This window comes from Pogona vitticeps, chromosome 5 (assembly GCF_051106095.1).
Source record: "Pogona vitticeps strain Pit_001003342236 chromosome 5, PviZW2.1, whole genome shotgun sequence".
In the NCBI taxonomy this organism is placed as follows: domain Eukaryota; kingdom Metazoa; phylum Chordata; class Lepidosauria; order Squamata; family Agamidae; genus Pogona; species Pogona vitticeps.
Window position 1 is genome coordinate 180,502,730 of NC_135787.1, and position 917,622 is coordinate 181,420,351.

At 41.6% G+C, this 917,622-nt stretch overlaps 17 protein-coding genes, 2 long non-coding RNA genes and 1 pseudogene across 73 annotated transcripts; 11 read left to right on the top strand and 9 right to left on the bottom strand.

Annotated features, from left to right (window-relative positions):
• Nucleotides 1–708: 708 nt before the first annotated feature.
• CECR2 (CECR2 histone acetyl-lysine reader) lies at nt 709–148,141 on the top strand. The gene is made up of 19 exons (XM_020789089.3): nt 709–1,138; nt 69,598–69,692; nt 97,031–97,214; nt 100,055–100,188; nt 101,082–101,186; nt 104,897–104,946; nt 111,840–112,009; nt 113,313–113,390; nt 124,330–124,486; nt 131,295–131,424; nt 131,692–131,729; nt 131,831–131,922; nt 132,087–132,213; nt 134,254–134,672; nt 135,368–135,493; nt 138,349–139,171; nt 140,337–141,753; nt 143,600–143,705; nt 145,830–148,141. The coding sequence occupies exons 1-19, from the start codon at nt 842–844 to the stop codon at nt 145,833–145,835; spliced, it is 4,554 nt and encodes a 1,517-aa protein (XP_020644748.3). The 5' UTR covers nt 709–841; the 3' UTR covers nt 145,836–148,141.
• A 10,119-nt stretch (nt 148,142–158,260) lies between these two features.
• Nucleotides 158,261–182,441, top strand: SLC25A18 (solute carrier family 25 member 18). Its single transcript, XM_020789072.3, has 10 exons — nt 158,261–158,356; nt 164,233–164,358; nt 166,145–166,267; nt 169,569–169,624; nt 172,043–172,133; nt 173,631–173,749; nt 175,612–175,804; nt 177,310–177,464; nt 179,187–179,262; nt 180,912–182,441. The coding sequence occupies exons 2-10, from the start codon at nt 164,336–164,338 to the stop codon at nt 181,051–181,053; spliced, it is 978 nt and encodes a 325-aa protein (XP_020644731.1). The 5' UTR covers nt 158,261–158,356; nt 164,233–164,335; the 3' UTR covers nt 181,054–182,441.
• On the bottom strand, nt 181,874–199,045 carry ATP6V1E1 (ATPase H+ transporting V1 subunit E1). Of its 3 annotated transcripts, none has more exons than XM_020789074.3 (10): nt 198,905–199,045; nt 197,622–197,743; nt 193,341–193,406; nt 192,610–192,719; nt 189,183–189,249; nt 187,668–187,757; nt 186,568–186,636; nt 184,645–184,739; nt 183,821–183,908; nt 181,874–182,461 (listed from the first exon to the last, which is right to left on the bottom strand). In XM_020789074.3, exons 2-10 carry the CDS (start codon nt 197,652–197,654, stop codon nt 182,399–182,401), a joined length of 681 nt encoding a protein of 226 aa, XP_020644733.1. In that variant the 5' UTR covers nt 197,655–197,743; nt 198,905–199,045; the 3' UTR covers nt 181,874–182,398. The 3 variants fall into 3 exon arrangements, with proteins under 3 accessions (XP_020644733.1, XP_020644734.1, XP_078232497.1); XM_020789075.3 differs by having other exon boundaries at nt 198,913–199,031; XM_078376371.1 differs by lacking the exon at nt 198,905–199,045 and adding an exon at nt 198,181–198,878.
• Nucleotides 198,976–240,863, top strand: BCL2L13 (BCL2 like 13). Of its 5 annotated transcripts, none has more exons than XM_078376370.1 (7): nt 198,976–199,078; nt 206,686–206,862; nt 213,835–213,942; nt 214,873–215,029; nt 222,869–222,938; nt 229,566–229,709; nt 237,053–240,863. In XM_078376370.1, the coding sequence occupies exons 2-7, from the start codon at nt 206,742–206,744 to the stop codon at nt 237,854–237,856; spliced, it is 1,404 nt and encodes a 467-aa protein (XP_078232496.1). In that variant the 5' UTR covers nt 198,976–199,078; nt 206,686–206,741; the 3' UTR covers nt 237,857–240,863. The 5 variants fall into 5 exon arrangements, 4 of the variants coding, with proteins under 4 accessions (XP_078232496.1, XP_020644726.3, XP_020644727.3 ...); XM_020789067.3 differs by lacking the exon at nt 198,976–199,078 and adding an exon at nt 199,201–199,374; XM_020789068.3 differs by lacking the exon at nt 198,976–199,078 and adding an exon at nt 199,360–199,594.
• Nucleotides 240,864–245,295: 4,432 nt separating this feature from the next.
• BID (BH3 interacting domain death agonist) lies at nt 245,296–270,520 on the bottom strand. Of its 4 annotated transcripts, none has more exons than XM_020789113.3 (6): nt 270,263–270,520; nt 251,373–251,437; nt 250,553–250,754; nt 249,724–249,860; nt 246,998–247,210; nt 245,296–245,972 (listed from the first exon to the last, which is right to left on the bottom strand). In XM_020789113.3, exons 2-6 carry the CDS (start codon nt 251,379–251,381, stop codon nt 245,967–245,969), a joined length of 567 nt encoding a protein of 188 aa, XP_020644772.3. In that variant the 5' UTR covers nt 251,382–251,437; nt 270,263–270,520; the 3' UTR covers nt 245,296–245,966. The 4 variants fall into 4 exon arrangements, with proteins under 4 accessions (XP_020644772.3, XP_020644773.3, XP_072855917.2 ...); XM_020789114.3 differs by having other exon boundaries at nt 270,067–270,358; XM_072999816.2 differs by having other exon boundaries at nt 270,071–270,302.
• Nucleotides 270,521–270,661: 141 nt separating this feature from the next.
• Nucleotides 270,662–273,155, top strand: LOC110076705 (uncharacterized). The gene is made up of 3 exons (XR_012087199.2): nt 270,662–270,795; nt 272,194–272,281; nt 272,938–273,155. It is a non-coding gene; the product is annotated as an uncharacterized LOC110076705 (long non-coding RNA).
• A 7,361-nt stretch (nt 273,156–280,516) lies between these two features.
• MICAL3 (microtubule associated monooxygenase, calponin and LIM domain containing 3) lies at nt 280,517–547,557 on the bottom strand. 31 transcript variants are annotated; one of them, XR_013536782.1, is made up of 43 exons: nt 543,887–544,204; nt 422,878–423,262; nt 416,216–416,423; nt 415,824–415,940; nt 414,900–415,001; nt 413,202–413,357; nt 410,771–410,871; nt 408,269–408,526; nt 406,633–406,748; nt 405,244–405,370; nt 402,896–402,989; nt 402,208–402,355; nt 401,806–402,002; nt 400,721–400,833; nt 399,306–399,368; nt 397,767–397,940; nt 394,740–394,832; nt 391,059–391,157; nt 388,718–388,774; nt 387,491–387,604; nt 386,169–386,276; nt 380,461–380,568; nt 379,332–379,518; nt 377,913–378,001; nt 374,091–374,178; nt 347,202–347,397; nt 343,291–343,544; nt 341,263–341,352; nt 337,585–337,722; nt 334,079–334,144; nt 331,135–331,227; nt 328,815–328,943; nt 327,879–327,970; nt 324,247–326,110; nt 323,836–323,930; nt 318,684–318,734; nt 316,034–316,141; nt 311,064–311,157; nt 293,005–293,070; nt 290,049–290,148; nt 287,470–287,543; nt 286,265–287,369; nt 280,517–285,929 (listed from the first exon to the last, which is right to left on the bottom strand). XR_013536782.1 is itself a non-coding variant. In XM_078376368.1 (43 exons), the coding sequence occupies exons 2-43, from the start codon at nt 423,139–423,141 to the stop codon at nt 287,185–287,187; spliced, it is 6,927 nt and encodes a 2,308-aa protein (XP_078232494.1). In that variant the 5' UTR covers nt 423,142–423,262; nt 543,887–544,204; the 3' UTR covers nt 280,521–287,184. The 31 variants fall into 31 exon arrangements, 27 of the variants coding, with proteins under 27 accessions (XP_078232469.1, XP_078232468.1, XP_078232474.1 ...); XR_013536783.1 differs by lacking the exon at nt 293,005–293,070 and adding an exon at nt 305,699–305,749; XM_078376368.1 differs by adding an exon at nt 305,699–305,749 and having other exon boundaries at nt 280,521–287,369.
• On the top strand, nt 299,261–305,176 carry LOC144583148 (uncharacterized). Its single transcript, XR_013536786.1, has 2 exons — nt 299,261–303,251; nt 303,642–305,176. It is a non-coding gene; the product is annotated as an uncharacterized LOC144583148 (long non-coding RNA).
• Nucleotides 547,558–573,277: 25,720 nt separating the features above from the next.
• PEX26 (peroxisomal biogenesis factor 26) lies at nt 573,278–582,139 on the top strand. 2 transcript variants are annotated; one of them, XM_020778073.3, is made up of 5 exons: nt 573,278–574,862; nt 575,822–575,962; nt 576,941–577,254; nt 578,377–578,523; nt 580,528–582,139. In XM_020778073.3, the coding sequence occupies exons 1-5, from the start codon at nt 574,621–574,623 to the stop codon at nt 580,629–580,631; spliced, it is 948 nt and encodes a 315-aa protein (XP_020633732.2). In that variant the 5' UTR covers nt 573,278–574,620; the 3' UTR covers nt 580,632–582,139. The 2 variants fall into 2 exon arrangements, with proteins under 2 accessions (XP_020633732.2, XP_072855907.2); XM_072999806.2 differs by having other exon boundaries at nt 580,559–582,139.
• An 836-nt stretch (nt 582,140–582,975) lies between these two features.
• On the top strand, nt 582,976–606,196 carry LOC110070396 (tubulin alpha-4 chain). 2 transcript variants are annotated; one of them, XM_072999805.2, is made up of 5 exons: nt 582,979–590,229; nt 592,132–592,221; nt 594,955–595,103; nt 596,557–597,237; nt 600,884–606,196. In XM_072999805.2, exons 3-5 carry the CDS (start codon nt 595,068–595,070, stop codon nt 601,175–601,177), a joined length of 1,011 nt encoding a protein of 336 aa, XP_072855906.1. In that variant the 5' UTR covers nt 582,979–590,229; nt 592,132–592,221; nt 594,955–595,067; the 3' UTR covers nt 601,178–606,196. The 2 variants fall into 2 exon arrangements, with proteins under 2 accessions (XP_072855905.1, XP_072855906.1); XM_072999804.2 differs by lacking the exon at nt 592,132–592,221 and having other exon boundaries at nt 582,976–590,229.
• On the top strand, nt 606,014–629,437 carry LOC110070394 (tubulin alpha-8 chain). Its single transcript, XM_072999802.2, has 5 exons — nt 606,014–606,103; nt 613,958–614,180; nt 616,052–616,200; nt 617,342–618,022; nt 626,071–629,437. The coding sequence occupies exons 1-5, from the start codon at nt 606,101–606,103 to the stop codon at nt 626,362–626,364; spliced, it is 1,350 nt and encodes a 449-aa protein (XP_072855903.1). The 5' UTR covers nt 606,014–606,100; the 3' UTR covers nt 626,365–629,437.
• A 5,799-nt stretch (nt 629,438–635,236) lies between these two features.
• On the top strand, nt 635,237–651,715 carry USP18 (ubiquitin specific peptidase 18). Its single transcript, XM_072999800.2, has 11 exons — nt 635,237–635,371; nt 636,935–637,117; nt 638,422–638,518; nt 640,590–640,735; nt 641,046–641,125; nt 643,352–643,498; nt 644,689–644,784; nt 645,200–645,370; nt 646,671–646,802; nt 648,511–648,560; nt 649,639–651,715. Exons 2-11 carry the CDS (start codon nt 636,943–636,945, stop codon nt 649,691–649,693), a joined length of 1,149 nt encoding a protein of 382 aa, XP_072855901.2. The 5' UTR covers nt 635,237–635,371; nt 636,935–636,942; the 3' UTR covers nt 649,694–651,715.
• Nucleotides 651,716–654,156: 2,441 nt separating this feature from the next.
• LOC110070400 (aldo-keto reductase family 1 member C3) lies at nt 654,157–671,023 on the bottom strand. 3 transcript variants are annotated; one of them, XM_020778072.3, is made up of 9 exons: nt 670,728–671,023; nt 669,848–670,015; nt 664,463–664,579; nt 663,113–663,190; nt 662,525–662,647; nt 661,130–661,239; nt 658,484–658,649; nt 656,679–656,761; nt 654,157–654,966 (listed from the first exon to the last, which is right to left on the bottom strand). In XM_020778072.3, exons 1-9 carry the CDS (start codon nt 670,812–670,814, stop codon nt 654,927–654,929), a joined length of 972 nt encoding a protein of 323 aa, XP_020633731.3. In that variant the 5' UTR covers nt 670,815–671,023; the 3' UTR covers nt 654,157–654,926. The 3 variants fall into 3 exon arrangements, with proteins under 3 accessions (XP_020633731.3, XP_078232503.1, XP_072855897.2); XM_078376377.1 differs by having other exon boundaries at nt 656,679–656,850; XM_072999796.2 differs by lacking the exon at nt 656,679–656,761 and having other exon boundaries at nt 654,851–654,966.
• Nucleotides 671,024–674,635: 3,612 nt separating this feature from the next.
• On the bottom strand, nt 674,636–748,639 carry LOC110071445 (aldo-keto reductase family 1 member C3). Of its 8 annotated transcripts, none has more exons than XM_072999794.2 (9): nt 686,868–687,120; nt 683,413–683,580; nt 682,072–682,188; nt 681,538–681,615; nt 680,480–680,602; nt 679,711–679,820; nt 678,211–678,376; nt 675,315–675,397; nt 674,636–674,989 (listed from the first exon to the last, which is right to left on the bottom strand). In XM_072999794.2, the coding sequence occupies exons 1-9, from the start codon at nt 686,952–686,954 to the stop codon at nt 674,950–674,952; spliced, it is 972 nt and encodes a 323-aa protein (XP_072855895.2). In that variant the 5' UTR covers nt 686,955–687,120; the 3' UTR covers nt 674,636–674,949. The 8 variants fall into 8 exon arrangements, with proteins under 8 accessions (XP_072855895.2, XP_078232499.1, XP_078232501.1 ...); XM_078376373.1 differs by lacking the exons at nt 675,315–675,397; nt 678,211–678,376; nt 679,711–679,820; ... (3 more) ...; nt 683,413–683,580; nt 686,868–687,120 and adding exons at nt 722,039–722,121; nt 725,134–725,299; nt 726,252–726,361; ... (3 more) ...; nt 731,949–732,116; nt 734,425–734,657 and having other exon boundaries at nt 674,704–674,989; XM_078376375.1 differs by lacking the exons at nt 675,315–675,397; nt 678,211–678,376; nt 679,711–679,820; ... (3 more) ...; nt 683,413–683,580; nt 686,868–687,120 and adding exons at nt 691,798–691,880; nt 694,894–695,059; nt 696,027–696,136; ... (3 more) ...; nt 701,826–701,993; nt 703,861–704,086 and having other exon boundaries at nt 674,704–674,989.
• On the bottom strand, nt 705,790–717,733 carry LOC140707275 (dihydrodiol dehydrogenase 3-like; annotated as a pseudogene). Its single transcript, XR_013536789.1, has 8 exons — nt 717,438–717,733; nt 716,555–716,722; nt 712,922–712,999; nt 712,331–712,453; nt 711,038–711,147; nt 709,581–709,746; nt 706,895–706,974; nt 705,790–706,145 (listed from the first exon to the last, which is right to left on the bottom strand). The product of XR_013536789.1 is annotated as a dihydrodiol dehydrogenase 3-like (transcript).
• A 952-nt stretch (nt 748,640–749,591) lies between the features above and the next one.
• LOC110088833 (aldo-keto reductase family 1 member B1) lies at nt 749,592–790,488 on the top strand. Of its 2 annotated transcripts, none has more exons than XM_072999799.2 (11): nt 749,592–749,717; nt 759,377–759,436; nt 774,521–774,688; nt 775,322–775,438; nt 776,580–776,657; nt 778,210–778,332; nt 778,950–779,056; nt 780,637–780,718; nt 781,168–781,251; nt 787,798–787,880; nt 789,397–790,488. In XM_072999799.2, the coding sequence occupies exons 1-11, from the start codon at nt 749,607–749,609 to the stop codon at nt 789,437–789,439; spliced, it is 1,056 nt and encodes a 351-aa protein (XP_072855900.2). In that variant the 5' UTR covers nt 749,592–749,606; the 3' UTR covers nt 789,440–790,488. The 2 variants fall into 2 exon arrangements, with proteins under 2 accessions (XP_072855900.2, XP_072855899.2); XM_072999798.2 differs by having other exon boundaries at nt 749,626–749,728.
• On the bottom strand, nt 750,684–764,330 carry LOC110088827 (aldo-keto reductase family 1 member C3-like). Its single transcript, XM_072999797.2, has 9 exons — nt 764,149–764,330; nt 762,609–762,776; nt 761,562–761,678; nt 760,340–760,417; nt 759,494–759,616; nt 757,954–758,063; nt 756,806–756,971; nt 753,115–753,197; nt 750,684–750,908 (listed from the first exon to the last, which is right to left on the bottom strand). Exons 1-9 carry the CDS (start codon nt 764,233–764,235, stop codon nt 750,869–750,871), a joined length of 972 nt encoding a protein of 323 aa, XP_072855898.2. The 5' UTR covers nt 764,236–764,330; the 3' UTR covers nt 750,684–750,868.
• A 1,876-nt stretch (nt 790,489–792,364) lies between the features above and the next one.
• On the bottom strand, nt 792,365–798,726 carry LOC110088828 (perilipin-3). The gene is made up of 7 exons (XM_020811384.3): nt 798,623–798,726; nt 798,099–798,294; nt 796,502–796,584; nt 795,641–795,905; nt 794,682–794,878; nt 793,304–793,435; nt 792,365–793,066 (listed from the first exon to the last, which is right to left on the bottom strand). Exons 1-7 carry the CDS (start codon nt 798,683–798,685, stop codon nt 792,713–792,715), a joined length of 1,290 nt encoding a protein of 429 aa, XP_020667043.3. The 5' UTR covers nt 798,686–798,726; the 3' UTR covers nt 792,365–792,712.
• Nucleotides 798,727–807,346: 8,620 nt separating this feature from the next.
• Nucleotides 807,347–832,132, bottom strand: LOC110088824 (aldo-keto reductase family 1 member B1). The gene is made up of 10 exons (XM_020811379.3): nt 831,998–832,132; nt 825,536–825,703; nt 824,606–824,722; nt 821,987–822,064; nt 819,705–819,827; nt 815,127–815,233; nt 813,721–813,802; nt 811,842–811,925; nt 810,018–810,100; nt 807,347–808,175 (listed from the first exon to the last, which is right to left on the bottom strand). The coding sequence occupies exons 1-10, from the start codon at nt 832,061–832,063 to the stop codon at nt 808,133–808,135; spliced, it is 951 nt and encodes a 316-aa protein (XP_020667038.2). The 5' UTR covers nt 832,064–832,132; the 3' UTR covers nt 807,347–808,132.
• Nucleotides 832,133–832,146: 14 nt separating this feature from the next.
• Nucleotides 832,147–865,656, top strand: BPGM (bisphosphoglycerate mutase). Of its 3 annotated transcripts, none has more exons than XM_072999786.2 (4): nt 832,147–832,254; nt 851,260–851,326; nt 854,874–855,529; nt 864,727–865,656. In XM_072999786.2, exons 2-4 carry the CDS (start codon nt 851,307–851,309, stop codon nt 864,906–864,908), a joined length of 858 nt encoding a protein of 285 aa, XP_072855887.1. In that variant the 5' UTR covers nt 832,147–832,254; nt 851,260–851,306; the 3' UTR covers nt 864,909–865,656. The 3 variants fall into 3 exon arrangements, with proteins under 3 accessions (XP_072855887.1, XP_072855888.1, XP_020667039.2); XM_020811380.3 differs by lacking the exon at nt 832,147–832,254 and adding an exon at nt 843,502–843,627; XM_072999787.2 differs by lacking the exons at nt 832,147–832,254; nt 851,260–851,326 and adding an exon at nt 843,501–843,627.
• The last annotated feature ends 51,966 nt before the right edge of the window (nt 865,657–917,622 follow it).

Below are 917,622 nucleotides of genomic sequence, written 5' to 3' on the forward strand. Positions count from 1 at the left end.
CACGCACCTGGCTCTCGAGACGCCCGTTTTCGTCTTGCCCTTCGCGCGCGCGCTCTCTCTCTCTCGGGTTCGCCCCTTTCTGCGGGGCGGGGGGGGACCCTATGCGACCGCTTAAAAGTTTCGCCCCCGCAAGGCCCGCCTCTCTGCCGCGTCCTCCCCTCCCAAACACGCTTCAGAGTTTGACCTAAACCTAATGCCCGAGCTGCTTTCCCCCCCCTCAGCCCCATGATTCTTCTCCTCAGAGTTTAAGGTCCTGGGGGGGACCGCCGTGCAAAGCCACGCCCCTTCCCACCCCCGGACCCCGCCTCTTTCCTTCTCTTCCCCCCCAGGACCCCGCCTCTAGCCCCCGCGCGTCCCCTGGATTCACCCCCCCTTTACCCAAGTCACTCTCGCCAGCGCCCCTCCCCCCCTCCCTTAGGAGCTCCATCTGTTTCTCCGGCTGGCCTCGGCGCGGTGGCGGCGGCTCGGGGTGTCGTCTGTGTGCGTGCGTGCGTGTGTATTTTAAAACCTGGTATGGCCAGGATAGCAGCGACCTGAGGGGGAAGGTGGGAGATGGGTCCGCGCGATAACCGCCGAGAGGAGCGCCGCCTCAGCCTGCCCTAGAGACCCCGAGCAAGCGAGGAGACGGAGACTCCGGAGGCGCCAGTCCGGAGAAGCCCCATGCGGAGGAGCCGGCGCGGAGGGGGCAGCTGCGGCTGCTGAGAGAGAGTGTGTGTGAGAGAAAAGAAAGAGACGGACGGACGGAGAAAGAGGGAGCCAAGGGAAGGAGGGAAAGAAGGAGTCTCGGGCGGCGGGGCGCCGGCCAAGCGGCGGTCTGGGAGCGGCTCACGGCAAGGGGGCGATGTGCCCGGAGGAGGACGGGGGTTGCGGCGGCGGCGGCGGCGTGGTTGGGGTGATCTCGGCGCCGGGGAGCGCTGCCGCTTCTTCTTCCGCCGCGAGTGGAGGTCTGGAAGGGACAACGGCCGCTGCAGCTGGGACGACGGGCACCACCACCACGACCGCCGCCGCCACCCCCAGCAGCAACAGCGGCACGGCGGCTCTCCTGGGCGAGCTGCGCTCTTGGTGGGAAGTGCCGGCCATCGCTCACTTCTGCTCCCTCTTCAGGACCGCTTTCCGACTGCCCGACTTCGAAATCGAGGTGAGTCGGCGCCCCGAGGCGAGGCGGGGATGGGGGGGGGGTGGCTGAGGGAAAGGAGGACTCCGCGCTCTTTCGATAAATGGGATCAATCGATCGCTTCGCCGGCCCCGCCTCTCCCTCCCTCCCCCCCCCCCACACACTTGGGAGGTAAGGACGGGACAGGACAATAACTCGCCCCCCCTCTCTCGTGTGAGGAGAATCCGCTGGCTGGGGCTGGGCTTCCTTCCCCTCAGCACGGAGGGGTTTAGCGTCCCTCCGAGAGAGGCAGAGGAGGGGGGGGAAGGAGGAAACGTCCCCCATCACCACGTTTTCCCTCCTGCCTCCTCCAGTTTCCTATATTCCTTTAGAGAGGAAGATTTATTCTCTGGGTCCAGGATCCTTCCAGGAAGCTCGCCGCCTGAATATTTCTGTCCTCGATGGCCAAGGCGCTTTAAAAAGTGCCCACGATTCGCAGAGAGTCGTCATGGAGTTGGGGTGGCCCTCCTGGATACGCTTCCCTGGCAGCAGGAGGTCCCTTGAATCTTCTTTACTTCCGAGTAAACGGGCATGAGACCCTATTGCTGAAGAAAGACTGGGTCGCCCGAGTGATTTTAACGACTGGGGTGGATCGAGGGATCCGGGAATCGTTGTCTCCCTTATGTCCAAAATACAGAATAGTGGCAAACACAGTTGTTTTGAGCTGTTGAACTTTGGGTTTTAAGACACTTGTGCCTCAAAAGCGTGTGGGTGGGAAGCGGGGGAGCTCTTACCCTCATCGTGGCGGTGGTGGGAAGGAAGGTCTATTCTTTACAATCCCAAGGAGTTAGTGCTGGACCCGAGGTGTGTGGTGAGACAGCGACACGATGGTCTGTGTAAATTGCCACAGAATTCTTCTGAAGCCGAAATGACCCGTCTGTGTTTCCAGAGCTTGTACTGGTCAACAAACTGGGGAGGTAGCGGGGGTGTGTGTGATGGTCAAGCCCTCAGTTTTGCTGGCCTCCCCTATCTTTTAAAAGCTCCAATATTACGCAAGGAGAAAGGACTTGATCCCTCTTCCTAGGTAGGAATGGACATCTCTAGTCTCTGACCTCCCTTGCTCATCTTTAGTGACTTGGGCTAAGGCCCCATGGCTTGGAAGAGTGTGTTGTTTGCTACTCATGTCCTTGTCCAGATAATTTTGCTTTTCCCTGCTGGCCAGAGGTAGCACATGCTGCTCCAAGGCTTTGTGACATTCAGACACGAAGCTTTCTGACAATTCATCTGGGTGTATTCTGTATGTATATTTCCACCTCCCCTTTATTCTATCAAGCTTCTCTTTAGAGTTTGGACTTTCGCAGGATGGCATCAGATTTATATTATTCTGTATGAAGCTGGAATTTTGCTCACTTCCTAGTGCTAGGGTTCAGTAAGATTCATGACCGATCAGTTTGTATATAGGAATTTTCTTGGAAAGATTGCTCAAGGGTTCTCAAAATGTAGCACTGTAATTTCGCTAATGTTGTACAGGGTAGGTAAAAGTGTGAATATGAGGCAATGACCTTACTCCTTCATATGGTTTATCATAGAATTTCAGAATTTGAGATCGGATGCAACAGCTCGGAACTGTGTATGTGTATGATACAGTACTGTACCCAAAACAGATAAATCTCCCAGAGGATCTGGCTCATACTCCAAGATTCTAAGCAGCTTAAGCCAATGTGATTAAACCCATGGTTTACCATCTGTTTATAGCAGATGTAACAACTTTGATGCCTCTGATACTCTTTCAAACTTTAAAGTGTACATGAAAAGCATACATTTTTTTCCAACTACTGTACTGAGTGTTTGAGAGAAGCTCTATAAGTGAGATATTAATTGGTCTGGATGTTGTGCATAATATAATGATTGGGATTGGCATTCAGGTACTACTGAGACAAAGAATTTAAAGGTCAAGTGAAAATGCAAGTATTCACGTGTAAAGAGGCTTGAAACCCCACAAGAAATTAGGATCTTTATGATAATTTCCTCTTCAGTATTGTGAGTTGTCATATCAGTTGAAGTGATTACTGTCCAACTTAATGTTACAAAACATGTAAGTTACAGAGAGCACTTTGGAATGTAGAGAATGTGTTCCCTTCCTCAAAGGTTACTCAAAATGGTGGCAATGCTAGGAGAAGTTTGGCCTTCTCTGAACAATACAAGGATAATTCTTGACTGAAGTCATGAGAAAAGCAGTGTAAAGGCTAGCTGGACAAATCTGAGTATGGCTTATATTGCTCCCCAAAGGAAGTATGCACAATCTGTTCAGCTTTTTCCTTTTAAAATCTGACTTTGCTTCAGGTTGTGAATTTCTGTGTCTTAATGGGCACTGGCCATTTATAAATTGCAGAGGATGTATTTCTATAACTTAATGTTGAAAACATAATGTCCCTCTGACTTCCTACTGAAACATTAAGATATTTGTTGGATTTGATCAGTTGAGTAAGTGATATTGCAAATATTTTGTAGGAAGTAAAATAAAACATCTATATTGCTACAATATGCATTGCTACAAACTCCTCCTTCATATACATGTCTGTTCATTTTCTGATCCAATAGTTTTTCTAGTGTTTTTTTTTTAAACAGTCAACCAAAATCCAACCATCAGCCATGCTTTAATTTTTTTATATGAATGTGTTTAATATGCCGTCCATTGTTTTGGATTGTACATATAGTGTCTTGGATGTGAATACTGTACTGCAGACTGAAGAACCCCTCTAGGATTCTGTTTTTCTATTTTTAATATGTTGGCAGATTCATTCTAGGAGGATTAAAAATAATAGTGAGAAGCCTGTGATTTTATGAGATGGCAAGTCCTCCATTCCTAGGATATTTGTGTTCAACAGGATGTGAGAGTCCTTAAAACCCCTAGAACAGGATGTGAATTTAGGTAGGTAGGGATCCCTTATGCAGTGCTAAGTTTTTGAAAGAGACAAGATCTCCCAGTGTTTGTGTTCCTTAGCAAAGAAAGACTCTCCCCAACTATTGATGTATAGATTCTTAAAAGGAGTTTGCTGTTCAGCTATGTGAAACACAGTAAAAAATCTTGAATTTACAGTGATAAAGGGCAATTGCACTAGCCTTTCACCTTTGGAAGTCAGAGTTACCATCTGGTTTGTTTCACTACTGTGTCAGTTTGGACTTCAGTTCCTTGAATGAGTTTGCCAAACAGGAACATTTAATATAGTCTGAAGCAGTTGCCTCTTCTGGATTGTAGAGAAGGACAGCTTGTGATTATGTTTATTTCAGCATGATTATTTAGAGTAGACTGAAATGTGGCTGGAAATATATGGAGATCAGATAGAGGTTTTTAATTCGTTTTGTTTGCTTTTTGCAGGGATAGCATATGTATTCAAAGTTTATCAGTAAAAATAAATTGAGAGAGCAGCAAAATCGTAGAAACGTGGATTTTCAAATGGCAGCATAGAGGGGGGAAATATGAGTGGCTTAGAAATTACCATAATGCCCCAGCTCTTGGAAAATATATGGAGGGGTGAGGAAGTGGACTTGTCTACAAAAGCTCACATTACAATATAGCAGTTAGTCTTTGTGCAAAATGTTTTTGTCATCTTTATTTTGTATTTTTCTCTTGCTTTGGCTTGATATGCTACCACAGACTAACTTATCTTCTAAAACTATATGGGTGGGAAATTAGTAAAAATACTTAGATACAGATGTCAGAAGATCCTGGTGGTTGAGAGAGCTTCCATTTCTATGGTAAATACGGAGAACCATGGGTAGTGAATTTTTATTAGAAGCTGGCCATTTTCAGAATTTCTGCTTTACACCATTGTGCTCGCCTACCAAACATCTTGTGTCCTCTAGCTTTCTACTGTATGTATTTTCAGAGGTCCTACAACCGATATGCCTATGCTGGAGCAGGAACAAAGGGCCAGTAAAGTGATAAAAATCTTGAATTTCCTTTTCAAATGTTTTTCTCATCTAGCACAAGGAATACAATTGTGGATAACACTTCATTTTTACAGCCTTTCTAGTCTAATCTAACATTTACAGATGACAGAAGAGAAACATTTGCACGGAACAGTTTATATGGCTAACTCCTTTTGAAAAGAATCACAACCAAAACAGTTATTAAGTAGCTTTTATATGGAATATCTTTAAATATTGTGATGCATAGTGTTATTTGTTGTTGTTTAGTTGTGTCCGACTCTTCATGACCCCATGGACCAGAGCACGTCAGGCCCTCCTGTCTTCCACTGCCTCCCGGAGTTGGATTAAATTCATGTTGGTTGCTTTGATGACACTGTCCAACCATCTCATCCTCTGTTGTCCCCTTCTCCTCCTGCCTTCACACTTTCCCAACATCAGTGTCTTTTCCAGGGAGTCTTCTCTTCTCATGAGATGGCCACAGTATTGGAGCCTCAGCTTCAGGATCTGTCCTTCCAGTGAGCACTCGGGGTTGATTTCCTTTAGAATGGACAGGTTTGTTCTCCTTGCAGTCCAGGGGACTCTCAAGAGCCTCCTCCAACACCACAATTCAAAAGCATCAATTCTTCGGCGATCAGCTTTCTTTATGGTCCAGCTCTTACTTTCGTACATCACTACAGGGAAAACCATAGCTTTGACTATTCAGACTTTTGTTGGCAAGGTGATGTCTCTGCTTTTTAAGATGCTATTGAGGTTTGTCATCGTTTTCCCCCCAAGAAGCAGGTGTCTTTTAATTTCGGGGCTGCTGTCACCGTCGGCAGCGATCATGGAGCCCAAGAAAGTAAAATCTGTCACTGCCTCCATATCTTCCCCTTCTATTTGCCAGGAGGTGATGGGACCAGTGGCCATGATCTTAGTTTTTTTGATGTTGAGCTTCAGACCGTTTTTTGCACTCTCCTCTTTCACCCTCATTACAAGGTTCCTTAATTCCTCCTCACGTTCTGCCATCAGAGTGGCATCATCTGCATATCGGAGGTTGTTGATATTTCTTCCAGCAATCTTAATTCTGGCTTGGGATTCCACCAGTCCGGCCTTTCGCATGATGTATTCTGCATATAAGTTTAATAAGCAGGGGGACTATATACAGCCTTGTTGTACCCCTCTCCCAATTTTGGACCAATCACTTGTTCCATATCCAGTTCTAACTGTTGCTTCCTGTCCCACATATAGGTTTCTCAGGAGATAGATAAGGTGGTCAGGCACTCCCCTTTCTTTAAGGACTTGTTGTGATCCACACAGTCAAAGGCTTTTGCACAGTCAATGAAGCAGAAGTAGATGTTTTTCTGGAACTCTCTGGCTTTCTCTATAATTCATCGCATATTAGCAATTTGGTCTCTAGTTCATCTGCCCCTTCGAAGTCCAGCTTGCACTTCTGGGATTCTCAGTCCACATATTGCTGAAGCCTACCTTGGAGGATTTTGAGCACAACCTTGTTAGCATGTGAAATGAGTGCAATTGTACGGTAGTTGGAGCATTCTTTGGCACTGCCCTTCTTTAGGATTTGGATGTAGACTGATCTTTTCCAGTCCTCTGCCCACTGTTGAGTTTTCCAAACGTGCTGGCATATTGAATGTAGCACCTTAACAGCATCATATTTTAGGATTTTAAATAGTTCAACTGGAATGCCATAACCTCCACTGGCCTTGTTGTTAGCCAAGCTTTCTAAGGCCCACTTGACTTCACTCTCTAGGATGTCTGGCTCTAGGTTAGCAACCACACTATCTGGGTTGTGCGGGATAGCCAAATCTTTCTGGTGTAGTTCCTCTGTATTATTGCCACCTCTTCTTGATGTGTTCTGCTTCTGTGAGGTCCTTACCATTTTTGTCCTTTATCATGGTCATCTTTGCACAAAATGTTCCTTTAATATCTCCGATTTTCCTGAACAGATCTCTGGTTTTTCCTTTTCTATTATTTTCCTCTATTTCTTTGCATTGTTCATTTAAGAAGGCCCTCTTGTCTCTTCTTGCTATTCTTTGGAAGTCTGCATTTAATTTTCTGTAACTTTCCTTATCTCCCTTGCATTTTGTTTCCCTTCTCTTTTTGTTGCTGCCTTCTGTATAATGTTACGAGCCTCTATCCAAAGTTCTTCAGGCATTCTGTCCACCAAATCGAGTTCCTTAAATCTGTTCTTCACTTCAACTGTGTATTCATAAGGGATTTGATTTAGATTATACCTGACTAGCCCAGTGGTTTTTCCTATTTTCTTCAGTTTAAGCTTGAATTTTGCTATGAGAAGCTGATGATCAGAGCCACAATCAGCTCCAGGTCTTGTTTTTGCTGACTGTATAGAGCTTCTCCATCTTTGCCTGCAGAGAATATAGTTAATCTGATTAGTGTTATTATGAGGCCGTAAAATCTGTTTACTTGTCATCATCCTATTGATTGCACACTCATTTCACAATTATTGTATTAACGTTTCACAATAACTTTGCAAAGCAGACATGATCAGTTTTTCTTGTGTTCCTGAAACTGAGAACCTTCTCTTTAAATGTACTTTTTATTTTCAATGAGTATCCATAACTTCTGGCTTTTCTGTATGCGGTGTAACAGTCATATTTATTAATCCACAAATATTTTTACAATTTTCTAATTTCACATCTTTGCTTATAAGTACTTAATTATTTTGGATTAGGGCTGGAAATGAGATATTTTTATCAACACCACAAGTACCAGCAGAAACATAACCCTCTGGTCCACTTACTGCTCCCTGTGCAGTGTGCAGGGCCATTGTCAGTTGCATAGTGCCAGTCACAGTAGTAGCCTGGCTGGCACTTCCCTGCCTCTCCACATAGCTGACCACTCCCCCTCAGCTGCTGAGTGGTCGTCTGTGTGGAGAGGTGGGAAAGCACCAGCCGGACTACTTCCATGATTGGCACTATGCAATTGACAACAACCCTGCACACTTCATGGAGAGTGTTAAGTGCAGATCCATCTTTAGTCTTATCCTTTTTGCTGTATGGCTTATAAATGCACTGTCATGGTTTACTCATCTATTTTTAACATCTACTTGTGATTACTTTTCTGAATGTTTTCTGATGTGAGTGCTTTTTGTAAGAATCCCACCATAGTGGTTTTTTCACTGTGGGTTTTTACATGAATGCCTCCCAGAATATGTAGTTCAGGAGTTATGTTGCAATTGATAGTTCTGATTAGAATCATGCAAGTGGCGCAGCACATATTGGGTCATTCCATCTGAACACTGATGTGCTTGAGGTTAGACTGTGCTTTTGGAGATAGGGATGGCATTTGAGGAGGAGTAAAAGTCAGAAAAAGTTTTTTTCCTGGATGATGAGGGAAGAATGACATGCCTTTTCCAACCAATGAATGAATAAATAAAAGTACCAGTTTTAGTAGTACTAGTTCCTTCTGCTGTGTTTTGCCCTTCCCTTTCCCACAACTTGCATTTCAGTCTTCTTCCGTCATCTATTTTCATTAGAACTTCTGTACTGTGAAGAAGTACAAGTGATCCATTTTACAGTTTGGTTCCATGCTTGTGTGGCCAGGAGCAAGGTTCAGTGTGATGCATTCCCCAGTATGTCTGGAGCTGCAGCTTTACTTCTTTAATCTGGATAACTGTACTGAAACCATGATTCCATCCATAGCACGTATCCACAATTTGGTGGATAAATTCTCCTTATGTATCTTGAAGATAAAGCAGTTGACATATCAAATGAAGGTCAAATGTCATTCTGGAGTAGATAGAAATTGGTATTATGTGTTAATTTATTTGTATCACTGAGAACAACAATTTGAAAAATCATGACCCAGAACAGTTTCCATATACCCGATTTCCAGGTAGGGTACAGATGGTCTGCATGTTGAGGGCAGAAAACATATAAACAAGAATGAACATAAAGGAAGAAGATCTTAGATGGACCTAGTTTGTTGCCTCTCTTCCTCATCTCCTTCTGTCTTTTAGAGCTCAGAGATCATGTGCTGCTTCTTCAGAGTCTGGACATGAAAATACTGCTTTTGGTATGGGAAACTGGGTTTCTGGAGCCGTTATTAAGACAGGTTGAAGGAAAATGTTCCTCCTCTTTCCAAGTCACCAACTGGGGCTTTCTTTGTCCATATGCAGAGCCATTCTTATCCTGTCCTCTACACAGAGACAGGGTATCTCAAGTTTAACAGTTCTTGTTAACTTTTTGACATCTAGCTGATGGTATTTGACCAATTAATTGTCTCACAACCGAACCCTATAGCTCTTTTGTTGGATATCATGTACTGCCATGAGCAATATTAGACATATCACAACTCTTAATATGCCTGATTACCTTGCTAGTTTCTGGATATCATTATTTTCCGCATTTTCTGAGCTCTCTAAATAGGAAAGAAAGAAACTGAAAGTTGATGCAACTGTGCATGTAATTTTACTGAATAACTCTTCAATAAAACTTATCTGTGCTGTACTTTGATTAAGAAAAAAAAACCTACCTCTGGGTTTATAATGTAAATGGCAGCTGTTTCCAGATAAGATGATGTCTTGTGGCCTTCATTTTGCTCAGCCAGGTAGATGATAGTTCTGGGAGAGGAAACAAATGGCAGATGGTCCTAGCCACACCAATAAAATGGGTTGGACTGTTTCACACATACACCAAGGTGGAAAGCTGCCACTAAATTGAGAAGAACTGGTCGTGAGCTATGGCCCAAGAACAGCATTAGGCCTTCTAGGGTGTTTACAAACCATAAACGACAGAGGCTTTGGAAAGGCCATCCCCATAAATTTAATTGGCCTATATGCTTGGTGTCCTGTGGGATCCTGGATTTCCTCAGAAAATGGGTGCCTGAGAAGAAGCAATTTATTTATTTTATTTATTGCATTTGTACCCCGCCCATCTAGTCAGCTGAGTAGATGGCATGGTTATGTACTGCACACTAGCTTTTGATCCTTGCTGTCACATTTACAATTAGAATTTGATATTTAAACTTTCCCTCTGAAATATTAAAATATCTGTGTGCTAGGCTAATAGCAATTCATATTAACTCCAGATACAATTATTGGATTGCTGTTAGCACAAGCAGAGAAGATAGCAGTTATTCAAATTGCCAAAAGACAGAATTAACTTTGTATGTGGTGGCCATATGCTGCAGTTAGCAAATATTTCATTCTTTTAGTTGCCTAGATGGACAAGACACATGGAGATTTCCAGCCTGAATTAATTAATGCATGCCTCTTAAGACCTTCCCAGTTGGGTTGTTCACTGGTGGTAAAATACAGAAGGGAATTTTGCCATGGTGTGGTCTTTTATAGCTCTGTTCTCAGAAGATTCTTGGAAAAGCTTTGGATTTCATCATTGCAACCTGAGCTTTCCTCTTTTTTCATTGTTAGGCCCCACACCCTTGTGCTTACTAGACTGGAAGGTGATGCTTCCAGATGTAGGCTGCCACCAGCAGCTGTATGTCTCAAAATCTGGGAAGCAGATGTTTAATTTTCATTTTCCTGGACCATTGCATAATGAATGCTTGAAGAAGGGGACAGAATTTACAAAGCTGGTTGGCTCAAATAAAGAAATGCATCCATTAGGCAAGGCTCTGGGTATTGTTATGAGAAGGGAGTGTTGAACAGCCAAGCCCCCATGCTGGCTTCAGCAGAAGCAGCTGCCTGACAAGGCTCAGGGTCCCTCTTTTCAAGATTTCAGCAGCTGTGAGTTTGGAAGCGAGGAGGTGGCTTAGCTTTGACCAGGTCAAAAGTTCAGTGGGACATGAGGGAGATGTGTACTAGAAGAATATTACACATTTACCAAAAAAAAAGGACAGAGCAGTTCCCTGAGGCAGTTCCAGCACCTGAATACTTCAGTATACCACAGTAATTAGCATACATTAAAAGCCTATTAATCTAGATGGAAAACTAGAAATAATATGTGGGACTGTATCAACATTCAGCTTTTTGGGGGACACTTTCACAAGTAAGTGTTCTTCAAGCCTTGGTGTCCTTTGGTAAAAAGGTCTCCGATTGATTCTCTCTCTGATTAACATCTTTCCTTAAATGAATATTTCTCTTCAGTTAGTTTGCAGCCTTTCCTATTTCATTTTTGCTGTTTCATAGAACAGAACTGTTAACTGAAGCACTGTCCTAAATGAACTGAATTTTGGTGCTTTCAATTTTAACAGATTTATTGTAGCATTCCATTGTGGAACATAAAGTGTTATTCTCATTTGGCACAAATATACCCTGTTTCCCCGAAAATTAGACAGAAAACGCATTAGCACTTATTTTCAAGGGATGTCTTATTTTTTCATGTACAGCGATCACATTTATTCAATTACAGTCATGTCATCTTTTGGTTGCTGCACAGTAGTGGAGGGCGCGGTTTCACTCAACTGGGGAGGAAAGCGATGAGAAACCTCGACAGCATTGATGCTCTTGAGAGTCCCTGGACTGCAAAGAGAACAAACCTATCCATTTTGAAGGAAATCAACCCGGAGTGCTCCCTGGAAGGACAGATCCTAAAGCTGAGGCTCCAATACTTTGGCCATCTCATGAGAAGAGAAGACTCCCTGGAAAAGACACTGATGTTGGGAAAGTGTGAGGGCAAGAGGAGAAGGGGACGACAGAGGATGAGATGGTTGGACAGTGTCATCGAAGCTACCAACATGAATTTGATCCAACTCAGGGAGGCAGTAGAAGACAGGAGGTCCTGTTGTGCTCTGGTCCATGGGGTCACAAAGAGTAGGACACAACTTAATGACTAAACAGCAACAAAAACTTTGAGACCAAGAGATTTCCACATTCCTAGTTTCTAGAACAAAATGATTATGTGTCAGTTACACCGTTGCACTTATGGTATCCAGAAAAGGAATTTATTACATGGTACAAAATCCTCTTGTGTAACTTATGCTGTTATCGGTCCCTCCTAAATTAGAGTGCCTGCTGTTCCACATTGAACACAGAATCTCAAAGATGCAAAATCTCAGCAGGGTTCTGCTTGAGTCCTGAGGGTTTGGGTTCTGAGTGATGTGTGAAACCACTTAACACATCCAGAATGAGGAATATAGAGGAGAAATTGCAGAAGGATACATAGAGACAGACATGTTTCCTTTCTCCTATTCCTGTGAAAGTTATATATGAGGATTTGGACTGGTGTCTGTTTTAGGATGTATTTGATACTGGGGAAGAAAAAGTTGAATTTGTAGTTGGATTTCTAAAGATGTAAATGATGTTTATGTCACTGGTGTATCTCAGGTATTTAATATAGCAGTTGAGCTTTAAGCAACTGTCTAGCACTTTAGCATAAGACTGAAATCCTTCACTGGTGAAGTATGCAACTATTTAAGTAGGAAAGTGTTAATTTAATCTGAAATCTGAAATGTATTATGCCAGGAATGAGAGCATTGGGGATCTGAGGGGTATACATATTCCATTCCCCAATGTCACTCTTCCTTCTGTAATACTGTAGTTGAAAATTCCTAGTCAAGTTCTCCTATCCAGCCTGAATAGTTGAGACTGATCAATTTTGTACACTCTAATTGTTGAGAACAAAGACATTTGAACTTATGCTTTATGTTGCCTGCTCCCTCCCCCCTAAAAAACCAAGACTGAAATGTTCCCCCTCCTTCTTTCTCTGCTTGCAAAAATGGGGCCTATGTGTGATATGAAGTTAAATTTGGTGGGGAACTCGGTGCCACTGCTTGGAAATCTTCTAGTAGTTGCCAGCTAACAGGTACCATTGCTTTATTCAGGCTTCCCTAATCAAGCCTCCATACATTTTGGTAGTGGTCCCAAACCTTTTCCAAATTGCGGACTGGTTGGGGAGCCAGCGATGAGCACCCATATGTGGGTGGAGCACCCGTGGATGGGTGGGCAGAGCACCCGTGTGTGCGGGTGGGGGGCATGCATGCCTGTATGTGTGCATGGGGTTATGCGTGGGGGGGCAGGAGATCTGTCTCTGCGGCCTGGTCCTGCCATGGCCCGGTATGGGGCCATGGCCCGGTATGGGGCCATGGACCAGGGGTTGGGAGTCCCGGCACTATGGTGTGTTGTAGCATTCTGCGTAGACTCTTGGGAAAGATATGGGGGCTGCTGCTAGCCTCGCATCAGAGCATCATTATGCCATCATGTAACATTATTCTAGGTGCTTGGTAAGAGGGAATGGCACCTGTCGACAAGAGCTTTGCCCAGCAATTATGGGACATAACTGCTCCAGAAACTTTCCCTGGCATCCTGCAATTTCTGAAAGATTTTCCATTTAAAAAGTTTATATTTCAGCCTTGGTTGCAGAACCAGGTTAGGAGTTGTTTGTATGCTTTTCATGAAGGTGCATACAGAACAGGGTTTTCCCCCTGTAGGTCTGAGGACTTCAGAAGCAGCAATTTTTATATTGGATTTTGGAGGGCATCCTCTATTAAGGCCCCCATCTTTTAAAAAACAAAACTGTTCTGCGTAAACAACAACAGATGGACCTGATACAGGCTGCAGAGTGGGGAATCTGAAATTGCCTATCTCTGTTACAAACAATAGAAATAAGCCTCTATGTCATTGCACAACTGTCCTACTGAGCCTCATGGTGCAGTGGTTAAAAAAACTGCTCTACAGCCAAAACCATGCATGACATGGGGTTCAGTCCCGGGTAGCCGGTGCAAGGTTGACTCAGCCTTCTATTCTTCTGAGGTTGATAAAATTAGTACCCAGATTGCTGGGGGGCGGTGACAATGTGTAGCCTGCATAATTAACTTGTAAATTGCCCATAGAGTGTTTTAAGTGCATGCTTTGCTTTGCTTTTTGTATCATAGTATGATTTCTATGCAAAAGATTTAAGGCTGCAATCTTGTATCTAATTACTTGGAGAAAAACCACATTGAGCTTGGTGGGAATACAGTACTCTTGAGTAGGTCTTTAATATAGCAACGTTATGAACTTTGAAATGTGTTTGGTTTGGAAAGATAAATTTGTTTTGGAGATGGAATGCTAAGATAAAAGGGACAATGAGACTTCTAGAGGTCTGACTGCTGGAGGAAGTTAATTAAAATGTTAAGGACTGTAGTGAAGGAGGCATAGGGCTTTTGCTGGCATGCCCTGCCTGGCAGAGTCTTTCAGGGAGGATGTAGGCAAGCTGACCTACCTCAGCAGGAGAGGACTTGGATGAAAGGAAAGCAAATGGATGCAGCTGGCACCCCCCGCCCTAGAGGTACAGGAGACAGAGGCAGTGCCTGGCTGTTCCAGACTCTAGTCTATCCAGGTGAGAAAGGAGTCTGAAGAGGAGCAGTCCCCCAGCCTTAAAGAACAGTGACAGCTCAAAGTGCTAGACAGAAGATCACAAGAGAGGTGAAGCACATGTTTCCAAGGCCAACCTAGCTATACCAAGTAATTTGAGTGCAGGTAGAAACAACTTTTGATATAGATACTATTGATATGAATTTCCTGCAGCATACCTAAATATATTTATTTATTTATTTATTTATTTATTTATTTATTGGATTTATATACCGCCCCATAGCGCTACAAGCACTCTCCGGGCGGTTTACAATTTTAATTATAAAGGCTACACATTGCCCCCCCAGCAAGCTGGGTACTCATTTTACCGACCTCGGAAGGATGGAAGGCTGAGTCAACCTTGAGCCGGCTACCTGGGATTTGAACCCCAGGTCGTGAGCACAGTTTTAGCTGCAGTACAGCGTTTTAACCACTGCGCCACGAGGCTAAATATACTTGATAGTTATATTGTGATGTGACAATATAACCACAAAGATTGTGTATTGTGTTCGTGAATTAGGGGACTTGGCAGTTCTGCTTGTCTTACTAAACCAAAATTGTAAGTTTTACAGATACTGTAGTACTGTTTTTTCTTCTTAAGTAACTGTTTAGGTTACATCTTCCCTATCCGTGTTGCCTAAGGGATTCTGGGAGTTGTAATCTGAATTAATTAATTTGGTGATTCTGGGAACTGTAGTTCTTTAAAAACCTCTGAAATAAAAATATTACACTTTAAAATACTCTGTCTCCTCTGTTTCATAACTACCACCTTTCATGTAGCATACTATAATTGAGTGAAATTTACATAGTGTAGAGAGATGCAGCTATTGAGTTTCTTTCCCTAGTACAAGCTGAATCACTAGCAAGGTGGAGGCAGACACAAATACTGTACTGTAACAGTGTAAAAGAAAAAAGTTAAGGAGGCAGAGGAGAAAGAGGGTGGTGAGATAAGGGTAGGATTGATGCATTTTTATCCTGAGCAAAGCAGGAAATATTTACTAGTAACTGATAAAAGAGATACTATATGAGCTGTATTTTGTTGTTTTTTAAATGGGTGGTGATTAACCATCTTCAATATCAGATGGAAATCTTTTGTACCTTTTAGTTGCCACTTGTTTTTATTGATTGATTGATGTACTCCCATCCCTTTATGTCTGTGTATTCCTGTGCCATCAGAAACCCAATCTGAAAGGCAGTTTTGAATCACTGTTCAGTTACTTTTGGGCAGCCTATTGAAGTTGAAAGTTGGAGGGTGAAATGGCTAGGCTCTGGGGACCTGACCTGCTTGCAGCTTTTGGTCACATGGTACTGTGATATGAGAGTACTAAGCAAGTCTTTTTGCAGCAAGTGACAGATTGTACAATACTTGTAAACTTACTAGACTGTTCAGATGTCATGAAAAAGTAATATGAACACTGAAGAGCATGCATACATGGAAAAATGTATGCAGTGTTTTATTTTTTAGGATACAATATTTCTTAAAGCAGTCTCGAAGTCTTCAGTTCAAACGTAGAAATGTTGGTGATATCATTAGTTCACTTGATTAAACATATAACACACTTTGAACACAGTTATGGAAAGAGTAGATTACTAAACATACGATTCACTTTGAACACAGTTATGGGAAAGGTACTCCAAATATTACAGGATATTGTTCTGGGGTGCTGCTCTTAACAGCATGGTTGTAAAATGTTTTCTCTAAACAACTTCTGACTCTGCTTCCCTGAGATAAATTTATCTTCTGTATCAAGGGGAAATAACTGATATCTAAAAATCACAAGCTAAAATTTCACATCTAAATACCGTAATCTGGTTCTGTTTTATTAGATAGAGTGGAAGCATTGCTCCTATTCCTACATGCTTTGGGGATGGGTGTGAAACTAATTTTGTTCAAAAATATTAAGTCTCAGTGATGAAATGTATGTAATATGGCTGAAAATTCAATGCAAAATGAATGTCAACATTCAGTTTTAAGAAGCTGAAATAAAATAATAAAAAGATAAGTAGGTTTATTCCACAGAATATATTATTTTCAGTAGAATTTCATGTGTACAGTACTAAGCTTTACTGAGGTGTGGTAAAGCTCCAGCAGTGAAGTAACTACAATGACAAAACTTCTATGCATAATTCAGTGCAAAAAGTAATGTTAAGTTAAAGCAGTCCAACTTTGTGTGCAGAGCAAGCCTAATTCTTAGGCTTCCCGACATGGCATTGTTTATTAGTGCCACTCCACGCCTGGCATCTGTTAAATGCCTGTGTGATTGGCGGGGGTGGGGGTGGAATCTATTCTTCATGATGTGCTTTTTCATAGACCTTTTCAGAGGAAATGTGTTTCAGAAAATAGCACGAAATGTCTGTTAAATAATGAGAAATAATTGTACTAGAAAGTACTGTATATATGTAACCTTTTTTAAACATATATTTGTAAGGTGGAATGTCTTAATTTTCCCAGTAACAGCAACAGCACTTGGGGCTGCCTTCATGTGAGAACAATGCAGCCTAGCCTTCTTCCTTACAGTAGAGAACCCAGTTAAACACATAAGCTCTTTGCCTTAGAGTGTATCCTTTTCAGTAGACTTGCTCTTTTTAATGGGTGCCCATTCCTGGGGTCTCCATTGTTTTAAGAACAATGGCACCAGAGGCAGCTGATTTGGTTGACAGAAAATGTGTTAATTTAACAGAGCTATTCACTGTAGCAAGCCTCTCTATTGTACCAGTGTCTTTTTTTGGTTCATTGGAAAGCTCAGTTAGCAGATTATGATAGGTGGGGTTCCTCTGTAATTAGAAGTTTTCCTGAGTTCCTTCTCCCCCCTCATTTTTTGAAAACCAGATCACTTGCTAAGCAAATTTGATTATTATTGGTGGTTTTTATTTATTTCCGAAGCTACCAGAATACAAACATTTTTTCTTGATTTGTGCATTGTTCTTTTCAATTTATATTGAAACGAATGAGTTTATTTAATGAGATACTATAGGAATTCTACTTCTGAAGAACTCCTGAGGATTTAAGTAAAGCTAGAACTTTACTGGAGAATTTTATTTTCTAATTGTTAAAGCAGTCTAAACCACAAATAATTGTCCAATGTCTAACAGCTACATAAAAAAATAGGAGAAAACATTTCCCTTAGAATATTAGCACAGTTGACACATGATGAGCTGAAATAGAAGTTTTCCTGGGATGCTGTTGCTTATGTAGTTTTGGTGGTATATTTATTATTTATTTAAAATATTTATATGTCATCATTTCTCCCAAAGGATCCAAATCGGTGTATGGTATTAAAAGAAACAAAGTTAAAAGCTAAATAATAAATTGTTACAACATATTAACACTCATAATCAGAGCAATATTAAAAACGCAAATAAAACAACAGAATAAAAAAACCCTTTTAAATATTCCCTTGGTCAACTAATTATTTAAAGGAAAGTCTACCTGAAGAGAGAATCAGTTTTATAGATAGCTTGGACCCAAGCTGTTTAAGGTTTTATAGGTTAAAACCAGCACTTTGAATTCTGCCAGGAAACGAGTCAGCAGTCAGTGGAGCTGCAGAACAGAGGAATTACATGTTCCTTGTAACTACCACAGTTAACAATCTGGCTGCAACATTTTGGACCCATTTCAGTTTCCAAACACTTTCCAAAGGCAGCTCCACATAGAGTGCAATACAGTACACAACTGCCATGAAAGATAAATGCTTTTGCTTTTGGAACACAAAGTATTGGCCGTTCTATGTATGAGGATAAAAACATGGAATTCAAGGCTAAGGCCAAGGTAGATATCTAAGGGGCAGTTTTATACACTTGCATAGTGTATAAAACTATACACTATGCATAGTGTATAAAACACCTTGATTTCTTTCCCTTTGTCTCATTTATGATCCAATTTATATCTACACATATAAGAATAGTGGTAAGAAGTTACACTGCATAATACTCCAAAAAGTCATGATAGTAATAGTAGTGGCATATGGAAATTGAAAGTTTTGCTTCAGTTCTAGTTCTGGTTCTCCCAACTGGATCTGAGTCTGCCTGTTGTTGCTTATCTTTTCTAATGGAAGATAACAGATATTATAAGATAATAGCATTAAGTGCCATACTGGAAGAGAATACTTTATGTAAGTCTTATTTTAATTGCTGTGTTTTTAGTGTATCTGTATTTTGTGTTCCAAAAAGTAACTTTTAAAATTGTAAAGTAGTTCTTGAAATGTGCAATAATATTGTTGACCTCAGGGAATGTTTTATTGCTTTTTTGCCCTATAAACTGATCTGGGAAAGCACATATTTTTCTTATTTCTTAAATATTTATTTATTCATTCATTCATTCATTCATTCATTCATTCATTCATTCATTCATTCATTCGATGTCTATCTGGCCCTTTTAGACAAAGTCTACTCTGGGCGGGTTCCATTAAACATTGTAAACTAAAACAGTTTAAAAAGTTTAAAACAATTCAAATGAATAATGATTAGTAATGCTTAGTAATGCTCAAGATGGGAAAACAGAAAACTATAATAAAAATTATTATTCCTTTCTTGAAGGAAGACATATTGTATCTTTCTTGTAGGAAACTCCTTATTAGGTCTGTGTAACTTATGAGTTGCCAAGGCAAGCTAGGAATATGCTGCTGCAGTTTTTCCTGGGAGCTTTAGTCTTGCTGCCCTTCAGACTGTATGGAGGGAGACTGAAGAACTACGATGCCCAGGAAGCACTGTCCCACTTCCTTTTTATTAAGTAGGAAAACATCTCAAATGCAGTGCAAAACAACAGCTTAGATATGTTCATGAGCTTACTCCACCTCCCTGTTCTCATTGGGAATAGTCATAAGAGGACTGAAAACATTTGCTTCTATTGTCATCTAGCTGCAATGTATTTTTATGTCTGAACTGGAAACTGGTTGGATTTGACAGAAGTATGTACAAACAAACCAACCAGTAACTTAACGTATGTGCACAAATTGCACATAGTAGCTTGAATTTGCAACAATTAGTTGAAAATTAGTTGGAAGTGGGTGCTTCTCTCTGTTCACAGGTTACTTACATAACACTAAACTTAAGGTTTACTGTTATTTATGAACTTTTCCAGTGTGTAATGTTGCAAAAACTGTAGTAAGTTGTTACATGATAAAATGCAAGTGATAATACAGTCATGGCCAAAAATATTGGCACACCCTTGCAATTCTGTCAGAAAATGCAACCCTTCTCTCAGAAAATTGTTGCAGTTGCAAATGTTTTGGTACTCGCATGGTTTGCGTTGGAACAACACAAAAAAACAGAGAAGAAAAATCAAATCTGATACAATCCCACATAGAAACCCAAAAATGCACTGGCCAATATTTTTGGCCATGACAGTATAAAGATGCTTATGAAGTGTAGTCATGTGTTAAAGAGCAGACAGAGGAAAAAAAGCCCAAGACAATTGGGATAATTTTGTTTTGTTTTTATTATGAAGAGGCTCTTAAGGTCTTGTTTTGGGGAGAGGTTGTTACTTTCCTTACTTTGAATTGCTGCCTGTAGAAGAAAAAATATAATCTACTCTCCTGCTTTATTCCTGTGTCATGTTTTTGGTACCACTGGTCTGATAATTAGTGAGAATTCGAGTAGCTATCTGGTTACACCTTACATGAATGTTGTAAATTTGTGAATATTTATGACAATAGTACACATTCCTATCCTTTTTTGTTACTTACACGTCTCTGTGTGACTTGCTTAAGGTCACCCATTTTATAAATGGATCTGTTTGTTTGTTTGTTTTGGTCTAGCTGAGGGGTCTCCAAACATTTCAGCACGAGGGCCACATAATATATTTCATATATTTTTGAGGGCTGAAGGAACACACACACGCGCATGCATGCACACACGGGCTGAAGGGAACGGACCTGAGCCTGTGGCGTTTGCCAGGCTGGATAAAAAGCCAAGGTGGGCAGGATGTGGCCTGCAGGCTGTAGTTTGGAGAACCCTGATCTAGTTGTGATCTGTCATTACATTCTTGTTTCATGAGTTTAAATACTGTAATATGTTTTAATCTCATCTGGCTGGGAAGAGTTAGTCAAAAAAGACATGGTGTGCAAGTTTATTTTCCTTGGGGTCAGAATGTTAACAGTAGTAGCTGGAATCCTGTCAGTTTTCATGTGAGATTTGTATAACTTTCTGTGGCTAAGTGTATCTTATTGATAAAGTGCTAGAACACATCTTGGCTGCACAACTGGGATCATGACCAGCCATGATGTGACTGAGTTAGTTTCAATTAGCTGCAACAAGTTACACAAACTTTACATGAAGATCAGTAAGGATTCCGGCCAAAAGGTCCTATTCAGCCCTATTTAGAATGGCTTTGGCTGGGTATGAATGACTGATAGCCATATAGTGGATGAAATAAGTGAGCTGTACAGCTTAAACGCTGTAGATGCTGAACTTGTTTTTGACTGCAAGATCAGTCAATTTGAAGCCCCTGACCATGCGATGAAGCCTACCGAGATTGCCTTGTGCCCTACTTTGCTGGCTAGTAGTGCTTTTGTTGGGAGGGACATGAATTAATACCGTTAAACAAATGAGTTACAGTGGCTTGGACTAAATTTTGAAAGACCAGGCTTTGTGAATGGAAAACACGTGTTTAAGTGATGAGTGTATCATCAGTTCACCAAATCTGGTCCCAGTGTCACCTGGCCCAAGAGGCTTACGGATTCCTCTAGCATGGTTGTTAAGAGCTGTGATTCTTAACCTTTTTGAAAAAAACGCCCCCTTGGGCCATTGATGAAGTTATCATTGCCCCCCTCCCCACGGAGACACTTAAATCCAATGACTCCTGAAAATAAAATTCAACAGCCAGCCAGCCACAACAGGACAACAAGAAAAGCCGGAAAAGCTGCCGAATTCCCACCCACCCAGGATGGACCCGAGCCAGCCCTGTCCTTAGAAACCCTGCCACGCCACCCCAAACTGACCCGTTTCTCTCCACGCTTCCCTTGCAACGGGTGAGAAGGTGGGCGGGAAGGCAGGATGGAAAAACGGGGCTCATCTCTTCCTCCCCACCCGGGTGCTACCCTTTCCTTCCACCAAATCCACACTCGGTGCTCCCCTAAGGGAGAAAGGCGAGATGTGGCAAGCAGAAAGAGCTGGATTGTCTGGTGGCAGCGGCACTGGATCCACTGTCAGCACTGTGGCTGCAGCCGCCTTCACAGATTTGGCTCGCTCCAGCGCCCCCTACCGCCCCCCTTCTGTTCCGCTGCCCCCATGCCGCCCCTTTTCGTTCTACCGCCCCCCTGAAAAATGAAATCGCCCCCTGGGGGGCATTACTGCCCACGTTAAGAACCACTGGTTAAGAGGATAGAGGCTGTAAATCATGAAAATTGGTGACCACCCAGCCCTCAGTTATTGGCAGAAATGCCTTCCATCTCTTCATTGGAATCTTTAAGTCCACCTATTAAGTTTGGTGGAATTGTGTGTCAGTGTTTTAGGCCAGAATCTTTAGAGCAGAGGAGGGTAACTGTGGCCCTCTAGGTGTTGCCAGCCTGTAACTCCTATTATCCTTTACAGTTGGCTGTAGCAATTGGGATCTGGAGTCCGTGCTGCAGAGTGTGGTGAGCTGACAGAACATAATTGAAAAATGTTTTATGCTGCGGAGATGGCTTCCTAATCAAGGAATACTGAAAACCTTATCTGTTTCTTTGTTTCAATTACCATTAATACTCTAAAGCAGAGGTCAGGGAACAGGGGTAATTACCCCAAATGGGGTAAAAATGAAAATCCTGGGGGTAATGAGGATGTGACTCTACCCCTTTCCTCCTCTCCTGCCTGGAGGGGGGTTCCTGGCAGCCCAGTCGCCCCCTTCCCACCCCCCTTCTCCGGCCCGGCTGCAACCGAACCCCAGCGGATGGTGGCCGGCGACAGGCCCCGGATGGCAGCCAAGATGTCAGCGGGGCTGGCCATGGCAGAGGGCAAGGCCGGGTGAGTGGCTGGAGCGCCCCAGCCAGGAGGAGCCTCTCCTTCCAGGGCCTGGAGAGGTGGATCGCGGCGGAGGGGGAAGGGCACGGCCATGATGGTGGCATGGGCCAGGCTCAGCTTCCTGGCACTGGGCTGCTGCTCCATGCCCCGCCCCTGGAGGAGCTTGTCGGGAGGCAGCCACGTGGCTTTCTTCGGCAGCGCCTCCGTGCTGGCCGGCCAGGCCTGGAGGAGCGTCTTGCCCTCCGTGTGGCAGCTGTTGCAGCGCTTCAGTGGGGTAATGTCAGCGTGTATACATTTTTTAGGGGGTAAAAGGTTAAAAAGTTCCCTGACCCCTGCTCTAAAGTACCGTACTTTTTCGTGTATAAGACTATATTTTTGTCTAAAATCTTTAGACTAAAAATTGAGGGTTGTCTTATACACGGAAGTAAGCTGAGGAGAGAACAAAAATAAGTGGAGGGGAGAGCAGGGATCAAAGCGATCCTGCAGCACTTTGATTCCTTTCCCCCTACACTTGCTAAACCCCACTTAGATTTCTTAATTTTGGATTAGAAAAGTAGGGGGTGTCTTATACATGGGGGTGTCCTATACATGAAAAAAAGACGGTAAATAATGAAGGAATGATTTGGAAGAAGTCCAGCAAGATCAGATGTATGTAGCTAATGTCTCAGCAGATTATGGGATTCTGTTGCCACACTGTGGAGCTCTGAGACTTCAGGTTGTCTTCCTTTCTTTTTCTTGCCACTCTCAACTGCCCAGTTATGATATGGACAAGTGTTCAAATTCTGCAGCTGTATTAATTTTAATGGGCTATTTAGATCCAAGGTAAAGGTAAAGGTTCCCCTTGACAATCTTTGTCCAGTCGTGTTCGACTCTAGGGGACGGTGCTCATCCCCGTTTCCAAGCCATAGAGCCAGCATTTTTGTCCGAAGACAATCTTCCGTGGTTACATGACCAGTGCGACTTAGACACGGAACGCTGTTACCTTCCCACCAAAGTGGTCCCTATTTATCTACTTGCATTTGCATGCTTTCGAACCGCTACGTTGGCGGGAGCTAGGACAGAGCAACAGGAGCTCACTCCGTTGCGTGGATTCGATCTTACGACTGCTTGGTCTTCTGACCCTGCAGCACAGGCTTCTGCGGTTTAGCCCACAGCGCCACCACGTCCCTGTGGATTTAGATCCAAATCCATGGTAAAAGGGAGGGGGGAGGGAAAAAGGGAGGTCAAGACTCAGTGTGACAGCTGTGGGTTTGCACTTTTACTTTCCTTCAGGCTGAAAAATAGCTACATGGCATGAGGGTGAGGCTGGTGTGCCACAAGGGGGGAGGTATTCTGGCTTCTTTCTGAGATCTGCTGGCTTTGTATACCCTTTCCCATATGGAGGCAGTCATGCTGTATATAGATTTCACCCCAGTCTGTGAAAATTCTGTAACAGAGAAAGGGAAGAGACTATGATCTGTCATTCTGCAACTGAAAATTCCAGTTTGTGGTTGGAATGTGTTGGGCAAATTTTTGAATGGGAGGATTTCCCCCTTAAAGGTCAATATTCAAATTTTTTATTGAGGCTGTGGTTAGCACTTGAGAAAGTCATTTGAAACTATAGAGCTAAGGCTATGGGCCAAACACTATCAGACATTGTTTTTGAAGCACAAGGATTTAGAAACACTGGTTTCTAATAATGAAAAGTGGGGTTTCAAAACAGTCTGGTGTTGCCATCCATTTATTTATTTGTTTGTTTCGTTTATTTCATTTTTATGCTGCCCATCTGGCCAAAGGCCACTCTGCACGGTTTACAAGAGACACACAATAAAATAGCTAAAATACAGAATACAACCAATGTAAAAAGAAAATAATAAAATAAAAATAAACAATACAATTAAAATAAACTAAAATACAGTTGACATGAATAGACAAGATGACAGAATTAGATTGAGACTTAAAAAGTTTAAGTGGGCTCTGTGGGTGTGATATTTTGATATTTATGCGCAAATAAGTTTTTTAAAGATTTATTAAAAATCACCAGCGAAGGAGCCAGACAAATTGTGGAAGGCAATTCATTGCACAATTCAAAAAGCCCGGTTTTTCATTTTCTTCATACTGGCCTCTCTTGGGGTTAGCGTCCTCAGCCAGCCTGCTTTAGATGTTCAGGTAGGATGGGCAGATCTAAATGGAATTAGATGTTCTGTCAAGTACTGAGGTCTCAAACCATATAGGGCTTTATAGGCTAGAACTATTTACCTTGAAGTTGGCATGGAAAACAAGACTAGAATACAAGGCCCACTTCCGTGAAGTAATTTGGGTTGGAATCAGTTTTATTGCTGAACGTCTGATGTGAAGCCAAGTATTTATACAGTATACAGTAATGGTGTTTGGAAGCTAGGATGGACCTGAATATTGTTTAACTATAGGTGTAAGGTGGAATGAAAACAGAAGTGTTTTTTGTTTAATTTTATAGGGGTTTTTTGAAGAAAGATTTTAAATTATGTGAAAAGCAATGGGAAATCTTTTTTCTCTCTTTTTCCCCCTAGTCCCTGAAAGTCCTACCTGCTTTTCTTTCCAGCTGAAGGGCTGTCTCCTGATTGGACTGACAGCTTTGAACTGGAAGGCTTTATTTCATTATCGTGCTAATCACATATAGAGTTTATCTGATTGGCTACTTAATAATGAAATAAATTTGCTGGTAATTCCTTGAAAACACACGGGGCTAATTAAATTAACCCTTTGCAAGCTGACACGCTTTGGGACAAAACTAAGAAAGCTCTGAAAGCCAAATGTGTGAGGAATTAGGGTTGGAAAAAACTAAATTTTTTTTTCGTTTATAGATGATACTTGGGTCCCTGAAGCTGTGAATCCATTGGCTAAACAAAAAAGTAACATACTACCTGTAAACTTTATGAGCCTTTCATTGCTTAAGGACTGGTATTTATTTATTTATTTTATTTATATCCCACCCATCTAGACCTAAGTCTACTCTGGGTGGCTAACAACATACATAATATTGTATTACATACACAACAACAACATAATAAAATAAACAACAACATTTAAACCATAGGATAACAATAAATTAAGTATTGACAGGAAGGAAGGCAAAAATATCTTGGAATGCTGTTAATGTTTTGTATTGTGGGTTGCTATATTGCAGTCTGTTTGAGAATCTCATTCTGAGTTATGGTATGGATGTGTTAAAAATGGGAGTGCTTCTTAAAATAGATAAAGAAATTAAAATGCCTGATACCTTTGCATATGGAAAACCATTCTGTTTCTCCATGTTTCCTAACAGTAGCTTCTTGTGCAGAGCACAGTTCCTAGTTTCTAAAACTACAATTTCTTCACTACAGAATTCTTATTCAGAAGAATCTGTCATCCTTGCATCTCATCCTTCACTGTATTGTTTCTCCCTTCTCTTTATTTTATCCTGGTCAGATAATATACACCCTTGCTGATCTTTTCAGCATTTCTAATCTTGGTTTAAATTTCTTTTCTTCCTTGGATCTTCTAGAAGAGATCTCCACTTTTTTCCTCTTGTTCTATTTCTTGGAATTTGTTATTGTGATAGTTATTGTTGTCTCTATGGAATAATCACCAAAATGTTCATTCATGATTTGGATTCTGTTTCTGTCATATCTTTGGCTTTTATCCTAGAATGTTAACAATTTTAAATGTAACTTATCATCCATCTAGACTTTTGTTTTGTTCTGATTAATGGGATTGTCTTTTTGCATTCTTCCCTGATAATATCTCGGGTTTCAGTCCAAAGTTCTTCTGGTTTGGGTTGTTGTGGGTTTTTCAGGCTCTTTGGCCGTGTTCTGAAGGTTGTTCTTCCTAACGTTTCGCCAATCTCTGTGGCTGGCATCTTCAGAGGACAGCACTCTGCTCTGGTGCACTTTGCTTGGGAGTTGAGTATTTATGGCTGTGAGATCAGCTGTTGTCCTTTTCTAGAGATGGGTAATTAGTGTGTCTTGTTGTGGGTGTATTGTGATAAGGAGCAGAGATTATCTGTCACAGTGATTGATGGGTGTTATTAGCTGGTCTTTTGTTTGTAGTGATCCTGGCTGTGTTCACGAATACATTTTTCGGGCTTACCATTGAATGCATTCTTTATTTGGATTTCAATATTAATCACAACTGTAATTTAAATTGTGGCACTATGGTTCCTCTAGTCTTCTTTTTTAGTTTTATTTTGATATTTTCTATAGTTGCAGCACTTCAATTTGCTACGGGTCTTGTTTTGGCAGAGAGAATGCAAGTTCTTTATGTACCAGTTTTCAATGATATAGTCCACAGCATTTGAATTTTATATTGGCCGTCTGGTAATGTGCATGTGCAGAACCATTAGTTCATTTGCGAGAAGCATGTATTTGCGATAAGCATGTTGTTGGCTTCACCAAAATCTGAGTTGTTCTCCTTCCTCATTTCTGACCTCTAGGTCAAATTATCTAACAAAGTTTGGCTCTACTATTAGCTATGATTATCACCATATTCTGCTTTAGTGTGTGATCACTTTCTTCCTGGATGCTTGCATAATAGCTACTTGTTCATATGAAACAGTATGGAAGCTATTTATGTTTTAATGCAGAGTGTTTTTGTCTTGATAGGTAATTAAACATGACTACTTTTACAAAAGTCCAGGTTCTTAATTGTTGATATGCAGTGATCCAGAAGGTTGCACATTTGGTCTCAGTTTATATAGGGCAGGATATCTATGGGGAGTGCCATTATTAATACAGGGGTGCCTCGCTTAACGGGCGCCCTGTTTAACGACGAAATTGCATAGCAATGAAGATTTTGTGATCGCAAAAGTAATCGCATTGCGATGTTTTAAATGGACAAAAATCGCTTTGCGATGATCGGTACCCTGTTTCACTTACCGATCATCACAAAGCGATGATTTTTGACAGCTGATCGGCGGTTCCAAAATGGCTGCCGGGTAAAAAAATGGCCACCCACTGTTTTTTGGGACAGATTCCTCGCTTACCGGGCAGCAAAATGGCCGCCCCATGGAGGATTTTCGTTTAAAGGTGAGTCTGAAGCCCATAGGAACGCATTGAAGGGGTTTCAATGCATTCCTATGGGCTTTTTAAAATCGCATAGCGACGAAATCGCTTTGCAGCGATTTTTGCTGCACCGATTATCGTCGCTATGCGAGGCACCACTGTACTTGTCCTTGCAAACTTACCACTACACTACTGGTGATGGGGTAGAGCAGTGATGGCAAACCTTTTTGAGCCTGAGTGCCCAAATTGCAACACAAAACCAACCACAGCTGTCCTGAAGAGTCCCACTCCTCCAGCCGTACAACCTCCATCACCTGCCCAGCATACTCCCTGATCCACCTCTAGCTGCAGTCCTTAAAGGCGCAGGTAGCAGGAGCCAGTTATTTCTATGCCTGGTGTCCGGGCAGGTGTTTGCATGCGTAGGTATGTGTGTTTGTGGCGGCAGTGGCCATTTCCATCTTGGCTCTCCCTCCCTTCCCAAGAATTCTTCGTGAAATCTGGGATTGGAGGACGGGTAAGTATTTCTTGATGGTGACTTATGTTTTGTGTGCCCACAGAGAAGGCTCTGCATACCAGCTGTGACATGTGTGCCATAGGTTCACCATCGCTGGGCTAGAAGAATACTAGGAAATCAAAGTGGACAAGACTGACATGCTTCTGGGCTTTTCTGGTATCTCTTCATTCCACCTTCTGGGTTCTGCATCTGAGTAGAGAGCACTAATTGGGAAGTTGGACTTTGTTTATTATAGCCAGACTTAGGTTTTGATGGGAGTATCACCCTTGCCCTCCTTTTGAACATGAAGGGGACAAAGGGATGTGGCTTCTGCCCTCCTTTTCAGTTTTCTTTCAGCTGCCACAGACTTCTGAAACCACGTTTTTCAGTTTTTTTCTACATTGTTAGTGTTTTAATTTGTTATCAACACTTCAGTCATTGAGATTCAAATACAGTGATCTTTCTGTAAGTTATCTTGTGATAGCAGAGTTAGACGAGAGAGAGAGAGAGAGAGAGAGAGAAATTTAAAATATGTATATTACCTACATAGATAATGTGTACGCTTTGTTTTACCTTTAGCAGATAGAAAATTAAGAAGGAACAGAGAATGTTCATTTTGTGCTCTCCTGCTAGAGAAGATACTCCAAGTAATAAATTCTATAATTCACTGAGAGTCGACATTCCATTCTCTATTTCATGTTGATTTTGTCAAACATCTTAATTAATATGGAAATCTCCATTCTATCCTGGAAGGTCCAGATAGAAGATGCAAGAAGCCATTCATGGAAGATTTCTGTTAAAGAATGTTTGATAAATGTTACAAGATTTATGTACAGTGTTTGATTATGAAATAGACAATCATACAGTATTGTTATTTTGAAAGTCGTACTTGTAGATATCTTTCCTACCATCATTCTGCAAAAGTATTTTTTTTCTTCTCTTTGACATGAGAACATCTTGCTCTTCACAGCATTAGAAGAAATAACTTTTCTTATCCACAACAATATTGTGAAGCTTATCTTTCATCATTACTTTCACTCACTTCTTGAGTACTCAAGGTGAGAAGTGGTGATTCATGTAAGCCACACAGAGACGTCATGGTAAAACTGTAATTTGAATCCAGGTCTACTGTTTGCTTAGATTGTTTTGTAGGAACTATTTGTGATTGGTTGGAAAAAAACTATATTTTTGTATGTTTATCTGAAAACGTAAAGTACATTGTGATATTTTATGTAGATAATATATGAAATCCTCTGAGTCTCTTTGGTAGTGGATATGATGAAGCAAATTCTCCTGTTGGTCCACATCTGAAACTTCTTTCTAAAGCCTAAATTGGAAGTTTTTAAGGAGAGAGGGGACCATAGAAAAAGCAGTTGGTAGAAATAATGCTAGGAAATCTCGGCTCCTGAGAGAGAGAGAGAGAGAGAGAGAGAGAGAGAGAGATTTATACTGAAGTGTAAAAATAAAAAGGCAGCAGGATCAGCAAGTAGATGAAAGGGGACCCCTTTAACATTTGCTCCTGGACTCTGCAATTCTCAGCAGTTGGCTGGAGACTGCTTGGGATCATCCTGCGGTGTTTCAACAAAGGGAGGAAGCAAACTCCCACCCCCTGGGCCCCCTCCCCGACAATGCGTGAAACAGCTTGATAAATGATTGCTCTGTCAAGGGATGGTGGAAATGGAGATGTCTGGGAGCAAAGCAGGGGTGGGAACATATCTAATTTGAGAATTGTGGCAGGTTGAGGGCCTGAGAGAAGGCAGTGATGGAACTGCAAGGTGGTTGTGCTGCCACACTGAAACAGAGGGGCATGCCGATGAATTCAAGCCCATCAGCTCTTCTTCCCCATCCCAGAGTAAAGAGAAACCCAGTAGATTTAAAATAGTGGCAGCATATACAAAGCTTCAGAATGCTTCATTTCCTAGTATAGATAGAGGCCTTGGGAATATTTTTTTCTCTCTATCAACTCACTTCCTCACTGAGGCGGGCAGTTCTCATCTCTTCCTCCTGTCCCCAGCTTCCAGCTTAGTAAATAAGGCTTCTGATTCAGAATTTTAAAGAAGCTACAGAAATGCAGTCTACAGCCAGCCTTTATTCAATGAAACATTAATTACCCTAAAACAAAAACAAAAGGAGTTCACAGCTGGGGCCCAACATTGCAAATTCCCCTTCCTCCCTTTTCTACTGTGCCTCTAGAGTGAACACACCAATTATTTATGCAATCTTTCCTCAGCCACAAACATTATTAGACCCAAAAGATACCTAGCCCTATAGGGTTTTATGGGATGATGTTGCTTAGTCTGAGTTTCAGGGATTTGAAAGCCAACATGGAAGACTTCCAGAGGCAAAAGGCTCTGCACAACAAAACCTCCAGCACATTGATTTACAGCATAGCAGTTGCAGGAACAGTACCAATTAGGATGCAAACAAATCCTTCTTTAGTCTGCCTCCCTGCCTTTGTGCAAAGGAAGCCGCAGGTCCTCTGTTTGTTTCAAAAAGCCAGACCTAGTTTTACAGTTTGGGTTACTAGCAGCATTTGAGAAGACATTTGTTGGATGTGAAAGAACCAGATTTGGTGCTCACCAATTCCTGTCTTTAAAAATATATTTTGATACATTGGCAGGTTTGTAAGATGGCAAATTGAGCTCTTGACCAAGTGCAGTAAATAGAATACACTAGGGGCATGTGTTTACAGTGGGTTGCCTTGCTAGAGGTAAATCAACCATTTGGTTATGGTGTTAAGGTAATTAAAAGTAAGGCAAAAAGTTGGATGTAAAGTTTAGCTGAGAATACCAGATCCACAACTCTAGGTTGGCTCTTTCCATTAGCAAGACTCTTTCTGAATCAACATATAGAGGTTGTAGGTAAGGAATTACATATTGCCTAATCAGGAGCAGGAGAGTGCTAAGACGTGGGAGATTACACATTATGCCTTCAGTTTGAACACAAGATGAGCCATAAATGGTGCAGAATGGATAGTTTTAATTATGTTAGCAAAAATGGAAGACCTAGGTTAAAAAGGATAATGACCTTTCAGAATAAAGGGAATCTCAATTAACCTGGCTGGTAGTAGTCTCTTGGAAAGTTAGACTGAACCAAACTTGTAGCCAGATGCTGAGTTGGCCTGACTACAAAGATGATAGTTAGTCTGCATAGTTAAATGAAATGTAGATGGTGTGTGATAACTTCACCTCCACTTCTAGGAAGTATGTGTACATGTACGAGAGGACACACACAACTTAAGATCAATGGAAAAGCTATTACTGCTCTGGGAGCTATGGTGAGAGAGATGTTGGAAAGTTACTGGGCCTCCACAATGGCTGCATCCTACTGTCTGGTCTGGCCTCTAGATCCTTTGATGAGGAGACTGTTAGCAAGATTAAGGTGTTGAGAGAGACCTTTACAATCTAATTGTAAAAACAGACTCTGGAATGAAGATGAGTTCTCTGTTCTTTGACTAGTTTGAGGAAAGAGATAAAGATGGGGAGGGGGAGAGTAACTTGGGGTAAAGAGCAAGGAAGAGAAAGTAACTGACGCTGAGGGTATATGTTTGCACTTAGTTCAGCATAAGCCTTTGTCAACTTGCCCACTGAGTGCATGAGCTTTGAGCTAGCAACTCATGAACAGCGATACAAACCCTTATGATGCTTCCCAGAATTCATAAAATCTCAAAGGAGGTCAGCAATGGCAAGACTGCTGCTGTGTAACTTAAATGAGAATCTTGCAAGTTTCAAACAGAAAAGTTGAGTTCCATCACAGAATGGAAAATGGTTAGGAGGTTTCAGTGCATTCTTCACAGAGGGGAGAACCTGAATCAGTGACTGCAAGACAACTGAACAATCTTGAGTGAGTGAAGTTGTGTGATAGTTAACATGAAGAGAATGAGGGGAAACCTTGGTCCTAAAAACAAGGGATGGTTATTAGAACAGGAGAGAGTGAGAGCTAGGAAGGACAATGAACAACAGTGTGAATAGAGATGGGGTATTTGTATTCATATACAAATATCCCTGCACAACTGGACTTAACAAGGAGCTGGACCATCCACTCACACGTCCGCTGGTGGCCTCGCTCATCCTTCCAGTAACTCCTGGAGATCCGCTCTCTTCCTGCTTGGCTAGCCAATCCAGGCAGTGGCCAGCTGAACGGGAAGAGAGTGGTGCTCCAGGAGTGAATGGAAGAATGAGCAAGGCCACTGCACACATGAGTGGACAGTCCAGCCCCAGGGGCTGGACCTTTATTAAGTCCAGCTATGTGGGGATATTAAGCACTGGGGTGTTCTAAGAGTTATTTGATAGATGGATCCCATAGTCACCAAGAACGTTCAAGGGCAATTATAGACTTCAGATTAAGGGGCAGTACCTTTTAGTATACAGTATTCAGGAATAGGCTATAAAAAGGACTTGGGGAAATGAAAGGAAATCTCAAGATTTCTGAATGCTTGACTGAGTTAAAGGAAGCTGATCATGCATTACAAGCACTGTACTTAGAACAATATGCAGGTGGTCCCTTAACCTCCTGATTTCTCTTGGGGTGAGAATGTCTTAGTGTTAGTCTGTATTTCTTGCCAAAGCACTCTGGATTGGACAGTTCAAAAACAATATGTGGACTGTCTAGGTAGGGTATGATTTGGGAGTTGAGAAGTTATTTGCATGTACCTGGATTCCCGAAGGTTGTATATTGCAGAAGGACAATTCATTGAATTTATGGTGTGGGGACACAGATCAATGAACTACAAATTACAAAACTGTCAGGCAATGAGTGCTATCATTAGGCTGTTTTTACTTATAATTTTCATGAGATACTGGCTGATGCAAGCTTTCAGAGAGCAAAATAAATAAGAAAACAAGATGAAAATATGAAACCCTAGCGAAAGAGTTATAAGAAGCCATCATGTTTGAAAGTAACAATGGGCTTCCAAGAAAAGCCAGAATGTATGGACTTGTCCTTCTGGTTCTAGTAAGGCTAACCTTTGGGATTTAAGAATGCTACTTGCAATCTGATAGTAAAGGCTGAAGAATAGAAAATAATCAAAATATTGTGTTTGAGAGAGGCCAGGGGAAATACATCCTGTTACACAAACTTACAGCACGGTTTTGTATATGTCTACTCAGCTCAGTCACCATGAGTTCAGTGGGACCTACTGCTTTGGTTAAATATTATTTTTATAGTAAGAATTTTGCAGCAAATACACCCTTACTGAGAAGTAATTTGTATTGAACATAATTGGATTTCTATAGATATATATTTTTGTGCTTTAAAACAAAATCCAGTTTTTATATGATGTGGAATTGTGCTGTGGAGTTGTGTATAAGGAAGCAGTCTGTATAATCTTCTGGGTGTGGAATTGAAATTGAACCTCTGTTTTCAGAATCCTACTTCCACATCTGCATGGCTTATTAAGCAACCTTGTACAAGATGCCTAATTCCTTGCTGTAACAGGGGTATAAGTAGTCATCTACCATATTTTTCCATGTATAAGATGCTACTTTTTCTAAAACCATTACACTAAAATTAAGGGGTGTCTTTCACATGGAAGTAAACTGAGAACACAGAGAGAACAAAATGCCCTGTACCTTGCCTCTGTAAACAGGCTTCTTTCAATCAGGAGGCTTAGCTGCCTCCAATCACGAGCCTTATGGAACTGATGTCAGCTGATGCTGAATAAACCAATTGGAACACACCTTGTTGGAGGTGGAGCCTGTAGGCTCAGATTCAACAGGGACTCCTAATGTCCAGCCATTCTAAGCCCAGAGGCTGAATACTCAAAGCTAGGTTTTCTCAATTTTTAGGTTAGAAAAGTGGGAGGGGTCTTATAAATGGAAAATACAGTAGTTTGCCGAGCACTTGGCAAACAAGCATTTACACATCATTTTTAGATAGTAATAAAGGAAACCTAAATTGTGAAAGAAGGCCATGTGATTTGACAACTGGAAAAGAAGTAGGCTGAAATAGGAAGCAAAGAGAGACTTGCCTTCTCCTCGATGATCACTCAATATTCTATTTTTGTGTACTGATATGTTCCTCTACTTTTTTTCCTTTCATGGAAAAGAAGTACCTTCCAATCACTTCTCTCTTTGGCATATTAGAATAATTAGTATTCCTTGCAGTTTTTTTAAGAATATCTTTTACCCTTCATTGATCCATTTCTTTTACTAGTTAATTAAACATGTGTTTTCCCACTATGATGTGTATCCAAAGCGGCTACCAATAAAAGAGAAAACAAACCACAAAATACATGTTTTTTTAAAAAAGAAACTAAACAAAAAGTACGAATGAATCACAGCAGCAAGATATACAGTGACTTAATGGTTTTATAATTAAATTAATTTTAATTTTCCTTAAAACCCTCTGAAAAAGCCATATTTGATATCAGGCAAGCAGCAGTGGCACCAGTAAGGCCAGGAAGATATTCACAAATAAAGCATAACAGAAAAGCCGTGCCTTGAATTCCTTACTCCTTCCAAAGTTCAGGAAACAGTGGGATGCAGAACATGGGCTCTTATTCAGATCACAATGTCGAGATAGAAAGAAATGCTTGGCAAATCCTGATGTGAGGAACTGCAAGGTCTTGAGAACCTTTTGTTCTGCAAGTCACAGGGAAAGAGATGAACTGCATTGTGCTTGGCCGAAACAAAAAACTGAAATCTGGATTCAGAATTCTTTGCCAGGATGTGTCCTCTGTAGGTTGATCTGTCTTGGAGTTCCAATATCTCCCTCAGCAACCCATTATCTTCCATCTCTGCATTGATCTTGATCACCCAGGCTGGACAGAAACATTTCAGTCAATCCTTCTTCAAACAATACGTTCTTCATGAACTCTGATATATTTCTGTACCTTTTGGTTGTGCTTCAAGCTTTGACTTTTGTCTGATTTGTTCTATGGTTCTGAAATACTGTTCAGTCCTGCATGCCAGCTTTGTCCCATGGCTCCTGCTTCCTCATCTTATGTTGTTTGACCATGTTCTGTTCTCAAGTTGTTTAAAACAGTGGTTCTTAACCTTTGTTACTCAGGTGTTTTTGAACTGCAACTCCCAGAAACCCCAGCCAGCAGAGCTGATAGTGAAGGCTTCTGGGAGTTGCAGTCCAAAAACATCTGAGTAACAAAGGTTAAGAACCAGTGGAAGACAAATGCTTTTAATTAGACCTGGTGACATATTGTCAATTAAATAAAATGAAACAATATTGAAGTTACAGATTGTGTCTAGAGAGCTTTAGATAGTATTACAGGCAATACAGTAGATTTTGATCCAATTGAAGTTTCCAGGTGATCTTAAAAGAAAGTGTTGTGTATAGTGTATTTTATATACTATACTCCAAAATCTACAAGTCTTCTTTTTTCATTATCTCTTTGTATCATTGGACCATTTTTGTCTCCTACAATTTCTCTATCAGTTATTAACTAATTGTATTTGTGTACATATGAAAAAATGTAGTTGACAACTTATTTGGAACTGAAAAATATATAAAATAATTAGCCCTTTTGGTGATTTAGGACAACGGGTGGTTCCGTTAGATCAGCGGTTCCCAACTTTTTTCACTTGTGTAACTGTTGGCAGCCCACTTCCATAAAATGTATCCTTCATATTAGTAAAATGTTTGTAATTAAAATGGTTAGTGTTTTTTTTTTCAAATTTATATGTTGTAACTGTAAATAAATAACCCAATAATGGGATTAAAAAGTAATGGAATAAAGTAAAGAGACACAGCTTGTGAGGGGTGTGCCACCATGCATGTGTGCTATGGTGGCATGTTCACAACTCATTGTTCAGGGAGGAATTCCCACCATTTGCCAAAATCAGAAAGCAAGGGAATGGAGCTTTTTTTAAAGATTAAATAGTTAAGAAAAACAGGGTGGATTTGATTTAAAATTTTTAAAAATCATATTTTGTTGACAGTTCAGATAAAAAATCATTTTTAAATTTAAATTGTGATTTAAATCAATTTGATGTTTTTAAAAAATCTTGATCTTGATCTACCCTGAGGAAAATCCACTCTGCTGCTCATCGTAATGTTCAATTAATTTCACAACTTTTGACTTGGATCTTGTCTTACACTGGTGATGCATGTGCCTTTTCCCGCCATGTTTTTTTTTCTTTTTGCATACCCCTAAATGTCCTGGTTCATACCCCTGTGGGGGGGGGGGTGTACCGCAGGTTGGGAATCACTGCTTTAGATTAAACATTATAATCAGGCAGCAAAGACTTTGCTCTCAGACTACATTATCATACAGGTGAGTCTAGAGATGGAAACAAGGATTGTTAGTTAAACTGGAGTAGTAAAAAAAGATTTTTCAAACTTCAAATAATTCAATTTGTATTAAGGAGGAGGTCAAACTGGGCGATATAAGTACAGTACAATGGGAGCAGTTCTGGTACAATCTCTTGAGCGCTTCGTCCACTGTCCTAATAACTGATGAATGATATTGCCAGAGGTGTAAGTAATGTAACTGAAATCTAGTCTATTTAAATGTATGTTATTCCCCCACCCCACCCCGCTTACGGGATCCCTATGCTTTAGTAAATGACTTTTTTCCCCTTTGGGGGGGGTGATGTTAAGAGAACTTCCAAGAAAATGATTCCTGTTTTCTTACACTGTTTAATTGTTTGCAAAATTCAGCTGTCTTGTTTCAAATGTATTGTATTTTTTTTTTAAATAATAATAATAAAATATCACTTTTAAAGGGTGGGATCATTATTGTGTTCCAAGGAAGAAAGTCTTTTGAGATGCAAGTGACTGTCAACTGAGCTTAAGTTTTCTGGTTACAGATCAGTTCAACAGATGGGAAATCCAGTCTGTTTCTCTTTGGGAAACAGAACATAGAGTTTGGTAATTTCTATAATAAAAGTAGAAATTTAAAAAATTTAAAAATAAAAATGCCATCCATTAGCCATCTAAGTAAAAGAGTTCCTAGACATTGTTTCACCGGGTTCCAAAGGGGTAGTCTTATTTTGAGAGATAGCAAAAATCAATTTAGAACAGAAGAAATCTGAATCTTGGGGGTAGTGAACCCAGTTCTCAAGTGCCACAGGATTTGAGGGGGTTTGTATACCTACAGTTTTTGTACTCATGATGGGGGACCAGTTTTTATGAGTCCTTTTATATATCCAGATCATTTTATAAAACCATGAGGGGTGGAAATGAAGAATTGCTATTTTTCAATTGAACTAGCGTTCTCAAAAATCTGATTGGAAATCTCCGTCTTATAGCAATAAAGAGATCTGGGGCTACTAATGAAATCGACAGGAACTTCCAACTGGATTCTACACCATATGTTGTTTGGGCCTCAGAGTTTATTGAGTGTTTATTTGAACTTTGGGCTGCTTCAGAGCTTACAACAGAGAATAATTTGTTATATCTGAATCCAGTGTTTGCCTCTTTGGTTATGTACATCAAAGCAAATGGTAAGCAATTCTGCAAATATTGCTGAATTTCTCCAGGAAGCTGAGTTTTACCAGGAAGCTGAAGATATTCTTAATGAATAAGACTAAAAGTAGAAAAATTCATGCATGCATGCTTTTTAAATAAAACTTTTAGTCATATTGGCAGGATGTTGAACTCAGTGACCCTAGAGCTCCTTTTCAGTTTTATAGTTCTATGATTCTGTATTACCACATGTTCTTCTAGTAAATATAGTTGGAAACAACATTGATCACCCATTAGTTAACTTATTTATTTATTTTTGTAAATGCCATGTATCTTTTGTCTTGTTCATGACATTAACTAGACTCCCACATAATTTCCCTCAGTATTAAAGTATATTCTATTACAATGGTAAATTCCTTGTTATGCTTTTTAAAAAGCAGGAATAGTAAGTTGCTGGCATTTTCTTCTTTATTTATGGTACTTCTGTTCTTTAGCAAAACTGTGTATTCCGTGGGTAGTGTACTAAATTTGTTTCCACTCTGGTTCATAGCTGTGGGAAAAACATTTTCAGGACTATTTACATCTTGTGGTGGTTCTATTGGTCTTTCTCAAAGTTTATTTATTTATTTATTTAACTTCTATGCCGCCCACACTACCCGAAGGTAGTGTGGCAAAATAAAGGCAAAATAAAAGGGCAAAATAAAAGGGCAAAATAATTAAAATGCAACTAAAATATATATTCTAAAAGTTGCCATCAGACCCACATTTGATGTTATTTCAGTTAAAAGCCATTTGGAACAGGAAAGTTGTATGCATCCCAGTTCCCATGACATCAAATTATTTTTTGTTCTTGTTGATGTTCTGTGTGCTCTGCCATGTCTTTCCATTCTCTTTGTCAGACTCTTCAATCTCATCCTCACTCACATCTGCTTCTTTTTTCTTGAAGGTCCTATAATGGATCAGTTTTTCCCTTTGTCTTTGTGTAAGGATTTGTTCAAAGAACCAAGAAAATTAAAGCACCCTGATGTAACATACCCCAGCATGCATTCAAAAAAGCATTATGCTACAGTGCACAATTGGTTGCCTTTTATTCAGCTGAGTATTGTATACCACACAGTACCTGGAAACATGCCACAGAAGGCAAGCAGAACTGTGTGCAGACGCTCTTTAGGCACACCAGGCATTCGATAGCCATTGTTTCCAATGGGGAACAAGCTCTGATGTATAAAGTGTGCTGCTTATATACCTCCCCATAGTGCTTAAAGCTCTCTCTGGTCAGTTTACAGTTTAACTATGCAGGCTACACATTCCCAGTACACGTTGCTGTTATACTGAAACAGTGACATCTACGTTGGCTTGGGCATGTTGTGAGAATGGCTGATGGTCGGATTCAAAAAAAATCTCCTGTATGGAGAATTAATGCAGGGAAATTGGCCCAGAGTGAGACCACAGCTGCGATACAAGGAGATTCGCAAGCGGGATCTGAAGGCCTAAGGAATGGACCTCAACAGATGGGAAACCTTGACATCTGAATGTTCAGCCTGGAGGCAGGCGGTGCATCATGGCTTCTCCCAATTTGAAGAGGCCCTTGTCCAGCAGGCCAAGGCAAAGAGGCAGTCCTGAATCCAGCAAAATCAATCTGGACGGGACAGATTGTATTTGTCTTCAGTGTGGAAGGGACTGTCACTTTTATAATGAATTAACGACAGGTGGGTTTCCCTGCAAGGCTGTACACTGGACTCACCACTTTCCCAGGGCTGGTCTGAAGCAGAAGAACTGGTGGAGCAGCAACAAGACAGAAGACCTCTCCCTGTTGGTGCTGCTGCCACCACCGCTGCCTGTAGAAACAAGGAGAGGCACCAGCGGGGAGGAGCAGGGGGCCACCTCCAAAGAGAGGAAGTCAAGCACGGCCACTGGCTTTCTGGAGAGGCTCCCTGCTACCAACTCACTCACTCGCTCACTACTCCACCTGTTGTGTGGGCATGTAGGTTGCTGGGCTTTGGCATTGCCCTCTCTTCCAGTTACATTGGGAAAGGCATTTTTTCCTGTCTCCCTCTGCCAAGAGAGGGAGGAAGCTGTAATGTTCAGTCCCTGCTGCTGATACCAGAGAAGGGAAGTACCTGAGGGTCAGAGTACTAGGTTAACTGAAACATGAAGAAGGGCCTGGTCTCCCAATTTAAGGCAGGGCCAGCAAAATGCTCGACTTTCATACCCTGCAAGAGCCAAAGGGAGCCTAAGCTCTCCCAACAATGGCACAGCTGCCCCATATCTATTGCCTCCCTCTCCCTCCCGGACCACTTCTTCTCTTAGTCCAGCTGGGCCTCGTCTTTCCACCACCGCTTGCCTGCCTGCCTGCCTGCCTGCCTGCCAGTCTGGTCTGCAGAGCACTGACCTAGGTCTTGGTGTTCTGTGTAAGGATAGGCGGCCACTTCCCTCAAATCTCTTCATACTCCTCATCAGTGTCTTCATATATGTAAATGGATAGCACCTTTGCCTTCTGTTACAATTAAAGCAAAGCAAAAAGCAAAGCGTGCTGCTTATATACCGCCCCATAGCGCTTCAAGCACTCTCTGGGCAGTTTACAATTTAATTATGCAGGCTACACATTGCCCCCCCCCCAGCGAGCTGGGTACTCATTTTACCGACCTCGGAAGGATAGAAGGTTGAGTCAACCTTGAGCCGGCTACCTGGGATTTGAACCCCAGGTCGTGAGCACAGTTTTATCTGCAGTACAGCGATTTAACCACTGCGCCACGAGGCTCCTCCAAGAGGAGCTTGGAAGCGCTAGTCTTCTGTTACACAGTATATGTATCCAAGGCTTAAGGAGTTAAGAGGGCAGTATCTGTCTTGACTATTTCCAGTATACATAGGCCAGAAAGTTTATGTCATCTGTTCCTGAAGTGACTGACTCTCAGCCTAAGACAGGGGTTTCTGAACTGCAACTCCCATAATTCCTAGCCCACCCAGCCAATAGTGAGGAGATTTGGGCCTAACCCACACAGCCAATAGTGTGAGGAGAGTTGGGCCTAGCCCACACAGTGAGGAATGTTGGGATTTGCAGTTCAGGAACATCTGGAGGGCCACACTTTGCACAGGTCTGGCCTAAGAAGACAGTTGGGAAAAGCCCTCTCCAACTTAGCTTGAAGCTACTTAAGAGTGCTCTGAGGGAAAGCAGAAATGAAGAAGATAATACCAGGGAGTTCATGACATCAGTTTCCGAAAGAAATGTCAGTTGCCCTGGGAAAATTCTGTTGTATATTTTGAAATATTTGTTACATTATTTAAAAATTGATAACTATCATGGGTGCCTTGTAAAAAATGTGGCATATAAATGCAGTGCATATGTGAAAATACTGTAGTCTAATTTCTGGCCTGTTTTGCTAGTATTATTGCTAATAATATTTAAAAAACAGGCACAGTCAAAATTATAAAAAAATTGGTGTAGTATGCATGCTGTTCCTAATATACTGTAGCTGTTTTTTGTAGCTCTGATGGTGTTATTTCTGAGATCTGTAACTGCTTATAGTAGTGTGTGAAATTCCTTGATTTTGTTCCCAAAGCCCCAATGATTACGGAGACCATTGAAGTGTGTTTCATACACAAGCAAGGGGGCTTCCGGTTCCGGCTCAGCCAGGCAAGACGCTCATGGCTACGCAGCGGTGATTTTATCTTTATTTTATGTAATTTTATATGGTTTTTATAGCTTTTGTTTAGTTGAAGTTCCTATTCTACTTCTTGGCTGAAGGCATGATTTTAACCTTGGTAAAAGTAAACACAGAGATAATGACCACTGGAGCTGCCGAGAGATATTAGAAATACCTCTGTACGACAAAATTACACAACTGCAGCCTTGGGAAGAAAACAGAAGAAAATAACACCGCTATTGCGGACAGTAAGCACCTGCTTGAATCAAGTCTGCAAGAAAAACATTTACTTTGTTTAAGAAAAGCCATCTGCCTTCGGGGGTTGTTTGGCATACAGCAGGGGCTGATCCGCTGACTCCGTCAATCTACAATTGATTCACAGTGAGTAAAAGTCCTCCAAGGAACGGGTGGAACAACCTGCCCTTTAATAGTTTATGCTTAAGTGTTTACCGGAGCTAAGAAGTGTTTTTATACAACTACTACTGACTGTAACTGTGAAACCCACATTCTTCTCCCTTTGAGTGGTAGTTTGCACCTGCAGAAGTAGAAGGGGAAACTAAATAAGCTTAATTTGTGGAGTATAACTATGGTCACCACTAGGACCAAAAAAACCTATGGCAAGTTAAAAAAGGCTCCCAAAAAGCGAAATCAGAAATCTATAGCAGACTTCTGTGTGGTCTCAGATCAACGTGAACATGTACCCTCCTATAATCAAAGGCCGCTGAGGGAATTTACATCAAGTACCCCACTTACTACGGACAATGTAGGCATAAGTAATGGAGAGACATACCAGGGGGCTGCAGTCGGAACTCCGCACTCCGGAGGAGAAATCGGCAATTGGTCTCTGGACCCAGAACTCCTAGAGAAGGCTCTCTCTGCCTGTATGGAATCATTCTATAAATACTTAAATCTATCAACACCTGGGCCTAAGGAGAACCATATGGAAGGAACAGTAGGCCCCCAAGATGCCCAAGGGCCCGAGAGTGAACAAACTAGGATTATTTACACCCAACTACGTGATCAGTGTCTCCTCTCAGCTAAATCCAACCAGACAATTTTCAATAATCTGCATGATCTAAAGAAAGAAATCGCTGATACTAAAGCAATACCACAATGCATTGCTGACATGATAAAGTTGGGGATTTTAAAAGCAGCACCCCCCTCAAACCCTCAGAATACTGAACAGAGAGGACTTCAGGCAAAAAAGGAGCTGGGTACAAAAGATCAAACACACAAAGATAACTCCCTAGCCTTTAAAGGTCAGAGTTACCCACAGTTATCAGAAAAAGCAACTCAGGACCGAATGCCCATCTCTGGGAAGACCCCAAAGGCCTGGGCTGATCCATATGAGCGAAGTGAGGACACAGAGGACGCAGAGGGACCTGACCTAACATCCTCTAATCTAGAGCTAATAACCATAGACGAATGGTGGGGAAACACCCCAGAAGAACCCAATCCCCAGCATCCACTTGCTGTGACAACATGCAAGGAAAATATACAGATTAAAAAACCCCAATGGTCAGCAACCTCAGACAATGAAGGGTCCACCCCTGCTGAAAGCCCATCACTCAAGCCTGTGAACCACATCACCATCTACAACTGGCCACTAAGAAAACCAAATGGCACCTGGGCCTCCAACTCAGAAGTATTGCGGACAATAACAGAAATTCTGGGCAAGGATTGGGATGCTCAAATGAACACAAAATGTTACTGCATCTATCCCAGCAAGCCCGGGCAACTAAGAGGCAGGGTGCACTTGATCTTCGCCAATAGTGAACAGGCCCATCATTTTTGGAGCCTGTTGTACAAGTTTGAAAAAATAGCAGTATCATTCAAATGGGGAATACATACAACTTACTCAAATATCAACCTAAGACCGATCACAAAATTGGACACCTACAAACTAACAAATACATCCAGAGAAATTCAGGTTCCAGAACAAAGAGATGGCCCCACAGCCGCTTCCATAAGGAAGATAACAGCCGAAAACCCTAGCTATGACCTGTACAGAGATAGGGCTGAAGCTTCCACCATTTACAACAGATCACCTTCCAAAACCAAATCAGATGGCAGAGGAAAGGAAACGCAGATCAATGTTGCAACCTTCCCAAACAATATCCCAATTAACAAGCCTCGTGATCTTACAAGCAAAATCAAAAACCAGAGTAATCAGGTGAAAATGCTCTCAAGGCCAAGGCATCTTTCAAAAGGTATTACATCCTCCAGAAAAAATAGAATATACCATCCATACAAAGAGAAGTTACATCCAGCCTGCTCGATGGGAACTATTTCCGACTCCACCTCTGAGTGGCATATGAGCAATAGATATGCCCCTTTAGTAGCTTATCCCCAGAACTGACTATTGGAAGGCAAAAAATATAAACATCTTAAGAAGCCTTTGTCCAGGAATATTGCATGGGGGGAAAACAAACAAAAAGTCCAACTCCACAAAGATACCACAGTTCCAAACACAACAACGACTACCTACCTGGGTAGAGCTGAAAGATATCCCTTTAGCAGAGAGACACAAAGAAATCAAAACATTAAAGACTGGGCCCGTAAAGATTATCCTTTCCCCACACCAGTTGCTCCCCTCACCTACAGAGGATGTCAGTCATCAGATGTATCCCTGCCTGCTCTGGAGAAGCTAACGTTATACAAGGAAGGGAACCCCATTAAAATGCTCTCTGCCACAAGAGGGGAAATGACCCCAAAGGCAGAACAACTGAACATTCAGGAGCGAAATGAGGCACCAGACACTCAAGAATCGCGGTGTGCTCCAGAAAGCAACCAAACATCTGCATCTAAAATTGAACTTTTATCATGGAATGTGGCAGGTTGGACCAGATGTATCTCCCAAACCCATGATACTCCTTTCCTTCGTAGCAAATATGACATCATTCTTTTGCAAGAAACTTGGTCTGACAGAGATATAATTCTAGATGGTTTCAACTCTTTCATGGTAAAGGCAATCCCAGGGCGCGGACCGGGGAGACTGAAGGGGGGACTGAGCATCCTGGTATCAACAGCTCTGAAAGTGAAATCTACGATGAACCCCCCCCGAGACAGCTGGCCATGGCAGTAGTACTTACAGGAAGTATGAAAACCCTATTGATTATTAACATATACTTACCTCCCACATCCAGAAAAGCTGAAACAGAAGGAAACTGGACAGACCTTGAAAACTATGTAAGAGAGCTTATCATGGAACATCCGGATGCTTTGGTCCTGACTGGTGGGGATCTAAACGCCCGTATGGGACCAGATGATGACTATCTGGGAACCAAATTTAAGATGATAGCCAACATAAGAAATGATAATGTGGGGACCCTGAATCAGGAGAGGGTATCTAAGGACCAACATGCAAATTATGCCGGGGCCTGTCTGTACAAATTTGCCTACAGACTGGGCCTCTCAGTTTTAAATGGCACAATCACAGGTGATACTCCAGGAAAATATACATTTATGGCAGCAACTAAAGCTAGTACAATTGACTACATCCTGGTGTGCAGGGGGCTCCTTTCCATGGTCAAAACTCTCCAAGTACTTCCTTACATGGAGGGGGATCATTTCCCCCTACATCTAAGTTTCCACCTAAACATCAGAAATTTAGACACAGAACCAAGATATCATACTGAAATTACAGCACTAGAAAGAGTGGGTTGCCGAGTAAGATGGTCACCTAAACTGGCACAAAATTTAAAACAACTTTTAACTTCGAAAAATCTGATTGATGCCCTTAATCCAGTAGGAAGCCAGACAGTCCACTGGAATCCCATAGATAAATATGAAATTCTCCTACAACAATTACAGCCACATCTCGTCCATTCATATAGCAGAAACGTTCAGAATTCATATAACCGATCCAAACCTTGGTTCAACCAAAGCTGTAAGGCAGCAAAACAATTAGTTAATCAGACATACCAGGAATACCTGAGAGCAGAAGACCATGTCAAAAAAGAGGCCCTCCTAAAACTATTGGTACATAAGAAAGAATACAAACAGCAGATACATCACAGTAAAAGAGAACACACGAGAGAACTATGGAGGAAGGTGATTGAAGCAGCAAAAGCCAAAAATCCATCCCTTTTCTGGAAACTAATCTCAGGCAGACTATCAGAGCCCAAACACCCATTATCCTCTTGTATTCCACCAGATAAATGGGTATCCCACTTTACAAGTATGTATGAGGATGTCATTGTACCCCCTTTTCCAGTAATGCTTGGAAGCACTCCCAAATGGCCCCCGGTGACCCCAGGTGAAATAATAGCTCATATAGATCAGTTAAAAAATGGAAAAGCCCCAGGCCTTGATGGCATCCCACCAGAACTCCTAAAAGAAAACAAGACATGGTGGGGCTCCTTTCTAGCACCCCTCTTCACCCATATTAATGACACAGGCCAAATCCCAATATCATGGAAAACGGCCACAGTGGTCCCATTTTATAAGAAAGGGAAAAGGGAAGATCCAGCCAACTACAGGCCAATAAGTTTGCTGAATATTATAAGCAAACTGTATGCAAGGCACCTCCTAGACAAACTCCTGGAGTGGCTCGAAGCAGAAAATATCATTGGGGCAGAAAAAGCAGGCTTTCAGCCAGGGAGATCCACAATAGAACAATGCCTAATTATACAGCATCTTATAGAGAAATACTCAGCCAAAGGAGTAACATCACTCTATGCCGCCTTTGTGGACTTTAAATCAGCATTCGATTCTATATCGAGAACACACCTCTGGGACAATCTATCAAACTCATCTATAGACAAAAGACTTCTATATCTAATCAGGGCCCTACATGAAGAAACATACCTGAGAGTCAGGTGCAGCAGACAGGGACACCTCACGGAATCTGTGCAAACGCACAGAGGTGTTAGGCAAGGCTGCCTACTGGCACCAGCATTATTCATATTTTACATAAACGACTTATCAAGCTGGCTTAACACCGCCGATCTCCATTCACCTAAACTTGAAGATAGAACAGTGCCAGCCTTACTCTATGCTGATGATACAGTAATTCTATCCAGAACCCCCATAGGGCTGAGGAGGGCACTTAAGAAGCTTGCCTCATACTGTGAATATAAATCATTAACGATTAACTATCAGAAGACCAAGATAGTCGCCTTTGGACAGAGACCCAAGAGTAGGTCATGGCAAATAAATGGACACAGTATCGAGCAGGTGAACAGCTTCAAATATCTGGGGGTAGTATTACAGGCCTCAGGATCTAGGCTTCAGCATAGTAAATTTGTGGCTGAACAGGGAGAAAGATCGGCAAATAGTATAGTAAAATTCCATCTCTCCCAAGGAGGGTCCTTCATATCAGCAGCCCTCAAATTGTATAGAGCAAAGGCATTAGCCCAGCTGCTGTACGGCTCATTCATGGGGCCACCCAGTTCTCACTTCGCACCACAAGAAATAGTCCAATCCAAATTCTTAAGAACTATACTCCAGGTCCCAAGATGCGTGTCAAATGCAAGGATAAGGCTAGAAACAGGATGCTTTAAAGTAGAAGCCTGGATTAGAATTCAATCTATATATATGTGGCTAAAGGGACAGTTAAATCCAAAAGGCCTATTTTCCTTGTTATTTAAAGATAACTATCAATCTAAGTGGGTTAAATCGGTCCAGGGCTACTTGGGGAAAATTGGCCTCTCACCTCAGGCACTTATATCCTCTGGAATAGAGCAGGCAAAACAAATAGTTAAACAAAGAATAGAGGACAATGAATATCAATCAGACCTTTCTAGCATCCAAAATATGGCAGCAAGGACTTACATCAAAAATTGTATGGTACCGGCCAAATACTTAACATCTTTGGAAATTAAAGGAATTAGAAGAGCCTTTACCCTGGCAAGGTGTTTGGCCCTCCCCTCTGCTGTACTAGAAGGGAAGTATAATAATACCCCTTTTGCTGAAAGGTTATGCTCCTGCCACCTGAGGGAGATCGAGACCATACAGCACATGTTCTTCACCTGCCCATTGTATGAAGCAGTGCGAAAAGAGACTATAACCCCCTTAATAGATAGATTGACAGGACGTTCGGAGGGAAATAGGCTAGAGTTCCTTCTCTCAGATGTTGATGTCCAGATCACCTGTCGGGTTGCGAGGTTCTGTGTAGCAATTCTTCGATTGCGAAAGTTAAATACCAATTAGATTGCCGTTCCCAGTTGTATGTATGCCAACATGTTCTAATGGAATACTGAAAGTTAGAAATTTTAAGGTTTTATAAGGTTTTATACTTATCTGACTGGTCTAAGGACTGTAAATAAACTATTGAAATTGAAAATACACAAGCAAGTTATTTCCATTGCCAGGTCTCTGTACTTTGTTAGTTTTTCCAATTCTCCCCCCCCCCCCCCGAACTTTGGCATCCCCTGTAATTGTAATGTCAATGATCCAGGCATTTTTTCGTTCTATTACTACTATGTCTGGTTGTTATTCTCAAGGTGTCTGTCAGTTTGGATCTGGAAATCACATAAGATCTTGACTTCCTCATTTTCTTACACCTTCTCTACCTGATGTTCCCATGGGTTTTTGGAGGCCGGCAAGTTATAGTTTTTGCATAATGGCCAGTGCTCTATTTTTGCCACTTTATCATGTCTAACTTTGTAATATGTATGTGCAATCTTTGGACATTCACAAATGAGGTTTGACACAGTTTCATCTTTTTCTTGGCAGAGTCAACATTTGCTGTTAGCACTAATTCCTTGAATCTTAGCTTTCATCCCGTCGGTTTGGAGTGCTTGTTATTGTGCAGCAAAAATCAAACCTTTGGTTTCTTTCTTAATGGTCCCCAGTTTTAGCCATGCCCATGTTGAATTATTGTCATGCTTCCCATCAATATTTCTCAGCTGTTGTCACCAGAACAACATAAGCTGTGTGTATTACACCAAGACTGTTATTATACTTTCTAAAGGGCAGCGTAAAGTTAATCCAGTTGTGGTAGCATTTAGACAACAGTAGAAAGGAAACACTGGTTCTTCATCGTGGTCTTCTGTGAATACACACAAAATGGGTTAATCCAGTGCCAGCGATGGTCCTCTCGGAATATTCTAGAGCTTAAATAGAAAAAGAAACAAAGTTTAAGGTTGCCTGCACTGCGCATGCTCCGCCCACCCTGGCCTCAGTTCCATTTCTCCGCTGTGCGAACCAGAACCTCTCGGTTTGAGCTCTGTCTATATTCTGCTTTTTTACGGATTTTTACAGTTTTTTCAACTCTTTGCGCATTCCTGACTACCCCTATATCTCCTGCCCTGACTCGGTTTGGTTTTTTGTGGACTTTCGCTCGGATTCCCCATTGTTTGGTTGCCTTTGGATTTTTCCCCGCCATTTTTACCAGCTATTCTGTAGGCAGGAAGAATTTACTTACCATCTTATGTCCCCCTCCGGGCCTTTCAGCCGATGTGTCGTCTGTGACAGAAAACTACCTTATCACGACGAGCATGATCACTGTCTTTACTGTTTAGGGGAGGCACATTTGACACAGAACTCTAAGCATTGCGAAGCCTTCACTAAAGCCGCTTTACGAGCTAGGCAACAGAGGTTGCGGTATCATCTGTGGGATTCTACCCTGTCTTCTTCTAAACCATCTTCAATGGAGCTCCCTTCTACTGTTACTACATCTTGTGCAGAATGCAGCTCCCCTCAGTTACCTGCTACCATGGCCTCTGGAAAGGAGAAGCCCGCAAAGAAAACCGCAGCGGCTAAGAAAACGTCTACTTCCAAAGGAACAGCTTCCAAGCCTGCAAAGCAAGCAAAGGCAAAGGACTCTGTAAAGACCAAGGAGACTCTTAAGACTTTGCCACCCGTATCTGCCTCTGTTCCCTCACTGCTATTATAAGATTCGTCCAGGGACAGGGAATCGCTGTCGGAGGTAGCCCCTTCGCTCCCTCCCATACAGTCCGAGTCAGTTCAGGGTCTGAGTGTTTCGTCTCCGACCCCGAGTCAGCTTGCCAATGTCACTGCAAGCTTGGTTTCTGCCCCTCATAGCCCTGTGTCTACTCGGCGGGCGTCTCTGGCTCATTCCGTCTCATCTGCGGCTTTGAGACCGAGTTCGCCGCCGAGAAAGCGGACTCATAAGTCTAAGCATATTGCAGTGGATCGATGTCAATCACCAAATAGACAAGTTGTTCTTCTCCATCGACGTTCTCGGCGTCAACATAGATCACACTCCAACGATTTGGATGGAGATTATTCAGACCGCAAAAAATATCGATGTTGACATAAACGAAGATACTACTCTCCTTCTTCGTCATCCTCAGATCGGCATCGACGTCGACGGAGGGTCGAATGTGTATGCTTCCTCTTCTTCTACCTCATCTCCACTAAGAAAGCGTTGACATCGAAGACATCTCAATGTCGAGAAACCCTCAAAGCCTTGCCAACTTATTGGGAGACCTGTTGAGCAGGCTGTAGTTGGGACCTCGACATCGACAGCTGTGTTACCACCTCAGCAACCAAGACCTGCGAGGTTCGACATCGTAAAAGACATCATTCTCCTTCGTCGGATAATGAGGCTTCCTTTGCATCTAAGGATTCGGCGTCCGATGAGGAGATGCCACAACAACCTATTGCTGAAGACCTGCCAGAGGGTGAAGTTGTGGGGTCTGACACAGGCAACCCTCACGCCTCTTCTCCGTCAGAGGATTTTTTCCCTCTTATTCACAGATGTTATCTAGACTGGCAAAGACTCTTAAACTACAGGTGGATGAACCTACCCCTCCTGAGGAGGACCTTATATTTGGTGACATTAACAGTGAGAGATCTCCTCCACCAACCCTCTCTTTTCTACCAGCTCTTGTTAATATTATTAGAGAGTTTTGGGATCAACCATCTACGACTCCCTCTTTGGCCAGACGCATGGAGAATCTTTATCGTGTCAGTGGTACTGATACAGTGGACCCTTGACTTACAGACGGCTTGACTTACAGACTTTTTGAGTTACAGACTTCTCTGGCCGCAAAATTTAGGTTTGACTTGCAGACTGAGATTTGACTTACAGACCAGAAAAAAACCAAAATGGAACAAAAACGGCCTGTTACGGGATTAATCAGTTTTCAGTGCACTGTAGGTCAATGGAGACTTGACTTACAGACTTTTTGACTTGAGAACCGCCTTCCAATACGGATTAAGTTCTCAAGTCAAGACCCCACTGTACTAGATTTCTCCTTAAGCACCCTATTCCTAATTCTTTGATCGTTGAAACTAGCTGCACGAGGCCCACAGGCAAATCTCACGTCACTCCGACTAATAAAGAAGGAAAGAAGTTGGAGATGCTTGGTAGAAAAATCTATTCACTTATTGCCTTTATGATTAGAGTGGCAAATTATTCTACTGCCTTAGGAGCTTATCAGAAACAACTATGGCTAAAAATTCTTCCTGGCTTAAAGATGTTGCCTGAAGATGTCAGGCAGGGATTCCTTAACACATATGAAGAGGCGCAAACTGTTTCCAAGCATCAAAGAATTGCTACGAGACATTCAGTCAAAGCTGCCACTAGGATTTTGGTGTCAGCTGTAACACTTCGAAGACATGCTTGGTTGAGGGTGCTAACATTCTTGACGATGTTAAGACCAAGGTGGAGAATTTACCATTCGATGCCTCTGGTCTTTTTAATGAAAAAACTGATGGTCATCTAGAGGAACTTCACAAAGCTAAGAAGACTGCCAAGTCTTATTATATCCAACCACAGCCCAAATATATCAGTGGAGAAAGCACCACAATCAATATTACCAGTCATTTCAGCAATACAAGCCTTTTAAGAACCAGTCTCAGTCTAGGTCTTCACAGGCTTCTTCTTCTAATATTACTTACTGTCCCCATCAGGCTCAGAGACGCCAGTCCTATAAGCCTCTGGCCAAAAAGTCTAAACAATATCTTTGACTCTATCATTCTAGACATACCAAATCCCACAACAAGATTACAGCCTTTTCTGCAAAACTGGCCCAGCATTACAAGAGACTCCTGGGTATTAAACATTGTTCAGTTCGGCTATTTTCTGGAGTTGATAGAATATCCTCCTCTAGGGCAGGTAAACTATACATCGTTCGACCCTGCTGTAGAAGAGGAGGTTCTATCATTGCTACACAAGAACGCCATTCAAAAAGTCCCCAGAAGAGACATCGCAAACGGCTTCTACTCAAGATATTTCGCCGTCCCCCAAACACTTACCTTTGTCCTCGTCGATTCCAGATGATCACGCTGGAGTTGATAATCCATCTGTTGAAAAAGAACAATTGGTTTGTGGTCATAGACCTAAAAGACGCTTATTTTCGTATCACCATTCACCCCAGTCATCGGAAGTTCCTCAGGTTTTTCAGGACAGAATTTACCAATTCCTGACCCTTCCTTTCGGCCTGGCGACGGCACCAAGGACATTTACAAAGTGCATGGCGCCCGTGGCAGCTTACCTGCGCCTGAATCGAATCCAGGTCTATCCATATATAGACGATTGGTTGGTGGTCTCCAGATCCAGGCATCAAGCCCTGAAAGACACAAGGTTCATTCTTCATGTTCTACGCAAGTTGGGTCTCACAGTAAATTACAAAAAGTCTCATCTTGTTCCATCGCAAGTTGTGGACTACATTGGTGCCAGGATAGATGCCACCAAGGGGCGTATACTTCTACCAAAAGACAGAATACGGAAAATACAAAAAGCCCTCAGAAAATTCCATCCAGGGGAGTTTGTCACAGCGAAACACACTCAACACCTGTTAGGACTCATGGCCTCAACGACCCCCAGGTTGGCTCATGCACGATTGAAACTCAGATCCCTTCAAGTGTGGTTCCTATCGCTATTCGACCCCTTGAGGGATCCTCAGAAGAAAAAAACTTCTAGTAACTTCAGAATTGGCGAAACAACTTCAAGGGTGGAATTTTGCTCCTCATCTGCAAGTAGGATGACCTTTCCGACCACTTTGTCTAACTGTCCAGGTACTACAGATGCCAGCCCGATGTCTTGGGGTGCGCATTGCGGGCATCACTGCAGACATGCGCTTTGGTCAGCACAAGAACGGGAGCTACACATCAATCACTTGGAGATATTAGCCATCATGAAGGCGTTCAGAGCTTTTTTGCCTCTGGTACAGGGTCGAGGTGTGCAGGTAGTAATGGACAACACCACGGCCATGTACTATCTGAACAAACAAGGAGGCACACGTTCAAGGTCCCTGCTGCTTCTCACGGTGATTCTGTGGGAATGGTGCTATCGACATCATGTCTTTCCAGTGGCAATACATGTGGCCACAGAGGACAAGTTGGCAGACAAGCTGAGTTGTCTTATGTGGCAAACACACAGATGGGAGCTGAACAACAGCGTATTCAACGACCTGTGTCATCGATGGGGCACCCTGGTGATGGATGTCTTTGCCACTCAGTACAACAAGAAATGCTCCCTATACGCCTCCAGAGCCGGACGAGGCAGGAACTCTGTGGGGGATGCTTTCATGACACGTTGGAATGCAGACCTGCTGTACCTGTTTCCCCCATTTCCTCTGGTACAAAGGACATTAGTGAAGCTTCGCCAAGAGTCGGTGTAGGCCATTCTTATAGCACCTTTCTGGCCTCGTCAGCCATGGTTTCCAATGTTAAGACACATGGCCATAGATTTTGTCAAGCTTCCTCTTTTTCCTGGTCTGCTCACGCAGCATGGGGGGAAAATATTTCATCCAGAACTGGACAGTCTTCACCTGACCGCATGGAAGATATCCTCGAGATTCAAGAAGTCTTAGACAAATCTAAGAAGCCTTCTCGTCTCGTCTATACAAATAAATGGCAAAGTTTCTTGCAGTTCTAGGGGCCTGGTTTCATCCCCTGTTTCCTTATCTACTTTGTTAAAGTTTCTACATTACCTTTTCGACTTCAATTTGTCAGTTTCCACCTTAAAAGTCTACATTGCCGCAATTGTCTCCTTCCAGCCTCAGGACTCTACTGCTTCCCGTCTGTTCTCTCACCCTACTGTCAAAGCCTTTTTGAAAGGACTCACAAATTTGAGACCTCCAGTTAAACCTCCAGTACCTCAGTGGTCTCTGCAATTGGTTTTACATGCCCTTACGCGTCCACCGTTTGAGCCTATGGCTACTTGTGATTTAAAATCTCTTAAATCCCTGTTTTTGGTGGCCATTACTTCTGCTAGAAGGGCTAGTGAACTGGCTGCTCTTAGAGCTGATCAGCCTTTTCTACAGTTCTTCAAGGACAAGGTGGTGTTACACACTGATGTCTCCTTTCTTCCTAAAGTAGTTACTGACTTTCATCTAAATCAGCCTCTGTTGTTACCTACTTTGTTTTCAAACCCTGCCACTGACACTGAACGCATGCTCCACACCTTAGATGTAAGAAGAGCACTTGCCTTTTATGTTTCAAGGACTAAAGAGTTTATGTCTTCCAGTAGATTTTTCCTATGTTATTTTGGAAAGAAGAAGGGTTTACCAGCATCATCTTCAACGCTCTCCAGATGGCTTGTCTCTACCATCTCATTGGCCTGCGAACTTCTGCACAAGGTCCCACCTGAAGGTCTGTGAGCTCATTCCACCAGAGCCGTGACCTCTTCTACAGCCCTCCTGTGAGGTATTGATGTGCCTGACATCTGCAGAACAGCTACGTGGTCTAATGCCTCCACTTTCGTCACTCACTACAGGCTAGACCTGAGGGCAAAGAGAGAGACAAGTTTCGGGAGAGCAGTGTTGACATCCATCCTTCAGTGACAGCCCTCCTTCCGGTGAGTTAGCATGCTAGTCACCCATTTTGTGTGTATTCACAGAAGATCACGATGAAGAAAGACGGGTTACTTACCTGTAACCATGGTTCTTCAAGTGGTCATCTGTGAATTCACACAATCCCGCCCGGCCTCCCCACTATCCATCACTGATCGTGTAATACTCATGCTTATATTGAGCTCATGCTCAGATGCTCGTGGCGGATAAATGGAACTGAGGCTAGGGTGGGCGGAGCATGCGCAGTGCAAGCAACCTTAAACTTTGTTTCTTTTTCTATTTAAGCTCTAGAATATTCCGAGAGGACCATCGCTGGCGCTGGATTAACCCATTTTGTGTGAATTCACAGATGACCACTTGAAGAACCATGATTACAGGTAAGTAATCCGTCTTTATTTGCATCATTTGGTAAAAAGGATGATCCAGGGGAAGGGAGTCCCTTTTAACCATTTAAACAGCAACCCCCAACTTAGTGCAGGAGTTTGAGAGTGGTTGCATTTGGTAGAAACATGCACTGGTTAGATGAAGGTGGATGAGCCTTGCGCCCAAACCCCTCCCACCACCCCAGGCCTTGACTGCTGTTGTACAGAAAATCCAGCGGCTGTATAGAAAATGCACAAAGTTGCAAAACATTATCCTCCCTCCTTCATTCAACCAGGTCTCTGTAACACAGGCCAGGTTGGTGTGTACAGCCATAGTCAAAGTCTGGATGTTAGTTTTCTTATCCTTAACAGCCTCTTCAACCCATGGGGCTTGCCAGCAAAGCTATACTGACTATTTGAATTGGAAGATGGCTTGGGGGCAACCAGCACTCATTGTGCCATTGTTGAATTGATATCATCTGACTTTTTATCTCCCCCTGACCACTATATTTGTAATGGCTGCTTCCAACTCTCCCAGCATCCTTCATCCCCTGCCCCATTGGCAAACAAAGACTTTATCACAACAAAGTTGGACAAGCACAGAACATGTCAAATTAGTCTCTTCTTTCATTCTCTCTTAAGGAGGGTTTCTGGCTTTGGCCCCTGTGGCTCTCCCAAGGGTTATCCCTTTGCGTGAGCTATGGTTTTATGTACTCCTGCACCAGACAGGCAGACTCCAGATTCCTCACAGTCCAACTACAAAGTGGGCCTGGTGCTTCAGGCAGGTGGAGATCCAACAGACAAAATTTCTGCAGAGGTGGAAGCATGTGGGCCCTGCCTTGAGATATTCTCCCCAGTGATTTTTTTTAAGCAGGGAAGCAGTCAAAAGTGATATGTTCCACCTTTAACCTGATACAGACCACTGTACCACATACTTCTGCTGCATGACCAAATGCCCCTTTGTAAAGATTTGCAAGCCTCATTCCTACTACCAAGGCATGTTAAGTTATTTTAATATGGGCTTGTTGAATGACCCACATTATGCATGTCATAACTTATTTTGCTTACACATTTTGTTTGACATCACAGGAATTTATCATAGATTCTAAATTCTAATCTTGTTCCTTAGGCACAACTTTCTTCCTGGCTCTGATTAAGCGGAAAGTGAATTCCTATGAGTATCCTGATTCTTCTCTGAGCTGTTGTGAAAGAGCAGCAGTGTTGGTCACTAAGCAACAGTGTTGAGCCCTGTTTGGTTTTATTTTACTAGCATCCTGTCCTGAATGATGGCTCAGTGGAGCAAAGCACTACGGTGTGGCCATATAGAAACCCGAGGAAATGTTGAATTCCAGTTGGAATTAAGAGGCCTGCCTGAGAATGTTAAAGAGTTAAGTCAAATGTCTAGAGGAATACTTCAAGTGTTTCTGGCAGCATGTGAAATTATCTTCCTGATATAGTTTAGATACTGAATGGAGCAAAACATTTTATCTGTATGCATAAAAGTTTACTTTTTAATTTTATTTTAGTGTGCAGCTTATGTTGCATCTCACTAAAAGCAAAGCCAAAAAAAAAAAACCCGTGTGCTGCTTATGTACCACCCCATAGCTCTTTAAGCATTCTCTGGGCAGTTTTCAAGTTAAAATATGCAGGCTACACATTGCCCCCACACACCCCAGCGAGCTGGGTACTCATATTACCAACCTCGAAATGGTAGAAGGCTGAGTCAACCTTGATCTGGCTACCTGGGATTGAACCCTTGGGCCCTGAGCACAATTTTGGCTGCAGTACTGCAGTTTAACCATTGTGCCATGAGGCTCTCATTACAACTTATGGAATTTATTACAATTTATGGAATTTATAAGATAAATTTATAACATAAATTTCATATCTTGAGCACCTTTCCATAATTTATTTGTATTTCTTTGTATTTCTTCTAAATTCTGTGGCACCTTGCTTTCAAACTCACTGTAATTTCTTAAATAAAATTAGCTGCTCTTTTGAAATAAACATTTAATGTTCATATTTTTGCAGTCATGTATGTTAATTCGGGATTACTTTGATAAAATAGAATGTGAATATATGAGCAAGTACTTGTTCTTAAGTAATCCTATTGCTTATGCACACTTTTGTTGTTGTTGACGTTTAGTCATGTCAGACTCTTTGTGACCCCATGGACCAGAGCACACCAGGCCCTCCTGTCTTCCACTGCCTCCCAGAGTTGGATCAAATTCATGTTGGTAGCTTCGATGACACTGTCCAACCATCTCATCCTCTGTCGTCCCCTTCTCCTCTTGCCCTCACACTTTCCCAACATCAGTGTCTTTTCCAGGGAGTCTTCTCTTCTCATGAGATGGCCAAAGTATTGGAGCCTCAGCTTCAGGATCTGTCCTTCCAGTGAGCACTCTGGGTTGATTTCCTTTAGAATGGATAGGTTTGTTTACCTTGCAATCCAGGGGACTCTCAAGAGCCTCCTCCAGTATCACAATTCAAAAGCATCAATTCTTCGGCTGTCAGCTTTCTTTATGGTCCAGCTCTCACTGGTCTGCCTGTCTCACTTCCATACATCACTACAGGAAAAACCATAGCTTTGACTATGCGGACCTTTGTTGGCATGGTGATGTCTCTGTTTTTTAAGATGCTGTCTAGGTTTGTCATCCCTTTCCTCCCAAGAAGCAGGCGTCTTTTAATTTTGTGGCCGCTGTCACCATCTGCAGTGATCATGGATCCCAAGAAAGTAAAATCTGTCACTGCCTCCATATCTTCCCCTTCTATTTGCCAGGAGGTGATGGGACCAGTGGCCATGATCTTAGTTTTTTTGATGTTGAGCTTCAGACCATTTTTGCTCTCTCCTCTTTCACCCTCATTAAGAGGTTCTCTAATTCCTCCTCACTTTCTACCATCAGAGTTGTATCATCTGCATATCGGAGGTGGTTGATACTTCTTCCAGCAATTTAATTCCGGCAGGATTCCTCTAGTCTGGCCTTTTGCATGATGTATTCTGCATATAAATTAAACAAGTCAGGTGACAATATACAGCTTTGTCATACTCCTTTCCCAATTTTGAACCAGTCGTTCCATATCCAGTTCTAACTGTTGCTTCCTGTCTCACGTATAGATTTTCAGAGGATACATAAGGTGGTCAGGCACTCTCATTTCTTTAAGGACTTGCCAGAATTTGCTGTGGTCCACACAGTAAACGGCTTTTGCATATCTGCTTGAAAATTGCAAACATTTTAGTATAGCATTTTGAGTCAGAATAGGATGTTTTTTTAATGTGTGTTCTTTTATCCTCATGTGCATGAGTTAGAAACTACAGTCAGCCTGGGCCTAAAATGAAGAGCATCCTCACCTTATTTCTTTCAGTTGGTCAGGGAGGTGATGTTTTGAAATAGGATTATAGCATCAAGCTCCTGGCTTTGGAGCTACAGCCTGTTCACCACATTGCCAATGGGCTTAAAAGCTTAAGAAAACTCCCACTAGGTACCCAGGAAGCCTCTTAGTGTAGAAGTTGGCAGCACTGTGGGCTCAGCTGTGCTGTATTTATCCCTCTGCAATGTCACTTAAGTGAACAGTGGAGGTACTAAAGTGGTGATGCTTCTGGAAATAGAATGAACTGTTGAGTGTTTTTTGATTTTTTTTAAAGTCATGCTGACGCGATTTGTAAGTCTGTGACAGGAGTCACTTAGGGCTGTGTAAAGCAGTCTGTGCTGTGAATGCTGAACTTTTTTGCCACTCGTAGAGAACAAACATTCTTAGTAAGCATGCAGCTCTGTTTTTCCTCTTTAAACAAGAAAATCAGTATGCACAACAAACTTGTGTCTGGAATCCTGACCCTGACTTTTAGCAGAATGGTAATTTAAGTGAATATGATTAAATAATGTGTCTGTGTGTTTTGTATTCTTGATTACACAAACCAGGATTTCTCAGCACAAATTCACAGTTTTATTGAGTCTGGGCAGATATAATGTGGAAAGATTAAATTCTCATTTGTCTTACATTTAGGGAATAGATGCTAATTTCAGATCCATTCTCTATAAAATGAACAGTTCCGAGTGTAAGGTATTTGATCAATGTAGCTTTTATAGTATATTTGTATGAAATTGTGGTGATTTTGAGTAAGATATATATTTGTAAATAAAGTATCTAGGAAGTAATAGTTCTAGAATCCTGCAGAGCTCTAGTGGGGGGGCAGTATGTTATGTATTTTGAATCTTGATTATTCATCCAAGTTCTGTACAGTAATTTCAGTGAAACAGTCATATGAAACCCCAGCAGGGATCCTAAGATTTACCTACAGGAGATTTTATTCTGAATCAGGGCGGGATAAAAGAGGAGACTGGTATGTCCTTAAACGACCAGTGCACTGTCAATGAATACAACTGGCTGAAATCCTGTTGTACAGCTCTATGTATGCAGCAGGAATGATGTCACGAGCAGTGGCAAACCACTACTGATTAAAGACCTCCTTTGGCAATTTCAGGGTACACGTGACTGTTGCATTGAGTAGGAGTTACATGTAACCCAAAACTACCAAAAGAAGCCTTTAACCAGTGGTTATTTGCTGCCACTTCTGTCATTCCAGTTGCATGTGTAGAGCTGTGCAATAGGATTTCAACCAGTGGGGGAATGTGTTTGGGTCAATTACAACGTTCATACCTGTTGTAAATAAAGTTGCCTTTATCTGGCTTCATGCTGAAGTGCTACAGCTACCCTTGTCAGAATAAGATCTGATAAACATACTGTACTTTAAACAAGTAAAAATAATTAATTAAATTATATGCACAGTGGACATTCTGTACCTTCTTATCCTTTTGGATTTACAACATGGCTCGTTGCCTCATTCAACCTGATACCCCTTTCAACCAGGAAGAGAGACATATGGATAAGCGGGATAGATCCTATGCTCTGGGGGGAAAGGGATTATTTAAAGGGTTGGACAAGACTATTAGTTGTGGTGGGAGAAAACAGCATGGTGTCCAGATGCTTTGTCTGCTGTCAATGCTGCCACAGAACTGACTAAAATACAGTACTGTATAGAGATTCTGAGTTCATGGATTCTCTTATTAGGTCTGGTACAAATTGAATGCCTTTTTCTAAAGCCTAAAAATGGGGAAGAAATATGTTTGAAACATTTTAATGTAGGGAAAAAGAGAATATTTTGTGAAAATGGAAATAGTTTTCATTCAAAAAAGAGTAGTTCACAGTGCTTCATTTTTAAAATCACTTTCTAATCCTTGATGATAAATACTATTGTATTTCAAAACAAACTTGTTTTCTCTCCCAATGTAGTTGACAGATTGCATATGAGGTGCTTCAGAATATAGCTGATTAATTTTCAAGTGTTTTAATTGGTATTTGATTGTGTGATCAGTATTTTTGGTATATGTGACCTATATAAAGAAGGGTGTAATAGTTCTTAGTACACATTTTGTGTGGGATGCTTGGGTACTATTAAAGTACTGTTGAACTATATAAACATACTAATTTGAGCATGTAGGATCATTCTTTAGTCACTTGTGGAAAACGCTTGAAAGCCCTATTATGGTTGTTATAAGTCAGTTGTAAGTTGACAACACTTAACAGCCTTCATAAGCATTGCCCTGTTTCATTTGTTTCTGTGTTGAAGGTGTACTTTTAAACATGGAATCCAGTTAAATTGAGCCAAAGTATGCCACTGGAAGAAAGTAAGTGAAGCCATTTTGTTCTGTTTTTTCCCCCTAATGATAGGAAAGATTTAACTTTTATTTTTCCCCCATTTTGCTGTACAGAGGGACTTGCTGCAGCTGTTTTGATTTGCCTATCCACTGTGAAAGAAGTATCACAATTACTTTGAGGCTTTTAGTTTATAACCTTTTTGTAATAAAGCTATCACCTCATACTTCTACTATAAGTCTCTATTGTAACATTATACCCTTGTTCTCATGCTTTCCAAACATCTTCCTATGTGTAGTTATAAAAAGGTTGAGGGAGGAACCAAATCATGAAGTCTGGAAGTAGCAGTGTCATTAAAAGGAAGCCGAAAGTGAAGCACATCTATTCCTCGTTTTCCTTGTGTCTGGCTCTTGATTGAAGAGACGAGTGTATAAGGAAGAGTGAAAAGAGTAGGTTTAAGATACCATCTTTTGGTGCTGCTGAACAATGCTGAAGGTTGTGAAAAGTTCTTCCCCTTTCTTCTGTGAGAAAGTTTCAGCTTTCTTAACAATGCCCAACTCCTTCAGAACTAACTGTTGTCAGGAGATGAAGTGCCAAGAAGCTATATCCTTGAAGAGGGCCATCGATTCAGTTTCCATTGGCTGCAAAGAGGGGTGTGTGTGTGTTTCTTGACTCCTAACTCTGATACTGTCTTTTGTCTTTTCTGTAGAGGCAGTTCAAATACAGAATTGGGGGCAGCAGCAGAGGGGCTTACAATTCAGGAAGCTATAAAGCACTTCAGTGTCTTATTGAAAGTGGGTAGTATATGGTCCTTTTGCTCTGCAATTGCCTACAAGGGCTGCAGGGAAGTGAAGATGATGGGAAATCAGAGAACCTTTTAACAGCAGCTGTGACAGGGGAGTGATGCACAAATGAAAGTACATGGATACAAGAGTAGACAATACCTTTATTAGACCATTAAAAAATTGAACAAACAGTGAGCTTGAAATGAAAGTAGCTTTGCCAAATTGCTTGCAAGGGGAATTAATGCAGATGGAAGCGGAGAGCACACTGCTCTTGGGATGTAGTGTGTACAAGGGACTACAATTCCTCAATCCCAGCAGGAGGTGAAGGCTGATGTAATATCAAACTGATCTGTAGAACTACTGATAGGCCAGGCTTTGCCTTGCCTAAATGTAAAAACAGACATCACACTGTACACATTTTTTCATATTTATACAGAGTAAACACTCTTTGATAATCAAGAAAAAATGTCTGAACTCCCCAGATTTCATTTAGCTGAAGCAAAGATCTATAACTCAGTGGGCAGTGTTTATTCTCATTTAAGTTGTTACAGTGAGTAGACGTGAGCACAATTTCTTACATTTCAGATCTAAAATTCTGTAGGTGGAATTTCTGAAGGTACGTGTCCTTTGTAAAGTATATTACATATACAAGAGGTGGAGTTCTGGTCTGTATGCATGCAAAGTGAGCTTGTAATATGTACATGTGTACATGTTTGTGTTTTATATGTACATGTTTGTGTCTAAATATATAAAAATTCCTGTACTGGATTGGATCAAAGGCCCATCTGGTCCTGCATTCTTTTCTTACAATAGCCAACTAGGTATCTGTGGGAAGTTCAGAAGCAGGATATAAAGGCATCATCTCTTTTTTTGTTGCTGAGCAATTGAGATACAGAACCATATAGTCTCTAATACTGGAGATAATATGTAGCTACCATGGCCCATGTTCCCTCTCAGCTGCGCACACACTTGCCCAGAGATCCATCCGGTTGAGCACAGGTAGCTGGCTTGCTTATTTCCCATTTCAAATGAAGCCCTTCCTACGCCCACGCAGACAGAAGAGGCTCCCATTCAGTGGGAGAGAAACTTAGAGGGAACGTTGACCATGACCCTTATCCACTGGGAGCCCCATCTTCCTTGATTTTTTTTTTGTAATGAACATATCTTTCTAGTTTGCGTATCAAGCTTTTAAAGTGATTGCCATGTTGTCATATTTAAAGTATAGAATACAGTGTGATTCAGTCATCTAACACAGTGGTCCCCAAACTTTTCCGAACTGCAGACCGGTTGGAGGGGTGGGGTCTGTGCGTGGGTGGGCAGAGCACCCACGCACATGCTTGAGTGGGTGGAGCGTATGCGAGAGTGGGTGGGGCACTAGTGTGTGCATGTGCGGGTGAGCATGCGTGAATGTGGTGGGCGGGAGATCTGTTTCCTTGCATGGGCAGGTGGGTGTGCACGAGAATGGGTGGGGCACCAGTGCCTGCATTCATGGGTGGGTGGGGCATCCATGCGTGTGGAGGGGCGGGAGATCTGTTTTCGCTGCCTCATCGTGCCATGGACCAGTACTGGTGTTGGGGACACCGGATCTAACACACTAACAGTGGCATGAAAATTCCGCAGATAGTTGACTATGTGGCATAAGTTATAGCTCTCTAGACTCAACTGGTTACAGTTAGATTCTGCAAAGGGGAACTTTGGTTGCTTGGAAGCAGGGGGACAATTGTGCTTTATTGAGGGAGCAATTTGAATAAACAGCCCATTCTCGGCACCTCTATCTTTTCATGACGTTGGACAGATCCACCACAGGTGAGAATATTCCATGGAGTTTGTGACATGAAGGGCATTATGCCTGCTGTCTGTTGAGCCAATATCAAGGTGAAGTACTGCTGAGGTAACTAGTTGGTAACTGCTGTGCTTTAAGCATTCAGGCTCCACACTAGATGAAGTTCAGTAAAGATTTTGATTTTGCACATATGTTGTGACTCTGTACTATGGAATGATAGTTGGAGAGTTAGCTGGCCTGAGGATGGTCACTAGGGTGAAGAGGCAGACAGAAATCTTGATGGGCTCAGGGACAGCAACCTCTCCTCCTCTGCTCACTCAGATTCCTTGGCAGGCCACCTAGACTAGACATGGGGATGAATAAAAAACCGAATCTCTATATTCATTAAAATTGCTAATTTGCTTAATATTCATCCCTTTGTATTTGTCAGTTCCACAGACCTTGGTGAATATGAAGGGATGAATATTTCTCTTTTTTTATTCGTCCCCCTAGGAAGGTGTGTGTATGTGCAATTCTGTGGTGTATGCATATTTCTGCCTGTGGCCTTTCCATTCTGCCTATGGGCCCACCAAACAGCTGATCAGCAGGCCAATGGACGGACAGCAAGCCCCATAGCCTGCCCTGTGCCCCTCCCTACCACCATCCACCACTGCCTGGCACTGCTGCCATCCATCACTTTCCAGTGTGGCGGCCTCCATTGCCACCGACTGCCATAAGGGACACTGGCTGCCCTTGCAAAGATGGTGTCTGTGGCTCCCCTTAGGGCAGAGAAGCCGCAGCCACCATCTTTGCAAAGGGCATCCCAGATTCCTTTACGGCAGGCCATGGTGGCTGAGGCCATGGCAGCGAATGGTGGTGGATGGCAGCAGCATAGGACAGTGGACAGTGGCAAAGGCAGTGTGGATGGTGGCAGCCGAAAGAAGGAGACAAAAGGGGCAGGTGAAACAGGCAAAGAAAGCAGGCTGTGTGGGAGGTGCTAGCCTTTATTTTTTTAAGACAGCCTCAGGGTGTCTTAAAAGAAACCCAATGAACCGATTCATGGTTTGTTGGTTCACGGAGACAAAATTTGTGGTTTGTCAACTTTGATGGACCACAAACTAGGATGAACCAGCATTTTGGTAGCTTGTTCCCATCTCTAGTCTAGGGAGTGCTGCTGAACGCTATTGGGTTATGGTGCATCATTCTTATGGACTGACACAGCTGTGCTTGGTGTTCGATCCCCTCCCACCTTTCCTTACTCTAAAATTCTACTGTGAATTAGATCCAGAGACTCTGCATTTGAAATGTGAGCATAGCCTCTCTGTTACTAGCATCAGCAATGGTGGTCTTGTAGGTGGCTATAGAGGAAATACAAAAGACTAGAGAAGGGGGTGTTTGTATCCGTAGACAAATATGAATATCTCCCTACAGGTGGAAATAAGTGTCCACTCACCATTTGGCCGCTGCCGTGGGTGCAGTAGCATCTTCCTATTGTGCTGTGCTCCGCAATGGATTATCCACTGTGTGACCTGGCAGAGAAGCTTGTCATCCTGCCTCCAGCCGGAGGGTGAGTGGACGGTCCAGCTCCATAGGGCAGGACCCTCGTTGTTTCCACCTACTGGGAGATATTCGTATTCATCTATGAATACCCCCATCTCTACAAATGACCAAGAATGTGCCTGTTTCTTTTCTATTACTATGGCTAATTGATTAAGGAGCTGTCCTGAGGCACTCATACTGTGTGTTTGAGTCCTAAAAATGGCATTCTTTTGCCTGTGACATGCAAAAAGTGAATGAGGCTCAAATTTCCATATACTTTCTAATCCCGTGTTTTACAGCAGCCATTCCTAATCTGGTGTCACATGAATTCCTAATCTGGTCCAACCCATGAATGTGTTGGACTGTAACTTCCTTCACCATTGTTCATCATATCTTAGGAAAACTGTGTACTGTCTATGTTTTGCCCAGTGAATTATGTGGCTGTATGTTGTGAGTGGGTCTCTTCTTCTTTCTTCATGTGTATTTGTGCTCCAAAATAGTGGTTGTGAGCAGCATACGGACAGTTTCTTCCTACCTTTAGGGCTGGCAGGGGTCTTGCATATAGAAGAATCATTGTTGGCTGAACCACTGTGGCCAATGGACTGAAATAATGTTCTAGTTTCACTTCACATATGAGGTGTATGTATGTGCATACACATACTTTCGCTTTCTTCATGGATATAGGCAGCAATTGGCATTCAGTTGTTACATGGTTTTCATTGTTTCTGATGAGGTGCTTTCCCTTTCCCCTCACATGTTGAATGTAGATATGTGTCCATCCTTCTGGCACAATTCTATCCACAGTTTGAAAAAGTAGTTTTTTTGGGTACAGCAATTCTGGAGTTAAAGTCCAAAAAGTAACCTTTTTGAGTTCTAGTGGTGCTGTATCCTTTCTCTGTTCAGCACAGTTGTCATATGTAATTGCTCCATTACTTTAAAAAAGAAGTATGTTGTTTTCAGATTGTTTGTGACACGGTGTTGGAATAAAATGCAATTAAAAAAACAAGGAAACAGTAGGAAAGGAAAGTATGGTATTCTGTTGAACAAAACTGACCAACAAGAAGGCTTCTTTGAGATATTGCTGTAGTTTTTAGGAGTACTGAAATAGGAGCGCTAAATGCAAAAACACAGTGAAAGAGGTATTAGCTATATTTTAGGTTTCTTAGTTTGTAATTTTTATATTTCTAATGTGAAATAAGAAAATAATAGATTATCTGTATTCTGCAGATTGAGCAAGTTTACATTACATTGAGATTTTAATATTTTGATTTAAGTAAAGTTATGGTGGAATTCTCGGTGTGGTGGATAGAGTGATGGACTAGGACTCAGGAGACTTGGGTTCAAATTCCTGCTCAGTCATGGAAACGTGTGTGTGCGTGCGTGTGTGCGTGCGTGTAGCTATTGTATATATTTTACAGTGAATGGTTGCATCTTAATTAAATAAGAATTTCCATTTCAGTATATATTTACAATTGAATAACATTGTCATAATGGTTTCCAGTTGGTTTTTAATTGTAGCTTTTACACTATTTTGTTCCTTAGCATTGTTTTAAATTAGCAGAGTAATTCTTCTCATAAAAATAATTGATCATTGTCTCCACTGTCATTGAATAACGTTATAGAGACAATTTATTTGACCTGCTTCTCTGTTATTCTTAAACATATTTTGCAATTGGAAGAAATCTCTTTTAGATTTGTAGTCAGTCTGATTTATTTTTTACTTTTAGATTATGTTCACCCAGTAGATAAACCTGATCACTTGGAACTATTCCCAATTAGTATGTATCAGGTGACTTAATGTTCAGATAACTATTGTTACCAGAACAGAGTTGGAGATTCAGTGAGATGCCCAGAGCACATTTTACTGAGTCTGAATTATTTCCAAGTCTACTATCTAACAGTCTGAAACTACCTTCATGCCATATCCATTCTAGCCCTGCTGCAGGCCCTGCTTATCCTTAGTGAGGTGGGTACCCTTGATGTATGCAATAGTGTTTTCCCAACAGCCATTGTAAGACTCCAAGGGATTTAGTCATGGGGAGGGGAGGGAGAGATGTTAAACAGGCTTTTTCCTAATGAGCTGTGACGCCAGCTGGAAGAGTGGGAGGAAGAATATGGCTTCTCCTTCCTGTCCAGTGATCTGTGAATGTATAGATGGGTGGAAGAGGAACCTTTTTAGGAGAAAGGTGGATATAAATATTTTAAATGAATAAACAAACTGTATGTCTCCATTTTGTACATCCTCCCACTGGCCCTGTGCACATACTGTGTTGGTCTGCTGCCTCCTCTGTTTCCTTTCTATTCTGTCCCCAAAGCATTTTGGCAAGGTTGAGCTCTCTGTGCTCACAGCTCAGTGCTCAGGGAGAAAAGGGAACAACAAAGGACTGAGGGGGATGTGGAGAGAGAGTCACTTATTGCCCTGTCTCAAGACTGAGCACTGTGCAGTCGAGCTGGTGAAAATCATGCTTATTCTCTCTCTCTCTCCCTCTCTCTCTCTCTCTCAGCAGTTCTAAAAAGTAACAGTTCTTTGTATTTTTTATTTTCCCCTTTACAACTCTTCCTCACTTTCCTGTATTAGCCTTCATGTTTAGGATTGAAACTTTTAAACATTTTGCCCCTAGAATTTTATTCTTGCACTTTATCAACTAAAATTAATCCAGTAAAGGGGCTATGTTGTACCCCATCCTAAGAAAAGTGTATGTAAATTGGCAACTGTAGGAACATTAAGTTCTACCTGTGTAGTAAATCTTCCCAAACCTCCCCAAACAGTCCTATAGTACATGTACATACTGTGTATCAGGCATCCTTTGCATATGGGTGCTCACTGATATTTCAAAGGAAAATGGCATTGACTGGTATATTTATTTTAATTTATTTAAAATATTTTACTGTGCCCTTTTCCTTGAGAAGGACCCAAGGTGGATTACATAATTAAAAAGATAATATTTAAAAGCTAAAAATTGTAAGTGTACAAATATTTTAAAAGAATTAAACAAGTATTATAATAAAAATAGTAAATAAATGCAATACTCAAAATATCTTTAAAAGCAACAAGGCACAACAATTGATTTAGAAATCCCTTCGCAGACAGCGGGTCAATAACTGAAAGCTTGCCTGAAGAGAAAGGTCTTCATCTGCATGTGGAAGGACAGGGAAGATGGGACCAGCTTGACCTCTCCTGGGAGGGAGTTCCAGAGTCTGAGAGCAGCAGCAGAGAAGGTCCTCGCCTGTGTCCTCACCAAGCACATCTGTGAAGATGGTGGGACAGAGAGAAAGGCCTCTCCTGATAATCAGGACAGTCTCGTAAAGACAGATGCACTCCTTGAGATTGGACCCAAGCCATTTAGGGATTTATAGGTTAAAATCAGCATTTCGAATTGTGCCTGGAAATGGATCAGCAGCCGTTGGAGCTACTGTAACAGGGGAGGTCCAGAGTCTGGCTGATTGGCAGCCAGAGGAGTGGCTGTAGCAGGAGGGTTATGTGATCCCTGTAACCAGTCCCAGTTAACAATCTGACTGCTGCATTTTGGACCCGCTGAAGTTTCCCACTTTCCACAGGCAGCTCCACATGTAATCCAGCCAGGATGTAACTAAGGCATGTGTCACCATGGTCAGATCAGACCCCTGCAGGAATGGGCACAGCTGGCACACAGTTTTAACTGTGCAAAGGCATTCCTGGCCACCACCGAAACCTGTGCATCCAGGTTCAGAGATGAACCCAGGAACTCACCCAAGCACTGCACTTCTGTTATTTGAGGGAGTGTAACCCAGTGGTGTAGGTATGCACACTGATGTAAAACAGACGCAGATTCATGGAGTCCCCTGTTTATAGTTACCAGGTGTTGCTTTTGTTTAGCTCCTGAAAGATTTGAAGATTTTGTTATGTAATTACGATAAGATCAACAAACATTTGACACTTGACACCCATTTCAAAAATATAGGATGTACAATTTCCAAATAACAAAAATTAAATTGACAAGGACAGTTCATTGTCTAGAACTCCCAGGAATAAAGACAGAATATAAGTGTTTTTTAAAAACACAAATTTTAGGATCATTACATCTCTGTGTCTGTGTTTGTATGATTTCATTATTTATCTCTTCTGTCTTTTTGACTCTACAGAGACAATGTGCTTTTGGTCCCATCTGTTTTAATTTTTTTGACTGTTTTAACTCCTCATTGTAATACGGTACGTTTTGTTTATTTTATGATGTTGTGAACCTCCCAGAATAGTGCATTGCACAAATGGGTCTCTGTGTGTGTGTGTGTGTGTGTGTTTGTGTGTGTGTGTGTGAGAGAGAGAGAGAGAGAGAGAGAGAGAACTGATTAAAATTTCAAAATTATTCTTTGTGGTTATATTGTCACATCACAATATAACTATGAAGTATATTTAGCCTCGTGGCGCAGTGGTTAAACCGCTGTACTGCAGCCAAAACTGTGCTCACGACCTGGGGTTCAATCCCAGGTAGCTGGCTCAAGGTTGACTCAGCCTTCTATACTTCCGAGGTCAGTAAAACGAGTACCCAGCTTGCTGGGGGTGCAATATGTGTGCTTAAAGTCACATAATGAAGATTAGAAACTTATTTTTAACTTATTTTTGCACAAACAGGAAAAGAATTATTTTTCTGCTGGCATTGGCCTCAAAGAAGATATAATAATCCTTTATAGATACCCAGCAAGAACAATAATTTCAAAGTACAGTACCATAAAATTAACATGCTCTATAAGAAAGTTGAGTGTAAGAAGTATCATAAAATTACTGTATGTTTATTATTTTATCAGTAATGTAGCATATTTTATTATGACTTTGTTGGCATTCCACTGAAAAAGATGATATTGTACATTCTTCTGTACACATAATCTAGGTTGTTAGTAGGCACTTCAAAAGTAAATTTACCCTATTTTTTTTCAGTGTCTCCTGATGGATGGAGTAGTGAGTCTGATGTGGTTGAAGCTGCATATACAGTAGTACTAAATACAGAGAATAAACAATAACAATGGCTACTTTTTATTATAGTTTGTTTGAAACAAGTTGCCTTTAGATTGTGGACTTTGAAGTTGTCTTGGTTCACTAAATTACAATTGAGATTAACCAGAGTTTAGAGTTTGGACATAAGACTAAACTGCGGTTAATAAGAAACAAACATTTTTTCCATTCTCCTTCTCATAGTTAACAGGAGAGGTGAGTAACTGGAATATGTGAACCTGAGGTTCTCTGCAACTTATTGTCACAGTAAACTGTACTTTATCATTGTTTTTGAATTGGTCCTCTGAGGTTAAAAAACATATTGGGAATACTGTGTGTAAGATGAGTTTATACAGTATTGCACATGATACTGTCTAAATCCAATTATAAACTCCCTGTTATTCTCATCCTGAAAAGGTTTTGTGCAAGGCATTGACATTTCAGATTCTGATTGGGAAATACCTTGTAGTTATACCTCTCTGGTTCCTGATATTTCAAGAAGCATTGGCCACTCAATGTTATAGTATCTTTTCAATAATAAGGGCTAGAAGCTTATTGTTTTTTAAAAAAATAAGATTTGCAGGAACCTGTGTGTTGTTTTCTTTGTTTCCATGGAACTACAATATATATACATACATATATGATTACAAGTCTTTCTCATGGATTGTTTAGTATTTATTTTAGCAAATAAAGACAGGAATGGAGGAAGCAGCTATAAGCATAACTTTAAAATAATTACAGATTGTTTTATTAGCATTTATCCCAGTTATTTTTTATAGAAAAAGTTGATTGAAATGTAGGTGCTTTTACATTATATCAGAGAAGGGTTGGAAATCATATTTTAATTCAAGCTTATCCATTGTCATGCTAGATAACTGTAGGTACTACCATACTACCAGTTCCTTTATATATAAATCAAAAAGAGTAGTTTCATATCATTGGTCTAGAAGTTCATGAAGTAAAGATTGTAAAGTGGTTAACAAACTTTAAATGCTGTGTGAATGATAATGGAATTTTTTTTTCTGATAGAGCACACTGTTGATAGGTAGTTTTCTAGCTGCAGTCATCTTAAAGGAATTTTGTAGAAATATACTTAACCACTCTTTCTCTTACTAGGAACTAGAAGTAGCCCTTTTCAGTGATGATGTGGACTTCATCAGTGATCTTATTGCATGTCTACTTCAAGGTTGCTACCAGCGCAGTGATATCACGTGAGTAGTTTCGTTCCTGAGTTCAGTTCCTTTTACCAATAAAGAGAACTAATGTAAGCAAGGTTTCTATGACTTTTCTGAGTAAGTGAAAAGATAAATGTGAAATCTAAGTGCTAAATAAGGAGGAAATAAATTCTAACAGCTTTTTGTTTTAGAAAATATGTAAAATTATTATTTTACACATATCCCAATGTTTTTATTCTAATTCATAACTCATGTCCAGAATACAGGAACAGCATGAGTATGCCTCCTGTGATTCTGATTGTTTTAATTGAGGTGGGGAGGGGATCTCACTCTGAACGGAGATCTGCATGAGAACATTGGAAGGTTAAAAGTAGAGCTTCAATGTAAACCCCAACAAAGCCAAATGTGGATAAACATGAGACCTTGTTGTATGACATCAAACTATTAAAAAAAATAGAATTCATTCTGACCGTAATTTGTGGCCATTGATTTGTCTAACTTAGTTGTATATTCAAACAATTAGAAAAGTGGAAGAGAAATCTATTAAACGAATGACTGAAAAATAAAACTCTTGTGTATATGTAGATTTTGTGTTTTCCCCTCTGCTTTTATAACATCTACTTTGGTTTTGGTCTGTTGCTGCAAAAAGAATGCAGTTTTTTGGCACCTTAAAGACTAACAAGTTATTCTTGGAGTGAAGTTTTATGTACTGTAATTCAGTTAATCAGATGTAGTTGATGAAGTCAACTACATTCTCCAAAAGCTTATACTGTATTGTTTTGGATGGGACATGTGGTCTTTCCGCTGTTGTTAGACCTGCTACTGTACACAGCTCCATTCCTGCAAAGAGGATGACATCATGACCAGTGGAAACATGCTACTGATTAAATTAAATCTTTGTTGTTTAAAGCCAATTTTGCAGATTAACACCAAAGGAAGTCTTTAATCAGTGATAGTTTGCTGCTGTTGCTGATGTCATCACCATTGTGCACACAAAGTTGTGCAGCAGGATTATATATTCTAAGAGGCATTCCAATTTGAATGGCAATTTCTGGCAGGGATGCGGCATATAGAAAGGGTTGAATCAAGCAGATTGCACCTAGGACTTTAAGTCACAGACCTACGAGTTCTGGTCAACATGACAATGTCAGGAAAATACTTAACTGTTTTGGCTTTTTCTGCCATAAATACTAAGAATGGCTTAATTTTTATATTGTGATTGACATCTACAGCACCTGCTTCATTATTTATTTATATTTTATTGCACAGCATGCAAAAATCGGTCACTGGGCTGGAACAGCATTGGCTATTCTTTTTTTTTTTTTTTGTAGGCTACATGATTAAAGTACTTCTGCTAATTATAATGTGCTCTAAAGTAATTTTGAAAATGGAAGCCTAGCTGAGAATCATTCTGGTGCACTATTTAAATATGCTTTGGGTTAATTTGCCTATTTGTCTTAGAGCAAAAACATGTGTCAAGATTGTGCCACAAAGCATTGGGAGTTGTCAGTTTTGGGGTAAAATATTTCCATGTTTCTGTTAATGTTTACTGCGGGGAAATGAACATGATTGAAACAGCCTTTGTGATGAGTCTGCTGCAAGGCAACTGTATTTCAATGTTGTACTCCAAATATCAAATAATTTGTTTCTGTTGTCTTTAATGCAAATAGAAAAGCTTTGTAACAGAGGTTGGAGAAGTTACTTTTCTGATTTGACCGTACTGGCTGAAGAATTCTGGGAGTTATAGTCTAAACCCCACCTCCCCACAAAAACCACTTATGCGCAAGTGATGTTATGCTATGTAGTCCTCATCTTTTTCATGTCTCACTCATAACTATTTTCTAGTAGTAATGCCTTATGGTACAACAACAGGATTTTAAATGTTACTTTTAGTATTTTAGTATTTAGTAACTCAATTCTTAAGTGGGCAGGCTAACGGAGGAGTCACTTCTTCCATGGCCAGTATCAAAACAAAGTGAGTTTGTTGAGGAGTAGCAGATAAATTTGTCCCCACTCTGCCAGCCAGTTTGATAGGGGATGCTAGCTAAGTGGTTTGGAGCTTTGACTAGGATAGAAACAAACAGTAGTAGTCACTGAAAAATAGTCTCTTAGAAAAACTCAAGAAAGATTTTTGGGCTTAATTCAAAGCTACTTCAAAGTGCTGTTCACAATATTTCTAAAAGTATCAGCAGAGGGCAGTGTCAATTGCATCCAAAAATTGCTACTGACCAGGAGTTCATTTTTAAATATGAGGTAAATACATTTGTTTTAGTCAAATGTATGTTTTTCCAGCATAGAGTATTTTAACATTCCCACTAATTGCTAACTGGTATACATAGGTGGGCAGTACGTTTCTTCAGGAGCCTGAGGATGCCCAAGGCTCTAAATCCTTCCCACTATTATCCTTCTGCTTGCTTGTTTGGCAGGCTAAAGGGGGGAATTTAGCTGAGAAGGAAGGCACATAGAAAGATTCATCCCTCCACAATGTTCTCCTTATAACATTCAGTGGTGCCTCAACTTACGACCGTCCCAACATATGACCATTTCAAGCCGCAAAATTTTGCTTTAACTTGCAGCCAGAGCTTCAAGTTGCAAACAGAAAAGAGGGAGGGAAAAAAGGCGGGGGATTCAAATGTAGGTTCTAACCGTTGGTCAATGAAGAGCTTCTTTGTAGCTCTTTTGCCCCAGCGGTTAGAGAGTGTGCGTCGGAGGAAGCTTCGGACTGCCTGGTGGTGCTTTCTGCTCCTGAGTAAATACATTGTACTTTGTTTTGCAGGGTGGGTTTGGGTTGGGGGGGTTATGTTTCTGTGCTGTGATGTTTTTTGGTGTGTGTGTGTGTGTTTTTTTCAGCCCCATTGTGTTCCGGTGAGGTTGGCTGTGTGTGGCTGCGGGGTTTTTATTTTGGTTTTTTTCAGCCCCATTGCATTCCGATGGGGCTTGCTGTGTGTAGGTGTTTTGTGTTTGTGTGTGTGTGTGTGTGTGTGTGATTTTTTTTCAACCCCACCATGTTCTAATGAGGCTGGCTGTGTGTGGTGCGTGTGTTTTGTGATTATTTTTCAGCCCCATCACGTTCCAGTGGGACTTGCTCTATTTGTTTGGATTTTTTTAAAATTACTTTTTCCCACCAGAATGGAATAATCGGATTTCAATGTATTCCTGTGGGAAAAGGTGCTTCGACTTACAACCATTTCGAGTTACGGCCATCTTCTGGAATGAATTATGGTCGTAAGTTGAGGCACTACTATTTATTTATTTATTTGATTTGATTTGTACCCCGCCCATCTGGTCTATACGACCACTCTAGGCAGCTTCCAGTATAACATAAAAAATAAAATAACACAAAATATTACAGTGGACCCTTGACTTACAGACGGCTTGACTTACAGACTTTTTGAGTTACAGACTTCTCTGGCCGCAAAATTTAGGTTTGACTTGCAGACTGAGATTTGACTTACAGACCAGAAAAAAACCAAAATGGAACAAAAACGGCCTGTTACGGGATTAATCGGTTTTCAATGCACTGTAGGTCAATGGAGACTTGACTTACAGACTTTTTGACTTGAGAACCGCCTTCCAATACGGATTAAGTTCTCAAGTCAAGATCCCACTGTACATAAATCATACAATAACAAATACAATACAAAGACAGAATAAGAAATAAATAAAGGAAGAATAAAAAGAAAAATCAAATATTGACTGGCGCGAAGGCCTGAATATACAGCCATGTTTTTAATTGACTTTTAAAGGCGCCCAGCGTGGGGGCCGCGCGAATCTCCGGAGGGAGGTTGTTCCAGAGGCGAGGATTAGATAGATACAGTGATGATCTATCTAGCCTGCCAAACAGCTATTTAGTGTGCTAGCCAGAGTGCATTTTAGTACACAGAGATGAGTGAATGGATAAGAGGGGTGGGTGGGGATAAAATATGTGTGTATGTGGTTCTGTGAAAGGAAAGGCGATGTCTGTGTAAGAATGGGGTGTTGAGAGGAATACTGGCTCTAGTCATGCCCACCATTGCCTTACAGATGCCTAGTATTAGTATGCATGAAGATTATTGCATGAAGACTGAATTTGGGGAATTTTAGCATCATATTTGGTGCTTTGCTCTGTAGAGTAACCTCTTGTAACATTTTCCACCCCCCTAATGTTACTTAGATACAGTATTTAGCTAAGCAGTCATAAAGACAATATGTACTTGATCTAAGATTTGTAGCTAGGTATTCTGTCAGCTTTTACTAGCGTTTTTCACAGGGTGAATATGGTGCAATACTATCAGTGTAACTAAGAAAGAAAATAATTCTCTGTTGTCCAACACTTGTACTGGAAGAGTAAGAAGCAATGACATATAGTCAAACTTTTCCCTTGTTGTATGCTTTAGCAGTGACTTGCTATTCTTGGTCCTTCTTTTCTACTCTCCTCTTTTTGGGCTGCAGTGAAACTAGCCTGCTTCAGCTGTCATCTCTAGGTTAAGTGGTTGCATTTGCTTCTGTCAAGCTCATACATGTGTCTGTGATGTGATCTGTTATTAGATTAGACGGCCCCCCATTGGCTTTCCAATCTTCCAGCTTCCCCAAGGACACTGTTTGACTCCAAAGCTGTTTTAGTTCTCTCTCTCGGGGAGTGCTGTGGGAGTCATTGCATGAACAGCTTCCTTGCCTAGCAGTGAGCTTTTACAGAGCTTTATGTGAGAGGAGACAAGGATGAATGTATTTTTAAGTATGTATCTTCAACTGCAAACTGAGTTTGTAGATTAAGCTAGCTTGCACCTTTCCTTCCTTACTATTTCTTACAAAATAGTAGGAATAGTAGTAAAAATAATAGTAAAATTATGTACTCCAGTGTCTGTTGTGAAAGCGACATACCATATGCATGTGAAACCTGTCAGTAGTTATTGTGAACGTAGCAGGGTCCTGCCCAAGTTTGGATGGAAGCAGAGAAATGTGACATATACAAATCTACACGCTCATAAGTGGCCTGAAGTATTTGCATTTTGTATTTGTATCAGTCACAAGAAATAATGCTCTTTGGAATATTTTAGAGTAGAATATATTTAATTGGCTACTAGATCACATAACACTTCATTGTTAAGGTGCCACATTGTGAATGTTCAGGGAGTTTATTTAAAAGAATTGCAGTTTACCAAGTAAAGGTCAAATTATTTTCTTAGCATTCCATTTTCTTCCACATTTTTACAATTTAATATTTTGAGAAATACAGTGGTGCCTCGTAGAACGGTCGCTCTGTAGAGCGACGAATCTGTGCAACAGTGCCGTTTTTGCAATCGCAAAACTGCACCTGGATAGGGCACAATTCACAGAGCGAAGGTCGGTAAGTGGTTCGCTTACCGACCTTTGCCTTGCGCCCCGCCGATCAGCTGGTTGGTGGGTCCAAAATGGCTGCGCGCGACCCCAAAATGGCTGCGCGCAGCGTTTTCACGCCCTTGGTAAGCGAGGGGAGGGCGCGAAAACGCTGCCGGAACAGCCGAAATGGCTGCGCGCAGCTTTTTCGCACCCTCCCCTCGCTTACCAAGGGCGCGAAAACGCTGCGACCGGCCATTTCGGCTGTTCCGGTGGCCATTTTGGACTCCCCGGACAGCTGATCGCAGCCATTTTCGCGCCCTCGTTCAGCGAGGGGAGGGCGCGAAAATGGCTGCCAGCCACCCGGAAGCATCGTTGAACGGTGAGTATTCAGCCCAATTGGAATGCATTAAACACTGTTTAATGTGTTCCAGTTGGTTTTCTTGCCCCGTTCAACGATGCTTTCACACAGCGAGGGTTAATCCGGAACGGATTAACTTTGCTGTGCGAGGCACCACTGTACATCCATTCTGTCAAGATGAACTGATGTAACATCCATAATGTCTGTGTGCATGTCTCTTTGTGTTTACCTCACTTTTATTTTATGGGAGATCCCTCTCTTTGTCACTGTGTACTAACGGTACTTATCCACAAGTTTTCTGTCCTTACATCAGACCTGGGAACCACACAGAAGAAGACTCCTGTTCTGGTTTCTCAGAGTAGTTAGCCAGCTGCCCACAAGCAGATCAGAAGGAAATCTTTGTGTATATATCTAATTTGATCCACTAGCTCCACATTTTAATCCATAGAAATTCCTCATTTGCTCCTCCCTGAACCTCTGCTGTTGTTGGAACTAATTATTTTATCTGCATGGGACATTTTGCCCACATAAGTTGGAGTGTGTGCAGACTTTGGCCATCTCTGTTCTTCTGTATTTTCATGCCCAGCATCATTGATTTATTTAACAGTCTGTAGACCATTTTTGAGAGCCTGTGTAGTACAGTGGATAAAATGTTCAAATAGGCTTAGGACACATGGGTTCAAATTCTTTTTCAGCTATTAACGCTAACAGGAATAAGGAGAGGCAATGGTAAAACAGTCCTTTGAATATCTTACATACAGTGGTGCCTCGCTTAGTGATCGCTCCGTTGAGCGACGAAATCACTTAGCGACTAACTTTTTGCGATGGTCCCTTTGGGGTTTTTTCGCTTTGCGATGATCATGGGGAAGCGATCACGGCGACCCTTTTTTAACAGCTGATCGGCGGTTTCAAAATGGCCACCGGGAAAACAAAATGTCCGCCCGCTGTTTTTCCTCGCTTAAGAGGCAGCGAAAATGGCGGTGCTATGGAAGAGTTTCGCTTTAAGATGAGTTTTTAAGCCCATAGGAACGTATTAATCACGTTTTAATGCGTTTCTATGGGCTTTTTAATTTTGCTTAGCAATGAAATCGCTTAGCAACGTTTTTTCCTGAATGGATTAACGTCGCTAAAGGAGGCACCACTGTACTTTAAAAAACTTATTTAGGGTTGCCATAAGTCAACACATGAGAAGGTCCATACTTTGGACCTGGTTTTCTCAATGGGAGTGGAAGATGGAGGTTTGGATGTGGAGGGGCTGGTTGTGACCCATTGTCATGGTGAGACCGCTTTCTGGTCAGGTTTAGTCTATTAGCTTCTCTCCTCTGCAAGGGTGGGGGATCTATTAAGATGATATGCCCTCGGAGACTAATGGATCTGTATGGTTTCCTGAATGCTCTAGGGCAGTGATGGCGAACCTTTTTGAGCCCAAGTGCCCAAACTGCCAAAAAAAAAAAAAAAACAATGCTGCGGGTGGTAGCCACAGTGGAAGCAGAAGTGGTGGCAGAAGCAGGAATCCTGGGCACAGAGTTGCCTCCAGACCCCACTCTGGATCTGCCTCCAGTCGTGCCCAACCTCATCACTACCTACAGCTTGGCCGGCCTGCCGCCACCAGTACCAGCTGCTCCGGATCCTGGCCCACCGCCTGTCTAGTGTGGGCGGCATATAAGTTAAATTAATAAATAAAAATAAAATAGAATAAGTCAGGTGCATACCAAGAACAACCCTTTTCAGGTGGCTTGTAATATAAAACATTAAAAATAAAATAATCATGAATTCAGAGAGATTCCACTTTTGAATGTGGAGATTCTGTTTTTCTAAGGAAAAATCAGAAGAATCTGTCACCAGTTTGGCGGGCAGGCACAACTCTTTCATGGAAAAGTTATGGTGTATGTTCATCATTCTTCCCCCCACTCCCACTCCCCACTTTTCTCCTCTGCTGAAATTAATAGCTTGATTGGATCTAGCCCTTTCATAGCTGTTAGAATTACAATACAACATTTCCTCTTTGGACTTCCTCTCTCTTTATGCAATGTAAGCAAAGAACTCCATTGTGTCTGTCTAGGGTCAGGCCTGCAGCTGTAGCTCAAATTAGGTTGACCTTAATCGGAAACACACACCCCTCCCCTTTTGGGGACAACTCATGATAGATAGATTGCTGTAGGGGACAGAACATTAGCTATCCTTCAGGTTTTTCTTCTTCTGGTGTAGTCCTTGTTTCTTCTGATCCTACTAACAATGTCTGAATGAAGTCATTCATCCACACATTAAACTTCTCCCTGTACTATTCACTTCTAGAAAAGTTGTACTTGAGAAGACAAGTTATATTCATGAAGAAAATATTGTTTAAATTCAAAATGAATCATTTATAACCTTGGCTGTCACTAAAGAGTAACATTATTGTATTCCAGCTGGTAGAAACTTTGTAAGTGATATGATAGCAGTGAGTCAAATACTTTTTTTAATTAATGGGAACCAACTGCAAGTACATTTTTGTCTTCACTTGAAAGTCAGCTGTACCGCCACACTTTCCTGCATGCAGCCTTTTTATTTATGTTGCTCATAATGTAAGAACAACTAAAGGGAAAGTGGGGGGGGGGAGAATGAATGTTTCTCCTGTTCTCCATAGAATGATCAAAAAACATTTTTAATATGTTTAATTACACTTTATACAGTCTCAGCACTAAAAAGTTTAACACCAAATTAAATGAATTGTTGATGTGCCTAGTTCCCATCTAGGAACCTCTGCTTCTCAGTGGATCTAAATTCCATAATAAGCAAGGGTGAATATATATACCTGCATAGCATTTGGCATTCTATTACTTATTTTGTCCTGAGCATAAACAGTCTTTGTTTCTTTGGTTCTTCATAATTATATCTTGACCTTTTCACTGCCTCTTTATGTCTTATAATTACATACTCTTAGGTCAATTCTGACTTTGTAGTTACCCTTTCCAGAGTTTTCTAGGTGTAGAATCAGGGTGGATCATACAATGTAACTAAAAAAAAATGATTTTGAAAATTTAAATCATGATTTCCGTTGTGATTTTAATCAGTTTGATTTTTTTTAAAAATGATGATTTTTATCCACTATATATATAGTACTTGGAGTTAGGTAGCTAGCTGTGGAGACAGAAATTGGAAGTTCAGTTCTTCACTGTGTATCTCAGAAGAGCCAGTCTGTGTGGCCTTGGGCAAGGCACATGGTGTTCTAGGATGTCCTCAGAAGAAGGGAATGGTAAACCATTTTGAGTATTTACCTAGAAAAACGTCACCATAAGTCCGAATTGACTTGATAGCACATCACCACCACCACCACTGCTAACTGTGAGACTGTATAGCTTTCCTAAGACTATACAAGCTGGTTCATCTTCTTCAAGGCACAATGGGGAATCAAACTCCATATCATTGGGCTATCTAGCAAGCTAATCATCTGAAGCCACTCAAAAAATCCTTGCATATATCTCCCATCCACTTCTGGACTGAGGTATTAAAAAAAACTGTGCTTGCCTTAATCGAACTTCTTTGATCGCTTACCTCCATAATTTCTAGCAATTCAAAGGCCCTGTGACAAACCCAGACCTACTGGGATATGTCACACAGTTACACTAAGCTGCCACCAACCATTCCCCTTAAGAAGTCACACAGACCAGGGATGGATTTTTAAACAATAAAAAGAATAAGGTTTATTTTAAATACACACAGGGAAAAATAAACAATCAGGTGAATAGGATAAAGTAACGTGGCTTATTCTCACTCATACAAGCATACAGTTTGGTTCACCCAGAACCCTTAACTTGAAGCACAGACCCTGAACCTATCAGTTCTGGCTAACCAACAGACACCTGAACCTATCAGGTTGGTACTCTGACACACAGTAGTACCCTGTCTGACACACAGACTCCCACAACAGCTTCTTCTTCCCAGCTGCTGCTTCGTCACATCCCAGTCTCTCACAGTGTCTCCTAGTGTGTGTGTTCACCACACACGCTCCACATTTATATACAGTACAGCCCCTCCTCCTGATGTCCCGCCTTCCACTCCCCATAGGATGGAACTTTCCCTCCAAACCCATGACAGACAGGTAACATCAGTGCTGTATGTAACACCTCCCCTCTTTATAAGTTGTTTTGTAGGGGGAAAGCTAAGGTGCTTTTCACCAAAAAACAACCTGAATAAAATACACAAAACAGTTATACATACCATATTATACTTACTTATACTTACATTCTAAGTTAATCATAGCAAATAGGCATTTAAACATTTACCATATACATTACATCAATTTACCTTTATTCATACAAACCAAGTTCAAAAAAAACACAGGTACATTTAACTTTTTGTCATCCATTATATACACATAGTCCATGTTCTTTCGCCGTCTTCATTCTTCAGGTCTTCTTGACAAGGCGTCAGCAACACAGTTCACCGACCCTCTGACCACCTTCACTTCAAAGTCATAGTCCTGTAGGTTTAAAGCCCACCTCATAAGTTTGCTATTGTGGGTTTTCATTGTCTTTAACCATTGCAATGGTGAATGGTCAGTACACAGAATAAAATGTCTTCCCCAGATGTAAGGCTTGGCCTTCTGGATCGCGTAGACTATGGCCAGACACTCCTTCTCCACGGTTGCCAAATGTCTCTCACCTTTTTGAAGTTTCCTACTCAGGTAGGACACTGGATGCTGGTCACCATTCTCATCCTCCTGGCACAGAACTGCTCCTACCCCGCTGTTAGACGCATCGGTGTAGATGATGAACTCCCGGTCGAAGTCTGGAGCACGCAGGACAGGATAGTTGATTAACGCCTCCTTCAACCTCTGGAACGCCGCCTCACAGTCGCTGGTCCACGGGATGCGGTCATCAGCCTTCTTCCTCGTCAGATCGGTCAGCGGAGCCGCAATCTCGCTAAACCTCGGGATGAACTTTCTGTAGTAGCCCACCAACCCAAGAAATGATTTGACTTTTTTCTTGGTGTTGGGTCTAGGCCAATCACGAACAGCTTCTATTTTGGCCTCCAGGGGTTTAATCATTCCTCCCCCTACCATGTGACCCAAGTATTTTATTTCTGGGCTACCCAGCTGACACTTGCTGGCCTTTACCGTTAGCCCTGCTGCACTTAACCTCTGCAGCACTAACTCCAGGTGTATCAGGTGATCTTCCCAGGTATTACTGAAGATCCCTATGTCGTCAATGTAGGCCACTGTAAAGTCACTGAGCCCTGCCAAGGTCTGGTCCATCAGCCTTTGGAATGTGGCTGGTGCATTTCTGAGACCAAAGCTCAGGACTCGAAACTCATAGAGACCAAAAGGGCTGCAAAAGGCAGTCTTTTCTTGATCCCTGGGATCAATTCTTAATTGCCAATATCCCTTTACCAGGTCCAATGATGAGATGAACCGACAACCCCCTATGGTTTCAATCAGGTTGTCTAGCCTGGGCATTGGGTAGGCATCAGGAGTGGTTACACGGTTTAATTTCCTGTAATCGACACAAAACCTAATGCTCCCATCAGGCTTGTCCACAAGGACTATCGGAGAGGACCAAGGACTAGAAGAGGGGACGATTATGTTCTCCCTAAGCATCTCGTCCAGCTCCTTCCGCACCTTGTCCCTATAGGGTCCCGTTACTCGGTATGGGGATACTGCCTGCGGGGGTGCATCCCCTGTGTGGATCCGATGCATCACTCCCTTCACTATCCCCGGCTTGTTGGAAAACACCTGTTGATATTTACTAAGCAGCATTTTCAGTTCTTGCTGCTGGTCTTGGGTGAGTGCAGGACTGATCTTTACCTCCTCTGGGTTGTATTTTACTTCCCCTCTACCCTCCCAGAAGGGTAATTCAGCTTCCTCACTCTCAGCTGCTTTTATAGCAAATAGAACCCTCTGTTCCCCTCTGTAGTAGGGTTTTAGGGCATTCACATGAACCACCCTCCTTGCTTGGTTCTCCTCCTGCTCTATTAGGTAGTTCAGGTCTGACATCTTGGAAATGACCCTATATGGTCCTGCCCATTTGAGCTGCAGTTTATTCTCTCTGCAGGGCCTAAGCCAAAGCACTTCCTCCCCTGGGTCAAAGTGCCTCTCTCTAGCTTTGTGGTCATACCATGTTTTCTGTCTGACCTTCTGAGCTTGCAGGTTTTCTGCTGCCAGCTCTAGATTTCTCCTTAGGTCATTCATCAAGGTGTCTATGTATGTCACAACGTCTTGTGGGTCATCCTGGGTGATCTGCTCCCAATCTTGCTTGATCAAATCAAGGGGCCCTTTCACCCCTAAGTGTGCAGCAAACATGTCAGAGTGACCCCTTTGTAAGATCATGGGGCGATACTTTCCAGGTACCACCAGCTGACTTCTGATCCCATCTCCCCCTTTTGAGATATTCCTCAGGGTCTCTCTATATAAAATCCCCTTTTCCTCCAGAAATCCCACTGGGGTTTCAGGTGTTAGCTGGGCGTCAGTCACCTGTTCAAAACACTTTTGGAGAGTGGCGTCTGCCTTTTGCTCCTGTCCAAATCTGCTGTCTGTGGTTAAGGTTTCCACCACAGCTTCTGAACTCCCCTCTGCTTCCGTCTCTGGCTCATCATTACCCCCCTGAACTGTCCCTGTGGTGGCTTGTGAGCGTGTAATCACTAGCACCCGTTTCACATGTTCAGCCAGGTCATTTCCCACGAGCACGGCTGCTGGCAGAGTCGATGAAATCGCTAGCCGCCAATCTCCCCTCCAGCCTTGAAAGTTGACAGGTATCTCTGCTACTGGCAGAGAGATTACCTGCCCCTCAATCCCTGCCACCTTCATGCTCTCATTTGGGATTATAAACTCCCTAGGGATGATATCTGGATGGCACAGGGTTACCTGGGAACAAGTGTCCCGCAGCCCCCTATACTGTCGGTCAAGTATTCCTACGTCCACCCCTGCTGTCTCAAACAACTGAGAATCTGTTTTTATCAGCAAGCAGCGCTTTACCTCTATAAGAGGACCATTTTCCTCAGCCTGATCAGCAGAGGTAGCTGTTCCAGACTGAGTAGTCATGGCAACAGGCTCCCTCAGTGAGACTGAGCCTTGCTCTTTCTGGACACAGAACACAGCTTTTGGCTTGGTTCCACTAGACTCCTGAGGCACCATTCCTTTTAGCTGCTTTAATTTCTCACACTCTGAGATTAGATGACCCTTTCCCTGACAGAAATAGCATTTCCTGGTGTATTTTGATTCTCTCTCATCTTGTTTTGATTTTCCCTCCAAAATCTGAGGTCTTAGTTTCATGTCTGAGGGCTTCCCTTCACCATGGGCCCCTCCCCCTTGCTGGCTTTTCCCTGGTCCCTGAGAGTACTTGCTGTAGGTTTCTTTGGGTTTACCCACAGATTTCCCCTCACCCAAGGGCTTTCTTATTTGGGAAATAAAATCTGCGATCTCTGCGGCTTCTGCCACAGACCTCGGTTTCCTTTCCCTCACCTGGAATTTCAATTCCCCATGCAGGACTGAATAAAACTGTTCCAGTGCTATCAAGTCTTTAAGCTGCTCATAGGTCTCTGTCCCCTCCTGCGATAGCCATTTCTCAAGCAGCCTCACCAATTGGGCCCCCACTTGGGTAAAAGTCTGTTCTGGTTTTTTGGTGAGGGACCGGAATCTTTGTCTCAGCTGCTCCGCATTTATCCCATGTCTGGCAAGCACCAGTTTTTTAAACTCTGCAAAATCTTTCATCAGTTCCTCAGGCATCTCGGCATAAACCTCAGCCAGGCTACCACTGATTAAAGATCGCATGATGGTCATCTTCTCAGTTTCCCTCACTGAGAAGTCCACAAACGCTCTTTCCACTAAGGAAAAGAACACCTCAGGACAATCTCCCTTGTGGTACACAGGGAATTTCTTCAGGTCAGCCTTAGACAATTGGCCTCCCTCAGAATCCCTATTATTATTATTGTTCTGGTTCATCAGTTCCAGTTTTCTTAATTCAAACGCCATTCTCTCTCTCTCCAATCTTTCCTCCCTCTCCATTCTCTCTCTCTCTAATTCAAATTGCCGCTGTTTCTCTCTTTCCCTTTCCTCCATTTTTTCTCTCTCTAACCTTTCCTCCACTTCAAATTGCCTCATCCTCAGTTCATGCTGTTGGGCTATGAGCAATTTTCTAAGTTCTGGGTTCTGCTCTCCTGTGCTGTCACCTTGCACTGAGCCAAATTCATCCTCAGAACCTTGGTCAATCTGGGGGTCTTTCACTTCACTCATTTCTGCCATCTGGCTTCGAGTCAAGGGCATAATCCCCCCCTCAGAACAGGCTGCTTTAAAAAGTCAAGCCTCAGAATAAAACGACCACTTTTTTCCTTCTTGCCTCAGAACCAGCTCTCCCTAGAGATTGCTGCTGTTCTTCAGCACTAACTTGCAACAGTATCGAGTCAGAGCCTACCCCCCTCTGCTGGGCCTCTCAGCTGGCAAGCTAGATCACTGTTACTACGCAGTTTTGCCTCAGCTTTTTCCCGCCAAAACTAGGCTGCCTCAGAGCACCTTAATCTAAGTCTCCCCAGTTGGCACGTTCTTCTACTAGCGCACCTCCCCGTGAGGTACACCTAGAAGATTACCTACGCGCCTCAGACTGTCCCTGACTAGACCCCCCTTGCTCTGGGCACACTTGCCAAGGCTTTGCTGGACCGCTGGACAACTGGACCAGTCGTATCCCACACGCTGGACACCAATCAATGTGACAAACCCAGACCTACTGGGATATGTCACACAGTTACACTAAGCTGCCACCAACCATTCCCCTTAAGAAGTCACACAGACCAGGGATGGATTTTTAAACAATAAAAAGAATAAGGTTTATTTTAAATACACACAGGGAAAAATAAACAATCAGGTGAATAGGATAAAGTAACGTGGCTTATTCTCACTCATACAAGCATACAGTTTGGTTCACCCAGAACCCTTAACTTGAAGCACAGACCCTGAACCTATCAGTTCTGGCTAACCAACAGACACCTGAACCTATCAGGTTGGTACTCTGACACACAGTAGTACCCTGTCTGACACACAGACTCCCACAACAGCTTCTTCTTCCCAGCTGCTGCTTCGTCACATCCCAGTCTCTCACAGTGTCTCCTAGTGTGTGTGTTCACCACACACGCTCCACATTTATATACAGTACAGCCCCTCCTCCTGATGTCCCGCCTTCCACTCCCCATAGGATGGAACTTTCCCTCCAAACCCATGACAGACAGGTAACATCAGTGCTGTATGTAACAGGCCCTCTTCTCTTTCAGGTGACTACTGTCTCCCCACCCCCTCTGTGTCTCAGCATTTCTTCCTTCAAGTTCATCATCAGAACCCACCTGATCTATGAAGCTTCTGGCTCAGGGCTTTTATTTTTATCACTGTGGTTACTAAGTCTAGATGTGTATGACTGAACTGAATGCACATTTTTCTCTACTTTATACCCATATTTACATAATTTCTACTTCTCTGTTGCGTTCCCTTATCTCATATTTTAGAGTATAAGTTCTTTGGGGCACAGTCTTACCTACTGTCTAAAGTTTGATGCTATATCCATTGTGCAGTGGTGTAAACAAGGGTTGTAATTCTCCAGGATATCTCAGTAGTTTTCTACATCATGGTATCCTCCAGAATCAGCTTGTGTGGTCCAAGGAACTGTTTTATATCAGTTCCACTTTTATCCTTTTGGAAGCTTTCAGATCACAGTGTTTGTTGATCCAATCTTCCCTTGGGAACGCATGTGGAGTTTGACAGAGACCTCTTGTATATTCCAAATCCTCCTTCTTTTCAGTACTTATATAAAACTTCTAGAAGAAGTTTTCTGAAATGTTGGAACTAGATGCTGTCATGCTGATGCCATATAGATTTTTTTTTCTTTCTGGTTCTACAAGGATGCATCTGTCAGTGAAATATTTTATTTAAGTGGGCTTGGAAATCATCTGATGTAGTACAGTTTTAACTAAAACTAGTTCAGACAAAATAGTTTCTTATAGCAAAGAATGGAATACCAAATCTGGAGTATGTTGGAAATGCTGATTCTAGATGGACTTGGGCTCTGCTTGAAGGAAAAGCTTCATAGTTTGGATGTACATCTGGCTCTGGCTTCCCTGCTTGGATTCCACATTGAGGCAATTGTTAGAAGCATCTAACAATTAACAACTAACTAGAAGTTTTGTTTTTACAAATTTTATATGCCAATTAAGATGGTTCCTGGAAGCAAAGAATGTGACATTGTGGTACACTAAGCTAATGTAATTGGCTCTGTTTAGCACCTTTGAAAATGATTAGCAAATTGAGGCTAGCTCAGAACACATACATTTCATCTTTTGGAAGCAGGACTTTCTACTCAGTGTCAAGGCAAGAGGGTCTGCCTCCTGTGGCAGGAGGACAGTGTTAATTTTTACAAGGTTTTGGCCATTATTTTAATGTGTTGAAAATACAGATGGGTGTATTCATATACGAATACCCCTGCACAGGTTGATATAAGGAGGGTCCGGCCCCCTGGGGCCAGAATGTCCACTCAGCTTTCCACTGTTGCCACAGACTCCGCACTCCCTTCCAGTCGCTCCGGAGCACCCTCCAGGGAGCCACTCTTCAACCTGGCAGGGAGACTTGTTGTCCCTCCTCCTGCCAGGAGTAGCTAGTGGACCACAAGCTCTGCAGCGAAAGGAAGGGAGCATGGAGCCTGCAGCAGCAACAGAAGCGTGATGGACCCTCATTATGTCCACCTATGCAGGAGGATTCATATTCATATACAAATACCCCCCATCTCTAGTTGAGCATCTAAATTCTGTTAACAGAATTTCTGGTAGTTATTTTTCCTATGATTCAAGAGGGTAGAATTTATTATGTCATATGCTAAAATAATTTGAAAGGAGCATTTATTTATAACACATTTAAAATATTGTCTAATGAAGTTGAGTGTGGGCTTAATCCAGTTCTATACTAAACGTCTGTGTAGATCTGTTGAACCAATAAAGTCTACATAAGCAATGATTTACCAATTTATTAATTCAGTGGGTCTATTTGGGATTAACAGGTGAAATTAAGCCTATAACATCTATGAACTATCCTTATATTTTCTGTCAATCACCCATCTTTTCAGGTTCTTCTAGATATGATTAGCAGGCCATGCCTTTCTTTTCTCTGTTGGACTTGGGGAACTAGCAGCTATTGTACTTTCATGCTGTTTCTTACCATGTTTCTTTTTTAAAAAACAATTCTGAACCCCATTTTTAAAAATAGTTTCCTAATAGTGTGGTCAAAAATGGTTATTATAAGTTAGTATTTGTTTGGTGAGGATAAAAAGATTTGACTTGTTTGGCAAAACAACCTTTCACAGAAGGAAAGATAAAGCTGAAGTTGAAGGTAACTAAAAATCCTGTCAAACATCTGGTTCCCATTTCAGGTTCTCATTATAGTCTGAATCAAAGCAACAAGTATGCAGTGGTAGTCTGCACAAATTGACAGGAGAGCCTGGCATGCTCTGCTTAGAACAGAGCCTCATTGCAACTCTTGTGGGGCAGAAGAGCGGAAGCTTCTGGTTTTAACCACTTATGTAAAAGTCAGATTCAAATACCTAACATGATTGGTTGAGTCAACAGACTCTTTTCCCCAGAGGAAATGGCAATTACATACTGAAATCTTTGCTGTCTCTCAGAAATGGAAGATTTCACGGCTCAATTTGTTGATTTTGAACAGCAAGACAAACATAGAAAAGTAAGCAAAGTAATTTGAGATTCTTGAGGGTCTTTTTTTAAACTGTACTACATACTTTTACTGACTTTTTTCAGCTGTCATCCAAGGATCAGGTGTAGTTTATTGTTGATAGCTAGGTAATGTAGGTAATTTATTTCCATTTGGCAGGATTCCAGAATAAGTAGCTTACAGCAGATTCTAATTTCTTTATACTCATGTTAATGAAGACTGGAAGAGCTGATAGTTAGAAACAGGCACACATATACATATGTGTGTACCCGTCTGTATGTGCCCATACACACATATATATTCTTACACTCTCATTCACTCGCACTTCCCACAGTGGTGAAAACACCTGCCATGGTATGTATACCTGTTAGAAAGGATAGATCCTTATTTTGTTTTTCTGTATGATGAATATGATCAAAATGTGTTTAGCATGTACATATAGTGACTTTTAAGGGGCGTGGTGGCATTGCGGGTTAAACCGCAGAAGCCTCTGTGCTGCAAGGTCAGAAGACCAGCAGTTGGAAGATCGTATCCATGCGATAGAGTGAGCTCCCGTCACTTGTACCAGCTCCTGCCAAAATAGCAGTTTGAAAGCATGTAAAATGCGAGTAGGGTGGGGCTGGCTGGCAAGCTGCAGTTCCGGATGGAGGGTGCAAGAGGCGCTGTCTTGGGAGAGAGCCAGTGAGCAAAGTGAGGCTTTTTTTACTCTTGACAGCAGAGGATGCGTGGGCGCTTCGGGGGGTCAGGCAAGGTGGGGGCCACAAACTATTGTCCGGTGGGCTGCAAATAGCCCCCGGGCCGCACGTTTGAGACCCCTGCTCTAAAGTAAATTCCAAAATCCATGCTGCGATAATAACTTCATTAAGCCACCTAAAATGCACAAAACTCTTTATGTAAGCTTGTGAGAATACTGCTTCATCCGGCATGATAGTACAAAAAGCCAGAGGCTTAAAGAAGTGTATGCTGCCTTAAGAGGTAATGAAGAAGGAACTGTGGCTGCAGTTGTTAGATTTCAACCTCAAGAGCCTTCATAGTCTTCCTGATGTGAAATAATCTCTACTGTGGATTTTCCTTCTATTTTTTACCTAAAATTAAAAATAGTTGTGCCCATGGAGCTGAAACTACTTCTGCTCCCCTTAAATATTTCGTATTCCAGAAACTAAATGTGAATTAACTTTTACTTTTAATAATGAAGGAGAGTTGTAATATGCTGTAAAATAATCAATACTTTGTTTCTTTGGGTTCTGAAAAACAATGGAAATTTCTTGGTATGTCTACATTTAATTACAATTAATTTAGTTTTAAAAGGCTGTTTTTTTCAGTAAAATAACTGTTTCCATCAGTTAGAGTTTACAGCTTGATAAACCTCCAAGCAAGGTCTTAAGACTGACACAAGCTGTTGCCTGAAATATGCATTTCAGATCTACTTTTCAGTTATGACAAGATCCAGGCTGAAGAATGGCCTCTTAATTAGATTTTATTATGTCAGTCTAACTGATGACAGTCTTAACTGGTCAGTGGTTTCAGAGATGGTGTGAGTCATTAATCACTGAATGACTAGAAATTTGAGGAAATCCGGACCTGGAGTCTCTTAATTGGATTGTTGATGTCAGCAGTTCTGGGTGATGATAAATCATTGTATGTTTGGATGTGAAAGAGTCATAAAAGTAATTGTTTGTCTGCATTAGCATTTCTGTTTGATTCCCCCCCCCCCTTGTGGTGATTGTGGTTTGTTCAGAGGCTAGGAATCTCATGCTGTTTGCCAACAGGTACAAAGAAGCAGAAAATTGTATTTAGGGCTAGGGTTTTAATTAATTCTATATTCCAGCTCCATGTTACAGCTTACTATGGAGCTTAAAAAAGACAAACTTTTCAAATTGAGTAACTTAGATTCAAAATGAGTTGTAGGACTTTATACTTGGAAAGAACACTTGTTTTCTCAGACATTTGCTCTTATCACAATACAAAATAATCCAAACATAGAGATGTAGCATATATTTTTTAAAGGAGCAGCTGTTGGTCGAAAAGTTAGTTGTCCTCAATTGGTCTACCAAACTTTTCTTAAGAGCAAAATTTTAGAGGCCTTTTAGAGGTCTTAATTACACTGTGTGTTAAGCAAATAAGAGGGAGGAGAATAAAATTTCAAAATTGATGGGGCTAGATATTATAGCCATGGGAGCTGAAGTTACATAAGGTACAAAACTGAGACAGCAGACTTTGAGAGCCTGCATGGGGTATATCTCAATGAGTATAAAAACAGTTGGCTATCTCTACAAATACTCAACAAACTGGCCTTTTATTGCTGTGAGGCCCCCAAAGTGGAGGCCTTAGTGGGAGTGCCGTCGCTCTCAAAGAGAACCCTCCACACACAGACATCCCCACCTCCGTCCCCAACGCGTCGGGAAGAGAAAGGCGTGGAGACCCCAGATTGGGAGCAAGTGGTCGCCGAACCCCTTACCTTGAATAAGGGGGTAGATACGCGAGACCTGGAGACGACTATGAAAGGGTTAACCCTTTCCCCGAGACCCGGGGAATCTTTGGCGGGAAGAAGGAGGGAGGAGATTGAGGCAGCGGCGGGAGATATAAGAGGGAAGCCGGCAGAGATACCGGGGGGATGGGAGTGGATCTGGATGGAGGATCCCTGGACCCACAAATGGGAGCAGGTCTGAGTCCCCCATGAGGAGGCGGAGAAACGCCGACAGCTTGGGCTGAAACCTCGCCCTTCGTATTGGGGTGAAACCGAGGCCAAGGAGTGGAGGAGGAAGCTCCGGGAAGAAAGGGAAGCGGTAGCCCGAGAGCTAGAGCAGAAGAAGCAATGGCATATAGCCGAATTGAGGAAGCTGGGGGGTTACCCAGCCCCTGGGGAGTCGATGGAGGAGACGGGTCGTCCTGGGGTGAGTGGAGCGGGGACGAAGAGACTATTCCGTTGATCTCGTTGGAAGAAGAAATGGACCCTGGGCAGGGGACTGTGCCGTTATTAACAGGACCTTGGAACCCAGAGACAACCAACCCTTTTATAAATGGTTTATGGACCCCGTTGAAACCGAGTAACATGTTGCAAGAATCTCTGAACCCCTTTTTAGGCGTGAACCCTGTTGGAGTTGATGTTGCAATAAATACTGAACCCTTTAATTTACCTCAACCGACTCGTCCTTTATTTGGAGAACAAACAGCCCCGAAAACTGAACCCTCACAATTGCCTTATAGTAAAGAATGTGATCTTTCTCCTGGCATGGAATAGAAACACAGTTCTTCATGCCTCTGTGAATTCATACAAATGGGTTGTTCTGCACCTGCGTTGAATGTCTCAGAAGATTCTACAGCTAAAAGTAACAAATTAATGGGACGTTTCCCCATGGAGCACATGCTCTGCCCACCCAAGATTCCCCTCAGTTCCTTTTTCCCGCTGAGCTGATCAGACTTACGGAAGAATTGATCAATTTTCTTGAGCTATTTACTAATGATTATTCAATACTTCCTCCTTTAATTAACAACTAAATTGATATATTCTTATTTTCAATTAACTAATCAACATTCCCCTTGTAAGTTCATTCTATTTTGCCTTTCCCGCCTTTTGGCTCCCCACCCACCCATTCTTCAACTGCTTTCCCCTCGGGTTTCCCGCTCTTTATGGCCTCACCGGCCCCGTTTAAGTGTTGTGTTGGCTGTTCTAACAAAATACTGCTTTCTGATGACCACGAGCGTTGCTTATTCTGCTTGAGCGAGCAGCACCCCACTCTTCCTTGTGCAGCTTGTAAGAAGCTAACTAAACCGGCGCTGAAACTCAGGCTCCAAAGGCTCAGTTCATACCTTTGGAAGAGATCCTTGAATCCTCCATCAGCCTCTATGGAAGTCTCCAGATCACCAGATTTGTCGGTATAGCAGCACATTTCCAAATCAGCCAGCTCCCGACCCAATAACTCCATGATCTAAGGAGACTGCTGAGAAGACCAAATCAGCAGCCAAGCAAAAGTTGACATCGATGTCGAAAACACTGTCTTGAGCTCACAAGCTGGCTAAGAAAAAGAAGAACAAATCGGTTACAAAAAAGACAAAGCAAGCCAAACCAGTACATATTGAGCCCCCTCAGGAGACTCTACATTCGCCAATCCTAGAGGAGTCATCAAGAGAGGCTCATGGTTCTAATTCAGAGAGAGAGAGAGGAGTCACAACCAATAGTGACTCAGGCTCTGACCTCGACAGGAAGCCTATCACCTCATGTTGGCCTTTCAATTGCTGAGTCACCATCCAGCCAGGCCTCGGCCCATTCTAGCCCTTCATCAGGGTGGGCAACTGAGATCCAGTTACAGTGGTGCCCCGCATAGCAACATTAATCTGTTCCGGATTAATCGTCGCTATCCGGAAACAGTGCTATATGGATGGAAAACCCCCATAGGAACGCATTAAACTTCAGCCCAGCGCGAGGAGGACCCAGCGTTGCTTGCAAGGAGGGAGACGATTCCTCCCTGCCTGCCTGGCTTGCTTTTCCAAAGGAGAAGCAAGCCGGCGGCCAGGGAGGAATCGTCTCCCTCCTTGCAAGCAATGCTGGGTCTTCCTCGTGCCGGCTGACCTCAGCCCAGCGCGAGGAGGACCCAGCGTTGCTTGCAAGGAGGAGACGATTCCTCCCTGGCCGGCCCTCCCCCGTGGCCGCTCTGAAGCGCTGGCCGGCATTTTCGTGGCGGGTGCGTCGGAGCAGCCGCAGGAGAGCCCTCTCCTGCGGCTGCTCCGACGCGCCCGCTGGAAAATGCTGGCCGGCCGGCGCTTCAGAGCGGCCGTGGGAGAGACCTCACCCACGGCCGCTCCGACGTGCCCGCCCCGAAAATGCCGGCCGGCTGGCGCTTCAGAGCGGCCACGGGAGAGACCTTGCCCATGGCCGCTCCGATGCGCCGGCCAGGGGCCTATGGGGAAAGCGATTTTTTCCCATAGGAAACATCGCAACGCGATCGCTTTTGCGATTGCAAAAAACGAATCGCTATGCGGATTCGTCGTTAAACGGGGCACTCGTTATGCGAGGCACCACTGTATCTGGTTCGGAATCTTCATGCCACTCCCCATGAAAATATCGGGAGAAGCAGAAACATATTTCACCTCTAGGGCATATACCCTGTATGGAGATTATTTCCATTATCCAATGTATCTGCGATACCATCATTTTGACATTGACAAAAGATTCCTTATCTGATGCAGGCATACTATGACCGTCCTTACTACAATGAGCCGAAACATGTTCGGTGTGCCTCTCCATGCCAACATAAATACATTTCATCACCTTCTTCATCGCCACGACACCAACAACAACCTCAGAAATCAATGACAGCTCCTTCTGCACCCCAAATCAACTCTAAAGCGTTCTAGCTCTACATCCAGTCCCAAACGCTCCAAGAAATCTAGTTATTCTTCGAAACAGCAACAGCCATCTCAGTCTACAACAACTTACACAAGTCCTCATCTACCAACAGAATCGGAAACACTACCATACCGATCTTCTCGTCGAGCCCAGATTTTATGCACACTTCCTCCTCTACCAAGCACCATCGCCAACATCCTCATCATCCTCTGCTGAAGATAAAAACTCTTAATTCATCACAGGAATCACCCTCCAACCTTCCTACCCCTCCTTCTGATACGATAATCATCCCCCATCTCCTTCTGAAGATTATACATCATATTCTCAGCTCATATTCTCAGCTCATATCCCGGATGGCCAGAGCTCTACAACTCCAGGCCAGGACTTTAACTCTCCTATTCTCCCCCCCCCCAACCCCAAAGTACACGGCACTATGATTTTTGTCTTAGATTTAACTCATTAGCTGATTTCAGACATAAGGCTGGAATCCTATTGGTGTTTGTGTAAGATCTGAATGACTTGTCAGAGCTGATTGCAGCTAATTGATGAGGTGCTGAATTGCACGATGAAGCACACAGACAGGTATGCAACTGAGATGTATCTCAGCACCTGGTTAATTAACTATAGCAAATTGCTCATACTTTATGCAGACACCTTTAGGATTATGGCAGTAGCGTTAAAATACAATCTAATGCTGAGTTACTGTTCTGGTGTGTAAACTGTGGCTTTAATGAACCATGGTTTATCTTTCTTTGATGAAATAATTACAAGCCACTACTAAAAGCTGTACATTTATCCTCTCACTTGTGAAGAGGGAAGAATCAAATGTGTGAGCACAAGGTTTGCCATGGCATGCTCTCATTGCTACAACATGGGTGGGGAGATAGTTTTAGTCCAAGGACCATTCATTCTCTCTCTCTCTCTCTCTGTCTCTCTCTTTTTTTTTTTTCAGGCACACACACTGAAACCATTTCCCTTCCTTCATATATACCTCATGCTGTGCACAGGGGGACTTTTTTATTTAAGTATTTATTTAAGGACAGGGTAGGGAATACAAAAGTAGGGGGGAAGAGGGAAGAGGGGGAAAAAGATTAGGGGGATAGGAGAACACAGAGTATGCCATCATCCAATCAATTCATATTACAATAACAGATCAACTTTTTACTTTTTCACAGTTTGATTACCCTCCTACTTTCATCTTATCATTTAATTTTAGTTTAATTCTATGTTACTCCAACACTATCTGGTAACTGCAGCAATTTATACAATACATCCCATCGTTCAGTTTCCTTTTGAATTGAACAGTCTTTCAGCCCATCTGACAGAATATCCATTTTTGTCACTTCCCATATTTTCACAATAAGATTCTCTTGTTTCAGTGTTTGTTTCTTGAGATTTTTAACATAATGCTTTTTAATTTTGGAAGCTGCATAGGTCACTGGATAACTCTCTATCCCATCTATGTTACCTGGTGTCATGCCCAATAAAGACGGTTCTGAAGTTTGTGCAGCTTCATTTAGGTTTTGTTTGACATCTAATGCCCCCTCTTTCGTCACTTTCATCAGATCTTCTATTTTGCTAAGACCTTCATGTACTTGCTGAAACCCTGTTATTATTATCTTTTGCATGGTAATCTGCCATTCCTTTTCTATTTCTTGTACCACTGTTCCAAAACTTTGGGATTGAACAGACCAAGTCTCCATTTGTTGTCTTAAATTTTTGGAGGCCATCTCAGGCTTACCAATGAATGGGGTTTGTATAAATAATACTATGCCCTTAACCACAATGATCGTCCCTTATATATCCTTCAACAATTTCCACAATTTTATCAACAATCCAAACCCCTAGTCATAAACCTCTCCTTAGGTCTCCCTCCAATCTTTATCCAAATATCAAAATATAAAAATCAACTTTTAACCCAGCAAATTCAAAATCAAATAGAACCGTGGCATAATTATTTCTTCTTCTCCAGAGTTTAGCAAGCTTCTGTTGTCAGTCTCACACGCAGGCCAGCAAACAAAACAACAATCACAGGATCTCAAACTGTCCAATAGTTGTCCTTGAAGCCCGTCTTATGATCTTTCCATTAACCCCTTAATGTTCCTCAGTCCAGTCGACCACGTCAGCTCCTTCTTTCTTCTCCAGAAAACAACCAGATTCTGTTATTAACAATTCACAGAGTCCAGGAAAAGGCAAAGAGAAATATGTCCCAACCAAACTGCATTCACGAAACTCAAGTCTCTTAAATCCTGTCCGATGGCATCAGAACCGTCTGGGATTCTTTTCCAGAAACGTAAGATTTTTTCCGTCTCACTCTCTTGGCTTTGAAATCAGCCTGCTATATTAAGAGTTCACTTGGGGAAGAAAGTTAGTTTCGCTTTTGAGGCAGACTGATAAAATAGGCTCGCCGCTGCTTTTCTTCTTTCAGCCAAATATTTTCATTCTTATTTTCAGTTTAATGGGGCTGTTTCATAAATCAAAGGCTTCAGCTTACTTAGTTGCTATATATTTTAAGCTTATATTGGTTGTTCTCCTCTCCCCGATAAAGGGTTACTCACGGCTCCGTGCCAAATATGGCGCCCGCTCCGATCCGTGCTGGGTGATCGGGAAAGGGCTCTTTGATCTCCGTTTGCCTTTTAAAGTTCTTCCCGACCTCCTTTTTCGCTCCTGTAAAAGTGTCTTACAATGTTTGGAAGCTGTTTTAAATGATTGCAATGGTTAGTCCACCTCCTGAAACCTATGCAAACTGATTTTGGTGTTGTTCTGACACTTCGTTAACTTATGATGATTTTTTGTTTTTTCCATTGGAAACCATTAGACAGACCATCCAATGGTTTCCAATGGAGAAAATTCAAAAAATCATCATAAATTAACGAAGTGTCAGAACAACACCAAAATCAGTTTGCATAGGTTTCAGGAGGTGGACTAACCATTGCAATCATTTAAAACAGCTTCCAAACATTGTAAGACACTTTTACAGGAGCGAAAAAGGACTTCGCAAAGGCATTGAAATGTATTGAGTCGGCTTCAATACATTCCAATATAGGAAACATTGTTTCACTCAACGATGTTTCCTATGGGGATTTTCACTGAACGATGGATGGCAATCCGTTCCAATTGGAACGGATTAACCGGTTTTCAATGCATTCCTATGAGAAATGGTGTTTCACAGAACGATGTTTCACACAACGTTGATTTTTTTGGAACCAATTAACATCATTGTGTGAGGCACCACTGTACTGACACTTGTTGTCTGTAGGCCTAGCTACTGTTAAATGCATAAGAAGCCAGTAAAATAGTTGTGATTAGAGATATCACAACACCACTACAGATGCAGATGACAAGGGTCCACCCCCCTGGGGCCAGACTAACCACTCAAGATTTTGCCGCTGCTGCGAGCTCCATGGAGTCTTCCTAAATCTCTGTTGCTCATGATGGATTAGCCACTCTGAGACCTGGCAGAGAGGCTCATCATCCTGCCTTCTGCCAGGACTGGCTAATCCATCACTAACCCTTGTTATCTGCACCTGTGGGGGGATATTTGTATACAAATACCCCATCTCTAGTTGTAATCTTGTGAGCAAGTTAGTCAATGTTATAGTCTATGAGGAAACTAAATTTAGAACAAAGTTGCAGTAATGATTTCATTTTAGCAAATATTACAAAATTCTGAAGATATACATTTGCAGTACTTCCTCAAGGGGGAAAAATCTTGATTTTCTTTCATAAAGTTGTCGTATGTGGAATCCGGTTTGTGGGTATGATGATACAGGAATAGAAATGAACTACAATGAAAGAAAAGTTGTTTCTGAATCTCAATGACTTAATGGAAGTAACAGATTCAAATCATGTAGTAAATTTCATATATTTCATAAATGTGCATTTTCTTAATATATTCTGTTCAATTTTTTTGGTGGTCATGATTATGACAGGTTTCAAAATTCTATTTCCTTTATAGTGATATGTTAGGGAGGCTTAACATGAGATCATGGAATCAAAGAATAATGGATTTGGAAAGGGCCTGTAAGGCTATGGCGTAACTTTAAGAAAGGAAGTCATAATCTGTAAGACCCTGAGTCAACAAGACCTAAGCAACTCTGTTAATGATAAACCAACCATAAATTGGAAGTGATGGAATGCATATAGCAACAAAAATACTGTATGTAACATCTTCCTTACACTTGCTAATTTAGATTTATAAATGGATTACTATCATGCCTCTTGCCAAAAGTGGCAAGATAGCATGTTATTCTTTCTTTAAAGCCAGAATGCCTGTTTCTATGATACTTTTAGTTTATTACTCATGTTTCAGTTAACAACAGCTTTTCCTGGATATGAGTAAGCAATATGACTTATGTAGATCTTTAAAAAGTTGCTTTTTGAACTACCACTCCCAGATGCTACCAGCCAGCATGGCTAGTAAAAAATTTCTAAAGCTCTGTAGTGTGTCTAGATTACCAGTTCTGACAATGTTTTCTTGTATAAGCCTCACTGGAGATCATTCAGCTAACTTTTCTTTGGAAAAACTTGTTAGCTAATCCTCTGACTCACTTCCCTGTCACTAATTAAACACAGTTTTCATGCTCATCATTAAATTCTGAAAAGTGTTGGTGAGGGCGTCACCTTCATGGCATCAGATACTGTTAGCTATTTGTTTCAGTTTGTGTAACTTTGTGGGCACTTCTTCTTTTCATCAGAGCACAGACATTTCATGGCTACCTTGAAGATATCATCAACTATCGCTGGGAACTGGAGGAAGGGAAGCCCAACCCCTTGAGGGAATCTACTTTCCAGGAATTGCCCTTGCGCACCCGTGTGGAGATACTGCACCGCCTTTGTGATTACCGTCTTGATGCTGATGATGTGTTCGATCTGCTCAAGGTATGTTGGATGATGGCAGATATTGGATAAACAACATGTATGTCATTTTCTATCCAGAATGATGTGCTATTTTGAGGCTACCTACTGAAATCTAGTAGTAAGTAGCAACCAGTGTAGGCTGATTGAATAAATCGGGACTTGGTGAATCGGGTGCTACAAGTTCCATTGATACAACAGCCTTAGTCTCATTGCAATTTACTACTGGTTTTCAGCCATTATATTGTACTCTGAGCAATGTGCCATCACACTTTGTGCAACTAAACTCATTTAAAGGTACCATGTTTCCCTAAAAATAAAACAGGTTCTTATTTTAAATTTTTTAAGATTTTAATTTTTTTCCCTCTGCTCATATTTTTATAGATATATCTACCTTTCTGAGTATTCTTTTAGTTCCATTGTTTCTTTTTTATGCTTTTCAAAACTAATATCTTAACATGTTTGTTGATCATTATGAATGATGCGAGTAGCAGTCTGGCCTGATATTAGAAGGCTTGCTGCTGTTCCCTTACTGTTTTAGTAGCCAGACATTAATATATTCATATAGTCACAGAAAAGCATTCTTATGTATGCCATCATCTTTGTTACTAATTATCATTACAGCTAAGTGTAGCCAGTTAAAATGGGCTAAAGAGTTTTAAGTGTTATTGGCGCACAAAGTACTAAATGTTGCCCTTGAGATGTATTAGTATTATCAAAACCAATGTAAGGTGACATTGTATTTTATGAAAAGTATTTTGTTGTCTTGATATTTTTGGTGCTGATTGTACACGGCCCCTTTGCTGTATTATCTGTTTACTGTCTCATAGTAGCTGAATTCATACTGTATTTGGAAGATAAATGAAAGCTGTAGTGGTGTGCTCTGTCATTCACAGGAACTAGTTACAGTTGTAATTAAACTTGGCTTACATCAAGTAATCTGATGCTTCAGACAACTAGTAAATGAATTAGTCAACTGTCACAACCACAGAAATACTTATCGAAGATTCCTGCTAAAAGAATCAATTTGAAAAACCTTATAACGGAATTGTCACCTGCTGCTTGCTAGTTTGGGTTAGGTCTTAGTAAGCTTTACTTTGCCTTTTTCTTAGCTTATTGTGGTATAGTTGCACTGCACTTTGCAGACAAAGTTGCTTGGATCTGCTCTGGTTGCTGTAGTTGATCAGGTTCTGTGGATGTAACTTTGGGCCCTGCTTATTCTGTGTTAATGGATAGGTTTCAGTTTGTGCAATCTGAGAATGTGGTTAGGATTCTTGGAGATGTGAGGACCAACACTTATGTCTGGATGCTTGACTTCTTGCTCAACTACCGTGTTTCCCCAAAAATAAGGCAGGGTCTTACATTAATTTTTGCTCCAAAAACACATTAGGGCTTATTTTCAGGGGATTTTTTTCATGTAGAACAATTTACATTTATTCAAATACAGTCATGTCATCTTCTTCTGGTTGCTGCACAATGGTGCACAATGGTGGAGGATGGGGTTTCACTTAATTGGGGCTTATTTTTGGGGTAGGGCTTATATTACAAGCATCCAGAAAAATCATACTAGGGTTTATTTTCAGGGAAACAGGGTAGAGAGTGACTGGATGGGTGAGTAAAATGTCAAATGGCTCCTTGCAGCAAGGTGGGAATTCCAGAATGCTTAAAAGGAGAAATAGTGAGACTGCTGCTGAAAAAGCCATTATTGAATGCAGTAATACTAGAGAATGATTGCTTTGTATCCAGTATTCTATTTATGGACAAGGTGTTGGAGCAAGAACTGGCTCCAGGGTTTCATGGATAAAATGGACTATCTGGATTCATTTCAGTTTGGCTTCAGGGCTGGTCATTGGATGGAGACAGTTTTGGTTATCTTGATGGATGACCTACATTGAGAACTGGATAAGAGGGAGTATGTCCCTGTTGGTTCTGCTGAACCTCTCAGTGATACCTTTGACCATGGTATCCTTCTGTACTGTCTCTCTAGAATGGAACTTGGAGGCACTATTTTACAGTGACTCTAGTCCTTCTTGAAGGAGCAATCTCAAAACATAGTGTTGTGGGAATCTTGTTTGATGTTTTGGCTGCTGACCTCTGCTGTCTTGCAGAGTTCTGTTTTGTACATTATGCTATTTGATCTGTACATGAAAGCACTGGAGATGTTGTCTGGAGTTTTGGAATCTGGTGTCACCTGTATGTGGATGTCACCCCACTCTGTCTCCCACCTAACAAGGAAGCTGTTCTTGTTCTAAACCAGTGTTTGTAGTCGTTAATGGACTGGATGAGAACAAACTAGTTGAAACTTGATCCAGACAAGATGCCGCCATAGGCCCCTCACTGAGAAAAAGGAAGGCTAAAAATGATAATAAATAAATAAGCATATTTATGGCATATAAATATCAGTGTAAATTGGCACAGTTGACTCCCTTTTGCAGGTAGAAGGTTGAATATTTATAGCTGCTCAACACTATGCAGACAAGGGTCTAAGATGGGTACAAGACATGTTGCTGAAATATCAAGAAACAGAAGAAAAATGCTGGACCAATACATATAGTATGTATGGGTTGAACACTGCAAATCTACATTGCTTACCTGATGCTGTGCGTTAAGCTACTTAGAGCTGTTTGTCTGTCTTTGTCAGAATTCCCACAAATACCATGTCAAATTGTAAAGAACATGACCATAAGAAACTTCAGTTCAACATACAAAGGGCAACTTACTCTTTCAGTCTTATTATTGTCTTTCCACAGCTTGGACAATCTTATACTCTGAGTGACATTGGGGGCAAGCATTGATTGCTGTTTTTTAATTGTTGTCTTCATGTTTGTGTGTGTGTGTGTGTGCACGCGCACTTCCAAATGCAGGGCTTGGATGCAGATAGCCTCCGGGTCGAGCCATTGGGAGAGGATAGCAATGGTGCAATCTACTGGTATTTTTATGGCACACGAATGTACAAAGAGGAACCCATCAAACCAAATGGAGAGCTTTCTTCAGACAGGTACAAACTTCTCGTTGTCAGAAAGAAAATAATGGATAAGAATGCAAGTAGAACTGCCATTGGAATGTCCTTGCAAATACCATAAGACTGACAAGCATATTAATTTCCCAGTCATTCTTATTGCTAATATATCATTATGATATGCAGAATGTTTTTATCTTCACTACAGTCCTGTAATTTAGGCCATTGTTATTCCCTTATTTTAGCTTGAAAACTGAAGCTGAAAAAGCAAAGGAAAGTATGCTGCTTATATACCACCCCATAGCGCTTTAAGCACTCCCTAGATGGTTTCCAAGTTAATTATGCAGGCTACACATCCCCCCACCCCCCAAACGAGCTGGATATTCATTTTACCTACCTCAGAAGGATAGAAGGCTGAGTCAACCTTGAGCCAGCTACCCGGGATTGAGCCTCAGGTCATGAGCACAGTTTTGGCTGCAGTACGGCATTTTAACAACTGTGCCACGAAGCTCTTGTGCTTATCTCAAGATCATACAACAGAGATGGAATCTGAACCCATATTTTCCAGGTGCCAAGTTCAGCTCTAGTCACCAGGGTTATTCTTGTATAGGACCAGATAAAGCCAAGTACAAACCTTTTGTGGTACTGAAGAACTTTGCCATTTTAGGCAGGAGAGTTCACATATCCCAGCTTTCAGGGAGCATATCTTTTACGATAACAAGAAGTTGTATTTGCTGTAGAATTTATTATCTACCAAGTGGATGTGCCCTTTCTTCTGCTGTTGTCCTCCTTGGAGATAATCCCTTCTAATTTGGATCATAGCAGCTGTTCCAACATTTCTTGCTGTCAATGGTCTCTCCTTACTTTCTTGCCCTTGCCAACTGTTGCTGTCGTTGTCTGTAGCTGTTCTGTAACTTTTCAATGTGTTCCAGGGGATTTGGCTCACAGACAAGCACTCCAAACATTCCAGGAAAAATAGTAAAAAGACGAGGACGACCTCCCAAACGAAAAAAATTGCTTGAAGAAAATCTCTTGAGGTAAATATGTTTGGCATATTAAGCTGATATACTTCAGTAACAAAATGCAAAAATTTATGTAGTGTTATCTGTGTATAGTATATACAATGTAAATTTTGACACTGGTAACTGATAATGGATGGGGCTGTGAAAAGTGAACAGCAAGGACAGTAAGGGATGACCACAAAAAGCACTGAACATGTAGCATGCTATATGTCACTTGAATTACAATTGAACCTCTTCAGTTAGGCAGTGATATAATTCTTGCTGCGTTTGTTATACAGTACTTTGACTATCCCAAGTGTACCAATAAAACATACTCAAACTGTGTATAATGTGAGATTTTTACAGTAAGCTCAGATTCTGCAAGAAAGAAACTAGTAATGACACAATTTTCATTTCCAAATGACACCAGTGGCATTAATATTATTTACTTGACACATGTAAACTCCCATGAGAGTAAATTAAGGAAATTTATAAGTGTGTCCTAAGGTTACTGTGAATGGTATGCTTCAGTTATCAGTCCATAATTGGCAGCATTAGCCTCACAAGAAAGTGGATTGCATGCAGAATAATTAAGTTATACTTAATAATTGCGCTTAAATTTAATTGATACATTTGGTTTCATTGAGATATAAATGCACTTATAGATGATCAAAGACTTGCTTTGTTGAATCGTGTCATAGAAGTGAAAGATTTCATATTGCAACCAGGGAATTTGGCAAGTGCCATGGCTAGCTCTTATGCTGCAATTCCAGCGGGGTGAATATGGTTTAAATCAAATCATGATTTAAATCAATTTGACTTTTAAAAAATCATTTATCTTTATCCACCCTGAACTCCAGTCAGGGTGTGGCAGTTTCCCCCAAATTGGAGTCCTCCAGATGGTAAACTGCAAGTCCTGTTTGTCAAGTCAGCATGGCTACTGACTAGAAATGATGGGATTTATAGTCCAAAACATCTTGAGGGATCTAGGTTGAGGAAGGCTGCTCAACAGGATATAGAAATTGCTCTATTCATAGGCATGATGAACTTGGCTCAACAGGATATAGAAATTGCTCTATTCATAGGCATGATTACTCCTAAGCACCCTTTTTACTTCACCAGAATCCATTATTGAATTTTCAAGGAGCTTAGGACAGTGAAACAGGGTGGGAAATGACTGGTGACAGAAGTCTTAATGCAAACATGACCAGACACAGGCATGAACTTACAGTTTTCTCAGTGATGGAGTAGAAAGGATACTTCTCTGTCATTGTTGCACTTTCAAATATTTGTTGTGAGATAAAGCGGTCAGATAAATTTTTGATTTGGGGAACAAGATAATTCCAGTTAACACTTCCTGGAAAGGAAGGCCTAGAAAACATAGCTCCACATGGGCGTTGGACCTTTCTTCAGGATTAGTTGGAGATTCCAGTTTGACACAACGACTATGGATTTGTGGCAGAGATGCACAAATTCTGAGCTGCAAGATCCATGTTCATTGTTTGGCAGGGGAGTGAGGACTGCACATGGACATCAGTGTACACACATGTCTTAATTCAGGATCACATATTGTGCCCCAAAGGGAAAGCTTTTAAATCCCATGTTCAATTTTTATGTAGACACTGAGATTTGAAATGCATTGTCTTCAGTTTATCATTTGCATCAAACAAAGGAAAGAGTTTATCTTTTAATCATTTGATCTTTTAAAAACCAAGGTGGGCTGGATGAGGGTTAACAAATATGAACGTTAATCCAGACAAGACAGATATAGCTTTTATCAGGAAGAAAATTGACTCTCAGGAATTGGCTTGTTTGGCCTCAGTAGTACTGTGGCTCTTAAAAGAATCAGGATAGTCTGCTCTTTATGTCCAGGCTGCAGCTGTAGCCAAGATTGTCTTTGCCCTGTTTAGCATAGTGCACAATTCTTGTCAATTCCCCAAGAAGCCAGATCTAGGTACAGTAAACTTATACCTTAGTTACATCTTGATTGCATTAATGCATAATGTTCTGCATACCTTTCAAGAATGTTCAGAAACTTCCATTGGACCAAACCTCACTACTAAGAATGACTACTAACTCATCTTTCTCCTATCCTGTAATACCTACAGTCACAAGCAAGCCATTTCTGAACCCACTTCAAAGTGCTGCTCTGTAAGTGGCTTATGTTTACGGTGCTAGAAACTGCATCCTCCCCATCTGCCTACCTACTCATTGAGATCAGATAGGAAAGCCCTTTCTCTGTGTTACATCCATCCTGAAACCATATTTGTTTGAGAAAAGGGATAGGACTTTTCCAGCAGCCCCACCAGTATTGTGTTAACAGTTTGGCCCATGAGGTTTAATGAACTTATCTTTGAGTGCCTTCTGCTAAGCTTGTAAATATGCTTTTATGTCATCAAGCTTTTAATTTGCAAAGTTGAAGTGATTTTATTGAACACTGTATTTTATCTTCCGTGTCTGCCTGTTATGTATTTATTGTTTCTGTATTTTACTGTTGTGATTTTAATTAGCGTAAATCGCCTTGAGTAATCCGTGTGTATTAAAAAGTGAAGGTATATATATCTTGGTAATAAATGAAATTCATGTTGTGAAGCCATTTCTGGAGGGTGGTTGAGAGTCGGATAATTCCAAGTATTCCTGTCTTGGGAATAGGCATATGTGGATGATTGCTGTGCAACTTCAATAACTCTTGGATGAAATGGATTGTTTTCAGTTTCATTTCAGTCTGGCTTTATGCCTGAATTTGCACAGAAACTGTCTTTATGGATGACCTACAACAGGAGAAGGGCTGGGGGAATGCAACCCTTTTCCTGGATTTCTCAGCAGCTTTAGATAACGTGTACTATGGTATTTATCTGGCAAGGTGTTTTGAGAGTGGATACAGAATCGCAGTGGAATTCATTTGTTAATTTGGTTTATGCTTTAGTATACATTTGTTTGTGTGTGTGTGTTTATTTATATAATGCTTGTGGCTTTGCAGCTCATGAAGCACATTCTTTGCTTCAAAATGGCACTAATTGGCCTTTACAACATCACTGTCTTTTATGTTGTCATGCTTTTACATCTTAAATTTGCAACATTTCTAGAACTGTTGCATGTATTTACCTGGTTCAAAGATGAGTTTATCTGGATTGGACCAAAATATAGTGGTGGATAAATTATGCTAACTTGTATAAACACCCTTTATTTATACATACATTTTTACTGTAAACTTGCACTTTCAAAAAATGTGGAATGTAGCATAGTAGAAATGAAGCATATGGTCATGGGAGAAGAGTCATGGGAGAAGATTGCTACATCAGCTTCTTTGACCAATAACGGTTCTGTTCATTGCTTGAATTCTGAGGGACAAAAAGAGCCCAGCTCTTTTTTTTCCTTTTTTTTTTGTACTGTATTTAGAATTCTGTGGGAGGCATTATTTGCTTAAAACTGGCAGAGTCAGGAGATTAGATTTCATTAATAGCACTTCCATTTTCCCTTCCTCATTTTCAGCATTGACTACACCAAGCCCAATTTGTTTCCTCATCAGATTTACAGATACAGATTTACAGTCCAGAAGCTCTCTCTTTTCACTGACAACTCTGAGGGGCAAATTCTAACTTGCAGCTGGTCTTCAGGTGTTATAATGCAGTCCACAACAATTGTGACACTTTTGTGGTAGTAGCTTTCATTCTAGCAGTGAGCATATGTTTCAATTTAGATTTGCTTTATGTTATGTTTTAATAATACTTTCTTTTTACTTGTAGAGAAAAGGCAGAAGAAAATGCACTTGCTCATGAGACACATCTGAGAAATGGTAAGAGACAATTATGAACTGTACTTGTTTAAACCTTGTTAATTTAAAAATCCAGTTTCTTTGACATGGTCTGTATCCATCCTACATCTATGGAGATTCCTAGAGCTAAAGCAAAACACAAGTGCAAACAGATTTCTCGAGCATTGATTCCTATGGTTACAACTTGGCTATCCTACTGCAACTATTCCTCTGGACAGGCACCATCTTTTCTTTCCAGTTAACTCAGCTTGCTTCAACTTTGACTTCATGCCTCATGGTGACCTTTTATAAGAAGGTGATTCACCAAAACTATGAGCGAGAAGGATCTTGGAATTGCCGTAGATCACAAGCTGAATATGAGCCAACAGTGTGATGTGGCTACAAAAAAGGCTAATGCTATTTTAGGCTGCATTAATAGAAGTATAGTTTCCAAATCCCGTGAGGTGCTAATCCCCCTCTATTCAGCATCGGTTAGGCCTCACCTTGAGTATTGTGTCCAGTTCTGTACACCACACTTCAAGGAGGATGCTAACAAATTGGAACAAGTTCGGAGGAGAGCGACAAGGATGATTGAGGCTGGAAACCAAGTCTGATGAGGAAAGGCTGAAAGAATTGGGTCTGTTTAGCCATGAGGGGAAAAAAAGACTGAGGGGTGATATGATAGCACTTTTCAGACATTTGAAAGGCTGTCATACAGAGGAGGGACAGGTTCTGTTCTCGATTATCCCAGAGTGCAGGACACGTAACAATAGGCTGAAGTTAAAGGAAACCAGATTTCGGTTGAATATCAGGAAAAACGTCCTAACTGTCAGAGCAGTACAACAGTGGAACCAGTTACCTTGTGAGTTAGTGAGTGTTCCAACACTGGAGGCATTCAACAAAAAATTAGATAATTGCCTGGCAGATATGCTTTGATTGTATTCCTGTATTGAGCAGGGAGTTGGACTTGATGGCCTTGTAGGCCGCTTCCAACTTCACTTTTCTGTGATACGATTCTATGATTCCATGAAAAGCACTCAATACAGTAGCAAAATTCCTCACACCTATGGCCAGTCTTAAGTGTGTCTTCTGCCTGGGTGAAGGCCATATATTTGAAAAGGGCTGTCGCTGCCAAAATGTTTGTAAGCCTGCAATTCACAATTTTCAGCTGCGTCTCCAAGCGTTGTCATGGGAAAAAGCTCTAGAGGCATTGGATCAGGCAGCTCAGTCCCAAGCATCTCAACTGCCTCTGATTTGTTCTTGGTCTCCTCCTTCAGTCTCTGGCATCACATTCATCAACATGCCACCCTTCCAAACATGCTCACTCTCAATCACCAGTCCACAAGAAGAAGAAGCACAAATGAGACAAATTAACTTCTGTTCCTTCTTCCTCCTTGATCCACCAGAGGCTTTCCAAAGGCACACTAAAGTCTCTGTCTCAACACCAACAGAGTCCATGGCTATGTTGGTACTGCTTCCATCTTTGACATTAAACCAGATACTGGCAGCTCTTCTGCTTCCGAGCCCTCCTCTGTGCTGGATGCAGATGTCCAGCTTCTGGAGTTCTCTGCTAGAGGATTCTCTCAAGTTCTGCTTTTCCAACCAATTCCTCCTTGGACAATGGCAAGGGAGACTATGCCTCTATTTCATTCTGATCCTCTAACCACTCCTCCACTCTCCAGATGCCCTGGTAACAGATCAGAACCACTCTCAGCTGCATCTGACACCACTACAGACTTTTTTCAAGAGTCCAGTACAAAGCCCAGCTACCTGTGACAGTATCAGTTCTTCCATCTCTTCTTCACATCACTTTCCAGTCATGGTGCACTCTGTCTTCTGTCATCCCAAGTTCCAGGAAGATTGAGAATCTCTATTGCATAGAATCCTCTATGTAGCAGGACTGCTCCTTTCTTTTCAGACCTTGATCATTGTAAAGAATGCTCAGGATTATTCAGAGAAAACTGATAGAGAAGGGTAATTATCACCATTGTACCAGATATATCTTCTATCTATACTGAGTCCCACCACCTTGCTGGCCAGCAGATCTCCACTGCCTGCCATCTGGCCAATTGTGAAGCTAAGGCTGTAGTGTCAGTGGTCACCCTCTGTTTCCATGCCTGCCTTCATTCTTCTGATATTTCACTATGGACTGTGCCATACAGATACAGCTAGAGCTAGACCACAGCCAGAAGATATGGGAGGAGTGAAAAAGATAGACATAATTAGGTCCCCTTAACAATATACTAAATCTCAATCATCTTGATTCTGGAGACCATTAGCCAGTGCCTTCTTTTTATTAGCAACTGCACACCTTTACTCCCACCTTCCAACATTACAACTTTTGCCTCTTTAACGGTGGAACCTACAACACAATTTTCCAAGTGCCAACTATTGGATGTCAAAAAGCATTGCTGATTACCTTCTCACCATTTTACAGACCACATAACACTCTCCCTAGTCATAAGGGCAACCATAACCTCAGACACATGGGTACTCCAGATTGTTATCTGTGGTTGAATGGCAGCTTTACTGGAGTGCCCCATCAATAGACCCTTTGCTTCCCCATTGAATGCTTAGTATGCCCCATTCTGTGATATATCACTGACCTGCTGCAGTACCCTATAGGGGCACCTTTTTGTTTTCACAGAATGGACTGCTGCTGTATACATTTCCCACCATACCACTCATCATCCAAGTCCATGGGAAACTCCATGCAGACCAGGCACACTGTATACTGATTACCCTGTGGCAGCCCAGGAAACTATTTCCCCCCATTCTACTTCAGCTGTCCTGTCCTTTATTTCTCTGTCTTTCTCAGACACCAAATCTGCTCACACAGGCCCATGGATCAATTAGGCACCTGGATCTTCCCACTTTTCAACTGATAGCCCGGTATATCACTCTCTACATCACTCTCTCTAGGCGTGGCAGTGGTCCAGAGAGCAGAATTCCTTTTGTTCCTTAGAAACAGACAATTAGCCCTTCAGGCCACCCACATTAGTTCTCCTTTCCTTTCTTGTCCAACAGACATCACAGAACCATTTGCTTGCCTCCCTCTCAGCTATCTCTGCCTACGAGCCTCTGGCCACTCATGGTTCCATGTGCCACTGCTCAATATGTTCCTCAAAGGATTTTGCTACCTGCACCTGCCAGCACTATCAGCAGTGTTACACCCATTGATTTTCTTACCAACCAACCCCTAACTGTATTTTGATATCTATGTTTTGATGCCATGTGTAATTCTCTTTTAAGTCTGATGAAATGGACTTGTCCATGAAGGCTCACATTAGGAAATATAAAAGTTAGCCTTTAAGATGCCACTGTGTTTTTGTCTTTTTTTTTAAACTTTTTTTCTGTTTTGCTTTTGCCTTTAATGCTTGCACAGATTAACATGGCCGCCCCTTCTACAGTCCTTCCAGTGAATCTCTCAATTGTTTGTGGCATATGCCAACTCATGCAAGGGCAAGCCCATTTCTCCTCAGTGGTTCTACAAGTGGATAGTGGCAGCCATTCACCTGGCATATGACCTGGCAGCCATCCAATTTCTGCAGGGTGTCCAAGCTCACTTTGACACAATTTGCAGAGCCACTACCTGGTTACAGCCCTGTACAAGCTTGGCAGGAGCCATTGTTTTGGATCCATAGACTTTGGGGTGTCTCTCTAGTGACACCCTCTTTCTGGTAAATGAGCTTGCTAATTTCCCAGGTGTATGATGCACAGAGACCACAACAAAGAAGAACAAGTTGCTGATCTGTAACCATGGTTCTTTCAGTGGTCTTCCATGCATTCACACATCTCCATCCTCTGCTTCTCTAGGTTCACCAGAAGTTCTTAGTTATCAAACTACTATCACATTGGCCTTCTGGAATTGAGACTGGTGGAAGCACTGGTTATTTATACCGGCAGGTGACCGGGCAGGCCTACCACCAAGAAGTGCTTTTGCTTTGGCTCTAGGGATCTCTGAGGTCACCGCCCATGCACAGGTCAAAACCTAAATATGTGAATGTACACATCACCACTTGAAGAACCACAATTACAGGTAAACAACTACTTCTTCTCAGAATGGAGCCCTTCTTGATACTCTTTTTTAAAAAATTATTTTAAAGAGATAAGGAATTAAAAAATATGCATCATAATGGTCAGTTTCCACCACTAAGGGAATGGCAGGTGAATTTGAGTATAAACTATTTGCCTGAGTTACATCAGGAGATACTCCTCTTCTGTAGTGTCATAGTACTGTATTAGCATTATTTCAGTCATAGAAAACCATACAAGATTTTCTTTTGATGTGTTTGTCTTGCCTCTTCATGCCACATCAAGATTAAGAAAACTCTGCCGTTTCTGATGGTGACTCTTCTTTTCTGACTCTTATTTTCTCTGTCAGTGGACACCCTGGCTGATCTTACTAGAAGACACTGCATTCACTTTGCTCATTCCTTCCATACTATCTCTCCACTAAGTTAAGGCTTCCAGATCTTTGGAGGTTGAACTGGGATGGGTTTGATGTTTTTGTTTTGTTTAGAGAGAGGAATCTCCTTCTAAATCTCTGTAGTACATCATTACAGAGATGTATTTGGAGGCATGCTGTTTCCTGGGACATCCTTTTCCCAGGAAATGAGAAATTCCCCAGATCCTCAATGATACTGTACTAACATTTTCCCTTTGACTATTAGCCTTGTGTATAAATACTAATTAATCATTCCTATGAGAACACTATGGTTTTTAGTATTCTAAACCTAATCTCACTCACTGTGTGAATGGTGTGTAGTATCAGTCCAGTCAATATCCTAGGCCCAAACTAAACATATTTAGAGATGTTCTTAGATTTTATATGATTAATCTTTTCTTCTGAATAACAGCAGCTTAGGGTGGGAATTAGGATCAGGATTTCAGTGTGTACAGGGGCTAAGAACATAAGAAGTCAGCTTCTGGATCACACCAAAGCTCCATCTACTGTAGCATAGGATTTTCCACAGCTAGATGCTTCTGTAAGTCAAAAGAATTTATTGAAAGCAACAGCCCTGTCTCACTCAGGTTGCCCAACAGTTAGTGATTTTGAAAGCATGTAGCCATTATGACTAATGACCACTCATCTCTTAAGATGTCTAATTCCCTTTTTTATTACTTTTTAATTAAGGGAATTAAAAAAATAATGGCAATGATACCGAATAGTAGTAATGCAAAAACAAATGCAGTGTGTAAACCAATGAAATAATGTTATGGTGAATGTTGTCATGAAATCTGTCATTTCAAAATTTTAAAAAATGCACCAAAATATCTGTATTCAGCATTTCTCTCTTGAACTTATGTAAGTTAATATCATAACAGCAATATCATACAATAACAATTATTTTGACTTTCGGCAATTTAATAATCATCTCTACATAGGACATTTCCATGTGGTCTTCTGAATAATCAGTCTTTATGGATTCTTTAATATTTTATGCTATGTTATCATCTTAATATGGTACAGAATGAAGGTCCATAGTGATTTAGTTTTAACTCATTGTTACAAAATGTGCAGATAATCAATACCTTGATCTCAGGATCAATAATTTATTTAAATTTTAATTTATTTATTTATTAAACTTGTATACTGTGCCATCTAGTGGCACACCACTACTCTGGACAGTTTCCAACACATTTAAGCAATAAAGAGTAATAACCCACCATACACCCAATCCACAGAAGTATAAAAAGGACTCCCACTGATCCCAAGACGGTGACATATTGGGGGGGGGGGGGGAGAGAAACAATCCTGTAACAATTATAGAGGGAGGATATCCGGAAATGCTTCTCTGAAAAAGCACTGTTTTAAAATACTTTCTGAACATTGGGAAGGAAGTAGCTTGGCATACCTCTACTAGTAAAGCATTCCATAATGAAGTGACTACTACTGAGAACACCTGGTTCCTAGTTGTAGACTTCCTAGCGTTCCTCTGGGTGGCCACTCGCATCATCATTGGAGCTTGGGAAGTGTGGGTGGAACAGGTGGTAGATGGTAGATTTCAGGGATAGACATTCCAACAGGTAGGAGGCTCCCAGACTGTTAAGGGCTTTGTATGTCAACATTAAAACCTTGAATTTGGCATGGAAGTAAACAAGCAACCAGTGCAAACAAGCCAGGGCTGGGGAAATATGATTGTATTTGTGTCCTCTATAGATGCCGGCCACAGAGACTGGCGAAACGTTAGGAAGAACAACCTTCAGAACACGGCCAAAGAGCCCGAAAAACCCACAACAATCATTAGATCCCGGCCATGAAAGCCTTCGCAAATACATAAATTATTGTTATCAGAGATTTCCTGTCAAGGTGGGACCACAGATGTGCAATCTGCCCAAGTTAACAAAAGGCAGACCTGGCTATGGCCAAGATCTACTTCTCCATAAACAATGGTCCAAAAGCACACCCAAATTGTGGACCTGATCCTTTAGGAGTGTAATCCTGTCCAGACCAGGCATAAAACCATCCCTACCTTTCAGGGACTCCGCCTAACAATGAGATTTCTGTCTTGTCATGAGTAAGTTTATATAGTTTAGATAGCTTACTCGGTCATGACTAACGTTATATCATTTCTTAATTCTAAAAGGTATAAAATACCATTGAAGTAAATGTTTAGAGAACTTTGTGTTAAATTCATCCCATGTTCCCCACTTCTGCTTTAGAGATTTAATGATAATAAATTTTAGCTCAATAGTTGAGGTATCTAGCTGTGGAGCCAGAGACTGGGACTTCGTTTCCCCACTGTGCCTCCTTCACAAGTGGATTCTGTGATCCATAGGGTCATTTTATTATGTTACTTTTATGTCTTATTGTTAGCCGCCCATAGTAGATTTTGGTCTAGATGGACGGGGTATAAATCAGACAGACAGACAGATGATAGGGTCGTTTCCAGCTCTGCAGTTCTAAGATATAGATGATTTATTTGTGGAAGGTTCTCAAGGACCTGGGCATGGAACTTGGTGGCTGTTGTGCCAGACGGAAGACGAATGGAAGCAGGTCACAGAGAGCTTTCGAGAGAGACCATCTTTACGAGAGAGACAGCTCTACAAGCTCTTAAGTGAAGACTTCCTTCCAGAGATTTGCAACATGATTGCACAAAAGGTGAGACACATTGTTTGAGTCATTTGAGGCAGTCCTAAGTATTGAGTACAGCCATATATATGTCTGTGGTTGTGTGAAGAAGAAAAAATTACATGCTCATATTCTGTTGACCAGAGGACTGAAACAGTTTTGTTAGAATAAATTATCCAAATAATACTAATTTCCAACACATCTGCAGGCCTTTCCAACATTTGACAAATATATTTGATCTTTCTTTTTATATGTATGTCTGTTTGTGTGCATATGCATGCAGATAAATGGAACAGAAGAGAGAAGGTTATATAGGTAACAGGAAGCAGGACTATGCTAAGAAACAGGAGCTATATATTGGATATCTGAGTCATTCACGCTGACTCCTTGACATTCTGAGTCATCTATGTATACTACCAATATATATTCCAGCTTTTCTCCAAAAAACTTCAAATACAAAGATTTAAAGTGTTTCCTTGTTACATGGTTAAACCCACATATCTGATGTAGCATGAATGAAGGCTAAGCATTTTGGCTCTGAAAGAATTTTTGAGATATGTTAACAAAATGAAGTATGATACTTATTACACAAGGACCATTCTGTTTTTATTGGTAACCACCAGAAGTGGTCATTACAGAGAAAAGTAAACATAGAGATGGGAATAAAAGATGGACCTAAAAATATTTTTCTTGGGAATTTCTTAGTAGATAGATATTTCTTGCCTCCATGGACCATTCACCTTGTCAGTGATCTAGGGAAGGGGGCACATTTTCCTCTAGTCCCTTGGATCATATATATATGCTCTGTTTTAGATTATGACAGATGACAGAGGGTGTCATGGATAGGTAGGTGAATAGTCCCATCTTGTGACAGAAGGTTGAATTGTATAGTAATCCAGTCCTTTTTGACCATCTGGGCTCTGTGGGACGAATTTGGATGAGCTTTGCCTGTCTTCTCAGCATTTTGGAACCTATGCTTTTAGCATTCCTGTTCTTTGTCATTTTACAACAGATAATAGGAACCACTTAGTAGAGCGAACCAAGACCCATGGCCCGATTGTGAGTCCAGACAATAACACATCACTTGTACAAGAAATGTTCTTTGTTGTTTTAAAAATCAGCCCTAGGAATTCAATAGTCAGGCCTATTCTTTGAGTACTTGGTATAATTGTTTCTTTTTTAAAATACCATATTTTCATGGAGGATAAATGAGAAAATAATTACAACTTTCAGTTATTTGTTGAGGACATATAACAAAAATATTATTAATAATAAATAATGGGTTCCCATAACAAAGTGGTTTTTGTAACTGACTGCTTGACTAATGTTTTAGGAGAAACGTCTACAACGGATGGAGTTTTCTCCCAGATGGATGTCTGATCATCAGCACATCAAGTCAGTCCAGCAAGAGGTAAGAAGCCTCCTGAGAATGGAAGTGCCTGGCATGTATTTTTACTTCATGCTATTTATATGCTGCTCTGAAAAAGAAATCTCTGTGCAGCTGACAGAATAAAACATAAAATAATATTAAAATTATTTCATAGTTTTAAAAGTTATGAAATATAGCAAATAGATGAAAACTCATTACATACCATAAGCAAACAGAGAAAGTGGCTCGAAAACCCATAGAACTACATAGGGGAAATGCTTTAACTTTTTAGGGAAAATAAGAGATGACTAGCACCAAAAAGCTATTATAACAGGCAACTTCTACTGGTGAAGAGCCACTATATATATAAAGAATCCTTTTCTGTATTATACTCTTATCAGAACTCACTTGAAAAGGACATTTGATGATCTCAAGGCTCCAGCAGGAGCATATTGTAAAGCTTTGCAGCTGTTTTGGGGGAAGAGTGCAGCTTTTCCAGATCTGTGTAACTTGCTGCAGCTAATGATTAAGTACAGCGGGGCCTCGACTTACGAGCATCCCAACATACAACCATTTCCAGTTACTACCAGCTCTGGCCGCAAAATTTTGCTTTGACTTGCGGCTGGAGCTTCCAGTTACAAACAGAAAAAGGAAGGGGAAAAGGCGGGAAATTCAAATTGCTAACCGTTGGTAGGCGAAGAGGCTGCTTCTTTGTAGCTCTTACGCCCCAGCAGTTAGAGTGAGTGTGATTAGGGGAAGCTTCGGACTGTCTGATAAGGTAAGGTGCTGCTTTCTGCTTTTTAAAAACTGTCCTGGGTGGGTTTTGCATCGTGATTTTTTCCTTCGACCAGAACGGATTAATTGCATTTCAATGCATTCCTATGGGAAATGGTGCTTTGACTTAACGACCATTTTGAGTTACCACCGGAGTTCCAGAACCAATTAAGTTCGTAAGTCAAGGCACCACTGTACTGAGATGGCTCTGAGCTGTATAATCATGTGTTTGACAGGTCATAAAACTGAGACACACAAACTGGCACTTTGTCAGTATGCTACAATTAGCTGCACCAGATGAACTGCTGGATAGCTCAGTGTTTCAGGCATCTGGCTGTGGAGCCAGAGGTTTGGAGTTACATTTCCCACTGTGCCTTCTTGATCACCTGGGTGCGATGATCCATACAGTCTCTTATTATTATTAGGCAAAACTTATTCGAACACCAATAGGACAGGAGGGCCTGGTGTGCTCTGGTCCATGGGGTCACAGAGAGTCAGACACGACTAAACAACAACAACAGCAGGATTCTAGCAATGAGTCCTCATATGAAATTTTCTTTTTTATATGAAATTTTAAAATTGAGTTTTTTGTTTTTTTAAGAGAATTAGAGTGGTGCCCCACTTGACAACGATAATTCGTTCCAGGAAAATAGCTGTTAAGCGAAATTGTCGTCAAGCGGAAAAACCCCATTGGAATGCATTGAAAACCGATCAGTGCGTTCCAGTGGGGGAAATACCTCATCATCCAGCGAAGATCCTCCATAGGGCAGCTGTTTTGGGATCCCTGTCTTGCGAACAATCAGTCCGGAAAACAGCAGGGAGCCATTTTGCGAACCTCCAGTCAGCTATTTCTAATCGTCGTCTAGCGAAAAAACGATTCCTGAAGCAGGGACCGAATTGACGTTAAGTGAAAAAAACCCATAGAAACATTGTTTTGTGATCGCTATAGCAATCGCAAAAAAGTCATCGTAAAGCGATTTTGTCGTCAAACGGGGCACCACTGTGTACTAAAGTGGGTCCTATGGTGAGTGGAAAATACAAGTAGAAAATAAACAGCTTATTTTCAAAATTTTTGGTCCTGGATCAGCTGGCTTGTTATAAATGATTCTGAAAAAAGCCCAGATTTCCTACTATGAGCAGGACCCTGATGTAGACTCAATTTTTTACCATTACAATTGCCCCAACTTTACTCTAGAACAATCAACATTAAAAAGAACATTAGGACAGATTAATTGTTGCCTGTGGGCTAATACTTGTCAGGGTTCCTTATACTCAACAATTAGAGGGAAGGCTGCATTTGTTCTGGAGGCAAGTCATGGATATACTCACACTTCCAGAAAAAATAATGCCAAGTGTTTTGTTTTTCTGCAGTTGCAAATACATCTCTCTTTAATTTGAAAGGTTTGCCTATAATGTAGGCAAACCTTTCCTATAATGTAGGAAAGTTGGGAAGACTTTAGCTGGACATGCAAAATGTTCTTGCTTTAAGTATGTGTCGTAACATTTTCCTCCTAGTTCTAATATGTAGATAAAGTTTAAATCTTTGATGTAACTGTTCTATAGGTTCTAATCATTTAGGGAAAGAGGAAGTATCTTTTGTGGGGGCTATAACAGAGGATAAAGACAAAGAATAGAAATCCCTATAGCCTCTATGTTCTATGTAGCCTACGGTGCCCTCCAGGGCCGGACTGGGACCAAAAATCGGCCCTGGCATTTAGAGCACACAGGCCCACCGGCTGTGGGGACACAGGCCCACCTGTTGTGGGCTCCATTCACGATATTGTGGCGCGCTGAAAGGGCATTGCTGGTATAGTGGTATTGGTACATGCTTACGAGTTCTCCCTATCCCAATCATTGCCCTGGTTGTATAAATAACAAGGAGCATCAGGAAATCTAAACCTATAAAATCATCACGTTTAACAAAAAGTGTAATTAGAGCCAGCGTTTGTGCAAAGACATTCTTCCGTGGTCACATGGCCAGTGCGACTTAGACACGGAACGCTGTTACCTTCCCACTGAGGTGGTCCCTATTGATCTACTTGCATTTTTACATGCTTTCAAACTGCTATGTTGGCAGGAACTGGGGAAAGCGACGGGCACTCACACTGTCGCATGGATTCGATCTTATGACTGCTGGTTTTCTGACCCTGCAGCACAGGCTTCTGCAGTTTAGCCCACAGCGCCACCACATCCCTCAAACAAAGTAATAACCACAACTAAATTTTTTAGATGTTTCTATTTTTCCAAAGTCTTGCATGGGTCTGTGAGACTTGTTGTAAACCTGCCATTTCTTGTGACTCTTTAATCTGAAGACCTGCAGCACTTTCACTACCCCAGTCTTGCAAAAGAAGCAGCATTTCAAGGTCAACAGAGGCACAGACCTCCAGAGCATGACAAAAAGCTCACAGACTCCCTCCACTGGTGCTTTAAAGTGGGGTAGAGAACCTATTGTATGACTTTCAATAAGGCTTGACTGTCTGGTAACATGATGTGAAGACCTTTGAGAAATGCAACATCCAATTTTTAGAGAAAGAGCAGAGAGGAAAATATATATATAATTTTTAAAAAATATATTTTGTGCTGAGAATTTTCCCAATCTAATATTACAGAAAAGGCCAGCTTTCATTTTATGTTGGAATCAGTATTGGAACAAAAATATTATCAGTCTTTTGTATTTATGTCATACTCTATTTGTAACACAAGGTGTTTAAAAAAAGCTTTTTTGCTCTTAATAACTACATGACAGGAAGAAATTCAACAAGTAAATGTTTCCCTGTCTTGAAATGCAGTAATAGGGGGCTTTGAGGAAGGGGGGGTTCAGATTGCTTTATTTATAACTGCCAAGCATCTATTAAAATGCCTTTGTTTAAGATAAGCTAACCACCCTTGATTTCTGATTTCATTGTCTTCAACCACTATCATGCTCTTATATTCCAACACACATTTAAAGCAACCATGCAAGGAGTCATCCCTTGCACGCTGATAAGGACAGCCTTGTTTCCAGCAACCTGAAGCTTAAAATCAAAATGTTTTCAGTGATGCCCCAGTTCCTGTTTAGACATTTTAGCATGTCTTGACCTATAAATGATTGACATCCATACAGAATAGATACGCTTCTTCCCTATTTCCTAACTAGAAAGGGTAGCTGTTTTTCTGTTGTGTGTGAAGTTTGTAGTATCTTGAATTTGTCTCTTGAGCCTCATCCTTTGCTTAACCCTGGAATGGATCAAGCTACTGAAAGTGGAGCTTAGCTGTGAATGGTATTTGTTGGTAGCTTTATTGTGTAGTAGGGACGTGGTGGCACTGCGGGTTAAACTGCAGAAGCCTCTGTGCTGCAAAGTCAGAAGACCAGCAGTCATAAGATCGAATCCACGTGATGGAGTGAGCTCCCATCACTTGCCCCAGCTCCTGCCAACCTAGCAGTTCGAAAGCATGTAAATACAAGTAGATAAATAGGTACCACCACGGTGGGAAGGTAACGGCTTTCTGTGTCTAGTCACGCTGGCCACGTGACTATGGAAACTGTCTACAGACAAACACTGGTTCTATGGTTTGGAGACGGGGATGAGCACCGCGCCCTAGAGTTAGACACGACTGGACAAATTGTCAAGGGTAACCTTTACCTTATTGTGTGGTGCTTTTTTCAGCTTGCATTATCAGTGTAATAATGTTTCTATGCCACATTGAGTTATTTAGGAAAAATAGCATATATTTGAGCCATAATCCTATTGTAGAATACTGTAGTGATTTCCACAAATTTTTGGCTCTCTGTTGTTTGTCCAGGGATGCAACTAAGTGAATGGTCTGGATATGTGCTGATGGAGTAACCACACACACCAAGTATGCACATTGCACATGGCTACATAGGATGGGAGAACATAAATTAAGACCGGCTAGAGCTTAGTAGCAGCATACGTGCTGGTCCCAGGTTCAAAGCTTCCCGGTCTGGGAAACTTTCTGATCTGTAATCCTAAAGGCAATGTAGACTGGGGGTGGCGGGGGGTGGTGGAGCATCATTGGCCCTCCAGATATTTTGGAAGTCATATTACAAAGGCCTCAGCCAGCATGACCAATGATGAGGGATTGTGGGAGTTATCATCCAAAGCAACTGGAGAGACATTAAGGTTGCTGACTTCTGGTATAGACAATCAATGCTAGACGGTCCAGTGGTTATTGTTTTCTCTATATCTGACTTAAGAACTAAGTAGATACCCTGACTTTTCTATGTTCGGAAATGAATTTTTATTCTGTGGGGCTTGCTTCATGATAATAAAAGATGTGTTACCTTGGGCTTGCAAGACATGTTAAGAAGAAGAATGAAGAATGCCTGAGAGGAGAGAGGTTCAGACCTCCATTGCCATTCCAGTCTATCCCGGATATGTGTGAAGGTACCTTCCTAGCTGTACCTTTGGGAGTGGCTGCTCGTGGTCTGAACTGGAGGAAGGGCAGAAACTCCTCATCCCAGACTGGCATGATGTGTCTGTCCCTCATGCTCACATCGCGGCCCACCTGTGACTTTTGGGAAGAAGCAGGACTTTGAAACACAACCCATTTTCAGCAAGTACTGTATCTCACAAAACAGGAGGAAGGAACAGATCTGGGGTGCCTTGGAAAGATAGCTACTCCATATCCAAATAACTCGGCCGGCTTTGGGTTCTAATTTACTTGGACCTGAGTGGAAGTGGGGTTGCCAATTAGCTGCTCTGCCTCAGACATCAAATGTCTTGGGCTGACCCTGAGATCAGCCATTGATCCTGATTTTTAATGTCAGATCAATCCTGGAATCTATGATGGCTGTATCTAAAGCCGCCTCATCCTACTGACAGAACACCAAGGTTGACCATATTTTTTTCTCTGTCTTAACAACTGGATTCCTTCCCCTCTGCCCAAGCTTCTGTGATGAGACATGTCAGAACAGACAAGAAACCTTTCAGAATAATGTTGATTACTTTACATTATACTCTTAAGCATACCTGATTAAGGGGGAGGGGGGGGGAATCAAACCTGAGCCAACAGAGTGTTTGTGAAATAACTATGTGCAGACAGTGGAGAGCCTGCAAATTGGTACCTTTCTCACTCACCCATGTGGAATCTAAAACTGTTTTGCTTTCCTGGCAGTCTGGTTTCATGGGCTGTGGGCATCAACTCTGGCCCAATTTTTAAGATACTGTATTTGCCTTAACTAAATTTTATACCATCTTTGTGTGATGAAGAGTTCTGGAGAGCTCAAAATCTCATCTGACCAGCAAGCCAAAAAAAAAAAAAAAAAGTGCCCAGTCCAGAGACAATATTCTATGAATAGATCACACATATGTATACTGTACTTTTTGTATTATACTCTGGCCTGCAGTTTTAGTGATACTGAAGGAAAAATGTCCAAGTGAACAAAATACAGCTTGCATTCTCGAAGGCTTTCATGGCCAGGATCCAATGGTTGCTGTGGGTTTTTCAGGGTTGCTTGTCCATGTTCTGGAGGTTTTTCTTCCTAATGTTTTGCCAGCCTCTGTGGCCGGCATCTTCAGAGGACAGGAGTCACAGACAGCCACTTCTGTCCTCTGAGGATGCCGGCCACAGAGTCTGGTGAAACGTTAGGAAGAAAAACCTCCAGAACACAGCCAAACAGCCTGAAAAAAAACAACAACCAAAATAGAGCTTACTTCTGAGTAACCAGGCATAGCCTGTGGACCAAGATGCTCCTCTCAAAACCTTATGAGGGGAAGGGAGGTCATGCCAATCACTGCTCTGTCATAAATGTGCTCCTGGAGGAAATCTTTGCAGATACCCCGTGGGTCCTAGATCAAATCAAGCTTGATCTATCTCTGGAGGCAAAAAAGAAGAAAACGGAGACTGTCCTACTTTAGGCACATCATGAGAAGGTGGGATTCTGTGGAAAAGACAATCGTCCTGGGAAAGGCGGAAGGCAGCAAGAAAAGAGGAAAAGCAAATATGAAATGGACTGACTCCCAACAGGCTTAAGTTTACAAGAGCTCAGCAGGGCACCTGAAGGCGGGGCATTTTCGAGGTCGCTCCTTCATAGCCAATACAGTATTCCTCATTTCAGGCAGTCTGCGTGCCGCTATTCTCCCGCCACCCCTCAGCAAGCCCCGCACCTCCAAGGTGAACAGGGGCGGCAGGTTGAAAGCGAGGCGGCGTCGGCATCTCCACACACACACACAGAGCTCCCCACCCCCCTGTCTGTGCAGCTCGCGCGCCCCACACGGCTCCGCCAAGAGGGCCGCGCGGGGAACCAGGAGACGCCGCGGGTTGCTCGGCTGCCCGCCGCCGCTTTTTTCCCGCCTCCCTCCATTGGCTGCAAAAGGGAGCCAAGGCGGCGCCCGCCCAGCTTTTGTAAAGCTGCGGCAGCGAGAGGAGAGCGGAGAGGAGCGGAGCAGAAGGGGAGGCAGTGGCCGTTGCCACTGCCGCGGGGCTCGCCTTCTCTGCTGACGGTAGCGAGGGCGGCGGGCGGCCAGGGCAGAGCAGAGCAGGCAGCACAAGCCTGCCGGGGCTCCGCTGCCCCATGTCTCCGAAGGGGCTCCCGTGAAGTCAGTCATCCTGTTCCCGCCAAGGAAGAGGAGGACGAGGAGGGATGGGGCCAGTTGGCGGCGGTGGCGGTGGGGGGAATGGCTGGCAGGAACCGGCCTTCTGACCATCGGCCCTTCTGGCATTTGCCAGAATTTCCAGATGGCCAGTCTGGCCCTGGTGCCCTCTGTAGTAAGGAAGCAACTGATACTTGAGTAAAGCTGAAAATCCTAGTAGTGTGTCCACCCTAACTTTACAATTGGCAGGATTCTCAAAAAATGAATTCTGTGTGCTGTTCTCTTGTATCCAATACAGTTGGAATGGGGATTTCCCTGCTCCTCTGCTGCAAACCCTCCATAGTGCCGAAAAACCCAAAACAAAACCCAGGTTTTGCATGTGAATTTTATAGACAAACATCCAAGCCCTAAAGAGATTTTCCAGGCCCTAAAGAATAGCTTCCTAGGGTTCCTGCGTGTAGCTGTATGAAACAGGAGGATTAACAATGCATTGGGACACAGTAGAAGTGCACCACTGGGTTGTGTCCATTGTGTAATAACATTCAAATTCAAGACAGTTGAATATTTCTACATATGTACAGTACTTCATGAACTTTCTCCTAATGGAAAGCAAATTGTTCTGCTTGCAGTTTTCAGTTAGATACTAGTTGATTTGTGAAGACCTTTGGAAAACAGACAAATCATCTGTTTAATTGCTGATCCTATCTCATGGTTTTATCATACACCTGAAATTGTAGAAATATGGTTTTCATGGTATTTCCGCGATGTATCAATTTATGTATATTGTTAGTCTGTCTGGATTCTTGCTGTGGAGGGCAGGATATAAAGAGAAATATTTATTTGCTAGCTTAAGATCAAGCATTTGTTTACAAATAGAACATAAAATATACCGTATTTTTTTGCTCCATTAGACGCACCTTTCCATAAGACGCACCAATTTTTTAGGAGAAGAAAACAGGAAAATATAATCTGTTTTCTTCGCTCCATAAGACGCACAGACTTTCCACCCCCCTGTTTTGTGGGGAAAGAGTGCGTCTTATGGTGCAAAAAATACGGTACTTTGAGTATATTACACTACAAGTATATTCTTATATGTTAGTTGTGTATGTATATAAAATATTTTTAAAAACAGTTAAGAACGCTGCAGACTAAATTGTACATATGCTTTATATGGACAAATAGTTATAGGATCCTCTCGATCACATGTTAAAGACATTGTGTCATTTGATCTGCAGGGTAAAGAGATTCCTCATTGACTTTTGCCAGCCTAGCCAAACTTAGAAACTTTATTTGTTGATAACAGGCAAGTTTTAAACAAACCATCTTGAAAAAGCTAAAGTCCTGGAAAATAATTCCCTATAAAGACCAGTTAAGATACGCAGAAAATTTTAAACTCTTTTCTTTGATTATATTTACCCTGGCAAAATTGTAAGCATTCAAGCAATGTTCCATGTGAATAAATTCTTCAGGGACTAATATGTAAAATGGTCAGAGAAGTGGAGGAATAACTAATTTACAGGGTCTTCTCACTCTGTAATTCCTTCTGTTCTCTGTAAATTATTCTCCTGAGATGCTTTCCTTTTGATTAATTGAGTACTGTAGCATTAGTAGTTCAAATACTGTTTTGGGTAGTATTACACTCAAAGGACACCTTGCATTCTGATGTGACGAGCAGATGTGTGTATTCTTTTCTCTGTCCTGTTTGTCTTATTCTGCAAGGAACTGAAATGTTCAGAAAGCAGCCCAAGGCTTGGGATATTTCTGTTAACTCTTGTATAACTGCAATATCGTGCTTCAGGAGAACAGAGCAGAGGCCTAGGGTAAATTCCTTAATGCACAGCTGTTATAGATGGCACAGCGGGAGATGATGTCAGAGAGTTCTCCTTGGGAGCATTATTGAAGGAAAAGGCTAAATAGCACTTCTAAAACACAAGTAAGAAAAGCACTTAGGCTATCTGTGCTAGAAGCTAGCCTGTCTTCCTAGCAATTTATCAGTGCCCCACTCAGGTCCGGTTTGCAAGCAGATTAAAAAAATGAAGCAACCATGACTAAAATGCAGGCCTTTTCTCTGGATTAATGATGGCTAAGGCTTAAAGAGTGATGAGGAGGCCCAAGCTGATCATTAATTTCTCAGGAAATACCTTGTGGCAAAAGCCCAGTTTTTGCTGAGGTAGTAAACCTATTCAGCCTATTCCACTTGGGACTGTAGATGGAGGCTTCCATGAGTGAATACTGCCATCACATACATAGCTGTGAAAGGAGCATACTGTCATAGAAGCCTTACCAGCACAGCAAGACTAGGCCTCACAGTGACTAGATTTTATGAATCTGCGCCAAATCGTATTTTTAATTTAAAAAAATTGTTTCATTTATAATATTAAGTTCTATTGAAATATTCTTTTTTCTGTCATTTTATTTTCTTCATTTTCTTATTTATTGTTATATACTTTGGGCACAATCCAGTTGTTTGTCCTATTAGAGCAGACCAATTATATCAATGGGATCTTAGTATGGAAACTCTGATGTAAGCTCCATCAATTCAGTGAATACTGTACTGTATGCCTTAGTTTGGAACTAAGAATTATATTTAGACTTTTAAAATATGTTTTAAAATGAATATTTCCTAATACTATATGGGACCCCTTAGAGAACATGCATAGTTTGAATATGCTTCTGTGTTCTCAGTGTGGGTATAGTGAGGAGCATATTTTGTTTCATTCATGACCTTCTTGAGTTTACAGCATCTTTGAGGTCTTCTGGTACCTATCTACCATGCCTCTAAGATTGCTTAGCATAATGCTCCCTGTGCTGGACTCCATTTAAAAACTGTTCAGAAACAATATCTAGTGCACAGTGCAGGATTCCCAGATTCTGAAAGGAACAAGGATACAAAACACATCAAGCCAGTCCTGGGCCCAGAAACAAACAGGGGAAGAAATAGCTATGGAGAATTAGTGCTCACAAGAACCCTTTGATGATATTAGATGACCAGACGATGGTGAAATCTCTGATCTATATATGTAGCATGAATTTTTAGTTTTGTTTTTTATTATCAATGTTAGCTTTGTTAGGTCCTATTATTGTCGTTCTGTATGTTTTGTATGTATGAATAGTAATAAATAATTTTTTTAAAAGCCAGTCCTGCAAAGCACAGCAGCTGCCTGTTCAGTTTTGGAAGCAGTCATGGACAGATGGCTATTCAGATCTCCTAAAGAAGATGAGTTTATGGGCCATTCTAGACAGGAAATGTATTTATTGAGAGGTCAAATGAGCATATTTTCTGTTGTCATTATGAACTTTTACAGCAAGTTATCTGGAAGGGCTTTATCGTAATTAAGAAAAAGGTGAAAATATTTTTGCTAAGCCTTTTAATTTGGAAATTTGCGTCTTACTGAGCTATTAGCTTGTTTTTTAATAAATATAATATTACAACATGTTTCAGTTAACTGTATTTTTAAATATTTTATTCACTTGGACTGAAGCCAGACACAGAGAATTCATATTATAGTTAACAATTCAGCAGGATTTTAAAAATAAAAAGTAAATAATTGGTTAAACTAAATTTTAGTTAGCTTAAATGTTATCTGCAATAAGTTCCATTTAGGTGTTTGAAGAGAATGAAAGTAGAATATACATGTAGTAAACTACTAAATAGCTCTGATGTCTTGCAGGTAACTCCAGTGGTGCTTAGCAGAATGGAGAAGCAGAGACGGAGAGACGAAGAAGAAGAGCGTCAGATCCTTTTGGCAGTTCAGAAAAGAGAGCAAGAACAGATGCTGAAAGAGGAAAGAAAACGGGAAATGGAAGAGAAAGTCAAGGCGGTGGAAGGCACGTAGATAACCTATACAATGTTATCTTCTATGTAGAGAGATGTGAATATAACTTGAAAATATTTGCTTTGGGTTGTAGAGAAAATGGACAATGAGCAACCATTGAAGGAGTAAGATACATAGCATGTGTGACAACCCCAGACCTACTGGAGTATACCACCCTTTAACTAAGCTGCCACCAACCATTCCCTATAAGGAGTCACACATACCAGGAATGGATTTTACTAAATAAAAGAACAAGGTTTATTGAAATAACAAACAGGGTACATAAAAGAATCAGGTAAATAGGATAATGTAACGTGGCATAACCCCAATCACACACATACAACAGCTTGGTTCCCACTGAACCCTTTAAGGTAACGCACAGACCCTGAACCTATCAGTTCTGGCTACCTAAATAGAAACCTGAACCTATCAGGTATGTACTAACTCAGTGGTTCTTAACCTTTGTTACTCGGATGTTTTTGAACTGCAACTCCCAGAAACCCCAGCCAGCACAGTTGGTGGTGAAGGCTTCTGGGAGTTGCAGTCCAAAACTCCTGAGTAACCCAAGGTTAAGAACCAGTGTACTAACTGACACACAGTTGTACTCAGTCTGACACACAGACTCCAACTCTTTCCTCTCCACACCAGCTCCAAATATATATACAGTACAGCTCCTCCCCCTGATGTCCCGCCTTCCACTCCCCATAGGATGGAACTTTCCCTCCAAACCCATGACAGACAGGTACCATCAGTGCTGTATGTGACACCTCCCCTCTTTATAAGTTGTTTTGCAGGGGAAAAGCTAAAGTGCTTTTCTCCAAAAAAACAACCAGGATCAAAACATATAACAGTTAAACATTATCATACACAATCCCATACTTACACTCTAGGTTAAACATATCACTTAGGCATTTAACATGAACATTTACAATACATTAAGTTACCTTTATTAATACAAACCAAGCCTGTTCAATAAACAGAAACATTTAACTTTTGGTCACCAAAATATACATAGTCCATGGTTTCTTCGCCGTCTTCACTCTTCGGGTCTTCTTGACAAGGCGTCAGCAACACAGTTCATTGACCCTCTGACCACCTTCACTTCAAAGTCATAATCTTGCAGGTTTAAAGCCCACCTCATAAGTTTACTATTATGGGTTTTCATTGTCTTTAACCACTGCAGTGGTGAGTGGTCAGTGCACAGAACAAAATGTCTTCCCCAGATGTAAGGTTTGGCCTTCTGAATTGCATATACTATGGCCAGGCACTCCTTTTCCACGGTTGCCAAATGTCTCTCACCTTTCTGGAGTTTCCTACTCAGGTAGGACACTGGATGCTGGTCACCATTTTCATCCTCCTGGCAAAGAACTGCTCCTACCCCGCTGTTAGACGCATCGGTGTAGATGATGAACTCCCGGTCGAAGTCGGGAGCACGCAGCACTGGATAATTGATGAGCGCCTCCTTCAACCTCCGGAACGCCTCCTCACAGTCGCTGGTCCACGGGATGCGGTCATCAGTCTTCTTCCGCGTCAGATCGGTCAGCGGAGTCGCCATCTCGCTAAACCTTGGGATGAACTTCCTGTAGTAGCCCACCAACCCAAGAAATGATTTGACTTTTTTCTTGGTGTTGGGTCTGGGCCAATCACGAACGGCTTCTATCTTGGCCCCTAGGGGTTTGATCACTCCTCCCCCTACTATGTGACCCAAGTATTTTATTTCTGGGCTACCCAGCTGCAGTTTGTTCTCTTTGCAGGGCCTAGGCCAAAGCACTTCCTCCCCTGGGTTAAAGTGCCTCTCCCTGGCGTTCTGGTCATACCAGGTTTTCTTTCTGACCTTCTGAGCTTGCAGGTTCTCTGCTGCTAGCTCTAGGTTTCTCTTTAGGTCATTCATTAAAGAGTCTATATATGTCACAACATCTTGTGGGTCATCCTGGGTGATCTGCTCCCAATTTTGTTTGATTAAATCAAGTGGACCTCTTACTTTTCTCCCAAACAAAAGTTCAAACGGACTGAACCCGGTACTGGCTTGTGGCACTGATCGATAAGCAAACAAAAGGGATTGCAGCTTCTGGTCCCAATTGTTTGGATTCTCTGCCAAGTAAGCCCTAATCATGCGCATCAGAGTCCCATTGAACTTCTCCGTTAACCCATTACTTTCGGGGTGATAGGCAGTGGTTTCCTTGTGTTTAATTCCACAGATTTGCCATAACCGTTTCATGAGCTTCGATGTAAACGATGCGCCCAAATCTGTGATTATTTCTGAGGCAAATCCCATCCTGGACATATACCCCACCAAGGCATCTGCCACTGTGTTAGTTTCGATGTTGGTCAAGGGTATGGCTTCGGGGTACCTCGTGGCATGGTCCACAATGGTGAGAATGAACCGGTTCCCCCTCTTTGTGGCCTTGGGCATAGGTCCCACAATATCCACTCCTATACATTTGAACGGGGTGTCAATCACAGGCAATGGGCACAACTTCGCTTTGGTCCTGTCACGGTTATTCCCCTGCCTCTGACACACATCACATTGTTTACAGAACTCCTTGATCTGCTTCCCTATTTCAGGCCAGTAAAAATTCTGTGTGATTCTCTGCTGTGTTTTGTTCACCCCTAAGTGCGCAGCAAACATGTCAGAGTGCCCCCTTTGTAAGATCATGGGGCGATACTTCTCAGGTACCACTAACTGACTTCTGATCCCATCTCCCCCTTTTGAGATATTCATCAGGGTCTCTCTATATAAAATTCCCTTTTTCTCGTGAAATCTCGCTGGGGTTTCAGGTGTTAACTGGGTGTCTGTCATCTTTTCAAAACACTTTTGGAGAGTGGCGTCTGCCTTTTGCTCTTGGCCAAATTTGCTGTCTGTGGTTAAGGTTTCTACCACAGCTTCGGGACTACCCTCATCTGCTTCCGTCTCGGGCTCTTCAGTACCCCCCTGAACTGTCCCCGTGGTGGCTTGTGAGCGTGTAATCACTAGCACCCGTTTCACATGTTCAGCCAGGTCATTTCCCACGAGCACGGCTGCTGGCAGAGTCGATGAAATCGCTAGCCGCCAAACTCCCCTCCAGCCTTGAAAGCTCACAGGTACCTCAGCTACTGGCAGTGAGATCACCTGTCCCTCAATCCCTGCCACCTTCAAGCTCTCATTTGGGATTATATACTCCCTAGGAATAATGTCTGGATGGCACAGGGTCACCTGGGAACAAGTATCCCTTAACCCCCTATACTGACGGTCAAGTATTCCTACGTCCACCCCTGCGGTCTCAAACAATTGTGAATCTGTTCTCACTAGTAAGCAGCGCTTGACCTCCACAAGAGGACCATTTTCCCCAGCCTGATCAGCAGATGTAACTGGTCCAGATTGAGTAGCCATGGCAACAGGCTCCCTCAGTGGCAAGGAGCTTTGCTCTGTCTGGACACAGAACACAGCTTTTGGCTTGGTTCCACTCAAATCATGAGGCACATTTCCCTTTAGCTGCTTTAATTTCTCACACTCTGAGATTAGATGGCCCTTTCCTTGACAGAAATAACATTTTCTGCTGTATTTGGAGTCTTTCTCATCTGGTTTTGGTTTTCCCTCCAAAATCTGAGGTCTTTGTGGTTTCATGTCTGAGGGCTTCCCTTCAACATGGGCCCCTCCCCCTTGCTGGTTTTTCCCTGGTCCCTGAGAGTACTTGCTGTAGGTTTCTTTGGGTTTACCTACAGATTTCCCCTCAGCACCTAAGGGCTTTCTTATTTGGTAAATAAAATCTGCGATCTCTGCCGCTTCTGTCACCGATTTCGGTCTCCTCTCCCTCACCTGGAACTTCAGTTCCCCATGTAGGACTGAATAAAACTGTTCCAGCGCTATCAGGTCTTTGAGCTGCTGGAAGGTCTCTGTCCCCTCCTGAGACAGCCATTTCTCTAGCAACCTCACCAGTTGGGCCCCCACTTGGGTAAAAGTCTGCTCTGGTTTTTTTGTGAGTGACCTGAATCTTTGCCTCAGCTGTTCCGCATTTATCCCATGTCGGGCAAACACCAGTTTTTTAAACTCAGCGAAGTCTTTCAGCAGTTCCACTGGCATCTCTGCATAGACTTCTGCCAGGCTGCCACTGATCAAAGATCGCATAATGGTCATCTTCTCAGCTTCCCCTACTGAGAAGTCCACAAACGCTCTTTCCACGAGGGAAAAGAACACCTCAGGGCAATCTCCCTTGTTGTACACAGGGAATTTCTTCAAGTCAGTTTTAGACAATTGGCCCACCTCAGAATCTCTATTGTTATTATTGTTCTGGTTCATCATTTCCAATTTTCTTAACTCAAACGCCATCCTTTCTTTTTCCAGAGCAATTTTCTCTCTCTCTAATCTTTCTTCTTTTTCCATTCTCTCTCTCTCTAATTTGAATTGTCTCTGTTTCTCCCTTTCCCTTTCCTCCATTTCCCTCACCCGCAGCTCATGCTGTTGGGCTAGGCGCATTCTTCTGAGTTCTGAGGTCTGTTCTCCCGTGTTCTCATCCTGCACTGAGCCAAATTCCTCCTCAGAACCTTGGTCTACCTGTGGATCTCTCACTTCACCCATTTCTGCCATTTGGCTTCGAGTCAAGGGCATAATCCCCCCAGAACAGGCTGCCTTCAAAAGTCAAGCCTCAAAATAAAACGACAACTTTTTTTTCTTTTGCCTCAGAAACAGCCTTCTATAGATTGCTGCTGTTCCTTCAGCACCAACTTGCAACTGTTGCCAGGCAGAATTCACCCCCTCTGCTAGGCCTCTCAGCAGACAGGCTAGATCACTGTTACTTCACACAGCTTTGCCTCAGCCTTTTCCCGCCAAAACGGGTTGCCTCAGAGCTCCCTAATCTAGTCTCCCCAATCTGAGTTGGCACGTTCTTCCACTAGCGTACCTCCCCGTGAGGTAAGCCTAGAAGATTACCTACGCGCCCTCAGATTTTCCCTGACTAGACTCCCCTTGCTCTGGGCACACTTGCCAAGGCTTTGCTGGACCACTGGACAACTGGACCAGTCGTATCCCACACGCTGGACACCAATCAATGTGACAACCCCAGACCTACTGGAGTATGCCACACGTTAACTATGCTGCCAACAACCATTCCCTATAAGGAGTCACACATACCAGGAATGGATTTTACTAAATAAAAGAACAAGGTTTATTGAAATAACAAACAGGGTACATAAAAGAATCAGGTAAATAGGATAATGTAACGTGGCATAACCCCAATCACACACATACAACAGCTTGGTTCCCACTGAACCCTTTAAGGTAACGCACAGACCCTGAACCTATCAGTTCTGGCTACCTAAATAGAAACCTGAACCTATCAGGTATGTACTAACTGACACACAGTTGTACTCAGTCTGACACACAGACTCCAACTCTTTCCTCTCCACACCAGCTCCAAATATATATACAGTACAGCTCCTCCCCCTGATGTCCCGCCTTCCACTCCCCATAGGATGGAACTTTCCCTCCAAACCCATGACAGACAGGTACCATCAGTGCTGTATGTGACAGCATGTTAATCTTTTCAGGTGTTCCGTAACTGCTTGTCTTACATTTCTCCTATCTATGGCCAAAATCCTGTTGTTTTGGCTTCGTAGTACAAGTCTTTTAGACTTAGGAAATTGGCAAATAATTTAAAAGAACATACATAGCAATAAAAGTTAGAGAATGATCCAGCACACAATTAATACAAATAATAACATACACACACCCTACAAAACAACCCATGACAGGACATGATCAAAGCATAGATTTAGGAGACACAACAGATAAGTTGCAGCACCAGCAGTTAGATGATCTACTCAGGCCTTTACTAAAAAGTTGTCATACCCAGTGTATTTATGATATTTTTCCTGTGTAAGTAGCAAGTAAAGATCCATGGATACAGCAGATATGGGAACTTTAGCCCACCTTCTAATGATTAAGCAAAATGGGTGATTCATTTCCTTGTTTCAGACACTCCTAAACCCTTGTATACCACAATTAAGACAAATATTTTTAAACAAATATACTTTCCAAGTGTTTGTTCAATGGGTGCTTCCAAGACTAGGGAAGACTCTAAGGCAGTGGTCCCTTACCTTGGGCCTCCAGATGTTCTTGGACTTCAACTCCCAGAAATCCTGGCCTGGAGAGGTGATGGTGAAGGCTTCTGGGAGTTGTAGTCCAAGAATATCTGGAGGCCCAAGGTTGGGGACCACTCTCTAAGGCACTTAGTACTACAAGACTATATTTCACTACAAGCAAATAATGTAATTGTAAATACTGCCATTGCACTGAGGTCGGCAAATTGGATCTAGCTGTCAGCCTAGGAAATAGCAGAAACTGATAATGAGAACTAGTCAGTTACTCCAAAGTAAGAATTGCCCTGTCTGTCTGACCTTTCCATGGAAACAGTTTGTTCCCAATTGTTAGATTGTATTGCATATAATGTTAATTTGGCATGTAAAAATCTGTCAGTTGGGAACTGTCATGAGTTATGTACCATAGCTCTCCAACAGCAGAAATCACCAGGGGAATTGAATTTATTGTAACATCATACATAGTCAGGAGTGGTCAAAGTAACTGACACTGTGAATCCATCTAATGTACTCTGCTACAGGGATGCTGTGCACTAGTTTGTGGAGCAGTGGTGGTGATTAAAATTCACATATTAAATAGCAGTAGAAGAATCTGCTGAACTGTCCTTCTCTCTTCATCTTCTGAATAAATGCCATCATGCCAACATCTACAAATAAAAATGACCAGCTGCACCTCGTTTGGGCAGCTTCTTGGGCTTTTATCTGTAGAAGTTTCTGGAAAAAGTAAGAGGTTTTTTTTCTGTGTGCAGAACGAGCCAAAAGAAGAAAGCTCCGAGAAGAACGAGCATGGCTTCTGGCCCAGGGAAAGGAGCTTCCTCCTGAGCTTTCTCATCTGGATCCTAGCTCACCTGCTAGGGAGGAGAGGAAGGCCAAGGACCTGTAAGTATACTGCACTGAAGTGCAATATTCATGAACATATAAAATAGCTGGTTTTCACTTCTAATGCCTAAAGGGCAAGATGGAAAGCCATGGAGGAATGATATCATATGGTGTTAAGAACAGGAAAATGAGAAGGAGGGCATGACTTGGAAAGGACTGTTCCTAGTAGAGATGAAGCCTCAATGATGAGAATTCTGTACAAGACCAAATTGGAAAAGTGATAAAGCTTGAGAGTTTCAATCTATTTTTTGCATTTCCACTTTGCAGCTTTGAACTGGATGATGAGTTCACTGCCATGTACAAAGGTCAGTCCCCGCTCCAGGTTTTACCTGTGCAAATTATTTTGATTTGGAAGTATTAACATCCTATTTTTGGTCTAACAGTTTGCCATCTTTATTGCTCACAGTTTTAGATGTGGTGAAAGCTCACAAGGACTCCTGGCCATTCCTGGAACCAGTTGATGAGTCCTATGCTCCAAATTACTACCAAATCATTAAGGTAAACAATATGATATATTTCTGTGATTTTGTTTTCCACATTCTGTGAAAATAATGAATTGATATGTAATCCATATCATTGATCAGAGGAAACAAAGAACCTGTGTAACAATGAATATAGCTTTAAAGGTAACTTAGCTTTAAATATACTGTGGCATTTTTCAGACTCCCATGGATATCTCCAGCATGGAAAAGAAGTTAAATGGAGGCCAGTACTATACAAAGGAGGAGTTTGTGGGGGACATGAAGATGATGTTTAGGAACTGCCTTAAATACAATGGTGAAACCAGTGGTAAGAGTTTGAACATGAGTTCTGTCTGTTGAGGGCAGTGTAATTGGAAAATAACCCAGTGCTGCTCATAGCTGGGTTGAAAATAGATGGACAAAGAAAGTCCATTATTGCAGATCTGCTGGAAACCACCCAAGATAATCTTTTTAAAGCTCTCAGAAATCAGCAGTGTGTCTCCCTTACCACTTGCTTGGCTTTGTGGCAACATTTTAATGTGATCTGAACTTATTTTGAGTTGTTTAGTAAATTAAAATAATTTCCAGTTTTCTTTTTCTTCCTTTTCTTGTTTTTTTCCTCTTTTTCACACCTTAATTGCTTTGCCTTACAGAAAGTCTTCAGTTAGAATATTTACTTCCTGTTCATAAGAGTGTTATTTTTATTGCTTGTTTTGATGTTTAGGGACTGTCTTAGCATCACAGAATTGCAGCTCTGTAGTTCTCTGGTGCTTAAATAGTCTCTAACCACAAAGACAACTAAGGAAATCATAGCCTTCCATTAATAGGAGGTAAATATTCCAGCTGAAGACTTTCTTATGTAGTTAAAATAATTGAGGCCTAGAAACCAACACTATCTCTCATTTCCATCAAAATCCAAGGAAGTTGTTTCAGTTCTAGATCAGTGTCTGATGTCAGTAATGGACCAGATGAGGATGAATAAACTAATCCAGACAAGACAGAGGTGTTCCTGATCTGTAGAAAGGCAGATCAAGGAATAGAAATGCAGTCTGTGTTGGATGGGGTTATACTTCCTCTGAAAACACAGGTGCGCAACTTGGGTATGCTCTTGGTTTTCTTTCTCTGCCTGAAGGCCAAGGTTTTAGTGTGTCAACTGCACCTGTTCTTGGAGAGGTCTTATCTTAGTTATATTCTGGCTGGATAACTGTAATCCACTCTACATAGTGCTACCTTTAGAAAGTGCAGCAGGTCCAAAATGCAGCAGCCAAATTCTTAACTGGAACTGGATACATGGATCACATAACCCTCCTTCTCCATTTGCTGCCAATCTGAATGGTCAGCTGCATGAGGAGGTGGGGAGGGGCTGGTCAGTAAGTGGGCCATCCAGTTCTGGGTGTGCAGGATGGGAATCGGCACCACCTGTGGTGCCTCACTTCATTTCTAATACAAATACAAAGTGCACATCTCTAGCAGCTAGGTTTTGTATTTTAATTTATGTTTGATAAATAGTGTTAATTTACACAATAGGAAGGAAAGAAGGAAGGCTGCAGCCTTTTAAGTATGCGTGATCTTACTACATAGCATGCTGGAGAACCCTTAATTGACTAACTTTCTAAAGCAAACTACTGCACTGATAAGACAGTTCACTCCCAAGAAAAATGCTCTGCATAGGAAATGCTAAACCTGATTTATTTATTTATTTATTAAATTTATACTCCGCCCCTCTAGACCATGTCTACTCGGGGCGGCTTACGACATAAAAATCAATATAAAATATATATAATCATTAAAAATACAATTACTATATCAATTAAGATAATTAATTTAAGAAATTAATGATGCAAGAAACTGAATTGGAATAATTCTAGCAGGTCTCTGGTCATTTTCTAGTGTTGACTCTATTCTAAACCAACTTATTCAGGAATAACCTGACCAATACTGAAGCCACAAGATTTACAGCCCCTTGCTAGTTCTTTGACACTGGCTCTGTTCAATTGTTCAGAACCTTGCCTGAGTTCAGAAGACACCTACAGCATTGGGAACAAATGAAGTTATACTGCTGGGTGTTTTCCCCCCCACACACACACTAATCATACCATCTGTTTAATTTGGATGCATTAATTTGAACAAATGTGAGTAATATTTAAATAAGAAAAGCCATTGAAATATGGAATTAAAGTCCATAGGAATCCTAGAGTTGGAACTAGATATAACTGTATGCAGCTGGTTTGGCAAAAAGCACAGAGAGGAAATAGCCTAGATTTCAAGACTAGATCTAAGCAATGGATAAATATAAGTGTGAAACTCTGTTTTGTTTAAGTATGTAAGTACAAAACTCTGTTTCTTTGATGTACTTGTTTGAACACAGAGTACACTAAAATGGCTTATAACTTAGAGAGATGTTTCTACCGGGCAATGATAAAGCATTTACCTGGAGAAGATGGGGACACAGATGATGAATTCTGGATCAGAGAAGATGGAAAGCGGGAGAAAAAAAGCCGTCGGACTATACGTTCTAGCACAGGGAATCCTTGGACCCGATCCAGAGACTCTGAAGGACCTGGCAGGAGACAACCACATGTGCAAAATGGAGGAAAACTTCCACCCCATAAAGCAAAACATCGAGTTCCCACTTCTTCCTCCTCTTCCTCCTCCTCCTCTATAGAGGATCCACGTCACAGCTCAGTTAATCCTACTGGACAAGTTGCTTCTTCCAATGGACGAGGTGTCCTGCGTTCCCATCATTATGGTGGAATACCCAGCCATGTTTCCCATCCTGGACAGATGGTGAGTACCAGTCCAGTCAAGTTACATGAGAAAATGTCCTTTGGTAGATATGGCCAAGGGTTGGGAAGAAATAACATTCAGTTGATTTGCTTTTCCTTTTTTGCTATACTTAATTTTATGTATTTTCGTTCTTCTTCATGTAGTATACATTGAACTTGAAAGATCACAAGTGTTAAAGGTTGTTGGAGGCGGAGTCTTACGCCAAATATATAATTGGAAAGATAGTTTAAACTTTCTTAAGCTACAAGGAAACGTCCTCTTTAAATGAACTTGAAAACAACAAGAAGGAATCTTATGTAGCTATCTGCCAACGTTCAGTTCAAATCTCAGGCATCTTTCCAGTCACTTTTTAATTATTAACAACTGACTGGAAGGAAGACTTCTTTGTCATATTTATCAGGTGGTAACTATAACACCTGAAAAAAGTGTTTTTATCAATTGGATTTCTGTATGGAGTGCTGGCAAGACAGGTACTACGTTTGTCAACCTAGGACTAGGGACCATGATCATTTAAAGAAAAAAGAAGATAGTGAGCAATCAGAGTGGTGAATAAGTTCACTTTTATTTTTTTTTAAATGCCCATGTTGCTATTAGAAATTAAAGCTAGTTCTTTGACACTAAATTATTGTAGACAGCAATTCTAGAAGTATTGCTTTATACCAAATATTGCACATAACTTCTGTTTTCTTGTCCAGAGGTCAACAATGCAAGGAACATTTAGCTCACCTCATGGGTCTGATTCTGCAAAACCATATGGATCACCTCGAGTACCAGAACCACACCCTGGTGAGCCAAGTCAGCAGCAGCATTTTGCCATGCAGGTAAGAACCATTTTCTCAATTGATCCTCCACCTGCATGTACAAGAATTATATGCAGGTCTAGGATAAGGAAACATCTGTTCTTCTTCTTGGTCTTCTGAAATTCACACACTTGCACCCAGGAAATTCAGAACATTCTAGAGTTAAAGCCTTCAATCGAATGCCCCTCTCATACACAACGTACATGGTTAGCCATCTGCCCTGTCCACTGCACAATCAGCCATCAGAGGAATATTTTCTTCAAAAGGAGTTTTGCAGTATAATTAGAACAGATTTTTCTTTCATAGTTCCATCCTTCTTGTCTCTTCTTGTTCATCTTTAAAAAAATATATTAGTGGCAGTTTTTTGTGGCCAGACAATATTCAAAATTTCTGGAGTTTCCTCCTCAGCATGGACACAGACCATCAAAAGAGATCCAGGTCTTAACTTGAGATATTGACAATGTTCTAGATGCCTGCCATGTGAATCACAAAGACAAAAGAATATTCTTAAATCCCTTCCCACTACCATGCCCCATCTTATCACTATACAGGCTGTGATTGGACATCCCCAAGGTCAGAAACAGAGGATCAGTGGCCAGCTATGGAGTCTGCTCTCAGACATTACAGATGGCAAGTCATACATCTTGAAAGAATACTCTCAGTTCCTAAGACACTTGAAATTACGATCTCTGGAATTATCCAGTTTGCAAATCGCAATATTGAAGAATTCGACATTGATGGCCTTCAGAAAAATTATCTAGACCATCATCAGCAACCATCTACCAAGAAGTCCTCAGTTCATTGATACTGACAAGCACAACTTTGTCAACATTGGCTCTGTGTTTGAAATCAACAGTGCCTTGGTATTAGATAATGATTCCCTCCATGTTTACCACCATATTAGCATAGACCTTACCAAACCTTCTAATACCAACAGTATTGGTGATTCAGAACAAAACTACAAGTATCTCAGAACAAACGGCATTTTCAGTACCAACCATCTGGTATCCACAAAAATATGGGAAACATCTGCTGACACTGGTACAGGTGACAAAACTGGTATAGGAAGACAGATCAGATTCAGATAATGGCTGTTCATCTTGAAGGAATCCATCATTCTTTTCTTCACCACTTGGTTCAATTGTGGAAAACCACACAGCTTTCTTTTTCAGAGGACGTTAGGTTTTACTCACACCTAGTAGTGTGTGTGGCTAGATGACTGCAGTTAGAAATTTTAAAAATCTCCACAACCAATATCCAGTCCTGTTTTCAGTAGAATCCAACAAATGCAACTGCATATGTACAACATCTGCTTCTGCCAGCTCTGACGCTGATGACATGCTGTTGCTTATTAGTGATCCTGAAATCTCCATTCTAGAATTGATGGACGTGACTGAGGATTTGGGGGATCTCTCTGGATATAAAATAAATTGATGTAAATCAGACTTGATGCCACTCAGTAAGCATGGTTCATGAGAGGTGCTTTCAGGATTGCCTTTTCAATGGTATCCAGAAGCCTTTACCTACTTGGTGGTCCAATTGCCCAGAGTTATCAGTCAACTAATTAAATTGAACTTGAAGCCATTACTAGTCACAATAAAAATGGATCAAAGGTAGAACAAACACTCTGAAAACAAATGTCGTCCCGCGTATAATTTATGGCTTGAGAAATATCCACTGGATCATTTATACAAAGACCTTTAAGAGATTCAGTGAAGTATTCTGAAAGTTTCTTTGATAATCCTTTTTTCCCCCAAGTTCTTCCTCCAAAAACTCCAGCTGCCAATTGAGGAGGGAGGTTTGAGTCTCCCAGACTTGCATCTCTTACCATAAAGCTTTCCTGTTCTTATGTGTGAATGGCTGGACCACATCATCTGCCTCAGAGACACTTACCCCCATGGACTGTGCTGGAGTAGGATTTCCTGGCCCCACTCTCTGGTTGGAGGGTGTTGGGCTCCATCCCTATCAACAAACTTGGCAAAACACCACCTGGTGTTGGAGCAATGTGCAGAGCTTCTTTATATCTGACAAAATTGTTTCAGGTCAATCCATGCATACATGAGAACCTCACAGTTTGGTGCATCCCACCTGTAGTGGCCAGCCATTTCTTTGGAAGAGTTGAGCCTTCAGTGAAATTACTACTGTTGACTATCTTACTCAGGTGGAAGATGATTTTTTTTTGATCTTTGAAGACTTGTAACAAAAATATAAATTGCTCTCCAGTACTAGGTGGCAACACCTGCTTTTAACATATTTACTAGTGGCAGTTTTTGGTCCCTCTGCTCTGAGTGCTTCTCAGGTTGCTAGAGAAACTTATTGAGGTTTCTCAATCCAAGTCTGCAGTAGTCCTATATAGGTACCTTAAAGCATCAGGGAAATTAGTAGAGAAGAAGTGGAGTGGAGAGCTACAATGCACCATATCAGATAGGCAGTAGAAGACTATTCTGGCCTCAGTGTGTGTAGCCTCCCTAGACTTTAGACTTAGACTGATATAGCACAAATTCTATTTTGTATGTACTGGATACCCAAAAATTAATGTATAAACATATGTCACCTTCAGACAGATGCTGGAGATGTGGGAATGAGAGTGATGTATGATTATGTGCTCATGCACAATGGTGACTCCCTTCTGACAGATATAGCAACCAAAATTAATTCTGTATTGGACACCTCATGCTCCCAAGGGAGAGGGGGAAAGCACCCAATACTTTAGGCCACCGCCACACTAACAAAAAGATCCAAGTTCTTGATTACAGTATGGAGAATCTAATACAGGGTATTAGATTCTCATTATGGTATACCCAATACTAAGATTTATGTATTGTTATCAGTTTAAAAATAGAATCTGTCTGATTTCCTTCTGTTTTGCTTCTCAGCCTAGCATTGGACTGAATAATACCAGAGGACATCGGCTTCCTGTTCCAGAGAAACAGGTGTGTGCAGGACCAATGCATGTCTCTGCAGTCGGATCACAACCTGGGTCCCTGCCACTTGGTCGAATGAGTGGCCCTCCCTCAGATGCCAGTATATACTCCTCTGCACAATTTCAGCAAGGATTTCTTTCTCCAAGGCCTAATGGACCCCCTATGAGACAACCAGAGACCTCAGACCTTCCTCCTGGCCATATGTATAGGACTTATAAATACATAAACCATGCACATCCTGCTCTGTGGAATGGAAGCCATGATGCAGCAAACCAAGTGACCCTGGGAGTAGACAAGAAATCTCCAATGAGCACATGCTCCCCTGTGCCACCTCGTCCTTTAAGCCACATGATGGAACCTCGGATACTTAGGCCATCTTTGCCACCTAGTCAGTGGACTGATCAGCCTAATTTCCTACCTCATGGAGCTCCACCCTCAGGGTATATGCGACAACCTGGAAAAGCCCTTGGTCAGCGAATACAGCAGCAGCTACCAGCTTCTTTGTTTGGGCCTCCTCCTCAAATACAGAGGGGAACCCCGGGTGGAGATTCCATGATGGACAGTCCAGAGATGATTGCCATGCAGCAGCTGTCCTCCCGGGTATGCCCACCTGGTGTGCCTTATCACCCACGTCAGCCTCCTCCCCCTCACTTACCTGGACCATTCCCACAACTGGCCCGTGTGGCAGCTATGAATATTCAACCTCCAAAACCTGTTTTAGGGAACGGGAATTCTCAGGATGCCAGTCAGACGATAGAGACAGAGAACAAGCAAGGTAAGGTAATATCTTTCCTTTGCTAAGGCAAACATGGTTGAAGAACTAGTTAAGTTGAAATACTTTGTGTGACGCTTTATTCTTTCCTTTCACAGTTAATACCTAGTAAGACATCACTATTTCCACTGCAGAATGCATTTTCTTTTGGTACTTTGCTATGGATAACTCTTGATTTACCGTATTTTTCCATGTATAAGTCCTTTCCCCCCCCACTTTTCTAAACCAAAATTAAGAAATCTAAGTGGAGCTTAGCAAGCGAAGGGGAAACCAGGGATCAAAGCCCTGCAGGATCACTTTGATCCCTGCTTTCCCCTCTACTTATTTTTGTTCTCTCCTCAACTTACTTCCATGTATAAGATGACCCTCAATTTTTAGTCTAAAGATTTTAGACAAAAGTATAGTCTTATATACGGAAAATACGGTATTATGAATATTATGCTTATCTGGGTCATGACATAGGACAAGTTTAGATAACTGTACTAAGAGATAAGTTTCACTCTTAAGAGAAATGGTAAGAAATACACAGATTTGAGATAAATTGCCCCAGAAAAATATCATTTCAGGCTGTATGAAATTAATGGAAGATGCACAGAAGCATTACATCTTATCTCACAATTTTCATGTTTAGACTGAGTAAAGAACAACTTTCCCCAACCTGGTGGCAAACAGATTTTTTGGACTTCAGTTTTCATCAATCCTAGCTACTTTGCAGGAATCTGAAGAGTTGAAGACTAAAACATCTGGATTTTACCATGTTGCAAAATGGTGGTACAGGATGTTGCAGCTATTTATATAGAACTGGTTTCCTTCAGAAGCAAATCTTGCAAATTAACTTCAATAACTTCCTGGTATTTTCCTGCTGTGTTTATAAATGTCTGCAGCAATAATTTGTGATGGAATTTCAGATGTGAAAACATTGTGTTGATGGTCAACGGGCTGTAAGATTGCACATACATACACATTATATTGCTCCTCGCATTAGCATAGGTTAGCACCATATAGGTCATTGTAAACCTTTATTAAAATGGGAAGGGATATTCCAGACCCCGCGTCTCATAAAAGTTGGTTAATATTATCTTTATATTGGGCCTTGGAGTTGCTGAAGTTGTTATCAGTTCATGTAGTGAAAAAGATGTCTCAATTGTTTTTATTTCCCTTTGTGCAGTGGAGCCTCCACCAAGAGTGGAACAAAAAACCCAGTCTATTAACCTATCTGAAGGGACGTACCCGAAGCTGCTACCTCATTCAAAGCCCCCTTTGAAAACTGATTGCTCCAGGCAGAACTTGACACAGGAAAGATTGGGAGATGATTCTGGAACTAAAAATGATCGAAAGGCATCACAGAGCAAGAGCACATGGGCAGCAGAGAGTAACTATACAAGTCCAGTAGCCCAGGAGTGTGTGAGGGATATTGTAGCATCAGCAAGAGAGAGAGGACCTTTGCCTGAAAACGGTACTGCAAGTGACGGGCCATCCAGTGGTACAGAAGGGAAAACAGCGGGTGCTAACAAAACTGAGAAACCCCATTGCACTGGAGAAAAAAGTATGTTGGAAACAACTGTGCCTTGCATGGGACAGAGTGCTGGTGCTCCTGCTGCTATAGATAGTAACCCAGCTGGAAGTACCTCTGGACAGTTTGCCCCACTCTACATGCCCAAGCTGGAGTATCCAAATTCAGCCACACACTACCACATCAATCCAGGATTGCAGGGGTTCAATCCTATGATGGGAGGGAAGCCCCCTTCAGTTTCCCCCTCTCAACATTTTCCCACTCAGGCCTTTCAGCCAAATAACACCCCCCATGGTGTTTTTCCTCGCTACCGTCCCCACCAAGGAGTCCCATACCCTTATCAACCACAGCCTTCCCCTTCTTATCACCACTATCAACAGCCTCCTTACTATACTTGTACGCAAGGTTATTCAGACTGGCAAACACCTTTCCCTCCCCAGTCTAGTCCCACTGGACATCCGCATGCACAGTCACCACTGACCAGGCCTCCTTTCTCAGACAGAGGAGCCATGAGCAATGTCATGCAGGGCTGTGAGGTGTTTAATACTGCTTTGTCTTCCCCAAACCGAATGGACATGGCAAGCACCAAAGAAATTCCAAGCAGTGGGCAAGAGTTGCCACCAGAAGCTGAGAAATCAGATGGGTGCCAAGAGAGGCCTGAAAGTCCCAAAGAGTTTCTTGATTTGGACAACCATAATGCAGCTACCAAGAGGCAAAGATCAGTTGCAGCAGGAGAGTACTTGTATGGCTCCCCTCCACCATCTGCGAGTTCTTCTGGGCTTGGATTTGGGCCCTCTGCTTTCCCACCCCATGGTGTCATGTTGCAAACAGGCTCAACCTATCCCTCACGACATCCATCCAGTCACTTCCACCCTAGACCTTATGGGCCACCAGTGAGTGCTCACTTGTCGCATCATCTAGTCACGAGTCAAGCGAATGGCTATGTTCATGAGGGACCTCTGTATCGTTGTCCTGAAGAGAATGTGGGCCACTTTCAGGCCTTAATGATGGAGCAGACAGGACGTGGAGGAAGCATGGAGGGACTATCCCCAGATATGTACAGAACATCAGGGTAAGAGTCTTCTGTGTTGGGACAACAGGGGAAGGGAGGAAGATGCTAAATGGTGGTTATTGTGTTAAAATTAAATCTCCAGAGAGTGTTAAGCAACAATGCACACAAGCCATTACTCTCTTTCCAAGAGAGCTTTGCAAGTTACTTTTCAGGGACAAAGTCTCAATGTTATTATGTTTTATTGTATATTATCTTATTATCATTTAGTGATTCCATCAGTTGGGCTTCTACTATTTTCTAAGATAGATAAACAGGCTGCTTTCAAACTGACTAGCACTCAGTTGAAGGTTATTCTGGACCTGTTCCTTATTGATAATTTGCCTCCCCATTTTCCATTTGTATGGAGAAATGGTACGGTATATTATTTAAAATGCTGCACTAGCATTGATACTCTTTTGAAAATAACTTAAAAATGTTATAATTCTATATGTTACATTGCTTTTGAAATGTAATTTAGTTATATTTTTCTAATCTGAAAAAGTCTAGATAGCTCAATGATTTAGGTATCTGACCGTAGAGCCAGAGGTTGGGAGTTGGAATCCCCACTGTGCCTCCGGGGGGGGGGGGAAAGCCAGTTTGGGCAAGCTGCACAGTTTCAGGATGCCCCCAGAAGAAGGGAATGGTAAACCACTTCTGAGTACTGTCTACCTAGAAAACCCTGCAAAGGGTCTCTAATTTGGATTTTACTTGACATATTATTATTGATAAATACAAATAAATAGTTTATTATCCTTACTTCCAAGCTCTATATATTATACAGTGGTGCCTCGCTTAACGATTGCCTCGTTTAGCGATGAATTTGCATAACGATGTGTTTTTTTAGAAAATAATATGCATCGCATAACGATGTTTCCTATGGGCGATTTTTGCTTAGCGAAGTTTGGGACCATGCTTCGCATAACGAATGCGATTTTAGGTCCCCTGCTTCACTTAACGATGTTTCTTTTTTCAATTAAAAAAGTGTCTTAGAAGGGTCAAAAACGGTTCTAAATGCTTGGATTCGTTAGAGGACCCCTTAAGTCATGTGCAAACCTGATTTGGCTTTGATCTGACTTTTCGTAAATTTTTTGTGAATTTTTTTTTTTGGCCCATAGGAACCAATGGACCTGTCAAAATCTGACAGCTCCATGCTTTCCTATGGGGGAGAAAACAATTCACAAAAAATTAACGAAAGTTCAGATCAAAGCCAAATCAGGTTTGCACACGACTTAGGGGGTTCCTCTAACGAACCCAAGAATTTAGAACAGTTGCTGAGTCTTCATTAATTTTTTGTGAATTTTTTCTTCCCCCATAGGAAATAATGGAGCTGTCAGATTTTGACAGCTGTCAAAAGTTGGGGGGAAAAAATTCACCATAAATTAATGAAAAGTCAGATCAAAGCCAAATTAACTTTTGCATCCGTTTTAGAGGGTGCAGAAGCTAATCCAAGCATTTAAAACCATTTTTGACCCTTTTATGACACACTTAATTTTGCAAAAATTGACTTTGCAAAGCCATTGAAATGTATTGAGTCAGCTTCAATACATTCCAATGGAGGATACATTGTTTCGCTTAGTGATGTTTCCTATGGGTTTTTTCGCTTAACAACGGCAATCCGTTCCAATTGGAACGGATTAACCGGTTTCCAATGCATTCCTATGGGAAATGGTGTTTCGCATAGCGATGGTTTCACATAGCAATGTTTTTTTTTGAACCAATTAACATCGCTATGCAAGGCACCACTGTACTCACTGTAACCAAGCATAGAATTTGGCCTAGTCTACCAAATGGTTTTCTTAATAGAGGAAGGTATGTATTTGGGTGAACTGTGTGCCCATGAAGTTTTCTCTGTTGTATGTAATTCCAGAATGCCCATGCACCAGCAACAAGCCCCATTTCCAAAGGTGCCTGCAGCAACAGCAACCCAGGAAGAGCTGCCAAGACAAAAACCATCAGCATTGCCTCTAGATCAAGTAAGTGCTAGTAAAGTGAAGAAATTAGGAAACATCATTTCTTTATCATCAAATATAAAAAGTACAATATTTTTAGCAGTTTACAGAACTATCTGAAGGCCAGATATATCTGTAATAAAATATTGCAATTAAAATGCATGGATACATTTCACATGACTGATTTTTTAAAATTGCTATGGGAAATGGGGAGTCAGACAAAAAAACATTTCTTCTTCATGATATCTATGTATTTGCATTTATGGGTCTTTCTTACGGGTACTTACCCACCCACCTGTACAGAGAAGAGCTTACGATTCTTCACCTACATGTATGAATGCATAGAGACCATGAAGAAGGAAAACAGGTTTGTCATCTGTAACATTTGTTCTTCCTTTCTCCCGTGCCGTAATCTTGAAAATGTTGAGAGTACAGTGGTGCCCTGCTTGACGACGATAAGCCGTTCCGTTAAAATCACTGTAAAGTGAAACTGTTGTCAAGCGAAAGTAAAAAAACCCATTGGAATGCATTAAAACCGGTTAATGCGTTCCAATGGGGGAAATACCTCATCGTCCAGCGAAGATCCTCCATAGGGGAAGCCATTTTCGATCACTGTCTTCTGGGAATAGGTCCGGAAAACAGCGGGAGGCCATTTTGAAAACCCGACGATCAGCTGTAAAGAGTGTCATCAAGCGAAGCAGGGAACTATTCAATGTAAAGCGAAAATTGCCTATAGAAACATCGTTTTACGATCACTATAGCGATCGCGAAAATGTCATCGTAAAGCAATTTTGTCATCTAACAGGGTCGTCGTCAAGCAGGGCACCACTGTATATCTGCAATACTTTGAACATGTATACATAAACATGTACTAGTAGAAACATTTTAAATTGATTCAAGAAAGAATGTGGCTCCCTGGAGAGAACTGGTGGAAACTTAACAGAATTCAGTGCTTTTCCTTTAACTCTGGATGCAAAACTTAAGACAGGTCAAACTTAGTTTAGAAAAATAATCTATATTTACATATGTAACTTAAACAGCTTATCTTCAGCATAACAGCTTATCCATATAAAGGATAACATGATAACATAACAGCATATCCAGTAACTAGTTACTCACAACCCAGTATAACACCACAGCATGACTACTCCTATACCAGAGCAACCTGACTGCTCCTGAACCCGAGCTACCTTTATACACAGGAAGAGCCCCCGTAATCAGCTACACCTGCCCAAAGCAACTCACGCCTCAAACTCTACCTGTTAACCAGCAACAGGTGTATGCTTGCACTTTACCTACAGTCTTTCTTACGTATTTTACTAATATGAGTACATTTCATATGTTCAAGACTTTACAATATAGTGGCCTGATCCATTACAAATATATTGACAGAAAAACACCATCTTCCCGGACCTGCTACTTCACTGCTCATAATAGAAATTGGTTTTGTTTTCCTGATCATTCATTCATCTCTGTTGTTGGTATTTAAAGGGGGAGGGGACACAGGAATATTGAATGCCATTACAAATATAGCAAACAAGCTAGCATACCTTTGGTTGACATTGAGCCCTGTGGCGGTCACCCCTTTGTGGCCCCTATTTCCTTGGGCTCCACACAGGTAAACACGCCCTTTTCGCTGCCACCAGGTATTTTCTAATACCACTTTAAGTCCCACACAGGAACTGCCACCCCAGTTAGGTCATATACTTTAGGAAGCAGGGTTTATGATTAAGAATTCTTTTATTATTAACCAAAACAACAGGAAAATCATATATGAGTTCATTCAGGTGTTAGTACTTTTCAGATCATGCAGTCAATCACTTTACTATCAATTTTATATCTCTCTTGTTATGCTTATGCGTTCATGTGTTTTACTTTCAATTTTCTCTCCTAAACCTCTTTAACCTGTTCCTAAACCCTAACCTTCTCTGTACATCTTCTAGTCCCTGACTCTTTCTACCTTTCCCTAACTCCAACTCTCCCTAACAGTCTCTTCAACTCCCTCTAACTGTCACTCTAACTCCGCCCCTCCTGCTCTATCCTTGGCTCCTCCCACATCACCTTTTTGGATCCCGCTACAAGCCCCATCTTTTTAAAAAGTAATGATTCTGGAACAGGTGATGGTCAATTTTGTTTCTCTGTTTCTAGAGCTAGTCTAAGAAGTGAAGGATTTGAAGAAGATGAGAGCCTCCTGTGACTGAAGAAGAGTAAAGGAGATTGTGATTTCTACCATCATCTTTCTCAGCAGCATTTGGTTTCTAAGTACTGGTGGAACACAAGACCCTCCAAGGTGTGGAATTTTTCTGGATCTGAACCAGCCATTATGGCAGCCACAACAACTGGGAGTGTCTCAGATTATTGATTTACTTCTGCCAGAGGCTTGGTTTTCTTCAGGGTTTGAAGGACCTGTTTGAAAGACTTTAAAACTTTCATGACCTGCTAAAACTCAGGTATATTTTTCAGGGTGAAAGACAGGAGACTGTGGAAAGTACTTGTATTAATGTGTGTGTTTGAAATTGAATCCAGTTTACAATTTTTTAACTTGTTGCCTTTAAAAAACTTATTTCTGTTGGTGAATGTATTGTACGTTAGGATCAGAGCGGTAGGTCCAAAGCATTGAGAGCATAGCACTGGTTGATCATCAACTGTTTACAATCATGTCACACTGAAATCCCTTAGGAGAGGAAAAGTGCAAGAGATAGTGGAACCATACATGATTTTTTTTTCATTGGCATCATGTATTAGCAGTTGGGAGCCGAGGGGCTGCCTGATGTATCATCACAGGAATTGCTCAGGTAAAATCAATGTTCCCCTCTTGCTCATGGATGGATTGTATGCACTGTTGCTTCTTGCTAGTGTGAGACTGAGGAAATCAGGAACTAGAATTTCTGGAAACTGAAAAAAAATGTTGAGGTTGTACTAGCTTTTGCTCAATAATTTTCGAATGGGAATCATAAAACTGTGGATGATTCAGGTAAATTACTTAAAGTAAACATTAAACAAACCGCCTTAGTTACATCATTAAGCATTAAAAATCCTTAGTCCATAAAGTTCTAGGAAAGGAGAAATTCTTATGGAGTCTTCTTTAGCAGTCCTTCAGAACATTTGAATAAGGCAAAGAACAGATGCGTAGTGAGTTATTTGGTATCACTATAATTCAGCATGATCCTGTGAGAATTGTGCAGAAAGAGAAATTCTCCTTTGAACATATTTGATATAATAGAATATAAACATATCTCCTGAGAAAGGAACCACTTTTGATCCTATATGTAAGCACCACAACATATAAATTAAGGAATATAATCTTAATCCTTCTCTATGTTGCAAAGACTGTATATTTTGGACTTCAGAATTCTCTCTAAATTTGCCCAGCAGATCAAACTGTCAGTGACATTGCTATGACTGCAGGAACTGCAAAACTTGCATGTGACATTGATATGCTTGCAGACCAATGTGGGGATACCAGACCTGGGATAGTGAAGGTGTTACCAGCTGACACAAAACCATATAAAGGGGTTTTCTGCTGAAACTCTGATAGTGCTGTCACTTGCCAGGTTTACTGTCCAGGTGCGCCTAGTAAATGAAAAAAGCAGTAGAGAAATTATTGTGACAAGAAAGACTAAGGTTTGCAATGCTGCCTACAGTAAAATAATGTGGAAACTTGATTTGTATTTAGCAAATCTATGTTTCTAACCTGGCTAGGATGCAAATGCATTAGGGATACACATTTTCTGGGCACTACTTTATTCTGCTGATAGATTTTGCTCTCCCTGTTTTTTAAAAAAATTGGATTGTGCCTGCTGCAAGGTTGGAAATAAATCAAGTAATTCCTCTGCCCTGCCCGCTCTCCTGCTACTGATCCTTGCTTGTCTCCTTTCAGTGTAAGTTTGTAACTGAGCAGGAAAATCCCATGTCTGCTTGAATGTCTCTATTCAGATCTATGTCTAGAGACAGGAATGGGTGCTTATACAAGCAAGGAAAGAAAGATGTGAACCTATATCTTCCTCCCAGTCTCCCTGCAGGCACAGTGCCAAAGACAAGCAATAAAAAGGTTCACAACCACATCTCTAGTGACAATTAGGGTAAATTAGCACCAATGCAGTGCTATAGTATGTGGCTTATACATGTATTATAAAATATAATACATACAAACTCCTACATTACAGATAATACTTTTCATTTACATTTCACACTTCCAGATTACTGTTTGCTGGTTCTTTCATTAATTACCAGAACCTTAAGTCAAATCAGTATCCTAATAACATAAACTCACAAGTAGTTGCTATATGAATTTGGTGTGGGTACCAAAGTGCTCTCTATAGCAATTATTAAATATTATTACAATGGCTTTCCTTTCCCCCCCTAATTTCTTCTAGTCTCTTGTCTAATGAGTTCACAAATACACAAGAGAAAGTGTCATTCCTTGTGTGACCCAAGCTTTATTTTGGGAATAAAATCCAGTTACATAACTTTCTTAGTTTGTGAAACAAAAATTAAAAAAAAAAAGTCACCGCACTTTACAAACAACTGTTTCATTGTGAAATGTATTTTCAAAGGGACAAGTCAACTACATAAAGCAAATTAATTGCTGGTAAAAGCTTACTTCACAGTGAGCTTGTTAGAATGAGGTTAAAACCCCTTATATGGGTTTGGCAAATTGGAATTAATAACTATATACAGTGGTGCCTCGCTTGACGATGTTAATTTGTTCCAGCGAAATCACTGTAGAGTGAAAACATCATAAAGCGAAATTTAAAAGCCCATTGAAATGCATTGAAACCCGTTCAGTGCGTTCCAATGGGCTGAAAACTCACCGTCTAGCGAAGATCCTCCACAGGGGTGGCCATTTCCGGGTGCCTGTATAGCGAAAAATGGCTCCTAAAAACAGCGGGGAGCCATTTTGTACACCCTGCGGCCATTTTGAAACCCGATGATCAGCTGTTTTTAGATCATCGTAATGCGAAAATCGGTTCCCGAGGCAGGGAACCGATCATCATGAAGCAGATTTTTCCCATTTAAACCATTGATTTGCGATCGCAAAAACCTAATCGTCAAGCGATTTCCTCATTAAGCGAGGCACCACTGTACTTTTAGTAGCTCCTAGGAATTCGCAGTCAAAATAGAATATTGGCTCATTTCTTTCTTTCTTTCTTTCTTTCTTTCTTTCTTTCTTTGAAAACCTGATGAAAAGTTTTTGCTATTTCCCAATTTCTGCTGTTACTCTCTTGATATGAGTAGAATAGTAAACATAAGAAATTTTTGTATGACTGTGGTAGGAGATATGGCACAGCTACAATATTATCTGATTCAAGGCTTGGGCTTACTGTGATAAACCATCTCAAGGAATAGCCTTTGCATTTCCAACACCTGCTTAACATACAAATGAGGTACAGCCCATTCCACCAGTCCTGGAGGATCTTTGCCTTCCATACAAAGGAACGGGGGGGGGGGAGATAAAACTGTGGCATATGTCCATACATACTTCTCTCCCAGCTGTTGCAGACAAGGAACCCATTTACCTAAAGCAGTAGTTTTATAATAAAGAAGAAACATTTTAGTGGGTAATAGCACTAACATTACTTGAACTGTTTTGGGGTTGGTTTTCTCTCATGAAAACTAGGAATGTACATTAGAAATTAAAACCAATAACATTAGCTGGTATTAACTACCAGTCGTGATGATTAAACCCCCTTAGTTGTAGAAATGGTTTTATGCCTAGTAGAACCATGTTCTCAATCATAGTAGCTCTCCTACTATGAATGATATGGCAACAGCTTGGAATGTCTATGCCAAAATGTTGTCCATCTAATGGCTCTCTAGGCTTTAGATGTAAAAATGTCTTGTTGAAATAGAACAAGAGCAAAGTGTTTTCTTCTGACTAGAAAATGGGAGCAGTATTTAGAGAAATTAAGGGGGGAAAGCAAGATCTGTTTCCAAAGACTTATAGCTGAGTAACCTTTGTAGAGGGATGTAGTACTTTCTTCCTGTACTAGCATACCAATATGTAACTCATGAGTTTTTTCTAATACAGAATTCTTTGGCCTTTCTTTGACACCATAGTATGGTAAATCTGTACCGAGATGGACCATTAGTATTAGTACCTAATGAAATTTTCCACTTTCTTTAAACAGAAAGTCTTTACTTAGTATCATTGCCCTAAATGTGATGTTAGTCCTACCTAGAGTAGACCCGTTAAAATAGATGGCATCTATTAGTTATAATAACTAACAAAAAACCCTACTACTTTAAATTAATTTACTTTAAGTAGGACTAATTTTGGATTTACCCATTTGTTTTGAGAATAAGGGCTGATTCTGCCTTAACTTTCTTTACATATGATGTCTGAGTCTTAATAAGATAAATTAAGGAAGCAGCAACTGAAGACTAAACTTCAGTTACAAAATATTGAGTTACTCTAAAGGACAAGCAGGAACAGAAGCAGACAAGCAAATGGGGCATATCAATTAACTGTGTTAGGAATGTGAGAGTAGAAAAGAGAAATTTCTGAATCAGAATGCAGACATTTGTTGTGGGTTGAGTGATGAGCAAGATTCTATACTGAGCCAGTGGTATATTAATTTTTTTAACTTGGTGAGTGCAAAGTGAAGAAACAGTTGGAAAACATGTTCCTGCGTTCACATTGGGGTTTGGAAGTTTTGAGGCAGTAGCAGCTAGAAAAGTCTGAAGCTCTTCAGAACTGAAATTGCAAGCAGGCACCCCACCTTTCTCTGGAGTCTGTTTTTGTAGTCATGCCTCAAGCATTTTCTGGCTCTTTGTCACATTTTTCCAAGCCTAGTGTGTCATAGGAATGTAGGACGCTGCTTTATACTAAGTTGGACAATTAATATTAATCCAATATTGTCAGCTCTGACTGGCAGTGCCTTTGCAGAATTTCAGGCAGGATGCTTTCCTAGCCTTACTTGAGATCCTGGCATTCGCTGGTAGCTTCCTAAGTATTAACCAGGCCAGGTCCTTGTTTACTTCCAAAATTTGATGACATCAGGTATGTCTTATTTTCAAAACATAAGATACAGCTTCTCACCAAGTTTTGGGGCAGTCAGTGGCAGAAAGCCACAAACATTCACCCAGTACCAAGACCAAACTACAGTAAATGGTAAGCTTGGTGATGTTTGGACAAAGTAAAATGTGAACTGGGAACAAAGTAACAAAAGTGTTTCCTCCTGATAAAATCTTTAAAGCATAACTTAAGAGCAGTGTTTCTTGACATCAAGTCAAGTGCTATAGAGTAACAAAACAATTGATATCTTGTACAGTGGTGCCCCGCCTGACGAGGAAATTGCTTAACGATGAGTTTTTTGTGATCGCTATAGTGATTGCAAAATGATAATTCAATGGGGTTTTTTTGCTTCACAACGATCTAAAAACAGCTGATCAGCGGTTTGCAAAATGGCTTCCTGCTGTTTTGCTGACCTATTTTCGTTTTACAGGCATTGAAAAATGACCCCACTATGGAGAATCTTCGTAGGACGATCAGGTATTTCCCCCATTGGAACGCATTGACCAGTTTTCAATGCATTCCAATTGGTTTTTTTCCCTCTTGATGATGATTTCGCTGTACAGCGATTTTGGTGGAACGTATTATCGTTGTCAAGCGGGGCACCACTGTATATTCAGGCAAGATTCCACAAGAAGTCTGTGTATTTTTGAATTGTAATTATTGCTATTAAATTCTTGTTTATTAGTGATACAATACCAGATCCTCTTTAGGGAATTAGGAAAGGCTGCCAAATTGTTGCTGTAGATTAGATTACCTTGCTCTGTATTGTTATTGCTACCACAAATCTGAGCAGTGCTTTAGATTTAGCCCCGCTCTTAGCAGACCACAAGGAGTCACTGCCATTCTAAGAATCTCTACTCAGCAGTTTATTGAACAGCAGGGCATTCAAAATGTTTTGATGCTGATTTCTCCTTCCAAGTGTGTATAAATACAAGTTAGACTCACAGTAGCCCTTGCACCCCTACACCTGCCTGTGTTGGTGCTTTTCTTTTCTATAATACCTGATACCACGCTACAGCCTAACATAATTATTTAACAATTAAAAAATCATTCTGCCTTCACTTGCTTTCCCAGTTGTGTAGGAGACCTTAGAAGAAAACCACAGGATTCCATGGCAGGTGTGCAAAAGAGGCCATGTAGAAGTCAGGGACTATTTTTTCCCTTTGGGTCAGGCTCCTAAAATTTGCAACAAAACCAACATAATATGAATATTTGCTTTTCTGGTCCTTTTTACTGTACTGCTGAAATCTGTCTTTGTACAATGAGGTCAACAGAAAAGAAACAAAGTAGCCCTATAGCTGGGGAATATATCTGGCCTGAGAATATTCTGATTTCCATGTTGAATTTTGACAGTTCTTTGCCAATTTCTATCAGTCCTGAAATGTTGTTTTATGGGTCATTTGTGGTGTGGGGAGGGGGCTGTATTATTGTAATTAAGGTTGTAAAGAATGTAATTTGCCCATGTGGAGGGCATAAGGAAAAAAGGTTCCTGTCCGTGACGGCTCATGCTTGATTTGGTATTTGTCTACCTGGAGGCCTTTGAAGTTGGATCTTGGTTTCTGTAAAGCAGTTGAAACATCTTCGGATCAGCAGGACTATGAACCAATTTAAGAGACCTCTTATCATCAAGCTGTGAAATATATTACTGATAAACTTGTGGGAGGAGTCACACAAGCTCTGGGCTGCACATGGCAGCATTTGGCTGGGTAAGCAAACTCCTCAAATAGATCCTGAAAGGGTGTCAGCATGAGCTTTTCACACCACAGCAGACTGAACTTGTGGTGAAAAGAAGCTATGAAGAAATATCATCATTTGGAGAGTTCCCAACCGATCCAAGAGTGACTGATTGAATTCTTGTTCCATTTGTTCTCCTCTCTTTTCCCCAATTGGGGCTCAGGTACCTCACTCAGCTGCCTTTTCCACTGCTCCTGAAAAGCCCTGGTCACTTTGCCAGCCCATGGAGCATAGCATCAGGGAGCATTTCTTTCCTCCTTTGCTTCTGGAAAGAGCTGGGTTCGAACTGTCCTGGTCAAAACTGGAAAGGGGAATGCTATTTATTTTTATATTGTGTATATTTTGTCTCAGTCTACTGATTTCCGTGATTCCCTGAAGCACCAGTTACCTCAATAGTTGGTATAATATTGTGTGTTTGGGTAAGTTTTTTAAAGGATGCTTTTTTTAAAAAAAGCTTGATCCTCTGAGATCTGTAGATTTTTATTTCCACGAGAGTTTGTTATTTTGTATAAAGTATGTTCTTAAAATAGAAGCTAGTCCTGGTCTGTGTGTATTTCTTCTCCTCTATGAACTTAAGAAATCTACCTTACATTAAGACCATTGTTCTATATAGCCCTATGCTGTCTAATCTTGCTGGCTATAACTCTAAACAGTTGTCAGTCCAGGATCTTTCACGTCACCTGCCACTTGAAATGCTACAGATGCTGGTAATTGCACCCTAGCCATTTTCTGCATATGCAACAATGTAGTGTAAAGTTTATATCTGACAAGTTCAGTGATAAGGTCCACTTGAAAGATTAGTAAATAGTTTATTCTCTGCCCTGCAGTATTTGGAAGATACAACATTGATAATTCTGCAATAAAATAAAATTAGCCTGAACTCATTATTCAGTGAGAACAGCTATGGGACAGCAACTACTGTAATAAATTTAGATTTGAAAAGAATCCTATTGACTGTCATTTAAGGTACTTTTTTACACTGTGATTTCTGAATAAAGGGTATTAATTATTAGGCTAGAAGAGACCTGAATGAAATTTTATTGTCACACGGTAGATTAATTCTGCTGTACAAAAATCTCCTTAGCCTGGACTAGAACTTTTGGCAACCAAAAAAACTGTAGAAAAGAAACCTACAGATTGAAGAACTCCAGGTTATTCAAGTCAGGTCACATGAAAAGGCAAAACAAGTGCGATATTTGATGTGTACATCACAGTACAGGTTTCCTTTTATTGTTCATCTATGTAAAAACATTTTTGGCAGGTTTTGCTTCAACATTATGCAGTCTGAGTGAGATTATGCAGTATAATTGATCATTCCTTATAAACAAGATTAGGCAATATAGCTGAGGATTCATTATAAGCATATTCTTGTGTTTGTGAATATGTCTCTAATTTCAGCTGGTCTGGATGCAATGTAAATGAACAACTATTTTTTCATTCTTAGCTCATCATCTGCTAAACAGGAATAATGTCTGAGTTTGTTGATCCTTTTGAGATAAAAGGAGGAAAATGAACATTTTAAACAAGAACAGGCAAAACAAGAGCACTGGATTTAATGAAATATATGTCAGCAATACCATGCCCCTCCCCCTCATTTAAATAAAAAGGGGCAACATTTAAATTTAAATAAAAAGGGGCAAAATTACCAACAGCACAGTGAATAGACATGCATCTAAAATTATAGATAGAAGATGCTTCCAAATCTGGGAAATTAGATTTCAAAGAAGCTGGATATGCAGCATCTTGCTTAATACACTAAACAACACAGAGGGGAGCCAGTGAAGTTTGTAATGTAATCTTTATCTGCTTTTCCACATAGATGCCCACAGCATTTTCCTTTCCTGTTGGGTGGAGCACCCTCCATTCTCTCCTTTTTTAAAAAAAAAACTTTCTATAACAAATTCAGTGCCTAGGGATTGAAGAAAGTTCCATAAAGAAAGTTCCTGCTTTGTCAATGCAAAAATTATCTGCCTGGAATACCAGTAGATCAGACCAACAGCTTTTCATTCATACATTCATTCATTCATCAGTGTTGGGGAAAGAAATATAGTCCTTCAAATGTGTATTTTTGAACTTGAAGTCTCTTCAGTGTGCCTGGTGTAGCAACTCCACTTCCAATTATTGGTGCAAATTTCTATTAGCTGTCTTTTACATGGCCAGAAAAGCCTGCTCCCAGAGACCTTATAGGTTCTTACAAATATTGTAGCTCGCTGCCTGGAAGTTCAATGACTGATCTGGCTACTTTCCTTATCTATTCATTCAATAAGAAATGTTATAATAGGTTTTTGCTCTAAATTTCCTTTGCTGAGCTATGGAACCACTGGAAACTACATGAGATTTCACATGATCATCATCAGCTGCTGCTGCTGCAATTCTACACTGCCTCTTAAAATGAGCGATCCAAGATGAACTGTTCTGGTAGTAATCTCAAAGAGAATCACTCCTTCAAATCCATTAAAATGATTATGAGAGGAGGTTCTAATGCATGCCTTTGTTCCTTCAGGTCATACCAATGTTAATCACCCATTCATGATTCAGTATTTTAATCCCTAGAGCAGATCATTATTATAAATAGGAAGTGAGATGAAACATGGGAGGCACTGATAGATTTGGCAAGATGAAGCCTAGGAATTCCCTTGCCTTGGGCACACATTGAAATCATGACAATTTGGGAAGAAAATTACCTTACTTCTTTATAGAAATTCATTTCCAATTGCCTAAGGATAAGGCAATAAGGAAGCAGCAAGGAAGCATTCTGTCAGACACTCTTCCCCCCCCCTCCCCGCCGCGCAATCACTGCCTCAAATAGCCTTTATGGACAATGTACTGAAAACCTAGTAAGCATGGCCATCAGAAGCCAAATTTGAGGAAAAAATGGTTGAATTTTGTTTGGAGCTGCTATAAATGCCATGCACAATCCTTTCCAAGTGTTGTTAGCCACCCAGAGTGGTCAATTGATCAGATGGGTGGGATATAAATACATAAATATAAGGCAGTGGCTCCCAACCTTGGGTCCCCCAGATGTTCTTGGTCTAAAACTCCTAGCTGTGCTTGTCAGGATTTCCAAGGGTTGTAGTCAAAGAACATCTGGAGACCCAAGGTTGGGGACCACTGATATAAGGCATACACTGCAATATTTCTCAGTCTCTCAGGACCTAGTCAGGTATTGCTTGTATGGAGAGAGAAGTCAGAGGCACTAAGAGAATAACAAAGTGTGACACCTTTGAGATTAACAAAATCATTGCACATGAGTTTTGTGGATTATACTCCACTTCCTCAAACTTTATTAGTCCATCCACTCTTGTTTTTGGATTTTGTGCAAGGAGAATATGGGCTTTTAATTTAGTTGTTTTACCATGGAAAATGCCCTGAGTATATAGGATATGACCTACAACCCCATCAAGAAGATCTATAATCACTCAAATAGGACTGCACCACACTGACGACTGCATCCTCCTCTATCTGCTACATAATAATCTGAATTTGGCTCAAACTGACAATTTTTGGCCTAGCAAGCCACTAAATTTAATCTCCATCTTTCTGACATGGGAATTGTCATGTTTTTAGTCTCAGCCAAGTCATGTGCTTCTACAAAAGGCAGTGGGGATTAATTGACACCCTTTTCTCTATAGATGTGGAGAGTGGCAATTGACTGTCTATCCTAACATTTTATACGAACACACTTCCAGCTACTTTTACACAACAACCTTCCTCCAGAGATTCGGGCGGCCCCTTCGCTGGGTATTTTTAAAAACCAATTAAAAACTTGAATGTTGAAGCAGGCTTTCCCTCCAGTTAATACTTAACTTTTCCTTCTTCATTTTTCTTCTGTTATTTTCCTCCCATCTTGAAGAAATTGTTTATTTTTTCTTTCTGCTATATTGATCTGTCATTTTTATGTGTTGGAAGCCGCCTAGAGTGGTCGCAAGACCAGATAGGTGGGATATAAACAAACAAACAAACAAACAAACAAACAAATAAATAAATAAATAAATAAATAAATAAATAAATAAATAAATAAATAAATAAAATTTTACAAGTTTACTAGACTCCATCTTCTGAGATAATTTTTAACTATGGCTGATAAAGCCTCAGCTTCTAGTTAGGGTGGTATTTGAACTTCTTTGTTTCTACATTGCCCAGCCTGGAACTCTGAAGCTTGAGATTTTTTTTATATATATATATATATATATATATATATATATATATATATATATATATATATATATATATATATATATATATATATATATATATATATATATATATATATATATATATATATATAATAGTGGTCCAATAAATTGTTACCCATGCTTGTTCGTCTCAAAGGCATTAGTGGTCCAATAAATTGTTACCCATGCTTGTTCGTCTCAAAGGCATTACAGGACTGATTGTTTTTCATACATGCTGGAACTAACTTTCTCTCTTTGAAAGTTGTTATCATAAATGAATTTCAGAAAGATTCTGGACTCCTTTGGAAGGCAGATGACTAGCAGAATAATATCCTGGAACATTTTAGTTTTGTCTTGGCTAATTTCTGTGTCTACCAGTGCAGAGGGAAGAGCAGATTTAAAGCAAATCTCAGCAGGTGAGAACATATCATGATCTACACTATTTCAGTCCAGATAAATCATACAGAGAAAATCCATGTACACCTATTTCTCCACACAAATTGTCTTTGAACATACATATCACAGAAAGACAGAAGAAAGTTAACAGTTTGCTGATACAGCAGGATTGATGGGTTAGAGTTTTCTTACCAAATTAACAGAGTTAAAATGCCCATGAATGTACCTATTCAGGAAGAGTGATGCAGAAATGGAGGACTCTTCTGAATTTGTTTAAGGAAAATGGCTCTCATTTTGAAGATGTTGTGGGATATTTTGTTATTTTCTAAAAGCCTAACTATGCGCGCGACAACAGATCTTGAGGGAGTCTTAAGGGGGGAAAACTTTTCTAAAACGGTTAAATGTACTCTGAGGGTGGGATTTCCTTGCAATACAAATTTCAAAGGTATTTAGCTTCTTACCTGATTTGACCCTGGCTCCATATAAAAGCTAGAAGGAAGTGGTTAAAATGTGTTTCAGTCACCCTTGTATAGAAATAGATGAACAGCAAAGAATCTCTTAGCATCTTTAAAAAGTAAAAAACATTCCATAAGCTGCTATGGCAATCCATTTGCTTGTACTGTACTGTATTTAAAAATCTGCAGAGCCCTTAGTCTGTTCAAAGTAGAATAAACAAGCATCTTTATACGTACCTTGTAACCTATTCTTGCTTAAGTGAGACCCTTACAGTTCAAGATACTGTATATTACAGTACTTCAAACTACTCCACATCATGGAGAAGATACTGCAAGAAACATCACTGAAAATCATGCAGTTTTCCTGATAAATGGCTATTCTCCTGCTCTCCCTTTTACAAGAATAATCTTCAGCATTTTAGCTGTGCCAGTGTTAATAGAAAACAATGCTACTTAACCAGAATGATATCTGCCAGCACTTGGGAAAGCAGGACTTGTCTAAGCAGGATGAAATGCAGTGTTTGTCTAAAAACCAGTTTAACATTAAAGTTGAAAACAGCGCATGTTTTTAGACCCATTTGTTCTCCACCCCCCAATCCTCACCCTAAAGAAACAGCTTCAGGGGGTGGGGCTTGGGGTTCCCCCCCCATCCTCCCCTACTCTAAAGAGGAGAGGCTGGAGGAGTTACTAGTAAAGGGATAGTTTTCTGTTTTGCTTTGCTTTTCTTTGCTTTGTTTCCTTCTACAGTGTGTTGGAATCAAAATTGCTGGGAATTTGTGAACTCTCCCTTGGCTAAGAGATGGGGTTGGTTAGAGGGAGGAATCTAGATGTGCGTCAGATGCTTAGAAGTGAGAGAACAGAGGAAGGGCGGAACCCAGGCTCTTGGAAAGAAGCAAGGTAAGCTTCTCCAATGTTCTTCCCTGACTTCAGCTCTCCTGTATCTGTTTTGCTTATATATATATTTAATGCTGCTGCTTCCAGAGGTGATTTACAAGTTAATTCCATTCTTTGTGCAAGCTAACTTAGAGAGGGAACCCTCTACCTACTTACTGCTCAGATTATTTATAATTCAGGATCCTTTATTATTATTTGTGGATAAATTATTTAGCCTCCACCCCAGTTAGAAATTAAAAGTGAATTTTTGACAAAAGATGTTGGTTTTTATCTCAAATAATGCAGCAGGAACAATCTCTATCTGTACCTCAGGGCACAGTTACCCTATTGGAATAAAACAAGTGATGGATCAGAGTTTTTGAAGTCAATTTAAAATCATGTGGTAGTCAGGTGGTTTTGGGGTCGATGCGTGTGGTCTCTTGGAACAACTTTTAATCCATTTTAAAGCTGTCTTGTATATCAGTCAAAGGGGCTACATGAGGTTTTAAAATTATTTAATTTGAGGTTTTGTCCTGTACTTGCCTGCCTGCTCTCATGCTCACATGTGTGTTCTTCATGCTGGCATGTGTGGGACTTGTCAAGTAATGGATTCTAGGATAACAGCTTTCAGGCTGCAAGGAGACCTTGCATTCCAATCTGTTATTTGCTTTCTATCTGTGATTTTGAGCTAGTACTATACCAGTTTGAAAGAAATAAAAAAAATTAAAACAAATATTAAAAATAACACCACCAACAGCAGAAGCAAGAGGCAGCCAGTGTGAGTGGAATTTTTATTTCAGACACAGATCCGGATGAATCTTTTCTAGCAACAAGGTAACTAAATAATGCTAACTGACAGTATGTGATTCATTGTTTACATATGACTCATGCACCTTCCAATTTTTTTTAGCATGACTGGACAAAAATGTCACATAACCGCTCATCAGCATTGTGACAATTATAAATACACATAATCTTTCATTTAATAATGGCTAATACAGCATTTCTGCTCCATGGATTGGTGCCTTGTCGTGGCGAAGGGGCTTGAGTAATTTAGAGAAGCTACGGACAATGCCGTGCAGGGACACCCAGGACAGACAGGTCATGGTGGAGAGTTCTGACCAAATGTGATCCAACTGGAGCAGGAACTGGCAAGCCACTCCAGTATCTTTGCCAAGAAAACTCCATGGACAAAAACAAAAGGCTAAAAGATACGACGCTGAAAGATGAGTCCCTCAGGTCGGAAGGTGTCCAACATGCTACTGAGGAAGAGCGGAGGACAAGTACAAGTAGCTCCAGAGCTAATGAAGTGATTGGGCCAAAGCCGAAAGGACACTCAGCCGTGGACACGCCTGGAAGTGAAAGGAAAGTCCGATGCTGCAAAGAAAAATACTGCATAGGAACCTGGAATGTAAGATACTGAGCGTCAGTGAACTAAAATGGATGGAAAGGGGCGAATTCAATTCAGATAATTATCATATCTACTATTGTGGGCAAGAATCCCGTAGAAGAAACGGTATAGCCCTGATAGTCAACAAAAGAGTGGGGAAAGCTGTATTGGGATACAATCTCAAAAATGATAGAATGATTTCAATATGAATCCAAGGCAGACCTTTCAACATCACAGTAATCCAGGTTTATACACCAACCACTGATGCTGAAGAGGCTGAAATTGACTAATTCTATGAAGATTTACAACACCTTCTAGAACTGACACCAAAGAAAGATGTTCTTCTCATTCTAGGGGACTGGAATGCTAAAGTAGGGAGTCAAGAGATAAAAGGAACAACAGGTAAGTTTGGCCTTGGAGTTCAAAATGAAGCAGGTCAAAGGCTAATAGAGTTTTGTGAAGAGAACAAGCTGGTCATCACAAACACTCTTTTCCAACAACACAAGAGGCGACTCTACACATGGACATTGCCAGATGGGTAATACCGAAATCAGATTGATTATATCCTCTGCAGCCAAAGATGGAGAAGCTCTATACAGTCAGCAAAAACAAGACCTTGAGGTGATTGTGGCTCTGATCATCAGCTTCTTATAGCAAAACTCAGGCTTAAACTGAAGAATGTAGGAAAAACCACTTGGCTAGTCAGCTATAATCTAAATCAAATCCCTTATGAATACACAGTGGAAGTGAAGAACAGATTTAAGGAACTTGATTTGGTGGACAGAGTGCCTGAAGAACTATAGATGGAGGCTCGTAACATTGTACAGAAGGCAGCAACAAAAACCATCCCAAAGAAAAGGAAATGCAAGAAAGCAAAGTGGCTGTCCAACGAGGCCTTACAAATAGTAGAGAAGAGAAGGAAAACAAAATGCAGGGGAGATAGGGAAACTTACAGAAAATTGAATGCAGACTTCCAAAGAAGAGACAAGAGGGCCTTCTTAAATGAACAGTGCAAAGAAACAGAGGAAAACAATAGAAAGGGAAAAACCAGAGGTCTGTTCAAGAAAATTGGAGCTATTAAAGGAACATTTTGTGCAAAGATGGACATGATAAAGGACAAAAATGGTAGGGACCTTACAGAAGCAGAAGACATCAAGAAGAGGTGGCAAGAATACACAGAGGAATTATACCAGAAATATCTGGATGTCCCGGACAACCCAGATAGTGTGGCTGCTGACCTTGAGCCAGACATCCTGGAGAGTGAAGTCAAGTGGGCCTTAGAAAGCTTGGCTAACAACAAGACCAGTGGAGGTGATGGCATTCCAGTTGAACTATTTAAAATCTTAAAAGATGATGCTGTTAAGGTGCTACACTCAAAATGCCAGAAAGTTTGGAAAACTCAGCAGTGGCCAGAGGATTGGAAAAGATCAGTCTGCATCCCAATCCCAAAGAAGGGCAATGCCAAAGAATGCTCCAACTACCGTACAATTGCACTCATTTCCCACGCTAGCAAGGTTATGTTCAAAATCCTACAAGGTAGGCTTCAGCAGTATGTGGACAGAGAACTCCCAGAAGTACAAGCTGAGTTTTAAAGGGGCAGAGGGACTAGAGACCAAATTACTAACATGTGCTGGATTATGGAGAAAGCTAGGGAGTTCCAGAAAAATATCTACTTCTGCTTCATTGACTATGCAAAAGCCTTTGACTGTGTGGACCACAGCAACCTATGGCAAGTTCTTAAAGAAATGGGAGCGCCTGACCACCTTATCTGTCTCCTGAGAAATCTATATGTGAGACAGGAAGCAGCAGTTAGAACTGGATATGGAACAACTGATTGGTTCAAAATTGGGAATGGAGTATTACAAGGTTGTATATACTCTGCCTGCTTATTTAATTTATATGCGGAATACATCATGGGAAAGGCTGGACTGGAGGAATCCTGAGCCGGAATTAAGATTGCCGGAAGAAATCTCAACAGCCTCAGATATGCAGATGATACCACTCTGATGGCAGAAAGTGAGGACGAATTAAAGAGCCTCTTACTGAGGGTGAAAGAGGAGAGCGCCAAAAATGGTCTGAAGCTTCATATTAAAAAAAAAACAAAGATCATGGCCATTGGTCCCATCACCTCCTGGCAAATAGAAGGGGAAGATATGGAGGCAGTCACTGATTTTACCTTCTTGGGCTCCATGATCATTGAAGATAGTGAAAGCAGCCACAAAATTAAAAGAAGCCTGCTTCTTGGGAGGAAAGTGATGACAAACCTGGACAGCATCTTAAAAAGCAGAGACCTCACCTTGCCGACAAAAGTCCGCATAGTCAAAGCTATGGTTTTTCCAGTGGCGATGTATGGAAGTGAGAGCTGGACCACAAAGAAGGCTAAAGAACTGATGCTTTCGAATTGTTGTGCTGGAGGACACTCTTGAGAGTCCCCTGGACTGCAAGGAGAACAATGCTATCCATTCTGAAGGAAATCAACCCTGAGTGCTCACTGGAAGGACAGATCCTGAAGCTCCAATACATTGGCCATCTCATGAGAAAAGAAGACTCCCTGGAAAAGGCCCTGATGTTGGGAAAGTGTGAAGGCAAGAGGAGAAGGGGACGACAGAGGACGAGATGGTTGGACAGTGTCATCAACGCTACCAACATGAATTTGTCCCAACTCCGGGAGGCAGTGGAAGACAGGAAGGCCTGGTGTGCTCTGGTCCATGGGGTCATGATGAGTCGGACACGACTTAATGACTAAACAACAACAACAAGCATTAAGGCACACCCAACCTTCTCAGAAGCAGATATTTTTAGCATTTTCTGCCCCAGTGCTGTCTTTCTTAAGCACCTCAGATGTCTTTCTCTGCCAAGTTCTAGGCTAAGCTAAAAGTAACATTTATTCAACTCCACAGCTGTCACATGGATTCTAGAATCCAGTGTATCACAAATTCTGCACTGTTTATCTCAGAATCCATTATCTCCTTTTATAATAGCCAAATAACCCGCGACAAATGTTTGCATAAAAAGGCATTTTTAATTAGGTAAAGTCATCCCTTCTCAGAAAGTAGAGACTTCTTTCCCCACCCCCAGTGCCTGTTTCACATACATACACATACAGACTACTTTTAATACCCTGCTCTGAAAGATCAAGGAAGAAATTAGTAAGTAAGGGTATAACATATATAAGATGACCCTTAACCCCCCAGAAAACACTTTGTGACCCCCCTTTGGGGGGGCAGAACCTCCAGGTTGGGAAACCCTGGTTTATCTCAAAGAACAAAGCACTTAAATGATGTGCAAAATCATGATGGTGTATAATTACACTGGAGTAATCTGATTCAGTTGATGGAAATATTTAATTTAAGCTAACTAAAATTATACCCCTTCCTTTCAGGTTTCGAGGCTCCCTAGGGTTCCTTTTTCTCCTGGGGAAACCTTTTGAGAGACTTGGAAATTTGTGTCTGTTTGTGGGGGAGCCTTTAATAGTAAAAAGGTGCTGCAGGCAGTCCTGATTTCACTGACAGCAATCGGGTGGCAATGTTTTACTATTAAAGGCTTCCTCATACTTCCAGGTACAAAGGAACACAAATGCTAACCAAGGGAAAAGGCAGCCCTAGGGAACTTCAGAACCTGAAAAGAGTGGTTAGGATGTTTTCCATTATTTTAAATTAATTACTTCCAGTGTCCAATCTGGGTTACACTGGGAATATATTTTACACAACAGGATTTTGCTCATTGTGTCTTTACTGTGTTCTGCTCATTCAGACCAACTCCTCACTTAAAGCAGCTTTGTTAAAAAAATTTTGAGATTAATAAAATGTCACAGTTTTTGATGTTAACAGCTGTGTGCTAACATCTCACTTCAGTGATGCAGAGATATATATCATAGTTGAGCGAATTTCAGTATGGCTTCATTCATCCTTTCAGTACTAAACACCTTGGTAGATAATAAGATTAGAGTGTCCGGTGTTCACAATTATTTCCCCTTCTATTCTGGTAGCGTATATGACCATACCGATTATTTTCATGCTTTAAAATTAATTTTCCCTCTTTTCAACAGCCTCCTAGCATTCCTAGCCTTGCTTTCAAGATAAATAGGTAAAATCTCTCTGTGTGTTCAGTTGTCTCTTTTATTGATCTGACTGGTATTTAATGAATCTCAAGCCCCTGCATCTTCTTCCTACAAACTTTCCTTCTTTGTTGCAGAGAAACAACTCAATAGATGTTCTTCTGAGTAACATGATCAAGATGCGCATTTTATTCTAGTGGTCAGGGAATTCCTATTTCTCACCTCCCTGGTGAGTTTGTGTTTGTATGAGTTGTGGGCTCATCTTCTACTAGAGAGATGATAGGGAAGAAAATATCAATTTGACTACACTAAATATCTTAGAAGTCATATCCGGAAGTTGATTGAATGATAAACTGCCCTTCTGTTTTTGAACTGACACTCTCATTTGTTATCTATAATGCACCCTTGGCAAGTAATATATCAAAGAGGCAGTAATGGTGTTCTCTCTCCCAGCTGAGTTCAGGCAGAGAGGAAAGTGCTTCTGTGTTTGAAAGAATTTTCCTGTGTCAGCTGTAGCCCAGCCACTACCACCAAGAAACAACATCCCCAAGGAACAATGAGGGACAAGAAGAAGATTAGGTCAGTGCTCTTTTTTTCCCTTGCCTTTATAAAGTAGAAGCTTTTGCTCTCCTGCAATATAAATTATGTTTAAGTTGTTGACGGTGGGAGCTAATGTGTGTGATGCTGGAGCCTAGGATAGTTCATACGTTACCTGTTTAAAAAATTATGCTGTTTATATACTACTTCATAATGCTTAAAGTAATTTAATTACACAGGCTACACATCCCCCCTGCCCCGCAAGCTGGATACTCAATGTATAGACCTCGGAAAGATGGAAGGTTAAGCCTTGAGCCAGTTACCTGAATCAATTTAATTTTTCTTGAAAAAGCTGAACGACTTGGACACATAAAAGGAAAAACCTGTTCATATTAGACATAAGTTCCTTATCAATTGGCTGCTGTTAATTTGGCTAACCTGGGTGACTTTTCAGCCTTCTTAAACAAATTCACAGAAGTTGAGCCTATCAAGTTGATAGTATAAACCCTGGCAACAAAATGGAATCTCTGTGCTCTGAACACCAGTTGCTGGAGAGGAGGGAAGTTGGGCTTCGAAGTTGCATGGGTGTTATTGTCTTTATACCCTGTTTGTTGGGCTTTGGTGCAAACTGGCCTAATCTCTGCTGCAAATGTTATATTGGGTGGATTCTTTGTTTAGACCCAGCAAGCGCCTTTTTTCTTTTGTTTTTCTTTGTGCATTGCAAATGTATGTGGCAGGCAAAGTTAATTCAATAGCAGATAGCAAAGCAAGGCAAAAGTAGTAGAGGTTGCTATCATTCTCAATTTTTATAAACCTCTGGATTAGAGAGGAGAAAAGGAAATAAATCTTCCAACTGCCGGATAGCTCAGTGGTTTAGGTATCTGACTGCAAAGCCAGAGGTTGGGAGTTTGAGTTCAATTCTACCTCCTTAGCATGGTCTGGATTCAATGATCCATAGGGTACTTTCCAGCTCTGCAGCTCTGAGATGATGATGATGATGAAATCACTTCATAGGATGACAGGACTGATAGGAAGAAGAGACTAAGAAATTTGTTTCTAGTAATGTATAAAACCTGAAGGGAAAAAGGATTTAGTTAAGGGATGTTTATGGAGGGTTGGAATGCAATGCAAGTAGCAGAGGTGTTGGGAGAGGCCTGGACATGAAATGCTTCCCACACATGGCCGTCTCATTTCAGAATTGTCAGTGTGTTTTCTTAAGTTGAATATGCGATCCCAGAATGCTCTGTGTACTCCATGCGGAATTGCCACTTCTTTGAACAAGTTTCTCAGTTGCTGTGTGCATGAAAACCCTCAAACAAGATATAGCCAGAAAAATAATGTAAATGCCACTATATTGATAGTAAAAGAAAATATAGCAAAGACCACCATGACACATCCTGTCAGCACCCACCTTGGCTTGCCACTGAGTGTAGGTTCATTGGGGAAGTATTGCTAATCACAGATCCCTGATGAGCTATGTTGTTTAGTCATTAAGTTGTGTCCGACTCTTCGTGACCCCATGGACCAGAGCACGCCAGGCCTTCCTGTCTTCATCCTCCTGGTGAGCTATAGGATGCATTATATGCAAACACATTTGATTATTAAAAAAAAATTAAACCTATATACAGTTAATGAGCAAGTCCAATATTAATTTGTCCGGTCTAATTAGTTTTACATCCATGGGTAGAAAACTGTCCACATTCTTGTACAAATTGTATTTACTCTCTAAAGTTGATGAACCATAGGAGGTTGACATCTAAAAATACACTCATTGTCAATAGCAAGAAAGCTACTGCACACTGCTAACATTTCTCTTTCTTCTTTCTAGCCTTCCAGCAAAGTTAATCAATGGAGGTGTTGCAGGACTTGTGGGAGTAACTTGTGTTTTCCCCATTGATTTGGCTAAAACCCGTCTCCAGAATCAGCAAGGGCAAGCAGTCTACACTGGAATGTATGTGCTCTAAGACTTTGTCTGATGTGATGGGTCCGTAGAACTTAAGAGAGTCCAAGCCTCTTTGAATTATGCCTATTTCAACCATGCTGGGAATGGTCAAAGTCTCTTCCTCCCATCCACATAACCATAATTGCCCCCATACCTTGGACTATAACATTTCTTATTGTTGATGAAAGTAGACTTTAGACCACAGATAAGCAACCAGTGAATTTAGACTTTGATGCAACCGTTGCTCTAACTTCATGTGTTCCTTGATGTAATTCCAAAGCCCTCTTAGAAGCAATCAGGTCCTCTGGCAAAAGGGGTCTCTCCCTTCCCTAGTAGTCCACTGAGTAAAGAGGGAAAGGGAGAGCTGAAGGAGAAAAGCAAGACCTATCCACTTTTGAATCTGCCTTACTTACTACTGTCTTTTCTTGAACCCACCACAACCAACAGACTTCTCCTCAAGGAAATGCATCTCTCAGCAATGAAGGGGTTTTCAGCTCCTGCTGTAGCCCATAGTAGCTTATGACCACAGTAACCACAAGAGTCTCTGTCATTTTTGTTGTAATGGACAAACAAGTCTTCCCTTCTGAAATTTCCCAATAGTTAAAATTATGTGAAACTTCAGATGTTTCCAAGTGCTTCCCATTGGTTACCTCAGAAACATGGCATCCTGTTACAGAATGGGTGCTGAGAACATATCTTGTCTAAGCCCTATTTTTCATAGATCAAACTCATTCATGCTGTATTATACCATCTTTCAGACACAACAAGTATCAGCTGTTTGATTTATGTTTATATATCTAAACATCTGTATCTTGCTTTTTTAAATTATCAGAAGGGTGGCCATTCTAGTCTGCAATTTGTTGCAGGAAAACCAACAGTATTTTGCATCATCCTAAAGGCTAACAAGTTGTCCTTGATATAAGCTTCTGTGGATTGTAATCCACGTGGTCATGTTCTTTTTAATAGGGGTTGTTGAGAGTGGGTTAACTAACTTTGGGGGATGAAATGTGCATATGTCCTGTCTACTGAGGTCATGCTCCATGTATTTGAAGAAATGGGCTGCAGTACACAAAGGTTTATATAAAATAAAACTTATTAATGTTTCAGGTGCCACAAGATTCTGCTCATTTGAATGCTTTTCTAAAAATTTGACAAAATAGAAAACAAAATTGTTGTAAATGCATGTTAAGAAAATGCTTCCTTCTTCCTGCCATCTGAAAAAGAGCAAAACACAGGAAGAGCAAGAATTCTCTGAGGTGACAGCTTCACAGGGTTGATGCCAGGACTAAGAAGGATCTGCTTGAAGTAACTACCTTCCAAAGCTTGAACCCCCTGAGGGAAGTGGTTATAAATGTCAATCTATAAGCCAAGGAGGCAAAGACTCAGAAAAGGAAGTTCTTTGACCTCCTCCCTCTTGTCCTTCCATCGTGATGCAATCTGGTTTCTCAGGGCAGTGGATTCCAAAGTTTGGGAGCAGCCACTGAGAAGGCTGTCTCTCTCATGTCCTCACCAAATAAACTTTAAAAAGTGATGGAACTGAGAGAAGGGCCCTCCTCAGAAGATCTTGAAGGCTGAATAGACTCAAATGGAGTGATATGATCCTTCAAATAGCCTAGACCTAAGCTATACTGTATAGGGCTTAGTGGGTGATAACCAGCACTTTGAACTGAGCCTGAAAACAGACTGGCAGCCAGTGAAACTGTTGTAATAAGGGAGCTAATGACAGGGAGTTAACTCCTTGTAACTAGCATCAGTGAGCAGTCTGGCTATAGCATTTTGAACCAGCTCTCTTCAAAGGCAGCCTCACACAAAGCAAGTTGCAGTAATCCAGACAAGGTGTAGCTAAGGTGTGTGTCCCTGTGCCCGGATTGGACAGCTCAAGGAATGGGTGCAGCCGGCATACCAGCTTTAGCTACGCTAATGCACTCCTGGCCACCACCGAGACCTGTGCATTCAAACTCAGGGTTGAGTCCAAGAGCACACCTAAGCAGCAAACCTGAATTTTCAAAGGGAATATAACTTCATCCAGTACAGGCTGGATCCCTGTCCCCCAATTTGCCATGTGACTCACCAGGAGCACCTCTTCTCTTGTCTGGATTACATTTTAGTTTGTTGATCCTCATCCAGTCCATTAATGACAACAGGCACTCGTTTTGGCACAGAACAGCTTCCATGAAATCAGATTAAAAGAAGAGATAGAGTTGGATATCATTAGTTGAGGCACCACTGTATGAGAAAGAGAAGAATCTGATCTTGCTTCCATATTATTTTCATTTTTTGCCTTAAGATTTGGTACTTTGCCATTTTATTGACCTTTTTGGACTTCTGAGGTTGGTTGTTGATGAAAATCCAACTTCTATAAGATACGTGTTTCTTTGCATTTTATCCAGAGCTATAATATCTATCAGACTAAAATCAACTGTTGTTGTGATCTGCCTTCCGTCCACTATGGAGAGAAAGGTGACATGTAAATAATTTAAATAAATAAATAGTTTTATCTGTGATAACTTGCTTGTCCCAATATAGTACTACAGTTTCATTTTCCAAAACTGGAGGTGTCTGGAATGTGTAATATGGAGGAAAAGATGTGAATAATCCATTAGATTTGGCTAACTGCTGATTAGTGATCTTTGTAGCTTGTTTATGCCTACACATGTCATCTGCTAATGATGCTAGCTTGGGGCATTTAGCTATGAAATGATGAGTTGCTTCTTTAGATTGATGATAGGCTCTATCAGTATCACGTCATGCTACATAATTATTTTTTTATAATATCTGGTGCAAATGACATGGCTCTGGATTGTGCAAATAAATCATGTTCAGCCTAAAGATGGCCTAATTCAAGCCACAAGTTCTGTTGTTGCTTATCAACATTATCATCCAGGAGATAACTAGGGTGCTGTCCATGTGGTCTTTCAAGCCATGTGTTTCTACACTGTAAGGCTTTCATTAATGTAGATTGATTCTCATTCACAAGTTGCAATGCTGTTAGTTCTTTATCCTTTTCTACTATCATCTGATGAAGTGGAGGTTTCTGCACCTTAATTTTGTTCTTTACTTTGTGATGAATGTAGTTTATAAAGTGGTGATCATTATGATTTTGGTGGGATTCCCCTGAGGAAAACCCCAGGCCAAAGCACACCACACTGCACAAAATAGTGAAAAAGAAAAATAATTGGCATGATGAAGTTTTGACTCCTTCATTTATCCACTTCTCTGAATGAATGCCTGCCTATTCTGGTTTATTACCTCTTAAATGTCAATTACAACCTAGAAATATATTTTGTTTGTTTGTCTCCCCTTATTCTAGGCGAGACTGTTTGATAAAAACTATACGCTCTGAAGGGTTCTTTGGAATATATCGAGGTAAGCTTTATAAACTGAGGCACTTTACTACTGAAGCATAATATTACAGTGCAATGGAGACAATGGTTATCTTTTGTTTTTTTCAAAGGAAAATAAAAGATGTATTTCGAAACATGTCAAGGATGGGTTTACATTAAATATTTATATTTTATTTATAAATTAAATCATAGCATTTAATTATAAATAAAGTTCCCCAATTCCTTTAGGAAAGAAGTGATAAGGCAAAAGTGAGTCTCCAGATGTCATTAATCGCAGTCAGTTTGGTTAGGGATTATGGGAGCTTTGGTCAAATAATATCTGGAGAATGACAGGTTGCCCATCACTGCTGTGTGGACTTGAATTCATTTTCAGTTTTAATTAGATAAAGACATAGTACTTTGGGTGCATGCCACAAAACAGAAGAAGCAACTTGAATGCAATGTATCTTTCTCTGTAACGCTGAAAAAAGCAGTTTCATACTAGAATGCTATTTACATTATTTTCTTATCTGCATTTCAGCTGGTAGCCCTATGAGATCAGCCCCACTTGTGAGGACTAGAGTTCCAGAATTCTTGGACTATGCAGTTTACAGAAGTCCTTTCTAGCTTCCCTTGATCTTTTTCACAGAAGCATTGACACACCTACCAAATTTGATTCATATATCCTGAATGTTGTACAACAACACTTTGTTGTACAACAACACCACAACACTTTGCTGATGGAGGAATTGGAGGGGTGTAGATTGAAAGTGGTGAGAAGTCCTGATTCCCAAATATACACTGAAGCCAACTTGGGCCATGGATTAAGTTACAGTACTTTAAGTTGCTCCACATATTGTTTCAATTATAAGGAGACCATAATGCCCTGTTGTTCTGTATATCTTGTAATACATAATGTGTATGCCACAATGACAACAAATACTGTAAATAAATAATTGAGCCTAATGTACTGAAAGGAAACGGTGGTCTCTCACAGTTTTGACTATCGTTCAAGAGCACCCTCTTGTGTTGGCACAATGTGCATCAAGCTCAAAGTGTAATAAGCAACGCTTAAGAAATACTGTATCACAAGACATTTTATAAGATAAGCTAGTGTTCTTCTTCATGGTCTCTGTGAATGCACACTAAAGGGCTTAATCTGTGCCTACGCAGAGGTCTCCGGAATATTCTAGAGCTCAAACATGCATTTGCTAGGACTGCCCCCCTAGTACACATGGTCCGCCTGTCCTTACGACTACCTCAGTTCCTTTTTGCCAGCACTGAGGTCTCGTCTTCTGTTGAGCTCTCTGTTTGTGCAATCTGGTTATTTTTCCTGAGGAAACATAATAATTGTATCGTTCTTAATTAGAATAGATTTTCTCTATTATTCTTTTGTGAGATTTGGATTTTTCCTTCCACTATTTCCCCTCCCACCCTTTCCCTTCCCGCCGTTTATGGCTCCCACAGGGCAGTTTAAGAGGTGCACTTCGTGCACGAATAAGTTGCCTGTGTCTGTTCGTGCCTTTTTTGTCCGGGAGAATTCTATCAACCGGCCTCCTGCTCCCATTGTAAAAATTTTACTAACTTTTACTAAACTTTTAAATGAGGTGTATGGATTGTTCAAACCATACACCTCACGTATGAGCTTGCTCAAAAGCCTCTGCCTACACAGATTAAGGCTCATTCCACCATAGCAATGGCCACTTCCACGGCTTTTCTGCGAGGTTTACCTATTCCAGATATTTGCAAGGCTGCTACTTCGTCCACTCCGTCGATGTTTGCATCCCATTATCTCCTGGATGTAAGGGCCAAGTCAGATGCTGCTTTCGGTCGTGCAGTCTTGTCCTTGGTCTTGCCGTGACGTTCCTCCACCTGTAAGGTAAGCTTGTTAATCACCCATTAGTGTGCATTCACAGAGACCACGAAGAAGAAAGAGAGGTTACTTACCTGTAACTCTGGTTCTTAGAGTGGTCATCTGTGAATTCACACTTCCCGCCCATCCTCCCCTTTGTCCATCACTTCTGTTTTCTTTTATTCAGTGGTGGGCAGTTTGGGAACTGAGGCAGTCGTAAGGACGGGCGGACCACATGTAGTATGGGGGCGGTCCTAGTGAATTCATGTTTGAGCTCTAGAATATTCCAGAGACCTCTGCACAGTTACAGATTAAACCCATTAGTGTGAATTTACAGATGACCACTCAAAGAACCAGAGTTACAGGTAAGTAACCTCTCTTTTCATTCTCTGTGTTAAGATGCAGTTTCATTACTTTAATATGACTTCAGATATATATATATGTATGTATGTATGTATGTATGTATGTATGTATGTATGTATGTATGTATGTATGTATGTATGTATGTATGTATGTATGTATGTATGTATGTGTATGTATATGTATATGTATATGTATATGTATATGTATATAAATAATTTCTTGTTCCTTTCTTCCGTCCTCTTATAGGGGCTGCTGTAAACTTAACTCTTGTCACTCCTGAAAAAGCAATCAAGTTGGCTGCCAATGACTTCTTCCGGCACTTGCTCTCCCAAGATGGGTAGGAGGAAAATGGCACTCTGTCCCTACAAGCTTTCTCAAATCTCTGGCTACGTAGTAACCTGTTGAGTTTTTGCAAAGCTGAATATTCTGACAGCATAGTAATTAATATGCAGTTCTGCTGCTGTATAAGCACTTCCATTGGGCAAGCCTGAAGAGCATATTGCTTCCTCAACAGCATTGCAGTCCCATGTTTTGCTATTGTCAGGACATTTTCCTCAATGGATGTTCTAATAGGATACTGGCTTTTATATTTTTCCTACAGCACATAAGGACATTTTCCTCAATGGATGTTCTAATAGGATACTGGCTTTTATGTTTTTCCTACAGCACATAAATCCTACAATATACAAGAGAAATGCCACTGTTCTGAATGTTGTGTGTGCTTGTCTAATTTTGTGTAGTTTCTGGAGGACTTTCTCCACCAGAGACATTCTAGTTTAGCCTTCCCCAAGCTGGTGACTGACCTTACTGATCAAGATAAACATTGCAGCTGGTAGGCTTCTCCCCCTCCTATGCTTTATTGTTTTTTCATTAATTCATATTGTTGACTCAAAAGCCAATGGTGTTCAGCAGACTGTATGCTCAGGTAAGGTAAGCAGAAAACTGCACCCTTAGGAGAGGCCTATGAGAGATGCTGGTCTTGTCTGTTTGAGATGTTTCTTATCCATAGTTACAGGACAGCGAGTCTGGTTCATGTGGCAGGCAGTTCAACCTTATTTTCTAAGATGCAGCAGGATAAGGGATATACATCTTCTCCATGATGGTGCTCAGCCTTCCCAGGGCTCAGAGCAACTGTAGGCAGAAACTTCATAGTAGACAAGAAGGCTTCCTGCCACACTAGCAAGCCTGGACAGGAAGTTCGGGTCTGGGTATTTAAAGTAATGACACTTGGAACACCTCAAACAAACAGCACCAAGACAAGCCTCCATTTCTGCCATAAGCCTCTCCTAAGCAGATAATTTTATGCACACTTACTTGGACACAAATCATATTGAACAGCATAGGCATCTGTGTAAACAACCAAAATGAATGAAAAATAGGAGGGCAGAAGCCTAGTAATTACAACTGTAGCTTTCACCAGAGTTTAATAATGTGCTCAATGCCGAGATGGACATGTGAGCAACTGAGCATCTACAAACTGAAACATTTCAGTTGTGGTTTCCTGCCAAGCACACTGCTGGTGAAGGCACTAAACTAGGTGAAGTTATTTCCCTCCATGTTATATGATAAGCTTAAGGCTAAATGTATGAATACTTTTCGGAGCAATAGTATAGTGGTAAATTTTGATGCTCCCAAGAACATTTTGTTGTCAGGAGGAAATATTCTCCCTGCTCCCAGCTGCTAAGCTTGGTGGCAATAGAGAAGCTTGAGGAGGGTGGCGGATGGTGTTATTACTGCTGTTACAGGCAACCCTAGTGCTTTCATGCTGCAACCCCTGGCTCCACTACACCAGTGCCTTGGAGCCATTCCTTTGCATTTGTGCTCCTCTCAACAGAAAAGAACTGTCACTGGCGAGGGAGATGCTGGCTGGCTGTGGAGCCGGGACTTGCCAGGTGGTGGTCACATCCCCCATGGAAATGCTGAAAATCCAGTTGCAGGATGCTGGACGGCTAGGTAAGATACAGTTTGGAGGTATCTCCAAACCAATTGTAGCAGTGGCTTATTTTTTGTAGTAATATATATTGTTTATTTGCTAACTAATTTTGTTATCTGCTATGTGTAAACAATTGTCCCTGCTGTTCCCTCCTTATTTTCTTCCTTCTGGGAGTGTCTTGATAAAATGTTACTAGGCTTGTAATTCTTCATGAGCTCTGTTCCCGGACAATTTCTAGAAATGAAACACTCTAAAAGTTTCATCTCTGAGAGTGGGGGGGTCCTCTTGTCTCCACTGTGCATGCATATTAATGCCTGCTCATAACAAATGCTAACATGCTATGAGTGCACTAGTTGCTCTTGACATATTGCTGATGCTGAAGGATATGTTGAACTATGCATGTTGCTGGACAGCGTATTTCTTTCAGTTAAAGGTACAAGAGAGAGAAAAAAAGTGAATTTGAAATCATTGGAAGATAGGCTATTACAGAATAAATTAGTACTGAAGTGAGTCCTGGACCCTTTGTGCACGGCAGGTGAGGAAGCTGAACACGTTCCATATGTGTTGCCTCAGACGGATTTTTGGTATCACCTGGCAGGACAAAGTTCCAAATAGAGTAGTCCTAGAACGAGCTGGAATTTTCAGCATGAATACATTACTGAAACAGCGACGACTACGTTGGCTTGGGCACGTCGTGAGAATGGCTGATGGTCGGATTCCAAAGGATCTCCTGTATGGAGAATTAGTGTAGGGAAAGCACCCCAGAGGGAGACCACAACTGCGTTACAAGGACATTTGCAAGCGAGATCTGAAGGCTTTAAGAATAGACCTCAACAGATGGGAAACCCTGACATCTGAGCGTTCAGCCTGGAGGCAGGCACTGCATCATGGCTTCTCCCAATTTGAAGAGACCCTTGCCCAGCAGGCTGAGGCAAAGAGGAAGTCACAAAAGCAGCAAAACCAGGGAGCTGGACAGGGGACAGATTGGACTTGTCTTCAGTGTGGAAGGGATTGTCACTCTCGAATTGGCCTCCTCAGCCACACTAGACGCTGCACCAAGTCCCCCATACAGAGCACATTACCATAGTCTTTCGAGACTGAAGGATGCCTAACTAACTAACTAGTACAGTATGCAGGAGATGGAGAAGAGACAATTTGTCAGAGGGTCGAGGACGTGCTCCTAGGTATGGGAACTGACCTGTTACAAGCATCTGACCCCCCCCCCCTTTTTACATGTTACATGGTTCAGAGTTTGCCGTTATACCCACACGGGTATTGTGATATTTGGAAATGCAGACTTCCAGGCTCAAAAGCAAGGATGGACAGCATGTGGTCCTCCAGATGTTGGACTGTAACTGCCATCCCTCTTCACTGGCTACTGCTGATGAGGGGTTGCAGCCCAACAACAGCTGGAAGTCCATGTATTGTTTCTCCAGACCTGTGCCAAGAATCTTGTTCTTCATTCTCAGTAACATTGTGTGTAAGTAAGCAGGCTTTCAGGCACCTCCGAACTGCAATACTTACATGGATTATTCTTAAAATATATAGAAAGTTCAGTTGGCCAATGCCAGTTTTGGTTGTAGAGTTGTGTCGCGTGCAGATGGTATGTATAATTTTGGTATGGATACAGAATATGTTGGGCCTGCATTTTTATATGAAAGGCATACATTGGAAATATCTGTGCACAACATATATTTATAATAGATATTTGTATAGAAATGTTTACTGATTAATTTGTAGGCTTCAAACCAAAACAATCACAAACTGATATGGAAATAGGATGTAATAAATGTGAGCTTCAAAGTAACCATAAAGGGAAACCAACAGATTTCATCCGTTCCCAAGAAAAATACACTCTGGAACTTTTCTTCTTCTGTTTTAGCTGCTCATCAGCAGGAGGCCTTGGGACAGGAGGGGTTAGCTGCTGCCAATTCCCATCTGCCACCAGGACAGCCTTACACCAGTATGCCCATGGCACCTTCTCAACGTCCCTCTGCCACTATGATTGCTAAAGATCTGCTGCACACTCAAGGATTAACAGGCCTGTATAAAGGGCTTGGGGCCACACTGCTCAGGTGAATAGAGGATGGGATTTCCCTTTGCATGCATTACAGGAGAGCCAACACTGGTAGTCTGTAGCAAAGCAGCTTGGGGGAATGCAGCATTTCAATTACATTGGCAAGCCAGTGTAGTGTAGTGGTTAGAGTGATCATTTAGAACAGTGGTTCTTAACCTTTTTGAAAAAAACGCCCCCTTGAGCCATTGAGGAAGTTATCATCGCCCCCCTCCCTGAGGTGATATCTTACCTACCTACCTACCTACCTACCTACCTACCTACCTACCTACCTACCTACCTACCTACCTACCTACCTACCTACCTACCTACCTACCTACCTACCTACCTACCTACCTAGTCTCCCTCCCCACCTGGGTGCGAGGCAGCGCTTCATGGGGTGAGGCGAGGACCCAAGAGACCCTTTTCTTCCACCCGATCCACACTCAGTGCTCCCATAAAGGAGAAAGGCGAGATGTGGCAGGTAGAAAGAGCTGGATCATCTGGCGGCAGCAGCAGCACCAGATCTACCGCCAGCACTGCGGCTGCAGTCGCCTTCACAGGTTTGGCTCACTCCAGTGCCCCCCTACTGCCCCCCTTCTGTTCTTCTGCCCCCACACCGCCCCTTTTCGTTCTACCGCCCCCCTGAAAAATGAAATCGCCCCCTGGGGGGCATTATTGCCCACGTTAAGAACCACTGATTTAGAACATGGATGATCCAGACAGCAGCTATGAAATTCACTGGGTGATCCTTGGCAATTCAAAAATCTACAACCACCATCGGATCCCAGCTGTGAAAGCCTTTGCGAATTCATTCATTCATTCATTCATTCATTCATTCATTCCAAATTCTCTCTCATTCTATCTCAGCCTAACCTAATGCATTGGGTTGTTGCCAGGACAGATTGGGAAGAAAACAAGTCATGAATGACTTGCTCATTAGAGAAAATGTAAAATATATATATTAAAAATAATGCATGGACACTAATCAATGGAGACAGCTGGTATATACTGAGGATGATTAGAGGTCCAAACAGGTTTAATTTTAGCCACTGAAACGCAATAAGACTATGTTCTGATTATAAGTCCTTTGCTTAACCACTGTCTGGGTGACATGGGTTAGAGATGGACATAAGCACTAATTTAAAGCAAAGGGAAAGAGAAGCTTATGATGCATTGTTATTACAGGAAAAGTGCATTTCTGCACAAACATCCAAGATAGTAGTTATTACATATTTTTTCACATGACAGGAACGTTTTGGTTACTAATCCCCATTTCCTCAGAAAAACAATATCAAAATTTGTATTTATACTGAGGCTGTATGCTATGCATCTGAACAAGAGAGTGTTGTGTATACGAACAAAAGTTAATGCTAAATACAGTACTGTGCAACTTGCTAGTCTTTAAGGTGCTAGCCAGATTGCTTGCTTGTTGGTTTTGTGGCAAAAGCTTCTAACAAAAGACTCATCCTGGAGGTTTAGAAAGCGACATTGTTTATCTAAAATATTCCACTTAATTCCCAACAGGGATGTGCCCTTTTCCATTATTTATTTCCCGCTCTTTGCCAATATCAATAAGCTGGGGCAGGAGAGCTCTGAGGAAAAAGCATCTTTCTTGCACTCGTTCTTGTCAGGCTTTGTGGCAGGATCTGTGGCTGCAGTGGCAGTGACCCCGCTGGATGGTAGGTAATTGACTTAACTGTTGCGCACGAGTGGACTGTTATTTTATTTTAATTTGTTCCACCACAAGGTGCTATAACAGTGCTTCAGACTAACAGTTCAGGCTCCACTAAACTCCTTTCTATAATGTGTAAAATGTATTTCTTCCCATTGTTTCATATATGCTGCAGAAATTCCTTTCAATGTAATCAGGTTTAACTTGTGTATATGCTAACCTTTTTACTTAAGCAGGATACATAAATTATGAATGATCTGTTAGCAACTACCTCATCATCACACAGCATTTATCCCAGAAAGACCGAAAAAAATGTTTCTTACAAGCTGTGGCATGTAAACATTGCCTAGAATAGCACAGGTTTTCAGCAATAAGCTATAGCACCGAACCAACATAAAGAAGTGGACAGGTTTGACTTGTTTACATTTGTGCAGATAAATCAAGGCCACTGGGCTATCATAGGTCAAGTACTATCACTTGTTTATGTGGCTGCAAATATAACATGAGATGTAATATCTATCTAGGTAGCTTAGAGATGTGAAAATGGCTGATGGTTGGATTCCAAAAGATCTCCTGTATGGAGAATTAGTGCAGGGAAATCGCCCCAGAGGGAGACCACAGCTGCGATACAAGGACATCTGCAAGTGGGATCTGCAGGCCTTAGGAATGGACCTCAACAGATGGGAAACCTTGACCTCTTAAGTGCTTAGCCTGGAGGCAGGCATTGCATCACGGCCTCTCCCAATTTGAAGAGACACTTGTCCACCAGGCCGAGGCAAAGAGGCAGTCCCGAAACCAGCAAAATCAGGGAGCTGGACAGGGGACAGATTGTATTTGTCTTCAGTGTGGAAGAGATTGTCACTCTCGAATTGGCCTTCTCAGCCACACTAGACGCTGTTCCAAGTCCTCTGTTCAGAGCACATTACCATAGTCTCTTGGGACTGAAGGATGCCTAATCACAGCTTAGAGATCCATGGAGGACTGGGATATAAATCTATTGTTTATTTTTATTTATTAAATGTAAAGATATATCCTGCAAATCCTCAATGCAGCCTATTTACTAGGTGGAACCTAGAATATTATGATTATTGAAGTCAGGTTAATTTTTGTCCCCATTTTCTGATCCATTCACAGACCATGTTAACTTGTAAGGACTCTTGAATCCTACTTTACTAAAAATGAGCAGTGCATTATGCATTGTTTCTTCCAGTTCTTGTTGCTAGTGCAGAAGAAAACTTGCTGTAACATCCAAATCCAGAACCCTTTATAAGTCACGACCATAAGAGTTCATTCTTTGTCTTATAAATCCTGCCTTGTTTGGAAACAATAATCAGGATCCTGGATTTGGATGTTGGAATAGGCTTTTAGGCTAGAATTGGTGGAACCTTTTGTGATAGCAGAAGGCAACTGTGAAGGCAAGGGTTGCATGCACCGCTGTACACTCATGCATGGTCAATAAGTGTTCACAAGAATCCTGATTAGCTGATCTTGCACAGATCAATAATGTATATAACATTATTTAGGGGGATAGGGATATTAATAAACTTATTTTTATTAATAACATTATTTACGAAGAACCAATGTGGGATAAGAACAATTCAGAGTGTCTGGAGTAAAATGAACAAATAAATAAAAAGCCCAATCTTGCAACTCAGTCTCTTTGTGCTAAGCATAAATTCTGTTACTCAGGTGACTTACATAAGTTTAAATTAACTATCACTCATTTTAGTTCTAAAAACCCGCATTCAAACTCTCAAGAAGGGTCTGGGAGAGGACACCTACAGTGGGATCATTGACTGTGCCAGGTAAGCAGAACTGACCAAATAGTTGACTACTTGTGGTAAGTCAATTTCAGCATTCAGCTTTTGACCTATCAGTTCTTAAACTACTTTTCTTCCTTGGCCTCATGTTACTGTTGTGTCAAGAATCCCATCTCCTAACAGTGAACCAACTCTCTCAGCATGCCTCTTTATGCATCCCAAATTGCAACATGAACTGAAGGAACGGCAAGCCTAGAGAAATCCCCAAGCTTACAGAAGGAACAAAAATATTTATGGGGAAGACATTTGTGAGGTGACAAAGTAGCCTCGTAAGAAATGGACATGTATACAGATAAAGAATGGTGATCAACATGAGGAGGAATGGAGTAGCTGGATACTTGAACAGCACTCTTGTACAGCAATACAGTGGTGCCTCGCTTAACGAGCGCACCGTTTAACGACGAATCCGCATAGCGACACTTTTTTGCGATCGCTAATGTGATCGCATTGCGATGATTGGTAAGCGTTTTGCATTGCGATGTTTAGAAAACAGTTGATCGGCAGTTCCAAAAAGGCCGCCGGGTGCAGAAGATGGCTGCCCACAGCGTTTTTGTGCCCTGTCCTCGCTTACCGAGGCGGCGAAAATGGCGGCCAGATGGGGAATCTTTGCTTACCGGTGAGTTTCCCCCCATAGGAACGCATTAAACGGAGTTTAATGCGTTCCTATGGGGTTTTACGTTCCGTATAGCAATGTTTCCAGATAGCGACGTTAATCCTGGAACGGATTAACGTCGCTATGCGGGGCACCACTGTAGATTGTTTGCAGGGCACACTTGTTCTATAGAGAAGCAGTCCAGAGATGTTTATGGATTTAAACTTCAGGAAGAGAGATCTGTAGGGCCTTCCAATTCCTACTTTGACATGGAAAAGCTACTAGGTTCCTGCATAACATATGAGTCTACAGATCACTATACAGCATAGGAGGCTAAAAATAACTGTTTAGCAAAGGAGTCTAAATAGGGAGAAAAGTAAAGAAAAATAGCTGTAGATGTCTTTAACATAGTAGAAATCAAGTGCAAATGCATAAGTTGCATCTCTTAAGTTCTGGTGAACTTGTCTGTAATTTTCATGTTCTCTAGGATATTTATGGTACTGTTCAAAACAAGTGTAGTTTGTTCTGCAAGGCAGCTTTGTGTGAAAGCAAACACAAGGTAACTGCATCCTTTAAGTGTGCCATCTTCTCCTGTAGTCTGTGTAGTTTTTCCCCTATTTGTACATTTACATCACAGCAAGCTATATTTTCTGGGTTTTAAACTGACAGGCAGTGTGGTGTACTGAAGAGTGTGTTAGATCAGGATTCAAAAGACCAGTGGATGAGGAGGAATGGTAAGCCACTACCTGAAGATCTCACATTTCTCAGGAACCATATTACAGTTGAAAGCAATTTGATGACACAGGACACAAGGGACAGACCAGTGCCGCCTCCAATGTTTTTCAGGGCAGAAAATGATGAGAAGGAATATAGTCCATGTCTCTCCTTTTTACTGAACAGGCATTATTTGACATAGCTCATCTCTTTCTGCAGCTACCAATTTACCCCCCCCCCCCTTAAGAGATTGCTTCTGATACTGACAGCCACAAGAACTGTTCAGCGTACATTTATTTAACCAACCCATTCTGTCTCTCACCTGCAGGAAGGTCTGGACTCACGAGGGCCCTGCAGCTTTCATGAAAGGGGCAGCATGCCGTGCGCTGGTCATAGCCCCTCTGTTCGGCATTGCCCAAGGGGTCTATTTTGTTGGCATTGGAGAATATGCCATGGGATTTTTCAAATAGTACCTACTCAAGCACACTGAGCATATGTTGAATCTGTACACTTTCCATAGCTGGAAAAGCAGCAGATCTTACTCTTAACATCCAGAGATATAATCACCCAGAGTACTTCTATCTAGGGAGATACCTGACAACAACCTTCACTGCCAGATTCATGTTTGATGCATCTCTCAAGCAATCCTTCTTACTGGCTGCAAGGAAGCCTTCTTTGCTACAGTGAAGGCTGCATCATTCTAAGGAAAAGGTTAGCCTGATCTAATGTCCCCCTTTCCTTAAAATATACATAGAGCCTACATAATTTCAGAGATAGGCCTGAAGAAATTAAAAGCAAAATATGCTAAGAATTATGAGCAAAGATTAAATTATATTTCAGTTGGTCCATGAGAAGAGTCTTCCACAAATGCCGATCCTCCTATAAGAAGAGTCAAACACATGAGTAAAGGATCTTAATTAATACATGTCATGAACCAAACAGAAATCATAAACTAGAGATTTGTGAAATAGAGTAAGATATTCCTTGAGGTAGAATCTCTATACTTTAAAATGTATTGGTTATATACTGTTGTGTATTTTATTAAAATGTATTGGAGGGGGGCTTTTTGTTTGTGATCTCTTATGAATTCCAGTTGCAATTAGCATACCTCCTGCCCTTCTGCTCTTTAATAAATCAAACTTTATTAACAGTTTGGCTTCATTTTTTCTATCATGAACATGAAGTTTTTGGCTTTTAAAGAGATAATCTTTCTCCCTGTGTGAAATTATATGTAGGTCAGATGTTTTGAATTATAGTAACAATTGGGCTTGACAAACCACACAGAAGCACTTGTCTAGGTACACACCTTTTATTTTTTTTCAGTGAGTACAAGACAAGGGTGTGTACACATGTGTGCAAATATCTTAAACACATATACAGCATAAAAATCTGGGGCTGACAAAAGTTTACCCATTGCAACGTGAGGATTATAGTGACCCTCCAAAGAAATGCATGTTTCTAGAAGGAAAGAAATAATGGACAAGCAGCACAGATTGGTGACATGCTTTGAGGGGAGCGGCTGAAGTTCAGACTGACCACTGATCCCTGGTCTGTTTTAAAGAACCTGAATGCCTCAATTTTTGCATCACATACCATTGCTCTCTGGACAGAGGAGTAGTGCCAGCTTCTCTTCCAGTCAAGCTAAGCACAGCAGGTATGCAAAACAATAATAAATTAACTGAAGAACATACACAGGACAACACAATATAGTACTGAGTACATTTTAGAGAGGGAGGGTTTTGTTTCATTAGAGCAGCTGCAGCACCTCCCTTCACTATGGCAGTGGAAACAGATTCCACCATGACTTCAAGGAATTTAGTCCATGAATTTCCGGTTACTGTTGGCACCAAAAAGTGCCGTTCGGATCTCGGGCATCATCTGTGATAGAAGAAAAAAGAGAAGCCATGAATGTTTAAGAAATCCTTGGAGATGGCACAAAAGATTACCACTTGGAGTAAACTTGCATCAGCGACGAATGAGTCCAAAAGAAACAAAAAACCTGATCCTTTTGTCAAGCCATTTATGGAATGACAAAGGAGACAGGCTTTCTATGACATGCAATGTACTTTAAAATGCTGAGAAATACTGTACCTGAAATATGAATCATCATCATCATGAGAATCTTTTATCTCATTGCCATGCGTAAGGCAGTTACAAAGGCCAGTTTTTAGATACACACATCCAATGTGTACATTGGTGAACGGGTTTGGATTTATCACTTCTTGATCTACTATCATGGTATGGCTGCTCCCTATAAGCTTCAGCAACACACTGAGTTTTAAGAATCATCAAATCATCAGGTGGTGCATTGCAAAAGTAATACTGTGCAGAATCCATTACAAGTACAAACCATAACATTCAATTTCTATATTGACACACTTGGACATGCAGATTTAACCCTTAAATTATGGAATCTACATTCACAAATACAGAGTTACATGCCATAAATGAAATGGCACACATTTTCTTCTCTCTACAAGTCTTCTGTGTCCAGGTAACTTCTGAACTATATTACCCAGTTTAGATAATTCTTCATTTAGCTACTTCTTGGTAGTAAGATTTGGTGATTTTTGTTCACCATCTACTTTGTAGTCCTAGAACCAGAACAGTGGTTGAATCTGATTATTTCCACAGAAATCCATACAACACTAATGTTAGATAACTTTGTAACATAGCCTGAAATGGTACATCAGAGACACACATAAAAGGCTTACATTTTTAAAGATGCTCTGCAAAAACACTGGCAACATAGAAACTGGTTATCTTGCTGGGAAAGATTGTTCTACGTCCCTCCTTAACAGTTACAAACACTGCATGTTGATGTGCCATTGGTAGAGAGAGACAGACAAAAAGGATCCAGGGCAAAACAGCCTCGCGCAGGCCCCTTCTGTTGTCCTAGGCTTACCTAGTGGAGACAGTGCTCCAGTGAAGCCACTGTTTAAATTTATCCCATACTGCCCCTAGCCGATACTAAAGTAGGACAGCATTCTGAAATAGTACATATAAAATTGCAACTTCCTAAAACGTTCTTCCAGTACTGAATAGATCTGAGTGTAGTTAGTCAGGAGCTCAGGGGAGATCAAACTAGTGAGACCACTGATTCCAGCAGAAGCCCACAAATGCTGCATGCTGACCCCAGGAGCTGAAAGTGTGAGCTAATGTCACTTTCAGTCAAGCAGAAAATGTATCAGATAGGAAAGGGAGGGGCAGGGATTAAAAAGTGACTTCCAGGCTCACCTGCTGGGCAATCAGGTCCAGACGGCTTTCCAGAGTATTGGAGACCTTAATTTTATTATCACTGTTACTGATTTCAACACCTCCAGCTCTAGTAAAGAGAGAGAGTGTTAACAGCTTGACAGAAGAAACCATTCACAACAACAACTATTTTCAAGATGCATGCTAGAGGAATGAATTGGTGCCTCTTATTCCCCCCGCCCCACATATTCCTTAGAGCAAATGTAAGGTTAACACCATATGTAATTAGAGATGGGCGTATTTGTATACAAATATCCCCGCACAGTTGGAAATAACGAAGGTCCTCTCACAATTTCGCCGGACACGAGCTCATCGGACCTTCTTATAGTGCCGTTGTCCACAATCGATTACCCAGTCCTGGCAGGAGGTGGGATGACAAGCCTCTCTGCTAGGTCGGAGAGTGGCTAATCCATTGCGGAGAACAGCGAGATAGGAAGCCTCAGCCGAGCCAGTGGCAGCGGCGAAATTGTGAGTGGACAGTCTGGCCACGTGGGGCCGGACCCTCGTTATTTCCACCTGTGTGGGGGTATTCGTATAAGAATACGAATACCCCCATCTCTATCTGTGACCCATCAATACATGCATCTCTTTTCCCCACAACTAATTAATACTCATCTGTTGCATTTTGTGACCAGCAAGTCAATACGCTTTTTGTTCACCGCTGTCAGACAAATGTTATCAAGAAAAGGGCTGTGCTAAATCTAAAAAGCAGCAGATGATAAAAGAAAAACCTAGGCAAGTTACCCACATCTCTTTCCTTATATGGGTTCTATCTACAGCAATCAACCAGTAGGTCTCTTTCTTACATGTCCTCTGGCAGAAATGTGACCTGGTCAATATGAACGTCAACATCCTTTTTAGTAGTTGCTTTGTAGATTGGGACGCTCTTCTGGACAGCATTCTGAAATAGTACATATACATACATAGAAATTTAATCTCTAAGAAAACAGTTCTGAATCTAGAGACAAAATAATACCACTTGCCTGCAAGGGTGGGGACAGGGAAGGGGCTGTGGCCATTCAAGGACAGCAGGAGAACTATTTTTTAATATATGAGGCCTGCGACGAGAGCAAAGAGGCTCTCGCCGGAGTGCCATCCGTTCCACGTGTGGAGAGGGAGGTGCAGACCACAGTGACAGACCCGCCAAGAGAGACTATTCAAAAGGGTATCGATACTCGGGATTTGGAGGAACGAATGCGCGGGGTAACCGTTGCTATTCAGACCCCGGCTGAGTTGGCGGGAATACTCAGGACCAGGAGGGCAGAGATTGAGGAGGGGTCGGCTGAAATAAAAAGGATGGAAGATCCAATACCCAGGGGTTGGGAGATGGTTTGGGTACAAGACCCGTTCCGGGAAATGGGAGCGTGGGTGAGTGCCGAGAGAGGAGGCTGACTATCGTAGAAAGAGGGGGATCCCTCAAAGGCCTTCATATTGGGGTGAATCAGAAGCAAGAGAGTGGAGAAGGAGGTTGAGGGAGGAAATGGAAAGAGTTGAATGGGAAGAGAGAAAGAGAGAGAGAGAAGAGATTGGCAAGGAGGAAGGGTTTTCTACAGGACCCTGGAACCCCTTTCGAGGGGCCAGAGAGTCTTGAGATGACCGGCCGGACGATGGCGAGGCCACCCCACTCCTAGATGAGAGGGCCGATGAGGGAAAATGAGGTTCCCCTCTGGACTGGGCCTTGGGATAATGCTGAGGACTCTAAATTGTTTGGAAAAGAATGGGCATCCCCATCCGACCCGTTGGCAATGGGAGAGAAATTATGGGATAAATTACTTGATAGGGACTTTTTGTTAAGTGCCCCAATAAACCTGACCCCTAGTTTAAAGCTGACTCATAATTTTGTTGTGGAGACCATTAATCCCAAGACTGAACCATCACAAATATATACATATAATCCCTTGGGGGTGTAGATTTTAACCTCAGTTTCTCCAGTTAGAAATCCCAGTGAGCTAAGAGTCAGTGAGGGAACAGACTATAGCTAGAGGGAACAAGAAGCTATGATCAACTGTAGATGTCAGCTGTCCATGTACTGTTTGGATACTGTGATGAGGATGTGGTACCAGCAATCCTGTTTCTGGAATACAGACCACTATATACAATAAATCTGGGTAAAAATTCCATCCACCCTAGATGCACTCAGAGGGAACAAACTGTATCTCACTGTAAGAATCAAAATAGTAAAGGTGTTTTGGTCCTTTTTTGTCCCAGAGGCTGCCAAATTATTTTCCAAGATAAATCCAGTTGGCTAGATGACTCCAAAGGGTAGGCCTCTCCCTCTCAAATGTTTAAGCTGCCTAGAGTGGTCTTTTAGGCCAGATGGGCGGGGTATAAATCAAATAAATAAAAAAAAAATAAGACCCTCCCCAACTTTGGTGACACTTTTTAATGGAGAAAAGTGTTCCACAACCACTTTGAGGAAGGAGCTTGAGTGGGGACTCTGTAAACCAGATCTGACCAGAATATTGGAGATCCCCTATACAGTAGACGTGCTCTATGATTTCCCCATCAATGTGAGTAGAAGCTTGAGGATGGGGAAGAATAATAATTCTAGACTGGAAGAAAAGCACAGGTAGAAGCATTAACTCCCACCCTGCCCACTCTAGTTCTTTTGTTATGATTGCTCATAATTTAATTAACAAATACTTGTATAACTTAACCCTAATAGTCTTGCCGACTGTGAGACGCTACCTCATGCCCCTTTTAACTGATTGCAACCAGAGAAGTCTTACCTTAACCAAGGAAAGATCTTGTTTTCGACAACGGATTGTCATTTTAGGCTCAAGTAACTGATAAAATCCCTTTATAAAACAGAGAGCAAATGAGTTTGTTAAAGATCTCCTTGTGGCTTGCAAATTTTGAAGAGTGCATTCAAAACACAACATTACTCTTTAATTTTATTTGAAGAGTTCTACAGTGGTGCCTTGCATTACGAGTGCTCCATTTGACGATGAAATCGCATCACCATGAAGATTTTGCGATCGCAAAAGCGATCGCAAAACGATGTTCCCTATGGGGGAATTTCACTTTGCGATGATCGGTCCCTGTTTTGCTAACCGATTATCGCAAAGTGATGATTTTCGGTGATCGGTGGTTTCAAAATGGCCACCGGGTGAAAAACATGGCCGCCCGCTGTTTTCTGGCACGGATTCCTCACTGCACAGGCAGCGGAAATGGCCGTGCTATGGAGAACCTTCGCTGGACGGTGAGTTTTAAGCCCCTAGGAACGCATTAATTGGGTTTTAATGCGTTTCTATGGGCTTTTTAAAATCACATGACAATGTTTTCGTTTGACAGCGATTTTTTCAGAACGAATTAACGTCGTCATGCGAGGCACCACAGTATATTAGTACAGACAACATGCTTTCATTTAGCGAACACCAATTACATTAATCATGGTAATCAGACAATATTGAGTTCTTCAAGACTCAAGCAGCCTGAGGAAGAAGAGTTTGCAGGTCAAAATATGAAACACTGGGGTGAGGCAGGCCTTTTTTGGATAATAGCCTCCCAAGCTCAAAGGAAATCTGTACAAACCTTGCTTTGGCTAACAACAGATTTAATATTCTGAATGAAAAAAAAAACAAAGATGGATTGTTTTACCAAGTTTGGTGAACAGAAGGAAATGTAGAGATTACATATGACATAGTATAAACCACAGACTGGACTGAAATTTTAAATCAAATTAACAGGTACATACTGAATTAGGGAACACTGAAAATGTACCAGAGAATTAACAGTATGTGGATGTAGAGCAGAAGATCCACCTCCACAACACAATAAAAATATAAATTGTTTTGCAGGAAATATTAATAGAAAGCTTGAGGTTTACCTGTAGAACCAAACCATCCAGCAGTGTTTGGTACCTGCCAGTATCCTTTACTACCTTAGCCAGTCTCTGCTTGGCTTCGTTTAGTAAATCCTAAAACAAAAAGAAGGACTAGACTAGAAAAGCACACAGGGTAACTTTCAGCCTGACTGTAATCTACAAGCGTCTATTTCCTAGCGGTAGCCACGGTCCTGAATACCAGAAAACACATATAAAAATTTAATTATAAATTATGCCACACTCATTCTTTTTTTATATGCAAACAGCTTACCCAGAAACAGACATGCAAACAGAATGTGGGTTGGTGAAAATATATATCTTCACACAGGCAGTGCTAACAATGTCTATTTTTTACATCTTCCTCCAATCCTGGCAACCCCTCTGACATAAGTGCAAAGCTGTGGGGTATAACTCCAGACATTTCAAAAATGGAAGGTTTAACTGTGTCGTAACAGTACACATGACTGAGCTTCTTAATAAAAGTATGGTTATGTTTCTTAGCTTTCATATGTTGTCTATAGCAGTGGTCTCCAACTTTTTTGTCTCCATGGACCAGTTTAGTGTGTGGGCTGGGGGGAGGTCTCCGTGCGTGTGCAGGAGGAGCCGTGCATGCATCTGGACATGCAGGGGGGCAGGAGATTTGTCTCTGTGGCCCAGTCCTGGCAAGGCCACAGATTGGGAAGCCCTGGTCTACAGAAAATAGTAACACATGTTGCCAGAATGAATTTGGTGTCACAGCCAAACTATGAAGGTGTAACTTTTTCTTCACAATTCCAATGTACAACTGAGACTAGGCAATTTAGCTTCTACTACATAGCATCACTCACTGTATAATGGAGTAGGCAAGACATTGTACTGTATGGTGAAGGACAGATAAATTGTTCCCTTGAAGCTCATCTGCCACTTAAATCAACATATTTCTAACTCAGTGAACTACAGAGAAAAGCTTTTACATCAGCTTGTGCATTAGGTGCAAATATAAAGCATGGATATTCGGTTTGCAAAAAACATATTATTATCCTAAAGAATAAGAGGGAACACATTTAACCTATCAGTTACAAAGATTTCCTTCATAGGGGCCAGATATGAGAAATGTACGACTCCCCAAATATGGCTGACTTCAATTCCCATCAGTCCCAGACATCACAGGGAACAATGAGAGATTATGGGAACTGCAGTCTAACATTTTGCCAAGTACTGTATGTCAGAAAAAAATCATACTAAAACACACTACAAACCTCACTGTTATTTTTAACATACAGAGTTAAGTGTGTTTGCAGAAAATCAGTAACTAGGCCTGTTGTTCTTTAATCAACTAGTTTTTTCTGATTATTTCAGCTAATAGTAGTTTCTCTCCAGAAGTTTTAACACCCTGGAATTTTATGAAACATACTGTGTACATGATTTGGCTGACTTTTGGAACTTAGCTTGTGTACTGTAAATACTTGAAGATATCTTTCCTATTTTAATCAGACAAGATAGTTTACCATTTTATTGGAAAAAGAAGTATACACTCACTGCAATCAGATCATCCCTTGCTTTGAGAACCTTCAGTCTTGCCTGATTCATCAGGTTGGACATCTGACTGCAAATCAGACAGAAAAAAACAGAACTGAGTCAAGCAGGCTCCAGAGGGTGAAATAGCAGACTCTGGTTATACACTTCATAATTATGTCCCAGACTAACTCTGCAGAAGCTTATTCAACAGAACATTTCTACTTAAGTAAGCTTTTCTCATGGACTTCAAAGAAGCCATCTCCTCTTGATTTAGTTTGTTACTATCAAGCTGCCTAACTTACCCTTCAAACTTATCCAAATGACCACATGGGATGTTCTAATCCATACAAGCACAAGATATTGCTGAACTTATCCGAGATCCCTTTAAAGGCATGAGTAACAAACAGCACCCTTTACAGCATGTAGCAATTCATGAAGAGCTTCCAATACAAATGAGACTGTGTTTAGTCCGATGGCATCCATCCGCCGGCAGAATACCATTTGTTAATTTCCCCTTCCCCTGCAGATTCCCAGGTGAGTCTCAGGAAACCTTCAGTTCCAAGAATTTCTGTTATGCAACCACTCCCGGAATGTAATTAATTTTGCTGGAGGCAAAGCGATGCAGAGATTAAAGTCTTTTTCTCCAGAAATGATCTTTACGGCCCATGACAGGAGAACTTCCTGAAGGGATTTCATTTACCTCCTCAGAAATGCCTTGCTGTTTCCCTCTTGTCCCCCATGGACCTAATGCAGGCAATCCCTGCCCAATTTCTGCTGAAAAACACTCAAGAGCAACCTTGCCCACATTTGGAAAACTGGGGTAATTCTACCAGGTCGTTCTCCCCCTCTCCCCAGGTACAGGAGTTTGAAGAAAGTTGGGAGAGATCTCTCATTCTGAAGCTTTTTAAAATTTGGGGTGGGGGCATAGGTGCAGCCTTCTAAAATTCAAGTATGTGTTGTGTGTCCTCTAGACCACTGGTTCTTAACCTTGGGTTACTCAGGAGTTTTGGACTGCAACTCCCAGAAGCCTTCACCACCAACTGTGCTGGCTGGGGTTTCTGGGAGTTGCAGTTCAAAAACATCCGAGTAACAAAGGTTAAGAACCACTGCCTAGACATCTAGAAGTTGCCGATCCATCCATACTTTAGGAAGATAAAGGAAATCAACCCCAAAACTAGCCAGTTCTTGTAAAAAGGATGAATGTTGACTGAGACTCTCTCACACACATTGTACCTTTATTGTTTCTGGCCATAGGCCTTTACAAAGGCCAGTTAATATAAAAATGATTAAAACAAAAGGTTTCCCCAGGGATCAATCAGTCCATTCTGGGAATGGTGGCATAGCATACAATATCAAAGTCACTATATTCAATGTTTATGCAATATTATGAACCTTAACAAATCAAAGCCTCAACTTCTTAGCTGCCAGAGTAAATTGTGCAACAGAGTACATAATATACAGCTATGTATCAGCGAGTAGTCTTACTATTATTTCCATTGAAGTACAGTTGGGATACAGCTGAAAAATGGGGGACAAAAATCTTTCTCTGGGGTTTTCATAGAGAGGACAGGGTAATAAGTAGTGAGTTAGGTCCTCAATCTGATTGCATCCATAGACACTTTTCTGGTCCTCCACTGGGATTCCTTTATACTTCCCTTCAAGCTATGCTGTAGTCATCTGCCCAAATCTAAGTTCTGTGAATGCTCTGCACATCTGAGGAAAAGTCAGTGACTGAGACTCATATACACTCAAGAGTGGCTCATGCATTTTCAAATTTCATCCTCATAGCGAGAGTGGGAAGGCTAAAATGCAGCAAAAACCTCCAGCTTTCAAGGCTGAAGAGAAATAGAGCCCATGTCTCCACAGCTACCCCGCTACAGTGACTGACCTTCTTTCTACAAATCATTTCTGTATGAGACATCTGAAGATGTCCCTTGTATTTAAAATTATAAAATAAATTATAAAAATAAAATCTGCAAACCTGTATTATATACTTGTAAAGAAGCAAATACCATTTTCTGGTGCAGGAAAAGACCCAGCCCCCACATGAGTCACTATGCTTCTCTAAATAAAGATAGCATTCTATTCCAAAAGTGGAAAAACATTTAGCAATTTTTCACACCAGAAGACAGATCACATGCTATCTATTCACAATTTTTAAAAAAAGATTAGACTGACTAGTGTGGTCTTGATGTGGGGCCTCAGTTATTTCTGAAAAACGTAGCTCTTCCAAGGAATCCCATAGTCCTATCTGTAGTAAAGGTAAAGGGACAATTTTTGTCCAGTCGTGTCCGACTCTAGGGGGCGGTGCTCATCCCCATTTCCAAACCGTTGAGCCAGCGTTTGTCCGAAGACAATCTTCTGTGGTCACATGGCCAGTGCGACTTAGACTCGGAACGCTGTTACCTTCCCACTGAGGTGGACCCTATTTATCTACTCACATTTGCATGTTTTCAAACTGCTAGGTTGGCGGGAGCTGGGACAAGCAATGGGCGCTCACTCCGTCACATGGATTCGATCTTACAGCTGAAGATCTACAGACCTTACAGGACAGAGGCTTCTGCGGTTTAACCCACAGTGCCACCACATCCCTATCTGTAGTAGATCTAATTTAATCAATGGAAACACGGTAAATCAACACTCAGATTTTTTTAAAAAAACTGTTTCAACAAATTCAAACTCTCATCTAAATTAACATTTAATTTACACCACTGTAAGCAGTTGGCTTGACTGTATTAGACCACTGTAATACGCTCTACGTGGGGCTGCCTTTGAGGCTGCTGCGGAAACTACAGGTGGTGCAGAATGCAGCAGCCAGACTACTTAGTGGAGTGAAAAAATACCAACATATCTCACCCACTCTGGCTGCATTGCATTGGCTGCCCATGCGGTTCCGCATTGACTTCAAAGTGCTGATGCTTACGTACAAAGCCCTAAACGGTTTAGGGCCTCGATACTTGGCGGAACGCCTACTCCCACCAAGATCTACCTGTGTCACTCGTGCGAGCCAGGAGGTGAGGCTGAGGAGCCTAAAGCTGAGGGAGGCCCGGAAGGTAAAGACAAGAAATCGGGCCTTCTCGGCAGTGGCTCCTCGCCTTTGGAACAACCTACCTCCTGAGATCCACGTGGCACCCTCGCTGGGTATCTTTAAAAATCAACTAAAAACATGGATGTTTCGGCAGGCCTTCCCTCCAGACAATTCCTGATGCCCTCTCCTCTCCCTTTCCTATTGTTTCCTCCCTCTCCTAAGGTTTCTTCCATTTAAAAATTTGTATACTATTTTATGCTGTTAGCCGCCTAGAGTGGTCTTAACTGACCAGATAGGCGGGATATAAAATAAATAAATAAATATGTTCATCCCTCAGTTGAGACAGTTCTATCCCAGTTATCAGAACTAGCATTCTTTTTCTTTCACACCTAGGACCAGTTTAATCATTTTGTTGCATACATTTTTTTCTGCTGCTCGATTTGCTTCTCTTTCTTTTCATAGTATTCCATGATCTTCAGCCTCTGTGTCTGAACAAGGCGACCTTTCTCAATGTTGAATTCTTCTTCAGCCTGAAAGGAAGAATAAGTTCAAGCAAGCTTCACTGACTTAGGATAAATGTAGCTTTTGATACCAATGTAAAGATGGGTGAGAATGCTAAGTCTTGGACTGGAGTTGTACAGAAGCACAGAACTTGGCAAAACAAATTCACAAATTGATCTCATACCTAAGTAAAATGCCCTTTTGAACCAATGAAAGAAGTCTCAACATATAGTAAAGACAAATATCCAGTGTCAGGTGTGATCAGAAGGTCCATTCTAGAACCTTCAGTTACTTCAAGCAAGTAAACAAAGTCAGTAACAGCAATAGGAAACACTTTCATTTTATTTTTTAATAAATGTATAAGTGTGTTTATAATGACAAAGCTGAACAAAGGAGGAAAATTTGACTGCAATCCTGTGCATATTTATTTGGGATCCTCCGTAAAATATGCAGGATGATAATGAAAGTTACTTCGACACTACATGATAAAACAGAGCTGAACCATCAGTTGTCTTACAAAGAAATATCAGGTCTAGAAGGCAAACACAGTCACACATTTAATTTGACACAAATGAGCTGATAAGCATCTGAAATAGTCAAGGTATTTCACAGAAGTTTTAAAAAACCCAAATACAGTATTTGTCATTTACCTTCGCATCTATTTCTTCTGCCTTTTCATTGGCTTCCTGTTCAATGAAAGCCATCATATGCTTGATCTGTAACAGAAAAAAGACCTACGTTTCCATGGAAGCCAGAAATAATGTTTTGCCTTTGATGGCCACACATCATATGAACTGTTTTATGCTTTTTACCATCAACACAGAAAAACAAAATTAAACACCAAAATTTAATGAAATTAGACATTCCAATTATAAAAGAACTGCCAAATATGTGCAAGTTATTGTTGCACTGATCTGGCTGAGAACTGAAGCTGTCTTTCAGTTCATCCACTTATAGCTGTAGCAGCTAAAATTATTATTTAAGTCAGCCTCTGATTTACCTCAAGGTACTACAGTACATAATGGCAAATTCTTGCAACAAGAATATAGAGAAAAAACACTAGCACAGGCTTGGCGCTAAAAACACAACCTCCAATCATACAATGTGTTAAAATCCTTGGGAAGCGAAGTAAGTTTATATGGTCAACCTCACAAGGGCCATATAGTACTGCATTTAGCTTGGTCCATCACAATTTTTGCAGCCCAGGATGGATGAAAGCTACCTCTTAGTGTTGCAAACAGAAAATGGAACTAAAAGCAGGGAATGGTTAAGCAGCACTGGCTAAAATCCTGTTGTTTAGTGTAGCAAATCACACTAGAGTAGGCCCATTGAATCATTATGGTGACATCCTTTCTTCATAAGTTCCATTGATTTAGAGTAAACTGCAAGTAAAGTAGGCCTATTTGAATCAACAGAACTTGTGGCGAAGTTGATTCACTGACTCCTCACGAATTCAATGGGCTTACTCTAAGGCAATGTACTAGACTAAGCAACATGATTTTGGTCACTAAGTTGCACTAACAGCAATAGGGCTGTGTAGAATAATTGACTAAAAGGTTAGCTTCGTATTTAAGTCTTCATTGCAGAAGAACTGCTGACATTAATGAAGCTTAAATGAACAACGGTTAACTCAGATCCTATTAATTCCAAGTGGGTATTTACAAAGTATGGCTAAGATAGCATCCAAATGTATGTGGGCAGAACTTCTCAGTCTATCATGTCACTCTGCTTCCTAGGAACCAGAGAATTACTGAGATAATTACTGGTAGATTCTACCAAACATTTCTCTTCATACTCAGCATCCCAATATTACGCACCACTGTTTGCAAGGGAAGGGATCACCATATAGTGGACAAACATGTGTTTTGCATTTAGAGAAGGTCCTTTGTTCAATGCTTGACATCTTTAGTTAAAAAGATTAGGTAACAAGGGATTGGAAGACCTCTACTTAAGAGCATGAAGAAGTGTTTAAGAATACAGTTTGAGGCTGGATGGTTTAATATCCTGATCTGATAAAAATCAATTTACTGTAGAATCTTTTCCATGTGTTTTTTAATGAAGACTCACACTGCCAATAATGAAACACTCAACAGACACCTATGTAATAGGTGTTCACCTAACACTGTCTAGAGTGGAAAATTTACGGTAAAACATGCAGACTCTGCCCCCACACTGTAAGGAACATTACTTCACCAGTGTTGGCTGGATCTATGCAGAATTTAGTATGACACTTCATTCCAAAGCCAGTTCATGGCAGTTCTACTAGTAAGGGCGCTATTTACAGTCAACAAGATAAGCTCTAAAGGACAAACAAATCATACACACATTATATGTCACAAAATCCCAGTACATTAAAACTGAGGCAGGGAAGCTACTATCTGAAACAACTAGAAAAGCTGTTTCAGGGGTTATTAAAAATCAATAGTATGAGTTACTGATTTTCTGCAGAAGCTATCAAAGTGGTGTATACTACTTAAACAGCCTTAGTGAAGCTTGTAATGCATGCCAGTATGCAGGAACTGCTTTTCTATTCTACTTATTTTCTAAACTAAGAGATTTCCTTATCAGCTAATGAGATACTGCTCAGCTTTTCTACTTTCCTCCTGTACTTTATGCCTTCCTGTGTGGTACAATCTATAAATTATGATAGCTTTAACTTTTTAAATAAATTTGTGTCCCTTCTATTCATGAAAAGCATTAGCAGCCACGGCACTATCATTAATAGTAGAAGCTAGTAAGGACCAATTAAAAGAGAATTGGAAGTTCCAAAGTTTCAAAAGACTGGCCTTTCCTCTTTCAAATGCTCAGTACCTAGAGACAGAACTTCCTGTCATGTTAGTCTTCTCTGTTAACATGAGCATTAATCACTGGCTTTTCCTCTTTTTTTGTCAAAACAGAAAAACATTTTTATTGCTTTCTTCCATTTGCTCCTTTCTACAGATATTTGATACCTGGAATTCCAAGGCTTGTTTTAGCCATTTCTAGTTTTATACTCCAAAGATCAGCTAGTTACTTCTCTCCTTACATAATAGAACGCCATGATCTACCCTCTGTTTAGAGTAAACCATTATGTTGAGACAAAACAACTCACTGATGGGTATCAAGTCTAAAGGTGAACATAACAGAGTATTCATGAAATTTTTCTTAACAGTCGATCTCATTTAAAGTAGCATGTCACATTTTAAATTTATTTATATTTATTTATTTATTGGACTTATATACTGCCCCATAGCACTACAAGCACTCTCTGGGCAGTTTACAATTTTAATTATACAGGCTACACATTGCCCCCCCAGCAAGCTGGGTACTCATTTTACCGACCGCGGAAGGATGGAAGGCTGGGTCAACCTTGAGCCGGCTACCTGGGATTTGAACCCCAGGTCGTGAGCACAGTTTTAGCTGCAGTACAGCGTTTTAACCACTGCGCCACGAGGCTGTAACACAGCCCCGATGACCTACCAAATATATGATGCAGCTTCACAATTATATCACATATATCCATGAGGATAGATAACATAGAGGAAGAACATAAGCAACAGTGGCTCTATATTTTGATTTGCTTAGGGCCGGTTTCCAAATGGCACAAATATCACAGCAATAAGCCTTACAATATTAAGATAAAACCAGTTTCCTTCTTGATTCTGCCCAACGTCATAATACCTTTTTGCCTTGTCTCATCTAGTCTACACCCATCTCTTCACACAGCAGATTCACAAACAACAGCCCCTCAAACTTGTAGAAATGATTATGAAATCCCTTAAGCATTGCTACTTATATCTTCCATTCAACTCCCAATGCTTGTTGATTTCTATGCCACCCATTAACAAATCTTTCATCCACACTCAGTATAATACCAAATTGACAATTATGAATATGGAAACAATTCCATTTTTTTCCAGTCTAATCATCATTGAGGCCACAAATATGTGTGGATGTCAAAGATTTTCCATTGCTCTACCACCAGACATGTTAGTCATTTTCGGTGCAAACAAACTCTGCACTTCAAGGGCACAAACATAAAAAGGTCATTTAAACTGTAAATTGGTGGGCCAGGGCAGACGTGTTCCCCCAGTCATACTCAGTTTTATTCAACACCACCCTTCAATTCATGGTGATAAAAGGTAGTCCTTCCCCCATCTTGCCAATATATATTTAAAAAATCTAATGGGGTGGGTGTCATTGGTGTGTTACTGACTGCAAACAGAAAACTGAAGGGATGGATATTCAGTCTACATTAACACATATAGTATGCAACACTGCAGCCTTTCATATGTCAATTCCTGTCACACTGCAATTTTCCTTCATTTCTAGGCCTCTCAGCCACCATCACAGAAATAAAATTTAATTTGAGGGTAAGTTTTCACTAGAGCATAATCACAAGCATGCTTATTTGCAACTCCCAATATTGCTCCCAATATTAAAGCAATATTACTGGAGAATAAATTCCCATAACTCTGAAGGACTAACTTCCAAATAAACATTCTAACGATTAGACTGCAAGCCAGGTAACTTCCTAGCTCCGCTAGGGGAGGGGAAGTGAATTTCTTGCCTTGTAAGACTCCATATTAACAACTTCTCTTCCATCCCTCATTTTAGGTATCAGAATTTTAAAAAACAACGAAGCTGATTTCTGAGTAAACAGAAGCAGGATTGATCTGCAACTGTCGTGCAGAAAATACTATAGAGGCTTCACTCCTTTTCCCCACAAATATGCCTCTCTTAAACCTAGCCTTCCTAGGAGGAAACCCCACGGCTGATCAAAAAGGTATAGGATCGCGCTGCACCCCTTTCACCTTGAGAGCTGGGCCATTCCTCCCACCCAACCCCAGGCACCGGGTTCAAAGGAAGAAGACAATACCAATACTAATCCCCTTCCCTTTTACTACTTGGCCAAAAGGACGCGCACCACAACCTACGCTTCCCAAAGTTACCTGCTTCTGGACGTCGGCATCGCTGAGCGCCATGGTGGAAGCGGGCGAAGGAGGAAGCGGGGCCCAGGCAGCAGAAAGAGGCCGCAGGAGAAGCGTCCGCTCAGGTCGGCTTCCTTGCGCGGCTGAAAAAGGAATGGATTCAAATCCGGTTCGGGTCACTCACAGCTGCTACAACGCCCCGCCCCCTTGGTCCGTCGATTTTTAGGCCAATGGGAAGTAGCGTTCGTCGTGACGTCAATGGCACCAGAGGCGCCTGCGCAGTGTCGTTTGTGACCCACCCCTGCGCCAGGGCACTTTCGAGCGGGGCGTTTTGTTGTAGGCTGGGGCACCTTGATGTCTGGATGGATAAATACATTCATTACCCACATCGAGATTTGAATTTTGTTTTAACTTGGTCCTGAACGCATTGGTAGGGTAGCTCACCGAGCAAGGGGGTTCAATTCCCCACTTTGCCTCCCAGAACGGTCTGTGTGGCCTTGGGCAAAGGGGACATTCCCAAAATGCCCCCCCCCCCCGAAGAAGGCAACGGCAAAGTGCTTCTGGGTACTGTACTCTGTACCTGGAAAACCCTGGAAAGGGTAGCGTAAGTCAGAATGGATTTGATGGCACATTATTGTTATGAAACATGTGAAACTGGGGAGCACCAAATACTTGTGAATCAAGATGTGGGCCAAGTACAGTACGTGTGCGCTTGTGCAGATGGTATATCCTGATCTGTACGGACGAAATGGAGGTGGAGTCAGGCCATGTGACTGCAGGTACGATCATCCATCATGAACACAAAACCAGAGAAAGGAAAAAAAGGAAGAGTCATACATGGTTGGGTTCCATCTTTCGAAAATCTGAAGATGTTTTTCCTACTTCCGATGTTTATTAACACAAATCTTCCGAAAAGCCCCCCTCCAGACTCAGCTGCCGAAATAGCATGCGGAGGATGCTGAGTTTTGTGCAAAAAGGCCATGCACCCATTTCTGCACCTGAAAACAAATGCTTGCACTCAGCATCAGCTCAGATCCGGAGGTACTTTCCCCCTTAATTCTTATCGCACACAGTCCGGAAACACCTTGAAACCTCATAAATAGTTTAGACTGAGTCAACTTCACCGAATACGGCGAATGTAAAGGAGGATGAAAACAGCGACGTACAAAGAACTCAGATTTTGCCACCCATGTTGAAAGCTAAATGGAGTTAAATAAGAATTTTGCATCCACCTCTGTTTGTTGCAGCTCGTGGACCCTGGGATAAAAAAAAATCAAAAGAAAATTTCGAAAAATGTACTTTACCCACTCACGCCATTGAAAACTCCTGCCAATGTGATCTTTCAATATCGCCGTACTTTCAGATTCTGTCTCTCTCTTTCATCTGTCTGCCATATCTCTATGGTGAACGTTTGCCCGGGCGTTCATCTCGGCGCTTCCTCCCCGAACGTACCCTCGGTCGGAGGCATGTCCACAATGGTAGGATTGCTGCATTTAATCTTGTCCCGGCGCCGTGGGGGTGACGTCATACCCCTACCTCAAGGTCTTGTTGGCGGACGCGCGCCCGGCCTTGGGAATGCCTTCCCTTTGCCCTCTTCCATCATGGCGGCGGCCGAAGCTCTTGTTTGGGGGCTGATTGGAAGCGCCGCGCGCGCATCAGCACGCGCGCATAAATCATAACACAACTCGGCGGCGCGGGTCATTTCCTCGGGGAGCGTCGCGTGCCCTCGCGTTTTTGACCTTCTCGCCGTCTTTCCCTCCTCGCGAGACTCAAGGTAAACAGGACACACGCACGCACACACACACCCTCCTCCTCCTCCTCCCCGCCCCCTCCCGCAAGTGTGTGTCTGTGTGTGTCGCGAGGAAGAAAGGACAGCGTAGACTCGGAGGGGGGTGGAATAGGCCTCAGTCTTGTGTCGCTCGTGGCCCCTTTTCGCCGCGTGGGCGGGTCAGTTGCCTTGCCTCTGAGGAAGCCTTCGCCGCGGACGAAGGAAGGTCTGTGTTGGGGGCGGCTTCTTTCCACACGGTGCCATCCCGCCCCCTTTTTTCCCTCCCCAACTTCCCCTCCCCCGGTGTGTGTGTGTGTGTTTATACACATTTATGTGTAGTATTATCAGTTTAGGTTCCTCCTCTCCTCTCAATCGTCTGAACGCCCCCTCCCCCGCCAATATTTTTTTTCTCACGCGTTGCCTCAGGCGTGTACAGTATATGGCCCCCTCTTTCTTTTCGCCGACTTCCCTCATTGTGTGCATGTTTGTGAGGCGGAGCTTCTCCGGCTGTGGGTTGGCACGTCTGGGGAGTTTCTGTTTGAAGGGCGGATTAATCCCCCGGCCAGAAAATCTGGGGCGAATTGGAGGGAAATCGTGAGGGGTTTGTTTGTTTGTTTGTTTTGAAGGTTCGGAGGTGCTTTCTCCCCCCCCCCCCGTCACGCTCCAGTCATTTATGAGTTGTTACTATGGCTGTGAAGGGGTGGAATGAAACCATCCCTTGACAAACAAACAATTCCATAAGGTGGGGAAAGTGTGTGTTGGTTATTGTGTTTGTAGGGCCTCCCCACAGTGTGAGATGTGAGAGGACCCTGCATTTCCATTTTTGATAACTCGCTGCCACGTGTGTGTTTAAAGTGGCAGAAGGCACAGGCTCTCCTCCATTGTACAGGGGCCAGCATCGTTAGCAATGGGTCGTCTTCCCAGCTAGCCAGTCGCCTCTGCTCCATGAGGCCTTTTCTGCTGGTGCGGCAGGGCGTGTGCTTACATGCATTCGGGCAGCCTTTTCTTCTTGCTACTTTGCAACTGCATTTATTCAACAGTTGGCAAGAATTACGTTCTTTGCATGTATGTAATAATGAGAGAAGAAGGGAGTATGGATGCAGGATAGAGTGTGCCCTTTATTCTTCCACAAACTTGCCCTTGGAATATAAGGCCCTTACAGTTCATTTGAGATTTTGGGCCTGCTCTTAATGGTGAATATAACTCTCCATTATTTGTTGTTGAATTGATGAAAGAAGGATATTGTTAGAGTTAAATTACTGATTCATCAGTACTAACTGGAACTCTAATTGATTGAGAGAGTCTTTATTGGAGTGTTTGCTCAGATTTCCTTTGAGGAACAATCTAGTGATTGAAGATATTTTTGTGAACATTACAAAACATTTGGCTTTTTCTTTTTCATTGCAGTAATCTGTAATGTTACTTACTATCTTCAGATATTGTTCCTTGAGGCTAACAAGTTTAGTGTGCTTTACGAAGAGCCTTATGTTATATTTGGTAACTTATGTTATATTTGGTAACTTGCTGCTGTTCAGAACTATTTTCACTGTACATGGATTAATTATTTAGTTCATTCTATGTACTGTACAAAAACATGAGTTCAAAATAGTAGTTTTAGAAGAGGTAGCTGTGTTAGTCTGTGCAACCATTATAGGTGAAAACAAAGTAAAAGTAAAAAGTAAAAAACCCCACAAAAACGTTGTGGTACCTTAAATACTAGTTTTCATATTTTTACATGGGCAAATAATGAAGTGGACTTGTCCATTAAAGCTCACATTAAGACATATAAAAGTTAGTCTTTAAGGTGGCACCACATTTTTGTTTGTTCTCGTTTATAGTTTTACTTTGTTTTCACCTATAATGAGTTCAAAATGTGGAAAAGGTTGTGAAACCGTTCTAGTAGACAATTAAGTTAAACTCTCTGGAAGCACCATTTGTTTACGGACTGTAGTAATCATCCTAAAGTTAAAGTAAAACCATGGATCAGATAAAGGATTGTTGTTAAACCCTTGCATGGTTCAGCACATCGAGTGCTTGTGCAGCAGTGATAGAAACTTCTTTCAAAAATATGCAGAGCCACCTACTAACACTTTTTTAAAATATTGGCAAGCTTCTGATATTCAGTTGAGTTTTGTCAGATGAATGGTATTTTTAAGTTCTGCAAAAACACATGTTCACAGTTAAGCAAGATGATTCCTCAGTGTTGGTTACTATAGTGCTGCCACTAAAGACTGATACAGACTTTAGTTTACTGTTTTCACAGTCTTTTCAGACTTCTACCTCTAAACCTTTCTGTTATTTAATCTGCAAAGGTAATGGAGCAAATTTGGTTGGCTAACTCACGTTAGTTTTTTTTTTTAAAGAAAGCTAAAAATCTGGTGTGCTTTTGGAATAGGAATTCTCAGCATAGCCTTACTTAATGTCTCCTTATTATATCACTAGGGTAATTTTCAACAAGCACAAGCTGATCTTTCAAATTCTGTAGCTTTATAAAACGCTTATAAGGCCACAAGTTAGTGAGGATAGAGAGTATTTATCTGTCTACATGGGAAAAGCTTGTGCAGGTCTCAAAAGTTGAGGTGGTGGTGATTGGCACATATAAGAGTAGGATAGTTATCTACAGGCTATTGAATAGTATAGTGAGAGATTTGGATTGCTGTATTAATTTTGTTCAGTTACTAGAAAATATCAAATGTATTTTCAAGCCATAGGGTAAGAATTTGACAAATGTAAAGTTAATTCTTCTGGAACACAGTTGTCTTGAGGAACACTTTTTGGATCCTTCCTATCTTTCATGTTATGAGCAACCAAAAATCAGCAGTATGGTAATATAAATGTTTAAATAGGTTCTTTGAGTAAGATCACACATGGTTGTATGGTAGCAATAAAGCTGTCTGTACCTTTGAATCTCATAGGAAAAGACCAGAACATAGTAAAGCCCTTTCTGTAGAAGACTGCAACTATTTCATTCATTTGTAACTTATTTTGCTAGACAGTTTAATCCATTGATAGATTAGAATCACTCACAGCATTTGGGGGATGGCAGTCTGGCAGACCCCTTGATTTTCTAAGTAATTCTAGCAACTCACAGTCAAATAGGTAATGGAAAGTTTTGGTCTATGTTGTGGGGCTACTGGGCTAAACTCATTGGTAACTAGACCCAGTGACTGAAAGTGATTTGTATTGTTGACTAAAGTTTAATTTATTCAGTAGGCCTACTCAGCCGCCTAGAGTGGTCTTATAGGCCAGATGGGCGGGGTATAAATCAGTTAGTTAGTTAGTTAGTACTAACAACTGAATTTAACCCACACTCCATTAATTCACTTAGAAGACAATGCCACTTAGACATTGTAAGTGCCACTTAGTGGCTTATATTCAAAGCTTTAAGAAAGTAATAATTTTCATGGCTTCATGTAAGATTAGGCATGTATAGATAAAGATTCCCCCTACTTCTTAAGAACATAAGAAGCACCCTGCTGGATCAGGCCAAGGCTCCATCTAGTCCAACTTCCTGTATCTCACAGTGGCCCCACAGTGGTCGACCAGACCAGATGGGCGGGATATAAATCGAATAAATAAACTTTATCCATCCCCTGCATAATTTTATATGTCCCAAACATGCCCTCCCTCAGGCGCTTTTTCTTTAGACTAAAAAGCCCCAAACGCTGCAGCCTTTCCTCCTAAGGTAGGTGCCCCAGCCATCGTTTTTGTTGTTCTCTTCTTCACCTTTTCCAGTTCCACTATGTCTTTTTTGAGGTGCGGCAAAGAAAAATGTACACAATACTCCAGATGCAGCCTTATCATCATTTTGTACAATGGTATTATAATGTTGGCTATTTTATTTTCAATCCCCTTTTTAATGATACTCTACATATGTAGGTTGTCTTTTTGTCTATTGCCAAAAATTTAAAAGCTTCTTTTAGTACAATACCTTTCTTCTAACTTTATTTTGTGATCTTTTAATTAGTCCTAATACATTTATTACTTCGCAGCTTCGTACTGCCAGAATCAAAAGATGTTTGTGTATCTTTCAATCTTCTTTTTCTAACTTTGTTTCATTGTCTCCTTTATTTGCACTTTCCATGTGGGATATGATCTACCACATTTCAGTTTTGTTATCATCCCTGTCAGTGTTTCCAGACAACCATTTGAGATAATGAAGAGGTGACCGGCCAGAACCTTTCAGCCAGAAAACAACCCACTAGCAAGTTACATTTACCTGTCCATAATAATCACTTTTATTGTTCTAGAAGCAGTAATAAAAGTACAGTATGTGCAGGAGATTTTGACACAAGTTGTTGTTTCTTTAATTTAGCTTAATTATAAGACAAACTCAGTATGCTTTGAAGTCTTTCTTGCTATTTTGTATATGATTCATAGTTATTAAAACTCTGCAGGAGGAGAGTCTGGCATGGAAAAAAGCTGTGAAGGATTTTAGGCATGCTCAGACATAGGAGGCATTCTAGAGCAATGTCTAAATTAAAGTATTAGTTGTATTAGCTCCGTGTAGAAAAATGAATGAATTCCCAAGATTGGAAACTGATCATGCCCAACAAATAGCTTGGAAGTATTGTTTATAGCACTGGTTCTTAACCTTGGGTTACTCAGGAGTTTTGGACTGCAACTCCCAGAAGCCTTCACCACCAGCTGTCCTGACTGGAGTTTCTGGGAGTTGCAGTTCAAAAGCATCCAAGTAACAAAGGTTAAGAACCACTGGTTTATAGAGATGAAATTTTTTACAAGTTTTTATCATAGGAAATATAACAGCGATGACTATATCTTTACAATTGTGTTTTTTAGGAGTTTTTGTTTCACAATAGGAATGACAAATGATGGAAGTTTCAAATTTGTTTCACAAATGAAAAACGATGTTTACACGGTCCAAATTGTATTTGTCCAAGATTTCGCTGAATAATTCAAATGAACAATGGTTCATCTTTTAAGTATCTAACTAGTCACTGAAAACCCCAATTTTTTAAAAAGGGATTTGGGGTATCTAGGAAATTAGGAATTGAATATGATTAAAGGATAGGGGAGACGCAGGACCTAATGACTTTCATGACTCATTGGGGGCTAGAACTGAAAACTCACAAGTCCCCATTCCAACACTGTAATCATTTTGCCATACTGCCTCTTTGCAATAACATTCCTTGACTAATTATAAACCTATAATGGGGAATTAATTATTAATAATAAGTCTTAATACAGTATTTATAATGATTTTGTTGTGCCACATTCACTGTCTAAATATCAACTTAGATTAACATTTACCGGTAGGTCTCAGTTTTCATTTTAAAACTAAATGGAGGCCTACTGGAAGTATGCTTTGGAAGTACTGTATAATTTTACAGTAGACTTTTCATGCTGCCTTGTGTTTTTAAACAAGCAGCTGCATTTTTGTTACGGTAAACCTTTAAAACATATAATTTTTAATGAGAAAATAATTCTCCAAGCACTGTTTCTCACAAGCCATTATTCCTTGACTAGTATCTTGTGCCTAAAAATGGAGCAGAGGGGAATTGCATAAACTTTCTCCTTAACTCTGGCAAGATCCTTTTTGCATGCCCATTCATGTGCTAGTTGCAACATTGGTTATGCAGTGGGAGCTTGGTGGATTTGGGGGGTGGGTAGCTTAATTACATAACTTCCCTTCCACTATGTGTTTATACATCAGAACACTGACCCTGTGTCTAATGGGTAAAATCATATTGTGTAAAATTACACCATGCAAACTAGATCTGGCACTGGTAATTTTTAATTTAAACTAATTGAAAGTGTTCTATCCACCTTCACATTCTAAGGTTGCCTAGAGATCCACTTTGTTCTGTGGAAGCCTTTGATAACAGAATGGGGTGAGGGGCAGAAGCCTTTAGTAGTAAAAACAAACCACAACTGGTTCTCCCCTGCTGGGATCAGGACTCTCCAATCCCAAGGTTGTCTAACTTCTATTCAGAAAATTTCCAGCTAGCTCTGGGGCAAGAACAGGAAACTTGGGTGGAGCTAGGCCTAGCTCAGTCTTAAAGCCTTCGAGCAGAGATTTTCCTCCCAAGTGAACCACATTTGGGAGTCTGAAAGGTGTCTGTCTAACAAACTTCCAGAATGGAGAATTACAGAGTTTGTAGTACAAGAAATTTCTTTAAAAACTCATATTTTTTTGCCACTACTTCTGCATGGTAGGGACAGTTATGTGTTTTTAATATATGTTCTGTTGTATTTGGTATGAGATTTGAAGCACTTTTGCTTTAGCCACTATTCAACTTCAAAGGCCGTATGAGGGTTCGACATGAGGGGCTTCTGTCACACCCAATAAAGATTGAGACGGATTTAACTCTTCAACATTGTCTTCATTTATTAACAGCCCAACATTAATACCAATCTATTTCTGACCTGGGTATAAAGTCTCTTGCCGTCTAAACTTCGACTGTAAGGGTGTCCAAACGTTAGTAACAAAAGGGTTCATTTCGTCAAAGTTCCATGGTCCAGATAATATCTTCTCTGAGACCAATGGCTCATCTTCTCTCTCGGTACCTAGAAACGGTAGGGTCTCTTCATCTCCACTCCCAGAATGGGGAACTCTCTCCCGGACTGGCCAGCCACGGTCCAGGTAGACCCCCATCTTCTGGAGCTTCGCGAGATGCCATGCTTTCTTGGTCTCAAGTTCTCTCCCTACGGCTTCTCGCTCCTCTCTTAGACGACGACGCCACTCCTTCACCTCGGTTTCTCCCCAATAGGAAGGGCGAGGTTGTAACCCTTGTCGCCGACGCCTTTCAGCCTCCTCGTGAGGTACCTTAACCTGCTCCCATTTCCCTGTCCAGGGATGCTGGACCCATATCATCTCCCAACCGCCCAGGATGTCTTCCCGCCTAGCCCTTATATCGCCTACCCCCACCTCTATAGAAGCTCTCCCTTTTCCCGCCAAATCTTCACCAGCAGATGCCGACATGCTTAACCCCTTCATTTTCTGTACCAAATCCCAGGTGTCTACCCCTTGATGTTTCTGACCCTGTCCTTTTCTTAATTCTTCCAATTCTTTGGTGTCCACCTCCTTGCTTTCCCTTCTAGGCGGAGAAGGTGGGGGAGAAGTCTGGGTCTCCTTAGATTGAGATTGGAGCGACGGCACTCCTACATAAGCTTCCTGCCCCTGGTTGGGAGTCTTACAGGCCAACAGAAATCCAAGGAGCCTTCTGGGTTCCCTAAAGCAATGAGAGTACCTTATTGTGATTATGTCATTATAAATATGTGTTACAATTGCACTTTTTGCAAATGTATGGATAAGTTGAATATTATTTTATATATTCCTTTTTTTTTCACTTGTAGTGTTTACATCGTGAAGAAAGGAAGCTACACCCTGTGGAATATTGGAAGCCAACCCAATGGCATCCTCTACTACTGTGCCTGTAGGATTTCATTATGAAACAAAATATGTTGTCCTCAGCTATTTGGGTCTGTTGACACAGGAAAAACATCAGAAGCAGCATACTCTGCCATCTCAAGGTAAATATGTTCATCATAAACCAGGTAGCAAAGTTAATTATAGAGTACTGATATATCTTTAAAATGTGAAAACTTTATAGAACTTTATTTTCTTTAATAAAATGTTACACTGAAGTAAAACAAAGAGGAGAGAGATATAAATCTTTCTTCAGCTTAAAATATGATATTGTAAATTTGGAATTATTTATCTCTGTCTAGTTAATATGATGGATGCATTTTTGGAAATTGGGAATTGTCTGTGTTCGTCAACATCTGTGTTTAATTTGGATTTTTTTTACTATTATCTGCATTGCTTTAAATTGTTGTTCAATGATATAGTTGTTTAAAGTGTAAAGTATCTAGAGTGGCCTTCGCAGCCAGATGAACAGTATAAAAGTCAATCAGACAAACAAAACCAAATAAATTATTAAATGCTGCTTTAGTCTGAAACAGTATTTTTCTGTTATGTTTTGCAAAACCACTAGTACTAATTACATCAATTTCATTCTTTTAATTGTCACTTGAATCCTTTATGTTGATGTGAAGTTGTTTGATGGCCTAGACAGAAGCATAAGCATCTTCTAGGAAAAAGGGAGGATTTAATAGTACACCCAAATTGTGAAACTGACCTTAAAACAGACTGTGATTGCTGGGTGTGGCAAAAATCCATGGTCTGTTTAATTCCATTCACATTATTGACATTGTTTTGTACCTGCATTCAGTGCTGTTAACTTATTGCATTTGTTTAGAACTCCCTGGTTCACTTAGAAAGTATAGTGCTATGAGAATGGATTAAAATTACTTGGTGGTTATATTTATTTATTTATTAAATTTGTATCCCGCTCCTCTTAGTGTCACTACTCTGGGCGGGTTACAACTCGTAAAATAGAAAACAAAAATAAAAATAGAGATATTAAAACAAACATAACCCTAAAAAAACAGATGGCACCAACTAATCCCATAGCGGATGGAGAAGTGGGGGGGGGAAAGAGGAGGGGAAAGAAAAACAGAGGGAAGGTGGTTAGCTGGGGTTGGTGTGGAAAGCCTCCCTGAAAAGCAATGTCTTTAATTGCTTCCTAAAAGTCCACAGGGAGGGGGCTAGGCGGACCTCCTCTGGAAGCTGGTTCTATAAAGTTGGGGCCACCACAAAGAAGGCCCTACCTCTTGTAGAAAATTTATGGGCCTTCCTTGGGGTGGCCACCCAGAGGAGCCTCATCTGGGTCGGGCAGTTGACATTAAGGAAAGATGCTCTGACAAGTAACATGGACCCAAACTGTGGAGGGCTTTGTATGTGAGTGTCAAAAACTTGAACCTGATCCTGGACGCCACGGACAACCAGTGGAAATGAGCCAAAACTGGAGCGATGTGTTCAAATTTACTGGTACCAACCACCAGTCTGGCTGCCACATTCTGGACTCTTAAGGCTCCGGATCAAGATCAAGGGGAGCCCCACACAGAGGGCATTGCAGCAGTCATTCTGAGAGATGACCAAAGCCTGCATCAAAGTCCTGAGGGAGTCTTCATCTAGGTAGGTGCGAACTTGGGTAATTAGCCTAAGCCTGTGATGCTGAACCTTTTTGGGCCCAAGTGCCCAAACTGAAAAAAAAAAAGACTAGCGGGCGGTGGCCAGAAGCGGAAGTGGTGGTGGAAGGGGCAATCCCAGACACAGAGGTGCCTTGAGACCCCATTCCAGATTTGCCATCAGTGCCAGCTGCTCTGGATCCTGGCCCGCCACCTGTTGGGGTGCCAGCACCATGGCTGCAGCCACCTTCTCAGGTTTGTCTGGGGGGGGGAGTAGTGATCCTGCAACTTAATGGCTTGCATGCCTGCAGAAAGCTGTGTGCCAGCTGTGGCACGCATGCCATAGGTTCGCCATTGCTGGCCTAAGCTGTTTAAAAGCTGATATAGACACAGATGCAATCTGGGACTCCCAAAAAAGAGAAAGGTCCAGAAGAACATTCAAATTACTCATTTGGTCCCTAAATTGGAGGAAAGTATCATCCAGCCTAGGAGCCATCCCCCCTAACCCATCAGTGCCGCCCCCCAAGAGTAAAATCTCTGTTTTGTCCAGGTTCAGTTTGAGCCTCTTAGCCCTGGTCCATTCCAGTAATGAAAACAGGCAACACTCCAGGGACTGGATGGCATCTATTGCAGATGTTGTAACGGAGAGGTAGAGGTGTGTGTCATCAGCATACTGATGACCTTACTAAAAAAAACTCCTGGTGATTTCCACAAATGGCTTAACATAGATATTAAACAGCTTTAGGGATAATGCCAGTCCCTGAGGAACGCCACACCGAAGGATCCAAAGTGCTGACCCCTCCTCTTCTAGCTGAACTCTCTGGACATGGTCCTTGAGGAAGGATCAGAGCCAGCTCAATGTTAAACCCCCGATCCCAACCTTGGAGAGCCTGTCTAGGAGGATACTGTGGTTGGCAGTATCAAAAGCTGCCAAGAGATCTAGGACTACCAACAGACTGCATCTGACCCTGTCAGCCTCCCTTAAAAGATCACCCAGTGTCATTTCAGTACCTGGTTACAGCCTGAATCCAGACTGGAATGGGTCAAGGCAATCCTGCTCCTCCAGGTACAACTGCAGCTGATTCGCCACCCCCCTCTCGATCACCTTACCCAGGAATGGTATGTTAGTGATCAGACATAAATTGTTAAGGTTGTCCAGCACTAACTGGGGCCCTTGATGATGGATTAGAAGATGGTTTCTTTTAAGCGAGAGGGAAGCATTCCCTCCCTCAGTGATGAATTAATAATGTTTACAGCCCAATCAGTCATAACCTCCTTTGTAGCTGTGATGAGCCAGGCTGGGCAAGGATCCAGTGAGGAGGTAGTGGGCCTACAGCTAGCCATCACCCTGGAGGCTTCCTCCTTTATTACAGGGTCAAACAACCAACTGGGGAATGGGAGATGGGACAGCAGTGGCCATGCCTGGATTAGCTAGACTGCTGGTGGAGCCTTTATTTTTGCTCTGAAAAAGACTACAAACTGATCACTGGTGAACTCAAAACAAGGCACTTGAATGGCCAGAACTGGTAAGGTAGTGGATCACCTGGAACAATTCTGCTTGTTGGTTCACAGCCTCACCAATTGTCTGGATATTAAAAGTCTTTCTTGCCTTTTTAAGGGCATGAGCATGTTTATTGGCTTTAGTTTTAATTGCAGCTCTATTTTGTGCCGACTGATCTCTTCTCCACCTGCTCTCTAGCTGTCTCCTTGATAGCTTCATAGCTTGCAGCCCCTCAATATACCAAGGAGCAGTGCAAGCTCTGGAGCGGAGAGGGCATTTGTGGGTGATCATGTCAGCCACTCGTATTGTGTATCAGGTTGGCTGGAAGATATCCCAGAACTTCTTGGAACTGTTCGGGTCAAGAAGCCTGTGCGGGTGGACCATGCTCACAGGTCTGTTCTCTTGGTTATAATCAATGAAATAGCAAATTTCTTCGGGGGGGGAGGAACATATTTGTGCCACTCAATCCCTGTACGTACTCCCATATTTTAATCTTTTCCAAAAATATATACTTCTGCTTGAAAAGCACTCTATTCCTTCCAGGACGCATGGGGACAATTTTGCCATGTCTTGGAGATCCTCGGCACACCTGAAGCTGACATACCTCAATATGGTGTCTAATTTTTAAAAAATGGACCGGCCACGAAATGGTGGAAGAGGAAGTAGCTACAGTGTAAAAGCAAACAAACCACATTTTGTAAATAAATAAATAAATTGTTTGGGATAGAGTTTACAGGATTGGATGCAGCCCTCCTAAAATTTAGAAATGAGTCTGTGTAGCCCTTGAACTTGGCTTTCACTGGCAGTAGAAACTTTTGGATTAAGAAGAGAGTGTCATTTGAGAACAATAAATATGGTTTAATTATCTTGAAGTGAACTGAGTTTTTTTCTTTCCTTATTTGCAAACAGTTCTGTGAATAAAATATCATCATCATCTTAGAACTGCAGAGCTGGAAAGGGACCCTGTGGTTCATCGAGTCTAGCCCCTTTCAAGGAGACATAGTGGGGAAATTGAGCTTCCAAAATTAAAAAGAAAGAAAGAAAGCTTGACGCAACATTGACCAGAATCCAATTACTGTACATACTCCTGGTATAGTAGTCAAATGGTATTAATCATTGCAGCAAATTGCTTCTAGTTTAGAAGTCAGTGCCCATAATTCCTGTTATGTATGAGAAACAGAGGCTTTGACTTCTTAATTAGCAGCAATTCACTACAACAGTTTAAGCTGACTTAGCACCTGTTGGTGTGAGTAATAAGATACTAACCATAAATATTTATAGTTAATGTGTTCAAAGTCAGAAAAGCTATGATGCTGTTCAGCTTCTTGTAAGAGGTTGACAGGATTTGAAATAACTTATTTGAAACAACTCTTGTGAATAAAGGATGCATAGCAAAATATTATTAAAATAATAATTTAATAATAAATTAAAAATTTATTATTAAACACTGAAAGTAGATGGTTGTTTCCTTCTGCTTTCTGTCTATAAGTCAACACCAGTAGTTGTTTTTCACACCGTAGCAGTGCTGAATGTTGCTGCTTGTATACAGATCATTACTAATACAACAATAATTATCTAAATAGAACTGCTGCATATGGATTTTTTTCTTGACTTTTTCAGCATGGTTTCTTGCTCGACTTGACAGGTTGTCATATAGGCTTATCATCCAGGTGATATTTGAAAACAGGTGCTTTTCTGAAATGGCTCCTCAGTTTGGGCAGGACAGGTCTTGCACAAACCAGAAAGTCTTGATTTCAGCCTTCCTTTATATAACTAAATTGGTCTTCCATATGAGGGATAGCATAGAAACAGTTTTTTGTCCTCTGAAAAAGGAGCATAATGTGGTTCTTGCAGGGTTTTTTTAGAAGTATTGCATGAAAGCTAAGTCTTAGGACATGTGAGACATCCTACATCATCTAGAAGGCCACGTACTGTTTACTTCTGACTCAGAGGATTTTTCCACCTTTCCAGTAGGTCTACTTCCATTACAAAAAAGTTAACTGGATCAGACCAATTGACTGTTGTTAAAAGGGGAGATTAAAGTAAGAAAGTGGATTGGAAAATGATATTGGTGTCATCTGTGGTCTTCCAAGCAAGGGTCTACAGTCTCAAATGCTCTAGATTAAGGGTGGGCATTTTCTGGAGGCTGCTTCTTTCGCTACACTGCTGGTGTTTCTACTGTGGTGAAAAACAATATGCTTCTACTGATAGACATGATGCGTGTGTGGAGGAGTGCATTTTGTTTCCCAACAAAGTCATGTTCCCAGCAGCTGTTTCCCATCCAAACATTGCTGTGACAATAGTGGCAGAATTGAGGAGGAGCAAAAATGACTTAGTGTACCTGTTTATAGCTGTAAATTGTGTGTTGCCCGCCCTCATGGAGCTGCTTGTCTAAATAAGAACATAATGGGTTTGTCAGAACTATCTCTTAAGCATTACATATACTGTGCTTGTAGTACAGTATATTACTTGATAAATGACAAATGAGAGTCTCTCCATGTTGTAGAGTGTATTGAATTAGTCTCCTTATCATTTGTGAAAAAAGAAGCACTTTATAAAGGACACATTAATTCTTAAACATCAACCGTAAAATCAATCAGAAGAAGAGAAAATTCATACCAGAGTTATTAAGCATGTGTGCTTATTTAATGAAGCAATATACGATTAATTGGTTAGAGTAACTGTGTTTTCAGTGAGTACACTAGCAAATGACAAAAGAAAGTACTGTACTGTATTTAATACCTTTGAGTGTGGAGGGGAGGAATTGAACAAAATACTTTAAACACGAGAAAGAATCTTTAGAAAGGAAAGTAATTTTCTTCCTGAATACTTTGTAGAATAATATGTTATTATTGCATTTTACAAAAACAAATATCTTAATGTAATTCATGTTGACTTATATTTTACTCTGTCTCTAATAAGATACTCATGACAAGTTACAGTACATAGGAGATAACAACACTAGAGAGAACTATTCAAATAACAAATTTTCTAAGGAGAATGAAAATCAGTCTAGTAGTTCATATACAGTGGGGTCTCAACATACGAACGTTTCGACTTATGAACTGCTCTCATAGGAATATATGGACTCGACTTGCGAACTTAGATTCGAGTTACGAACTCTTTTTTTCCTTTTTTTAAAAGCTAAGTCATCTTAGGTTAAAAGGAAAAAAGAAAAAATATCCCCCTCTAGTGGCAGAAAGCGGAATAGCAGCTTCCCATTAGTTTCTATGGACGAAAAGAGCAGATACGGATTAAATGGTTTCAATGCATTCCTATGGGAATTGAAGATTCGACTTACGAACTTTTCAACCTGAGAACTGCCTTCCAATACGGATTAAGTTCGTAAGTCGAGACCCCACTATGTGGTGATGGAAGAAGGTAGTATTTGCTGTTGTTATTTGCCATCAAATCAGAACCAACTTACAGTGACTTTAACAGTGCTTTCAAAGTAAGGGAGATAGTTTAAGGAGTGTTCTTACCACTCTACATCCTCAGTGAGTTTCCGTGGCTGAGTGGGGATTTGAACCCAGGCCTCTCGAGTCCTACTCCCTCACTCTATCCACTACATCACGTTGGATTGTATTAATCTCTGTTTATGGTCTTCCGCTTACTATTTTTACACACAGTTTTACAGCACAGTTGTGCTCATGTTTATTCAAAGGTAAGTCTTACTCAGTTCAATGGAACCTATTCTTAGGTAAATGTGTATAATTACATAAAGATTGCAGCCTTAAGTTTGCTGTTTTATTTACATGATTTTTAACTCTATCATTGCAAATATTTCATTTTATGAAAAGGTATTCTGGATGCTGTTGTACTGTAACTGCTTGATCCTATTTTCTGTTGTTCCGAATTGTGAATAAATTTTGCTTTTACAGAACTAGAAATATTTCTGTGGTCACTATGCACTCCTTTTCTATTATGTGTGTATGCCACCTGCTCTAACCGAACTCTTTCTTTTATTTCAGGCACTGATCCATCAGTGACCTCAACTGTGTTAGAAAAGGAAGTCCAAGAGAAAGTTAAAGCAGAAATTGAGGAAGAGTTGAAACGTCTTGATGAAGAAATTTTGGAAGGTCTGTAAATCTTGGTGTATTTTCTTCCTGAATTACTAATGTTGTTCTCCAAAATTGTTATTAGTTTTCTAGATCCTGACCTTTGGTGTGAAGAAACACAGGCAGAGATTAGTATGTGTTGCTTGGTAGATGGTATTAAAAACCAGTGCAATAAATATATGTTTTAAACTGCAGATGAATTATTATGCTAATGAAGCTTTATTTTTGTTTTATGATAGCTCTATTAGGACAGAGTTGTATTCTTTGATAAATAATGCAAAATTAATTATGAATGTAGTTGTCTGCATAAATTAAATATGTATTAGAAATACTTATTTTGTGAAGCCTCATCAAAAAGCCATTCATTCTCTTAGTAACTTCTCCATTTGTAATTTTAAATATACATTGGAGGTATTATCTTGTCAAATATAAGTACTTTCATGATTGCATGTCTTCTTGCAAATCAATAGAGTAAGTTTTTTGTTGAAGGGTGGTAGAAATAGTATAAAACTGCTATTAAATTTTGATTTCAGTGAGAGTTCTTGTAGTTTCTTTGGCACCTCTACATCTTCTTTATACTCTTTCTCCCCTTTGTTTCATATTCCTAATATCTTCCAAGGTGTAAGCCAAGTTAAGCAGTTGCAGTAAAAAAGTGTCTTGTGATGTGTTAAAAATGAGTACATTTTATTTGACATGAAGATTCATGGACTGCAGTGCACTTCATCAGATGTGTGGAATGTTGCCTCAAATTGACAGTTGGTTATATGCTTGGGTGGGTAGGTGTGGTATATAATGAGCATAAGAGGCAACTGAAATGGAGGAAATACCATCAGGGTAGCTATTAGCAACCAGAAATTGAGAGGCACACAATTTCTCTTTTTTTACTAGTAATAAGACTGTTTTTACTAGTAGTAAGATACATTTTATAAATTGCTTCCTCTGTGTCTTCAGCTTTCAACAGTACTGGCTTTGACTGCCACACATCTCCAGTATTCAGCCCTGCCAACCCAGAAACTTCAATAGAAGATTGCTTAGCCCATCTTGGAGAGAAAGTATTCCAAGAACTGAAAGAGCCTCTCCAAAATGCATTAGAAATCCTACTTAGCAAGTGAGTTCTCATTTGTGTTCTTCAGTAGAACTTGCTATTCACATATTTGGTTAATATGATGCTCATGATAAAACTGAATTTTGGTACAACTTCTCAGCCTGATGTACTGCTCATCAAATATGTACTTGGTGTTTTTGTGTGTGTGAGAAAGAATTAAATTAAATGGAGTGTATTAGTTTTTTTTATCATTTAAGCTTGTGAACACTATCCACCGTAATGAAAGCAGCTTCATTCATTGTTTATGCTCATCATTGTAAATGCCCAACAGATTAAATCAGAAATGTTTTTTTTTTCTTTTTGGCACATTAGACAGTAATTAGGATAGAGTCCTTCACCGTAAATGTATAAAATCTGGATTCTGTACTACAATGCCATGGGGCTAATACTGATATCTCTATATTCTAGGTATCCCAGATGTTGCCAAACATATCTTGAGTGCACATCTGCTATTGGAACTACTTCCCCATTCTCATAGTGGGAGCGCTCCTGGCCTTTAATAAGAAAAACAAGTAGGAAGTTACAGGGACATTGCGTTGAGGTAGCACAGAAACGTGTTTAATGTAAGTCAGTTTGCTTTTTTTCCACTTAGTGGGATAGGCCTTCAATGTTGACATGAGTTAGGAATTGGGTCACTCCATTGCATTCCGTTCTTTTAGTTGACTAGAGTTAGGACATTTTTATGATGTTTTCAAGTGCTGACATTTTATTTTCTCAGTAGTGTGAATGTCAGAGGAATTTGATAATTGGCTTCAGACTAGCTTGCTGAATTTGACAGTACTTACCTAATATTCAGTTGCATGGATTTTACCAAATCAGTTGTACTTTATCTCACCCTCCTACAAATAGTGCAGCATTGCATAGAAATCCAGAATTATTTAGTAAAAAACTGATCTAGAAAACAACCTTGTTACAGCATTTGAACTTAAAACAAAATAGTAGAAAAGCTATTTGTATTCTGTTGTATCTGTTCTGAAGGTTCATTTACCTTTGTTAATCAAATTATCATCTTTGCTTCTATTAAAGACTGTGCTTCTCTTGTTCAGACCGTCTTTGTTTTATATCCTAAAGAGCAGAAGATGAAGTTGGGAGATTGCTTGTTGCATATTTTCCAGTACTGAAAAGGATTCTTCACACAAGTAGTAGAAATATTAGCTGAAATTCTGTTGCTTAGTGTAGTAAATCACACATGCTAAAGTAAGATGCAGCTAGAGTAGATCTGTTTGAATTAGTGAAACTTAGAGTTGACTCACCAAGGACCCACTGATTCAGTCGGCTTACTAGTTCGATTTACTGCACTAGACAACAGGATTTCAGTTACTGAGGTTGTTGTTTAGTCGTTAAGTCGTCTCCGACGCTTTGTGACTCCATGGACCAGAGCACGCCAGGCCCTTGTGTCTTCCACTGCCTCCCAGAGTTTGGTCAAAACTGAGAGGTAGTGACATGTATAAGTAGTTCCTTCAACAGTCCTTGTTCTAAAACTGTCATGAACATTTGGCATAAATCAGTTTTTGCATTAGTTGTCAGTTGCTACTTGTATTGGGAGCACTTATGGATATGAACCACCTAGCTTGTGTATTTTCTATATCTGTAATAGAAGCATGCAAGCTCAGACAATTAAAATAGTTTAAATTTGTAGTTTAGGTATGGACCAATAGTTTTATCTATACATTGATTACAAGCAGTTCAGAGCAAAAAACAAGAGTGCATGTGTCACATCTTTGCTTTTGGTCTCTATCCTGAAAGCAAAAATGGTAAAAGCAGTACATCAAAAAATTATGCACTTTGAGAAATCACTACATAGCTGTTCCTTAACCAAGCTAAATGCCTTCATTTGAATTCCCACTTCATCTGCTAAATACTTCCGTTGTTCATTGTATTCTACCATATAGACAGATGATAAAATGGGGCTACTGCCCATGAACCCTTTTGGATTTGTAAGCTGGGCATACACAGTGTACTCTAAGCCAGTCACAGAAGATGTAACTTGAGTTATACACAGAGTAAACAGTAGTCAAACTCAAGTTACATCTTCTGTGACTGGCTTCATATGTGATTCTTAGTCCTGAAGACAAAAAAGAATAGCTATTTGTAGAGCTTGATAAAATGGTAGCCTGTCCCACCTTTCCAGATTTGAGTGTTTACAGCTAAAATATTTGCCAGATAATAACTGCTAATAGCTTTTCCTTTCCTCGGTTTAATGAATCCTAAAAGGATATGGGCATTTCCACCAACAGTTGCTATTATTTTGACCTTGTTGACCAGTTTTTCTTGTTGGTGAAGACCAGCTCAAAGATAGCCAATGCCCTCCCTCTCTTCAAAGAGAACGTTGTTAGCATGACAAGCAAAGAATCTAACTTTCTTGACCAAGATGGACTTACAACAGAAATCAAAGTACTGTATTCTCCCATTGCTACTTGTCCTCTTCCTTGAATGTTTAGCATTGCCCAAGTAATTCAGTTTGGTTCGAGACCTATGGTAGGTGCCCACAATGATGTCAGTGCTGCTCCCATCTTCTTTATTCTAATGTTCTCCACCAGCCTTCTGTGCTTCAAGTGAAAAATATCCTTGAAAATACACACATCTTCAAAATGTGATGCTCCTCATCCCTCTTTATTTAGTCTATTCTTTTTGAATTGCATCCTTCCAATCAAAAGTCTAATCTCACCAGGCTTTGGTAATGACTATTAAAATATATTTGCATCACTGTGTGAAGAGCACACAGCTCACCTTACATGTTTCCCATGCTCAGTGCATCAGTGTAACAACATGTGAAATATAAACTGTTCCCTCTTGTCAGCAATAGCTGGAGTCTCTTTCCTCCCTGGTATGCTTTCTCAGAGGATTTAGTTCAAAGCCATATTAAACAGGTTTGCAAGGCTCACAGCAAACATTCTTCCTGACCCCTAGGACGTACAAGCCATTTTAATGGCAGGAGTCTTTTGTTGTGGAAGCACAGATCATGGTCCAGGAAGTTAAACTTTTCCAGTTGTTCCCATCACTCTGCTGTTCCTGTTCCAGTGACTAAGAATCATGGAGGGGCCTGCTTTTGACTGTGTGGGTCGAAGGACATAACATGCTTCCTAGCAGTCATCTTTCTGTGTCACATTCTTCCTAGTGTTTGCATCCTGAGCTTGATAGTCAGTTCTCTGTTGGTTTTCAAAAAGAGTCTGCTCTGTCCATAAACACTTTGGCCTCCCTAAAGAACAAAAGCATGCATGTTGTATAGGCAGTGGTGACACAGCACTCTGAGCCTCTCCCTCAAACTTCAGTGCAAAACACTCTTGTTTACTTTGCCTGTTAATGAACCTCTGCTTATCATCTTGCAGGGACTGTGAGCATAGCTGTACACATGGTAACTGCTAAATTCTGTCCCAACTAACTCAGTGGTTTACATCCTCTTAGCAGTAACTGCCAGAGAGCACTATGGCTACGACTAAACAAGTAAGCTACAACACATGCACACACCATCAGACAACTCAGATGAGCAATCAACCTAACAACCTCATCATCTTTTGTCTCTTATACCACTTCCACACAAAACATATCTATTTATCACCCTGCTTACCAGCTTCTGCTCATACCTCACATGGACTGTGAGTGCAGCTATAACACTTCCAGGTATACCTATTGTATACCTATTGGATATATGGCAGTCGTAAGGCAGACATTACTTGTAAACCATGAAAGCTTTCTGTTTCATCATGGTGCTTTTTTTTTATTGCAATAATCTGTTTGCGCCTTCATCCAGACGTTCAGTTAGTGCCCTCAATGTATAGCTTTTTTAGTCAACTAGAAGTTTTACTTCTGAAAACATTTATGAGAGCTTGTTAAAATATGCCCAGTTTTATGGCTTTATGTTAGATTGACTTTTGAATGTTATTTTAACCTTTAGTCTTCTTGTATGTTGCGTTTGATGCTTAGTGTTGAGCCCGGAAAGGAATCTGTCAATAATCATAAAGAGATACAAAATGGCTGGTTTTCTAGTGATTATTTATATTGTTACATTTAAACTACTTTTTGGCTGAAATTGGTTCTCAAAATGACTTCATTCTACTGTGCCGGCCACAGAGACGGGAAACGTTAGGAAGAACAACCTTCAGAACATGGCCAAAGAGCCGGAAAAATCCACAACAACCACTTCATTCTACTGCTAGCATAGAATATACAGCAAGCGTATGTATGATTAATATGTAGCAGATTTCTAGGTCCTTTTTGATTGATAACAGTCTTAATGTACAGTTTTCCTGCTGGACAGCGGAGGAAGAACTGGCGAATTTTTCAAGCTTTGAAAAGTTCAAAGTTCAGCCTAATTTCTACATAACTTTGTATTTTTCTCTTAAGAAATCATTGGAACTGGGATACACATGCCTCCTTTATATTAAGAAGGGACCTAAATATTTATGCCGGAAGATATCAACCATTCCGTTACATCTCATTGCTTTCTTGTCTGATACTTCAATGTTGATAGGAAATCATAGGTGACAGGAACAACAAACTGCTGATCAAGCTTCTCTGGAGCTTGATCAGCAGTTTCTGCTGCAAACTTTCCTGCTGTGGAAACGTACTTCTGTGCTTAGTATAATTTTGTAATCTTTTAATAAATTGATCAAAATTTCCACCTGAAAATATAAGCAAAAGGTGTACATTGTCCTGGGTCGCATGATATATTCTAAGACTTTGAAAATCCATTCAAAAGCTTATAATATAACTTACTACCCTGAAAAGGGGTCACCATAATTCAGAATTGACTAGATGGCATATTGCTGTTATTGTTGTTCTGTGATGATGATGACGACGACAATAACACACCTCATATTACACGTTGAGTATTGTATTGAAAGAGAACATACTGTCATTGAATGTGTTACGTATGCGTAAATTAGGCCCAATCAGTGTCATTGCTAATTTGTTTAACAATTTTAATAGGTCTACTCTATCAAGACTGTAGCTGTTTCTGTTCCATTCACTGTTTTTATGAGGAGTGATATAGTCTGCCTTTTTAACACAGGAATGAATGTTGCATGCAAGACATGGAGTAGTTTTAATCTACTGATTCTGCTTCCTTAGAATTTCTACATTCCAACAACAGTCTGAAGGAATGTGCAATTCATTCTTTGGAACATAGGATCTAAGATTAATGTTTTCAAGTCCACATTAATATTCAAAGGTTGATTTTTAAAGTTACGTATGAATACAAACCTCCACTATGGTTGGAGTTTAAATGGTTGTGCATGCATATCTTCAACTATCTTGCCTGTTAAGTCTCATGTGTACTTGTATTTCTATATTTATATAGTTACAGATTAAGGTATAGATATGCACATAGACATTCATAACTGAGGTGTGTTTATAATGTGTTGCAAATATTCTGAAATAGTCTAGGGAAATAAAATCTTGTAGCATAGGCTCATAGAGCAGAAAGATAAATTCATGGAACAAGATTTGTTTATGTAGATACCAGTAGTGCTTTAAGTTATCTGCAGATGTGTACATATTTTTATAATTGCTAAAGAAATACAAACTTTACATAAAGTTATGTTTGAAAACATACTCCCAGAAGTAAGGAATTTTACAGCATAGATCAGCTCCCGTGTCCTCAAAATGAGGGAATATCACTGTGTCCTTTTTGTACCTTAAGCTACTGTCTAAGTAAACACAAGAAGTGAGCACCATTCTTTGGTTTCATAAAGAAAAAGAAAGCTTTGTTTGTCAAGGATTCAGTATGTTAAACACAATGAAATTTTCCCCCAGTTACAGATTGATTGGGCTGGATAAGTGATGCTTTTATAATTGTGGGTAGGATCCTGCTGCAAATCTGCTGTAGATATTGACAAAGTCTGTGCTTCACTTCTGATTTTCCATACCTTTAATAACACAGTGTATAGGTGTATGTGTTATACTGTAGTGTTTACTTTTCGAGGTTAAGGTATGAAAAATAGGGCAACAATGTGCCCATGGTATGATTTCAGAGAGGGGACTGATCAGTGGTGATCAAGTTCAAATGTTTGTATAAATAACCAGACAACACCTTGGCCATGCCAACTTTCCCATTTCTAATTAGACATGTTAAAAAAAAAATCACAACCGCTCACTAAGGAGATAATTGCAATTTAAACCTGTCTACTAAAGAAACAGGTCCTTCTTCATATAGGAAGTTCTGCACACAAATCTCCCCCCCATCCCCCGGCTAAATGAACAGTTGGCGTGATACTTAAGAGTTTTCCACAAGGGAGCATATTGCAGAATCAGGCATGTTCATCAAAAGCTAGTCCTCCACAAAGGGAAGGAAGGTTAGATTTTAAACTAAACTGTAATTTGGCATGTGTGGAGAGAGGTGCAATCCATGGAGGTGCAATCAAGCCTGCAAATGATCTCATTGTAGCTAGTGAAGGATTTGGGCAATACCCAAAGAAAAACCCAGGCTATTATTTCTGAACTGTAATTGAAAATAAATGTATGGCATTTCACCTGTACTATATCCTTCCTGATGGGAGCTGGTTTGTTCATACCATATCCTCCCCAGTAGGGTTGAAATGTCAAAGACTCAGGTAAAATACAGATTTTAGGAACACTTTTGGAAAGGACATTTGGGTTTGGACACTGACTTAACTTACACTAAATCTTCTCTTGTGATACAGATTATGACATAGCATGAGATTCGAAGACCCAAAGTTGCAGGAATATCTCACAGCTTGAATCTAGGAACTGGCTTTGTTCTCCTATAAAGCCTGCTTAGGCCCATAGTAGTGCAAGCGTGTGTCTATTGCAACACTTGTCTGGGTTCTGATATAGGTATTTTTAGACTCTGGCTACCGTGTGTGTTAGTGTCAACTAATGAGTGAATAGTTGTACATAGCTGGAAATAGAAAGGGACTTAGTGTATTACTGTGAGTTTCATTATTCTGTTGTACATTGGGTTCTTGACTTCTCTCAAAAGTAAAATTGTGAGGAGTTGTGTGTGTGACTTTTCAGCCTTGTTCTTCACACCTATTTTAAATCATGGCAAGAATGGGCTGTAATAAGTGTTGGGCTCTTGCACACACTCCTTCCAACTTCTATGCTGTTGAATAGGTCAGATGCTTTTCCTTCCACCGTTAATTAACTGTGGTTTGTTACTGGAACCAAGATTTACAGTTAACGTATTGTGAATATGTCAACTTCCAAAACAATGGTCTGAATTTCCTTTATTTGAAAATAACTATAGTTAATATTAAACATAGTTCACTCTGGATATCACAAGGAACCACAGTTGTGTACAAGCAGAAGTTGAAAGCCTGAAATTGTCTCCTTGACTATGTAGGAAGAGAATGAATTTGAAGGTTAATTTTCACTGTTATTTGATTGTGGCTTTTTTAGATTTATATATCATTCAGCTATAATGTAAAGAAAGTCATTGTTCCGTAGACTCATTCTATGGAATGAATGTGAAATTGAAAACATGTCTCTGCACAACTTATAAGAAAGCTGAGATACAATAATAAGCATTTAGTTTCTTTTACTGTGTATGCATGCATGCTCACTTCAGTTTTACCTAATGTCCTAATGGCCTTGATGATTCCAGCTTGTTTACTTAATGTCACAGAAGTCATCAACAGCTAAATGGCAAAATGGCAATTCGTTCATTTTTGTCTACATTTCATAATATATTTTAAAATTCATCTAGACAACCACATGATCTATTGCTATTGGTAAATCAAATTAACTTCCTGAAACCATAGAATTGACATTCTTGTGTGTATAATTTGTTCAACAGTGTGCAGAAATGGTTGAAAAATATGTCACATGGTTTTGATGCCTTTCCTTTGCTTCTTATATTCTGTTTTGGTTTCACTCATATAGGCCAGTAACTTACCAAGAATACAAAGAAAGGACACAGGAAGCATCAGCTCATGCCAGTGGATGGCAGAAGGTATTGATGAACTCAGCTTTAATTTGAATTAACTATATGTTTACTGTTTACCAGCTTTAACAGGTATATTTCTGATTTTCTTGCCTGTAGTATAACATATGTTTGACAGGATTTTTCTATTTAAAGCAAACATAGAAGTCTGTACCTGGGAGTTCTGGCTTTTATTTCCATTTTCTTTCTTCTTTTTTTAAAGAGTGGTCCACTAGGCACATAACTCTGTCTGAGTAGGACTATTCATTGATTGTCCAAAACATTTCCTGTTGATTGCATTCAAAACATATTTTTGTCCCTGAATTTGTCCTACCAGTTGATGACAGTAACCAATATAGAGAAAAAAGGCTCCAGGAAGGTAAGGTCACATAAGATCCCTTCTACGCAATGGAATCATGGGCAGTGCCTTGTGTAATATTCATTTAAGAGAAACATCCCCAAGTCAGTGCTGCACCACATTGTACAGTACTTATAGAGTAATGCTTAAAAATATTAGCCAGACTTGAATGCCCTCCTTCTTTCAGCTTGTTATATAAATGCAATGTCATGGAGGCCCCCTGTCCCTGGATGACTCTTCCTATTTTTACACAAAAGGCTCTGCATGGGCAAATTTTGTGGGCAAAATTAAAGTATTGTAGAATTGACTGGAGCTCTTTTGTTTTTGCATATAAGCACTGTCTCAGTCATGGTGTGCAATGTCTTCAGCTTTTCAGTAAGCAGCTGCAAGCCCGTTGGAGGGAGCAGTGGTTCCCAACCTTAGATTCCCAGGTTTTCCTGGACTAAAATTCTCAGAAGCTTTCACAACTAGCTGTGCTGGCCAAAATTTCTGGGAGTTGTAGTCCAAGACTCATCTGAGAACCCAGGATGTAGGAAACTACAGGGAAAGAGTCTAAGAGTGACCTTTAACTACCTGCTGTACAAAGATGCTAAAGATCTGAAATGCTGAGCAGTTCACAGGACAACCCATGAGCATGTCTGTATACTAGGCCCCATTGCACCTGCAGGCCTGTAAACAGAAATCCTGGGGTTGGACCATCTGGAGCCTAAATGCAGATGATGTCACACTTGTTTGTAAAAGTCCGCACCCTCACCTCAGGTTTTGACCAATTGAACTCTGTAATCCAAAGAGGCATAATGCATAGAGCTAGAAGAATGGCACCCTTCACTTCTGCCTCTTTGGACAGATGATGGATGAACCTGTACTTATTCATACTCATCTTATGGACTGTGCACTGAAGAACCACAGCAGGAAGGAACCTACAGGTTGGCTATCAAAGGTTCCTCAAAGGGACATGCCACCCTCCCCAGGTTGCATTCTATGGAAATTTTGGGCACAGCAATGTCACAGATATCCCAGGAGGATTCAAAGTTGTCATAGGACCACAGGGACCCACATAAGGTATATAAAAGTACCAGGTGGCCCCTCATCCTCCAAGGAAGACCTCTGAGAAAGTGTGCTGCTGTGGACCAGCAGTTAGCAAGGGGTAGCCATATGGACATTGTGACAGTGAAATCCTTGTACAACACCTTGGCCCCAGGGAACTTAAGTTGCATGTGATGGGGGTTCCAGTGCCTGGCCCATTGCTAGCCTGAATGTTCAGATTTTCACCGGTAAGTTCATAACAAATGGAACAACTACAGGTTGTGGAATTTTTCTGTTATCATCCTTACGGTTATGTGCTCTTTAAAAATAAGATTATTTCACATCAGCAAAAGCTTTGTGTTGAGGCATTCTGCACTGGAATTTTAGTTTTGCCCAATAGCTATTTTTTTAAAAAAAAAAATCTACCTTGAAGACAACAACATTTGATAGGAAATGAAAAGGAAGGATTTGTTGTTCTGGCCTCTAAATTATTTTTAAACTGTTCAGTATTTCTAAAGGACCAAAACAGAAAGAGAAGCAAAACAGCAGAGTTTGTACCATGTTACAGATTTGTTACAGCACAAACTTCTATTGACTACAGTCTATGAAGAGTCCCACTATAATAAATTTGTTAGTCTTTAAGATACAACAGGACGCTGTTTTTATTGCACTGAACTAACATGAGTGCAAGTTTGTTACAAACAAAAGCAAGTAGAGCAAAAACAAAGTCCTATGACATCTTCAGAGCTAACAAATATATTTCTACATGAGTATTTGCTTTTTACAATCTGCTTTTCTAAACACATAGAATAGAAATTTTAGGCTATAGGTTTATTTGTACAGTATGCATGATTGTATGAGTGGGAACCAAATGAAATAATTTACATTGTTAGTGAACAGTCCAAGTGTTGATTATGTAAACAACTTGGAAACAGATGGAATACTTAGCTAAGATAAACCCACTGTAGGTTGATACATAGTGTTTACATTTTTGTCTTTGAGCTGTAGAAGCAATGAGCTCTCAATAAATCCTCAGGAGTTTTACATAAGAAACCAACTGCTTTGTTACACAGAAGGCTGTGGTGAAACCCCGTTTATCAGTACTTTATACTGAATGTGTTGAGAAGCTTTATTCTCTGTTTAAGCCTCTAATTGCACATTGCAATTTATCCCACTTTAGCAGTCACCCTTCCCTAGCATGTGTGTGTGTTTAGTCGTTTAGTCGTGTCCGACTCTTCGTGACCCCATGGACCAGAGCACGCCAGGCCCTCCTGTCTTCTACTGCCTCCCGGAGTTGTGTCAGGTTCATGTTGGTTGCTTCGCAGACACTGTCCAGCCATCTCATCCTCGGTCGTCCCCTTCTCCTCTTGCCATCACACTTTCCCAACATCAGGATCTTTTCCAGGGAGTCTTTTCTTCTCATTAGATGGCCAAAGTACTGGAGCCTCAGCTTCAGGATCTGTCCTTCCAGTGAGCACTCAGGGTTGATTTCCTTTAGAACTGATAGGTTTGTTCTCCTTGCAGTCCAGGGGATTCTCAAGAGCCTCCTCCAGCACCACAATTCAAAGGCATCAATTCTTCGGCGGTCTGCTTTCTTTATGGTCCAGCTCTCACTTCCATACATCACGACAGGAAAAACCATAGCTTTGACTATTCGGACTTTTGTTGGCAAGGTGATGTCTCTGCTTTTCAAGATGCTGTCCAGATTTGTCATCGCTTTCCTCCCAAGAAGAAGGCGCCTTTTAATTTCAGGGCTGCTGTCTCCATCTGCAGTGATCATGGAGCCCAGGAAGATAAAATTTGACACTGCCTCCATATCTTCCCCTTCTATTTCCCAGGAGGTGATGGGACCAGTGGCCATGATCTTAGTTTTTTTGATGTTGAGTTTCAGACCGTTTTTTGCACTCTCCTCTTTCACTCTCATTACAAGGTTCTTTAATTCCTCCTCACTTTCTGCCATCAGAGTGGTATCATCTGCATATCGGAGGTTGTTGATATTTCTTCCGGCAATCTTAATTCCGGCTTGGGTTTCTTCCAGTCCAGCCTTCCGCATGATGTATTCTGCATATAAGTTAAATAAGCTGGGGGACAATATACAGCCTTGCCGTACTCCTTTCCCAATTTTGAACCACTCAGTTGTTCCATGACCAGTTCTAACTGTTGCTTCCTGTCCCACATATAGGTTTCTCAGGAGACAGATAAAGTGGTCGGGCACTCCCATTTCTTTAAGAACTTGCCATAGTTTGCTGTGGTCCACACAGTCAAAGGCTTTCACATAGTCAATGAAGCAGAAGTAGATATTTTTCTGGGGCTCTAGATATTTTTCCCCTAGCATACCAAGGGGATTTTTTTGTCTAAGTGTAATTTCTGTTCAGAGGGAGAAATAAGAAGTGATAGTGAAAAGGGGAGAGAGAAAATGGGTGGCCCAGAGCTTCCTTTGGCCCTGCCTTGTTTTGACTTCAACCTTACCTGATGTCAGTGTATGTAGCCTCTAAGAGAGTTCTTCTGTGGGAAAATGGTGTTATAAAGCAAAAGCAAAGTGTGCTGCGTATATTGTGCTTAAAGTACCCCATAGTACTTAAAGTACTCTCTGGGCAGTTTACAAATTAATGATGCAGGCTACACATTGCCCCCATCACCCCCACCCCACAAGCTGGGTATTTGTTTTACCTACCTCAGAAGGATAGAGGGCTGAATCAACCCTAAGCCAGCTATGTACCTGGGATTGAACCACAGGTCATGAGCACAGTTTTGGCTGCAGTATAGCAGTTTAACCACTGTGCCATGTGCCTGTTCCCCATCCCTGATCTAACACATAGTGGAAAAACAACTGTTAAAATTATGAATCAGAAAACTCATTATTCACCTAAAATCAAATTAAAATAACTATGTCTTTAAAGCCTTTTAAAATATTGCTAGAGAAGCAGCAAAATGAAGTTCTGTTTTTTGTCTGTAACAACTCACAAATGTTAATGGGCGTGAAAGCAAGGCTTCTGTGGTCATTATTAGGGCACAGGTACGTATGTGTGGAGCAGTCCTCAGATAATATGGTCTTAAATCACGTTAGGCATGAAAGGTACCCACCTGCATATTTAGCTAGACAAAGAAACTGTCAGCCAGTACCCTGACAATACACTGAGAGCCCCATTGACCTCTTTTCTGAGCACAGATTTAGTTTGGGAAAGCATGTTCAATCGGTATATGTAGGTCTACATTTTCACCCCCAGCTGCCCTCTGCCCTCAAAGAAATCAGTCTCTAGTGTAGTAATTAAGCTTAGGAACAACCTCACATACCAGCAAATAGGACCTCGTTTCCTAAGCCTGGTTATGGGAAGGGAGATCATATCTGGTCTATCTTACACTCCTGTGTTAGATGGCTACTGCATTGCATCTGATATTCCAAGTCATAGTTATTATCTTACCCGTGTATGGCTGTAACAGAACCTTTGTTCCTGAAACACACTGTAAAAATACCTAAACACTGCAGATATTCTTGAATAATGCATGTTAGACAAGGTGCAGAATAATGTGGACCTGTTGCCCCCAAGGCCTTCTCTGAACCTAAAAGATTTTGAGGTTAGGTTTATCTTCGTGTAATAGGGAGAACCTGAGAGGGAGCTTAGTGGTTTAGGTATCTGGCTGTGGAGCCAGAGTTTAGGACTTCAGTTCCCTATTGTGCCTCCACTGAGTAGAACCAGGTATGGGTAAGCTGGGCAGCCCCAAAAGAAGGGAATGGTAAACCATTTCTAACTATTCTACCTAGAAATCCCTGGAAGGGGTCAACATAAGTCAGAATTGACTTGACAGCACATTATTATTTTAAGAGAAAGAGAGAGACTGAGGATTATAGTGTCTTAGTTCAGAATGAATTGTTTCTCAGACATGATGTTATGGAGATTAATTCTGGTGTTCTAATGTTTCAGACATCTTAGCCACACTGTGTTTCAAAGGCAGATACTGCTGGTGGAAGCACTGTAGGTAGAAGACATCTGTAAAAGATACCTTTGCCATTTTAAATTAACCAGAGTAGTAGGACAGTGGAACCAGTTACCTTGGTGAGCTCTCCAACACTGGAGGCTTTCGAGAGAAAGCTAGACAGTCATTGTCAGATATGTCTTTACTTAGATTCCTGCATTGAACAGAGGTTGGTCTCTATGGCCTTATGGGTCTTGTCCAATTCTATTAGTTTTCAGACCCCATTCTGAAATTCACTCTTAACAGAGGAACCTGGCATGGACATCTGGCCATGATTGTTGGAGTTTTCATGAGAATGCTAACATATTGGGGATTAGGGCTGAGCTTTAGCGTACAGACCTGTATCTGTAGAATCCACTGAGAATTCACAGTATTCTTCTTGAATGAGGCCAGGCTACTGACAGTGTATATAAAGCCTGCTTCTTGACATTATGGTTTACCAAAAAAAAAAGTGTGAAGAAAGAGAGAAATTGAGGAAAATAGGTTTGGAACCTCTCTGGAAAATTCAGGCTTTCTGTCAAGGTCTGAGAATAACTGGCTAAAAGAAAGTGGGTGGATAGGCTCTTCCAGAAATGGAATAGAGAGTACCACATGTATTCTATCTGGTACTGTTCTAATTAGAAAATGATTTAGCTGTCTTCATGAACATTTGCGGGAACTTAATCTGATTGGCAGACCATCTAGAAACGTCAAGAATGTGGTGTTTAGGACATACAAGAGGTTGAGAAGATGTTTGAGTTGACTTATTTATCTCTTAGGAGACACTGTGCTCAGTGGCTATCCCATTATGCCATTGTGAGAGGGATGCACTCTTGTGCATGCGCCAAGACTACGCTGATGCTATACTAGTGTGTGAGTACTAGGTAGTTTAGATAGTTTCCTTATTTTCAGGTGTATTCCACTGTATTGCTTCAATCTTAGATTCTGATTGATTATTTGCTTCAAATACTGTTTATGGCTTTTTGAAACCTTTTGAACTTTTTGCCTTTTTGTCTTTATCACTATTTTCAATACAACATAAAGACTTATCCATTCAATTGAGGAGGGTTTGTGGTACCTCAAACCAAGTCTTGCCTTTACCAGCTATTGGGAGTTTGTACTTTTGTTCGTGTGGTGACAGTTCTACCTTGCAGCATTAGCATAATAGTCCTGAGCGATTAACTTTGTGAATTTTTTGGAATTCCCTGAAAGCACTGTTTAATCAGGTCAGGCTAGAGTATTGGGATAAAATCTTATTATTACAGTATTCTGAAGTGCTATGATTTTTATCATTTCTCCTTCTCCCTTTTTTTCCCCAGGTTTTAGTGCCTCTGGTGATTCTTCAGGAATTTCTAATGGAGCTGTCAAGGCGAGGCCAGGAGCCACTTCATGTGCTGGCAAATTTTGGAGTAATCTATCTGGAGGATTTTGCTGCAGATTATATCATCCAGCAAGGTGGATGGGTAAGAGCACTAATGTCTGAATTGGTATACCTCTTGATACAAGTTCAAATGTGTCTCTTTTTGCAGCAGTGCCATTTAAGATTTATAATACTGAAGTTCAAAAGAAAGCAGTCCTGTGTATTCGCGAAGGCTTTCACGGCTGGGATCTAATGGTTGTTGTGGGTTTTTCGGACTCTTTGGCTGTGTTCTGAACAACCTTCAGAACACGGCCAAAGAGCCTGAAAAACCCACAACAACCAAAGCAGTCCTGATTTTTTCTGTGAAAAAATGTGTAAATAAATACACAAGGATAATAAAGGAGGCAGAAGCAGAGAAGAGAGGATATTGTTGAAAATTGGCTTTAATTTAAATTAGTCACTGATCTTTAGGGGTCACACTGCTGTCAGCATTTTCATTGAAGTGCTAATTGATTCCCATTTTTGATTTCATGATCCAGCTTTGATGATTGTGCTGGCAGTTGAATTCAAGATCCACACTGTCATTTGAAGAATGAAGTTGCCATATGCTGGATGGTTAAATGAATGATTTAAAAAGCCAAAGTAACCTCTACTAGTCTTCATGTGAAGCAAGAACATTGCATGTTCTATGTGCATTCTAGTCTAATGTTTGCTTTTTTTGGAAGCAGATCTTAACTATATCATAGTTGTGAACTACTTTCAATGGAAATGGGGTCTGCTTGAGGTAATATTTTAAAGCTGATTCTTGAAAGTCTGTGGGGAACTCACTAAAATATGCAGTCTCTTTTCTTTCCATCTGTCTGTTGCAACTTGATGATTGAGCCAAAACTGAGCGGGCATCCAGATTATTCCTCTGTGGGAGGAAGAACACTCCCAGATTTAAACAGAATTAATCCCGGATTACTGAAATGACTCCCAAGTTGGTTTTATTGAAAGTAAAGCTGGTCAGTGATTACAAAATCCAGAGAGCAAAAATGCTGTACTAATATCCTGTTTTTAGTGACATTTTACACATTACATTTTGGTTCTTCAAAGGTTACTAGGAAGATGCAGGCAGTAGTCCTATGTGCTAACTTCTTAATTTTTTTCACCCTCTTCTTCCTTGTTTTCTTTTTATGATGAGAATAAGCACTTCTTTTCCTGCTGCAACATTAAATGAATATATTTAATCTTTTTAACATTCATATCTAGTATCACGTACCAGGATTCCTGCATCACTTGTGAACATGTCAGTAGGATTTTTTTTATTATTTTTTTTTTTTTTTGCAGACAGACATCATCATTCTTGCTATAATTCCCCCCATAAGAAAGCTGATTTTGATCTGCTGGTACTCATCAAAGACGTCTATTTCTCATGTTTGTCTTAACCATTTTTATAAACAAACATGTTAAGGCACATAATTGCTTTTGAAATGCAAGATCCTAATTTTTTTCTAAGAGAGAGGGAGTGTTCCCTCTGTGGCTCTGTTTGTAGTTTGGTTGCATGTTCCATGAACCATGCATTTATCTATTCACCTTTAGCCAGGCATAAAATTGGACTGACAGAAGTTGCATAGCCAACAGGCCAGACCTATTTTTGAAACTGTACAAGAGAGGTGAGGAAGGAACTGAGATGATAATTCATATTTAACGGAATAATTTGACATGATTAACTGCTCTGAGAAGGAAAACAAGGCTTTTGCTGAAAGTGTAGGTATTTTTAAATGCATATTTTTGTGTACTGTGTTGTGTTTAGTTTCATATATCTTGTTCATTTGTTATATGGTTTCATGTGTGTTTAAGAAACAAATATTTGATTTGCTTGGAAATGATTTTTTTCATAGTTAGAATTTTCTTATACTGCATTAGTCCCTGTTGCATTTAAACTTGCCAGAAACATTGTGTGAAATTTGAACCCCAACTTAATCAGTGCTGTTTGGAAACTCAGAAAACATAGTAGATGATCTTGCGGATCTTTGTTAATAGTTTTTTTTAAATATTTTTGTTTGTTTGTTTGTTAATAGTGATAGGGTAGAAATGTAGTAGCCTGTGGCATTTCCCTGGGATGCTTGAGCACATCTACCAATTGCTAGTTACGTTGAACCAGCCCAGGGAATAGGAATCAAGGATGTAAATATGAGATGACTAATTGGGAACATCTTTTGAAAGCTAAGGAATTTTTCTACTTTAGAGTCAGAGGCCAAAAGAGCAGAATGTTTGAATGGCTGCAGAAATTCCAAATGCAATGAGATACTTGGTGTACACAGAACATAAAATGGTGAACTAGTGAAAATAGGCATTATATAACATTAGAAAAGAGGAATGAGATGCTTGAAGCTAAATATTTGAAATCTTCATCACACATTGTAAAAATCTGTTTACATTGTAGTAACATTGAAAATTGCTGTCTAAAGGAGCTTTCGGGCAGAATGTTCCCAGTGTTATCAGTCTAAAGTCATCAATGGAGTTCTTATAAGTCAGAAATAAGCCAGAAATGCTTATTTCAACTTATTTATGAGCACTATTGTATGTCTTTAGCTTGGTTTTAAAGGCTACAAATGGTTGGGGAGTGATAAACAGAGCTTCTTACTTTGCCATTAAGCACATCTTAGATTTCTTAGAATTAACTGGTAGGTCTGAAAATTGTGATTTTAAGATGTAGAGGTCTTGTTTGTACCATTTTTGTAGGTGCCGTTCTCCTTAACATTGCAAGAGTCATAAAAATGTTCCATGTTTTCCATGAATCAAAGCAGAAACTTCTATGCTAATTTGGCAGCAGCTAAGCTCCTCAGCTTGCCCTGAAGCTGTATTAGGGCAGAAACAAATTGATGTGCAGTGTGCACAATCCTTCTTCCTTCCTCTGTTCACTCTCCCTCTCTTGTTTGCTGCGTCTGCTGCATCAGAAGCTTCTTCTGGAAAAGTGCAGAGTAAGAACAGGCAGTTTAGGGTAAGGATTTTTTTTTAACCAAAGTATCTTTCAGTTTACAGTGTTTTTGTCCTCTTTTCCAGGCCTTTTTCTATTGAAAAGGACTTGTGAAAAATCTGTAAGGAATAACAATGATTTTAAAATGTTGCTTGAAAGTTAGAATTCAAGGTTGTTGTCACCTACCTGCATCTGGCTTGTGCTGCTTCACAGTATTAGTTTTTACATCATAATCAAATATCTTTAGAATTCAGAATATGTATTTCATTTGTAAAGGACAAACTTGATTCTGCAGTCAAATTAATAAGTGTTTCTTGCCTTGGGATTTGTGTTGAGTTTGCAGAAAAGATTTGGAAGACAGAAAAGTTTCCTTAGCTTTGGAGTTAATTTTTAAACTTGCTATTTTGTTTGACTTGATGAAACAAAGTGTTTTGTGTCCAAAACTGAACATATAAAGTGGTTTTGTTTCAAGTTGTATTTGCAGAAGTATCTGAGGAAACTTTTTTTCTACATGAATGTGGATTATCTCATTTCTATTATAAAGACAATTAGGTTCTTGCACCTTGGTTTTCCTTACCAGGCTATGACAATGGAATGCTTTGCTGAAGAAAGCCTTTTGGTTGTCCACCGTTCAGTATTACTGTGTGATGTTTTGGGGAGAAAGGCAGTGGAGATGTTCCAACAATGAATCCAGTAAATAAAATAAATATTGCTTGGTTTACTGTTCCAGAATTTTGGTTCCAGAATGACATGGCAGAAATGTTCAGATACAGTTCTGTATCAAATAGGAACGTGCCTTATTGGAGGTGTGGGTTTTGGTTTTTTTTTTACAAGTAGAAGGCATTTGGTAAGAGGGTAAAAACTGTGTAATTTATCCAGATTTAATTTGGATCTGTAAAGGAAGTATTGAAATCAGACAGAAGAACATGTCAGCTGATATTATTTGAAGACAATCCTTGTTGGAAGGAATATGGGGAACAATATTAGCTGGATCTTTGCTCACCTGTGAGATATTACTGACTTTTATCAAAAGTCCGTAGATGGTAGATATTAGCATTACTTGTAGCTGATTATATTTGTAAGACCCTTTAAAGCCCATGTTGCTTGAAAATGCATTTTATTGGGCTTTATTCTGATGATATAGTATATAACTCCTTGTTTGAGAATGAAAAGCCTGTATTTTTGGGTTCCTTACATAAGTTATAATTATAGAATGAATGTCCACACAATTTTAATAAATTTCTCTAAGGAAAAGGGGGAAGATGTTCTTTCTTGGTGGCAAGGCCAATATAACTAATGAGCATGATATGACTACTTACATAATATTTAAGCATCCTGGTGGCTGCTTTGAAATAGTTGAACACTTCCTGTGATTTTTCAGTGTACATTGGAACCTTTGTGGAGCAAGATTGTACTGTACCCTGGTTCTCAGGGCAGGTAACAAGAGCATTAAAATGTTATTAAGAGGAGATTGGCTGACAGACCGTTGGTTAAATATTCACCCCCAAATACTTTGTTTCTGTGATCTTCTGCTTGTTTATGTCACTGTATGCTACATGACAGAGACACCATTCATCTCCAACTTTCCTTAGAGAAAGGAAACTACTATCCAACATTCTTCTATGTCTCGACCTTCCTTCCTGGCATGTACTCCTCATTCTTTTGAGGCTGCTTCTATTTTTGTTCCAGTCTTCTAGAGGTGAAGTGTCTGTTACCCAACTAACGCTATTGCATTTTCTGTGCAAAGCTGAAGTGGGGAACAAACCCTTTGAGTAGGCCTTCAGATCTGACATGGTCCAAGATAAACTTCACAGCTACTTACTCTATGGCAGCATATTTTCCATAATTCTTTGTAAATTATTGATGAAAGCTCTGACACATCCATCTGATAACCTTTGTTTGACCAGATGAGAACAGTATTGTTGATATATATGGACTTGCCATAAATAGTGTTGATATTATGCTATAAACATTGTAAATACCTTGGCCTCTGAAGAATAAAAGTATTGGAGAGTCTGTCATCAAAAGCTATCAAACCTCTAGGCCTCTAGGGGCTGCTGCTGTTGCACCTGCAGTGGTAAAAGCCACTTTTGGAAGAAGCATATAGAGTTTTACTTTTGGGAACATGGTTCTGGTATGTGCACTTGCTGTGGAGAAATATATCTTGCACTTCACCAAAATTTGACTAGGAACAGTTTTTGTAAGGGTGTGACGTGGGAGAGTACAAGAAGGAGCAGTGGAGCCCATGGGACATGTGTTGCCCACCCTTGTTCTAGGATTATGTTCCCTGGACCAGTGGTCTCTTTCATTAGACACATGCAGTATGGGGCTAATAATACTGGGTGTGTATGGGTGTGGTATTGCAAAGTGGCAGTGGAGAGTAATAATGGTTGTGACTCAGCTTTGCAGAATAACTGTTTGTGGTGAAGCATGCTCGCAGGAAAGGATAATACTAACATACCTTTACTGGCAAAGCATTTCCCTGCTTCCTCACTTTTATCTTGACCTGCCAATGTTTAATCATTCTTGATTGTCAACCAACCTATTGCAGGAAATACAAAGATACCAACATTCTTCCTCAAGGTGATATCTTCATTACAATGCTGTTTTCCTCCGCTTCCTCTCGCATGCTTAAGCAATGGTGGGTTGAGCAATTCATGACAGAATAGCATGTACTTTCCTCTTTCAAGCCACTGAGCCCATTAGACAGCTTGATCAGCACAGAGAGAGGGTGGGTGGGGATTTACTGGGTAATTACTTTCTGTATGGCAGCCATCCAACCCTGATACAGCTTTCTACATGTGCCACATTCCATTAGCACAGATGGATAGATATGAAAGGCAGCCATCAGCAGAAATTCTGAGGGCTTCGCCTGAATGATGTACGAATTCTTCTGTGGCCAGCGTAGCTTGACCTCCCCTCTCTATACTGGTATCAAAATCATGTTTCATTTATACAAATAGAGAAAATTTGAAGTTTTAAAAGGGAGGATTGAATGTTGTTGAAATCTCAAATAAATCTGAATAATACATTTCTTGGAATATTAAAATGGCTTCTCTTTGCTCATCTTCCATTTGAGGCATTTCAAACTTCGACCACCTGCTTTCGTAATTACATTGGTATCAGCCATAACATGCACTTGCTACATGTATGGGATTGCTACATCACTATTTTTATGATGAAATCTAAAAATATTTTGATGATTTTATACTGTTTCTTTTTATGTCATGTTGATCATCATTAGGGCATAGTTGTTGAAGTAGGGTTCAGTTACATTTATTTTGAAGATCAGCCTAGATACTATTTGCAGCACAGTGGTTTTTTGAAAAAAACAAGAATGATGGTTACTCTAGTCTGGTTCATTAATCACTGCTGATTAAATAATGCTAGGGTGGCAGTTTTCCTACGTTGCCTGTGAGGTACAAGTATAGTGACCTCCAGGAGTAGGATGTCTTCACAGCCTGAACTGGGGAAGAGATAGTTTGCTGACACAGCCTCTGGTTCAAGAACAACAGGCTTTTTTCATGTGGAAAATCTGGCTGAATGTTCTCATTCTGTCTGATAGCATACAAGTACAAATCCCCACTGTTTCAATGGGCCTACTCTTGTTACAGCTTACTTTTGGATTTTAGTCAGTCTCTTATGGTATATCTTCACTATTTTCTGCCTTTGTATTTGGAGCGAGATCCCCTTTAGCTTTTTATTTACTTAGAATTTCCGAATCACATCTTTAGGGGCTGTGGTTGGGAGAGAGACTACTCAAAGTTATTGCTTCCATGAAAGCAGGAAAAGTTATAAAATGGCAGGTGGTTGCTCCTGTTGAAAACCTTCCCAGGTAAACGCTGCATTTAATAAAATAGGTGGATCTGTCAAATTTAGAATCTGATTTATAAACAGAAAGGAAGGAAAGAATTGGTTTATTACAATTAGTGTTTTGGACTATGCAGCTTTGGGATATAAATCGTTTGAAAATATACATGAACAATTCATTTAGTGGCATGCATTGAAGAAAAAAAGAATAACTCAACAAATCATTCCTAAGTTTAGATACCATATTTAAGTTTCACTAATAGTTAAACTATGGCCAGAATAATATTGGGACTTTTCACTAGTGTAAGTGAAACCACCTTGTTACCTAGATGAAATTTGCTGCCATGACTTGTGCAATTTATCCAGAGTAAAGTCCCAATAGGATTTTGGCCTATAACTCTAAAAGAATTCCAAATTTTCTCAGCCTCCTCGCCTTAAAATGTTGATTGAATGGACTCTTCACGGAAATCTACCCATTTCACATAATTTCTCATGTGGTTAACTTCTAGTAACTGTCTTGGTTTCTTTTTGGTTCCGTATTAATGTTTTCATGCTGACAAACTTTTCCCTTATAAAAATTCAGTTGCTTATATTCCACAGTATTTATGCCTGTCGTGTGGATGTATAGTGTGATACTATGCACTTTTTGCTGACTGTATGTGTTTCTCATTCAGGGTACTATCTTCAGTTTGGATTCTGAAGAAGAAGAGGACCATGGAATCATTGCTGAAGATAGCAATGACATTTACATCCTAACTAGTGACAACTCCGGCCAAGTGAGCCCTCCTGAGTCACCCACAGTGACAACATCTTGGCAGTCAGAGAGTTTGCCAGTTTCTTTATCAGCTAGTCAGAGCTGGCATACAGAAAGCTTGCCAGTCTCTTTGGGCCCAGAATCGTGGCAACAAGTAGCTATGGATCCTGAGGAAATGAAGAGTTTGGACAGCAACGGAGGTGGCGAAGAGAGGAGTGAAAATAACTCTTCAAACTCTGACATTGTACATGTTGAAAAGGAGGAGATACCAGAGGGAGTTGAGGAAACAGCGTTAGAAGCAGGTGTACAGATTGAGCCGAGCAAGCTGAGCTCTCCAGAAGCTCTGTCTGCAATGATGGAGTCAGAAGCTGAATCTGCAGCAGTTAAAAAGCCAAGCTCCTCTACACCTTCACTTACTGAACCCCAGAAGGAAGGGAAGGTGTTGGAAGTACCTGAACCTGAACCTTCTGTGTTAAGTAAACCAGCCAAGCCACTGACTCCTTCAGAAGGAAAGGTGGCTCCCAAACCTGAGAATATATTGCTTCCAGAAAAAGAAAGGAAGGCAGGAAAGGAGAGCCCTTCTCAAGAAAAGGAAACATCTACTGGAGAAGAGAAACCTATCCTCTTGCCAGAAGGCAAATCAATTCTGCTGTATGGTGGAGCAGCTGCAGTGGCCATCCTGGCTGTAGCAGTGGGTGTAGCGCTGGCGCTCAGGAGGAAGTAATGGACTTGCCTCTGCAAGGAGGGTAGTACCTGGATCCACACTTAGTTGCATTGACTGAAGGTTGTGGTGCCTGCTGTTAATGGGAAAGTCATTTAGCATACAGGGTGATGGGGCAAGGGTAAACAGAAATGCTGAGCAGAGGGGACAATCATGTTGTTAATGGATTGGGATTGAATCTTCCTGTCCAACGTACCTGGGGTGTCATTTTGAAAACCCTTGCACATTTATCAGTCCAAATATAACTGAGAATTGGGTATGCTTGTACACTGGAAACTAGAAGAAGAAAATTCCAGGGGAGTGGAAGACCTGATTACTCTCTGGAAGCTTCCCTTACATAGCTGCTATTGCAGCTTCTTGATTCCCTCTTCACCTCTTGAATTGAGAGGTTCTTTATCCTGTAGCATGAGGCTGATCTCCCTGTTGTCTCAGCTTCCTCAGGTACTGCACTGCTCCTCTTGATCTACTTCCCTTTTAAACCCAGGGGGTAGTGCTTATCCAATACCTCTTTACTTTATACCTTTTCTGTGCCCCAAATACTGTCTTTCTTTAATTAAATTCTCCAAGGTCTGTAATGCAACAGTGAAAGCAATATACTCACAAATAGGAGTTAAGTTTTGGGAAAGGTAATGTTCTTCTGTAACCTACAGTTTGTCATTTTGGTGATCCCCACTGTACTTAAGTTTCTCTCCCTGTTCTTGCTTTACTTTATCTGTTTTACCTTAAGTTAGGGAAAACACACTCCTTTCGTACTTCCACCATTTCAATGGATGCACAAGATGGAAATATTACTCAGCATGCATAAGCCAAAACTGTTGTGAAATACAAATGTAATCATCCATTGCCCCAGCTCTTGTTTTGTTTTTGCGCAGGTTCAGAGGGGTAACATATTTAGTCTAGAACTGATTTTGACCATTAACTACCAAGTCATATGCACTCGTCAAACAAAAAAAAGCCCAATTCAAATAGTTTAACCTGAAAAGCACTGTTCAGAGCTTAGAGAAATAACTTTTTAAGACTATAGTTCCTCAGATCCCCACCAGTATGGCTGCTGGCTGGGCAACTGTGGGTTTTGTAGTCAAAAAGTAAGTTTTTCTAGGTCTACCTTACACCTTCCTGATGTTTGCCATTTTCATATCTTGAAGGGTGATATGAAAGCTAATATTTTGGACAACTTAACTTGATAAATAATTGCTACATACAGAAAGTTACTTTTAATCCAATTAGTTATAATTGTGCTCAGAAAGGAATAAAGAGATCCCTCTGATCACAGTGTTTTTTTAATATGGCGGGAATGAAATTTAAATATTACTGCACTTCCAGTGCATTCTAACTCTATCAGGGATACACTTCTGCTCTTTAAGGATTACTGTAATTTATGTTCGGCTAGAGATGTGCCGAGAAGGGTTTATTAAAATGAAAACCAAGTAAGTAATACTTTTAAAGTAATAAATTGCAGGGATGGGGAATATGTGGCCATCCAGATTTGATTTGATTGCCGTTCCCATTAGTCTTCGCAATTAAACCCACTGGTGATGTATGATGGGAGTGGCAGTCTAAAAACATCTAAAGGACCATGTTCCTCATCCTATCAAGCAGCTCTAGGATAATATAGACATATCTTCTCCTCCAGCTACTGCCCTTGGTTTCTTATAAAATAATGCTGCCCTCCCCCCATTTCTGTTGCCCAAATATGACTGCCTGACCCTACACAGTAATTGGGCCATTCCCTACATGTTGCTCTTTAGGAATGTGACGGCATAGTAGTTTTCTCTTGTTCCTTGCCATAGTTGCCTTTTCTGGTTACCTTCTGTAGATCCGATGATCAGGAAATTCTTAGGCTTCTCTGATGTGGTTCCAGCTTCCCACTCATGTAAATAAAATCTGAACCATTTCAAAGGCTCGCGCATAATACTCATCATGTAACAGTGGTGATTTTATTGTTTTCCAGTGCTTGTATAAACAACTATTATATTCTTGAACCAGCCCTGGGCATCAGGTGGCCTCATTAGGATGCTCTGTACTCAATCTTCTTGTTATATAAAAATGAAAAATGATTGCTTCAACTGCCCTTACTGATAAAAAGCAAACACAACCTTGCTTCATCTAAAATACTGGCTGAGCAATGGAAATAAGTTTCTCAAGAAAGTGCTACAGGTCTTTTCACTGTGTAAGTTACAAAGAAGCAGAAGTAGTTTTAAGTAGAGAACAACTCAAAGGGAAAGCAAAACTCAAAGGGAAACTCCCAGGATTCTTGGAACTTTAGCTTTATTATTACTAAAATCCATTCACTTTTAAAAAACTGAAATTATTGCCGTTTAATTTGGTAATACTTGGCAATTCTGTCCCCAAACTGTTTGCTTAACAGTTGGTTCTATTGCTCATTGTGGTTTTGTTGGGATACACTTCCTGTTCCAGACACTGCATCCCATTTAGTATAAAACTGGCTTCTCTCACAGTTACAGTGGGCATAATTGTTTGGGACATCTGGGAATCTCTGGTGGTGGCTGAGGGTTGTTTTAGTTTATGTGAGCTCTAACACAGTAGAGATGGGTGAGGGTTTGATTCTTGCAGTCATAAAGGTGATACTGATACACTTCCTTTTAAAACTTTGGGGATCTGCTCTGGTGTGGCATACTTTCTACCAAACCAGCTGTTAAAAGGCTTAGAGCCATCCCACACTCATTTCATGATAGGAAGTCTAGGTTTGCTACCAGTTGTGCATTTCACAGGGAGTAACTGCCAACCTTGCCTCTCTGGTGAATACACAGACAGAATATATGGTTTTTGCAAATGCTTATGAGCAGTCATACGGATATCACACACATCCCTACTTAAAATGTAAGATTTGGAATAGTCATACAGAAATATTTGCATTGATTAATGTTAGAGTGGGAAGTTTGCCATGGTGACTTGGAATTGCTGATTAGGTAACTTAACAATGCTTTCCCCCCCCTCCCAGTGCTGTTTGTTATCCATTTTTCAGAATAAAGTGCCTCAGTGTGTTTCAGTGGGCTTTTAACTTGTTTTCCTTTTTTTAAAAAAATTGTCTACTTTCTGTTTTGTAGTTATTGTCCAAGAATGAGTATACTCAAGCTGTTGCTTTGGAGATGTTTAAAAAAGAAGTAAGGTTCCCATGCTAGAGAAGGTCTGGGGTGGAGGGGAACCACCCACATCACGTGGTTTGTCTGTGAAGACTCTGTCATCCAGGTGAGGTTATATCTGCAAGTTGAGTTACGGCAACTGGATTTATTATTAGGTTGAAACGTTTTGCTACTCATCCAAGTTGTTCGGTCTGAAGAGAGTTGGTAGGAGGCTTCTGATATATCCTCCATGTTTGTTTCCCTTCCCCCTAGTCTGAATAGGCTTAATGGATAAAGGATGGGGTGAGTGAAAATCCCACTTCTGCAGTCATGGGTCATTAACAGTGATATTTCTGGTGGGTGTAGTCCTGATCCTTCTGGGGACAGATGAAAAGGGAGCATGATAAATAGGAGAGATTGTATCCAAGGCCTCCACCCATTGAGTGAGGGATTTTCTATATACCAAGGCCTATTCAGACTAGGCGGAAGTAAAACAAACGTGGGGGATATATCAGGGGTCTCCTACCAACTCTTTTCAGACTGAAGAAGCCAGTTGGATGAGTAGCAAAACGTTTCAACCTAATAAGAAATAAGTCCAGTTGCCAAGACTCCACTTCCAGAAAAGCACTATGGGAGTTTTTGTTGGTTTTAGGAGTCATCTTTGGTTTTAGGTATTTGGAAGGTTTCCTAAACTGGATTCCTTTAACATTATAATAGAAAAGTCTGTAATTGTCAATAGAAAGTAAGTTCAAGAGGAAGTGTAGAAATGGGTCTGAACACACAACCACCACTTTTGTCCACTACAGTCTTAAATCACAGTATAGGAGGTCTTCATCCAGTGAAATAAACTACTGATGGTTGTTGTAGGTTTTCTGGGCTCTTTGGCCGTGTTCTGAAGGTCGTTCTTCCTAATGAACTCTTCTGATTCCTGTCCTCTGAAGATGCCGGCCACAGAGACTGGTGAAACATTAGGAAGAACAATCTTCAGAACATGGCGAAAGAGCCCGAAAAACTTACAGCAACCATCGGATCCAGGCCATGAAAGCCTTTGAGAATACAAATAAACTACAGTGGTGCCCTGCTTGATGACGATAATCCATTCCAGGAAAATCGCTGGTAAGCGAAATCGTCGTCAAGTGAAAAAAAAACCTTTGGAATGCATTGAAAACTGGTTAATGCGTTCCAATGGGGAAATACCTCATCGTCCAGCGAAGATCGCCCATAGAGAACCGCCGATCAGCTTTTTAAAATCGCTGTCTTCCAAAGCTTCTGTCCGGAAAACAGCCATTTTGTGAAGGGAGGGAAGCCATTTTGCGGAGCCAGAAAAAAACATCATTTTACGAACAAATGGTTCACGAAGCAGGGACCTAATCAACATAAAGCAAAAAACCCCATAGGAATGATCATAAAAAAACTCATCGTCAAGCAATTTCATCATCAAGCGGGGTCGTCGTCAAACGGGGCACCACTGTACTCTTGTTGGGTTTTCTACCAGGTTAGCCAACACAAATTCCTACAGTGGGGTCTCTACTTAAGAACGTCTCTACTTAAGAACAATCCAACTTAAGAACAGCTCCATTTGCTAAATTTTGCTTCTACTTGAGAACAGAAATCCAAGATAAGAACAGGAAAAAAAAAACCTTTCCTGCTCTTTTTTTAACTTTAGGTCATCTTAGGTTAAAAAAAATTTCTCCCCCTAGTGGTAGAGTACATATTAACCAGCTTTGCATTAGTTCCTATGGGAACTAATGCTTCAATGTACGAACGCACCTCTACATAACAAAAAAACAGCCAGAACGGATTAATTGGTTTTCAGTCCATTCCTATGGGAAATTTTGCTTCAACTTAAGAACGTTTCAACTTAAGAACACCATTCGAAAACGGATTAAGTTCTTAAGTAGAGGTTCCACTGTAGTTTCTATGGACGGAAAAGAGTAGATACGGATTAAATGGTTTTCAATGCATTCCTATGGGAAATGCAGATTCAACATAAGAACTTTTCAACTTGAGAACCACCTTCCAATACGGATTAAGTTCTTAAGTAGAGACCCCACTGTACTTCTCTACAGGACATGGCAAATTATGGGAACCTACTCTAGAATGAACTGGAGGAAAGCACTCACATAAGTTTTCTGTGTTGACCCGTGTGTCAAGAGGGAGTCACAGTAGACAAGTGGAGAACTATCTATCGAGCTCTTCACTCATTACTTCCATGATATAAGACTGAACTGCGGATATTGACTTCTAGCAGGTTAGCATGAAAAGCTTTTATTTTCCACAAATTTTATATTATTAGGGTTTATAATGGAATAGGACTTGGTTGTAGGGTTGAGAGACTTTAGCTTGTAATATAAAATGTATTTAAGTTATTCTAATTAATTTTGGTGTGTTTAGGCAACAAGCCTGATGCTTTGAACAAGGGTTTCAAAACTTCCTAAGTAACACTAGAGAAGGGCTAGTCTCGTATAAAACTACTACAACCAATATTGTATACTCTGGTAGTAGTACCTCTCAGGGTAATGTTCATATAGGGTAGGCAGTTTGTAGTATGATACAGGGATGGGGTGGGGTCCGAGCTTAAAACAATAAACATGAACATATCTTTGGTATGCAACATGGAGAAAATGGAACTGGTGCAGATCTGGAGTCATAAAATGAGTCATGTGTGGCTGTTTTTTCAGACTACAGGCTGGAGATATTCCTTGCCCCTCTCCACCTCCAGTGACAAAAATACAGTATTTGAGTAAGAGATTGTGTTATATGTAAACTCAATAGTTTTGCTACCCACAGGAAGAGTTCCTTAACTTAGGTTTCTGAGTTGGCCTGTTTGGATCTATTACAGATTCTCTGAACCATTATAGATGGAAATATGAGAACTGCAGTACTGCTGTCCAAGTGAGATATGGTGAATGTGTGGTTCTCTAATTCCTATTAGCTTTTGCCACCATAGCCAGTGGGGATAAACAGTGAAACTTGCAGTTTACATCATCTAGCATGTTATATGTTCTCTCTTCCTTCCTCTAAGTGTCTCAAATACTGTTCATGAGAGTTTACATCAAAATAGGTCATGCATAGCTTCTGTCCTGGCAATGCAAATTAATCTTTCATAGCTAACCAAAGCAGACTTTCAGACACAGCTAAGTTGGGACTTTTTTAAATTATACTGTAAGAAACCATGGTAAAGCTTGTGTTTTTCCTTTATAATAGATAGGTGATAAATGAAGAGGGCTAAAAGTATGTTATATGTAGCACCTCAAAACAACGGAAATAACCCATATGCTTTCTAAAATTGAAGTCTATCTGAATTCTTGCAAAATAGTTTCATAAACATTAAAATCAGTGACTTTACAATTTTGCATCATTTTTAAGGTCTCTACACAGGAATGAGGAATATGTGGCCCTCCAAATTTTGGACTATTTCCTCTTCTCAAACACACATTTTGTCCCCTGGCTAGGGCTGGTGGGAGCCTGCCTCTGTTCTAATGAATTCCCAAACCAATCCAAGCACATTTGAATCCTTAAATAGTTCCTTGAGAAGCTCTAGCCTAACAAACCATTAAGTGTTCAAAGTACTGCAATTTTCCAAATCATTCCATATGCAAGTGTAGGATTTTCAAGTACAACACTATCTGAAGACTTGTGGTATCAGATGAATTTCTAACAAAAGCTTATTGCCAGTGTTAAAAAAAGGGTTATTGGCTACATGTTCTGTATTAATAAATCAAAGGGTTTTTTATTCCCCCCCCCCTCTGCCAAGAGGACTGTAAAATCACACCCCTAGCCTTGGTTGCACTTTAATAAAGTTGATTTTGAAGAAAAAGTGGATGGCTGTTTTGTGTGTGGTGGGGAAAAATGCTTTTAGTACTTTCTTAGGTGTATGCAACTTGAAGAGTCGTTAGCCATGGCAGATGGATGTTGTAATGATGTAAAAGCGTGGTTTTTTAAAAGAAAGCTCGTAATAGATTTGTGCTTCTGTTTAAACAGTGACAAAAGCAGCCTTTCTAGAATAGGTGATAAGAGAGTCAAGCAATTAAAATTTCAATTCTACTTCAATAGTATTTCTTTTAAAAAATTGAGTGTCCTGTTCCATTACTGCCTTAAGAGAATGGCTTTGCAAAAGGAAATTATTGGAAATTCTGACAGTCATAATGTAACGTATTGCCTCCTTTAGATGCCTCCTTTCTGTCTGGCAACTAAAGGGCAGAGTGAAATGTTAATCCTCAAAATGCTCTTGTAAACTGCTTTACAGAACAAGGGCAAATGCAATTTCCATACGATCATACGAAATCTGAATTACCCAGTTTGACCCTTGCTTTAATATTTACCACTGGCTAAATACAAAAGTAAGCAGTAAACAAATTACAGTTTTTAAGACTTTATCATCATCAGATTACAAACACCAGCTGAACTAGTGATGACAGTCTTTCTTGAAACTAGATGTGACATTCATTCCTTGTTGTCAGCTTCTGGATGAAGCAATAGAATGCTGGTGATCATGGGGTTCCAACAATATGCCAGCATTGCTCTTTAGACAAAGTAAGATTTATGCTTATTGGTACTTGACCCAAGTCTAAAAGCAATTACTTTTTTCCCCAGAAGTACTGCACTGAACATATTAAAGCTGGTATTGGAATCAAGTATATCCAGTTTGATTTAGTTTTACTGTTCGGGCTTAGTACTTTTGCAGTCAGTCCAAAGTGTTCTGACTCTGGTTGAAAGAGCAAGCCTCAGTGTTTAATATTGACTTCCAGCGTTGTCATTAGATTCCATCCCTCACTGTATGGGAATGACAGGACTGTCAAATTCTTATAATGGGATGATTTTCCACTTTCCTCCGGAGGTGGATATAAAGGAGATTCAAGTGTTTCAAGTAAAAGATGATGACATTTCGGCACCTTAGGGAAAAATGAGTTGAACAATACAGCTAATTATTGATTTTAAAAATGGGGGGAGGGAATTCCACCAAAAGCTTCATGAAGAGGAATAAAAAATTCCTTTTTTGTGTTAAAAATGCAGGGTGGTCACTTTGTTCAGCTCTAAGAAAGAAAGAGAAAAAGAAGACAGTTACGCTTAGCAGTCATCGTTGTTTTCATTCACAGTCGTTCTTATACAGCTCTTCAGATATTTTCCAAATAAAGGTCACGGTATTTATCAGGACCAAAAGTTGACATACCTGAGTTTGCATAGCCCACCTCTTTCAAGGCTAAATTTAGGACAGATTCACAGATTAGAATGTCCCACCGGAAACAACTTTGTATATTTATTTGTACTGGTATCAAGTTATGGAGCATGTCACAAAGGGTAATTTAAAATAAGTGCACATTCTTGCCAAGTTCAGCCCATACATTTTTGGAATTTGAGATGTGCATTTCTATGCTTGGCTGTGCCTTTCTTTTAAAAATAGCTGCCGCCACTCAATTTTCTTGACATGTGCAAGCTTAATCTAAGAACCCAGTGAGAAGATACAGAATCAAATACCTTGCAGACATAATCATTTGATGCTTTTCTGAACATGTCAATAGACTACTGCCAGTAGTACTGCACCACAGCAACACCGGATGTAAAAGAAGGGACCAATTTACTTAATGGCCAAAGTCCAGTGGGAAGTCACAACTAGAGCAGATTGATTTGATCAATGGAACTTAGAAAGGAGTTCACTCACCAAATCCCCACTGATTCAATGTTCTAGTTGCAACTTGCTACTGGATTTCAGCCATTCTTTATTTGCTTAGACTTTCTTTTACACTTTTGCCTTTAAAGTTCCTAACAGAATTGAGAAAACCACCTCTAAGTCAATTCAGGGACATACATCCTGCTGGTCTTTGTATGGTCCTCCCATTTCCCCCTAGCTGATTAGCTGTATATGTATGTTAAAAAAAAGACAAACAGAAAGTCTCTGCTTGCATTCAGGGCCAAAAAAACTGCACCCTTTTAAGTGAAAGGAAAGTTGTCAAGACACACACAGAGAACCCTGATGTACTCTAGTTTCAAAATGAGTTCTGAGACTCATTTCTCTGAGAGGTATAATAATGTTCTACTCTAATTATTTAATTTCAATCACCTCGGGTGCCAGGTTGTTCACGTAATCACGAAGGTTGTGGTTAATATAGTTCACAGTTGTGCTGAATACTTGCTGTAGAAAAGATGGCATTGTGTTTGCAACTTTCTTGGCCAGAACCATGGTCACGATTAACATGGCTTTCTCCCGCTCCATTTCCAAAGGCATCCTTTTGACAACTGCTTCCACAGCTTGAGACATGTGACTGCTTATAGCCTAAAGAAACATCAGGAAAAAAAATGTACTTCTGACACCTAACCTTCCAGCCCCGGTAACTCCCATCCCATCATAAAAGTAACAGACATTTCCGCTCTCAATGCATTCAGCTATATAGTCTGAAGCAACTACAATCAGTTTGTTACTGAGCTCAGCTGTCCTGTCTAGCATAACCTAAACCCCCCAGATCCACCCACCTCAGGACCATTTGCAGTCCTCTTGCAGCCACCAAAAGTGGTTTACTTCATCTTCCCACAACTGTGCCCTGAGTTCCTTCAAGGCTGCTACAGGGTTTAGAATCTAGCATCACAAGACTTCACCCGTTGTACCCAAGTGCCCAAGATCTCACTGTCCTTCTGGAGAAGCCTACACCACTTCTTCTTAGGCATGAGTCATAGTGAGGGCTCACAGACCAAGAGTTCAATGAGGACAAAGAGGACTTTGCCTTATCTCTGGCAAAGCATCTCTGCCCCAAGTCGATTGGGGCATCTATCCAGTTGTCCTCTTCTTCTCCTGCCTCATTAGCCTCAACACTCGGATCCCCCGGTGGCCACTTCCCCTCATCTTGGGCTCTCGGTCTCCTATAACCTGAGTTACCCACACATATGTCCCTTGCTATTGCATTAGCCCCACTAAGATGATCCTTATTAACAGTGGTGTGTCACCCTTCTGGAGTACCTACATTCAGGAAGATTGCTGGTGATGGGAAAGGGCCCTCACCAGCCACAGTTATGGGACCATCAAGCCCTTTCTCCTTGGTCAGTGATTGGGTGGAAAGGCCCATGGGTGAGGAGCTGTGGGAGGCTGACAGGATGGACTGGGTACTATATCCTCCCCAGCTTCACCACAGTCATACTTTGACTATCAGTTTTTTTAAAAAAAATCTCAAGTTAATGAAAATTCCAATAAATTTTTTTACATTGACATTATTTGAAAAAGATCTCCACAGTAAAGCCCGAATGCATCAGAGTTCTCTTCCACTAGAAAAGTAAGCACTTTGCTCCACAGTTCTACATCAGTTCTGTTCCACCACATTAAGTGGAGAAGCAGCCTTTACGGGAACTTCTACAACATAAACATTTTAAAAAATTTATTTTAATACTATTTATTTATTTATTTATTTATTTATTTATTTATTTATTTGATTTATATCCCGCTCATCTGGTAAATCTATACCACTCTGAGCGGCTGGGTCTGATCCACCCACCCAAGATTTTCCCCAAGCAGAGTTCAAGCAACTTTGGACTTAGAAATTTGCTTCAGGAACTTCCCTATCTGGATGTTTATACAGACTTTATAATTCTCTTTGTCCCTGAGTCAGTATGAGCTAGAGTTGTCACTGAATTTCAAATGGCACAGACAGCTCTTTGCTTTTGTTTCTGTTATCTCTAGCTACAGTCAACCCTCGAGTTACGAACGGCCCTAGATACGTACTTTTCAAGTTACGAACTGCTCTCATGGGAAAAATATTCCCTCGATTTGTGAACCTGGCTTTGGGTTACAAACAGGAAAAAGGGCAGGAAATTCAAATCTCAGCCTCCCGGGCTTCCCACCCTTTCCCCTGCCTTTCTCCATTCGGAGGCTTCCCCAGCACCATGGGAGGACCTGCGATCGCAGTTGCAGGGGGCCCCCGCCAGGCCTCCCATGGTGCTGGGGAAGCAAGGCTTTTCACCTGATGCTGCCATGGCTGCTGAGTCCCATTCGTGCCAGGCCAGGGACTAAGTTCAGCCTGGCGCGAAGGGGAGTCAGCAGCCGCAGCAGCATTGGGTAAAAGGGGGGAGCTGATTTCTCCCCGGCCGCCTGGCTTGCTTCTCCAAATATTTTTATTGGAGGGGGCATTTTTTTTTCTTCCGCCAGAACGGATTAATTGGTTTTCAATGCATTCCTATGGGAAATGCTGGTCCGATTTACAAACTTTCCGATTTACGAACTGACTTCCGGAACGGATTACGTTCGTAAATCGAGGGTTGACTGTACATATTGGTTAAACAAGTCTGGAGTCCCAGCCTTAAGTTCTCTCCAAAAGAACCATCTCATTCCCTTTGGTCAATGTTCTGCCAGGAACACTGCTGTGCCCCAAAACTAATTTCACCACTAATTTCCCTGTAAGAAAACAAGTTAAATCTGATGTTGGTGGCCGGAGAATTCAACAATGGGGATGAAGCTGAAATCTTACTAAGTTCCTTGCCTAAGGAAAAGAAACATCCCTGGAATCCTTGCCTGGTCATTGCTGCCTTTTTAGCTTGTCCAATTATCAAAAAAACTGATCAAAGCACTCTTTCCTGTCGTGTAAACCAAGGGCAAGTAAATAAAACTACAAACTAAACTTGTTTTCTGATTCCTTTGGCTCTAGTTGCATGTTCTTTAGATCCAACAGTAAAGCTAAAGAAACGAATCCTAAATGATTAACCAGAATAGGAACAGGGATAAGGGATTCACAAAGCTCTGAAGCAAATTCAGGACCTCTCTCAAATGTTAAATGAAACTCATACATGGTTTCATTACTTTCTCACCTCTTCGGACACATTCCCCACCATAAATTGTGCCAGATTCTGTACAATTGATGGGTCTATCTCGGCAGCTAGTTTATCCCCAATTGTAGCCAGCTGAGCTCCAATAGTACGGAAAATTTCTTCATCACTCTGTGAAACTTAATACATAATTTAAAAAAAGAAAGAGGGTTAAATAAAGCAGAGTTCTATTTCTCTCCATCATATCTCCACTAACAGGGATAAAGGCACATTAAAAACAGCTAGCTGAGGAGGGCAACAAGTACCGAGACCCACAATAGCATAACAATTAGAGAATAAGATTTAGCAGATATCTGTATCCTGCTACTTCACAATCTGTAAGCCAGACACTGTCTCTCAGCCTAATCATCTTCAAAGGGTAGGTGTGAAGGTTGGCAGAGTGAAGATCCACCCCAAAATTCCATACAGCAAGGAATGTAATAAAAATGGATTAGGAGTAAATAACTGAACAGTTTCTCTACTCACAACTCATTCAAAATAAAGAAGCCTTCTAATAAGCATGGCACCCTTTGTTTGTACCTTACCAGAACCGTAGGTATTAGTTTAGATTAATTAGGTGCTTAGAATAAAATATTCCCATAATATAAAACCCCATTGGTGTTCTGCATAGCCCAAGGTGGGGTAGTGCTGTTAGGGGGGGATGTGTAAGCCAGCCACACACTCCAGTGTCTCTAGCAATCAGCATCACTATCCAGAGGAGCCCTGTAACTTAAAAGGACATGCATATGACTCTCTCCGTAAAGAGGTTTCTTTATATGGGAAGATCCAGGACTGCTTCCAAAGTTGTAAGGCGTCAGAGAACAACAGTTACCTAATACATCACTCTGGGGTCTCACAAATCTGTTGCCATCAGTCTGAAGTTCACCATCGTCAAAATCATCATGCAGTGTTGCTGAAGCCAACAACTGAGGTTTCAAAGCACAAAGCTCCGAAGCAAAGGAGCAGTTGGAAGAGTTCTGTAGGAATGAGTAGAGGAGGATGCTGGCTCGGGTTTCCTGCAAACTTCTTTCGCCCTGTGCCAAGGAAAAGGAAAGAACACAGAAGTCAGGAGATGTTCCGAATTCTAGAAACAAATCATGCCAAGGAGCACTGTGTGTGGTCTTGCCGGATTGAAAAAGGCAAGAGCTATAAAGCTATTTATAAGCCAGCCTCATTTAATAAGTATTTACAATCATTTCAATGCATAAAATCCTCATGGCCTTGTTCCAAGGTTATATATATCCACAATTGTACTGTGCAAGGTTGGAAACTATATATTTTAGGGATATGCACAGTGAAAACTATCATGCTTGTTTTGTTTTGGGTTCTTTAAGAATTGTCTTTTTGAGGGGCTGCACTAGTCCTTTTGTGTTACACTAAAGGGAAACCTTTTGAGTCATTCATTTCTAACCCTAATGAGCAGATATGGAAACAAAAGAAATGTAAAGGTGTAATGTACCTCTCTTTTGTTAACCCAAACCATCTGTGTTTGACAAGCTCTTTTGGCAATGAAACTATATTGTTAACAGTCTCACTGTGTAATCCACAAATATTAATGAATGGTATCTCAAGATAACTATCCCTGAACACCAGACCTTTTTTTCTAAATAAGGCAAACTCACACCATATATCAAAGTAATTTTGGCTCCAACCTGATTCATTGTAGCTACTGAAACAAGGCAACGGGTTTATCCTCCAGAGGTCACAAGTCCTCCACCTGCAAAAGAATTACAAATCGATTTATGGGTCTCTTATTTAATGCTCTCTCTGCACCTCTAGCTTATATATGGCACTGAGTCAGTAAACTTGTCTAATAATCATAGATAAAATGCCCTGTTGTGACATGACCAACAAGAAGGTCCCTTCTGCAAACTATGGGACAAAACCTTTCATATGGCAATGAATCAAACACTATTGTTTTCGGATTCCGTTCACAGTACTATGGACCGAGAGACCCCTAAGCAACAAGCAGAACATCACTGGCTAAGTGGCAAAGGAATATTTTGCATGTAGAAGACCCAGGTTTGATTCCCAACAGAGCCAGTTAACAGAGCAGAGCTTCCAGGTTGTTTGACTGGTTCCTGTCAATCCAAGCAGACCATATGGAGCTGCGTGAACCAGTAGCAAGAAAGCCCCATAAACAGGATGACCTGTAAAAAGCTTCCTCCAGTGGACACCAAACTTTTAAAAGCACACACAACAATGCAGCTGTATAAATACACAAATGTGAGTTAGGCTGGATCAATCTGGAGACTAAAAGTAACTAGGAAGGTGCCCAATGCCTCAAAGGAAGGACCCAGGAAGATACCAACCTGACCCCATCTACTGGCCAGTGAAGGAGTAGTAGCCTGGAGATTATTCCCCTATTCCCAACAAAAATTAACATTAAAACTGGTTTCCAACCTTTTTTGAGTCAAACCCCCTTTTTGTAATAGTAGCATGTAACTCTTGCCACATTTGCACAAAAAGGCGTTTTTTAATAGGCAAAGAATGGAGAGGCTTCTTTCTCTCCCAAAGGGCCTGTTTCTCACACATGCTAACTTTAACATCCCTCTCCCAAAGTTCAAGGAAGAAATTGTTAAACAAGGGCTAAAACACAAGTAAGGCAGCCCTTGACACACACACCCCAGAAAAGACTTTGCAACCCTCTTTGGGGTCACAACCCCCAGGTTGGGAAACCCTGGTTTATAAGAACTCAGTGACGAAGAGCTGACATCTCAGAAGTACAGAGCTGGAAAGGTCCCTATGGATCATCAAGGCCAGCCCGTGTCAAAGAGGCCTGGTGGGGTTTTTTCCCTTGCCTCTTGGACTCCTCCCTTTTGTGCTATGGCTTTTAGACTAGAAGACCTCAAGTTGGTTGAGGGCATACTTGGCTGCCAGCTCTACAGGCACAATCCACAGGCCCTGCAAGCTTGTGAGGAGAAGTGAGCATGGAAAGCAAAGGAAATCTGAGGCGAAGGCCAGGAGTGCCGTTTTATTGCCTACAGAACACAGATGGTGGACAAGCTGCTGCAGAAGTGCCATGTTTATTTTCTTGCCCAAGAATATAGAAAGTTACACCTGCAGTAACTGCAAACAATTGGCCCTGCTTGGAAGAGAAGCTACAGCAGACTGAAGCCCATCTATCTATTCTTCAGCTCATGAGAGAAGTGTAAAGGTTCTGGGTAGAACGGATGCTCTCATGAAAGCAATGAAGGAAGGTTGCCTCTAAGGAGGAAAAAGATGACTATGTACAGGAGTGCAAGGACTCGGAGGACTGTTTCTCTGCTTATTAGGCTTTGTACATGGTGACTCTAAAAGAACTACCAATCCCATAACTCCATTGAGCTGTGGAGGGAAAAAAAATCCAAAAATCTCATACCTACTAGTTATGTTTAGAATGGAGAAGAGAAGGCTGGGAGGTGGTATGGCAGTTGTATTCAATTGTTTGATGGCCTGTCACAGAGTAAACGGAGTAAGCTTATTTTCTTTGTCTCCAGAGATTACACCCCCAAACTAAACATTAAGAAACCCAGAAAGTAAGAGCTGCTTGAAAGTGGAACAGACTATCTCAGAACATGGCGGGCTTTCCTCTGGTGGAGGTTTTTAAACAGAGGTTGAATGATTGTCAGGGATGCTTTAGCTATAGATTTCTAGCATGGGGTGGGGGTGGCTTCCCCTCAGTGATCCTTGGGAATCCCTTCCAGCTCTAGAATTCTCTGATTCTATAGCTTAGAAGGCAAGAGCTGCCTGTACTTACTGATCTTTGTCAGTGGCTCCAGGAACTTTTTTTGGCTCAAGAAAGGGTGAATTTCTGTAAACAACAAGCTGGGGCAAATAAAACCATTTCATTCTAGCACCTCAGAACATAAAAGAGTGGAAGCCAGATGTGCAGCACCTCATAACTGGAACATAACTGCAGAAATTATCCAGTCTTTTGCCATCATATTTCTTATACAACATGGACCACCTCCGAGTCTGTTGACCACTGCTGGCTAAATTCAAATAGTTTTAATTATACTGGGCAAGTTGTCACCACACTAATGTGTAAAGGGATTCTCTTCTGCGGGGGGGGGGGGGGCTGAACTTGATGATCCATAGGGTCCCTTCCAGCTCTACATTTCTAAGTTGATTATGATGATGATTACAGGCAAAAAGAAACTGTCAAGTCAAAGATGAATAATCAGGCCATGCAGCTATAGTTCTAAATACCTTGAGCACCCTCTACAGGAACTTATAATGTTCTGCTTTAGCATAGACAAAATAGTTCCACAGGAAATAGGACAGTGAAAGCATTTCCACTTCCAGGAAGTTATGTCTAAAATCATGTTGATTTTCTGCTACACTTTGTAATTGTGGTGATCCCCTCTCCCTCCAAAAACCTAACTGAACCCAGTAAGGTGGGATAGAAAATTTGTATCTTTTTTTTCCTGGACAATTTGTTTAAAAATGTTTATTTTATTACTTTAATTAGTAGCATATTGATATCAGTAACTTATGCCAATACATATACAATGGCATAAATCTTAGCAACAAACTGCTGTCAGTAAATGAGTCATTGCTTATACTCCTTGTTGCACACCCTGAATTATGAGACTGGCTCAGGACTACGAATTTGCAGCTAAAAATTATGCCACTTTACTTATACCAGTGTAAATAACCAATTCTGGCAATTGAATTGAGAAAATGTTCAAACTGAACAGCTTCAAAGTTATATTTAGCCCTCCAGAGCAGATGTGGGGGTTTTTGAACCCCAGAGGGCTGCAGAGCTAAGGTAGAGCTTAATTATGTCCTGACACTACTGTTATCATCATGCTGAATTTAGCATATGCTATCTACATGAGAGATTTTACTTTCTTGGGCTCCATGGTCACTGTGGATTATGACAGCAGCCATGAAATTAAAAGACGCCTACTTTTTGGGAGGAAAGCAATAAAAGCAATGATAAAACCTAGACAGCATCTTAAAAAGCAGAGACATCACATTGCCAACAAAGGTCCACATAGTCAAAGCTATGGTTTTTCCTGTAGTGATGTGTGGAAGTGAGAGCTGGACCATAAAGAAGGCTGACCGCCGAAGAATTGATGCTTTTGAATTGTGGTGTTGGAGGAGGCTCTTGAGAGTCCCCTGGACTGCAAAAAGAACTAACCTATCCATTCTAAAGGAAATCAACCCTGAGTGCTCACTGGAAGGACAGATCCTGAAGCTGAGGCTCCAATACTTTGGTCATGTCATGAGAAGAGAAGAAACCCTGGAAAAGACTGTCGGCACCATGTGTTCAATAGTGATTCTCAATTTGCCTGGGAACTTGGAGGGAGGTGGATGGCTTGTCCCAAGATTCTTTAATAAGGTCCAGCATCGCTGGTATGAAAGCCAGACTCAACAGAGGGGATTTATCCTGAGTTATATCGTCGAAGACAGGGTTGTGCTTAGGGGGAGGAAGTTGCTCGATATCGAGCTCCAACAACTTGGCCATCCAAAGAATGAGTTGGGAATAAGAGGTAAAGTCTTCAGAGGGGCACGAAGGATGAACATCTGCAACATCTGAATCCGGTGTCGGTAAATTCGACAGAGACTCCCTGGAAGCTTCAGAGGGAGGATCATGTTCAGAAGCTGTCAAAACAGAAGAATTTCCAGAGATGGGGAGGGTAGATGAAGGACAGCGTTGACGGGCCTGAGCAGTTGAAAGAGGGATTGGTGTCAGGACATGACGGGCAGATCGGGATCCAGACAAAGCGGTTGTGGGACGCGATGTTGAAGCCCATGTTACTGAAGAAGCGCACGAGCGCTTGGATGGAACAGGCTCGTGTTGAGCAGAAGCTGGATCGCATTGAAGGACATCTGGCTGAGATAGACGGTGTTTAGTTTTCTTAGTACCATAAGATTGGGTTGACAATAGGCTCAATGCTGACTCTGAATAGGAGAAGGCGACGGTGATGATTCAGGTGGGTCATAAACGTAGCAAACACTCTTGGGACACTCATAGTAATCCTGTTCACACAGTAAGCCTGTGAGGGCAGACCATTTTCACGGGTCCATTCTCCCTGCGGAAGGGGGTCACGACACACAGGCTGAATCTCAGCAGGAAGTGATCTGTCCACAACAGAGGGTGGGGGCTCACAGTGCCTATCATCAGATCATTATCCCCTTTTGCAGCCAAGTACATCAGGTCCAGAGTGTTTCCTGTGTTATTAATATATTTCAGTTAAGCCAACTTTTTACAACGCTTTCCTGGGGTGTTTGCCCTTACTTTTTCATGTCATGCTGCCTTCTGCTAGAGCATTTCAAATACCACAAGGGAAACAACACTAAGATCAAACTTAATCACCGACAACAAGTTGTATAGGAAGTGGACACTCCAAACAAAGCAGCCCCAAAGGAGTGGGAAATCACCAAAAGACCACACCACATTGTCTAATTTTTGAGTGGGGGAACCCACAGGAAAGAATTATTGGTCTGTGGTTTGAGCTTCTATTTTTCATTACTGTAGAAAGGAAATAACCTACAGCAGAGCTGTCAGTCTTAGAGTTCACAAACTGGGTTAAAATTATTAAACCAGACATCCTTATCTACTGCGAGCATACTAAATACTTTTAGATACAGACTCCATTAAAGCCATGGGGGCAGAAGGAATGTAGCCTTCCTCATACTGTGGGACCGCAACTGCCATTAGCTCTAGCCAACATAGGGAGATGATGGAAACTGTGGGACCCAATAACTGTACATCTCCTCTCCCTGCACTAAACACCCCATCCCTAGTAGGAAGTAGAATGGTGAATGCCTATTTCTGTATAAACCCGCCCTCCTTTAATCATCCCGCTTAAATGAGATAAACTTTAGGGATGTAGCTGGGACATGCTGATCAAACTGTGACCCTGCAGGTGTTGCAGGACTAAAACTCTCATTTGGCCCATAGTGCTTTAAGCACTATGAGGCAGTATATAAGCAGCACACGTTGCTTTAGTTCACACAGAGTGTGCTTTTTGTCATACATATGCCATGCTCTACTCAGTAAAGGTTTTTGTCACACCAAAGTGCTCATTCTCAGCTATGACACTCTGCCAAGTCCATGAGCAGATTGGCACACATCTGAAAGAATACTGAGGCACAATAGGGCCAACAGATAGCTTTACCAGAACCCAGGTATTGAATGGTTGGAGGGTGTACTTCGTCCAGGAATCTGGCATCATTAACAGCAAGAATCATAAAAAACATGTATACAAGATTCCTTTGCCAAGGATGTTATTGTAATTAAAAGGCAGGCAAAGACTAACACAAGTGATTTACAGGGTAAATCCTACTTGTAAGGTTCTTTGCTAATGTGAAGGAAACTAATACTGTAACCTAAAAAAAGTTTTAATCCTGGAAAAATATATACTACACAGAGAGTACATAAACCACAAACACAAAAAGTATGAAAGTAAACAACTTATGCTTATTTATAAAATGACCAGGTCTCTCATACAGGGTCAACTTGCACCGATAAGTAATAGGTTTCCAGATTTATTGTATACCTAAGGAGATTTGGCTTTGTTATAAATATGATAAATATAAGTTTCAGAGCCATTGTTGTTTACCAACCACACCCAACTCCTGTTCAGGAATTATGCCTGAAAATGTGAAAAGCTAAAATCATGGCAAGAGTTTAGAGATGAGCATGAATCAGAAAATTTGTGATTTGTTTTGATTCATGATTTATCACGGTTGATGAATTATGAATTAACAAATTTTTCTGAGGAATCAATTTTATCCATTTTTTTTACTTTAAAATAAAGTGGGCCCCAAAGCACCTAAAGACACCAACATTGCAGGGAAGCTTCCCCAGATTACAAACCATGTAAGTTTGGTGAAGTTTGGGTTTCGGATGTCCACGTTATACACCCACATGTAGCCTCCCCCCAGGAAAGTCCCCCGCAGGTATCTAGAGACACCAAAATAACAGGCAAGTTTTTACTGATTCTCCTCTACAATCCCTCCACGTTTGGTGAAGACTGGGTTTCAGACATCCAAGTTATACACCCACAAAGGGAAAGTTCCCTTTAGCAGCTGGCTTGGGGAAACTCATTCTTCACCAAACTTGGAGGGATTGTAGAGGAGAGTCCGTAGAGGCTTCTCTGTAATTTTGGCGTCTCTAGGTGCCTGCCCCACCACCCACTTTACAGCCAAACAAATTGACAAATCAAAAACTGTTAAAAATTTCTTGATTTGTATTTGTTGGACGCATTGATTCATATGAATACAAATTGACAAATTAGTGATTTCTGAATGAATTTGGTGATTGGTTTTCAATTTATGCCGACCTCTACAAGGGATTAATTAAAGAGTTCTCAAGTAGAAGCCTCACTATGCTGCTGCAGATGGCATTGCTTCACTTCTGCCTGGCTTAAATTACAAAAGATTTGGGCCAATAAAGAAAATACTAAAAAAAGTTAAATACTACAGTATAGGAAAGTGTAAGTTAGACAAAAAGGTGAAAACTACATTATAATAGAGACATACAAGAAGACTGCGAGCAAACAAGTTTAAACCTGAAATGTCATTTGTGTCACATTTTTATATATATTGAACCTCAAAGTGTGCTCAAAGCAATATAGAAAACTCATACAAAACAGTAAAACAGAATCAAGTTAATATGGCTATAATGTAAATAAATAAATAAATAAATACACACACACACACACACACACACACACACACATACACACAAACATATATACACATACATATATCTACATCTATATCTATCTATCTCTCTATATTCCAAGAATAGCAAGGAGAAAGAACAATTTAATCTCTTCATTTTGATAGTTTAGAGACATACTCTTTGTGGTTCAACAAAGATTTAAACAATTCCACTTGATTCATCCAGTAGAACTATCAGCAAATAATTAATTCAACAGAAACAGAGCTCATGCTGGCACTTTGAATTCATTAGATGAGAAGTTCACCGAATGATAATTGCATTTACCAACTGACAATTAGCAAAATCTGAACCCTAGTTGCCAAAATAAAAATATAACAGCATTTTGCTAAAAATGATTATGGCAGTGTAGCTTCTGCAACAATGAACCATTTAATGTGCAGAAGCTAGCATCTTAGACTGAACGTTTGGTAGTACAAAGCTTTCAGTTCAAATTATTTGATAAATTCTATAACATGGGGAGATTGGATGAAGAGTTATTTTAGACCGAAAGCTGAACAATTCATAAATGAAAATGTTGATCTGATGCCAGAAGAGCATCAACAGTTACAACGATGTAAAAGAATTAGCTTGAATCCTAAATATATTGCCTAGGTTTGTCAATGAGCTACTAACAGAACAATGCCCCGATTTTACCCATATTTGATATACAGTATGTCCATAATTTAAAATTATGCAACACTGCAATACGAATAAAGAAAGGAAAGGAAATGTTGATTCATCACAGCATAACTCCAGCAAGAGCAGGAAGAGACACTAAGGGTAAAAACATATTGACAACACGGGACATGCTTTTGAGACTGGGATGGTTTGATCCACATTGTTTTCTGTTGAGTACATGACATAAAAGTCACTGTGAAGCAGTCCAGATTTTCCCCTCCTCAAACCTGTAGTTTTGTTCCTCTGCCTCTACTTTTCTTTTTTAATCAAATGCCTTCACATTGGTTTAGATGGTGCGATTTTGAACCAATGTGGAAGGCTTTGTACCTCTTGTACTTCAAGCCATTTCAGCTAGCTCTAGCAGCAGTGAGAGAGGCAAGGCAGCGGGGGGGGGGGGCTGCCATTTGAATCCTCACCTCCTCACACCTACTGCCTGGGCCTGCTTTGATCTTCCCTTCCCACCCTGTTCTCTCTTTCTCTCTCTTTCTCTCTTTCTCTCTCTCTCTCTCTCTTTCTCTTTCTTTCTCTCTCTCTCTCTCTCTCTCTCTTTCTTTCTTTCTTTCTCTCTCTCTTTCTCTCTTTCTTTCTCTCTTTCTTTCTTCAGGCATGTTAGCCTAGTGCTGGGGCTGCTGGTGGGGGGAAAAAGAGGGGAGGGAGTTTTAAGGCAGCTCTGATGTAACTGTGCCTCCTGCAGATTTGGACAGCCAGAACAGAGCTGCTTTGAGGAGCTGGAAATGAAGCTGAAATGAAGACACCTGTCTCTCCACCAATTCCTCATGCTTTTTTTTTCTCCTTGGTCACCTATCTGGTCTAGTGCCAAGAAGACAAAGACAAAGGAAAGGACAAGATAACAAACACAAGACAAGAAAAAGAAAGGCAGGCAGGCAAGGCAAGAGGGAAACAAACAGACCCAGGCACCAAGTGTGAGGAAGATAGCATTTAAACTGTTAACAAGTTGCAAACAAGGCTGATTTACTCATATATCTCCCTGCTGGCAACTGTATAGTTGTCTAGAGTGAATTCACCTGGGGAAAACCAACTTCCTGGGTGCAACATCACAGCAAATTCATTTGCATTTGTCATACTGTGTAGTGGCATCCTAAGATAGTTTCTGTTACAAAGGTAGGAAAAATATGTATTCTCGAAGGCTTTCACGGCCGGGATCTGATGGTTGTTGTGGGTTTTCAGGCTCTTTGGCCGTGTTCTGAAGATTGTTCTTCTTGACATTTCGCCAGTCTCTGTGGCTGGCATCTTCAAAGGACTGGAGTAGGAACTCTGTCCATGCTCTGTTGTTGTTTGTTGGATAGTTGAGTATTTTTAGCTGTGGGAACAACTTTTGTCCTTTTCAGGAGATAGGGTGATCAGCGTGTTTTGTTGAAATAAGGGGGAGAGATTAGAAGGTCTAAAACTAAACAAGGCCTAGCTCCCAATACTGAAAAATACACCCTGCAAAAGGTCAACGAACTCTACCCAGCCACAAGGGCCAGAGATCATTGCACAAAAAAGACCAGCTAATGACACCCATCAATTACAGTGACAGATAATTTCTCCCACTTATCACAAAAACGCTGATCACCCTATCTCCTGAAAAGGACAAAAGCTGTTCCCACAGCTATAAATACTCATTTATCCAACAAGCAGCAACAGAGCATGGACAGAGTTCCTACTCCAGTCCTCTGAAGATGCTGGGCACAGAGACTGGTGAAACGTCAGGAACAACAACCTTCAGAACATGGCCGAAGAGCCCGAAAAACCCACAACAACCGTAGGAAAAATATTTTATGTCAAAATATTTAATTTATCTATATGCAAAGGTTATGATTTTCAAGCAGAGGTGGGATGGGAAGACGAAGACTGTGTTATAGCAAACAGAAATATAACTTTCTATGAGGTTCTACTGCAGGAAAAGTGCAGAAAAAGGTTGCATTTTCTAGACAAGTTAAAAAATTTTTAGAGTCTCACATTGAGTGCAAGGGAGTTTGTAATCCACATCTATCAAAAAACTGAAGCAGTCGATCCAATAGTTGGTCCCAACTAGAGTAGAACCTCTGAATGTTAATTGCATAGATGTCATCTTAAAAATCTTGTTCACCCAGTTAATCTAACTCTAGTTGAGACTAAAATTTGAATTAGAATTCTAAAGCTATTATTTCCCAAATGATCAAACGACTTTTCATAATCTCAAGAACAAAAGTCTTCTCTCCTCACCAAATAATTTTCAAGGAAAAACAATGTGCGAAGCTTTTTGCCAATACGTTGTTTCAGTCTCATAATAAAGACTGATGCTATCTCCCTAACTACCATGGAATAATATACAGTATCTTGTTTCCTTCAACTTCACTGAATTATACAACCATGGTGAAAGTAATAAAGCTATTTCACAGCTTGACATTTATGTCTCTTCTGATGATTGCTATGAGAGCCGAAGCCTGCATCCCTTCCCCTGTTGCTGGTACTAAAAATGCTTTTAAAAAAAGGCTGGAAGTCCCCTTCAGTTTCAAAAGGATATAGGGGGCATTTTGGTCAATATGAGGCAGATAAAAACTATACATTCTTCCAGGAGCACTGTTCATCTTTAATTTCTTTCCTTTTCCATTTGGGGACTGATGGAGCAGGGGAAAGACTCTTGAGCCACTAACATGGACAGGATATTTAGATACAGATTTCACAGGCAATCATTGTGGACAAATGGCCAGAAGAGTGGATAGAACTTGGAAGACCAGTCTTCAAATTCTCACCTAACCATAAAGAATCTGGAAAAGCCATGTGGTTCAGGACGTGGTGGTGCTGTGGGCTAAACCACAGAAGCCTCTGTGCTGCAGGGTCAGAAGACCAAGCAGTCATAAGATCGAATCCACGTGACGGTGTGAGCGCCTGTCACTTGTCCCAGCTCGCGCCAACCTAGCGGTTCGAAAGCATGCAAAAATGCAAGTAGATAAATAGGGACCACCTCGGTGGGAAGATAACAGCATTCCGTGTCTAAGTCGCACTGGCCATGTGACCACAGAAGATTGTCTTCCGACAAAACGCTGGCTCTATGGCTTGGAAATGGGGATGAGCACCGCCCCGTAGAGTCGAACACGACTGGACAAAAATTGTCAAGGGGAACCTTTATCTTTACCTCAGGATTACAAAAATACAAGAGCAGGGTGATATCTTTACTGAACCAATTTTTTTTTAAAAAATCAAACATACCACAAGCTTTTGTGGATAAAATTCCACTTCCTCAGGCTGGGCACCATCCCTTTAGAGGTAGTTTAGAAAAACTATGGGTAAGAGTCCCAAAAATTCATGTTGAGTCTGCCTCTTCAAACTACACCTAACTATGGAGATCACAGGGTGTCTTTAGGGGCATAAGTCACAAGTTGTCAACCATTGTGAAAATGATTATTGGTAGGGGAATATATCCCAATCCTGAGCTTTGTCGAGAAAATGTGGAATAAAAATGCAAAAGAAATAGGGGAAAAAATTGTAGAAAACCCTTCAAGGAAAGACCATTGGTGAGCCATGAGAACAGTTTTAAAAAGTACGAGTAGTCAAAAATGTAGCTGAAATGGGTCTCTTTAAGAATACATGGTGGATAAGAATGTGAGCTGGGAACTCCCTGGTTTGTATTTTCCAGCAAGCATCAACTCCCTGGTGACTTTAAACAAGCAACACTCTTCGAGACTCAGCATTCTCATCACAAATATAGGAATTTAACAGTGGCATACTTTATAGTAATAGTGGAAAAATACAGGCCATGAGATGCATGCACCCCACTCCCATTTTTTGTGGCTACTGGTACTCTCATGCACCTTCAGCAGTACATTTATCTTCTAGAACAAGACATCCCTACATCTGCACCGTCCTCCCCAGAAATTTTATTTAATGAGATTTTCTTTTTAAACACCAAACGTTTCAAAGCTTACCCTAGGAATTGTGACTAAGCAGCATCTATATGCCAAGAATCCAAAGATCGCACACTGTAAGATATATGAATGCTCCAAGATCTTTCTCTCACCATCCACTGCTATTTTCTATGACTCACATACAGTCATGTGAAAAAGAAAGTACGTACACACGCTTTCAATTCTTTAGTTTTACATATCAAGACATAATAAAAATTATCTGGTCCTTAGCAGGTCTGAAATTAGGTGAATACAACCTCAGATGAACAACACATAACATATTATACCATACCATGATTTATTTTACACAAATACAGTGGTGCCTCACAAGACGAGCGCTTCGTTTTAAGACGAAATTGCATAACGACGCAGTTTTTGCAATCGCAAAATGATGTTTCCTATGGGTTTTTTTCGCTTTGCGATGATCGGTTCCCTGCTTCGCTAACTGATTATCGCAAAATGATTTTTGCACAGCTGATCGGTGGTTTCAAAATGGCCACTGGGTAAAAAAATGGCCGCCAGCTGTTTTCTGGGACAGATTCCTCGCTGCACGGCTGCGCTATGGAGGATCTTTGCTGGACGGTGAGTGAAGCCCATAGGAACGCATTATTCGGGTTTTAATGCATTTCTATGAGCTTTTAAAAACCACTTTAGGATGTTTTCGTTCTACAGCGATTTCGCTGGAACGAATTAACATCGTAATGCGAGGCACCACTGTACAGTAAAGCCAAAATGGAGAAGCCATGTATGAAAAATGAAGTACACCCTTACTGCTTCCATAGGAATTAAGAGGCTAAGTAGCAGCCAGGTACTGCTAACCAAATGCCCTTGAGTAATTGATCATACCCAAGTGTGATGACCTCTATAAAAGCCGAAGTTTTAGCAGTTTGCTGGGCTGGAGCATTCAGGTGTGTGTTAACAGAATGCCAAGGAAGAGACACATCGGCAATTGTTGTAGATAAGCCATTGTTGCAGCCCATCAGTCTGGGAAGGGCTATAAGGCCACTTCCAGGTAATTTAAAGTCCATCATTCTACAGTGAGGAAGATTATACACAAGTGGAAAATATTCAAGCCCATTGCCAATCTTCATAGGAATGGACATCCAAGCAAATTCACGCCAAGATCAGACTGTGCAATGTTCAGAGAAATTGCAAAAAACCCAAGAGCAACATCTTAGACTCTACAGGTCTTAGTTAGCATGTGAAGCGTTAAAGTTCATGATAGTATAATTAGAAAAAGACTTAACAAGTACAGCTTTTTTGGAAGGGTTGCCAGGAGAAAGCCTCTTCTCTCCAAAACTAACATGGCAGCACAGCTTAGGTTTGCAAGGTTGCATCTGGACAAACCACAAAACTTCTGGAACAATGTCCCTTGGACAGATGAGACCAAAATGGAGATGTCTGGTCATCATGCACAGCCCCACTTTGAAAACCAAACACAGCATATCAGCACAAACACTTCATATCAACTGCCAAGCACAGTGGTGAAAGGGTGATGATTTAGGTTTGTTTTGCAGCCACAGGATCTAGGCACCTTGAAATCATTGAGTTGACCAGGAACTCCTCTGTATACCATAGTATTCTAGAGTCAAAAGTGAGACCATCTGTCTGACAGCTAAAGTTTGGCTGAAATTGAGTCATGCAATAGGAAACTGATCCCAAACACACCAGCAAATCTACAACAGAATGGCTGAAAAATAAAAGAATCAAGGTGTTGCAAGGGCCCAGTCAAAGTCCAGATCTCAACCCAACTGAAATACTGTGGCAGACCTTAAGAGAGTTGAGCATAAACAAATGCCCAATTTGTTTCTCAATGAACTGAAGTAAGTTGTAAAGAAGAGTGGGCCAAAATTCCTCCACAATGACGTGAGAGACTGATAGTCGTACATAAAACAGTTACTTGAAGTTATTGAATCTAAAAGTGATACTGCAAGTTACAGAATCATAAAGTATACTTAGTTTTTCACACATGACTTCTTCATTTTGGGCTTTATTTTTCTTAAATAAATCATGACATGGTGTAAAATGTCATGTGTTGTTGTTTATCCAATTTTCAGACCCACTAAGAACCAGGAGATTTTTACTATGTCATGATATATAAAAACCACTGAATTCAAAGAGTGTTTTTTTTTCATAGAATTGTATGCCCTTCCCCTTCACAATCCTTATAAAATGTGTAAGAAAATGCTTTTACACCACTGTGAATGATGTACTGTATCACTCTTCAGCTGCTACAGAAATGGGTTATTTGCAATCAGGGTGAATTTGATTTAAATCACCATTTAAATGTAAAAAAAAAATTTAACAGAAAATCAGTTTAAATTTAAATCAATTTGATTTTTTAAATCATTCATTTTTATCCACCCTGTTTGCAATATTATTTCCCCCGACTGATGTGCCTCACAAGATACTCTCAAAAAGATTTATAGGATCTTTTACTCTGCCATATCAGGCTGCCTATTTTTTTGTTGTTGTTGTTAAGGCTTTGATCCCTGTATCATTGCCATCTAAGGAACATGAAGACAGAGACAGGGACTTATTGTTATGCCCAGGTCCACCACATCATGTTTTATCATACTGACTGCCTTAAATATTATTTATGTAAGAACACATATCTCTGAAGGGAAGAATAAAAATTACTCTAAAGGAAACAAATCATATCAAGAGCCTAAAACTCAAGTTTTCCAGTAATTATTTATTTTCAGTGCTCGAGTTCTTATCTGTTCCTTAAGAATTCCTATCTTTTTATGCATACATCACTTTGACTACAAATATTATAAACAAGCTAATCTGCTTGCCAAGATCTGTTGTCATTTAATATTATGGTATTTTGAAGTGTTAAGTCTGTATGTCCCCATTCAGAATGGTGAATAACAAAAAAAATTGTTAACAAAATATTTTAAAGAAAATCACTTTTAAGTGACTGCATTTATTACCTGAAGGGTAGAATGGCACCAACAGATTCCATATGACAGTATGTAATCATCATAGCCAAGAAGAAATATATGTTCAAGTAAACAAGATAAAATGACTCAGGTGCCAAAGGTCAGATTTATTAAGAAAGTGTGCTGTCTGTATTACACTTACAGATACACTGCTTAAATACCGGGAAAACAAAAAAATTAGCACTTCACGGAGTATAAAATCAGATGGAGTTTTCTGACCATCCAAAAGGAAGACTAATTACCAATTATAAGGTAAAAGACAGTCTGTTTCAATAATAGCAATTATATTGAGATGAAGTACCTGCCAACCTAACAGTTTGAAAGCATGTAAAAATGCGAGTAGATAAATAGGTACCACCATGGTAGGAAAGTAACGGCGTTCCGTGTCTAGTTGTGCTGGCCACGTGACCATGGAAACTATCTACGGACAAATGCTGGCTCTACGGCTTGGAGAAAGGGATAAGCACCACCGCCTAGAGTCTGACACAAATGGACAAATTGTCAAGGGAAACCTTACTTTCTAAATGTCCATCTAAACATGTATAAATTTGGTCTCCTTTAGACAGAATAAATGACAAACAAAATATGATTTCCCCTTCCTCATGACTTCAGAATCTGCCAAAAAATTTTACACCTCTAAGCATATCTACAGCAACTAGTTCCACACACTGATTGTGAGAAGGAGTCAGTTAATAAATGGCCTGAAGTAATTTGAATTTATGAGCTAAAAACCTTAGCTGCTCCTTACAAAAATAACACCAAAAAGGGTAGAAACACTGGCCAAAATAGGGAAAATATGAACAGAATATTCAAGCAATTCAACAAAGGTATCTATTACAAAGTATCTACTCATTAAAATTCCTAATCTGCCCTCCCATATTCATGGAGAAAATCATATATTAATGGAGCAACAAACTGGGGAGGGCAATGACCAATAACTGCAAACTGCTTAAAACCCCAGAATGCAAACAGTAACAGAAATTAATCATTCAAGAGAATTCTGATTTTGTGTATAGCACAAATCCATAACTCATGATGCATCTAAGAGGTCCACAGCTCCAGTAAATCCAAAGAGTTCATGAAAGAGAACAGTGTCTTCTGCAGACTACCTGCAGCTCAGGATACCAAACTGTTCAATTTTCATAACCCACCCCAATCCTGCTGTTTTCCCCAAGAACATACAGTGAATTAGACCAATGTTTCCAGGTGTTCTTGGACTGCAACTCCCAGATACCGCAGCCAGCAGAGCTGGCGGTGAAGGCTTCTGGGAATTGGAGTCCAAGAACACTTGGGTCACCCGAGGTTGGGAACCACTGAATTAGACAATGGACAACTGGAGTTTCATTAACCAAATCCATCAATAAAGAGAATAATGTGTCAGTATTAACAAAATCAACATACAAATGACATACACCATCAACAGGCTCAGAACCTTTGTGAAGCAAATCGCCATTTTGAAACAGGAGGAGGCATGAGTTGTCCTGTGGCAGTAGAGAGCATCTCCCTCCACTTTGCCACTCTTACATGCAAATCATGGGTTAGAATAGTTGGTCGGTCATGTGGGAGGGAAGCAACCAAGGACAGGAAAAGGTTCAAATTCCTGACACTGTCTCAAGCCTTACAGGCCTTTAGCCACATTATGGGGGGGTGGGGAACCCAACACCTGAAATACTATCACATTCAGGTGTGAGCAAGAACTAAAACCCAGAACAGAGCTAAGGTGATAGAGACCATTCAATTCAAAGTAAAGATTCTACGCCACCTCCCTCCAATGGTATTTCTAGTCTTCAAAGTAATTGAATGCTGCACTGTATCACAGCAGAGGATTTAGGGATAGTACTGTGAGTAACAGCCTTGTGTCACCCAATCCACTCTTGATACTATACAGCATTTATTTTATTTGCTGGTTATATTTATATCCCAGGCACCCTTCCTCCAATGAGCTGAAGGCCATGTACGTGGCTCTCCTCCCCATTTTATCCTCACAACAACCCTGTGAGGTGAGTCAGACTGAGACCATACATAACCGGCTGAAGGTTATCTAATCATGGTTCAAAGAGGATTTGAACCCAGGTGTCTTGAATCATAGTTCAACACTGTAAATACCATGCCACGCCGGCCTCAGATGAATCATTGTGAGAAATGGAAGCTACTCCTAATCGGTTGTCCTTTGTCACAGTGGTACTGTGGTAAACACAAAAAGGTCACTATTGGCTTGCTTAAGAGAATCCTGTGGCAGGAATATCTGAGGAAATAAAAGGTAGAGTTATGTAATAGTTAGTTCTGAGAATCAGAAAGTACTGTGGGATATAAACTATGGGATCCCAGCAGTGCAGGCTGGCAAGCAAATGAAGCTAGGGCAGAGATGAAGAAATGCTGGCCCTCCCGATGCCACTCCCAACAGCCCTCAACACTGGCAAGACTAACTAAAACCGACATGACATTATAGTCCAACACATGGAAGGCTGTATGTTCACACACCATTATGTAGTGCCCAGCAATCGGAGGCGGTGCCCAACATATAGCTGGCAGGGAGTGGAACATCTCCTTCCAGCGGCTTCTTCCATGGAGAACCTGCTGTAAGGGGCTATCTATACTGCAGTGTTGCCTGCGGGTTTTGAGTGGCCAAGGTCCCACTCTGCTTAACTGCCTTTCCTGTGGGCTCAGCTGAGGACAGCCAACAAGTGGCCGCGCTACTGCTCCTGCACATGTTTTGTTGCTCACTTGCCCAATCACGTCCATTCTTATTGGAAGAGGGTGTGCAAGAGGTGGCAAAAAGACCCAAGGGTGCTCCAGCAGGGAAGATGAGGCCCCTTGGACCACGCACAGGCCTCAGGTGGCGCTCAAGGATGGAGAAGCACATGCACACACACCCCAGCATGATCTTGAGGGGAAAAAACAAAGTATAGATATTTTAAATAAATCAACCAACATATGTGCCTACCTTGGGATCTCTCTAACAGCCTGCAAGCTTCACAGAAACAAAGTTCTGGCTTGGGGAGTAAATACCATTACTGAATCAGCAGAAAGTCACAAGAGAGGGCAAGCTTTTGAGTTCTATCAGAACGTTTGGTCTCAAAATTCCTGCTATTAAAAAAAAAAAAGGCGGGAGCAGGTGTCATGCCAATGCTTCCTAATGCAGACTGCTGGCGAGGCAACAGGGAGCTTCCTGTGGCAGTGGCGAGGGGGGGGGGTTCAAGGCACCCCTTCAGAGTCTCTATTTCTGATTATTTATCTTCTCCAGGCATTCAAAAGCGGGGCTCCTTCCCCCGCAACCTGTGCATAGGTACAGTACATTGCTTTTTGGGACGGACCACAAGGCGTGGCGCCCTGATCCCTCAGGCCGGCTGGACCGAAGCAGGGGGCCTGGGAAGCCACCTCTCCCGCTCTTCCTCGTGGTAATAACGAGTTACGTCATCGGTATATCCACCAAGGGGGGGGGATTCCTCCTAACAAAAATACAACAATGGTGCAACACACGACGCCGGAAACCCGAATAGCACCCGGCCACCCGCTCAGATGAGGCTAAAAATAGAACCGGGAAAAAAAAGTAACTAGCCAGTGTTATAAAACCTTTGGAAAACGCTTCTACAAAGAGGCAATCGGCTTCAGAGGGCGAACATCTTCCCTCGGGGCCCACCTATAGCGGGACGCTGTGCTGGTAGGCGGGGATTTCCCCCTCGGAAGACCCGGCCTCCCGACATGCGTGTCCAGCCATTCGCCGCGAAAAACAACATCCGAGGTTCCCCCCAATAACGTCCACACCGTTTCTGATTGCTTCGAAGACAATGGCCGGCGTGTGTTCAGAGATGCATCCACAATATTAAACAAGAAACACAGCAAGAATCCTGTGGCGCCTTAAAACTTACACGTTTCATTAGCATAAGCTTTCCTGGGGCTACAGTCCCCAAAACGTGTGCTAAATAAAACGGGCCAGCCTCCGAGGTGCCACAGGTCTCTTCGACGGTTTTGCTGCAATAGACTGCCCCGCTTTCCCCCCCCTCGAAAAAAAAGCATAAGTCAAGTGAAGGGCTGGACCAGATCAGACGACCAGCTCCCTTCTCTCCTGCTTCCAGTTCCGATGGAATTGCAAAGATCGGCTCGGGAAGGGCGTAATTTGCCGCAGAGTTCTGTAACACTTCGAAGCCCGCGCAGCTAAAAGGGCACCTACCTACCCGATGCCGCACACGCCCTTCATGTTCCCATTGAGAGCAACGACTGAGGTGGGAAGAGGACGAAGCGGGGGAAAAAAGGTGACGAGAAGGGCAACGACCGTCAAGCGCCGCGTTGAGAAAAGATGCACAGAAACAGGAGTCAAAAGAGAGGCGAGCAAAGAAAAAGAGCAAGAGCTCTGTGAAAGCCCTCACCTTGCAAAGCCGCTCGAGCTTTCAGCCAAAAGAGCGCCACAACTTGCCTTCTCCCCTCCCAGCCGGTGATTTCTCGCACACACACCCCGCCTGACTTCACTTCCTTCCAGCCCGTTTCTCCCACTCGCTCCGCCTTCAAAGAAAGGCCGCTTTTTAAAGCGGGCGGGCCGCTTTTCAATTGGCTTGAATGTCTTGTTAAAAGTAGAGTCAGACATGGCGGCGTGTATTCATGGCTTCTTTGGAGGCTGCCCTTAGCCTGTCTCTGTTAGATGCTTCATAATCCTCGACGCACTTCCTTGAAAGGCATACGTGTGCGAAGAGGGTGGGATGTAATCCGTGAAAACTCGCGCTGGAATAAATAGTTTAGCATTTAAAGGAGATATACTACTCCAACCAACCAACCAACCAATCAATCAATCAATAAAAGTATCTAAGAGGGGAGCCATGTTAGCCGGCTGCAACAGGCATCCTGAAGATATAAGGACTTGACATAAGCTTTTGGAAACTTATTAGATTCATGAAGTGTGACCTCAGTAAGTTGATAGTGATTCGTGGAGATGCCACAAGAGCCTTTGAAATGTTGCGTGTATGTGGAATGGAAATGCAGAAGGTTTCATCATAATGAGAATCCTAAAAGTGGCCATTATTTATTTATTTATTTATTTATTTATTTATTTATTTATTTATTTATTTATTTATTTATTTATTTAATGCCCTGCCTATCTGGTCCTAGGACCACTCTAGGTGGCTAATCCCCACTGGAGGTTGCAATCCACCATCTAACAGTGGGCTATTTGCTAGGAAAGAAGATATAGTATATACTGCACATAAAAGTAATTTTATGTATATATTTGTTGCATTATGCTATCCAGTTGGAAACATAGGGCTTTCAAGCTAAGTGAGATATTTAAGGAGTGGTTATTCCAGAGCTCCAGTGAATTTCCATGGCTGGCCTTAAATTATTTTGTTTTTTATTTTTTTTAAGTTGCCACTAGAGAGAAAAGGTCTGGGGGGGGGGAAATCAGATAAATAAATAATATTTCTTATTTCTGTACTAAGTGGGTCATCATCCTTTCCATACATTCTTCCAGTCATCACTGCAACACCCCCATAGAGGTCAGATTTGTAACCTCAGAGAGGTAAGCTGTGTTAGTCTGTTGCAGTATGTGTAACGGCGACAAATAAAAACAAACATTGTGACACGCCTCTATGACTAAGTCTCTCAACCAGAGGTATCAGAAAGGACATCAATACTTCTGGTTTTGGTTTACTTATAGTTCTTGTAGATGTGGGGCTGAGTAGCAGCACCCCAACTTAAGACCATTTGCTGAGAGTTCCTACCAGTTGAAAATATTTGAACCAGGAAGTTTCTGGTTCACTGGTGAGGCTGTAATGCTAAGCACACTTCCATGGGATACACCCAGGGTGATCCACAACACACAGTCTCCGCACATATTGTGACTGTGAAGGAAGCAATGAAGGCCTTACAGATGAATGGGTGTGATGCTTCCTTAACAATTGTGACACTGACTTTCAGCTCAGCTGTTTTACTTAATGTGTGCTTCTTCGAGATGTGGCCTCTAGGCCCAGTGAGAAAGAATGTGGGAATTTCCCTGTTGTACAAGTGAGCTGTGGCACCAGAGGAATCCTCCTATGCTCTCCAGTGATGAACGGACAATTGGAAATACTTTTAGAAATACCAGGAGTAAATCATTAAACCACATTCTCAAAGCCTTCCTATAACCAATTTTAAATTCACCTTAAGAGTATACCTGGCAAATCTTTGCTATTAATTTTTGGGACATTACTTTATAATTTTTTTGTACTGCCCATAAGTGTATGCATGAAGAAAGTTTTTTTAATCCATGAAAGCTTGTGTTAATTGTTTAAGACAGTAGTCTAATAAAGGTCTCACCTTTTTCTACTTTCAGAAAATAATGCATGGAGGTACTTTCCTTGCTGAATCATGTGTTGTTGCAGCAGTAACAGCTGACTGCTGTGTTTGTGTTCCAAGAAAAGGTATGATGGATGTATTGGACTTTCACCTCTTGTGTATGGTTATAGTTTATTACTCCCCACCCCCCAAAAAATTACTGTTACATCCAAAGATCTCAAGACAGTGAAAATGATGCTTCCCTACCTTAATTGAAACAAATCTGTGAGACATGTCAGACTTGGGAATGTGTGATGGCCCAAGGTGGCAGTGAGTTCCATAGGTGAGTGCACATTTTAACCCAGATCCCATAGGTCCTAGTCCATTGTATTTTGAACATATGAGGAAAAGTAGAAAGGGCCTGGGAATTACAGTTATGCTAGGAAAATTTAAGGCAGTAGGAAAAGAGGAAGACCAAACATTTAATAGATTGACTCAAAAAAAATTATGGTGTTGATTAGAGCAAAGCTGTTGTGGCATGACTTTTTGGAGATCACTAATAATCAGAAGTGACTTGAAAGCATGTATTAACAAATAAGTAATTGTGTACTACTCTATTAATGGGAAAATATAATGGCTTTTTGTTTCACAATATCACAACAAAAGAGACAGGAAGTTGCACCAGATTAGATGTGTACACTGTTTTTTTAATGTTTGGTTAGAAAAAATTGATTTAATACTGATTATTATTTTTATGTTGATAAAACTATTTTAAAAATTATCTTTGCCTTTGCTATCTTAGGAATGGTTGACATCACACAACAAAACAATTTAAGAAGAAGGGAATGGATTATTCAGCATTTTTCCTGCCTCAAGTTCAACAGGTTTATTACTGGAAAATAAAGAAGAGGTTAGCATTTTTTGGACAAGACATTAACAGTTTCCTCTTTTGTATCAATAGAAAGTGAAACCCATGGCTGTTCTTGGAATTTATCCTAGCTGGGGATATATGCACTTTGCCTTCATTTCAATTGGGTGAATTACTTTAAAACAAAACAAAAAAACATCATACTGATGTAAGGCATGGAACAGACATAATTCACTTCCTCCTTGGGCAGTTCACTGTTCTCCCCCCCCCCTCCCCACTGGGCCTGGGTAGAGGGCAGAGTAGACTGCATGGGAAAACCCCATGCATTTCCTTTGCCTGCTCTGAACTGTACTGTCTTTGCTGGTTAGTGATATAATTCTACCTGTTTTCTAGTGCACAGAGGTCAAAATATAATTGCACAACTTATCAGGGAGTCTTCTTGGACCAGGTTATGAAAAAGGAAGGAGAGAAAGAACCGAGATGGAAAGAGAGCATATTAAAAACACAATTTCTCTTTAACATCAGTATGCCTTCAAATCCAATCCCAAAGCTTTTTGCTATTTTGTGCACCAAAACCAAGGGCTTTGTCTTGTCACTTAGGAAAGTGTACTGACCTTGTTGGGTGGGCTTCCTCGCTGAAACTCTTCCCTACAAATAACAACAGCAACAACACTGGTGTATTAATTCAAAATCTTTGTGATATTCTGAGCCATGGGTCATGCGCTTTGTGTCATCTCTCATAAGTATGTGACTGCTATAAATGGTAAACCTTCCTTCCCTCCACTGATGTATCACTAGTACAACATTCAGATATAGATTTGGAGTAGATACTGCATTTCAGAGCACTCCCCTCATAAGTCAAGAAAATGACATCAGATTTTACTCTAGGGATGCGGACATTATGATGTTGGACTTAAATATCTGATGTTGATGTTTAACCTGCATTCAGTTTAAAGCAATCCAGGCACCAGGATAGTCAAAACAAGACTTATTGTGAATGTAATGGACTTGTTACTGCACAACACTTATTTTGTACTATAACAAAACCACAACAACAGTGTTCTGGCACATTTTAGCATAATTTTTAGGGATTATCATTTTCAAATACATAGAATATACAGTATTGAAGACACAGGTCTATATGCAAGTTTGATCTCCCTAACCATACCTATCTCCTGAAATGCATGAATGCATGTGCTAAAACATTTCTTCTTCCTCTTCTTGTTGTTGTTCTTTGTTTTTCTGAAGCAGACTAATACAGAAGCAATTTTGAACATTTTGCACTGTTCATATATTTATTGCTACCACAACAAACACTACCATTATTGCTAGTACAGTACCATTATGCCCAATACTGTGTAACTGCTTCATAAATACAACTATTATCCTGAATCCATACTCATCATTCCACTTTATTTCACTTTAATTACATTAATGCTTCTTTCAAATGTTCAAAAATCTATGAAATAGCACCATCTATCTGCTGTAAGAGGGGCTGTGTGGGGATATTCAAATTTCACTTTGTCTCGTAAAGGTTCCCCTTGACAATTAAGTTCAGTTGTGTCCAACTCTAGGGGCTGGTGCTCATCCCCAATTGTAAGCTGAAGAGCTGGCATTTGTCCGTAGACACTTTCCGTGGACAGGTGTCTGGAATGACTAGACACAGAATGCCATTATCTTCCCACTGAGGTGGTACCTGTATATCTACTTGCATTTTAATGTTTTTGAACTACTAGGTTAGCAGGAGCTGGGAGAAGCAACGGGAGCTCACCCCATTGCATGGATTCAAATTGCTGACCTTTTGATTGACAGGCCAGTTGCTTGGCAGTTAAAACTGTAGCACCACCCACATCCCCAGCAATTTGTTTCTAGCATGGGCAAAATATTAACCCCTGCATAATCAGTGCTAATATATAAAGCAGGGTAATTAAAGAAAAACACATACATTCTCTATGTATGTTTACTGTCATTGCAGTGTCGCTGAGAAAATAATACACAGTAGTTTGCTTCACTGCATTACTTGTATGTCTCAAGGTGCGAGTCACTGTTAAAAGAGTAATGTTTAATGTTTAGGTTATTCCCACAGACTTGAGACCCTGACAATTTCTTGCAGGTTGTGTGAAGCACATGATGTTTACTGACCCCCTTGAAATCTACTGAATTAAGTCCCTAAAAATTAAGAGATGACCATTCAGTGTGAGCAAGGAGAAGGTGATTGGCCAGGGCTCAGCCAATCATTATTTGCCAGGTGGGTTAAAGGGAAGGGAAAATGAGTCTGAGGGAGAGTTTTCAGCTGAGAGAGTTAACAGTCAGAGGCCTACAGGGAGGTTGATGCATAGTTTACCAACATATGGTACTAGTATGGGTTTCCAAGAGAATTGTCTATCATGGCCACATTGTTACAAATGAACTTGTTACAGTTAGAAAGTTGGTTTTTTAACACACAAGAAACCGCATGACTGAGAATTCTGTTACATAACCACTACGCTTCATAAATAACATACATTATTATTTATTTTACAATGGAATCAGTTTAGCTCTTATGTTTGGGGCTTAAGGATAGCCCAGCAAAGGGTTTAGAGAGTTGGAAAGTTATTAGGCAGGCGGGCTGTTAACATATTTTGGTGGCAGCAGTGGGATACAAAGTATCCAATAGAAGTTTTATTTTGAAAAGCCAGGAGAGGTATGAGAGAAATAGTGGTGGGCCAGCGTGGAGTACAGTCCAAAAATCTAGGAATTATTTTGGACCTCCTGAAGTGGTCTTGGACAAATCCTAGGTGAATTTATAAACCTGGTGGCTAGAAGGAGAGTTGGGATTTATTTCAAAAAGGTCAGCTGCCCTGTTGGCTAACATGATTCTCTGAGGTATAATTTTATGGTAAATGGTGGGAGAATCAGTGGAAAGTTGGGGGAGACCAAGTTAATTAAGCAGTGTTCTCCTGAAGTAAACCTTTTGGGTAATGTAAAGAGATGCTGGAAAAATAAAACAAGCCAGCAGAGCAGTTCTCTGAGGTAGACGTCTAAGCTAAAAGTGGTAAGAGAATTGCTGAAAGACTGACTGAGCCAACTACCATTAGTGCAGTAAACTCCTGAGGTAAAATTTTTGGGTAAAGTAAGGAGCCACTGTGAAAGCTTAATCTGGATAAAGAAACAAGTACTGTATCAGGATCAGTTTGAATATTTTCTGAGGTAAAAGCTTTAAGGCAATAGTAAGGAAATATGATTGAGGAAGTAGACCAAGCTGATGCTGAGAGAATGGATGGGATTCCACTCACAAGCCCTATGGTTAGTGAGGGCCCATGGGATTTAGAAGTGTGGACATTTGAAAATAATCTGGAACAGGAGAAAGAAATAATGTTAAGGGCACTGGAATTAAAAGAAAAAGAAATTAAAAGGAATTAGAAAGGGGAAAAAACAAAGGCTAGAAATAGAAAAGGAAAAAAATAAGGTTGAGAGGGAAAGAAATTTAAGTTAAGGATGAGGGAATTGGAAATAGCAATCCTGTCCTCAAATAATAACACAAATAGTAATGCAAATAATAATCCTCAAATTAATTTAAATAGATTCCCTAGATATTACCAGGGATATACAGTAATGTTGAATCCTTACTCACAAGCTTTGAGAAGACTTGTGTTGAATGTTGTGTTTTGTATTATGGAGACAGAATGGGATACCTGATCACAAATTGATGGTAACTAGCAGAAATTTATGGGGAAATGAAAATATAAGAGGTTTAGGATTATGAATTGTTTAAAACCAGAGTAAAACAAAGATTTGATCAAACAGTTGAACAGCACAGGAAGGAGGTAAGAAAAATTGAGAAAAAAATCAGAAATAAATTACATGCAGGTTGGATGCAGACTGGATTATTTATTAAACAATTGGATGGAAGGTTCAGGAGTGAAAACTAAGGAAGACCTAATTAATTTAATAGTGCTGGAACAATTTTATAGAACAATTCCTTATGAATATAGATGACATATACGTACAAGATAAAATGTGCCAAATTGTTGCTCAGGCCATGGAACTGACTGACAGACTAGTGACCCTGAGAGAATTTAGGCCTCCATGGTTCAGTGAGAGGAAAACTGGGAAAACTGGATCACAAGACAAGACCAGGGAAACCTCTGAAGGAGAAAAGGCGGGACCCAGAGAGAAATCACCTCATCTTAATGAGGGTACAAGAGAAAAACAGCTGGAAAAAGATAAATGGGGGAAAATGTAAAATTTGCTTTGTCTGTCAAAAATCTGGGAACATCAGTTATACCTGTTCAGAGAAAAATGCCAAAGAAAAACCTAACTCAGGAAAAGTTGTTTATTAAGTTTCAACATTTCAGCCTTCAGAAAGTAGCCAGATACAAAATGTGAAGCTAGCAGGTAGGTTGCCATGGAAACAGGACTGACAAGTGCGGGAGAAGCTAGTCAGGGCCTGAAGTAAAACACTGCCTATTCATTACAGTGGATCCAGAATTAGCACAGGAGTGTGGCCAAAGGATTAAGGTTGGGGACAAAGATATCTGGGGTTTAAGTGACACGTCTCCACAAACGTGTGTGTGCCACTCTGATGTGATCCCAAAAGAAAACATATTACCTAACAAAACAATTTTACTGAAAGGATTTGGATCTCTACCATTTAGAGCGCCCCTGGCTAGAGTGAATATTCAATATAAGAACTGGTCAGGTATGTGATGGGCAGTCTCACTCAGTGTCAGCAAGTAGAAGCTGATTGGCCAGGGCTCAGCCAATCATGACTTGCCTGGTGTGTTCAAGGCAAGGGAAAAGGAGTCTGAGGGAGAAAGTTTTAAGTTGAGAGTGAGTTAACATTCAGAGGTCTGGAGGGAGGTTGATACATACGTAGTTTATCAGCATAGTAGTATGAGTTTCCAAAAGAGAATTGTCTGTCATGGCTACATTGTTACAAATGAACTTGTTATAGTTAGAAAGTTGGTTCTAACACACAAGAAACTCCACGACTAAGAATTGTGCTGTATAATCATTAGGTTTCATAAAATAAAATACATTATTGTTTCTTTTACAGTTGAATTAGTTTGGCTCTTAAGGATAACCCAGCAAAGGGACTAGAGAGTTGGAAAAGTTATTAGCCAGGCGAGCTGGTCACAGCCATTTTCCATATATTCAAGGAGCATAGTCTAGAGAGACCTTAGATGCATTTGTCCCCAGCATTCACAAGTGGTCCAGATATGTCATAATATCACCATCTAGGTGTATAAAGACTTCACAAAGTACTTAAGTTAGGATACGTTAAAAATATCAGGTGAGATTACATTAGGGAAATACACAGAACTAGTGTGTCATAGAGGTTAGAGTGCTGGATTGGTGTTTAAGAGATCCAATAATTCAAAACTTACTAAAGCCGTGAAATTCACTGGGTTATCCCCAGCCAGTTACTCTTTCATCTGGAGCTCCTACATGGAACTGTGAATATGAGAGCTATGTACACTCCCCTTCACTCAATGGAAAGATCTTGCGATGTACTGTAATTGGAACTAATAAATTATAAATATGGCAATAACTGGTGACTTCAGTTATTCTCTTATTGACTTGATACATGTGTTTGTGTCACTACAGAGAGGTGTAAATTGAGTCCAGGATTACCTCCCTAGAGGTATCTACAACGTGGTGTAGGTTGCAACAGTTGCTGGACAAAGCAGCAACAGTGATAATTAATTACAAGCTATCTAATTAAATGCATATGTAAGTTAGCAGTAAGCAAAGTGTAAAATTTGTATGTAAGTTAGCAGTCATCACCAAATGTTTAATAGCTCTAAAAACCCCAAATCTTTGAAATCACAAACAGACCTCCAGTCATTTTTCATGCTGGTTGGAGTTTTTGGTATTTTTGGCTGTCTGGCTGTCCCAGAAGGATTCCAGCAGCAGAAAATTATGGGGGCCCCTCTCTGAAGTTGCCCATTCCTAATGCAAGCAACCAATTGGAAAGTAATGCTTTGACTTAAAAGGAGAGGAAACCTGAACATGAGTAAATATGAGGTAGAAAAACTTGAGGATTACTTCAAACCACATTCTTAGAAGCTCAAGTAGACTGCAGTCCATGTTGGGGTTTCTGCAACTTCACATGCTGACTTTAATAGGTTTGGTTAGGAAGGACCTTTCTGGACTGGAGTTACTGTCAATCTATCTAGCACTAACCAATTATTTTTCCCCTGCGTCTGAATTCAAAGAGCCCCACCTCTCTGCTCAGTGTGTCTCTTTCCCTCTCAAGAGTCTGTTGAAGTCTGTTGTTGAAACCAGTCATGTTTATTAGCTTGCTGTTTGATCTGTTCAACTGTAAGAAAATGAAACAGCTTTATTTTTTAACTTACAAATGTCTCTGAGCAATTTATTAAGACTATAAATGCCAGCTTAATGAGAAAAAGGGGTGGACTATCTTGAGGAACTTGAAGCCATTTTGCTGAGTGCATCCCTGCACCTCTGCTGCACAGCTAGAGGAATTCAACCAAGACAATTCAAAGATCTACAACAGTCTGCAGACTAGGAAAGATACCAGCATGTCTGAAAAGTTATCAGCAAAGTTAATGAACTCTATCAAGGAAAGCAACAGCACTTCCTTCAGAAAACTGATGCTTTGCCAAAATGGAGACATAAAAATAACATATGCAGCTCAAAGTAAGTGAAATATGTCTGTTGGGGCAGTTTTTTCTAATTCCACACATACATTGATGTGGTCTGAGCCAGCAGACTGATTAGAAAAAGGATCTAAGACATATAGTAATTGATTAAGATATCAACCAAGTGGATGGCAGCTGTGAAAGCAGACAAATGCCATACTGGAATAATTAGGAAAGGGATTAGAAATAGAATGTTGAGTTTATAACACACATACCTAGCCCATTACTTCTTCATTTGGGGATTTTCAACTTTTGCATGGCAGTTTCCCCCATTCTAATACTATGAAATACTCCTCCTAAAACTGTTATTGTCAGAAAGACCTTGAAACTGAAATAGGCTGGTATTTGTGATCCTAGCCATTTGCAATGAGAGAATTCCCCTCCCTTTTGGCCAACAGTGGTCTCTCGCTTTGTAAAAAACTTCAAAAAAAGATACTACAAAGTTGAAAGAATGCCATAGGAGCCCCCCTGCCAAATTATGAGGGGACTGGAGGATCTCCCTTATGAGGAAAAGTTATCACAACTGTTATTCTGGAAAAAAAGTGAACATCTTAGAAGTGTATAAAATTATACATGGTGCTGAGAAAATGAACATGGAGGTCTTTTTACTCTCAGGTCAGAGCTTCAAAATATTAATGCTACTGGTAACATTGTGTTAACTAGCTACTAGGATGTGATTAATTAATGTTTTAAGAGCCTAACATTAAACTGTTTGGGCCCTAACATTAAACTGTATGGATAATCATTGGGGGTTAGGAGGCAACGTGCCAGCCATGATTAGAATTATTGGGCAATAGCACTCTTTCCCCATCTTTTAATTTGGTATTGGTCTGATGCAAAAAGCTAATCAAACTCCAGTCGCAATGTAAGAAAAAAATTAATGACTTTATTTTTTTTTTCTCTTTTAGTTCCGTTGGCGACCCGAGGTGCTAAAATCTCAACACCAACAAAGCAAGTGTGCATAAGAATATAGAGAGAATGAAACGCAACCAAAGGGGAAGTAAAAGGGGTTCAGAAGTGTTTTTTGACAAAGAAAAAGTACAGTACAGTACACAATTTCCTGTTACACTGCACACATGCCAACTGTAAAACAGTCTGAATATCAGAGTTCCCACCTGTTCAAAGGGGAAGATACAACATTAAATCCCTTCAGCTCGACTGGATTTAAAATACATACTTCTATATTGTAAAACAAAATTAATTTACTGCAATACCATCAGAATATAATCCCCCCAATTCCCTTTCCCCTCTCTTAATACCAAACAAGCTGTTCTGTGAATTTTTTTATTGCAAACAACAACATTCCCAACCTATAGCATTTTCGGTACTTTTTCTTTTTTATACACAATGTTGGAAAACTTTTTTATACACAATGTCCCACAGTCAAAGCGTAAACATCCAGTTAAACATATGTTCTTAATCCAAACTAAAGGAGAATGTCAAGTTGGGGGTTGCCTTTTTTTCCTTCCTTTTTTTTCTTGCCTTAATAAAGATTGCAATAGAACATCATGCAAACTGAGATATTATTGTGGCTGCTCAAAAAATGCTCTTGATCTGGATTTGCTCTGTTTAAAAATACACACACACACACACACACACATTAAAAACCCACAAAGGGTGCCACAAGTGTGCTTGTTACTTCTCAATTAGCACCAAATCCTAAAAAGAGGGCTGGACACTGAAATGAAAACAAATAGACTGCAAAAGTGAGCATGGTGAACACAAAATATTACAAGAAATACTAAAAATGTGGGGAGAGCAAATATAATTAATCCGATACCTCCGTTGGCTTTAGAAAGCTAGTTCTATCTGTAATTGTACTGTGATGGGGGTGCCCAAACAAAGTTAGCAGGCCAAATGCAGCTTTAGTTGGAGAGAATTCTGTAGTGTGCTGAAATACACTTCCCGTTTATGTTCTCAGCAAGATTGTTCTCCACATTCCCCAAAAAGTTATAAGGAGTTTGGGAAGAAAATATGACTTACTTCAGGCTGTGTGCATATAACACTTTTTTACAGTGATAAAAGGACATACAAAAATACAAAGAATTTAGCCAGATTACTGCTGCTACACAGTATGATATATATTCTCAACTGAACTGTAATTATTTAAAGAACAGTAAAAATGATTGATGATAAATTAGACTTCGCTACCTCTTTGTATCTCCCCTACCAGAGTGTGCTGCAATTCCCAAAATCTCCCAGCCACTGAACTGGAAGGCGCAACTGAACACATCTGGAGGGCATCCAGTTGTTAAGTCCAATATAAACCACACTTTGTCATTTTCAAGTCACAAAAGTTGACATCAAATTATAGCAACTGCAGCTGTAGCTGACCAGCTCCATTCTAAAGAAGAGGAACTTATTTCCAGTTCTCAGCCTTTTACTACAACTCCTTCCTATTGGACCTCAGAGACATGAAAGATGCTGCCTAAGCTTCCATCAGATAACTGAAGCTATCTTTATCTCTTCTCACTAAACGCTAGGAGCTCACAGTAATCTTATCTCTGTAATGGCCTCCAGAAAAAAGGGGGGGTGGAATCCAATTTAATCTCAGAACAACCAACGAGCACAGAAAGTTTGCTTACTCTCTTCCCAGGTACAGAGCACATCTGCCACTCTTTCACTATTCAGCAGAACCTTCCCAGTCTCTCACTATTCAACAAGTAGCATGCCATCAATTCTTCTGAAACAATATTCCACTCTAGCTAGCACCTGAAGCAATACCAACATTGCCCCACATAAAATATACTTCAGGAGACTAGACGTTCCGTGCAATCTACTGCCAGACAGCATTGCCATTCAGGATCACTCTGTACCTTATGGTCTGAATGCCTTCACAGTTATGGTGCCCAACCCTGCAAACATTTCAGGGTAAAAACAAGTTTGTGCCAACCACCGGATGAAACAAATGAGGCATGAAAGGCCCAAGAAATCAAAAGGTTTCAGAAAGCTATGGAAATATACATTTTCGTTTAATGTAATAGCTACCGAATTTGGATTGTTGACACTTTAGATTGCCAGGAGAGCTTTCTACCTTCTTACGCATGACAACACAGGCCAAATTTGGTTACCAGAATAGCCAGATAAAGAAGTGATGTAGAAGACATTGAACTTAGAATACAGGTTCTGAAGTGCTGGGGTGGAACTAGAATATTGAAGTAGTCAGTTCTATAAGTTGGCTAGCCTGAAGACAGTCATATAGAAGCTAGAATATGGTAAGCAGGTAGCTAGAGTATTAGTCTTTTTGTGTGATTGGGTCTCATATGTGAGTCTTGTAGCTAGATGTTATCTTTCAATCTTTAATTGCCTCTGTTTGCTTTTGACATCACATATAGGGCCAGGACAAAATTATCAGTTCCCATTGTTTTGATCCAGGCTGAGTGACAGTGGGGACCCTGCTATTCTGTGCTGGAAGGATACTAAAAGAAACGTTGCAAATCACTGGAGAGGATTTTGTATTGACTAAATTAAATAATGGAAACAAACAATTATTTGATTATTTAAATATAGTTCATTGCTTGCTTTTAGCAATACAGTACTGTCTATAGAACAGCCATAATAGCTAAGACATAAGATACTGGGAGTTTCTTTGGTTCTATACTTCACACTCAGAAACACAAATTTATGTTGTTGTTGATATTTTCTATGAAAGGAAATTTAGCAGTGGAAGAACCTTAGATAGAACTGTGTCATTCATCTGGATTTAATGAGGAAAATTACAAAGAACATGCAGTTTAGCGTATTGATTCTAGGGGGCTGCAAAGCCATACATAATTTTAAGTATGATTTGATCTGAAGCTTATGGGATACTGAAGCTGCATTTTTAGTTCCTGAAGGTAACATCTTCCTCGACAAATATCAGTTGGGAAACACATTATGGAGCAAAAGAACTGTGGTTGCAGTATGTTACAACCTTGTATTTAGATAAAAGGCTTTAACAAGGAGTATTAGTAAATATAATTTTCCCTTTTTACTACCAGTGGTTAGAAAAAGATAAATTTTGAGTGAAACAATTATTTAAATTATTGATATGACATTTCAAGATCCCTGGATATATCAGGTATCAAATGGATATAGTGTGTATCAATTTTCAGAACTAATTAGAGAAATTTACTTAAAATATTTAAAGCAAGCACCGTTTTGCCTCCTTGAAAAAAAAAAAACAGTAAGAAATCTTTCTGAACATTACTAACGTTTTTCTTCGTCTACTATATTTAGCTTTATATTCTTCCTACAAATTTGGGAAATTCCTGTGTAGTTACTGAGTGTCTGATACCTTAAAGAAGGGGGAATGCCTTTCTTTGGTATATTACCTCACTGTTCTACTTTCTAGCTTCGATATAGAAAAATGCAGCCACATCTGCCATTTATGAATTCTCAATAACTACTTATTGGATCTAATTTTTAAATAAATAACAGTTGTACATGAATGGAACATAATTTTTCCTCAGTACATAACAGAGCCGGTGAGTATGAACACTGGGGTTTTCTATATTTTCATTTTATATTATGTTAGGTTTTGCCTGAAATCTTGAAGAGGCAAAGGCCAAGGATACATTGAAGAGGTGAGATGGGATACTTTAGGTTTTCCTGCCACAGCACTGGAATGAAAAAAAATGCTGAACCTACTGAGCACTCCTCGCCAGGGTCTTATGAAAGACACAGAAGAGCCATCTACAGACAAGGCTTTCCAATCTGCTGTGCAAGAGAGGCTTCCGACTCTGCTCTTCTCATTTCATTAGGCTATGTACATAGTTGCATGTAAAGTCCTTGCAGAAACCTAGCCCACTGCTCCTTCAACCAGGGTGGCAAGATGGAGAGGATGACAAGGCTCCTGTACCTTTCCCAGTTGTGAAGAAAAGGGAATTTCGGGTGTATGCTTGAAGTTCAGTCTCCCGCTTTTCTACAAATATCAACAGCCACTTTTTATATCTGGCCATTCTATTCTGAGCAGAATTAAGATGCTCACAGGTTTTTGCTAGCTGAAAGGGAAAACATATGCTTTGAAACTATACCAGTTCAGTCTCCTACAGATCTTAATTTCTAGGCTAACACAGAGCTGCCGTAATACTCCCTTGAGAGTTCAGTGTATACCATTCCAACCCTGAGGACTTCCATGGAAAGAAAGGCCTCTGTCAACACTAAAAAAAAAGCTATAGAATAATTTCTGCTTCTAGTTCTGTAATTTCCAAAAGAAGTGAAAATTAAGGCTGCCTTCAGGAAGTAGTACACTGCTGCTCAGAGATGACTGCTGCCAGCAAGAGACAGGAAGTACTAACCCAAACTCTCCTCCACTTGTCAAACCAACAAAGATGCTATAATTTCAATAACTGGGCAGGACAGATAGTGTCAGAATATGTATCCTTTCCCTTCACATTATTGCAATGTTTGGAGATGCAGAAACTGCTGAAATACTTTTTTTTCTACACTACAGGAACTTCTTTCTTTCTTTCTTATTTCAATTTAATATGCCACTCTCATTAGTGCCACAGCATTAGTCTGGACAGTTCACAATAAATCTAGCAACTGAAGGTGCAACAAAGGACTCGTTCTGAGTGGTCACCACTCTTCTGATACACTGAACTGCCAATTCCTTTTAATTTAAAATAAAAAAAATGAACAAAAACACAGAGATAAAAATAAAGAACATCTATTTTAAAAAAAGCTGAGAGGAGATTAAAAAAAAAGATTGGAAAGGCCTATAACATGTAGGCTGGCACCTTTGAGAAAGATATGGTACAGGACATTGTGTGCTTATGGTAACTTCTCAGCTGGTGATGGGCAAGAGTTAATTCTGTGTTATGTCCTTTTTAATTTATTTTGATTTATTTATTACATTTATACCCCACCCATCTAGACCCAAGTCTACTCTGGGAGGCTAACAATAAAAATGATGTGTTTGTTGTTGCACTGGGAAAAGGCCTCAATTCCTGGGCCAACTAGGTGGTGCCTTTGATCAGAAGCAATAAGACTTGTGCTAATTTTTCCCTTGGAAACAGCGTGAATCGTGCCAGAATGGACTGCTCTTTATAGAGGGTGAAAAGCAATGTTGCCATTCTAGCAACAGAAATTTTACGCTAGTAGTTAAAATAAGCACAGTTTGTCTAGTTTCACAGAACAGACAGAGAGATTTTGGAGTGCACAAAATAAATTTGTCTTCGTTGCTCTCAGTTTCTGAGTCCTCTTTCTGAGTGGGGATGTCGGAGTCCATCACAAGAGATCTTTCAGTGTGGTGTGGGGCCAAGTCCAAAATTGAACCAATCATCTGCAACTGAAAAGCTGAAGAAGCAAAAAATCAGATCAACATGTAGTGTGTAACAGTAACACCATTAATAACTCTAATAAATAGATGCAGGGGATGGGAAACCAACAAATTAAAAACAAGGACAAACACAAAGGTTGGGGAACGAAGCAGGCACACAGATTCACCACTCGCACAGCTGTTCATTTCTTAAAAATGTACAAAACCAAATCTGTTTTCAAGTATTAAAAAAATAAGTTAATGGACATTAAAGATTCTAAAGTGACTAAAGGGCCAGGTTTTGCTTCATTTCCAACGTGCAAAAAAGACAATGTGATTCCTCTCCACCCCAACAAGAACAAAAAACACATACAAACAGTTCTTGAGGTCCATGGGGGTGGGGGATGAGTTGAAGTCGGGGCTTATTCTCCAAGAGCTCCCTTGAAATGTTTCATTATTAACCCATGTTCATAATCCACACGTTCCAGTGTCAAAATGAGCACAAAGTTCATAATCAAGTGAAGTCTCAAGTCAGCAGAGAAAGAAAACAGCCCCTTTCAGTCCAGAGCATGGTATGGCAGGGAAGGAAGGGCTCACATGTCTGTCCCCCTCTCAGGACAATGGCAACATATGGAGGCTGCAGTGAAGAAAGCAAGCTTGGCCCAGGACTGTGTCATTTGTGGAAAGTACAAGGGGGAGTTATTTCGAGCCAGTTAGCCTTCTAAGTTTCTAGTCCTCTCTGTCTCCTCCATGCCCAGACAACAATGGCAGCTTCAGGCTTCTTTGGTGAGGAGAATTTCAACACATGGAACACAGTGTGTTCTGGAGGAGTGAGGGGTTTGCTCTCCCAAGGGCTGCTGCATTTCGGAAGAGAGGACCCAGTTCTCTCCTCATATTTAAACAAACAAGAACACCACTAACTCAATAAAAGTGAAAGAGACAAGCTACGGCCCACCTGGGTTTGTTATTCTTTTTTAAACAACAAAACATTTCACTCTCATTTTTAGCCTCTCTCAGAGGTCACAAAAACTCAATGGCCTCTTGCATAGGTCCTTGAGGAAGGCACGCAACCTCCACCACCACTTCAGATTTGGGTTTGCAAATCCTACACAGGACTCAGCACCTTCAGACCCAACCCCCGTTAGAAAGAAGCTGCTGGAACAAGCATTCAGATGCAGTGAGAACCCTCGTGAGATGTCTGCACCAAGATGTCTCCTCCATCCAGGCAGCTCCAGCCAACTTGGCATATGCCAACTGGACAACACAGATCAGCAGTCGAGTGTGGCGCAAAGCTCAAGACCAGTTCAAGTTGAATCCCTTGGACAGCATGACGGCCTCCAGGTCCTTGTCTTCTTCCTTCTCTCGGAGCCGCTGCTCTTCAAGGAGAGCCACAAGAGAATCTCTCTGCTCCACCACCTCCAGCATTTCATTCAAGATCTTCTTCTCTTCTGCCAGTTCTTCATCTGTCTTTAGGTGATCTATAGAGACAGAGAGGAAGGCAAGTGGACTTGTAAAAGATATCCACGGATTTAAACTGGGGATTATTGCTCAGGAAAAAGGTGCCCCTACAAAACTCACCCTCCACTGCCATCCTCTCCCGAAGCTCTTGCTGTAGCCGGCTTTGCCGGTCTTCCAGCTCCAACTCTCGAGCACTGCAAGGGAAAATAAACAATGGACGTAACTCTATTTGGGATTATTTCAGCAAGAATCTATAAACAGCTGACATGAAGTGCGTTCCAATTATTTTTCCACTTTCTTTGGTCCTAACAGTTGAGAAACGTTTCAGGACTCTTCTTTCAAACTATTTTTCTGAGGAACAAATAAACTTTCCCTTTCCACCTAAATCCAAGCTGTGAGATGACCAGGAAAGCTGAAGAGCAATAAAAAAGAATATGCTATTAGAAATATCCCAAATTTCTCCTCCCTTCCAGTGCTTGCCCCAATCAGCACTGAGTTACAAGTAGGGTGGATTTTATTTAATCGAATTGATTTAAATAATTATTTACATCCTCAGAAAGAGTCGATTTAATTATGGGCTCTTGTTGTTTTGGCAGATGAAAAAATTGCCCTGTTTCTTGCTATAATCTCAGGATATGTTTTTCATTATCTCTTTGCCCAGACTGTTGACACTTCCAAGAATCCGCTATTTATTGATTCCTCCACTGTCTGAAACTTTGCACTTTGAAGAGAAGGAGATAAGGGCTGGACAACTGTTTACACAGAAGTTCAAGACAGGCAAAAGCTCTGGTCAGAAGGAATGAACCTCACACAGGGAACTGTTGAAAGCAAGCTTGGAGGTTTTGAAGCGTGGGGCTTCTAAGAACTTCCAACATAGTATCAGGTCAAAAGGGGGAAAAAGCTCCAGGAACAACTTAGGTTAGAGCTGAAAACAGGGCTAATAGGTTTTTTAATGGCTCATCTCCATATGTTAATATCTAGAGGCATAACCCAAGTTCGAGAATTGCTGACTGTATTAATAGTATCTGCCAAACTGAATACTGAGATCAACCTAAATAATCTATGCAGAAGCCGAAGTAATACGGCAGAATTGAGGCCCAATCCAAGAAATGCTGGACCCTATTTATAAAACTTGTTAGGAAAAGTATATATGAATTCACTGTTGCATAATATAGAATGTAATGCTTATTTCATAATTAGATCAGTGGACCATAACATGTTTTAAATAAAAAGTATTATTCCATAAAGCTTTTCTAAAACAAAAAGCATTTCAACAATTATTTTTTAAAAAATCTGATTTAAATGGAAAAATCCAATTGAAATTTGAAAAATCCAGTGTTTTGGTTTCCTTAAAATAATTGATTTCCATGATGCTACAAGTAACAGATTTTCCTCCTTACACTGGCCTCTTCAGGAATGATGAACTAGGAAAAAATTAAAGAATATTAGAGAACCATTAGTAGACACTGCTGCATTTTAAAATAATTTATCTTGCTTTGATTTCCCCTTGCTCTGCTATTTTACGGCTTGTTTCTTCTATACTTGGTCAATTATTAGATATACCTAGAACACCTACTGAGCACTGTTAACATAAAATACTATCTAGCATTCATATAATATTCCCAGAGCTCAGAGAGCTTCATGATGATATAAGGTTAGCAGTACCTATCAAAGACACTTGGAAAGTTAGCTATTTTAGAGATGAAGAAGGGGCATTGAGCCAAGCTATGGTTCTCTTATCATCAAACTAGCACAGCAGAGAGACTAAGTCAGAACACGTTGCCTTTGCTTTATTTCTATTTGTGGAACTTTTAAAATGTATGACATCTAAGCCAAGCTCATTCACAATCTACCACTTGATCTGACAGGCTACACTCCACTGCTTTAGCATCATCTGCATAGATACAGAGGGAGTCTGTATCTATCTGTTTTTCTGCATAGATACAGAGGAAGTCAAACTCTTTCCTGATTAGAAGCTTTCAACAATGCATTATGAGAAATCCATGTCGAGGCCATAGGAAGCCACCTTACTGTGAATTAATGCACTGGTCAATCTAACTCAGAACTGTTGCTGTTATATGTGCCATCAAAGTACTTCCAACTTCCGCGACCCTAATAGGGGTTTCAATGTATGTGAGATATGAAAAGAGCAGTTTGCTCATGGCCACCCTCTGATGAATTATTTATTATTATTATTATTTATTTTATTTATATCCCGCCTATCTAGCCAACTCAGGACCACTCTAGGCGGAGTTTCTATGCCTGAGGCCATTTGAACCCAGGCTTCTTGAATCCTAGTCCAATACTCTATCTACTGAACCACACCAGCTTGCAGCTCAATAATAGCTACTATTAAGTGCAGAAGGTCTGAAGGCTTAGATCTTTCCATAATTTGGAATTTTAGCTACTAGCCTAATACTAGCTACTAGTATTAATAGCTAGTATTACTAGCTACTATTAAGTGCAGAAAGTCTAAAGTCCATAATTTCTGAACTTTTCATTAATCTTTTCCAAAGCAGATTTCCTACCAATTATTGTTACTTTGAGAGCAACAGGTTTCCTGGGTATCCATCACCATCACAACCAATGTGAAGATAGGTTACTGTCCCATAACTGTTAAAGCTGCCCAGAAGCAGCGGCCTCACTCTTTGCCCCTCTGTGTAGGCCAGACACAGAGACAGCCTTATCTTGTCACTTACAATATCATCAGCTCCGACTCATAGCGCACTAAGGCATTCTTCTCCTGCACCAGCTTGAACCACTCCTGCATCAGCTTCGGATCATCCTTCTTCCCCATGCCTGCCAAAACGAAGAACGGAGGTGAGCTTTTTTGAAAGATGCTTTCCCATTCCATGGGCCTAACAGAGAGCCAGGAGCAAAAATGGGGCAAAAGGTGGGGGCAAAATGTGCAAAGAAAGCCAAGCAAAATGCTGCCAGAGCACTCATGTCATATATGCTGGTTTAGTTTGCCTATAGCACCCAGGACAAAGGGGATCACCTACTGTTTAAATTTTAAAATGTCATTGAATTCTTTTTTAAAAAGCCACTTCACTGGACCAACATGGACTGAATCTATCTACCCCAACTGCTCCTCCCATCAGACTAAAAAAGTATTAGAAATGTTTACCCAGTACTTTGCTTCTCTTTCAGTTTGGTAAATACTGTAAGGGCAATCCTGAACTATATACAACCTACCTGGGTAGAGGTTTGTCATTCAGGTTCTGAACAGCCTATATTTCAAGTTACGGGCTCTCAATTATTTTTCAAGGTAACGGGTGATGCATGGATGCTCACATGCATCAAAACTGTTAACATACATCTATAGAAATTATTTATGGACAGCCTACTGCATACATCCAATACCTACAATTTCTTGCTAAGTTGTTTCAGACCTGAATTTGTCCATCAATATTGTCGATATACTCCATCAATCCTGTAGTTATATAGGCTATGCTTTTTTCTTTTTGAAGTCGTCTATATTATCTTAATGACCAAAAGCAACCCGTTTCTGGTCTATGTCATCAATACCTTTTCTCCCACTTGATTTTTAATCATTTATACAAGGCTGAAATCTGGCACAACATGTGTGCCACAGAACCTTCACTTTTGCTACCAAGTTTGATAAATATTGGTTCCATCATAAGCACGTCAACAGCTCTAGTCTATTCCTCCATGATAGAACAGCACAAGAAGAAAACCTATTATTTGCAAACTTTTCCAAATAATGGGAAAGAGAAGAATCTTCTCAAGCATCTCAATCACAGCTTAGTTGAAAACCAGAATCGACCTCAGACAACGAACTCAACCGACAGCAGAGCCTGAAGTGAACGTCACAGTAATTTTATACTTGGGGAATTCTACCATTCAGAGAACCACGTTCATAATCCATCCCTAATAAAGTATTACAGCAGCTCCTTAAAGGCAACTTCCATTTTGTTCTTGGACTCTGAAAAATCAGCTCAAACGTAAGTGAGGTCTTGGCTTGTGATCCTGAGTATGGGAACCTTGGCCTAACCAAGGCCAAGATTATTACCTAATGTGTTTTTATTTTTGAATGCTTGAAATGGCTTCGGAAACTGATACGTACTGTCAAATTGTAGATCATCACCAGGAGATTAATTCCTAATTCTCATTAATTCTACAGACAAGCTCTAATCTCTCACAGAATGTGAACTCTAGGGTAAAGGAGGGGGCAAAATTTAGAATGCAAAATATTTGCATAGGAGTATGTGACATCTACATTAAGATCTATTCTGTTTTTTTCCCTCCAAAGAGGCTCCTCTTTTGTTCATTTATGGAAGCCCAAAGAGGAATCGTTCAAAGGAAAGATTGTCAGCTGTCAGGGAAGACAAATCTGCCCACACTTTTCCCTCTGGCCATTGATAACATACCAAACATTAAATCAAAGTGTACTAGTATTTTCTCAGAGTTTCACTTGTGTAGAGAAGAGGAATACTAATTTTACTTTTTCCCTGGATTTGTTTGAAAGCGGTTGATCGCCACTGTTTACACAGCACTAACATTACTGTCATTTGTTACGATGGGGATCACTTGATAACAGCAAGAAATACTTTCAGTCAATGTCACAAAAACAATGAGGTTCCCTGAAACTACACAAGGTTTGTTTGAGAGGTTGTTGGTGGCCTTATTTCCAGCTGTTATTCTCAGGAAACCAGCATCCTTCACTTACTCCTACTCCAAACCACTGAAACAGCTATAACAGAGAACACAGAACAATCAAACCCTAGTTTTTACAGACCCTTGTGGAAAATTCTACTCCGCCATAGCTCAGTTCCAATCATGCCTTTCTCAGCATCTCTGCACAAGGTGCCCTCATAAGCCATGGTAGAGAGAGAGGAAGAAGTTTATACATGCAGATACCCAGTACAGTGAAGCCATGAAAAGTACTGTACTGGGAAGTCTCGCCACTCTTTCCACTGTGAAAATGACCAGAGAAAAGCTTCTCAACAAAACAGCCAAATACATATTACTGTGGTCCTATGAAAATATTTGTTCATATGCTTTTGTGACAGCCAGTGAGTAGAGAGAGAGAAAGAGACAGTAGGGGTGGGGAAGAAGGATGAATGATTAATGGAAGCACATCATCAAAAGCAGATATAGTGGTTAGCAGAAGTTACACATGGAGAGCATATTCCATCCCTTTCCCCCATGACTTGAAAAATGGAAACACTACAATGAAGCTGGTCCACTTGGGATAAAGTCAAGAGTATACACAGCAGGGGATAGACTTGCAAGAAACCAGCCCGGATGTTGGCTTTTCAAACTCAAGTGAAGCTGGGCAAACCACGTTTTGCAAAAGACAAAGCATTTTGTCCCTTAAGGACATCCAATAAATCAAACAGGAGTTTTAGGACGTGGCACTGTTGCCATCATAGCCACTCTAGATAATGATGGCAATAACCTGTGGAACATCTTAACCCCCACAACACATAAAACGGATACTGTACCTTTAAGGAAGTGCCAGACACACTTTATAACAGGACTTGTGCAGAAGATTTCATTGAGAATGAAAAATGGAGGGAAAGAAAGTCTGGCAGTGAACCACTTGATATTATCACCAGCTGACTAGTGTTTCTATGCCAATCCAATGGCAGTTTGAGAAATGGATGGAGGGAATGCAAGAAATTACATTACCTTCGTGGGCACAGCAAGGGCAGAAGGAGAGAGGTCTACGGCGTGGTGTCCCGGCATTGGGCTCAACTTCAATAGGACCAAAGATGGGAAAGGAAGAAGGGAAGGAAAGAGGAGGTTGGAAGTGGAGAGGAAGAAAGGAGGAGAAACAGGGTGAAAATAAACAGACAAGCAAAAGGACAAAAAAGCACAAGAGTGAGAAAGAAAGGAAACAATAAGAAGAAAGTAGAAAGAAAAAAAATACAAGAAATGGAGAAGCAGAAACACAGGGGACATTCTACAGATGAAACATCCCCTGTCAACATGAATGTGGAAGAGCAGACTGTGACACTGAGAGTGAACACAGTGTTGGCCACAAAAGGTACTGGAGAAAAACCAGAAGAGAACAAATGCACGCCACGATCTGACATTTTAGTGGTTTGCAACTTTTCATACTAGACGTTACAACTGTATAAAAGATCAAAGCAATGGAAGGGGCAGTATTAGTTAACCATTAAACGAGGATAGTAAAAAGGCTTTGAAAGGCCATCTTTAAAATTAACTTAATATTTTCCTTTTGAGCACATTCAGTGGGTATGTGTGTGTGTGTTCTGTGTATGTTTTTTGTGCCCAAAGGAGCTAATGGTGCAAAGCACTGAATAGCCAAAAAACAAAGACACCCTGGAGTGTAACAGGAGGACAAGCTGCCCAATACCTTCTGAAGGAATCTGACTGTAACATACAGTATATTCAATATGTTAGGTCAGATCTGAAGTTTCTTTCCATCAGTAGCCCTTCTTACACTCATAGTGGGGAGTCTTTGGCTCTAATCCATTAATACAAAAGGTAATGTGACTGAAATTGGAATTGTGGAACTGTCTGCTAGTGAATGTGGTGTCTTGGCTGATATGCTTCTTCTTTTGCATATATAAACTCTGAAACTCTAGCATCAGAAATGTAAAACCATACACCTTTTTAGATTACTGATCAAAAACATATCAATGTTCACATAATATGCACAACTTGTTATAGCTAATCGTGGCTAACTGATTAGATGCTCGGCACATCTCAGCCTGGTAATGTGCCTGACTGCATAAACAAGATGCACCATGCCGATTAGCCACAATTAGCAGAAGGTTACCCAGATGTGAAAACCAACAGGATTTCTGTTAAAGTGTAATAAATTTTGGCCACAGATCCGTCCCAATTTTAAACTTCACATTATGGAACAACCTGCCCATTGAGAACCGCCTGGCACTCTCGATGGATGAGTTTAAACGAGCATTGAAGACTTGGCTCTTCCGTCAGGCTTTCCCGGAACATTAAGATCTCAGCCTCCCTTTTACCATCCTTTTTTTGTCATCCTCTCCATCACGCTTTTTTACCACCTTTATTGCTGTCTGTTTAATTTATCCTATTTGACTTGTAATTAATTAATTTATTTTTATAGTGTTTTAATATTGTAGTTTATACTGTTGTTAGTCACCCAGAGTGCCCTGGTTGCCAGATGGTGCAGGGTACAAATTTAACAAATAAACAAACAAACAAACAAACAAACAAGAGCAAATAGACTTGACTTTAACCATAGCTTCTATGGCCATGTTATTTTTATCTATGGCAGTTCCTAATAACAAGAGAAGGCAGAAATGTGAGAATATACTCCCAGATCTGTGCAATTACTCTGGTCTACAATTTTTAAGAAGTCGTCTGCTTTAGAGATAAAATGTTCTATTTATTACATATAATAAACAACTGATTGGCTACTGTTTCCAAGATATTTAAGTTTTCACATTTTATGACTATATATATTGTGTAGATAGTAGTCATAAATTGGAAACCTAAGTCTTTTCATGTGTTTACGGTTGCTTTACATGATAATATTTCACCTGTCCTGTTTATGTAACACTTTAAAATCAGGAAAAGGATTATATAAATAAAATGTATTATGAAACAAAAGGCAAAAAACTATTATGTACATAGTTTAGTCCCATTCACTGTCTACTCAACACTTCTTGGCTCGGCTCTTGTATTCATTAAATGCAGCATCTCTTGTCACTGTCTAACAATAGTCTGCAAGCATTCTTGGGCAGGCTTCCATTTGCCCCGATAGCGTTTCTCCATTGTTCCAATGTCCTGGTGAGATTGCTTGCTGTGTTCATTGCTCATTGCTCTGCAGTTTGATGGGGAAAAAATCTAGATGAGAGTGCAAAAATGTCTCTTTAGTGACGTTGCAACCAAGGATTTTGTATTCCTTGAGGAGGTTTTCCACCAACAATCTGTAGTTGTCTGCATTGTTGTTTTCAAGAAAATGTATTGCCACCAACTGGAATGCTTTCCATGCCACCTTTCCCTTGGCATGCAGTGCATGCTCAAATGCATCATCTTGACAAAGTTCACAAATCTGAGGACCAACAAAGACACCTTCCTTCATCTTAGCTTCACGTAACCTTGGAAATTTTCCATGGAGGTAACTTGAAAGCTGCTTGTGTTTTGTCCATGGCCTTGACAAAGTTCTTCATCAGACCCAGCCTGATGTGTAGAGGTAGTATCAAAATCTTCCTTGATTCAACAAGTGGTGGATGTTCAACACTTTTCCCCCCAGGTTCCAATGACTGACAGAGTGGCCAGTCTTTATGCAATGGGAATCTCTTGCACAACTCTCCCATTTGCAGAGGAAACAGCTTTATTTTGGGTATCCGGTTTGTAGACCAAGCAAGAGAGCAACAACCTTCACATCACCACAAAGCTGCCACTGATGCTGGTCATAGTTTATTCACCTCAAAAATTGTTTCACGTTGTCATATGTTTCCTTCATATGGACTACAGGACCAACTGGAATTGATGGCAAAGACTTTTTTTTTTGCTGAATCAATGAACAGTCTCCACTAGAGATGGGGATCCTTGTCCCAGCTAGACCTAATGAGGGTCCGGCCCCCAGGACTGGACTGTCTACTCATGTTTCTCGGCACTGCGAAAGTCCCACTCTTCCCACCAATGGAGCCAGGAGCTCTGCTGTCTTCCTGCTTGGGTGGCCACTCAGCAGCTGTGTGGGGAGACTCATCTTCCCATCCCCTGCCTGCAGTGGCCAGCTGAGCAGGGAAACAGCAGAATTCCTGGCGCCACTGGCAGGAAGAGCGGGACCTTTCTGGCACTTGGACATGTAAGTGAATGGTCTGGTCCTAATGGCTAGACCATAATTATGTCCCACTGAGATGGGGATATTCGTATTTGTTTATGGATACGAATATTCCCACCTCTAGTCTCCATTCATCTGGATTGTGAACAATGTTGAGGGCTGCCATCACACCATCAATGTTGTTGCAGGCTAAAATTGTTCTGTCTAAAAAGCAAGTACTGTCCAAACCCAATCATAGATTTATTCATAGATCCAATCAAAGATGTATTTTAGTAATTTCTGGTTTAAATTGAGATCCCTTCCCTTTATAACTCACTTATCCTCTGCCATTCCTAAGTCAAGGGTTGTATTTACTGACCTAATAGCATATCTTGAAAACTAGAGCCAATCAACAACTTTAAGCATTATTTTCATTCTCAGTGACCCAGAATTAGTAAAGTTTGACGACATTTACTTTGGAAACATTTTGGCTGTAGACCAGTGTTATTATTCTTTAAAGCTGTTTGTTGTATATGCCAATTAATGCACTGATTCCCAAAATAGGGAGCGTGAAGAAATTCCAAGTAAGATACAACATCACCCTCCACATTAAACTTGCTCTGGTTTTGCTATTTCTCGAGTTAAAGTCCATTTTATTAATTTTTTTGTGACAAGGACAACTATTTGTTCTACAATAAATTTGTTTTAGCTAAGTTTTTTGTGTTTATTCTAAATTTAAAATTACAAATTGATTTTTTAAAAAGTGGGCTGGATGATTGTACAGACATCAGGGTTTGGAGACATGTAAGGGTTATTTTAAAATTCAGGTGAGAGTGGAGTGCTGCAGATTGTGAGAACTAATTGCACTAACAAGTTTTCCATGGCATTTCCAGATTCCTGATAAAAAAAGAGTTATTCCTGATCTAAAATGGGAAGTCATCTTTTCATGTTTACATGCATTAAATTAATTGTCTCTCTATTTGTGTCTCTGGTCTTTTAGGTCACAAGGCTTATCTTCCCTGGATGTAAGATGTCTGGAGATGATAAGAGTTGGAGCCCAATCATCTGGATGGCCATGGATTATGGGGATTGGACTACAGTTTAAGGCTGAGGAAGGATGGTCTAAATTTTTCAAGAGTAAGAAAGAGTTATCCAACCTGAGTGGAGTCCACTTCATACCACTGCATGAGCTACTACTCCCCAGATGCCTCCTGATTTTCAGAAGGCAAGCCTTCTCATTCACAGTGCAACTTGTTCTATGAGTGAGTAATTTGGGCTCACGGTAGTAGTTAATTACTTAACTTCTTTGTTTTGAAATTATTGCAGTACTTTACATGTAAAAGGATGGAAAATTTCTATTAAAAACTCATGATACATTTGGTAGTTGGTCAGTAGAACTGAAGTGAAAGAAAAGGGTCACTGGGTAATAAGAGGAACAGCAACCAAACATATGCAAAAGAAGGACATTCACAAGCTTAGAGCTCTATGCACATATAGTGAAGAGGGTGAATTACAGTTCTAATTTATGAAGACCTATAATGGGGGAAATTCCACCTCTAATTTACAAAGATCATTAAATTAGGGGAAGGGAATAGCTTTGAGAAGGGACCATCACAGAACTAGAGCAGTAACACACAGGACTAACCAAAGTTAAAGGGGGAAGGCACATCAGATTGTGAATAGTGTGTGAATGAGCCATATGATTTTCTCAGACAAGAGGAAACATTTACATAGGTGGTGCTGAAAGAGTTAAAAATGGAGGGAGTAAGTATACAACAAGTCACATATATGAACTGCGAGGTACGTGGTCTTCTGTGTTTCAATAACAGTCATGCCTGAAGACCTTCCCTGGACAATTTTATCTTTAAAAAAAACTCTGAATGTTTCAAAAGGTATTGGGCAAAATTATTTTTATAAAGACACCCATGAAAACCCATACAATGTAACAGCGCATAGACATCTTAAAGAACTGATGAGGTAGATTTTTATTCACTTCACAGAATTCTTTCAGGATCCCTGCATTGGATATGTATTTCAGTATCAGTATATATATGAAAGAATACAAGTGTTCCAGTCGGCTTTATTTCAATAAAATGATACTTTAAATGCATAGGAAATTTATCACATTCACACACTGAACAAGGTCCTCGGGCTACTCCCACCTTGTCACTTTAAATTCTTCTGCAGACACAGCTAAGGCCCAAATAAGACAATAACAGTTAATGGCTTCAGATTTGCTGGATTCCGTGATGACACACAGGAAGTGTGCTGGGCCATGCTTCAGTGTCCCATGACACTGAATTAGTCACATGGACTAGTTCTCCACAACTGCTTAATCCTTATTTTTGCTTGCAGTCATGTAAATAGCTATAGGTGTGTAAACCTGGAGGTGCTAATACACATAACATTACTTCCATACAACAACAGCCCATCTTCCAAGGTGCCTGAGTGGTGGTCATGAGTATTACAAGTAGGTTCTGTGTATCACAGTAAAATGTTCACACAATGGAAGAGTCTTATGGCAACTTAAAGACCTAAAATTTCCCTGTGGAATAAATTTTTGTGGACGAAACCCACATATGTTCATATGAATATTTCTCCATAATCACAATTCTGTTCTTTATTATTAAGAGAAAACTGACTATGGACTGAACGATTCTGTCAAAGGTACACATATTAATTAGAGTTGCCACCCCCTTTTTTCTAGCAGAAGTTCTGGGTCTCTAATAGTAATAGGAAGAATTTCAAAAGAGATAGCTTTTGCCTCTTGCTACATCTTCGCCCCACACCTGCTTTGAGAGCCGTCTTAAATCTCAATATTCCAACATTTCTCTGGCAGCCAACTAAAAGCAGGACAAAAACCTGAACACACTACATTTCTTCCAATCATACCATCATAAACAGAGATTGAAGAAAAAATACAGAATGAATTAATTTAGGCAAACGTATTTTTTCCCATTCCAAAGATTGAATTTTAAAAATATATACTGTATGTTCCTTTAAAAGATTCATATTCATCCATTGCACACAAGCAACTTGTTGGTTATAGAGTATGAAGCATAAAGAGCATGATGTAAAAAATAGTCAGGTCAAACCACAGCTTATCCTCCAATTTCGACCACCAAGATCTCAAAAACTAGGGTTTCCAAACAGATGCAATTTGGGTGGGAACTCATTTACAAAACATACTGTAGTTCATGCATACTGGTCAGGTGTTCTTTCTGAACTGATAAACCATGGCTTTGATATTATTCTACTTTCAGATACTGTTGCTTTAGACAGCATCTGAGGATTTATCAGAGAAGTGGGAGAAAAGTAAAACCACAGAAAACAGAATTTTAACTCCCAAGTACAGTTAATGTAAATCATGGTTTGGAGTCCCTTGGGCCTACTAGCAATGATGTAATTAAGTCAACAGCAACAAGAGAGCATACTTGGTTTCAGAGATCTGTGTTGACATTAGAACAAGCACCCAGTGACTTCAAACAGTTTTGCAGACTACAAGATTAGAGGTGAAAGGTGGACATTCAAGGACACTGTCCATCATAAAGTAATCTTTTGCTATAATTTTAAATAAATCTATATGCAAAGCACTAATGGATTTTCCAACAAGAATCAAACTAGCAGAGGCAAGGTTATTAACTGAATATTTCAACCAGCTACATGGAGAACCCCACGGATAATATGCTCAATATCAGATAATTAGGATTTGAGTAACCAGTAACTATATATAAACTGCAGTGATGTAATGAAAGAAATTGTTTTCATGCAGGAAAGAACTCAGAGCAACCCAACATTGTACATAGGTCCACAATGGCTGTTAGAGGATAAAAATTATGCAAGCTTCCATCGGGTTACCCAGGGACAAATAATGACTCATCATGGGTGGCTGACTAGGCAAGAAGCTATTTATAGGCTTGCAGCAATATGTTGATTACACCATATTCAAAACAAGGCTCAAACTCCAAATACGCTTTTTACTAGACCAATCCCAACTGGAACCTTATCAGACCTTGCATGCCTCAAACACTTGCTTGGAAGTAAAGCTGTGTGAATTTTTCTAGCTCTATTCTTGTTGCAACCAAGTTCGTTACTGAAAGATTCAACAGCAATTTTACCCAAATGATAAATTTATGCTTCCCTTTTATAAAAACACTAAATACAGCTATTTCTTGCATCTGATTCTTTAAAACTCTCAGCTAAAGCTGGTAAAATGTGCACACAACATATGGGCACATACAGAAACGTTTAAATGTTAAAGCCTAATGGTTCAAGTATCTAGAACTCACCTAAGGCCAAGAGAAAGGTCCTCTTTATTCTGCACCACTAGATAACAAAACCTGGGACAGCTTTGACCACTGGATCAGATGACTCAAGCAAGCATTGGGAAGTGGAATATTCTATTGAATACTAGTCTTTCATCCCCCCTCCCCCCCAAAAAAAACCCTCTACTTCTTGTCCAATTTCTGTCTTGTGAATATCTTGTCAGGTCTGTCTCCACCCCCTGCATAAACTGTGCTTTTAAAAGTCATAAAATCAAGTTGCCATGACTCATGGCAAGCAACATGCCCTCTAATTTTCTGCCAATGCTGGGACTGGCCTTGTGTACCTTGATCCCTTGGATATTGCTGGATACTCTGCTAATGTTCCAGTATACATTCTGATATTACTTACAGTCATTTAAAGGTATCCTGGATAATGGACCATTTATGCTGTTATATAATAAAACTGGAAAGGAATTTGATCCCATGAGCAAGCTAATTCTCAGCCTAGTTTTTGCATCACCCCCATATTTTGGGGATTGCCACTCCTAATCCTTCATATAATCACTGGAATTCTTCTCCTAAGAAATCTGATCAGAATAGACAGTGGGAAACAAACCAAGAAACACCGAGAATCACCTTAATTCCCTAAAACTGTCTTTGTGTCCCTTCTCATCCTTCCATAGTACAGCTTCTCCTTCTTGCCCTCAGTAAATTACCACATCTGGATTGCTGCTTATTTGATTGATCACACACATGCCATGCAAAACCACCCTGCTGATGATGTACACACAGAGCTTTCCTCGGCTCTTTCTAGCAACCTCTTCTGCAGAAGGTCAGAGAGGCTCATGGTAAAATAAATCCAACTCATCACAACAGGTGATTCACCAATGGCTTTGCAAGTTGTTACACACCCTGGACATAGCAAGCTCATGGCTGGAGAGCTCTTTCCTATAACTTGGGTAGTAACTCTCACAACCAACTACTTAAGGTAGCCGCTATTATTAAATCAACCATACCAAGTGAGGAGGCGCAAATGAAGACCACTTACTCTAACTTCACAGCAGATGCAAGAATTGCTGTGGAACAGGCATTCCTGAGCACTCTGGCAGCCGTGTGAGGAAGTGCTGCGTACACACCAGTCACAGTGGAAAACGAAAAGAACTAAGACTATATAGCCACAGAATTTTCTGCACATAAACACCACATTTTATTTAAAGGGATACTGCCAGATATTGAATTTTTTGACAGGTGTGAAGGGAAAAAAAGGACATTTTAGATCGTCATTGTCATCCACAATTCAAGTTGGAATATAGTCACCTTTATCCAGCATGGAAGGAGTTAAATGGGAATACAAACTGCTGTGCCATTCGTAATCATTCGATTAAATTAATACTCCCCAAAATACAGGCGGGAAGTAATAGCGTCTAACAGTGCATACATTTACCCAGACAAGAAATGAAAGGGGAAAAAAAGGATAATGATTATGAAAAGCAAATTAGATGAATAGCTTGTTTGTTTCCTTAAGCAAGTTCTTTATAACGGAATGAGGTTACATGAAAAAAAATGACAGTGTCCCTTTAAATGACTCAGAAGGACTACTTTTTAAAGCCACTGGTTAGCACAAGTGAGAGAGGACCTTTGCCTTTGAGGAGGCGTTAGGAAGAGAAGGAAAGGGAGGAAGTAGGAGGTAGGAGCTGCACCAGGTGGGAAGAGAAACTGTTAGGTGTAATTTAGCATTAACCCTTTTACAGCTCCTTCTATAGGCACACAATGCCCCCTAGTGGCACACATGGGGACAGAGAGAGAAAACCCAACACTCCCCCCCCCCACTGTACTGTACTTACAAAGGGGACACATATCATAGCCAGAGCTGGCAATTTGTTTCTAACAGACGTGTGTCATTTTTACTGAAGCAAGGAATGGGGGCCCAACAACATTAATTTCTGACCATCTCCAGGGGAGCAGAAACATGGAGAAAAATCTCTAACCTTCTAGGGCTAAGCACAGTCAGCACGGAAAGCAAAAGATGTGTTACCAGACCAGGTTACCGCTTGATTTGCTCCTACTGGAGTGTGCCTTGGCTTCCATGCAGAGGAAAAATCAGCAGTTGAAGAAAAGAGCCCTGATGAAGCCTGGTCACACTGGGGGGGGAAAGGGATTCCTGAGCCCTTTTCCACATATGGCACATCTGCATGCATAAAAGTTGTTGTAATGTATGAAAAAAGGAATGGACAATCCCTAATACCTGGGACTATGCCAAGGGTCAGATTAGAAGTCTCAGGCAGCATCCTCTTCCTCGGCTGCCACTTACCTCTTCCTAAACTATAATGACAGAGGCCACAAAATGATATTGACGTCCTTGACTGTTAACTACTGTCAAAGGACTATTAAGAGAGTTTGCTTGATGGCCACCCAAGTGGCACAACTTTAAATCATATACGATTGTAATGTAAAAGAGTCACTTTGAAGAGATGTGTGATATCCTTCTCACCACTGACTCCTAAGGATCAAATAATGCATCTGGGAAAACCTCTGTGCTTTCCAATATGTGCTAAATCAGACTATATAACTGGAAGATTGCTTTGCAAAATGCATCCCAATAGAACTTCGGCCAACTTTCTCTCTGTGTGTAGAGGCTGCAAAAATATAGGGTGGTTGTCAAGTGCATGTAGGGTTACAATACTGTACAGTCTCTTAGGCTTGAGGCGATGCTGCTTGTCTACACAAGTGGCACTACAGTAGTCTTATAACATTGGCTGTCATCTAAAGGCCAAATCCTCAATCAATTTTTTTTAAAGTGTAGAACTGCATCATCAAGAACCATATCCTCAAACAAGATGGGGAAACAAAAGGAATTTTTGAGGGCATGGCCAAATTCATCCTTTTCTAAGGTACAATAGCCTGGTAGGTGGGGCTCGTCAGCCATGGAAGGCAGCCCATCTAGGAGAAGGAAAACTCCGATTTCAAACCTCCACTGCCTTGTGGCTATATCCACTCATGGAAAAGGCTTCAGGAGTTAACCTCGAGGCAAAATCCGGAGCTGGAGTCCCGAAGGCAGCATGTGTCGTTCTGCCAACTCCTGCGACATTGCTGGAACCAGTTGTATTGGCTCTTGCCTTTCCATTGGACCATTTCAGCAATGTGGAGAGGGGGGATCTGCTGCTTGGGTAACAGCCTATCCTCCATATTACCTTACCCGGGCTTCATGCTCTGGAGAGGACACTCCTCAATTCAGAGCATGTTACCATAGTCTCTCGAGACTGAAGGATGCCTATGCTAAGGTACAATAATGCATGGCAAATGTCTCTTCAATCTAGGCCATAATCGGAGATTGCATAGAATCCTTGGGAGGTGAATAATTTATAGGATCACCGTAAGTCAGAAGCGACTTGACAGTCCATAACAAGAAGAGACTGCAATACATTTTAAAGAAACTGCAATACATTTTATGGTATTTATTGTACTTTTTTTTGGTATCATGCATTATATGTGATTTAACATGTTGTGAACCTCCTAGACTGTGTGTGCGCACTATGGGGTGGTATACAAGTTTAAACAAACAAACAAACAAACAAACAAACAAACAAACAAACAAACAAACAAACAAACAAATAAATAAATAAAATAAAATAAAATAAAATAAATAAATAAATGATAATGCTAGTTGGGTGCAAGTCATCTGTATAAACTTTAAGACAACAGGAAGCAGTACAGTGCACACTTTAAAGAAATCATGATGTGTTAAAAGGAAAAAAAATCCTATTGTTACAGTGTTAGCCCTACCATTAGGCAGACTAAGATGGATGTCACAAGCAGAGGGTGTTCAGATGGTAGTGGGGACAGCCCGTGGCCAGTCATTCCAAGTCCCTTGGCTATTAACTTTTCTCAGAAGACCCTGTTGTGAATGGCTCCTGCCTGACCTACATTACTAAGTTGCTCCACTGACTTCAAGTGAGGTGAGGGATACTGTTGTGTCACCACTGTAGGAAGCAAGAGTCATACAGTTGATTCCTCTCTGAATATTATTTTGGGTGTATGTGTGTGTACCATTTCACAATATATTTTCTGCTGCCCCTAAGTCCATAACAAGTCAATGTTTGGCAGAGATTGGGTGAGATTCCTGGTACTTTTAGTGATGCAGATATGTTGAAGGAATAAGAATGTACAGAATGAGAAATGGATGCATATTTGGCAAACAGACTTGAAGTCTGGAAAAGAAGCTGACACAGAAGCTTTTAAACTGCATTCCTAAATGTTTGGGGATCCTGCAATGAGAAGCTCAAGAAAGACTCCGGACGTCTAAAAGACAGATCACTCATTATTGCTAGGACTACTGCCTGAAATCCAGGGTGGACCTACTAAGAATGCATACTAAAATCCAGAGCTTGGAAAAGTTACTTCCAAGATTCTCCCCACATCTTTTTGAAAGAGATGCATCACTTGACAATGCCTTCAGCCTAGAAGTACATGTTATAGGTCACATTTGCCACCACCAACATTAGCGTCCCCATGTTATCTTCTCTTCCTCATCACTTGCCTGCAATTGTTGTAAAGGTAAAATACACAACACGATCCCATGTTAAGGCAACCGCTCCCCTCGGTTTCATTGGCAGCTACCTGAGGGAAGAGGGAAACTTTGTATATGGGCAATGACAAAGGATTTGTGCCCTCTTAAGGACTAACAAGTTTGATTTGGCATAAGCTTTCATAAACTATACTCGGTTCATTAGGTGCCCCTGACCACCTCTGGCTTGTTGGAAACTAGTACTTCACATGGCACTTTGGACCGTGCCCACAGTTAGCCCCAGACTCAAAACTGCATGGAAGATGATGCATTGCCAACATATTTCAATGGTTAAAACTCATTCTCAGGGAAGGCTGTTATTTAAATAATGCAGAAGATGGCTCTGCTTTCTCTTTCAAAAGAACCGAGTCATCCTGAGGAAAAGCTTTAAGTACTCTAGCTACCTTGGACATTGCACCTTGTTTTTCTATGCATTTTTGAGTGGAATAAAAAAAAACCTTTTGTTCTACACCATGTGCCTCCCCCTTCTTTCCTCCTACATTCAGCCACCAAGCCAATTTTGATGTCATTGGGCGTTGTTGTTCTTAAAATACAATAAAGGGAAGCCCTGCTTGTTCAAGGTTCCTAGACAGAACAGAGTCTCCTCCTTTGAGCTGGAAAAGGGGTTGCGCCCTAGCCAATCAATTAGGTGCAAGAGTGGTTTCATCTCAAGGCCTGTGAGCCAGGGAGGGAAAGACGCAGGTGGAGGGAGAGGGTTGGCAAGAGCAGGTGTCAGCAGGGTTAGTGCCAGGGAAGAGGTTCTGCAATACATACCACCCAGGTGCAAGTCGATGAGGTCACTGTAATAAGACTCTCCCCAATAGTCTACAACAAGGAATTGGTGAAGAGAGAGAGTTATTGGTTCCAGTCCCCTCCCCAGCTAGCCACGCCCCCTCCCTGCCCAGAATTCAAAGCATTCTATAACAGAAAATGCATACATAGAGGCAGACAGAAAAAGAGAGACAACAAGAAATCATGCGACTTTGCAATAAATATATACACACAGATATAAATACAGTATATAGACAGGGAGAGGGAATAATAGTATCCAGTAAACAGGCAGGCAAGACAGGCAAATATAGATTTTCAGGCAGAGGAATGGAGCAGGATAGCTTTTATATGAGGATTTGTCATCTGTGCTAGTTTGAATCAATATTGGATGTTGCACTGTTGCTATTTTGGGAGGGGAATAACCCACAAACATTCTCTACTCAGAAGGGAGTTCACAGGAGGATGGGATTCTACTCAAGCAAGCAGGAGATGGAGTAATCTTGCTATTATTTCTTCGTCCAGGGTGGCCTTCTTACTCTTCCTTCCAGTATTCAGCTATAGGATCCATGTAATATAGGCAGACAGAACAGCTTCAGAGTACATAGGGACATGCTTGAAGGTTTGCTTGTCTTTCATCTAGAAATGTGGCATCTACTAAATAAAGCCGTGGGCAAAGCAGCACCTTTTATTTACGGACCCAATTATTATAAGCAATGTGCTTGGCTGTCACCTCCTCCGCCCCCGCAAGTACAAATCTACATTTTAAGATGAGAGAACTGAACTAATTAATTTAGAAGGAGAAATGTGTTTCTGTTGTTGCCTTTGGAGTGGGGAACAGAATTAGGATTTTTTTTCTCTATATATAATGTAAATCACGTTTAGCAGCACATTTTTATCTACCTTCGGCTCAACTCTATGCTACCGTCTTTGCTGCTGCAATATTTAAAAAGCATTTTTATGTTCTACTAAATTCACAAACATAACTATTGCGTCCTTTGTAGGTTTCTAGGGGGATCAACTGAGCTGGCCCTGGAAATTGTTTATGATAATGTGCTAGGAAATGTTGCACATGCAACTAATTCTTTAATAATTCCCCTCACAGATCTGGACTTGCATAATCACTTCCCTTTAGTGGGAAATGCTTTGTCACAATTAGCTGCTGTGGATGTCTGACCAGAAGCAGCAAATAAGCGACAACTGCATGAACTGAAAATTGTGGGTTTGGACAAGAGGACAATGAAAGATCAAAGCCTCAACAACAAAGAGAAATTATGGGTTTGTCACATGATTTCTGTGGAATTCACTGAACAGTATTCAACAGAATGAAATAAGCATGGTATCTTACAATAATCTTTAGGTCAGACTATACACTTATAATAAATGTATAATCTCACTAAAAGAATACCATTTCAGTATGAATGGGAAATCTGGTATCCATGCTCATGTCTGGCAGCAACAGTAAGTTCCCTTTAGGCACAAAACAGATTGCAAATCTAGTCTCTCAGGTTATAAGCAAACTTACCAAAGGAGTAATGATGTTGAAGAAACAAAATCTATGCTTCAAACTTTAGAGCTATCCACCTGACTCACAGAAGCAAATTACGTAAGGAAGACCCAACTTTCTCTGAATTGCACACTCTTCCTTTGTGCTTCCGGTGTGATGCTTCTCAAAGGAATTCTAATTTTTTTTGTTGCAAAATTGTAATATAGGGGGATGAGAAAATATCTTCCTTTTAAAATAAACTTCAGCTCCTATGAAAGATGTACCAAAACTGATATATGAGAGACGACTTCAGAGTTGCTTCAGAATTTGGTGTGGGACAAAGACAGGGCTTGTCCTTTTGTTATACAGAGTGACTTGGGCCATCCCACCTTGCATTTTTGTGGTTATCATCAGCGAACAAAACGTAGCAATTACTTAAGCTCACTATTTTTGCCATCATGAAGGAAGCACCACATAACTTTCCTGCCTCAAATATCAACCCTCTGGAGTTGAGAAAACATGATAAAATTACAAAACCATGAAGGATTTTATTACAGTGGACAACTATGTCACATACAGAAATAGCAAAGATACCACACCACTGGGTGTTAGGCACAAGACCATTTCTTGTATTGGGAACGTGTGATGTTCCAGATATTGATGAACTTCCACTCCTATTGTCCATGATCACTGGCCAGGCTGGCAGGTGCTGACAAGTACTAGAGTCTAATAACATTTGGAGGCCTACAGGTTCCCACCTCTGTACTACACAAACACAGTGGTGCCTCACTTAGCGAGTGCTCCGTTTAGTGATGAAATCGCATAGCGACGAACTTTTTGCGATCGCAACAGCGATCGCTTTGCGATGTTCCCTATGGGGGAATTTCGCTTTGCGATGATCAGTTCCCCGCTTAGGGAACCGATATTCGCAAAGCCACCATTTTTGCACAGCTGATGGGCGGTTTCAAAATGGCCGCCGGGAAAAAAACATGGCCGCCCTCTGTTTTCTGGGATGGATTCCTCGCTTAAGAGGCACCAGAAATGGCTGCGCTATGGAGGATCTTCACTGGACGGTGAGTTTTAAACCCATAGGAACGCATTAATCGCGTTTTAATGCGTTTCTATGGGCTTTTTAATTTCGCATTGCGACGTTTTCGTTCAACAGCGATTTCGCTGGAACGAATTAACGTCGTAATGCGAGGCACCACTGTACAACAACACCATAAGAAAAAGGATGTGTGTTGTATGTAACTAGAACATCCTAAATGTGGTATATTTCTTCACATGTATGGGGAAAGAAGGATGTGTGCATTTGCCCCGCATTATACCACACATGCAATATAGCTATAATGGAACTAATACTGACACAGAAAAATATACTACATGATGGGCTCCTAAAAATCTCATTCACAAAAAGACTATTTTAACCTGTGCTCACCAGTCAACGGAAAATAGCCAGCTTGTAGAAAGCTGTTCTTGTTCCCATCATGCACTACCAACACAGCACCTCTCTTCTCTAGCAATGGTAATGGATAACGGATAAAGCTGCCTAGAGTGGTCGAGGAGACCAGATAGGCGGGGTATAAATCAAATAAATAAACAAAATAAATCAATAAATACAAGTTAATGAAAGTGGTACTGTTGTATTTGGTCTGGCTAGCACTGGGTCTATCACATAAGAAAGGTAAATAGTAAAGAGGCTATATGGCAAGGGATGGGAATAAGATTCTACTAATACTGAAGGTATGGTGTGAGAAAAGGTTTAAGGCATAAGAAATCTTGTATATTATCTCCCCAGAATAGGCTGTTCCTAGTCTAGGCTCTTTCCCATAGAAGTCCTGATCCCAGGTATTTTCTCAACAATTTCCAAGAAATGTATGCCCTGAGGTCAAAGGACTGTTTCATTATCAATGGTCACTGGAAGGCTGTGAGGTCCTAGGCCAATGCCAGCTGAGTGTGATGGAAGCTGCTGTGGCCCAACGCAGAGCACTAGGTCAGGGCAAACTGCCGAAGAAGAAACCAGCCTTCTGGATTATATCCTCCTTCACTCCACTTTTCCATATCCCCCATCATGCCCTCAATATATGCCACCATCTCATACAGTTTCTGCCTGCCAGCACACTGTCACTGGACTTAATATGCTGAAGGCAATGTTTGCAACCATACTGTTTATCAACTTTTCCTCAGTCTCTGGATACACCACCTACAAGATGAAAAAGAAAACTATTTGGTGATGAAGCCATCAGCATTTTGTGGCTGGCAAGCCTGAGGGAAAACAGCATGTGAATGTCCAAAGCTAAAATGCCCATTGCCGAGTTATTGACCCCAACTTCAACAGTAGGTTAGCATTATCTCCTCCAGTCTTTGAACTGCAACTCCCATAATCCCTCACCATTTGTTATACTGGCTAGAACTGATGAGAACATCAGGAATGCCACCACTGGTTTTAAGGCTGATTCAGCTTTAGTAGTCTGCCAGCTCCCAAACATCCTGTTCCTTTGATGGCCAAGTAAAGCAAGCCAAGGATTTAGACCCAATTCACTCCCTTTGGTATTGTTAAAATGGTCTCAGATACAGTATTCTCTACCAAGAGACTTTACAGCAGAGAAGGATAAACATTGACGGGTTAAAACACTGTAATTTTTAAGTGTGTTGCTCAAGTTCTCTGAACATGCATTAACAAAGAGAACATGTTGACACATAATTGATGACACAAATTTCTATAGAACAAGGTATAAAACCAAGCTGCAAAAATTATTCTTCTAAGCTATGCTGGAGAAAGTCACTTAGTTACATTTTCCATCCAAGTTAAATATTCCATAACAAAAAGCCAGTTTCTTCATCAGTTGTAGGATACAAGGAAATGGCCATCCCCACTGCATGGACCATATATACTTTGAGTGTCTTCATTTGTCTATGTGAGGTAGAGAAGCTGCTGGACTATTTCATAAGAAAAACAGTACTCTAAACAGGTTATGTTTCATGGATGGGCAGATTCTGCACCAGAGAGGAGGTTAACGCCGAAGAAGCATCCTCACACCTCCCCTCCTTCACTTGTGTCTCACAAAACGTACCACCTAATGTGATGTCACTACCCTGTGAATGTCCTCGCCTTTTTCAGCAGTAATCAATGAAGAAGCAAGAGGGCAGGCACACACTCATAGAGCCATGATGTCATGTTGCACGGCTACTTTTATTTGAAAATTTAAATGTGTGGAGGAGGGCAAGATGCGAGAACACTTTTTTGTACAGTAATGTCCAGATCCACTCTTGGCCTTCTTTGTCTATTCTTAGTACCATTCATTAAATTTACGAACAAGGATTGAAGCTTATTCCTTTATTGGCAGGCAACCATAAAAATCTAGTCACATTTTGTATGACCTTCGGTTCCACATGCCGTGGTGAAAAGAACTAAGTTTGTGCAGAATTTTGCAGAGAGCATGTGGTTCTTGTTGGGGATGTTCTGTGATGGTCCCTTGCAAGGGTGTTAATTCACAGCATAATGGATTGAAACTACACACTGTTGTTTTTTTGCCCTCCCTATATTCTTGCTATAACGTAATTTTATTTCCTAAATGAATGCTACCGACAAGAGAATGAAACATTGCTCTAAAACCGAAGAAGAGAAATCATTATTATTGTTTCGTTTCCAAGACGGGGAAATTTTCTTGCCATGAAAATAGCTTCACAGGAAGAGGACCCCCTGGTTTGACAGAGAACGGAAATGACAAATTTTAACTTATTCATTTAAGAAATTAATAAAAAGACTTCCAGCCAAGGAAGGGAACAATGTTCAGTAAAAGCACACAAACTGTTATAGATTTTGCATGAAAATCTAAGCAACAAAAATTTAAAAAGCACATAACATGAAATGTTGAAAGGTACCTGCTTCGCCCCTAAGAGCTTTTTCGACAGCAACTCCCCTCTCCTCCAGCTGCCTTTGCTTTTCTTCTACTTGCTCTAGCTGCCGTTGGATAATCTGCAGAACAGGCCAATAAAGACAAATATAAATTCCTGCATATAGATGGCAATTACAAGCTGTCCCAGAAATAGGCACAGTTTCACTTATACAGTGGTGCCTCGCTTAGTGATTGCCTCGTTTAACGATGTATTCGCTTAGTGATGAGGTTTTTGGAGCGATTTTGCGCTCCGTTTAACAATGTTTTCTATGGGGAAAATTCACATAGCGATGTTCGGGACCTTGCCTCGCTTAGCGATGACAGTTTTAGGTCCCCTGTTTTGCTTAGCGATGTTCAGTTTTCGCTATTTTAAAGTGTCTTAAAAGGTTCAAAAACGGTTTTAAATGTTTGGGATCGTTAGTGCACCTTCTAAAACGCGTGCAAACTTAATTTGGCTTTGTTCTGACTCTTCGTTAATTTTTGGTAAATTCCCCCCCCCCATTGGAAAGCACTGAAGTTCCCGTTTGAAAGCTGTCAAAATTGGGTTCACTGCATTCCAATGGGGAGAAAAAAAATCACCAAAAATTAACGAAGAGTCAGAACAAAGCCAAATTAAGTTTGCACATGTTTTAGAAGGTGTGCTAATGATCCCAAGCATTTAAAACTATTTTTGAACCTTTTAAGACACACATAAAATTGCAAAAATGGACATCGCAAAACCATTGGAATGCATTGAATAGGCTTCAATGCATTCCAATGGGGGATATATTGTTTCTCTTAGCGATGTTTCCTATGGCCATTTTCGCTTAAGGATGGTAATCCGTTCCCATTGGAATGGATTAACCGGTTTTCAATGCATCTCTATGGGAAAATGTGTTTCGCTTAGCGATGTTTTCCCATAGCGATGTTTTTTTTTTTGGAACCAATTAACATTGTTAAGCGAGGCACCACTGTACTTTGATGTTTTGTAATCTCCAATCAGCCTCCAAGTAAAAGAGAGGTTACTTACCTGTAACTCTGGTTCTTCGAGTGCTCATCTGTGAAATCAAACTATAGGGTTTAATCTGCCCTTGCACAGAGGTTTCCGGAATATTCTAGAGCATTATGATGCATTTGCCAGGACCACCCCGTAGTGCATGTGGTCCGCCCGTCCTGGCTAGTGCCTCAGTTCCCAAACAGACCGCCGCTGTATAAAATGAAACAGACGTGATGGACAGAGGGCAGGATGGGTGGGAAATGTGAAAGCACAGAGGACAAGCAGGGAGGCACCCACTCTCTTCCCCTGCTATACCTCACTGTTCAACTCTGGGAATGGTGCAAAAAAGTGCAGTAGTATTGTATGTAGTTACTTGTATGGCTGTGCCCGTAACAAGTGGTTCAAAAGCGCAGAAAGCTCTGAAAATGGCTGGGAGCTCTACGTTGTTGATATGAAGGCATTTTTCGGAGCAAGACTAGACGGTGTGAATGTGAAGGCCATTGCAATAAGCTCTCCAACCTGTGGGACTTGCATATATGATAACCTGTACAGAGAGTTGAAGGGAAGCAAAGGGCCTCCCCATGAAGAGATTGACTGTTGTGTCTGACCACAGTAGTTGGGCTGCAGGTTCGGGAGTAACTCTTAGTTGTTTTGTAGGTGGGTCAGTCATGGGGTCGAAGAGGGACAGGTACCACGCCTGCAGAAAGCGCATTTTTGGCGAGCATGCTGTATGACTGATGTGGTGGATGCAATGAGGCCGAGAAGTCACTGTGTCTGGTGTGCGGTGACCATCGCATGAGGGTAAAAATGCTGGAGAAAAAATGAATTTTCATTGCACGTTCTTGGGGAAGAAAAGCTCTTGCCTTTCATGAGTCCAGAACTGTGCCTATGTAAGTCACTTTCTGTGAAGGAATCAGTATAGATTTGTCTTTGTTGACCCTTAGGCCCAGATTCTCGAACAGGGAGAGAGTGTAGTCTATATTGCGCAGTGCTTGAGAACGTGAGGGGGCTATGAGCAACCAGTCGTTGTTGTATGGGAAGATGGAAATTCCCTGCGTGCGAAGATGGGCTGCTACGGGGGCCATGCAGTTTGTAAATACCCGAGGAGTGGTGGAAAGTCCAAACGGAAGAACTTTGAACTCCTAGGTAGCATTTCCGAGAATCTGATAAATTTTCGGTGGTCTTGGCGGATGGTGATGTGAAAGTAGCCATCGCTTAAATCAATGACAGCAAACCAGTCGTTCTCTTGAAGGATGGGTAGAATGTGTTCTAGTGTCACCATGTGAAAATGTTTGTGGATTGTGTAATAATTGAGGTCCCTGAGGTTGAAAATGGGATGAAGACCTATGTCTCTTTTCGGTACTGTGAAGTACCGGGAAAGGAACCCAGGGTCGTTTTCTGATGGGATGACGGGTGATATACCATTCGTCGAAAGGAGGGACTGGATTTCCTTTTTAAGGACATGTGATGCTGTGGTGAGAATTGTCCTTGGTGGTGGTAGGAATGCAAATTTTATTGAATAGCCTATGGTGATGATAGTGAAGACCCGACTGTCAGTGGTGATGGCTGCCCAAGATGAAAGGTGGAGAGACCAAGACATCAGGTGGAGTATCACGTGTGTAGCCTCTTGGTTTATCAATATCCTGTTTAATGGTATAGAATGAGCAGTACCATGACGAGGTTTAGAGCGTTTGAGTTGACGGGTTTGATTCGCATCTAGCCACATGGGTGAAGGACCAGTAGAAGTTGTAGTCACCTGAAGAGAGGAGGCATGAACATGCGAACATGTGGCAGGTTCAGCAGTCGGTATCGAAGTCAAAGCCGATGGTCAAGAGTGTTTCAGTACTGTAGGTGGCTGCGCTGGACGGTATTCAGAGGCATGCTTCCTCTTACAGGAAGACTTTTGTGGCTTTGGTACCACACGAGGGAATGCGGGATCATCCGCAGATGAGAACTAGTTATACTCCTGTGTTCATGGATGATATCGAGGAGGGGACTGTGAATCCGAGGAGTCAGAATGGTAGTAGTATGAGTACCGAGGGTGTTTCAGTTCGATATAGAGACAGTATCAGGGCGCAAATAGCGGTACAAAGCAATGTCGGTATCGCATGGGAGGTATATATGTTGGCATAATACATACTCATAGTATGTTGGTGGCTCATATAGAGTGACTCGTTTAGGATGGCGGTGTTGAGTCAACAAATCATGCGATGCCAGCAACCCTGTTGACATCGGAGGTTATGGAAGGTCGGCATCAAAAGGATCAGTCTTTGGTGTATGGTGTGTCTTTTGAGATCGTTTGTGTGGAGGCTGGGAATCAGCTAAAACAGACGCTGAACCTGACTGACACATGGAGACAGAGCAACCTGGGCTCAAGTGGTCGGATCTCAGTAATACTGTCACCTCAGTCAAGGTGTTAGCCCACAAAGAAGATTGGGATAAGAGAGGTTAAGGTGGTTGGCCTGATGGTGGTGGCTAACAGTTGTCATCATTCATGGAAATAGAGTCAAGGCAGACAGTCTATTGATTGTGAAGCGGGATTGAAGGCGTAGATTTATCAGTTCCATGTGTAGAGGGTATCTGTCTAGGAGATTGGACCTCGGTAGAAGGTTTCTTTGATTTTTTGGGCTTAGAGTGCTCTGATGCTGAGGGAAGCTTCGGTATTGGTGTCGACTTTGATGTTGATGTAGCAGACTTTGACTTTGAGACCGATTTAGACTTAGGTTTCGATTTTGGTGTCAGAAAAGTTGTAGGAACATCAGGTGAAGCAGATCGAGCTTGGGAAGGCTGTGTAGTCTCCATAGTTGGCACAGGAAGCGTTCCCAGAGAAAGGACATGAGATGTTGTTGTCTGAATGTATGAGTTTGCTTTGTAAGATTTTTATAGAATTGGCACCAGGCAGGTTGATGAGATTCTCCCAAGCAGAAAAGGCAAGAATCGTGTCCGTCTGAGAGAGCGACCTTGTTAGGGCACGATGTGCACCGTTTGAACAGCCCAGTAGGGGCCATAAAACGGTGAAAAAAAGGGGGGAGAGGAAGGGAAAGGAAGGGGGCAGTTGAGGAGGGATATAGATCTTAAGTCTCTCACTAATTTCCTCCTATCTATTCTTTAAAAGTAGAAGAGAAGATGAAGGTAAACAGAGAGCTTGTCGAGGGAAGAAACCTCGGTAAAAGGAACTGAGGCAATCGCCAGGACAGGCGGACCACGTGCACTAGGGGGGTGGTCCTGGTGAACGTGTCATGAAGCCCTAGAATATTCCAGAAACCTCTGCGCAAGTGCAGATTAAACCCTATAGTGTGTATTCACAGAGACCACGAAGAAGAAACAGGGCATTGCTTTTTGAATTGGTGGGGCCCATTGTGCAGTGTATCGCCCAGTACACCCCTGCAATTGTAAGTGAAGCCTTCTGCATGTTTTTATAGAGTCTATGTATGAGAATTAATTCCTCATTTTCTCATCCTACTACTAAAATTTCAAGTACTTTAAATTCCTCTTGAAATCCCACTTTGCTCTATCATCACCCCGCTAATTGTAGGTCTATATTTGCACAACATAATTTGGGTTTATTCCTCCTGTTGCCCTAGTTTCTACAGCTTTTTCCCTTCACTTTGCCATCTCCTACTGTCAAAATTCCAGTCTGGAAGTACATCAGGACTGGGACCTGTTTTTTGGCATGTGCTACTTCGTGAAGTGCCATATACACACTGACAGTTCCACTTCTGCCACTCGGCACTTGGGCTCTGCAGGATCATTACAAGGCCAACAGACATGTTTCTATGCCTCCCATAGGATCTCTGTTCAGACCTTCTACAAGAGTAGCAATCTTAGCAGCCTGAACACAATTATACCCTACTTTTGCCAAGTAAATGTTGATTAGAGCCGTGTATGCCTTTCTAATGCACACTACAGATATATGGGGATAGAATGGCTTTTTTCCTTCCACAAGTGAAGAAGGGAGGGAAGTTTTTTTCTGATTGTACCTGGGCCCTATGTAGCCTCTTCAGCTCCTCCTGCTTGGCTTGACGGCGAGCAGCTTTCTGCACCCGCTTGGTCAGTTTGGCATTGAGCTCATCCTCTGTGTACGCTTTCTATAGTGACAAGAAAGAGAATAAAATTTAGCTTCTTACAAAAACCACCAGTCCCATTTCATGGGACCCCAATGATCCATCTTTCCTACTGCATTGTGCTACACTTGCTGGGGTTCCTGCTAAGCAAGCAAGATGTCCATCAACCTGGGTGCTAACAGTGCAGCAGGTGGGCCATGGTGGAAGACTAAGAGGTGAAGGAAAAGGCGTGAATCAGATGCAAAGCAGTGATTTTACATAGTGCTTCAAGTCACAGTTATATTCTTCTCAAGGCCTTTTGGGTCTTGACCTAAACATAGGAATTTCCTCTGATTTCATTAACTTCTTTGCTAAAGACAAAATCACATATTCATCTAGATTTGGCAATGAAGAGATATAATCATGATCAAATCTCATTATGAAGTGGGCTGAGGGTTTCTGTGCAGAGGATGGCATATGGTAAGGCTATCTGTTTGTGCAGCTATAGGTCCAGCTTGCAACTCAACTCTTATCTGCATACTTGATCCACTCAACACAAGGAGAGAGATGAAAAGAAATCTGCAGGACCATATGATTTAATAGCAGCAGAACTAAAATCCCCAGATGAGGAAAATAACTATTTGAATTTTCCCCTATATTAAAAAAAGAGTCAACATTTTCACTAAAATGCTAAGGAGAAGATTATGCTACAACATTTGTGTTGACATGCAGACATTCCCAGAAATTTGGGGAAACAAAAAACATCATATCAAGCTAACATTAGTTTTAAATTGTGCAGTCCAGCAGCAGATGAATCAGCACAGACCTGCTAATCATACAGCTTGGCTCTAATTTTGCGATGTGAACGAGCCTAATGGGCTACAAGTCACTTTACAACTTTCTGGACACATGCTTCAGTGTCTTTTAAACAACTTGCCAGAATGGGTAAAGTAGAGAACTTACTCCAAGATAGATATATGTTGCATCGTTGCTTTTGGAGCGCAGGAATTCACATGTCCATGTTGAAAATAGATGTGTATCTGTGTGGTGTGACAACATACCTTGCCCTCTCTTTACAACATGGAGCAACCCTCCACTAACACAAGCAGTTCAAAATCATTGAAAAGCATGCCCCATGATTAACATACCATTTTAAAAACCAATTGAGTTACACCAGCATGACTGAAACCTTGAACAGATTTGAGGGAAGGAATAATTTTGCAGTTATCACCGGATTTATTCCTACTAAAAAGATCCATCTCATGGAGCAGAAACTAATTTTAGCATTCTTTTATGACCATATCCTTCACATCAGCTTTGTGAATGGGTTCCAGTCAGTATTTGATCAGAGAACATACAACGGCAATTTTGCTACAAGAAAAACAAACCAAAAGATTACCTGTTTTGCTCTTCTGTTCAAGATTTGCCAAATTTCTACCAAACCACAATTTCTCATGATAGACTTTTATACCTCAAGACCTACACTTCTGTCAGAAGGCAGGCATTTCATAACACTAGAATACCTGTAAAATGTGTCCCTCTTTGCCAACAAAAAATCCGGCCCAAAGAACATTTGGAAGCAGACAAACTATACCAAAAAATGGTATTAGAATGACTCTTGACTCTCACACTGTGAAACATATACTTAGATAAGTGTATGGATCTTCACATTCAAGACACAGAAACAAAAAGCAACTCTACAAGAAGAGGCATCACAACAAGATTGCCCACGGCACCCCTCCAAGTTTCTTGGGGACTGCAATTTTGCAAGGATTCTGTTGGGATTCCTAGACCTCTCAGACCATTAAGAGTGAGTGGGAACTATTATTAAACCTGTTGAAAGCTGATCCAGATGTGTCCTGAGTGGAAAGAGCATCTTTAAAACAGAATGCGCTTTCTGAAATGGGACAAATTGTTATTAAGAAGGGATGTTCTGTTAATGAGTTATTTGCACAGTTGTTGTTTTCCAAAGCAAATCCATTTAATATTCCCAAAATACTGTATGTTTATATATTTTTACAGTGACACATACAGTGGACAGCAAATATTTATCAGTGGATTTCAATGACTGAGACTACTGTGTGATATATATGGTAAAGTAAGAAACTGATGTTCAGTTTGCCGTTCATTTTACTGACTGACTGACTTCAGGCCAGCCACTTTGTCACAGGCTGTTGTGAGACATGAAGTCACTCTCAATTCCTCCAAGAAAGGAGGAATTGAGAGTCTCAATATGTAGTGAGAGTACACAGAACAAAGTAACTAGTAATTACACCCTATGTCTTGCAACTGCAGTGTGAATATCCAAGCTATCTATCAAAATATTCTACATAATTCTTTAATTTTTTTTTTGGAAAAGATCAATATTTCTCTCTGCTGGACCTTTGAAGCAAATTTTGCATAAATTTTGCATGCATTTCAGGTAGACGCATAGATTTGTGCCTTGAAGATGATCTGTTCTCCTTATTTGTTAACCACTTCATGCATGCACTGTCAGGAATCACATTAGTATAAATGAAAGCAGGAGAAAGAGACAGAGACTACAATGCATGCAACCATGACCAGTCAATGAGAATGGAGACACTACCTTTGATGCGTATGATCTCTTGAATGCCAAGGCGTGTGGTACATAAATCGACTTTAAAAGGGGGAGGAGAGGAATAGCAAAGGCAAAAACAAAAATAGAAAACAAACAACATGGAGCAAAATCAGTTCAATGTTAAAACATGGAAAACAAGATGTACAGTAATAAACAAAAAACTGCTTGAAATGCAACATAAAACTACAGAGGGAACAAATCCTTTGGGATCTGAAAACATACAGTGGAAGCTTGTGTATTAAAACAATGAAAATGCTGGTTTCTTGAAGTTTCTTTGTGCAAATTACAGTCCAGAGAGTGGACTGCCTTGGAAATTTTAGCAGACAATTTCCCTAATCATAATCATTCTAAATTTCACATGTGTGCAAAGGTACGTAAGGCCAAACATTACACCAAGCCTGCACATCTTCTGACGCACCAAGGACAATATAATCCGTAAGACATGTATTGTGGCCTGCCAGGTGTGTGAGAATCCCACCACTTGTCCCCCCCCCCAGACAAACTATCAAACATGTTGCACTAGTATACATCACTGCTGGGCTCTGTTCAGTATCAGGAGGTAAGACTCAACTTGGGTGTGTGTGTTTTTTTTTTTAAAAAAAAAACTCCGAACTCACCCATCCCTCCCTTTATTCTGGGGGAAAATGCTTGTTTTTAATAGGGACTTGAACTTGGGGCTTCAGAGTTGATACCAAAGACTCAGACTCGGACACAAAGATTTGGCAACATCCCTGGTAGGGCCACAACTCAGAACTAAGGTCTGCAGCAACGGGGCCTGTCCAGAGAACACAAGAAAATATCTGAGAGAAACTCCCAGTTTCCAGCTGCCTGTGTTCCACGCTGGACAAATGAGCTGGTGGTAACTTTACATTTCTCACTCAAAGGTGCTACACTTTGATACACACACACGTGTGTGTGTGTGTGTGTGTGTGTGTGTGTGTGTGTGTGTGTGTGTGTGTGTGTGTGTGCATGTACCCATGGACATGGACATACACACACACACACACACACACACAGAGAAAGAACTTCAATGTCCTAAGAATGATTGCATACATTCAATTTCTCATCCTGACAACATCTTTCCGAAAACCCATCTCTGATCTTCCACTTGAATGAACTGTATAGTTCAGGGGCTGTATAGAGGCATTTGGAGTAGCTCCCACCCAACCAGTTTCACTATCACACAAGTGGAAAGTACTGTTACGGAATAAGTCTGCCACATTAAAAAAAATTGTATAATTACCGTGTAATTTTTGGTAGTCATTTGGGGCAAGGGAGTAAGCACTGAAATCCTGGCTATAACCATACAAGCCATCCTTCACAATGAGTTACTTATTTGTGATGCTTTATGGGCTAGAAATTTCATTTAATAAAATGAAATATAGGATTTACCAGAATACTGAATGCTATATCCAACATCCTTCTTTTTTTCAATTACATAATCACACAAGATACACATAGAACCTTGGTTATAATACCTGCCCTTCAGTACCTTTGCACTACATAAGACTTGCCTGAAACAAGCACATATTCATGAATGGAAAAATGAGGAAAAGCTTCAGAGTTTAAACAAGACCTCAGTACTGTATTTGACAAGCTGCCACAGAAGGAAACACATCTATGAGTAAGTGACTACCAAGTCATTTAAGAGACTGCTCAATAGCAGCACCTTTGCACAAAGACAACAGCCTCTAGGAACACACATCTTATGGAAAATTGGCACCAATGCTTATTTAGAAGCAGTTTCTCTTGTTACACATAGCACAAAACTAATGCTAATAATCACAATGTTATTATGTCACACCAAGTGGGGCAATCCTTGGGAGGAGGGAAATGGTATTTCAGCAAGAACAAAACTAGCAGCTGGATTTCGGTCTATAAGCAGTTCAAGATTAGTCATGCAACAGACCAACTCAAGACGAGTTCAAGACAAACAAAACAAAATCTCCAACATCAGATGTGGCATTTGGTTAGAAAATCCCACACTGCTCTAATATTTTGGTCCTCACAGCTCACCAGCATGGAAAACATTACACTGGGGGGGTGCACCAAAGAGCGGACTCTCTCTGTTTTGATCAATAGTATGGATACAGGTTGCAATCACATGCAATTACATGATCCTACTCCACGGCGCTCACTGTCTCCCCTTTGCTAGCAATGTCAGTGTTAGCCTGCTCCTAGTCTCTTAACTGGATCAAGAAAGCCCCTTTGCCATATTCTCAGCAACTCAGCATTAGACCCAACCTCTAAAATGGAATAGTTACTCCATGGAATCTTTTCTTCACATAACCATGGAACTTAAAAGAGTGGCACAAGGACAGATTGTGTCTATTTTTCAGGACATATTCATTTTCAGTGCAAATCTCAAGACTGTATTAATAGCAGTCCTTCAATGAGGATCGAGAGACCTGGTATATACAGTACTGGTATGAGCTAAATGTAGATCAATACTCTCCAATTGCTCTTTGGATAATATTTCTCTTCTTCTTCTTTTCTTTCCTTCTACCTGTTTAGGCCATCCCTGTGAAGCAACACTGCATGCTATGTGATTCTGCGAACATTAGGGCTGCTTCAAGATTTATCTGAGTGACTGCGTCATGACTTATCTTGAACCCAACATCTCCTCACTACCACCCCTTCCCTGTGACATTATTTGCAGCAATTCCAGGTACCTCATCCTTCATCATTCCTGATGCAGCATGAAACCTGCCAGGGAAAGCCTGGAGGCAAGCATGGAAGAAGTGTGCAAAAAAAGGGTCAAAACAAAAGGAACAATGCAAAAGGGGTAAAAACAAGTACCTTAACCATGAGAAAAAACTCATTTACTGAACATGACAGTCACATTTACTGCAGAGTCAACACTATCCATTGTCCACTTCAAGGACTGTTCCCAGAGCTAAACTGAGGCTCAATCCAGACAAGTCGGAAGTGCTGCTGGTAGGTGCTCCGCCAGATAGGTTAAAGGGCCATTTCCCTGCCCTAGACGGGGTCACACTCTCCCTAAAGGACAGAGCCCGTAGCTTGGGTGTGCTCCTTGACCCGGGTCTGACCTTGGAAGCCCAGGTGGACTCGGTGTCCAGGGGTGCCTTCTTACAGCTGCAGAGAATATATCAACTTCACCCTTACCTGGATGAATGGAGCCTGGCAACAGTCACACATGCACTGGTAACAACCAGACTGGACTACTGCAATGCGCTATACGTGGGGCATCCTTTGAAGACGGTCTGGCAACTACAACTGGCACAGAATCAGGCTGCATGGCTGGTAAGTGGTGCTGCTGCACTGACTCATATCATGCTGGTTCTGAAAAATTTACACTGGCTGCCGGTTGCTGCTCGGGCCCAATTCAAAGTGCTTACTTTGACATATAAAGCTTAGGACCTGGTTACGTAAAGGACCGTCTTCTTCCATACACACCTGCCCGTCCTCTAAGATCAGGCCAGGAGGCCCTTCTTAAGGTGCCATCCCTGAAAGAGGTGAGGGGGATGGCATATTGAAATAGGGCCTTCTCGGCTGTTGCCCCCTAACTTTGGAATGCCCTCCCTATAGAGATCTGCCTGGCTCCAACACTTTTGGCTTTTTGGCGCCAGGCAAGGACCTTTCTGTTTAGCCAGCATTTTAATTAAATATTATCCTTTAGCTGGCCGTATAAGCAGCAGGATTTATTAATGATAAATTAACTGTTTTAATATAAGGTATTATTATAATATTGGGCATTTTTAACGGTTTTAATGTTTTTCTAAAGTTTTAATATTGTCGTATGCTGCTCAGAGACCACTGGTAATTGTATGGCTAAAAAAAAATCAAATAAACAAACAAACAAACAAATAAATGTTATAATCTCAAGTAGCTATTTGGGGTGCTTAACTCCCCCAACAAACTGCTCCCATAAACCCTCTACTAACTTTTGAGTGAAATGCAAAAGGATCAACTCTCAAGTAAGAGCTGCCATTTTGCCATTTCAAGAACAAGTTTAGAGGACACCTCACAATGGCAAGAAGGGCAAGTCCTATTAACAATAGGATGAGTGTAACCTCTAGGCCAGTGATGGGGAACCTTTTAGAGCCCAAGTGCCCAAACTTAAAAACAAAAAACAAAAACCAGCGGCCGGTGGTGGAAGCGGGAATCACGGGCACGGAGGTGCCTCGAGACCCAATCTGGAGCCGCCTGCAGTCATGCCCAACCCTGCCACTTCCTATAGCTCGGCCGGCCTGCTGCCACCGGCGCCAGCTGCTCCGGATACTGGCCCACCACCTGTCGGCATGCTAGCACTGCAGCTGCAGCCTCCTACTCTGGTTTGGCTGCCGGGTAGCGATCCAGTGACTTATGGCTCGCGTGCCCACAGAGAGGGCTCTGCATGCCAGCTGTGGCATGCGTGACATAGGTTCACCATCGCTGCTCTAGGCCCATGTCAGTAACACTGCTACTATTATAACATGATGTGAAAAAAATAAAGGTCTTCACAGAGATTTTGTTTTGACGATATAATTTTGGAATTATAACCCTGGAGTGAGATTTTGATCCTGTCCCCTCCTATGAGCATGCATTTCTCTGTTCTCACTGAAAAGTGAAAATGACATTTCTAGAGGTAAACGCTTGCATGACATCTCTGCAGGAGTTCAGCATTGTGCTGGAATTTGGGCATCTCTCTAAAGTCTAGTCTCAGACTATGACAATGTGCAGATTTACCGGAGGTAAGCCTACTGAAAAGAATAGGACTATATTTATAAGTAGAGGGTGGCCCGAACTGCCAGATCGGTGGTTCATGCCGGTTCATCTGATGACTGCACAGCGGATCTGTGGTTCGGTGGGCGTTCACTCAGGGGCAGTGCCAGCGGAGGCAGGGCAAGGAAACCGAAGTTCAATGGTTCATGTCCATCTCTATTTATAAGTAAAGATGCATAAGATTGCTGTGGATGACTAAACATAAGACAGTAGAACCTTCACAAGTAATAGTTAGAAATGTTGCCTTTTATAGGGAAATTAACTTGTGCATGGTCCCCCAGCCCTATTAACACTGAAGCAATTCAGTACGACATATCAAAAATCAGTTACAGCTTATTTGCTAAGATTTCAGGACCTATCTTGACTTTGAAGAAGCCTGGGTTGTGTCAACATTTGCCACCCAATTTAATTTTACCTCTCGTTTCGATCTCTGAGATGAACGTTCCAAGACATCATCGTTCGAGAGATCAGAGTCTTCAGAGAAGCTTAAGTGTCGACGCAGTTGCAAATCTGAAATAATAAGGAAACATCAGACAGCAAAGCAAGAAGAATGGTGGGCATTATCTGGAAGCTGGAGGATGAATCTCAGGAAGTCAGTCATATGCTCACTCCATTGCTGCCCTGTTAGTTACCTCCCAAATGTCAAGGATTGCTGCAAAGCAATTTGCCCACTAGGTGGCATATTAGTCTCCCCCCTCCCACCCCCAGGTCAGGAAATGAACAGGCAGATTCTACCATGTGAACATATCCTGTTAATAAAAGCCACTGGGAAGCATTTCCCCACGTGTTGTGGAATGACCACAGAACACAGCGGAGGACAGTATACCTGCTGCTCTAATGAGCGGGGATGCCTTATGTTTCCCAGAATCCACTGTGGCTCCGCTGGAGGGCGTACTAGGGCAGGATTTGTCTTCTGTATTTTTCTTCTTCTTATCTTTCTTATAACCTGAAAATACAGACTTCCACAATGATTTGGGCTTGGTGGCTTCCTCGGCCGCACTGCTTGATTTGTCAGATAACTTGCTGTCATTCTTTGACTTCTTCTCCTTTTTGTTCTTACGAGGGGAAAAGAGAGAAGTCCTTTTTTTGCTCTTCCCTCCAGAACCTTCCGAGGATGTGACTGACCCATCACGGCCACCGATGTCTGCAAAGGGTGAGAAGAACCTGTCGCCACCATCCTCGTGTTTCAGCGTAGGGCCTTCGCCAGCTTTCATAGCCAAATGCCTTGGGGATTCGAAGAAGGGGTCTTTGGCCTTCGAGGGGACAGTAGACGCTTTACGCAGTTTACCTGCTCCAGCTGCACTCGTCACCTCCAGGTCTTTCATCTTGCAGAGCTGCTTTGCCATCGCATCGCGCAAGGCCTGGCTCTTGACAGACTTTTCTCTGGCCCTCATCCTCTCCTCAGCTAATTCTTTAGCTTCTGCAGAGACCTGAGGGAGGATTCTCTTTTGCGGGTTTGCGCCCTCCATGGATGGAGGCCCACCATTTTCTTTGACCAAATGCAGGTGGAAAGGTTTCTCCGGCCTTGGCTTGCTGGGGGGCGTGTAGTATTTTTCATGAAAGCTCGTGTCCTCTGTCCTCTCGTCGTAAGTGTCCTCCACGTCATCCGCAAATGGTATCTCAGCCACGCTCTCCACAAAAGACTTCCTCACCTCCTCTCTAGGAGGCTGTGAAGAGGCCTCTTTGTGTGGGCGCATTTGTGGATTTGCTGGCACAGGATGAGGCGTTTGCATAGAAGCTGGCCTGGATTCTAATTCATTCTGCCAAGTTGCCTGATGTCTTTTTCTTCGCAGTGTTGCTGGCTCTTCATTCTGAGGCGGTGGAGGAGGAGGGCTGGATGGGGGAGTGAGCATGGTGGAATCAGAAGTGTTAAAACTCTGGCTGGCCAATGTCCTCATATTGGATGAACTGCCCTGAAGACCCAGTCCAGAACTGCTTGATAAGTCCCTCTTAACATCGCCTGAGTTTTTCAACTCCCTCTCCGATGGGGACTTTGGCGTCAGTAAGGAAAACTGCTCGTTGTCTAGCTTTGGGGTGACAGGCTTCCTCGGGCCTGGCTGGGGCTTTACAAGGTGGATGCCCTTCTCTTCTGGAATCCCCTCAGGGCTGTAGGATTTCAGAGGAGCAGACTCAAGAGGTGAGATGGTGAAGCTTGGATCTGATCCTCTGCTCCTGTTGACAGGGCTGAGGCCCAAACTCCTTCGGATTTCAGCACTCTTCATCCAAAACTCCTCCACCAGATTATTCCTTTTCAAAGCTTCCTCTGCTGTGGTAGGGCTTCCCAATTTTTCCACCTCTGCCTCTTGACTTTTTAGGGCAAGTTTGGCTAAAGGAGTGGAGGTTAAGGCAGGGACCGGTTGGAAACAAACCGCTGGCTCCCCTGGAGAGGGAATGGATGCTTCAGCCGAGGGCAAAGGCTGTGAACAAATAGGACGAGGGAGAGCAGGTGGAGATGTAGGTGTCGTGGGTGTTGCTGGTTGCAATTTCATAGGTGATGTTGGCATGATGGCCTCAGGCAGGGCTACCGGCTGAGACCTAACTGGAGAGAGTGGTGCAGGTGGGCTCTTGATTTTTGGATCATCAAGAATCTTGTCCTGTTTCTCTTCTTCTGGAAGGAATGGCTCGGGGAAAAAGCGGGTATCTGAGGAGATCTCCTGGCAGGGCATGGTTGCAGGAGATTCTTTGGAGTCCTGCAGAAATAAAAATAACTACAGAGCATCAGCAATGGAATGAAACACCATTCACTAAGTCTTAGAGCAATGAGTTTCAAACTTTCTCCTTTGCAGGAACTATTTCTATTTCAACTTATTAGACCAGGGCCACATGTTCCCCAGCACTTTCCACAGTGCATACTACATTTTGTTGGGGCACTGGCCAGTTGTCCCACCTGAACTCAGAATGTTGTCTAAAGCACACTGGACAGCACCTGTAACTTATTCACTGGCAAAGGAAGTTTTGTATTACTGATAAAGTGGTCTTTCGGTAAAACCTGCTGGCCACTACAATCATCTCATCAAGTAATCCTTATTGTGCTTCCACAGAAAATCACAGCCTCTGGCCATACAGTTTGAAAACTACTGTTCTAAAAGAACTCCACTGAGGCAGTCAAAATCCAGAAATGAGAAGAAAAATAGAGTTTAAAATATTTTTAATTGTGTGTACTACATGATTAGTACTGAAAATACTTCAAACTTCTACAGACATTTTTGGCAAGTAATTCTGAACAGCTATGCAGATAATTTTTATTTTGGGACAAAAGCTGTTCCACTATGTCCGTGGTTCCCAACCTTGGGTAACCCGTGGACTGCAACTCCCAGAAACCCTCGCCAGCATAGCTGGTGGTGAAGGCTTTCATGAACTGCAGTCCAAGAACACTTGGGTTACCCAAGGTTGAGAAACACTACACTACATGAAAACATTGTAATTTCCCTTTTCCTGCCTTTCTGAGGAGCAGCCATGTTTTTCTCTTTGAGTCTTTACAATGCTATCCAGATACCCAAGGACTTTTATTCTACTTCGTAATTTTACCAGCTATATGTGGAGGCCCTGTGCCTGACCCTTAGTATTTTAAAAAAGCATAACATCTGTCTTCTCTCACACTCATGATGTCAAAGCACAGACAGGAAAAAGAGAACTGGCTTATAGAACAGAATCCATCTTTCCTGGGTTTTTTTTTTTTTGGTCAAATAATAATATAATTGACTACATTCTGAGAGAAGAGGGAAAATAGCTTGTTTTCTCTTACAGTTTCCTGTAGACCCATTTACAGGAATGGGTCTACTGGAAAATGTACTGTCTTTGCAGTACATTCACAAGTAATAAGGACTCTTTTCTAGAAGCTGCATGTCATGGTTCTATTATGAGGGAGATTCCTATAATGTTATTACCTAGCAAGTATTAAGCGAATCAGTCCTTTGCTTTAGGATGAGTCAAGTATGATGCATCTATCATTTCTGCTGGTGCTTTCGGTGACTTGGCATGTCTGGCCCAAGCTAATTTCAGCGCTAGATTTATGAAGTGATAGATAACTTGGAATTTAATTTTAAATACATAAATGGTATGCTTTGATCCCAAATGCATATGAGAGCATCTCAGAATGTTTTGACTTGAAAAATAAGCTGGGTACTCCCCACGCAGACTGCTTTAAAGAGAGGTTCTTGTTCTTTACAATGGTCACTGCCAAAATCCCATGGTGTGGTTGAAATTCAGCCACTGCTGCAAAAGCAGGCCTGAAAGACTGCAAGGGTTGCCTACCCTACTCCCATGATTTCAAGAACAACAGAGTTTGCAGAACTGTTTTTACACAACGAGGTTCCAAACTAATTGTCTGGAAGTCCTGTTTCGCCAAGATAAGCTGCTGTCTATCAAAAATGTTCAAAGAATCATGCATCTTTCCATTGAGAGTTAGTGAACAAAAGCAGAAAAATGAAAAATTAAGAACAATAAGAATATATTTACCTCTTTTTCTTCTTCCTTGTGGTCTTCAGTGGGAGAAAGAGTGACAGTCTTCTCATAGGGTGACTCCACTGTAATACAAGGCTCACAGGGATCTGAAGGAGAACCAAAAAACAAGGTTACTGCCATCTTAAAGCTACACAATGCACCTGCTCCTTGTTCTTGTCTGGACTGTCAATTTAATACTTAGTGTTGCCATTCTTCCCAGTTGTAGTATTATGTTAATTTAATGGATGCTATTCATTAGATGAGTTCAGTGGGAAGTACTCTCAGGAAGATACATCTTAGATTATCCTGGGGCAAATGAGGCTAAAATTACAAAGGCAGTCTAGAATTTTATTCTGCCAGGCAAGAAACTCTGACATCTTCCACATCCTTCAAGGTAACCATCTGCAATTCCTGACAAGCAAATGTTCGATGATAAAAAGTCCACATATTTATGCAAATACAGTAAGACCCACCCCCCCCCCAATATCTGCAGGCTCAATATCTGCTGATTCATGCTAAATAAAAGCCTTGAGAAATATATTTCCAGTGTGTATTTACACACTCCCTGGAGGGAGCCAGAGACAATACAATGCACAGTGTTTGATATTTTCCTGTTTTTCAGCAAGGATGCAAGGGTGGGGGGGAAAGAGGCTTGGGACCAATCTCCCACAGACACTATGGTCCTACTATAATGATGATAGGAACATTATCACTAGACACCAACCTACCATGCAGACTGCTCCAAACTGCATTGAGACTTTCTGGCTGAAATCATGTTGCCCAGAAGCATAGTAATTCAGAACAAGAGTAGGTGCACTGAATCAGTGGAACTTGCAGAGAAGCTGACTTAATCCCTACTAATTCTATGAGCAAATTCTAGCTGCTAGTTAAGATGCTAAGAAACAGGTTTTCAACCTCTGTCCACCAAGTGTGGGTGATATTTTTTAGTACCTTCTGGTCTTTCAATGCTAGGAGGAGCTGTCTGTGCCTCCTCTTCCTTGTCTTCAGAGACTCTTAGCTGCAGCTCTTCGGTTGCTTCTTGGAGGCGGCACTCGGCTTCTGCATCAGATGGGATGTCATCTAATCCCCAGGGATTTGTGTGATAGGAAGCAAATTTAAAAAAAGGACCTTAGGTGCCAATTGACAGCTATGTCCCACTAAGGTGCCAGTCCAGTGTCAAGGCAGAGATGTGAAGAGAATGTTAGTAGCTGCATTGATGGCCAAGCACTGAGGTGGCTCCCCACGCTGCCCCAAAACTCTCACCAGCCATGGACCTGACACACTTACATGGTGACCTCCTATTGTTCACTTACATGTCTGATCTCCTACTGCTCATGATTTCTGTGCTGTCATCTAAAACAGGGCTAACTAGAAATCAATATTGATCAGTAAGAAGAAACTTGCTGCCCACATGGGAAGTCTTTTCATGTTTTAATTTAGCAGGGCTATTAAACTGACAAATTAATTACCTTGCAATACTTCCACCCCCACCCCTCTAAAAATTAAAGGAGCATATGCCACACTGGGCTCTTTTGTTATGGGTTTGCTTAGGCCGTGTACAGTACACTTCCCCTCTCTGCTTCCTCAAGATATCTTTTTGTATTGTTGCAACAATGGGCATGTCCAGATGGGCATTGGTCCTGCAAGTGTGTCTGGGGGTTGCCCATGCCTGCAGCTTAACAAATGCCCTGTGGTTTAAGAAAGCAAAGAAATACACTTTTCATGGGGGTTTGCCTATTGCATGCAAAAGAGAGGTGGGAAAGGCAAGCAGGGCTGGAAGGCAAAGTACGAATGGCAAGATATGCATGGATCTACAGCAGAATGTTAAGAGTCCTTCTTATTTTTACATGGACACAGAGATCCTGCTGAGGAGGTCTCTTGTTCAGATACAGTGGACCCTCAACTTACGCGCAGCTCCACTTGTGAACTTTTCGAGGTACTGTACGGACTTCTCCGGCCACAAAATTTCCCATCAATTTGTGTCTGGAGAATCGACCTACAGACCGGGAGAGGCGGGGAAAGCGCCAAATTCAAATTTGGCGCTTTCCATGACTCCTCCTGGTCCGTAGGCCGCTGATTGTGCCTCCGGATGCCTCCCAGGGTTTCTCTGCCATCATGGGAGGCATCTTGGAGGTCCCCCCACCACCGAGATGCCTCCCTTGGTGGCGGAGAAGCCCTGGAAGGCCTCTGGAGGTCCCCCTCGCTGCCGATCATGCCTCCGAAGCTTCTCCAGAGGCATGATCGGCAGTGAGAGGGACCTCCGGAAGCCTACCAGGGCTTCTTTGCTGCCATGGGAGGCATCTCGGAGGTTGGCTGTCGCCGCCGGCTTTCTCAGGATAGACTGGGCTTGCCAGGGAAGCCCTCCCCTGGTAGGACCGGTCCACCCTGGGAAAGCCTGCGTCGACAGGGGCCAGGGACCTCCGAGAGGCCTCCAGCAGCGGCGGAGAAGCCCTCGGAGGCCTCGGGCAGCGGCAATGGCGGCAGCAGGGGACCCCTGGAAGGCTTCGGACTGGTAAGGTGTACTTATTTTAATTTTTTGTGGGGGGTGATTTTTTTTCTTTGGCCGGTTATGGATTAATGGGTTTTCAATGCATTCCTATGGGAAATGGACCCTCGATGTATGGACTTTTCGACCTGCAGCCACCGTTCCAATATGGATTAAGTCCTTGGTCAAGGGTCCACTGCACACACCCCTCCTTTCCTTTTTAATCTGTGTTGCACCCTCCAAGCAATCTGAGACACACACACACACATACACACAGTACAAGGTGCAAAAGAGTGATTCCTTTCTTCGGTCTCTACCGCTGAGATCAGGGTGGCGGTTGTGGGGAACTGCACATCCTCTTCTCTGCCTATCCTGCTCCTTTCTCTCTTCCTCCTCCTGCCTCCCCGCTCTCCAAATTCAGTGTAGTGGAAGGGGAGCACTAAGGGCAGATAGTGTCTATCTGCTTTTGGCTGGTGACTGGCTGCTTTTTTCCCCCTTGCATGTGTAGCCTGCCTCTCTTTCTCCACCTCTGCTGCCTGTCTTTCCCATCCTTACTTTAACCCCTCCCCTTTCCTTTCTCCCAAGCTCTGACTTTGCACAAATTTGCCACTTCGGCACACAGCACTTGAGGTTGATATGAATTTGAACATAAGACTGCACCAAAGAACGTGTTGCTCCCTCTCTGCCTCTACTGACCCTATTTAGACCACACCAGCTTGTATCAAAAGGACAAGGCTTGACATACCCAACGTTTGACAGTACATTAAAAAATTCATAGCTGCATACCATCGTCTAGTTCTGCACCCGTATCTCCATCTTCAAAAGCTTCTGCAGGCTCGGTGCCCACCTCATCTTCGTAGTCATTCTCCTCACATAGTGCTAGAATAAATTTGATACATAGATTTTAATATCCAGGGGTGGGGACAGCTGAGAAGGGAGGGGGGAAAAAGAGCTATGTGTGTTCAAGCTCCGAGGTAAAAGTGTTTGGTTTATTTGGAACGTCATTCTTCCTGAAACATCTCTGTGAGATACACCCAAGCTCTGGAAACAGTAAAATCATGAGATGCAGCACTTGTTAGACTGTCGGACTGTAGATAGAAAGAGAGAGAGTGTGTGTGTGCATGTGTGTGTGCATGTTTGACTACTTCTCCCCATGAAACAACACTCTATACATGGAAACCTGCTGCGTGAAAGAGAACAGTACAGTAAAACAGATGTTTGTTGTTTTTAATATGTGGCAGCATTCAAATATGTGATAAGCTAACCTCCTCCCACTGTTTCTGCATCTTCTGGGTTCATACTGGGCTAGTCACCAGCGCATCCATCAACATGTAACTACTCAACCTTAACTGTTCACTTCTTTTTTCTCCAAAAGGTGAATCTGAATCGGATGGAGATGGCCTTCAAAAATGAAGGACGAACTATTATGTATCTCTACCAATGTTCATCTGAGGTCAAGCATGAGTTGAATTGCACTGATCATGTAAGCTTAGCTTACATATACTGAATAAATCTGTACTGTTTCCATGACCGTGAGGCCTTTTCCTGATTTTTCCTGCATAAATGTAGAAATCTATCCACTCTAGTGAATTTAATAAAGGTATTTTGGACCTGCACTGGATATTTGTTAAAGAACTTTGGTGCCTTGAAATTGTCTGGGTGAACTGTTAACATTTATCTTCTGTCACTTCTTTTGACCAATATAGAAACTTAAGTTGTAGTTTCAAAGCATTGGTCCTGATTCTGGGCTTCGACTAGGCTAAGAAACCATTCAAAGCAATGACAGTACAGCATATTTGAGAATAGCATCCCACAGTTAAACGATGCAACACTTTGGAACACTTTTGAAAAACAGGAGATCCTGTTACCACCTAAGCTATCAGGCTATTGCTCATAAGTACTCTGTAAATTATGTGAAGAAATCAAGAAACCAGACTTTGGTGGCATACTTAATAGAAATATTGATTAGCAACACAATAGTGCAAAACATCTCTGTGGGATAAAAGGAAGATGTGTGTTTATTCACAGTTACAGTACAAGCTTGTATTTACACACTTTATGCGGTTAAAGATGAAGTGCAAGGGGATAAAAGCTGTCACACAGAAATTTGTCAGCTGCTATGAACTACAGTAGCCAGAAAGTAACAGAGGCAACATTTTTGTCCAGGCTGGTTATCAGCCAGAACTGGATAAGGTAATATGCAGCCATCCTGTAAGCTCTGCTGTCAGAAGCAAAAAGTTTTAGAAATGCACTAATTGCGTCCATGCATTCAATACGATATACCTCAAGTGATAACTGTTCTAATGTGCAAAATTAAGGTTGTTGGTTTGTTCTCCTGGCAGAGGCGTAGTCTGGACAATAAGGTTAGGGAGCAGGGCAGAGTAGTGGTGGCCTTTAAAATCCAGAACAGGAAAGCTTTTCCTAGGGTCACTGCAAAAAAAAAATCTATAAGGAGATGTTGTTCTGTTAACAGGGAAATCCGTACACAACTATATGGCATGTACAGGTAACATGCTTCTCAGACTTTAGGACGACACTCTGCTTCCAAGTCTCCACAGCATTTCCATTTGGAGTGCACTTTTGACTTCAGAGTGCCTTCAAGCAGGCATCCTGGAACCCCTTGTTTTGCTTCATGCGCAAGTATACTTCTGGAATTACAGGCACACATTATTTTTTTTTTCTCCTTAGAGCTAACCCTGACACTTGAATAAATGTAACTAAAATGAAAAAAGCATTGGCTGGGGAAGAAATGAAGCGAAATGCTTCTGTCCAGACCAACAATGGGGAAGTTTCTGTCCTGTAACATGTAAAAAAGTTTGTGTGGAAGAAAATTTACAGGAAATAGAATACTTTAAGAGTGACAGATCACAGCAGAGACTGCATAACGTCCTCTTGTGAACGTCAGGAGCCAATCATGTGAAAGACTCCTAGTGTGGACACACACTGCAGGCACTATTACATGTTAAATTAAATCAACGTATTACACTGCATCAGTGTAGTTTTAAGTAACTTCTAGCTCCTCAGGGGCTATGAAAAGGATAAAGGCCTAAGTGCATAAGAAGGAAGGATTAATTCTTCCCTCCCATGCTGCCATTTTAGTACAACATCTTTTTCCTGTCGAAATCCAACAAGATATGGAAGACATCAGGTTGGGAAGGCTGCACCAGGAGGTGATAAACGAGGCATCACCACTTAGCCTCAGCTGCCATCTGAAATAGGGGAATGTACTTCTAACCTACCTCCAGGTTGTTTTAAGGAACAGTGAGCCACTAAAACAGATGCACTCTGGACCTTCTGTGCTATATAAATGCCTAATCAGCTCTATCAGCATGGTGCACAATGTAAGAACATTTAAAACATATGGTGCTCCTGCAGTACCACACAGAGAAAATTATGTATCTGAATTGGTCCTAGTTATCTAATACAAAATGGGTTTCAGCCTCTCGAATTCTTGCATTTCTTTCATTTTTTACATATCTGGCCTATCTTGCAGGAGGTTAAAGATAGAAGCCTATTTCATGCACAATTGGCCCATCTCAGCAAAACATGCAACCCCTCTCTTCCCTCCCTTCCCCTCCCCAATTCAGCATGCAAGAGCGACAAAGGGGTAGATAGCCTGGTGGTTAAAAATGGGCCAGCACCTGGGCCGCTGAAAACATGGATAGGCAGCAGTGCCAGCAGTGGCGGGCAGAGTTATTTGTGAACGTAAACAGAACATCACCAGAACTACCTCCAGGGGCGGCATCCAGCCACGCCTGCACTGCATCATGGCGTTTGGTGGAGGGAAGATCGGAGGCTGAATTAAAATAGAATAAAATAAAAGGATAATAAATAAAGAGCACAGAAAACACGTAACTTTGAAATGGAAACAACGTGGAAGGGAATATACAAACACACAAGAAGAGAAAACAAGACAAGGAGACATTGAACAAAGGAAGATAAGACTCCAATATCCAAACTGGTCAAGAAGGGAGGGATGAAGCATGGATCCTGAGAGCCACATATCTACTGCAGTGGCTTTTGTCATCCACTTGCAGCCAAAGAAGTCACTCTCTCTAATTAACAAATAAGCAATTGTCCAAACAATCTGCAGCAGTCCAACCTGGTGTTTCTCCTTTTGTTCAGACCAGAAGCACTACCTGCCCCTAGTGACCATGGACACTTGTGTCAAGGATGGAGAAGGCCTGGCCTCCAACTTTCATCAGCCCTCACTACTGACTATGACGGCCAGGACAGATCCAAGCTGCAGTTCAACGATATCTGGAGAAGCCTACACTTTCTATGCAGTTTCACTAGGAACCTTTTTGCACTCCTTTGAAATGCTGTATGTAACTTAGCAGAAAAGTCCTCCAGATCTCTGCACTTTTAACCAAACCCATCCATTACATGCTTCTTCTTCCTATCATATTCATGTATGTTACCTCAAGGGCATCCTTTCCCCAACCTTTCAGCATGGGCATGCAGTCTAACAACTAGCTGTAAATAGCTGCTACCTGTTCCTTCAGCAATCTTTACGTCCATCAGGTTCTTCTGCTCACTATATAAAGTGTCTTCTGAACTACTGCACAAAGTGCAAAAGAGGCATTATCCTTCGCTATTCAGTGTTCCATTATCACATCATTATCACTTTGTACTCTTCTCTTGGATCTTTTATGTAAATCACAAAACTTGAAAACCTTTAATGCCCCATTTTTCTTTGGAGACAGAAAACCTAAGAAGCTAGAGAGGGTAAGATGGCAGAAAACTGAGATCTTGAGAGGCAAAGGGAATAGTGAGAGAATTCAGGTCATCAGAGAAAGCTAAACTGTGTGGAATAAAGCAAAATAAATAGCTGCTATGCTCCCAAATAAGCCCCCCGCGGGCCCAAGATCTACCAGAGGTCACAAAGTAGAAAAGCAGAAAAAGAAGAGAAGAGATATCCAATGTTCTGGAAGTGAGTTTTTCAGTTTCTGGCACTGAGATTTTAGAACTGCAAACTGTCGGGGGGAAAACTACTTTTTAGATTAGAAAGCTAGTCACACAATATATACAGTTGAACAAGAACAGGCAGAGAAGGGCATGACCAGAGAATAATAATGCCAGGGTGGCATTCTTAAAGACCTGGTCAGTTCTGGATGGGGATATATATGTAGCCAGAGGTACAAAGGAATCACTTATGTTGAAGGAGAGGCACTTAAACATCTTTTAACATAAAAAAAGAGTGAAACAAACAAAAAAAGGTAGTGTATTCGCGAAGGCTTTCACAGCCGGGATCTGATGGTTGTTGTGGGTTTTTTGGGCTCTTTGGTCATGTTCTGGAGGTTGTTCTCCCTAACGTTTTACCAGTCTCTGTGGCCGGCATCTTCAGAGGACAGGAGCAGCACTCTGTGCTCTGGTGGAGTTTGTTTGTTTTGGGAACGACCTTCAGAACATGGCCAAAGAGCCTGAAAAACCCACAACAACCAAAAAAGGTAGCTTTTCTATTGCAAAATGTGTTCATATGATCCATTCTCCATTTACTTTAAGTAACAACTCAAAACACACCAGGACAAGTTAGACTTCTACTTACAGGAAAATACAAGAAAGACAAGGCAAGTTAATGATTTGAAGATGATCAATTAATAGTTTACCAACAGGAGCTGTAGATCTTGATAGCTTTTCTAACCAGCAACAATATTTGATTAAAGGAAACATGGTGTATAATAAAAGCCAGCATGATGTAGTGGTTAGAATGTTGGACTGGGACTCAGGAGACCGGGGTGAAATTTTCTGCTTGGCAATGAAGTTCAGTGGATGACCCTGGAATTCACTTACAGCTTGTTGTGAGGATGGAGTGTGTTTGTGGGGGGGGGGGGAGGGCACTCATTTATGTTGCCTTGGCCTCACTGAAAGAATGGCAGGCTACAAATTAAATGAATAAATAAATTAATTAACAACTGAAGCATTGCCTAGAGGGGAAATTAAGAGTTTAGAAAATATATTATTATTAATTTTTTTATTGTTGTTGTAACACCCAGAATTGAAAAAAACATCATGGTTACAGTTCCTGCTGGCTCGAAGATTCTGGGCACTACAACCTGAATAACTTTTCCAAGCTGTGTATGATATTCCTTGTAACAGAAAAGTAATACACTGCACATTTATTGTGTGAAACAACTGTATTCTAGGGAAGTCCTTCAGGAACACAGGCTTGGCATGATTTAACCAACATTAGCTACAGAGGATGGCATGGCTAGGTACTTGTTAAGGTTTCAAAAAATGGAAAAGGGTCAGCTATTCCAGGGACAGCTTATGCTGCACAGAATACTGTACCCAAGAAGACCAGAGGTAACGTGAGAATCTATTTAGGTTTGGACACTCTGCCCCTCTCAGTCTAAAGAGGCCCAACCAGGTGCCTTGTCTGGAGGCCCCAAAATTCTGTACCGAACAAGGAACAGAAGCTGTCACTCCTTGGATGGAAGAATACCTGGCATGCATTAATCCCTATGGAATTCCTTATATCATTTTCTAACCTCTAAAGATTCCACAAACATAATAAGCGAAATTCATCTGATACTTAGAATGCAAACATTGTTAGTGTTCTGTCCCCAGGACTTCCTTTACACAATCTAAGTCACTGTTTTCTCACTGTGCAGTGGAAAGATACAAACTGTTTTTGATCACCAGACCAACAAAAAATACAGTTTGTACTCAGCTTTCATAGACTGTCCTCATTTTTTTTTTGCTTTTCCTCTCTCATCACTCTATTCAGAATCCAGCCAAATTCCCAGTATGCATCTTGTATCGTATCATCCCAAACTGAACAAAACATATCAGAATTCCAACTGAAGACTCTGCAGCCCTTGTAAAGATGCACTATTACTTCCAAGATCTTTAATACAGTCCTTCTGACTATCCTTCTGTTCCTTTCTACAGCTGTTCGCTCCCCACCCCTAGAGACTGGGCTCACTAATACAACTTTGTTTGTATTACCTGCCTTTAGTCCTACTTAGGATCCATACTGCTCTAATACTCAACTCAAACCTAGTTCAGCAAGGCTATTCTGAAATTTCCCTCTGTAAATTACATTTGAAGTGTCAAGGAGGGCAATCAAGACGCAAGCCAGAAAAACTGTAACCAATGATGAAAAACCAACTTGAAATTAACATCGGTAAAACGCCATACTAAGATACTCCCAGGAAAGAGAGCTGGCTTTTCTGAAGATACAACCACAAATCCCCTTCTAATGAAGGGTGTTGATGCAGGGGACCCGTTTACCTCTGGAGGTGGAGGACACAGACGTAGGGCCCACTTTTTCCTCCTCCTCTTTCTGACGGATGTGTGTCCAATGCACATCTGCCAAGATCTCCAGGGGATCAACCGGATTTACTATCTGCTGCAGCCTCAGATTTCCAGCTAGCAGACCAGAGGCCAGTTGTGCATCATGTTGATGAAGTGGCAAAGGAGAACAAGGAGGAAAGAGAAAGGGAAGGAAAAGGAGCACACAATGCAGGAAAAGGAATGCAGGGAAGGAAAACAAAATGAAAGAAGTTACTTGCTGAGATCAGCTGATGAGAGAAGACAGATAAAGTTTAGGATTTTGCATGCATACACTCCCCATCATACTCTTTGTCACACATATGAACGCAGGGTACAAATTCCACTCTGCGAAAAATTCTTCAATGATGCAAAACATTTTTAAAGGAAAAAACATGGCTACATTTTATTCTTCAGGTATCATTAGAGTAACAGATAACATTCTTTCTGCAAAGAACCAGAAATCAACATGCAGCTTAATACAAGCCAACACTTTTTAAAGTATTATTTCCCAGATGCTAGTAAAATGTACAGTAGGTAAGAGAGATTTTGGTTACCAAGCATGGCTTATAATAGACTACAGTACTTCTGAATCTCCTTTTTCACTCAAAAAATTACTCCAGAATGGCTGTTTATCATGCATGCCTTAACGAGGAGAAGACAGAAATGACAATGGAGACTGGCTTTAAAATTAGGGTTTCCCCCTTGTATTTGATTGGTGACATGACTTTTCTTTCTGTTTCAGAAAGTACCATTCTGATCTGATACATATCACCAGGAAAACCTGAACTGTGGAAGGAAAAGATCGCTTTTAAGAGTGAATGAAGGATCCTGGCTCTCTGGCTGTCAGGTGGCTCCTCGTGCTGCCAACTGCAAGCCCTTCGGTAAGTAGAGTTAGTATATACATCACATCACATGGCTGTAGAGTTAGAAGGATAAGTTTCAACCAACAAGTATTGAGAGTGGCAAGGAATTAACACACAGAAACTTGGCAAGGCTTCCAAAGAGCAGGTCTCACTCATGACCAGAAACAATAGTCCTTATCTTGGGATTATCAAACATATCATCCCATCACAACTAAGCTTTGACCAATTAAAGATTATTTCCCCCAGAAATGTTCAGATGGATGGAATTAAAAAAAAATACACATATACAAAAAACCAGAAGTCACAGTGCTACCCTCAGATAGCAGTGAGGGTAGCAATTGGATGCATCGTGGCTGGATAGCTCAGTAAGCTAGATATCTGTTTTGGAATCAGAGGTTGGGAGTTCAATTCCCCACTGTACCTCTTGCAAGTAGAGCCAGCCTGTATGGCCTTGGGCAAGCTGCACGGTCCCAGGATGACCCCAGAATAAGTGACTGATAAACCACTGCTGACTACACTGAGAAAACAAATTTTAAAGGTGTGCGTGTGTATTTGCTATACATCAGAATCAACTTCATGGTATGCTATTGTTGTTTATAATTGGATTAAGAACAAAAAGCCAATTAATCTAGTCATGTTCTGCATTCATTTATACAAAAATCATTGCAAATAAATGTAAAGTTAAATAAAGTCTTATGATGTTTTGGGTGAAACAACAAAAAAGTGGAATAAGGTGAGAACAGGACAGGGTTTTCAATATTGTAACAGAGGCTTGCAGAAATGAAAGTTATGGAGGCAGTGACAGATTTTATCTTCTTGGGCTCCATGATCACTGCAGATGGTGACAGCAACCACAAAATTAAAAGACGCCTGCTTCTTAGGAGGAAAGTGATGACAAACGTAGACAGCATCTTAAAAAGCAGAGGCATCACCTTGCAAACAAAGGTCAGCATAGTCAAAAGCTATGGTTTTTCAAGTAGCAATGTATGGAAGTGAGAGGTGGACCATAAAGAAGGCTGACCGCCGAAGAATTGATGCTTTGAATTGTGGTGATGGAGGAGACTCTTGAGAGTCCCCTGGACTGCAAGAAGAACCAACCTATCCGTTTTGAAGGAAATCAACCCTGAGTGCTCACTGGAAGGACAGATCCTGAAGCTGAGGCTCCAATACTTTGGCCATCTCAGAAGAGAAGACTCTCTGGAAAAGACCCTGATGTTCAGAAAGTGTGAAGGCAAGAGGAGAAGGGGATGGCAGAGGACGAGGTGGATGGACAGTGTCACCGAAGCGACCAACATGAATTGGACCAAACTCCAGGAGGCAGTGGAAGACAGGAAGGCCTGTCGTGCTCTGGTCCATGGATGGGGTCATGAAGAGTCGGACATGACTTAACGACTAAACAATAACAATAGAGGCTTGCAGAAATGAAAGTTTTATTCTCACATTATTTGGAATAATTAAAAGTTTAAAAAATATGCTGACTTAGTGACCCTGGTAGAGGGAGTTGGGTGTCCTTAGAGACTGAGAGAAGGGCCTTAAGGAAGATCTTAAAAAACAGATGGAGTTGGGTGTACCAAACCACAAAATTCTGGACAGCCTCTTTCATGTAGATGTGAAATAGTATGGAGAACCACGGAACCCTGAAACATTCCACAGGCTACTGATCAAGGTGCTGAACAGGAGTTCTCCAGAGCCACTACCATTCACAAAGCGACACCATGCAAGGGAAAATCCCAGAAGCTGACTCCTTTTTTTTCATCAGTTAGACACTTCTCACCCAAACACAAAGCGATGTCAAGGCTGTTTTTCAACAACAGTGAATGACAGTGAGCAGAGGAGGGTACCCTGTAGACCAGGGGCCCCCAACCTTGGACTTCAACTCCCAGAAATCCTGGCCAGCAGAGGTGATGGTGAAGGCTTCTGGTAGTTGTAGTCCAAGAACATCTGGAGGCCCAAGGTTGGGGACCACTGCTGTAGACCATCTTGATTGCTGTCATTGGTGTTGTCATCATTCAGGGTGCCCTTTAGTATGTTAAGTTTGACATCCTTTTTCCTGCTGGCAATGCAGGCATGATATTATGCAGCAATATCGAGCCATTTCCTGGCTTTTTGAATCATGGCTACAGAAACAAGCTATCCTGCATTCATGGTTTTTTTTTTTTTTTAAAGAACTGAATTTTCTTCTTCTGGAGGTAATCTGGGACTATGCAGCTTGCCCAAAGCTATGATGGCTGGCTCTTTTCCTGGGAAGTACAGTCAGGAACTGAACAATAACCCCTAGCTTTGCGGTCAGACAATTCAACTCATTATCTATCTAGCTCAAAATAAAAAAATGATGAAAGTAAAAGTAACCTGTGGATTCCTCTTGATGTAGACATCACTGAGGGTACACGTGAGTCACAGCATTTTGGGAAGAAAGTGGTTGCCACAGGAAGTGCTTAACTCCAAAGGCATATATCACTGTGCTCATTTATGCCTAATCTTTTGATGGCATAGAAAAATTGGCAGCAACAACTCATCTTTAATACATTAAAACTTTGTCCTGAGTATCTGCTTTAATCAGACAGTGTTTACTGCAAGAAATGAAGAATAACCAAAATCTGAACTGTACATTTACAATTTGCTCCAGATCTGGGAATTCGCAGCAATGTAAAAATACGAATATTTGGTAAATGTAGCATTTTACAAAAACATGCTGGATCACGTGAAATCTGCTCTTTGTAAAATGAGGTTCTTCCCTCTTTCCTTAGGAGAAATGGTGCTGGTGCAGGGGTACCTTTAAATGTACCCGTGTCCTCTTCATGTGAAAGACGTTCAAGCCAGAGGCCTTGCTGAAGTTCACTCTCCCAAGGGTAATACTCTCCCTCTAGAGCAGGGAGAATCACACACCAACAAACAGCATTGATAGAGAAATGAGAGTGAAAGAAAGAAAAAGACAAGGACAGAGGATCAGAGAGAACACAGGGATGGTTTGGGTGAGCCATTCCCAACCAATGCTCACCAGATACTCTGGATTACAATCCACATAAGCTCCAGCTGGCATGCCAGAGGTTAGTGATTATGTTAACTGTAGTTCAAAACATCCAGAGGGCATTAAGTTCGAGAATGATGGTTTCCAGGTAGGAGTATGAGCTGTATATTCATACTGTTCCATATGATGATGAACACATCTATTCATTATCTCTTCATGACCCAGAATTGTCTGATCATTTTTATTTTCTACAGCAGTAAAGGCATCTAATGGTGTATATTGGGTCACAAGTAATTTGCTACTGCATAAGACATTTTTAATTGCTGAAAATTATCTAAGGTATTCATCTATTAAACCTCCTGATATACAGATTTAATGAGGCAGATGTAAAGGAGTCCTGTAAATGTCAGGTCTTCAAATCTACTTGAAATGGAAAGCAAAAATCATCCATCATTGGACTACACCACTACAATATCCACACAGAAAAATATAATGCAGCCTAACAGCAAAACCTTTTCTCTGTTTCATGTAGCTGCATAATTGCAGCTCGGTTTACATCTAGGCACATTACATAAAATTTCTTTAACTCATCAATAGCCTGTTATGTAACTTCCAAGATCTTGAAAACACAGGAGTTCTGTAGCAAGCAAAGTCTATTTCGAACATTGAAATACGGATTTGAAAGATACGCTCCAAGCCCTTTCTCCAAAAGGAAAATGGAATATAACTTTTTAAAGGTTTCTACAGATTTGTGGTTCCTAGAACTTGCAATAATTGAAATTGCTCTCTCCAAAGCATATGCCTCCTTATTTTACTTCAGACTGATATCTCCTAAGGGAGTTGGTGTAGCTATGGTTGCCAACACCCTGCTATAACTTTTTAAGAGCTGCAATTTTCTAGCTATCATAGCTAGTAATTTCTTATTCAGTCATATGAACTTCCTGCCTTCCGTTAAAACTATGTCTGAAGAACCCATAAAGAAAATGAAGAGAAACAAGGATTCAAGAGCAAAATCTTACACAAAAGAAGGAGTCCTTCAGAGCACAGGGGACAAACCTTCTGCTCTTTCTAATTCTGGATTAGCCATGCCTCTGCTCTGTGCTGGTTTGGAGACCTGTTTAAATACTTCCAGGCCTAACCACCTCTGGGTGTTCAGACAGCCACAGCCACAAAGACTTGTCAATGTCTTTCTACCATATTTAATTGCCACATCTTGCCAACCTCAATTCAAGACACCTCTCTGCCTCCTCCTTACTCTGCTCTTGAACTCTCTCTGTGGACTGAATCAATCTTCCATTAGGCTTGCCTCAAACCAGCTTCATCAGACAAGGATTTATCCCATTCAGCAACTAACTCAGAGGAGGCACAAGAAGCCGCTTTATAGCAAGCTAAAGCATTGCTCCCTCTAGTTCAGTACGGTCTACACTGAATATCATTTGAAGTCCAGGGCCTGAAATTACAAATCGGTCTTAAGCCTGAATGCAACACATCCATTTTCAGATTTTTTTTTTTATTGTAAGAGTAAAAACCAAAGAAAATCAGAAACAGAACAAAACTTGGATCAGACAAAGTACTATCTGAGGAACAATTGATATGACAAAGAACCCCACTTTTTATGCTACTGCTTATTCAAACGCATTTAATCTGATTCCTGTTCTAATTTACATCAAAGCTTTTTACATGAAAACAAAAGAGGGAAAAAGACAGACAGACAGACAGACAAAGCCTTCTTACATTTATCAGATGACTGTTCTGCATGGCTGTGATTTAAGATGAAAACACACACTTGCAACCATACCCCAGACAAAAACCACAAAAGCATCTATTACTAACCTTCACTAGAAACCTCTTCCTCTCCTTCCTCCTCCTCCTCCTCTTCTTCCTCTTCTCCCTCCTCCTCCTCATCCTCCTCTTCATCATGGTTTCTCTCTGCTTCCAACTCCTCCTCACTCTTGCCCTTTAGCATGGCATGTATTCGCACAGCTTCTTTCCAAGGTACACCCCCCAGGTCAGAGGTAGGCTGCTGCGGCTGCTCTTCCTCCTCCTCCTCCTCCTCCTCCTCTTCCTCCATCTCAGATTCTGAACTACTGTAAGGCAAAAACAGATGTGTGAACAAATGATATGCCTCAAACGATTGTAATTGGTTTTTAAAAATGTATCACATGCTACCGGAGGCCGTACTCTCTATAACAGGAGTGAGAACTGTACAAGTCACAAGCATGTGCGCACCTGGCACCATGGATTTTTTTTAATTGTGAAAAAAAAATCATGACTACATGAGATCTGGAGGGCTATTTTGCTATACAGTTGTGCTTAATGATTACCCTGCATTACGACGAATCCGCTTCACGACAATGTTTTTGCGATTGCAATTGCGATCGCAAAACTATGTTTTAAATGGGGGGATTTCACTGCGCGATGATCGGTTCCCTGTTTTGGGAACCGATTCTTCGCATTACGACGATCAAAACAGCTGATGCCGGGTTTTCAAAATGGCCGCTGGGTGCTCAAAATGGCTCCCCGGTGTGCTTAGGGACAGATTCTTCGCTATACAGGTACCGAAAATAGCCGCCGTATGGAGGATCTTCGCTGGACAGTGAGTTTTTAGCCCACTGGAACGCATTAACCAGGTTTTAATGTGTTTCAATGGGTTATTTTCGCTTTATGACATTTTTGTTCTACAACGATTTCGCTGGAACAAATTAACATTGTTAAGTGAGGCACCACTGTAATTGCACCTCTTCCCCATTTCATGCCAAGCAGGCTGTTTTTTTTTTTTAAAAAAAAAACAGGAATTGACATTTAATTTTTAAAAACTGTTTAGGATTTTCCTTTTCCACTGCATTTTTACTCAAAAAAGTCACCCGAACATTTCAAATGCCACTTAAGAATGTAGCAGCAGAAGTTTGTACCAATCTTTCCCACTGTCTTTGCTTGATTTGTTCCTTATCAAGAATTTTTTTTACTGGAGCTGAACTGCCGGATAGCTCAGTGGTTTGGGTTCTGCCTATGGTGGCAGACGTTCAGAGTTTAATTCCCCACTGTACCTTCTTGGCAGGGGCTGGACTTAGGGTGATGATCCATAGAGTCCCTTCCAGCTCTGCAGTTCTAAGAGGATGATGATGAATTAAGAATAACTTTTTCCATGAACCATAAAACCTTTCATGTGTCACTTAACCATCAATGTGTGGGAACAGTTTCTTCATGTCTTTTTTCTTTTCTCTCTCTCTCTCTCTCTTTTTAACAAGGCTATTAAGTGAAATTATGGGCAAACTTAACAAACACATAATCCATTTGGGAGTTTTATCTACACAAGAGAAAAATAGCTGTGATTTTCTCAACTTCCAAGAATGCATTTTCCAAACATTTGTGTCAAGACTTGTTCAAAACTCTTTTTTTATTTTAGTACGTTGCTTGTCAGATAACCCTGAAAGTGGAATGTTGGCATTGCTCTGCCTGAAGGAGAGGGGGGGGAAGTCAGTGTTATACTTACTGTCACATATAAATAGAATGCGACTTGCTTGTCACGAGAACAGGCTCAAACTACAAAATGTCATTGTTAAACGGAGCTTTTCGTCTTTTTGTAGAATCATAGAATAATTGAGTTTTTCCCTGATTTTCAGCTTAAATCTGGCTTCCTACAGATTGAGCCCATTATTACATGTCTGGGATGATCGAGAACAGATCTTGCCCCTCCTCTGTATCCTCTCAAGTATTTGAAAAGTACTATCATATCTTTCTTCTTCAACAGTTTTGTTTTAAATCCATTAGGCTGTCAATGCAGAGGAAAAGTGAAGCGAAGCTACTTAAATTCGTGCCTTCCTGACATTTACCAGCTGAAAATCAAACCAACTTCCCCAAGTTCCTTTTCTACTTGTAGGGGACAAAGAAAGAGGAACAAGGAGATGCTCTCCCTTTCTTGGGGTCAGGGGCATGTATGGAAAAAAAGACAACACCAGCTTTGTAAGAGTAATTTTGAGCTGGAAAATGATCACAAAGGGTCAAGTTCAAACAGACTCAGTCATATACCTTTTTGCTCAGATACAGCTTAACCCAGGCTACCATGTACAGTACAGTATCAGGAAACAGAAAGGAAAGAATCTCCACATTATCTATAGACAGAGACTTGAAGTGACATATTCTGATGTTGTGAATGTGTTTCTGAAAACACTACACTTTAAGATAAATTTGTGTTATGTAAGGAACACATGGCTTTGTTTTTGTTTTTTTCTGAACTATGGCTATTTTTCTGAACAGCTGCCGACAGCACTCCGTACAAGACAACATGGACTCATAACATCAGCCAAGCAGGACTACAAACTGAAGAAAACATCTGCTTCCAACCACTAGGTAATACTATTAATTTGACCTTAATGGGATTTCAGTCGGCTTCCTCTAGTGGATAGACTACATTTTATTCCAATTCTCAGATGGGGGCTTGCCACCTCTGTGTTCTACCTTCTCCTCAGCTAAATAGGAATGTTGAGTTTCAAAATAAGGCAGCGGGGGAGATAAATACAGATTATTTGGTGGTTCTTTGTGTGAGCAGTTGTGAGGAGGTGGAGTTTGAAATCACATCACCAATAGTTTTTGCAGCCTGCATTTTACTCACTTTTATAAAGCAAGACTGAAAACTTGGCTATTCAAGCAGGCCTTTCCTTCAGTCAGTTAAGTCATTCTTATTTTTCTTCTTTTATTCTTGCCACCTTGGGACTCTTTGCTTTAAATTAACTGTTAAAATTATAAATTTATACTACATTTTATATCATTTTGTTTTAATGTAAAACTGTATATTTTAAATTGTTTTTATCTTCTAAATTGTGAGCCGCCCAGAGTAGACTATGTCTAGATGGGCGGCATATAAATAAATAAATAAATAAATAAATAAATAAATAAATAAATAAATAAATAAATAAATAAATAAATAAATAAATAAATACTTGGCACCTGCCAAGAATTTTTGGGACTCTCATATATATTTTCTTTTTACACTATCCACAAAATATTGTTGCACAGTCTGAAAAAGACAGGTTTAAGTCAAAAGCCAGAGATTAGCTGAATTTTTCGTGGCCCAATAAAGGTATTGCATGCCCTTGCCTTTGCACTATTTTATCTATAGTATCTTATGAGGCTGATTTTTTGACATCAGTCTCATTAAATGCCCAAGAAATTTAACTATGAGGTAAAGTGCAGTCATGCAAATAAATGTGAGCTTAATGCTTAGGGCATCTTTTGATTTTTACATAAATAAATGAGTATTTGCTGTAAAACTCTCACTCTCTCTCTCTCTCTGTGTGTGTGTGTGTGTGTGTGTGTCTGTGTGTGTGTGAAAGAGAGAGAGGGTGAGAGGTAGGCAGAATGAATGAATGAATGAATCCACCCCCTTCAACAGACACCAAACACAAAGATCAATTTTAGCTTCTATTCCAACAACATTAAGTATATCGCCTTCTTTTTGCCCTTATATGTACGTGGTGGGGGGAGTGGGGAAGAAAGGAGGGCACTTAAAGGATATATGCATATTGAGACATACCCTGCTTCTACCATAGCCTCCCCCAAGTGACACTACAGAAGGAGGAGGAGGGATTTATATGGGTTCACAGCTGGGGCTCAAATTTCCAAGGGAAGGACAACAGGCCCTTTGCTGATTATTTTTAAGAAGCATTCAAGAGTCCACACTTCCCCAGGGTAGCTTTTGTAGGAGACTGATGAATGACACAAGTTAGCTCTACATGTAAAATAACCTGCTAGGCACATCTTCTTCTGTTCCTTTGTCTAGCACGCTGCTTAAGTTGTGCTCTGCCAAAGTCTCCTCAGGGACCTCCTCCAGCTCTTCCTCCCGTTGTACCGAGAGTCGGTAGTTCTCTAATTCAATCCGCTCTGGTGTCCCACGCAGTCTTTTGGCAAGACTAGGTTCCTCAAGGCCATTGACATTAGGAGCTAGAGAAGGTGAAAAGGGGGGGGGGTTGATTGTTGAGTCAAGAATGTGCATGAAACCCATAAAGCAACAATAGTCAACTATGTCTTGTACTGCAGTGGTCCCCAACCTTGTGCCTCCAGATGTTCTTGGACTACAACTCCCAGAAGCCTTCACCACCACCTCGGCTGGCCAGGATTTCTGGGAGTTGAAGTCCAAGAACATCTGGAGGCCCAAGGTTGGGGACCACTGTTGTACTGTATTATTTCATCAGGGTACTACATTTAACCCTGGTTGAATCTTCTGGTAAGAAAGAGATTAATGGGGTCTGACCATCTGAGAACACTACTGAAAGTACAGTTTGACAAGTCACTTACAGGAAGAAAATAATGTTCTGTTATAACCGCATAAAATTCTTGGTAGAGTTCTATCATAAACTCACCCAAAATGGAACAGCTCTGCAGCTAGATCTACAGATGTAGTTTAAGGAGACAGAACATTTTACAGTAAGGCTATTAAGTGAAGTTATGGGTGAGTTTAACAAACATAAAAATTCATTTGTGGATGTTACCTAGACAAGAAAAAGACAACAATGATTTTTTTCCTCATGATTAGATAGTATTAAAACAGACAATATTTCTTTTGAATGATCTGTTGGCTAAAAATTACATCCAAGCACAAATCTGAACTAGAGCCACTGGCCTCATTTTCTTCATGCTGAGAGATTTTTTCCCTTGTTTTAGATATGATTAGGATGGTATGGTATTCCACATCAGATGTGACACAGCCTTCTGTACCATCTCAGGAACAGTTCAAACTACTGTAGGCTGAGGATTTAATCAGAGTGCATGAAAATCACATACAGAAACAGAACAGAACAGAATATGTCCTTTGGTCCTGATTTTAAACAAGAATTGAACAATTTTTAGTCTATTTCTGCATTTATTGTCCTTACCATAGATTAGAATACCCAGTTCACAGAGGGCCAATTGGAACTACTCCTTGACTAAATGTCTGAAGAAATGTCATGAAAGCTCACGTTGAAATATATCAGCCAGTCTTTAAACTATCACAATGTTTGGAAGGTTTTTGTCTGGGTTTTCCCCCCTCCCCAGTCTTGTAGGCCTTCCAAACAGACTCTGCCACATTCATACATATTTATAGTTCATTCCCTTCGCCATGAACTGTTAAGAGTTCGTATTTAATAAGATCTATCTTACTTGTGAGAAGAAAAGAGGAAAGTGACTGCATTATACTTAAATTCACTTCAGTTACACAATAACTATGCACTGTCAAGTTGATTCACACTTATGTTGGCCCTTCTCATAGCTTTTAAAAATATATAGTATACGGAAGTGGTTTACTGGTGCCTGTTTCTGAAGGCACTCTGGGACAATGTAGCTTGTCCAAAGACACAGAGACTGGCTCTTTTTCCGGGAGGCACAGAGGAAATAAATTCCCAATCCATGACTGTTCCAACTCACCACGCTATCAATTATGTACAAATTACTATATTTAAGGCTGCAACCATAAATACACTTGTTAGAAAGGAACCCTCTTCAACAATGGATCTTACTTCCAACTAAGCATGCATATATCTGTGAGGCCAGTGATTTTAAATTCAGCATTCAGAGCTTATCCTATCTTTGTTTAAGGAACAAACTTGCAGGACTAACCATTATCACAAAATTTCCTGCTACACAGCAAGCTGAGATTCGCACGGCCGCCACTCTGGGCACTTTTAAAAGTCAACTAAAAACATGGCTATATATTCAGGCCTTCCCTCCAGCTAACATCTGATCCTCTCTTGTTCTCCTTTTATTTATTTTCTGCTATCGTTGTATTGTGTATGTTATAATGCGATTTATGTAACTTTTTGTATTATTTTATTTATTTATTTAATTTATTTATTTATTTATTTAATTTATATGCCGCCCACTCTACCCAAAGGTCTCTGGGCGGCTTACAACAATTAAAATTCAATGCAATAAAATAAAATGATTAAAATACAGTTAAAATACAATTAAAATACAATTAAAATACAATTAAAAAATACAATTAAAATTGCCATCATTAAGACCCACAGTTAATGTTATTTCAATTAAAAGCCTTCTGGAACAGGAAGGTTTTGACCTGGCGCCGAAATATCATCAGTGTCGGCGCCAGGCGAATTTCAGTTGGGAGGGCGTTCCATAGTCTGGGGGCAGCTGCCGAGAAGGCCCTTTGTCTACAAGCCATCCCTCTTACCTCCTTGAGGGATGGCTCTTTCAAAAGGGCCCCCTGGCTAGATCTTAACAGCCTGGTAGGCTCATATGGAAGGAGGCGGTCCTTCAAGTATCCAGGGCCCAAGCCGTTTAGGGCTTTATATGTCAAAACAAGCACTTTGAATTGGGCCCGGACAGCAACTGGTAACCAGTGTAAATTATACAGAATCGGCTTGATGTGCTCTCTGGCGGCCCCACCACTCACCAGCCGCGCAGCTCGATTCTGGACCAGTTGCAGTCGCCGGACCGTCTTCAAAGGCAGCCCCACGTAGAGCGCATTGCAATAATCAATACGAGATGTTACCAGTGCATGTGTAACTGTCATGAGACTCCGCTCGTCCAGGTAGGGCCGTAGCTGGTATAGTTTCCGCAGCTGGAGGAAGGCGCCCCTGGCCACCGAGTCCACCTGGGCTTCCAGTGTTAGACTGGGGTCCAGGAGCACCCCCAAGCTGCGGACCCTGTCCCTTAGGGGGAGTGTAACCCCATTCAGGACAGGGAAGTGGCCCTCCAACCTGTCCGGCGAAGCACCCACTAACAGCACTTCCGTCTTGTCTGGATTGAGTTTCAATTTATTAACCCTCATCCAGTCCATTATCAGGTCCAGACACGAGTTCAGCACAGAAACCGCCTCACCTGGATTGGTGGAAAACGAGAGGTAGAGCTGAGTGTCGTCAGCATATTGCTGACTCCTCAGCCCAAACCTCCTGATGACCTCTCCCAGCGGTTTCATGTAGATGTTAAACAGCATGGGGGACAGTATCGAGCCCTGAGGAACCCCATGACATAAATGCCATGGGGCAGAGCAACTGTCCCCCAGCACCACCCTCTGGATACGGTCAGCTAGGAAGGAGCGGAACCACCGTAAAACAGTGCCCCCAACTCCTAACCCAGCCAGCCTATCCAGAAGGACACCATGGTCGATGGTGTCGAAAGCCGCTGAGAGGTCCAGGAGTATCAACAGGGTCACACTCCCCCTGTCTCTCTCCCGGCAAAGGTCATCATACAGGGCGACCAAGGCAGTCTCTGTACCAAAACCCGGCCTGAAACCCGATTGAAATGGATCCAGAAAATCCGTTTCATCCAGCAGCGCCTGGAGTTGCCCGGCCACAACCCGCTCCAACACCTTGCCCAAATAAGGGAGGTTCGCCACTGGTAGGTAGTTGACCACCAGCCGTGGGTCCAGGTTAGGCTTTTTAAGGAGTGGTCGAATTACCGCCTCTTTCAAGGCGGTAGGGACCACTCCCTCTCTCAGAGAGGCGTTCACGGCCTCCTGGACCCAAGTGCGAACCCCCCTGGCAGATCTTCCAATTAGCCAAGATGGGCAAGGGTCGAGCGGCGTGGTGGTAGAACGGACAGATCCAAGCACCCTGTCCACATCCTCGGGTCTCAACAATTGAAACTCATCCATTAAAGTTTGACCTAAGCACGGCACACTGGACACATCTTCCGATTTTGCGGTAACAGTGGAGTCCAGCCCACTGCGAATCTGAGCGATTTTTTCCTCAAAATGAATAGCAAACTCATCACAGCGAGCTGATGAGCAGTCCGGGACCTCCACCGGGTTTCCCGGTTGAAGAAGATCCCGGACCACCCGAAACAGCTCTGCTGGACGACATTCTGAGGAAGCAATACGGCTGGAGAAATATTGCCGTTTCGCCAGCCGTATTGCCACGAAATAGGCCCGATAATGGGCTCTAAGTCGTGTTCGATCGGATTCCCAGCGGGACTTCCTCCACCTGCGCTCTAGCTGTCTCCCCTCTTGCTTCATCGCCCGCAGTTCAGAAGTATACCAGGGAGCTGTCTGGGCTCGGCGAGCAGGGAGAGGGCGCTTAGGCGCAATCGTGTCAACCGCCCGGGTCATCTCCCTATTCCATAGGGTGACCTGAGCTTCGACAGGAGCGCCAACCATATCAGACGGATACTCCCCCAGAGCATTCAGGAAACCATCCGGATCCATTAGTCTCCGGGGGCGGATCATCTTAATCGATCCCCCACCCTTGCAGAGGGAAGAAGACGCTAATAGACTGAACTTGACCAGGAAGTGGTCTGACCATGACAATGGGGTCACGACCAGCCCCTCCACATGCAAACCACCACCTTCCAGTCCCGTTGTGAAAACCAGGTCCAAGGTGTGGCCCTTCTCATGTGTCGGGCCGATGACACATTGAGACAGCCCCATGGTTGTCATGGCGGCCATGAAGTCCTGAGCTGCCCCAGTCAATTTTATTGTTTATATTCACTGGAAGCTGCCTAGAGTGGCCTTTTAGGCCAGATGGGCGGGGTATGTATAAATAAATAAATAAATAAATAAATAAATAAATAAATAAATAAATAAATAAGCTGAGTCCCAACTATTATGAAATTCATAACTGCTAGAAATCCACTTTGGTTGCAGAGCCTTTTTTTCCTTTAGCTTCCTTGAGTATATAAAATGTTTGACAGTAAACAGTAAGCTACTCCTTTAGTTTGTAAGCTATTCCTTCTACTGTATGTTACCCAATAATGTTTCCATATAACAATGGATGTTTTTGTGTGAACATGAAATTTAAAAGTGACAAATCATTAACTAGTTCAGTCAAAATCTATAAAACAATATCCAATGTCAGGCATCCCAAACCAGGGAACATACATGGAAAGGAATCTATCAATCACAGTTTACATAGCAAACACAGGAGTAACAGAAAAACACCACAGTGATACAGGAAAGAAGATATGAAAAGTGAAAACTTCATCACCTTTAGTCATCTTTTCTGGATTGATCAATGTGGTACTTAAAAAGAGACTACAGTGCAAATCTAATCTAACAGATTTTGAACTGGCTCTGCTTTGCTGTAATTACTAACCAATATACCTAGAATAATTTGAAGCATAACAATAAAAGCTACACAATTGGGAAGTCTAACAATCAGGGTGGTAGCAGTTGTGGGTTTTTGTTCACTGTTGAGTCTGAACTCAACCACAGGGAAATTCCCCAATGGCAAATGTGTTGTTGTTGTTTTGTTTCAAGGCAACATAAAAATAGGAACACTGACACAGCATATTTTTGCAGAACTAGTTTTGACCATTCTAGGAAGAAGAAATAATTGGCTCTAGTTTAAGATCTTCCATAATATGAAAATGGTTAGGAAGAAAAAATGTAATTTAAAAAAAATCAAGGAGGAAAAACAATCACTTTTGAAGAATTGTTACATGTTGATATCTAGTTAAAAACTTCACTGGATTTCCAAACATGTTGACATAATACAGTGGTGCCTTGCTTAACAATGTTAATTGGTTCCAAAAAAACACTGCTATGGGAAAACATCGCTAAACGAAACACCATTTCCCATAGGAATGCATTGAAAACCGGTTAATCCGTTCCAATGGGAACGGATTACCGTCCTTAAGCGAAAATCGCCATAGGAAACATCGCTAAGCGAAACAATGTTTCCCCCATTGGAATGCATTGAAGCCTATTCAATGCATTCCAATGGTTTTGCAATGTCCGTTTTCGCTATTTTTAGTGTACAAGGTGCACTAACGATCCCAAGCATTTAAAACAGTTTTTGAACATTTTAAGACACTTTTAAAGTAGCGAAAACGGAACATCGCTAAGCGAAACAGGGGACCTAAACTGTCATCGCTAAGCGAGGCAAGGTCCCGAACATCGCTATGCAAAATTTCCCCATATAGGGAACATCTCTAAACGGAGCGCAAAATCGCTCCAAAAACCTCATCGCTAAGCGAATACATCGTTAAACGAGGCAATCGCCAAGCGAGGCACCACTGTAGTTAAGTATATATTGCCAAGCATTTACATTGCTATTTTCATATATGCTAACTTGCATGTATGTTAAATATTTCATTTTTTAATATACAAAATCAGTGTCTGATGCATTAACACAAAAGCCGTTTGTGGTTTATTCAGTTAATCTGTACTATCTCATCAAATACAACAGTAAATTACATACTGGGACAGGGTAGCCACAGATAACCCTGGAGGGTTCTTAGCCTCTTCCCTATGCAGCTTTAAAAAGATAGGCTGTTGATTTTTTTTAACCAACAGTTCAGTCTTTTAGAAATCTTGATTGATGAAGAGTATACAGATCAGTCTGAGGTATCTGTTTTTCCCAAGCAAGCACTAAGCTCTTCCATGAAAACTGAAAGAAAAGTGGCTTTATTTCTTTGCTGGACTGAGCCAGCATTTTTGGTAAACAGAAATAACAGAGACAGAGATAACACTCTTTTCACTCTTTTCCTTGTATGGCATTATTCTGAAGGTCATCCCTTATTTTTGTGATTTTAAATCATATAAGATGTGGTAAATATTTGTCTCAACGTTCTCCCAAATCAAGCCTCATCTTCTCTTACAACAGAACATGCCCAGAATTTAAGAGTGTCCAGAGAACGATTCCCCATAGAACTGAACCTACAGCAAAGGGTAGGAAGCTACTAGCTACTACAGTTTTAAAAGATGCATAATCCAGATAGTCTAAGAATAGGTGTCCTTCAGTCTCGAGAGACTAAGGTAACGTGCTCTGTATGGAGGACTTGGAACAGCGTCTAATGTTTCAACGCTGTATGCAAAGCTGGAGTGTCCCCTCCAGGACACGAAGCCTGGGTAAAATAACATGGAGGACAAGCTGTTACCCAAGCAGCAAATCCCCCCTCTCCATGTTGCTGAAATAGTCCAATGGAAAGGCAAGAGCCAACACAACTGGTTTCAGCGACGTCGCAGGAGTTGCCAGAATGACACAAATTGCCTCCTGGATTCTGGCTCCGGATTTTGCCTCGAGGTTGACTCCTGAAGCCTTTTCCATTAGTGGATATAGCCACAAGGCAGTGGAGGTTTGAAATCGGAGTTTTTCTTCTCCTAGATGGGCTGCCTCCCAAGGCTGACGAGCCCCACCTACCTGATATGGTCTAAGAACATGCTTAACCTGGACAGTGATATAGAGCACCGAACCCAAAATTATAAGACATAACCCCATGGGGGAGGGCAGGAAAGGGAGGTTCCAGAGAAGTCATGAGAACATAAGGAAAATTATTTAATGTCAAACCCAACTGAAATACTAAAATAATCATGAATTCTGCTGTGGGGCGTTTGTCAGTCCTCCCTCATTCTGTATTGGAGGTAAAGTCTTGCCCCTCACAACTTTGGAGAAGCAGCAGCCCTCATCAGCCTGTCTAGCAGGATGGCTAGGTACTGTTGGAAATTAGTTCCAGTGAGCTGACTGTAGTTGACAGGCTATTTTTCCCTCACATGACTTACATCTGAAGTCTTTGTATGACAGATATTTTATCCATGTTGATTAAAATGTTATGAAAGTAATTATTCTGTGTTTCTGTAACTAAAACCCTCCACCAATAAAAGTATTTTGTTGTTTAGTCGTTAAGTCATGACCGACTCTTCGTGACCCCATGGACCAGAGCACGCCAGACCCTCCTATCTTCCACTGCCTCCTGGAGTTGGGTCAAATTCAGGTTGGTCACTTAGATGACAATGTCCAACCATTTTGTCCTGTCATCCCTTTCTCTTCTTGCCTTCACACTTTCCGAACATCAGGGGCTTTTCCAGGGAGTCTTTTTTCATGAGATGTCCAAAGTATTGGAGCCTCAGCTTCACAATCTGTCCTTCCAATGAGCGTTCAGGGTTGATTTCCTTCAGAATGGATAGGTTTGTTCTCCTTGCAGTCCAAGGGACTCTAAAGAGCCCCCTCCAGCACCACAATTTAAAAGCATCAATTCTTCGGCGGTCTGCTTTCTTTATGGTCCAGCTCCCAATTCCATACATCACTAAAGGAAAAACCATAGCTTTGACTATGTGGACTTTTGTTGGCAAGGTGATGTCTCTGCTTTTTAAGATGCTGTCCATTTTTGTCATTGCTTTCCTCCCAAGAAGCAGGCGTCTTTTAATTTTGTGGCTGCTGTCACCATCTGCAATGATCATGGAGCCCAGGAAATTAAAATCTCTCACTGCCTCCATTTCTTCCCCTTCTATTTGCTAGGAGGTGATGGGACCAGTGGCCATGATCTTAGTTTTTTTGATGTTGAGCTTAGGACCATTTTTGGCGCTTTCCTCTTTCACCCTCATTAATTCCTTCTCACTTTCTGCCATCATCTGCAGTGGTATCATCTGCATATCTGAGGTTGGTGATATTTCTTCCAGCAATCTGGGTTGGGATTCATCCAGTCCAGCCTTTTGCATGATGTATTCTGCATATAAGTTAAATAAGCAGGGGGACAATATACAGCCTTGTCGTACTCCTTTCCCAATTTTGAACCATTCAGTTCTTCCATATTCAGTTCTAACTGTTGTTTCCTGTAACAAATGTAGATTTTTCAAGGGATAGATAAGGTGGTCAGGTACTCTGATTTCTTTAACGACTTGCCATAGTTTGCTGTGGTCCACACAGTCAAAGGCTTTTTCGTAGTCAATGAAGCAGACATATATGTTTTTCTGGAACTCTCTGGCTTTCTCCATAATCCAGCACATGTTAGCAATTTGGTCTCTAGTTTCTCTGCCCTTTCAAAATCCAGCTTGTACTTCTGGGAGTTCTCAGTTCACATAGTGCTGAAGCCTACCTTGTAGGATTTTGAGCATAACCTTGCTCAAATAAAAGTATGGAAAGTCACAAATTGTGCACACTGTTTGCACATATTTGATTCTTTTGCACAGTTTATTGTTGTAATAGTTATGGAGGTAGGAAGGGATATGCAAGGGAGTCAAGTCACACCATCCTGACCCACAGGGCATCCTGTAGAGCTTCTGGTATTTTCAATTTCCTTATACTTAATGACTAAATTGTTACTTGCTACTAAATTGGAAATTATGGGAATATTGATGTGCTAAACAACCTCTGCATTTTCACAGCAGAGTCATTGTGCAATCTTCCAGTCCTGGCAGAAGCACAGAGTTCTTTCCTCCACTCAGGAGGCAGGGCAGGGAGGCACAGAAGGGAAATCCATGCTCCTACTAGGACTGGAAGATCGTGCAACAAGGAGGGAACCAAATAGTGCACATTGGTTTGTGAGTGGGGGAGCTGGCCAGGGGATAGAAGGGAACCCGTGGCATGTGGGGTGCCACGCCAACAACTGGGGAGGGTTATGTTTCTGTGCTGTGTTGTCTTATTTTTGGATTTGTGGCTGTTTTTTTGGCAGTCCCAGTGTGGGAATTGCTCTGTTTATTTTTATTTTTGGTATTTTTTTGAAATGCTGGAATGGACTAATCCCATTCCCATGTATTTCAATGGGAAATGGTGCTTCGACTTATGAACACTTCGACTTACGAACGCTGTTCCAATACAGATTAAGTTCATAAATCGAGGTACCACTGTGTCTCCTTATGTTATCAGTGTATTATCCTGTAACTGTGCTAGATGTACTCTTATGGTTTTACCGCAATAAAATTTATTCAATCCACTCTTGCTTGGAAAAATCTCCTCTAAGATCTTGGGATGACTGTTTCAATTTTGAGAAGACAATATTGAATAAACTGTACCAATAATCTAGCTCCAAGGCAGCTGTGCCTAAATTGCATCCACATAATTCCAGCCAGACTATGTTTGATTCAATTTTGGATTCAAGAGGTGTCATTTCTAATTACTACTGTTTTTATTTTTCTTTAATTTTTTTATCCTCATTTTTTATTTTATGATGTTTTACAGTGTTCCTTATTGTTATTTGTTGTGCATTTCTTACATTTTATTTGGTAGCTATTCTATATACTGTTACTCTGTCATTGTTGTTTATATTGTTGTAAAGTGCCATGACAAACGTGGATAGTATCTTAAAAAGCAGAGACATCACCTTGCCGACAAAAGTCTGAATAATTAAAGCTATGGTTTTTCCTGTAGTGATTTATGGAAGGGAGAGTTGGACCATAAAGAAGGCTGACCACTGAAGAGCTGATGCTTCTGATTTGTGGTGCTGGAGGAGACTCTTGAGAGTCCCCTGGACTGCAAACAGAACAAACTTATCTATTTTGAAGGAAATCAAACCTGAGTGCTCACTGGAAGGACAGATCCTGAAGCTGAGGCTCCAATACGTTGGCCATCTCATGAGAAGACTCCCTGGAAAAGACCCTGATGTTGGGAAAGTGTGAAGGCAAGAGGAGAAGGGGACGACCGAGGATGAGATGGTTGGACAGGGTCATCGACGCTACCAACATGAATTTGACCCAACTCTGGGAGGCAGTGGAAGACAGGACGGTCTGGTGTGCTCTGGTCCATGAAGAGTCGGACATAACTAAACGACTAAACAACAAAACTGCCCAGAGTGGACTTGGTTGCCAGATGGGTGGTATAAAAATAAAATAAACAAATAAATTACTTGAATCTGGGTGGCTTCCAAACAAAGCTATTAATGATTTTACATCAAAAGTATTATCGAAGTTTCCAATCCTCTTAGATAATTCAAACAATTTTTTTAAAAAAGCAAATAAGGCTATGTCAAGAATAAATTGTCCATCTTAGCAACTGTAGTAAAATAAAAAGGGCATGTATAAGTTTCCACTTGGTATGGTTGGCCTAGGCATTCAGAAAATATTATTGAAATCCATAAAAGTCAACAAACCTTTGTTTGAAATGTCACTTTCATTTTCTTGGGGTTTAAAGAATAAGCCAAAGCCCAACTAAGGGAAAAATGATGAACTAGCAAGTGAAAGAAATGTTCATGTACACAGACACTACAGTACTTACACGAGCACAGAATAATCAAGTAAAAGGACTGTCAGCAAATATGAGCAACATGTACTTCACATATAGATTTTACTATACTCTTGTACTGTGTGCCTTCTGTGATTGTGAAGTTGTCTGCTCTCTAGAACAGTGGTCCCCAATCTTCTCTGAATCGTTGACCGGTTGGGGGGTGGGGTCTGTGCACGGGTGGACGGGGCATGCTTGAGGAGGGGCTGGGTGAGCTTGTGCACATGCATGGTGGGGTGGGGTGTGCTCATGTGCATGCGTGGAGGGGCGCACTCGTGGAAGTGTGTGCTTGCAGAGGGGAGGGGCACCCATGCGTGCAGGTGGGGAGTACGTGCGGGGGTGAGTGGGAGATTCGTCTCCGCGGCCCAGTCCTGCCATGGCCGCGGACCGCCATTGGGCCACTGACCAGGGGGTTGGGGACCCCTGCTCTAGAAGCCAAATAACCTAAATACAAAACATAAATATTTTACGGCAATACACTCATCTAGGCACCATCCCATGCCAACAAGAGAAAGGCCATGATGATTAGAGAAATAGGCCAACCTTGGTTTACAAAATTACTTACCCCTGGAGAGAGGTGTGTTAAAACTTCCTGATGCTGTCTCAGCTTCAGCCTCTGGTACACCCAGTTTTAGAATGTATAAAAAGTGAAACTGAAGCAGTTGTAACAGATTAATTAATTTAAGCAGACCTTGAATCTAACCTTTGTATCTTTGGATTCCACCTGGTGGGTCATGACTTCTAATTAAGCACTACCACCATTTCTGTTGTCGTTATCAAGGTGAAAATTATGTGAAATTATGATGAAAAATTAAACTTTTTTTATATCACATGCTTTGTTTAAGAGCAATTTCTGAGTCTGGAAATGCTGAAACTCATAGCTCTGTATCAAATGCAATACAGTGACTATAGAGCTGGATTTCTATGTGCCAAAATCCATTGGTCTAGGAAACCAGTCAATAATCCTGAGCAAATCTGTTCACCAAATTGGTGCAAAGCTAAAATATTCTGTGCTCTTGTGAAAAATAAAAATGTGGTGGAGAAAAAAATCATGTGCCATGTCACCTATAGTGTTGGAGTGTATAGTTTAAGTGTAAAGTGTTACAAGTGTAAAGTAGTTTTTGCAAAAAAGAAAAATCAGTTTTGGGAAGAAACAAAATTACAAATCAGTCAATAACTAAATTCCTGAAACTAGTGCTTCTTATCATTTTCTGAGGGAAGAATGAGCCAAATTTACATAAACCCCTAATAGGTCATCTTCTAGTAACTGTGAGGCGGACTATAATTAAAGGGTGGAAGAATATGCAGGGGGTAACAAAAACAGCATGGTACAGTGGTACATCGCATAGCGACGATAATCGGTGCAGCAAAAATCGCTGCAAAGCGATTTCGTCGCTATGCAATATTAAAAAGCCCATAGGAATGAATTGAAACCCCTTCAATGCATTCCTATGGGTTTCAGACTCACCTTTAATGCGAAAATAAAAAGCCCATTGAAATGCATTGAAACCCCTTCAATGCGTTCCAATGGGCTGGAAACTCACCGTCCAGCGAAGATCCTCCATAGGGCAGCCATTTTCACTGCCCGGTAAGCGAGGAATCCATCCCAGAAAACAGCGGGCGGCCATTTTTTTACCCAGCGGCCATTTTGGAACCACCGATCAGCTGTTAAAAAATCATCGCTTTGCAATGATCATTAAGCGAAACAGGGTACTGATCATCGCAAAGCGATTTTTCCCCATTTAAAACATCGCAATGTGATTGCTTTTGCGATTGCAAAATATTCATCGCTATGCGATTTCATCGTTAAACGGGGCGCCCGTTAAGTGGGAGCACCACTATATTCTAGAGTATGGCAAAATAGCACTGCAGGAAAAATTAACCACCAAACTGCATATCATTAAAGATGTAAAACACTTGCTTTTTTTGCAACAGAGTAGCACTCTTTTATTGTTTATATATATGGAATAGATAATAAGGGACTGCTTGATTTATTGGTCTTCCTAACATACTTGGACTCTAACCAAATCTTCCCAGGAAAGCTTCATAATAAAGATTTTGGATGTGACTCTGCACAGAGGATGAAGAGGGGAGGGAGGAAGGGTACGGAAATATATGAATGTATGTAGTGATTAATATTGTTAATATTGTCAATGCTAATAATGCCGCCTAGAGTAGTCCACTGCGACTAGATAGGCGGGATATAAATTAAATAAATAAATAAATAATATTGTTCATTTAAAAAAATAGGGAAAGCAGATTTATGTGGAACCCATTGTGGTATGGCTCATGTGAAAGGCTGCAGTTTGGACAAACCAATCTACCCGATTAGACAATTTTTACATTGTAACTGCTTCAGACAATAGTATGGATTTGAATATTTATATCATCCTCCACAAAACAAAAAGTTTATACAAACTAGTAGATCTGGATAAAGATTTTCTCTAGAAACTTTCTCCTTCAATCCAATTTGCTTTACACAAGACGTTTGTTTGCTTGTCTATTTTGAAGTGGAGAAAAGTCAAGCACGAATTTACCCACCTGAGTACAAAAAGGTACAATTTCAGAACAGTTTTACAGCATCTTATTCTCACTTCACTATGCATAGTGGGCGTGACCAAAAGTGGGGAGAGGAGCATGACTCAGCCATAGAGAACAATGGGATTTCTTGTATATTGTTCCCAAGGCGCAAAGTACCAGAGTATGTTATGAAGCCTAGAGAGAACCCAATTTTTCTCTTTCACAAAATGTATAGAAGTCAAGGGTAGAGAGAATGGCTATGATCCTGCTTTTGATTTCATGTGTTCCTATATATTAAGGAAGCAACAGGACTTGCTTTATGAGCTATTTTTCTCTAATAAGTGATAGGGACGGATGAAACAGCACTAAGGATCCAAAATGGTTTCTTCAGTGCGCTAAAAGCAAGCAGTACTGCTCAAACTGCACAGAATCTGAGGCATCTGTGTGGGGATGGACTAGTTAGCTTAGTTGACTGGAGAAAGAGCAAACATGGCTACAAATTAAACAAATACACACGTACTCAAGCACCGGCCTCCACTTTTTGCATAAGAATGCCAGCAGGACTGAGGGAAATTTAAAACTGATTATATCATTTAAGGGCCAGCACCAAATGTTAGGCATCAAAATTTTTCACTTTTTACAAGCCCGATGTTCACTTTCTCAGTGCTTATGCCAAGCATAAGAAAATTGGCCAAGTCTTCTTTAAGTGGAAGTCTACTTCTGGTTTAAAGTAATTTTCTATGGCTGAATGAAGTCAGCTGTCAAGATTTTAAAATCTTATTTCAAATTCCTAGGTGTTATCTTACAATTTTTTGGAACCCAGATGATATTCATGCGCATGGTACTTTTAATACTTCACTCCATCCTTCTCTGCTTCCTCACAAGCCAGCTAACACCTGTTTCCAAACAATAAGAGGAACACTAAAGACTTTACATGGTTGGTTGCTAAGCAACTACTCAAACAGGCCCCCTGAGCTCTCCTCCTTTGGCCTATTGCTTCTGACACTGAGACATTTATCTCTGTAAGGTGGGAGAACAACATGGTGTATTTTAATTACACTTTTGAAAATGTGATTTGGCTGCTAATCATCCTGAGTCCCATTAAGGGAGGGGAGAGGGGGTTAAAATTGATTAAAAGAAAATATACCTGTGAATTACAGAAGGTTATCCTCTGTCCAAAAAAATCTTGTTCCTGAGAAACAGCAGAAAATTTCTTGGAAAAGCTAAATAAAAATACAAGCCTCAGGAGTCAAAGCACCCGTGGCTGGTCAGGTCATTCTAGCACTTGAAGGAGAATCCTACAAATGACTATCGTCTCTCTTGACAGTAAAAATGTGACTACAGTGGTGCCTCGCTTGACAAGGATAATTCGTTCCATTCAAATCGCTGTTAAGTGAAACCCTCGTCAAACGAAATTAAAAAACCCATTGAAATGCATTGAAAACCGGTTCAATGCGTTCTAATGGGCAAAATACCTGCTCGTTTTGTGATGATCCTCCATAGGGCGGCCATTTTCCGGTGCCTATAAAGCAAGGAATCCATCCTAAAGCACAGCGGGTGGCCATTTTAGAGCCGCCGATCAGCTGTTTTAAAATTGTCATCTAGCGAAAAATTGGTTCCCGAGGCAGGGGACCAATCATTGTTAAGCAAATTTTCCTCATAGGAACATCGTTTTGCGATCGTAAAGCAGTTTTGTCGTTTAACGAGGTAATCATTAAGCGAGGCACCACTGTATAATCAATTAAATAAACTGAATTGCAAACAATTTCTTGCCCTTTCATGACTTCAAAACCTAAAGTCTTGAGGCACCTGCCTCATTGTGTTGAATGCTGAATGGCAAGGCTTCCCCTGCATGGATATAAAAGGTAAAGAAGGTGTTGGTTTACAGATAGAAATACAAGTTGGGGTCAACAATCCTAGAAAAAAATTGTGGGAGTATTATCAAATAAATAAGCACATAAACAAGAAGGGACGTTTTAGCAATTTCACTCATGCTATAAAATTCTCATTGCCATAATGTTCACTAGGCTCCCACACTCTTGACCTTCTGGTACTATCCAAAACATTGCTTAATTCAGCTGCTTTTTCAGAGGGAATGAAGGAAATATGCGCTAAGCTGCCAATTTGAATTATGTCTGTTTTATAGTTCTATTTTTGTTTTTATTTGCCTGGGTCCAACCAAGTGATTTCATATAACTGATTTCAGCAGCACAGCTGGAAGGAGCAGAGTTTCCCCTTCTTCCTACAAACCCTTACTCACTTCCAAAATAGGTTCTTGTGAGGAAGGAAAGATTATGGAGCCTCTTTTCAGAACCCAGGGGGCTTCAGGAGTGAAGGGAAGAAAGTGCCACTGCGCAGTGGCATCCAGTAGTATGGCACTAGAAATAAGCCATTGTATTTAGCTGGGATTCTCTATGTGCATTTGATATTCCCTTTGCAAGCCCTTTGAATGTTGCTAAAATAGCATAGCATAGGCACTCAAAAAATAAAGCACATAATATACTTCTTTTTTGATTGCACACAATCAGTCACAGGTAAATTCTACACTTTTGTATGAAGATAAATACTTCATTGCGATGACTGGACGAGAATGTAGCACTGGGATTTCACATGTTGAGGCAGCAGAATGAGATGACTCGACAGGAAAGACACTGTCATGCTGGAAATTCCCTAATGGTTAATAAATGGATAATTTATCCTAATAGTGCCAGATCCTCCCATGCTATATTATGCATTTAAAGGGTTGCAATTTAGGGGTGTCTTCAATCCAGCCCACAAGACTAGATTTTTCCAAATACTCAGGGACAAAAGAGGGAGAAAAGGGAAGAAGAGGAAAGGCAGTAGAAAAAGTTAACTATTTTAATTGGTTGTTTAATGCAATTGTTGCATTTCAAATCCTTCTAAATGCATTCTCATTATCAGGAACAAACTACAAATGCTGCCAATATTAAGATATGTCAAAACCATGTAAAAGTCTTGTAATCATGTTTTATCATTATAAGGTCAAAGCTGACTGTTGGATAGCTTACTGGTTTAGGTATCTAGCTGCAGAGCCAGCAGCTGGGAGTTCAATTCCCCATTATGCTTCCTTGACAGGGACTGGACTCTGCAGTTCTAAGATTGTATTTTTATATTAATGTTGTATCTTAAAATGAGCTAATAAATTAGGCCCAAATATAAGTTTCTTTTCATACAGCTAGGTTTGATTGAACTCGGAAGCACCTTAACTCAATGCAAGCAAGATGTTGTCAAGATAAATTGTGATAATCTGATTAGTTTGCATACAGGTTGCAGAATCTGATTGCTAGCGTACAGAATTTGGTTTTTTGCCTAGTGTAAAGAATAGCAAAATTCCCTTGTTTAAGTTTTCCTAAGCATCTCCTGTTTCACTGTCCCCAAAATTTCTGACTATGAGAGCTTTGATATTTTCCAGTTAACATTGTTATAAAAAAAAAGTTAGTGAGATAATGGCTTCAATATTTGTACGTACATATGTATATATTGTTTGTGTATGTGTGCAGGTATGTACAAGTATACATATATTGTACAAATGTGTGTTCAAATGTCAGTCTCTCCCTTATGAGTTTGTTGTCTTGGCCTTCAGAGTCCAATAACATTCTCTCCACAAGCTTGACTGATACTAGCCATGGGATTTTCAGGGGGGTTTTCACTACAGCTACCAGAATTCATCAGGAATCGCTTCTAGAATTCTGATAGTTTGACCCCAAAATTCCCAGTTTTGGAAACAGGCATGTATCCTGAAACTGCTGTGAATGCTAGATGGGAAAATTTCTGCTGGATTCTGGTAGCTGCATGGAAGAAAATTAACAAATGCCATGCATAATTCATACCTAACTGTGTAGACAGGAGACCACCCAGATTCTGCAGGGTCTTGTATTTCTACATTCCTATGGAATGATGCTGATTCCAGATCTGGTAGCCAATAACCTGCTGCCCCACACTGTCTGGCTTAGAGTGGTAGAGGACCCTACAGTCTAACACACAGGAAGGTATGTAAACAATGTGATCCCACTGTGCATATAGTTAAGCTTGACTAGTTCTGCTGAGGATCACATAGTAGTTCATCGACATCGATGGTGTCTTTCAGGTGCCACGCCAACTGTGTACTATGTGTCTCAATTGGAATGCCACATCCTCAACAATAAGCATAAGCTTTAACCTATTTTGCTATTCCTATGAGTGTTCTGAGAGCATTTGTTCTATATTACTATTAATTACCGAGTTACTAAATGATACATCAGAAGAAAGGTTCCTGACTTTATTGTAACCTCGTTTGGTACCTTGACACAAATGTCAATAGCTTCATGACAGCAAAACTCACTTTAGAACCAGAAATGTCTTAAAGAGTGCAATATACACAAGACCTCCAAATATGTTACTTACTGTTCTTATAGTATTTAATGAAGGTCTCTTCACAACAGGGGATCCCATGTCTGCTTCATTTACCATATTTGCCGGCGTATAAGATGACTTTTTTTGCCCTTAAAAACATGCCTCCAAGTGGGGGGGGTAGTCTTATACGCTGGGTGCAAGAGTGGGTATATCCACGCTCCCTTGACAGGCAGCCCGCACAGGCATGGAACTCCCCGCACTCTCGGCCACGGACTCCCCAGCGCGGATGGGAAAGACAAGGCTGCCGGGGTCTCCAGCTACCGTCTTCAGGATTCCCCCTGCACCCGCCGAGAGAAGACGGCCGGAAGTGTGTAGGCCGATCCGCGAACGCAGGCCGAGCCATCCGGGAAGGGTGTCCCTGATGCTCCTCCCCACCCCTGGGCCTGCTGCCGAAACCAATGCAAGCCTCCTGAGGTTGCTCAGGCGCCCCTCCCAGCTTCCAAGCCCTCGTTGGGTGAATCTCTGGCTGCTGTGACTGAGGGTGGAGGATCTTATAAAAAGCGGGCTCGCCCTGTCAGTCTGTTCCGCTGCCACCTATCCGCATCCTTTAAGACTTTCCCCCCCACCTCAGGTAAGCCCTACCATCGCTTGGGCCCCAATCCACGACACGCCTCGCTATGGGGGGAGGGAGGTAAAAGGCAGAGGGAGGGGGTAGTCTTATACGGCGAGTATATAACAAACTCTATATTTTGAGTGGAAATGTTGGGGTCGTCTTATACTCCCATTTGTCTTATACACCGGCAAATACGGTAATTAATTTGCAAATATGCAAGGAAAAACAACTACGTCTCTTACTGTCTTAAATGTTAGGTAAGCCAAATTTCTTTCTTTTATTTAATAAATATACTGGGAGACAAAGATATAAAGGAGACTTGAACAGAGAAAGTATTTTATATATTATTTCTGAAATGTTAGATGTTGATTTTAAATTATGTTCCCAATCTGGCTGCAATCAGAGGAAACCTGAGAACAAAAAACCCTGGGGGATACTACTTTAAGGCATATTGAGATTCTACAGACATTAGGGGACCACAAATTGGAAATGCAGGTATTGAATTATGATAAGTAAATCCATGCCTTGCCAGATCTTACTCTGAAGCCTGTTTATCATAACACTAGCCAATACTGAACTTCAGTCTAATGGGCCAACTGCAGAACCTCTCTTGAAAGTCATTATACCCTAGGTCTTCAGGCATATATCACAAAAGATAAATCAAGAAGTACAAAAGAAAAACTCAGAAACCTGAAGATTGTTTGGAATTTATTCCCTTTTTCAAAGTGAGAGGTAACATTTGCACAAAGTGTTCAGAGCGAGAAGAGTTACAGAATATTAACACGCACACGCACACGCACACGCACACGCAGGCTATACCACCACAATAAGAGCAAAAAACACAAGGCAAAGTAAGATGCAACATCTCAAGTTGGAGATGTGAGGCTTTTTGGAGCACAATTCCCATTCTTCCCTGAGCTATGACATACATGTCAAGGGGGCTACTTTATCTCCAATTCTGCATGTCAGAACCAAACGTGCCTAAAATACAAGCACACCGGGTTAATGGTTGTGAGGAGAAAAGACACCCCTCCCAGTTTTTTCAATATTTAATGCATTTTCATAGCAACACACAAGTAATATGGCATATTCTTTATGAAAATGTCCAAAATGACTCACATCACCCTCTAAGAAATGTATATACATACAAGTAACAAAGCAAGGTACTATAATCTATAAAGTCTGAAAAGAGATAGAAGGCAAAAAGAAAGTCCATTTATTTCTCCCAGCAAAGAGTGCTCTCAACAGGATTTTATGGTGGGTTCACAATAATCCAATAAATTTTGCATGTCTCTTTCTCCATTCAAGAATTTGCATCAAATCTTAAGCGATGTTCATATTCTTAGAAAGGGGGCCTTAATTTTCTCCAGTATATCTTCTACGTCCCTCAGCCAGAGATGGGGAATATATGGCCTCCAGATATTGACAGCTTGTAAATCTTATCGTATTGACTAATGGTTGATGGGAGGTGTAATCCAAGAACGTCGGGGGGGGGGGATACATGTTACACATCCTTGTCCTTGATGTTCCATATTCTGACTCTTCATTTCTACCACTCTGTTAATGTATCTTGTGATATGACGGTTAATTCCATTCATATCAATACCACCATAAAAACCTGGTAAGAACATTGAAGGGGAGTATGATGGGGTTTAGGAACAGTCTCTCAAGATAGCTTCCAAGCTAAGCTGTGGAAGGGACCCAACCCTCACTCACCCAACATACATGCACTATAATCAATCTTACAGATAGACATCATTACGTTTCATCAGTAATTTTCATCTTTTCAGAGTAATCCCATACATTACAGCAGTCCATGCACAAGCCATTAAAGATGCACGTGCATGGGGACACTCTACATAGGGCATGTAATGTATTCCGAGCAGCATACTACCAGAGTTTGTTACATATAAATATGCCCCACTGTTTGGCATAGATTATCAATACTTAATTCTTTATTTATTCTTTCTTCATTTATTATTTGTTTTATTACTCTATGTGTTACAGATTATTTGTAAAATCCTTGTGTTTTTATTGTATATACTTTTATTGGAAGCCGCCCAGAGTGGTCGACCAGACCAGATGGGTGGGATATGAATGAAATAAAATAAATAAATAAATAAATAAATAGAGCCAATCCTTCAGATGTGCTATTGAAACAGCTCAAAGCCCCCTTTGAAGCAGAAGCACCCTGGCAGTCTCTCAGTGCCTGCTTTAACATATAAAATGCCTCCAAACCTCTCTAAAGTACAAGGCCTCTTTGGGGCTCACTTTGCTCACAATATAACATGATGCCTGGAATCTCACCATTTAGGGTAAGATTGCCAGAAACATGTTTAAATATAACTTCCATTTTCAGAGTTCACAGGACACGTTTCGATTAACTTGCAAAATCAGGGAAATGATGGCTGGCTTATATTGGGGGGGGGATTGTTTTAATGTGACCAGTTTAACACTATCACACAGATCACTATTTTATTTTAAGTAATTAATGAAAATAATGAAAATAGAATAGTGATCTTTGTGATAGTGTTATTAAACTGGTTACCTGAAAACATTCCCCTTATAATTAATTTAGTTTCTACTCCACCTCTCTTGTTATAGAGGGATTCAAGGCATATTTTGCATAAAACAGGGCTGTAATTCTCCAATCTTGCTTTGATTATGCAAAATATAGAAGCTCATAGGAAATATGCATCCCTCTAGGTGCTGCTGGACTGAAAGTCCCAACATCTCATATTTATCTATACTGGCTGATGAGAATGAAGTCCAATAAAAACTAGAGAGTCACACATTCTCACCCTATTCCAGACCTCCAAAAGTCTCAAAGGTAAAAAGAATGTTCTCCATCAATTTTTTTCCCTTTGGTCAACTCAGTGAGCGACCTTCTCTTTAAATACAGCAACCAATGGAAGCTTAGTGAAAGCCAAGTGAGAAGTTCACACTGAATTTTGGGAAAATGTAGTTAGCAAGATCCCAGATCAACTACATTTTAACATCACTGTGGAGAAGATCTAATACAGCAATGGCATGTATAAAATATATAATAGCTACAATTATCAATTAAATGTAATATGCTGGATAAATATTCTCATTGTGAACAACGTATATAGTTTCAGACGGTTATATGCAATGCAATGTAAAAATGGTAATGTGTTATTTCCCCTTTTTTCTTTTACTTTGTACAACCCCTGAAGAAGACCATAAATTCAGACCAAAATATATTGGGCAATTTTATATTAAAATTACGTGTGACCCATTTTCTTTCATCCTAAGAATGCAGTTTCTATTTCAGAACCAGATATGCTGGATGTACCTGTTGCTTTTGTTTCTTAGTTCACTAGTGGATCTATTTCTATCACAGAAAGTATTAATTTTACATTCAAGCCTTGCAACTACACTTTTGTATCACAATGACAGCTATGGAACCATCACTTAAGGAGCTAATTGAAGCAGAGACCTAGTTTATCCTATTTTATAGTCTGTGGATTTAACACCACATATACACACAAATCCATTTGCCCAAAGAAAAATAAAACTACTCTCATAATATGACTTGTTGAGACTAAGGAAGTTATACCACTCTTTAAAATTTATATTAAAAGAAGTCATATTGTACCTTGGACACTGGACCTATCTATATACAACTATATTTCACTAACTAGGTATTTTCCAGAAAAGCATTAGTCTGTTTCAGCATGCTGGCAAAATTACAGTGGAGAAAAAAAGAAAAAAATTTTTTATGGCACTTTAAAAACTTCAAGATTTCTTTCAGTATATGCTTTTATGGATAAAAACTTAATGTATCTGAAGAAATGAATTTTATTCCACGAAAGCTCACACTGAAATAAATCTGTCACTCTGAAGCACCATAATACAGTATATTGCTTTTTTCTTCCTATCCTTTCCCCTCTTTAATTTTGCCAATATATTATTTTTGTTACTATTTAGTTGATTTGAGTGAAAATTCATTTTTTACACAAATAGGAAGTGCTCTGTTGCTCAAAGGGAGAAAGATAAAATCACTGATCTGCCTCCTTACATTGAAGATCAGAAATTGCCAGAGAATAAAAAAAGTGAACAGAAAAATCTCATCAGGCTCCTCTAATCACTTTTCAAGAAAAGCACTCACACATTCTCTTCCCATATTTTAAAAATAAACGAACAGAGTCAAAGCAAATTCAGCCTGCATTCTACTAAACTGGGTGTGTATTCCTACCAACAATGCTCATTTAAGTACAGGAAGAGACAACAGAAATCCCATAAAACAACATTCTGCCTCACATGCATTTTGTATACTGTCCTGGACCACTAGTCTCCATTATGAGCTTAGCTATGGCCCTATTCAAGCTTTAATGGGTCCAGCATGATTTCCTCCCCCAAACACACACACACACAGTTTGATAACAGTTACAGGAGGGCAATTGGCTCCATCCCTTCCATCATTACTTTCTCCATGAGTGGCAATGCAACTAAACAGGAGAGGTCTCTGGTTATGTCTGGGTTGCACTTGCAAACAACAGCTCTGGAAAATCTAGATCCTTGCTCATATGTAGAGCCTACACATGTTCAGGAACCTCATCACTCCACATTTGTTGTCACTTGTATGGAGAAAGTAACAACAGAGGGAGTGGGGTTACCCTTGTTGACAAAACCAAAACCAAACCAAACCAAACCCACACGCACACGCACGCACGCACACACACACAAAACAACCCCACCTGAATACAGTTTATGAGTCCAATGGTCTATTAGTCTGAGAAGGAACATTTAATCTTTCCAGCAATCCAGGGGTCTTTATTCACCATCTATGTCTGTGTCTTGTCTCAGCTGTCTCATAACCAAATAAGTAACTTAAGTTCTTTGAGAATATACAGTATTGTTCAGGAAGAGTTAGACCATTAAGAGATGCTACTTAACTGCTCTTCCTCAAAAAGGCATATCGGTACAATACTGTTTCCAGGGGAGCTTGTTTTTGTGACTGTGATTTCTTGAATTATGGGTGTGGCATTTCAGGGCTCTAGCTGATGAAGAATGGCCATGATTTCAATTGGCAATTAGTAACGGAAGCCCAACTATAAATCTTTTAAGGGCAAGAGACTGTTCCAAGCCCCATTAGACTCACGGCAAGAGTAACATATTCAAAAACATTTTACAGATATTTAGAACAAGCAGCAGCTGTGTATTTAAAAACATGTATTCAAAAAAAACACTCACTGTAAAACATTCCAAAAATACAAGAACACTACAGCTATTACAGGACAGAACCATTGAAAAGCATGAGGTTTATCCCCCCACCACACACATATATATATTGGCAACAACAGCAACTGTGTTCCACAGGCAAATCCAGAGATTGCTCCACACAACATTCCCAGAGAGACAGTACAAGGAAAGGCTTAATACACTATCTGCAACAAGCATGGCAGATTTTAAAGATAAAAAGCATCAGTCACAGCTTTCATCACCCTTTGACCAGCAGAAAGGGTTGTACCTTTTACAGTTTGTAAGTAGCTCCTTGTGATAGCAGCAACATCAAGAGCTACTCACTTAAAGTACCCATATGTAGCAAACTCCCTTTTGGCAAATCAAAGGTATCTATTTAAGAGGCAGCAAGGCCTACTCTAATGGCTAAATACTGAGATTGGTGCATTTTTTAAACAGAATATATAGTTCTCTGGGCAATCACAGAACACCTTTGATGTAAGTAAGAGTCACACATGCCAGAAAGGCTATTATACTGTACTATCACCCACAAAAGTGCTTACTATTCCCTGACTATTAACGTAATGGCTGAATATAGGAACTTTCCTGTCTAAATGTGCAAACAAGCAGGGGAGAGAAAGGCATAAAATGCCACAGTGGGCAAGCAAACACCAGTTGCGCATTTGCTTGAAACACACGAAACAAGCAGTGCAATACGTAACATGCGCTCACCCATCCCAAATCAACCAGGAGTCAACTTGGAATGGGCAGTGGGAAGTGCAGATTTTTCTTTGTTCCAAGACTGCACTTCTGTTGCCTTCAAATGCAGAAAACTGCACTTCAGTATTTCTGTCAGTACAATCACATTTTATTAAAAATAATTTTTTTCTTTCTCTTTTTATTCACTATTGCTCTGCAAATCATGAAACACCAGTATCAACATGGAAAATTCTGTCTCTGTCATCAAGGTAATTCAAAGTCTGCATAAGAATCTGCAACCCTTTAAAAAAAGGCTGGTTTTAGTCTGAAAATCTTTATACTGGGTTTGAAAAATCCCAGGAAGTCTGCTTAGGATCCCAACGCTCTGAACTAGAATGTAGGAACTCAAATATTTTCTCAGCTCTAAATATGTAAAATATAAATGTTGGCTTCTGCTTTTTTTGAAATGTTTTCCAGTAATGTTTTTAATTATCATTATAATTCATATAGATTCCATAACTAATGCATGCTACAGTTATTGCTATGACTTATTTTTGTAAAGGGATCATGGCTACAAACTCAAATAAATGCACACATACATACTGGCAAAAATATATCTGAGTCTACATCTTAAATTATGAATATTTGAAAGAATGCCAAAAAGCTTCCTTTTGTAAAGAATGCATCTATTTTCTCTACCATTGCATTTATTACTGACCCTGTGTAAATTCAAGTACTCAACAGAGAGACATAAAATACTAAGATGTGTACTTCTTGCCCTGACCAGCAGAGAACAGGAACTAAAAGGTAGATGGCTAACAGGAAATACAGGCCAGGATTTATTTAAATTAAATAGATGGTAACAAGGAAAAAAGTGTATGAAAAATGTGAATTTGAACTCTGCTATTTTAAATCACACCTTTTTGCATCTACTTGCAAGCAAGATGTACACGTTGTCACAGTCCCATTACAGAAGCAGAGGCCTAACATCCTAATATAAACTTTGTAAACAACCATTTCCAATCTTTGTTGAAGTGATTCAGTTAGTGTTAAATGTAACCTTCGCTAGCATTACAATAACTGACATGCCAGGCTTAATAAGGGGAAGCCTTTGTGTCTGCCTGTAGTTGGTATCTATAACCATATAGAAGACACTTCATCTTTAAAGCAAAATATCTCCTGTTTGATAGTTGCAAGAAGCAACATTTTTCAATTAAAAAACCTTGGGCCTTTTAAAACATTTCCTCAGAGAAATGAAATCTCTCATTTTGCTCCTGGCTGGAAGATGTCATACAAATGCAGTACTCAGCAAGGGGGAAAACCTGGAGGAAAGTATTTTTCTAAACTGTTTAAATAACTAATGGAAAAACAACAATTCAGATTCCTTCACAAAAGTATGAACGCCTATATTTTATCCAAAACATTTAAATAAACCAGTTTGTTCTGCCGTATTCCAGGACTAGGACTATGCCCTTTCAAGTTCCATTGAAGGTGGATTGTCAAGAGGCAAAGAGAAAAGCCGAGTCCAAAAAAGAAGAAGAATAAATTTGTGGCACATAAAGATCTCTCTCATATATATCAAGTTTAAGATCAGTTACAATGCCCTCGACAGCTAACAGCTTGCTTGACAGCGATCTTCCACAATTACTGACAGAAAAAAGGCTGTATTTTGGCAAAGAATACCACAACTTGCCAAAACCAAAAACACCCAGAGTTAAAAGCTATGGATTTCCTTAGCTGCATACAAGACACGAAGGAATCCATAGCAACAACGTTTGAAGGCATCAATGACATTTTCATGCTTTGCTGTTCAGATACCACATGAGAGAGAAACGGTTGATACAACAAGTCAAGAGTTCAGGTGAACACAGAAATTCAGTTTAACTGATTATTTCAAACAATAATAATGTGGCATTAATGTATTTATCTGAAGACGACATTATTAATTAGCTGGATTCATACCGGGGGAAACACTGAACTGAGTGTCTGTGCTTCCCTGTACGAAAACAACATTCAGAATGGTAGTTGTCAAAATCATTTTGAAGATCTCCAGTGCCCTAACAACAAACCAAGGATTGTTTTTCTCTCCCAGCTTACCAGCCCCATATCTCTTTTGTCCATGTTATAATCGCCGCATCAGTATCCCAGTGCTGATAAAAACTCTCCCAGTATCTGCACAAGAACCTCCGACTGGACATAGAGGAAGGGGACCCCAAAAGCCATCAACTGGCACATAAAAAAGGAGTCCAAAGGATTTTGGGCTATGTGCTGCCCAACAGAAGAGACTGTGCCTTGCAGGAGCTGGCTTGCCACCCTAACTCTGTCAAAGATGCGGAGGGAATACTGTGTCACCCTGCCAAACAAGGAAGCAGAGCTACCTGGAGTCCGCTCTGATGATGATGAGATGGAGTTTGCACGTCCTGCACCATCAGCCGCCATGGTTTCCTGCTGGGTCCCTTTATTATCCTGAGGTGAGGGGGAAACAGGATAAGGAAATGTGTCATTTTAATTTTTTATAACTCAAAACAAGCATATGCAATTGAATAGACCATTCTCAGTCCAGTATTGACAGGTTACCCACCTGTAATTGCAGTTCTTCGAGTGGATCTCTGTGATTAACAGAGGCCACAAAGAAGAACATCACCAACAACAACTATGTATTTCTTCAACAAAACAAAACAAAAAAAGAGCCATGTATGGGCTATGCCTGTGGCAGGAAACCCATCCTGCCTGTTGACAGCCACAATCCCTTTGGGATGATGTGTCAGTTGCCAAGTGCTAGTGACGGGACTGGATCTAGAAGCAGGCAGAACCAAAAATGGGTCGGTCATTTCCTCCCCCCTTCACTTTTCCATTTCCTTACTCCTTCTCTTCCTGCCAGTAGACCACTGTGAGAAAGACAGATCACACAACTGCATACTTCCTGGCAGATTCTGGAAGTCAGCCAAAGATTGCCCATCCTAACTTTAGGCCTGGGGAACAGACACAGTAATCCCAACTTCACCAGTCGCCACTCCCTTCAAGTACAGCCTTAATGCATTTATTACACCTTAGGTCAATGAAAAAAGGCAAGGCATAAGACATAAGACATAAGACATAAGAAATTTATTTGTCATTGCGCTCACAAGTGGGTGCAACGAAATGAGGTGCTCTTCCCCAAGGTAAAACTGGACAACACTACAAAAAAAGTTAAAATATACACAACTTTCACCATCCAAATATAGATACCCCGTTTTCTCTCAGCAATTGAAATCCACCAAAAACCTATGGCCCCACATTTAAACTCAATACTGCACTTGGGTAAAAACTGTTCTTGAATCTGCTTGTCCTTGCTTTCAATACCCTGAATCTCCTTCCTGATGGTAATAGTTTAAAGAGCTGATATCCCGGATGAGAGGAGTCTTTCAGTATGTTAGATATCTTCCTCTTACATCTGTTCTTATACAATTCTTCCAAAGAGGGGAGTGAACAGCCAATGATGTTTTGGGCCATCTTAATCACCCTTTGAATTGCCTTTTTCTCTGCCACTGTGCAGCTCGTGAACCATACACAGAGACAGTAGGATAATATGCTCTCAATCGAACTCCGATAGAAGGTGATTAACAAACTCTCAGTCAATTGTTGCTTTCTAAGAATCCTTAGAAAATACAACCGTTGTTGTGCCTTCCTGATTAACGCAGCGGTGTTTGCACTCCAAGTCAGGTCATTTGTTATGATAGTCCCAAGAAACTTACATTCAACCACCTGTTCCACACAAACTCCATCTATATACAGTGGCTGAATGTCTGCTCTTTTTTTCCTATAGTCCACTGATGTTACCTGTCTGTCATGGGTTTGGAGGGAAAGTTCCATCCTATGGGGAGTGGAAGGCGGGACATCAGGAGGAGGGGCTGTACTGTATAAATATGTGATGCCTGTGTGGAAAGTTTATGAGATGCAGAGAGACACTGGGTTGTGACGAAGCAGCAGCTGGGAAGAAGAAGCTGTTGTGGAGTCTGTGTGTCAGACAGGGTACTACTGTGTGTCAGAGTACCAACCTGATAGGTTCAGGTGTCTGTTGGTTAGCCAGAACTGATAGGTTCAGGGTCTGTGCTTCAAGTTAAGGGTTCTGTGTGAACCAAACTGTATGCATGTATGAATGAGAATAAGCCACGTTACTTTATCCTATTCACCTGATTGTTTATTTATCCCTGTGTGTTGTGTTTAAATAAACCTTATTCTTTTTATTGTTTAAAAATCCATCCCTGGTCTGTGTGACTTCTTACAGGGAATGGTTGGTGGCAGCTTAGTGTAACTGTGTGACATATCCCAGTAGGTCTGGGTTTGTCACATTGATTGTTACATACAGCACTGATGTTACCTGTCTGTCATGGGTTTGGAGGGAAAGTTCCATCCTATGGGGAGTGGAAGGCGGGACATCAGGAGGAGGGGCTGTACTGTATAAATATGTGATGCCTGTGTGGTGAGGGACACACTGAGGAGAGATGCTGAGAGACACTGGGATGTGACGAAGCAGCAGCTGGGAAGAAGAAGCTGTTGTGGGAGTCTGTGTGTCAGACAGGGTACTACTGTGTGTCAGAGTACCAACCTGATAGGTTCAGGTGTCTGTTGGTTAGCCAGAACTGATAGGTTCAGGGTCTGTGCTTCAAGTTAAGGGTTCTGTGTGAACCAAACTGTGTGTATGTATGAGTGAGAATAAGCCACGTTACTTTATCCTATTCACCTGATTGTTTATTTTTCCCTGTGTGTATTTAAAATAAACCTTATTTTTTTTATTGTTTAAAAATCCATCCCTGGTCTGTGTGACTTCTTACAGGGAATGGTTGGTGGCAGCTTAGTGTAACTGTGTGACATATCCCAGTAGGTCTGGGTTTGTCACATTGATTGGTGACAATCAATGTGACAAACCCAGACCTACTGGGATCTGCCACACTTTCATTAAGCTGCCACCAACCATTCCCTTTAAGAAGTCACACAGACCAGGGATGGATTTTTAAACAATAAAAAGAATAAGGTTTATTTTAAATACACACAGGGAAAAATAAACAATCAGGTGAATAAAATAAAGTAACGTGGCTTATTCTCACTCATACAAACATACAGTTTGGTTCACCCAGAACCCTTAACTTGAAGCACAGACCCTGAACCTATCAGTTCTGGCTAACCAACAGACACCTGAACCTATCAGGTTGGTACTCTGACACACAGTAGTACCCTGTCTGACACACAGACTCCCACAACAGCTTCTTCTTCCCAGCTGCTGCTTCGTCACTTCCCAGTGTCTCCCAGCATCTCACAGCATCTCCTTCTTCACCACACAGGCATCACATATTTATACAGTACAGCCCCTCCTCCTGATGTCCCGCCTTCCACTCCCCATAGGATGGAACTTTCCCTCCAAACCCATGACAGATAAATAAATAAATACTAGAGGCAAATACTATTGAACGTAACAGCATAAAATCAAGCAACAAGAGTTCAGAAGTATTCTGTTAACATGGATTTGTACTACATACAATTTTGTCACCTGAAAATATGCAGAGCTTTATGCATGGAAATAGAGTAACATAAAGTTAACTGTAAAAGTCAAATAAAGTCTGCAGCTTTTGCAGTCCTTTTCCAGCTAATCCACTGTTCTATGTATTTTGAAATGACAGAACCTACTTTTTAAACTTCTGCTCACATTTCAATAATTACTCCCACATGTTTTCAATTTCAAATGATTCTTTAAACAGATCAAGTCTCAAAGCATATAGAGGGCAGGTGCAAACGGTGCAAAAGGGCTTATTTCTAATATTTTTAAAAATAATAGATCAGATTTTGAACATGCAAAAATCATGATATGCTTTGGACTGCTCTTTGGATGTTTTGTAAGGTTTAAAACAACTTTCAAAACAGTTTGTAAAGTGTCCCACTATGCCCTGGATACCTCCAGCTAATATGACAGATGTGTTCCATGGACATGGGATCAAGGGACATTTTGCCTCTCCTACTAGAACAACCCTCCTAGGCAAAAGAACCTGAAGCTATTTTCTACTAAATGGCAAAATGGCCACTCTTTAAGGTTATTGCTATTGGTTTTAATATTTCTATTTTTACTTTCTATTTTACGAGTTGTAACCCGTCCAGAGTAGTGCCATGACACCTATGGGAGCGGGATGCATTTTAAATAAATAAATACATGGGTAAACACAACATACCTTTCCTGATAAAGGACCGACTGCTGGTCTTTTCCTCTGTGCATAACCCGAAAGTCTGTAACAGTAGTGAGGTTTGCAGTAGAATTTTCCTGTTAAGAGAACAGAAAGAAGAGCAAAACTGAGACAGAGATAATCTACTTTTTGGTTACACTGTGCAATATTGCAGTTTCTCTACACCTTCTCCACCCTGATATATCCAATGTACATTGGGACAACACTGCCCTGAAGTTTTAATTCAAGATAATTTATTCCTTCTCTAAAAATACTGGATTTTCCATAGGGTGCCTTGACAGGCACTTAATCCATGGCCAATCAGTTATCAGTGTGCCCTAGGGAAACTTGCGTGGTATCACACATTAACAAAGCGGTACTGTATGAGGAACAAAGGCTGTATCACATGAAAATCTGGCAAAAGTGCTGTTGGAAGAGGCAAGAGTGAAAGCAAAGAAGGAAGGACTGGGAGTTAACTCCAACTAGACCAATACTTTATAAGCTCTCTGCAGCCTTTTCCAGCTGAAAAGCAGAGTTACAGTGCTTCTGATAAGTAAACCATGGCAACCAAGGTGATGCCCAACAACACTTTACTGAAGAGCTCCTGCGCTGACACTTCCCACCTGTTTTTGGCAGGCATCTGGACTGGCAGGAAAGGAAGCCCACTACCCAGTATCACCATGAACCTTAATTGTTCCAACATACTGTATATCTGATGCATCCTGGATGGGGTTCTTCTTTGGTTTTAGGGCCTGACACTTTCCTTTTGAGCAGCTATCCCAAACATGTCTGTTTCAGAAATTAAGGGTGCTTCTGCACAAGGCTTTTAATTCAGTTCCATTGCCCCATTCACAGAATTTTAAGAGGGGTCCAGATGTTCTTATCTTCTATTTACAACTCTCCTTCCATTTTCCTACTACATCTTCCACCTCTTTCTTACCAAACAAAATCCACTGAAGAAATAATGAATAGTACCATAATACATTTCAATCTCTAACCTATAAGTCACCCACCTGGAAAAAATGATAGGACTGAATAGCTTCTGTATCTACTGTTTTCAAGCTGCTTCATGTACAACTGATTTTTGCTATGTTATGGGAATATTGAATATTTCTGCATGATACATTGGATGTGTTTATATATTACAGTGTTTTATGTTTTTTATGACATAAGTTGCTTTGAGTTTCCATTTATAAAGAAAATCATATTACAATTTACTAAAATAAAATTGAAATAAGTTCAGCTACACATTCAGCCACCTTCAGATCCATTGGTCACCAGTATCCATACTTCTTGGCCAATAGCTGTCTTAGACATCGTTGAGTTGCATGAAACAGTCAACTGACTGTATTGTAAACCTATGGACATCCTGCACCATTATTTTCACAATGGCTTAGTTCTAATGGCTGAAATGGTTGATTCACTTACCGTCCACCAGGTCATAGGCATATGATGATAAACGCAGAGTGGTGGCACAGTATTCACATTTGAAGCAGCTGCGGTGGAAGAACTTGCCTTCGGCGCTCAGTCGTTCCATCACATAGACACGCTTGTGGCAGAAGAAACAGACATCACTGCCTCCCAAGTTTGGGGGGAATTCCTTTTTTAATGAACCCTAAAGCAGAAGGGGCAAGGAAAGACCTAAAGTTATCAGCCTGCTTTGACTTGGAGTATTCTGCCATCTATTTTGACTAGATCATTTTGAAACCTTCAACAGAAGAGAGTATTCTTCAAAACAGAAACACCAAGGCGGGGTCAACAGATAACTCAAATGCTCTGACATGAACAAAATAGAGCTTATTCCATACGTTGTAATTTCCAATCACCTGAAAATAAACCTTCATGGCATATAATGAACAAATGGATTTGTGAATACTGTACTTTAAATTATTCCTACAACATTGTCTCTTTCTCCACCTCCCATCTCTAAAATGGGAATGATGACTACTTACCTGATACGGTTGTGAGGTACAAACTTGGCTCACTAGGAGTCCTGGACATAATTATAAAATACGATAATAACCTTTCTCCATATCTAGGAGACAATCACCAGTAAAGTCCTGAATAACAGCTGACAAGTTAACATACACACTCATCAGCTCTGAAGACTTGGTTTACAAGAGAAAGGTTCTCCCAACCAATCTTTGGCGGACTACCCACTGCCTTTTTAGTACAACTCTGAGGACCCACAAAAAGTCAGGTGGAGGCATGGGTAAGGATGCAATTACATCCAGCTTCCTTTAGCTAGCTGGCTTGATGCAAAGCCAGTTTCAAGGGTCTGGTTCCCCACTATGACTCCTAGGAGAAGAGTCAGCTTGTGTAGTCTTGGCCAACCAACATGGTCCCAGAGTACCTCCAGAAGAAGGGCTTCTGGGTACTTTATATGTAAAGAAAACCCTCAGAAGGACTTTTGTAAGTTGTGATTATCTTGACAGCACATGATTAATTACTAATTACCTTTAACAAACCACTGACAAAGCATTAGAATCCATAACACAACAAATCTAAGAAAGAGCCATCTAACTTCTAATCACAAGCACACAACACCTTCTCTTACCAGTTCCTTTTTGTCTAGAAGGGTTTTAGGCTGGTCTTTCCTTTGAAGCTGATTGGCTATCTGTTCAGCCAATGAGCTCACGCCACCTGTATACATCTTTATATACTTCTACCAGATGAAGATAATGGAGCGGAGGGTTAGATGAACAGGGTGGAAAATGAGGGAAAAGAGAAACAATATAAATTCATAATGAAAACTAGGAAAGGGAAAATGACAAAAAGGTGAAAAAGGGAATCAAACCATGCCAAGAGCGTGGATAATGCAAGCATGTGTGGCACTAGCATGATAGGTGATGTTGCAACAACTGGCATCGAACAGTACATCATCATTATTATTATTTTTATTATTTTTATTATTATTATTAGCTAGAGTACCGCACTGACAGGTGGGTGAGAGGTGAAAGGTTAAGATACTATAAACTCCAGCACAGGTCTTCCTTACAAGTCTTGTTATAAAACCACTGGCTGAAAGTACACACCTGGTAAAAACTGGGTGGAATTTCAAGCAACCTTTGTCATCTCATATGATGCAAACCCAATTGCAGTTTAAAATGCTAGCCAATGAGTACTATTTCAAACCGAAGTACGGCTTCCTCTGAAGTTGGACAGAAAGACACAGCCCTTCCTCCACCTCATGGCTTGCTTGTGTGTTGGATGGCAGCAGCTGGGAAGTGCTATGGCCACAGTGGCACTAGCATCTCTGGCCTGCTTCCACCAATGCAGTCTCTGGCCTCCACTGCTGTTGTCCACCCACCCACCAGACAAGAAGAGGAAGGGCTCTCTCACTCTTGATGACCACAGAGGAACCCCTATTGTTGCCACTAGAAGATAGAAGGCTGGGGCTCGCCAACTGAGAATGCCTTCTCAAGACCTTAGTACAGGAACTTCCAGCTGCTGACCTTTCACAACAGGAAACTGAAAGTGCCATGGTTCAGGGAAGAAGTGGTATGAAAACGTATTTTTCACAAGAATACCTAACTGCTTGAATATCGTGCTCATTTATGAGATGCGAAACTGAACACTTCAAAACTGTATTGTCTAGGTATAGGAAATTATAAAGGAAAAGAAGAGAAAGAGGGGAAAATGTTTTTCATATGACACATATTTCTTGGCTGTCCACACAGTGCTCAAGAACAAATTCTCCTTGCATTTATTTTTAAAATACAATCCTCACCACTTCAAATGCTACTTAAACTGTAGTAACTCACACCACACAACATGGTAAACTGTTCTACACAAAAAGACAAATACAAAGTTTCAAAAATTATTTGAGGGGAGATACAAAACAATGGAACATGAGAGTCTAGATATTAAGAGAGATTCATACCATCCCAATAAACTTTTAAAGCTGCCTGCTTCCATTCCCATTTAAATGCATTGTACAGGCAAAATGTATGTGATTAAGAAAACAGGTCTGGAAATAGTATACCGAGGAAGCCAAACTCAAAGTCTTCCAAAAATGTCTCTAATTAAGAAACAACAAAATTCCAATTATGACAACACAAACAACAGAATTCCACTTAAGACAACAGAACCTGCTTCATATGGAAGAGGACAAGGAAAAACCAGTCAGTACTTCCCTCTTTTCCACATTCTGACAAGGTATCAGAGATCTCAGAGGGGTGAGAAACACAAAGAACACAATGGCAACCCAGCTGGAGCAAAGCAAATATTCTAGTCCTGCATCCTTTCTCTGTGACAGGAACAATTCTGCACACAAGCACAGAATGGAGAAAACAGGCCAGGCAGTCTGTCTTTTTCACCCACCCCTCCAGTAACTGACATTCTGCACCAAATGTCAATAAATTTGTTTTTTTTTGCTAACAAATAGCTGTGGATAGATATACCCCACTCTGATTTTATACAATCTGCTTTCAAACATTATGTGTTGTGGGCCATCAACATATCCTGTAGCAGCACATTCCATTTGTTCATTAAATAATGAATTAAAAATATGCTTGATTTAATCTGACCCTGATCTAGCACCCACTCATTATGCTGGGTGATGGATCTGAGATTGAGAATTCCCCCAATACCCTACACATCATTCTCTAAACTTATACTAAAGGAACAGGGAATGTACAGACTCCCTTTCATATCGAGTCTATCACACACTAGCCCTGGCTATGCTGGCTAGGAATGACAGTCCAACATCATCCAGAGGATCTTATGTTTCCAGCCCGGTTCTCCCATTTCCTCCATCCCTTTTCATTCCTTCCAAATCATGGAATGATGGTAAAGGAGAGGCATGACATTTCCTCAAAAATTAAAAAGAGGTTGTCATGTCTAAGACTTCTGGAACTACTGCGCTAAACTAAGAAGTCTGGTACAGTATTTGAGTTCTAGCTTGCAAAGAAGTTTTCGTAGCTTTTCCAAACACTAAATCGATTTACGACCTTGATATCTGGAAGAATGTCTTTCTCACAAAATAGTCCCACCCACTCCTCACAGTCCTTGATATTTAGAATTGCAATACACAAGGAGGCCAAATAAGCCAACATTAGGAACTCGGTTTTCTTGATCATGGCCCCTTCTCTGTGGAATACACAAAGTTCACCCGGTGTCATCCCTCTTTGTTTTCAGGAAACTAATTAAGACAGAATGATATAAAGCTGCTTCCTAGTCAGGGATGGGAACCTGTGAGTTGTGAGTCACTGTCGAGTCTGACTTACGTAGGTCTTTTTTTGACTGAGACTCAGCTTGTGACTTGGAATTATTTTTCTGAGCCATGTTGTCGAGTCTCTATTAGGGATGGGCCTCCCTACCTGCTTCTGCCACTGCCATACCACCACCATCATCAGAGGCAGGAGGCCCAGCTTCCCTTCCAGAAGCCGGCTGATGTCTTTGCCCAGACGCCCACCACCCAGCTGATAGGCCAGCGCATGTGCAAAGGTACAGTAGTGGCCAGCATCAGGAAGGGAAGCTGGCCTACTGTCTCTGTGCATATGCCCACCAGGCTTCCCTTCCAGATCCACTGTCTCCACATGTGTGCTGGCCTATCAGGTAGGCAGTCCATGCCCAGCCCAAGTCTTTGGGACTCAGACCCAAAGATTTGGACTCGGACCTGAACATTTGCCAGCATCCTTGCTTCTCATAGTGGTGAACATTGATCTGAAATGCAAAAATGGGTTTTAAATGGAGTATTTCTATTTAAAAGTGGGTTTGTTGTTTTAACCAGCAATGGAGCTTATTGTACTTTTTGTATTTTTATTGCATTTATTACACAGTATTGTATGGTTTTTATTGTATGCTGTGAACCATGCCTAAAGTACAACACCAATGGGGTGGCACAGAAGGGTGGGTGGGTAGGTAGGTAGGTAGGTAGGTAGGTAGGCAGGCAGGCAGGCAGGCAGGCAGGCAGGCAGGCAGACAGACAACCGTTATCACTGTATACTCACACTTACCAAAATTAAAAACAAATCCTAATAAAGTTTAGATGGTTCAAAAGAAGGTTTGTGAACTTGTTTCCCCAGATATTTTAGACCAGTTTTTTAAAAAAAAAAATTTATTCTTGTAAAAGTTTGCAAGGTACCTTGAGCACTACTTTTCAGTGGGAAGTATAAATTATTGTTGTTATTCTTCAAAAACAGGCAGTCAATCAAGATTATAAAAACACTGACTGGTATACAACAGACACAAGTTTTAACCAAAAACCTAACTATCTGTTAAATATCAGTGTAGTATGTATGCTGTTCCTAATACTACCGTTTTTTGTTTCTCTGATGGTCTTATTTCTGAGATCTGCAACTGCTTATAATACTGTGTGAAAAGCCCCGATGACTACCCAGTATGTTTCATCCACAAGCGAGATGTTTCGATTGCCAGGTCTCTGTACTTTGTTAGTTTTTCCAATACTTTATCTTCAACTCTGGCATCCACTGGAACTGCAATGTCTATGATCCAGAGATTTAACTACTATGTCTGGTGTATTATGTTCTTATTATTCTATGTGCATGCTAGCTAGAGATTCCAGGAGCTGAATTTCAAAGCATCTGGAGGTGTAAACATCCCCTATCCATCACTTAAAAAGACGAGTTAGTAAACGACAACTGGCATCCACATATTTTATGTTCAGTATACTAAATTCTTCATGTAGTCCGGAGTCTGAATAAGGTGCTACTCACTATACTGCTCACTAAACCAAGTAGTGTCTCCCCCACCACATGGCCTGGGGGTGGGGCCTAGGGGGTGGGGCTTTCTGCTTTAAATGAGCATGTCCCAGGACCCTGAGCCCTTTTCCATAGGAAGCTGGGCTGAGGCTGAAGGCCAGGTATATTTGCATGGACATTTTGCTGATTTTTTTTCCTGGACTTTCCTTTTGTCTTCCCACCACATGGTCTGGGGGTGGGGCCTAGGGGGTGGGGCTTTCTGCTTTAAATGAGCGTGTCCCAGGACCAGGAATTCTCAAATTCTCTGATTCTATCTCTGGTTCTAATATGGTAAATAGGAAAGCCAATTAGATTTGCATACACCTGGGAGGCAGGAAAGTTCTAAGGGTTGGATCATACTTCCACAGTATTAAATAGCAGGCCGGGTAGGTGGGGCTCGTCAGCCACGGAAGGCAGCCCATCTAGAAGGAAACTCCGATTTCAAACCTCCACTGCCTTGTGGCTATATCCACTCATGGAAAAGGCTTCAGGAGTTAACCTAGAGGCAAAATCCAGAGCTGGAGTCCCGAAGGCAGTTCGTTTTGTTCTGCCAATTCCTGTAACGTTGCTGGAACCAGTTATATTGGCTCTTGCCTTTCCATTGGACCATTTCAGCAATGTGGAGACGGGGGATCTGCTGCTTGGTAACAGGCTATCCTCCATATTACTTTACCCAGGCTTCATGCTCTGGAGAGGACACTCCTCATTCAGAGCATGTTACCATAGTCTCTTGAGACTGAAGGATGCCTATGATGAAACCAAGTATGACTTCTCTATAATTTTAGTGTAGCAACACTTAAAGCAAGTGGTGTCCATCACATTCACAAAATAGAAAAGCGAACAAGCATTCATTCCCTGCACAGATTGTTCTACGATTGTTGAAAATTCAGTGCTAGACACATCTGATGAAAGTCATATTATGCAATTAAGTAAATCAGGACTGCTGTATATAATGATCCAGTTTAGCCATCGCTGCAGTTTGGTGGCCAGTAGAAGTGCATGGGCTCACACATTCTTCCCCTTTACTACATAAATTTACTAGTTTATGTAAACTAATACCTTGTAGTTGACAATGCAGAAGCTTTATTCTTGGCTGAGGGATGAAAATCTATAGTGAAAAAGCAAATGATCCTTACTAGATAGCAGAAGAAAGGGGGGAAAATGCAGAAGTCCACCAGGTATTCTTGATGATGAAACCAAAACTTAATTTCCAGTCTGGAGGCATCGAGTTGACCATTTCTAGATAAGCAACATTAAACTATGTGAGAGGTGTGCTGGTTTGTGAAATGTTTGGGAGGGTTCATTCTTCCTAACCAACCCAGCCAGTAACTTTGAATTATGCAGGATGTGTATCTTATCTGACTTTAAGGATGCTTGAAATAATTAGGATTCAATGGCAGCCTAAGCTTTTTCATTTCTCAGCACCTAGGCTGAAGCTCAGCCACATCAAGGCAGAAACAGCCAATGAGCCCAGCCTCCAATGGCACATTCTCAAGTGGCAGGAGATGGCGTAGGCCAAGGTAGGCAGCTGAGTGCAGCTTCAAGCCCCACACCATGCTACCTGTCTGAGGGAGTCAGACGAGGGAGAAGAAGGGCGGCTGGAAGAGCGGAGGCTACGGGAGAGCTCCCACTGTTCAACAACAGGTCGACGAGATCGCTCGGTCTCTGGCTACAAAATAAAGGTGAGAAAGTCAGAAAACTGCATTTACAAGAGCCTTTGAAAAAAGAAAGGCAGAGGTTTTCTTCCCTGCAGATGACCTATACCTGCTCTTCTTTTTCTGAACTCACTACCCAAAGTTCAGCAAATCAGACGTTTTAAAGTCGAGAGTCTTTTCAGCTGCAAAGGACTCTGGTCACTTATCTTTAACATTTTAGAAAAAACTTCTCAACTGTCTCATGAGGAGTAAGGAAAAGTGGCTAAAATATTCCAACCATCAAACAATACAAACTGGAAAAGCCAAAAAATAAAATAAAAATTAAAAAAGCTTAAAAATGGTAATTTCTAAAATTATTGCATGATAAAACTGGAAGGCTAGCAAGAAGACACTTGGTTGGATCGCTTATGTTCATATGCAAGAGTCACCTCTATGAATATTAATATTATTTGACCCAATGAATAAAATATGGTATCTGAAGGTAAAGAATTTGATAGACATTATACTCACTCAAGCAAGGTTAGGAAGTATTTTGATTCTCATTTGATGATACAAAACTCAATTCTTGGCACTGAGATGCAGGATTAATAAAGTAGAGCATGTACAGAAAAAAGAAATTTCTTTTTTAAAAAAAGAATAGCTGCCGAAACTATACACTGGTTTGGCTTTATAAACTGTTTGGATTAGGTTAATTCCTGCTCTCTTTTGTTTTGGGCTACTCTCCAACAAGCTGCTTTATAGATCCCCGATGCCAAAGCCTAATACATACTACAGACACCATTCCTCTCCAGATTGGCAAAGAAATGCTTCTTGAATCTGGCTGAAGTCTTCAGCATGCTCTATCCTGATCCAGGAAGTAGAAATTCTACTCCCTTTAAGTTTAGTAGCTTCCTTTCTATGTCAGCCACACTCCGTTTAGTAGCAGTACAAGCATCGATTCAACAATACACAAAGTACCAATTCAAGTAGGAACATTTGTTAGTACAGTATCTTGTTGTAACAAGAAAAGAAGAATAATGTGAGCTTCAGTGTGTATGTCTGTGTGGAGGGTTTTTTTATATGATCAGAGTGGCTAAAGATGTTCCTCTTACAATGTGACAGTGTAGTAATTAGCCATTAACACGCAACATCAAATGCCAGCCAGGTTAAGGCTCAAGCAGTTTTTCAATTCCCATTCTACAGAACTGCATGCAGACACAAAGCGCCAGACAGACACGAAGGCAGTCACCTGATGCCTGGTTGCTGGCCTTTGCTCCAGGAGGGCCGCCAGCTGGCTTGCCCTCTGCTCAATTGTAAGCGTGCGCTCTGGCACACGGTCATCTGAAGAAAACTGCTGAAATCTCTGCAGGACAACGAAGAAGGAAATAAAGAGGAGAAACTGGAAAAGAGTGTTCATGGGGGAAAAAAAACATAGAATGAACAGAAGCAAGGCTGATAAAGTCTGTGTAGTACTAGATATTCTGTGCCTCGTCTTTAAAGCAGTAAAATGGGGAAGAAAACAAGAGTTAAAGAAATGTTTTGGATAAATGTTATTTCTTGAACCACAGGGGGTTCCCATGTTCCATAATCCACAAATGACATTCCAACCCCAGAAACATTTACCATAAAAATCCACATTATTTCAGAGGATATGTTTCTAGGTAAGCATGCACAGAATTGTGACTATGGCAAAGATACCTTTTTAAAACCGTTTCTAGAATCTCCTAACCAGAATGTCAAGGGGTGGAGCGGCATGGAGTGTCTAGAAGCTGGTAGACTCCAAAAGCACGACTCTCCCAAGTTCTGGACATCAGAAGTCTGGGGATTATGTTTCTTACAGCCAATAACCACTGTGCTTTCATGCCTCCAAAGAATCATGATACTGTAGGTTAGATCAAATGCAAAGCAGCTGCATTAAAGGGTAGAGAAAGAGTGAGAAATGGACAGCCGGGCAGCTGTAATGCCGGTGGTAGGAATTGAAATGGATTAACGTTCTCCTTCATTGCATTCTTGCAATTCAGCTTTTAAACATGGTTGTTTGGAGACCCAACGTAACATTAGTTGTGAAGGCAAGTGTAGAGAATCCAAAAAAGGCAAGAAGAGAAACAATAGCAAATGGAAGATTTTATCCCCACCCACCCGCCACCTCAGCAGAGAATATCACTTTCTGTTTTGCTATTTCATCTCAAGGGGGGGGGGTGTCCCCAAATCATAGTGATGATCTATCCCAAACTGAAAAATCACACTGTGTGGCATCCAGAATGTGCAAAAGCTTGTACTTCTCTGTGAATGGCAAAGCACACACATACAGAATCATTATTTTTAGAAACTTGCTCCACAGCACCACACCAGAATGTTAGTACTACCCACATGTGAATAACTATAACCCCATTCTCTTCTATTCCTCCCAGGTTGCATAACATTTCCCAAGGATTGCACACACCCCTCTCATGCTGTTTAGCTCATGCTATTTTACCCTTTGCTGATTGAGACTCTGTTCTCCAGCATGGTCTGCCTGAAGATTCCTGATTGTCTGCAGGCAAAATAATTATCTTAACAAATGTATACACAAAATTCATTTAAGAATCTGTAAGAGGAATGTTTCTTGAACATATTTGAGTTTTGCAAAGGTCATCTGGATATTGTGGAGAATACGTTTATGCTATTCCAGGAACAGCTATCTAAATTAAACATTTTGTACAAGCTGTATTAGTAGATCGTGACGAAACGACACATATTCACACAGTTATACAAGAGATTCAGAAGGAAGGATAGTTTCGAAGAAATGGTGAGCATTAATACATTCAAATATAGCTTGGAAGATCTTTGTTTTATAAGCAATGAGACAGTTAATTTCAGTCCTAGCAAGACAAGTCTGTTGTACTGAAATCAACAGATTTGTTTTTTTCACATAGAAGGTATTTTGAAAACAATGAACTTCCCTTACAAACAAAATACAAGACTTCTACACTAGCTGAATCCATGGTTGCATCCTAACATAAGCTGGGCTATAATGTTTCACAATGTTATGAGGGACTCAGGAAAATAGTTAAGTTGGAGGCAGCTTTGGTTATCTATCACACTGATTCTTAATCTTGGGTTACTCAGATGCTTTTGGACTGCAACTCCCAGAAGCCTTCACCACCAGCTGTGCTGACTGGGGTTTCTGGGAGTTGCAGTTCAAAAGCATCTGAGTAACAAAGGTTAAGAACCACTGATCTATCACATGCACATAGGTATGGTTTTACCAAAATCTACTTGCAAGGAACTCAAGAGACATCCTTGTATTTCATAGAAGAAGTCCAAAACAGCTGTGCTATCATCATGAAGATAATCTTATTACTTTACAAATTGTTAAATAATATAGCTACCTGTGACTATTTATTTGTTTCCAGGAACAGCATGATATGTTCCTATGTTTTGACTTGACTAGTCAATGTACCAATATTCAAAATAGATGAAGTAGTGGGTTTTGAAAAAAAGTACATTTTACAACAAGATATCTCCAACTCGGAATATCTCTTCTGATGAAACAAATACAGATTTTGATGTGTTCATCAGTTTTTCCAGTTATGAAGAAAAGGATCAATTTTTGCTTTACAGTGAAAGATACCAAAATGAGTAAGTTTAATAAGAATACTGTACTCCAGATCACTATTATGGTAATATTCGCACGTGTTTGCTGATTCAAATAAACATGTTACTCAACAAGAAGTTATATGAGAGGAAAGTTTCAAGAACAATAGTTGGGAATTATGACACCCAAAGCTAGAAATCCTGAAGATCACAAAGCCAAATAATCTGACAGGATCCAGGTATTCTAGGTGACTTCCATGATGGTTAGTGGTAGAGAGGTCAGTTGATGGAAACAGAGGAAGGGAAAATGTAGCATAGCACAGTAGGAAGAAGAGCAAAGAAACATTGCAGCATGCTAGAACCAGCAGCAATTGTTTATTACCTGGTAATGAGGCAGCATTCTGGCCTCCTCTAAGAACACATTTAAGAAGCACCATCTAAGGGCCTACTTCTCAAGCAATTTTAGGTTTACCTCCATGACTTCTTAATTCACAGAAACTTTGTCAAACTAACCTGGAGAGGTTAGAAGGAGCAAGACTGCAGTAGTTCCAAGATCGGAGGAATAATGTAAAAACCTGTTTTGTGTGGCCTCGTGCAATCATAGCCTTCTGGCACAAAACGACAGCAACAGGAGTAAGGCCCTATTTATGACTCTGACCCTGACAAAATACAGACATAAGAATGTGTATTTCACCAGTGGAGATACCTGAGGGAAAAACAATGTCCCTAACAGGTAAAAGACCCACTGATGGCAACTCTTAAGTATGAGGAGGCAAATATCAATAATTTTGTGAGGAAATTATATGGTACATGAAATGGCACACAAACACTGTAGTACACCTCTCCTGCTACACCACAGAAAACCAACAAGGAAGAAGGAAGTAAAAATAGTTTATTTTGTATCTAGATATTAATAGCAGTTACTCCAGTTCTGATATCTACTGTAACAGTTAGGTATTAACCAACAGTAGCATTTATTCAGACTGCAAGTTTTTGTTTTGGTATAACAACATATGACACTCAGAAGAAATAATGGTGTAAAAGCAGTTCTAAGAACACTATTCTAGAGAAAACAGGATGATAGAGAAAAATCTGGTCCCGTTTGCTAGTGCTTTTCTGGAGATGGTGGAATCAAGATGCCTGATGCCTCTATTCAGCTTATGGAGGAAACTCAAAACAGAGAAGGTTTTACGGACGCAAGAGCGAGGGAGAGAAGGACAGAGCATGCAAAATGAAATCACCTGATGGCTGGGGTACGATGGAGAGGTAGTACAAATGGAGGAAGAAGAGAGCATGATCACTTTTTTGGGACAGGTCCGAGAACGCTCCTTTTTCCTCATCTTTATTCGAAAACAAGGGAAAAAACAACAATATGATAACAAGGTGACAAGAATTACGGTCACTGACTCCAGTATTAAAGAATTACGGTCATTGACGCTAGTATTAGCCGCAGCAAGACAACATAGATACAAATTTACACCAGGTATGTAAACTGTCCACCCCAGAACTTCAGTTCTCAAAAATATTAGCCACCATGGAGTATGAGAGCTGTAGTCCAAAATATATAGGGCCCTTTCCCATTCTCATTTCTAGCCAATGATATTCACAAGTACATTTCCTTTGATCCGGGAAGTATTCTGAAGCCACTGTAAATCATAACCATTAAATGTTTTATCCTCCATGAATCAGTCTAATACTCCTTTAAAGTAATCCAACTTGTTAGCCACTGCGTCTTGTGGTAGCACAATTAATAGTTTCTACTGCAAGACAAGCCATAATACATGCTCTTAATTTTTCTCTCTGTGCTGCTTACACTGAAATCTTGTCTCCTAAGTTTCCATTTCCTACCAAATTCTTGTTTGGATTTTTCTGCCAAATAAATCCAAAATAATTTTCCTTATTAAAGATTAACCTATAGCATCTGTAACTCCAGGCAATTCTAAGTGCTAGGAAAGAACAGAGGTATGTATGTTTTTTTGGAGTTATCTAACATATCTCTGCATGTTTGGAAGGATCCATAGGGCAAATGGGAGGGGAATTTCCCTCTCATCAGTACTCAAGTGAGAGTGTTTAATGAAACCCGCAAGTCGTATCTGGTAACCGCCAGTAAAATTAAGCAAGTCACAGGCTTTTCTTACAGCCTTCTAAAAACAGCAGCAATTGTGGACATTGTGAGTATTAAGTGAGCTCAGGCGCATGTATAATCTAACCCTCTTTTCCATAACCACGTAGGATCCATTTCTGAGTTCACAAAAATACAGCAGTAATATATGCCTTCATCAAGAGTTTAAACTGAAAGGACAGTCCATTTGAGAGAAACCAGGACGGCCAGTGTACTTCTGTTCCATTCTGACAGATGTTTCTGGTCATGTCAACTCAAAGAGAGGATTGGTTATTATGTGTTCCAGTGTCTTATGATATCTGACCAAACAGAAGTCCAGATTAATATGCTCTTAATCATATAGACAACACTGCCTTTGACCCAGCCCACCCCAAACTTTAAGCATTCAGCTTCTGGTTGCACAAGCCTCCCTCCACCCACCCTTCTCTTTCATACACATGCAGACACAGAGAGATGTAAATGCTATTAGTATGCAAATGAAGAATGATCTTGTTAGTTGCCTGGAACTACACAGAAGTCACATTCCTGTAGCTAGGATTTCCATCTCCCCCAATTGTGGCACAGCAGGAGAGAAGACTCTGATCTTATTAGTAATCCCAATTTTCATCAAAAGGGGAAAAGCCAGAGGTCATCAAAGTAAATATAACAAGAGCCAATTATTTTGCACAAGCATGCAAAGAAGTCATACAGATGTTTTACTGCCATCCCTGTGAGAACATAAAACTGTATAGAGTAATTATGGACATTTTCTATAGGAGGGATTATCCTGAAGAGGACACTTGCATAAAATGGTGGCCCTTCTGGCCTGCATACTGAAGAAGAAGGAAAAATGTAGAATGAACTCCTACAGTGGGTTCTTTCATTTAAAAAAAGGATTTCCTTACTTAAAGAATCTTTTTTCCTTCTGCACAATTCTGCTGTAGTACCAAGAAAATCACAGTGAACAGATATAGAAAACAGAGTTGGTTTTGCTTCTAAAAGCAAAAACAATGGTCAACCCACTTCACGGGTTAAAATGGCAATCTGCTATATATTGAGACATGAAATAAGGGCCCAGTTCATCAGATGTAGAAATCTGGGGCAGCTCAAAGGCCAGGCAGAGAGCAAAAGCATATCTTGCCACATAGTCTACTGCAACACATAAGCAAATCAGTACAAGTGACTAGCAAATCTATCACGAAGAATTCTTACTTAATTGATAGCATGTAAAGAATGAATAGTGTATTGTCTCTGGTTGGCAGTCCTAAGAACAAAAGATTTTTCCACTTCTATTCTTCAACCTCACCTGCCGATGTTTTTCCTCAAGTAAAGGAATTAGAGGATGCTATGTTTCCACATGCTGGAACCTACTGGCCAAAGACACAGGAGAGTTCTGTGTGAAAGGATGGATGAGATTCTCAAACAAAAGTTTAGTAGGATAATATTCTGGTGGTGTTGTTTTTTACAGACTATAATCCTTTCCGTGTTATCCCTGGGACTATCTCTCTATTACTGTCCCACTGAAAAATCTGGAATCTTTCCAGATGGCCCATCCTATCCCAGGAATTTATTCTGGTGATCGTAACCAATCAAGTCAGCAAATTTTCCTTAGCACCACTCTCTTCACAAAGGACAATAGAATGGAGAGTAAGATAAGACACTGAAACATTTCTGCTTTGGCAGATGGGGTTCATATCCAGTACTATTTTCAGTTGATTGTATTCCTCACTGACACACTAGAATTTAGGCTGGACAAAACAAAACAAAACATCATCAACAACAAAATAATAAAACAAAAATGAATCTCATGTCCAGTGGTTATGTGAATCAGTCCTACAGTTACAATATTGTACGCCTTTAATTGGAAATACATACTTCTATTCAATATGCTGGCCTAAACATTCATAATTCTGTTGCTGTACAAATCTATTATTTTAACTATGAGCCAGAAAGAAATCCATGATATATATGTCTTTTGAAAAACCTATTTTCCTGAAAATTGATTCCATGGTTCTGGATACTACACCCAGCACATGATTCCAAATACCTGAGCCACCTGAGATAGATTTGCATTGCTACATTCAAAAGTATCAGAGCAGCCCAGATAAACCTCACCGACTATTTCCCACTTTGGATAGAATGGGATGAAAGTACATGCCTTCTAGTCCAATAGGTGCCACTGAAACTAACTTTACCTTGTTGAATGTGTTATGGAACTGGATGGGTGGAATGACACTAACGACTATATGCTTGTCAAAGCATATCAAAGCTGTCAGGAATGTGAATTTGCTAAGGCCAAGTTCACATGATCAGCTACATATCAGGATGGTAATCTTTGTACATTTTATCCCCATTTCCACTTTTGTGTTAAGCATACAGAAGTGCAGAAATAATATTTAAGGAGTGTGATTTACTATTCTTTTCCTCTTTTATCACTTTGGGCATTCATATACTTGTCAACACAAAGAAGAAAATCTAAGAAAAGATATTCTAGGAAAGCTATTCTAATATATAACACAGAATTATTTTCACAGAAGAGTAATCCCATGGCTGGTCAAGGCACTGTTAATAAGATGTCTAAGTTCAACTTTATCAACAATTTATGTTCAAATGTTCACTTATCACCAAAGGCAGGGGGGGAATAAAAGATACTATAAACCCTTTAATACAAGCCACACCTGTTTCATAAAATGAAAGCTCTCTGTCATGTGCTTCTACACAGGAAAGCTGTAGATGTTTTGATATGAAAAAAGCAGAAGCCAAAAGGATGGTAATTTAGGTGGGGGTGCACATCACAGTCATTCACTCAGATTCATTTTACCTGTTTCCACTGAGGTACTGGGACAAGGCGCCCCTGCTCTCGTTGACGGTAGGCTGGATGGCTGAGAGCACGGTCTTGATAAGGCAGGGTAGACTGTTGCATGCAGGCCATAAGGTAAGCAGGACGGAGGCCACAATGGGCATTAACATAAACGGCGAAACAAAAACTCACAGAGACCCACAAGTGGATGGGGGGGATAGATGTTGGGCAGGGTGGTCGGCAGACAAACATTCAGGAGGAGGGGGGAAATGGAGTAAGGAAAAATTAGTTGACAAATAAAATATAAAATTGTGCAAAAATAGAAAAAAAATAATGAGCCAAAAAAAGATGAAAATGTAGACAGCCATGAAAGAAGGCCATCTATTACCTATTGTTTCAACTGCTTATTTTAATAAGTTTGGATTGAAACAGAAACGAGGTTTCAGCTACTTGAAGGAATAGCATTTCTAGAATTATCTCCAGAACAATCACAAGAGGAAAGAATTTCATTAGTTCTAAAAATGGGATGGATACAGAACTAGAATCTTGCATTTTACTGACTTCAGGAACAATTTGTTCCATTGGGCTTTTATTTGCTTTGCATTCTTCATCCGGTAGCACTTAAGATGGATTAAATTGGAGAGGGATATAGAGGCAGCACCCACATTAAAAGGCTATGCGTACTCTGCCTGATAGCTCCTCGGCTTTTGTTTCACTCCCACACTCATTTAACCTGTTTGGAGATATCAAGTCCTTGGCATGAGCTGCTTGTCTCAGCAACACTGACTTAAGTCCATCTATTCTTGCCATAATGACATTGCTATCTAGGCCATGCTTTGCAAAAGATGCTGCTTTGTACCGCAGCACCAAAATCCCTAGGCCGCCATCACCATTAGGATTCTGAGGAATGCAATCCAAAAAAGTAAGTCTTCTACGCTCTGATTTCAGTTTCACTTATGTCTGTCATTCTGCTTAAAGGCTATGATAAAAAGTTTTGTGTATGTGTTGATGAACACAAATATATCTCCACTGTGCAGAAGCAAGCAAAATTACCCAGATACCCAAATAATGACAACTCAGTTTCCAGTAGCTTCTACTGCACACGTACCTCGCCCCCTGGACAAAAAGCTGATTACATATGGATTGATCCAGAGGAAAAACAATGAAAAATCTTCTTTCCTAAACTCAGCAAGGGAAGTTGACCAAGGATTAGCTAAATGGCACTACAGCATGGATTACTTTACAAATGACTTGTTTAAAGTACACATGACTCATATAATTGCAATCCTTCAGGATGGAGGATGTGACAAGGCTTATGGGCGAATGAACGTGTTTCTATGAATGGGGGCCAACCTCAGATCTACAGCACTGAAGCCCCATTTGTTAAAAACCTGGCCAGCACAGCTAGTGGTGAAGGCTTAAGGTTGAGCACCACTAGAGGGACGTGGTGGCACTGCGGGTTAAACCGCAGAAGCCTCTGTGCTGCAAGGTCAGAAGACCAGCACTCCTAAGATCGAATCTACGTGACGGAGTGAGCTCCCGTCGCTTGTCCCAGTTCCTGCCCAGTTTGAAAGCATGCAAATGCAAGTAGATGAATAGGTACCACCATGGTGGGAAGGTAATGGCATTCGGTGTCTAGTAGTGCTGGCTACGTGATCACGGAAACTGTCTACGGACAAACGCTGGCTCTACAGCTTGGAAATGGGGATAAGCACCACCTCCTAGAGTTGGACACAACTGGACTAAATATCAAGGGGAACCTTTACCTTTACTAGAGCACCATGGCTCTACATGCTTAACTTATAAGAGGCATTTAAGACTTCATCAGAACCTTATTATTTTCCTGGTCAAAATCAAAATACCTCCAAGTTATTACAAGCCATCCCCAGCCATACTGCTTCTTACATCACTGGCCAAGGCCCACAATGCTTCCAATATTTTAAAAAAACTTTTAGTCTTTATTGCATTTAAATCAGAAATTATAAAAATAAGTAAATAATTATCACAATATTAGCACATAATCAAAATAACTATTTTTTTAAAAAGTTTTTCTTGGCTTTGTTTTCTCTTTTTAATTACTTCTCAGTTTCTTTCATTATCAATCCACGTAGGACTGATTTTCCTGCCTCCCAAACTGTTATTTTTGTCTCCTTGTTCATATTTTATTTAAAGTATTCCTTCAGTTCGAACCTCAACCATTCTAAAAATTTTTCCTCTTTTAGTAAGTTTTCATTCAGTCTCCATGAGTACTCTTTTCTTTCCTTTTTCATAACCAATCTTATAGGATTATGATCTACACGTGGCTTTGGTAGGATTTTTTACTTCTTGGGTCCAATTAATGAATGGTTTATTTGTTAGAATCAGATCAATTCTTGATAATGATTTACGTCTACCTGAAAAAAAAAAGTGTATTCTCTGGTATCTGCACGTTTTATTCTCCAAATATCCTCTAGTGTGAAAACATCCAACATGTCAAAAAAACTTTTTGGTAGTTTCCCCGGATTCTCTTTTATTTTATTTTCTGATTTCTGATCAGCTTTAGGGTTTATTACTCCATTCATATCCCCTGCTATATTCAATTCATCTTTTTCTAATTCTAGTAATTTTTGTGTTAATTTTCGAAAGAAATTTGCTTTTCCTTCTATTGGTTCATATACTGAAATTACATTTACTGTTTTTCCTTGTATTTGAATTTCTATATATCTTCCTTCCTCATCATTTAATATTTCTTTTGATAGACAGTGTTCTGACATATAGACAGCTACCCCTTGCTTCTTTTGAGATGGCTGAAGTATAGCATTTCCCTATTTTCCCATTCTTTAGATATTTTGCATCCTATTTTCTAATATGGACTTCTTGTAAGCAGATATTCTCGTTTCTTTTTGTTCCCAAGAAATGGAACACTTATTTTCATTTTTTTTGTAGAGTTCAGTCCCTGCACATTCCAAGTCAGAATCTTATTTGCTGTTTTTTTGCCATTTGAATTCTGGCTGCGCCTAATATGTATAAGCAATTTTTTGTCTCCAACAGTGAAAGAATTTTTAATACCTGTCTCCTGAAGCCTGTGGACTGCACAGGGGCATTCTCTTCAAATTTGGCTAGCAGCTGTGTTGCCATGGACTTCACTTTGTTCTGATTCCCAATGGTGGCATCAATTCTTCTCTCTGTCAGTGCGCTCACCAGAGTAGGCCTCTCCTCTCGGTAACTTCGAGAAGTGTCCTCCTAGAAAATTGATATAACAGATTCTTTCACGATATGCTTTCTTTAGGATTCAATTCTGATTTTGCACAGCTCTGATATTGAAAATGCGACTTCCTTTCTGCTGCTTTGCCTTACTCACTAATTACGCCCATCTACCTGCAAATTCCATTCAGCATTAATTTTAGCAGTGAAAAGCTGTAAACAAACAAGATGGAAGAGATCACAGTTCAGGGGCAGAGAATATGCTCTGCATGCAGCAGATCTCAGTTTCCACAAAAATATATATAAAAACAATAAATAATTTATTTTTTTATCATTAATTATTAATAAATACATTCCATCATCCAGCTGGAAAGATCAAGTTGTACATGGTGGAAAAGCCTGAGATTCTACAAGAACTCTGTATGTTTAATGAAAGTAAGTGGCAATCTGTCAGCCCACACGATCTGTCCACTGCTCCTATTCCTGCTAAGTAAAACATATGGAAGAGCAGAAATCCATCTCTCCAGTATTTAAAAATGTAATACTGTATCTGACCTACAAAACAATTGCTTGCACTTCAGAAAGCTGATCTGCCAAAGAGAAGAGTAAGCAAGAATTGTTCTTCTTGGTTTCCAATTGCATTCACATAGCGACTTTTTCTACAGCTTATTTTTGCTATAAGGAAGCATCTATTCTCATCTCTGAACTACCACACGTGCTCTTAAGTGGCAGTACCTCTTAAGAACACATTTACCTTCCTATCAATTCTTTGATGAAATTAAACCTGGCCAGTTTAGGCATCTGAAGTCACTGTGGTTGTCAGACTGGTTTTTCCAGAGGCTTAGAAAGGAATCTTGAGCAAGACTTCAGGATGTGGGATTTCTCTTCTGCTACAGACTTCAACATACCAACATACTACATACTTAAGGCCCTGTGTCCAGCTTGTGTCCGTCAAATTTCTGATCTTACTTGACAAGATTCCCAAACAATTAACACCATTTTAAGAATAATCAATTATGCAAATAAGGAGGACTGTTCTGCAAAGTCCAGGTGAAATCAAAGGAAAGGATAGCTTTGCGAAGAGAAGACACTGTTCTTTAGAAGCGAAACTTGTACGCTGTCTGCACTCTGCTTTTGTTTCTCTCACTGTAGTCTTCCAGCACTCCTTCTAGTGGATATGTTTTCGATCTTTAACTTTTGTAATAGAAAACTAAAACTTAAGAAGCTTAACTAAGAATTCTCATTATTTAGTGCAAGACACCAGACAGACTTTGCCCATTCTGACAACAGATGTTCCTAGATTACCCTGCATAAATTACATGGAGAGGCCATTGGAAAGATAGTGGAATAGTCAACATGTGATGGGGGGGATGCGACCACACAGTTGGAAAAAGTATTACTTACATCTTCTGACTGGCTTGTTTTCCTTCTCTTTCCTGCCCCATCCAAATCCTTCTCCTTTTTATCCTAAGCACAGAAAGAAAGACAAAAACCTTGAGCCTCCAATTTCTCATCTTATGGAGAAAAAAAATCTGCAACATGCTGAATTTTGATTAAAACTACTATCCAATCCTGATTTTCCATCCAAAGCATAATACAGTGGTGCCTCGCATAACGAGCGCACCGTTTAACGATGAATCTGCATAGCAATTTGTTTTTTGCTATCGTTTTTACGATCACATTGCAATGTTTAGATAGGCTAAACATCGCATTGCGATGATCGATAAGCGTTTCGCTTACCGTTCTTCACATTGCGATGTTTAGAAAACAGCTGATCAGCAGTTCCAAAATGGCCACCGGGTGCACAAAATGGCCGCCCACAGCATTTTCACATGCTGCCCTCGCTTACTGAGGCAGCAAAAATGGCGGCGCTATGGAGGATCTTCGCTCAACTGTGAGTTTTGTCCCCATAGGAACGCATTAAATGGAGTTTAATGCGTTCCTATGGGGTTTCCCCCCCTGCATAGCGATGTTTCCGGATAGCGACGTTAATCCTGGAACGGATTAACGTCGCTATGCGGGGCACCACTGTATGTATCTTTACTGTGGGGTGCACATGTGTAGCCATAAGCTTTCTGTTCAGTCTATGTATCACAATCACAAAGAACAACCCAATATTCCTGCATCTCATCCTTTCACTTGTGAACCAAGCCTGCATAGGGACTGGGATTAACCCTCTGCAATACACACCTGCTATTCCCCCAAAATTCATCTCGGTCTATAGCACAAGCACAGGCAACTCGCGACCCTCTAGTTATTGCTAGACTGCTACTCCCACCAGCTCGAGCCAGCATAGCCAATGGGAGTTGCAGTTCAATATCACATGGGGGGCACAATTTGCTATCGCACATGTTGATTAATTGCTTTTCGTCACTACAGTTAAGCGGGTATTTAAATACTCAGGGTTTTGTTTGTGTTTTTTTGCTCTATGCATACTTCAAACTGTGTATTTGAAGCACATCTTTCACACAACTACCTTTCAGGAATTTTTCTCACAGATTAACATATAAAATAAGTTATGTAAACAAAATTAACACAGATATGGTAATTATGTGGAGGACTAAGAAGCTTTAATGAGGTCCCGTTTCAACCAATCTACACGGCTGAAAAGCCAGACAAATGGAACACAGCAGCAGAAACTGTGGACATAGTTTCAAATGCTAATATTGAATATTCTCACTCTTTTGTAAATGCAAACTACTTCACCAAGTGATACATGCACAGGAACCTGTCTCTGTCTTTCCACTGCCATCACCAGACTACGACAATTTATGGATACACACTCCGGAAAAGCGATGTACCAGATCAGTTCTGCCTACCTTTGGTGTCCGTTTCCGGGAGATGCTCTGTCCCAATTTGCTGAAGAAAGAGATTGGAGATTTTGTACTAGCAATTAATGCAGCTTTTTCTTCTGCATTTAATTCCAGATTATCTGTGGGCAGAAAAAAAAATCATTAGAGACTTTGCAATATTGGCACTTTACAAAGAGTCTCCTCCCGAGTCCAGTTCTGAGCAGTATTTTGTCCTTCCTCTCTTCCCATGCCCATTTCCATTTGCTTAAACTTTCTGCTGCTAAGTGTCAAATTTAATCCTCCAGTTAATCTCTTTTCCACTTCAGGAGAAGATTTTCACTCCAACTGTGCAAGATCAATCAGGCCATTTTAGCTGCACTTCCTATTAAGCCAATCAATGGAAGTAAGCAGTGAAGATGCGAGAGAGTGCTGGGAAAATATTCAGCAACCAACTGTCCCAGCATTTGCTTTTAAACATCAAATGTCTTCCATCTGCGGTCCATTTCCTTTATAATGGGGATGGATGTAGCTTTCAAAAAATTTCATTTACAAGAACTTCCATCACTTCTCCTATTAAACACCCAAGTAGGAGATAGAGTAGTTACTCGAGCCACATTTTTGCTAACACAAAAACCATCTTCCCTTCATCTGATCAGGCTGGCCCACAGAGTCCCTTGAAGAGAAAGACTTAATCATTTGAACTGCAACATTGCTCATTTATCATATTATGAGCCATTATTGTCCTGTTTTGATATCAAACTTTGGAAGGAACTACTGTAGTCAGAACAGCGTTACATAGCTCAGCCATATGACAAAGTTATTGTTGTAATAAAAGCCATGGGTCAGTGACACATTCATGGGACTGTGGCAAAGTTATCCCACTCTTGTCACCGGTCCTGATACTGGCGCTAACATTTGCTACACTGATTTCAGGAGAAGAACAATCTCAATATGGACAGGTGAAAGTTGATTTAAGCTTCATTTAAAAGCCTCCCAGAGTGGTCGTAATTGACCAGATAGGCGGGATATAAATAGAATAAATAAAATAAAATCAATAAAATGACCACTGCAATCCTTACAGTTTCTAGCGGGCCATTTTACAGTCTCCTTACCGTTAGAAGGCAGTGAGTCCTTGAACATCTCATAGAACTGGGTGAGATACATGACCATGGACAGCTTGTCTGGTTCCCCAACCGATGCCATTTCTTTGCCAGTCATGATTGGAGAGATTCCAAACTCTTTCTCGGCAATGTCAAATGCCAGCTGATTATTCTTTTCTACGTTGTGTTCATCTAGAGAGTCAAAGTCTCTGGAATGTATAAAAGATCTTGCCTAAAAACGATGACAGGGGTATGTTGATTTCACCCATGAATCCTTGGAGAAGCTGTGGCCCCTATTTCCTATCCTCGACTAACAATACTATGATCACACCTTTCCTCATTTTGCCCCTCTCGCAACAAACTGAATAATCTAATATAGGATGACACTCCCTAGTTTCATCTTCAATGACTTACATGAGATCAGGGCGATATCGATGGATAATGGCGCACAGCGCTAAGCCACTCTTCCAAGACATTGTAAGATCTGTTACATTCACACCAGCATATCCGTCCGTCTGCCTCTGACACCAGCCCAGGAGTTTGCTAGATCGAGCCACCGATTCTGAAACAAATAAGTATTGTGATATTGTGAATACACAGCTGTTGATCCAATTTAGAAAGGGGCAGCTGCCTAGAGGTGTGGGGACCATATCTGCTCTATTTTCACAAATCCAATCTAAAACTTTAGAGGGCTGTGGTAGCTTTCTTGTCACTGCCATTTTTTTAAAAAGTCTATTTTGGGCTCAAAAAAGAGAGAAAAATAAACTTTCATTGGCCAATCAGGGCTGTATTTGGACCACATGCAGCCCACACAATTCTTACTACTGTTTATCACTGCCAACCATCAGGAAATAGCTTCCTCATACTACAAAAATCTAATATCATCATCTTCCTCCCCACAGTCCAAATGAAGCCTTTGGTGTGTTTGTAAATGATCAAATGGATCAAGTTTTGGCCTCTACACAGCTTTCAAAAATATTCATGCAGTACTGCTCAAATATGCCAGGCACCCTTAGAAAACCTCACCAGTGGGGAAATGGATAGAAGAAGAAGAAAAAAATAGAAAAGAGTGTTCAATAAACACGATGGAACTATAATTTACCATTTCGTGACAACTTTGGTGTCCTCGAGTTCACCATATTTTCTATTTCTAGGTGAATATCTTTCAAGTCTCCTGTATCATACAAATGGCGTACCTGTAGTAGATCAAAAAGGATAGACATATCACATCAAGTAAGAATATAAAAGGTAACCATTTGTTTAATGACTCAAGTGTGGGCAAACCATGTTAGGTACAGTAATATCTTGCTTAACGCTACCCTACTTAGCACAGTTTCATTATATCATGCTTTTCACCATCTTCTCAAGAGTCAATCAGTCACTCATTTTTTTTGCTGGGGCAAACTGCCCCTGCTTTCCACTTCTTTTCTCTCTCTCTCTCTCTCTCTATTTCTTCCTCCTCCTCCCTCAGCTCATATTCGCACATATTTTCCCAGACAGAAACACACATGGTATACAGATACACATATATGCATGTGGAAGCAGGCAGGCAAGCAAATGGTAAGTCAGTAGAGAGTTCTCCCACAGCCTCTCCTTACTCATCACCTCCTCATGCAGTAAAGGCAGCAAAGGCACCAAGTGCATGGGCAACTATGCAATCAAGTATAATGTTATAGTGACTCCATTTACCACTGTTTCAGTTAACACTCCATATTCTAGGAATATATCCTAACCGGGATATTACTGTACAGTCATGCCCCGCTTAACGATTATCCCATATAATGACGAATCTGCTTCACGACGATGTTTTTGCGATGTTTTAATGGGTTTTTTTCGCTTTGCGACGATCGGTTCCCTGCTTCGGGAACCAATTCTTCACATTATGACAATCAAAACAGCTGATAGGCGGGTTTTGAAAATGGCCACCAGCTGCTCAAAATGGCCCCCTGCTGTTTTCTAGGCACCGAAAATGGCCGCCATATGGAGGATCTTCGCTGGACGAGCAGGTATTCAGCCCATTGGAATCCGCATTGAACGGTTTTCAATGCATTTCAATGGGCTTTTTTATTTCACTTGACGATGTTTTCGCTCTACAGCGATTTCACTGGAACGAATTAACATCGTCAAGCGGGGCACCACTGTATTTGCATATGGTACTCAAACTGCATCATAGCAGCAGATAGGATGACTGTGATATTGCTAATTACTCCTGTTGAGAATCAACACCATGTTCTGCTTAGAATGTCAAGGTCTGCACCTCAGGCATTTTATGCTCTGTTGTCTAACTGCTTACTACATTTTCTCTCTCTAAACTCAAATACTTTGGTCAGCAGAGAGACCTAAGGCTAAAACCAATTAATAGTCCCAACTGGAGTAGACCCATTGAATCAATTCAACTTACATAAGTGCTGACTTAACAAGTCTCATTTATTCAATGGGTCTGATCTAGTTGGGACTAATAACTGACTTTAGCCTTTAGCATCCATTTACTAAAAGAGATGCAGAACTGCAAACTCTGCAATAATCTGCTAGCCACCAAAAATACCAAGATGGGAAGTAGACAGTATTTCAGGGAGCTTAGATCCTAAGAAAAAAAATTCTACACCATACTCAAAAATTCATTTCCATCCCAATTTGATGTCTGCCCTCATCAACTAGAAATCATTGGACAAAATGGAAGGATACAAATATAGCACACTCTATTATTTATAATATACTCAAGCATTATTTAACACCCTTGCTGGAATTCAGCACTTCTCTTTTGAGATAAGGTTTGGGTTGATTCTGTCCTGTGCTTGTGGTTAGCAGATTACATTGTTTTATTGTGGCATCCTGATATTATTTAACAATAGTTTTACATTTTATTCTGTTCTGAATGTAGAAAAAGTAGTACATAAATGTCTAAAATAATTTAATTATACTGTACATACATTGCAAAATTATGAAAACTTGGTGCAAGAATTAGGAGAAGCCAATTTAACTTATGTGCTGCATCAACATACGTTAGTTTTAATCTCAAGTGATCTGGAACACCAATAGTTGTAGGTACAACACTTTTGTCTTTCCTTCTTCGCATAATTATCTATTTTACTTCATTTGCACATGGTGTCATTCAACCCACCTCTCTCTGATTTGTTTGGCATACTTTGTTCATAGCTTCTGAGCTACTAGCTTTTCATCAATACCATATAACTGTGCAGTTGTTCACATGCAAACACAACTCTGCCTAGCCAGAGTTCTACACACTACCATCCCATATTTCCGATTTCTAACTTGACTCATTCTATTTTTGCAATGTCTATCCATCCAAAACCACGACACCTCTACTTTTGCAGCAATCTGTCCCAAATCTGTTCTAAGATAGAGAAAATAGATAACCAGAGATGAAAACACTTTAAGGATTCGTATTAAATGAAGTATTGCAGAAAAGCTCAGGATTGAAGTAATTACCTGACTTGGCCGCAGGAAGTTGACACTGATATTTGGATACCGCGTGGCGGGATCGATGCTATACTGGCTGAAATTTTTGCTCACATTCTCTGGGGTGGTCTGCGGCAGCAACCTGTAGATACTCTCTCTAGGGGGGAAAAGAGGCATTGAAATTCCTTGTATTTCGTAAACAGAGATCTTCCAGTTTTCATTATATAAAAGATTTGGCAGAGCCAGTCTGATATGTAACTCCTGTCAACATACATTCCCTCCTACCTCCAATACATATACAGTATTCCCATATCTAAGATTCATTTTCTTATAAGCCAGTCTGATATCTGTTCAAGTGGTCCGAGACAGGTTCCCAAGTGTATCAAAATACACTCAAGGATATGGTCACTGCATATGAAGGGAAACATTAGCAGCACGGTTAAAGATTTCTGTCCTGTTCATTTAGCCAAATTAGAAGGAAGTGCAAGGAGTTAATAGGGACTGAAGGTCAAGAAGGCAATATGGGTCACCTCTAACCTCCATAGAAAGAAGGAGCTAAAACAGCTGATGTTCATTAACAGAGTCTAAACAGAAAAGAACCCCACATCAAAAGGTTACCTCTCTTCTTTTATAAGCCTGGTGACTCATTCTATCATTAGTGACTGAAGCTCATATCTCATGTTCTACTTCTTCACAGTCTATGGCAATTGCTGATCATAGTTTAATTGCTGAAGTTATAAAACATGCATGCTGCATTGCCATCATATAACTTTTATGGCACAGCAATTAATTACAGTAAATGTATTGGTTTAACTACAGATCTGAGTTTGTTTGTGGACCAACACGGCTATGTTTATTTTTTCTTAATAATTTTCTCCCCCCCCCCCCCAAATCTTATATATTTGAAGGCATTCTTGCATTTAACTAACGTTATTTAGGCTTCAAGCGATCCCTTACGAGCTAGCTGGCTAGGCCCAGAAGCAGAAAATTAACTTTTTACTTTCAACAAAAAGCAAAAACATATCTCCTATTAAGGAGTAAGGTAATAGCTGCCAGCTATATTTTGATTTGTCTAAGGAGGGAATAGGCAACTGTGATTCTCCAGATCTCTTCAAAGAGGAGTCCGAGATTCAACAACATTTGAATGATCAGTTTCTCCAATCTTGGCCTAACACACGATAAAGGCCGTACCTTGTATTTTATTTAATCCCCTTAAGCCACTCTGTGTTCCTTGTAGAATGGGATGAAAAGCCTCTAAATTATTATTAGAATATTTTTAGTAGGCTGATCTTTCTGCACACATAAAACCTTGGTGAAATTGTACAAAATTAGTAAATAAACAACAGGAGCTACTGGGCAAAATTTCCGCACCTCCTTATAATCTGGAGTCAAAAGACATACACAAAGCCATTTCATTACCTTTCTGCAAGAACCTCCAAAGGGCTCGCTCCCAACGACCAGCTTCGTACCATCCAAGCAGAGTCCATGGCAGCAAGAAAGCCCCTGGCTATTCCAGTTCCCATTGGCCAGAATGGCTGGAAGCAACCATAGAAGGGATCAATGGAAGGCGGGGGGGGGGGGGGGGGAAGAAAAGAAAGGAATAACCTTTATGGGAATACAGAAGAAGTTGATATATTGAAAGACTGTGCCCCCAAAAGACCAGCATCTAATGCAACGGTACGGAGATTTCCATGTTCACCTATTCCCTAAGCTTCTAGAATAGCTTCCTGAAGCAAAATGTTTAATTAAAATCAGCTACAGACTACTAACAGTTGTTTTATGCCCAATACAGGCTCTATAAAAGGAAGCATCTTTTCATTCTCCTGTTGAAGGAAGTAAAAGAAAGAAAGAAAGCTTCTTTGTAATCTGCCATTGTTTTTCAGATACTTTACTTTTTTTTACTTTATTTGGACTTATACCCCACTCCTCTAAACAAAGTCTACTCGGGGCAGCTTACATAAGTGATAAAATACAATAAAATAACATAACATACATAATGATAAAAACCCACTAACTGATGCATACATACATTATCAAGACGGGAAAATTGACAAACAAAGATCAATTAATTGACTGGAGGGAACGCCTGCCTAAAGACCCAAGTTTTTAAATGGCTTTTAAAAACACCCAGCAAGGGAAACAGGCGGATTTCCGTTGGGAGAGTGTTCCACAGCTGAGGAGCCACTGCCGAGAAGGCCCGGTTTCTTGTTCTTTCCTTCCGGACCTCTCTCGGCATAAGGGCCCTCAGCTGTCCCTGCTGGCTTTGTTGAGTAATTGGGGTAGACCTGGGTGGGAGAAGGCGATCAGCCAGGTATCGCGGTCCCAAACCATTTAGGGCTTTATACGTCATCATTAATACTTTGAAATCAATGCAGAAACATATGGGCAACCAATGCAAAGCAGCCAGGGTGGGGAAGATATGCTAATACATTTCCTCACCCCACTGGCTGCTGCATTTTGCACCATTTGAAGTTTCCACATCAATCCCAAAGGCAGCCCCACGTAGAGTGTGTTACAATGGTCTAATCTCAAGATTACGAGAGCATGGACAAGAGTAGTGAGGGCCCCCTCCATCAAGATGTGGTCACAGCTGGGCAATCCGCCATAGGTGAAAATAGGCGGAACGGACCACGGACGCTACCTGGGTTTCCATGGTAAGCGCTGGGTCCAGATGTATCCCCAAGCTGCGAACTCTTTGCGGTGAGGGTCAACCCCCAAAAGAAAGGGAGTCACCCAAACCACTGATGGAAGGACCATCCACCCTCAAGATCTACATTCCTAAAAGCCACGTCTTCAATACACATGCAATAGTGGTGCCTTGCTAGACGATGATAATCCGCAAATATAAGAGCTGCAACAGTATTCAACTACCAGCCCCACATGCAGAAAAATGCATTGTAATGTTCACTTGGCATGAAATGCCACATGTATGACTGAAGACTTCAATAATAATAATACCAAATCAGTCATTACTGTGCAGCCTCACAGTGGAATATAATTGTAAAGGCATAAAAACATGGAAGAGTTAAAAGTGTAAGTCATGAAAAGGACAAACCTCTAGCAAACTATCTCCCACCAATGCCACGAGCAACTGGTGGCCGTTCACTTCCCGAACCATGGCCGCATTCTCTGAGGCATACATGCATGTGAAGTCAAACATGGCCACATCAGGTTGCCCATAGTGGTTAATGGCGAAGTCCAGCGATGGCAGCTGCTGATTAGTTGAAAAATCAGCTGCTTCCCTGGCATAGTTGAGCAGAGCCTCCTGATCTACATTCTCCCGAGAAAGCAGTAGTTCCGTGTCTGTGTAGTCCTGTCAGGTAAGAAAACAAGATCATTTACGACCCTGTGAAATCATCTGAAATACACAAGGCATGCCCAACTGATGAAGTTAAGCAGGCCTCAGAAGCAGTCTAGATGGGAAAACATTTAGGAGCCATTTCTAAGCTATTATAAGCTCCACAGCAGAAATAGGGCATAAGAGAGTTTGGATAAGAATTGTCCAGGTGAATGTAGATCAGAACTTGGTATAATTATTTTTTCACAGTAGCATACCTAGAATTCCCCTTATCATAGTCATAGAGTTTCAGTCCAGAAAACCAACTCTTCCAAGATCTGGTGGGAATGCACTTCTGCAGCATACAATATTGATATGCAAGGTAAAATCAGGCATTGAGTCCAACTGATTATCTTCCATGCTAACTGCCTAGAGTGGTCGCAAGTCTAGATAGCGGGATATAATTCAAATGAATGAATGAATGAAATAAAATAACATTTCCCACTATGGGTCAGAACACTTCCTATGACTTCAACAGTACCTCTTATTCATATTACTTAGAAAACTGTCCGAGCAACACGGTGATTTACTCTGACTTACTCCTTATATCTCATATTATGTTTTTTATCTTTGAATTTTTGGGTCCATGACCGTATAATAAAACTTAACTAACACAGTGATGGGGATATACATGTGGCAGAAAAGAAAAAAAATTCCCCTGCAGCTGCACTTTATATATCTTTTTTTTTTGTTTCACGGGAAATGATTCAACCTACAATGCAGCAGAGCCCATTTACCGAGACTCTTCAGTGACATAGTGGTGAAACAGACATGATGCATACACCATCTACTGCCACTAAGACCTAAGCTGTACTTCTTTTCAAAACAGCTGTACTTCTCTTTCAAAGGTATTAGAAAGGGACCACATCTTAGTGGTAGAGGGCTGGAACCTCCACATAGGGCCACAAAATAAACCTATCTGAAAGCATGCACAGCCAGTGTAGACAACAAAAATCGAGACAGGTCAAAGGCCTGATCCTATTTAAGGCAGTTTTCCATGTTCCTGTGTCACTCTTATGGGAGTTTTAGATACAGGTGCAACTAGCTCCTGTTTAGAGCAACAACGTCTGGACGATTTAATTTTCCAAAATCTTCTAGTTTCATGATCTGGCTGCTGCAGATCTCTCTTTGCTTCAACGTAATACTGTATTAAACAGTAAACTCTGTCTGAGTTGAATACAATCCCAAAACACTAACGTCAAAGCCAAGAACAAGTCAGCCTAACAGTCTGCATTACAGCAATATAATGATAGAACTAGGACAGCCTCATAAGCACATTTATTTATCTAAATATTTTGAAATATTCATTCTTCCATCCTTCCTCATCATGAAAACAGGGCAGCTAAAAACCACCGCCTGAAAAAGTAAACCACAAACACATCAGGCGGCATGAAATCCAAACCAGATGACACTTCTTTCCTAGTGGAGATGTAAAGTTTTATGGAGGAAAACTGTGTATGGGGGCAGTTGTCCACTCGCCTTTGTTTCTCACCTCGTTCTCTTTACTGTTGCCATAAATCACCAGCCATTCAGCTTGCATATATGGCTTTCCACGGAAGAGAAAACTCTCCCCGCAGAAGCAAAAAAAAAAGTTCATTATACTCTAACTTAATTTCTTCAGGGCTGCCAGAGTCCAAATACTATGAGTCCAGGCTTCAAAGCACACAGACCTCCTGAACTACCCGTCCCTGATGAATAAGGATGTCAGATACCAATGGGCAAATACAGAAATGACCACACCTGCCAGTGTGGTATTACTGTTGGTGTAGAACTAGCACTTATGAGCCATGAAACTCACTGGATGACATTGGTCCTCTCATACTTTCACTCAACCTGACAGGATTATTTTAAGGAGACAGCTGTGTGCGCCACTGTGCACTTGTTTCCGGGGGAAACCAATTATTGAAGCAAAAAGAGATACATAAATAATTGTAGCACCACCAAAACAATGAATTCAGGATCCCAGTGATCAAAACTGAATGCTGAAAAAAGTATTAAATGAATTGGGATGCATTGCTCTTGACCTTACACTTCCTCTCCCAACAAATATCAGAAGTATTACATGACATAGAGAATTAGAACATATTCTTCTTGACCTTACAACTCATCTCTCAATAAATACAGAAACCAAGGCCCACACAACTAGTCAGCTGATACTACAAGTTCTTGCCCTTTTTTAAAATGAATCTAAGACCTTCGTTCAGCAGATGCCACACTCACATGTAATATTACTCCTTTATCCAGTAAGCTCTGCTTTTTGGCGGTCATGACAAAATAGTGGGTGTCATCTTTGTAGTAGACAATATTCTCCAGATCAATGCCTAAATTGGAAGCAAGGAAAACACAAAAGAGTATAAACTACCTCTGTTACAAAGAGAAGAACATAAGGGAACAAAATGAGCTAGAAAACTCTGTTCACCACCACTACCAATAGTGCTGTAACATACTGATAATATATAACAACAAGAATTATCTGCCCTCAGTTCAACCCAGAGTTTTCTAAATATAAGTTACTCAGAAGTGGTTAATCAGCCCCTCCTTCTGGTGGCAGTCTAGGACTGTGCAGTTGCCCAAGGCCACACTAGTTAACAGCGCATGTAACCCCATCAGCCATTCATGCTTTGGGTAATCTCATCTGGCCTTTCTCTTACAATGCACAGTGGGGTTTAAACAGTCTACCCTGGCTCCACAGCAAAGCATTCCAACCAACTCTACTATACCAGTTCTATAGATATATGGGAGAGAGAGGGAGAAAGAAATACAGATCATGGTTATTGTGGGTTTTTCGGGCTCTTTGGCCATGTTCTGAAGGTTGTTCTTCCTAACGTTTCGCCATTCTCTGTGGCCGGCATCTTCAGAGGACAGCAAATTTGCTGTCCTCTGAAGATGCCGGCCACAGAGACTGGCGAAACGTTAGGAAGAACAACCTTCAGAACATGGCCAAAGAGCCCGAAAAACCCACAACAACCATTAGATCCCGGCCGTGAAAGCCTTCGCGAATACATTAAATACAGATCAATTTAGCCATTCTGTTCTCCTTGTTCTAAAGATAATTCAAAATAAAGCTCACAAGGTCTAACTATCCAAAGATGGAGTTTAAGGATACTACAACAGTGGACATGATTCCAGAAGCCACAGGGAAGGAGATGCAATTCACAGAGGATCAGGTTGCCACGTATATAAAGGCGTCTTTATTTCAAGTCCACAACAAAACAGCATTAAAAAGTACAGCAAGAGATAAAGGGATGTTAAGCTCTGGCCTCCTATTAAACAGCTGGACCAATCCTTGAATTCTGATCATATTACTGAGTGAGCTCTGGTGATGACCTTTTGTAGGAAATCTTCTAAATTAGGATTAAGATTCAGAGAAATCTTAACAATTAAGGATGGATTCAAGAGGAAAATAGTTGGTGCACTCATGAGGTAGCACAATGCCACAGAAGAACTTTATTTCTAAGTAAGAGTGCTTTGTTGTTGTTTTGTCGTTAAGTCATGTCCAACTCTTCGTGACCCCATGGACCAGAGCATGCCAGGCCCTTCTCTCTTCCACTGCCTCTCAGAGTTGGGTCAAATTCATGTTGGTAGCTTCAATGACACTGTCCAACCATATCGTCCTCTGTCGTCCCCTTCTCCTCTTGCCTTCACACTTTCCCAACATCAGGGTCTTTTCCAGGGAGTCTTCTCTTCTCATCAGATGGCCAAAGTATTGGAGCCTCAGCTTCAGGATCTGTCCTTCCAGTGAGCACTCAAGGTTGATTTCTTTCAAAATGGGTAGGTTTGTTGTCCTTGCAGTCCAGGGGACTCTCAAGAGTCTCCTCCAGCATCATCAGTGCTTAGGACTGATTTAAATACTCACACTTTGTATTCAAGTGGCGCCCCTGAGCAGGACCACCAAATATGATAGCCAATCACAGTGAGTAACAGGATGAGGTATCTAACTCTGCAGCAGTACACTGGCCTAACTCCCTTTCAAAGAGATCCTGTGAATAAACACCATCCTAGTACTTCAGTTCTCTGTGAAGCATCTAGTTCAATTTTATGCACAATTTTAGAGGAATCAAGAATGCTATAGAACCATCTTTACCATTGGCTGCACACTAGACATGTTGGCTTCTAATTCCCAGCAGCAATCCCCAGAGACCGGGATTTGAGGAGAATATCTGAAGTATTCCACCAATTTAGTTATTTGTGATGCCATGTTTAGGGACACACAAATGACATACTTCCCAGAGGCTGAGCAATTACTTGTGCAGTTGCAGTGAGCAGGAAACGCGGTACTGTGTAATGAATTTCAATATCAGAAAGGGAGACATTGCAAAGACAGAAGCAATCTCATCGTTTGGGCACAGTTAAGTAGAAGACTGATTTATGGTCACAAATAGAAGATTCCCATGAGAATAACTCACTATGAAAAGAAACAATAGAAAGCTGTTGCTGTTCCATCCTCTAACTACATGCAGGCTATGGGGACACGCTATGTGCCCCAGAAACATCGCTATCAAAACAATTTGGAGTGTTGCCTGTGACCACAAGAACTCTCAACTTCCACTAGAAGCCATCTTTAAGTAGTACAAGAAAATCATGAGAGGAGGAGACACCAATGTTGCAGGCAGATGAGCCATGTTTTCATCCATGGACCACTTTCACCAACCTGTAGCTTCTCGCAGATCCTGGAAAAATTTCTGGTTAAATATGAAGGCCACACCACTGATCTCTTCAACTTTGGCTTCCGCTGTCGTATTGCGGTTGATGAAGTTTGCTGTGATGGCAATAGCCAGCTTGCCACGAAACTCTTTTCGGCGAAAACCTACAGAACAGATATCACATTTATGCCAATAAACCTTAGGTTCAGCCAGATAAGAGGGCTCATTAAAAATATTTAAAGGGTCAGGAGGCTCAAATGCTAAAAGAGGTCTGGGGGAACAACCATTATTTTAAAAGGGGAGGAGAAAAAACTGATCAGAACATGAGACACAGGGCTTTATTCTGTCACAACAAACAAAAACAGCACTACCACATTTAATTACTTCCATCTCGTACCCTGCCAATTCCTTATGAAAATGTGGCACCATCCAGATTTTGAATTTTATGAATTTGATTTTTAATTCTTAACTGCCCAGTACTGTACAGTGCATCACAAGTATTGGACTGTATATAAATCAATAAAATTAAAAAAGCAATCAATTTAAAAAGATTAATGCTGCTTCTGAACAACCCATTTCTATCTGTATGACAGAATTAACAATCTACTTCTGGTATACACTATAAGATGAGGCAGATAGATTTATTTCACTAAGTGCATAAGAAAACAGGGATGAATATTCTCCTTTCACATGACAGTCATTTGCTTAGTGCAATTCCTTAAATCCTCTCCTGCAATTACCGTACCTTTGTCCTAAAAACTATGGCTGAATAGAGAAAGGAGTGTGAAATGGAAATTTATGACCGCATGCATTATTGTGACAGACAGTGTGTTGGGCATGTACAGTATCTGCCCACATAACAAGTAGAGTTTTTCCACTTCTGTTCTTCACTGGATCTTTGGACTAGGTGGTAATGTGTAATAAAATTCTCCTCTTCGCATGGGTAGGGAGGAAAAACATAAGCCCTTGCCATGTGTTTGTATCTTCGGTATGATCCACTGACCTCTTTAAAGTTCCATAAGAACAGACAACCCATTTTTCTCTGTCCAAAGAGCACCTTATGGATCAAGAAATATACTGCAATATGAGCTTTTCTAAGTTATAGCTTAATGAATCAAATCCAAGTGTTGTATGCCAAATCATACAAAGCTACCAAAAATTTAGTTTTCATAGCAGCTGGTCAGATGTTTCTAAGTAAGAAAATACTGTGACACAATGATACAAAGCAATTAATTGGCTTGAGCAATTTAGTGCTTATGAACATACATGACTTCCTTATACCTGTACGGAGTCAAAACATACTTCACCTAAGCCCGGTACTGTCTGTCTTAGCTAGCAATGGCACTCCAAATTTTTAGCTCTTCCTATATGTTTTAAACTGCTGATGCCAACAAAATAATTCACTGATTTGTGTTTGTAAAACACATTCCTCTAACCACCAAAACATGTTTCCTATTTCCAACAGATTAAGTTGAATGGCATGCCCTCTGGAGGAACTGCAAGTAAGACATTGGGAAGGAACAAGGATGAGCACAGATCAGAGCACTCTTCCCAATCCGGGGCTGTCCAAATATGTTGGATACAAGCCCTATCATTCACCAATGGCTGTATAAATTGGAATTGGTGGGAATTAATATCCCTCGAGTATGCCAGATTGGGAATAGAGGAAGTGATCGTACAAGGCCAACGACAGTCACAACAGTTACCTTCCAAAGTGTTGCGCCTTCCATCTCCTCCAATGATCACATCGAACTCATATTCTGACACCGGATGAGTTTTTGGGTGAACTTGGGCACGCCAACCTATCCCTGTAGAAAAACCGTTTATTACCAAGTGATCTGCAAAGGTATTACAGATTGATACAAAGAGATTCAGATAACATTGTACTGCACATAAATGACCATGGCCTCAATCCAGCATGGTAGACCCTACTAGACTCACTGAATCATAGGATGTATATTGTGTTCACTTGCTATTCACTACCTAATTCAATGGGCCTACTTTGGTTGGAACTAGAGATGTAAAACAGGTTCCTGGGGATACAAATACAAATAGCAGTGCTGCAGGTGCCATGGAGGTCTGTTCTCTTCCCCCATAAATAGCTGGTCCACTCACTGGTTGCTGCGTCATTGTTGACATCATGGAAGTAGCCCAGCCGATGCTTCCCCGCCTCCCCGCACAGCCAACCGCTTAATGGTTGAGTGGGGAGAATCTTCATCCTGTCTCCTCGCTGAAGTGGTTAGCTGCGCAGGGAGGCAGGGAAGCACTGGCTTGGTACTTCCGTGACTAGCGTGATGCTGACAATGACAGACAAGCATGATGCATGGCAAATAATAAGTGGACCATCTGGTTCTGGGGGAAGGAATGGACCTCTGTGGCACCTGTGGTGTTGTAATTTGTATTTGTATCCCCAGGGTATGAATAGTCCATCTCTAGTTGGAACTACAAGTTGGAATTATGCCCATCACTATCTGCTAACACACTACTGCCCTATGACACATATTATTGCAAACACTTCTGTAGATGCAGCACACATTCTGCTACCATAACAGAAGAACCCGTAGGGCATCACCTACAGAGTGATACAAACCTTCTCCATCACTCATTAAGAACTTTTCAGTTTCACTTACTCTCATTCTCCTGGTCCTCAGGAGGGTAGACAAGCCCCTGAAATTCCACATTGACATGGATTTCAACCCCGAGGATTAAGGCGACTTTCAAGAGTATCAACTGAAGCTGACGAATACCTGTAGCACAGAAAAACGGCAAACAATGAGGACAGGAGATTTTTAAAATGGCATTTCTTACTTTACTCCTGTTAATGGAAACGTTCTTTATAACTTGCCCATTCTTGCTCTACTCCTAACCTAAGTATGGGCAAGCCAGCAAACACTGAGTTACCTAGCATTAGCAAGAATAATTTGCTATTTCAAGTCTCACACATAGAAATCGTCACATCTGCTTCTTTCCCCTCCGTTTTTATAGACGTTTACTATGATCAGCAAGGATGGTGGCCACCTACTGATATGGTCGATGGCTCCTGCACAGAATTTGCCATAGAATTTTTTGGCGCCAAGGCCTCGCAAGTCATGGATCGTAAATGGCCACAAGTGCAGAACATTGTTGCGGGAGAAGGCATCACGCTTTTCCACTACCACCACCTTTGCCCCGAGAAAGGAGAGGTCGATGGCTGTTCGAAGGCCACAAGGTCCAGCCCCGATGATGAGACACTGAAAGAGAAGAAAACAAGCCTTGGTATGAAAAGGACTTTTCAATTAAACCTGTGAAGCCAGCAAGGGGGGGGGGGGACAAAAGAAAGGGGGGGGGCAGAATCTGTTCGTCCCTCACATACCTTGAAATGCAAAAGAACCTTTAACAATGCCTACAAGATATTTAACGGAGTCCTGTACCACAGAGAAACACTTTCTACAGTTTTGACTACAGGAATAGCATTTAAGTCAGCGGTGGGCAATTAATTTCTATAGGGGGGGGCACGTGAAAAATTTGAACTGTGTTTGGGGGCTGAACCAACTTTACTTAAAAATAAAATGAAACAGTGATGTTATGATTGTTTTTATTTTAAACTTATTAATCTTCACAAATACTAAAAGAGTTTTTTTGCGGTATGTTAAAAATAAGCAACTGATCAACTTTAGACAAAAAGCTAGAAATGATTTTGATGTTCAAAACTGTCCGCAGGCCGGACAGGAGCGGCTCGCGGGCCGTATGTGGCCCTCAGGCCGCACTTTGCCCAGGTCTGATTTAAGTGAATGTTAAAAGAAGTGAAACAAAACAAGTTATTCTCAGAGGTCTCTTTAAATTTGTATCACAGCCATGTTCATTTCCCATATGGGATGGTCTTGATGAACTAAATCAGGCAAATTATATGCCTGAACACCCCACTTGTTTTGCAAAATAACCTCCCTTCTGCCACTCTCTCTCTCTCTCTCTCTCTCTCTGACTTGCATTGTTTCTGTCTAGCTACAAATCCACAAAATTGATACTTGGGACCTCTAGACATGGTGTGTCCATCAACCTGTATTTGACACTGGAATATTTATAGAAAAGTCCATAGCTTAGTGGTGTAGCACAAACCCGGCACACAGTAGGTCAAAAGGTAAATCCTTCACATTCATTTCCAACTAAAGTATCTCAGGCAGCAAGTGCTGAATAAAACCACTCCTTCTCAGTACTCAAAACAATGTTTTTGCAGCTCCTCCATCCATCCCTAAACCAGTTCCTCTGTAAGAGCTTCTGATGTAAACCAAGGAATCAAGCAGAAGCAATTGTATCATCCCTGTAGCCAAATACGGAATCTATGGCCATATTGCATGTGAGGAGAAGGGATATCCTTAGCTATGTTTTGAAGGGGAAAGAGTTATACTGCTGTCCTATACTTGCTTTTAAAACCCCATTAGAAGTCCATTCCAACACAGCAGATGGGAATGTACAGTAAATCCTTCCAAAACTCAGTGGACAAGCTTTTCCAGTCTAGAAACATTGAAATGTGGCACAATCAAATCAGAAAGAACACTGATTCAAATGAAAGACCTGAGGAAAAAACTATTTGACAAGAAGTTGAACGTGGAGTAATATTTTATTCTACAATCATCAAATTATATTATGTTTTCTGCTACATGCGTGGACCAAGTCATGGCCAATAAACTCACTGGGTCATCCTCTGAATATTCTTGGTCTTTCTCATCCTCCTCTGACAGCCACCCAGAGTAGTCAGTCGACCAGATGGGCAGGGTATAAATTAAATTAAATTAAATTAAATTAAATTAAATTAAATTAAATTAAATTAAATTAAATTAATTAATTAATTAATTCATTCATTCATTCATGCACACAAAACAGGAAACCAGGTTGTGTTTGCTAAATTTTGTCTTTTCACTGTGTCTCAAGACTTTCCCTATAAACAAATTATGGCTTGTTAGCCAGACACAAATCACAATCAAAAACTAGTTGGTTGTTGGCTGATGAACCCTAGCTTCTTTAAATCATGATTTGTACAAACTCAGAACTCTGGCTTGTTCCTATTTTGTTTCCCCAGCTGCCCACTTTGAAGCAGAAGCTGACAAAAGAGATGACAGAGAAACATACTAGAAATGGGAAAACAAACTGTCATCCAATTGCTTGTATTCTCGAAGGCTTTCACGGCCGGGATCCAATGGCTGTTGTAGGTTTCTCAGGCTATTTGGCTGTGTTCTTGAGGTTTTTCGTCCTGATGTTTTATCAGTCTCTGTGGCCGGCATCTTCAGAGGACAGGAGTTAGAACTCTGTCTGTATAGTGTGTGGGATAGTTGAGTATTTGTAGCTGTGGGATCAGCTTTTTGTCCTTTTCGGGAGATTGGGTGATTATGGTGATCAGGGTTTTTTTGGTCATGGGTATATCGCTGTGATAAGGGGGGGAGATTATCTGTCACTGTGACTGATGTTGTTAGCTAGTCTTTTGTGTGCAGTGATCACCAGTCCTTGTGGCTGGGTACAGTTCATTGACCTTTTTGCAGGCTGTATTTTTCAGTGCTGGGAGCCAGGACAGGCTTTGTTGCGTTTCAGACTTTCTTCTTTTTTGTTGAGCTGTGCTGACGTTTGTGGATTCCAATGGCTTCCCTGTGTAGTCTAACATAATGACTGGTGGTGTACAACAGAGCTACAAATACTCAGCTATCCCACACACTACACCAGAACACAGCCAAACAGCCCAAAAAACCTTCAACAACCAAACTAATGGCTTACTGCATTGTTTGAACATGGACAGTGCTGCAAGAACACACTGGGGAAGAACAGATACCCACATTTTCATCCCACAATCCTCTGAGGAAGGGCAGAATACGAACAGGATAAATGATAAATAATAATCCTCATAAATATTTATATCAACCCCTATATGAGGCTAGCATTACAGTAATTATGTCAAAGGAGTGGCTCAGTAAAAGAGGAATCATGCTGTAGCTACAGCTGGAAATCTTAATCCAATTTATTATTTCAACTCACATATTTATATTGAAAAGTGAGAACACCAAGCCACCAAACAGTCAGGACAGAAAAAAAGATAAAAGATAAAGCCAGGGTATCAAAAGATGAGAGATGGAACTTGCAAAGTACACTGTGAACTGTATTAATCTTAGGAACATAATGTTCTGCAGACAGAAGAAATGAATGAGAAACTAGCTGCCAGTGGCTTCTCTGTCTTCCAACGTACTGCTACATACACACTGAAGTGAATTATTTATTAGTTATTTCTTGAAAAACAAGTAAGAACAACTAGCAGATAACTTGCTAGGAGGAATAAGACTTTCTAGATCAAGATCAAAAGCAGTTTTTAAAAAGGATAAGATCTACTACTAAGTTGGCACAGTATCAAAATAAAGAGAATGTTACGACCGACTGGTAGTTCTTCCTCCCAAACAGCCTGTGCATTCCTTGGGTGAAAACAGAAAGTATATGTGGAGGAGAAGAATTAATAGGGACCTTGCAACAAATTTCCAATCGAGAAGATGTAAGCAGGATAAATCAATTATTTAACAAAACAAACTCACACACCAAGATGATAGCTTACCTTGAAAATAATGAAAGTGAACTACTAAAGATGTTTAGCAATTGTGGAAACTTTCAAGAGTCAGAAGGCCATACTGTTAATCCCAGTCACCCCAATATTTGGCAATAAAACAGCAGCACAAACAAAACATAATGATTTTTAGAAATAGAGGTTACCTACCTGTAACCATGGTTCTTCTAGTGGTCCTCTATGAATCCGCACAACTGGGAACGTCCTACTAATCACCTGTCTTTAAGCTCTAGAAACTTCCAAGAGGTCCTGTGCAGGTAAAGAACAACCCAGTTGTGTGGATTCGCAGAGGCCACGAAGAAGAATGATTACATACAATTTGAAACAAGGCATATAGGGGAGCACATGCAGCTGGGTCCGAAGCCTCCCGGAAATGATAACTGGCTTCAGCAGAAGGTGTATACAGTGGTGCCTCACAAGACAATGTTAATTTGTTCCACGAAAATCGCTATTAAGAGAAAACATCATCTTGCAAAACACGTTTTCCCATTGAAATGCACTGAAAACCTTATAATCCGTTCCAATGGGAACAGATTGTCATCGTAAAGCGAAAATTGCCATAGGAAACATCATTAAGCGAAACGAGGTTCCCAAGCGAAGACAGCCATCTAACGAAACAGAGACCATTAAAAGACTAGTATAGCGAAGCAACACCAAGCTGTCAAAAACATGGTAAAGCGAAAAACAGGGACCTAAAATTTAATCGTCTTGCGAAGCAAGGTCCCTAACATCGTAAAGCGAAAACTGCCCATAGGAAACATTGTTAAATGAAGCACAAGATTGCTCCAAAAACTTCATCGTAAAGCGAATTCGTTGTTATGCGAAGCAATTGTCGAAGCAAGGCACCACTGCATTTTCTTTTGAAGTGGCAACATCTATTCTGTTGTTGTTCAGTCGTGTCCGACTCTTCGTGACCCCATGCACACCAGGCCCTCCTGTCTTCCACTGCCTCCCAGAGTTGGGTCAAATTCATGTTGGTCGCTTCAATGACACTGTCCAACCATCGCATCCTCTGTTGTCCCCTTCTCCTCTTGCCCTCACACTTCCTCAACATCAGGGTCTTTTCCAGGGAGTCTTCTCTTCTCATGAGATGGCCAAAGTATTGGAGTCACAGCTTCAGAATCTGTCCTTCCAGTGAACACCCAAGGTTGATTTCCTTCAAAATGGATAGGTTTGTCGTCCTTGCAGTCCAGGGGACTCTCAAGAGTCTCCTCCAGCACCACAATTCAAAAGCATCAATTCTTTGGCGGTCAGCTTTCTTTCTGGTTCAGCTCTCCCTTCCATATATCACTACAGGAAAAACCATAGCTTTGACTATGTGGACTTTTGTTGGCAAGGTGATGTCTCTGCTTTTTAAGATGCTGTCAAGGTTTGTCATTGCTTTCCTCCCAAGAAGCAGGTGTCTTTGAATTTTGTGGCTGCTGTCACCATAGCAAAGCAAAGCAAAGCGTGCTGCTTATATACCGCCCCATAGCGCTTCAAGCACTCTCTGGGCGGTTTACAATTTAATTATGCAGGCTACACATTGCCCCCCCAGCAAGCTGGGTACTCATTTTATCGACCTCGGAAGGATAGAAGGCTGAGTCAACCTTGAGCCGGCTACCTGGGATTTGAACCCCAGGTCGTGAGCACAGTTTTAGCTGCAGTACAGCGGTTTAACCACTGTGCCACGAGGCTCCTTCTGCATGCGCCACGAGGATCACCATCTGCAGTGATCATGGATCCAAAAAAAGCAAAATCTGTCATTGCCTCTATATCTTCCCCTTCTATTTGCCAGGAGGTGATGGGACTAGTGCCATGATCTTAAGGTTTTTTTTATTTTTTGATGTTGAGCTCCAGACCATTTTTGCACTCTCCTCTTTCACCCCCATTAAGAGGTTCTTTAATTCCTCCTCACTTTGTGCCATCGGAGTGGTATCATCTGCATATTGAAGGTTGTTGATATTTCTTCTGGCAATCTTAATTCTAAACATCTATTCTAAAGAGGTGTTTGGCTAAATCTGTGGCTTTGCTCCCAAATTTTGTTGACAGAGCAAGGAATTTAAAGGGAAAATTGCATTTTTGTTGCTATCATTAAAGCATTACATTTTGCAATAGAAAGAGCATAGGCCTTTGAAAGAGTGGAGGAACTGGCTAGTGACAACTCTGTTTTATAGTCTGCACTGTAGATAATCCTAAACACTTAACGTCCCTAAAAAATGGCCCATCACCCTGTCAATTCTATTGGTCTATAAGATGTGAGGTACAGGCATTCCTGAACCACTTATGGCCTTACCTAAATTATAATCCAGGTCCATTATCAAGGAGAAAACACTTGGTAGTTTGTAACTAATATTTTTCAGGTACCACAGGGGCAGAGGAACCCAAATACCAACTTGAATGCAGTAAGACATAAAGAACACACAATGCAGGGAATTGCAACTGATTCTTCACTGCTCAGATATAAAGCTCTGAAGTCCCCAAACTCCAATTTTGGGTACCATCTATTCTCCTTCTAGAAACACAGGTCTGTAATTAAGGGCTGCTACACCAGTTTCTGAGCATCACTTTATAACTTAGTAAAACTTAAAATGTCTTAAATAAAAATACTATACTGTAATAGTTTCATTAAACAATATAAAATGCCTGTGATGGCTCTAACTTCTTATCTGGACAGTGAAACTAACTGGTTAGTATGCATGTATGCTGATAATTTCAAATCTTCATAAAGCCAACAATCCTAAATTTACACACCTGCTGCTGTAGTTATTTGAGGTTTCAGGTTTCTGAACTGCTAGGTAAAATTAAATCACCACCAGAAAGAAGCATTACAATGATTAAGTAACCAAGATACAGGTTTTAGCATGGAATTCCAGGTACTCCCACTTGAACCTATGGGAAGTTTTAGTTCAATGCACCACCAGGTGCAACACTTTGTATAGCTCAACTGTATATCATACTCTGCTTATTGTTCAAGCTACTGTAGCAAGGGAATGATTGCTAAGAGCCATAACAGAAATACCTGTAACAGCTAATGGCCGTAATTCCACTTCATATAATTGCACACTGTATGAAAGACATTTTTCATAATCATTAGTAAATTTCATGCACACTGGTTCTCCAATGCCCACCTTTGTGTTGGCGCATACTTTCCCCTTCTTGAAGTCTTTGTGGCAGCCTCTCTTATCCAACTTGGCCCAAAGGGCTTTGGCTTTCCAGTAATTAAGCTTGGATTTGAGCTTGTGGTAGAAAGTACGGTAGTCCTTGGGCTTCAATTCTAGATAATCACAAAGGTCCTGGAAGGCTTTGAGAGTCCCTTTGCAGGTTGAAGCCTGAACAAATCGGTCAAAAAGGACATGGGCTTGGTTCACCTTCTCCTTATTCCTTTCTTCCATGCTTCCAGCTTAGCCGCCGGCCCTTCTTGACAGGTTGGCGGCTGTCCCCTTCCAGTCTGCCGGTCTTCTTGCTGTTTTGCTCATCAACAATTACTGGGTTTAATCCATATGGATTATGAATCTAGAAAAGCAAAAGAAAGAGGTCACTGAATCTACACATCCACTTGTTAACTTCACATCTCATCTTCCTCCTAATTTAGGAATCCAAGTCGGCTTACAAAACAGTAAAAGAAGAAGAAACCAGATATACAGCTACAAACCACAACAAGTGATAACATTAAAATTATCTTAAACATATTATCATATTTATAAAATAACTACTGACCTAAAACAATGGAAAAGGACAACAGAAAAAGCAGAATGTACACTATCCTCCATTAAAGTCTGTTCAATCACCAAAAGCATGCCTAACAGGTAGGGTCTCTGTCTGCCAGCAGAAGGACAACAAGGAGGGTTCAAAGTACCCTCTCTCAAAAGGGACTTCCACAGCCTGGAAGCAGCTGTTGAAGAGGTCCTCTTCCTATGTCCTCACCGGAGGTGCTTATGAGAGTGATGGAACTAAGAAAATGTCTTCCTCCAAAGATCTTAAAACCTAGAGAGATTCAAGCGGTGGCTAAAAGCATTGTAACTTAAGCCAATTCCCATATACTGTAGCTCTTTAACTCCCTCATAGAGGGTGGAATATAATGACTATTGTCAACATCTATAAATAACTACAGTATAAACAGACTGATGGACCATTCCAGTTTACAAAGCTCAGAAAAAGTACATCTCTGGACTACAACTCCCAGAATCCCTCAGCCAACATGGCCAATCAACAGGAAATTAGGCCCTCATATTTTTTTCACCACCTACAAGGTTTCACAAAGAATTATTCAGACACTTGCAATTCTATCCTCTGAGTCGTAAGAATTAGGAACTTTAATTTTAAAGGAAAGTTAAAGGAATGGGCACACGTTTTAACCTCATGGCTAACAGCCTTAACCCAATGTACTTCGATCACTTGCACAATTAGGGAAGTGCTAAGGCATATGTGAGTTTGCAGATGCTGTAGAACAAGTCCCATGATTCTTCATCATTGCTTATCCTGGTTGGAGCTGGTGGAATTGCTGATCAAAACTTTCAGGGCCACACGTATGCCCAGCCACACAGAGAGACACACAACATGCATGTGTTTGGGACTAATACAATTTCCTTTTCCCCTTTTTCACTCTTCAATTAGCAATGAATCATTTCATGGTTCAATTGACTTCAACCACAGACACACATTGCCTGGCTGGCTCCTGTTTCTTTTAAACACTCTCCTTTTCCTCTTCCCAGAGCAGATGTGAGAGCTGTCCACTTGATTAGGAGAAATCCAGAATTTCTATATTTTCCTTCCCACCTGTGTAAGGCATGCAAGCGTGTTCCTTGAGAGTCTATGGAACTATTTTGAGGTGAACCAAGTTCATTATTATTAGAGGGAACAATTTCTTCCAACCATTCAACTTCAAACATGAAGCTTTTAACCAGAAATTTAATAGCTATACTTTTAAAAAGAAATTATTTCGAAAATGGTTCCAGAAGTTGAAAAGTAAACCTTCTTTGAGGTAAATACAATTTTAGCACACAGTTTAATTCCTGGCATCTCCAGAGAGGCCTAAGATCCCTACTTGAAATAAAGACAACCTGCTGGGTGGCATTCAGTGCTGACAACACTGAGATAGACCAACATGTGTAGAATGTGTATCAAGGCAACTGTCCATGCGCCTTCGCATTTTCAAGCAGAGAAGACAGCTTTAATTCACAGTGTGTCATAAGGTTTTGTCTGATGTTTTAATACTGCTCATCCCCAAAGCCACTTCGCCGTTCCAGGGAGCAAAGAAGGAAAGTAGGCATTTTATTCATAGACTTAAATAGAAATCACAAAAATCATTAACACGAAGCTGATGAACACTGCAGTCCAAGAATGCAGCAATGTCCAGATTTAGCTCTTGCTAACATGCACTTAGTAGGGAAGCTAATACACAACTGATGTTAACACTCTTTCAACACCCCCTACAGTACCTGGAGAAGGATTTAAAAAAAAAAACCCAGCCCTCACATGTGAAAAGGGAACTACCAAAGAGAGGAGCCTTCATGAATGCTGCCAAAACAAAGCATGCTATGACCCACTCAGTCTGCTACAAAACACAGCTCCTCAAAACGACTGGGTTATATACACAGCACAACCTTGGAAAATTTCAGCTCTTCGTTTTGTCAAAAAGACTGAAATTATAGACCTTAAGGCTCCAAAGGTACATCTGAATGTGGAGAATATTAGAAACAGACAGCAACATCTGCAATAGTCAGGAAAAATGCTTTCATTCCTTTGCACAGCTCCCCATAGTTAGCAGCAGGGTAATTATGAAAAATAAACAAAATATTCACATGTGCCTGTTTTGCATAGTTCATACAGGTTACAGAAACCAAATGACTGCAGTGCAAATCAATACACAGTCCTGCCAAGCTCTCCTTTGCAGCAACAAGAAAAACAGGCAAATATTAAAAGCAAGGCATAAATACTAAATATCAGTAACACTCTTTTCTAATGGCAGAAACTTTCTTATTCATAATGCTGACATTAAATGGGGCCTCCCTTCTGGAAGAGGGCTATTTTGTCCTGTCAGCCAAAAGTTAGGCTAAAATCCTCTACAGAGTTCCAAACTTTCAAAGCTACCACAATAAGTGCCTTCACAGGGAGGGAGGAGAACCTGGAAAAGTTACTCTCTTTAATTACAAGCTCTAGAAGTCACCAGCCAGAAAAGCAAGTGGCTATGTCTGCTGGAGGATTCTGCGGCTTGAAGTAAAAAGAGTAACTTCTCCAAGACTGGGGATGGGAACATGAAGCAGAAAGTTATCAACACACAGGTAGCTTCCGACTATAAATACAAGGAGTCACAAGAGGATTACATTAACACATTTTTGAAAAGTCAATGTGAGCATTTCAAATTGTTTCCAGAATGCTTCAAGAAGCGCTGGGTGTATCTAAGGCTGTGTTTCTGCTCTAAATTCCAGGTAAAGGAACATCATCCCATTCTACTTAGTGAAAGTCTTTTAAAATCTATATAAGAACAACACAACCTAGACGGCATGTTATTAATCCACCACAATCTCATGCCAACATTTCATATCAACTCTTCCCATCAGTATTCATGTCTATCTATATCCATTAGTGGAGCCTGTCTTTAATATTATATGCAACGATCCTTACCCCCGCTTTTGGTTTTCAAAGCCAATTAAAAACGTGGTTGTTTAAACAGGCCTACCCCCTAGTCAATTAAGTCATTTTCCTTTTCTCTTTCTCTATCTTTTTTTTTTTGGTATACCACCATCTTGGAAACCTTTTGTTTAGTACTAATTTAGTATAAATGCATTTTATATATATTTTTAACTTGTTTTAACTGATGTAAGCCGCCCCGAGTAGACGTTGTCTAGAGGGGCGGGGTAAAAACCGAATAAATAAATAAATAAATAAATAAATGAAGGATGAGAGCATCATATAGCATCCCTAGGCAGATGTGGACAGAGACTACAGTTTCAACCACAACAGCACAACTCCTATAAGCCAAAGTGATTTTTTTAAAAAAACGTATTTTTACTGGAACTGAGGGGAGGCCTTAGCTCACATCCAACTTCTTCAGATTCTTGCCAGTTTGTTTTTCATGCTCCTGGCACAGGATAAGCCAAAGTAAACTTTCACAGCTTATCCTTCTTGCCATTCCAATGTGTCAGTGCTCTCTGGTGTTTTCTTTGCCATGCAATCGCCCACAGTGTGTCCGTCTCATTATTTAAGCTCACATCAAGCAATGAGCAAGCAGCTCCCTTGGGTGTTGCTTAGATGATAAGGGCACATTCGTGAGGACAGCAGTCCTCATAGAAACGTCTATCCTCCAGATGTGGAGAAAAAGTGTACTTTTCTAAACAGACAGCCTGGCCTCCTCAGAAGGAGCTCCCGCTTGTGTAAAACTGAAATTGCTGCTGTTTTGACAAAGGCAACGGATCCAAATTAGTGTTGCAACTTCATGGAAATCTACAACTGGATGCTCCCTACATGCAGCAATACACAAATAATAGTTTTCATGCAAACATGTGACCAAGCCAGAAACCTACACATATTTGTGCTGATTTGAGTAGCAGCTGACATCAAGCATAAGTTTATCCATAACCAGTTAGTTAGTGGTATGATAACACAGCTGTTTTAAACTTCTGGCCCTTCAGAAATTATGTACTTCATCTCCCAGAAGTCTGTCACCAATGGTCAGGTCAGGGTAGTGGGAACTGGAATCTAAAATATCAGGTCGCCAACAGTTAAAAACAACTAGCACAACAGACCACACTGAGCTGTCTGTGAAAAGCAGAAAAGATGATCGAATTCATAATTATAAGTAATTATTAATTTTTTATGCAGCCCAAATGGTATTACATAACATGGAAATATGACCTGATTATGGCTTGATCCTGATTCACACTTTGGGACTAAAAGCTGATTCATGCCAACAAAGGTACAGAACTGGAAAAGGCAATTAACATTGGGAAAAGCAGAAGGCAGAAGGAAAAGAGGAAGACGAAGGGATACAATAAAGAAAATGGCAGTCTTAATTTTGCAAGACCTGACTAGAGTTCTTGATGATAGCACTTTCGGTGGTGACCAACGTACAGGGTCACCATAAACTGGAAGTGACATGACTGGACATAACAGCAACCATGTCTATGGAAAGTATGAGCCACTCCTTTGTACGAACAATTATGTGGGTAGTTCTTCTGAGGTAAAGAAAGACACCCTTACTGAGATATGGAGCTGATGCGAGACCTGTACAGTAGATACATTACTAGGCCCTGACCATTATTCTAGATCAACCATTCCAGAATACAGATTAGAGGTTTTCTTCTCAGAAATCTTATTTGCACATATTCTCAAGTGTATCAAGTTACATCTGTGCCCCCTACTGATGATGACAAGATGCTTTTTATAGTAACAGGGAACATTAATCAAAGAACACACTTCAGTTTAGCGCCAAGAGAAGCCTACAGAGCAAAGCGGGAAGCTAAAGATAGCTCGTCAATGTCCCCATCTTGTTTTTCTGCTCTGCCAGACAAATGAATGCTGCTTTAGGATTTCTGGCCTGTTCAGGGGAAACTCTGGGAAGGGCATTAAAACAGGGAAGAAAAACAAACAAGTGTTATCTCATCCCATCTCCAGGAATAGCACCCTATAGATACAGACTTTTAACCCACATCCTCTCTATCTGTCTTTACTTGTGTCTATGTGTATCCGTCAACTAAAGAACACAATATGTTGTGGTTGTTCCAACTTCTATACTGCCCCACAGTGCTAGAGCACTTCCTGGGTAGTTTACAACATAATTATGCAAGGAATAATTATGAGTATCTCAGCAAGCTGGGTACTCATTTTACCAAACTCAGATGGATCGAAGGCTGAGTCAACTGGCTACGTGAACCGATCAGGATCAAACAGGTTGTGAGCTTCACTGCACTACTGCAGTTTAGGTATCTGACTGCAAAGCCAGAGGTTGGGAGTTCAATTCCCTGCTGTCCATCCTTGAAAGTCTGGACTTGATGATCCATAGGGTCTCTTCTAGCTCTGCAGTTCTAGGATGATAATGATCATGATATTAGCTAGTAAATGCCCAAGATAACACTATCAAAGTCACTTGCTTCTAGACAAAAACAGTCCAATTATCTTAACATTTTAATTTGTTTTTAATTTTACCTATATTTCATATATATCCATAACTTTAAATTATCCTATGCTCTCATAAAAAGAAAGAACAAAAGAACATCAAAAAAACCCTGTTGCCTTTCAGCCTCAGTGTTTTCCATCCGCTACTACCTCCCCTGCTGCCAACTAACATTCTTGCCGGGAACAGGCAGGCCCCTAAGCCCTTGAAATCTGCGGGCAGCAATCCAGGGATCACAGGAACAATAAGGGAAGGCACATATGCCTGCCAGGTTTCCAAGGTATTGGTATGCATGTCTGTGCCTTACTGCAAGCCCACAGGATCTTGTATGTTTTGTCTTGAGACAGCAGATGCTGACTCAGAACCCCTGTATGTTCCTTGGCTAAAGGGAGGAAAAGAGAGGAATTTATAAGCTCTGGAAGGGTATTCAGGAAGGCATCTTTTCCTGTGCACAGCCTTGGAGGTTGACTCATATCTCAAGTTCACCAACACACATCCAAAACAAGAGAGGCTAACAATATAAAGAGCAGAATGTGCCGCTGCAAGGAAGGCAGCAAAAAGCCCCTAAAATATTCCTACTAGTTACTGTACTGCTTCTTCTCCACCCACCATCAATTGCCGCTTTTTGCAGCATAACTTAAAGCAAATGTACATAGTACTGGCATTTCCGAAGCCCTGAGTCAAGAATGAAGGGTTTCTTTACATTACATTTTAAGGCATTAACCTAGGATGTGAAGCATAGACAGAATACATGCGTGTGACTGCAACATGCATGACATGAATATGCTTCTTAGGGAGCTGGGTTTGTTTGTAGTTTCCTGGGACAGTAGAGAGATCCTTAGTATCAAACATAAGATTAGTCCATGTGCAGCAGTTTTCCACAACCTGATGGCCACTTCAGTTCCCATGACATGTGTCTACAAATAAGAGTGGAGCTTCACCACATCTGAAAACACACAACATCAGATGAAGTCTCAATATAAGATGCCAAAGCTTGCTAAAAGCAAGAGTAGCACAACAGCCATAACAGTATGCTGGATAGTTTCTATCGCAGGGCAAAAAAGAAATATAACAAGCCAGTAGTGTTCCAGTGAGGTCATCCATGGCAGGATTCAAAGGATGGCCACCATCCATTCACTTCACACCAAGGCCAAAAATATCCACACCGTCAATCTCCTACAGAGCAACCCACATCATTCATTTTGTTCTGGAGAGCTGTCGAAACATCCTTTTAATCCAGTCATGCATGTAATTACGCACACTCCCATCTATGTAAGAAGTTTCCAATTTGCACACAGTAAGATCTTATGGTTACCCAAAGAAGTTAACGGTGGTGATTTTTCCCCCTCATTTGACAAACATTTTATGAGAGCTTTGTAAACTATAAATAGCAAGTACAATAGCTGCACCACCTACATGGGCAAAATGTTGTATGTAAGAAGAAAAATCACATAAACACACCGTGGTCATGGAACGTATCAGCACATGGGGTCAACTCATCTTTTTTAAAAATAGTAATAGGTATGAAGAATAATCTCAACTTAAGTTGCATCTTCAGCTTCCTATAACATCAACAGAGAACACGTGACTGTCTAGGGCAGTGGTTCCCAACCTTGGGTCCCCAGATGTTCTTAAACTAAAACTCCCAAAGGCCTTCACCACTAATTGTGCTAGCCAGGATTTTTGGGAGTTATAGTTCAAGTACGTCCATGAGGTCATGAAGAGTTGGACACGACTTAATGACTAAACAACAACAACAAGCTCAAGTACATCTGGGGACCCAAGGTTGGGGACCAGCGCTCTAGATGTTCCTATTATCTTTTATCATTGATTATGCAGGCTAAGGATGATGACAGTTGCACTCTAATAATAACTGGAAAGCTACAGTACATGTTTTCTGGCTCTCTTCTAAAGCAGCCTTGCTTAAATCACTGCCCTCTAGATGTGTTAGCTTACAATTTCCATCATCTCCAGACAGCATGATGCTTACACACCCTTCGTATCTTGAAGGGACTTGGTTAGTGAATGTAAAGGTTCTGACTTGTAACTTCAACACTGCCAATGGATCCAAGATGATCAAAGTGGTGTTTGATGTTCTGAATCATAATCTTTTCAGCTATGGATATGCTAAGAAGCCAACTACTATCCCAAGGAGATACACTTTTTACAGAAAATAAGACAAAAAGTTGCAGCAGCAAAAACAATTAGCACAAAAGGGATCTTACATCCCCAAAAAACTCAGTGGAGAACACACAGACCACAGACCAGTCAGGCTCTCCTTGATCTTGACCTGATGACCACATTAACTGAAATGGCAAAAACAAGTGTTTTTTTCCGAAGAAAGTCTGCCTTGCTTTACAAGACCAGTGCCACAAAGGAAAAGACCCCTGCCCATTCTACTCACCACTGCAACTCAATTGACAGAGGAAATCAAAAGCACCATCTCTGATACTGATTGTACAAGAGGAAACATAACAGAAGTGGTTGTCCTTAGGGCACCAAGGTACTTTAGCAGCACGAAAATAAAGTGGTACCTCGCAAGACGAAAATTGCTGTCTTGTAAAAACATTGTCTTGCGAAACGTGGTTCCCCATTGGAATGCAATGAAATCTATTTAATGTGTTCCAAGGGGGGGGGGAAACTGCACTGGTATTTTATATATATATATATATAAAAAACAAAAACCCGTCTTGTGAAGCATAGACTCAAACATCGTCTTGCAAAAATCGTCCATAGGAAAAACCGTCTTGCAAAGCGCAACAGCGATCGCAAAAAACCATCGTCTTGTGGATTAATCGTCCCGCAAGGCAATTGTCTTGCAAGGCATCACTGTACGCTGATTTTCCTTAATACAGTGCACAACATGGTGTTGATGGGGAAGCTGTCAAATTATCATGTTACACAGATAACTACCATGACTCTTGGCAGATATGATCACAATCCATGTGTCTCTCCCCTCCCAGCCTTCAATATAGCCTTAAATTTCCCAGGGAGAAGCAGCTATACTGGGCAATCTTCCCACACTACTCACAAGAGCCAATCTTCCCCATAGAGAAGCCTCAAGAACAAACTCTCAACAGCACCCCTTTTTACATCCAGCCAATAGCAAAGTTATTTATTCCATTTATACCCCGCCTATCTGGTCATTACGACCACTCTAGTTTTGCTCTGCTCGTTAAGAGAGACAACAGGAACAAGCACAGTTTAATCCAGAACTCTCCAGAGCAAATCCCTAGTACAGTATTTTACCTCAGTGATAAACAAAATGATGACAAACAGTCCCCCTCCCTGGCCTCAAAACATCAGAATTAAGAGACTATAGCATCAAATCCTAGTCCCCACACACTTATCAGAGGCTGCAGAACAGCAACTTTTCCACTCAAATATTTACATGCACCATCACCACACAAACACCTCTGAAATCCAGAGGCCTGGATGGAATGTCAGCTCCAAGACCAATTGAGCCCTGTTTTTCCATTCTAGTGGTAGTAGTACAATCCGAAACACTATACTGGCAGGGTGGGAGACATCCACTCTTCACATTGGCTTGGTTTGTCAGTCATAATTTCCCAAAAGGGAAGGACTTCCTACATATCCACCTTGGAGGGCTTGGTCTTCCAAACACCTGCAACCCAACATTTATGAGAAACTGAGTGACCCTTCTATTGGGATATATACAGAGAGTGATTTCTCGAAAGGCAACTTTCCATAGTATAAATGCATCCACATAACTAGCTAGCAATCTCTTACTTTGACGGCAAGAAGTGATAATCAGAACTTTAGTGTAGTATTACTCCCACTCAAAATTTCCTTGTCTTTGGCGAGAAAAATTAAATGGTTATTTTCACACTATCTTAAATTAGTACTTGCTGATCTGGTCAATGGTGTTCAATCTCTATGGTGCTATAATTCCTTAAAAGGAGTACATCTATCCAGAAAGGACACAGGAATCAGTCCAAACACAGTTTTCCATTTGATAATGTTTACACTATACTATATCAGCATTCCCCAATCTGGTCTCCTTCAGATATTTAAACTTCAATCCCCCCAAACTGAGCCGACATAACAAATGGTCAAGGATGCTGTAATGTGTGAGCTGGAGTTGAAGGACATCAGTTTGGGTAAAGTTATTCTATTCTAAGAGCCTGGATAGTAATGTTTTTGAACATATACCACTCCATCCAAAATCACTGAAATAAGCAGTAAATGTTTAAGAAAAGGACTGGAAGGCCACTTCATTCCTCAGTATCTTACTGGCCCTATGAGATGTTTTACCTGTCAACAAGTAAAATGTGCTGGCTTTCTAAACCATTAATGTAAATAAACATGCAACCCACTTGTTCCTGCTTTCTTCTCCCTTCCTACAAGTGAATACTGTAAAAAGAAGTTAGATAAAATATCCTAGAATACTTGCTGAAGAAGAAATTCTGGTTTATGATCCTCAAACAAACCACAATTTCTAAACTAACAACAAACCTGAGTTTAAAACTAACTTGCAATCCTGGCTTGTTGGGATGCAATAAATCATAATCCCAAGGTTTGGACATCATGCTAATCTATCTCTGTCTGGTTTGCAGAGATGGCAAAGATATGGGAAGTTCTTACAAAAATGTCCAGGTTTATCAGGCTGGGTTATAAAGATGGCCTGACGTCTCTCACTCCATTTATGCAAGAGGAAATGTCAAAAGCTTAGGTGTAGGTACAGTTTCCTTCTAGTTCTGTGCGTCAGGGAACAGGTAAACTTCTCAGACTGCTGTGGACTTGGTGCTTCAAGGTCCACTTTAACATCATGAATGAGTCATATACTAAGAAGTCATAACTTATCTATCCAAAAAAGAATGGAAGAAAAATTCTGTCCAGGGTTTATGACATCTCTTGCCACTAAATGTTGCCTTGAAAGAACACATGGGAACCAGCTAAGAAACAAAAAATAAACACAGCAACAAAGACAGTATCTACCAGTACAGCAAACATCAGTTATGTAGCCGGTTTAAAAGCTTAGTAACAAAACAGACACAGGACTAAATTGTGAACAAGGAAATTCCCAGTTAATATTTCATCTCTGCCACCTACTCCGTGCCTGAGGTAAACCATATACTCATAAAGAAGAATGGACCTGACCTAGTTTAGAGGGCTGCTGTGAGGATTTCTGAAATAATGTGAGGAAAATGTTCTAAAAGCATTTTATAAGTACAGTATACAGGTTGTTTATAACTTACTGTCACAAGAACTGGAGAAAGGATCTTTAAACCATTCTTTGAAAAAAAAAAAACCCACCACATTACATACTTGTGTTGGGCCTATGCAAGTTCAGACCACAAGAAATAGGACCTCGTAAGCCTACTCTATTCTAAAACAAAGTATTAAACATAAAAAAGTCAGATGGCTGTTGACAATGGCAGACTTCCACATGCAGAGATTTTTATTAATTTTCATTGGAGCATTGATTCTTGTTAGCCCAAGTCTGCACTCTGAAGAGGTACTAGGGGTGCCCCAGCAAGCACCAAGCAATATCCTTTTCTAATAGAAAGCTAGACCAGAGTTTGGTCTACATGAGGCCACCAAGATGGCCAACTAGCCTGTCTCTGAATGAGCACAATGTCGGTGTTTGTCTGGCAGGCGGAACTCCCAATAGAGAATTCTAGGATCAAAAATGAATAGCACACTCCTAAGAAGTACACCTAATGAGGAAGGTTTATTTCCTCAGCAAAAGCAAGAATTGTATTGCATCATCTGTTAAACAGGATTCCAAAAAGGATTCTAAGTGGTTCCAATGAAATCATGGCTAAAAGTGGGGGAAGCAACCCTGGTCAACGTAGGGGGGAAAGGAAGGGACATGGGTGTATGTTCAACCACCAGCACCACATCTCAGTCAGTAGTGAGAGAGAAGGCATATAGGAAGCTTTTACCTTGTGACTGCAACCAAAAGTCACCACAAAACCAAGGATCAGTGCCAGTTTTTATTTAAGCAACCACCTCCACTTGAGGCCTCTCCCCCCACAACCCAGGATGGGTATGAAATATGGGGCAGAGAATTCTAAAAGCAAAGCTTCATGTACAACTCTCCTTCCTGGTTTGTGCCTTCAGTGAGTAGACCAAAGGTTCTGCAGAAAAAATAAAAATTAAACATAAGCAATACATACAGAGCAAGCAAAAGATAGCAAAATCTGGCACACTGGCTTCCTGAGGTTGAGCAAATTTTGATTTTAGCATGGTTTTGTTTCATTAAGAGAATCTGTCAGTTAGAACAACACACATATTCATCTAAATAGATACATACAGTGGTGCCTTGCTTAACGGGCGCTCTGTTTAGCGACGAAATCGCTTAGCGACAACTTTTTTGGAGTGTTTTTGCGCTTCATTTAGCGATGGTCCCTATGGGTGATTTTCGCTTAGCGATGGTTGGGACCATGCTTCACACAGCGATTAAATTTTGGGTCCCCTGTTTCGCTTAACAATGGTTTAAACAGCCTCATGTTTGCTGTTTTTTAATATTTTTCTGTTATTTATAAAGTTAAAGTTTACTGTTTAAAATGTTTGAAATCATAAAGTGCACTTAATAAACCCTTTGCTAACCAAATTTGACTTCGTTCTGACTCTTTTTTAATTTGTTGTTGTATTTTTTCCCCCAATGAGATGCATTGAATAGGTTTCAATGCATTTCAATTGGGGAACCGCGTTTCGCTTAGCGATGTTTCCTATGGCAATTTTCACTTAAGGACGGCAATTCGTTCCTATTGGAACGGATTATCCAGTTTTCAATGCATTTCAATGGGAAACCACGTTTCGCTTAGCGATGAAATCGCTTAATAGCGATTTTTTCTGAACGAATTAACATCGGTAAGCGAGGCACCACTGTATTTAGGAATGTGTCCAGTAGGCCACTGCACACCAAAAGCAGGTACTGCTCTATTATATTTTAGTGTCTTCATTCCTTCAAGTACTACACACATCTATCTCGCACACACCCATCTAAGCAAAGACCACTAATGATATGCATAATATTATGTGATCTAGACTAGGCTGAGGTCATCAACGCAGCTGTCTGAACATGTAAAATGTCATCGTTCCTGGTATTTTGAACTCTAATATGTATTTTCCCTCTACACTTCTTCAAAGCACAGACAAAGAATCAGCAAAACAAAACAAAACAAAAGAATTATATATGCCCATATCTACCATACAATGCTGTCAGCAAGAGCCTACCTAGTAAGTGCTGGACGACAATTCATTTCACTTCTTCCTTCCATTCCTCCTTAACCTAAGCACAGAGCAGGGAGTACAGACAACAAACTGCAAGTAAGGGTGTGACCGTACAGAGGTTTGCCCTGGGTTGATGTGAACTTCTCTTTAGTGTGCCCTAAACTGCTGCTGCTATTTGCACAGAGATGTTTAACTATCATGGAAGGTGCATTTCAAATGTCCAGAGCTCCCTTCTCCCCAACACTTCTCTGCCATTGTCACAATCCTCTTACACATCCCTTTCACCAGAGTTTAAATCCTTCCGTCTTTCTTTTTAAAAACCTCTGGCAAGCGAAATGAAACAGAACTGACACCGCATGGTGAGCATTCAAATTAGAGTTGTATCAATTTCTTAAACTAGCATTAAACTAGGAGAAAAAAGTTTTTAAAAACATAATTTACAAACTGAAGTTGTTGTCCTTACCAACGGGGGCAGAAGGCAGGCAAAAGGATTAAGGTTCACTCCCACACCATGCCACACTCTGTGTATCCTCAAGGGTGTCCTCTAGACATGCCCAGCAACTGCTCCAGAAGGATTAAATAGCGGATCCCACAAGCCGAAAAGCAAGACAAAAGAATGCAACTGGAAATGCTAAGAAACAGCAACAGCAGCCCTGCTGGCCGAACAAAACATACTGCATAGTCACATCAAAAGATCAGATCTACTCACAATCAGTGCTAACATCGTGTCATCTTGGAATAATTAGTGAAAGGAACAATGAGAAACACAGCGGAAACACTGGGACAAATACCTGTCTAGTTGCTCCCGAAGTTCATTACAAAGCACCTGTACAAGAAGGTGAACTTATTTTGAACTGGGTGGTGGAGACAATGATAGCCATCTTACTCTATGGCATATAACCAAGAAAGTCTTGTGGCCTTTGAAAGGCCTGAAAGTGTTATTGGGCATAAGACACACTCCGATGAAGCAGGCTGCAATCCATGCCAAATACAATGTGTGAGCCTTCCAAGTTCCAAAGAGATCTTAACTATTTTGCAGATCTAAGCCATGGCAATTCAGTCCGACTCTGAAATCAGGAACAGTATTTCAAACCTGCAGCACAGCTAAGCCATTATGGCTTCCACCCAGTAATACCGATACAGTTCAGTTCCATCTCCAGTTGCAAAGCTGTACCTCCAGCAACAATAGTCTCTAAAATATCTGCCAGTATATGAAATGTTTATTTGTTCAGTTTGGACACTGCCGCCAAGAACAAGCTCCTTAAATGCAGATGTTTTACCAACTGCTTTTTTAAAAGTAGCACACTGAAAAAAAGGAAGGTCTCTTACGTTGAGGGGAGATGTCAAGAATTAAAAACATCTATGTAGTAGTGGGAAAAAATTCTGCAGAGAATATAGGAAGCTACTTTATACTGAGTCAGATAACTAACCATCTAACCAGAGGTTACAAAAAGTATGCTTTTGGACTTTAGCTCACAGAATCCCTGGGCTATTCTAGAAGTTGCAATTTTAAAAATTATAACTTTTCAAAATTCTGTAACTAGCATAGCATTATCTACATAAGAGATATGTAGATGTGTATTTCTGGAGTACAGCTTCCAGAATTTACTAGGCAGCACAACCACTTGTCCAAACGCACAAAGCTGCCTACAGTACTACAATTTACACTGACAAGAAATACCTGCCCAGGATTTCTGGCGAAGATATTTTACAGTCCTACCTGGATATCATAGGAACTATACTGGGCACATTCTACATGCAAAAATACATGCTCTGCCTCTGAATTCTGGCCCTTCCGAGACCCACATCTTTGAGTTCTAAAACCAAGAGTAACTGTTGAATTAAATTCACGTTTACAGCTTCTCGGCAACATAAGTGGTACTGAATGCAATTGTTCCAAACTCCTCCCGTGTCCAGCTTTCCAAAGCTGTTCTTCAGGCCTGTTTATAGGACTAGGATCACACAGCTTACCAATGAAGAAATGGAAACTTTAGAATGGAGCTTTAAAAACCTTATGAGCATGACAACAGCAAAACTATGCACAAGTGATGTTCTAGCAGGGACAAAACGTATGGAAAAGTGCCTCATGTGGCTTGCCAAATCCTCTCCCTTAGTCTGACATTTTTCTATGTATACACAGCCTCTCTTCTTCTGCAGACTGTTATTCTATCTCCTCTATTCCCACACACTACAATATCTGATTAGGTAAGAACATTTTTTTAAAAAAGTATTAAATGCTTAAATGAATCTGATTCCAACCAGTAGAGAGCAGTAGCACACATCCAACATATACATACAGAAACTGGCAATTAACTGATTTCACAAACAGAATTTCAACATACAATATGCAAGCCTCAACTTTGCGGGATAGGGGGCAACTGTGTTAACCTGTTACAGTACAAAGCAACAAAGAGCCTTATGATACAGTATCTTAAAGACTAACACGTTTATTGTGACATACGCTTTCACAAACCCATGGGGAATTCTGCTAGTAAACACAATGCTGGGAATCGGGGTTCTTCTTTTAATCCTCTGTCTGCAGCATGATGCCTCACGATCAGCTTGGATCCTCCAATATCCAATTATCAAGTAATAGCAAGGAGTGACTATAAGCACTGAAGATCATAATAGATACAGCCCTTTGTACAGTCTAAACCTAGTACACAGTGTAGTAGCCATATTAGTTTTATCATATAAGAGTATGCCATATTGTTCCCTACTTATAGATTAGAGTCCACAATATGGGTATAAAAACTCTGTATTCAATATCTTTAGTACAAGCAAAGACGTTTTTTCCCGTTTGCTCATTTTCCTGCTCAGTAAAATGGCAACTTACTTCCACTCTGTCCCTTCCCATCTTGAATTCCGCAAACCAAGCAACACCAAACCACTTACCTAATCTCAAACCTAACCCAACATTCCATCCGTTCCACCTGTCATCACGAGATAATTTAAACTGGAAGATCCAGCAAAGCAATTAGAAACAAATTAGCTGGACTACCCACATGCAGTCATCTTGACAGCTTCGTGCCCTAAACCTAACCACACCTTTTTGCATCTACATAGCAAAGACCAAGAGCACCAAGAAAAGAAACCTGGTCCTTAAGAGGTGGATGCCAATCCAACACTCTCCCGTTCAACAAGAGAAGATTGTAAGACTCTGTCAGCACAGATAAGAAAACAAATTACTTTCCCAAAAATCTCTTCAAGAGGGTGGCAGAAGGAACATGCAATTTCTGTTTGCTTTGCTAAAAGTCCCATGCAAGCAGCTCTTTACAGGAGTGATGACCTGGATTCAACGTGGCTAACTGACTCTTTGCTCCAGCCTTCAGGGGAGAGCGTCCATCTTCCAAGCTACCAGTGTTCGTACACTATTCAAGCACTTAAAAATAGCAACTGGACAGCACGTTCCCCTCTCAGGCCAGACACCTGACTCCCACTTGAGGTTGGAATGAGTTTTTAGTAAAAGGGATTTGCCTGAAGGGTCCAAGGATGGTGAAATGTCTCAAGCCAAGCCAGAAAAGGTAAGCAGGTTCAGTGCTTGGGACAAGAAACCCCCTTTTATGAGATAGGATTTTTTTTCCTAACGAAGAGATGGTGGCAGGCAATCATGGATAATGATAAGTATTCAATTTGTTCTTCTCCCCCCTCAAAGAGCCTAGAAATGTGCAAATACCTCATCCCTCACTTCCAAAGGCACCAGCCAGACATGCACCAGATTCTCTTACAGTCCAAAGGATATGCAAAAGGCTGAAAAGATGTGATCTGAGTGCTGGCTGTGGTTTCAGAGATTATATTTTCCCTAGCAAGTATCTACTATAAAACATGGTAGATTTGCTATACAGCTTCTTCTCCACCCAACAGAGATCACACATGAGGAATGAACCTTCCCTCTCTTATGAAACTATAATGGTTACATGCTACCCCCAAGATTAGATGCAGTAATGCCTCCCAAATACAGTATAAGTTGTTGGGGGAAACAGCACAAAAGGGATGGAGATTGCATTTAAAGAAAGATACTAACAAATTAAAATAAATTCAGTGGACAACAACAAGGATGATCAGGGGACTGGAAACCAAACTAGAAACCAAAAAGACAGAAAGAACTGGGCATATTTAGCCTTGAGAAAAGAAGACTGAGGAAAGCTATAGTAACATTTTTCAAATAAAAGTGTTCTGCTTAAAAGATTGTCATACAGAGGAGAGTCAGGATGTATTGTTGATCATCCCAGAGCGCAGGACATGCAATAATGGGCTCAAGTTACAGGAAGCCAGATTTCTGCTAAATATCAGGAAAATTTTCTTAACTCTTAGAGCAGTACAATAGTGGAATAAATTGCCTCAGGAGGTGGTGAGTGCTCCAACTCTGGAGGCATTCAAGAGAAAATTGGACAACCATCTGTCAGATATACTTTGATTTGGATTCCTGCATTGAACAGGGGGGTGGAATAAATTGCCTTATAGGCCCATTCCAACTCCATTACTCTCTGATTCTAAGGGTGTCAAATTTTCAAGAGTAAGATAAACATTTCTGATTGGAGCCCCACATTTCTATCTAAAATGCACATATTCGCAAACTCGGATCTTCAAGAAATTACTCCTAAAATCTTCCAACCTGCATGGCCACCGGCCATGAAGTCCATAAAAGTAACTCTTCTGCAAAAAGAGAAACTTACAAAGCAAGTTAAAACAAACTGGCTTTGAAACTTAAATATTTTGTTCCAGCTGTAATACTTGGCACTCTACACACAACAGATTTAAAAACAAAACAAAACCACGAAGAAACTGCACAGGGTGGGGAGAAAGGCAAGGATGAGGTTGGAGCCCTGGAGAAAGAAGGAACAGCTCTGTAACACAACAACTTCCCATCCGGAAAACCTCCTCTTTTCACACTTACTGCCAGTAAATTTAAACATTTATCTGTAAGCATGAGAACTAGGAAGTTGATTTGCCATTCAAAAATAAATACAAAGGCTATTTGAAAGCCAAATTGCTGCATTCAATTCTCTTCTGAGCAAGGTGACTTCTGAAAATCTTTGTCTAACCACCTTCCAAAGCCAGAAATTAACACCTATGGGTGGATTTGCTTCAACAACTGCATGGTGTCAAAAGTAACCAACAGTTCTTTTAGATGAGTTAACGGGTCTTTATCCGTGAACTGATATAACACAGCAAGTCTGATATTGCATAACACTTTCAAAATACCTCACCATTAGGGGGGGGCTAGCATGCAGGAGCTGCTGACCATCCTTCTTTCTAGAAAGCCCAAATCTCTTTACATAGAAAAATAAGCCCAAACCGCTTATTGCCAATCACCGCTATCTAGCCTCCGAGTTGGACCACACCTGAGCAACAGGAGTCAGACAGAGCAGCAAACAGATAGTTTGAACTGGCAGCATGCCATGCTGCTACGTCTCAGTGAAAACAGGGCAGTTTGAGGATTGGTCATGACTCACGACTTCCTTGGTTTAGATCCTGGGAAGTCAAACACATTCTAGGGCAGTTATTTCAGTGGTGAATGGGGTCAGGCAAAAGGATAGGGAGATAGTTTGGCACAGTATGCTTGCTCACTTTTTCAGGGTTTACCTCTGAGTGAAAATTCATAAGATTGCACTGCAAAATGTTCTTGTTGGCATTTGTGGGACCCACTTACTCTAGACTCACCAATACATAATACTGGCTCCCTCCCTGGTTTTAAGAAGCTGCTAAAACGCATGCCTCTTTTTCAAGAGGCATTTAAAGGCAGCTTCTGTTGAACTTATTTTCTCCTATATGCCCACTCTGTTTCATAGCGCCATCCTTGAAGAATTGCCTGTTTATTGTAATAATTCCTTTTTCATATTTATTCTCGTATTTTATGTTGTAAGCCGCCTAGAGTGGTCGCAATAAATAAATAAATAAATTAGTTTTTTAAAGTTGAGTGTGATCTCACAGCTATAAATACTCAACTCCCAAACAAACTGCAACAGAGCACAGAGTGCTACTCCTGTCCTCTGAAGATGCCGGCCACAGAGATTGGCGAAACATTAGGAAGAACAACCTTCAGAACACGGCCAAAGAGCCCGAAAAACCCACAACAACCAAAGGAAGTTGCCTTACACCAGGGTCAAACTTTTGCCTCTCCAGCCCGAAATGAAACAGGCTAGCTCATAATGACTGTCCAGGGTTTCAGGCTTACCAAGACTTTTCTACTACCTTATCACTTACTATCAACCATTTCAATTGTACTTAAATCCAATATCATATTCCTGTGAAACATGTGTGCTGCTATGCTTTCAGGGCACATCTGTTTATGTTTTACACAATACTTTAATTTGACAGTGTTTTATGCACTTGTACTGTATTTTCCTCCTCTGTAGCTGGCTTTACAGATGGAAAACTAAGAATCAAATGAATCTGTGACAGAAGTAAGAACTGCAGTACTCAAGTAACCTTGAATCAATGATCATGATAGATTGGAAATGGACAGTATATGGTAAATGATGAATTATGGTGACATTTTAGTCAAAACAAGTATGGGAAAACAAAGTAACTAAGAAATACATACAGTTTGCATCGTAAAATAAAGAAGCAATGACTAATGACACAACATTGGAATTATTGCAAAAATTTCACAAATACTTTTGTAGTCAAATTGCTGCAAATTGCAATAATTAATGGGAACCTAAGGCACAAAGGACGTGCTGGCGCTGTGGGTTAAACTGCAGAAGCCTCTGTGCTGCAAGGTCAGAAGACTAGCTGAAGTAAGATTGAATCCACGCTACAGAGTGAGCTCCCGTTGCTTGTCCCAGCTACTGCCAACCAAGCAGTTCCAAAGCATGTAAAAAATGCAAGTAGGTACCACCATGGTGGGAAGGTAACGGCATTGTGTCTAGTTGCGCTGGCCACATGACCACGGAAACTGTTTTCAGACAAACGCTGGCTCCATGCCTTGGAAACGGGGATGAGCACTGCGCCCTAGAGTCAGACACGACTGGACTAAATGTCAAGGGGAACCTTTACCTTTACAGCACTTGCCCATTTAGTGAAAACTTAAGGCGCAACTATACGTGACAAGGAAGACATCTGAAAAGGACTGCCAGCCTTTTATTCAAACAAAAACTGCAGCTGCGGGGAGGGAGCTTTAGATCAGGACCACGACCAAAGAGGTAGGAGGTTGCTCTCCTCCCTGCACTCTATATTGACATTGAACACCGAGAGTTATTTTCCAAGTTGGCTATTTTTTAAATGAACAAGGATTTGTTTAAATTAGCTTTGCTAATTTAGAATTAGCTTTGCTTCTCTTTGTAACACAGTCATATAGTCAAATTTAACAGGCTATGTCACTGTTGCCAGAAGTAAAGACTTGAAACAAAATAAAAGGTGACAACGCAGGAGTCAGATCTGTGACCTAGTGAAGTTATTTTTATTTTCTTTTTATGCCAAGGTTTCATACCTACCTGACAACTGGCACATTACTCCTTAAGAATACTTACAGCACTGATTAGATTACATAATGTTTATGAGTTCTCTGGAAAGAAATGCCCTGATGTTACTCTTGATAAATGCTGTAAAATAAAATGAAATATTCAAAACCAGGCCTGGACAAGGTCATAACTGAAGGAAGAGTCTTCAGTTTAGGAGAGAACTACTTTCCTGGTTTGCATTCCTCTCATAATCTAGGGTACAGATGGATCACAATACTGTATAGGATAACTTTCAATCAACTGTAGACTGGCTAGCAAAAAAATGCAAGGAACAGCCTTACCGAATATATATGTATATGTAAACAAAAATACAATATATAAAATGGTGACTCCACTCATAAACCAGTACAGTTATAAAAGAACAGCTGTTAGGAAGAAAAACTTCCAAAGTAATCTCAGATCTCATGTTTTCATCTCAATGTTGTAGAACACATGCATTTACCCTGATTTGTTTTTACAGGTTGTTGCTGATACACCTGACATGTCCAAATATGCAGGAAATTGTCAAGATAAAGGCAGTGTGTAAGATTCCTTATTAACATCCATGCTTTTTAGTCCACCTGGATGGACTAAAAAGTACCATACTGAAATGGTTGTTGTGGGTTTTTCGGGCTCTTTGGCCGTGTTCTGAAGGTTGTTCTTCCTAACGTTTCGCCAGTCTCTGTGGCAGGCATCTTCAGAGGACAGCACTCTGTGCTCTGGACCATATTGAAATATTTTCAAAATATTTTCAAAAAAGAAAAAAAATCAAGAGAATTTTTCTAACAGAAATTAATACTAGCCATACGAAAAATTGCTTCGACAGGTGGTAGTCTGGACAGCTTATTCTCAGCAAACGAAGCTTCAGCAAAAGTCAAGGGTTTTATTTCATGCAAGGAATGCAACACTCTCTTGCAGCTTTTAAAGCACTGATTACACTCAGGTAAGATGGGAAGCAATTTTATGAAATATGTATAGACCAATACTCTATAATGAGCTTTTGTTCTTTGGCAAGCTGAACTAGAAAACAATTGGGCACAGTTCTTCACCCAAAAAGGTAGCCAGAGAATGCATGAAAACAGCGCAGTGTCCCTTTAATGACCCTTGGCCACCAGCCAGCCAGGCCTGATTAGGGCACTGATGACATCACAGCTTTCACAGAGAAGAGGGGGAAATAATCTTAGGGCAAAATGCAGACCGATGGCTGGGGAAAGGAAGACGGGCCCTTGTTTCCTGCATAGAATCCACCCTCATTTCCACCCCCTTCGATCCAAGATAAATATAGCAATACTAAGAAGTCATTTGTGTCAGGCTGACTATGGTCCTGGCAAACCAACAGGAGTGAAAACTAATGTGTTGGTTTATTATGTCAATGAACCTGTTGTTTCCAGTTCAGCTTTTTAAATTTCTTTCTCATCTGTAGAGGGAGGAGAAGGACAGAGGAGGGGGGGGCTGCTCTTATGGAAGGGAACAGGCTGAACTCTTCTATGCACAAATATTAGATTTTAGCATATGAGATTCTGATTGCAAAAAGCTGCCTCACCATCCACTGTGACGAAATGGAAAGGAGGAGCTGCCAGCTTAACAAAACAGCTGCTGAGAAGTCTGTTTTAGAAGTCTGTACATTTCAGGCTTCTAAGTGCATGAACAGATATGCTGAGCCACCAAGAGAAAGATACTACCTAAAGGAAAGGTGAAATATCCCAGCTACTGCTACTCTCTGGAGAATAATCTCTTATTGTCTTGCTCTCTGTGACTCAAGATCTTGAGATGAAGACCCTGTTTTGGTCCTCTTCCTGCTACTCATGAAATGGCTACACAATCTAGGGCTTCTTTTGTTGCTGTAGCATCCTCTTTGTGGAATTCCTTGTCCTGGGAGACTAATCCAGACACTGCACTTCTGACCATCTGAAATGCTGGTTTTTAAGTCAGGGATAGTGAGCCTTTATCCTCCCCATTGGTTTTGAACATCGGTCCATAGAAGCCCTAGCCATCATGACCAATAGGAAAGGTCTATAGGAACAATAGTCCAAAATAATTTAAGAGACCCAAAGAATCCCTGAACATGGGTTCAGCTCTTTTCATTTAGGGCAACATACTCTATAGCACTGTTGAGGACAGAGTTTAGGATGAGACCTTTAGAACCTTAATTTTTAAATTAATTAATTATCTGCTGTCAGTTAAATTCTGATTTATGGCAACTCTTTCAAGGACTTTTAGGTATTCCTCTGGAGACACTCAGGGATCATACAGCCTGCCCAAGGCTTTAATAATATAACCATGTCAAATCAATTGTGACTTATGGCAACCTTTTTCAGGGTTTTCTGGGTATAGAATACTCAGAAGTAGTTTACCATCCTTTTTTCTGGGGGTGCCCTGGGATTGTAGAGATTGCCCACGGCCACACAAGATGGCTCTACTCACAGGAGGTACAGTGGGGAATCGAACGCCCAACCTCTGGTTCTAAAGCCAGAAACGTAAACCCTTAAGCTATCCAGCCAACTGTCCAAGGCTACACAAGGGAGCTATTATCCTGGTAGGCACACTGAAGTTTCAAAATCCCAGCCTCTGACTCCACAGTCAAGTACTCAACCCCCTAAGATAGCTAGCCAGATGTTGTTTTACTACTTCCTTAGAAATTGTTCAATAACTAATATTTTAAGCATTTTACTTTACTATAAGCTATTGAAATACATCTGTTGGGGTGAGATAAGTTATACATTTACAGACAATGTACACATCAACAATTAACACAACACAGAGATGACACTTCTGGGTTAATCCATGTAAGATTACACAAGTGGCTAGATCATATCATGTACTATTTCTGCACCAGAACAAATCTGCTGCATACCTATGGGTTTTTCTTCTGGAAGATTTGTAGCAGTGCAAAGCTTCATTTCAGAATCAATATACTGTACTGCTACATACATACACACACACACACACACACACACACACACACACACACACACACAATATACTGTACTGCTACATACATACACACACACACACACAGCATGAATCAGAAACAGAGACTTTGAGATACATTCACAGATATATTCTGTCAGTTTAGCTTCTATAAAGCTCTGATTACAGATATAAGCACTTTGTTAAATGAAAGGCCTCATTCAAAGCAAACCAGACTTAAATCATTATGGAGCACATGGGATTTGATCTTTAGATACTGAAACAGAGCAAAGCTTTCCCAAATCCATAATTCAATATAATTCACTTTCCAAGACAGATACCTGCCAGAATGATGACTGCAGGACACGTCAGGCACTGTCTCAAGGACGATTCAGACATTTTGATATGCAAATTTAGAAGTGGAGATCAGTCAAGTCTTGAAACCTTTATGTTTAAAATAATATGCAAGCCGGAGGGAATGAACTATGCCTGTTCTACGAATATTTAATTTAAAGCATGAGGATCTTGAAGCTCATTTCATAGAAACTTGTTCATGAATACCAATGAAGCACTGTGGCTAAGAGGATTAGATAATGAACTAGTAATGAATGGCAAACTCTCCAGAACAGAGTTCCTACCAGTCTCATCCAGTATGACCAGTTCTCAAGAATGATGAGAGTTTTAGCCCAAAAAGAGGTGACATGGCAGGTACCAAGTTGTGGAAGACTAAGCTGGATGTCTAGAAGCTTTCTCACAGAATTTTTTTTCTGAACTTTTTAAATTACAATTTAAAGCTTGTTCAACTATTAGGTTGGCAGGCAGTACTTTGGTCTCAACATTCTTTAAAAATAAACCAAAAACAATAAAACAGTAAATCCAGGTTGGCCTCTTGGATTAGAAGCATGATCTGTGGATATACAAGTCTTATAGGCATTTATTCGGGCTGATTCTTACATCATTATTTTCTTATTGATATGCATGGTTATCTCTAATGTCATGACAGCCACTAGGACCATTACCGTATTTGCCGGCGCACAAGACGCCTTTTTGGCCCTGAAAAACATGCCTCCAAGTGGGGTGGTCGTCTTGTACGCCGGGTGCATGTCCAGCAAACCCTCCTTCTCTCCCAGCAAAGTCACTTACTTGGTAGTAAGACGGAGGAGAGCAGCTCCTAGCCTGGGAACAGCCTGACTCTAGAGCCGAACAGCTGACTGTGGGGAACAGCAGAGAGGAGGCAGCCATTTTGAGATGTGACCACATGGCTGCTGCCTCTCAAAATGGCTGCCACCTCTCCAAAATGGCTGCCGCCTCTCTGCTGTTCCTTTTTCCAGCAAACCCTGGCTCTCTCAGAAAAGGAACCAAAAGGGGCAAAAGGAACTCTCCCCATGATACAGCCAAAGCAGAATCACACATGTGGAAGAGGGGGTAGTCTTATACAGCAAGTATATAACAAACTCTACATTCTGAGTGGGAATGTTGGGGGGGTCTTATACGCCCAGTCACCTTATACACAGGAAAATACGGTAACTAAAACAATATATTATTATGGCACTCAGTAATTCTGAGCAGCAGTTTCAACTATTATATTGACAGGAAGTAGGCACAACACCAAGAAGAAGCTGAAATCATTACAGGATACAGTATGTAGTTTGAAAACATGGATGTGAGCAAGACCATACTGATGCTGCCAACTGGACACATAGTGTTTGACTCAAGGTATCAAATATTAATACCATAAAAAAGCAGAGATTCCTGCTTCCCGCCATGGTCAGATAAATACTTCTGATTCACCAACAAAAGGACATGAGGACAACAGCAGCACAACAACCACTGTTCTTCTCCACAAACTGCTAATTGAAGGAAACTTCCTACAGCTAATGTAATTAGCAGCAGTTGTATCGCTGTGTGGCATTTAGTTGATGGTCATAATGGTACCAGAGGAAATCTAGACATGACTCAACCCTCAGCTATGTTGATCCCCATAGTTACATTTGAGGGCAAGCAAAGCTCCATGTGAGGAAAAGGAAAAAGGTGAAGCAGACTGAAGAACCTACTTCAGATATCATAACTAGGACTCAGGATTCCTCAAGAAAAGCTATTTGTGCTTATTGGCGATTTAAAATATTTTATTTAGTTTTTGTGTTAATTTCTAATTATAATGGAGAATTAGTTTTTAGGGGGCTAGATGACAGTGAAGGGGAGGTAGGGACACATGAGGGTTTCTCAAAATCAGGGAGGTAGGATGCCAAAGTTTGGGAACCACTGGTGTAAAGGAAGGGAAATAACTAAACATAAATCTTAAGGCATAAATGTTTCATTTCCTATCCTTGTTCAGCACAACACCCACCTGACCCACCAACCCAAGGAAAATTTTTAAAAAGTCAGCTGAACAATGCTTTCTGAGGACAAATAACTGTCATACGTGGTGATGAGGAATATGGGATGTTTCATTCATTGCTGTTTACTTTACCATCTGCACTGTTTTCTCTCTCTTGAAGAGAAGTTAAGCCACAGAGGGACTAAAGATAGCCCAGTGATTGTATGTTTTGATGCAAAACACAAAATGAAACATTGTCCAAGCAAGCTAGCAGTAGCCACATTCAAAATGCATTTGGCTATTTAAGTGGATGACTCCAAAATCTCTTCCCCCCCCCCCCAAAAAAATCCAAGAGGCTTGTTTTTCCCCCTATTATATTCATTATGTGGCTAGTGTCCTCCTCTGGTACTCTCACAATTGTATGCCATCGTCCCAAGGGAAAGTTTCACCAGACTGTAGTCCAGAAAATATAACCTTGAAATTTCTACCTTTGCAACAGCTAAGAGAATGCTCTCACAGCCACGTTTTTGACATAAAATTATAAAGGTTGTAATCACTGGCTCAGTCATGTTATCATCCTGACACCAAACTCTGGTCTCAGTTCCAAGCACATTATTTTTGACTGTAAGTCATGCTTAGCCTGGCTACAGTTTTTCTTTCTCTCTTTTCTATGCAAATTCTTTGCCAATTCTCTGCAAAATGCAGGTGACTTCTCTCAGCAGGAATCAACTGTTAGAAGAACTGCTGGGTAGCTCAGTGGCTTAGGTATCTGGCTGTGGAGCCAGAGGTTGGGAGTTCAATTCCCCACCGTGCTTCCTTGACAGGAGCTGGCATCGATGATCCATAGGGTCCCTTCCAGTTCTGCAGTTCAAAGGTTATTAAAATGGTTCCTTGAAACAGAGACTACTGTAGAACATTCTGAAACACTTTTAGAGAAAGTAATTTTCTTCCCACCTTGATCTCTTCTCCAGTTGGAGAGAAGGGAAGAGCTAAGGCTGTATGTGAAAACAAAAGCGGCTGGAATTCGGAATAATTCAGAGAAAGGCTTTAAGCTTAAAGCATCAGTGATAAAGGGGATCCTCTTCCTGGAAATCCAATTTAGGGACAATAAAACTGCTATCTGTAGGGGATGCCAAGTTGTCTATTCAAATATGTTTCATTCATGCATTTGGAAATGTACATTGCTGCACAGGGAAAGTCTTCAGTCATCTGTTCCTCTCCCAGAAACCATATTCAAGTAAAAACAGCCCTGAAACTCCTCACTGCCTAGGCAAGAGGACAGCATATAACAATATAATAGGAAAGCCACTAGTCAAGTCTGTTACTCTAATTTCATTTTCTATCCACTAATGGCCTGTCCACTTAGGGTATATAAATCGCTGTTTGGATCACTTTCAATGCAGATGTGTTTTGACTTAGAGCATCCTGCCTCTTTTTATAGCTCTCCCACTCCTTTCTGGCACAGCGCCAGGGCTTCTGTTTTTTGGGGTGTGATTCTGTGTGTTGTTAATTATCCCATAGTGCACTGGTTCTTAACCTTGGGTTACTCAGGAGTTTTGGGCTGCAACTCCCAGAAGCCTTCACCACCAACTGTGCTGGCTGGGGTTTCTGGGAGTTGCAGTTCAAAAACATCCGAGTAACAAAGGTTAAGAACCACTGCCATAGTGTAGCCTTTGAGGATGGTTAACGTACACCAAAATAGAGCTATGGGTGGTGTTATCTGAGGAGACAACCCTGTGACATATTTGGTGGGTTGTGACATTGAAGGGGACAATGGAGAACCCCTACCCCTCCTGTATTTTCACCTACTCTACCATTATACATTTTTTTAAAATTATGTTCCTATTGATGCAGTGTTATTATGAAACAAGATGCACTGGTAGTATTATAAAGAGTACATTTTCCTCTCTCTCTCTCTCTCTCTCTCTCTCTCTTTTTTTTTTTTTTTTTTTGCACACACGCAGAGTTAGCTAACAATAATTTACCCCCCTTCCTTGCTCTGCTCCATTTTCTGTTGATTCCCCTATGCCTCCAAACCCAAGATCAACAACTGGGGGAAAGAAAGAAGAGGAATTAATCCATAAACTAACAAGTAAGAATCTACAGTATACAGTATCTGTTTTTTAAAAGAAAGAAAAAAACAGGCCCCCAATTTTATTTTATTCTAAATCAAAGCAGATAGCACGATCCAGATCCAGTCCGTTCTGTGTTACACAATAAAGCTACCGTGATTCTAATACACAAATCCATTATAATTAAATGTAACATTTAAAGTTTCAGACTACTTCATTTATCAAAAGCTTTTCTGCAGCAAAATAATAGTGAAAGGTAGTTAACAGTCTACGAGTACAGCCCATCATAAATCTGAACAGTAATTTTGCAAAATACATAATTCACATGTCAGAATGATTCAATAAAGGGATTACTATGTTCCATCTCTTGTCTATTACTCGTTTCCCTTATTTTCAAGTAATGGATGCAGAAGTCACTTTAGCTTTGGTTACATATGGTTTTAGAAATGGGAGTGCCTGACCACTTTATCTGTCTCCTGAGAAACCTATATGTGGGACAGGAAGCAACAGTTAAAACTGGTCATGGAACAACTGAGTGGTTCAAAATTGGGAAAGGAGTACGGCAAGGCTGTATATTGTCCCCCAGCTTATTTAACTTATATGCAGAATACATCATGCGGAAGGCTGGACTGGAAGAAACCCAAGCCGGAATTAAGATTGCCGGAAGAAATATCAACAACCTCCGATATGCAGATGATACCACTCTGATGGCAGAAAGTGAGGAGGAATTAAAGAACCTTGTAATGAGAGTGAAAGAGGAAAGTGCAAAAAACGGTCTGAAACTCAACATCAAAAAAACTAAGATCATGGCCACTGGTCCCATCACCTCCTGGGAAATAGAAGGGGAAGATATGGAGGCAGTGTCAAATTTTATCTTCCTGGGCTCCATGATCACTGCAGATGGAGACAGCAGCCCTGAAATTAAAAGGCGCCTTCTTCTTGGAAGGAAAGCGATGACAAATCTTGACAGCATCTTGAAAAACAGAGACATCACCTTGCCAACAAAAGTCCGAATAGTCAAAGCTATGGTTTTTCCTGTCGTGATGTATGGAAGTGAGAGCTGGACCATAAAGAAAGCAGACCGCCGAAGAATTGATGCCTTTGAATTGTGGTGCTGGAGGAGGCTCTTGAGAATCCCCTGGACTGCAAGGAGAACAAACCTATCAGTTCTAAAGGAAATCAACCCTGAATGCTCACTTGAAGGACAGATCCTGAAGCTGAGGCTCCAGTACTTTGGCCATCTCATGAGAAGAAAAGAGTCCTTGGAAAAAACCGTGATGTTAGGAAGGTGTGATGGCAAGAGGAGAAGGGGACGACCGAGGATGAGATGGCTGGACAGTGTCTGCGAAGCAACCAACATGAACCTGACACAACTCCGGGAGGCAGTAGAAGACAGGAGGGCCTGGCGTGCTCTGGTCCATGGGGTCACGAAGAGTCGGACACGACTAAACGACTAAACACACACATATGGTTTTAAACCATTGGCATGATAAACTTTTGGCTTAAGTCCAATTTGACATCTTTCAATTAAGTAATTCCACAGCACTAAGTCTTTTTTTCAACAGAAAAGGATCTTCTTATGTAGTCTGGCGTTTCCTATTGTTTCACCGGACTGAGGAGCAAAACTTGAACACCAATACTGAAATCATGGTGCCTTGCTTTTGAATCATGATTAGGGATCCCAACTGACTTATCTATCTCTATAGATGATTTTCCAATGCATTTTAAGTTTCTGCTGGCATAGGTCTCTATCACAGGTCTGGCTGTCGCCCGATGGAGATGGGAGGGATTTTGCCTGCTTCTCTTCTCCTGAACTTAGACTCTTGATGAACTGCATCTCTTTTGATCTCTCTCCCTGCATTAATAAAGCATCCTCCCCTCTTTTAAAATTAAAAAAAAAATGATTAACAAGATACAGTACAATGGCAGTACTGTATTATGCTAGGTATATTTATCGCTGTCTCACTATGTTGTTTACTTTAGTTAACAAAAAGAAAAAAGAAAGAAATGTTGCCGAAGCCTACTGAATGAAGGCCATGGGAAAAGGCAGAGAAGAGAATGGGAAGGGGAGTGTCATTAATTGAAAGGAGAACAAATTGGAGTAACCTGAAATCTTGTCTTGACCCTTCTACATGGGAGAAGAAATGCGGATCCGCTTGAACGGAAGGTTCACTCAAATGAGATACAATAGATGGCACTGAAGGTAAGAACCTATTAAGCGCAAATCAAAGTCTCCAGTTTCCCCTGTCTGGGCAGACCCCAAGCCTTAGAAATGCCCTGTCTTCATTATGCACTTCTCTTGTAGAGTCAGCACAATATACTTGCATGCATGTTAAGCATTTTATACCATAATTCATCATATGAAATTTCAGGGCAGTGTATAACATAATTGAAACATTTTAACTAATTAATCAGTGGGTGATTGATTGATTGATTGATTGATTCTTCCAATGGGTTCAGGTTGCAACACAAAACTCTCTCTACCCCTAACTTTATCCTCCTAACAATCCTGTAAGATAGATCAAACTATATGATTGGCCCAAGATCACCCAGGGCAGACAAGGAGGGATTTAAATGTGGACCATCAGAACTTAGGAGTCTGAACCCATACTTTAGTCAATATACCACAATTATATAAAATGTAGTAAAACAAATGTCTTGCAGTGATAAGAAATTAAACAGATTATGAAATTACAGTGGTGCCTCGCTTGACGACGTTAATTCATTCCAGCGAAATCGCTGTAGAGCGAAAATGTCATCAAATGAAATAAAAAAACCCATTGAAACACATTGAAAACCGTTCAATGCGTTCCAATGGGCTGAATACCTCCTAGTCCAACGAAGATCCTCCATACAGCGGCCATTTTCAGTGCCTGTAAAACGAGGAATCCATCCTAGAAAACAGCAGGGGGAGCATTTTCTTCAGCCGGTGGCCATTTTGAAACCTGACGATCAGCTGTTTGCTGATCGTCGTAAAGTGAAAATCGGTTCCCAAAGCAGGGAACCGATCATTGCACAGCGAAAAAAAACCCATTTAAAACATCGTTTTGCGATCGCAAAAACATCATCGTGAAGCGGATTTGTCGTTATACGAGATAATCGTCCATCGGGGCACGAATGTATACTAATTAAAATAATTGAAGAAAAGATAAGTAGGCATCCAACAGGCTGTAAATTAGGCATGACCTCTGATTAATAGAACTGTTAGATAAGCCAGTGGTTTGGGATCTGTGTTCTTCCTCTCACACTATCCTTAAATGCACTTCCTGGAATACTAGACATCAGTTTCCTTTTTTCAACCTAATTTTGAGCTTCCAAATTTGTCATTGGTATTTAATAAGCTTAGCGTAGCCCACTGCACTTTGCCAGCATAAATACCAAATATTCTTACAAGAGTCTATGATAGAGTCTTCTGCAATCAGCACTGTTTTAATGCCAGACACGTTAATGCAGAAAGCATTCAAGGAAGTGAAGACATTAAAAACCGACAAGTTCACTGCAGGTTTTCAAAATGTCTGGTCTCTGTAAATGGCAGGTTACGTGAGCACTAGATAAAGAATATGTAAGGGCTATTATTCTCGAAATATCAATCCTCATTTTCAACCCCCAACCTCTTCGTGTTCTCATTACCCCTGAAATCATTAACTCGCATTCCATCACGTTCTAAGAAAGGACAAACTATAATGAATGCATCCATCTTAACTAGATTTATGATAGATGTATAAAAGATGGATGGGGGGGAATATTTTGGCCTCTGAGACAAAGTGACAGAGCAAATATTGTTAACAGACATTAAGCCAAGCTAAAGCAACCTAATTGAATATTATGCTTGGTGAATCCCAAATAAAGAGGCAGGAATGGGGGCAGGACGGAGGATAGTGTCACCTCATCTTCCATACTTCTTGCTAACTGGCACAGGGACAGCATCTCAGGCCAAATTCTCTCAACACAGTAGCCAAAGCAACAGAGGCCTCTGAGCTCCTGCCTTGGCATAACTGACTATTTCTGGGCAGCCAAATCACATTGGAAAATTATTGGCAATGGGGAGAGGAAAAGCAGCTCATCAACTTTTTTTAGAATTTTGCTGCTCTGCAGTGCACTCATACCTTCCTCAGAGTTACCCACTTTCTCTGTTGGCTTTCTGCAACTATTGTGTGGTGGCAGGAAATCCCAAGTGGGCATATGTCACACATACCAACATGAGCCAGTGCAGTATAGTGATTTTAGTGCTGCGCTGAGACTCCGGAGATGTTTATTTCCGGTCACCAACAATCCACGAATCTCAATGGCTGACTGAGGCCAGTCACCCCCAGCTTGACCTAACTCGGAGGGGCTGTTGTTATAAAGATGAGGAAAAGATGAGCTAAGCTACCTTGGACTAGGGTTGCCAGATACACGGGTGCTAAAAGGAGGACATAGAAAGACAAAAAGGAGGACAAAGGAGGACATATGGAATGTTTCATTTGAATCATTTCAGATTATACCCACAATCAATACAATTTTATTACAATAGCTGCCAATAAATGTCTCTTAGTGAACCGACCAAGAAACAGTCATTTTAAAAATTAAAAATAAATTCAATGGAGGCCCTTTTTCAAAATACCGGGGGTGGACAGGCAGGTGGGGGCGGGGAAAGCCAGGGGGAAGGGGATCCTTCCACCTCTCCCCCTCCCATCCAAAATTATAACATAAAATATACAAAAGCCTGACATTTTAAAGGTTTTTATCTTTGCCTGCCTGACGGAGGACATTAGGCTAAAAAGGAGGACATGTCCTCCTTTTGCCTGACATCTGGCAACCCTACCTTGGAACTGACTAGAGGAAAAACAGGATCTAAAGTTACTGTAATTAATAAAGTAAATGAAAAATAAATTGTCTCTCTCAGTGCACAAAGCTTGTAGTCAAACATCTAGGTTGCCCTGCCCACCCCCCAAAAGAGTCAAGCAGGGAGGTCAGAAATAATAATAATGATATGTTATCAGTTAGTGAGGGAGAAAACAGCCCTGGAAGCAGGGCGAAAGGGGGCCTTATTTTGCAACCCAATCAAAATACTTGAGAACTAAAGATGGGCACGAACCTCGGTTCGAAGCTTTGTGCTGGTTCGTAAGTGGAGCAGCACAGGTGTCGCGCGTTCCCTGCATCTTAATATTGTTGGTCATATCCGGGGTAGGGGAACTAACACTGGGAGAAGGAGAAAAGAACTGAAAGAAAATGTCTTGAGACACAGGAGCACAGACATTACTTGGAGACATCATGTGAGGCATCTGATACCCGCGGTCCACGTACCTGAGCTTCTTCAGTCTGTAGTAACTAACATGGACAGCTTGCAGCCTAATTCATGAGGCTACTGAAGTGTGTGCGCTCCCCTTCCTCCCTTCTAGTGACATTTCCCTCACACAAAAACAATGTGTTTGAAAAGAGGAGGGCTTATTCAATCCATCTCTGTATGAACCACCACAACCCTAGTTTTTCCACACTGTGGTTCATGTGGAGAGTCTCCCCAGACCCAATTCTTTCACAAGAGTGGTATGGGAGGGGTAAGCACACTTACCTCCCCAAATGTGGAGTATATAGTCTTCAGTAACGTCTCAATGGGGTAACTGGTGGGAGACGGATGTGCCTTTGGAAGATTTATGGGAGAAAAAAAATACTGGATCATATGGATAATCTATAGATTGCTGTGTTTCGGAATGGACATGGAAAAGAGGGACTAGCGCAAAGAGATCAGATAATTCACACATTTCAGTGTAATGGATGGAAACTGTCTAGAACAGATAAGCAGTAAGAAAAATTGTTCAGTGGTACCAGGGATTAAATGGATGACCTCCCATAGTAATATTTACTCATCCTGAGCTGAGAGCAACTATACAGCAAGTGTTGGGATCCAAACGGCTGTCTGCTATCACCTGATTTGCTGCAGCAGCTGAGTTATAGACCAAAGCAGATAAAGCCCCTCATCCCATTGCCAGCAATGCCAAAGTTCACATCAGTCTGCAGAACTAGACATGGTGATATCATCAAATTCTACATATGTCCGTTTTGATCCTGATGCCAAGAACTCTTTTCAAGGCACACAAATATAACAGGATCTCCCACACACACACACACACACACACCCCAGTTCCTTCAACTGCCCTGGGACACAAAACAATGCTACCTGCCTACCTGGAATGTGGTAGGCTGGGGGACACCAAGCCACTCAATTCCCACACAGACTAACCTATCTCACCCAGCTTTTGTGAAGATATCATTTGGGGCGAAAAGAGGAAAAACATGCGTATGATTCTGATGTCCATGGGAGGAAGGATGGCTATCAATATAAGAAGAAGAAAGAGGAGTCCAATGTTCCAACAGAATCCTGTCAAGCAGAACAGAACAGAGAGCAGCAAATCTGAAACTCTGCTTCAGACACAAGTTAACAGCCCAGAGAACTCTCTACAGTAGATTGTAGCTTTATTATTAGCATCTTTCAAGCCAACATTCCTTAAGCAGATTACACAGGCAGACATGCCCATGCTCTGTTTCACATTAAACACACTTGCAGAAAACAGCCAGAAGTCACCAGATTTTCATCTATGACAGGTTGACACGTTCTTCCTTCTCTTACAGCTGCTTTGAGCTACATTAAGATAAACAGAGCAGGCTACTACCTGCTTGAGGGACGGGGAGAGCATTATACATGTTGTCAACTTGCAGGCCATGATTTCCACACAGGGCAAAGATTCTGACAGCCAGGCCTAGGCAGGATCTACTGGTTTTAAATGTATTCCACAGTTGCCGAAACAGAACACAAAATATTCTAAAGATACTCATCTTTGCAGACAAATGAGAAACAGCACAGAAGATGTTTCAGAAATTCAGTTTTTTTAAAAAAGACTCTGAGCTCAGAATTTCAGCTGTAAAAGATACTAGGTAGATTTGCACTTTCCCAATACTTGAGGCATTTTGTTATTTGTGCGGACAGGTCAGTCAAATGTGCCTCTGGAGAGGATGCTTTTTTATTTTGTATTTTCATTTATATCACACCTTTTCTTCAGAAAGTTCAAGAAAGGGTCCATGACAAACCTTCCACGTTCATTATCTTCACAAAAACTCTGTTGGATATTTTATTTACAAGATTTTTTAGCAGCGCCATTACCAATGGTCTCTGAGCAGCGTATAACAATATTAAAACTTAAAAACATTAAAACCATTAAAAATAGGCAATATTATAATAATAGCCTATGTTAAAAACAGTCATTAAAACATTAATATTAATAAACCCTGCTGCTCATATGGCCAGCTAAAGAATACTATTTAATTAAAATGCTGGCTAAACAGAAAGGTCTTTGCCTGGAGCCGAAAAGCCAAAAGTGTTGGAGCCAGGCAGATCTCTATAGGGAGGGCATTCCAAAGTTGGGGGGCAACAGCCGAGAAGGCCCTATTTCAGCATGCCATCCCCCTCACCTCTTTCAGGAATGGCACCTTCAGAACAGCCTCCTGGCCTGATCTTAGAAGACGGGCAGGCTCGTATGGAAGAAGACGGTCCTTTAGGTAACCAGGTCCTAAGCCATTTAGGGCTTTATATGTCAAAGTAAGCACTTTGAATTAGGCCCAGCAGCAACCAGCAGCAAGTGTAAATTTTTCAGAATTAGCGTGATACGAGTCCATGCAACTCAGCCCGGTTCTGTGTCAGTTGCAGTTGCCAGACCGTCTTCAAAGGCTGCCCCACGTATAGCGCATTGTAGTAGTCCAATCTGGTTGTTACCAATGCATGTGTGACTGTTGCCAGGCTCTGCTTATCCAGGTAAGGGCAAAATTGATATATTCTCCGCAGTTCTAAGAAGGCACCCCTGGACACCGAGTCCACCTGGGCTTCCAAGTTCAGACTCAGGCCAAGGAGCACCCCAAACTGCGGACCCTGTCCTTTAGGGGGAGTGAAACCCTGTCTAGGGCACAGAAATGGCCCTTTAACCTGTCTGGCGGAGCACCTACCAGCAGCACTTCCGACTTGTCTGGATTGAGCCTCAGTTTATTGACCCTCATCCAGTCCATTAGCAAGTCAAGGCACAAGTTTAGAACAGCAACTGCCACACCTGGATTGGTAGAGAATGAGAGGTAGAGCTGGGTGTCGTCAGAATATTGCTGACTCCTCAGGCCAAACCTCCTAACGACTTCCCCCTGCAGTTTCATGTAGATATTGAATAGCATGGGGGACAGTATAGAGCCCTGAGGAACCCCATGACGCAACCTCGATGGATCAGAGCTACTGTCCCCAAGCACTACCTTCTGGATTCAATCAGCCATGTAGGAGTGGAACCACCGTAAAACGGTGCCTTCCATTCCCATCCCAGCCAATCTGTCCAGAAGGACACAATGGTCAATGGTGTCGAAAGCCGCTGAGAGGTCCAGGAGAATCAACAGGGATTCATTTCCCAGCTTTCTCCCAGCAAAGGTCATCAAAAAGGGCAACCAAGCCAGTCTCCGTCCCATAACCTGGCCTGAAACCCGATTGAAATGGATCTAGATAATCCGTTTCATCCAGGAGAGCCTGGAGCTGCTCAGCCACCACATGTTCCAACACCTTGCCCAGAAAGGTTGGTAGTTGATCACTAGACCTGGGTCCAGATTAGGCTTTTTAAGGAGTGAGCTAATCACCGCCTCCTTTAAAGGGGCAGGGACCACTCCCTCTCTTAACGAGGAGTTGATGACCTCCAAGATCTAGTGCAAATCCCCCCTCCCCGGCAGACTCCTTTATTAGCCATGTTGGGCAATGACTGAGTTGTGTAGTAGTGGCACGAACCGATCCAAGCACCCTGTCCACATCCTAGGGTTGTAACAACTGAAACTCATCCAATAAATTATGACATGTCCCAAGCACTGGACACAACCATCAACAGTGGAGTCCACCTCTTTGCAAATCTGAGCGATTTTCCCCACTGAGCAGTCCAGGACCTCCATCGAACCATTAGGCTGAAGAAGGTCTCGGACCACTAGAAATAGGTTAGGTACTCTCTAATCCAAAGTCAGCTAGTGAACTTCATGAATGAATGGAGATCTGAACTAAAACTTCTCCAACCCTGGGTAGGGTACACCACACTACCTTACCAAATGACTGCAGGACCTCAGCATATCCAGAACACAGACGTATAGTAGAATTCTTCCCTCCCAACAAACAAAGAAACAATCTACTATGCCAAGATACATACACGGCTTCTTCTGAGTGGATAAATGGTCTCAGAGCAGACCACCATTTTATATCTCTTTATTTCATTTTATTTCATTTCTCTCTCTCAGCACATAAGCTGTGCCCTCAAGAAAATACAATCTATGAATTACTGGTGTATATTCCAAAGACCTGGTTCCATTTTTCAGGGTTAAAAGCCAACAAGGTTGTAACTGCTGCTAACATAAACATACCAATACATCCATTTTTGCTCTGTTTAAGGAAAGCTGCCTTACTAAGGTTGACCTTACCCATTTTAGGCAAAACAAGAAACTTCACCGCAGAAGGATCATTTTGACAGCGCTTACTTAAGTAGGGCTAAATAATGGCTGTACAATTCCCTCCACAGGGAATACTTTGCTCTCTCATCATTCCAGTTATGCGTCAGGGTTTGCAAAGTGCCGCATTATCTTGAAATGCTTTGAGTATCCACCCGTAGTTGCTTCCAGGACCAGATGTTTATGTAAAAATCCACCCATCTTGCTATTGCATTACTCACCCTGGCAGCTCGGAAAGTTGGACACAGAAACACAGTGACCTTTCCAACACAAACAGGTCCTGCAAAATCCCAATCCCTCTTTTTTTTCATCATATGCCATATTTTCTCTGAACTATGATACAACCAAGCCAGGTGGAAGGATGTTTTCTACATTTTTAAATGCAGAGAGATAATGACTAGCAATCCCAAGTGGAACACATACTTTTGAATCAAATTCTTTTCCTATTTAGTGCTTTGAAGCTGGTACTAGGGGGTCGCCACCAGCACCCTGAGCAGACTGCCTGTCCTTGGCCAGCTGTCCAGGAAAAATGGCTTTTGGACCCTTGGTTATCAAGGGAGAGAGACAATAGCTATGTACAGATAGACAGACATACTGGTAGATGAGGTAGCAGTGGCAGGCAGCATAAAGGAGGAGGGACAGAACTGCTCAGGATTGTGGAATATGTGGAGACCTCAGAGGAGGAAGCCTAGATGGAGGCTATGAAGGTACAGGACCCCTCACTTCTGCTACTTGGGAGAGGTCGAAAACAGATTGAAGGAGAAACTCCAAGCCAAGGGCCATGAGCCCCACCAGTTAGGCAGAGGAACAAGCCCCTGTGCCTAGACTGCCAGAGCCCTCAATGCCACCTCCAAATCCTTGGTGCAGTGGCACCTACTCCAACCCAGTTGTGCTGCTGGTGTCAAAAGCACCAGCGCAAGAGACAGAGGAGGTTTCAGGAAGAGCAAATGAATGGACCTTGGAGCTCACCTGCTACCAATAGCAGCCATTATTGAAAGGACACAGACCAGGACTGAAACTCATCTTCTCCTATCACTTTACAAGGCCAGTACTCTCAGAGTACTGGCCTTGTGTCATTAACTGGGGCTCTTCTTGAAAGGAGATCCCCTGGGGTGTTTGTGCTGGGAATTCAGCCCCATTCCCAGGAAATTCACAAAGGGAGTTGACACCTTTGTTTCAGATCCGATGAGCCTGTCTGAGGAAACAAAGCTTGTTTCTGGTTATTCCTACAACCTGGAGTCTATGGAGTTCTTGTTGGAAGACTCTGAGGCCACCACCAGCACTCACATACTATTTTTCTAGAATTAGTTTTGTTTGATACCAGAGTAACAACAAACAATTGATCCAGCCTTCTGGATAGCAACTACAAGTTAAACTGGAGCAGGAACTAGCAAGTGTGTGTTGAGGATGGGGCATCAAAGAGGGCCACCAGCATACCCAGCCAACCAACAGGCAACCATACCCAACCCCTGTTAATCCTCACTTTAGGTTTCCCAGAAGGCTGAATGCACCAGTCCATATGACAGGAAGAACAAAGACTAGAATTGTGGTTCCAGGAAGTGATCTAGTGTAAGACTCTAAAAAACAAAGTAGCCATATTTATCATCAGAAACAAAACAAAATGGAAGGTCAACCTGTGGGCAATGAGAGATCTACATTTGACAGAGGCATGCAGGTCCCTGGCAATGCCAGAAATATGCCAGATGCAAAGGAACTGAAGTAAAATCATTTGGTTCCACATAATATACACTGAGGAAGGGGGTTTCTTACTAAGTCTATATCACTCAAGAACATTCTCTACAGGCTCTGTATAGCACAGATTTCACATGTATGAGTCACAGAAGCTATGCAGAAAAGCCATACATTCACAAAAATGCAAGCTTTTGAGTTCTCACAAAATCTTCATCAGGCTAGATAGTGAAAAACTGGAAATAGGGAAGCCCAATAGTTTATTCTGTAAAATAATTGTATCACTGGACAAGACTATTATGTTACAGGGACGAAGACAATTTTGTTAAGTTTGAAACAGATATCATATAACGACTGTAATCAAGTTTGTTTGTTCGTATGTTTATGCATACACCACTTTTCTCCTCACAGGAGACCCAAGAAGACTCACAACAGGTAAAATAAGAATTTATAAAACACTACATAAATATCACATTTAAAAAACAGATGTACATTAAGATTGAAACAATCAAGTTTAAAAGCAATTTAGAAACATTTAAAACCTGTAAGTTAAAAACCAGCATTCCTGAGATAACTTACTGCTTAAAGGCCTGCCTGAAGAGGAAGGTCTTTGCCTGTATTTTACTTTCCTTGATCAAAATGCCTCTGCCCCTTGTTAAAAGACAAAGATTGACAATTACGTAAAACTCACTGTGCTATGAAGTATTCCAGAATGCATCTACATTCAGATCCCCCTTTCACTGTTCCATTTACGGCACAACGAAAGCCATTCTGAATGGAAGCATCATATCTGCTCCATTTATTTCTTCAAGCCCTAGCACAGTAACCAATACAGCTTCAGCCTTTTGGAGACGGTCCATACGGAGAATGTAAAACCGATAGAGAGGAAATGCTTCCCCTACACCACATGCAATTAGACTATAGAATAGGTTGCGACAGGATATGACAGAAGCCAAGAATTTGAGATTTGAAGGGGTTTGCTTTGGGTGTTTTTTAAAAGAACTTCTCTGAAGATGCCAGAACCTTACAGGGCTGCAATGAATTACCATGGCACCAAAATATATATGCAATTTGTTAGAAATGTTATGGGAACCGGAAGACTGCAAGTAATTTGCACATTTAAGAAAAACAGCACAATAATACAGAAAATAATGTCTAGGCTGCCAGGATATGCCATTTGGCAAGCAGACCAAGAATATAAATTCTGACTAAAACATGTAAGTTAGTAGATAGAAATACACTGTTACTGTGCACTCACAAATACATTGTCAGCACACCTCTCTCCCATGATACTGCCTAACAAGTTACAGGAAAATCCATATCAAGACATATGCTTGAGCAGGAAGGGCTAGTCATACCTTCCTATTCAGTGTTTCCCATTACAATTAAAGAGAAGATTAGCCCAATGCATATAGGCAGTTGAAGCAGTAACATACATGGAATGGACTGAGTAGCATGTCAGGTTGGTCACTATCAAGTAGTGAAAATAAGGTCACAGCAATGAGGAAAGCTACCTTATACTGAGTCAAACTCTTGGTCCATCTAGCCTGTATTGTCAACTTTGATTGTCAGTGACAGTCCAGGATTTCAGGCAGGGCTCTTTCGCTCATCCAAATAATAACCGAGCCTGACCCTGATTTTGCTTCCAAAATCAGAGAAGATTGACTGCATCCCCAGAGGTGTGATGCTAACATGGTGTTTTGGGTTGCTGTTGCTTTTCACGAAGGAAACTGTGGAACACAGAAAGCAGCTTTAGACCCTCACTCCACCAAGTCCAGCATTATGTCAACTGACTGGCAATGGTTCTCCAGAGTTTTAGGTATAAGTTTTTCCATCCCTAGATGGATTGAACTTAGGACCGTTTGTCTGCACAGCATAAGCTCTTCCACTAAACTATGACCCCTCTGCAAAGTGTGACAACTGGCTCATCTGTTTACAACACAGGAATACATTTGTAAATTAAAGGATGTAGCCCTTCTCTGTCCCCCCATCCCCCTTTGCCAATATGCCGGTCAATGTCCCACAGATGAACAACAGATAAATGTGGAATATTTAGGCCTGTAACAGTACCAACACATCAATCAACTATTACTGATAAATAAAGTAAGACTTCCTGCTTGTGTTCCCAGTGAGAGGGCAGAGAGAGACATACTGCCTTTGGTATTAGAAGGAATACATACATAACCATCATGGCTGGTAGCTGCTAATAGCCCTATTATCTATGAATTTCTCCAATCCTGTTTTGTGACTGTCCAGGTATCATTCAGTAGCAAATTCTAAAGAATAACTATATACAATATAAATAAGCACCTTTTTGGACTGAAAGAACAGGGCATGCTTAGCCTTGAGAAAAGAAGACTGAGAGATATACTTTTCAAAGACTTGAAAGGTAGTCACACAAAGGAGGAGCAGGACCTGTTCTCCATCATCCCAGAGTGCAGGACATGTAATACTGGGGACAAGTTACAGGAAGCCAGATTTAGGCTGAATATCAGGAAGAACGTCTTAACTGTTAGACCAGTTGGACAACAGAACCTTTCCCTTGGGAGGGAGGGGTGAACTCTCCAGTGCTGGAGGCATTCAAAAGAAAAATGGACAACCATCTGTTAGATTTGATTTGATGTGGATTCCTGCGCTGAGCCGAGGTTGGGCTCAACGGCCTTTTAAGTCCTTTCCAACTGAATGACTCTCTGATACCTTTATCTGTCCCAAATCAACATGCAGCTTCAGCAGGGGACCTAGGGTTCCATTATTACAAGAAAGCAGAATGAGAGGCAGGATTTCTTTTCTCTATTCATTTTCTCTACACCATGCACAGTTACATACAACAACACAATCATTTGCTTCTTGTGTTGCATATTTATCTGCAAAGTTAATGTACTATAAGGAATACACAAGTGGGAGGTCAGAAAAATGTGGTTTAAAGGCCAAGAATGATCTGGATGGAGAAGGGGGGGGGAGGCAAAGTTTAGCAACTGTGGTATCTATGAACAGCAAGGCTCCTGTTTAATGAACAGCCTTCTTTTGCTCCCTCCCTAGAAAGCTTAATTCCTTTGTCTCCTGGATCAGGGAAGAGGATGCAACTGTCAAGCCCACTGGCAACAACTCACAGGATATGATCCCAACAACAGCCAACAGGAAATGCCATAAAGAGAGAAGGGAACAGGCAGGAAAGCTGCAGTGACTCTCAGAACCCAATGCAGAATGCAAGAATAGAAAGCAAACCACATTTATCCTAGCCTTTTCTAATTTACCTCTACAATTATTTTTGCATTATTCAGAAGGTAGAGAGGCCTTACTGCGGGAGGCAAACAGATTTGCAGGTTGCCTCTGACTGCCTCTTCCGACCCAAAAATATCACTACAAAAAGCTGCCCTGCCATCTCCTAATCCCTTGGTTCATGAGAATGCTCTGCACTATAAGCAACTGAATGCTCCTCCAGCTGCAGATTTATTTGGGATCTGTAACTCATTTGGGCAAAGTACTAAAGCATTAGATAGCAATCAGGTGTACCATGGTATGGAATGGTCATGGATGTGCATGTAAGCTAAGAGCCTGGTCACACAGGAGTTTATCCTGCTCTGTAGCCCCCGAGAGAAATGGTTGGAGTCACTCTAAAAAAATGTTGACTAAACAGCATTATTGTTAGAGCATTTCAACACACCCCTAATGGAAACCAATCCATCCTAGAATGGTCTAGGGTTGGAGGCTACTGTTTATCTGGAACCATTAGGATCAGTCCAAAGAAACACAGTTTTCTTGCAGTGAGATTCTCTCTAGATCACTTCAGTGTGGGGTTGGCGGGGGGGGTGTTCTCCCTACATATCTGTGGTGATATGTAGAGTGGGTGTGGTTTGGCTGTGACTGTGGATGGCACCTTCTGCCCTATTCCGAAGTGAAAAAAGGCACTTTGTTTAAAAAAAAAATTTAAATGTTCATAAAATACTTATCCACTGTTGTGCAGCAACACTTAAGCACTATGCCACTTGCCTAAAATTAATTTAAAAGGAGGAGAAAAGGAGAAACATGTTACCTATAACTAATGTTTTTACATATAACAGAGATTGGGTAAGAGGGCTTCTAGGTCACAAGGCAAATTTCCAGGCAGACAGAGGACAGTGTGGTATAGTGGCTATAGTACTGGACTAGAACTCAAATGTGTGTGTGCATGTACATCGATGCATGCACTAATGTGCCATCAATCTGACTTATGGCAACCCTTTCCAGGGTTTTCCAGGTAGAAAGCACTCAGGAGTGGTTTACCATTCCCTTCTTCTAGGGGCATCCTGGGACTGTGCAGCTTGCCCAAGGCCTCACAGGCTAGCTCTTCTGGGATTCACAGTGGAGAATTGAACGCCCAGCCTCTGGCTCCACGACCAGATACTTAACAGAGACTGGGGTCAAATCCTGACTTGGTCATAAAACACACGACATGTTACACTAATTGATTTTTCTCAGCCGGATCTACCTCCCTCAGGGCTGTTTTGAGGATAGCATGGCGAGGAGAAGAGCTAAAAACAGTGCCTCGAACTCGCCAGAAGGAAAGAAAGAATATATACTGTATGTAACAACAAAATAATCAAAGTGACATCTGTATTAGAAGTTAAATGATGCATGTGACTCTTTAGATTTTAATATATACTACGGCAGGGGGCAATGTTTGTTGGGAAAACATTCCTAGCTAATCAAGAAAGACAAAGGCTGACTTGTGTCCAAGATCACATGCAGTGATTTGAATAACTAATCCGAAGGACCCAGACTTTGACTGGTTAAGCACTCTGAACCAACAATGCCCCACCAGATCTGGCGATGGAAGATTGTTTCCAGTGACAAGTTCCTCAGAAAGACAGGACACCCTTTTCACAATGTCGGTGTACATCTCACCCAGCAGCAGACACAACCCTTCCCGTCCTTTGAGATGAGTCCAGCAACCAACACCAGGAGATAAGAGCCACAGGCTCTTCATAAAATACGGTATATAGAAAAGCACAAACTTGAAGTTATTTTTCTAACACCGAGATCAACTTTGTGTATGGCAGGTTCCCCCCCCCCCCTCTCTCACACACACACACCTTGCTCAGTCAGCAAGAAGCAAAGCAGCAGATGTTTGGGGCTGATGCCAAACTGCTCTTTTCCAGCAGCAGCAAACTGTATGACCACCATGCTTGTTTGTCCATGATTGTTTAAAAAAGAATACGCAATTAGGAGCATAAGCTCTTGCCATCCCTACAGCTGGAAACACGGAAGATTTTTGCAAGCGATTAAGATCACCACAAGCCAAGAAGCAGCTAGTTAAAATTAAAGGAGTATGCAAGTAAGATTTACAGAGAGTTCCTGATAGAGAACACAAAAAGACTACTTGGTCTAATAAGGTAGTGCCCAAATGTGCACAGGAATAGACTTGTGTGTGTGTGTGTGTGTGTGCGTGTGTGTGTGTGTCTGTGTCTGTGTGTCTGTGTGTGTGTGCATGTGCTTAACTAAAGATCTATGGCAGTGGTCTCCAACCTTGGGCCTCCAGATGTTCTTGGACTTCAGTTCCCAGAAATCCTGGCCAACAGAGGTGGTGGTGAAGGCTTCTGGGAGTTGTAGTCCAAGAACATCTGGAGGCCCACAGTTGGGGAACACTGATCTAAGGCATGAATACTGACCTAGACTGAATTCTATTCCAATTAGGTATAGTTGGTATAGTTCACTGGATTGAAGCGCCTAGTTGCAAAGCCAGAGCCAGGAGTCTGAATGCCCACTTTGCTTCCCAAAGGAGGGTCTAGAAAAGATCACTCAACATGTATGTGTTTGATGGGGTTACATACATATCTTGCTACTTGTTCATGCTTGGCAAGCCAGAAGGTCACAGACTGCCACTAGAAGAAGGGACTGGTAAACTATTTTTGAGCACTTTACATCTACATCACTTTCAACATGGAGAGAGAGCTTGCTCTACGATTCAGACTACAACCCATGCTGCCTTTAATGTGTGTATATCTGAGTCTGCAGAGGCAGATTATTAAACAACATGGAGTTTTCCGTAGATTTTTTTTTAATGTGGATCCCAGGAAATAATTTCTTTATCTATTGATTATAATATCTGATGGAACCCCAGATGAGGGACTGAAAATATGTTCCTGGCTTCAGCACTAGTTCAAAAACTAAGCTGCTGTGCTACCCGGAAAATATCCTATGCGATATGTTTAAAGCACAGTTTTGTAGTTTTCCTGTACAAGGAAGAATGACAATTATGTTGCTTCTTTTTCTGTGTGGTTGTTTTAACAGTGTTGTAGTTAAAACTGCTTTGGTTCCTAAATTATGGTGTGCCCCTTCCCAAAAGACAGAGAGATAAAAAAAGTACTGTAATTAAACAGCACATTTACAGTGAGAACAAGAATGGCAATTTTGGTTCAGTTAGATAAGAAAGGGAACACAGTTGCAAGTCAGTGTGCTGTTTCCAAATCTACTAAAATATCCTTGGGCAAGTCACTTAACATTTCTAGAAAATAAAAGGAAATTGCAACTGCAACCCAGAGGGCAGAGCAAAACAGTAATAAAAAGGCCAGGTTCTTGCATCAGCATGCCAAGCAGAGAATTCAAAGGGACTCCTCTGGTTTATAAGCTCTTAGCGATTCACAAAATTCTATTTTCACAGAATGCAAGTTTTCTCCTAACTTACTCTCCCATACACAAAACTAGAATTCTTAATCCAATTTTGCCAATAGATCATCTGTTGATACCACAAGATCTCTTTCAGCACATAGAAGATAAACCAGCCTCTATAAAGAATAATACGTAATATAGGATTACACCTGGATAAAAATAAAGTCAACTGAACAGTTTTCAGTATTTTGCACTGGCAGAGTTTTCATAAGTGGATTGCCTTTTAAGGCCATCATATTAAGCTATTCTGTTCCATGCTGGAGCGATGCAGGGTAACTAACTTCTTCCCAAAACGTTCACCTCTTCTGCACAGAAATAAATCCCCTCGTCTTAACTTGCAAAAGCCACACATACAGCTGATTGACTGACACTGGGTAGACGTTGGATTGTGCAGTCTGGAATTTGGCACTCTAAGTACTCTGATGTCACCAGCACTTATCCTGTTTTGTTACAAGTAATTATACTGGCATCTGCATAAATGACACCAAGCTCTTGCACCTAGTAGCAATAGCACCTCTCTCTTTTTACTAAACTTATGTCCAAGTAATGAGAAATTAAAGGGCCGTGCAACCACCTTTTATTGATAGGTTCTGAAAAGACAAGCCAATGCTTCTAGAGCACATGGTTTTGATTTGCAAATGTTACTCCAGAGTTTGGAGATGACAATCTTTTTTGGATTATACATTTCAAAATCCTCCCAGCTAGCTACGCTGGCTGATGGCTTCTGGGAACTGTAGCCCCCCCAAAAAATAATATCTGCAAGCTCTGGTGCTGACCGGTGTAATCCTAGCTGACTGAAAAGGATTGGCACAAATCCTGATTATAGGTAGATTTCTGCAGCAAGTGAAAGTTTCCAATACATGTGTTCCACATGTACTGAACAACAATTCATTTCCAAACATTCCCTGCATTCCAGTCTATTCAGTAGTACAGAACGCAGAAAAGGCTTACACTGGCTGCAAATCTTTGGCATCAATTTTGACCAAGAAATATCAAGTTACCAGCAATGCATCAGAGGTAGATGAGCACAGTAAGAGCAATGGATCCATCCACCTCAGAGAATTGGCAACTGCCAGTCCAGGAACTGAAATGAAGCTGGGGGTGGGGCTTCTCTAGCCCATGTGCCTCAGTGATCAGAGGCGCAAGGCTATTTCAAGCCAGAGAAGCTGTTGTATGAAACTGAGCTGTGCTTTATGGCCCAGGAAGCTATTACAGAGGGAATCTATAGCAAACTGAGCTGCACTCTATAAGCCTAACATTGTTAGATTAAGGCTTCTTATACCTGAGTAGAATCCACAAAATTGAAATATTCTTTATGGAAATGTGAGAAAGAAGTTGGTACATACTTTCATATGTGGTGGGAATATGAAAAGGTACAAAGATTTTGGAAACAAAATTTCAAAGAAATAAGTTGTATGTGTGATAAAGATATAGAATGTAAGGCTGAGATTGCTCTGTTATCGATATATGAGAACGTGGATTATGACAAAATGACTAAAGAACTGATAACTAATCTAATAACAGCAGCAAGACTGATTATCGCTAGGCAATGGAAATTAAAGACTGAATTACAAATTGAAGAATGGTATAACGAAATATGGAATATAGCATTAAATGATAAATTAACTTGTAATTTAAAGATGAAGAAAGGAGAGTTGAAAAAGAACAATGTTTATGTAATATGGGGCAAATTTTTGGAATATGTGTTAATAAGGGGGAAAGGGAAAGCTCCAAATCAAGAATCTATGCAGTTCTGGAGAAGAGGACAATAGAAGAAGAAGAAGGAGGAAGAAAAAGAAGAATATGGCAAGAGGTCCCATATATGGTGGTGGGGAGCACTGTTATTGTATTTGAGTTTATATGTTCTATGTATATGATTTGTTTTTGTTATAGTTAATAAAAATATATATATAATGAAATATTCTTTATGATCATTCAGAAGGAAATGTCCCAGTTGGGAAGACGTGAATGTGACCCACTTTGTTTTATCCTTAGCCTCCTGCGTTGCTGAAAGGTGGGCTCCAAGACCCTCCCCCTCAAATTGAAATTCAGATGTCCCTAGTTTTGTTGCATGTATTGTGTCCAATGTTAGGAAGAAAATGGGATGCAAAACTTTGTTCATCTCACTCTTACACATGAAGAAAAACAACATGCTTCTTCCTGATGGTGTCGGTAGCAAAATAACAGTTCTCACATTGTTAAGAACAATGCTTTGTGTGAAAATTGCTCAAACTGCACAAATTGCCCAAAGTTTAAGATTTATGTTGCCTTATTCAAGAAGTCAACACCCTGGATAGGTTGTTTGTATCTTCCTTTAGGATCAGCTACTCTTCAGTGCTTGCTCTGCGCATGTCTGTTTGTGCATGCTTTGGTTCTTAGCTAAGGGATATTAGAGGCATTTTGCACAAATTGCACAGGAGGAAAAAGAAGAGCACCTAGTCTCACTTTCAGCTAGAGAAGAGGAATCTTGTATTGGAACAGCTTAAGTCAACAATGAGAAATAGCAAATATTCTTTTCTGTTCCTATACCTCATCTTTGTGATGTTATCCCGAGTGAAAACTAAGTGGCATCAATCAACCTCACTCTCTTTTTTGGCACCAAATCAAAATGTACTTTTTGGCCCAGGATCTTAAAACATTAAATGAATTTTGAACTGACTTGCTCTGTTTGCCAGTTCAATTGATTTTTTTAAAAAATTCTTAGTTGTAACTATATTGTTATTATATGGTATTTGTCTTTATACAGTTACCTAATGGCCTTACAATACTAGCTGGAGGAACAAAGGTTGATAAAAACTGTCAAATACTGTAATATGAATGAAACATGTCCCATCAAACACAGTGCATTTTTAAGAATGAGTGTTTCAATGAAAATCTCTATGAGGTGTAAACATTACCAACAGAAAATTCCCTCTTTTTTCCTAGTTTCAAATAAAAGGATTTGTGTCTTTCACGCGAGCATCCAATATTTAGCAATATTTAGTAGTACAACTCATGAGTATTAGAACCATTTATCAAGATGGGAAATCAGGACATGCAAAGTACCAACATAAAACTATGGCAGTGTTTCACCACTGTTTCTTCTCTTAGTAGCGAGAAATACAGCTAATTATTAAAGCGTGTGGACACCACACTACCTCCACTCCCCTCAATGACAATTCAAAGAGGGGGGAGAAAAAAAACAGGATTCTAGCTTGCACAAAGAGCCTACACAGTTTCTAAGTGGCTTTCTGTTTAAAAAAGCAATAATAGAGTCGGCAAGACAAACATGCTGCCTCTTATTGTATATGCTTACCATGATAGTAAAGACTGAATAGGGCCCTGAACTGTGTTTTTTTAAGGGGGTGTCTCTAAACAGCAGTTCCTCATCTGTCTCTCGCCATCTCTATTTGAGATTCTTGCAGGTCACTGAATATAAAAGGAAAATACCTAACCCATGTCCTATTGTCCTCAGACACAACACATTGTAGGCTATAAGCATAAGATTACTGAATGAAGAAAGTAAGGCACACAGTTATGTTTGGGAGAATACACTAGTAAAGGACTCCTGTTTCAACTTCAGATGGTACATTATACATGGGGAAAATCTCAGATGTTCTACGATGAAGCTTTCAAAAAGCTTCACCCCATTTTTGCTTCCTTTCATGATTCTGTCACCTATCCTATACATCAGTCTTCTCCAACCTGCCCCCCCTCCAGCAGATGTGCCATATCCATAGAGAGTACAACAAATCTACCCTGGCTCTGTACGATGCAAGCTGTAATCAAACATTTGGAAAGTACCAATCTGGAGAAGGCTGTTACATAATGATTCAGAATCTATTATGCACGCATGGACCCTTGCATAGCAAAAACAGCATTGCTTGCACACAAGGGACATATCAGTAGGAATGTGGGTAAGGCAGTAAAGCAGTGAACACGTGCAGGGATTAGAGAACGCCAACTGATTGCAAAGGGTGGCAAAACAAAGGCAGTTTCTTGGGAGACAGAAGGACTAGCACCCCGAACAGAACACACAAAGCAGCAACACGACATTCAAAAGCCCTGTTTAAGGGCAATCCAACATCTAAGACCCATGCAGTCAACAGAGGATAGAGCCCTCAGCACAAGTTAAAGAGAAGAGAGACAGACAACTGTCTCAAATCACTACCATCAAATAATACCAGTTCAAAGTGTGGTCACTTTGGTAAGCTAAAAAACAAACAAACCCAAATCCATTCACATCACAGCCAACAGATTTATTCTGTTTATATCCAAGACATGGTTGGTTGGGAAAACTGCAAATTTAAATTTAGGACGTAAATGAAAGGGTTCTTTATGTTGGTTTCCTTAAGTCCAATTAGTGGATACAGGCAGGATTGGTGCTTCCTTTTTGTTGTAAATTGCCAGCAAGAGAGCCCCCCCCCCCCAAGGGTATCTCAAAACCAGAAGGGCTTTGAAGATCTTGAGCATAAGCCATCTTGTCAGTCTTATTACTACGGGCACTAGAATAGAGAAGATTCAACATTCAGTCCATGGACTTCGTCTCCCTTATTAAGCTCCTCCCCTCACTATCTTCAATTGTAGATAGCAAAGATGTCCTTCTTGGTTTTACTGCTTCTCCCTTTTCCCCACATGAGGAAGATGGAAGAGGAGTGAAGTTCAATGTGATCTCAGCTAGCATTGGAAAGCACCAGTTGGAATGACTTTGTCCTTCTTCTTCCTTCTCTATGTGGAGGAACAAGACTGTTTTCTGATTTACTACTTCTCATCAAAAGACCTGACAGAACATTTGGTATCTTGCAACACAGGCAAGTTGAAAGGATACTACACCTTCTAGTTAATGGGAAAATCTGGTACTTCCTTTTCACTATCCTCCAAAACACCAATAACTTACTCATGTGTCAATGTATCTCCTGGAACATCAGTTGCTCAGGGTGATCTCCTGCAACCATGGTCATCATGGATGGAAAAGCATTCAAACAGCTCCTTATTTTCATTTATAAATATTACTCCCCATTTCACAGATCAATATCTGGAATGTCCAGAAGACATTTTCTGTTTCCATTTTGTCACTGTCAAGATTAAAGTTGTGTAGTTCTTCTATAGTCATGATTTTTGTCTTCCAAATGTTCAACTGCAGTCCTGCTTTGGCACTTTCTTCTTTAATGCTGACTGAAAGTCATTGCTCCCTGTATCACTAGTTAAAAGGAGCAAATAGCAAGTGGTGCAAAAATCCTCTTACCTGAGACTCTGGTGAGCCAAAGCTAATCAAGACAGACAATCCTGAACAAGTTACTTGACCTAACAGTACAGAAAGCTGCCTTATATATGTTTCTTACATCCTGGTGTGTATTTTTAAAAGGACAGAATCTAAAGCGTTCCATAAAAGTGTTAGAGGAAAAGTAGGGAGCATCTGACCCTCCAAGTATTGCTAGCCTACCATTTCTACTAGTTTTCATCAACACAGATGATGCAGAGCAATGATGGGATCTACAGTCTAGCAGTATCAATAGTTAGGTCTCAGGCTGTGGAGCCAGAGGCTAGGAGTTCAATTCTCCACTATGCTTCTTTGACAGGGGGTGGAACTGATGATCCATGGGGACCCTTCTAGCCCTGCCATTCAAAGATTATTATTATAATATTCCCCATGCTTGGGTAGGAGCACGTTTTGCAAAGCTTCTTCCTCTGATCTTTTGCCTTTAACTAATCTGCACGACTGGGAAAAAATGAATTTAAAACCAATAATCAGCTGTCACAAAAACGGTTTGCACAGTGCCATTTGCCATGCTGTTCTTCTATATCCGACCTTATTACAATGCTGCACGAACAGCAAACTAATTCTTTTCTTTTCCATGAATCTATAGCCCCGCTTAATATTATCTGAAGACAGGCAGAAAACAAAGGAGGCAACAAGAAGTCACTCTTTATTTTGGAGTTGTATGACAAGGGTTCAAGTACTAAAATGACAAGGTCATTAGTACCCCAGCAAAGAACTAGGGGTGAGGATAATAGTGCAAAGATGAGCACTAAGGCATTATGGTACAGGCAGTTTTATTTTCAGCTCCTTTTCCTAACATCCCTAGATTATAATTTCCCTTTTCAACAGCTGCCATGCACTGGGTCAACTTTTTTTTCCAGAATTTTCATCTAGTAAAAGAGAAAGCTATCCTCTCACTTGGAAATATGATTCATCCAATTAGTCATGGAGATGCAAATTGACGCCTTAAGGGAAGTACGTATTTCTTATGGAACAGCAGGTGGAAGCTTGTAGAAGTGATACAGAAAGTGTGTGTGTGCGTGTGTGTAAAAGATATGTCGGGTTCTTTCTCCTCTATTATCACTATCCTCCATACCAATCTCAGTGCTCTCTCTCTTTACACACACACACACACATATGTCCATATGTGTATCTTGCCCCCCCACACACACACACCTTTTCTTCTTCTGTTGAGCTTGTCTGAAGGGAGCAAAACCACAAATTTTCTACAAAGCTACATACACTGTACTTTCATTTAGGACCTCGTTTGACTTTCTATGATCACTGGAAGTACCCTAGAAGATATTAGTTTTGGTTTGTCTGTTGTCTTAATAAGTACATTGACAGACGGGTGTGATTTGTGGATTCTCAAGAGGCAAATAGTTTGCATGCACCAAAGGAATAAATGCTCTAAGAACAAAACCATACTGTCTGCTTCCATTCTTGTTCTGAAAGTTTGCAAGTGCTTGTTAATCCTTTAGATTAAAAAGCTCAAGTGTTCCAAGGTACTTCATTTGCTCCAGTTCTCTGGTTTCCAACATTTGTCTGACACAACACTCAACAGATTCCTTCGTAAATGTTAACAGCTGGGACTGACTGCCGGGTGGAGTTAGTGGGGCAAATACATTCTGCTCTGAAATATACTGGGCTGGCTGCATTAGTTTTAAATTACAGTAATTTAAAATATGAACCTGACTTTTTTATAAATGCAGAGTATAATGCAAGTCCTTGCATTCTGAAACACTACAGATGTTTTTGGCTACAACTTCCACATGCCTTGGCTGAGGAGGTCTTATAGGAGTTGTTGTCCTGAACCAGAGCGGAGTAAGATTTAATTTACCGTATTTTTCGCACCATAAGACACACTTTCCCCCCACAAAACAGGGGGGTGGAAAGTCTGTGTGTCTTATGGAGCGAAGAAAACAGATTATATTTTCCTGTTTCCTTCTCCTAAAAATTGGTGCGTCTTATGGAAAGGTGTGTCTTATGGAGCGAAAAATACGGTATATATTTAGGGATCCAGTTAGATCTGATTTAGTACTTTATGCTTTATGTAATTTAGTGGTCATCTTTCTTCAAGATAAATTGCAAAACTACTACCTTCTAAACCCAAGAGTAATTATTTCAACTGTTGCTTTGTGTCTACTGTGGAGAACAGAAGGAATCAGAACATGGTAAGTACTGGCAAATTCACAGGCCCACTGTTTTATACTCTGGGCATAATGGGTTGATATAACTACAGCAAACATGACCTCACAGGCCAACTAAGGATAGTTAACAACCGTAGTGTTTCTCCATCTTTCTGAATTATGCAGAATCTATACATGTTTAATCTCCTCCACAATTATGAAAGATGCAGCAATCTGATCAGCTTTTGCATCTCGCCTCTCCAAAGACAATCTTCATTTTACACAGAGGATCTGTCAAATCTTTCGGCAACCTGGTACCCTCCAGGATACCTAGTGATGATGTAAGATTGCAGTTCAACACATTCAGAGGACACCTAGCCAGGAAACGGTGAACTAAGCCTTCCACATATTCACCTAATGTGTGTGCTGTAATAGGTGTAGGAGTTGACAGATATGGGTGTTCCCAAGGCAACTGCGTTCTGGAAAGAGCCATCAAGAAGGTCTATGTCAACGGAACCCATTGAAACAGTGGGAACTTGGCAATTCAACACTGAATGCATATTTGTTTATCTGAGAACTTTTTACTGACAAAAATATATGTTTTTACAGTATTTATATTTCTCTTCTTCTGCCACATGGTCAAGCTTTAAAGCACCTTGTGATCAGGAGCTCTTGTTGGTTATAGATTTAATATCTGATCACAGGTAAACATGTGTCAGTTAATAATTTACCAATCTCTTCTGGCACATAATTTCTATGAAGCAGACAGATAAGGTGCCATTTTCACAAACAAGAAGCACAGGTGGAGAGCACAGAATGTGTACAACAACAATACAATCTGTGTCCTCCACCTAGGCCATAGTTAGACAACATCCATGGATTACATGTGCTTCTGGGCCACATCTCCCTGGTCAGTTTTTACATTCCAAATGCACCCACCAATGAATTTCAGGAGCATTATTAGCATTTGCAAGTGGCTGTACTCAACAGTAAAACAAGAGGAGCTGTTCCTTTACATTAGCACTTTGAAGCATTAGGGGGTTTGTAAACACTTTTTAAAAATAGTACGTACTCTCCATGCACTTTGTTTTCAAGACAGACACTCTCTATTCTCTTGCTGACCCACCACAAAAATTCAGTGGGAACAGCAGTGGCAATATGTAATTTGACTTTTAAAAAAACAAAGTATACAAAGACCATGTACTTTGGTTGTTTGCAGAAGGCTACCGAAAACATGAATCCTTTTTAAAAATAATGTATGTATGTATGTATGTATGTATGTATGTATGTATGTATGTATGTATGTATGTATGTATGTATGTATGTATGTATGTATGTATGTATGTATGTATGTATGTATGTATGTATGTTTATTTGTTTGTTTGTTTGTTTGTTTGTTTGTTTGTTTGTTTATTTGATTTATATCCCGCCCATCTGGTATATCATACCACACTCATTGTTTTAAGGCTAACTGGCCTTTCCTCCTCCACCCACCATTATTTGTCTGTGTGATTGTAGATGTCTCCTCCTTAAATTGGCCTGAGAGGGCCAGTACTACCTACCTACCCACAGATTTTTCCCAATCCAGACCTCTGAATGTTCCACTGATTTAAATATGCTTACACTAGTTGTGATTCTGTAGGCTAAAGCAGTGGTTCTTAACCTTTTTGAAAGAAACGCCCCCTTGAGCCATTGAGGAAGTTATCATCGCCCCCCTCTTATTTATTTATTTATTTATTTATTTATTTATTTATTTATTTATTTATTTATTTATTTATTTATTTATTTATTTATTTATTTATTTAAAACACCTAAATCCAATGACCCCTGAAAACAAAATTCAATTCCAAGAAAATGAAATGCCCCCAAAAAAGTAACATTTAATGATTTAGTTGCAAGTGAATTTTAAGACGCAAAAGAAATATAAAAAGGGCATAAAAACAAATGCAGGAACTAAAAATTTCAAGACAAAAAGTCTGAAACTAAATTAAAATTGGAGGAAAATATATATTCATGCACACTGTAAAAAGGCTGCAGCCATCTTCACAGGTTTGGCTTGCTCCATCGCCCCCCTACCGCCCCCTTCTGCTCCAGTGCCCCCACGCTGCCCCTTTTCGTTCTACCACCCCCCTGAAAAATGAAATCGCCCACTGGGGGGCATTATCGCCCAGGTTAAGAACCACTGGGCTAAAGCAAGTCACAAATATAGGGGGGAATTGAACCAATGAAATTCATAGAAAAGTTGACTCATCAAATCCCCACTAATTCAATGGGCCTATCCTAGTGTGACTTACTATGCTAAGCAACATTATTTCAGCCACTGCCTCTTCTTTTCTTTGGATGAGAAATTCTGACTTGCATTTCAGCACTGACAGCTCTCTAAAACTGGCAGCAGAATAACAATACAGAGGACATGATCTGGAGTCCCCACAAGCATAATGCAAACCACTGTTCTGTGACTTCAACAAACAAGATGCATTCATACATCATAAGCCATGGTTTGTCTTAATCCTGATTTGTTGCTTAAACTATGATTAAAACAAAATACAACCAAACAAACAGAAGCCAGTTTGGAGTTTGTTTCTGGTTTGATTTCTCTTGTTCCCTTTTTGTCAGCTCATTTCAGATAGGGATACAAGTTAGAGACAAGCCACAGCTGCATGTTCTGCTATCACACCAAGCAATCACCAGGAAAAAAACGTCATAAGTCAACTACAAAACACATGTTCAGTTTGTGACTTGTTAACAAATGACAGCTTGTTAATAGAAGCAAGCTTGCTCACCACAATAAGTTAGATTTCCACCATGGCTTACTGTGATGCACAAGTACTGTCACCCTTTGAGTTGGTGCAACTGTCACTAAGAGACTTGAGTTCTGTACAAAGACATTTTTAATATTACCTCAATCCAGAAGATGGCCCTAGACAAGTTACTCTACTCTAAACCACTGTCCCCCCATTTGCCATATGGGGATAATACTGTCATCACTCAGAATTAACTCACTTTAACATGCTTAATTCAAATCCAGCCAATATGATTGTGCAGACTGTGAGTAAAACTAGGCTTTGAATTCCAGTCTTGGCTATTAACCCAGTGGGCAATTTTGAATAAATCATTCTGTCACACTGGAGAAATGGAATTACTGGTTCCCCTTTCCAAGATTTATATAAAAATATTTCAGATGCTTACAAAGGTCTTATAATGTTTAAGTGATCCATCAACAGGAATAGTATTCACGGCAAGTGCTATTTTACTTTGAGTACGACTTTTATGTTGCCCACTAGTTAAACACAAATCTCCATTTTCTGAGAGATTACAAAATGCCCCATTTTATATGCCAAATGTTATTTTTTTTTCCATAAACACAGAAGAAAGCATTTCAAGCAACACCTTCATGAATAGAGATGGGGGTATTCAGATAAGAATACCACCGCACAGGTGGACCAGCCCCCTGTTGCCGCAGGCTCCATACTCCCTTCCTACTGCTCCGGAGCAAGCAATTCCTGGCAGAAGGCCAAGTCTCGTTGCAAGGTCAAAGAGTGGCTTGCAGACCATGAGCTCCAGAGCGAAAGGAAGGGAGTGCGGAGCCCATGGCAACAGTGGAAGGTGAATGGACCGTCCGGCCCCAGGGGACTGGACACTCATGTCGACCTGTATGGGGCTATTCGTATATGAATACAAATACCCCCAATCTCTACTCATGAATGATGACATTCCTCTTTTAGCTAATATCATCTACCAGTCACCTAAAATGACACTCCTTATCCTATTTTCCCAGGACCCTAACGTGAAATTCCCGTGTCTTAAACATTTGGATAATTTTTGGAACTTCTCTCTCTCTCTCTCTCTCTCTCTCTCTCTCTCTCTTTCTTTTTGCTATCCCAAATTCTTTAGCATCTACCCTAATGAAGAATTCTAGATAATTCAAAACCTTACATATTTTGCAAACTTTGTTAATCCTAACAAAGGCATTGCCTGCCTGTGGATTTTGAATTGTGTTTTATTTTTCTGGAAGATGGGCAATTATTATATTTATGTTTAAAAACAAAGACTTCATGCTCCTTAATACAAACAGGTAAATAATGTGGTCCTAGTGGAATTCTTTGAGAAGGCTGGATAGCTCAGTCGTTAGGTATCTATCTGGCTGCGGAACCAGACGTTGGGAATTCAATTTCCCACTATTTATCCTGGCAGTAGAATCAGCCTGTGTGGCCTCGAAGAAAGGAATGGCAAACTACTTCTGAGTATTCTCTACCTGGAAAACCCTGAAAGGTTGCCATAAGTCAGAACTCACTTGATGGCACATTAATATTATTTAGACTATTTGGATTTTAGAGAGACTATTTTAGAATTCCTACTAGACTGTGGGTTTTTCAAAAAGACATATCCTAAGTTTTCAAAACAATCCTCTGTTCTCCTTCCAGGAACACTTTCCAGGTAGAGATTTGTGGATATTAAACATAAATCCATAGACAACATTCCCTTCCAAATTATACTAATCCTAGCAACAACATGTTATCAGGTGACTTAAGGATGGTCAGATTGTCTTAAAAAAATCAAAACCAAAAAACCAAGACAATGCAAGAAAATCAATTTTGTTTGCTTGTCTCTAGATGACTCCTTGGAAAAGACCTTGATGTTAGGAAAGTGTGAAGGCAAGAGGAGAAGGGGACGACAGAGGATGAGATGGTTGGACAGTGTCATCGAAGCAACCAACATGAACTTGACACAACTACAGGAGGCAGTGGAAGATAGGAGGGCCTGGTGTGCTCTGGTCCATGGGGTCACGAAGAGTCGGACACGACTAAACGACTAAACAACAACGAGAAGTGTTACTGAAAACAATGGAAAAAACTTTCGGAAGCCAAATGAAGTAGGCAGCACTGTCCTGAAGCTGCAGAAATAGCAGCAGATCTGCCCACAGCCATGTTAGGCTGCAGAGGAAAATTCAACTGATATGCAAACACCAAAGCGTCCTTTAATTATTGTTCAATTTCATTAAGTGCCAAAACAGTCCCCGCGGAAGATGTGTTATCTTCCTCTTATGCACTCCTCAGCATTTAAGCATGCTGTTGTCCCACTACAAATAAAAGTAAAAATCAATGCACATACCAGAACCTAAAGGTGACTAAAGCATATATGAGGAGGTGCAGAAGGGCACAACAAATTTTGCATGCAGCAGAAAAGCCCCATGTTCAGTTTCTGGAAGCTCCACAACAGGCTGTTGACAATCTTGGAGGGCTCCTGCTGGCCACTGTCTAGACAATATTGATCTAACAGGATCAGTACAAGGCAGCTTGCTATGTTCTTAAGGCAATGGTCAACATAGATAAGAACCAGCTCATACAACCCAAGGGATTTCACCTGTTATGCAGAGGCAATCTCAGTTGCATCTTATCATAGCTCCAGAGCTACCTTCCAGAGCCTGAGAAAGGGTCGCTTCCAATTCCATTGGCCAAGGAAACTTCTCCAAGGTCTAATGGACTCGAGTTAAGAATTGGGCTCCATAATGTTAGCTCCACTTTTCTGATTTCAGTCAACTTAAAGCTAACAATCAGGCCAAAAAGCAGGTGTCGGGAGAGAAGTTTTCCCCTGCTTTACTAAAATCAGGCTAAGAATTGTTGGGAGTTTTATTTGCAACCTTGCTTGCTGTCTGTAGCTTGTTTGACAAGGGACTTTTCTGGGCTGGAGTGTTTATCTATCCAGCACTAACCAATTGTTCCTTCCAGCCTTTGATTTCAAAGAGAGCTCTGCCTCTTTGCTGAGTGGTGTGAGACAGAAGGCGAGAGGGATACCCTGAGGAGCCATCCCTCCTCCACAACGAGGATGAGGAGGCAAGACCCCAGCCAGCACCAGAACCTACGAGGACAGTGATAGAGGAACTGAGTGAAAGAATGCAGAAAACAACGATGGAGGAGGTCCAGGAGGAAAAGGCAGGAAAGGAGAGGAAAAAGAGGGTGGAGCTTGAGGCAGGAATAGGGGAGGTAAAAAGGAAGGAAGGGCAGTTGCTGCAAGGCTGGGAACAGGTGTGGATGGAGGATCCCTGGACTGGATCATGGGAGAGGCTAAGAGTGCCTAAGAAGGAGGCTGATTATAGAAGAGGAGAGATTCCACCCAGACCCTCTTATTGGGGAGAAGGTGAGGCAAGAGAGTGGAGAAGGAGACTAAGAGAGAAAGGAAAGAAAGACTAGAATGGAGAATAAGAGAGATGAGGAGGAAGAGTTTCAGGGAGGACCCTGGGAGAATCAAGTCCCTGAGAAGCGAACCTTGTGGGATGACAACCGGGATGACAAGACCCGTGCCCCTGTGGGAAGGTTCGATGGGGCAGACCATAACAGACTGGGTTCCTTCGGATTTGCCGGGACCATGGAACGCTAGTTTTGGAAATCCATTCATGTTCGAAAACTGGAAACCCCTTTGGGACCCGTTGGCAGAAGGAGACAAATTTAAAGGTCATGTTATGGACACTTGTTTAATGTTAAATATACCAATAAATCTTTCACCCGTTTTGAAGTAAGTCGAACATGGAGTTTCTTTGAGTCGAACATGGGGTCCAAACACGAACCCTCACAAGTGGCAATTCTTTTTTGTGTTGTTGATCTGTTTGATTGGTTGCTAGTATGCATATAGTAAAGAAAGCTGCATGAACAAATCTGTAATTTGAAGCAACTGCAATTTTTTTTTAAAAAAAATTCCTTTCCTATAAATGTCTCAGAGTGAGCTATTAAGTGCCAGTAAATAAGAAAGGGATGGACTCTAGGGAACTTGTAGCTATTCTCTTCTGTGGGTCTCTGTACTTCTGCTGCATAGCAACTGGGAATTTTACCAGAAATTCAAAACTCTGCAACAAGAATCAAGCCTCATAATGCTTTTTTGTTCATGTGATTTATACATCTACTCCACTCAGAGTGAAAGCCTACTTCTTTACAGTTTCCTTTACAAACAGGTATCAGAGTCTTCTCTTTCACTTATACAGACACTCATACACACACACTTGTGCACGTACATACCCATCGGCCCATGGCAAAAGGTTAAGTAGTTGGACTCCTATTGCATGCATGCTCTGAAAGTAAGTCCCAGATCTAAGAAGGTTCAAGCCTGATGCTTTGGAGCACCCTAATTGAGCAGGAAGCAGCTACAGCCTGCCGTTAACACCAAAGCATGCTGTAAGACCAAAATTCTTCACCCACACAGAAGTGTAGACCTGGAGACTTGGGGAAGTGCTAGGGAGATGCTGAAGCAGAGATATTAGATAAAAACTAAAAGTCCCACAAAAGGAAGGCAGAGAATCAAAGGTGGCTGAACAGAAGTTACTTGCTCAGAGTCTACTAGAAGGCAAACAGTTGGGCTTTACATTTCTGCTTTAAACCTGCCAAAATCAGCACTTGGTTTTGGTTTTAAAAGAAAAGATTAACATTTAGGACCATTCCTTGCATTACATAGCAATGAATCTGAGTCTGCCACAGAGCATACATACAATAAAGAGCTGCAAGTGACAATGGCTCTCAAGTGACTTTACTTTGTTTATGAATACAACACTGCTAAACAAACAATACAGGGCACTTATGAGTGAAAGTTATGTTTTAATATGTACAGGCATATTAAACCATGTCACTTTCAAGTCCAAACTATGCAATGGGGTGCTGGATTTACCTTTCCCAAAATGATTCCTGTCTTCAGATACACATTTTCTGGACACGCTTCTGCTTTCAAGCAGTGTTCTGTTGTTTCCAGGTCGGTTCGCACTACTGCCAAAACAGAACTGGCTTGTTTGGAGCCAGGAATACAATAAGACAACACCCTCCATTAATCTCACTTCTGGCAAGATGGATGACTTCAATACGCGCTACCGCCCCACCACTGCACCTCCAGTAGAAACAAGATGGGATTACTTCTACATTCAGTATTTTCCAACCAAACCACCACCTACCCTTAATACTGTACTGCCATTTATTTTAATAAAAGTATCTACTTACTTACCTACCTATCTAAAGACAGGCAGACAAGAGGGAAAAGGTACCTACAGGTAAGCACGTATCATATAAACACAACTTAGTTATAGTCTAATTACACTAATGTGTAGTTTTTCCAATATTGAAAACAATCTACATTATTTTGCCATGTATTCAATGAGCAGAAACGCACACATACAAAGTCACATGTCATGTTTATACACACACCAAAGCCAACCATTCAACATTAATACCAGCTTACACTGTTCGGTTCTTTCAGACTTTTTTAAAATTACAAATATAGAATTGTAGGACATAAAGCTGCCTAATTCACTTCAAACAGGAATCCAACATTTATTTACCAAAGCTAAGATTTTTTGGAAATTTGTCTCACAACTGTTTAAGCAGAGTTTTTTTAAAAGAAAAAATTACATTAAAATCAGAGTATATTTATTCCATTTCAAGGTTATTGGTTCAAGATAAATTGTATTCTGCAAATAACCTTTTTTGAACTTCAAACAGAACACTGATCCTCATGGTTCATTTCATTTGTAATAGAGGTTCCCAAACGCTGAATCCGGAATATTTTTGGACTACAGCTCCCAGAAGTTCTGACCACTGTCTATGCCAGCAAGGGCTACTGGGGCCTTGTTCCACTACAAGATGGACTACAATTACCATTAGCCCAGCTAAAATGATCACTGATGAGAAGTCACGGGAGTTGAAGGTGAAAGCAAACAAACACCTGGAGTTCACAACATTGGGAAGTTAGATGTAAAGGAGGAATATAGAGTTGAAACATTGGAAGTCACAAAACAAAGACCTTCAAGGAAGGCAGTGCTACCTACTAATAAGGCACCTTTAATGTAAAAAATAAAGATCAAAAGGCCTCAAATACAATCCAAAGCAAACCTCCATCGCATAACAGCCTCCCTCCCACAATTTAACACTTATTACCAGAGTAAACCTCCCACATGGAACAAAGGCCAACAGATGACATTGTTCATGAGTATTTATGCAGAGATAACAACAATTCAAACCAGACAGCAAGACTCTCCTCTGGCTAGTGTATTCAACATGTACAACAAGCTAGCTATTTTCATTAATCCACAACCTGCTTCAGTAAATGCATTAGTGAATTCAATTAGAAAACTCCATACCACCCACCTGGGAAGAAAACATAATTTATTCTAAGTCGGAAGATGATCCTATTACTCATTTACATATAGATATTTCTCAGTAGCCTATTAAAAATACTTTAAGCTGTATAAATTTACAATTGCTTAAAAGATCAAAGCAGGCTCTCAGTCCTGAGAAGCACACTGAATTCCTGTGTACTGATCTGTCACAAAAATTATTCTCTTGTACCCACCCACCTTTGAAAGTTCACATAAAATTCCTACATTACTGAAACACACCCAACATGGTGTTCTCCAGAAATTTTGAGACTAGGATTCACATCATCCAACTAGCTAGATGTGATAAATGTCTGAAAAGCACCAGCTTGGAAAAGACTTTAGCAAACGGTTTAGCAACCTGGAAAATTCAGTACCAAAATTTTTGAAAAGGAAGATTTGATTTGAATAATTTAACAGGTCCCAAAGGATAACTTATTTGTGTTCAGGCATTCGTTGTGTGTATCAGTAGTTTGTTAATACAAATCAACTGTGTAGCACTTGCCTACACAAACTACATTTTGATTTTGTCTTCACTAGGAAACAAGTCTACAGTCCTGTATCAAGGACAGCTTATTTTCTCTTTTAGGCAAACAGGAATACTGAAAGCTGCTAAAAAATAACAGGACTATCTAAGAATTTTTAGGTTAATGCAGTGGTTTATGGTAGAATAAGAGCTTATGAATAAATGTGCTTTGAAGAAATAAACATACACAAAAAACCAACAGACAGGTATGGCATGGACTGTTAAAATGCCACACCCATGCACCTCCAAGTTCCATGTCTTCCTCCTATTTAAGACGATCCACCAGGATCCTAGATCAATGTATTCTCTAAGGCTTTCATGGCCGGGATCTGATGGTCATTGTGGGTTTTTTGGGCTCTTTGGCTGTGTTCTGAAGGTTGTTCTTCCTGATGTTTCGCTGGTCTCTGTGGTCAGCATCTTCGGAGTTATGACTCCTGTCCTCTGAAGATGCCGACCACAGAGACCCACGAAACGTCAGGAAGAACAACCTTCAGAACACGGCCAAAGAGCCTGAAAAACCCACAACAACCATCCTAGATCAACTTTGTTATTGTTCACTTTTCCAAATATCTCCAGGCAATACAGATATATAGACCAGTATATTATTAAAACTCCATTAAACTAATTCACCAAATAATACAACATCAATAACCTTACCCAAATGAATCATCTCAGATTAAGTCAAATAAATTTGAATGCCAGTTGGAACAATTATGTTAATCTCCCTTAGAAATTACATAAATAAAGTATCAAAAAGCAAGACGTCCCTGCTTCAGTTCATTCTTGCATTCACTAATTTTATTTTTCCAGAAGAAAGTACTCCTTAACGGACACTCCTAGGATATTTTAAAGGATGAAGAGAGTTATACAGCCGGCATGATATACTGATACCATGTTGTGCAGGTCCTCATAGCTAAGTCACTAGCACAGTGAACTAAGATTTAGAGGCAGGTAGTGTAATTGTCACCAGTTTGAAACTATGTTCTTTCATTCTTCCCCTTCAAACGGATAAAAGGCTCCTGGATCACTAACTATTCAGAAATTAGGTGTTTAAGAACATCATGTCTCTTTAAACTAGCTTTCTACGACAGTGCACAGGCAACTTTTTGTTATCATTGTTGAATGACAGTAAATGCATCTTTTTCTCTTCAACAAATATGTTGTTTGGTAGCTTGCTTTAGTCAAGCCAAATGTACCATACACACAAAGAACACACCCAAATGTACAAAAAGGACTAGGAAAATGGTATGGAAAAGTGCTATCAAGGTAGCAGACCTAGCTATTAAATTATGAAGCGGATCTACCTCATCTTCTCAGAAGTATTAAACATAATTTAAGTTACAATTTGCTGGCTTTCATAATCTGTGTCTACTTGCCCTCATAATCATGTCTCAGTCACTTCCACCCATTTGCTAACTAGCTGCATAATCACAGATGAAACTAACAAATGGTTCTTCAACTGGTATATAATCTTTATTTTAAAACTGGAGGAAGATAATCTTCCTGACCTCACCCAAAGCCAAATAATACATGTGCCAGATCCAGCTGTATTGTAATTGTGACTTAAAACTGCCAAGACTGGAGGGAAAAAAAGCATTATTTACAAGTAAAGAGTAAGACATTGAATTGGACAAATGGATGTTTATATCCTGTTGAGAAAGGGAAAGATCTGAGAGGAATTAATACAACTTCAGCGAACCGTAACAACGCAAAAACTGATTCAGAATTCAGTAATTAACAGGAGGTACATTGTGTTCTGTATTCTGTAGAAAAATCAATTCACTGTCCATTTGAATTCTGCAAAGCTCCCTGTCAAAATGCCCCAGCATTAAAAGGGAAAATAGTGAAAGGGCTGCCTTGCTTGTTCTGGTATGCCTTTCTCAACTTGGTGCCCTAGAAATGCTTGGAACTACAACTCCCATCACTCCTGACTGTGCTGGATGCGGTGACTGGAGTTGTAATACATAAAAGTTGGAAGACATCAGCTTTGAAGACAACACCAAGTGACATAGCTCACACATTCAACACTATTCAGTGCTCAATGGAAAATAATATGTAACTGTGATAACTATAAATCTTTATTTTCCCCAAATGTTCAGCTACAGCTTATGTTCTCCCTTCTATACACTCCAGTTGTTTCTATCCTGTTTGCACAAAATGTTATTCAACAAAAGATTATGAGCTCCACTTCTCAGTTATGACACTATCTTCTTACGCCATTTTTGGTGATGTATTTTCTAATACACCAAGAACTCAAGATACTGGAAAAGTTTGCACAATGTAGTTAATTGCTGCACAGGAAATTCTTCTAATTTTAAAATGATAAACTTTCCATTTTTGTAATATTACACCAATGAAGATCATACCCTCAGACACTGCAAAAAGATTTTCCAAAACACCTAACTGGCAGTTCCACATATTATGAAACTGGCAGATAAAAGATGACGCATGAAGAACACTTCTTCACACAAGCAGCCTAAATGTACATTCTTGTTAAATGCCATGAAGTCACCTCTGATTTATGGTGGCCCTAATAGGTATTTCAAAGAACATGAGATGGTCATGCCATCCTACAATATGTTTCCATGACCAGGGAGTCTCTTGAGTCCAATACTTAATCTACTACATGGAACTGGCTGTTAAAGACTAAGTCCTCCTGGTTCCAGTGGCAGTAACTCCTCCATTAAATGTGCAGAAGAACAGCACAGCCACCAATACGAACCAAACACAGGACAAAATGTCTGTCATTTCACTATGCTTCAGCCACTCCACATTAGCTAAAAAGGAATCAAGGTGGCCTCTTTTCTTATGTTAATTTCAGTATATACAGCAGTCTGTTCTACTAGATAAAGCCATCTACTGGGTAAGCTCTGGTATAGGTTTTTAACTCCAAAGCACTGCAGCGATTAAGCCTTACTTTACTGACAGACAGTTGCCTTCTCATTGCCCCATTAGTCAACAAAACTCTGAAGTACAACCTACCTGTTCCCCATTACTCATCTACAGTACTGTACCATCAAGGAAAGCTCTCTATGGCTAACAAAGAGATCTCAGTACTGCCATCCTCATTAATTCCAAAAGCCAAAATGCACACATGAGTTTGTGTGGGAGAGGAAAGACATGAAGAGGTTACAAATATGGATGATTATATTAACAGCAGTGTAGGATCAACTCACATCAGCAGTTGCACCATTTGTACTGCTGTTTCCCTGTACCTCCCTCTCATTAAAGTATATCTCCAAATAACTGCCTACTCAGCTAACACCCCATGCATCTAATGAAGTGAGCTGCAGTCCACGAAAGCTTAGGCCAAATAAAACTTCTTCATCTATAAGGTGGCACGAGGCCTTCTGCTGTTTCATTTTCTTCCCCGAAATAAATGCTTTAGTAGCCCCGTAAAAATGTAATTGAAGCAACCTTCCTGAGTTTTCATTGAAAACAAAAACCCAAAACAACTGATGTTGATGTGAGTGTCTAAAGCAGAGAACAATTCTGTTCTTCACTGCCAATGTATTTTATGGGTACCTCATCTCAACAGAGTAAAATTGGCATGATCAATTGCTTGTGCCATCAATTTCTGCCTGCTAGTGTGAATGACAGAAGGCTAGTGTGCCGTCCTTAGCAGAGGACAGACAAGAGGAGACATTCGGATGCGTAGAGGGGGAACTCACAAAGATAGAGGAAGAGGAGGTGAAGGATAGAAGGGCGATAGAAGTGTGCTTAGTGGAAGACAAGGAAGGAGACAAAGGGGAGGAGCAAGATCTGATAATGTGGGAGGAGGCTATAAAAGAGTGGAGTGAAGTGCAGGAATTTAGAGTGGAAACTAACAGGAAAGAGAGAAAAACAAAGGACAGCGCGGTGCAGCTGGGGATGACGAAGCGGCTAGTAAGGTCTGTGATCTGTTAAGAGAATTCCCAAATCTTAAGACAGGAGGAGGATTGCTCCCAGATCCTGCTTCCCCCAGAGATGAGGAGAAGGTGGTGAAACCCCTAGAATGGACAGTTGTGGTTTACCCCCGCAATCAAAGTGGAGGGAGGAAAGTGATCCGCCCCAGTCCCTTCTACAACAATGCACCCCCAGAGGGGAATTGGGCAAGACCCCCATGTTGTGGGACGGTGTGTGCGGTGAGGAGTACCCCAATGAGACTGATGACCAACCACGAGCGCTTTGGTCCAGCCCCCATGTGAGGAGTGAAATATTTACACCAGAAGTGAAGATACTGAGTTATAGAATAATTCCAGAGTTAATCTGTTTTGATCCATTTAATCTTTTTAATCCAGAAGTTGATGAAAATAAAGTTAAAGCGGTTGAATAATTCGAATCGTCTCCATCTCTCATTCCCGCCAAAATGAAGGAACCACCACCAATTTTAGAAGAACCTAATCACAGACAGGTGGTCACCAGCTCTGCATCTAAAAAATAAAGCAGTCATCAAGTTGTTGGTTTAGTTACAGCTCATTTGGGTTACGTTCTGCCTTTGATTCAGTGTATACAACCAAAGTTCCACATTCCAGAAGTATTTCTTTTTATTCCACTGCCATTTCTATAGTTTGCTGACAGCATCCTCTTACTTACACACACAGGATGTGAAGTTTTAAAATTTATGAGACCTCATTGAGAAGAGTTTTCACCAGATGCTCTTCATCAGAGCTTAGAAAATTTTACCTTTCGGACTCTCAACTCCCAGAATTCCCCCTGTCAGTGCTGCTAAGCACTGCTCCACAACAAATCCTGCCCCCCCACCTCCGAGATATGCCCAAACCAGAGCTCAAGGGCCTCCTCCACAGATGACATGAAAGGTTTCTACATAGAAAGACATTTTGCTGGGTACACAGGATTTCTTTCCATCTTTGATATTTCAGCATTAAAAGCTACCCTGAGGTGGTTCAATACAAAAAGCATAGAGATGCTTTCAAAGGAAGAACAGAAGATTAAAAGGCAAGTTTTCAATCTGTTCTTTTTTAACCTATAGATCTCTATTCCTGAAAACACTTGTCATGCTTTTTAGAGCATATGGCAAAAAGCTGGGAAGGAAAAATACTTTACATGTTATTCAAGAACTCGTGATAAACAGAGACCTTGCTGAAGTAGAAAACCCAAGCCTCCTTACTATGACAAATCTTCCAGAACATTCAATCAAAGAAAAAAGAGGAAGCCATTGATGCAGTGTTCTCATCTTTAGCTCCATCAGGTGAGATCACGGGGCCATCAAGTCCATTAACGCTGACAGTGACTGATGGTTGCTCTCCCGGGTTTTGGCTAAGATTATTTCCTAGAGATCTCTCCGGTATTACCTGATGGTTTGCCATTTAAGTACTAGCAAGGCCCAACTTAGTTTTTAAAATCAGATGGGACTAGTATAGTCAGCATGTTTTTTTTATAGAAGAGAAAACCATTAATAGCTGTTAATCAAGATGGTAAATGTTACCTCCCCATTATTAGAGGCAGTTTGTCTTTCAGGACCAGTTGCTGGAAACAAGAAGAAATTGGATTATTATTGCTTTCGTGATCTGCTTCTGGGCATTCTAAGAGGCATCTGGTTGGTCACACCGGGAAACAAGATGCTAGACAGCCCCATAGTCTGTTCCAAAAGCATACTTTTTATGTCCTTCTGTTAGAACAAGCATAAACGCTGCACCCTTTTTGTGATCTAGCATTCAGAAAAATTAAAAAAGGAGCAACAGTATTTCTTATCTCTATCTGCCTGTTAAGCTGGAGACTAATCTGCTCCTTACATGGCAACTTTTAATTGACACTCCCTTCCAGGGAGACCGGCAGTGCCCCTCTGGGGTTTCAGAGAATATATATATATATATATATATATATATATATATATATATATATATATATATATATATATATATATATATATATATATATATATATATATATATATATATATATATATATATATATATATATATATATATATATATATATATATTTAGGGGGTTCCAGGATTGATCTGGGCCATTATGTTTGCAAGACTGAGCTACTACTCTGTGGCCTTGCATATTTGGAAAACATCTTCATTGTTTATCTCTGTTTCACCTCTTCCAGATTTCCTCAAAAGATGAAGCATGAATATGAGCCAGTACAGTGATGCCTCACTTAGCAATTGCTTCGTTTAACGATGAAATCGCTTAGTGATGACTTTTTTGGAGCAATATTGCACTCCGTTTAACGATGGTTCCTATGGGTGATTTTCGCATAGCGATGTTTGGGACCATGCTTCACATAGCGATGACAGTTTGGGCCCCCCTGTTTCGCTTAATGATGGTTTTGACAGCCTCATGTTGGCTGTTTTTTAAATGTTTAAAATGTTTAAAAATGTTTAGAATGCTTGAAATCATAAGTGCACTTAATAAACCCTTTGTTAAACTAATTTGACCTTGTTCCGACTCTTTTTAAATTTGTTGTAATTTTTCCCCCATTGAGATGCATTAAATAGGTTTCAATTGGGGAACCGTGTTTCGCTTAGCGATGTTTCCTATGGCGATTTTTGCTTAAGGACGGCAATCCGTTCCCATTGGAACAGATTATCCGGTTTTCAATACATTTCTATGGGAAACCGTGTTTCGCTTAGCGATGAAATCGCGATTTTTTGGGAACCAATTATCATAGTTAAGCGAGGCACCACTGTATTTTGGTAGGTTCACTACTGCCCACAAATCCATGAAGAGCCAATGCTGGACTTAATTGCAGGTTTCTTGCTTTTCATCTCCCACTGAACTAAACCAGAGCCAGGAGATCTGCCTGCTTTTAACTGCAAGAGTTAACCACAAAGAACATTTTCTCCTCGCAACAACAACAACAAAAGGCAAAGTGGTCTAGAAGTCTGGACAGATGTTCAGGTTGCTACTCAATAAAGGTCTGCTTGGTAGTAGCAAACATATTTTCTCCTATATCTTAAGTGCTATAGAAGAGTTCTTCGTTGGATTCTGTCACAGGCAGATTGTTTTCCAGTTGTATATAAAAAAATTAAAGGAGAGTTAGTAACCTGAGGGACTGAGCAAAAAAATATTTTCAGGCTTGTGTTTCAAATGGAATGTTGAAAGCCACATAAAGCAATGCTTTCCTGAACTCAGTGAGGTAGGCCAAAGTTTATACAATTACAGAATCAAGCTGAGAAGAAAGTATTTCTAAGGAATCTTTAATTCAAATGGTGACTCAGACATAAATCATTATTGTCTCTCTTTTCCTGGCACTTTGCACGTACATATTGTATTTCAAAGGTTCAAACAGGAAGTACCAGTGAAGACTGCAGGATACTGATCTCTATACAGACATGCCCCGCTGGACGATTACCCCACTCTACAGTGAATCTGCTTTACGTTGACGTTTTTGCGATCACTTTTGCGATTGCAAAACAATGTTTTAAATGGGTTTTTCCGCTGTGCGATAATCGGTTCCCTGCTTCGGGAACCGATTTTCGCTTTACGACGATCAGCAAAGAGCTGATTGTCGGGTTTCAAAATGGCCGCCGGCTGAAGAAAATGGGCCCTGCTGTTTTCTAGGGCAGATTCCTCGCTTTACAAGCACCAAAAATGGCCGCCGTATGGAGGATCTTCGCTGGACGAGCAGGTATTCAGCTCACTGGAACGCATTGAACGGTTTTCAATGCATTTCAATGGGTATTTTTTTATTTCGTTTGACGACGTTTTCACTCTACAGTGATTTCGCTGGAACGAATTAATGTCGTCAAGTGAGGCACCACTGTACATTTACTTGAATGAGTGTATGGCTATGGAATTTTTAACAACTTGTCCTTTTCTAATGCTTATACTAGGCCAAATCTGATATCTTCAAAGCCAGAAAGTTTAATACCCTTACTTTCCACCTGCTTCCCCCTCAATTCAGAGATTCCCATGGAAATAAATTAAAAGTCCTACTTAAGCTCAAGAAGCAAACTCCAAAAGAGTAGAAGACTCCTAGTTGTATTTTTAATTGGAGAGTCTCCCATGTTTCACAGGCAAGGGAAGAACTGGACAGTCACAGCAGTGTGAACAAGGAAGAATATGTTTTAGAGGCAAAAACATCATTAGGAAGGCACAAACCCTTAAGCTTATTGAGAGACCTGGGATTCAAAGTAAGAAAACAGCATTCGCCATCAAAACAAACAAGCATTTACTACACATGAAGAAGTCCAAAACCCTCTACTTGAAACTTCCAAACTTGATTGATTCATGTCATTAACGTAGTATTCATTTTTCTACAAAATTCGCACATACAATCACTAAGATATATTAAAATGATCACTGTGTCTTTTAAATGGAATGGGGAATTCTAATTTACCACACTTCAGCCATAGAGATTCCGGAAAGCAATAGCTCAAGTATTTTAAAAGAAACAACTCTTTTTGCTGAATGGTTCTCCTTCCTGTCCTCTGAAGATGTCAGCCACAGAGATTGGCGAAACGTTAGGAAGAACAACCTTCAGACCACGGCCAAAGAGCCCAAAAGACCCACAAGAACCATCGGTTCTCTTTCGAGTTGGTAGAAATGACAGAAGAGACATCAAACCAAAACAGAGTTTGTTTCCTGAAAGAAATGATTGCTCTATAATGTCCAAACAAAGTGATCCAACTGTATCTAGAGCACCAATTTTTAATACTGTGCCTGTAAGTGAACACCTTAAGACATGATGCACATCTGTTACAATGGCTATATGCCTTTAGAAACATTATTCACACAGTGCTTGCTCTGTTGCACACTACATGTAACTAAGTTCTCTATAAACCAATCCTTCACATTATATCAAATGACTTCTACATCTATGACTGAATCCACAGTTGATCTAGCAGCTTTATGAAGACTCTGCCAAATTTGTTACAAATTTAGCTTTTGAAAACAAGTCTATCAAGTTATACAAGGTCAACAGTAGTATGATTATTATCATACACCCTAAAATTCTTAATGGAAAGACTTGTTATGAATATGGGCCCACATTCTGTAACTCTTAATGGTAGAAAGGAAAAAATAAAGCAAAAGTAAGACTGTGCATTGATTTTCATGTTTTAGGATTAGGATTAGGCATCCATTAGTCTCAAGAGACTATGGTAACGTGCTCTGTATGGAGGACTTGGAACAGCGTCTAATGTGGCTGAGAAGGCCAATTCGAGAGTGGCAGTCCCTTCCACACTAAAGACAAATACAATCTGTCCCCTGTCCAGCTCCCTGATTTTGCTGCTTTCGGGACTGCCTCTTTGCCTCTGCCTGCTGGACAAGGGACTCTTCAAATTGGGAGAGGCCGTGATGTACCGCCTGTCTCCAGGCTGAATGCTCAGATGTCAAGGTTTTCCATCTGTTGAGGTCCATTCCTAAGGCCTTCAGATCCTGTTTGCAGATATCCTTGTATCACAGTTGTGGTCTCCCTCTGGGGTGATTTCCCTGCACTAATACAGGAGATCTTTTGGAATCCAACCACCAGCCATTCTCACAACATGCCCAAGCCAACGTATAAAACCCAACCAACATTAGGCTGGATGCCCAGATTTTCCCCATCCTAAAGCTGAGGTTAGTTTGGCAATTTAAAAAAAAATTAATACTCAAAAACACTTTTTTAAAATGAACTGTGTCAGCTGATACCTAACTTTTGGTTTTTGTTAAATACAGTACAGTTTTTTACTTGCATTTCTAATCAGGCAATGATTCAGAAGTCTTAACAAGTTCAGAACTTGTTCATGAATTTCACCTCAGACAGCAGTCAGAAATTCCATGTTATCCAAGACTAAGACGTAATCTGTAGCATTGTGGCTTCTCTCCAATGAGCAGTTCTCCAAGAAGCACCAGCACCTACAGAGTTCTACAATTTCTACTATTTCTGCCATGCAGGAGGATGACACACCCAAAAGCACATGAAAGGAGAGGGGAAAAGGCTTGTGGCTGGGGAGAGCAAAGGCCAAGAGAGACAGAGAGAGAGAGAATCTGATGAGAAACCTTCTTGTGTTCTGTCTTGCTTACCATTTTTCACCACCTAGACAAAACAACTTTATTCCAACAGCCCCCTGACCCACCAGGTTGTTAAAATTTGCCAAAGAAAAATTAATTTTCAAATGACTTCAAGAATCACCAAAAGTATTACTAGTAGATTTGACTAAACTACATCCAACGCTGAGTGCCTGGGAAGGAGTTTCGGGAAGCTAACCCTTTCTTTTTCCCTGTTTACTTCAAGGGTCCACAAAAACGCTACTGAAAGACATGTTGAAATAAACTCAGTTGTGATGTGGTAAGTTCAGCAGGAAAGGGAAATGCCACAAGCACTAGACACATGGCACCGGTATGTGCCATTTTGTACACATGGCAGTACAGGTGCCACACATTCCCTTTCTCCCACCTCCCTGGCATCAGAATGATCCACTCACCAGTCAAAGTATACTCCTCGCCTCCTCCTCTTCGGCTGTTCGACCAGTCGCAGCAGGAGCACAGGTCTGCCTGTCCTGCCTCGTTGTCTGATTGGGTGATCAGCCAAGGAGGCGGGGCAGGGAAGCCGCAGGTGATGCGCGTACGAACCGACACGAACCTCAAAACCAAGGTTCATGCCCATCTCTAGACACAAGCATTTCCCTTTCAGCTTCTCATTCCGCAGTCCACCCCACTCATGGAACACATCTCAGTTCCACTGTGCACAAGAGAAGGATTAGAACAGCTGCAGGGGGAAGGGAATAAGTAGGGAAACTGGCTTCCAGAACTCCATTTCACCAACACAACCCTTGAATCTCACCCACTATCTTTGTCAGTTTTATACTACCCTGAGTGATGCAAATACACTGTGATGGTGGAATATAAATTTAATGAATAAAAATACTTAAAGTATTTATTCACTTGCAATAACAATTCACGGCCAACAAGTCTCCAATATATTATATCAATACGTCCTCAAGGAAAAGGAGACAGAATTTATCAATTCTGAGTCCGATAAACAGGGTGGGCAAAAATCAATGTTTTTTAAATCAAATTGATTTAAATTTTAAAAAATGTTATTTAACTCTGCCAAAAATCTGATTTTTTAAATTTATATCATGATTTAAATCAATCTTATTTATGATAAATCCGCCCTGCTGATAAACCCATTTTATCTAAGATTGTAGAAAAGCTGGTCCCTGATCATTATTTAATGCTATTTGTTACACAGATGTATCACATCCGCTGCTCATAACCATATAGTGAAAATAATGAGAAAAAGACTTAGTAAAATAAGACCAATAATGTGAAAGGATGACTCAAAACAGTATTTCACTGTACTGACAGCTTAATCAAACAGAAGAATCTTGACTGCCAGTCTACATTGAAGAAGGAAGACAAGAATCCACAACCAGGTTGCTGCTGTTGACTGTCTTGATTATCCAGCTCCTTAGCATTTTCTAGATAGCAGGATAAATAACAGCAGTTCCAATCACTACCATAAACTAGGACAATGCTAAGATACCATTAACCAAATAAGTAGAAGTTGCACGCTTCATAAAGCAATTTAAGAGAAGATGTACTTGGAGAGGCACCACATTTAAGATGACTAACACAGCTACGTCTTTGAAAACCACACCATGCCCAGAAGCTACAACAAGACATCTGTGCACAAGCTAACACTTAACACCTTGGGTAATATTTGCAAGATCTGGCTTCTAAGGAAACACATTGAGAAAGCATAATTAAATACAACTTATATGTATATCGACGTACATTTGGATGTTCACTAAGAACTTCTTTAGCCTGCAGTTATTCTATAAATGGATTTTACAATAGAGTCTAAAACAACTTTATGAGGTCACAATCACCAGGCACCAGGGCCTTTTAAGGTCAAGTGCTACTGGACTTCTATTTTGGTGTTTTGGGTCTGACGGCTGCAGTAACAACTTAGTACTGTACAAAGGCTAGATTGTCATGTGCTGAATGGTTGGTGAATGCAATCAAAAAGCCAAAGCAATAATCCTTGGCTGTAGCTTTTTACCAGTATGTAAGAGGGATTAATCGGCAACCGTTCAAATACCCATGAATTGTGCCTGGGAGCAGGAAGATAAATATAAAGACCAGCAACCCTACAGGTATCGGGGGGGGGGGGGGGGAACAACCTCTCCTATAGTCTATTAATAGCAACCTCCCAAGCTTCTCACTAAGCATTACACTATCTCAAATGGAGGGAAAAATCAAGTAGATGGCAGCTTGCAAGACATAACAGCTGTTCTTTTACAATGAGTACTGTTCTGGACAGCTCAAGCTACCTCTTCAGCCTAGTTCTCATTTCCAGCAGGATGATAAACCTATTTCTGGACTGAATAACTTCACACACCAGTCAGGCACTCATGTGACAAGATGAGGGCTTCCATACCCTGACATATTGCTTCTATGCATGGAATATGTGGCTTCAACCCTGAAATAATATACTCCAAACACAAATTTCGTCCATGATACAATGGCTAGATGCTGAACTTAAAAATGGGAAACCTCCATTTATATAAATGAATGATTGTAAGGTTCCCTGGGTAGTACACATTTATGTATTTATTCATTATGTATTCATTTGTTACTCTGATATCCCACTTTTCTTCCAATAAGCTCAGGACAGCATACCCAGCTCTCTTCCTCCCCACTATATCTTCACAACAACCCCATAAAGTAGCTATGGCTAAGACCATGGGGATCTGAGTCCAGATCTTCCAAATCTTAGTTCAAGACTGTTATCTGCTACACCACTTTGGATATGTAAAATATTTTACTGTAGCTTATCTTAAATGTTTGTACAGCAGGTAAAAAGCATCTAAAGTTTTCCCAAGCTTGTGCACAATATACATCTTTGCTAGCTACAAAGGCCATGTGTGCGTGTGGTGTCCGCTGATAGGTTTGAGTTATTCATAAACACATTGTTCATCTACATCTTGCGGTACCAAGATGAGGGACTGCTGGAAGGAAGGGCATTAAAGCCTCTCTGACCTCCCAGTGATTCCAACTCAAGATTCATATTTCTCTGTTTCTAACCACTGGAAAAGAATCAGCAATCTCAGTTGTTTTAGGATCAATGAATGGTAGAAAACCCCATCACCCAGCTGCAACCAGATCAGTTTTCCCACTCTCACTAGCAGCATGGAGACAGTTATCTCTTGGTAGCATTCAAATACTCTACTGGGGCAAAGGAACTTAAGGCTAGTCCGACTGATATCACTGTCACAGCATTGCTAAGGACTTGGCAGCAGGCAAAAGCTGATCAGCAGGGCAAGGAGAATGAGCCCCAGCATCACACACCCTGCACAAGGTAGACCAAATGCCACAAGCAGCCAGCAAGGTCCTCACCCCTGCTCTGCATAATGGTAAACATGACCTTGCTGTCTACTTCTGCCCCTTCATGCACACGAATCCAAATCAGTAAACAGCAGAGCTGAACTGTCAATGCACTGCACTCGGTAAATGCACTACACATGAAAGGATAGGAATATACATCTCATCTCCAGCCCAGCTAAAACATACTAAGCGAAACCCTCACATGTCAATGGTCTCTAAATCCTAGCTTCAAATTAATAGAGGGATAAGGGAAAACCAACTACTCCCACACTTAATTTAATCTGTAATTCCCCTGGGTGTAACATTTCCTAAAGAAGACAGTGTTTGAAAATCCATCTGACATTCTCCATAGTTTGAGCTGGTATTTAGCACAATTCATTGACTACATCTCAAAATAGCTTCCCACGTAACAGAATTTACAAAAAAACCCCTACTCCTTCTGTCTCTCCCAGGGTTAAAGTACATTTGGCACAGTGAAAAGAACAATCAATCAATTGCTGTGCCTCTCACTCTTACTTGATTGAGCCATACCTTACAGGCACACTTATGAAAAAAGAAAAAAAAAAAGATGACAAAAATTAAAATCCCTTCTGCCAGCCGAGCTGCTCAGAATACAACATGTGAACACATGCACGCTATTCTACAAACTTCTCACGGGAAACAGCATTTTTTTGGTGTAGTATAAGGAGTGCCTGATAACACACACAACAATCCCAGTAGGGGAGAAAAGAGTCGTCCCATCCAGCACAAGGGTGGCTTGGGATAAAAGAGGCTTCAATGTTTCAGAGTTCACCACCTACCCATCACTGCAGTGTGCAAGAAACGTCTACAACAAGAAGTCATGCTAAAACAAATCGACTCAAAAACAGTTGGCGAGATGTTACAAAGCCACCTTGCCTGGTGCCTTTTCCCAACTGCAAACATTAAAACCCCAAGTTCTCAAGACTAATCCTACTCACCCACTCAAGAGTTCCCACTCAAGTCATGTTGCAACACAGGCATCCCCACTGTACTGCAAACTCTTCACAGACAAGGGCTTTAGGCATGTACACATATTTTGCACCTGATCAAATGGCAAATAATTTTGCTGCTGATAAAGAGCACCCTCTGGATACCAAAATCGAGGTCTTCCCAAAAGATTCCCCACCACTTGGCACCTTTATGCCAATTCTTTATAAACAAAGAGCAGACTAGAGCAAGCTAGCTGTTACAAGACCAATATTGGCCCTTGAGTTCCCTTATGGGACTCATTTACTCCCAAATCCAAGCCTGAAAACCAAATTGCCAAATACTGTACCGGGATTTTGATTTCAGACAGAAGGGCTTCCTGCTGCAGGCAAATCTAAGACGTTTACAGAAACAACAAAGCTGCTTCTGACCATGCACAGAGGGCATCTTCCTAATAACTACATCATAACCAAACCCACAAAGCCTGGATTTCAGAGCGCCTATATACCCCGTCAAGGTTAAGCCAGCTCTTCTCTGAAATCCAACACTGCCAACGAAGCATGATCAAAACCTTCCCTCCCACCAAGGCTCTGAAAATGCCAGTTTATGGAAAGCAGCTGGAGGGGGCGGCGGGGGGGGGGAGGAGAAAGACAAAACGCGGAGCGATTCTGCGACTTGCATCGTATCCCGCACAATCCTCAGGCTTTGGCGAGCCGCCTGCAGTCCGGGTCTGCCTTTGCTGCCGTTGTTCAGCACAGAAGCAAACCGCATGTTTTGAGGAGTGGAGGTAAGGGGTCACACCTAATGCGGATCAGTTAACCCCGGTTAGGTACAAGTACTGTACCCGCCACACCACCACGATGCTGGGAAGTGAGGCGCTTCTCCCACTTACTTACTCCATGCCTGGCGCGGAGGCTCTTGCTCCGCTTTATGGACTCCGCAGCCAGAGAAGGCACAAAATATAGCCTGCCTTCCTCGCCCCCGCTGGACCAGCGAGGACTACAGAGGCACGTCCACGTGTTATAAGGGCAAACAATGATCAGACATCCGAAACGCAAGCCCTGCAGCCACCCCCGTGCCTTTTCCCTTCCTTCACCCGCAGCAAAGCGCAGCCGTCGGTCGCTGCGCCGGCGGAGGGCGCTGCCCTGGCCATTCTCTAAGAGGGGAAAATGGAAGGAGAGAGACAAAAACGTGGGGTGGGGGGGGGCCTCTGATCCTATAAAAACGAATCCTAATAAACGGCTCCTGTAAATGAATTATTATTTTTTTAAAAAAGTAACCACCCTTTTGCAGTCGGAAGCCTGGCTGCGCTCGCTTCCACGCAAGATCACCTTTTCCCAGCAAAGGACACCCCCGCCCCCGACTTTTCAAGTAGGGTTACGCGCCTGGCCAGATGGATTCCGATCCCCGGAGGTGGAATCCGGTCGCCCCAAGAGAACCCTCCCCTCCCCTCCCCTCGGTGCATTGCGCCTCCCGTACTTGCCCTCCGCTCATGGCTGGTGTGGGGAGCGAGCTGGCTGGTGCTCCGTCCCGAAGGAAGCTCGGCGGCGCAGAGCGGTGCTGCTAAGCCATGGGGCGAAGCCTGGTTGCAAAGGGGGCGGCTCGCCGGGCCAAGGTGCGCTCAGTCTCCTCCGCTCTGGAAGCTCCGCGGGGCTCTAAGAAGCTCTCCTCGCCCGGCTTGACCCAGAGAGGAAGCAGCAGCAGCGCCCGCCGCGAGTGGCGCGCACACACACACCTTGGCAGCGATTCCCCGCCGCCGCCGCGGCTTGACACGAGGGACGGCGCCGGGGGGGGGCGGGGGCGGCGGCGGCGCTCGTCCTCGGGCTTCTTAAAGCGCCACGCGCGCCGCTCGGCGTCCAAGGTGAAGGGAACGCGGGAGCTCGCCAAGGCAGACCAATGGGCACACCGGCGCGCCCGTTCCAAATAGTGGTCCCTTCCGTTCCTGGACACCCCCTCTCTCGAGGAGGGCGGTGGCGCGTCCCGAGCGCTGATACAAAAGCGGCGGCCGTGGTTGGTCGTCCGGTGAGGAGAGGAGGGGATTGCGAAGTCGGGCGGCCAATAAGAGAGGCGCGGAGGACAGCTCAAAGGAGGGATGTACTAAACGGATGATCACTGAAAGGGATGATCGGGATGATTGCCTGCAGTTCACCTCCAAGCCCCTAGATGTCACTATCTTTTTTCACTTAAGCTCAATTTAAACAAATAATAACCAACATAAAGCTTGTAAATATGTATGACTAATCTAAAAACGGGTTATTAGTGCATATATGTATACCTGGCACTGGTCTCTGTGCGTTTCCTGTGGGATGATGGCTGTATCTTTCTGATTTACGTGGGATGATGGGGTTATTAGTGCATATATGTATACCTGGCACTGGCCTCTATGCGTTTCCTGTGGGATGATGGCTGTATCTTTCTGATTTACGTGGGATGATGGGGTTATTAGTGCATATATGTATACCTGGCACTGGCCTCTATGCGTTTCCTGTGGGATGATGGCTGTATCTTTCTGATTTACGTGGGATGATGGGGTTATTAGTGCATATATGTATACCTGGCACTGGCCTCTATGCGTTTCCTGTGGGATGATGGCTGTATCTTTCTGATTTACGTGGGATGATGGGGTTATTAGTGCATATATGTATACCTGGGACTGGCCTCTATGCGTTTCCTGTGGGATGATGGCTGTATCTTTCTGATTTACGTGGGATGATGGGGTTATTAGTGCATATATGTATACCTGGCACTGGCCTCTATGCGTTTCCTGTGGGATGATGGCTGTATCTTTCTGATTTACGTGGGATGATGGGGTTATTAGTGCATATATGTATACCTGGCACTGGTCTCTATGCGTTTCCTGTGGGATGATGGCTGTATCTTTCTGATTTACGTGGGATGATGGGGTTATTAGTGCATATATGTATACCTGGCACTGGCCTCTATGCGTTTCCAGTGGGATGATGGCTGTATCTTTCTGATTTACGTGGGATGATGGGGTTATTAGTGCATATATGTATACCTGGCACTGGCCTCTATGCGTTTCCAGTGGGATGATGGCTGTATCTTTCTGATTTACGTGGGATGATGGGGTTATTAGTGCATATATGTATACCTGGGACTGGCCTCTATGCGTTTCCAGTGGGATGATGGCTGTATCTTTCTGATTTACGTGGGATGATGGGGTTATTAGTGCATATATGTATACCTGGCACTGGCCTCTATGCGTTTCCTGTGGGATGATGGCTGTATCTTTCTGATTTACGTGGGATGATGGGGTTATTAGTGCATATATGTATACCTGGCACTGGTCTCTATGCGTTTCCTGTGGGATGATGGCTGTATCTTTCTGATTTACGTGGGATGATGGGGTTATTAGTGCATATATGTATACCTGGCACTGGTCTCTATGCGTTTCCTGTGGGATGATGGCTGTATCTTTCTGATTTACGTGGGATGATGGGGTTATTAGTGCATATATGTATACCTGGCACTGGTCTCTATGCGTTTCCTGTGGGATGATGGCTGTATCTTTCTGATTTACGTGGGATGATGGGGTTATTAGTGCATATATGTATACCTGGCACTGGCCTCTATGCGTTTCCTGTGGGATGATGGCTGTATCTTTCTGATTTACGTGGGATGATGGGGTTATTAGTGCATATATGTATACCTGGCACTGGCCTCTATGCGTTTCCAGTGGGATGATGGCTGTATCTTTCTGATTTACGTGGGATGATGGGGTTATTAGTGCATATATGTATACCTGGCACTGGCCTCTATGCGTTTCCTGTGGGATGATGGCTGTATCTTTCTGATTTACGTGGGATGATGGGGTTATTAGTGCATATATGTATACCTGGCACTGGCCTCTATGCGTTTCCAGTGGGATGATGGCTGTATCTTTCTGATTTACGTGGGATGATGGGGTTATTAGTGCATATATGTATACCTGGCACTGGCCTCTATGCGTTTCCAGTGGGATGATGGCTGTATCTTTCTGATTTACGTGGGATGATGGGGTTATTAGTGCATATATGTATACCTGGCACTGGCCTCTATGCGTTTCCTGTGGGATGATGGCTGTATCTTTCTGATTTACGTGGGATGATGGGGTTATTAGTGCATATATGTATACCTGGCACTGGCCTCTATGCGTTTCCAGTGGGATGATGGCTGTATCTTTCTGATTTACGTGGGATGATGGGGTTATTAGTGCATATATGTATACCTGGCACTGGCCTCTATGCGTTTCCTGTGGGATGATGGCTGTATCTTTCTGATTTACGTGGGATGATGGGGTTATTAGTGCATATATGTATACCTGGGACTGGCCTCTATGCGTTTCCTGTGGGATGATGGCTGTATCTTTCTGATTTACGTGGGATGATGGGGTTATTAGTGCATATATGTATACCTGGGACTGGCCTCTATGCGTTTCCTGTGGGATGATGGCTGTATCTTTCTGATTTACGTGGGATGATGGGGTTATTAGTGCATATATGTATACCTGGCACTGGCCTCTATGCGTTTCCTGTGGGATGATGGCTGTATCTTTCTGATTTACGTGGGATGATGGGGTTATTAGTGCATATATGTATACCTGGCACTGGCCTCTATGCGTTTCCAGTGGGATGATGGCTGTATCTTTCTGATTTACGTGGGATGATGGGGTTATTAGTGCATATATGTATACCTGGCACTGGCCTCTATGCGTTTCCTGTGGGATGATGGCTGTATCTTTCTGATTTACGTGGGATGATGGGGTTATTAGTGCATATATGTATACCTGGCACTGGCCTCTATGCGTTTCCTGTGGGATGATGGCTGTATCTTTCTGATTTACGTGGGATGATGGGGTTATTAGTGCATATATGTATACCTGGCACTGGCCTCTATGCGTTTCCTGTGGGATGATGGCTGTATCTTTCTGATTTACGTGGGATGATGGGGTTATTAGTGCATATATGTATACCTGGCACTGGTCTTTACGCGTTTCCTGTGGGATGATGGCTGTATCTTTCTGATTTACATGGGATGATGGGGTTATTAGTGCATATATGTATACCTGGCACTGGTCTCTATGCGTTTCCAGTGGGATGATGGCTTTATTTTTTTAGTGGTCCCTCAACATGGAATATTAATTCGTTCCAGAACAGCAAATATATGTTGAACCCATAAATATATGGAAAACTGGTAATCTGTTATGGACCCATCAAACATGTAATCCCAGTATAAAAGAAAATAAATAAATGAAGGAATGTAAGCACACAAATAGGTCATAGAAACAGCTACTTGCCAAAAAGGTAGCAATTGTGTTCAAAGCAATTCTTTTTTTTTTTTTTTTTAGTATGGAGCTCATGACTTGCCTGTTACCATTCACAGCACAGCTGCTATGTTTATTTTATATAAGGAGTATTATTTGTTTGCAGCTTATCAGGTGCTTTCACCTGCCTTGGTGCTGGCTGTTCTGTGGCCGGCTCCAATGGCCAGGTGCTAGACATAGCAGGAAAGGATAAGACTACAGCTGAAGTCTGTATCTGATATCTCCCCATAGTGTACTCAGGTTACAGCGTAGCCAGCAGTGTACAGCAGCAGCACAGTTTAGCTTTAAAGGGTACCAGACACCTAGGACAGGCTTCCCCAATAACCCCAGTGGATTAAACTAGAGGTTATAAGATATAATTTATTATATTGATTATTTATATTGTTACTTTGTTGTATTTTTTGTGATTGCTTATTGATCACTATGCAATAAGGATTGTGTAATTTGCATATCAACCCAGCATTTGTCTGCATCCATTATCGGGTTTTTTATTCTTGTCTGTTTATTGCCTGTTTATTTAATATTTAATAAAATGTATCATTTTTAATAAAGGCTGTAGTTTATGTCTTTTTTTTAGTGCATATGATCTAGTTTGACATATTGGCCCATATATTTGACCGTATTGGTCAGTTGTTTATAAGTAGTATATTGTAATTAGTATATTGTAATGCAGTATTGCTATCAAGCGGTCGCATAGTCTAATCTAGTCCCATAATGGGGCTAAAAACAAAACAGAATTAAAACACAATATTTAAAAAATGAAATAACCCTAAACCCAAACCGTAGGCCCAAAACCTAGCCCTAACAATAAACCCTATGTTTAACCCCTAATCTTAACTCCAACTACAACCCATAACCATAATTCAACCTTCCACATGAGTTGACCTCATGCCCGTCAAACTTTCACAGTTAACCTAACGGCCATCGATTAAACAGCTGGAACTGCTGTGTTGATAATCCAGGTATCAGTACAGCGCACCCTTACTTTAGGCACATACTGTGATAGAACCTGTAACCCTGCATCACCTGTCTGTGAAGGCAAGCTGAGACCTATTGTACCACAACCACTTTTGTCTGTAATAGCTGATTTACTCTCAAGGGTGACAGGTTAGTTTATTGGGGATCTGGCCGTCTATGGCCAGTAGGTAAATTCTCCTTAGGTCAACTGTGGAAAGTCGACAAGCAGAACATCGGCTCTTGTGCAAGATTGACTATATAAAATGATCGACTTGCAGAAGATCGTCTGTTCTGCAAGGTCAACCTCCACAAGGGTAATATTCTGACTGTCGAGTGTCCTATCATCGATATTATGAAATTAACCTTTAAAGGTTTGTGGTTAGGGTTACCCTAACCATATACTGGGATGACTCGCTGCAGGACCAACTCCCATTTGACTCCTCCTATATTTACCAATGCACATTCTGGCACACTCAATGCGCACGTGATGTGCAAAGAAAATTGATGGATCTTATGGTCAAATAGAAGGAACATAAGATTCAACGAACGTCGAGCGGGAGTGCGCGTTTAAACAACATGTTACATAAAAATATACTGTGACCACACGATGCATGATGTCATCCTAGTGTATGGCCAGCATTAGAGTTCAAACTAACAGATCTAGTTTATTGTTTTATCTATTATGGACAGTTTGTGATGCTGGAAGTTGTGGTTCTGCTGGAATTATTCAGTATAGCCAGTCTTTGAGAGAAATTATTTATTGAAACCATGCAGAAGAAGTTCATACAGTGTTTTTGCAACTATTTCACTGTATCCATTAGGATACCACACTAAAAGGTGTCAGACAGTACCCTAACAGATGCTGTAAGAAAGCCACAGCAATCCCATGGGGGACAATAGAGCAGTGTGAATCCGGCCTACTCCGGTGATATCTCAAGTTGGACAGAAGGTCAGCAGGTTGGCTTGTCTGATGAAGAGTTGGTTAGATTTATGCCGCGCTGTTTTAGTTGGACAAACAGGTTTGATGGATGAAAGTTTGGAGGGTTGTGGTTAAGTGAGGCTAAGTCCACACTAGGTCCGTGCAGCCTCCGTTCGTGCTGCACGGACCTAGCACGGAATGTAGACAGAACACCGACGGAGCATTCTTCCGCCGATGTTCCGTTCAAGCCTATGGTTAGGCTTGTACGGAACATCGACGGAAGAATTGCTGCATTCTCCGTCTATGTTCCGGCTAGGTCCGTGCAGCCCGAACGGAGGCTGCACGGACCTAGTGTGGACTTGGCCTTAGTCTGATGTATGGCCAACATTAGACATTGTATGCAACCATTTTTGAATCCCTTGTTAGGCTCTGTCCCCTTGCAGACACCCACTCCCCCCCACCCCCCTCATTCTGAAGGAAAAAAAAATATTGCATGACACATTTTTTATTCCATTTAAAAATAACAAAATTTTATGGACTTACAGAACCCCCAAAGAAGTCTACAGAGGTCACGTTTGTTCAGTCTGTATACACATGCAGACGGAAGAAATATGCCCATTCAGTCCGCTGAGCTGTTCTGGATGGAAAAGCTCTGCAGACTTTGTAAACACCAGTGTGGACCCAGCCTAAGCATTATTAAAGTATATCAAGTTCTTTGTGGGGGATTCTCTCTTCTTATCTTTGTCTACCTCTTGATAATTTCTGTTAATTATTCTGACCTGTTTATGACCTCCATGTATCTTTACCAATATACAACAATCTGGTCACATGTCCTTTCTGTGAGATGCAAAGAAGATACATTTAATTTAAAGCATAAAACCCTGTGTGATGCAGAGGTAAGTCAGATCTGTTGGACCTCTGAGATCTTTGAAGGTGCTCATAACTCCAGCTACTTGAATATTTGTTACTGCTGAAAACTGGTCTTTGGAATTTTTCATCATGGCCAATAGACCATTTTTACAACATCTTCAAGAAGAACTCACATATGAATACATTTCTGATCTTATTGAAAAAGTATTCAAAAATGATATATCTGGTGAATGTGTCATGCACCAACCACCAGTGGCTCCAAAAGGAGGAGAAGTCTACATTTTTGTGGCTCTGGAAAGCCTACACAAGAATGACTATTCAAGGGACCAGTACAGATGGATCTCACGTGGAAACAACAAGCAGCGAAAATGGTTTATTGAAATGCAACTATACAAAGCGTAAGTACACTTAGTGTAATCTTTTTATGTTAGTTACAATAGTATCCTTTTGTTAATTATATATATATATATATATATATATATATATATATATATATATATATATATATATATATATATATATATATATATATATATATATATATATATATATATATATATATATATATATATATATATATATATATATATATATATATATATATATAATCCCAGTGGTGTGTGTGTGTGTGGCTGTGGCCAAAACTACCTCTGACAGCCAGCAGGTGGCAGCATCAGAAAGGGCATGTTAAAAAAGGGCTCTTGCCTCGGGAAGTAACTCACTTCCCCTGAGGAGGCCTGGGCTAGGCCGAAGCGCATGACAAGAACCTTTTTAACATCTTAAGTAGCTTGATTTGACTAGAATGCACGAGTATCCTGCACGGGTTAACTTGTGTATATACACACACACACACACACACACACACACATATATACGGTCTCCATGGTGGTTTTGAACGCTCCTTCCATTGTGGCTGCTTTTGCATTAGTGCTGGAAAGGTACAGGTTTTTGTAGGACCCTTCCAAATGGGGACACCTTGGCGCTCGGTGAAAGGGTTCGACTTAAATGTAGGTGCCATGAGCCCCATTCATTCACTTTTGCCAGTTGGTGAGCTGGTGTTACATATTGCTGCAATACATGCTTATATCTTGGTACATTTAGCAGTGTGTCGCTATAAGCATATATTGCAGCAATATGTAAAACCAGCTTACTGACTGGCAAAAGTTCAATATAGGCGTCATGAGCTCCTCTTTTTAAGGCAAACCCTTCCACTGAGCTCTATGTTGTCCCTGTTAGGAAGGGTCCTACAAACACCTGTCCCTTTTGCAAACTAATGCAAGAACTGCAATAGCAGCTTGGTTAGTTTAATCCATTAGACTCTGCCTGTTCTCCAATGTATGCTGTGACGCCCAGAAACCGTGTGTTCTACAAAACAAAAGCACATGTAGCCCAAATCCCATCGGCTCCATCATGGGCCTTTTTTTGCGGTGTACCAGCACATATTGTGCAACAACAAGCAAAATTCCGTGTGAACACTGCCTCAGTGTACATTATTATTATTATTATTATTATTATTATTATTATTATTATTATTATTATTATTATTATTATTATTATTATTATTATTATTATTATTATTATTATTATTTTGTTTATTACATTTTTTTTATGTTGATAATCATTAAAGACGTTTTGCTCAGTTTTAAACTGTATTTTACGCATTTGTTTTCTAGGTATTTTGCAATAAAGGATCCTAATGGCAGAGGAAAAAAATGTATTTTGTCGTTCAAGAAAAATGTATGGAAATATATCACGGGACCAAAGAAAAACATTGTAATAATTCATTATCTTGGCGATCATTCACTTTATCACCCTACTCAACATGGTAATGCGAAATCTTTCCGACCATTTATACCATCAACACCATCATTATTTGTGGAAGGAAGGTTAGAGTGTATTAAACATAATGCTCCTAAAAAAATATATTCTGAGATGCACAGTAAAGCGTCTGCAGAAGGAGATAATGCGAGAATTGCAGTAAACCGTCCCAGAGATTTGAAACAGATTCAAAATCTAAAATACTCTGAAGACCTTAAGAAGAGGAATAAAGATGATTTGTTTGCAACACTACAGCTTGCTTACCAAATAGAATTTATTCGAATTATTAATTTTTTTCCAGATCTTGTTGTATTAGCATGGAAAAAGGAAATAACAGATCTAGCAAAAGACCTTTTAACCATGGCACAAAATGATCCAACAACTAATCAGATGATTTCCTATGATACAACATTCAACCTTGGTGACTTCTATGTTTCTAGTTTTGTACTAAGAAATACTATTTTACAAAATGATCCAATTTTTCCTGTTGCGTTTATGATTCATGAACGGAAATTTCAAAAACACCATGAAAAATTTATAAGTGAACTTTCACCTAGTCTAGACCTGAGCAGCATTAAACATATTCCTGTGGTAACTGATCGTGAAAAAGGAATAATTAGTGCATTCAATAAAGTTTTACCCAACATTCCACTAGTTTTGTGTGGAAATCACATCCTAAAAGATGTTGAATTTTGGGTAAAACGTGCTGGTGGAAAAAAAGACGACATCAAAGTTTTAAAAGATCACATTGAACAGTTACGAAATGCAGAGAGCAAAGAAGAGTGGGTAATTAAATATGAGCAATTTAGAATACTGTGGTCTGAGTCTTTTAGCAATTATTTTGAAAAATACCTACATGAGCCAATGTTTCAATTTTCAAGCAGGTTTTATACCAAACAGTTTCATGCATTTAAGAACAAAACATCAACCAATAATGTCAGTGAAAGTATGAATCGCATTTTAAAGGATGCAACTGATTGGAAGGAACTACCGTTGGACAGCATTCTACTTTGTTTTGAACATCTACAGACATTTTATTTGTATGAGTTCGAAAGGGCTCAATATGGCCTTGGAAAATTTAGACTAAAAGCTACATTTCAAGATCTTTTGAAAAGGCCAACAGAACATACACAGTTTCCAGACTACTTACCTATAGAAAAAATTGTTTTTAAGGTAAAATCACAGAATCCGGATACAACACCAACTATAAATAAACAATCATGTCAAAGAATGACACAGACTTCCATAGCCAATTTATGTATAGAAAGAAATTTAGTTTCTCTGAATACACAGTTACAGGTGTTTATAGTTAAAAATCCTTTTAAAAAAGAAGTGCATTCTGTCTTTTTATCCCCAAAGCCAAGTTGCTCATGTAAAAGCTCTGGTCTCTGCTTTCATATAATCGCTGTGCAAAAAGCTACTGGAATTTTTATACAAGACACTTTTTCATACTGCCTATCAACATTAAGAAAACAAGCAAGAAAAAAGCGCTGTGAGGGAAAATCAGGTCGCAAAAAACCACGCAAAGAAGATTATGCATATATAACAGAACCAGCGCCTGATTCAATGCTTGCACGTAGTACACAATTTGCCACAAAAGAAGAAACATCCATTATAGAGTTGTCATCAGAAAGTAATTCTGTTGATTTAATTGTTGAGGATTTCCCATGTCCAAAAAACACAAGTACCCCAAAGAAGATAAACATTCAGAAAGAGAATTATCCCTGGCACAATATTGAAGGCGACTTTGACATCCGCACACCATGTCTAAAACCCCAGGCTTGGCTGGAAGGAGACATTTTAGACTCTGCATTAATAAACATTATAAAGTCATCTGCTCTTTCCAGCTGTTGTTTTGCTGTGCCAACCCATTATTTCCATGCTGTGGCCAATGGAGGGTACTTGCCTTTTTTAAAACTGGCAGATCATATGTCCCTTTTAAACTTTGATGCCTTACTTTTTCCTATAAATACAGACCTATCTTTGTATGGTGGAGGGGTACATTGGCTTTTAGCTGTTGCTGATCTTCGCCAGAAGAAAGTAATAATACTGGATTCATTGTCAAACAATGCATATGACAAGTATTGCCAAATAATACAAAAAATACTTTATGGCATTTATGCTTTATGTTCAAATGTACAGTATCTAGAGACTGAATGGACCTGGATAGTAAGTGCAGACTGCCCAAAACAAAACAATGCCTATGACTGTGGATTACACGTTTTAATCCACACATATAGCATATGTAATGGACTTCAATATATAAAAAATTTTGACAGTTTAAAAGTGCGAAAGTGGCTAGATGAAGTGGTGAAACTACTGGATTACCAGCACATGGAAAAAAAAGGAGAAAAAATACACCAAAGAATATCACAAAAAATGTTAATTTATAATCCACCCATGATACAACTAATGGAAAGAAATACAGAAGAGGACATAAGAAATTTTGCATCCCACTATGGCAGTGCAGAAGGTTGGACAATGTGCTCATCAAGCCATTGTTTTCTAGACTTAGAACACGAAGAGAAACAAATTTTTTGTGTCATATGTCGAAAGTGGTATCACCAAAAATGTGAAGCATCAAAAGGAAGAATACCAACATATTATATATGCTTACAATGCAAAAGAGATAAAATACCTTCTTAAAAATTGGTTTACATAAAATGTTTATACAGGAAAAGCTTACCTCCCACCACTTGATAGAGATTGTACTACATCTCACTAATTACTTGCTTTGTTATTTTATTCTTAAACAGTATTAAAAAAAAGTTTGTACCAATTTTTTGCTTGTGGATTACTCAGTTGCATTTGGGGGTGTATACAGTATATCGGAGCATATTTGTGTGGTTACATGTGTGTATGTATACATCTATGTAGATGACAGATGATCATGAGCAGTGGGGACACTTTAAACCCTTCCTGATACATTTGTTTTTTTCTGAGCGTTCGTTTTTTCATCCTCGCCTTTCAAGAACATAATATTTATTTATTTTTTTGGTCTACGACCAAAAGGGGCTTAAGGGTTTGTTTTTTGTGCTTGTACTTTGTGTTCACATTGTTTATTTTAGCCTGTAATGTACTAAGAAATCAGTAAAAAATTACTATGTGGGCTAAAATGTGGAAAAAAAATGCAATTATGCAATTTTTGAGAGTGGTTACTTTTTTTGGAGTTCATAGTTCGTATAAATGACAAGTTGTCTTTTATTGTGCAGGTTGATACTATTCAAGTGAAACCAAATATGTGTAGTTTTTGGTACACTATGGTTTTAATACCTAAAAAAAAAACCTTATTTTTATTTTTTTATGCTCAAAATTAACAGAATTTTACAGACATTTATGGAATCCTCATAGAAGTCTATGGGTGTCCCTTCTGTTGTGTGTGCATAAGGATGAAAACAAAAAAAATAGGTCCATAAAGTGCCACTCAGCTGTTTCAGACGGAACAGCTAAGCAGAACTTGGAAACTCCAGTGTGGACCCAGCCTTAAACATGTTATACTATATTAAAGACCTCCATACACTACGGCGATATCTTGGACCACCAATGAGACTACCCCCCCCCCACTTTTCACAAATATGAAGCCTATAGTAGACCACATTACACACACTAGCCAACAATGTTTATGGCCTGGACTACTTTACCCACTATAAATGCATTTCAGTCACACAAATGACTATTTCATTTTCTCAAGAAATATATACTATTCTAAATAGTCCAATGTGTTAGCAGAAGAAATTGAAGTTCCATATAGTGTTGAAATTATTTACCCCATCATCCCACGTAAATCAGAAAGATACAGCCATCATCCCACTGGAAACGCATAGAGACCAGTGCCAGGTATACATATATGCACTAATAACCCCATCATCCCACGTAAATCAGAAAGATACAGCCATCATCCCACAGGAAACGCATAGAGGCCAGTGCCAGGTATACATATATGCACTAATAACCCCATCATCCCACGTAAATCAGAAAGATACAGCCATCATCCCACTGGAAACGCATAGAGGCCAGTCCCAGGTATACATATATGCACTAATAACCCCATCATCCCACGTAAATCAGAAAGATACAGCCATCATCCCACTGGAAACGCATAGAGGCCAGTGCCAGGTATACATATATGCACTAATAACCCCATCATCCCACGTAAATCAGAAAGATACAGCCATCATCCCACTGGAAACGCATAGAGACCAGTGCCAGGTATACATATATGCACAAATAACCCCATCATCCCACGTAAATCAGAAAGATACAGCCATCATCCCACTGGAAACGCATAGAGACCAGTGCCAGGTATACATATATGCACTAATAACCCCATCATCCCACGTAAATCAGAAAGATACAGCCATCATCCCACTGGAAACGCATAGAGACCAGTGCCAGGTATACATATATGCACTAATAACCCCATCATCCCACGTAAATCAGAAAGATACAGCCATCATCCCACAGGAAACGCATAGAGGCCAGTCCCAGGTATACATATATGCACTAATAACCCCATCATCCCACGTAAATCAGAAAGATACAGCCATCATCCCACAGGAAACGCATAGAGGCCAGTCCCAGGTATACATATATGCACTAATAACCCCATCATCCCACGTAAATCAGAAAGATACAGCCATCATCCCACAGGAAACGCATAGAGGCCAGTCCCAGGTATACATATATGCACTAATAACCCCATCATCCCACGTAAATCAGAAAGATACAGCCATCATCCCACTGGAAACGCATAGAGGCCAGTGCCAGGTATACATATATGCACTAATAACCCCATCATCCCACGTAAATCAGAAAGATACAGCCATCATCCCACTGGAAACGCATAGAGGCCAGTGCCAGGTATACATATATGCACTAATAACCCCATCATCCCACGTAAATCAGAAAGATACAGCCATCATCCCACAGGAAACGCATAGAGGCCAGTGCCAGGTATACATATATGCACTAATAACCCCATCATCCCACGTAAATCAGAAAGATACAGCCATCATCCCACTGGAAACGCATAGAGGCCAGTGCCAGGTATACATATATGCACTAATAACCCCATCATCCCACGTAAATCAGAAAGATACAGCCATCATCCCACAGGAAACGCATAGAGGCCAGTGCCAGGTATACATATATGCACTAATAACCCCATCATCCCACGTAAATCAGAAAGATACAGCCATCATCCCACAGGAAACGCATAGAGGCCAGTCCCAGGTATACATATATGCACTAATAACCCCATCATCCCACGTAAATCAGAAAGATACAGCCATCATCCCACAGGAAACGCATAGAGGCCAGTCCCAGGTATACATATATGCACTAATAACCCCATCATCCCACGTAAATCAGAAAGATACAGCCATCATCCCACTGGAAACGCATAGAGGCCAGTGCCAGGTATACATATATGCACTAATAACCCCATCATCCCACGTAAATCAGAAAGATACAGCCATCATCCCACTGGAAACGCATAGAGGCCAGTGCCAGGTATACATATATGCACTAATAACCCCATCATCCCACGTAAATCAGAAAGATACAGCCATCATCCCACAGGAAACGCATAGAGGCCAGTGCCAGGTATACATATATGCACTAATAACCCCATCATCCCACGTAAATCAGAAAGATACAGCCATCATCCCACTGGAAACGCATAGAGGCCAGTGCCAGGTATACATATATGCACTAATAACCCCATCATCCCACGTAAATCAGAAAGATACAGCCATCATCCCACAGGAAACGCATAGAGGCCAGTGCCAGGTATACATATATGCACTAATAACCCCATCATCCCACGTAAATCAGAAAGATACAGCCATCATCCCACAGGAAACGCATAGAGGCCAGTGCCAGGTATACATATATGCACTAATAACCCCATCATCCCACGTAAATCAGAAAGATACAGCCATCATCCCACAGGAAACGCATAGAGACCAGTGCCAGGTATACATATATGCACTAATAACCCCATCATCCCACGTAAATCAGAAAGATACAGCCATCATCCCACAGGAAACGCATAGAGACCAGTGCCAGGTATACATATATGCACTAATAACCCCATCATCCCACGTAAATCAGAAAGATACAGCCATCATCCCACAGGAAACGCATAGAGACCAGTGCCAGGTATACATATATGCACTAATAACCCCATCATCCCACGTAAATCAGAAAGATACAGCCATCATCCCACAGGAAACGCATAGAGACCAGTGCCAGGTATACATATATGCACTAATAACCCCATCATCCCACGTAAATCAGAAAGATACAGCCATCATCCCACAGGAAACGCACAGAGACCAGTGCCAGGTATACATATATGCACTAATAACCCGTTTTTAGATTAGTCATACATATTTACAAGCTTTATGTTGGTTATTATTTGTTTAAATTGAGCTTAAGTGAAAAAAGATAGTGACATCTAGGGGCTTGGAGGTGAACTGCAGGCAATCATCCCGATCATCCCTTTCAGTGATCATCCGTTTAGTACATCCCCTCAAAGGACTGCAGCGGGGCCAAGGCGCAATCCGTTTAAAGACGAACAAAAACGAGTAACGGTGAAGGGCGGTTCAGGTGCCAGGAGAAGCCCAGGAGAAAGGGGGGGGGGAAGAAAGCAACACACATACACACACACGCCCTTGCTGTAGCACGTCACAGCCACAGTGTGGGAATAGACGAGCAACCTTGACCTCCAGCTGTGCTATCCCATAATATGCGATGCCATTGCAGTGTAGCCCCAGAAGCGGGACAGATAAGAGAGGCGCGGACTTGTCTGGGAAGTGATCTTGGAGTTCATCCGTTACTAACGGCTTTGGCTCGTGAAGACCGTGAGGCTTACATTTACGGAAAGAAGGATTTCCTCACGCAAACCTAACGCCCGTGAAAACTAACCACTGCAGTTCGGGGACAGAAAGGTGGTAGAAAGAGGAGTTGAAAAAGTATTTCGGCGTTTTGTTTACTCTAAATATCGCTGCGGTTCTTCTCTGCATAAAACTCACAATGAGTTGCGACAGCTTAAAATAAAAAGGCATCCAAACAAAACAATTGTGTTCAGCCTAAGAGAGCGCTCCAAAGAATTCAAGGTTTGCTGAAAACCCAGATTAAATGTATTTTCAACAAATGCCTAAAAGGCAGCAGTACTGAGACCTGACCGTACTGCTGAGAGGAAAATGCATTCCACAGAGCAGGCTCTCACATAGAAACAACAAAGACTTGTGACCCTTAAAACGGGGTTGGTTCTCCAAATGTTGTACTACAACTCCCATCAGCCCTTGCCCCCCATCAGCCTGCCCATTTGTTAAGATAATCAGAAGCCTTTCTCTCCCTGCCACCACCTTCACAGGTGCATTTGGTGGATACACAAGAGAGGCCCTTCTTTGCTGCTGCTCCCAGAGTTTGGAACTCCCTCCCAGAGGATACCAGGCTAGCCCCATTTTTCCTCTCCTACAGGCAGGCAAAGACCTTTCTGTATTCGCAAAAGCTTTCACGGCCAGGACAGGTTGCTGTCCTCTGAAGATGCCGGCCACAGAGACCGGCAAAACATTAGGAAGAACAACCTTCAGAACACGGCCAAAGAGCCCGAAAAACCCACAACAACCAAAGACCTTTCTCTTCAAACTAGCTGTCCCCTTAATGACTTGGCTGCCTGAGTGGAGTTCCTAAATGGGTTGTTGTGCTTTATTGATTTGAATATGTCTTGATGATGCTTCTGTTTACCATCTTCTACTGTGCTACAGCGGAGCCTCGACTTATGACCATAATCCATTCCAGAAGATGGACATAACCCGAAATGGTCTTAAGTCGAAGCACCATTTCCCATAGGAATGCATTGAAATGCTATTACAGTAATCTGTTCTGGCCAAAGAAAAAAATCACTGCAAGGCTCATTGAAACACGATTAATCCTTTCCAGCCGAAGGGGAAAAGAAAAAAGAAAAGCAATCAGGCATGCAAGGCCCATTGGAAATGCACCGAAAACAAACGGAGCAGATCAGAAATGCACAGAGAACAAAGGAAATGCAAAGAAAACAAAGGGAAAAGCAAGGGAAGCATGCAGGACCCATCAGAAATGGGGGAAAACCCCCCAAAGCAACCAAACCCCCCAAGAGTCATCAGAAATGGGGGAAAGCCAAAAAACAAACAAATCCCCCAAGACCCATAGGAAATGGGGGGAAAACCCCAAAAAGCAGCCAAACCCCCAAGACCCATCAGAAATGGGGAGGGGAAAACAAACCCCCCAAGACCCATCGGAAATGGGGAAAAACACTCCAAAAAGCAACAAAACCCCCAAGACCTATTAGAAATGGGGGAGACCAAACAAACAAACAACCCCCCAAGACTCATCGCAGCACAGAAACATACCCCCCCACACTGCAAAATCACCCAGAACAGTTTTTAACAAGCAGAAAACAGCACCTTACCTTAACAGGCAGCCCGAAGCCTCCCTGCAAACACACACACGCTCACTCAGAAGCAGAAGGAGGGTGTCCAAAGAAGCAGCCTAGTTGCCACCTACAGTTAGAAATTTGAATTTACCACCTTTTTTCCCTTTTTCTGTTCATAAGTGGAAGCTCCGGTCGCAAGTAGAAGCAAAATTTTGCAGCCAGAGCTGGTCGTAACTCAAAATGGTTGTAAGTAGGGACGTTCGTAAATCAAGGCACCAGTGTATTAGTTTCATCCTTTTTAGTACAGTATTTATACAGTATATTTCTTGTTTTTAGCTTTAAAACTTGTCTTTGAATGGTGTAAGCTGCCTTGGGTCCTTTAAGGAGAAAGGCAGGGTAGAAATGTTCTGAATAAAATAAACAATTAGACAGAGTTGAAGGATCACAGGAACAGCTGTTGGATCATATCTGGGAGGCTGTGTGTTGCTCATTCCTGACCTGAAGGCAAAGCTTTCTAGTGCAACCTTATGTCTAACTTATTCAGAAATAAAACTCCTTGTCTTTATCGGAACGTGAGTTCCAGTAGAGTGTGTGTACAGAATTGCAACTTTATATATTAGATTGTGGGTGGGCTAGAGTCTGTTTTATCAGATCTGTGAACTGTTTGTTGCTTTGGCTCAGGTAGAAGGTTATTTGCATGTACCAATGAGAGCTGTTGGGAGGCGGAGCCAGAGGAACTAGAAGGGAGGGGTGAGTCGGAATCTAGTCAGTTCAATTGGAGAGACAGAGAAGAGGAAAAGAGTTTAGGTGTTTGAGGCAGAGAGAGTGTTTAAGGAGGGATTAGTCAGAGTGTGACCTGTATAAATTAAGATAGAAGAGGTTAAAGTAAAATACTGAAGCTTTGTGTGACTTTAAGAATGTGCTTAAGAACTATTCCTAAAACAACTTGTAATCAATAAACCTGTTTCCATTTAAAAGTTCAGTACTGAATGGACCTCAGTCTTTCATAGGAAATGTAGGTTGAGAAAGAGATCAACTGGTGGCAGCGTGTTAAAGGGCATGTTGGGATACTCGTGTGAGCCCTGTATTTGGTAAACAAGCAGGGGCCACGGGGTTAACATCACACTGTTATCCACAAACAGAGTAAAGTACAGTAAATCTGCAAATCGTTACGGCGCTAAAATAAGATTCTTGGTTTTGCTACAACTGACTGGTAGTTTGGAAATTTATTCTCAAATAATTAAAAGGCAAACACACAAGTTTACAGTGGCTGATTAATTCCCCTTATTATGTGAATCATATGCACTTACTCAAAAGTAAATCCCAGCGGCACTTGCTTCATTCTTAACTAAACACAGAATTGCATTGTTACTGCAAACACAAACAAGCAAAGTGTTTCCATGGAGGTCTTGGCTACAGAAGAAACTACAGTAACCCAGAACTCTGCTTTCTTTTTACCAAGGTACTCTGGGAGTTGTAGTTCTGTAAGAGTATAAGACTTATGGAGAAGAAACCTTTCTGCCACAAATCCTACGGTTCCCTATTAAAAATATTGTACTGTACATCTTGATACCCCAATTAAAATGTTAGTCAAATGCATTCAGAAACATTAAATGAACATTTTTCAGTTCATTCTCCTAAACACAGTCCCTGTCTTAATACCATTATACTGCTGGAGGTCAAAGAGGCGCATGCCAAAATTTTATGCAAGAGACAGTAATTAATTTCCACAAAAGGACAGCATAGAAGAGCAATTATAAGAACAGCTTGTATAACTTTTTAAAATTGGTTTGCTGTTTCTCTGCTTGAAACAGCATGCATAACATGCTTACAAAAAACAAATTCCCTACTCAGCTTCTTTTTACTCCTCTATCTCATGATAAAAGCTAGCAAAAAAATTGTGACTAGCTATTATCTCAACAAAGCTGCCAGTACTCTGTGCTGACTCAGCTAAAGTAATGGTAGTGTTATGAGATGTACTTGTCTTGCTTCCTGTGAGATGACTGGCCAAGAAATGCTTAAAAGTACACAAATGTTCCTTGACAACTGAGAATCTCCCTCTAGCTTTTGGGGTGTGGCAGTAGACATGTTAGGACCTCCATTCCATTAAACAAAGGGGGCTCTGTTTTTGAAGGCCCTTCTATGCAATGTTGGGGAGTCCTCTTCTCCCCCAAGCCCTTTACTTAGCAGGAGACCCGGACTCTCTGTGTAGCATTTTCAGGAGGGTTGAAGGGATGCCAGGAGAATACGACTGTAAGGAAGTCCACTTGCACCAGCAAAGTTGCACATACTTAAAATCTCAGTTTGGGAAGGGAATACTCTTTCTCCAGCTAGTTAGAGGAGGCAAAAGCCAGAATCCTCTTGGTGCTCATGTACAGTTAGTGACTTGCCAGGGCTAGTTGGAGGTAATTGATGAAGTGTTAGAGAGTGTCTCAGTCTTGTTCCTTGTTACATACCCAACTGCACACATTGTTAATTAGCCACAATTAACTATGGGAAGTTAGCATTCCAGTCAAAGAAAAGACTCAGCTTGTTTAATAATTTTAATTCAAAGAAAGGGAGCCTAAAGCTGTTAGCTAAGATCAAGTTAGGTAAAGCAGCACTGTAGCTTTAGGAGGTGAAACAGTGGCTTCCTGGGAATATTCTGCTGTCTATTTTTAGGAATCCATTTGCTTCCACTCTGATTTTCATGCATATTTATATGAACTGCTGGATAGCTCAGTGGTCTATGTAGCTGGCTGTAGAAGTTGGGAGTTAAATTCCACTATGCCTCCTTGACAGAGGCTGGACTCTATGATCCATAGGATCCTTCCCAACTCTGCAGTTCTAAGATTAAGATTTGCAAATAAACACATCACAATTTTCTAGTGTTCCTTCATATCTAAAGGAAACTAAATCCTGTACCCTTACCCCTTCACATCATCTCACTTAGAGAATTAAACTTGCAAATGGTAGAAACTGTGGCTGTTCTGACTCTATATGGTATTCAGACCATAAAACACTGTGAAATAAAACATGTAATTGCTATTGAACATGTAATTCTAATGTACTGTAATTCAGATCAAGCCACGGCTGGCTGAGAATTTATAAAGTGTTAATGATTTGGAGGGAGTATAAACTACTAATAGGCAGCTTCACGAGTACTGCAGCAAGAAAGAGAGAAAAGTATGGAAAACTTATTTAGTCCAAATAATCACTCTATCTTATCACGAGGCAGAGCCGAGTGTGTATCTCAAACAGCAAGATGATGGAAAGAGGGGCTGTAGAGGTAGAGAGGCTTTAGACTAGGGCAACGTGCTCTGAATGAAGGACTTGGAACAGCATCTAGTGTGGCTGAGAAGGCCAATTCGAGAGTGACCGTTCCTTCCACACTGAAGACAAATACAATCTGTCCCCTGTCTAGCCTCCTGATTTTGCTGGTTTCGGGACTGCCTCTTTGCCTCGGCTTGCTGGACAAGTGGTAGAACACATGCTTTATAAACAGAAGGACCCAGGCTTAATCACCAGCATCTCCAGTTGGGCTAGGAAAAAGCTCCCGCCTGAAACACAGGAGAGCTGCTGCCAGCCAATGTGAACAATATTGACCTGGATGGATTTGGTTTTAAGGCAGCTTCTTGTGTTCCTTTGAGTGATTGTAAAGTAATATTGTGGGACAGAGCTATGCCTGCTGTGTGCCCTCTAAAAGTGGTTCTCAAACTGGGGTCCCCAGATTTTCTTGGACTGCGGTTCCCAGAAGCCTTCACCACTTGCTGTGCTGGCCAGGATTTCTGGGAATTGCAGTCCAAAAACATCTGGGGACCCCAGTTTGAGAACCACTCTAAACTAGCTTTCCACCATCAGTTGTGCTAAGACTCTATTGCTGGGAGATGGCTTTTGTATGTAGGCAGAAAGAGGGTGCTATCTTGTCCATTCCTCAGGCCATCTTGTGCCTTGGACCACCTTTTATTCCATTTGCTGTTCATTTGGGATAAAACTTTCTAGATAATACATCTAGGCCAGCATCTTGTTGTCTAAACACAGAACAGAAGGGCAATCTTGTAAATATACTTGGCTCCACTAGACTGCCCATTCTCACACTAGTGGCAAAATCGGTCATGGAACAGGAGGCTCGCCCTATGGTGGGGAGAGGATGCTTTTCTTATTGACGTTCTATTTCGTACAGTATTTTGACACAAGCATCTTGGTCCTAATTTTGACTTTGCAATTTCAAACAAAATAAGAAAACAAGAAATGTCTAATTTCAATTTGGAAAGAAACAAAAGAAGAAAATTTGGAACATGTTATTTTTTCTCTGGACCACAACAGAGCATGGGTACCATATTTATTTTTCTTCATCTTTTATACATTTCCATCGCTGCCTGGAACCCACCAGCAAAACATAATGGCTCCTCGTAGCCATTATGCTGGTATGCTGGCTACATTGATTACTCACAAGGTACAAAAAATCGCCACACCCACACAGTAGACTTTTTTTTAATTAACAACTTGGGATAAGGTAAGGGGTACAGAAGGTAAAGGGGATATAAGAAAAAAAGGAGGGGGAGGAGAACACAAAATGTATTGACATCCAATCTATTAATGTTGCAATATCAACTCGACTTTCCACTTTTCTTTTATTTGATTGCCCTCCTGGTTTTAACTTACATTTACATCCTAGTTTTAATCTATGTCATTCGAGTACTATCTGGTGACTCAAGCCATTTATATAACAAATCCCATCGTTCAGTTGCCTTTTGTATTGGGCAGTCTTTCATCACTTCTGATAAGATATCCATTTCTGCCGTTTCCCATATCTTCTCAATAAGTTCCTCTTGTTTCGGTATCACCGATTTCTTCCAATTCTTGGTATAAAGAATTCTGGCTGCGGTTACTATATATATAACTAAGTAGTTCTTTTTCTTGCCTATGTTGTCTGGTATAATACTCGGTAGAAACAGTCATGTGGTTAGTGGAACCTTACAAAGCAATATTTTTTGTAACAATGTACACTTATCCAAAATTGTTTCACTACTCTGCAAGTCCACCACATATGGTAAAAGCTTCCCTCTTGTCCTTCACACTTCCAACAAACATTTGACACATCTGTATAAATCTTTGATAATTTTTCCAGAGTCATATGCCACCTATAAAGCTATATATATTCTCCTTGAAATTAACTGATTGTGTGAGTTTTATATTATTTTGCCATATTTGCAACCATTTATCAATACCAATATTATGTTCTATATTTTGTGCCCACCTAATCATACATTCTTTGACTATCTCATCTTGCATTTTAATTTCTAACAAATAATCATACATTTTCTTAATTACTTTATCTTTTGAACTCAGCAGAAGTTTATCAAATATCGTTTGTTCTCGGTAAAAACCCTCTATTTTATCTTTTCTATACCTAGATTCAATTTGTGCTCTCCGGTAGATACTTCTGTTCATTCTAGCTTTACAGATATAATCCAAACCAATAATGGCAATTATTCTGCATGTTTCAACCATTACATGGAGGAACTGCCATCCGGAGGATATTGCTAGAAGGATTTAAGCACAATGGTGACACACAGACACTTCAACAGCATCTCAAAGTAGTGCTCAATTAGCTTAACTCCAGCTACTCTGGTTTCAGACATTTGTGAGCAGACTGCTGCATAACAGTGTAATTAATCCCAGGATTATAGGGGCTGCCATTGTGTTCTGTGTTCTTGAGCCCCTAATGTAAAATACAGTACCAGATTGTTTAAAAGACAAATGCCAGCAAACAAGATGGTGATTGCATATGGGGTGGGGTGGGGACACCAAATAAAAAATTAAACATACTTTCAAAAGCAGATAGGCACACGGTCTTTATCAAGCAAAAGATACAGGCATTATACCACAAAAGCTATAGTAGATGCATGGCTTCCCCCTTCCCCCGTCTATCAGTCGTAATCATCATCCCCATCATAAAATGCTAATAAAGACTAAACGAAATCCCACTAAAGGAGTAAAGAAATGAGGCAAATTTCAACTTGAAGCTGACAATTAGCTTCAAGGCAAACCTCTGAAGAGTTGATGCTCTTGATTTAATTTTGTGACAGCCTTCTTTGTATTTAAAGATGTATGGGTCTGAAAAATATTGAACAACTTTTTCCATTCCTCCCTGACAACAAAGTTCTGACCCCACCCCACCCCATGTTTCTGTTTTGTTCACTATCTGCATTATCGTTTGCGCTGGTTCTGTCTGCTTTCACACTCCACTCATTGTAATGGAAAGGAGCCCCGACTATAAACTGCATTCAAGATTGGCTATTCCTTGCATTCTTTCATAATGAAACCCAGTTTATTTAACCCAGATTGTCAAAGAATTTCCAGCAAGGAAAGAGGATTTTCAGGATATGGTTACCTATGTGTATGAGCACAGCTTCTAAGCCAGGATCTCTTGTAGAGCTGCCCAGGCTCAAAAATAAAAACATTGGAAGCTACCATATAATGTATTGCATTTGATACTACTATGTGGTGGCGCTTCGGGTTAAACCACAGAATGCCTCTGTGCTGCAAGTTCAGAAGACCTGCAGTCTTAAGATCGAATCCATGTGACGAAGTGAGCCCCCATCACTTGTCCCAGCTCCTGCCAACCTAGCAGTTTGAAAGCATGTAAAAATCCGAGTAGATAAATAGGTACCACCACAGTGGGAAGGTAAATGGCGTTCCGTGTCTAGTCATGCTGGCCACGTGACCACGGAAGATTGTCTTCAGACAAACACTAGCTCTGTGGATTGGAAACGGAGATGAGCACCATCCCCTAGAGTCGGACATGACTGGACAAATTGTCAAGGGGAACCTTTACCTTTATCTAGTCCATCTTGTTCAGTCTTGCTAGCACTGGCTGGCAGCAATTATCTGGGATTTCAGACAGGAAGTCTTTTAGTCCTACCAAGAGATGCCTGGCTTGAGATATTCTGTGTGCAAAGCATATGCTATACCACAGAGCTAGACTTATTCCTAAATCAGATTCGTGCTGTGGGAAACTCAGCTCAAATGCCTATTGAACCACACAGTTCTTGAATTGCCTGAGGTCAGTCACAGCCCCTCAGCATAACCTACCTCACAGGGTTGTAAGGATAAAATGTTGTGGGGACAGAATCCTGCGTACTACCTTGAGTTTCCTCCGGGGAAGGCAAGATAACACTTTGTGACTGGGAGCCTTTACTGAGGATGGAATGAAGGTTTATATCAATTATTCCACCCCATCACTTTCTCTATAGTAGAAAGGTCTCGTTGCCACAACACTAGCCCTGCCTTTTGGTTAACAACCGAGGAACTGGTAGACCTTATACTAAGACCAAAACCATCCTTTTCAGTTCACTTATTTATCGTGATGTATAAACTGCTGGCTCCAGCAATTATTTTGATACAGCTGTATACACCATGGACATCCTAGCCCACTTTTTAAAAAAACCCCAGAATAAGCAACCTTTTGCCCTTCTTTCTAGCCGCCTCCACCACAAGATCTTTCACACAATGTTCCTCAAACCAATGCTGCCACTATTCATGTTGGCATTATCTGTGGCAGTTTTAAAAGGGTGGGCAGCACAGTGCCCTTGTTCAGCTCTCACAGCCTTGCCTCCTAGTAGCAAACAAACATACTGTAATAGATGCATAGGAAAAGAACAACTAGCAAGTTTGAAAGAAAGGCATGCATAACAGAGAGGGGAAAAAATACTGCTAGACACCCAGCATCAATGGATCATTGTGTCAACAGTAACAAGGATCTTTTGATGGCAAATATTTACACTCTTATTTAGGGAACCCTTCTCTTCTTATTTATAATAAACTAAACTTTGAAGCCAGTGATTCATCATCAATATTAAAATGAGAACTCATAGTTACTAGGGCAGTTCCTTTGAATTCCACAGCACACATGTCCCAATTAATGCAAAACCATTTTTCATGAATTAGCAGGACTGTCAGTTTGTGAGAGCCAGAAAATATCTATACCACTGCATGAACTCCAGGATACTATGCTAGAAGACTAGACAGATGCTTCTGCAGTAAGAGAGGAACAACAGAGATTTGGTGTGACGCTGTGGACTGTAAGAAAGGCTGACGCAAGGCATTATTCTACCTGAGGCAAAAGATGAGAAGGCATCCTTCCCCATTTCAAATACAGAACTAGATTGGCAGTCAGATGTTATTCAACACTAGAATTACACAATAACGTTTTTCACTGCACCTTGGGCAACAGGCTGGTTTAGGAAGAACAAAACAGAGTAGTGAACACTACAACCAGAGGGTCATTCAGGATAAACAATGCACAATAATCTACAGAGACACACTATGTATGCAGTTTAAGACACAATATGGTGTAACAATCCCACGAGATCTTGGTTAGGGTACATTCATGCATCCCATATAACTTGCTATTCTCCAGTGTAGACACACAACTGTCATCATCCCCACTTCTATTTCTGATTTCAAGCTAGGAGTGCCACCATTTATATACAGAATATGACATCACTCATGCACAAGAGGAAGGCAATCAGCAGACCCGGATGAACCTTGGGATTTGCAAAGGCATAGTATACCTTTAAAGGAGAAGGACCTCCAAAACACATTGAGAACGAAGCGGAATCAGTGACCACTGGTGAAAAAGTGGCCTTGTCGCAGGGAGGATCAAGGAGAGGAATTTTGCAAGTTTTGATTGAATGGTCAGGCGCTCTACTGAAATGAACAATCTCATCAGAACAACTCATCAGAGCAATACAGCTTGATTTTCTCATACGTGTTTGTTTTTAAATTCCTAACAAGTAATAATGTGCAAACAATTAGAGTATTTAAAAGTAAAACATATGCTTGGAGAGCTGTACAAGGAATTATTTATTTTGAATTCAATGTTTTAAGGCAAGATGCCAAGGCCCATGATGTACAATATTTATTTTCCTTGCTTATTTGCTTAGCCTCCTATGGATCATTTGTCTGCATTACATATAGAAAAGTCCTTTTTTGTAGTTGTTGACCAACAGCACTGTTTTTTTCCCTCCATTCTCCTTGCTATGCTGTGTTTAAAACAGTTTTCGTTTGAAACAGCCAAATTACCCACATGAATCTGTCCTCTTTTCCTTCCTTCAAATCCCTACTCAAAAGCCGTTTTTTTTCCACAAAGCTTTTGACACAACTCCTTATTTCCAGTGTCCTACCGCAACTACTAGTACAAACCTAATTGGCCAAAATTGAGATTAAACCATTACACACCGAGAGAACTGCAAATTTACAAACATTCACTCTCTGAAAAGTTGCACCCGGGACTGTAGGTGTTGCTCTTGTTGAGATCATAACAATCTTGCATGCTTTGGACCACTGGATATCTGTGGGAAGGAGGCTTTTAGTACCTAAATGGATTCTCTTTTCTTCCCATTAACCTATTGGTAATTTTTCCCCCACCTCTGGCTTGCTTCTCTTCTCTTCCTGTTTTGTTTGCTTTCCTTCCTTTTGTTAGCCGCTCTCCACTCCTGGTCTCTGTCCATGCAATTCAGCATGGAAGGTCTCTCTCTTATATGGTTGAGACTCACCGCTCCTCATTTTTTCTTTTTATCTTTTTATAACTATAGACAACACTTGTAAGATGCCTTCTTTTCTACTTTAAATACTTCTGAAATGATTTTGTACCAACAAAGTGCTAGCCTGGGGTGGGGTGGGGTAGTGATGAGACCAGCCTGATTTCTTCACACTTCTTAACTCTACTAACTAAAAGGGAACAACCAAATAATTTTCCCAACAGCTCCTGGGAATTTGGGTTTCCCAAAGTGTCTTCACCTTGACTTGCCACACAGGTAGAGGAGAGCCTAGTTTACAACTTGTTTGCAGTTCTAGTTATAGCCCTGCAGATGTCACCAGGACAAAAGAACAACCTAATATGTTGTAAACGAGGCTTTCTCTCCTCAGTTCTTAATCTCATTATTTTTTTATAAAAAAGAAAATTCTTGCTTACAGATAAAAGCTTTGCTCTCCATTTTTGTAGTGGGGGAAAAAAGAGGTCTTGCCTACAAAGAGAGGAGAACCTGTAAGTGCGTGCTGGTGACGCCTTTCTGCATTGATTCAAACCTGAACCAATACAGATGGATCCATTGTTTTTCTTAGTAACAAAGGCACAAACTATGGATGGGGGAGGGGACTCCATGGTAATTCATATTTCCCTTTGCATCATGTGGTAAAAGGGGAAAAAAAGACAAACAGCCTGTCCCAATCCCAGAGCATTACTTGTATTTTTTTTATCAGTGCAGTCACCTCCAATTAAAGCTATGTTGAATCCAAACCAATCCTAGCCATGGCAAGCTAAAAATTATGGAGGACTATCACCCTTGGCTAACTTAGACACTGTGGCTGTGTCCCTGGGTCTCCTTCACCCTATATTTTCTCTACCCCCTTTTGGCCTTTCTATCACCAGAGTTTTGACAATAGATTGCTCTATAGTTAGATTGTCAAGATCAGCTGACAGAAGGTGGGGCTGGAAGCAGAAAAGCATTTCTCCTGGCACAAGAGGGTTGTAACTAATTCTAATCCTAACACCCTAGAGTCAACATACCTGATTTAGGATTGCACTATTAGTTTGCAACCAACTCTGCATACATATTATGGAGATGAATGATCTTTCCCTAATTACATATACCTCTTCTTCCTCCATTTTGCCTCTCTCATATCTGGAATGAGCCACAGATATTCTGCACAGTGATGACTATCTTCAATCTTGTAACACCACAGTTTGGAATATACATATGTTTTCCAAAGGTGGAATTATTTTTAGCACATGTTTAAACATGACATTTCAACCAGAGTTATCTGCATTCATGCATAAGTAGCAAATACCAACACCAACTGTTGGAGTCAAAAACAATACCTAATCTGGGACAATTTGTTTAAGCATTTTGTCTCTTTGAAATAAGACTCCTACGATAGGCTGACAGACTGCCTTTTTTAGTCGAGCAAGGTTTTAAAATAGCTTTCTGTGATCCATTCTTCTTTGTTACAAATTCAGTGACTCATCACAACCTAATTCATGTTCAATAACAGGAAGATACTGAATGATTAAATTGTAGGATGCATACTCCAGACAACGTTAAGGAAATCCCGGTGACGAAAGCTAACTTTTACAGGCTTTCAACAAAACAAAGGATGAATCTAATACTGTACTTAGAAATGTGACCACATACAATGAATCAAAGCTAAAGCTCTGGAGTTATATGATGCAGAAAATTTCAGCATGGACAGAATCATCACAGAATATTAGTAGGGGGATGAAAATTGTGCAGGTTCTCTATTCCCTTTGCTCTGCCAGTTTACAAATTGCAGGATTCTGGAGTGTAATGCATAGCTATAGCACTTAAATGTGGTGTCAGACTGCTCTGATTGTGCAATGGAAGTGCACAATGCTGTTTAGATTTACTGTAAATAATGTTGTTGGTAATAGGATACAACTCAGCTTAGACTGAAGAAGCACATCTTTGCATGGAAAGAAATACAGAGGTGCCTCACAAGACAATTTTAATTGGTTCCATAGAAACAGCCTCATGGCGCAGTGGTTAAAACGCTGTATTGCAGCTAAAACTGTGCTCACAACCTGGGGTTCAAATCCCAGGTAGCTGGCTCAAGGTTGACTCAGCCTTCCCAGGTAGGTAAAATGAGTACCCAGCTTGCTGGGGGGGCAATGTGTAGCCTGTATAATTAAAATTGTAAACTGCCCGGAGAGTGCTTGTAGCTATGGGGTGGTATATAAGTCAAAAAAAAATCGCTATCTTGCAAAAAGCTCTTGTAGTCTTGCATTTAATGTGATTCAATTGTGCAAAAAATCACTGTCTTGAGAAAATTATTCATAGAAGAATTTATTTATTTATTTATTTATTTATTTATTTTATTTCTATCCCGCCTATCTGATCATATTAGACCACTCTAGGCGGCTTACAGTAAAAACAACAATGTAATTTTAAAACTTTACAGCAGAAACGTAAATAAAAAAAAATAAAGAACAGAATAAGAAAAAAGATCGTCAAGGGTTTTCTGTTGGGAAGGCCCGCCTATACATCAATGTTTTTAGTTGTTTCTTAAAAATGCCCAGCGAGGGAGCCGCGCGAATCTCAGGGGGCAAGTTGTTCCAAAGGCAAGGAGCCACCGCTGAGAAGGCCCGGATTCTGGTCTTTTCCTTTCGGGCCTCTCTCGGCGTTAGGCTCCTCAGCCTTATCTCCTGGCTCGCGCGAGTGACACGGGTAGATCTAGATGGGAGAAGGCGTTCCGCCAAGTATCGAGGTCCTAAACCGTTTAGGGCTTTGTAAGTAAGCGTTAACACTTTGAAATCAATGCGGAATCGGATGTCATCTTGCAAAACACAGTTCCCCATACCATCTTGGGGCAACCCCCTCACCTGCTCTGCCTTTTGAAATTCAATGGGTCTCAGATAGCACACACACTCACAAGAAAGATTTGCTTGCTATGGGTTTTTGGGGTATGTTGCTTTTCTTAATGTCAAGGACAAAGAGCCTAAAAACCCACAACAACCATTAGATACTAACCATGACAAATACTGTGTAGAAAGATGCTGTTGTAGAAAAATTAGGTTAAAGGAGTCAAACCCCCTTCTGTCCCCTGACCCTCTAAGTCATGGTGACCCCCTGGCTGCACCTCCCACTCAGTGCAGAGCTGTACAGCCCCAGTCCTGCCAGAGGCCAAGGGAGCTCCTCAGTGTTTTGGGGTGCCTTGCAGGACCCCATCAGGGGCTAAGTGTTCCTCCCACAATCCTCTAGTGCATACAGATTAGCATATGCTAATACATGTGCACTAGAGGATTGTGGGAGGAACACTTAGCCCCTGATGGGGGTCCTGCAGGGCACCCCAAAACACTGAGGAGCTCTCTTGGCCTCTGGCAGGACTGGGGCTGTGCAGTCCTATACTGAACAGGAAGTGCAGGCAGGGGTCACCATGACTTGGGGGGTTAGGGGATAGAATGAGGTAAGAGATTCAAGCACTACTTTAACTTATACCTTACAGGTAAAATATCATGTTATAAAAATGGTTTGGGGGAGAACATTGCTCAAAAAAAAACTATTTAGTGAATTCATCATCTTGCAAGGCACCACTGTACAGACAGAATGATTTCTTCAGGTTTCCTGTATCATCCTTTACAATCCAGAGTGATACTCTTGATATCACTGAGGTCACTTCCTTTCTTCTCCCATTGCCTTCTTGACCCTTTCTGGGGTAGAGATCTTGCTTCTGTTCTTGAGAGTTAAAGGGGTAGCCATGGCTCCCTGCCTCTCTGCTTTGACTAAAAATAAGATTCCTATTTAGCATCTTTCTTATTCCCCGGCAGACTCTCTGGTGCTTCTTGTCATATCTTTTTAAAACTTCTTGTTATATCTTTTTAAAACTGTTATAAGATCCTACCTCCCTTTTTTTTTCTTTTATTTCCCTCCAACTTGTCTCCTGGAGCATAGCAAACTACAAAATGTTATGACCAGTAAATATTATTTCTACCTTGATTGGCTAATAGGCTGATGTGCTTCCCTCCACCACTAGTTTGGAGATTTCCATGGCTATTGCTAATGTTGAAAGAGCATAAGATTATCACTTAGAAGCCAGAAAAATATAGTCAGATGAGTCATGCCCAGAAGCACAATGTCCCCAACAGATAGACCAAAAAGAAAGAAAGAAAAAAACAAAACAAAACAAAACAGAAACCAGAGAGTGCTGGATGCTATACTTAAGGATGTAGAACATAAAACTGTCTGGGAAACAAGCTAGGAACTCAAGTAAACACTTCCCAATTTATCCCATTCAAAGTAGGAATGAAACTTGAGGACAAAGAACCTCTGCCTCAGGAAGAAAAAGTTACAATACACAACAAGACTTAAGAATATTTTTTCACTACCTAATGAGAGACCATCCAGACTAATACTGACTACTGTAAAAGCAGCCACCTCCTAAGAAATACATAAGATGTACTGTATTTAGCACTGAGAAAACAAACACTAGTAATTCCATGTTATCTTTAAAAAAAGAACTAACCTGCACTTTCAAAATAAGTTTTTCTGGGTAGAAACAGTCACATATATTTCTTATTATTTTTATAACCCTTTGAGTTGACCTCAAATTCTTCTTCTATTTTAGAAATACAGTCTGGGGGGGGGGGGGAAGGATGGGGTCAAATATAAAAAAACTAAAATGAAAAAATAGAGTGCTAACCCTAGTTATCCATTCAAAATATCATGCACCCTAAAGTGGGAGGCAGTTGCCGCCTTGTGCTTGTTTAATTGGTCCATACAAACAGCCACACTCAAGGAAAACTCAAGGAATTCACCTGACTTTTATGTTACTACACCTCTGAATCTGGAATTAATTATAAATAACCAGTTACTTATATTAATTCCTTTCCACGATAACTAGGTATAACTGCTTTATATTCCTTCTGCATAGTAACAAAAGCTAATTTTGCTTCTTTTGTTGGGTAATAATACTTTATGGTTAATATTTAAGGGGAATATAGTCTCATTATATGGTAAGGAGAAATATCTCCTCTTTTGTGGGTGCTTAGGTTATATCAAAGTAGGTAAGGGATTGTTTTACACCATAGACTAGTAGCATTCTGAGTTTTTAAAGCAACTAAACATAACTATATTAGTTAGTTTTGAGATATGGGAAAGTTATAGTTACTTTCTAAAGCAACTTTCCAACTGCTGCTCCATCTCTTTTTAAAGAAAGGAACCAATGAATAAACAATTTATAGACTACAGTAAGAAGGTAAAAATTTTGTAAGCCTGGCTGGATAGCCCAGTGAGGTAGGTTTGGGAGTTCAGTTCATCAATCTGCATCCCAAAAGAGTCAGCCTGTATGGTCTTGGGCAAGCTGAATAGTCTCAGGATGCCCCAAGAAGAAAGGAATAGCAAACCACTTCTCAGTATTCCCTACCTAGAAAGCTCTGAAAAAGGTCACTGTAAGATAGAATGGACTTGAAGGCCCACAAATATTATTTATTAGAAAGAAAAGGAAGAATATAGCTATACTAGTCTACTTGGTGGTGGTGAGCATATCACAGTTGTGGCACTACTTTAAGTAAGACCAACTAAAATGTTACAAAAATGTGTAAGAATTAAAATTATCCAGAATTCTTCATTAAGCCTGTAGATGTGCCTAAAGAAACAGAAAAGTCTAAACATGAGACCAGATTAATCCCAACCACTTTGGGATTTTAAAATTAAAGTATAGTATAGGAATGCTTTTAAATAAATACTGTACAGTACGTTAAAATCATAAGATCTGCAGTTAGACACTGCTCCAAAATGGTGATTGCAGATTGAATTAAAAATAGTCGTGATGGGTATTCAGGCACCATATTATACCCAAAAATGCATTCACGGAAAGAAACAAGCAGCAGTGTTCACTGGCATTTTTCGAACATCTGTGTGTGTTTTTATAACCATATTTTTATATTCCCACCTCGACAAATCTAGATTCTGGAACCTAAAAAGTTAGGTGTGCATTTCACAAATGTATGAAAAGGCAACACTCACATCTTTGGGAAAGGCAACATGGGGAGAGTAATATGGAAATATGAATTGTGCCTTGAATTATAAGATGCTTATCTTATGAATTTGGATGTGTTATATTGTCTCACCAATTTATGTGGGCTCCTACAGGTCTGTGTTAACCTATACTGTATACTCTACATATACTGTCTGTGGTACTTACATGGCAAATTGTATATGGGATGATCACATTATCTTTGGCAGGGGATTTTGTTTTTAATAGCTGCAGGGTAGATAAAAATTCAGGAGATCTACTGTTTTCATGACAGCATTTCCGCATTAAGGACAGTCAGAAAGGGTGTAATTTTTGCTTCTTAGGCAGTTCTTAAAGATATATTAACCTCTGGCAGAAAGATCAGAGAACAATTATAGAACTGCATGCTGTAGAGTCAAACCACAGTAATTCTTGTTTAGGAATAGTCATGTATCCCATAGCTGTAAGATCATAAACCAGAGATCCTGTCTGTCTTTAAGTATGCCAATGTAGCACATGAAGGTGTTACTCTGTTCTCCTCTACCCCACTCTTCCACTAGTTCACCTTTCATCTTTGAACTGCAGAGCTGGACAGAATCCTGTGTCAAGGAGGCCCAATGGGGAAATCAAGCTCCCAAACCTTGGCTCCACAGCCAGAAACCTAATAAATAAATAAAATCCAGCAGTTCACTTTCCACTATGTAGAGGTAGACAAATTTTAGCTCTCCAGATGTCCTGGATCACAACTCTTGTTATCCCTGACCATTGGCCATGCTGACTAGGGGCTTCAGAAATCAAAGTCTAAAACATCTGGAAGGTCCAAGCAGCAGAGGTTGGGTGGACAGGCAAGATGACTGGGAAAGAAACAAGACAAACCAGGTGGTGGTTGTGTATCTTCCCACCTTAATTGTCAGTGTTTACAGAGAGACAGATGATAACGGTGGGTTATTATCTAGCATCTTTTAGATGCAGTGCCTAGTACAGGGTAAAACTTGGCAAATGTTGCTGTTTTGGATTGACCATACTGTCTGGGGGAGTTTAGGAATTGTAGTCAAAACAAGTTACTGTACTTTTTCCAGGTTCTGGTACAAAGCAAAGCAAAGTGTGCTGCTTATATAGTGCCCCATAGCACTTCAAGCACTCCCTTGGCGGTTTACAAGTTAATTATGCAAGCTACACACACACACACACACACACACCGAAATGGGTAGAGCTGGATACTCATTTTCTGACCTCAGAGGGATAGAAGGCTGAGTCAACCTTGAGCCGGCTACCTGGGATTGAACCCCAGGTCGTGAGCACAATTTTGGCTGCAGTACAGCAGTTTAACCACTGTGTCATGAGGCTCCTGGTACGGGAATGTTGGGGCTGTACACTGACCATGGGTGCCTGAAATTAAAGCCACATTTAGCAAGTGAGGAGGACTAAGTAGGGCAGAGGAATAGACATGTATATCTAGTTCAACTTTGTTGAGGAAAAGAAGGATAACGGATGGATGGATGGATGGATGGATGGATGGATGGATGGATGGATGGATGGATGGATGGATGGATGGATGGATGGATGGATGGATGGATGTTTAGAGAGATAGCCGTACCATTTTGAAAATTGGGTGGGACATGGTCCCTATAATTGTATTTAATAAATAATGTCATGTGCAGACGTCAGAAGGTACCATTGTTGTTAGGGCCATCAAGTTGCTGCTATGAATGAGCAATCTCCAAAGTATCTTGTCTTTAAAAACCCTGCTCAGCTCTTTTAAACTCAAGGTTATGGCTTCTTTTATTGAGTTTGTCCATCTTAAATTTGGCCTTCCTCTTTTCCTGCTGCCTTCAATTCTTCATGGCATTACTGTCTTTTCCAGCAAATACTGCCTTCCCATGATGTGCCTAAAGTACAACAAGCCTCGGTCTCGTCATTTTTTGCCTCTAGGGATGGTTCAGACTTGATTTGATCTAGGACCCACTTGTTCATTTTTCTGGTAGTAAGATAAAGCTCTCAGAGCAGAAACACTAAAAATCACCCCCAGAGATTTTACTGAAAGCCCTACTGCTCCCAAAATATGGGAAGCATTTATGAAGATGCTGATCCTGTTTTGGCAGCCCTTTTGTGGACTTCTCAGAGAAGGCTTCTCTGATCCCATTTCTGCTTTATTTGTAATACCAGGCAGAAGCCTACTTTTTTCCCCCTCAGGCCACTTAGGATTGTATTTTTGTATTGCTTTGCACTGGAATTTTCATCTGCTGTTTTGTATCCCTTGTATTCTTACAAGTCCCTCTGAGAGCTTCATTTGAAGAGCATGCAATAAACAACCAAAGTACAGCTGTGAGATCATGTCTCTGACTATCTACGAGAGCAAACCTAACAGCACTGCTAGTGTAACTGGGTAATTAGATGCTGCATGCACTCATCTATCACTTCATTAAGAGGCTTCGATCAGCCACGTTATGTACGCATATGGATACGTAAGCACATATGCATTTGCTATCAGATTTCTATTACTGGAAGAATTGGCATGCAACTTCCATAAATGAACATCTAAGACCCTTAGATTTGGAAAAGGAATGCTAATAGTATAGAATAGTCAAGGGATACATCTCAGGGAGTTAAATGTTAAAAGATTGCTTCTTGGTACAGGAACACCCTGGGATGTTCTGGATAGAAAAACCTGATCAGATAAAGGGAAATCAGGCACACCTCCCCCCTCTCCTAGCTATGGATGACGTAATTTAAGTCTGTGTGAGTGAAAAGGCACAATAGAAACGGCCGTTTTGAGTCTGAATGAAAGAGACATGCTAAAAGAGAGCAGGCTGGGAAATTTAGTGCTCTCCCGGGCTCAGCTGGCATTGTTGTAAAATTAAATATATTCACCTTTTACAGAATACTATACACCTCCTGTGGTTGTCTTCCAGAGAAAACCAATTAAACATGAATACTGCACTCTTGAAATATGTCACTGCTAGGAGAATGAGGGTGCACAGAACCAAAGACCATTTTATCCCATATGAACCTGCCTGTCCTCTTGAGCTCTTTCATTCCCTTCCTCTCTCTGTTAACCAGAGGTTATGGTAGTAACTTTGGGGACTCATAGGCATCCTTCAGTGTCGAGAGACCATGGTAACATGCTCTGAATTGAGGAGTGTCCTCTCCAGAGCATGAAGCCTGGTTAAAGTAATATGGAGGATAGGCTGTTACCCAAGTAGCAAATCCCCCCTCTCCAAATTGCTGAAATGGTCCAATGGAAAGGCAAGAGCCAATACAACTGGTTCCAGTAACATTGCAGGAGTTGGGAGAACAAAACGAACTGCCTTCGGGACTCCAGCTCCAGATTTTGCCTCTAGGTTAACTCCTGAAGCCTTTTCCATGAGTGGATATAGCCACAAGGCAGTGGAGGTTTGAAATCGGAGTTTTCCTTCTCCTAGATGGGTTGCGTTCCATGGCTGATGAGCCCCACCTACCCAGCCTGCTCTTTAATAGTGTGGAAGTATGATCCAACCCTTAGAACTTTCCTGCCTCCCAGGTGTATGCAAATCTAATTGGCTTTCCTATTTACCATATAGCCAGAGATAGAATAAGAAACACACTCATTTAAACATACCTGGCCTTCAGCCTCAGCCCAGATTCCTAAGGAAAAAGGCCCAGGGTCCTGGGACACGCTCATTGAAAGCAAAAATCCCCACCCCCTAGGCCCCACCTCCAGGCCATGTAGTGGGGGAGACAAAAAGAAAACCCAGGGAAAAAAACTCAGCAAAATATCCGTGCAAACATACCTGGCCTTCAGCCTCAGCCCAGCTTCCCAGGGAAAAAGACCCAGGGTCCTGGGACACCCTCATTGAAGGCGTGTCCCAGGACCCTGGGCCTTTTTCCCTGGGAAGCTGGGCTGAGGCTGAAGGCCAGGTATGTTTGCACGGATATTTTGCTGAGTTTTTTTTCCTGGGTTTTCTTTTGGGGACTACAAGTCCGAGAATCTTCCAGCTACCCTAGCTGCTTGAGCTCAGAAGTAGTTCTTCTTGTTGCCCAAGGCTAGGTTCTAGAATTCCATGGGTCAGGAAGATTGTCTTTCCCCTGCTGCTATGCAGATATTTCCTTTCTGGCAGACAACTGGCATGCTGAGTGGTTAACTTTAATCTCCCTGGTATGGTAGCTGAAGTATTTTTTGGTGCCTCATCTCTCCTTAAAAGTTTATTGTTTTTGTTGGTGCTTTGATAGAGTTGGTTAGATAGTAATCTGCCACAAACAGATTTCTATCAGTGTTGGTTTTGTTAATTAATGATGGCAGATAAGCATCTGTATATACACTTATTAAAAAATTAGTGTATATACTGTACCAACACGTATTTACCATCATTCAAGAACAGCCAATGTGAGAAACTATGGTATAATTGATAACCGTTACAGTGGTAGTAGTGAATAGACCACAGTTTCAAATCCCTGTTCAGCCCCAAATCTCTCATTAGCAAGCTACCATATACAGTACTCAGCTTCATCTAGCCTGCCCCATAGTGGTACAGATGCTTACCACAGCAATCTGCTAGACGTGGCACAAGTAAAAAGGTGGGCAGCTACACAGCTCTCTATCAATATAAGAGGATCAGGTCTTTTGTAAAGTGATTGGCTCTTAATTGCCCATCCAAGATGAACTACTCTGAAATGCTTTGTATTACAACATGTAGCTGACAACCATATACAGTTCCTGAAAAATCAGTTTACTTCCATGCCACTGTGAGGACTGCATCTATGCTCAGATGGAACAGAGAATCCTAAGAGAGGTGGCAGATAATGTTATATTCTTGCTACTCAGAAAGTCCCAGGGCATCAATAATTCAAGTGCTGGCTCCACTACATCACTGCTTTTCCAGCCTTGCACATTATCATCTCTGCTAGCAGCAGACAAGTGGGGTTAACAGACCAACACATCCAGAGATTACCAGGTTGGAGGAGGCTGGGTTGACCTCATGTTCCACAAAAATGTACATTAAAATATAGCAGTTAGTCTTTAAGGTGACATCGTATCTTTTTTTTTCTTTTGTTTTGTTTTCTGTTTCTCATCAAAAATGAAATGAGGCAACCCATGTATCCCGTGCTAAGCTCCTTGAAGAATGGCTGGACACAAAATGTGATTAGTAAAAATAATAATTGGACTGGAGGATGGGGCAGGAAGAAAAGAGGCTGGATTCAATCAGAACTGGCTTTCAGAAGTCTCTGCTGCCTGGATTGCAGAGTAATCTTGATAAGATCTGGAAGAGTTTTAATTTTGCCTGTGTGTTTGTTTATGTCAACGAGGCTGAACTCACGCAAAGCGACAGCAGGGAATGATTCTGTCATGGTTTCCCTGGGGATGGGCAAGATGAACAAATAATTCATGTCCATTTCTGATGTCTATTATTCTTCCACCCCAGGCCCACAGCCTGTGCCAACACACACACAGACACATCTTTATGCTGCTTGCACATTGAGGGGGCGGCTTCGTCTCTCAGAGCTTAGGGAATTTCATCTCGTGACTCCCATTAGCAGTGACAGAAGTAATGCGCATACATTTCTCTTCCCTTTTGTCTGGGGAATCTGAGAGCTGAACTGGCCATCTCCTGCCTTCTTTGTTGATCCCAAGTCAGCTTTATTCCAAGCACTGTGAGGTGGTTCACGGACTGAGCCTCAAACTGCCTGAGTCCCTTCATGACCTAAGTACCTCTTTTTAGCCAAATACTCCCTCCGAGCAGCAGAGCACAACCGGCCAGTCTAATGGTCTTAATGAGATTACAGTTTTAGTCTGGCTAAGAAAAAGAACAAACACCAAATTCAGAAAGAGAAAAAAACATAATTTTTTTTTAAGAAGCAGGCCCAGTGGCAAGGAATTTTAGAGATTTCTCAGCTAAGAGGCCTGGGGTGTAAAGCACCATACAGTTTATGTACAGACCATCATAATTGTGTATAATATGATAAACTCAGAGAGAAAGGAATCAGTACAAGCCCTCCATTGTATCTAGATATAGTTCCAGCCAAGAGCCACCCTTTCTCTGGATGTGACCAATAGAAGGAAAAGCAACAGCAGTCTCCTTTATTGTGCTGAAATCCAAAACTGTGACATGCTGAGTTTTATAAATAATAATCTAGCTTGCTTCCCCTACTTCATCTCAGTCCCTTTTCTTTTTATATTTTGCCTTTTAGAGTACAAAGGCAAGACATTATTTTAATTTTTGGTGTTTGTAAGCATCTCTGGGAAAAAAGGTAAAGGTAAAGGTTCCCCTTGACAATTTTTGTCCAGTCGTGTTCGACTCTAGGGGGCGGTGCTCATCCCCGTTTCCAAGCCATAGAGCCAGCGTTTTGTCCAAAGACAATCTTCCGTGGTCACATGGCCAGTGCGACTTAGACACGGAACGCTGTTACCTTCCCACCGAGATGGTACCTATTTATCTACTTGCATTTGCATGCTTTCGAACCGCTAGGTTGGCGGGAGCTGGGACAAGCGACGGGAGCTCACTCCGTCGCGTGGATTCGATCTTACGACTGCTTGGTCTTCTGACCCTGCAGCACAGGCTTCTGCGGTTTAGCCCACAGCGCCACCACGTCCCTTATCTCTGGGAAACCTCTGTAGTAAAGACTGGGGCAGAAATATGGTTAATAAATAAATATTATTCCACATGATGGCCAGAATCTTACTGGGTTTGCCTGATGTAAAGCCCAGACTGATATGTGCGACCTTTCTGGTTGGGTGATACCTAGGCTTGTTCAGACCATTCACTCAATTGTGTACCTCTGTGTGTTCCTGACAGTCAAAAAAGTGTGCTAACTCCCTCATGCATGTGGTATTTTGCAGTAGGATTCGCCCAATATTACTGATGTCATGCCTGCTCCACTATACAGTACACCTTCTTGCTCATTTTGTCCTTCAGCAATTCAGTCTTTACCAGATTCTGGTCTGTGCCCCAAACATCTGGGATCAGGTTTGGAGGGTACAGGACCATTTACTGTAGATAGCTCCTTATTTTTCTATGTTCAAGCATCATCTAAGGGCAGAGTGGCTCTGAGAGGAGCAGTTCATTTTCTTTGCAGACAAGATAGTAAGAGTGATTTTTGTTGCCTTATTCTAATACTGTACTGTTATGCTTTCATTTTTTGCTGCTTCCTCGTTCTCTTGTGGTGTGTTTAGATTGCAATCCTGACCATGCTAACTAGGGAGTACAATCCCAAATCTCCCAAAAGCCTCAGCCAAACTGACCAGCGGGAAAGGATTATGAGTTATAATCCAAACTAACTGGAGAGTCAAAGTTCCTCTCCTCTGTTGTGTGGATAAACAACAAAATAACAACTAGGGATGCCAGCAGACGGGGCGGATGGGTGGAATATTGCTTACTTTTCTGTTTCGATCTGCAGAAATCAGCAGGTAAAGCTTTTCAGCCCAGAGAAATTAGCACAATCAGCTGCTAATGCTTAGTAAGGGCATGTAGCTGACAGATAAGAGCACCTGTTGTGCGTGCAGATGGTCATAAATTCAGTCTCTGGCTCCTCTGCTTAAAAAGGATTAGTTGGGAGGAGGGGAGAAATTGGTACCCTAGACAGCAGCATGGCTGGATGCCAGAGGTGCTCTTGCCATTAGGGGCTAATGGTGAAGAGGAGTCATATGGGAGCCATGCAGCCTGTCCTGTTCCTTTCCTCACTGGCCCAACAACCCTCCGGTGAGTGAGGAACCCTCACCCCATAGCCCATGTTGATGCAAGTTTTAATGCTTCTTCTGTTCTTTTCTCCATCCTAAGTATCAAGGGAGTGTGTTACTTTCCCTCATATGTTCTATTGTTGAAGTATTTTCACAGTGCAATATCAAGAAGTCACCTGAGACTGTCTCCCTGTATTTTTCAGGTGTGCTGGTCAGGACAACACAACCACTAACTTATAACAACATCATAAATCTGCTTCAGAATAATGAAGACAACAAGTTCATTTAAAAAAACAGAATAATATAAAATTCCAAGTTCTGCTGTTGCCTAGGTTGCTGCCATTTGACGTCTACCTAAATTCCTTCCCATTCTGGCTAGGTGCTCTAAGAACGGTAATTTTAAAAACTGTTTTCTTTGGATGCACCTAATGATGATTCTAAGTAGATCAGATCCATCGAGATCAGTGCAGCGTAATAACTTGTGGTTAACAACTTAGACCAATTTGTTTCAACAGGCCTACTTTACTCAGGACTAAAATGTCACCCGCAATTCCTCCTCCAATCCTATCCCATCCCTTTTTCTTCATATGCTGCACCTTTTAGTTTATAAGGCTGAGGGAAGGAACTGTCTTGTAACTGTTATTTGCAGTCTCTCTGGGAGCCTTCCTAGCTAAACAGCAGGGTTAGAATCCTTTAAATAAATAAGGCTATAACTACAATAGCAGTGCCAGTGGGGTATGTGTGCGAGAGACGGTTGTATTTCAGCAGATCTGGAAGACAGCCGGGAGCATGGCCTAAAAAACAACGACAATCCACTTGCACCCTTGCCTACAAGGCTTACACTACACTTCTCCCTGGCAATAGTTAAGGTGGCACAGAAGCAGGGCAGGCAAAGATGGGGAGGGGAGGAAGCACAACACATAGACAAACACCATTGTGCTGAGCTTGTGAGTCGTTGTGCCAATAAGGAATAGGAGGAAAAGAGTACCCAGCCTTCAAAGAGACGGCAGGCAAGCAAACTCAGTATTTTTTTATTCCCTCACTGCTGCTCATCCTGAGATTTGTCTCTCTGCTTGCAGATCTGGGGAACAGGGCAATTTCTCAAGACTTCAGCCAACACCCTACAGCCTGACAACCCTAGCAGTAGCATCTAAACCATCACTAGACCTATGTCATCCTTCTCTGGCCTCTGCTCATCTACCGACCCATGCTGCGTCTTTACTGCATATGTGAGAAGAGTTGAGTGTGGTGCACTCAGGATTTGTTGGTACAGCTCAGCTCCAGCATGTCTGTGTTTGAACAGCCCAAGTCACTTTAACCTTCCTGTGCTATCCTGGACCCACTGCAAACCTTTGCGCTCCACTTCCTACAAGCAGCTCTTTTGTGCTGTCAGATAAGCTCTTTGATCCCAAAGGACAACAAGCAAATAAAAAGCTTACAGCTGAAGCTGAGAAGTCCTTTACGCACTTTGATCTTTGGACTTTGATACACACACAGGCCGTGGAAAGGGAGGCACTAACCATTAGGTCATACAATTGAGCATACACAGGAATGACTCTGCTTTCATAGAGATTCTCCAAAGTGTAATCTCCTAGGTATACAGCTTGATGGTATCTAGATCTCAGTTACACTCTAAGCCTACTGCTGCAGTTCTTAGTCAGTTTACCGAGAAGTAAGTACAGCTGTGTTCATAAGGTTACAGGTGCTAATCTGGCTGCAACCCTATGGAAATAAATGTAACTGAAGCCAATGATACTTACATCAACATAGACTAGACTATTAGGAGGATTTCAGCTTTGTTTACTCAATCATATTTTCTAGGGAAAACATCCCATTAGAGTCTAATAATTAAGACACATGTAAGCAATCAAGTGCAGGATTGTGTTTATAGTATTTATGAATATTATTTATTTATTTAAAATATTGTTACCCTGTCTTTTTTTTAAAGGGATTCAAGGTGACTTGTTTTGTCTGCTTTTCTGTTGAAATTTAGGCTGAAGGCATCTTGAGCAGGGATCCATCTTTTTCCTTAAATTGTTATCTTCAAGGGCATTACACATGTCGATGATGTCATATGTCTGTATTTGTGAATATAGATTAGGTTCTTGTCAACTTATTTCCCTTACACAGTTTCTTTGTTTTATATGCTGTTCCTCGTCTACTGTTGAAATGTAGATTGTACCTAAGTGCCTCAGCACAAGGATTTACTTATAAAATTCACTGAAGCCCAATATACATAAGGCGGTCTATTATCAGTACAACAATATTAGCAGCATTAGCAATAATAAAACTAAATGTGGGCAACAATTCTCATGAAACCACCTATTCATTACAATAAATTCACCACATCCAGGTAACAAAAGGCATAATCCTCAATTTTCATTCTCATAAAAACAGCAACGCTTTATGTAGAAGAAAGCAATGAAATCTATTTCAGCTTTGAAATTTACATGAGGGATGAATATTTACAGAGTAATTATTAAACACTATTGTTGTTTTCTTCTCAGGAGTGAAAATTCTTGCCAGAAGACTGAGTACTCACAATTTTAACAGCCTCTGAGTTGGTGATGCTCCAGTTATCATAAATTCACTCAGTGCCAGCAGCCAGCTTTTTGTTCTTAAACTCCTCTGACCCTGGATGGGATTTCCTTCAGAAAACTGACCAGTTTCTCTCTTATTTGTGGATGTGAAAAGCAATGGGTATTTTGAATGCTCATCTCCTTGTTAGGCAAGTTTTTCCCACAGCATCTTATCAGAGTCTTGTGGAGATGGTGCAGTGATGCAGCAGCAGGCTGCTGCTCCGTCATGGTTGTCATGACAACCAAGATGTGGTCCCTGTGGTAAGTAACACAGAAACAACGGTAGGCCAGAAACTGCACTTCCCCCAAGTCTCCGGAGGCTTTTCAATTGACACACTTTTCAAAAAAGTGCACTTCTAGAAAATAATTTCTCTGTTCAGTTGTTCTATATTTGAGGTTTCAAAACAGCCTTTGTGGTTTCCTATGAACTGGACCCCTGTGTGAATTCGCAAATTTCCATTGTTAAAAATATGTTTATCAGAGGAAAACGTCAATTCTTATAGCACATAAACATACCTAGTATCATGTTGTAGCACTGCAACAATGTATGTGCGCACTAGGATTAAGCCCTGTTTGGAATTATTTTGAGTAAATTTGCTTGTAATGCAGTTGGGATAAATGTGTGACCTGGCTATGCCAGCTACAATTGATGTTAACTGCACCTCAACAGCATGTAGAGGCCCACTTGTTCCCCACCTTTATTGTGGGGGAATCTCATTTACATGGATGAAGCTTATTTGTGAATATAAAACATGGGTAAGACTAGAATTGAGCTGGAAGTGCAGGAAGATAAGACATTAAAGCCAGGCAGGGACTGATGACATCATGTGTTAATAGTGTCACTGTAAGAATACTATCAGAACTTTACTGAAAAATCCAGAGAGAGAAAGGGATGGAGAAGAAAAAAGGGTGAATGATAAGGATGATAGGCTGAATGTTTTTAACAATACAGGAAAAAGGCCTTAATTTTTCACAAGTTACTTCAGAGGCTCCCTCTTTTTTCTGTATTTCTACTTTTAGCTCAGAGTTTTGAAAGGGTTTTCCAAAAGAGGCTATATTCCTTTCTTGTAGCTTTATAATACAAAACATAAAGACTTAATTGCTAATGAGACATGGAGAGCTACGGCAAGCTGTGTACGGACTGGGGTGCCAACTTTTTAACAAGCCATTATAACTCCGTGCAGACATAGCCACAAATAATTTTTTGTTTCCATGCTGCAAAAAGCTCTACAATTTCTGGAGAGCCGCAATTACAGTCAAGACAATATGCAAGGCAATTTTCTGAGACTAGTTGGCATACGTAAGAACAGGTTATAATGTTATTGCTTTGGAAGCACTAAGGCTGCCAACTTCCTTATCAGGTTTTGTGCCTGCAATTTTAACAGTAGCTTGATCTAAAGACATTAACCAGTGAGAATGCTTATCCACATATTTAAATCAGAGCTCACTACCTTACATTATGAAAGGAACTCATAGCATTATTCATTATATTTCATTTGTCAGATTGCCATTATGGTTGTTCTGATCTCACAGGTAATTTGCCCTTGCCTTGCCATTAAAGGCAGACTAGAAAAACACAGGAAAATACTATCTGCGTCCCTCTAGTGGCCAATTCTGATATAGTACTTTGGAATTATATTTATAAAAACAAAAGACAAAGGGATCATCTTTGTAGACAAGTTGTATAATGGGGTGCAGAGACTTAACACTGTGGGAAGTGCCTCATTATATCTCAATTCCCAAGCGAGTCTTAGAAACGTCGGTGTTTTCTCAGCTTCATTTTCAGTTTGCATGAGTGATTGGTGTGACCGATCATATAGAGTTCTTGCAAGGATTGCTTAGAAATGTGAGCCATTTTGCTCACTCGAAAGCAATTTATGAATGTTATGTTGCTGTTGTTGGAATGGATTTTAGTGGCCAGGATTAAGCTTTGAACAGGGCAATCCTGTGCAGTTCAGTTTATTTATGAACAAGTGCCATGAAAGCATGCATTTACTCCCATGAAAGTATGTGTTAGAGATGACACTAAGTGAAAATGAAATCTTAGTAGGTCATACTGACCTTCACATAAATGGCTTTGCTTAATATCCAGCTCCGTTCTGGGTACTGGCAATGACTGAGTACAACTCAGCTTACACTCGAGAAGATTTAGCCGTGTTAGTCTGTGATGGCATATCAGGCAAAAACAAAAGAAAAATTAAAAAACATGAAAATGACCAAAAACTTGTGGTACCTTAAAGACTAACTGCTATATTTTAACTTGAGCTATTGTGAACAAATCAACTGAGCTATCTAGCTAGCCATGGGCTTGTTTATCTATACAATGAAGCCATGATGAATGTTAGGCCAAAATATAGTGATTTCTGGATTCAATCTATAGCCATTAGGATGGCGGGCAGTTTTCACAACTGTTTCTGTACAAAATGTTAGCATTTAGTATTGAGTCCAGACTGGGTACCTCAGATTTAAATGTATTTTATCTGTTGTTCATTGAGCCATTTTCTTTGCTTAATTTGCACTTGAGCTTTTTAACCCCTGGTGTTAGCCATTACCTTGGGTGATAGAAACGGGGCAGACAATTTGTACATACCTATTTTAAAGCAAATAAATAAACACTACATAGAATTATGAACGCAACCACTGAAAAAAATAATTCCCACCAGAAAATAAATAAAAGCTAGCTACAGTATTTTAAAATATTAATGAATGCATTAAGTACAAAAAATAATTCACACATCACAATGAGCAAAAATAAAAAACACATAGGATCTTAAAATAACAGACAGGCATCCCTTCTTCAGTGACAGAAAGAAATGGTGTAGTAAAAACTATAACTGAACAGGAAGATGACAAGACATCTATTTGTCCTGTTGACACATTACCTATCAGATGTATGCCTTAGGTTTTAAAATCTACACCTAAACTAGTGCTATGTGACTTGAGAAACTGATGGTTGAAAACCCACCTTACTAGGCATGGATACTTGTTTTGATGTTTGGCTTCCGGTTGTACATACCGTAGCAACCCTAGATCTTACTTACCATGTGTGCAGTGGGCCTCAGAAATGACTTTGAGCCTTGATAAATTTCTGGAGTCCTTCAGCAGGTGGTCAGTTGGTACCTGTAACCACCCACTCCAACAACCTACATCCCTCTGTGCGCATTTCCTTTGGCAGCAGCTGTTCTTGAGTAAGTCAAGAGCCCTTGCAGAGGTGGTTAATGAGATGAGGATACATCCGTTCCATCACTCACAGAGGAAGGAATAAAAGTGACAGCATGTAATAGCCAGTGGCATTCTCATCAGCCGCTTCATTGGCCTGATCTCCTAAGCAAAAGGTTGTGTTGATGGCTGAAAGAGCGGCAGAGGCACTGAAGTGACTGGCTCAGTCCTTGTGTGGGGAAAACACAATGAGACCCTTAGTGGCTTCTTCTCCTGAATCAGGCTGCCCTTGGCTTGCATTCCTCAGTGGGCCCCACCTTGAATGGTTCAGAAGCCTAGAAAGGAAACAGTGCTCTCCCACTTTTGCAGATGGATCTAACCAGACCCTATAACAATGAGAGGTGTATGTGATGTTTCCCTATGCAAGAATGATGAGCAAGCAGCAAACGGCTGGGCCTGAAAGATACTTTGGACTGAGCAGAGAGACAGAAGCCCTGCCGGTTCTGTTTAATACTTGGCACTGATTTGCAAGACTCAGTAATAACAAGAGACAAGCTCCTTTCTCTTCACTCTCTCTCTAGCATCTTTCTGCTATGCAAATATTTTATCATGTGATTCCTGAAGCACAACAACTGAACTGTGCCAAGAGGAAAAATGCCCTGGAAAAAAAAACCCCAAGCCTGGACAAGATCCAGATGGCAGAATCCTTCACCCCCAGCAGAGTTGGGCTTGAGATGGTGTATGGGGTGGGGGAAGATTAGCTCTCCAAGATTGCCTTGCTCCTGCTGCAAGGGCCAGTCCTAGGGAGGGAGGGAGGGAGAACTAACTCATCCACTCCAAGGAGAGAAGCAGCAAAGCAGTGGACAATCAGCTCTTTGTTAGGGTTGCTGGGTTATCCAGGAACGCTGGCACTGTCTGTACCACCATCTGCATGTAATGGGTTGGCTTAAAAGCTCTGATTCCTGGAAGGCAAACCGAAGGGCCAATTTGGCCAGAAGACTGTGTCAGAATCACTGCTTCAGATTTCTTTAGAATCTGGGGGGAGGGGGAGAATCCACTCTAACATATCATACAGGGAATTAGAAACAATCTTGACTACCTGTTAACACATCTATTATCACAACCTGAACCCTTCTCAGGCAGGCTCAATGTTAGATATAGTCACAGTCGGGTGGCCATTTATTACATTCCCAAACAAGAGGAGAAGAAAGGATACTTGTATGCTTAAAATTGCATCTACTACGTGACACAGCCAAATGCAAAATTAGAATGATTTTTACAATGAAAAAAGAAGTACAGCACACCCCACTTGCTTAGGGTGGGCAATAAGGCACTGACTAGTGGAATGACATCTTCAAAGTCCCCGTCTCCCTCCTGGTGTTTCTTTATCTTTAAATCAGGCTCACATTAGGCTGTGTTTCAGAGAGAGAGAGAGAGAGAGAGAGAGAGAGAGAGAGAGAGAGAGAGAGAGAGAGAGAGAGAGAGAGAGGACACCTTCAAAAGTCTGGCACCCCTTCAAATGAACATTGGTCTTCTACAACAGCCATTCTCAATGGGGGCCATATGGGTACCTGGGGGGCCCTGGCATATTGGAAAGGGGCCACAGACTGGAAATAATTCTTCACATACCACCTTATAAGGTTCATTACACAACTTATACAATCCTGATTTGACCTGTATGTCTTTCATATTGTGTTTATGGCTATGGCAAAAATAACAAGGTTGAGAACGGCTCTTCTACAGGACCACCTGAAAGGACACAAGGACTGTTACATTTTGGGCTACAACTTCTAGAAACAGCCAGTAAGCATGGCCAATAAAGAAACATGCAGGCATGCCCACATATATACTACAATTTCTGTAGGCTTCACCTAGAAGAGTTAAGTGCATATCATGTATGCCAGCACTTTCACTATTTTTAAAGAACCTTATTGCTTTACTTATTACTCCTCTTTAATCAGGTTGTTGCCATTATTACACTGCTCCTATCACCAAGGCAGTTTGTTGAGTTGAGCATTATCAACCTGCTATATTATCAATATCTCCTCTGAGATAACGTCCCAAGGCATCACATGGCCCCTAACAACAGGGCCTTCACCGTTGTGATGCCTCAGCGTTACCTGTCCAGGGATGCTCATATGGCACTCAGTTTGTTACCAGAAAATGACCTTTGTACACTCCCAAGTTTTAAAGGCCATTGGTGGGTGCTTTGTATGGATTTTCACCCTTATTATCATTTGCCCTTGGTTTTACTTTGTTTCTAATCCATGGCTGCTTTAATATGTTTAAGACTCCAGAGGGAAGGCATTTTATACTTCCCCTCAGGAACCTGGTACCTCACTAGACTCTCAGAACAAGGAAACCCTAGGATGACAGTTTCCCCCCCAGTTGGAACACATTTATTACATAAGATCTACTTTTTTATCCCAAAACACTGGGGGATAAAGTGTATGCTGCTGGCTTTCCAGCAGGGATATGGCTGCAAATTTAAATGGTAGAGAATGGTGAAAACAGACAGAAACCAAAGAGTAAGGAGATTATTAAAAAAACAAAGAAATCACAAACATAATGTTTCCATTAACACAAATCATACAGTTGAGTTCCCCATATTTGGGGAAATCATAAGGATCAGCAACATACCCAAAGGACAATAGATGAGCCTCTCCTTACAAAAACCATTTTCATGACATGATATTTTCCCTATATAGCATGAGTTATAATGGCCCTTGGGTCTCTTACCCCCTTCTGTCCCCTGACCCCCCAAGTCATGGTGACCCTCTGGCTGCACCTCCCACTCAGTACAGAGCTGCACAGTCCCAGTCCTGCCAGAGGCCAAGAGAGCTCCTCAGTGTTTTGGGGTGCCCTGCACCTGCGGGACCCCCCCCATCAGGGGATAAGTGTTCCTCCCACAATCCTCTAGTGCACAGGTATTAGCATATGCTAATATATTATGCTAATTATGGGCGGAACACCTAGCTACTTTATGCTAATACCTGTGCACTAGAGGATTGTGGGAGGAACACCTAGCCCCTGATGGGGGCCCTGCAGGGCATCCCAAAACACTGAGGAGCTCTCTTGACCTATGGCAGGACTAGGGCTGTGCAGCCCTGTACTGAGTGGGAGGTGCAGCCAGGGGGTCACCATGACTTGGGGGGTTAGGGGACAGAATGGGGTAGGAGATGAAAGGAGCATTCTAACTTATATCTTGCAAAGGGAAATACTATGTTGTTAAAGTGGTTTTCCCAAGGAGAGGCTCATCTATTGCACCTTGGTTGTACTGTTGATCCCTGTGATTTCCTCAAATGTGGGAAACTCAGCTGCATAATGTGTGTTAATGGGAGATTGCTCTAGTGATTTTCCTGGTTTTTCAAGATTCTTTTTTGCTTTTCTTTTTTCTCATCAGGATCTATTGCAAAAGCAGCAAGTTCTGGTGATGTCTTGCATTGCATTCTTTTTTTCTCTGTGGTAAAGGATCAGGGCAAAAGGAATCATCATTATCAGTAAGCAGGGGGCTACTTTGACTCCTTTTACCCCCTTTCTTTGTTGCTGCAGAAAGAGGGTGAATGCTATCTGAAATCCCTTGAATTTTCAAAGGCAGTGCAGGTGAGGGGATTGCTTTTCCCCACTATGGTATGGGGAACTGTGTTTTGCAAGATGTTTTCTATGGACAATTTTTGCAAGACAGTGATTTTTTCCCCAATTGGAACGCATTAATAGGGAACTGGTTTTCACAAGAGGATGTTTTCACAAGACAACGATTTCATGTCCATGGAACCAATAGTCTTACAGGCACCACAGCCCTAATCAACATCCATAGGACTGCCCTTCTAGGATCCATGTTCACATACTTCCTGCAGAGTAAGGTAAAGCTGAAGGTGTCCCCTGCTCAGCCATTTTACCTGCAGAGATTTGACAGCAGGGGATGAAGACAGGCAGCTACAATAGCTGCTAAAAGTGAATCAAGAAAACTATCCAACAGGAAAATAGATATATTTACCAGGAGTAGGCATTAGGGCAGAGGTGGAGTGAAGTGGCTGCCTTGGATGGTGGGTTGCTGGGAACAGCAACCCACCATCCAAGGCAGCCGTGTCTCCCGTGTGAGCCAGGAGGAGGTGAGGCTGAGGAGCCTGACGCCGAGAGAGGCCCGGAATGAGAAGACCAGAAAACGGGCCTTCTCGGTGGTGGCTCCTCGCCTATGGAACAACTTACCTCCTGAGGTTCGCGCGGCTCCCTCGCTGGGCATTTTTAAGAAACAACTAAAAACACTTATGTATAGGCAGGCTTTCCCAACAGCTAATCCCTGACGATCTTTTTTATTTCTATATTTTTTGATCTTTATTTTTGTTTATTTGTAATGTTTTTATAAAAATTTATTGTTGTTAAATTGTAAGCCGCCTAGAGTGGTCGAACATGACCAGATAGGCGGGATAGAAATGAAATAAATAAATAAATTAAAATAAATAAATAAATAAATAAACAGTAAGCTGACTGCTCCATTTCCCCTGAAAGGGATCATGGCACTCTGTGGAACAGACAATATTCCCGGTCACCCTTCCCCTAGTGCCTGAGAACAAGATGTTTAAGATGTTCCTTAAGATGGTAGTGAAGTGGCAGCTGCCACGGCCACAGTGAGTGTGGGCAGTGCTGCCCCACCACAATAGCGGTGCCATAGGGGAAAACCACCATCACAATGTACCACCGCTTTGCACAGAAGGACAGTTCTGGCTTATCCCAAAGAATAGAGGACAACCAGCATATATGCAACATTTAGAAAGCACAAGGGAAGATTTCTGATTGTCCAGCTGCAAGTTTCATCATCATTACCATCATCACCATTACATGAAAACAATATGCTGCACAATGTATGTTATCAAAAAGATGAGTCCTCTTGACCTGCTCATATCCTGAGCACAAAGAAAAAGGGAAAAGAGAATCTAAGATACTAATCCCCAGAAATACATTCTAACTAAATAGTTGAAAGGAAGCTGCACTGTACAATACAAATGCCTATTTATAAATGATCCTCAGAAGCTGCCTTCTGACATCCACTAGAGTCTAGACACAGGTTTCAAGATTCACTCTTCCTCTGATACGGCAAAGTGTCTTTCCAAAGTGCTCGAAAGCTGCACAGTGAAAAAGGCTTCTGCACCCAGTACTGATGTGTTTCTAGTCTGTTGCCAAGCTCAGGTTCCACTCTTATGTAGGTATCTGCTTTCAGAATCTGCCCCTTGGTGACCAATGACAGCTGGAGAATGTGTCTGTGTAACAACAAAAAAGCTGGAATGGCTGAAAAAAGCTGGAATGGTAGTAAGGCAGTCCTGGCGGTCCTTTAGGTTTTAAAAGGATACCTAAGCAATTGAGTTGAACACTGAGGTTCTGTTAAATTCTTACCAGTGAGATCACAGTGCGCATATATGGCTCCTCACCTCCCTCACAACCAACCCTACAAGGTAGGACAGGCAGACAAGGATTAACCACACCAAGATCACCCAGTGAATTACATGACACAGTGGGAACTAGAATCTGTATCTTTAAAGTTCTAGTCCAATACTGTAACCTTTATACTGTACTGTCCTTGAGCAAGAACCCAAAACAACACAGCTGGAACATTTATTCTCTGCACACAACAATAGCATTAAAAACTCCTGTTACCCATCTCTCAATCTGGTGAAGTGGAGTGGTTTTTAAATTATTTATATGTTGTAGACTGGTCACAAATTCTGGCCAGAACCTTAGCATGTCAGATTGCTTAGTCACATGTGAATTTTGAAATAGGTGTGTTGAAAGGTGAGGAAAAAGTTACACTTATGGATTCAAAATTTGCAGGACAGTATTTTGTTGCAGTTTCTACTGACACTTTTATTAGATTATCTCCAATTCATTGAATTGAAATGAAATGAAGAACAAATGATAAAGCCAGGGTCCATTTTTGGAAGGTCAAGCAGTATGATACATTAAATTATGTATTTTATTGATTAATATGGGCTTGGTAGTGGGATCGGAGAATAGAATGTTATCCCTTAAGTGGATGCAGCCTCTGAGGTAGCAGATTTTATTTCACAAATATTTTCAATTCCAGCAGTACTAAAACTGGGAAAGAAGCAAATGTTGACCAGAGAGGTTATATGCCTTATCTGAGTTTTGCCTCACATAAGAGGCACCCGATACCTGTCCTGTTACAAGGTAGTATACTAGAGAAATATTTCTCTTGCTCTTCTAACCCTTTCAGGATGTCCTTTAAGGCAGGTGTGAACAATGTGTGGTCTTTCCAGATGTTGCTGGACTACAAGTCCCAGCATTCATCACTATTAGCTATGTGGTCAGGGCTGATGGGCATAGCAGATCTGGAAGACTACACTTTCTTTAAATAAGCAGAATTAGAGACAGAAGCATCTTTACCCACCACCCAAAAAATAGAAATGGGCACCGAAAAGAAACAGGTATGGAAGAGTAAACAGATCTACATGAAAGTTATCTGAGGGGAATATCTATTTAGAAACAGGTGTTATAATTTAAATAAAAATACCTTATGTCTCACTGAAACAGAGAAGCCTATGGCCAGGTGAATGTGTGCCTGCTGATGATGACTCTGTTGTCCCACAGGCTAACTTACTGCTGGGCAACCTCAAGGCTATTCTCTCCCTTCAAACTGGACTTAGACTGGTGACTCTTCAAACAAGGGCTGCCTTCAAATAGAGATTTCCTGAGGGGTAGCCATCTTGGTTTATAACCTGTCAAAGCCAAACCAGATCTTGTCCTACCTGAAGGACTATTACATTTCATATGACAACAACTGTCAGGACCCACTTCTTCAAATACATGGAGTTTAGCCTCACTAGACAAATATTTATCTACAGGGAGATGGTTGGTATATGGGAAAACAGAGGGCTATCAGGAAATGGACCGCAATCTGGCATCTCCTCAAACAAAAGGACGAATCTTCTGGCAATAGAGGATTGTCGTCTGTGATGGTGAAGACATGGTCACCCAAACAGGCATCATGTCTTACAGTTACATCAGCCTTTTCAGAGAGAGCCTGAAAAGATCCTCCTGCCAGGATTCTTTCAAAGGCACCCGAGCAGTGAACAAATGGCAGTTCTAGACAGGATAAAACCTCTTAAAGCTGCTTTCCTCCTCATCTGGCCCACTGCCGTGAACCAAAGATTAGGGGAAATAAATGAGCAAGGGCTGTTGTCTTTCACTTGAAATGAAATGGGAGGGAGCGTTGCCACAGAATGTGGGGTCACAGAATTCCTAATATGGTCTCCTGGAAAGAAAAAGACCAAAGGCAAAACAGACCAACAAGGTTACTATAGAAATGGTTGTTGTAAGAACCTACACACACAGCACTGTTTGCAAAACACATTATGCTATTGTGATCATTCCTACCTTTTAAGTGTTTGCATAGTGCTTCTTACCAAATGGAGGAAAAAGTAAAAGGGGAAAAAACAGAAAGCAAGGAATCTTTTTCAAAGCATGTATTCCTGATCCTGCACTCTGCATGTATTCAGAGAGTATTATCAGAGTATAAGTTACTCTAATGCTTCCCTAGATACCTCTGCCCACCACAGAAAGAGCAATGTAATTCTAGGATTAGGATAGCATCTGATTCAGTCTTCCCCAACGTTGACACACTGCTGATTGGGGATGATGGGAGTTGTGGTCCAACGCCTTTAGAGGCCAGCAAATTGGAAAAGTCTGTTCCAATGACACGATTGGGATCTTAGAGCTGGAAATATGCAGTAGCCCATGTTTGTGCAATCAATAACTCACCAAGTTGAAAAGCAGCCCACTTCAGATTGCCTCTGTACACTTCACCCTTTGTAAAAGAATAAAATTCCCACTTCTTTCTGAGAAAGCTTTTTTTATTAGAGAAGTACACTTGTGATGGGAGAGGTGATGGGTGTCCTCGTTCTGGCTACTTCAACTGGAGATATCAAGGACTATGGCTGGCCCTTTTCATCTCTGGAGAACAAAGGCAAAGGTGTCTCCCCTTTGGAGGGACATGTGTAAGATACAAAAAGGAAGGAAGTGACACTAGCAACACTAAGAATGGCAATCTAACGTGGAAGGTAAGGTCGACGTAGGTGAAGGCCTTGAGGAGATTGTCTCTTTCTACTCTTCCTTCAGCAAAGACATGCAGCTCTCTGTGTAAGCTGAATTGCAGCCAGTCACCTCCAACAATTGTAAGAGTTGTTTTCTTAAATTAGGAGACACAAAGTATTTATAATCCACTCCATGTGATCTAACCCTGAATGTTGGCACTGAGTACAGATTCCAGGGGCTGGGGTGAAAAGTAACGGATCATTTGAGTCATAGATAAGAGAACCTTTTTCTGTCATGCTACACTAATTAGTATTATCTCATCCTGCTTCCATATGGCTTTATAGGTTGTATTGGCCTCATTTGTGGTGCTGACATTTCAATAGATGTGCAGGACTGCTGTAACCAAGAGAAGCTGTTTTGACACCCTACTTATTGATAAAGCGAACGAACACACATACAGGAATGTTAAGTGCCCCTTGATTTTAACCGTGAGGCAGACATTAAGTGAGAGCTTGGAATCCTTCTAAAACGAAGCCAGTGGCGTTAGATTAGCCAGAGTACAGTTCCTGGAAGTCAATAGGACTGGCACAACACATCTACCAAATGACCTAGTAACTTTCCTTGGGCATCATCTCCAATTTTATTCAAGCTACAAAACAGCTATATCACCAAGGCTGCCTTTTCAGCTGTCAAATCAGCCTACTGAGAAATTTTGAACAAGGTACATCCCAATAATCTCAGCTTTTTCCTTTTCTTTCCTGTTCAAGCAGAAGGTGCTGGCCTGTGGGGGTTATAAAGATGCACTTGAAGGTATTTGGATAATAGTTGGATGAATTAAAAAGCCAGGGTGAAGGGAACTGAATAAGGGCTTGTCTACATGGGACCTTTTGGAGCAGGCTGGTGTGGGCTGAGTAGGGTTGCTTGGGGTCAGTTAGAGGTGTGATGTGCCATTTGGTGAGATCCTTGCCTCAAAATGTCATTTTGGAGCTCAAGTGACCCTATTTAATCTGGCTCCTTCTAATATTGTGAAGGGGCTAAATAAATGAGCCACTTCAGGATGTTGCCAAATTGACCACTTCCTCTGTTCCTTGGAGGAAGGGCAAGGAACATGAAAAAAAATTTAGACTGTAGTAGACCATTGCTGTCTTACTTATAAAAATATTTTTTTCTTGGCTTTGTCTTAAAGGACCAGTTGAGAAACTGCTTGTGGGCAGCGCATGACAATGGTCTACTACGGTCCATTCCCCCCAAAATTCATTCCCCCTAACCCTCTGCCAAGGAGCAGAGGAAGTATTCAATTTACCAATATCCTGAAATGGCTTGCTGATTAAACCACTTCCCAGTATTGGAAATTTAAACCAGAATGAACCTTGATAGTCAGAAGGCTTGCTTTTGGCCTGCTCCTGGCAATCACGGGCATGGAAATGGACCAAGCCAGAAGGATCCTACATGAATCAAAATAGTAGAAGCCCCTGACAGGAGCTCAGAAAGGCGTGGGTAGGAATACTCTGGGGATGAGTTGGTTTACTCCAGCAAATATGTCACAGGAAAAAGAAGCAAAACAACCTATCTCTGCAGCAGAACAAACAGAGGGCTGTATGATCATACCCTAAAATGGGGAAGAAGGAAAAAAAATATATATATATACTGTCTCCCATATTCTTGCTCACCTAGTAGAAACACTACTAATCATGCAAAATGAGCACAATTGGACAAATGTCCTCTGTTTATATAAGCTAGAAATGCTGCAGAATTCTGCTTCTCTCCAGAGGGTAGGATTCTTTGCCCACTGAGCATGCAGTGGGCCTCACCTAAAGTTACATATAAACTCTTATCCTTCAAACTCATGTTTCCCTCGCAGTTGAAAGGAAGAAGAAGGTTGGAATCAGGTTTCTTATCTCTCGTCCTTCACTCAGGTACACACACACACTCCTTAGGGCTGAGAAGTAAACAACTGTGTGGCTAGAGACTGTTAATGAATTAGAAATCTAATCTCCTTTTCATCTGTATCCAATTTTGCTCTAGCAATTCTGGAAGCAGTAGGTTTAGATATGGAGGAGAACAAAAGTATAGCCTCCGTGCCTAACAATGTGTTTATTTATTTAAAATACTGTACTTTTATCCTACCTTTTTCCTTAAAGGAACCCAAAGCAGCTATACTTTGCAATGCAACAATGCAACGCTATACCTATCTACTCACATACAAATCCTACCAAGTGCAATGGGACTTATTTCCAGGTAAGCGGATATAGGATTGCAGCTTAAAATGGGAAAGTGATGAGTACAATGTATTGCTTCCAGGTGAACAGGATTAAAGGCTAGAAAGTTGTTTTGGCTTTGGTTTTTAAACTACAATGATAGGTAAGATTCTCCAGAGTCATGTAGCAACAATATCTATGCCTGCAACAGGCTTTCAGCTAGTCTTTTTTTAAAGTACAGTAGTGAAATAAAACATGTATGTAAACAAAATACAACCTGAGAGTACAATACTCCTGAGAAGACAAGATGCACTGGAAAAGACAATAATGCTAGAAAAAGTTGAAGGCAGCAGGAAAAGAGGAAGAACAAATATAAGATGCATTGACTCCATGAAAGAACCCACAGCCTAGAGTTTGTAGAAGCTGAACAACTTGAAATGGGAGGACATTTTGGAGGAAATTCATTCATAATAACAATAATCATGTCATCAAATAAATTCTGACTTACGGCAACCCTTTTCAAGGTTTTAATAGGGTCACCATAAATCAGAGGTGATTTGATGGCATAACAACAAGCCACTACTACAAGAAGCATTTTTTGTGTCTCCTGGATTCATCCCTGAGCCTGGATGCCGAGGTCTCAGCAGTGGCCAGGAGCGCATCTGCACAATTAAAACTAGTGTGCTAGCTATGCCCATTTCTTGAGAGATCTGATCTGGCCACTGCAATACACGCCCTAGTTACGGTACTTCCCGGCTGGATTACTGTAACATACTATATGTGAGGCTACCAATGGAAAGTGTCAGGAAACTTCAGCGGGTCCAAAATGCAGCAGCCAGATTGCTAACAGGGGCCAGTTACAGGGATCACATAACATAACCCTCCTGTTACAGCACCTCCATTGGCTGCTGATCAATTTCTGGGCACAATTCAAAGTGCTGGTTTTGATCTATAAAGCCCAAAATAGCCTGGGCCCAAGTTATCTCAAAGACTGTATCTCCCATTAGGAACCAGCTCAGGTATTAAGATCACCAAGAGAGGCCTTTCTCTTGGTCCGGCCACTGTCAACCGTGTGTCTGATGGGGACACCGGAGAGGGCCATCACTGTTGCTGCTTCCAGACTCTGGAACTCCCTCCCACAAGAGGCCAAGCTGGCCCCATCTTTGCTGTCCTTCCGCAAGCAGGCGAAGACCTTTCTCTTCAGGAAAGCCTTCCCTCAGTAACCAGCTACCTATGTGTCTGTGAATTTCGTTGTATGTGTATATACTTACAATGACAATAAATTATTATTATTATTATTATTATTATTATTATTATTATTATTATTATTATTATTATTATTATTATTATTATTATTATTATTATTATTATTATTATTATTATTATGCATTATTGTTTTGAATGGACTTTTAGTACTATTTGTGCTTTCCATTTCTCAGAGCATTTTTGGCATTTTAAATACATATTTGTAAACTTATTGCTCTTAGCTTTAATAGTGCCTTTAAATTATGTACGATGCCTCTTTATATTCGTTGTTCTTAGCTTTAAATATTGTCTTCTAATGTTGTTAACTGCCGTTGTATACTCATTGTTTTCAACTTTACATATTATCTTAAAATATAGTAAGCCACTGTGGGTACTTTTCAAGGAGAAAGGTGGGCTAAAAATATTTTAAACAAACAAACACACACACATGATTAATTTTCTATAGACACATTTTCAAAATGGAATCAGTTTCAGCTAGACTAAAACCCTAAAATAGTTTTCCTTCAAACAAGTGAGACTTAGCCAAACAGTTAGGTTTATTGTAAGGTGCGATTCAGGGACAAAATATCACCAATTTATGTACCTAAAATGCACCAAAAGCATCCCATTGATTCCAGAATTCCACCCTGATATGCCCCCATTTTAGAATCTGGAGTGACAGTACCATCGACCAATGGAGCACAAAGAGAGAAACATTTCATCATCAGAAAAATCTTTAATTAGCTGATCCTTCCTTGAGCGTGGGCCAGTGCATCCTAGCAACCGCAGAGAACTGCCAGCTTTGGCAAAACAGTACGTATTTCATTAACCCTTTCATAGCTCTCAGGCAGCAACGGAAACACCAAGTCTGAAAGGGACAATTGCCAATAAGTCTTTTATTTCTGTGAATGAACAATACTGCCACAATACATCATGGCTTGAAAACTTACTATAAATGGTGACCATAATAACAGAATGCCTGGAAATGTATAAAGGAGTTTTCCAATTTTAAAAAGGGGGACTTTTTGTTTCTGTCAAGTTAGGATCCAGGTTCTTTGATACAGCGATTGTGAGTCATGAAATATCAAAGGCTGAGAAACATTGGTGTGATGGGACTGATTGATTGATTGAAAATATTTTTACCCTGTCTTTCTCATTAAAAGGACCCAAGGTGGCTTACATCATTCACAATATTCAAGCCAATAACAGTGAGCATATAAATAGGGAAAAGAGTCAAACAAATATCATACAAAAAGCATAAGCAACACCAAAACACATCCAAAGTACTGTAGTAACATACAATTCATTTTAATAAATCCACTCTGGCAGCCAGTTACTCAGGAAAAGTCTGCCTGAAGAGAAAGGTCTTCACCTGCTTGTGGAAGGACAGCAAAGATGGGGCCAGCCTGGCCTCTTGTGGGAGGGAGTTCCAAAGTCTGGGAGCAGCAACAGAGATCTGAAAGTGTTCCCTCTGCCGACCCCTTTCTTTGCCATACAAGAAAGAATAACACCTGCAGGCAAGAAGTGAAGGACTGCAGAGCTTTGTCCAAGATGAAATGTTCTGCAGGTCAAAGGGACTAGGACCCAGGTGAGGTTTTTACGCTCATTCCAGCATGTAGGTTGGTTCTCCTGCTCAAACCATCTGAAACAATTGGCTATATGCCTGCTTCTCTAGGGATGTACAGTGGGGTCTCTACTTAAGAACGTCCCTACTTAAGAACAATCCGACTTAAGAACAGCTCCATTTGCTAAATTTTGCTTCTACTTGAGAACAGAAATCCAAGATAAGAACAGGAAAAAAAACCTTTCCTGCTCTTTTTTTAGCCTTAGGTCATCTTAGGTTAAAAAAAATTCTCCCCCTAGTGGTAGAGTACGTATTAACCAGCTTTGCATTAGTTCCTATGGGAACTAATCCTTCAATGTACGAACGCACCTCTACATAACAAAAAAACAGCCAGAACGGATTAATTGGTTTTCAGTCCATTCCTATGGGAAATTTTGCTTCAACCTAAGAATGTTTCAATTTAAGAACACCATTCCAAAACGGATTAAGTTCTTAAGTAGAGGTTCCACTGTAGTTTCTATGGACGGAAAAGAGCAGATACGGATTAAATGGTTTTCAATGCATTCCTATGGGAAATGCAGATTCAACATAAGAACTTTTCAACTTGAGAACCACCTTCCAATACAGATTAAGTTCTTAAGTAGAGACCCCACTGTACCTGCTCTCTGTGTTTCATGCGGGCTAAAATCCTTTTGGGGTTTTATGCACATGCAAGAGGAATCATGGAATTTGCTGTGGCTAATTGTTGAGATGCTGAGCATGCAGACTGCAACTGCCTGTGCAGCCAGCATGTGGACAGCACCTTATTAATTGGTTGCAGTAATGTAACATGACTCCTCTTGTCTACACTCGCATCCTAGCAGGAATTTGACCATTAAATTCATGATTGTATTGCTGATTAATGGCTGATTTAGCCTTTGGAGCAAAGAGCTGGATTGGATTAATTTTACATTGGCAAGCTGGCTAAAATCCTGTTGGTGCGTCTCCACATGTTAAAGGCAACTGTGGTGATTTTTGGACATCGAAGACTCCCCACCCTCTGTCCTGAGGCTGTGCAAAGGTTTCCTCAGGATGAAGGTGATCTCTAGGGAGCCTCAGAACCTAGGGCTGGGAATGGGAAACTTTTAATTAGTGATAAAAGGCCATGGCTGATGACATCATCAGCCTTGCATGCACAAAGCTCTGCCAATAGGATATCAGTCGTTGGGCTCAAGGCAGTTTACTTCTGCACTTATCTAGAAGTAAGTCTCATTAAATTCATTTTGTGTTTTCAGAAATTAAAACCAGCCATCAATTCTTCATCCCAGCATTCATTCCTAATGACCACAATGTTTGGTTCATATTTTAATTTTCTCAGTTTCCTCCCCCGCCCCTACAATCCTTCACCTCGCAGCCTGATACAGAATTCTGGAGAACTTTATACATGTGTCATATTTTAGCTGATCTTAATAAAGGTTTTGTTGTACTATTGATTTTTTGTTGTTGTTTATAGTCATGGCCCAGGACAGCAATCCCTTAAAAACACACCCCCTATAACCATGTTTTTATCCTATAGTAGTAAACAACTATGATTTACTTCGATGAGAAAAACTAAAAGAATGCACAGTGAAAAATTAGAAGGTGGTATTTACATCACCTGTAGAGCCTAAAAATCAAATCTTCTCTTATATATAGCAGTGTTTTTCATCTCTGACTTCCTGTCTTGGTACTTGATCTTGGTTAACTGAATATTGAGAAGTGGTTCATATAGATCCAAAGTGTGAGGGCAAAGGATTCATTATAGCTAATAATTTCTGGACAAGTTCTCACATATATGGTGACTTCTATGTGTAGATGTGTGATCAACGAACAGAAAAACACAAATGTAAGATACAGTCTGTCTCATATCCCTCTAAATGCAGCAACGTTGAATGGGCTCAGCTTAGGCATTCAGCCCGGAGTTATTACATGACAAGTCATCAAGTGATGAAAGTTTAGATACCTATGTACACCTCTGAACGAGCCCTCTGACAGTTACCTCTGAACAGATAAAGAAACTGGCTACTTTGAACCTTTAAAAATAAACAAAAATTGTAGGGAGTAAACTATGGATGCACTATTCTTTAAAAAGAAGTATAGTACCGGTATGTTTCATTTTGCTTGTGTAGCTTCCTGCTAACATTTTGTACTGTCTAGGATGGAGTACAGAATAGTTGTTCCTTCCCAGATTGACATTTTATTCAACCTTTATGAGTAATAGTGAATCCGCAAATTGAATTAAAGGAACAACAGTACCTGTAAGAAGAACGTCTGTTTTCCTTTTTGTTTCTTTTAGTATCCCTGTAGCTCATAGATATGTTTTAAATGTGTAACGCAAGAACAGTATTTGATAGGGAAGGCTTACCAACAAATAGGGAAAGTAAAGAGTTGCTCTTTGAAAATTGTAACACTAAGTACTTTCGAAGGCTTTGGAACTCTAACTACAACCAGTCACTGTATTTTTAAAAGTAACTTTCCATGCTCTGGTTAATTGATGCACTCTTGCTTAAGGAAAGCCTTGCTCTGGATTAGGTCAAGATCTACGTAGTACAGTATATAGCATTAGGTGGCTTACCAAAAGTTGGCCAGTGGTGTCACACACACACGCACACGCACGTGCACACACACGCACACTCTCACACACACTGATTTCCTTCTGATACAGTAATTTGCTTTTCCTTGCTTAGGGTATGATCAGATGGAGAAACAACTCCCGTTTTAGACTGTTAGTAGCCTGGTCCACTGTGAGCTATTTTCCAGCAATCACATGACACACAAAGGAACACATACAACCCTGCCCTGCTCCCTATCCTGTCTGGAGCTCTGTGGTTCCATGGCAGGGCTACTCCTGTGTTTTTTTTTGGGGGGGGGGATTGTCAGTCTGGAGTGATTCCTGTACAGACAAAAGAATCACTTTAAGGAAAATCTCTCCCAGCAAAGTGACCCTTTCCAGTGCAATCAGAGGTCATCCTTTCTCCCTGTCTGATCACATCCTTTTTTGTTGTTGCTTCTTTTAAATAACAAGAAGCATGAGGAGAAGCTGCCAGAATAGATTTCAACCTAAACATGTTATCTCATTGACCAATTCACAGTAAGCAAATAACAATCAGAACCCCTGTGCAGCCTTTTGCTATGAAATGTGCAGAAATATTAGTCATTAATGCAGGAATTAAATGGTGACCACGGCTCCCCTTGGTCCAAGTTATGAGCATCAACCACAAAAACAAAGGGCAATGAGAGTGAGATACGTAGGATAACAAAATACAGTTCCACGGGCTACATACACATCAAAGTCAATAGCAAAAGGGGGAAAAGGCAATCTAAGTCATCTGAACTAATTCCACTTGTCTACTATGCCATTACAAGCTTTAAAAAGCGTACATCTGTATAGTATATGCCAAACATGCGCTAATCACAGCTGGTGCTTAAAGTAATCCCTTAACTTCAGCAATTAATAACAGAAAAGGTCTGCATTATGTAATCTCGACATCAGACCAAATACCGTAATCTGAACATTCCCCTCAACCAGGATGGAACACTGCATTCCAGAAAGGTACAAACTATGTTTATATGAACTATATTAATCTATGATCCATACCTGCCCTGCGAGCTGCTCATCTTACTTACTCTGGCATGTTCTACCCCATTTGATGATTCTAATTTGCCTTCTTTTCTTTATCAACACAAGAAGCCATGCCGATTTCTTCTCCTTTAGATGCAGTTCAATGGCCTTGTTCCTTCCTGCGCAAGAGTCTTAGGCTGCTAATCTCTAATTAACAGCCCACTAACACAGAAGAGGCAGGAGTGACAGAGACTGCCACCCCCAGCTCTGTGGCCCTGTGACCGGGTGCTGCTCCAATCTGGATTAAAGTCTGAGGCGATTTTGCCCCGGAAGCCTTGTTACAGTGCCCGTATATCCAACTACCCTTGGTCTATACTGGGAAATACTAAAAGGCCTATTTGGAAGTGAGTTCTAATCTTCAGCACTGAAATGAAGCTTTTAAACTTTTTTTACTATGCATTTACTTATTTATTTATTTATTTTATTTATATCCCGCCTATCTAGTCAATTAAGACCACTCTAGGCTGCCTCAAACCACGAATATGTTTCCTTTTAGTTTTCTTCCAAGTTGTCTTTTTTAAAAATATTCCCCTGTCTTATTTCTCCAGACCTGTTTCTATTTGAAAGGAACAAAATACTTCTTCATCTTACCATCTATGGACTGAAAGTCATTCCTCACTCCCAGCACACTTTATGAGCCAATGTTTAATTTTGCATTTGTGCTTAACCAATTTTGTACTGAAGTCAATTAGAGCTGAGGGAACCTCTCAGCAGAAGGGAGAGCTTTAGGACTGGCTATGCAATTATTGCATCCATTTCTATTTGCAGTGGTAAACATCTGGAGTCAGAAGTTGGGGAATTGGGTTTTTTTAATGACAATTCCTAGAAACAACTCCCCCCCAAAAAAAGCCCCCAAATATACTGGCATTGTTGGCTAAGGGATTTTGGGGGTTCAGATTAAAAGAAAACTTTCCAAAGTTTGTTTCAGACTACAGGTTGGAGTTAACCTTCCATTGTGAAATCAGTCCCTCTGTAGCTAGAAAGCAGATCTCAAGAAGGTTTCTAGCTTGCCCTAGAAACATACTAGCTTTCCATTTACAGGGAAATGTTTATTTTGACGGCTAAGAAAACTATTCAATTGTAGGAACTGTTACCTGTGTTCTTAAATATTACACACAGATAGGAATCAATGGAGAAATTCCACCTGTAGATTTCATTTTTCCTCAGCTTAAGCCAGGACCACATCACATAATAATAATAATAATAGAAAAAGTCAAAGTAGCTATTGTAGAGAAAAGGAATTACAAGGAAGACTAGAATAGGAGACAGCAGAAACTAGCTATATAGCCAAATTCCAGTGCATCTCTAGGGGCCTCAATAGAGATCAAGCATTTGTTGTTGTTGTGTGCCATCAAGTTGCTTCCAACTTATGGTGACCCTATGAATGAATGAGTGATCTCCAGAATGTCCTGTCCTCAACAGCCCCGCTGAGCTCTTACAGACTCAAGCTTATGGGGTTCCTTTAGGGAGTCAATCCATCTCACACCCACTTCTTACAGAGCAACCCATAGTTTCTCCATGAACCCACACAGTCTATGAACCATAGTGTGATCTTCTGAAATTCTTTGGTGCGCTTTGGTACCCAGCAGATATTTGCAATATGATCTCAAGTGCCTCTTTCGTAATCCATCTTGAACATCAGGCATTTCTTGCTCCATATACAGTAAGATAAAAATCTTTGTTGCAACACCATGAGGATTTCAACTACAGAAATGGTCTTTTGGCATTCTTCTCTAATATCATCTCTGGTTTCAGTCCACAGTTCTTCTGGTTCATGTTCAACAAATAACACAGTGTACAAATAATATCCTATAGCCATATAATAGTTGTCTTCCTTGACAGACTCTGACCTCTGTCCCCAAAACACTTCTTAGCATTCCCCTGACAGCCAAGTTTGTCTGCTCTGCAGCTGTTGCTCTGCCTTTGCCCTGCTAACTGAAGTACTTTTCAGCATGACAGACTCATTCATATGTTAACTAACCATTGTCACTTTATCCATTATCTGTAATCAAACCTGGTCACAGAGATATATACAGAAATACATTAGTCATGTATTTACACTCCAGTGTCTGAGGAAATGACTTTGATCCATGAAAGCTCATACTGAAATACAACAGTTAGTCTTTAAAGTGCTATAATATTTTATTGAGACCCCTCCCCCTTTTCTTTTGTCAACATCTCTGACACAGCTTTTCCCTCTTGGTGCAATGCTGGCTGGCTTTAGATCAGAGGTCAAAATACCCTTTTCCCTTGTTGGGGACACATTTGCTTGGGCAATAGAACCAGGATGCATGGGTCTGACATTCTGGGACTTTCTGATTAGCAAGGACATGACATGATCTGCTGTCCCCTTCAGATTTCCCTGTTGGATTAGCTACAGTTCTCAAAACAGTATTTTTGTTGTACACTATCTCTATTTGTAGTGCTACATATTTCAGGATGGGTCTTGAATGGGTTACTAAGAGTCATTATGTTTTTGAAAAAGACATGTTCTTTATTTACTCATATGGACCCATCCAGGATTTCTGGATTTCTTCTTTCAGGGGGTGGCTTCTAGGACTGTCACAATGAGGACTTGCATTTCCAAATACTGTATAGCACTATAGCACTGCTTGGGATAATATGGAGGGAACATGCTGGTGACAGCCAGTGTTGGACCCAGGGGCAAGCCACCTCTTTTGATCTCTGAGCCCAAATGTTCTCCCTCCCATGATGTTTCGTCAGATATATGCGTGGGGCCAGAAATGGTAAATCCACTCCTTAAATACCTCACCTACCCTGAAAACCCCTACTAGGGTCACTGTAAGTCAGTCCCGACCTTATGGCATATGGTAGCAGCTGACAATTCAGATATTCTCTACATTCAGTGAAGTTCAGTGAAGTAAGGAACATGATTGATAAAAGATGAGTAAGAAACCAACCTCGTAGTAAACTAAAAGCAAGCAGCCCAAGAAATATACTTAGAGGTCCAAAATGAAAAGGTGGAACATGTTGACCAATGTTGACCTTGGGATCTCGCTAAACAAAGGAAGGAAACATAGCCTGCAATGAAAAGTAGAACAGAGATAGACTTGAGCATCTTCTTTAAGGTAAAGAGTGTAATATGCAACAAAACTTAAAGCTGAGTTTAGGAATACAGTATTTTAAAAGATGGAAGCATTTGAAATGTGCATTTATGGAGGATTCTAAGAATATCTTGGCTCAAGAAGGAGGCCAGCGAAGAATTATCAGCATCAATTAAATAAAGACAAGAAGCCATCAAGCACATAAAGTAGAAAGCTACAAAATTTCATTTGAGTACTGAGAAATGAAGAAAATACAGATTGTCCCAATGGATCCTTCGGGGTAAAATGAATGGGAAACAAACTGAGTGATGGAGAAGAACATGTTGGCTGGGAAACTTTGGAGATTGATTTGGAAGCAATACAACACAATTATTCAGAGCTACCACATCAAAACTCAAAATAGCCACAATGACGTCCGGCAAAGATTCATATGATTAATCAGAACTTTTAAAATAGCCCAGCAAAAAATCTAAACTTTGAATTTTTAAGCACTTTGCAGACAGTTATATGGCACTTGATTGTGCACTTGGCAGGCACTTTGCAAGTTGTCACATAGAATTAATCCTGTTTTTTTTCCACTATATCTGGAAACGGCTGGAATGGACTATATTTGTACAGAATATTGGACCTTTTCTAAAGATATCTACTATTTTGAATGCAGATACAGATAAATAAAATGAATCACACATAAGTCACATTAACTACACTGGAAATAGTGAAGATACACTTAAATATTTTCTACTGGGATCTTTGGAACACAACAATGGTTAACTTTCTTACCCAGCCAGCCTGTCTTATTTGGGAAGTTAATCATACCAACAGTGGTGGCCCGTGGTCTGGGCAAGAGAGTGATGGCTCATCCCTCAGTAGCACTACCCTGCAAGGACCACAGAACACCACTAAATACAACATTGCTCATGTGTGCTAAATTTCCAAATTCTGAGTACCTTTAAAGTGAAACTACGAAGGAAACTGCAAACAATTTAGCATCAAAATGTGAAAATGGGTTTTCTTTTTATATTGCATGAAAATGCATATTTTAGAACTGGATTTTTAACAAAACTAATAACAACGTAACACAAAATGTAATAGAACACATTAATTTGTTTAAATGGAATATGCCACCAATCAATTAAAAAAAGCTATTATATTGTATTATTGACTGATGCACAGGGATGGGCTGTTTGCGTTTTCAAGTTCTTTTATTGATTGTTGAAAGAGAGCTTCTAAAACATGAATGATTTGTATTTATAAAAGAGAAATACGTGAATGTTTTATGTTTGTTTCATTTTTTGATATAACCCTACTTTCACCCTTTGTCAATTTATCTGAGAATGTTTTCATCCAATAGCACTGTAAAGGCTATTGTCAGCAGCCAATCAGAAATAAATAAATAAATAAATAAATAAATAAATAAATAAATAAATAAATAAATATTTATTTATTTATTTATTTATTTATTTATTTATTTATTTATTTATTTATTTATTTATTTATTTTATACCCCGCCTATCTGGCCCACTGGACCACTCTAGGCGGCTTCCAAATATAAAATCAAATAATAAAACATAGACAAATACATAATAATCAAACAAGAACAGCAGTAAAGATAAAAAGGAAAAGTAAGAAAAAAATCAAGAGTTGGCTGGAGGGAAGGCCTGAATAAACAGCCATGTTTTTAATTGGGTTTTAAAGGTGCCCAGCGTGGGGGCCGCGCGAATCGCCGGAGGGAGATTGTTCCAGAGGCGAGGAGCCACCGCCGAGAAGGCCCGGTTTCGTGTCTTCTCCTTCCGGGCCTCTCTTGGCGTCAGGCTCCTCAGCCTCACCTCCTGACTCGCGCAGGTGATCCGGGTAGACCTTGGTGGGAGGAGGCGTTCCGCCAAATATCGAGGTCCTAAACCGTTTAGGGCCTTATAAGTAAGCATTAAAACTTTGAAGTTGACACGGAAACAGATGGGCAGCCAATGCAATGCGGCCAGCGTTGGAGAGATGGGTTGATATTTTCGCACTCCTGTAAGGAGCCTGGCCGCCGCATTCTGCACCACCTGAAGTTTCCGTGTCAGCCTCAAAGGCAGCCCCACATGGAGCGCGTTACAGTGATCTAATCTTGAGATTACGAGCGCATGCACCAATAAATAAATAAATAAATAAATAAATAAATAAATAAATAAATAAATAAATAAATAAATAAATAAATAAATAAATAAATAAATAAATAAATAAATGTCCAGGAAGAGGAGTTGAATCTGTAATAGAGGCTGGATTGGTTAGAACTCAGTGAGGAGTGCTCTTTGATTCCGTCATTCTTTGTGTGTGGCATTACTGTGTACAGTATTGCTAATTTCTTATTGTTCTCTATCTTGGATTGTGCTACTGGACTCCTGGCCTCTGTGATTCCACCTTGGATCCTTTCCTTTTTTTCCTTTGCCCCTTAATTCTGGGGAGACTCTTCCCCTCAATTTATTTGGATTATTTTATCTGCTATCATGAGCACCCTGCCTATTATGTCCCCTCTTTTTTGGGAGGGGGAGGTGGGGTTATTATTATTTTCTACCCCTTTCCTTTTATGGATTATTTTTTGCTGCCTGGGCCTGGCCTGCCTGCTAGCGTTTTGCAAAGGTTTTTGGTGTGGGTGGGTGCTTTCCCTGTTTGGTTGATTTTTTAAAAAACAATGTTATTTGGTTAATTTACCACGTATTTAATCAGTTAAAAGTGCATAGTTTGGTAGTTGGGAGGCGTGGTTGTTTTGTTTTCCTCCTGCTTTTTTGGAGTTGTTTTGAAGGGTTCTTTAGGGCACTGGTTCTTAACCTTGGGTTACTCAGGAGTTTTGGACTGCAACTCCCAGAAGCCTTCACCACCAACTGTACTGGCTGGGGTTTCTGGGAGTTGCAGTTCAAAAACATCCGAGTAACAAAGGTTAAGAACCACTGCTTTAGGGCAGCCATTCTCAACCTTTTTTTAACATGGCCATGAACACAATATGAAATAGAGACCAAATCAAGATTGTATAAGTTGCATAACAAACCTTATAAAAGGTGTGTGAAGAATTGTTTCCAATCTGTGGCCCCCTTCAACTATGCCCCCGTTGAGAATGGCTGCTTTAGGATTTTTGAAATGGCAGAAAACATGAATAGGAACACAAAAAATGAATTACCCTGAAAGGAATTGTTTTAAATCCAAAATAAAAGAACAGGCGCATGAAAATGAAGCATAAATGAAATGAAAACAACATGTAAATAAAAGAGGCACCCCAGAAACCAAAAGAAAACAAACATGAAAATCTTTGCCATGCACATCCCTATTTATGTACCCTTGGTACTTTTAACATTAAATAAAATATGTGACCTAGCCAAAATTCAGCATTTCAAAGTCTCACTGAGTGGAGTGAAGCAGATTAGCAGCTTGAAACTATACAGTAGTTGCTTCACTCAAAGCACATCATCCTTCAGAGGGATTTACAGTGTTATACATGTTTACTCAAATGTGTGTCCCACTGTTTTGAATGAAACTTATACCCAAATAAGTACGAATACTTTTGTACAGTTTAGTCTCTCACTGAACTATGGACTAACATATTGTGTCCTTGCTGTTCAGTAACAGTTGAAAAATGTCCTTGTTTCCTTCTCCTATTCCTCAGCTTAACTGAAAATTAGAATGTGATTAACTTTACAGAGTTCTCTGCTTCCTGTGGTTATATCTCTTCTTCCTTTAATAACAGAACCTTTTTAAATATTCCAACCAGTTTCCAAAACACCCCATCTTGAGTTCAATCCTGCTTTATCCTCCTCCTAAACAAAAAGATCTGACCCTGTTCCAGGGGGAAGGGCACCTGAATAGAAAGCTTGCAGGTTCCAAACTTACCTCAGCTTTAAGTTCTCTCTGTCATTTCTTCATGCAGGATAAGGGAAGGTTGTTTCAACTGGTAGTAACTGTCAAAATTGAATCCTTCTCCATATTTGGGAATATGTGTTGGGCATAGGCTGGTATAACCGAAGCTTCTCTCACAGTGCATATTGGGAATTGTAGTTCCCAATGAAGCACCTGCTTCACAGTACAGAACACTAGATTTAAAGTGGTTTTTCTTTAGCTTCGATCATTACTTTCTCTATTGTTTTTGCTTTTCTTCCATATTTTGTATATTTTTTATAATTCAGTCTAAAGTATTTTTTAAATGACTCTATATTTAGTCTCAATGTCCTTCTTCCTCTGTAACAGAGCTGGTAAAAGTTATGTTTTGGACTACAACTCCCAGAATTCTTCAAAATGTCACTGGTCATTATACGTATTTGGAGATTCTGGTGGCTGTAATGTTCGCAAGCTTTATCCTGTGACTTTAGACAATGATTTTCCTTTAGGGTCAGTTGAGAAGGGTGACAGTTTTGGACAAGTGCTACCCTTTTACCTTTACAACGAATATCCAATAAGATCCGATGCTGTTACTAAGTAGAATTCTTATTTTCCGTGTCCCTTTTCTCCCAAGTTAACACCGCTCCTCAGGGTTCCATGTTTGAGAACCCTTAAACATTCTGGAGCCAACACTCAATTTATTTTATTCATACCCAGAATCTAATTGGTTGCCATTAACTGTTGGATAACTCAGTGGTTTAGGCCTCTGGCTATGTGGCTGTGTGATGGGAGTTCGATTCCCCACTGTGCCTCCTTGACAGGGGCTGAACCTGAAAACCCATAGTGTCTCTTCCGGCCCTGCAATTCTAAGATTAATATTAGGGTTTAAGAAAGAAGGCATTTCTCCCCATCCAGAAGGCTAGGCCAAAAGCCTGAGCAAAGGATGGCTCCTGAGCATGCAGTCCTCAAGAACTGGGGGGAGGGGGATTGAACATAAATGATTCTGTCCCCCTTGGAGAACTTCAGGAGTTAGATATAAGTTCACCACAACCCCCCCCCCCAAAAAAAAACATTTAAAAAGTGTGTCCATTCAATTCAGATCTGTCTCTGGTTAATACTGTTTAAGCAGCATATTTTTACTCTTCTCTTTTTGCCATGCCCTATGAAGTATATTTGGTCTCAGGTAACTCCAGTATTGAGAAGAGAAGACTCCCTGGAAAAGACCCTGATGTTGGGAAAGTGTGAAGGCAAGAGGAGAAGGGGACGACAGAGATGGCTGGACAGTGTAATCAAAGCGACCAACATGAATCTGACCCAACTCCAGGAGACAGTGGAAGAGAGGAGGGCCTGATGTGCTCTGGTCCATGGGGTCACGAAGAGTCAGACATGACTAAACAACAACAGAACTCCAGTATAATTCTGTCGATCCATCCTACTTAATTTGCTTCTAATTTTGAAGGCAAGAACTTTGATATTACAGTATCTGGGATCCCAAGGAGTTTATTGAAGGAAAGTTTTCTTTCTTCCCCTACCAATGTGCCACTGCATCTATCCTTTGTTGCTCAAGAGCAGAACTGGGGAAAGTTACACTATTGGATTACAACTTCCAGAATCCAACAACTAATTTGGGGATCATAGGAGATGTTGTCCAACAGTTAATTTTCCCAAACTGTGTTCTACAGCCCTCCACCTCTCCTTATGTTAAGAATTCTTAGGACACGTGAGGGGGTTTTCATAGGCTGTTGTCATTCTAAGCATGACTTTATTTTATTTCAAATGTGTTTCAACTCTGCATGGCATTATTGAATGCAGTTTGAACTGCATTATTTTACTATTAATATTGCATTGCTTTTAAACGTATTTCAGATGGTTTGCTTTCTAAACTCTTTGTAGAACTGCTGGATAGCTCAGTGGTTTAGGTGTCTGTCTGGCTACAAAATCAGAAGTTGGGAGTTCAATTCACCACTATGCCTCCTTGAGACGACCTGGACTTGATGATTCATAGGGCTCCTTCTAGCTGTTCAGATCTAAGATTGTTGTTGTTGTTGTTGTTGTTGTCATATCTGGGGCTAATAATAATAATAATAATAATAATAATAATAATAATAATAATAATAATAATAATAATAATAATAATAATAATAATAAATTGGTCTAGCAATTATGCATTGTTTGAGCAGCACCTTGTGACTGGGTAGAAGAACTGCAGCATTTGAGCACACCGACTCTCACCAGAAAGAAAGACTCCCAAGCAATTTCTGTTTCAGAGTCTGTTATCTAGTAGTTTAGGCATCCCTGAAGAACCAGCCCTGCCATTAGGGACAGTGAGGCAAGAACATCAAGAAGCTTGGTTTGGAGAGTCATGAAAGGGCAGCAAATTGATTGTAATTTAATATTATTATTGCTACATTCTTACTGCCAATGAGGGGAAGAGGCACTTGCAGGATTTTCTGCCACACTTATAAAACGATTTCACCGAACCAAGGGTATTGTGTGCCTTGACTTAGTGGTGCTGGATGACATTTACTTCAGCTAAGTTTTCCCAGTTCAACAGCTCACTGCCAGTCCTATTGGGGGGTGGGGGTGGTTAGGGATAAGATCAGCATTGCTTTGGTTGGGACACCCCCTTGTAGTTCCCTTTTGAAAAAGTGCTATCTCAACCCTTTATGAGGTAAGAAACCAGGCAAAAAGATTACTCTGGCAAGCTCTGATTTCTGTCAACTGTAGATCTTGGAAGTAGTTCGTTACTGCATAAAAACGTGAGGATATTACTAGTTTTTGTTGTTTAGTCGTTAAGTCATGTCCGACTCTTCGTGACCCCATGGACCAGAGCACGCCAGGTTATTATTACTAGCAGCGGTTGGAATGGAAATTTCTAAAAAAGGCAAAAGGATCTATTCTAGATAGCTTAGTACTTCATACTAGGATGAAAATGTGACATATAAGAATGAGAACAACCAAAGATAGGGTTGGGAGGAATCCGCACATTAGAAAAATCTGGAATTTAGGTGGTGTATTATGCAAAAGGCTGAAGCCGAGGATTAGGTGTGGCTGGAGGGAAATGGGAGTTTTTTCTTGTGTGGGGACTAGGGGCAGCTTTTCAGGGCGGACTTCGTACAATAGGATTTTGGAACTAAAGGATCAGCATATGGGAACTAATCACTAAGAATTCCCTGGAAACGTGATACTTTCAGGAGATCAGCAAAAAAAGGGGGGAGGGCAGGGGAAGAAGAATGTGGATTCAGAATGCTTTGACTGGTAATCATCTCCAGTCTCATCAAAACGCAACTGGGAACCCGCTCCTTCTTGTGTCGCGTTCTTTCCCGTCACACAGGCCGCTTCCTGGTCGTTGTAGGCTAGCCTCCTTCCGGCAGGGCCCTTCTCCCCCCCCCTTGGTTGATAACTACTAACAAGACGTCTTCCTCGTTCCATACGAAACTACAGTTCCCAGCACGCTTCGCGGCGTCTCTGGCTCGCTGGCGACGCGACGAGGAAGCCGTCTCTTCTGCGGCCAGTTTTGCAGGGCAATGGTGGTGGTTGTTATTTAGATGTCTAGGGAAAGTGGTTGTCGGCGTTAGTGTCAGGGTTGCTGGCTGTACGGCCAGGTCTGTTGCATCCTGTCCCGGATACCAAGCATGCCTTTGGGGAGGAACGTGTTTCTCCAAAATCCAGCTGCTTCGGACTTTTCCCCTTTGATCCTGAAAGACGGTGCAAGCTAAGAAAATTTTTTTTTGGGGGGGGGGTTCCTTAAACTGAGATGGCAGGTTTTGTTCTCTTCCCTTTTCTCTTCTTCTGCGTCTGATGGCGGAGAATCCAGGGTGAGGAAAAAACAACAGAACTGCCTGAATCCTGAAGTATATATAAGGCTTGGTTTCGCAGAGCCTGCACGGATCTGGCCGCCCTTCTTGAAGTGGGACGTCGGGATCCTGAAAGGATGAAGAGGAGGGACGAGTCTTCGTCGTCGTCGGCGTTTGCTGGCCTCGGTGGGGCGGGAAGCCTTTTAAGGAGCAGCGAGCCCCCGGCTCTCTCCCCCGCGGCGTCCCCGGCGGCTTCCTTGCTGGAGGACGCCACGGATCTGCTGGTGATGCAGAGGGATTTTGCGGCCGCCCTGGACAGGTGCGAGAGAGGCTGGCAGAGCCTCCTCCTGGCCGAGCCCGAGGACCAGGAGCGCGACAGGTACGGAGGGAGGCCGACCAACTGTGGGGGGGGGGGAAGGAGGGGGTGGTGGTGGTTGGGGTGGACCTTGGAAACCTTTCTTGTTTGCTTTGCCACTCTCAGAATTGGCTGGGGCACCCTGGGAGTTGTAGTTTTTTTAAAAAAGTAACTTTGCCAAGGTCTGGATGGAGGATACTGTTCGTTGCGGAGTTTGGAAAAGTGACAGACTGTCCTGCCCGCTCTAGGGGATTTTGGGAGCTGTAATCCAGCAAAGCAACTTTTCCAAATTGGGATTGCGTTTTGCACTGGTTTCCAACCTTGGGACCCCAGAGGTTCTTGGACTGTAGTACATCTCCTGGCCAGCACAGCTGGGAGGGAAGACTTCTGCAGTTTTACTCTAGGGGGGAGAAACCTGTAGTCCTCAAATGTTGGACTGCAACACATATTAGCCTTAACCAAATGGGAGTTGCAATGCAACAATATTTGGAGCACCGTCTGTTCACTACTTATTCTTTTAAAAGGGAACTATTTATTTATCTCCCCCCCCCCCAGTACTTTAGTCCATCTTAGTGGCAGAGAGGGAGGGCTACATACCCATGTGTGGGTTGCAGAGTGTAAACCTTTAAATTCCGGTCTAGATAGTGGTCACAACTGAAAGAGGTGTTGTTTATGTACCATCAAGTTGTTCCCAACTTATGGTGACCCTGTAAATTAATGGCCTCAAAAAGATCTTGTCATTAACAGCCCTGCTTAGGTCTTGCAAATTGAATGTTGTGTTATTGAGCCAGTCCATCTGATGTCCAGTTTTTCTCTTTTTCTCCTGCTTTCACCATTTCCCAGCATCATTGCCTTTTCCAGTGGATCTTGTCTTACAGTCATGGAAGTGGAGAATGATGCTCTAGGTCAGATGCTCAAGATTTTGATGTTGTTTGCAAGGATTGCTACTGTATCTAATTTCACACATCTCTTTGCTGAACCAGCTCTGAAGTACTGAAATGCTCCTTATGTATTGTGGGCATCCAAGCCCTGGCAGAGATGAACCGATGGCGGGAAGTCCTTCCCTGGCTTCTCCAGTACTACCAAGATCCTGAATGTTGGCCTCCTCAAATCCTAGAACTGTGGTGAGTTCCACTTCTTTGTATGTGCCTGGTTTTTATGGCAGTCATAAAGTTGTTTCTGGACTGTACCACTTAAGCCTGTAGATGGAGAGCTGATATAGCCAAATCAGTTCCTCCATAGTTCCAAAAATCTTGATATTGAGAGCAATGATTGTAGCTTCTCCTGGATATGCTAGCCTTCTTTGTGCTGGGATTATGTTGAAGAAGGTACATTTTATCACATGATCCTTCTACTTGCAGACTGAAATGGTACTACCCAACATGGATTTACCACTTTAGTGATGTTTCAGATTGGCTGACAGCCTGAAATCATACCTCCAAAAGGGCAAGCTGAAGGGAAGGATGTGGCAAAATATGATGATTCGCATTTTTTTACTATATAAAAATATATATTTTAAACAGTCATGGTTATATATGGAACAGTTTGCTACAGTGGAGTTTTGACAGCTGTGAAAATTGGGTTTAACCAGAATGTGGGAATGTTTTAATGGATGCGCCCCGGGTGTACTTTATGGACCAAAATGTCTTTGTTTTTTAAATTTGGGGTGTACAAGGGCCCAGGTATCAGAATCAAAGAATGGCCCTGCCCATTTTTGGACCCATCTGTGCCCACTACCAGTTTGTGGCTTCCCATGGATTACACCCAAGGAATGTGGTTCTCAATGGAAAATCGGCTCTCCGTCTTTTACTCTATAGCCAGAATCCTGTTGCTTACCTGATCGCATAAGGGCAATTATGCAGGTGGTGAGGCTATTTGGCAACTATTCATTGTGTGTTCAGCCAATCTAGTTGCTCAATCAGTTATGTTAACAGCAACTGGCAAAGCATAAAAACCACTTTCCCTTATGCATGTAGTCTTCTGCAGGAGGATTTTGTCCTATGCCAGGAACTCTGAGAATGTGTACAGAAAATATTAGATAAATCCAGGTGTCTGATTGTGTAATCATATTAAAGTGTTGTTGTTACGATGTTCTCTCTCAGCATCCTCCTCCACAGCAAAGTGGAAGAACCTCACTTGATGCTGGAAATTGGCAATGACTGGTTGCGTTCTTCTGCCAATCAAAACTTGCATCATTATGGCCTGTTGGTTCAGCTGTACCTGTTCCATGTGCTGCTGCCGCTTGGGCGCTTTGCAGAGGCAGAGGAGCTGGTCCAAGGCTGCAAAGACCTAAGCATAGAGCAGCAGGTGGAGGCACATGAGAGGATTAAAGAGAAGCAGCGTCAGTGGCTGCAGCAGGAAGAGGAGGACCTCAGTCCTCCAGAAGAACCAGATGTGGCATGGAAGCAACAACTGGGTAGGTTCTCATTTTAGCAGTCTTCTGGGCAAAATCATTGGCCAGAATCCAGTTGGCTATTTATGCCAGTGTAAATGCAGTAAATTGGAGAAACCTATAGCTGCCAGTTAATGCGTTTTTTAATATATTTGCTTATTGGCTCTTCTGTGCTAGAAAAGTCTGCGCTCCTGGTAACTGACTAACATAGTAATCTTTTTAGACTAGAAAATCCTGAAGAAAAACTGGTCCTGATGGATATCGCAGAGCTAGGATGAAGACTCTGTGGCACTATAACTGTACTACTGCTCCCGTCTTCTCTTACCGCTGGCTGTGTGAGCTGGAGCTGAAGGGAGGGGCAGGCAAACAGATACCTGTAAGGGCACACAGTCCCCTGCCCCACTGAAGATCATTTCTGGGCAGTATGGTTATTAAATGAGAATTGCATAGGTAACTGCATGTGCAAACCAGCTATTACTCTTGTGCCTTGGGTCCTTTATTAAGGAGAAAGGCGAGGTAAAAACAAACAAACAAATCCTGCAATTCTGTTTTATAGTATATTTTCCAGTATACTGACTAGTAAATACCAACTAGTTCACTGAACACTGAGCAACTTCACAGGACATAATGATGGGAAATACATTGAGCAATCCCATTGGATATTATTAGCAGAGGTAAGTGGAGTATTGGGGGACAAGAGCAGCATCCAGATCAGATCTTGGAAAAGTTACTGTTTTGGACCATTGCCAGAATCCTCCTAACTGGTTACTCATATGTGTGACTGACAGCAGTAGCCTTTAAGGTCTTCCTCGTAACTGCTGGATAGCTCTGTGGTTTAGGTCTCTGGCTGTGGAGCCAGAGGTTGGGAGTTCGATTCCCCACTGTGCCTCCTTGATAGGGGCTGGATTCGCTGATCCATAGGGTCCTTTCCAGCTCTGTAGTTCTAAGATTCTAAGATAATCCATGGAAGGGTAACATGTGGCCTTCCAAATAAGGTTGGACTCTCATCCTCCCTCACCGCTAGCTCAGCCTAAGGAGCATTGCAGTATAACAACATCTACAGGGCTTGCATATTGGTCATCTGTTTTTTAAGGAACCTCTTCTCCCCCCCTTTCTTTGGTGTAACACTGTTTCCTTGTGCTTCAGGTTTTGTGTCCCAAAAAATGTTGACTGCTTTGGCACAGCTGGGAAGCATGCTAGGATCCTTAGTAGGCCAGCTCTGTTCGATCCCTTACAAGAAGACACTCCTGGCTGCTTTCATGCTGTGTCTCATTGTGGTGAGACTTGATCCAGGTATGTGAGTGGCGGGGAGGCTCCCGTGCCCATGATTTCTTATGTCTCGAAGATCAGAAATAATGCCTTACACCCTGAGGCATGGTCTCTCAAATTGGATTGTGTGGGATGCAGTGATGCTGAAATGAGATGTGGCTATCTGGAATAACTTGTAACATTTCTACAAATGGGCTTTTAAAATTTTGGAACTCATCTGTTCACACATCAGACTTGCAGGTGGTAGGATCAGGTCTCGGGTATCCAAGGCAGGATGTAATAATGGCACCAAATAAAACTGGAATCCACAAGTAAGGGGAGAGGTGAGTTAGATCTGTGGATAGTAACTAAAATGAGAATTTTAAGAGGAAATACATTAAAGATTTCTTGGGCAGGTTGGGGACAGCTTCTCTCTCTGTGTCCACATTTGTGCAAAAGAATAAGGATTGTATGCATGCCTTGTTTCCCATTTGTAGTAAGAATGTGCAGTTAGTGATGTATTGCTTCCTGTAATGGCCTAGCAACTGAGATGTGCTTATCCACCTGTCGTACTCCCTGACCACATGCTCCTGGGACAACCTATTCCTCACCTAAAATAGGACCTGTCTCTGAAGGAGATTGTCCCCTAAGAATATTCCAAGGCCTAGTGCAAGCATCATCATCAATGGAATCATATGAGGGAGGTTTTGCTAGATTGTCCTGCTTCCCGCTAGAGCTGGGGACTCACGTGTTTGAATGTTGCTGTTTTATGTATGTGTGTTTATATGTATGTTTTTATGGTACATCCTGCTATCAATGAATACAAACTGCTACAAAGAAATACAGTTCTCTGCATAGGAGAAGCAGCACATTAGGAGGCGAAGGAAAATCTTTTCTCATAACCTGCTAGTTTCTACATGTAATGATAGTGTGTATGTGTTCATGTGTGTGTGTGAATTTCCCAACATGTGATTCCTGACCTAGTGTTATAAATTTAATAAGAATTGCAGCGCTTGATTCTGCTGGTTGTATAACTTGCATGATGGCATCTAGGGATCTCTGTGTGTTCTGTGCCATCAACTCAGAATCAACTTATAGTGACCCTAATAGGGCTTTTAAAGTAAATGAAATATTTAAGGAGGAGTTTTTCCAGCGTGTTTCCATGGCTGAGTGGGAATTCGAACCCTGTTCTCCAGAGTCCTACTCTGTTACTCTATCCACTAAACCACACTGGAAATATCTAGGGATCTGAGGGTATTTAAAATGCCAAATAAAAAATTGTTTGGATCCAGGAATCAGCTTTGCAGGGGTAGAAGAATTCTACTTTCCGAAGGTGTCTCCACCTGAGTTTTTGGAGATCCCTTTCTCATCTCCACCACAGCTGTCTCCCACTCTGCCCTTTGTCCACGATTTCCAAAGAAAGTGAGGGACTGCTTTGGAGAGCAGGGGGCTGGGGAGTTTCCTAATGCCAGCCCAACTGCCTTTGTGGCTACATCTAACCCAGATCTACCTGTTTACGGTTCTTCTATACATCAATAGGATTTAAGGATTTCCTCTCTGCTTTAAGTCTGCCTGCCTCAAGATGCCCACCTGGGTTGCCAGGTGCAGGTTTAGAACATTTGCTCCACGGCTACCCAGCACAAAAGACTGGATGTTCCACGGACTTAATGCTTCCGATCAAGTTGTGGCAAATTAGGTTGGTGAAATAGAAAATGTGGTAGCCCTAGAAATGCCTTGTAATCTTGCAGGGTACATTCAGTTCCCCGTGTCAAGAGCTTGTTTTTGCGGTGTGAGAACTCTGTGAAGGCCATGTATTTGCACTTAAAGGAGGAATCCTTGACTGGTTTCATGGTAGTTTTGTTACGTTATTACTGAAGATTGGGGTGGGAAGCTTGTGACCCTCCAGGTATTGTTGGGTTGCTACCACTGTCAGCCCTAGTTGGCATAGTCAGTGGTGAGAGTTGCAATCCACAAATATCAGGGGCATCCTACAAGGTGGGCCACTGCTGATAAACATGAAGGTAACCTTCTTCCACTCTTCATTTCCAGCTTCTCCAACTTCTCTGCCGTTTCTGTACAGGCTCCTCCAGCTGCTCCGTCAAGCCCGGATGGCTGTGTTTTCTCCACACCACCGGCCTCCCATGCAGGACTAACTGGCTCTGCTTTCTCATGCTGACACAGTGTTGACTGGAAAATTATGGAACAGACATCAAATCCAAGCTGACTCTCCAAGTTGTGTGGAAGGAGGGCACAGGGAGTTGTGATCTGGGCTGAAGCTCAGTTCATCTGGAAGATACCATCACCACTACCCCATCTCTGCTGTCCTTTCTCTGTCTGTGGCCATTTCTTTTGTACTGGAGTCTACATCTGGAGCCACACTCCTGGAACATCCTTACTTGTTAAGCTGCTGTTTAGATCAGTGGCATTTATATCCAAGTAAACATCAGGATCAGGGTATCTGAGGAGTCCATTTCAGATCTTTTAATGCAACTCCATCTGCCAAGAGAAACACTGAGAATTTTCTTCTAGGGAGCATCCCTGAGACTTTTTATGGTATATAACTGTTGCTATTCAATTTTTGCTGAGAGTCTCTGTGTCTTGATAATATAACTGCTTTGTTGAGGCTGGCAGAAGTAATTTGGGACACAGTGCTTTTTCTGTTTTGCTTTGGTAATGGAGCTCTTTCTAAGCAGCAAGGAGTGGGGGGGGGAGATAAATCACCCTCTCATTTGTGCCCAAAGCTTAGTAAAGTTATTTGGTAGAACTGCACACTCCATCATCCCCCAGCCAGCTGAATTATGTGCATCAGGGAGTTGTGGTCCAAAATGTTAGCATTTCCAGCTTAGAGCTGAAAAGGCAGTTTATTATTGTAGTTCAACCATTGTAGTCTGACTCCTGTAGTCAAAAAAATATAACGTTTCCAAGCTCTGGTGCTTTTATAGGGCTGCCATCTTTCCTACACTGCAGTTAGAGATTCTGTGCTCTCCATCTCTTCAAGCATCAGGCAGAAACCCCAGCATCACCCCATCTTTTCCTGCCATGGAAATGGAGTAATGATGCGCAAAGCTTCATCTTTGATTTTTCACATGCAGCCGTGCAAGGAAAAATTGGTGACTATCATGGGCTTGCTTGAATTTTTTGTAACACTCAAACGTGCAGGCCTTTGTCTGAAACAACCCTGTAATATTTTTATGAGCAAATAGTCTGGCAGGTTTTTTAAATAGGTTTGACACATGGTTGCTTTTTTTAAAGCTTGGAAGGAGTTTGCAAAAATTACGGTCTTTTAAAAATAAATTTGAAAGCAACCATTGCTCACCCCTCATGCCATTTACTGTCTATTTCATATAAAAGGTTCCCAAAAATGAATAACTTTGCCCTTATTATTTGTAATTTTTAATGAGATGCATCTGCCAATCTTTCCAAGGAGAGGACAATAGAACAATAACGGGAGCATCCACATAGGATTTCTGCTTGTCCTGACCATATTGGTAGGAATGCTAAAATAATTCAACAAGCCACTGGGTATTTGTGTAACTCTGGCTTCTTTGAATGGATGCTGCTGCAAACTAATTGTTATGTATTTATTTCTAATTCTCTAATATTGATTTGCAGACGTTTTGTTAGTTTTATTACTTTGATTATAGTGGGTTTCTTAAAAATCTCTCTCTCCATTCTTTTGGTCACTAGGTGGCATCCCTTAGTCATTGCAAAATCAGAGTACAAATTGTGCCGTGACCTGTAATGAAATGAAGAGCAAAAGAGTCCAAGCCAGTGAAAACATCACTTGCTACAGCTATGGGATCAGTTGAAAGCACTTCCTGAAAAGGGAGGTCTTAATAGACCACCAAGAAAGGCAACAAAGAGGGAGCTGGAGGGAGGGAGTTCCACAGGAGAGGCTCTGCAGGCTAAGGAGGCTGAACCATATATTGTTTGTTTAGTCGTGTCCGACGCTTCGTGACCCCATGGACCAGAGCACGCCAGGCCCTCCTGTCTTCCACTGCCTCCCGGAGCTGGGCCAAATTCATGTTGGTCGCTTCGATGACACTGTCCAACCATCTCATCCTATGTCGTCCCCTTCTCCTCTTGCCCTCACACTTTCCTAACATCAGGGTCTTTTCCAGGGAGTCTTCTCTTCTCATGAGATGCCCAAAGTACTGGAGCCTCAGCTTCAGGATCTGTCCTTCCAGGGAGCACTCAGGCTTGATTTCCTTTAGAATGGGTAGGTTTGTTCTCCTTGCAGTCCAGGGGACTCTCAAGAGTCTCCTCCAGCACCACAATTCAAAAGCATCAATTCTTTGGCGGTCAGCCTTCCTTATGGTCCAGATCTCACTTCCGTACATCACTACAGGAAAAACCATAGCTTTGACTATTCGGACTTTTGTCGGCAAGGTGATGTCTCTGCGTTTTAAGATGCTGTCGAGGTTTGTCATTGCTTTCCTCCCAAGAAGGAAGCGTCTTTTAATTTCGTGGCTGCTGTCCCTTTTTGCAGTGATCATGGAGCCCAATGCCGTGCAGGGACACCCAAGACGGACAAGTCATAGTGGAGAGTTCCGACTAAACGCAATCCACCTGAAGCAGGAACTGGCAAGCCACTCCAGTATCTTTGCCAAGAAAACTCCATGGACAGAAACAAAAGGCTAAAAGAACCATATATACACAGGCACAAAAGGTTGTCTTCTTGATGGATGATCACTGCAGATGGGTAGGTTTGGGTACAAGGGGGTAGTCTATCTCCTCATCCCAGAACAGGTGGGCAAAGCGCAGTTCTCCCACATTTGGACTATCACTCCAGTGGTGCCTCACCACGGACTACCTTGACCAGGGCTGATGAGAGCTGCTTTGGAAGCATTACAGAATAGTGTGACCAGTACTTAGTAGACCATGTACTACAGTAGGCTGAACACAACTGAAAGGATAGGCTTTGAAAAGTGAGTCCCAAATAGAACTCCGGTTGTACCAGCGGAGCTTTTTAAACCCTCCACAGTGGCAGACCCACGTGGCTGGTACTGCAGCTGTATAAGCTGGATGTGACCCAAGAATGTGGGATAGTGGTGGCATCTTTGTCCAAAAAAAGGGTGTGTTTGGTCTCACAGAGATTTTCCTGGCCACAGTTACCAGACAATGCTAGAACACATTTGGGTCCTTGAGTGTTACCAGATGACAAACGTAGTTCTCAGAACAGGGCCAGATTGCAAACCTAGGGAGCTGTAACCCTGTCCACAACCGACAACACACCCAACAAACTGTTGGGTAGCTTAGAGGTTTAGGTCTCAGGCTGCAAAGCCAAAGGTTTGGAGTTCGATTCCCCATTGTGCCTCTTTGACAGGGGCTGGACTTGATGATCCATAAGGTCCCTTCCAGCTGTGCAGTTCTAAGATGATAATGATTAATACCAGACTGCTTTATCTACTAAACACCTCTGTTTTGTCTACAGTACATTTCAGCTGCTAAGTTCACATTCAATCTATTAATGCACTTGGGTGGCAAGGTGGAACTTCTACAGTCCCGTGTTCAGGTGGCATTGAAAACACCAATTAGCCAGATGAGTTCTCCCCGAAGTTTCATGTGCAGGTACAGTGGCACAGAATTTAAGATAGAACAATGTATGATCCATAGCCAAGGAACTAGTCCCTGACATTGCCACGTGGAGCTTGCTGGAAGCTAAGACTGGAGTTACAGCAAAACTGAGACACCATGCTTAATGTTAATAGAAGCTGCTGTGAGAGCCTGTAGAACCTATAGGGAAAGAACCCCCCCCCCCCCGCCGGTCCAGTTCCTGATGCAGGTTGTCTTCAAGGCCAGCCAAGGCCATTTCAAAAGTGGCCTGAACACAGGTTAAAGAGCATTAAGATTATCTGTTTTTTCCAATAAAATGTGGGATTGTGTCATCATAATCCAACTGAGTACTTCATTCAAGAATTATGAATTTGAAACTAGCTGGTAATTGCCTAGGATTTAGGTGATCACAATACAGTGAGGGCTTCTTCCAGGATCAACTTAGAACATCTTCCTTCATATATAGAAGTATATAGAACCTAAGATGAACAAGGCTCTAGACCAGTGGTTACCAAACATGGATCTCCAGATATTCTTGGACTATAACTCCCAGAAATCCTGGCCAGCACAGCTAGTGATGAAGGTTTCTGGGAGCTTTTGTCCGAGAACATCTGGGAACCCAAGGTTGGGAACCACTGTTCTAGACAGAGGTCTTGAGATCCCCTCAAGCTTACAGATCGTTTCTCATCTTCCTGTGGAACAAGTTGGAAGCATAAACATGCATCCAACTTGTTCCACAGGAGGATGAGAAAAACCATATGAGAAATGCTAAGAACGTACCAGTTCTATTTAGAGCATTCTCACTCTGGAATCTAAGAGTTCATCTATGCTACACCGCAGTTTGGGTTTAGCAAGATGCTTGGAATTCTTGGCTAGAGAGCTTTAGCACACCCACAGAATTGCAGTCCTAGATTTCTGAGTTGCCTGAATGTGAATGAATTCAGTGATGTATATGAGCAACAGGAGGGGAGGTTGCCAGGGGTGATTATGACCTCCTTCCTGCCTTGCTGTGATGCTTAAGGGCACTCCTTAGGAGTGTCATGCATGGCTTGGGCTCCTTGGCACCAAGCTACCTAGAAGTGAGACAGCAGTGGGAACATCAACACCCTCAGCTGCTGTTGTTGACCAAGAAGGGGAGCGAATACCACTGGAGGCACTATGGTAAGAAAGGGAGGTGAAGGGGCGTTCCTGCCCAACCAGGAGGGTGCCCAGAGCCCAATAAATCCCAGGTGTGTGTGTGAGAGAGCAACATCTTCCATTCTTCTTCATTCTCCTGTAGGTCTAGGCTGTGATGGGGTTCCCTTTGTCCTGCAACATGTTTTGAACTTCACCTCCTTCACACAGTGATCATATTGGGTGGAGTGGATGACTGTTGCAGTTCAAAATATCTGGAAGACAGAAGGTTCCCTGCCCTAGCCTTAAGCAGACAGAAAACAAAGGCAGCTTGAGAGTCTAGAACAGAGGAGAGCTAGAACATGCGGAAAGTGAGGATGTCAAAATGATGGATCAACAAAATTTGGAATTTGAAGAAAAACTTTGCAGCAGCTCAGTGTTCAAGGCCAGCAGCTGTGTGACTGTCTAGGTGAAGAAGTTAATCCTGACTTTCATATATCCATCCACTGATGGGGCCTTTTCACATAACCATTGGACATGGAAGAACATTTGGGGGGGGGGACCTTGTGTTGCAGAAGGGAAATGAGGGATGATCATGGAAAGATATGCTGGAGATGATGATGTAAGTCAACACAGAACACAACATACATAACCACAAATGGCCTCAAGATTAATTTCAAACACTGTTGGACTATTTTGATGGAATGAAATTTGATTGCAATGACTGCCATATGACTGATTTTATAGAAAAAAAACTAAGTGGGAAAGTGCCCACCTTGTATCCAACTTGTTCTTTAGCCTTGACAAATATATACATATTTCACGGCCAGTTCTAACAAAATAGCTACTGTGTTGGAGAAACAGAAGGAGAGGGATTGAACTTTTGCTCCTTTGTGTGTGAGGTAGAGCTGGTTGGATAGCTCAGTGGGTTAGGTATCTGGCCACAGAGCCAGAGGTTGGGAATTTAGTTCCCCCAGTGTGCATTCCAGAAGAGCCAGTCTGTGTGGTCTTGGGCAAGCTGTATGGTCCCTGAGTGCCCCTAGAAAAAGGGAATATTAAACAACTTCTAAGTACTCTTTACCTAAAAAACCTGGAACAGTATTGCCATATGTCAAAGTTGAGTTGATGACACACAAATATCATTATTACATGAGATAGGAGAATGGAGACACAGTAGTTGAAGGAGGTAGGTTCCATATCCTTCGGCTTTAGCTTGCTCCCAGTCTTCTGTGTGTCAGCTTGAGCAATGCAACTGAAGTCCTGCTCAGTCATCTTGATATTGTGTGTGGTCAGTGCGCATGAAGTGGAAGTGCAGTGGTGGATTCTGCGTGTGACAGCCCAAAGAATTTACCTTCTTCAAACGGGGAAAAACATTAATACTGTATGGGAGACAGCAAAAGAGAGAGATTCACCAATCAAGGCAGAGGGATTTAAGTGCTTAGGTTTTGATTAGAGATGTGGAGGTGTGCCTAAGGAATTCTGGGAGTTGTAGTCCAAAGCCACAAATCTGTGCACTTCTCGTGTGAATCCCTGTCCTTTATATTCTACCAGGTTTGTGGAGCTGAGGAATGTTTGCCACCTCTTTTGTGTGGCAGCTTCCTCATGAAAAGCCACGTGGAGGCAGATGCAATATTCTTGCATTCCACAGTGGGAGTAGCTATACCTGTTGAATTTCGGTGATGCAGACAGAGGAGAATTCAGTTTGTTTTCAATAAAAACTTTCCAGTTCTCCATACATCCTGAGGGGGAAAAATTGATGTCATTTTTTTAAAAGAAAAAGATGTGGAAGTAAAACTTAGACTTGCCCATTCCTTAATTGAACAAACTTACAGGGTGGCATGACAAAAGCAGAATCTGTGCATTGCAATGGATGCATGTAGCCAGCTAACCAAATACGTATAGACAAGGTTTTGGACTGCTGTGCCAGATACCTTGACTGGCTTTGGATAGTATGCATCTTGAATTGGGTAAGAATACTGTATATAGTTTGCTGCTCTGTCTGAGGCAGAAAGATACCTCAGACCAGTTCTGTGTACTGTATAGGGATTGAAGAAGGTTGGCGTGTTTACCTTAGAAAAGAGGCAAACAAAAGGCAGTACCATGTCCATGTTCAGGTGTGGTCACATATTTGAAAATGGACATTTGGCTGCAGAAGGACAAGAACCAACTTTGTTCCCAGTTGCTCCAGAGGGCAAGACCCCCCAAACAATTGCAAAAAAAGGCATTTGGACTAAGCACAAGGAAGAAATTTGTGACAGCAAAAGGGTCTGCTTCAGGAGGTGGTGGACTCTCTGTCATTAGCTGTTTTAAAGCAGAGGTTGGTTGAATCTACTACAGATTCAGTAGCAATAGATGGCTTGTATTGGCAGAGGGTTTGGACTGGAATGACTTAGAGGAGCCCTGTGGTACTGTGGTTAATCTGCAGTACTGCAGTCAAGACTCTGTGCACAACCTGAGTTCAATCCTCATGGGCTCAGGTAGTCAACTCATGGCTGACTCAGCCTCCATCCTTCCAAAGTCAGTAAACAGAGTACTGGAGAGGCAATGTGTAGCCTGCATAAGTAAACTGCCCAGAGAGTGTTTTAAATGCTGTGGGCTATTGTATAAGCACACTTTGCTTTCCTTTTTGAGGCTGCTTCCCTTTCTGTGATTCTAAGAATTATAGCTCAGCATGGTGATAAATGAAACAGAGGCTTGGAAAGCCTTTACAGTAGTTCCTCTCCATTTCACAGAAACAATGCTTTCTGGTATCTATTCCTTGTTTTCCCTGGGTTTAATATAAACCAGAGCTCAGGCAGGCAGGATGATGGTCACAAATTGCAGCCCTCTTCCCTGAAAAGTGCAAAGAATAATTTCATAACTCTGAGCATGTCCAGAACAATTTCCTTGCTTAACTGAGTCAAAAGAACAAGGGATGAATCATTCCAGATGACTTGAGTCTCACAGCTAAGCCTAGTTTGATCCCAGTAAGGCTGGGGAAAGTTCCTTTTTGGGGGCTACAACTGCCAGAGGAGAGCCCTATCCAGCATGAGAGTTACGGTCCAAAAAGGCAACTTTTGCCAGCTCTACTGGCAGATATTTGGGTGATTTGCAGTAGGTCAGCGAGGATTTCCCTGCCTCAGTAATTAAATAACAGATCAGAAGCCAGATTGACCAGTCTTCAATCATATTGCTGACATTAATAAAGTTTGGCACGAGCAGGAGTGGATTTTAATGCATAGGACTGTGAGCTGAATTCCTTCCTTTGACTTATCAGTACTTCCTGGGCTCAGAATTCTTTGATTCTATGCATTTTGTTGGTGGACCTTGGGCTTGGGGGTGGAGGAAGAAAAAAAAGATACAGCTATGCTGAAATCTGCCCTTCCCTTGTGGCTGGACTGAAGTGAAGAACAAGTTTTCATTCCCCTTCCTTTCCATGTACAAACCAGCTGGGCTGGCAGTTGAATCTTTACTGGTGGTCGGAAAATCATTCCCAGCACAGCTAGAAGAAACAGACTCACTAACAGGGCACGAAGGAAACTGCAAGGTACACCCTTTGCAATATAAGGCGACCATCTCACTCTCCCTTGTGGTAGGAGTGCCAAAGCATCCCTGTCTTAGGTCCCTTGTAAAGTTTAGCTTCTTCCTTTGTTTTTACAAATACACCCTCAGATTGCCCTTGCTCCCTTCCTTTCAGCCAAAGGAAATGAGAAGGATGGGTCATTTTCTCCTACTGTATCCTAACTGGGCTATTCACCTATTAATTTCTTTAATGTATGTGTCTGGCCCCTTGGGCCTTTGCTATTAAGGAAGTATCAACAGTCATCCGGACCGTTTTTCTTCCTAACGTTTCGCCAGTCTGTGGCCAGCATCTTCAGAGGACAGGAGTTAGAACTTCGTCTGTGTTCTGGTGTAGAGTATGGGATAGTTGAGTATTTATAACCATGGGACACTCAACTATCCCACACACTACACCAGAACACAGACAGAGTTCTGATTCCTGTCCTCTGAAGATGCCGGCCACAGAGACTGGCAAAACATTGGGAAGAAAAACCTTCAGAACATGGGCAAACAGCCTGAAAAACCTACAACAACCGTTGGATCCTGGCTGTGAAAGTCTTCAAGAATACAGTGATTCTGAACCTTTGGCTTTCTGATCCCCACCTCCAAATGTACACTCTCTGTGTTAGTGAATCTGTATCTAAAGATGCAATCCACATCAGATAACAACCATAGAATCATGTAATAGTGGAATTGGAAGAGCCCTATAAGGCCATCGAGTCCAAATGCTCAATGCAGGAATCCAAATCAAAACAGATCTAAGAGATGGGTGTCCAGTTTTCTCTTGAGTCACTCCAATGTTGGAGTGCTCACCACTTCCTGAAGAAATTGGTTCCATTCTCATAATGCTCTAACAGTTAAGACGTTCTTCCTGATATTTAGCCTAACTCTGGCTTCCTGTATCTTGAGCCCATTATTACGTGACCTGTACTCTGGGATGATTGGGAATAGATCCTGTCCTTCCTCTATATGACTATCTTTAAAGTATTTGAAAATTACTATTACAATGTTGCTATGGTAAACTTTACATAGGATTGTGTATTAAGATTGTTATCACTATCATTGATAATCACAAGCTCTTTGCTTTTGAGTTATATATCAGTCTAAACGCATGGAAATAGCTAAACTACAAAGACAGAAGAAAACCATGCATTGGCTAAAAATAATGAACAAAATCCATGAATATTCAGTTCAAATCAATGTCAACAATGTATTTCATTTGCACGCTGCTCAGTTTATCAGGATTTATGTGGATGGGTCCAGGGTTCTGGACTATTCTTTATACATCTGTCTTCTGACTTCACCTATTCTCTGGTCTATAGCGTGAATGCATCTCTGTTCATGTTGGCCAAGCTGGAGTGCAGATTGGCAATGCTTGTTGGGAACTCTTCTGCCTGGAGCATGGAATCCAGCCAGATGGCACCTTCAAGGAAAATACCATCAGCAATTGTGACGACTCCTTTGCAACATTCTTCAGAGAGACAGGCACTGGGAAACATGTGCCACGTGCTGTCATGGTGGATTTGGAACAAACTGTAGTTGGTGAGTCTGTCAGTAAGACAGGAATAAGGGAGAGGCATTATTCTGCATCATGGAGTTAAGTATAATGACTCTGTATTGACTGATAATTCCATCAATCTCTTTGAATCTACTTCAGTTGTGCTTGATTTAATATGAAAAATGGTACAAACTCCATTGCTGTGCTAACAACAATGGTTTGCAGTCCAGTTTAGGGCCAGTTGTATAGTGGAGCCAGCCCTGGGACTTTGTCACCCTCAGGGAGTATGACATAATGTGTGTGTGTGAGAGAGAGAGCTATTAGCTTTACAAAATACCTGCTCCTTACTTTTTTTATATAGACCAAACCGGCTACCTGCCTTTTCGCACTCTCCTTGGGAGGGCTGGCTGGTTACAGAGACTGGTTCTTCTTTGTGGCCTCTGTGAATCACACTGTGGGTGATCCGCACCTACGCAGAGCCTCTTCGGAGTATGCTAGAGCTTCTGTGGTAGCAAAATACACATTAGAATAGACCCCTCCCCCTCAGTATAAGTACCTCAGCGCCAGGACTCTCCCTTCGGTTTCTTTCAACTGCCGCGTTGAAGAGCCTCATACTTCTATCTTCTGTGATTCTTTTTACTGCTAAATTTAAAAATCATCTCTATTTCTCTTCATTATTAATCAAAGATACATATTACAAACTGTTTTAGTTTTTTCCTCCGTGCCTCAGCCTCTGGCCGTCACTCGCATGTGTGTGTGCGCACGCACGCACGCACGCACGCACACACACACACACACACACACACACACACACACACACACACACACTTTTATTTTTCTTTCTTAATTGTTCATGGCCCCTTTGGTCCCGTTCAAGCAAAGCACTGTGTGATTTGCGATAATAAGATCCCGCTATCGGACGATCACGCAAAAGTGCCTTTTGTCTAGGCGAGGTGCATCAAACCTCCTCGTGCTCTCATTGTAAAAATTTTAAACGAAGAGTCCTCCGTTCTCACCTATCTCGACTCAAAACTCTGTCTCTGGGAACAATCCTTGCAACCGGCAAGACCCCCATGGCTCAACCTCTGTGTAAAACCACTTCACAGGCTAAAGCCATGGAAAAAGCCATTGCAGAATCCTTGAAACATAGTTCCTCCGCTACTCCATCTCATTCTGATGCATCTACAGTGGATCTCGGTCAGGAAAACATCAAACATGATGTTTGGGTTTCTGGTCATTGCACCTTTGGATAGGTTGTTGGAGGGGTTTCACGAACGACTTCTTCATACTTTGGACATCACGAGGGCCCTCTCCTTTTATTTGTCACATACACAACCTTTTTGATATTCCCCACGCTTTTTGTTAGTCATCAACCTCCTAACAAAGGCCTACAAGTCACTTCTCAGACGATTTCCCACTGGGTTGCCTCTACTATTCGGCTTGCATACCAGCTTGCTTGACAGCCAAGCTATTCGCCCTCATTCCACCAGGGCATTGGTGACCTCTACAGCATTCCTACGTAGTGTGCCTCTCCCCGACGTCTGCGCCTTGGCTATGAGGGCACAACCATCTACCTTCGTCCAGCATTATAGACTGGATGTTCAACAGAAGTCTGATGCGGCATTCAGACGTGCTGTTTTGGTTTCCACCTTGGCATGACACCCTGCCTCTGGGTTAGACAGCTTGCTAGTCACCTACAGTGTGATTCACAGAGACCACAAAGAAGAATGGCAGGTTACTCACCTGTAATTGTAGTTTTTCGAGTGGGCCTCTGTGATTCACACATCCCACCTGAGTTCCCCTCTGTCATGCCATGCAATATTTTTCTCCTTGCGGCAGTTTACACATCTGAAGGGAGAGTCCTGGTGCCAAGGTACTTATACTGAGGGAGAGGGGTCTATTCTAATTTTTTTTTTTTTTTTTTTTTTTTTTTTTTGCTATTCTAGAGCTTTTGCAGAAGCTCTAGAATATTCCAAAGAGGTTCCGGGCAGGTGCGGATCACCCACAGAGGTGCACTCGAAGAACTACAATTACAGGTGAGTAACCTGCCATTATAACCTCTAAAGCTCTGTTTAGCTTTATATATTGCACTATTATATGCTGCCGCCTACATAAATATGTCATTTCATCTTCCACAAGAACATCTCTAGATTATTTTGAGAGGTGCTGTTTTACCTCATGTCCACCTAGTTGGCTGATATAGCATTTACTGTATATCCAAATGAGATGTGACCAGGCATTCTCTGTATTAGCTGTCAGGCGAAGAAACTCTCTCACACCCACATTACAAAAAAATCAGGATTCTCCAATTATCATTCAGGCAGAAAATGACTATTTTAACCCCAAATAGTTCAAGGTGATTCAAAGAGGAATTTTATTTATTTATTAAATCCTATGCATAGGTTGCCTTTCACAGATTGAGGGGGCCCAAGGCAGTTCACAATATTAAAACAAACAGATTTGACTCCAGTGACACATGCCTTAGTTACATCCCGTTTGGATTACTGTAACACACTCTGTGTGGGGCTGCCTTTGAAGGCGGTTCAGAAACTTCAGTTGGTGCAAAATTCTGTAGCCAGACTACTGACTGGGGCCAGCTACAGGGAGTATATCACACACAAGAACTGCACTGGCTACCAGTCTGTTTCCAGGCCCAATTCAAAGTGATGCTCATTACCTATAAAGCCCTATACAGCTTGGGTCCAGGCTACCCAAAGAACCATATCTCCCTATATGCTCCTTTTCAGCGATTAAGATCAGCAGAGGAGATCCCCCTCTTGGTCCCATTGCCAGCACAAGCCCAGCTGATGGAGACAGGGCCTTCTTGGTGGCAGCTCCCAGGCTAAGGAACGCTCTCCCTCAGGAGATCACAATGGCCCTTTCCCTGTTATCCTTCCGAAAAAAGCTAAAGACCCATTTCTTTTAACAATTAAAACTGAATCCCTGAGCCCCATTTTAGCAAATAATTTAAATCTTTTTCATGTTTTCGTATTTTAATCTTTTAATTTTATTTTAAATCATATATTGTTTAATTTGTCTTTCAATATTTAACTTATTGTGTTAACCCCTGATAGACCTGTCTTCCATTAATTTGCCTAATCTGTGCCTTAGAAGTTGTCACGATTCCACGTGGCCCCTGACTGTTTCACCAACCCAACAGCTCACGCTACGTGCCCCTTAGCTGCCACCAGTTGATTTCATCAACAACACCTATTATTAATAATAGATGTCCAGACCATATGTGATTTTAAAAGAACCAAGTAGAAATTGTTTATTCATACAGGTGTTGACAGAACAAGCAATGTTGTTAACTCTTAAACAAACATTCTTCTTTAACCACCCCGAACCACCACTCTCCTGCCCAAACTCCAAAACTACACCAAACCCTTCAACTCTCCTTCAAACTCCCTATCTCTAAAATAGGCTTGTCCAGCCTGCGGCCTAAGGGCCGCATGCAGCCCAGGTCAGCTCATAATGCGGCCCAGTGCAATTTTTTATTTTAAAAAAATTCCAAAGTTTCAAGTTACACTGCTGGCGCTTGCAATCGGAATGCGGCCGGGGCATGTCACAACTGTAGTTGGGGGAGAGGGAAGGAAGGAAGGAGCGGGAGGGAAGGGGAGAGGGCAGCTGCGTGACTGTATTGCGCCATCCCCGTCAGTAGGTGGACCCCCTCCCAGCCCCATAAAGCCACCAGAGTCAAAGCTGGCAGCCTCTGCTGTCTGAGATCGCAGCTGCCGGTAAGCGCGCTTGCAGCGGGGCTGAGGAGGACGGCTAGGGCTGCCCCCCCTCTGCGGCCCAAACCAAATGTATGTGCGGCCCAAACCAAATTTTCATCTTCTAATATGGCCCAGGGAAGATGAAAGGTTGGACACCCCTACTCTAAAACCTGATCTCTATCTAAACTCCTCCTCCTGCTGCTGAGTCTCTTATACCTCGTGACTCCGCCCCTCCAGCACTCCCATTGGTCTATGCAAACAGCATATGAATATTCATAACCTGGGCAAACACCACAGAAGTCCTACAAAGTTTTCACAGTATTTAGATCGAAATGTTGCCTGTAGTTCCACTTTTAAGACCACAATTGTGGTTGTTAAAATGTTTGAAGGACTGAGGACCAAACAACTAATACATCATTTTATCTGAAACCAGAATAGTGTTACAGAAATGTGAATCCAGTAGACCTTCATTTCTGATAAATCAGACTTGCAATCTTTATGTTCAGAAGAAGTCAATATGCAATCTATGGGGTAAAAAAAACTCCTGCTGTTAGAACTGGATGTTTTAAGAATTCCCTGTTGTAAGAACTGTAGTAGGACCACCACCCCATATCAGTATCTGCTGATTCACTTATCTGCTGGCTGAAAACACTAAGTAAAAAACCCTAGAAATGCCTATTTAGAGGTATTTCCAGGTGTGTTTACAAGAATTAAGTACTCGAGGGAGCCAGACACCATGTCATGCATGGTATTCAATATGTCTATGATTTTCAGCATCCGGGGTGGGGGTTGAGCTGATCCCCCTGCAGATACTACGGTCCTTCTGTAGGACTCTGTAACGTACTGATTGACCCCTATGATATTAATTAGTTTAATATTTTCTGTAATTTTATATGTAATGCCACAGATGGCAAATATTTAGAAATTTATTATAGAGCTCTTCTGCAATGAAAATATCCAGCTAGCTTCTAGACCATAATCCCGAAAGATGGATATCTTGCATTACCGCTTATAATTTACCCTCAGTTGACAGATTTGATGTTTCTGTTACAGATGAAGTGCGAGCTGGCACTTACCGTCAACTTTTCCACCCTGAACAGCTGATCACTGGGAAGGAAGATGCTGCAAATAATTATGCCCGGGGTCACTATACCATTGGGAGAGACATGATTGAAATGGCACTGGATCGGATTCGAAAACTGGTAAGAGAGAATCCATTGAATGTAGCAACTGAGCTTCCTTTTAAAAAAATTCTTTTTTCTAATTTTATATACACCTACTGTATCACACGAGGAAAAAAGGACAATTTACATTCCTTTTGGGGAGAAAGGCGGGATAGAAATACTTTAAATATATAAACAATAAAAAAAGAAAAAAACACAAAAGGAGAGAAATAGCAAATTTATAACTCAAGCAATCCAAAGTTAATATAAACAAACAAACAAACAAACAAAAAGTGCCCCCATCATCAGGACCAACAGAGATAATCTTCTTTCAGTATTTTTAATGCACCATAGCCTTTCCAGAATAATATTATTTCTTGGCCTTCACCTTCTAATAACACACAGTTCAAAAATTTTTGCTCAATTTCAATAAATCTATTCTCTTTTAGCAATCTCTTATTATATTTTATATGCAATGACAATTTATCATTGATTGCTATTTCCTAAACTTCATTATACCATTCAGTTATGTGATACCTTTGCTTGAATTTCCAACTTTTCATAATTACTAATCTAGCTGCCATTGTCAAAGTCATTATTAGCTTTTTTTTGTTGACTCATATTGTCACTATTCTATTGCTCTTTGTACATTTTTTTCTTCATTTCTTTAAATACTTCCAAAATTCTTCCAAAATTTCGATCCAACATCACATTCCCATTCCATATGTCAATAAGGAACTGGAGGTTCCAGTTTTGCTCACCATGAGATTATTAGTAAAGGACCCAGTTTATAACAATTGTAGCTTTTGTTTTATTCGCACAGATTGTAATTTGTAACATAATCAGATACAAAGCAGTGTGGGTGTTACATTTGCTTCGTAGGTTTAAAGGAAATGGAGTTTATTACTGTATTTTACCATGTATAAGACTATACTTTTGCCTAAAATCTTTAGACTAATAATTGAGGTTCGTCTTATACATGGAAGTAAGCTGAGGAGAGAACAAAAATAAGTGGAGGGGAAAGCAGGGATCAAAGTGATCCTGCAGCGCTTTGATCCCTTTCCCCCTACACTTGCTAAGCCCCACTTAGATTTGTTAATTTTGGATTAGAAAAGTGAGGGGGCATTTTATACATGGGGGCGTCGTATACATGAAAAAAATACAATATTTCTACCTAATTAGTGCATTACAAGTGCTGACTTCTGTTTTCTGTCCATTAGAAAACAGGCCATAGATCAGATAGAGGGTTGATCCCAAAAGCAAAGATAGCAAGATTGATATAGAGAAAGAGGAAAATAAAAAAGAGAGAAATATATTTTCTTAACTTTTCTATCCCTGTATTTTCATTCAGTTCAAACCAGTCAGAATATGATAATGTGCAATATTCCTCACCAAGTAAGGAAGCATACATGGAATCTTATGTTTGAAAACTCCCATATCTCATCCCCCTGCATGAAGAAAAGTAGCATCTAAATTATAGTTCCCTTTTCAGGCTGACACCTGCTCCGGACTACAAGGATTCCTGATTTTCCACAGCTTTGGAGGAGGCACAGGTTCAGGCTTTACCTCCTTGCTGATGGAGCGCCTCTCTGTGGACTATGGCAAGAAGTCCAAACTGGAGTTTGCCATCTATCCGGCCCCACAGGTTTCCACGGCTGTGGTGGAGCCCTACAATTCCATCCTGACCACCCACACGACCTTGGAGCATTCCGACTGTGCCTTCATGGTGGACAACGAGGCCATCTATGACATCTGTCGGCGCAATTTGGACATTGAGCGCCCCACTTACACCAACTTGAACCGCCTCATCAGCCAGATCGTTTCCTCCATCACCGCTTCCCTGCGCTTCGACGGTGCCCTCAACGTGGACCTGACTGAGTTCCAGACCAACCTGGTGCCCTACCCCCGCATCCACTTCCCGCTGGTGACCTATGCGCCCATCATCTCCTCCGAGAGGGCCTACCACGAGCAGCTCTCTGTGGCCGAGATCACCAGCTCTTGCTTTGAGCCCAACAACCAGATGGTGAAATGCGACCCTCGCCATGGGAAGTACATGGCCTGCTGCATGCTCTACCGTGGCGATGTGGTGCCCAAAGATGTGAATGTAGCCATTGCTGCTATCAAGACCAAGAGAGCAATCCAGTTTGTGGACTGGTGCCCAACTGGCTTCAAGGTGAGGACAGAGACTCCACTAAGCAGAAATAACAGAGAGGCTCTGGAATGCAGCAGGGTTAGCTTATCCTATTTTGGGATGCCCTCAACTTGGGTCAAGAGATGATATGATAGGCAGCATTATCTGAAGGGCTCCTCAACCACTAAAATCATGATTCTAAAATGTAAAATTACCAGACCTGCACCACTGAGTTAACCTGTGACAATTTAGGCATACACTTTTCTTTTAAAACGTTAGTCAAGATCTTGTTGCTTAGTGTAGTAAATCTCATTAGAGTAGGCTCATTGAATCAATAACACTTATAAGGAGTTGACTCACTAAACTCCCATTAATTCAGGGGCCTACTATTATAGTTTTGGTTGCTTTTTCTCATATTAATTGGTCTTTTAAAAAATTCTCCAGCTTCAGCAATTCACTTTCAGCATGAGGTGGTCTTGCATGTACAGTGGTGCCTCGCTTAACGGGCGCCCCGTTTAACAATGAAATCGCATACCGACAAACTTTTTGCGATCGCTTTTGCTGTTTTCTGGGACCCTCGCTTACTGGGCAGCAAAAATGGCTGCCATATGGAGGATTTTCGCTTTCAGGTGAGTTTTTAGCCCATAGGAACGCATTGAAGGGGTTTCAATGCATTCCTATGGGCTTTTTATAATCGCATAGCAACGAAATCACTTTGCAGTGATTTTTGCTGCACTGATTAACGTCGCTATGCGAGGCATCACTGTATTGTTATTGACTTCGGGAGCTGGAAAGCTAGCTGGATAGCTCAGTTGTTTAGGTAATTTGAGATGTGTGGGGACTTTGTGTGTTTAAAAAAATGTGCACCAGAAACATAATAGCTGGCTGATTAACTCAGTGATTTAGGTATCTGGCTGTGGAGCCAGAGGTTAAGGGTTCAATTCTCCACTGTGCCTCTTGCAAGTAGAGCCAGTCTGGGTAGCCTTGGGCAAGCTGCACAGTCTCAGGGTGCTTCCAGAAGAAAGGAATGCAAAATATTTCTGAGTATTCTCTGCCTAGAAAACCCTGAAAAGGGTTGCAATAAGTCAGAATTAATGACAGCACATTATTATTATTATTATTATTATTATTATTATTATTATTATTATTATTATTATTATTATTATTATTATTATTATTATTATTATTGTTGTTGTTGTTGTTGTTGTTGTTGTTGTTGTTGTTGTTGTTGTTATTATTGTTATTAACAACAACAACAACAACAACAACAACAACAACAACAACAACAACAACAACAACAACAATAATAATAATAATAATAATAATAATAATAATAATAATAATAATAATAATAATAATAATAATAATAATAATAATAATAATAATAATAATAATAATAATAATTTCTTTGGCATTGGGCAAGTGTCTCTATGGTGTTCTAGAAAGTCCATGCTGATTTTAGCCTATGGCAATATAATTTTGAATTAGCTCAGTGGTAAGGTGACTTCATGGGGACGTGGTGGCGCTGTGGGCTAAACCGCAGAAGCCTTTGTGTGCTGCAGGGTCAGAAGACCAGCAGTCGTAAGATTGAATCCACGCAACGGAGTGAGCTCCCGTCGCTTTGTCCCAGCTCCTCGCCAACCTAGCAGTTCGAAAGCATGCAAATGCGAGTAGATAAATAGGTACCATCTTGGTGGGAAGATAAACAGCATTCCGGGTCTAAGTTGCACTGGCCACGTGACCACGGAAACTGTCCATGGACAAACGCTGGCTCTACGACTTGGAAACGGGGATGAGCACTGCCCCTAGAGTCGAACACGACTGACTAAATTTCAAGGGGAACCTTTACCTTTTAATTTTTATTTATTTATTTATTTATTTATTTGATTTATATCCCGCTCATCTGATACATCTGTGACTTCCCTAATGTTAACCCAGCTAGCCATACCGAAACCTTCTTGTTAGGGTAGAAATAAACTTATTAGCTTTCATGTGAGGTTTCCTCAAGACCACAAACTGTCACTGTTGGTTTGTTTTTAGCATTATTAATACTCCAGTTGACAAAATAGAGGATCTTGCAACTGTGTTTTTTTTTTAATTAGGTGTTTAGATCTTTCCCATGAGGCTGTATGGGAGGAAAAAATGAAAGTAGAACTCTTCTAGCCCTCTCTTGCAATCTGTGATAGCAGAAGTGCTAAAGCGTGTGTTGCTGTCTATGCACTGTCATCTACTCTGAGCATGAAAGCTGGTCTCACAAACCATTCAGGCAGAAAATAGCAAGCAGTGCCAGCCCTACCATTAAGCAGGATGGGGCAACTTCCTCATGTGACCAATGGTCAGGTCTTGCAAACTCAAGAGTCAACCCATCTCATATTCGTTTTCTTTTTTGCTTTTCCTATTAACTTCAACTTTTCTCCAAATTCGACAAGGCCAAATATTTTGGTCTCTGACATGAACTAGCCAAGCCAGAGGTCTTGTTTACAGGATACCTGCCAAACCCAGATATTAGATATCCCTATTACCTTCTGTTTTTGAAGAAGGCTCAGAGACCCAAGACCCTACTTGCCCGGCTAGCTGATTTTATTTCTTTATACCACGAGGAAAGTGAAATCCTGGGCCCTTGGATGCTGACCTGCTCAGAACGAAAGATGAAAAGTAAACACTCCAGTTTCCTCCAACACTTTGCTAGAGAAATATTTGGGTACTTGTCCCTTTTTTACCTTTAAAAAGAGAAGCCAAATTAGTCAGATGATTTGAGCTCTAGTCCCAATGGTAAGCCAGAGCATAGTGGCAAATCCACAAAACTGGGTCAGGCATGGATCTCTCCCCCCTTCCTACCCCTCCTCCTCCATTTCTACATCCAGGTCCCCCAAATACTTCATGCTGAATACATTAGTCCCACCAAACTAATGTTTCCCATTTTTGCTTGGAAGGGACACCAACTAAATTCAAAAGACCAGTTTCCTGACAATGTGCATAGGTTTCCAGATCTACTAGCTAGATTGGGTTGGAACAGTGTGGGGTGGGTGTTATGTGCCATTAAATGGGTTTGGACTTAACAGCCACCCTAGGAGGGTTTCCAAGCTTTTTAAAATTCCGTGTGAGTTTCCATGGTTGAACAGGGATTTGAACCCAGGTCACTTGAGTCCTAGACTATTAGTCTCTCCACTACATTACACTGAATCTCAAAATGGGGAAAAGGTAAGCCTATGTCAGCCAGGAGCTCTGTGGATGGAGGTGGGGTTGTGTGGGTCTTGGCCTTCACCTGTATGAATAAGGTAAGGCAATGGTGCATTAAAAGCTTCATTCAGAAGCATTCAACGTACAGTATATTTCACCATAGATACACTAATTGATAGAAGGAGATTACTTCATACCCATGGAGAATTGTGGCCAAAGACAATTTTAAGTCTTTACCATAGGTTCAGGCGTTGTGTCACTTTAGTCCAGTGATTCCTCATTTGGGGCTTTTAGATGTTGTTGGACTACCACTCCCAGAGTCCCTGACTATGAGCCAGTTGGCTGTGACTTGTAGGAGTTGAAGTCCACTAACACTGGGGAGACCCAAAGGTGGGAACGGCTGGTTTTAGTTTTTTACTTTCTGTTTCATTCAATTAAAATGTGTTGATTTGAGCTCACACAAGTTCCCCTCCCCGCTTTGCTGTTCTCTTTCTTCTAATCCAACCAGGTTGGCATCAACTACCAACCCCCTACGGTAACCCCTGGAGGAGATCTGGCTCAAGTGCAACGGGCCGTCTGCATGCTTAGCAACACGACCGCCATTGCTGACGCCTGGGCAAGGCTCAACCACAAGTTTGATCTCATGTTTGCCAAGAGGGCCTTTGTCCATTGGTATGTTGGAGAAGGCATGGAAGAAGGGGAGTTTGTTGAAGCTCGAGAAGATCTGTCTGCCCTGGAGAAGGATTATGAGGAAGTGGAGACTGACTCATTTGAACCAATGCTTGACAGCGAGGAAATCTAACAATTTGCTCTTCTCTGTACACCAAACAGTCTCTTGTCTTTTGTTTCCTATTCATCAGGAAGTTCTCTGGTACAACATATGTTTAAATGAGTGGGAAACACTTAAGAATAAAGCAAATAGAAAGCAGGGGAGAATGGGAATATGTGTAATGCAACTGGATATATTCTTAGAGATCATGTTTCTGCCGCAATGTTCTGCTGCAGAGTTGTGTAAGGTGTGTGTATGGCATACTAGGGAAACAATGGTTTTTCTGCCACTCTGGTGCAGTTTTCAAAGAGGTAGTCCCATCAATGTATTTCAGCATGTATAACAAAATTGTAATCCTCGAAAGCTCACACTGAATAAATCAGTCTTTAAGGTGCTGCAGTACTTTTTTTTTTAAAAAAAATTGTTCTGTTTTTGTTATTCTGTACTACAGTTTTCACTTCAGACCCCTGTGCAGGTGGCTGGTACAAAGTGTGGCAGGCATACTGATGATAGTGTCGTACCAGATGTCGGATCTGGCTACAGTGACACATGCCTTAGTTACATCCTGTTTGGATTACTGTAACGCACTCTGTGTGGGGCTGCCTTTGAAGACGGTTCAGAAACTTCAGCTGGTGCAAAACTCTGCAGCTAGACTGCTGAATGGGGCCAGCTACAGAGAGCATGTAACACACCTGCTATAAGAACTGCACTGGCTACCAGTCTGTTTCCAGGCCCAGTTCAAAGTGCTGGTCATTACCTATAAAGCCCTATACAGCTTAGGTCCAGGCTACCCGAAGGACTGTATCTCCCTATATGCCCCTTCTCAGCGATTAAGATCAGCAGAGGAGGCCCTCCTCTCGGTCCCATTGCCAGCACAAGCCCAGCTGATGGGGACACAAGGGAGGGCCTTCTCAGTGGCAGCTCCCAGGTTAAGGAACACTCTCCCTCAGGAGATCAGGACAGTCCCTTCCCTGTTATCCTTCTGAAAAAAAAAACTAAAGACCCATCTCTTCAGGCACGCTTTTAACAATTAAAACTGAATCCCTGAACCCCATTTTAGCAGATAATTTTGATCTTTCCCATGTTTTAACGTTTTAATTTAATTTTTAACTCATATATTGTTAAATTTGTCTTTTAATATTTAACTTATTGTGTTTTTAAATTGTGTGAATTTTAATGCTGTGAGCCACTTTGAGTCCCTTTTCAGGAGTATTGCGGCATATAAATAAAATAATAATAGTAACAATTGTACAATGGGCCCAGAACTAGTAACGTGTGGTCTGTCTCTTTGTTTCTTAATCTTCCAAAACCCCATGCCCTCTTGCGATAAATACAAAAGCCTCAATGACCCCATTTAAACCTGCCTCCTCCAGTAATTTTATCTGCAATATCATGATTAAAAACAACTCAAAATGTTAGTACATTTATGCGGGGAAACTCATCCCCCCCATCAAGATCCTATTGCTAACCTCAACTCAGGTGGAACCATTGAATCAATTACTGAATGTGAGTCATCATTCATGTAAATCACATCAGGTTACCACGTTTACTCTAGTTGGGACTAATAATAGAATATTGGCCTTTGATCTTCAGTGGTTTTTTTAAACACAGAGTGCAGTGTAATTCTAAGATAAAGTCAAGTAGGGGAATTCCACATCAAAGACAATGCAATAAAGTGCATACAAAGGAAGCAACAGGTATAATTATTTTCCAAATAAAAATGTTAATACTTTTAAATTGGTGCTTTCAAATTACACATGCTTCCTTCAATCCAAAGCATGTGTGTAGCCAAAAAACCACCAGAAGAATGAGATTCAGAAGGGCAGCAATGAAGGAATTAGAAAAGATCATTACGTGTAAGGATGTGCCAGTGGAGACCAAGATAATCCAAATTATTGTATTCCTGATCACTATGAATGGGCACAAAAGCTTGACAGTGAAGAAAGCGGACATGGGAAAAAATGGCTTCATTTGGAATATGGTGCTGAAAGAAAGCTTTTCTGGATTGCTAGAAAGATGGACAAGTTGGTCCTAGAGCAATTCAAGCCTGAACTATCTCTGGAGGCAAACAGGATGAAACGGAGGCTATCATGATTGGAGCACATGAGAAGGCAAGATTAACTGGGGTTAAAAACACAGTAATGCTGGAAAAGGTGGAAAGCAGGAGGAAAAAAAGAGGACCAAATACGAGTTTACAAGAAATGAGCAGGACTGTTGAGGACATGAAAAGGAAATTTCAGCAAGAGTATTTTGCATTAAAAGCTCCACCTGTTGAAATTGAAATTGCTTGTCCTGAACAACTATTAAAGGTACAGGAATTTTTTTTCTGCCCATGGGTATTTTTGCAGTATTCTTTGTCCATGAGGTCAAACATAGTCCTTTTTGGATTACAGATTCCAGCATAGCCATACTGGCTTGAGAATTCTTGTTTGTTGTAATCCTCAGTAAAGGGACCCTTCCACATTCTGTTTCAGATTAAGGTTTATCGGAGAAATTCAGGTTCAAATCTACAAAACCATGGAATACATCGCATCCTCTCATGCCTGCCAGGCTCCTGCACCCAAAGATTGTGAAAGTAAAAGAGTGCATGGTCCTGTATCTTTATACAGAAGAGGGAATTTCATTAGATCTAGCTTGTGTAAACAATTGGCTAATTAGGTGCTGTCCAGTCAATTCGGCCTTAGGGGAAGCTTCCCAGGGTTTTTTTGGTATAAAATTCTCAGAAATGGTTTGCCAGCCCCCTCCTTCTGCTGGTGATGTGGAAATTTGCAGCTTGCCCATGGTTGGCAAGGTGACACGGCATGTAAACCCATCAGCTACACATTCTAAGTCACCTTGGCTGGCCTCTCTCCCAGGTGTAGAGGGGATTTGAACCCTCAATTCCTGGTTCCACAGCCAGACATCAGAAATCATTTCCCCTTTTACCTTTGACCACCCAATCTCAGGTAGATCTACCTCATGGTATTATTGTAAAGAGAAGTTGGGCAGAAGAGCCATCTCTCCTCTGAAAGGAAGGAAGGGTATAAACCTAAATAATTCGTCTTTGAAAGGGACAGCTGCTCTTTAGGGCTGCAATGCATACAGAAGTTCAATCCTGTCTAGGCATTACTTTGGCTCGAATGTGTGTGTAGTGGGGAGCAGAGTCTGGATGAAAATGTTCCAGCGGTTTAAATGTAACTAGCCAAGTATATCGTATCAGTGCTTTCCCTCTTTAACTCAAATATTTACAACTTCAAGCTAATTACAAATTCAAGCTAATACAGTATTTAAAACTTCAAGCTAACCATCATGCCTCAGATCCATTAACACAGCAAGGCTAATTTGTCATTAATTTAAAAAAAATGAAATGGGAGAAAAGTAATCTAAAATAAAAACAGCTTCAAGTTACTGATGAGGATGGAAACCAAACTCTTTGAAGTATTTTACTCTAAAAGAGGAAGACAGGAGGGCCTGGTGTGCTCTGGTCCATGGAGTCACAAAGAGTCGGACACGACTGAACAACTAAACAACAAAAAAAGAGATTCAGCTCTGTTATTACAACAGTAGATGTCATTTGTAAAGATTCGATTGGAAGGTATGAGGAGAGAGGATTTCTTGGTGGCGGCAACGTAGTTGTAGTATTTTTCAGTGGGCAGGGTGGTACTCATTGGGGCGTTTCCTCCTTTGCATTCAGAAGGTTCCAGGTTCAATCCTGGGCATTTTGAAGTAAAGTTGGGAGAGAATCTGGTCTGAACCCTAGAGGGACTTTGCCAGTCCAGCTGACAATGTTGGGCTAGATGGATCAATAGTCTGTCACAATGAAAGGTAGTGAGCTCCTTGTATTCTTCTCCCTGATGAGACCTGGCAAACCTTCTGTTTCCAGATGGATGCTGCAAAACATTTGCTTCTAGGTCATTTGCAAGTTTTATGTTATCCCCTTCTGATTTTTAATTCAGGACACCACACTTTAAGAAGGATGCCAACAAACTGGAACAAGTTCAGAGAAGAGCAAAGTGAATTATTTTTTTTGGGGGGGGGGAATGGAAACCAAGCTCTATGAGGAAAGACTGAGAGATCTGGGTATGTTTAGCCTTGAGAAAAGAATACTGAATGTAGATAGAATAGCACTTGTCAAACACTTGAAGGAGTCATACAGAGGAGAGACAGGATCTGTTCTGGATCATCCTAGAGAACAGGATACATAATGATGGGTTCAAGTTACAGGGAAACATATTTCAGTTAAGTGTCAGGAAAAACTTCTTAAGTGTTAGAGCAGTACAACATGGGGCCAATGATCTTGGAAAGTGGTGCGTGCTCCAATGCTGGAGTCATTCAAGAGAAAATTGGACAACCATCTGTCAGATCTGCTTTGATTTGAATTCATCCACTGAACAGGAGGTTGGACTTGATGACCTTACAGACCCCTTCCAACTCCATTATTTTATGATTCTATGATTGATGTAGCTGGTTTTGTCTTTGTTTAATGTCATTATCTTTCAGGCTTTGTTTTGTTGTTGTTTCACTTGTTGCTTTTTCCATGTTTTGGAAAAAAATGTACAGGGATACATAACGACGCAAGCAAGCAAAACTTAATGCTATTTCATGGCCATATTTTTTTCACACCATCATTGATATTGGATCTATTTCTCTTTTTCTTTTCTGTATATGTGCTAGAGCTTCAAATTTGGACCAGGTGTTTTGTTCCGTGGAAAAGGGATGAACTTGACAGCAGCTATATGACTGTATGTAAAAGGCTGGTGATGTAACTAAGTGAGGGTGGGTGGGTGACTCTTGGGAATTGTGACCTCTTTCCTCCTCTACTCTATGACACTGAAGGGCCAGAGCAGGTGGCTGGTGCTGGTCCCACCTCTCTTCCTGCCCTACAGCTCAGAGTGAGACAGCAGAAAGTAGCGGAGAGGAGAGAAACGAAGACTTCAGAGCTGACCAAGAAAGGAAGTGAGAACCAATCAAAACATTATGGTAAGAAGGGAAAAGGAAACCTATTGAGAATGAGGGGAAATGATAGTATCAGTCTGCTGCTTATTCGTTCAATGGTCACCCTTTATAATCAAGCAGATGAGGGATAATTTTAGACTGGACAGTTTATTGGGTAACGCTTGGTTAAATGTTGACATGTTTTGGCACAGACATACAGCAAACAGGCTTCTCAAATGACCAAAAGTGTGTTCCTACGCTTCCTTATGTGACATACCACTAAAATCAGGCAGCCTTACTTCTGAGTAAACATATCTAGGTCTGATGAGTGCAGAAGACAGAAGAAGTTACTTGGATGTATATAGGATGAAATTTATATCACCTGCCATCCCCATTTTGCAGATGGAGATGAAAATAAGGGACTAACTCTGTTTCAGTTCATAGCCTTGGCAGAATTTCAGGCTTAAGACTTCCAGAGTGAATGACTTACTATGTCTTAGCAGGTAAATTATCCAGACTATGAAGCTTTAGCCCATTCCTTCAACTCCCTCCACTATCACTATAATGGTCGTTTATTACAGCCTAGGAACCGAAGCTAGGAATTGCAGTTCTTTCAAGGACCTCCAGATGTCCTGCAAAGTGTTATATTTTTCAGGCGTTTTAGAATGTAAAAAAACATTATACAGTTCTTGGGGAGAAGTGAAACAATTAATTTCAACCAGGTTCAATTTGCAGCCTACAGGTAGAATTTAGTGACACTGAGAAAAATGCCTTGAGAGAATAGCAAAAGTGCTGTCAGAGAGGGCTGCAACTCAGTTATACAGCACATGCTTTGTTTGCAAAAGGCTGTGGCGGTCAAATCCTGCAACTTCCAAATAAGACAGAGAAAAACTCTTTGAAATCAAGGAGAGATGTTGCAAATAGTGTAACTAATGCGGAGTTGGTTGTACTTTCTCAGTGCTGAGGAAAAGTATTCTGCAGATGCTCAGTTCTATGCATTTCTGTTATTACTGTCCATAACTTGAATGGTCTCCTTGCTTGAGTGGAATGAATACTGAAATATATGATCACGGCCAATGGTTTATAGTTTAACGTTGATCGTTTGTTTGAATTTATCATGAGCTAATTTTTTATGATTATACTATCTATTTTGAAGATATGAGTATAGCGAAACAAGGGTAAAAGGTGTAAAAGAACACAGCTGCATTTTAAGGGATAACATATATAAAAAGGAAACATAAGGGGGAAATACGTGTCTAAATCACACTGGCCATGTGACCACGGAAAGATTGTCTTCGGACAAACGCTGGCTGTATGGCTTGAAGAGCGGGATGAGCGCCGCCCCCTAGAGTCGGACACGACTGGACAAAAAAATTGTCAAGGGGAACCTTTATAGGTAACCCTATACTTGACCCTGAATGTGAAAACCAAATTATAAAAATAAAAACAAATCCTGACTCCCGGGAATGATAGAAACACCGGTGGTTAACTCCATTTGTATACTTGTGGCTAATTGTGGATACTTCCATAACTAATTTATTCTGATTCTACACAGCCACTAAAGTGGAACTATTCGTTTTGGAAGGCCAAGGCCACTAAAATTTTGCTCTGTCCTGAATATCCATCTCAGTCTTGACCTATGACCTTCACATTGGGAAGCCAGTTTGCTACACACTCAAAGACCTCATCATCCTGTTTGGGAACCACAGCTTTCTTACTACTATTAAGAGCTGTGGCTGATGCCTTCCTCTCTTCCTCACAAGCCTAGAGGTACTTGAAAGATACCCATCCACTTATGACCTCAGTTACTTCCTGGCATATAGTTTCGATTATAACTCCTTGACTTCACTCAAAGATTGCTGGGGGAAGAGTGGATCTTGATAGGTATACCTCTACAGTACTATGTATGTCTGTTCTAGAGTTGTTGTTGTTTAGTCATTAAGCCATGTCCAACTGTTCGTGACCCTATGGACCAGACCGTGCCAGTCCCTCCTGTCTTCCACTGCCTCCCCGAGTTTGGTCAAATTTATGTCGGTAGCTTCAATGACACTGTCCAACCATCTTGTCCACTGTCGTCCCCTTCTCCTCTTGCCCATACATTTTCCCAACATCAGGGGCTTTTCCAGGGAGTCTTCTTTTCTCATGAGATGGCCAAAGTATTGGAGCCTCAGCTTCAGGATCCAGTAAGCACTCAGGGTTGATTTCCTTCAGAATGGATTGGTTTGTTCTCTTTGCAGTCCAGGGACTATCAAGAGTCTCCTCCAGCACCACAGTTACCTTAGTCTGTTCTACGGTAGTGGTTCCTAAACTTGGATCCCCAGATGTTCTTGGACAAAAACTCCTAGAAGCCTTCACCCCTAGCTATGCTGGCCAGGATTTCTGGGAGTTATAGTCCAAGACCATCTGGAGAACCAAGTTTGGGAACCTTTGTTCTAAGGTGACCAGAGAACAAAAACTTCAAATTTCTTGTACAATAGTTGGGTCGAAAAGGACATTTCAGCAGGTGCAGGTACCATGAAAAGCTCTTCTAAAAAACTAGTAAAGACATTAATCTATTTTCTTTCCCCCCCTCTAATCACCTTAGTCTATTCAGAAGTTATGGCTGTAGGGGATATGATCTAAAACAGCAATTTTTCCAAACTCTGCTCAGAAGTAAATCCTGCTGGATTTTTAAGAGGTCCTCCTTACACAAGGATATAGGCACTGAATGCAACCTATTCTTAGAAGCAATAATTAGAACAGCATTTAATTTCTACCAGATAAGCCATCTGTGATGATTCCCTCTATGAAGCACCTACGTTTTGTGCCCTCACGAAGGTTCCAGTCTTTGTTTCCCTCACTGCCCCCAGTGGACCTCTATCTACAGTATAAAAGACGTTTGCCCAAACACTTGTTTGGTAAATGCAAACAGAACTTATTTACTGAAGTATAGCAAAGTTAATAATAATCACAGATGTTCTACAGTTGTTCATTGTTTACAAGCAAATCATTCACAGGTCTCTCTATACATACTTTCTTCTTGCCATATAATTAATTACCTTCTCTATCCATTTATCTTAACCAGTCTCTCTCTCAATCTCTATCTCTTCTGCCTCTAACTCCCTCTCTCTCACTCTTGACTCTTGACTGACTTGACTCCGCCTTTTAACCTCTTTCTCTCTCTCTCATTCTCTCTCTCTCTCTCTCTCTCTCTCTCTCTCTCTCTCTCTCGGCTCCGCCTCTCCACCGTATTTGCCTAGAACATGAATAATACATGAGTTATTTTGCATAACAAAAGGGTGAACGCTATACCATCCTTTTAAAAAATAGCATTTGTGACAGTGTGACCTACAACAAGAAGATTACCATAAATATAAGGCAGTGTGGGGAGCTGCATTTATATGAATACTCCTTTGGCCTGTGGTTGTTTTCAGTCCAGACAGCACTGCTGTGGTTTAGGTATCTGGATGCAGAGCCAGAGGTTAGGGGTTTGATTCCCCAACTGTGCCTTGGAGAAGGGCCAATGTCATGGGCAAACTGCACAATCCAAGGGATCCCACAGAAGAAGGGGGTGGTAAAGCATTTCTGTGTACAGTATTCCTTACCTAGCAAACCCTGGAAAGGGTTGCCATAAGTCAGAACTGACTTGACAGCACGCAATTATTATTAGACAGCACTAGCTATAGGCCCCTGAATCTGAAAGTAACTTTAAACATTGCTAAGAATCTTGTATAATCGTGATATATACTGCAGTCCTTCAGCTGTCATGGATTATCATGTTACAACTTGAACTGTTGACAGTGGTCATGCTGGTTTGGGGATAATGAGAGTGGCAGTTCCAACATATGTGGAAGTCGTCAGATGAGGGTGAGGGAACCTGGGGCACAGAATTTGCTGTTAGCAGGAGGAGGCCCATGTCCAAATATTTCAGCTTTCCTTACAGAAAACAGAATTGCCAACTTACCGGAAAGGAATGGCTGAGCCGGCTCTTGTGCATTTAACAGTCTTTTGCTCTACTGAGATCAGCAAATTAAGCTTTGCATGGTAGGCATGATGGGAAGCATTCCCGCCACCTAACAAATAAAATTTGCAGGTCAGGATTGTCCTTAAGAGATGCAGGAGAAAAAAGCACTAAAAAGTGCATTCCCATTTCCAGTCCAGCATACTGGACAGATGTGGTTCTATAGAGATACATTCAAATCAAATCAAATAAATTTATTGTCATCGTAAGTATATACATAGTATACCCATACAATAAAATTCACACAGGCACCTAGAGACCAGACCCACATGCACACACATAAAAAAAATCCACCAAACACTCCTCACCCACTAAAAATTCATTAGCTCTGGGCATTCCAGATGTATTAACTAAAACTTCCACCATCTCCAGCTACAGGAAGATAATGGCAATTGCAGTCTATCACATCTGGAGGGCATTCAGTTTGGGAAATTCATTTAGGAACACAGTAGGGTAGCAAAAACTATCACCAGGGCAGCAAATTCTGTTATTTATTTATTTATTTATTTATTTATTTATTTATTTATTTATTTATTTATTTATTTGATTTATACCCCGCCTATCTGGACCAATGGACCACTCTAGGCGGCTTCCAATATAAAATTAATCAATAAAATACAACAGATACATGGCTAATACAAAACAACTAGAATAAACTTAAAAAATAGGAAACGAAGAAGAAGAAAATCAAGAATTGGCTGGAGGGAAGGCCTGAATAAATAACCATGTTTTTAATTGGGTTTTGAAGATGCCCAGTGTAGGGGCTGCGTGAATTCCCGGAGGGAGATTGTTCCAAAGGCGAGGAGCCACTGCCGAGAAGGCCCGGTTTCATGTCTTCTCCTTCCGGGCCTCTCTCGGCGTCAGGCTCCTCAGCCTCACCTCCTGATTCGCGCAGGTTATTATTATTACTGTCCCTGAGCAGGCTTTGGGAGATGATCAGAGCTAGGAAGTAACTACCTCTAGGTAGTTACTTCCTAGCTCTGTAGTTACTTTTAGTACTTCCTAACTCTAGGTAGTTACTTTTAGGTAATGGTTAATAGAACCAGTAGTTACAGAGTTACCTTGTAGGTGAATGGAGTAAGTTAAATAATAGTAATAGATAAAACGTTCAGAAGTTCCTTTTCAAGGGCTTTAAAGACATTTGGGGGAGCTGGCTGGATAGTTTAGTGCTTTAGGTATCTGGCTGCAGAAGCAGCTGTTGGGAGCTTGATCTCCCACGATAATTCCTGTGAGTAGAGCCAGCCTGCGTAGCCTTGGGCAAGCTGCACAGTCCCAGGGCGCTCCTAGAAGAAAGGAATGATGAACCACTTCTGAGTATTCAGTACCTAGAATACCCATAACCCAGTACTGGTTTGACAGCACATTATTATTATTTCTAGAGACATTTGGACAAGCATTATCAATACGAAGGAAAATGTTCTTTAGTTTTGTCTCTTATGTCTTTATAGGTATTTCTGAGGACAATATGAGAATTGACCAGAAGAGCAAGCAGAGAATATTTCTGTGTACTTTTTCTGGCCTGTTGGTAACCACAAGGGAACAATTTGGTTGCTGAGAAATACTGATAAACAAATTCCTTTTAAACTTTAAGTCACCAAACTCTAGAAATCGTCATGGTCTAACCTCATGTTTGCTATCTGGGATGTTTTCTGTCTCTTATCTAGCTTTGTTAGTTTCCTTTGCTGTGCTGAAACTTCTGCAGAAGAAGGGAGGGACAGAGAATTTCCAAATTTAAACCACCCGCTAACTGTTAAAATGTCAAACTACTGTAAACATAACTTACTTGCTCCAGTCTATAAGCTCATGTTATTTTTTTGATCAATGTGTAAAGTAGCAGAAATGAGCAAGTGAAGATTAACAAGAAATTATTTTGGCGTGATACTGTCATTCCTGCTCTCAGAGAAAAGTCAAGGAATCTAGCAGGTTCTTAAATTACACTCCCTGGAGAAATACTGTTGAGCCACATCAAGTCCCAGTCAGAAATAGAAATGAATCCACATGGTACATGGACTATTTTCTAAGATCTGTCAGATTCTGTATGGTTTCAAGGGAGAGCTAGCAAGCATTGGCTAAAATCCTATTCCACAGTTACACAAATTACATAAGTTTTGGATGTGACTTACTGTGTTAGAAAATTTCCTCAGGCATTATCTGCTGCACATGAGTCATGCAACTCACTATGCTAGAGATGTCTACAGAGATTTCTTAACTTACGGCAATTCACTTCCAGAATTTATGCTATTTTTCCAACTATGCACCAGGATTCCAGCCTTTACTTGTGTAGACCAGAGGTCGTCAACCTCCGGTCCGCAGCCCGGTGCCAGTCTGAGGCCTGAGACGGACCGGGCCTCAGAGACAGACCTCCTGCCCCCCTTAGGGGTGTACTCACTTTTGTTCCATGGGGTTTAGAGATTAATAGCTTTGTGTTGCGTTATTTTCAGGGCACAGCACTTTACACTGTTATACAAGCTGCATACTCACTGCTTTACATTGTAGCCAAGCGTCATTTTTTCAATGTTGTCACATGAAAAGATATACTAAAATATTTATGAAATATGAGGGGCTGTACTCACTTCCGTGATATACTGTATATTACTATGAGTCCTCAGAGGCATTGCGTGTGATTCAGAATTTCATAATAACAACATACATAAACAAGGTAGACATGATTTGGGTGGACCGTAGGACTGCTCTACTGTAACAGACTTAACCTGCCTACCTGTATGGAAATGTTTATCTTATATCCAGAATGCATCATGCAAAAGGCAGGACTGAATGAATCCCAAGGCGGAATTAAGATTGCTGGAAGAAATATCACCAACCTCAGATATGCAGAGGATACCACTCAGATGGCAGAAAGTGAGGAGGAATTAAGGAACCTTGTAATGAGGGTGAAAGAGGACAGTGCAAAAAACGGTCGGAAGCTCTACATTAAAAAAAACCTAAGATCATGGCCATTGATCCCATCACGTCCTGGCAAACAGAAGGGGAAGATATGGAGGCAGTGACAGATTTTACTTTCTTGGGCTCCATGATCACTGCAGATGGTGACAGCATCCATGAAATTAAAATACGCCTGCTTCTTGGGAGGAATGCGATGACAAACCTAGACAGCATCTTAAAAAGCAGAGTCATCACCTTGCCGACAAAGGTCTGCATAGTCAAAGCTATGGTTTTTCCAGTAGTGATGTATGGAAGTGAGAGCTGGACCATAAAGAATGCTGATCGATGAAAAATTGATGCTTTTGAATTGTGGTGCTGGAGGAGACTCTTGAGGGTCACCTGGACTGCAAGGAGAACAAACCTATCCATTCTAAATGAAATCAACCCTGAGTGCTCACTGGAAAGATAGATCCTGAAGCTGAAGCTCCAATACTTCGGCCATCTCATGAGAAGAAAAGACTCCCTGGAAAAGATCCTGATGTTGGGAAAATGTGAGGGCAAGAAGAGAAGGGGACGACAGACAGTGTCACCAAAGCTTCCAACATGAATTTAACTAAACTCCGGGAGATAGTGGAAGACAGGAGGGCCTGGCATGCTCTGGTCCATGGAGTCACAAAGAGTTGGACACGACTTAATAACTAAACAAAAACAACATGGAAATATTGGTGTTACCCTAAAAAAAAAATTATTGAGAACATGCACTAGAAGCCAATGTGAGATTCAGAGTTCTAAATAGCATAATACAATATATAGTTATCTAAAAGCAGAAAGTCCTGATTATTTACTTTTCTATACATGCTATTGGAAAACACCAGCCAAAACGTCATGAGCATTTCACTTATTTTGATACCGATAGTCAAGCAACATTGTTTCTTAGAAGGAATATGCTGGGAAAAATTAAAAGCCATAATGGCTGCGCTACTGCTTCTGATCTTTTCTTTGTTCTTTCTCTCCAGCGTGAATGCATCTCTGTCCATGTTGGTCAAGCTGGAGTTCAGATCGGCAACGCATGCTGGGAGCTTTTCTGCCTGGAGCATGGCATTCAGCCCGATGGCACTTTCCAGAATCAGCCCAACAAGTTTAACGATGATGACTCTTTCACCACGTTCTTCAGTGAAACACGCACGGGGAAACATGTGCCGCGAGCTGTTATGGTGGATCTAGAACCCACAGTAGTAGGTGAGTGGGTTAATTAGCAATGGCAAGTACAAAGGAGCCCTGTTTGAAAGAAACGAGTGCTGGGAAGAAGACAGAGGCAATGGCAGACAAGACTCTCGTACCATTAACAGCTGTAAATAGAGCAAACATGTATTAATAGTTGTAATTTGCCATGCAAAACGGGGGGCAGGGGGACATCTGTTAGAACTCCACCAGTGCAACTACAAAGTAGAACTATTGATGAAGGAAGTTACTTTTTTGCATTACATCCTTCAGAATATCCTCATCAATTGACATGCTGACTGGAATATTCTGGGAGTAATTGCCCCACACCAGGAACTTTCCCCACCTCTTGAGTAAAAACACTCCTACACATCTGTGAAAACTACCCAAAAATTTGTGTTTCTACTGCAGGAACGGTGTATAACGAAACCCTTGGATTTACAAGGTTAATATTTCCTTGTAGCTCTTTAGTTTTTATCTCATTCCTGCCATAAACAGATACAGAGTTTGCTTTTGTAGCTCCAGTTTGGATGAACAGACCAGAGGAAGGTTATCTTCCTTGTTACTGATCATCCAAACAACCATGAAACCTAGCTCTTTCCCCCCAGGTTGTGTGAATTTTCTCATTAAAGAGACAGCCTATGTTAAAGTGGGACGCAGTGGCGCTGCGGGTTAAACTGCAAAGCCTCTGGACTGCAAGGTTGAAAGATGCAAGGTCAAAAGACCAGCAGTTCGAATCCACGCCACGGAGTGCGCTCCTGTCCGAGCTCTTGCCAACCTAGCAGTTTGAAAGCATGTAAAAATGCAAGTAGATAAATAGGTACCCGCACAGTGGGAAGGTAATGGCACGGTGGGAAGGAAAGAAGGGGATAATTAATATGAATTATATAATATCTATGATATGATTTCTATGATAATTAATATGAACTGTATAGGTGCAGTAGCACTATATCCAGTATGTGTGTGAGAAAGATATTGCAGGAAACAAGTATCAACCGAAAGTACCATGGTTAATTTTGGTACGAAAGTGGCCTATTGATATTGTGCTACCAGCCTTAACCCTCTTATGCCCCTGAAATTTAGTTTTTGCCAGGGATGTGTAAGTTCTCTAGATGCTGGACTTCAGCTCCGGTCATCCCTAACCAGTATAGCCAATAGTGAAGGAGGATTAAAATTGCAATTCAGCAATATCAGGAATAGAGATTGAGAAGTTACTTTGAAGAAGAATGAATTTGTGGATATATTTAAGCCTTTCACAACTGAGCAGATTTAGGATGATGCTCTGGATATCAGATACCACCACTCTATTCTGGATGGTTTCAGTCTGTCATTGGATTAATTTCTCTTCAGAGTAATTTTACAAACTCTTATCTAAAAGTTTGCAAACTTTCCTTCTCAGGTTTAGACTATCAGGAACCAGCTGAGGCTGTATTAGGCACATGAATGTGCCTAATACTGTGGAGAAACAGTTGAGGAGGTAGCTGCAGAATTTAAAGGTGATCGAGTGTTTTCTTTTCAAATACACATTTCTGTCTCCCTGCCCCACAAAGAAACAAAACAAAAACTTCACTTGCAAGTTAATCCTGTCCTCCTATCTCTTGCCTCCCAACTACCCAGCCAAAAGCAAACTAATTTGCAGCTTATTGTTAGGGGGAAAAGATGTCTTTCAGCTCTTAAGAGAGTTCTGTTTCTGTCTTGTCTGGGTTTTTACACCAGCATATTTTCTAGATTCAGCCTAGGAGGAGCAATATGATTTTTTTAAAATCATAAGGTTCATATGGACCACACTTAGAGCATCATTTCTAAGGTTTTCCATTGAACACATTAATAAAATTGAAGGATGTCCATAAAAGGTACCGTCAATATATGTGTTTTACTTTTGCTAACAGATGAAGTACGGGCTGGAACGTACCGCCAGCTTTTCCACCCTGAACAGCTGATTACTGGCAAGGAAGATGCAGCTAATAATTATGCCCGAGGCCACTACACCATTGGCAAAGAAAGCATTGATATTGTATTGGATCGTATTCGCAAACTGGTCAGTAGAAATAATGTAGCCGTTAGGATGGTCTGGGAGCTGAAAGGGGTAGACATTCAGAGTGCTAGAAATTCTTATTTTAATACACCTCTTTCTACAATGGGTGGTAGCGTCTTTCTAGTAGTCCCAGATGCAGCTGGTCTACTCAAGCAAGAGGTTACATGATAAAACATTGTGGAGGGAATAATTTCTGAATGTAGATTGGGATCATACATTTAAATGCTCCAACATGGAATAATAAACCTCTACACAGAGATATTAGTGTGCAGCAGACGGAGAGCTGGAACATTTCCTTTGACCACTGAGTTTTCTCTACATAGCTGGCTGTATAATGCAGTGGGTTGGAGCAACTGACTGTGGAGCCCCAGTGTGACTTCTGGAAGAAAAGCCAAGCCTTGAGCAAGCTGCATAATTCCTGAGCACCCGCATAAGGAGAGACTGGTGAACCACTTCAGAGTACTCTGACCTAGATAACCCCAGGGAAGGTTCATGATAACTCAGAATAGTACTGAAGGGAAAAAGCTGATCCCACAGCTATAAATATTCAACTATCCAAACAAATTGCACCAGAGTACAGACAGAGTTCTGACTCCTGTCCTCTGAAGATGCCGGCCACAGAGACTGGCAAAACGTTATGAAGAACAACCTTTAGAACAGTGGTCCCCAACCTTGGGCCTCCAGATGTTCTTGGACTACAACTCCCAGAAGCCTTCACCACCATCCTGCTGGCCAGGATTTCTGGGCCTCGAAGTCCAAGAACATCTGGAGGCCCAAAGTTGGAGACCACTGCTTTAGAACACAGCCAAACAGCCCGAAAAACCCACAACAACCATCAGTACTGTTGTTGTTGCTATATGTAGGGATTTTCATTTTAATACACTGGAGCATTTAGTCATGAGACCCCTTACCTTCAGTCTTGATTTGCAGTGTTTGAGAATGATTCGATATGTGATTTGATATTTGTTTAAGACATATGTTTTGTTATTGGTCTTTTGGCTTATTAAAAAAAATCAAATGTTCCCAGGTTTTATTCAAAAACATAATTAAAGAGATTTCAAAACAGTTTAGATTCTTTATTGTAAAAATGATACCTGGAAATGCTTCTTGTGTGATTCACTGTTAATAATATTTCACTTTTCAGACTGACGCCTGCTCTGGACTACAAGGATTCCTGATTTTCCACAGCTTTGGAGGAGGCACAGGCTCAGGCTTTACCTCCTTGCTGATGGAGCGCCTCTCTGTGGACTATGGCAAGAAGTCCAAACTGGAGTTTGCCATCTATCCGGCCCCACAGGTTTCCACGGCTGTGGTGGAGCCCTACAATTCCATCCTGACCACCCACACGACCTTGGAGCATTCCGACTGTGCCTTCATGGTGGACAACGAGGCCATCTACGACATCTGTCGGCGCAATTTGGACATTGAGCGCCCCACTTACACCAACTTGAACCGCCTCATCAGCCAGATCGTTTCCTCCATCACTGCTTCCCTGCGCTTTGACGGTGCCCTCAACGTGGACCTGACCGAGTTCCAGACGAACCTGGTGCCCTACCCTCGCATCCACTTCCCGCTGGTGACCTATGCGCCCATCATCTCCTCTGAGAGGGCCTACCACGAGCAGCTATCTGTGGCCGAGATCACCAGCTCTTGCTTTGAGCCCAACAACCAGATGGTGAAATGTGACCCTCGCCATGGGAAGTACATGGCCTGCTGCATGCTCTACCGTGGCGATGTGGTGCCCAAAGATGTGAATGTAGCCATTGCTGGTATCAAGACCAAGAGAGCAATCCAGTTTGTGGACTGGTGCCCAACTGGCTTCAAGGTGAGCACAGAGAAAGTTATTCATTCTTTTATAGGACTCCACCTTTAAAGCTCTCAGTGCAGCAAATATTAGCAATAGGCAGATCTGCTGTTATTGTTGGTAGAGATGCTGGTTCATCTTGGTTGATGAACCGATTCATGTAAATTTACAGTTTGTGGTAAGTGATGAACCACCAACCACTAAACTGGTGGTTCATCTTGGTTGGTGGTTCATCATGAACCACAAACTGTGAATTTACATGAATCGGTCCGTCAGTTCCTGGGGTGTATTTTTAGACAGCCTGTGTCTGTCTGAAAAAAAAGCTGAGCCCCCCTGCCCTCACAGCCTGCCCCCGCCCCCTCCCCATTTCTCCCATCACCTCCATACCTTGTCCTACTGCCTCAGCTGCCATCTTCGCCATTGTCATCTCCACTGCCATCGCCATCTTTGCAGATGGCAGTGCTGACTTCTATTCTCGCACTCTGGCCTTCTATCACTGCCTATTATGTGGCCCTCTGTGTGAAAAGTTTGGAGAACCCCCTGAACAAGAGTATAGGCAGAGAAGGAAGGCTGGGCTGCCAGAATGGTGGCTTCTGTTCTGGCAGTCTAGCTTGTTCTCTCTGCCTATTGGCCTGCTAATCAGCTTTTTAATGGGTGCATAGGCAGAGAGAGAAGGCTAGGCTGACAGAAAGGAAGCTACCATTCTGTCAGCCTAACCTTCCCTTTCTGCCTAAGGGGACAAATAAAAACCAGGCAAATATTTGTCCCTTCATATTTATTGGGGTCTCTGAAATTGACAAATATGTAGTGATGAATATTCCACAAATCAGAGATTTTCTACAAATATCGTGATTCTTTTTTTACTGTGATGATTGGGATTCCCCATGTGGTTTAATGGATAGAGTGATGGCCTAGGACTCAGGAGAACAGGGTTTGAATCCCTGCTTGGCCATGGAAACTCACTGGGGGAGTAGAACTGCTAAAAAGCACTCCTTAAATGTCTCACTTAACTTGAAAGCCCTATTAGGCTCACTGCAAGTTGGTTCTGACTTGATGGCACAGAACACACACAAAGAATGAGAACTACAACTCAGCTCAGAGGAAACAGGGACAAATTAAGGGGTGACATATTATGTCATAGTTGTTGCTAAGGGTGTTCATCCTGTGAGTTGTGGCTCCAGTACAGCATAGAGCACAAGGCAGCTTCCTGTGTACAGTGGTGCCTCGCTTAGTGAGTGCTTCACTATGCGATGAATTCGCATAGCGAGGGGTCCGGGCGATCGCTGGAGCGTTCGCTCAGCGATGGCCCCTATAGCGTTTTTTCGCTTTGCGGTGATTGTCGCGACTGCCACCTCTTCCTACGTCACCACTAGAGATGACAGGCCACGATCCTTCACACACACACAGTACTTCGCTGCCACCAACCACACATAAACCTGACACTTCAGACTTATTGTGGATTTAAAATAAAAATGAAGATTTATTGATTACAAAAATAAAAATGAAATCACTGATTAAAAGAATTACTTGTCATACTATATTAACAGACCTTCACCCTGCACAGTTCTTAGTTACTTAACACACAGTTACCTAACCTATACCTAACCCTCACACTCTCTAATTCCCCAACAACCAACCCTCAACAACCCTCTCTCTCCTTGTACATCCCCCTTATATACACAAGCTCCACCCCTATAAGACCCACCTCCTGCCTTGCCATAGGCCAGGAAACTCCAGCCTTAGCCAAGACAGGCAGGTGACGTCATGGCACACGTCACATACCTTCCCCCTTTAATAAGTTGTTTTGTGGGGGAAAGCTAAGGTGCTTTTTCCCCAAAACAACTACCACAAACATAAAGCATTACATTTTTTTTTCACAAGTTAACACAATTACCAATATACTTACACTTCCTTCAAACAGCTAAATGAAAACATGCAATGTAAAACATTTATCATACACAATACATAACTTTTCAAACACTTTACATTGCCATATACCATACACAGAGTTCATAAGTCCTTTAGATGTCGTCTTCCGGTCTTCTGGATAAGGCGTCAGCCACACAGTTTATAGTCCCTCTGACCACCTTAACCTCGAAATCATAGTCCTGCAAAAGAAGCGCCCACCTCATCAGTTTACTGTTCTGTGATTTCATAGTCCTCAACCACGATAGAGGTGAGTGATCAGTGCACAAGGTAAAATGTCGACCCCAGATGTAAGCCTTCAGCTTCCGGATCGCAAAGATGATCGCCAAACATTCTTTCTCGATGGTAGAAAGATTCTTCTCCCTGGGAAGCAACTTCTTGCTCAGGTACGCCACTGGATGTTGGTCTCCGCTGTCATCCTGTTGGCACAGTACCGCTCCCACACCGGCATTAGACGCATCTGTGTAGATGATGAACTCTCTGTTGAAGTCAGGAGCATGCAGCACTGGATGGTTGGTTAGAGCATCTTTCAGCTGTCCAAACGCCATCTCGCACTCCTCCGACCAGGAAACGCTGTTGCTGCTCTGCTTCTTTGTCAGGTCTGATAAAGGTGCAGCAATCTCACTGAAACCGGGTATAAACCTTCTGTAATACCCTGCCAGACCTAGAAAGGACCTCACTTTCTTTTTAGTGGTAGGTCTGGGCCAATTCACGATTGCTTCTACCTTGGCCTCTAAAGGTTTGATTAGGCCTCCTCCCACTATGTGACCTAGGTACTTCATCTCCGAGTTACCTAGCTGACACTTACTAGCTTTAACAGTTAAGCCAGCATCTTTCAATCTTTGTAGCACTAACTCTAGATGATGTAGGCGATCTTGCCAGGTGTTGCTAAAGACCCCTATGTCATCGATATAAGCTACTGTGAAGTCACTAAGCCCTTTCAGAGTATGGTCCATGAGCCTTTGAAACGTTGCTGGTGAGTTTCTCAGGCCAAAACTGAGGACCCGGAACTCAAACAGGCCAAATGGACTGCAAAATGCGGTTTTCTCTTGGTCCTGAGGATCAATTCTCACCTGCCAAAAACCTTTAACTAGGTCTAAGCAGGAGATGTACCTACACCCCCCAATGGTTTCTAAGAGGTCATCAAGCCTGGGCATAGGATATGCATCAGGTTTGGTTACTGCGTTTAGCTTTCTGTAATCAACGCAGAACCTCACACTGCCGTCCGGCTTGTCCACCAAAACTATCGGGGCTGACCAAGCACTAGAAGAAGGTACAATAATCTGATCCTTTAACATTTCATCCAGTTCCTTCCTAACTTTTTCTACATATGGCCCTGTTACTCTATAAGGGGTTACAGATTGAGGGGAAGCATTCCCTGTGTCAATCTTGTGTAACACACCCTTGGCCACACCAGGTTTGCTTGAGAAAACTTCACGATATCTTGTCACTAGTGCTAAAAGATGATTATGTTGTTCAGTGGATAGGGTAGGGCTAATCTGCACATCCTGTGGATTATATTTTTGCTGCCCTCTCCCTTCCCAAAAGGGTAATTCAGGCTCCTCCTTGCCAGCAGCTTTCATGGCAAACAGCACATGATTGGTCTCTCTGTAATAAGGCTTCAGGGCATTGATATGAACAACTCTCCTGCCTGAACCTTCCTCGTCCTCAATAACATAATTGAGGTCACTTATTTTCTCAACCACTCTGTAAGGACCATCCCATTTAAGTTGTAACTTGTTCCCTTTTATGGGCCTCAGCCTGAGAACATCATCTCCTGGGTTGAACTGACGTTCTCTTGCCTTTCGGTCATACCATTGCTTTTGTTTGGCCTTTTTAGTGGTTAAGTTTTCCACAGCCAAATCCATATTCCGCTTTAGGCAATTCATTAGGGAGTCAATATAAGCTACCACGTTTTGTGGATCATCCTCAAAGCATTGCTCCCAATTTTGCCTGATCAAATCTAGCGGTCCCCTCACTTGCCTTCCAAATAACAATTCAAAGGGACTGAAGCCAGTGCTCTCTTGGGGTACTGATCTATAAGCATAAAGGAGCAGCTGTAACTTTTGGTCCCAGTTATTTGGATTCTCTTGTAAATATGCTCTGATTATTCTTATAAGAGTTCCATTAAATCTTTCTGTTAACCCGTTGCTTTCTGGGTGATAAGGGGAAGTTTCCAGGTGTTTAATCCCACAAATTTGCCATAACCTCTTCATTAGTCTGGATGTAAAAGAGGTTCCTAAATCTGTGATTATTTCAGAAGGAAAACCCATCCTACTCATGTAATTCACTAAGGCTTCTGCTACAGTCTGGGTCTCTATATTACGTAATGGGATCGCTTCTGGATATCTCGTGGCATGGTCTACTATAGTTAAAATAAATCTGTTCCCCCTCTTAGTGGCATTGGGCAATGGACCTATGATATCCACCCCTAGACGTGTAAAAGGAGTTGAAATCACTGGTAATGGGCATAGTTTTGCTCTAGTTTTATCACAGTTAGAGCCCTGTCTCTGACAAATATGGCATCTTTGACAGAAACTCTTAATATGTTTACCCATATCAGGCCAGTAAAAGTTTTGGGCTATTCTTTGTTTGGTCTTGTTGATCCCCATATGAGCTGAGAAAATGTCTGCATGTCCCTTTTCCAGAATCATAGGGCGATATTTCTCAGGCACCACCAACTGTCTCTTAACTTCAGGCCCCCCTTTTGAAATATTGTTCAGTTTTTCCCTATACAGTAAACCACCCTTGATAATAAAACGTTCAGGGCACTCAGGTGATAAATCTTTATCAGTCACCTTTGCAAAACAATCTTTTAAGGTGGGATCTGCTGTTTGTTCCTTGACAAAGAGGCTTTTCTGAGGTATTTCAACTGAGAATGCCTCAGGTTGTGGTACAAATTTCTCTGGCTCTTGAGAGTCATTCCCACTACTGGCTTCACTTTGTACTGATTGTGCACGTGTTACCACTAGGGCACTCTTGACATGCTTTGTTAAGTCATTACCAATAAGAAAAGGGGTAGGGATCTCAGAAGACACCCCCACTCTCCACAGTCCCTTCCAACCTTGATATTCAATTTTCAAGTCAGCTACAGGTAGTGAAACTAGTTCTGACCCAATCCCTTTCACAGATAGAGTCTGGTCAGCAATCATACAACTTTGTGGTACTATGTCTGAGTGGCATATGGAAATTTCAGAACAGGTGTCTCTCAAAGCTGAATAGTCATTTTCAAAAACTTTTATCCTGTCCCCAGCAGATTCCAGTAAAGCAGCATTGGTCTGTATGTAATAGCAATGGACAACTTCAGCGAGAGGTAGCTCCTTCAATGTATCCAATTCAGAGCTCCTAACTGCCTCTGCCTGGGTTTCCATGACAACAGAGCTTTCACTAGAAGAAGCTTGAGGTTTACTCTGAACACAAAATACAGCCTTTGCTTCTTTTACATTAACTTTCTGAGGTGGAATTTCTTTATTTTGCCTTGTATTAAAACATTGTGAAGCAATGTGGCCTTTCTTTTTGCAAATGAAGCAGATTCTCTCCCCCCATGAGCTTTTCCCATCAAATCTCTCAAGTTTCTCTTTTCCCTCCAAAACTTGTTTACTGTGCTGGCCCTGTTCTGAGGGCTTTTCACTAAAATGGCCGCCTACTTTAGTCTGTCTCTGTGCTTGTTCTTTAGAGAACTTTGGGTCCCATGTTTTCCTCACACTTCTCCCCTCATAACAACTAGGACCCCTTATTTGAGAAATAAAATCAGCTATTTGAGCAGCGTTTCTAACATCAGTTGGTTTTCGTTCTTGAACTAAAAATTTAAGTTCCCCATGGAGTAAGGAATAAAACTGCTCCAGGCCCACAACATTTTTCAATTCCTGAAAGGTTTTTACATTCTCCTGTTCAAGCCACCTATCTAAACACTTTTCTAAGTTAAAACCCAGTTGGGTATAAGATTCATCTGCTCTTTTAGAAAGTTTTCTGAACTTCATTCTGAGATGTTCTGAGTTAATGCCAAAACGATTGTAAACCATTTTTTTGTACTCTGAATAATCTTTACTGAGCTCAACTGGCATATCAGCATACACGTCAGCCATTTTTCCACTCAGGAGAGACCTCAAAATTATCATTTTCTCTGTTTCCCTCACAGAAAAATCAGCACAACTTCGTTCAAAGATTTTAAGGAAGTTTTCAGGACAATCCCCCTGTTTATATGTAGGAAATTTCTTCAAATCTGATTTTGATAACTGGCTTGGTTCAGTACCAGAATCTCTGTTGTTGTTGTTGTTTTGGTTCAGTATTTCCAATTTCCTAAGTTCAAAAGCCATCCTCTCTCTCTCCAATCTTTCTTCTCTTTCCATCTTCTCTTTCTCTAGGGCAATTCTTTCCCTTTCTATTCTTTCCTCCTTTTCTATTTGTCTCATTTGAAATTCATGTGCCTGGGCTAATTGAATTTTCTTAATTTCTGATAACTGTTCACCATTAGCTTCTTCCTGCACTGAGGCAACTCTTCCCTCACCATTAGACTCATCCCCAGACCAGTCTGACATTGCTTGGTCTCTTTGTTCACTCACTTCTGCCATTTGACTGCGCGTGAGAGGCATTTTAATCACACAGGAGGCTCTTTTCTATTTTCAAGCCTCTGTTTAAAACGTCACTTTTTTTTTTTTTTCCTGTGCTAAGGTCTGACACTCTCTAACAGGGTATATCAACAGATATGGCTAGGCTTGTTACTGTAGTCTCTAATGGCTTCTGCCCCTTCACTGGGCCTCTTGCCAGATTTAGAGCTACTTTAATTTTTTTTTGCCCTTGGCTCTGCTTTCAAATCCACCACAGCTTCACCCTCTCTCAGGTTCTGTAGTTCACCAGAGAGATCCCAAATCTTCGCTGCCCTTGGTCAGTCTGTCCCTTCCGAGTTCTCCCAACTCTGGACCCTCAGACCAAGTCACAACAGCCTCCTACTTTTGGGTCAATCTCCCTCACAAAATGGACCTTCTAGAGCTCATAAGTCAGTACCCTCACTCTGAAGTTTAGGTGCCTCTCTACTAGATCTGCTCCCCCCTGGAGACAAATCCTAGAGAGTTACCCACACCCCACTTCAGGTGCTCCTAACTGAAATCCTTTTGCTCTGGTCACACTAGCCAAGGCTTTTCTGGGCAACTGGGCAACTGGACAACTCGTATCCCACACGCTGGCACCAGTTTTGTCGCGACTGCCACCTCTTCCTACGTCACCACTAGAGATGACAGGCCACGATCCTTCACACACACACAGTACTTCGCTGCCACCAACCACACATAAACCTGACACTTCAGACTTATTGTGGATTTAAAATAAAAATGAAGATTTATTGATTACAAAAATAAAAATGAAATCACTGATTAAAAGAATTACTTGTCATACTATATTAACAGACCTTCACCCTGCACAGTTCTTAGTTACTTAACACACAGTTACCTAACCTATACCTAACCCTCACACTCTCTAATTCCCCAACAACCAACCCTCAACAACCCTCTCTCTCCTTGTACATCCCCCTTATATACACAAGCTCCACCCCTATAAGACCCACCTCCTGCCTTGCCATAGGCCAGGAAACTCCAGCCTTAGCCAAGACAGGCAGGTGACGTCATGGCACACGTCACAATGATCGCTAAGCAATTTGCTTAGCGATTTTCGCAGAGCGAAGCGGGGAGAACAGCTGATCGGCGGTTCCAAAATGGCCGCCAGAAGGTCCGCGCCACATTTTCGCGCCCTGCCCTCGCTTACTGAGGGCGCGAAAATGGCGGCGCTATGGAAAAACATCGCTTAACGGTGAGTTTTAAAGCCATAGGAACGCATTGAACGAAGTTCAATGAGTTTCTATGGCTTTTTTATTTCCGTTTAGCGATGTTTTCGCATAGCGAAGGTTAATCCGGAACGGATTAACCTCGCTATGCGAGGCACCACTGTACTTATTTCATGATTCCACCACAATCTTCAAGGAGCTACCTGTATTTGCTACTAGATGGAAGCAGGCTGCTAACATTTCACCCATCACGATTCACAATGTCGCCATCCAGGTATCTTTCCTTGCCCATTTTATCAAGTGCTACATGTTTTCCCCTCTGAATTTCTATTTCTTCAATAATCTTTAACCTTCTTCTTTCTTCCAGGTTGGCATCAACTACCAGCCCCCCACAGTAGTCCCGGGAGGGGATCTTGCTCAAGTGCAACGTGCCGTTTGTATGCTCAGCAACACCACAGCCATTGCGGAGGCCTGGGCAAGGCTGGACCACAAATTTGACCTGATGTTTGCCAAGCGAGCTTTTGTGCACTGGTATGTTGGTGAAGGCATGGAGGAAGGAGAATTTGCCGAGGCACGGGAAGATTTAGCTGCACTGGAAAAAGACTATGAAGAAGTAGGAACCGACTCCTTTGAGGATGAAAATGATGGAGAAGAATTTTAAAACTGCAGGTTGTCCTGGCCGAGGATGAAGAGGTTCCTTGGCAGCTGTTCATTGCACTCAGATGTAGTGCACCAGACCTTTTGCTGTACAGCTTCTGTTCATTGGTTGGAAACAGAAGAGGAAAGAAGAGAAGATGTACAGCAGAATGGTCTGGTACATTGCATCCTATATCCATCCTGCAGCATATGTGAAAATTAGAACATCAACTTGAGAAGCTATACCCTGTGATTTCTTTTCCTACGCCATTTATTATAAGAAAGTCCATTCTGCTACATCCCTAGCTGTTGTAGCTCAGGGATAGCTTTGCATGCAGAAGGTCACGCAGGTTTAAATCCTGCTGCCTCTGGGCAGAACTAGGAACGATTGCTGCTTGAAACTCTTGAGAAGCATTATTACAAAACACAGTTGACCATGCTGCCTAGATGGACCAACAATCTGATCTAGTACAAGGCAGTTTCCTATGTACTCTCAGCAGGCCAAGCAAAATTAAGATGGATGTTAACATCACTGTGTTCTAAAGTGGGCTGCTTATATTTATATTAGAGATTGGGGATTCGTCTTCATAGACAAAGCCGAATCGCAGGTGGCCAGCCCAATTTGTACCCACCAGTCCACTTACCATGCAGTGCGCAGCACACCAATCGTGGCAGTAGCATGACTGGCCACAGTAGCATGGCCACTCAATGGCTGAGTGGGGAGATCTGTCCTCCCGCCCCCTTGCCAGAGTGGCCGGCTGAGCAGGGAGGTGGGTTTGCAGCAGCCGGGCTACTACTGCAATTGGTGCGCTGATGATGATGCTGGCCAGGCACACTGCTCAGTAAGTCAACCAACAGGTTCTGGGGTGCATTTGTAAATTGGGCTGGCCACCTGTGTCAGTGGGATTTGTCTTCATCTACAAAGACAAATCCCACATCTCTAATATATATACTACCCCATAAAGCTGAAAGCTCTCTCTGGGTGGTTTATAATGTAATTATGCAAGCTACACATTCCCCCTCCTCAGCAAGCAGGGTACTCAGTTTACCAATTGTGGAAGGATGGAAGGCGGAGTGAACCTCGAGCTGGCTACCTGGGATTTAACTTGGGCTGTGAACAGAGTTTTGGCTGCAGTACTGCAGTTTAATTGCTGGGCCATGAAGCTCCTCTCTGTTATAGGGCAGGTTTTCAACCTTTTCCTGCCAACCTAGCAATTCGAAAGCATGCAAATGCAAGTAGATAAATAGGTACCACCTTGGTGGGAAGGTAACGGCATTCCATGTCTAAGTCGCACTGGGCACGTGACCATGGAAACTGTCTTTGGACAAACGCTGGCTCTACAGCTTGGAAGCAGGGTTGAGCACCACCCCCTGGAGTCAGACATGACTGGACTAACTGTCAAGCAGAACCTTTACCTTTACCTTTCAACCTTTGGTCCTTCAAACTTGTTGAACTTCAGCTCCCAGAAGCCTCAGCCAGCACAGCCAAGGATTGGGCTTTCTGGGAATCAAAGTTTCAAACAGTTGGAATGTCAAAGGTTGAGATGGGCACTAATCTTAGTTCGGATGTTTGTGCCGGTTCATACGCACTGCACCACAGGTGCTGCATGTTTCCTTCCTCCATCTCCCCAGTTGGATCCCCCACTCATCAGCTGGCACACGATCCTCTCCTCCTCTTCCTCAAATGTTTGACCAGTCTCCGGTAAGAGCATGGGCTGATCACCCACTCAGACAAGGAGGCAGAAAAGGCCACCTATGCTCCTACCGGGTACTGGTCTAACAGCTGAAGAGGAGGAGAGGAGTGTGCACCAACTGGTGAATGGGTGAGTGGCCAGGGAGGCTGGGAAAGGAAATGCTTGGCTATATGTATGAACTGGCACGGATCCCTGAACAGACGTTCGTGGTAGTTGAGAAGCAGGATTCTAGAACAGCAGTGGGAAAAGTACAATGGGGACTGCCAGCTGGTCTCTGGATGAACTGTAGGACAGTGCTGAGGATTTCTTGCTCCCAATATTTGGTTTTTTAAATAATGCCAGCAACAAATGAATATGAACTAATTTAAAGTGGACTGTTGTGTGAAAAGGTGATGAGCTCTTGTTTAGTTTCAGCACTCTGAATGATTTCTTGGACTTGGGCTTCTCTAATTCTATATACTGAATATTTCTTCGGCATCCAGCTCTACTTATTGGTTTTTAGAAGAAAAACAAAGTCAAACCCCTACAGGTCTGAAATTTGCCTACACATCTTCTAGAGCAGTGGTCCCCAACCTTGGGCCTCCAGATGTTTTTGGACTGCAACTCCCAGAAGCCTTCACCACCACCTCTGCTGGCCAGGATTTCTGGGAGTTGAAGTCCAAGAACGTCTGGAGGCCCAAGGTTGGGGACCACTGTTCTAGAGGACCTTGGCAGCACTGGAAACAGGGGTGATAGTACTCCTTAATTATCTGGCAACATTTCCAGGGTTTTCTAGGTACTTAGAAGTGGTTGACCATTCCCTTCTTCCGGGGGTGCCCTGGGACTGTGCAGCCTGCCCAAGGCCACACAGGCTGGCTCTTCTCCCAGGAGGCAGAGTGGAGAACTGAACTCTAAGTCTCTGGCTCTGCAACCACATACTTAAACCACTGAGATCTCCAACCAGTTCAGTACTCCTTAACAGCACATAATTTTCAGCAGTCCCTAAACTCCAGACCTAGAGTCAGGAACTGCATGGCAAGGGAGCCAAAATGGGCAGTGCCAAGGAAAAACACAGGAAGATGGTGTTAAATCTTAGCAAGTGCTCACGGGAAACAAAGGCTGCACACTTTTCTTGGATCTTCCCCACTCAGTGGGCTTGCTAGATGAATCTAGCCTTGTAAAAAGTTACTTTCTTTGGACTGCATCTCCCAGAATTTCTCAGACATTGGTTAGCTCAGTAGTTGAGGTTCTGGCTGTGGAGCCAGAGGTTGTGAGCTTGATTCCCCCACTGTGCCTCCTTGACAGGAGCTGGACTTGATTATCCATAGGGTCCCTTCCAGCTCTGCAGTTCTAAGATGATGATGAAGATGATTTTCCCAGCTAGGGGATTCTGGGAACTCTGATCCAAAAAATTACTTTCCCAAACTCAGAGGGGGGGAATAAAACTGAACATTCAGGTCGGTGAGCCCAGATTTCCGCATTGCCCAAGCCCTGGAGAGCCTGATTTTCTAGCAACTATTCCTTATTTTGCCTTTTGAAGAACTTTAGAAAGGATGTTGGGTCTTCTGTTGTTGTCATATGGCACTCAGAGGTGCTGGGCTTCCTGTTTCAGCTATGTCCCCTTGGTTTTGTAGAAGTCAGAATGCTGAGAAAGGACATAGAACGTTCTTGGCTTTAATGCAGTGGTCCCCAACCTTGGGCCTCCAGATGTTCTTGGCCTACAACTCCCAGAAGCCTTCAGCAACATCTCTGCTGGCCAGGATTTCTGGGAGTTGAAGCCCAAGAACATCTGGAGGCCCAAGGTTGGGGGCCACTGCTTTAATGTACATGTATGTAAATTTATGGTCTAAATGTGGAGTGAATGCAAAATGCTCATGGACTCCCTCCCTTCCTTTCACATTCTCTCCTAACCATCTATCCAAAGAGTCAGTGTCACTAAATGGGTTTGAACTGCAGCTATTTTTTTAAGAACACCCAAGTCCACCAGATTAAACATTGCAAAGAAGTAGAAACAGTTTGTTCACACACACAGTGTGTCCGAACCAAATACAAAACAAAGTAAACAAATGCAATTTACTGTCATCCAAGAAGACCTTTCCAGTGTGTCTGCATTTTAATAGGGTCCTTTGGTTCAGGATTCACATAGAAGCTTATCGAAACACTGCAAAAGAGGCGGTCGCAGAAAATGAGATTTTATGTGTGTTATAAATAGCAATGTAATAAGGTCTGCCAGCTGGAGGGGGAAGTGTACTATAATTTAATTCAGGTCTGCATGTGAAAGAAGCAGCAGGTGAATCTTTAAACTGGGAAGGAGACCTGTTTCTAATCCATTCAGAAGACTGGCTAACAATAGTTCCCATGTGTTGAAAGGAACCTCCAGCACCATTTCTGGATCCATTGACTTTTTCTTCTCCAAATCTGACAACACAAATTAATGCAGGAACAACTTCCGCTAAATGCAGTGGCTAAGAGCCACATAATTTTTGCACAGGGCTGCTGTTAAAATTTCCAGCATTTTAAGTGCCATCTGTCAGATCTGCTTCCCCCCCCCCCCGATTCCTGCATTGAACAAGGAGTTGGATTCAGTGGCCCCTTCTAACTCAATTATTCTATTATTCTACGATTTTAACCTTAATTTGCTCTTCCTTTAGCGCAGGCATGATGTCTGGGGGAGGCTTGGAATTGTAGTCCACGAAAGTAACTTTTCCAGCTCTGAGATGCATCTACACTCTTCAGATATCTGGTGGAGAGGTTGAGTTTCTCCACACAGGTCTCAAAAGGTAAACGGCACCTCTGAAAAAGATTTGCCCCATGAAGGAACTATATATACTTTCCCCTATGTTTGCTTTTTAAAGGTTATATGATCTATATTTTTAAAATGAAATTGAGTCAAAGGTGATCCTGCTGAGCAGTTTTCACATTTATTACACCTTTTTAAGAGGGACGTGGTGGTGCTGCAGGCTAAACCGCAGAAGCCTGTGCTGCAGGGTCAGAGGACCAAGCAGTCGTAAGATCGAATCCACGCGACAGAGTGAGCTCCCGTCGCTTGTCCCAGCTCCCGCCAACCTAGCGGTTCGAAAGCATGCAAATGCAAGTACTGTAGATAAATAGGGACCACTTCGGTGGGAAGGTAACAGCGTTCCGTGTCTAAGTCGCACTGGCCATGTGACCACGGAAGATTGTCTTCGGACAAAACGCTGGCTCTATGGCTTGGAAACAGGGATGGGCAGCGCCCCCTAGAGTCAAACATGACTGGACAAAAATTGTCAAGGGGAACCTTTACCTTTACAGATATGTTTTAGAATGTATGGAAGTGAGAGCTGGACCATAAAGAAGGGTGACCAGTGAAGAATTGATGCTTTTGAATTGTGATGCTGGAGGAGGCTCTTGAGAGTCCCCTGGACTGCAAAGAGAACAAACCTATCCATTCTAAAAGAAATCAACCCTGAGTGCTCACTGGAAGGACAGATCCTGAAGCTGAGGCTCCAATACTTTGGCCATCTCATGAGAAGAGAAGACTCCCTGGAAAAGACTCTGATGTTGGGAAAGTGTGAAGGCAAGAGGAGAAGGGGACGACCAAGGATGAGATGGTTGGACAGTGCCACCGAAGCTACCAACATGAATTTGACCCAACTCTGGGAGGCAGTGGAAAACAGGAGGGCCTGCCGTGCTCTGGTCCATGGGGTCACAAAGAGTCAGACACGACTTAATGACTAAACAACAACAACAATACCTTTAAAGGCAGAGATGATCTAATCCTTTTGTTCTAAGCCTAACGATGGAATGGATAGCAGTGGTTTATGTTCAGTGGCTTTCTGATGTTTTAACAGTCCAAAGGTACCACACAAACACAGACATTATTGTTGTTGTGTACCATCTCATGTTGGAATTGAGTTATAACAACCCTAATAGCACTTTCAAGCTTATGTGTAAGGAGTGGTTTACCCACTTCCACTCCCAACTTCCCATGAGTTTCCATGGCTAAGCAACCCAAACTTCCTGGGTTCCAGGACATCATTCAATCCACACAGCCCTTACACGTCCCCTTTTCAACAGAGGGGCTACTCTGCTTTTTTTAATAAACAAGAACAAAACTTGCCCTCCTAACTCACCACACTAGATTATTGTTTGCCAAGCTCTCTTCATGCAGCCTTGCCAAGACTTCAGCACAGCAGATGATGGAAATTGCCTAGGCTGAGCTCCTCCTCTTCTGTAACTTTGGTTTATATTTGCTTTCCTGACATGCCACAGCCAAGAAATGAAACTTAAACAAGTTATGTTGGGTGTGGTCTCCGTGAGCCGAGGTTATCTCACAGCCCAGGGATTCGGCCACAAAACTCCAACAATGGAACTCCAGTGGATAACGAGAAAGAGAGCATCAAGGAATCCTTATACTGGATCAGTATTAGATAATACTCTGCATGGGTTCTGTCTTCAGAAATCCACCGGTGCTTGGGAACTCATCAAATTTCAAGAAACCATGGGCTGATCTCAAAGAAAAAAGTGCTGCAGGATCAATACCACTCTAGAAACATCTTTCTTCTTTTGACTGCAATCCTAAATGCATTTTTATGAGGTACTTTTCAGTGATGTTCCCCCTAAACATCCTTTAAGGAGAGTAAGGTCAAGGGTCATTGCTCCTGGGTTACGTAAGACCTAGGCAGCTACAGTATATGTGTTGCAAGCAAGCCCGAAAATAAGACCCAACCTGAAAATAAGCCCTAGTATGATTTTTCAGGATGCTCGTAATATAAGCCCTACCCCAAAAATAAGCCCCAGTTAAGTGAAACCCCGCCCTCTACCACTGTGTAGCAACAGAAGAAGATGACATGGCTGTATTTGAATAAATGTAGATTGTTGTACATGAAAAAAACAAAATATCCCCTGAAATAAGCCCTAATGCATTTTTGGAGCAAAAATTAATAGAAGACCCTGTCTTATTTTTCGGGAAACATGGTAGTAGGGTTGCCAAATTCCAGAAATACTTGGATTTCCCTGTTGCTGTGCCTTTTAAAATATTGTAATAGTAATTTGTTTTGCAGCAGGTCAAGCTTTCACAACAAGGAGAGAAATATTTTCCCCTTCTGAATGTCCACAAATCCAACCAATATTAATAGTGTAGGGTTTTCTTTTTTTAAAATGGGAAGACGTGCGCAGAAGTGCTCAGAATCTGAACTTCTTATACAATCTCGGGGATAAGACCAGTTCGGAATATACAGCTCCGTATTTCTGTGCCTGAAAAAATATGGACCTTATTTTATATTATTTATAGAATACAATTGATTTCTTCCATATTCCTCATGTAACAATCAAATGCAGAGAGTGTCATCCTTATTATGCGGATAAGACAAGAGGAAGTCTAGCCATGTAGAAACATGATTTGATGAACAAAGGTTCATACGCTCAGAGGCACTTCTCCACAGTATATTTGGGAAAAGAAAAATTCCAATATGCACACTAGCAGTGCTGGCCTAAGTATGTTTAGTCAATAGTAAATCATGCTAATTGCGATGTTGCCAACTATCTAGTAAGTGCTTAGCAGTCTCTTGCAGGCATAGGCAGAAAGCAGAGCAAGACTTACTGGTAGATGAGTGGGCAATTTACAATAAATTGGTAAAACTGCTGGATTCCTTTTGTAAAAACAAAAAATAAGAAAATACTCATTTCCCTTCTTATTAGACAGTAGGTTTTTGCTAGAGAAGAGTCCCCACTGGATTGGTTGCTCAAGTCAACACTCAGGTAAAACCCACTGAACCAGCCAGGAAACAGCATGGTGGCCAGATTAAGATAATGATAGATTTCCTGTGGCTTTAATAGTTGTGTGAATAAAGACATTCCAAGAGGTGTGGTGTGTATTAAAAGTTGCACCTACAAAGATGTCCTCTTCTAAGCAACTATTAAAAGTACGTACAAAAATTATATCGTCTTTTTTTCATCTGGGCACTCTTAAAATGGATTAATTTTAAATATAATGCCGGCGAAGAGCTTTACGGGCACCATGGACTGCCAGAAAGACAAAGAAGTGGGTCCTAGATCAAATGAAGCCTGAACCCTCCCTAGAAGCAAAAAAAAAAATGACCAAACTTGGGGCTGTAATACTTGGGGCACATCATGAGACAGCAAGATTCACTGGAAAAGAAAAGAATGCTAAGAAAAGTTGAAAGCAGCAGGAGAAGAAGCCAAGTGTGTGAGATGGATTCAGTCCATAAAAGAAGCCATGGATGGCCTTGAGTTTGTAAGAGCCGAGCAGGGCTTTTAATGATAGGATACTATGGCAGTCAGTCTCTCACTTCAACACCTAATAGCACCACTCTACTCAGGCAAGTGGCAGAGAAATATTTTTCTGCCCAGAGAAAACGCCTTGTAAGAGAAGAAAATGCACATATGCCTTAACTTGCGATCTAACTGGATAAGGGGTTAAACCAGCACATGCTTTTTTTCTTCTTCATAATTTGGAAGCTTTCTCTCTCTTTTTAAACCAGTGGTCAGGGAACAGGGGTAAATTGCCCCAAATGGTGTAAAAATGAAAATTCTGGGGGTAATGAGGATGAGCAGAGCCCCAATATTGATGCTCCCATATCCAAGATGAAGCAACATCATTTCTCCAAAACCTGAAGTTTTCAATTAAGTTGAAGCTTTCAAAGTAATTTTGAATAGATTCAATAAGATTTTGAATTCAAATAATGCATGATTTCCTTCCTTTCAAATCAAGGGGGTAATGTTGGTGTATATAAATTATTTTTTTGGGGGGGGGGTAAAAGGTATAAAAGTTCCCTGATCCCTGTTTTAAACAATTCCAAGAACGTCCTAGCTAGGCGATTCTTGGCGTTCTGGAGTCGTGGCAAAAAAGTAACGTTTCCAAGCCCTTAATTACTTCCATGTCCCGTCCCGGAACGCTTTATCGCCGTTCCTGGGGTCGGCGACCGTCCCTCAGCATTTTCTAGCTTTGAAAAAGGTAGAGGAAATCCCCCCCCCCCCGCCCCGAGTTCGAAGCTTCGATCCCTCTAACGCGCCAAGCGCGCCCGGTATCGCCGTCGGGAAGAGATCGCACGCAACCTGTGGAGAACAAACACGGATCTTTCCGCGTAACGGGCGGGCGTGTCGAGGTTGGAAGATGAAACGGGTCTGCCAGAGAGGGAGGAGGGGCTGGGCTGCCTGGCGGCAGTTAAGTTTCACTTTCCATGGCGCTCTCCTCGCCTGGGAAACGAAAACTCGGCCGGGCTCCCTCTAGCCGGGAGGGAGCGCTCGGCTGTCAAAAGCAGAGCGCCGTCGACCGCGGAGCCGGGCTGTTCCTTTGCCACCGTCGCGGAACCGGAGTGGAAGTGGAGGGAAGCAGGGCACCTCTCCCCTCAGCTCGCAGTAAGTGCCTGCCAGCATTGCTTTGGGTTCGAAACGTGCGCCTTTGCTCTTCTTTGGGTTTTCAAACCGCTCTGGTTGGGGGACCTTTGGAGGGCGTTTCGCGCACCTGGTTTCTGAGAGAAAACGTCGCTTCTTGTCATTCGGAGGAAGAGAAAACGGGAGGTATTGACCCGTTTGCAAAAACTGAACGTGAGGAGCGTCTATTTATTTTATTTTATTGTTCGATTTATACCTCGCCCCTCTAGACAGAGTCTAGCTCTTATTTACGAAGTGCATCCTAGGGAACAAAAATAAGTTTCCTAAATCCTAAATGGTCCTATGCAAGCTTCTTTTCTGAGGGTGAAAAATGATTGTAGATTTTTTTTAAAAGGTATGGAGGTGTCTTCTCACGTAACTCATAACCTTTGGTGTGTTTCTGGGAAAGGGAAGGCTGCTCCCATTTAAAGGTCTGCCTTCATCTCCCGTCCTTTTTCCCTCATGGATCTGCCCAAGTAAAAAAAAAATCAGGGTACGGAAAATTTGTGGTGTTTTGCAAACCGTAAAATGGGTTCAGTCCTGAGAATCCAAACATTTTTAATGGGAAATTTATCTCTCTCCTGACCTTCAAATAAAAAATGATCAGGAGGAATTATTACAATGAAAGTATCCAGTGTTGTTGTTTTTAAATATCACCATACTGGAATCCTCAGGGCATTCCATAAACTAAAAAAAATACTGAAATGAGGTTTTGTGACATCAAATCAGAACGCACTTACGGCAACCATAATAGGACTTTCAAGGTAAGTGAGATAGTTACGGAATGATTTTGCAAGTTTCGCACCTCTAGTGAGCTTCTATTTGTTGATGGACTCTGATGTGGAAGGTAAGACCTTGAACCACTGGGTTCAAATAACAAGGAAAAACAATGTTGACAGGATGTGAGGAAGAATATCCTGAGGCGTACAAGTTGTGTAGAAGAGAGGGAACAGAAGATGCTTCTTTATTAAGAGGTTTTTAGGTAGAGGTTGATGGCCACCGATCAGAGATGCTGTTGTAGTCAGATCTGCTGTATCATTAGGATGTTGAATTAGATTACCTCTTTTGGCTTTTTTCTCAAAATAGTTCAACCACTGCAAGAGAAATTTCCATAAAAAAGGAGAGGCATTTGACCACTGGTTTACCTGATAAAACATTTTTAGAAAAAGGGATCAATTATTAAACTGCCCTTCTATTGACTAGATCCCAACCTTACCACCACAGAATCCCTGAACGTGGAAGAACCTTGGTCTTCTTCAATTCCCCACCTCCTTACAGTGAAAATCAATTATTCACCCAGTTTCTGTTCCTGAAATGGACAATTATTGTGTGCTCTTGAGCTATGAAGGGAAACTCATTTCTAATGACTTCCTTGTCCAAAAGCCACAGCTTAGGGACCTTCCTTAAATACGTGGTCATGTTGGCTTGGAGATATTTCTGGGAGTTGTAGTACAAAAACAAACTTTTCCAAGCCCTGCTCAAGAGACACGGAACCTACTATTGTTTGGGAATAAAGCAACTGGATTTTTGTCTTCTTGTGTTGCACAGTGTGATTAATGGGTCAAGGATTTGGACGGGCAGAGAGAAGGAGGTCACTCAAGCTGGACGAGTATCAAAGGATGGCAGTCCAAACAGAGGAAGAGGAGGAGGAGGAGGAATGTGCAGAGAATATCACAGCAAAATGCAAAGAGCAGCTGAAAGCAATCTGGGGAATGGCTGATTTAAGAAACGGTACTGCTTATTTCTGCTTTTTGTTAACTTTGGTAGTTATTGTTGCTTCTGTTAAATTCTGTTTCCTTTGTCTTCGTTTTGTGTGAGTGACATCCATTGGGGGGGGACATTTATCCATGAATAGACAACACCATTGCACGCGTATGTTATGTGCCGTTGAGTCAGAACAAACTTATAGCAATCCTAGTAGGACTTTCAAGAACAGTGAGATATTTAAGAAGTGGATTTAGCAGTGCCCCCTGCGACCCATTAGCTTCCATGGCTGAGTAGGGATCTGAACCCGAATCTCCTGAATCCTAGTCTGTCACTTTATCCATTACATTGCACTGCATATTACAGTATGAATTGTATCTGGCTAGGATAACCAGTGGAAAAGGAGAACAGGGTTCCTGTACTTTTAATCGGTGTATGGGGGGAATTTCCAAGTATAAAAATGCTGCACCAGCTGAAATTTTGTCTTCCAAGCAACTATTAAAGCTGCAGCACCCTAGATTTGCCCCCCATCATCCTCTATTGCCCCCAAATCTGCAGCTGTGCCACTGCCAATAGAAATACCCTGTTGTAATTTCACACTTGTCGCAGCTGTCATACAAACAGTATTTTCAACCCTGCTTTCCCGGTGAGGAAAGAGGATGCTCTGCCCTGCCAGTCCACAGGACTCTGTGGTATGGGAGGGTACTCTGGCACCCTCCTGCACCAGAGAGGACCATTTGAGTTGCCATGAGATATTGGTGGCCCTAGCCAGGTCCTTGGTTTGAGCCACCAAATTTAAGCAGTGGGTGGTATAACCCCTGAGGAGTCGAGGGCAGTGGGAGGGCTGCATTTACCTACTCACCCCTCCTGTAGACTTCAAGTTGGTTTTCTGTTCCAATCCCAGAAGCTCTTTTCTGGTTTGTTTGTTCTCATAGTCCTGTTTCTGGAGATTTTTAGAGGGAAATTGTGGTAGTGTTTAGCATCCAGTGAAGCTGAAGCCCAAAACATCTGGAGGGCCAAAGTATCCCTTCTCTCCTAAATCAAGACTGAAGATAAGCAAATCTGATTGTGTTTATGCTTTCTTTTCAGTGTACATTTTATTTACCACATCAGGTCAAAACAAAAGCAAATTTTAAAAATTACCCTGTTCACTTCAATTATCCATAGAATTGTGTAATTTGACCCTGTGTTTACATGGAAGTAATTACTGGCAGCATTCAGAATGGGACTTTGTTCAGAGTCAGTTTGTGCAGGACTGTCGCTTTAAATCTGTATATTATTTCCTTCCTTTGTCAAAGATGCATTTTCTGTATTTTGTCTCTTGCCTTCAGGGGCTGTCGGCTTGTACAATATTGGCTTAAGCTGCTGCCTCAACTCTTTGCTTCAAGTGTTCTTCATGAACAGACACTTCACTATGATTCTCCGGAGGTGAGTGGAGAGAGAGCACAGAGTCTGGTCTCACATTTCTGACTGAAGTTGCACTGATTTCCTGAAACCAAATTGGAGGTTAGATCTGGCTTTGTGTAGTGGTTTGAAAGACTGGTTTTAGGAGCTGGGAAGACTTCTTCATTCAGCTTTTCTTCAGAGTGACTAAAGAGAAAAGGGACAGGTCCCCAATTTATTATGCTTGGTGGCTGAGGAGATTGGGCAGCTGACTCTTCAGTTTAATTCACTAATTAGGAGTGGTGCATGGTTAAGGAAAAATTTTCCTCCTCATTTTTCCTTGGGAGGAAATGGCTCTGGAAGTGTTGATTACAGGAAGTAAGCTTTGGCCATATCTGCCTGACTTTCAACTGAAAATCCTTTTGTTTGGGTAATATATGGGTTGGACCTGTCAGCCAGCTTTGCCAAAGAGACTTGCAGTTTTAGAGGTGTGGATCCCAAGGGCTGTTTAGCATGGGAATAATCTTTAAGATGAACCACAGCCAACAGCAACCAGCTGAAGCCCAACATGCTGAGAATAGCTGCAGCTGTTGAATTTCCCTAGTACAAATGGGACAGAGGGAGGAATCTGTTTGCATTAGTTTTGGAAGACTTTATAAAATATAAAGTATTTCTTCATGTTCAGGATGAAAGAACTGGTGATTTTACAGAGCTATTGTAGTATATGGTATGCATTGAATGCCCTAAAGTTTCCTATACATTTATCTGAGACATTTTTCTATGGCTATTCATTTTTGAAAAATTGCAAACCAGTTTATGACGCTTCTAAAAACCTAGGAGAGACAATCAAATGACAGCGGGGGGGAAAACAGGGACAAAACAATAAATCTGGAACCTATGTTATTAAAATCACATTTACTATATGGTGTAAAGGTAAAGGTTAAGGTTCCCCTTGACAATTTTTGTCCAGTCGTGTTCGACTCTAGGGGGCGGTGCTCATCCCCGTTTCCAAGCCATAGAGCCAGCGTTTTGTCCGAAGACAATCTTCCGTGGTCACATGGCCAGTGCAACTTAGACACGGAACGCTGTTACCTTCCCACCGAGGTGGTCCCTATTTATCTACTTGCATTTGCATGCTTTCGAACCGCCAGGTTGGCGGGAGCTGGGACAAGCAACGGGCGCTCACTCCGTTGCCTGGATTCGATCTTACGACTGCTTGGTCTTCGGACCCTGCAGCACAGGCTTCTGCGGTTTAGCCCGCATCGCTACCATGTCCCACTACTATATGGTGTATAGCTAGTTAAAATATGAATACTGTAGCTAAGTAGAATATTTATTTATTTATTTATTTTATTTTATTTTATTTTATTTTATTTAAAATATTTTTACCCTGCCTTTCTCCTTCGGAAGACCCAAGGTGGATCCACTGAACTTGTAACTACACCTCAGCGTTCTCATGCCATGTTCATTCACAGAGTAAACTTCAGAGTAATAAATATATTTTATCCTCATCTCTTCTTGACTTCTGCACAGAAGAAGGGTTGTTGTGATAAGACTATAGAAAGGAGGTGAAGAGCTATGCCTGTACTTTGAGCTCATGAGAGGAAATGAGCAGTAAAACATACAAAAAGTAAATAACCAAAATCAGCTTTAGTCTACCACAGACTTTTTTTATTTTCAGCTGTTTTATTAAGTGGGAGAAGGGGATACAGTAGGACCACAGTATTTGCAGGGGTTAGTTCCAAGCCCCACCCGATGGATGGTGGAAAATGTAGAGGTATCCATTCGAATGCTATGCATTGTATGGTTTTTGGCATCCTCTAGTGGCCAGTCCTGGTCAATACACCTTGGAAATGAATAGAAAATAGGGATGTCTGAGGGGTTTATTTGGTATTTTCAGCCAGTGGATAATCAGCAGATACTGATCCCACAGATGATTACTACTTTTTGTTATGTGTCATCAAGGCACCTCCAATCCATGGCAACCCTATGCATGAGGGACTTCAGCAAACCCCTGGCAGAGATCATCCAGAGTTTTGAAGTGAGAGGTTTGGGTTCAGATTTTTTTCACCTTGACTATTAAGTGTGGTTGTTGTTTCTGTTCTTTCTTGTGAAGAATTGAAGTGCCTTTTGATGCTGCCGAGCAGAAGGCAAGTGTCCCCTACCAAATGCTGCTGCTCTTGGAGGAGATGCAGAGAAGCAAACAGAAGTCTGTGCATCCCACGGATCTTGCCTGCTGTCTCTCAAAGCACAACGTGAGATGTAAGGAGCAACTGCAGGCATTCTGTTCTCATTGGGAAAAGTAATTTGGAAGGAATCCTCGTTGGATTTATATTCATTTGCCCCCATATTACTTAGGAATAAAGGAATAGGTGACCTGATGATCAATGGGGGGGGGGGGAGAAACCCATACAGTGTTGGGGCATGATTGGGTTCTCGGCTAGTAATAATGTACAGAGAGTTGGAAGTTGGAAAGTTACAGTGGTGGAATTGGGTGAGATAAATGAGAATTCAGGAGCCAACAAAATTACTGAATATGCTAAATGTTGATTTAACTTCTGCTTTTTCCTAGTGTTTGTTCTGTATGATGCGGCTCACCTTTTCTTGATCCTATGGAATATAATTAAGGACCAAATTACAAGCGTAGATCTGGTAAGAATCTTGAATTGGCAAAGTAAAACATGCCTCAAATGTTCTTGGACTAAAACTCCCAGAAGCCTTCATCACATGGGGTGCTGGCCAAGATTTCTGGGGGTTGTAGTCCAGAACCACCTGGGGACCTAAGGTTGGGAATCACTGGTTTAGATTATAACAGTGGTTCTGTACCCTGGGTAACCTAGGTGTTATTGGGCTGCAATTCCCAGAAGCCTTCACCACTAGCTGTGCTGACTTGGGTTTCTGAACGTTGCAGTCCAAGAACACCACCAAGGCTGAAAATCAGTACTGTAGACTATAATATCCAGACTCCCAGCCAGATTGTCCAAATTTTTGTTCAGATTTATCCTTTTCTCTCTAGCTTGTTCCTTGATATATATGGTGATCAATATTATAGTTACTTATTTGTGCTACATCTAGTTATTGAAGGTTAATTTTTTATATTTTAATTTAAATATATGCTTTAAATTTTAAAGTGAAGTAGTTACTTAAAAATTAATAGGCTCAGCATCTTAAAAAAAATGAAAGAATACAAAAACTAAACGCTACATTAATCAACATGGATAAGACATCTGTAAGTTTTGCTTTTTCCTACATTTGAATTTTTTTAAAATCACCAGTTCTTCCATCCTGAACATGAAGAAATACTTTATATTTTATAAAGTCTTCCAAAACTAATGCAAACAGATTCCTCCCTCTGTCCCATTTGTACTAGGGAAATTCAACAGCTGCAGCTATTCTCAGCATGAAGAGTTGTGTTTTGTACTCTTCATGTTGGGCTTCAGCTGGTTGCTGTTGGCCGTGGTTCATCTTAAAGGAGAGTCTGTGTTACCAGGATTGGCATCTAAAGTTCCATTTTAAAAGGAACTTTTCAGAAAAATAGGTCACTGGAACAAATCCTAGAAATCCTTAGTTTCTTTTCTAAAGCATGCTGTTTGTTTCCCTGCTGACTTGAGGCTTCTCGCCAGAAGCTCTTGACCAATGGAAATGATCTTTAAGGGAAAGTACCATTGTGCTAAAGTTTACTCCTAGGACAAACCCTGGAAGAAAATAAACTGTTCCTTGAAGAAGGAAGGAAAAACTCTCAAACACAGTAAGGCATGAGTTTTTGCCAGTGCTGTTACTCAAACAAGCCTCATGTGGGTGGCAAGAAAATACCAATAACACCAATGGTAAATGAAGGTACAATATAGAGAACAAGTGCTCTGTCTGGGAGAGCCAAATGATGGGAAGAAAACAAGGTGCTGGCTTTAAGTCAACAGTAAAATGTTTTGACAAAGAAGGACTCTGGCCCAAAAACCTGAAGTTGTATCCTGATTTCCAGCGAGACTGCACTCTATGCCCTTTCTCTGGATGGATGATTATCACATTGTTTCCAGAATTCAGATTTTTTAAATCTCTGAATCTTGGGCTTTGAGATTCTCCTTCATCACAGAAGGGACAGGAGCCTGTCACACATACATGGGCGTGTTTTTTTGGAAATTTTGGGGTTTTTTTGTACACACTGTGGTCTCTGGTGGTCAGCCCGATGAAGACACATAGGGGGTTGAAAGCTAGCTTATAGTTGTAAATTTTTTAGGGGTCTAATGAAGATAATGCTTACCTTTGCATTTGAGGTGATAAAGGATCTGGAAACCAAATCCTATGAAGAACAGTTAGGAGAATTTGTCATGGTGAGCCCGGAAAAGAGAAGATCAAGAGGCAATGTCGTAGCTGTCTTCAGATCTATAAACATCTATTAGATGGAAGAGCATGTGTGGTTTTCTCTGATGTTGCAGAGAATGGGACCCAATACAGTGAATTCAAATAGAAAAGATATTTTGACTAATTATTAAAAGAAACTTCCTGATGGTTAAAGCCATTTGATGGTGGAACAAATCACCTTTGAAGATGGTGGACTGTCATTCTTTGAAGGGTCTTTAAACAGAGACTAGATGGCTGTCTGCCAGAAATGGCTTACCTGTGGAGTAAATGGCATTGGGATTCTTTCTAATTCTGCAAAGTTAGGATTCTGTGGTTAAAGTCTGTGGAATGGAGGATTCTGTTGTTACACAGGGAACTGGGTTAAATGGCTTTCCCTTCTTACTGTGGATAGGTACCATCTTGAGATCTGTGTAAAGTCAAATCAGAAGCCACGCATCTGTTGAAGTTATTATGCAATAACACAGAACAGAATGGTCATTCAGTTCCTTAATCTTCTCTCCTGTGTCCATTCCTTCTAAGGCTGAAAGTTTAACTCTCCTGTACACCATCCAGCTGCAGGAGTACACAGTGTGTCAAAACTGTTTGCTTGAAATGAAGAAGGACAGCAACATGCTGATGCTCCCACTCCCAATGTTTGATTCTGATTCTCAGCCACTTAGGACACTGGTATGTCTGTAGTATTCTCTAATACAGAGGTTGCAGCTCGGCTTCTAATGTGGCACCCTGTCCAATGAGGTGGACAGGGTGCTTGCCCACTGTCGTGCCACCACATTGTTGCTGATATTGTTGTTTGTTGTTGTTTAGTCGTTAAGTCGTGTCCAACTCTTTGTGACCCCATGTTGTTGTTAGCCACCCAGAATGGCCTGGTCGCCAGATGGTGCGGGATATAAATTCAATAAATAAATAATAAGTATATATCCTGTTCTATAGTGGGCATGCATCTATTCCAAGTACAGAAAGAAAGCAAAGGTCTTGCTGAGCAGAGGCAATAACAGAGCTTGGTAAAGTTAGATTTGGAGACTATAACTCCCAGAATCCCACAGCCAGCATGGTGGCCATGCTCACTCATGGGTTCTGGGTGGTATAACTACAAAATATAACTTTTCTATGCTGTACCCCGAAACGTGTGGAAAAAACTGCAGAAGCCAAAGCTCCTAAGATAAAATTATCTTGGAAAGAGAGAGTTGAAGGAGAGCAGATTTGAAAGTTGATATGTTAGCTGAGAAGGAGTACAGGTGTATTTGGAAAAATGATACCCATCATTCCTAACGTGCATGGCTGTTCTGGTCCAAAAGGTCTGAAGGGCACCAAACAGGTGTTGCAGAGATTTGAATTTTGGTTAAATTCCTCTAACTGCACAGCAGAAGTGCAGGGATTTACAGAGCAGAATAGCCTCATGTTCTCCAGAGCAACCTACTCCTTTTCTCTCATAACTTATAGCAATAACTCAGAGACATTTGTAAGAGAAAGAATAAAACATTTCATTACTTCCAATTGAACAGATCAAACAGTAAATGGACACACATGACTGCTTTCAGCAATAGACTTCAACAGACTTTGCCTGTCAAGTGATAACAGAGAGGGCAAAATATTTAGCAGAGAGGCGGGGCTCTCTTGGAACTCAAAAGCAAGAGGGAACGATTGGTTAATACTGGATAGATTGACAGTCACCCAAACCCAGAAAAGTCCCTCCCAGCCAAACCTACTAAAGGCAGCATGTAAGATTGCAATAACTCCAACAGCAAGGGGCATGGGTTGATAATTTGGCTTAAAACGGAAGAAATGTGGAGGAGTTTGAGATTAAAAGGACTTAATCTCTGTTCTTTCCTTTTTAAAATGCCTTCCCGTATTTCTAGGAAGGTGCATTGCATGCGTTTTTTGCACTGGAGCTACTGACCGAAGGAAGTGCATGCCGCTGTGAGCAGTGTGATAGGAGAACGTCGTGGCTGCGGGTAAGAGTATGTTTTTAAGGAAGGGTTGCCATATTTCTCTGGAATGCTGCTTCTTGGCACTCCATGTCATTTCCATTTTAGGACAAGACTGACTATTTTAAAGATATTTATACCTTAGCCTCATTCTTGAAGAATTCATAAGATAGCATTATCGCTGCTGCCAAATGCATTCTTTAAATGAGGCCACTGATGTACATTTGCTGAATTCAGGACCAGAGCAGAGAACGTTCCTTGGGGATTCTGAGTGTTGCAGTCAAAAAAAAGAGAGGAACTTTTCTCAGCTTTGTGCAAGAGCTAGATGTGCTAAAGGTAGAGTGCGCAGGTAATTACTGTGGATTTGTAGTCTCTCTTTACTTATGCTGCCCTCTGCATTCTGTTCTTCACTTTGCAGTATTGATAGATCTTGATTTTGCAGGGCATGAAAATAACCCATCTGCCCCAGACACTGATCCTGCACCTGATGCGCTTCTGCTCCAAAGACGGCAACAGGACAAAGAAGATCAGCCATTCCTTGTCTTTCCCACAGAGCCTGGATTTCAACCAAATCCTGACATCAGAACAGTACTGCCCGGATGTCCAGGAGAAGGTGGGACACTCATTTGCCTTCTCATTTATTCTGGTCTTAGAAAGACTGCTGGGGAATATGTGGTTGCCGAGGCAGTGAATTGCAGCTGTCATCAGTCCTAGTTACATTGCTGAGAGATTCTGGGGGATATAGTATGACAAAGTCTAGCCACATTTCCCCCATCTTTGTTGTGCCCAGTCAGATTGTAGCCTGATGCCATCAATGTTGGTGGACAACAGAGTTCCAGAGTTAGGTCAGGAGAGCTTTCTGGAAAGGCCTGGGACTGAACCAGGAACTTGCTCATGTACAGAGTGTGGCTATCACAGAACTCAGGTCCCTCCTTGAAGGACCCTCCTTTGATCTAGATTTAGCTTTAGGATATTAAGATGATCCAGAAGAGGCAGCTGTGTTAGTCTGTGCTACCATATCAGGCAACAACAGGAGAAAAATAAGAAATAAAACAAAGAAGACAAAGACATTATGGCACCTTAAAGACTTAACTGCTGTATTTTAATGAGAGCTTTCATGACCAAGCCCACTTCCTCAGGCAAGTTTATTTCCTCAGATCTGAGGAAGTGGACTTTGCCCACGGAAGCTCTCCTTAAAATGCAGCACTTAGTCTTTAAGGTGCCACAATGTTTTTGTCTTCTTTTTATTTTTTTATTTTTCTTTTGTTTTTGCCTGATGAGATTTAGAATGCCTGCTCAGGTGGTCCTGATCTTTCTGGGGACAAGGGCAGCATGATAAATAGGAGACCCAAGAAAGATCAGGACTACACACTGGAAAGACCATGGTTAATGACTGTCAATGACCCGTGACAGTGGGTGGAGAAGGACTGCAGAAGTGGCATTATCCCTCACCCCCAGTCCTTTTGTCCATCTAACGAGCCTATTCAGACCAAGGGGAATCGAAACCAACCTGGAGGATAGATCAGGAGTCTCCTACCAACTCTCCTCAGACTTAATAAGCTACTTGGATAAGTAGTGAAAGGTTTCAACCTAATAAGTCCAGTTGCCATGACTCAACTTCCAGATAATGGATGACTGGGAATCTTCACAGATACCATGAATCTTGTCTGGATAACAAAGGATCAGTCCCAGAAAGGATATAGTGTTAATTGTAGTCCCCTTTTGGTATGTTGTAGTCAAAATGAATTTGACACAACTCCAGGAGGCAGTGGAAGATAGGAGGGCCTGGAGTGCTCTGGTCCATGGGATCACAAAGAGTCGGACACGATTTAACAACTAAACAACGAGTCAAAATGAAGTTTTTCATGTAGTTTGTGCTCCCATTGAAAGTGTCTCTGTCTGGCTCTTTCCAGGACAATGGGTTATATGATCTGTTTGCAGTTGTTGCACACTCAGGATCGGCAAACTTTGGTCATTACTGTGCGTATGTGTGGAGTCTCACGGAAGGCAAGTGGTATTGCTTCAATGACTCCAGTGTCTGTCAGGTGAGGAAGCCAGACCTATAAGGAAAGTTATTCTTGCTTCCAGTCCTTCAAACAGTCCCTCTGTTATTCTGTCATCAATAGTTGAGAATACTGGCTGGCTTAAGTCCTGCCCTTCCCCCACCATTTCTGTCATCCTGAACCTATGGCGGGTACAAATTCTGAACAGGGAAGCTTCCAGTACACCTCGGAGGCTCAAAGTGTGACCTGGAAAATTCATTTTGCAGGGTCTCATGTAGAGATCCATCTCCGATGGTGGAGGTTTTGTTGTTCAGCCTCGTTAGCCTCCCCATCCAGACAATGGGAGGTGGGCCAGGAGTGCTCCCCCCTGTACCTAAGAGGAACGTTTCTGGATATTTATAACTGAACAAGGCTATTATGTCAAACAAAATCTGTTTCGGTAACCATTCTCTCAACAAAGCGATTGGAAACATAAATCTGAAACTCAAGCATCTTCGGTAATTTAAAAAATATTCCCTCATGAGTAAAACTATTGAGTGCACTGTGACTTGAAATCTGCACCAATGCTAATTGAAGGGTTATAGCATGCAACATTTAAATTCTGTGATATTTGTATGAATGCATGCCCAATGCGAGGCAGCCCTTTGCTCAGAAATTCCCTCCCTGCAACTCAAAGCAAGCATACAAATACACATACACATAGAGAGATGTGAGCACTGTCCAATAACTGCTTCACCCACCCACCACCCCATCCCCTGGGATCACTGTTTCTGAGTAGTTCATACTCAAGATAGCAGTCACATTGCTTAATGGGGTGGAAGTCTTGTCCAAATGCTAATTGTATATTCTTTCACTAACTTGTACAACATAACTTTAGAGACTTCTGCTGAGTACGTTACAGTTAACAGGAATCACAGCATTTCTCCTCCATGTATACACTGTAGCCACTGAGAGACAGGATTAATGAGATGATACAGGGACTCTAGAGGAGGAAGGACTGATTGGGGCAGGGAGATGCAATCAAATGACCATTACATATTCCTTTCCTTTCTATTGCTTAAAAAAGCATTTCATTGCCTGTTTACATTTACTGGAAAGACCAACCGGTTAAATGTAACATCTGATAGCCTAGCTTTACTTGTTTGCAGCATTCCTTCTCAACATCTTACGAAGACTACAGTACATTGCTGTAACAGGACGCTACCCTCTTCCGTTTTTGTAGCACTGTCTTTATAAGCTAAATATGGAGAAAAATTGAGGCTCAAATGGTACATGAGTCCCATTGATTTTAGTGAGTCTTCTCCAAGAATGACCAAATTTATGTCCAGATCTATTACAATGAATGAGCGATGTATGTCCATTTAGATCAGTAGTTCTTAAACTTAGGTCCCCAGTTGTTCTTGGACTGCAACTCCCAGAAATCCGGACCCACACATCAAGTGGTGAAGGTTTCTGGGAATTGCAGTCCAAGAATGTCTTGGGACCACAGTTTGAGAACCACTGATCTAGATGTTACTGAACCACAACCCCCCATGATCCCTCACCACTATCTATGCTGGCCAGATAATGGGGAATTGCAGTCTAACAGCATTTTCTAGAGGGCCAAAAAAATAAAATAAAATAAACCCCCATCCCTGTATGAAACAAAGTTTAATATCATTTATATGAAATGTCATGCATGGAAGAATGAGTGTGATTAAGGTTTCAAATAAGTCTCATGAGTGCATTCTTGGTGCTTCATACTTCATAGGTATCCTGGGATGATGTCAAATGTACCTATGGAAGAGCGTGTCTCCGCTGGTAAGGAGGAACACCTACTTTTTCCTCTTTATGCTGTTAGAAGGCCCTGAGAAGCTGTGAAGGCATTCAGAATGGGAAACAAAATAGCCTTTCTGTTTGGGATGAGCTGCTTCTAACATAGGCTTTGGATATTGTCCTGCAAGCTTTGGATGACTGGATATTTGTATTCATTTTTAAGATGAAATTAGTCTTGTTTCTTTGCACAGCATTTTCCTCTCCAGCTTAAATTACTAGGCTATCCCAGTGATTTTAATGAAATACAGTGGTGCCCCACATAGCAACATTAATCCGTTCCAGGATTAACATCGCTATCCGGATTCGTTGCTATGCGGGGGGGGGGAGACGCATTAAACTCTGTTTAATGTGTTCTTATTGGGGAAAAATTCACCACTCTGCAGGGAATCCTCCATCCGGCCGCCATTTTTGCCGCCTGGTAAGCGAGGGCAGGGCGCGAAAAAGATGCGGGCGGCCATTTTGTTGACCCGGCGGCCGTTTTGGAACCGCCGATCAGCTGTTTGTAAAACATCGCAATGCGAAGATCGGTAAGCGAAACGCTTACCGATCATCGCAATTCGATGTTTTCCCTATCTAAAACATCGCAATGTGATTGCATTAGCGATCGCAAAAAACACATCGCTATGCGGATTCGGCGTTAAACGGTGCACTCGTTAAGCGAGACACCACTGTATTCTACTGTCTTATTGCTGTTTTAACTGCTTCATTCCTTATTTTCTTTGTTTTGATACTGTAAGCCTCTAAACTGTTCTTTGGATTTTTTTTTTTAATAAAATGAAATTACGTGCAGTGGTTAAACTGCTGTACTGCAGCCAAAACTGTGCTCACGACCTGGGGTCAGCTCAAGGTTGATCCGGCCTTCTATCCTTCCGAGGTCGGTAAAATTAGTACCCAGCTTGCTGGGGGGGGGCAATGTGTAGCCTGCATAATTAACTTGTAAACCGCCCAGAGAGTGCTTGAAGCACTATGGGGCGGTATATAAGCAGCACGCTTTGCTTTGCAAAAAATAAAAAATAAAAAATTCTCCAGTTCTTCAACCCCTGTTTTTTTCTACTTCCTGTAGGGGTGAAACAGCCTACCTCCTGGTTTACTTGAAAAGGAATTGCAGACAGCTGTGATTGATCCTGTGAACATCCCGGGCAACTGAAGAGAGTTTGCCATCCAGACTTCCTGTATCAGTGTAGGAGAATGTAAATGATATGTTAATGAAATGTGGCAAGAAAAGGGGGATTACAGGAGCCATGTATCACCATCTAGAAAGATAGTGGTGTTCTTGTTTTTCTTGCATTGTTGCATTCTGATTCTTCTGAAAGGTGAGATACAAGAGCAATGGAGCACGTTTATTTCCAGATCTGGAGCACAACTGGCGAATGCAAGAGTAGCGTCTCTATACAATGCAACCAGCAATACGCAACAGTCTGCACCTGGGGCAATGGAACAGTACACTTCATACACTTCAGGATGCATTCTTTTAGCAGGTGTCCAAATAGCTTTTAGAATACAGTAGGGCTCTCATATCCACAGCATCAGTATCCGCGGTTTCCCTTATCCGCTTTTGGAAAATATTAAACTCTAAAAACACGTTTTCACAACATAGTTACCAGGGGTGGCTACTAGAGGGAGTCAGAGACCATTAAATATATTCTTGTTGTTGAAAAATAGCATGGTCACTTGTTCCTTCTAGTGGCCAATTCTGGCAATACATCTGAAAATACGCTTTTTTCCTGAATTTTTAAAATTTTACCATACAATGTACAGTGGTGCCTCGCAAGACGAATGCCTCACAGGACGAAAAACCCACAAGATGATTGTTTTTTGCGATCGCTATGGTGCCTCGCAAGATGGTTTCTTCTATGGCCATGCTTTGCAAGACGGTTTTCCCCCCCGAGACCGATGCCTCACAAGACGAATAAAGACGATTTTTTCGCAGGACAGTGATTCTCACGGAACGAATTACATTCGTCTTGCGAGGCACCACTGTATAATGCTCACTGTTACCCATGATTTTCAGCATTGGTTCCAACGCCCCCCCATCACCCATGGATACAGGGATCCTTCAGTATGTAACTTTATAATGTTATGATTGGCATAATCCTCCTCCATCAGAGACTTGGGAGTTGCAATATGATGATGCTAGGAATAATTTTAACAAATTTCTCCTCCTCCTCCCTCTTTCAGATAGCTAGTTTCCAGGATCTCCTGTCAAAACATACTGACAGTTAAACCAGATTGTGGTTTAGAACTGCCTTAATAATTCTGTCCAGAGCTTGGAAGAGTTCCTTTGTTGTTGAATAACAGCTTTCAGCCTCTCCTTGCTCCTAGCTCTATTTGTGCATTGAATCTGTCTTGACTGCAATGCTGACCTTATCCTTCTTAAAGAAAGGTAGGGAGAAAGGCAAAGTAGATATCTGTATCAGCACCAACACATACACACAAGCAAAGTGTCTTTAACAGACACAAGAAAAGCAGAGGTTGCCATCTGCTTTGCATCTGAAAACCAGCCACACTTTGAGGTTGCCTTGACTCATTATGATATTAAGGGTTAAAGTGGTGCTGTTTCCCATGCATCCTCTCCCAAACTTTAGATGAGCCTTTTTTCTTCTTTTCTCTTGTACATGTGAAAAGGTTTTCTGATCTCACACTGGCATTAATCCCTTCAGGGATAAATGTCAGATGTGATTGACCACCATTGCCTCAAGCTTCCAAGGAGTGTTATAATCATATAGTGCTCTGAGGACTTGTTCATGTGTCATAAATTTGACTTTGACACATGTACTTATGATGTGAAATGTTTTTTGGTATGGACATGTCAATGAAATGGCATGTGGATGCTCTCTTAAAAAAATGAGTTTGGCCATACAGACCACTCTCTTAAATTGAGTTGTCCAACACAAGAGAACATGCAGTCAATTGCTTCTTGTTGTATCTACGTAAATAAGAGCTGCATAAGATGTCCGTTGATATCATATTTATTTAATTTTTTTATTTCTCGTATATATTTCTTTTATTTCAGTTTATATGTGTAGCATATACATTTGGATATTTATGGCTATGTAAGCCAATTGACATTGCTAATTAGTACACATTGTATTTTATGTAAGCTTCTTGGCTCAAGATAATTTAAATTATTATGAAACAGACATACTATCTGATTTTCTTCTTTCCTCTGAAAGTTAAGTCAGCGTCTTAGAAAAAATAGGATTTTTAAAAATGTATTTTTATTTTGACCAAGCAAATTGTGACAAAACATGGAGCAATTTTTCAGGTCCTCAGCAGGCTGCATGTTATGCTTTGCTTCCGATACTGCAAGACTGAGATATACTCTCATAATTTTTCCAGTTTGTTTCCAGCTGTTAATATTTATGTTCTGTGTATTGTATTTGCCCATGTCCTAGTGCTTACTGACCTACACATAGAAACGGAGAAATCTACTAACCCTTTTAGCAAATGAAAATCCGTTTTTAACAAGGTGATCTCTGGCTTGTGTAAATGCAAGCGAGAGATGTATGTATGTATGTATGTATGTATGTATGTATGTATGCATGCATGCATGCATGCATGTATGTATGTGATTTTTACCCCGCCTATCTGGACTACCAGACCACTCCAGTTGTTGTTGTTTAGTCGTGTCCGACTCTTTGTGACCCCATGGACCAGAGCACGCCAGGCCCTCCTGTCCTCCACTGCCTCCCGGAGTTGGGTCAAATATCAGAGATCTTATACTATGTTTGCCACCAGGATTCTGGCTATTATATGGTTTGTTTCTATCCCACCTTTCATCCAGTGAATTCCAAGCACGTAATTTATGGCCTTCTTCCTCCCTACTTATGTTCTCAGAGCAACTCCGCGGAGTAGATCAAGCTGAGAGGGGCAATTGTTCAAGGTTAGGAGGTGAATTTCATGGCTCGGGTGGGGGTGGGGCTAGAATTTGCAACGAGTACAGCATTGGAACTTCTGTACCGCCACACCATTCAGTGTATATATCCACTACGCTATTCAACACATCATATTCAGTACAGAGCACAGGTTCAAGCTGGATTCCTCTGCTCTTTTCCTAAGAAGCTCCGTGCCATTTATATCCAAGTAAAATGTGTTGGTGGGATTGGTGGCGCTGTGGGCTAAACCGCAGAACCTGTGCTGCAGGGTCAGACCAGCAGTCGTAAGATCAAATCCACGCGACGGAGTGAGTGCCCGTCGTTTGCCCCAGCTCCCGCCAACCTAGCGGTTCGAAAGCATGCAAATACAAGTAGATAAATAGGGACCACCTCGGTGGGAAGGTAACAGCGTTTCGTGTCTAAGTCGCACTGGCCATGTGACCATGGAAGATTGTCTTTGGACAAATGCTGGCTCTATGGCTTGGAAACGGGGATGAGCACCGCATCCTAGAGTCGAACACGACTGGACAAAAATTGTCAAGGGGAACCTTTACCTTTACCTTAAAATGTGTTGAGGGTCAGCAGTGGAGATGATAAGAAAAAGCATTCTATATCCAGAGCATGTTGCGAGGACGTCCTGTAGCTCTGCAAGAGAATTCCAGTGGCTACTAAGAGACAGATTTGTTACCTATGCCAGGTGAAACACTTCTTCCCCCCTTGACCCCTCCTCCGAAGGGCCCACTCTCGCTCCAGGCAGCAGGCAACCAACTGGAATTCCCTCCCCTCCCAATTTGAGAGCTGGTGAGCATTAGATAGCTTTTATTTCGGCATTCGGGAAGAAGTGCACATCTGATTGAGATGCCTGGTACAGGATTGGTGAGGTCAGCGGGAAGGGAGGAAAACTGCAGCTCATGATTCAGGAAGGGTCACCGCACAGAGGGAAGAAAACTTCCCTGCTTCTTCTGGGATAACTCTGGGTTGTCCTTCTGTTTTTGCTGCTGCAGACTTGAAAATGTCACCCTGGTACTGGCATTGCAGGATACATTAGGCTGTCCAACATCTGGGATTCCTCCTGGGAAAGGGTCTCGCTCCCACCACACTCCACCATCACCCTTTGCTTGTCCTCCACTTTCTCCTCCTCTCCTTCCTTATTTTACATGACTGTCCTCCTCAAACACAGCTTTCACTGCACTGCTTTCTAATTTTTAAATTTTCTAGTTTTAGAAATCCAGAAAGTAAAGTTGTTGGGGTTTGGGGGGTGGGTGTGTCCTGTTTTGACTATTGACACTAGTTTCAGCCTGGCACTGTATGGACATCAGGATTCAGTATCATGGATGCAAGAAAAGTGGGGAAACTGCTGAGCGTGCATGGACCCTCTGAGCTCCATCAGGTTATCAGAGGGAAGCCCACAAGCCTCAGAATTTGCAACAACTTGCTGTCAAGGGGCTGACCTGGGGATTATTTAGGCTGCTACATCTCTTTCAGAAGCACAGTAACACACATCATAGCCCTTGACTGATGATGATCCACTTCCATGCTATGCAGCATGTCCGGCAGTGAGGATCCTCCAGTTTGTTCCGTCTTGTATGAGTGTACCGGGGGGGGGGGGGGGGAAAGAGTCCAACTCATTGCTACCTTAAGGATCTGATTGTTCTCCATACAAAAATACAACAGCCAGTCTTTTGCCTGCGACAAATGTTATGACATTTAGACGAACCACTCCTTTTATTAGAAGAAGAAAAACTTTGACTAATGGAACCATCTGAGCATCACAGCAGACTTCTTGAAACCTATCTTGCTGGGTTTGGTGATTGGTTTTTCAAGGATGCCTCTGAAACGATCTCACAAACCATGAACATTGCCTCTGCGATACTGACATTGTTTCAACTCTTAATTGTGGGTTCGCATTAAAGCTGGAGCTTGCTATTAGAAGTCACCGTGAGGGTGAGTAGGGTTTTGTATACCCACGTAAGTGAAAAACGTGCCCCTTCTCTCAAATCATAAGGCTAAAAAGGCAATCTTTCTCTTAGCAGGGCTAACTGCTGGTGTTCTCATGAAAGAACCCTCACCCCTACCCCCAACCACAGACCTTTTCTGTGTCTGTTGGCTTTATCACAAAGAACCAAAAGTGCTATATTTTTAAAAGGTTCCTTTCCCCAGGCTGCTGGTCCCCTGGGGATCCTTGGGAGGAGGGAATGGTTATTAAAACAATGTACGAGTATTTGTGTAATGTAGAGAAATCCTACAAATGACTGATTTGACTTTGGCCTTCTGAAATGCATGCAGATCTTCTGGATACAGTTGGTGCAGGACGGGTGTGATCAACAGGAAGTGAGGAATTCTGCAGTTCATGATTCAAGAACAATCTTGGCACTTCTGTTGCCCGAGCCACAGGCTACAAAACAAACAATAGTGCTAGATGCAGCTGTGACGGGTCTCTAAAGTAACAACGTCATCACACGTGGTGAATCATTCCTCAGTTATCTGGCTGTTGAAATTGGGGATGGTGATCAAACCTGACAGATCAAATAAACAGCAGAATATCAGTTGATAGCTGGCCCTTGGAGACAAGAGTTAGTTGCAGGATGACCAGTCCTTTATAAGTTCTTTTCACACATTATGTGACAATAATTCTGGGATTGTCAATCAATGGATACTTAAAGGAAAGGCTTAAAGGGCAACCTGGAATTCCTGATTCACATGGCATAGTATATGGCATAACGTACAGTGGTGTCCTGCATAGTGACGATAATGGGTGCAGCAAAAATCGCTGCAAAGCGATTTTGTCGCTATGCAATTTTCAAAAGCCCATAGGAATGCATTGAAACCCCTTCAGTGCATTCCTATGGGCTTAAAACTCACCTTAAAGCGAAAATCCTCCATACGGCCGCCATTTTCGCTGCCCAGTAAGCGAGGAATCAGTGCGAAAACACAGCGGGCGGCCATTTTGGAACCACCGATCAGTTAAAAAAATCATTGCTTTGCGATGATCGGTAAACGAAACAGTACCGATCATTGCAAAGCGATTTTTCCCCATAGGGAACACCGCAATGCGATTGCAAAAGCGATTGCAAAATCTTCGTCGCTATGAGGTTTCGTCGTTAAACGTGGTGCCCGTTAAGCGAGGCACCACTGTATAAGAAAGGAGACAGTTGGTGTACTTATGAATTGCCTTCCCATCTTTTTTATCCACCTCCTGTTCTCTCTAGTGATGCAATTATCATCCCCCAAAAGAACAGGGTTTACATAGAATTGAATTTAACAGTGCAAATGTATAAGCATAATTGTAGAAATTTATTTTAAGCTTTAATAGCAAATTTGATCATCAACTGTTTCAGCTGCCTATGCAGCTGATGGGCCCACAAGCGTACACATACCTCTTTCGGCTGTTTATCATCAGAGAGAGCCTCCTGGAGGATACACATCATTCTCCTGTTCTGTTTTCTCAAATAACTTGTGGCTACCCTCTCTCTTTCTCCCTGCTGTCCTGAGAAAGGCCTAGGTGATAGCGCACAATCCGCAAGGTTCTATTTACCACATTGATACAACAGCTGGTTCCATCACATCTAACATGACCTAGAGACTTCCAATATAGATGCAGATTAAAGCTTGAGTTGCAATTTAGCCCTGTTCCAATTTGGGAGAATGGTATGGCAGTCTAGACCAGTGGTTCTTAACCTTGGGTTACTCAGGTGTTTTTGGACTGCAACTCCCAGAAGCCTTCACCACCAGCTGTGCTGGCTGGGGTTTCTGGGAATTGCAGTTCAAAAACACCTGAGTAACCCAAGGTTAAGAACCACTGGTCTAGACCAAGGAACTATGGACTGGGGTACTCAGTAAAGGTTACCCATTATCCTTCACATTCTACAAAGCCTTGGGCTCAGCATTTCCATGCTTTCCCTTTTTAGTAACTACCCTGGTTCTAAGCAAAGAGATTGGTTCCAAGTCTTCCTTTCCTTATGGTTTTAAACAGAATTTCACTGTACAAGCCTCATGCCATCAAATCAGTTCTTCCAAGGTTTTTTAGACATAGAAAACTCAGAACTGGTTCATCTTTCCCTTTTTTCTAAGGGCAGCCTGGAGCTGTCCAACCTACCCAAGACTACACAGGCTGGCTTTTTTCCCCTGGGACACATAGTGACTGAACTCTCAGCTTCTGACTCCACAGCCAGATACCTAACTCACTTATATAGGTGTATGTATAAATGCATTTTTAAAGTTGACTTACATTCCACTTTTATAGTAACTCTGGTTTCTGTTGAGACCATCAATGGATTTCATGTCTTCATCTGAGAGATGGAAATCGAATGCCTGGAACAAAAAGCTGAGTTGTTACTGCGTTCTTTGGTAAATTCAGAGATGTGTCTGCTCTGAGAACAGCAGAGATCACGTACCGAGTTCTAGAGGTGCAGGCATTCAGAGGTGATAGCATAAATGTCTCCCTTCTCCAGCAGAGCTACCTTTTCACATGTACTCCCATGGTATGATTAATTGTTGACTTGGGGTTTGCTGCACCCGGGAAACATATACGTGATTGCCCTTATCTTATTAACTCAGATGTTATTGCTCTTATGTTTGGATTTTCCCTCTAATAATTGTACAGTATTACATGCCAAATTAACTTTGAAGGTAAGATTCACTCCACTTGCACTGGCTGAGGTGGTTGTTCAGGAGAAGGGACCGGTTGGTAGGGCCAGCCCTATCCTTCGGTGGAGCGATGCACCAGCCCCCAAGCAACAAATGCAGGGATAACCTCCCAACACTCCCCCCGCCATGTCTCCTGCCTACAGCCCTCTGAAGGAAGCACAGTTTTATGTCCCTCACAGCCCCTCCCGTATCTCTCATTCATCTGCTATCCCTGGGCATGAAGCAGTCCACTATACTGAGAGAGGCCATACATCAGGGGCAGAGCACATGCTCTGCAAGCAGAATGCCACGGGTTCAAATTGTGGCACTTCCAAAAGGGCTACAGAAAAATCCTCCCTAAAATGCTGGAGGCCACATCAGCTTAGACCATCAGTTCTAGTTTAAGGGAGCTGCAGACTTACATGGCTGAACAGGATCAGAATGGGGAAAGTTGGTTTGCTAAGCATCATGTAGAAGAAGATGATAGATCAAAAACAGAAAAGGCTGGCCTGTACTATTTTAGAATGTAGATAGGGTGGAAATGAGTGCCAACTCGTCTCCCTTGAAGCCTAAATTTGTCACTTTAATGTACACAGATAGACACAGTGCTGTAGTAGTGTGCCCTATGCCTAGGAATTATATTCCTGCAGATACTCTTACTTCCAAATGCTCCTCTCTCAAAACAAAGCAAAAATGACTCTCCATGTACAGTGGTGCCTCACTTTACGATTGCCCCACAGTACGACGAATCCGCTTAATGACGATCTTTTTGCTATCGCAATTGCGATCGCAAAACGATGGTCTAAATGGGGGAATTTTGCTTTGCGATGATCGGTTCCCTGCTTTGGGAACCGATTCTTCGCAAAACGACATTTTTCAAACAGCTGATCGGCGGTTTCAAAATGGCCACCGGGTAATTAAAATGCCTCCACGCTGTGTTTAGGGACAGATTCCTTGCTATACAGGCAGCGAAAATGGCCCCCGTATGGAGGATCTTCACTGGATGGTGAGTTTTTACCCCATTGGAATGCACTGAACAGGTTTCAATGCGTTTCAATGGGTTTGTTTTTTGGGGTCTTTTGCTTCACAATGTTTTCGCTTAATGGCGATTTTCCTGGAACGGATTATCGTTGTTAAGCGAGGCACCACTGTATTAAACCAGTAGCTCGGAAAGAAATAATTATTGCAACCTTCTCCTTCTGCTAGTTTACTACATGCAGGGGCAGCCTTTAAGAAATAAAACATGCATAAGGCATTCATTTTTTTAAACATCCTCCTGCAATTGACAATGGTACAGTCTAGAAGACTGCATGAAAGGAAACATAGATTTATACCAACTATTCCTAAATAGAGGGCCAGTGATGGAGAGGTATTTTTAGTGGCAAATCTGTCCTTTCACTGCTTTACCTGCATGTGTTCTTCAATCCGGTGTTTCTTCACAGACTTGATAATGACCACCAGGCCACGTTGCAACTGATGCCGCAGAGCCACCAGAGCAGGACTTTGATTGTACTTCTTGGCAATGGCGTTCAAGACTGGGTCTTCAAGCAGAACAGGCATGTTCTGATCTATCCTGTTAGGGAGCCACATTAGAAGGAGAGAGCGAGAGCAAATCTCATCAAAAGGAGTAGGGTTCGCTCCCCACCATGTTATCTGTGTTAATATTCAAAGGTCTATTAAATACTTGGGTATAAATATCCGAAAGAATTTAGAAAGCTTGAAAGAGGTAAACTTTTCATAAGCTGAAGCAAGAAATGAAAAATAAGATGATTTTACAAAGATTTGACTTTCATGGTTTGGTAAAAAGCAGTATGTAAAATGAAGATTTTACCTGAATACATTTTTTATTCATGATGTTATTGATAAAGCTAACTGAAAAAGAGTTGAAAGACTGGCAAAGTACGATTAATAAATTTTGCAATGGAGATTAAAAAAGCAGCGATTAATAAAAAGAGATGGTATACATCTCAAAAACCAGGAAGGTTAGTTTTCCTAATATAAGGTAGCTAATCAAATGAGACATATACTTGATGTATCTCAGTTTAATAATATGGTTAAGCTTGGAATCACAGGACATTTATGAAAATCCTGAGAATATTCTTTTACACAATAAGAGTATTGTAAACAAGCTGAAAAATCCTCTTTAAAAATATGTTGCTAACTTGGAATAAGTATTAAAAATATGTATTCTACTAACTTATGATACACAGTCATAGAACCAGAGAAATTTCCAGGACATATAAAAATAGGGAAGATCTATTAACAAAGAAAAAAATGATTTATTGAAAAGATGAGGAATAAAGAACAAAGTAGTATTAGGAATGAGAAAAAATCTTGGTTTAATCTTATTAGAAAGCAGTGGATCGGATTAAAAGAAATGGAAAATGTAGGGTTCTTATGAGGTTTAAAGAAATTGTATTACAAAAGGAAAACGTCGATGAAAATAAGACAATGAAAAGGATAAAGAGAGTATATAAGATATTAAAAGAAGTATTAAAACTTTAAGGGAACATGACTTGGGAAAGGAAATAGGTACCGAGGTGTGTAATAATATATGGGATAAAAGAATATTAAAATCTATGTCTATAAGGATAAAGAAAAGCTTTTATAAATTAGTTTAGAGATGTTATTTAATTGAAAGTAAAATTAAAGAAATAGATACTAATTATTCTAAGTTGTGTTGGAAAGAATGTCAGAAAATAGGTACTTATTTTCATCAATACCTATTTCATAAGCCTGGATGCCCAGGTTTCGGCAGTAGCCTGGAGTGCATTTGCACAATTAAAACTTTGTGTGTGCCAGATGTGCCCATTCTTGGAGAAGTCTGATCTAGTCACGGTGATAAAATGCCTAATCCTGGCTGGATTACTGTAACATGCTCTACACAGGGCTGCCTCTGGAAAGTGTTAGGAAACTTCAGCGGATCGAAAACACAGCAGCCAGATTGCTAAGTGGGGCTGCTTACAGGGATCACACACACCCCTCCCCAAACACACAAACAGCCGTTCCACTGGCTGCCATTCTGTTTCCAAGCACAATTCTAACATATAAAGCCTAAAAGTTTGGGTCCAAGCTCTCTCAAAGACTGCATCTCCCTTTAGGAGCCTGGTCATATGTTCAGATAATCAAGAGAGGCCTTTCTCTCCGTCCCACCACCTTCATAGGTGTATTTGGTGGAGACACAGGAGAAGGCCTTCATGAAGCCTATATAAAGCAGCTTACAATATAAGTAAAATGCCATTAACTACACCAACTAACACTATTCTCTATAAAAACAAATAACACAATAAAAGCAGCATATTAAATGGAAAACAGTAAAAGTTACAAAACGTTTTCTGAGCATGCCTTGAAAAAGGAAGGGAAGAGCTTCCATCCCTCCATCCCTCCATCCATTTATTAGATTTTAGAAGGGACGTGGTGGCGCTGCGGGCTAAACCGCAGAAGCCTGTGCTGCAGGGTCAGAAGACCAAGCAGTCGTAAGATCGAATCCACGCGACGGAGTGAGTGCCCGTCGCTTGTCCCAGCTCCCGCCAACCTAGCGGTTCAAAAGCATGCAAATACAAGTAGATAAATAGGGACCACCTTGGTGGGAAGGTAACAGCGTTCCGTGTCTAAGTCGCACTGGCCATGTGACCTCGGAAGATTGTCTTTGGACAAAACGCTGGCTCTATGGCTTGGAAACGGGGATGAGCACCGCCCCCTAGAGTCGAACACGACCGGACAACTATTGTCAAGGGGAACCTTTACCTTTACCTATCCTGCCCATCTAGACCAAATTTCTACTCATGATGGAAGCCACCACCCAACAGGCCCCAATTAGATCTTAGGTCATGATGTAGCTGACAGAAAGGCTTCCAATACTAATCACAAGCTGGGGAAGATTCATGTGGGCACAGGGGGTCCCTGAGATGACTTCATCTCAAAATTCTTGGATGTGATAGAGTCCTTTGAGCCTAAGGACTGAATATGTCTGTGGGCAACTTCCTGAGTGGCTGAATTCCTGCTTTGAAGAAGGCCAAAGGAAGCAGTAGGTGAGCATTCTCTCTCTCTTACCATTCAGGATCCCTCTGAGTTCCCAAAACATTGTATGCTTCCAGGAGGATCCCATGTGATTTGCAGAAGGTCAGCAGCTTGCTTCGGCTCCAATAAGCATGGCATTCAACCTACAGCATCACCAGTTCCCAACACAACCCAAAAATGACACTTCAGATGGGAAAGGCAAGAACACAGTAAAAGAGAAGGAAGGCAGAGAAACACACATTCAAGCATGTTAGTAGACATTCCAGTGTTCATCTGCTAAAATGCATGTTTTTTTTTTCATATGCATAGTATTTTCTCTCGCATTGAAAATGATAATTTCTGTGCTTATGATTTGCAGCATCACAACCTCTGGAATGGAGGTTTAGAGCTGGGGGTGGTGAAAGCATTCCTCCACTCTCAAATTTAAATCTCCCACAGTCAAATTATTATAATAACATGCAATTAGAAGGGGGAACCACTGTTTTACCTTAAGAGATAAAAGAGATTTTTGAAACCCTAGCACAAGATTTCCTTGGCTCTATCTGTTGCTTTTGTTTTCTGATTGGTCAGAGGGAGGTAAACACAAATGCCATTTGCAACTCTGATTGCCCAGGTATGGGAGACTTGAAGGAATTCATCTCTGGAAGGATGATATTTTTGTCTCAGTCTGTTCTTCATTCTAGAAATGCAATTATTAATCTTTATGTTTAACCCCCTTAATCTGGTGATTTATGAACAGAGAATAAACATCAATCCTGGGAGCAATGTGTGAAGAAGCAATGTTTAAAGTGCTACTTAACTGCACACAGAGTTTAGACAGATTATTAAAATGTAAGTAGCCATAAAGCTATTCATTATCATAGTTGCAGCATTTATCTACTTCCTTAAAATATTTTCTCCTTAAAAAGGACCCACAGCTTACATAATCAAAAGGCAACATTTAAAAGTTAAAAACAGTTATCATAGTCGGGATTTTTAAAATAAGACCTCTTTCCCTTCAAGTAATTCAAAGGTCACTAATATTGAGGCTGTGGATTCAAGGACTCTTGGTCTACAAGAGTCCATTCATTCATTCATTCATTCATTCATTCATTCATTCATTTAATTTATTTCCCGCCCATCTAGACCAAAGTCTACTCTGGACGAGTCATTGAATTTGACTGAAAATCTATGATTTCAAATATACATTTAAAAATCGGTGACTGAGACCCAGTTGGCATAGGTATGGAGCATAGATGTGGGTGATGTCCTCATCCTGTGATGTTAATCTTTACATCAATTCAGAGCTTTATATCCTGTCCTCTCAGATACTGACACTCCCTGGCGTCTGTTTTGCTCTGGAGATGCCTTTGAGATCCTCAGGATGGGAAGAGAGGGTGGAACCCTTGACACTAATTCACACATGCATAAATGGTCATTTCATTTCACCTGGTTCAAAACAGGCTTGTATTTCAGCCCTGGCTTGTTCAGGATCATCTCCAGCTGCTTACAGGTGAAATTGGACACTCCAATAGACTTCACCAAGCCTGCGTCTTTGCATGCCTCCATTGCCTGGGAAAGAAAACAGGGCACATTGGGTAGCTCTTTTCAATCTCTTAGTTGCTAGATCAGGAAGGTGGTGCTTGCTTCCTTTTAACACTCCAGGTGGTTTAGAAATCAAGGATCCCCCTTGTTTTAGCAGCATAAGGCAGGCTGTGCAATGGAGCCAGCACTGTGACGCCATTGTGACACCAGATGTTCTCTCTCATTGTTAGTAGGTTAAAAAGAGTCACTGCATTTGATAGAGACAAATAATAACTTTTCATTTGAAGAAGAATGCTTGCTTTGAATTTATCCAGTGATATTCCCTGCTCTTTTGGAGTCTAATTTGTTAGGAACAGAAGGAGAAGTAATATGTGAGGCCTCCTAAACTAACAGCTCTCCGAAAATGGATGTTACACGAAGAAATACAGTTCTGTCATATGTATTTTTAAAAACCTATCTAGAAGTTCTTATTTGATACGAGATATCACTTACCTCCCATGTTTTACGAAGATCTACATTGTCAGTAATAAATTTTCCATCTTCTCCCTTCTGTACCAATTCTGGTCCAGGCTGGAAATAAAAGTAAAAATAAATACATTTATGAGTGGGAAGCAGAGACATATGTGCTGCCAGAGGTTTTGAGAAAGAGCATATGAAACCCAAACCAAGTCATGAGCAATCATTAATTAGAGCTGAAAGTACAGTGGTGCCTCACTTAACGAGTGCACCGTTTAACAACAAATCCGCAAAGCGACCCGTTTTTGCAGTCGCTAATGCGATCGCATTGCGATGTTTAGATAGGCTAAACATCGTATTGCGATCATTTCTGCACCCGCTGGCCATTTTGGGAACAGCTGATCGGTGGTTCCAAAATGGCCGCCGGGTGCAGAAAATGGCTGCCCGCACCATTTTCGCGCCCTGCACTCGCTTACTGAGGGCATGAAAATGGCGGCGCTATGGAGAAACTTCACAGAATGGTGAGTTTAAGAGCCACAGGAATGCATTAAACTAAGTTTAATGCGTTTCTATGGCGTTTTCCATTCCGTATAGCGATGTTTCCCCATAGCGACGGTTAATCCGGAACGGATTAACCTCGCTATGCGGGGCACCACTGTATATTGATGCTGTAAAACTGTGACCAAGTTCAAAATAAAGCAAACTACTTTGTATAATCTCACAAATAAGAGCACCTTGTGCGGGAACACTCAGATGTTTTCATTAGTTAAGAATTTCCCACTTCAAATCTCTAACATCTTTCTCTGGCATATGTCTATTTCACCATGAATTACAATTTCTAAAATTCATTGGTAAAACCATGGCAACTAAATTGGTAAATGTTATTACTACAAATATAACCTCATGCAGATATGGACGTCGTTATTTTTTTCTTGACTGGCTGTAGGATTCTGGAAGCGGTAATCTAAAATATGTAGATTTTCGTATTTCTGTTTGCCACACTTTCTTACATAGCACTCTGTCTGCTTTGTTCCACTGAAATATTCTCCTATTGGCTTTCTATAGCCAAGCAGCCTCCATGTGTTTGAGACTACGACTCCCATTATTACACATCATTGGCTAGGCTGAGTCGAATAGATGAGAGTTGAAATCCAAAGCAAAGCACCAGACTGGTGAAGTTGTATGTTATAGAATTTGGCTTCATTCAGCCCAACCATAAATGTCAAAATCATGTTTATTTATGCAGCTACAGAAGAGCACATGAGTGCTTGCACACCTGAAGATGCAAGTGAGAGCTGAGAGGAGAGAAAAAAAAAACACTGTGTGATCGTTTTACATGGTTTTTCATCAGTTGAATTTTGCCATAATACTTTAAGTGATATTCACCTTCAGAGAATAAGGATTATGAATTAAGAACAGATCCATGTAGTCAAACTGGAGCTTCTTCAGTGATTCTTCTAAGCACTTCAGAACTAACTCAGGTCGGTGGAAGGTACTCCAAAGCTGTCAAAAATTTATAGATGTTTAATCTTTGATAATAGCCACAGAACCGCAGGACTGTAGCAGGGAGAGATCTTAGCCAAGGCACAATTTGCTTTTTATAACCAAGTTCTCACATTTAGGTTGTGATGAACACCATGTTGTAACGAACACTACTGATATTAACCCAGGATGTGTGAGATTACTCATAAGAATACGTGCATATGTTTGGTTTTTTCTGCTTCATGCTCTCTAACTAAAGGAATAACCAAATTCCAAGAAACCTCCCAATTTTTTTTACCAAAAATCCGAAATACTATGAACAGTATGAATTATTCATGTTAACCTAGGATATGTGAGATTACTCCTAAAGCAGGGGTCGCCAACTCCTGGTCCGCGATCTGGTGCGGGTCCATGGACTTCCCAGAACTGGGCTGCGGAGCCGGATCGCCGCCCTCCCCGCACGCATGGCGGGTGTCACGCTTGTGTGCATGCACGGGGTGCGTGTTGCCCTTGCGCACATGTGGGGGGGCATGTTTCACTCATGCACATGTTTGTGTATGACAGCCCCCCGTGAGCGTGGGCGGGGGTGCCCCCACCTCCCCGTGCGCGGAGCCCACCCCCCAACCAGTCCACGGGTCCCAAAAAGGTTGGGCACCGCTATCCTAAAGAATACTTGTATATGGTCTATACTTGAAACAGAGGCAGGCAATATGACCCCCTAGGCTAAGGGGCGGCCTAGTTCCTTTGCAGTCTTGGCTATGCCCCCCGCCCGCCACCCCTGCCACTTTACCACTGCAATATCATATTTCGCCAGCATGGCATCACCGCCCAAATTCCCTGGAATTTCTCTTGGAAAAAGAAGTATGGAGCAAAGGATCCTGTTTTCAAATGGGATCTCACTCCTGGAAGCTTCCCAGAACTAGGATTCTGTTTTTAAAACAAGGCACACGCTCCCTGCCTGTCTTGTTTTCAAGATTATCAGGAAAGGTGAGAGGAGCTAATGGGGTTTTACACCTCTTATGTCCTGGCTGGTCTAGGGTCCTATGTCCTCTGAGTTCAGTGAATGGACTGTGTGTCTTACATGCTGCTCTGTTTCCTGTCCTGCTACAGTCCAGTTTATACATTTGTCATTATCAAGGTTAGCTTCATTGTGTTCTCTTTTTTACCTCGACCTCTCTCTCTCCCCCCCCCCTTTGGCAGAGAAAACAATCTAGGAGGTAAAGGGCAGGTGAAGAAATGCAGTTGGACTTGTTTGTTTGCCAAATCCGATGAGCAGCCTTTGAACTAAGAGAAAGTGCCTAGCTGAGAACAATAAAAGATAAGGACGTGATATCAGCTATATAATAATCAAAGTTTAATACAAAGGTGAACGAACCATGTTAATGGCTGTTAGTGGCCATAAGGCTGTTGTGGTCTGAAACCAGAGTAAGTATAGTGGGTTAAACTGTGGCAATGATTTGCTGCTAATGAACAAGTTGCAATTCAATATTGCTCGTTGCACGCCAGTCACTCAGTTTGGTGCATGGCTATGAATGGGAGCGACAATTTGTTAATAAAGGGCAATTTGCTGCCACAATTTTTGCTAGTTGGCTTCTGCCTGCATAAATCTTCCATTGAATTCTGGCTATTATTTCTGTGAAGTGAAAAGGAACAGGCAGTCACAGGCCACGGAGAACACCAGCTGCTTCAGTAGCTAGAATCTGACAATACAGAGATGAACAGCTTGAAGCTCCTTTGGATCTGGTATATCTGGTACCCACAGTTCAGTCGTAGTAGATTAATACGAACGATGTTCTGGAAAGCAATTTGACTGTTCTTCTCGTGAGCTTGGGCTGCTTTATTAATTATACCTGTGAGGGGAGGGTCACCTCTGACATCCCTGGCTATCCGTCTCCTCTCACTCTGCAACACCGGGAAGGTGGGGAGCAGCATCAGCAGAGAAGACGGCTGAGGAAGGGCAGCTGGAGGGGGAGTCCATCTGTGAGATAAAGGAGCTGAAGACTCAGGATCTTCAACAGAGGAAGAGGAGGAGAGGTGGCGGCAGAGGAGGAGGTGGTGAAGGCATGATGTCCCATCTTTTGCACCTCCAGGGAGACGCCAGGCAAGGCAGAAGACTCCTTGAGCAGTCTCCCCCCCCTCCGCCTAGCCTGTTTGGTCAAAGAAGTGATCACAGATCTGGCCACCGGCCACCTCTTGAAATGGGTCCAGTTGCACTCACAATGCAAGTTAGTTCTGGTCATTGAGGAGGGAAGGAGAAGGAACTTTTCATGCATCTCAAATTGCCTTCAGTGGAGCGTAGAAAAGTAATTTTTCCCCTAAGTATCACTTCTAGGTTCCCATGACCACTGATTCTGATAGCCAGGGAATTCTGGTAGATGTCATTCAAAAAGTAATTTTTTAAAAAATCAAACTTCTATATCTACTATTGTGGACAAGAATCCCGTAGAAGGAATGGAGTAGCCCTCATAGTCAACAAAAGAGTGGGAAAAGCTGTAATGGGATACAATCTCAAAAATGATAGAATGATGTCAATACGAATCCAAGGCAGACCATTCAACATCACAATAATCCAAGTTTATGCACCAACCACCAGTGCTGAGGAGACTGAAATTGAACAATTCTATGAAGATTTACAACACCTTCTAGAACTGACACCGAAGAAAGATGTTCTTCTCATTCTAGGGGACTGGAATGCTAAAGTAGGGAGCCAAGAGATAAAAGGAACAACAGGGAAGTTTGGCCTTGGAGTTCAGAACGAAGCAGGACAAAGGCTAATAGAGTTTTGTCAAGAGAATAAGCTGGTCATCACAAACACTCTTTTCCAACAACACAAGAGGCGACTCTATACATGGAAATCACCAGATGGGCAATATCGAAATCAGATTGATTATATTCTCTGCAGCCAAAGATGGAGAAGCTCTATACAGTCAGCAAAAACAAGACCTGGAGCTGACTGCGGTTCTGATCATCAGCTTCTCATAGCAAAATTCAAGCTTAGACTGAAGAGATTAGGAAAAACCACTGGGCCACTCAGGTATAATCTACACCAAATCCCTTATGAATACACAGTGGAAGTAAAGAACAGATTTAAGGAACTAGATTTGGTGGACAGAGTGCCTGAAGAACTTTGGATAGAGGCTCGTAACATGGTCCAGGAGGCAGCAACGAAAACCATCCCAAAGAAAAGGAAATGCAAGAAAGCAAAGTGGCTGTCCAACGAGGCCTTAGAAATAGCAGAGAGGAGAAGGGAAGCAAAATGCAAGGGAGATAGGGAAAGTTACAGAAACTTGAATTCAGACTTCCAAAGAATAGCAAGGAGAGACAAGAGGGCCTTCTTAAATGAACAATGCAAAGAAATAGAGGAAGATAACAGAAAAGGAAAGACCAGAGATCTGTTCAGGAAAATTGGACATATTAGAGGAACATTTTGCGCAAAGATGAACATGATAAAAGACAAAAATGGGAGGGACCTAACAGAAGCAGAAGACGTCAAGAAGAGGTGGCAAGAATACACAGAGGAATTATATCAGAAAGATTTGGATATCCCGGACAACCCAGACAATGTAGATGCTGACCTTGAGCCAGACATCCTGGAGAGCGAAGTCAAGTGGGCCTTAGAAAGCCTGGCTAACAACAAGGCCAGTGGAGGTGATGGCATTCCAGCTGAACTATTTAAAACCTTGAAAGATGATGCTGTTAAGGTGCTACATTCAATATGCCAGCAAGTTTGGAAAACTCAACAGTGGCCAGAGGATTGGAAAAGATCAGTCTACATCCCAATCCCAAAGAAAGGCAGTGCCAAAGAATGCTCCAACTACCGTACAATTGCACTCATTTCGCACGCTAGCAAGGTTATGCTCAAAATCCTACAAGGTAGGCTTCAGCAGTATGTGGACCGAGAACTCCCAGAAGTACAAGCTGGATTCCGAAGAGGCAGAGGAACTCGAGACCAAATTGCTAACTTGCGCTGGATTATGGAGAAAGCCAGAGAGTTCCAGAAAAATATCTACTTCTGCTTCATTGACTATGCGAAAGCCTTTGACTGTGTGGACCACAGCAAACTATGGCAAGTTCTTAAAGAAATGGGAGTGCCTGACCACTTTATCTGTCTCCTGAGAAACCTATATGTGGGAAAGGAAGCAACAGTTAGAACTGGTCATGGAACAACTGAGTGGTTCAAAATTGGGAAAGGAGTACGGCAAGGCTGTATATTGTCCCCCAGCTTATTTAACTTATATGCAGAATACATCATGCGGAAGGCTGGACTGGAAGAAACCCAAGCCGGAATTAAGATTGCCGGAAGAAATATCAACAACCTCCGATATGCAGATCATACCACTCTGATGGCAGAAAGTGAGGAGGAATTAAAGAACCTTGTAATGAGAGTGAAAGAGGAGAGTGCAAAAAACGGTCTGAAACTCAACATCAAAAAAACTAAGATCATGGCCACTGGTCCCATCACCTCCTGGGAAATAGAAGGGGAAGATATGGAGGCAGTGTCAAATTTTATCTTCCTGGGCTCCATGATCCCTGCAGATGGAGACAGCAGCCCTGAAATTAAAAGGCGCCTTCTTCTTGGGAGGAAAGCGATGACAAATCTGGACAGCATCTTGAAAAGCAGAGACATCACCTTGCCAACAAAAGTTCGAATAGTCAAAGCTATGGTTTTTCCTGTTGTGATGTATGGAAGTGAGAGCTGGACCATAAAGAAAGCAGACCGCCGAAGAATTGATGCCTTTGAATTGTGGTGCTGGAGGAGGCTCTTGAGAATCCCCTGGACTGCAAGGAGAACAAACCTATCAGTTCTAAAGGAAATCAACGCTGAGTGCTCACTGGAAGGACAGATCCTGAAGCTGAGGCTCCAGTACTTTGGCCATCTAATGAGAAGAAAAGACTCCCTGGAAAAGACCCTGATGTTGGGAAAGTGTGATGGCAAGAGGAGAAGGGGACGACCGAGGATGAGATGGCTGGACAGTGTCTGCGAAGCAACCAACATGAACCTGACACAACTCCGGGAGGCAGTAGAAGACAGGAGGGCCTGGCGTGCTCTGGTCCATGGGGTCACGAAGAGTCGGACACGACTAAACGACTAAACACACACATTTAGCAATGATCGATAACAATTGATTATTATTTCTAACCACTGGCATAAGAGAATGCATCCATTATTCCAGAAAAATCTTACTTTCCGACACTATGCAAAGTGTGTGAAATATGTTAGCGAACAGTGAATTTGCTATAATACACTCATTATATTTTGTGGATCAAAAGGAATGCAGATGAAGTTACCTTTCCGGTGTAAAAAATGTCTTCCCTTTTTATCGTTCCATCTGCAATCTTCTGAGAAATGGCTTGTCCAACTTGCTCTTCAGTGCCATATAAATATGCGCCGTCAAAGTGGCGAAAGCCAACTTCGATTGCTATCTTGATGGATTCCAAACATATCCTTTTTTGACTCTGCCAGTTTAAAAGATTAAAAATTAGACCTTGGGACTTTAAAAAAAAAAAAAGGAATTGGTTGCATCATGCATTACTCTGTAGGAGGCAGTAATTGCGGCAGCCAACATTGTTATTCTTCCGATAGCTCAAAGGAGATTATGTGAGAATTCTGTTATGTGTACACATTTGTATTTTTAAAGGGTCACTTCACTGATCAGTGACTCAGGCTGCAGAGCTAGTGTTGTGCCTCTTTAGGAGAAGAGCAAGCAAGCTGCACAATCGGAGGATTCCCCCCCCCCAAGAAAAAGAAGAAATGGTGAACCATTTCTGAGTACTCTCTAGCTAGAAACCTATGAAAAGAGTTGCCATAAATTAGAATTTATTTGACAGGACAGTTTTATTGTTGTTGTTCTGTGTAACCCAGCTGATTGCAATCTTCAGTGATCTATGCTTAGTGGACCTTTTTGATCCAGGTGTGCTGAGGTTAAAGTACGACTAATTTGGATGCAAACCAAGAAAAAGATGTGTAGCATCTTAATAACTATTGTTGTTATGTGCCACCATGTTGAAACCAACTTACAGTACTCTCCATAGTCAGCACATAATGCTTGATCCCTCCGTCTACCTCTTCTCCAAACCTGTCCCCATCATGAGGACTAGGCACTTTGCTAGTCCAAAGCACAGGTTAACTACTGAAATGAAATGCTGAAAGTGAAACCTCTCTACTTACAGGATCTGCGCAATGCGTGCCGAATCCGATCACAGGGATGGTGTTGCCGTCGTTCATGGTCAGCCTACGACCTTTGGTGAGGGCCATCTCTGGAAAAGCGCTCCCGAATCACGCCTTGACCAAACGGAGAAGGTTAAACTTTCTCTCCTCTGGCACAGCTGCACTCCCACGAAACCCAGAATCTCCGACGGGGAAACAGGAAGCGTATCTCCCGTGACGATGGAAGAGGAGGGGACAAATCTGAAAGAAAGAAGGGCGTGTGTGACAGAAGATTGTCGGGATTGGTCCAGGTCGGAGTTAACTTTGCCCCGCTAGCAGCGGAGGCAGGTTAGCTGGCACGATACGGTCTCTCCCTGGCGCAGGCTACCCGCGCCCTGCCAGCTTTTAATGCATCTCAAAATTGAGCTTCCCGCTTTCCTCCTGGGTACACCTGAACGCTTGCCAACTTGCCTTCCTTCCCTTTTGCGTGTGAATGCCAATGTGTCCGGGTGCCTGCGGGTACCCCTTTCTGCCCCAAGCTCTGCCAGTCCCCACTGGCTCTAGCTGTTCCAGCTTGTTGCCCCAGAAGATGCAATGGGCAGCAGCGGATGCTGGGTGTTGGTAGTTTTGGTTCCTGCAGGAGGCACCAATCCTATAGCTGTTTATCTGGGGGTCAACCTGGTTGAACTCAATGGGGCTTGCTTCTGAGCAGGCCTGTCTAAGATTGCTCCATTCGTGTCGGGGAGAGAAAAGGACGATTTCAGTTTTAATTATTGATCATATACACCCCGACCCCCCAAAAGTAAACCCAGCGCTTGTCACAAACTCAGATCAAGAAACTTTGCTGAATCTAGTCTGTTATAACTTGTCAGATTTAAAACATGTTCAAACCTTTTCTTCAGCTGCAGGTGTCGAAATGAAACGGATAATGAAAATTCCCTCTTTCCCGCTCTGTGTTTCTTGGCAGCTTTTAATACTAAATGCTTAAAAGCAAGCAATCGTTTAAGGATGTAAGAAATGACCATAATAATCATGATCCCCAAGTGACTGTAATGTTATTTAATCCAGTTGGGGAAATTCACCAGTGGAGGAAACCAAATGGGATCCTAGCAGACGGGTAGAGATTGGGACTCACTGCTAGATCTTTTTATCCTCCGAAAGGACACAACCTATCCTAACACATTTATGAAACTTCTTGAAGAAGTTGTCGTCTTGCATAGTGCCCCCCCCAAAAAAACTTATCATGATATGCAATTAAAAAGAGACCTGGGTTGTGCCACTGCTAATTTCTAAAAAGGTAGTCTTTAAGGCGCCATCACGTTTTTGTCATTTTTTTTACTATTTTTTTTTAATTTTGTTATGGCCTAAAATTATTTTCTTAGGTATCAATCAAGGAGAGTTGCCGAGCGATGGTGGGCAGGTTTTATTCTGTGACCAATTAGGACAGTGATGGCTGTGTCCTTCCAGTCCTTCGATTATGATTGGATTTTCTCCTCAATACTGTATAAGCATTTCCAATCCACGTCCCTGTAGTAGGAAGGGAACGTCCATCATTCTGGAAGCGAAATGCAAAGAAACCTTAAAAAATCTAGGAATGTGTTACTATGGAAAACAAACTTATCGTGGGATTCCGCCAGTTGCAAACAGAGTGAAAGTGCCCCTCTGGATTCCCTCTGTGTATGCATCGGATGTTGTTGTTTACCTGTTAAGTCATGTCTGACTCTTCATGACCCCACGGACCAGAGCATGCCAGGATCTCCTGTCTTCCACTGCCTCCCGAAGTTTGGTCAAATTCATCTTGGTGGCTTCAATGACACTGTCCAACCATCTCATCCTCTGTCATCCCTTTCTCCTCTTGCTCTCACACTTTCCCAACATCAGGGTCTTTTCCAGGGAGTCTTCTCTTCTCATGAGATGGCCAAGGTATTGGAGCCTCAGTTTCAGGATCTGTCCTTCCAGTGAGCACTCAGGGCTGATTTCCTTCAGAATTGATAGGTTTGGTCTCCTTGCAGTCCAAGGAACTCTCAAGAGTTTCCTCCAGCACCACAATTCAAAAGTATCAATTCTTTGGCAGTCATCCAAAAATGGATGTTAGGTCATAATATGTGGACCTTTGTCGGCAAGGTGATGTCTCTGCTTTTTAAGATGCTGTCTAGGTTTGTCATCGCTTTCCTCCCAAGAAGCAGGCGTCTTTTAATTTCGGGGCTGCTGTCTCCATCTGCAGTGATCATGGAGCCCAAGAAAGTAAAATCTGTCACTGCCTCCATATCTTCCCCTTCTATTTCCCAGGAGGTGATGGGACCAGTGGCCATGATCTTAGTTTTTTTGATGTTGAGTTTCAGGCCGTTTTTTGCACTCTCCTCTTTCACCCTCATTACACGGTTCTTTAATTCCTCCTCACTTTCTGCCATCAGAGTGGTATCATCTGCTTATCGGAGGTTGTTGATATTTCTTCCGGCAATCTTAATTCCAGTTTGGGATTCATCCAGGCCAGCCTTTTGCATGATGTATTCTGCATATAAGTTAAATAAGCAGGGGGACAATATACAGCCTTGTTGTGCTCCTTTCCCAATTTTGAACCAATCAGTTGTTCCATATCAATTTCTAACTGTTGCTTCTTGTCCTACATATAGATTTCTCAGGAGATGGATAAGGTGGTCAGGCACTCCCATTTCTTTAAGGACTTGCCATAGTTTGTTGTGGTCCACACAATCAAAGGCTTTTGCATAGTCAACGAGGCAGAAGTAGATGTTTTTCTGGAACTCTCTGGCTTCCTCCATAATCCAGCGCATGTTAGCAATTTGGTCTCTAGTTCCTCTGCCCCTTCGAAATCCAGCTTGTACTTCTGGGTATCAGGTAGTATCTGTCTCTTTGTCTATTTGTTTTCTGACTTTGAAAATATTGGCTGAATGGCTGGGGATGTTATTTCTAGACTGGATGGATAAGGTCCGCTTGCTCTTACTTCTCACTATCTGTGCAGAGGAATGAGTGGAGAAAGTGTAATTTGGTTTGACTTTTCACCTGACCTTGGCTCTGGTTTACACTTCTATTTAAAAAACAAAAAAAAACACACAAACATGGAGTGGATGCACTGCTATGCTTTCCTCTTCTTCTTGAGCGTTATGTTGGTCGTTTCACTGAGCAGTCTGCTTTGGTTGGGTTAAAAAAATGAAGCCAAATGTTTCCAGAAAAGGAAAAGAGAATGTTTCTGGACAGATTACTTTTCCCTCCTTCTTTCATTTGGTGCCAGAGGAGTCACCAAGAAACCCACTCCTGCTCTCTTCAGGAAAGACCTTCCCATCCTAAGAAACCATATAAGAAAAAAATAAAATAAAAAGCATGTGTCTGTTCTCTGCTACATCTACTTTGTTAATGCTGCTGTTCTCTGAGTAGTGACCGAAAACCCCAAAGAGAAAGATTTGACTCCATTAAACTCCATTCCCCAGAACCAGAGAGACTTTTAATAAATCCTGTCTCAGAAAGGGCAAAAGGCTCCTCCTCCTTGGTACTCTGACTAGACCAGGCAGGTTGGGGAATCTGAGATATGACCTTCCAGAGCTCTGTCCCAAAACATGAATTTGTTAGGGTCCCAGCAGAAGCTCTTTCGAGTGGCAGTGTTAAATTATGTGACATTTTCAAGCCCATGAGCTCATATAGTCACTACACTAAAACTGACTTGATGATACATAACATTTTTGGATGTTTTTAAAATTACCAAGCGACTGTAAATCTCATGAGCTAAAGAAACAGAATCCAACGCATACCTTTTCTGTCCTGATCGCTTCATAACAAACAACAAGAAAAAAGGGATGTATTTTAAGAAGCCTACTCTTTGCCAAAGGTGGGTCCTCAGGGGACCCTTAAAAGGAGCGAATAATAATTAAAACAATTTATATGCATAACATAGAGACATCCCTCTATAAATAATATCAGCAACAAAAATCATATTTATTTCAATTCCACTTTCATGGTTCACAATAAAGGCTCAAGCACCCAGCAAAGGGATAGCTTTTATTTCGGCATTCGGGAAGACGTGCACATCTGATTGAGATGGCGGGTACAGGATTGGTGAGGTCAGCAGGAAGGGAGGAAACCTGCAGCTCATGATTCAGGAAGGATCACTGCACAGAGGGAAGCACACTTCTGTTGCACAAACCACAGGTTACAAAGCAGAAAATAAGGCTAGATGCAGCTGTGGTGGGTCTCTGGAGTGTCAGCATAATCACAAGTGGTGAATAATTCTTCAGTTATCTGGCTGTTGAAATAGGGGATGGTGATCGGTTCTGAAAGACCAAATAAACAGCAAATATCAGTTGACAGCTGGCCCTTGGAGACAGGAGATTCCTTCCTTTCCCTGTTGCTTTAGACAGAATTTCATTAAATAAACCACTTTTAATAATCATGTGTTATCAAGACATCCCTTCCAGTGGCTCCAGTGTATTCTAGGCATAAAGTACTACTCAGAAGTGGTTTGCCATTTCCTTCTTCCAGGGAAGCTTGGCGACCGTGCAGCATGCCCAGACTGGCTTTTCTCTTGGTATGCACACTGGGGAATGAACTCCTAATATATATATTTATTGTCTAAATGAATTTTCAAAAGTGACTTACAATCCATCTTTAAGGTATGACTGGTTTTTGTTGAGGCCGTCAAGAGTTTTCATGTCTTCCTCGGAGAGAGAGAAATCAAATACCTGAGAGAAGAAAAAGCTGAGTTGCAATTTTGTTCTTTGGTAGCTCAGATATATGTTTGCTTTGAGAACAGCAGAGATGAAGAACCGAGTTACAAAATGTAGAGACTCAAAAAGCTTTCGCCACGGATGCTTCACTCCAAGCGCATTCTCTATACTAAGCAATATAGGCTTACAGCCTTGAAAGATGTATTCGCGAAGGCTTTCACGGCCGGGATCTAATGGTTGTTGTGGGTTTTTCGGGCTTCTTGGCCATGTTCTGAAGGTGGTTCTTCCTAACGTTTCGCCAGTCTCTGTGGCCGGCATCTTCAGAGGACAGCAAACTGTGCTCTGGGTAAGGCTCTCAAGTTTGCTGTCCTCTGAAGATGCCGGCCACAGAGACTGGTGAAACGTTAGGAAGAACCACCTTCAGAACATGGCCAAGAAGCCCGAAAAACCCACAACAGCCTTGAAAGAGCCATGCATATAGACCGGTACTCTATTAGATCCCATGACTGCGTGAGTGCGTGTTCCCTTTCTTCGGCCGTCTTACCTTTCCAAGGTTAGTTCTGTGGTGCTTGCACAAATAGTTGTGTACTGGGGGCTTGTCAGAGCAGAGGTACCTGTATGTGGTCGTGTGGTCGCCCTTATGCTCCAAACAGGTTATCGGCCACCATGTTTGGGCTCTCCCTCTAATGATTTTACTACGTCTCAAATTATTCTCATCATGACTTTGACAGAAAGATACATTCCACTGTGCTTGACTGATGTCGTCATGCATGAGGAAAGATGGAGGCAAGGGCCAGACCTATCGTTAGTGAAGTGAGGTTCGAGATGCTTTGAAGGGTCCAGCTCTCCAGCCATAACCCTCTGATAGAGGCCCAATGGCATGTTCTACACCACTACTATTTATCTGCTGTCCTTGAGCATGAAACTGTCTAGTACATTAAGAGAAGCTATGTATCTGCGGCAGAGCACATGCTTTACATGCAACTTCCAATCCTGGTATCTTCAGGTAGGTAAATTTAGCCCAGTCGTGTCCAACTCTAGGGGGCGGTGCTCATCCCCGTTTGTAAGCTATACAGCGTTTGTCCGAAGACAGTTTCCGTGGTCACGTGGCCGGCGTGACTAGACATGGAACCCCATTACCTTTCCACCGTGGTGGAATCTACTCGCATTTTTACATGCTTTCAAACTGCTAGGTTGGCAGGAGCTGGGATAAGCGACGGGAGCTCACTCTGTCGTGTGGATTCGATCTTACGACTTCTGGTCTTCTGACCCTACAGCACAGAGGCTTCTGCGGTTTAACCCACAGTGCAACCACACCCTTTTTATCTTCAGGTAGTACTAAACAAATATAGGGAGTGAGTATCAGATTAAATGTACCAAGGGTCTGACTCAGGACATCATAGCCTCCCAAGTTTTTCTGCTGAAGTAAGACTCGGTGACCAATACAGTTGATTCCAGTTATGTCGAAGGGGATGGAGCCATCCTGCCCTTTCCCTCAGGCAGAAGGAGAAGAATTGGGCCGTCCCAGAAAGCAATCCAGGGATTTGCCGCAGGTGTGACCTGCACCAAGGTCGAGGTGCCACATCTCTAGCACTGCCAGGTAGAACCACGAGGGGCGTGTGACCCTGAGAGACCTGCAGAGCTGCTGCCAGTCAGAGCAGGCACCACTGGATATAAATAAATAAACATGTTCCACAAAATCAATTCCAGCTTATAGTGACTATTTTGGACACAAAGTACAGTTGGGGCCATTTAGGCAAATTTTGAAAATATTAAAAATATTAAAAGAAAATCCCCCAAAGATTTCTTTCATACAATGACTTTAACAGAACTGGCCACCAGAGTGAGCCATACTATGCAATGTGTAGCATTTTTTTTTTAAAAAAAAATCACAATAGTGTTTGCTATAATCTGCATTTTTCAGAATCTGCAGAAGGGTTTGGAACAATTCCCCGTGGTTACAGTTGTCCTACTGTACTAAGAAGGAGCTGAGCAATCCCTCCTCCTGAGAGCACTTGGGGGGGGGGGTTCTGCATCTTGCCCAAGGCTACACAGGCAGGCTCTTCTCTCAGGAGGCACCGTAGGGAGTCAAGCGCCCACCCTCTGGCGCTTCAGCCAGGGACCTGGCTCTGTTCTTCCTCTGAGGCAACCTCTCTCTCCTTATGCAAAGTGAAACTGCACTCAAATTTCCTCAGCCTTGTCACCCTTTAGCTGTACTGGACTAAAACTCCCATCGGTTGTCATTTGAATGATTTGCAGACCTACACAGCAGGATAGGATCCAAATGGGCAAAGCTGGTTTAAACATCAAGCAGAACAAGATGGCAAAAGCACAAAATGTTGGCCTACAGTGTTTTAGAATGTGAATTGGATGGTAATGGTAATATATTAAAATATACCGGTAATTGCCAGGTTCTCCTCTTCAAATCCTAAACTTATTTATTACTTTAATATACACAGAAAGACACAGTCTGCTGTAGTAGTGTTTGCTATACTAAGAAGTATATTCTCCAGATACCTTACTTCCACATGCTCCTCTATCAAAACAAGGCAAAAATAACCCTGCATGTATTAAACAAGTAGCTCATAAAGAAATACTTGCCACCACCCTCCCCTTCTTCTGTTTAGTTTACTACATGCAAGGACAGCATTTAAGGAATAAAAAAGTCAAGAGGCAGTAATTATCTGAAAAATTGTCCTGCAATTTACAATTGTATAGCCCAGAAGACTGTCTGAAGGGAAACACAGATCTATACCAACTACTCCTAAATAGAGGGCAAGCGATGCAGACACAGGTGCAGTGGCAAGCATTTACTTTTGCTGTTTTACCTGGATTATTTCCTCAATGCGATGTTTGTTGAAAGACTTGGCAAGGACCACCACACCACGTTGCAACTGATGGCGTAGGGCCACCAGAGCCGGGGTTCGGCTGTACTTCTTGGCAATGGCGTTCAGGACTGAGTCTTCAAGAAGAACAGGTAAGTTCTGATCTATCCTGTTAGGTAGTCACATTAGAATCATAGAAGAGTGAAGCTGGAAGGGGCCAACAGGGCCTTCAAGTCCAAACCCCTGCTCGATGCAGGAATACAAACGAGAAAGGGAAAGCAAATCTATTCAAAAGGAATAGGGTTCACTCTCACACAATCCCCCAATGTGTGCATTATCAGTATTGTTATCTGGACATGCCCAATAACACCCTAACGGACCGACACAGCCAATCAAACAAAACAAAAGCAAATTAAAACAGTGCAAATAGAAACGACAAAAATTCCACCCCTCATTTTTGTTGGCCAAACAAAACATACCACATATTCACGCTGAGAGATCGGATTGAATCGTGACTAGCACTAAGGTTGTGCAGTTGACAGAATAAACACTGAAAGGAACAATGAGCAACAAGGTACAAACACCATTGGAAACACCTGTCTGGTCGCTCCCTTAATAGGGTTTTCAAAGTATGTGTGATTTGAACCTTGGTCTCCAGTGCCCTAGTCCTACATTCTACCTGCTACACCACTTTAGCTCTCGGTTTTATACATCAATGGTGCCCCCAAAGTTTAGGGGGGAAATGTTAATAAGTCTTAATGACAACTGAGCATGCTCAGTGGCCACAGAAAACAGGCTGATTGTGGGAGAGAGGAAGGAAATGGAGTTTCATGTTAAAAGGTCTGGTCTTGGAGAAACCCTGATCAAAGCCACCTGATAAATCATAGACACTGAAGCAGGATATACGTGTTTAGAATCTTTTCTTACATTCCTTATTGAATACTCTCCATTCTTATTGATTGCTATAATCCAAATTTTAACTAGAAGGAGCTTACAATACAATTGAAATGCAACTGATGAACAAAATCGATTGCCGTTAAAGCAACCAACCAACGCTGCTCTTCATAAAAATAACGAATTCAACAAATATAGCATTTTAAATGGAAACCAGCAAAAGTTACATAATTTTTTAAAGCGTTCCTCGATTTGTGAAGGGAGGAGGTTGATGAATCCTTCTAGGAAACAATTCCAGAATGAATTGCTTCCCCTCAAAAAGTCCCATTGGAATCTTAGGTGTGGGCGTGGCTGACAGCAAGGCCTCCAATACTGATGGCAAGGCTGGGAAAAAATTTTGTGGGCACTCAGGGGTCCCTGAGATAATGTGGTCCCAAAGTGCTTTAAAGGGGATGGAGAGACCTTTGAACCTGAAGAATCAATTGCCACATGGACAACCTCCTGAGAGCAGAATTCCTGCAATGGAGAAGAGCAGAGGCCCAAGGAGGTGGGCATTCCCCAATTCTCTCTCTCTCTCTCTTTCACTCACTCACTCACACTCTGTCTTACCATGCAGGATCCCTCTGAGTTCCCAAGACACTATATGCTTCCAGGAGGATCCCATGAGAGTTGCAGAAGGCCAGCAGCTTGTTTCGGCTCCAATAGACATGACATTCGACCTGCAGTGAGACAAGCCACAAACACGGTCCAAAAAGGAAACTTCAGAAGGGAAAGGCAAGAATGCAGTAAGCCAGAAGGGAGACTGAGAAGTAAGTACACGTTTGTGCATGTTTATATACCTTGCAGTATTCATCCACTAAAACATGTGCTTGTCTTTTTATATGCACTCTGTTTTCCAGCCCATCAAAATGGTCATGTTTTTGTGCTTGTGGGTTTGCAGCATCACAGCCTCTGGAGTCTATGCATTTAGAGCTTGGGATCGTGAACGCATCCTATATAGCTTTTCTCTCAGACTGTCCTTCATTCTAGGGCTGTACTTATTAATAATTTTGTTTAATCCCCTTCTGGTGTTTTATGAACAGAGAATAACCATCAATCCTGGGAGCAACATGGGAAGAAACAGTACTTATAGTGCTACTTAACTGCCAACAGATTTTTAAAAACTGAGGAGCCATAAAGGTATTATCATTAATACCTTTATGGTTATTTGCATTTTATTCAAAAGGACCTAATTTAAAACTTTGTATTCTGGCCTCTCAGATACTGGGGTCCCTTAGGATTCCTGTTGACGCAGGGAAGCCATTGGGAGCCTGAAGGAAGGGTAGGTATCAGACCTTGATATCAATTCACACATGCATAAATGGTAATTTCATTTCACCTGGTTCAAAACAGGCTTGTATTTCAGCCCTGGCTTGTTCAGGATCATCTCCAGCTGCTTAATGGTGAAATTAGACACTCCAATAGACTTCACCAAGCCTGCGTCTTTGCACGCCTCCATCGCCTGGGAAAGAAAACAGGGCAGATTTGGTAACTCATCAATCTCTTAGTTGCCATTGAGCCTAGATCAGGAAGGTGACGCCTTCCCTTTAATGCTCCAGCCAGCTTAGAAACCAGGGTTGGCTGTACAAATTTAGCATCTAGATTTGGGCTACGATACATCACTGTTGTAATTGTTTTGAGGTGTGTGTGTGTATCTTTGTTATGTTTATGTCACGTTACGTTAATACTCGTTTAACAGACAGACACAATGGCCAGAGAGTGTTGCACACCTGGGACCATCATGCCATTTGAAATGCAGGGGATGGAGCAGCGGCAAGACAATTCATGAACCTTAATGACAATGACAGCAATCCTTGGGGCTCCTGTTGAAACCAGGAGCTAGTCTTTTGGAACAACGAGCCAAAGTTTTAATGCCAATAACCTTGATATGAGAGAGAGTTCAAATGGTTGCTGTTTTATTTAGCTAAATAAAAGGCGTGACGGGGGCAGGAACAACTTTCTGCTTTGCTTTTTTGCATTTCCTAAGGGTCTTGCACAGTTTGTTTGCTTTCTGCTTTGCTTTTTTGCATTTCCAAAGGGTCTTGCACGGTTTGTTTGCTGTTCTCCTCCCACCCCCCAAGCCTGAATGGATTAATTGTGTTGGATGAATTAATCATGTCCGTGCTTTTTTCTTTTTGGGTGATTTTTTTTCTTCAGCCAGAATGGATTAATTGCATTTTAGTGCATTCCTATGGGAAATAGTGCTTCAATTTACAACCATTTCGAGTTATGACCGGAGTTCTGGAACCAATTATGTTCATAAGTCAAGGCACCACTGTACTAGGATATTCATAGGACACTCCTCTTAAGGTGCTGTGAATCATTTTCTGTCTTGTAGAAACAAATAGTAACAATATTAATACTAAGAGTCCTGATTTTGTAAGGGCTGTCACCTACCTCCCATGTTTTACGAAGATCTACCACATCAGGAATTAATTTTCCATTTTCTCCCCTGGGCCTTAATTCTGGGCCAGGCTGTGAATAAAAAATAAAATATATGCAGTTAGGCTTTAGAAGGGAGCAGAGTAATCTGTCCATGAGAAAGAGCCGGATGTCTTGAAACTATGACCAAAAACGGGGGATTATGAAGAGCTGTTAACTGGACCTGAAAGTATGTTGCAGAGAAGGGAACAAGATTTAAATCAAAGCTAGTTTGCATAATCCCACAAGTGAGAGCAGTTTGTGCTGGGATACTCAGATGCTTTCGTAAGTTACGAATTTCTCACTTCATATCATGGACTATCTCTAATATCATTTTCTGGCCTGTGTCTCTCCACAAATTACAGTTTTTTATATTCATTGGCAAAATCATGACAACCAAACCAATACATGTTATTAGTGAACATGTATGCTCAGACAGACATGGGGAATGTTACTTTTCATCAGTTAAATTGTGCTGTAATGCTTTCAATGTTATTGAGGAATCCTCACCTTCATAGAATAAGGACTGTGAATTATGAACAGATCCATGTAGTCAAACTGGAGCTTCTTCAGAGATTCTTCTAAGCACTTCCGAACTAACTCAGGCCGGTGGAAGGTACTCCAAAGCTGTCAGAAATTTACAGATGTTTAATCTTTGATAACAACCACAGAACAGCAGGACTGTAGCAGGCAGAGATCTTAGCAGGGAGAGATCTTAGCCAAGGAACAATTTGCTTCTTGTGGCCAGGTTCTGACTTCTCATCTGGTACGTGTTGGGTTAATAACAATCTTCCATTCTCTAACAATAGGTATCTTGGGGGGCAGGCTTTACAGGCAAATGGGATTGTCGTTGCGTTCCCACCTCCGGCATTAAAGGCAAATCCCAACCATCTCTCCTGTCCTCTGAAGATGCCGGCCAAAGAGACTGGGGAACCTTAGGAAGAATCGCCTTCGGAACACGGCCAAACAGCCCAAAAAACCTGCAACCATATAATTGAACTTGCTTGCAGCCTTTGAGCTAAGAGAAAATGCCTAGCTGAGAAGAATAAAAGACATATGATAGCTCTCTTTCTCTCTCTAATATTGATATATAATCACGTTTAATACAAGAGCAAAGGTACAATGTTTACAACCCTTTCCAGCAGTGTAAGTGTAATGGCTTAAACTGCAGCAAATAATTGCTGCTAATTAACAAGTTGCCACTTGCATTTCTGCATGACTATGAATGTGAGCAATATCTTGTTAATTAGGGGAATTTGCTCCCATAGTTTGTGGCAGATCACTTATGCCTGTGTAAGTCTTCCATAGGATTCTGGCCATTAGTTCTGTGAAATGAAAAGGAACAGGCAGTCATAGGCCATGGAGAACACGAGTTGTTTAAGCAGCCAGAATCTGGCGAAACAAAGCTGAAAAATTCATAGTTTCTTTGGCCCTGATATCTGTGGTGTCCACAGTGCAACAGTAGTAGATTAATACATATGGTGTTCCTGAAAGCAATTATTCTTGTGAGCCTGTCCTGCTCTATTAATGTGCCTGTAAGGGGGTGTCACAGCTCTACACCTGAACATCTGAAGAAAACCCTGTCCATCTAGTAACCAGAAAAAGGAAACTTTTTGGAATGAACATTTTGAAAGTTAAAAAAATTCAAGTCCTCTTGAACAATAACAGATACATTTACTAATAAGAGAGCATTCCTGTAATCAATGGCATAAATAGTACAGAGCAACCTTATTCATGAATAACCTTGATAATGTGTATGAAATGTGTTATTGAACAATGGCTTTTCTACAACATGTTCATTATATTTTGGTTGATCAAGAAGAAAAGGACATTCAGAAGTGGTTACCATACCTTTCCTGTGTAAAAAATGTCTTCCCTTTTTATTGTCCCATCAGCAATCTTCTGTCGAACAGCGCGTCCAACCTGATCTTCAGTGTCATATAAGTATGCGCCATCAATGTGACGGAAGCCAACTTCTATTGCTGTCTTGACAGCTTCCTCGCACTTGCTTTTTTGGCTCTGCCAGTTTAAAATATTAGAACGTAGATGATAGGACTTTATTAATATTATTATTATTTTCAAGAATAAGTTGCATTAGCCATGACTTTGTTGGAAGCAGTAATTGTGGCAGCCAGTATTGTTATTTCTGAAACACGTTCATGTGTGTGTGTGTGCGTGTGCATACATGCGTGTGCGTACACACACACGTATATGTTCTGAGTCACTTCAGTTAGATATCCTAGATGGTGTTCAATTCCCCACTGTGCATCACAAAAAAACAGCCTATGTATGTCATCAACAACAACAACAACCACCACAGTAACAATAACTGCCTTCTTCATAGATCCAGACTTAGTGGAATTTTTTGAACAATGTCTGTAGAGTATCTGGAAGTTGAGTCATGGCAACTGGACTTCTTTCTTGTTAGGTTGAAATGTTTTGCTACTCATCCAAGTAGCTTCTTCAATCTGAGAAGAGTTGGTAGGAGATCCCCGATATATCCTCCAGGTTGGTTTCTCTTCCCCTGGTCTGAATAGGCTCGTTAGATGGACAATGGAGGGTGTGTGTATGTGTGAAGCTACTTAGATGAGTAGCACAACATTTCAAACTAGTAAGAAAGAAGTCAAGCTGCCATGACTCAAATTCCAGATAAACTCACCTGGATGACTGAGAATCTTCACAGATAAACAAATCAGTAGAACTTGGATTAAGTGGTTTACCATTCCCTTCTGATCAGGACACTCTGGGACTGTGCAGCTTCCCTTAGGCTACACAAGTTGTCTCCTTGCCCTGGAAGCGCAGTGGAGAATTGAAATCCCAACCTCTTGTTCCGCAACCGAACACACTAAACTAACAAAAGGTCATGCGGCACATAAACAATTATCCCCTTGTATTTCACACTATGAAATATACCTAGCTTCACCATGTTAGAGATCCATTAGGACAATTCATCATCTTCTATCCCTCCCCATCTTCCCACCACCCACTTCCCACCCTAGTCTTCAAACCACTACTCTGACCTCTCTGGCTTGGTTCCAGAGGGTGGAGCTGTACAAACAGTATTGCTTCTAGCAATGTTACCAGCAAAATCTGTGATGTCTCCACTGCTGGGGGGGGGGGGCGCCATGAGGCAGAGCTGGCCACGCCTGAAGGAGAGAAAAATGGCCCTCTCTGAGGGCAAATGCTGTGGGGGCCCAGGCTCTGCTCTGCTATGTGGGTCCCACAATCTCTGCCCCTCCTAAATCAGCTGGCAGCCCTCAGGTGCTGTGAAACAAGTTGTCTTATTGAAACGAGGGCAGAAACAAATGGAAAAGACAACATATTCGCGAAGGCTTTCACGGCCAGGATCTAATGTTTCCACCTGCCCTCAAGGAGACATTCATTAGGCCCATAAGAAAGAAATGTAGTTTGGCGGCGGACGAAATTGGCAATTATAGGCCCGTCGCCAATGTTCCTTTCATGAGCAAAGTGGTGGAGAGGGTGGTGGCAGATCAGCTTCAGGCTCTCCTGGATGAAACAGATGCCCTGGATCCGTTCCAGTCGGGCTTCAGGCCGCGTCACGGTACAGAGACGGCATTCGTCGCCCTGTATGATGACTTGTTGAGGGAGGCTGACAGGGGCAAAACATTTCTGTTGGTCCTCCTCGACATCTCGGCGGCCTTTGATACCGTCGACCATGGTATCCTCCTGGGGAGGCTCTCCGAGCTGGGAATTGGTGGCTTGGCGTTAGCCTGGCTCCGTTCCTTCTTGGAGGATCATCCCCAGAGAGTTCAGCTTGGGGAGAGCGTCTCGGCCCCATGGAGCGCCAACTGTGGGGTTCCACAGGGGTCGATTATCACCCCAATGCTGTTTAACATCTATATGAGGCCGCTAGCTGGGGTCATCAGGGGGTGTGGAGCGTCGTGTCACCAGTATGCTGATGACACCCAGCTCTACATCTCCTTTTTACCAACTGCAGGTGATGCCGTCCTGTCCCTTCAGCGCTGCCTGGGGACTGTACTGGAATGGATGCAGGAGAATGGCCTGAGGCTGAACCCGGACAAGACGGAAGTTCTGAGGGTGGAGGCCCCCGTGGCTGGTGGCTTGGGTGGCTCTCTCTCGTTGGGGGGGGGGCGGCCCTGGCTCCGGCGAGTGGGGTTACATCTGGACCCGACGCTCACCATGGAAACACAGGTGGCGACGGTTGTCCGCTCCGCCTTTTTCCACCTTTGGCAGATCGCCTGGCTGCGGCCCTACCTCGACACGGGGACGCTCACCACCTTAGTGCACGTGCTCATAATCTCAAGATTAGACCACTGCAACGCGCTCTACGTGGGGCTACTTTTGAGGTTGATATGGGAACTTCAGATGGTGCAGAACGCAGCGGCCAGACTCCCTACTGGAGAGAGAAAATACCATCACATTTCTCCTACACTGGCCAGACTGCATTGGCTGCCCATTCCTTTCCACATCGACTTCAAAGTTTTAATGCTTACTTACAAGGCCCTAAATGGTTTGGGACCTTGATACCTGGTGGAACGCCTGCTCCCACCAAGATCTACCCGGATCACCCACGTGAGCCAGGAGGTGAGGTTAAGGAGCCTGACGCCGAGGGAGGCCCGGAGGGAAAAGACACGAAACCGGGCCTTCTCGGCGGTGGCTCCTCGCCTTTGGGACAATCTCCCTCCTGAGATTTGCGCAGCCTCTACGCTGGGTACATTTAAAACTCAACTAAAAACATGGCTTTACGTCCAGGCCTTCCCACCTGCCAGCATTTAATTTAATGTTCTCTCTCTTGTCTACCTATCATTTATTATTTTCTGGTATGTTCTGGTCCTCTGAAGATGCCGGCCACAGAGACTGGCAAAACGTTAGGAAGAACAAACTTCAGAACACGGCCAAAGAGCCCGAAAAACCCAAAACAACCAGTGGAAAAGACAACCTTTGCTCAGAAGCGTATCAGGCACAATCCAAAAAGAATTAGGGACAACCACACACACACACACACACACACAAAGACAAAAATCATGTGACACCTTCAAGACTAACTGCTATACTGTATTTTAATGTGAGCTTTTGTGACTCAGCAGAAAGTATTGGAAAGATCCCCAAAACAACACAACTGTCTTATTGTGTCTCAAAGTAAGCAAAGGCTGTAATTGTCTGTAATTCGCTATATGTTTGTACAAGGCACAGTTTGTACCACAGTACATGAACCAGCCTTCTACCTACTGTCCAATACTGTCATGATCATGAGGACTAGGCACTCAGCTAGTGCAAAGCACAATTTACTATAGAAATAGTAAAAGTCAGGGCACTCTACTTACAGCATCTCCGCAATAGGTGCCGAATCCATAGACGGGGATTTTGTTGCCATCATTCATGGTCAGTCTGTGGTCTTTTGTAAACGCCATCTCTAGAAAAATCCCGTTAGTTCAGGCTTTGATCAAATGGAAAAGGTTAAAATTCCTCCTCTCTTCTGGTGCAGCTGCACTCCCACGAAGTACAGAGACACTCCAGTGAGAAAAGCAGGGGTGTGTCTCCAATATATATCAAAGGGGAGTTCTCAGAAAGAAGGGGAGGTTCCTTGGGTTCATTGGGTGAGATGTGAGATCCATGTGTTGAGATTGGTCCACGCTGTTCTGAACTTTGTCATGTTGGCAGTGGAGGCAGGTTGGCAAACAAGGTATTATCTCTCTCTGGCAAAGGCTTCCCGCGCCCAGCCAGCTCTCTCAGACCAGCCTTCTGTCCTGCAGGGTACATGTGAATGCTTGCCAACTTGCATGGCTTTCTCCCCATGTGCAGATGCTGGTGTGGGTGGGTGATGGTGGGTACCACCCTTCTGCCCCAAGCTCTGCCAGTCATCCCTGGCTCCCGCTGTGATTGTCTCTCGGCCCACCAGCCACAATGGGCACCAGCTGTTGCTGGCTCTTGGCCTTTCTGGTGCCCATCCGATACCTGTTTACCTGGATATCAAACTGGTTGAATTCAATGGGACTTGCTTCTGAGTATACTTGTCTAGGATTGCTATATACACTGTGGTCAGAAAAAAAGAAAACTTTCGTTTTTAATTACTAATATACTAAAAAAAGGAACCAATATTTGCCACAAACTCAGGACAAGAAACTTCCTTATTTTGAATGCCAGAGGAACAATATCCCACATTCAAAAAAGAGATTTTTTTTTGAAGAATTGGATTTTCCTGCCTTTTAAAAACAGACCTTTAAGCATGCGTACACTATACACAAATAACCCCAGCAGCTTCCCTTATGTAGAATTACATAGTGCTAGAGGATTCCGGAAGATGAGCAACTCAATTGAAACAGGGTGTGGCAGCATGACCTCACAGATACTGCAGACCACAAGAAAGGCAAATGAGTGGTTGCTCAATCAAGGCTGAACTCTCACTAGAGCAAAAATGAGTGAACAAAAGCTATCCTAACAACCCCCCCCCCCCCCCGCAGAGACAATGAGAATAAAGAACTGACTGGAAAATACAAGGTTGCTGAGAAAAGTAGGGCAGAGGGGAAGCACTAAGAAGAGAGGAAAGATCTAATGTGAGATGTATTGACTCAAGAAAGGAATTCACAGCTGTTAGTTTGCAAGACCTGAGTAGGACTTACTGGAAAATGCAATATTGCCGGGGAGGTGGGGAGAGAGAGCGAATGACGTAACACGGGATGCTGTTGGTTTGCAAGATCCAAACTGAGCTGTTAAATGATGTGACATTTTGGAGGTCTTTAACTCATATAGTCACTACACATCTGGACTGACCAGATGGTACATAGTATTTTGGAAAGAGCAAATAATTATCAAAACAATTTATTTGCATAACATAGAGGCATTTCACGATAAATAATATTGGCAACAAAAACCATTTTTTATTTTGATTCCACTTTAATAGCTCACAACAAAGGCCCAAGCACCTCGCAAAGGGTTAGCTTTTATTCTGGCATTTGGGAAGACGTGCACATCTGATTGAGATGGTGGGTACAGGATTGGTGAGGTCAGCAGGAAGGGAGGAAATCTGCAGCTTGTCATTCAGGAAGGATCACCGCACAGAGGGAAGCACACTTCTGTTGCACAAAACACAGGTTACAAAGCAGAAAATAAGGCTAGATGCAGCCATGGTGGGTCTCTGGAGTGCCAACATAATCACACGTGGTGAATAATTCTTCAGTTATCTGGCTGTTGAAATTTAGGATGGTGCTCAAATCTGAAAGATCAAATAAACAGCAAATATTAGCTGACAGCTTGCCCTTGGAGACAGGAGAGAGCTGCATGACGACCAGTGCTTTATAAGTCCTTTTTCACACATAATGTGACAATAGTCTTCAACTTATCAATAAATGCACACTCAAAAGACAAGCTTAAAGGGCAGTTTTTTATTCCTGCTATATGTGCATTAAATGTAATAAAAGAAACAATCACTATACTATAAATCTATGTTGCTTTCCATGTTTTGCCGCATATATTCTTTCTGCTAATAATGCCACTGATGGATCACCAAAAAGTACAGAGTTTACATAGAATTGGTGTTTACTAATTGAAATTAATGGTGCACAACGATGCATATTTATGGTAATTTATTGTTTTAATTTTTAATTGCAGCTTCAGCTACCTGCACAGATTTCTTCCTATCCCTGTTGCTTTAGATAGAGTTTCATTGAACAAACCACTTATTATAATTATGTGCCATCAAGTCATCCTTTCCAGGGGTTCTGTTGTATTCTAGGCATAGAATACTCAGAAGTGGTTCACCATTTCCTTCTTCCAGGGAAGCTCGGGGACTGTGCAGCTTGTCCAGGGCTACAGCAGGCGTCTTTTAATTTAGTGGCTGCTGTCACCATTTACAATGATCATGGAACCCAAGAAAGTAAAATCTGTCACTGCCTCCATATCTTCCCCTTCTATTTGCCAGGAGGTGATGGGACCAGTGACCATGATCTTAGTTTTTTGGATGTTCAGCTTCAGACCATTTTTGCGTTCTCCTCTTTCACCCTCATTAAGAGGTTCTTTAATTCCTCCTCACTTTCTGCCAGCAGAGTGCTAGCATCTGCATATTGGAGGTTGTTGATCTTTCTTCTGGCAATCTTAATTCCAGTTTGGGATTCTTACAGTCCTGCCTTTTGCATGATGTATTCTGCATATAAGTTAAATAAGCAGGGGGACAATATACAGCCTTGTCGTGCTCGTTTCCCAATTTTGAACCAATCAGTTGTTCCATATCCATTTCTAACTGTTGCTTCCTGTCCCACATATAGGTTTCTCAGGAGGTAGATAAGGTGGTGAGGCACTCCCATTTCTTTAAGGACTTGCCATAGTTTGTTGTGGTCCACACAGTCAAAGGCTTTTGCGTAGTCAATGAAGCAGAAGTAGATGTTTTTCTGGAACTCTCTGGCTTCCTCCATAATCCAGCGCATTTTAGCAATTTGGTCTCTAGTTCCTCTGCCTCTTCGGAATCCAGCTTGAACTTCTGGGCCTCGGGTAGTATCTGTCTATTTGTCTGCAGTATTAGCTTTTTGACTGTGAAAATATTGGCTGAATGGCTGGGGATGTTATTTCTAGACTGAATGGATAAGGTCCACTTGCTCCTACTTCTCACTATCTGTGCAGAGGAATGAGTGGAGAAAGTGTAATTTGGTTTGACTTTTCACCTGACCTTGGCTCTGGTTTACACTTCTATTTAAAAAACAAAACAAAACACACAAACATGGAGTGGATGCACTGCTGTGCTTTCCTCTTCTGCTTGAGCGTTATGTTGGTCGTTTCACTGAGCAGTCTTTGGTTGGGTTAAAAAAATGAAGCCAAATGTTTCCAGAAAAGGAAAAGAGAATGTTTCTGGACAGATTAGTTTTCCCTCCTTCTTTCATTTGGTGCCAGAGGAGTCACCAAGAAACCCACTCCTGCTCTCCTCAGGAAAGACCTTTCCATCCTAAGAAACCATATAAGAAAAAAATAAAATAAAAAGCACGTGTCTGTTCTCTGCTACATCTACTTTGTTAATGCTGCTGTTCTCTGAGTAGTGACCGAAAACCCCAAGGAGAAAGATTTGAGAAGTTCTATAATGATAAACTCCATTCCCCAGAACCAGAGAGGCTTTTAATAAATCCTTTCTCAGAAAGGGCAAAAGGCTCCTCCTCCTCCTTGGTACTCTGACTAGACCAGGCAGGTTGGGGAATCTGAGATATGACCTTCAAGAGCTCTGTCCCAAAACATGAATTCGTTAGGGTCCCAGCAGAAGCTCTTTCGAGTGGTAGTGTTAAATGATGTGACATTTTCGAGCCCATGAGCTCATATAGTCACTACACCAAAACTGACTTGATGATACATAACATTTTTGGATGTTTTTAAAATTACCAAGTGACTATAAATCTCATGAGCTAAAGAAACAGAATCCAACACATACCTTTTCTGTGCTGATCGCTTCATAACAAACAACAAGAAAAAAGGGATGTATTTTAAGAAGCCTACTCTTCGCCAAAGGTGGGTCCTCAGGGGACCCTTAAAAGGAGCAAATAATTATTAAAACAATTTATATGCATAACATAGAGACATCCCTCTATAAATAATATTGGCAACAAAAATCATATTTATTTCAATTCCACTTTCGTGGTTCACAATAAAGGCTCAAGCACCCCGCAAAGGGATAGCTTTTATTTCGGCATTCGGGGAGACGTGCACATCTGATTGAGATGGCGGGTACAGGATTGGTGAGGTCAGCAGGAAGGGAGGAAATCTGCAGCTCATGATTCAGGAAGGATCACTGCACAGAGGGAAGCACACTTCTGTTGCACAAACCACAGGTTACAAAGCAGAAAATAAGGCTAGATGCAGCTGTGGTGGGTCTCTGGAGTGTCAGCATAATCACAAGTGGTGAATAAATCTTCAGTTATCTTGCTGTTGAAATAGGGGATGATGATCGGTTCTGAAAGACCAAATAAATAGCGAATATCAGTTGACAGCTGGCCCTTGGAGACAGGAGATTCCTTCCTTTCCCTGTTCCTTTAGACAGAATTTCATTAAATAAACCACTTTTAATAATCATGTGTTATCAAGACATCCCTTCCAGTGGCTCCAGTGTATTCTAGGCATAAAGTACTACTCAGAAGTGGTTTGCCATTTCCTTCTTCCAGGGAAGCTCGGCGACCGTGCAGCATGCCCAGGGCTACACAGACTGGCTTTTCTCCTGGTATGCACACTGGGGAATGAACTCCTTATATTTATTGTCTAAATGAATTTTCAAAAGTGACTTACACTCCGTCTTTAAGGTATGACTGGTTTTTGTTGAGGCCATCAAGGGTTTTCATGTCTTCCTCAGAGAGGGAGAAATCAAATACCTGACAGAAGAAAAAGCTGAGTTGCAATTGTGTTCTTTGGTAGCTCAGATATATGTTTGCTTTGAGAACAGCAGAGATGAAGAACCGAGTTACAAAATGTAGAGGCTCAAAAAGCTTTCGCCACAGATGCTTCGCTCCAAGCGCATTCTCTTTACTAAGCAATATAGGCTTACAGCCTTGAAACAGACGTGCATATAGACCGGTACTCTATTAGATCCTATGACTGCATGAGCAAGTGTTCCCTTTCTCCGGCCGGCTTACCTTTCCAAGGTTAGTTCTGTGGTGATTACAAAAATAGTTGTGTACTGGGGCCTTGTCAGAGGAGAGGTACCTGTATGTGGCCGCCCTTATGCTCCAGACAGGTTACTGGCCACCATGTTTGGACTTTCCCTCTAATAATTTTACTACGTCTCAAATTATTCTCATTATGACTTTGACAGAAAGATACATTCTTTGAATGTTGTTGTCCTGCTGGAGGAAAGATGGAGGCAAGGACCAGACCTATCGTTAGTGGAGTGAGGTTCCAGATGCTCTGAAGAGGCCAGCTCTCTGGCCATAACCCTCTGATAGAGGACCAATGGCATGGTCCATGCCGCTACTATTTATCTGCTGTTCTTGAGCATGAAACTGTCTGGTATATTAAGCGACGCCATGTATCAGCAGCAGAGCACATGCTTTACATACAGTTTCCAATCCTGGTATCTTCAGGTAAAGGTAAAGGTTCCCCTTGACACTTAGTCCAGTCGTGTCCAACTCTAGGGGGCGGTGCTCATCCCCGTTTCTAAGCCATACAGCATTTGTCTGAAGACAGTTTTCGTGGTCACGTGGCGTGGCCAGCGCGACTAGACATGGAATGCCGTTACCTTCCCTCTAAGGTGGTACCTATTTATCTATTCGCATTTTTACATGCTTTCAAACTGCTAGGTTGGTAGGAGCTGGGACAAGCAACGGGAGCTCACTCTGTCATGTCGATTTGATCTTACGACTGCTGGTCTTCTGACCTTGCAGCACAGAGGCTTCTGCGGTTTAACCCACAGCGCCACAGCGCCCTTTTTATCTTCAGGTCGTACTAAACAAATTTAGGGAGTGAGTATCAGATTAAATGTACCAAAGGTATGACTCAGGACATGATAGCCTCCCAAGTTTTTCTGCTGAAGTAAGACTCGGTGACCAATACAGTTGATTCCAGTTATGCCGAAGGGGATGGAGCCATCCCGCCCTTTCCCTTGGGCATAAGGAGAAGAATTGGGCCCTCCCTGAAAGCAATCCAGGGATTCGCCACAGGCATGACCTGCACCAGGGTCCATGTGCCACACCTCTAGCACTGCCAGGTAGAACCAGGAGGGGCCTGTGACCCTGAGAGACCTGCAGAGCTGCTGCCAGTCAGAGCAGGCACCACTGGCCTGGGGGCTCTGGGTCAGGGCCAGTATAAATAAATAAACATGTTCCACAAAATCAGTTCCAGCTTATAGTGACTATTCTGGACATAAAGTACAGTTGGGGCCATTTAGGCACGTTTTGAAAATATTAAAGAAAATCCCCAAAAGATTTCTTTCATACAATGATTTTACCTGAACAGGCCACCTAAGTAAGGATACTATGTAATGTGTAGCTTTAAAAAAATACAATAGTGTTTGCTATAATCTGCATTTTTCAGCATCTGCAGAGGGGTTTGGAACCAATTCCCCGTGGTTACAGTGGTCCTACTGTACTAAGAAGCAGCTGCCCAATCTCTCCTCCTGAGAGCACTTGGGGGGGGGGGTTTCTGCATCTTGCCCAAGGCTACACAGGCTGGCTCTTCTCTCAGGAGGCATTGTAGGGAGTCAAATGCCCACCCTCTGGCGCTTCAGCCAGTTACCTGGCTCACTCAGATACCCAGCCAGCACAGTGAGGCTCTGTTCTTCCTCTAAGGCAACCTCTCTCTCCTTACACAAAGTGAAACTGCACTCAAATTTCTTCAGCCTTTTCACCCTTTAGCTGCGCTGGACTAAAACTCCCATCGGTTGTCATTTGAAGGAGTTGTGGACCTACACACCAGGATAGGATCCAAACGGGGAAAGTTGGTTTAAATACCAGACAGAACAAGATGGCAAAAGCACAGAATGTTAGCCTATAGTGTTTTAGAATGTTAATGGGATGGCAATGGTAATATATTAAAATATAATTGCCAGGTCCTCCTCTTCAAATCCTAAACTTATTCATTAACGTAATATGCACAGATAGACAGTCTGCTGTAGTAATGTTTGCTATACTAAGAAGTACAGTACATTCTCCAGATACTCTTACTTCCCCATGCTCCTCTATCAAAACAAGGTAAAAATAACTGTGCATGTATTAAATTAGTAGCTCATAAAGAAGTAGTGGTGCCTTGCTTTACGGGCACCCCGTTTAACAACGAAATTGCATAGCGATGAAGATTTTGCGATCGCAAAAGCGATCGCATTGCGATGTTTTAAATGGGAAAAATCGCTTTGCGATAATCGGTACCCTGTTTCACTTACCGATCATCGATGATTTTTTAACAGCTGATCGGCGGTTCCAAAGTGGCCGCTGGGTAAACAAAATGGCCGGCCACTGTGTTTTCGTGCCGATTCCTCGCTTACTGGGCAGCAAAAATGGCAGCTGTATGGAGGATTTTTGCTTTAAGGTGAATTTTAAGCCTATAGGAATGCATTGAAGGGGTTTCAATGCCTTTCTATGGGCTTTTAAAAACCGCATAGCGACAAAATCGCTTTACAGCGATTTTTGCTGCACAGATTATCGTCGCTATGCGGGGCACCACTTGTCGCCACCCTCCCCTTCTTCTCTTTAGTTTACTACATGCAGGGACAGCATTCGAGGAATAAATAAGTCAAGAGGCAGTAATTATCTGAAAAATTGTCCTGCAATTTACAATTGTATAGCCCGGAAGACTGTCTGAAGGGAAACACAGATCTATACCAACTACTCCTAAATAGAGGGCAAGCGATGCAGATACAGGTGCAGTGGCAAGCGTTTACTTTTGCTGTTTTACCTGGATTATTTCCTCAATGCGATGTTTGTTGAAAGACTTCGCAAGGACCACCACACCACGTTGCAACTGATGGCGTAGAGCCACCTGAGCCGGGGTTCGGCTGTACTTCTTGGCAACTGCGTTCAAGACTGGGTCTTCAAGAAGAACAGGTAAGTTCACATCTGTCCTGTTGGGAGTCACATTAGAATCACAGAAGAGTGAAGCTGGAAGGGGCCAACAGGGCCTTCAAGTTCAAACCCCTGCTCGATGCAGGAATACAAACGAGAAAGGGAAAGCAAATCTATTCAAAAGGAATAGGGTTCACTCTTGCACAATCCCCCAATGTGTGCAATTATCACACATGCCCATCTGGACATGCCCAATAACACCCTAACAGACTGACACAGCCAATCAAACAAAACAAAAGCAAATTAAAACAGTGCAAATAGAAACAACAAAAATTCATGGTAAAAGGTCTGGTCTTGAAGAAACCCTGATCAAAGCCACCTGATAAATCATAGACACTGAGGCAGGATATATGTGTTTAGAATCTTTTCTTCCTTTCCTCATTGAATACTACTCTCCATTCTTATTGATTGCTATAATCCAAATTTTAACTAGAAGGAGCTTACAATACAATTGAAATGCAAATGATGAATCCCATCAATTGCCATTAAAGCAACCAACCAACACTGCTCTTCATAAAAATAACCAATTCAATAAATATAGCATTTTCAATTGAAACCAGCAAAAGTTACATAATTTTTTAAAACTTTACTTGATTTGGGAAGGGAGGAGGTTGATGAATCCTTCTAGGAAACAATTCCAGAATGAATTGCCTCCCCCAAAAAAGTCCCATTGGAATCTTAGGTGATGGTGTGGCTGACAGCAAGGCCTCCAATACTGATGGCAAGGCTGGGGGAGATTTCTGTGGGCACTCAGTAGTCCCTGAGATAATGGGGTCCCAAAGAGCTTTAAAGGGGATGGAGAGACCTTTGAACCTGACGAATCAATTGCCACATGGACAACCTCCTGAGAGCAGAATTCCTGCAATGGAGAAGAGCAGAGGCCCAAGGAGGTGGGCATTCCCCAATTTTCTCTCTCTGTCTCTGTCACTCTCTTTCACTCACTCACTCACTCACACTCCCTCTTACCATGCAGGAACCCTCTGAGTTCCCAAGACACTAAATGCTTCCAGGAGGATCCCATGGGATTTGCAGAAGGCCAGCAGCTTGTTTCGGCTCCAAAAGGCATGGCATTCAACCTGCAGTGAGAAAAAACCCCAGCATGATCCAAAAAGGAAACTTCAGAAGGGAAAGGCAAGAATGCAGTAAACCAGAAGGGAGACTGGGAAGTAAGTACACATTTGTGCCTGTTTATATACCTTGCAGTGTTCATCTGCTAAAACATGCGCTTGTCTTTTCATAGGCACTCTGTTTTCCAGCTCATTAAAATGATCATTTATTTGTACTTGTGATTTGCCGCATCCCAGCCTCTGGAGTGAAGTCCCTGCGTTTAGAACTGGGGATGGTGAAAGCATTCCCCCGCACTCAAATTTAAATCTCTCACAGTCAGATTATTATAATAACATGCAATTAGAAGGGGGAACCACTGTTTTACCTTAAGAGGTAAAAGACATTTTTGAAACCCTAGCTCTATCTGCTGCTTTTGTTTTCTGATTGGTCAGAGGGAGGTAAACACAAATGCCATTTGCAACTCTGATTGCCCAGGTATGGGAGACTTGAAGGAATTCATCTCTGGAAGGATGATGCTGTATTTTTGTCTCAGTCTGTTCTTCAGAGGGAGGTAAACACTTGTAACTCTGATTGTCCGGGCACCGGACAGTGGAAGGAGTTTGTCTCTGGAAGGATGATGCTTCATCACTTTCTAATAACGAAACTGGTGTCCTATAAAGTTTTTTTTCTCAGAGTGTTATTTCACTTAAAGTACTGCTTAACTGCACACAGATTTTAGAAGGATTTAAAAATAGCTATAAAACGATTCGTTATCATAATTGCAGTTTTTTTAAAAGGGACTAATTTAAAACTTTGTATCTCAAATACTGGGGTCCCTTAGTATTCCTGTTGACGCAGGGAAGCCATTGGGAGCCTGAAGGAAGGGTAGGTATCAGACCTTGATATCAATTCACACATGCATAAATGGTAATTTCATTTCACCTGGTTCAAAACAGGCTTGTATTTCAGCCCTGGCTTGTTCAGGATCATCTCCAGCTGCTTAATGGTGAAATTAGACACTCCAATAGACTTCACCAAGCCTGCGTCTTTGCACGCCTCCATCGCCTGGGAAAGAAAACAGGGCACATTGGGTAACTCATCAATCTCTTAGTTGCTACTGAGCCTAGATCAGGAAAGTGGCGCCTTCCCTTTAATGCTCCAGCCGGCTTAGAAACCAGGGTTGGCTGTACAAATTTAGCATCTAGATTTGGGCTACGATACATCACTGTTGCAATTGTTTGAGGTGTGTGTGTGTATCTTTGTTACATTTATGTCATGTTATGTTAATACTCATTTAACAGACAGACACAATGACCAGAGAGTGTTGCACACCTGGGCCCATCGTGCCATTTGAAATGTAGGGGATGGAGCAGCTGCAACACAATTCATGAGCCTTAACGACAATGACAGCAATCCTTGGAGCTCCTGATGAAAACAGAAGCTAGTCTCCTGGAATAAACAGTCAAAGTTTTAACGCCAATAAGCTTGACACGAGAGTTCAAATGGTTGCTGTTTTATTTAGCTAAATAAAAGGCATGACGGACATCATCCCTCCAAGTGTGGGCAGGAAGAACTGTGTGTTGCACAGGAATACTAGGACTTTTATAACATTGGGTACACAAGAGAATGGGAGGAGAAATGGGTGGTCCATGGTACAAAGAAATGGGAGGAGAAATAGAGAAATAGGTGGTTCACGACCTCTTGGTAGAAAGGATGGGGTTACAGAGGAACCCGAAACTTTATTGGATTGGGAATCACAGAAAGTATGGAATTTTACAACAGGGTGAGTCAACAGGGTGGGTCCATAGATGGCAATTATGGAAATACATTGTTACTATTTTGTATTGTATTGACAGGAAAACAATTTATTATCTTGTAGAGAGGTTACAAGGTTAGGTGAAAAATATTTCCAAAGTGTGAGAAGGAAATGTTTGTATAGGAAAAGGTATCGTGCAATCACTTTCCAGGTAACCGGAGTTTAATTTGCATAAGATGGGTCTTGGTATTTGCCTGGGGGAAGAGAGTCAAAACCCAGCCACCTTGCTATGTCTCTTTGCTTCTCCAATCTAGATTGGAATGCCAGATAACCCGCCCTGGTAAAGGAAACTTGGCAAGACCTATTCTGTATTCCTTTACAGAAACTCTTTGAGGGAATGAAAAACATATATATACAGTGGTGCCTCGCTTAACGGGCGCCCCGTTTAACGACAAATCTGCATAGCGACGATGTTTTTGTGATCGTTTTTGCAATCGCATTGCGACGTTTTAAATTGAAAAAAAATCGCTTTGCGATGATCGGTACCCTGTTTCGCTTACCGATCATCGCATAGCGACAATTTTCCAACAGCTGATCGGCTGTTCCAGAATCGCTGCCAGGTAAAAAAAATGGCCGCCCACTGTGTTTTTGCCCGGATTCCTCGCTTACCGGGCAGTGAAAATGGCCGCCATATGGAGGATTTTCGCTTAAAGGTGAGTTTTAAGCCCATAGGAACGCATTGAAGGGGTTTCAATGCATTCCTATGGGCTTTTTAAAACCGCATAGCGACAAAATCGCTTTGCAGTGATTTTTGCTGCATGGATTATCATCACTATGCGGGGCACCACTGTATGTATAAAGCTTGCTGTGTTTTATCTTTTCAAACTGTATTCTGTGTGATCTGGTCAAAGGTGTGTTCTTCTTGTGCATGCTTTTGTGTACATGGTCCCTTCACTCCTGAGAGTGTTCTTGTCACCAGAAGGAATAATACAGTGGTGCCTCGACTTACGAATGTCCCAACATATGACCATTTCAAGTTACGACCAGCTCTGGCCGCAAAATTTTGCCTGACTTGTAGCTGGAGCTTCCAGTTACGAACAGAAAAAGGCAGGGGGAAAAGGTGGGGAATTCAAATTGCTAACCGTTGGTAGGCGAAGAGGCTGCTTCTTTGTAGCTCTTTTGCCCCAGCAGTTAGAGTGAGTGTGATCGGAGGAGGCTTCAGACTGCCTGGTGCGGAAAGGTGCTGCTTTCTGCTTTTTAAAAAACTGTTCTGGGTGGGTTTTGCAGCGTGGCTTTGGGCTGGGTGGTGGGATTGTGTTTCTATGGTGGATGGGTCTTGAAGGGTTTGTTTGCTTTTTGAAGTCCCCCCTATTTCCAATGGGTCTTGCAGGGTTCGTTTGATTTTTGGGTTTATTTTCCCCATTTCCAATGGGTCTTGCAGGGTTTGTTTGCTTTTTACTTTGCTTGTTTGCATTTCCAATGGGTCTTGCATGGTTTGTTTGCTTTCTGCTTTGCTTTTTTGCATTTCCGATGGGTCTTGCACATTTTGTTTGCTTTCTGCTTTGCTTTTTTGCATTTCTGAAGGGGCTTGCAAGCTTTGCTTGCTTTCTGCTTTACTTTTTTTGCATTTCCGAAGGGTCTTGCACAGTTTGTTTGCTTTCTGCTTTGCTTTTTTGCATTTCTGAAGGGTCTTGCACGGTTTGTTTGCTGCCCCCCCCAGCCGGAACGGATTAATCATGTCTGATGGCTTAATCACGTCCATGTTTTTTTCTTTTTGGGTGATTTTTTTTCTTCAGCCAGAATGGATTAATTGCATTTCAATCCATTCCTATGGGAAATGGTGCTTTGACGTACAACCATTTCGAGTTACGACCAGAGTTCTGGAACCAATTATGTTCGTAAGTCAAGGCACCACTGTACTAGGATATTCATAGGACACTCTTTTTAAGGTGCTATGAATCATTTTCTGTCTTGCAGAAACAAATACTAACAATATTAATACTAAGAGTCCTGATTTGGTAAGGGCTGTCACCTACCTCCCACGTTTTACGAAGATCTACCACATCAGGAATGAATTTTCCATTTTCTCCCCTGGGCATTAATTCTGGGCCAGGCTGTAAATAAAAATAAAAATATATGCAGTTCAGCTTTAGAAGGGAGCAGAGTAATCTGTCCATGAGAAAGAGCCAGATGTCTTGAAATTATGACCAAAACGGGGAATTATGAAGAGCTGTTAACTAGACCTGAAAGTATGTTAATGTTGCAGAGAAGGGAACAAGATCTAAATCAAAGCTAGTTTGCATAATCCCACAAGTGAGAGCAGTTTGTGCTGGGATACTCAGATTCTTTCGTAAATTAAGAATTTCTCACTTCATATCATGGACTATCTCTAATACTGTATCTTTTTCTGGCCTGTGTCTCTCCACGAATTACAGTTTTTTACATTCATTGGCAAAATCATGACAACCAAACCAATACATGTTATTAGTGAACATGTATGCTCAGACAGACATGGGGAATGTTACTTTTCATCAGTTAAATTGTGCTGTAATGCTTTCAATGTTATTGAGGAATCCTCACCTTCATAGAATAAGGACTGTGAATTATGAACAGATCCATGTAGTCAAACTGGAGTTTCTTCAGAGATTCTTCTAAGCACTTCCGAACTAACTCAGGCCGGTGGAAGGTACTCCAAAGCTGTCAGAAATGTACAGATGTTTAATCTTTGATAACAACCACAGAACAGCAGGACTGTAGCAGGCAGAGATTTTAGCCAAGACACAATTTGATTCTTGTAGCCAGGTTCTGACTTCTCATCTGGCACATGTTGGGTTAATAACAATCTTCCATTCTCTAACAATAGGTATCTTGGGGGGCAGGCTTTACAGGCAAATGGGATTGTCCTTCATGAGTAACCTGATTAGTAAAATTGTGTTCCCACCTCCGGCATTTAAGGCAAATCCCAACCATCTCTCCTGTCCTCTGAAGATGCCGGCCAAAGAGACTGGGGAACCTTAGGAAGAATCGCCTTCAGAACACAGCCAAACAGCCCAAAACTTGCTTGTTTACTAAATCCAATTAGCAGCCTTTGAGCTAAGAGAAAATGCCTATCTGAGAAGAATAAAAGACACATGACAGCTCTCTTTCTCTCTCTAATATCATGATATATAATTACGTTTAATACAAGAGCAAAGGTACCATGTTTACAACCTTTTCTAGCAGTGTAAATGTAATGGCTTAAACTGCAGCAAATAATTGCTGCTAATTAACAAGTTGTCACTTGCATTTCTAGTTGTGTGCCAGTCACTTGACTTTCCACATGACTATGAATGTGAGCAATATCTTGTTAATTAGGGGCAATTTGCTCCCATAGTTTGTGGCAGATCACTTATGCTTGTGTAAGTCTTCCATAGGATTCTGGCCCTTAGTTCTGTGAAATGAAAAGGAACAGGCAGTCATAGGCCATGGAGAACACGAGTTGTTTAAGCAGCCAGAATCTGGCGAAACAAAGCTGAAAAACTCATAACTTCTTTGGCGCTCATATCTGTGGAGTCCACAGTTCAACCATAGTAGATTGATAAAACTGGTATTCTGGAAAACAATTAAACTGTTGTTCTTGTGAACTTGGGCTGCTCTATTAATGTACCTGTAAGGGGGTGTCACAGCCCTACACCTGAACATCTGAAGAAAAGCCTGTCCATCTAGTAAATAGAAAAAGGAAAATTTTTGGAATGAACATTTCAAAAGTTAAAAAAATTCAAGTCCTCTTGAGCAATAACAGATACATTTACTAATAAGAGAGCATTCCTAATCAATGGTATAAATAGTACAGAGCAACCTTATTCATGAATAGCCTTAATAATGTGTATGAAATGTGTTATTGAACAATGGCTTTTCTACAACATGTTCATTATATTTTGGTTGATCAAGAAGAAAAGGACATTCAGAAGTGGTTACCATACCTTTCCTGTGTAAAAAATGTCTTCCCTTTTTATTGTCCCATCAGCAATCTTCTGTCGAACAGCACGTCCAACCTGATCTTCATTGTCATATATGTATGCGCCATCAATGTGACGGAAGCCAACTTCTATTGCTGTCTTGACAGCTTCCTCGCACTTGCTTTTTTGGCTCTGCCAGTTTAAAACATTAGAACGTAGATGATAGGACTTTATTAATATTATTATTATTTTCAAGAATAGGTTGGGTTGCATTAGCCATGACTTTGTTGGAAGCAGTAATTGTGGCAGCAAGTATTGTTATTTCTGAAACATGAGTGTGTGTGTGTGTGTGTGTGTGTGCGCGTGCGTGCGTGCATGCGTGCGTACACACACATGTATATGTTCTGAATCACTTCAGTTAGATATCCTAGAACACTGGTTCTTAACCTTGGATTACTTGGGAGTTTTGGACTTCAGCTCCCAGAAGCCTTCACCACCAACTGTGCTGGCTAGGGTTTCTGGGAGTTGCAGTTCAAAAACATCAGAGTAACAAAGGTTAAAAACCACTGTCCTAGAGTATCGGTGTTCAATTCCCCACTGTGCATCACAAAAAAACAGCCTATGTATGTCATCATCATCAACAACAACAACCACAACAACAATAATTGCCTTCTTCAGAGATCCAGACTTAGTGGAATTTTTTGAACAAGGTCTCTAGAATATCTGGTAGTTGAGTCATGGCAACTGGACTTCTTTCTTGTTAGGTTGAAATGTTTTGCAACTCATCCAAGTAGCTTCTTCGGTCTGAGAAGAGTTGGTAGGAGATCCCCAATATATCCTTCAGGTTGGTTTCTCTTCCCCTGGTCTGAATAGGCTCGTTAGATGGCCAATGGATGGTGTGTGTATGTGTGAAGCTACTTAGACGAGTAGCACAACATTTCAAACTAATAAGAAAGAAGTCCAGCTGCCATGACTCAAATTCCAGATAAGCTCACCTGGATGACTGAGAATCTTCACAGATATTCGAATTAGTAGAACTTGGATTAAGTGGTTTACCATTCCCTTCTTCTCAGGACATGCTGGGACTCTGCAGCTTCCCTTAGGCTACATAAGTTGTCTCCTTGCCCTGGAAGCGCAGTGGAGAATCAAAATCCCGACCTCTTGTTCCGCAACCTAACACACTGAACTAACAAAAGGTCATGCGGTGCATAAACAATTATCCCCTTGTATTTCACACTATGAAATATACCTAGCTTCACCATGTTAGAGATCCATTAGGACAATTCATCATCTTCTATCCCTCCCCATCTTCCCACCACCCACTTCCCACCCTAGTCTTCAAACCACTACTCTCACCTCTCTGGCTTGGTTCCAGAGGGCGGAGCTGTACAAACAGTATTGCTTTTAGCAGTGAAGGCAAAATCTGCAATGTCTCCACTCACTTAGGTTGGCCCCACCATGAGGCAGAGCTGGCCACGTCTGAAGGAGAGAAAAGTGACCCTCTCTGAGGGCAAATGCTGTGGGGGCCCAGGCGAGGCTCTGCTATGTGGGTCCCACAAATCTCTGCCCCTCTTAAATCAGCTGTCAGCCCTCAGGTGCTGTGAAACAAGTTGTCTTATTGAAATTAGTGCAGAAACAAATGGAGAAGACAACTTTTGCTCAGAAGCATATCAGGCACAATCCAAAAGAATTAGGGACAACCACAAAAAAAGAGACAAAAATCATGTGACACCTTCAAGACTAACTGCTATACTGTATTTTAATGTGTGCTTTTGTGACTCAGCAGAAAGTATTGGAAAGATCCCCAAAACAGCACAACTGTCTTATTGTGTCTCAAAGTAAGCAAAGAAAAGCATTCACGTCTAAAGAGAGAGGACCCTTAATGCTGTAATTGCCTGCAATTCGCTATATGTTTGTACAAGGCACAGTCTGTACCACAATACCTGAGCCAGCCTTCTACCTGCTGTCAAACACTGTCATGATCATGAGGACTAGGCACTCAGCTAGTGCAAAGCACAATTTACTACAGAAATAATGAAAGTCAATCCATTCTACTTACAGCATCTCCGCAAAAGGTGCCGAATCCATAGATGGGGATTTTGTTGCCATCATTCATGGTCAGTCTGTGGTCTTTTGCAAGCGCCATCTCTAGAAAAACCCCGTTAGTTCAGGCTTTGATCAAATGGAAAAGGTTAAAATTCCTCCCCTCTTCTGGTGCAGCTGCGCTCCCACGAAGCACAGAGACACTCCAGTGAGAAAAGCAGGGGTGTGTCTCCAATATATATCAAAGGGGAGTTCTCAGAAAGAAGGGGAGGTTCCTTGGGTTCATTGGGTGAGATGTGAGATCGATGTGTTGAGATTGGTCCAGGCTGTTCTGAACTTTGTCATGTTGGCAGTGGAGGCAGGTTGGCAAACAAGGTATTATCTCTCTCTGGCAAAGGCTTCCCGCGCCCAGCCAGCTCTCTCAGACCTGCCTTCTTTCCTGCAGGGTACATGTGAATGCTTGCCAACTTGCATGGCTTTCTCTCCGTGTGCGGACGCTGGTGTGTGGGGGTGACGGTGGGTACCGCCCTTCTGCCCCAAGCTCTGCCAGTCACCCCTGGGTCCCGCTGTGACTGTCTCCCAGCCCACCGGCCACAATGGGCACTAGCTGTTGCTGGATCTTGCCCCTTCTGGTTCCTGAAGGAGGTGCCCATCCAATACCTGTTTACCTGGAAATCAACCTGGTTGAATTCAATGGGACTTGCTTCTGAGTATACTTGTCTAGGATTGCTATATACACTGTGGTCAGAAAAAAAGAAAGCTTTTGTTTTTAATTACTAATATACTAAAAAAAGGAAACCAGTACTTGCCACAAACTCAGAACAAGAAACTTCCTTATTTTGAATGCCAGAGGAACAATATCTCACATTCAAAAAAGAGATTTTTTGAAGAATTGGATTTTCCTGCCTTTTAAAAAACAGACCTTTAAGGTCTGCGTTCACTATACACAAATAACACCTGCAGCTTCCCTTATGTAGAATTACGTAGTGCTAGAGGATTCTGGAAGATGAGCACGTGATCTGTACTTTGGTTGCTGGCAGAAGGCAGAAGCGAGCCCAGCTGGCATGTGGCCGCAGTCGCTCTGTGCCAAAATATTTTGAAGGGCTGTTTTGGACTTGAATGAAATGGCGAAGCCAAAGTGCGAATGAGTGTGACACAGACTACAGAGAAAAATACACACAGTTTTATCTCTCGTGTTGCTATGCTCACTCCCCCAAATGCAGAATAGAATTTTATTTTCCAGTTTCCAAATCTGTGCTCTATGCATAGGATATATGCTTGTTTTTTTCCAAAAGATGCTGTCTTGCCTTTCAAAATTAAAAATGGGGGGGGGAGTTAACAAAGATTGTCTCTTGAAACCAAGGTGAAAACTATCCATACTATGTAACAGATGGGGGAGAGGTGGCAGTTTCAACTCAATTGAAACAGGGTATGGGAGCATGACCTCACAGATACTGCGGACCACAAGAAAAGCAAATGAGTGAGTGCTCAATCAAGACTGAACTCTCACTAGAGCAAAAATGAGTGAACAAAAGCTATCCTCCCCCCCGCAGAGACAATGAGAATAAAGAACTGACTGGAAAATACAAGGTTGCTAAGAAAAGTAGGGCAGGGGGAAGCACTAAGAAGAGAGGAAGATCTAATGTGAGATGCATTGACTCAAGAAAGGAATTCACAGCTGTTAGTTTGCAAGACCTGAGTAGGACTTACTGGAAAATACAATATTGCCGGGGAGGTGGGGAGAGAGAGCGAATGACGTAACATGAGATGCTGTTGGTTTGCAAGATCCGAACTGAACTGTTAAATGATGTGACATTTTGGAGGTCTTTACTCATGTAGTCACTACACATCTGGATTGACCAGATGGTACATAGTATTTTGGAAAGAGCAAATAATTATCAAAACAATTTATTTGCATAACATAGAGGCATTTCACGATAAATAATATTGGCAACAAAAACCATTTTTATTTCGATTCCACTTTAATAGCTCACAACAAAGGCCCAAGCACCTCGCAAAGGGATAGCTTTTATTTCGGCATTCGGGAAGACGTGCACATCTGATTGAGATGGCGGGTACAGGATTGGTGAGGTCAGCAGGAAGGGAGGAAATCTGCAGCTTGTCATTCAGGAAGGATCACCGCACAGAGGGAAGCACACTTCTGTTGCACAAACCACAGGTTACAAAGCAGAAAATAAGGCTAGATGCAGCCGTGGTGGGTCTCTGGAGTGCCAGCATAATCACATGTGGTGAATAATTCTTCAGTTATCTGGCTGTTGAAATTTAGGATGGTGCTCAAATCTGAAAGATCAAATAAACAGCAAATATTAGCTGACAGCTTGCCCTTGGAGACAGGAGAGAGCTGCATGATGACCAGTGCTTTAGAAGTCCTTTTCACACATTATGTGACAATAGTCTTCAACTTATCAATAAATGCACACTCAAAAGACAAGCTTAAAGGGCAGTTTTTTATTCCTGCTATATGTGCATTACATGTACTAAAGGAAACAATCACTATACTGTAAATCTATGTTGCATTCCATATTTTGCCACATCTATTCTTTCTGCTACTAATGCCACTGATGGATCACCAAAAAGTACAGAGTTTACATAGAATTGGTGTCTACTAATTGAAATTAATGGTGCACATATTTATGGTAATTTATTATTTTAACTTTTAATTGCAGCTTCAGCTACCTGCACAGATTTCTTCCTATCCCTGTTGCTTTAGATAGAATTTCATTGAACACATATAATTACGTGCCATCACGTCATCCTTTCTGGGGGTTCCGTTGTATTCTAGGCATACAGTACTCAGAAATGGTTCACCATTTCCTTCCTCTGGGACGCTCGGAGACCGTGTAGCGTGCCCAGGGCTACAAAGACTGGCTTTTCTCCTGGGATGCACACTGGAGAATGAACTCCTAAAATTCTGACTCCCCAGCCAGGACCTAACTCAAATATAAATATTTGAGATATGTATTATATGTTATATGTAGTTATATGTATATTGAGTTCTATGTATAAATGAATTTTCAAAGGTGACTTACACATCTTTAAGGTATGACTGGTTTTTGTTGAGGCCATCAAGGGTTTTCATGTCTTCCTCGGAGAGTGAGAAATCAAATACCTGACAGAAGAAAAAGCTGAGTTGCAATTGTGTTCTTTGGTAGCTCAGATATATGTTTGCTTTGAGAACAGCAGAGATGAAGAACCGAGTTACAAAATGTAGAGGCTCAAAAAGCTTTCGCCACAGATGCTTCGCTCCAAGCGCATTCTCTTTACTAAGCAATATAGGCTTACAGCCTTGAAACAGACGTGCATATAGACCGGTACTCTATTAGATCCTATGACTGCATGAGCAAGTGTTCCCTTTCTCCGGCCGGCTTACCTTTCCAAGGTTAGTTCTGTGGTGATTACAAAAATAGTTGTGTACTGGGGGCTTGTCAGAGGAGAGATACCTGTATGTGGTCGCCCTTATGCTCCAGACAAGTTACTGGCCACCATGTTTGGACTCTCCCTCTAATGATTTTACTACATCTCAAATTATTCTCATCATGATTTTGACAGAAAGATACATTCCACTGTCCTTGACTGATGTCGTCATGCAGGAGGCAAGATGGAGGCAAGGACCAGACCTATCATTAGTGGAGTGAGGTTCCAGATGCTCTGGAGAGGCCAGCTCTCTGGCCATAACCTTCTGATAGAGGCCCAATAGCCACTACTACTGTATTTATCTGCTGCCCTTGAGCATGAAACTGTCTAGTACATTAAGAGACGCCATGTATCAGCGGCAGAGCACATGCTTTGCATGCAAAAGGTCACAGCTTCCAATCATGGTATCATCAGGTAGTACTAAACAAATATAGGGAGTGAGTACCAGATTAAATGTACCAAAGGTCTGACTCAGGGCATGATAGCTTCCCGTGTTTTTCTGCTGAAGTAAGACTCCGTGGCCAATACAGTTGATTCCAGTTATGTTGAAGGGAATGGAGCCATCCCACCCTTTCCCTCAGGCAGAAGGAGAAGAATTGAGCCGTCCCTCAAAGCAATCCAGGGATTCACCAAAGGTGTGACCTGCACCAGGGTCCAGTTGCCACACTTCTAGCACTGCCAGGTAGAAACAGGAGGGGGCTGTGACCCTGAGAGACCTGCAGAGCTGCTGCCAGTCAGAGCAGGCACCACTGGGCTGGGGGCTCTGGGTCAGGGCCAATATAAATAAATAAACATGTTCCACAAAATCAGTTCCAGCTTATAGTGACTATTCTGGACACAAAGTACAGTTGGGGCCATTTAGGCACATTCTGAAAATATTTAAAATATCAAAAGAAAATTCCCAAAAGATTTCTTTCAAACAATGATTTTACCAGAACTGGCCACCAGAGTAAGCCATACTATGCAATGTGTAGTTTTTTTAAATCACAGTAGTGTTTGCTATAATATGCATTTTTCAGTATCTGCAGGGGAGTTTGGAACCAATTCCCCATGGTTGTCCTACTGTACAACGAAGCAGCTGAGCAATCCCTCCTCCTGAGGGCCCTCGGGGGTTCTGTATCCTGCCCAAGGCTACACAGGCTGGCTCTTCTCTCAGGAGGCACCGTAGGGAGTCAAACGCCCACCCTCTGGCGCTTCAGCCAGGGACCTGGCTCGCTCAGCTACCCAGCCAGCACAGTGAGGCTCTGTTCATCTTCTGAGGCAACCTCTCTCTCCTTACGCAAAGTGAAACTGCACTCAAATTTCCTCAGCCTTGTGACCCTTTAGCTGTGCTGGACTAAAACTCCCATCGGTTGTCATTTGAAGGAGTTGCGGACCTACACAGCAGGACGGGATCCAAATGGGGCAAGATGGTTTAAACATTAGGCAGAAGAAGATAGTAAATCAAAAGCACAGAATGCTGGAGCATACCATTTTGGTATGTTGATGGGATGGTAATGGTAATATTTTCAAATCCGGGTACCAGGTCCTCCCCCTCAAATCCTAAGTTTATTTTTAACTTCAATGTACACAGACATACACACTATGCTGTAGTACTGTGTGCTATGTGCTAAGCCTGGAGTTGTATTCCTGCAGATACTCTTACTTCCAAATGCTCCTCTATCAAAACAAGGCAAAAATAACCCTGAATGTATCAAACTAGTAGCTCATAGACAAGTACAGTTGGGTCTTGACTTAAGAACGGCTTGAGTTAAGAACATTTTGACTTAAGAACCACTCTCATAGGAAAATATTGACTTGACTTACATACTTAGATTTGAGTTAAGAACTGAAAAAAACTACATGGGAGGCAGGGAAAGTGCAAAATTTGAACTTTCAGTTAACTGTTGGCCAGTGAAAAGGGTGCCTGTCTGCTTCCTCACTCCTCCCAGCGTTTAGAGAGTGGATTGGGAGACAGTCTTCAGACTGCCTGGTACTGCCTGGACTGTATTTTCCCTGCCTTCCCTGAACCTTTCTTGACCTAAGAAAAAAAGAAACAAAATATCCCCCTCTAGTGGTCGAAGGCGGAATAGCAGCTTCCCATTAGTTTCTATGGACGGAAAAGAGCAGATACGGATCAAATGGTTTTCAATGCATTCCTATGGGAAATGCAGATTTGACCTGAGAACTTTTTGACTTGAGAACCGCCTTCCAATACGGATTAAGTTCTCAAGTCAAGACCCCACTGTACTGTACTTGTTGCCACCCTCTCCTTGTTCTGTTAGCATCTGCAGTTGCAAGCTTTCGCTTTCACTGTTTTACCTGGATTATTTCCTCAATGCGATGTTTGTTGAAAGACTTGACAAGGACCACCACACCACGTTGCAACTGATGGCGTAGAGCCACCTGAGCCGGGGTTCGGCTGTACTTCTTGGCAACGGCATTCAGGACTGGGTCTTCAAGCAGAAGAGGTATATTCTGATCTATCCTGTTAGGGAGTCATATAAGAAAGGGAGACAGAGGAAACTTCATCAAAAGGAGTAGGGTTCACTCTCACACAATCCTCCGATATGTGCATTAACAGTCTTGTTATCTGGACTTATCCAACAACACCCTAACGGACTGACACAGCAAATAAAATAAAACAAAAGCAAATTAAAACAGTGCAAATAGAAATGATATAAACTCCACCTCTCCATTTTTGTTGGACAAAAAAAAAACACCCACATATTTATGTTGCGCAGTCGACAGAATAAACACTGAAAGGAGCAATGAGCAACAAGGTACGAACAGCAGTGTAAATACCGTCCAGTTACTCCCTTAATAGGGTTTTCAATGTCTGTGTGATATTGGAGAAGAGTTTTTCCAGATCCAACTCTCAGTGAGTTTCCATGGGCAAGTAGAGATATGAACCCAGGTCTCCAGAGTCCCAGTCCTACATTTTACCTGCTACACCACTTGAATTTATTCTTTGTATATGAAGCTTGCCCCCCAAGGTTTAGGAAAAAAATGTTAAAGGTAAGTCTTAATGAAAACTGAACATGCTCAGTGGCGACAGAAAAGAGGCCAATTGTGGGAGCGAAAAAGTGTTGTGGTAAAGGGCTGGTCTTCGGGAAACCCTGATCAAAACCACCTAATAAAATCATGCACACTGAGGCAGGATGTGCTTTTAGAATCTCTTCTCCCTTTTCTCATTGAATACTATTCTCCGTTCTTATTGTTACAATCCAGATTTTAACTGGAAGGAGTTTACAATACAATAAAAATGCCACTGATAACCCCATTCAATCGCCATTAAAGCAACCCTCCAACACCAGCCTTTATAAAAATAAATAATACAACAAATGTTGCATTTTCAAGGGAAACCAGCAAAAGTTGCATAGTTTTATTGAGTGTGCCTCAATTTGGGAAGGGAGGAGGTTGATGAATCCTTCTAGGAAACAATTCCAGAACTATGGGGCCGCCACACACCCCCCCCCCCAAACAGGCCCAATCAGAATCTTAGGTGATGGTGTGGCTGACAGCAAGGCCTCCAATACTGATGGCAAGGCTGGGGGAGATTTGTGCGGGTACTCAATAGTCCCTGAGATAACGGGGTCCCAAAGTGCTTTAAAGGGGGTGGAGAGACCTTTGAACCTGACGAGTCAATTGCCATGTGGACAACCTCCTGAGAGCAGAATTCCTGCAATGGAGAAGGGCAGAGGCCGAAGGAGGTGGGCATTCCCCAATTCTCTCTCTCTCTCTTTCACTCACTCACTCACTCACTCACGCTCTCTTACCATGCAGGATCCCTCTGAGTTCCCAAGACACTAAATGCTTCCAGGAGGATCCCATGGGATTTGCAGAAGGCCAGCAGCTTGTTTCAGCTCCAATAGGCATGGCATTCAACCTGCAGTGAGAAAAAAACCCAGCATGATCCAAAAAGGAAACTTCAGAAGGGAAAGGCAAGAATGCAGTAAACCAGAAGGGAGACTGGGAAGTAAGTACACATTTGTGCATGTTCATATACCTTGCAGTGTTCATCTGCTAAAACATGCGCTTGTCTTTTCATAGGCACTCTGTTTTCCAGCCCATTAAAATGATCATTTATTTGTACTTGTGATTTGCCGCATCACAGCCTCTGGAGTGAAGTCCCTGCGTTTAGAACTGGGGATGGTGAAAGCATTCCCCCACTCTCAAATTTAAATCTCCGACAGTCAAATTATTATAATAACATGCAATCAGAAGGGGGAACCACTGTTTTACCTTAAGAGGTAAAAGACATTTTTGAAACCCTAGCTCTATCTGCTGCTTTTGTTTTCTGATTGGTCAGAGGGAGGTAAACACAGACGCCATTTGCAACTCTGATTGCCCAGGCATGAGAGACTTGAAGGAATTCATCTCTGGAAGGATGATGTTCTTGTCTCAGTCTGTCTTTCATTCTAGAGATGCAATTATTAATCATTATGTTTAACCCTCTTAATCTGGTGATTTATGAACAGAGAAAAACCATCAATCCTGGGAGCAATGTGTGAAGAAGCAAGAGTTTAGACAGATTTTTAAAATGTGAGTAGCCATAAAGCTATTCATTATCATAGGTGCAGCTTTTCTCGACTTATTTAAAATATTTTACACTGACTTTCTCCTTAAAAAGGACACATGGCATACATAATCAAAATACAACATTTAAAAGTTAAAAACCGTTATCATAGTTGCGGTTTTTAAAATAAGACCTCTTTCCCTTCAAGTAATTAAAAGGTTACTAATATTGAGGCTGTGGATTCAATGACTCTTGGTCTACAAGAGTCATTGAATTTGGCTGAAAAATCTATGATTTCAAATATACATTTAAAAATCCGTGACTGAGACCCAGATGGCAGAGGTATGGAGCATAGATGTGGGTGATGTCATCATCCTGTGATGTTAATCTTTACGTGAATTCAATTCAGAGCTTTATATCCTGTTCTCTCAGATACTGAGGCTCCCTGGCGTCTGTTTTGCTCTGGAGATGCCTTTGAGATCCTCAGGATGGGAAGAGAGGGTGGAACCCTTGACACTAATTCACACATGCATAAGAGGCAATCACAGGTCACCTGGTTCAAAACAGGCTTGTATTTCAGCCCTGGCTTGTTCAGGATCATCTCCAGCTGCTTACAGGTGAAATTGGACACTCCAATAGACTTCACCAAGCCTGCGTCTTTGCACGCCTCCATCGCCTGGGAAAGAAAACAGGGCACATTGGGTAGCTCTTTTCAATCTCTTAGTTGCTAGATCAGGAAGGTGGTGCTTGCTTCCTTTTAACACTCAAGGTGGCTTAGAAACCATGGCTCACCCTTGTTTTAGCAGCATAAGGCAGGCTGTGCAATGGAGCCAGCACTGTGACGCCATTGTGACGCCAGATGTTCTCTCTCATTGTTAGTAGGTTAAAAAGAGTCACTGCATTTCATAGAGAGAAATAAAAACTTTTCATTTGAAGAAGAATGCTTGCTTTGAATTTATCCAGTGATATTCCCTGCTCTTTTGGAGTCTAATTTATTAGGAACGGAAGGAGAAGTAATATGTGAGGCCTCCTAAGCTAACAGCTCTCCGAAAACGGATGTTACACGAAGAAGAAATACAGTTCTGTCATATGTATTTTTAAAAACCTATCTAGAAGTTCTTATTTGATATGAGATATCACTTACCTCCCATGTTTTATGAAGATCTACATAGTCAGTAATAAATTTTCCATCTTCTCCCTTCTGTACCAATTCTGGTCCAGGCTGGAAATAAAAATAAAAATAAATACAGTTATGAGTGGGAAGCAGAGACATATGTGCTGCCAGAGGTTTTGAGAAAGAGCCAGAGAGAGCTAACGTTGCATTTGAAACCCAAACCAAGTCATGAGCAGTCATTAATTTGAGCTGAAAGTATATTGATGCTGTAAAACCATGACCAAGTTCAAAACAAAGCAAACTACTTTGTATAATCTCACAAATAAGAGCACCTTGTGCGGGAACACTCAGATGTTTTCATTAGTTAAGAATTTCCCACTTCAAATCTCTAACATCTTTCTCTGGCATATGTCTGTTTCACCATGAATTACAATTTCTAAAATTCATTGGTAAAACCATGGCAACTAAATTGGTAAATGTTATTACTACAAATATAACCTCATACAGACTTTTTTTTTTCTTGACTGGCTGTAGGATTCTGGAAGCTGTAATCTAAAATATGTAGATTTTTCCCATTTCTGTTTGCCACACTTTCTTACATAGCACCCTGTCTGCTTTGTTCCACTGAAATATTCCCCTATTGGCTTTCTATAGCCAAGCAGCCTCCATGTGTTTGAGACTACGACTCCCATTATTACACATCATTGGCTAGGCTGAGTCGAATAGATGAGAGCTGAAATCCAAAGCAAAGCACCAGACTGGTGAAGTTGTATGTTATAGAATTTGGCTTCATTGAGCCCAACCATAAATGTCAAAATCATGTTTATTTATGCAGGTACGGAAGAGCACATGAGTGTTGCACAACTGAATAAGCAAGTGAGAGATGAGAGGAGAGAAAAAACACTGTGTGATTGTTTTACATGGTTTTTCATCAGTTGAATTTTGCCATAATACTTTCAATGATATTCACCTTCAGAGAATAAGGATTGTGAATTATGAACAGATCCATGTAGTCAAACTGGAGCTTCTTCAGAGATTCTTCTAAGCACTTCTGAACTAACTCAGGCCGGTGGAAGGTACTCCAAAGCTGTCAGAAATGTACAGATGTTTAATCTTTGATAACAACCACAGAACAGCAGGACTGTAGCAGGGAGAGATCTTAGCCAAGGCACAATTTGCTTCTTGTGGCCAAGTTCTCACATTTCAGTTGTGACGAACACCATGTTGTAATGAACACCACTGATGTTAATCCAGGATGTGTGAGATTACTCATAAGAATATGTGCATATTTTTGTTTTTTTCTGCCTTATGCTCTCTAACTAAAGGAATAACCAAATTTCAAGAAATCTCCTCCCAATTTTTTTGTATCAAAAATCCGGAGTACTATGAACAGTATGAATTATTCATGTTAACCTAGGATATGTGAGATTACTCCTAAAGCAGGGGTCCCCAACCCCTGGTCTCCGATCTGGTGCGGGTCCGTGGACTTCCCAGAACTGGGCCGCAGAGCCGGATCGCCGCCCTCCCTGCGTGCATGGGGGGTGTCGCGCTTGCGTGCATGTGCAGGGTGCATGTCGCGCTTGCGTTCATGTGGGCGGCATGTTGCACTCATGCACATGTTTGTGTGTGACAGCTCCCCGCAAGCACGGGAGTGCCCCCACCTCCCCGTGCACGGAGCCCGCCCCCCCAACCAGTCCATGGTCCCAAAGAGGTTGGGGACCGCTGTCCTAAAGAATACTTGTATATGGTCTATACTTGAAATGGGGCAGGCCATATGACTCCAAGGCTAAGGGGCGGCCTAGTTCCTTTGCAGTCTTGACTATGCCCCCCCGCCACCCCTGCCACTTTGCCACTGCAATATCATATTTCGCCAGCATGGCATCACTGCCCAAATCCCCTGGAATTTCTCTTGGAAAAAAGAAGCAACGGATCCTGTTTTCAAATGGGATCTCACACCTGGAAGCTTCCCAGAACTAGGCTTCTGTTTTTAAAATGAGGCACATACTCCCTGCCTGTCTTATTTTCAAGATTATCAGGAAAGGCAAGAGGAGCTAATGGGGTTTTACACCTCTTGTGTCCTGGCTGATCTAGGGTACTATGCACTCTGAGTTCAATGAATGGACTGTGTGTCTTACATGCTGCTCTGATTTGTGTCTTGCTGCAGTCCAGTTTACACATGTATCATTATCAAGGTTAGCTTCCCTGTGTTCTCTTTTGACCTCTCTTGACCTCTCTCTCTCCTCCCCCCCCCCCGCAGTGAAAACAATCTAGGAGGTAAAGGGCAGGTGAAGAAATGCAGTTGGACTTGTTTGTTTGCCAGATCTGGTGAGCAGCCTTTGAACTAAGAGAAAGTGCCTAGCTGAGAACAATAAAAGATAAGGACATGTTATCAAGCTATATATAATCAAGTTTAATACAAAGGTGAACGTACCATGTTAACGGCTGTTAGCGGCCATAAGGCTGTTGTGGTTTGAAACCAGAGTAAGTGTAGTGGGTTAAACTGTGGCAATGATTTGCTGCTAATGAACAAGTTGCAATTCAATATTGCTCGTTGCACGCCAGTCACTCAGTTTGGTGCATGGCTATGAATGGGAGCGACAATTTGTTAATTAGGGGCAATTTGCTGCCACAATTTTTGCTAGTTCACGTCTGCCTGCATAAATCTTCCATTGAATTCTGGCTATTATTTCTGTGAAGTGAAAAGGAACAGGCAGTCACAGGCCACGGAGAACACCAGCTGCTTCAGTAGCTAGAATCTGACAATACAGAGATGAACAGCTTGAAGCTCCTTTGGATCTGGTATATCTGGTACCCACAGTTCAGTCGTAGTAGATTAATACGAACGATGTTCTGGAAAGCAATTTGACTGTTCTTCTCGTGAGCTTGGGCTGCTTTATTAATTATACCTGTGAGGGGAGGGTCACCTCTGACACCCCTGGCAATCCGTCTCCTCTCACTCTGCAACCCCGGGAAGGTGGGGAGCAGCATCAGCAGAGAAGACGGCTGAGGAAGGGCAGCTGGAGGGGGAGTCCATCTGTGAGATAAAGGAGCTGAAGACTCAGGATCTTCAACAGAGGAAGAGGAGGAGAGGTGGCGGCAGAGGAGGAGGTGGTGAAGGCATGATGTCCCATCTTTTGCACCTCCAGGGAGACGCCAGGCAAGGCAGAAGACTCCTTGAGCAGTCTCCCCCCCACACACACACCTAGCCTGTTTGGTCAAAGAAGTGATCACAGATCTGGTCACCGGCCACCTCTTGAAATGGGTCCAGTTGCACTCACAATGCAAGTTAGTTCTGGTCATTGAGGAGGGAAGGAGAAGGAACTTTTCATGCATCTCAAATTGCCTTCAGTGGAGCGTAGAAAAGTAATTTTTCCCCCAAGTATCATTTCTAGGTTCCCATGACCACTGATTCTGATGGCCAGGGAATTCTGGTGGATGTCATTCAAAAAGTAATTTTTTAAAAAATCAAACTTCTATTTAGCAATGATCGATAACAATTGATTATTATTTCTAACCACTGGCATAAGAGAATGCATCCATTATTCCAGAAAAATCTTACTTTCCGACACTATGCAAAGTGTGTGAAATATGTTAGCGAACAGTGAATTTGCTATAATATGCTCATTATATTTTGTGGATCAAAAGGAATGCAGATGAAGTTACCTTTCCGGTGTAAAAAATGTCTTCCCTTTTTATCGTTCCATCTGCAATCTTCTGAGAAATGGCTTGTCCAACTTGCTCTTCAGTGCCATATAAATATGCGCCGTCAAAGTGGCGAAAGCCAACTTCGATTGCTATCTTGATGGATTCCAAACATATCCTTTTTTGACTCTGCCAGTTTAAAAGATTAAAAATTAGACCTTGGGACTTTTTTTTTTAAAAAAAGGAATTGGTTGCATCGTGCATTACTCTGTAGGAGGCAGTAATTGCGGCAGCCAACATTGTTATTCTTCCGATAGCTCAAAGGAGATTATGTGAGAATTCTGTTATGTGTACACATTTGTATTTTTAAAGGGTCACTTCACTGATCAGTGACTCAGGCTGCAGAGCTAGTGTTGTGCCTCCTTAGGAGAAGAGCAAGCAAGCTGCACAATCGGAGGATTTCCCCCCCCCTCCCCAAGAAAAAGAAGAAATGGTGAACCATTTCTGAGTACTCTCTAGCAAGAAACCCATGAAAAGAGTTGCCATAAATTAGAATTTATTTGACAGGACAGTTTTATTGTTGTTGTTCTGTGTAACCCAGCTGATTGCAATCTTCAGTGATCTATGCTTAGTGGACCTTTTTGATCCAGGTGTGCTGAGGTTGAAGTACGACTAATTTGGATGCAAACCAAGAAAAAGATGTGTAGCATCTTAATAACTATTGTTATGTGCCACCATGTTGAAACCAACTTACAGTACTCTCCATAGTCAGGACATAATGCTTGATCCCTCCGTCTACCTCTTCTCCAAACCTGTCCCCATCATGAGGACTAGGCACTTTGCTAGTCCAACGCACAGGTTAACTACTGAACTGAAATGCTGAAAGTGAAACCTCTCTACTTACAGGATCTGCGCAATGCGTGCCGAATCCGATCACAGGGATGGTGTTGCCGTCGTTCATGGTCAGCCTACGACCTTTGGTGAGGGCCATCTCTGGAAAAGCGCTCCCGAATCACGCCTTGACCAAACGGAGAAGGTTAAACTTTCTCTCCTCTGGCACAGCTGCACTCCCACGAAACCCAGAATCTCCGACGGGGAAACAGGAAGCGTATCTCCCGTGACGATGGAAGAGGAGGGGACAAATCTGAAAGAAAGAAGGGCGTGTGTGACAGAAGATTGTCGGGATTGGTCCAGGTCGGAGTTAACTTTGCCCCGCTAGCAGCGGAGGCAGGTTAGCTGGCACGATACGGTCTCTCCCTGGCACAGCCAACCCGCGCCCTGCCAGCTTTTGATGCATCTCAAAATTGAGCTTCCCGCTTTCCTCCTGGGTACACCTGAACGCTTGCCAACTTGCCTTCCTTCCCTTTTGCGTGTGAATGCCAATGTGTCCGGGTGCCTGCGGGTACCCCTTTCTGCCCCAAGCTCTGCCAGTCCCCACTGGCTCTAGCTGTTCCAGCTTGTTGCCCCAGAAGATGCAATGGGCAGCAGCGGATGCTGGGTGTTGGTAGTTTTGGTTCCTGCACGAGGCACCAATCCTATAGCTGTTTATCTGGGGGTCAACCTGGTTGAACTCAATGGGGCTTGCTTCTGAGCAGGCCTGTCTAAGATTGCTCCATTCGTGTCGGGGAGAGAAAAGGACGATTTCAGTTTTAATTATTGATCATATACACCCCCACCCCGCAAAAGTAAACCCAGCGCTTGTCACAAACTCAGATCAAGAAACTTTGCTGAATCTAGTCTGTTATAACTTGTCAGATTTAAAACATGTTCAAACCTTTTCTTCAGCTGCAGGTGTCGAAATGAAACGGATAATGAAAATTCCCTCTTTCCCGCTCTGTGTTTCTTGGCAGCTTTTAATACTAAATGCTAAAAAGCAAGCAATCGTTTAAGGATGTAAGAAATGACCATAATAATCATGATCCCCAAGTGACTGTAATGTTATTTAATCCAGTTGGGGAAATTCACCAGTGGAGGAAACCAAATGGGATCCTAGCAGACGGGTAGAGATTGGGACTCACTGCTAGATCTTTTTATCCTCCGAAAGGACACAACCTATCCTAACACATTTATGAAACTTCTTGAAGAAGTTGTCGTCTTGCATAGTGCCCCCCCCAAAAAAAACTTATCATGATATGCAATTAAAAAGAAACCTGGGTTGTGCCACTGCTAATTTCTAAAAAGGTAGTCTTTAAGGCGCCATCACGTTTTTGTCATTTTTTGTACTATTTTTTTTTTTAATTTTGTTACGGCCTAAAATTATTTTCTTAGGTATCAATCAAGGAGAGTTGCCGAGCGATGGTGGGCAGGTTTTATTCTGTGACCAATTAGGACAGTGATGGCTGTGTCCTTCCAGTCCTTCGATTATGATTGGATTTTCTCCTCAATACTGTATAAGCATTTCCAATCCACGTCCCTGTAGTAGGAAGGGAATGTCCATCATTCTGGAAGCGAAATGCAAAGAAACCTTAAAAAATCTAGGAATGTGTTACTATGGAAAACAAACTTATCGTGGGATTCCGCCAGTTGCAAACAAAGTGAAAGTGCCCCTCTGGATTCCCTCTGTGTATGCATCGGATGTTGTTGTTTACCTGTTAAGTCATGTCTGACTCTTCATGACCCCACGGACCAGAGCATGCCAGGATCTCCTGTCTTCCACTGCCTCCCGGAGTTTGGTCAAATTCATCTTGGTGGCTTCAATGACACTGTCCAACCATCTCATCCTCTGTCATCCCTTTCTCCTCTTGCTCTCACACTTTCCCAACATCAGGGTCTTTTCCAGGGAGTCTTCTCTTCTCATGAGATGGCCAAGGTATTGGAGCCTCAGTTTCAGGATCTGTCCTTCCAGTGAGCACTCAGGGTTGATTTCCTTCAGAATTGATAGGTTTGGTCTCCTTGCAGTCCAAGGAACTCTCAAGAGTTTCCTCCAGCACCACAATTCAAAAGTATCAATTCTTTGGCAGTCATCCAAAAATGGATGTTAGATCATAATATGTGGACCTTTGTCGGCAAGGTGATGTCTCTGCTTTTTAAGATGCTGTCTAGGTTTGTCATCGCTTTCCTCCCAAGAAGCAGGCGTCTTTTAATTTCGGGGCTGCTGTCTCCATCTGCAGTGATCATGGAGCCCAAGAAAGTAAAATCTGTCACTGCCTCCATATCTTCCCCTTCTATTTCCCAGGAGGTGATGGGACCAGTGGCCATGATCTTAGTTTTTTTGATGTTGAGTTTCAGGCCGTTTTTTGCACTCTCCTCTTTCACCCTCATTACAAGGTTCTTTAATTCCTCCTCACTTTCTGCCATCAGAGTGGTATCATCTGCTTATCGGAGGTTGTTGATATTTCTTCCGGCAATCTTAATTCCAGTTTGGGATTCATCCAGGCCAGCCTTTTGCATTATCTATTCTGCATATAAGTTAAATAAGCAGGGGGACAATATACAGCCTTGTTGTGCTCCTTTCCCAATTTTGAACCAATCAGTTGTTCCATATCAATTTCTAACTGTTGCTTCTTGTCCCACATATAGATTTCTCAGGAGATGGATAAGGTGGTCAGACACTCCCATTTCTTTAAGGACTTGCCATAGTTTGTTGTGGTCCACACAATCAAAGGCTTTTGCATAGTCAACGGGGCAGAAGTAGATGTTTTTCTGGAACTCTCTGGCTTCCTCCATAATCCAGCGCATGTTGGCAATTTGGTCTCGAGTTCCTCTGCCCCTTCGAAATGCTGCTTGCACTTCTGGGTATCAGGTAGTATCTGTCTCTTTGTCTATTTGTTTTCTGACTGTGAAAATATTGGCTGAATGGCTGGGGATGTTATTTCTAGACTGGATGGATAAGGTCCGCTTGCTCTTACTTCTCACTATCTGTGCAGAGGAATGAGTGGAGAAAGTGTAATTTGGTTTTACTTTTCACCTGACCTTGGCTCTGGTTTACACTTCTATTTAAAAAAACAAAACAAAACACACAAACATGGAGTGGATGCACTGCTGTGCTTTCCTCTTCTGCTTGAGCGTTATGTTGGTCGTTTCACTGAGCAGTCTGCTTTGGTTGGGTTAAAAAAATGAAGCCAAATGTTTCCAGAAAAGGAAAAGAGAATGTTTCTGGACAGATTACTTTTCCCTCCTTCTTTCATTTGGTGCCAGAGGAGTCACCAAGAAACCCACTCCTGCTCTCCTCAGGAAAGACCTTCCCATCCTAAGAAACCATATAAGAAAAATATAAAATAAAAAGCATGCGTCTGTTCTCTGCTACATCTACTTTGTTAATGCTGCTGTTCTCTGAGTAGTGACTGAAAACCCCAAAGAGAAAGATTTGACTCCATTAAACTCCATTCCCCAGAACCAGAGAGACTTTTAATAAATCCTTTCTCAGAAAGGGCAAAAGGCTCCTCCTCCTTGGTACTCTGACTAGACCAGGCAGGTTGGGGAATCTGAGATATGACCTTCAAGAGCTCTGTCCCAAAACATGAATTCGTTAGGGTCCCAGCAGAAGCTCTTTCGAGTGGTAGTGTTAAATGATGTGACATTTTCGAGCCCATGAGCTCATATAGTCACTACACCAAAACTGACTTGATGATACATAACATTTTTGGACGTTTTTAAAATTACCAAGCGACTGTAAATCTCATGAGCTAAAGAAACAGAATCCAACACATACCTTTTCTGTGCTGATCGCTTCATAACAAACAACAAGAAAAAAGTGATGTATTTTAAGAAGCCTACTCTTCGCCAAAGGTGGGTCCTCAGGGGACCCTTAAAAGGAGCGAATAATAATTAAAACAATTTATATGCATAACATAGAGACATCCCTCTATAAATAATATCGGCAACAAAAATCATATTTATTTCAATTCCACTTTCATGGTTCACAATAAAGGCTCAAGCACCCAGCAAAGGGATAGCTTTTATTTCGGCATTCGGGAAAACGTGCACATCTGATTGAGATGGTGGGTACAGGATTGGTGAGGTGAGCAGGAAGGGAGGAAAACTGCAGCTCATGATTCAGGAAGGATCACTGCACAGTGGGAAGCACACTTCTGTTGCACAAACCACAGGTTACAAAGCAGAAAATAAGGCTAGATGCACCTGGTGGGTCTCTGGAATGCCAGCATAATCACAAGTGGTGAATATTTCTTCAGTTATCTGGCTGTTGAAATAGGGGATGGTGATTGGTTCTGAAAGACCAAATAAACAGCAAATATCAGTTGACAGCTGGCCCTTGGAGACAGGAGATTCCTTCCTTTCCCTGTTGCTTTAGACAGAATTTCATTAAATAAACCACTTTTAATAATCACGTGTTATCAAGACATCCCTTCCAGTGGCTCCAGTGTATTCTAGGCATAAAGTACTACTCAGAAGTGGTTTGCCATTTCCTTCTTCCAGGGAAGCTCGGCGACCGTGCAGCATGCCCAGGACTACAGAGACTAGCTTTTCTCCTGGTATGCACACTGGGGAATGAACTCCTAATATATATATATTTATTGTCTAAATGAATTTTCAAAGGTGACTTACAATCCATCTTTAAGGTATGACTGGTTTTTGTTGAGGCCATCAAGGGCTTTCATGTCTTCCTCGGAGAGTGAGAAATCAAATACCTGACAGAAGAAAAAACTGAGTTGCAACTCTGTTCTTTGGTAGCTCAGATATATGTTTGCTTTGAGAACAGCAGAGATGAAGAACCGAGTTACAAGATGTAGAGACTCAAAAAGCTTTCGCCACAGATGCTTCGCTCCAAGCGCATTCTCTTTACTAAGCAATATAGACTTACAGCCTTGAAACAGACGTGCATATAGACCGGTACTCTATTAGATCCTATGACTGCACAAGCACGTGTTCCCTTTCTTCGTCCGTCTTACCTTTCCAAGGTTAGTTCTGTGGTGATTACAAAAATAGTTGTGTACTGGGGCCTTGTCAGAGGAGAGGTACCTGTATGTGGCCGCCCTTATGCTCCAGACAGGTTACTGGCCACCATGTTTGGACTTTCCCTCTAATAATTTTACTACGTCTCAAATTATTCTCATTATGACTTTGACAGAAAGATACATTCTTTGACTGATGTTGTCCTGCTGGAGGAAAGATGGAGGCAAGGACCAGACCTATCGTTAGTGGAGTGAGGTTCCAGATGCTCTGAAAGGGCCAGCTCTCTGGCCATAACCCTCTGATAGAGGACCAATGGCATGGTCCATGCCGCTACTATTTATCTGCTGTTCTTGAGCATGAAACTGTCTGGTATATTAAGCGACGCCATGTATCAGCAGCAGAGCACATGCTTTACATACAGTTTCCAATCCTGGTATCTTCAGGTAAAGGTAAAGGTTCCCCTTGACACTTAGTCCACTCGTGTCCAACTCTAGGAGGCGGTGCTCATCCCCGTTTCTAAGCCATACAGCATTTGTCTGAAGACAGTTTTCGTGGTCACGTGGCGTGGCCAGCGCGACTAGACATGGAATGCCGTTACCTTCCCTCTAAGGTGGTACCTATTTATCTATTCGCATTTTTACATGCTTTCAAACTGCTAGGTTGGCAGGAGCTGGGACAAGCGACGGGAGCTCACTCTGTCATGTCGATTTGATCTTACGACTGCTGGTCTTCTGACCCTGCAGTACAGAGGCTTCTGTGGTTTAGCCCACAGCGCCACAGCGCCCTTTTTATCTTCAGGTCGTACTAAACAAATTTAGGGAGTGAGTATCAGATTAAATGTACCAAAGGTATGACTCAGGACATGATAGCCTCCCAAGTTTTTCTGCTGAAGTAAGACTCGGTGACCAATACAGTTGATTCCAGTTATGTCGAAGGGGATGGAGCCATCCCGCCCTTTCCCTCGGGCATAAGGAGAAGAATTGGGCCCTCCCTGAAAGCAATCCAGGGATTCGCCACAGGCATGACCTGCACCAGGGTCCATGTGCCACACCTCTAGCACTGCCAGGTAGAAACAGGAGGGGGCTGTGACCCTGAGAGACCTGCAGAGCTGCTGCCAGTCAGAACAGGCACCACTGGCCTGGGGGCTCTGAGTCAGAGCCAGTATAAATAAATAAACATGTTCCACAAAATCAGTTCCAGCTTATAGTGACTATTCTGGACATAAAGTACAGTTGGGGCCATTTAGGCACATTTTGAAAATATTAAAGAAAATCCCCAAAAGATTTCTTTCATACAATGATTTTACCTGAACAGGCCACCAAAGTAAGGATACTATGTAATGTGTAGCTTTAAAAAAATACAATAGTGTTTGCTATAATCTGCATTTTTCAGCATCTGCAGAGGGGTTTGGAACCAATTCCCCATGGTTACAGTGGTCCTACTGTACTAAGAAGCAGCTGCCCAATCTCTCCTCCTGAGAGCACTTGGGGGGGGGGTTTCTGCATCTTGCCCAAGGCTACACAGGCTGGCTCTTCTCTCAGGAGGCATTGTAGGGAGTCAAATGCCCACCCTCTGGCGCTTCAGCCAGTTACCTGGCTCACTCAGATACCCAGCCAGCACAGTGAGGCTCTGTTCTTCCTCTAAGGCAACCTCTCTCTCCTTACACAAAGTGAAACTGCACTCCAATTTCTTCAGCCTTTTCACCCTTTAGCTGCGCTGGACTAAAACTCCCATCGGTTGTCATTTGAAGGAGTTGTGGACCTACACACCAGGATAGGATCCAAACCGGGAAAGTTGGTTTAAATACCAGACAGAACAAGATGGCAAAAGCACAGAATGTTGGCCTATAGTGTTTTAGAATGTTAATGGGATGGCAATGGTAATATATTAAAATATAATTGCCAGGTCCTCCTCTTCAAATCCTAAACTTATTCATTAACGTAATATGCACAGATAGACAGTCTGCTGTAGTAATGTTTGCTATACTAAGAAGTACAGTACATTCTCCAGATACTCTTACTTCCACATGCTCCTCTATCAAAACAAGGTAAAAATAACTGTGCATGTATTAAATTAGTAGCTCATAAAGAAGTAGTGGTGCCTTGCTTTACGGGCACCCCGTTTAACGACGAAATTGCATAGCGATGAAGATTTTGCGATCGCAAAAGCGATCGCATTGCGATGTTTTAAATGGGAAAAATCGCTTTGCGATAATCGGTACCCTGTTTCACTTACCGATCATCGATGATTTTTTAACAGCTGATCGGCGGTTCCAAAGTGGCCGCTGGGTAAACAAAATGGCCGGCCACTGTGTTTTCGTGCCAATTCCTCGCTTACCGGGCAGCAAAAATGGCGGCTGTATGGAGGATTTCCGCTTTAAGGTGAATTTTAAGCCTATAGGAACGCATTGAAGGGGTTTCAATGCCTTTCTATGGGCTTTTAAAAACCGCATAGCGACAAAATCGCTTTACAGCGATTTTTGCTGCACGGATTATCGTCGCTATGCGGGGCACCACTTGTTGCCACCCTCCCCTTCTTCTATTTAGTTTACTACATGCAAGGACAGCATTCGAGGAATAAATAAGTCAAGAGGCAGTAATTATCTGAAAAATTGTCCTGCAATTTACAATTGTATAGCCCAGAAGACTGTCTGAAGGGAAACACAGATCTATACCAACTACTCCTAAATAGAGGGCAAGCGATGCAGATACAGGTGCAGTGGCAAGCGTTTACTTTTGCTGTTTTACCTGGATTATTTCCTCAATGTGATGTTTGTTGAAAGACTTCGCAAGGACCACCACACCACGTTGCAACTGATGGCGTAGAGCCACCTGAGCCGGGGTTCGGCTGTGCTTCTTGGCAATTGCGTTCAAGACTGGGTCTTCAAGAAGAACAGGTAAGTTCACATCTGTCCTGTTAGGGAGTCACATTAGAATCACAGAAGAGTGAAGCTGGAAGGGTCCAACAGGGCCTTCAAGTTCAAACCACTGCTCGAGGCAGGAATACAAACAAGAAAGGGAAAGCAAATCTATTCAAAAGGAATAGGGTTCACTCTTGCACAATCCCCCAATGTGTGCAATTATCACACATGCCCATCTGGACATGCCCAATAACACCCTAACAGACTGACACAGCCAATCAAACAAAACAAAAGCAAATTAAAACAGTGCAAATAGAAACGACAAAAATTCATGGTAAAAGGTCTGGTCTTGGAGAAACCCTGATCAAAGCCACCTGATAAATCATAGACACTGAGGCAGGATATATGTGTTTAGAATCTTTTCTTCCTTTCCTCATTGAATACTACTCTCCATTCTTATTGATTGCTATAATCCAAATTTTAACTAGAAGGAGCTTACAATACAATTGAAATGCAAATGATGAATCCCATCAATTGCCATTAAAGCAACCAACCAACACTGCTCTTCATAAAAATAACCAATTCAATAAATATAGCATTTTCAATTGAAACCAGCAAAAGTTACATAATTTTTTAAAACTTTACTTGATTTGTGAAGGGAGGAGGTTGATGAATCCTTCTAGGAAACAATTCCAGAATGAATTGCCTCCCCCAAAAAAGTCCCATTGGAATCTTAGGTGATGGTGTGGCTGACAGCAAGGCCTCCAATACTGATGGCAAGGCTGGGGGAGATTTGTGCGGGTACTCAATAGTACCTGAGATAATGGGGTCCCAAAGAGCTTTAAAGGGGGTGGAGAGACCTTTGAACCTGAAGAATCAATTGCCACATGGACAACCTCCTGAGAGCAGAATTCCTGCAATGCAGAAGAGCAGAGGCCGAAGGAGGTGGGCATTCCCCAATTCTCTCTCTCTCTCTTTCACTCACTCACTCACACTCTCTCTTACCATGCAGGAACCCTCTGAGTTCCCAAGACACTAAATGCTTCCAGGAGGATCCCATGGGATTTGCAGAAGGCCAGCAGCTTGTTTCGGCTCCAAAAGGCATGGCATTCAACCTGCAGTGAGAAAAACCCCCAGCATGATCCAAAAAGGAAACTTCAGAAGGGAAAGGCAAGAATGCAGTAAACCAGAAAGGAGACTGGGAAGTAAGTACACATTTGTGCCTGTTTATATACCTTGCAGTGTTCATCTGCTAAAACATGCACTTGTCTTTTCATAGGCACTCTGTTTTCCAGCCCATTAAAATGATCATTTATTTGTACTTGTGATTTGCCGCATCACAGCCTCTGGAGTGAAGTCCCTGCGTTTAGAACTGGGGATGGTGAAAGCATTCCCCCACTCTCAAATTTAAATCTCCCACAGTCAAATTATTATAATAACATGCAATTAGAAGGGGGAACCACTGTTTTACCTTAAGAGATAAAAGACATTTTTGAAACCCTAGCTCTATCTGCTGCTTTTGTTTTCTGATTGGTCAGAGGGAGGTAAACACAAATGCCATTTGCAACTCTGATTGCCCAGGTATGGGAGACTTGAAGGAATTCATCTCTGGAAGGATGATACTGTATTTTTGTCTCAGTCTGTTCTTCAGAGGGAGGTAAACACTTGTAACTCTGATTGTCCGGGCACCGGACAGTGGAAGGAGTTTGTCTCTGGAAGGATGATGCTTCATCACTTTCTAATAACGAAACTGGTGTCCTATAAAGTTTTTTTTTCTCAGAGTGTTATTTCACTTAAAGTACTGCTTAACTGCACACAGATTTTAGAAAGATTTAAAAATAGCTATAAAAGGATTCATTATCATAATTGCAGTTTTTTTAAAAGGGACTAATTTAAAACTTTGTATCTCAAATACTGGGGTCCCTTAGTATTCCTGTTGACACAGGGAAGCCATTGGGAGCCTGAAGGAAGGGTAGGCATCAGACCTTGATATCAATTCACACATGCATAAATGGTAATTTCATTTCACCTGGTTCAAAACAGGCTTGTATTTCAGCCCTGGCTTGTTCAGGATCATCTCCAGCTGCTTAATGGTGAAATTAGACACTCCAATAGACTTCACCAAGCCTGCGTCTTTGCACGCCTCCATCGCCTGGGAAAGAAAACAGGGCAGATTTGGTAACTCATCAATCTCTTAGTTGCTACTGAGCCTAGATCAGGAAGGTGGCGCCTTCCCTTTAATGCTCCAGCCGGCTTAGAAACCAGGGTTGGCTGTACAAATTTAGCATCTAGATTTGGGCTACGATACATCACTGTTGCAATTATTTGAGGTGTGTGTGTGTATCTTTGTTACATTTATGTCATGTTATGTTAATACTCATTTAACAGACAGACACAATGACCAGAGAGTGTTGCACACCTGGGCCCATCGTGCCATTTGAAATGCAGGGGATGGAGCAGCTGCAACACAATTCATGAGCCTTAACGACAATGACAGCAATCCTTGGAGCTCCTGATGAAAACAGAAGCTAGTCTCCTGGAATAAACAGTCAAAGTTTTAACGCCAATAAGCTTGACACGAGAGTTCAAATGGTTGCTGTTTTATTTAGCTAAATAAAAGGCATGATGGACATCATCCCTCCAAGTGTGGGCAGGAAGAACTGTGTGTTGCACAGGAATACTAGGACTTTTATAACGTTGGGTACACAAGAGAATGGGAGGAGAAATGGGTGGTCCATGGTACAAAGAAATGGGAGGAGAAATAGAGAAATAGGTGGTTCACGACCTCTTGGTAGAAGGGATGGGGTTACAGAGGAACCCAAAACTTTATTGGAGTGGGAATCACAGAAAGTATGGAATTTTACAACAGGGTGAGTCAACAGGGTGGGTCCATAGATGGCAATTATGGAAATACATTGTTACTATTTTGTATTGTATTGACAGGAAAACAATTTATTGGGTCTTGGTATTTGCCTGGGGGAAGAGAGTCAAAACCCAGCCACCTTGCTATGTCTCTTTGCTTCTCCAATCTAGATTGGAATGCCAGATAACCCGCCCTGGTAAAGGAAACTTGGCAAGACCTATTCTGTATTCCTTTACAGAAACTCTTTGAGGGAATGAAAAACATATATATACAGTGGTGCCTCGCTTAACGGGCGCCCCGTTTAACGACAAATCTGCATAGCGACGATGTTTTTGTGATCGTTTTTGCGATCGCATTGCGACGTTTTAAATTGAAAAAAATCGCTTTGCGATGATCGGTACCCTGTTTCGCTTACCGATCATCGCATAGCGACGATTTTCCAACAGCTGATTGGCTGTTCCAGAATCGCTGCCAGGTAAAAAAAATGGCCGCCCACTGTGTTTTTGCCCGGATTCCTCACTTACCGGGCAGTGAAAATGGCCGCCATATGGAGGATTTTCGCTTAAAGGTGAGTTTTAAGCCCATAGGAACGCATTGAAGGGGTTTCAATGCATTCCTATGAGCTTTTTAAAACCGCATAGCGACAAAATCGCTTTGCAGTGATTTTTGCTGCACGGATTATCGTCACTATGCGGGGCACCACTGTATGTATAAAGCTTGCTGTGTTTTATCTTTTCAAACTGTATTCTGTGTGATCTGGTCAAAGGTGTGTTCTTCTTGTGCATGCTTTTGTGTACATGGTCCCTTCACTCCTGAGAGTGTTCTTGTCACCAGAAGGAATAATACAGTGGTGCCTCGACTTACGAATGTCCCAACATATGACCATTTCAAGTTACGACCAGCTCTGGCCGCAAAATTTTGCCTGACTTGCAGCTGGAGCTTCCAGTTACGAACAGAAAAAGGCAGGGGGAAAAGGTGGGGAATTCAAATTGCTAACCGTTGGTAGGTGAAGAGGCTGCTTCTTTGTAGCTCTTTTGCCCCAGCAGTTAGAGTGAGTGTGATCGGAGGAGGCTTCAGACTGCCTGGTGCGGAAAGGTGCTGCTTTCTGCTTTTTAAAAAACTGTTCTGGGTGGGTTTTGCAGCGTGGCTTTGGGCTGGGTGGTGGGATTGTGTTTCTATGGTGGATGGGTCTTGAAGGGTTTGTTTGCTTTTTGAGGTCCCCCCTATTTCCAATGGGTCTTGCAGGGTTCGTTTGATTTTTGGGTTTATTTTCCCCATTTCCAATGGGTCTTGCAGGGTTTGTTTGCTTTTTACTTTGCTTGTTTGCATTTCCAATGGGTCTTGCATGGTTTGTTTGCTTTCTGCTTTGCTTTTTTGCATTTCCGATGGGTCTTGCACATTTTGTTTGCTTTCTGCTTTGCTTTTATGCATTTCTGAAGGGGCTTGCAAGCTTTGCTTGCTTTCTGCTTTACTTTTTTTGCATTTCCGAAGGGTCTTGCACAGTTTGTTTGCTTTCTGCTTTGCTTTTTTGCATTTCTGAAGGGTCTTGCACGGTTTGTTTGCTGCCCCCCCCAGCCGGAACGGATTAATCATGTCTGATGGCTTAATCACATCCATGTTTTTTTCTTTTTGGGTGATTTTTTTTCTTCAGCCAGAATGGATTAATTGCATTTCAATCCATTCCTATGGGAAATGGTGCTTCGACGTACAACCATTTCGAGTTACGACCAGAGTTCTGGAACCAATTATGTTCGTAAGTCAAGGCACCACTGTACTAGGATATTCATAGGACACTCTTTTTAAGGTGCTATGAATCATTTTCTGTCTTGCAGAAACAAATACTAACAATATTAATACTAAGAGTCCTGATTTGGTAAGGGCTGTCACCTACCTCCCACGTTTTACGAAGATCTACCACATCAGGAATGTATTTTCCATTTTCTCCCCTGGGTATTAATTCTGGGCCAGGCTGTAAATAAAAATAAAAATATATGCAGTTCAGCTTTAGAAGGGAGCAGAGTAATCTGTCCATGAGAAAGAGCCGGATGTCTTGAAATTATGACCAAAACGGGGAATTATGAAGAGCTGTTAACTAGACCTGAAAGTATGTTAATGTTGCAGAGAAGGGGACAAGATCTAAATCAAAGCTAGTTTGCATAATCCCACAAGTGAGAGCAGTTTGTGCTGGGATACTCAGATTCTTTCGTAAATTAAGAATTTCTCACTTCATATCATGGACTATCTCTAATACTGTATCTTTTTCTGGCCTGTGTCTCTCCACGAATTACAGTTTTTTACATTCATTGGCAAAATCATGACAACCAAACCAGTACATGTTATTAGTGAACATGTATGCTCAGACAGACATGGGGAATGTTACTTTTCATCAGTTAAATTGTGCTGTAATGCTTTCAATGTTATTGAGGAATCCTCACCTTCATAGAATAAGGACTGTGAATTATGAACAGATCCATGTAGTCAAACTGGAGCTTCTTCAGAGATTCTTCTAAGCACTTCCGAACTAACTCAGGCCGGTGGAAGGTACTCCAAAGCTGTCAGAAATGTACAGATGTTTAATCTTTGATAACAACCACAGAACAGTAGGACTGTAGCAGGCAGAGATCTTAGCCAAGGCACAATTTGATTCTTGTAGCCAGGTTCTGACTTCTCATCTGGCACATGTTGGGTTAATAACAATCTTCCATTCTTTAACAATAGATATCTTGGGGGGCAGGCTTTACATGCAAATGGGATTGTCCTTCATGAGTAACCTGATTAGTAAAATTGTGTTCCCACCTCCGGCATTTAAGGCAAATCCCAACCATCTCTCCTGTCCTCTGAAGATGCCGGCCAAAGAGACTGGGGAACCTTAGGAAGAATCGCCTTCAGAACACGGCCAAACAGCCCAAAAAATCTACAACCATATAATTGAACTTGCTTGTTTACTAAATCCAATTAGCAGCCTTTGAGCTAAGAGAAAATGCCTAGCTGAGAAGAATAAAAGACACATGATAGCTCTCTTTCTCTCTCTAATATCATGATATATAATTACGTTTAATACAAGAGCAAAGGTACCATGTTTACAACCTTTTCTAGCAGTGTAAGTGTAATGGCTTACACTGCAGCAAATAATTGCTGCTAATTAACAAGTTGTCACTTGCATTTCTAGTTGTGTGCCAGTCACTTGACTTTCCACATGACTATGAATGTGAGCAATATCTTGTTAATTAGGGGCAATTTTCTCCCATAGTTTGTGGCAGATAGCTTATGCCTGTGTAAGTCTTCCATAGGATTCTGGCCGTTAGTTCTGTGAAATGAAAAGGAACAGGCAGTCATAGGCCATGGAGAACACGAGTTGTTTAAGCAGCCAGAATCTGGCGAAACAAAGCTGAAAAACTCATAACTTCTTTGGCGCTCATATCTGTGGAGTCCACAGTTCAACCATAGTAGATTGATAAAACTGGTATTCTGGAAAACAATTAAACTGTTGTTCTTGTGAACTTGGGCTGCTCTGTTAATGTGCCTGTGAGGGGGTGTCACAGCTCTACACCTGAACATCTGAAGAAAACCCTGTCCATCTAGTAAATAGAAAAAGGAAAATTTTTGGAATGAACATTTCAAAAGTTAAAAAAATTCAAGTCCTCTTGAGCAATAACAGATACATTTACTAATAAGAGAGCATTCCTAATCAATGGTATAAATAGTACAGAGCAACCTTATTCATGAATAGCCTTAATAATGTGTATGAAATGTGTTATTGAACAATGGCTTTTCTACAACATGTTCATTATATTTTGGTTGAGCAAGAAGAAAAGGACATTCAGAAGTGGTTACCATACCTTTCCTGTGTAAAAAATGTCTTCCCTTTTTATTGTCCCATCAGCAATCTTCTGTCGAACAGCACGTCCAACCTGATCTTCATTGTCATATATGTATGCGCCATCAATGTGACGGAAGCCAACTTCTATTGCTGTCTTGACAGCTTCCTCGCACTTGCTTTTTTGGCTCTGCCAGTTTAAAATATTAGAACGTAGATGATAGGACTTTATTAATATTATTATTATTTTCAAGAATAGGTTGGGTTGCATTAGCCATGACTTTGTTGGAAGCAGTAATTGTGGCAGCCAGTATTGTTATTTCTGAAACATGAGTGTGTGTGTGTGCGCGCGCGCGCGTGCATGCGTGCGTACACACACATGTATATGTTCTGAGTCACTTCAGTTAGATATCCTAGAACACTGGTTCTTAACCTTGGGTTACTCGGGAGTTTTGGACTTCAGCTCCCAGAAGCCTTCACCACCAACTGTGCTGGCTGGGGTTTCTGGGAGTTGCAGTTCAAAAACATCCGAGTAACAAAGGTTAAGAACCACAGTGGTTCTTGACCTTTTTGAAAGAAATGCCCCCTTGAGCCATTGAGGAAGTTATCATCGCCCCCCTCCCTGAGGTGATATCTTACCTACCTACCTACCTACCTACCTAGTCTCCCTCCCCACCCGGGTGCGAGGCAGCGCTTCATGGGGCAAGGATGAGGACCCAAGAGACCCTTTCCTTCCACCCGATCCACACTCAGTGCTCCCCTAAAGGAGAAAGGCGAGACATGGCAGGTAGAAAGAGCTGGATCATCTGGCGGCAGCAGCATCACCAGATCTACTGCCAGCACTGCGGCTGCAGTCGCCTTCACAGGTTTGGCTCGATCCAGCGCCCCCCTACTGCCCCCCTTCTGTTCTTTTGCCCCCACACCGCCCCTTTTCGTTCTACCGCCCCCCTGAAAAATGAAATCACCCCCTGGGGGGCATTATTGCCCATGTTAAGAACCACTGTCCTAGAGTATCGGTGTTCAATTCTCCACTGTGCATCACAAAAAAACAGCCTATGTATGTCATCATCAACAACAACAACAACCACAACAACAATAATTGCCTTCTTCAGAGATCCAGACTTAGTGGAATTTTTTGAACACGGTCTCTAGAATATCTGGAAGTTGAGTCATGGCAACTGGACTTCTTTCTTGTTAGGTTGAAATGTTTTGCTACTCCTCCAAGTAGCTTCTTCAATCTGAGGAGAGTTGGTACGAGATCCCCGATATATCCTCCATGTTGGTTTCTCTTCCCCTGGTCTGAAAAGGCTCGTTAGATGGCCAATGGATGGTGTGTGTATGTGTGAAGCTACTTAGATGAGTAGCACAACATTTCAAACTAATAAGAAAGAAGTCCAGCTGCCATGACTCAAATTCCAGATAAGCTCACCTGGATGACTGAGAATCTTCACAGATATTTGAATTAGTAGAACTTAGATTAAGTGGTTTACCATTCCCTTCTTCTCAGGACATGCTGGGACTCTGCAGCTTCCCTTAGGCTACACAGGTTGTCTCCTTGCCCTGGAGGTGGAGAATCGAAATCCCAACCTCTTGTTCCGCAACCTAACACACGAACTAACAAAAGGTCATGCGGCGTATAAACAACTATCCCCTTTTATTTTACACTATGAAATATACCTAGCTTCACCATGTTAGAGACCCATTAGGACAATTCATCATCTTCTATTCCTCCCCATCTTCCCACCACCCACTTCATACCCTAGTCTTCAAACCACTACTCTCACCTCTCTGGCTTAGTTCCAGAGGGTGGAGCCATACAAGGAGTATTGCTTTTAGCAACCTTATCAGCAGTGAAGGCCAAATCTGCAATGTCTCCACTCGCTTAGGTGGCCCCGCCATGAGGCAGAGCTGGCCAAGCCTGAAGGACAGAAAAGTGACCCTCTCTGAGGGCAAATGCTGTGGGGGCCCAGGCGAGGCTCTGCTATGTGGGTCCCACAAATCTCTGCCCCTCTTAAATCAGCTGTCAGCCCTCGGGTGCTGTGAAACAAGTTGTCTTATTGAAACGAGGGCAGAAACAAATGGAACAGACAACTTTTGCTCAGAAGCATATCAGGCACAATCCAAAAGAATTAGGGACAACCACAAAAAAAGAGACAAAAATCATGTGACACCTTCAAGACTAACTGCTATACTGTATTTTAATGTGTGCTTTTGTGACTCAGCAGAAAGTATTGGAAAGATCCCCAAAACAGCACAACTGTCTTATTGTGTCTCAAAGTAAGCAAAGAAAAGCATTCACGTCTAAAGAGAGAGGACCCTTAATGCTGTAATTGTCTGTAATTCGGTATATGTTTGTACAAGGCACAGTCTGTACCACAATACCTGAGCCAGCCTTCTACCTGCTGTCAAACACTCTCATGATCATGAGGACTAGGCACTCAGCTAGTGCAAAGCACAATTTACTACAGAAATACTGAAAGTCAATCCATTCTACTTACAGCATCTCCGCAAAAGGTGCCGAATCCATAGATGGGGATTTTGTTGCCATCATTCATGGTCAGTCTGTGGTCTTTTGCAAGCGCCATCTCTAGAAAAACCCCGTTAGTTCAGGCTTTGATCAAATGGAAAAGGTTAAAATTCCTCCCCTCTTCTGGTGCAGCTGCGCTCCCACGAAGTACAGAGACACTCCAGTGAGAAAAGCAGGGCTGGGTCTCCAATATATATCAAAGGGGAGTTCTCAGAAAGAAGGGGAGGTTCCTTGGGTTCATTGGGTGAGATGTGAGATCCATGTGTTGAGATTGGTCCAGGCTCTTCTGAACTTTGTCATGTTGGCAGTGGAGGCAGGTTGGCAAACAAGGTATTCTCTCTCTCTGGCAAGGGCTTCCCACGCCCAGCCAGCTCTCTCAGACCTGCCTTCTTTCCTGCAGGGTACATGTGAATGCTTGCCAACTTGCATGGCTTTCTCTCCGTGTGCGGACGCTGTGTGGGTGGGTGACGGTGGGTACCGCCCTTCTGCCCCAAGCTCTGCCAGTCACCCCTGACTCCCGCTGTGATTGTCTCCCGGCCCACCAGCCACAATGGGCACCAGCTGTTGCTGGATCGTGGCCCTTCTGGTTCCTGAGGGAGGTGCCCATCCGATACCTGTTTACCTGGAAATCAACCTGGTTGAATTCAATGGGACTTGCTTCTGAGTATACTGTACTTGTCTAGGATTGCTATATACACTGTGGTCAGAAAAAAAAGAAAGCTTTTGTTTTTAATTAATAATATACTAAAAAAAAGGAAACCAGTACTTGCCACAAACTCAGAACAAGAAACTTCCTTATTTTGAATGCCAGAGGAACAATATCTCACATTCAAAAAAGATTTTTTGAAGAATTGGATTTTCCTGCCTTTTAAAAAACAGACCTTTAAGGTCTGCGTTCACTATACACAAATAACACCTGCAGCTTCCCTTATGTAGAATTACGTAGTGCTAGAGGATTCCGGAAGATGAGCACGTGATCTGTACTTTGGTTCCTGGCAGAAGGCAGAAGCGAGCCCAGCTGGGATGTAGCTGCAGTCGCTCTGTGGCAAAATATTTTGAAGGGCTGTTTTGGACTTGAATGAAATGGCGAAGCCAAAGTGCGAATGAGTGCAACACAGACTACAGAGAAAAATACACACAGTTTTATCTCTCGTGTTGCTATGCTCACTCCCCCAAATGCAGAATAGAATTTTATTTTCCAGTTTCCACATCTGTGCCCTATGCATATGAGGTATGCTTGTTTTTCCAAAAGATGCTGTCTTGCCTTTCGAAATTAAAAATTGGGGGGAGGGGGTTGGGAGTTAACAAAGATTGTCTCTTGAAACCAAGGTGAAAACTATCCATACTATGTAAAAGATGGGGGAGAGGTGGCGGTTTCAACTCAATTGAAACAGGGTGTGGGAGCATGACCTCACAGATACTGCGGACCACAAGAAAGGCAAATGAGTGAGTGCTCAATCAAGACTGAACTCTCACTAGAGCAAAAATGAGTGAACAAAAGCTATCCTCCCCCCCGCAGAGACAATGAGAATAAAGAACTGACTGGAAAATACAAGGTTGCTAAGAAAAGTAGGGCAGGGGGAAGCACTAAGAAGAGAGGAAGATCTAATGTGAGATGTATTGACTCAAGAAAGGAATTCACAGCTGTTAGTTTGCAAGACCTGAGTAGGACTTACTGGAAAATACAATATTGCCGGGGAGGTGGGGAGAGAGCGCGAATGACGTAACATGAGATGCTGTTGGTTTGCAAGATCCGAACTGAGCTGTTAAATGATGTGACATTTTGGAGGTCTTTACTCATATAGTCACTACACATCCGGATTGACCAGATGGTACATAGTATTTTGGAAAGAGCAAATAATTATCAAAACAATTTATTTGCATAACATAGAGGCATTTCACGATAAATAATATTGGCAACAAAAACCATTTTTATTTCAATTCCACTTTAATAGCTCACAACAAAGGCCCAAGCACCTCGCAAAGGGATAGCTTTTATTTCGGCATTCGGGAAGACGTGCACATCTGATTGAGATGGCGGGTACAGGATTGGTGAGGTCAGCAGGAAGGGAGGAAATCTGCAGCTTGTCATTCAGGAAGGATCACCGCACAGAGGGAAGCACACTTCTGTTGCACAAACCACAGGTTACAAAGCAGAAAATAAGGCTAGATGCAGCCGTGGTGGGTCTCTGGAGTGCCAGCATAATCACACGTGGTGAATAATTCTTCAGTTATCTGGCTGTTGAAATTTAGGATGGTGCTCAAATCTGAAAGATCAAATAAACAGCAAATATTAGCTGACAGCTTGCCCTTGGAGGCAGGAGAGAGCTGCATGATGACCAGTGCTTTATAAGTCCTTTTTCACACATAATGTGACAATAGTCTTCAATTGATCAATAAATGCACACTCAAAAGACAAGCTTAAAGGGCAGTTTTTTATTCCTGCTATATGTGCATTACATGTACTAAAGGAAACAATCACTATACTGTAAATCTATGTTGCATTCCATGTTTTGCCACATCTATTCTTTCTGCTACTAATGCCACTGATGGATCACCAAAAAGTACAGAGTTTACATAGAATTGGTGTCTACTAATTGAAATTAATGGTGCACATATTTATGGTAATTTATTTTTTTAACTTTTAATTGCAGCTTCAGCTACCTGCACAGATTTCTTCCTATCCCTGTTGCTTTAGATAGAATTTCATTGAACACATATAATTACGTGCCATCACGTCATCCTTTCTGGGGGTTCCGTTGTATTCTAGGCATACAGTACTCAGAAATGGTTCACCATTTCCTTCCTCTGGGACGCTCGGAGACCGTGTAGCGTGCCCAGGGCTACAAAGACTGGCTTTTCTCCTGGGATGCACACTGGAGAATGAACTCCTAAAATTCTGACTCCCCAGCCAGGACCTAACTCAAATATAAATATTTGAGTTATATGTATTATATGTTATATGTAGTTATATGTATATTGAGTTCTATGTATAAATGAATTTTCAAAGGTGACTTACACATCTTTAAGGTATGACTGGTTTTTGTTGAGGCCATCAAGGGTTTTCATGTCTTCCTCGGAGAGTGAGAAATCAAATACCTGACAGAAGAAAAAACTGAGTTGCAACTGTGTTCTTTGGTAGCTCAGATATATGTTTGCTTTGAGAACAGCAGAGATGAAGAACCGAGTTACAAAATGTAGAGGCTCAAAAAGCTTTCGCCACAGATGCTTCGCTCCAAGCGCATTCTCTTTACTAAGCAATATAGGCTTACAGCCTTGAAACAGACGTGCATATAGACCAGTACTGTACTCTATTAGATCCCATGACTGCATGAGCAGGTGTTCCCTTTCTCCGGCCAGCTTACCTTTCCAAGGTTAGTTCTGTGGTGCTTACACAAATAGTTGTGTACTGGAGGCTTGTCAGAGGAGAGATACCTGTATGTGGTCGCCCTTATGCTCCAGACAAGTTACTGGCCACCATGTTTGGACTCTCCCTCTAATGATTTTACTACATCTCAAATTATTCTCATCATGATTTTGACAGAAAGATACATTCCACTGTCCTTGACTGATGTCGTCATGCAGGAGGCAAGATGGAGGCAAGGACCAGACCTATCATTAGTGGAGTGAGGTTCCAGATGCTCTGGAGAGGCCAGCTCTCTGGCCATAACCTTCTGATAGAGGCCCAATAGCCACTACTACTGTATTTATCTGCTGCCCTTGAGCATGAAACTGTCTAGTACATTAAGAGACGCCATGTATCAGCGGCAGAGCACATGCTTTGCATGCAAAAGGTCACAGCTTCCAATCCTGGTATCTTCAGGTAGTACTAAACAAATATAGGGAGTGAGTACCAGATTAAATGTACCAAAGGTCTGACTCAGGGCATGATAGCTTCCCGTGTTTTTCTGCTGAAGTAAGACTCCGTGGCCAATACAGTTGATTCCAGTTATGTTGAAGGGAATGGAGCCATCCCACCCTTTCCCTCAGGCAGAAGGAGAAGAATTGAGCCGTCCCTCAAAGCAATCCAGGGATTCACCAAAGGTGTGACCTGCACCAGGGTCCAGTTGCCACACCTCTAGCACTGCCAGGTAGAAACAGGAGGCGGCTGTGACCCTGAGAGACCTGCAGAGCTGCTGCCAGTCAGAGCAGGCACCACTGGCCTGGGGGCTCTGGGTCAGGGCCAATATAAATAAATAAACATGTTCCACAAAATCAGTTCCAGCTTATAGTGACTATTCTGGACACAAAGTACAGTTGGGACCATTTAGGCACATTCTGAAAATATTTAAAATATCAAAAGAAAATTCCCAAAAGATTTCTTTCAAACAATGATTTTACCAGAACTGGCCACCAGAGTAAGCCATACTATGCAATGTGTAGTTTTTTAAAATCACAGTAGTGTTTGCTATAATATGCATTTTTCAGTATCTGCAGGGGAGTTTGGAACCAATTCCCCATGGTTGTCCTACTGTACAAAGAAGCAGCTGAGCAATCCCTCCTCCTGAGGGCCCTCGGGGGTTCTGTATCTTGCCCAAGGCTACACAGGCTGGCTCTTCTCTCAGGAGACACCGTAGGGAGTCAAACGCCCACCCTCTGGCGCTTCAGCCAGGGACCTGGCTCGCTCAGCTACCCAGCCAGCACAGTGAGGCTCTGTTCGTCCTCTGAGGCAACCTCTCTTTCCTTACACAAAGTAAAATTGCACTCAAATTTCCTCAGCCTTGTGACCCTTTAGCTGTGCTGGACTAAAACTCCCATCGGTTGTCATTTGAAGGAGCTGTGGACCTACACAGCTGGATAGGATCCAAATGGGGAAAAATGGTTTAAACATCAGGCAGAAGAAGATAGTAAATCAAAAGCACAGAATGCTGGAGCATAACATATTGGAATGTTGATGAGATAGTAGTGATAATATTTTTAAATCTGGGTACCAGGCCCTCCCCCTCAAATCCTGTTTATTTTTAACTTCAATGTACACAGACATACACACTATGCTGTAGTACTGTGTGCTATGTGCTAAGCCTGGAGTTGTATTCCTGCAGATACTCTTACTTCCATATGCTCCTCTATCAAAACAAGGCAAAAATAACCCTGAATGTATCAAACTAGTAGCTCATAGACAAGTACTGTACTTGTCGCCACCCTCTCTTTGTTCTGTTAGCATCTGCAGTTGCAAGCTTTTATTTTCACTGTTTTACCTGGATTATTTCCTCAATGCGATGTTTGTTGAAAGACTTGACAAGGACCACCACACCACGTTGCAACTGATGGCGCAGGGCCACCTGAGCTGGGGTTCGGCTGTACTTCTTGGCAACGGCATTCAGGACTGAGTCTTCAAGCAGAATAGGTATATTCTGATCTATCCTGTTAGGGAGGTCACATAAGAAAGGGGGAGAGAGGAAACCTCTTGAAAAGGAGTAGGGTTCACTCTCACACAATCCTCCGATATGTGCATTAACAGTCTTGTTATCTGGACTTATCCAACAACACCCTAACGGACTGACACAGCAAATAAAATAAAACAAAAGCAAATTAAAACAGTGCAAACAGAAACAATATATACTTCACCTCTCCATTTTTGTTGGTCAAACAAAAAAAAAACCCACATATTTATGTTGCGCAGTCGGCAGAATAAACACTGAAAGGAACAATGAGCAACAAGGTACAAACAGCAGTGGAAATACCATCCAGTTACTCCCTTAATAGGGTTTTCAATGTCTGTGTGATATTGGAGAAGAGTTTTTCCAGAGCCAACCCTCAGTGAGTTTCCATGGGCAAGTAGAGATATGAACCCAGGTCTCCAGAGTCCCAGTCTTACATTTTACCTGCTACACCACTTGAATTTATTCTTTGTATATGAAGCTTGCCCCCCAAGGTTGAGGAAAAAAATGCTAAAGGTAAGTCTTAATGAAAACTGAACATGCTCAGTGGCGACAGAAAAGAGGCCGATTGTGGGAGCGAAAAAGTGTTGTGGTAAAGGGCTGGTCTTCGGGAAACCCTGATCAAAACCACCTAATAAAATCATGCACACTGAGGCAAGATGTGCTTTTAGAATCTCTTCTTCCTTTTCTCATTGAATACTATTCTCCGTTCTTATTGTTACAATCCAGATTTTAACTGGAAGGAGTTTACAATACAATAAAAATGCCACTGATAACCCCATTCAATCGCCATTAAAGCAACCCTCCAACACCAGCCTTTATAAAAATAAATAATACAACAAATGTAGCATTTTCAAGGGAAACCAGCAAAAGTTGCATAGTTTTATTGAGTGTGCCTCAATTTGGGAAGGGAGGAGGTTGATGAATCCTTCTAGGAAACAATTCCAGAATGAATTGCCTCCCCCAAAAAAGTCCCACTGGAATCTTAGGTGATGGTGTGGCTGACAGCAAGGCCTCCAATACTGATGGCAAGGCTGGGGGAGATTTCTGTGGGCATTCAGTGGTCCCTGAGATAATGGGGTCCCAAAGAGCTTTAAAGGGGATGGAGAGACCTTTGAACCTGACAAATCAATTGCCACACGGACAACCTCCTGAGAGCGGAATTCCTTCAATGGAGAAGAGCAGAGGCCGAAGGAGGTGGGCATTCCCCAATTTTCTCTCTCTGTCTCTGTCACTCTCTTTCACTCACTCACTCACTCACTCACTCACTCACTCACTCACTCACTCACTCACTCACTCACACTGTCTCTTACCATGCAGGATCCCTCTGAGTTCCCAAGACACTATATGCTTCCAGGAGGATCCCATGGGATTTGCAGAAGGCCAGCAGCTTGTTTCGGCTCCAAAAGGCATGGCATTCGACCTGCAGTGAGAAAAAACCCCAGCATGATCCAAAAAGGAAACTTCAGAAGGGAAAGGCAAGAATGCAGTAAACCAGAAGGGAGACTGGGAAGTAAGTACACATTTGTGCATGTTTATATACCTTGCAGTGTTCATCTGCTAAAACATGCACTTGTCTTTTCATAGGCACTCTGTTTTCCAGCCCATTAAAATGATCATTTATTTGTACTTGTGATTTGCCACATCACAGCCTCTGGAGTGAAGTCCATGCGTTTAGAACTAGGGATGGTGAAAGCATTCCCTCACTCTCAAATTTAAATCTCTCACAGTCAGATTATTATAATAACATGCAATTAGAAGGGGGAACCACTGTTTTACCTTAAGAGATAAAAGACATTTTTGAAACCCTAGCTCTATCTGCTGCTTTTGTTTTCTGATTGGTCAGAGGGAAGTAAACACAAATGCCATTTGCAACTCTGATTGCCCAGGTATGGGAGACTTGAAGGAATTCATCTCTGGAAGGATGAAACTGTATTTTTGTCTCAGTCTGTTCTTCAGAGGGAGGTAGACACTTGTAACTCTGATTGTCCGGGCACCGGACAGTGGAAGGAGTTTGTCTCTGGAAGGATGATGCTTCATCACTTTCTAATAACGAAACTGGTGTCCTATAAAGTTTTTTTCTCACAGTGTTATTTCACTTAAAGTACTACTTAACTGTACACAGATTTTAGAAGGATTTAAAAATAGCTATAAAACAATTTGTTATCATAACTGCAGTTTTTTTAAAAGGGACTAATTTAAAACTTTGTATCTCAGATACTGGGGTCCCTTAGGATTCCTGTTGACGCAGGGAAGCCATTGGGAGCCTGAAGGAAGGGTAGGTATCAGACCTTGATATCAATTCACACATGCATAAATGGTAATTTCATTTCACCTGGTTCAAAACAGGCTTGTATTTCAGCCCTGGCTTGTTCAGGATCATCTCCAGCTGCTTAATGGTGAAATTAGACACTCCAATAGACTTCACCAAGCCTGCGTCTTTGCACGCCTCCATCGCCTGGGAAAGAAAACAGGGCAGATTTGGTAACTCATCAATCTCTTAGTTGCTACTGAGCCTAGATCAGGAAGGTGGCGCCTTCCCTTTAATGCTCCAGCCGGCTTAGAAACCAGGGTTGGCTGTACAAATTTAGCATCTAGATTTGGGCTACGATACATCACTGTTGCAATTGTTTGAGGTGTGTGTGTGTATCTTTGTTACATTTATGTCATGTTATGTTAATACTCGTTTAACAGACAGACACAATGACCAGAGAGTGTTGCACACCTGGGCCCATCGTGCCATTTGAAATGCAGGGGATGGAGCAGCTGCAACACAATTCATGAGCCTTAATGACAATGACAGCAATCCTAGGAGCTCCTGATTGGTCCCTTCACTCCTGAGAGTGTTTTTGTCACCGGCAAGAATAATACTAGGATATTGATAGGACACTCCTCTTAAGTGCTTTGAATCATTTTGTCTCGCATAGAAACAAATACAGTACTAACAATATTAATACTAAGAGTCCAGATTTGGTAAGGGCTGTCACCTACCTCCCATGTTTTACAAAGATCTACCACATCAGTAAGGAATTTTCCATTTTCTCCCTTGGGCAATAATTCTGGCCCAGGCTGTAAATAAGAATAAAGATATATGTGGTTAGGCTTGAGAAGGAAGCAGAGAAAGCTGTGCTTTTACAGGTCATGAGAAAGAGAGCTAACTTTCCAGGAAATCTAAAAACTATGAGCAAAACAAGATTTTATGAACAGCTGTTAATCAGAGGTGAAAAGATATTAATGTTGCAGAGAAGGGACCAAGATCTAAGCAAAGGAAGCTAGTTTGCATATTCCTACAAGTGAGAGCAGCTTGTGCTTTGACACTCAGATGCTTTTGTAAGCTAAGAATTTCCCTCTTCATATCATGGGCTATCTCAAACTTCTTTTTCTGGCCTCCCACGGATCACATTTTCTATAATTCATTGGCAAATTCTGTGTCCACTCTCCATTTTTACATACCTAACTGTCTCTACTGGCCCCCTGAAATATTCCACACTTAGCTTTCTACAGCCTAGCAACCTCCATACGTTGGGGACTACAACTCCCATCATTGGTAAGGCTGTGTTAAGTGGATTTGAGATGAAAGCAAAAGGAAATGTAGGGGACAGCAGACTGGAGAAGTAGCATTATGTTATAGTATTTTTTTTATTCAGTCCTACCATAAAACTCAAAATCATGCTTATTTATGCAGCTACAGAAGAGCACATTTAGGCTTGGATGCCTAAATGCAAAAGTGAGAGCTGAGAGGAGAGGAAAAACCACAATCCAGTTCTTTTATGTGCACAATTTCTCGTCAGTTGGATTTTTCCGTAATGCATTCAAAGGTATTGAGGAATATTCACCTTCAGAGAATAAGGGTTGTGTATTATGAACAGATCGATGTAGTCAAACTGGAGCCTCTTCAGCGATTCTTCTAAGCACTTCCGAACTAACTCAGGCCGGTGGAAGGTATTCCAAAGCTGTCAAAAATGTACAGATGTTTAATCTTTGATAACAACCATAGAACAGCAGGAGTTTAGCAGGCAGAGATCTTAGCCAAGACACAATTTGCTTCTAATGGCTAGGTTCTCACATCTCACCAGGTAAGTGTTGGAATAATTTCAATCTTTCACCCTTTAGCACTGGGTATCTTGGGGGGTGGGAGGTGAGGAAGCTTTGTAGCCTGATGTGATTGTCCTTTGCAAGGAACTCGATTGGTAAAGTTTCTTTCCAGCATCTACCATTTGAAGCAAGTCTCCACTATCCATTCCTGATTGTTTCTGATTCCATTGATTTGTTGTTGGCACTCTCTTCTGGCCACCCTCTAAGCATTAAGCATGTAGCACCTCCTGGATGCTGGAGACTCCATTTCCCACCTTGTTTCCCCTGACCATAACTACAGATGGTTAGTGTAAGTAAAGATACCTTTTCTGTAGAGTGATTTTTATCACAGAAAGGGCTAATTTGTCTCCAAATCAGAAAGGGTGATGCTTTATGAGACTGGGCTGATTGTCCGGGCCTGTCTTGTGTTCAGGGCTATCAGGAAAGGTGAGAGGAGCTCATGGGATTTTACACCTCATATGCCAGGGCTAATCTCTAGGTACTCTGAGTTCAGTGAATAGATTATGCATGTTACATGCTGCTCTGCATGTTTTGCTGCAATCCAGTTTACACATCCATCATTATCAAGGTTAACTTCACCACGGTCCTTTTATGACTTTTTTCTCTTTTGCTTTGCAAGAAAAAGCTATTTAGGAGATGAAAGACAGGTGAAGAAAGTCTAACTGAACTTGTTTGTTCACCAAGTCCAATTAGCAGCCTTTGCGCTAACAGTAAATGTCTAGCTGAAATCAATAAAAGATAAGACATGAAATCAGCTATATATAATCATGTTTAATACAAAAGCAAGGAAACCGTGTTTTCAACCTTTTTCTCCTAACAACCATGAGGCAGCTATGTTTTTACACCTGTGTAAGTATAATGGCTTAAATTGCAGCAAAGAAAGTTGCCAATTACCTTCCTAGTTGTGTGTCAGTCTCTCAACTTCGTTCATGACTAAAAATGCGAGCGACAACTTGTTACTTAGAGTAAATCTCCTACCACAATTTGAGAAGGTTCACTTAAACCAGAGTAAATTTTCCTTACAGTTCTGGCCATTAGTTCTGTGAAAGGAACATGAAGTCACAGGCCGAGAACACAAGTTGTTTAAACAGACAGAATCTGGTGAAACAAAGCTGAACAATTCATAACTTCTTTGGCACTCATATCTGTCGAGTTCACAGTTCAACCATAGTAGATGGATAAAACTGGTATTCTGGAAAACAATTAAACTGTTGTTCTTGTGAACTTGGGCTGCTCTATTAATGTGCCTGTAAGGGGGTGTCACAGCCCTACACCTGAACATCTGAAGAAAACACTTTCCATCTAGTAACCAGAAAAAGGAAAAATTTTGGAATGAACATTTTGAAAGTTAAAAACAAAAAAGTCCTCTTGAGCAATAACAGATACACTTACTAATAAGAGACCATGCCCAATCAATGGCATAAATAGTACAGAGCAACCATTATTCCTGAATAGCCTTACTTTCTGATAATTTGTAATGTGTATGAAATATGTTATTGAACAATGACTTTTAAACAACATACTCATTATATTTTTGTTGATCAAGAAGAAAAGGGCATTCAGAAGAGGTTACCTTTCCGGTGTAAAAAATGTCTTCCCTTTTAATTGTCCCATCAGCAATCTTCTGACGAACAGCGCGTCCAACCTGATCTTCAGTGTCATAGATATATGCGCCATCAATGTGACGGAAGCCAACTTCTATTGCTGTCTTGACAGCTTCCTCGCACTTGCTTTTTTGGCCCTGTCAGTTTAAACAGTTAAAAATTAGTTCTGGGGACTTTATTATTATTATTTTAAAGAACAGGTTTCATCACCCATGATTTTGTTGGAAGTAGAAACTGTAGCTGCCAGTGTATTCGCGAAGGCTTTCATGGCCGGGATCTAATGGTTGTTGTGGGTTTTTCAAACTCTTTGGCCGTGTTCTGAAGGTTGTTCTTCCTAACATTTTGCCAGTCTCTGTGGCCGGCATCTTCAGAGGACAGCACTCTGTGCTCTGGTATGCACAGAGTGACAGAGTGCTGTCCTCTGAAGATCCCGGCCACAGAGACTGGTGAAACATCAGGAACAACAGTCTTCAGAACACGGCCAAAGAGCCCAAAAATCCCACATCAACCTGTAGCTGCCAGTGTTGTTATTTCTCAGGTAGTTCAAGGAAATCATGGTAGAACTGTATCTCTCTGTGTGTATGTGTGTGTGTGTGCATGTGTTCGTATCAACACATGTATGTTTTTCTAAGCCACTTCAATTAGTTAGGTATCCCAAAGTATGGGAGTTCAGTTCCCCACTGTGCATCACAAAAGAGCCAGTCTATGTGACCTTGGGGATGATGCAGAGATCAAGGGTACCCCCAGAAGAAGGGGATGGTAAACCACTCTTAATTTTGATCTTAGCAGCAGCAACTGCAATCTTCAGTGATCTATCCTTAGTGGAATGTTTTGAATCAGTTGTGTAGCGGTTAGGAATATAATTAATTTTGAATGATGACTATGATGATGGTAATAATAATGCGCCATCAAAATCGGTTTCAATTTTTGGTGGCCCTTTTCAGTTTTTTCTATGTAGACAATACTCAGAAGTCTTCTTGGGATACCCTGGGACTATGCAGCTTGCCCAAGGCCACACAGGCTGGTTCTTCTCCCTGGATGCACAGTAGAGAATGGAATTCCAAACCTCTGGCTTCGCAGACAAATACCTAAGTCACTGAACTAATAAAATGTCATGTAACATATTAACAACTACCCCAGTTTTATTAAACACTATGAAATATATCCAGCTTCATCAAGTTAGAGATCCATTAGCACCACCCATCATCCTCTATACCTCTTCTATCCTGCCTTGACCAATTCATCATCTTCTATCACACCCCATACTCCCACCACCCACTTCACACCCTAGTTTTCAAACCACTACTCTCAACTCTCTGGCTTGGTTCCAAAGGGTGGAGCCATACAAACAATATTGCTTTTAGCAACCTTATCAGCAGTGAAAGCCAAACCTGCGATGTCTCCACTCGCTTAGGGGGCCCTGCCATGAGGCAGAGCTGGCCACGCCTGAAGGAGAGAAAAGTGGCCCTCTCTGAGGGCAAATGCTGTGGGGGCCCAGCCAAGGCTCTGCTATGTGGGCCCCACAATCTCTGCCCCTCATAAATCAGCTGGCAGCCCTCAGGTGCTGTGAAACAAGTTGTCTTATTGAAACGAGGGCAGAAAGAAATGGAACAGACAAGCTTTGCTTACAAGCATATCAGGCACAATCCAAAAAAATAGACAAAAATCATATGACACCTTCAAGATCAACTGCTATATTTTAATGGTGTGCTTTCGTGGATCAAGTCTACTTCAGACGTATGGAAAAAAATGAATAAAATAAGGAATAAAATTAAAAACAGAAGGAAATACAGAATTCACAAGTTTAGAAGGGGGTCATCCCGTGACTTCAGAAAAATGCTCTAGAGTACATAACAGGAAATGGTCTCCTCTCTTGTAATTTGCAGATGGGTTTGCTTTGTTTTGTGACTTGCCTTCAGGATTAAGCCTCAGAGTTCATTTGATGCCCGACTTCTCAAAAACAAGAGCTTGCCTTGTTTTCTTCCTCTCCCTGGACAATGTGCTTTCAGCTCTAATGACAGAGAACGCATAATGAAATTTAATTGCCTGCGGAGGCAAGGGAAAGATGCCAGCCTCCTGTTTGCCTCAGGCATCCAAATATGTGAGGCCAGCCCTCCTTGCAGGCTGATACACCAGAGTTATCCTGAGGGCAGGATTTTGGAGCAGACCTCTGGGGCTAGGCTCAGCAGAAAGTGTTGGATAGACCCCGAAAATAGCACAACTATGTCTCACAGTAAGCAAAGAAATGCAGTAACGGTTGTTGTGGGTTTTTCAGGTTCTTTGGCCGTGGTCTGAAGGTTGTTCTTCCTAATGTTTCACCAGTCCCTGTGGCTGGCATCTTCATAGTCCAGAGCACAGAGTGCTGTCCTCTGAAGATGCCAGCCACAGAGACTGGCGAAACGTTAGGAAGAACAACCTTCAGACCACGGCCAAAGAACCTGAAAAACCCACAACAACCATTAGATCCCGGCCGTGGAAGCCTTTGAGAATACATAAAAATTTAGTAACATCTAAAAAGAGGGGGCCCTTCAGACTATTAGGTCTATAATGAAGTCTGTAATTATCTATGTTTGTACAGTCTGTACACAATAACTGAGCCAGCCTTCTACCTGTTCTGATCATGAGGACTAGGCACTTAGCTAGTCCAAAGGAGACTTTACTACACAAATACTGAAAGTCAATCTATTCTACTTACAGCATCTCCACAATAGGTGCCGAATCCATAGACAGGGATTTTGTTGCCATCATTCATGGTCAGTCTGTGGTCTTTTGTAAACGCCATCTCTAGAAAAAAAAAAACCCTTAATTCAAGCTTTGATCAAAAAATGGAAAAGGTTACAATTCCTCCCCTCTTCTGGTGCAGCTGCGCTCCCACGAAGTACAGAGACACTCCAGTGAGAAAAGCAGGGCTAGGTATCCAATATATATATCAAAGGGGAGTTCTCAGAAAGAAGGGGAGGTTCGTTGGGTGTGGGGTGGGAGAAATGCGTCCAGATTGGTCCAAGCTGGAGGCAGGCTGGTCAACAAGAGTACAGTATTATCTCTCCTTGGCACAGGCTCCGCACGCCCAGCCAGCTCTCTCTCTGCATTGCCCTCTTTCCTGCCAGGGTACATGTGAATGCTTGCCAACTTGCCTGCCTTTCTGTGTGTGGAGGCTGAAGGGGGTGGGTGCCGATGGAGACCCCGCTTCTGCCCCAAGCCCTGTCAGTCCCCCCCCCCCCGAGTCTGCCTCCTGCCCCACCAGCCACAATGGGCACCAGTCCTAATATACCCCCAAAAAAGAAGAAGCAAAGCTACTGCTTGCCCACAAACTCAGATCAAGAAACTTTGCAGAATCCAAAGGGACTTTGCTGTAATTTATTAGAGGACCAGATGCAAGACACTGTCAGACCTCTTCTTCAGCCCGAGTTGATGAAAAGCAAGGGCGAAAGGAAATCCCGTTATTTTGCAGTTTTTAATGTTAAGCGAATAGTCGTGGCTTTCGTACTTTCTTTAAAGTTTTGTGCGTAAAGACCATATTAACTACGATCTCAAACTAGCAATGACTTTGCAGTAAATAATCCGCTTTTTACAAAAAGTCAGAGTTGCCTCTTTTTAAAAAAAGTAAGCAGGAAGTAGCAAAAACTGTTTTTGCTTTTTTTTTTTTTTTAAAGTAGCAAAACTGTTTCAAGCAAAGACAACTTCGCCAACTTGGGGAAACCAAGTTGAGTCGTAGCGGGTGGGAAGACGCGCGACAACCCAGCGAGATCTTTTTGTTCTCTGAAAAGACACAACTCATCCTAAATTCCTGTGAATTTCCTTGAATAAAAGAGCTCGGCTTCCACACTGCCAAAAAACAACAACCCCTTGCCGTGACCTTGAATTACAGTACAGCACTTTATAAGGAACCAGTGTCCTGACGTGGCTTCTGTTAAAAGGTATCAATCAGGGAGAGTTGCCAGGCAACGGTGGGCGAGTTTTATTCTGGGACCAATTAGGGCAGGGATGGGGTGCGTCCTTGGATTGTGACTGGATTTCCCCTCAATACGAGCATCTCCAATCCCCGCCCCCACAGCTGGAGGGGAGTGTCCCAAATGCAAAGAACCCTTAAACGACCTCGGAATGTGTTACTAGGGAAAACAAACTTATCGTGGGATTCAGCCTGTTGCAAACAGAGTGATCCCCCCACCCCGGATTCCCTCTGTGTATGCATTGGGTAATATCTATCTCTTTTTCCGACTGTGAAAGTATTGCCTGAATGGCTGTGGGGGGGTGTTATCACTCGGTGACTGCACAGATAAGGTCCACTTGCTGCTGCTTCTCACTGTCTGTACAGAAGAATGAGCGGAGAAAGTGGAACTTGACCTGACCTGACCTTCCATGTTACTTTATCGATGGTTTACACTTATAAACAGTGTGTATGTTCCTCTGTAGTCTGCGTTGCACGTATTCACACTTTGGCTTAGCCATTTCATTCAAGTCTAGAACAGCTTTTCAAAATCTTTTGACACAGAGGGTTTTTTTAAAGCATCGGTTTAAAAAAAAAACACCAGGAAAAGCAAACTGTTTTTTTTTAAATCTCTATTTTATGAATGTGGCACATTGAAATATAAAAAAAGAGGGTGGGGATGGGAGTAACTAAAGCTTGTCGCTTGAAACCCAGGTGAAAACTATCTGGACTATGTAAAAGATGAATGGTAAAGAAAGATGGGGGGGGATGCTTTCAACTGAATGCCAATACAGTGTGGGAGGAAAACGTCACAGATACTACTGCGGACCACAAGAAAGGCAAATGAGTGGGTGCTCAGTCAAGACTAAACTCTCACAAGAGCAAAAATCAGTAAAAAAAAAAAAAGGCTAGCCTGCTCTGCACACATAATGAGAATACAGAACTGACTCGAAAAGATGAGATTGCTGAGAAAAGTGGGGGGGGGGGGCACTGAGAAGAGAGGAAGATCAAACGTGAGATGTATTGACTCAAGAAAGGAATTCACAATAGTTATGTTGCAGCCTCTGAGAATGCTGCTCCTCAGGGCACCCGTGGGAGGAGTGAATGATTATTAAAACAATTCATTTGTAAAATCTACAGACATCCATCTATAAATTGTATCAGCGATAAAAAGCATATTTATTTCAGTTCCACTTATAGTATACAACAAAGGCCCAAACACTCAGCAAAGGGATAGCTTTTATTTTGGCATTTGGGAAGACCAGCAGATCTTATTGAGATGGTTGGTGAGGTCAGCAGGAAGCAAGGAATTCTGCAGCTTGTGATTCGGAAAGGATTGCTGCACAGAGGGAAACACACTTCCACGAACCACAGGTAACAAAGCAGACGAGCCTGCTAGATAATTCCTCAGTCATCTGGCTGTTGAAATAGGGGATGGTGATCATATCTGAAAAACCAAATAAACAGTGGAATGTCAGTTGAGAGCTGGCCCTTGGAGACATGAGAGAGGTGCATCATGACCAGTCCTCCTAACTTCTTTTCACAAATTACGTGAGAATACGGTAGTTTTGGACTTGACAATCAATGTGCCAGATGAAAAGCTTAAAGGACAGTTTTATATTCTTGGTATATGTATGTGCATTACATGTAACAAAGTTGATAATCAGTGTAACTCTGTGTTGCCTTCCCATATTTTCCCTTGTTGTTGTTTAGTCGTTAAGTCATGTCCGACTCTTCGGGACCCCATGGACCACAGCACGCCAGGCCCTCCTATCTTCCACTGCCTCCCGGAGATGGGTCAAATTCATGTTGGTAGATTTGATGACACTGTCCAACCATCTCATCCTCTGTCGTCCCCTTCTCCTCCTGCCTCCACACTTTCCCAACATCAGGGTCTTTTCCAGGGAGTCTTCTCTTCTCATGAGATGGCCAGAGTATTGGAGCCTCAGCTTCAGGATGTGTCCTTCCAGTGAGCACTCAGGGTTGATTTCCTTCAGAAAGGATATGTTTGATCGCCTTGCAGTCCAGGGGACTCTCAAGAGCCTCCCCCAGCACCACAATTCAAAAGCATTGATTCTTCAGTGGTCAGCCTTCTCTGTGGTCCAGCTCTCACTTCCATACATCACTACTAGAAAACCATAGCTTTGACTATGCGGACCATTGTTGGCAAGGTGATGTCTCTGCTTTTTAAGATGATGTCTAGGTTTGTCATCACTTTCCTTCCAAGAAGCAGGCGTCTTTTAATTTCGTGGCTGCTGTCCCCATCTGCAGTGATCATGGAGCCCAAGAAGGTAAAATCTGTCACTGCCTCCATATCCTCCCCTTCTATTTGTCAGGAGGTGATGGGACCAGTGGCCATGATCTTATTTTGTTTTTTTATGTTGAGCTTCAGACCATTTTTTTGCACTCTCCTCTTTCTCCCTCATTAAGAGGTTATTTAATTCCTCATTACTTTCTGCCATCAGAGTGGTATCATCTGCCTATCGGAGGTTGTTGATATTTCTTCCAGAAAGTTTAATTCTGTCTTGGCATTCCTCCAGTCCGACCTTTCACATGAAGTATTCTGCATATAAGTTAAATATGCAGGGGGACAATATACAGCCTTGTCATACTCCTTTCCCAATTTTGAACCAATCAGTGTTTCCATATCCAGTTCTAACTGTTGCTTCCTGTCCCACATATAGATTTCTCAGGAGATAGATAAGGTAGTCAGGCACGCCTATTTCTTTAAGAACTTGCCATAGTTTGTTGTGGTCCACACAGTCAAAGCCTTTTGCATAGTCAATGAAGGAGAAGCAGATGTTTTTCTGGAACTCTCTGGCTTTTTCCATAATCCAGCACATGTTAGCAGTTTGGTCTCTAATTCCTCTGCCCCTTCGGAATCCAGCTTGTACTTCTGGGAGTTCTCGATGCCTTCCAACCTCAGGGGCTCATCTTCCAGCGTCATATCTTTTATCCTCTTTTTTCCTGTTCATGGAGTTTTCTTGGTAAAGATCCTGGAGTGGCTTGCCAGTTCCTGCTCCAGGTGGATAGTGTTTAGTCAGAACTCTCCACTATGACCTGTCTGTCTTGGGTATCCCTGCAGGACATAGCCTATAGCTTCTCTGAATTTACTCTAGCCCCTTCACCACAACAAGGCAGCAATCTGTGAAGGGGTCTTTTTCCCTACCTCCTCTTCATTCTGCAAATAACGCCACTGGCACTTCACCAAAAAGAATACGATATACATAGAATGTGTGTTTCCTAATTGAAAGTAATAGTGCATGTGTATATATGCATAATTATGGCAATTTATTATTTTAAAATTTAATAGCAGTATTCATCTGCAGCTTTAGCTATCTGCACAGATTTCTTCCTTTCCCTGTTGCTTTAGATAGAGTTTCATTGAACAAACCGCTTGTAATAATTACATGCCATCAAGTCATCCTTTCCAGGGGTTCCGTTGCATTCTAGGCATAGAGTACTCAAAAGTGGTTCACCATGTCCTTCTTCTGGGGAAGCTCGGAGACCATGCAGCTGGCCCAGGGCTACATAAGCTGGCTTTTTTTCTGGGATACACAGTGGAGAATGAACTCCCCAAATTCTGACTATACAGATAGATACTTAACTCACTTATATATATTTGTATAAATGAATTTTCAAAGGTGACTTACAGTCCATCTTTAAGGTATTTCTGGTTTCTATTGATGCCATCAAGGGCTTTCATGTCTTCCTCGGAGAGAGAGAAATCAAATACCTGACAGAAGAAAAAGCTGAGTTGTAACTGTGTTCTTTGGTAGCACAGATATATGTTTGCCTTAAGAACAGCATAGATGAAGAACTGAGTTCCAAACATGAGAGGAATGTGACCCTGAGAGACCCACAGAGCTGCTGCCAGTCAGAACAAGCACCACTGATACTAGAGGGCTATTGGTCAGGTCCAACGTTATTAAATAAATAAGTACCATCAAATCAATTACAACTTATTGTAACTGTCCTCAGGGTTTTCTATAGGTTTAAGGTACTAAGAAGCAGCTGATCAATCCCTCCTCCTGAGGGCCCTCGGGGGTTCTGTATCTTGCCCAAGGCTACACAGGCAGGCTCTTCTCTCAGGAGGCACCGTAGGGAGTCAAACGCCCACCCTCTAGCGCTTCAGCCAGGGACCTGGCTCGCTCAGCTACCCAGCCAGCACAGGGAGTCTCTGTTCGTCCTCTGAGGCAACCTGTCTCTCCTTATGCAAAGTGAAACTGCACTAAAATTTCCTCAGCCTTATGACCCTTTAGCTGTACTGGACTAAAACTCCCATCACTTGTTTATTTATTTATTTATTTACAATATTTTTTAGCCGCACCATTGCCAGTGGCTTCTGGGCGGCGTACAACATTAAAACTTAAAAACATTAAAAACATTTTAAAAGACAATATAAAATAGCATATATTAAATAATTCTTAAAACATTAAAATTAATAAGTCCTGCTGCTTATATGGCCAGCTAGGGAATATTGTTTAATTAAAATGCTGGCTGAACAGAAAGCTCTTTGCCTGGCGCCGAAAAGCCAAGAGTGTTGGAGCCAGGCGGATCTCTCTAGGGAGGGCATTCCAAAGTTGGGGGGCAACAACCGAGAAGGCCCTATTTCGGCATGCCATCCCCCTCACCTCTTTCAGGGATGGCACCTTCAGAAGGGCCTCCTGGCCTGATCTTAGAGGATGGGCAGGCTCATATGGAAGAAGGCGGTCCTTTAGGTAACCAGGTCCTAAGCCGTTTAGGGCTTTATATGTCAAAGTAAGCACTTTGAATTGGGCCCGAGCAGCAACCGGCAGCCAGTGTAAATTTTTCAGAACCGGCGTGATATGAGTCCGTGTGGCGGCACCACTTACCAGCCGCGCAGCCCGGTTCTGTGCCAGTTGCAGTCGTCGGACCATCTTCAAAGGCTGCCCCACGTATAGCGCATTGCAGTAGTCCAGTCTGGTTGTTACCAGTGCATGAGTGACTGCTGCCAGGCTCTGCTCATCCAGGTAAGGGCAAAGTTGATATATTCTCTACAGCTGTAAGAAGGCACCCCTGGACACCGAGTCCACCTGGGCTTCCAAGGTCAGACTGGGGTCAAGGAGCACCCCCAAGCTGCGGACCCTGTCCTTTAGGGGGAGTGTAATCCCATCTAAGGTAGGGAAATGGCCCTTTAACCTATCTGGCGGGGCACCTACCAGCAGCACTTCAGACTTGTCTGGATTGAGCCTCAGTTTATTGACCCAGTTTTTTGAAGGAGTTGCAGACCTACGCAGCAGGATAGGATCCAAATGGGGAAAGTTGGTTTAAACATTTAAACATCAGGCAGAAGAAAAAGATGATAAATCAAAAACACAGAATGCTGGACTGTACCATTTTAGAAAGCTGAGGGAACAGTAACGGTAATATTTCATACATGGATGCCAGGCCTTCCCCCTCTAATCCTAAATTTAATATACATGGACAGACATACTGAGCTGTAGTCATGTGTGCTATGCCTGGGCATTGTATTCCTCCAGATATGTACTCTTACTTCCAAATGCTCCTCTATCAAAACCAAGAAAAAATAACTCTGCATGTATTAGTAGCTCAGAAAAAAATATTTATCTGAGCTCCAGAGGTTTCTGCATGAGACAGAGTGTCTACATCCCTTTCAATCTGGCTTCAGGCCTGGTTATGGGACAGAGACGGCTCTGGTCACCTTGGTGGATGACCCTATGCTGGGAACTGTGTCCCCGTTGGTTTTGCTGGTTGTCTCAGTGGCTTTGGATGCAATCGACCATAGTCTCTTCCTGACTCCTCCCTCTCTGAATGGCATTTTGGTCCACTGTGGTGCTGAGGAATTCTTGTTTGACAGCTGGTCTGCTGGTCTGTGAGGAAGGTCCCTCGGGATTCTGTTTGTTATTTAACATCATCAAGAAACTCCTGGGAGAGATTATCTGAAGTTTTGGAACTGAGTGTCACCAGTAGGCAGAAGACACTCAACTCTACTTCTCCTTGCCACCTAAATCCGAGGAAGCTGTTTTGGCTCTAAATCAGGGTCTGGACCAGTCATGGACTGGATGAGGGTGAATAAATTGAAACTGAATCCAGATAAGACCGAGGTGCTTCTCATCAGTCAAAAGGCAGATCAAGGAATCGGGATGCAGCCAGTGCTGGATAGGATTACACTCCCACTTAAAAAACAGGGGTGCCGCTTGGGGGAGCTCCTGGATTCATCCCTGAGGCTGGATGCCTAGATCCCAGCAGTAGCCAGGAGAGCATTTGCACAATTAAAACTAGTGTGCCAGCTACGTCCGTTTCTTGAGAGATCTCATCCGGCCACTGTCATCGACACCCTATTTACTCCCTGGCTGGGTTACTGTAACATGCTCTATGTGGGGCTGCCAATGGAAGTGTCAGGAAACTTCAGCGGGTCCAAAATGCAGCAGCCAGATTGCTGACTGGGGCTGGTCACAGGGATCATATAACCCGCCCTTCACTGGCTGCTGATCAGTTTCTGGGCACAATTCAAAGTGCTGGTTTTAATCTATAAAGCCCTAAATGGCCTGGGTCAAAGTTATCTCAAAGACTGTATCTCCCATTAGGAGCCAGCTCAGGTGTTAAGATCACCAAGAGAGAGGCCTTTCTCTTGGTCCGGCCACCTTCAATGCTGTGTCTGGAGGGGACCTGGGAGAGCGCCTTCTCTGTTGCTGCTCCCAGACTTTGGAACTCCCTCCCACAGGAGGCTAGGCTGGCCTTATCTTTGCTGTCCTTCCACAAGCAAATAAAGACCTTTATTTTCAGTAACTAACTACCTGTGTGTGATTTTTAGATGGATTGGTAAGCTTAACTGCTTTGACTGTATTTTTAGTACTACTTGTGTTTTCCATTTTTGGGTTTTCCCTTTCTCAGAGTGGCATTTGTTCCCCCCCCCCCCCAATATTTATATTCTTATTGTTCTTAGCTTTAATATTACCCTTTAATGATGTAAGAAGCCTCTTTATACTCATTGTTCTTAGCTTTGTCTTTTAATGATGTTAACCACCCTTGTATACTCATTTTTTGGTCAACTTTAAATATTGTATTTCCATGTTGTAAGCCACCTTGGGGTCCTTTTCAAGGCGAAAGGCGGAGTGAAAATATTTTCAATAAATAAAAAAACACTGCAAATCTCTCCTTGTTTTGTTGGTGTGCTGCTTCCATGGACAGCTTAAGTCAGGAGGCAGTAATTATTTTAAAAATCTTCCCGTAATTTGCAATGGTATCATTTAGAAGACTGCCTGAAAGGAAACACAGATCTGTACCAGCTATTGCGAAATAGAAGGGCAGCAATACAAACATCTCCTCAGTGGCAAATATATCTCTTGACTGCTTTACCTGGATTTGTTCCTCAATGCGATGTTTGTTGAAAGATTTCACAATGACCACCACACCACGTTGCAACTGATGGCGTAGGGCCACCAGAGCTGGGGTTCGGTGGTATTTCTTGGCAATGGCGTTCAAGACTGGGTCTTCAAGCAGAACAGGTATGTTCTGATCTATCCTGTTAGGGAGTCACATAAGAAAGAGAGAGGAAACTTCATCAAAAGGAGCAGGGTTCACTCCCATAACGTGCATCACTCTGCAAGACATCCATCATTTCACCAACAATGCTCTAAAGGACCAATACAGCCGATCAAACAAGCCAAAAGCAAGATAAAACAGTGTAAATAGAAATGCTAAAAGCTCTGCACCCCTATTCTTTTTCATGCTGAAAGATTGGATCGACTCATGATTAGCACTAATGTTGTGCAGTCGACAGAACAAAACACTGAAAGGAATAATGAGCAAATAAGGTGCAAATACCTGTCTGGTCACTCCCTTAATAGGGTGATCAAGGTATGTGAGAGATTAGAGGAGTGTTCTCCCAGTGCCAACCCTCAGTGAGTTTCCATGGAGAAGCAGAGATTTGAAACCACGTCTCCGGAGTCCTAGTCAACCTTGTACCTCTTACACCACTTTGGCTCTCAGTTCTATACATGAACAGTGAATTTATTGTTTGTGTATGAAAAAAATGTTAAACAGTAAGTTTTAATGATAACTGGGCATGCCCTGCGGTCACAGAAAACAGGCTGATTGTGGGAGAGAGAAAGGAAATGGAGTTTTTTGGTAAAAGGGCTGGTCTTGGGGAATCTCTGATCAAAACCACCTGATAAAATCCTACCTACTGAGGCAGGATATACTCTTAAAATCTTTTCTTCCTTTCCTTATTGAATATCACTCCCCGTTCTTATTGATTGCTACAATCCAGATTTTAACTTGAAGGAGTTTACAATACAATTAAAATGCTGCTGATAACCCCAATCAATTGCCATTAAACCAACCAACCAACACCAGTCTTTATAAAAATGATGAATTCAGTAAGAGAGAGCAGAATTCCTGCAATGGAGAAGGGCAGAGGCCGAAGGAGGTGGGCATTCCCCAATTTTCTCTCTCTGTCTCTGTCACTCTGTTTCACTCACTCACTCACTCACGCTCTCTCTTACCATGCAGGATCCCTCTGAGATCCCAAGACACTATATGCTTCCAGGAGGATCCCATGGGATTTGCAGAAGGCCAGCAGCTTGTTTCGGCTCCAATAAGCATGGCATTCAACCTATAGAGAGACAAAGCCCCAACATGATCCAAAAAGGAAACTTCAGAAGGGAAAGGCAAGAATGCAGTAAGCCAGAAGGGAGACTGGGAAGGACACATTTCTGCTTGTTTAGATACCTTGCAGTGTTCATCCGCTAAAACATGGGCTTGTCTTTTCATATGCACTGTGTTTTCCAGGCCATTAAAATAATAATTTTGGTGTGCTTGCGGTTTCCAGCATCACATACTCTGGAGTGAATTCCCTGACTCTCAAATTTAAATCTCACAGAGTCAAAATATGATGATGACATAATTTGTAGAAGGGGGAACCAACTTTTTACCTTAAGAAACAAAAGACATTTTTGAAATGCTAGCACAAGATCTCCTGAGCTCCATTAATTGTTTTTGCTTTCTGACTTATTAGAGAGAGGTAAACGTAGATGCCATTTGCAACTCTGATTGCTGAGGCATGAGAGCCTTGAAGGAATTTGTCTGGAAGGCTGATGGCTCATCACTATGAAATAATGAAACTGGTGTCCTCTACAGTTTTTGTCTCAGTGTTTTCAATTAATAATCATCAATTATTAATCATTATTTAATTATTAATTCAATTATTAATCATTATTTTTAACCTCTTACATTCTCTGACTCTATCTCTGACCCTAATATGGTAAATAAGGCAAATAGCATTGCATACACCTGGGAGGAGGAAAGTTTTAAGGGTCGGATCATACTTCCGCACTATTAGAGAGCAGGCCGGGTAGGTGGGGCTTGTCAAGCCATGGAAGGCAGCCCATTTAGGAGAAGGAAAACTCCAATTTCAAACCTCCACTGCCTTGCGGCTATATCCACTCATGGAAAAGGCTTCGGGAGTTAACCTAGAGGCAAAATCCGGAGCTGGAGTCTGGAAGGCAGTTCGTGTCGTTCTGCCGACTCCTGCGATGTTGCTGGAACCAATTGTATTGATTCTTGCCTTTCCATTGGACCATTTCAGCAACGTGGAGAGGGGGGGATTTGCTGCTTGGGTAACAGCCTATCCTCTATACTACTTTACCCAGGCTTCATGCTTTGGAGAGGACACTCCTCGATTCAGAGCATGTTACCATACTCTCTCGAGACTGAAGGATGCCTATGATGATAATCTGGTGATTTATTAACAGAGAATAACCATCAATCCTGGAAGCAATGTGTGAAGAATGCTTAAAGTGCTACTTAACTGCACAAAGATTTTAGACAGATTTTTAAAATGTGAGTAGCCATAAAGCTATTCGTTATCATAATAGCAGTTTTTTTCAAAAAGGGACTAATTTAAAACTTTGTTTCCTGTCCTCTCAGATGCTGGGGTCCCCGAGGATTCCTTTTGACCTGAGCAAGGTTTTCAAGTATGAAGAAAGGGTAGGTAACAGGCCTTGATACCAATTCACACATGCATAAATGGTAATTTCATTTCACCTGGTTCAAAACAGGCTTGTATTTCAGCCCTGGCTTGTTCAGGATCATTTCCAGCTGCTTACAGTTGAAATTGGACACTCCAATAGACTTCACCAAGCCTGCGTCTTTGCATGCCTCCATTGCCTGGGAAAGAAAACAGGGCAGATTTGGTAACTTTTATCAATCTCTTAGTTGCTGCTGAGCCTAAATCTGGAAGACGGTGCTTGTTTCTCTTTAAAGCTCCAGCCAGATTAGAAAACAAAGTTAGCTGTAAGTATCTAGTTTTGGGCTGTGTTATATCACTATTGTTCTTTTTGGGGTTTATGTGTCCGCACGTGTGCATCACAATCAATGAGCCTTGTCATACAAGCCCTGATAATAGTGGCACAAGGCCTGGAGGGGAAAATCCTCCCAGAGGACTAGAGGTAACCTTTCCAAAAGCTATAGCAACAGCAAGGGCTTGGAACCAAGGATGTCCTATGGGTTATAGATGAAGCCATAGAGGATGCAAGCCTTAGTGCCAATGGCAGCATTCATTTCAGCTGCTGAAAGGGGAAAATATACTAAGATATTCACAGGACACTTGTTTTAAGGTACTGTGAATCATTATGTGTATCACGGAAAAAAGTACTAACTTTTCATTTGAAGAGGAATGTCCACTGTGAACCTACTCACAGATATTCCTTGTTCCTTTGGAGTTCCATTTATTAGGAGCAAGAGAAGAAGAAATCTGTGAGACCTGTGGGAAAAGCTCCCTGCAAATGGATGTTACATGATGACAACATCCATACTTGGTCGAGTTATCTATCTTATGCCTTTGAACAAAGCTTATTGAAAAGTCCTGATTTGGTAAGGGCTGTCACCTACCTCCCATGTTTTACGAAGATCTACAACATCAGTAATGAATTTTCCATTTTCTCCCTTGGGCAATAATTCTGGTCCAGGCTGTAAATAAAAATACAAATATATGCAGTTAGGCTTTAGAAGGGAGCAGAGAAATCTGTGCTTTTAGAGGTCATGAGGAAGACAACTAACATTGCAGGAAATCTAAAAACTATAAACAAAACCAGACTTTATGAACAGCTCTTCAGTAGAGCTGAAAGCATATTAATGTTGCAGAGAAAGGAAGAAGGACTAAACAAAGCAAGCTAGTTTGCATAATCTCACAAGTGACAGCAGCTTGTGCAGGGACACTCAGATGCTTTTATAAGCTAAGAATTTCTCACTTCATATAATAAGCTATTTCAGCTGTCCCCAACTTTTTTGGACCGCGGACTGGTTGGGGAGGGGGCTCTGTGTGTGGGGTGCAGGGGCAAGAGAGACTTGCCCCTGCGTAAGTGCGACATGCCCCTGCACGAGTGCAAACATGCTCCTGAGTGTGCATGACATGCCCCCTGTGAGCGTGACACGCCGCCTGCGCAAGCGTGACAAGCCCACCATGCATGGGGATAGGGGGCGGAGATCCGTCTCTGCGACCCAGTTCTGACAAGCCCATGGGCTGGCACCGGGCTGCAGACTGGGGGGTGGGAACCCCTGGGCTATCTCAAACATCTTTTTCTGGCCTCCCCACGGATCACATTTTCTATAATTCATTGGCAAATTCTGTGTCCACTCTCCATTTTTACATACCAACCTGTCTGTACTGGCCCCCTGAAATATTCCACTCCCCAACATGTGGAGGTTGCTACAGCCTAGCAACCTCCACATGTTGAAGACTACAAATCCCATCATTGGTAATGCTATGTTGAATGGATGAGAGATGAAAGAAAAAGGAAATGTAGGGGACATCAGACTGGAAAAGTTGCATTATGTTATAGTATTTTTTCATTCAGTCCTACCATAAATATCAAAATCATGCTTATTTATGCAGCTACAGAAGAGCACATCAGTGCTTGCACACCTAAATACACATCCGCCCAGAGACCTTTGGGTAGAGTGGGCGGCATATAAATTAAATAAATAAATAAAAATAAATAATAAGTGAGAGCTGAGAGGAGAGGAAAAACCGCAATGCAATTGTTTTATGTGCACAGTTTCTCGTCAGTTGGATTTTTCCACAATGCATTTAAAGGTATTGAGGAATATTCACCTTCAGAGAATAAGGGTTGTGTATTATGAACAGATCGATGTAGTCAAACTGGAGCTTCTTCAGAGATTCTTCTAAGCACTTCCGAACTAACTCAGGCCGGTGGAAGGTATTCCAAAGCTGTCAAAAATGTACAGATGTTTAATCTTTGATAACAACCACAGAACAGCAGGACTGTAGCAGGCAGAGATCTTAGCCAAGCCACAATTTGCTTCTTATCGCTAGGCTCTCACATCTCACCGGGTATGTGTTGGGATAATTTCAGTCTTTCACCCTTTAGCACTGGGTATCTTAGGGTGGGAAGCGAGGAAGCATTGCAGCCTGATGTGATTGTCCTTTGCGAGTAACTCAATTGGTAAAGTTTCTTTCCAGCATCTACCATTTGAGACAAGCCCCCACTATCTCTTCCTGATTGTTTCTGATTCCATTGATTTGTTGTTGGCACTCTTTTCTGGCCACCCTCTAAGCATTAAGCATGTAGCACCTCCTGGATGCTGGAGACTCCATTTCCCACCTTGTTTCCCCTGACCATAACTACAGATGGTTAATGTAAGTAAAGATACCTTTTCTGTAGAGTGATTTTATCACAGAAAGGGCTAATTTGTCTCCAAATCAGAGAGGGTGATGCTTTATGAGACTGGGCTAATTGTCCGGGCCTGTCTTGTGTTCAGGGCTATCAGGAAAGGTGAGAGGGGCTTATGGGATTTTACACATCATATGCCAGGGCTATTTTCTAGGTTCTCTGAGTTAAGTGAATGGATTATGCATGTTACATGCTGCTCTGCTTTAGGCAGAAACATGTTTTGCTGCAGTCCAGTTTACACATCCATCATTATCAAGGTTAACCTCACCATGGTCCTTTTTTGACTTTTTTCGGCTTTGCGAGAAAAAGCTATCTAGGAGGTGAAAGGCAGGTGAAGAAAGTCTAACTGAACTTGCTTGTTCACCAAATCCAACTAGCATCCTTTGAAATAAGAGAAAATTTCTAGCTGTGAAATATTTGTTATATTTTTGTTGATGAAAACAAAAAGGACATTTAAAAGAGGTTACCTTTCCAGTGTAAAAAACGTCTTCCCTTTTTATTGTCCCATCAGCAATCTTCTGACGAACAGCGCGTCCAACCTGCTCTTCGGTGTCGTAGATATATGCACCATCAATGTGACGGAAGCCAACTTCTATTGCTGTCTTGACAGCTTCCTCGCACTTGCTTTTTTGGCTCTGCCAGTTTAAAAGGTTAAGAATTAGATCTTTTAACTTTATTATTATTATTAAAAAAAGAGGTTATATTACTTATTGCTTTGTAATTGCGGCAGCCAGTATTGTTATTTCTCAGATATAGCTCAAGGGAGGCCGTGCAAGAATGGTGTGTGTCTGTGTGCTTCCAAACTTGTATATATTGTGGGTCACTTCAGTTAATTAGTTATCTGGCTATAGAGCTAAAGGTTAGGGAGTTTAGTTCCCCACTGTGTATCACAGAAGGAACACCCTATGTAGCCTTGGCCATGTGGAATTTTTTGAACTAGATGTGTAGAGGTAGGGAAACAGATAAATTGTAGTAATAATAATAATAATAATAATAATAATAATAATAATAATAATAATAATAATAATAATAATAATAATAATAATAATAATAATAATAATAATAATAATAATAATAATAATAATAATAATAATAATAATAATAATAATAATAAAAAATGTACCATCAAACTATGCTCAGCTTCACCGTTAGAGACCCATTAGGACAATCCATCATCCTCTATCCCTTTTCTATCCTTCCTTGACTTTTATTTTTTTTAAATGTTTGTTCTTCTTTCTCCCTCCCAGTGTTCCCTAGTATTCAAACAAGTTTAGAAGGGGTCATCCCATAACTTCAGAAGAACATTTTAGGATATACAGCATGTGTTTGTCTCATCTCTTGTAATTTGCATGTGGCTTTGTTTTGTGACTGGTCTTCTGGGTTCAACCATAGAACCCATTTTATGCCCAGCTTCTCAAAAGCAAAAGCCTGCCTCTTTTCCCTCCTCTCTCAGGCCAATGCACTTTCAGCTCTAATGACGGAGAACAATAATGATATTTAATTGCCTGTGGAGGCAGAGGAAAGATGCCAGCTTCCCATTTACCTCAGGCAGCAAAATTTGTGAGGAAGCCCCCCTTGCAGGCATATACATAATAGTTACCCTAAGGGCAGGATTTTGGGGCAGACCTCTGGGGTTTGGTTCAGCAGAAGGTGTTGGATAGACCCCCAAAACAGCACAATTGCCTTATTGTGTCTCAAGGTAAGCAAAGAAATGCATTAATGTCTAAAAAAGGGGGGCCTTCAGACTATTAAATCCAGAGTCTGGAAGTATCTATATTGATGTACATGAGGACTAGGCACTTAGCTACTCAAAAGGAGAATTTATTTTTCGCTCCATAAGACGCACCAATTTTTTAGGAGAAGAAAACAGGAAAATATAATCTGTTTTCTTCGCTCCATAAGACGCACAGACTTTCCACCCCCCCTGTTTTGTGGGAAAAAAGTGTGTCTTATGGTGCGAAAAATACGATACTACACAAATACTGAAAGTCAGTCCATTCTACTTACAGGGTCTGCGCAATAGGTGCCGAATCCAAGGACAGGGATTTTGTTGCCATCATTCATGGTCAGCCTGTGATCTTTTGCAAGCGCCATCTCTGGAAAAGCCCTCTTAATTCAAGCTTTGATCAAATGGAAAAGAGTAAAATTGTTCTATTCTGGTGCAGCTGCGCTCCCACGAAGTACAGACACTCCAGTGAGGAAAGCAGGAGCAAGTCTCCAATAAATGTAAAAGAGGAGTAGAAAGAAAGAGGGGGAGGTTCATGGGGTGTGGAATGAGAAACATGCATTCAAATTGGTCCATGCTTGAATGAATGTTTTCACACCGACATTGGAGGCAGGTTGGCAAACAAGGTATTATCTCACCCTGACAAAGTCTATCCACACACACCCAGCCAGTTCTCTCTGACCTGCCTGCTTTCCTGCAGGGTACATGTTAATGCTTGCCACTTTGCCTGCCTTTCTCTGCTGGTGTGGGTGGGTGGATGGGTACCGCCCTTCTGCCCCAAACCCTGCCAGTCACCCCTGACTCTGCCTGTAATGGCCTCTGGTCTCACCAACCACAATGGGGACCAGCTATTGCTGGATATTGGCCATTCTGGATCCTCTAGGAGACACCAACGCTGTACTCATTTACCTGGGAGTCAACCTGGTTGAACTCAATGGGACTTGCTCCTGAGTAGATCTGTATAGCATTGCTCTGTTCATGTCTGTCAGAGAAAGGGAAAAGTTCATGTCATTTTTAAATTTTGAATAATATACTGAAAAAGAAGAAACAAACCCACCGCTTGAAACAAACTCAGATCAAGAAACTTTGTGGAATCCAAAGGGTCTTTGTTATAATTTATCAGATGACCAGATGTAAGACATGCTCAGACCTCTTCTTTAGCCTCAGGTGGTGAAATGAAATGGATAATGTAAATCTCCTCTCTGTGTTTCTTTGCAACTTTTAATACTAAATGCTAAATAAGCAGCAATGATTTCCTTTTTTCCCTAGAGCTGTAAGTAAAGACTACATTAATTGCAAACCTCAACCTCGTTGGGACTTTGCAATAAAGAATCAGTTTATATATATATAAAAATCAAGAGTTGCTTTTTTAAAAACGTAAGCAAGAAGTATGGGGTACAGGTCCCAAAATAGAAAAGGTGCACATGGAATATCAGTTGTTGTGGAAGAGGAAAACGAGAACAAAATGCATGGCAGTGCCAGTTAAAGTCAAAGATGCCCGCCCAGATTCCATCCAGCAACCCGCAGAGGGTGTCAGCCTCAAAAAGCTTAAACCCATTCAAGATTAGTTGAACATTAGGGTGGAGCTGAACAAACCTATGTGTTGCTTTTAATAGTATTATCAGCAGTGTAAGCAAGATTTGCAAGCTGCCCACTCATTTAGGTGACCCTGTCATTAGGATACACTGCTACACAGCTGCTACATTGCTAGGTTGGTCATCTTGTACCTCTAATCCCAACAGTCCACAGGGAGGCTTATTGGTCTTCACTAGCTGCTTCCCCCCCCCCCCCCACCGTTGCTCACTGTCCTTGGTTGGGGACCTATTCCTCTCACTGGCCCACTGGAATCTCCCATCTGGGCTTGCGTTTGCAGCAGTGACCCAAACCAGCTCACACCCTTTCAGGAGGGCCACTAATGCCAAGCCATCAAAGGCCCCTGACCCCCAGCAACTTGTCCCCTCCTGAAGAATCAACTGCAGTCATTGGTTGTCCTTCCTCCTCCACCAGTGCCTCTTCTCAGTGGCAGTGAGTCTGCTGGGTTGGGGTTCTGCTGGGTGCTTGTGCCACCGTTGTGTGGGGCTGAATGGCACAAGGGGTGCACCTCCTACTCCATGTTCTCTGCCTAGGTCAAAGCAGACCCATTCATCTGTCCATGAGTGTTTCAAGAGCAGCAGCCAGTTTTTTTTTTTGCCAAAGTTAGGACTGGGCCTCTGTGCAATCCTTTCACTCTACCCATTGAGGGTGATGAGCCTCCCTCCCCCTTTAAGCCTGGCTCCCACCATCCTGTCCCGGCTGTTCTTCTGCCTTCCGTCAGCTCTGCCCCCCCCCCCCGGTCACAAGTAATCTGGGCCAAGGAGGGGGGAGCAGCCGAAGTGTCCTCATCACAAGAAGCTAGTTGCATATGCCAATTTCAAAATGAGAGTTGCAAAGTTAAGCTAGAGTTATGGGCTCTAAATTCCACCTCTGGCAGCTATTGTCCAATTATCCAATTATCCAGAACTCACCGGAGTGAAGCCACTCAGCTTTCTCCATCCCTCCGTCATGCATTGAAACCAAAGTTCTTCTTTGGCTAGGGTTTCAGGTGACACTGAAATGTGGCGAACCTTTTATCAGAGAAGTTGGGAGAAAATGTATTTGACCCACTCGGTAAGCGAGTTATAGACAAACTAATAGTGTTGCCTCCTGGCTGAAGGAAGATGTTGTCCTCAGTTCACAGTCCTGCTTGGACAGTGTTCTGGGTTGAGGCCAACAAGAGGGCCATTAAATTTTCGCACTAACTAGTTTTGAAGTGAAGTTGTATATGATCTATACGCGTCTCCCTTCAGAAATGCTGCGGTTAGGGGCACCGGACGCCGGATGTAGTTGTGTGTATAACATGCCCTCAAAATGTAACCACAAAGCATAAACAGTTGACTAACAGAGAGAGAGAGAGAATGAGAGAATGAGAGAGAGCTCCTCTGACCCGCGTCAACTCCAGCATTACTTCGAGCTCCTTCTGCGGCTGCCAGATGGAGATGCCATGCCAGGAAGGGGCCTAGCTGAGCTGCCATCAATGGATCGGAGCCCACCACACCCACAGCAACAGGTATAAGTGTGAGAACCACTTTTCCCAGGCCACTTTCAAGAGAGGAAGAGCAGCACAGTATTTATTGAGGATTCGTTTATTTATTGGAACATTACTGAAAAAAAATCTATATATAACCAAAACCATTCTGCTCGGCCCCCGTGCAATTTGAGGGAGAAGTATAATCTGTTTTCAACCTTTGAAATAACACCTGAAATAAGAGAAGGCATAATCTCATGGTTCTGCTCCTCAAGGGCACAGATGATAGGTGCTCTAAATCCACTGTAATTGTTTACGAGCCAGCTTGCTTGGTTTTCAAAATTTGCTAGGAAAATAATACTTCCTTGGCTGGTCCCTCAGTGGGAGGGGAGGGGTGATTCCTTTAGAGATCAGGGACTGTAAATACAGAAGAGATTAACATCGCCATATTTTAGTTTATTTAGAGAGACCATTCTAGACTAATCTGAACATGTTCTGAGTGCTGAAAAGGGTTCTAAAACTATAAAGAGTTCTGGAAAAATGGCTACATGTACAATAATATTCAGCATGAATGACTTAACCAAGTATAGATGTGATTTAATTCATTTCAGTGGATGTTACATAAGATGAATTCTTGGCAAGCTGTAAATGCCTAATCGTAAATTATTTTTCACAAATGGCACTTTTTTCCAGGAAACATTTTAAAACACTATATAAGATAAGATTAAATGAATAGAATATACAGTAATAGATCACTCTGGTTGCAACAGGTTGAAAAGTAAAAAAAAATACAATGAAATGTCATCGTTGTCGTTCAGTCGTTTAGTCATGTCCGACTCTTCGTGACCCCATGGACCAGAGCACGTCAGGCCCTCCTATCTTCCACTGCCTCCCGGAGTTGTGTCAAATTCATGTTGGTCGCTTCTATGACACTGTCCACCATCTCATCCTCTGTCATCCCCTCCTCCTCTTGCCTTCACACTTTCCTAACATCAAGGTCTTTTCCAAGGAGTCTTCTCTTCTCATGAGATGGCCAAAGTACTGGAGCCTCAGCTTCAGGATCTTTCCTTCCAGTGAGCACTCAGGGTTGATTTCCTTTAGAATGGACAGGTTTGTTCTTGCAGTCCAGGGGACTCTCAAGAGCCTCCTCCAGCGCCACAATTCAAAGGCATCAATTCTTCATAGTCCAGCTCTCACTTCCATACATCATGACAGGAAAAACCATAGCATTGATTATTTGGACTTTTGTTGGCAAGGTGATGTCTCTGCTTTTTAAGATGCTGTCGAGGTTTGTCATTGCTTTCCTCCCAAAAAGCAGGCGTCTTTTAATTTCGTGGCTGCTGTCTCCATCTGCAGTGATAATGGAGCCCAAGAAAATAAAATCTTTCACTGCCTACATATCTTCCCCTTCTATTTCCCAGGAGGTGATGGGACCAGTGGCCATGATCTTAGTTTTTTTGATGTTGAGTTTCAGGCTGTTTTTTGCACTCTCCTCTTTCACCCTCATTACAAGGTTCCTTAATTCCTCCTCACTTTCTGCTATCAGAGTGGTATCATCTGCATATCAGAGGTTGTTGATATTTCTTCCGGCAATCTTAATTCCGGTTTGGGATTCCTCCAGTCCAGCCTTCCGCATAATGTATTCTGCATATAAATTAAATAAGCTGGGGGACAATATACAGCCTTGTTGTACTCCTTTCTCAATTTTGAACCAATCAGTTGTTCCATATCCTGTTCTAACTGTTGCTTCCTGTCCCACATATAGGTTTCTCAGGAGATAGATAAGGTGGTCAGCACTCTTATTTCTTTAAGGACTTACCATAGTTTGCTGTGGTCCACACAGTCAAAGGCTTTTGCATAGTCAATGAAGCAGAAGTAGATATTTTTCTGGAACTCTCTGGCTTTCTCCATTATCCAGCACATGTTAGCAATTTGGTCTCGAGTTCCTCTGCCCCTTCGGAATCCAGCTTGTACTTCTGGGAGTTCTCGGTCCACATACTGCTGAAGCCTACCTTGTAGGATTTTGAGCATAACCTTGCTAGCGTGTGAAATGAGTGCAATTGTACGGTAGTTGGAGCATTCTTTGGCACTGCCTTTCTTTGGGATTGGGATGTAGACTGATCTTTTCCAATCCTCTGGCCACTGTTGAGTTTTCCTAACTTGCTGGCATATTGAATGTAGCATGTTGAATGGCATATTGAATATAGCTGGCATATTGAATGTAGCATATTGAATGTAGCATGTAGCAATAAAATATAGATATATTTAAAAAGATTTTTAAAAAACACTCAGTTAGTAAATAATGTAATGGGTGAAATCCTGTTGCTCAAGGTAGCCAGTTGCACTACCGTATGCCCATTGAATCAATGGGAATTTAGTGAGTGACCTCCTCCATAAGTTCCATTGATTCAAATAGCACTGCTCTAGTTATGACTCACTATGCTCAGCAACAAGATACCAGATAATATTTCTTGATTTATTTACTCAAGGAAAAAAAACTTTTAAAATAGTTTGTCATTTTTTTGTCTTTGTTTTTTAGTTGTAAAATTAAACATGCCTAACTTGGATAGGAAAAACTGCTTTTTTATTACTTTCCTATCTGGTACATGCAATAATATCCGGAAGAGGGGCACTAGAATTCCCATAATCTAATTTACCCTCATCCAGCCTTGTACCTTTCAGATGGGGATGAGATTTTTCCATTACTCTCACAGACATGTGCACGATTGTGTCATGGATCCCACAGAATTCAGTAGAACCTGCTTGTGATGGTATATGCATAGAGATTGTACCACAAGCAAGATATTCCCAAATAAAAGATTGAAACCACAGAATCCTCTGTGCTGCAAGTCGTTAAGATCGAATCCACACAACAGAGTGAGCCCCCGTTGCTTGTCCCAGCTCCCGCCAACCTAGCAGTTCGAAAGCATGCAAATGCAAGTAGATAAATAGGGACCACCTCGGTGGGAAGGTAACAGCGTTCCATGTCTAATCGCACTGGCCACGTGACCACGGAGGATTATCTGCAGACAGACAATAGCTCTATGGGCTGGAAACGGAGATGAGCACCGCCCCCTAGAGTCGGACACAACTGGACAAATTGTCAAGGGGAACCTTTACCTTACCTAGGAATGCATTCGCTTAAAGATTAAACACAGTTGATTTTTCAAACTCTTGTGTTTACTGAGCTTTTGTACAAGTGATACTTCATACACTGGTCAAACCAGTTTATATTTTCAGCAGGTAAAGGTAAAGATTAAGGTGAGGGAGAAAGGTTCTGGCTAGTCCTCTTTCTATTTTGCTGCTTCTCTGTATGCAAGGAGGTTTATCTGTGTCCCACATCCCCCAGAGGAGAAATTTGATGTGCAATCCCCTTTTGACTGACAGCTCTCTACATTTACTGCCTAATTTTGCTGAACACATAAAGCACATTTTATAGGTTGGAAATACACATTTTCTTAAATGCACCATTACTAATCCAACTGCTTTTTCAGATGCATACAACTGTGGTAGGTGCAGAAACAGCAAGTAATCAAGACCCAGGCTATGTTGGGTGCAGGGGTGTTATTCAAATATTCCTCTCTTTCATTGGGTTTCCTTCCCAGCTTCTATTGCACCAGGCAGAAATTTTCTATTGCCATCTTGAAAATTTCCTTGGGAGTTTTTCTCTGCAAAATGAATAGCACAGAGGAGTAGGATGTTCTTAGATCTGTGATATCAGGAGGAGGTTAAACTCCTTACATGCCACAATCCTGGTCAGGCCTCCTCACATAACATATATTTATGCTTGCATGGTTAAAGCTAGTTTGCTAGCTGCACCCATTTCTGGAGATGTTTGATTTGGCTATATTGACAGGTGCCTTAGTTACATCCTGCTTGGATTACTGTAACTTGAGACTGCTTTTGAAAAGTGTCCTGTTACTCTGTATGGATGTGAAAGCATAAGGTTGACAGGGAAAAAGTGGTTGATTTGAAATATGGTGTTGGAGAAAAGCTTTACACGTGTCAAGAACTGCCAGAGACATAATTAAGTCGGAACAACATCAAATCAACCCTGTATTCTGGAAGGAAAACTGAGGCTATTGTACCTTGGCCACATCATGAGAAGACAGGTCTCATTGGAAAAGACAACCATGGGGAAAGTTGAAAAGAGGAAGTCCAAAATATAAGATGGATGGGCTCAAAAAATGGGGTTCACAGCTTTGGGTATGCAAGAACTGGGCATGACTATTACTGACAGGACCTTTTGGAGGTCATTGATTCCTAGGGTTGCCTCAAGTGGGGAAGCAGACAACAAGGGCATCTTGAATGGACTGCTAAAGCATAATGAAGTGCATGCTGACAAGTTCTGCAGGACTGTCCATCAGACTGTCCATTGCAAATTTAAGAGGGGGGAGCAAGGCAGAAAGATCTAAAAAATCACTTTGGCTCCATACTTGAAGCTAGAGGATATGCTGTTAAATTTCAGTTCCTGAACTCTGTTTTTATTCAGTCCGTGTCACCAGTGGAAACCAGAGTCAAGTGCCAAGTCCTTTCACACAAAAATCCACCCCGGTCCCTGTGTTGTTTTTCTTTAATAGCAATCTTATTTAGGAGGGGAAAGAGCTTTCAATTGTTGCCATTGTTAGACATCAGAAAGGGTGTGGTCATACGGACATTTTGGTCATGTTTTGGTCTGTAGGTGGTAGAGTGGGCTGAGATCTATTTCCAGGCAATCACATGATGTACATACAGGCGAAAGCAGTCCAGCCTGACCCCAGTCCATAGCCAAGCTGGACCTTAGGGTCTGGACTGGAGTGATTCCTTGATGGACACAAGGATTGCTTTAAGAGAAAGCACACCTTTCCGACTGCACCCAGAGTTATAAACCTATGCCTTTTCTGCTGAGGATCATCTAAATTATCCCAAGGTACCTGCTTCCCACCCCTGTTGTAGAGAGGATACATTGCATTGGCTGTCCTTAAAAGAGAATTTGAGAAGAGAGAAAGGAGGGACAAAGAGAAGTTGTTGCTTTCAGATACTTCCCTCATTGCTACGCTAGTGCTGTTGACAGCCTATCCCAGACAGCTGGGTGAAGTGCCTTCACAACACAAACAGGCATACAAGAAGAAGGGACCACTTGTCTACCAAGAGAGAAGAGACAGGCGATGCAGACCTACCTGGAGCTAAGCAACAAGGCAAAAATGCCCATTTTGGGACTAGGAACATGGCAGGTAATCTACTGGACTTTTGGGTCCTTTTAAGGAGAAAGGCAGCGTAAAAATAAATATTCCACTTGTATGCACGTTATTGCTGGATATTCGCTTGTACCGAATGTTGTTGTTTTGGTGTGTTTCCACTTTTGAGCACCTGATTGCAGATGTTAAAGATAGTAACAGCCAGTTAAGGCTTATCTTTCGTGTTCAGCAAACCTTTAGTAAGTGTTTTGTGGTACATGGGATTGTCAGATTATGTTTAATCCTTGGGTGATTTTTTTTACCTTTCGGTGTGGCACGTCAAAACAGAGTCCTCTGGTATCATTCTTATGCTGTTTTAAATACTAGCAGGGTTTATTTGGTTTGAGCTTTCCTGAACTGCAGCCTTTTGGTGAGCTTCAAGGTACCTCAAGACTGTCCTTTGCTTTTGCTGCAGTCGACGAACATGGCTTTCGCTCTGGCGTGATGCTGCCATCTGCATCCATGGCTGCCGTATACACCAGGCTATCAGAGGTGGTAAAATATTAATACTGCAATCGTGGAGAAAGTTTGAAGAAATGTAAACCCCATTCTGATGAAAATTAAGTGCTGCTCTAACTCTTTGAGCTCAATGAACTTACAATTAAACCTCCTAACATAACTCTTACACTTCGAGAGGGAAACGAGTATTGTAGGTTTGCATCTTTACGGATTATTTTGTTAAGGTAAATGCTTGATAATCTTTTGCTGCCTTGTGATTGGCTTATTCATGGTTGGAAACATTATAGGCAAATAATAGTGTAATTCAATGCCAAGGATTATTTGTCTGCATACCTGGCATATAATTACCGCCCTCTGTAGTTTCCTCCAATAGAATCTTCATATAAAACAACAACCATACGGAGGAATTTAAGCTTCTAAACTTTCACCAAGTTCTCTTAGCTGCACACAGTTCTACCAAGGATTAAATTAGTACCAATGGGTAGAGTTCAATTTAGTCTTTCCACTGATCCTTGCTTGGAGCCTTATTAGTTTTGGTCAGGTCAGTCAGGTGCTCATCGATATGCAGATGTACTGGGTCTCGAGCAGGAGGGGCTCTATAATCTACAAAAGATACAGAAGCTGTTGGAGAACTGTAAAATTGTCCAGTCATCCACAGTGGTTCCAAACCTTGGGTGCCCAGATGCTCTTAACTAAAACTCCCAGAAGCTTTTACCATTAGCTGTGTTGGCCAGGATTTTTAGGAGTTGTAGTCCAAGAACATCTGGGGACCCAAGGTTGGGAACCACTGGGCTGGAAACATGGTTAGTGTCTCAAAACTTGTTCTCTAAAGCAGAGTTTCCCCAAACCTTCCATTGTGTTTGAGCATATTCTTACTTTTTGACACATAGAAGACACTTATAAAAGGATCTAAAGTTAATAAGCTGGTAGGCAGCTGCTTCAGTTTTCCATATAAGCTGTTATCTAGAAAGTTTGGCCAGAGTTTTCTTGCTATTTGGGAAATGTTATTACACCAGGAGAATGATACCCAAGGATTCTGATGGCAGTTAAAAGGTTTAATCAAAAAGGGATTTGAGCAGCCCACCGTCTCTTAATCCAAGTGTAGGGAAGAACCTGCTCTTGAGAGGCAATGAAGACAGTGTGGTAGACTCTCCCTGGTGCTCAAAAGAGTAATCAGGAACTGTGAAAGCAACTCTTGCCACCCCGATTTTCTAACTCCTAAGACTTGACCTTCCCAGTTATGGTGCAAAAGTGGGTGAGAAACCACAGCATCAACATTAAGCAGAAGTGAATGGAGATAATGGTCACGGTCACTGTGATGTAAAGATTTTCGTCTCTTGTACAAAATTGGAAAGGGAAAGGCTAGAAATCAGATAGTCTACAATGATTTAGTAGCACCCAACACACACAACTATTAATAAAATCTTATTTTGGGGATATAAGATAATGTATAAAATGTAATTCTATGGCCACTACTAAAATGTGGAGTAATGGTACTACTTCTCTCATTTTTCTCAATAAAAAAAGGTAAAGGTTCCCCTTGACAATTTTTTGTCCAGTCGTGTTCGACTCTAGGGGCTGTGCTCATCCCCGTTTCCAAGCCATAGAGCCAGCGTTTGTCCGAAGACGATCTTCTGTGGTCACATGGCCAATGCAACTTAGACACGGAACGCTGTTACCTTCCCACTGAGGTGGTCCCTATTGATCTACTCGCATTTGCATGCTTTCGAACCGCTAGGTTGGCGGGAGCTGGGACAAGCGACGGGCGCTCACTCCGTCACGTGGATTCGATCTTACGACTGCTGGTCTTCTGACCCTGCAGCACAGGCTTCTGCGGTTTAGCCCACAGCGCCACCACGTCCCTCTGATTTTTTTTCTCAATAGAAGCTGAAAATATCCTTTGAAATCCTTAAATTAATGTCACTTTCCTCTCAGTCCCCTTTAGGGAAAGTCAAAGATGCAGTCCAGCTCGCAATTGACGTTGGGTACCGTCATTTTGACTGTGCCCATGTCTACCAGAATGAAGAGGAGATTGGTGATGCAATCCAGGAGAAGAGACAGGATCAGACAGTGTCACGAGAGGATCTTTTTGTTGTCAGTAAGGTACAGTACAGCCATGCCAAAATCTAGGGTGTACTCGCCTTTTGAATGGATCAACAATAATTTTAGCCTTGAAATAAGTGCACACACAGAGCTTTGTGTCTGTAGGTGTTCTCTGTCCATTTCAGGAGAGAGAACAGATCCAAGTGCTGATTTTACATGTGTCAACGTGTGCTGTATTGAATGAAGGGACCACTTTGTGTTCATCAGAGGTCAAACAATGGTCTTATTTCTATAAGGAATCTTCCCATCTTTTTTGCTCCCTCCCTCACTGAAATGACGCTGATTTTCTCAAAATATAATTGCCCTATAATCTGTTTCAAGAAATCTGCACATATAGAGGTCAAAATCCTGTTGTTTAGTTTCACCTGTGAAAGGCAAACTGCATAACTCACAGTGGCTTCTGACTGCTAATGAATGAGTCCCCACTTGGATTTTTTTGTTGTGGGTCAGTACAGAAGGTTGGCACATGCTTGAAAATCCAAGCAAGGACTCATTCCTTGCCAGTGAGAAGCTGCTACAAGTTACACTGTTTGCTTCCTGCGGGCTTAACAGAGCAACAAGATTTTGGGAACCTCACGACCTCTGAAATCATTCTGGGACACTCATTTGGCCAATATATTGGTTGCTTTGCAGCTTTGGAGCACATTTCATGAGAAATCCATGGTGAGAGGAGCATGTCAAAGAACTCTTGAATCTCTGAAGCTAGATTATCTAGATCTCTACCTCATGCACTGGCCCATGGGATTCAAGGTACTACGACCGTATTCCTCATTTTCATTCCGGTTCTTCACTTCGCTTGACTTTAATCTTTGTTGTCTATCCCTGCTATCAACAAGATGTTCGAGTGGTCATCCACTTTGGGGAAATCTGCCAATATGTCAAGGTTTCTTCTGTCAACAAATTCATTCAAATTATATACACAGTGAAACAACTGTTTCAGCGGGAGTAACCAGTGTTACTCTGTTGCAGCAAAATGAACAGAAAATCCTGAAGCACCTAAAATGCACAATAACAAATACATTTAGTGTGCAATATTTAGGCCCCGTAGTCCACTGAATCTGTGTATACAATGTCCCTAATCCAGCTCAACTCCAGAGTTTGGAAATAATTTCTTTTTTGGACCAGTGGCCGTATTGTCTAGGTGATTCTGCTTATTGTAGGCAAAACAAACAAATAAACAAGCCAGCCAGCCAGCCAGCCAACCAACCTTTCTCAAGTTCTTCTCCAAATTATGCCTCTCCTTCTTTTGCTTTGGCCTAGAAGAAATTCTGCTGCTGGCTTGTATTAAGGGCCCTGGTCAGGAATGTTAAAGAAGTTGTGAACTGAACCAATTCATTTACTAGCAAATGACCTTTCCTTATTTAGCTGCAGTCATTCCTGTTCTAGTTGTGCCTTTTCTAAACTACTGAAATACATTGTGTGTAGGGATGTACTTGAAGAACATCTAAAAGATTCAGTTGGTGCAAAGAGGAAAATGCAGCAGCTACAGAAAAAAATCTGCCATATTATTCCACTACTGAAAGTATTGCACTGATTGTAGCATTTTATTTAGAGCTGTCTGTAAAGTGGGTTGGAGGGAATGTTTGTATCTAGCCATTAGAGGAATTCTACTCATAGTCATATTAGGTTGTGACGGCTAAATGTATACAAGGCAGTATTATAGCCATATTATATCAAGTCCCAGCTGTATTCAGCTTTGTAAGTAACACAATGCCACTCAGAACATGTCCAATCTCATTGAATTTGAGAAGGCAAGCAAGATCAGGTCTGGTTAATTATCGGAGGACAGGCCCCCTGGGAATATCAAGTGCTCTCCAGGTGATAGAGCAGGTGCTGTGCAGCCAGAAGGAAGACAATTTGGAAGCTGTTACCACTATCTTGCTTCTCACAGGCTGGAAAGGAGTTTTTTCCTGAAGATGAGAATGGTATGATTGTGCCCAGTGGCACAGATTTTCTGGACACATGGGAGGTAAGTTTGGAAGACTCCATGTTTTCTGCTTGGCCTCTTGTTCTGTTTGGCCCCTGTGGGTCAAGACATGGTTTTAACTGATGGATAGCTGAGTGGTTTAGGTCTCTGGCTGTAGAGCCAGAAGTTGGGAGTTCAATTCTCCACTGTGCCTCCTTGACAGGGACTGGACCTGATGATGCATAGCCCCCACAGTGCTAAGATGATGATGATGATTTAAAAACATCAGGCACAATCAATCAAAATTATAAAAACCTTGACTGATATTATATGACAGATACAAGCTTTAACCTAAAACCTAAATATCTGTTAAATATCGGCTCAGTATGTATGCGGTTCTTAATATTGCCATTTTTGGAGCTCTGATTGTGTGATTTCTGAGATCTGTAACTGCTTATAGTACTGTGTGAAATTTCTTGATATTATTCCCAAAGCCCTGGGGGGACAACTGAAGTGCATTACTGTGTTAAGTGTGTTGTTGTTGTTGTTATTGTTGTTCCTGTTCCTCTCAGAGGCCATTGTTGTGCCCTTGAAAGGTTGAGATTGACAAGTGCATCCACCCAAGAATATCTCTAAAGACTCCTAGGCAACTGTTTTAACCTTGAAAATATAAGCTTTGAAGATAAGCACGCTCTAAGAATATTGACATGGCAGAAATTATGAGGAGTTGAATTATTCAGTACATTAAATTTAATCTCTAAGACCCCTTTCTGGATGGTTGTTCCTGTTGACTATTTCACTGCTGAGCATCTTATTATAAGAAATGAAGTAGAATTACTGTGAATTACTTAGAATCATAGAATAATGAAGTTGGAAGGGACCTATAAGGCCATTGAGTCCACCCCCCTCCTCAATGCAGGAATACAAATCAAAGGATATCTGCCAAGTGGTGGTCTAAATTTCTCTTGAACACGTCCAGTGTTGGAGCACTCATCACCTCTTGAGGTAATTGGTTCTATTGCCGTACTGCTCTAACAGTTAAGACGTTTTTCCTGATATTCAGCTGAAATCTGGCTTCCTTAACTTGAGGCCATTGTTGCATGTCCTGCACTCTGGAATGATCAAGAACAGATCCTGCCCCTCTTCTGAATGACAGCCTTTCAAGTATTTGAAAAGTCCTGTCATATCTCCCCTCAGTCTTCTTTTCTCAAGGCTAAACATGCCAAGTTCTTTCAGTCTTTCCTCTTAAGGATTGGTTTCCAGCCCTCGGATCATGCTTGTTGCCTTCCTCTGAACTTGTTCCAGTTCATTAGCACCCTTCTTGAAGTGTGATGCCCAGAACTCAACACAATACTGAAGGCCTACCCAATGCCGAATAGAGAGGAACTAGTACTTTGAGGGATTAGGAGATTATACCTCTGTTAATGCAGCCTAAAACAGCATTTGCCTCTTTTGTAGCCACATCACACTGCTGGCTCATATTCAGCTTGTGATCTAGAATCGATCCAAGATCCTTCTCGCTTACAGTATTGATTATATCTATATATCTTTGTATTTTCTTCTGCCTTCTGTGTCTTATGTGGTGACTGGTTCATTGTGCTTCTTGTCCCTTTAGGCCATGGAGGAACTAGTGGATGATGGTCTGGTGAAATCTATTGGGATTTCTAATTTTAATCGTGAACAGATAGAAAGGCTTTTGAATAAACCAGGACTAAAATACAAACCAGTGAATATCCAGGTAAACTGCTTATAGCTTTATATTTGTGCATGTCAGGATTTCTGTACCCTATTTTGTTTTTCCCCCAATGGTATTGCTGTTCACTACCAAGAGAATAGTGCTTCAAGCTTTTAGTCTCTACTTCTAAGAATACTCTACCTTATAAGGCACCATTTTAGATTTCCCAGAACACCCAATACATTCACACACACGAGGACATTGTGGGAAACGTACATGTCAAGCAACACTTGTTGACTCCACACCATGACATCTAATGCTTAGATCACTGTCCTAGGCCTGCTACATGGAATTGTGAAATAAAACAAGTAGTGATGCCCAATGGGAACCAGGGCTCAAGAGGTGATGTGGGAATACGTACTTTTTGGTCAACAGGGAAGATATCATCTGCTATGCCCATCAAGATTTTGTGTGACCTGGTGACCCATCTCTGGTCTAATGAAGCATCAGCAGAATTAGATGCTTACAAGAGAAGGACCCGGCACATCAAAACCAATGCACTCAGCTGCCAGACACAATTGTGGTTTTTATAGGTTGGCACTTCTACTCCAAGGGTAGCAAAGGCCACCTTTGCCTTTTAGATGCTTATCTAAGTGGGTCCATAATGTCTGTGTTTGTAGATTGAGAGCCATCCATACTTGCCTCAGGAAGAGCTGATTAATTTCTGCAAGGCCAAAGGGATTTCTGTCACAGCGTATTGTCCTCTCGGAGCTCCCAACTGGCCGTGGTAAGGATTTTTTGAGATTTGTTGTAGTTATCAAATTTGTTCTTGGCTCTTTTCTTAACATTACAGTATCTGGTAAACCACACTACATCTTCTGCCAAGTTTGACTGCTTCTTTGTCCCGTCCTCACTGATCTCATGCCTGTGGGTGAACTCCCAGGGAACCCTGGAAATTGGTAACCAGAAACTGGGCTTTTTCTGCAATGGTGCCATCTCTATAGAAAGCATTCCCGCAAGAAATACAGCAGGCACCCTCCCTTTGCGGTATATAAATTGAATGAATGAATGCTTTAATATATTGACTTATTTATGTGTCTATTCAAGCAACATTAGCTGCCTTTCAAAGCTTCTGAGTAAGTATTTTCATATATATTCGACTCCAATATAACATGATGTTCATGGAGCCATTAGTTTAAACCTTGATCTGTCCTAATTACAGGTTTGGAAGGTACAGGGGATTTAGTTTGACAGAGAAGAAACTTAAGCCTTTTCCTCCTGTCTTTGGCTTAGCTCCCTACTATCCAGTTGTACTAATATTGACTGGGCAACTATGGGCATGTTTCTAACCCTGGATTTCCAATTCTTCCCTTATTTGTGATAACTCTTGGCTGTGTACTTTAAGCCTTACACGCCACCCTTACCAGGTAGGACACCCAAAGAACAAACACAGCTCTTGTGGCTAAGGCACTTTCTTGAGGCATTCAAACCCTTGTTCCTTCAAGAATCACACTTGGGTAAAATATAAAAGATTTATTTTAAAAAGAGTAAATACTTATAAAACATAAGCAATACAAAAGTGCTACAAATTGCACTGTTAAATGCCAAGTTTCTAAGGATTAAGTAAGGTCCTGTAAGTCTTTCCCATAAAACAATAAAAAGATTAACTAACTAAAGTATAATGATTTGACTACTTAATTACCCTAAGTCACCATTGCTTAGTCTCCTAATCAATCAAGGCTGTAAATCTGTCACCCTCTCCTCCTCCTCCTTCCCCAACTTGCACACACACCTTAGCCCCACTTTCTATAACTTAAATCATTTGAAATAAACGAGTCTAGCACCATATCTACTCTGAGACTTCTCTGTGACAGTTTTGTAAATCTTGAAAGTGTATTTTGAAGATATTTAACATAGAAGTAGTTTTAGAAGAGGTAGCTGTTTTATTCTGTGCTAGCGTATCAGGCAAAAACAAAATAAAAACAATAATAAAATGTGGCACCTTAAAGACAAACTGGTCTATTTTAATCGGAACCTTTGTGGACTTGTAGGATGTAGAAGAATTTCATAAGAATACACATCGGGCCTTGCTCAATGGGTCAGACATTGTCTACTTGTGTATCCCAAAAGATGCGTATGAGAAGCCCATGGACAGTTCATAAGCAAAACGTCCCTCTCCCACCATCCAAAGCACTGGTATTCAATGGCTCATGTCTCTGGATCCTGGAGGTTTCATATAGCTGTCGTGATGCTATGAATACTTTTATCTCTGTTAATTTGTCTATTCTCCATTACTCCATCCTGAAAAAGCAGATTAGTTCAACAACATTCGGAATATTTATGAATTTCCATTTTCTGTTTTTACAGGTCCAAATCTGAGGCTGCTTCTGTGCTGGATGACCCCCTAGTTAAAAATATTGCAGACAAACATAATAGAACAACAGCTCAAGTATATTGGTCTACTTTTTGGAAATTTATTGGGCAATATTGTTTTGTGCCAACATGCAGTCTTGTCTTTCTGCTAGATAAAGGAAATAATGAATCACGGGATGTACCCCTGGGCCAATATTTTGTAAGATGCAAACCATCTCCCAGAACAGACAATCTTTTCTCAATATATGATGAGTGAGATGGTGCCTTCCTTGTTTTACAAACCAGAAATGTGACAGTTTCTATTAACAGTCGTAACCTTTGACTGGGGTACCCCAACACATACAGGTCAAAGCGGTATGTGGAATTCAATGTAAATGCCAGCTAGGACCTTTTTCTACCACATCACCTTGTGCTACAGCAGAATACACTTGAATTTATTCTATTCTGGAGCACTGCCGAAAACAAGAAGTAGATAACTTGATATCTTGCTTTGCTATGTAACTCTCCTGATGTATTGTCTTCCAGATACTAATTCGTCTCCAGATAGAAAGAAATGTGAGTGTAGTCCCAAAGTCAGTTACTCCACATCGCATTAAAGAGAATTTTGAGGTAAGGCTGAAAAACATCCTTTAAAAAATCCTTGGCCGTTTTATGTAGAATTTTTTCATGTTTTTATATTTAGGAGAAAAAAAATGGGTACCTTTATTTTTACATATTTGAAAGAACAAGATTACCTGTCCTATATCTGATTTGCTAAAATGTTGCTTCTGGTTTAGGTCAGAGAAAAAGACATTCCCATACCTATTATTTTGGCCACACAGTGTTTAAAATGTTTATTATGTAGATCAGAGTTATCTGGCCTAGTGGACCAAATGGGGACCTGCCAGACCTTTTTAGTTACGACACCTGGGTGCCTCTCTGATTATATGCCACACCTGGACTTACTCTCTGTTACTGATCCCATTTACTCAGTGCTGTCCCATGCTTCAAGTACAATACAGAAATGCTTAGTAGTGAAGAATACATTGCCCATTCCATGCTGAACAAAGTTAAGCAGTACAACTATAATTCTGCCATCTTTTGATCTGGCATTGCCCATTCTTGTTTCCATAATTATGTTGAAAAACACCCAGAGAGTGCTTTAAGCACTATGAGGCAGTGTATAAGTCTAAACAAGTACAGTGGTGCCTCGCTAGACGATGATAATCCGTTCCACTGAAACTGCTGTTTAGCAAAATCATTGTCTAGTGAAAAGCATTTCCCCATTGGCATGCATTGAAACCTGTTTAATGCATTCCAATGGGGAAGAATCGTTGTTGTCTAGCGAAGATCGGCCATAGGAAAGCCGCTTTGCAAGCCGCCGATCAGCTGTTTAAATAGCTGTCTTGTGAAGCTTAGGTCCTGAAAACACCCGTTTTGTGAGTGCAGAGGGAGCTGTCAAAATCATTGTCTAGTGAAAATTGGTTTGCAAAGCAGGGACCAAACATTGTCCAGCAAAATTCCCCGATAGGAATAACTGTTTTGCGCATCACTATAGTGATCACAAAAAGTGAATGTCTAGCGAAAAAACGGTCATGCGGGGGAAACTGTCTAGTGAGGCACCACTGTACTTGGTTTGGCCATGCCCAATGCAGAAATATGGACCCTCACTGGTTTCAACAGGGCATTCTCTTCACATCAGAGCGCATCATTAAGGAAGAAGCATTCCACCCTTCACACTTACACAGTGGGAATTCCTCTTGTGAAACATAACACACCCACCAACAGCGAAATCAATTACCTTATGGTTCATTGATAAATTGTCTAAGAACCTACTTAGTGTGACAAACCCAGACCTACTGGGATCTGCCACACGTTAACTAAGCTGCCACCAACCATTCCCTATAAGAAGTCACACAGACCAGGGATGGATTTTCAAACACATAAAAAGAATAAGGTTTATTTAAATATACACAGGGAAAAATAAAACGATCAGGTGAATAAGATAAAGTAACGTGGCTTATTCTCACTCATGCATACCGTTTGGTTCACACAGAACCCTTAACTTGAAGCACAGACCCTGAACCTATCAGTTCTGGCTAACCAACAGACACCTGAACCTATCAGGTTGGTACTCTGACACACAGTAGTACCCTGTCTGACACACAGACTCCCACACCAGCTTCTTCTTCCCAGCTGCTGCTTCTTCACATCCCAGCGTCTCCTAAACTTCTCCACACACGCTCCACATATATATACACAGTACAGCCCCTCCTCCTGATGTCCCGCCTTCCACTCCCCATAGGATGGAACTTTCCCTCCAAACCCATGACAGACAGGTAACATCAGTGCTGTATGTAACACCTCCCCTCTTTATAAGTTGTTTTGTAGGGGGAAAGCTAAGGTGCTTTTTCCCAAAAAACAACCTGGATAAAACACACAACAACAGTTATACATACCATATCATACTTACTTATACTTACATTCTAAGTTAACCATATCAATTATAATACATCAATTTACCTTTATTCATACAAACCAAGTTCAAAAAACAGGTACATTTAACTTTTTGTCATCAATATATATACATAGTCCACGTTTCTTTCGCCGTCTTCATTCTTCAGGTCTTCTTGACAAGGCGTCAGCAACACAGTTCACTGACCCTCTGACCACCTTCACTTCAAAGTCATAGTCCTGTAGGTTTAAAGCCCACCTCATAAGTTTGCTATTGTGGGTTTTCATTGTCTTTAACCATTGCAGTGGTGAATGGTCAGTACACAGAGTAAAATGTCTTCCCCAGATGTAAGGCTTGGCCTTCTGGATCGCGTAGACTATGGCCAAACACTCCTTCTCCACGGTTGCCAAATGTCTCTCACCTTTTTGAAGTTTCCTACTCAGGTAGGACACTGGATGCTGGTCACCATTCTCATCCTCCTGGCAAAGAACTGCTCCTACCCCGCTGTTAGACGCATCGGTGTAGATGATGAACTCCCGGTCGAAGTCTGGAGCACGCAGCACTGGATAGTTGATTAACGCCTCCTTCAACCTCTGGAACGCCGCCTCACAGTCGCTGGTCCACGGGATGCGGTCATCAGCCTTCTTCCTCGTCAGATCGGTCAGCGGAGCCGCAATCTCGCTAAACCTCGGGATGAACTTTCTGTAGTAGCCCACCAACCCAAGAAATGATTTGACTTTTTTCTTGGTGTTGGGTCTGGGCCAATCACGAACAGCTTCTATTTTGGCCTCCAGGGGTTTTATCACTCCTCCCCCTACCATGTGACCCAAATATTTTATTTCTGGGCTACCCAGCTGCAGTTTATTCTCTTTACAGGGCCTAGGCCAAAGCACTTCCTCCCCTGGGTCAAAGTGCCTCTCCCCGGCTCTCTGGACACACCAGGCTTTCTTTCTGACCTTTTGAGCTTGCAGGGTCTCTGCTGCCAGCTCTAGGTTTCTCTTTAGGTCATTCATTAAGGTGTCTATATATGTCACACCGTCCTGTGGGTCATCCTGGGTGATCTGCTCCCAATCTTGCTTGATCAAATCAAGGGGCCCTTTCACCCTTCTCCCAAATAAAAGTTCAAATGGACTGAACCCGGTACTGGCTTGTGGCACTGATCGATAAGCAAACAAAAGGGATTGCAGCTTCTGGTCCCAATTGTTTGGATTCTCTGCCAAGTAAGCCCTAATCATGCGCATTAGAGTCCCATTGAACTTCTCAGTTAACCCATTACTTTTAGGATGATAGGCAGTGGTTTCCTTGTGCTTAATTCCACAGATTTGCCATAAGCGTTTCATGAGCTTTGATGTGAACGATGCGCCCAAATCTGTGATTATTTCGGAGGCAAATCCCATCCTGGACATATACCCCACCAAGGCATCTGCCACTGTGTTAGTTTCAATGTTAGTCAAGGGTATGGCTTCAGGGTACCTTGTGGCATGGTCCACAATTGTGAGAATGAACTTGTTCCCCCTCTTTGTGGCCTTGGGCAAAGGTCCCACAATATCCACCCCTATGCATTTGAACGGAGTGTCAATCACAGGCAAAGGGCACAACTTTGCTTTTGTCCTGTCGCGGCTATTCCCCTGCCTTTGACACACATCACATTGTTTACAGAACTCCCTGATCTGCTTCCCTATGTCAGGCCAGTAAAAATTCTGTGTGATTCTCTGCTGTGTTTTGTTCACCCCTAAGTGTGCAGCAAACATGTCAGAGTGCCCCCTTTGTAAGATCATGGGGCGATACTTTTCAGGTACCACCAGCTGACTTCTGATCCCATCTCCCCCTTTTGAGATATTCCTCAGGGTCTCTCTATACAAAATCCCCTTTTCCTCCAGAAATCTCACTGGGGTTTCAGGTGTTAGCTGGGCGTCAGTCACCTGTTCAAAACACTTTTGGAGAGTGGCGTCTGCCTTTTGCTCTTGTCCAAATCTGCTGTCTGTGGTTAAGGTTTCCACCACAGCTTCTGAACTCCCCTCTGCTTCCGTCTCTGGCTCATCATTACCCCCCTGAACTGTCCCCGTGGTGGCTTGTGAGCGTGTAATCACTAGCACCCTTTTCACATGTTCAGCCAGGTCATTTCCCACGAGCACGGCTGCTGGCAGAGTCGATGAAATTGCTAGCCGCCAAACTCCCCTCCAGCCTTGAAAGTTCACAGGTACCTCCGCGACTGGCAGTGAGATTATCTGCCCCTCAATCCCTGCTACCTTTATGCTCTCATTCGGGATTATATATTCCCTAGGAATAATATCTGGATGGCACAGGGTCACCTGGGAACAAGTGTCCCGCAGCCCCCGATACTGACGGTCAAGTATTCCTACGTCCACCCCTGCTGTCTCAAACAATTGAGAATCTGTTCTCACGAGCAAGCATCGCTTGACCTCCACAAGAGGACCATTTTCCTCAGCCTGATCAGCAGATGTAATTGTTCCAGATTGAGTAGCCATGGCAACAGGCTCCCTCAGTGACAAGGAGCTTTGCTCTTTCTGGACACAGAACACAGCTTTTGGCTTGGTTCCACTCAACTCATGAGGCACATTTCCTTTTATCTGCTTCCATTTCTCACACCCTGAGATTAGATGGCCCTTTCCCTCACAGAAATAACATTTTCTGCTGTACTTGGAGTCTTTCTCATCTTGTTTTGGTTTTCCCTCCAAAACCTGAGGTCTTGGTTTCATGTCTGAGGGCTTCCCTTCACCATGGGCCCCTCCCCCTTGCTGGCTTTTCCCTGGTCCCTGAGAGTACTTAGGGTCCCATGTTTCCCTCATGTTTCCTTCAGAATAATTCAGGTTTTGTTGTGCCTTAACCTGTGTGCCTTCTTTTGGTTTCAGAATAGTTTGTGGCTTTATCTTTCTTTCACACTCATAAACCATATCCACTGCCACTTTGGATTGTAAATCTTTTCCCTCAGAAAACTCATCTATGCCGTATGCATCCTTAAAAACTTGCCTTAATAGAGTAAACCCAGACCTCTGTTTCTCTTTCAGTTGTTCAATATGTCTATTTTCCATTTGCTTAAATATATTGTCAATATTTTTCATCTCTTCCATATACCTATCCCAGTCATCATCCCTCTTGGATTTTTCCTCACTATTTATTTTCATTTGGCAAGTGGTGCAGCTTTGACAAAATTCTTTTATTTCTTTTCCCATTTTTGGCCAGTAGTACTTCTGGGATATTTTCTGCTTAGTCTTTGCCATCCCTAAATGTCCCGATAGGGTGTCTGTGTGACATTTTTCCATTACTTTCTTTCTATATTTAGAAGGAACTACAAGCAATTTTTCCTTCGTGGAGTTTATTAAGATCTCCCTACATAAAAGGCCTTCTTCACAATAATATCTCTCACGGTTCTCAGGGGTTACTGGACAATTGCTAACCATCTTAAAGCACTGCTGCAAGGTTGGATCTAGTTGTTGATCCCATTTGCTAAACTCAATAGAGTCCTCCCCCTTTGAGTTCTCCATTTCTATTTCTAACTGCCTCAGTTGAACTTCATGCTGTTGGGCTATGAGCATTTTCCTGAGTTCTGGGTTCTGCTCTCCTGTGCTGTCACCCTGCACTGAGCCAAATTCATCCTCAGAACCTTGGTCAACCTGGGGGTCTTTCACTTTACCCATTTCTGCCATTTGGCTTCGAGTCAAGGGCATAATCCCCCCTCAGAACAGGCTGCTTTAAAAAGTCAAGCCTCAAAATAAAACGACCACTTTTTTCCTCTTTTGCCTCAGAACCAGCTTTCTATAGATTGCTGCTGTTCTTCAGCACTACTTGCAACTGTAGCGAGTTAGAGACTACCCCCCTCTGCTGGGCCTCTCAGCTGGCAGGCTAAATCACTGCTACTACACAGTTTTGCCTCAGCTTTTTTCCCGCCAAAACCAGGCTGCCTCAGAGCACTCTAATCTAGTCCTCAATCTGAGGTTACACGTTCTTCTACTAGTGCACCCCCCCTTGAGGTACACCTAGAAGATTACCTACGTGCTCTCAGATTGTCCCTGACTAGACCCCCCTTGCTCTGGGCACACTTGCCAAGGCTTTGCTGGACCGCTGGACAACTGGACCAGTCGTATCCCACACGCTGGACACCAATCAATGTGACAAACCCAGACCTACTGGGATCTGCCACACGTTAACTAAGCTGCCACCAACCATTCCCTATAAGAAGTCACACAGACCAGGGATGGATTTTCAAACACATAAAAAGAATAAGGTTTATTTAAATATACACAGGGAAAAATAAAACGATCAGGTGAATAAGATAAAGTAACGTGGCTTATTCTCACTCATGCATACCGTTTGGTTCACACAGAACCCTTAACTTGAAGCACAGACCCTGAACCTATCAGTTCTGGCTAACCAACAGACACCTGAACCTATCAGGTTGGTACTCTGACACACAGTAGTACCCTGTCTGACACACAGACTCCCACACCAGCTTCTTCTTCCCAGCTGCTGCTTCTTCACATCCCAGCGTCTCCTAAACTTCTCCACACACGCTCCACATATATATACACAGTACAGCCCCTCCTCCTGATGTCCCGCCTTCCACTCCCCATAGGATGGAACTTTCCCTCCAAACCCATGACAGACAGGTAACATCAGTGCTGTATGTAACACTTAGCAATCTGAATTGTGACGCAGTTAACTGATATTAACAGCACTGTGTACAAACTCTTTCTTTTAAGGTGTTTGACTTTCAATTGAGCCCAGAGGAAAAAGAAGTGCTACTCAGCTCAAACAAGAGACACAGGATCTGTGTATTAAAAATGTGAGTGTCTGCTTGGTTGTCCAGAAACTGGATATGAAGATCACACACACACACAAAAAATTCCATCAGCTCTAAAGGCAAAGTGATCTGGCATCTGTTCAGCTTCAGTTGATGAACATTAGAATTCTCCCACTGAACTTTTATGGGGCCGTTTTAATAAGCCCCCAAATGTGAAAAATACCCCACTCAGCAGTAGATTCACTAGCTCTGTTCTAACTGCGACTAGCAATTGGATTTAGGCTGAAGTACTTAGTACTGAGCATATTTAGTAATCGGACATGGTGGCTCTGCGGGTTAAACCGCAGAAAACTCTGTGCTGCAAGGTCAGAAGACCAGCAGTCGTAAGATTGAATCCACGCGACGGAGTGAGCTCCCATCACTTTGTCCCAGCTCCTGCCAACCTAGCAGTTCGAAAGCATGTAAAAATGCGAGTAGATAAATAGGTACCACCTCAGTGGGAAGGTAACGGCGCTCCGTGTCTAGTCGCGCTGGCCACGTGACAACGGACACTGTCTTCGGACAAATGTTGGCTCTACGTCTTGGAAACAGAGATGAGATCCGCCCCCTAGAGTCGAACACGACTGGACTAAATGTCAAGGGGAACCTTTACCTTTACCTTTATATTTAGTATGTATTCTTATCCCATTAAAAGTCTCCACCAAAGATAAAAACAATGGGGTAGACCCATCCCAAAAAAGGACATTTGTTCCAGTGGATTTTGGACATTTAATTCAATTGGTTCTTTGTCAGAGAAATTTATAGACGTTATACAAATAACATATGCTTGTATAACCAATACTTGTCTGATTTGCTAAAATGTTGTTTCTGCCTTAAGTAATTGATTTAAAAGACTGGAAAGATTCAGAACAGATTCTGTCTTCAGAGAAAATGTAGCTTGAAGTTTCAATCTATATTATGTGACATCAAATTCCTCGTATTGACATATGGGTGGCCATCTTCTAGGTCCCTGGTTCCCCACCCTGGGTCCTCAGCTGTTCCTGGACTGAAACTCCCAGAAGATTTCCCCACTAGCTGTGCTGGCCAGGATTTCTGGGAATTGCAGTCCAAGAACATCTGGGGATCCTGAGAGAAGCTTCTGTCCCAATTAGAAGCTCCCCATTTCTTGTCTGCTTTCCCTTTAGGGTGAAGTTTAGAAGCTGCTCTCTCATCTCTTGGCCATCTTTTTGCTCGTTCAGAGAGCTGTGAGAAGGCAGCCTTTAGAATAGCACCTACAGTTTGGGGCTTAGCTTTTGGATCTACCACATCCCACTTACCCTATGCTACCCTTCCCTAAAAATGTATTAATTTTTTTAGACTGCACCTCCCAGAACCTGATTATTGGATGTACTGGTTGTAAGATTCTGGAAGAAGCAATCAAAAACTATACTTTTTCCATGTTCTGATCAAAACCAAATGGTCGAAACCCCTCCACTTATGGGACTTATACTACCTTGATTGCTAATGGAATTTTGTGAAGGTTTGTAAGATGAGTCACAAGGTTCTTCCTTTCTTGCAGGTGCAAACTCCATAAAGATTATCCTTTCAAGGAAGACTGCTGAAGGCATCATTGGATTTTTAGAAGCCGCCTGAGGAACCTTCCACTGGCACTATGACTTTGCTAGTTTTAGCAATGATCCCTAGTAAATTACTTGCCATATTTCTCACTCGCCTTAATCCTGCATGCATGCAACAATGCAAAGAAGAGGAGTTTTTGCTGGACATACACAAAGCAATTAAGTCAGTGCCAGCAGCTGTTGATTAAATAAACATTAGCTCTTCCAGTTACAGTTTGCATTTCCAACAGGTCAATAAAAGTGAGATTCCTTGTTCACAATTGCTACTAGCCTTACTAACCATGACAGATAGTGAAGGACTATGGGTGTTGTGATCCAAGCTGAGTGGGGGAACAGCCTCCCACTTTACACTAGATTAGTGGTTCACAACCTTGAGTCCCCAGATGTTCTTGGACAAAGATTCCCAGAAGCCGGCATCTTCAGAGGACAGTAGCAGCATGCTGGCAAAATGTTAGGAAGAACAACCTTCAGAACATGGCCAAAGAACCCGAAAAACCCACAACAACCATTAGATCCCGGCCGTGAAAGCCTTCGTGAATACATTACCAGAAGCTTTCATCACTAGCTGTGCTGGCCAAGATTTCTGGGAGTTGTAAGTCAACAATGCCTTGGTTACCGAAGCTTGGGAACCACTGTGCTAGATATTCTAAGAGATTCAGATTCATGAACTGTTCTCCAAGGGCCTTTGGCACAGTGGACTGAGTGAAATACTGTGCCAAAACCAACATTTTAACTGATAAACATTGCCACGCCAAATCAGTTCCTTCTAGGACAAATAGACATTGATAAAATGACAGTTTTGCTACCTTTGACCCTTTTTGCTAAGTTATAGCAAAACAGCTGAGTCATAGTGATTTATATTTTCCACTCCAAGTCACTTATATAGAATGATACGCTTCACTACTGCCTCTGCTTGTATTAAGATCCTGTTTTCATATGGAATACTTGTTTTTTATGCAAGTCTTTTGTATCTCTGTATTTAACCACTCATTAGCAAGTGGCATAATTTTAAATCTTTTTCTTCCTTTCATGTATTTCCAATTGTTTTGCTGTATTTCAAATCTAAAAAATATCAATCAGGCTTCAAGCTGCACCATGGTATGGAAATGACATTGGTCGCCCTCCTAGATGACCTATTGAGGAAGGCCTACAGGGCAAAATGTCCTTGTTGGTTCTCCTCAACATCTCATCCACCTTTGATACCGTCGACCATGGTATCTTCCTGGGAAGGCTCTCTGAGTTGGGGATCAGTGGTCTGGTTTTTGCTTGCCTCCAGTCCTCCTTCAAGGACCATTCTTTGAGAGTCTAGCTTGAGGAGAATGTATTGGCCATGTGGCTCCTCAATTGTGAGGTCCCTCAGGGCTCAATCATCTTACCAATGCTGTTTAATATCTACATGAGGCCACTAGGTGGGGTTATCCGAGCATGTGGTGCCTTGTGTCATCAGTATGCTGATGACACTCAGCTCTATATCTCCTTTTTTTCATCAGCAATGGATGCTGTTACATCCCTTGAGTGCTGCCTGAGGGCTGTTCTGCAATGGATGCAGGAGAATGGATTGAGGCTGAACCCTGACAAGACAGACATCTTGAGAGTGGGCACCCCCATCATCAGTGGTTTGGGAAGCTCCCTCTCTTTTACATATAAAGCCCTAAACAGTTTAGAACCTCGGTATCTGTCAGAGCGCCTTCTTCCACCTAGTTCTGCTGGTGTCACTCGTTCTAGCCAGACTGGGCGGCTGAGGGGCTCAACTCCGGGAGACCCGGAAAGAAAAAAAACTAGAAACCAGGCCTTCTCCATGGTGGCCCCTCGCCTTTGGAATATCCTCCCCTCCAAAATTCACCTGGCTCCCTCACTGGAAGTTTTTAAGAGTAAACTGAAGACCTGGCTCTTCAGGCAGGCCTTCCCTTCTGCCACTACTTAATTTTTTCTCTCTAGTTTTTGGCTTTTTATTGTTTGTGTTTTTAATGATGATTTTAATTTTATTGCCTTTTTGGACTGTAAACCGCCCAGAATAGATTCGTCTAGATGGGCAGTATAAAAGCTGAATGAATGAATGAATGAATGAATGAATGAATGTTTAAAAATGGGGGGAAATCCAGCTTCTTAACAAAACAAAAAAACCATATCTTAGTAGAGCTTGTACAGAGTTACAGATGGTTTTGTACTAGACTTTAGCCACTATAAGTATGATAAGGCAATCTGAAGACTAATATTTCCCTCCAACATGTTTTGAAACATGCAAATAAATGAACTGTGTGCGTGGCTATGTGGAAAGAAAGTCCTACACTGCAAGTATTGTAGCCACTGCAGGTGTGTGGAGCAGTGTGAAAAGGCTGTCCCTCAACATTCTGAGGTGCTGTGGAAGTGGAAGGATCATGTTTCCATACTGCTTCCAAAATCAACAGCTATTGTACATGATAATAATCATGTCCAGTCAAGTCTGATTTATGGCGACTCTTTTCATGGTTTTTTTGGCAGGGAATATTCAGAAGTGGTTTATCGTTCCCTTCTTCTGAGGGTGCCCTGCAACTGGGCAGCTTGCCCAAGCCCACACAGGCTGGCTCTACTGACAGGAGACACAGTGGGGAATTGAATTCCCAGCCTGTGGCTTTGCAGCTATCCAGCCAGCTACTGTACATCTAGTGCAGTGCATTTTTTTAAAACACACACACAAACGTCTCCACAAGGCTTTAAATTGCCTTGTCTAACGTTGAAGACTGTGCTATACTTTGGGTTGTACATGTGCACAAGAGCCCTAGAGCAGAGAATTCGCCAAAGCACAAATCTTCATGTTCCACATGACGCAGCCAGAGCAGTCCACGCGGTTTCAATCTGCTGCAACTGTATAGCGGAGGAGATATCTAATTTCACTTGCAGCAGCTCCACAGAGACTTAAAGACACAAGCCTTAATTGCAGTAATGTTTATTTTGATGTCCTGTGAACACACTTCTCCCTTCCCCCACCAGCCTCCTCAACTTAGCACTTCCAACAATACTGCTAGTTCTTAATAAGCTATTTATCGCCACTACTTCAGTACTAAAAGTTCTTCTACCACTAGTTACAATTTTTGCCATTTTAAAATTGGGCTTTGCATGGATAATTACACTTTTGAGAGTGAAGCCTGGATGAAGGCTCCCATCACCACTAACGTACATGAGAAGGTGCGTCTCCATTAAACTTAATCCAATCTAGTGCTGACATCTACAGCTACCACCAGGTTTTGCAAGAGATTTTGTTTTTGATCTGAATGATCCTCATTCTGCCGCTGGTTCTACTGTTTCAGCAGGCAGCTTGGAAGATGGTTTGAAAGGTCCCACAAACCAAGACAGAGGGGTGTGGTGAGCTGCGTATTCCCGCACCTCTTCCATGTATTCTTGAGCCTTCTCCAGGGTCCGATAACTGTGGGCCAGGAGAGTACTGGGGAGCTCCCGAAAGGAGCCAGCCGCCTTGAAAGAAGCATGGAGTTCTCTGGTACTTTGACGGATCTGCTGCACCTTTGCCTGCAGGCTGGATGGGAACCCTTCCATGGTGGAAATCAATATCTGGCAGGTGGCCTGAACCTGCTGGATCATGTTCTGGAGCATATTCATGGTCTGCATTTCTACTTGCTGAAATTAAAAAGAAAATGGGCATAGTGTTTTTCTTGATGCAGGCATGACAAAGCACCTGCATCATTTTAATCTTCAGCAGGGAAAGTGAACCTTTAGCTTTGCAGGTGTTTGGAGCCACAACTCCCATGATCCTTTGCCAGTGGCCATGCTGGCTGGGACATCTGGGATATAATTTCTAAAACATCTGGACTGCCAAAGGCCCTCCACCCCGTCTCCTTTGGACTCTTGGCTTACCACGCACAGGCAGGCTTCAACCTTCCCATCCTTTGCTGTGGAGTGGACCTTGCCCCATTCAAGAACCATCTGGCGAAGTTTTTCGTGGCCCTCCGTTAACTTCTGTCCTGCTTCATTCTTCATGTATTCAATCTGGAAGGAAAATGGGGAGACGGAAAAATGTAAAGCCATTCCACCCGTGGAATCCTCCCCTTCTTGATTTGTCACCTACCTATTTTTCAACACATCCTCCTAACTACAATATTACTTAAGGCACTGGTTCTTAACCTTAGGTTACTCAGATGTTTTTGGACTGCAACTCCCAGAAGCCTTCACCACCAGTTGTGCTGGCTGGGGTTTCTGGGAGTTGCAGTTCAAAAACACCTGAGTAACAAAGGTTAAGAACCACTGACTTAAGGTATCAAATGTCCCTTCCAAGGAATAGGAGTAGAGCTGCACACAAACCAAACCACGAACCGGAAAAAACAGTGAATTGGGCTGGTTCGTGGTTCAGTTTCCGACCCAGTTTGGGATCTGGTTAGCTGAAGCAAAACAAAGCACCAAACTCCCCCCCCCCCCACAGCTCTTTGTTTTGCTTCTGCAAAACAGATTCCCACCAGCTCTCTTCCCACAGCCCCTGTTGCTCCCTCCCTAGACCTGCAATCGCTGCCCCCTCTGCCACCACTGACAAAGCAGGCTGGCTTCCCTTCCCTTCCCTTCCCCTCCCCTGGGTTCATGATAGGTCATGGGCAGCTAAGTCCATGTCCAACTCTGAATATGAGCTCAAATGTTGTAATGCTTTGAGTTTCTTTTGTTCCCCCTATTTCCAGTGTTCAGGCTTTGGATGCTGTTATACAGACCAATATATACAAACCAGTAATGAACAAAGCTAATGAAGTGTTCTTCAACTCCTGCAGAAATGCCTCACTGTTACAAATTTAAACTGAGGAAAATCAGGAAAGGGCTTAAAACGGCACTGCCCATACAGGGACTTGTATTCTTTATTTTTTATCCACATTTTGGACCAATTATATAGACTTTAAAAGCTTGGTGCTTCCCTTTCCTTTTCTGTTGTTTCTATTTGAAAGGAATAGGGCAGGATTTATGCAATTATTTGGACAACAGAAAGTTTTCTCCCTGAGGCATGGCCAAACCTTGGGATTTACATTTCCCAAAAAAGGAACATTTACAAGCTCTGGATGGGAGTAAAGAGGCAGCTGGCTTTGGCCGAATTGTGGCCCTTTGTAATGAAGAATTATTTGCAGGGAATCAGCCCAGAGGTTTTGAAATCAGAGTTTGGGAGTTTGATTCCCCACGGCGCCTTCTTGACAGGGGCTGGATTCAGTACAGTTTTAGATTTAATCTCCAAAGTGTTCCAACTTGGAAATAGGGTTCGTACCAGGCGAATTGTTTGTTCCAGATGGAGGAGGGAATCCTGGATCCTCTGCCTGGCTTGTTTCATCTTGGCTACAGAATGTTGGTAGGCCCTCTGGCGGAGTCTGACCGACAAGGCACCTAGACGCACCAGATATTCCTCTTGCTCACTCTGCCGGACAGGAACCAGATCGCCATTCTTGACTGTAGCTGCAAGCTCAGCTAAAAAAGAAAATCACAGCAGTTTACCAAGGGTCAGCAGAGAGCCACCTTGTGCCTTAAACATCCTTGATACCACCATCAAGGAAGGAATGTTTCATTCCCTATTTGGTCCTCTGGAGCAGTGGTTCCCAACCTTGGGCCTCTAGATGTTCTTGGACTTCAACTCCCAGAAAACCTGGCTAGCAGAGGTGGTGGTGAAGGCTTCTGGGAGTTGTAGTCCAAGAACATCTGGAGGCCCAAGGTTGGGGACCACTGCTCTGGAGGACACAGTGCCATATGGAACCCATGGCCTTTTAAGCTTTTTTCTTGGTGTACTGTCAATAAATGCACAAGAGTACTTTCTAACTGCCCCGAAGTGCAGCTTGGAAAAGATCCTGTGTGTTTGGACTACAAATCTCAGAATTCACCAGTCATGTAAAGGGGGAAAATGAAGTGCCATACCATTAGGTGATACTGGTGTGAAAAAAAAAAATTCCCTCTACATAGACCCACCGTTTTATGAACTTTTAAGCAACCTTGTTGGAAGGCTGTGCACCCCACTTTGATAAGGTGGCCAAAGAGGAAATGCACCATTAAGACAAGCAGTGTAGAGATATGTGTATGCTAATATACATGTTTAGTTGAACATTTATTTTAAAAAACAGTTTTAAAATTACGTTTAAAACACTAGTTAAAAAAAAGCTTGAAACACAAACTCTTTTCCAAACTATTACAGGGCAGCAAAACTCAAGAAGATGACCCTTGATCTTGAGGGTGGCATACCCAACTCCTCATCAGTTAGGGGGAGGTAGTCATCAATGAGCTCTTCGGACTTGTCAAGCAATGCTTCAGCGCTGCTCACAGCTATCTGGCCCACTCTGGATTCCACAACCGTAGTCACACTGTGGCTGATAGCCGACCTGGTGGCATCCATGCTGCCCTGCACAGCTTCTTTGGTCAAGCCCACAACTCCAGACAGCGTGCTGGTGATGGCCTCCTTGGCGCTGGCCATTCTGGATGACACCATCTCCTTTGTGTCAGAAGCAACCTGCAAGGCGACACCGTCCTGTGGTTTCCATCTGTACAAATTCCCCATAGGAAGACAGCTATCATGTAACATGTTTTTAAGAGCAAGTTCAAGACCTGGCTCTTTAGGCAGGCCTTCCCTCCTGTCATTATTTATTTTTGCCATCTTGAATTATTTTATGTTGTTGCTGTTATCTTATATTGCTATTGCTTTTATGAAATTGTTTTATGAACTTGTTAGCTGCTTAGAGTAGACTTCGGTCTAGATGGGTGGGATATAAACAAACAAACACACAACTATGCAGTCCCATTCCTCTTAGCTGGAACAGCTGCTTAGTCTTAAGGCAGTGGTTCCCAACCTTGGGTTTCCAGATGTTCTCAGATTACAACACTCAGAAATCCTGGTGAGCACAATTGGTAATGAAAGCATCCAGGACTTTCAGTCCAAGAACATCTGGAGACACAAGGTTGGGAACCACTGCATTAATGGAGAAAGTCTGTTGAACACAGGGCTCTCTGCTCCATCAGTCATAGCGCATAGGTAGCAATTTCCAGACAAATCCTCTCTCCATCTCCCTAGGCCGGCATGCCTTTTACTAATTCATCCAATAGAATTACCTTATCAGCTGTAAGCTGAAGAATTGGCAGCTTCACCTCCAGTGCGTCCAGGCCTTTAGAAGCATACCCACTTGCTGTTGCAACTACAATAATAATAATAATAATAATAATAATAATAATAATAATAATAATAATAATAATAATAATAATAATAATAATAATAATAATAATAATAATAATAATAATAATAATAATAATAGTGCCGTCAATTCTGACTTATAGTGACCCTTTTGAGGTTTCTCCTGATATGGGTATACTCAGAAGTGGTTTACCATTCCCTTCTTCTGGGGAGCATCTTGGGACTATGCAGCTTGCCCATATAGGCTGGCTCTTCTCCCAGGAGGCACACTGGGGAATCAAACTCCTTGCCTCTGGCTCTGAATCCTGATACCTAAACCACTGAGCTGTCTTCCCAGCTTATGGAACAAAAAGTCATCCAAATTACTTTCCACTTTCCCAAACAGTATGCATTTCTTCACAAAGGATAAGGCTTACTTATGATACCACTAAGAGTAGGAAGAACACAATCAGTGAGCAATATTTGCTAGGAACAGCGGAAGTGGGTTAACGTCCTCATGTCCTCCTTCTGCATTCCCCAAGTCTTTTGAAAACTTACTAGCTCTATTGGCTGGGGGTTGGTGGTTGGTGAGACAATTCTGGAATTGGTAACACAAAAAGGGAATTTTCTAATCTCTATGTTTTAAATAGGTACCTGTTTGATGGTTGTTGTGGGTTTTCTGGGCTGTTTGGCCGTGTTCTAACATTTCGCCAGTCTCTGTGACCAGCATTTTCAGAAGACAGGAGTCAGAACTCCTGTCCTCTGAAAACTTTTTAAAAAAAACCTTAAGAACACAGCCAAACAGCCCGGAAAACCCACAACAACCATCAGATCCCAGCTGTGAAAGCCTTGGTGAGGTACCTGGTTGTTAAAGCAGGCAGTGCTTGTTAAAATTACTACTTTGTAGGAGGAGTCTCTTAATCCTCAGCTAGCATGCTCAGTAGGGACCAGAAACAGCCCTCCAAACAAATAACATCACTAAGCTTTGACTGTGGGATTCAGAACTATGTAGGCTTTTGGTCTGATCCAGCTGAGCTCCTATGTTCTTAAATCTCTCTTCTGCCAATCTTTAGTTTCCCAATCTTCAGATCCACTTTGGCTTTACAGCCATTGTGTTGCATGGCTAAAGCTTGGCCTTATGGATCATAACATCTTGATTCAGAAATGCCATTATAAAAATATCTCAAACACTCAACCTTAGAAGAAAGACAATTCAGAGAACAAAGATGATCTGATTCTGAAGAGGTACTTAAAACCTACAGAACAGCAACGCCTTGAGTGCTTTGTATGGAACGTGCAGAAGAGAATTGCAATGGGCAACTGAATTCCAAAAGGTAGACCACAAAAGGGTTGTGCAAACAGAAACTGAGCATAAGAATTGAAGATTCTGCAACATCATGAGATGACCAACACCCCCAAACAGTATTAGCAGTCTCTTTCTATGTTGGGATGATGAACAATTTATCATTCTAGTTATGAGTTTACATGGCCAAACTGTGTAAACCTAACAAGCTGAGTGAGACATCTTGGCTCACTTACTTTGGGGTTCAAGTTTAGTCAGGATAGGCTGAGCAGTGTGGACTGCTACCTCTGTTAGGGTCTTCACCCCCTTCTCAGCAACATCACAGAGAGATTTTACATAGGGGTGGTTGTCCTTGGTGGAGTTGTAGGCGGTGGCAGCTATGTCGTAGGCTGAGCTGATCAAAGGCATACTGGCTACTCTCCTCAAGACATTCTGTAAGGGAGAAAGTGTTGGTTAATGTGTGCTGGAATAGCTTTAAGACTCTAAGACAGAGGCAGGATGCTGTTGAACTACAAACCTCATGATCCCTTGCCACTGGCAAGGCTACCTAGGGCTGATGGGACTCCAAATCTTCTAACATAAAAAAGCATCACATGCACCTCTTGTATCAAGATATAGGGAAGCACAGCAGTTTAGAGTCAAAGGACTAAGATATTTAATTGGAGGTTAATGGGGCTGGATGAGCATGTGTGGCACACTTGCTAAAAAGACTGAGTTTTGGATGCTGTTTGTTCCATATCTTTGGAGAATCTGAACTCACCTCCTGTCCTGGTTCCCACATTTCATCCCAAGACGACATGTTTACTTGGCCGTTGGAAGCCATGGCAAGGATGGAATTCTAGAAGGTAAAGCCACCCACATATTCTTTATTAGTTAGTGAACAATTTTCCTCCAATGATACAAAGTGGCATATATGATTCTTTGGCCTACTTTAAAGTAGGTCAGCCTCAGAAAGAGGTTGAAAAGCCCAAGGTCACGGGAGAGGTTTCATGGCTCAATGAGGATTAAAACATGGATCTTCTACATTCCAGTACAATCCTCAAACCACTACACTCTATTCCCTCTCCGAGTTTGTACATTAAAGGTTACTTTGGCCTAGCAAATTGTTCCACTTGTGTCTTTCGGGCCCTTTTCAGAGTTCTTACAGGAAAACAGTATCCTAGTTTTATGGCAAATTTAATATGTTTTCTTGTGGTGCTTTAAAAAAGTTTTTACATCTTAGAGACACATTTCGTTTTTCATATAGTTTTTTTTTTTGTGGGGCATCCACTCAGAGCCATTTTGTTACTGGGAAGCTTACAATAAAGAAATTCAGAAGATGATTATGCAGCTGCATTAGAAGTGCAACTCAGGATCATATCAGAATTTAGCCTCATACTTAGCAGGCAGTAAACTTCACTGAACTCAGCAAGGCCTTATTCCTGCCTAAAGGGTTGACTTATTATCCTATCAGTGATGAAGGGCTGGAATTTCAATGCAAGTCTTTTCCTTAATATAGTTGTATCTTCTTTCATTCCTGATTCATTATTTTTAAGAGAGGACCACCAAACAGAAAAGATATAAAACAGGAGTAGGCTTTTAATCCTCTTTAGCATACAAACCAATATGAAATATGCTTCTCCCAAGAGGGTTACTTTAATCAGTGCAGTAAGACCTTCCCTGTTTGGATCAAAACTCCCAGAAATCTCAGCTAATAACTGTTGTAGCCGAGGAGAGCTGGGGTTAACAAACAAAAAAGTAACTTTGCCAAGCTGCTCTTTCTTTTCTTTCCCACCAAAAAGCAACAGAGATTAATATTTAGTAACTCAGGTAGATGAAAATGTTTAAACACATTAGGGAAAGGCAAGCTTTTTCCGGAATAACACAAAACATGCTCTTAGTCAGGTGACACACATAACACAAAAACAACCCCCTTCCACCCACTTTTCTTACCTGCAAGAGAAATATCACCAGAAACACCTTGCACTGGCCCCATTTAAGTGCACCTGATGGAGGGAGGGCAAAGAGGTCAAGACTGACAGCTGAAGAGCCAATGATTAGAGTGGCCCTGTCTTTTCAATCAGATTTTGAATTTGATACAATACAGATGGGAGTAAGAGGCCGATGACCACCCTGATGCTGAGGAAGAGGAAAGATCTGATTTATCTTCCATGGCCAACTGATGTTTCCAGGGGCGTTTGGTTTCTTTTTTTGTTCACTCTTCTACTTAAAAGCAAGGCTCTTCCTCAGATTTTGGAAATCTAACTTCTATTTTTCTGCTACAGTTCCCAGAAATGTCCAGGATTCTGGGAGTTGTAGTCCAGAAATTAACATTTCCTAGCTTTGCAGTTACTTTTCCATAATGTGGAGCTAATTCTTGACTCTTTTGGTTTGTGTGATTTCTTTCTACCTTGTTTTGAACTATCCGAGCAGTTTTCAGTATATCTCTTCCCACCTCCCATTTTATTTTCATTACATACCTGTTGGGCACATTAGACTAAATAGGGAGCCATCTATGTTTTCAAGAAATAATTAAGAGTCTTCCTCTTAGAATTGCAGAGCTGCAAAAGATCTTATGGCATCATCCAGTCCACCCCCTGTTAAGGAGGCACCGTGAGGAATCCAACTCCTAACCTCTGGCTTTTTAGCCAGATACCTGACCACCGAACTCTATGATTTAAAATAGGAACAATAATGATGAACTTAATAGGTGGGTGACAAGCTCTTAGTTTGAGAAGCTGGGGGAAGCTGGCTTTGACAGCTTTTCCTTACTATACAAATAAATATTAGGAGACTTTTGTTTGTTGATTTTTCCTTACTCTGCCTTAATTACCGTAAAAACACAAATAACCAGGCAAGAGAAAAAAAATAATGTCCTTTTCCCCATTACCACAAGCAGACAACCATTAGCCTTCATTCCCTCAGCTGACTTTTTTGGGGGGGCAGGGAATCTAACTTTTATTTATTTATTTTAAGAATTCCAATCTCAGTTCTGATTCCAAGGTCTCCCATTAAAAAATAATTAGATTTGGCTAATTTAATAGCTATAACACAAAAGAGATGGGGAGGAAAGTGGAAACATTATGGGGAATAAAACTCAGGGAAGCAACAGCCGTGCTAATGGAATGACCCTAACTTTCACTTCACATTTCCTACGTCTGCCGTCCCAGCTTCAGTTGTGGCAATTCCAGTGAAAGGAATCAGGTGAGAGAGGTAACAAGAATGGTTTCTGGCTGAGACCCTTGAACTGCTGCCTGTCAGAGTTGAGCCTAATGGGCAAACAAACAGGATGTCAGAACACCATCTGGCAATATCATGACTGTGCAGTTTGCTTGCAGTACAGTATATTTTTCCTCATAACCCCAACCCCATCATTACTAAGCTCCCTCCACCTTCCATCTTAGCTAGGCGTTCAAGGCTACCTAAGCCAGAGTTATACAAACAGATAGACCTATGGTTGTTGTGGGTTTTTTTGGGCTCTTTGGCCATGTTCTGGAGGTGGTTCTTCCTGACGTTTCGCCAGTCTCTGAAGGTGAAGATGTCTCTGAAGACGTCTTCGCCTTCAGAACACGGCCAAAGAGCCTGAAAACCCCACAACAACCATCAGATCCCAGCCGTGAAAGCCTTCAAGAATGCATAGATAGACCTATGTTGGTATAAATTGAATGGGAGGCTATGTGGAAACCATTGTTCCCAAGCCTCTCTTTGAAACTCTTTTGAAAAGGTATGAAGTTAACGAAGAAAGTGGGGCATGCTGGCTAATTTCTCTCTTCTACAGACACGCCTCTTTGCTTTAATCTCCCTTTGCAATGTAGCGTGTCAGCTAAGAGAGTGAGTTCTGAGCCGGGGAGACTCAGAGTGTGATCAGATGGGCCTTTGGACCGCCATGGAGATGGGTTGGTACGCTCTTAAAGATGATCTTGGCTGAAGCAAACTAGCCTGCCCCCAGAGCATTCCTGCCAGCACATTTCTGGCCCTCATCAAGGAGCTTCAACCTTTCGGGTGCGGGCAGAATCACTCCACTTTGGTTCGTCTCCAGTGTGTGTGTGTGACTGCTGGAACAGACCCAAGGAAGCCTTCCGCTTTCAATCTGACAATATTGTGAAATGGCTTAATAAGAGAGCTGCTTCATAATTCAGGCAAGTCAGATACTGTCTCGGTTCCAAGCTGAACCCTCTTATGCTTGTGAGGTAGCCGGGGGGGGGAGGGGTTGTTGGTTTTTTAAGAAGGACAAAAAGGAGATATGGAGGCTGCCTTTGGGAAGCTGAATCCTGCTGTGTGTGCACACCTCTCTCTCTCTCTCTGTGGTATGGCTTGGATTTCCAAATTTTGTTTCACTTTCAATTCACCAGCTTTCTTCAGAGAAGGTGCTGTTCACCCAGCCTACCTGCACTTTCATGGATGCCACGCCTGCCTCTGTGTTTACAGTGATTCTTTATTTGAGGCGGGATGCGCCTTTTTGGCCAGAAAACAAATCGAATTCCTTTAGTCCACCATCAGGCAATGCTGTTATTAGGACCAAAAAGCATGCACACGATGAGGAACAGGCTTTTGAGATCTCCCGATCACTTCACCAGGCTAGGTTTCAGCCACTTTCACCCACCCCTGCTCACGTGTTCCCAGTTATAGGCATTTTGGGTTGATTTTTGCATGTTGGGATTTTGCTTATGGACTAGCACAGTGAACTTGTTTTTAATAGCATAAAGCAGATTTCTTTGTCGAGTGCCAGTCTCTGAGGAGCAAACACTAGAAAACAGGTTTTTGTCTCCTTCTAGCGCCACGCCAGACCCACCAGGCTGGCTACTAGCTTCAAGGTTTCCATTGCATCTTGATCAAATACTATTTTCGCTTCAATGTTTACACTGCTGTCCACACTCAAAACTGTAGTTAAAAAGCTTATTAATGCACCATCCATCTAAAAGACGTTAAGTACATCTTTGCTCACCCAATGAACTCCGCCCTCAAAACTAACGCTGCACCCCTCCCTGAAGCATGGAAAATTTCAGTTTCAAAGAGAAAGCTTCCAGAAACGCGAGGGCAAGCCAGGACAGCTGCTAAAACACAGAACACCTCACTGTACTGATCTGACAGTATACAGGCTTGGCCTAATGTCCTGATGAAACAAGCAGTGACATCATGTCAAGGGCAATGATTCTCAAGTGTGCGAAAATTGAAAGCACTTTTTAAAAGGGTCACCTGTTTTCTTCTGATTCAGTGTTTATTTAGCCTTGGGCTGAAACACTGAGAGCACAACATGGATTTTGTTGATCAGTTACAATTCAGATGACTCAGTTTCTACCTTTTAAAATGGCCATGATTTGAAATGAGCAAGGGCTGAAGAAACCAATCAGTGGATCTGTCTTTAATATCCTTTTGTCCCTGTGTGAGGGTGTGCCTAATGTACATCATCATCATCTTAGAACTGCACAGCTGGATCTCACAAACGATTGAATGAAGACTGAATGATCTTGTGAGATCACGGACAAGCTGTTTGTGCTACTTTGACATAAATCTAATTAATTGCAAATGCTTTATTTTCTGTTTGAGCCATTCAGGCAAAATGGAAGTACATGTCACAATGGCATCCGGCACTCCAAGCCTATGTTTCGTTTATAATGCTAATCCAAGCGTGGGAAGGACATCTTGGAGAGGAGAATTAGCAGGTGGGGTTGTTTGCTTCTGTCTTTCCATCTAATAGATTTCACTGGTTTCCTGGATATGGTAAACCCTCCCTGCCCTCGGCTCGGTCCTGCAGTTAGAAGAAAGCTGAACATGTAGTAAACGTGGCCGTGAGGAGTCACTTCTGTGGTACAATCACCCAGGGTGAGAGGAAAATTTTGTGCAGAGCTTCAAGGGCACAATTGCTTGCTTTTACTAAAATCCCCATACTGTCTCGGGTATTTGGGGGGTTTATAGTCCAAAAAAATAGACATACCTAACTTTTTCAAACTCTGGGGTAGCTGGATGAGAAATAAACTGGGTTTCTCTACCTTTAATGCTTGCAGGAAAGGAAATTTCAGCAGGTGCAGCTTTTAATGCAAGCTGCACCTTCTGCAATTCCTTTCTCTTTGCAACAGTTCAAGGTACAGGAACATTCTCCTCTTTTTCATCTGGTCAACCTACACTTGTTGGATTCCCAGAGGGGAAAAGGCCGTCCACTTCCACTGAATTATTCTTCTCCCCTTTCCTCCGTTGTTTTCTCCTCAGCTAGACAGTAACTTTGGAAGTAAAGCTGCAGGTCAAAATGGCCAGGCCCAGCTTTTTCTACTACAAGGTGAAGCTAGAACTGATTTTAAAAAGCTGGACTGTGTGTCATTGTTGTTGACATTGGTGTTGCAGCTGAATCTGGCATTTTCTCGCTCTGGTGCCAGAATAACTTGGTTATTATAAATATTCATCTCTCTCTTAGTCTTTCTCTCTTTTTATGCTCAGTTATATAATATATTTGATTCTGAAGGAAATCAACCCTGAGTGCTTACTGGAAGGACAGATCCTGAAGCTGAGGCTCCAATACTTTGGCCATCTCATGAGAAGAGAAGACTCCCTGGAAAAGACACTGATGTTGGGAAAGTGTGAAGGCAAGAGGAGAAGGGGACGACAGAGGACAAGATGGCTGGACAGTGTCATTGAAGCCACCAACATGAATTTGACCCAACTCTTGGAGGCAGTGGAGGACAGGAGGGCCTGGCATGCTCTAGTCCATTGGTTCACAAAGAGTCGGACACAACTAAACAACAACAACATATAGATATATACACTGGTATCCATGCACTAGGCAGGACAATGGCTAGGTCGAGTCTTTGGCCAACATATCCTTAGAAGGGGAGAATAAAATATGTCAAACAGGCTTAAGTTCCTTATATTCTCTTATTATCCATTATATATCTTGAGATCATGCAAGTATGGATGTGGGAAACATATTTCCTGAGGTGTGTTCTAGTTTTCTCATGCATACATCGCTTGGAGGCCCTCAAAAAGAAAACCACATTTTGGCAACATTTCTCTGTGCTTTTAAGCTGCTTCATCCTATTTCCCTATATCTTGATAAAAATAAATACAGGAATCAGTAGCTGAATTGAGTCAAACAATGGAAAAATGCAGTTGTATGTTGTAAACATCCTGGGGAGGAGGAAGATTAAAAATATTTATTGGTGGAGCCACAGCATCATCTGCAAATGGATAAGCAACTTCTGGGGTGGGTGGGAAACACTGGATACACTCCAAACCCATTGGGAGCTGCATTGCACTGGAATTTGGCAGTTGTGCTGTTGTTGTTATGTGTTATCAAGTCGCCTTCCAACGTATGCCGACCTTATAAGTGATCTCCAAAATGTTCTGTCCTCATCTGCCCTGCTCCGCTCTTGTAGACTCAAGCCTATGGTTTCCTTTAGGAAGTCAGGCCATCTTGCATTGGGTCTTCCTCTTTTCCTGCTGCCTCCCACTTTTCCCCGCATTGTCTTTTCCAGATAAATCCTGCCTTCTGATACTCAAAGTAGAGTAGCCCGTTTCAGCAGTTTTTGCCTCCAGAGATAAGATAGTTCAGCCATGATTTGATCTAGGATCCACCTAATTCTGGCAGCCCAGGGTATCCACACGGCTCTCCTTTAGCACTGCATTTCACATGACTCAATTGGGCAGCTACCCATCAAAGTTTGGTGATGATGGCAGCTATAAATAGCGTGGGGGGGGGCAACCTAAGACCCTCCAGACTTCACTACAGCATACTCTCTTTGGCCTAAGCCAACAGACTGAGAAATGAGAAATTGTGGGTCTTGTAGCCCAAAATTTGCAGAGCCAGAATTTGTCCACTGCTGCAAAATGGCTTCTTGCAGCTCTCTGTGGTGAAAGAAGCTGCTGAAGCATCATCCCTTAACCACAGAGCCTTTGACGAAGTGACAGGGAAGGAAGAGGGCCGCTGCTATAATTTTTGTGGGGCTTGTGGTGATGGCTGCTGCCACTACCACTGATGGGGTGTATGTGTGTCCTGGGCAGCCTCAAGCCTTCTTTTCCAAGTTTCCGCCTTCAGGGCAGACAGATCTCCTGTGGAAAAACAATTGCGTGAGTAGCAGGCCTGGCCGCTTTCCCTAGTGAACTGGAGAAATACAGCTGTGATTATTCAAGAGGGAGCAAGAATGCTATCACTAATTAATGTTATTATTAAGGGTCGTTCTGGCACTTCTCTTGTGTATGCTGGAACTTTGCACTGGATCTCATGCTTTTCATGGTCATTTGGCTGTCTAGTTTACAATGATGTATCCCCCCCCCCTTTCTACCCAAGAATGTTTGTACATCTGTCAACTGGCTGAGGAAAACACTTCATGCAGGAGTTTTGGTCCATGTTTTGCCCATCTCTGCCTTTTCTTTTTCAATCATCCAAATGCATTTGGGTTCATACAATTGGCCATACCTGTGCTGAGGGCTTGGAAGACACCAGGTGGGCTTAAGTCAAAGTAACCCACAAGGTCTGACTCCTGTCCTCTGAAGATGCCGGCCACAGAGACGGGCGAAACGTTCGGAAGAAAAACCTCCAGAACATGGCCAAACAGCTTGGAAAACCCACAACAACCATCAAACCCACAACAACGAGAGCAAGAACTAGTTTGTAGCACCTTAAAGAGACAAGGACATGCCTGAAAAACAGGCTCTGGGCTGTAAGATCCTTGTTGTTGTTGTTATGTGCTGTCAGGTTGGAATCAACTTATAGTGACCCTAATAGGGCTTTCAGGGTAAGAGATATTTAAGGAATGGATTTAAGAGTTGCACACACCCAGTAATCTTCCATGGCTGAGTGGTGATTGGAACCGAGGCCTCCTGAGTCCTAGCATGTCACTCTATCAACGACACCACACGGCTGACGAGAAAGTTGAATTAACAGATACAGTGGACCCTCAACGTACGGAATTAATCCGTATTAGAACAGTGGCTGCAGGTCGAGAAGTCTGTAGGTCAAGGCTCCATTGACCTACAATGCATTGAAAACTGATTAATCCCATAACTGGCTGGTTTTGTTCCATTTTGGTTATTTTCTGGTCTGTAGGTTGATTCTCCAGCTGCAAGTCAAACCTAAATTTTACGGCCAGAGAAGTCTGTAAGTCGAAAAGTCTGTAAGTGGAGCCATCTGTAAGTCGAGGGTCCACTGTATGGAGAAAGAGTCAAAAAGAATTTTGGAACACCCTCTACTGAAGACACTGGGGAGCCAGAAGGTGGAATGGCAACTTGGGATTCAAACTGCTCTGAATATTTCACCTACAGTAAGTGGATCAATAGATGTAGTTGCTCACAAGCTGATCAAAAAATGAACATGTCTTAGCGGAGCAACGTGACTGCCACAAAAAGAAAAAGCTAATGTGATTTTTAGGTGGCAAGAATGAACTACGGATTCAAGGTCATGAAGTGTCATGGTTCCACTTGACGCTGCTCTACAGACCTTTTCTGGTACAGAGTGTCCAATTAAGGATACCACATTAATATTGTTTTTCCCCCGGTAATGACACATACATATAAATATGATAGCAATCATACAATTTTATTAGAAGCAGTATCACCAGAGGAAAACGCTCCAAACCCTTGAAAGGAGCTCCCATATATGGCGAAGTCAAAACAATGCACATACAACCAAAACTTTGAAGCTCTCAGAATGGAGCCAAGGTAAAAGGGCATTCAGAAAGTGTAATTTTCAGACCGTTACAATTGTACTTTCCCACCAAGTTTTTAGTACATTGACTTTTTGTATGGGAGAAAGCAGTGCAACGGAGCTTCCAAAGATCAACACATAACTTGACTCCTTATAGCTCCGGCCACTTGTCTTGACAAACATGGTGCCATCGAACAAGAAAGAGGATATTACAATGAGCATTCAAAGATATTTTGCAATTTGTTACCTAACCATAGGGAGCCCAGATGCACTGAGGGGAGTGTGCTAGTTCCCTCCTGCCCTGCCTGCATTGTTTTTTACAGTCTGTAGAGAGAAAGGCTGTCTGTCTGTGTGGATTCCCCAGGTTATGCATAACATGACAAAGCAAGCTCAGACAGAAAGGCTACAAGGGTAGAGCTCCCTCCCTCTTTCAGATAGTCACCTTCACATGTTGAAAACAGTGAGTCAGCAAGATCCTTACAATACGTGGGGGGCTCATACACTTAGGCAAGAAGTCAATGAGGGATGCTCAAAACATATTGAATCTAGGCTAGAAAATGTTTACAGATGTTGTGTAGATGGAACAGATCTCTAAAAAGTTGACGTCGATGAAAACAGTTCACAGCTTGGTTCGAAGACTTTCACAACAACCAAACTTCAATATTCAATTTTGAAAGGATACTCCTTGTGATTGATGCACCTAAAGAAAGAAAGGAATTAATCACCGATGTGAACCAAGTTTTGTTCGTGGTTTTGTCCGATAGCTCAGTGGTTTAGGTATCTGGCTGGGGAGTCAGATTTTGGGAGTCTAATTCCTCACTGTGCCTCCTGCAAGTATAGCCAGTCTGTGTGGCCTTGGGTGAGCTGCACAGTCCCAGGGAATACCCAGAAGAAGTAAATTACTTCTGAGTATTCTCTACCTGGAAAACCCTGAAAAGGGTCGCCATAAGTCAGAACTAACTTGATGGCACATTATTCTTATTATGCATGCTTGGGATGTATGGAGAAAACCCAAAGTATGTATCTATAATGTAAATTGTCACAGTTTTTCTTGACACTGCTTAACCATGGCATGGAGCTAAACACAGCCTACTAGCCATGTTGATCTGTCTACAAACCTCTAGGTTTTGCTCCTTCTTTGAAACTGCGAAGACTAGAACGCTGTCAAGCCACAATATATGGCTTTCAAGTCGCATGTTTTGGTAACCTATCATGCCTAGTAGATGTCTACTTGCAGCACAAATAAGACAGAATTTTGCATTTTAATGTACGTTATTTGTTGAAAAGTTCACAACGTATGGAAGGAGTTTATGATTTTACTGCACTGTTCAAAAATGAAACTTGAAATCTGGTAGGGCCTGATGAAGTAAATCTACCGAGGGTTATCTCCTCAAGATAGTTCTATGCTTTTCAGCAGATGCATCCATTAATCTTGAGACAGCAACCAAAACTAAACTGTGGTCAGCAGACTCAGTTTCAAGTTGAGGCTAAACACGGAATGTTCACAACTAAGCCTGAAGGGTGAAAGTCTTGATAAAGAAGCAGCAAAGCAAACACTTCCAACTTACAAGAGCTTTTCTGCTGCCTCATTTCAGAGATGCGTAAACTACTTTGGCGGTCCGCTTTGATATACCAGCATTCCAGAATTTAAAGCCAGCTGGACACAAGACTGCTCTGACAGGAGACCAATAACTCATGACACTGGAAACAGGAGATCTGATCTGGGACTTACTGTTTATTTAGCCACAATAAGCTTTCTATTGGCCTGACGAGTGATTATGTAGAATAAATGAGCGCAACTAAGTAGAGGTCATGAAGAAGCATCACTCCTCTGACAGCAAATTCCTTTCATGCCCAATATGTCTTTTAAAAACACCCAGAAAGGGAAGCAGATCGCACCCTAGATTACACCCAAGATTTCCCATCAGAATGGCCAGGAGCCAAAATTCTACCTCCAAAAGTGTCTCTTTAAAACTGAGGTATTGGATGATGGTTGTGATCCATATTCAGATAGGGGTACATGGCTCTTTCTTTTTTTAAAAAAAATAAGTTTTTTTTAGTCTTCTAAATTGTAGAGCCACCTTTGCCTATCTTCACCAGTACAGACCCAGAGGAAAGTAATTAGAATTATGCTTATCTCTTTGTTTCTTCTAAAAAAAACCAGGCTATTTTGGTTGATGGGGGAAGGATTAGTTGTCTAACAGTATTTTTTTTCTTTTAGTTGCTACTTTTAGCTTGGACCATTTAGTCTTCTATTTGCAGTCTTCTAGTAAACAATCCAGTTAAATGTTGGTGCCTTGGCTATCTATAATCCAGTAACACAGATAGCAGCAACAACAGTTTGTAATACAATTTATTTAAATGTTAAACTTATTTAAAGGTGCCAAATTAATTCCTTTTTAAATAACCAGCTGAAGAACTTTAAATGATCCTTGCCAGTCACCGAACAAAAGTAGTACCATTCTACATTGATCTTGACATCCGACCCAGGCGTTAAGTGTTGCCATCCCTTTTATTACTATTTTCAAACGCTACAACTTACGAGGACAGTGCACACGCTCTCCAGTTCCTGTTGAAGCTAAGGATGGTTTCCATGTCTTGCTTAGATAACTCGAAGTCAAACACCTGGCAAGGAGGAAAAAAAAGTATTCCCAAATAAAGCTAAGAACCCAAAGATTCCTAAGACGTGCAGCCGAGACAATTTATTACATGAATGCATAGTGCCTTGCCCCTTCCTCCTGCAAGCTAACTATAGCATATATAGATGTGGTTTTAATTTACCCTCCCTAAAAATCCTGTGATGTAGATATGCTGAGATAGAAGGAGCCTTGTGGCACAGTAGTTAAACTGCAGTCAAGATCCGCTCACGACGGGCTCTGAGAGCCAGCTTGAGGTTGACTCAGCCTTCCATCCCTCTGAGGTCAGTAAAATGATAACCCAGCTTGCTCGGGCAGTAAGGAGTTGTTTACATAATTAGGTTGTAAAGTGTCCAGATAATGCTTTAGCACAGGGGTCTCAAACTCAATTTACTTGGGGGCCGCTGGAGGCAGAGGCTGGGTGAAGCTGGGCTGCATCAGATTTCCCGCCAAGTGGAGCAAGAGCCCAAGGGAGCCGCCCAGGAGTTTCCTTAGCCTGGCTGGGGCTCCAAGGAGAAGGAGAAGGAGGGGCGCCGGCCACAACCCTCTCCGACTCCTTCTCCACTACCACCAGCAGCAGCAGAGGAGGGAGGGAGCGCTAGCAACCACCTAGCCGGGGAGGGGGGGAGGGCATGACATAAAAAACCTGTCATAGAATTTGCCTTGCAGAAGGAGAAAAGCCCCCACCGGTACCCATGAAATTAAACAGAACGGGCGCTGTCTTGGGAGAGAGCTGGCGAGCGAGGCGAGGCTTTTTTTTTGACTCTTGACAGCAGAGTACACGTGGGCGCTTCGGGGGGCAGGCAAGGCGGGAGCCACAAACTATCATCTGGTGGGCCACAAATGGCCCCCGGGCTGCATGTTTGAGACCCCTGCTTTAGCACTATTGGGCAGTATATAATTCAAAACAACAACACCAAAGGTGCATTTCTTTTTGATTTTGTGGAGGCTTGGTGAGGGAGGGGAACATTTCTTTCTCATCCTTTGCTGTGTCATATGAAAGAAATACCAGGAAAGGAGACAAACAGTAGGCATGAAGCAGGTGCTACAGTAAATTTGTCCTAGCAAACCCAACCCAACCCAACCCAATCAAATGTAAACAAACAAAATGAACAAAGGACAACATTTAACACAACCAATTTGCTCATTTTTAGCATTAGCTTAGAAATTAGCACAGGCAAGCTTGTATTCCAGCAACGAAAGCTGGAATCCTGTTGCACAACGTTACATCACATAACGTGGATGAAGTTATCAACTGCAGCCATATTGGGGGGGAAGAATACCCAGGTTCTCAGAGTTGCTAGGAATCCCCTTCATCCTGATGAAGGGTTTGGAAGCTGCAGAACGGGGGAGGGGGGAATCTTTAATCCCTGCTAATTGCACAATTGGTTGGGTATCTCAGTGAGCTGGCGCAACTTGCTGTGGAGGCAAGGTTTGGGAATCTGATTCTCCATTGTGCCTTGTAGGAGAAAAGACAGCCTGCATGGTCTCAGGCATGCTACATGGTGCCAGAGCACCTCTAGAACAAAGGAATGATAATCCACTTCGTAGTAGTAGTAGTAGTAGTAGTAGTAGTAGTAGTAGTATTTATTTTGCGTTCACTGACCCTATAAGACTTCTAAGTACTTTGTACTCCAAAAACCCTAGAAGTGTTGACAGCAGGTAATTAATTTTATCTACACAAGATACAACTAATCCAATCAGGAGCTGGTGCTATTTTTTTATCCCACCTTGAAGTTTTCCTCAATACGTGCTGGGGTGATGGATTTGGGAATCACCACCACATTTCTTTGGATATGAAACCGGATCAGGACCTAAGAGTCAGAACATGACCAAACAAAATTAGTCTTGTTCAACCAAAAAATTATTTGTACTTACACATGAGTTGTCACATGTAGAACCTTGCAAAAGAAACTGAGCAAAATGGCACCTTTCCCACACTATCCTGGTGTCTTCTCCAGAATGCTCAGATCCTAATCGCCACATCTTGAGCAGAGGTTACTTGTGGAAGGACCCAAAGCATATTGCCTGCACCTCATTTTTCCTGTCACACATCAGTTGCCATTTTTAAAAATAGAAATCAAGACCCCTGAAATCCCCCTCAACTCGGGAAGAATATTTTTTAGGTTGTGCATTTACAACTAATGTTTACAACCATACCATAACCACATGCATTGAGAAAATAAAAATAACAGCCCCCTTTGATTACAGGTTAACCACTCTGACTGTAATAAACCAGAAAAATCTGAACTCTTGGAAGCATCACAATGTTTGTTTCATTCTTGGCTTATTAAAGCAATTATTGTCTACAGAATATATTGTCGTGGATACATTGCAACAATGACCACCACAACTGTTCCAAGAAATACATGTACATGTTTTCCCTCCTCCAGTTTAACCTTGAATCAACCCCAAAGAGGAAATTAGAACATTGCTGAACACAGGAAGCTCCCTTGTTCCAGGTGAGAGTGTTTGTCTGAATACATCAGGGACTGATCCTGAGACCTCTGATACTCAGAGCAGGCTGTGTATTACTGAGCTATCCACACTCTCTGAATCCTGCATCTCTATCTTAGAGTCTCCTCCTCTCATAACATAAGGCCTCTGAGATGGCACCTTCTTTTACTGTTCGCTTCCAAAGGAAAAGCACCATCTTAGCTATGTCCCAGTCTTTTTAAACAACTTGCATTTTAAAGCAACAAAACCTGATCTCTTTGTTTATGCTGAAGTTTGACCAGCTAAAGAGTTTTCAGAAAAAGACTGAGACTAGGAAGGGCAGCAATGATGGAGATTCTCAAGTGCAAGGATGTGTCACTAGAGACCAAGGCCAAGATCATCCACCCTCTTGTATTTCTGATCACCATGTATGGGTGTGAAAGCTGGACAGTCAAGAAAGCTGAGAGGGAAAAAAATTGATTAGTTTGAAACATGATCTGGAGGAGAGCTCTGTGCATACCCTGGATGGACAGAAAGATAATCAAGTGGGTCCTAGTTCAAATGAAGCCTCAACTCTGGAGGCCAAAATGATGAAACTGGGGCTGTCCTACTTTGGGCACATCATGAGAAGGCAGGATTTCTCTGCAAAAGACAATAATTCTGGGAAAGATGGAAGGTAGCAGGAAAAGAGGAAGACTAAACTATGAGATAGTCTGACTCCCTAAAAGAGCCCACGGGCTTGAGTTTGCAAGAGCTGAGTGGGGGCAGCTGGGGGACCAGACATTCTGGAGATCACTCATTCTTAGGGTCACCCTAAATCAGGGGCACCTTGATGGCACATAACAACAACAAGAATTTTCATTTTTGTGGTCTGCTAGAAAACGTTTGGGACTCCATTTTAATCATCCTTTCATATTTTAATATTAACTTTTATGCTTTGCAAGCCCGCCTGAGAACATGTAAATCTTCTGAGGAGGAAGCAAATCTAATAACACAGCCACACAAATTCAGCAAGAGAGTCGGGAAAGGCAATCCCTGATGTTATGTAAATGGTTTCTATAGGTCTTTTCCTTTAGCCTGCCTTCTGCCTTGCCCCCTCCCGCCAACCCTCTTCTGTTTTCTGCCAACTGATAGGGATCTTCAGATATGTTCACACACACACACCAGACACACCTGTGCCACCGTTTTATTGTGCTTTGCAGCAATCTCTTTTATTTTGGGATCATCCAAGAGAGATGGGTCTTCTGGCTTGGCCCTAGGGGGATAAAGGCCAACAAAACAACAACAATTACTGCAATTCAGGGTAATAAGAAACCCTATATGTAATCAGAACAGAATATTTATCAAGCAGACTTATTGGTTGCAGCAGAGCTCTTGTACTCTTCACTGGAGCAATTCATCAAGAGCAACTTTTTCCACTAATGCAGTAGTTCTCAACTTTGTGCCCTCAGATGTTCCTGGACTAAAAATCCCAGGAATCCTGGCCAGCACAGCTAGCGATGAAGGCTTCTGGGAGATTTAGTCCAAAAACATCCGGGGACCCGAGGTTGGGAACCATTCCACTAGTATGACACTAACTGGAGTTAACATCTTCTATACTGTACACTTACTAAAAGTATAGAGATGGTGTAGCACTACAGCTAAGAGACTGAGTTAAAATGAGAAGGCCCACAGTTAAATCTCAACTCTGCCACAAACCCACTTGGTGGTCTGAGGCAAACTATGCTCTCTAGACCTCAAGGTTCCCATCTGCAGTGGGAAGGAGAAAAGTCTAATTTGCTTTGCAAATTAGTGGTGGTCAACATCTATTAGTTGAGGAGCTACAGAGATTCTCCTGAACCTTCCGGGGTGGGGGGGGTTTACAGCCTTACTCCTAGGCCACTGAAATCTAGAACATGAAAAATCAAACATTTCTCTTTTAAAAAAGCGGCAGGAATGTAAACATCGTTTTTAAGCCAAATCATGATTCTGGGAGTCATGTAGCCTGAAAGAAATGGTGTGCACTTCATGTGTCTCTTGTTTTAAAATAAAAAGGCAGCTTTTCATGCCACCAGTTTAGCAGCGTGCTCCATTCAGTGGTATGAGGCACAGGTAGTCTGGCCCATTCCCACTACTCGTTATATTCCTGTTTTAAAGATTACAACTAGATTGTTCATGTCAGGGTGCACAAAAATCAATGGTGTTTTTTTTTTTTTAAAAAAATCAAATTGATTGTAATTGTCCAAAAAAAATCTGATTTTTAAAAAAATTTAAATCAAATCCACCCTGATTCATGCAAAGCACTTTAAGTGCTTAGATGTTCAATACAAATGTCATAGGAGCTCAGTTCTGCTTTGCCTAAAAGCCTGCTACCAGAAACCCCTTCCCTTTCTCATAATATCATCAGCCATTATTTAGAACTGAGGCTTTGATCTCCAGGACTGCTTGGTATGGATCAATGATCCTTTAATCCGTTTTATTATCACTTATTCTCTCCAACAGGATAGTTAAAGGACAGGAAGTCAAAGCTAGAAAGCTCTGACCTCAAGGCACATTTTGTCAAACACGGAGAAAGAAAGCGGCCCAGCCAGTATTCTCACCATGGTCTGTCCGGAGAGCCAAGGGGACTATAGGCTGTGACAGAGATCCCTCTGGACTGACAGTAATTGATCAGTTTTTCCTGAGTAAGGTATGGGTGACACTCAATCTGCAAGACACAGGGAACAATAGCTTATCTGACATGCTTTTAAAAATCTCTTATCTACTTTTCATATTTAAGCCCCACCTTTCCAAAAAGAATTCAAAAAGCCTGAAATGAAAACAAATGAAAAAGTTAAAAAGAAAAGGGGAAAAAACGGCACTCCAGACTAGATCAACTACACTTGTAAGAGTAAGTTCCTTGGCAAGTTTCTACAACTATTTGCTGTCAAAGAGGCGAACTGCATTTTAGCTTCAAAAATGGCTTGTCTCTTCAAGGTGTTATCTATTTTTATTCTCAAAGGCTTTCATGGCTGGGATCTGATGATTGTGGTGAGTTTTTCCAGCTCTTTGGCCGTGTTCTGAAGGTTGTTCTTCCTAATGTACACAAGAGACCAGCTAACGACATCCATGAATCACAGTGAAAGATCATCTCTCCCCCCCTTATCACAACAATACATGCACAAGAAAAACACGCTGATCACCATAATCACCCAATCTCCTGAAAAGGACAAAAGCTGTTCCCACAGCTATAAATACTCAACTATCCAACAAACTGCAACAGAGCACAGAGAGAATTCTGACTCCTGTCCTCTGAACATGCCGGCCACAGAGACTGGCGAAACGTTAGGAAGATCAACCGTCAGAACATGGCCAACGAGCTCAAAAAAACCCCACAGCAACCATGCTATCTATTTGTTAAACAAAGACCACTAAATTTTGAAGGAGTTGTTGATTCTCTCCTGCAGACCATCCAGAGTGCAAATCCTGTTTTATTATTAGGATTTTTTACTTGGGACTCTTCTGTTAGCTGTAATACAGAACAGCAGCTGGCCCAAAAGAAGTCACACAAGGGAAGATATCATTAAGACAATATTAAAACTCACAACAATAAGTAAAATAAGAACCCCATGAGATCAGTATCTGTGGTTCCACTTATCCACAGTCTAAAAATATTGAACATATTAAAAGAAAAAAATCCAGGAGAAACTATTTTCACATGTATTACCAGAACTGGCCACTAGAGTGAGTCAGAGACTGTGCTACAAGTACTTGTTTGTGAAGAATACATTGCATGGTCTCTGGCACTTTCTAGTGGCCAGTTCTATTTTTTCTTTTACCATTATTATGTTTTTACCATGAAGAGAAAACAGACGTATACAGTGGTGCCTCGCTTAATGGGCGGCCCGTTTAATGACAAATCCGCATAGCGATGATTTTTTGGTGATCGCAAAAGCAATCACATTGCGATGTTTTTAATGGGAAAATATTGCTTTGCGATGATTGGTAAGCTGTTTCGCTTACCGATTTTCGCATAACGATGATTTTCCAACAGCTGATCGGCAGTTCCAAAATGGCCGCCAGGTAAATAAAATGGCCGCCCGCTGTGTTTTTGCCCAGATTACTCGCTTACCGGGCAGTGAAAATGGTGGCCGTATGAAGGATTTTCGCATTAAGGTGAGTTTTTTGCCCATAGGAACGCATTAAACGGGTTTTAATGCATTCCTATGGGCTTTTTTATTTCGCATAGCGACAAATCCATACAGCGACGATTTTGGCTGCACGGATTATCGTCGCTATGCGGGGCACCACTGTATTTGTCATGATCATATGGATCTTGTCCAACTTATGACTCGGTGGAAGGCAGTTCTCCAACATGAATGGAAATAAACAACCAGGCTCAAGGCCCTACTTGTGCATTGTACATGTGCGTGGCCAACAAAATAATAAAAAATAAAAATAAAGAGAAGACCTGCCTATTCTGAGAACTTGGGGTAGTTGTTATTCTAGTAAATTCCCACATCTTGGCTCTCCTTGGAAGTGTTTTCTAAATACAAGGGTGAGTTCAATGAGGGAAAGGTGAGTTAAGTTGCATGTGGTCCAGAAGGAAAGAAATACAAGAGCAGGGAAGCCTTAAAAAATGAAATACCTTCTCTTGCTCTTCTCCCTTTGTTTATTTATGTTTTGTTCTCACTGATGGCTTTGCTGAGCAGTTTGGATTTTAGACAAAGAAGTGTCATACCAGTTCCATAAATATCTGGCAAGAACCAACTAAGGTCTTCCTTGTGTTTCAATTGTGCTACCCTGTCTTTGTGGTATTTACCAGCCTAAAAAGAAAAACCTTGATAAATGTGCCTGGAACAGCAGAACAGCCAAGGACTTCTGCACCGACCTTGCTTTTGTATGGTTAATGAGGAACAAACCCCGAGAAATGAAATAAGTGAAGGTTTTCCGGACAGGGAGACAAGACTGGATTGTTTTACTCCAAGAGGAAGGAAAAGGGGCTTTTAGAGGGTCTTCTGGCTCAGGAGATGCAAATACTGGTTCGGCAACATTCCCTCTAATTTACCAGTGTGCTGTGTGTGGGGGCTTGCAGCTCAAGGAAGACTTATTTTGTCTCGTGTACACACAAACAGACACACACAAAAGACAACAAAAGTCTTTATTTACTCTCTCTCTCTCTCTGTGTGTTTCTTTATATACTTTACATCTTTCTTCATATCCCTGTATACATATTCCCTCTCTCTCTTTCTTCCTTGATTCCTTTTTAATCCTTGGCAAACAGACAAAAAGTGCCTTACTATCTTGCACCCATATTTTTATTTGTACCTTGTTTTCCTGGTAAGCTTACAGGATGCGTGCCAAACTGTACTGGATAGAGTTACACAGCTACAGAGAGCTTATTTGCAGCTCTGCTGTAAGACCCAAGGAATACAGTGGCAACTTGTTTAGAGCCCCATGGTTAGATTTTGAGCATTAATAATCAAAGTACACATAGATATCATGGAACAGACTTGGGGGGGGGGCATTTGTTTTCTTACCATCCAGAAATTCAAAGGCTCGTCTGAAAAATATAAAGTGGTTACTATGGCAAAGCATCTATGCACGGATATGGAACCAGCAAAGCACATGTCCTATATTTAGAATGTAATATTACTCCGAAGCAAGCTCACCTCTGTGACACGATGCTGAACTTTTGCATTCACAGTTATCTGGGGCTTACTTTTAAGACAGACTATACACCAGCACAACCATCCTTTCATACACACTGTCAGGATGGCTGAGGAACATACCTTATGTGTGGGTGCCTGCCAAAGTTATTATTTTTAGGATTCCTTCACAGTGGAATTTATGAAATTATCAATTTACTACTGTATATTTAATGCCAGTCAACAGCAATGACCTCTGTGTGCTTTATATAAATACAGTGTGTTAGTCATTTGTTTCCCGAGATTTCCACCATAAAACTGTAAGAAAATGACTGCATTCTGCATCTCTTTGGCCAATGCAGAAGCATAAAATCCTTAAAAAAACAACTTCAGAGTTCTCACATTAAAAATGTTGGCAGACAGAATAAAAGCAGACCACCTGCAAATATGCAGCACATAGGGTGGTTCAGAACACCAGAATACCTGAGGGTTTTGGGTTTTTTTGAGGGGAGGATGGGAAAACGAATTCTTACAGAATGACACTACCATTCCAGGGGAGGTTCTTTGAGAAGGATACTACATAACTGGGATGTCACTACAGAAGAAGTATTCTTCTTATAGCCAGCTATGTTAATTCTTCTAGCAGAGGAAGTTGAAGAAGAGGTTCAAACAACAGTGCATAGAAGAAGGCAAAACCTTTTTGTCGCATTGCTCAGTTCTATTTGTAACCAAGGGGCCAACAGAGTGGTTTTTTTTTCATTTTCAACAAGAGTAAAACCAATTTGAAAGCACTCTCATCATTTTCAGTACGAGTATTTTATTTCTCTCTCCCAAGATAAACGGTTGGGAAAAACAAACAAACACTAGTTTGGCCCATTGGAATCTGATCAGTTGGCTGATAGGACATATACTCACGGAGCGTCCCTATTTGGCAGTGTCTGTGACATTACCACCAAGCCACAATATCACCATCATCATCATCTTAGAACTGCAGAGCTGGTACAACATTTTGCTTGAGTAAGGTGAAGGATATGAATGTATAGGTGCATCTGCTTCTTTAAAGGGCATGCTTCTGCAGGTCCTACAGGTGCAATACAGAAAGCTGTTCTTGCTTTTATAGATGTTTTGTGAAAGATTCTGCCAAAGCTGTTGGACAGCTCAGTGGTTTAAGTGGGTTGGGAGTTCAATTCCCCACTATGCCTCCTGGACCGGGGGGGGGGTCAGACTTGATGATCTATAAGATCCCTTCCAGCTCTGCAGTTCTAAGATTATTATTATTAAGTGATATGCTTTAGGTTGCAGTGATTTCCAAAACAGCCATTTTTTCTGTTAACAGTGAAAAGAAGACAGAACGTCCTCTTCAACAGCTCTGATAAGAACACAGCTCCACCGCACTTCTTACTCTGAAAGACTAAAAAGGGTCACGGAAATTATGCAACACAGAAACAGAAAACCAAAGCAGCCGTACATTAAGATGCCCTTGACCATTCCCATGTCCTTCCTCTATTGTACAATTATCTTGCCTTCCATTTATATCACTAGGCATACTACCTGATTATTTGCAGGCTTGTACTTCAAACCAGGCTTGTTCAATAACCTCTCAATCTGTTCGTGGTTGAAATTGGAAACGCCAATGGTTCTCACCAATCCGGCATCTACCAGCTCTTCCATTGCCTAAGGGCACACCAAAGGTCAAATAGAAAAGTGCCATAAGCCCTCTGACACCTTGAGAAGTGATTATAGCCTCTACTAACAGCATACATATACAGAAATATTGCACACTGGTGATGAAATAGATGCTTGGAAGTACATTACATTGGCACCATCCTTCTCTGCAACATATTATACAGCCACCTGAAGGATGATGTCATGGAGCGGTTGGAGGCTCCATCTGTTCCTAGATGTACCAGTACATGAGACGACAGCATCTCATGTTCTGACTCGCTTCATTTTCCTCCCAATGTGGTTATTTACATGCAAAGAGGAGTTGTGATGTCTTAATTTGGAGAGTACTCTTTCGCAGTTTTCAATTTGTATTCTGCAGTGGTAAGAGTCCCAGGAGAGGTGCATCAAATACATATCCAGAACACGCTTGATCCTTTCCAAGAGATGAAATGCCTCCAGTTCTGTGACTCAGTCTTGGACAGAATCATGGCGGCACTTGTGCCACAGAGGAGAAAAGAACAGGAACTGAATTCCTGCCACTGAAGTTACAGTACTAGGATGTCACTTGTGATGTCGGACAAGTTAGCAGCATTAATGTGGACCTGTAGGTGACCACGGAGCAAAGGAAGGAATGATGTGGGCGATCACAGAACAAAGGGAAGGCAATTAGCATTCAGAGAGAAAACAGAAGTGTTGATAACAGATGTCTGAGCCAGTGGAGTTACAAGGCGATGCCCTGAAAACTCTTTTTATTAACATAGCACAGTTACATAGAATGTTGAAAGAATTCAGATAGGACATTAGTTACCTAACCGCCATTTAAGATTGGCCGGAGAAAGTCTTTGAACCCATGATCTAACTCTAAGGGAAAAGGCAGAATGAGTAAGTTACCCTGCACACACACACAAAATGGAGCACACAAGAAAGGAATAAGAAGTTAAAATTTTGAAACTCTTCATAACAACAACAAAATCCTTCCATACATGGAGAACAAATTGTTCCTCTGGATAGTGGGAGTTGGGGGTGGAGAAGGCACAGGTAGTGTGGGGTAGTGGATAAAGTGACAGACTAGGACTCTGAAGACCAGGGTTCGAATCTCCACTTTGTCCTGAAAACTCAGTGAGGAAGTGGAACTGATACAACCACTCCTTAAATATGCTGAAAGCCCTGTAAGTCGGTTCTGTTCTTGATGACACACAACTAACTAATGACTTGCACCAGGAAGTTCATCTTATTAGAGATGGGGGTATTTGTATATGACGTGGTGGCGCTGCAGGCTAAACCGCAGAAGCCTGTGCTGCAGGGTCAGAAGACCAAGCAGTCGTAAGATCGAATCCACGTGACGGAGTGAGCGCCCGTCGCTTGTCCCAGCTCCCGCCAATCTAGCGGTTCAAAAGCATGCAAATGCGAGTAGATAAATAGGGACCACCTCTGTGGGAAGGTAACAGCGTTCCGTGTCTAAGTCGCACTGGCCATGTGACCATGGAAAATTGTCTTTGGACAAAACGCTGGCTCTATGGCTTGGAAACGGGGATGAGCACCGCCCGCTAGAGTCGAACACGACTGGACAAAGATTGTCAAGGGGAACCTTTACCTTTACCTTACAAAGACCTCCGCACAGTTGGACTTAACGGAGGTCCAGCCCCTGGGACCAGACCGTCCACTCATGTGTTCGCTGCCGTTGGCAGCCTCGGCCAGCCTTCCAGTCGCTCCCAGAGCGCCGCTCTCTTTCTGCTCATCTGGCCACTTGGCAGCCGTGCAGGGAGATTCATTCTCCCTCCCCCTGTCTGGAGCTGGCTAGATGAGCAGAAAGAGAGCAGCATTCCAGGAGCGATTGGAAGGCTGGCCAAGGCTGTGCAGGGGTATTCGTGTTCGTATATGAATGCCACATCTCTGATTTGCACACATACATATGTTTGTAAATGTTCTAAAGGGATCAAAGTGGATTTTTTTTCATGGTGTTTAGAAATTCACACAGTGAAACAAATCCATCATTCGGTCTTAAGCTTGGCTTAACAAAATGGCTGCAAATCTAAAATACTCAGGAGACAAAACATACAGTACAACCTCAATGGCCACAGAACAGGAATGTTTGCAATGAACACCAACACGTCATGCAAAAGAGAATGCAGAATTTACATGACATTTCTGACGACAGATTAACATACCTCCCAAGTGTCTGCAATATTTGTGCCACTGGCTATTATCATGCCTTTTTCATCAGTAGGAAACAGTTCATCTCCAGCCTGTCAATGCAAAGCAAAAATGTAAATGAATTTTCTTCTGAATATATGAAGTCATCTCATAAAGAGTTATGTATTTGGTCCTGTATTTGAGAGTATGAGTGAAACAGCTTGTTTGTTTCATTAAAGCAGGTATCTTTTTAAAGGGTCTAAAAACAGTTTTAATCCCAACCTCCCTTAACAATCTTTCCAAATGATTAGCTACCCTGATGCAAAGGAGGAGAACCTGGTAAGAGGTGTTGCTCTTTTGCCTTACTGCAGCATGGTAGCTAATTGCCTTGAAAGATTGTTAGCGAAGGTCTTTTACTGTCAAGTTTTATTTGGAAGCTCAACCTGTGAAGTTTTATGAGCCAATTCTGTTCGACTGGGATCGGTCATCTTTTTCTATGATGCTCCAAGAAAGCAGAAAGGTTTTCACAATGAGCCTACGGTAGTTTTAGAGATGGGGGTCACTCATTTACCCCATTCCATTTTATTTCTGTCTTGCCTTTCTAGCGATTCAGGGAGCCCAATTAATTTACTAACAATTAGTTAACTAACAGACTAACAACGAAAAGTACAGTAAATTCTAATACTGAAAAAGTATATTTATATAATCAAACATTTATTTTTATATCTTCTAAAAGACCACAACACTTTTTAAAAACACACACACGAGGAAGCGGTACAGCATACAATACTCTGCATGAAAACTCCTTCCTCAGCTGTCTGATTCAGTAGCTGAAAGCCTAAAAGAGAAAGGACTTCGGCTGCTGACCGAATGACAGGACAGAGGCGGCCAACCTGGGTTATAACACAGTTTGAACTTTTGCTTGCAGTTCTACACTCTAGATTTTCTGTTTGTTTGTTTTTGCTTTATTTGCAACTAACGGGAAGGATATTATTTAGTTGTTCCCAGTTCCCACAGGCATAATTTATTTCTTTAATAAAGAAAGGGGTCCAGTGCAACTTAATACCTGCAGCTCACTAAATGCTCAGGTATCTTTCACCAAGCCACTACATAAGAGGAACATCATTATACTTATTGGCTTAATTGAAAGAGTCACATACATATATGAATAGTCTTGTTTCTTGGGTCTTTTTATTTTAATAGCGTCATTTCATGTGTGTGTCATCTCAGGCCGTGTTATTTCAACAGTGTTTATATTTGTAGCTCATGAAGGACACTCTGAAATACATCAGGACATCATATTGTGTAAATGCATACTCCTTCCACCACTGACGTACTTGACCTCCCCCCTTTTTTTCTTCTGGTGCAGAGAACAGAGAGCTGAAAAGCGTGCAGATCCCTCGTTTCTCAGCTGCTCCTAGTAGAGACGGGCACTTACTGTAGTTCGGGTTCACCAGCGTTGTGTCGGCATCCTGGATTCCACACCCCGCCTCCTCCTGCAGGCACTCCGCCAGAGGGGGAGGCAGGCCAGGCCACCGCACTGCTTCTGATGGGGTACCTGCGGGAGGAGGCAGGGCGTGGAATCTGGGGTGCCTGTGCAACACCCATGGGCGTGATCTGCCAAACCACGTTAAGTGCCCATCTCTAACTTCTAGTGTCAATCAACTGGACAGGTGGAGGGAGGAGTTAAATCAGCTAAGGGGGAGCACAGGGGCATGACGCCACAGGTTGTCCATAGGTGCTTTACCAAATCTGCCCGGAAGTTTTCAAATGCTGCTCTACAAGCATAACGGCCAGATGTTGTTGTTGTACTGATTTTCTAAGCTATCACTCAAAATATAGGCCCTAGGCCACAAAGATGGGAATACTAATTTTTAAGACTACCATTTCTAGAATGTCCCAGGCAGCATGATTTTAAAAAGCAGCTTTCCCCATCCTTGCATACTACACAAAGCTTCAGGCAAAAGATAATGGAAACCCAGCAGTGACAAACATTGTCAAATTTAAGTAGCAGTTTCACAAAACTCCTGAGATAGGGCATAGTAGTCTGGTGTACACCTTCTGGGGCAGGGGTGGGGGTGGAACTAGTACCAAAAATCTAAGAGTTATTTTAGTAGATGAGACCAAGATCTATTCAGTTCTATATTCGAGGATTTCCTCTGAATTCTTAAAGCTCAAAGTGCTTTCCAAACCTTAACTGTATGAATATGATTTACATGGAACCTTTGTTGTTGTTGGGAGAACAGCAACCATGAGGAAATTTGAACAACCAGTGATAAGACAGTGGCATTTCAGGAACTAAATCCTCGTCCCACCAGGTTCATGTGTGTTGTATCCCCAGCCTTATACAAATATTGCCTTTTTGAGCATCAGTTTTTGTGTAGACATTTTACCATCACTTACGGAATTATGAATGCCTCTGTTCTGCATCAGGGGGCAGAAAAGTGGATCTCCCAGTTGTCTGGGACACTACGTACTACTCACAATTCCCCACTGTTATCCATAGAGGATGGGGCTGACGGGATGTTGCAGACCAAATCTCTCCCCTGCCCAAATCTATAAATGACCAGGACTGTGAATATGTCAACTCAGTTCACAAGAAAGGACAGAGGCTTTTGTAAGGCTCATCCCAGGGAGGACAGATTTCCGAATACCTTGAATCCCACAGGCCAGTGAACAAGGTACAGATCCAAGTAATCCAGTTTGAGAGCAGCAAGTGTTGCTTTACAAGCACCCTTCACCAAGGCTTTCTCATGGAAAGTGCACCAAAGCTGCAAAAGAGAAGAGAGATTAACGTTCTATTTTACATCTACTACACAATGGCTCCCCTTCCACCCTGGAAGGAATGGCTATCGCATAAACTAATGTGGTTTGAAATTTCCTCTTCCATTAAATCATTAAAAGCTACAGGAACCCTGGCCTCAACTTCGATCTACAGCATAGAGGAGGCCAGCATCTCATGGCAGGCCCTTTGACAGCAACAGGAGATTTTACATTTTATCTTTGATGTATTAAGGAATCAACAAGGTGAAAATATTACACTGCCATAAGGAGAAGGGTGCCAATCACATCCCATACCAATTTCTCTTACCATCACCACAACTGCTTATGCACTTCTTGAGCTATATCTAAAGGCTTTCAATGCAACCTAACTCAGAGACGTGCAGCCATAATGGGTTTGGACTGACTCAAGAAAGGAAGCGAGAGCCGAAAGGCCTGTTAACAACAGAACATTCTGGAGGCCATTCGTTCATACAGTTGCCATAGGTCAGATGCAACTAGACAGCACATAATAATAACAACAACAGATTTGGAGCCATGCCACTGATTTTAGCAATCTCCTAGCAGAAGGATTGGCTAGCACAGAGCTCAGCTGGCCAAAAAGCCAACAAAGGGGCAAAGAACAGACAAGGGGATGGAGAAGCTGAATTACACCAGATCCAAACCTTTTTGTGCGTAGTGGCACAGAAGTCATGCTAGCACAATGAGAGTAGTCCTAACTCATTTCCAATACACCTACTAGACTGGGAGTGGTTGGAATTACATAGGTCTTGCAAGAAACCACTTTGAAGAAATATAAATACCTTACTAACAACGAAAAGATCCTCTCGCTTTACAACTCCGGACTTGATCTTCTCTTGGATACCGCGGCCAACCTCTTCTTCGTTTTGGTACACATATGCACAATCTAAATGGCGATATCCCACATCAATGGCCTTTTTCACAGCTTCTGCTACTTTTCCTGGTGGAGACTGAATCAAATGTTTTGTTTTATTAACTTCTCGTACTCCCATGCTTTTCCTGCAAGCTTTGTTTATAATCTTACACAGGACAACATTGACCACACTGACTTTTACGGATGGTGTTCCAAATTCATAGGAACCAGTGTTTGCTGCTGTCGTCGTGGGTCAGATCCTACATGGAGTAAGCCTATGGGTTTACTGTGTCATGCAGCATTCTGTCTGCAAAGCTTTTGCACAGGGAAATGTTATAACTGCCGCTTGCTCTCTTGCAAACAGAAATAATGTTGAGCAAGGAAACTCTATGAATCAGGGTCTGTGCCAGGGATGGATTTGATTTAAATCAAATTGATTTAAATCACTTTTTTAACATTTAAAATTGAATATTTTAATGATTTAACTAAAAATAAAAAATTTTAAATTAAAATTGTGATTTAAATCAGAATCATGTGGCCTCTAGATCAGGGGTCCCCAACCTGGCAGCAGTCCGCAGCCCAGGCAAGACAGCACAACACGCCCCCTGCCAGCGCAACACACACCCTTGCGAGCGCGACATGCCCCCGCGCACATGAGCGCGACATGCCCCCTGTGGTTGGGAACCACTGCTCTAGATCATTTCCTTATGAATGAGGTGCAGGATGGAATTTCAAGCTCAAAAAATTCCTTGTGGCCACTTCTAGCTTTGCAGCCCTCAGCAAGATAGTTCCTGTATCTTATCCAGTTTTGGGCAACACAACCCACAAATGGTTTGTTTGGCAATCTGAGTGAACACCGGATCCTGGCTTATTGCATCTTTTTAAAGCCAGGACTGCAAGTCAGACTACCTTGGTTTAGCTTCTCAGGATAGGAAGGCCCAGGAAATTGTTGAAAGAATTAGGGGGAAAAAACCACCCTATTTTCTTCTGGGCCTTCACAGCTTTATCTTGGCATCTTTCCCTCTCAAGTACAAAGACAGCACAGAGAACATAATAAAGAAAAATTTTAAGATATCATGCGCTTGCTCCAATTACGAATCTGGAACAGTCTTTCTACCCCACAGGGCATCTGGTTAATGCGGAAAAAGAAAACACTCTGTAAATCAATTGGATTAAGGATGTCTAGACACTATCAACATTTCGGCTAAAGAGTGCTATCTTTATTAGATAGAATTAAAGAAAAGGAAATCTTCCTGGGGACAGAAGTTCCTTACAGCATGAGATTTCTGCGTAACACACTCATGGTCAGCTGCTTCAGGCAAGAAACGTTATATTGCATCCTGATGAAAATGGAAAGCCTAAAACAGCCAAATTATTTCAACACATAGAGCAGAAAATCCCAAACATTCCCTTTCCTTCCAACAAATATACAATGAAATTAAACAAGTATGACACCTTTCCAAGACACTCAAAAGCAGGCTACCTAAGGCTGGCCCTCTTACTCACTGCCGATCACTCACCATAGTCTTCCCGGTGCAGTTTCAAGGAACAGAGCAGATACAAGATGGAGGCATGGGTGGTCCCGAGACCAAAACCAATTACTGTATTGTATTTCTTGTTTAGAAACAGCACCCCTTCTAGCAGATGGCAAGCAGGAACAGCTCTGCTGCCCTTCTGTATTTGCTTCCAGCCAAATTCCCACTCCTCCCCTCCTTAGCAAATAAAATCATGGGTGGAAGGAGGAAAAAAATAGAAATATGCTGGTACCTGCACAGTAGCAACCTTTAGCCTGTGGAGATTTGACAATATTTGGCTATAGTCAACTGATTGGTCAAGTAGCCAGATCTGAATAGTGTGCTAGCATTCTAGACAGCTCAGTGATTTAGGTACAGGATGGGAGTTCGACTTCCCACTGGGCGTCCTCGACAGAGGCTGAACTTGATGATCCATAGGGTCCCTCCCAGCTCTGCAGTTCTAATATTATTAGTAAAGGTAAAGGTTCCCCTTTGACATTTAGCCCAGTCGTGTTCGACTCTAGGGGGCGGTGCTCAACCCCATCTCCAAGCCATAGAGCCAGCATTTGTCCGAAGACAGTTTCCGTGGTCACGAGGCCAGCGCGACTAGACACGGAACGCCATTACCTTCCCAACGTGGTGGTACCTATTTATCTACTTGCCTTTTTATATGCTTTCAAACTGCTAGGTTGGCAGGAACTGGGACAAGCAACGGGAGCTCACTCTGTCATGTGGATTCGATCTTACGACGGCTGGTCTTCTGACCTTGCAGCACAGAGGCTTCTGCGGTTCAACCCACAGCGCCACCACGTCTCCCTTCTAAGATTATTATATTACATTATATTTTTACCTGAGCCAGAGTTCTATTTTACTTGGGCCAGAGTCCTCCATATGCACAGCAATCCATTGTGCAAGTGACTCCACTTTTTCAAAGCCTACACAAGGAGGTATTGTGTAGCCTCTTTGTGCCGGCATCAGCTCCCTTGGTTTTAACTGGACAATCTCCCGGCCTGTATGCCCCCAAAACAGAGATTGCAGATTACAGTGCGGATGTAACATTACGCTCCGCCTACACTGCAACAGGATTCTTGCCCTGCAGCTCTACAGGCACACACACACATATCACCAGAGTAGGGATGGCTGCACATCTATTAATGTATGTATTTGCATAGTAAGACAATAGTACTTTGAACACAACGTCTCACACTCGTCCAGAAGGTTGACTATCACTCCTCCATAACTGATAATAATAACCAATATTTTAATAATGTTGGTACTCAAGAGTGCATTGCCTTATCAGAGTGTGTAAAATTACTACCTAAGGTGGATCCAGATTATTAAGTGTATGTACTCTTTAGATAAGACAGGGAGAAGCTTGCCAAAGGCACACACGACATTCATAGTGAGAGCAAGACTTATTAGTTTGAAGCAGTGGAGGAATCATCATTCTAAACAGCACCACTTTTCTTCTGAAGGTGTTTCTCACTGGTTCTTTGTTCTTCCCACAGAAAACAAAAATAAAGCAGGGTGGAAAGTTACATTGTGCAAATTAGATCTGGCACCAGTGAAATTCTATTTAAATGAATTAAAATTTCTTTCCCCCCCCTCCAGGTCCCACAGCGCCACAGGGCTCCCTTTTGCCCTGGGGAAGCCTTTGGGAGCCTCAAGACCCAGAGAGGAGAAGGCATCACTGTTGGTCCTGATCCGGTATGGGGGCCACTGCTGGTGACTGGAAAGCCCAACAATGACTTTTGACTATTAACCCCCTCTCCTAGTCCTGAGGCTCCCAAAAGCTTCTCCGGGTCAAAAAGGAACACTAAAGAGTCTCAAAACCTGAAAGAGAAGGGATAGGACCTTTCGATTAATTTAAATTCAATAATATCAGCACCAGATCCAGTTTGCTGTGTGTAACTTTCCTCCAACAGAATTTTTGCCCAGTATGTTTTGACTGGTAGCAACTGAAATTTAGACCTTGACCAGTCAGTTACGATTTTATCCCATACTAAGATTTCTTTCTTTTAAACACAGCATACCAAAGCTGCAAAGGACACTATAAAGAAAATGACCTCAAACCAATGAAAGGAAGAAGCCATGCTGCTCCATCTGCCAAAACTCTTTTCCTTATTTGAAGAAAAAAGTTGCCACTTCTCTTCGCAAAATCTAATTTTAGAAAAAAATATGGCAAAACAAAAATCAAATGTGGAAGTTATCTCCTCCCCCTTCCTTTGAGGCCCTCATTTTATGTTTGGCCAAGCAAAGCACCACCTTGCATGCAGAAGTCACAAAAATCAACATTTCCACATACCGTTCATGTGGAATAAGATTTAAGGAGGCCCAAAGAATATTATGTAAACATTAAAAAGTTTTCCACTGAACTTTCACGAAGCACTGCCCGCTGATAACTCACTTCTTCGGCCCATAGTTTAACACAATTTCTTCCTCACGCTTACCACTTGTAAATGGGTTACCTAACAAAATAATGTAGTTTGGAGAGTTTCTGTTTATCGTTCCATAATACTCAAAATACAATGGCCTCTCCGCAGTACCCAGTACATATTACATTCCACTTCATCTACCTCTCATGTCAACATTACAACCACTGAGCATACTATGTAGCTAAAAAGGACTTTTCATTTGGGTTTTTTTCATGTATTGTCTCCCCCCCCCCCGCAAATATCTGTAGTTCTGTAAACTTTAGGGTTCTCATCGTCTGTTGATACCTCCCTTTTGTATGTAGAAAATACATTCCTATGAATATTAGAGGGATGACAGCATTTTTTTATATTTCTATGTAGAGGGGGAGAAATGCTTCCATTTTACAGGATCAAGCTCTTTTAAAAAATAAAATAAAATAAAAAGGTGGTTGGTTGATAGAGGAATTGTTTACTCTGAAATGTGAATGACTGTTAGACCCCTTTGACACTTTTTGTAAGTCCCATATTTATGGACACTGCTGAGAATAGTTAGGTACACAGGGAGACATTTCTCCACAAAATTTTGAGGGGAACCGGGAGGGAGGGGGACAATACTGCATAATATTTTAAAGTCAAATTTCTATTTAACCCTGGCCTACTTTTTAAAATTCCCCTAAGCCTTTTTCCTATTCTGCCAACACCCAAAACCCACAAGCCAAATCCTAAAAAAAAATGTATTAGTAAGGCTCAGAAGTCAGAACAGACTCCACTGCCTTTCAAATATACTATTTTTCCTTAAGATACAAAGTCATAGTGAAACCATTCCCAAAATAAAAGGAATTTCCTTTCCACTGAAAGCAATCCATCAAACACTGTGGGATTAATTAATATTCACAAGAACAGATTCCAGCATTGGTAACTTTTATTTTCCCTTTAGGACTCTCCTTTACTTTAAAGATGCTGTGAAGTGGCCGAAATTCAGGAGCCATATGGAGGTAAATGACAAACAAGTTTCATCTATAGAATTTCCCTTTCCTACACTACTGTTAGCTGGCTGGATAGTTGTGAATTAGGTATCTGCCTGTGGAACTAAAGGTTGTGAGTTCAAATCCCCACTGTGCATCTCAGAAGAACTAATGTTCTGTCTGACCTGGTTAAATTGCTTCCAGGAAGAGTATATATAATTTCAGTCCCAAACATGAGGCTTGGAGAAGCTTCTGCACCTTAAGCTACAGGGTGGGAAACCCTGAACCCTGCCACATGTTTCTGGACTGCAATTCCTATCAGCCCCAGCTTGCAAAACGAAGGGCGTCCGATTTTCAAAACTGTATTATTAGACATCACCTTGCCGACAAAGGTCCGCATAGTCAAAGCTATGGTTTTTCCAGGAGCGATGTATGGAAGTGAGAGCTGGACCATAAAGAAGGCTGACCACTGAAGAATTGATGCTTTTGAATTGTGGTGCTGGAGGAGGCTCTGGAGAGTCCCCTGGATTGCAAAGAGAACAAACCTATCCATTTTGAAGGAAATCAACCCTGAGTGCTCACTGGAAGGACAGATCCTGAAGTTGAGGCCCCAATACTTTGGCCATCTCATGAGAAGAGAAGACTCCCTGGAAAAAACCCTGATTTTGGAAAAGTGTGAAGGCAAGAGGAGAAGGGGATGACAGAGGATGAGGTGGTTGGACAGGGTCACCGAAGCTACCAACATGAATTTAACACAACTCCGGGAGGCAGTGGAAGACAGGAGGGCCTGGCGTGCTCTGGTCCATGGGGTCACGAAGAGTCCGACACAACGACTAAACAACAACGAATTATTAGAAGAGGAAAGCAGTTTATAGATCGCCTTCGGGATCCGTCAGGGGCGACGGCTCACCACAAAATGTCCCGTTGAGTGGACCCCCGGGGAAAGGTCCCGAATGACGTTTGAAAGTGAAGCTTCTTTCGAACCCTGACCCGCCTTTTCCCTCTCCTTCCGCCTTCTTTCCTCCTCTTCTGCCAACGCTAAAATACATCCCGCTAAGAAAACCAGATGGCATCCAAACGGTGCCACTTGCCTAATCTCTGACGAGAGCCCTAAACACGGGGCTTCCAAAAAAAAAAAAAAGTGTCAGAAGGGCAGAGGAGAGAATCCGCTCCCTCTCTGCCCACCGCCTGGGCAAAAGCACCATCTACAAAATCTTCGGAGCGCGCCCGATTGAGACCCCCCCCCCAAAAAAAAGAGCGCTGTGGAAATAAAATGAATGGCGAGAGAGCTGAAACTGGGATGGCGGGAGCCCCGCTAGGAGATGATTTCATGCAGAGAAAGAGGGGTGGGGGGGGGAAGAGAAGGGCGTTGCGGCCGCTGTTCTGCGGAGGTGGCAAAAAGGCAGGGGAAAAAATGGAGCGCGCGCGGCCAGACCCAAACCGGAGGCTGGAGAGGATGGCCGGGTGAACGGACCGCACCGGCTGCCCCGACGCCTACCTTCCACGTGCCCAGCCCCAGGATGGGCATCTGCGCCTTCGTGTAGAGCTCCACGTACTTGGCCATGGTTATCCCCGAGTCCCCGCGCCACGCCAACACCCGGGCCCCCCCCTCGCCCGTAAGCGCCTTTAATAGGCTCGGGCCACGCCTCGGCCGGGACCGCCGAGAAGGGGAGGAGAGGAAGAGGAGGAGCGGCGGCGGCGGCGAGAGACCCGCTCTTTCTCGGTCGTGGCTTTGCAGGCGAGGCCCGGCAAAAGGTGAGGCGAAGGCGTTGCAACGCGGCGCTCTTTTGCTGGCAGGCTCAGTGGGGTGGACGCTTCCCGCAAGCGCGCAGAGAACGCGCAAGCTTGGAGAGCATCGCGCGGGGCGTTGCAGAAAGGGGAGCTTTGCCTCAGGTCTGGGCGGATGTCTATAGAGAGGATTTGGCTCCTCTCGCTCCTATGCCCGGTGTTATGAAAGGGAGCAAAACCGCACCAGGGGGCTCCAGGCTTTCGTATTGGGGACAGAGTCTGAAACCTGCACCCCTGACTTAAGAGGGCAGCCTTATATTGTAATACGCTTTTAAACAAGGCAGATGTAAGTTTAGGAGCACCTGGTTTTTTTTTCTGCAACGGACACACAGACCTCTGGTAGTCAGCCTGATGAGGACCCCCTACTTCGAAAGCTAGCTGATTTTTTAGGGTTTTTTTTTTTAGTTTTTTGCATTTTTCTCAGTAGTCAAATAAAGGTCTCATACACCCTTGCCTTTACAAGGACCACTGGGCTTTTTTGTTTCTTTATTTCTTTTTCTGTCAGTGCTGTTGTCAAGATCTGGAACAGATGGCACAAGGGAGATTAAAAAGAGTGTAGGGCGTTTTGCATTCAGAGCATCTCATCTATAACAGGCCCACTCTGACTTAATATAGGTTTGACATAGCTGTTAACATACAGTAGTTATTTTTATTGCTGTAAAACACCCAGAGTGGCCTCTGGACAGATGGGTGGTATAGAAGTCAAATAAGTAAGTAAGCAAGCAAGCAAGTGGCTTGAACATACATTTGCTATCCTTGAGACAAAATATCTTACAATACAACAAATGTTTATTTAAATGAGAAATTAGACAGGCTACCTTTTGGGCCGCAGCCCCCATCGAATCTCCCAGCCAGCATAATCGCGCTGGCGCAGACACTCTGAGAACTGAACTCGGGACCAAAAAACTACAAAACTTTTCCAAGTTCAGATTTAACTAGCCCCAAAGTGGCAGGGACCAGTGGCATATTAGATCAGCTTCCTGATTGCCCATAATCCTGTTGACATCAGTGCAGCAACAGGAGAGAATGTTCCCATTCATTATTCTGTCCAGCAGTAGTAGAGAATAAACAAATGTTTGTTTTTGAAGACTTACATGATGGGCAGCCACAAATATTTCTGTGGTTACAGAGATTTTATAAAATAGGGTATAAATTTTATAAAATAGGGTATAAACAGAAAAGCTTTTCTATGTCACATAATATGCTGAGTACACTGGGAGAAGTTCTGGATTTTATAAAATAGGGTATAAACATAGTTCCTCAGTTTGATTTATCTTCTTACACAAAGGCTGATAACATTTCCATTTCCAATTACTGTAGTTTTATGCCAGTCACATTTCATTTACGTGTTGATTTCATATCTGTAAATACTTTAATTAAAATATTATTGGTTAAAATTAAGTAATTGAAGCATGTAATTCAATTTTGGAGCTCCCAGTGCTAGCTAATTATTATCAGTGATACAGTTTCTTCTGTTTGCCAGATGATTGTGGCTTAAACCCACTGTTGGCATGAAGCAATTTCCTGGCATGCAAATCAGCCAAGACAACCAGAGGGCTGAGACCCCATCCATTAAGAATCAAGAAATAAACATAAACCCTCTATCACTGATGCATTTTTTTTAGTTTAAACTTGTCCAGAGGAGTATGAGCTTTAAAAATAGACCAAAGCAGCAGCAATCTATTCTCTTTCCCAAAGATGATGATATTCTCCATCATGGAACAAATCACTACCTACCTTCTTTTCTACCATTATTCCAAGAGTCATTGCACTTTAACTGGTTGTGAAAATAAGCTGCGGTTGTCTCCTTGCCAAAGTGCAAAACATTTACTCTATAATAGACTTCCCTACCTTGCTGTGGTCTCCTGATCTCTAAATATTATTATTGTATATCATTTTTATTTGTGGACACACATGTCCTCCAGGAAATCCAAATCATCATTACGTAACAAGTCATACACATTTCATACTGCAGGCACCACCCATCCCCAATATAGCCAATTTAAGCGTCCCTTTGATTTTGGTACAAGAGACTACAGCACAGATCTTATTTTCCCACTAAAATAAATGGTGCTGGTTCTTGCTTCTCAGAGTGGTTCCCCCTCTGCCACAGTGCTGCCCTCTCCCTGTCCTGCCTAGAGGGAGAGGAGAAAGCAAACAAGGGAGGAGGAGACTGCGTGCATGGCTTGAAGACAACAGATAACAACAATAGAATAGCAGGGAAGATGTGCAGGAAAACCTAAAGGTAATATGAACCCCAAGCAGATGTCTACGGTGGAGACCCTTGATGCCAGTCCTTCTCTTCAACATGAAGCAGCATCTTTAGCCTGACTTCCATGAATTTCCCACCAATGAAAAGATCTCCAACTGTTTTAAACACACACACACAAAAAGATAAGAAACACCTCCCCCTACCTCCCACCCTATGTGCTGAGAAAGTGCAAAGCAACTGATGCAGCAGTAGTTCTGTCTGTGGAATGGGCTCCCCATTCTTCGTGTGGATGCAAGGTAAAATTGCTGTTCTGGAAATGAAAGAATTCAAAAATCTTCAATTAAAAAAAACAAAGCTTTTGCCACTTCCAGACACAAGAAACACCGAAGAGCTTATAAATTGTTAGGGTGGCCTTTAAAAAAGTACTAAGGCAAATGAATAGAGACCAAGAAATGCTGAAAGAAATAATAAAAGACAAAATGTATTTTAAAAACCCTAAGTAATGAAATCCAAAATGAAAAGTGCAGATTGTTACAGCTGGTCATTCAAGGGACACAGGGAAGCAAATGCAGAAAGAGTGTCTTGGCTGGAAAACACTGGGAGACTTGGGTGCAATACGACACCATTGTTTACACCTGCAGCATAGCCACGATGACACTGAGCCTTCCCCAGGAGAGGAAAGAGAAGATGAAATACAGTAAAAGCAACTTGAATGGGGTGAAGACTCCATTCAGGAACATGACAGTAGGGAAGTTAACCCTAAAGGGCACAGCCTGTAAAATGAGTAGAAATATGATCAGGAGTACATGGACTCCTTAATTTTTAGAATGACAGGACTATGAAATAGCTATTGAGAAGGGCCTTTAAAGTTCTAATCCACCAATGCTACAGAAAATTTTACACACTATGTTTTTCATGCCTATTTATTTTCATGCATTTCCAGTTTTCTATCTCTATCTTTCCCATCCTAAACTCAATATTTTAGAATGCCTTTCTAATCAAAATGTATTGTTACAGTACTTTCTTTTCTTCATCCCCCCCCCCATACAATGTGCTTCTTTGCAAAGTTAGCTGATGGCATTCATGGTGTAAGCAACTGGGAGTTTTCCCAGTGGAAGGGAAAGGAGAAAGGATGAAACGTATTTACAGCAGATCTGAGAAAACAAAGTAGGAAATATCCACTATGCTGCACATTTCTCTTCATATCAGCAAAGTACTCCATGTGCAGAAGTACAAGAATCTAAATAGTGGAACAAACCAAACCAAGCAATGGGGGAACAGGGAATTGCCTTTCCAGCAAAGAAGATACTGCTTTTTGGAACCTCTTGGCTCTCTTCTCTTGCCACATCATGTCTGGAACCAGTCCAGGACATACTGTACACAGGAGCAAATTCTATTCTGCCATGAAAAGTTGGCGACAAACAGCAGTTCAGTTCAAACCCTCAGCCCCTGTTACTGTGATTATTAGAGGCCCCCACTCTGGGCACTTTTAAAAGTCAATTAAAAACATGCCTATACATCCAGGCCTTCCCTCCAGCTAATTCCTGATTTTTCTGTTTACTCTTCTTCTATTTATTTTCTACTCTATCCTTGTATTGTGTGTGTTATAGTATGATTTATGTAATTTTTGCTTATTTTATTGTTTATCCTATACTGGAAGCCGCCTAGAGTGGTCTATTAGGCCAGATAGGCAGGGTATAAATTAAATAAATAAGTAAGTAAGTAAATAAATAAATAAATTGATTTCCACATTTCCTTGCATTAAAATGTCAGGAGAAAGGTTTCCCTCCCATGGTTTAAAGCAGGCTTTCCTAACTTGGTACAGTACTTTCTAGATGCACTGAACCGCAAATGTCATGATCTAGTCCAGGCATGCTCAACCATTTTTTGGCCATGGGCATAAACACCAAATGAAAGAAATATAGGCTTGTATAAGGATTGCATAACGAGTCTTATAAGGTGTGAAGAATTGTTTCCAGTCCGTGGCTCCCTTCCAATGTGCCAGGGGTTGCCTAATCATTATAAGTAGATAACTAGCTATGCTTTTGGGGTTATGGCACTTGAAACCACCCATCACATGAGAGTAGGCCAATTTGCCTTACAGAAGGAATGATATGGTGTCTCTGACTTATGGCAACCCAACAAATAAGCGTTCTCCAAAATGTCCCGTCCTTGATAGTTTTGTTCAACTCAAGCTTGAGCCCGTGGGCTCTTTTAGGGAGTCAGTGACCCCCATCTCATATTTGGTCTCTTTCTTGTCCTGCTACCTTCCACCTTTCCCAGCACTATGGTCTTGCCTTCTCATGATGAGCCCAAAGTAGGGCAGCCTCAGTTTTTCGACATGTTTGCCTCCAAAGATAGTTCACGGTTGATTGGCTCTAATTCACCTTTCTGGCAGTTCAGAGTGTCCAGGAAGCTCCCCGCCCCCAGCATATTTCAAATGAATCAGGTTCCCCCCCCCCAGCTTTCTTTACTCTTGACACTGTATTGTTGTTAGATGAACTGTATTTTTAACATATGGAAATATCACAGCAGGACAATTGGCCTCAGTAGACATCTGCCGCCTGCCTGTGTGCAATTCAAAGAACTGGAGTGGAGATGGCCTCGGAAGCCAGGTCATTCTCTGAGGCCCATTCCTCCTCCTCCCTCTCAAACTTTCACACTTATTCATAACTAATGTCAAGGTTGTTTAACCACATATCCAAGGCAGGAAAAGAACAGTGATCTCTGAGTTATTAATTACAGTATAATTAGAGATAGGGATATTCATAAATGAATACCCATATATCCCCGTCTCAGCTGAACCTAATGAGCCCCCGGGACCAGACTTTCAATTCATGCGTCCCAGCACCACAAAGGTTCAATTCTTCCGATCAACGGCACCAGGATCTCCACTGTCTCCCTGCTTGGCTGGCCACTTAAGCAGCTGTACAATCAATTATAATTTATTGTACCTCTAGGGAAACTGTTCTTCCAAATGGCCTCAAGGGTGAATGTGCACTTTGTTATGCATCATAAATATAAGGCTGGAAAGTAGTGCCCATTTTTTTGCTTACTGATGCTTAATAAGAAACATTTCGCCAGATTCCTTCCCACAGTGCAGTCATCTGTTCAAAATGTTGACTACAACCAGAAAGGCTGGGAGCACAAAGCAACACTTTGTTACACTGGGAGGAACTGCTTGAGCTGAGTGCAGAGTGACCAACAGAAATTTCTACATATGGGCACATCCAATTAACAATCTGCCTATACATGATGGAATGCTTCCTTTCCCTATTACACTTTCTTTTCCATGGTTCCTCTAGAAGAATCATGGGTCTTGGAGCATATGCAAAATCTTCTATAGTACTCAGAACTGGGCTGGGAGACTCCTGCGACTGGGACTCCCAAGCTGGCCCAGTCTCTGTTATACCAATTTTTTTTTCAGAAATCAACTGCAATTTTGATTAATCTAGGAGACTTAGTTATAGTTTCCTTTACATCTGAACAGTTTTTCCATGATGATGGTGATAATAATAATAATAATAATAATAATAATAATAATAATAATAATAATAATAATAATAATAATAATAATAATAATAATAATAATAATAATAATAATAATAATAATAATAATAATAATAATATCTGGGAACTGCAGAGTTGGAAGGGATTCTATGGATCATTGAGCCCAGCTCCTGTCAAGGAGGCACACTGGGGAATCGAACTCCCAGCTTTTGGCTCCATAGCCATATACATAGACCACTGAGCTATCCAGTACAAGAGGTGAGATCTTGCTTTCAGAGAAGCCAAAGGAAAAGATTAATTAGTTTCTGATGTGTGCGAGATGGCTGGCAAGCCCGAGGACATCCCTGCCCAAGTGCTGTTCGTTCCACCAGCAGAACTACAGCCTCAAGAAAATTTATGAGCTCTTCTGGAGAAAAAGAGAGGAAGAGAAGGCAGGGGGAGAAGTTGGTGAAGAATTAAAGGAGGTGGCGAAACAGTCAGAAAAGGCGGGAACAAAGGGGGAGGAGGGGAAGAAGATAGATAAGTCAGAGTCCTCAGGAGTAGGGGTAGTAGACTGGAGGGGTTGAGTTGGAAAGAAAGAAGAAGATCCTTCCCCCTGGGTGGGAATGGGTCTGGTTAGAAAATCCATGGACTCACAGATGGGAAAAGCTCATGGTACCTAGAGGAGAGGTGGAGATGCGAGATGATTCCCCAAAAACCCTTTTACTGGGGCAAAAAGCAGTGGAGAGAACGGGAACTATGGAAGAGCCAGGAAACAGAACAGTCGGGTTTGGAGATGTCCGAAAGAGAGGGGTTTTCCTGTTGCCAATTCCACTAGAAGCAGCATTGATGGCATTTGACCCAGAGATGGGTCATGGACAATTAGCCTTTCTTGCAGGCAATTCATTTGTGACTCAAGAATGTAACCCCTTCCTCAACCCTTTACATGAGGAGAAGTTAACGGTTCAGGTTGATGTTAATAATTGCTTATATCTTCTGGAAATAAATGCTGAGCGTTTGAACCACGAGAAGGTGTCATTACTTACCAAACTGAAGGGTGAACCTGCAGCAGATTCACCAAAAGGAGAACCAGAACCCTCACAATCTGGTGACTACAACAAAGCACAACACACAGGTCCTTCTCTGTGATAACACCATGACTCTGGGATGCCCTTCCAACACAAACCCATCACACATACACCCTATTTTGTGTGTCTTCAACCAATGAACATCTTATACTTTCATTTATAGTGTATGTTCCCCACCTTCCAATTAAAAACAGGCTTGAAGTGGTTAACAGTAAAATCCATAATAAAAAGTCAACATAACAAATATTATCAAGCTATCCCAAAATGAAAGAAGACCTAAAATTAGCAGGGCTGTCATTTTGCAGAAAAACAACCAACAAAGGTAACTTCATGTAACGTGTTTATTTTCTTCCACGGATCTTGATAGCCTATCAACCTGTCACCCATTACATATTGCTAAACATTGTTCTCTATCTGTTAAATGGGGGCATACTATTCCTTTCCCTTGGGGGCATTCTAAGACTGTGCAGCTTGCCTAATGCTACACAGGCTGGCTCTTCTCCTAGAAGGCATAATTGGGAATTGAACTCCCAACCTCTGGGTCTCCCTTTGCTGAGCTGATAAATGCACTGCTTGAATATTGATTTTGGATTTACTGTATTAATGTCCAATATGGCTGTCTTTCTTTCGTGCAAAGCATATAGTTAACCTCACAATATGTTATTATACTCAAGATAAACATTTAAAAAGCAGTAGCTCCAGTTTATTTTTAATACCTATGCATTTGTTTCGAAAGAGTGGGATTCACAGTATTCAAGAAATTTGCAAAGAGTGGCACATTGGTTTCAGAGAGTGCTGGGCCATGTGACTCTTCAACCTCTGTTAACTGAATATGTGTGGGGAGTTGTTTGAGAATCAATGTATAATCTACGATCGCATATCACTTCTGGAGACATGATAAATGGTCATGAACCAAAATAATGTAAAGAATGGTCTACTAGTCCATGGAATAATAAATATTCTTTATGATTTATGTACTAACACAAAATTAAGATTAGCTGTGGCACAGTACAGTATAGGGCAAACAAGGCAATGTACAGCTAACATATAATCAGAAGCAAAGCCTAGAAATTGAGTCGCAGGGGCCAGATGGCTGTCTCTTTATTCTGATATGAGATTGCTCCAGTGTTTTGTGCATACTGTATAGCACTGAAAGACTTCTGTTGATACAAGAGGGGAAACAAGCATTTGCCTTGAGACATGCTCTCACATAAAAGGCACTGAAAATTACAGTAAACTTTTTCCTTTTCTCTTCCTCAAGTTAGTCAAAGGTTGACCTCTTGTGGCTAAAGCAGCAAAGTAAATGTACTGTACTAAATTATTTGGTAGCTTGTTAGCTACCCTGTTTCCCTGAAAATAAGACCTAACCTGAAAATAAGCCCTAGTATGATTTTTCAGGATGCTCGAAGTACTATAAGCCCTACCCCAAAAATAAGCCCCAGTTAAATGAAACCCTGCCCACCGCCATTATGCAGCAACCCGAAGAAGAAGAAGTGACTGTATTTGAATAAATGTAGACTGTTGTACGTGAAAAAAAACCTCCCCTGAAAATGAACCCTAATATGTTTTTTGGAGCAAAAATTAATATAAGACTCTGTATCATTTTTGGGAAAACGTGGTAATTAAAGAACTATGGCAGGGCAACACTTCTTTACCAACAATGATATATTTGAAATGTTTGGCTGATGTTTTCAATATTTTTTTCTGGGACATCTGATGTCTTTTTAAAACAACAAAAATAAAGAACATATTCAAACAAGCTGTCCAGCTTTTTGTGTGTTTTATCTCAAGTCTGTTTTTTTCCCAGATTAAAAAAAATACACATACTGTACCTGGTAGTTTATATGTCTATGTAAGTGGGATGGTGGTATTTCCCCCAATAAACGCACTCTTGCCATCAGGCAGTAACACTAATTGAGTTGACAAAAATGTACTTATCTAGCAAACACAATAATAATAATAATAATAATAATAATAATAATAATAATAATAATAATAATAATAATAATAATAATTAATAATAATAATAGTAATAGTAATAGTAATAATAATAATAATAATAATAATAATAATAATAATAATAATAATAATAATAATAATAATAATAATAATAATAATAATAATAATATAATTTATTGTCATTGTAAGTATATACACAGTATACCCATACAACGAAATTCACATAAATAAATAAATAAATAAATAAATAAATAAATAATCCAAAAACTCCCCAAATAATGAATTAAACATATACCCCAAACCCAGCATATGCAAAAAAGATAATCAAATAATATAAATCAGATGTTGAAAACAATGAAATAAACAACAATAAACCCATGCCATTTTAATTCTCCATTCAAATTCATCTCAGAATGTGAAAGTTCTAAACCTGCATTGCATCTTTATTTTGGCACAAATTCTGCATAAATGCCTATTAAAAATGCAAGTATCACTGGATGGACAGGATGCAGTAAAAGAAAGGAATTGCGATAATGGGGCATACAGTACTATATTGGAGGGCTTTCATGAGAAACGCTGTGATCCTCCCAAGGTTTGGATTACACACATTTTGCTACATTTATTGCGGCTTCCACTAGCACATATATCTGTATGGTATGTGCTTTTTCTATATACCATGGTCAAGAAGGCTGAGTACTTTTATGCTTATGAATTAGAAGTATTTGACTATGTGCATATGCTGATTAGCAAAGTGGGCAACAACTTGTTGATCACTCTGCTGAAGACCTCCAACAACACATGAATCATTTTAGCAAGGCTTGCCAAGACTTTGGACTAACAATCAGCCTGAAAAAAACACAAGTCATGGGCCAGGGTGTGGACTCACCTCCTTCTATTACCATCTCCACGCAAGAACTGGAGGTTGTTCATGACTTTGTGTACCTTGGCTCAATGATCTCTGACACCCTCTCTCTAGATGTCAAGCTGGATAAACGCATTGGGAAAGCAGCTACCATGTTCTCAAGACTCACAAAGAGAGTATGGCTGAATAAGAAGTTGAAGGCATAGACCAAGATCCAGGACTGTAGAGCCTGTGTCCGGAGCACACTCCTGTGCTGCAGTGAGTCCTCAACCCTTTGTGCACAGCAGGAGAGGAAGCTGAACATGTTCCATATGCATGCTCACTGACACATTTTTGGTATCAGCTGGCAGAACAAAGTTCCAAATAGAGTAGTCCTAGAACGAGCTGGATTTTTTAGCATGTACACATTACTGAAACAGCGCCGTCTACGTTGGCTTGGGCACGTCATGAGAATGGCTGATGGTCGGATTCCAAAAGATCTCCTGTATGGAGAATTAGTGCAGGGAAGCCGCCCCCGAGGGAGACCACAGCTGTGTTACAAGGACATCTGCAAGTGGGATCTGAAGGCCTTAGGAATGGACCTCAACAGATGGGAAACCTTGACATCTGAGCGTTCAGCCTGGAGGCAGGTAGTGCATCACAGCCTTTCCCAATTTGAAGAGTCCCTTGTCCAGCAGGCCGATGCAAAGAGGCAGTCCCGAAAGCAGCCAAATCAGGGAGCTGGACAGGGGACAGATTGTATTTGTCTTCAGTGTGGAAAGGATTGTCACTCTCGAATTGGCCTCCTCAGCCACACTAGACGCTGTTCCAAGTCCTCCATACAGAGCATGATACCATAGTCTCTCGAGACTGAAGGATGTCTACTTGCTGTCTCATCATGAAGTGACGGATAAAGAGGACAGTAATAGAGTCTCACTCTTATGTCTGAGTAAATGGCCCTGATCCACCAAAGCTCACATTAAAATACAGAGGTCAGGTTTTCAGGTGCTACAATGATTTAGTCCAGTGGTTCTTAACCTTTGTTACTCGGATGCTTTTGAACTGCAACTCCCAGAAACCCCAGTCAGGACAGCTGGTGGTGAAGGCCTCTGGGAGTTGCAGTCCAAAACTCCTGAGTAACCCAAGGTTAAGAACCAGTGATTTAGTCTTTCTGTTTTTTTGCATGGCTGCAGACCGGGTGAAAAGATAACATGCTGCCTTTGGGGCTGATTGTGTCAAAACTCTCGAGTTTCCCCTCCGTAGGGATCCAATCCTAAAACTGCTTACTGCGGAGCGCATTCGCTGACCTCAACGGAATTACGTCTGAATCAACACGCACAGGGTTGCGCGCTTCTCGGGGAAACGTGGGAACTGGCACGAACCCTACCTCGCCCGAACCCTCCCGCTCGCTACGAGTAGTAAATAACACTCTCCATTGGCTCTTGGCCGCGTCAATCTTCTCCTCAGCCTATCCAACCCCATCTTCCTTCTGCCGTAGTACAGAGCAGTCGAGCGGAGTTAAGATTGGCTACATCCCCTAATCCAGCCTCCTCGGCCTTTCCTAAATTCATTCTGATAGGAAACCGGCTGGCACTGGCGTATGAGAGACACCCCGGTGCTCCAATCATAGGCAGAAATTGAGTGACGTCATTCTTTCTCCTTTCTTAGGTGCCGCTCTGCATCGGTTAGTTCAGTTGCGTTCGGAGGGGTGGCGGCGTGTTATTTTGTTTTTAAGCCTCTGGAGTTTCGAAGTAAGTAATAAGCTAGTATGGTTGTGTTTTATTTTAATTGGCCCGCAGATTGTAGGTAAACTAGAGCAATGCAAAGAGGAATAATTCAGCAAAAGATAATTGCCTGTAAAATTGGAATATTTGAATGCTTGTAAGCCGCCTTAGGAGAAAACAAAGTGAAAGGCGGCATGTTCGTATTTAAAATAAAATAAAAGAGTTTTATCGAGCCTGAAGTGTGTTTTCTATCTAGATTTGCCCAAGATGTTTGGCTGCTGTTCTGCTCTCCTTACCTGATGCTTTTCTTTTTAAGGCTCAGCTAAAAAGGTGGTTGAAAGTGTAGAGTTATTTTGGGAGCAGATTTCTGAGATGTGACATGCAATGGTATGAGTGTTAGGGTCCCCTTGTGATTTGCTTTTGGTACCTAGCCGTGGATTAAATGCACGTGTCAGTATATTTTTGTTTTAGCTATAAATAAATATATGGAACAAACGTATGTTTTGTTTGAAACAGTAGGACTTGGGCGAATTTTGGACTGCAAGTCTTGGCAGTAATATTTTGCACTTGTGAGTTCTTAATTAAAACATTTAATTTATGTTATTTTTACAGCGACCCTGTGCTTCAATTTTAATATTTGATTTGTGTTAATCTTTGCTTCTGTGGCCCTAGCAGCAGTTTGGTCTACACTTCTATAGACAATTAGGGGATTATATTGATTTCCTGATGCTGATTTCTGTAAATCAAACCTCCTGTTAAAAAATTCCAGAGCAGGACATTTCCCTTTCAATAGGTATTTGCATTGTAGGCCAGCATTATCCTGTCAGGAGAATCAAAGGATTAGTTTTGAAAAGGAGAAGGCACAGAAGCATTCTTCCATCATGTGTTGTAATCATTTTTGAACTGCAGAGCTGGAAGGCGCCCTATGGATCATTGAGTCCAGGCTATGTCAAGGAGGCACAGGGGGGGAATCAAACTCCCAACATCTGGCTCTGCAGCTGTATGCCTAAACCACTGAGCTTTCTTTCCAGCAGTTCATTGAATTCCCCTTGTAATGGATAACATCTTGCAGCCTGAAAAATAAGATACTCACATATAACCTCATTTGAAGATAACTCAATCAACTGATAATGAGTTGCAACTCTGCGACATGTCTGCTGAGAGCAGATAGGTTAAACATGCATATTGATGAAAACAGTATTTCTAGGTCAATGAGAATAATTGTGTTCATAGTTATGTATGTTGTTCTATGCTGTCAAGTCAGCTCCAACTTATGGTAATCCTATAAATGAGAGATCTCCAGAATGTCCTCAACAGCTCCACTCCACTCTGGTAAACTCAGTGCTGTAGCCTCCTTTAGGGAGTCAGCCCATCTTCTATTTGGTCTTCCTCTTTTCCTGCTATCTTCAACGTTTCCCAGCATTATTGTCTTTTTCCCATAGAATTTTGCCTTCTCATGATTTGCTCAAAGTAGAACAGCCTCAGATTCAACATTTTTGCCTCCAGAGTTGGTTCAGGCTTGACCTGTATGCTTTTTTAATAGAATAATTCCTTCTATGAGGGAGACTGCATGCTTTTTTAACAGATAGTGCTTGCTATATATATATATATATATATATATATATATATATATATATATATATATATATATATATATATCTTGTATGAATAGTTTCCTAAAAATAATAGATTTACATTATTCCAACTGTTTGGGGCAACTTTTTATGTCAGTTAATCTTTTCAAAAATTAGTTCATCTGATAACTGATTGCAAGGTCTTGCTTTTGCTCTGTCATATGTACACGGTGGGCTAGTATGGGCGCACATCTCTGTATAATGGACTTCAGCAACAGATGCTGTGGGTACACTACCTCTTGTTCTTCTTTGAAGATGCCAGCATATCTGACACCTTTTTCAATTTTAAAAAATTAAAGTCCTCTAAAGCTGCATAGAACCAACATTAAGAGAAGCAGCTACAGCAGATCAAAAAAAAAGTCTGTGAGTTAATTCTCAGGAGAGGAGCCTTCAGTATAGAGTATCTTTCCAGAACTGTAATTCATAGTCTGATGGCCTAATAATGGTAAGATATTTGTTGACATGAGAGATGGATGGCTGTCATGTTGTGTAAAAGACCTTGGGCTTTGCCAAGTCTGTGTTAGCTTTGTAGGCAAGAGCATGATCCAGAAGTGCTTGTATCTGCACAGTCACCATTGGCATGGTAATCAAATCTCTGTAGAAAAGGTCCTTATTATCATTCGTGAAAATCAGTAGTTAAGGTATCATTGATTGAAAGTCCTGTTTGGAAACTGTAGGTGTTTTGCAGAAAAATGCCTCCTCTCGCTGCTAGTCACATCAACCATGAATGAATATAGATTCCCTATGCTTTATCTCTCATCAGTGTATAAAAGATCTCTCTTGTTTCAGCCTGCTTTTTTTTTTTTTAAAGACTCCTTTAAAAAGTAGAGCAAACCTATCTCTGTGCCCAGAATGAAGAATGCTCCTCTTCTGGTAGTTTGGATAAAATGGGTAGAAAGTACACTGCCATGAACTTCATTGTGGAAGGGTGGGCTAACATACAATAAACACACTAATTCAAGGATGAAAATGCAGGAGCCCTGACTGTTCTTGCATTAATCCCTTGAGTGCGGAAGGAAACAAGAGTCAGTTCATTAGGAATAAGATGTCCAGTAGTTACAAAGTAAATGTATTTTCTGTTGTTTAGAGTGCATAATTTGTGGGGCAGGTTAGAGAGGAAATCAAGTATCCTTTGGCCTACACTCAAGGATATAACCCCCCAGCTTCTTCAGGAATAGTATCTTGAGAGGAATCCTTTATTGTGGTAGTTTTGCACTGATTTTCTTTTCAGAAGTGGTTTGTTCTGGTTTGGCCTTGTTGTTTTCTCCAGCAAACAAAAGGGAACACCCGGAAGCTCTCTTTTATTCCCTGAATAGTAGAAACAAGAGGAACATTTAACGTGTGTGCCTCATTTGATTGAGCCAATTAGTCTTTGCTTTCTGTCCTTGATTGATTCCTAGTTTTAAAGTATTCTGGACAATTAGGTAACTAGATGATTCAGCAGAACACTTAAAGCTCAATTTGCTTGCTCTTTTTTGTTTAAGCAGCTGACTGGATAGCTCAGTGAGTTACCTGCAGAGCCAGAGTTTGGGGGTTCAATTCCCTACTGTTCCTCCTCTGAGTAGAGCCAGCCTGTGTGGCCTTGGGTAAACTGCACAGTCCCAGGACACCCACAGAAGAAAGGAATGGTATACCACTTCTCAGTACTTTATATCAAGAAAACCCTGAAAATTGTCGCCATCAGTCAGAATTGAAGGCTGCTTCTTCTTCCTCTGCAGATATTCAATATAAGACTCCTCCCCCCCCGCAAAGTAAAGATTTAGTGATACAGGAAACATTGAATAGAATTTCCACTTACCTGACATTATGATGACAATTCTCCTTGCATGATGGGCACCAGTGCGGGGAAAAACAAAAGTAGCATGACCCGTCTGCGATTAGCAGGTTTATTTCAATGTGAGATTTTGTGGATTGCAACCTACTTTTGCCGACACATTTTTAAAAAACTTGTAGTTGAAATCTGTTACCTCCATGGCTCCAATTTCTTTTTGTCCAACACCAGAGAATTAAGCAAGTGAAACTTTTATTGGCACAGAGATAAAAGAGGGTCAGGATTCAATGTCTAAAAGTTCTGCATAAAGACACAGAAGTAGGACCTATCTGTAGGAGGACTAGCAGCATTTATAGACTTAAATACAATAGTGAAAAGTCAATCTTAGATTTCCCTTAAGGAGTCTGCTTTTATTTGAAGCCAGCAGGGGGAAATGAAATTGAGCTTTTAGGACCTGTGTAGCGTTAAAGGTTAACCTTGCAGAACTTGGCAGTTACTGTGTGTATTTAATTTCACTGTGAGGCATCGTATCTTTCCTTGGTTAGCCGAGGGAATTTTGAACTGCTGCAGTGAGTGGTAATGTTTTTCTGATTTCTGAGTTTATCAGAATTTTAGTTCTGACTGAGAGTTTTTAGTCTTACTATGAGTGAAGTGTGATGAGGTTGGGGGTTCTGAATTTAGCCAGATATACAAAGTGGGAAGGTTTGAGTTGATTATTTTTATTTATGCTGTGTATTAAAATTGCATCACATACCTCTGGAGATCCTGCTAAATTCACCATAAGTTAAAAATGTCCTTTTATTCTAGTGGTACCAGTGATAATTACTTGTAAAGATAAGGATGTAAGTGTCAGCTTTTTGGAGGCAGGGGCAATTTTAATTGGGAGAATTGTGTATGTACATTATGAGTTGGAAAGAGGCCATAAAGACCTTTTCGTAGCTTTGCTCTGAAAGTAAATACAACAGAGATGGATTCACAGATCTCCATCATTCTGATCCATTTTGTCCTTGTTTAAAGCAATCTTCTGAATGAGCCATTTGCATCCTTATCTTTCCCATTTGGTGATTGCAGTAAGAACTTCGAAGAATTTCTTTTCACTGAAAGAAAAAGTTAACTTTTATCTTAGCTTGTCTCCTATAGCTAGTTAACACTCTTGAAATCCCAGAGTATTGTGCTGCATAAATTGGGATGATGCAGAAGGAAATCTTTCATGATAACAAAATATGTAGCATCTTCTCTGAATAGAACATAGATGGAACGCTTCTTTACAGTGGAGAAACTCAGAGCTCCTGGGAAAGGGTAGATATATTTTAGGCTGATTTAACTTCGAAGTGCATCCACAGGAAAGGCAATATTTTTTGTAGATGATTGAAAGTACAGAAGAAAGAACTGATAGACTTTTTGCGCTTTTGGTGCCTGGCGTGCTACAAGATGGATAAGAATAAAGGATTTTTAAAAATCAAATTGATTTTGATTTAAATCATCAAAAAACTCAAACAATTTAAATTTAAATTGTGATTTCAAATTTAAATTTTAAATCAAATCCACCTTGATAGTAGCAGCCTTGTCTGGAGTTGTACTGCAAGCCATATGAGAGAAATCCTTTCTTAGAAAAGGTGGCTTGCATCTTTCTGGAGACGAAGGGCTGCCATTACCTCTCCTCCTGCATTGTTAGCCTACACAGAAGACCTGGGTTGGGGTGGCGTTAGTCTTTGTATTGGGTAGAGTATAAAAGAAAGTTAACTTTAATTTAGTGTCTTGCTGATTCCAGCCTTTTTCGGTGCCTGTTGCAAAATGGCTGCCTCACATTTCACATAGAACTTTAGGGGGAGGTCAGAATTGCAGGTCCCATAGAGAGGGGATGCCCTGCTTGAGATATTGCCCAAAATATGGCACAAATTGAGGGATAAGAGCCCCTGCACACCATGGGTTCTCCGTGTGCACCAATGTAGGACAAAGCACGAAGGGTTAATTTGGCTGAAAAATAAGGAAAATTATCCTCCCAGCCAAGAATGGGGTTGTAAACAAGTCCTTAGCTTTGATACACAATAGCTGGGACAGATTGTCACTGACTGCTCCCACAGCACCCAGAGTTCAGCACAACAATTAGTGATGCTGGTTGGTATGATCTCAACCAGGTGTTTTGGAGCTGCTGTTCAGAACAAGTGTGTTGCATATACTGAAGGCAAGCATACGCAACTTATATTATTACCTGATGTACTTTTCCAACCTAGTGGATCCACTCCTTCATTTCCAGTTTGGATATCTATATAGTTTATATCGGAATGAATATTTCTGAATTTCTTGGATATAGTAGTAGATCAGTCCAATATATAGTATCCCATAGAGGGATACTTCCTTCTTTATTGGAATGTCTCTTCTTTCTTTATTGGAATGTCTGCCCAAAAGTGCTGTTTACACATGATGTTCTCACGGTGAATATGTGGCCTAGGCCTGTGGTTAGATCTCTCATGTTGGCTTTAAGTATTGAAGCCGAAGGAAATGTTTTTATCTGCTATAGTCTCTGAAAGGGGAGCTTTGAGTATCTTCCATATGACAAACATCCGCATGTGCATTTAGAACTTGCACATCGCTTCGTAAGTACAGTGGTGCCCTGCATAGCGATGATAATCCATTAAAAAAAATTGTTGCTATATGGATTCGTCGCTATGCGGGGCAAAAAAGCCCATAGGAACGCATTGAAACCCCTTCAATGCATTCCTATGGGCAAAAAACTCACCGTTCTACAGAAATCCTCCATGTGGCTGCCATTTTCACTGCCCGGTAAGTGAGGAGAGGGCGTGAAAACACTGCGGGCGGCCATTTTTTCCGGTGGCCATTTTGGAACCGCCGATCAGCTGTTTTTAAAACATCGTTATGCGATCATCGGTAAGCAAAACGCTTACCGATCATCGCAAAGCAATATTTTGCCATTGAAAACATTGTTATGCGATCGCTTTTGCGATCGCAAAAACCTCATCGCTATGCGGATACATCGTTAAATGAACCGTTCGTTATACGGGGCACCACTGTAAGATGCCCTATTCTCCTTTGGCTTCTTTCTGCAGATGTGTAGAGTGTGAATGTGTGAATTAATTTGTGCTTCCAGTTTTTAACATCTCGCGGCAGTGTCCAGTGTCTGGCTTTCTGTGATGAGCCACAGGGATGGTTGGGTCCCTACACAGTTTGGTTGCAAGGGGTTTTGGCTGCTATGTTTGCAGCAGGCAGGAACACTTGAGTTCAGCCAGTCTACAGGCTACTGGGGTCCTGCTAATTAGTCCAGAGGGGAGGTGGGGAGCCTATTAGCAGTAAGTGGAAACAGCTGGAGTAGCCAGTGAAAAAGACATGAGAGATCTGTGACAGAATAAAAATCTTATAATATTTTTCCGTGTATAAAATGACACTTTTCCCTAAAATAATTAGAGGAAAAATTGGGGGTCGTTTTATACACGGTAATAAGGAGGGGAGGAGGGAGCAAAGCGCTTCATTCCCTGCTTTCCCCCTGCACTTCTTGCAAAGAAAGTGGAGGGGGAAAGTACTTTCTTCACAAGGAAATGGAGGGGGACAGCAATTCCTGCTTTCCCCCTCCACTTTCTTGCGAGGAAACTGCTTTCCCCCTCTACTTTCCTCTCAAGAAAGCTTTTCCCTTCTACTTTCTTTGCAAAAATGTGGAGAGGGGAAGTACTTTTCTTGCAAGAAAGTGAAGGAGGAAAGCAAGAATCAAAGCACTTTGATCCCTACCTTCCCCCTCCACTTTCTTGCAAAGAAATAAATTTTGGTTTTGAAAAGTGGGGGGGAGGCTATGCATGGAAAAAAATGGTAATTCTCTAAAATAGCAGAAGGGATAGCAGTTCCCCTCTTCCCTAGATCTCCATACATCTATATACAGTATGTACATTTCCTAGAAACAGCTGTTCCCAAAACTGAATCCCTAGGTGGTATTAGGACTACAGTTTCCATAATTTCATGACCAACACAGCCAGTTGTCAAGGATAATGGGAACTGGAGTCCCATAAGGTGGGCTAGGTTAGAACCTTTCTCAGTAACATACCAACATTCTTTGTTCAGGAGTTTTAGGGTTGTTTATTTGTCTTGTCTCTGCATAGACAGGCATTTGATCATGTGAACTAATCAACCCACAGTTTTGTCATCTCTTTGGGAACGTGTTCTTAGATTCCATTCTCTCTTGCTTTCTACCTCATCAAATTCTAACTACAGTAATTCTCACTTCATTTTCTTTTTGTCGTCTTATAGGTGAGCCAGAAATATCAGTTACTTTCCCTGAGCACTTCATAAGATGAATGCAGTTGTTGGGAATAAGGTGAGTTTGGATTATCAGGGGCCTGTTTTAGTTAAAATAAATGTGAAGGTGCATGATCTTTTGAATATTGTCAAGGATCTTATTTTTCATTGTTCAAAACAGCTTCATGAAGATGATAGGTCCAGATTCACAAGTGACAGCGGTATAGAAAATCCCCTGTGTTCTACAGACTCAAATAGCACAAAGGTTTCTCCAAACAGAGCCTTACTCAGATGTGGTTGTTGTGCGTTTTTCGGGCTCTTTGGCCATGTTCTGAAGGTTGTTCTTCCTAACTTTTTGCCAGTCTCTGTGGCTGGCATCTTCAGAGGACAGCAACCAGATGTATTTGATTACCATTCTTAAAATTTCCTGGTCACTGGCTATGCTGCCTATGCAGGCCAAAGCAACTGGAGAGGTTGTTGTTTAGTCGTTAAGTCGTGTCTGACTCTTTGTGACCCCATGGACCAGAGCATGCCAGGCCCTCCTATCTTCCACTACCTCCCGGAGTTGGGTCAAATTCATGTTGGTCGCTTCAATGACACTGTTCAACCATCTCGTCCTCTGTCGTCCCCTTCTCCTCTTGCCTTCACACTTTCCCAACATCAGGGTCTTTTCCAGGGAGTCTTCTCTTCTCATGAGATGGTCAAAGTATTGGAGCGTCAGCTTCAGGATCTGTCCTTCCAGTGAGCACTCAGGGTTGATTTCCTTCAGAATGGATAGGTTTGATCTCCTTGCAGTCCAGGGGACTCTCAAGAGCCTCCTCCAGCACCACAATTCAAAGGCATCAATTCTTCGGCGGTCAGCCTTCTTTATGGTCTAGGTCTCACTTCCATAAATCATTACTGGAAAAACCATAGCTTTGACTCTGTAGACCTTTGTCAGTAAAGTGATGTCTCTGCTTTTAAAGATCTATCTAGGTTTGACATTGCTTTCCTCTCAAGAAGCAGGTGTCTTTTAATTTTGTGGCTGCTGTCATCATCTGCAGTGATCATGGAGCCCAAGAATGGGTAAAATCTGTCACTGCCTCCATATCTTCCCCTTCTGTTTGCCAGGAGGTGATGTGGTGGCATAATCTTAGTTTTTTTTATGTTGAGCTTCAGACCATTTTTGTGCTCTCTTCTTTCACCCTCATTAAGAGGTTCTTTAATTCCTCCTCACTTTCTGCCATCATAGTGGTGTCATCTGCATACCTGAGGTTGTTGATATTTCTTCCAGCAATTTTAATTCCGGCTTGGGATTTATCCAGTCCAGCCTTTTGCATGAAGTATTCTGCATATAGGTTGAATAAGCAGGGGGACAATATACAGCCTTGTCGTACTCCTTTCCCAATTTTGAACCAATCAGTTGTTCCATATCCAGTTCTAACTGTTGTTTCCTGTCCCCCGTATAGGTTTCTCAGGAGGTAGATAAGGTGGTCAGGCACTCCCATTTCTTTAAGGACTTGCCATAGTTTGCTGTGGTCCACACAGTCAAAGGCTTTTGCATAGTCAATGAAGCAGAAGTAGATGTTTTCCTGGAACTCTCTGTCTTTCTCTATAATCTAGCTCATGTTAGCAATATTTAGCCTTTTGTTTCCGTCCATGGAGTTTTCTTGGCAAAGATACTGGAGTGGCTTGCCAGTTCCTGCTCCAAGTGGATCGCGTTTAGTCAGAGCTCTTCACTATGACCTGTCCGTCTTGGGTGTCCCTGCACGGCATAGCCCATAGCTTCTCTGAGTTACTGAAGCCCCTTTGCCATAACAAGGCAGCAATCCATGAAGTGGTAGGCTGGGGTAGGCAATCCTAAATCCGTGGTTTTCAGCCAGCTGTCTATCCTCCAGATGTTTAGGCTTCCAAAATTTGATTGCTGGCCATGCTGGCTAGGGTTTATGTGCAAGAAGAAATCTAAAATATCTGGAGCGACAAAGATGCAGAATCAGTGTTCTAGATCTCCCACACCTGCGTGAGAGCAATTAACCAATCCTATTGAAAGAATGCTTTCATAACCTAAGGGATTTTGTAATTAAGATGTTATGAAACCTAAATAGGATTGTAGTGTGTTACTACCTCTGCGTGTAAGGGGTTTGGATCAGTGCTGCAGGTGCTATTTCTCTGTTCTTAGAGACTACCCATTATTTCATGGCTTCCACGGAGGTACATGTGACTTTTGCTGTGGTGCTCCATGTTTCTGAAAATTAGTCCTTTGTATGTAATGACTGGGGCCTCGTCTAGGCTATATTTGATAGAAGGTACACTATCTTTATTGTTTGCTTGATTGTGGAAGGGGGTAGAGGCATTAAATAAGCTTTGTAAGCAGAAGACAATAGACAGCTGATGTGGTGCTTTTATTGTATTCTGAATCATTAAGATAAAAACTAGAAACCAATTACATAATGTGAAAGAGAGCTAAATATTTGAAAGAGATATGTGATGGAGACATTGACCGCATTTGCAAGGAGAGCATTAGAGAACTCTAGATTATCATAATGAGTTATCAGCTGGAACACATAGCCATGTGCTCCTCCCTTCTCAGCTCTTCTCACCACTGGGAGCTGCTAAACTGGGTGAACAACTTCAGATTTCCAGGACACGCACATGCCAGGCCCCAAACCTTGGAGAACTATCCCTACTTTCTTTCTGTCTCAGCACCTTTCAATTTTGTTTGATATTCATTAACATTCTCTTGTGAGTAAGGGAATAACTTCACCTTTTTATTGCCTCTTTCAAGCTGTTTTAGGCAGAGAAAATAATGGCTAAATTGACCTCATGCTTCCAGGGAGCCAATTGCTAGCATGTCCTAGTGTTCTACCCAGTGGCTACTGTGTACGCAGAGTACAGTGGTGCTTCGCTTAACGACGATAATCTGTTCCAGGAAAATCACCGTTAAGCGAAAACATTGTAAAGCAAAAATGAAAACCCCATTGAAACGCATTGAAACCCATTCAATGCGTTCCAATGGGGTAAAAACTCACCATCCAGCAAAGATCTTCCATATGGTGGCCATTTTCGCTGCCTGTATAGCGAGGAATCCATCCCTAAACACAGCAGGGAGCCATTTTAATCACCCGGCAGTGAGCTGTTCAAAAACCACTGATCAGCTGTTCAAAAAACGTCATTTTGCGAAATTCCCCCATTCAGACCATCGTTTTGCGATCGCATTTGCAATCGCAAAAAGATCATCAAGCGGATTCGTCATAATGCGGGGCAATTGTAAAGTGAGGCACCTCTGTAGTTTTTTCAAGACATAATGCTTTCAGTTTGTTTGCTGAGAAACGTCTGCATGTATATCAAGGAAGCCCTGTATGTTGCTAATCATTTTAGCATGGTGAAGAGTCACAATGTGGTTTGTGCCTATGTTTATTGGGTTGACAGTACTGGCGAGATCTCCCAGGCGTTACTATTGTCCTGCTTGATGAAGAATGTGCTCTAGAAAATGCACAACCGTCTTCTGGAGCTGCATATTGCAGGTGGTGAGCACACTTCCAAGGAAGCTTTTGCTTGTTGCAGTTGTTCATCTCTACGAACCGTGCTTCTGAGGAACCTCAGTGCAGTGGTCCAAAGCATTTCACCTATTTGTTTCATTTCTGTAGATGGTGCGTCATTAGACACTACTCCTGCTGTAAGCCCAAGGAAAACCACAACAAGATGGTCAAGTACAGACTTATCCTGCTGAGGCACGGTGAAGGTGCTTGGAACAAAGAGAATCGCTTCTGCAGCTGGGTGGACCAGAAGTTGAGTCGTGATGGGGTGAAGGAAGCTCAGAACTGTGGCAGGCACCTCAAATCACTTGGTTTTGAATTTGACCTGGTGTTTACATCCATCCTCAGCCGTTCTATTCAGACTGCCTGGCATGTGCTGGAGGAAATGGGGCAGGAGTGGGTTCCCACAGAGGCTTCCTGGCGGCTGAACGAACGACACTATGGTGCCCTCATAGGCCTCAACCGGGCAGAAATGGCTCTGAATCATGGCGAGGAGCAGGTGAAAAGATGGCGAAGGAGCTATGATGTCACCCCGCCTCCCATCACTGAAGCCCATCCTTACTATCACGAAATCTATAGTGATCGCCGATACAGCCACTGTGATGTGCCCTTGGAAAAGCTACCCAAGGCAGAAAGCTTAAAAGAAGTACTCGATAGACTTCTCCCCTATTGGAACGAGAGGATAGCCCCAGAAGTGAAGAGGGGCAAAACTGTCCTCATTTCTGCTCATGGGAACAGCACACGAGCTCTGCTGAAGCATCTGGAAAGTAAGTCGTGGTTACAAATTCGTTTCAGACCTTGTGAAGGTAATATGACTCTTACTGTCTTTCACAGATTCTAAGCCAGGAAGAAGAAACATCAGTTCATGTTTTTTAAATGGTACTTCAGCAGTGTTGGTTTCTATGCCAGTGTAACTTCTCACGTCTTCTCCTAAATAACCCTGAGAGCTGTAGTTCGGCATGCAGTCTGCCAATTCTTCAATAAACATTCCTAGTTGTTAGTGGAATATTTCAAGCTCTGTGGTCATGTTGACTAGCAAATTCTGAGGTCTATACTAGGATGGATTTGATTTAAATCAAAATTGCTTTTTTTGACAAGTTAAATAAAGGGACATGGTGGCGCTGCAGGTTAAACCGCAGAAGCCTTTGTGTGCTGCAGGGTCAGAAGACCAGCAGTTGTAAGATCGAATCCACGCGACGGAGTGAGCTTCCATCGCTTTGTCCCAGCTCCTTGCCAACCTAGCAGTTCGAAAGCATGTAAATGTGAGTAGATAAATAGGTACCATCTCGGTGGGAAGGTAAACAGCGTTCCAAATCTAAGTCACACTGGCCACGTGACAACGGAAATTGTCTTTGGACAAACGCTGGCTCTATGGCATGGAAATGGGGATGAGCACCGCCCCCTAGAGTCGAACACGACTGACTAAAATGTCAAGGAGAACCTTTACCTTTACTTAAAGAAATTTTATATCAATTTTAATTTAAATTATAACTTAAATTGATTAAAAACATTGATTTTTTTTAAAAAATTGACCCTGTTCTATAGTCCAAAAAGTTAATTTTTCTATACTCTTGTGTATGTATTAGAAAAACATTGGTGTTTTGTTTGTGTCATATTTGCAAGCAAAGGTGCTTACAACTGGTACATAAAGCTAATGGCATCTTTAATTTTCTATAGCCTTCTTCCAAGAGTGATTGAATGGCTATGTCGTAATATTCAAATTACTCTTTAAATCTGATCTATGAAGACTTGATATTTCCAAATATCAAACCTACCTGCTAATTGCCAGTTGAATATCGGGGCCCATTCCTGCACAGGCCAACCAGTTCCTTAGAAGGCTGGAAGAGTCAACGTGAGTTAATAATAATTCTTAAGCCATTGCCAAATTTGGGCTACGTCTTCGGCACTGACTTGAGAGCCTCTATAAATCAGCCTGGCGTGTTCCCATTTGCTATCAGATAGGAGGGCTGACACAGAAAGCCCTTTAAAAGTAGCACAGTTTACTTGTCTTGCTTGCTGTGCATTTAGTTCTTTTTCTGCTAAGTGAAGGTTACATTATGAACATTGTGTGTGGGCTGGGAAGTGGGGGTGGGTGAACTTAGATGAATGTTAGAGCATTCATCTCACCTGCAGAAGGTCCCAGGTTAAATTCCTAGCATTATCAGGTAGGGTTGGAAAGGTAGTAGTGCAAAATGACTTCAAGTAACAAGTCAACCATGCCAAGCTGGATGGACAGTGGTTTTACTCCTGAATAAGGCAGCAAACTGGATGGCCCATGGAAGAGATGTAACTTCACCTTCATAATTTTGTCCTTTTCTTATGCTCTCAAGCTTCATTCTGTTCTTTTCTATCTATGTCCAGGAACTGCATTGCTGGAACAAACCAGGGTTTATCTAGTTTACCAGCTAGCTATGTCTTTTTGGGAGTCACATGTAATGTTTGCTGTTATTCCTCAGTATTTGATATTCAGAGTATACAACCTCTCTACCTGGTATTCTCCTCCAGCTATTAGGCTTACTGCTGTTGCTAGATTTGGCTTTCAGGGAACTCTCTCAGCCTGAAATATTTGCAGGCTGTGCATGGCATACAGTGTTCCAGCTTTTTCTCTGCCCAAGAAAGGAGAGCAGAACGCTGTTAAAGTGCAGATTCGGCCAGCTGCGCTTTTTCAAAAGGCGCCCTTGCTTGGGTGAGGAATGGGTGGCCCAGAGCAGAGTTGCTTTTGAAATTTGTCATTCGCTGGCTCTTATGGGGAGGGGAGAGAAAGGAATTGCTGCTGGAGTCCTAAAGGAATTTGAAGCTAACAAGATCTTTAAGTCTTTCAAAGAACCTGCTTGATTCTGAAATTTCTGTGCCCCATATTAGGGCACAGTAATCTCTTGGCTGGGATGTAAAGTTTTTGAAGAGTGGGCAGGCTTACAACTCATACCACCCATTCCCTTCCTCTTGACAAGTATTTCTCTGGAACGACCAATTTTGGGTGGAATCTACCGAAAACTGGGAATATCTGAGAGAGGGGATTGTTGCTGGGGTTTTGTTTGTTGATAAATTGTACTTCGGTCTTGCCGTTCCTCACCAGCGTTTATGCTGCTTATGAGAATTGGACACTTAACAATATCTGGCAGATGATGCATTTCCTCCTGTTCTTTGGCCTCATCATCTCCTAGAAAGACATGAAGAGCACACGTCTGCTTCACTTTACTAGCAGGATATAGGAAAGTAGAAGATAAAGGGGCTATGAAGATAAAAAATACAGTGGGGTCTTGACTTGAGAACTTAATCCGTATTGGAAGGCGGTTCTCAAGTCAAAAAGTTCTCAGGTCAAATCTGCATTTCCCATAGGAATGCATTGAAAACCATTTGATCCGTATCTGCTCTTTTCCGTCCATAGAAACTAATGGGAAGCTGCTATTCTGCCTTCGACCACTAGAGGGGGATATTTTGTTTCTTTTTTTCTTAGGTCAAGAAAGGTTCAGGGAAGGCAGGGAAAATACAGTCCAGGCAGTCCAGTACCAGGCAGTCTGAAGACTGTCTCCCAATCCACTCTCTAAACGCTGGGAGGAGTGAGGAAGCAGACAGGCACCCTTTTCACTGGCCAGCAGTTAACTGAAAGTTCAAATTTTGCGCTTTCCCTGCCTCCCACGTGGTTTTTTTTCAGTTCTTAACTCAAATCTAAGTACTTAAGTCAAGTCAAGATTTTCCTATGAGAGGGGTTCTTAAGTCAAAATGTTCTTAACTCGAGCCGTTCTTAAGTCAAGACCCCACTGTAAAGTCCAACATCTGAGAACCACCCATTTCCTATTGCTGTTACAGAGGTTGTCAGCAGGCTAGTTCTCCATACAGTGGACCCTCGACTTACAAAGGTCCCTACTTATGAAAATTTCAAGGTATGAAAAGCTCCGGCCGCAAAATTTTGGTTCCACTAGTGGCCGGAGCTTCGACCTACGAAAGGCAGGGGGAAAAGGGCGGGAAATTCAAAGCTGCCCTCTGCCTCCAATCCCCGCTGGCTGGGGAGTTAATGAGAGCTGTAGTCCAAACAGTAATTTTTCCACCTCTAGTTTTAATGATTGGTCCTTATGATATACTTTAAGTGTTGGCCAACAGGTAAAGCTTTTCTTCAAAGACACTCTTATTCCCTTTATTGATGGAGTCCTAGTTTCTTTCTTGTCCTGGGTTCAAGGTGGTGAAGACGCAGTGGACATGCTAGAGTGATTTGGAATGCTAATCTGTGAGTTGTGTTGGCACCCATTCTGCCCTTCCCAGTTTAGAAATGACTTGCATCAGCATCTGCCTTTACCTCTATTGCTATGCTTCATTGGCAGGAGTATTGTGTTGCATTTAAGTGCAGAGACTTTGAAGTAGATGAGGTACTTGATCATCAGATTACTTCAGCTAGTATTTGTGCTGCCTTTTTAAAATTAGCTATTTTCAGGGAAAACCTTTTAAGCAAACTCCTGCTTATAAAGCTTTTTGAAATGCATCCTCCTCAGATGGAAGGCTAAAGAGTCTCTCTGCAATTCTGATTAATAGGAAGGCAAAGTCTGGTGGTTTTGCCTGCCCCATAAATGCCTGTCTGCAAGAATAGATTCTAGGGCCAGACAAAGTTTTCATTGTATTTTTATTAAGTGGCAAGGATGTCCTAAAATGCTTTGCATAATCAGGTCATGATTTTCTGATTGTATGAAGGTGATTTGTTTAGTGATGGGGTAGAAAAGTGTTTGGGTCAATGGCTTCCATACTGGTGATTTACACCATCACTTACACATGTCGTTCTGTTTCTCTGCCAAGTTGCTTTTCCCTACATGCAAAGGAACAAGAATCCTGCTTTTTGGGGGATTCTTCCTTAAAATGAACATTTCCCTTGAAAACTTTAGCAGAAAGACCTAGTCCCAATACTATAGTGACAAAGCCAATGCAAATAATGTTTATGTCCTCTCTGTTGCGCATTTCCCTACTATTCCTGTGTTTCGCTTTGTGGCATTTTCAGTTGTGACCTTGTTGGCACAGGCATCTGTCCTTTTACATTTTGAAAGCACAAGTTGTATCAGTAAAGCTGAACCAGAACACAAACAAGCAACTTTGGCCACGATCCTAGATGACTGCAATGGTGAAAGACAGTCTTGGTTGGATGTGGATTAAATGTTTTTATGCTAGGCAGGTTGGTTCTACATAGGTATATTCTGTCTAGTAGAGGTAAGTGTGTGCAAGATTGCAGCCTCAAAAGTAGACTTGCTTTCATTTTGTACAAGCAAAATCTTGCATGCACTTACCGTATTTTTTGCACCATAAGATGCACTTTTTCCCTACAAAACAGGGGGGGTGGAAAGTCTGTGCGTCTTATGGAGCGAAGAAAACAGATTATATTTTCCTGTTTTCTTCTCCTAAAAAATTGGTGTGTCTTATGGAAAGGTGTGTCTTATGGAGCAAAAATACGGTAATATAAGAGAGTTGCAAACCGCTGTGCTCCACGCTGCCTAAGCCTATACTGCCTAAGAAGTAGGAAAATATTAAAGATGAAAACAACCATAATTTTTTTTAAATAGTCTATTATATATTTACAATGCTAGGGACTAGTACCAAATGTGAACATCTGGTGAAACTTTATAAAACAGTTGGATTGGACAGTTTGCATAGGAGTTGTCATTTTGTAAGGCTATAGATTATCTTCCATAGGGATCTTCATCCAGCACATTTAGAACACCTTTTGCTTAATTCATTCCAAAAAAGAAGATACTTTATAGGAGATTCTTTTGACAGTGTTTACCCAAAATTCCATTTTTTCCCATTAGGAATAATTAAAGTCCTCCGGGTTGATGTCCCCTGGCCCACACTATTATTAATAGATCATCACATTTAAGTAGATGTGATTTCCTAGTGCATATGAGCATTAACGCAGACTCCAGTGGGTTGCTTAAAAGGTTTGGGATCACAAGATGCAAGGGGCTGTGGAAGCAGAAATGCAGTGAAAGGTCAGCCAGGTTTTCTTACAGATGCCTGAAGTAATTGGACCCTGGCCTTGGTGGACACTTAACAAATTGCTCACTTGCAGAAATGGCCAATGGAGAGGAAATCTGAGGACATGAACTCAAGTGAGGAGAGGGTCTGAAGCCACTGCTCCTCTTTCCAGATCACCCTTTATTTCTTCAAACAGATCAAAGGTTGCTATCCCAGCAACAGAAAGTCCAGGAAATATACCTTATACCTATAACTTAATGCAGTATTGTTTCAAAGAGGTGAGGGAAATGTGTTTAAAGGGCATATCCCTGTTTTAAATGTAGGGCTGATTTGACTGTGGGAACTCCTAACGTTCTCATCAAAATTGTAGTGCCATCATGATTCATGTTGTCCTCCCTTTTCCCCTCTTTGTAATGATGCTTTCCTCTTGGGCTACAAATAAGTTATCAAGTTATAAGTTAACATCATTTTTTTTTTGGATTGCAGCTTTCAGATGCAATCGTAACTAGCCAAGATAGGTGATGACCAACTGAATTGATATTAGGCCAGCTAAAGCTGTGTGGGATCCAAATCTTTCCTAGATGGGGGCTACTGGACTACTTCACTCTGGTGTAACTTTGTGCCCCTGAGATGGAAGATTTGGATCTCACAATAACTCATATTCTCCTTCAGTTGGCCCCTTCTCCCGCCCTATTTGACTCATCTGCCATCAGACCAATTCTGCTGGCAAATCACTCTGCCAGCAGATTTCTGAAATTGGTTATGCCAGGGTAAGGGGGATTCTGCCTATTACCCCCAACAGGCAGCACATCTATGAGTCAGGATTTCACTGTTAGAGGAATTTTGAATTTTTCAAGATAACCTCTATCTTTTCTAATGTACAGTATGAACCAGTAGACAAATTTAATCTCGTTTTTACTCAATTGTTAGCAGATTGTCCGATTTTCTTTTTAATGCCAAGAGAAAGGGGATGTTCTGCAGCTGTCCAACGTCTCCCCATCCCTTGATCTCCTTATTCATCATAAGCAACATTTGGGACAAATTGCATCATCTTCACATGTGGTTGATGGTGATGCATTTTTCTTGATGTGGCTCGGTCCAAAGCTGCTGCTCAAATCTGCTTCCCTTCCCTGCGGGGCATTTTAATGTGTTCAACAGAACCATTGTTTGTACCCATACTGACTCACTGAATCCATCCTCAAATGCTGGAGCAAAGATCTTTAGTATGTTGAAGAGAGAAATGAGGCAAATGCAAAAGAAGGGAAGATCATTCAGGGTGACCACCTGGTGTTGAAGAAAATAGAGAATGGACTGCAGAAGACGTGTGTGTCATAAGCATCTGCCGTTCACTGCCACACATCGTGATAAAGACTGCCCCTTAGTTTGGAAGGTTTTGGAAGAGGTTTGGACAGATTTATGAAGGATACACAGCCATTGTGCTGGAATAATGCAGAGTGTGGGAGCACCAGGGACCAGGAGTTCAGTTCTTGGCTGTGCCTTCCGGGAGAGGGGTCCGCTGAGATCATCCAGAATATATGCGGCAGATGGTTTGTGTACCTGCTACTGCCTGTGTAGCCTTAGGTAAGCAGCACTGTACCAGAGCTGAAGGGACTGGTAACCCACTTTTGATTACTTTAGAAAACCATGGAGCATCGCTTTAAGTCAGAACAAACTCGATGGCACATGCATCAAAATGCCGGCTGCTTCAAAAGCAGACTATGTCACAAAGATGGAGCAGAACTTTTGGTAGTACAGTCAAAATATCTGTAATGGTATGCAGATGTGCAGTGTGGGAGAGAAGGAGCCTATGCATTGCATAAACCCTCTGAGGGGCCTGGTGTCCGCTAGCTTCATCTCCTCCTTGTTCTCCAAAGGGATAGAAAGGACACAAATGACTTGGTTTGTGGGTGAATATGAATGGTTTGTGATATGAATACGAATACCCCTGCACATGTGGAGATAACGAGGGTCCACTCACCCTTCCACTGTGGCCGTGGGCTCCGTGCTCCCTTCCAGTCGCTCCAGAGTGCCCGGTCTGCAAGCCACTCTTCGACCTGGCGAGGAGGCTCATCATCCCACCTTCTGCCATGAGTGGCTAGCTGACCGTGATCTCTGGAGTGTTATCTCCACCTCTGCGGGGTTATTTGTATACGAATACCCTCATGTCTGTCTGTGAGCATATTTTCTCTGTGTGGACCATGAAGTTCATTCTGTACCATTTCCATTGGATGTTTGAAAGGTAAAATGCACATGGTCTAACGAAATATGACATGGTCTAAAAGCTAGGCTTTGTTTTGCTGCTGTTGTTGCTGTTGTTTTCTTTTACAGTTGCAGGTGGCTTGGAATATCAAAGTATTGTGCCTGCTTCCCAGGTCACTTGTGTTTAAGAGAGAAATGTGGCTTCTCTCTGTCAGTGCATGGGGGTGGCCAGAGGGGTTCAATACACTGGCCTAGAAAGCAGAGAACAGGAAAGATGTATGGCTTCTTCCTGGACCTTTTTCACAAGTATTTTCAGCCTCATGTGGTAATCATCTTGCTTTCCTGTGACCAAGGAAGCTTGAAACCTAAAACTCAAAAAGATTTGTATGTGGGAGACCTTCACTTTTAAAAGGATGCCCTTATACTTTCTAAAACTGTGGCAGAAGGGTTTGTAGAATTGCAGGTTGTTCCAGATCGTCTGTGTTCCAGTCTGAAATGCGAACCAGGAGATGTGAATCAACTGGACATTATCCTGATACACGCCAAGGCTTTGTCAACTGTGCTGATTTCCAGGCTGTTTCAGTATCACACTCAACGAGCCAACTTTATCTGAACAGAGATGTGGGTCCATTTTTCCTTGGCCCAGTTGGTGACCGCAAACTTGTTTCTTACAGATTGAAAAAAAGCTTTGTCTGCAAATGCAAATCATGCTGTCAGTCTTTGAAGGGATGGTTTTTTTTTGTTTTGGGGACAGTTTAGTGGGAGGGTGGGTCAAAGTGTCTGACGTGTCCCACAGTTTGCCCACTGTTGCTCCGTGGCTTTTCGTGATTTGAGGTCAGATGGTCTAACAGAGCATTTCTTCTTTTAGGTAAGCACCTTGCTGTCTTTTCTAGGTGCTCTCCACCAAATGAGGCGAGGGCCTTTAAGCAGTAGTGCCCAGTTAATAGAATCCCCTCCCCAGAAATGTTTGTGTGTTATTGTTCTTTTTAGAACCCCAGAAGGTGTGTTTTATCAGGCTTGATTCTCCTTAGCATTTCAATATTCAAAAAAAAAGAATGTGTTGATCCTTGTTTACTTTAATGCTGTTATTCTTCACTGTTGTTTTACTTTGAGTTTATTTTGTGGGTATCGGAACTTTTAATGTTATATTGTTTTTTTAAACCGTGTCTCTTCCTGAAACCTGATGCCCACCAGGTGTCTTATTTTGCAGAGCTAAATGGCCTTGCTCAATCAGGATGATGGGTCTTGTGGTTGAACATAAATGAGAGTGCACTAGGTAGAGGGAAAGCTATCCAGAGCGTTTTGGTTATTAGATTACAGAGATCCAGTCAATAGGTAAATAATTTTGGCTCAGAATATGTCATGAAAGAAATCCTGAAGTATCTGAAACTTTGAGTCCTAAGTTCCTAGGGTATTTGATTCCTAAAGAAAAGAATGTGAGTGGCATATGTATGGGATTCATTATTAGGCAAGGCCCTGTTTAGATACATCTCCTTTCCTCCGCCGATGGGTCTGAGCACCGACCCTTCTTGAGATGCTGGTTTCTCCTGCCCTGCTGCCAGTGAGTGAGGACTGACACTAACCCAAGGAAGGAGAGGACAGCAGCCTGCTATGGTTGACACACACACTGGAATAACAGCAGCATATCTGTTGTCCAGGCAGTAGATTGCTATTGGACTGTCACTGGGCAAGTCAGAAAACAGTGGGCAGCCAGTATCCCAGATATTGAAAATTTGGGAAATACCTTTGAGCCCAGGAGTTTACCTAGATAGAACCAAGGGAATGTACAAATATTCATTTTTCTGAATTTCAGACATTTCTGATGAGGCCATAGTCAACGTGACTCTTCCTACCGGCATCCCAGTCCTCCTTGAACTTGACGAAAATCTGCGCCCCCTCGGCCAGCATCGGTTTCTTGGCGACCAAGAAGTAATCCAAGCTGCCATCAAGAAGGTGGAAGACCAAGGGAAGGCCACACCTGTTGTTAAGAAATAAAGACCACTTTACAAAGGTTCCGTCCTTAGCTTTTGCCCTGTGTGGTAAAAGGTAATGCTACACAATTGTATTATGCTGATGTCTTTGCTTTTAAATTCATAGCAGTTAGATTTCAAGAGTACCTATTTGGAGAGTAGAGTTCAGATCCAGTGGAATGTGCTTTGGCTAGATTTAATTCAGAACAAGAAACTGCTCTTGAATGGACAATCTACATCTTTCTATAAGTAAGGGGTGGGCAATTGTGGTGGGTCTGGGGGCCATTTTTACCCATCCCTGGACCTTGGTACACCTTAACCTTAACATTCCCCTACAATAAATAAAGAAATAGGCCTCTAAGGACATGGTGGCTTGTTTACAGGCTATTTGGGGGAAGCCCTTTTTAAAAGGTGTGAAATAGCCTGTTTTAAGAAGCAGGAAATGATTGGTTGGTATTTTGCCTACCCCTTCTATAGGAGAAGCCTAGAGCAAAATCAGTGTGTTACAGATCAGTGTCGCAAAACACCATTATAATCTATGGAGGGAACACTGTAATTGACATGGGTCTTAAGCCAAGGAGAGGAGGGTAGTAAGTTCTCAGTTTCACAAATACTGAAACTTCACAGAAATGTTTGATTTAGAAGTTGAGGAGTTTTTATGGTTAGGCATTATACTGGAGGTTAATCTTATTTGTTAGACGGAAATGTGTTATTTATATTGATGGCTGACAATGTAATTGTGAATAAAACCCTTATTTTTATGTACACAAAAATACTCTTGTCTGCCTGAATGTTCCCAGATTTTATTCATCTATATATACAGTATTTCCCCTCAGATTTTGATGTTATCTATGTTTCTTGCTCACACATATTTTTCACACTTTGTTCTTCCCCTTTTGATTCTGTGTTTCTTTGATTGTCTCTCTTATATAATACATTTTCTTTTTAAGAATTGCTGACATCTCTCTCTCACACTCACTCCTCTGATTCAGTTTCTCTTTGTCTGCTGCTCTGACTCATTCTCTCACAACCACAAACACTGTGCTCTCTGTCTCATACCTGTGATTTGGATGTTGAACCTTAAAGTGTACTGCACTCAGAGGGTGGTGATGACATGGGGATGCAGTAAATCCTGCTTCTTATGCCCTACACACCCTACCTGGAAGCCATGTGTACATTCAGATGTTTAGCACAAAAGTCTACATAGGTATATAGAACATTATAATAATGGAGTTAGAAGGGGCCTATAAGGCCAACGAGTCCAACCTGCATAATGCAGGAATTGAAATCAAAGTAGATCTGATAGATGGTTGTCATTTTTTAAAATATCTCCAGTGTTGGAGCACTCACCAGCTCCTGAGGTAACAGGTTTCATTGCTGTACTGCTCTAACAGCTAAGAGGTTTTTCCTCATATTCAGCCTAAATCTGGCTTCCTGTACCTTGAGCCCATTACTACATGTCCAGCACTCTGGGATGATCAAGAACAGATCCTGCCCCTCCTCTGTATGACTACCTTTCAAATATTTGAAAAGTGCTATCTTATCTCCCTTCAGTCTTCTTTTGTACAGTGGTGCCTCACAAGATGATGTTAATTCGTTCCATGAAAGTCGCTGTTAAGCGAAAACATAGTCTTGCGAAACACGTTTTCCCATTGAAATGCATTGAAAACCTGATAATCCGTTCCAGTGGGAACGGATTGTCATCGTAAAGTGAAAATTCCCATAGGAAACGTTAAGCAAAACGTGGTTCCCAAGCGAAGACAGCCGTCTAACGAAACAGAGACCATTAAAAGACTCGTATAGTGAAGCAAGACCAAGCTGTCAAAAACATCGTAAAGCAAAAAACAGGCACCTAAAATTTAATTATCTTGCGAGGCAAGGTCCCTAAAATTGTAAAGCGAAAATCGCCCATAGGAAACATTGTTAAACGAAGCGCAAGATTGCACCGAAAACCTCATCATAAAGCGAATTTGTCGTCATGCGAAACAATCGTCTTGCGAGGCACCACTGTATAGGTGCATTCACCTTGAATGTGCTTTCAGTCTTTCTGTGACCAGCAGCAGCCTTTCTTTATGAAGGGCTGTTGCTCATTGAACAAGGTTATAGTACCTTTGCAGGCCTTTGTGCTGAACATGCAAAGCTCTGCAGGATGCCCAAGTAGGGTGCAGATGTGGAAGCCAGGGTTTACCTTTTCACCCACTTCCGCACCACCTTTTGAGCCCTACACGTTGGCAAGCCTGATGCCTGGATAGGAATGATGGCTCTGGCTCTGATTTCTCTGTCTGCTTGCTTCTCGTGACTGTCTCATTCCCTCTCACACCTCAGTTCTCTCTTCTAGACAGGCCATTGAAAACATGCTAACTTAGCTATCGTTTCCTCTCTAGGTAAGTCTATGCTAGTCAGCTAACGCAGTGGTCCCCAACCTTGGGCCTCCAGATGTTCTTGGACTACAACTCCCAGAAGCCTTCACCGCCACCTCTGCTGGTCAGGATTTCTGGGAGTTGAAGTCCAAGAACATCTGGAGACCCAAGGTTGGGGGCCACTGAGCTAACGGATGTGTGTAAGGCCTGCATTTCATCTGTTTTCTTACCCTAATTTTTTGATAAAAATAAGATGCACATTTCTTTATGAGCTGTCTTCACAACTGGTGAACAGGCCAGTCTGATGGACTGTCAGTCCTTGTTTCCCTTCCTTCCTGGTTAGAAAGCAGCATGTCTCTTAATATGAAATACACAGCACACTTGCACCTCTCTGCCTTCTTCAAATGCACTCTGTTGCAGTATTGACTCAGGTCAATCATTGTCCATGGATCTGTGCTGCCAGTGAGGCCTAACTGATGTTTTGGTGAGAACTCTTGTTTCCTTTTAAACGCATGAAAACCATTGAGTCCCTGTCTGTAGTTTTTGGTTGCCTTTTTTAAAAAGATGTATTTCAAAATGAAGGGAATTACCTCCAGAGAGAGAGAGAGAGAGAATGCAAACTCCCATGGATTGGTCAAGAAATTTGTGGCTCCAAATTTAAACATTTCAAGTGATTATTTACTGAGTCAAGAATCCGGTTGTACAGTTTCCCTTAGGCAGCCTACAGTCCCCTTGGTTGTTGGCTTTTTAAGCATATACCCTGTTTCCCCGAAAATAAAACAGGGTCTTATATTAATTTTTGCTCCCAAAAATGCTTTAGGGCTCATTTTCATGGGATGTTTTATTTTTGTCATTGACAACCATCTACATTTATTCAGATGCAGTCATGTCATCTTCTGGTTGCTGCACAAAGGTGGAGGGTGGGGTTTTACTTAAATAGGGCTTATTTTTGGAGTAGGGCTTATATTACGAGCATCCTGAAAAATCATACTAGGTCTTCTTTTCAGGTAAAGTCTTATTTTAGGGGAAAGACTGTACTGTATATACATACAGTGGTGCCCCGCTTAGCGATGTTAATTGGTTCCAAAAAACATTGCTATGGGAAAACATCGCTAAGCGAAACACCATTTCCCATAGGAATGCATTGAAAACCCGATACCGTCCTTAAGCAAAAATCGCCATAGGAAACCTCGCTAAGCGAAACACAGTTCCCCCATTGGAATGCATTGAATAGGTTTCAGTGCATTTCAATGGTTTTGGCAGGTCCGTTTTCGCTATTTTTAAAGTGTCTTAAAATGTTAAAAAACTGTTTAAATGCATTAGTGCACCTTGTAAAACCTTTGCAAACTTAATTTGGCTTTGTTCTGAGTTAATTTTTGGTGAATCCCCCCCCCATTGAAATGCATTGAACTGTAGGTTTGACAGCTGTCAATGCATTCCAATGGGGGGGGGGAATTCACCAAAAATTAACGAAGACTCAGAACAAAGCCAAATTAAGTTTGCAAAGGTTTTACAAGGTGCACTAACGATTCCAAGCATTTTAAACAGTTTTTTAACATTTTAAGACACTTTAAAAATAGCGAAAACGGACATCGCTAAGCGAAATGGGGACCCAAACTGTCATCGCTATGTAGGCATGGTCCCGAACATCGCTATGCAAAATTTCCCCATTGGAAACATCGCTAAACGGAGCGCAAGATCGCTCCTAAAACCTCATCGTTAAGTGAATACATCATTAAATGAGGCAATCGCTAAGCGAGGCACCACTGTATTCATTTGCTTATTGTATCTGAATGGTCAGTGGCTCATGGTGGCACCATGAATTTGCTTAGTCTCCATTTCACTTCTAGAGGCCAGAGTAACATCAAGCCTATAAAAGGTGACCTGTCCATATATGGCAGCTCATCACTGGATTCAATAAAATGTCCTCCATGGTCCTGTAAAACTGAGTCAAACATCAGGGATGCAATATTGCATTCAGCCTGATAGGCGTGTGCCATTTGTTTGTCTTTTGACTCCAGATCCCAGAATTCTCCAAGAATTCCTTAGGTAGAATTCTGGGAATTCCAGCATAAAGCCCCACACTTTTATTTCACTCTCCTCGACTAGGCCTTATTCCAGACCTTGCTTTCTGTTACTAATGTACCAAAAAGTAAGCTGCTTCAGTGCTTCCTAGGAGGCGGAGTCTTACTGTCCTTTAGGCTGTCCAGAAGGCCTCTCCCGATAAACAATGGCTCCCAGGAAGCAACAAAACAGGACCTTTTTTGTATATTACTACCGGATAATAAGCTAGTTCGTGGTCCAAGTAAGAGAAACACAGCAGTCGGTGTTTATTTAGCCAGTGCATAGATCTTCTACACCTTCCTGAAATTTCACAGGAACACACATACAAACCCCTCCCCAGATCACGATAACCTGTACTATTGATATAGCAAACAGTGCAAGAATGACCGAAAGAGAGGGTTCCCTCTCTTTTTAATTATTTGCGAAGTGTTTTCCAAAGCGACAGTGAAAGAGTATGTGCATGTTAACTCTGCTGCAGAAATTCTCCCCCACACACAAACACCAATTACTTTGCATCAGAATGGGAGGCTGGCTCTGTCAATTAACAGGGAACTGGTTATTTTCAAATCATACAAACGTATTCGTAGGTAGGACTCGGGAGGGGGATTAATGAGAACTTTGAAGGTCTGAAATACATAATAATGTTTGCTTGCTTTATCCCACTGAACTGCTCTTACAGTTGTATACAGTATTCTGATAAATACAATTCATTTTCCACCCCCAGAACAATGTCTTGTGTGTCTTTTTGTAGAACGAACAGGCAAATAGTCTTTTCTCGGTTCTATTTTCTTTTAAAAAATTCATTTGTCATTCTTTTTGTCTTAGCCTTTGAAGTGACCTCTGTTGTTCAGTTTCAGCCAAGTTTTGATATCCCATGCATGCAGAGCGCAACATGGAAGGCCTGATGGATCCTTCTCACCCGCAGGTGGGAAACAGAGGAAGAAAACAAAGAGGTTTCGGTCTGATTAGTGAGGTGTGTAAACAGAAAGAGGAGCCTCCTTGAAAAGTAAAACAAATCGAACCATGTATTTCATCATTTTCTAATGCCCATTGGTGAGAGTGGTTACTTTGATAGCCACAGTGAAATCAATCCTGCATAAGGGAAGGTATCAGGAGGCTTGAGATTACTGAAAGTGTTGTAAAAGTTTAGCAAATCTTGGAAAAAATAAATTCCCTATTGGATGTCCAAAGGTGGGTTATCACCACTGGAAAGGCCCTGTCTTCACACACGATCTGTCTTTGGATTGCTGAGGGTCAGAGGTTAATCAAGATTTCTTATCTGTCTTGCAGTAATTTGGTAGGAACATGTGGAAATACATGGTCCTTTTGGCCCTTTTCTTGAACGGTTGCTGGTGTCTATGGACAGGCTTGTGAACAGCATGCAGTAGAATGTCACGGTAGAAGTGGTGGCCTCTTCATTGGGAACCCAGAGCAAGAAGTGTGGCTTCTCAGGATATAAAAAGAGTGGTAAAATAACCTGAGCTGTTTCTTCAGAAATGTATGCTCTAATGGCACCACTAGGTTCTAGCTGAATTGCAAAGATGTAAATGATCAGCAGGGGGAGCTAATATGTCATGAATGTTTGGTACTTTACTTCTTTCTTGATTAAGAAAAATGTTTCAGCATCCCCGGTATGGATATAGAACAGAATGGAAGAAAGAAAATAGACAATAATGCAAGATTTATTTATGTGTTACTATTGTAATTCTTTCCACCATCAATGTCCTTTTTGCTAGGTTTGCTTCAGTTTACCAGAGCCTTGGAAAAGTGGCCAGGCTGGCTGGAACATTCCTGATGCCAACCAAGAAAAGAGCTTTCCCCAAGCTTCAGTGTACATAGAGATCCTTAAGGCCTGTTAATATTTATCAGTGTAATGACTAGAGATGGGGACGAAGTACTTCGTGCTCCTTCATCCTAAATTGCCTGCACCTCCACCTCCACTCAGCAGCCGGCATGTGCTGCTCCGTCCCTCCCCTTCCCACAATCTTCCAGTCCAGGTAGGAGCTTGGACTTCCCTTCTCTGCCTCCTCTAGCAGCTGGCCAGTAAGATGAGATGGGGCAGAGATTCCTGCAGTGCTGCCTTTTGAATGGCCAGCTGCTGGAGGAGGCAGAGAAGGGAAGTCCAGGCTCCTGCTCAGTCTGGAAGATTGCGCAACAGGGAAAGGCAGAGAAGCACTCGCCAGCTGGTGAGTGGAGGTGCCAGTGAGGGGTCTGGGGAACAGGAACAACTAGTAATGACTCTAGGGCCCATAGACCATTCTTTGCACGGAATTTTTTTTAAGTTGATTACCAGTTCTGATTTGAAAACACCTTTTTTTAACAAAGTAATGAAACGAGACAGGCAGAATTGTCCTCCATTTGCATTAATTAAAGTAATCGAACAATTTCAAGGATACCCATTGTGATGTAATGGATAGAAGGTCAAACTAGGACTCAGGAGACCTGGATTCAAATCCCTACCAAGCCATGCAAATTCACTGGGGCTGTGCAGCTTGTAAAGCCACTCCTTCAATATCTCACTTACCGTATTTTTCGCTCCATAAGACGCACCTTTCCATAAGACGCACCAAATTTTTAGGAGAAGAAAACAGGAAAAAATTATCTGCTTTCTTCTCCTAAAATCTGGTGAGCCTTATGGAGAGGTCCATCTTATGGAACACACCCTAGGGTCCTAGGGTGTGTTCCAGGACCCTTTGGAGCCTCCCCCTGCCTCCCTCAGGGGCGAGAGGGGGTGAAATCGCCACCTTCTGGGGTTCTTCTGAAGTTTCCCAAGCCTCAGAAGAGCCCCCAAAGGTGGTGATTTCATCCCCTCTGGCCCCCAGGGGAGGCAGGGTCAGTCTCCAAAGAGTCCTAGAACACACCCTAGGACCCTTTGGAGACTCACCCTGCCTCCCCCGGGCGACAGAGGGGGCAAAATAGGCAGCTTCCAGGATCTTTTCTGAGCCTTTCCAGGCTCAGAAAAGGTCCTGGAAGCTCCCGATTTTGCCCCCGCTGTCCCCGTGGGGGTGGGTGGGAGCCTGGCAAGGGTCCAAGGGAGCCTCCCACCCCCCCATGGGACCAGGGGGGGTAAAATCACCAGCTCCCGATTTTACCCCCCCTGGCCACGTGGGGGTGGGTGGGGGGAGGGTGGCATGGGTCCAAGGGAGGCTCCCTTGGACCCTTGCCACCGTCCACCCACCCCCCACGGAGCGGGGGGGGTTTAAAATCGCCAGCTTCTGAGTGTGTTTGGAGGCTTATCAAGCTTCCAAACACTCCCAGAACCTGGCGATTTCGCCAGGGCTGGCCCCGTGGGGGGGTGGGGGGAGGGTGGCAAGGGTCCTGGGAGGCTCCCTTGGACCTTTGCCACCCTCCACCCCCCCATGGGACCAGGGGGGGTAAATTCGCCAGGTTCTGGGAGTGTTTGGAGGCTCCCCAAGCCTCCAAACACTCCCAGAAGCTGGTGATTTTACCCCCCCTAGCCACGTGGGGGTGGGTGGGGGGAGGGTGGCATGGGTCCAAGGGAGGCTCCCTTGGACCCTTGCCACCGTCCACCACCACCCCCACGGAGCGGGGGGGGGGGTTTAAAATCGCCAGCTTCTGAGTGTGTTTGGAGGCTTATCAAGCTTCCAAACACTCCCAGAACCTGGCGATTTCGCCAGGGCTGGCCCCGTGGGGGGGTGGGGGGAGGGTGGCAAGGGTCCTGGGAGGCTCCCTTGGACCCTTGCCACCCTCCACCCACCCCCCCATGGGACCAGGGGGGGTAAAATCGCCAGGTTCTGGGAGTGTTTTGAGGCTTGGGAAGCCTCAAAACACTCCCAGAACGTGGCGATTTTGCCAGTGCTGGCCGGTGCGTGGGTGGGAGGAGCGTCGCAAGGATCTGAGTGAGCTTCCAGGACCCTTGCGACGTTCCCCCCACCTGGAAGCTGGCGATTTCGCCGGTGCTGGCCCCGTGGGGGGGTGGGGGAGCCTCGCAAGGGTCCTGGAAGGCTCACCCGGACCCTTGCGACACTCCCCCCCACGGGGCCAGCAGCGACGAAATTGCTGCATTCACACCATTAGACGCACTGACTTCCCCACCCACATTTTGGAGGGGGAAAAGTGCGTCTTATGGTGCAAAAAATACGGTACCTTCAAAGCCTTATTAGGATTGTTGTGAGTCAGTTCCAACTTGACAGAATGAAACAACAACAGCAACAGTTTCAAGGAAGTTTTTCATATTTTGTTTGTTTGTTTATAACCTTATATTGCAGAAGGGGCACACTGAATCCTTAGAACCAGTCTGGGGCTGCCCTGCTACACAACTTCCTGTTACTGCAGAAATGAAGTTCCTTACCATGTGAGACTATGGAGCTGACTGTCTCACATGGTTTTGGGAAACCAGAAAATAGTATTTCCTGTCTAAAATGACAAAGAAAGATGGAAGCAACAGAAGGTGTGGTCTGCCTGGCAATGGGAACAGCAGCCTCAAAAAAGTTTTGCTAAGGGATGGAGAACCTTGTCTATTATCAGAGCAGGGAGAGATGCAAAATCAGTCTTGGGTGGGGCATGGGAGAGGGCCTTCTCAGTTGCTGCTCCCAGACTTTGGAACTCCCTCCCACAGGTGGTCAAACTGGTCCCATCTTTGCTGTCCTTCCACAAGCAGAAGACCTTTCTTTTCAAGCAAGCTTTCCCTGAGTGAGTGGCTGCCTGAGTGGGGTTTTTTAAATGGATGGTTGTTCATCCATTACTGCTTTGAATGCATTTTGGTGTTACTTTTGTTTAGTGCTAAAAGGTGTGGCATTTGTTTGATCCTTTTTAATGTTTGTATACTTACTGTTTTTAGCTTTAAATATTGTCTTGTAATGATGTAAGCTGCCTTGGGTCCTTCTTAAGGGGAAGGGTGGTGTAAAAATAGCTTAAATAAATAAAAAATGTATTCCCTCTTTGTACGGAACCATGGTTTACCACAGAGGTGGACTAGTTCCATGGGTCTGGGATCCTTATTATTATTATTTAGCTTCGGAACCTTTTGGGAGCAAACAAGTTCCTGTGTGAGACCACGAGCGATCAGGAGGAAGTTCCACTTTCAACTACAAGTCACCAGAAACGGAGGACCGCTCTGGTATTGAAGGAGGAAAGACCTGGATCTCTATGATGATCATAGAGCTGCAGAGCTAGACGAGGCCCTATGGATCACTGAGTCCAGCTCCTGTCCATGAGGCACAGTGGGGAATCAAACTCCCATCTTTTGGCTCCATAGCCAGATACGTAGACCACTGAACTATCCCGTAGTTCTATGATACAGTGCAAGGAGGAGAGGACTCAGTTACCATAGATCCCAGGGATAGGACCTTAGGGCAGGTTCCCATCACAAAGTGGTCCTCAAAGAAAAATCCTTCACTTTCTTCCACAAAAATAACCTATCATTTGTTCTTGCATTGGGGGGGGGCAGGTAGGGATGTTGCAGTGGGGGGGGTGAATCCTGTCCATTTCCCTTGAACATCACTGTAACTGGGAGCAGCGTGTGTGAAGGACATCATGTTTAGATGTGTTGCCCACTTGACAGAAAACCTATAATACAAACCACTTCCCCTATTCCATACATTATCAGTTTTTCAGGAGTTTCTTTACTCCTCTGGACTTTATTTTTAGTCTTCAGGGTCGGTGGTTGACTTTTCATGACTTGGCGATGGGAAGGACATCATGAACCAGTCCCATCTGCAGTCCTGCTCCAGATTTCTATTTATGGTTTATAGAGCACGCTGTTTGTACAGTTGGCTTCGTAGTAAATTTCCATTTGTCTGGCAGGCAGACAGCCTGTGAGATACAGGAAAACACCCCAGGGATATCCTGCTGGTATACTACTGTTCATGGAAATGTATAACAAAGGTGGAACAACCAGCAATTACCATGTCACTCAGGCAGCTTTCCCTCACCTAGTGCTCTCCAGATGTGCTGAGCTACAATTCCCAGAGGAAGGATAGCCTAAAAGTTATTGCCACCTAGCACTCAATCCATGCGATGGCGTGAGCAGCTCCTCACTGGCCGCCTGCAAGGGAACTTCCAATTGCCTATTTTCTCAGGCTAAATAAAAGAAGTCTAATATATCTGAAGTTACTGAATCGTATTAACTACTAGCAAAAGAAATGATTGGATGCAATTCAGAAGTGAAGCATGAAAACCCACTGCTTGTGCATGTCCTTACCATGCTTTGGAAGATGAGCTTATTGAGTTGCAAAATCTAGGAAAGTGCCTTTTTTTGGACTAGAACTCCCAGAATCTCCCAGAATATGTAAATCCAAAAAAGAGAACTTTTCAAAGATAATCTCAGCTGTAGAATATAGCCCGCATTTTACACGTAATTTTAGAATAAGTGGCTGTGTTAATCTGTGCTAGTTTATCAGGCTAAAAACAAAAGTAAAAAAATAAGAGAAGACAAAAATATTGTGGCATCTTGAAGACTAATTCCTATATTTGACAGTGAGCTTTCATGGACAAGTCAAATTCATCAGACCACATTTATGTACCACATCAGAGTAGACCTTTGGTCTAGATAGGCGGGATAGAAATAAAATAAATAAATCTGTCTATCTCTGTTATATAATACCAGTCATTGCTTCTACCATTTTGATTTACTGTGTGTGGTATTTTTTATGATGATGAAGATAAAGTAATTTTGTCTGCCACATGGAAACTTTGAGGACAATCACACATTCAGACACACAAGAAGACGATTTCCTTTGCCCCGAGGAAATTAAAAACAGTGCTTAGGTCTATGACTGATCTCCATGAAGAATTCTTCTGAGTAATGTCTAGATTTCATCTTCATCACCCGGCTCCAGTTAACCACCAAGAATGTCTATTCTTTTTCCTCCTCTTGTGCTTACCCCTCTTTTGGGGTGGAAGGCTTTTAAGTAAATCAAGCAGGGCTGGACAAAATGATTGTCACATGGCTTTTATTGATGCATTTGCCGCTGTGCCTATTTTCAGTATGGATAGCTCACCATTCCTTAAAATGGCATGCAGGATGGATCAATTTAAAAAATAAACAAAGCTAAGTCTTTCCACTTCCATTAAGTAACACACTGCCCTTTTTCATTGAAAGTGCACTAAGGACACTTGATTTGCAAAACCCTAAGGACTATCTAGATAGCCAACTGGAGTTGAGTTGGGGGAGCGTCTCTTCTATGTAGAGCACAACTGAATCCCTCCGCAGCTTCAACTGAATTAGTTTAAGGAAATAATACAACAGAAGACAGGGTAGAAGGTTGTGAACACCCTTCCCTCAAAAGAACCTTCCAGTGGTTGTTGCTCTCAGCTGGATAGCCATTGATCAGAGATGAGTCATGAAGATTAGTCAGGAAGAAGACTAATTTTGCATGATACGGTCATGGAGATTTTTGTGGGGAAGGGCAGAGACCTGGCACATCATTCCTGGATTTGTGGTCCAAGGGTTGGGGTGCAGATTGCATGCTAGGATTTGAGACTCAATTTTTTTTCTTTCCCAAGGGGAGATCAAGACCCCAGTCCAGATCAAAACAACAGTTCAAAACCGTAGGAGGCCTCCCATTATCCTTCTCTTCAGTTGCTTCTTCCCTAAATCCATCCCTATGTGAAAACAGTATATCTGATGGAAAGGCAGAGGCAGGAGTTAGAAATCTCTTAAAGTCAAATAAAAATGCTGCTTCTTATGTAGTTTGGTGTGGCCAACTTGATTTTTAAGAAATTCAAAGCAAGTGGCCTGCAGCAAGAAGCCATCATCCATGCTAAGCATGAGGCTGGAGAACTCTGTGTCATTGTCTTCTGGTGGATTCTCTGGAATTTGAGGGGATTCTAAAACTGGGGCATTTCTTTGTTTCACTTACCGCTGTTTTCATTTACGAGCCTTTTGCAATCGGTCTTTCTTCCTCTTCAATCCTGCAGGAGTTTTTCTCTAATGAACATTCCTAAGAACATCTATTTTTGTTTACATTCAGCATGTGGATTTATTCATTATGTGAAGTGAAACCATAAGATTAAAAAGAGAGGGGGGGGGGAGAGAGAAATCTAGACTGGTTTTGAATGTTTGAAGCCTATATGCTGCCACAAATCTTTTTCTGTCACTGTTCAGAAGCCAAAAATACATTCTTTTCTTTAGAAAGGAACAGAAGGGCACTAGATCACAGCTCTTTAAATGCAATTAATCTTCAGAGAGTTTCATGATGGGCTAGGACGATTAGTCTCTTGGCTATGAGAAGACAGAGCCCTGGGACTGAATCCATTGAGGAGAAAAGAAACTTCTGCTCAGTTTTTAACTAGAGCAGAATATGAACTCATGAGCATTTATGTTTATCTATGTCCATTTATAGAGTTCATTTTATTTCATTCTATTTATATCTTGCCTGCCTGACCTTGAAAATCCCAAGGCAGGATAACAGCATTAAATCAAGAGTAAAATGTAGTAAACAAACACCTGATAGAGACCATGAACAATCAGAAGAGAAAATAAATAGTTGTTAATTCTTCTCATTGTTCTTGGTCTCTTAGGTGTTCATCTACTACATTTTACTCAAATTACACTAATAATAGAGCTGATCGCCTTTCATAAATGCCCAGGTAAAAAGAGGGATTTTAGTCTGGTGCTGAAATGTCAGCAAAGTTGGTGCCAAGCACATTTCTTGGGGAAGGGCATCCTGAAAGCAGGGTGTCACCACAGAGGAAAAAGCTCTGTGCCATGTCACCATCCAGTATGTTTCCTCTAGTCACAGGACAGCAAGATGGGCCTCCACACCCTCTGATCTAAGCTCACTCACAAACTCATTAAAGCAAAATGTGTTTGTTCTCTATATATAATGAAATAACACATCTGAATATATTTATTGCACGCTGCATTTCTGCCGATGCACTCACAGTGGCTCCTAATTTAAAATATGGTCATCCAGCTGATATAGACACAAGATAAATACAGCTGCTGGGGAAGTTCTGGGAACAGAGAAGCCAAACAGTCTCAGCCTGGCTTCTCTGACATGGGCAATTGGAATGATCACTTTTTTCTCCCTGCTGTTTGTTCCTTCAGCAGATTTGGCTGCAGGAATGACCTTGATTGACAGGTCACCTTTCTCAGCTGGGGTGACTTGTCAATCTATCCAAGTGAAGTTGGAAGGGACCTACAAGGCCATCAAGTCCAACCTCCTGCTCAGTGCAGGAATACAATCGAAGCATGTCTGCCGGGTGATTATCTAACCTTTTCTTGAATGCCTCCAGTGTTGGAGCACTCGCCAACTCCTGAGGTAACTGGTTCCACTGCCGTACTGTTCTAACAGTTAGGATGTTTTTCCTGATATTCAGCCGATATCTGGCTCCCTTCAACTTCAGCCCATTGTTGCGTGTCCTGCACTCTGGGATGATCGAGAACAGATCTGGCCCCTCCTCTGTATGACAGTATTTCAAGTATTTGAAGAATGCTATAATATTACCCCTCAGTCTTCTTTTCTCAAGGGTAAACATGCACAGTTCTTTCAGCCTTTCCTCATCAGGCTTGGTTTCTCTCCCCCTGATCATCCTTGTTGCCCTTCTCTGAACTTGAAGTGTGGTGTCCAGAACTGGACACAATACTCAAGGTGAGGCCTAACCAGTGCTGAATAGAGGGGGACTAGCACCTTGCAGGATTTGGAAACTATACTTCTATTAATACAGCCTAAAAAAGCATTTGCCTTTTTTTTGTAGCCGCATCACACTGTTGGCTCATATTTAGCTTGTGATCTATGGCAATTCTAAGATCCTTCTCGCTTGTAGTTTTGCTGAGCCAGGTATCCCATTTTGTAACTGTGCAATTTGTTTCTTTTTTCCAATGTGCAGGGCTTTGCACTTATCTCTGTTGAATTTCATTCTGTTGCTTTCGGCCCAGTGCTCCATCCTATCAAGGCCATTTTGAATTTTGTTTCTGTCTTCTAGGGTATTAGCTATACTTTCTATTACTGATTTCTCAGAGTGAGGTTTTTTTTTTTGAGACTGAAAGTGCCAGTTAATGAGAAAAGGGGTGGAGACCACTCTGGGGAACATGAAACTACTGTATTCTGCTCTGTGAATCCTTGCATGTCTGCTGTGCAACTAAAGGAATTCAACCAAAAATTCAGAATTGCAGTAGATGCTGGCTGGAATATTACGGAACTTGAAGTCCAGAAAAGTAATGTTTTTCCTCTGAGTTCTTCTGTTGGCCAGCAGCTTTAGCCCCACATGGAGAGTCTTGGTGTAGCTCAGCAGAACTGTTCACACTACGTCTGGCTAGGCACATGGTTTATGGCAGGCTGACAGGGTGGTGAGCATATTTAAGCCAGATGTGACAGCCATGAAATGTGATCGCAGCAGTGTGCATCCCTAACAACTGCACTGGAAGACAGACAGTGCAATATTTTGTTCTTTTTGAGATGGGAGATACGATTCCCAGTTCCATTTGAAAAATTTAGTTACTTCCTTTGACGATAAACAGGTGACGTTTCCTGTTTCCAATGTAATTTTTTGAACGACTGAGAAATTTTTAAGTATAATAAATGCCTGGATAATAAATGGATCGTCCCAAACTTCTGCATACCCAAAACGTTAGTAATTTTTCCTGATTTTACGTTCAGTTTGTCCCCAATACTAAGATTTTTTACATCATTTTCATGACATTCCGTATGCACTTGTGTGCCCCTTTCTCCTAATGCACATGTTTGTTTGCTATTGTGCATTACCAACACCTTGTTGCTACTCCTTACTGCAATGCTAAGATTATCTTCATTAATGAAAACATTTTGTTGTACATGGATCTAGTGACGCTAACTCCAAGGTTGCAGAAGGTGCTTTACCAGGAGAAAAAACTTTAAGAAAAAAAACCCAGCCCTGCTTCTAGAAACCTTGCACATTAGCAAGGAGGGTTCTAGCTCCACGTTACTTTGCATGTTACCTTTTTATGTGCAAGGAACAGCCTTATAGTATTTGTTTGGTACAGAGGGGAATGCAATCATCTCAACCCTTACATGAGATCAAAAGTGTTACAGTCCAGACATGGGTTGATGACCTAACTTGGAATTAAGCCTAGGAACAGGCTGTGCCAGAACCATGTCCAGAATATTCAGATTGCTGGCAATAAATTAATAAAATTGGGAATGGGGCAGGGAGAGAAATGAACTAATGATTGGAATGTTCTAGAAAATAATATAAAGAGTAGACCAAAAAGCCCTGTTACATGAATTTAAATTTACCATTTAATCCAGAGGACTGGGGAATGTTATATGAACAATGGTTCCATTATTTATAGTTGTTTTTGTGTGGTTAAAACTTTAATCCTTGCTTTGGGGCACAGACAGAGGTCACCAATGTTATAATTTTATTAAAATGAAGGAGGGGAGAGGATAAACAATAGCTCTTGAAGAGTAAGTTGCTTGTGACCAACTAAATGACTGTCACATACACACACACACAAACACACAACATTTGGCATACAATCTGCTGTATTTGCCTAGTAAAGATAACCAGGGATTTCCTGCTTAGACAGTATACAAGTGAACCGGCCTGTTTGCAGGGACTTGGGAAATGGTGAAGTCTCACCCAAAGAAACGTGTAGAAGAAGGAATTAGAAAAAGATAATTTTGCAAGGAAGGGGTGGAGAAAAGGGAGGTAAAGTTTGAAAGGGAAAGGGAGGGGTCAACTGCTAGAAATGGGGGGGGGGAATGCAAAGTTATTTTGCCTGAAATCATTGAAGGCTATCCAATCTGCACAAGCCAAAGGAATACTTAGCTCTTTCTCAGTGTCCTGTGATTTAAAGAGCTTAAAATGTGATTGCTTGGTGCTTTTCTAATGACATGATTGATGCCACTTATGGTCCATTTATTTTAGTCACTCCGCCTTATGAAGCTTCCTGTTTACACAGCACTTACTCCGTCTCAAACTATGATTGTTAGTTTGGTGGATGCTGATGCTTTTGTGCTACACCACTGTGCACTCACTGTTTTTCTCCTGTTTTTTTAAAACTTTTTAAAAAAGTTTAACTGTTTTAATTGAGCTTTCATGTCATGTTATGAAGGCCACATAGCTATTACGCAATAAGCATTTTCAATAGTAGTAGGCATCCTTCAGTCTCGAGAGACTATGGGAACGTTCTCTGAATAGAGGTCTTGGAACAGCGTCTAGTGTGGCTGAGAAGGCCAATTCGAGAGTGACCGTCCCTTCCACACTGAAGACAAATCCAATCTGTCCCCTGTCCAGCTCCCTGATTTTGCTGGTTTCGGGACTGCCTCTTTGCCTCAGCCTACTGAAAAAGTGTCTCTTCAAATTGGGAGAGGCCATGAAGCACCGCCTGCCTCCAGGCTGAACGCTCAGAAGTCAGGGTTTCCCATCGGTTGAGGTTCATTCCTAAGGCCTGCAGATCCCGCTTGCAGATATCCTTGTATCGCAGCTGTGGTCTCCTTCTGGGGTGATTTCCCTGCACAAATTCTTTTGGAATCCGACTGTCAGCCATTCTTACGACATGCCCGAGCCAACGTAGACATCACTGTTTCAGTAATGCATACATGCTGATAATTCCAGCTCGATCTAGGACTACTCTATTTGGAACTTTGTCCTGCCAGGTGATGCCAAAAATGTGTCAGAGACAACCCATATGGACCATGTTCAGCTTCCTCTCCTGCTGTCCAGGACTCACTGCAGTACAGGAGTATGCTCAGGACACAGGCTCTATAGACCTGGACCTTGGTATATGCTGTCAGCTTCTTATTGAGCCATACTCTCTTTGTGAGTCTAGAGAACATGGTAGCTGCTTTGCCAATGCATTTATCTAGCTCGATTTCAATACTTATAAATGAACACATACTAATACATTTTGGAAGAGCTAAACTTCCATTTATAAAGTGTATTGTGCTTTTCTGATACATAGCTCACTAATCAGTCCACTTTATTGTACAACAGTTCTGCAAGGAAGCATTGACCAAAAAAGAAAACAATAGGAGAGTAGAAATCAGAAGCAATCTGTTCATGGCCAATATGTAATCCAGCATGTCAAGGATGGACATTTTTAAAATTTTGAATAGAGACGGGCATGTATCAGAAAAATTGTGCTTTGTTTTGATGTGTGATTCATCAAGGTCGATGAATAATGAGTTATGAATTCACAATTGTTTTCCTGATTAATTGATGAATGGTCAATTTGTTTTACTTTAAAACCCTATAAAATGGTCCCCTAAATTTAAAGCATTTAGAGGCACCAGATTCTCAAGGAAGCTCCCCCTGATTTTCCTCTACAGGCCCTGCAAGTTTGGTGAAGTTTAGGTTTCGGACACCTAATTATACACCCACAAGGTCCCCCCCCCGAAAGTTCCTCCCAGGCACCTAGAGAAATCAAAACCACAGAAAAGCTTTTGCTGTTTCTTCTCTACAATCCCTCCAAGTTTGGAGAAGATTGGGTTTAAGATATCCTAGTTATACACCCACAAATTGGATTCTCCCAGGAAAGTGCCCTTTAGCAGCTGGCTTGGGGAAAGCCAATCTTCACCAAACTTGGAGGGATTGTAGAGGAGAGTCTGTAGAAGCTTCTCTGTGATTTTGGCATCTCTAGGTATCTGGGGGGCTGTTTTATAGCCAAATGAATCAACACATCTAAAATTGCAAAAAAATTCATTGATTCATATTCATCGGGGGCATTGATTCGTATAAATACAAATTGACAAATTAGTGGTTAAAAAAAACAAATTGGATGATTCATTTTTAAATTCATCTCTAATTTTGAACTTTGGGCTGCATTTTCAAGCAACATGACTCCAAGAATGGCCAGTCCTAATGGAACCTGCTTCACACTTTCTATGGACTGTGCCTCAATCAGAAGAGCTTGGGTACCCCAGAAGAGCAATACTGGGGACATCACCTTGGTGGAAATGTCCTCAATCGAAATCACTTGGGTAGTGGTCTCATCTCTCAACACTCTTCCTTCCTAGGAGGCAGAGGGAGGGATGGGGTGAGATTTGCTGGCTTGGGTCTTCCCAGCCCTTGAGGCCAAATTCTCTGGCTGTATCGGGCAGACTTCACCAGTTTACATCCAAAAGACCAAATTAATTTTACACTAAAGACAGTTGAGGGACTTTAGCTACAAATCTGTCACCATACCCAGTTAAAGGTGCTGGTGTTAACATCCTGGTTAACATGCTACTCTGCATACACGGAGCCATTTATGGAGGCCATTCAGTGGTCTGGGATGAGGTACCCTTTGTATGTGGATAAATATTAAAGTGTTTCTCCTTTTCATCAAATTCGGACGAAGTAGTGGAAGCGCTGATTTAGTATCTGGCCAGCCCTCTAAATGTTTTAAATTGCAACTCCCATGAGACTTAGCCAGTTTGTTCAATGGTGAAGGATGATGAGACCTATAGTCTGAAAGATCAGGACGGCCCCAACTCTTTGAAGGTTTCCCCCACATGCAAAAGCATCTGTGGGAGGAAATGCAAACATTTCCAACAGCATTTTTTTAAATGACAAAAAAAAATGCTTTCTGTTTACACTTGTTCTCGTGTACATTTAGAAATGCTGACATAAAAACAGAGCGGTTTATAAGCAACCACTGTCGGAGAGTATATTTATAAGCTCATGAAAATGCACAGCACACTTTGGGAATGCTGCGTGAGTCGTTGCCCAGCAGCGAAGTGACGTCTGTTCCTTCAGAAAGTCCACCAGTGAGCGATATGTAGATATTACCAAAAAGAAAAGGGGGAGGGTGGGCTCCTGGCAACAAAGGCGAAGCTTATCATTTGCAACTGGGGAAAAAAAGCCTGGAGCTCCATGAATCTGGAAATAATATAAACGTAACCCACAGGACTGTTGCTTTGGATTTGGAGAAGTTTTTCTTTTAAAGCTGGTATGCAGGCTTGTTGAGAAGAGCGAGCAGTGGGCAAAGATGCAAGTGATTTATGGAATGTGTCTTTGGAGAGGATTAAAAGCAAAACGAGCTCCTTAAATTATATTTTAAAAACCCCTCTTAAGGTGGGGAATATAGCTCGGATGGGTGATCACAAACAAGGCCTTGAACTTTTAGTATGCAAAAGTTTTAAAAGGAGTATATAAACTTTCCAAATAACTTCCCCACCTCCATTCTTTTTGTATGGAACTGAGTTCCAGTCTGTACTGAAGAAGGCATTTGCATGTGAAGCCCAAAGAAAAGCCAACTTGGTTGATTGTGAACCTGTTTCCAATCTATCTGAAGCCTGTTTGCAGCCAGCCCACATAGCATTCAACATAGGCATTTCAAAATAGCCCATCTACGGGACTTACCTAAACTACTGCTGCACCCAAAATACTATAAAATCATCACCACCAATTTAAACGCTGAGTTGTTATTCACTATGTTGTATGTATTTTAATGGTTTATTATTTCTATTGTATAAGTTATAGATGTGATGTTTTATGATTTATGAGTATAATTTGATTTGACTGTTTTATGTTGCAAACTGTTCGGCTAGATGGGTGGTATCAAAATCAGATAGATAGATAGATAGATAGATAGATAGATAGATAGATAGATAGATAGATAGATAGATAGATAGATAGATAGATAGATAGATAGATAGATAGATAGATAGATAGATAGATAGATAGATACTACTGAGACTGGATAAAGTCCTTCCTTGTCTCTCAGAATTTCTCCCTACTAGCCTGGCTGTGTCGGTTTGGAGGGTGCTGAGATATATAGCTGAAACACGGAGCTTTCCAAACTCTACAATAACTGTGTTTATAATATGGGGGAATGTGAAGCGAAGACTGAGGTTGCAGTTGAGAAAGAAAGTGAGCGGTCCTCCCATGCATCTGGGACAGGAGAAGTCAACACTCTTATGTCCACCTTACCTAGAGAGATAGAAGATCTAAATATAGAAGGAGGAGTAACTGAAGTACGGGAGGGGGGAGGCAGGAAATGGGGAGAGTGAGGTGGAAGGATTCTTGATGACAGAAGGGGCGGAGGAAGTAAAAAAGAAAAGCTGGGGTTCAGAAGAGTGGGTTAGTCCAGAACGAGAGGGGAAAGAGGAAAGTAGCTTGAAGAAGGAAGGGAAAGAAAGACCTTATGTGTTCAGTGTGCCAGAAAGGGAGAAAGTGAGGAGAGAGAGAGGTGGTGAATTCTTGTGAGGGCAAGGAGGACATGGTCTGGAGAGACAACTCGGAGTTCGACCCATTGGAATGGACCGTCTATGGGTAACCGTGGGGAAAAGGTCCCTGGAGGAAGGTGGTCCGTCCAGATCCAATTCCAGCAGCTCAGACAGTTCAAGAGGGAGACTGGGCCCGTCACCCATGTTGTGGGACCATCTGTGTGGTCATGAGAAAGCCAATCGACAAACAGAGGTTTGGAGCCTCCCCACGTTGAGGGATGATGAGTTGAGTTACAGACTTCCTTTATCTTGGACAGAGTCTCCATTAACAGCTGGTCCAGCTGGACCCACTGAAGTTATTGTTGATCCTTTCACACCGTTTGTCAGTAAAAGTTTGGTTGATAAAAATATGACTGCTGTGTTTAATTCCGTCAAAAGGGAGGAACTGCTCAGCTTTGTAACAGAACCCACTCACAGGGAACTCCTGATAAGTATAATGGGGCCGGACCCTCATTATTTCCACCTGTGCAGGGATATTCGTATTCATATACGAATACCGCCATCTCTATTTACTATCCATCATTTGTACCTTCCAGCTTTTAAGAAAATTAATGTACAGTAATTGACTCCAGAGGGTTCCACCCCGCCCCACAAGAGGGTTGTTTGGGTGCCGGCAGTTTTGTTGAGTCTAGGTTTTTTTTAAGAGCACTGTGCACTGATTAAAGGCTCTTCTACCTCTACCTCCAGCTGATGAGTTTGATTGAACAGGTTGGGGTTTCTTAAAAAATGAGTTTGATACCCGAATTACCTTCTGATGAGAGGCACAACTATCTTATGAGGGTGGGGGATATCCAGAAAAGGAAGCTTTTAAAAAAATCTCTCTAGATTTACCTGAGAGTACAACCCCTGAAATCTGTGGGGCTTACAATTTAGCAAATATATATTAGATCAAAATTAGGCAGTGTTAATGCAATACAAAGAAACTCATTTACCATCATTGCAATCCCCTCTGTTCTAGACAGACCTCCTGGAATTGGTGGAGTCAACTTATTTACCACTGTAAGAGGCCTGGTAAATAAGGGAAATTTAGGGAAAATGAGTTTGCAAATTATAGATTTCTGTAGGATGAAGCCATGACTATTTAATTAATTAATTGATTGATTTGATTTTTATCTCTCCTTTATCCCCTAGTTGTGTCAAATGATTATAATATCTGTCTAATACTGATAACCCTCTGAGAGGCTGCACTGGGCAACTGATACTGGGTATTTTGAAAAGAGCTTGCTAGATATTTGATTTATAATTACTGTACTTCAGCTGCAGGTTAATTTTGTTGCAGAGTGCTCATATTTGATGCATGATGACTCTTATTCTACTGCCAAGGCAAATATTTACAGGGTATTCTGTTTCAGTTGGCAGAATAGCTTGGTCCGCCTTGAGGACGATGTACTTTGACACTTTAGGAGGTGGGTGGGAATACATGGGTGCTTTATATGGTCTCTCTCTCGTTTTTATATGGAAAACAATCCAGAAGGGTAGACTTGGCTGCAAATACTGGTACTGACTGGCCCAAGGACATAAAAATCAGCTATGTGATTAGGTAGTGATTTAATTTTGAACTTTGAGTTTTCCTGTTCCAAGTCCAACGCTTTAACCATTATACTATATGGAGTCTGTCAGATCAGTGGTTACTATATAAATGATGCCAAGACTCAAACATATTGATAGAAAACAAATAAACATTGTTCTTAATTTGCATAGAATGAACATTTGCACAATATGCTGGATTTGCATAATATGCAATTTTACATGCTGCCTGATTTGCGTCTGTATTTGATCTAGCTGGAGAATATGAGGCAATTCTACCTGCAAGAGTTTTAACTATTAAATGAATTTATTTTTCTTGGCACCTGTATAGAATACTCATGGCGCAACATTTGGATATTGCTGATGTATTTGTGAGGTAACGGGCATGGAATAAATCTGTGTCAGTCCCCGAGGATCTTTTATCTCCTGTCATCTGGTAAAAATTGGCTACAGAGGAGCTCTGAGGCAAAATTATTATGGCAAGTTACAGAGAGAGGTCTCTGCCATACAGGAAGTATGACTGGATTGAGAGGAAGGGAGAAGTGCAGCAGTTAATAAAGGTGGGGAAGTTATCCTGAGGAAACGGACAGCCCGTATCAAGTTATAGCTTACCATATATGCTTTTGGGGGGGGGGGGGCACGGGGGGGGCAGGAAAAATGACATTTTCAATTCAGAGTGGTTATTTTATTTTGGGATAACCATCTCGATGAAATGAGTTGACCCAGCTGTAGCTGTTGGAAGAGGATGGTTCTTGAAAAACGGATTGTTTCTGTGAAACAGTCTAAACATGTTTAACAGGGTTTTTTAAAAAAAGCATTTCCTCCTTGAGTCTAAGAGCAAATCTGTAAAAAAAGGGGGGGGATGGGGTTTCCATGGGATAGTATCACAGTCCCTAAACAGGCTGAACCCTAAGATAAGAAACACTCAGAAATGTGATTTGGTGATAGAGTGATGTTCTACGACTCAGGTGGCCTGGGTTTGAATCCCCACTAGGCCGTGAAAATAGAAGGGGGCGGGGCTGGTAAAACCACTCCTTAAATACCTCATTTACCTTTAAAACCCTACGAGGGTCACTCTTGACCACTAAGAGTCACCAGCCTCATCTGTAAAGAGGGTCAGCTTGATACATTTCTACTTGAAATGAAGCAGCCTCCATGTCCACTCCTCAAAAGGAGGCACATAGCGCCCTTGAATATCCACATGGTTGGCTCTAAATCTGTGTATGGAACAAACATAATTCTGTAGGATCAGGTGGCTCACCTCCTCTTCCCACAGGGGGAAATATATGAAACCACTCCAAATCAAGGATATGTGGCAGACCAGCAATAAATAGAAAGAACAGTATGTCCTGTGGATTTATGCACACTTTTTCTGTCCAGCCAGCATTACTTTTTTGCATTTATTCATGAGGAATTAACTTTTGCAATCAGTGTTTGAGACAGGAGCTCAGAAAAAAATGCTGAAGTAATGTGCTGTTGCTACCACTGTTACTGTTGAAGCTTTTACAACCTTTCATGCTGCCTTTAGTAGGTGTGGCTGGGATGACTGTCGATTTATCCAGCACTAACCAATTATTCCCTCCTTCCTCTGATTTCAAAGAGAGCCCTGCCTCTGCGCTGCATTTCTTTTCCTACTCTTTAGTCTGTTAGAAGCAGTATCAGTTTGTTGGTGTTTACTTTTGATCTGTTCACAACTGTAAGTAAAGAAATAAATTCCATTTTTTCTACAAATGTCTCAGAGTAAATAACTGAGACTTTTAGTTCCAGTTAACGAAAAAAAAAAGGGTGGACAATCTGGGGAACTTGTGGCTATTCTGCTCTGTGGATCTCTCTACTTCCACTGTATAGCCCAAAGGAATTTTACCAGAAACTCAATGCTCTGCAACAGTTACCAACAAGAATGTGGCTGCCTCTCCTGCTCTGCTTAATGGTAGGAAATTTACAACATCTTTATGTATAGAGTAGGATCTGTCTTATCCATGGGATCAGTCTCCATTGGTTCACTTTACCACAGTCTGAAAATATTTAAAAAATATTAAAGGAAAAAAAATCCAGAAAAAAAACTATTTTCACATGTATGACCAGAACTGGTGACTAGGGGGAGCCAGATACCATGCTAATTAATACTTGTTAGTGAAGAATAATGTACATAGCATGGTCTCTGGATCCCTCTAATGGCCAGTTCTGGTAATGCATTTGATTTTTTTTCCTTTTTCTTTTTTCCTCTTACTATACTCTCTCTTTCTCTCTCCCTTTTGTTTGCTATTATCTGTAGTTTTCAGTATCCATGGTGGGCTTGGAACCAATACCTAGCAGATATGGGGATCCTTCGGTAGTTAAAAAGGAAGGGGAACATTTGAGTTAAGATGAATATGTCTGGGGATGGAATTTGAGAATGCAGGCTGGACTTCAGCTGCTGGATTTTAGACTGATTTGCTGACTTCTTCTTTGGCCTCTGTGAATTATATTGAAAGAAAAAGGAAAGACCTAAAGGGTTTCTAAAGTTTCTAAAGAATCCTAGAAATAAGAAATTTAATCACTCCAAAAGAATTATGCAATGCTTTCAAAAACAAAGATTTCGTGTTAGCCATAAAAGATCAGCTCATTTTTGTCTGATGATTTAACTGTATCCCCGAGAAATATTTGCAAGCAGAAGTATGGCTGCACAATTTGGAATGTTATTTTTTTAAAATAAAGCATTAGCATCAGACATGACTTGTGAAGAGTAATTAGATATGACTCTTAAAGTAAAAAGTAATACGTCACTCTTTACCCATTACTTTACAACTAAGTCATTATTAATGCTTGACTAACATGCTCAGTTTTTGACTAGTTTGTATTAATATTATTATGATGTTTGAAAATAAGAAAAATAGCTGGAAATCTTCCAACTTGACCTTCTTAAAGTAATTAGTGAGCGTTATTTGTTAATAACATTAGTGAATGTTATGTTATCCAAGGCAGCTTGAAAGTAACATCAGACTGCATTAATACAATTAATATCAAAATGTAATGTTTAGATCCTTCCCTCAAGGCACTTCATGGATTATGATTCAGGAGTGTGAGTTTGTGTGCAGGCAGGAAAGTAGCTCTCATCTCTCATCCACAAAACAAAGCTATTTGTTTTTAAAAATACACTAGATCAATACTTTACCAAAAATTTAAAAATTAAAAAGTACTTTTAAGACCTCCAGGCATATGTAAGTCTTCAAAAGAAGGTTTGGTGACAACATCCGTTCATATACTTTCAATTAAGCCAACAAGAAAACTTTACTAAAACGACCAGCCGCCAGTTGTTATCTGATGGGACTCTCGGGTTTATTATCCTTAATGATATCAATATGTTGTCAGCATTTTGGAGACTTTGATGGCAACTGAAGTGGTTATTGCACAGATGTCAGAGAGCATGTGTTTTCTAAAAGGCACAGGGTGTTCAGACAGCTGACAATTTTCTGAGAAGGGTTCAAGAGGCCAAGCTTGAAGGATGCAAGTTGGCACAATGGAAGGGCACAAACTCATTCCTGATCACTGTGTTTGTTAGTTTATTTGTTTGTTTATTTTGCAAAGAAAGATATTTTTTTGTTGAAGAATAGGGATGTGTGAGTGGGAAAGCGACATGTGAATCTCTGTGTCTTCCACATCCCCCTTAGAGCTATCGGAAGGGGTTGAGAGGGGAATGGTGGCTTGGCAAGCTGAGGCTCCAATACTTTGGACATCTCATGAGAAGAGAAGACTCCCTGGAAAAGACCCTGATGTTGGGAAAGTGTGATGGCAAGAGGAGAAGGGGACGACAGAGGACGAGATGGCTGGACAGTGTCTGCGAAGCAACCAACATGAATCTGACCCAACTCCGGGAGGCAGTGGAAGACAGGAGGGCCTGGCGTGCTCTGGTCCATGGGGTCACGAAGAGCCGGACATGACTTAACAACTAAACAACAACAAAAATACCTGACTAGCCCAGGTTTTTCCTACTTTCTTCAGTTTAAACTTGAGTTTTGCTATAAGAGCCGATGATGAGAGCCACAATCAGCAGGTCTTGTTTTTGCTGACTGTATAGAGCTTCTCCATCTTTGGCTGCAGAGAACATAATCAATCTGATTTCGGTATTGCCCATCTGGCGATGTCCATGTGTAGAGTCACCTCTTGTGTTGTTGGAAAAGAGTGTTTGTGATGACCAGCTTGTTCTCTTGGCAAAACTCTATTAGCCTTTGCCCTGCTTCGTTTTGAACTCCCAGGCCAAACTTCCCTGTTGTTCCTTTTATCTCTTGACTCCCTACTTTAGCATTCCAATCCCCTATAATGAGAAGAACATCTTTCTTTGGTGTCAGTTCTAGAAAGTGTTGTAGGTCTTCACAGAATTGGTCAATTTCAGCCTCTTCAGCATCGGTGGTTGGTGCATAAACTTGGATTACTGTGTTGTTGAAAAGTCTGCCTTGGATTCGTATTGATATCATTCTATGGACTTTCCTTTCACTTCCATGCATGTCTGCAGCTGAGTGTCCTTTTGACTTTGACCCAACCACTTCATTAGCTCTGGGGCTACTTGTCCTCCACTCTTCTTCAGTAGCATGTTGGATGCCTTCTGACCTGAGAGGCTCATTTTCCAGCATCATATCTTTTAGCCTTTTATTTCTGTACATGGAGTTTTCTTGGCAAAGATACTGGCATGGCTTGCCAGTTCTTGCTCCAGGTGGATCGCGTTTAGTTGGAACTCTCCACTATGACCTGTCCTTCTTAAGAGTCCTTCCACAGCATACCCCATAGCTTCTCTGAATTACTCAAGCCCCTTTGCCATGACAAGGCAGCAATCCATGAAAGGCTCAGGCTGGAGGAAGCCAGATTTAGGCTGAATATCTGGATAAAATCCTTAACTGTTAGAGCAGTACAACGATGGAACCACTTACTTTGAGAGGTGGTGAGTGCTCCAACGCTGGAGGCATCAAGAGAAAATTAGACAGCCATCCATCAGATCTGCTTTGATCTGGGTTCCTGCATTGCGCAGGGGTTTGACGTGATGGCCTTATAGGCCACTTCCAACTTCATTATTCTATGACTCTATGATTCTAAAGCTTGCAGCTTTACCTTGGAAGTATATATTTTATGCACATGTTAGTCTGGATGGAGAGAGTCAGGAAAAGGAACACAAGGTTATTCTGATTTAAGTTGAAATACAGCAAATTCTAATTCACTCCCTCTCTCCTTTCGAGGAGGTCAGTTCAACAGTCTCAGATCTGTGAAGCTGGGGTTCCCATTGCAGCTCAGAGCACGCATTTCAGCTTCCCATGATACCCCTCCCAATAAGATAAATACAGGAGTGTCCAGTGTGTTGAGGGAGAAAATGCTCAGAACAAGAGTTCATATTTATAGGAGACCATGATGATAAATGTCTCCAGTGGCAAAAATTTCTAACTCTTACCATCTGTGATTCCCCTCTCACCATAGTAACATCAAGCAAATATTTAAGGGGAAAAAAAATAAGTTGAAAACTAGGAAAAGCACAGCTGGGAGCATCTATACGGAAAGAAAACAAGCCCTCCACGAGACCAACCCACAGTAAAGGGCTGAGATATTTCAGAGAACTTAATCTGAAGCTACACATGATGTTCATAACAGCGTAAGTGTCTTTCCCGTCAGTGTTCCCCTTCTCCTTTAACATAAAGCTGCCACCCAAGTTGCTACTGCCTATGGGAGGATGAAACGGATAGCTTAACCCCTTCCCTGCGCTGGCTTTCCACATCTAAATGGCCCTTCAAGCTGCTTTTAACTTGCTGGGAGGGAAAATGAGAGGGATCCCCCTCTCTTTCCACCAGTGGCACTGAAGGCAGCTTCAAGCAAACAGTAGGAAAGTGGCCAGAGGCTGGCCAGGAAACATTCCTCTGCCTTTCCCACCCTGATCTTTTGTGGGAGGTTGCAGTCTGGGTGGCAGAATGTCCCCCCCACTCCATGAAATCAAAGTTAGATATGATTATGAACATTAGACACATAAGAACAACAAATAGAAAGCGACCAGTCTGCACATGGCTGAAAGCCTTCCCATTGCTCATTATGGACTAGTTGCAAAGCTGACGAGATCAGCCGGGTGTTGTAGATGGGCTATTGCCCAGTTTCCTTCCACAGTGCTTTGAAAGTTTGCATCTTACAGATCTGAGCAAGCTTGAGAGACCAGGTTTTAAAGGCTGTTACTTCAATCACTTCCTTGTCTTCCTCTCTGAAAGTGAGACATGGGTTTCCAGACCTATCTGAACTCATAACTGGATTCAGCTGCCCTGGATTACATTTTTCCACTAGAAGAGAATTTTAAGTAGCTCATCAAACTGCGAATCTCAGGATAAGTGCAGGTAATTCATGACTTTGCCTTAGCTCTACTCAAGCATGCTTTAAAGCTGGAGGGGTCCACATGCTTCGAGAGAAGTGAGCCAAATTTGTCCCTGTGCCATCTCTTTAATCATGGAAGGACAAGTGTCTGAAGAAGAGAGGCTGCACGAAGCAGGTGGCCTCTCCTTGGGGGCCCAGCCCCCTTCCAGAACATGGCACTGGCTTACCTGGGGAGGCTACCTGGACACAGCAGCCTCCACCTGTTCAACATCTATGTTTCCATAATTATATACATGATGGGGGAAGAGAGACTACCGTGTTCTCCCAAAGCATGGGGGTGTCACACCAATATTGCATGACTGAATAGGGTTCTATAAACCTTAACAAACTATTCCAATTATGTAGGACAAATACACTGTTTCAGAGACCAGGGCAGGGGAGCTAAATTTGTGACCGTCATTTTTAGTGGTAGCCCCGTTATGGATGTCCCAGCTTTGAAGGCTCCTGGGCTGTCTCTTTCAGCAATGTTCATCTGGTAATGCTAGACTATAGGGAATAATATTTGCCTTTCAGTGTAAGAAATATTGGTTTTAGAATAAGCGACTTAGACTTAACATTTCCAGAAGTGATTTATAGGGTGTTAATAGGCTTTTAAATGAATGTGTTAGCTTTTGGATGTTAGCAACATATAGCACTAACGTTTAGGTTAAACATTTACACAAAGTGTCATTAAAAAGTTTCCATCTTTTCTTTTTGAAAAAGAAACCAAACCTGACTCTAAACTGTGGTATTCCACATTGTTGGTATTAACACTTACTGAAGAACTGCAATGCAAAAATACACAGGTAATCACAATCAGCAATAATACACATCTTTAAAAAAAAAAAAAGAAAATATACATAAATGTCTAGCTCACATCTGTAAAGTATGTAATGGTGGACAATATATAACCACAGTGATTAACAAGAAGATGTCGCATCAAAGGTGTTAGGTATATAGTATGCTATGTGTACAGAAAATAATGTCTGCAGACTTTGCAGAAAACATGTCAAGTTATTAAGTAAAGAAAAAAAGCTAAATCACTTGGTTTTATAGTGTGGATATATCCACAGGAGCAATTTGAAGGAACTTTGACTACATTAATGAGGTTGTGGAGATATTTACACCAACCTGTATCACTTTTGTGCCACTTAACTGTCATAACTTTGTAAGGAAACCTGAGAACTGTAATAATTTCAGGAGGGCTAGTGTTACGTGCTGTCACGGCATCTCAGTTATGACGACCCTATGAATGAATGGCCTTCAAAACAATTTGTTGTCAGCAGCCCTCCTCAGCTCTTTTAAACTTCCTGTTTTGAGTCAGTCCATCTTTTCTTTGGTCTTTCTCTGCTCCTGCTGTCTTCAACTTTTCCCAGCATTATTGTATTTTCCAATTACTCTTGTCTTCTCATGATATGTTCAAAGTAGAACAAACTCACTTTAGTCTTTTTTGCTTCTAGAGAAAGTTCTGGTTTCATGTGTAAATCTGTTCTACCTAAATTACAAAGTCTTGTAGTACCTCAAAAGTCTAACTGAGGCATTGTAATACAATTCATCTTCTGTGGGCACAGTTCACTTCATTGGGTGCATGGCAGGTGTACATACACACAAGGCTGGGTCTAAAATCAGTATCCCCTTCAGCACACCCCTCCAGGAGATCCACCCAGAAGATTTATGGAGCCTGGGACAGGTATAACATTGGGGGCACACAGTTGCTCTCTTCCAACTCCATACAATATTTGAATGATTTGTTGTTGTTGTCTTTCTTTGCTGTCCAGCTTTCACATTCATACATACAGTAGTACTAAGCAAAACTATGGATGATATTCTTGGCCTTGTCTCCGGCAGGGATATTGGCAAGACTTTACATCAGAGTCCAAGTGCAAATCCGGTACCAGGTCCGAGTTTGAGTCTTTTATACCCAGTCCCAAATCCAAGGCCCTTTTAAATACAAGATTTCTTCCCCAGAAAAAAAGTTCTAAGCTGTGAATTGAGTCTGAATCAAGTCTCCAGTGCGACTTAAGTCCGACTGGACTGCAACTTGAGTTACCTATGAATGGAATCTGCCCTTGAATGGCAGAATGAGCAGGTATATAAGTCACCCTATAGCCAAGGGGGAAGGCTGCCCTTTCTTAGCTGAATACATGGGTTCTAGGAATGGTGGGTCTCTTTCTGATGCTTGAGAGGAGGCGATCTCAGATGCCTTCTGATTATTTTATCTTTCCCTCTTTTGTTGGAAACTGGTTAAAACTCATAGTATGATAAGGATGTCAGTGTTCTCTAAAAGAGAAGAATATGAGAGACATCGTACATTTTGCTTCTCTTGTCCTCAGAGGAAAAGAATAGCAAAGATATTTTGCAAAAATTAGAGTATTTGAATGGAATGAAAGATCTTTGAATCTCATACTCATCTAGAGGCAAGGAATCTTGATATGAGTGAGATGTATTTTGTTAGTTCTCTTAATGTAAACTGTGCACTGGGCAATAATTGTTGCTATTTGATATAGTCTACTGATCTATTGATATATGATGTTCTGACTGATGAAAAATTAAGTGGATTGCAACTGTTAATGTTCAGATGTCTTATAACAGTTATTGCATTGATTTGTTTTTGCAAAGCATACTGATTGCAAAATATTCTAGAAAATGTAACTTCCAACTAAATTGACTCCGGAAATGGCCATGATCTTCCCCACGATGATAAGTATTGTACTTCCCTTTAAATTATAACAATTTATCAGTATTAGTCTATATAGTTTTATGCAAATTTGTATCCCGTTTCATCTTCTCAGTTTTTATATGATGCATTAGTAACCACCCTGCCACTCCCAGTTCTGGATGACTATTCTAACATGCTCAACCCCCCCCTTTTTTTTGAAACGAATCCAACGCAAAATCCATTCCAGCCACCTTTTCACCATTACTGAACTGCAGTGGCACTCATCAAATATATGGTAAAAGGCTTTAAGGGGCAAATCCTGCAGGACAGCAACCATCCCAAACTTAGTATTTTGTGCGGTTGAGGTCCTTCATATTTGGCCATTTTATGATTTAAAATTTTTTTTTTTTAAAAAAAACCCTCAACAATAACCAAATCGAAAGCCCCATCTTACCTTCGCAAGGCTTTTTCATGGTAATAAATGTAAAACACACTCAACATTAGATCATTTCGGTGACCTTTTGCAGCGCACTGTGGTTACAAAGAAAAACATTTGGTCCATTCCCTTGCTATATATATTCCTGGAAAAAATGTATTTATTTAATACATTTACAGGCATTTTGATGGTGCTCCCTTACCATCATATCGCAGAACACTGCCATCAGGGAGCTCATACTTTGTAAAAAGGAGAGGGAGGAGGGACGGAGGAATGGTTTGTGGTTTCCTGATTTGAAGCTTGCAGCTAAAATCATGTTGTTCTGAAGCACTGCAATTCTTGACATAGCTACTTGACTTAAATGAATTAATCTGGGGTGAGTGGGGGTGGGCAGGATCTGCAGAGCAATAACTATCAGGTAAAGTCAGAACAATGTGGAAGTAGTAGGAAAAATATCTCCCATCATGTCTGACCACTGACTATGATAGCTAGGTTTGATCAGTGCCACAGTCCAACAATACCTAGCACAGTGGCTTCCTGACCTTGGGTCCCCACATGTTCTTGGAATAAAATTCCTAAGCTGTGCTTACCAGGATTTTTTGAGTGTTGTCATCCGAGAACATCTGGAGACCCAAGACTAAGAACCACTGATTTAGAGGGTCACAAGTTCCCCATCTCCATTCCCCTGTTCTGTGCTATCCCCAATATATGTGACCCCTTGTAGATTTCTGCTCCCACACATGCTGTTTCCCTTAAGTTATTTCTTGCCTGTCACCTGTGGTTCTTCCTTCCATGGGTGGGAAGGCAGATATTTCAGTTCTTCTCCTGCCTAGGCAGCCGAGCATGAAAGAGTTACCTTCTGCAGTACATGTTGTAGACATCATACATACATGAACATGTGAAGCTGGCTTATAAGTACAGTTCGAACAAGCTACTTTCTTGTACCACAACTCCTAGGTTTCTAAACTCCCCACCCCCATCAGGGTAACATAGCTACTTTTATATTCAAATAAAAGTAGATTTTCCAAGTTCTGCTTATGGGAAGTCATGCTATGAGTCCACTTAAAACACCTGAGCCCCCAGGTGTGCCTGCACTAGAACTCCCAGAAGCCTTCACTACTAGCTGTGCTGGCCAGGATTTCTTGGAGTTGTTGTTCAAGGACATCTGAGAACCACTGAAAAGAAGAGTAGGCAGCACTTCCATAGATCATAGTGATGTATGGAAGTGAGAGCTGGACCATAAAGAAGGCTGACCTTCTTCTGATGCCTTTGAATTGTGGTGCTGGAGGAGGCTCTTGAGAGTCCCCTGGGCTGCAAAGAGAACAAACCTATTCATTCTGAAGGAAATCAACTCCGAGTGCTCACTGGAAGGACAGATGCTGAAGCTGAGGCTCCAATACTTTGGCCATCTCATGAGAAGAGAAGACTCCTTGGAAAAGACCCTGATGTTGAGAAAGTGTGAGGGCAAGAGGCGGAGGGGACGACAGAGGACGAGATGGTTGGACAGTGTCATCGAAGCTACCAACATGAATTTGACCAAATTCCAGGAGGCAGTGGAAGACAGGAGGGCCCGGCATGCTCTAGTCCATGGGGTCACAAAGAGTCGGATACAACTTAACGACTAAACAACAACATCAAGGCAGCGCTGGCCCTCCAGATGTCTGGGCTTAAACCCCTTCAGTCCAAACCAGCATGGTCAATGGAGAGGTTTCATGAGATCTGTAGTCCAAAAGCATCATAATGGCCAGCGGTGGTTCCCACCCCTCCAAAGTAGACTATCTACCCTCATCCAGCCTATCTGCAGTCTGATGTCCTGCAGATCTATTAAACTTCAACTCCCATCATTCTTGATCTGGGCCATGATGGCTATGGATGGCGGGTCTCGGATTCTGCCAGATCCAGAGGGCAGTGGGTTTGAAAGACTGATCCACCTCTGATTGGAAGTCAGTCTCTGGAGTCCCAAACACAGAACCAGCTTCCAGATCTTTGTTAATGCAATGCCATGAGTGGAACTTCTATCTACAAAGATGTGTTCAGGCACAGAGTTGATTGGGGCTCCATTTCCAGCCCATCACATCCATTTCAGTCCAGACTGGTTGCACATGCCTCACATTCTTTTGTTTTGCTATGGCAGTTAAGTGACAAGCCCAGGCATTTTGTTTATGGATACAAGATGCAGATAACACTCTTCTTAAAGATCGTTAGGAGCAAAGGCTGGTTTTCAAAAGTAGCCCCCCAGTGCATTATACAATAATATTTGCAAATTAGAAATTTGTTAAGCTGCTCCCAGAAATTCCAACACAGATGACCTCAGAAGTCATGGTCTTGTGCCAGCCATTCTCTTTCTTCTCACCAGCATCTCCTGCTTTCACACAGTTCTCTGCCAGGTAACACAGTTCGAATGTCATTTTATAGGCCGTGACCACCATTCTGATTCCTTCCCCCCCCCAACCCCCCACCAACAACTCTCTCTAAAGATCTCAAGTCTGACACTTATGGCAAAGGTGACCTCACTGCTCCAGGAAGTCATATCATGAAAAAAAAGCACGGAGGTGAAAAAGCAAAGCCTTTTTCATGTGGGGAAATGGACATCTCTCATAGCTTGTAAAACATATTGCTGGGAATTTGACATACTGTCTGGAAAAATATGTCTGGAAAACCCTAGGTTTCCTATTTAACACCGCTTTTGTATGCATGTGAATGGATGTGCTTTAGTGCCTTGCCAACCAGTAATTTAAACCATTTGTTGAAGACACTCGTGATTCCCCCCACCCATTAGGCCAGCTTTTCTTTCTGTTATAATTTTTTTACTGTCAGTAGCAATTTAATTTTTAATACAACACAATTTGCTGTCCAGTACAAACTTGTACTTCAGCTTTTACTAGAAGAGCATTTTACCAATGGATTTATAATTGTTTCTGCTTCATGAAGTCAATTGTCCTTATTACATGCGGTGATGAATGTGGGATGGGGTGGAGTGGGGAGCGGGAAATCTTTTCCTTACTCCTGTATCAGGTGCACTTCGCTTTTTCTGAACGACTTCCAGTGTCCAACCTCGGGGTCAAACTCCATGATATGCCTCACATGTATTTTGTAGCAGTGCTCCACTGAATGATGAAAAATGTCTTTTACTGGGCTTGGTTTTTCTCAACTCCATGCCTTGTACTCATTTGTACTTTTTGTTTTGTTTAGTGTTCATGATAGCAAGAATGGGCAAAGCGGGAGATGACCAGCAGAAAATGGAAGTTATGGTTTCACACTACAGTTTTTCAGAATCCCCCTGTCATCATGGCCAAAGGCCAGATGTGATGCTTACAAGCTTTGGATAGCAGACCGCATGACTAGCCAGCAACCTGCTCATGTAATCCCATTCTGAAATTCTGGCTTATTGTCTAATAAGATTCATCAGGAACCTTGGAAAAGTGTAAAGGAATGGATCAAACATTGTATGGTTTTATTAAAACAGCTTTTGCTCTCAACAAGTGCTTAGAATGAATCCCGTAGGGCCAGGAGTAACTTACGTTGTGAGAGTCTAAATCAGGGGTTTCAAACATGTGCCCAGTGGGCCATTTGCGGCCTGCCGGATGATAGTTTGTGGCCCCCGCCTTAGCTGCTCTCCCCAAAGCACCCACACATCCTCTACCGTCAAGAGTAAAAAAAAAGCCTCACCTCGCTTGCCGGCTTTCCCCCAAGACAGCGCCTCTTTCACCCTCCATATGGAACTGCAGCTTGCCAGAAGGCAGATAGGCGGGTTGGCTGGCAGGCTGCAGTTCTAGATGGAGGGTGCAAGAAGCGCTGCCTTGGGGAAGAGCCGGCGAGTGAGGTGCACTGCCAGCCCTTTTCCTCGGGCGCCCGAGCCGCCGCCCTGCGATGCCTGAGAGCAGAGCTTGCTCCTGGCCCGTCCTCGAAGAATGCCTCAAACAATGCCTCCAACAGCAGCTGCTGCCACCGCCTCTTCCAGGGAAGTGGCTCTCTGGCTCTATTTCTCTTTCGGCACCCCCAGCACCAGCCCAGCCAGCGGCCGCCTCAGCGCCCGGAGGTGCTTCCACCACCTCCTCCTCCTCTCCATCCTGCTTCAGCCGCCTCGGCTCTGGAGGCTGCCTGGGCTCACCTTGCAAAGTTTGCTGCTCTGTCATGGTGGGGGTTAGCTGCTGCTGCTGCTGAGTGTGCCTTTTTTTGAGGTGGACCCTCAGAGGAAGGTTGCCGGACCTCCCTGTGTCTGTGCACACATACACACCTGTGGGGGCTCCCGCCCCGTTCTGTTTAACTTTGGGGGTACTGGTGGGGGCTTTTCTCCTTTGGCAAGGTGAATTCTGTGAGGGTTTTAAAAAAAAATTTATGTCGTGCCTTCCTCCCCCCCCCCCACTAGGCAGTCAGTGCTCCCTCCCTTCTCCGCTTCTTCATCCTGCTGCTGCTGCTGGTGGTGGTAGTGAAGAAGGAGCTGGAGGGGGTCGTGAAGGGCGACGAGGGCTCGTGCGCCCTTCATGACCCCCTCCTCCTTGGAGCCCCAGCCGGGTTAAGGAAACTCCTGAGCGGCTTCCTCGGGCTCTTGCTCTGTGGAAAATCTGATGCGGCCTAGCCTCACCCAGATTCTGCCTCCAGCGGCCCTCAGGTAAATTGAGTTTGAGACCCCTGATCTAAATAAAATGTGTATTGGTGCTGCTCCAGTTTCTGACGAAAATATGCAGAATTCTAAATATTACAACATGAACTGGCTTCTCTACCTGGAATACACTGGACACTGGTTGTGTACCAGAAAGGGGGGAAGCAGTGGTGGGGTTAAGCAACATTTCAAGAAAGCATCTCCACCATTATTGTTCTAATCCCTGAGAACTCATTTAAAGAGCCCCTAGAATTTCCCTGGAAGAGTTTTAAAAGCACCGCAACAGCACAATCTGGAGGGCTGGATCAGAATCTAGCAGCTTTACTTTTTGGACCTTCCCATTCTCACAGCCTCGCAGCCCCACCCTGTGAATTGAGGGATTCTGGGAGATATCCAGAAAGAGCAATGTTTCCAACCTGGATGTTTAATGGCTGTTCAGTACTTCCATAGAAGACAGAAACATCCCTCCTCTGCCTGTTTTTCTTATGCATTTCTCCCTTCAACAATACTGGGCTTAGGTATGCCAAACCCCCATGTAGTTCAAAATCTTTGTAGAACTCTTACGTTTCTAGAAACATAACTGTAAAGCCTAAACAGTTGATTAATAAACAGATATACACCCCAGATGAGTTTACTGTGCTAACTGTGCAGCATGTGCCAGCATCCTCCGCTACTGCCGTGTGCAGCCACCATGCCAGGAGAAGGGGCTAGCTGGGCCACCGCCATAAAACTGGAGGCCACCTCACTTCCAACAACAGGGGCCTCCATAAGTCCAAGATGACCCCCCCACCTTTCTCAGGCCACTTCCTGGAGACGAAGAGCAGCACAGTATTTATTGACTATTCATTTATTTATTGGAACATTTATTTCTTTATTGAAAAAGTCCGTGTATAACCCAAACCATCCAGCTCGGCCCCGTGCACGTCAAGGAAGAAGTGTCCATTCATCTATGAATAATAGTTGTAAGTCAGAAACAAAGAAAGAATGTCTGATGATCAGCAGCATAGCTAAGTACCAAAACACCAACACTTGGCAAGCTTGTTTGGCACATCTGGATTATATTATGCATGTGTGCTCGTGCGCGCACACGCACACGCGCGCGTGCGCGCGCACACACACACACACACATATGCTAGAGATTTTAAAAGCTTAAGAGCTTTGGTGTTCTCCAGTTTGTCCGAGATCCTAAAAGAATCTGCGAGAAATGATTTTTTTCCCCTCTTCTAAACTCTTTCTACGTGTTTTCACACCCTGCCCTGTACTTCTGTGGCTTTATGTTTGAGGGGCTGGGATGTTTGTAGTGTATCTGAAAGATGTTCAGAATATACATCTCAGATCTATAACTTGGGGCCACTTTGATCACATGGCTTATGATACTGTTCTGTACGGCCTGGCTTACTAGGTTAGAGCAAGGTCCATCCGCTGTCCTCCACTGCAGGGTCCTCTTCCATCATTATCAGGTAAAAAAGGCTCCCCTGGGGCCAAATTAGCTGTGATGATGCGACAGGCCCCGAATCAGAACCAAGTCTCTGCTGAATCTCTGCTGAAGAGGGAGAGATTTAAAGCACAGAATGTGTTAGAACTTTATTTACAACTCTGCATGAGTGACTAGGCGGGGCTTTTCTAGGTTGAGGTAATTGTCTATCTATCCAGCACTAACCAATTGTTCCTTTCAGCCCCACCTCTCTGCTGAGTGTTCTTTTCCCTCTCTTTAGTCAGTTGGTGGCAGTTGTTTGTTCACTGCCAATGTGTTCGGTTGGTTTGCCAAGCGTGTGTGCAGTATACAGGCATGTGTATACAAAGAAAGCAGTATACTTATGTCTGTAATCTCAAGCAAAGTACCGTAAGTAATGTGTGGTGTTTTTTTTACTCTCTCTAATATAAATGTCACAGAATGAGTTACAGAGACATTAAGTGCCAGTTAATGAAAAATAAGTGGACTTTGAGGAACTTGTAGCTATTTTCTTCTATGAATGTCTGTATTCCTAACATGTAGCGAAAAGGAATTTTGCCAGAAATTCAAAACTCTGCAACAAGATATGTGGGTGAAAGGGGATGTGGAGCCTCTTCCGCTGGCTGTGCTATCCCCAGCTTTGATTGTTTCACTGTCACTCTTTGGGTTTGAGTATAGCTAAAGACTAGAAGTAACCCATGCCAGGAAGGGTTTGAAAGAGATATGGATAAGTGCTTTCACAGAGAAAAGCATGGCCATCAGGAGCTTCCACTTGCCATTAACATAAACAACAAAAGCAGTTGTGTGGGATAGCTACTGTTTCTGCTATCGCTCCCAGGAACTGCCATGTCTAACTACTAGGCCATCTATAGTCCATTGCAGTCCTCTCTCTCTCTCTCTCTCTCTCTCTAGCAGAGGGAGAACTCAAGAGGGTTACAACTGGATAATAATATCATCACAAGGGCATGGTGATAGTACATTAACAGCATCTGTCTGGTAGTATGCATGATTATTCTCCTGTAAACCATTTCTGGTATTAAGACCTTCAAGAAAAGCTTTCTCTTCTGCACCACCAATATCAGAAGTACCTGTTCAGTGGAATCTCCCAGACAGCTTTCTGGGAGACTTCCGAGAAACAGGTTAAATTTCACTTCTAATTGCTTTCCAATGGCAGGCAAAGACATTTTCACTGAGACATGAAACAAACAAACAAGAAAAATACATGCCCCATGTTTAAACCCATAACTCACAGCTGAAAATATTTTGATTATAAAAATTGTGCAAGGTTTTGAATTCTCTAGAGCGTTTCAGCACGCTAAAGAAGACGAAGGTGATGGAGGAAGAAAGAACAATTCCTAAAATGTCGTGACCAAATTAGGCGGCCCTTGAATTCAATTCCAAGGTTGCATCCATAGGCTGAATGGATCATTGGCTACAGCTAGCAATTCATACTAGGGTGAAGAATCAATACCCACAGTCCCTGCCAGATAACCCAAACACTGCCTTTATAAGATACAGTATTTGTTCTGGCTATTATAAAGATCCTGCAGTTGACTGAAATGGTATTTGTTCATCAGTTTTAGCAGTTGTTCACTGCCATGTTTTACCTGCCATGTTTTTAACATTTTTTCATTGCTAATTTTGTTGAGATCCAGTTTAGGATCAGAGGAGCATAATGCTCCCCTGGCATGATTCCCTCTTGCACCAGCCTTGCCCTTGAACACATGGAGGTGCCTGTTGTGGCCAGATCCTGAATATCTCCTTGAGTAAGCTCTGTAAAAGTCAACCTTCTGCTGTCTGAGCTGTTCAACTCCACAGGATCCCAGCCTTCGTCTTTGTATTTCATCACTATTAACCACCTTAGGCACCTTTTGGTAGAAGAGAGGAATGACCAGATAAACAAGCAAGTGCATGCTGGGCAACAATAGCAGTCGGTCTGAGAGCTCTAAACCAAAATGGAAAGTGACAGAAACCATGAAAAGCAGCCATCTGCTATTCAGATGGGCCTATTTGGCAGATGTTCCTAACTCTTAAGCATCAATAGTTTTATTCTTGCTTTATCTGAGCATCAGAATAAGGCCCATATGTGTTTATTCAGACTTCTGATGCCAGTCTGGAAACTTTTCTCAACAAATGGTAGGGTCTCTACTGAAAAACATATGCTTTGTATTCAACCAGTAGCTAACCCCTGTACCTGGTGCTAGCTTATGTGCTGTGAGTTTAGAGTGGCATTTTACAGCTGCCAGGTCGAGGAGAGGAAAAAGGAAAGAAAAAGTAAAAGACAAGAAAGAGAGAAAAGACTCTTCTACAAACAAACAAAAAATTTCAACATTCATACATTGTTTGTATGGTTAACTTGTTCTGTTGTGCTCAAAGAAAGCCAGGAAATGTGAAGGTTAAGATCTTTGGAACTATGCTTAAAGAAGCCATGCTCAATTTATTCCATATTTCTGTGCCTGCTCTTCTAGTGAAGCATGTATCCTCTGGCACATAATTCTGACTCCACTGAAATTAGTGGCAAAAATATCTTTAGCTACAGTGAGATCAGAAGAGCAGGGGTGGAAGTGGGGTAATTTTTTAGTGATTTTGCACAAAGGCCTCTGGAGATTCCACAAAATGGTCAATTCCCGGTTCCACCCAATATCAACCCATGTTGAGGATGTTACCATTCTGTGCTATTCTGCTACATTTTCTATTATTGTTATTTTTACTGTTGGTCTATATACTGTGCTTTTTCTACTGGGCTCCTTGTGATGTGTCCAAGATTCCCCCCCCCCCCGGTATCTAGTGTCGGAAGAGTATGGCCACCCCATGTTCCAAATAATGAAAAGAATGACAGTAGAATTCTAAGACGTTGCCCATCCTGATATAAAAGTTCCCAAATTCGATTCCTGGCATTTTTGATTTTAAAAGAGTATGTAGTAGGTGAAGTGGGTGGTAAGGGTGGTACGAATCTCCACCAAAGGCTGTTGCAAGTCAGAGCTGACAGTACCAGAAAATAATAGTCTGGTCTGGAAAGATGGAGCTTAATTATACATTGCTGGTTTGAATATATCCAATAGCTAACTGGCAGAGTACATTCACATGGAGAGGACCTTGTTTTATCTGCTCATCATAAGTTAAAAATGAGGAGCCTTGCTGAAAAAAAGTTCGCAACTCTAAAAAGCTCTAACATGGTGCAAAATCAAAGCCCAGTCTCTATATGAATCTGTCAGTTTTGGTATCCCCCATGTCCAATTCTCTTTCCCCCCCCCCCCCCGACTCTCTAGTTCTTTCCATTCTAAATATTCCTATCTCATATGTAAGTTTCCAGAGCAATTAACTTTCAGAGGTTACCCAAAGCTGACAACGTGTATGGCCTCACACTGACAATAGCAGGCAAGAAACTATTTAATAACTCTCTCTCTCTCTCTCTCTCTCTCTCTTTCTCTGATCCAGCGGTTGGAAGCTTGGCAGTTAGGGATATGGCAAATCTGCCAGTTCATTCTCTCCCATGTGCAATTTTTTCAGACTTCAAGTTTTTTCTGTTGTGAACGTGAAGAAATCTGTGATTGTTGCTAAATTCCATAAGAAAAGACTCCTATTTGGACCAGACAAATCCAATCGGTATGCTGTGGAAAGGATGAAATAGGTCATATTTTACCTACTTCCCACAGAAGTAAGAAGCCGTCTAGAAAAAGATGTGGCAATTCAACATTTGATTAATATGCAGGGATTTGAAGTCAGATTTTTATGACACAAGAAATCAAATCCATTTGGCTGGGTGATCAGATTTGTCACCATCTATATCACCCATATGGGAATTTTAAAATCTCAAGTTCTTTCAACTCTGCATCTGAAGAAATCTGTACATTTTTTTTCATAAATTCTTACTAACAACTAAATTTTCTTCCAGCCTTACTAGCAGAGTTTGGGATGATTAACTGATTGATTGGAGGCTGTGATTTTTCTGCCACAACCGGTAGCACTGATCTGTATGGAAACCAAGTTTAATGATATCCCCAAAAATGAGCAAAAGATTCCATGTTAGCTCCCTTGTATGAAGATTCTGTTCCAAACTCTATGGTTTTGGTTGAAACTCACAATTTAAGATTCCAGGTTAGTTGTCCAAGAAATAAAGATTTGTGGCATTAAAAAAAACGCACACAAATATTTGACATTTGGAGTGGATCTCTGTAGACTGGGAAATTTTTTTTAAAAAATCACATTGGAAGAGAAGAGCTGTTAAACCTGCTAATCAGCTACTGGATAATGGCAAATATTGCAAGCTTTTGCCGTAGCCAGTGGTGATGTAACTGCCTACCAGAGGCCAACAAGACTGAATTATAAGCAGGCAGTTCTCCAGGACTGGGAAGAATAGAGCAAATTGTTTTGGACAGGAATGGAAATGAGAAAAATATATGAAAGTTAAATATGGGGACTCTGAATTATAAAATCTTAGAAGCTAACTACATATAAAACTGGTTAAGAAAGTACAGGCTATAATGCTGGCGAGAAAATCATAACACATGGTTGGAACTGTTGAATAGCTCAGTGGTTTTGGTCTCTGGCTATGGAGCCAGAGTTGGGAGTTCCATTCCTCATTGTGTCTCCCTGATAGGGGCTGGACTTGGAGATCCATAGGGTCCCTTCCAGCTCTGCGGTTCTAAGATGACGACGACAATGACTTTCCCTTCCAAGGAAGGAAGAGTATGGATCTGGGTACTGTACTGTTTAGCCAATCAGCTGTGTCCCTTGTACCCTTTTATAATTTAAAGTGATTTAAAATAAATAAGGTAGTTGGTTGCTGTAGGTTTTTCAGGCTGTTTGGCCGTGTTCTGGAGTTTTTTCTTCCTAACGTTTCGCCAGTCTCTGTGGCTGGCATTTTCAGAGGACAGGAGTGAAAACTCTGTCTGTGTACCGGTATCATGTGTCGGATAGTTGAGTATTTATAGCTGTGGGATCAGCTTTTTGTCCTTTTCAGGAGATTGGGTGATTATGGTGATCAGGGTGTTTTTGTTATGGATGTATTGTTCTGATAAGGGGGGAGATGATCTGTCACTGTGATTGATGGGTGTTGTTAGCTAGTCTTTTGGGTGCAGTGATCACTGGTCCTTGTGGCTGGGTAGAGTTTGTTGACCTTTTGCAGGCTGTATTTTTCAGTGCTGGGACCCAGGCTTTTTTGAGTTTTAGACTTTCTTCTTTTTTTTTGTTGAAGCTGCGCTGATGTTTGTGGATTTCAGTGGCTTCCCTGTATAGACTAACATAATGATTGCTAGTGTTGTCCAGGATTGTATTCTCGAAGGCTTTCATGGCTGTGATCCTACAGTTGTTGTAGGTTTTTCGGGCTGTTTGGCTGTGTCCTGTATCTCTGCAGCGTAGCAGAATTGTTAAAGAACATAGTAGGTGTGCTCTTTTGCTTAGGAGTGTTTCCAGTCTCCAGGTCTGTCTAACCATTTCCTCCCTGTAGAGGTGTTCAATGTATTCTCAAAGGCTTTCACGGCCGGGATCCGACAGTTGTTGTAGTTTTCTTGGGATGTTTGGCCGTGTTCCAGAACACGGCCAAACAGCCTGAAAAACCTACAACAACCAAAGAGAGGATTGTTGGTTCTATCCCCAACAAGGGAATTTTAAAAGAATGTAAGTCTTTCTCCCCCCCCAATTCTGTTTCTGTAACAACTAAATAATTACATCAGGTACCATGCCAAAATAGAATGCAGTTAAAAGCCGTTTCAAAACGTCTCAGTTAAAAAATAAGTGCAATTGCTGGAAAAATGTACCACATCCTTTAAAACCTCTGTTCCTGTCACATAGTTGCTGAAGGACATCAGGGACACGGTCAACCTAGCCACACACCACAGAGAGCTCCACAGTCCGGGAGTGGCCACTAAAAAGAATCTCTCTCTCAGGTCTTCATCTGACATGCCTCGAAAGGCAAGGACCGAGTGGTGAGCTCTCTTGCAGATCTCACAGCCGAGGTGGCCTTTGTATGGGTGAATATGATGTTTCTCATAGCTTGGATTCATATTTTACAGGTCTTTAATCAGCAGTTCAAATTGTGCCCAGAACAAGGTCAGTCATCATTGAAGCTGTTGTAATAAGGGAGTTATATTTCCATTGTAAGTAGTTCTGGTCATCAGTCTAGCTGCAACATTTTTAAACCAACTGAAGTCTCCAAACAGTTTTCAGTGGCAATCCACAGAGTGTGTTTCAGTAATCCAATCCAGGAAGAGAAGGTCAGCAGTATATTGCTTGTCTGCAATGACTGCTGAAGTATATCTGTCCACACAGAAGTCTACTCTACAAACTTTTGTAAGTAAGTCGAGGGATCGTCTTCCTCCCACACTATCTCTAAATGCAACCCCTAAAATAATGATATGTTTTTCTCTTCCACTTAGCTGCCATTCCTTCTAGTGGTTATCCATATGCAATAGCCACAATCTCAACAAGAATCTGCTACTCTTGACTAGTAGAAATAGCAATAAACTTATCATGCTAAGAGCCTCATGGCCACTGCTTTATATTCCTAGCAAATATGGAAAGGTGGTGACTTCTTCCATGTGGTGAGGTGGAAAGGCTGAGAACTTATCATGCCAATGAGATCTCTGCCAGTATATTTGTGAGAAGCATAGTATGTATACACCTGGGAAATTTGTGACCAAACTTAAGATGTGAATCAAGGCTTTCCAGCACACACTTAGCCTTGTAGACCTTCCTTTCCAGCACTTTTTGGCTGCATTTTGAAGGGATCATTAAATGCTTATAATTCTGCTAACTAGGGAACAAACGGTGGTTGCTGTAGGCGGTAAAATATACACACACTCTCTCTCTCTGTATAAGTATATTGAGCAATATGGTGACCCAAACTTTGCAACAATAATTTATAATAAATTACAATGAAAACAAAATTCAAACAACTGTTTGGAAAACGAAGAGCAAAAGTGTGGGTGGTGGGAAAGATTTATGAGCCCTTTTCTCACAGCTGTCCATGTTGCCAGCGTGCAGAGTCCAAAGCATCTGGAAGGGAAAGGTTAGCTTGTAGTGAAGGAGAAGATTAACAGTGCCTGTTTACTCTGAAGTAAGTCTCTCTGGGTTCAACTGGTTTTTCCCCCAGAGTCTCAGTTAAATCTGTCTTACTTTGGGACTCAGAAGAAACCAGCAGAAGTGGTGAGAGATGGCTTTAGGGAAATGGGCCATATAAATTCCCTCAGAGTAGAAACTAGGGAAGGGAAGCAGTGAGAAAATCCTGACATCACCGAGCCAATTCACAGAACTAACAGCAGAAGTTTTGCTCTGTAGAAGGAATTTCTTAAGCAATTCCAAACTCTTCAACTATCCCACAGTCATTGGCCAGTCAGTTATGCAATAGATGGATGAGTTTTTGTTTGCCTGCTGTACAAAAACTTCTCTTTGGTGCGCTGAAGATTGCTCAGTGAAATTTACTGGGGTACATTTGGGACAAAGTACTTTCTCACAAACTGCATGATAGGGAATTAATTGGCATCACATGTAGCAATGACACTGGTTCAGGAGGTTTTACAAAAAGTTTAGAGACCGTTTCAAGAACCGTGGGTGTATTAGAGGGTGTCACGACAAGCCAAAAATAAGAAGCTGCCGTACAGATAGACAATGACTTTTGTTTATACAGGGGGTCTCTACTTAAGAACGTCCCTACTTAAGAACAATCCAACTTAAGAACAGCTCCATTTGCTAAATTTTGCTTCTACTTGAGAAGAGAAATCCAAGATAAGAACAGGAAAAAAAAAACTTTCCTGCTTTTTTTTTAACCTTAGGTCATCTTAGGTTTAAAAAAAATTCTCCCCCTAGTGGTAGAGTACGTATTAACCAGCTTTGCATTAGTTCCTATGGGAACTAATGCTTCAATGTACGAACACACCTCTACATAACAAAAAAACAGCCAGAACGGATTAATTGGTTTTCAGTCCATTCCTATGGGAAATTTTGCTTCAACCTAAGAATGTTTCAATTTAAGAACACCATTCCAAAACGGATTAAGTTCTTAAGTAGAGGTTCCACTATAGTTTCTATTGACGGAAAAGAGCAGATACGGATTAAATGGTTTTCAATGCATTCCTATGGGAAATGCAGATTCAACATAAGAACTTTTCAACTTGAGAACCACCTTCCAATACGGATTAAGTTCTTAAGTAGAGACCCCACTGTATGTTCTTCCAAGAGGATTTCAAACTAACCCGCCATCCTTCCAAGATGGCTTTTCCTGCATTAAGATATCTGGCAAAGCCAAGAATGGCAATTCAACTTTTAAAAAGAAAAACATTTTCAATGCTGTCTGCACCCGCATGACTCTGGAGATAACAAGGACAGAGCGTCTTTACGAACATTAACCCAAGCCATTTTGTGGCCACAATTATGGACTAGGTGAGGCTGAATCTGAATCCTGATAAGACGGAGATCCTGTTGTTCAGAGGGCATCCAGATCAGTTAGGAGGTCCGTTGCCTCGTCTCGATGAGGTCACACTCTCCCTGAAGGCTCAGGATCATAATCAGCTTCTGGACTCAGCCCTTTTGATGGAGAATCAGATCTCAGCTGTGGCCAGATCTGCCTTTTTCCATCATAGTCAGATTGCACCCCTTCTCTCCTTTCTCAACTGGAAGTCCCTAATAACACTGGTTCGTGCATTGGTAATCTCAAGGATTGATTATGGCAATGCTCTCTACATGGGGCCTCCTTGAAGGCACTCCAGAAGCTGCAGTAAGTGCAAAACATGGACGCCAGGTTGTTCACGGATACACGAAAATTTGACCACATCTCACCTGTACTGACCCATTTCCACTGGCAGCCAGTATGCTTCTGGGCCAAATTCAAGGTGCTAATGCGAACTTATAAAGCCCTCTGAGGTTTAGGACCTTGCTACCCGACAGGTCCCCTCTCCTTCAGGTCAGCCTCCCATCCTTCCTACACCTGGAAACCGTCAACCAGAAACCGGGCTTCTCATATTGGCTACCTTGCTCTGGGACTCCGTTCCGGTGGAGATGCATCAGAATCCCACCCTCCTGAGCTTCTGGAAGTAAATTAAACACTGGCTTTTTACCCAGGCTTTTGAATGCCTTACTCCCTTTAAATTTAATTTTTAAGTAATTCTGTGTTGGCCCTATGCTGATTTTTTGCTGCTTAGTGTTGTTTGCTGTTTAGTTAGTTTTTTTTCTAGTAGTGGTTTGCTACTAGATAGATAGACAGACAGACAGACAGACACAGCTGACCGACCGACCGATCGATAGATCAGTGAGCTAGGAGCCAGAAGTTGGCAGTTTCTATTTCCACTGTGCCTCCTTGTAGAAGAGCCAGCCTGGGTGGCCCCGGGCAAGCTACACAGTCTCAGGGCACCGTCAGAAGAAGGGAATGGTAAAACGTGTATTCGCTACCTAGAAAACACTGGAAAGGGTTGCCATAAGTCAGAATCAACACTATGGCACACAATTATTAATGAATCAGGATAAACTAATTCTGTTCAATGTAGTATTATGCTTCAGGGGGTCAGTTTGGAGGTGCCCTGACCATGTTCTTTTCTAAAACCCTCTCCTTTTTCCATCAAAAGCAAATATGGAAAATGAAAGGCATCAAAATTATTTCTGTTTCAGTGTTTCATCAGAATGACGAAAAGTCGAATGGAAGGCACCAGCTGGCTAGAGCCTGTGCTGCCACCAAAATGTTTGTTGCAATTTGGCAGCCATTTTAAACATGTTTGCAGGCATAAATTGATATTCAGTCCACTGGTTTGGAGGTGTGCAAGACAAATTCTGGACCAGGGCTCCCTGCTGCAAATATTCTATATACTAAAGCTGGTCAGGCCTGTAGCCTTTTAAAGACTTGAAATGAAAATTTTATGTACTTCAAGGGGGTTAGTCGTGATGACAGCAGGAATGACGACAAGCTATAAAATGTCATGCTAAAATAATTTATGTGCATGGGTTAAGTTCTCTTTTATCAAGGGAAAGCTGGAGGTTGGGAAAAAAACAGCAATGCTTCTCAAGGGCTTATTTAGTTTAATGTATAGATGTTGAGATGGTTAGTGTGCTTTTTACTAGCAAATTCCACTAGCAAATCTCTTCATAGTTACTGTAATACATTTTGCTTATGCCTTGGTTTGTGTGAGTTATTCCTATAAGTCACTCAAGATTTGAGTCTGTATGTCAAATGGCCTAAGAGAGGAGGCAAAATTGAGGAAGGGATATCCAGAGCTTGGAAAAGTTTTGTTTTTTAGGGGGGACTAGAAGTGGCTAGGAAATTTTGAGATAGTCCAAAAAAGTAATGCTTCTAACTTCTGATTGTCAGGCTCTCTATATGGGTTTGTAGAAACATGCCCAGAGAACTACCAGATGACAATGCTCAATATGAGAGAAAAATGTGCCTGCTTGCTGTGCTTCTGGCAGGGATGTGGCTTATGTGTACGTCATTAGTCTTAAATATGGTGGCCTCTTAGAAAAGTATACTGTACATCACAAAATGCAGGTATATATCACAAAACAAGAGGACAGGAGAAGATATTGGTTTGCATAAATGTGCCTGTGCCACACACATTTATACATGCAAGGCTGGACAGGATTGTTAACGATTTAAACAAAATTAAAATGCTTCTCACTTGAGTGGAGAAGATGGTGGTGAATTGTGTGCCTGCTAAGTACACTGTCCAGGTGCTACCTGTGATGGTGCTACCTGTCCAAGTGCTACTTGTGGATGGGTATCTTCACCCTTGGCCCAAAGGGAAGACACCTTCAAATGAAGATGAATCTTCCAGTAACTGATGGTTGTTGTAGGTTTTTTGGGATTGAAATTAGTGTGGGAACAAGATTTAGGAAAAAGAATAAATGATGAAGAATGGAGGAAGATGTGGAAAATTAGGGGGCTTAACATTTATGTCAGTGAGAATAAGAGAATTTTTTTTCCAAATTGGATTTAAGATGGTATTTAACACCGACAAAATTGAATAAAGTGCTGTCCTCTGAAGATGCCGGCCATAGAGACTGGCGAAACGTTAGGAAGAACAACCTTCAGAACACGGCCAAAGAGCCCGAAAAACCCACAACAACCACAAAATTAAAGCTAGTTATCTGAATGTCTGTTGGAAATGTGAGAAGGAAATTGGTACATATTTTCATATGTGGTGGGAACGCGAAAAAGTACAAAGATTCTGGAAACTAATCTTTAAACAACTAAATGACATATGTGAAAAAGATATAGAATTTAATCCTGAGATAGCTTTGTTATCAATATTTGAGAATGCGGAATATGATAAGATGACTAGAGAACTGATTACAAATTTATTAACAGCCACCAGATTAATAATAGCTAGGAATTGGAAATCAAAGTCTGAATTTCGAATGGAAGCATGGTATAATGAAATATGGAACTTTGCTATAAATGATAAGTTAACTTGTAACTTAAAGGTTAAGAAAGGAGAGATGAAAAAGAATAATTTCTATGATATATGGGGCAGATTTCTTGAATGTGTGCTAACAAGAGGAAAAAAGGAAAGCTCCAAATCAAGAATCAATGCAGTTCTGGGGGAGAGGACAATAAAGGAAGAAGAAGAAGAAAGATAGAGGAAGAAGACGATTACTGCAAGCGGTCCCAACTATGGTGGTGGGGAACACAGTTGATTTATATTTCGATTTATGTATTTTATGTTTATGTTTATGTTGTAGTTCAAGAAAAATAAAATATAAAAAAGGAAAAGAAATGGCACGTTACTGAAATGCTCCTCAAGTCAACATATTCATTCTGCAGAAGGAAGTACATGTCAGAGAGAAGGAATCCAGCCGGACTTTCTCCCTGACATCTAGTTTGCTATGTGGAAAGAATTTCTTTATATGTGGGAGCATTCAGTCTCGCGAGTGCCCAGCTGCAGGATGAACTGCCAGACCTATATTTATTAGTTCAGGGGAGGGCAGCTATATTGACAGGCTATTAATAAGCACTTTTAGAGTTATATTCTCCCCCCATTAAAAAAAAAACTCAAAAATTATTTCTCTCTTTCTTTCTCATTTCAGATACTTTAACAACAACCCCCACCCCTTTTTAAACCTTTCCCAGTTTCCTTTAAAAAGAGGTGACCAAAACTTCACATATTTTAAATTAGGGTAGCTGCTTATGCATCGCCAGACAAGTTGAAATGCATGGCCAATAAACAAACAAACAAACAACAACAACAACAGAAGACTTAAGAGAGATGATAACATGCGCTACAATTCAAAAATGAATAAAAGAGAGAATATAATGTGAACAAACATTTACATATATAAACACACATTTAGAAACAAGTAGCACATTTTGAATAGAAGCACAATGCTTACCACCCCATGCTGAGGAAGATGATAACGAGCAACTTGTGGGCTTGTTCAGTTTACTGTTAGACAGGTACTGACTTTTGATAGGCAAATTCAAAGCCTCTGCTCTAATTTCTTACAGTTCCTGAATTTTTAAACTCTGGTTGGACACTCTTATCCATGGGATCAGTATCCACTAATTCACTTTTCCATTTTCTGAAATTATTAAAAATAGGAAAAGAAAACAAATTCAGAAAAAAAATTATTTTACCATGTATTACAGGACCAGGCACTAGAGGGGGCTAGAGATGCACTATGAATACTTGTCAGTGAAGAATATATAGCACGATGTCTGGTGCCCTCTAGTGATAATGCATGTGAAAATATTTTTTGTGTTTTTTCCCCCTTTTACCATGATATCTAAAAAATTTTGCTATTATCCACAGTTTTTAATATCCACAAGGGAGCTTGGAACCAATCCCCAGCGGATATGGGGGTCCTACCGGAAATACTAACTGGACAACCCTTCAAACTGAAGTGATGACATGAAATAGAGGACTGCCTGGTATAAAAGAGGACACTTTGCAACCCTGGGCTCTTTCAGCTGGAGTGGCACAGGATGGAAGTTGAATTTTCTGGACGTACTAATAACGTAAACAGTTATTAGCACTTGTTTTCTTAATGTTCATAGTAACCCCAATGAGAGTGCCGCAGGAAAATCAACAAAGGATTTTTGTGGCACCTTAAGACAAAAAGGTTTTAAAATTTTGTGGCCTGTAACTCACTTTTTCGGCAGAAACTGAAGGTGGCCGGTTCTGTATCATGAAACCAGACTCATGTTGGACAGCCCTTGAAATTAAGAGAAGATTGCCCTTTGATAGTCTTTTAAATAAAGACTTGCCCTCTGTAAAGCACGACATATAAGCAGCATCTTCTAAATATGGGTCACATAATAAGTTTATATAGTAGCAGCACACCATTTTAATTTTGACTCCCTTTTCTAGACACGATAACCAGATTTATCATACTATACTTAGTCTTCCTCATGACCATTTTCCAGGCCTTTCTAGGCCTTGTTCGTCATAGGCCACTAGGTCTACCCTTTTCGCCTTGACAATGTGAGGCAAACACCTATGATTTTGATGAAAGCATTCACTTATGAGAGGGACTGTGTGTTTTCCATTGTGTATCAAGGGTTCATTCATGACTGCCAGTTTAGCATGGAAGTAAACTAAAGTTTGAGTGATGTGATGAGTGAATTGCTTTTGATGAAATATGAAAATGGCAAGGACGTCTCCTGCAGGCAAGGAATGAACCAAAACATTACAATCAGGAGAGCTTTATGTCCTGCTTTATAAAACAAAGGACTTCCTGTATCTTCTAGCCAGAAGAGTTTTTTCATTCCAGTCAGGTGGGATGTGAAAGGAGCATAATGGAGAGAGCAAAGGGCTTGAAGGACTGTGAGAGCAAAGCGTCTTGAAGTTCCTCATCAAAACTGAGTACCTGGACAGCAACAATGTCAAAACAGAAGATAGATTAACATGATTTTAGAACAGGTGCTCCCCCAAGTGGTAAAAGACATCTGTTTCTAATAGCAAATAATTTCCCTTACCCTCATACCTTGCATTTAGTGTGCTTTGTTTTGTGAGTGATTGTTGGAAGGCAAACAAACACTGGTTTAATTTGCAAGTTTGATTGTTGAGGCATGTGCTGCTGGTGAATCTCATTTTGGCAATACAAACTGATTTATTTCCTCCTTGTTTGTGTGGGCAACGCACAAGTGGCCACTGTGTTAAATTCTAAATTGCTTACACTTCACCTCGTTCAGAATATTTCCCGGAGTCTCAGGCCTTCCAAACATTTGGGTCCTAGGTTAAAATTTCTATCATTTTCCTCTTTGATGACCAACCCTTCTGGAACAAGAAACCAGCACAGGATCTTCCCGTTACTTGCCAGTAATGCTTTCGTATGAAGGCTACTGTCAATCTAACTTGGATCTGCCAATTTTCCTTCCCGCCCAAATATGGCAAAAAATAAGCAGCTTATGAAGCTTTCAGGAAATAATGTGCTAGAGAAGCAGTCCTACAGGAAAGCATTAAAAATGGGAAGGGCATTGCCTTGACAAATGGGACTGTTACAGGAAAGGGAGGCTGTATAGAAAGATAAAGGCAGGAGGAGGAGAAAAGAGAGGGTGGGGAAAAAAGATGCCCCCAGAGCAGATGAGAAATCTTAACTTGACAGATGAAGATGCCGCATGAGGCAAATGATACAGGAAATGTTATGTGAGCTGGACAGCTTTTTATACTGAAGACTAGAAGCTCGAAATTCCCTGTGAAAATAATAAAGCTAGCAGGAACACATATGAGGGACCACACCCTTACCATCTTTGAACACCTCAGAGTTTAAATATCAAAGCTGTATACAGAATTTATTTCTGTATTGTCAAAGAGCATATTCTCCCAGTAAGAGGGCTGCTCCTACTTTTGGGGAAACAGGAGATACTTTCAATAACCAAGTCCCTGGGTTTGTTGTTGATTTTTATATACTATTGATTAGCTCAGTGGTTTAGGCCTCTGGCTGTACAGCCAGAGGTTGGCAGCTTCGAATCCCCCCTTTGCCTCCTTGACAGGGGCCGGACTGAGTGATGCATAGAGTCTTTCCCGGCTTTGCAGTTCTAAGAGTAACAGTGCTGTAAAGCCTCATAGTCTGATTTCCACACACACAGCCTTGATTATGTTCCTTCTCACACAAGTACTGTAAGACGGAATGAATATTATACCGGTGGCTCATGTTGAGTTAGACGCCCCTGGCCTAGCTAGACCCTGTTCTAACCAAGGCATTTCCTATTATTTCCTACCACATCTTAACTGGACCTGCCAGGAAATGAAGTTGGGGCCATTT

Bases quoted from the DNA above. Each gene is read 5' to 3' on its own strand.
- CECR2 (XM_020789089.3), top strand. From the start codon at position 842: ATGTGCCCGGAGGAGGACGGGGGTTGCGGCGGCGGCGGCGGCGTGGTT. The intron at 131,923-132,086 runs GTAAACAATATG...GGCATTTTTCAG, and splicing joins ATTACTACCAAATCATTAAG to ACTCCCATGGATATCTCCAG. The intron at 141,754-143,599 runs GTAAGAGTCTTC...ATGTAATTCCAG, and splicing joins GATATGTACAGAACATCAGG to AATGCCCATGCACCAGCAAC.
- SLC25A18 (XM_020789072.3), top strand. From the start codon at position 164,336: ATGAGGGACAAGAAGAAGATTAG. The intron at 169,625-172,042 runs GTAAGCTTTATA...GTCCTCTTATAG, and splicing joins GTTCTTTGGAATATATCGAG to GGGCTGCTGTAAACTTAACT. The intron at 172,134-173,630 runs GTAGGAGGAAAA...TCCTCTCAACAG, and splicing joins CACTTGCTCTCCCAAGATGG to AAAAGAACTGTCACTGGCGA.
- ATP6V1E1 (XM_078376371.1), bottom strand. From the start codon at position 198,232: ATGTGCCATCAAATCCATTCTGACTTACGCTACCCTTTCCAGGGTTTT. The intron at 192,720-193,340 runs GTAAATGACAAA...TCTTCCTTTCAG, and splicing joins CAGAAGAAATAGATGCGAAG to GCTGAAGAAGAATTCAACAT. The intron at 182,462-183,820 runs GTGAGCCTGGAA...CTTCTATCACAG, and splicing joins TGGACCTGATTGCCCAGCAG to ATGATGCCCGAGATCCGAAC.
- BCL2L13 (XM_078376370.1), top strand. From the start codon at position 206,742: ATGGCATCCTCTACTACTGTGCCTGTAGGATTTCATTATGAAACAAAA. The intron at 206,863-213,834 runs GTAAATATGTTC...CTTTTATTTCAG, and splicing joins GCATACTCTGCCATCTCAAG to GCACTGATCCATCAGTGACC. The intron at 215,030-222,868 runs GTGAGTTCTCAT...TCACTCATATAG, and splicing joins TTAGAAATCCTACTTAGCAA to GCCAGTAACTTACCAAGAAT.
- BID (XM_020789113.3), bottom strand. The intron at 249,861-250,552 runs GTAACTGTTGTT...TTATGTATTAAG, and splicing joins ACCCCAGAGTGATGTATTAG to TTTCACAGAGTGATGAAGAA. The intron at 247,211-249,723 runs GTGAGAAAGTAA...ATGTTTCTTTAG, and splicing joins TGGGGAATGTGTCCGAAGAG to GCTATAAGCAGTCACATGTC.
- MICAL3 (XM_078376368.1), bottom strand. From the start codon at position 423,141: ATGGAAGAAAGGAATAAGGAGAAGGTGAACCAAGCCCATGTCCTTTTT. The intron at 378,002-379,331 runs GTAAGTGAATCA...TTCTCTTAACAG, and splicing joins TGCCTATGACCTGGTGGACG to GAAAATTCTACTGCAAACCT. The intron at 326,111-327,878 runs GTAAATATATTC...TTATTTCTGCAG, and splicing joins ACAAGGAAGAAGAAAAAGAG to GACTCCAAAGAATCTCCTGC.
- PEX26 (XM_072999806.2), top strand. From the start codon at position 574,621: ATGAAGAGGAGGGACGAGTCTTCGTCGTCGTCGGCGTTTGCTGGCCTC. The intron at 574,863-575,821 runs GTACGGAGGGAG...TTGCTGAACCAG, and splicing joins GAGGACCAGGAGCGCGACAG to CTCTGAAGTACTGAAATGCT. The intron at 578,524-580,558 runs GTATGTGAGTGG...GTTTCTGTACAG, and splicing joins TGTGGTGAGACTTGATCCAG to GCTCCTCCAGCTGCTCCGTC.
- LOC110070396 (XM_072999804.2), top strand. From the start codon at position 590,202: ATGGTGGATTTGGAACAAACTGTAGTTG. The intron at 590,230-594,954 runs GTGAGTCTGTCA...TTTCTGTTACAG, and splicing joins TTTGGAACAAACTGTAGTTG to ATGAAGTGCGAGCTGGCACT. The intron at 597,238-600,883 runs GTGAGGACAGAG...TAATCCAACCAG, and splicing joins GGTGCCCAACTGGCTTCAAG to GTTGGCATCAACTACCAACC.
- LOC110070394 (XM_072999802.2), top strand. The intron at 616,201-617,341 runs GTCAGTAGAAAT...TTCACTTTTCAG, and splicing joins TGGATCGTATTCGCAAACTG to ACTGACGCCTGCTCTGGACT. The intron at 618,023-626,070 runs GTGAGCACAGAG...TCTTTCTTCCAG, and splicing joins GGTGCCCAACTGGCTTCAAG to GTTGGCATCAACTACCAGCC.
- USP18 (XM_072999800.2), top strand. From the start codon at position 636,943: ATGGGTCAAGGATTTGGACGGGCAGAGAGAAGGAGGTCACTCAAGCTG. The intron at 638,519-640,589 runs GTGAGTGGAGAG...TTTCTTGTGAAG, and splicing joins TTCACTATGATTCTCCGGAG to AATTGAAGTGCCTTTTGATG. The intron at 646,803-648,510 runs GTGAGGAAGCCA...CATACTTCATAG, and splicing joins ATGACTCCAGTGTCTGTCAG to GTATCCTGGGATGATGTCAA.
- LOC110070400 (XM_020778072.3), bottom strand. From the start codon at position 670,814: ATGGCCCTCACCAAAGGTCGTAGGCTGACCATGAACGACGGCAACACC. The intron at 663,191-664,462 runs GTGAATATCACT...TTTTATTTCCAG, and splicing joins ATAATCCTTATTCTCTGAAG to CCTGGACCAGAATTGGTACA. The intron at 658,650-661,129 runs GTAAGAGAGAGA...GCTCCCTAACAG, and splicing joins ACTCAGAGGGATCCTGAATG to GATAGATCAGAACATGCCTG.
- LOC110071445 (XM_072999794.2), bottom strand. From the start codon at position 686,954: ATGGCGTTTACAAAAGACCACAGACTGACCATGAATGATGGCAACAAA. The intron at 682,189-683,412 runs GTATGGTAACCA...AATTTCTGACAG, and splicing joins ACATTTTTTACACAGGAAAG to CTTTGGAGTACCTTCCACCG. The intron at 674,990-675,314 runs GTAAGTCACTTT...TTGGTCTTTCAG, and splicing joins TCATACCTTAAAGATGGATT to AACCGATCACCATCCCCTAT.
- LOC110088833 (XM_072999799.2), top strand. From the start codon at position 749,607: ATGCAAAGAACCCTTAAACGACCTCGGAATGTGTTACTAGGGAAAACA. The intron at 775,439-776,579 runs GTACTACGACCG...TGCTTCTCACAG, and splicing joins ACTGGCCCATGGGATTCAAG to GCTGGAAAGGAGTTTTTTCC. The intron at 787,881-789,396 runs GTGAGTGTCTGC...CCTTTCTTGCAG, and splicing joins AGGATCTGTGTATTAAAAAT to GTGCAAACTCCATAAAGATT.
- LOC110088827 (XM_072999797.2), bottom strand. From the start codon at position 764,235: ATGGCGCTTGCAAAAGATCACAGGCTGACCATGAATGATGGCAACAAA. The intron at 760,418-761,561 runs GTGAATATTCCT...TTTTATTTACAG, and splicing joins ACAACCCTTATTCTCTGAAG to CCTGGACCAGAATTATTGCC. The intron at 758,064-759,493 runs GTGAAATGAAAT...GTCTCTCTATAG, and splicing joins ACAAGCCTGTTTTGAACCAG to GTTGAATGCCATGCTTATTG.
- LOC110088828 (XM_020811384.3), bottom strand. From the start codon at position 798,685: ATGGCTTCCAACGGCCAAGTAAACATGTCGTCTTGGGATGAAATGTGG. The intron at 798,295-798,622 runs GTGAGTTCAGAT...TCTCCCTTACAG, and splicing joins TGTGGGAACCAGGACAGGAG to AATGTCTTGAGGAGAGTAGC. The intron at 793,436-794,681 runs GTACGAACCCTA...TTTTCCTTCCAG, and splicing joins TGGAACAAACAATTCGCCTG to ATTGAATACATGAAGAATGA.
- LOC110088824 (XM_020811379.3), bottom strand. From the start codon at position 832,063: ATGGCCAAGTACGTGGAGCTCTACACGAAGGCGCAGATGCCCATCCTG. The intron at 824,723-825,535 runs GTATTTATATTT...TCTCTTTTGCAG, and splicing joins ATCTTTTCGTTGTTAGTAAG to CTTTGGTGCACTTTCCATGA. The intron at 815,234-819,704 runs GTAGTATGCCTA...TGTGTCTTGCAG, and splicing joins ACAAGCCTGCAAATAATCAG to ATTGAGTGTCACCCATACCT.
- BPGM (XM_072999786.2), top strand. From the start codon at position 851,307: ATGCAGTTGTTGGGAATAAG. The intron at 851,327-854,873 runs GTGAGTTTGGAT...TCATTTCTGTAG, and splicing joins ATGCAGTTGTTGGGAATAAG to ATGGTGCGTCATTAGACACT. The intron at 855,530-864,726 runs GTAAGTCGTGGT...TCTGAATTTCAG, and splicing joins TCTGCTGAAGCATCTGGAAA to ACATTTCTGATGAGGCCATA.